Below are 1,024,848 nucleotides of genomic sequence, written 5' to 3'. Positions count from 1 at the left end.
TAAAGTGTGATGAATGATAATTCGTTACCATCGGGATTTGACTACTTTCTGTTCTTTCCAGTCGCCCTTTAAATGGGGAGAGTGTAAAGAATTTACCGCTTGCCTTTGTGCTGTAATTGGAAACGTGCCCGGCTGGTAATCTGGAGGTCTAGAGTTCAAATCCCAGTGAGGGCATTGCTGATATTTTATGTTTCCTGCTCCAAAATAAGCCGAATAATTCTACAAACTTAGTATCTATTCTCTTCCTCATTAATTCCAAAATAGTATGTCTCCTTAACAAAATTATCCTTTTAAATTAAAATTCATCGTTCAACTCACGAAAACCTTTCTTCAAATTTGAATATTTGGGAAATGAAGAGTTTTCCTGTCCAGGAATTAATTCAACATTAAGCAAACTAAGAAAATCTAAAAATTTACATTAAAGAACATAAAGTCGTGTACCTGAAAAAGCGAAATTAACAAATCTTTCATCTCATATTTTTAGAAATTCATTTAATTTTTGCTTATAACATATTACTCTCTCTCCCAGATGAAAAATAATTTATTTAGAAGTTGAATTTCTAAGTACGGTTTTATCAATTATATGGCTCTTTTAAGTGACTCTAATTCCAATTCCATTTATCCGCCTGATCTTTGAGTTCGTTATTGTTGCGATAACTAATTTTACTGCGGAAATAAAGGTGAAGAACGTCAAAATAATGCAGTAGAAATAGGAATTCAAGAAGTAAATGAAACAAACCATAGAGCTTTTTATGACAGGCTTCACTCGGAATCCAGATTAGTATCGCTAAACAATTATCGAGCATATTTTAGCTAATATGCCTTACACTATTGGTAAAACTCGAAAAAAAAAAAAAAAAAAAAAAAAACCGTACGGAGAATATAAGAGAATGAATGTCAGGAATATAAATGAATCACACTTTTGCTGCAGGAAGATAAAGGAAAAACGAAATCTGTTAATTGTTTTAGGTAGCTTTGTTTGTAATTTTTTTCCTAACGCAAATTATAACTTATTTAATGGTTTTAATAATGGATAAAATATTCTAAGAAACTTGTGCGATCATGAGCATATGCTAGGCATATATGAGGATGCTCACGTATCGCAAAAGAAAATCGAGGTCTGTAACTAACAGCTGAAATTGATTCTCTGTGTGTGTGTGTGATTATGGCAAAGCCTCGGGGGCTATCTGCCTAAGAGAAGGGATGCCTTCGTGGAGGACTTTCTAAGGGAAACTGGCTCGTATACACGTTACAAATGGGAAAAACCACGAAAACGCCCATGCAGCCAGCCCGTTCGCGGGATTCGAACCTCGGACCGAACTACCAGTGTTCAGCGATTTTACCGCTCGGCCGCTGGTGGGCTGAAGTTGATTCTGAATCGATAAAGCAAGTACAGTCCGCAGAAACATATTACAGAAAGGATTTTAAAGAAATAATAGTTATTGAATAAACTAAAGTGTACAGAAAATATAACATCGTGTTATTGAATAAACTAAAGTTAGCATTCAGAAGCAATATAAATGATTTTTTTTTTTTTTTCTAATTCTTTGAGAAATATTTATCGTGTGTATATTATTTAAAGGAATCTGATAGTTTTCTAAAACATCCCATCAAAATATATTGTGGCTCTGGCAGATAAAATTATTTTTATTATCACGCTTGTGAGGATAGTGATGATAATTCATAAAACAAAAAAAAAAAAAAAAAAAAAAAAAAAATACTAATATCAGAAACTAAGGAAATTAACCATAATAACGCTCGATTAACGCCAGGCGTTGCATATAATGAACATCTTTAGATACTCATACTTTGATTTATTTACTATTTAGATACTCATACTTTGATACAAGAGAAAATTTTATCGGATTCATTAGTGTTGCAGGTGAAATTATTTAGATACTCATACTTTGATACAAGAGAAAATTTTATCGGATTCATTAGTGTTGCAGGTGAAATTATTTATAGTTAGAAAAGATAGTACTAAAGTAAAAAGCGAGGAGAATTATACTTACGTGAAAATATGTAGAAAGCAAAATTATGATAACTTAGCTTAGATGAAAGGTGTCTATAGAGATATACAAATTAGGCTGAAAAGCATAATGCCTTTCCCGCTAACTCATTTTCTAATCATTCTTTAAACTTAACCGGCAACTAAACCATGAGGTCCTGTTCTTAAGCAGTACAATGTTTTTGTTTTTTTTCATAATATGCTTCACTATTCTTCATCTTCAACAAGAAAGTAACATATACTTCATTACATAACATACATTAGGAAATATTCATTACATAACAAACATTCGAAAACATTTATTACATAACATACATTAGAAAACATTAATTACATAACATACATTAGAAAATACATCTGTAATAATTGCAACATTGACTGAAACGAAAATGTCCATAAGACTTCTCCTTATGAAAAACCTCTTTGTAAATTACAAAATTCACCTATACCTGAAAATTATAGTAATCTAAAAGCAGCTATTTTAGCAAGTGCGTTGGGCTAAATTGTAAAATGAATAAATGCTATTAGCAAATCTCTACAAGATACTGTTAAGAATTTGCTTAGTGAATAACTTGCGCAGTGTATTATTTTGTTTTAAATATAAGAGGTAGTTTCGCTGTTTTAAATAAAGAAGTGAACTTAGCAACAATGGGACAACATTTAAAGATTAAAAGGAAGCTGATCAAAAGAGGAAAACAAATGTGTAAACAGGTAAAAGTGCATGGGGCATTAGAGACTTCACTGCAGAACTGAATAGGTATTGGCCCAATACATTAACCAGCTAAAGTTTAAAAAATTGGAATTGACTGTATGCTTTATCACCTAAGGAACACTGGAGTTGTACATTGGAGTTGTTACATTTAAACATAAAAGTAGGAAAAATTACATCACACAAACTGTTTAATATACTCATTAAATTATTGGATTGCGTAAATTCAATAAAGATGATACGTCTAGTATCGCTATACTGGAATTGATACATTTTTATGCAAGTAAATAAACATGTGGGATTTGATTTTGCTAATATATTTGAATGTCTGGTTCTTGTTATACTAGGATATTTGTTACAGGTAAGACTGTACTGAGTTCAGATCTTTCATTCCGAAGCTCATATAAAGCTCATGAGCACAACTAAGTACGTTTGGTGTTTTGAAGCATTATGGAAACTATTGCAATAAATTATTGCGGTGTAGCCTTGTTACTGCTCTTGCCGCGTTTTCATTTTCGGTCTGAGGTGTAACTTGGCGTAGGTCCAGTCCTAGAGTTTTGAAATTTTGGTGTAATTTCAGGATTTTTGGATATAGGTATTGGTGGGTTTCCGGATGTGCAGGTCACTTGTAAGAGGGCAAAAGAATAATTAATGGTCTGCATCTCATTTGACATCACAGACACAATTGCCGCTGTTAGAGAGGTTCCTTTTATAAAAATAATCTGGATATGGATCATGACCGGTCAGGTAATATGTTAGCTGGACTTAAAGCTTCTAATCCCTGTGCTGATTTTTTGGAAGAACTGGTGGGTGCGCCTGATTTTGTGGCGTTATTTTCCTCTTCTTGCCACTCGTGGCTCAGATGTTTGTTTAGGATTTGTCGAAGTTGCGATTTCGGAAGCTTGATGTTGAGGAACTTGCCTTTTTGGGAAAGGAGCTGCTGCTTTTGCGAGATTCTCGGCAGTATCGCTGCCAACGTTACCACTGTGACCTTTGATCCAAGTTATGGTTATTTCAGCATTGAGATTTTTAGAGCTTATATTAATTTCATGGGCCAGGTGAGAATGGTTGTCTGGATTGCACATGAAGAGTATGGCTGCTTGGTTGTCTGAGTTAGTGAATACTTCGAAGAAGTTGTTTATTGACGCAATGTTGATGGCAGTGTTTACAGCTGAGGGTTTGGCTTGATGTATTATGCTATCTGAGTTGTTTAAATACACTTTCCATTTTATTTTATCATTCCAGTTGTTTCTGGATTGGAAAGAATGATGCACATCAGACTTTCCTTTGATTTTTGATCCGTCAGTGTAGGTTTAAACAAATATATAACGAAACTTCAGAATTTAACTACGAGATTATTATACTTGGTTAAATATTTTAATGTCATTTGCGATAATCTCATTTTGGAAATAAGCTTATCGCAAATGACGATCATTAATGAAAGAACAAAAAAGCAAAAGATATTTATTGACATTTTTTGAAGACGTATTCAGATCAACACTAGCATTAACAAATTTTACAGACTAATCATTATTAAAAAAATACTACGTCAATTCATATTTAATAATAAAAAAAGAAAATTCTTCTATTAAAAATATGTACAAATTTATAAATAGTTTGTGTTAAGATCTGCTTTTCCGAAAGCAAAAATAATTTCAAGAGGACTTTCGATAATGTCTTTTTCAAATTCAAGTGCCGAATGTCCATTTTCATTGTTGAAACGAATAAAAGATTATTTAAAACCAACTTAGGTCAAAATAAATGAAACTGAATTATTTATACTGGCCTCTATCAATTATTATGATATAAAGAGATAAATTTGCTGAAGCCAAAGTTAAGGAGAAATTTCTAGTTGATGGTTTTTAAATTTAAATTTGAGGTGATTTCTATTTGTGCGTTGTTTAATCGTAAATGTTTATATACCAATACTGAGTTATATGCTTTGGTAAATATACCTATTTCTAATATTGAGTTATACCCAATATATCTATAGCCATTTGTATACTTCTTTAAAACAGATTATTATGGAAATGTCGACTTTGTTTTTAATTAAACTTCAAAAAATTGTTTATGGATTTGATTATCTGAAACTCTTTTGTTCTTTTGAGGCCTTATATTGTACGTACTGCTTTCAAAATAATAAATGCAATCCTTTATTCTTCGGAATATTAAGCCCATTATGGTAACCGACCTCGCTCAAAAGGCCGATTTTGGCTAAAACTCTCGATTTTGTTATTCAGCATTTTTAAAGGCCACATTTTTAGCTATCAAAAGCTAAAAATTTATTTATTTATTTATTTATTTATTGATATGTTGGTTGGAAGGGGAAATATACCAGTTTTTCTGCCAGACAACAAACAGGAAATTACTGTTTTTAAAGTTTAAGGGGCAAATTCAAGAGATGCAATTTTCGCCCTTTTTATGTTATTTTTAATTAAATAAATTTAAGCATTTCAATATGTGTGGAGAATTCGGTAAAGTATTTTTACTATGCATTTTCTCATTTTCGTTTTACAGCGGGAATAGATGTGTATATATATCCTGTAAGGTTAATCTGAAAACGTTATACGCGATTTTTGATTAATTTTTTCATGAATGATATTCATAAAAACCATGATAACTGCAGTTACTTATAAAATCACTTGAAATTTTGCACACATGGGGTAACAGTTAATTAATCTTATACAATTTAAATTATACAATTTTTCCTTCAATAGTTTATTGTTTTTTTTTTTAATTGACTAACATATTTGGCCATATTTTGCTAATGAATCAATATTTACCAGTTATCCTGCTTCACTGTATGCTTATGGTTAGTATATATAACATAAAATCAAAAATATGTTTTTATCATCCTTATTTTGTTGTAAATGCTGGTTGATGTTTTTGTTAATTTCGATCTAAAATTATCTTTTTTTTGTACAAAATCTGTAAAATAATGAATTTTTTATCATTTTTAGTGATTACATTTAAGTGTTAGTGGCATCCAATACAAAACTGTAATCAGAAATATAACAAATATTTTGAAGAAAGCCCTTCGAAGGAGGTCCGTTACCTTAGAAATGAAATTAGCAATGAATAATTTCATGAAAACAAGTTTGAGTCCTGTGCCTGTGGTTCAAAACATTTCAAGCAGGCTTTAAAATACAATTCCTTTTTTTCTTTTATTCATTCCCCCCTTTCTTTTCTTTCATTTTTTTCTCCAAGCTCCTTTCTTTTTAATTGCAAAGATATGTTTCAATTTTCATTATCAGATTTGTCGAGGATCTATTTTTGAAAATCTTTGCACCTCTGTTTATTTACATCTATTATATATTTCGCATAACTCTATGTTTTATTTCACGTATTCTCTATTATTTATTCTCCATAATATATTATAATTTCGTATAAAATAACTATAACGTCAAACCATTTTAAAATAAAACTTTTTTTGAAATTTCAGGCAGCGTAATTATCATTTCTTGCGTTATATTGTAAAAATAATCCAGAATATGCCCGGAGAAATACTTCAAACGGTAGGTGGACTTTCAAGTTCTTTATCTCATACCCATTTACACCCACGTTACGCAAAATCATTATCTGCTCCTCTCGGTCATCACCTGTGACGACATTTGTTATGGTTTTCGTGGCATGCACTACACTGTCTTCCTGTGATTTCCGTGACTAGGTCTGCGTTGTAGTAGCGTGTAGACGACTCCTGTGATTTTCGTGACCTGATATTTGTTAAGTTAACGTGATGAAATCTCGACAAAGAGAGTCACGGTTTTAGAAAACTTCGTTCGTTAGTTTTCTGTAATACTTCATTACCCGTAATCGTGCAGGTTGCAGCCGTTCGAGGGCAAGTGAAAACAACTTTATTTCTAGAGTTATATACTTAATGAATTACAATCCATTTATTATCAAAATGATGTGAAAGAATCTGACATATATATATATATATATATATATTCAGAAGGTAAAAACTGAGCAAAATATTTTTGTTCCTGAACAAGAGTAGCCTATGTGAGTCACCCTGAAATTCAATTTATGTTTTTCTCTAACCTAATTTTAAATTTTACGTTGGTGTATTTCTCTTCCCCACAACAAAAATTTCTCTTCCTTCTCATGCTTTAAAAAAAAGGGAGAGGGGGGGAAAGAAGGTGAAGAACTATGTTTAGTGTGTACGATGAGAAATTCATTCGCTTCTTGTCACTGATAGAAACACATGCAAGCCAACATTAAAAATTTAAAAGCAGCGTTGATTCTCAACCGGCAGAGAATTCCCCCTCCCTCCTAGGGGAAATTTCACTCCTTGAGGGTTGTAATGTGCCCTGGTCGGTATGTTAGCGGTTAGTGATACTGGCTAATTGTTGGGCCCCGTATTCCGCCAGAAGATTCCAAACCATAACAGCTCCGATGAAACAATCCAAAGCTAAATAGCCCGTACCCAAATAGCCCTGACAAAATGGTTTTCAAGGATAAATAATTACCACTTCGTAATACATGAGAATATATGCAGCTTTTACGCAGCAATAGATTAATATCAGGTATTATAAAAAAGTAAATAATTACTATTACGAGCAGTAAGCCATAATGGTCTGCGTCAGAAATTATAAAATTGTTGCAGCCGGTCTTGTCAATGTAGAGGGCGGCCAAGTTTCGAGAGATTTCACTTAAAAGGGCTTGAAATAGGAATGCACTTTCACTGAGAAGGTTAGATTATTTCAATATGGCAAAACTATGAGGCTATCTGCCTAAGAGAAGAAATGCTTTCGTGGAGGACTTTCTGAAGAAACCTGATTTGTATTCATTTTACACATGGGGAAAACCACAAAAATCAACCATGCAGCCAGCTCCTTTGCTTGGGCTTGAATCCAAGCCAGGTTGAACTACCAGCATTAAGCGGTCTTAAACACGATGCCCGCCCGCGGTGGCTCACTGAGAAGACACATATATAAGACGTATAAGACGCAATCATCGAGCACAACCACGATTTGCAATATGTATATTGGGGATGTCCATGACAACATCGTCAATGGTCTTTTAAAAACCAAAAAATTCGGTGGAAGGATGACATAGCACATTCCAGCAAACTGTCGACTACCATCATCCATCAGCATGCAGACTTTTTGACCATTTCCTGAAAGAGAAAGATATGGTGGAATACTTATATGGAATGTCCCTGGACGATTTGTAATACATGTATGAAATGTCCTTGAGCACGTTATGTCTTTCAAGAACAGACAATTCAGTAGAAGAGTTACCTAGGGCATTCCAGCAACTGTCGATTACCATCATTCATCCGTCTGCAAACTCATGGACCATTTCCTGAAAGAGAAGAGTGTGGTAGAATACATATACAGAATGTCGATGAATGCATCATTAGTAGCCTTCGAAGAACAAACAATTTGGTTAAACGGTGACGTAAGCATTCCAGCAAACTTTTGACTACCATCATCCATCCGTCTGCAAGCTCATAGACCATTTTCTGAAGGAGAAAGATATAGTGGAATACATACATGGAAATGTCCATGAGCGGGTCGTCAGTAGTCTTTCGAGGGAAAAAAATACGGTACAAGGGTTATAAGGTATTTCTCCCACTTTCCTAGCGTGCCTTCGTGGTGTAGTGGTTCTGCACGCTGGGTCGGTATTCCAGAGGTCCGTGGTTCGATTCCCGGCGAAGGCGGTTGCTAATTTTTCATCTCTCCAGCTTCCAAAAAAATCCTAATGTCTCTACAGGGTGACATAGGACATTCCAGCAACCTGAAGTATCATCGATCCGTCTGGAAACTCATCAACCATTTCCTGAAAGAGAGGGTTTGGTTTGGTTTGTTTGATTACTCGTAATCTCCACTGAAAGCACTCAAGGGCTATCTGCCTAAGAGAAGAGATGGCTTCAAGAGGACGTTATGAGGGAAACTGAGGTGTTACACATGGAAAAAACACGAAAATGCCCATGCAGCCGGCCCGTTTGCAGGGGTTCAAACCCTGGACCGAACTATCTGTGTTCACCGAATTTACCGCCCGGTTGCTGATGGACCCCCTGAGAGAGAAGGATTATGGTTTAATACGAACATGGAATGTTCATGAACGGTTCCCAATGCATATATGGAGTGTCCATGAGCGCGTCGTCAACCATCTTCCGAGAATAAACAATTCAGCAGAAGGTCGACACAGGCCAGCCATCTGCAAACTCATCGACCATTTCCTGAAAGAGGATATGGTGGAAATTCGCCTACCACTTTTTTTTTTTTTTTTTTTCCAGGTATAAGCCAGATGCAAGCAAAACTAAATATGTGCAAATTAACCGACGCCAGGAAGCATTAGTGGAAAGTTATGCGAACGTGGAACATACGGACTTTCTTAATGGTATTTCACATAATCTTGAAATTTAAGTTTTGTATATTGATAGATTAATATATTGCGGAAAAATTTATTAAAATATGTTTTTAATAAATGAATATTCAGAATTTCAGTTTAAATTGTTTTATCGGCATGTTTTAGATAAAGCCTGTATAGACTTGGGCTATTTCTTCAGGACTATTTTTGTCGAACTGTTCAGTCTTTCAACGGTGCACCCATTGAATCCGAGTCCGAAACCCGGAGAAAGTATTGATGCTCAACAAATATATAGTTTTTGAGCACCATGGAAGATACTTAAAATACAGGCCGAGCTGTAATGGTTCACCAGTAGTCCTCGAATTCATCCCCCGGCGTAGTTTCCGTCAAAACTGGGAACTGCACGGCTTGGAGGAGGGACTGTACCTATACGATGAATAATCAAATTTTGGTGTCCGCCCCCCTTACTTCTAGCTGTGCCTGTCTCAGGAGGATTGTCCGATTTCCGAGACGAAGACTGAAACTGTAAAAAAACTCAGTCCAAAAATGAGCAAAATTCTGGTTAAAAATATGGCGATCAAAAAGGGCTGAAAAATTTTAATTTATACATTATAAGAAATCAATAAAAATATTTCCTTATTTATATTTATTAAGTATAATAATAATTCATGTATAAACCCTTAAATAATAAATGTTTATTACATATAATATGTATCATAAATATTAATTGTTCATATTTTTTATTTAAATTTATAAGTGCATATATAGCTTAAAATTGATAACATACTCTTTTTTGATTTCCAGTTTTACTTAACTGTTTGGAATAAAAAACTTTAATAATAACAACAAAAAAAGCGAGACTGTGTGAGATACCATTCTGGCACGTTGTAAAAAGAGAGAATTCGAAGTTCTAGCATACATCCGATTCTGAAAAAATCCCTTGAAATCATTGATTTTATTGCTATTTTCGTCTGACGTCATTTAAGTCATATAATATCGAAAGTTTTCTCTGAGTCAGTTCTTAATATGACGAAACACTTTTTTTAAATTTTTTTTTAAAGAAAAATAACTGTAGTAGGACAAGAAGCTACTTACTAATTAGTAATTAGTAGAGAACACATGCTACGTTTTTTTTATTAGAAGAAGTCATCTGCCCAAAACTGACATTGTACAAAAGCACACTTTATTTAATTAAATTCTTAAATTGAGACAGTGGGTTTAAGACCAGTCTTTCTAGAGATATTTAGCTGTGTAGTTATTTCAAAACACCCTGTATAGCCACTGGATCTGCACATTCACTGCTTAATTTAGTATCGTAAACAAAGTTATGCAAGGAATGCAGCCGCACAGGGGCCCAAAGCCTTAGAGGGCCTTTAGGTATCCTTCTGAATTACATTTACAATATTTAAATTTGAAATTTAGAAAGAAAATAGAAATAGACTAGTTATTTTTGCTTCCATGAAAACACATATATAATACCTTTACAGAAGCAAAAGTAAAGGTTTGTGTAGTTCCTGTAGTAGGGGAAATATGGAGCCCTTTAAGCTTCTTTCATTTCAGGCCTTTAATCTTAACCTTCATTGCAGCTTCTTTTGTGAGTAGTTCCAGGTGGGTTGCATCAAGAATTGCCTGAAAACGAAGCTGCGCAATTGTCAGTTGAAAGCCAATTCTAATACAAAATAAGTTGAATATTGCTATTATCTTTCCCTGCAAGCCGGATGTTTTCAATGATGAAAGCCACTAGTGATTCTGCTGTAGTGACAATATGGCTGTTAGAAGGTTTGTTGTGAAAATTTCTGGAGTCAAGACTATGACAAAGACTGCTAACACAAAGGTGTAAGACATTAGGACCCTCTGTAATTCATTAAATAACTAGATAAGGAGATCCAAAAAATATTTCTCCATTATTGTCTCATGTCAGATATTTTCCCATATATGTAAAGGAATTAGTTAATATAGGGTGACGATTAATATTGCTACTGGGGACATTGTTAGTTACAATATTCGCTGTTGCTTTTAAAATGTGGTTGGATAATTAAATTATTTACATTGCTCTCATGTAGTATAATACTGAATAATATTAAATAAAGCATTTTAAATCCTCTTTAACTATATTTAAAAATCTATATTTAAATTTCTCCTTTTCACAGTTTCTACTTGATTTATTCCGATTACTAGAATAACCGCTTAGTTAGTTTTGTGCAGCTTTTTTCCGATATCTGGAATAGTTGATGAAGGAAACTGCGTGACAGTAACTTCAGTACTTATTTACGTATATTTAATTAAAAAAAATACCTAAGTTCGTTGCCTTATAACAAACGCCATTGTTTAATGATAACGAAATCTTATTCGATTTGATAAAAAAATTAGCAATCGGCGAAGATATGTTTTGTAATTTTACGAGTAATAATAACTTATTAAAACAGCTCTTGCAGCCAACAAGAAAAGAACGTTATGATGTGCGGCTATTATAGCAAAAATTGCTTTAATAAGCCCCTGGGGGCTTTTTTATCGGAATAGTTGGCACAGGTATCGACTGTGGGGTTTATGGAATAGGGTTTATAACACATGTCGATTGCAATATTTTCAGCATATCTGTTTTAGAAGCAAGATACACAAATATCTCCTTCCAAAATCAGGCGAAAGTTAAAGGTTCAGAATTTCATTTTATAATTAAATAACTGCATGGTAAATGTTAATTTGAAATTAAAGTTTGGTATTTTTAAATTTATGAAAAATTATAATTGCAAATATTCTCATAGAGAAATGTAAAATGTAAGTTCTATAAATGAAATGTAAACTTTTTATTTCATTTATATAAATTATGATTATGAAACTTCTCTGTAAGGGTAAAGATTCCCGGAATTTTTTTGAGCAATATTCAATCAGTACCCACATCCCGAAATTAAAAACGTCTACAAACGGTTAAATAACTTCCCTGTTCTTAAATACGCTATTTTGAGAGCTTCTTGCATGTATTCTGAGAATTTTATGTTAAATCAAAATCAGGTAGCTTAACTATTTTCGAATTAAATTTTGTTTAATCAGTCTTAGCTTTCAGATTACATTTTGTGTAATCAGCCTTAGCTTTCAAATTACATTTTTTTAATCAGTCTCATCTTTCAAATTACATTTTGATTAATCAGTCTTAGCTTTCAAATTACATTTTGTTTAATCAGTCTTGGCTTTAAAATTACATTTTGTTTAATCAGACTTAGCATGTTCAGAATTTAAAATCTTTTTACACATAGCAACATATTACTGCTGTGCATCGAGGAAGACTGTATGTTTTACAAATTAATTCAAATCCTTATATTCATGCATATTTTATTTTTAACTTTTAACTTTTAAATGATAAATAGCATAAACTAAGATTCTGACTGAAAATATATATTTAATACAAATTATCAATATGGTAAATAATGTAATCAAAGTTCTTACTGTAACTACAGACATATTTAATTTGAAAGCGTAAAAAACGACTACATTCACAGCCCTTTGAGAAATTTTCAGTTTTTTATAGAAACTTGTACAGATATTGTATTTTTATTATGTCATGAGATAATTCCGACTTGGAAATTTTCCTGAGGCAAGCCAAATAGGGAGATGCGCAGTCTGTGTAATCTTTGAAAACCTAAATATATTTCAGAAAACAGGAACAGCAAGAGGCTATTAAAATTTTAACTAACGGAAGTAATCAAAGAAATTCTATTTTAAATGCGACAGCCCACTAGAGTAGAATTGCATTTGATTGCCTATTATGAAAAGGGGAAAACATTTTCCGCTAAAATTCTCAGAAAACATGTTATGTGTTTTCTCTCGAAGCAACAGCCCTCAGAATGGTGTTCCAGTTTTAGATAATAACTGATTTCATACGCGTTTTTTATTTTGCAAGCAAATAAAGACCTTTCTTAACCAAAATAAGCCGAAGAATCTGTTAGTCTCTGAGTTTTAAATCAGCACCGTAATTTAACTAAATGAGTAAATCGAAAGAAGTGTTCTATGTTTTTAAATTTTACAGCAATGTAACGGAACTTTTTATTTAATGAATTAAAATATATTGACTATTATACTAATTTAATATTTTACTCGATGGAGGTGATGTAAAATATTGTACGATTTTAGTACTGACTAAAAAGCTTTTTAGTCCAAGGGGCTTTGTCTCTGAAGGACTATTGATTTCGTTTTGCGATTTTGCGTTGGTTCACTATAAATGTCCATTTCACTTTTCAAACTGTTGCCACCAAATGTTATAGTTCTGCATTTTATTTGAAGAAATTAAATAATGAAAAATCTTCATAAATGTATGTATATTTCTCGCATTGTGATAAAACAACGGTACATAGAGCCATCGAATTTTGAATGACGTAATCCTACTGCGAATATTTGTGGAAGCCCAAATTTGAAATTTGGAATTTGTTTTATTATCGATTTCATATTTTGTAAAACTTTAACGAAATTTTGATTAACAAACTCAAGGATTTCAAAGCGAGCGATGGCAACGTTGTACAGAAAAAACATTTTTTATCTCCAGCGCGCAAGACTCTGTATCGGAAATTATTAAGATATGCTCAATTTAAAACTATTTCGCGATATTGCTCTTGAACTGAATTTTATGGTTTAAGTGCGAAGAACGTGATATTTAATAAATAAAGGTAACAGAAAAAAAGGCCCTTTTAGACGTAATTTAAAATTTGAAACCTTTCAGTTTTTTTTTTTTTTTTTTTTTTTTTACAAAATTGCCTTCATTTTTTAGCCACTTTATAACAGAATGCATCCGTTTAGAATCAATATTTTAAGAAATTACACTGCAGAAACCTTTTTTGAGCACTCTTTGTTACACTGTAAATAAATTAAACTAAATTGTTTTCTTTCCATATTTTGTGACAAAATTCGAAAATTGATATTCAGCCTGCTTTCAAGATTTAAACTCCCACAAGAGAAGTGCTGGGAATATTTTTACGAAAAATTGGTTTCATACGAGAACAAACATCGAAGTGTTCAAATTTTTCTGTTCTCGAGAATCGAACGCAAGATACAATTAAGAATTTTCAGCAGTTTCTTACTCAGCCTTCAGTTTCCAATGAACAGGCTGGCTTCTTGGAAGTTTTCGTGTTTTCTTCATGTGTAACGTGGATACGAGCCTGTTCCTTTAGAAAGTTCTTCACTAAAATATTTCTTCCATTAGGCAGATAACCTTCGTGTGTGTAACAAACAATCCAGTCTAGTCTTACTCAGCCATCAGTTGGTAGTCAACAAACGGTCTGTAAAATGAATTGAATTAGAAATGCATAAAAGTTATGTAGAGCCTCACGTGTTTTGGTAACATACACTAAATCAAGGCTCCTACTTAGATTTATGCGTCTTATCGCTGTGTCTAGATAAGCAAAAATAAACGTAAGACAAATATAAAACACGTTTTTATTTAAAACCAACGAAGTTAAACAGGAGACATTCCCGGTGCTTAAAAAACAGCTAGCATTTATTTCGTAAACTCGAAAGTAGAATTTTAAATTCAAGCTAAATCTAAATCTTCATTAGCAAAGGCTACGCAGAGATATTTTAAACGCCCAAGTTGGCTTTCAATCTACACCGACGTAACAGCCCTATCTGCAAGAATGAAGCTGTATACAGGAACGATTATCCTAGACTAATGACTAGTAATGTAGCCTTCAGCGGCAGAACATGCTCTGATCAAAATTGTTGTATATTTTTGCTGGTAATTATTTCACAAGACACTGTATTTAATTACATGCTACTTTATTGTGTACAAAACACATCATCACTCGTATACACATGTATCACTACAACTACTTGCATTCCAGTCTTAGTTCTGGTTTCCAATAGCTTCACGCGCTTGCGATACTTGGAGCTGCGCCAACTTTAAGTCCGATTATGATTAAGTTCTCGATACACTACATCCCTCCCCCTTTATCGCAACTTAAGTCTATCTGGGGGACGGCGACGACGAATTCTGCTGGACCAACGTAAAGGTTGTGGCACATCAGGTTTCTTTGGTAACCTGGTTGTATCAGCAGCAGGTTCGGTGGATGGAATATCCGGTAAAACCTTGGGCTCCGAAGACGACACCAGACTATCAGAATTTTTTTTTTTTTTTTTTTTTACAAAATTGCCGTCATTTTTAGACACTTTATAACTGAATGCATCCGTTTAGAATCAGGTGGTGGTGTACGCAGCCATCATCAGTTATGGTTCCTCCATCACGCATCTGATCGACATGTCGCCGCCATAGCTGACCATCTACACTTAAGTGTAATGAAGCTGCCCATCCTTGTATTAGACGGTTTCAAATCTCCATCGTCTGTCACCTTGGCGATAATTTCTCACTGCCACTTTATCGTCAATTCTAAATTTTCGGTCGGCAAATTCGTAGGTTCCTTTTCGAACTCTGTCTTTCACGCTCCTTTTGAGATTTGGTCTCAATAAATCTATTCTTGTTCGAATTTCCCTCTTCAGCATTAGCATTGCAGGGCACTGTAGAGTAGTTAAATTCGAAGATTTCTATATTGCATAAAAATGTACTCAGTTTTTGTCTCAAAAGTTCTCGAATAATTTTGCATTGTTCTTAAAGATTGTCTTACTGTAAACGCATAACGTTCAGCCTGCCCATTACTAGGTGGTTTAAATGGTGCTGTAGTTTTGTGTTCGATTCCGTTACTCTGTAGATAAACATTCTATTGTTTTGAAGTTGAGCTTGATTTCATTGGATAGGCTTCTAGCCATTTTGAGTGAGCAACGACGATTGTCAAAAACATATGCTCAAAAATAGGTCCTGCATAATAGATGTGAATACGTTCCATTGGAGCGCTAGGGTACTCTCAATGATGGACTTTTACCTTAGGAGGATCTATTTTATGTTTTACACACTCAGAACAGTTTTTAGCAATATTTTCGATATCTTTATCTATACCATTCCAAAACACATAAGATCTAGCAATTGCTTTCATCTTTACAGTCCCTAAGTGTCCGTGATGCAACTCTTTCAAAACATTCTCACGGTATCGTTTTGGAATACAAATGCGTTGACCTTACATTATACAGCCATCTTGGAGACTATACTCCATCTCCTTTCCTTTCAATTCACAGCCGCTTTGAAGTATTCGTAGCAGAGGACTGAGTTCCGCATCAATTTCAGTTTCTTTAGCCAAATCTCTGGCAGTGATTAGAAGTGTTTCAATCTGCTGTAATTAAAAAATAGTTATAGCATCCTGAATAGACAGTTGCTCTGGGTTCGTCGGTAATCGTGATAGAAAGTCAGCATTACCGTGTTCATTTGTTTTACGGTAAATAATGTCGAATTGGAATGACTGTAAAGCCAAAGCGTAATGCAGGAGTCTTGTTGCTGCCAAAACTGGCATGCCTTTCTTTGAGCCGAGAATTGCAATAAGAGGTTTATGATCTGTAATTAACGTAAATTTCCAGCATTTTAAGTGCAGAAACAATTTTTTAGTTCCCATATGATTGACAAAGCTTCTTTATCGGTTTGAGAACATTTTTTCTCCGTTTCAGTCAGTGTTCCAGAAGCATATGCAGTTGGCCTTTTTGTTCCATCAGGAAGTTTGTGAGAAAATACCTACCAATGTTACGCGCAATTTTGGATCATAATGCATCAAAATTTTTTGTGAACACAATTCTTTTTTAATGTTTAGAAAAGCCTCCTGACAATCCTTCATCCAAACCTATTTTGATTTTTCCTTAGTTAGTTGGCATAAAGGATTTGCGATTGACGCTAATTTAGGGCACAAATTTCCATAAAAATTAACCAGTCCCAAAAAACTTTGAACTTCCTGGACATTTCTGGGTCTTGGGGCTTTTGCAATCGTTGATATTGTTTCATCAGTTTTATGTAAACCACTAGCATCAATTTTATGACCTAAAAATTGTATATCCTTCTGAAAAAATTTGCTTTTCTCCAAATTTAGTTTTAGCCTATGAGTTTTACATTTTTCAAAGAAATATTTTGAAGTATTTAAATGTGCCTCATCATCAGACCCTGTTACTCGCGCATCATCCATGAACACTTTACACTCTTCCATTCCTTTCAATAGTCCATCTATGCAACGTTGCCAGATTACTGGCGCTGTTTTAAGCCCGAACATTAATCTCTTACACTTACATAATCCTTTTTGCGTGTTTATTGTTAGCAATTTTTGCGTCTCAGATTGTACTTTCATTTGCAAATAAGCATGTTTAAAATCAATTTATGAAAAATTCTTTCCCCCGCTCAAACATGAAAATATTTCCTCAATGGTTGGCAAACGGTGTTGATGCGTAAACAATATTTGGGTTTAATGTCACCGAGTGGTCGGCACACAGTCGTAAAGAGCCGTCCGGCTTAACTACTGGTTATACCGGACGGCTTTAAACGACTGTATGCCGACTACTCGGTTAAGTTATTATGATTAAGTTATCGATACACCACAAAAACAATCTTAAACCCTTATTCAAATATACATGAGCTAATTTACGTTCTCGTAAGAAAACGGAAGGAGAAAAGTGGCATTACAAACTGGACATAAAATAGCTGGTTATTTAGCATAAATATCTTATGAGTTAGTTTATTTGAATCAGGTAAAGCATACGAGGACTATCTTCCTAAAGGGGGAACGGAGACTGGTACAACTCCGTGTACTTCCAAGAACGAGCCCAGTTCGTCTGTGCGCATTGGAGCAAAAAGCTACTTTTTGTAGAGGGATTTTGTTCATTAGCATTTAGGGAGAAATTTGTTATGCGAACTGTGTTTGTTTTAGCCAACTACAGTGCGTAACTGGAATGCTAGCTGTGCACGTTGATGACCATTAAAAGATTAACGGAACACAAAATTTTAAAACTAACACCTTGTAGAGACATTAGGGATTTTTTGGAAGCAAACCCTTCGCCTAGAATCGAACCGCACACCTCTGCAATACCGGCCTAGTGTGCAGACCACCACACCATGAAGGCACGCTAAGAAGGCAGGAGAAATACCTTATAACCTAGTAGGATCAAAGGGATTGTATGAAACTGTATTTGGCTTCATTAACTAATTCAAAGACAGAATTAGGAAACAGCCTGATGATATTCCCTTCATTATAATGCAAATAGCAGAAGTACCAAAGGATTCATATTTTAGTTTCCTTTGCTCACCAAAATTTACGATACAAAGCGTCACAGTCTAAAGATTACACACAAAGTAATGGTTTTTAAATCACTCGTTGAGAAGACAGGGCATATTTCCTGTATGCGTCATTCTTTTACTGACCTTCACAAAGTAAGTCAATTTCTTCTTCTGTCGGCTGACTTTGATTTTACTAATTATCTTAAGTTCCAGTTAAAGCACACGTTTCCGATTATTTGCCCTTCTCTTAAAATGTCATTGTACCTCTTGCGGAAGAAGCAACTTTAAAGAAATTGCATCCTAAATTAATATTCTCTATAGTACGCTTATAGTCTACAAAATGACAATTCCAGGGGCAAGGACTTCTGTCTAGCTTTGCTACATATGCCGAATCATGCCATGTTCTTTTTGAAACAAAAGTCATAAATCTTTTTCATCATTAGCTTTCTTTTCTTTCATATCTGAATCAATAGAAGACAACGTATAAAATTAGCAGTACAAAAATAGAGTGTGGAACTACTATATAGCTTATAGCATATTTTGTGAATGTTCATAGTATATCATATTTATAATATAATATATATAGAGAGAAAGATAACCATATTATTTTGAGATAACTATAGTTTTATTTCTTTTATTTTAAGTGAGTGTTCGTGTATACGCAATCATATCGCTACGAATCCTTAAACCAATATTAGCGTTATTTCCGTATTATTTGCGATTTAAGATTAAATTACTGCTTTCCTATATTTTCTACGTTAATATCCCAAAATTATAAAATGCATTAAATTTATTAATTTTTTAGTACCGTTTCGTGTATATCCATATACATGCACATTATAAATAAAGGTGCAACTATTTTATAAAAGTTTTTCCAAAGCAAGTGTTCGGATATTGAAAAAAAAAAAAAATCCATAAATGTAATTGCATTTGTATGTGTTTAACAATGGTTAAATTCTAACATAATAGTATTTTATTTAGCTGTAGACTTTAAATTTAGACTTCCGTAAACATCAGGTGTCAGACAATGCTACTATTGGAATTTAACTATCAGAAAACGACAAGATTATATTTTGCTATTCATTTAATGCTTATCAATAGGAAAATCATTCTAATGTCTGTTAATCAGTCATTTCATGATAACAAAACAGCCATTTAAGTATTTATCAGATGTCTTATTTTAAGACAGTTAAACAGAAAACAGAATTACCTAACAATAACTCTGTTTATTGTTGGGTTCAGTCAGTTGTTGGTTCACAGCAATAATAATTCGACCTGTTGTTGGTTCCGTCAGTTATTTAGCTCAAAACAATAAACAATCTTTTTGCTTTTGTTTACCGTATTTCATCTTGCATTCCCCCTTTTTTAAACTAATATTATCGTTCGAAAATCGAGAGGCGAAATTTTGAGAGTAATTTAATTGCCGAAGAACGCGGTTATAATAAGAAGATAAAAAATGAAACGTAGGCATGGATAAACTACTGATAACTATCAAAATATTATAACTTTAAAGGAAACCTACATGCCAATAAGAATCTATAATAATATCACTATTACAGTATCTAACGGTTACTCAGCCGGACACTTCACGCTCTGCACAACGTTTCCTGTTTAATTAACTTGTAAAGCCCTAGCGGCATATAGCATGAATGAGTCTTGACCACAGTTTCCAAGAACATCGGAGGAAGGACGGAGAAAGAGGCGAACAAAAGACTCATTTCGAAAGATCGAACACGTCAGCAATAGACAAGGTAACAATGAGCTGGAACGTAAATAATAGAAATACGGTGAAATAACACATTTGGAAACATTCCTAACTGTGAGAATAACTGCCGCCTTCTGGTAGCTTAATGAAGAATCTGCACAAAATACTTTTCAAGTAATAAAGGATAGAGAAAATGAAATGGATGAAATGCTAATAAAAAATAATAAACAGAAATTCGACACACCGAAAAAAATTAAAATAATAAAGGGAATAAAATTTACCAATGAGCTAGCTCTCAGAGGACTAAGCTATATACAACAGAGGGAAGGGAAAATTATGCGAATATGAATATTTATAAACATTTTTCAGAACCTATCGCTAAAATGGTAGGGGGGAATACGCGGGGAAATACGGTATCTAATTACTACAAAGCACTTAAGGTTATCTGCTTAAGGGGATGGAGCCTTCTTGAAGGAATTTCTAATGGAAACTGGCTCGTATACACGTTACACATGGGGAAAGCCGCGAAGGTGAACGGGCTTGCGGAACGGGCATTCGAAGTAAATGGACATGTAGCCAGCCCGTTCGCGAAGAATTGAACCCAAGTCGAAATACGAATGTTCAGCGAATTTACGTCTAAGCCTCTGTTGGTCCCAAACAGCTTTGTAAATTTTTGCTGAAGCGCAAGGAGGGAAATTACATAAACTGGATAGTTTCATATTTCTGTCAAGATCATTTTATTCATAAGTACTTTTACACATTCAGTATGTTTACTAAATACTCTTAAAATTAAATTAGTATAAAGTAATTACGGACACTTTCTTTATTCTTCTATTTATTTCATGAAACCTGTTAATTTCTAAAAGTAAGCATTTTAACGTATTCTCCCATAGAACTCGCCCATTAACTTAAACAATCCCCTCCTCAGTGGTAAGGTACTTGACATATACAAGAACATATAAAATACACTGCTTGCCATTAAAATTGCAACACCATGAAGGAAAACAAATACAAAAAAAGATATTTATTGTACATTAACAGTATGGCATGAAGATAAAATGATTAAATTTGTAAACAGTTGGAGGTTGTAAACAGTTGCAGGGGTGCGAAATTAGTAGAAACAGCTGCCACCCTTGGCATCTAAAACGACCCTTACCTGGTTAGGTATGGAGTCGAACTGGGCTTGGATGACAGGCACGGGCAGCTCATTCCATGCTGCTTCAAGTCTGTGCCACACTTCATCAACCGCATTAGCTGGAGTAGGGTGGCGGGCCAGTCTACGGTCATCAGAATGCTGCACGAAGAACCACGACCCGTCTGAAAAGACGACGTTGTGCCACTCCTGTATCCAGCTTTATCGTTCGGCGTACCAGAGTCGCCGTCTCTCAGCAACCCATTGACTCCATATTTGCATGACAGTGGTTGGATGTTGACCAGTGCGATGAGCGATATCACGGAACGATAATCTACGATCTTGCCTCTATCGCATTCCAACACTTGCTGATGACAATTTTTTCTTATTATTCGAGACTTAACACGATATTCTGAGCAAACTCCGACCTTACAAAGCGCTTTCCGAATGAGAAATCCACTATATAACTTTTCTTTTATGTAGATCTTCAGATGTATTTTCTCCCCCTGCTTCGTTTAAATGGGCTGAAATACGAATCATTTAAATATCCCAACCTCTTCTTCCTTTCATGTGATTTTGACGTTCGTCAGATCCTTTCTTCCTGATGTTGCAATTTTAACGGCAGTATTTTAATGGCATAATATAAAATATGAGGAAAAAATGCAGTAGTGAAAGTCAATGACCCATGCGCAGTCTCGCAAACCAATATCGCTCAGTCTCAGATTTTCCACGAGTTGCAATGCATCGCATAAATTGGTCTCTGTCTATAATTTCATCACTGAACAGTGGGCACATTGGACTTGGCAGGATACCAATGCGAAATAGACGCGCCGCCAAGCAATCATGTCCAGTAATAAGTCGCAAGGTCGCTACAGCTGTAGAACGGGGCCAGTGAGGAATATTGTGTTGAATATTTCTCAACCATCTTTTTTGTAGAATTTCTACACATTAAGTCTTGACGACAGTTAAAGGCAGAAGTGTATTTAATAATGCCTTTAACAGCTGAAAACGAAATCTCACTCTGAATCGTCTGAGGGACCATGGATCACTTTTAGCTAATAATCATTAGCCTAAACATGCCAAAAAATATCTCCTGTACTTCTTCTGGGGGGATGCAAAGTAGACTAACTCCTAGAGGTGAACTTCGGGCAACGTTCTTTTGACGGAACAATTTTGGCTTTCATTAGCCTAAACATGCCAAAAATATATTTTATACTTCTTCTTTTCGTTAAATATGACTTATATTTTGTCGAAGGTTTGTTTAATCATTAGAGACAGCATTAATAAAAGCTAATCAGAAAGAAAATGTTAGTACACTTATTAGGTAAAGTTGGAAGGCCCTCGAAACGCGCGCCTCATAATCCACGCCAGTTCTTTGTCGCAACATGTTTCCGATACAAATTGATTAAGTTTACCTCCCTTACTCAACTAGGAATATCAAAGTAAAAAACAAATAAATCCGGGAAACTATAGATTTCTGCGTACTGCTTAACCGCGTCTTTTTTGCTCATAGACTACTAAAGTCTTCATATAACTGCACATCGCTGTAGTAGGAAATACGGACTGGAAATGTGCAGGAAAATCATCCTATTTTACTGTAGGCTGCCTAGTCGAGAGTCCATTGCATAGAAGTTCCCTGTAGATACGTTAAGCAAGTTGAATCTTTATTTTTTTAGAAATCCATTTATGAAAGCGTGCTGTTAATTAACCTAGAAGACTGCAGTTCATATGAAAATAAACAATAAATATCAATATTTATTGCTGATAGCTCTTCATGTTTGCTATGTTTTTTATTATGTTCGTTATGGGGGAAAAAGTATCATTTTCATGATGAAAACAGGTAGGTTTTTTAATGTATGTCGACTCAGTTACGTACTAAACTAATTTCATCAATCATACCGTTAAAACAAAGAAGAGAGACTGTATTGTGCTATTAAACTAGGAAAAGAGAAACCTTAAATTATTGAAAAAAGTACTAAATAAAAAAAGAAGAATGTTTCAACGTTCTATGAAGAACAGGAACTGTTTTGTCAGCAGGAAAATCAAATGAAACTTATCATATGAAATTTATCATGAGTTATTTAGTGCATTTAGAGCTAGAGAATTTATACTTATCTACGGCCTTTGTGGATATAGAAGGGAAAGGGCCAGAAAAGTTTACTTTAAAGTTTCATAATTTCAGTGACGTTACCCAAGGCCGAAAAGCGTTATTCACGTTACCCAAAAAGTCATACGCTACTACACGTGTTCGCAACAATCTCTGTTACTCAAAATGTCATACGCTGGTAAACTTGTTTGAAATGGTCTCTAGATCGCTGATAAATATTACTGTGTTTTACCCTTAATTAAGCGATTAAAATCTACGTGGCACGTGTACGCTTCTTACATACGGATGTTGATCGCAATAAAGATTTCTATACACAATGAATACATCACAAACATTGTTTTTTCCAGACAGAGAGTCTTCAGAAGATCTTTAATTTCAGCTTAAAGATAGGAATCATTTATTATAAAAATGATACAATAGTAAGAATACTTAGATAATTTCGCTTTAGTGATCCCCATATAGCAGATTTAAACTGCATACTAAGTATTTGATATCCTAAATATTTGTTTCAAGATTTAAACTTTTACTGGAAAAACAGTACAAGACTTTTCTCAGAGACAAAACTATTCCTATTACTATAAAAAATTATATTATTTTAGAGCATCTGAATAGACATTCTGAATTTATATGTGAGCTTAAAGATTTAACTCTGATGACATAACGAACAAATAACTATGTTTCGTTATGAGTAAAGATTTTATTCTGATGACATAAGGATCAAATATTTATGCTTCGTTATGAGTAAACTAGGTACACTTGTAGAGTAACCATTTATTTTGATTAATCAGTTATTTTTTGTTAATTAGCTTTTCTGTCTTTCTCGCTTTCCAATTTCCTGCCAAAATGCTAACTTCTAGTTCGAGCGCATTCAAATGAGGAAGAAACGGATAATATTCAAAGGAAGCTTTTAGATGGTAGAATCGAGCGTGTTCCGCCTGCTGAAGGCCACGTTTGCTACATTATTCTCTTGAGAGCGGTTTATTTGCAGCATTGCTTTATTGTCGCCATTACGCTTGTCACGCAGATGTTAGTTCTGAGCCAACTTGCGCGTTTGCTGTCTGTGTAGTCTTTCGGTTAACTTACATTTTACTTAGCTAAATGTGAATTCTGACTGAACTGAAGTGCTGACTGGTTCTGCAAGCACAAGAGATGCGTTCTATTAACTTTCGTTTCAGTTAAATAAAAGAGTCTTTTACACCCTTCCCAGTCTCTGTTGTAATATCTAAGACATAAGTCACTTACGTCTTAGATAGTTTATGTTACCTAAGAGAACGAAAATCTCTATACTCTATTAGGGAAAACTATATGAACATAATAAAGCTAAGTAAAGGCCTCATTAAATAACAAGATGTCAAGGGAAAGAATAAGACAGTGTTTGTCTTATTTCATTCTCTATAGTTTCAATACAATAGTTCTATGTGTCCTACATAATTGAAAGTCAAACTTGTGGTTATATCGTATTTGGGGTTGAGAATAACTAAATTTTTAAATTACTAACTATGCAGATTTTTTGGGATACTACGTTTAACCATTATAAATTAGTCTCTTAAATTTCGTACGCACAATAGTTTTTCGTTCATAAGAGGTCTAAGCCGAACTTCGTTGCTAGGCAAACAGACCTTACTATGCCAAGAAAACTGATGTAAGAATTTTCCTAAAAGTTCTAACTTATACCAAGTTCCTGATTCCTGGTTCCACTTTATGCGGAGATTATCATGCTGAATCTGCACGATGTGTTCTGGTTCTCTCAAGTAGTGTCTCAAAGACTCCTGAGTTACAGCATTTTCTGAAATGGAATCCTGAGCCGAGTGAGAATTTGATCGGCGGTAGCGTGGGCGGGATCATTGTTACGTGAGCATCGGCCAGTCATCTGACTGGTTGAGGGATTCAATTTTTCCTGAAAATTCTAAGCCATGAAGGGACTGAAAATCAAAAGTCATGTACAAAAAGGAATTATTAAATGCACAATAAATGATCAGTAAACTGTTTACAATATTTTCAGGTGAATCATGGTTACAACAAGTTTCCGGGCTAAAATAGTAAAAGTGATGCGCAGTGTGTATAACTCGCCACCATCGAATCTGCGCGAGAAGCCCACTCTCAGGTTATATGAGCCTTTCAGCTACTATTTCAGTTTTGAAATTTAGAGTTATAATCATTGAGCATTTTGGCTTGCAGTCGGAAAAATCACATCTGCTATACTTTATCATTGTGTAGTCCATGATTTAAATTTTCTCAGTTAATTTTACACCTCACTGTATGCAAAACACATTAATTATAAAGTCATTCATCAAAAGTGTAAGACATTAATCATAAAACTCATGCGAAAATACAAATTAGGAAAAATGTACAAACAGTCAGGGTTAAGTAGGGACGTTCTGGTTGCTCTGATTCAACATGTGGGCCACGAATGGTCTTAGGTAACGGTCTTTGTTGAGAAGTTTGTAATGGAAAGTTCCAAAGTAGTTGCGAGCGTAGCAATCATCAGACTTCTTGAAAAACCATTCATTAGTTTTTCTCAAGTAATTCGCTAAGAAATCTATTTTGAAAGAAATCTAATCTTCATGAAGCTTCTAGTTACGAACAAAATAGCGCGCGTTTGTCATGATTCTGAGAAATTTTGATTGCATAACTTGCAGCTTGTGAAGATCTTTCCCATTTGCATTCTCCCATGCAAGTCAGGATGAGTGTTACAGCTGAATGGTAGCTAAGTCTTTACTTTGGCTAGATCAAGTTTTGAGAGTTTTCCTATGGTCGATATAAACAATTCACAACGCATAGGGCCTTATTTCTTCCATAGTCGACATAATTTTTCCAGGTGAGTTGCTTGTTGAGAATTACTCCTAGATATTTCGCTTGCTTCACAATTGGGACTGGCACACAAAAGAGATTTGTTTTTCTTGATTTTTTTCATTTTCTTTTGCCTTTTTTCGTTTGATCAGAAGTAGTTGGGATTTCTGCGAAGTAACGCAGTCTTTCCAACATTTACACCATTCTTCAACAAGTGGGATGTTTTCTTGCAATTTCTTTATGGAGTAATTAATGTTAATAGACTAGCAAGCATTGAAACGGAGCTGGAAATAGACTTGGAGAAGTCAGCAACATAATACAAATATGACATTGGACCGATTATGGAACTCTGGGGAACTTTCGTCTTAACTGGAATCTCCTTTGATACTGAATTGCTAGCCACAACTTGGAATGTGCGGTTTGTCATGAAAGAATTCAATAGTAAAATCAGCTCTCTGTCAGAATCAGATCAATCAGTTTGTAGATGACCTCATCATACCAGACGCTGTCAAAGGCTTTTTCCTCGTCAAGCATGAGGAGATCAATGTTGAGCTTGAGTGCAGGGTGGCCCCGACAAATTCTGTAATTCTTGTAAGTTGCCTGGCAGTAGACAGTTGCTGGCGAAAACAGAACTATTCTGGCGGAAACACATGGAAATAGCGTTTCATTCATCGTTGAATAATTCTGTCAAATGTTTTCCTAGGCCTAGCAAAATACTAATGGATCTATAACCCACTGGTTTAGAATGATCTTTGCCAGGCTTTGGAATCAGCAACTTTGGCTTTTTTCAAGATGCTTGGAATAAACGAATTGACGAAGCACTCATTGATGATCGATATATACTTCATAATCGCGTTATGAGGATAATTATGAATACATTATTAGAAATTCCGTTAATTCCTGGATCTTTTAGTCTCTTTAGCTTTTTCACTAAGTCTTTAATTTCTGTGTGAGTGACTAAAGTGGTAACATTCCAGGTAGTCGGGACGTTTAGCCGATCACGAATATGGAAAAGGATATTCATTTCAGAGAGGTTATCCATTAGAAAAGAGTTTGGCTGGAACCTATCAAGTAGCTGTTTTTGTGCAAATGCTGGACTTGTCCTGAATTCGTGGATGATCATTTGAAAATTATTGTTTGAAATTTTTGATGGTGGTCCAAAATTATCCGTCACTCGCATCTAGGCTTTCTTTTTTTGATCCCAAATATCCTGTTTCTGCTGATTTATTAGGGTCTTGATCAACAAAGCAAAGTTCACCGTGTTAACCTGTTTTAGGCTGAGTAATAAAATAGCTATAACAAAATCGCAATATCAAGAACGAGGGATCTAAGTACCTTCCTGCTCGGAGTCTGGAAGCTGATCTATAGTTATACCAAGTTGACATAAAGTTCAGCTTGGTATAAAAACTGACCAATTACAGACAAGCAAACACGAGCTGACGGTTTCACTGAGTCAGCTGCAATTTACGCATGCGCATCTTTTCCTTCTAAACTTTTCCTGACTGGCTACAATTGAAACCTGTTAGACAGGTTTGAATAGACTTTATGGGCTTTATGCCTTAAACCACAAAGCCTTATGACAACAAAACATTCGTCCGAATGAAGCATTAGGCTGGAAAAAGTCATTTGCATAAAGCACTTTCCATGAACACTTTTTACAATGTCGAACAATTGAACTAAACCGTATTTACCTGAAAATAGTGCAAAGGCAGTTTACGTATTTTGAAAGCAGACGTACTACATATTTTGAATATAAAGAATTAATTATCAGCACCTGATTACTCTAAACGCACGTTAATAGCTGATGTAGTTAAATATCGTAAGGCAGTTAAGCATCATCTGTTTTAAAAGAGGCAAAATACACAGTTTCAGGATCGGAAGTAAAGCTTTTCGTTTATCAAGGAGAGAAATACTTAGTCTATAATTAAACGGCACTGCCACAGTCATGATGTTAACATCGCTAAGTACAAAATGAGTAGTAATATTAATCTTAATAAAGGGGAAAAACGAACAAGCATTGTTTTTGGTGGAAAAACAAAGCAACTAAGGAATATCCAAAGAAAGTCCTTACTTTTACTACTGTTTTAAATGATCTCTGATCTCAAAAGAAAATCCACAGACTTCGCAAAGTTTTCAAAATAATTAACAAAAATTTAAGTCTTGAAAGCGCTGAGAAAGTATAATGCTCAAGGGATTTTTCTTGGATTCTCGGCCGAGCACGTAACAGAAATACACATCAAAATCATTTAACTGAAGGCAAATTGAAATACCTTATGACTTTTTTTGAGGAAACATGGGTTTATCTGAATGATTGTAATCGAGGAAAGATTGATTTACTTTCCGAATGCAGGTGTAAATGTCATGATGAACTTTATTCCTGAAAATCATCGAAAACAAATTATGGCTGTTGTTTCTTCTGCGACAGTAAATTACACTTTAAAAAAGTCGAACATTCTATTAAAACATACCCATTTACCAAAATAACATTTCAACTCTGATATTCAAAGAAGTTACATGTCTTTATCCACTGAGTCAAAAGGAAAAGAACCCCTTCACTATGAAGTTATAAATCACACGTAAATTCAAATTTATCTTCGATGTTTCATTAATGAATTATTAAGCCTTTGGCCGTAGGTAATGGTTAGCCCAGTTAGTCCAACGATACTGTTGAGCGCTATGTTGAGGCCTGATAATGCTATGGTACGGGCTGAATTTTATTGGTATATCGTATCGAGCTTGAAATACTCACATGCTGTAGCATAACTGCAAAAACGCACCTGCATTAAGTCGTTAAAACCTGTGCGACACTTATAGGAACAAAAGTCATTTAGGATTTTCTCTTCATTATGATAGCTCTCATCCACAAAGAAAGAAGCTAGTGACGAATACCTAGAAAGCTGATGGCACTGAAAGGATGCAGTAATCAGTTTTTTTTTTTTTTTTTTCTAGATATCAATCCCATCAAAAATGCTCTCGAAAACGTTTGCCCCGCCAACAAAGCCCCTCCTATTCCCTTCCAGGAGTTGAAAACTACTTTTATACAAAAATGGCAGCCATTATCGTCTGCTTCTCTAGGACTAAAGGAAGGAAGAACATAACTGAAAGAATAAACCATCAATGGGAAGTGTGTATCAGAGTGCTCTTATTCCATATAAACTTTAAATTGGTCCTTTTTCTTAATATACTGGGATGCAAATATTTAAAGTTGTCCTAAAGGAGCTTTATATTCTGAATGCACATCGGGTATAGGAGCTAATTTTCCCTTAGAAAGTCTTCCAAAAAAGCATTCCTCCCCTTAGGCGGATAACCCTCGAGGTTTTGTTAAACATAAATCAAACCTGAATGCACATGCACTTTTATATTGCTTAATACTTATTAAATAATATCTTAACAAAACTGAATATTTTATGAAATTTGTAATTAATCTATGTATCATATCTGAGCTACTATTCCCTCATTAACTCTCGGAAGTTGGAGTACAATTTAACAAACTTATCACTAGAAATAACTACATTAAAATTTTTGAGCTTCTAATGACGCAATTTTTAAGCTTTTTGCCTTTCACAAGGTTAATAATTTAATTCCATGGATACTAAAAATGTGCAGAGAGCAAAACTATTTATAACTTTAAATTTATTTATAATGCTAAATAAAATAAAATTAGAACGCCTTTTTTCCCCTTACCTAAAAGATTCACAGTAGCGCTAAATGTAATCAATTCCTGGATGACACAGTTACTAAGCTCTTTAATTATATTTATTCATTTATTTATTTTTAATTCCATCGATGGGATTCAACAGGCTGAAAAGCACGTAATCCAGTGGGGCAACTGTTCTGTCGATGGCAAAAAGAAAAGAAAGTAACAATAAATTTTCTTTTCGAGAATTTTTTTCAGGAAATGTTAAGCTTGCTTTGCTTATACAACTGCAAAATTTTGGGAAAAAAATTCGATGTCCATATCGCTCATAGCTACAAAAACTTATGAAATTCTTTTTAAACAGCCTCGTTTTGAAGGATTTAAGCATTACTCCGCAGTAATGACATAATATTGCATTAAACCTTTTGTATCTTCTCAGATTGTAATGCTAAAATAAAGTGTGATGAAATTATGATAATAATAATATGCTGTCTCCTCCCCCCCCCCAAAAAAAAGCGAAATCTTTCTTGAGGAGCAATTTTTCAAGCCTCTGAAAGCCTCACATTTCTGTGAAGCTAAATTAATACAGCAGAATTGATGATATTTGTTCTCTAAAACAGCCATTCTATAATATGACCGGAGCCATCAAATATCAATAAAGACTAGAACTAAAATGCTTAATAATTTTAGTATCAACTAAAATATTTTATACACTAAACAAGTCAAAATATCGAATAGGTGCAAACAGTTTATACTAGGAAAACTACTTGTTTTTTAACAGAAAACAATAATTTATTATTTTAAAATCTTTAGTGTTATTGTTTTAGTATTACATTATTTGTTACATAGGCTACAATAAGACTTTATAATACAAAACTCCATTAAATGATTTTTCACATTCTTCTACAGTTTATATTATACACCTGACCAAAGAGCTTACAAGAGTCCAAGCACTCCTGCAAGTTATTTGTTCTAACCTTATCACTTCCTGTTTGAACAGCAGGTTACGTCCTAAGAATCAATGTTAAGTCGACTGCTAAGAAATTCAAGTCTCTTTTTGATGTTATTCTATTCGGTCGATTTCTGCTTCTAAATTTAAATTTCGGTGTACACATAAATTACTTTCCCTTTTTTAATATATAATTTCATTAAATTTATTATCTACAATATTTGCAAAACAAAAAGCATTATGTTTAGAGACATTATAAGAAAAACACTGAAAATGCTGCGAAAAGACTGTCTCAAAAGTAGTTGGAAGAAAAGAACGAGTGCATTGATATGCTCATCCAAAAACTTAGAAAAGAAAAGGAAGCAACAAAAATAAAACGGTTTAAGAACTATTAATAAGAATACAAAGAAGACAAATTTTTCAGCTATTCGAGTAAAATGAAAAAGTGATTTTGTTTCGTTTGAAGGGCCTCGTGCGTGAAAATTGTTAATCAATAATAAACTTTAGTCAGCTACAGTTTATGCACAGGAATTTCAAGCCGAAAAATTCGGACCAAGCTGCGGTTGATAAGAAAATAATATTGCTTTCAAATATCCGATTGATAAAAGTAAATCTTTCATTGAAAACATTATGGCAAAGTGATTGCAATAGCTAAAGATATATCAGGCCGATAATATATTTTACTATTGCGATCGGGGTTCGAGGCGAGCTGTCAAAATGGAAAAATTAATCGGTTTAAGGTTTAACGAAAAATAAACGGAATGGGTTATTTGACGCTCAGAGATGGAATGAATTTTATGTTTTGACTGGAATGGGCGGTTCCAAATCTTCTTTTGACTTGTGCACGATATGATTATTCTCATTTTGATACATTGTTTGTGTTTGTACGTATCTGTGTTGCTGTTATAAAGAGAGATAATTCTATGCTGCTGTCATTATATTAAAAAAATCATAAGTTATTGAAATTTAAATTACTTAAATGTGTTTTTATGCTTTTTCCGTTCGTCAGCCATCATTAGTGTTATGCAGTGGCGGCTGGCCATATGAACCAAATGAATCACTCATTCACTTGAAATTTTCCCATATGTGCGATTTCTTGTATATAGTATACACTTGAGCTAACGCGAATAAACCTGCGCATTTCTTTCTTAGAGGTAAATTAAAAAATTTGTTTCAATTGTCAAACCTGATCAAACCCGAAAATTTTCAACGAAACTCACACAGTTGTGTTATTTACTTATTTTAGAAGTCACGGGCTGTCACTAGTGTTAGAAATAATCTCGTCTTCTTTCAGTGTGGCCTAAGGAAGCTAAAAGGTTTGACACCTCTGCCTTAGAAAGCCTAACCTGCCTCTGCTTATTTTACTCATTTAAGATACTAAAATTATTTGAACCTCTCAAGTAGCAGTGGCTAATTTTCGTTAATTTTAAGCTATAACTGCAAGTTTTTCACATTCTTTTCACATGAGTCTGGTTCATGGACAGTGTTTCTAAACGGTATAATTTAAATCATATGCCGTAATATTTTATCGCGATTATATTGCATATAACAGATACGAGTAAATGAGAAAAAATCTTACACTACGAAACAAAAGTGAAAAAACTTCCCTTTTTTCTCCGAAAGGGAGAGAGAAAAAAAAAAAAAAAAGAGAGTCTAATGTCTCAATTTTAATTTATATGTAAATATCTTTATTTACAAATTTTCCTCGGGTTATGCCAATTCCTGAGCAAAATTTCGAACCAAGCTTTCTATACTACACACTTTAATTCTTGCGATTCGTATATCATAAGACTGTTTCATTCACAATGCGGAATTTTACATAACGCTAAAAACGCATTATATTAACAGTAGCGTGTATTCACTGACAGCAGTTTTTACGTAACTAGTGATGCAATCAGGACTGTGTACGAGGAAATCCCTGTTAGCAAAGAAGTCATCCGTCAACAATGAAAATAGTAAGTTTTAGAACAATGAATGTTAAAGCTGGCTTAGTACGTTATTATTCCTGCAGTTTCTCCTGTTCCTACTTGAATGGGGAATTTTAACTATTTCTTGCTAAATCTGCGTATGCACGTTTAGAAAGTTTTATCCTGACTCTCAGAAGGGCCCAAAATTTTATTTAAAGTGTAATCTGATGATACGAAGCTTCACTTGAGGTTAGTGGGAATCATTAAAACTGTTTGGATTACAAAACTTGAAAGGTTAAAATTAGATTAACGAAAGCACTGGAAACAGCACATCGCGTTGCATGATTAGAATGTCCATCTTTCTTAAATAAGTGCAATGAAATTAGAACAGGTTTAAAATCACTGGACAAATACTGGTATTTAGAAGTACAGGTATTCCCTTTATAGCACAACAGATAGGTTCCTAGAAAATACCGTGTTGTGTGAAGCAATACAAAATAGAGTGATGAATTCTCAAAACTTTAAAAAAAAAAACTTTTTTAGTTGTTCTCATTGCTGTTTTGCTTAAATTTAGACTTTTTACAGTGTCAGGTACCTTTTCTCCTTTTAACAAATGATTAAAAATTTGTATTTGCATCTTCAAAGAAATCATTTTTTTTAATGATTTCTTGCTTTTAGACATACTTTGGGACTGAAATATAATTTCGCAATAATTACCCATAAAACAACAAAGCTAATTAGCAATAAATACCAAAAAGTTTTTTTCAAAAGTTTATTAACTGAATATTTGAAGCACAATATGCATACTGTTGAAATGATGAACACGACTCAGTTTCAAAAGAATTTAGATGTGGGGAAAAAAAAGCGGGTATTCACGGAATTTACTTTATATATATATATATATATATATATATATATTTTTTTTTTTTTTTGAGTGTATAAATAATTGTGTTGTTATTGTGTACTACACAAGAGGGCATAATATGTATCTTAATTTTGTAAATGTTTAGAATAAAAATTGTGTTATTGAAATATGTACATACTTAAAGTGTTATAAGATGGTTTAAACATATTCATTTACGTGCTAGAATGAAACCAATTTGTCCTGCTATAAGAGGATTTCCGCAGTTTTCTTATCACGTAAAATCGAAACCGTGTTATAAGAGGGATGCGTGTATGGACTTAAGGTCGAAAGAAACTAACTAGTGCAGAGCAGTAAAGACAAGTAATTGGGCCTAGCAACTAAAATTTAGTCTGCTATTTCAACCCGGTAAACTTGATAAGCCGTGACGCACATTTATCCTCCTATTAGGCAATCTTGTATGATATAATGTTTGAATATATTGCTTAGTTCGATTGCCAATGATTGCTTTGATAATATAAAATTCTATAGCTTAATCTTTCCACTATTAGTTCCCGTTAAAAGAGCGTTACGGTACGCTATTGAGGTATGTATCGCCTCGATAGCCTGGCAGATATTGCCATCGTATGAGTCAAATGATCTTTCAATTGATCTTTTGCTTACCTTAACAAAATGCCAGTTCTCAGAAATGCTGTCATTTGACATGGCAAAAAGTCTTCAATTTATTTTCAAAATTAAAAGTTTATTATATCTTAATAATGTACGTCTTTTCAGTACTCTACTTGATTTGATTTAAAATGCTTCAGATTCATGAGATTCATAATATACTTAATTCATAATTTTAACTTTTGCACCAGCACTGTACTTAAACAAATTATTTTCTGCAGTCTATATGAAGTGCTTCCGTACAAAATAATCGTCTGTATGTCACCTAACATCGAGGCTATTAAAAACAAAAATAAATAAGTAAAAAATTTAAAAAAAAAAGTATCGATTAAACGTTTGGAACATAAACAGTTGCTTTTTATTAACTTCGATGGGTCCCCCCACCTCCCTAAATAAGGACAAGAGTGTACCAATTAAATTCAAATGCTTCTAGATCTTCGTATATGGCTTTTATACAATAATATTCTTTCTGCTTTTAAAACTTTTGATTGTACATCCAAGCGTATATTTAAAGTGATTTAATATTATACATTTAAAGTGATATTTATTATACATTTAAAGTGATAAAAGGAAGGATTAATGCATAAACTCACTTACAAAAAATTAAGAATGATCTATCCCTGTTTTTAAATTTGCCATCAAATTATTCAAATCATATTGAGAGAATATAATAGGCAGAAGTTATACGTTATAAAACTTAATCTATAAACATTGTGCAATCAAATATTTAAGGTTCTTTCAGCGTAAATAGAGAATGTGGTTAAGAAGATAATCATGTCATCAAATTACGAAGGTCATTAACATGTCGTGAAAATACTTTTGCCAAATCACCATTGGCGAGGTGCGGCTGCAATAACCCTCTCTCTGCTTAACGTTGTCATTCATTGAGAATTATGTCATAAATTCGCAACAATTTCCGGGAGAACATAATCGAAACATTTCATCAGAATTTTAAATTGATTTGCTTTGTTGAAAGGAGTTTCCGTGAAGTCCCATCATTGCACTTTATCTACATGAAATGCTTTTTCCTTTCCTTTTAATGCTAAGGCTTAGGAAATTTCTCAGCTCAGAAAAGTGAAGATGATGATCACAACACAATAACATTAAAGTTACAGAGAGGACTTGAATGAATTTAGTTCTAATATAATTTCTTTTAAATCAATAACTAAGTTGAAAAATGCACCCGTAAACTCAATAATCATTTTTAAATATCATAATGCTTTAATGTTATTTAGAAAGTGCTAGAAATTTGTCCGACCACTTTAGTTTAATTTGAAGATAAAAGTCTGAAACAGTCTTCTGAAGTTAATTTTGAACTTGAAAGAAAGTTCTGAAGTCTGGTTAAGTAACAGATTAGAAGTTATTTAAGTTCCAGAATTTTGATAACATTAGTTTATATTCTTCTCAGTTTCTGCTAAATAGAAGTCACTTAGTTATAAAAATGATTCATTTGGAAAATTACATTTATTAAATTCTAACATAAGATATTTCCTCATATATATCCCCCTTTTTACTTCCTTGTACGAAGTAAAAAGGAAGTATTGTAATCGCGAAAAGCTTCAGGCAGCATATTTCAACGAAAATATCCACTTTGACCGCTTTCGAATGCAATTTAACGATGTTTTTTGCGTGATATCTGTACGTAAGGACAAAATAAAAGACTCTTTTCCTCCAAAAAAAAACTAAAAAACTGCTTTAAAATGAATTCTGAAAAGAATTTTTTGTGGCGTCTGTACGAACGTATGTACGTACGTGTGTACGTACGTATCTCGCATAACTCAAAAACGAGTAGCCTCAGAACGTTGAAATTTTGTATATAAGACAACTATAACATGTAGATGTGCATTTCGTATTTTGGTTTCAATTGGCCGTGCCAAACGTATATAAATAAATATATTTATAAATATATCCACTCTGTTACCCGGCTCAGTGATCTCAGTTTCTTTACTCTTATATGTTTGTAAATTGTACATTTTTTGCTTTAAAAATGATTGAATTATGTTGTTTTTATCTTCCGGTTAAGGGTTTTATGCCTTTAGTAAATCTGTATGCAATATTTTTAGAATTATCAACAATTTTAAAATTGTTTAAGTGCCGCTAAGCCTAATTTGATGGCGGCCATTTTTGTTTACATTTGAAACAGGAGACTAGTGGATTTGTTGCCAATCTAGAGAAACTTAGCTCCGCAAAAACAAAGATAACGCATTCATTTATTATTGCCAATTAAATCATGCTTAATCCTTTCTTGAATTTTTTTTCGAGAAAATAAGCGTTTAAGATTTACTTCGTAATTTTTAATACAGATATTTTGAGTTTTTATGTATTTTTGCCTTGTCGCGAAGTAAGAACTGAATTAATTGAATGAGAAATACTCAATCGTCTGCGAAAAACTGTTTCTTTTTTGTTTTGTTTTCTTAATTTCTTTTATACATAGTTCTAGCTTTATTATAGTATTTGAATAGAGCATGTGGCAAAGATTAGATAATTCTTTAAATGATATAAATTTTGTGCATTCAGAGTTATAATATGAACGAAATATAATACTGTTAAGTAAACCTAGCGCCAGAGTGTCGCTATGGTAAACAAAGGGAATTTTAAAGAATGCATTTATTCTATTGCGGTTTATGCGCTGTCGGCTAAGTAGGTTTAATTCAATCTAATAAGTTTAAATAAAATGCAAGAAAAAATGCGTATAATTTAATATTCCGTACAAGGAAGTCATGTGGTGTACACATCATATTTTTTCCTTTAATATGACGGAAAATGTTTGACGACAAATATAAGATGTGTTTATAATAATTTGTTTGCTTTAGTAATTATTCGCTTTAATTTACGTAAAGACTCTGCCTCTAAAAAATCAATTTATGTTTCGGAGGAGAATATGGTAGTAAGTGTAATACTGGTTAATAATGATGTAAAATATCCAAACTGGTTTGTCAAAACCAGCATTTATTATAAAATATAACCTTTATAATTTAGCATCATTTTGGGATAATTTTTTCTTTTAGTACTAACGGGCTTTATTCTTTAACCGTTGACTACTTCTTTTCTACTTAAATTATTTTTGCAGCACTTGCTCAAAATAATTTCAGTACTTCATGTACTACGCCTTTAACTTTCCAACTACACAGTATGAGAATTTGAAGTTTTGCCATAAAAAATTTCTATTAATTTACTTGGTAAAATTCGGGTCTTATTACTGATAGTTGGATCTAACAATGCTTTTAAACTTTTAAAATTAATTTATAATTTAGCAACATTTTGGGCTAATTTATTCTTTTAGTACTAGCGTGCTTTACTCTTTAATCGTTGACTACTTCTTTTTTATTAAAATTATTCTTGCAGCATTTGAATTCGAGGAATGCTAGTGAAGGTGGATGCTCCATGCAAGGAAGCACTGAACAATAATAATACGACGAATTTGTGTCAGAATGAATTATTGACTGTTTCTGAATCCGTTGCATCGTTAGATTTCATCCTTCAACCCAAAATTTCAAAGTTTGTCATATTTTTTAGCCAAAGGAGCTTTGAGTCCTTGAACGACTTTGAGTTCTTGCGATTTTGCGTCGAATCACTATAAACGGCGTATCACTTTTCAAATTGTTGCCACCAAATGTTAGAGTTCTGCATTATATTTGAAGAAATTTAATAATGAAGAATCTGCATAAATGTATGTATGTTTCTCGCATTGTGATAAAACAACGGTACCTGAAACCATCCAATTTTGAATGACGTAATCCAATATGGGCATCTGAAAGCCCAAATTTGAAATTTGGAATTTGTTTTATGATCGATTTCATATTTTGTAAAACTTTAATGAATTTTTGATTAACTAACTCAAGGATTTAAAAGCGAGCCGTGGCAACATTCTAAAAACCTTTTTATCTCCGACGCGCGGAACTGTGTATCGGAAATTCTAAAGATAAAGATTATTAAATGTATAGATATTCTAAAAATTATTTTGCGACATTGCTCTTGAAGTAAATTTTATAGCTTAAGTGCAAAGAACATGATATTTAATAAACAAAGGTAACACACATGACGTTAAAAAAAACGCCCCTTTGGACGTAATTTAAAATCTGAAACCTTTCAGATTTTATTTCTTTATTATTTTCCTCGCTTCTGTTTCTTTGCTAGGACTGCATTCAGAAATTTTGTATCCCTCTTAATTAAAATTCTCCCAGAATACACTGTATTCTTTAAAACATAGCCAGCATGGGTAACATTGCTAGCCAATCGCGATTATTGGGTCAGTGATGAGTTTTCAGTTTTATTAGTGCAGATAACCACATTGCCGAGTGAGCTGCAGAGGAATCTGATGTACAAGCAGTTGTGTCTGAGGTGCAATAAATGTCATCAGAAGAAAGCGAGGAGGACAATACCATTCTGCCCATCTCCCAGGAAATATTTAAACGCCTTGGGCACTGTATAACGCTTTGCTGCAACATCCGAATTGACCGCTAGTTTTATGGTTTTGGGTTTTATGTGAGTACGGCAAAACCCCAAGAACTATCTGGCTAAGGAGAGGGATGCCTTCATGGAGGAACTGCCTCGTATACACGTTATACATGGGGAAAACTACGAAAATGCGCATACAGCAAGCCCTTTCACGGGTTTCGAACCTCAGACCGAACTACCAGTGTTCCGCGACTTTACCGCTCGGCCTTTGGTGGGCGCTACTTTTACGGAAACCTTGGTGGTAATCAGTGAGTACATTTTTTCAAGTTACAGTACAGTAATTAATGTACTACCGTAGTATTTTCTGTGACGACGTACATAATATGTTGTAGCATTACATAACTATATACTGTAAATGGTTTATCTGTAGAGAAATCTATTCCAAAGGCAAAATTTGAGTTCCCAGTTAACACGAACTTTTTCAATGCAAACTCTTACTTTTTTGGGCCTTTGGGGATTCTTATTTAAGAGGGTTATAGCCGTAACATTATTATTGTTAGAAATTTTATACATATGTAAATATAATTTTAATGGAATTATATGTGAATTTGTTGTATTTTTTTTTTTTTTGTATAAGGTAACATTAAATGTTTGAGAGAGAAGATTCTCTACCGGAAAAGTAAGAATAGAGAGGCATATCTATTTAACATTGGCTATCTCGCTAAATTAGGGAGATATCGCCAAACTGGCGATGAATTTGGCTTAGTCGCCAAATTCGGCGATAAATCGCCCCAAGTCGCCAAACTTGGTGACCGTTTGGTGACATTTTTGTTCGGTCCCTGTATAACTGTAATTGTTCTTGTAATCAAATAACTGTAAGTCATCCTATATATAACTGTAACCATATCCTGCCCTCATTTAAATTTCAATAATTTCGAGGAGGTGCTAGAGATTTCTAGGCGACGGAAAGAAAACGCAGAGAGCACCAGTTTCTCAGTAGTAGTTCTTAGTTCAGAGCTGCTACAGAGCATTGAGATATACGTGAGAGGTTTGCCTTTCAGATGCGCTGTGCATTACATTGAGTTTAACGTTATTAGTATTTTATTTTTATTATTTTAACGTTATTAGTATCTACTGATTATACGAGTGCTTATATGTAAGTGTTTCTCTTTTGGTAAGAATAAATTTTATCAAGCTATCATCGGTTCTACGTTCATTCAGTCTACTACAAACCTGCATAGCACTCAACATTGTTTTTTTCATTCTCTAGTTTTATATCACATGGAATGCTGTCAGTTTTTCTTTCCTTTGTATTAAATATGTTTCTCGATGCTACGCATCATTCAGCACAAAGTCATAAAAATTATAATTAACAGTTTGTGAAAAAGCGATTTCATGCACATAAAGATAATTTTGGACATGAGCGTACTTTTTCTATGCGTAATAAAAGATGTGACAAAAATTTCAATAGACGCTTTTTCTAACATGTAATCACAATTAAATTCATTAAACTATAAAAACAGCCTTGAATTTTTGGCATCCTTAATATTTCAAACAAAATATAGGCCTATTTCTTTTCGACGTGAATTTTGAGCTGCCTGTGGTAACAACAATGGTAACAACACTTTGGTTATCAGGCAACATTCAATTGTAACACAGTTACAACTTCAGCGTCTTTACTTAAGGGTATTTTGCAGTCGAAGCCATGCTATCTTAAGCTAAATAAAAAATCTGATGTGTACACCACATGACTTCCTTGTATGGAATATTAAATTATACGCATTTTTTCTTGCATTTCCTTTAAACTTCTTAGATTGACTAGAAGAGAAACACGCTAATGTGACAATCAAAATCGTAAAAACAACCTTGTATTTAGCGTAAGTATATACTATAGCGTAAGTATTTAGCGTAAGTATATACTATAGCGTAAGTATTTAGCGTAAGTTTTATACTTACGCTAAATGCAAGGTTGTTTTTACGATTTTGATTTTTAGATTGAATTAAATCTACTTCGTCGATAGCGCATAAACCACAACAGAATAAATGCACTCTTTAAAATTCACTATATTTGTTTACCATAGCGACACTCTGGCGCTAGGTTCACTTAACAGCGTTATATTTCGTTCATATTATAACTCAAAATGCGCAAAGTTTATATCATTTGAAGAATTATCTAATCGCTGCCACAAGTTCGATTCAAATACTATAATAAATCTAGAAGGATGTATAAAAGAAATTAAGCGAACAAAACAAAAAAGAAACAGTTTTTCACAGACAATTTAGTATTTCTCATTCAGTTAATTCAGTTCTCACTTCGCGACAAGGCAAAAATTCATAAAACCTCAAAATATCTATATTAAAAATTACGAAGTAAATCTTAAACACTTATTTCCTCGAGAAAATTCCAGAAAGGATTAAGCATGACATAATTCACAATAATAAATGAAGGCGTTGTCTTTGTTTTTGCGAAGCTTAGTCTCTCTAGATTGGAAACAAATCTACTATTCTGCTGTTTCAAATGTAAACAAACATGTCCGCCATTTTATTTTAAAATTAGGCTTAACCGTACTTAAACAGCTTTTAAATTGTTGATAACTGTACAGATATTGCTTGCAGTTTTACTAAAGGCATAAAAACCTTAACCGGAAGATAAGAACAACATAATTCAATCATTTTTAAAGCAAAAAATGCGCAATTTACAAACATATAAGATTAAAGAAATTGAGATCACTGAGCAGGGTAACAGAGTGGATATATATGTATAAATATATTTGTATACGTTTGATATGGTTGATTTCAACCAAAATACGAGGTGCACATATCCATGTTATATCAGTCCTATATACAAAATTTCAACTTTCTGAGGCTATTCGTTTTTGAGTTATGCGAAATAAATACTTACGTACAGACGCCACGAAAAATTCCCTTCAGATTTCATTTTAAAGCAGTTTTATAATTTTTTTGGAGAAAAAAATCTTTTATTTGTCCTTATGTACAGATGTCACGCAAAAACATCGTTAAATTGCATTCGATAGCGGTCAAAACGGATATTTTCATTGAAATATGCTGCTTGAAACTTTTCGCGATAACAGTACTTCCTTTTTACTTCGTACAAAGAAGTAATAAGAGGAACAAAAATCCTCGTATTATTTCAAATCTTGCCTGGAAATGCAATGAAAGTTACGGTTTTGTTTGCATTTCCTAGCGCATGCGCTGTTGTCTTCTATCACGTTTCCCAACTTGATTTTGCTCGTAAGGCATAACAAATACCTAAGTATAAATGGAGTTTTTCCGTCATTTAAAAAAAAAAGCATTTAAATACAATGCCTATCAACTCATAACTTTCGCGAACTAATTTCCGTAGTTAAATGTCTGCGAAATTTTTTTCCACAGCTTCTATATCGAAATTGGCTTTCTTCGGTGAAATGCTAAGTTTGATGGTATGTAAATAAGTTTTCAAGTACCTTTTTTTTCTTTTTAGTATACTATGTTTTTAAATTAAATGCATTCCATTCTTATTAAACGCTTACTAATATATATTAAAAATTTAACAGTGATCTGTTTCGTAAGTTTTGCGTTATGAAATGTTTCACATTTAAAAAACTCCTGAAACTCTGCAGTTCCCCAGGAAGGAATGTTTTTTTATCTTTGTTCGCATCATGCTTCAAAATATTTGAATTTGTTCTGGCAGTGAAAAATTTCTTATGGTTGTTATTTTTTAAATTAACTGTAATTTTGAAGTTTCTTATATAGAGGCTGGATGTAGCATTTGTAATATTACCGATGAAAATTGCATTTAAGATCTGTTAGTTTGATGGGTAAATATAGTAATATTATGTTTGGCTAGGAGCCGCCAGAGTTTTGCTTGCATTTTGGTTAACTAAAACTAAGAATTCATAAATCGTGTTTAGTAAAAATGGTACACTGTGCACACACACACAAACACAAACAAATAAAAGTACAATTTCCGTTTTACTGAGCCGATTGACGAAATTTAATCTGCTTTTTTCATGTTTCGAAAGCTCGACTTAGGCTATATACTAGATTTATGTATAGCATTTTTCTAATATAGGTATTTTCCCATAAAATCTTACTTTTTCTGAAATCACGTGTAGATTTGTTTTATCACATTTCGATTCTGTAACTCATGTCTAAAAATTAAATTTCCTAAAATTTGGTGAGAAATTTGTCTAGAAATTCCAAAATTTATCTTGGCTCACTTTTTCTAGTTTGCGCCAAGAATAATGCACTTGGAGAAAATCTTTTACTGTGCAGTAACCTGCTTTCCTTTCCCTTTCGTTGTGCTCGATCGGGGGGGGGGGGAATGCATCGTTCATTCTTCCAAATAATTTTAATAAAGTACGTAAAGAACATTTGACATTATTGTCGTTTATAACAAATATGCCGATTTTTAAAACGCACCAATGTATAAATTCACGTATATCTTAGGAAATTTTTAATAAAAATCTCTAATTTTTTGCGGGTATGCTTAGAAGGACATCAACTTTAAAACGATGGCAAAAATTGTATGGGTTTTAATTCCAAATGTTTTTTGAAAACTACCGTATTTACCGGCGTATAAAGACGCGCTTTTTTTCTTTGAAAATAGGTCTGAAAAACGTTTTATACGTCTATATTCAGTTTTGATTACTTTCATTTCTGGAAATTTCCCGTATTCGGAGTTATGCGATTTTTTTTCTTGTTTCCTTGCGGAGTGTGAGAATATTACAGTTACGTAGAATTCAATGAAGGCGCATACGCTGTCATCGCTGATCACAGCTGGGTTCATTTAAATTTCCCAGTTTTTGTCAACGTTTTATAAATGTGTGAAATTTCTTATTAAACGCAACGGCCTATTCAGTATTCTTAAATTTATTGACAAATTGTAGCTCAAAAACAGCATTACAATACACCCAGGCATTACATTGTGCATTAGCGTGGGCATACAAGCTACGTGTGATTGCGTATGCTAAAGAACATGGAAACAGGGCTGCAGAGAAGTATTTCGGGCCACCCCAACTGAGAAAATGTAAGAACTTGGAGGAATTATAATGATCAGTAATAAACTTTTATCTTTCAAAAATGTGTATAAAAACGGGGGTGCATCTTATAGGCCGGCGCGTCTTATACACCGGCAAATACGGTATATAAAAATTACTGAAAAATACAAATTTTAGAAATAAATCAGAAAATAGCTGCGAATTTTATTTGGCTTGAACCTAAATTTTGAATTGGAAAAGAAAGAATCAAATAAGTTTAATAAAATAAAAAGAGAGATTCATAAATATGTACCAAATTCAATTAACTCTGAGGAGCTAAAGTTTTAGGAGCTGGTTCTTTCAAAACTAACTAATGCGATTTTTGCAAAACTTGGCACTTTGGCATAATTTGAATCCTAGAATCGAAATATGAGAAAAAAAATAAGTATGTCATTTCAGAAAAGTCCAATTTTGTGTCAAAATACCTATGTTAAAATAATGCTATATAAAAATCTAATAGATATCCTATATGGCGCTTTCGACACATGAAAAACGCAAGTTAAATTTCGTCAATGGCCTACTAGAACGGGAGTATAAAACTGTACCTTTTTTAGTCCAAACGGGCTTTGTCCCTGAAGAACTATTGTTTTCGTTTTGCGATTTTGCGTTGAATCACTATAAATGTCCGTTTCACTTTTCAAACTGTTGCCACCAAATGTTAGAGTCCTGCATTATAATTGAAGAAATTAAATAATGAAAAATATGCACAAATGTATGCATATTTCTCGCACTGGCAACACTCCACTGGAAAAAAAAAAAAAAAAGTTTTATCTCCGCGCGGAACTGTGTGTCGGAAATTCTAAAGATATGCTCATTTCAGAAGTCAAACAACAAAAATCAGCGTTAATGTTGTTTGACTTCTGAATTAGTATTTATTCGGCGTGTTATTGTGTCTTAATATGCTCATTTTTAAATTATTTTGGGATATTGCTATTGAACTGAATTTTATTGTTTAAGAGCGAAGAAGATGATATTTGATAAATAAATGTAACACACAAAACGTTAAAACAACGCCCCTTTAGACGTAATTTAAAAATCTGAAACTTTTTTTTTTTTTTCGTGTGTGTGTGTGTGTGTGTGTGCAAGGAGTACATTAATCATTAAATACCCTCAAGATTAATTTCATAGAACTTTCTTCGTGAAACATTAAAAACAAAAAAAAATCTTTTCTTATCTGGAGGAAGTAGAACACGTGACAAACGTATAAGTATTACGTGGTCACTTAAGCACTAAAAAATCAGAGCACGCCATTTAATGTGAACGCTGTTAATGTATTCATTCGGATATTACTATCTAATTTCTGAATCCCCTTCCATTTTTATATTAAAACATGGAAGTTACATGTCTTATTTTATGGCTTAGACAAGTCGGTTAATGTTATCAGAATATTAGGGAATGAAATTTTATAAGTGAAGTAATGTAGCCAAATAAAAGATAAAATCTCCAGATAAGGTCGAAATAGAGCAAACAGTTCGCCAAGTGGCAGATCTGAGAAGCCAAATAAAAGATTAAGTCGCCAAGAATCTTGATTTGGATTTAAAGCAATATTAAAATTTTGGAACCGAGTCTCAGAAATGACAAAATTCTTTTTTAACCCTTTCAACACCAGTTTTTACATATTATATGTCCCGGTAGGGCCGAAAGGGTTAAGCTTGCCAGTCGTTTAAAAAATTATAAACAAACAAACAAAAAAAAAAGTGAACAGTTAAAAAAGCCTTTTGCTACGTGAATTGTGAGGAATTCATCTGGTATGGATGCTGATGAAAATCCAAAAGCTACAGATTTAGTGACAGAAGAAGATATCTAATTAAGAGTAATTTTCAAAAATTAGATAAATAAAAGCTATAAAAGTACTTTTCAAATTATATATTTTAATCAAATGCCCTAAAAACCCTTTTAAGCTATTACAATATTCTACTCTTAAGTGCCTAAAAAGTAAATGAATATGGTGTTAAAAGTGATGAATTAAAATCAAAATACAAGGAGGAATTTACGTAAACTGAATATATTCATTCTTATACATTATTTCTAAAATATTACTTGAAATTCTTTTCATGTTCTAATGAAATTCGTATATGCACGGCCACGACTTTCTTTTTAGTTATATGAGACCAATAATATCACGATAGTTAAAAAAAAATGTTGTCTTTTAATCTTCTTGCATTTGAAGAAAATCGCATAATTTAAAAGCGTTTTTTTTAATATATTTTATTTTTAACTTTTTACTTCGAAGTTCTGAAAAGAGATAAAGAAAGAAAATTATGACCTCTGAGCACCGGAAATTTATTTCTACTAATTAATGCGGCAAAGGTTTCTAGATGACATACCTCATTTTCAAAGTTCACATCGATCCAGTGGTATAAATGAATTTTAATTTATTTTATGTAGGTGTTCGATTTAAAAATACAGCGTCGTTATCATCTAAGGTCATGAGACTGTGAATAACAAAGAATTAATTCTTTTGATTTAAAACTCCATCCCTATTAATTAAAAAATGACACGTAAGAAAAGCTAACGATTTTTTAAAGGGAAAAAAAAAAAAAAAAAACGCTAAAAATTCTTTGAAGTTATTTTAAAATTACAAAAAAAAAAATTCACTCTAAGGATTATTTTGTTCTATACAATGCTGTTAACATCAGAATTCTGCCATAATTGATCTGAGAATTAAAAAAAAAAAATACGAGAAGGATTTAACAAATAAAAAAATGCCTTACATCGAATTTTAACAGTTAATAATAATTGAAATGAATCTGCGTTTTTTACTTTAAAATCGCTTGTAAGGTATTTTCTTCCTCCTTTCTGCATGCCTTCGTTGTATCGACGCAGCACAGTCGTCACGTATTCTCTAGAGGCCCAGCTACGCGTTCCGGCGAATGCAATGCACATTTTTCTCGTCTCCCGCATTTAAAAAAAAAATAATTAACAAAAATCTGAAAGTTTTCAGTTCTTAAATTAGATCCAAAGGGACTTTTTTCAACCTTTTGGGTGTTATATTTATTTATTAAATATCATGTTCTTCGCACTTAATCCATACAATTCAGTTCAACAGCAATATCACAAAATAGTTTTAAAATGAGCATATTTTTTAGAATTTCCGATACACAGAATCGCCCGCTGGAGATAAAAATAATTTTTCTGTACAACGTTGCCATGGCTCGCTTTGAAATCCTTGAGTTTGTTACTTCGTTAAAGTTTAACAAAATATGAAATCGATCATAAAATAAATTCCAAATTTGGGCTTCCACATGCCCATATTCGTAGGAGGATTACGTCATTCAAATTTCGATGGCTCTTTGTGCCGTTGTTTTATCACAATGCGAAAAATATACATACATTTATGCAGATTTTTCATTATTTAATTTCTTCAAATACAATGCAGGACTGTAACATTTGGTGGCAACAGTTTGAAAAGTGAAATGGGCATTTATAGTAAACCAACGCAAAATCGCAAAAGGAAAACAATAGTCCTTCAGGGATAAAGCCCTTTTGGACTAAAAAAAATCCTAATGACTCTACACGTTTAATTTGTTTAATTAATAACAGAATAAATTTAAGAGAAAAATTAAATATATAATACTACACCAAATAGTAAGAAACTGGCAGATGGAAACTAAAAATATTAATTTTTTTTAAATCGTTGAGTTGTTTTTTTTAATTTGAAAGACAAATAGCCATGTGACAACAAAAAGCTTTTATATATCTGAGTTTTTTTTTTAATTGTTAAATTCAACCAAAATAGGAAGTAAATAAAAAAAATAAAATTCGAAATTTAAAGTTTGGTCTCCGATGTGCACATATGTATTCTGATGGAGGTCTGTGGATGTTCGAAATTTGGTGCCTCTACGTCCTATAGTTTTTCTACAATGCCATTATATTCGAAAGACAAATAAATTTCTTTTTGCTTAGTGGCAGCACAGTTCTTTTACACGCTGTTTTCTAATCAAACTTGAACCATAAATATCCCGTGATATCCCATTTCAGATTTCTGAAGGTGGCTACAAATATCGTGCCATTTTAGGCCTTTTTTATACTCCTTCTGCGGCTGTTTTAGACGGGAACATCAAATAACGGATGCCATTTTAGGTTTTCTATTTTTAACATTTCTTTATAGTTTGGGAAAAGAGGAAGAATAAGATGCATAAAGCACACTTGTTTCAACCAGAAAGAAAGACAAATTCTTTGTTTGAATTTTATATAGTAACTCTGTTTGTGAGGTGAAGACAGGTGAGAGTGGATCCGGATACCCGGCCGGCTTAGTAGGACTATTCGGGTATCGCCCGGAATCCGCAAATGTACAACGCGAAAACTCTTTGGCGTCGCAGAAGCCCGGCGTCAGGAGCTTAATAGAAACTTTTGTTGATGCTGTATACTGGAATTTGAGCATTTTAAACTGGTATTTAAACATTTTACATAATACAATAATTGCATACTGAACTCCAGCTTTTATATAAACATTATGCACTAATAATTAAAATTGCCTGGGTGCATTTTATGTGCACCTAGGTTTAAACACTGGATATATATTGTTACAATAATATTTGCTTTGCACATGCGTACATTGTTGCACGTACGTAAACATACCACACTAATAATTAAGCATTTTACACTTATTTTATTCTTGAATGCAGATAAAATAACACTCCGAACAAGTGTTAATTTAGAAGTCGAACAACAGTTTAGTTTAGTTTAGTGAAACAACAGTTGTTTTAGTTCTCGTTTCATAAATAGATGGCGTCAGTAGCTTAACTCCTGTCCAGCCATTCTTATCCTATTTTATCTAATCACTATGTCCTATCTCGTTCATTTGCGCTTTTGCAGCTGAGGATGATGGTTGGGTAAAACCATCAATATTAGTCCTGTAAAAATTTGCAAATATAAGGCTGATTTTTGTTGTTTGAGTTCTAAATTAATCTTGAATGCAGGCCAGTTCTACAGTGATATACTCAGTTTATCAAATAGTTGTTAAATATCCATTCCTCTATATGTGGTTCAATACTCATTTTACTTTCTTGTTTGAAGTAAAAAGAAATTATGTGATCGTCAAAAATTTAGGGTATCGTATTTCAACAGAAATATCCATTTTGACCATCCCCGAACCCATTCCGATAATTTTTTGCGTGACGTGTATGCGTACAAAAATAATAAAGGACTGTTTTTTCCAAAACTATCGTAAAATGAATTCGAAGTGGATTTCCACCCTCTACGTACGTAAGTACGTACAAACGTACGTATACTTACTCGCATAACTCAAACGATTAGTCGTAGAACATTGAAATTATGTATATGGGAACAGATATAATAAAAAAAAAGGGATGTGCAGAACTGCTGTAACAACTAGTTCTGCACATTCCTAATGTAAGTGCATGTATATGTAGTGTTTTAAGAGCGAAGTTAGACAGATGAATACATAAACCAACGACTTTCAGACGTGGCAGCTTTAAAACATAATTTTATTCCATGATAATTCACATCAGATCACTTTTGTAGACAAGGATTTATCCAAATATATTTAAATACGATAATTTGTATGTACACTGGTTTTAAAAATATGACGTAAGCATCTTAGACAGGGAAGCATAAGCAGCGGGGAGATGTTGGCAGGGCAGAAGTTAAGAAAAGGAATGTCGTAGTTGCTCGCGAGCAGTATTTATACTAAGTAGGTGCATAAGTATAGTTAAGCTGCGAGTAGTTAATTTTAGGTTGTTATGTAACGTGGAAAGATCTCGAATTTGGAAGAACCGATGAATTTAGGGAAAAGAACACCAAATTTATAATACTCAGTTTTGAGGCTGCCAATTATTTCTTAGCGTAGCCGTCGTATTTTATTATATCTTACATATATCCATCTCTCTCTCTCTCTCTCTCTATATATATATATATATATTATATATATATATATATACATATATGTGTATATATACATATATGTGTATATATATTTGCACTGCGTCATTTCGAGAAAAATCTATGTCATATGACTCTTATGTAATTCTGGTGATGTAAATTGAACTAAAACTTAAGCAGCCAATAATAATTTTACGGCAATATTAACTATCCAATCAAAATGCTTTGAGAACCGGAACTAACTCAGTTTGACTTGAGATTTCATATTGAACATTACGCACTTACTTTCCACGCTTTGGCCTAGCTAGACTACTGTCTGTCTGCTGCAGCTTTCTTGCTACAAAGTTATCAAAAATGTAAGCCTTTTGGAAAAGGCACACTTTGATGATTTAAAACACTTTTTTTCCTTCTAAACATTTAGGAGATGGCTGTACACTTCGTTTTCACTGACGTTAGCACCTTTGGACTTGCAGGTACTCGATAGCCATTATGAATTTCCGTTACACATGGAAGTGTGAAGAGATGGTTGGTTATTATAGACACTGCGATGACATTTCCACTGGAATTCCAACAAAAATTTCAAACTTGATGGGCAGTATTTGATCATATTTTGCAAAATAATTTCCCCCCCCCCAAAAAAATTGAGCCACAACCAAAGAATATGTATTACGAAACGCAGCATGTAAAAGTGGTTTGGCAAGTTGGGTAAACGATTAAATTTCCAGCACCAATCAGCAAGCACTGTGCAGCGATACAACGCGCGTTTGATATGCTGAGCTAGTAGTACAGTGTAAAAGAGCAGGTGCGGCGAGTGTGTGACAGTGAAGCTCTTTTTCTCTTAGTGGTAGTGGTAGAGAATTCAACTCGTATGAAACAGTCCCAGGATCAAATCCCAAGGACATTATCATCTTCAAGGGCATGCAAAACTCGTACACTGCTGCACTTCATTGGTGATAGTTTGTGGCGACACGAGCGAGTAACCATATACCAAGCGAGCATACCTCTACGTGATCAATGCCATGTCTCGAAAGCGCGATTTATGATATATATTAGATTTATATATAGCTTTGTTCTAATATAGGTATTTTGACACAAAGTCGGACTTTTTCTGAAACAGCATACCATTTTTTCCCATATTTCGATTCTACGACTCAAATTATGAATAGATATTAAATTTTGTAATTTTTGGTGAGAAATTTATGAAGAAATTTAAAAATTTATCTTGGCGAATTTTTTTCAGTTTGCCCTAAGAATAGTTCACTTGGAGAACTTCGTAATTTATAGCAACCTATTTTCCTTTCGTTTTTCTTCTTTATCCACAAGCGGAAAAAAGTCATCGTTCATACTTTCAAATAATTTTAACAAAGTGCGTAAACCACATTTTCGTTATTATCGCTTATAATAAAAACGCCTCATTTCAAAACGCGCCAAAATGCAAATTCCTGTATATCTCAGGAAATTTTCAATAAAAAACTGTAATTTTTTGCAGGTTTGCTTAGAAATACAACTACTTTAAGGTGATGGCAAAACTTTTATGGGTTATAACTCAGAATTTTTTTCAAAAAATTTATAAAAATTATTTAAAAATAAATCATAAAAAAGGGGCGAGTTTCATTTAGAATGAACCTAAATTTCGAAATATGAAAGAAAAAATCAATAATAAAAAAAGAAGATTAATAAATATATATCAAATTCAATTAACACTGAGGAGCTGTGTATAAATCTAATACATATCCGAAGTCGAGTTTCCGAGACATGAAAAGCGCAAGTTGAATTTCGTAAAACGGTCGAGTAGAACGGAAGATATATAAAACTGTCTTTTTTTGGGGGGATACAGTGTTCATTGACGACATTTTGTGCCTATCTAGCAGGTCTGTCTAGGTTCTGTTTTCCAGCAGAAAAACGCTCGGCCACATACAGCTTGACTTTCCCAAGGATTTCTTCGATGTGTTAAAGTCCTATGTCCTTGACTGGCCTGCCATTTATCCAGATCTCGAACAGGTTGGGCAGACAAATTCAGTCGCGTAAATATACGCCCCAGCTCGCTGAGCAGTTGCTGAGTGTATGGCATAATCTAACACAGGATAACATTGGCAACTTAGTAGATTCCATGCCGAAACGAAATCGGCTTTTATTGTCTCCAGGGGTGGTTCTACTACCCACTTATTTTCACATTCATTTTATTGCTACTCATAAATAAAGAATTCGTTTTGTTTCCGCGATTCCTCTTTCCGCGTTTTTCAAAATTCTTCCTGTTCCCGCGAAATCGGAGAGTACAGTACCCCTCCCACAGCTTATGAGGAGATGGATGTCATGATGAGTCATTAAGAACTGGGCAGTGTCTTAGAGAATAAGTTACAGTCTGTCTATCATAAGAAAAACTCTCGCCAATTAGTCTGCAGCTGTCTGTTGCCGTGGAAACAAGCCTTTACCCATTTTTCGTAGGGTGTCTTGAAGATTTACTTTTCAGTTTGCCATCTTGGCGTATTTAAAGATGAATTGGCAACCCTTGGTTCGCCCCTATTTGAAATATACTAGCCCTGTAGCTATAGCTACCGCCACCCGCCAGACACTGTGGCGGGGTTGTTCTCCTCGTAGACAGACAGTTATGTCTGCTTGTACAGTACTGTCTGTCTAGGAGAACATCAGTTCCCGCCGCAGTATCTGGTGGGTGGCGGCCGCTATAGCAACAGGGCTAGTATATTTCAAATAGGGGCGGACCAAGGGTTGCCTTATTGTTATTTTGTTTTTGGCGACTGTTGGCTGAGGGTAAAAGAGTTGTCCTTTGTCTTCAAGACTCCCCCACGGAAATGGGTCAAGGCTCGATTCTACGGCAACAGACAGCTGCAGACTAACTGGCGAGAGCTTTTCTAATGATAGACAGACTGTAGTTTTCGTCAGGACTTAGAAGAGATATTCTATTTATCCCTGGTCTTGGTTAGATTGAAGACGTGTCTTAGTTTAGGCTCATCTTGAAATCTTAAGTTTCATTTCATTTGGAATTCTGCTACACTATTAGCTGTTATTTTTACATGTTATATTAATCAATATGAATTTTTTTTTACATAGTCACGTAATTTATTTCCATAACTTTTTTCGAAAAAACGAAATTTTTATTTAAATAATTTAAATTTCTTTCATTAACATGAAAAAAGGTATTAATGAAGTTTCTAATTAAAGCAAAGAGGCATAAAGTGAACTTCAGTAAAGCAGAAGATACTCATAAATGTGTTACTACGATCGTTGCTAATTAAATGCAAGAACTTTACAGATGCTGACTCGTTTTCCAAAATTATACCTTCTGGCGTAACATATTCTTGTTATTTTGAAATGTCTGCAATATTTTCTTCATGTATATCATTAACAGAATATTCAGAATCGTCCGTGTGACAGACGCATTCTTATTTCTTCGAGGAACTAATTGAATTCACTCATACATTCGTCTGATAAATTCTCTTTTAAATATTTCGCAAGTTCTTTATCTGTTAACAGCCTTTTGTACTCACATGTTATTAGTTTAGGACGTCAAAGCTTGAATAAATTGTCATTTACGTCTCTCATATTATGGGAAAATTTTGAAAAAAAAAGTTTGCAAGGAAAATGTAAAACCCAAAACAAAAATGTCGAATTTACAGCGTTTTTAAGCAGCAACAGACGCTTAAGAAACAATGCTCCCTAAAGTGAAAACTGGGTGTTAACATATACCTTACCATGCGCAGGCACGTGCATCACATCACGCACCAACGCGTGATTGGCAGCTAGTATTTTAAAACACTCAACATTTGCCTTTTTTTTTTTTTTTTCTTTAAAAATTAAAGCAAATAAACAACCAAAGAGATGAAGCAGAAGCCTCAGTGCTACCGATAAATACATTTTTTCCCTTATTTGAAGAATTCGTTATTTTCGGCTACCTGAGTAACTAATACCGTATTTTCTCGGGTATTTTTGTCCTCTAGCGCATTCCCCCCCCAAGCATTTTAGAGCACGGTTCTGAAAGTTTTGAAAATATTCGCGTAGATTTCCTCATCTTTAGTACGTTCAAAGAACGAGCTTCGTTAAATTTTAAAACGGATTCATTCATATAGTTATTGTTTTCGCCTTACTAAATGAGACAAACCCTTGCAAACTACCTGCGAAGTTCATGCCGAACCTTTTTCTTCTAACTGTTCACTTTTATACCAGCCTAATACAAGAACTAATACCATTCACAGCGAAGCAAACACCAACTGACATTCAGCCTATGATTTCTCTGAGTCAACTGCACATTCACTTTATCTAATTATTTACAGATGATCTGAGGCCCCAGGAGTAGCAGATACAACAGTAAGAATGAGCGAGATTAAAGTTACAGGGAAGTAGAAATGAAAATATCTTGTTAATGTAACATTATTGTGTATTCTTATTGGAATGTAGATTTCTTTTAAAGAAATAATACTGCGATTATGTGTAGTTTATTCATGACTGCTTTTCATTTATTAATAGCCTGTAGTTTTATCCACGACTACTTTTCATTTATTAATTACCTGTAGTTTATCCATGACTACTTTACATTTGTTATGTTCTTACTGCAACCGCGTCTAAGCAAAAGTAAAATAAAATTATAAAGCATTTCTTCCATTAAAATTACAGTCGTAATTTTATTATATCCATGCTCGTAGAAAGTATTTTCTGAGAACGCAATATGCTCATGAATAAACCGAAACCCATAAAACTTGTCTTCAGTGCATATTTGTTATAATTAAATATATAAAGTGCACTAAAGCGCTAGTTACAGAATCATCGATCCATGACTAACTAAAACGTGGAACATATCAATCAGATACTAGCATACCTGATTAAATTCAAAAGGTTAAAAATTTGCTCCTAATTCATATGAAAGCTTCAGATAACAGTCTAAAACCTCGAAGAGTTTTCCATTAAAGTTTAAAAAAAAGCTAAAAAAGATATTAGATGATTGAAAAATATAAAAATCGTATAAGTTTAAAAATAAACTGCAGTATGATTTTGGTAAGCTAATTTCAAACACCTGAAATAATTTTAAGCTAAACAGTTACGAAAACCCTTCTAATTTAAGAATTAATGAACCATAAATTAAAGGTGTATTATATAAAATCTTATATTCTTCCAAATGACATGAAGGGAGGGTTCGTATGTTACTCCTTCGTCTTAAATTCTTGCTATACGCAAATTTCTGCACTTACTTTAATAAACGAAAAACTTAATTATTCAAGTCGTACTTGTAGGTTTACTTCACTGTTTTGCTGTGGGTTTTCGCATAAGGCTTGCTACAAATATCTCCCTAAAGTTTGCAACACTCTATTTTGCCAGAACATGAAAGCAAAAACAAAGCGGGAAAAAATTATCACCGCAGAAACGAAGAGGTGTTTCAAAAAAAAAAAAAAAAAAATTTGATTAATAAATAAATAAAATAAAAATTTTCTCAAAAGCGAGCAAATTAATTACATTTTTTATAAAACAAAGAAAACTCGATCATTGTATGTAGTATATTTAGAATCTAAGAAATGAAAATTCTATTTCTCGAATTAAGACATGTATTCATTTTAAATTTTGTAACTGAGACATGTAACATTTTAACTGAGACATATATTCATTGCTTCATTTGGCAAACCGGATTTTCTTCCAAGTTCTACTCTAACATCTAATTTTTTCACCAGATAAAAATCTTTTACCGTATTGCTTCAAATTTAAGCCAAACCTTTTATTCATGATTTTTAACACGTAAACTGAGGTGCGGCTTAAATTCTAAGCGAATATTTTAATACTAATTCAGAAGTCAAGCAACAAAAATCAGCGCTATATTTTCAAAATTTTCACAGGACTAGTTTCAATGGTTTTACCGAACCACCATCCTCAGCTGCAAAACCGCAAATGGTTGGTTTTGTTGTTTGACTTCTGAATTAGTATTTGTTCGGCATGTTAGTGTGTCCTGAATATTATACGAGTAATATTTAATTTCTGCCAATTTCCCGCTCCCCAACGATCAAATCTTAAAAAATAATTAAAGTCTTAAAAACAAAGTGACTTCATAACAGGTATTTTTCAGTGCCTATTATGACATAATATTTTTGTATTATTACTTTTGTAATTTTCCAATTTAAAAATATTACTGCGCTTAAATTCGAGGACGGCTGTTTTTATATTATTTTTCCAGTTTTCCAAATTAGAAAGCTTTCTGCAGGTTAAACTCGAAATTTAATACTGAATTTTATTATGGGGTTATCAAATATACATATATATATATATGTGTGTGTGTAAAATATAAAAAATACGATGGTTTTGCTCTACGCGAACAGGCAACCTCTAATTACCTTTCCGCAATTTCACGATCTTCCCCCTCCAGTACTTTCGAGAACATTCTGGCATGTTACGTAATCCCTGCTATAAAGGAAGAGTTCGCGCCATTTTTCGTCAGACTGCTTTTCTCCGCCTGTCCCTGTAATACCTTTTTGCTGTCGCTCTTCCCGTCTATCTTTCTTTGTTTGAATAGTATGATGCAGTAAATTTAAAGTTAATCGCATTCTGTCTAAATTACTATCGCATATGTAATCTTGAAGAATCTAAAAGAATAATGATCTGCCATTTTAAGAGAATAAAGATATGACGTTTTAAAAAATGAAATCTCTCTTTGTCATCATTACTGCTGTAAGCCACTCAGCCATGTCCAGATTTTCATGCCAAGCTTCATGTGAGTGCCCTAATTGCCAAAATATTACATATATATATGTATATAGGGTTTTCTTAAAATTTTTACTCCTCCTATGTCCGAGCTAAAATCTGCTGAATAATGGTAGTTCATCCAACGTTCAAACCAATCGAATAGGTTAGCTGATTGTTTAACTGTCATGGTTTTTACCGATGTGTAGCATGAATAACAGCCAGTTTCCCTTAGAAAGTCCTCCCTGAAGGCATCCGTCCCCTTAGACAATAGCCCTCGTGTGCAGCTTTTTTTGCATGTTCAAATAACCACAACCTTTATGTTTGTATTTTTCCTTTTCTATTAATGCTATTTTGTCTTGCTATTCGTATTTATAGTTTATTTGCACAATTTGGTTCTTTTGCTATGGAGGAGAAATCGTTAATAAATTAAATATGTTAAAAATGTCATATATATATCGTGTTGTTCTAAGCAGCGTAAACTACAACTTAATCGAAAATCTGAATGGTGATTTTATATGTATTAGGAAAACGTTGCAAAATTTCCAGCTTCTTTAACAGATGTGCAATCAAAAAAATTTTAAGAAACACATGACATTAATTTAAGCAAAAAGATGTGACTATATCTTTTTCACTGTGGAAAATGCGCTAAGCATGTATGCAAGTGTGCGCATTATGTCCAAATTAAGTGTAGTATCTTCAATTTCCTCCCATATTTATTTTCTAGTTTTTCCTACTTTCCAGTTTGTATGATTGGGCTTTAGCGAAAAGAGTATCGCTCGAAATTTATTCACTATTGGTCCTTATAACTTAAATCATTTGTTTTTAGTCATACCAACTTTCTATCAGTGACTTCTAGCATATATATCTTTTTTATTATTAAAAATATAGCATTTGAGAAGCCCTTCGTCATGTACTAACTCAACTGTCATGTACTAACACGTACATGACTAACAACAGCTAAATACTGGCCCCCCCGTCAATGTCATTATTTAGCAATGAATCTCGCATCTGTGAAACTAATTATTTTAGTGAAAAATAAGATATATTTTCCTAACCTTTTTAGAGATATTGTCTTCCTTTAATTAAAAAAAAGGACCTTAAACTAAAGAGAAAAGGAATTGTGAGGTACAGAGGTAGATAAGTAAAAGATTTCTTAAACTTGCAGTGAAAAATTCATATATATGCCTAAATTCTAAATAAAGTCACCGAGCTGCATCAGCGTAAGCAAACAGCAGTAGGACAGCTAGAGCCCTCTAGTGTCCACGTTTTCCACGTGGAGGTCCACGATTTCCACAATTTTAAAGAATTGATGTTTTCTGTTGACATGTTTTTTTTTATGCAATAAAATTATACTCTTTTTAAGATACTGTTAGAGTTATAAAAGCGTTTTTCATGTATTTATTAAAGGTATAATGAGCAACTAAATTAAAAATTTACATTTCAAGAAGGAATACTGCAGTAATTTAGATAAAAATCGAAATTCGAAGTACATATCAACATATTTTAAATCTTTTGCTCAGATGTTAACATTCTTCTCTTTAGTTTTATACTTACGTATGAGGTGTGAAGCACATCTGAATGACCCTTTGGCTATTCCAGTGCCATATTAACATACGGGTATTATGGGCTATTTTCGGAGATCCCGTAAATATAAGGGCTCATAGTCAAATTTATTGTTACTTTTTGAGAGAGTTAGTTTAGGTCTTTAGACTATTTCAAAAACCCAAGGACCAGTGGCGTAGCTAGGGTGGAGCAAGGGGAGGACATCTGTCTCCGGGCACAACAATCAGGGGCGCCAAAATGATGTTACGAAATTTTAGAATGAAATGTTTTCCATTCTTGGCACACAGAAAGGGGCGCAAAATCCTCAGTTGTCCCCGGGCGCTGAAAACACTAGTTACGCCTCAGCCGAGAGCCCATTATTCTATTAAGATGACCCTGGTATCTTTTGCATGACTGTAAGTATTATTTGTGTGTGCAAAAGTTCTATCCATATTTTAGTCGAAAAAAAAAAAAGGCCGGAGAGCGTAAAAATAAAGCAACTATGATTTCATGTGACTGCCATCAATATGTATTACCTTTTCAGAAATCTAGTTGTATGTTTATCCTATAACGATAAAACCCATTTTTGCCAGATGCCAAAGATGGCTGATGATACTGTTTTCACATCCTCTACATCATCGAAGATTTGGGTTAGGTCAGGGGTTCTCAATCATTTTGTCCCTAAGAGCACATTCTAGAATATCTGTTAGACGGCGGGCACCATTTACGTTTTCAAGGTGAATTCATAGCATGATAGAGTTGATAAAAAATGTACGTTAAAAAAAAGAGATCGGTCACATTTGGATTTTTGCTTATATCTGTGTTGGACGCAATTTCTATTTCAGTAAAAATGAGGAAACTTTCAAGTAGAATTTTACTGAAAACTAAAACATTTTTATTGTGACCTCACAGCGGCGGGCACACGCTAAGCAATCGGCGGGCTCCATAGGGCCTGCGGGCATAGGTTTGAGAACCCCTGGTTTAGGTTATTTGAATGTGATGAAGCACATAAGGGCTTTCTACCTAAGGGCAGGCGAGCCTTCGTGGGGGATATTTTAGGGGGGGAACTGGTTCGTGTTCACGTTATGCATGGAGAAAACTACGAAAAACAAAACATGCAGCCAGTCTATTCGCCTAGGATCTAACTTGGGTGTTACGCCTAGTATTCAGCGGTAGTACTGTAAAGGGAACCAGAAATTGTATGTCTGTACGTATTCGCTACTAAAACAACCAGTACTCGTAACTATCGTATCGTTACTCGTTACTTTCGGTACAATAAAATACTAGTATGAAGCAGAGCATCGCATTGAGTTTCATTGCGCATGGCCTCATTCGTACTTTGTACATATGTAATGTATGTAATTGTCAAACATGATAATTACACTTTCAGTGGCAGCTAAGACTGTTGGAAATAGAAACCTTGTTTTGAGATGGCATTTCTTCTGTCGTTTCTTCACGTTAAAACCTATGTTAATGTTATTTTATATATCTGACTTCGAATCTTAATTTTCTGAAGAACACAAACCTTGTCCAAACTTAAAGGTTTATTGAACTAAAATTTCCAAAATGATGATAACTTAACATCATGAACAAACTTAACATCTTAGGTGGAAAAAATACCCGCACAATCAAATTCCTAGGAATGCTCTGAACTGTCAGCTATTCGGCGACTGAGGAAACTTATAAGGACAAAAAATCCGTCTGGTCCCTCTGGCATAAATCCCCATTTAAGTTGAACTGGACTCAAAAACGGCTGGAATGGAACTGGACGGGACTGGAACCCAGATTGGACTAGAAACCATCATCCCTTCTGGGCAGGTCTACTCTGCTTCGAACTGAAAATGAACTGCGCCGCTACCAAGAAAAGCACCACCTTTTATTGACGGCGGTTACCGTTACTACAGACGATTATGCAAATATTTAACATCCTTCCATCTAAGGAGGGAAAAAAAGTGAACTTTCACAACAAAGTAAAAACAAAGCTAGAGAGCCTTAATTAATACGCCACTCTGTCTGGCGGAGTTACAGTTCTACCAGATCGTGTTACAGGTCTCACAGATTTATCATCTACGCCGAGTTTAAATTCAGACAACGAATCTTGTTTTTCATTCTGCAGCTTCACGGGTACATCATCTTGTGTTACCTCTAAAGGATACAAAGTTCGAACTGCTCTAAGCAAAATTCCATTCCGAGTCTTTACTCTTGCAAGCCGATTTATTTCATCAGGTCCTGGAAGTAGTTCTATGACACGACCAAGTTGCCAAAAAAGTCTTTTGTCATTATTACCAATCAAAACAATATCATTCAATTTAATAGTAACTTTCCTTCCAGCTCTTTTATGCGAAACCTTGAGAATTCTCAAATATTCTTTACGAAACCTATTTATAAAAGCCTCTCGTACAGTTTAAATATACTGAAATCTTCTTTGTAAATTATTTGATTTAATACCGTATTTTATATCCCGCAAACTACTAGTTCTAATTTCTTTTTAAAAGTCGGCAGGCGTTAAAGCTTTAAATTCAGGATCAGAAGGAATTATGGTCAACGGTCGGTGATTCAAAATCGCTTCACAGTCACACAGTATCGTGTACATTTCTTCATAATTTAAACAAGCATGCTTAAGAACCTTTTTAAGGACTTGCTTCATCATTCCGATAAGACGTTCCCACCAGCCACTCCACCATGGAGCACCAGGGGGAATAAACTTCTATGTTATCCGCTCACTGGCTGCCTGCCGATTAATCTGCTCAAAATCCATTAATTTGAATCATTCGAAGCTCCTACAAAATTAGTTCCATTATCACTGTACACAATTGTGGGTTTACCTCGTCGAGACACGAACCGATGACAAGCCTGAAGAAACACTTCTGTAGATAGAGAAGTCAGCAATTCCAAATGGACCGCTCTATAAACGGCACATGTAAAAATACAAATCCATGCCTTTTCTTTATTTCTCAATAATAAAGGACCACAAAGGTATACCCGAAACTTGAAATACTGCTGAATCATTTACTCGCTCTATAGGCGGTGGGGCTGATATATGGTCAACAGGTATAGCAGAATATCTCTTGCAAGTAATGCATTTACTCAAAACAGAACGCACAGTTCTTCGGCCAGATAACAGCCAAAACCTTTCCCTTAAGGTATTCGGTATATATTGTACACCTGAATGTCCTTTCTTTTCATGTTCCTCCATAATTAAATTTCTAACTAACGGATGTTCTCCTGGTAATAATATAGGTGTTCTGAATTCTAACGTGTCATCTCTTCGAAATGCACCAGTCTTAATTCTTAGAATTCGAGCATCATAAAATGGACTAAGAGTTCGTAAGCGTGCGTCTTCTATATCCTGAAACGATTCCAATTGAATCAAGCGAATAAAAACCTTTTCCGCAAAATCAAGTTCATCAACAGCGAGTTCATCATTCCTTTTTTTTCCCCTGTTTCTGCAATTAAAGAAAAATCGTTGAATGCAACCAACAACTCTCACTTTTTTTAGCTAAAAAATGAAACCACTACCTTTTTCCTCTCGCTGGCTATTTCCACTTCATCAGTTACGGATTCGGCACTCGGCCAATTTTCTTGGGATTTTAAAATCCAGCTTGGACCCTCCCACCATTTTGACCGGGAGAGATGGCGAACTGAACACCCTCTACTTGGGAGATCTGCAGGGTTAAGGTGACCAGGTATATGCCTTCAATCCTCCACACGTGTCAAAAGCCTTATCTCCTGTACTCTATTTTGTACAAATGTCCCCCATCGTTCTTCCCTTTTTATCCACGCAAGGACAGTAGTTGAATCAGTCCAGAAAAATGTACTTTTTGGCTCAAAGTCTTTTAAAACGTCTGCAGCAAGACGAGAAGCAATCGTTGCTGCAAACAATTCTAATCTTACAATAGTCGTTTCCTTTTTACCACAAAGAGAAACTCTAGACCTAGCCTGAAGCAATTGGATTTCAACCGATTCGATTTCTTCTACACGAATGAAAACTGATGCCGCGTACGCTGCTTGACTGGCGTCACAGAAAACATGTATTGAACACTGTTTTGACTGATATCGTATCTATCTTGGAATTTTAATGTTTTTCAAAAAAAAAATTCTTTCACCCATTTCAAAAAATGTACTTTTAATTTCAATATTAACTTCTTCACCCCATTTTACTTTCGTTTCCCATGTACGCTGTAATAACATCTTGGGTAATATAAGGACTGGACATATTATACCAATGGGATCAAATACTTTATGGGCCATTGCTAAAATACATCTTTTCGTGACTTTCTCGAAGCAAAGATTTTGCAAATTACCAATATTTATTTGAAGAGCATCGCCGCGTCTTTCCCATAACAAACCTAATACATTCGCAACAAATTCTGTTTCTAAACTATAGTCGGTATATTCTCAACCCCGTAATTCAAATTTTCACTTTGCCATAACATTTGAAGAAGATACTTTCATGAAGCGCTGTAATTCATCTTTACTTCCGACACTAGTTACACAATTATCAACATAAAAACTATTCATCAGTTTAACAATAATGTCGGAAGGATATTTTGCATCTCCATCATTTTTCTCTAAAATTGATTTTAAATGATATTGAATAACAGCTCCAAGTAAAAATGGACTACTGGTTACACCAAATACGACCCGACAATGACGAAAATGCTTCAAGCCATCTTCACCCTTTATCCAAAGAAATCGGAGGAAGTTCCTGTCACTAGAAATCAGGCCAATTTTTAGAAAGGCCTTACGAATATCAGAAATCACCCCTATTTTTTCTTGGCGAAATCTATTTAAAATTGTAGGAATAAATGCAATAAGATTTAATCCCTTTTGAAGACAATCGTTGAGACTCGGATAACCATTTGCTTTAGACGAAGCGTCAAATACTGGCCGTAACTTCGTAGTACTATGTTCCTTAACAACATGTTTATGTGGTAAATAATGATGGGGTAAATCTAATGCATTTACGGGTACTTCCTCTGTTATACCTTCTTTGAGCCATTCTTGGAATATATTTTCATACTCTTGGCAAAGATTATCCAGTTGCCTAATCGTACCGTGCAACCTTTTAAGCGATAACACAAAATTATCTGACAGGGAAGGGTGTCCTTCTAACCAAGGCGAAGACACGAAAAAGCGGTTATCTTCTATTTTTACAGTACTAAGAACATGTTGCCTAGTAGCCTCATATAATTCCAATTTACTCTTTTGTTCGGATGGGTCAGTAATACCAAGCGAGTCAAGGGCCCATAAATCTGAAATATAAGCATCTTTATTCAACATTGAAGTAACTAAGAATGTTGAACCTTTACTATTCAACTCCCCTGTTTTTCCCATAACCGTCCATCCTAACTTCGTCTCAATAGCCACAAGACCGTTTGAAATTTGTTTACGGTTTCCAGTTAATAATCGTCCTGCAACATCGGCTCCTATGAGAATTTGTATAGGTCCTTCTAAAAGATCTGTTAAACTTATTCCACAGTCAGCAAGCTCTTTAAGCCATATTCCTTGTCCAATCGAAGGTATACTATTACAAATAACAGGCTGACTTCACGTATCAAAATTACAGCTGTACGAGCCAGACGTATAAGATAAATTAATTATGTAAACTTTATGTACACACAAGCTGGTCGTTGTACCGCCAAATAATGCATGACTAAGGTATTCTTTTACCGTATACCTATAACCCATATCTTGAGCTGTGCTTTGCAGAATATACGACCTTTGCGAACCACTATCAAATATAGCATGAGCCGAATGAGATTTTTTTCTCCTTTTATTATTACTCTTATCGTTTGCAGCAAAACCTTAGGAGACCCTGAAGAAATGTTAGAAAGTGTTTCATCCTGATTTGGAGGCTGTTCTGTTGCCCTTGTCTCACTCATTTGTGAACGGCCTTTACATAGAAAAATATGATAACTTTTACCACATGTAAAACAAACTGTTTTTAATTTACACCTCCTAACAGAATGTCCGAATTTCAGACACAGATAACAGCAGCTTGTCCTTTGGACTAAAGCTTCACTTTCCGACAACGATAAGTTACGCGCCTGAAAACATTCCGCAGAACTATGATTTATATTGGAACAAAATATGCAGCTTTTCCTAGCTTCATGAGAAAAAGTAAACAGTTCAGCTGCCGTAGGTTTTAAGTGAGATTCTCTTATCTTTAAATTTTTATTTCCTTTTTTACCACCGTGAGCCAATCGATCAAAAACATTGAAAGATTTAGCTGCTAAAGAAATTCTTTCCTCGTTTTCAACTTCACCACGCAAGAAACATAAAAGGCGCTCAAGGTCAGATTCCCTTTCTTTTAACTCAGCGTTTTCTCAGGTTAAACCCTCTCATCCTTTACGCGAAAACTCCCACGTTTTTAGTACTTCATTCGGCAATGTTGATTCTACCAATGGGTACAATATCGCGCAATATTTGCCTCTATTTATTCCCAATATCTCCAAGGCTCTTAACCTAGGTTCAAGTTCGTCATACAATTTCCGTAAAGAGTGTGCACCTTGTTTTTGAATAACAAGGGTTAACAAATCACGAATATAAATCTCAATTAATAATTCCTTGTTACCAAAACGCGTTTGCAATGCTTCAATCGCGCTCTTGTAACTGTTGCCAGTTGGCGGAAAGCTTTTAACTATTTCCTCTGCGGGAGAATTCCTCTCCATAGCCTGTGCCAAATAAGGTAATTTATCATTATTATCTAATGTAGGATCTTTATCAATCTTTTAGAATTGCCCCCAAAATCCTAACCATTTCTTCACGTTACCATCAAAGATAGGAAATTAAATCTTCGGATAATGCAACATTTTATTCTGAACAAGAGACGAATCAATTAAAGTTACATTCGAGGTACCAGAAGTGAGATCTTTTAGTTTATTTTCCATCTCCACCTATCAAAATATAATTCAGATTCATCTGTTTCCTTAATAAGTAAAGTCTCATTCATAATTTCTTTAAACATTAATTCTCGTATTTTCATTTCAGTATCAAACAAAACTTTAGCTTTTTCAGCAATAACTTTTATTTCAGTTATTTTTTCTTCTCGATTAAATTTAGTTTCTTCATTATCAAATTCATTACACGCTTTAGTAAATAATCTTCTATACGGGTGCGTGCTACCTTTAAGGCTTCCATGATTCAAAATAAAAAAGGCGCTTACCTTGCAGACAATGTCCTGTCGCGGACGCCAAATGTTGTTTCTTCACGTTAAATCCTATGTTAATGTCATTTTATACATCTGACTTCGAATCTTAATTTTCTGAAGAACGCAAACCTTGTCCAAACTTAAAGGTTTATTGAACTAAAATTTCCAAAATGATGATAACTTAACATCATGAACAACCTTAACATCTTAGGTGGAAAAAATACCCGCACATTCAAATTCCTGGGAATGCTCTGAACTGTCAGCTATTCGGCGACTGAGGAAAAGAACACATCTTATAAGGACAAAAATCCGTCTGGTCCCTCTGGCATAAATCCCCATTTAAGTTGAACTGGACTCAAAGACGGCTGGACTGGAACAGCACGGGACTGGAACCCAGACTGGACTGGACTGGAAACCATCATCCCCTCAAATCTCCTCTGGGCAGGTCTGCTCTGCTTCGAACTGAAAATGAACTGCGCCGCTACCAAGAAAAGCACCACCTTTTATTAACAGCGGGTGCCGTTACTACAGACGATTATGCAAATATTTAACACTTCGGTTAGCTGCTTAAATGGCTTTAAAATATTGATTATATGTAAAAGTATAAATAATTTAAAATATGATTATATGTACCAGTTACTGTCTGATTGATTTTCAACCGGATTTTGTCGGAGTCCAAGACCCGCTTCTACAGGCTTCTGAAGGATACACATTCTTTTGTCCACGATAGTGTTTTCCCCACTCTCTTCATGAGACAATCTAATTCCGAGCCCTGAAGTCCTGCGCGCACGATTTAATTAAGTGTATACGCGACACAAGGCAAGTGTTCAGAATTCGTCAATCGTATAGCCGCTTTCATATTTGCTGCATTGTCTGTTACGTTTATATATTTATTATACAAAAAAATTGCTGATTGTTCCAATGGGTACATAATTCTTTTTTTTTTATACATATATGCAGCTGTGTGTCGCTCATGACATTCAAAACAGCAAATTGCAGAATTTAGCTCTCAGTTTAATATATAATGGGCAGTAACGACCTGATGCGAAGTCGATGTTCGCGAAGGCTGCTGGCTGTTGTTTTTTGTTGGAGCTGGGCGCATCCCATTTACTTGATCATTGCACAATTAATATTTTGACAGGAGGATCGGGCTGGGCCTCTCAAATGACCCTAGATTAATACTTCCCAAACGAAGTTCCAGCAGATTGTGCCAACTAATTAAAGCAGCATTAACGTTGGCATTATCATGGTGGAAGATCGCCTTGATGACTGCTATTTGCCAATTGCTTAAAAAGCAATTCATTTTTTTGTCTGTCCGTTTGTGCGCAAAAGAAGAGAAAGAATTTATTATTCTGGGACCGAATAGTTTTTGTCCTTTAAAAAAGTGCAATCCTTATTAAAAAAATAGAGGCTAATGGCCCAATATTCTGCAATTCCACACATAGCCTTTAAGCGCTTAATATTACGATATCACACTCTTTTCTCATCTTCCTTTACAATTCGTTTCACGCAATTCACATATGTACTGCAAAAGCAAATAAGCACAAGTACTGAGTTTTTTTCTCTCTTTGCTTTATGAATTTCTGTGATTGATTTGAGGCTCATGAAGCAATTTAAAAAAATTTCTATTTGCTTTTAATAACTTTAAGTATTTGTGAATAATATACGTCTAAAATTAATGAATACTGTTAATGGAAAATAAGCAGAAACATTAATTATATCATTAGGTTTAAAATAGCTAATGCTGTTAAAATAGGTAGCAATTGTAACGAAAATCTTATTATAGTTCCAAAACATTTTCAAAAAATGTATTTAGTATATGCTATTGGGTATTTCCTCTTGTTTCCAGCATGTCTTCCTGGTGTAACGGTAGCGCACTCGGAGCATATTCGAGAAGTCCTGGTTTGAGTCCCGGTTAAGACATTGCACATTCTTCACCTCTCCTGCTTTAAAAAAAAAAAAAAAAAAAAAAAAGACACCTAATGACTCTACAGTGGCGCCCGAACTAAAAAGTGAAGGACAATAATTCGTTGCCACCAGGATTTGGCGGTTGGGTTCCCTAATCCCCACTCGCCCTTTAAAAGGGGGATTTATAAGGCATTTTCTCCATCCTTCTGACATGCCATCTTGGTGTAACGGTAGCACACTGGGCGCGTAATCGAGAGGTCTAGGTTCGAGTCTTTATAAGGGCACTGCACATTTTTCGCCTCTCGTGTTTCAAGAAACCTAATGCCTCTGCAGTGCTATTAACTGACATGCGAGATTTTGTATTTTAGAAATATGCACTAATTTTGATATAAAAGAGAGAATATATGATATAAATTTTAGCATTAATTTTTTTTTTTTTTTTTTTTTTTTTTTTGCAAATTAATGCTAAAATTTTATATACATTTTAGCATTTATATACATTATATACATTTTAGCATTTATATACATTATATACATTTTAGCATTTATATACATTATATACATTTTAGCATTTTAGTAAAAAATGCACCGTAATTTTGAGATAATTTGAGAATATGCAACATACAATTTAACGGCTATTCCTTTAAACTTATATCTGGATTTTTAATTTGAAGTTTCGTCTGCGTTTTAAAATGTACTAAGTATCATAACTACTAAGTATATAAGTATTATAATGTACTAAGCATGACATCTAAAATATTAATTTTAATAATACAAAATTTTAATCCACAAACCTTTTTACAGGAAAAACTATAAAAAGCTTATGAAAGCTTTATTTATATACATAATATTTTTATTTGGATATTTCTAATTTTTTAATACCTCATTACTATGCCAAGTAAACAAATACTACAAAACACAGCCAAAATAGTTAATTTAATAAAGTTAATTTTAAAAACATTCTAGAGAATAAAATATTCTCAGTAATTAAGCATAAATCCAAAAATAAAGGAATTGTACAAGACTGATTCAGCTACGCTTTTCTCAGGACAGACTGAATTAATCTTAGTGGTCATTTTTCTGATACTTGAATCAAATGAAAATCATGAACTTCGAAAAGAGAAGGAGAGGCCCAAAATGGGTTTCCCATACACTCATTTGAAGCAGTGACACACCCAGCTTGCTTAATTAAAAAAAATCTTTTTCTACACTGTAAATAAATTATCCTAAAATAATCACTCATGTAAGTTCATTCAACAAAATAAAACGAAAACATAGATATAGGTAATATGCTTTAAGTACCTGTTATGATATTATTCTGGAAAAGTTAATAAATTCTCATTGGAAAAATGAAAACAAGCAAATAAATAAAAATATAAGTAAATTATTAGGTGTTAGCGTACCTCTGATAGAGGTCAGAATACCTCTGGTTGAACTCAGAAAAAGCTGCAAATAGAAGTGAGAAAAAGGTACAATGTAGTAAACTTCTGAGACCTTGAAGCCCCTAATTCTATTGAGATGGTATTTGTAATATTTAGTATACTTGAAGAAATCTTCAATTGGATTCTTCAATTCTTCAATCTTCGGGGAGCTCTGTTTAACATGTTTTTTCTAAAATATTCTATGGTTACCTCACGTATGCTGAAGTTGTCAGTAGTTGGTTGTTTTTGTATCGTACCTGGTAAGTTAGTATGTGTTGTCTATTTATACCTAGATTTTGCGTTTCGCATTTTGAATCCATCCATGATTTTCTATTATTTTAAAATTTGTTATGATGCCCTTAAGACTCGCTCTGTCTTTACATGTTTAACTTTTTTGTTTACATGCTCATCAGTTCGACAGCTCGCCTTACATGTTTCGTTCGCAAGAGAAGTGCTATGTGATCTCAGTATTTCTATGCTTAGAACTTTTGTCATTCCTCAGCATTTAGAAGCACAGTTACTTTCGAATATACTGCTGCTTCAATAAATTCGAAAATAACTATTCACTCGATGGAGGGAGGTCGCCACAGACCAAGTATTCCGGTGTTTGCACCACTCGAAGAAGTAGACGAGTCCAAAACTCGAGATTACAAGTAGCATTAGGTTATTATTGTGTACTTTCCTGAATCACCAGTATATTAACTATTTTCTGCACCCTTTCATTTGTGCACTTACTTTATTGTTTAGTCACCAGTTAGCTTTCTGTTCAAATAATTTCGTTACGTAGCTGCAAACAGTTTTTTTCCCCCTATACCTTATATACCGCTTAAGTTAATTCAAATAAAATTTTCGAAAATTTTTGTTGGGTTTTTGATTTAGGGTAAGAGATAAAGCCCAAGCACCCATATGTCTATTACCGTTTCAATCAAAGTGAAGTATAAGGAGGATCAGCTCGCTTTAGCGTATGGTTCAGAACCAAAACTGCTAATCATAAATCGGACGGAATAGTGATAAACGAGTCAGAGATTATAAATACTCTACTGCCATCTAGTGTCGTTCTTTGTCACATGGTATTAGCAAAGTTTGTTTAAGTGCCTGTGCGATGAAGATTGTATTAGCATGGAGGGCGGTCGTGTTATTGATGCTTTAAGAGCTTCACATTGCAACGAATGAGTACGAAATTTCGTAATAATTCAGAACAGTGAGAAATAAATGCATACAACTACGTGTGAGATCAGTATTGTGTTGCTGAACACTCATAGAAATTCGATCTTTAATTTTTTTAAAGGTTTGTATAAATGTTAATTTCAAGGCAATAAATGCAGATTCATGTTTTTAAAGTTGTGTGTTGAATGTCAACTGCTGAATTTAATTTGGAACTGGAATTTATGTTTTTAAAGTATAGTAACATTTCTTATAAAGGTTTAAATTAAACAAAATATCTGTGTTCTTCGTTTCAAGGTAAGTAGTATTGCTTCGTTTCAGGATTTATGTCATTCAAATTAAGGTAGGTCTGAGCTATAAATCTGCAGTAACATTCTTTGTAACTTGAAATTATGTTGTCATATAAAATGTACACAGTAGTAATATATATGTAACTGACCATGAGAAATGAAGTCGTTTGACAGATGAGAATTTAAATAAAGGTAATTTTGTTTTACGTTGATCTGAACTCGTTTATTTCTTACACCTAAAATTTAACTTCACACTGTTGTAGTGAGAGATTTGAATATGTCCTACTATATCCTAAATATTAAAAGTACTGGTTTTTTGCAGATTCTTCAATGTGATATGCATGTAATCAAGTATGAGTAATACAGATTATGATTTATTCTCTGAAGATCACAGGACACTTCTTGTTTTAGTCAGCCAGATAGGTATGTTAATTCATATTTTTATATTCTTTGGAAAATCTGTGTAAATATTATGCCAAAAAAACTGGAGTAGATGAAATACAACCGAGTAACGTGTATTTTTGTAAAATAGATATTTACTTATTAAACAATTTTCACTTATCATTTACTTTTTGTTTTTAACCGAAATGTAATGCTTGCAGAATTTTAATGTTTTTGTGCCCTTTGATTGTAGTTTACCAATATTCATTTTTGGTTTATGTTTTTTTCCCTCATTTTTGGACCACTTTTTCATGTATCTTTTATTGTCATGGTATTTCATAACGTTTCATAATGCTGTTTATAGTAACCTTGAAAATCTGCTGCTTCCACTTTTCAAGTAATTAATATTATAAGAACGGTATCACTGCCAGTAAATTAATATTTTATGTTACTTTACTTTATATTTGTGTTACTTAGAGGGTGTCATCTTTAAGCATATCAGATTTTACTTGCATTACAGTGTTACTCAAGTTATTCATGTTAAAATATTTTCATAATTATCAACTTGCCTGAATTAGCTATAATGAATAAAGTCAAAATAGTTTTAATTTTGCCATTGGAAGTGTCAAATAGAAGAGAAACACTGCAGTGCAAAATTTAAAACTGAGCAAAAAAGTGATCTTAGTTTGGCTTAGATTTTGAATAAAACTTTTGCAAAGGAAACAGTCATTTTCAAAATGGTAGAATAAGAATAATTCCATATAAGACAAACAATCAGTAAAATTAAAAAAGCAAGAATATCACAATGAAATACAGTGCAAAGTCCGTAATCTGCACGTCCATTATCCAGAATGATCTGTAATCCGGACCTCAAAGACGCAAACTTTACGCATGCGCGTAAAGAATGCGCGTGAGTAATGTATGCTTTATGCATGCGCATATTGAAAGAAATGTTTATTAAAGTAAACAAATAAATCTTAAGCTTTTTTTTTTTTGTAAAATTTGATACCCTTTAGGGTTGATCCTCGGATTATGGTAACTTGGCGATTTTTCGGTGAAAATTTGTCGATCAACCCTGCTACGGCAACCTGCTAGTTTTTTTTTTTTGGACGCTATTTTGTTTTCATGAAGTAAAGGCTTTTTTTTTTTATTCAACATTTTTTTCCAACAATCTGCTAGCTGAATTACGCCTATGCTAGAAATTTATGGAACAAAAGTGCTTAATTATGATGAAGATTAGGTGCGAAATTGGGAGAAAGTGCAGAATCGCCCACTGCTTGCCACGTTTTTAAGAATTGCACCTACAACCATTTACCCTTTAAAGGATTAAAGGAAAAACATTTGCTGTGTATATGGAGAAAATAGCAGCACAAAAAAAAAAAAAAAAAAAAAAAAAAGATTTCTCGAAAAAGGTAGGTACAGTACAAAGACTGTAATCTGGACTTGTCAGGACTTCGGCGATTCCGGATTAAAGGTTTTCCCGGATTATAGATCATTGATTTAAATCTGGTATAATGGCATGCAGAAATTATACCATTAAAAATATGAAACCGTAATTTATGAAATAAATAGCAATCATCATCTAAAGGAGGCTAATCTTTGGAATATGGTAGCAGGTAGTTTGGCGACATTATGGTAAGGCGATAAAGGTTACTAGCTAGGACTTTAGCAGTGTACACGAATAAAGTCAAGAGTGTGCGCAATGCCGCTTTTGTGCAATTCTGGGATGGTTTTTTTTAAGTGAAAATAGGTCGACGTGTACATGGATACTCCGTGTATGTGCAATTCTTAAAAACGTGGCAAGCAGTGGGCGATTCTGCACTTTCTCCCAGTTTCGCACCTAATCTTCGTCATGACTAAACACCTTTGTTCCATAAAAGTTCTAGCATAAGCGTAATTCGGCTAGCAGATTGTTGGAAAAAAATGTTGAATAATAATAATAATAATAAAAAAAAATGCCTTTACTTCATGAAAACAAAATGGCATCAAAAAAAAAAAAAAAAAAAAACTAGCAGTTTGCTGTAGCAGGGTTGATCAACAGATCTTCGCCGAAAAATCGCCAAGTTACCATAATCCAAAGATTAACCAAGAAATTGTTCTCCTTGGTAAGGATACATGAAGGCAGTTTTCAAAGCAGGTCTTCATAGCTGGTGAAAGGTCAGACCAGTTTCAGGCGCTAAGTCCAGATACAGATGCAAAATATTTATCTTTGGAGGAAAAAAGAAGCAAATATTTGAGTCTTATAGGACAGTGAAGTGGTTATAAGAAAATGCCTAAAAGAGAACTTTTGCGTGAAGAGAAGTATTTACTCTGCTTAAAGAACTTTCTTGTGATGGATTCAAACTTGCTGTATCTGATATTTCTGATGAAGTATTTTCACCAAAAAAATAAAAAGTATATCTCATATGAGTTTTACCCAGATGGAGAAACAAAGTAATTTTGACCATGTCCAAGAGCCACATTATTCTCAGTGTGTTAGAAGGGGGTTATTCTTCCTGAACAAAATTATATATTAATATCTTATTTATCAAAAAAATAAGGGTTGAAAATCAAAAAATAAGGGTGCCTAAGGGTTGAGAATCAAAAAAAAAAAAAAAAAAAAAAAGCTTCAGGATATGTGAGATAAAGTTATTTAACAGCTTTTCTTTTTGAACAAAATGATATAATCTATATTTACATAAAATAAAAAAAGGGCTCATCGGGTGACTGGTAATTCAAAGTATGTGTGTGTTTGTGTGTGTGGGGAGTTTTGGGAATCATAGTGAGAAGCATGTTCTTTTCATTTTTTTTATCTAAAGCATAAAATATAATAACTTGAAAAATATAAATTTTCATTTTTCAGCTGAGTTACATTTCTTGTAACATTATGTTAGTTGTTACAGCATGATGCAGTTAATACATGCTATGTTATTTCGGTTGATCTTTAGATTATGGTAACTTGGTGATTTTTTGGCGAAAATTTGGCGACCAACTCTCCTACAGCAACCCTCTATTTTTTTTTTCCCGCCGCCATTTTGTCTTCACAAAGTAAAGACATGTTTCTTTTCTTTTTATCTACTGAACACTTCTTCCAACAATCTACTAGCCGAATTACGCTTATGCTAGAAATTTTATCTAACAAAACTGCTTAATCATGACAAATATTCACTGCAAAATTGGGAAAAAGTGCACAATACCATACTCCTTACGCGTTTTTCAAAATAACACATACACATAAACCATGTACACGTCGACTTATTTTTACTTAGAAAAACATCCCAGAATTACACAAAAATGGCGTTGCGCACACTCTTCACTATATCCATGTACACTGCTTTTTTCTCATAAATTAGAAAAATTTCACAAAAATACATGACAATTTTCTGAATCTTTAAACCCGGTAAAAAGAACATATATGAAATTACCTGATCGCAAAAAAGTATATACCCTTTCCAAATATGAACATTTCCACATATAAAATAAATAAAATATCCAAAAACTTTTACCTCTAAATCATCTATTATATTATAAACGTCACCAACGAATTCATACCGCGAGCATTACAAATACTTAGTGTCAAATATTTAAATTATTTCCATGCACGTTTGCTTCAACTAAAACGTATACCAAATTCCTACAAACATAAAATTCACAAAATAACTATCATTTAATTAAAATATCACTAAACCATGTACACGTCGACTTATTTTTACTTAAAAAAAAAAATCCCAGAATTGCACAAAAATGGCATTGCGCACACTCTTCACCATATCCATGTACACTGCTTTTTTCTCATAAATTAGAAAAATTTCACGAAAATGCATGACAATTTTCTGAATCTTTAAACCCGTTAAAAAGAACATATATGAAATTACCTAATAACGAAAAAGTATATACCCTTTCCAAATATGAACATTTCCACGTATAAAATAAATAAAATATCCAAAAACTTTTACCTCTAAATTATCTATTATATTATAAACGTCACCAACGAATTCATACTGCAAACATTACAAATACTTAGTGTCAAATATTTAAATTATTTCCATGCACGTTTACTTCAACTAAAACGTATACCAAATTCCTACAAACATAAAATTCACAAAATAACTATCATTTAATTAAAATATAATTAAATTCAAAAACACTACTTAAAATATAAATAAGCACATACATTAAATTAATAAAAATTAGCTTACAATCCTAATTACTTTAAACTAAATCATTGCTAATAACAATTTTCCCAGTAATACCAAATTACTTTACTTTCACCTTACATTTAGAACAATGCATAAAAATAATATCCTCAAATAATTAAAAATACTAACTTACCTAATCTTCTTCAGAATCTTGCTTACATGGTGGATACACTTTTATTATGGATTCAATAAAATTATTGAACGATTTTTTCTGCGAATTTCCCTTCCTTACACTCCCTTTCACAAAAGGTCCATTTTCACCAGATTTCTTGCACCGCCATTCAAACTTATCAGTAATATCTTTCCTTTCACACAATCTCATTTCATTCGCACATTTTGGACATTCATACTTATCCGCAATTAAACCTACACTCATGCACCATTCAACCAATTCTTTTGAATTATCACATAAACGCACTAAAAATCTAGAATTCACTTTAGACAGCGCCATACAATCCCAAAATTATTCAACCCTACTTCACACAACAAACAATGAAGCTTAATACAAAATAATATACAGCCACAGATATTTTTCCAAATTCCCCCCCCCCCCTTTTCCGATTAAAGAACCATAATTCGTCCATTAATATCACATGACATATCCCATGATCTCTCATTTCCCTCACATAAAATAATGCGTAATCGGAACTGAGTACTGCTCACATTATTACCAAAGTCCCAGGTATTTATCGTCTCCAAAATGTCGCCAAACTACCAGTTACCATATTCTAAAGATCAGCCGTTATTTTTGTTAAATTTTTTTATAACATAATATTGAATTTAAATCCCTTTCAGAACCTTTTTTCATGTATTTTACAAAATGTTATTTAACTGGGTGGCATCGTCAAAGCACCTAAAAAATAAATTTTATTTCTAAAATAAATTTTAGAACTTTTTGATGGCAAACTTAAATAACTACATTCAGTAACCCATTTCTATATAGGTGCATAAAAAAATTAAATTAAAAAAAAAAAAAAACCCAAAAATTAACAATTGGCAGCTATGTGGAAAAAAATTTCTTCCAAGGCCAATGGTATAAAATAAATACTTGCTGTAAAAAATTCAGAATTTCACTCTAGATTTTTTTTTTTAAGCCTCAGTTTTGCGTTCTTAGGGTCCATGCAAAAATTTATCACAGTTTAAATTCTTTTACCTACTATCCCTTTTTAAAAGATTTAAGAAACATTAGAGAATTATTTTGATTGACTGCTATGAATTCTTAATTTCTGCAGAAATTTCTTAAAAATTGGGAGCTATAGCAAATGATGGGGAAAAAAAAAAAAAAAAAAAACATGGATTTTACTGAAAGGGGGACAGACAAAATGATATAAAAATGGAACATAATTCAGTCAAGCATCCTGCTGTGAAGCGCTTGTTTGCCCTGCTGATCTTGTTTGGTTATATTATGGTGAAACAAAGAATGTGGCATAAACATATGCATAAAGAAATTAATGCTATATAATTGAAAGAAATATCAAAGTTTTTCATGAAAGACAACAAAACTGATGTTATAAAAGATGAATGCTATTTGTTTGCAACCTTCCAATTTCAGTTTCGAACCATTCGAAGCAGGTTTAATGTGCAACATAACCAGATTCTGCCATAGAAAAAAAAAAAAAAAAAAAAAAACTTTCATTTCAACCAAATTTAGATACGAAAAGCTGTTCTGTTAAAAAAAAGGTGAACATACAGGCAAATGAACCATGTTATAGAAAAGATTATCTAATTCAGAACTTAAACTCCTGATGCATGCTACCTATAAATCTTTACATTCAATAGACAGTTATAAATGGATTTTAAATATTTTTATATATTTGTTGTCTTCCGTTTTTATTTTATGGTAGAAATCAGGATCCCCAAACCTCACTTATATAAGTTTACGTAGTTTATGAATTCTAATTTCTTCTGTGTTTGGGATTTAACACATTGCACTTGAGAGGTGATTTGATGCTGCAACTTGAGAGGTTACTCTCGCTCCCCATTTGGTTTGATTCGTGGCAACAGTTGTTTACATTTAGTTTCTTCGAAGTGGGTTCCTGTGCTCTTTTCTGTCTAATCTTATGAAGCGTTAAATGATACACCTTTAAGTGGAGATAAGATTTTCTTATCTTTTCTTATCTATCAATCACAAAGTTTGTTCTCAGAGAAATGAACCCTGAAAAAGGCATCAAACGACATATTATTGTAATACTTGTCCCGATAAGCCGGGCATGCATCTTGGAAATTGTTACATGAAATATCATACACAAAAAAATTACAGAGACTAATATTTGAAAAATTGTTTATAAAGGTGTAAAGATATATAAAATGGTAAAATATAAAAATTTTATACATTAATTTGTGTATGTAATGATTTTAAGTTACTGGTAAGAAATGCGTCAAAAAGGTTGCAAAACATCTCGAGTTGCTGGTGCGTCACGTGAGTGCAAAGGGTTAAAGTATTAACTTCAATAATATATTAGTAGATTTAATGATAATTCTCCTTAAGTAATAAAATGAGAAATTCCATTTAAATATGCGTGTAATTGAGAAGAAGCATATTTAATTATTCCACTTTTTATATTTATGGATTTAAAGTTAAATGTAATTTAACCCTCTGAGTTGTGTGGGTTTTGGGGTCTGTTAAGAAGACCTGTATTTAAACAGACTTGATTAGCTAAATTTGTATAATTACTTATTGTAGTCTGTTTTCATAAACTTGCATTCATTAAGATTACATTCGCATTGCATGTGTTGTGTACATGACTAATTATTAGTTCTTACAAGATATGACTACACATTGCTAAAACAATCAGCTTTATTAACACAACTTATTTATAAAAGCATAGTAGCTACTACACAGTACTCGAACTTTACAGAACTGAAGTTAAAGGGCAGTGCGTGGTGTCAGCTGGTGCCACGGGCAATTATTACGAAACAAGTGACGTCAACTGGTGGTACTCGCAGCTGAGCATAAGACAACAATAGAGTATCCCCCAGTGACACAGTCATGAAACAAAAGGGATTGATTAGAAGATTCCAATGAAAGATAAGCACATTTCAATGAAAATTATACTTTTAAAATGTGCATATAAAATAAAATACTAGGTTATATAAATTGTAATAGTATAATTTAAAATTCTAATTGAAATATAGTTAAAAATATATTCCAGGGTATCTCTTGGCAATTTTTTGGTGCCATTCCTGTTTATGCCCAATGCCCTCTCCAGTAAAATGGCATCCAAAACATAATGCAATAAAACATTACTAGAAAAAAAAATATATAATTTCAGTAAACTGCATTTTAAATCAAACAAGGAAATAGCATAAGAATGGAAATACATGTTATCTAATCTACGCAGTACACACACACACACACACACACACACACACACAAAAAAAAAAAAAAAATAAAAAATAAAAAATAAAAAAATAACTACTTACCTTGTTTAAAAATTTCTGTTTTTCAGTATGTGTCACCACACAGAATTCCTTAACAGCATCCAAAAAGTTTACTGCTGTCACCACATAAATTCACAAAGGTAAAAATGAAAACTATTCGTACTGCCATACTGTCGATGGCATTTCTTTCGAAAATCCCTTTTTATTACACTTCACATACCTTCCATAGTGTTGATATGAGCTTCAGTTTCCAAATCCCTAAATCTGACTGTGTAATTTAACGAGAGGTGAACAAAGGCATTTAAATCTTCATTTACACATCAGTCAGTGTTTTCTTTCCCATTCATTCCAAAGTGTATAGAAACTTTCAAGTTAATTGTACCACCAGCTGGTATTTTATGGTGTAAAGCAGAAAACAAGCTATGTTCTTCCTAACCAAGATCCAATACGTAAATAAGCCCTTACAAATATTTTCCCAACAGTCAAAATCACTGTAATCGCGCATTACAACCAATCATGTCATAATAGGGTTTCCATAACATTCAACTACTCAGGTTACCATAAATAACAACTTGGCGATAATCCAAGGGGTACCCTAAAATACAGAGTAACCAAAATATATAACGATATGATGCATATTATGAAAAGTTAATAAAATAAAAATTTTAGATAATTTCCAAACATACGCAAAAGAAATTAATCTAAGTATTCATGCACTATAACTTACAACAGCAAATAAACAAGTAAAAAGTATTCAATTATATTCCAGTTATCAGTGTTTTGGGAAAATGCACACAAGATCCACTGCAAGTAATTATTTGTTTTGAAGCAGTGTTTGAATCATCACTGACTTTTTAATGTGGTATCTGATGATTAATAGGTGTATCTATACATTCCAACGACATATACGCTGTTTCTGAGCGATCAGTTGAAACTGTAACATTTTTGTTATTTACCTCAATAATAAAATTTTTGTCTGTTTGCTTAATAACAACGTGAGGTCTAGTGTAAGGTGGAGTTATAGATTTAACAGAATTGATCCTTTGAAATACATAAAAACAGGTTTGGATTGCCAAGTGTATATAAATTGATGGTTGAATATGCTTAGAGTTGTAATTGGTCTAAGTGAATGCATGATTGATAGAAGCTGTGAAATACAAGATTCAGAAGAAGGTATGGAATTAGTAACAATCAGAATAGTTATCTTACACATTTTATCTCTGGTTGCTGGAAGGAGACGCATTTGAGCCTGTGTTGCACAAAAAGATTTTATTTTATTTTCTGTCTCTAATAAAAAGTGAACAATACTTTATTTTCTGTCTCTAATGAAAAGGGAACAAAACTCAGCAGTGAAGTGCAAGTCACTATTACACTTTTCCTGGCACATTCTGTGGAACAAACATGGAGGAACACATTTTTTAGCTTTCTTATTAAATTTATGACAGTACCAGCAATAGCAAAAATTCGAAGCATCTTTAGTTGAAGGGTTTTGTGTTGTGTTAAAGCGGTTTTTAGAAACACTGCGTGATTGTTGTAGAAACAATACCTTGCCATGTAATTTGCAGACTCATCCGACAGGGAATCCTATTTTGAATTTTTGCGCTCATTGACTGATGTAGGTAAAGAAACTGGGCTTACCTGACTGGGTGTAACTTCCAATATCCGATCGGCAATGCTACCAGCTTTCGAAGAATTGAGGGGCTCAACAGATGTAAGAATTGATTGACTATTTGGTGGTGTTGCCGAATAAACAACCCCAATAACTACGAGTCGGGTATATCATGTTTTTCAACACTACTTTTCATGACACAAAGCTATTCAGATGGTTTCCTATCTCCAAGTTGCTCTCCAGAGAGTAATTTCTGAATTTTCTGGGTATTGTTTATCGCATAACACTCAATAATCGCAGGTTTTAAGTCCTGACGAGAAAATTAGTTTGCTCCCGAAGTATGATGTCTTGAATCAGAGAAGCAATCTCCAGTGACAAATGAGTGATGAAATAGTTAAATTTCGTCTTGGGATCCATAACAGGCCTTGGTATGGCTAAAGCAAAAGTTGTTTCATGTGTAGCAAACCACAATACAGCATCAATAGGATTGTAAATTGGTATCTTTACTGCTACCATTTCCTCCATGGCAGTGGTTGAAGAGAAGAAAATGAAGCCTTAAACAACCGAGCTATGAGTTAAAGTTTAAAATTCATGCATTTAGACGGTTCGGTATTGTAAATGTTGTAGATATGACTCCATGTTAGTTCTTACAAGACATGACTCAACATTGCTAAAATGATCTACTTTATTAACATAACTTATTCATAAAAACACATTAGCTACTACACAATACTCGAATTTTACAGAACTGATGTTAAACAGCAGTGCGTGGTGTCAGCTAGTGGCAGGGGCAGCTGTTATGAAATAATGACATCAGCTTGAGGCGTGCACAGCTGAGCATAAGACAAACACAACATTGTTAAAGGAAGTAAGAAAGCAAACTATCTTAAATTATAAACTAATCTATACCAAATGACCAAATATCTCATGACTGGATAAAGCTGGTCATACTGCTTAGAGGGTTAAATTAATTACATATAATGGTTAACTGAAAATTAACAAACAGTCATTTAAAAGATGTGCCTAACATGAACATTTTCAAGATTGTACAAAGTGTCATTTGCACGAAAGCTACTAATAAGTTTTGATATAGGTAGGAGCCTGTGGAATTACACCAACTTGGCATCAATGCATTTCAGGAATATGCACTGGCAAAAACAGAACATGTTATATGCTTACCTTGGTTGACACATTGATGCTTTTTTGCAGCATCAGGAGTAGCATGTAACTATTTCGAGGACATACTGCTTTGTATTGTGAATACTTTTTTGTGACTTTTCAGTGGAGGTGTGGATAATCAAATTTTACCTCGATTAATAATAAATAATACCTCGATTTCCTCGATTAATAATACCTCAATTAAATAATACCTCGATTTCGAGGCCAGTCAGGCACAGGTTACTCTTCTTTAGAAGAAAGAAATACACATGTATAAAATGACAAAAAAATATGCCATCTGAAATATGTTGAAACTCGAAAGCCTTGATTATTCTTTTGAAATCCATATAAACAACTCTTGAGTTTTTCTGCAAGTTGTGGAAAAAAGTTAAGATGAATTAGATAAAAATATTCAAACTAATGTTCAAATAATTTATTGTATAATTCATAACTTTATTATTCTCTGATACCAAAAGAATTTCTGTCAGTCAGTGTCTAAGTGGATAAGAACACTGAATCTTGGCATTGCAACCTAAGTTCATATCCTCAGAAATGAGCTGACTGTTGAGGTTTTTGTACTTTTATCTATAGTATTTTCTCCTAGAGAGTTCCACAGAAATTAAGCTTTCTGCTACATCCTTCCATTCTGTTGTGTTTTTAAACATGCAGTTATTAATTAAGATAAAATGACACGCCAAACAAAAATTAATTTAGAATTCAAACAACAAAAATCAGTGTTATATTTGCAAATTTTCACAGGACTAGTTTTGATGGTTTTACCGAGCCATCAACCTCAGCTGCGAAAGTGTAAATGAACGAGATAAGATATAGTGATTAGATAAGGTAAGAATGGCTTGACAAGAGTTAATCTATTGGCAACATCTATTGCTGAAATGAGAACTAAAACATAATTTCCTAATTGTTTACATTCTGAAGGCAAAGATGGATTGGAATTAGGGTCGTTAACTGGAACAGAAAGATTTTTTTTTTTTTGAATTTGAAACTACTCTAGGAAACCTAATTCACTAATGGAAGATGTTTTTTGAATAATTTTGGCTGCAGAAAAACTGAAAGTGTGATTTTTGGACCAACAATGGTGTGCAATAGAGGACGTCTGTGTTTCCATTTTTCTAACACATGCCTCATGTTCCTGAACGTGAAATTTTAAGGCTCTCTTAGTTTGGCCAATGTAAATTAAACCACACTGGCAAGGAATCCTGTAAATACCCCAGGAATTCATATCCGGAATGGGGTCCATGAGTATGGAACTCGGAATTTTATTGATAGTAGAATAAACAACCCGGAAATTGAATTTCTGTAAAATATGTGTAGTTTTATAGGTAATTGATAGAAGGAAAGGAATGACAATAGAATTCTTATAAGCTCCTAAAACAAGAGTGTGCCTTTTCGTGTGTTGAGATGATAATTTTTTAACTGCTTGATTAATAATGTTGGGTGAAAAGCCCTTGTCAATAGCTACTGCTTTTAAATAATTTAGTTCTTGATCAAGAGCGAATTTAGAGGAGCAAACTTGAAGTGCACGGAAAACATAGGAATACAATGAAGCTAACTTTTGTTTAGTCAGATGATATGATTTGAAGTGTGGTGGAAGGCAAATCGAAGAAGGTTTACGGTAAACCATAGTACTGAAGTTGGATGTGTTACGTTGCTCGACATTTTGGTCATTTGCACTTTGGCAGCTGAAGATGGTGGTTCGGTAAAACCATCGAAACTGTTCTTGTGAAAATTTGCAAATACAGTAGAAGTCCAGAAATCTGCAAAGCTTGGGGACCAGAGGTTGTGTGGATTTTAGGATTTTGCGGATTTCAGGACACAAAAGTAAAGCATGATATTCGGACTAAAAGTGCAAAATAAATAAGGCGTATTAGATACACATATTTAATTAAATTATTATATACATTATTGTAATAAATTATTATATGCATTAAATTATTACATATATAAATTGATTATATTATTCATTGTATTAAATGTACACAGCATCGATGTTTGCTGATTTCGCCTCGTGCAAAGATTTCCGGTTTCGGATTCCGGTGTTAGAATTACTGTTGCTGTAAAATTTCAACAGCTTTTCTTTATTTTTCCGTATATCATACACAATCGTGTTGCAATTCCATACCATTCTGCTATAAATCGAGGAGTAGCACCTGCCTCCATCTCTTGCAGAATTTGCACTTTTTGCGTTACCGTCAATTTAAGTGTTTCAACGTTGCAAGCAGTAAAATCACGAGTGCTTTCTTATCTGTCATTGTATTAAAAAGGGCTGAAATTTAAAATATTCTTAATTTATCCACAAAATATCAGGATAAAAAAAAGGCAGCACTAAACGATCTCGTGAAATAATAAAGCTAAGAAAATACAACAATGTGAATCGTGAACTTGAACGAAGAGTTGAGTGAATCGTCTGCTTTTTTACCTCGATGCAGAGATTGGAGGGAAAAAACTTTTATCTTATTTTTCAAACTTTTTTATGTCAATAATTTGGTATTTCCATTATGACTCATTATTATTCGGTAAATATGAAGTCATTATTTGGTAAGTATTTTTTCTTCGATATTTTGTACTCAATGTTGCCATTTCCGGAACCTATAAACTGAATGTTTATATTTTGAGAGGCAACGTGGATTTCATGTTGGCGGATTTTCGGTATTTGACTATATAACACTGATTTTTGTTGTTTGAATTCTAAATTAATAAAGTTATTCGGTAGATTACCAAATTGGATTTTCCATTCTTTCCTATTGTGAAATGCAGTTCTAATAGAAAGCTTCTTTTCATAAATTGTTCTTTTCAACTCCCTACATAAAGTCTTAAAAAAGGGGGGGAAGGGGCAAATCTAGATTACATGATTTTGTGTTATTTACAATTGATTCTCTTCTGAATGTACAGAAATATATTCATTCTCAATTTGGACCAGCATTAGCAAAACTCATGCCAGTTAATTACAAAATACCGAGCTATTTGTTGTAGCCAGGGCACATACACTAAGGAGAAATGCTGCTTTAAAATTTGAGACTCTCCTACATTATCTGGAATACATGGCAGTGGTGTGCAGTGGTTTTCACCAAGTGTATGAATCAGTGTTGTAAAAGTTTTATGCCATTCTTAAAGAAGTTGATCAGCATATTGGAAAAGAAGTCTTGATGGTCTCTTTCAAGTGCCTGATGAAAATTACATTCATTTTCCATCTATGAAATGTTGCAAGCTTCGAATAGCTAGTCACTTTTCATCACCTGTAGCCAGGTGATTTGAAACAATATTTTTCATGTGAATGAAGAGCAGTGCAGTTGTCATTCTTTTTGATTAACATCTGTGTTCATGTGGAACCTTATCTTTCAAGCTTAGATATATTTCCAGGTTTCTTTAAATAGAGAGAGACAGTTGATTTTGACTAATTAATCTTTCTTGCTAACTCTTTAGCAGTTGCATATGGATTTCATTCATCTGCAACATTATCAAAACAGATGGCATTCACGGCAGCTGGTATCTTGTTTAAGGTCACCTTGCAAAATTTGCAGAACCATCGTTGGTACTTGCAAATATTCAAAGCAATTTTTCATACACTTCCTCCACATTTTAAAGCGTTTACTGCATTATTGGATTTTTTATACATGTAAAATATCACATGATGTGCAATTCTGTTACTACTATTTTCACGAGGGCTTTTGAAGCAAAAATCTAGTACTTGTGGGTTTGCAAGTCAGAATTTACCTGAATGAAGGTTTTTTCTTAATGGTATTTTTACATCAGGGAAAAATCACTAGTTTAAACATGTTAAAACTGTTTTAATATGTCCTCTTTGAAAAACGATATTGCTTATGGACAGAGCTGGTGATAGGCATTTTGCTACCTGTGCAATCTCTATGAATCCTAAATTATGTTGCCTGGTATCTTTCCCAAATTCTAAAAATTTTGCCATTCCTGAATTTTATTGTTTGGTGTTCATCTAAATTCTAAAAATTTTGCTACCAAGTGCACCCATACAGGTTGCATTGCCTGTGGCACTAGCTATGCTTGTGGAATGACAAATAGCTAGATCTTCCTCATCTAAAGCTAAAGCAGCATGAGTGCATCCAATATGAACGAAAATCCAATTGTATTTAAGTAGTGCACACTCTCAAGGTAAAATAATGTTATTTTGAATGCTTTTGTGTCTTAAAATTTATTTCGAATTTACCGGAAGCTGTGTTTAGAATGTTGTTAATACAAACATACTGCAGGTGTTCCAATCTATTGCTGTTTTTTCAGTCATGTCCAGATGTTCTTTTTTCGGTTCAATAAATATTCTGTTGACTAGTTGTAATAAACCAGAGTGCAATCTGAAATTTGATTCTACAGCCTTCAAACTTCCCCCCTCCTTTATTTTCCCCAAAAGCAAAGGAAAAATACAGCAATAAGAGATAATTTAGTTATGAAAAAGTAAGAGATTAAAACTAAAAGTGGCTTCTCGAGAATCAGAGTTGAACAGATCGAGAATAGAACATCTTATGAAAGTACATGCTGTGACGTCATGCTTATACGTAATTGGTTCTAAATCTTGCTGCTTGGCAATCATTTCATAGTTGACAGCATAATACTTTTAAATACCTTTATTTGAAAGTGTTATTACCTAAAATTTTAGGAAGTTAGTCTAATCTCTCTAGCCCGTTGATAGCATGCCACTGACATATGATTAGCTTATTTGGATGTAAGAGTAATCTTGGTTCAGGTTAAAGGTATAATATGCGTACAAGTTATATCTGTTCCTGCTGAGACATTCTTAGCCTCTGAACAAGAAATCATTTGATTTCAATGATAAGTGATTTGTTTTATTGCTGACCTTTTACCTGCCTTATTTCATAATGAAGTAACTGGGCCTACTATAAACACAGTTTACCTTTGCAAATTAATTGCTGTTTTGCAGATAATGTAATTATATCATCCAGTGCAGATGTGTATGATAAAAATTAGTAAACAGTTCTATATATTTTTACTGGTGTTTAAGTGAAGGAAAAATTAATTATAACAGGTATCAAAATTGAATATTTTAATTTCTGTGCCATTGAATGAAATCTGATATAATAGCTTCATATGTTGATTCTGTGTCATACTGCATTAAAATGTATTAATTGGGTAAAGATAATTGTTATATAGGTAAAATATATTTAAAATTTAATCAAATTGAAATTTAAATACTTTTAATAATTGTTTGGCAAGTTATTTTTACCTAAATTATTTAAATATTACTTTATGCTACCAAATATTTTGCTTTCTGATTTATTAATTAATTATCAGTTGAATATACAGTATTTTAACGTTGTCTCTGTTAACCGAATCATATCCATATCTGTTGCTGATGTAGTTGAAAAGTCTGCAACAACTTTGGTCTTTACTGCCATATGGAATATTAATGCTGTTTGGTTAAAACTGCTTATGCTTAGGAAAATTAGATATGCTATTAAAATGTATGTGTGGATAATTGGAAGTATGTATAAAGAATGTCTGGAGAATTTTTCTTGAAGATGCCTTTAAAATTATAATGGTAAGCAGTGGTATTCTGTTTTTGACTTATGACTGTTGTATGTTTTGGTAAGAAACAAAACTTCTTTGAAAATTTCGTAAAAATTATATATATATATATTTCATAACCCATTTGTATACAAAATATTTTCATGATCGTTCAAAGAAAGCAATCATATGTATGCCTTTTATTTATAAATGAATTATTGTCACATATTTTCTTAAAAAATATCTGGAACTTATTAAGTATTTAAATTTATGAACATTAAAGTGTCATGTATGTGAGTATTTGTAGACATTGCATTCACTGATTGAAAGTTTAATTAACAAGTGTGCATTGTTCAAGGATGGAATGCTGTTTTGGGGACTGTTCTTAGAGTATATTTGTTCTATGTATGAGGTAAATGCAAGAACAGCCATTTATTTCTGCAGGAATTCGGCAATAACTGTGATTCTGTATTCCATGGCTGTAGCCACTCAACTGCACAGGTAATCTCATCATTTTAAAGAGCTGACATTAAAAATTGTGAAGTGATGAATTGTAGCTGACATTAAGTATTTTCAAGAAGTGACATTAAATATTTTGAAGTATTGAATGATATTGTACGGGGGAATAATGCAAAGTGTACATTGAAAACCAATTTTATATTTTGGTATTGCAGTTACTACCATGAAAGAGCTTTTCATTGAGAGGTATATAGTGTGATGAATTATTAGTCATACTACATAGCTAAGCATAAATGGCATATCTTAAACAACATTTGATAATATGTTCTTAATTTTTTTTTACATAGTATTTATATGTATAGTTTTTACATAAAAATATTTTCTCTTTCATGATTTATTGTACGAGTGAAGGTAATATTAAGTTAATACAGTGTTTTCTTCTTTAACTTTTCTGATAAGAAATCAAGCTTTCTCAGTTATCTATACAAAAAGGCTTTTTTCTTTATTATTATTTAGACATATATAAAATGTATAACTGTTATCTAATAACTGTGTAATTTTATTCTAGGTAATCAAATTAGCCAGAAATCTTTCAATAAAATTTATGAGAGGATTTGCCGCCTTCAGTATTTGAAAATAAATGAGTCTGGTGGCACACGTTGTATTTGGTTGCGATACAAAACCAGCTATTCTCCAGAAGATAATGACTGGGGAGACTTCCAAACATATCGAAAGGTTCTGGGGCTCATATCTATAGGTAATTGTTTCCTGCTTTTTTATTGAGTGTATTTAAGTATATCATTAAAGCATAAGCGTTGTGTAGGAGAGAAATACTGGCTATGGTGCAGTTATTAATGGTTAGCTCATCTCTTACCAAAGAGTAAATGAAATGAGATGGTCCTAATGTTATTTTCTCCCACATCATGAAAATAGAGCATACTTGAGAATTTTTTATAGGTCAGAATGAAGCAAAGGAGCATTTGTAATGTATATATATATATTTTCACATTACAAACAGTTTACATTTATAAATTCACAATAACCACTTAACTGTACTTTACTTCAATTAGTACTCTTTTTATGATATTTGCAAAGCAAACATGCATCTCTTGATTGGCTCAGCTACTTAACTCCCTACCACAAATAGTTGATCAGTTAAAATTAAAACTTGAATTACATACTTTTAGGATATTTAATTTTTTCTAGATTTATATTTAAATATTTTAATATTAAAGTTTTCAAAAAAATTTTAATATAACAAAGATAGCAGCTTGCTTGGCACTCAAGTTTACTTACATAAGTGCCATCTATATAATTTGAAGAACACACTTATATCACTTTGATGATACTTTTGCAGACCCCCAACACTAATATAGTAGGTTAGTTATAATTAAAACTTACTATTTACTTGCTTTAAGTATTTTTTAAATATATTTTTTATGTAGTATTTAAGTATTTTATAGATATGAATTTATATTTTTAAGTATATATTTGTTTTTTTAAAAATTATGAATTAGTTCTTTTTGTTTCTTATTGGTTTATATAAATTATGTCTAGTTCCTTTTTAGTTTCTTTTTATGGATATGCATATTCATGTCGGGGAGGTTTCTGTAGACAAGGGTTTCTAAATTAATTTTTCTGAAAAATTAATTTTTAAAAAAAGTTTAATTTAATACTTGACTTTTCATTGGCTTATTTCTCAGAAAACTTCATTGGTATTTTCCTTTTAGAACTTTAATTTTTAATTGCTAATTTCTAAAGGTACCACTTTATTGGTATTTCTTTTTGGACATTCTTCACTCTTTATCTTTGGTTTTGACTTTTGCCCTTGCCTGCATGAATGACGAAACACTAATTGAATGATTGGAGAGTTAGGTTTGGAGGCAACTTCCACTTGATAAGTCTGTCTCCTGCCTGCTCAACAGTCATTCACTTATGCATTTTTAAAATATTTTTTAGATTAATTTTAATTTGCTAAATTGGTAAATTTATTTTCATGGTTTGGTTTTGCACTTGATTTTGCTTATGCTATCTGAATTTAAATGATATTGTTGATTAGTTCGAAAATTAAATCTCTTATATGTTTGCACTTTTTAAAAATTTTTTAACTTTAAATTTGCTTTTTTAATTTTAACTTTAAATTTCCTTTTTTACATATATACATGTTTGTTAAAATTTAAATTTGTTTAAATATATATATATATATATATGTATACTATATATAATATTCCCAGGTTTCTAGGCAGACCCCCTATCTATTTAATCATATTAAAAAATGCACAAAACCTAAAATAATACTAGATGATGATGATGCGAATGCATGGCCGAGACAGAAAATAGCACGACATGTAGTATAGTTTCACCTTTGTAAGTTTTTTGACTTAGTGATTTCTGCAGCACAATAAGTTACTTGAATTTTACAACTGTCATATGTTATTCTACAGCACAGTAGTAATGATCTTGTTAATCAGATGTTGCTCCTGTAAGAACTTGTAAACTTTAACCCTTTGTTGCATACAAATAATCTAGAGAAGTTAAACGGAAATATTTGTATTTTTTCTACTTAACCCCTTTGTGCTGACTGTCACGTCTACATGTCAGCAACGAACACACTCACTTCCCAACCCACACGCAGGCGTGGCAGAGCGTTTTCCCATTCAGCCCTGACTGTCACGTATTTGTGCCAGTGTCCTGGAACGTTTTAAAAACTATAATTTCTGCCACAAGATGGCACTGTATGTCCATATGGTTTCAGATACATGTACATTAGACCTTCTACTCGAAATGAGAGAAGCATGACTCACATACACGTGTTTTTGATTATATAAACAAATGGGGAAATAAATGTTTCCGAATGGCGTGATTTATGACGTCTCTTTTAAATTCGCACGTGGTAGTTGTTTATTGTAAGTAGAGAAGTTTTATTTTCGCTAAATCATTGGTTATTTCGGTTTGCAGTTCAATTTTTAGAAAATAATTAGATCTTGTTAGACGTGAATTCTTTCTGTTTTTCTATAAAAATCTTCCTCTCCTGAATTATCGGCTTAATTTAGTTAATCAAATTATTTATCGGTATTCCTCTAAAAGCACCAATGTTAATATCACACTAAGATCAGCAGAATCATTAAATCCACTCAGATTAAGTGAAAGACATTTTCCAAAACTTTGTTCAGAAGAGACTTATAAGAATATGAGACGACGATGCTTCGTTTGTTCACATTCCCGGAAAAATCCTCCAAAACAGCAAATGAGTTATTACGAGTGCAAGGAATGGAACGTAGGACTTTGTGTAGATCTCTGTTTTCAAATTTTTCATACGAAAAGAGAATTTTAAGTAATATATTTAGTTTTCAGATGTATGATGTTAAAAGTCATAAAATGGTGAGTAATGAAAATAAAATGTGTAAAATATGCATTTAAACAAGAAATAAGGTAACATTTAAACAAGAAATAAGTATATATAAAAATATCTATAAAGCATAAGCTGTTTAAATACTCTATAGAGCATTATTAAACAATGCGTTGATACTTCGGAAATTTCATGGATTTAGGTGTAATAGCAAAAAAAACCCCGGCCCTCGACAGACGCTCACATAAGACACTGCTGGCCTCCGCGATAAGCGCGCGTTTGCGCTACCCGGCGCGAAGGGGTTAAAATAACCTTAGTAATAATCAAAAAATTATTTTTATTCAGATTTCATTTTAAATAATTGCTATAATTTGTTCACTACAGTGGACAGCATGCATATACATACATGCATACAAATCTCTTCCCAACAATTTACGGTCATTGCACTTGAAATCATTTCCTGCCTTGTTTGCAGTGATCATTGCCATCTTCTAAATGGTAAATCTACAACTGACATGTACATACAGATTTCCCAAAATACCTTCATTTCGTTGATTGTGATTGAATTCATTTTGCTACGATTTTGTAACCTCTACCTATTGGAATCAAATGTTAAATGTTCTAGAAATTCTTTATCAAACATAAACATTTCCAGTGGTGTTTTGGTTTGATAAGCAGTACATTTGGGTTTCAATTCACTCTTTTCGGTAGATCTTTATCTACCCACTCCACAATTTTCTAAACTGACATTTAAAATAAAATGTCTAAAATTATTAATTCTGAATAAAAAACGGCAGTATAAGAAAATGTAAGCAATATTATATAATGTTTACTATGAGAAATTGTACTGAATTAAAAACAGAAGTAGCAGCCATTTTCCAAATAGCAGTGCTTTACTTAGTGATGCTATACAGCCATCTATGATCGACAGCTGAAAGTTCTAATAATATAGAATGAATAAACACAGGAATGGAATCTGTTAAGGCATTTATAGAAGAACAAACAAATTTAAACTTTTGTCTACTAGAGTGGACGTGATGCAGCAAAGGTTTAAGAGTCTGAGGCTGTGGAATAGAGTATTATTGTTAAGTTTTAAGTTGGGGAAAGTAATTTCAAGTTTGTACATTTTGACCGTTCTTTGCAAAATTGATGGAAAACATGGCACATATGGGTATGTTGCATGTGCTGATAGTTCAGATTCAGGTTTCCCATTGTCATCATAATAATTCAAGAATGGTTATCATAGAATGAAATACCTTCCCTGAAAAGGGATAAAGTAGCTTCCCATTGGGAAAGATATATTGCAGTGCAAATGATTACTTCAAATAGAGTCATGCTTTTCAATTGCAAAACCATTCCACTTTTCAGTCATTTCATTGTTCCTGATCATATTTGAATGCCCTAGCATCATATTTTTGTGTTGTCATTGAGAATCATTTATTTTTGGTGGAATAAAAGTATATTGAAAATGCTTTAAAATTATTGCTGTACTGTTATGTGATTACTTTAATATTACTTATTCGTAAGAGCCCTATTAAAACAATTTTAAAGCTAAGGTTTATCCAAATTTTAATATTTTTTTCAAAATAAATTTATTTTTAAAAGTAAATAATGCTTAATATTTAGTATTCTTTCATGTGAACTAAGTGTAGCCAGTATGTGTATAGTTATATATTTATTGATTACTTTTATTATTTGCATTAATTTAAATGTTGAAAGCAGGTTTTAGTTCAAAATGTTCTTACATTGCCAAATTAACACATGTTCTTAATCAACATTTATTATTTTGAAGTGTCTTGCCTTACTTTCTGAGTAACTGTATTATATTAACTTTTTTAGGAAAATGCAGTCTTGACAGTGTTGAAGAACTATGCGAAGAACATAACGCGCTACAAGAAAAATATTCTAATTCAGTATTTGATTCTCGTTGCCTTGTTTTTGGTACAGATAGTGCTTCACCGTCCGAAATCAGTGAATCCTCTAATTTCACTCTAGAAGAAAAGCCTGTTCTGCCAGAATTTGTGCAGTCACCTGTGTTAGAAAATGGGCAACATGATGTGTTTAAAGGGAGTGTTGAACCTATACCGAAAAGCCACAAGAGGAATGAAAGTGACAGTGGAATATTTAATCATATTAACTCATGTGATCATGAAATTATTCAGCTTAATGGCACTAAAGATTCTTTGCCATTTTTAAACTGTATTCAAGATTTAAATTCTTTGCCAAATGGAAATATTTCAGAAAGCTTGGATTTTACTAGTATAAATATTAGTGAATCAAAAAGAGAATTTAGTGTAAATAGTATATGTAGTTCTAGCAGTTCTTCACTGAGTCCTACTATCGATAGCAACAATTCACCTTCCAGTTCAAAAAAGTTTCTAATTCCCTCCACTGTAAATTCTATGAGTACGCACTGTGTAATTTATCCAGGTACTGACAACTGTGATCAGTTGGAACAGGACATCAATGAGTTTATTCATTCCCTTTTTTGGGTCCTAGAATCTAAGCGTTTAGATCGGTCATTTGAGAAGCAAGATAAAATACCACTTCTAACTGCCCCTTTTGAGAAGAAAAACTTTGTTGGAATTGATACAGATACTAGGTATGCAAAAGTAATCCAGGAATGTTCTGAAATGTGTTTATAGTATGCATAAGAAAGTATTCTAAAAATTCATTTTCAGTTTTTAAAAATTACTTTTGTTTTAAAAATCCAGTTTTTTTAGAGATGCATTATATTCGCTAATATGATCATATTATATTAGTCTTAATTAAAAAGTTTTCTTCTTTTAAATCTTCCTTAAAATTTATATTTTTTGACAAATCCTTTATAAAATTAATAGTTGAATTTAAATTTGACAAATTATAAATTGAAATTAAATTTGAGTATGTATATCTGATATGTTAAACATTAAGCCAGCTATATGATCCATGGGTGCATTTAAAGAAGTAAAACTTTATACATATTTTTCATCTGCGTAAAAGATATACTATTCTACTACTGTAGTTTTATATATTTCTTAATTGTTTTTATACTTATATCTTCTGGAATCCTAATGTTTTAAAATTATAATCCTTTATAAAAAATCATAAAATGGTATTTTTTGGTGAAAGGTGAAATTACTGGGAAAAAAAAAAAAAAATTGGAACCATAGTCTTTTGCTGAAAGATACAAATTTGTGTCTTTGTGTTTGTAAACAAAGTTACCGTAATTATATTATTCATAAAGTTCTTGCAATAACTTATTTTCATTCAGTTGCCTGAAGATACTCTGTTATTTTAATGTAGAATTTTCCATTGTGTTGTCAGAAACATGGGGAAATATGGATTAATTTTTTACTACTCTGTGATTTTGCTAAAAATTCTTTGTGCATGTTGATATGTTCTGCAAATACAATATTCTGAGGCAATTTCTGAAGTAGATTAATGGAAAGGGACTGCAGTTTAAAATTTACAAATGTTTTTCATACCATTTTGTAGGGTGAATTTATTATTTTTTTAGTTCTTTTAGCGTGTTTTAAGTCAATGTAAAATTTACTGGTTGTTGTTTTTGTAGTTTTAGTTTGGTATGTATGTTATATTTCAAGAGCTAAATCATAAGCTAATTATTCATAAATAGTATCTTTTAATATATTAGGTTATCCAAACAGTTTATAGAACTCCATATAAAGCAAACAACTGTTAGGAATCTAAAAACATATATTCAGTGTTCTTTCATTGCTTACCAAGCATGCATTGTCAATATACTGGAAAAGCATCAATACCAGCAGTAAAATATGGCTGATCTTTGTTATCAATGAATGTTTGAATGCAAGCAATCACTTCTTCACCCAACCCAAAGTTTAACCTCAAATATGCTTATTCAAGCTCAGAAACATGTGATAGCTAATCCATGGGAGTCAGATCTGTTAAAGAGGATGAGTGATTGAGGAGTTTGAAGTGGATTGTCGTGCTGCAGACACACACCCCTGTCAGTTTGCCACTGCATATTTTCAAAGATTGGTACAGCTGGCCAGTCAGTTCAGCCAAGTAAGCACCATTCAAAGTCTGTCCTTTGGGCAGGTAGTCATTTTTGGTTACCCTCTCCTTACACAGAAGCAGGTCATCAGTACCGTGCTGGTAGACGTCTGATGTCAGGATCAAGTAGGTGGCCTTTCATCAGGTTTATTCCAAGCCTTGGATTACAGGCCGTAATGATAAATCCATGATTCATGAACCATCATTAACAAACAGACAATTGAGAGCAGTGCTTTGTAAGTGGCCAAAAATGCACAACATCATTCAATTAGGGCATTGAATCATTGCTATAGTTTTCAGTATTCAACAGATACAGACCTTTCTTGTGCAAAGGATTCTCTAAAGAGATGTTGGATATTGTACTTTCTGAAGTCTCCAACATGGCTACTATACCTCCTTCAAAACTTTATTAGTCAGTAACAGTATTGCACTCATCAGCAGCTATGATTTCATGGGTGGTGAGCTAATCGGTTGTTCTGAACAAAGTCTGCCCTGTCCAGGGTGCACCTTTGGTTAGTTTCCTTCTATTTGAAAATGCTGATCCACTTTCCAGTCATGAAGTTAAGACAGTCTTTGTCCCTCACACCATCAAGTTCACTTTTGATCTGTGAGACACTGTAGGCTTTCTGCACAAAGAATTTGATGACTTAACGTAAGTCATTTTGATCCATTTTCCTGGAAAGGAAAAGAGTAAAAGTAATCATCAGCAAACAGGAAAGCAGAAAAATAAAAAATGAAACTTCAATAGACCAAGAAAAATATGCTTTTTCCGATGCACTTCAACTTTCAAACTTCGGAACTTTCTCCATATGGATTTCTATGAACCTTTTCATTTACTTGGTATCAACATATATTTTTAGAAAACATTTTCAGTATCTTGCACTATATTAAATTATACAATAATGATTAATTTTAATATTTTATGTGCATATACCCATATAATGTTATATATGTATATTACACATTAAGCCAACTATAAGATATATGCGTGCATTTGTGGAAGTAAAACTCTATTCCTGTTTTCCCCATGTGGGAAAAAAAATGTTTCCCCCCCCAAGTTGTAATTACATGATTCATTTTATTCCTAATCTTAACCATACCACACCATGCTTGCAATTTTAATGCAGTAATGCATAGTTTTAACAGTAAATTTTAATTTCATACAGTACTTTCCTAAACTATTCATGAATGAATTTTTTTTTTTTAGCTAAAACTGCAAATCTTATATTTTTTGTGTAAAAGTTATAACTTGATTATTCTCAAAACAGGTGCACATTGAACCTTAAAAAATAAATCTTATTTATGGCCTGATTTAGCTAAAATAGATACAGCATGCCTGGTTAAGCTAAATTAGAAACAAACCACCGCCAAACACATTGCCATGTTTGAGCAGCACAAAGTTGTCCAGAATGTTAAGATATGAGTATGTTCAGCATGCCAGTCACATGAACCAAAAGGCCAAGGTCTAGGAGAAACAATCTCATATTACAATGCCTCCTCATCTGAACTTTTATTTGTGGCAAAATGTTCCGAGGTCAGTACTACTACTCATTAGGCAAGCATTCTCCACATCCACAGATGTCAGTTGAATTGCCAGATTGTGTAGTGTGACTTTTGCTTCAAAGGACAGGTCATTGTTGTTTTATGTTCCCTGTGTGATGCTCTTAATACCATTAGATGTAATGTTGGTATTTATTGTCCTAATATTGTATGTACATATGGCTGCTTAGTCATAGTCATAAAATCGTAACATTTAGTGCTCTTGGTGAATAGTCATTATATGTAGGTTAACTGAACTTTGAATTTTGTACATTTGTGTTGTTTTTACCAGTATTTTAGTTTTTGCAACTCTTTGTAAACACTTTTCCATCTTTTTCTGCAAATGGTATTTGTATTAATATATTTTCATTTCTTAATGGTATGTCCTGTGGAGTTGAATGGGACATGAATAAGAGTTCTTAAATTTTGTGAACGGATTTGTCTCAACTATGGCATCTTGTAATCCTTCTTGAAGTAGGAATGTTTTATCTGAACTTGCACATCTATATCACTATTCCAATCAATTCTGTGGTGAGGATCTCTGGATACTTTTAAGTCAGGTTTGTATGATCAGTCATGGTCTCTGTTACTTCGGTACTATCTAATAGGAAATTACATGATAGCAGAATTTGAGGTTTAGGATTAATTTCATACTTCAAAAGTTATCATTGATAGAAGAATTATAAATTATTACACTTTCAAGAAAGAGTTTCTTTCAGAGTTTAATATGCATATTTCATACATATTTATGGTTTGCATTTTTAAGAACCTGAAAATGTAGTTTTAACTATGCTGAAGGGAACAGTTAAAATAATAAGTATTAAATATATTACATGTTTTCACTCTTTGTACTATACATTCATATTGTTATTAGAAAATTATAGAATATGTGAATTTGTATAAACTAACAGTGAATAATTATAAAATTAAAATGCTTTGAGACATTATTATGCAGGTAACACAGTTTCTGGAAATTGAGTATTCTCTTCATATTTTAATATTTATCCATTTTCTCTCAGATTTTTACAGCAAGGTACTTTCAGATCTCATCCTGTATAGAAACCAGTAGCTTTATAAAAGTAGCTTAAGAGAGATGTAGTAAATTATGCTTATATAATGTAATGTTTTTGTATCAACCACATTAAATTTTTCTTATATGCATTTTCAAAAATTACTTTGCCTCACTCCTTAAATATCTGCTAAGCATTTTCATAAAAAATGTGCTTTTTAGGGTTTACAAAAAACGTTGCTTAGGTAGAATGAAGAAACACATTGGAGATTTAGCACTGCAGGCAGGGTTGCCATTGGAAGCATTATCACTTTATGCTACTTCAGTTGAAAACCTGAAATCTGGTCAGGATTGGTTATGGCTTGCGTCTGCATATGAAGGACAGTGTGCTGCTTCTCTTATTTTGATGTATCCATCTCAGAATAGAAATGCGTGTCTGCAACGAAATTCTTCTGTTCCTGGAATGCATGCTGGAAAAATGAGAAGTGGTATGTAAGAAAGGTTCTTATGAATTTTATCTTTCTTTTTTCTTAATGGAAAATTAATTTCTTCAGTGTGCTTTAAAATATAAATTGTTTTCAGCTTTAAAAAATCAAAATTCTTTCATAATGTAGACTGTATGATAACTTTGTATATATATATGTGATGTACCAGCTTTTGTCCGGAATAAATAGATTGGTGAAGAATCATAAATATAGTTGTAGCTTAAATTATCAGACGATAAGTTTAAAAAACAGGATCCATTTATTATTATTCAGGAGAAATAGCAATTACAAAAATCTGATCTCCGGAGTAAAGAAGAATTACTAATAACTTTTTGGTATGAAGTTTACTGTATCGTTACATTAAAGAAAAAGACCCCGGTATTCTTTTGCGAGTCCTTTTATAGCCTCTGGAAAGGCGGTGCTTCCAAGAAATGATGTCAGCCTCGTCAGCCATTCCAGTTCGCTTTAAATACTTCCAGAACATTCTATAACTGTACGTGTAGAAAAGGCAGGAAAAACAACTTGACTACGGGGCTGTGGATTTAATTCCACGTACTTTCGAAATAAGAGACCGTCGCCATTAAAAAATTAACATACAGTTAGAATTTTAAGTGTATTCTTGACTATGGAATTTTATTATTACATATATATATATTTAATGTATATTGTATATAATATATATTGTAATATATTTTGTATATACAGTGTGATTCAGTATTCATCCTCAATATTTGGTGGGGAGGTAGGGAATATTAAAAGAAGGAGATTTCGGAATGCATGGGTGCATATGCCATGTAGTAGGGCAAAATGCCCCAGTTCAATGATGGAAAGAATACATAAGAAGGAAGTGGTAAGGGAAAAAAACCATTTATTATCTTACATGTAACATTCCTTTGCATCGGTTTGACACTTACAAGAGGTGCTCGAACTGCCAACCATATGCTAGAATGCATGACTCACAACGGCGTTGCATGGACCTCCTGGAATATGCCTGGCATTTCTCGGATGTTTGCAGCAGCAACCGATATGCGTGCTACAAGGTCTATAGCACTATTGCCAGGGATCGATTTCCTGTAAGACAGCTTCCTCTACTGCTTTTGTCCGTGCCGATCGACGCCTCCTTCAATTAACATTAATAGCAGCAAACGATCCTGTTTCACACAGTTGTTCGACAGATACGTGACTACATGCATTTCTGCAAGCTCATTCCACGTATACTGGTTCATGTTACTTCTGTAAAGTCACCTAGTCAAATGACGACTGACTGCACATGTCAAACAGCTGTGCTTACATTATGGGAGTTGTGTACACACAGTGTCCTCTATGCCACCATGCGTTCATTTGCACCCATGCTTTTGTTTGCACCCATGCTTTCCTATGTGAAATCTCCTTCATTTCCTATTCCCTACCTCCCCACCAAATACTGATGATGAATTCTGAATCACCCTGTATATTAATATAGAATATATTGTACTAGTCTTTTAAAATTGAGGAATGCAATATTCTTTCCCCTCTCTTGGGAGTAATTTGGTATTTTGTTTTAGTTTTTCATGTATGCCTGAAGTTGATATTTTGATCGATCAAAATATCAACTTCATGTCAAAGGATTAACTGTCAAAGGATGTCAAAGGATTAACTGTCAAAGCTGCATCTGTGCTTTGACAGTGTCCTTCAAGAGATGGAATCTGTCCTCTTTTCCCTTCCATCAACTTCTTAGACTTCCAACTTGACAGATTTTAAGTTTTTCAGAGTTAACGTATAGTCACCAACATCCAAACCAACAATATAGTCAAGTCACCAACATGTCACCAACATCCATGTCTTACCTAGAATTTGAATCTAGACCCACAGCATATGAATTGATCTGTCAGACAGTATGTTGTCTGCTTATGCTGACCATCTTACTAACTGGGGCAACTAAATTTGTATGTATGACTAATGTTGCATACACACTTTGAGACTTTTAACCTTAAAAAATATTTTTAAAATCATCATAAATATTTAAAAAACGATCATAAAATTATTAAACTTTTCATGAACCAAAAGGCTAATCATTTCTTAAAAGAACAGACATATGTACTATAAATGCATGTAAAAGTATGCCATAATGTTTCTTTTCCCTCTTTTTTGGTATAAGGGCAAGGAAGAGGGGGAACTTTATCTTTTGTGTTAACGGAGAGCTATCAGTTATTTTAATTTATATCATTCAACTACTTTCTGTTAATTTTACCAAAAAGTCTTACAACGCTTTCTTTTTCGTCAGCCGACAAACGCCACAGTCCCATAATCATCCCTTATGAGAAAAAAAAAAATGCAGTCAGTGCGACAAAAACAAACCCTAATGTGACTTGAATTTGAAGGTCAAAATTGATGCTCATCTGCTGTGATGCATGCATACCTGTGTTGCCACATAAATGCATTTAGGCGGCATAGCAAGTTGCATTGTGAATACTTTTCAGGGGGTCAGTAATCCTAGTATGTTTTACTGTGTTCAAATAACCTAATCTAAATTAGTGATGCAGAGCTTTTGAATGGTCATATAATCAGAAATATATGGTAGCTCTTATGTATTTACACTTTACTAATCCAGACATGCACCAAAAGAATATGTACATCTAAATTTTAATCATAAGGATTGATCATGGGTGTAGTGGGTCATTTGCATTTGAAAAATATTTTCTCAATGATGTTTTGAAAGTTGAGGTGAAAAGTGCTGCAGAGGACTGAAGTCAGTAATGATAACGGAATTTAAAAGCAAAGAAAACTACAAGAATTGTGGTTTCCAGCAGAGACAAATCAGTAAATTGAGTTTGAACTCGTCCTTAAGTTGAAATTGAGTGAAGTGACGGAGCATTTAAACTGTCATTTTATTTGGAGGTCCAAATAAAAATATAAGGGCATGTTATGAATATTGAAAGCATTTGCACAATTTAATAATGAAGGAAGTGAACTCTGATGTAACCAGAAAGAAAGATTATCAGTTTCTTCAAAGCAGTCATTTCAGTAAGCAGTTGGTAAAAATCTGAAATTTTCTGCAAACTATATATTTTTATTATCAGTAAATTTGTTTCGATGAGCATATAGTAGATACATATTTTGCAAAACATTATTAGGATGGTCCGGATCGTGAAATTTTATGTCTTTTGAAATTTGTATGACTTTTACTATCTTTTGTTGTATTTAGTTTATTCAATGTTATTTGAATGATCTGGATGTGTATGGTTTCTATTAATTTGGATTAATGAGATGTTAACTGTGCACATACCCCATCAGTGTCTGAGTGGTTAATACTGCTGATTGGTATTAATTTTTCCAGGATTGAAACTCAGGTGAATGGGTGGGCTGCATATTTGATTTTCGTATTTGTCCGTAAGTGTAATATGAAAACACATTTCCCTTAGGATGCTTTGCTCCCCTTAGGCAATTAGTCCTTGTGTGCTTTGCCACATTTTAATAACCATAACCATTACTATGCACCTTATGATTCAGAGTGATGATGCAATAAAGAAAAGCTTTGCTTTACATTTATTGTTCTATTTATGTTGTGAAAACCTATGATTTCATGCTGTAGTTAGAATATTTTTTTTTTCTCTTATCATGTCTTATCCATAAGACCATATCTGTATGGACAACACTTTTTAATTCTTCTTTGCAAGATTTCAGAATTAAACCAGAAAGGCCAAACATGTTTTAGTAAATACATCAAAAGTGACTTCCAAAAGTTGGAAAGAACATACAAGATGGTAAAAAAAATATCTGTTTTAATATTTAAAAGCAGAGGATGAACAAAGTGAAAGATAATGGTTTGTGAACAGTACTAACCATAAATTAAGATATTGTCTTATATAACGATTTTTTTTTCATTAAGCCATCTTTAACCGATGGCTGAAAAGATTCAAAAAATTTTTAAGCAGTTATTGAATAAGATGAAAATTCAGTGGAATGCAAGAACTCCATAACAATATTTGTAGCAAGAAATTTTGTACAGAGTCATATTGATGTAAGCATTCAAACTTTTTATTTGAAGGAAAAGTATTAGAGAAAGGTATTTCAAAACCTCATTCCAACTAAAAATTTTAGGAAAACCTGCACTTACGTTTCATGGCAATATTAAATACTATAGATTATAAGCTGGATATAATTACAGGTATAACGATGCACAGTAGCTTCTAATTAAAAAAGAAAAATAGGAATTATGTAGCAATGTGTGATGAACTAATTGAAATAGTAAAGATGAACATTTTTTAAGCTAAGTTTAGAAATAATTATCTGTGAAATTGAAAATGAGGCATTAGCAATATTCAATGTCAAATTTTAAGGCTAATACTTGAGGAAGACATGTAAAATGGAATATATTATTTGATGAAGACTGAACTGATGAAGGTATCAGTTTAAATGGCTAAACATATATTGAAATAAATATATTCTATAGTATTTGTTTAAAATTTTTAGCAAAATTTATATGAAATACAACAAAATACCAAAAAATTTATTTAAATATATAAATTTCTTTTTACAAAATTTGAAGATTTAAAGAATGTATAGGTTTATAAACAAGTGAAACAAACAAACAAACAAACAAAAAAAAAACACTTCAATGACGTTGATTTTGAAAAATTTGCAAAACTCAAATGATATGAAAAAGTAAAATAACATCATTTTATCTCCTTTATTGAATATTTAAATCTAAAGAACATGCTTAACTGTGCCTGTAATTAATGCAGGAGGATAGATCTTTCCTGTGTTTTAAAGCAAGTTAAAAAGTAAGGTCTGTTTGTTTATCATTTTTGAAAAAGATATTCTCAAATGTTTAGATTGCAGAGATATTATTGTTTTAATTTCTTAAATGAAAATACCAAAATTTTAAAGGTTTCTTGATGTCTGTAATTATAGGTATTTTTTATCATTTTAATTATAACAGAAACTGATTAGTGTAGAATTATTATTCTATTAGTCTTCGTATTCTCTGTTATTAATGGTGTCCGCCGCCAAAAATGTTGCGGAAGAAAATGTCATGGAGAAAACGTTGTGATATAGAACATTGTGGAGAAAAAAAGCAAAGAGAAAACATCTCAGTTCTAAAACATCGTGAAACATTGTGGTACATAATATCATTGCTAAACATAAAGCGGCTTAAAAGCATTGCAGTTTAAAAACAATATTCTCGAAAATATTGTGGTTAAAAAAAAAGTTTGTACAAATCAATGCATGATAATAACATCACAGACAAGCATTTTTCAAACTTTAAAAGTATTAAATGCATATTCGCATATGGATTTAGGAGTGCAAGAAGGAAAGAGGAATATTTTTACTTTTATATTTCATAATTTTGCATTAACTAATAAATTTTTGTTGGACAAGTAAGATGGAAACTTATGCATTTAAAAATTAAAAATGAGTAGGAAATTAATGCAACATGCTCTTAATAAAATTTTAAACTGATCTAGCTAACTAATAAATGTCATTAATAAATTGAATTTCTTTTTTATAAATATTTACTGGTAATTTTAAATGAAAAATATAGTCTAAAGTGGATAAGAAAAACGGAGATAAATAAGGTAACCTATATAAAAATTGCTTAGCTAATTATCAAATTATTTTCTTTCACATTTGTCAGTCTGATATTGTTTTAGTATACGCTATATTTTGTTTTGTTTCCATTTAAAGTGCCGTTTACATTTTCATGCATGGCGTGCAATCAGTTATTTGGATTTTGATTTGTTAATTATGATATAAATCAGCTGGATTTATTGGATAATGCCAAAGCACACTATAGGGTTATCTGCTTGAGGGGAGGTATGCCTTCGTAAATTGCTCGGGAGCTGGCTCATATTCATGTTATACATATGGAAAATCCCATCCATCCATCTCTTTCGCTGGGTTGCAAACCCAGTGTTCAGTGACCTTTACTGTTTGGGCAGTAGTGGTCAGTTCAGAAGGGGAATATTAACTAAAAACTAGTTCATTTTTATATCAGTAATTGTAAGATTCTGAATTAAAATTATACCCAGAAAATTAAAACAGATTTTTTTGTTTTAAAAATGAAATATGGTTGTAGTGAACCCTTCTCAGAAACACTGGTATCGCCCTAAGATGATCAGTATTTCTGAGAACAGAAATAAACATAGAATTTAACTCCTTACTCATCGTGCCGTCTCTCATACAGACAACTAATATGAATAAATTTTGTCTCTATCTCATACAGGCTCTGCTTTTGCGATAAAAAGTCAAGGGAATACCAATTTTTATCATGCCCGTATCAATTCTATTTACACATATGGCAGCATAATACTTGAAATTTGATTAGATAACAGTAGTATGTAGATTCAGACTATTTTTTCCTTTTCAGACTATTTTTATTTTGAAAGGATGCAGTTTCAGTGTTTATCGTTTTTTCTTGTTTAATGTTTCTAAAATGAGTAGTTCAAGTGAACAACAGGATTTAAGTCTTGAAGAATTAGGAAGTGATGCAGAAGGTTGCTTTTTTTCAAATGCTTTTGATTCTGAAGACAGTGGTGATCCCGCTCAACTTTTATCAGGGCCACAATGAAACCAAGTTATGCTGGATGTCCCAGATATTTGTCCTCCACGTTTTCAGTTCAAATTGTTGCCTAAATTTAATATTTCATTTCAAATCAGTGCAGGCGTTTTACAATATTATGAGCATTTTATAAATGATGAAATAGTGGATGTAATTGGAACAGAGACTAATCATTATGCTGAGCAATCAGGTAATGCTGTTGGGAAAAAGAAACTGAAAGGTAGAGAGAATGATAACCCATATTGGCACATGAAATACATTTGTTCCTTGTGCTTTCAGTTTTACAAGGTATTATAAAAAAACCCCGAAGAAAGCATGTATTAAGAAAATATCAGTAGAAACTGCCTTTTTCTGTAAGATAAATATAATTCTAATAATTTTGTGCATCTTCAAATCAGATGATGGTGGTTCAGCGGGTTTACTAATTTTAACACTTTTACATTTTAAACAATATTTTAATTACTATATACAGAGCGTATTCTTAGGCCGCCGCCTTCAACATGAACAAACTTTATTCTCTTACTAAGCGAGCAACAGCGCCCTCTAGCCTTTTTCTTCAAATTACACAACACTCTCCACCTGAACTCGGTGGGGAGTTCATCTTTCAATAATATATTCTAGAATATACAATTAATATTTCGACAATAAATCCTGGAGAAATGGTTAAATATAACAAACATGCATACATAATTATAAGCACATAAAATTTTACAAAACATTAAATGATACCTATCAGCAAGGTCAGGAGAATCAAACCTAAAAATACAAAATACAAACATTAGTTAAGTTCTATATTATATAACAATTGTATAGGCCTTTTTAAGGTACCAGTAGGTGTTTTAATTATGCAAGATCTTATTTTACCATCTCTGCCTGGCATTAATTCCAAAATTTTACCTATTGTCCAAAGATTTCTGGGATGTTTGTCGTCATGAATCAAGACAATATCGTTGATTTTAAACTGAGATGCGTTAGAGTGTGGAGGACAAATATTGGTAGATCTCAGATTAAAAAGATACTCTGATCTCCAACGCTTCCAAAAATGATTTAAAATATCTTGATGGTATTTATATCGTTTAATAATTGAATTTCTTGACCCAGTCAAATTATTTGATGTTATTTTATTAGCAGGCAGAGATAGCAATCGTCTACCAACCAGAAAATGAGAGGGTGTTAGTGGAGAAGGTTCATTGGGATCGGTAAACACGTAGGTAATTGGTCTACAATTAATCATTGCCTCGATTTCAATGAGCACTGTTTCAAGCTCTTTCACAGTAAGGGATGATCGACCAATAATTTTTCGCAAGCTGGATTTTATGGTTCGTACCATACGCTCCCAAAACCCTCCCCACCATGGACCCCTCTCAATAATAAATTTCCAATTTATGCCTCTAGCAGAAAATAATTCTTTCACAGATGAATCACTCAAAGTTTTAAAAATATGTTTTAGTTCTTTATCAGCTCTTTTAAAAGTCTTGGCATTATCGGAGTACACGGTGGTACACAGTCCTCGGCGAGCTAAAATCTTCGGAAAGCTAGCAAAAAACTTTCAGTGCTGAGATCAGTTACTATCTCTATATATAAGGCACGAGTGACCGCACACGTTAACAACAGCATGTAAACTTTACCTTGCCTGTCTTTCGTAAAAAATGGACCGGCGAAGTCCAACCCGGTCACAGCAAATGGAGGCGACTCTTGGATTCTGTCTGGAGGAAGTGGAGCGATATCCTGTACCCCAGGACGAGCACTATATCGTTTGCATATCACACATTTGCTGATGATAGTCTTAACACGCTGTCTTCCCTTAATGATCCAATATTTGTCTCTGATCTGAGTTAGTGTCGAATTAACTCCAGCATGGAATACCCTTTCATGCGAGTCCGTGATGATCAACTCGGTAAACTTGCATTTTGAGGGTAATAGAATAGGATGTTTTAAATTCTCGTGACAATCTGCAAATTGAATGCGACCTTTCAACCGAAGAATTCCCTCCTCATCAAGCCTTGGATTAAGCGAGTAGATGGAAGAATCGAGAATTGATTTTTTATTTGATAACTTAATTATTTCCGCTTGATAGGATTCTCGTTGCGTAATTTTTACCCAATAATGTTCAGCTGCTTTAATCTCAAAAGCACTTAAAGGTCCATTCCCTGTAGACCTTTTCCGAAGCCTCCCAATAAATCTAAATACATAGGCAGTAATTCGAAGTAATTTTCCTAAAGAACTGAATTTTTCTATATGCAAAATTGGGGATTCATTGTTAATTACAGGTGCAGTCAAAATAATACTTTTTCTTAACTCCAACGATTCTGAATTTGGTTTTAATTTCTTTTGTTTTGGAAAGTTTTCAATAGGAAAACGTAACCAGTGTGGCCCATGCCACCACAAATCATTCTTAATTAGTGACCGAGCACTAATTCCTCGAGTTAGTAAATCGGAAGGATTTTGTTTCCCTTCGCAATCGTTCCACAATTTTTTGTTGCATATACTCTGTATTTCTGTAACACGATTGGCGATAAATGGTTTACAATTATTTGGCGAACCTTTAATCCAAGTAATGGCAATTTCGGAATCACTCCAAAAATAAACATCCTCAATTAAATCACCAAACAATTTTTTCAAATATCTATACATTCGAGCAGCCATGAGTGCTCCCATTAACTCTAAACGAGGAAGCGTGATTGCTCTTAAAGGTGCAACTCTGCATTTCGACATGATAAAGGAAGTTTTAATTTTAGAATCACTCGTACAATATCTGAAATATGAGATGGCCCCATATGCTTTAGGACTAGCGTCCGAAAATAGGTGAAGGCTTATATTCATTGGATCGTCATCAAAGAAATTTCTCTGTATCGATATTTCAGTTAAATCATTAAGTTCCTCCCGCCAAATGTTGAATTTGTCCTTAATCTCTGCAGGAAGGACCTCATCCATGTCAGAACCGGAACACCAGATTTCTTGCATAATAATTTTTGCCCGAATAACAAAGGGTGCAATAAATCCAAATGGATCGTATATTTGGGCGATGCTTTGAAAAAGTTTCCTTTTTGTAGCAAAATCGTTTCCAGTAGAAAAGTCAATTAAATTTTTTAAATTTAACTTTATATCGTCTTCAATGGAATTCCAAATCATGCCTAAGAAATTCGATTCACTAGTTAATTTGTTGTCTGATTCCTTAATCCCATCTGAGACCCATAAATCGTTTAATGCTTTAGAATTAGTTCTTAATTTTCTGAAATTCATCCCAGCATCCTTAAATATATTAACCGCATCTACAGATAACCGATATGCATCTTCAACCGTTCCTGCTCCAAAATATAGGTCATCGACATAGACAGAAGAATTTAACATTTGGAAACTGTCCGGCATTTTATCTTTATATTTTCGAATGTGATATTTTATAGTGATGGCCAAAATGAAAGGAGATATAGTCAAACCGAAAGCTACGCGACACATTTGCATAATCTTAAAGGAGTCATTATTTTCATTAAACCAAAGAAATTTTAGAAATTTTCTATCACCTTCAGCAATTCCTATCATCAAAAAGGCTTTTTCAACGTCTCCACAAAACGCTATCTTAAACTTACGAAAATTTAACATAATGTCTAGTATATTTGGATTTAGATTAGGTCCCGATTCAAGGCAGTCATTTAACGAATTCGTGTCCTCTGTCCTTGAGCTAGCATCGTACACAATTCTTACCTTAGTAGTTTCACTAGGTCGTATCACTGCTCGGTGCGGCATAAAATATCCCAAATTTGTATCATTATTTGGACATTCCTCCACAATTCCTTCTAATATCTGGTTCTCAATTATATTTTTATATTCCCGAAAAATCTCCGGAGTTTTACTTAGTTTATTGTGAAGGTTTGCGAATCGTTTCTTAGCTACCTCAAAATTATTTCCTAAATTATTTGGACTGTATTTCCAGATTAAATTTGCCTCATATCTTCCGTTTTTAAACTGCAAATTTCTTTCAAACTGGTCTACTATTTCGCAGTCAATATCGGAATAATCATCAGAATCATTAATTCCCATATGTTCTAATTCCCAAAAACCTTTTAAATCTTTCAACACAACAGTGTTTGTCATTACCGCTAAATTTTCAGAACAATTTTTGTTTGTTTTATTTTTCTCGATTCCTGCGGCAACCCAACCAAACACAGAACTGACTACGTACAACCCTTCAGATATTTTAATTCTTTCAGAATAAACTACATTCCAGAATTCATCCCCTCCAATTAATATCTCAACATCTATGTTATTTTTTCTTGCGCAATCGGCGATCTGCAACCCCATATGCTCCATGAAGTCTGCAATTTGTTTACTAAGCACACTGATGGACGCCGAGGAAATAACATCCGAGATCAAACATTCAATTTTTATTTTATTATTTTGTTTCCAATTCTGAATTTCGATTTCAACGACCGGATAGGAATGATTCATTGCCTTCGTCGCACCAAATGAATAAACAGAAAGTCTTTCATAACGGATTGGAGTAAGTTTTAAATGGTCGGCCAATTTTTTCGTTATAAAGGATCTGTGACTGCCTTGATCAAGAATTAATCTAGTTAATTTTGATTTATACTTAGAACAAGCATAAACTGTACAAGTTTGTAATAATATTTCCCTGGCATTACAGTCATTATTATTATCACCTTGAGGAACAGAAGCAATCAATTTTAAGTTTTGAACTTTATTTCTTTCCTCAGAATTCAAAGTCAGAGATTCAGTTTCATTTTTGGAATAACCTTGTTCCGACTTTTTGTTTACAAGGGATTCATTAGTACAAATCGATTCATTGTGATACATACCGCCACATTTATTACATTTAGTTTTATTTCTGCACCTTTTTGAAGTATGGAATTTTTTAAAACAAGAAAAGCAGCGGTTTTCGGATCTTAGTTTCTTTAATTTATCAGAAACATTCACTTCGCATTTAAATGACTCGTGCAAATTATCACAAAAGATGCATTTTCGGTTAACTGCAGTATGAAATGCAGCCGTGGGTGTATTTTTTACATATTTTCTAGTTTCATATTTTGATTGATCGACTCGCGGAGGCACAGGATTTTTCCTTCCGCTTAATACTAGATTTGAAATTTCCCTGCATTCTATTTCCGTTTTAATAAATTGTGTTAATTCCGAAACTTCAACTTTATCTTTCGATCCTCTTTGCCGATTAAATTCCAAAACTAAATCGTCCGGAATTAATTTTAATAATATTGGAATTAATAAATGTCCATATGAACCAGAAGTTACTTCTAAAGTTTCCAAATTACGAATCGAAACTTCTAATTCGTCATATAATTTACGTAAAGCCTTTACGTTAGCAGAATTTTTAACAGCTTCTAAATTGAGAATTTTATTCATGAATGAATTAATGATCAGGTCTTTTCGACCATATCTGTCCTTTAGTAATGCTACACATCTATCATAATTACTTTCTGTTAACTCAAAGCCTGACACAACATTCGAAGCTTGTCCCATTAAGAATGTTTTTAAGTATACAAATTTTTGTATTTTTGAAAGCGTTTCGTTTTTATGTATCGAATTTTCGAAACTATTCCAAAATTCATTCCATTGTTTGGGGTCTCCCCAAAATTTATCAATCATTAATTTTGGTAATTTCAGCGTACTACTCCCACTAGAACTGGAACTTACATGCAAAATTCCATTACCACTAGACTGGTTTAAATCAGAACTTTGGGGATTCCTCGCTGGCGGTACTGCGGTAATCGCACCTAGAAACTGCTTAATTTGACTACAAGCAATTATACATTTGTCACTGTATTCTTCGCTTATACTATAATCTTCTTCAATTAAGTTAACATCAATTAACTCTTGTATTTCATCATCAAGCGTTCTTAAATTATTTTTCTTTTCGGTTAATAATTCAAACAATTCTCGTAATTCTTTAATCGAATTTTCCTCCCCTTCAATTTTTAATTTATCTTCAATCACTTTAATTAACCTAGTAACAGACAATCTCAATGTGGAACGTTTACGTTTCAATCTATCTAACTTCTCTTCCATTTTATTTAATTTAAATACACCCACGACAGCAATAATAAATACTTACTAATGCACTACAAATAATCACTAAATAATTAATTTAAGATTACCCTACCTTTATTTGGAATTCCATTGTCACTTGAATATGAAATATCCATTGAAATCGAAACACTTGGATCGAACACCTAAAATCTTCACAAAGCCTTAATTCCCGGCCGATGCACCATCTAATAATTTTGTGCATCTTCAAATCAGATGATGGTGGTTCAGCGGGTTTACTAATTTTAACACTTTTACATTTTAAACAATATTTTAATTACTATATACAGAGCGTATTCTTAGGCCGCCGCCTTCAACATGAACAAACTTTATTCTCTTACTAAGCGAGCAACAGCGCCCTCTAGCCTTTTTCTTCAAATTACACAACAATAATCAATACTGTGAAATAATAAATATAATCAATACTGTGAAATAAAAAAATACTTGCATTTTGTGAACAATGATTCTTATGATCCAGGAAATCATCATAACCCCAAACTCTTTAAAATATGGCCTATCCGTGAGCATCTGAATAAAGTATATAGAAAAACAATTACTCCAGAAAGATATATTATCATAGATGAGACGCTGATGTTGTACAAAGGAAGTTTATCTTGACCCCAATACATACCATTGAAAAAAGCAAAATTTGGTATCAAAACATACATGCTAAAGCGAATCTAGTTCTGGTTATATATGGTCATTTATTATATATACAGTAAAGGTACTTTGTTTCATCCTAAATTGCGATCTCTCTCGGTACCTTCTCAAGTTATGACTCTGATGATGCCATTATTGAAACAAAGCTCCTGCATCACCATAGATAATTATTATAATACACCAGAATTATTTTATATCCTTTTGACTTATCAAACAGATGTGATTGGAACTGTTAGACAAAACAAAAAGGATTTACCTTTAGCATTGAAAAATTAAAAATTAAAAACTGACGAAGTTATATTATTTAGACATGGCAAAATCCTTGCTCTCAAATGGAAGGACAAAAGTAACAATAACAATGTCATCATCTTTTCATGATTCTGAAAATGTTGAAGTAATGACCCAAAGTAAAAAACTGAAAACAAAACCAAAGGTAGTAATTGACTACAATAAAACAATGGGAAGTGTGGATCTTTACCTTTCTAGTTATCAAGTAGCAAGAAATGGTGGGGAAAAAATATTCTTTCACCTCTTAGGCCAAGCCATTTTCAAAGCTTTTCAAGTTTATAAAAAAGTAGGGGGAAAAAAAGTGGCGTTTAAAGTTTAGACTGGATTTAATCGATGAAATAATTGACAAATATCATACTTTTATCAGTTTTTCAAGACGAGGTCGTCCATCGAGAAAAGTGTCATCAGATCGTTTATTTGAACAATTTTTGGAACCTATACCATCTAAAAAAAAAGAAAAAAGAAAAAAGGAAACCCTTCCAGAGAATGTAAAGTGTGCTCATCAAAGAAGAATGCAAGTGGAAAATGAATTAGGAGAAAAACAAGGTATTATTGTAGTGATTTCAATGTAGGGCTGTGCATATCATGTTTCAAACTTTACCATACCCAGAAAAATTATTCAATTTTTGAAAAAATATTACAGCCATTATTTGATGTTGAATAAAAGTATCACTATTTGCAGATAATAGTGTGCGTTATTTAAATGTACGTGATTTTTCTCTCTCCAAAATTTACATGTAATCTTAAAGGTCTGTATTGAAGCTTTTCTGCCTAGATTGGTTGTAACAGGAAAGCCAAATTTAAAGTAAAACAAGGTAAGTTAATAAAAAATTTTACATATTTAAAAAAAAAAAAAACTGTTAAATTTAACGAAAAATAGGTGTTTATTATATAAATTTATTTAAAATTTCATAAGCATTAAGAAACATTAATAAAAAATGATGATTTTTGAATAAATTTTGTCAAAATTTTGCGACGAGTAAGGGCTCAATCATTTTGGAAGATGAATGACCATATCCACACAAGGTTAAAGATTTGGAATCTTGAGTGGTTGCTTTGAAGAAGATTCTTTTTGTTTAACTTTTTAGACATTTCTTTTAAATGTATTATTTAATTGTGTGGGTATATTTTATTTATTATTATTGTGGGTATATTTTATTTATTTTATTTATTTATTATTATTACTATATATTGTGTGGGTTAGTTATTTACTGAACTATTATAATGTACAGTGAACCATCTTCCTAAGACAAACACTTGTATAAGTGACCAGTATAGTTATGAAACTGGTATTAAATCTCATCTTTCTAAGATGACCAGCTTTCATAAAAGGCTAAATAATTTCAAACCATAAATGGTCACCTTAAAGAAGGTTTACTGAACTTAGCCTTTTCCATTGACATGAATTTATTTTCTTTAGTAAACATTTATTTTTTTTTATTCATTGAAATAAGTTGAACTATTTCTTGTTCTTTCTTGATACATGGTGAATTATTTTGTAGCAGTGTTCTCTGGAAGTAACTAGTAGAAAGATTATTCTGTCTGTCGATAGGTAAGGTATGTTGTCATGGGTCCTGCACAACTGTTGTGGGATTGTCACTCAGGAAATATGGTTAGATAAGAATGTTTTAAAAGAAACTGGCTCATATTAGAAATTAGAACAAAAGTATTGGCCAATGTCTTTTATTTCTTAAAGTCATACTTTTGCTCGGTGTTTCTTAATTTTCAGAATATCTTAAGTTACGCATGCCAGAAATCTATAGCAAAATTAAATTAATATTAATATGAGAGGTGAGATTAAATATAAGAGGTGAGTACTTTATATAAGAAATAATTAATTGAATTTGTGTTTGCAATGGAGCATCTTGTTAAGAAGTAATCTCCATTACGAACATCATTTACTAAGACATATAAAAGTTTAACCCTTAACTTCCCAATTTTTAAAATTTCTATGAAAAAATTATATTAGCTACTTCTTAAGTAATAATAAAAGGGAAAATTTTTTAAAAAAAAATTGAGCAGTTTTAAATTGAATTTCAGTCATTTTTTTGTTTGTTGCAGAAGTGCAACATTGCGCAGTAGTGCTGTAAAATTACAAAACTTTTATATGAGGATTTTGTTATTCATTGTTATAAATTGCTTTAGCCTTACATACAATGAAAATTTTTAAAGCAGTTATTGACTTTGTTGTAAAAAGTCCCCTACTTTACACTTTTCGCACTCAGTTTGAGTGTAGCTCTTGTAGTTTGGAAACTTGCACCGTATTCTTTTATGATCATATTGGCCAATGATTTATACCATCTGTACGAATGTCCTTACATGGAACAGATTGGGGAGTCCCTTTGCATCTTTTAGTCTGAGACATTTGTTCTATTGAAGTATTACTAAGTCTTCCTCTTTTAGCATTTCGATTGTACCCCATTTTGCATAAGCATGATGCAACTTCAGATTTGAATTTTTGTAAATTCATTACATTTTTTTTTTATTTTCAGATTTCTTCATTGTTTCTTTAATTTGATCAAATCTCTTCTGACCAGTATGTTCTATAGTTTGGCAGGTGAACTAGAGATGCATAAATGCAAATATCCAAATATTGATTTATTTCATTCTCTGATATAGTCAAAAGCTTACTTGGATTTTTTTGAATAGCATATCGTTTGCTGTCTTCATAAATGTTACTTATGATCTCTTCCGTCTATAAATATTTAAAAAATTGGTACGTAGTGTCCAAATCCGTAATTTCTCTCTTGAGAGTATGTCATCTCTATGGAATTTTATTACTTCTTCAATCAAAGAATTGTTTTGATTTTTCCATAAAATATTCTTTGACAATGTTTTATTATTCTTAATAGTTAAATTTAAAAAAAGTTCTCTGACTGAAATATACTAGCGGCCGAGCGGTAAAGTCGCTGAACACTGGTAGTTCGGTCTGAGGTTCGAATCCCACGAACGGGGCTGGCTGCATGGTCGTTTTTTCCATGTGTAGCTTGTATACAAGCCAGTTCCCCTTAGAAAATCCTCCACAAAGGCATCCCTCCCCGTAGGCAGATAGCTCTCGAGTCTTTGCCATAATTACACACACACACACTGACTGAAATATTTCTATCAAATTTATTATCATCATCATCGGATTTTTTTATATACTGAATTGTATTTTGTGAAACAACACTACTTGCACAGTCGCTATCCAAATCATCATTAGATGACACACAATCAGGTAAAAAATGAACATCAGCAGCAGAATATTCAAGACCATCCTCACTTAAATCACTTAATTTGTCCAAATTATTCATATATCTAGCAATTTCATCTTGGGTATTCATCATTTATTTTCATCTTGGGTAGCAATTTCATACGCGTTTTGGCCGTGTCAAAATGGTAACCAAAGACCAATGTTGCAGACCTGCAACATATAATTAAAATCAAATTTCTTTCAAACCTTTTCCATTAGAAAATCAAAATTACTTTTAAATGAACATAAAATGTTTAAATTTCTTACCTGATAATTGTTTTTGTCAATAAACAAGAGGAAGCATAAAATATAATGGATTCTTTTTATAGCAAAAACACAGTTCTTGAGGCAACAGAGATTTTTATAATTGTTGTGATTTCTGGAAAAAAATGTGCTGCTATCTAGTGACAAAATTAGCATGTATTTTGTTGCAGTAATCTTTTTTTTCTTAGATAAGTGATTTGTAGGTAATTAAAAAAATATTGAGTCTGTTAAATTAAAATAAATCATATGTTGCAGAAATGCAACAGTAGGAAGTTAAGGGTTAATGTCTCTGTTTGATGATGGAAATATAGAAATAAGTGATGTTAAGATTAAATTTGAATCTGTAGAAGAATATAAAGTCAAATTTGATAAAGCTATAGTTTGCGTCAATTCTTTTATAGAAAGTAAATCACAACCAAACAGGAATATATCAAAGACACAATAACACGGCGAATAAATACTAATTCAGAAGTCAAACAACAAAAATCAGCATTATTGGTTTTTGAAATGGAAAATTGAATTTTGTAAATATAACGCTGATTTTTGTTGTTTGACTTCTGAATTAGGAATATATCAAGTAATGAGAAATCAAAGATAAAACGTCCCAAACTTGAACTAATGAAATTTAGCGGTGAAGTTAAGACTGGTTGTTTTTCTGTAGTCAGTTTAAACAAATTCACGATCATAAGGAAATGGAATTGGAAGACTTCTAATATTAAATGCAGTGTATGTTGCCAGCTACAAGAGCGAAAGGGATCGTTGATAGCTATCCACCTATGGCAGAAAATTATACAAAAGCGATTGAAAGCCTCAGAGCAAGATTTGGCCATGAGGAACTGTTAAAAATGCTACCAAATCAAGGCTGTTAAAAATGCTACCAAATCAAGGCTTAGTATCACTCAATTATATGATAAACTTGAATCCCATCTCAGATCATTAGAATCCATTGGGATGACCTCGAACAAATGTTCTGCAATGCTCTTCGCCCTTGTGGAGTCGTGTATTCCAGAAGACGTGTTGAGAGTTTCATTGAGAAACTCGGTAAATGAAGAGAAATCATATAGTGCAAGACTGAGCCAACTTTTAAATTTTCTAAGGGCTGAGGTCGAAGGGGAAGAAAGAATAACTCTAGCAAAGTGATCCCTATAGAAAAGTTCATAAGGATAGATAAGATATTACTATGCCTACTGCAAGCAACTTGTTCTTGGGAGCAAAAGAAATAAATAACAATAATGTTGTAAATTGTATTTTCTGTGAAAAATCTCATCAAAGCAAAGATTTCTACAAAGCACAAAATTTAAGTCATGATGAAAAATTGAAAATTATGAAAGAGAAAAAATGTTGCTCTACGTATTTGAAAACAAACCATCAAGCTAAAAATTGTAAAAGTAAAGTTCTATGCATGTTTTGTGGTGGCAAGCATTACATTGTTTGTTGTGCAGAATGTAACCTTTTCACAATGGCACACCTTTGTTTAAGACGCTCGTGTGGGACAGAAGGGAATCGAAGGCAGTTACTATACAGGACATAGGTGTTGCATCGCTAACCCTAATTTTATATAAAAAATCAGAAGAAGAAAAAAGTTTCGCTTCTAGCATCGTAATTTTTTGTATCATTTTAGATTATTACTTGAGCTCTTAGTATATATGTTAAAATTAGCACTTAATAAAATTTTTTTCTTTATTTTACATGAAAATATACTTAAAAAATTGCTTATCTTGTAAAATAATTTTCGGAAGCTCTATTCAAATTATTCCAAAGTTTTAATTGATAAAATCCATCAATTAAGTTTTAAATTAATAAAACAACACAATAAAGACTATTTACAGTAAGAAGTAACAAAATGTAAAATGAAGACTTTGGTAAATCTCAAAGCACGGAGAAGTATCACTTTCTAACTCTTAGAAAAAGTATCACTTTCTAACTCTTTAGAAAATGAATCATCACTCTCATCTGCGTTAATAAATGGGTCATTGACCATAAGAGGGTATTCTTCCTCTGATAAATAGCGCCTTTTCGCCATAATAGACTGGAGGTGAAGCTTTCCAAAATAAAAAGGAGAAGAACCGGAAATATATCTACAGGGCAATGCAAAATGTAACAGTAGTCCACATACTAACCCTAAAAGCCCGTACATAGTAAAGGAAAAAATAGAATAAAAAAAGGAATTGGATATAAATCAGACACGCAAATGTTTTCATTAGCACGCAGCAATTTAAAGAGCTCACCTCTGTTTACACTTTCCCTTCCCCCACCCTCGCAAGAGCTGATGAGTAAAATACCAAAGTCAAGCAGAATATATCAAACTCAAGGTCAGGAACTTAAAACTGTGTTCATTTCAAAAGTAATGGACATAGGATGCCATCTAGTGGCTTTCAGAAAAACGTTCCAGCTTAAAATGCGATTACTCATCACTCGTCCTCTGAATGCAATCTCTAGTAATGCATGGATGGGACGCCCGGCTGTAAGAGACGTTCTTAGGAAAAGCATATATGGGACGCCCGTCCTGAAAGGGTTAAGCAAAAATCGAAAGTTTCTGTCGAGTGCAGTCAAGAAGATTGTGAAATTAGCACTCTTTCTTCAACATTCACTTCAGGAAGAGTTTTGCTTCAAACTTTAGTGGTTGCTATTCAACATGAAGGAAAGAAACTTCATCTTCGAGCGTTGATCGATACTGGATCTGAATATTCCTATGTTTTAAAATCAACAGTAGAATCTTTAGGAATAAGATCAGAAGCTCATAAAAAATAAACACATGTTGTGTTTGGAGGAAGGACGTCTGATATGAATCATAAATGTTATAAAATAAATGTTGAGAATCTGCATACTGGTTATAGCTGCAAGATTCCTGTGTTAGATCAGCCTATAATTTGTGGATCTATACCTAGTCTACAGAAAGGACCTTGGATATCAGAATTAGTTGGAAAGGGAATTTATATCACAGGTGTTGATTGTCTCAACCCACAGATTCATCTTTTGATAGGCTCAGACTTTGCAGGAAATATTTATACAGGAAAAATACAGAAATTAAGTACAGGCATTTTTGGCTTGGAAACACTGCTCGGATGGGTTTTGACGGGTAAATCGCCAACAACTAGAGGTGAAAATTGTATTGCTGCTGTTGTTACCTAACTCTTAATTCACAATAAAGATATCAGAAACTTTTGGGAATTAGAAGTCATTGGCATTACAGATCCCTTTGAATTGAAATCTAGAACTGAAATTGATAAGGTCATAAACGATTATTTTATAGCAAATTTAAGAGAAGATGCAGAGGCTGACTATTTAAAATGTTTGAAAGGTCAAGAAAAAGAAGTTAAGAAAGAAATGTCCTTTTTGAAGAAGTTTAGGAATGATCCAAACCTGGAGGAGAATAAGAAATTTTTAAGAGATTTTATTTTAGATAAGAAGTGTAAAGGAAAATATAAAAATGATGAGATTCTGACTTATGAAGAAACAGATATTGCAGCGTCAAGTGATGATGAAAAAGATATAAAAAGGCAATAATTGTTTGAATGTAAGTATATTTTCCGATTTGAAGAGCCGGATTCAAAATTCATTAAATGATATCCAAGGATAATTGAAGATTCTCTCGGATGCGTTTATAATAAAAGAAAGAAGAAGCATGAAGAATGCATTGAAAGAATATAAAGGAAGAAAGAGCAGAAAATAGAAGATCTAAAACATTTGAAAGATGGGAGTATTTAAAGAGAAAAGAACGTAAAGAAAAATTTTTAAAGTTGAAAGAAGTGCCTGGTCAAAATGAATTGAACCTTAACAAAAATGATACTGAAAGTGATTTTGATCTTGAAAAACTTGACCAGAAAATAAAAGAGCTTTTTAATGATGATTATTATGCTATTCAAGAAGAATGTCCCAAATTTCCATATGATGAGGAACTAGATAATGAAGATAGGGACTATTGGATTGGATCAAGTAAATGTGATGAACAACTTGAAGAAAGTTCTTCTGAAACATCAGGTGTTGAGATTACAAATTCCAAGATTTATTCTAAGTCACAGGTAAAGAAAGAAATGATTGAGTCAACTCACACAGGGAAGGATAAAGTTTAGAAAGAAATCCTTATTTGATAATATAATTCCTAAACCAGTTATGGATCCAGATGGCAAAACGTTTGATGACTATTTGGATGCGTGTAATTATTTAGATTATGAAGTTGTCGAGCTATAAAGGTGCCTTCTAGATTCAAGAACTTTAAAATAGACTTTTAATTGAACTTCAAAATGGAATTTTTAGGTTATATTTTAGATTAATTAAATATTTGTTTTGATAAAAATCCTGTTATCAAAAGGTGGGAGTATGTAAAGTGGCAACAGCTATAAAACATTATTTATTTTGGTAGAATAAACTTGTTTGGTTGTGTATAAATTTTTGAGAGATTATTTAAGTAGAAATAAATTGATGAATGGACAAAATGGTGTACATTTACTGTCTTATATATCAGAAGTGGTACTGTAAAAAAAGTGGCCCAAACTAGAGGACACCCTTGCAAACTGGATTTAAAGGTGCAACGAGAAAAGGGAATGGCAATTTTGACTGTAAAAATTTGCTTACAAGCAAAATCTATGGCAAAACAAATGAAATAAATAATTTCAAAGAAGAGCCTTACTGGTGTAGCAGATTTCTGAAAAAAAAAAAAGAAAAAAGAAAATTCTGTGCGAATTATAACAACAGTTGGGCAACAATTACCGATGGACTGGCCGGATAAAAAAGCATCTTTTCTAAAATATATAGCAGATATTATTGACAAACAGAAACTTCTTCCATCACAGGTAATAAATATGGATGAAACACCATTAGCTTTTGACGCTCCTGCAAACAGAACTGTTGATAAAATTGGTGCAAAAACTGTATCCATGTTTACGACAGAGCAGGAAAGAACGTCATTTACATGTGTGTTAGCTTGTGTTGTAAACGATGACAAGCTAAAGCTGGTGATTATTTTTAAAAGTAAAACTATTCCGAAGGGAGATTTTCCTAGTGACATAATTAGTTGTGCAAGCGAGAATGGAGGGATGTGCGAAACAATCGGGCATGAGATGCTAAAAAGGTTTGGCAGTGTTATAAAGGATCTTTTTTCCAACCAAAAGGGTTGTTGGTAATGGATTCCATGCGTTCTTATTTACTTGAGTCAACGAAAACCAGATGTCAAAAACTGTCTATGACCTAACGTAGAATTAGCTATAATTCCTGGTAGTGTGACAAAAATCTTACAACCATTAGATTTGTCAGTTAATAAATCCTTCAAAGCTGAAGTCCGAAAGTGATGGGAGTGTTGAATGAGTGAAGGATTGCATACATATACCAAAAGTGGCAAAATACGTAGAACATGTTATGAAGAAGTTGCAAAGTGGGTAGGAAGTGCGTGGAAATCAGTGAAAACATCATCAATAACAGCAGTTCTCAAAGAAGCTAGAATTATATCCTCAGAATAAAAAGACTGTAAGCTAAAAGGATGAATGTGACAATCTGAAAGACTAGGACTATTTAGATCAGGATTTGATAAATCGTTTTAATTCAGATAGTGAAGAATCAGATTTTGATGGCTTCATATGATGTACAGATTGCTTTAATTCTTTTTGTAAGTAAAATTTAAAATTTCCTTCTGTCATCCAAATTTAATATCTCGTTGTGATATTTTTTATAATATAGTATGTGTATTACAAATGTGGACTTCTTTAGTGGTTAAATATAAGTATATTTTCAAAATTTCTTACCTGTAATTTATTTTTTTGTTATTTTCATTTCATGCATTTTTCATAATTGTTGTGTTATATATCAGGACATAGATAAAGAATTTCTGTCTATAAGGTCCTTGACGATGTCATGCAAAATTCAATTTATTGCAGCATTTATGTTGGTGCAGCATTTCTGCATAATTTTAGTCTTTTTCCCTGCCATTTTTCTCAAGTGCGATGTTTACGCTGATGTGGCCTTTCTTTCGGAAATTTCAGTAATCGATTGCATGATGTACATGAAGATGTTAATGGTACTTTAAGAATAAATGGAAACGGAAGAAGATATAATGTTTATTAAAACAATATATTAACAAATGTGAAAAAAATATTTAATAATTAACTAAGCAATTTTTATAGAGGTAACCTCATGCAGTTATTTATCTTCTTTTTCATTTCTTTTTTAGACAGTATTTTTCATGAAAAATTACCAGTAAAATTTTATAAAAGAAAAGATTGATTTATTGGTTAACTAGATCAGTTTAAAATTCTATTTAGCGTATGTTGCATTAATTTTCTACTCATTTTCAATTTTTAAATGCTTAAGTTTCCTTCTTGCACTCTCAAATCAATATGTGAGTATGCATTTATTACTTTTAAATGCTGAAAAATGCTTGTCTGTGATGTTATCATCATGTGGTGATTTGCACATGCTTTATTTTTTACCACGATATTTTTGACGACAATGTTTTTAAACTGCAAAGTTTTTTAACCGCTTTATGTATGATGATATTTTATACCACCTTTTTTTCTTTGCTTTATTCTCTCTCATGATATTTTGTACCCTGACATTTTCACCTTGTGTTGTTTTCTGCATGATGATTTTGTCTGCTACGTTTTCATCTGTAACCGTTATTAATAAAATTGTAAATGGCATTATTTAAGATTTCATTAAAAGCAACTTATATAATGGGTTCCCTAATTTATAGCTTGTCTAGGGGCCTCAAGAAGTTTAATACAATGTTTTCGAATACCACTTTATATATTACATGTTCATTATCATGCATTGTTTTGGACTTTGGGCCATGAGTGCAGGGGCTGGGCTTTATATCTGATCTAAAATGTATTTATTATTCTCCGTAGCTCCTTCTAATGCCAGTAGAAGTCTGCCTGTTGGTATTGATGGTAATGAATACAAACATCATGGAAAGAACATCCTTAGTTTTGAAGAAATTTCGGAAAAGTATGCAGAAGCTATTGCACATTATGGAAAGGTTAGTTTAAAAACACACATTCTTTTCCTGTTTGGTAGGTTTGTCAAATGTTTCATAGTATTTTATTGCTCATCATTTCCTTTTCATTGCAGGTTTTTAAAACATACAAATTCTTAAGCAGACTGTTTTTAAAGTTATTACATTTGCTGTTTTTATGTAACATGTTTATTAGAGGTGTTTTGCTTTTCCATTTTTTTTTTTTTTTTATTTCAGTTTGAGATAAAACGTAATTGCTATAAAAACGTTTTCTCCAGAAATATCCATTTGTATAATAATTTTGAAATGGTTAAAGTATGTTATTTTACCCTTTACTCCTATGCACAATAGGGTTAATCAAACTTCTCATCTGTAGGAGCTGCATGTTAAATTTCAAGAATATTCAAGAGCTGCAACTAGTTTTCAAAAGGCAAACATATATCAGTTTAAGTACAAAGAAACATTTGGAATAAATTAACACGGATTTCATGTTTTTTAATAAGTGTGCTTATTTATAAACATGAATGAATAATTCTTGTTGCCTGTAATCTTTATTCAACAAAATATGTTCCTATGATGCCGAAATTTTAAAATTTTGTGCATTGTTCTTGGTACTCTTTCTGCAGAGAGTAACTGGTTTAATTTTTTTTCGTTATTTTATTTGTCAATAGATTTTAACAGTTAACTTGAAGAGAAGTCACATCAATATAAGACTTTTCTTGGATTAAATTGTCTAGTTTACAGTGAAGAATAATGATGCAATTAAAAAAAATTAGGCCTAGGGAATTTTGTTCTTAACCAATACACATTTTACAGTTGTGAAGCAAGTGATTGAATTCAGAAGAGAACATGCCTAAAGTTTCAGACCTGAAAATTAATTTAAAGTTTTCTTCCATCTTATCGGGGGGGGGGTTTGGCCTTTAAAAAAATAGCTTCATTTTCCACACACAATCAGTGTGCATGAACCAACACATGGAGTTAAATCTAGCCTTAAATTATATAATTTATTAATGAGATTCGTACTGAATCAGTATATATGTCTTTTTTTTCCAATGCAAATTACAGCTATACATAGTATTTATAATATTAGGTAAGATTTGAAATATGTCATTGGTATATCATAGCAGTTGCTGTCTATTCTAAAAATAGTGTCTCTTCAAGTACCAAAAATGAAATTAAAATTATAGTTGTCTTTGTGCAATTTAAAAAAAATTAACACTTTTGAAATTGGAAACTTTTTATCTACGTTCATTATTAGGTAACGGGTCAGTATAAGATTGCAAATGTTATATCTGTAAAAGATGCGTGTTACATGTAAGCAAAAGAGGATTGAATGAAAGTTGAAAATGAGCTTATCAGCACTGTCTTTTTTGTGGGTTTATCTAGGTTACATTGAAGTGAAGCACATCAAAGAATAATTGGCATATATAAAGAACAGTGAGAGGTAGTCCAAAGACCGGAAAGGTCAGGAAGACCTCAGCAGTTGAAAGACAAAAACTTGTTGAGAAGGATAGTAGAATGATGACAAGCATTTTGCAGCAGAAGTACCATAGAAGTTTAAGGTTGATATGATGATACTGGAAAAATAGATTTATGCTTCAAAATTTTTAATTAAGTAAAATGGATACTAAGGGGAGAGGAGAGTAAGTTTTCTATATTTTTGCATCAGATGGTAAGTAATAATAAGAATTTTTTTCTGCAAAAATGTCAGATGAGGCAGGATTTTGTAGGCTAGATAAATTTCCAAAATTCACTGCAATCAAAGGACTAACCCAGAATAGATTCTACTAAGTGTGGTGAGTTTTCAGAGGGTTTGGTAGGATCTTTTGAGAACTATCATTGAATCAGTCATTAGATCATTAGATATAGAAGTGTTCTACCAACTGCTGAACTGCTTTTCCAGTGTTGTGAAAGAAAAGTGCTTGTGGCTGTTAAACTGTTTGGGAGTTGTGTTCATCATTATAATGCAAGATCTCGCATATCTGTTTGGACTTGGAGGAAGTTACTACAGTTTGGTTGGGAGCATGTACAGTACCTCATATACAGTCAAAATTCGTTAATTTGGACACCCATAATTCGGAATGATCTATAATCCGGACCTCAAAGCTAAAAACTTTCTGCGCATGCGCATAGGCGTTTACGCGTGTGCATAAGACCTTTACAACTGTGCGTGTGCGCAAGCGCAGGATACATTTTCGCGTGCGCGTTTTATGTATAACGGACGGTATAAGCTAAAATTATCTAATTATCTATTTCAGTTAATGTTGATGATTGAGTTGTTCCTTAATCTTCGAGTTGGATCCGGCTTATTATTTTTTGCAGACTGTAAGAGCAATTTTATAAAAGTAAACTTGAACTTTCAAATATGTCAAATAGAATTTCCGATGCTGAGCTCCCAAAGGATCTACAAAACAAAAGTATGTTTCGATGTCCATCAAACAAAAAGTGGAATTGCTGCAAAAAATAGATAAAGACATTAAGAAGGTGACAGAGAGGTTAGTGAAAACAAAAAAATTTCGATTGCCAAGTTAGTTGGTAATCTCGGCACAGCAATTACGGGACTTGAACAGCGGAACTTTGTAACTGAACAAGAAATTATGTCTGTTTATAGAATTAAAGAGAAAGTATTATCACACAAAACGAAGCAACTTAAACAACTTACATTGAAAGAAATGTTTAATAAAGTAAACAAATAAATATTAAGCTTTTTTTTTTTTTTTGTAAATTTTGATAATCATAATTGTTCATTTTGTTCATAATTGTTCTTTATTTCATAAATTATGGTTTCATATTTTTAATTTTATAATTTCTGCATGCCATCTTACGAGATTTAAACTGATGATCTATAATCCGGAAAAATCGATAATCCGGAATCGCTGAAGTACCGACGAGTCTGGATTAACGACTTTTGACTGTATTTACTGTATATTGCTTCAAGCAACTACCATTTATTTTGGCAACTGCACAATTTTCTTTGGCAGTTGCACAATTTTCATCAGACGACAATGTAGAAAGTTTTTGCAAAGGTCTATAAAAAATTCATATCAAGAGGGGGTGGAAATGTTATCCTATCAATGGCAATAGTTTGTTGACAATGGAGAACATGTTGCAGATTGAGAGTCAATAAATGTGTTCTAAAATTTAACAAAACTCTTTCATTAAAAAAACGGAATTTGTTCATATGTAATATTTGCCCTTTGTTTCTCAGTTTAAAAATAAGTGCATGAACTTGCATATATAAATACAGAATTTAATTAAAAAATAATTATTGATTGGTCAAAAGCTTTCTCATAGCAAAATTTGTTCTTCAAACCATAAATATGCATATAAAAACGTTAGAATGTAATTTACGTAAATTTTGCAGTTGTCACACACATAAAGGCATTAGCTTTGTTCACATATGTTGAGCAAGGCCTTAACTGTCAAGGAATATAAATTTGCAGATTCATGACTGCTTTTGTACAGATCTTCAGCTTCTTTGTTTTGCTGTGATTAGTAAGCTTATGTCATCTTAGCACAAAGTTGAAAGCTGAATACATTTTGACAAATCCTTATGCCTCCCTTTTTTTGTATGCAGCAAGGTCAACTGAACTTGCTTAGCAACAAAGTTTATGTTCTGGCACTTTTGGCCATAAGATAAAGTGTGAATGTTTCCTAAGGGACCAAAGAACCACGTGCACTTGCAAGCCATTGGCCATGCCTGGTATATAATATATGCTATATATATACACATGCATATATTGCAAAAGTCATTAAAAATATTTTAAAATTAAATGTTTCTAAGTTTATAACTGTAATTAAGTAAGGTTCCTAAATATAATTTACAAAAGAAAACATTTAAACTAACTGTAAAATACAGTGTTATTTGTGACAGTATTCTAAAGGAAATTTGTTCAATTTTCAATGTTGTGAAGTTTTTCTGTTGTTAATTGAATGCTTGTAGTGGAAATGTTTATTATGTGAATGCTGTCTGAGGTTGATTCTTCATTATTTAGAAGTCTTCTCACTCATAAATTTTTTTTGGGGGGGGATTAGAAATAGATCATTTTTGGGGAGTGGAGAATTATAGCTTAAGTTAATTACTGAAACAGCCACTTTTTCAATAACTCAGGTTGTTCAGTCACAGATCAGGCTCATTAATGGAAGTCTAAAATGTATGCTTAAAATAGAACAGCTTTTAGATTCTTTTGATTAGTTTTTTCATGCTGGCTGTGGAATGTTCTCCTTTGTATGATAGTGATGTCACATTTATATGAATTTTTGTTATGTGTTAAAGAAGTGATAGCTTCTTTCATTGTGCTTTGATAATTGCTTTCTTATTTTCTCCCGAATTTTCAATCATATTAATTATTTTCTGTTTTTTAACCAATTTTTTTGTTGATAAAAATCTGAAGTAAATTTTCTTATTATTGACTGAGGGGTAGCTATTTTTCATTGCAGCATTTACAGTTTAAGTATCTGCTCTGTAACTTGTTTGATACTTTTAAACCTTGTTGAACATAGCTTTTATATTTCCATTAAAATGTAAAGTAGTTAAATTTGTGTTTTTTTCCTGATGAAAAATATTTTGTTAATTTTTCATTTTCTTATCTATATGGATATATATCTATTTTTTAATTAATTATAAGGAATTTTATATTTCTTATAATTAAATGCTTATAATTAAGCACTTTATATGTTCATATAACAGTAAAATCCTTTGTAACTTGCACCCAATTAACTGGCAGTATCAACGCTTTTAAAATGCTCAATTTAAATACAGAATTTAGGCCTATGAGATATGAAAGTATATAGTGGGCTAACAATTTGAAGACTTAACCCTTTCTGGATGCCCCCCCCAATCTACTGCCCTGTCACTATGAGACAGCACTGAGCTACTAAGATGTCTCTAGAAGACAACAGGTGGTTGCTCCCTAAGCCTAATTATGCTAAAAAATTTGGCAAAAATAAATTTTTATTCCAAACAAATCATTTTTTCTCAGCTTTACCTTTATGCTTGGTGAATTATGAACTTAAATGTGCATGATGTTTGCAGTTGTAATCAAATATGTAGACAATGAGGAATTTTAAAACAAACTTGCAGCAGATTTATTAAACTACAATTACAGTATTTAATATGAAGTAGCAAACCTACACAGGAACGTTCACACACACATATGTACATTTATAATGAAATTTAAAAATTGGTCTTCTGTGTGATATATTCTGAAGCATGGGTCCGCACAGAGTCCTACATTATAATATTTACACTCAAAGTAAGATATTTTCCCTGAAGCTCATTTCCTCTGCATAGTGTGAGAGTAAACAGTTTATCTTCTCATATTTTATTTCTTCCCAATAAGAATTAGAGGTGGAAAATGCCTTTCTGAAAGGGGGGAAAAATCCATCGGTGCAGCTAATGCCTGAAATTCACATTCTCTTCTTGATATGGCCCTCTCCACAATTTGTCGGATTACTTTTAATTGAAACTTAAGTAATGGTCTGTCTGTACCATTTTTTACATCATATGAAACATAAGCATTATAGATTGTAATGTCGAGCATTCTAAAAAAGTAATTTCTTATACCATTTGAAAGATTTTCTATAACATGTATTGTAAAAAAGCGGATTGCCTCTCTAATATCCATTCCTCACATATTTTTGTTCTACTGCAAGTTTGGTTTCTCAATACTTTCTCCCGATTTGTAATTTTATTTACTCGTAAAGCCACTGCCATCGCTGCTACTGAGATCTTGTAATAAAGCTGTATAGTTTCATTAAATACAGTCAAAAGTCGTTAATCCGGACTCATCGAGACTTCAGTGATTCCGGATTATCAATTTTTCCGGATTATAGATCATCAGTTTAAATCTCGTAAGATGGCATGCAAAAATTATAAAATTAAAAATATGAAACCGTAATTTATGAAATAAAGAACAATTATGATCTAAAGGGTATAAAATTTACAAAAAAAAAAAAAAAAAAGGCTTAATATTTATTTGTTTACTTTATTAAACATTTCTTTCAATGTAAGTTGTTTAAGTTGCTTCAATTTTTATGTGATAATACTTTCTCTTTAATTCTATAAACAGACATAATTTCTTGTTCAGTTACAAAGTTCCGCTGTTCAAGTCCTATAATTGCTGTGTCGAGAATACCGACTAATTTGTCAATCGAAATTTTTTCGTTTTCGAAGAAAGTGGTGTCACTTTCTTCGCTATCGGAAGCGAATTATAATGACAAGGAATTTGATTTAAATCATATCAAAGACAGAGTACATCAAGATGAAATACTACATTTAGTAAGGAATTATAAGCCAAATAAAATAAAAACATCTGTCCTGAAGATAAGGATAGTGCTGACAGATCAACTTCCAGTTCATTGTGTGCCACGTTGTTTCCCCCCCTCACACACACGCAGAGCAGCGTGAAATTGATAAACAGATTTCGGAATGGTTAGATAAACAAAGGATATGCCTTTATCCATTTTTTGCAGCAATTCCACTTTTTGTTTAATGGACTTTGAAACATACTTTCGCTTTGTAGATCCTTTACATATTAGCAAATATATATCAGATATTCTATTTGACATAATCGAAAGTTCAAGCTTACTTTTATAAAATTGCTATAACAGTCTGCAAAAAATAATAAGCCGGATCCAATTCGAAGATTAAGGAACAACGCAGTCTGCAACATTAACTGAATTAGATAATTTTAGCTTAGCTTATATTGTCCGTTATACATTAAACGCGCATGCGTAAACATATTTTACGCATGCGCACATGCATATTTGCAGCCGTAAAGGTCTTACGCGTGACGCATGCGCAGAAAGTTTGTAGCTTTGAGGTCCGGATTATAGATTATTCCGGATTATGGGTGTCCGAATTAACGACTTTTGACTGTATTTGTTTCGATTTGGCATCTTAAGGCCAATAAATAAATAAATAAATAAAATAACATCCAGATAAAAGAAAAAGAACTCTAATCATACAAAAAGGAAGAAACTAACTAAAAACTGCACTAACACGAGATACTGCTCCCTCAGAAAGTCACTTGAAAGGATCATAAACAAAAACTCACATGCAAATAAAGAGCAACCACGTTTGTTTTTACATCACTGAATCTTGCTATCTATCAGAATCAATTGAAACAGTCCAAGGTCAAATTTCAGGCATCATCTTGGTGCTGTGGACATAGGGTACCATCTGTTAGAATTAAAAATATTTACATTATATTCAGTGTGATTGTCACGTATATGTTACAGCTGCCCGCCTAGGTACTAATCCTCTCAGACACAAACCTCGCACCAGCTATAAATGAACCAAATACTACCATGGTGACACACCTGGTGACATTGGAAATGTACTGGGAAAGGAGAAAAGATATGATGAAGATGGAAATGAGATGCAGAGCAAGAAAGTTATGTAGAAGGAAGTGAAGAAGAATTGCCGACTTTTCATATTTCCCGAGAAATGTTTGCTGGTTTGAGATTGGCATATATATATTATTGACTAAAGAATTATCTACTTCTAATAAAACACATTATAGTAATATATAAAAAGAAAACTTTATTAAATAAGTTTAGTCATAACAAGGCTTACCACATTCTACAAAACCATAACAAACTCTTTCTAGATTCCAGATACATTTCTTTAACTCATTCTTTTACAATTTAAGAAAATATCAGTGTTGCCAAAATATTAATACTTAAAATTATACTTTATAAACAAATACTATCAATTCCCTCCTTATTTGTGTTTAAAGATGTAATTTTAATCAGTCATGTCCATACTTTAATAGGTCATCTTTCAATTTCACCTTTCACCTACTTTGTTAAAATATCACCTTCTTGATTTTGTGAACACACAAACTGAGGAATGATTTGATTAATTTCATATTCATCTTTTACAAAGAAATATTTTTGATTAATATACCTTGAACTACTACTTTTTTTTTAATCCAATCTATTAATGCTTGACTGTCTGTTCTAATTTCTATTGGTTTGTCAATTAGATCATCTTGGCCCAATTCTTCAAGTAAAAAGATATACCATTTAACTTCACATGCACATTCACAGAATGCTAAAAGTTTGGCTTCCATTGTAGAGCAACTATTCTTTGTTTGTTGCACTTCCAGTTTACAAAATTTTTACCTAATTTAATGAAATAATCTCAAAATGATTTTCCTTCTGCAGTGGTACACCAACTTGCATCTGATGTAGCATTCAATTTCCAATTGTCTGAAATTTATACTAAACAAGCATTTTGTGTTCCTTTAATATATCTAAATATCCTCTTCACAGCTTTGCAGTGCTTCTCTCTGGGATCTTGATTATATCTTGACAAACTACGTATTGCAAAAGCTAAGTCTGGCTCTGTGCCTGTTGCTAAATACATCAATGAACCTAATGCTTCTTGATATTTTGTCTTCGACACAGGTGGCGAAGATGTCAAGATGTTCACCCAATATTCCTGGAGTCTTGATAGGTTTACATTCATCCATTTCAAGTTTTTTAAGATTTTAGTTATATAGTTTTCTTGACTGAGTATAAGGTTTCCAGATTCTTCCCGGATGTCTATTCCTAAAAATTTGTTTGTTTTAGTGACTTCTCGTAATGTGAACGATTTAGATAGTTGAGAGATGATGTCATTTATCTCAGAATTTGAATTTCCAATCACCATCAAGTCATTCACATATACTGCTATGATAAGATAGTTGATCTTATATTTATAAATATAAACACACATATCTGACTTTAGTCTAATTAAATTCTGTTCCTTAAGAACCTTACATAATTCATCATGCTAGCATTTTCCTGATTGTGGTAATCCATATATACTTTTGTTTACAAGATATGCTTTGCTCAGATCTGATATAAATCCAGTAGGTTGTTCCATGTAAATTGGTTTATCCAAGTATCCATTTAGATATGCAGTTTTTACATCAAAAAAATCTTATTTTGTAGTTTCTGTAAACTGCAATCGATAACAGTGTCCTAAAGGTTGCAAGTTTCATTACTAGACTAAATTCATCTTCATAATCAATTCCTTTTCTTTGATTAAATCTGATTGCTACTAGTCTTGCTTTGTAAATCGTTTCTAAATTATCCTTTTCATCCCCTTTTGAGGATATCCAACGGTTTTTAATAACTTTCTTATTGATGGGTCCTCCCAGACTTCATTAGCCTCTATTGAACTCAGTTCTTCTATCATTGCATGTAGCTAGAATTCACTTTCAGCAGATTCTACAACTTCATCATACGTCTTAGGTAATTCTTCATTTGTATTGTATACTACGTAATCTTTTAATTTTTCTGGGGGCTTCGTCATTCATGCTGGTCTTTTCTGTACAGAATTTCCATGACTATCATTTCTAGGTTGTTCATTTATTTGTGAATACTGTGTTGGCTTTCCCATCGAATTGTTATCATCGTGTTCATCATCAGTGTTTGAAGGTAAAATTTTCTCAGCTTCTTCATCTATTGTATTATCTTCTCTATGGTATCTGTTAGTTATTTTTGAATTGTTTACACTGGCATTAGTTTGTTCCTTGTAAAAAATAATAAGCTCTTCTAATATTTGATTTTTATCGAATTTTAAATAATTTTCTTTTAGTAAAGGTGATCTGAGTTTCTGCTCATTTAGTTTTACATCTCTCACTTCTTGAATTTTGTTTAGTTCAGGAATATAAATTTTGTATGCTTTTCTCTTCATGCTATAGCCTATCATAATTCCGTTTTAAGCTTTTAATCCATCTTTCTATGTTTTTCTCATCTTATATGAGCATATGCTTCCCATCCAAATATTTTAAGATAAGTAATGTTAGGCTTACATCCTTTATATAGTTTATATGGTGTAAACTTTTTATCATTTTTATGACTCCTGTTATTCACATGTTGCAGCTACTTTAACTCTTTCAGACCAAAATTTGATCGGTAATTCTGCATCAATTAACATAGTTCTGGCAGGTTCAGTTATGGTACAATTAAAACGTTCAGCTTTTCCGTTACTTTGCGGAGTATAAGGGGTTGTAAGTTCATGTTTAATTCCCATTTTTTCAAAAAATTCTTTTATACTTTTCCTAAAAATTCACTACCATTATCACTATGAATTTTTTTTAGTTTCGTTCCTGTTTGTCTTTCTTCTTGGACTATAAGCTTCATTAGAGCTTCTGAAGTTTCACTCTTCTTCTCATTTGTTATCACAAATATGAAATTACTGTAATCATCTACCACTGTTAAAAAATAACAACTTCCATCTATTGATTTCTCAATTGGTCCAACTAAATCTATGTGCCATAATTCTAAAATGTCTTCAGACTGCTTAAATTTCACACATTTATAAGATGTTTGTGTCATTTTTCCTAATGTACAAGGTTCACAATTGCTTTGAGAAATTTTTATATTTTCTAATCCAATAACCGATGAGTTTTTTTTTTTTTTCATTTCTATCAGCCTTTGATAATTTATATGACCTAGTCTCTGATGCCATAGTACATCATTAACATTACTAATTTTAGCTTCTTCAACTAAATTTCCTTCAAATTTATTTCCATTTCTGTTAGCTATATATAGAATGTTTCCATGTTAATTTATCACTTCGGCTTTAGTTTTTTAAAAGTTACTTTTAAATCATGATCTACAGTTTTTGATACTGACAGCAGATTTTCACTTAAATTCGATACTTACAGAACATTTTCTATTCCCAAGATGTTCTTACTTCTATCAGTTTGCATTTTAATGTCACTAATACCAACTGATTTGATCAATTCGCCTTGTTCAGCTATCATTATTTGTCGTTTTTCATCTTTAAAATTAGTAAATATTTCTTTACTAGTTGCCATGATAGATGTGGATCCTGAATCAATAATCCATTTAATTTTTCTGTTTTCCTGTTCATCTATTTCACTCATCCCGTCATTTCTATCTTGATTAAGACATGAGCTTTCTATTTTCTTAGATACTTCAGATAAGCATGTAGCTGATTCAGATTCTTTTTCCTTGCTTGACATTCTGTAAGTTTCATTTGTTAAATTTCTCTGCTTTCAAAGTTCTTGTTTGGTTTTCATTTTACATTCAGTTGATTTGTGGCCGAATTTTCCACAGCTAAAGCACTTTATATTATTATTCCAACATTGTTTCATTAAATGTCCTAATTTTCCACAATTAAAGCGTCTTCTTTCATATTTCAATTTTATCCAGTTTTTTTTGGCCTTAGAACTTACTTTTTTTCTTCTTTGTTTATTTTCTCTTCTGTTTCTTTTAAAAGCGTGTCTAATTGAAGCTATAACATTCTCTTTATTGCTTTTAATGATTTTAACATCAAATTCCTTTCTAAGCCCTTCTAGTATGAAGTAAATTAATTTTTTTTCTCTTATTTCATTCCCAACTTGAATACTTTTACCTTTTAGAATTACAACTCTATTCGTATTATCATCAACAGATTCATTTTGACTCATTTTCAGTAGAGCTAATTATATTCTACATTTTATTTGAATATCTTCTGTTCTTGCTACCGTTTCATTTTTTATTTTCTCCCATAACTTCTTTGCATTCTTTTCAGTCGCATATTTTAATGCTCGTGGAGCTGTCATAGTTAGATTCATTACATTTCTTGCTATTGTGTTGTTATCCCATATTTCCCAAGTTTTTATTTCACTTTCGAAATTAACATCATCCCTTTTATATGGTTGTGGTGGTTCATCAGCTTCTATCACACTTCTCTATATTTTCAAACTTCTTAATTCACTTTCGAATCTGTTTGCCCATATAAAGTAATTTTCATCAGTTAATTTTTCTATGTGACTCAAATTTATCACATTATATGCCATTTTTTCTAATTTACATTCACTAGTTATAAGTCTAATTTATCTCTTACAGAAATTAGCGATGTTGTGAAGCCTAAACAACATCAGTGTTCTATATGAACGTTCATCAACAGAGGGGACAACCACGCTCTGCTACCAAATGTTGGTTTGATATTGGCATATATATGATATTCTCTAAAGAATTATCTACTTCTAATAAAACACATTATAGTAATATATAAAAAGAAAACTTTATTAAATAAGTCGCCATTTATTAAATAGTCATAATAAGGCTACAAAACCATAGCAAACTCTTTCTAGATGCCAGGTACGTTTTTACTCACTCTTTTAGAATTTATGAAAATATCAATGTTGCCAAAATATTAAAACTTAAAATTATTCTTTATAAACAAGTACTATCAATGTTCTTTGTTTTTACCTGATGTTATGAAGCTTCATTTTATACACAGCAAATTTTTAAAACTATGGCAACAGTCTTGTAAGCAGGCAATCACTAAAAGTTATATGCCATCATACTAAGAAATTTGTAACTTCCCTGGGATAATAAATATGGTAATTTTAAAATGTTACTTAATTTTTTTTTCTAAGATATAAAATCATGTTACGAGTTTTAAGCAGTCTGAATAATTTTCAATATTATTTATTGAACTGGGTCTGATCGACAAAAAATGCTGCTGTTGGATTTCGTATGCTGTAATTTCTAGAGATGGCATTTCAAAGGACGAGCAACTAAGTTCTGGAAATATATATTCAGTTATCTGTGAAAATCTTATATACGGAATTGTCACAGTCTAGGTGCTTCTAGTTAAAAGGGATTCTAGTGTAATAATTTTTAAGGTTGGTTCTTACATTGAATAACTTATGCCCTTTTTTTATTATAAAAGATATATATTTTATGTGCAGAATTTGTATGCACATACCCTGACAGAGAAAATCCCACACAATGAAAAAGAAAATACACCGCCATGCAGATTTCTGTTGGAGGGCACATGCACAAATTAAACAAATAATTATATATACTTGCCAAACAGATAATTAGTATGCAGGTTATAAGCGTCCAGACAATGCATAAAATCATCAGCTTCAGCCTTGTCATGGTTATACAAGGTGTGTTCGAAAAGTTCGGTGAATTTTGCCATAAAAAAGGAAACAAGAGAAGCAAGCAAAATAGCTTTACTGGCCTTCAAAGTATTCGCCTAATGGCGATACACTTTTGACATCGGATGTACAGTTGTTGGAAACTGTCTGCAAACGCTTCTTTCGGTATGGCTCGAAGCACCGTTGTCACACGTTGTTGGATCTCAGTAATGGCGAAAAAGTGTTGGCCTTTCAGAACTCCTTTGAGGCGGGGAAACAGGAAGAAGTCTGCGAGAGCCAGATCTGGAGAATATGGAGGGTGATTCAAAACTGGAACCTTGTGCCTGTCGAGGAATTGGGTTACATGGATTGCAGTGTGCGGCCGGACGTTGTCATGGAGCAGATTCCACTGTCCATTCCGGTACTGTGGCCGAATCTGGCGTATGTGTAGCAGCAGCCGTTTCAAAATCCCCTCGTAGTATTTCGCATTGACAGTTGTAGCAGCTGGCACAAATTCACGATGGATCAAACCCTTACTGTCGAAAACGACGATCAACGTCTTGATCCTGGATTTTGTCAAACGACTTTTTTGGGGAAGGGGTGACGACGTTGAACACCATGCCATGGATTGCAGCTTGGTCTCCGGATCGTATTGACAGCACCACGACTCATCCCCTGTAATTATTGTTTCCAAGAATTGCGGATTCCGGTCACACATGTCGATAAAATCTCCAGAGGTTTCCATCTGGTATTGCTTTTGCTCGTCTGACAGCGAGTGTGGTAGAAACCGGGCGCATATCTTACGTTTATGCAAATGTTTGTGCACAATGGTGCTCACACTGTCTAGGCTTATCTGCAATTTGCCAGCTATCGTTCTTAAAGATAGTTGTCAATCTGCCACAAGCATTCGTCGAACTCGTTGCACATTGTCTGGAGTTGTGCTTGTTGTAGGGCACTCCGATAGCGGCTCATCTTTGACATCCTTCTTTCCGTCTGTAAAGCGTTTAAACCACTCATAAACACACTTTTTACTCACTGCTTCCTGACCGTAAACTTTCACTAACATGTCATGTGTCTCCGTCGCCGTTTCGCCTAACTTGAAGCAAAACTTTGTTTATGCGTTGCTCCATGCCACTGTGACTGTGTTAAACTGCTCATAGCGTGTGCTACCTCTTATCTGTCGTAAAATGGCCGTTAGATGGCTCTAGATGACCTTTCTCTTACTGCGTCTGTGGGAGTATAAGATCCTAACCAGCGCGGTTTTTTAATTATGAGACCAATCAGAGCTTTTCGAACACACTTTGTAATATGCAATTTTTCTTATGTTTGTAAATCTGATGAGCTCAAGGGTATGCATTGAAGATCCTTTTATTCAGCATCAACAAACGTAAGAGTTCTTAAAGGTGGCTTTATGTTAAGACTGCTGTGAGTGAACCTTGTGCCATATTGCAGAAAAAATAGAATCTGATGCCACAACTGTTGGTTATGGTATCAGCTTTTGGCAATCAAGAGAAATGTAGTATTAGTGGCTCCAGGGAAGAGGGGTGGATGTTAAGAGTTTGTAATTGCCACATATGATAGTGCACATTTTCTGACCCACACTCCACAACTGGAGACATTTCGTGAAATGTGCAGAATGTTTCTAATACTCATTTATCAGTTGTAACAGTTTTGCTATGATTAATTGATGCAAATTTGGTGTCCAGCTGTCCTTTATAAAAGTGTCCATTAACCGCTTCCCTTACAAATTTTTTTGAAAAAAATTGCAAAAAATCATCACATTTTTTTTTTAAATTTTATTATTAAATACAAGGAAACAAAACAAAGGTTTTAAGTTGAATTTAAAAAATTTTTTGAAGGTGTAAAAGCATTTAGTTTTAATATTAGTTTACTATCCCGAGTTATCTCGGGCAAACGAAAAAAGTTTAAGATTAGTCTTTGTATGATAGTTTTTGAAACAAGGGACAACACAAAATGATACCTGACATTCTACACTGGTATCTGGTCTCTTTTCTTACTGGCTTACTGCTGGAATCTCTTTGACGGGAGCTCAGAGTACACTGTCTCGTTGGATTTGATTACCAAAAAAAAAAAAAAAAAAAAAAAATTTCCCACCTCTTCATAATTACTATCTGAAAAATCATTGCTTTCGCTATCTTGCATCATCGCCATTATTTTATTTTTTTCAACGCATGTATCCTTCTTTATACATTACTAATCCACAAGCCGGCATTATACTATACAGTAGGAAGACACGTGACCCGTCCCTCCAAAAAAACCGTGCAACCTACAAAATTTGGCAAACTGCCAATCAAAGCTGAATATTTCCTTTCATTTCCTCCAGGCAGAGTAAAACCTTGATAAATCAAATTGTATTAACAAATTCTGCTTTTCACGGGATAATAATTAACTGCAATATATACGAACCCGAGGTAACTCAGGATAATCAGGCAAGCGGTTAACCGCTAGCCATCATTGTAAATATGTGCAGTAGTGTCACAGCAGACAAAGGACATGTCTTCAGAGACAAATATTGTTTCCATCTCATAAATGTTGATTACTGCAGCAATGTTTGGAAGGCCACCGGGTGGATCTTCTTCCATTTTCAAGTGACACTCAGCCCCTTAATGTGGAATAATAGTTTGGTTGCTGTTAATGTTAACAGGAATTTCTCTAATGTGCATTACAAGTAATACTAACAAGATGCCCTATTATGATAATGTACTACAGCTCCAACTTCTGTTTTTAGGGCATCTCGAATGATCATTTTTAGCAACACAATGCCTGACCACAAACTGCTTGGTTCTTTTCTAATCCGTTGCAAGATGTGCAATTGTTCCATTGACCATATGATCCTTTTGCAATTTAGCATTTGTGGGATTAGTCATTGGTTCCTCCTTTCCTCCATGAAATGAAATTGAACTGGGAGAAAGTACATTAACAGTGGAGGGATATGGTCTGTAGACAAGATTTGACTATCATTGGTTTAATTTAATGATGTGTTCCATAATGTATTGCTTAAAATGGGACCTCAACATCTTATTGGTGCACTGTAAATCTTAGATATCATATTGTTATACATCTTTGAAAGTCATTTATTCATTAAGTCATGCTTGATTAACTATGTATACAGAATTTGATGTTTTCAGGCGTTTTTTTTCATGGTGTGTCCTTTTTTGTATTGTGCAGTGTATGAGTAGAATTTAGGGAAAACTAAGAAACTAAGTTATTTAATATTTTCTCAGAATTTTTGCTATTAATTATCTTAAATGTATTTTTTTTGTTATATTTTTTTTAAGTTTCATTATTTCCATGTTTTTCAATTCTTTGTCCTCTCATTGGAGGGGGTAGGAGATCAGTTTGAGCATCATAAGCACTCTTGTATAACATAATTCTCATAAGCACATAAGTATTCATTACATTAAACACCAATTTTGTACTTTTCTTTTCAAGCAGCGGAGAGAGCGACGTTTAGCAAACTGCTGTGTAACATTTTATCTTTTCCAGGGTTTGTATGGTCCTTAAGAGTCCTTCAAAGTCCTTAGATTTTTTTGGAATTGACTTTTGGTCCTCAAAAGTCTTTAATTTTGGCCAAAATCAGCAGATGGTCCTTAATTTTAATCATCTGAAATTTCTGTCTGTTTTTATGACTGCCATTTTGAGTGTGAGTTAGCATTTTGGAGGAATATTTTTGGCGATTCACTGACGTAATATGGTTATCTCTTGAATGAGTTCATGAGTTATAATTTGTTTCTATTTCTAATATAACTGATGGGATACTCGAGTTTCTAAGCAAGAAGTGAAACATAAGCATTTTGAAATTCATTTTTTCTAGAGCTCTTGAAGAACTTTTCGCTTTTGAGAACATGAATTCTTTTATTAAGCAGTTGCAAATTTGGGGACTTTTCAACATTTTGGCGATTTTAAGATTTGGACATTTTTATTTTTCGCTGTCATATTATAAAGTTTCCTTTTGGCAACTTATTGTACAATATTGTGAATCTGAAAAATATACAAGGTATAATGCTATAAAGCACAATTTATGAAACAGCTCTTAGCAAAAGCAAAATTAGCTATGTAATTGATTAAAAATGTCTTCTTTTTAGTTTTTTCATAGTAAGAGCTTTTCCCATGTAATTGTCTCAGAATATTCAAAATTCTCAGAATATGCATCAGTTTTCTCTATAAAATTAATTTTATACTTTTTCTCTCCTTTTATTTTTCCAAAATATATCTGCTTTTTTGCTGTTACAGAATTGGTAGGGATAATTTTTCTATAGGATTTTAGACATTGCAGCTTGGAAAGTTTAGAAGGATTTGAAGGCAAGATTTATAGACCTATGATTCTAGATGATTCGAGAAATATGTGACAAAATGAAAAATGTCTGCATGGTATCAATACGGAGTGGATGTATTTTGCAGAAATTTTGCAATGAATTTATTTTTTGGAGAATGTCTGGAAGAACAATGAAAACATAATATTTGAATGTTTTACTTCTGATACTAGAAACTTAACATGTTTTATTTTCTCTAGACACAAGCATGGAAAACATTAAAAATACTTTTAATCTTATAACATGTGCAGGCATTATAGAAAGAGATTTTTTTTATTTATAAAAAAATTGAAAACTTACAATTTAAAAGATTCATCTAATATGTCTTTAATGCTTGATACACGTAACTGGCACTAGGCATTTTCCCACCTGATGCAATTTCTGTGGATCCTAAATTCTGCTGACTAGTTGCCTTTCTAAATTCTGCTTTCAATACCTGCTCTAAATTCTAAAAGTCTTGCTATTTCTAGATTTTGTTGTTCAGTGTCTCACTAAATTCTAAAAATTCTGCCACATCAGCTCTGTAACCCGCCTTTACCATATATATTTCATATTTCTTCTGAATGTTCATATTACTAAAATAAAATTAGCCGCTTTTTCTGAACAATATAAATGCATTTATTGTTTTTTAGAATAGCAGAAATTCTTAATTAAATACAAAAATTCTAAAATGAAAAGGAAATGTGTTGAAGAAAGAAACTGAATACATAAAGAAAATTATTCTTCAAAGATATGTGCAGTTATTATATAAATTACCAATTGTTTATGATTTCAGCCTTTACTATAATTTCCCATTTCTGTTTCCTCACATGATAGAGTTACTGCGCCAAATTAAATTAAAATCTTTGACCGCTAGTCCACATTTTTAGATTGAATTTGACTGTTCTTGTTTAATTACGTCACCGTGAGCTGTAATTGATTTTGTTAGCATCAGAACATGCCTTTATGTTCTAAGTTCTTTTTAAATAAGATGGTTATTTAAACCTTTGTCTGATATTGTAGTTACTTTCAGACATAGCAATGATATGCTTCATGTCTGTAAGGGGTTTGGGACTATATAACTTCTACTAGATCAAGTAAACCCTCATAGGTATATCGTGGAGGGGTTGACAAGTTAGAAGATAAAGCATGCTGAAACTAGTGAGAGCATTGGTTTGCATATTGAGACAAATCTCTAGTTGTTAGAAAAGATGCTTAAAGAGAAGGAAATCGATATAAATTAGCCAAAAAGTCTGGGAAGGGTTCCAATTAAAATGACGGATAAATATTGTGTTGCGTATTGTTGTTACAAAACATGAATGTTTGTAACAGTAGTAGTTTGTTTTGTTTGTAGTTTTTAGTGTGTAAATATTATTTAAAAATCAGTGTCATAAATTACATGTATTTTAAACTGTGAAATTTTATTAGATTTTGATTTTAATAGGGCTTTTTTAACAAATATTGTTAAAAAATAAAATTTAATTGTGGTCATGTAAAGTCATAATGACTAAGTTTATCCAACTAAAAACGTCAAATTACATGTTAAAAAACCTAATTTAATTATTTATAACTAACTGCATACCCTTAAAAATTATCTCTACATATTAAAGCAAATTATTGCTTTTCAATAATACTCACTGTGGTCACAAGATATAATACAAAAATTCAAGTAAAACTTATCCTTTGCATCTACTGAGACTTAAAATAATACAAAACAACTTATCACCTCTGGTGCTTTAATTCCTTATTGGAATCTTAAAGTATATTAACTGAGTTGCAACCCCTCGAACTGTACACGAAGCTACGACACTAACTGCATCAAACAGAGCCTGACTAACTTTACCCACTTGCCGAACCATGCCTACATCAGGCCTTTCAGATTTGTTCTAATCAGGAGGTCTCTCTCTAGACAAGTGGCGGCAGTGTCAACATTCAGTGTTTTGTTAGGAATCATGCTGATTATGATCTTACTTCTCATTTTAACCCATGCCGTTTGACATAAAATCTACTTGCTACTAAACCTCTAGACTGACCAAGTATGTGAAAAAATGAGACATAAAGCTAACTGTTAGTAAAACTTAAATGCCACTTATCTTCTTTCAAATATGACCAACTATTATAAGTGTAAAATATTTAATGCTACTTGATGAATTGCATAAAGTTTATTTTATTCTCAAACTTATTAATAATTATATTCATTAATTCATGTTTAGTAATAATGAATACGACTTAGGAATCTATTTTATTTTTAGAATGGTGTTACAAAAGTGAAATTCAGAAATAGCTAATATTTTTAATTGAATTTATTCAGTTCCCGTTTGCTCATAGGTCCTTAATTTTTTTCATTAACCTTTTGAAGACGGGATGGCCATTATAATGGCCATAGAGTCCTGTCTTTGAAAAGACGGGGTTGTCCACTTTAGTGGCCATGTCTTTCCCCCCCCCCCATTTTCCAGGCTGAAAAGCAGGGTGAAATGTCGAATTTGACGTCTCTAGGGTTTCAACCACTTATCTCTTTCAAAGGTCTTCCTTTTGCGACATAGATGCACCCCTCTGAGAATCCATTAAACTACACACAAGAATCTTTGTTGCAAATAGGAGGTGATTTCTTAAAGAGGGAAAAGCATTTGGTTCAAGATTTCCCGTCCTTTGGTAGCTTTTACTGCTATCAAAGCCCCAGCCTCAAAAGGTTACTGGTCCTTAAAAGTACTTAATTTCTGTGTGCAGAAATGTGTACGAACCCCGTTTTCTTTTTTAACTAGCTACTGATATAAAATATGCTGTGCTACTGATATTCTAATCAACTAAATTTCTTATTGGTATACCTTACGTTTTATTTCAGTATCAAGGAGCTTGTATTGTGGAAATAGAATGCAATCTTAAATTTGCAAGAGCTCTAGCAATGCAAGAGGTATGATTGTTAGTTTTATAGTTTATGCCTTTAAGCTTATCTTTCCTTTGTGAAATGATACACATTTCTATTAATACCACTTTTGATAATTCTGTTAGAAGAAAAGTGGTTTCTAGCCTAGTGTGAAAAGTAAATATAAGGTATTTGAGAAAGATTGGTACATTCTGTATATCTTTAATACATCGAAAGCCACATCACCCAAATATAGGTAAGTTACTTTGGGATATATTGTTGGAGATAGTTTTACCTTGTTAAGTCAGGATGTTTAAGAACAAATTTAACCTTCCAGCATGCGCACGCCGTATTTTTTACGACATCCGTTATTTTAACCATTTTTGGCATGAAAAATGACAGAAATGAGTGAATTTTTAAGTTAGTTTTTATGTTAGTGAGATGGAAATGCAATGATGTATTTCATTATAGAAAATTTTAAATTTATTATTTGATAATTATATTTTAAAATCGAAGCTAATTTTAATATTCACCAAAGACAAGTGTAGACAATAAAAAAGGAAAACACCTTGATAAGAAAAAAAGTAAGCTTAGCATTACTTACTTCTGCAAGGAAATTTACTTCTTACTGGTTACAAAAACGCACTTTAAACTAACTTTAATGTTTTTATTTATTTCTAAAAAAATAGAAATAAAAAAAAAATAAGAAATGGAAATCGTTATTGTTCTCCCATCCAAAGGTTTCCTTTTCTCCATCAGATAATTCTTGAAGAATCTGAGCAAAATCAGCTGGTTGCACATATTTTTTTTCCATGAAAACCGATATAAAATTTACAGAGCCAAATGTATTCAAATTAAAATAATACACAGCAATTAATAACACAAAATTACAAAATATTTGAGAAAAAATATTTTCCAAATTTTAAAGCACAACCACGCGTGTGTCGTAAATTTTATGAAAAAGCTGCCATGTAGCACAAAAGCCCAGATAAAAAAAGTCAAATGACTTCCTGTTGGCACATTCCATGACGTGGGGAAGGGTAGAAAGGAGGAATAGAAATGACCTTCAGACGTCTCAGCTTCGATGTGTGAAAAATGTGCATTAAAAACTGATTTTGTCGTAAATTTTGCGCATATGCATGTGCTGGAAGGTTAAGGAAAATTGTTTGTTTTGATTACATATAAATTTAATCTTGTGCAAAACAGCTTATGTCAGTAAACTCTTACCTGGCCCCTTTATTTTTTGGTGAAAGCTTTTAAGTATATCTACGAGGGCTATCCAGAAAGTAGATTACGTTTTGGAATAAAAAAATAAACAAAGTATAGGAAACAAATTTTATTATATACAGATGAAAGCCACACTCAAATACTACTTTTCTACATAGTCACCATACAAATTAAGGCATTTATCGTAGCGATGTACGAGCTTGGAAATTCCTTCGTCGAAAAATTCGGCCGCCTGCGCCTTCAACCACTTCGTTACCTCTTCTTGCAGCTGTGCGTCGTCATCAAAACGCTGCATAGCCAGCCACTTCTTCATTGCTGGGAATAGGTGGAAGTCGCTCGGTGCCAGGTCGGGACTGCACGGCGGATGAGGAAACAACTCCCACTTAAAAGATTCAAGAACTTTACGAGTGACATTTGCCGTGTGGGGCCGGGCGTTGTCGTGAATCAACAAGATCTGAGAGCTCAACATTCCTCTGCGCTTGTTTTGAATTGCTCTTCTGAGTTTTTGGAGAGTTTGGCAATACCTTTGAGAGTTTATTGTAGTGCCTCTTTCCAGGAAGTCCACCAAAATTACACCTTTTCTGTCCCAAAAAACAGTCGCCATCATCTTCCTTGCCGACATTGTTTGCATGCATTTCTTGGGTTTTTGGGGAGACCTTGTGTGCCCCCACTGCATTGATTGCAATTTCGTTTCACAGTTCACATGTTTCACCCATGTTTCGTCACCAGTAACGATGCGATCGAGTAAATAGTCACCATCCTTATGGTAAGCGTCCAAAAAGTTCAACGCTGCAGCCATTCGCTGATTTTTGTGGTCCTCTGTCAAGATTTTTGGAATCCATCTTGCACAAAACTTGTGGTAACCAAGCTTTTCGCTGATGATTTCGTGCAACAAACTTCGCGAAATTTGTGGAAAACTCAAAGAAAGTTCCGTTATTGTGAAATTTCGATTTTCACGGACTTTAGCATCGACTTTTTCGAGAAGTTCGGCGGTCACTATGCTGGGTCTCCCACTTCGATCTTCGTCGTGAACATTGGTTCGGCCATTTTGAAATCTTATGACCCACTGACGCACTCCACCTTCAGTGATAATGTTGTCCCCATACACTTCACGAAGCTGCCGATAGATTTCTATCGGTTTACAGTTTTTTGCAGTCAGAAACCTTATTACTGAGCGCACCTCGCAGCTCGCGGGATTTTCAATTAACGCAGACATTTCAAACCGTCACAGTATCTGAACGGAGCACAGCACAAACCTCTCACTAGCACGGCTAGATGCAGACTGAGCTGCGCAACGCTCTGACCCCAAGATGGCCGCGCTAGCCCCGCCCCTAGCAGACACAGACGGAAACGTAATCTACTTCCTGGATGGCCCTCGTATATAAAGGAAAGATATGTCTGAAAATTCATCTAAATTACCATCACAAGATTCCATTTCTTCTAAATGAGAATCAGAATTGCTGCTACCAGTCAGAGTTATTCATTCATCCATTAACTCTTCCAGGAGTCAATATCTGTCCCAATAACAATTTTCATAATTTTCTACATTTCCACAGTGCACTTACTATTCTTGAGAAGTGATTACATCTATTGCTTTGTTTAGTAAACTTTTAACTTTTTAAGTCACCAGTTACATTTCTTTCCCTAATCAGTCTTTTAACTGATGACCAAGCATATTCTTTTGTGTTTAGATTGTAGTGGTAAGGGGGGCTGCATAACATGATGTCCATCTTCTTTTACACTGGTCATCAAAGTTAATGAATAATGAGAAAAATTATTCACTTAGTTAATGTTGCAACCAATGCCTAATGATATAATTATTTATGTTAATTATATACAATTGAACTCAAAATTGCACTTCCGTGCATACGTTAGGGCTGGGAATATGCAAATTTGGTGATTTACAATGTAGTAGGCGTAAAAATATATTTCGGGGTACCCCTTGGCGAATTTTTGGTGTTATCGAATCTTTGATGTTATGTCCGTTTCCAGGAAATATCGACATACCTTCTTTAAAATGTTTTGTCTCTTCGAAACGAGACATACAGAATTGCTTAACAGCATCCAAAAACTATTTAAAATTATCTAAACTGGAATCTGTATACTGCTGTCGTCACATAAATTCACTAAAGTAAAAATGAAAAATATCCGTACTGCCGGTCAAATTCAATGGAATCATGCAACCAATCACATCACGGTTTCCATAACATTTGTCTACTCAGATTACCATAAATGAAACAACAACTGGGCAGTAATCCAAGGGTACCCTAAAGTATAGACTAACTGTGGGACGTGATGGACGCATGTTGGAATTAGTGGTGTTTAAAATGAATGTAGTTTCTGAGAGTGATTAGTATTTTGTAATTATGGCTCAAAGGCTTCATTTAAGTGAAGGTCAAAAGTGGCAAATAATTGGTAGGATTGAGGGAGGTCAGTGAGGTTGTGCAGGGTTTAAATATCAGTATTTTAACTGATGATTTAATTGATATCCATCAAAGTGCCATATTCAGAGTTTGGACCGCTTTTTAAGCACTGAATCAGTTGATACTGATCAAGGGCGAAGCCATTGTACTGCTGTACGAAGGGTAAATGAGGTTCGACTGTATGCAAGAAAGCCAGTTGTTTGTGTTCCATTCACTCCGGTTTCCAGAGGGGGCTGTCACTATGTTCAATGGAGCCAAGACAACTGGGCCCAAGTATTCTTATGATTCTAGATATAGTCCTGAACAGTAATTCTAGACATGTTTTGATTTGGAGAGAGGAAGGAACACATAACTTGTCCATGAAATATCCCATTTCTTCTACTGGGATATCCTTGTCCATGAAGTGTCCTGTTTCTTTAACAGGGGAGGAATCATGAAAAATGGCCACACCGAGCTGTATATCTTTCAAGAAGGTTCTGTAACCTCTTGGAGATATGTGAATGAGGTATTGGAATTGCAAGTTAGCCCGTTTAGGGGTGCTATTTGCGCAGATTTTTTGCTACTGGATACCGAGCATTGCTGTGTGAGAATACTTGCAAAGAGAAAGTATCGCACAAATGGATTGGCCATCTTACTCACCCGATTTGAACCTGGTTGAATAGGTATGGGGTGCCTAAGTGTGCCATATTTACACACACCAAAGTCCTTCCCAGACCCTCTAAGACCTGAAACGTGCACTTTTAAAAAGTGGCATGCAATTGCACGAGACTTGATCAACACTTTGATAATGTCTATGAAATCAAGATGTGAGGTTTGCATATCTGTCCAAGGTGACAATACACCATATTAAAGAAAATTTTTTTTCTCAAGAGGTGACTTAATTTTCCCATCATTTTCCAGTTTTCATAAATTTGTTTTCAATATTTAATATTTTGCGAATAATCAACTGCCAAACATTGTAATTTATGTTAATTAGTGCTTTTGTACAAATTTCTAGTAATAATTTTTCATTAAGTATCGGTTACGCTTTATTTCTGTTACTATCCTTTAATTTTGATGACCGATGTATAATGTCAATTTTATAGATACTTTTTTTAGGACAATTGTGCTATATTAAGTCAAATAATGCACTTTTTCCATTTTGGAGTTGCAGCATCTTCCCCTCCTTACCAGCTACTTTATCATAATTTCCTTTGTAGCATATTTCATAGATTTCAGATCTTCAACTGTATAGTTGTATGACAAAATTATAGGTAATTTATCGATTTCGCAGTTTCAATCAGCGGGCCTTTTATATTTACTTACGAAGTATGCTTAGAAGTTTCCCTTCACCCATTATTAATACGGTACAAAGTCCGTAATCCGGATTCGCTGGGACTTCGCCGATTCCGGATTAGGGTTTTTTCAGGATTATAGATCATCAATTTAAATCTCGTAAGATGGCATGCAGAAATTATACTATTAAAAATGTGAAACTGTAATTTATGAAATAAAAAGCAATTATGATCTAAAGGGTATCAAATTTTACCAAAAAAAAAAGAGCTTAATATTTGTTTACTTCATTAAACATTTCTTTCAACGCTTGCATGTATGAAGCAGATGCGCGTAGTGTATGTGCATTCTCTACGTGTATGCGTAAAGTTTGTGGCTTTGAGGTCCGGATTATAGATCATTCCGGATAATGGATTCCGGATAATTCCAGATTACGGACTTTGTACTGTACTTCATTCCTATTTTTTTTACTTGTGTACTGAGATGCTGTTATCGCCTTGAGATATTCACTTTATAGCTTGAGGTAGGGGAGCTACTAAAGAGTTTGCCAGAGCTTTAGAAGTGCAAAATTTTGCAACATCGTACATGATTTGACATGCCTTTGATTTTAAAGGTTGACTTTTTTTAAACTGGAAGGGCAAAAATAATTAAAAGTAATATAAAGCTGTATGGAAAAGACGCCTGTTTCTGAGATGAAATCGAGAAGACAAATGGTAAAATTCCTCACAGCTGACATTTGCCAAAACAATAAAAACTTCATTTGGCTCAATCCTGCTTGAAATATACTGCCCAGTTTCTATAATGGCTGTCGTCAACTACTGGTGAGAGCTCTTCTGGTAGACAGATAGTATCTAACTAACTGATAAGTTTTTGCCCCTGGTTGGATTTCCAAGAAAGAACACTGGGATCATCCAAATGTCTCCCACCCCTCTTTAGTGAAAACAGTTTGGAAAACTATTCAAAGTAGTTGGGAATATTTGATTTTATAAATTATCAGTAAATGTTACAACTGAATTAAGCGGTTGTTATCAATGGGTTATATTTATTGTGAATTTTCTGCAGTTCCTGATTATTTAAATGTATGCATTCCTGAATATTGTCTCATATACTCTGTTCGACATAATAATTATTTCTTTCTAAAAACATAGTCTTTTTTCAGAAGTACTTGGAAGCTGCAGAGTGTTTGAAAAATGTGGTTTTTACAGCTTTACCTCAAACAGATGAAGAAAAGGTAACTGTTAGTTTTAGAGTCAGATAAAGTCACTATTTTGATTTATACATTATTTTGATCATTTATTTTTTTGTCAATAACAAGTCCAGAGTGGAAAATTTTGTACCAGCTGCTTAAAATACTATATTGTTATGTATTATAAGTATGTAAGGAGAAGAAAAAATTTAAATTGTTAAACTTATCATTTATTTTATGTAGTTTTATGTGCATGTCGGAGTAAATAAACAAGGGCATGTCAGGTTTTAAATTTAAGTTAAAAAAAACAGGTTATTTTTTAAAGCCATCTTGACCAAAAAACACAGTTTTTCTCGTTGAAAATTCATTTCTTATTAAGATTTTTTTTAAAAAGATAATGCAAGGTAAGTATGTACATATTTGTTATTCATCTTCAGTAAAAGTATTCTGAAGATTGCCTTACATTTTTCTGTCTTCTGAAAGATGCAAAATAGTTTGAATTACTTTTCAAATGCCATTTAGTTTTTTTTTTTTTTTTTTAAATTTATATTGTTACTGCTTTTGTATGAACTTTTCTGGCTGAAATATATATTTTGGTAATGCATTTGTATAGTCATATGTAATTACTTCATCGTTATGGTAAACAAATTATGTGGAAATGGCATTACATTGGAACAAACTCAAGTTCCTTGTCAGTTTCTAATAACTTTAACAGTGCTAGTTTTTTTGTAAGCAGAAAGGTTGTATGCAGAAATAATTCCTTGGTTTTGGACTTCATAAACTGTGTAGAGGCTATTAAATTGATCTGTGTTTTTATTGTAATGGTTTGAAATAAACATTTTCTCATGTTGTTTGAAGAAATATTTGAAAATGCTGAGTGCTGAGTTAGTAGGTAAGAAATTGTAACCTAATTGAATATTGTGAAATTGTATTTTTAATGCTGCATAGAACAGTATGATTTAAACACAGTAATATGGTTTCAGTTCTGTACATGTAATCTTTTTGATTTGAGGTATATGATTTTATGTGGATTTCATGTAATATTTAAAAAAGCAAAATGTTAAGTTTTAGTTGAATTAAACATTAATTTAGTAGAATTATTATTTAAAACCGAAGCAATATGTAAATTTTATAAAGTAGATTTGTATAAAAATAAATAATACAAATAATACCTCATTTTTGTATATGACTTTTTGTCAAAATCAAAATCGTAAAAACAACCTTGTATTTAGCGTAAGTAAAATAACGCTAAATACAAGGTTGTTTTTACGATTTTGATTGTCACATTAGCGTGTTTCTCTTCTAGTCTACTTTTTGGCAAAAATTTAATGTGATTTAGTAGCTGGAGAAGGCTTGGGCCTTTGCAAGTCAGAGCTACTGTGTGAAAGAAACATTCAATAAGTAAATGAATTAATAGCTAACAAAATACTTAAAAATAAACTTACTTGAAAATAAAGAAATATTGCTTAATTATTTTTGGAGAAAAACTTACAACAGCACTATTTTGGATTTATAATCCATTGAATGCCTTCCCAGTGACCATCTGTGAAAGTGATCAGTATTTCTGAGAATGTAAATAGTATACAGTATTCATGTATCAGTGTATGCAAATAATATTTATAATTTTATTCTTTTCTGATGATCAGTCAAAAACCTGTCCCAAACCATCAGCTGCATTTATTATCAACCACTCTAAAACATTTACGAAGGTGTACAAATCAACAGGTGCATCTTTAGCAGAAAAACTGATTTTATGGAAAAAGTTTTTATATATCTAAATTTGGTTCTTATCTCAGACTGGTAATTTTTATGTCAACTTGGTTCTAAGACAGCATTCTTATAAAATCCCCAGATTGCGAGAGAAACGTGCCAATGTAAACTTCAGGCAAAACAGCAGCCTTATTTTAGTGTAGATTTTAATTTAAAACCCTACCAATTTCTTCCTCTCTGTGCATTGGTCAAAGTATAATGAATAAATGTTTAAACAGCTCCAAAGCAGTCGATTCTGACAATTTTATAAATCATTAAAACATGGTGCTTCTTAATTCATTTCATTTTAGATGGTGGAAGACAGTCTAGTTTTGTCCATTCACATCTAGTAGATGACATTAAAATTACAAGTTATCGGTTTAAATGTACTGCAGTTTCAAAGTTGCCAACTATACCCATTTCCGACCATACTCCCGCTAATGCGATTTACAACATTTTTCTCCCGACTTTATTTTATTCTTAAAATTTCCCATGATTTTTATGTAGCTTGGCTTAATATTTCATTATTTTCAACCAAGAAAATGATTTTGGGCATCTGAAAGCTCTTGGTTTTCTGTCTTTGCGGTACACAACCATTGAATAATAATATGGTGTTCACATGTTCAGCCACTCGCGCTTTGCATATGGAGCTTGTTTCACACCTGACAACTGATAAGCTCATGATGGCGTATGAGAGGTGTATTGGTTGACTAGGGGTTCCTCGTATCATCTATACTGACAATGCTGTCATTATATATCATTATGACGTCAATGCTATTACCTTCCATGCCACAAATAAAAAATTGACTTTGCTCTGGAGTATCATAATAGCTAATACAATTCAAAATTTTTATGCTACAAAGACATTGATTTATGCCATGGGTGACTTGGTAGGGAGGTTGTAGGCAACATTTAATAGGATTACCTAAATAATGTCTTAGAAAACTGCTTAGCCATTCGTTGCTTTGCTGTGGAGTATCATAATGGCTAATACAATTCAAAATTTTTATGCGACAAAGGCATTGATTGTAAAGTTATTGCGCCGTGGGTGACTTAGTAGGGAGGTTGTAGGTAACATTTAATAGGATTACCTAAATAATGTCTTAGAAAATTGCTTCGTCATTTGTTGCCTGATGAGGAAGCACTCTCTACTGCATTATTAGGAATAGAAGCCACCCTGAACTGCAGACCATTAGTGTATGGATGAGGAAATGATTCCAAAGCCTTGCCTTCAGGTTATTTTCTAACTGGCCAGAAACTGACAACTTTACCATCAAAACCTGAATGTGAAAATGCAAAATTTAACAAGATTACAGGATACAACAAGATTTGTTGGATACATTTTTGAAGAGATAGTTTAAAGAATATCTTCAGATCGTAAATATTATCTGTTGATCTCAAAGAAGTGACTGGACCAGTGTAGGTATTCATTCCTCTTGACTAGGGAGGGCAGAGGATGTCCAAGTATCAGAATAGACTGTGCTGTTCATGATGGATTTTCCTATGCTCTGGAGTTTCATCAAGCTTTGGAGTCGGGCAGCAGAATATTTATGTAAGAATGATGCATTTACATTTAGGATGTGGTATATAAATGCAAAATAAACAAATAAATTTTTATTTCTTCCTCTTTTTTTGTGTGTGTGTGTGTCTAAGCATTTTTATTTGAATTATTTTTGAATTTCTAAAGTAGCTACATTTTCTTGTTTAATCTCTGAGACATTGGTGAAATGGATGAAGTCACTGAACACTGATACTTATTCCCAGTACTGATTCTGAAAATTTTATCTTCACTGTGAACGTAGTACTCAGATATAGGTTTCCCTTTGAAAGTGCTTTCACAAAGGCATCTGTTCTATTGCAGACTGTTGTGTATGTTGTGTTATGAGGAACTAACTCTTCATCCTTAACGCAGAAAGATTTACGCAAAAGTAAAATGTTTTAATATTTAAATCAGTTGCAAATTTATTAGGAATCAATTACTTTTAAGTTAGATATTTATGTATTTTATATGTGTATCACACTATCTCAAATTAGCAAACTTTTTTTTTTTTTTTTTTTTTTTTTTTTTCAGATGCACAGGTTTAATGCTTTGGCTCAAATATATACTGACATTGGTTTTCACAGGAAGGCATCATTTTTTAAACGAATTGCTGCTATGCGTTGCGTTGCTCAGTCAAATCCTAATCCCAGTTGGACAGAATGCTATTATTTATTACTCCAGTCCTTTGAAGGATTTAAGCTTTCTCTAGATGCAAAAGAATTTCCCAAAGGTACATGTAATCCATTTGTAATTTTTTGTGATAGATAGCACATAAGATTTTAAGTTAGTTTTTTTTTCATTTATTTGTATGTGGTTTTCTTGAAATTTATAGTTTCTCGGAGTATAAACAGCTATCTTTCTGCTTACATATTGCAACTGATCTTAAGTATGCTATACTTGTTATAAATTATATAGAATATTATAAATTAATGTAGAACAAGTAGCTTCAAATAGGCCACACTTAAACAGTACAGAAATACATGTGTAGTCAGTTACGAATAGATCTTCTTGTTTAAAATTCCAGGACCTATCAAATTTTAAGCATCTTCTTCACAGTTTGTAAGATCCCGTTAGGCATTTCTTGCACCTGATGATAAATTTGTCTTTATTTTTGAAGTATAAGTGTCTAGTATCTAGCAAAGTGTGTTCAGGCCATGAAGCTCTAATTCAGTAGTTAATGCTATTTATTGCTTTTTCTATATGTGGAAGAAGCAATTTTGCCATAATTTGCTGTGATATTGTCACTTATTTTATAGGAAAATAGTTTCTGTCATCGTCAGGGAAGAAAAAGAGTTCTATACCTCTAACTAGGCTGGAAATATGTAATTTAAATAACCTAGATCAAGTATAAGATGATAGCAATCTCAATATCATTTACAGAGCAAAATAAAATAAAAAGGAAAGAAAGTCATGAGAAAAAGGTTTTATGGACAGAGGTAAAACTTAATAGAAATAGAGATGGTCAAATAGAGCTCTATTATCAAATAGATATAAATGTAAAAGGAATGAATGTGCATGAAATAATAATGTGACCATTTAATTTGTTTGATAGAAGCTGTAGAACACTTTGTAGAGTAATAAATTCACATGGAAACATTGAAATCCGTTTGCAAATGTGAGCACAGTGACAAATGTAGAGTGCTGCAATATTAAGGCAAAATTAAGGCTACAGATTAGCTATATATAGGCCCTTATTAATGTAGCTAAACATCACAAAGTACGGTGGAACATTTGGAGTCTGGAACAGTGATGTGTTAAGTGGAATGATGAATCATGGTACATTGAAGGTGAATGACATTTATGAGTGTGTGTTGTTTCTCAAGCCAAGTTTGGTGGAGGCAGCATTATGAGTATGGTTTTGTCTTTTGGCTTTGGTCACCTGGTTCCTATAAAGGGAAATATTAATACAGAAACATATCTTAATATTTTAGATAATTTAAGGCTATGTACATTATAGCAAAGCTTTGGTGTGTACTTTGGTTATTTTAGAAAGATTGGGCCTCTTAACATATACAGAAAAGGATATTAACACGCAATTTTTTGATACATACATTGTAGAAATGTTCTGGGCCAATTAAGAGATCTAATCTAAATCTTGTAGGACAGGAATGAATTAGTCATTGGGGTGATTTGGAATGTCATTTGCAAACCAGGTTCAAAATTGATGATGGAATTCACTGCTACTTTTCTGCAAGAATGAAGAAGATTCAATTAGCAATGTATGGAAATCTAGTAGGTAGAATGGTTACTCTTACAGCCAAAATGAGGCCCATTCTATACTAACTTCTACAAGAAGATGAGAAACATCAGCTGAATAATATTTGAGGAAGTACAACAATCTACAGTGATTTTATCAACTTCACTGTATCTTATTTTTATAACAGCTTCATAGGAAAAAAAAACTTATGCCTGGTATTACACTTTGTGCTTGATTGATGAATAAATATGCCTGAACATTGCAGTGTCTTTGAAAAGATTTTCATGAAAAAAAAAAAATTATTTTGAAATAGCAAAAATCTTTCTACAGATCCTTTCTCTGAAGAGAATTTAATGGCAGACTTTTCCTAATTTGACAGGTGTCACGTCATAAAATCTCACTTGATTTTGTCATCAAAATATAGCTAAAAAATGTCAAATCTAGATCAAGGCATGAATTGCAATGCTTGGAGTTGTTTGCAATGTTAGATACTGAGATTAACCACTTCCACACATTCTGACTATTGTCGTATTTGCAGATGAGTTTCAGAATTACAGCGAATGCACTAGTGGAAGAAAGTCATCATAGTTTGTTGTAGATTTTGGGAGCAATCAGACACAAGCCCATCTTTTTAAAGTGCAAATTTTTTCCCTTAGGTGAGAGGAATGACAGCCTTTTCATATAGAAATCAATGGATGTAGCAAAATGAAAATGAACATAGTACTATCTATTGAAGAAAATCGCAACAAAACATAAAAAACTAAAATATTAGAAGTTTTAAAGCTTTACTGGGTTCTGATTAATATTATTAACTTAAGAGCTATTGCAAATATGAAAGGTTTCAAAGGAATCCAGATCATCAACCGAAGAAGCTTTGTGAATACTTTTCTTAGAATCAAAATGAAATTTGTGGCTAAGTGTGCAACAATGCATAACTATCAAAGATTAATTTAGTTCTGTTTCTGATGTATTTATTTCCTCTCTTTATTTCATCTTCTGCATTTATTTCTAACACAAAATTTGTATTCGTTGAAGCAAAATTTTAAGCTGTTTTAGTTCGGCTAACATATGTCAAACAACACTGACAGTGTATGCTATAAATTCTCCAAGAATTAAGATCAAAGGTGGACTCTTTAAGATTTGAATAATGAATTTACTGATAACATAAACTAACTTAACTAAAACATAAACATAACATAAACATAAACATAACTTAAACATAAACTAAAACTTTCTTACTGTCATGTGAAAATATAATCCTAAGGTTGAATTTTTTAGAATCCAAGCAAGTTTGTAACTGAATGCATTATGAAATGGAGTGATGAGAAAGTTATGGATTTTCCTAATAATTGAATGTTTTTTATGATGCAAGAGAAAAAAATTTAAAGGCTTTATCAATGGCCATGGCAGCAAATCTTTTGGCAGTAGAAACCAATTTGAGTAATTGAGTTCTGCAAGCAAACAGATGTTAAAGAACAAGCTTTTAAAGCATGATAAACATAACAGTAAAAATAAGCTGTTTTTGATAAGCAATCTTGCTTGATTAATCTTCAATTATGAGTACAGGTTTAATAACTTTTTGCAAAATATTTAATTTAGGGACAGATATAAAAGCACTAATCAAGAGAATATAGTAGCTATCTTCAGTACTGAATTAGAAACCTATCGCCAAAAATCCAGGAAAACATCCATATGCGCTGTTGACATCTGAGAGGCTGTGTGGATTTTAGATTAATGGATTTTCAGTGTTCTATATTAGTATTTTTAATTCAGTTTATTATGAAATATGTTCATTGAACATTTTTCTCTCCTAGATATAACCTATGGGTGGCCTGGGATTCAGGTTCAGATGCTATTTGATCTTGTTGGTGTGTCTAAACAGATGAATAATCAAGCAATAGCTGTTCGGTATGCTATTTCAGATAACTTATTGTTATGCATAAATTTGGTATAAATTTTCATTGTTTAACAATGTAAAACCATTACTATATTTTTGTAAAATGTGTGTTTCCCCCTTTTTTGTTTGTTGTTGGCGTAGGCATAACTTAAGGACCAATTAATTATATGTAGCATTATGTTTTTTTGACATTTGTAAAATCTGTATGTGATAATTATAAAATATTCACCTAGCGTATCTATTGACTATTTAAAAAAGTATTATTGTATAAAAGCATACTTTTACCATTGGCAAATGTAACTAGAAATTTCTGATGCCACTGTATTTAACAAAATTAGTCTGTAGTATCCTGAAATTTGAATAGAACTTTTGATTTATATATTTATATAACAGGCAACTTCAGTGGATTTTTCGTAATTTTTACAAAAACTGTTCTAATTATATAATCTTATGTGAGAAATTCAATTTTTACAAATTTTTTATAAAGTTGTCAAATATGCAAATCTGGCTATTTTTTGCCAAATTTGTATTTTAAATATGTACTTATTTCTCGTGTCTTTAAATTTACCCTAGTAAAACTAAGAAAGATGTATATTAAAATCAATATATTTTATCTAATTTCCCATATCTTTTGATAAGTGTTCCAATTGTCTCAAAATATCCACATATATCTCAATTTTCTCTTTAAACTTCATTTTATGCTTTTGCTTAACTTTCTTTCAAAAATCTTTTGAATTTTGTTATGAAATTGGCAAATATTGTACAAGATTGAAATCACAAGTTCTGTCTCTTTTCATCCCAGTGTTATGTAATATCTTTTTATAATTCCAAGTATTCTGTAATTTATTTCATACTCCCCTCTCCACTGGGAAGCCTTCATATTGGTGCCTTGGTATATAATGGTGGCATATCTTTATGCAAATTGCGCTGTTTGAAAAGACAGAAATCTTAATAACAGTGTAAGGGAGCATTAACAAACTAAAGATCAGTTACTTGCTTGAAGCTGATCGTCGGCACCCTAACACTAATCAGTGATTTTTGTAAGGATGATGAACATCCTTATGCAAGAACAGTTTTTGTCATTTACTAATTAATTAAGTCCAGTGATGAAATAAATCTCTTTCAAATATGGTGAATTTTTATAATGCTGCTTGTGCCCCTAACTAACAGTGGATTAACATAAGGGTGCCAAAGTTTTCATCAATCAAAACAATTTTTCAAGTTGTGCTTCTTGAAAGAGGACGCTGGTATTTTAGTAAAATAAATTTTATTTTAACCAAAATGAGAGAGTAAAAAATGTAATTAAAATTAAATAAAAATAAATATGTAAATTTAATTGTAATTAAATAAAAATGCCTTATACTACATCTTTAATATTCCGTCAGATATTCAAATTTTCATACATTCCATCTAGTAGTTTAAATATCCTGTCTGATTTTCTTTTGGTTTTCAATGTGTATGTCAATTTCAAATGCAAAAAAGCGTTTTTACTGTTAGTAATGGAATGCTTCGAATCCCCCATTTAATATTTTCTCTTCTTTTTCTAGTGCTTCATAAATATTTTTAGAATCATGGCATATGTGCTCTCCATAAAAAAGAAAGCTGCATTCAAGAAATTCTCTAAACAAAATTGCTCTCTATGAAAGAAAAAGAAGGATGAATAGCTATCAACAATAAATTAAATCAATGATTATAATATAATTCATAATTAAAATAAATACACATAACTTCGAAACAAAAAATGTTATTTTCTCAGTCCTCAACAAAAATTATTTGAAGACACAACCCATATTTTTGGAACCACTGTTCTAGTGTGTTTTATGTTTGAAATATGTGTTTCCAGAAAGCATGGTCAGCTATTTCTACACAAGGAACACAGATGCACACCTTTATGAAAAATGCATAAGGATCAGTTCCAAGTGTGAAACTGATCTTCAGTTTGTGCATGCTCCCTTATGCCACAGCACCATTATGAAGATTTCTGTCTTTTTGAATAGCAGTGGACTTACAAAAAGTGTGGCATTATTTATTCCGGAGCTCTATTTATGAAACAAGTCTTCATTTACTTATTGACCCATCACATACTGTTTATGAATGTAATGGGTAATTAATTATACAAAGTAAGACCGAAAAGTAAGGTGACTCACCCCTCCTTTCGAAAATGAGAACAGCTCGATGACCTGACACATTCGCAGTATAATCTTCAGTATGTAACATTGAAGTTCAGGGTCATTTGTAACGTTTCTTGTTTCGTGTTTGTTCATGCAGTCACTCAAACGTGAAAGGTGTTGGTGCACTGCATAATGGAGCAGATAACGAATCTTTTTTAAAATGGTTAAAACTGCTATGGAAACCTTTTAAATGCTCCGAAATGTGTATGGCGAAGAAACTTTGTCTCACAAGACAATATTTCAGTGGTTCAAACTTTTCTGTGGAGGTCATGAAAGCGTGGAGGATTAGCATTGCAGTTGAAGATTGTTGATGAGCAGAACGATGGCAGATGTTGAAAGAGCTAGGAAGTTATTGCTGCAAGATCGCGATTTGTCTGTCCGAATAATGGCGAATCAATTGAATCTTCCTTGTGAAATCGTCCGAACAATATTGACACAGGATTTGGGTAAACGGAAACTTTGTATGACGTTTTGTTCCTCATTACTTAAGCGATGAACAAAAAGAGCAGTGATTGGACTCCTGTGGGAACTTCATCAATGCAGCAGATAAACATGACATGTTTTTATAGTCAATCGTCACAGGAGATGAAACGTGGTGTTTCACGTATGATTAACAAATGAAACAGCAAAGCATAGAATGGCGGGGTCCCTCATCGTCGAAATCGAGAAAGTTTCCCTTCGAAAAATCAAAGGTTAAGACAATGTTGATTATCTTTTTCGTCACACAGGGAATTATCCATAAAGAATATGTACCAGAAGGTCAAACAGTTAATGGTGAATTTTATTGCCATGTTATGAGATGCCTCCTGGCTTGCATTCGTCGTGTTCGGCCCCATCTCCCTGCATCAGGAAGTGGTTTCTGTTGCATGATAATGCAAGCCCTCATACTGCAGTGTGTGCTAGATAGTTCATCACACAGAAAAGGTTATGGAATTATTTCATCCTCCTTATTCCCCTGATCTTGCGCCAGCAGACTTTTTCCTCTTTCCATGACTGAAATTTGCATTAAAAGAGACACTGATTTTCAAGCATCTCAGACATGCAAGCTACAGTTACCAAGGAACTTAACACAGTCTCAAAGAAGAACTTTTTCAAAAGTTTCCAGAACTTGTATGAACGTTGTCAGAAGTGTATTGTAGATGGCAAGAACTGCTTTGAAGAACAGTGATGTATTTATATGTAAATATATAATACAGTTATTATTATGACATCAGTCACCTTACTTTATGGTCTCACCTTGTATTTCCAAGTTACTTATATCTTGTGCCATGATGAAAAATAATTTAATTGATAATTGATTAATAATTTAAAATTGAAGTCTTAATATAAGTGATTCGGTCAAGTTGGTTGAATATGGCAAAGCACACACAATGGCTAATGCCTAAGTGAGGAATGTCTTTATGGGAAACTGGCTTATGTTCATGTTACATGTAGAATAAAACACACAAGCCACTCATACAGGAAACTTGTGTGCCTGGGAAACCACTTGGTCACTAGTGGGCCCTAAAGGATTAGAGTGAATGAGTTCAGAATGCTAATTGAATTTTTCTTTAATTTTAATGTTATATATTTAATTTAGAGCATCTAATCATCTGTTTTATTAATGCTTTATTTTTGTATACTTTATTGTGTATTAAAATATTTATTATCTCATAAATGGGCTGACCAGTGTGGAGTGTTTTGGAAGTTTTGTCAGGTATAACTTTTGCTGTCAGGGTAATGGAACCTAGCTGATTTTTTTATTCTTTTTAAAAAAAATCTAAATTTATTTTTAAAAATATTAAATTTTGTATAATTATGTATTTTTATTCAAAAAAGACTTTTAAGTTTATTTTCTTGGACTTCATTTATGAAAAAGTTGAATTGTTCGAAAGATTAAATTATTAAGTTAGAATGTGTTGATAAAAGCCATGCTGAAGCATTTAATTTCCATCAAATAAAGTAAAAATTTCTCAATTTTTTTAAATTTCAATTTTTTCTCTCTCTCTCTCAATTTTTTTAAAGGGAGGCTCTTTCCTTTGTATTGCAGTGATGTACATATATTATTTAAAACCTTGAAATACATAATCCTGAAGGAGAAAAGTTATTAATACACTCTTCAAATGTAGTCTCCTGCATAAGTGAAATGTGTATCCATCAGTATCATTTATATGAAAAATCATACAGTAAGAATCGCATGAAAACCCTGCCAATAGCCTTGTTAAAATTGCTGAATGCAGGTAGTTTGACATAAATTTAAATTCTGGTCATTGGGTTGACTGCATGGGAGTTCTCTGTGTGTAACTTGAACATGATCTAGTTTTCCTAAATTCTGGTCTGTGGGTTGGCTGCATGGGAGCTTTCTGTGTGTAACATGAATATGATCCAGTTCTCCTTACAAGAACCTCCATCAAGGATCTCTTCTTCGTGTAGATAGTTCTTGCCCTTAATCTGAATCCATTCACCTGAAACAAATTGTATGAAACTTTCTCTAAGCATTGTGAGTAATGAGAAACACTCATGCCATATATGCGGATTTCTAAAAATGATAGCTCTGTTCTTTAGACTACAACTTGGATAACCAGAATACTGGTTCTTATTTCATTTTTGTGTAATTAGCATGTCTTTATAAAAGTGTATTTCCAATCCTTTATGTCAAAACGATATGATAAAAAGCTTTGTGAAGGCAGCAGGTAGAAAAGGAGAGGGTTTTTACTTTCTGAAACCCAAAATTAGTGAACCAAAAATTGAAAGAATCTTTTGTTGTTCCTCAAATTAAAGAGCTAACGAATGATTCTGAATTTGAAGTTGCATTAAATAAAGATGAATTTTTCTCAGAATTAATGATAGGCATCCAGAAGGCAGGGAATTATACAAAACTAATTAGTGAGTGCCTGAAAAACTAATGGGGGTGTAACATGCAGTTTGACAGAGTTTCTGGATTCTCATCTTGATATTTTCCTCAGAGCACTTAGGAACCATAACTGAGAAGCGCAGAGAATGTTTGGATAAATGTTTATGTACATTTGAAAACATGTAATATGTAGCAAAATGCTAGACAGCTGTATGAAATTTATACTACTGCTTTGGTAATTTTAAGAAGCTTGTTGAAGTAATATTGTAATATTGTAACAGGCTACTTGTAAAGAATCGTGTAAAAAGGGAGATTTAAATGAAAAAGTTTGGTTTTTTGCTGCTCTAGGGTGAACTGGGGAAATGGATATATTATTTTCATTAGCTAATTTAGGCTACCCAAAATCGTGTGACTGATGGAATGTCATAGTTCACGGTTTTCATTTGAGGTTCATTGTTGTGATTGAATCATATCAAGGTTGTGTTGGTTTGTGAAGGGTTAACTAAAATATAGAAAAAAGTTATGAATAAATGTCTTGTTTTATATAAATAAAACAAATTTTTTATAAGTTTCTGAGTGCTATGTGCAATGAAATGAATGATAAATAATAATAAACCAACAAGTATCAAATTCAATTAAATTATTTCTAAGATAAGTATAATTAATAATTGAATTGACCGTTTTTTAAAAACTAGAGCACCTGTTGCTCAGAAAAAAGCACAATAACAAAATTTGGTAACTAGATCTGAAATCCAGTAGGTGGAAATATTTTGAAGTTTAATATTTTTGATGTTTAATATTTAGTTTCTGCATGGATATTTATTATGTTGATATATTTAATTTTATTTTTATAATTTTATTTATTTAATGACTATATTAAATTTCATTTGTTCTGAATGATTTACGTTAAAGCAAGGTTTTACATCTGTGTTTGAAAACCTTAAAAACAGGCAATCTGTTTCTAAGGTTTTACATCATCTGTTACCATTTTGTTCATGTTAAGTCTGATCACTTTTTTAATCCACCAGTCATATGACATTCCTACTACATACACTGTTAAGCCATTTGAGTCCAGCTGAGCAGCAAGATGCATGTTTACAACTTGAATCTCTAACAGCAAAATGTGAAGGAGCTCCAGTTCCTTTGACTCTTGATAATGGATTAATAATACCTCCAGTAAATCTTCTGAATCTTCCACGTGTAAAGTAAGTATATTCCTTACTTAATGTTTTACTACTGTTGAATATTAAACAATAATCATTTAAATATTGACATAATTTTGATATTCTCATTGAATTTAATGACTGTTTGATTACTATAAAAACCTTACTTCTAAATAAATCAACATAGCTTTACAATTAATTAGGTTTTGCTCTGCAGTCATTAAAGATTTAGTTTTCAGTAGTGATAATTTTTTTTCTTCAATTTCAAGAAGGATGTGTCCTTTTGAAATTCATGTAAAGGATTCTTAAATCCATCAGTTTTATAAAAACAAATAAGGCTTATTTGAAGAGAGTAGAGTTGCCTTTAAAAATAACAAAATTTTTTAAAAATTAAAAAAAAAAAAAAAAAAAAAAAGACATCGGACTAATTAAACTTCTCCATGATGTGATGAGTTGAAGGCTGTCAAAAATATGAAATATCAAAAAGAGCAGAAAATTCATATGTGAATTTATATTTTAATCTGAATTTAACTTAGTAGTTGCTGTTTGCAGATTTCTCATTGTAATAAAGTTTGATAGGCTCTAAAAATTCGAGAGTGTTATATATTTAGTGTATTTCTTTCATAAAGAATGGCTCAATATTTTAAATTTAGAATTACGTTTCACCAACAGACAGTAAATTATAATATATTGAGATATTGTTATAAGCCTATGTAACTGAGACAATTTAAGTAAAAAAACAAAGTATTGTTGGCAGTGTTCCATATAACCTAAGTGTATTAAGTGCTGTTTTTGCATTCACATATTGCAAACAATGCAAATTGTGTGTTTAATGATTTTCAAGAAACTGATTTCATGCGTATGTAACATGTATGTGCAATTTAACTGTTATTACATTTTCCAATTTGGCATTGTATATAAAGAAGCTGCCCAGAAACTTACAAACCAGTGCACGAAATACATCTGATAGTCATACATTTTGTTGATGTTCTTTGGAAAATTATTATAAGAAGTTGTGCTTTCTTTAGCTTCTGTGTACACAATTCAAGCACTGAAATTACAGCTAGATCTAAAATATTGTAGAACATAATTATATTATTATAGATCAAATATATTATAACATCTAAAATGTTAGAGTGTTGGCTATTTGGGACAAATAAGTGTAATGAAATTGTTAACTTTTATTTTCCATAGTTCTCTTTGCATATCCACTTCTCTACCAGATTCTGGTATTGTATTTTGATGTTAAAAACATCCTGGTTGGATATTGGTAGTTATATATATGTGTACAATGTCTGAGGTCTGGATTCATCGGGAATTAGGTAATTCTGGATGCAAAAACATTTTCGGATTTTAGTTTATGAGTTTATCAAATGCATTGCTTAGCAGAAGTACGCGTAGTAGAAGTCACCAAATTTCCAGCATGTGCCAAACTCTGGCAACCATATGCATAACCATTCTGGCAACCATGCTCATAAAAGTTCTTCAGTCAAGAAATGCCACCGTTTTCTTAAGTGTTCTTTTTTGTTGTATTCCAAGTGCCAGTGGTTTTTATAAACAAATCATGATATTTTCTGCCATATACCTAGTTTTAAAATATGAACTTGTGGAATTGGTCAGCAGTGGAAGAAACTGCAGTAAAATTTTTGCAGGAATGCAGAATTTTGCAGAAAATTTTCCAAAAGGGAACAATTAGAAAGTGCCTATAATAGATAGCTGTTGTTGCTGAAGTTTGCACGAAAATGAGTCACCGTAATTCTCTTGATTTATTTTAAGTGAAAGAAGATCGCTATGTACTTCAAGAAGAATAGCGAAAAAAATTTACAGAAAGATTTGGATGTGTTTTATTTTCTTAATATATCATGCAATCTTTATTTAATAATTTAAATTCGTATTTTGAATTTCTAAAGTATGTTTTCTTTTCATATGTTGATAATCATAAGTTGATAATGTTTATCAACTTACTATAATAGTTTGAGAATCTTAAAAAAAAATTAAAAAAATTAAAAAAATCTTAAAGGTTTCAGATTTTAAATTAAGTCCAACGGGGCTTTTTTAACGTTTTGTGTGTTACCTTTATTTATTAAATATTATGTTCTTTGCACTTAAACAATAGAATTCATTTCAACAGCAATGTTGCAAAATAATGTTAAAATGAGTATATCTGTAGAATTTCTGATGCATACTTCTATGCGATGGAGATAAAAAGGTCTCCTCCCCCCTGTAGAATGTCGCCATTGCTCGTTTTTAAATCGTTGAGTTTGTTAATCAAAAATTCGTTAAAAGTTTTACAAAATATGAAATCGGTAATAAAACAAATTTGGGTTTTCAGATGCCCATATTCGTAGTAGGATTACGTCATTCAAAATTTGGATAGCTCTAGGTACTGTTGTTTTATTACAAAGCGAGAACCATACATACATTTATGCAGATTCTTCATTATTTAATTTCTTCAAATATAATACAGGGTGATAGTATTTGGTGGCAATAATTTTAAAAGTCAATTTAATTAAAGCTTTCAACGCAAAATCACAAAACGTAACCAATAGTCCTTTGGGGACAAAGCCCCTTTGGACTAAAAATACAAGGCAACCAACAGCTTGCACCCAGTAACTTCTACATTTTTCAACTGGTAAAAAATCCCCAAATTGCACCTAAGTGGTTGTGTTAATGTATGTACCAAGTTATAAAATTAAAAATATTTTTTGCCTGTTATTTTAAAACAAAGTTATTTTGCATTAAGATTTTTAAAAAGTTTTATCTAGCATAAGGAAATAATACCACTTGAAGAGATAATAATCGTATTTTCTGAATTAAAACCGTATTACAGATATTTGCCATTCCATTAACTGATTGGCGATCGAGGAGTTCTCATCACAATGCAAGGCTTCAATTATATTATCTTCATTTAGCATTTCTTCTCGTATTTCATTAATCGAAAAATTTCACTTTTTCTTGTGATATCTTAAAACCTAATTAATGACTTATCATAAAATTTGGTAGCTAATTGTAAATTTTGCCAAATGTTTAAAAAAATATCTCCAGATATGTCCTCATGACTTTGTAATGCCCCACGTGCTAGGTTTTGTATTAAAATATTGCTAGAATTCTTGGATGGTCTTATTACTGTGTAACTTTTTAAAAAGCTACTTTATACTTGCATTGCAGTGTGTGCAAAATTCCAGTATCCATTTGCAGATTGGCAGATGTATAGTTTTGGTGCAAGAGTAAAACAGTGATATTATCATCTACTAAAACTGTAATTTTGATGATATTATTAATAGCAATAGAGAGAGCAACATAATAATCTGCTTTAAATCAGAAAATTAAGAGAAGCATGCAGTGTAGTATATTAACTGAACTAAGTTCCTGAAATCCTGGTTCTTTCTCCCTTCCCTAATTGTATGCCAACAAAAGGAAACTTGTATGAGCAACATACCACTCAAAATATATATGCTTTAGAGCTTAACATTATTGTTTAGACAGATAATAAAAAATGCCATTCCCCCAAATATCAAATTGGAAGGGTGGTCATGGCTAATATCAAAACAGCTTCAATCAGTGTGTTACCTTTGGCCATGGTTGATTTCCTAGCCAGATGATGTTTGAAAGTGATAATTTGTGCCGGCTAGGAGGATCAGGGCTGTGCCCTTATAATATTATACTAGAATTATAGTTGGAAGAGAAATTGCTTTTGCAGCACACTTTCTTTTTCTGAGTATTCTGTATTCCTAAACTGTCTAAGGACAAATAAATTCTTAAAAAGTTGTTTGCCAATTGTCTGGATTGCTAGATCATTCCATATACTACACATCCAAAATTCACACTTTGTACTATATCTATATCAAGCCATCTCTTGCAATTCTTTGGTGGTACCACTCGTCAACTTCAGTTTTAAAAATTGTGATCATTGGAATCGGAAATTTCTTTCTTAGTGCAGTATTCCGCTTCTTAGGATAGAATCAGGGATCGTTTTATATAAAAGTTAACTATAGCAGATAGTTTTCTGTTATGAAATCTAATGAACGGAAAACTCTCTGTGCAGGTCAACAACAATAGCCATTTTCTAATAATGAGTTTCTCTTTTTACAGCTTTACTATTTTAGCTTTCGTGCATTGATATATTTACTTTTCTTGGAGAAATCCTTTGCAGTTAAAAGTTACATTGCCTACAAAAGGCAATAAATTTCTTAAAATTACAGAAGTAAATTCTGTTTAAAATCTGTTACTGAATTACTTCTCAGTGCTTAATAGTATTTCCTTGAAATTTTCCCCCACTGCATATGAAAATGAAATTTTTATCCATTGCAGTGTTAGATATTTGCACAGAATACTCCTGTGGGACTCACTTAACCCTTTCAGGATGGGCTTCCCATATATACTATAGTGTCTTGTATTCTTGTATTCTTTGGTAACATAAACTAACGAGATCTAAAAGACTGAGAAATTATTCTCAGGTCCTCGTTACGACAAAAGTCAGGAAAGTGTAAAGAACCCTTTACTAACTCAACATAACTTCACAGTTGGCCCCGCTTAGGCGACACAAGAGCCCATACTTCTAGCTTAACTCAAAAGATAAGGATGTATTTAAAATGTAGTAAGTTGAGCTTAATGGCTCACAGGATAATTTAATTCACAGAACGGTCTGACTCGTAACAGTTGGCATAAACAATCCTAGTGGATAGAAGCACTCAATGCCACAGGAATTTAATCACTGGTAATTCAAGATAGCAACATGGTATTCAAGCAGGCAACACACTCTAAAATCACCTTCCAGAACCTTCTCTTAACTACTTTTTCCTACCTTGAATACATGCATGCTACCTTATTAACATTCTGGGCAAGAAAGTGGGGGTTTGAAATGAGAATTAAAGGAATGCATCACTGGAGAACTAGCACAAGGGATGGGTGATGCATATATGCATTTAAGCTGAACCGTGTTTTAAAGACCACTAGATGCCGTTTTATATCTGTTACTTTTGAATTGAATATAGTTTTAGGATCTTAATTTTCACTTTGAATGCATTCTGCATAATGTTGTTGTTGGCTGTTGCTGGGAAGGAGGCAAAGTGTAATGTAAACAAACAGAGCTCGGCTCTTTAACTTGCCATGTGATATGAAGCATTTGCGTTTCTAGTACCCCTTCCAAGTCTTTTTATATATATATTTTTCCTACTATGTAGGGTCTTTTAGGGTTACTTTGTGGAGTTCTGTTACACTGTGCATTGCTGTTATTGTTTATATTTCGCATACTTCCCTTTTTATTTTGGAAAGTCTTGACTTCAAGTTTATTGTGGCGAGAAAACGTTACTTATCACAGGAAAGATATGCTCTCATGGTAAATGAGCAAATTAGTGACATGGATGAGTATGGTGATTCATTTTCTGAAAAGTTAGAGAGTGATATTTCTAGTGATTCTCATAAGGATATTTTATGAGAGACTGACCTTACTTAGTGTCAGCCTTCTACTTCCTCTGAAAGATTTTATTACTTCTTGTAAATAGTCTTTCTTAAACTTTTTTGTTAATTAAAAAGTTTATTAGTGTATTTTGTCAATTTAAAGTTCGGAATAATTTGGGAAGTGCGTCCAAAAATTATTTCTCAAAGTAAGCTATTTGTTTCACATATTTTCATGTAAAGGAAAAAGATAGTTAAGTGCTCATTTTAACATATATGATAGCTTAAATAATAATCTAAAATAGTTCAAAAAATATGATGGTAGGATTTAAACTTTTTTTTTGCGATTCCCCCCCCTAAAGTTAGGCATAGCTACGTAAAACCCCTGTCCTGTAGGACGATTCCTTTCGACTCCTATCTGTTCTGATGGAACATCTTAAACAAAGGCGTGTCATCTCAAAAGGCTTGAAAAAATACAATGAATGTAATGCTTTCTTTTTAGTTAAAGTTTTATTCCATGTAAGGTTCTTATATGATTGGAGTTTTATCAAATGTAATCATAATTTATAATAGCTATTTTTTAAGCAGTATCTTTTAAAGGAACTATGGTTTGCATTATTGTAAATAAAAAAAAAGCTCACTGGTAAACCTGTTATGTTATGCAGTCTAAATAGATTTGGAATGGCAAGCCCTTAAACCAGTTAGAATGAAACCATTGTTCAGCTATTTTATCATATGTAAAATCAAGTGCATAATAGTTAGCCTCGAAAATTAATTGTTTCATTGATAGTGCAAAGGAATAAAAAATAAGATTAGAAAAAACAAATTTCAGTTTTTTAATTACTTAGTTAATTTAGAATTACTAATAAAAGTAGTTCGGATATTAAACTGTTACTGTCTGGATAAGAAGTATGCATTATAATTAATGTACATATATATATATTGTTACATGTGTATGGCTTCCTAATGGGTTGGAATGCAAATAGAACCAATGATAGCTTGATAAAATTTATTTTCCAAAAAGAAAACTTAACAGTTCTGGAAGTTTCTTCAAAAGTACACCTTCAAGTCTTCTGAGTATGACAGAAAACAATCAGTAGTTATCACTTCAAACTACTAAAATACATTAAACACAAGGCATTGCATCTAAAGAGCGAAGATCCCACAGAGATCTCTCAGCCCTGTGAATTCAACTATGAACTAAAAACTGAGAATTGATGCCCTCTCTGGTCTTATATAGATTTCCCTTGGCCACCAAAAAATCTCTAGTAGCTGTCATTCTTGAAATTACTACAAGGCATGTGTGGTTACAGTTACATGTAGGGATCGATTAGTTATACAATTACAGTAACACTTATACAGGGAGTAGACAAAAATAGTCGTGAAAATCATCACCAGCTTGGTGATGTCCATTTACCTCAATGTTGAAAAAACTTGTCCCTATAACCTTATTTTTCCAGCAGAGCTTCACTTTCTCAAGCATTTCTTGTTACATTATAGAAAAGATACTACAACATCGCTTGTAATTTCCCTAAAATTATTTACATATATACAAAATTCATAATATTGTGCACATAGCTTAAGTAATGTAAATTCAAATCATATTCACAGTGGAGTAAGGAATGAGTAAAAATGAACTTTTAAAAAATAATACTGCTATAAAAAAGCTAGTAAACAAGACCTGTTCCAGGAACATGTGCAAATGTATGTATGTATGTGATATAAATGGTAGCAGTCATTGTTGCCAGTTAAAAAATTTGTTTCAGTGTTGCATAATGTTTTTAGCACAGAAGCAGCTAATAAGTGTAGTCTGTGCATCCATTCATGATCAGTTGCTTTTACCTTTCCTTTGCACCTGTATTATGATATATTTGATAAAAGTGCCTACATATTAACAGCAGCAAGTGAGAGAATGCAACATAATCAAGATGAGAGCCCATTTTAGAATGATTTAGTTGGGGTTCAGCTTTATTGCTACTGGTTTTCCCCCCTGCTAATTTGAGTATTATAATTGGCTGAAATATTATGTAAATGTCTGTGTCAGTAGTGTTATGTGAGAAGAATTAATTTTGAAGTGATGCAGTTTTAGAGCTATTTATTTTTTTAGGGAGAAAAGAAAATTAACTGAATTAAAAAGGAAAGTTATTGCAAATTAAACATAGTATTTAATCTTACACACAGACACATGCATATATCAGGATAGTACAAAAGACTAACTATTATCTTTCCTCAAACATATTTTATTTCACACAGTTTGCCCTTATTACTTCTATGTAGGATTTGTGCTTTTCAGTCGCCACATTCTTGTGTCTCAAAAAATTTGTCGTTCCTTGTAAGCTTCTGCATTTATTCAATGTTTTGATGACTTGGGTAACAGCTAAACAATACCCATTTGAACAGAGGTAAAAAGGTGCCCATACAGGGGGTTTTATTTTTTAAAGGCCTTTATCCATGACAAAGAAAATACCCAGGCTTGACACGTGTAGGCCAAAGTAACAGCAAAAGTAACAGCATTAAAATTTCACATGAAAGAAAATGATTCTTACATTTGAAAAAGGAGATGTAAACAGATCTTCAATATTTAATGATTGTTGCATACTTGATCACAGTTTTTAGTTTGGTTCTTTGAAAATTATCCCTGAAGTTTCCTCCAAGCTTTTAACATTCACAAAATTTTATCTTCCGAAGCAATACTAATCTAGTCTTCATAATTCTTAGAATTTTAATATTGCTGTGAGCTATGGTATCAATGATGTTTACTTAAATAATGTGTCCAGATCTGCAGAACAAAATACGCAATTATTAGGAAAATAATCTCTAAATACATACACAGCAAAATAACATATAATAAATAATAAACAAATAATAACTGAAAATAAATAAAAGGAGCCTGCAGATTCTTGGAAATTCTGTCTTAACGTTTAAAAGTAATTGTAAAGTTCCTCAAATCACTCTCAGTGAACCCTAACTCATAGTTCAACTAAGTCTTATAGCTGATTCACAACTGAACTCCCTAGCTCTGCCACCTGTATTTATATTCTGCAGTGTGGGCTCTGTAAATTTGTGGAAGAAATATCTCAAGTTCTAATTGAGGTGTTTTTACAATTCCAAAGCTGTTGCTCTCAAAAAAAAAAAAAAAAAAAAAAAAAAAAAAAAAGATCTACAGTTCTAGGCAACAAATAAACATTTAAATACAAGACATAAGGCCACAAATTACATTAAACACGAAATAAACCATAAAATTAACATTAAAAAATAAATAACCAATACAAAATGCTATAAAAATACCAAAAAAATTGCAGTCAAAAAAGAATTAAAATGTGTACAAATATTTTAGTTTCCCCTGTTTTATTACTATTCTCCTCAACATGTGGTGTTATGTTTCTTTTTTGCTGTGCCCATTGCTTTTGAAATAAAATGTTTGTTGCTTCTCCCATTTTTGCAGAAATTTTTCTTTTTTTTTTTTTTTATTCTCTGGAATAAGTAAGAAATCTATTGTTTTATTTGATTTCTACGTCAGAATAAGGTTGCTTTTTTACCTAATTTTAAATTTTACATTGACATTTTCTACCTAATTTTAAATTTTATGTTGACATTTTCTACCTCATTTTGAAATAGCAGTTAATTAAAACAACATAAACAATAAAAAACAAATTTGAAATGATATGTTTATTTGTAACTTAAAGAGTTATTAAGTATTGTTACTGTATTTAATTTTTGTTTTTCATTTTACACTTACAAAATTTTCTTTGCTCCCGATTTTAAGCTAGATAATGCAGTTTTGTCACATTCTTTATATCTATATTTTTCATAATACTAGGGATTTTTTGTTGGCCAGAGGAAAACTATGCAAGACCAGAGACAGCATCAGTTCTCAGCACTTTGCATTGCATTGTGTTTAATGCTCTTTGTAGTTTGGAGTGGTGGAGCATTTTTTGTGTAAACTGTAAAGTGTTCCTTTTGGGTAACTAAATTTTATGAAGTTATCAATGGTTCTCTGGGCATTCATTCCAATATGAACCTGTACATGTACAACAATATGTAAAAAATACTCTGAAATAAATTTAATCCCTTTTTTTTTTCATGATTGTTACTGTTCTCTTTTGACATGCTGTTAAATTTATTACATGATTCACATAATAGATATTACAAGAAATCTAATCAAATTGTGTAAGTAACTATTGTTAATGAATTCGTTAATGTGTGTGTTCTTTCTTTTCAAGAACTTTCAAGCTTCAGAATCTTGCACCACATTTAAGGCCTGTGAAAATGGTTTCAAATGATTTAAAAACAGATTCCGATCAAGATTCGATCTTCATATTTTCTCCTATTCCTAGAGATAGAGAAAAGTCAAAGGATAACAAGATTGGTATGGATATCTTCTGCTTGTTTAAGAAAATTAATTATTTCGCTAGGAATATGATCTGTAATTTCTAAATGATCTCGCTGAAGAAACTATGTACACTCATAATTAAGATAAAATAACACACCGAACAAGTATTAATTTAAAAGTCAAACAACAAAAATCAACATTATATTTGCAAATTTTCACAGGACTGGTTTTTAAGGTTTTATCAAACCATCATCCTCAGTTACCAAAGTGCAGAATGCTTTGGCAGCTAAGGATGATGGTTCTATAAAACCATCGCCAGTCCAGTGAAAATTTGCAAATATAGTGCTGATTTTTGTTGTTTGATTTCTAAATTAATATGTACACTCATGTTCATAAATTAAAGATAATGCCAGCTCCGGTAAATGAAGGTTCAGAAACAAAACAAACATGACTTATTCAAAAGGCCATTTATTAAACAAAAGATAAAGAAAAAAAATGGTGTATGTATGGTACCATTCCTAAAAACTACAATTGTTGCTCCCAGGAGCACTTACGAAAAATATCTTTCTTACAAAAACATTACGTGGTTGGTACAATGGTTAATACATTATATGTCTCCCAGATGATGAAATACACTCCGTACAATGCCTAGGCATGCTAAAAATCAAATTATTGAGCTGATGTAGGGAAGATTACTCCACTCATCAAGCAGTGCTCTCCAGAGTTCCGGTACACATGTAGGAAGGGCTTGATGGGCTGCAATTCATTGGCTAAGCATGTCCCACACATGCTGTATCGGATTCAGGTTAGGTGAGAATGATGGCCATTCCATATGTGTGATACCCTCAGATTGAAGGCATTCCTTTACTATGTTTACATGGTGAGAACAAGCATTGTCATCCATAAACGCAAATTCTGCACCCGTGGCACCCCTAAACAAACATATACGTTGTTCCAAAATGATGTTCCGATAAATTTGGTGTGCCATGGTTCTGATCTGAACGTGCAGATCTGTTCTGGAGCTCAGTATAAGTCCACCCCAAACTAGCTAGCCTGCACCACTGTAACGGTTTTGTTTAATGATGTTATCTTTGTGATAACAGGTACTTGGACTTCTCCATATGAAAGTCCAACGTGAATCAGACTGCAAGCTAAACTTGGATTTGTAAAACATCACACAAACCCACTCTCTTTATGTCTGCATTGCATGTTCTCTACCCCAGGCTAACCACTGGTGACAGTGAGTTGCCGTGTGCGGAACACAACTGACAGGCATGCGAACATGTAGACCAATCCGTCCCAAATGTCTGTACACGGTTTGCCTTGAAACTGTCGTACCTATGGCTGAAGATATCTGATAAGACAGGTCTCATGCTGTGCTGTCTTCTTCTTTTGGCAGTTACTGCCAAATACCATTGTCATTTGGCATTGTAACATGGGGGCAAACTGTACTGTAACTTCTATTGACATTTCCATCATTTTGGAATTGTTGCCAAAGCCTAGAGGTGACACATTGCTCTGTGCCCAGCTCCTTGCATACTTCCATCTGAGTACACCCATATTCCAGGTGAGCAATAATTCTTCTGCGTAAAAAATCATCCACATTCATCCTCTGTGCCACAACTATTTGGCTGTGGCGCTGAGGGGCTTGCAGAACACTTGTGAACAATTTTACTTTTTCGCTACTATTTCTTAGATGCACTTCTCTTACACTCTCATTATTGTGACGGATTATCAGCGCCATCTGATGGCTTCCTGTATTTTGTGTATTATTCTTGAACATGTGTGTGATAATGCTACAGGTGAAATTTTTACTTTAGAGTTCGATTTCCATGTGATTCTGAACTATCCTTAATTTATGGACATGAGTGTATTATCAAGAAAATGGAAAATGTCCTAAATTTTAATGCTGACTACCTCCAAAAGTGTTTTGCTATATGATTCTTGTTGTCTGGTAATTTATTAAACCAAGTTTTAATGTGACATGATAGATGTTTAGCTAGAGGATACCATAACATAGCATACGTATATGCAGATTTGTTACTCTGTATAAGCTGTCAAAGTATGCATTGCATCGATGGATTATATGTATTTATGAAATCAAACTTTGTGTGAGATAAATGTTTAGTAGATAAAATTCTCTGTCTTGCACTTCAGTAATAATGCTATTTAACTTTCAGACTGTTATTTTTAATCTAAATTATTATTATTTTACTTGTATGTTGCATCTTCTCCATAGTTGTGCCTTTATTCTTTTATACAGTCTTTTACAATTTGAATAATTTTCAATTAAATTTCTGATGAATAGTAAGTAACCTTTAGGAAAGCTTTTTGTGTAAAAATGTGATGTTGCTTTAGAGTCAATGTTAAGTCATATTTTCTCCATTGGCCCACTAGCGGCTGGGCGGTAAAGTTGCTGAACACTGGTAATTTGGTGCTAGGTTTGAATCCTGGTGAATGGGCTGGCTACATGGCATTTTCATAATTTTCTCAATGTGTAACTTGTATACAAGCCAGTTTCCCTTAAAATATCCTCTATAGAGACATCCTTCCCTTTAGGCACTTTGTCATAATCAAATGCACTTGCCATAATCAAATAAACCAGTTTTCTGTTTTGCTGGGGTATTGCTTATGTTTACATATAATCATTTTGCTCCACTGGACACGTTTTATCTCTAAAATCAAATTCATACTGTGAACACAAAGGAATATTACCTACTAGTGTAGCATGCACCCAGGATTTAGGGCTTTCTTCTTTGATTAGAAAATCAACTGTCTGTTATAACATGATCTTATGGCAATTGCAATAGATTTTAAGGCTGCTTTTGTGGTGTGATTTGTTGATAATTTGTGGTAGGGTTTGTTGAGTTAATTTACTTCATTCAGTTATCAAGTTAGCATGTTTTTAAGGATTACTTTATTGAGGATCTTTTATTTCCATTACTGTATTGTTTAATAGAAAGCTTTTAAATGGTTTTCATATGATGGGCAGCTCTTATTGAGAGTTTTCTACATGTTGAACCAATTTACTGAGTTCAAGTATTTGTTTCATCATTGCAGGCAGGGATCATGTATGCATGTGATGTTTCTTTTGCGTTAGCATCAAATTTATCTATTTTTAACATTTTCCAGATGGATAGGATTGAAATTATGAAAAGTTCATATTCCGATCTTGAAAATTGAATAGATATGTAGGGCATTGGATAGCAAAGGAATTTTTCAGTGAATTTACTTTTTATTTGGTTGTTATATCAATGGATACTTTTTCTGAATTGATCGCAAAGATTTATATATTGATTTTATTGGTGATTTGTTCAGCTATGTTATGTATGTATTATTTCTTGCAGTTTGTGGAATGTATTTATTTTCATTTTTGTAAAGTTTAGGTAAACCCTAATTTTCCTTGGTGCCTTTCAAGTGAAAATAAAAGTCCAACTGCTTTATGATAATGAAATTAATCAGATGGGTGTGCCAGGCTGCTTGTCAGTTTATATTAGATTGTTGTATGAAATGTTATTGCCTGTTCTTAAAATAAGTTGGTTAAGGAACTGAATGCTAATTCACTTTTAATTTGTTTGTTAACTGTTAATTAGGGAAGCTTTCTGAAATATATGAAAAAATTGCTAAGTTCATCTTCTAAATATTTCGTAAGATACCACCAAGAAAAAGAAAAAAAAGTGTCCTTGAGAAATTTTTAAAGGGAAATATTCTATGTATTGCATTGAAATTTCAACCAAAATGGAAGATACTGAAGCTTCATAACAAGTCCTTGCTATTTGTAAGTTTATTCATTGGCTGTGGGTACTAAAAACTGTGGATGAAGTGAAGGGCTTCCTAAATGTTAGTGGTAAATTTGGATGAAATTTTTAGTTGTGTAATTTAAGGTTTTGACCAGAATTATTAGGAACTGAAACCAATAGACATCATGGCACTGTCAGGACTGCCTGCCTTTGGAAATGAATACTTGATATGTTATTCTTAATGAAAGTTGAGAATAGTTAAACTAGCCTAGTTTCAATTTGTAGTAAAGGTTTCATTAAATAACCTTCTTTATATGTTTTGATCTGTGCACTGAATTGATGCATGGAGATCTGTATGCCAATTTAATGGATGTTGCCTTTAAGGTAACTCCTTGAAAAATATAATAGATGTTGAAGTCAGGGGATCTTAGAAGCTATGAGCAGTCACTGAATCAGAATATTATTAAGTGGTTAAAATTTTTTTATGTAGTAGCCATATGTTACTGTGTATTAAGAAGTTTCCAGTCAATCTGCTCTAATGGTACAACTAAAAAACTGAAAGAAACTGTCTTCTGTTAATCATGCAGATTCCTGTAGGTATGTCACATAGAGCTAGCAGATAGTCATCTATTGGATGTCATCTTCAAGGCATATAACCCTTTCTGTCTAGCACTTTCTCTCTATGTATATATAAAACTGCAAAATTAAACATAAAAAATACTTTTAAAATTCATCACATATTCAGTTCAGAATAAATCACATGCAAATGTCAAAATACCAAAAAACACAGTGGCAGACTACAAGTAATAGGGCAAAATATGCCAAAACCAAAAATGAAATATGACATTTACATCTTTTGATGCTGTATCATCATCAGGGGTTGGTGCAGCGAAAGAAGTAAATAAAACATCATTTTTCTGAAGTGAAAAGACACAAATTTTAAAATTTAAGAATTGTCTTAAAAAACAATAAAAATAATAAAGGTATTGTTTTTCTAAGACACCATTTATTGCTGCTGTCAACATGCAGTTTAAATTAAGTTTTGAACTTTTTTTAAACTTTGGATCTATTTAGTATATATATATATACACACACACACATATATCTATAATATATATTGTGGGGGTGCATATGTGTTTCACATACATAGTGGTAGGTTTCATTATTGGCATATTGGCAATAAAGCTACCTGCAAATATTAATAATGTATTTTTAGTATTTGGAAATGTAAATAACTTGTAAAATTTTTTTCATTATGTTACAAAGTTATGAATAAAAAAATTTTACATGCTAATAAATAACTGAATGGCATTAAAAGGAGAAGTCAAATTTGTATTATTCTAATATATTTTTTAAACAAGCCCTTCAAGGAAAATTGATGTCTTCAAAAATTCACAATTTTGACGTTAAATAGCTTGGTAAATTTTTATCATCAGTGTTTTGTGTTTTATGCTATAATGAGCATAACATTTTATTAACTGTTGGAACAAGGGTGCCATACAAAGATTTACATTTTATAATTTTTGTAACTTATGTTATAAATTTAACTTTTTTAATCTTAAAAATGAACAAAACATGAGTATCTGCCTCATTTAAGATGCTATATGAAATTTTAGTATTATTATTATTGCAGAATTTTCTTTACTACACTGCTTCTTTTTTCTATATGAAAATCTGTACAGAAAGACAGTTGAGCTATTACTGCATATTTTCTTAATGTATATATTAATTGGCACTTTACTAGATTTCAAATGGGTGGAAGGAGATGTTTCAGAAGTAGCACTACAAGTATTTAATCCATTGCCCTTTGAGCTAAAAGTGACCCATATGGTAAGTAAAGTTGTTAAATTTTTTCTTTTGTTTTCGATTGAATAGTTATTATCTTAGGAAGATGTGTTAGTGCTGCTTTTATTCATCCTTAGTTAAAAAAAAGTAACCACCAGGGAATAATAAGTAAGTTTTTTTCTACAGATTGGATGAAATTTACAGAATGAGTTAGTGCTTATGAAATATGTTAGATTTCAGCAGTATTGAAGAATTATGGCTTTTACATTTTGCGAGCCAAAAATATAAATAAATAATATTCATTGATAACATTTGTCTAACAGCATACCTGATGACCACAAGCACTTTTAGATTTCATAATGATGCATAACCCGTTCAGTACGGTCGTGTCATATATGCATCAGTAGCAAACGTTATCTCACGGCCGGGTGTGCCATATTTGAATCGCCGTTTACTCTATAGCCGGGCGTACCACATTTGACTTTTTAGATAGAACACTTAATTAGTATTTTTTATTGCCGCTAGATGTAGCTGTATGTCTGTTATGGTGAAATATATCGAAAGTTAAGTATGTTTACCTTCATTCCTACGCAATGTTTTTTTATTTTTGGAATTTTGTTTCGGAATGAGAGTGAGATTCGTGGGTGGGTGTTGAGCAATGTAATGTCTTTTTAACTGTGTCATTTGATATAAACAAATGCACGTGTTCTCGCTGCATTGAGGTACTTTTTATTTTTTTGATATAGTGAAATAGATGTTCTATCATTAGAGATTTTTTTATTACTCTTGGATTTTTCCTTTTTTTTATTACTCTTAGATTTTTCGGGCTTTGAGACTATTTTTTATCATCAGCGAAACACTTTTTTTTTTTTTTAATGGCAAACAAAAGCAGTATTTAAATGTGGAATATACACAAATGCTAATTCGTTAGTGTTGAGTAATGTAATGGCTCTTACTGAATCATTTTATATAAACAAATGAACATGTTCTCGATGCTTTGAACACCTTTTTTTAATTTAATTTATTAATTTTTATTTTTTTATCCATTATAATGGAGTAGATGTTCTATCATTAGAGACTTTTTTTATTACTCTTTGAGTTTTCCGGCATTGAGATGAATGAATATTTTGTATCGCTTAGCAAAAGATTTTTTTTTTTTTTTTAATGGCAAAACGAAAGCACTGTCTGACCATAGAACATATGCAAATGCTAAATGAGTCAAATTGGTAAAATAGCAGCAGATATTATATTCCAGTGACATATACAATGTTGGACTCACCATATTTCAAAGAATATCATACACTGTCTCATTTTGAAATAGTGCTTACTTTTCGTTGTTTGCTCATTGAATTTTTATGAAAGACAGTTTTAATATTTTTAATTTTAATTGTGTGTTGTGTTAAATAAAATCTGCGATTGTTTGGATATTTTTCCATATATATATTTATTTGTGTGATAAGGAAAAACTTATATTATTCTAGAATGAGTATTTTATAAAATTTTTTAAGAAAATATAATAATAAAGCTTTAAAATTAATTTTGACAACTACCTTAATATTCTTCTCATAATGTACCAAAAATTGGAACAATTGGATGAAAAATTTAATTTATATGAATTTTTTCCCAAAGTTAGGCTTAGCAGTGCGAGTTGCCCATTCCCATAAGACGACACATACGGTTAATGCGCTGTCCCAAGACAACGCTCCGGTAACCGACATGCCCATCGTGAACGGGTTAATCACTCTGTTGATAAAGTTTTTAAGGAACTAAGTATTTTACAGAATGAGGTGTAAAAAAGGAGTGAGGAAAAATCGCATATTTTCCAAGTGGAAGCAATCTTATTAAGGTTCATGTAACTTGCCAGTACTATCCTTGATTTAATAATTTGTGATTGAACTATATATTGTTATTTTATTCTTGAGAGGCAGAAAAAGAAGTGGATAAATACGCACACTGGCCAATGAATTAGAAACCTTAGAGATTTTCATTTGAAAGCTTGCTAGAGATGAAGTATGTGAAGTAATGCATAAGAGTGCTTTTCACAATGAATGAAGTAAAATGGGAGAAATGATAGATCTTTCACTATTTAAAAAAGGGCTTATTGTTGGTGCCCGTTTAGCTGGGGCCTCGATTTTGAAGACAGCAAATCTCACTGGGTTCTCAAAAGCAGCCATAACAAAAGTTTTCAAAAGTTGACACAGATCGCCAACTAAAGCTCTACCTAACAGATTTCTGCTCAAACTGTGCAGATAGAATTGTAGAGGATAGGAATGCATAGTCGGATTTCTGCTCGAAATGCAAGAATTTGCAGTGGTGTCGGGAAAGAAGACAGTGGACATATGACCATTGGAAATGGGTAGCATGATCGGCTGAATCACACTACATAATATTTTGCACTGATGGAAGACGTTGAATTTAGCGAGAACCCCATGAAGCCATGAATCCATCTTGCCTTACTCGCACTGTACAAGAGTCTTGTGGGGAGTATCATGATGTGGGGCACGTTCTGCTGGCATGGAAGTGGTGCCCTGGTGCTCGTTTGATAGTAAACAAAGAGCCATGAGATACCTAGATATACTGGCAGATCAAGTGCCACCTGCAGTTTTGCATTTTTACCCTGATAGCAACGGATACTTCATGGATGATAATGCAACTATATGTTGTGCCAGAAGTAGGTTTACCATGCGTCCTGTTTTATCCTGGGCAGTCCTGGTTTTTTACTGTTGTTTGGGGTAATGTCCGGGGTTTGAGAAGTTTATGTGTGGTGAGTTTTTTTTTAATTTTAAACCTATATGTTATTTTCGTGTGTGATTCTTGTTTTGTCTCATCATAACAATGGGCAAAAGAAAATGTGTTTTTAATGTTTACCTCCAACAGGAATATAAATTTTTCCAATTATGTAATGACAATTAATAATGAACGTGTTTATTGCACACTATGTACTGGAAAATTTTCTGTGGGACATATAAGAAAGGGCGATATTGAAGACCATGTGAAAACAGCTAAACATAGGAGGAATTCAGTTAATGCTACTACTTTAGCAAACATAAGAGATTTTTGAGTATGCTGCTAAAGAAGCTTCATTTCCGTACCACACTACTAGACACGAACTCGGTTTCAAAATCTCAGACTGGACATCTAAACTGAATAAAAAGTTATATGACCCAAAATTTTCATCTGCTAGAACAAAAACAGAGGCAATTATTGTCAAAGTTATTACGCCATTTATATTTGATAATGTATTGTGTTCTTTGGAAAATGTTAGTTATGTAACAGTAACAATGGATAGCTCAAACAGAAGTGAAGTAAAATTTGTTCCAATTGTTGTAAGATATTTCAACCTGCAGGAGGGTATTCAAGTTAAGCTTTTAAATTTTGATGAAGTGTCAGGTGAAACTGCTCAAATTTTGATTCAGTATCTTTTGCAGTGCTTGAAAAAATATAAACTTGAAGAAAAGGTGGTTTGTTATAATGCCGTTAACACTAACAGTAATTTTGGTGGTGTGAAGAGAAAGGGAAATGAAAATGTGTTTAGAAATGTTCAAAATGATTTAGATAAACTTATTTTAGGAATTGGTTGTTCAGCCCACATTGTAGATAATTCAGCACAAACAGCATGTAATTCTCTACCCCTGATGATGATCATGATAGAAGTTATTGTTATAAAAATTTATAAATATTTTCTCATATATACAGTTAAGAGTAACAATACTTAAGAGTTCTGTGAATTTGTAGAAACAGATTACAAAAAAAGTATTATCGCATAGCAGTACAAGGTTTCTTAGTTTGTTACCTGCAATAGCTAGAATTCTTTCAATTTTTGATGGCCTAAAATCATACTTCCTATCTTGTGACAAATGCCCAAAACTATTAGATTTAAAAAAAACTAGAAAATGAACTGTATTTGAAATTTTTATTTGGTACTCTACAGTTATTTAATAATATAGTTCTGAAACTGGAAGCTAAATCTATGACAGTATTTCAGACATATTTTGAATTAATTTATCAACTCCAGGAAAGAAAAATCCCACAAATTTATACCATCTTCTGCCAAAGAATTGCTACACATTTTAAAAGAAAAGAATGATGTTCAAGAACAAAAATTCTCAAGCATAGGCAATTTTTATAATTCTAGTATTCAATACTTAAGAGTTGTGGAGAACCAGTTTTGATAAAATTAATAAACTTCAATGGATAAATTTCCGAACTGAACTTGCCTGGTCTGATTTAGAAGAGAGTGCACAGGTTGTTGATGAAATTATAAAAGATTCCATAAATATTGAAGTCTTATTTGATGAATGTTGTTGAACCATATAATTCAAAACCAAAGGGTAGGTTGCAGATCAGATTCTGAAAAAGTATCAGATACTATTGAAGAGAAGTGGAAAGCAATTTTTAAAATGTTTCCAAAGATTTATATTTCAAGTTGCAATATTTTTTAAATGGCTGAGTTTGCAATGTCTTTGCCTGGGACATCTGCTTCAGTTGAGAGAGTTTTTTCAATTATGGGGAACATCTGGCCTGCAGAAAGGGGTAGGCTTTCAGTATGTACTGTTAAACATCTGCTAAATGTTAAAATTAATTCAGAATGTCCTTGTTGTGACTTTTATGATGTAATTAAAACAAACCAACCATTTCTGGAAAAAGTCCACGTCTAGTGAAAAATACGACTGAATAAATAAAATTTAATGTTTCAGTAAACTGTTAAGACTTTTAAATGATTTCAAATATATCTTCTGGGTTATATGTCCTCAGTTAGTGGTTCCAACCCTGAAAAATATGGTAAGCCTACCTCAAAGTTCAAAATTGTTCAAAATTGCTTCACTGAACATCAGTCTGACTTCCAACAGCTTCTCTGGCCACCGCATAGCTCGGATCTTAACGCCATAGAAATGTGTGGGATATGGTGGAAAGACACATCTGACAGCATTCTCCTTTTCCATTTAATTTACAAGATCTAAAAAGTTGCACAGCCAATGCATGATATTCTCTGAATGCACTCCAGAAGCATGTAGACTCGGTGCCCAAATGAATCTGAGTTGTTATCCATGCAATAGGTAGTCCAATAAAATATTGATCTTTGCTTTCTGAATCATTGGCCAGTGTGTGTATGTATGTTCCTTTGTTAATTAGATTTTAATGGCAGTTGATTTTTAAAAACATTTTTTTAATTGTGTTAGTGAGTTAATTTATGTTTTGTTTAATTATACATTCTCAAAAATGTATACCCATTTTTGAGAATGTATAATTAAATAAAACATTAAAAATTAACTTGCTAACACACTAATTAAAATTTTTAAAAAATTCATATTTTTGTGATAATTTCAGTTTTTAAAAGGCTGACAATGAGAAATGTTATGATATTAATAAATTTAGATGTAGATTCATCAGAGTTGTTTAATGAGCAATATGTTAAGCAATATTTATATTTGATATAATTTTCCAGCTGTAGGGAACTTCATTAATTTTGACATGGCCTAAGAAAACATAGCATGCAAATTGATTTGAGAAAGGAGTATTCCGTTTTATTGCTGTTACTCTTTTGATATCTTCAAGTAACTGCTAATCAAATGCATCATTTACATCACGTTCTTTAAGATTTTTTTTCACATTTATTGATTTGAATGTTTTAAAAATATAAGCAATTTATACTATTAAAAATTTTTTGAATATAAATGTAAACATAAGGTTTCATTTCTTTTTATATGTAAGGGAAAACATTTAATAGTTTTCTCATTAACAATATTAAATCTTTTTTTTATATATATATATATATCTAAGGAAAACATTTAAAAGCTTTCTCATGAACAAAAGAGGAATTCACTTGTTTATACAATCAAATACCGAAAATCTGCCGACCTAAACTCCTGTTGCCTCTCAAAATATAAACATTCAGTTCAAAGGTTCTGGAAACCGCAACATTGAGTATAAAATATCGAGGAAGAAATACTTACCAAATTATGCCGTCATAATTACTGAATAATAACGAGTCATAACCGAAATACCAAATTATTGACATCATGATCAAAGTTTCCCCCCCTCTAATCTGCATCGAGGGAAAAAAGGCAGACGATTCACTCAACTCTTCTTTCAAGTTCATGATTTTGTTGTATTTTCTGAGCTTTGTTAATTCACGAGATTATTTAGGGCTGCCTTTTTTTATCCGGATATTTTGTGGATAAATTAAGAATATTTTAAATTTCAGCCCCTTTTAATGCAATTAGATAAGAAACACACTCATGATTTTACTGCTTGCAACGTTGAAAAACGTTGTAAACACGTTGCATTGACGGTAATGCAAGAAGTGCAAAAGATGGAGACAGGTGCTAGTCCTCGGTTTATAGCAGAATCGTATGGAATTACGATACGATTGTGTATGATATACAGAAAAATAAAGAAAAGCTGTTGAAATTTTACAGCAACAGTGATTCTAACACAGGAATCCGAAACTGGAAATCTTTGCATGAGGCAAAATCGGCAAACCTCGATTCTGTGTATATGTTACGGTGAAACACCGAAATCTGGAGAATGTCGACTTTCACCGGTGAATGTCAACATTCACATAGTTTCTTGGTGTATGTCTGAAATATTTTCCAAATACTCTTATTTCTGACTTACACCGGTCAATGTCAACATTCACCATGTACTAATGGTGAATGTTGAACATATAACAATATTATATTTTCTTCTCCGTAATTCAGTCATGAATAAACAAACTTGAGACTTGAAATAAGAACTTAAGAACATGAGATCCTAAGACACACAATACATTCAAAATGAGAAAGGAAAATAATAGAAGTTAAAAACTTACTTAACTATACAGTACGTTCTAAATGAGAAAATAAAATAACAGTAATAAAAAACTTACTAAATTATGTGATTCAAATCTTATTTATTGCAACAACTTAAACTATTATGGCACTTTATGACCTCTCTTTTCGACTTTCACCAGAGCATATCTGTGATTGTCGACAGACACCGGTGAGTTTCCAAATATACAAGAATGTAGTGAAATATTCGGTCTTTCACCGGCGTATTTGGTGAATGTTGATATTCTCCGGTGAAAGTCGACATTCTACAATTTCGGTCTTTCACAGTAACATATATATAATACAATGAATAACATAATCAATTCATATAAGTAATAATAATTTAATGCATATGATAAGTTATTGCAATAATGTATATAATAATTTAATTTAATGTATCTAATGTACCTTATTTGTTTTGCTCTGTAAGTCTGAATATTATGATTTATCTTTTCTGCCATGAAATCCGCAAAATCCTATAATCCACACAACCTCTGGTCTTAAGCTTTGCAGATTTCTGGATTTCTATTGTATTATTATCTAAAATTCTTGGAGGTTTTTAATTAGTTTTTAACATGTATTTTTTTCTCATATTAATTTTCATGTTGAATTTTTTATGAACCATGGAAAAATTTTTCCCTTTATCATTAATAGGAGTTTTTTTAATTAATATAGGGTCTTCAGGCAGATAATATTCCTTTTGAAAGCTTTCCAGCTTGTCTATCTTTGCCTGCAGAATCTGGCCCTTATCCTGTTAATTTGTTAGGTACACCTTTAAGTGCTGGTGAACTCCAAATTTTAGGTAAAAATTTTTGTTACTTTTATTATCAAATTATTAGTTTTCAGTAGCCTTTTTCTGAAAAATACTTCTCCATGATAAAATATTCGTTACTTACGTACTATGACGATTACCTTAGTAACATTTGCCGATAAAAATCTTCATTGCCGTTATTTGGTTTATATTTATAAATTCTTTTAAAAATAAAAGCCCTAATTAAAAGAGAACAGAAACTTACAAACTTAAAAATTCCCAAATATATATATATATATACACTGGTGTGCAAAAATTAAAGACGAGACGGTTTTTTCAATATAACTTTGTACAAAAGCTTTCCAAATCAACACATTTAATACCGTAAGATCACCAATACGTAAGGACATGAGTAATGTAAGCAACACTTACTAAAAGAGAAATCAGAGGGTTAAAAAGAAGCTTTATTGAAAAAGTAGCATGGAGCGCAATTCGACTGAAGGCCGAAACATCCCTGTGATGGGTGTCCAGCGAGAAACATCCGGTCTTTAATAGGGGATATGATCTCCCCTGACTGCTAGGCAGGTTTCACAGCGTCTGCCCATGCTGAGAATGAGGGTGTCAATGAGTTGTTGAGGTACTGCTGCCCATTCGTCTTGCAGAGCCAATCGAAGCTCCGGAATCGTTACTGGTGATAAGGTACGAGCTGCCAAGCGTCTGCCTATAAAATCCCATACATGCTCGATGGGATTGAGATCCGGAGATCGTGCCGGCCAATCCATACGTTCAATATCCTCACTCTCTAAGAGCTGTTCGGCAGCTACTGTGCGATGACATGGTGCATTGTCGTCCATGAAAAGGAACTGCGGACCCATAGTGGCTCTAAAAAGACGCACATATGGAAGAAGAATCTCATTACAATAACGGGTCCCGTTGACTGAACCTGCATCGAAGATGTGAAGGTCTGTACGACTACCAAGCATTATGCCTCCCCAAACGAAAACACCGCCACCTCCATACCTGTCCCTTTCAATGATGTTCGAGGGATGATTGCGGCTTCTCTCCAGATGAGTATGCGATGAGAATCGCTACTCAGACTGAATCTGCTCTCATCTGTATAGAGTACTCATCCTCATTCATTGTCTCTCCAATTCCGGTGTTCCCGGCACCACAGAGAACGCCTTCTCCGATGGGCAGACATTAGAGGTACACACCGTACAGGGCATCGTGCAAAGAGACCACCACCATGCAGTCTTCTGGCCACTGTAAAACGTGATATCGGTCGTCCAGTCGCCTGTGTCGTGTGTCTAGAGATTTCTCCCGCTGTCTGCCTCCTGTTTCTTCTGGCCTGTAAGGCAATATACCGGTCATCTGCGGGTGTGGTTCCTCGTGGACGACCACTACTAACCCCCCGGATAGCTGTTCTTGTAGTTTGAAATTGTCTCCAAAGTCGTGAAACGATGCTGTGAGCAATACCGAACTCTGCACCTGTACTTGTCACACTGCGACCTTCTTCCAACTTCCCAATGATTCGACCTCGGGTAAAAGCATCCAGATGTCGTCTAACAGATTGATTATTCGCCATTTCTCGCTTAGGCAACAACTCGATGTGATTTTAACTGCTATACGGCGTGCAATCTCTTTGCCAGAAATACTGATCTTACACCGACAACATGCTTTATACTACTCAGACACTCCCCCATTACGTCTACCTGCATATCTGCGCATGTGCTACCGTACATCACCTTACTTAATCTCCTGATTGGTCTTTCTGTCTGCTCTGCCTCTTCGTTCAGCTAATGTGCTAATTTTTCGACTTCGTCCTTAATTTTTGCACACCAGTGTATATATATACATATTATAAATAAACACATATATAAACTATATACTAAATACGGATTAAAAAAATTAACTTACTTAAAACTAGTTAAAGAAAACGTTGAAGTTAATGGTGAGGAAAGTAGCTGGAAATAGCTTTCAAAAAAGCATTGAAAGGTGTTTCCTGTTTTTTCGTCAAATAAATTCAGCTAAATAGGTATCCAAATGATGGTGGCTTGTTCTACATTGTGGCTTGTTCCTCCATTTTGTGGAACTCCACATCCTTTCAACGTGTTGAGTATGAGTGTGCGTAGATGGGTCAACAAAATTGTATCAATGATTCATTTTAAAATGTTAATCAAACAGATATGACTCTTTGATATCCAGGCCACAAATCTGAAATTATTGTTTAGCCTTCAGCAATATTATTTTGGATTTCATGCATTAATGTTGTTGCCTTCCTGTCTGGAACTCTGACTAGAAATGTTTCTTCTGTGTCCCAGCAAATTCCACCAAAGACCCACTGTTGTGCCAAGATATGACCTTGATTATTCTTTCGACATGTAAAATGGCTTTCATGAATTTCGACAATCATTCCAGGCTCTCCAATTTAAATATTTTGATTATCCTCCAACTAGTTCACACACACTTCACGCATATAATTATTCTAATCAATAACAGTCTTATCGGATAAATCCAACTGATGTTTGCACCATTTAATGGACGACTTTTCATATGCCCCAAAGTAAATAAATATTAAGGCTTTTAAAAATTGAATATGACTGTTTTCAAGCCTCGTACTAGTTCAGACACCAAACTTTTGTTGACAATGCACCTCCAATAAAATCCTGAATCTTGGCGTATTCATATCTTGGCCATTTTTACAAACACATTCTTTGGGTAAAATTCCAGCCTCTCTGAAAAATTCTTTTGCCGCTTCTTCATTTGAAGGAAGTTGGAAAATGTTGATATCCATTGGGAAAACTATAATCACAAGAAGTTTCACGGGCTTGACCTAAACGTAATAATCTGTATAAGTGTGTGGTAGTAGCTAATGCGGGATAATACTCTTTATTTTAGTGCTCTCTATAACCTATGTTAGGGTTAACCTGCATAGCCTATGGGGGTTGCCAGTTTTGGGGAGATATCTAAGTAGTCGTCATAGTACATAAGTACCAAATATTATAATTTTTTGCAATTCTAAGTTGTTGGTATATTTCATGATTTAAAATTTGCTATGAGGCAAAAACTGCACAACATCCTGAAAGTTAAACATGTGCTGTACATGTAGCATGAGTATTGTGCTTGTGTTATCTTCAAAATAATAGATATCTTGCTGTTTGTTCATGTGTGACTCTTTCAAACTTAAGGAGAAAAATTAGTTAAAAAAAAAGATTGCGATATAGAATTGAAGGAATAAAACTTAATAACTAATTGGCAAACTTTTTAAAATGGTCTTTGCTAGATAGACCTATATGAGTTTTGCCATGCCTCATGTAAAAGTATATGAACCCATTTTGAAAACTAGTGCCAATTCCTGAGACAAGAAAGACTAATAATTTGATGATGATTTTGTAAGGAATGAAAACCTTTTACTGGTGCATATGGATAAGAACATTGAAAAAGAACTACATAGATTACATTATTGTAGCTTAGTTTTTTTTTTTTTTTTTTTAAATTGTTTTAACTCAACAGCATGTGCATGTAAATGGGGTTAACTCTTAAAGCTTTTGTGTACTATCATCCAAAGTTAAACACATTTGAAGACTTATAGATAATTAATGTAGGTTATCAAAATTTTAATGTTTTATTACATCCAGGAAAATTACTCACAAACTTAAGCTTGCTAATTGAGTATTACATTTTCCATCATAAAATTACAGTTTTGATTAAATATATTTTGTTTGTTGGATTTTTGATCTGACTATTTGTTTCAGCATCAAACAGTTCCACATTTCTTATATTTTGCTGAAAACTTTGAATTCAATTTTTGTCATCACCCATGCCTTTATGTTCTCTCAAATGGAAAAATACATTTTGTAACTGACCTTTTAATTGACTTGTGTAGTACTAACATTCTAAGTAAACTGTGGCAGGTCTACCCAACACCATTATGCAAATAGAACTTTGTTTATATCTTTATTTACACGTAGATGTTTATGTGTAACATACAGAATTTATGAACATAATTATTAACCATGCATGTTTTGTTTGCTGAGCTGTACTGTAATTAATGAAATGCATTGCAGATGAAATTTGCATCTATTTGTGTATTTAGTTAATGATAGAAAGTACTATATTATATCAAAATGTCACATATCATCATATATTTATTAGGTTATGCAACTCATGTCTTGGGAGTGAAAAGCAATTGCCGTTTGAGAGACATTCCATCTCTAAGAAAACAGTACTTTTCTATTGATGTTATACCTCGGTTACCGCAGATACAAGTTACAACTTCTCTTCCTAAAGCTTCCATGTTTTCCTCTCTTGGTGATACAAGTTACGTAGTTGTGAGCTCTGCAGTCACAATGTATGCTGGAGAAAGGTATTGATATTTTTAATTGGATAATTATTTAGCAATGGAGAATGAATTGCTTCCAAGAAAATGTGTAAGAGAACAGAAACAATTAGATTTATACTGATAAACAGTTTTTAAAAAGTGAATCCGTTATGCAATAGTTTTTAATTGCTAAAATTTGCCAAATTTATTTCTGAATATTGAAAGCAATGCAGGTATTGAGTTGTGTTTTGCCAAATCAGAACTTTTGTGCTTGTATGCATTATTAACATTGCTAACTTTAACATCCTTCTCCCTTTTCCCCTTGTTGCCCACCAGGAGCCTATGGCAAAATTGCTGAACATTGGTAGTACGGTCTGGGGTTGGAATCTTGGGGAACGGGCTGGCTACATACACTTACGAAAGTCTGCATATAGATGATCAACTTCCATGTTCATACAACAATCACTAAAGAAATGGAGTCTTTCTTAATCAATACAACTTTTATTGATTCCTCTAATGTCTTGAATTCAAATAGTACGAATAAAAGTTACTTGATCATTATGTAAAATAATACAAGTATTCATCACTTAAAAACGACACAAATCATGTGTCTCAAAAGTCCACTTACACTGGAAAAAAGGCCTTTGCCATAATGCATTGTATCTAAAGGTCTATGCCTTGTAGGGTATCTCCTTGTTTTTACAATCTCTTTTGACCTATATGGCCTGGATTCATCTAGCTTAAATGTCTCTTCTATGGTTATTTTGTTCCATTTTTCTACCATGACATAATTTGGAATTTCTTTGGATGTTATTACATGCTGCCTGATTCTCTGCTCAAGTGAATCCCACAGATGCTATAATGGGTTTAGGTCTTGGAACTGGGATGGTGTTCCGAGTTAGTTAGGCACATTGTAGAACAGCCATAACCCCGCAATGTATGCCGTTTGCTTGGTTGTTGTCCTACTGAAAGTAAAAAACATCACTCACTCCTAGCTTCTCCACTTACACTCAAGTTTTCTCTTCATTATGTCTAGTTAATCAATTTTGTTCATTTTTGAATTAATAAACTCCAGATTATCAACCTCACTGCGTCCCATACACCCCTGCCTCCTTATCCATGCTTGACTGTCGGAAAATATCCTCTTTCTTTAGCTCTGTAGATGGATTCCCCTAGACATATTTTTATCCCTTGATGCTGAAAATACAAAATTTGCTTTCATCTGAATATATTATCGTTTTCCAAAATTTATGTCTTATTAAGGTGTTCTTTGGTAAAGACCATTTTCTTAGCTCTGTTCACTCAAGAGATGGTTTCTTCTGTGCAACTCAACATTCATGCGTTTTCAGTTCTCTTCGAATTGTGGTTAAATTCGCATTTTTTTGGAATCTCTCAGCAATACTTTTAGCTATTTGTGAAGCTGATAGTCTTGGATTTATTTTTATAAAGTGTATTGCAAAGCAGGATTCTTGAGGCAAAAGTGCAAATAGGCAGCTAGATCTTGGCTTGGACGTTGAAAGTTTTGTATGATCACTTTTTGAATCGATGAATGTCTCCTATTAACAATTTCAGCAATTGCTCTAAGACCCCCCTTTTCCAAAGATCTATGATGATTTTTCAGTAGTATCGATTTCTTTTCCGTTACATGCCATGGAATCACACAAGCTTTCAAAATCTCATATCCTATATAAAACATGTAGAAGCTTACAGTTACTTAAAATAAAATTAAATTTAAAAAGAATGCGACTCGATGCAATTACTATCTCACACTGACTTATGGCAGGGGTGATTGGTGATTGCTTGGTGGTCATTCTCGTTTTTCATGTTAAGTTTTTTTTTTTTTTTTTTTTTTTTTTTTTTTAAGCTTGAAGAATCATTGTCAAGTATGTTGCTTTTTTCAAATGAGATTGCAATATTAATTTTAACATGAACACGTAAGATTACTGCCTGCATGCAGTTAAGTAATGGTAAGTGGTCCCATAGTTTTCCCGCCCACCAGCGGCCAAGCGGAAAAGTTGCTGAACACTGGTAGTTTGGTCCAAGGTTCAAATCCCGCGAACGGGCTGGATGCATGGGTGTTTTCGTGGTTTTCCCCATGTGTAACGTGTATACAAGCCAGTTTCCCTTAGAAAGTCCTCACCTTAGCAATAGTCCTAGTGTGCATTGTCGTAATCTCAATAAACCAAACCAAACCAACCATAGTTTTCCTTGTTTTACAAATACAAACCAGTTTTCCCTAGAAAGTCCTTTACAAAGACATACTTCTCTTAGCCAGATATCCCTCGAGTGCATTGCTGTAATTAAATAAACTGAACCAAATGGACCCTTTTCTCCTGTAAAGAGATTTCTTTTTTTTAGCTACAAAAGTAATTTTTCGATATTTCGCTCTCCTCCCATTCAATGTTCTATGAAAGCCCAATTCTGAGCAAGGACATCCTAGGTAACATATTTGTAGAGTTATTGCTACAGTTAAAGAAAATGCTAAGAAGCACTGCAAAATTAGTCTGTGAATTAATGGATACGTTATATAAACTAAGCATGACTTTTGTAGGATGTAAATGTGTTTTTTTTCAAATTGTAATATTAAATGTATTTAAGCATAATGCGTTAATTGGCTTGAAATGTTGTAGTTATATCAGTGTTTTAACATGCATGCTCTATTGTTAAAATTTGATAACTTGTTTCTCATTTTATAAGCAATTAACTATTAGTTGCATTTAAGGTCATTTATAAGCATGACACAATAGCATACGTTCATATGAATAAAGTTACTTATTTTCTGTAAATATTAAATATGGTTGTGTACATTAGTACTGTCTTTCAAATTCTTTGAAAATGCAAAAATTTGTGTTGTGTATAATGTTTCTTTAAAAAAAATGTATTTTATTATAAGTTACCATTATCACTTAGGTAGTAATGTCAGAGATTGAATATACTGTTAAAAATTTGCTGATTTCTCTGTTGTACCTGATTGAAATGTATTATAGTTGCTGAATTGTGTGTCATTTTGTGTGTGTGTGTGTTCCACGGTGAAATGTTTTTTATGTTACTGTTATATGATACTTTAATATATTCCTGCGCTAACATTATTACAATTTTGTATGATATAAAACAGTAAGATGAATTAATCCTTCAATTAGCATGTTTGTTTTCTTCTATTAAGTATAGAAAAGTATCTCAGAGATACACTTTGCTGGCTGAAGATAAATTAAACAGCTGTAAATTAATGATGAGCATGATGCATGAGCAGAAAAAAGGTTCACCGTTCATTCTTTCATAAACTGCGTAAACAACATTTTTGTTATTATTGCTTATAATAAATGTGCCAAATTTCAGTATGCGTGAAAATGTAATTTCATGTATATCTTTAGGAAATTCTGAATAAAAAGCTAACTTTTTGCAGGTATGCCTACAAATATATCTACTTACCCTTTCTGGATGGGCGTCCCATATACACATTCTTTAAGAACATCTCTTAAGCCAGGTGTCCCATCCACACATCACTAGAGATTGCGTTCAGAGGACGGGCGATGCATATATGCATTTTAAGCTGGAACGTTTTTCTGAAGACCACTAGATGGCATCCTATACACATTACTTTTGAAACGAACACAGTTTAAGGTTCCTGACCTTGAGTTTGATATATTCTACCTGACTTTGGTATTTTACTCATAAATTGCCATGAGGGTGGGGGAGGGAGAAAACGTAAGCAGAGTTGGCTCTTTAAATCGCCACATGCTGATGTGAACGTTCGTGTGTGTGGTTTATATTCCATTCTTTATTTTATTCTACTTTTTCCCTATACTATGTACGGTCTTTTAGAGTTACTATGGTGGAACTGTGTTATGTTTTGCATTGCCTTCAGATATATTTGGTGTCCTTCTCTTTTTATTTCAGAAAGCCTCACCTCCACTATATTATGGCGTCAAGGCACTAATTATCAGAGGAAGAATACATTCGTATGGTTAATGAACCATTTACTAACATAGATGAGAGTGATGATCCATTTTCTAAAGAGTTAGAAAATGATACTTTTTCTAAGCGTTAGAAAGTGATATTTCTCTGTGCTTCAAGATTTACCACAGTCTTCATTTTAAATTTTATTACTTCTTACTGTAAATAGTCTTTATTGTGTTGTTTTATTGATTTTAAACTTTATTGGTGGATTTTATCAATTAAAACTTTGGAATAATTTGAATAGCGCTACCGTTAATTATTTTACAAGATAAGCAATTTTTAAATATATTTTCATGTAAAATAAAGCAAAAAAGGTTATTAAATGCTAATTTTAACATATATAAGAGGTAAGGTAATAATCTAAAATGATACCAAAAATTACGATACTAGAAGTGAAATTTTTTTATATATATAAAATTAGCCTTAGTGATGCAAAACCCCCGTCCTGTACGGTGACTGCCTTCGATTCACTTCCGTCACACACGAGCATCTTAAACAAAAGTGCGGCGTCACAAAAGGGTTAAGATGGTGTTAAGAATTTCATAGGTTGTAATAACAAAAATTTCGAAAAATTAAAAAAAATATTTTAAAAATAGATCGTAAAAAATGTGTAAATTATATTCAGATTAAGCCTAAATTTTGAATTCTGGAAGAAGGAATCAAGTAAGTTTAATGACAAACAAGATGTTAATAAATATATATGAAATGTAATTAACATTAAGGAACTAAAATTTTGGGAGCTAATTTTTTAAACTACAGGTGCGATTTTTACAAAACTTGGCAGTTTGTCATAATATGAGTCATAGAATCGAAATATAGGAAAAAGGGCATGTCAGAAAATGTCCGATTTTGTGTCAAAATACCTATATCAGAACAATGCTGTATATAAATCTAATTCATATTCTGAGTCGTGCTTTCGATATATGAAAAACACAAGTTGAATTTCTTCAATTGGCTCAGTAGAACGAGAGATATTGAACTGTGCCCCCTTATTTTTTGTGCAGTGTATGTCCATCTTAAAATTTTTGCAGACCATTCAATACAGAACTCTTACAAAGTGGTGTGGGCATTCTGGAATTGTAATCAAGAAAACGCCTTGTTTTTATAAGATTTTGTGGTCAATCTTGTCGACTGTTGGAGGCTTAGTGAGGCCGTCTGTAATGATAAGTCTAAATTGACATAAAGAATTAATGATGCATGCAAAAAGGCAGTAAAGGCTCACAAGCATGTATGCAAAGGAAATTACAATGTTAAACTTTTTGTCTGCCCTTAGATAGAATCTTGTAAAACATTACTAAAGATAATAAATGGGAACAAAGTGGCTGCAACAAAATTACAGAGGGTAAAGATCTATTATTTAAAAACTACAAAATGTAGTTATGCCAGTTTTTGTCTGAATAATGAAGCTTTATTTGCAAGGTTTTCAAACACTTTGCCATTTTCAGTTTTAGTGTAATGATTTAATGGTTCTCATAACTGACTATATAGTTTTAACAACCTAGTAGTTATTTATTTTAATTTCTTAAATTAAATTAAATTAAATTAATTAAGTTAAATTTAGGCAACCTTCTTAGCTATATTTTAGGAAGGAAACAGGAAGTGAATGCAATGAGTAGAACTGGGACTATATTGGGGCTTTCCAGTACTCTTTTCTACTTGTGCCAAGAGAATGGGCCAAAAAATTTGTGTATTTCTATATAGTGAAGGTAATTGGAGTATGTGATAAAGTTGATCTTGAGCTACCAGCCATCTTTCATTGGATTTCACTCAGTAGAACTAATATGAAGCATCTTTTTATAGTTGTTCCTAATTTTTCCACCCAGTGTGCATTAGCTAGTTTGCATCTGAGTGGGAGTTGATGAAAATAGAAATGATAGTAAAGGTTAAATAATAAGCTAGGTTGATGAATTGACAGAAAACCCTACAAAACTACTGTTGTTGAGTTGTTCTGCATTCTATTATACATCTGAAACAGAAATTTAGAACACAATCTTTATGCAGACTTTGGGGGTTGTGTAAGCACAAAATTAATCCAATAAACATCAGGTTTTTGTATTAAATTTATTCCTTTGGTTCAGTTAGATTTGTATAGTGAATACATTTTCTTTTGAAGCTGTGTCCGTGAACAATATGATTTTAAAGTATTAGAAAAAGTGGTTGCTTGATTCATATCTGGTCAAGTATATGTAGTTTTCTCTGCAAAGCCTATTTAGAAGGGGGATGAACTGCTATATGCTGACTGGTTATTCATGAATGATAAACTTAGAATTGGCATTAGTGACAGGGCTTTTTTTTTTTTTTTTTATCATCCTTAATAAACACTTCAGTTTCGGAAAGATGTATGGTTGTTAGATTTCACATACCCTGATAGCTAAGGAGAATGCTGGCTGTGTTTAGCACACACTCATCATCTGAGAAAGATTCTGATAATGTCAACTTTTTTTTTTTTTTTTAATTGTGGGTATTTTGTTGTTAGAGATAAAGGCTTCTGCCACTCTGTAGCCCTAAATCTCATCAAGACAACATGTTATGGATGTATCTTGAATAACCTTCATTAAAAAGGATTCAAGAAAGTGCTGACATTCTTTACTGTGGGTATTTTCTAATTTACTTCCAGATGTATTGCATGATAATAAATATAGCTTAGTAGTCATGTTTTCTGATTAGCAAATATTTAAGCCCATCAAAAAGTATGCAGATCTGTACCCAGAAGTGTCACCAGTCTTCATCCCCTCTTTTGAAGAAAAACTGGCGGATCATTTTGACAGTAGTGAAGAAATTATGATTATCCATTTTATTTAAAGAAGAGAGAAGAGGTGCTAGTGATCCAAAAATCAGTATATGCTGTAAAAGTTTGTGTTTCAATGAATTAGCTATGCTTAGTTGCCTATGAAGTTAATACAGAAATGCCTAAATCACTGGAATGTACCTTTTTTAAAGTCCTTACACATTAACTGCTAACAAAACTTTAGTTGGCACGAAGGTACTATGGTAATTTCCAGTAATGTCTGCCCTCCTGTTGCTACTTTGACTGCTTGAACCTGTCATTAAAGTAGTCAACCAGTCATTAAAAAAGACTATCACAACACAGCCGATGTTCTGCAGTGTACTGCATATAACTGAAATTTTCTTGTTGGACAAATTAAATGGAGACAATTAAGGTAACACGCATGTGCAAAATTTTATCATGTATTACTTGTTTTTTTATTTCTTAGTAGATCTTAAATATTGAAAAATACAGGCACTGTAAAATTGAGAACAGAAAATTAGTTTTAAGAAAGTCAAGTCATATTATAATAGTTGTGCAGTTTACTTAAAATGATACAAGGCATCAACATCAGTCAAAAATTTTGCCAAGAAATGGATATGGAGTATAAAACTCATAAATTAGAACAATTTTCTTCAAAAAATTGGTGTTACTGAAATGGGAGAGAGTAGAATCTTATTTAAATATTTCCAATTTCCTTAATAAATTACCTTAGTAGCAAGGAAAGCTCTTGGCAGTGGTTAATACATAAGTACTTTTTTATTGCAGTTACATCTGGTGGTGACGCTTCATTCATTACAAAAATAGCGCATAATGTGACAGCTTTAATTATTGCATACAGCTAAAAGAGTAGCTTACACATATGGACAGCAGAAATAGCATATTGTTAGTATATCTGATACATGCAAATTGATAACTATTTTAAAACTGTATGTAGCATTTAGTGATCTGCGCGTGCCCAAGACTTCAGCTTATCTTATAACTGTAAATTTCAGGATTTAAGGTTTAAGTGTATGGATGGTTGTTTCTGTTAAAACTGGCAGTTTCTCACTCTGTGCTCTCAGATGTTGAGAGTTGTTTATAAAAGTAACATAAAAAGATGTTACGTCTTGCATAAATGTCTATAAATTCGTGAAAAATATTGTTACCAAACAGCTTTGCATAAAAGAACTAATGACAGCCATAGTTCAGTAGCCAAGTGATGTATTCAATATTCCAAAAAAAGACACCCTTTTGTGGGTAAAAGTGCAACGAAAAATTTCATAAAAATTTTAATAACCTCATTGTTTTGTGCATTTGTGTGCAAATTGTATTACCATATATTATAAATTCACTTAAATTTTCTTTTAAAAATCGCTAATATTTGCATCACACCTGTACAATATGAACTGGTTCAGATTTTTTATGTTAGTAGAAAACAACTAAAAGGCTTAAGATTCACATTAATTTGATTTTCATTTTAATAGAGCAGTTTTTCTTTTAGTCAAGCAGGTCCTTCACAAATAACTGTCAGTCTGTCCATATGCAAGAAGTGGTTATGATGATTGTATAATTCATTAAAAGTACTAATGTAATTTTTTTAAATGCATTTTTTACTATTTCTGCTCTTTTACACATTTTAATTTATTTAATTAACTTGCACATTGATGTATACTTCTGCAACCATTTTTGTTTCATGTATTTTTAGCCAAGAATGCACTGTCACTCTGACAAATATTGGGAAAGATCTTGTTGAAAGAGTTGACATAAGTTTACATTCTAAATTAAACAAAGGCAAGTATGGTTGTTTCTTGTAACTTATTTCCTTTGTAATTTTTATAACTGCAAGTAGTTTTTTTCATGGATAATTTATGTGAAGTGTTTTCTTCCAGAAAAAGAATCATCATTTTTTACTTGGAGCAAAGAAAATCTCGACACACAGTTGCCTATTGGGGTTGGAAATGCTGCAAGTTTCACTCTCTACATAAATGCTATTGGTGATTTTGTTAACCCTATCAAACTAAAACCAGGTCTCTGTCTTTTATACCTTAATTTTGACAATATTATTCAGAGTGTACATACTGAGATTATTATTATCATTTGCAAAATAAACTATTTCTATATAAATTTAGATTCCAGTGATGTGAACCATAATAGTGCCAAAGGATCCAGATCTTCCTCTACTTCATCCTTTAATGGAACACCTAATAGACGGAAACCTCGCACTGTCAGCAGCCCTGAGCCTTTTCCACCAAAGGTAATAAATTAATATTTAATCCAAATACTAGGCTGTCCCTTTTAAAGTGCAAAGTTTTTAATTTTAAACTTGTTTGTTATAATAACTACAGTATTTAAATCATCAGTCTAAGTCTAGTAAGGTGACATACAAAAACTATAAAATAAAAAATATGAAATAGTTGTTTTTGTAATAATGAAGCGTATATGACTTTAAGGGAATCAAAATTTATGAAAAGAGTTAAATTTTTATTAGTTTTATTAAACATTTCTTTCAGTGTAAGTTTGTAAGCTGTTTCATTTTTTGCATTATTTTCTTTTTAATTTTATAGATAGACACAATTTCTCGTTCAGTTACAAAGTTCCATTGTACAAGTAGTTCCTATAATTGTTAGGTCAAGAACTGTCTCTAAACTACCAGTCAAAATCTTTAGATTTACAAAAACTAGTTTGCCACTTTCTTCACTATAGGCAGCTATACATTTTCTGGCTTTAAAACCATACTACTGATTTTACTATTGTCAGTTGTTTGGGATATAGTCATTGCAGTGGAAATCTTATGTTATATCATCATCATTTATTATTTCTTCCATTTCTTCACAAATTCCATTAATTGGGAAATTTTGCTTATTATAGTGTTTATAATCTACAAAATAAGGTTGTTCTTTTGCCTATTGTTTAAATTCCACTTTCATAAGCCAAAACTGCACCAATATATATATATATATTGGCCAAGGTGACTATAAAAAGCCAGTACCAAATATGCTTTTGCTCTGCAGATCCTACTACAGCTCCAGTATGGAAACTCTTTTTTATTATCCAAAATTCAGAAATTTAATTTTAATTAGAGAGCTTTAATAATAGCCTGCAACAAATAAGTTAGATCAAATTAGAAATTTAAAAAAGAGTGCAATTTGTTGTGTTAACTGAACTCGGCCAAATTTTGAAGAAATTCGGCCAAGAACATCGCTACGTGTAGACAGGCCTTTAGATTTTGGTTGAGATGGATAAATCAGAAGCAGTATTTAACCTAAAGCTCTGAATAGACTTTCATGAAAAAATATATTTATGAGATAATCTTAAACTTCTGAAAATGGGTATTTAAAATAGGTATATGATTGAGAACAACATATTCTATTGAGAATAAGCTCTATTATGAAGATGAACTCTTGTTACATTATGTATTAACCTCAATCTTCAATTTTGTGTTAATTTCACTTTTGTCTTGAATAACTTTTCAAATAATAGAATATTGCCACTAATTGTTATTACTGTGTATTATAAGAAGTAATATAGCAAATATAAATAATATAACAAATGTAAAAAATAAGTACCAACAATTAATGCTGTATTGGAAATTCTAAATGTATGCTGATTTTAAAGATTTTTTTATTTTACTGTTGAATTTTGTGTGGTATAAGTGTGAAGAAAGGTGTTCAACAACCTAAAGCTAAAATGAAAATGAAAAGTTGGTTATTTACATCATATTTAGAAAACTAAACACTGTTGTCATAAACTGGGAAAAGAATGAAAAAGAAATGTGCAAGGGCACTTAACACTTTGATATATTACTTTTAAAATACTTTACTAAAGATATACTACTTTAAAAAATTTTTGTGGTCGTTAAGTTCTTGATTCGTGAATCCGAAACATTATGTGAGCAGAGGATATACTAGGATCAATGTGGTATTTTCGAATCAAAACACGAGAACAGATGTATATATGAGCATGTATAATTATCATTTCCCATTGTATGTGTGAACAGAATGATAAAAATTGACTATTTTATAATTAACATTGAACTATAAAGTTCATAAAGAAATTAAATTTTATTTACAAACGATAACAGAAGTGATAGTTTATGTAAACTTCATTGCTATTCTGCCGAGTTCCATGTCTAAACATGAAATTGGAAAGAGGTCAGGTGCTAACCCTCATCAGATTTTTTACTATATTTTGCAATTCTAGACTTTGTAATAAAAAAAAAAAAAAAGAAAAAAAAAATTGCTGGTGTTGAGAGTTGTGTGTTGGACATCTGGATTTTAGGTTTTGTGCTGTATCATATTTTGTAACAATGCTGTATATTATCATTTCATCATTGCATGTAGTAAAATGTTGATTATGCAGTGGAAAGAAATCGCTGAATGTTAAATGAGAATGGATTGTTAGAAGAAGGTACTTTAATTCCTGAACCACAAAATTGCATTGTTTCTTCTTGAGCTGGAAGATAATTTAAATTATGTGAAAGCAATTTTTATGTAAATATAAAAATGCTTGGGAATATTGAATGATGCTTTTCTTTTCAGTACTGTTAGATGTACATAGAAAATGAATGGTAATGCCTATTACTGTAAACTAAAGTTTTGTTCTGTCTTTGATGATAATAATGAATTTTTAATGATTACTTAGATGCACACTGAATTGTTTTTACTTATATCGAAATATGAATCATTATCTGAAGTGTAGTAAAGTATGCGTTTTCATTAGATTGTCCAAGAAGAAATGTCTGATATTTCTTACAATCAAGAAATTGTGTGGAGCTTAAACATTAAGTACAGAATGCTGTTTCTATTATCTATTCCTCTATTCTCATTTAATTTTGAATCGTTTTTACTTTACTTAATGTCTTACTTATAAATCTCTGTTTATATTTAGCTCAAACTGATGAGAAAAGGAAGTTATTTGTAAACTATGTTTTGGAATATTCAGATATGTTCTAAAAAATATAAAAGTCAAGGATATAAACTGTACCTTGTAGCACCATCAAAAGTAATCAATATTCCCCTTCAGAGGCCCTCCAATATTCCCATGAAAGACATACTGCTATTGGGAAAAATCTAGATATTATGCAGCTGATAAAAAATACAAAAAGTCTTAAATAATGCTTTGGGCAATTCAGTATTATCAAAACAATATTCACCTGGCACATACATGTAACTTTTTATATTTTGTGACAGAAAAATCCACCACCTCCTCCTCTGCCATGACCCGATTTGACTCATAATCATAGGAGCAACAGCTAAAGGAAAAAGGTCAAGTAGCTTAATACTTTTCACCACTTCATTTCCATTTAATTTGTTTCAGTTCATGACAAGCATGCAAATGAACAACCTGAACTGTAGTCACAAATGATGGGAAGGAAATAAACAGTGTAAGGTTTGATGACATGAGTTGTTATCACAAATGAAGGGCTGGCAGTGGCCTTGAAGTGTTTATTATAAAGCAACAGAGTATTGTACAGGAATCTTCCTTTTTTTAGACTGCTATTTTAGTAAATGTGTACTGAGTGTAATTTGTAGTGTGTACTAATTAGTAATGGGCATTAACATTTTGAAGGAATATTTTTTAGCATTACATGATCAAATATCTTTTGAATTCCTTACTGCTACTAAATATAAATAAATGGTGGGGATACTTGAGTTAAGCAAGAGGTGCTGCCTTGATTGAAAAACAAACATTTAAATTTTTTCTTTCTTTCTTTTTTTTTTTTCAAATGAAGAGTTCATAATCTATTGCATCAAAAACACTTTTCCCTTTTTTGAAATATGATTTGCATTATGAGGTGCTAAATTTGGCGACTTATCAACATTCTGGTAATTTCAAGATCAGTTGGTATGTTTATGGCATGTTTAAAACTTAAAATGTTTAACCAAAAATAATGTATTAACAAACTCTTCTGTTTAATTTTTTGCAGATAGTTGAAGCTGTGCTTCAGATACAGTATTCTGGAGGCCCAGGCATGGCTGCAGGTTATTGTCGACAGTGTGCAGTTGCACTTACTGTAGAAGTTTTACCTTCAATTGTCATTACCAAATGGGATGTTCTTCCTTCAGAAGTGTAAGTTTTGTAGGACTCAATGTAATGTTTGTGTAAATTTTAAATGTATACTGTTGTAAGGATATTTTCTTGCAACCGAATCATAACTATGTAAATGCAAATCTAACCTAACTATAAAACTGTAAACATAACTATGTAAAAATACTAATGCTTAGTCAGTCACGTCCATTACTTTGATCTCCCAGTTTAGCTCAGAAGTTACTATTGTGCTTTTTTCACTGTAATTGTGAAAATAAGATTTAAAAAATGCAAAGTACATTATAAATAGTAATAAAACATTAATAATAGGTAAGCCCTTTTCTGAGAAGAATGATTAGAAATCTTAATTTCTTGCTTAACATTAAAATTTTCGTATTGCTCTAATTCCTCTGGAATGATAGAGCTGAATTGAAAAATTGCAACTTTTCTTCAACTTGATATTTTCAATTTCTGTAGTTACATTTTATACGTAATATAGTTTTTTTTTTAATTAAAACATTTCAGAATTTTTACATTCTTAACATTGTCTTAGTAAAGTTTTTAAAAATTATTTAATCTGTGCATTCAGGTATATAACAAATATTTCTTTTTATCCATAGACCTACTCATTGTTATCTAGTCCTTGACATACTTAATTCCACAACCCATGAGATGGAAGTTCTGTATGCTTCTAATAAAAGGATACTTATAGAAGCTCATGACATATGCCGTATTCCTGTTTCTGTGGAGAGATGTCCATTATCAGCTGTTAGAGAAAGTTATGATGTATTTTTGGACATCTGTGGCAACCAAAGAAAATCCAGCATATTGTCTGCATGTCGTGATCATTTAGTGAACTTAGTTGATCTTCAATGGACATTAATATCCTTTTAACTTTTAGTTTTTCTAAAATTATGTTCTCAGTCTCTTGCAATATTAAGTAATATAGTTACCGACCAATTTGCTAGGATGTTATTTAAGCAATTGCATAACATTTAGACTTGAAGCTATTCCATAAATTGAAAACTCAGTATACTAAATGTATCATATAGGACTTAAAAACTTGTCTGAGTTAAAATGCAGAAAACTAGAAGTAATAGTGTGATTTTAAAACTTTGTTGTGTTGTCATTTTCTGTTATTAATCTTCATTAAATCTAAAAATATTTTATTTAAAATCTAAATTTAAATATTTTGTTTTCTTCATTTAAAAAAAAATTGTAATTACATTGTAAATATTGTTTTCAAATAATTGGTTAGCTAACCTCAATGAGTTGGACTCCAAAAATACATTGAATTCCTTGTGATTTCTTTTGAGTATTATCCCATGTGAAGATTCATTTATTTTGCTTCATATGTGAGTAATGTTCTACATGTAGAACTTCAAAGCATTTGATCTTTTCTCTAAACCCTACAATTTTAGACATCTGTACTTACTTGCTCACATATTTATTGATCTGCATATTTGCCGACTTACTTTCTCAAGGGTGCCTTTCTTTTTCTTTTTTTTGGGGGCATATAAAATTTTTCTACATTTTACTAGCAGTGCACATAGTATGACACTTATATGTATATTTGCACCCTTAACATTTTTTACTCATCATTAGAAATTTGTGGCCGAGCTTCAATTTCAGATATAACATGGACAGATGTTATGTTGAGTTTCATTTTAATGTCACCTATTCAGTGGGGTAAGTACTTTGTTAAAAAATTTCATATTTCAATACATGTTCGCAATTTGTATATATAATTATAAAAGAACTATTTAAAAACATTTACATAAAGTCTAGTTTTTCAGATTTGTCTGTTTTCTGCATATATATATATATATATATATATATAAAGAGAACAAAAAAAAGATTCAGAAAAATTGCTTACAATGTACATCATCCTATTTTTCTTAGTAAAATTTTTCTTAGAAAAAAAAAAGAGAAATACATGTATTGATACAGTTTATTTAAGGAAAAATTTTGCATTTAATATAACTTTAGCTGCGTTTTCAATTTTATAATACAGTAAGTGTTTGCTGATGTATCATAGAAAAAAATACTAAAAATTTATTGCTATTATCATTAATAAGAGGAATAACACTGGTAAACAAACTGTATAAGCTTTCTTGCAAAGCAGTTTCTTGAATTTTAAGTGCGTATTACCACTTACTTTAATATCCATCACAATACAGTAAAATCTCCACTATCACAGAAAGCTTAGGAAATGTAGAAGTTCAGGTAGTTGAGAGAATGAAAACATGACAGTTCACAACACAGGAGCCAAATAAAATAAAACAAAAATTCTGTTCTAAAATCATAAAAACATCCACTTTGTTATCAAAGGCGTAGATTTAAAGTTTGGAATGTGAGAGTTTGGAAAAATATATTTTAGATGCAGTTATTGATATACTTTCATAGGCCTAACTTAAATCACTGCTCGTATTTTTACACATTGCATTGCCGTTGTTTATCTATTTTCAAATACAGTTGCATGTGCCTGCTGACAAAAACTTTCTTGATTGCCAGGATCCATTACTTTTGAAAATAATCCACTGCATGCTTTTCTGTAGAAGGCTTGTTTCAAAATGAGAATTGAAAGACAGATAAATAACAGTTAACTTTTATCCTCCTTTCTAAGCTTACTGAGAATTAATTGGGTTTACATAGAAGCAGGATGAAGAAGTTACAAATGTGGCATTATGTTTATCCATTCTTGATGCTAAATCACACTACCTGATGATGCTTTTTGTTTGTCAAAGATCTTGATAGAAAAGTATGTGTAAGGCATGTCCAGTTCCAAGGTCTTTGAAATTATACAGTGGTGATTGGGGAGAAGCAACATCTCCTGAGAGAGAGCTGTGTAATTGTATGCGTGTATTAGATATTAAGCATTTTCCTGAACAGATTGCAAGCAATATATAAAAAAATTTAGGTTTCACTAAAATAATAGATGAATTTGCACTGAAGAAAGCAAGAAAAAATATTTTGTAGTTCTTTTTAGTATTGAAACTCTTGCCTAGGTAGAGATGAATAAGACTGCTTCTAGCAGACTTGTTGGCTAATTGCTAAATCAATCAATTTAACTTGTATGGCTCTCATAATAGTGATAATTTCTAATATAAGAGCTTATAGCAATACAGTTTAAATGCAAATGGTCATCCTTAAGTCAAGTTTAAAATAAACTGAGCTTAAGTATGATTGGGTTACAGTTGTTTACTTAACATGGTAGAAAGCTCCTTTAATGCTTAGCAACCTTGAGCCTTTAGACACAGAGTGTACTAAATTATCCAACTATCTTAAAATAACATTACAAATTTTATATGCTTACTGTTTACTTCTAAATCAAATTTATGTTAATAAGTTTGTTATTTTTGACTTGTTGATTGTATGTTCTTAAAAAATAAGAAACTATGAAAAATAAACACAAATTATTCATAACTTGTAGTATTTTTCAAAACTTACTATTTTGTTTGTTTCAATGTCATATGCAAGTATTTTTCGTATAATTTGTACAATTTGCCATATTAAGTACTTGGTGAGTATAAAATAAAATTTTATGTATCTTTTTTTTGGGGGGCAGCAATCTCAGGAAAGTACGTGGGCAGCCAATGGCCAAGGAATGACCCTGAGAAACCTAATAACTACAATACAACGTTTATTAAAATGGGCAGATCCTCACAAAATGAATCTGTGTAGCCACTTGCTGATGGCTGTGGATTGTGGGAAATACAGGGTGTTCGAATTAAATGTACCTTGCTCTACTTAACAAAGAGTTTAAAAGCATAAGAAAATGTAAAATTACCAATACTCACAAAGTTTTATTAAATGATCAAGTACAATTCCACATGTGCTTCCTTAGCAGCCCTGAGAATGTCCAGCCGGTAGTTCAGTTCCAGACATGTCCAGTGTAGCATTTCTGGAGTCACAGTAGCAATCGCCACGGTAATGGAGGCAAGAATGTCTTCAATATCATTAATGTTCCTGAGTAGACTTTGTCTTTCATGTAGTCCCAAAACAAGAAATCGAGAAGGTGGCCATGCGATTGGGCCACCATGTCCTATCCATCGGTTAGAGAAAGTTGTATCTAAAAATGCATGAACATGCTTGCCCCAGTGAGGAGGGGCCTCATCTTGTTAGAAGATAACAGTGGGTTGTAAATGCTGCATTTGGGGTATTGCATAAAAATTTAGTATGTCCAGGTAAATGTTTGCCATCGAAGACGCCTCAGCAAAGAAAAATGGTCATATGACTGTATCATGTGATAGAGCATATGAGACATTAATTTTTGGGCTGCTCCGTTCCAATTCGTGTAGTGAATGGAGGTTTTCTGAGCCCCAAATTCTGCAGTTGTGCTTATTGCCATTGTTGCTAACATGAAATGCAGCTTAATATGAAAATAAAAAAAAAAAAAAAAAAAAAAGAGCTACTTTAGAAAATCATGTGCATTTTCAATAAGAGAGCGATAACATCTCCACAGCAAATGCTGCATGCCGCGGCCCATCATTTGGTTGTAGTATTTTGCATGCATGCATCCTCAGTTTTCAATGCAGCACATCATGAATAGTTGATCGTGGCATAGATAATTCAGAAGCTGCCTGCCGCCCGATCAACTGATGAGGGCTCCGAACAAAAGCTTGTCGAACATCGACCACACGTGAATCAAAATGTGAATGCCGATCACCTCTGTGAATCCGATCTTTTCCGTGCACTTTCCATTTCAAGAAGTGTTTTGTGCCCATTTTATAGGGCTATTACCATAGCCTGGGGTGGATTTCTTTATAAACTGTTTGAAACTTTCTTTGCACTTTTACTACGGATCAGTGTTCTGCATACGAGAGAACAATTTTTGCCTTTTCTTACGGTGACACTATTTTTCTGTTTGTCAGCTCAGCAAAACACAAGTGCATCAGACGCAAGAAAAAAATATTGTTACCAAACTCTACGAATTCAGCTCCCACATGTGGTTAATAGAACTTTGTTTTTAATCAACTGTTCAAAATAGGTACATTTGATTCGGATACCCTGTATAACAACATGTAAAATCATCAAATTGTTATGCTAGGTAAATTGGCTTTTAGCATTGTAAAGATTTCGAAATTTCTATTTATGATTTATGGCCATGTAATTCTTCATATTATGTAATTAAAATAGAAAAATATATATAAAAAAATTCAAATTTAGACTATTAACTTGTATATGCAAGTTAGATCTTAGAAATTTAGAAAATAGAATTTTGCATTATCTTACAATAATAATACAATAAATTTATAGATGAAAGAAGTGAGATTGAGAGAAAATCAGTTAGGAGAATAATTTGCCACATGATTAACTGAGCAAATTGCTGTGAATCGCATTTGCTAGTGATGTGGATTTTTAGTTTTTATTACTGTAGTAAACAATTGACATTATTTCTGAAGAATTACTTATGAGTAATACTGCAGTTTATTAACACTGATGCTATAAATTTGAGCAGAACATAACAACAGATCGTAAGTTTTTCTGATGCTTTTGCATCTTGTCCAAAAGATTAAAGTAAATCTCAAATAAGAAAGTTTCATTGTCTCTGAAGTGACTAGCATATTATTGCAGTATGACATTTCTCTGTATTAAACATGTATTAGCAGAGTCTTTGAAGAGAAGCATTGGCACAGAAATATTTAATTCACTGTTATGCTTGCTAGCAATTTAGCATGTTATTGAAGGACAAACTCGGTACGTTTCTGAGGGTTAAAATCCAGCTTCTAAATCAGATTTAAGCTAGACATTTGCAAAAAGAATTGCATTTTTGCATTACATTTTGGAGATCTCAAGATTCACATCAACTTTTTGAATAAGCCAGTTTTGATACTTAGGTCATGCTTTAAGTGTCACACATGCTGGGAAAAAAATTTCATTGATATGTGTACCAGTCCCGAGCTGAGTTACATTTTCAAGGATTACAATGTCAATTTTAAGGTCAGATGTATCCTTACATGAAGTATAATTGGCAGAACTGCCGAACCTTTGATTCTTTAAAAAGGTCAAATGACTGGTCTAAGTAATCCATTTATTCAAGTTTGCATTGTCAGGAAACAGTAAATTATAAATAACTTTTTTGCAGAAGAGTTCATTAACTATATTATTTCAGTTGCTTAAGTGCATGAGGATGCTGTGATTTAAAATAAAGCTTTATTATAATTTAATGCTGAATGCAAAGCATCAATTATCCTAAAAAGCTACTGGAATACTGTATCAACAATTTTGCTTAAATCTATTCTTTTTTAAAATTGTTATTACAGATGTGTTGGGGATTTTTAGTAGAATTTCTTACTATCAGACCAATAAGCAGTCTCATTTTGTTTAATTTTTTATATTACTTTTGCTTTATTATGAAAGTTTTTTTTTCTTTCTTTTAGATATTTTGTTGAATGGAAGAACCTTTAAAGCAGAATATGAATTCAACTTTATTGCAGGAGATTTAATCACTCTGAATATTAAACTACATAATGTTTCTGGTAAATATAGACATCTACTATTGCACTAGGTCAGCTTTTTTCAGGCCTATTACTCTTTTGCCGTATAACATATTTTTTGCTGCTCTATAGTATATAAATTAATTAAGCTTCTTAGTTATGAAAATCAAGGTGGAATTATTGTTCCTGCAAAATGGTACTAATGGGCAATGGGTGACTACTTCCTAAGAGTGTAAGATACTCCTTTATGTTTCAAAGCTCATAGGTCTTCATAGTGTTTATCTTTTGTTGAAGTGTACTGAATGCTTGTGCACCAATAAGTTAAATGTATAAACATTTTATGTTTTTACACAAAGGTTCATATACTCATATACATACGAGGGCTATCCAGAAAGTAGATTACGTTTTGGAATAAAAAAATAAACAAAGTATAGGAAACAAATTTTATTATATACAGATGAAAGCCACACTCAAATACTACTTTTCTACATAGTCACCATACAAATTAAGGCACTTATCGTAGCGATGTACGAGCTTGGAAATTCCTTCGTCGAAAAATTCGGCCGCCTGCGCCTTCAACCACTTCGTTACCTCTTCTTGCCTTCCATCTTGCACAAAACTTGTGGTAACCAAGCTTTTCGCTGATGATTTCATGCAACAAACTTCGCGAAATTTGTGGAAAACTCAAAGAAAGTTCCGTTATTGTGAAATTTCGATTTTCACGGACTTTAGCATCGACTTTTTCGAGAAGTTCGGCGGTCACTATGCTGGGTCTCCCACTTCGATCTTCGTCGTGAACATTGGTTCGGCCATTTTGAAATCTTATGACCCACTGACGCACTCCACCTTCAGTGATAATGTTGTCCCCATACACTTCACGAAGCTGCCGATAGATTTCTATCGGTTTACAGTTTTTTGCAGTCAGAAACCTTATTACTGAGCGCACCTCGCAGCTCGCGGGATTTTCAATTAACGCAGACATTTCAAACCGTCACAGTATCTGAACGGAGCACAGCACGAACCTCTCACTAGCACGGCTAGATGCAGACTGAGCTGCGCAACGCTCTGACCCCAAGATGGCCGCGCTAGCCCCGCACCTAGCGGACACAGACGGAAACGTAATCTACTTCCTGGATGGCCCTCGTACTTATAGAGGTGTATCAATGATGAGAAATAAATAATTGATTAAAGAAAGCTTTAAAATAAGTTAACATTATAGGACCTTAACTGAAATTTTTTTAAACTGAATTTTCTTTCTCATGTATCCAAAAATCTGAGGTTTTTTAACTTTCTTTATTTTTGTGCTTCGCTTCTTCTTGAACTAAACCAGCAGAACCTGCTAATTTTAAATTTAAATTTCATTTGGTGCCATGGAAGCAGTGGGGGGCATACTAAATTTTATAAGAACCTTCTGTTTTGAATATAGATTAAAATGGCTTCATTTACTATACAAATTTTGTGATCTTAATATAGGTTAAAAAGTGCATTCAGTTATTATTTTAAGAAAAGTGGGGTTTGCTTTCATAAACAGCTTTTATGCTTGGATCTGCTGGTTTGATTCCTGCTGTTAAAGGTATATTAACTGAAAAGAGAAAATGGAAAATGATGTTTTGAAGTATAAGAAAATATTTCAATAAAGTGAAAAGAGGAAAATGTGCAGATATTATTTTGCCATGTAAAGGCTAGGTTATCATTGTTATATATTATATTATTCCAATGCTTCTTTGATCACAGGTTTTTCTTTTCTTTTCTTTTTCCTTTTTTTTTTTTTTTTTTTTTTTTTTTTTTGTAAGGCTGTAATGTAAAAGCTTAATTTTGTGAAAGTGTTACTATGAAAGTTGCCTTAAACTGGCATTTTGTTTTTGTAAAATCAGTGCTAATCAATGGCAGAAGCTACATAATACTATTACTTCAACCCTGGATTTCCTTTCTGTCAACTTAATGTGCCTGCTATATGTATAGAATGCTTTAAAAATGGCCAACAACCTAAGGCTTAATTTTGCCTGATTTTAAAAATCTATTAATGAAGGAAAAGTTCCTCTATCACTACTGTTTTACTTGTGAGTTCCAGATATAAGTTTATGGTTGCCTGACAGAAAAATATTAGTAGATTCCCCAAAAATATGTTTGACATGCAAGATATGTATGTAACATGTGGGAAATAAAGTTATTGAGATTACATTTAATTAATAATGCATACATTGTTTTTCCTATTTCCATAACATGTTCTGTAGTTTTAGTGAAATTGCTTCCAAAACGAATTTTCTCCTATTTCTTCTTTTGTTCAAGTTAAATAAATCACCACTCAGTGTAAATTTGAATTTCAAGTTTGTGCAAATTCTTTCTAAGAGCCAACTTGGAATAGCCAAGTGAGGAAAATAGAAAGGCTGTGAGGTGAGACATCTCATATTATCCCCAAAATTTAAAATTATTAAATGGTGGTAGGGGGAATGCATGGTTGGAAAACGAGGAATGTAGATACGTTTATGGCAGATCTTGTTTTATACTTTCAATCTCTTCAGTTATGCAACCTCTTTCTATTTATGAAGTACTTCATAATGTCAGAGTTCAATTGCTCATTGATTACAGGCAGGCAAGGGGTTTATTGAAAATGAGAAATTCCTGTGCAGTCAAAAAGCATGATCGGTATGACATTTCCATTCATTTGATTTACTCTTGTATTTAATGTTCTCTTTGGTGATTACAATTTCCCCATTCTTTGCAAAACTTGTGTTTTTGTTTCAATATTGTACCTCTAAACCCACATTTCGTTTTATTCTATGCCATGCTTCAAAAATTTTTTATCAACTTTTACTTATGAAAACTGCCTCAGTGGCATGGTTGTTTCTATTTCTTGTGTCAAACTTCTACCATATATTTTGCTGCAACATGATATAGGTTTAGTTTTTCTACCAAAACTGTTATATAAATTTATAACTTCATGAACCTGCCTTTTTTTAACTACTTTACGGATTTTTTGGTAAGGATTTTCAAGAATCAAGTATAGCTTTTCTTTGTATTATAAATGAAAAAGGTGGAGAGACAATCGTTAGTTATATTTTGCTTGATTTAGAATGTAGATGCCATTTGTAACATTTTATCTAGTTTCAAGCTTTAAATTCCTAAACTTTTTATGTACTTATTTCATCAAAATCCTCGACCTTTTATCAGCCACTTAATATTTTAGTAATTAAACTTTGTGTAAGTCATTTTGCATTTTTGTGTAAGTCATTTTAAAAATTGTTTAACTTTGAAAAATGGATAACATGTAGCAATTTAATATGAAAACAATATTGAAAAATCCTCATTGTTTACTTGGGATTAATGGAAGGTTATATTTAATGTGACAAGATTTTTATTTAGCTGTTCATTATTAAGCTTTAGTAGTCATGCTCACCATATTTCTCTGCAAAGAGCCATATAAATCTGTTTCTACAAATAATATAAAATTATGTGGATGGAGAATTCCTGCAGCCTGTATTTCCCCCCCCCTTTATATTCACTTCTGCGCTGTTAATTCCTGTTGCTCTTCTTGAAGGCCAGAATCTTAGATTAGCCACTTGGTATGGTTGAGCCAAGATATTGTTTAACAGTTTTTATACCAACAGATTGCCCTGTTGGCATGGTTAGTGGTAGGGGATCCGGGTGTCACAGCCTTGGACCCAGTTTCAAATCCCAAGAAGAATATAGTGCCTTTGTAGCATTAGGAGGAATTAAAATACCATAAAGCAGAAAATCTTTAGAGGTTGGTGATGGGGAAAGAGAGTAAGAGGCTGGATTTGTATTACGGTGTGTTCTACCTCCAAATTGGATGAGACCTTTGGTGTAATTTGGGTGCACCCTTGGCTCAAAACGGGGGCAATTTCTCAGTGATGAGGTGGCTAAATGACCAATGGGGTTTAGCTTATCTAATGAATTTTTAATTAGCAATGTGTCCTGCTATAAGGGGAAATGTTTTCACTGAAACATTAAGTGATGAAATAGTTTCTGCATTAAAAAATATTTGTCTCATAGACTGCTAATAAGCAATTTTTGTCCATCACACTGTGTGTCTTGCCTGTATTGACTATATTGGATATACTTTTGGCTTTAAGTCTTCTATTTTGTGTGTCTTTTCTTTTGTGCAGTCTTGGTTTTGCTAGTTTGATTCAGAATTTCTTTTGGAAATGCTGCTATCTCAAATATCTTTATTTCAGTTTGACTAGAGAACTTTAAACTGTATATAGGAGACTAGTGTCTGGGAGTGACCTAGAGTTATATAGGAGGCACATGAGTGACTAACAGGGCATGACGGAGCAACTACTCTTTGTGGCTATAGGTCTGAATCTGTTGGGTTGTGTTGGTTTATTGGAGTTTAACATATGTAGACTTATATTTGTGAAAGAGAGCAGCACATCTGTTTGAGAATGTAATGATGAACAAAAGTCTTTGGCAAAGCTTGTTAAGAATGCTCGAAAATAAATAGTTAATTACTATCGTGTAATATAAGATATATCTTTCCCAGACAGCATTTCCTTGCATTATTAATTTTGTTGTTCTGAAGGCCGTGTTTTTCACATGGTTAGGTGTATATATATTACTGTCAGTGTAAATTCTAGTCTTATTTTACAGCTTGAATGTGCTGGCGGCATATTTTGGGCACGATAGGTGAATTTAGCTGTACAGTCTATGAGGTATCAGCAAAACATTTCAAATTCTTCAAAATGGTGAAAATTATATGTTGACAATTTTTAGTTTTATTTCACTGTAATGTTGTTAACTTTTGTGACTAAAATATTTTCATCAAATAATAGTTGTTTCTGCTGTCATGACACTGTTACTTTTTTTTTTTTTTTTTTTTTTTTTTCAAATAGAAGCAGCAAAAAGGAATTTTTTTTTTACTGTCTTAAATGGAGAATAAGTCTCCTTGTTTTTTATCATCTAGAAATCTTTGTATTTTTATAATAATTGTGGTGATTTTGTAATCTCGATATTTATGTAATATTTTATGTAATTTTTTCTTAAATTTGAAATAAAGTCTTTAAATTATTATAGATATGGCTCTTAATTCTTTACATCTCTTTGTACGAGGCTACCAGGATCATCAGAATGGCCATCAGAGTTATCGTTTGGAAACAAAAAGAGCTGTTATTGGGAGTGAGAAAATTTTTATCAAGGAGGTAAGAAAATGTAATACTTTTGATTCTAAAAGGAATAAATGTATAGTTGTAGTTACTTTATATCTGTAGTCAAATTTCAGTGTCAGAATAATTTTTGAGTACTGTAAAGAGAAAAATAATGTACATATAAATAAAATAAAAAATGCAGTTGAATACTGCATTAAAGAAAATGGGTGTTACTGTTGTTTAATGATAATTTTTTGTTCCAAAATAAAATTTGGAATTTATGTCATCACATTTTTTTATTCTTCTAGATTCTACCCCATGAAATTTATTGTCATGAATGTGGCTTTGTTTTTTTTCATGCTGGTGTCTATAAATTAGACATACTTTGTAGCCATAAAGATCAAGGTATATGGCCTCAGAGTAGTGGTGATTCTGACTCTACTAGTTCTGATAAAAGTAATGTATCATTCCCACCATCATGGAATGGTGACAGCAGCTGCCAAATGCAAAAATTTGCACCTTCAATTGATATCACTATTCTTGAAGATTAAAAGACATTAATATATAAAATAATTTTATGACCTGTTAATTTAGAATTACTATTTATAAATTGTAATTATATCAAAAGTAAGAGAAAATGTTTCTCTTAAAATTTCATTCTACTGTATATTATGAGAGAGCCTAAATTTGAAGCATTTTTTAGTTTTTATGTTACTTAATGATTTACTTTTTGAAGTTTCAATGATGCGTTTATTGTATTGCAAAGTTGAAGCTTTTAACAAGCAAAATACTATAGAGATGTTACATTAGACTTTTTATGAAGATCAATGATATTTTAATTTGCATAACTAAAAATGTTGAAGCTTTAAAGAGAAAGATTATGCTTCTGCAGAGTTATGAAAAATATAAGATTTTCATGCTCCTGTAATAAATCATTTGAAGTTTTATTAAGGTAATCATTATATATATTCAATAATTTTTAATTAATCAGTTATTCACTATTAATACATGTTTTATTTTATTCTTTTATGAATTGCATGAAGGCGTGTAAAAAACTACTTTAGGATTTGAGAAACAGTTTCTTAAATATCATAAAATAACTTACTAGGAATCAATCATGCTTCTGCTAATGCAGCCTCTGACAAGGAATTTTCATAGAGCAATAAGATACATAATTTTAGTTTTCAAAAAAATAATTTTCAAGTTGTTATCTGGAAATTGATCTCTTAGTAATGCTAGTTCAATTTTATTTAGCTCTCCGTTGTGTGATTTCATTAATGAAAATAAGGAAGTATCTTGAATAGTTGTATTAATTTTGTTAGTTTTTATGAAGATTTTATTGTATTTTGTCACAATACACCATAAAATATTAATGCTTTATTGTGAATCATTTTTCCCGTAAATAATTTATTTTTTTGTGTGATAAACGAATATTAGAATTTTAAAAAAGATGAAAAACTGTATATTATATTATTTCAATTCAAGTGTAAATCATTTTGGAAACCTAAATCATTTTGTAAACCTAAATTTTGTTCTAAATTATTGAAAGTTTGCTCAATATTGGAAAAACGATGTTTGACATTTTATTAGTTTTTCTGCTATTATTTCTAAACCTTTCTGCTATGTGCATATTAGCCAAAAAAAGGAGGCATTTCTTTACTTAATAGTGTGATAATTAACTACTCACATTTGCCCGAGAATCTTGCAAACTCTGTGAATACTTCAGTGATACTTGTTTTACAACAGTTAAGAATTTTTGTAAGAAAACGAAAAAATATTTATATTCATCATAACCCATATTGGTTAATTGCATAAAAATACATTGTTACTATAGAGTAAATCCCAAGATTTGTATATAATAACACTAAAAATTAAGTTATCACTAGCATATGTACTGAAAAAATGTTTTATGTGCTTCATTTTATTCATGGAGTTTAGATTCATAAATTATCTTTACAATGTAGGCTGATTAGTTCAGTAATTTGTACAAAATATAGGTTCCTTAATAGTCATTAATACATTGTCCAGCTATTTTGAAATTTCTGAAACATTAATAATTATTTAATAAAGTAAGTTAATATGAAGCATGGTGTAGTTAGTGTTGTGTTATTTGGAAATTATTATTAGTTTGTAGATAGTGATTCAAATGAACGTCTTGTCTTGCAGCTTAGCCATGCATTATGTAAAGTTGCATTTTTATCATTTCTGATAATATTATAGAAGACTTAGCAAAGGAGCTTAAAAATTTCTATGTATTTATTTCAGTCGTTAAAATCCCATTTATTAGTAGTGTCTACAAAAGGTATTTGAATGCATGTTTTATTAAATTAATTGGTACATTTATCTAGATAATCTACAAATTTCAAGAGATGATGTAGTAAATAATTATAATTAAAATTATTTTGAAAGGATTTCATAATCTTGAGAAGTCATACTAAATGTTGCATTGCATTTTAAAATCATTTTGTGGTGTGTTCTAATTGTTTTTTATAGTACGTTTTGTATATTCTGATTGTTTGTGATATGTGTAGTGTATAAAATATCCGATTGGATCAACATTTTTGCTAGATCATTTTTTTTTAAACGGGAGTAATTTTTCTAATTAAATTATTCACTTAAAAGTTCAATAATTGAACTCTTTGAATAACATGCAAGTTTGTCTGTGATGATAGTAATTATGTGATTTGTGTGTAATTATTTTATTCTTTAATTATTCTGTTTTGTGTGGAATCTGTTAAAAATCATTTTATGCGAGCACTTTTGTTGTGTACTTTCAGAAATATTAAGTTCAGCTTCTAATACTGCATATACTAAAAAGTATGAAACACTGTTTATAACAAAAAGTTTAGTATGCAACTTAAATGTAAGCACTTATGTACTAAAAAGCATAAGTATATAATCTTATTATACTTAGTAATGTTGTTTAAATGTAATTTTTTTAAAAAAACTTTGAAAATGACATTTTTTCCTTCCCCTTTTCTTAGTATTAACGTATGTATTGTTTGTAATATTTTTTAATAATAGAACTCATTAGTAAAAATTTCTAATGATTTCAAAAAATTTTTTTTTTTACATTCTGTAGTTATTCATAGAATTCATAATTAAGAATCTGATTTATTGTAAAAGTACATCTGTCCTTCTAAAAGATTATTCGATTTTGTGGAAGCGCGGAAAATTTTAAAAGGATTACTGTATGAAATATTTAATATTTTCTGAGCATAATGCTTCTTTCGAACATTTCATAGGAATGCTACTGTGATAGTTACTGTAACAAATGCAATTTAAATAACAATCAACAGAGTTATCTTTAAAGTGATTTAAATAATACAATCGTATATTTTTAATTCATTGTGATTTTTCTGTATTTAATATCAGTGCTGTATTTCTTTGTTGTGATATCACTTGTTTGTATTTGATAATGAACTGTATTTTTTTAACCATTATTTGTATTGCTCAGCTTGAAAGTGATTTTGCATTTCTGAATTAGATTTTAATATAATTAAAGTAATTTAAATCATTTCATTTTGTTAAACGTATCTTTGAGTAAATGTTCATTTTTTATATGGTGACTTAAAAAATGTTAGATCAGAGGAAACTTTCAGTCACTCAATGATAAAGGCCTCAGGTATTATTCTAAAACTAAATATTTTTTATGTTTCTTCTGTACCTAAATACCAAGCTAAATCTGTTACGATGAATAATTGAGTAAAACTCAAAAGTGAATGGGATGTTTTAAATACCTTGAGTTTAAATACGAAATTGAGATACAAAATGTTTGGGTACTGAGGTAACAAACAAGGTAAAGCTATAATTTTGGCATATTTTGCTTGTAAAAGTCCTGGATGAAGAATTTTATACCTTAAGAAGATAAAAATATAAAATTGAGAAGAGTACTGTATTAATATAGGTTAAAAATATCTGTAATTTCTTTTGACATGGAAAATTATAATTTTTCATTGAAATTTTTTGAAAATCTGCGAGAAATATGGGCGAGATTGAATGTAAGCAGATCTACTGTTCATAGCTCAATTTCAAAATACCATAGTAACAAATTTAATTAGTGAAAGACACCATGCAGGGGTCAAAGATGTTTCACTGAATGCAAAGAAAAGCAAATCATTAGAAATGTTACTTGTAATCCTAATCCCATTGCAGTCAAACTGACTTTAGAAGACCAAAATATATTTAGCTAATGAATAATTATCCTCTAATGAAGATACTTTTATGTATATTTTAAGAAAACATAACTTTCACTGGCTGAATAATTGTGGGGGGGGGAGGAATCTGTGTAAAGTGAATTGAAGGCAAGATTACATTTTGCTAAGACATATATCAAAATGCCAGAAGATTTTTAAAAATTGAGTATACTTTTAGATGAGTGTAACTTTAGTATTTATGGGAATGATGGAAAGCAATGGTATGGCTAAAAGCCTAGTGATGATCTTCAAATGAAGAATCCTCTTCAGTCAAATATGATGAAAGTAGCTAAATGATCTGATGTTATATGAGTATTTTCCAGCATTGAAAATTTTATTATATTTTGTTGACGACAAAACAGATAAATTTATGCATTTTTATATTTTAAAATAAAACTTGATCAGGACAATGATCCCAAAACTAACGCTTATTTTTCCAAATTGTGGACTTCATATAATTATCCAAATATAATTAATGTGCTTGCATAGAGTTCAGACCTCTATACTGTTTGTTGAGAATAATTAGGATATTTTGCAAGATAGAATTAATAAATTTAAAATTTCCTCTTAAAAAAACTTACCACGGAAGTAGAAAAAGCAATCAAATTTCTGTTTGAATCTTCTAAAATCTATTCTAAAAAGACTCAGTGTAGTCACACAAAATAAAAAAAAAAGCACAGTGCTTAGTTAAAATATGTTTGAGTTTTTAAAATATCTTTGTGTACCCCAATGTATTTTATGTATTTTTGACTATCACATTCTCTTTTCTGCAAAAGAAGTCTGTAGTTTGTAAATTACTTAACAATATTTAAAAATAATTTTTCAGCTATGGCATATAAGAAAAGCATTTAATTTAAGTTAGCTATTTAATTATTCTTTCAAAAATATCTGAAAGCTTGTTGTGCCCTAATAAATTTTTGAATCACTCTAAGTGTATGTAATATCGCACAATCGTATAGAAATAACCAACAGAAAATTGTGTTATATTACAGTGCCAAGCTCACTTTTGCTTGTTTGTTGATCTAATGAGGATTTCCTTCTTTTCTTCTCTTTTGTTGAAGGGTAAAAATAAAAAATAAAAAATTTATAATTTTGTTTGGTTTTTGTCACAGTACTCTTTGTCTGACTTTTTTATCGGCTAATGGAATTCTGAGCAGCTTGTATAGGTGAATCATTTAAATTTCAAAAGTTTTGAGCTTTGTGATAAAGTTATAATTTTTGTATAAATTTGCATTGAATGATAAAATTTCTAGTATTTTGTAATTGCTAAAATTTCTAGTATTTTGTAATTTGTAATTGCTGCTTTAATAAATCAACACTGGGTTTATTATAATTTTTCGTTTAACTTAACACATTTTCTTGGTGTACTGTTGCTTTATTAACATTAGGTGATATTGTGTAAATTTATTCACTTTTATCATAAGAGTAGCTTTTCATGTGTTTGCTTTTCATGATATTGAAAGGAAAAGCAAACACATTATAACATCAAAATTGAATTATCATATCAAAGTGATAAGCTGCATGTTTAGAAGGGAGAAAGAATGAGATTATATTGAATTTAATTTAGAACAGTTGCAGTCTTAATTCTTGAAACTGCCTCTGTGCTTTGTAATAAAAATAAGCATCAATTAAAAAATTTGGATGCCTTCAAATAAAGTGAATAAAGTGCTGTAATTATTAAATGTCCTGAGCTAAAGATCCACCAATCAAATAGAATGAAATTGTTTCTGAGTCTGAATTTTTATAATGAAATGACCTCATATGTTTAACTGTGTGGAATAATGTATCTTTGCCATAAATCGGGTTAGAAAAATATATCTTTCTGGTGTAAAGTGTAACTAATTTCTTAAATGGCTGGTGATTAACATTATTGTTGTGAATCATGTATAGGCATATGATCTGGTGCTGTCACTTAACAATCATGCATTAATGTGTGGGAAGGTTACATGTTAACTCCGTTTGTACACTTGTCAGTTTTTGGATGAATTTTGTAACCTACTCTGACAGCAAATGTGTCGATAAACTCCTTCATGGCAAGGAATAAAATTAACATATAGCATGGTTGTATAATACTGTTTTCATTGGTAAATAAAAAAAAAAAAAAAAAAAACAATATTATGTGAGTTACCAAGATCTATAAAATATTTTAGGCAGGTGTTCTGGGTTTCGCATTTAACTTACTGGATCCTAAATTTCTTTCATATTACATTGTTTGTGTGCTGAGTGCAGCGATCCAAAATTTTTCTTTACCTCATGTACTGTTAAGATACAAAGAATTAATACATATAAGGCACATATAGTTATGTTATACACTGGTTTTTAAGTTCATAAAACTTTTTGAAATTGTTTTTATAGTCATCCAAACATTTAAAAATTTTCTCATTTTGTAACTGCAGTCTCTGTAAGACAACTGCTGAAGGGACTTGAATGGGACGATCCCATTTCAAAGCTCTTAGAGTCTCTTAAAGAGAAATAATAAAGTGCAGTGTATTTCTCAATCCCACTCAATTAATCTCTGATGTCAATAAAGTTGTGAATTAATTACTAGCAGCGAATGAGGTAAATAGAAAAAATTGTAGTACAAGTAATTTTCAAAGTATTATACTTGAATATTGTATTAAATATAAAAGATATTATATGTAAAACAAAAACATATTAAAAAAAAGTGATATTCAAACTTTTATTTAGTAATTAAAAAAAATATCATTGCATATCAAAATAATTAATACGTAATGTCTACCTGTCTGATTTAGTTAATCATTTTCTTTTCCAAAGTAGTTTGAACTTTTAAATAATTCTGTGATTTTTTACTAACTATAATTTAGTGTAAGTTTCTACATTTCTCCTTTGTAAGAGGTCTTCTAATTCTAAATATGATTATTTTACTTTTACTTAAATGAAAAATCTGGGAGCCATTTGGACATTGGTTTGTTAATATGGTTATGAACTGCACAGACAAGAATTTTTTTAAAAAAATGTTATAACCAGCCTAGGAAGTGGTGAATCATTTTTAAAGAATGCTGTGTCATAACCAATGAATCAAACTTGTATGATAAATAACACCATCATAAAAAAGGATAGATTAATGATTAAATGTCGTTTTTTGTAGAAATAGTTTTGTCATTGTAAGAATTAGAAATTTAGGATCTTGATTAGTCAACTAATAGGTGTTCTTGGATTTCATAATTAATGTCTTTCTTTCTCAGAAATAGCTGTTGTGCACATTTTAATTGCTTCCAGACTATATGTCAGTGGTGATTATACTAAAATTCTCCTTCGCAAAAAAATTTCTGATGAACAAAACTACTTTTCAATTTATTGTCTCGTAAGGAAAGATTTTAACAAGTTGTTTAAAAAACCGACGGCCCAGTGCTGCAGTAGCTAGCACATTGTGCAGCAGCACCACAGGTCCGGGATTCGATTCCCAGGCTGGGCAAGACTCGGCCTTTCATGCCTTGAATTTATCGGTAAAACGAGTACCAAGTTCACTTGGGGACTAAATACTGGGGTCCTGCAACAAGCTGACTTCTTGTCCAGGTCATATGCTTATGCATCCTGAGAAAAGCAGATATCAGGGCACTGCAGGCCATGGTCTGCTGGGGCTGTTGCACCACTGCATTTAGTATTATTGAAGAAACTGATGTCCTTTTCTAGAACTTTTTTGTGAAACTTAATTTATTATTAAGTTGGGAGTTAAGGAATTTGCTTAAGGCAACTAAGATTCTGCTCAGAAATTTTTTTAAATTAATATTGGATTTTTATCTTTTGGGTTAAAATTTTTGAATTCAGTAGTTCGTATGAATTCTGCTGCCATATATGTATCTGTGTAGTTCCTTTCACAGTGTATCTTATTGCTGGTAATAATGTCAGGTTAAAATCCCACCAACTTCTTATTTGCATTGTCCAAAGAAAATATTGTCTGCCACTGAGAAGGGGAGAGCAGAAGATTTTGTTTCGTATCCATTTATGTAATTATTTGATATGTTTGGCCAACTTCAAGTAATATGCATTTCTGTCTTGATTGTGCTTTATTCCATAATAAATAACATTTTTTATTTTAAATATTTCGTCCTCATGAGCTACTTTTAAATTCCATAATTCATAAAGACAATAAAGAAGCTTATATGAACTTAAACTTTCAGTTACGTTGTGCATTTCAGAAACTACATGATAGTTAACATAAGTATTAATTTTACAATCAGTACTGTAAATTAGTTTAAATGTGGTTAATATTTTAACTGAGAGGCAGAATCACTTTAGTCACTTACAAGGCATGTTGATTTTTTGTATATATTATCCTATTTAAAACATTTTTTTATTGAATTAATACCACCCTGATGCACTGAAGCTCATGAAATTGAAAATTAAAGTAAATAACAGAGATTTAACTAATTCAGTTTAATATTAGTTGTGCCAGTTTCATGAATGGATCATAAAAGATTAGTGGTTCGAAGGGTTAAATCACACTGCTAGCGAAAGTGAACTGAAAAACTGTACTGCCCATTCATTTTTTTTAACTGCTACTGTACTAGGCAACCCTATGATCTAACCAAAATATGAAATTACTTGAGTATTTATAATGGAGGAAAAAGTCATGAACTTCATGAATTGTCATAAAATTTGAAACTCGGAATCTCACTGTTACAGGTCTTATATTCAGAATTTTGAAACTATGGTAATTTTAATATACAATTCCCTCCTCATGTGTTTGAGGCATATCTGAAACACATTTTATTATAGAATATATTTTGCAATTATGTTTTAAAGTCCATATTTCAAATTTATAACTATTTCATCATATGAAATCAATCTCTTTCATTTTCTTAGAACATGACCGATACACTTATTTTATTCACCGTTAGTACTTAATAAGTAAATTTATTGCAGATATCGTTGACAATAATGCACTAAAATTTAATTATTGGTTTTTATGTATCTTTTGTACATGTGTTGTAGTAAAATGTAATTGCTATGGTTTAATTTGTGTAACGCAACTCTGTGGTACCTGTTACCTCCAAAAAAGTTCATTATATCACATGTTGAATGCAGTCACTGTCATAATCAGAGTGTCATTCATTGGATTTTTGAAACTGTATTCTTCAGCATTCTGCATTTGAAAGGAATTTCTCCATTGTATGTTTGTATTGTACCTCTCAATATATTTCTGCTGCAATTGTATTACTTTTTAGGTATAATTTTTATCAAAATATTAGCCTGGGGTTTTGTTTTAAACTATTTTCTGATGTATATGGTATTAAAAAGTACCTCATGAAAACTATATTTGTAATTAAATATTGCAATCAATATTTGTAAATATGAGAAATGTTTATATAGAAGAATGTAATGACCATTTTGTAACTGGTTATACATTCATCATAAGCTCATTCCAAGTCAACTTAAGATTTGTTGTATAGTTGATTGTTAACATAGTTGTTAAAAATATACAGTTACCATTCATTTTTAAGGAATGGCTATTGTAAATAATGAAATAAAAGAAAATATAGAAATTATGTTTTGAAATTTTGGTTTGTTTTTATTTGCAATATGTTTTATTTTCTCATTTTCTATTCCATTCTAATTTGAACTACTGCTAAGTTTTATTCATTGTTCTTGAAAGAAACTTTTTCTATGTATGTGAATATTTAAGTAAAATTCAGAAGGTTCATTGAGAGCTCCAAAAGAGTTTACAAATCCCAAATTCTCATAGTTGTATTTTTAAAATAATCTACCTTCATAGTAAAACCCATTTTCAAGAATACTTTCCTGTTCATCTATGCCTCTTCAAAGCACTTTCAGAATGCACTCCTTCATTTAACTGGCATAACCTGCATAGTAGCGGACAGCAGTTCCATGCTAAAAAATCGACAATCCTAAAATCAGTATTCAAGCTTGGGAAACAGGCAGAAAACATGGTTAATATGATGAAAATGGAAGAGGTAAAATTCCTATTTTCGCTGGAATTTTCATAACTAAGAGTAATTTCTGGACATATCTTTGATGTTAAAAAAAAAAGACACATGTAGAATAACATTGTCATTACTGAGATTTTTCACATAAATGTTTTTAGCTTGCATTGATTATAGTGTAGCTGATACTCTGGTCTCTGTGTATCTCATTTTATCTTAAACTAATGGAAATGCTGATACCACTGGAAGATTCTGGATTATATTTACTGGCATAAACTTGCTTCAGTATGTCAGAGGTTTCCATTTGATATTTTCTGAGACATACACAGAATGCAAACAATACTTTACGACACATCACTGAGCATAGAACAGCCAGATGTATGATGTGACCACAAGACATAACTGTAGGCAATTGTATTAATTTAGAATTTAAACAACGGTAATCAGTGTTATATTTGCACATTTTCACAGGACTAGTTTCGATGGTTTTACCGAACCATCTGCCTCAGCTGCTAAAGTGCAAAATTAATACTTGTTCGGCTTATTTTATCTTAATTGTATGAAACTTCTTCTCAGAGAAGTTAGCCTGCAAAGTGAAATGATCACTCTATGACTGTTATGCATGTGAAAAAAGGGAAGGCAATCTTAAACATCCTGTTATAACTGGCTGATCAACAAAATCTCATTTTTCAGGTCTCAAAGGGATGGTTTAAGATATGCACCAAGGTCTAAGATTACCTTCACATGCATAAAAAGGGCTGATTTCTCAAAATTTATTGTATGAATTTATTGATTCATTGATCTGCTCAATTTATTTTTTTTAGTACAAAGTATAACATACACTGTACTGCCATTATTGATTTTACTCCTTGAATGGAAAATAAAATCACTAATAAGGGTGTTAAATTTGTACAAAAACCATGAGTGTGCATCTAAATAAGCTTAAGCTGAAAACTGATGGGGCTGAAAAGAGCATCACTATCGGTACCCCCTTGGTTCAGTCATTTATGTTATCCGTAAGATTTATAGGAGCAAGTTTGTGCTAAAATAACTATAACTTGCCCACGTCGTTTAGTGAAATGAAAGATGTCCTTAAATATCTTAACCCCAAAAATGCACAGGATAATGAATTTATCAATAATCATGCTCTCGTGGTACTTCCCTGGAAGTATATAATTCTCCTAACCTATAAAATTAATGTAAGCCTGCACTTTGGTTATTTCCCTTCGCAATGGCAGCATGCCATCACAGTTACCTTCCTGAAGCCTGGAAGGAACCCAAATGAGCCCTTCAGTTACACATCAGTTAGCCTACTTCCAAGTATGGATAAATTATACCAGATGATCCTCCATATTCGCCTGATTTGGCACCTTGAGGGCATACACACACTCAGTAAGATGCAGTATGGATTCAGAACACTCTTCATCAAGTTGTTAACATTACTGAACATGTAGCAGATGCCTTCATTAAAAAGACTGCTGTTGCGAGATGGTTTTTTGACTTGGAGAAAGCATTTGACCCTGTAGGGCATGCCGATCTCATTGCAAAACTAAGAGACCAACAAATTTCATAAAAATCATTTTTTCATACCTTAAAGACGGAACATTTCAAGTTCATATTGAAAAAGTCTCTCGAATAAAAAAGGAATAAAAGCAGGAGTGCTACAGATGTTTATTCTTGGACCCACACTCTATAAATGACCTTCCAGAGCCGCTTAATGCAAAAACTGCAAAATATTAAAATGGCTTTGGACTCCCTTTAAATGGCAGTAAACAATGTGATGCTCTGATGTAGCCTGTGGAGAGTTACAAAAGTAACGTACTTAACATTACATTAGATGACTTTTTTGATGTTACAAGAAAAATTTTTGTGTACATAAAGATATTAAAATGGAGTTTCAAGTAATTCCTCTGTAAAGTATTTAAGAATAATTTTTGACAAATAGCTTCTGTTGAAAGAAAATGATTAAACTTAGCTGTATGATAAAACGAAATCTTTTTCTTGGACAAGGCCTGTCCTAACGTATGTGAGTCTGGTCTGGGCAACTGTAGATAAGACCAGACTGTAAAACATGGATATTTTCAAAACAAGACCCTTAGAATGATACTTACTGCACCCTGGTTTTGTGCGCTGTATACAAATTCGCAAAGAATTAAAAATTGTGACAATTCACTGCTCACAAGCTTTTATAATTTCTTTAACAAAATGATGAATTTTTAGTTTAAACATTTATGAAGAAATGCTGACTATTACCCAACCTTTGAGAATGTGGTGAAAAGACCGTTGATTAGATACCACATCTTAGTGACTCATATTTGGTGAATAAACTTTCATAGGAAGGAAACTGGTCTCCTAGAGCTAAAATAAGAGTAAGTAGCAATACTCATCCTCAACAAAACTTCTTACGACCGGTAAATGTGTTTTTATAAATATTATATTCAGTGGCGGCTCGTGGCTAAAATTAGTGGGGATGCTGTTCCAAAAAAAAAAAAAAAAAAATTAACCTTTGTTTTAAAATTGTCTAAAAGGAAACAAACATGTATAAAAAGAAAATTTATTTTGAAACTTCATAAAATCTTATGAGAAAAAAATTAAACATTCCTTAATTACTTTAACCAAAATTGTTACAGTTGAACTGTAAGTGAGTTCAGTCTTTGTCTATTCATTTAAACCATTCTTCTTGTTTTAATTTATGCGAAAAGATCAATAATTTTCTCCTTGATCCCTAGATGACAACTGAGGAAATTTTTCTTTATTGAAAGCAATGCAAGCGCATTTAGTCTTTCCGAATTCCTAGTGCTTCTTAGAAAAGTTTTCATTCTTTTCAATGTTGAAAAGCAGCGTTCTGCCTCTGATGTAGTCATGGGAACTCTCAAGAGAATTTTTATCAGTTTCCTAATCTCACTAAGAACACCATCTAGATTATTTTCGAAGATAAATTTCAGTAGCTCAATTAATTTGCAGTATTCATGGATATCAGACCTACAACAGAATACTTTTAGTTCAGTTTGAAGCTTTTCTTTCTCAATCATTGGATATGCTTCAGTGGTCAGTACTATTTCTTCTGTAAAATGTTCATTCCTAAAACTAGCGAAGCATTTCTTGTTTAACAATTTAGCAGCTGCTAAGTGTTTAGTGGAAGAATATCTGTGGATTACATCAATACATAGTTATAAAATCACATATTTCCTTAGTTTCTGCCATCAGTGTCTTTGAAAAATTCTCACAGTACTTGGAGTTTCTCAATTCTAAAATAGCAGTTTTGAAATTTGTTATATATTCTTTAACTTTAAACACACTAATTTCTCTGGATTGCATTTAGTTGTATATTATTTCAACATGAGGCATCTGATAAAAAAGCTCTAACCAAAACTTGAAATTATCATCATTTAGATATTTTAAAATTCCTGTTTCTTTTGCAATAGCTACAGTTGTTTCATTTGTCATTGTTCTTCATTTTATGTTGATTGAATTTCAGAAAGGCAATTTTTGAAAGGTTGCAAATTTTCATGAACTGTGTTTTTGGTCCGTATGATGAAGTTCCACCTTGTAGAATAATACCACACGTGCGGAGTAAAACAAATCAAGTTTCCAAAAACATGCCAGAATTTCAGCACTGCAAGAGCGACACTGCTCTTCTCTCTGCTCGGCTCGCGTGCTGCTTCTGTGTGCGCATGCGCAGAACAGCCAAACACTACGTTGTTGGAACTGTGAAGCGCATAGTTCCAAACAAAGTCTTTAGTACCTTTTTCACAAAGTGGTTGATGGCTACTGACATTAAGCTTAAGGATTGAGTATTGTAAAAGTATAAAGAAAGAATTAAAGACTAAAGGACACACTATATTAAATATTAAAAATAATAATAAGTGGAAATAGGGGGTGCTGCAGTTCCACAGTGCTTATTACTAGCCGCCACTGATTATATTACTTCAAGATATTAGTTTCATTTGAATTTTGAATCCAGCTAAAGCTCAAGGACTAGAATCATAAATATTTAAGTATGTTTATTATCAATGGAATTAGCAAGTGTGTTTATTGTTAGTTCTGATATGTTTATCTCAAAAAGGTGGTGTAATTTTTTTAATCTTATTTTGCGACATCATCGCTACAAGACTGGTACTCCGTGCAATTGATTTCCAATTGGATCTTCATTATTTTTCAAGAAGCGTGTTCAAGTTACTAAACAAACGCTCCACAGATGGCGCCGCAAGTTCTACAGGCCAACCGGGCAGCTTTATTCTCGTCATATCGATGACGCTAATTAGACTGACTCCCAAAAATGTCAACGCGTTAAGTTAAATTTTTAATAGAGTGGGAAAAAACTTAATCAGTAAAAACCACCATACCTTCAGTGGGCAATGATCTTTTCTGCGTGGCTGCCTGGTATAACGGGCTATGGCGTCCGGCTAGTATCGGGATGTTCGGTGTTCGAATCCCGATGAGAGCAGTGCACATTTTTTATGTTCGTTCTATTAAATACCTCGGATTCAGGCTTGATATGTGGTGGTCACGTGGTTATCACATCTTACGGAAGTCCGAGATAAGACGCATCGAATCATCAATGAACTAAACAGGATAATCACAGACAAGTGGAGCCAAAAAGGGCGTCTGTTAAAACAGCTATACCTAAATGCAATTGAACGCATGATCCTGTACGGCTGCCCAGTCTGGATGCCTGGCACAGCAAGAATATGTCAAAAACTTCAGCAAATACAGCGAGTAATCCTGCTAAATCCGTCAGTCTAACCATTTGCTTTGTAGTGGACAAATAGCGTCTAAAACCAATTTGGAATTCTGGGAGTAGACTCAGATAAGGCTGCAAGCTAGTAAGAATAACTTTTTCAAAAATTTTTCCCAGACCTGCAAGTAAGCTAATGGGCTTGTAGCCCTCAGGAACGGTAAGGTCTTTTCCCGGTTTTGGTAGCAGGATATCTTTAGCATTTTTCCAGGCAAGCGGAGGCAATGCCAGGCAATATGAGTTTTCCAGGATATGCTTGTAAACTTCACATTGAGCGGCAGATGCTTAATAGTGAAGTTCAAAATTGCATCATGCCATGGGGCTTTTCTATTTTTTGTCTATTCCAGTGCCTATAGCACCACCTCAACCGCAGTACTTCAGGTTCTAGCTGGCACGCTCCCACTCGAACGAAAAGCAGAATTAGAAAGATCAATCTACCAACTTCTACAGAAAGAGGACCTTCACACTAAAAAAGATTTACTTCTATCCTATGCCATCATAGAAAGCTTCCAAGATCCTCCTGTCTTACACCCAGGAGATCTACCCATCCTTCCCTGGTGCAAATCGCCACCCTCAGATTTTGTCTGACGGATAAAAAAAATTTCAGGACGAGTAAGGGCAGCGTTTACGGTCTTTTCGAATAATGAAGAATTTTATCAAGCACAATTCCGTCTAAGCAACCACGCTTCAATCTTCGAAGGATCCCTCGCTCTCAAAGAAGCAGCACTATTGTTAGGTACGCAACCAGCAGCTCACACTTCAGTCTTCACATATAGCATGAGCGTTCTGAATGCGCTGGATTCCTTTCCTCCAAAACATCCACACACGGCAACACTTAGAGAGAGCCACTTGACGTTAGACTCCTTCATCCCTTTAAATATCAACTGGATAAAGGCAACGAATTTAAAGATCAGCTGGATAAAGGCAACGAACGAGCTGATGAACTAGCTAAGACCGCAGCTCTCAAACCAGAAATTGATAAGGAAGTTCCGCTTTCCGCAGAAGTTGCAAAAAGGTTCCTCAAGACAACATTCCAAGAGACATGGTCATCATGATGGCAGGAAGATTTACTTACAACGTCTTCCCAATACCTACTCTCAAGAAGCTCAAATGCAACCGACTCTTTCTCCAGGCCTGTACCAACCACGGGAAATTCCCAGGGTATTACAAACGATTCCTCAGACGAGACGTCAACTGTTTTTGCGGTTTTCGCGGGGAAGACGCGGACGCTCTTCATTACCTGCTCTCCTGCCCTCTGACAGAGCACCTTCAACAGCAGCTCTTTCCTTCCGACTACCTCAGGTATCATGTGAATAGATTGTTCACGGAGTATTACTGCACCAAGGGCATCTTAGAGATAATGAAGCAAGTGAATGAAAAGAATTATATCCAAGAAACTAAAGATTAATGTAAAATATAGAAAGGCGGCCTAACCGTCAGATTGCTAGCAACGACTGGGATGACTTCCTAACCCTGTAGTGCCATTAACTTAGTTTGGCGGGAATAGGTTAAGTAAAGTGACCATATCACCATGTTCGTGCATCGTTAGTATAACCTAATGACTCTACAAAGTTAAGAAACGTAACACATCTGTGTATATATATATGCCTTGTATATGGTTTTCATTCAGGATGAGGATTGCCGCGATATCACGTAGAAGTGCGACGTTTCCGGCTCTTTAATTTGTTGCTATACAGAACATAACGTAGATGAGTCTGGCGCGTGAGTGGGAGGTCAAAAAGTGGCAGGAGGCGGGTGACCGTACGTCACAACGCCAGCAAGAGTAAGCAGAATCGTAAACAAAATGGAGAGGCCAGACAGCGCGTGAAATCATAAAACTAGTTACATAAAATTATTACAAATTCAATACATACAGAGAATTCAAAGAAAACAAAATGTAAGCTACTAAAATGCAGTACAATAAATACAGAAACATATACAAAATACAAATAGAAATACAAGTAAAAGTAGATAAACAAAAGCATATGTAAGTACACAATATTAACGTAACTAAGATGGGAAAATACACACAAAATACAAGTATATGGTAGATAAACCAAATCATATGTAAGTATACAATAATAACGTAACTTAGGTAGGAAATTAGAAACGCGGGTGAGGTGAGCAGCGTACGGTCGTTAAGTATAATCCTGTTCTAAGATTTCATAGTTAAGTACTTGAAAATTATTTAAGTGATCACAACTGAGCACTCTGTTAAGGAAGTTAGAGTTCATCTTATGAAAGAACTCTTCCACACTTTCTGTCTTTAAATCTCTATGTAAAGTATCGTTTCTTACGTAGAAATAGGCGTCCGTAATTATTCGTGGGAATTTGCAGCTGAGCAGGCTGGTGAGGTCATAAGAAAAGATAGGCCTTATCATAGCTGTCTAGATATGTCTTTTCTTATTTAGAACCAACTTTGAGAATTTTTCCACTAAAGAGTTTAAACTGCTGCTGACAGTTATAGCCTTTCTTTTTAACATATTTAATGTGGTCAGTCCAAGTCAGAGATTTATTGAAAACTACCCCTAAGTAGGTGGATTTCTTTACAATAAGGATTTCTTCATTGAACAATTAGAGCCTATTCGAAAATAAAGTATTGGGATGGACGAATTACCAGAAGCCGAGACGTGTGCGCGTTTATAGCGATTCTCCAATTTTAACACTAAAGCTCCAAATTTGGCATAATATCTTGAAGCTTATAGGTCGAATGTTTCGGATTTCTTGACTTTACGGTGAAAGCCGTATCGTCGGCATAACACTCTAAAAATTGGTTATGATCCAAATATGCCCTGGGCAGATCTGCAACTTAGAATAGGTAAATTATGGGCCCTAGGATGGACCCCTGGGGGACACCAGCTTTAATGCACTTCTTATCAGAGTCATCTTTGCCAATATTATCATAAAAGGTCCTGTCGTGGATGAAAGACTTGAGAAGAGTAATTTCCGGACTAAAGTTGAGATGTATTAACTTCGAAATTAGCCGCTCATGCCAGACGCGGTTGAAGGCTTTTGCCACGCCCAGCATGAGCAAGGCAACATATAACTTATTATGGAGAGCACTCCCGACGAACTCCGTCAGTCTAACCATTTGCTTTGTAGTGGACAAATAGCGTCTAAAACCAATTTGCATTTCTGGGAGTAGACTCAGATAAGGCTGCAAGCTAGTAAGAATAACTTTTTCAAAAATTTTTCCAAGACCTGCAAGTAAGCTAATGGGCTTGTAGCCCTCAGGAACGGTAAGGTCTTTTCCCGGTTTTGGCAGCAGGATATCTTTAGCATTTTTCCAGGCAAGCGGAGGCAATTCCAGGCAATATAAGTTTTCCAGGATATGCTTGTAAACTTCACATTGAGCGGCAGATGCTTAATAGTGAAGTTCAAAATTGCATCATGCCATGGGCTACTCTATTTTTTAGAGGTTTAATAACATTTTTGACTTCGTTCAGAGTAGTGAAATCAGTCATATTCCTTACAGTCGACGCAGGAAGCCATTCATTGATAAAATTGTGAACATGCTGAACAAACTCTGAATTACAAGACTGCTTGTTTGTTGAGAGCTGCTTTTTAAGTGGTCAGCAAGAATATCTGCTTTATCCTTGTTGTTGAGTGCAATATTACCGTTAGAATAAATGGACGTACTAAAAAAAGTAGCGGGCTTGTGTTTAAAGTTGCGAGCAAACGCCCAGAAGCTTGTATGGTGTATAGGCTCCTGACTAAACCTGATAAGAACAAATTCGGTTTACATAAGTCTGAGTATTGTTTTAGAAGAGTATTAAATTTTGTTGAATGGTTTATTGTAACGATATCGCTATTTTCATTGATGGAAGCAACTTCACCAGTTACCTTTACTTAAATTACACCATCAATCAATTTCTTGCTATGGAAATCAATTATTAATTTAAATTTGTTAAGGAAATCAGCTCCTAAAATACTATTAATTTTGGCCACTATAAAATGGAAATTGGAATTCACGCCTAAGTCTCAAATCAAGTGTTAACATTTTTATACCACATGTTTCGATTTCGGCACCATTCGCTGCATACAACTTGAAGTCCGCGGATTGTTCGTCTTGTGTTGTAGCGGGTAAAATGTTAATGTCTGCACCATTATCCACTAAGAAACGCACTTTCGCTTTTTTATCTCTGATAAATAGGCGAAATTGGCGACACTGTGGAACATTTTCGACAGTAGAGCTTGCTCCCTCCTCTACTGCGCATTGTTGTTTCCCTGATTGAATGACCTATCAGTTGACCAACTGCACGGCTGAGTACATTTATCCTGATGACATTTGTCACCCAAAAGGAAATAATTAAAAAAATTACTTTCCTTTAGGATTAAATATTTTCCTAGAAGTACTTCGATATTGTCTGCGGTACTGAGGGTCGTTACTAAATCGTGGTCTCGATATATGATAAACAGTAATTTCGGCAATTCGCTGTTCAAGGGATAAAATTATCATTAACAGTTCTGTATTTAAGTAATTACCAGCTGTTGATACACCACAAATCTGATTACAAGGTGTCATATCTGAAATTTTATCAGCCATAATCGATAATCGACAACTTCGGTAGTTTTTCGTCACTAATAAGTATTATATTACGCGTAGAATCCGGCAATTTCTCCAACCATAACGTTTTGATTAATTTTTAGGACACATCCGATGTTGCAACAGACAGATTTAAATTTTTGTAATAACTGACTTGGTTTCAAGTTGCCTAATTCGATTCCTGTAAGAAGTGAAGTTTTTTAATTCGAGTACTTTCACTTTCCTTAACCCTTTTACAGGCGGTGGTAAATATCTTATCACTAGGGCAATTTGTTTTCTAGCAGCATTTCGAAAATTATTTACCAGCTCCCGATATCAGGAATTATCCTCTGGAACCTGAGCTTCACATTTTCTCTAAAAGATGGCAGTAGGGGGCCAAGTAAACAGCAACTAGTCATTTCTACACTACAATCTCAGACTCCAACCAGATCTTTTTGATGTTTGCCTCCTGGTGAAGTCCAATGAAAAGAGCGGGTGGGGAAGGAAGATGCTGAATACTGAGACGAAATATTTGTCGCCATTTTTGCCCACAAACTTTAGCGAATTTGATGGCCAGAGGGTAAAATGCTAGTATCCAACTATCCGATCATTCACTTTTTTATCAAACATTTCTTTTCATCTAGTACATTAACGGGTATGAAATTTTGTTTTCCTAAGCTTTGTATTTTCGAGAAATTAGTTTACAAATGACATAAAAAATTAAGATCAAATATACTGACATCTTGTAATAAAGATTTGACTTGAGATTACGGATACGTACAAAGTAAAGGTGTCAATTTTCCTGGCAGTTAAAGATTTTGGAATAAATAATGTATATGCTATGTGAACACATCACAAAAAGTAGTTTAATTGTTTGCGCATGAAATACCTACAATTGCTTACATTTGTTCTGGGATTCTTGTAATTGTTATTTGCATAGATATTGAAAGATTGTCTTCAACTGTCTTTTCCTCTGTTTGAACCCCTGATTGTTGCAAAATCAATATCATCAAAATATTCCTTGGAATAAAATAATTTATTCAAAATATGTCAATAATTAACTCACATAACAGTTTGGAAACGCGAAAATTTTGTTAAGCTGTGGCAGACATGTTGCTGGCTTTATTTTGTGTTAAATGTAAATGCATCACAATTAATGTGTGTATTTGGAACTCAGTACTTGTTTGGCAAAATATATTAACATTTTCAACTCTGAAATGAACATGGAAATATACTACAAATTAAAGACAAATTCCATTAAAATTTTAATTATTCATATATTGATGTTATATTATTTATTATTTGAAATTTCTTTCAGGCCTCTTTTTGAGAAAGCAAATACCTGTGGGTTATGATAAATTCTAAGTTTTTCTGAAAGCACAATATAAAAAACAAAACTTTCAAAATATCATTTTTAAAAAAGCCAAATTTGATTGTTAAGGCTGGTGCTTTTAATGTTATCATATGATTGTTGAAATTTTTTTAAGTGTCAACTCTGCATATTCTAAAATCCGTCTTCCCCCTCCCAAAATAATAATAATAATAACAATAAAAACAGATTTTTAGTAGCATAAAGTAAACGCTTGGTAATTTCTCTGCTAAGGAACCACATGCAAATTTAAACTTTCATATTTGTATGTTTCTTAAAATGTGCCATGATCAAAATCACCATGGTCTAAAAATCCTTTATTGCTTCATTTCTTAAATTAGAACTATAAGGATGTGTAACTGTGAATTTATAAAGCAAAATCAAGTTTTTGTTACTGCTTTTATAATATTTTTATAATTTGTCTAACTATAAGTAATGTAATCTTCATCTAATCTAAGATTATGGAATATACGGCACATAATTTACAGTCCTCAAGTCTTGTAAATCTCACAATCTAATAATTGTGTATGAATAACCATCATTTTTATTAATAGCATATTAACATAACTGCATTATTTTTATTAATAGCATATTAACATAACTGCCGACTTTTTATTTCAAATTTTATGAAAATTTTTTACATTACTTAGAAATTTAGTCTAACAGAAATCTGAATGTTTTGTAATAAAAGTAAGAGTGTAATTTATATATAAAAATTTGAATATATAGCAAGTACTTAAATACCAATTTCAACATTTTTGAATGTAATTATAATTCAGATATAGTCTTTGCAATCATACATTGTAACTTAACTTTAGGTAGAAATTAAATTATAATTCAGATATAGTCTTTGCAATCATACATTGTAACTTAACTTTAGGTAGAAATTAAATGATTTATCGCTAACTAACAAACGGAACTGAGATGGGTGTAAAAGATCCTTTGCTAAAACTAAGAACCGAAGGCACACTTTATGTTTACAACTCAGCCAACCACTTGTGGCAAGATAAATTTATAATGCATTTTTTCCGCCTTCTTATCGTGCCTTCGTGGTGTAGTGGTCTGCACGCTCGGAGCGTATTCGAGAGGTCCGTGGTTCGATTCCCGGTGAGGGCATGGCTTATTTTTCAAGTATCCTGCTTAAAAAAAAATGCTAATGTTTCTACAGTTGCACCGTAGTTGGGGCGCTACTGTAGAAATGCCCGACCGCGTCTGGCAGCATGAGGGACTTATTTACAAGGTGATTTCCTTTGATTTCGGTAGAGAAATCATTGAAATTATTTACTCCTTCATCAAAAACGGGAAATTCTTTGTCTCCGTTGGTAAAGATTTTTCAAGTCACAGAAATATCAATGCAGGCGTGCCCCAGGGCTCAATTTTGGGACCTATAATTCATCTTTTTTTATGTGTGATCTTCCCAGAGATCACATAAATTACAACTATTTCCTTGGCTGCTACGCAGATGACACCACCGCGTTAGCAGCAAAGTCCATGAATGCTGAAAAGGCCATTTAGAACTTACAAATCTTGATGCCGCAACTTGAAAGCTGGTGCGTAAATAAACTCCCAGAAGTCCCAACTTCTTTTGATCAAAAGAACTCACACTAGGACACTAGTAAAAGCCAAATGCAGCTTTTTAATGTAAGCATCCAAATGGTTAAAAGTGTTACGTATCTAGGCATTGTCTTTAACAGAAAGCTCACTTGGTCCGACTACATCAAGAAAATTAGCAGGACTACGGGCATTATCAACAGTCTCACGCCTTTACTTGGAAACATCTCAAAATTGGACCTTTATAAGAAAAGGCATATTTACACTGGAATTATTCGCCCGGTGTTTACCTAAGCTTCACCGACTTGGGCAGCCTATTCAGAAAATGATATTCATAAACTGCAAGTAATGCAGAACAAGTTCCTAAGAAAAATCACAAATGCGCATTTTTATGTTTCCAACAGTACTCTGCACAAAGATCTTAAAATTGAATATGTTGACAAGTACTTACAGCGCATGAATGACAACTTCTTTAGCAAAGCTCTCTCTTGCTCCCACCTTCAAAACTTCAATTGTTTTGATTATACGATCCTCGCTGAAGATAAAAATACTCGTCCATATGCAACTCACCTCACCAGGCACACTAACTTTCGACTTAACTTTTAAATTGTGCCTCGCGCTAACTCTATCTCAATACTGTGTGCTTCAATTGTAATTCTTAATGGATTTTTTATTTAATGTTTTATATCAATGCAATTTTAAATGCTTATTTCTCTTTCCTCGCTTTTATAAATACCATGTATCTTGTTTTCACTTTATTGTATTACGTGCAGTGCTTAAATTGTGCCGGAGCCCGGTTCCGGTACTTCTCAATTTTTAAGGTAAATTACGATTTTAGCCGGAGCCCTAAATAAGATGAGCTTCGGTACTTCCTTTTATAAAATGAACCACAATTTAACACACCGGAGCCCTGAATAAGAAGGCTGCGGCACTTCTTTTATGTAACTGAATAACAATTTTAGTAGCAGGGCAATTCAGTATTCTCTTGGAGGTTTTGAAAGTTTATTGCAAAATAGCTGTAGCAGAAAAAGGTGCGTAGCAGCAGGGTTAAAGAGAAGGGCTAGGTTATTCCTTAGTGAAACCTCGCCGACGCGATCCTCGTAGGGGGGTTAACAGGAATTAGTCTAAAGTCACTCACTATGCTGCATCAGCTCTGACTTTGCCTTTTTAAAACTATTTTCATTCTGCCGGGAAGCGATAGTCTAGCAATGTAGACATCCCAAATTAATTTTAATGGCATATATCTATTTTCTTGTAAAGCAGTGTCAAACTGACGGCCCTCGAAGTAATTTTATGCAGGCCGTAAATTAATTCACATTATTATGACAAGAATTTTAAGAAAACGTTTAAAATTTTGATGGTGTGAAGTCCCGTTTTACGTCATTTTCATTACCAAAAATCAGTGCGAGTAACTCTTCAGAAAATCTAGAATCGGAGTTAATTGATTTACATTTTGATATAAATCTTATTCAGAGAACTGAAGATACAAATTTGATTAACATTTATTTTCATTTGTCAGAAGATAAATATCCTCAGTTACGAATCTTTGCAAATAAGAATACTGGCTTTGTTTTTGAACACATTTACATGAGAACAGTTTTTTCGTAGTTGAAAATTAGTAAGTCTACAAAAAGAACCAGACTGCTGATGAGTATTTACAATTTGTGATTATACTTCCCCTCCAAAATTACAAACTTCATCAAAATCTAAACGTTATGTAGCTGAATGGTGTAGTAAGAAATAAAATTGTTTACGATAATTTACATAAAATTTCTTCTGTAGGCATCATAGAAAACTCTAATAAATAAAAGAAAGAGAATAAGTTGTCATTATGTATTCTCAAGTTTTGTTCCTCTTAGGAAGCTTTCGCACATTTCTTTTCATCTAAATTAAAAGTAAGTTATTTAGCAGTTACTTCATTGAATAAACGGCAAGCTGAAAATTTTAATATTTAGCTGTTTGTTTGAATTAAAAACTGTGATCAACAGAAATTTCTTGCAGATACTAACTTTTAGATTTCAGGCAAAATCTAAGTATCAGTTTTATATTTTTCTTTGCGTTATTTTTATTTGCATGTTTTGACAATTATCTAGTAACAAGTGTTTAATTTAATTAGCAAATTTTGTTTTGTCCCCCTTTTCTTTTATTTTCATTTATTTATTTATTTTTTGTAATTGCTGCCCGTGGGCTTCTTTCATACTATGCATTAGCCCGTGTGCAATGTAAGTTTAAGACCACTGCTGTAAAGTATCGTTTATGCCGTATATCTTCTTGCGTTGTAGCAAAGTGCCATAAAATTCATGGAAATGAGAAAGATAGGAATATTGTATTTCATATTTTTCCAAAGGTGTTTCCTTTTAAACTCCTACCTCTGCGTATATTAACTCGTGGAATTTGTTAGCGTACATGAAAAGAAACACAAATATGAAAACAACTAAATTTATTTAACTTGACTTAAGTTACAGCCGAAATAAATATCTAGGGCTTGGTATTCAACCGTCTAATGTATTTACAAAAGATTCCATTAATTAGTCAATGTGAAGGACAGAAAATCTCACTACACAAAAAATCGTACAAACTCTTGAAGTTCACTTCCTGAAAAAATTCATTTATTCACCTCTTCAAATGAAAAGTAGTTTCAGGAAATCAACGTCTATAATGGGCATACTTCAAATCAACGACTAGAGATATAATTCTTAGAGATGACCGTATAAGGCGTAGAGAAGGAAACGTAATATACTGCTAAGCATGACCATTCGCAAGAATTTCTTTTCATTTTTGGCATTTTTATCATTGGTGCTATGCTATTTTATTTATAAACTTACTTCTGCGACATTATGTCTCCTATTCTTTTTTTATTAGTGCTGAGAACACTGAAAAATATTAAGATAAAAAAGTGAATCACTCTTTATGGAAACATTAGTTTTTAGTATTTCAGTGAATTTTGATTCTATTTAATAATACTCTTCAATGAAACACGTATCGGTGAGAATGCTATTTCAGTTTATCTACCATTGACAAATGAATATTCAGAAACGCATTTACTTAGGGTACAACTCAAGACGTAGTTACTGAAAGAAATTTTTAATCATAACTTTAATTATTTGTAGCCTTGACTACGAAACACAGATTACCCTCGAAAATCAGAATACCCGCTCTACCCTTATAGTGAAATTTAGGTGTGAGAAACGGAGTCCTTCGGAATCTTTTGATTGCGATCTAGGATTTAAAAAGAGTTGGACTTAACCCTGCTGCGATCTGTGTATACGAGCCAGTTTCCCTCAGAAAGTCCTCCACGAAGGCATCCCTCCCCTTAGGCAGATAGGCCTAGTGTGCTTTGCCACAATTAAATACACCACACCACCCTGCTGCGATCTCCCCGTTACCCTGTTATTTAGTTCTTGAATATTTTGAACTTTACAAAAAGTTCAAAATATTCAAGAACAAGATGATTACATCTTCATTCATATATTTTATTTTGTCTATCTCTGGCTTTCCATACTTCTTATTTTATTTAGTCTGTTAGTTGTAAAATTTCATAAACACAATCAAATATGTCTTGTCCTGTAGTAGTACCACGCATCGATACTACTTCAAGTAATTCTTCAAAAACGTTGAAATTTTGTCCCAAGCACGAAGAAACATAGCTAACTGAACTACATCACCAGTGTCCGTACTCTCGTTGCATGCAATTTAAAATCCTTCAAAACTATGCGATTATGCTTTGATCTAATTGCTTAAATTGGCTGCCAAATCATGAATACTTTCTGCAACTGTATTTCGAGACAAAAAAAATTGCTTGAAAAGGCTTCACATTTCCCTTGACATTTCTGTAGCTTTAATTAGACATTCTTTGTGAAATCACCTTCGGTAAAAGGTTTCGAGCGTTTAGCTATCATCTGCGAAAAGACGTAAACTTGCATACACTACCACTTTCGTTTCCATTTGATACTTTGCTAAACACCAATTGCTGTTTATTCAGTTCCAATTTCAGCTGTTTTAAATTTTGTCTCATTAATCCTTCGTAATAATCATATTTTGCTTTAGGTTGTTCATAATGGCGGTTAATGTTATATAACTTTTGAATTTCAATGACATTATTTCATATCAGACAAATTATTCTACCTTTTCCTTCACAGCAAAAATATTCCAATTCCCACTTTATTGAAAATTTCGATGTTCTTCAGCAATTTTTCATTTAGTTTTGTAACAACTTTGATAAAAGCATAGGTACTAAATATATAAAACAAAATATCAGTTGCTTGCACTTTCTCCTCAGGATAGGATTGCAAAAGCGAGCATCAATCGACAAAACAATAGTAAGGTGCTTTCACTATCTGAGGAACCAGTAAAACAGCTATACAGACATGAATCATCCCTTCAGAGCATTTAAGCTAAACAAAGGAGAAGGAAGGTTCATTCAAATAAAAGAGCTACTTGAGTCGCATCAAAAGAACGATTGGCATGTCGTTTACTAAGTTCTAAAACCAGTGAGCCATGTGCTAACGTGAGAGGGGAAAGCAGTAGGTAGAAAATGGACTCAGGCGTTCTAAATACACGGGGGCGTTACAGGTGACTTTGCTGTGAAAGGGAGTTGGCCGAGCCACACATATATTCATTGTGGATCTCATGTCCGCGGGCCGCGAGTGTTGCATCCTTGCTTCTAGAGTTTTAAACCATACACACACGTGCGCACATACTAACTGATACATAGTCTTCCGCTCAGGCAAATTGCCCTCGCATGCTTGCTTTGCCGTAATCAGCTCATCCAAAAAGCTGATACATGGCAACCATTAAAAATGAGAGGTCGGAAAGGTGTAGAAAACTACTCCCGCCACCAGAAAAGATAGAAGGAGTAGGTGCGACTATAAATAGCTAACTGAAGATTAGTGCTTGAAATTAAGCTTACAGTATATTAAAAAAGCTTTGAAGCAATGGATTACACAGAAGAATCTGACTCTGGTCTCTATTTACTCATAATCGATGAGGCATAAAATCAGGAGTGAATATAAATTAAAGGTGACGAAACAAGTGGTAACGTGAAAATACTAAAACTTTTACAATTGCGGAAATTTTTCATCTCCCATTAAGCTATCATTTTTCTTTGGACAGAGCGGTGCGCACCGAACGGCAGAATTTAAGGCGATAAATTGCTGCTGTTGTTGCTCATGCTCACTTCTCTGACTTATAGTCAGCCCAAGCCCACGAAATTCCTCGTGGCAAGGAGCACAAGTTTGCGCCTATTGTTGGCAACAACCTTGAGCACCTTACTGGTTAGAATCCGATTTAGCTCAGTTCGGACCCCAATTTTGATGGAGAGCACTCCGGTGGGACGGGTCTCCCACCCCACTTCCCCTACCCCCAACCTCTCGAGAGGACTTTCGGCTTGTCGCATATTTAGAGTGCCTCCATGCCGAAGGGGCACTATACATTTGCAAACATCCGTGCCTTCTTCGGGACTCGAACCCTGGCTCTTTGGCACGGCAGTCAGCGACATTAACCACTATATCGATGGGCGGCGGTGGAAAACTTTTACAATTTAGCGAAGCACCGAGCAGCAAAATTTAGAAATGGCAAATTATTTACACTTTAACTGGAAGCAATTTTTTTTTTTTTTTAGTTTAGAGAGATATCGGATAGCAAAGTTTAGCACCCGCAGGTATTGCACCAGGCTGCAAAATACCTAGTGTAAGCTCTGCCGGTAGATGGAGACACAAGAAAGTGGGATGCATGTAGGTAATGGGATTCAAGTGATTTCAAAAGAAATGTAGCGAAGAAACGTCTTTATTCAATCGTTGATGGGTTTATAAAGGGAGGGGGAACTATTCTCTTGAACTTTTGGAAGCCCTTCATTTTAAGACACAGAGTATGTGTAATTTTTAAAAATTAATAAATTAAAATTAATTTTGGGGGCTTGTGACGACTGCCACTTTCGCGACACCATAAATTCGCCTCTGCATTCAGTGAAACGGATATTGGGCAGAGATCGCAATCTTTTGCGACGGTCTGTCGCTAGAGGGCACTACCTGTCGCAACCTCACTATTGCCGTTTATGACCATTACTGTGTAGTCTGTCTACTACCGGATTTATGTACGTATGCGTGTGCGTTATATAATAAATGGACACGTAAACAAATACTGTTGCTTTTTCAAACGTAATTTCGCATCAACCAGGAGTTCTTAACCTCTTTTACTCCATACACCCCTTTGACTATTGCTAGAAGGCAGGGTCGTTCCTAGCAGGGGTGCAGCGCATAAATGTACGCGGGCGGCCAAAATCAGGGACGGCCGGACTCTCGCGATATCACGCTTAAATATTTTAAATTCACTAAATTCTGTGTAAGTACTTGTCACATGTAAGCACTTAGTGAGTACGAAATAAATATTTTATTAATCACTGAGCGTTTTTTTTTAAAGGTTAGGGGCAGCAATCTTAGGAAACTACGCGGGCAGTGATTGCCTAGGAACGGCCCTGCTAGAAGATCATCCCCCATTCCAAAAGTCGAAAAATGCATAAACGTTTATTTAAATTTAGAATAGTTTTAATCTCCCAGTCACATATGCTTCCGCTACGAGGGACTGGACGTCGAAAGGGACCATTCTCAGAACCTGCACATTTCCAGGAAACATACGTAGCTAGGTTACCATTTTTACTTACTTAACAGACTTGAACGCCAAACAGTAATCGATTACCACGATCCTTCAGATTGGGATCACGTGATCCTTCAGAAGCAGAACTTTCGTCTGATTAGTTGATCTCTTCCCGGGACAGAAGGTGCAGCCGAAACATTTTCGGCGAGGTATAAAAAAATCTCGCGTAGCCGGTACATCGTTTCCCCAGCTAGGCGGGGCTTCGCTTCCAGCGGTGCTGTTTTATCTCGGAATCCTCCCGTTTAAACCAGTGCTACCAGAATCTCGTTTCTCAGAAAAGTTCCGTCTAGCAGGGACCGTCGCTAGATGTGAAAAAAAACCCCTTAAAGCAAACAAGAAAAAATATAGAAAATGTTAATAAATGTGAAAACTTCAATAAAAGTACTCTTTTATATTCATAAAATAAAACTAAATACTTAACAGGTAAGTTAACAGGCTGACCAGAAACCCCTCTTGAGGAGTTTCTCACCCCAGTTGAGAACCTTTAGTACAGACAGTGAACCGATACTCATGGATACTTAATTGGAAATTCTCTATTAGCCTTACTACACTTTAAAGCAGTGAAAAACATGAGGGAAAATTTTTCTCTTCTCAATGTCGAAAAACGTAGTTTGAAATAAAAACTTAATGCTTGAAAATATATTCCTATTTGGTGAACGTAAACCATATAATGATCGGTTTGCTTGAAATATTAAATTTTAATTTTTTACCAAGTTCTGAAATTCATTGTATACCTGTATAAATTCATTGTCTGAGTTCGTCTGGAACCACGTTTTACGGACAAAGGAGACGGTAGTGTTTGCTAATAGATAATTGCATAGCTTGAGGAAAAGAAAAATAGCATCATCCAATTTACTAGGTAATCCCTATGACTGCAAGCCTCTCCCTGTTAAGCCACTGTAATTTTAGATTTTATGTCTGATTTTTCAGAATAATTCAAAGTGAAATGAAGACAGAAAGATTTATCGTAAAGTGCAACCAATGGAAGAAGAAAATACATTGCTTCATTACATATGAGCTATAAATTAATCTTGGACCAGATTAGTTAAGATATAATTACTACATTTATCTGAAATACAATTAATGTCACGTGATTGCATTTAGTTTTAAAAAAAGGTAAACAGGAGGGGGAGAAGGGAACTTGTTTTTTTTATGAAGGAAGCAATATTTAAGTTCTAAGCATACCATCATAGGGCACTAAAATACTATGTACTGCGCTAGTAGTTTGAAACTCAAATTGCACGTGGGCTGAATGCGCCATAGGAAACCAAACGAAGTACCAGAATTTTTTTTTAAAATCGAAATAAAAGAACTTTATTAACAAAGTAAAAAAGTAATTAAATTTTAAATTTCACTTACGTATTACATTTCACTCACAAATATTTATCCAAACATACCTAAATAATAACAATACAAACACAAGTAAAAAAAATTCAAATTTGTTTTTATTTTCTATCTGAAACGCAAAGTTTTGAACCTGCAAGACCTTTTTATTGGTTACACTTTATAACCCCAACATACTGACAGCTAGATATATTAATATTTCAGACTGGCATTTATTTCAAATAATTCTAATATGTTTAATTGATTATTAAACAACTTACTTTAATTAAAAAAATAAACAAATTATGAAAATTTCCTATGCTTTCAGAGAAAACTTTCCAAGTGGAATAAAACCTGAGAATATATAATGACTGCCTAATCTTTTTCTTTTATTTATTAACTTTTCTTCTACGTATAAATTTATATACACATGTAAATAATTATAAATTGCGTAAGTAAATACAAAATTCGTTTTTGTAATGTCCATGCATTGGAGAAATATTGCTTAAAATTATCTTCATTACAAACTGTGGATGCTCAGATCATCAGTCAATCTAATTCTTTTCTTACCAGTTTTCAGGTGTGACAAATCTGTTCACGTATTCCCAAACAAAGCGATTATTCTCACTGCAAAAGTTTGTAATTGAGTGTGCTTATTTTTGACAAATATAAATAAGATTTATATCACACTGTAAATTAATTAGCTCAATTTACAGATCTTTTTATGTGTTAATCACGTTTTTTTAATATTAATGAAAATAATGTAAACTTGGATTTCAGATAATTAAAATGTTGCAATCTTTGTTACACCGTATTTGCAACAAATACATAATTAAAATGTATTCGGCTATAAATTTACTTCGGGACCGCCAGTCTGATACCACTGCACTATGCACTAACAAAGGTTTTGCGTAAATACTCGAAGACCATTAAGTTGTAGAACTCACAAATATATCCTAATTATTAAGAATATATGGTGGTAAAAGTCTGTAATATCAAAGAAGAATTTAAAGTTCGAAATTTTGCTGTTGTTGTTGCTAATCTTGCTTGTCGAACCTAATCTGTACAAGTCCAAAAATTTTATCGTGCGAAGGAGATCATGATTGCGAAATTTTACCTACAGTTTATATTAGTAATGTTGAGATTTATCGATGCGTATTGGTGAAAGCTAGTTCAAACCAGTATAGTCTAGTCTCATTACAAGAGTCTTTCCTGCTTTTTTCTTTTCTTTTCCTTTTTCTTTTTGATTATATATCGTTTTTGATTACATCAACACAAATATGCTGTTGTGTGTGGAAAGAAAAATGAATAACAAAAAGGACAACAATTTTTATTTGATGCAGAAACCACAGCCAGTAAACAGTCTTTTTACAGAAAAGTTCGACTGGAGCATTTGACGAGAGCGTGTTGCCCCCTTAGCACTAATGTTGCCCCCCTACGACAACAGGCGTTTGAAATGGTCTGATGTTTTTATCTATTTTAAACACAGCCTTTATTTATAACCTTTATTTTAGAACGTTTATAAGAATTTTTAAATTAACTATATTTATTTAAGTAAATTAAATATATTTAATTATGCTACGTTTTTATTATTTTAGTTAATATTGCTAAAACTGATTTTCTAAATTGAAGTGTTAACCGCTATATCACAAAGACATAAAGGAGGAATGCCTTTATTTCCTTTCATTCCCTCATATTAGCTCCTGCGGCAAAGGACCGAGTTCAGCAAATTAGAATGGTAACGAGTAATAGTCTATCTCATTTTAGTTCGAGTGCCTACTGCGGAATCATTGTTTTTGTTTCATCAGGGAGTGGGTAGCAAGTTATCTTAAACTATCTTTAAACTTTAGGTTATCAACTCTGTCCTCATCAGTCACGGAATCCAATATCTTTCAGTTTGCCAATCGAATGTGCTGTAAGGATCTGTGTGTTTGTTCAGATTATGTGGAAACAGATTACTTGGTAGAAATGTTACTAAAAAACCACGACTACATAAGTATAGTTTAATAAGCTGAGCAGTCGATCAGTAGATAAAAGTACTCTGGATAGATAAACTCAAATTTGAACATTTTGGTGAAGAAAAGAGGCAATATATTAGTCCAGGCATGATGATATTGCGACATGCGAGCCGAACGAGGCTTTTTGTCTCATTAATAGGCTCTTTGCCTACGAGGCTCTTCGTCTTTTTGTCTCCTGCAAGAAACAGTAGTTCTATTTTTGTAGTACGATTTTAAAACAGAAATCGTGCAATGACAGATTTTTTTTCGGGTTAATTAGTATTTAATTCTATAAATTACGTTATATATATTATAATTAAATCGATTTCAAACTGTCCATCGTGCACTAATTGTCAAAGTTGCAAACAAAACGGCAAATAATTCTATTCTTATGAATTATTGTAATACCACGTAATTTTTAAAGTAGGTACTTTTGAAACAATACAAAAGACGCCTGCGAAGGTAATTATAAAAATAACATACTTTTATTTTTTCTTTGAAGTTTTATTTATTTTGAGCAGTTTCTCCAGTTCTATTATGTAGTTCTGCTTTCCAATAGCGGCGATGCATTGTCTCAAAAAATTTGCTGTCCTTGTAAGGCACTGTATTCCTTTTTTAGTTCTTAAATGGCTTGGGTCGCTGAAGAAGTTTCTTTCAAGAGAGAAAACGCAGTTCCCACTGGAACTATTTTAAATTGGGGAACTCATGCATAGACCTTATATCGAATGAGGTCATTTTTCACTCGTGCTTAATTAATAAATACCTCGCAGTCTTCCGATTTTGGCCTTAAGGGTCCATAAGAAAATTATGTGGATTTTATGCACTTTTCTGCACAATTTTTCTCCCCCATTTCCAATAATATGCTGAATTTACTCTTTTTCCAGCTAGAACTCAATGATTTTTTTGTAATGCTTCCTTGCTAATCTTAAGCAAGTATTTACTTCATTTGTCAATCTGTCAAAAAACTGAAAATATAGAAAAAAAAATTATATATGTTCTGTGGGAATAGCAGAATTTTCCCTTGTTCAACTAATATGTAACATTCGTTATATTTGATTACACTAGATATTCCTTTTAGCCCAAAATGGCAATTTGCCCAGGAGGGCTATTAATTTCGTTTTGGCATTTTGCGTTGATTCACTATAAACAACGAATCGTTTTTTAAATTATTGCCATCAAATATTAGAGCCCTGTATTATATTTAAAGAAATTAAATAATGAGGAATCTGCATAAATGTATGCATGTTTCTATCATTGTGATAAAAAAAAAGTACCTAGAGCCATCAAATTTTGAATAACGTACGTCTCCACCCGAATATGAGCATTTGGAAGGTCGAATTTGAGAGTTGAAATTTGTTTTATTAACTATTTCATATTTTGTAAAGCATTTATGAGTTTTTAATTAAGAAATTCAACGATTTCAAAGCAAGCAGTGTCAACACTGTACGAGGAGGGAAAAATTATCTCCAGCGCGTGAGACTGTGTATCGGAAATTCTAAAGATATGCTCTTTTAAATATTTTGCGATATTGCTGTTGAATTGAATTTTGCGGTTTAAGTGCGAAGAACATGATATTTAATAACTAAAGGTAACACACGAAACGTTAAAAAAATCGCCCTTTGGGCGTAATATAAAATCTGAAAGCTTTCAGATTTTTTTTTTTTTTTTCTCCCGAAAACTTGTTTAGTTCACAGTAACGTTTCTTCGAATTATAGTTGACAGTAGTATTCTTGAATGCACTGTGCATTCAAGGATAATATTATTAATATCTCATCCCAACTACAATACAGAAGGCATACCTTGCATCAGAAAGAATGGGATAGTTCTATATCTTCCATTTTACTTGGTCTATTGACGAAATTTAATTTGCATTTTTCATGTCCCGAAAACGCGACGCCAAGATAAATTATTAAATTTCTCGGTAAGTTTTTCATCAACGCAAAGCCTGAGAAACTATATTGTAAAAGTTTTAATTTTTAGCATATTTTGAAGGCAGTTCTTTCAGGATATCAGCAGGATTTCATTTTGACGTCTATATTCATAAAATTTGTATATTTCAATTCCTTTGGTAATGCAATTGATTAAATATTTAGGCAAATCATACCACGTCGGGTATAAAAAGACTTTCGGGATAAATTTTCTATATCATATCTGGGTACATATAAACTAAATACATTTTAATTATTCGGTCATTCCATAAAAGTAAAAATACATCAGAAATATTTCAAACGAAACAATCTGTCAGACCCCTAATGACAGAAAACTTAAGTTTAATACTTAATACATTAATTTAAGTTGAAATAACACGCCGAATAACGATTATTTGAGAAGATAAACAACAAGAATCAGCATAATGTTTGAAAATTTTGCAGGAGTAGTTTCGATGGTTTAAATAGAGAACCATCTCCTTCACCTGCCTAAGTGCAAATGAACGAGATAGAATATGGTGATAAGAATGACTGGAAAGAAGTCAAGCTACTGCCACCATCTATTGATGAAACAAGAAAACTAAAACTTAATTTTCTTAAAGGCTGAGGGTAAAGATGGATTGGAATTAATGTCATTAACTAGAAAGAAACGATTTTTTTGAATGTGCAACGTCTCTAGAAAATATAATTCACCAATGGAAGATGTTTTTTGAATAATTTCGGCTGCAGAAAAATGGATAGTGTGATTTTCTGATCACCAGTGTTGGGCGGAGGATTTCTGTGTTTCCCCTTTTCCTTGCATATACCTCATGCTCACTTAACGCGAAATTTTAAGGCTGTCGTAGTCTGACTAATCTAAATTAAACCACATTGACAAGGAATCCCGTAAATACCCTAGTTCATGACTAGAAGAGAAACACGCTAATGTGACAATCAAAATCGTAAAAACAACCTTGTATTTAGCGTAAGTATATTGAAACACTCAATCGATTTCGAGGGCAGATAAAGGTCCCTTCTCATCAGGAGAAAGAAATACCTATAAAGAAGAAAAATAAAGGGGAAGGAGTCTCAGAAACACGTGGTCCTTATCAGCACTGCACGTGGTTATAGCCGGATATTTAATCAGAGTTACACTGGCCGCCTACTTTTACTGAGCCAGGCTATCTGATCAAACATGTAACACAAAGGACAAGAAAATTAGCAAAGTTAAAAATAGGGAGCGAGGGGCAACTGCACCTTCACGCTCAAAATCTGAACTTCGAATAAACATGCTAAATCTTTGTGAATATGAAAAGCCTCAAGAAAATCCAATTCACCTATGGAAGAAGCCTTTTGGATAATTTTTGCCGGTTATAACCATGTGCAGTGCTGATAAGGACCACGTGTTTCTGAGACTCCTTCCCCTTCATTTTTCTTCTTTCTAGGTATTTCTTTCTCCTGATGAGGAGGGACCTTTAGCTGCCCTCGAAATCGACTGAGTGTTTCAATATACTTACGCTAAATACAAGGTTGTTTTTACGATTTTGATTACCCTAGTTCCGAAATGGGGTTCTTAAGTATAGAATAGGGAATTTTATTGATAGAAGAAAAAGCGACCTGAAAGTTAAATTTCTGTAAAACACGCGCAATTTTTTTTATAGTTAAAATTCGAGTAGAGGATTTTTGTGGGCTCTCAAATTTTGAGTCTTCTAATAACATAGCAAATTCCTCTTGGGCCTTATGTGGCAGGCGATTAATATCATTAACGTCAGTCAAAACTTCTTTCTGAATCCAAGATAAGTTTTTTGAACAAAAATTTGATACGAAGTGTTTGCAAAACTGTGTTTGTAGTGTTTTTAAGTGATCTAAAATAATTTTTGAAGTTAAGGTTTGAATTTTTTTTGTCCAGTTATAACGTTGTCGAAAACCAAAAATATTTTGGATGAATAATTTCCACCATATTTTTTCAAATATTGGTCTCTTTAACAAAACATTAATTTTATACCCCATTTAGGGTTGCGGCCCACAGTTTAAGAAACGCTGACGTAAAGTAGTGTTCTTTACATTTTTCCAGGTGAGAGTCTTAACTAAATATGGCGTCTTTCAGTGGGAATAATAATAATAAAAAGCGGCTAAAATTTATCAGTGCTGTTATGACAGGATCACGGATAGTGAAGGAGGACAAACTCGTATTTTCACATTTCCCAAAAATGCACCACTATTCAACACTTCATTTTTAAAAGACGCTATAGTGTATCTCGATCAAACTTAACGTTGCGTTTCCCTAGTTATCAATATCAGTGATACTGTTTGTTACGTAATGTTAATATATTCAGTGAAAAGGAACATGCAGTGAAACCTGTTTTGACCTTGAATGCTATATTGGCTATAGAACTCTAAAGCACAAGAACAAAAACTTGGGAATGAAGTATCCAAACATATTTTAAAGCTCCAAAGGTAAGCAACTTTTATTTTATGCCTGATTACAATTAGAGAATTATATAACTTATGGGAACGTCTATTTTTTTTTTTTGGAATAAAAAAGGAATACCTATCGTACGCTTGTAAAAGAATAATAAATTGGAAGTTAAGTAAATGTCATACATGACGCCTGCTAAATTATCAGTTAGACGCATTCTTATTAATGAACTTTTCTTTTCATAAAAAGTAATTAAAATACTCCCTTCTCCAAATTGTTATAAAAAGTAAATCTTTTCATATGCTTGTTTAGTTCAGTTAATAAGTTTGGAATCATAAATATAACACGATAAGATAGCATCGATATAACACCATAAGTATTTAATAAAAAGTTAAGGCATGAATTCACGGAATGTTTTACTTTGGAGTTCAAAGGCGTGTCTAGGGTTTTCAGCGCCCAGAGATAACTGAAGATTTTACTCCAAGAATGGAAAACATTTCATTCTAAAATTTCGTAACATCAATTTGCCGATCCCTGGATGCTAGACAGATATCTCCCCTTGCCCCACCCTAGCTACGCCATGGTTGGAGTTATACATTTAACTTAGTCACAAAATTTAGCAACATTTTATTTACTAATATATATATATATATAATATAATATAAGTGTATTATGTTACTCTATATGTGTTATGTAATGTGTTATGTTATACAAGTGATGAATCATTTGCTAATAGGCCAGTTTTTAAAATTTCTTTGTGTAAATGTTAATGAGAAGAGAATGACTTTGTTATAAGGAAATAATATTAAAATAAACCCGAGGGAAAAAAAGACAGCACTTTTTCCCTCTCTCTGTATATATATATATATATTTTTTACTCCAAATTGAATTGACTAAAATGCTTCATAAGAATAAGTTCTTTGAGTATCAGCATTGGTTCATAATTCCTTCTATTCGCGGAAATATTTGGCCTGACTAGAATTGCCGGTTTGGCTTTAACTTATAACTCGAGTAAAGACGAAACACTTTCGTATTTACGTATTTTTATCAATTATTGTTCATTGAACGGGAGTTGGTTTGTTCCCCTTGAAAAGTCAACTAATTTCCGATCAATGACAATGATTACATGTTTTAATTTTTCCTTTTACAATTGAAATTTTATTCTTCATGATGATTTAACTCCAGTCCCCGTTAAAACATTTAACATTTTGCTTTCAAATTACTTCAAAACATCTTTCAAAATATAACTTACCAGTATGGATTCACACTTTTAAAATAGTAATTCTACTTTAATTAAACTTAGGAGATAATATAATCAATTAATCAATACTGTTTAGGAAATAAATTCTAATATATATATATATATATATATAATATATATATATTAGGTGTAACCATAAATATTTTGATTAGAAAACTATATCTGTAGCATTGGGAAAATGTACCACGGAAGTTTTAGAACAAACTAGTGTTATTAAATGAACTATTATTAATTCAGCTTAAGTTTTACATAATATAGAATTCTTACCAATTTCTTTTCTAGAATATGTAGCTATATAATGAAAAATTGTACTTTAAGAGAACGTAATGGTCCATCTAGTTAACTGTTTAAAGCGAAAGCATATGAAGGCTTTCTGCCAAAGGTGATGGATACGTTAGTGGAATATTTTCTAAGGGAAACACGCTTGCATTTATATTATGCTTAAGGAAAATCATTAAGAATCAAATATTAGCTACAATATCAGCTAATTGCTCATAAGGGTTGATAAAAGGATACATTGATTCGTTCAAATTTGAATACGTTTTACAGCTATCATGTTTCACTAAAAAATCATCATACTCTTTCTTTTGATAATAATTTTTTTAATACTTCTTAAATAATTTAGTAATTCTTCAGTTAGTTGTACACTTAAGTGAATGGATTGCTCACCTGACTTTTCATCTGTTCTCACATTTCATCTGTTCTGCATTACTGATTATATTTCTATTTCGTAAATGAAAGCAGTCAGTCTTTAGATTGATTTTAGGTAAAATTTTTGAAACTGTAGAAGAATAACAAAATCTTTGCACTTTTATTCAAATAAAAAAAGAGAAAGTCGAGTTAATTTTTTTCTTCTGTTTGGAGACAGCTTTTATAATGAATGGAAATGAGCACGCCACTGTTTGTGATTAAGATGTAGGAAGCCTACATGATAAAGTGAAGCTGAACTAAATATAAGAACAGTAGATGATGTAATGAAAACTGCAATGTATATAAAAAATTCAGCATATTAAATACAGTTACAAATATTATGAAATCTAGTAAAGTGGTCATATAAGAATATGGTAATTAAAAATTTAAGTTATAATTTTTTTGGCACATTGCAGTGTGAGGACTATTATGAATTCTTTTAACTATAAGAATTTTAAAATTGTCTTTTTAGAAATTTTTCAGTGTTACAAATTATAGACAAATTTTAATTTGGGGATAAAATTTTCAAATGAAATGTAAGCCATTAAATGTTAGATTAGCATTAAAGTAACATAAAAAATTAGAGAAAATTAATGAACATAGTCACTATTTTCTTGCTTCTTATATATTTCATTTATGGTACTCGTAATATATTTCTGAAAATCATCTTCTATTAGAAAGATGGAGGCAAGCAGTCCCTTGAGCAGATGGAATAATGTTGAAAAATGATGTCAGATGTTAACAACATTTTTCAGAAATTGATACAAGATTTTTTCTAACTGCCAGATGATTCAGTATACCAGTAGGAAATGGATAGGCCTAAACTTCGAAAAAGTGTTCTTCCAAATTTGCCGTCATATTTCACTAAAATTGCAAGTAAAATGAAAATACCAGCTGCTAGAAGTATGATCGGAGATAGAACGAAATTTTCTGCTGTTACTAACAGTACTGCAATGTTGAAACAGCAAAGGATCTTACTTTTCTGTGTTGACTGAGTCTCCAGAAAATTTTCAAACCAAACTCTTGGAGGATCATAAGTTTTACAGTTAAATTAAATGTATGCACTGTTACAGGCTGCAGGTTATTCCATGTAAGTAAAAATCTAATGGAAAAATATGGGAACATAAGAATAAGTTTTGTTTTAGCATTTTTATAATTTTGCTACAGTACGCCAAACTGCATTTTGCTATTTTAGTATTCCGTGCGCTTAGGCAATACAATCCTCAGTTATGATTTACGTGTTTTTAGCAGTCTTTAAGTGACAATAATATATACCTCGCTTAATACTTAATTGCAATTGAAACAAAACAGCTTTAATTACACTAAATTATTATAAACTGTGAGTAAACATTGCTTCATAGCACAACTTTTTCTAATGTAAAATCTTTGTTAATAAAAGTTTAAATTGAATAAGGCTCCTTTTGAATGAATTAACTGCTAAACAAACGAAGTTCGTATATAATTATATTTTTATGCAAATTGCAGCTACGTTTCCATACATTACCACATTCTTCTTCCTTAACTATCATAAAGCTTTGTTGTACGTCGGGCTTTATATGGAATATTATTCAAGGACATATGTTGCTTGCCTTGAATAATATTCCATGTTTTTAACAGAAGCGAAACATTGGTCGAATTGCGAAACTTTGCTTCGTATCTGGTGAAAACACATTGCAGAAAATTAAAACATGTAAGTATAATTTTATTGCTAAAAAATTATTCCAATTAGTTTTGCATACCTTTTAGTACATTTTGAGTTAGCTTCTTTACTATTTATTTTGTTTAGAACTGTATTTAAATTACGTGAAATTGCGTTTTAAGCATGAATGCTGTAACCTGTTTTATTTGTGTTTGCGTATATGTATTTGATATTCATCATTATGAACTTTCGCTGCATAAGTGTGCGAGGAAATTACTTTATCTCTTAAAATTTATATTCGTCTTTAAAGACGTCTTTATTTTTCGTCTTTAAAAAGCAAATATGCACATTGTTGTACAACAGATCAAATAATATGCATTGGAAGAATATTTTTCTCACTAATATTAACATCTATTCAAATTTACGTAATGCATAAATAATAATAATAGCTTACATTAAATAACATTAGTTGCATGTGATGGTTTTAATAATACTTTGCTCATTGTTTTGATAGCGAATCATCAGCTTTACTGGTAATTTAATACTCGTGTTTTCCTCCCATCTCTAATCTCAGCGTAATAGATGTCTCGTAACTAGTCTAGTCTTAATTTTGAACAAATAATGCTATTTCCAAATTTAGGTTTGAGAAATTACTTTATCTTTTTAAATTCTTTTCTTATCAACATAAAAACGCGATTACTGTATGAAAAGTATTTTAAGCTTATAATATTTAATAAATGTTCGTAATTTAGGTATTTATTTTTTATCTATTTTTCTATTTATATATTACATGGAATATGATATAAAAAGAAAACTTGGAAAACTACACTTGACACAATTTGTGGTTAAAAGTTTTAATAGAATAAATACTTTTTAATTTGTGGGAGAGAGGAAGTGTATACATGCATTTCTATTAATGCACTCAAAATAGGCAAATGTGTAGGAGTTTGAGCAAACTAGATATGACTATGTATTATCTTTCACGTAAGTATATTCTGGTTTTAGGTACATTTTTTTAAATATCATCAGCAGTGATGTTCACTGATGATAAGTACCTCGGGAATGAAGGTGTTGCTTTGATTAGATTCTCTAACATGCTTGTCAAATCTCATTTATGTTGAGCAGATCCATAATGTCATGCATAGTAATTTGCAGGATGTCAACTACCCCTATTCTAAGCCCTGCTCATTACACGCTTTCCTCGAAAAACAGACACTACCATATTAAATTTGTATTTAAAAAAATAAAAAAAAAAATTCTAACTTTTGAGTATGTAAATAGCATGATTTGTTTTTAGATGACATTACAGAAAGTGCTTTTTCATAAATTTTGAAGTACTGTTTTGAAGTTTTCTCTTAATTTTGTTCAAAAGTATTTATTAGGCTAGCTTTGTTTCACTGTATTAATGTTTCACATATAAACATACATCCGCTTAATACGATCACGTTTGTCTACGGCTATTTTGATAACTTTGACCAATCTTGTACCCCTATCTTAATACTCAGAGATTGGAGGACAAAAACTGGAAAAGAACCTGCAATGTAAAATTTAAAATTGGCAAAAAATCAACCTTAATTTGGTGTAAATGTTATCAGGGATTTTTTTCCCCAGAAAACAAAAAAACACTGCAGAATTTGTTTTTTCTGCTATCACTCAGATTTAATGGAGCTTTCATACATCGAACCTTTTTTTTTTTTTTTTTTTTTTTTGCCTAATTTTAAAATTTTGAATAAAATCGAAATGAAACTGTTGGCTTTATTTTGATTTCAATCACAATGATTTGGCCACATTGCTATGTCACTAGGCAAATTAACGTTTTATTTTGATCTTATTTGGTGACTTTATCTTTTATTTGGTGATATAACTTCAGTTTAAAAATTTTATTCTATAATATTTTCATCATATTAACCGAATTGTTAATCAATGTATTTTTCATGTTTTCATGTATAAACCGATGAGACTTCGGACATTTAATAACAGTATCCGAATGATAACATTAACCGCGATCACATTAAGCGGCGTGTACCGTATTTAGCACTTTATATGTTCATTTTCACTTATATTGTTTTACTTAACAATTAACTTTTAGAAACGTATTCCTCAGCTAGTCTCCCAAGACATTTGAGGCATTTTTCTAATTTTTTTGTTTCCTTAGTTCTGAATTCTGATTTTTTTCGTTCTTTTCTCTCTTACATGCAATCTAGTTAATACTCGCAGACATTTTCAAACATAAAATTTAGTGTTACTCAGTGTTCTTTTCAAAAAGAATTTTTTTTTAACACTTTTGTTGTTGTTGAATAATGACTGCTGTATAATTTACTGTTTTGATTCAAATGCTACTAATTTTATCATTTCAGAAATTGACTTCGTATTGCAGTTGGAAAAATTTAAAAAGAATTAGAGTAGTTTTTGTTCATTTGTCTGGATTGAAAATCAAGTAATATGGAAAGGTAATGATTCAATTAGCTTTATTATGTTTTAAAAAGTAAAAATATTTGAAAAAATATTTTAATAAAAAGGCAAAAAAGAGGACATTTAAAGAAAAAGCAGAGATAATTGCAGCTTATAAAAAGAATACTATTATTATATTTTTCTTAAAATAATAATAATAATAATATTACTATTTATAATACTATTATTACGAAGAAGACCCAAAAATATTTGAGGATTTAGAAACTGCTGAATACTGGTAGTTCTACCTGGGTTAGAATCCTGGCTAAAGGGCTGATTTCATGTACATTTTCATAGATTTTTTTTCCATAGATAGTATAATCTCGAGTCAGTTTCTCTCAGAAAGTTCTCCACAAAGGCATCCCTTCTCTGAGGCAGAATTTTGCTTTGCCATGTTCAAATGAACAGTTCTTGAAAAAGACTACATCTTCTAAAGCATTATAACCTCTTTAATAACTATGGTGGTTATTTGTTATCTGACCAGGGCTTAATTTCTATAATTAGAAGTGCCGGAGCCCTATGGAAGGATGTCAGGAAAGAAGAACAAAGATAAATAAATAAATAAAATGGCTAGTAAAATAACTAATCTTTAAAATTAAATAATTAATGATTAGAATAATTAAGCAATTAATATTAAAAGAGAAATCTGAAAGCTTTCAGATTTTATAGTGCGCCCAAAGAGGCGTTTTTTTACGTTTTGTGTGTTAACCTTGATAAGTCTGTCTCCTGCCTACTCTACGATCATTCACATATGCATTTTTAAAAAAAAATGTTTAATTTAATATTAATTTATTAAATTAGTAGATTTATTTTCATGGATAGATTTTACACTTGATTTGCTTATGCTTCTGAATTTAAATGATATTATAGATTAGTTCGAGAATTAAATCTTTTACATGTTTGCATATTTTTAAATTATTTTAAATTATTTTGGCTTTTTTCCTTTTTTTAGAATTTAAATTTGCTTTTCTACTTTTTTACTTTTATACGTATTTGTTTAGAATTTAAATTTGTTTAAATTTATTTATTAAATATTATGTTCTTCGCACTTAAACCATAAAATTCAATTTAACAACAATATCGCAAAATAATTGTAAAAGAGCATGTCTTTAGAATTTCTGATACTCAGTCTCGCGCGCTGGAGATAATTTTTTTTTTCCCCGTACAGTGTTGCCATTGCTTGCTTTGAAATCGCTGAATTTCTTAATCAAGAACTCATAAATGCTTTACAAAATATGAAATAGATAATAAAACAAATTTCAAATTTGGGCTTCCAGATGCCCATATTCAGGTGGAGACGTATATTATGAAAAATTTGATGGCTCTAGGTACCGTTGTTTTATCACATTGCGTGAAAAATACATACATTTATGCAGATTCTTCCTTATTTAATTTTTTTAAATATAGTACAGGGCTCTAATATTTGGTGGCAACAATTTAAAAAGTGATTCGTCGTTTATATCGTGAATCAAAACGAAATTAATAACCCTGCTGGGCTAACGGTAAATAATTAAATATTAAAATAAAGTATTGGACCTTGACTTATTTGGGGTTTCGGCTGGAATTACAATTTCGCACAAAACGTAAGAAATAGCTCAACCTGTCTCCGGTTTAATTTAAGCTTTGAATATAATATAGCACTTCAAATGATAGAAATGAAGTCCATTCTTTTTCCAGGTAAAAAAGGTTAAATGGTTAAAGCGTCAAGTAAAAGAGAAGTATGGAGAAAATTTTAACGGATGGCCTTTTGGTATGGGGGGAGGGAAAGAAGATTCCAGCATTTTCTGACACGATCTCCTCTCAGTATAATTCTAGCTGTCGAGCACAATATGACAGGGGTACAAATTTTCTCCAAATCCGAGGGTTAACTGAAAAAAAAAAAAGTTACAACTGACAATTTTCATTTCCCCCCCCTCTTTCGTTACATGGTTCTAAAAAAGTCTGCAGGTGTTCTTTTCCGAGGAAAGACAATAACGTTGAAACGAAAAATTTACCAGCTGTCATAAATTCATTGTACTTTTTGGAGAATAAGCCTTTGACATGTGGGTGGGGGCTTCTCTTTTCCTTAAAAATCGCGATTTGTATCCAAGGATTTGTTTCCCAAGAAAAAAGAAGCATGCATTCAGAAATTAGAATCGCTCTTTAACATAGTTTTATTATTAAAAATAAAATTTTCGAGATCAAATTTCTGCTGAAATTGTTGTTCATTTACATTAAAGAAGAGCCGGAGTCTTGTCATTTAGGGCTCCGGTGGACTCCGGCGCAATTTAAGCTCTGTATCTGACATATAGTGATACGGTAGTAAATTGTATAATTTTGGTGCCAATTTGAGTAAAACTGGTTTCATTCTTTGGAGGTAATATTGGCAAAGGTCCAACAGTACCCTTTTTCATCTGCAACTATAAGAATATGGTGAGTAAGATGTACTTCACTGTGAACACATAAGACCTGCCAATATAATTCATAAAATGTCTTTAACTAATGAATTGGATTGTAGAGACATTAGGTTATTTCGAAGCAGGAGACAGGAAAAATGTGCAGTGCCCTCGCCGGGACTCGAACCTCGGACCTCTCGAATATGCGCTGAGTGTGCTGGCCATTACACCACAAAGGCATGCTAAGAAGGCGGAAGAAATATCTTATATACTCCCCCTTTTAAAGGGCGACTGGGAATTAGGAGACCCAATCGCCAAATCTTGGTGATCAAGAATCATCATTCACCACCTTTTTTAGTTCGGGCGCCACTTTAGAGTCATTAGGTTATTTCTAAACAGGAGAGAAGTGAAAAATAAGCATTGCCCTCGCCGGGACTCGAGTTTGCTGGCCATTACACCCCGAAGGTATGCTAAGAAGGTGGGAAAAATACTTTATGGGACTTCATATGACTTGGTTTGGTTTATTTAATTATGGCAAAGCACTCGAACGCTTTCTTCCGAGACTTCATGGGAACATATTACATTCATAGGAATATTTATTTTATTTAATGAGCCAAGTTCTCACTTTTATTTATCCTTAGCTCTTAAAAGAAGTGAATTTTTAGATGCACTTTTTAGTTTCACCTTTCCATCAACGGATAGCATTAGGCTTGTAATTTTTATAAAGAGATGGTGTAGTTCCCTGTAAGTGGCTAATAGAAACTTATTGGCTTCTGTGTTTACATCTAAGCACATGTTGTTCATCACATTTATGCGCTACATCTGGAAATTTCTAGGCATCTCGAATACGCGCTGAGTGCGCTACCTTTTCACCAGGAAGACATGCTGGAAGGAAGGAAAAAATATCTTATAAAGTGTTAATTAAACATTTCAAAGACATCTTCTTTAAGATGTTTATTGTTTTCAGTTTGCTGATTTTAAGTTTTATAAAATAGAAAATATTACCACTCGAGCAAAATATTTGTTGCAGATCTCGCGTACAAGAGATCAAGTTAAATAAATGCACAGCTACATCTTGAATAATTATTTGCTTTATTAGGTTTTACAGACATTAGGTACTTTTGGAAGCAGGCAAGATGAAAAATTAGCAACGCCTTCGCCGGGAATCGAATCGTGGACCTCTCAATTACGCGCTGAGTGTGCTGACCACTACACCAAGAAGGCTCGCTAAGAAGGCGGCAGGAATACCTTATATTTCCCTCTTTTAAAGGGCGACTGGGGATTTTAGGGGATCCAATCGCCAAATCCTGGGTGAGAAGAATCACCATCCAACATCCTTTTAGTTCGGGCGCCACTGTAGAGACATTAGGTATTTTTGGAAGCAGGTGAGATGAAAAATTAGCAACGATTTCGCCGGGAATCGAACCGCGAACCTCTCAATTACGCGCTGAGTGTGGTAACCAGTACACTACGAAGGCTCGCTAAGAAGGCGGGAGGGATACCTTATAAGGTAAGTGAACAACTCTCAAGTGGATTTTATTTTCGGTACAATAATATAAAAGCATTTTTTCTCTTACTTGACTTTGCTTATTTTGAACAACACAATTTAAATATAAGATTTTGTATTTTATATAGATCAGATAACAGTTTTTTTTTCTAATCTTTGCTAATCTTATAATTTTTTTAACTCTCTGAATTTTTAATGGTATATGTTCAAGGTATTAAACTGCAATTTCAAGTTTCCATTTTTAATCCTATTTCGGGTTAATATTCGAGTTTGACTAATCTAGCCGGACTCTGCTTAGTAGTATCAGTAGTACATAGTTTTCCAAAAATTTTATCGTATGCATGTAGTTACAAAGTATCTCATTTTGCATGCATATATTTTCCTTGGGGAAAAATATAAAGAGGGAAAGAAAGGAAAGTCTTAGAAGAGGAAAAATAATAATATTCAAATATACATAATTTTAAGCAATCAGGTAATGCAGCTGATCTTAATATACACAGTTTGAATTGTGCAGTTTCTCTTATAACAAATTTCAAAGCTTAAAATTATACTACGGAAATAAATGATAGAAAGGGTTTACAAAGTAAGCATAACCGGTTAGAACCATTACAAAATGGACAACAAATTGTAAAAGGAAGAAAACAGGGAACGTACAATCAAGAATAGATTTAAAAAAATAGATAACTGAAAGATACATGGAACTACCAAGAAAAATACGGATGTACTAAGGAATTATACACTGCTCGACATTGAAAATGCAACACCAAGAAGGAGTGGCCAGAAAGTGATGAAATTCGGTAAAAAGACAGAGACAGCAAGCAGCAATAACTGATCTTTATTTCAAAATGATAGTCAGAATACAGAGCGAAAACGGCGTCGGCTCAGTAGGATGTAGGACCACCGCGGACAGCGATGCACGAAGAAACACGTCTAGGCATAGAATCAATAAGAGTGCGGACAGTGTCCTGAGGGATGGCTATCCATTCCTTTTTCAACCATTTGCCACAGGTTCGTCTTCTGAACGAGGCAGGGGCAAAGTCTACAAACGGCGTCCAATCATATCCCACACATGTTCGATTGGTGACAGGTCAGGAGAATACGGTGGCCAGGGAAGTATCTGTATACCTTACAGAGCATGTTGACAGATGCGAGCACTGTGTGGTCGGGCGTTATCCTGCTAAAAATTGCATTAGGCAGCCCTTGAAGATAGGGGATTGCCACCGGCCTCAGTACATTATCCAAGTATCGTTCGGCCGTCATAGTGCCCTGAATACGAACTAGAGGTGACCTGGAATCGTAGGCACTAGCGCCCCAAACCATTATGCTACGTTGTCGCGCGGTGGGGCGTTTCACAGTTACTGTCGGATTAGATTTGTCTTCACGTCGACGCCACGCACGTATGCGGCGACTGTCACTGGATAAACAGAAGCGTGACTCATTTGAGAACACGACGTTTCGCCATTTTGTCATCCACATCGCTCCAGTCCGGCACCATTCTAAACGTTGGCGTCTATGCTGTGGGGCCAATGGCAGTCTTCTTAACCGACGCCGTGAGTGCAGGTCACGTTCAACCAATCGACGGGAAATGGTTCTGGTCGACACTAAAACTTCCAGGATATCTTGCACATGTTGCACAATCGCCGTACAAGTGACTTGAGGGACCGCCACAGCTTGTCGGCGGATACGTCGATCCACGCGTGCTGACGTCACTCTGGCTGCACCTGCACCCCTCCTTCTTCCCACATTTCCTTGTTCCAATCATGTTCCATAGCCGATGCACCGTGCTCGCATCCATATGGGCATCAGCTGCGATTTGACGTAAGGACAAACTCGCCCTTCTCAGTCCGATCACCATAGCCCCCGTAAAATCGTCTATCTGCTGGAAGTACCTTCATTGACGACAGCCTGGCATTCTCTCCTATTACACATAGCCTCCGGGACAAAAACCAACTTTCTTCGGTAATTCGTCTGGCAGAAATAACGACACGAATATTGCCCATTCTGCACGTTCCTTCCCTTATATCTTACTTCACGTGCGTCGGAGAGCTGCGCATTTCACATTACTCGCATAACTCAGTGACGTGCGTCTACTCTAAAATTTGCATAAATTTCTGACCACTCCTTCTTGGTGTTGCATTTTCAATGTCGAGCAGTGTATTTCATATGTTATGAATGAAGAAAGAAACAGTTTAATATTATATTTTAATAGCAGCCAACTTCTGTACTCTTAGAGATGAACTTTATTCCTTTCTGGGACACGAACTACACAATATATATCATGTAGCAAATATTTAAGAATATCTCAGGATTAATGAAAAATACTGTTCAAGTTTCTTGTAGTAGTAATTTCAAATAATCTTTGTAAACAGTTTTGGCAGATGGAACGCCATCAAGATTAGAATTTAGATTATGCAAAGAAATTGAAAGCGATATCCTGGATATAGTATTCTGGAAAAATATATATGCCCATAAGTTTTGGAACTAAAAACTTAATGCAAGTTAATGAAAACATTGTGAATGTTCATGCAAAGAATAAGTTCACAAAAATTAGTTTTAAGATAGTAAAATGGAAATATATGTACTCTTAAATCTGCAATCAATAATAATCAATTCTGGTAGCCGAGTGGCTGGCTGTATCTGGCCTACAGGCTACCAGTCCCTCATATATTGATTATCTGAGTTGGATTCTTCAGAATCAAAATTTGAATCAATATCTGCTATAAAGCAAAACAAAAATAATACCTAAATAAATTAAATATTTCTCTCTCAAGTTTTTTAATCTCCTTTTGATCTTTTCTAATCTTTTTTTTTAATCTCAAATTTTTAAATCTCCCTTTTTGAAATTCTGATCTGAAACTCATCTCACTATCTCATTTATAACTTTCTAATTAATTATGAGAATCAATATTAGAAAAGTTTGACTGTGTTAAAATTTTCATATTTAAAATTAATATATCGTAATTTTACTCCTACCTTTTTTAGCAGTAGATTCTGAAAATTTAAAAAAATGTTCGCATGATTTTCCTCTTCTTTTGTTGTACATAGTTTTTCTCTCTAGTTACTAGTAAATTATATTTCTTTAATTATTTTATTCTGTGTAATCAATTTATGTTTGCATTTTTGTATAAACATTTCATTGATTTTATTTTCCCTTGTATTTATTATTTGAAGCGAATTTTCTGCAAATTCTTTGTTAAGCTATCGGAATGTAAGGTATTCTCACATTTAAAAAACTTTTCAAATATGTTTTTTTATCTTAACTCTATTATTTACATTTCAGCTCATTATAACCTTATTTATTCCTGATGTGTTTGATCTTTCGAAATCCCGGTTTTTTTATCTGCTCATTTCTCCTTCGATCCTTCGATGTCTCTCTTGGGGACTGCGGGGAAGACTTATTCATGTAAGCTGCCCTTGGGAAGGAAACTGAGTCCGACACGTAGCCCTCTGCGCCACGTATTTTGCTTAAGTACGATCATATATCGGCCCAATATCCGTCAGATATTGTAATATTAATATTGCTATGTATTTTGATGGGAATGTAATTTCTCTTAAAGAAATAATATTGTGATAGTTACCAGTAGTTTATCCATGACTACTTTTCATTTGTTAAAACTTGCTGAAACTGAGTTCTTCAAAAAATCAATTACTCGGGTAATTTTTCCCTCTCGATTTTCGGACGATAAAATTAGTTTAAAAAGGGGGAGTAAGTGAGAAAATACGGTATATAAAAATGCAAATCAGTTATGTTACGATTGTTTCATAATTATTTATGTAATTATTTTTGTATTAAATTTTTGCACAAAAATAAAATGCTTATTTATTTAGTTATATTTCTTTCTTTCATTGAAAATCGTTAATGATTAGGAAAGGCTTGTAGAGACATTAGGTATTTTTTGGAGGCAGGCAAGAAGAAAAATTAGCAAACGCCTTTGCCATGAATCGAACCACGGATTTCTGGATACCGGCCCAGCGTGCAGAACCACTACACAACGAAGGCATGCTAAGAAGGGGGGATAAATAACTATATACTCCCCCTTTTAAAGGGCGACTGGGGTTTTTAGGGGACCCAATCGCCAAATCCTGAGTGTGGAGTGTCATCATCCACAATCCTTTTAGTTCGGGCACTACTGTAGAGACATTAGGTATTTTTTGGAGGCAGACAAGATGAAAAATTAGCAGACGTCTTCCCCGGGAATCGAACCACGGACCTCTGGATACTGGCCCAGCATGCTACCATTACACCACGAAGGCATGCTAAAAAGGTGGGAGAAATACCTTATAGGCTTATTGAATAGGGAGGAAAAAAACAAACTTTTCAGTTGAAACTGTCATAGTGAGAGAAAATGATTTAGTTTTACATAGGTACTGATATTTTTTTAAATACATCACTAAGGATATATTAGATACTTTGATATTAAACTAGCACGTTTACAATAAATGTTTTAGAATTCTATCAGTAAATAACAAGACCAATAAATAAAGACAAATGTTACTGGATCTTTCTATTATGAGATAACGTACACGAAACAATTTTTTCTAAAGAGATGTGCGCCCTAGTTCGACACTTCCAGCTAGAAAACATACTTTTATAGTCAACTCATTTTAATAGTAGTGATAGTTTTCTGTAAAACATGTTTTTTAACCCCTTAGTACACTAATAAAAATTCAGAAATTAGTGTTTTCATGACAATTATTTTTTTATTCTTTATTTCTACAACTTTTATTTTCTTTCTTTATCTTGAATAAAAGTATATCGGATGTATTTTGTTGTATGCATATCTGAAAAACTGAAAAAAAGTTTTTCAAAGTGCTTACTCAGGTGCGCGGAGATAATTTAGTTGGGTTATAAGGTATTTCTCTCGCCTTCCTAGCGTGCCTTCGTGGTGTAGTGGTTCTGCACACTAGGCCGGTATTCCAGAGGTCCGTGGTTCGATTCTCGGCGAAGGCGCTTGCTAACTTTTCATCTTGCCTGCTTCCAAAAACTACCTAATGTCTCTATGGTGTACTGGAGAACTCCGTTGAGTGGATTAAGATGTAAGTTACTGAATGAAATAGAATAAATCTCTTTAAAAACTTAATATTGCTACGCCACTTTTCTTCTCGTTACGGGGCTCGTGCGGATTTGGATTGAATAACGACGACACTTGATGAAGTATCGAAACACGCTTTATTTAGCCAATGTTTAATCAGGATAGCTCCAAAGTCACGTTTTACAGTCATCGAATGATCTACTAAAAACACGCTCGTACAATCAGCAGCAAAGCCTTCCGGTTATCAGACTACAACGGTGGAGACAGCTTCACTGCAAAACACCAGAGTACAGCTCCCGACTCTCCTCGGTCGTTCTCTGAACTCCACGTACTCTTGAGACTCTCCACGCTACAACTCGCGATGCAATCGACGATACACTATAATACAGCTCCCGACTCCTCGGTTCAGTCGTTCCCGGAGCTCAACAAACTCTCTCGACGATGCACTAAGCACGATACACTAGCAGACTCTTTCGGTGCACTCGACGACCAACTCGGCACTCACTGACTGTCTAACAACTCGATGGACTCTCACTAACTAACTGATTGGTTCGATACGAACTAACTCACTGCTTACCAGCAGGTTTTATATAGAGCTTTTAATTTGTGTTCGAGAACATTCTGGGCTAAACCGGTAAGAACTCGTTCCAGAAGGTGCTCCATCCGTCCATGGCATATCGCCAATTTTGTCGCCAAATGTGGCAACCCTGCTTTGCGAGGAAGCTATTTTACTGCGCCTGGACATTTCGTAACAATATTGATAATGAATTTGATTAAAAGGGGAAAAAAAAGAAAAAGAAAGTTTTTATAAGTAATGAGAGTAACAGATATAATTTAACAGTAACCAATGTTAATGTTTGCACACATTATTTCTGTAGAAATTGTTGACACATGACCTATAATAGGAAAGACACATGATACCTTTTCACAATAGCTAGGATGTTGCATGTTTTGGATAGAAGTTACAGTTCAAAAAAAGTTTAAAACACTGCTCAAAATACTAGCAGGGCATTAATTATAGATGTATTAAAGCAACTCAGTTATACTCCTTTACTGGTTTTGGTCATGAATATTTAATTATGAACAGCATAAAATGTGAGTTCATTCAGAATAACTGCTTCAATTTAAGTATGAATGTAATTCAAAATTTTTCTAATATCTGAATCATAACTTAATCCTTTTAAAATAAAAAAGATATGGAAATATTCCCCCCAAAATTTTGTATGATAAAATTAACAGCATTTAAAGATATATATATTTCCTCTGTCTTTTTTATTAAAGTACGATATTCTATGTAAAGTTTACTAAACTGTCCTCATAGTTTATATCAAAGTAAGTAAGATAAAGTATGCGGTAAGATATAAGTATTTTACAACAGACAGAGAAAAATAAACTGTAATCAAATTTTATGATTTAAGACGAAATTTCAATGTTTTCATATTTTTTAGTACACTAAATATTTTTAGTTGTAATATGATTAACCGAAAAAAGAACTTTTACTTTATAAGGTATTTATCTCGCCTTTTTACCATGTCTTCGTGGTCAACACACTTGGCGCGTATTCGAGAGATCCGTGGCTCGAGTCTAGCGAGGGCATTGCTCATTTTGCATGTCTTCTACTTCAAAGAAAATATCCTAATGTCTCTAAAGTGGCGCCCGAACTAAAAAAGGATGATGAATGATGATTCTTCTCAACCCGGATTTGGCGACTGGGTTCCTTAATCCCCAGTCATCCTTTACAAGGGAGAGTATGTAAGGTATTTCTCCCGCCTTCTTAGCATGTCTTCGTGGTTCGTCAACATGCTCGTCGCGTATTTGAGAGGTCCGTGGTTCGAGTTCCGGAGAGAGCATTGACATTTTTCATCTCTCCTGCTTCGAAATAACCTAATGTCAATGTCTCTACAACTTAAACCAAGTAATTTATGAATATCATTACAATCATTTAACCAAATAAGACGTAGAAATTCTATTTTACAGTTTGAATCGTAAAATATAATCAGAATCCACTGTGCAATTAATAGAATATTATCCTGCAAAAATAAAAAAATTGTATAATACTCGCGATGCAGTTTCTCCTCCATCATTATACTCCGTGGACTGTATCTAATTTGCAAGTGCGGTATGGACATACACAAAGTATAATGGAATTGTCGATAAGAAATTTGTTTCTCTGTTGTAATGAAAATAAAATTTAGGAATAAAAACAAAAGAGGTAATAAAGAAATCCACAATACAAACAAACACTTTCATAATTCATGAGGGAATTCTCTGCTAAGCTTATAATGACAGGTGAAATTGTTAATAACACTGCTTTAAATTAAAATACATTATCTTTTTGCATAATTTAAGCATCAGATGTGTTTACATCAGTAATCATTTTTTAATGCGAAAAATATTTTTACACTTATTTTTTTTCCCAAACAGCAGTTCGAAAGTAAAAAGAAAAATCACTTTTTATATAAAAAATTGCTTTTTTAAGGTATCATGCAAAAGGCTGTGAAAGAAAGTGTTCAAAAGTAATAAAAATGTGAAAGATCTAAAATTTCTTTCATTATTTATATAAAATTCTAATAACAATGTTTAAATGCTACAATTAACCATACTTCTTGGAATAAAGACTATAATACTGAGATGAACATTAGTTAATTTTCCTGTAGGTATAGCGAAATACTAAATAAATAATAGAGAAAATTAAATATACGTTTTAGAAACAGTCTTAAAAGGAAAAGGACATTTTGTGATCTGACAAAGCAATTGTTTTACCGAGTTAGAATTAAATATTCCTTTTACTGTTAATGTGTTTACAGTACATCTGCCTGGAAATGAAAGTATATTTGCAGGAAAACCACCAAAATGTTTATCACTGCAGATAACAATAATCGCAGAAAATAAGAGTTCGCATTCTTCTACTCCTATCTGCAAAGAGAGTAACGAAATGTGGCTATTTATAAGATAAAATTACGTTAAACAAAGACATCTTAATGAAGAAATCGTGGAATTTCTAAAAGTATTGTTTTAGTAATTTCATCGCCCATCAGAAATTACATTATCTCCAAAATTAAGGACGATAACCTAGTTTGAAATACAGTAAATTCCCCTTAACAACACGATCTCGCTTAATTCGAACACTCGGTTAATATGAACAAAATTTCGGTTCTGGCAGCGATGCTAATGATCTTAGAGGCAGTTTTATCGATTCATTCGAATTTCGATTAGCACGAATTGTGAACTGTTTTTTAGTCTGATTTTATGATTTATTTTTAGATTTTATGATTTAAGACGAAATTTTAATGTTTTCATTTTTTTCCCTGTGCCGTTCAGACGGTATAGTGATTAGGGGAGCCCACTGCAGTACCAAAGGTTCTGGGTTCGAATCCAGAAGAAGGCATGTTTGTATGTCCCTTCATAGGAGGCAACGGTGGTCGTTTATTAAGTGCCTCCACAAGAAAATAGCCCCACTTCTTGCCTTAGGAGTGGCTAGTGCTCGCCACTGGATTAAAAAAAAAGATGTTCCTGTTGTATCTCTGCTAGAGCTACGTTCAGAAATATTCTGTTTCTTTTAATTGAAAACATGTTATGACTCTGGGCAGGTGTACAGCCTATAATGTGCATGATCTAAACTTAACCAATGTAAAGTTTGATTCCCTCCCCCCAAAAAAAAGCAACAAGTCGTCTTCAGCCTTTGGGTCAAGGCATTATTGTAGTTATGAAGTGGTTTCTTCGCAAGCGACTTGTGAGAGTTGCAATTCGCGCTGCTGAAAAGGAGACGGAAACGCCAAATTGGAGTGTGCTTGATGCAATAAAAGTTATCGTCAAGCTCTGGAAATCCAGACATCACAGAGCATACAGAAATACTTTAGCAGAGCTTGGAGACATAAAGACGCTAGTCTTGTGGGTGAGTTACATAGTGATATACATGACGAATGGAATAGTCTACAAAACGATGCAAATCCTGGTTTTAAGTTTTGAGGAATTTGCTAGTGGGGATGTGTGTGTACTGCAGTGGAGTTTAATGTACAAATCGTTGTGTCTGAGGTGCAAGAGATGTCATCAGAAGAAAGTGAGGAGGACGATATCATTCCGTCCAGCCGTCAGGAAATATTACACGCCTTTGACACTGTAGAACATTTTGCTTCAACATCAGAACTGACCACTAGTTAGTTCTATGGAAGCCATGAATACAGTTGACTGTGAAGTTAACAAACATTTTCGTTTCTGACTGCGACAGAACAATATGCAGGAATATTTCACCCAAAAAATTATCTGTTAGTGCATTTTTTCAAGTTGCAGTACAGTAATTAATGTAGCAATGTAGTGTTTTCTATGACGACTTGCGTAACACATTACAGTACGCATATGGTTAATATGCAGAAAAAACTATTCCAGAAATAAAACATCTCCTGCCGTAACATCCGTATTTCTCCCGCCTTCTTAGTGAGCCTTCGTGGTGTAGTGGTCTGCACTCTCAGCGCGTATTGAGAGGTCCGCGGTTCGATTCCCAGCGAAGGCGTTGCTAATTTTTCATCTTGCCTGCTTAAAAAATACCTAATGTCTCTACAAGTGGCGCCCGAACTAAAAGGGTGTTGGATGAGGATTCTCCTCAGCCAGGATTTGACGATTGGGTCCCCTAAAAACCCCAGTCGCCCCTTAAAAGGGGGAGTATATAAGGTATTTCTTCCGCCTTCTTAGCGAGCCTTCGTGATGTAGTGGTCTGGAAGCTCAGCGCGTATTGAGAGTTCTGCGGTTCGATTCCCAGCGAAGGCGTTGCTAATTTTTCATGTTTCCTGCTTCCAAAATACCTAATGTTTCTACAACCCAGTTCTTGATTTTTCGGTTTTCTGAGGTTCAGGTTAACGAGCGTTTGCTGTATAAAATAGCGCATGTCAAATTGCTGCTTATTAAATAATGCAGTTTAAAACTGGATTAAGTTCATTGCCTCTCCAGGAAGTATCATGCATACTTCCTGTATAAGCTTCTCTTTCTTACCAAACAGCAGTTACTACTTTAAACTACAGTTAGGAAATGATAACAAAAATGTTAGGAAAGATAAGAAGACGTGTTGAAGGAAAAGATAAAAAATTAATCAAGACAGCGGTAGAGTACACATAAATTTTAGAATTAAAAATTTTCGGCTCGTTCTTATTGCTTGTCCACCAAGTGCCAAGCCATCAAGACAAATGTTCAGTCTTTTCATTAAGAATTAGAGAAAAAACTGAAAATTATGTTGTTTATTTTTTAATGCTTTAGCTTCTCGTTTTAATTAATTATCAGACTGTTATTTCTCTTTTATTATTTTCATATCTGTTGCTAGGTGCATTGCTAGATTTGTATTGTTTATGCTGGTTCCTTTTTTTTCTAGTTGGCAGTTTATTCTTCGTCTTTACTGTTTCTTGTCCTAATTAGTTTAGATATAATTATTTTAAGGTAGTACTTTTCAATTAGTTTTCCATTTTGAATGTTGAACTGTTGTTTTACCACATTCTGATCACAAACAATTATTATATTTGGGCGTGCTCATAGTTCCACAGAAACAACGTTTAAACAAATTGTAAAGTAGAATGGATTTTCTTTCATTTATTTTGAAGTGGATGGAGTGCTATTTAGAATTGATTATAAAAATAAAAGCCACGTTCAACTCTATTATGTTCCCTTGGGCTGTTATTAGGACATCTAATGTTGCTCGCATTTTAAATTTGTTTAGAATGCCGATTTCTTGTCTTATCAACAAATATAATCAAAAAGGTAGACAAGAATAAATTTCGTTTCATTTAATTTATCAGTATTTAGTATGTATCCTACAGGCCTTCAGTCCTTCAGTCCACCTATTAATAATCTGAAATCTAAAATAATTCCACTGACTGAAAACAAAACATTTAGAACAACAAAACATTAATAAATATTATAATTTATGGCATATAATTTGCTTTAAATCTGGTGATTAGGTCTTTTCGTAATTTTTTTTTATTAATAATTTTTTTAAGCTAAACAACCAGCAATTCTTTAGCCTCCGAGTTCATATCTTTCACACAAAAAGATTGAAAAGCCCTTGTTGAAACTCCAGCTCTGATGATGTATTATTCATTTTTCAAGCACTTTGAATATATCAAAGAATATAGACCTTGATAAATACAAGTAGGAACTTACATATTAATGCCTTAACCTTAGTAGATGTCCCCAGATTTTTCAGAATGTGCCAAACTTTGGCAGCATGCTTATAACAACCCTTCAGGCAACCATACTAATAAGAATTCTTTAATTTAGCAATATCGCCATTTTCGAAAGCGCTCCTTTTGTTGTATTCCAAGTTCCAATAATTTTTTATAGAAAAATCATGATATTTTTTGACTTAAACTCAATTTTAAAATCTGCACTTGTAGAAATTGCCAGCAACGGAAAAAATTGCGGTAAGAATCGAGCAATTTACTGCAAAACTGGTAAAGGGAACAAGTAATCTGAATCTGTTATTAAAGCGATTGCCATGAAATTCGACTAGAATAAAAGACATAAAATCCAGCTTGTAAGTAAATTTATTGTTCAATTTTGGGATAAATACCTGAGTAGAATATAAAGTATATATGTAATAAGTTAATTCTTGCAATCAAATTGAATGGCGACTTATTTGATCATCCTTTTTCGTCTGTAAAAGATTGCCGAATTGTGACAAGGTGCTGTGTTAAAACGCAAGTACCAAACAATAGTGTAAACTTTCCAAAACCTTTTTTGAAATCATACTTCCAGATCACTGAAGTATTAAATAAAGGACGGAGACATATGCTAATACCACTTACAAGCATGCGCCGGAAGCTGGAAGACTGCTCCTATTTGAGCTTACGCTTGACTCATAGTCACAGAATTGACATTCGCTAAGTTTAAGTTTAAATAAGATATTATTTTTATTACTATGAATTAGTTTTAATAGGTAATGTTTTAATATGCACTTATTTCAAAACATAATTTAAAAATTATCATAATAAAACATGCGTAGCACTGTAAATTGATGAAGTAGCAAAACGTTCGCAAAATCGCATAACCATAAATATTGGTAGTACAAGTAACGAAATTTGCGAAACATTTCAAAATATGATAATTTTAAATTTTATAATTAAAATGATAATAAATATTTGCTTTTTTAAGAACTCATCATTATGAAACAGAAGACGCAAATCTATGTAATTAATCAGACATAATGTATGAAGTGAAGAGTGACTAGATGAATGAATTTAAGATTTAAACAAATGAAACCTTCTGTCATATCAAAATTGAATAAAGTCTCTAGTAGAAAAAATTATGGTCAAACCATTGCCTGAAAATATTATCAACCCTAGTGTATGCTTACCCACATCAGATAACGAGCAACCCCACTCGTTCATCACGTTGAGACACCTAACGTGATGTATATGAGCCACTGAAGACAAAAAAAAGGGGGAAGAGCCCAGTTTAATCTAGACAAAGGGCATTACACTTCATTTATAAAAGCTGCCAGCTTTTCTGCTTGCATAGCTATAAGGTATTTCTCCCGCCTTCTTAGCATGCATCTTAGAGGTCGGCGGTTCGAGTCCCGGCTAGGGCATTGATCATTTTCCATATCTCCTGCTTCGAAATTACCTAATTATCTCTACAGAGCATCCAACCCAACCCAATAACGCCATCTCGACACTCCAGAATTTGATTTAGACATTGAGCCTGCAGCATCTGTAGCCTGGACGTCAGCCTCAAAAGCAGACTTCCGCAAATTTCTGGTAGTACAGAATAAGATTCTGAGAAGAACTGTAAATGCCCATTACCTGATTAGAGACAAATTGACCTATGATGACTTGAAAAGCTATCCTATAGTGGAAAACATTACTAAACTTAATAAGCATTTCTTCAAAACTGGACTTAGTTGTGATGCTAAAAATTTTTCAGAACTTCTTAGTTACCGTATCATTCCAGAAGATAATTTGATCAGACCATTTGATACTCACATGCTTAAAGGCCATAATTTTGTAATCTAGTTTTGACCGCCGGCGTTTACTCATTTTGTTGCTCAGCGTGACTTTTATCTCTCGTCGCTTCCCGCTGCATCCGATTCCTACGCATGCAGTACAGGAGACAAGGGTCTCTCCAGTTACTTGACCGTTCTTGGAGTTTCTCCTGCTAGCTAGTTAAAGTCATGTGTTCTGAGAGCTTTAATTTTCTTATGTAGCTTATTAAGACCCATTATGGGACCACATAAGCCACTTCATAATCGTATCCTTAGCTTTAGCAGCTCCTGCATATGGATTTAATTATTTTAGCAAAATGGTACTCCTTCAGGCACGTGCTGACCCCTAGATACGGATTTTACGGATTGACACGTGTTTGGAGAATTTCACAGAAGACCTTGTGGGGCAATATAGGGAAAATATAATCAAATCTAATCTCTTTAGTAAATATCACAATGCAATTATCTACGCAAATCTCAATACTGTAGTTAATGATATTATCAGTGAAGAAAATCCTTTTGTGATCAAAATGATCATAAATATTTTGAGATATTGAAATTATTTATTACGATCATTATCATGAGCTAATGAAAAGTCATTAAAGTTTACCTGCATCATATGATAAAAATCTCCAAATGTTGATAGAAACTTGATACTCTTTACAGGTATTTTTCACTGCAATAATTGTGCAATGTTTACTTACTTGTAGAACACACTTTTTATTAAGAAAATAAAATTTCTTATTTGGAGTATGAAACATTTAATACTCATTTTTAGGAAAGCTAGCGAAATTCAAACCCAGATATATAAGTTTAATATTAATAGAAATAAAAGGATTACTAAGATTTTTAAATTACATCTTTTTAGAAGGACTCTCTATAATCATTTTATAAGCTTCACTGAAAGAAACTACAACCGTATAATTTGAAAAAAAAAATCAATGTCTTTCTGAACTAATACATAACTATTTCCTTGCATTTTAATATGACTTATTGTTTATACTATATGTATAGACATATTTGTTTCCTCACGCTGTATGGTTATATTAAGTTAGAATGTCTGAACATGGCAAAGCACATGAGGGCTATCTGCCTGTGGGAAAGAATGCCTTTATGACGGGCTTTCTGAGGAAAATTGGCTCGTATTCACGTTACACATACCTTCGAAAACTAGCCATGCAGTCAACCTGTTGATCTGAGCTTGAATCCTCGTCGAACTACCAACATTCGGTCAATGGTGGAAGTTTTTACGCTTATGTTACACTGAGCTTTAGGAGCAAAATGTTTTTGCAAAGTTTCATTTTTTTATAGTTTGCAGCCATAAAAACATCGACGATACTTTACATTTTATTTTACTTTTAATAGTATTTTGTAAAACCATGAAAAAGATATATTTCTTTGCTGTAATGGAATTAGTGTTGACGCTGTTACCTTTTGGTTCGTATGTCACTTTAAGAAACATGAAATTTTGAAAATATTGCTGTTTTTAGATTTAAATAAACTCCAATAGAAACTTAAAACTTACTTCCGAAATTTTTAGGCCCACCAGCGGCCGAGCGAAAAGTCGCTGAACACTAGTAGTTCGGTCCGAGGTTCGAATCCCGCGAACGGGCTGGCTGCATGGGCGTTTTCGTGGTTTTTCCCTTGTGTAACGTGTATACGAGTCAGTTTCCCTTAGAAAGTCCTCCACGAAGGCATTCCTCCCCTTAGGCAGATAGCCCTAGTGTGCTTTGCCATAATTAAACAAACCAAACCAATTCGAAATTTTTAAGTACTCACATAAATATTTACTGACTATTTTATTACTTTTTACTAACGTTTGAGAAAGGAAAAGCATTTCAAAACTAATACAAAGTTTTTCTGATTATAGAAATAACTTAAAGCTTTTGAATTTCTAAAACTGAAACTCAGCTAGAACTTAGGTACAGACAGAGAGATTTAATTGCTGCGCCAGAGGACATTGAAGCCCTGCCCCGGTACTTCCCAATTTTTGATATAAATCCTGATTCTAGCCGGAGAGCACCGGAGTCCTCGGCACTTCATTTATGTACCTTAACCACGATTTTACCAAAAAAATTTCTTGATATCGAAAATTTAATTTAATAACATGCCGTAAAAATCGATTCTTAATCTACGTTTCACTGTCTCTGGGAAATAACCCTTTCGGCAGAGATTGAGACTTGTAAGGAGAGAAAAGACTCCACTCTCATGTCAAAGTCTTAATCTCCAGGAAGTGCAGCGTTATGAGTGGGTAAATTTATTGCTTCCGAAAGTACTATAAGTGACAACCCTAGTTGTGCATGTTCAGTGCTGGTGTTACATTCAACCTGATAGATAGAATTATACCCTTTGGGGATGTTGGACTCTTCTCTCTTTGTTTTCTTGCTTACACATCTCTGTTAAAACTCCCTTGCTTGCTCTTTTACTGTTTTCAACATTCTTTCTATTCTCAATAGTAAAGCTTAACCGTTTTACTCTATTTCATTGTGTGCTGGAAAAAGAATAGTCTTTGTTTCTATCATCTCTTGAAATATATTCAAGGCTTCAACCAGAATGAGCTGAGCTATTTCTTAGATTTTGAATGAAATTTCAATTCCAGCTGGAGTCACAAATATGACGAGTTGTGATATTTTATTTTACTATTGAATTACGTATTATTGATCTACGTATTGAATTACGTATTATTGAATTCGTATTAAGCTTTTATTTACTTCTTTACATTTTACTGCCTTTAAATTATTAATTATTTTTTATTTATTTATTGTTTTTCATTCCTGGCTCCTTTCCATAGGACTTCGGTATTTCTAGTTTTGGAAATCAAGTCTTGGGTAAAAAAAAAAAAATTGGGTTGAAAAATCTTACTTTGTTTTATCATCGACAAACGAATCCTAGAAAGTTTCATCATTGTTCAAGATCAAACAATATTTTTATTTGATCTTGAAATTTGTTATGACCTTTAGAACTCTCCAATCTCTAACTTCGAACTGGTTCAAACAATTGCTTCAACACTTCATGCGATGGGATATGTTTCTGATATAAAACGCCATAATCTTTTACAATGCGTATCCGAATAAATCTGTTGCTTTTTTTAAAAAAAATTCAGAGAAAGTAACATATTTGTGCACTTATTCAATCGCCACTTTTATTATTTACTGTACGAACAAGGAAAATAGGGAATGAAAATAGTTGAAATTCTGGTTACAAAAGTTCGGTCTGAGTACAATTATTCAGCTGAAATATTCGTTTACACCGCGTTTCATGCTAGTAATCTATCTAAAACATTAATAAGAAAGCTTTGATCTACGCGTGTTAAATTCTATCTGAACTAAACCATATTACTCATTCCACGTTCCTTCTTAGTGTGTTTACGAGGGCTAAGTGCACCTCTCATTTAGATAATGAAAAACTATTCCGGCAGAAAAAGTGATTGTTTCTTTACTATCAACACAATGATAAGAGCTATTTACAGCAATAAAATTAGGTTTTCTTTCCTCTCCAGTGTATTTATTCTGAGCTTCGATCGAGTGTTCTCCAGTTAGCGATAATTATTGTTTACATCAAGAGTTCCGGATCTTATTGGCTCATGGCTGCATCCGCTCGGCTTCGGAGCTTTTCAAGCCTGCTTATTTTTCAGTTTGAGCCACGCATTTGAGACGATTATTTATAATTAGGCTGAGGAGAATAGGATTCGGAGCTCAAAAATTATGGGTAGGAATAATAATTTCACCAAACGCAGTTAAGAAGAGGAATATTTTTCAGGTAATTATGTGTTTCAGTTTATTTTGATTTTAATCTAAGCATTTTTGTTGGAGGAAGATAGATACATATGCATATTAAATTGAAAAAAATAAAGCATCATTAATTCATGCCTGCATCAAAATTACAAAATGAGAACTTTTAATTTATTATTATTATTATTTACTTTTCTGTATTGGCAATTAACTAGCATGATAAAAAATTTCCTCATAGTTATTACTGTCAGATTTCGTAAACCCATAATAAAATTATACTTTTCGAGAAGCATTTCAGGTATATAAACAGTTATTCCTAAAAATGATTAATAATTTTCTCACACTAAAAGTGACTAAAGCAAAGTACACAAATATTCGTAATATTTTCCATCCAAATATAATCATCGTACTTGTCTGTCATTGGATACAAGATGCTATTACTTCCCCAAACTATCAAATGAAATATGACATGTGGATACCTGAATTCATACTATATAAGTTAAAAGTTAAAATATATTACGTATTTATTAGTAAAAGGGCCAACAAAGATTTAAAATTCTTGTAATCATTTGCTCATTTTTTCCAAGGTAAAATTGAAATATTTCATCCTCAGTATTCAGTGAAAAATCTTTCTTATTTCCTCATAAGAACAGGAAATCGGTCTTTTTTTGTCCTTCTTTACACAGAGATGAAGTTGGATATTATTTTCGTGAATCAAATGGGGGATTCAATTTCTGTTAATTTAAACAAGCACATAACGTTCCTATATACGAGTAATATTACAGGAAAGTACTGTTTTAACGATACGTTAATGGTTTTATCAAAACTAGTTTATACAGATATGAGGATGACTTTTTTTTATCGAACAGGGAAAGAACGGTAATTGTTTGCATTTGTCAAAAATAAAAGAATTTCAGACATTTGAGATTGATTACATATTGGTGAAATTTTATTATAGTCATAGATAAATTCTTACGTAAAATCTGTTTGTTCGTAAAATTTGGTCATATTTTTTGTAATAAAACAGATGTTTGATTCGCAACAGTAAATACAGCTGCACGAATATTTTTATGAAGCAATGAAGCAAGTTAATGCAAAACGAAACAGTAGCGTATTTGTAAGCTTTCTTTTATCACATAATAAAAACTGTTAGAAATGGGTAACGTTTCATGCTAGTAATCTAGATAATTTTTTTTATTATTTTTTAAAGTGAGAAAATGCAATTTGTCGTCATTAATTCACACGCCACTATGTGTTGAAATTTCGCTTTCCTTTCCATCTTGTTTATTATATCTTGCTCTTTTAACAGGCTATCGGAGATATTGCTACTATTTTAATAAATTTTGAAATAGAGAAAACAAAAATTTAGCGTTCACAAATTATGAATGAATCCGGTAAGAGATCAGGTGAAAAATATTCCAAAAAAAATTATCTTCCGGGAAACTATTTATATAACTATAAATAAATCCACCGCGTGTTAGAATTTATTACTATGAGGAAGTAGAAAAAATATTAAAAAAGGAACAGCTAAAATGTGGATTGGAGAGATGATATTAAATAAAAATGAAACATTGAGTTTGAATTTACTAATAAATTATAAGAATAAATCTTTATAATAAGCAAATATTTAATAAATAACTAAAAAAAATAAGTTATTGAACATATGATTATGCATTTTCAATTTATCAATAAAGAAAACGTAATTTTTATTTGTAATTAAAAGAATTAGGGTAAATAAAATCCCAAGAATTTCGGGAAGATGACCATTCTTGCTAAATTCCTTTTACCTGAGCTCATATAAATACTGATATGAAATGCAAAATAATAGGCTGATATGAAGGACAAAATAATAGGCAAATTTATAATAGGAGCTTTTTGCATCATACATTGAATTAAAAGACACTCACTTCCAAATCAGCACCGAGAGGAAAATGCTAATTTCCGGAAGCCAATCAGCATTGAAGAGGATGCAATTCGCTGTAGAGGTAGATGGAAGTATGTAAATATGTTGGGTAACAGCCAATCGCGTTTTCCTGTCAAGAAATATGCAAAAAAGGCAGTCTTATAAGAGCCAGCTTTATGAAGGGTCACAGAAGTTGACTGCAAGTGCTGACAGAAAGTGTTTAAAACTTTCGTACAATTTGTTTTCAAGACATACGTGTTTCTATGACTTCCAGAAGACGAATGGAAGATTCTGAGCGCTGGCGTGCTGTGGGGCGCATTGAAGAAGAACAGTCGATCACAGATGTTGCTCTTTTCTTCGGCGTTCATCATTCTGTAATTTCACGTTTATGGAAACAATTCCAAACCCCACAGACAGTTGTCTGAAGGCCCGTAGCCGGTCGCCCAACCCCCGCGGAAGATCGATATATTGCTGTCGTAGCCAAGCGGAATCGCAGAGCGACCTCCACACGTGTGACATCTATGGCTACAGCGTCCATTGGTAAGGCGATATCTGCAGCTACTGTACGCCGAAGATTACATCTGAGTGGACTGTACGCCCGGGTACCTCGAGTTTGTGTTCCTCTATCCGTCCAATCAAGAGGAGCACGATTACAGTGGTGCCGGGAACATGTCAATTGGAATGCGTCTGACTGGGGCAATGTCATGTTTACGGATGAGTCAAGATTTGCTCTGGAGCCAGATGACAAGCGTATAAGGATATGGTGTGAACAACGAACACGCAATCAGTCCCAAAACATCACCGAACATCACGCATTCCGAGGCGGAAGTATTGTGGTGTGGGCAGGGATTTCATTAGGATACCGCACCGACCTGCACATCTTTAAACGGGGTTCTTTGACGGCTGTCCGGTATCGAGATGAAGTCCTAGAACCCATTGTGAGATTCTACGCTGCAGCAGTTGGCCCTACTTTTGTTTTAATGGACGATAACGCACGTCTCCATAGAGCTGACATCGTCGATGACTAACTGGAGATTGAAGGGATTGCGCGTATGGCGGGGCCAGCATATTCGCCCGACCTTAATCCCATTGAAATCTTTGGGATGCTCTCGGCCGTGCTGTATCTTCACGTTTCCCACATCCAGCCACACTTATTGAGCTGCAAACGGCTCTACAAGAAGAATGGCGATTGCTTAATTCTGCAGTGGTTGACCACCTAATTGAGAGCATGGTCACAAGGTGTAAACTTTGTTTACAGATGAGGGGGGATCACATACCCTATTAATGTCCTTTTTTCATTTTATGCTGTTTATTTTCACTTTATACACGATTCTGTTTAAGTCTCCAGCATGTCATTACCTGATAACTTACAAAATTTTAATATTGTTTTCATTTCTGTATATAATTATTGCTTTTGTTTTATGCATAAATATATATGCTACTTTCCTGCCGAAGTTTGTGTCAATCAAAGCAGTATTTGTTGATTTTTTTGCATTTTACATCTTCGTGCTTAAATTTTGGAAGTGAGTGTATATTCCTTTAAAACCACAGATAATTGTTAATGTGGGAACATCGCCTATCAAAGTTTCATTACTCTAGGATTCTCTTAATTTAATTAATGATAAGTGTCACATGGATATGTTGTAATTAAATACGCTAGAACGTCAAGAGAGATTCAGTCTCCTTCGAAATCGGTAGAGTTTCAATTAAATCTACGTCAAACACAAGGTTGTTTTTTTGCCTAATTTTTAAGGAATTTATAAAGTAATATATTTGAATATAAATCCGCTGACAAGTAGTTGCAGATTAAGGTAAAATAAAAATATATATGTTTTCTTAGCAGACGTCTGAATAAATGATGCAAAAAATATAAAATAATTGAGAAATTTTCGTTTTGAGTTTAAAATTTCTGTTAAACGTTTCACATTATGAGCCAAGTCATTCATATTCTAAAAATTTATTTTGCTTTCTTCTTTTTCTTCTTCTGTTTTTTAAACTACACATACGAAACAAAGAATTACAAATACTATATAAAAAGCGCATGCTATATAAACAAGAAAATCTATTTTAATAGATTTTGTTTGCAATTTATAAAAGATTACGAACGTGGATTTCATTTAGCAAAAATTGATTGCATTATTATTAGCAAAAAATGCATATGTTAATATACATAAGGAGGTATGAGCAGTAATGCACATTTACAAATATGACATGTTTCGTTCTTGTTCCAGTTTTTGCATATTCTAAAACATATACAGCATTTAAAAATAATATTTATATTTCTAAAAAACCACTTTCAACATTGCATGCAAGCAGATCGTTAGCTACTCAGATTACTGTAGTTTATTTAAACTTTTGATAGTTTTTTAGAAAACCACATTTCTGTAGTGAATTCTTAACGGCAAAATTTTAGAATAAAAGATCTCGGGATAAATTATTAATTTTTTATTCTGTTTACGCATTCTAATCACAATTCTGCTCAAGGTCGTATAAGAATTTTGCCTAAGACCTAATTACCTTTGCATAAGCATTAAACCACAAAAATTTAAACCTGCAAAATTTCAAATCGAATTGATTGAAAATAACATGACATATATATCTTGATTGCATTTTAACAGGGATCCATCCCATTTTGTTATGAAAAACTTACCAACAAAACTTAAGATCGACTTCTTTCTGGACGAGAAAATTATAATATTAGATCAATACAAACCTAATTGCATTCTGCACAGACAGAGAGTAACTTTAAATTTCCATTTTGTTTCTCGTCCAGACTGGCAACTGCAAAAGTTGTTAGTTTTTGGCATGTTTAGTTTAACTTCAGTGAAGTAAATGTTAGCTTAATTTCGGTGAAATGTTAATAAAATGTTAGTTTAATTTCGATGACATAACTACTTTAACAACCAAGCAAATTCAAAAGAAAAGTAACGCTGCTTCCGAAGCCGTTATTTAAGCTTGATGAAAATTAGGTCGTGAAATGTACGTTAACAGAAAAAGAACTTGTTGCTATTTCAGAACAATGGAGCCATTTATTCGGATAAGACAGCTACAAAAGTAGAAAAAAAATCATATGTTGCCTATCTCTACCCTCAGAATGGAAAAGCAGTTACCTGACTGAACATAGGTGCTTACAGTTCATGAATGGTTTTCATTATTACAGAGTAACATATGTATCAAATCGTCTAGCCAGTTCTGCGAAAGTGAGGGATGAACATACTCAGCATTCTTTCAAATAATGCTTGATCAGGTTTAGTTTGAACTATCGAACTGAAAGGTTAGAAGGGTATCGGCATCAGATGAACAATCTGGGTTTAACCAGTGCCTTGTTGAAAACGGGCGGGGGTCTTGTGATAAGAATGGTAAACGTAACATAAATAAATCACAGAATATTATTACTGTATTGTGCATCCTTGATGATTTTTGGTAAAGCCAAGTTACTAAGGATACTCGAGTGTCGTGGGAGACGTCTAAGACAATCATCTCGGGAGCCTGAATCATACCATGTTTTGCAATCAAAGGACTATCAGTGCTTTGACAGACCTATTCCCAGACATGTACCTGTCACCGACAACCAATGCAAACTGTGACTTATCAGTTAAGATCGCTTTGCTTCAGTGGGCATTGTCCCACGTTCCTCAGCTCAAACAACACTACTTAACCGATGTAGCTTTTTAGTCAGTAGCAGGCAATGAAATTACATTTTAGAAATCAGTTCTAAGATATGGTCATTTTTATTTGTATGGTAGGTTAAGCCAGTGGTCTCAAACTTTCGGCCTCCGAAGCAAATTTTGCAGCCCACAAATGCATTTCTCGTAAAAGAATTAGCATTATTATGACATTAGTTATTATGATAAGAACTTAAAGTCCAATTATGATAAGAATTTGAAATCCAGTTATAAGGTACTCCCGTCTTCTTAGCATGCCTTCGTAGTGTAGTGGTCTGCACGTTGGGCGCGTATTCCAGAGGTCCGTGGTTCGATTCCTGACTAGGGCGTTGCTCATTTTTCACTTCTCCTGCTTCCAAAAATTACCTAATGACTCTACACGGTTAATGATTTGAAGCCCGGTTTTATATTATTTTCATTGTCATTAAAAATAAATATGAGTAACGCCCTAGAAAATCTACAAATGAAGCTAATTAATTTGCACTCTGATATAAATCTTAATCAAAGATCTGAAGATACAGGTTTTATTAAGATTTTTCCATACTTATCATAAGGCATATACCCTCAGTTACGAATTTTTGCAATAAGAATATTTGTTTTGTTTAGGTGTACATTTATTTGTGAATAGTGTTTTTCGCAGAGGAAATTATTAAGTTTGAAAGAGAAACCAGAATCCAGAATGATCGATGAGCATTTACTGAAGACAGTTTCTAGAAAGTTTTTTGCAATATTAAAAACCTTATCAAAATCGAAACTCAAAGAAAAGTTGTAGCTGAAATTGTAGTAAGAAATAAAGATGTTCATAATTATCTACATGCAAATATAAGGGATTTTTTGTATGCGTCAACGATAAATTTAATAAACAAAAGAAAGAGAATATTTTATAATTATTTGTTCCACTTGAAAAATTTCTGTAATTTGTTCATTTTTACCTTAAGTGAAAAGTAAATTACTTAGTGGTTTATTCAAGACATTTGAATTATTTGAAATAAACATCAGCCTGAAAAGTTGATCTTTAGCTGTCAATACGTTTGAACTACATAGTGTAACCATCAGAAATTTCTTGCAGATACTAACCTTTAGATTTCAGATGGAAAATAAATTCAAATTGGAATTTTTCTCTTTTTTTGTAAATTTTGCAGCCCACGAATGCATTTCCCGTAAAAGAATTAGTATTATTATGATAAGAATTTGAAATCCAGTTATGAGGTACTCCCGTCTTCTTAGCATGCCTTTGTGTTATTATAATGTTAGTTTCTAGGTATAATCTAATAAATGCGTAGTTAACAAAATTTGCAATTTAGTTTCATGAAAAATCCCTTTTCACTTCCGTTGAAAAACTGTTCGTCAGCTGCTTTTACATCGTGCATTTGGCCCGCATGCAATTTAAGTTTGCTACCTTATAAGGTATTTCTCCCACTTTCCTAGCGAGCCTTCGTAGTGTAACGGTAGCACGCTGGGCCGGTATTCCAGAGGTCCGTGGTTCGATTCCCGGCGAAGGCGTTTGCTATTTTTCATCTTTTCTGCCTTTAAAAAAAATCCTAATGACTTCTACAAGTGGCGCCCGAACTAAAAGGGTTGTGGATGATGATTCTCCGGCATCTTGATTGGCATTCTTGATTGGCGACTAGGTCCCCTAAAACCCTAGTCGCCCTTTAAAAAGGGGAGTATATAAGGTATTTCTCCCACTTTCCTAGCGTGCCTTTATGGTGTAATGGTAGCATGCTGGGCCGGTATTCCAGAGGTCCGTCGTTCGATTTCCGGCGAAGGCGGTTCTTAATTTTTCATTTCTCCGGCTTCCAAAAAATACCTAATGTCTCTACAACCTCTAAGTTAGATTATCTGAGCAAGACAAAACACAGAAGGGCTGTCAGCCTAACAGGAGGAACGGCTTCATGGAGGATTTGCTCCACGGAAATTGGCTCGTATTCACGTTATACATGTTGAAAACCTAACATGCAGACGAACCGTTCGCCTGAGATCGAACCCGGATGGAACTCTTAATTTTCAACAGTCTTAACCACTCGGCCACTGGTGGAGCGCCATTTTTATGGGTATATCCTCTCATATGAAAGAACATAACTTGAAGCTTCAGTCAAAAACTTGAGTGACGTACATTCTGTTCAGATACTTCAAAGCTTTCCGAAAGAAACTGAAACTTTTTAAGTGTCTTTTGTAAGATCTGACGCATTTTAAAACCACGCTGTAAACAGAGGCTTGTAGCGGAACCTAGTTTAATGTTTTTATATAATTATTACGATTTTCTAATTGGCAACATGATGTAATGTTTTTGCATAGTTATTAAGATTCTCTGTGTGGCAACAACGAGTTCAGTTCAAAAAATTGTTCCTTGGAGTGTTCCATGATAAGTGTTGCCTTATTTCTTAAAAAGCTTGCTATGTTATTTTGCTGTCAAAACAATAAGTAATATGTTGCAAATAAGTATGGAAATTATAAAAATAAATATGCTGTTTCTTTTAAGACCAAAATAAGCATTTATTTAAATTATGGAATGCTCTAGTTGTTCAGTTTTGATTCCGTTTTTTCATCAATACTCACATATTCTCCTCGGTATGTTGCTGCAATTCATCAACTGAAGTCTGAATTCAAAGACAGATTCCTGTATTTCTATGTCCAAGATAAGAACATGCAGGTAGTGATCAACCCACTCTCTGTGTATTTGGCCGATGCCCTGGAAAAATTTCAGATAGAACTTATAGAACTCCAGAGTAACTTAGAACTTAAATTTAAAAAATTTCAGTTTCGGAATTTAATCAAAAGTATATGATGAAGAATAATTTCCTGAAGTTAACGTATAACGTTGCGCGCCTCCAACTTGCACGCAACCAAGAGGTGACTGAAAACTTGTATAAAAGATAGAGCCTTGTGAAGGGTTTAAGTCCCTTTTTATTCAACGTAATAAATTACAATTGCGTGCTCTTGACGCTCACAGACTGTGCCAACTTGGCAGTCAAATAAAAAATAATAACCTGAAAAGAAAGTAAAGACAAGATTCTAACTACGAGGCTCTCTAAAATAACTAACTCACCGCGTTTTACAATACCGCTGCTAATTCAGCAGACTTGAAGCTCACTGGAACGATTACCACTACTTCCCGCCAAGCACATAGGCCGCAACGCGGGGTTCTTCAATTCTCGCTAACTACCTCCGCGCTCGCTAAGTAAGAATATCACACACCGAACTCGTTTCCTTCTATTTAAATCATAATACTTCCGCTGATAATTTGAATGCTTGCGCGTTCTACTAAAATTTACATATTCTGGCATTGGCAGTTCCAGGGGAAAGTAAGGCTTGACAGGAAAGATAGTTTAAACTTAAAATAAATGTTAGTTAAAATAAATATAAACCCTACAAACGACAGAAAACCGCTACAGTGTTCTGCCCTTTTTGGAAGCGCTTAACTTGTAAGGATCCTAAGTTTTACTAAAGTTTATTTTATTTCAAATCTTTACTATCACTTCTTATTTTCTACTTCCGGCCAGAATTAAAATCTTTAACTTATTTAGGCAAATTTGTCTTGCTAACGCCAAGTACTTAAGTTGTGGCTTTTTGCCAAGCAAGAGAGAGAGGAAGGAGTTATTAGAAGCAGGCCGCTGGCCATAGTAGTTTTACTCGTTTGCTGGTTGCCTTCAAGGCCAGAGGTTTAATCCTCTTGATAATTTTAAACGTATCGTAGTTTTAGCAGCTCTCTGTACTACATACGGATTTTTGTTAAATAACGGCCAATCTTGAAGTTAGGCACTTGTATATTAATCCAAAGTTAGTTTTAGTTAGAGCTTTTAGTTAGTATATTTTATATTCTTACGTTCAGACCACAAGTGGTTGGTCTCTGTATTCCGAAGGTCCTGAAATCTCTGTAAAGATAGAAAAATAAAGGGTTTCGTATACCCTTCCTATGTGTATTGTCTACTTCACAATTTATTGAACATAGCTTTAGTAAGCTCCCTGTTCCGAGTCAGGATAGTTCATGTTTCCAAGGCATGTAAAGAGGAACACAAGTCCTGATAAACTATGCGAACAGGTGTTTTAACGGCGGAAATATCCAAGTTCTAGAGTAAGAACAAAAGTAAGGAACAACCGTCTGGAGTAGCATCTTCGTTTGGCAACAAGAGAAATACAACTTGATAACAACTGATGTATAATCATTAGTAATAAATAAATAAATCAAATGTTTGACATTGTTCGATATCACTTTTTTCTAGACATCTACATTCATGTCAAAATTAGTATCTGTATACCATCTTCATTCACGTCAAAATATGTATTTGTGTATCATCTTCATTCACACCAAAGCATGTATCTGCGGCTGAGAAGAAAATAATCATCTCCATGTATTCTGTAAGCGTATATCTTTATTCTTAGCATTATTTTGAAATAAAGACACATCATGTATTGATCTGATTTACCATCATCCAGAAGATAATACCAGAGAAGTAATCTACTTAAAACGATGCAGTAAAACCTCAAAGGTTCTTTCAAAGTTGGTTTTCATCAGACCATGTAGATGCAAAATGATAAAACGTGAAAGTTTAATAAAAACAAACTTCTCATTAAGTTCGTCTTAAAGAGTTTTAATGCAATCCAATTACACTGCAAAAACCCAGTTTTTGCTATCAAAATGCTTGAAAAAAAAAAAAAAAAAAAAAAAAAAAAAGAAAAAGAAACTGGGATTTTGCTTATTTAATTAAATTATTTTTATTAATTAAAAAAATACAATTCTAAATAACAGTATTTCACGATAAAATTTTATTTCTGTGGCCTGCAGCCAAATGTTAATAATTTAAGTGCCCCGTTGAGTCTAAATTGTTGAGCATTATCACTCTACATATGCAGAGAAAGCCTACGCACCTGCTGCATGCGATCCTCGGAGTTGGGAAGAAAATAAACATCTTACCTCCATAAATACGACTTGCGAAGTCTGTTAATCCTCTTTACGATTTACCCCAAGAGTAAAATCATAAATTATTTTGTTTCAGTTTTTAGCGAAAGCTTTAGTAGCTGTAAATAAGAGAGTGTATAGGGCGTAGAATATTTGATCACGCAATGAGTTCTGGGGTGGATAAAGCTTCTTGAAGTTTCATCTTCAGAAAATCTACAGATGAAACTTTAAGATGTTTAATTTCCGGTGTTTCTTCGCGTAATTCCCCTTCCCCCCCCCCAGCTTTTCAGCGCTTGGTTGGGAAACTTTTAAAAATATTGGTGCATTTTTCCTCTTCAGAAAACGAACTCTCCTTGTACAGACATTAGGTATTTTGGGAAGCAGACGAGATGAAAAATGAGCAATCGCCTTCGCCAGGAATCGAACCACGGTCCTCTGGAATACCAGCCCAGCGTGCAGAACTACTACACCACGAAGGCACGCTAGAAAAGTGGGAGAAATACCTTATATACTCCCCTTTTTAAAGGGCGACTGGGGTTTTTAGGAGACCCAATCGCCAAATCCTGGGTGTGAAGAACCCCATCCAACACCCTTTTAGTTCGGGCGCCTCTGTAGAGACATTAGGTATTTTCGGACGCAGATGAGATGAAAAATTAGCAATTGCCTTCGCCGGGAATCGAACCACGGACCTTTGGATATCGGCCCAGCGTGCAGAACCACTACACTACGAAGGCACGCTAGGAAAGTGGGAAAAATACTTTATATCCTAAATTTTAAAATGAATTCGTCCGCGTAGTTTCTGCTTTCGTCTTACTAATAAACCATCGCAAACTTCTTGCGAAGGTCATGCTGAACTTTTCCCTTCTAAATGTTGAATATTATAACAGCCTAATTCAAGAACAAACCAATCACAGTGAAGCAAAAGAGAACTGACATTGGTTGCTGATTCAGCTGCACGTTCACCTTCTCTCATTATTTATGGATGATTTGAAGCCTAAGAAATAGCACAGACAGCAAAAAGGAAGGGTGAGATTTAAGTTACAGGGAAGTAGGAATCAAGATATCTTATTAGTCATTGCTAATATTACTATGTTATATCGTTAATATTAATATTAATTATTATTGTTAATATTACTATGTATTCTTATTGGAATGCTTCTTTTAAGGAAATAATGCTGTGATAGTTACCAGTAGTTTATGCATGACTACTCGTCATTTGTTATGTCCTTACTGTAACCGCGTCTTTCGAAAATTAAACTATTGGCTTAATTGTCCTCTCTCGATTTTCGGATGATAAAATTAGGGAAAAAAATGGGGGCAAAATGCAAGGAAATACAGTATTTATAACGTTACAGATAATAGTGAATGTAATCAATTACGTTTTTATTAATTTCGCCTTTATTCTCATTTTTAAATTCTCTATGAAAATTCGTCATAAGTTGGAAATATTCCCCGGCTTTGAAAAATAATGGTTAAATTATGAAAAGAACATTGTCATAATTAAATATGTAAAATGTTTTATTGTGCGTATATTTTACAGTAATTTTTAATTAGGATTCAGTGCTTCTCTTCTAGATGGAATCAAAATTCTTTTCTCGTAATCAAACAGTTTTGTCTGATGTCTAGTAGAGCTTGATGCTACTAAAGCATTTTAAATTTACAGACCAGCGTGCTTTTATGAAAACGTGACAGACTCTTTTAAATCTTCACCTGCTAATTTCGTAAGTACATAATATTTATTCAGCTTCCTTCAAAATCAAGTTCGACATCATTCGTATTTAGCTTGGACAGATTCGCATTTATGGTCTCTCACGTTTTTTGATTTTATGGAAATGGAAGTGGTATGCACTAGTTGCAATCTGCGCTTGCTTAGTAGCTAACTATACTTGTGATATTTAAATATGAGTTTTGATTCCGTGCCACAGTTAAATCTGCTGAAAAATGTCTGAATCCGAAAAAATGGTGAGTGATAATTTCTTTAAAAGTTCACTTTAAAACGAGAAGCTTGAGTTATAAGATATTTTCTCCCTCCTTTCTGCATGTTTTCGTGGTGTAACGGTAGCATATTCGGCGCGCATTCGAGAGGTCCAGATTCGAGACCCGGCAAGGGCATTGCTAAATTTTCGTGATTCCTACTTCAAAAATCCTAATGACGGTACAGTGGCGCCCGAACTAAAAGGTCGTGGATGATGATTCACCACCACCACGATTTGGCGATTGGGTCCCCTAATCCCCAGTCGCCCTTTAATAAGGGAATTATGTAAGGTATTTTTCCCTCCTTTCTGCATGCCTTCGTGGTGTAACGGTAGCACACTCAGCGCGTATTCGAGAGGTCCAGGTTTGAGTCCCAGAAGGACACTGCACATACTTCACGTCTTCCTGCTTCAAAATAACCTAATGACTCTACAGAGTAATTGGCTTGGTAGCAGGTAAAAATTTAGATCCGACTGATTAGGACGCAGACAAAAATATTTGTCCATTTGTCAGAATCCTATTGTATAACAGATATTGCTACTTCTAGCCATAGATTAGTTCTGTGAAATTTTGTAAATATAAATAAAAAATTTTAATAAATTCCCTTTCTGTATTTAGGGCGGTTTCAATTTAGTATACATTAAAGCAAAAGTTTGTTGCCAGTCTTTTAAAAGTAAAGTATTACAAATTAAAATGTTTAATAAATAAAAAGTCGAATAAATCGAAACTTAAATAAAATTCTAAGTTGCAATGTGTTGAGAGCACTGTTAAAACTAAAACTAACTAAAAGTGATGTCTCATTTATTTCAGTGACTGGCTAATCTTATGTATATGCATAATAGAAGACTTAAGCAAATTATTCAGATGATCGAACACATGAAACTAATGAGAAAGAAATGTGCGTGACACTTAGTTTAGAATTAGAAGGTGCATGGAAATCTTTTATACGTAAAAAAGAAATGATACTCTGTTGCATATCATTGTTGGCTTCTTGACTGTGAATTTAAATTTTCTTCCTTCAAAATTGTTCAAAAGAAAATTATTGGCGAATTTTCAGCTCGATATTTTTTACATATGTAAAAGTCTTATTACTTTAGTCAATGATTTGAATTCCAGTGTTAACTGTTAACCATTTTTAAATCATTTAATCTTTTACTTAAATTTCTTCTTTTCTTCTTTACAGATGAATATATCTGCCTTTCGTATCTTGATTTATATCTTTTCTCCTGTGCTGGTGAAAAAGGGAGTCTAGACATTTCTGGAAACTCTGTTAAGCTTCTCCTTTTCTTTTTTCCTTTCTTTCATTCTTTTTTTTTTTTTTTTTTTTTTTTTTTTTTTTTTTTTTTTTTTTTTGATTTGCACTCTGCTTCTTATAGCTGATAGTAATTTATCGCGGATACATATACACACACACGTGTTATTTATTACTACATTTATATTTATTAAATACCAAAGCTTACCAATTACTGCAAACAGCTTTTTCTAGAAAAGGATAACTACTTGCACATTGTTAAGTTTGTAACATCCAGGACAATTTATCACGTTTTTTATTGAATTTTTAAATCATATCGACGCTGACTAAATGAACTCAATGAATATATAACCGTTAAAAGTAGGCAAAATTCAGTCTTATGTTAACGCTGGTTTCCAATAAAAAGATTTTTCAAGAGACAGTATGACATATATTTTTCTTCATTTGAAGTAACTGTGTAACACCGCCATTCTTAGGTTGAGTTCTGTTTTCATACCGCACTGAAATGATAATTTCGGATATGCTCACGGCCGTATCTTTTTCTGCGAGAATAACTTTTTACCTGGGGTTTTGGATGATTTTTAAAATTAGTCAAGTATCAAAGTCCAAAAGAAAAGAAAACTGTTAACCATGGTCTGTATTTGTCCTATACTATGGATATCTATGCTTAGCTTAACACGCAACTTTTACGGATAATGTGCAAACCATGGCTTACATTTCAAAATCTCAAAAACAGAATCTCGGCTTTGCATACATCTTCTGCAGATTAGTGGAAATACTTTAACATAATTTTTTTATTGCTTCTAAAGCTTAAAAAGATGTAATCATACGTAAAGCTCTGTAATACACGAGTGTTCCCAAATAAAAATATACAGCGGGGCAGGTCGAAAACGGCAAGTAATTCCCATGTAAGGTTCTGCTTATATAGAAATTCAAATTGTGTAAGGTACTGCTTATATACTAGAAGTTCAAGTCAGTCAGATTCTAGTAGACTTAAAAGCTAGTTATCTCTTTAGTCTAAAGCAATGATAAAGTCGTTAGAAGGTTAAAATAACCTGTAAAGTCTATATCTCTTTGGGAACATAAACTTTTAAAAGGACTCTTGTTATCTTTTTGCCCTGTGGAACTAGACAGAGATCAGAAGAAGGGACTATAAGAACCTTTTATTCAAGCATAAAATCAACAAATGACCCAACTTGGGTTACAGGAAGCCGTCACCTCTGGCTTAATAGAAATACGTAACGAATAATAATTTTAAGGTGTGGTAGATTAGCCTAACGGCTCACAAAATATTTTAACGCGCAGAAAGAGCTCTGGTTTGTAGTAAACCGTCAAGACAAGCCTTATGGCGAGAACACATCAACACCGCTAACGCAAGTCGCTGATAATCACAGCACAACGTGGCCTGAAATAGCCAAACACGCTCTAAAAATAACTTCCGAAACTCTTGCTTAAATAGCACTTCTCTCTACCTTAATCTGAATAAACTCTCGCTATCTCATTTACATTCTGGCATGAAGAGCGTGGTTAAAAAGAAAGTAATAGGAAAGTCAAACTAAAACAAACTGCTAGCTAAAAATAAATAGATAAACTTCACAAACCTTAACACTTAAAAATAGAAGGCACTGCTTGTGCTACATGTGAACTTCCGCTACTTTCGGGTATTTAAAATAACATAAGATGAAGTAAAATCATTCAAGTAATCTAGTCTGAGACTACATACAAAATAGACTACTTAAGCTGGCTCAAGTAATTAAGGGCGCGTATTTAAATATCAGCTAACAAGAAGGCTAAAGCCGAAGAGCTTTGGTAGAGCTGATAACTGCAAGCGAGGCTGTCAGAAGCTCTGACTCTAAAATATTCAAACCGTCGGTTTAAATACACAACAACTAATTTGCATTCTGGTGATGAATACGAAAAGAGGTTTAAGTTAATTTCAATTCATAATAAACGGTCAATTAACATAAAATCCTACACCCTGTAACGTGCATACGGGATGGAAAAACTTAGATAGGTTGTCTACTTTAAATTTATTTTAAAACTTAGCATAGGCTTTCTTTAATAAGTAACATTACAGCATAATTACGGAAGGGGAAAGACGGCAGATTTTTCAATACTCGATACATCTTATTCTCTGGGCATTTCTTGGATAAAAGCCCTTTTTTTTTTTTTTTTTTTTTTTTTTTTTGCACTTACAAAAAACGAGTCATCGGAAAACCGCCAAAGGAGTGTGATCTTAACGAGTTTTTCCTTGATCACTTTCATCGGCTTCCGCGGCAGACACTGCTGCTCGTTCCCAAGAGAACAGAAAGTTTTCTAATATACATTTGTTGTCTGTCACAACCCACTTACCAATGAGGATTTTTAAGTAACTTAGATCTCTGATAAGGATAAGGTAATCATAATAATGATGATGAAGATAATGATAAGTACTATAAATTTTAATACTAGCTTGAAATAGTAATGCCGTTTAACAGCAATAATGATAATAATATCTTCACTTTATAGCATTAAGTTACAGCAATACAGCTTTTTATATAATTGCAAGTGACGAATAGTACATAGAGTCTAGATAGGAGGGAGGATAAGCAGGAAAAATGTATACAGACTTGAACAATTAAATACCTCTTGAAAAACCGATTGGTGACAGACGTATGGTTCCAGTATAAGAATTGAATAAAATAACTTAAGTTTATGGCTATGAAGATTTTAATCACGTGACATCTTTTATTGGCTAAAAGTATAGGAAACGTAATTTTTTGTTTGGGCTCCGCAGAGATAATAGTGCCAGTGAGGAAAATGTTTTTTCACATTCGAAAGCTACCTTTTATTTTAAAATTACCTTAGTGTAGAAGCGCTGGTTTCAGTTTGCGTTCACAAAAATGCTGCTGTTCGAAATTTGATATTTAATCAAAATTAATTTTATATGATCTCTATATCGTCTTCCTTTTAATTTTATATGATCCCTATATCGTTTTCCTTTTAATTTTATATGATCCCTATATCGTCTTCCTTTTAATTTTATATGATCCCTATATCATATTCATTTTAATTTTATACGATTCCTATATCGCCTTCCTTTTAATTTTATATATGATCCCTATATCGTCTTCCTTTTCTTAGGTTGAATGTGGCTAAAGTCATATGATTTTTGACCAATTTTTAGGGGCAGTTTTCCACATTACACTCCGAGCGTTTTTTAAAGACTTTTAGTAAAATAAGACAAAATTTACTGAATGGAACTTTTCTCGTAGAAGGTGCGTATTAAAATTTGTATTTTGCATTTTTTTCGCGAGACGAAAAGTATCGTAGGTCTGAAGCTCATCTTATTCAATTCATTTCTTAAACTTAAGACCAGCTGCGCTCCAACCGGGATTCGAATCATGGATCTTTCGCAGCTGCTAGCCAGATGTACTAACCGCTTACATATGACAGTGCGCTCTACGGTTATGATAACTTTTTACATTTTCCCCCACTTAAAAAGACGAGTGTGAAGGGACACAAGATCCAGTCAGCCAAATTCAGGTGCTGACGAATTTATTGCTGGATTTTAAATAATATTGTTTTAGCTCAATGACCCCTGCTGAGACCATTAGGATTTTCTGAGTCAAACGTGAAAACTAAATGTAGTGAAACGTAACCCTTGCTGGGTTTTTAGCGATGGAGCTTTCAACTGTTGGGCGTGCTTATCACTTACACTTTGAGAACACGCATGGGAGATGAGATAATTCTTTTCAGATGTCTGATCAGTCACTCAAAAAATAATAATTTTGCCATCTTTTTTTAGCAACTTCAATATAGATTACAGATTAGCACTAATCTAACGTTGCATCAACATTTTACTTCCAGGATGAGACAATTTTGAAGTAAGAAAATGGGCTAATATTAATCGTAAGGTGATTGAGAAGGTGCTGGAAATTCAAGATTTAATTTTAGATTGGTGGAGGAGAAATTTAACTCAATTCTGTCACAATGGATTCTGGATTTGATTCTTTTGTTTACTCCATGCTCCAGAAATTATTTCTCAATTCGTAACTGTTTAGTTATAAATTATTCCTTCAGATCGCGTTCATAAGTTCGGAAAGCCGTAAGTCGAGTTGCCTCTACCAGGAGACATCGTGCAATAGTATATAAAAAAATCCCTTTATGTAATAGTTTTCTTTTTCTATAACTGGTTTACAACAGTATAAAATAATAAAAACAGTCTCATTTTAAACACTACTGAATTACGTAAGCGGTTAAGAAAATTACAAATTTATAGCTTCAAAGATACACGAGAGATTGTTTTTTTAACGTGTTCATTATTCTTTTCTTATCATTTCGAAAGCTTAGACAAGAAGTACTCACACCTAAGCATTGTAAGATATAAATGTTATCAGACAAAAACGCAGTACTGGAAAGTCTTAAGATGCAATAACCTCAAGACTTCATGAAAAACAATAGCAAAATTTCAAAATTACACTTTTTTAGATAAGATCTTACTAAACAAAAGAAAATGTTTACTTCTTCTAATCCTAGAGGATTTCTTAGACTATCTAGCTCATTCCCTTTTGTCTTAATGATAAAAAACTCGAGTTATCAAGACACTTGTTTAACAAAACTAACATTAAGCGATTAAATTGTTAAAAAAATAAGTTAGTACAGTAGGTGAGCGTTTCGCAGTTCGGGAAAGGTATTTATGAATGAAAGTGCTCACAGGTATGCTCTGTTTTATATATCTATGAAATAATATGATTCCTGAATATTAGGCATAAATATTAACATTATATTATAAATATTTAAAAGAAGTAAAGCAAAATTACTAAAGCAGTAATTTTGCTTAATAAATAAAGCAGTTTACATTTTATTGCATTTGCTTTTTACTTTTATGTCAGAATTTTAATCTTTAAAATTTTAGAAGTTTCTCTAATTTCTTTGCCTCCTTTTCACTCAAATGTTTCTCTAAAGTATAATAATTTTTCCATCAAATTCTCACTTGACGAATATTTATTGATGACTGTTTCTTTCCCTATATTTATGTAATTTAGTATAGAATAAAGCTAATTAACTATTAGGGAATGGTTAAAGTTAATATAATGCCAATCATCTACTTCGAACTTATACCATGCATAGCATAGCCTTTTATTCTGTGAATTGAAAAGGCAGAAGAATTTTGTATAAGAAGACATTTCGGATAACTTTTTTAAGTTTATAAGGTTTATATTACTTTACTAATAGTTATTTTAATTTGTTAGCTTTTCTATCCCTTCTTGTTTCTTTCTCGTTTTCTCGCAAATATATAAAGGAGTTAGGGTGGACGAGAATGTATTTAAACTGAAATAGTGAAAAGGTTAGTCAGAACGTGTTTTCGCTGTTGAGCGCGCACATTGTTATTTCTACCGGCTGTTCGAATTTTGTATCTCGGCTTCGTATTCTTGCCTCCGAAGTTATCATCATGTCGGTGTAGATTTCTGTGTCAACATGCTAGGTTAAACTAATTTGTGTAGTATTGAACTGCTACCTTAATTCTTAAATTTAGTTTATTACCAATATCTTTCAGTTCCTCACCATACGTGAATGGTTAAATTGTAAGCACGCAAAAACGTGTCGTTTGTAAATAACTGATTTTACGAAAAGAGTGTTTTAATCCCTTCCTCTGTTATATTCATATTCTAAGTGAGAAGTCGCTAAACAGACTTTCAAGTAGATCTAGTATCAGTGTTTGTTAGCCAAGAAAACTAGATCTTACATATTAACCGGTAGGAATTATTTTAAGACGCTAAATTTTTAGAAATACATATAGCTAAGTAAAAATATGCATTATAACAAATTGCTTCTATCTAAGTTATGAATCATCATTGTTTGAGTTTTAATTTCTTAGAAATATAAATATAGGTAAGCGAAAATATGCATTATAATAAAATGCCTCTATCTAAATGAATGATTATCCTTTGAGTTTCAAAGTTTTTAGAAGTACGTATAGCTAAGCAAAAATATACATTACAAATAAATTGATTTTATCTAAGTTACTTAATGAAAAACCGTCCATTTGAGTTTTATCTCTGTAGCACTTAAAAGCGATTATAGCACGCCGTTTTTCAATGAGCAGTATCAGTGTTGCCAAATCGAGCGATTTTTCGCAAATTTCCGACTTTCGATTAATTTACGTTTATGCGAATTTTGTACTGCTCCATCGTATCCTGGTGACACTTTGTGATACTTAAATTTTTTGTAATATGTCATAAAATTCGTTTGTGTTAATATGATGTGTGTATTCAAATGGATTTATGATAAAAAGTAATACTTTAATATTTATGCTTAAATGAAAGTTGGTAACACGCGATCGTAATGCATGTGCAGTTTTCGACAATAGTTACTAGTATTTTCACACTTTTCACTGATTGCTTTGTTTAATGTTTTGATGATCTATGAATAGGAGTCCAAAGTTTTAAGTCAAATTCTAGCTGCTCTGTTTGAGTAACACGTATATTCACTGTGCTTGTTCTATAATATATTTTTATTTCAAATGCTAAATTTATCTCTTTCTTTTTCCCATACTAATAATTTCAGCATACACCATTAAAATAAGAGGAAGAAGATCATATCTGTTAAAAATAATTATATAAATGATTTCAAAAGCTAAAACCAAAAAGATTCTAAAATGTGTCGTTGCCTGTCTTTTGTGTAAAGGGTGATATAGAAGTATTTTTCGAACTCCTGAGACCACAGATTGTGTTGCATGATTGACAGATGTACCAATTCCACAGAAATAAGGTAATAACGGGGAAGATTATTACAAAACAAATGTAAAACGATGTTATGCCCTTTGATATTAGAGATTTTATCTCTCTCTATCAGTGTTGTTTATCAGTCAGTCCCCCCCTCCAAATTTCCAAAATGATTACTTGACAGTTTGATCTTGTACATCATATATTTGAAATCGTTCTCCTGATCATAATATTGCTAAGAACTAAATATTTGAAGTAACTTAAAAACAAATCATAGGAACACCGTATTCCTGAATAACAAAACCAGCTTCTAAATAACGAAAAAAAATCGAATTACAGTGCTTAAGGTATGCGAACACATTGAAAAGGCCAAATTTCACCCAAAATGTTAATTTTCTTTTATTCATTCATAATATTTATTAAATTTTGGTATTCTATAATTAGTCTTCGTAGAAAATAAATGGAAAAAAGTGTTTATGATACACCCTATACTCAGGTTTTAAAAAAAGAAAAAAACGTGTTCGGATACCCTCAGAGATTGAATTTGCGATGACGTCAGGGATCATGTGGTCTCGCGAACCTATGAAGTCACAAAATCACATGGTATCTAACGTCATGTACCACTTTTGGAGACTTTTCGGTTCTACTCTTGTTATAGCTAAAGCATTTGTGGCGACACTGAGCAGCACCCTGAACAGCTAATATAGATTCATTTTATTCAGAGAAATGTAAAGCAGCCCTTACAGTTCCAACAATTTTCCTTTTGATATGTTTTTCCTTTTTGGCAAAAGGGAATGAATGAATAGAATTATAGAAAAAAAAGAAACCAGACAGACAACCATTAGCGAATTTTCTGATCAAAGTAACTATACTCTGTTGCAATGAATAACCCAAATGTGTAGCGATCACTAGTCTGTTACTTTTAATTAAAAACATCGTTGCATATACTCGTATTTGTGTCTTTGTTCATATAAACTAATTTAAAAGAAGAGTATGTGTTAATTTTATAAAATATATGTACGATTAGTATATATGTATATCTGCACAAATATATTGTTCATAAAAGATTCTATATTCTTAAACCCATTTCACGGTAAATAAAATTGTCAAAAATATTAAGAACAAAATTTGTCCCCAGCTTAAGTTGGAATCAACGGGACCTCTGGAACGGCACTCCTCAAGTAACTTTTCACATCTTTCTCACCGAAATAAAGTGACAAATAGACCCCACAAGGGGTGCCTGAACTAAAAGGTGTTGGACAATAATTCGTCATCACCAGAATTTGGAGATTGGGTCCCCTCTTCTCCAGTCACCCTAACAGAGGGATTATGCGAGGCATTTTCTTCCTTCTTAACTCTGTTTCTTCAACTTTCATTGTATAATTGGTAACCTTCGTGGTATAATTGGAAGCACGTCCGTCTGCTATTTGCCAGAAGTTCGTGTCTCGGCGAGGACACTGCACATTTCTCACATCTTGAGCTCCGACATGAAATGCGTAATAGCATCTACAAAGTGAACGTGAATCCGACGGAACTGTTCACTTTACTAAAGATAGTTGCTGTATTTATCATAGCAACCAAGATTCAAAATCTGATTCAGAAATTTATTATTTCGCGGTATGTGATTTTTATTGTTCAGTTTCCCTTTTTTCTTGAGTATTTGTTTTCAGTTTTAAAAAATTCAGGAAATATTTTTAATTGAATTTTTATTACCTACCAAAATTTCATTTATTTTCTTTTTCGAGGTGTTTATTTAGTTTCGAGGCTTAATAAAAATTAAAGCAATTTTTACGAGTCATAATTTTCAACAAATTCTAAGTATTCTTTTTCTTCCATTTTCTGTTCTAATTTTATTTCGGTTTTAATACCTTCAGCTAGAAAAATGGGGACATTTTTATTTCTTTTTTTGGATCAAAGTTTTTTAAAATATCAAAGATTTACTTCTGGTGTAAAATTTTAGTCAAATATACACTTTCTATATCTGTTCGAAAATCTGGTAACAGAGCACATGTTAGTTCTGCAAGTACGACAGGAAAACTTATCCATCTCACAAATGAGAAGCATTGTTTTGTTATTGTTAATCATAAATAATGCGATTATGAGCATCAAACAACATGTGCGATTTAAATCGATTTATTTGAGAAGTAGGATGGATAGATATGATTCGTGCGAGAGTGATTTTATATTTCAATTTCTTTCGCAACACTCAAAATATCGGGTAAAAGTAAATAACTTTGTGCATAGGTATTACTTAAAAAACTGAGGCGAAATTAGGACTTAATTTCTAATACTAGATGTGTCTGAACTCAGCCGAAGATTCCCAGAGAAAACGATTAGGAATAGATAGATAATTAAAATATTAACAAACAAAGCAGTAAATAAGGAGTAAATAAAATTAAATAAAATGTAAATAAATTAGTAAAAAATATTCAAAATTAAAGTTAAATTAGAGGTAAAGAATAAGTTAAACTAAAATAAATGTATCATATAGTTTAGTTGAAATAATAAAACATACGAAAGCTATACAAATTAACAGCAATGAGATAGGGTATTCAGGATTAAAAAAAAGTAAATCTTTTGATGGTTTGGTTTATTTGATTATGGCAAAGTACTCGAGGATTTTCTGCCTAAAGGGAGGGATGCCTTCGTGGAGAACTTTCTATGGCAAACTGACTTGTATATACGGATTAAACATCGGAAAACCACGAAAATACCCATGCAGCGACTCGCCCGGCGAACGGGCTGGCTGCATGGGTACCGGACCGAATTATCTGTATTCAGAAACTAAATCTTTTGAACTATATTCTTTTTCATGGTCAAATAAATTTGCTCTTTTCTTTTGACTTCTAACCCGTTTAAAGCCTATTTGACCAAATGAATACAGCCCTCGAATATTCCATTTTTTGAAGAGATCACTTGTTGTCATGAGATGTTTCTTCGGTTACCTGGTCAAAGTTTCCCGCGTAGTATTTTACTCTTTTCGGGAAAAATGAGGCATGTATTCAGTAGCGAGTATTCATGTTCATGAGTAGGCATGTATTCAGTTCTACAGTAATACTGTAGAGACATTAGATTATTTTGAAGCAGGAGATGTGAGAAATGATCAATGCCCTTGCCGGAATTCGAACCTCGGACCTCTCGAATACGTTCCAGTGTGCTGACCATTACACCACGAAGACATGCTAAGAAAGCGGAGAAATACATTTATAATACTTTTACTAACTTATAGAGTCTCACTCTATTTGAAAGCATAAAATTTAGACTCTACGTAGAACACGAAGTAGAGAATACTCGCTATGTCTTTGAAGAATAAATGCTGCAGAAGAACGTTTAAATAACCTTTTTATTTGAATTCAAATAAACAGATGCATGCACTAGGTGCTGACAATTTACCACCACTTGTGGCTTATTAAATTTAATGGAAAATAAAAATGTAACGAATCACTAATAAATTTGAATGGCTAACGACTGGCTCCTTAGCTTAACTAACGCTAAATCGGCTGCATACAGCAAAGCCGATCCGTGAAACGTCGGTATAAACTGAAAGGTAGCCAACACCGACGAGACAGCTAAATTCAAACACACAGCATAAACTCGGAATTAACTCCGCTACTACTTCGTCACAGCAGCTTAAATACAGCAGCTTAAAACAGCACAGCAGCTTAAAACGCAGCTTAAATACTGCTTCTGAAACATGTTTAAATTTGAATACTACGTCATTATAAAATTTACATTCCGGCAGGAAACTGAAATCAGAAGCGAAAGAAAAATAAAACCAAAAATAATTGGTTAGAATAAAATAAGGTCTTTATAAACTTCGAAAAGTAATGTTTCGTGGAATACTTGATTTTTTGATAATGTGGTAATTTTATCATTAAACGTGTTGTGTCTTCTTCGGTTACCTCTCAAACGAGCGATTTTTCTAGCTGACAGAATTTTTTTCAGGATCAGTTTTTCATATGATAAATCAATTATTGTTTTTTATAAAGGATGTTTCATAGGATACGGAACAACATTTTATAGGAAGTTTATTCGTTGAGGATTTGTATAAAAATTAAAATTTAGCATGATTTTGTCAAAATGTGTCACTTGATGAAAATTGTCATAACCTGAAAAACCTTATCTGATTCATTTTTAAAATTTAGTTTGTTCTTAAACTTGGTTCTCGGTTGGTCAGCCGTGAGCGTGATCAACCGTTAAAGAGATATTCACACCTGCAACGTGAAATATCTACTCCTACCGGAACACCTCTTTTTCATGTACTGAAAAGAAACCCACCAATATGAAATTCAAAATTAGGTAAAATTCAACCTTATATTGACGGCAGTTTTATCTTTAAAAAGTGAAATTTCCTTTGATTTATTAGTTGCCACAAAATATCAAGGTGCTATCTACGTAAGATAAAAGATGCCTTCATGTAAGACTTATTATTCAGGGAAACTAGACTTTGGGTAACCATGCATCCATACAGTCATCTGAAATACAATTTGTTGCAGTAGTAACATATGGAAGCCCACTGAAATAGCATAAGCAGACTAAATAAGAATAATTGAAAATGAAATGCGTGGTATTGTCAAGCTTTTGTTTCATTTTTGCATAAAATTTGCCATTAAAATTAGACGCGTCTGTCTAATTTCTGCAGGAAATGTATAGTTGGTTTTGTTTGCAGTTAATTATGGAGCAAACTCATATTGCTGATTAACCGATTTGGCATATTAGTTTATTTTATTCTTTGCCGGGATTAGAATATAAACATATAAAATAGGATATGAATTGTCTTCTTTTCCGCATTGCTTACAATGAAAAATTAAAATAAATTTTTTAGTACCAATGTAGGGTTTTCCTTAGTTTACTAACTAATTTTTTTAAATTTTGGTATATTTTCTGGATTCTCTATTTCCCCTCGCATTTCCCCGCCAGGATGCAAATTAAGCGGGTGAAAGGGAGTATTTAAACGGTTGAAATGAATAGTTTAGACCAGGGGTTTGACTAACGGATACCATCTAAACAAATATTGAAAAACTTTAATACCACCACCATATTTTACAATGACTATCTTTTAACTTCTCAATAGAAATATACTTTCTCAATAGAACTATAAAAAAATTGTACTTTGCCTTTTGCACAACCTATTTGTATTAAATATGCACATATTAAAATATTAGATTAAAAATTAGTTAACATTTTAATTATCAAAATTTAAGTTATTCTAAAATTTCGTGTCAATTTTATTGTGAGAATTAGTTAATTATGTGTAGAATTTCAGTGTGCATAGTTCTAAAACTTGGTGTGACATTTGGGGCTGTTTAAGAGAGATAAATTTCTTTATGACTGGTCTTATTTTACTTAGCTTTAACCATAAATTAGGATCCACTTTTAAATTTGTTCTGTATTTATTTTTCAAATATAACATGCAAGAAAATCCTCGTTCACACAAATAGGTGTTGCAAAAAGGCAATAAAAAATTGATAGCTTTATTTGAGACGCGGTCAAATTCTTTTTTTCGGTTCAGCCAAAAGTTAACAAATGTGTTATTTTTGAAATCTCTAGTTAGAGTTCAATCACGGAAAATTTCTATCAGTTGTTCTTTTTCTTCAGGAGATTTTTTAATTTAATTGTTAAAACACTTTGTTTCTTTGCGAACCACCTATTTTTATCTTGCGTACCACCGGTTGAGAATCGCTGGTTTAGACAGAGCGTGATTTCGCTAGTGTAGCGCACATTTGCTATTTGTTCTCCAGCTGTTAGGTAACAGCTACGCATTCTGGCCGTTTAGACTATCGCCGGTGTAGGTTGCTGAGTCAGCTTGTTAGGTTAAATTTGTGAAGTCTAGCGCTAGACTTCACAAATTTATTTTTCGAATCTATTGTTAAAATTACCTTAAGTTATCATCACAAGTAGTCGGTGTTTTTGTGAGCACGAAGTCCGTGCCCCTTTCTGTTAAAGAGTTGTTATAAATAAAAAGGGCTTTTTACATCCTTTATCTGTTGCGTTACTTTTCACGCCTGTGCGAGAAGTCGCCTGGCTAGACTTTGAGATCTAAGAAGGTTAGATGCTATACTAATTAAATAAAAAGGAGGTTTCAAATTTTGAATGTTTTGTGGAAGATATGATAAACCTTTCTAATATAACTAATACTGAAATAAAATTTTATTTTTTAAAAATTTATGCCATGAGCATATTAAAAACTGATTCGTTAATTAATCGAATACCATTTAATTTGGCTCAATTGTGGACATTCATGTGCAAGATTAGAAACAGAATGTTTTATTTTCAAATTTACATTGCCGTATAACAATAATAACATACTGCGCGGCGTTGGCCGAAGACAGTTCTTGACGACTCGGAGACGCCAGTGTCTACAATGGCACATGAAATGAATGACATGGAAATTGTTTACTTCTCTTGCATAGGACAAAAAGCAAACCCTCAGAAACAATTAACTTCTCAAACACACTTATTCGAGAAACCTCTAGCCCTGTTCCTGATGTTTAAATATGTAATATAAATACAAGCGAATTTTCCTTAAAAACATCTTCCAGGATGGATTTCTTAACTGAGTAGATACTTTTTGAATGCCAAATAATTCAGCATTAGTCAACCAATTTTAAGAAGATTAAATTTCCAGTATGTTCATTAATTAACAATGTTAATCGAAAAATCTCTTTCCACCTTTCTTTTCAGATATTTCAAAATGAGAGACGAAAACCAGAATTCGAAAGAGCCACTGATTAAAAATGAGGCTCCATTTTATGGCAGTTTGTCCGGTACATTTCCTCTCAGTTTAGGAAAATCTCAAGAAGGCATGAAAGCCAAAATAAAATACACTTCAACACAATGGCTGACTCTGGTAACCTTGGCCTTTGGAAACTTCTGTGCAGGAGCATGTGTATCACTGCAAGCTCCATTTTTTCCAGCAGAGGTATGATTTAAATTGGAAAGCTTATAATAATTTCAATACTTTCCTTTATGATTTCTTTTTATATTTTCTGACTTTTACTTAAAACATGTCTAAATTTTTCATATATGATATTAACCTTCAATTTTAAGTACAAATTAGGAAACAGAATTAAAATGCACATTTTCACTAAAAATAATAAAAAATTTTTTTTTGATTTTAAATATTAGTTATCTAAAATATCATACATTCATTTCTTTTTTTCCATTAAATTATATTTGCTAAAATGTCAGTACTTTGTTTTACGGCTGTAAATGAAATCAGTTTTTGTGACTGAAAAATCTACTATATCTCTTTAAGGCATCAAATTTAAAAGACAACGTAAAAGTCTTACCTTTTTCCCAAGTACTAGAAATCATTTTTACTTCTAAAGATAAATTAATTACCAGATAAATTTTTAATTAATGGCAGAAATGGCAATTAATAGCATGAATTAACAGTTCCTTAACGATGCTGCTAACAGGCATTGCCGGTTTCTTCATGGTGTTGACAACCTACTGCCATATAATATACATTAGATTCTTCTGTGCAACAGAAATCTATATTCAAACATCGTACACATTTATTTTTCTTCTACAGCAGAAGTAGCCCACCAGCGGCCGAGCGGTAAAGTCGCTGAACACTGGTAGTTCGGTCCGAGGTTCGAATCCCGCGAACGGGCTGGCTGCATGGGTGTTTTTGTGGTTTTCCCCATGTGTAACGTGTATACGAGCCAGTTTCCCTTAGAAAGTCCTCCACGAAAGGCATCCCTCCTCTTAGGCAGATAGCCCTAGTGTGCTTTGCCGTAATTAAATACACCAACACCATCTACAGCAGAAGTTCAAAATTATTTCCATTGATAATTTTTGCTAGTCGTCTTCTATTTATTTCATTAAAATAAGAGTTTAAAAATTTAATAACTTTAAATTTAGATGCAGTTTTTTTTTTTTTTTTTTTTTTTTTTGTTTAACTTTACTACGAGTAAAACATAGGTTACTATATAGTTGTTGCACACTTAATGAACAAAAGTGCAAAAGTGAAAACAATAAAAAATATTACATAAGATATTTAAGTAACCGATAAATTAGACTTTCTCTTATCATTCAATAGACGTGAGAGATAACTTTCGAAATCTGAAATACACTCTGAGATTCTTGCTAATCTTTATGGAACTTACTTTTCGATCAGCTAAAAGAGGACCAGATTGATTAGTTTTAAAGCCAATTGATTAGTTTTCAAACAAAAGGATATGTAATCATTGTTCTACTTCAGTGAAACAAAGCAACATCAACTGCATGTCTGTGTTTTGGCGTAAAAATTAAAAGTAAATACTTTATATTAGAACCATAAATACTTTATATTAGAACCATAAATACTTTATATTAGAACCATAAATACTTTATTTATTTAGTTTGATTAATTTCTCGCATATGCTTTATAATTCAGTTAATTTTAAAACAAACAAATTTCCGCCGAAATTTTGGCAAAATTATCATTTCATATATATATTAAAGAATATACAGATATATTTACGAATTGTGAGTCACCTAACCAGGATAGTGGTTAGTGACTCTGACTCACGTACCGAAGGGCTTCGGTTTCGAATCCCGGAGAAGGCATGGATGTTTGTAAATGTACAGTGTCTGTGTGCCATGGGAGCATTCTAAATATTCGGCGAACCGTAAGTCCTCTCGAGAGGTTAATGGAAGGGAAAGAGGGGTTAGGAGCAAAGCCGTATTGTCTCCTGCACGATGCCCTACGCGCTTGCCTACGACAGGTGCAATCTCACCTCCTTGCCACAATGAATTTCGTGGGCTTGCTCTGATATCAGACAAGCGAGATTAGTGACAGCAACAACAACATATTATGAGTTTCTATAAAAGATATCAGACTTGATAAAGTAATATATACACCTGATAAAGTAATATCGAGCATATTTTCAAAATCCCCTTTGTATCATCAACACAAAAGATTCATACTATTGTGCTTAAGACAATGATCTCAGTATCAACTTCATACTGTAGGAAGCAAGAACAAATGTCGCTGTTAATATCAAACACCTTTCGCATTAAATACAATAAAATCCGTATGCTATAGTGTAGTTGTCTCAAACAAGAGGCCTCCGAAGAAATTTTATACGGCCAGTGAATATACTTCCTGTAAATTAATTAGCATTATTATGGCATATTAATTATTATGACAAGAATTTGAGGAAAACGTTTAAGCTTTTAATAAATTAGAGCCTAATTTTACATTATATCCATTGCTTTTAAAACGAACGCGAGTAACGCGCTAGTAAATCTACAGCTGGATCTAATTAATTTAAACTGTGGTACGCTATTCAAAGATTTGAAAATACAGATTTGATTAACTTTTATTCATACTTGTCAAAATATAAGTATCCTCAACTAAAAAATTTTGCAATAAGAGTGATTGTCTTTTTTGGGGAGTACATTTGTGTATGAATAGTTTTTCCTGTGGTACTTACGTATTAACGCAACCAGGCCAAAATTCGCATAAATCGCCAAATTTGGCGACCCTAATTACGGCAACCTACGTGTTAATGGGGCGTGTTCTACCACAGCAATGGGTTTTCGGCGGAATTTGCCGAGAAAAGAAAGAGACTTTTTTGGTTACTGTACCTAACAGAAGCGCCGTTACCCTCATGGAAAAAAATTTGCGAAAATATCAAGGAAGGAAGCATCATTTATTCGGATTGCTGGAAAGGATACAATACAAGTGAGTTCGAAAATGCTGGAATGTTCAAAATGGAACTGTTAATCACAAATATAACTTTGTGGATCCCAACACGGGCGTTCACACACAGCATGTGGAGCGCATGTGGGGCTCAGCCAAATGGCGCATCAAAAAACAGAGAGGAACAGCCCGTCATCATCTTGACTCATACCTTATCGAATTTATATGGCGCCAAGCTCAAGCTGTTAATGGCGAAGACGGTTTTCAATCAGTGCTAAAATAACCAAAAGATTTCCGCCGAAAAAATAATTCTGCAACTTATTCAAATTCGAAACCGGAAGGGTTTAATTGCTATTTTATATTTTAAAACAAAATAATATAAAAAACTGTATTCAAAATTATCTGTAATTAATAAATGTACATTTTCTTTTTATTCATACTTTTTTACTCAAACTTACAAATCGCGCCAACCTGGTTGCGATAATACGTAAGTACCTTTCCTGTAGTAAACAGAAGATAATAGAGTAAATAACAGAAGAATCAGACAGATCGATGAGCATTCAGAATCCGTGATGAAATCCGTTTTTCTCCAATGTTACAGACTTTATCAAAATCGAAACACCATCAGGTCTTGTAGGTGAAAGTTATAGTAAGAAGTGTATAATTATTTGCATATAAATGTATGTACCTTTTCTGTGTACGTAGTGAAAAAATTAATACATAAAAGGAACAGAATAAGTTGTCATTATTTATTCTTAAGTTTTCTGAAATTCAATCTTATTATGCAAACAATTTCGACATTTGATTCTGAGTTAACTAACTTTAGAAAAACAAATATTAATTTCTTCATCTCAAAGATAAAACAGCTTTATTTCGTTATCTTTTAGCTATTACATCACAAAAATTGAAGGATTCATTGAAAGGGTTTCAGGACTGAATGAAATGATAAATGCTTTTACTGAATACTGTACGTTATAAACTCACAGCTAGGAACCGTTTCGTGTATTTTTCTACATGTTGAAAAAGTACAATTTAATTTGAAACAATGAAAATAATTTTTTTATAAACCGCAACTTAATTTTTGAAAGTCTTTTTTGCGTTGATCGCTTAGAAAATTGCATCATATCTTCGAGTTTAATTCTTGAAATGTTTCCTTAAACTAATTATACACCCTTAAATCGAAATTACTTTAAAGAAATAAAATGATTTAATAATTTCTCTATCAATAATATTCTTTTATAAGCGAAACTCATTATATGCTGTAAGTATTAATCTCTAATCTGTAACTATCGATATTAATCTGTAACTGCAATATTAATTTGTAATTTTGTAGACACAATAGGATTTTTGGAAGCCGGAGAGATGAAAAATTAGCAACCGCCTTCGTCGGGAATCGAACCACGGACCTCTAGAATACCGGTCCAGCGTGTAGAACCACTGCACCACGAAGGCACGCTAGGAAGGTAGAAGAAATACCTTATAACTGTAATATTAATCTGTAACTATAATATAATTCTGTAACTGTAGTATTAATCTGTAACCAAAGTTGTAAATATTAATCTGGAATTCTTCCTAATTGTATACTTGATTAACTTTGAGTACTCCATTACGCTTTCGATTAGCAAGTATTAACTCTGATGCAAGTCTCACTTTCTTTGATAGCATAAAGTCACGAGCTCTAGAAAGACTATAGAGGAATAATCCTCTTGTTTCGAATTGTAGACAGACAAGTCAGAAGAAGGGCGTGAATAGCCCTTTTATTTGAACACACAGAAGGAACAATGCCCCAACTTGGATTTGCACATGCCAACACTTCTGATTTAACTTAAACAAGTAATTTTGAACTAAAATCAAATGTAGTTAGATTAGCCTACAGGCTCATAGGATAATTTAACTCGCAGGAAGGCTCTAATTTGTAGAAAGCCATGTAAACAAGCCTAATGGCTAGAAGCACTCAACGCCAAAGGATCGAATCGCTATTTAGTCACGAATCCAGAATCCGTGATAAAGTAATGGCTGCAAGTTAGGCAGAACACTCTTTAAAATCAACTTCCAGGTTCCGCTATATGCCGAGAATAACATGCAGTTTGCATGTTTTTATCCGGTTGTCGTAAGGTAGGTGCCACTGAAGGCCCTTGAGGTAGAATGGATGCTAGAGCTGGGTCCGGGAGGACAGTATAGTTGGGGTGAATGTAAAATCAACTTGCGAAATCTTCGGTTAAATACCATTTCTTTCTCCTTCAATCTGAATAAACGCTCGCTATCGCATTTACATTATGGCATGAAAAGCATCGGTGAAATGGAGAGCGATAGGGAAGTTATTTCAACTCAAAATTAACTATTAATCAAAAATAAATAGATAAATCCTAACAGTTTACCGTTGCGGGAAACTCATAATCACTTCCTGAAACGTAGATACATATTATTATTATTTCTTCTTTTTAATCAACGTATAACGTATTTCTCCCGCTTTCCTAGCGTGCCTTCGTGGTGTAGTGGTTCTGCACGCTGGGCCGGTATTCCAGTGGTCCATGGTTCGATTCCCGGCGATGGCGATTGCTCATTTTTCATCTTGCCTGCTTCCAAAAATCCTAATGTCTCTACAAACGTTTAATTCAATCATTTCTGGAGTTAATATACTTTAAATAACGTCTGTTTCCGGAAGTTATTATTACTTATATTATTCAAAAGATGAAGGAATAGTTAAGCTTATGGCTGGTTTTTAAACTGATTATATACTCTTTTGCAAAAAAAATCGAAGCACCGAGAAGGACTTTTGCGATCGTGACGAAATTTGGTATGCAAAAACATCTTGATCGAAGATGCAAATGATCAAAGTTTCAAGGCAAATGAACAGGAATTGCGATCATAGCGCACATTTCTGTTGCGCAATTCGCAAAGTATAAAACCAGTAACAGAGGCGGAAAATTTATCTTTATTTTTATTGCTGCCATTGTAATTCCGTAAAGAAGCAACTAAAGATGCCGTTACGACGATATCGAAGAACTTACAGACAACTAAACGACTTCGAACGTGGTCGCATTGTAGGGTTGCGTGAAGCTGGGTGGTCATACAGAGAAATAGGCCGCCACCTGCAGCGTACAGACACCGCTGTGCAAAGATGTTGGCAGCAATAGTTGCTACAAGAAAATTACCAACGAAATGAAGGCTCTGGAAAGGAAAAGGAGCACAAATGCGAGGCAAGATAGGATGATTGTTCGCCAGGCCCGAACCTCCCCAACGGTATCATTGTCGACTATTCAACGCACTACAGCCACGTCTATACCTCCCGTGGTACCGTCCACCATCTCACGGCGCTTGTCTGAGGAGGGGTTACGCTTACAGATGCCTTTAAGATGCCATTACCCCACAAAATCGGCGGAGTCGTCTGAAGTGGTGTCGCAGCCGATTATTATAGCTGCTATCAGACTGACATCGTATAGCGTTCAGCGATGAATCCCGCTTCACTCTTGGAGAAGATGACCCCCGTGTTCGTGTCTGGAGAGGACGGGGCCAGCGATCCCAGTCAGCCTTTGCTTTACAAAAGCATACAGCTATAATCTCTGGTGTGATGGTGTGGGGCTCTACTTCTTATGACAGCAAGTCATCTTTAATCATCCTTCGTACATCTTTAACAGCTCAATGATATGTTGATACCATCCTGCGGCCGGTTGCGTTATTCTTCATAGCACGTCATCCTGGGGCCATTTTCCAACCAGATAATGCCAGGCCACATACCGCTCGCATATCTCTGGACTGATACTCTTCCTTAGCCAGCAAGGTCAACAGACCTTTCACCAATCGAACATGTCTGGGACATGGTAGGCCGCCAGATTCGGGTACCACAAAATATCGGAGATCTGGAGCGACAACTGATAAATGCCTGACAGATTGTGTCGCAGGATGACATTAGGAACCTCTACTACTCCTTGCCTCGATGAATTCAAGCATACATTGCCGCCAGGGGCGGTTCGATCAACTAATAACTTTAACACTCAGTTGGGTGATTGTGAGCTGTGAACAGGTACTATGACCTTGATTTTTAATCATTTTATTATCTGTGTATGAGCTATACACAGCTTCAATTTCATCAAAAACAACCACTTCCTTCATGGTGCTTCCATTTTTTTGCAAAAGAGTGTAAATATTCTTTGAGGTCAGTAAAGTCACGCAGTTGCATGCGTGATGAAAATGATTTAACATTGGTTTCATAACGTAAACTTTCAATTTTTCTAAATATATATGTATGTGTGTATGTGTATAATATAAAAAATACGACATACATCGACTCAGTACCCACAACATCAACAAAAGCTACACCATATGAAATCTCCAGAAAAAGCTATCCGTCTTCTCATCGAATACTTCTAATTCCCACCGTATGTGTCAATAAATTCGCTTTATGCGTTAAACACGTACAAAGCCTGCATTAAAGCTTTGCTTTGAAAAATGTCACAGCTTGGAAGAGCTCTAATATTTTGTCATACTGTAACCCAAACGAGATTTACATGTACGTAGGTAGATCCAAAAGTTTTCGGCCTCACATATAAAAAATTCTTCCTTGCAGACATGCAGTAAATGAATAAATTTTAAAGTTTCATTAGTAAAATCGTCTTCTTTCATTTTTGAGTGTTTATTGAATGATATGATGTGCTAGTTTTTTCTGAAATATTTAGAATCCAGTATGATTAAATTTTTGATTTAAATAGGTTTTAATCTCTAAGAAATAACACAACGCTTGGATCGCGTGAATGCTAATACGCCTCCTTATTATTTATAGCGAAAGAATGTATAAAACAATTCTAATATAAGAAATAATAATATAATTCTGTATAGGCTGAGAATCGCTAAAAGATAATTCTCGTGAAGTTCGATCATTACATAAGCAATATTTCCTGGCATTCGGACAGTGGAGTAGCGAGCATAACTGGTGCCCAGGGCAAAAATACCTTATTGGCGCTCCCCCCCCAAAAAAAACTCAGTGATCTGATGAAAATTTTGTTTGGAGATCATTTGGCGACCCTCTGCGAGCGGCGCCCGGGGCATCATACAACCCCTGGCCCCCCTTCGCTACGCCACTGCATTCGAAAATACTGCTCGTGTCTTCGAGGAATTGCTGCGTGGCAGGAGACTAAATGTCAAAGAGATAGCAGAAAACTGGATAAACAACAATTCTACATGAATATCTTCACACTAAACAAAATCTCTGCAAGATAGATACACTCCGACTTCTTTAGCAACTGAAAAACAACTTGCCAATGCAATTCAAAAACAGCAGTGCGGATTTAATTAATTGGCTTTACAGACCATGTTTAGCTGCAAGCGATTATTATCTGTCTTCTGAAAATGAAATCTGACCTTCATAGAAAGAGATTTAGTGATATTGATGGCGTGAAGAGAGTAGGTTAAGGAACGTTTGGAGGACAAACCTGCAGATTACTTTCAAGTGGCACAGATTTTTATCATTAAAAGATGTTAAAAGTGTATAGAGGTGCACAGAGATCATATTGAAAAACGAAACATTTTTTTTGTTTCCTTTAGAAGTCTATCATTTAAATCGACATTTAAAAACATTTAAAATTTAAATAGACCTACGTACACGCAACACCGTTCATTTGATTATTTGATTGTTAATAGTTAAGTAAGTAAGCTTTCGATGCATTCGGTTTATCATTAGCGTAGGGGCTTGCGAATAGGCGCGTCATGGCATGAATGAATATATTAAAACTTAACAGCATTTTTGGAAATTAAATAACAGTTTTAGAGATGATCTAAGCCCCTTTTCCTGTTAAATGCTATTCTCCCGATCAGTCTATATAAGCCGTCCGGTGTCCAGACCTGCTCTCACCTGTGAAATTTTTCCTGCAAGACGAAAGAGAGTTAAAAACAGCATTCTTTAACTATGAATGATAAATTTGTACATTTCAGTGCCTAATCTGCGTATCCTGCTGATGAAGATACTCATAATCAGATCTATGGTCCTGTGTTATAAGTAGGATTGCCAACTCTGTTGAGTCGCAATAAAGGACACTGCAAAATATATTTATATTAATATAATAATTCCTTTTTTATTGTTGCTGTAAATTTTGGATTACAATTTTAGGATTAAGGTGCATGTGAACAAAGTGGGCCCACCAGCGGCCGAGCGGTAAAGTCGCTGAACACTGGTAGTTCGGTCCGAGGTTCGAATCCCGCGAACGGGCTGGCTGCATGGGTGTTTTCGTGGTTTTCCCCATGTGTAACGTGTAAACGAGCCAGTTTCCCTTAGAAAGTCCTCCACGAAGGCCTCCCTCCCCTTAGGCAGATAGCCCTTGTGTGCTTTGCCATAATTAAATACACCACACCACACCACACTACCATGTGAACAAAGAATTTTCAAAGCTTCGAAAATAAATGAAAGAAGTTTTAATACGGTAATTTAGGTAATAATATATTGAACTATTAAACACGAAGGATGCATTATTAGAACAGTCAATAGAATTCAATTTAAAAAATGTAGAAAAACTTAGAAAATACTTAAAACATTCAAAATTAAGCTTTTAATTTTTTAAAATTATGTTTGTTCGAGTTTTTGGCAGACTCGATGAAAAATGCATTGCTTTTATTTTTTCAGAAAATTCTCAGCAACTTTCTTTCAAATTAAAATATATGAACATTTTATTTTTTATAATTTCAACCGAGCATCTATTTCGTTCATTTCTCCATTTAATAGACATAACACTAAAAATTCTTCCACTATATGCTGATGTTGCAGGAAATGAAAACACATACGAAATTATTTTTTAAATATTCATAAATTAATAATTAATCAGCATATTTTAAAATCGTGTGCCATTTTCTTTTTTACATTTTGGATCCTTTTTTTTTTCTTTTTTTTGCGGGGGGGGGCGTTTGGAATTAATGTTACTTCTCCAAAAATGTCATTCACATTCAAATCCGGCTTTTATTTTAGCTTCGAATCTTCAGTAATTTAGCAATTATTAAACAAATTATTAAACAGACTTAGAAATGGCAATTTGCTAAATATAGAATTTTCATCGAAGCGTTCTAAATGCTAATTGATGGAAAAATAATTTAGTCTTTATAAATCTTTGACATCCTGCACTAATTTTTTTTAATGTTGATGAGCCAAAAAAATTAAAAAATTCCTCATCATGTCGAAATTTAAGCTTATTTCTTACGCTGGTCAAAACTTGAAAATATCTACAGGCTGAATATTGACATTAAATGTCACGAGAAGAATAAATATATTTAAATTTACGAGTAACAAACTGCAGACGAAAATTATTATTATTATTTTTTATTTTTTATTTATTTATTTATTTATTTTTTTTTTTTTTCAAATTTAGGCTGAATCAAAAGGCGCTACACCGACCGAGTATGGGTTCATATTTGGAATATTCCAGCTTACAATATTCGTCGTAGCACCTATGATGGGTAAAATAGTAAGTATCATTTATTTCTGTACACAATTAATACCCTTCACTGAATTTAAATGGCTGGAAATTATTCTGAGCTTTCGATCGAACATAAATGAAACTGGCTTCCATTCCTTCCAGTGCATATTTGGAGCACAGTTCAAGGCGCATCTCACTTAAAAGTGGAAAACTAGTTTATACCTAAAAATATAGTTTATACCTATATAATTTAAAAATATAGCTGTATATACCTCTGTGCCGAATTAAGAATCACTTGTATTACACAGAATTAAATTTTCAGATTAACCCAAAGTGGTTAAAAACGGTTATTGCTCAGGTTAATATTTCTATCAAACGGAATCTTTCTATGTTATTGCTTTTGTGGCGCAACTCATTTGACAAAAGTAATCAAAAATCGAATTCTACTGTCTTATAATATGCTATTTGAGATTGTAAAAGAAAATCTTAATCTCAGTTTAAATTAATAAAATTGCAGCTGAAATATGAAAAGAATAAATATGTATTGATACGTTTAAATATTAAATACAAGCCAAAAGGTATTCGAATTACATTAAAAAATTGTCCAATTAAGATTAAAAGGTAGCAATTTAAAGTGACTAAAATTAAATATATTGTATGCATGGAAATTAACCTAAACGTTAATTTCGGAGCTACAGCTTCATGTCATTGTGTCATTACAACATTCATATTAATCTCTCAAATCCGATTGTGAAAGTTCAGAACAAATAAGCAGGATAGTTTGAATTATCTATATTTGTTCTGAGTATGTATATTTATTCTGATTATATTCTATTATCTATATATTTATTCTATTCTATTATATATTTATTCTGAGTGATAAAAGTAATGAATGATTCCTCGGAAGAAATTATGAACATTTTGGGAGAGCTATCCTATCATAGTGGCATCGGAGCCTCTATAAAAACAGTCGATTGTTCAAAGCGTAAAATTTCCAAACGTTTTCTCAACATAAAATCTCCGGCATCTTCTTGAAGGTCAGTTTTCAACTTGAGAAAGTAAACTTTATAAATATGCAGCCTTCATTATTCAAGTAAGAGATTAGTTTGCTGTATTAATTAATTAATACCTATTCGATTCTGTAGTGAAGTGTCTGGTGCCCCATGCACTTTTAGCTGTTTAACTTTTACCTTTTACCTGTCTAATTAATTTATTAAAACAGGGGAGCTGAAAGAAAATCGCGGAACCTTTGTGTAAAATCAATTTACTCGCATAAGTGTTAGACTTGCACAACGGTCTCGGCACCGTTATGAAAAGCATTGAACTTAAATAAAGAACACTAATATTAACTTTCTAAAGTAACAAGTTTTGATAACTTAAGTCTTCAGAACAAAATGTTTGATTCGAAACTAATCAAATCCAGTATTTCTCAAGTTTCGCCCTTCCATTTTTTCCTTGCTAACGCTGAGAAATCATTTATTCCTCTCTCAACCTCTCATAAAATAAACTAGAAGGTAATTTAGGAATACTATTAGCTATAAACTGCAGTATTTATATAAGGAGTAGTACAAATGAACAGAATTTAAGCTTAAATAGTTTTTTTTTTTTTTTTTTTTTTTCAATTTCGTTTAAAATTAGCTACGCATTAATGTTATTTTTTTTATCGACTATTTAAACTGATTAAATATTTTTCCAACTGAAAACATTGCTTCTGCTCCTGTTAAAATAAACATAATTTAACTTAAAGAAATACATTCATTTAAATTGGAATTAACTATGAAGACTGTATTAATTTTTTTTTTACGAAGTTCGTTTTGATCTAGGCTCCTACTTCTATTTTACTGCCAAATAAATATCAACGTCATTTATAGAAATAGGAATATCTCTTACATCACACTGATCTATTGGCACCTCTGATGATACATTTGAAGATCATCAGTGACCCGTGAACGCAGAAAACAGAGATTTAGAAATGCTGCGTCGTCGATTTACAAGGAAATCCCGTTGCTTCAGCAAAAAGCAATGACTATGACGTCACAGTTTTCACGTGCTCCTCGCAAAACTAGAATTTTAGGTTAGTTGTGAGAGGTTGCGTAAAAAGAGATGAAAAATAATATTATTGATCTCTAATTTTATTCCAAGAAGGTCATGAGCCCTAATCTTTAGCAAGTACTTTGATGCTTATCTTTATGAGCATCAGAAAAATGTCGATTTGATTTACTTTTATTTATTATGTTCCTTGCACATACATGCTCTTCGTATTTTAGTTTATTTGCTTATTTATTTAAACCTGATAACAGCAGAAAGCAGTAATTTCACGTAAGACGCAACTGCTTCTGTCCTTCATAATGAAACCAGTTTTTCCTTTTTTTCTTCTTTCTCTTTCATGTTTAAATTTTACTTTTTCTTTGATAAAGTTAAAAAAAAAAAGAATGCATATGTTGATCAATCAATGTATTGACTGCGTAAGACTGAAGATTAAATTTGATATGTTATTTTGAAAACTGGTGCAAGGACAATTACGAAGCAATACTTACTCAGATTACATACACAAACACTGAGTTCTCAATAAATAATTGCCTGTTTTTTTTTCACGTATCGCAGGTGAATGGGGATAATTGTTTTAAGATGTGGTTTAAATTTTACTGTTTTGTTCAGTCGAGATTGTCTCTGATTTAGTATTTCACAGTATCTGTTAAATAAACTTGCAAGTTATTTGGAAATTTATGTCTAGAAATGTACAACAGTTTCTAAAGTCTTCAGTATTAAAGATATGACAGTTCTTCTGTATTAAAGAAATGACCTTAAATAAATTAAATTACTATTACTTCCTGGTACTGAAGGTATAACAGCGAAAGTCGTGATGAATAGAAAAGTCGAGTAAACCGGGTCAAAACTAAAAGTCAACAGATCAGGATGTCCCAAATAGCTTCCTGTAGGGAACATCTCTAAAGGTCTGACATTTTGAATTTTGTAGAATAAAATACTTTTGAGGTATGTTATTTCGAAATATAAATGTTTTATATTTTTATAAAGTTCTACAAATTTTCAGATTACTGTCTAAGTGAATGCAAGTTAACTCTGTTATTGCCTCTGAACAGCGAGTTTGGACTTAAGCAAAAATTAATATTTTTTAGCCATGCTTCAATAACAACTTAAATAACTGTGACTTAAATTCTAAAATGTTTGTACATTCTTAAATTAAAAGCGAAAAATTCAGCTTAAATAGGCCTGCAGTTTATAGCGACGGAACATTCGATGGTTATTGCATCAGAGCAGCTTGTTGTATAATATTAGATACATTAACAAAATTCATTACCCATGCAAACCTGAAATACCTACTTTACTAAACTGTAATGTTAATTTATCTCAAATTTATCACTGAAGCAACAGATTCGATCTTAGACATATGGAAGTACGCCCACTCCAGATTATCTGGTGGCGTATTTAATCAGATGACGGATTAACAAGTCCTATATTAAAAAACAAACAAAACGAAACAAAAAGAACGCTTCATCTGAACTCCAAGTATGTATGTTTCATATCAAGGCAAATATTTTTCGTATTACTTCATCCTCTTCGTGTCTGTATCATTTCAGATAGACTGTAGCAGGTTCGTAATATTCCCAGGTTTTGATATCTGTCAATGATTAAGACACAATAACACGCCGAATAAATACTAATTCAGAAGTCAAACAACAAAAATCAGCGTTATATTTACAAAATTTTCACAGGACTAGTTTCGATGGTTTTACCGAACCACCATCCTCAGCTGCAAAACCGCAAATGAACATAATAGGAAATAATGATTAGATAAGATAAGAAAGACTGGATAAGAACGCCTGGACGGAGAATGCAGTTAACCGTCATAAAAACACCCTTGCAGTTAAATTCGAAAAACTTCTTTTACAATCTTCCAGTTCAAGTAGTTCAAAAAATCTTCCCATTGTAAACATCAAGCCAATAGTTAATATTTCTAATGTTAGTCTTTCAGAAGAACAAGAGAGAATTCTAAAATATAATTTTAACTTCTCATAAACCTGTAAACCCTCGATTCCAAAGATTTTGGCTCCTATCGAAAAAGCTTTCAAGTTCAGTAAAGTTTCAGATTCACAGAAAGAAATGATTAGGCATCTTATCGCTCATAATATGAAATTCAATAATAAACCTTTGAAACCAAATCTAACTGCGAGAGAAAGAGCTACATTGCGTGAAATTCATTCTAACCCGGATATTATTATTTCAAAGGCCGACAAAGGTGGCCAGATAGTCGTCATGGATAGGAACACTTACATTGATGGTGTCACTAAACTCTTAAACAAAGGACCATATAATCCGATCCCTAAAGATCCTTCACCTTCGGACTTGTCAAAAATAAAAACTGCGATCAAATCTTCGCAAATCATTTCAGGCAACTTAAAACATTCACTTATCCCATCTGTTGCGAATTGTGCCAGATTATATGCTCTTCCCAAAATTCATATAAGTGGTATTCCTTTCCGCCCTATTGTATCAAATTTAGGTACTACCTCGTATCCATTAGCTAAATATTTAGTTTCTAGATTTTCAACTCTATTAGACAATAACATTTACACCATAAGAAATTCAATAGAGTTTGTAAAAAAAGTTAAAAACATTTCTCCTAGTAATTTACTCATGGTTTCTTTTGATGTAAAATCATTATTCACCAATGTCCCAGTGGAGGGTGCATTAAGATGTCTAGAAACCAGACTTCGCGAATTTCATTTCTCTTGCATCGAAATTGATGAGCTAATTTCTCTCACTCAACTCTGTTTGAAACAAACACATTTTGTTTTCCAAAATAAATATTACAAGCAAACTGAGGGATTAGCCATGGGAAGCCCCCTCAGTCCCATCCTGGCTGATATCTACATGCATTATTATAAATCAAAATTGTTTGAAACTTCAAACTTCCCGGCATGGTTCCGCTACGTAGACGACACTTTTACTCTGTTTGAAGGTAATAAAGATGATTTAAATAAAGTTCTTTCAACAATGAACTCTATTGATCCTGCTATTCAGTTCACTTTTGAACTTGAGACTTGCAATTCTCTTCCGTTTCTCGACATTCTGGTCACACGTAACACATCCAACTTCAGTACTACGGTTTACCGTAAACCTTCATCGGTTTGCCTTCCACCACACTTTAAATCATGTCATCCGACTAAACAAAAGTTAGCTTCATTTTATTCCTATGTTTTCCGTGCTCTTCAAGTTTGCTCCTCCAAACTAGCCCTTTATGAAGAACTAAATTATTTAAAAGCAATAGCTATTGACAGAGGCTTTCCACCCAACATTATTAATCAAGCAGTTAAAAAATTCTCATCTCAACACACTAAAAGGCATACTCTTGTTTTAGGAGATTATAAAAATTCTGTTGTCATTCCCTTCTTTCCATCAATTAGCTATAAAGTTGCACATACAGTGGATGGACAAAAATATGGAAACACCTTGTGAAATGCATGTTTGAAAAGAAAGATTGATTTTAATGAAATATGTAGGTGGCGCTGGCGTTTTTGACTACTGACGCCACCTATACAACTTCGTAAATGTGCTAAACAGTTCAGTTGTTGTCGGAGTACTGTTATGTGAGGTTGTCATTGCATTATGTCAGAGTTAACAGACTTCGAACGTGGGCAAAATTTTGGAGCACGTATGGTAGGTGCTTCCGTAAGCAAGGTAGCCGAGGTGTTTAGTGTTTCAAGAGTTACTGTATCGAAGATTTATTCCACATATTTGAAAAGCTGAAAAACATCATCTGCTAAATCACAGCGCGGACGAAAGTGTGTCCTGAGTGATCGTGACAGACGATCATTAAGGGCAATTGTGACGAAAAATAAGAAGACCACAGCTGCAAAAGTTACTGCTGAAATGAATGTTGTGTTACCGGACCCTGTGAGTACCAAAACAATTAGAAGGGAGCTTCATAAGCAGGGAATTGCTGGCCGTGCTGGCAATTGAGAAGCCACTCATCAGTGATGCTAATGCCCGTAACAGGAAAAGTTTGTTTTTAAGTCATAAAGCCTGGACTATAGAGCAGTGGAAGCGAGTAATATGGTCTGACGAGCCTTCTTTCACATTATTTCCCACTTCTGGCCGAGTTTACGTCTGGAGAACGCCATCTCAAGCTTATAATACAGACTGCTTGTTGCCAAGAGTGAAACATGGCGGGGGTTCTGTTATGGTTTGGGCAGTTCATCCCATGGTACAAACTTTGTTCCCCGATGGTGATGGTGTCTTCCAAGACGACAAAGCCCCTGTTCACACAGCTCACATTGTCCAGGATTGGTTTTCTGAGCACGAGGATGAGTTGTCCCATCTCCCCTGGCCACCACAGTCACCAGACCTGAATATTATCGAACCTTTGTGGTCTACATTGGAACGGAAAGTGCGTTCTCGTTATCCACCGCCAACATCGTTATCTGAACTTGCCACCGTTTTGCAGGAAGAATGGTATAATATTCCCTTGGCAAACATACAGGAACTCATACATACAGTATTTATCCATTCCGAGAAGACTGCAAGCTGTTTTGGATGCCAACGGGTTTCCTACACCATATTAAGAAAAGAAACATGTTTTTTTAAAGGTGTTTCCATATTTTTGTCCAACCCCTGTATTTTGCAGAAATTTAACTTTCGGGTTTTTTATTCTCCCATCAATAAAATTCCGAGTTCCATACTCAAGGACCCCATTCCGGATATGAATTCCTGGGTTATTTATAGGATTCCTTGCCAGTGTGGTTTAATTTACATTGGCCAAACTAAGAGAGCCTTAAAATTTCGCGTCAAGGAACATGAGGCATATGTTAGAAAAAAGGAAACACAGAAGTCTTCTGTTGCTCAACATTTTGGTCCGAAAACCACACTTTCAGTTTTTCTGCTGCCAAAATTATTCAAAAAACATCTTCCATTGGAGAACTGGATTTTCTAGAGGCATTTCACATTCATAAAAATCTTTCTGTTCTAATTAACGATCCTAATTCTAATCCAAATTTGCCTTCGGCCTTTAAAGAAATTATGTTTTAGTTCTGGTTTCACCAACAGATGGCGCCACTTGCTTATTCTTGTCCAGGCTTTCTTATCTTATCTAATCATTATTTCCTATCTTGTTCATTTGCGATTTTGCAGCTGAGGATGGTGGTTCGGTAAACCCATCGAAACTAGTCCTGTGAAAATTTTGTAAATATAACGCTGATTTTTGTTGTTTGACTTCTGAATTAGTATCTGTCAATGAGTAAGAAGATCAGCCTGCCGTAATTCTGAGTACCTTCAGAATATAAAGGATTGTCGCATGGCTGAGACCGGTTTTACATGTGAATTGAGGAGCTGTCCAGGGTAATCTGATACATATCAGACATGTAATCAGTTACGACTGATCGCCCAGGCTCAGGAGCCCGCTGGAGCGCACATGAATTCGCTTGGACTACTCATGGACTGTGGAAGCGCTCATCGCTTGGATTGTGGATGTGTTACTGTATTGTACCGCAATGCAATCAGATTCACGGAATTCTTTGAGGTACAATCCAAGGCCTCTTCAATTTCAAGGCAGAAACACAGTTCTAACTTCGAAAAAATTTGTCTCTCTGACTTTTAGGTGTGCTTAAACTTCTGCAACATTAAGCCATTAAGGTGCAACGCAAGACAGGTGATGACGATGGGTAGAAGGAAGATTCGAGTTGTATAGAAGGGGTGTGCCAGTATTTTCAAGATCCCATAAATTCCCGTTTTTTCTCTGAAATTGCTGTGATCATAATTAAATCTTCAGCCCTTGCATTTATCTAGCTCTTTATTATCTTTTAAGTAGTACTGATCCTACGTAATTCTAAATTTCGTTAGGTTATGCCATTTCTTTATGTGTCCTGGAATAATATTAAAATCCGGAGTAGCATAAAAAAACTCCAAATATGAATATTATCAAAGGTAAGAAACACTAATATGAATGTATGGGCCCAAATCATACGAATGAAATTCTGAGAAATTTTGGATTTGATAATCTTTCGGATGCTGATTTTTATGGGCTCTCCAATAGCAAATGAAATGATTTTGTTTATGAGAAAAAAATCAGAGAAAATAAGCATCAGTCATAAAACTAAAAGCCTTTTGAAAAACACTATAACTTAACTTCCTCACTCAGTCACCATCAGAGATATAACCATGGCCTTTCCTTTCGTAAGTTTAAATATCCCATGACTACAGATGTCCGGCCATCTAAAGTTCAGTTTCTCGTCATTATCAAAGTCCATTTTAATCAAGAAGCTCGACAAAGACACAAAAACATGAAAGAGAAGTAGGGTACGATTGGAGAAATAAGTACAGGAGTGGAAAAGTGCTTGTAATTTTACAAACTACGGGATACATCCAATTTATCACTAACACGTTCTTCAAACCCTCAACCAACGTCACTAGATCTTCAGAGAAAATCAGAGAGATTAACATCCGCTTCACATTTTTTGAAGTTATCAGAGTATGTACTCGGCCCTGTAATATCGTTGCCATGTTACTGCCCAAGCTCATCCTTCACTCTCACATAAGTTAAATATTCATGCAGTTAATATCGAACACGGATTTCCATAGCTATGGCGTTGTATTTTCACAATGTGTTGCTTTTAATCATCACAACACTATAATTAGTATATACCGAATCCTATCTCTCATGCGTAGGCGTTCTACATTTACATCACCGATTCGTGTTCTAAGCTTAAAGTATATCGTAATTTAATTTTTCAGAAATTTGTATCCTCTAAAGGTGTTTAACTAGCTAAATTGCTTGCTATTAACTCTAACGGCTGACCTTAAGAAGCCAACTCTAATGGTTGGTTATCACCTGTAGCATGAAACACAAGATAAAAAATATAATACATTATTTTATTATCCCCTACTAGCCGCCCAGACGGTATAGTGGTTAGAGGAGCCTACTGCGGTACCGAAGGGCCCGGGTTTCCCGGAGAAGGCATGGATGTTTTTAAATGTATAGTATCCGTGCGTCATGGTGGCACTCTAATTATGCGGCAAGCCGAAAATCCTCTAGAGAAGTTGGTGGTAGGGTAAAAGGGGGGAGAGACCCTCGGTCCCGTTCCCCCGGGAATTAAATCTCCATTAAAATTGGCGGAACTGAGAGAAGTCGTGCTGTCACCTGTATGGTGCTCAAGACTCTTGCCAATGACAGTCGCGATCTTGCACTCCTTGCCATGATGAATTTCGTGAGCTTGTTCTCATGTTACTGTCAGACAAGTGACATAAGTCACAACAACACACCATACACATTATCCCCTACTTGTGTTATTACAGCTAAAAGTAGTAATAAAATAAATATTACGACTTCTTATCCACTAGAAAGTACAGCAACTGGCAGCTAAGCTACAGTTATATATGTCATAATAGAGCAAGGAAAGTAAAAAGACGGAACACTGTTGATGCGTAGTTATCCTATATTGAAGAGGAAGTATTCTGATTGCGTTGTAAACTAATATGTTGACTTCGTAAAGAAAACTTGGCAGTCGAGGCGATTTTAATTCCATTTTTATTTTCAAATGACATTATGCGGCCACAAATCACTTGGCACCCTAGTCGTGCCTGTTCAAGAACATTTACATTTTTGATATTATTGCAATAGGAAGCAGCATAGCGAAATTGCGTTTAAGCACAGCACAGGCAGAAGCTAGAGTGCTTAGTTATGAAAGATGGAAGCACGCGAAGAGAAAAGTTTTGGTTTACAATGGTAGTTTCAGTTCCCAATTATTACGTCATCAGAGCTGAACAGGCCATAGAATGATCTAGAAATGAAACAATCCAGAGAAGTTATTGCGATTTTTAGAATAGAGAGGGAGAATTAATATTTTACCGTTAGTTTAAATTATAATTTTGATTCACATATTTTTATTTTACATATATAAATATATATATTTAACTATATTGAAAATATAATTAAAAATTAATTAAAAAATATTTCTTGTTTGTTTGGGGCGGAAAAGCGAACTCTAAGAGTTACAGAATGCGGTTAACGTTGCCTTTGGCTCTGAGAGTGACAACTAACAGTAAGTGGCAGATGCAACGGAAAGAGTCCTACTGAGACGCTGGTTAGGATTACCTTTGCCATGCAATTTGGAAAAATCTCTAGTTTGAGCAAGCAATGCGACGAGAAAGGGCACAATGGAAAGTAATTAACCTAAATCAAATTGGTTAATAAAATTTAAATCAGAAATTTCACAAAATTTCATTGCAATCTAATACCTAATGGTGATGAGATATGAAAATGTAATAGTACGGGAATAAACTCTTTTGAGAAGCTGCTGTGAATTCACGGAGTTAATTATTTTAGCTAAATGCGTAATGCAAATATAAGCCAGTTTTCCTTAAAAATTCCTCCACGAAGGCACCTCTGTCCTTAGGTAGATATCTCTCGTTTGCTTTGCCCACCAGCGGGCGAGGGGTTAAATTGCTGAACAGCAGTAGTTCCGACGTAGGTTCTATTCCAGGCGAACGGATCGGCTGCAAGGGCATTTTCACCATGTATAACGTGTATTCGAGGCAATTTCTCTTAGAAAGTCCTCCACGAACGCATCTCTACCCTTAGGTAATTAGCCCTAGTATGCTTTGCCATATTCTATCAAACTTAACCAAACCTCTCGTATGCTTTGCCATAATTTAAATAGTTCCGACAAATTCAGTTATGATGGCTAAAGGTGTCTGGGGATAATACGCATGTTGTCATGGTCGATTTACTGAAAAATCAGTAACTTTAATGTTTGTTTGCATTTTCCTCAGCAATAATTTAATCTGTTTGTGCCGTTCTTTCCGAATCTATATGCTAAACGTCTAAGCAACTAAAAGACAAGTTATTGAATAAACTGAGGAAAAGTTTTTTACATAACATTTTACTAGCTAAATAAATTCTATTGAATATTTGTAGGCTAAATGAAGTACTGACTACTAATAAACAGACTGGAATTTCTTATATGTTTTAATTAATCAAAGTACCATTTGTGAATTTGGAAATGATTTTTGAAATGTAAGTAGGTGTTTTGCCATTAAAAGTGTTTCTGCTATTCCCGTTTCAGGTATCTTACATATCACCGAAATTTCTTTTAAACTCGGGAATATTAACAGTAGGAGTAACATGCATACTTTTCGGGTAAGTTATTTTCACTCATGATTTATTTATTTATAGCATTTTCTGTTGGTAGGAATATTAACAAAGCTCCCACAACGAAAACTATAATTTTAATAGAATAAATGAATTTAAGATTAAATAATTTTATCAATAATTAAAATTTTAATCTTTACAAACAGATTTATATTAAAACCTCTAATACCAAAGCCTCTTATTTCTGTGAAAAAAATAATTGTAAAAAATGAAAAACGTCGTGACTGATCATTTGAAGACTGGACGAATTTCATATTGTTAGACAAGTGTGCACTCGTTCGGCAGTGAAGAATATAAATAAAAATTAAACCAATTAAGTGTGTAAAAAATATGAAATATTGGAAAATTTACGCTTTATTTCTTATTCAGACTATAAACAGAGGAACTGAAGACAGATCCACAAAGCTATGCATGGAGTTTGTTTCGATAAGACAATTCAAAGTTTATAAAGTCATAATATTCTCTAGGGATATTATGCTAGCCTAAAGCAGAATAAATGCTGCTGCTGGAAAATAAAGTGTTCGCCATTGATTATTCAAACAATGTTACAGATCAGGTCTATCTATCAATGTTGATCATCTATGTGGAAGAAAATGAATATTTGCTGTTCAACTAGCCATAACTGCATCGGAATAGTTCACAGAACATCAACAAGCTTCTCGCCAGTTTCTTCACCCACCATTGCCATCCTAGAAGAAGCCAATGCTAATTTTCTGTAGATTTTTCTCTTTCAAGTCCTTCCTTTTTCCAGAAATATACACATTATTAACTTAACAAAAAAAAAAAAAAAAAAAAAAAAAAAAAAAAAGGTAAAATTACGCTGCTGTTCAGTTGCTGTTGTTGTAGGTTGTAAACTGCAACGATTAAATTTTGGAGCTTAACTTTTCGACCTCAACTTAATTTAGATCAATTGTTCCGGAGGACTTGTATTTGAAGAGTTATAGCTCTTCAAATATTCTCCCTCCTTGCGAAATGCCTTCATGGTGTAACGGTAGCATATTCGGCGAGTATTCATGCTCGAATCCCGGTGAGGTCATTGCACATTTTTCACATCTCCTGCTTCAAAAACACTAATGACTCTACACAGCTAATTTTGTAGTAAATGAAAATGCTTAGTTTACCTATTGAGGAAATTTTTCGATAAAAGCATAGAGGAAAATTACTCTAAAAAATTTGAAATACAAAGTGTTTGTATTGAAAATAGTTAATTTATCTATTCTTTAATAGTCTATATATTACCAGTACTCTAATTTGCATTACTTTGTGTAAGCTAACCTGTGGTCAAATAAACTAAAGTTGTTATTTTGCATTTCCCTGTGCTCATTTTATTGATTTGATCTAAGTGTTTGTCTAAGTAGTAACTCACCAAAGACAAGAACAGTGCCGGTTAGTAGCTTGAAATGATAAGTAGTTAAGGCCAGACGTTTTTTTTCCGTAATATGCTCCAACTAGTAACCCGTTGCATGTCCCAATCAAACCCTTTTCTAGGGGAATAAGAGCAATAAAATTTTGTAATTACGTTCCCAGCTCGATGCATGATAAAGAAATGGGATTGTAATGCACGTTATTTTATTTATGTGTGCATTTTTTTAAATGATTGCTCCTAAGCAAAAGTATATTCCCTCTTTTAATTGAAAACTAAACCCAGAGACTCTCCGGCAGACAGTAAACGGGGGTAACTAATTTACTGTCGAAGCTATTTCTCATAATAATCATCTGCAAAAGGATGCAAGAGAATTAACTAGGATTGGCAATAATATTGGAATAAAACAATAGCTTTTGGATTAAAGATGCTTTAAAATGCCCTTTTGGTCACTAAACAGTTCAATTAAGATAATAATCTTTTATTTTAAATCTCATATTCTTGCTTTCAACAACATCATTTATGTATGTGTTGTGAAGCTATGTAAGGATCTTAAGTTTTACTAACGTTTATTTTATTTTAAATGTTTACTATCACTTCTTATTTTCTACTTCCGGCCAGAATTATAAGCGTTAAGGTTTTTATGCAAAGTTTGTCTGGCGAACGCCAAGTATTTAAGTTGTGGCTTTTTGCCAAGCGAGAGAGAGGAAGCAGTGAGTCGAAGCAGGCCGCTTACCTTAGAAGTTACGCAGTTGCTGTTTGCCTTCCAGGCCAGAGGTTTTAATCCTCTTGATAAATTTAAACGTATTGTAGTGTTCACAGTTCTCTGTACTACATACGCTTCCTGTTATTATAAGGCCAATCTTCCACGTTTATTATTCTAAAGTTAAATTAGAGTTTAGTTTTATTTTTATACTTTTACGTTTTGACCCCAAGTAGCGGGTCGGTGTATTCCGAAGTACGGAAGTCATTGTAAATAGAGAAAAATAAAGGGTTTTGTATACCCTTCTTGTGTATCCTGTTTACTTCCCACAGTTCTGAACATAGCTTTAGTAAGCTCTCTGTTCCGAGTCAGGTCCTTGCATGTTCCCGAAGAAGATTAGAAGGAACAATTGACCCTGATAGTGGCGCCCAACGAAGAAGAATAACCATGGCCGAGTTTCAAGAAGAACCTGTGCTGCCTGCAGAAACGGCTCAGAATCCAGAAATGCCAGCTGCCGCCCTGGAAGGATTTGGTTACATCGTCCAGACCATGCGCGCTTCGATGAAACCAGAAGCAACATTCAATGGAAACTCACCGGTAACCAGTTTTTTGGAAAAATTGGATGACCACTTCATGCTCTACCCCGTGCACGAGTTTCAAAAAGTTACCTTAGCTACCAGCGCTTTGAGGGGCCAAGCGCTTAACTGGTTCAAATGTATAGGCAGAAGTCTCTTGGGTCAAGCAGGAAGTCCCACCTATACTTACGAAAATTTCAAGACTGCCCTACTAAAAGCCTTCCCTGTTGTAAGGGATCGTGCGAAATTAGAAACGGAACTTTTCAGTATATATCAACAAAGAATCGAAAACCTCTCAAGCTTTATTTTAAGAAAAATTCACGTCTTCAAACTCTTGTATGGAAACCGTCCGGATCCTGAAATAATTCAAGTGATTTTGCCGAGGTTACTGCCCCAAGTGCAAGACTTTATTGAATTAAGAAATCCGACTACACTGGAAAAGTTATTTGAGCTAGCAATCCAGTTTGAAAGTAGAAGAACGGCGGACGTCGAAAGAAGACGCCAATATCAACAGCGAAACCAATTTGGTGCGCCAAGACTACAGCAAACTCAAACACACGGCTACGGAAGCAAAGCGAATCAGTGGGCAAGGAAACCCGAGAATTCAAAAACAGCCGACGAACGTCGACAGTTCAATAGCAACCCAGGAAAAAAGTCTCAAGGCCAGTGGAAAAAGAAGGAAAGCATGGAAACAAAAAAGGATTTAAACTAAAACGGATTTCTGCTGACGGGAGGGTGCGGAAATCTGAAGGCCACGAAAACCCCTCTTCCTACAAGTTAAATACAGTAATGGTGAAAAATTTGAATCTTCCGAAGATTGAAGTGTTGGTGAATAATATCCCAGCCACCGCACTCCTGGATACAGCCGCGCAGTGTTCCTGTGTGGCAGAAGATTTTTTTAGGACGTATTTTCGCAAATACCGCATATATAATTCGGATAATACGACAGTGTTAGCGGCGCAAGGAGAAAAATGTAAGTGCATAGGTAAATTACCACTATACATCCGTATCAAGGACGAACAAGTAAAGGTGATGTTTTTTATAGTAAAGAATCTGCAAGCACATATAATCTTAGGGATAGATTTTCTTTCAGACGCACAAGCAACACTGGATTTTAATGAAGCGTCCCTTAAGCTGACAATGAAACCAGTTCGGTCAGAAAAGGCTGAACCGCCGATGTTAAAACTTGACCACCTCCCTAATGACGAGCAAGGAAGAATCCGACAAGTGGTAAGTGAATTTGCTTCGTTATTTAGTGATATTCCAGGATTTACTCAGGTTACTAACCATAGTATTGACACCGGAGATGCAATGGCAGTTCGCCAAAAACCATACCGGTATGATAAAAATAAGGAAAAAATTATAGAATGGCATATTACCGATATGCTACGTAAAAAGATCATAACGCCCATCTCAAGTAGTTATGTTAGCCCGGTGATTTTATGTAAGAAAAATAATGACTATCCTTTGACGCATCCAAAAAGGTGGAGATTCGCGCTATTGATTACCGTAAATTAAATTCCATAACTAAATATCCGGTATATCCGTTACCGATCATAGAAGAAATTCTAAGGAACATAAAATCAACCAAATTTATGACGACTTTAGACTTAACGACTGGTTATTTTCAAATAGGGGTTAGGCCTGAGGACGTGCCTAAGACTGCTTTTATAACCAAGTCTGGCACTTATGCATTTTTGCGTATGCCGTTTGGCCTTTCAGGGGCCCCAGCAACATTTCAGCGATGCATGGACATTGTGTTAAGACCTGTTCTTGGAAAGTCCACATTTATCTCTTTAGACGATATCATTATTACCAGTGATAATCTCGACCAACATGTACAGGATTTAAGACAGGTGTTTTCTTTATTAAATGAGGCCGGTCTAAAAGTTAATGTCGAAAAGTGCAAATTTGCAGCCCCTGAATTAAAATATTTAGGTTACAAAATATCTCAAAAAGGAATCGAGACAGACGAATCAAAAATAATCGCTGTACAAAAGTATCCGACTCCAAACACGGCAAAGAAGCTCTCTTCTTTTCTAGGACTTTGTTCATATTATAGGTCCTTTATAAAAGATTTTGCGGCTATCGCTGAGCCATTGTTAAAATTAAAAAGGAAAAAGGCAAGATTCTCGTGGACGGCCGAAGCCAATAGTGCTTTCGAAAAATTAAAACAAGCATTAACGCAAGCCCCTGTGTTGAAATTTCTTGAAAGGGATGAGAATTTAGAAATTTCAGCGGATGCTTCGGATTATGCGGTAGGAGCGGTACTTTCGCAAAATCAGCAGCCCGTGGCATTTTTTAGCCGAACTTTAAATCAAACACAAAGAAACTATTCCGCGACCGAGAGAGAGGCACTTGCAGTTCTGTTAGCAGTGCAAAAGTTCCGAGTCTATTTTGGAAGGGCGACAATAACAGTGTATTCTGATCATGCGGCGGTAACTAGATTGTACTCAGGGAAAAATTTATCCCCAAGGTTAATAAGATGGGCACTCAAGCTGCAAGAATATAATCTGGTAATCAAGCATACCCCCGGAAAGGAAAATATCGTAGCAGATGCCCTATCAAGAATTAAAATAGATGAACAAGGTAATACCGTAAAGGTGGCAATGCTCACAGCATGTACAATAAATTCCCGAGAAACTGTAATAACCGAACTGGGTAAGGATCCTGAGTTTGGAAGCATTTATGAGTATTTAAAGGATCCTGAAAATTTTAGCCACCAAGATATTGTGGCGATAAGAAATAGGGCGGTCCATTACGAACTAATAGATGGTCTATTATTCTATACAAAAACTACAAATTCCAACAACGAATTTCGACCTGTTATCCCAGCTAGTCTTAGATTAAATATCCTGCAGGAGCTCCATGACAGCCCTTTAGCTTCTCATGCTGGTATTCGAAAAACTATCCAACGCGTACGCGAGGCAGTCTATTTTCCTGAACTGCAAAAGTTAACAAGGGCATATGTCCAGTCCTGCCGAACATGTCAAGCAGTTAATTATATTAATTTCCGCCCGGCCGGGTTTCTAAATAGTATTAAATCCGAATTTCCAAATGAAATAATTGGCATCGATTTATTGGGCCCTTTCCCAAAAAGTCAGTTAAATAAAAGTCGCTATCTCCTTGTTATGGTTGATCATTTTAGTAAATGGACCGAAATTGTTCCCTTAAAACGAGCCTCCGCGAAATTAGTTACTGATTCTATTTTAAATAAATATATTTTAAAATACGGGGCGCCCCTAAAAGTTATATCGGATAATGGTCCTCAATTTGTAAGTAATATATTTGAAGACATGTGCCAAAAACTGGGCATACGTCATTTAAAAATGGTCCCGTATCGGCCGCAATCAAATATAGCGGAACGGGTCAATAGAAATATAGTGAAAATTATCCGTAGTTATGTTAAAAATTTTCATAAAAGCTGGGATAACTATGTCAATGAATTTGCCTTCGCCCTTAGGACTGCAAAACATGATACAACGGGCAAAACTCCTGCTGAGTTATTTTTAGGCAGAAAGATTATAACGCCGTTAGATAAATTATTTTATGTGCAACAAAGAGACCCAGAATTTAAAATGGGTGATATAGAAAAACTAATTAAGGAAGCAAAGAAGAATACGGAAGTAGCACAAAGAAAACAGAAGCTCTATTATGATTTGAAACGACGGGGAGTAACTTATAAAGTAGGGAATGAAGTTTTAAAAATTAAGCATTCACTTTCTTCAGCACCAGAAGATAAAACTGCCAAATTTTTTCCACGATTTGAAGGACCATATGTTATAGAAAAAATAACTCACGCTGTAGTAGTGTTAAAAGCCAGAAATGGTGAAACCTGCTCCGCAAACATTGATCAAATCAAACCCTACTTCGATCGTAATAAAATGCAAATATTTTCAGATCTTTTGCAGGATCCGGCACGGCAGACACAGCAGGCACAAGCTCCAGAGGTGGAAAAACGACAATTACAAGGGCAAGCCATTAAGAGGCAGGAGCAAGTGAAAAGAAAATTTCCCCGCGGGAAAATTGAAGGTAGCAAGAAAAAGAAGCCGCTCCACCGTCCAGAAAAGAGAGTTCACGAACACCCCCAGAATGAAGAAGGGAGAAGGACGACGTATGTGAAGAGAACCAGGAGAAATGACGGCAACTATAACCCGGCTCTAAAACGGAAGATCTACTCATCCGACAGGACTCTCCGCAGCAAATGTCGCCGAACTGCGGAAGGGCCATCAGCGGCGGAGGAAAAGTTACAAGGAAAATTTGAACGGCCAGCAACGAGGTCCAAGCAGGAACACGATAGAAGTTTCCCGGTTCCGCCAAGACCAGCTGCCATCAAACGGCCAAGACCACAAGCAGAGGAGAAAAAGAAGGTATTCAAGGGTGACCGAACTGGTGAGAAAAGGAAGCTTCCAGAGGAAGGCACTGAAGGGCGAGCCCGTACAAGAAGGAGGATAAATCAAACAACTGTCTGCAATACCTTTAAAGACTGGGCCCAGAAAAGGATGTCCGAATATCACAAAGATAAGTAAAATTTTATGTTACTTTGCAAACTTAAGTTAATCTTTCATTCTTACTGCAAGTGGCAGATTTTAAGAAGTTTTACCTCATGCGAGGTCTACCTTTATCGCCAAAAGGGCGAGAAATGAGTTGTTACCGATTTTGGTATTATGTTTTTCAATTACTCGCGCGTAAAACTAAAGTTGATGTATAATAGCGTTGTGTAAAGACTTAAATATTGTAAAAAGTTATTGTATAAATTTTATTTAAAACATTCTAGCAAGAAAGAAGTTTTAGTCTGAAAGACTTTTTGAAATGTAGTATTTCAATGTAGAAAGAATTGGCACTTGCTTGGAAAAGAATAGAAGTTAACAATGTACTACTAATGTATGTTTTCAAATGTGTAAAATTAACGGCATGTTAATATGTTCTTATATACAATGTGAATTGTTATTTTAAATGTTAAGAAATACCGTGATATGGTAAAAGTGAAAGTAATGTTAAAATTTTTTTTTTATTCGTGTGACTGTAAACAGATTAAATCATGGTGAATATGTGTTAAAGGTTGAATGATGTAGTTAGGCTCTCTGACGCTACACTTCAGAGTTAGACACTTTCAGAATAGTACCTCAGGGTTAAGAGTTGAAATTAGGGTGTGTTAAGAGGTCTTGTTATGTTGAATTTTAACACGTTAGTGTTTTGATTGTAGGAGGAGGTGTGGAACACGTAGACAGAAACACATTCGTGTTTGGTGTTCTTTTACAACACATGTCAGAGAGCACGGGGAGAGATAATTAAAATAGTCATGAATGAAATAAGAATGTTCAGTAAAATATAATTATACATGTTACTTGCCATTTCATTGTGTAACATTTCATTAAACTAGTTTTCCTTCCAGATCTCTGGAAGGAACCAGATTTGAATAAAAGCTCCTGTCTAGATGCAGTACTGATGAAAAAAAAAAATTGTGTATCCTGGGAGCTGCTATTGTAAAAACAAATTTCTTTCTTTTAAATTTCTAGTTTCTAGCGAAAAATATTTGTAAAAGATTGGCCTCGCGTTAGATTCTAGAGCTAAAAGTTTTCAACAAGGTCGTTTTAGACCTCAGTTTCAAACTAATTAACTCTGGCGGGAAGTATGTAAGGATCTTAAGTTTTACTAACGTTTATTTTATTTTAAATCTTTACTATCACTTCTTATTTTCTACTTCCGGCCAGAATTATAAGCGTTAAGGTTTTTATGCAAAGTTTGTCTGGCGAACGCCAAGTATTTAAGTTGTGGCTTTTTGCAAACGAGAGAGAGGAAGCAGTGAGTCGAAGCAGGCCGCTTACCTTAGAAGTTACGCAGTTGCTGTTTGCCTTCTAGGCCAGAGGTTTTAATCCTCTTGATAAATTTAAACGTATTGTAGTGTTCACAGTTCTCTGTACTACATACGCTTCCTGTTATTATAAGGCCAATCTTCCACGTTTATTATTCTAAAGTTAAATTAGAGTTTAGTTTTATTTTTATACTTTTACGTTTTGACCCCAAGTAGCGGGTCGTGTATTCCGAAGTACGGAAGTCATTGTAAATAGAGAAAAATAAAGGGTTTTGTATACCCTTCTTGTGTATCCTGTTTACTTCCCACAGTTCTGAACATAGCTTTAGTAAGCTCTCTGTTCCGAGTCAGGTCCTTGCATGTTCCCGAAGAAGGTTAGAAGGAACATTGACCCTGATAGCTAGACTGGATAGACTTTCTCGAATGAGCTGGAAAATTCTGGAAGTTAATTTTTAATGTACAGACACTGAATAATGAAGCTTCTTTTTAGAAAGCATCGAATTTTCCAAGGTGCTTTCTTACATTGCCTCCGATTGTAATTAAATAATGTCTAGAACAAATTACATTTTTACATGAAATTCTCTATAACAATTCATCCAATATATGCATTTTCAAATACTATTTACATTAAAGTGGAACCGCATGTGTATACTAATTTTTTTGTAAACCAATAGTATTTATTCGATAATCTATTGCCATATATTCCTTCAAACGTTTGCATCTATTAAATTATCACTTTGTTTCACTAAAGCAAGGTCTGTCGATACAAACATTTTCCCATACACCATGTAGATCACATAGTTTTTAGACGCCCGGCTTATTTTGTGGAATTTATGCCATACCATATGAATGCTATATTTCAAGAGAAAACAAAATGCAGTCTGGAAAAATCGTTGCTTAAAGCAGAATTAAATTCAGCGTCTTAATGTATATTTACTATTTTAGGAAGCAGAAAAATAAGCCCCTTTAAACTAGACATAGATATTGACATACTAGTATAGGCTTTGTTATGCAAGTTGGTTTATTGATTGTGCTGTCACCATTGCGTAATACACTAGATGCCGCTTAGTGTGATCACTTTTGTCTACGGCTATCTTGATAACATTAAGCGAATAATAATTTGATATCATTAAGCATTACGATGCAAAAAAACATTCTTCAAAACAGCAATGGAAAATTTTAATTAATTTAATGTAAGTATACTAGAAACATATACATAGGCATTTACATAGCATTTTAATTACCCAAATGCAAAAGTTTGTTTATGAACTGCTCATAATGTCTTTACTCCGAAAGTTAATTTATAAGCTATTCATGATGTATTGCATGCATGTATATTTCGAGGAAATATTTGATTGATGTTGTACCCCTTATCTTAACATCTAGAGGGCATCCCGCATTCAATGAGAACTTCCCAATGTAAAATTTAAAATGAGCAAAAAATCAATCTTAGTTTAGCGTAGATGTTTTCAGGAAAAAAATTAATTCTGCAGACACTTTTTTTTCCTCCTGAAGAGCAGAGACTTGTGTCTGATCCTCTCAAAATTTATAGAGTTACTGAAAATATGTGCCACATCAAAATTGTTTTTTGCCTAATTGTATAATGGTTGATTAAAATCCAAACCAAAATATTTGTCGGCTTAATCCCTTACTTGGAGACATTTCTCTGTAACTTAACAATTTTTATAATGCGTTTTAAACTTATTTGTTGACTTCACTTCAGTTAAAAAATATTCTATAATAATTGGATTATATTAAGCGAATTGCTGATCAGGATGGAGCGATGTATTTTCCATCCACAAAAGAGCAGGATGTTGATAATTCGGTAACAATGTCCGAATGATAACATTAGCCGCCATCACATTAAAGCGGCGTCTACTGTTTCATGGGCTTTCATAAGGATGACGTCACAGTTATGCAAGTGAATTACCGTATAAATAAAAAGATTCTCAAAAATTAAAGTTTTCATTAATTTTCAAAATAGTTGGAAAAACAACAAATTGAAACTCTGCTCAGCTGCATTAAGGTGTCGACACCAGTATGAGCCCTTCACTAACTGCTGAATCTTTTGCATCGGAATACTGTTGTGAGACTTAACGTAAATTATTTTAAATTAATAATAGCCTTGATTTGATGTATTTACCTGCTGCCTAAAATAATCCTATTTTCCTTTTCAATAGTACTTTGGATTTGGTTCAAAGTCGCACGTCCTTTGTAGCTTTAGCTTTTGTTGTGCGAACGGTTGAAGGAGTAGGAGCTGCTGCATTAAGAACATCATGTTATACAATTATAGCGTCTCAGTTCTCAGAAGGAATAGGAACTACTTTTGTAAGTGCATGTATATTTTATGTCAGAATAATATTCTACCAAAATTAATAAAGTAATTGTATCATTTATCACATTTATTTGCTTCCTTTAGGCTATTCTGGAAACATTTCTTGGGATCGGACTTATCACGGGCCCTACACTTGGTGGAGCACTATATGATGTGAGAAATTAATTTTTCAGATTATTGATCCTGTCTTACCGACGACAGTGAAACGCGACATAAAGTTATCTAATAATTACAATAAATTTGATAATCATATTTTTAGAATTAAACGAGTTATCATATTTCAAATTCTTTTATTTTAAGCCTTATTATTTCATTTTTATTATTAGGTATTAATGCAGCTTATTTTCTTTTTCAGCTTGGAGGCTACGGCTTGCCTTTCTACGTAGTTGGCAGTATCGTTGTTATAGACGCTATAGTGATATTTTTCGCTCTACCTGATGTTGGTAAGTACCTATAAAATAATTATTTTATGCATCATGCTATCTGCAGCTGCTACATTTTTTTAAACTTACATTAAACCAAATATGCTAGAATATATAAATACTTCAGAGCATCATAAAATGTAATGTAAGCCAGCATATTATTCTAAGATAAAAAAAAAATATTATTGGAAACGACGATAAAATCAATACTGTTCTGTTATCAGGACCGGATCCAGAAATTGCATGTATGTATGTATGTGTTCATACTATATGCATGTATATATGCGAGCACGAATGTCTGTGTTTGTATACATATACACATACATCAGACATATGCACATACATAACTTGCATGCATGCATGCATGCATTCATACATTTCAGAATCCGGCTCAACAGAATAGTACCGTATAATCTGTGCACACAAACATTATTACCCAATTTTCTTCTACAGGAATTACATTTCTTAAAAGTTCAGAAAGCAAATTTATTTTTCTTTTAATACAGGTTTTTCTCCTAGAACACGGCAGATAGGGTCCTATAAAACAATGTGCTTTACTTGAACTGTACTATACGAGACTAACAACCAATATTAAATAGAGGAATGCATTCAGAAAAGTTAAAAAAAGAAAAAAATGGATGGTTCTCATTGTTGCCTCATTTACATTTAGACTTTTAGTAACTTCAGATGCCTTTTCTCTTTTTAACAAAGGAGTCAAAATTTGTATTTTCATCTCTGGAGAAATAAATTTTCTTTTAAAAGTTGTTTACTTACTTTCAGACATAATTTGGGACTGAAATATAATTTCGTGATAGTTACTCCTAAAAAGGGAAAAGATTAAAAGTTCAAAATTAAAATAACTGTTATGAAATTAAAATATACCTTGTAAGAATTATGTTAATTTTATTAACAGTTAAATTTTGAGTTAAACTTCCTTTCCTATCGCTTCTTAATTTCAACTAATCACTTCCGGCCAGAACGTAGTTTTAGAATCACGTCTGAATGCTAATGAGAAAGAGCGGTATTTAATCGCGAAGTTCTACTGTCTTAGTGAGAGAGATACCAGATATTTTGTCTAGCACGCGTCCGCCTTTTTAGGGTACTCTCTGGTAAGCTACTATTACGCTCGGCCGTACTTTAGGCCCTAGATAGCCTCGCAGTCAATTTGCTTTAAGGGGCCAACTCTGTTAGAGTTTTGATAGTTTCGGCTATATCCTTTTTAGTTAAGATTAGTTTAGTTTATTTCTTAGTCTCTTAAGTTGAAGCCCGAGTGTCAGCTTTATTGTACATTTCCAAGACGGAGTTCTGTTAAATCGTATTTGAATTACTTTTTAACCCTTTCCAAGTATATTTACTGTCACACGTACTCAAGCGATTATTGGCTTACTAGTTCTTAAGATTCTTCACATCCAACTGTAACTTAGAATTAATTACACAGTGGGGAATCCTGCACGGTTAGGGTTATTAAATTTTTACTGCACTTTTTCAGTAGAAACCTTAAAAGTGAAACAATTTCACCGCGATCATTTGCTACATTTTAGCAATGAAATTCTATTATCCAAATTAACAATAGAGCTTTATTTGATAACTTTTCTACGTTTCCGGCATTCTAAATTAATATAAATACGAAATTTACTCTACCTAGTGAATAATAATTTAAATTTATCTCTTTTATGTAAGGCAAATATAATATTTAAAAAAAGACAGAATTGGAAGTAGATACCTTTAAATCAACTAAATGAGTTAAATACATTGGACATAACTTTAGAATTGTAATTATATTAATGAACCTTTTCTTTGTTACAGATAAAACAACAATTCCAAAAAAAGGAAACCTTCTAAAATTTTGGTTTCATCCTGGCGTGTTAATTTACTCTCTAAGCGTCTTCACGTCTTTCAACTACATTGGTTTCAATCAAGCTACTCTAGAGCCTCACATCAGAGAGGTAAATTTGCAAAGTCCATAAAAAGTAATGCGGAAGATATTACAGTTACGAAAATTCAACGATTCATATAGAAAAAATAAGTTTTAATATGCTAAAAAAAACCTCGTTTTCGCAAAAAATGCTTGGTTTTGACCTAATGTTTTGCTTTTTTCTTGATGCTAAATTCTTTTCATTTCTTGTTTGCTATTATTCAGTATTTCCTTGTAAATTTTATGTATTGTAAATGTATAAAATAACGTTAAAATGTATTAAGTATTAAGAGAAGTAGTCTGACAATTTTATATACTTTTCTTTTTGTTTCCTTAAAAAAAGTATCTTAACTTTTCTTTCTGTAACACGCCGAATAACAATTATTAGAAGCTCAAAAGGCCAGCAATTAGCATTAATGCTTATAAATTTGTAGTATTAGTTTCAAATTGCCGCCAGGCGGGAAAATGACTCTGACTGCCTTACTGAAGCTTCCGTGTTCGAAAATCGATGATGACATGGATGTAATTTGTCCGTCCCCTCGCAGCAGGCAATGGTGGCCCACCTGTTAGGTGCCTCCATAATAAAATGACCACCGCTTACGGCCTTAGTAGTGGCCAATATCTATAGACTCGCCATTGGAAAAAAACAAAAAAATGTTTCGAAGATTTTTACTACAGAACCCTCTTCTTCAGCTGCAGGGATGAAGCTTGTGCTCAAGCGGTACTAGGGAAAAAAATAGACTAGAAAATTCGAGAAAGTTCCATAAAAAAAAAAAAAAAAAGAACAAAAGCACAGCTGCTGGCGCCATCTGTTGATGAAAAAGGAAACCAACTATGAAATGATAATGAAAAAATAAAATAATATTTTAATCAGCAAGCCAGTTGTAATTTTCGAAACAGTCTTTTCGGCCATGACTCAAACGTGATTTTGGTTTCATCTTTCCTCAAAAAAGCACGACATCACACATATATCAGCAAGAAGACTAAGAGGGCTTTCCATGGCTAATCCCTCACTTTGGTAGTGATACGTATTTTGAATAACAAAATTTGTTTGTTTGAAACAAAGTTGAGTAAGGAATATCAACTTCTCAGTTTCGATACATGAAAAATGAACTACTCAAAGTCCAGTTTTTGGACATTTTAGCGTATCTTCTACTAAAACATTAGTAAATAATGATTTTACCAATATTATCGCGTGAACATAAGCTTTTCTGTCGTCATTTTTAATCCTGCAGCTGAAGTAGAAGGTTCTGTAGTAAAGCCTTCGAATCTAGTACTGCAAATTCATAAAAATTAAAGCTAATTACTGTTGACTGAACTTCCAATAATTTTCTTTTTGAGTTTATTCATGTGCCATATACTGAATTACTGAAATCAGTACTTCAGTGTACTCATATTTAAGCATTTTCTAAAAAAATATTTTAATTGAATATTTTTTGCAGGGCCATTTACTATATTCTTTCCCAGTATTCTTTCCTAATAATTTATAAAAGGAAAAAAAAAAAAAAAACTGAACGATTATATATATATATTCTGCATTGAATAAAAAAATGTGTAGAACTTTGGAAAAATTTACTTCGTAATTGCTTCTTTTCTTTTCCTCTCTTTTTTTCTGTTTTACATTTCTCTTTATTTTAATCCTATGCTTCTGCCTAAGGAATGTATGTATTAGTGTTTGATAGCTATGCTTCTCGAATCAGTTGTTTACCTCATAATAAAGTTGTTTTTCAATTGTCCTCTCGAAGGTGACTGTCTCTATCCAAAACAAACCATACCAGTCCAGATGCGCCCAGACAGATCAATATACTCTGTCTACGCGCATCTAAACTAGACAGATAGAAGCCACACAAACTTTTTAGGAAGAAAAGTTATGTCTAATATTACCTCGAATCAAACAGCGTAAACAAACAGAATTATGATAACATTTCATCATCGACTGGGCAGATGAGCCCGAATATTAATGATGCTGGCTGTTGTTGATGTATTTTTTTTTTTTTTTCTTTAGCTGAATTTTGTGAAGCATATTTTCAGGCTGAGTGCAATTTTTGTTAAAAATTCATTTTAATGCGTATAATATAATACAAATTTAATTTACCATTTTTGTACTTCTAAGACATTGCGGGAAAAAGAAATTGCCTAAAAAGATTGCAGATGAATTTCTGTTGATTCCTGATCTACTTATTTAAATTTATGGAAAGCTAATACTATCAAAATCAACTTTGAAAATTAATTTTCAAAATTAGAAGCGGCTATGTCTTCTGAAATGTCGTCGGTAGCAATAAAAAGAGATAATAATAAATATAGCAATGACAAATTTAAATTATGTTTAAAGTAGTAAAGCAACTGAAATATTAATTATTAAATTAATAATAAATAGTTAAATAATAAATTTAAATATAAAACTCAAATTAACCAATAAAAATAATAAGTGAGTAAATTAATGGTAATAAGACACAGTATTGAATGTTTTGAATAATCTTCTCTGTCAGCTCCGAATCTTTAAACTCTGAATAACAATATTAGCGTACATTTGTATTACAGTCACTTAATTTTTGGCTCAACTAGAACTGTTTTTCCTTTTTCAATCCTTTCTTAAAATAAATAGAAAGGAATTGAAACTATTTAAATTTTAGCCCTGAGAGGATCAACAATGAAAAAAAAAAATGTGATGTTGTTTAGGGATTGTCAACAACCACTTAAATATAGTTTTGATTTTAATCTGAGTTTGATCTTTAGGATTGTTAGGGAGTATTAACTATTGATTATAAATATTTTCAGTTTGCTTTTCAATTTGATCTTTCAAGGCTTGTTAGGAAGTATTATTACTATTAGTTAAACATCGTTTCCTTTTTCTTTGAAGTTTGATCTTTCAGGCTTGTTGGTAAATGGTAACTAAACGTAGTTTTAACTTTCTTTTCAGTTTGATCTTTCAGGGTTCCTGCTAGGAATGATGTTCGCCTTGAGTGGAACTGTGTATGCACTCAGTGCTCCTGGCTGGGGTTGGCTGTGTGATAAAAAGGTAAGCTGGAAAAACAAAGCTGTATTGTATATGTACATCTGTTAATCAACAGGAAACATATATAAGTGAAACATAATTTTCAACCAACTAAAAATAAAACTGATGTGTATGCCAGAAAAAAATATAAAAAGTATAGCTATGAAATAATAAACTTTAAGAATAGACACTTAAAAAGTCCACTGGCATTACATAAAAGGAATTCTTAGAGTACTAGCTTTGCAAGTAGCTTGTTAGTACCCAACCGGTTGACACTAGTTTGTCAGAACCCTTTCCTAAAATACTTTTTATTTCAAACTTTAGTCAGGAAATCGGTCTCTGAATTATTGAAGTCCACACTACGTGTAAGTCACGTAAAAGTACAGTTATAATATTAAAAGTATAATAAATAAATGTATAAATAGTAATATAAATAATAATATAATGTTAAAATATATAAATAATATAAATAATAATATAGTATTAAAATTAAACTATAAGAATAAATATATAAAGAAAATTACTGGCGGCATAAAAAATATTAGTTCTGTATACACTAATGCAGATATTTGACTTCAAATGAATCTCTAAGTTAAAAAAGGAAATTTGCCAGAATTAATAACTGATACTCTTTTGAATTACTTTTTATATTTTCTCATTTTGTTTCGACAAAACTAGGGTTAGTAAAAAGAATTGCCTTACTTAGAGGAAACTTTGATTTGAAATTTATATCAAGAGATCTTAAAAGAAATAAGTTATATTGAGGTTGAATGGTAATTTTTATTAAACTTCAAACGCAATCAACAGTGCTATTTGTAATGACTTAACCGATGAGGTGTTAGCTATCGATCTTTTGATCTTTTTGTGTTCTGATGGATACGTTGCAGGAGAAAATTACTAAACCTTAATAATGGAAAACATGTAAAATTAAATGCCGAATGATATATGTGTTAAATAAAGTTCACTTAATAGTTAAGCATTTTCGCGGTACAACTTAAGTAATCAATACAGGAAATACAGAAAATTAAATAAAAGGTTTCATTACGAAATTAATTGCTGATTTTCGCTTTCGATGAATGACCTAAAATCATTAATTAAGAGGCGATACATTTTTAAAAATAGAAAAATATGCTGCAATGAATTTTCATTTATTTGTTTAGGGCGCTAGTAAACCGGTTACTATGAAGTATAATAGTTCATAAATTATGCCTAATGACAATTTTATATAACTTTGTAATCCCAGCAGGAGCAAAATAGGCTTACTTAAATGTTGGTTGGTGGATAATTTGGCGCATAAGCTGCTAGGCCATAATGTGCCAGACGCATGGTTGCTTACTTAAAGGATTTGTGAAAATAAGCATGTTCTGGCTATTAATAACTGGCACTTGCAATAAATGGCCGCCTTTTTAAATCTGTACATGAAAAGAGCTAGCATTTCTCTGAAATCAATCCTAGAATTACTTTAGCATTTCTCCTTAAAGAGTATTTCTTTAAATCCTAGGCTTACGTGAAAATGTCCAGTCTTTCCGCAAGATCTAATTGATCTAAGTTGAATCTTTGATAATGACAGGGAAATTCTTGCAGTTAACAGTGAATACAAAATATTAAAACAAGTTAAATCTGACAATAATTTTACTTTTAATAATTTTAAACTCGTACAAAAGATATATGAATATATTTTAATCACATAATATATCAATATTTTAGTCCATTTCATTTGGCCAAATATTATCATAATTTAGTGTTTGATAATTTGTTACTTCAGTTCACGTTGATTCTGTTTTCAATGGCTGATCAAAGCTGTGAAATCCGAAAATGTCTGAGAATCTCTTTTTTCGAAAATAAGATCAGAAACGACGATATTTTGTATAAGTGAATTCTTTTCAGGTGCTTGTAGTCGTTATATCCTAATGTTTCAAATATAACAGATGTAATGAAAGTAAAAAAAAAAAAAATGTGAATTTAAAATGTCTGAAAACTGATTGTTTTCACTCTACAGTGCACTATACTTATTGCTGTCAACGTGTGTTTAATAAAAGAATACTGTCTATTGTCATAATTTCTCTTTACAGTGTAACAGTCAGTTCCTTAGCTTAATAGGATGTTTTATCAATATCACATCGCTGCTTCTCCTTGGTCCTGCTCCGTTCTTTCATATGAAAGCGTAAGTATCGCATACTTTGCATAAGAAAATTCTTATTGGAATATATTCCTTAGCTGACGATTATTACAGTATGATTCTGGATATCAACTGTTGCTTGAAATTAAAATTTGAAACGAATCGTACATTAATTATAAAGAAAAGTAGATCAAATTCCCAGAAATAATTCGACAGCGATTAATGTTTTTGTCATAAGGTAAATTCCAGTTAGGAAATGGCGCTGCCATTCTCTATACAGCTTACATTAAAATAGTTTTACCAAAGGTACCTCTAACAGGTGAAGATGGGCTTCTCTCTTTCGACAAAATAATAACACAAGGTTGCTGGAGATTTACAGAAAATCCAAAATAGGCCATTACTTAATTGAGATAACTGGCCAGTTGAAGATAATATGTAAAATTCTGTGGACTTTTCCTCCTGTCGAAATTGAAAAATAACAAGACAATTTACGAAATATCCAAAATGGCCTCGATTATCACCGGCAAGATACTCGGAGAAAGTAGATAACTGCTTTGACACCAAGTCACAGCTCTCAACCACAGATAGATCTCTAATTGAACCTAAATATTTACAGTATTGTATAACCACGCTAAAGTTATAGATTTATGAAATGCTGATTGGTTATAGATTTATGAAATGTTTTATGAAATGCTTAACGTAAAAGATTTTTCAACATCTAGGTGTTTAAAGATATTTAAAGATGATGATATTTTAATTTTACCTAAAGATTTTTAAATGATATGTCAATTTAGAGATATCTAAGAGTTTTTAATGTTTTAAATAATTCAATTTCGAGTTCAGTTTTCGGCGGCGGAATAGTCTGAATTCATTAAATGATTTCGAATTTTCCGTCTTATGTATGCAAAGAACGAGCCAGTTTTTTATACAAAGTCTTCCACGAAGGCATTCTTTCATAAGATTTATTTCTCTGGTTATTTCCATTAGTTAATAAGTAACATGTTTTAGAAATTTAAAATTTAGAAGAAATAATTTCCGATTTAACCTGCTGTTTATGACATGTGTTAAGGACAAATGAGTTAAAAAAGAACTTGTATAAAGCAATGATAAACTTTTAAAGGCGTATTAAGGTAGGATTGGAACTAGATTCAAGTAATTTTGTAAAAGTAGATTTATTAATAAAATTTCTGCCGCTTTCATAACTAGCTGTAGTTGGATTTCTATCAAGCAACTTTTGCTCTCAAACTACCTTTCACAAAAACAGGGTGCTACTTAACGAGTGCTTCTTTGAGTTTTGAATGATAAATGCATTTTTTAATTACAAATAATATCGAGACATATTGTAATTTGCATAGAATAAACTGTTAACTTTATACAGCTGACGATGAAGCTAGAAGCGAAGTAGCTAGGAAAATAGGATGCACTCCTGTCCTGACTCAAATGAGAGACCTAAAGATTGTTGGCTCAATTTACTATTGCACATGAGAGGTCATTCCAAAGTCTATGTATCTTCTCTATTACTTTAACAGCTTCTTTGCATTATGCATTTTTATGACAAATTACCTTTGACGTTACCTTTTGTTTTTAAATTACTGCAAGGATTTAATTTTGAAGAGAGTCATTTGAAGTTTGACAAATATTTAGTTTAGCTTACTGGAACTCTTTTTTTTTTTTTTTCCAAGTCTTTATTGTTTGTCTGTCTTACAGAAATCTTGCACTCGTCATTACATCTCTAACTCTTCTGGGCTTTGGACTAGGGGCTAAGCTCGTATGTGCTTTCACGGGAACGTTACAAGATACCATGTAAGTATTCAACAGTCAGTCTTTCGTTTCACAAATCCATTCTATGAAATACGAAACTGAAATCAAACAATATGATAACGCTCTATAAAGCTCGTTGTTTAACTGCTTTAAATTATTATAAAATAGCGATAATGGTAATATTACTTATACTACACTAATTGAATATTAATTTAATATAATGAATATTATTGATACAAATTTCAGCAAACAATAATACTTATAAAATATTCAATAAATTGTAAATTTAATATTGAAAAAGTTTTCCATCTAATAAGAGTTAATTAAGAACACTTTCATTATAACTGCCACTTATTATAACGTCCTATTCCTTAGGTCGCAAGAGGCTGTTATAGCGAGCTTCACCTGCATTATTTCACAAATTGTTTTAGAAAGATAGCACGCCTATATCTCTCGACTAGGTTGGCCGTATACACATGTTTATTAATACTTAAAAGATGAATCAAGTAAGGTAATCTTTTAAAATGATAATTTTCCTCGTGTGACATCTTTTAGTAAAAATATAGCAAATTAAAGTTTTAAACAGGTCATTTGAGAAGAATGTTCCGCTAATAGGTAACATTTACATTACCTACTTTACATTAACTTTTTTCTTTTGATTCCTTTGGGGAAAAGAGTAAGCAAGTGGTCTGTAATATGCAAAACTGAGCCTAAAAGGATCAAAATTCTCTGACATAAAGAAATTTATTAGTTGTGAAAAAATACAAATTTTAGAGGCGTATAAAATTTTAATTTCATGAGATAAAAGATTTCAAATTTCAACGTTTCAGTAAATTCAACTTCAAACCTATGTTTCTTTCTAAGTTTGTGACTGATAAAAAGGTATTTTTTAGAAATTCGCATCTAAACGTATAACATACATAATTCTCTTTAGTAACATGTGTATGCGGCCCCATTTTATTATTATTATTATAGATATCTTGGGTAAATTTAAATGGAAGGAAAGAATGGAAGCATTTTAGTTTCACTATCTGGTTGCTTTTAATGGGAAATATAATCGAGTAATAGTTGAGCTAATTTTTTGAAAATGGAGCTTAAAATGAGGTATTTAAGAAAATTTGACCTCGTCTTATCAGGTTCAGTGTTTCTCCTTACTTGCTTTGGGAACATGCAAAGACCTGACTCGGAACAGGGAGCTTACTAAAGCTATGTTCAATAAATGTGGGAAGTAGACAAGATACACAGGAAGGGTATATGAAACCCTTTATTTTTCACTCTTTACAATAATTTCCGGACTTCGGAATACAGAGACCAACCACTTGTGGTCTGAACGTAAGAATATAAAAATATTAACTAAACTCTAACTTAACTTTGGAATAATAAACAAGGGCCTACGTGGAAGATTGGCCGTATATTAACAGGAAGCCGTATGTAGTACAGAGAACTGTTAACACTACAATACGTTTAAAATTATCAAGAGGATTAAACCTCTGGCTTGGAAGGCAACCAGCAACCGAGTAAAACTGCTAAGGCAAGCGGCCTGCTTCGACTAACTCCTTCCTCTCTCTTGCTTGGCAAAAAGCCACAACTTAAGTACTTGGCGTTCGCCAGACAAATTTGCATAAATAAGTTAAAGCTTTTAATTCTGGCCGGAAGTAGAAAATAAGAAGTGATAGTAAAGATTTAAAATAAAATAAACGTTAGTAAAACTTAAGATCCTTACAGTCTTAGTCCAGATTCGAAAAGAAGACCTTTGGGTTGTCAGCTAGATTTGCTCTTATTAAATCACAAATGCACGTGGACAGATTACCTACTTTTACGTGGCTCACATAAAACTTTCATGTTTCATATATATATTTACTGAAAGGTGTTACTCAACCTGCTGTAGTCTGAAAACTTACCATATTTAATTAATTTCCTGGACAAGAATAGGGAATTTTAGATTAACCGTAATAATTCAGTCTTTTGAAGTACTGTGCATAGTAATACCAGTATTTATGCAGGGTAATGTAAATTTAGTTATTAGTTCATACTGTCTTCAGTAACGTTTGGGAAACATACAAAATAGAAAAATTCAAAGCTACCCTGTCATCATGATAAAATGTACAATTAACTAATGTCCTATTTTTGTCTTTTTATCAAGCTAATTTTTATCAAATCACTTATAAAATTTTTAAGTGAAATTCTTAGTTGGGTTTAGTAAAATATCAATGGAATCAATTACTGTCAGTTTTACTAGATTAAGATATGAAGTATTTTTGTAAGAAAAGGGAAGCAAAAACTTTTTGTTATTTGACACTTTGCGATTTATTCATTATAGAACTGTTTTTGCTCATATAAAAATGAAAAACAAAGACATTTTCAGGCCAAAAAAAATTCAGTTTTATAAGTATTTCTTTACTGAAACACACCCATGAAGCAGCCATCCAGCAGCAATTCACGTTGAGCATCAAGTTCACAATCCAAAATTTTTCTTTTTCGAAACGTTTCCACTACAAGGCGTTTTTTTAAACTCTTTAGATATTTTTTAATGTAAACATTTCATTAACAAAACTTCCAGATTTTTATTTAGAATTCCGATTATTGAGTTTTTTGGGGTCCGATAATTGTGCTTGAACTGAGTTTCACCTGAAAAGTGCGTGTTCCTTAAGAATCTTAATTAAAACAACGAGCATAACGCAAACAAAAATTTATTCGATCTGTAAAGAATTGTTCCTTACCTGTAAGATGAATGAAAGTAATATATGTAGATTTTTTGTTGTTTTTTAAATATTTAATAAGACGTGTGTATTGCACAGCCTAATGCGATCCTTAAATTAATATTGCTCTTAAAACAAATAATACCTACATTTGTCTCTTTCAATAAGCTAACGGACATATTTTTTCCTTACTTGCATAGTCAGATATTATTGGAGTTGCCTATTTCAACAACTCTGAAGTCTTTTTAAGTAGAAAGAAATAACAAAAGTATACTTTATTTATTTTTTGCCTCAGTTCACGTTAGTTAAAAGTAAACCTAAAACGCTAAAGTAGAAAACTATAACATATCATTGCGTTACTTATCAAGCTAATCTTTATTTCATTGGCATTGTTCCACATAAAATTAATATTACATATCAGGTTAATAATAAATAACTAATATCAAATATCCGGAGCGAAAAATTAGTAAATTGTCTGTTTGTCATTATCAAAATTTTATGAAAATCATATGATTTTTAAATATTTTATTAATTTATTTTAGCAAAAGAGGGTTACCACCTGACTTAAGCACATATGGCCTAATATCTTCGATGATTGCATCTTCCCAGTCCTTAGGGTGAGTCAAATGAATTCTTTATGTTACTGTTTTGAATGTAATTAGTATTGGTATCAAAAGGAATGTTTTAGTTTCTATCACAGTAAAAAATCCATCCAAACTGATTTCTTATATTTGTATTGATATATTGTATATTTGTGATGCAATAAAATTGCTAAGAATCCCATCTACACAAAATTAGGATTTAATATTTGTTTCCGATAATTATAATATTTTATAACAGCTCAATAAAACATTCTCTGCAGTTCCTTATAAAATGCTAATCTACGACTGACTATAAATACTAATGAATTTTCTATATACACTCACTTCCAAAAGTTAAGCACGGAGAGGAAAATGCTAATTTCCGGAAGCCAATCAGAATTAAAGAGGATGCAGTTCGCTGCAGAGGTAGATGGAAGTATGCAAATATGTTCTGACGACGAGAAAGAATTGACTGTATTTCAGGACATTCGCGTATGTGCTAATCTATATTCCAGATTCCGTTTAGAGTTCAAAATGTATGAGGATAATTTAACTGAGAAAATTTAATCCATCAAAAGGTTCATCTTCCAGAATTTAAATTTACATCGTAAAGTTTAAAAGAGTTGAACACTTTTAAAAATGCCGATTTGGGTCAAAATATGGATTTTTCATTGTTCGTTTAGTATTCAAAAAACAGGAAAAGCGTCTTATGAGGATTTACTTGAACTGGTAAAAATTAATTAGTCCGAAACCGTAACAGACTTGAAGCTAATTATCGCTATGTTTGAAAGTAACTGCAAAGTCAGGGAAATATTTAAATAAGCTTTTTTATTTAACAGAACTTAGAACATAAATGCCCATTCTTGCGCTAACAATATCAGCTACGGCTCACGGTGATTCAACTAAAGGAATAGTCAAATTTAATTTAAACGTAAAATAGTAGTCCAAAACAACACAATATACTTTGACTCAGTAATTCTAACTGAAACATCAAAATCAATTTGTCAGCAGCGAAATAACGCAAAGCCGAAGAATTACAACTATTGAAGTTGGCTAGGACTAAACGTAGCATGCACGTGCTGGATAAAATAATGTTCTTAAGAAGTAACTGGTTCATTTAAACAATAACCTTACAGTCTTATTATTTTTTTTTTCTGTTTAGATTTGTTTCTGTTTAGAAAATTCGTTTTTATCTTATTTAGAACTCCAGTTAAAACTTTTTTAATATTACTTGGCAGTCTATTAGTCAAACTAGAAATAGTGTTTTGCATGCCGTAAGTTTATGCTAATTCCCATGCTTGTTTTTTTACATTTAGGTCTCATACTAGGTTCTATAGATAAATAAATATTTATAAATAAAAATTTTCTCCATTGGATAAATTTGAATTGCATCTTGTAACTTGATTTTTTTTATTGTTAATCCACTTAATGTATTAGTGCTAAATATTTCTCCCGAAACTTGTAGCTTTCTCCTTTGGTTAAATTTTCTACCTCTGTAAAGCAAAATTGTGTTACGAATTATACCTCGTAATTATCTTTTCAGAGTCAAAAAGGTTAAAATCAGATGTTCAAAATGGAAAGCATCAATATTCGCAAAATCGTTTTCTAAAAATTGCGTACGTAAGAGATTTAATGTTGGTAAAACACATATCGCCAGCTCTTCAAAACTTAAAGTGATAGATAACAACATATAGTACATATGTAGTCAAATTCTTAGATTAGAAATTTTTAATAATTACTTTACCAGCCTCTATTGTCCATGTTGCTACGTGATTAAATTGTATTTGAAAATGAGTTGGTAGTTTACCCTAAAATTAGAAATGAGGAATATATGATTTTGTTAGGGTACGTTCAGGCGAAGGTCTTATGGTCACAACTTGCATAAATCGAACATCCGTTACTAGGCAACCAGCCATCGCTACGAGACGGAAACTGGTCTAAGAGTTCTTTTAGATGTTCTAACTGCTCAACTTTATGCCAACATGGTATACAAACAGACCAATTCTCAGCGAAGCAAAAACGAACTGACATCCTGTCGACGGATTTTCTTTCTTCTTCGATCCACGATCGCTGATTTCCGGGATGACGAGATTGGACATCCGCTTCTGCACATAGGCTTATAACATCTTTGAAAAAACTACTTTTCACCTGATTTCTTCTATATATTGAAGAAAAATCCTTTTGTTCATTGTAAAAAAATTATTTTCTTTTAATATGGTTTCCTCTGTTTTATAGCGTTATTCAATATTATTTTCGAATACATGCTTTGAATATCTGTAATTAAAAACCGTTCAACCCTTTAGTTTTTTTTTAATTGAGGCTGAATATCTGACATTCTTTTCAGATATATTCATATATCGTTAATACTTTTTATGAAAGGGTAGCTTTTCTGCTACAAGAACTGTGAAAGTTTCCAAAGAATATTTCAGGGAAATTCCACCGAATTTTTATTTAAAAGCAATCAACAACTTGCGACAATTCATTCTGCACACTGTTGTCTTTTTTAATCTCTTTTCTTGCTTGTTTATCTTTTCATTTCTCTCATTAAAATTGGATTTTTTGCCTTTCAGATCAGAGATCTGTGGTGGCTGCTAACTACGATCCCATAGATCTCGCATCCGTATCATATAAGGAAGTGTCATTAATGAGAATTAATTTTATGAAGGAAATTGGAAAGGGAACGAGAAAAAACGCATTACTAATTTTAAAACTGAATTTTTCCAGAATAGTTTAAATTAAGTGTTTCGTTTGATTAGTAACTTCAGACGAAGTAAAATGCAGTTTTACGAATTCGCTGAACCGAAATCTGGCTCTACATGGACGATACAGAAAAATGTCATTGCATCGCTATGTCCAAAAACGGGCCATGTCCAAGCTTCTTTTAAATTAATTATTTTTATTATTCCATCATTTAGAAAGAAATTTATATTTTATCATGAAAAAAAAGTAGCCTTATTCGCATGAATAATAAACTGTGAAATAAAAAACCTCGTACAGTAGATGTCTTTGAGTGTCTGCTTCATTGGTCGATTTTTTTTTATTAGAATTAGCTTTATATGAAAAGAGCTGCCTCGATGTTACTAAGTTACTCACTCAGAACATAAATAACCATATGTTACTGTTTTTGGCAAAAAATGGAAATTTACTCTTATTTATGGCGCATAATGAGTTTGTTTATTTCAGGTTGCTATAAGTTTCAGTTCTGTAAATAATATTATACTGCAGTGCTTCATCATAGATTTTCTGATTATGCTAATAACACTGATCCTATAACTTACCATAAATATGTAATAGGGGGACCGGAAAGCAATGTCGCTTTCTTACATTAAATTCAAACGAATACATTTTTAACAAGTTTTTATTTTTAATCAATAATATAATCACCCTCGTTATCAACAACATTTTGCCATCTAATGTGCAGATTTTCAATCCCGGACCGATAAAAATCAATTGGTTTTGAGTAAAATATCTCGAGAGGACATTTTAGACATCATCGAAATTTTCAAATTTTTTGCCGCTAAGAAAATGTTGTAGGGATCCGAATAAATGGAAATCCAATGCTGCGATATCGGCCGAGTATGGTGGGTGAGTATGGCAGTACTTCCCACCCCAATTCATTAATTTTTTACAGTGTTCCTCTTGCACAGTGCGGTCTTGCATTGTCGTGTTGCAGAATGACGCCTTTTCTGTTGACAATTGATATTTTTCGATTAAAGATTGGTTCACTCCATCCAAATGTTCACAATAAAGGTCTGCATTAACAGTTTGTCCAGGTTTCAGCAATTCAAAATGAACAATTCCGCGAATACTCCATCAAACACGCAGAAGCGCATTTTCGGGATGTAAACCCTTTGTAACCCCTATTAAAACTGCCTTTTGAGTTTTGGATTATCATATAGGACCTATTTTTTTGTCTCCACTAATCAAACGATCAAAAAATGGTTCTGTATGGTGCCATTGAAGCAATACGTTGCATGTGATGGATAGGTTGGCTTTGTTCTTTTCGGAAAGATTATGGGGCACTCAAACACCTACTTTGCTTATTTTTCCATTCTGCTTTAAGTGATCTTGGATGGTCGACCAAGGTTGGTTAAAAGTGTTTGACATGGATTTGCTTCCACTTCTGCCCTTAGCATATTGTTGTCGATATGCGCAGAAACGACATTACTTTCCGGTCTTCCTATTAGTATATTTTTCATACCTTCTTTCTTATTGAGTTATTGATTCATATTATCTCCTTTATACTACAATTTTTTTTTAAATGAGAAGTTTTAAATAGAAATTTTGAAGTTTGTCGAAAGAGATTCTAAAGTACATTCTAAATGATGTATACATTTTTCAAATATCATTTTTATAAAAGTTACCCTAAACTAAAAGATTAAAACATAAAAGCATGTTATTCAAAAGCCGAAAGAAAGGCATAAAACTCACAAGAGAATGACTCATTTCAGAAGGAATCAAGAATAGTCATCTAATTTTCTATTACTATAATTTTGAAATTGTCGAATATAAAGCGGTTAGTGATATAACAAACGAAAGAAAAACTCGCATTGTCTCTGCAAGAATTATTTCAAATACTGTGGGCTGTTGTATCTCCCGTTGTAAATATTTTATGTGATTTCACACAGTTACAAGAAAAACGTTGTGACCGCGCGATGATATGCTACTATAAAATTCATTGGCGGATATAAAAATTTAAGAAAAGCTGAAAATTAATTTAGGAGTTTTATTATCAAAAACAAACAGATATTTAGTTAGTAATCAAAGTTGGATCAGGATGAGGATTAGAATAGCACATGTGAGTGGAAAAAAATACATGAGAAAGCACAGAAACGTTTTAAAATGACTCAAAAAGAAACGCAATAATTTTTCACACAGAAAAGAAAATAAACTTTTAAAAGAGGATTATTTTAATGTTTCCATATAGTACAGAAAAGTAAAATATGTTTTTAAAGCGACTTTTTGCTTTTCTCAAAATGAAAATGTTTGTAATTTCTCTTTACCTGAAATACCAAAAATTTTAATTTTAAAGTTGAAATGACCTGAAAATTCGCAGATGTATTTTAAATATAAGTATGAAGAGAGTAAATTAAACTTATCATGACACAGTAATAAGTTTTTAGTAGTATACATTTAATGTGGGCATCCCGCCAATTGTTTATGAAACTTTTATATAATTATATCCTAGCTGTTGTAGCTTCTAAGAAACTTCTAAGAGTTATATTAATAAGGATTGTCTTGAAAAATCAGTATAATTTCTATCAAATTTACAAAATATTAATATATTATTCGCTTTCTGAGTTGCTGTTTTTTCTGTGTTTGTAAAATATACAGTACTTTTCCCTACTTTTTGGCTGAAAAATTCAAATAAATAAATAAAAAAATGCTTTCTTTTTTTAACGTTTTCTAAAATTTTACGTTTTTTTAATCAAAATATGTAAATTGGAAGACCAAATTCTAATAATTAAAATCGGGGACTGTCCGATGGTTATGGATACTTTAATTACATAAGTTTGCATCAGTTGTCGTAATCAAACAGAACTGTCGATTTATCATAGATAAAGTTTTTAAGAATGTGTGAAAAGTACTGAAATATTTCAATGTAACTTTGTTTGGGAAACTCCGTTCAAAAGGAGAGATTCTACGATTAGTTTCGGCCGATTAACAAGTATTTACGATTCATATTCCCTTCCAGCAGAATTAGAGAAATTGTGCAGAATCGGCATCGCCTCTCGTGCGAGATAGCCTTGAAATACAGAATCATTCCTTGACAAACAGCAATATGGGCTTCTACTCACGAATCGAAATCAAAACAGGAAGTTTGCGACAACTCTTCCATTTTCAAAAGTCATTTGTTTGTATTATAAAGTAGTTCAAGTAAATGCAAATGTATTGGTTTTACCGGAAGTGATGTTAGAGATAATAAGCATTAATAGGTTTTTAGTTCTTGGAAAACAATTTCTTTTCAAATAACAGCACAGAAACGAAAGCAATATTGCCCGTCCATCGGCTTAAAATTGATTTATATTTCTCGTAAATGAGATTCACGATTTTCTTATGTCAGAGGTGAGGAAAGAAGGACAAAAGAGGTCAAAGGACAAAATTTCATTTGATTGACCTCTACTGCTCCATTTCTCAAGCAGTAATTGTAAATTCGACACGTACAACATGACAAAATCCTGTCATGTCAGTCTCTGAAAACGTCACAGATACCTGCTTAAAAAAAACTGTAAATTCCTTTAAAAAATTTCGCTCAGTTATCAGTGCACTTAGTTCTACATGAAGTATAATCCTTTCATCTTTTTCTTGGAGTGATTCAGTTTTATATTGTCTGGTAGGTACTCTGATAGAATATAACAGTTATCGCAATATCACATTCAAAACTCACATTCCACAAGAAGAAATCTTTGCATCTAGAATCGCCCAAATACATAAAACTTCAGAACACGTGCTTAGATAGGTCTAGTCTTTCGTCAGTGTCTAAGACATCTCTCCTTAATTACCGAACATGTTGTCAAACAGTAGATATGCTAAGAACTCGCATAAATATTCATAATCTGGCTGAAAGCTAATCAAAATATCTCTGAATAATTCATATATTTCACTACACTATTCTTTAGAACCACCATTGTTAAAAGATTCAACTAAAAGCCTAAAAACTGATTACTAAGCAAAAATGTCTGAGAATTACATGATTATTGGAGTTAAAAAAATTAAAGAATTAAACTGTACAAATCTAAATTACATATTCTTGGTATCTGGTACTATGTTTTCTTTAAAAAGTACCCATGTATCTGTATATATTATTATTGAAAATTATACAGGTGAGCTACGTCATTTTAATTCTGCATATTTTTTTTTCTATTTTTTAGAGCTTTCGTTGGTCCTTCTATCGGCGGTTATCTTTTAGATACCTTTGGATTTTCGAATGCATCAATGGCTCTCCTAATTCTAGAAAGCATTTTGGTAAGTACTAGTACTTTTTGCATACATTTCATGAAAGAAAATAATTTGGTGAATTCATTTAATGCAACTAAGGAAATAATCAACAGAAAATAAACTTCTTTTTTATGATGAGTTATTTTGATAAAAATTCTTCTGTAAAGCCATACCAGATTATTTGCACTAATTTCCTGTAAAAATTATTGACACGAAATATAGTTTTAATAATTACAACAAGAGTGTTTGTTCTGAAAAGAATGAATATTTTTAGTTTTTTATAGCATGGAAATAACCATTTTTAATACCCTTTCTACTGAACTGTTTTTTAGGCCAACCTAAGTAACCAAAATATATTTTGTGTCAGTACTTTAAAAATGAGGCATCATCTAAACAAAGATTGGCTTGCTTAGAAAATTCATCCTTTCATTTTTTAAACACACAAATGGGCTTTCAGGAGCATATGGAATTTAAAAGATCAGCATTAGCTCACAAATAACATACTTCTTTATTTTCACAAAAAGTAGCCAGATAAGCTCATTACTGCATTTATTTTTTAAGAAGTAATTTCTACTTGGAAAAAAACCTTTGATAAAAAGAATGAAAAACTGCATACGAGACTAATACGTCTATGATCTAGTCTCATGAGTCCTCTGAAAGCCCAAGAAGTCCTGTGACTTACATAAATTATGCAGTTCTTTAGTTAGAAAGAAATCGAATTATTAATACAGACAAAACTTAATACAGTATGGACTTAAAATGAGTATTTTACGTAGAAACCTTTGTACGGTTTTTTGTGAATTCTGTTTTAGGATTACCAAATATAGTAGGATGTACGCAGGCGCACTCGTACACAGATATCATTCTATTAAATAAATAAAAGTTAAGATGTTCTCAATTAAATATAATTGAAATAAATAGTATATTCTTTAAAATTTCAGGAAGCATTTATCATTATTCGTCGCTGAGGCTGTTAAGCAATTATGTAAATAAAAATAATGCTTTTCATTTTGCTAAGTAAATCTAAGCAAGCTCCAAAGGAAACGTTTCACTTACATAGTTACTAACAACAGTTCCTTACAAATAACATTCGATCAACTTAATCTCTTCGATTGTTTCTTCAGCGTTATATCAGAAAACAGATGCACAGATATTAGTTTTCAAGGAACGATGATTCATTTGACATATGTTTTAAGTTCAGGCATCTAGCTGTATCAGAGTTATATGCAGATGAATTGATTCAAAGTTTGTAGAATATTATAAATTATGGACTCTCAAACTTATTGCATCCAACAATGCAATAAATCTAAGTATTCCGATTAAATGTACTCTAAGTAGAACCTCAATGCATATTGCAGACGTATAAATAAGCAAATATTCTGAGTCGAAGGAAACGAAACTACATTACTGCTTTTCTTCCAAAGCTAATTTATAATGTATCTATGAAAGCTTGGGATTGATTCTCTTTAAACTAACTGCAGGGAAGTTGAAATTGAAAACCTTTGACAATAATTAGTAAGTCATCTCAATTTACTACATTTAAAATACCGTCAACTCATGAAAGAAGTTTGAATGAAATAATTTTTGTTCGATTTTATGCAGTAAATATTTGTTTTTACGGATGCAAAGATTTATTCCGGCAGGCTACTGCCGGAATTCTTCTTAGAAGAAGATCAAACTAGTGTTTAGCTTAAACCAAACTGAGTTTATTTTTATGGAGGAAGTTCTCATGAAAAATTTCTAAATTGAAAACCGTAATTTATCCTACAAAATACTCAGTCTATCAGCCGACTGTTTATGATTAAAAAAATAAAAGGTATTTTTAAGGCACCGAAATAAAATAGACATGGCATATATTAAATTTTAGAGCATTCTGAAAGGCATAGTTTTCATTTAATTAAAACATACGTTTATACTATTTCTGATTAATTTGGCCTGCTTGTATTCCTTTTTATGTAGTTCTTAATATAATTTACATTTATCCGGTGTAGATGAAAATTTTATGTTAATTTTATATATGTTTTAATGCTCAAAGTGTGAATCGCGAGATAATTTTTGGGGGATCCTGAAAAGTTTTGGATTACTCTTTTTCTTATTGTATAATTACATATATTTACCTGCATATATAAATGAATTCATAATTATGCATTGATCTTTAATCTTCGTAGGCTTCTATGTATACGTGTTGATTTATTATTAATTCATTAGTACATTATTTTCTTCTCTGAAACTCCTTTTTTTCCCATTTTCTATTTTTTTTTCGGGGGGGGATGCGGCTCCTTTTTTTAGAGTAATTATAAATATGCGGATTGCAATAAGTTTCAACTGTGAGCTACAATAACTATCCCCTTGACTTACATTACAGAACATAACTAGATACATGTGGGTCGCGAGGATAAAACATTTTCGAAGCACTCTCATATACATGAATGGCATTTCACACTTAAACTTTCTTCTAGTTTCTTTCTTATATTAATTGCAAAATTACTTTTACAGGTTGTTCTTTTGATTGTATCCATTATTACCAAGAGTTGCAGACGACGTGAAATGAAGATCGAAAATCCGACATCATCCCCTGTATCTATTTGCAATGGCCACAAACCTGCAAAAGATATTCCGAATGGTAATTACATAAAGCAAGACAATGCGTGAAAACAGCAAAAATTTTCTAGTGACTTTAGAAACAGGGAACATTATTTAAATTTCAGACTTTTCATGTATTTTAGTTGAGAAAAACAAAGCATTTTTACCATGACATATAAAGCTCGAAGGAATTGGGAATAAGACAACCAGTAGGTTGTATAACATCTCTTACTTCGATGTTTCTATAGCACAGTCATTGATATTTTATGGCCCAGTTTTATATCAGTTGTCATCATCATGTGAAAGAACAGTGAAATCTGTAATATTCTGACTTTATATAAAGTGTGATTTTTAATTTAACGCTTTTTATAATTGTATTCATTTGCTTCTTTTTTTTAGATACCTATAGTCATTTTTATTTTAAATGAAAATTTTACTTATGTTTTGTATAGTCTAAAATCACCAACGTGAATGAATAAATTCGTCTATACGTAGTGAAGTTTACATTGCACCCTTGCACCAGAATGAGATCCACTCAGACCTGTGCCATCTACTAGCCCATACATGATTATTATGGTTTCTCGCACCAGAGGCTATCCAGAGAGGCTGAAGCACCCTAAGGACCATCCTTATAATTATTTAATATATAGCGAACACACAGTCCGAGGTAGACTTGAGTACCCTTACGGTTCATGGAGGTAGAAAGTAAGACGATGTTACAGACATTTCTTATTTTCATGCTACAGTCTCTGTCGAGCCTGAACGAAGCCCCGCAGAAACGGGGGCTCTAGTCCTGTGAATGCAGCTAATCTCCTTCATACTGTCCACTCCTAGCATATGGAAGTTACGAATGACCAGCTCAGGGGGAGTGAAATTTACAGATGAAATTTTAAAAACGAAAAATATTCTAATGATAGTGATCTTACTTGCAGATGTCTTCGCTTATATGTATTCGTTTTGTTGGTTTACATGCACTTTAGCTGCCGCAGGTAATTTCTAAAGTTAAGATGGTATATATTTCCTCTTATTCATTGTGATGGTAATGAGAAGAATAATGCATTTATGATCATGGAAAAAAAACACTAAAATTATTTTTATCGTAAAACAAATTAAGAGTAATAATTTTTAATTGTAAATGAATTCATAATTTAAAAAAATATTTCTTTCAAAGTCTTAATATAATATTTGTACTTGATAGGCGATATTGGCAGTAATTGCAGGCATTTACTATAGGAAGTACAGATTTAAAATACTGTATAGTTATCTTATAAAACGAGCTTCTTATTAACACGAAATAAAAGTTTCTTAACTTTTTAATACTGTTACGTTATTTTCTTCCTTCACGGGGTTCGTAGATTTCGTAGATTCACGGGGTTCGTAGAGTGAATAACGACGACACTTGATGAAGTATCGAAACACACTTTATTTACCAATATTAATCAGATAGCTCCAAAATCACTTTTACAGTCGTCGAACTGTTATAAACACGCTGACACGTTCAGCGACACAGCCTTCACACTGTCAGGCAATAACGATGGAGACAGCTTCACTGCAAATCACCAGAGTACAGCTCCCGACTCTGCTTGGTTGTTCTCGGAACTCCACGTACTCTCGAGACTCTCCACGCTACAACTCGCGATGCACTCGACGAAACACAAGAGTATAGCTCTCAACTCAGCACAGGCTAAGACAAAACTCGACGATGCACTAAAACACTCTCTCGATGCACTCGACAACCAACTCGGCGCTAGACTTCGAGACACTCGCTCAATGAATGACAATCAGCTCGCTAGACGAGGCACACACACTAACTGACTGCGGGCCAGTAGGGTTTATATAGCTTTCGGCTTGTGTTCGAGAACATTCTGGGCTAAACCGGTAAGAATACGTTCCAGAAGGTTCTCCAACCATTCATGGTATATCGCCAATTTTGTCGCCAAATGGGCGATTTCTCGCCAAATGTGGCAACCCTCCCTTCCTTTCCTATTTTATGGCAACCCTAAACCTGCTTTGCGGGAAAGCTATCCCACCGCGCCTGTACATTTCGTAACAATACTTTTAGATCTCGTTAAAGTAGAGAAGTTCAACGAGATTCTTAAATTTATTGCAGACTGAATAATATTCTCAGAACTAAAATAATGTATAAGCAAACAAACAAAAAACTGTCAAACTACTAAAACAACAAAGCGTAAATTTTTTGAAAGATGTTAAACATCAAGAACTGCTTTGTGCTGATAGTTTGTAAGGATCTTAAGTTTTACTAACGTTTATTTTATTTTAAATCTTTACTATCACTTCTTATTTTCTACTTCCGGCCAGAATTATAAGCGTGAAGGAGTTTATGCAAAGTTGTCTGGCGAACGCCAAGTATTTAAGTGTGGCCTTTTTGCCAAGCAGAAGAGAGGAAGCCGTGAGTTCGAAGCAGGCCGCTTACCTTAGAAGTTACGCAGTTGCTACTTTGCCTTCCAGGCCAGAGGTTTTAATCCTCTTGATAAATTAAACGTATTGTAGTGTTCACAGTCTCTGTGCTACATACGCTTTCTGTTATTATAAGGCCAATCTTATTCTAAAGTTAAATTAGAGTTTAGTTTTATTTTGATATCTTTTAAGTTAGACCCCGAGTGGAGGGTCATTGTATTCCGAAGTACGGAAGTCATTGTATATAAAGAAAAAAATAAAGGGTTTTGTATACCCTTCGTCTGTATCCTGTCCACTTACTACAATTAGTGAACATAGCTTTAGTAAGCTCTCTGTTCTAGTCAGGTCATTGTATGTTTCCGAAGAAAGTTAGAAGAAACATTGAACCTGATAGTGGCGCCCGACGAAGAATAACCATGGCCGAGTTTCAAGAAGAACCTGTGCTGCCTGCAGAAACAGCTCAGAATCCAGAAATGCCAGCTGCCGCCCTGGAAGGATTTGGGTATATTGTCCAGACCATGCGCGCTTCGATAAAACCAGAAGCAACGTTTAATGGAAACTCACAGGTAACCAGTTTTTTGGAAAAATTGGATGACCACTTCATGCTCTACCCCGTGCACGAGTTTCAAAAAGTTACCTTAGCTACCAGCGCTTTGAGGGGCCAAGCGCTTAACTGGTTCAAATGTATCGGCAGAAGTCTCTTGGGTCAAGCAGGAAGTCCCACCTATACCTACGAAAATTTCAAGACTGCCCTACTAAAAGCCTTCCCTGTTGTAAGGGATCGTGCGAAATTAGAAACAGAACTTTTCAGTATATATCAACAAAGAATGGAAAACCTCTCCAGGTTTATTTTAAGAAAAATTCACGTTTTCAAGCTCTTGTATGGAAACCGTCCGGATCCTGAAATAATTCAAGTGATTTTGCCGAGGTTACTACCCCAAGTGCAAGACTTTATTGAATTGAGAAATCCGACTACACTGGAAAAATTATTTGAGCTAGCAATCCAGTTTGAAAGTAGAAGAACGGCGGACGTCGAAAGAAGACGCCAATATCAACAGCGAAACCAATTTGGTACGCCAAGACTACAGCAAACTCAAGCACATGGCTACGGAGAAAAAGCGAATCAGTGGGCAAGGAAACCCGAGCATTCAAAAACAGCCGGCGAACGTCGACAGTTCAATAGCAACCCAGGAAAAAAGTCTCAAGGCCAGTGGAGAAAGAAGGAAAGCACCGAAAGAAAAAATAATTTAAACTAAAACGGATTTCTGCTGACGAGAGGGTGCGGAAATCCGAAGGTCACGAAAACCCCTCTTCCTACAAGTTAAATACAGTAATGGTGAAAAATTTAACTCTTCCGAAGATTGAAGTCTTGGTAAATAATTTCCCGGCCACCGCACTCCTGGATACCGGCGCGCAGTGTTCCTGTGTGGCAGAAGTCTTTTTTAGAAAGTATTTTCGCAAATACCGCATATATAATGCGGATAATACAACAGTATTAGCGGCGCAAGGAGAACAATGTAAGTGCGTAGGTAAAGTACCTTTGTACATCCGTATCAAGGACGAACAAGTAAAGGTGATGTTTTTTATAGTAAAGAATTTGCAAGCACACTTAATACTAGGAATAGACTTTCTTTCAGACGCACAAGCTACACTGGATTTTAATGAAGCGTCTCTTAAGCTGACGATGAAGCCAGTGCGTGTAGAAAAGGTTGAACCGCCAAGGGTAAATCTCGACCACCTGCCTAATGACGAGCAAGATAGAATCCGACAAGTGGTAAGTGAATTTGCTTCCTTATTTAGTGATATTCCAGGATTTACCCAGGTTACTAACCATAGTATTGACACCGGAGATGCATTGCCGGTTCGTCAAAAACCATACCGGTATGATAAGAATAAGGAAAAAATTATAGAATGGCATATTACCGATATGCTACGTAAAAAGATCGTAACGCCTATCTCAAGTAGTTATGCTAGTCCGGTGGTTTTATGTAAGAAAAATAATGATTATCCTTTGGAGCATCCAAAAAGGTGGAGATTCGCTATTGATTACCGTAAATTAAATTCCATAACGAAATATCCGGTATATCCGTTACCGATTATAGAAGAAATTTTAAGGAACATAAAATCAACCAAATTTATGACAACTTTAGACTTAACGAATGGTTATTTTCAAATAGGGATCAGGCCTGAGGACGTGCCTAAGACTGCTTTTATAACCAAGTCTGGCACTTAGGCATTTTTGCGAATGCCGTTTGGCCTTTCAGGCGCCCCAGCAACATTTCAGCGATGCATGGACATTGTGTTAAGACCTGTTCTCGGAAAGTCCACATTTATCTATTTAGACGATATCATTATTACTAGTGATAATCTAGACCAACATGTACAGGATTTAAGACAGGTGTTTTCTTTATTAAATGAGGCCGGTCTAAAAGTTAATGTCGAAAAATGCAAATTTGCAGCCCCTGAATTAAAATATTTAGGTTACAAAATATCGCAAAAAGGGATCGAGACAGATGAATCAAAAATAATCGCGGTACAAAAGTATCCCACTCCAAACACGGCAAAGAAGCTCTCTTCTTTTCTAGGACTTTGTTCATATTATAGGTCCTTTATAAAAGATTTTGCGGCTATCGCTGAGCCATTGTTAAAATTAAAAAGGAAAAAGGCAAGATTCTCGTGGACGGCCGAAGCCAATAGTGCTTTCGAAAAATTAAAACAAGCATTAACGCAAGCCCCTGTGTTGAAATTTCCTGAAAAGGATGAAAATTTAGAAATTTCAGCGGATGCTTCGGATTATGCGGTAGGAGCGGTACTTTCGCAAAATCAGCAGCCAGTAGCATTTTTTAGCCGAACTTTAAATCAAACACAAAGAAACTATTCCGCGACCGAGAGAGAGGCACTTGCAGTTCTGTTAGCAGTGCAAAAGTTCCGAGTCTATTTTGGAAAGGCGCCGATAACAGTATATTCTGATCATGCGGCGGTAACTAGATTGTACTCTGGAAAAAATTTATCCCCAAGGTTAATAAGATGGGCACTCAAGCTGCAAGAATATAATCTGGTAATCAAGCATACCCCCGGAAAGGAAAATATCGTAGCAGATGCCCTGTCACGAATTAAATTAGACGAACAGGGTAATACCGTAAAAGTTGCAATGCTGACAGCGTGTACAATAAATTCCCGAGAAACTGTAATAACCGAACTGGGTAAGGATCCTGAGTTTGGAAGTATTTATGAGTATTTGAAGGATCCTGAAAATTTTAGCCACCAAGATATTGTGGCGATAAGAAATAGGGCGGCCCATTACGAACTAATAGATGGTCTATTATTTTATACAAAAACTACGAATTCCAACAACGAATTTCGACCTGTTATCCCAGCTAGTCTTAGATTAAATATCCTGCAAGAGCTCCATGACAGCCCTTTAGCTTCTCATGCTGGTATTCGAAAAACTACTCAACGCGTACGCGAGGCAGTCTACTTTCCTGAACTGCAAAAGTTAACAAGGGCGTATGTCCAGTCCTGCCCAACATGTCAAGCCGTTAATTATATTAATTTCCGCCCGGCCGGGTTTCTAAATAGTATTAAATCCGAATTTCCAAATGAAATAATCGGTATCGATTTATTGGGCCCTTTCCCAAAAAGTCAGTTAAACAAAAGTCGCTATCTCCTTGTTATAGTTGATCATTTTAGTAAATGGACCGAAATTGTTCCCTTAAAACGAGCCTCCGCGAAATTAGTTACCGATTCTATTTTAAATAAATATATTTTAAAATACGGGGCGCCCCTAAAAGTTATATCGGATAATGGTCCTCAATTTGTAAGTAATATATTTGAAGACATGTGCCAAAAACTGGGCATACGTCATTTAAAAATGGTCCCGTATCGGCCGCAATCAAATATAGCGGAACGGGTCAACAGAAATATAGTGAAAATTATCCGTAGTTATGTTAAAAATTTTCATAAAAGCTGGGATAACTATGTCAATGAATTTGCTTTCGCCCTTAGGACCGCAAAACATGATACAACGGGCAAAACTCCTGCTGAGTTATTTCTAGGCAGAAAGATTATAACACCGTTAGATAAATTATTTTATGTGCAACAAAGAGCCCCAGAATTTAAAATGGGTGATATAGAAAAACTAATTAAGGAAGCAAAGAAGAATACGGAAGTAGCACAAAGAAAACAGAAGCTCTATTATGATTTGAAACGACGGGGAGTAACTTATAAAGTAGGGGATGAAGTACTAAAAATTAAGCATTCACTTTCTTCAGCACCAGAAGATAAAAGTGCCAAATTTTTCCCACGCTTTGAAGGACCATATGTTATAGAAAAAATAACTCACGCTGTTGTAGTATTAAAGGCAAGAAATGGCGAAACCTGTTCCGCAAACATTGACCAGATAAAACCATTCTATGACCGTAATAAAATGCAAATCTTTTCAGATCTTTTGCAGGATCCGGTACGGCAGACACCGCAGGTACAAGTTCCAGAGGTGGGAAAACGACAAGTACAAGGGCAAGCCAATGAGAGACAGAAGCAAGTGAAAAGAAAATTGCCCCGCGGAAAAATTGAAGGTACAAAGAAAAAGAAGTCGTTCCACCGTCCAAAAAACAGAGTTCACGAACACCCCCAGAATGAAGAAGGGAGAAGGACGACGTATGTGGAAAAGACCGGGAGAAAGGACGGCAACTATAACCCGGCTGTGAAACGGAAGATTGACTCATCCGACAGAACTCTCCGCAGCAAAAGTCGCCGAACTGCGGAAGGGCCATCAGCGGCGGAGGAAAAAGTACAAGAAAAATTTGAACGGCCAACAACGAGGTCCAAGCAGGATCACGACAGAAGTTTCCCGGTTCCACCAAGACCAGCTGCCTTCAAGCGGCCAAGACCACAAGCAGAGGACAGAAGGAAGATGTTCAAGGGTGGCCGTAGTGGTGAAAAACGGAAGCTTCCAGAGGAAAGCACTGAAGGGCGAGCCCGTACAAGAAGGAGGATCAACCAAGCAACGGTCTGCAGCACCTTTAAAGACTGGGCCCAGAAAAGGATGTCTGAATATTACAAAGATAAGTAAAATTTTGTGTTACTTTACAAACTTAAGTTAATCTTTCATTCTTACTGCAAGTGGCAGATTTGAAGAAGTTTTACCTCATGCGAGGTCTACCTTTATCGCCAAAAGGGCGAGAAATGAGTTGTGACCGATTTTCTTATTATGTTTTTCAATTACTCGCGCGTAAAACTAAAGTTGATGTATAATAGCGTTGTATAAAGACTTAAATTGTATAAATTTTATTTAAAACATTCTAACAAGAAAGAAGTTTTAGTCTGAAAGACTTTTTGAAATGTAGTATTATTTCAATGTAGAAAGAATTGGCACTTGCTTTGAAAAGAATAGAAGTTAACAATGTACTACTAATGTATGTTTTCAAATGTGTAAAATTAACGGCATCTTCATATGTTCTTGTATACATGTGAACTGTTATTTTGAATGTTTAGAAATACCGTGATATGGTAAAAGTGAAAGTAATGTTAAAAAATTTTGTTATTCGTGTGACTGTAAAGATTAAATCATGCTGAATATGTGTTAAAGGTTGAATGATGTAGTTAGGCTCTCTGACGCTACACTTTAGAGTTAGCCACTTTCAGAATAGTACCTCAGGGTCTAGAGTTGAAATTAGGGTGTGTTAAGAGGTCTCGTATGTTGAATTTTAACACGTTAGTGTTTTGATTGTAGGAGGAAGTGTTGAACACATAGACAGAAACACATTCGTGTTTGGTGTTTTTACAACACATGTCAGAGAGCACGGGGAGAGATAATTAAAATAGTCATGAATGAAATAAGAATGTTAAGAAAAGTATATTCTATATGTTATTTACAATGTCATTCTGTAACATTTCATTAAACTAGTTTTCCTTCCAGATCTCTGGAAGGAACCAGAATTGAATAAAGCTCCTGTTTTGATGCAGTACAGATGAAAAAGAAAAAAGATTGTTGTATATTCCGGGAGCTGCTATTGTAACAAATTTCTTTCTTTTAAAATTTTCTAGTTTCTAGCTAAGTTATGTTTGTAAAAGTTTGGCCTCGCGTTAGTTTCTAGAGCTAAAAGTTTTCAACAAGGTCGTTTTAGACCTCAGTTTCAAACTAATTAACTCTGGCGGGAAGTATGTAAGGATCTTAAGTTTTACTAACGTTTATTTTATTTTAAATCTTTACTATCACTTCTTATTTTCTACTTCCGGCCAGAATTATAAGCGTGAAGGAGTTTATGCAAAGTTGTCTGGCGAACGCCAAGTATTTAAGTGTGGCCTTTTTGCCAAGCAGAAGAGAGGAAGCCGTGAGTTCGAAGCAGGCCGCTTACCTTAGAAGTTACGCAGTTGCTACTTTGCCTTCCAGGCCAGAGGTTTTAATCCTCTTGATAAATTAAACGTATTGTAGTGTTCACAGTCTCTGTGCTACATACGCTTTCTGTTATTATAAGGCCAATCTTATTCTAAAGTTAAATTAGAGTTTAGTTTTATTTTGATATCTTTTAAGTTAGACCCCGAGTGGAGGGTCATTGTATTCCGAAGTACGGAAGTCATTGTATATAAAGAAAAAAATAAAGGGTTTTGTATACCCTTCGTCTGTATCCTGTCCACTTACTACAATTAGTGAACATAGCTTTAGTAAGCTCTCTGTTCTAGTCAGGTCATTGTATGTTTCCGAAGAAAGTTAGAAGAAACATTGAACCTGATAAGTTTATGAATTTATATGCAGCATAAATATGAAATATTTTTCACACCTGTTCCTGAAACTTTGAACATTTGCTATTTAAGTAAATAACACTTTGATAAAGAATTAATACTATGATATTTTCCTTTGTGAAGGTATTTTAATAATTACATCATATCCTTTATTTCAGAATTTTTTAAATTGTGTAAGACTAATGGGAACATATTGAGTGGTGTACCCAATGTTTGACTGCTGTATAAAAAGATTGCTCGAGTTTATACCACTTGAATCGCTGGTTTCAGGTTCATGCTGCGGCTGTAATAAACAAATCAAATAACGTAAGTTCTCAGGATGCGCTCATTCATCACGTGAAGCATTTCAGTAAAAATTCGCACAGTTTGAATTTTTACGTTTGACCCGCCGTAGAAAGTAAGTTTCAATAGTACAGTTAAATTGCTTTTCATCTCACTAAATTCCTTTTTAAAGGGGAAAATCTGTTCTACAAAATTTACAAAACTAAATGACTTAAAATTATTTTCATTCGCAGAAAAATATGACAAAAATAAAGAATTTGGGTGTCATCTAAATATTAAGCTTCGTTATATACAAAATGTGGAATCTTAGCAAAGGAGACAAAAAATAACATTATAATCTGACATCTATTATTAGCCCAAAGGGCGTTAGCCCAGTAGGGCTATTAATTTAGTTTTGGCATTTTCCTTTGATTCAGTATAAACGGCGAATCACTTTTTAATTTGTTGCCTCCAAATTTTAGAGCCTTGTATTATATTTAAGGAAATTAAATAATGAAAAAATCTGCATAAATGTATGTATATTTCTCGCATTGTCATAAAACAACGTTACCTAGAGCCATAAAATTTTGAATAACGTACGAATATGGGTATCTGGAAGCCCAAATTTGGAATTTGCTTTATTCCCTATTTCATATTTTCTGAAGCATTTATGAGTTTTTGATTAAAAACCTCAATGATTTCAAAGCGAGTATTGAAAACACTGTATGGGAAAAAAAATCATATTTATCTTCAGCGTTCCAAAACTGTGTATCGCAAATTCTAAAGATATGCTCTTTTAAAATCATTTTGCAATATTGTTGCTGAATTGAATTTTTTGGTTTAAGTGCGAAGAACATATTTAATAAATAAAGGTAACACACAAAACGTTAAAAAAATGCCTCTTTGGGGAGTAATATAAAATCTGAAAGCTTTCAGTCCCCCCCCCCTTGAGCATAGCTTACGCATAGTATATAAAGAGAATTTCGGAAAATACTTAATTTCTATAATGATTATCTTTATAGCAACGTAAAATTTGTTATAAATTCAATTCCGATTTTCCTTTCTAAGAACTCTATAGGATGGATAACGCTTCGAAAAATGCGAATTATTCGATAATACACAGTTTTTTTACCATCTCCTAAGGAATTACCATTAATTAAGATAACAAACAGATATTTTTCTATTCTAATTAACGTGCTAAAATTAGCTGTAAGCAGCCTTTTTAAATATGTGAAAGAGTAAGGATTTATATGTTCTGTTTTTAATCTGGAAAATATATGCATATATACATTTTTTTACGCAACAATGATTAGAAAATTCATATTTTACTAAACACCTTAACATATTGGCTGCTTCATCGTCACTCAAAATCTTTTAAACGTCTGGATAATTCTTTATTATCCCGTCCTCCCACCCCTCAAAAATCACTGAATTTTCAGTATGAAGTATTTATATCTTTATAAGAAAATTATTTTTATTAGGATTCTTGGGAAGCTAAGCAGTTTCTGAATCGACGCAACTTCACCCGAAATTATTTTCGTCCCAGCTGAAAGCGTTGTCTAGCAACCTGGTTACCTTAGCAACGACGCCTACATGATTAAAGAAGCTCTGGTTATTGATTACTTTGGGACGTCGAAGCATATTTTGGGATCTTTGCACGAGAATCGGGAATAAACTGCGTAGAAGAGAACGGAATGATTTCAAATGAGAATTTTTCTCCATTTTAGTCCGATGCTCGATTGTGATAGATTGCCAACGGCTATTTCCCTTAAAAGTCGTTGAAAGCTTTTAAAAAAGTATACTTCCTTTTATTACATTTGTAGTTTTTTCAGAAAAACACAGGAATGCATTATTTCCATGTTGTTTAACATTTAGAAAAAACAAAACAAAACAAAAAAAAGTACTACATTTGCTTAAAGATTTTCCTCTTTACATCCCTGACGGAGTTCACAAGAAGCTTCAAAAGACAAATTAAATGTTTGCTTGCTTGCTTCATCAGTTACGGAGAAAAACTCGACGCCTAGCTACTTGTGGAAAAATATACCTCTCTTGAAGACTTTTTATTCGAACTCAGATTGAACTACCAGCGTTTAGCGGTTCTTACTAATCATTCACAAGTAAGATCCATAAGATCTAGATGCTTCAGCTTTTGACGGCTCACTTCATATATTCACTAGTATTTATTAAACAAATGGGTGAAGTGTCCAGTTCACGTCCCCACAAACAAAGCCAATTTCTCTTAGGAGTTCTTCACTAAGGCAACCTTTCTTTCAAATACATAGCTGTAGAGTGGTTTGCCATGATCCAAATAATTCAATCCATTTTAATCCAATTTGCTTAGATTGTTAATGAAAGGGCTGAATCCAAGTGGGACTTGCGACGCATTGTTAAAGGTTGTGGAGTAAGCTCAAGCTATTCCTAGCAATAATGCCTTGCTACACAATCTAGAAATTTGGGCACCAGTGAGGTGAGATAACAGATACTAGGTGGTTGGTTAGTTAGTTATCGCAAAGCACTTTGGGAATATCTGCTTAAGAGATGAATTTCCTGAGGCAAACTCGCTTTTTCTGTGAAACTAGCTCCCATGTGTAGCATTAATACTGCATATAAAAGAAAACAAGAATATCCATGCAGCCAGCCTGTTTAGTTACCTGTAATAAAACTCGGCCAGTGCTCTAAAGCTTTTGCTACTCTACCATTGGGCTGCCCATAATCTTTTGACTGATGTCTGATGAGCTGCAATTCATTATGCTGCAGCCAGATACTAAGATTTTAAAACATAAAATTATGATTCTCAGGGCTATTAGTTCAGGAAAGTATCTGCTAATATCCAAAGCTTTTATCTGACGTATCTTAAGCAAACGCAGATTCTTCTTGTCTAAGATATTTCCATGGGCTGTCACCTTTTGTTCGATAGTAGATCTTCTGCCGTAGATATGCATATGTAATGGGATATGTTCGGAAGCTCTGATAAAAGAGTTTAGCTTCTTTACGAAAATTACGAACTTATTAAAATTAACGACCATTGTGTAAAATATTTTAGGTTGTTTGAGGCATTTTGCACCAATAGCCTGCTTGGTGTTCCGCTAATTATTCGTAAGGATTGTAGAGTCATTAGAATTTTTTGAAGCAGGAAACACGGAAAACGACAAATGCCCTCAGCGGTACTCGAAACCGGACCTCTCGAATACGGGCTGAGTGTGCTACAGTTACACCACGAAGGCATGGAAAAAGGAGGGGAAAATACCTTCTATACTCCCCCTTTTAGGGCGACTGGGGATTAGTGGACCCAAACGCCAAATCCTTTTAGTTCGAGTGCCACTGTAGAGTCATTATGTTATTTTAATGCTGGAGATGCAAAAACATGAGCAGGATTATGTTATTTTAATGCTGGAGATGCAAAATATGAGTTTCGACGGGACTTCGAAACTGGACCTCTTGAATATGCGCCGAGTGTGCTACTGTTACACAACGAAGGCATGCAGAAAGGAGGGAGAAAATACTTTATAGGTAAATCAGAAATCTTAGCATTGGCTCTTTTGCAAAGTGCAGGGAAACCAGACTAGGTTTAAACAAGGCAACTAGCAGTAACTTAGTTTAGAAGAATTCTCATAGGATTTAGCTCTTGTGTTTAAGTTGCAAGGTGTTTTAATTGTCAGCGGCTGGGACACTTGAGCCACTCTTGTAAAGCGGCGTTGACCTGCGTAAACTGTGGACAAGCTCATAGCCAGGACAACTGCAAAGCAAAGACTCCACACTGCGCAATTGCGCAACTCACAATAAATCCAAAGGCACTAGCTTTAACAGCACACACCCGTCAAGTGCAAAACAATGTCAAGCCTACAAGGCAGAACTGCTCAGAATGAAAACGACGGCGCAGGTGGTAGATGAACAGCAGTCCAAGAAAAGTATATCCAAGAAAAGTTCATGGTTTTGCAGTTCTTCAAGGCAACTTGCAACGCTGCCAACCGCAACTGTTCATGCAGTATTGGTTATTCTAGAAAACAATGTAGATCTAGCCGCACTGCAAGAATATCATTCCACTAACAACAGGATCACAGGATTCAGCAACTTCAAAACTTACCATTCCGTAGGCAATCAAGCAGCCATCGCCTACAATGGTCCACTCACGCCCCAGCTAATGCATAAAGGAGAGTACACAGTTATTGTACAGCTGGAAGGGCCTTATGGTCAGATTGCCATCACCAGCGTGTATTTTTCTCTTTCACATGACATTATCACTGCACTCCAAGACCTAGAACAAGTCATGCTGATTCCGACTAGGAATAAGATAATCGCTGGGGACTTTAACGCTGCTAGCCCTTTATGAGGGTGCGCCAGAGGAAAACAGGCGTGCTTGCCCTGGCCTTGACTTCATCACTTCTCATAACCTTGCAGTCGTCAACCCCACCGACAGCTCTCCTACATACTGGACTACAAGGGATCAGGGGTGGCCTGATATCACTTTAGCCACCACTGGTATACTTAATAATATTCACAATTGGAAGGTTAGCGAAACCCCCTCGTTTAGTGACCATCACTACATTGAATTCAGAATTGATTCGGAACACCAATTTATATCAAAGAACAGATAAAAACGAAGTACATAAATCTCAACAAATTCAAAGATGCGCTCTCAACACATATTGAAAGCTTCGTCGCCCAGTGTAACATTTGCAACAGTGGAAAAGGCACCGATGCTATGCATGAAGATCTTATGCAAACACTGCTCACAGTGTGCGTGCGAGAAAGTCTTGAAAAGGAAAAATTACGCTGCCCCGAAATGCACCCCTTGGTGGAGCTTCGCGCTGACTGCAGAACGCAGCAAAGTCCGTTCCCTAAGGCGCAAAATGCAAGCATGCACGGATCCCATAGAAAGAGTAACATACTCGCTAATTTTTCGAAAGCGAAAAGCTGCTTACAAAAGACAGATTGCAAAAGCGAAGTTTTCTTTCTGGAAAGAGTACTGTACAAATACTGCGAATAAGTTCGGAACTGTCTTCCATATTGCACATAATAAGATGTTTACACCTACTAATCTTACGGCCACAATAAGCTACGGAGTAGAAACTTGCACAGAAATAGTCGTGCTTATTCTGGACAATATCTTGAGACCTGATAACACAGACACAAATAATCCCGCACAAAGAAATATCAGAGTCAGCGTTGAGCAATATTACAAAACCAAGAAAACAGATTTAGAACCGCTGCCAACCGCCAAAGAAATGAGCGACATTAAGTTAAAGTATTAAACTCCAACAAAGCCCCAGGTTTGATGGGATAGATAAAGGCATTCTGCAAGTCATTAACAGTACGCATCCGGTGTTGCTGTAGGCCTACATAACTGCGTGTTGGCGCAACAGATATTTCCCAACCGGCACGAAACTTGGTGAGGTGGTGCTCTTCCTTAAAGCGAACAAAGATCCTAATGTACCAACATCTTATTGGCCTATTTGCCTCCTTCCTGCCTTGGGTAAAGTACTAGAGAGAGTCGTCCTCCAATGACTTAAGTACTATACCTTGTCTGGACAAAGTATAAGTGAAAAACAATACGGCTTCGTTCCTGGCAGATCGGTGGATAACGCGCTGCAGCACCTACGAAAAATAACAGAAGAAATAATTAGCATAGTATCATTGTCTCTGTGGACATACAGGACGCCTTCGACTCGTTGTGGTGGCCCGACGTACTCAAGAGATTACAGGACATGGGTTGCCCTAAGATCCTCTTTGAACTTATTTACAGCTACCTAAGTGATTGCCGTTTGCTAGCCACTACTGCCGCAGGAGAGCACTCACGATCCATCAATAGAGGCTGTCCTCAAGGATCCTGTCTAGGTCCACTGCTTTGGAATCTTGTAGCCGACATAGCGCTGAATCTCTTTGACACAGATCCTCGCACGGAAATACTGGCTTATGCCGATGACTTTTTGCTGGTAACCAAAGGGCACAGCAGCAACGCATATGAGACTAGGGCGCAACAAGCAATGGACAAAATGGCCAAATGGACCAGAGACCATAAGTAAATTACTGCCAACTCAAAAACCCAAGGTATGTTACTTGCCCAGGTAAGCGCCATCGATGAACCCCGTGCATCAACCTTCATGGCAAAAATATCAAAATAGTCAGAAACTTGAGGTACCGTGGAGTTGTAATTGACGACACATTCACATGTAAAGGAGGTCAAGGCACGACTTCACAGGATATTTCATTCCATGCTCAGGACAGCAGCACCAATATGAAGAGTTTCTTGGAAGATGCTTAAGACGTGGTACTCTGTAGTTGCTGAGCGTATTGCACTGTATGGGCCTCCATGTGGGGCATAACGATCACTACTAAAATGGAGACTCTGCTATTCTCAGCACAAAGTCCTCAAAAGCATTTCCCGAGGATATAAAACCTCGCCTACTAATTATCTAAACGTGATTTAAGAACTGCCGCCTCTGCATCTCTTAGCTCAGCGCCAGAGTGCAATAGTGCGAGTGCTCCGACTAAAAGAGACAATAAGTTTATGGGATAGGACTTATGTTTTTACTGACTATGAGCAAAGCATTCCCGAGCCACCTTGTCACCCGGCTGAATTCAACATCTCGATTAACTGCAGGTCACCAACGTGGTTCAAAGCCACTGTAATCTACACCGATGGTTCCAAAGGAGAGTGTGGGCACCGGTAGCGGATATTGTGTTCTACATGGGAACTAGATCTTAAAGACCTGGGAAAGAAAGCTTAAGTCCCACAACTCAGTTTTTCAGGCTGAACTAATTGCATTAAAAGCTGCATTTATCTATGTACTGGAAAATACCTATTCCAGTATTTATTCAGACTCAGCCTCTGGCCTTCAGGCAATCCAAGGCACATGCAGTAAAAATCCACTCGCCAGGGCCATACGAAAACTCTTACTAAGAACACCTAAATACCATAGGCCTGAACTCCAGTGGATACCTGCCCACACCGGAATACTGGGTAATGAAATTCCAGATGCAATAGCCAAAAGAGCAGCAACTGACCCCCACGTTCACACTCTTTGACGTGCCTCTCCCGGGATCGTTCTTAAGAGCTGAGCTCGAGAGAGAATTACTGAAAAGTTGGCAACATCTGTGGTAAACAGAGACCACCGGCAGAAGAGTTCACGGATTTTTTCCAAAAGTCTGCCGGCTTCTAAAACGTGGCTCGCCTCACTTCACTCAGTTTCTAACAGGGCATGGTCCCTTCATGAATTACCTGCATCGCTTCGGACGACGCGAAAACGACTATTGCTCATGCGGGATGGCAGGAGATCCGGACCATTATCTGTTCGCTTGCAGAGAGACTGCCGAACATCATCTTAGGCAGCCAGTAGCGGATTACATCCATACATGGGCCGAAGCTATTTCGAAAAATCGCTATGCATTGAAACGCATATGCGATTGCGTAAATATTGCACGCAAAATCTCAGACAGGCTGGAGTAATTCTCAGCTGCCATCTTCGTCACCAGCACAGGCCCCTGTATGCTCTGTACTTGTAGTGCATTTATTTTAAGTTAGCTTTTTCTGTTTTTTTTTTTTTTTTCTGTTTATACTTATTTCCTTGAACTGTAAACCCTGAATTGTGAACCTTGAATTATGTATTTTGCCTTATTTTACGTATTATTTTCACTGTTTTGCCTTATTTTATTTATGTATTTATTTTGCTCTTTAGTATTTTACTTTTTAGTATTTTTAGTATTGCTATTTAGTATTTTGCCTTATTTTAAATATTATTTTTACTGTTTTATCAGTCACTCTGTTAATTGCTCATATATTGCACGGTACTCATGTATTGTTCACGTTGTGGATGCCTTTTGTAACCACCTATCCATAACTCTAAATATGTAACTGCAATTGTTCTCCTCACCCGCAATTGCACCCTTCTTCCATCGCTGCACTATCGTCTCGCCCAGCATTTGTTTACGTTTGCACTGCCCCCAGCACTCGTCTTGAGCACAATATGTACCAAAGTGTGTTATGTGGACCAAGTTTAATTCTGTCAGCAGGGCTATCTGGCCGATATGCTAACTGCCCCAGTGGATCGGCTGCCTCGCTGTCGATGGAAAGAAAAGAAAGTAACTTAGTTTGTTAGTGTACCTTCATTCCTGGTAATGTGCAGACAATCATTGAAAACAACTCTATATCAAATCAAAAATCACCTTTGGGCGTGAGTATGTACAAGCCGGTTTGGAATAGCTTCTAAGCATTATGAATTGAAAGCTCTTTTGATTGATATCGACTAATATGACTGAAAAGAGGACTAAATTCCACCAGTTGTTCTGAAGAATATATTGCAGGCTAATTCTGAATTAATTCTGAACGCGTGATCTCATTCTGAAACAAAATTGAATTCTATGTTCAAACAGAGTTCAACACTCTTTACCAGAACATCAGGCCAAAAGTCAAAGGTTTTAGCAAGGAGCAACGAAATAATTCTGATAACAAGTCATTATGAGGAATTTTAAGAGAGTTAAAGTATAAAAGTTTGACGTAAGCGAAGCCTTCTTTACATATACAAACAGGGTAAAATCAGAAGTTCACGGTTTAATTTGTTACTAAGTAATCCAGCATCAGAAGCATTCTTATCTTACACGAAAACGAAAAATCATCAGATTTGTTCCCTCACTTACTGTAATCATCAAACTGTAGCTAATTTAATCAATATAATCATCTCTTATCAAATTTCTCAAGTTACACGAGAATTCAAGAAAACTCCAAGCCTGACTAACTTTACCAATAAAATCGGGATCCAAAATCTTACCAAGCAATGAAATCTCAAAGTTTTGCAGTTTCTTTGATATCTGCTTTTATTAAAATTATTTCCAGCTCGATTCGAAATATACCATAGTTGATTTTTTATTTCCTACAGTAAGAATGTATTTTTTTCCTTCCTCAAAGTTCACGCTTCAAATTTTTACTAATCAATCAGCATCAGAAACTTCCTTATCTTACATGAATATGAAAAATCTTTAAACTTTATTCCCACATTTTCTGCAATCAGCAAACTGTAGCGAATTTAATCAATATCATAATCTTTTATAATATTTCTCAAGTTACTTGAAAATTCAAGAAAACTCCAAGCCCAGGCAACGTCACCAATATTGTGATCCAAAATCTACTAAGAAATATAATGACAGTATTTTGCAGTTTCTTTAATAATGTCAGGTTTTATTAAAATTATTTACAGCTCGCTTCGAAATCGACCATGGTTATTGTTTTTAATTCCAAACCTATAAACCTGAATCCCTCGCTTTGCCTAATATAAATGAATTTCTTTGAGGTTGCTGCATTAGAGTTCATAAACAGTATAAGTTTAAAAACTAAGAGTTTTCTGCAACTAACTGATGCATTCTGCAATCACCTTTAGATATGAAATCTTTAACAAGGTCTATTACTTTAATAGGAATGTTTCTCAGCACATCACAAGGAATGTTTCCCTACCAGTAATAGTAAATCGATTTAAATAATAAGCATAATTATGCCCATTAAAAAAGATATAAATTTAAATTATCTGAAGACTTATACGAATAATACCGAAAATAGTAATAAATATAAAATTTTTAATCACCAAAGGAAAATTTCAGATATTTGTAGCGTTTTTAAACGTTGCTTTACTACTGCTTTATCAAAACGCTTCGTACAAATTTTATCAGATTTGCAATCTAAACTTTGAGACCAAGTTATCGATCAAATTGTTTATGCCATACCTTTGTTAATGGTTGTTTATTTCTTACTTATCTATGTGTACATAAAAGCAAACTCCTTCGCAGTTTAATCTGAGCATGACACACAAACTGCAGTTATATACAACTATCAATACTTTCATTTAATTCAGTACAGTATAACTAGCGTTAAGTACGTAACTCTTTTAGTATTTTTTTCCCAACGCCACATTTCTGCTATGTATACAATCCTTTATCAGCTTGTTGATTGCCATACGAACTACGCATTGTATAAACAGAGTGTACATGACTGCAGTATGAGAGTTTCTACAATAAGATGATTTTCAGAATTCCCTTCCTTTGGCAGCACTATTAAAAGATTAAGTTTGTTTAGTTACTGTTTATTCTTTCATATTGCCTTAGTTAGCTTGCATTAGCAACACGAATAAGCATCTTTTGGTATAAACTTCTGTAAAACTATAAACAAACTCTAACCGAAAATAAACATGATCATTTCCGTAAGTAAACAGATGTAATAAATGAAAACCTCATAAATGAATAAGAATCAAGATTTCATATATAAAAATAAATTCCTTCATTATTTTATATTTTTTCTCGGAGGAATGGTCATTTGAGGAACTGTAATCAGCAATAATGAAATTTGAAAAGCCACAAAATAGCAGTGAAAAATAGCGTTTGCATTTAAAATATTTTCTAACTTCTTATCTACTACAAGCTCATAAGCGGTCGAGTTCTAAGACTCTGATTACTTATATCTCCACCCAGGCTCCAAATCTTCTGCGAACAATTTGGTTGCGTGGGAGTTTTCATTGCTTTCCCCATGTGTAACATGAATATGGGCCGGTTGCTTTAGGAGTTCTCCACGAAAGAATTCATCCTCTTAGGCAGAGTAACCGTTATGGACTTAGCCATTTTTCATCTAGATAATGCAGTTCTATCCACAATGTCAGCAGCTGCTTTTTCCACGATTATGTTGGAAAGCATTTAGTTTAGTTAACACATTATATTATGCTTTGAATTTCACTATCAATTCAATTTTTCGTGAGTTCTCACTGGAATGTAAATGAGATACGTTTATTAAGAGCTGTCTTCTTGAAAGTCAGAGCTTTGGCAGGTTCAGGTTTACCAGTATAGGGTATGGGTAGGTAGTATGGGGGACACAGCGATATACCATAAGTCAACTGGTAATGCCTTTCCATACTAATTAAGGGTAAAAGAAAATGCAAGTTTTATAACAGTTTGCAAAGGAAAGGTTGAGTTTCGCTGAGGATATGAACATCTTCAGTTTTCCAAAGGATTTAGAGTTTACCTGATAGGGTACAATGGGAAATTCCACCGTACACTCTGCATCCAGTATTTATTAAAAATAATGATTTAGGACATAATCAGATTACAAACAATATCATTACAATTTGAAATTCAGAAATTAAATCAAGAACATTTCTTTTCATGAAATAAAACTTACAGATAAACATAATGATATATATATAAGTACTCGGAACGCAACGTTGCAATGAACTGTGCTACTATTAAGAAATAAATGTCTACGGGTTCAAAACCGTTTCATAAAAACGTCAAGAACACCGTGAGTAAGAATCTGAGAGCTCAGGAGAATGATGTTGGAAGTACAAAAGATAATTTTATCAAGAAACCAACACAATTTTAAAAAATGTATTTAAAATGATATGTTGGACCAGGTTATTATAGTTTATAAAGCTCATAAGTGTAATCCTTTTGAATATATTCACAGAATGTAAAAGTTGATTAAATTTATTCAGCATGAGAAACTTTTACTTGAAAAAGATCTAGGCATAGGAAGAGAGTCATTGCATAATTTTTTGAAACTTAAAATACTGAAAACCAAACCTTTAATCAGAAATCTTTGGAATGCCAAGAACTCAGTTTGTGGTGATTTTATGTGATGATCCTCAGTTAAGGACCATGAAAAAGTATAATGATCAAGAGTTCCTCGTTCCCCACAAATACAAATGGCTGAGGCTGAGGCCCAGGCTGGAGATGTATAGCATAGAATTGGTCTTAGATTTGCATAGGTAAATCCTTTCTCCTTTTGTTGAGAGACAATCCAATGTAGTTTCCGAGGAGTGCAGAAAGTTGGTTGGCAATACCACAGGCTTTTCCTGTGAGTGCTTAATATGATAAATTAACGTGAGCCTTTGGTTAACGAAAATCTCCAGGTAACTCCAGTAATTTGCACTAGTGCCTTAGTTTTATTTACATTGAGCTCCCTTGTATATTTACAAACTTCTGTTGGTTTTCAAAATGTAGGAACGCCGTCAAAACACAATAGAAAAGGTAATGTTCAAGATTACCCCTTTCGGCAAGACGCAGTTATTATTCTGTTGAACAAATCACTGCAAATATATCAAGAATTAATCTTATTGCCATGTAAACTGACTGAGACAAGACAAATGACTAGGCTGTGCAAAATCTGTAGAATAAAAGAAAAAAATCAGTTTTTCATATACACGTTTTTTTCCAGTGTAAAGTTTAGATATCTTTAACGCAATCATACACTATAACTAAACTTTAGATAGACTGGAAGTGAATTATCGCTAAATCTTTTAGTTTTATGTTTTAGCTTTGGTTTTCTAATCATTGCTCATGTTACAAGTATTCATGATTCGCATGCTTTAGCAGATCACGAATTACTTAAAACAATGTATACAAGTTATCGTTGTCTACAATGTCGAAATTGGTAAAAACTAATGTCCCCATAGGAAATATTTTATTCATAAAAAGTTTTAACTACAAAATTTTCATTTTTAAAGACAAAACTGATTTCTTCCATTAGGCAATATAAAATTAATGTTTAGAGGTACGGTATATCGTATATTATACGTCTATCAGCTCATAAAATTTAAGAACTACTAAGATAAGGCATAAAATAAGTAAATAACAGTGAAAGTATAGTTCCTGTTTGCCTTCAATCAGTTACTTTAAAAGGGAAAATTCCCAAGTTTTTTTGACTTGCAGAGACCATTTTTTTTGGAGAATTTTTGGTGAAAAACGAGCAATGTCCTCGCCGGGACTCAACCTGGACCTCTCGAATGCGCGCCGAGTGTGCTAACTGTTACACCACGAAGGCATGCAGAAAGGAGAGAGAAAATACCTTCATAATCATACAAATGAATTCAAATTAAATTATATATATATATATATGTACAAGCCAAGAATGGTATCAGCCAATTTATATTTAGAAACATTATTAGATAAACAATATAGAAGTTGTAGAACAGGTGTATTTTCATCATGCAATTTAAAACAGTAACCTATTACAATCTCTTGTATTCTTAATTTTGTAATAAAAATGAATTATGTTATAGAATCTTCGTGTTCGTTTTGGTAGTATACAACGTGGACTCTACGTAGAAGACGAAATAGCGAATGCTTGTTGGGTGTTTGAAGAATAAATACTGCAATAGAAGGTTTAAATAACATTTTTATTCGAACTAAAATAAACAGATGCACGCACTTGGTGCTCACAATTCACCACCACTTGTGACTAACTAAACTAACAGAAAATAATAATGTAAAATGCACATTAAATTAAGAGGGCTAACGACTGGCTCTTTAGCTTAACTAAATGCTAAATCGGCTGTACACAACAAAGCCGAGCCTAGAAATATCAGTATAAACTGAAAAGTGTCTAACAGCAACTAGAGAGCTAATTTCAAACACGCAACATAAACATTGGAGCTAACTCCGCTACCTTTCGAACTCTTGAAACACAACTTAAATACTGCTTCTGAAACACGTTTAGATTAGCATCTGCGCCATTACCAAAACTAAAAATAATTCGTTAGAATAAAATAAAGTCCTTACAATATCACCTTTCAAGTAACAGATTTCTTTTTAAGTGTTAATCTTTTCTCTATCTTTGGTGCTATAAATTCAATCCATTAAATCGAGCAAACCAATTTCAGTTTTAAATGGAAGGCGAACATAAATCAATAAATCTGACATAAATTCTTCCGTTACTAATGTTGAATGCGAGCGGCTATTTAAAGCGGACTTTTTTTAATATTTTTTAATAAGCATACAGTCTTTGGTAGCGTCAAATGTACGAGATCTCTTAAGATTGAAAGCAAATTATCGCTATGTCTTATAAGTACCACAGAAAAAGGCAAAGGGTGTAAAGGTCCCTTTTATTTGACTCAATTATAATGACTAAAGGTTAACAGACGGCACCACTCGTGCTTACAAAAGCCAGTCATTATGGCTTAAATTAAAGATAATGGATTAACTAAAACTAAGAAATGTAAATTAGCTTAACGGCTGCACAAACAGAATAACGAGCAAGCTCGCTGTGACCTAAGGTTGGCGTAAAAAGCCTAATGGCGAGAAAAACGCAACGCTCAGAATGCCAGTAAGAGAATCAAATTAGCAACGAGGCCTTCAGCAGGCACATCACGCTCTAATTCTATCCTCTCTAACCTTCCTTTAAATACTCTTTTCTTTCTACCTCATCTGAATGTCATGCGAGTTAGAAATTTATATTCTGGCAGGAAAATGGAAATGAGAAAGATTGAAAAAATGATTAACATAAAATAACTGGTTAGAAACTAAGCGAAAATTCTACAAGCATACTGGGAAATTTTAAAGAGATTTGTAAAAATATGAAAAACAGGAAAACGAACCATATCATTGAAAAGATATGTAAGATATGTAAGAAAATCTTTGATATGTCATGTATGCGTAAAATATGTGTAGATACTCTCCATATTATTTTATCAGTTATAACCATAAAATATACATAAATCTAGTATTACATTAATTTTTCATTTTGATGCCTAGTGGTAGTAAACGTTTACAGAGTTTTATATCATGTAATGTAATTCAGATATAGGTACTGGCAGATTGAAGAGCACCTCGCAAACAGAGAATATAAACCTGTTGATAAATGTACAACACTATCTTAAATGTATTTTTACTTCCTTATTATTTCCTGCGATCTCCTATTATACCTGCATATTTCCTGGGAACATTTTCTTTTCTCTAGCTTATTTTATTGCAAGATAGTTGTATATAATGATTAATATTAACATTTGTGCTCTATATTAATCGATGGTTTATGCTGTCGGGAAGATTTCTAGTCAGCGGTAAGACTCTATTAGCAAATATATTGATAAGGAGCCAAGTTTTCTGGAAATGCATGAGTTAGGTACTCCTAATCCTCACTGTTCAAAAATCAGCTATACTTTCAAAAACAAGGCCAGAGGTCAGCATTTATTCTCAATAGAAGTAAATCTGTAATGCTTCCAGTCTGCAGGCCATTCATGGTGGATGATGTATAAACTCCATATTCAGCGACATTCAGATGTTCCTTATTGCTGTTCCAAGAGATCTGAGGTCTAAACTCCATTAGGTTCCTATCCACACTAGAATAACAGATAATGATGCTACTGCAAAAAAGAAAAATTATCAAGCCTAATATACACACACTAGATGTGCCACTTTTGGACTCACATTTAAAAGCTAAGTTGAAAAACAACCTCTTAAAAAGGGGGGTAAACTACTTTTGACTCAGATATGATTGGATAGGGTGCGTAAGTTCTGCTCAAAAGTTGAACAGTTTTTAATTAAAGGCTTAGTGCAATTTACACAGTACCTTCACAGGGCATAATCATTATATTAGTTACCTGCATAACTTAGATTTCACTTGCGTCCAAATGACCTGTGCATATGTGAGATGTTCGGGGACCACGACCATTACTTTCTTGACTGCCCAGAATCACTGAACTTCTACTTACTTCCCTTATATAATACACATGCATGGATTAATAACACCTGTAGAAAACATAACGAGCTCAAAGGCACATAAGAGTTCAAAAGCACAGAGGTAAGAATTTCAAACAATCTGGAATAATTTCCCCTACTCTGCATTTTATTGCCATACCATCAGCATTATATTTAAAATGTTCCACAGATACAATTATGCTTTGCTTTATCTTCAAGCATGCGTTAATATTTCCTATCATTGCAACTGGTAATGCCCGTAACTTGTAATATTCTGGTATTATAGTGTCTCTCTCGTTTCGATTTCAATAGTGCTATTTATATAGATTCTAAAATATTAATTTTATTAATTAATATTACTAGTAGTTGCATTTATGTAGTGTATGTAATGCTGGCTTTTAGATTATTATTGTTTAGTATCTGTGTAGTACTCTGTAATGGCATTTTATTTCGCGCTGTTTTGTATTCCTTTATAGTGTTTTAAATCATACAATAACTGCATACCGCACCGTTTTCGTGAATTGTATTCAGTATCTTGTGGTATTCACACATAGCGTACGTGCACTGATAAATAATTTCATTGGTACCGTAATTGATTATAAGATTTTTTATCTTCTCGCTGTGTATGGAAATCGCATGTTATATATGTACTACAAATTCTTGTATTATCACCTATTTAATTTCTGCATTACATATTTTATTTAAGTATTTCATATTTTCATATGCTACAATATTTCTCATATCATTACTGAAACCTGTGGAGTTTTTGTTGCGTTGACATCAAGATTTTTACTGCACATATTCTTTGCTTAGCAACGTGAAACTTTGTATTCAATATTTATTGTGCTTCACAGAATTATTCATTATGCCTTTTTCTACAGTGTGGAGACATTCATTTATAACAGAAACAGTTTTAAATGCAGTTATATTTGGTACGTATCCCACTTGATTTTTCAACTTCCTTTCGTCACATGTAATGATCTTCTACATTTTGAGATTCCTCCATTCTATCAAAGACAATTCCGAACGCCGAAATGATAGAATGGGCTTATGAAATAGATGAAAGCGCGAACACGACTTAACTGATTGTTAATTTGCTACCTCTGTGAGTGAGCTACATACTGAAGATACAAATATCCGCGAAAACATATAGTAACGATATTTGATGATTTCTTCAATATTCTTAATAGATACGACGCTCTGTAATTTTGCAGAGAATGATTTAGAATTTCCTGCTCTGATTTTATTAATTTGTGATGCAGATTAATAAATAAATCAAATTTGCATAAATGTGTTTTAAATAATATAATAATCCTTCATCTGAGTAAAATATCTGCATTTTTATATGTAATATTATAAAGTTTGAGGGCATTTGGAATTTGCGACAATCCTAAGCTAAAGCTCCGTAGCCTGTTAGCTGGCAATTTAATTTTCCGCCATAATTCATGGGAAATACGTCAACTGGGAACTAAATAGATAAAAAAGAAGCTTCCTTGTAGAGCTTCTTTTTAAGTAGGAAGATGTATTCTAGAAAACTCTTTTACTGAATTTCAAGAAGAGGAGATATCAAAACACTCCAAAAACCGATATTACTCTTAGCTCTTAGAAGAAAGAACTGAATGCAACTCGTAAATGTTTATACAAGTAATCAGTTTGAAACAAGTAACGTCAGGGACATTTATATGTTAAAAATCGGAAATCAGAAAGTGTGACACAGCAGTACTCGGGCGCATGTGACCGCTTACAAACAAAGGAAATGATAAGCATCGATAATGAAAAAGATTATCTGTGCAACCCGTTATGCAAGGAACAGAATGTGAATTAGATAGATATTCAATATGGAAATAAAATTTTTGATTAGAGAGGGAAAGCGCATTTTACTGGACTCATCAATCGTAATTATTTAATCCTATCCGAAAGAACTAATTTCAGCTGAGAAGGGAACTACCTTAAATTGAATTGTTTTAGTCCAGGTCAAAACTCGGATGTTTAGGTAAGTACTTAATTGAAATAATTTATTACTTATTTATCTTCAGATCAAATAAAAAATAAATAAATATAAAAAATAAATCATCAAAAAGAACTAACTTTTCTATATAGAAGTATTTTCTCTTATCATTTCTGTTCTTCTGAATTTAATAGCCTTGTTCAATTTAAAATTAGGCAAAAAAGTAATTTTAGGTTAGTGCACATTTTGAGTAAAACTATTTCGGTTTCGAATGCGATTAGACATAGGTTTCTTTTTTTTCCCATGAGCAAAAAACAAATTCTGAAATTTCTGCGAAAATATTCTGAGCAAGAGCGGTTCTCCTCCTGAAGATATAGTCTTATTTTCTTATTTTTTAATTAAGAAATTGGGAACACCTTAGACTTTACTTAAAATTTTCGTTCACAGAAAAGGTTATATAAAAAAAGGAATTAAAGTCTTATCTTTCAACTGAAAATATCTTTCATTTATATGCATTTATATAAAAATCGCTCATATTTACAAAATCTACCGGGGGAACATTATTAAACTACTTTATAAACTAGAAAAAGGGGTTTCCCCCGCGTTGAAAGCACAATATAGTTGTTATATTTTGACCACAGTTCTTAAACTAAGAATCTTGCAAAAACTGTCAAATGCTCATTACTTTCTTAAAAAAGTATATGTCACTAATTCAGAATAGAATCCCGAGTTCAGTTCCTTTTGCAATAAGTTTTTCCATGGTTTTTCTCCTATATAAGATGCGCTTACCCTTGTTATGGATTTCAACAATTTTGGTTTGAGCAGCGCAACTCTACTCACATGCGGATTTTTTGCAACAAATGCAATGGGAATTTGTTTGGAGATTTGCAAAAATTTGGAAGTTCACTAGCAAATCGTATAGAATATGAATATACCAAAAAGTAAGAAAAAATTGAGTACGCCATGAATATGTAAAAACATACGTAAATGTTACTTGTTTTCCTATTTACTGGCATGAATTATAACTTATATCAATTGCAAAAAGCTTTAGTTTCTGATTTCTAGTACTAGTAACATGTGAAGCACCAACATTGTTTTGTAGGTATAGTCTTAATAATATTTAATAATATGTAATGCATGTACACTGCGCACAAAAAAGGGGGGCGACAGCTGTATATCTCCCGTTCTACTGGACCGATTGACGAAATTTAAATTGCGCTTTTCATGTCTCGAAAGCGCGACTTAGGATATGTATTAAATTTATATATAGCATTGTTCTAATACAGGTATTTTGACACAAAATTAGACTTTTTTCTGAAATGACATGCCAATTTTGTTTTCCATATTTCGATTTTCCGACTCAAATTATGCCAAATTACCAAGTTTTGTAAAAATCGCACGAGCAGTTTTTAAAAAATTAGCTCTCAAAATTTTAGCTCCTCAGCGTTAATTGAATTTGATATATATTTATTAATATCTCTTTTTTATTAAACTTATTTGATTCTTCCTTTGATATTTCGAAATTTAGATTCATTCCAAATAAAAGTCGCCTATTTTTATGGTTTATTTTTAAAATTTGTATTTTTAAATAATATTTTATAAATTTTTAGGAAAAATTTTGAATTATAATCTATAAAATTTTTACCATAATCTTAAAGTAGATATATTTCTAAGCATACCTGCAAAAAATTGGAGTTTTTTTATTCAAAATTTCCGAAGATATACGTGAATTTGTATATTGGCACGTTTTGAAATTTGGCATATTTGTTGAAAGCGATAATAACATCAAATGGGGTTTAGGCACTTTGTTAAAATTATTTGAAAGTAGAAACGATGTGACTTTTTCCCGCTCATGCACAATGTAAAAAGCTAGGAACTCTGTAAACTCTTTTTCCGCTCCTGCACAATTGAAGGGAAAGGAAAATAGGTTGTCATATATAGAGAAGTTCGCCAAGTGAATTATTCTTGGCGCAAAATGAAAAAAATGCGCCAAGTTAAATTTTAAAATTTCTCCGTAAATTTCGCCCCAAATTTTACAAAATTTAATATTTAAGCATAATGTGAGTCGTAGAATAGAAATATGTAAAAAAAAATTGGTATGTTATTTCAGAAAAGTCCGCTTTTGTGTCAAAATACCTATGTTAGAACAATGCTATATATAAATCTAATATATATATTAAGTTGTGCTTTCGAGACATATAAAACGCAATTTGAATTTCGTCAATCGGCCTAGTAGAACGGGAGCTATAGAACTGCCGCGCTTTTTTTTTTTCCTCGCAGTGTACACTGTATGGTAGGGCCCACCAGCGGCCGAGCGGTTAAGTCGTTGAACACTGGTAGTTCGGTTCGAATCCCGCAAACGGGCTGGCTGCATGGGCGTTTTCGTGGTTTTCCCCATGTGTAACTTGTATACGAGCCAGTTTCCCTTAGAAAGTCATGCACGAAGGCATCCCTCCCCTTAGGCAGATAGCCCTCGAGGCTTTGCCATAATCACACACACACATTGTATGGTAGCTTGTAAAACACATATAGCAACCCTAAGCCCGCGTAGCAAAAATACGTGTGAGAAAAATTTGCTGGCACCTCAGCATATTAGATGTGACAGTATTTAAAGAGCTATAAATTAAACAAATTAAATTTTTAAATAGTTATCATATTCAAAATTATAGTTCTACTTTGCATAAAAGGAACTGATCAACAAGTTTGATTTTTTTTCACATTCAGCTGATAATTTGTAAAAGACTCATGTTTACGATTCCTTGACTTTTTCCCATCTCTCATCGCCTGTAAATATTTACTTAATTTCATTTATATAATATGCTAACTTTTGAAAACAATTTTCTTAAAGAAATATGCATATGAATTTTAGCTAAAAAATTTTTTCACCTTTATTTAACGCATTCGATGAAAATAAAAATAAAAATTATTAGGAACATTAGAAAATAATTGTATAAAATAATAAAATAAAGAAGAGTTGTTTTACTAAAGTGTTAATAAAAATTACGTTTATAAACGCAGTAATAATAAAAGAATGGTTAATAATAAAATAACAATAATAATTAAAACAATGGGTTAATAAAATCATGGTTAGTAAAAGCTGTGAAACGACACGTGTAAAAATGGAGATAAGAATTATTAGGATCATCAGAGAATAATTTCAGAGTTGTTGTACAAAAGGGTTAATAAAAATTATGATAATAAAAGCAATAATAATAAAAGCATGGTTAATAATAAAAAAATAATAAAAATTAAAGATTTTGTTAATAAAAGCAATGAAACGACACCTGTTACATGTTCTGGATAGACATTATAAAATAAATAGTAGGTTGGATCATTGAAGACAGCAAGAACAGATTACTAAGTTAATTACTCGGCCAACTAAGAATGGAAGTATTTAATCAATACTCTTAATTAATTACGTCAGCAGAGATCCATATATAATCGACTATTTTGCTACCTCGTCTCTCATTGCCAAAAAGAGCAAGCCTCTCAGAAAATACACATGTAAAAAATGAAATGAATTCATCTTTCATGAAACTTGAAAGATGAATGGTTAAAAGCGCTTCATTTTTCTTTGAAGCTCCAAAAGAAAAAAAAAAAAAAAAAAAAAAAAAAAAAAAAAGAGAGAGAGAATTTAAGAAATGAACTAAAAGCGTATCTCATCAGCAAAAGTAGATGTAAAAGACTTCTAGTTTAATTTATCCTCTGTGTTGATGAGACAGAATGTTTGAAACAGAGTGCTTCACGTACAATTTCACAACAGGTTCTTTACCTTTGTGCTGCGAGGTCTGGGCGAGTATTGTGACGAACCAAGGAAAATAGGATATAAATTAACTTAAAGCTAACTATTACAGGGGCTGTTCGAACATTTTTTAGACGATTTTGGTAAGCGGTAATAAAAAATCGTTTGCTGCAAAAGAAGTAATTGCAATTGTACTATGTTTTTAAAAGTCAAAATTATCGTCTGTGGCTTGAAAGTTTTGTTTTTATTCAAAATGGCAAAGTTAACAAAGCAGTGGTTCGAAGGCTGCATTTACGCTCTTTCCGAAGAGAAATATGCATACTTCGTTATCCAAAAACTATGTGAGAGTCATGGTTTTGTGATATCTAAAGCGTCGATAGGTAATATCATCAACAGGAAAGGAAAAAAACGTCAAATTGGAGCCTCAAGTGGGACAAAAATTCCAAACAAGTATCCAAGGAAAAAACGGACATCTTCGACTATTGCAAAGGTACGTTGTTTAATGTTAAAAGAAAATCCCCCTAGTCAAAGGACAGTTGCAAAATCATTAAAATGCTCGGTGTCCACTGTAAACAAAATGATAAACGTTGATTTAAATCTTAAGAAAGCGAAAAAACGCAATGTGCATCGTCTTCTTCCAAAGCATATCGCTCAACGCAGGACACGCTGCAGAATTCTATGTGAGAAACACTTATCCAAAGAAAAATTGAAAACAATTGTCACAATATATGAAGTATGGGTGTATTTAAATGATTGTAACAAAAAAAAAAAAAAAAAAAAAAAAAAAAAAAAAAGAGCTATTTATTATCATAAAAGGGGAGAAAAATTTTAAGTACATGGTTCAAAAAATCGAAAGAATGTTTTTCTAAGGGATTCATGATTGTTGCTGGTTTTTCTTATAATGGCAAATTAAAAATAAAGAGATTGCCAAAAAAATGTCAATATTAACTCCAAATACTATCAGAAACATATTTTATCGCCAATTTTTCTGAATGAAATACCATCGCTTTACCCACAGTGCCATCAATCTGTGAGACTCAATCAAGACAAAGCTAGCAATCACACATCAAAATACACTGTAAATTTCCTAAAAGAAATGAAAAAAAAAAAAAAAACTGGTATCAAGGCCATACCCTTCACTAATATCCCTACTATATCTCTTGATGTGTCACCTACGGATTTTTGTGCTTTCGGACTTAAAAACTGCATTATCCAAACGTTGTCCCAAAACCTAACAGGACTCTGGAAAGCTGTTCGGGAGGAATGGGATAGAATATCTCTTCTGCCACTTCAAAAGGCATTATTATCCTGGAAATTACGGTGTCGAAAGATAGTTCAGAATAAGGGATGTCAAATAGAACATTTAAAACAAAGGAATTTTATGTAATTTAGTTTTGTGAATACAATATACATCGTCTAAAAATGTGTGAACAGCCTCTGTATTAAAACGTGAAGCATAATTATCACAATATAACTGAATCAGTTTATTGAACAAATTTTTTATTCGTTACTGAAATGTGGGTAATGCCAAAGAAAAAGAGTTTTTCATTGTTAATAACAACAATCGATAATTATGTTATAAATGTTCTGTTTGAAAGGAAAATAGTTCTGTTCAAAATTATAATTAGTGAACTAATTATGCTGATTGCAATTTATATTGCCATCAAACACTAAGCATGCGCTTGTGCTGGCAATATTACACGAGGCGTTTTGTTTGATTCACCGGAAATATCACAAGACTGCAGTTGATTGAATTATATTATCATTACTATAATAATAAAATTCAAGAAAATATGTTCAAGTCATATTTTAGCTCTTACTTCGTGATTAGTACATTTGTGGAAAAGTATGCATATTCCCGCTTAGTACACACACACACACGTAACAACAAAACAAAACAAAATGCAAATATGTCCAAATGTGGGACGTGACCACTCAGGACTTTGATAAAATTTTCTTATAGATGTTTTATAGCTTCAGTGAGGTAATCCAGCACAGTAGGAAGTAATAACTACCAACACTATAGAAAAAATATTTTCAGCCATCGAAGGTGTTAACGGTCGAGATAGTTCTCCCAAAGCCATGTCAAAGATTTTTTGAAGTGAATGAGATCTACAAAATACACTGGCCACCGCACACAAGAATCATTAGACTTTTTTAGAGAATGGAAACATGAAACATCAGCTGTTCTGCCCTTTTAATTCGACTTACGGAAGTTGGCAAGAAGTGCTAATCACGTACACCAGGACAGCACGCACGGAGAATACAATAATTCCTTACAAGCATAAAAGAAATACCATTCATTTCAAGGTACACCATGAACGAGGGTTTTCTTTCATCAAACGAAAAAATAAACACATGCCTGCTGCAGCCTAGATTCTTATCACGTCCAGATTCTTAATTATCACAGCAACGCGTTTAAAAAAAATACAAATCACTGCAATATACCTAAAAAACTTCAAATTTAAGGGTTTTGCGTTTCAATCAATGTATATATTTTAGTTTATGACAACTGTTTGACAACATTTATCGCTTTTGAAGATAATAATGCTTAGATTAGAAAGAATTTCATTTAAAACTGCTTTGTCATTTTGATTAACATTAGAATTCAATAATTTATCATTGAAAAAAAAAAAAAAAAAAAAAAACATGTGAGTAATTAGGCAATTGAAAGTTTCTCTTTGTGTATCTGAAATTATGCTCTTTTTCGAAAACAGGCAATAATATTGACAGCTGAGGACTTAAGATGTTCATAAAACAAATTAATGATACATTTAAATTCATTCTTTTGAAGTTTTGACAGAACAACATTAGCAACATTAATAACAGGAGTATTTACTGTTGGGAGATTGTTAAAATGACTGACATAGATTGCTGGAAAACGAGGTTTCATAGTTTAGAAGAAAATGATTCTTCTAAACTACGGAGAGGATATTTTATCCTTGGAATCGGTTCCCGACGGTTGGAATGAGATTATAGTTTTCTGTATATGATTTTATAGTGTTTCTTTGTTTCATCGTTAAGACATATTGTAAAGACATTAGGTTATTTTGAAGCAGGAGACATGAAAAATGACGATTGCCCTCGCCGGGACTCGAACTACGGACCTCTCGAATACGCGTCGAACGTGCTCACCACTACACCACGAAGGCATACTAAGAAGGCGGGAGTAGAGCTAGTTTCTCTCTGAAAGTCTTCTACAAAGGCATCCTTTTCCGGGATCTTCTCTGAATACGCGTGATACAGAATGTGGTTTTATGTACATATATCTTTTAGTTTTTATTTAATACTTATAGTTGTTTCACTTTTTATTTAACATTGAAACTCCGATTTATTTATAATCACATGAATAACCATTTACCTGTTGTTTACACAGGGCCTCTTGCTGCAGAAAGAGCTGAAAACCCGTTGTTTGAATATAATTTTCTCAAGTGAATAGAACTGTCACAAGTATCATGAGATTCATTTTATGACATTTAACTATACTGAGGTAAGCAATGTTAATTTCATGAAAAATTATGCAGCAGAGAAATGAAGTAAACTTTATAATTTTATTGAGAATTTTATAATTACATTTAGGAACAAATTAAGACAAACTTTATATCCTTGATAGTTATGAAGCAGTATATAGGAAGGTTGTATGTGGGTCATTAATTGTATGTAGGGTAGAAAATTTATGTATGCCATTATTTAATAGGATTAATGGAATTACATGTATATGAAATTCTTCTTCTGGTATCGAATGGAGTAAGGCTGCGCAAGTTTTACCACCGCTTAAGTCGTACCTTTTAAATATTAGGGGTACTGTCCCCCTAGCTGCGTCTTCTAGCAAAAACGAGTTACTCCCATGTCAACCATATTGTTTCATATCATCTTCCTGTAATACTTATGAGGAAGACCACGAAGAAAATATGATTCATTGCCTAAAAGGGAAAGGATGGCTGCATGACTTATGTGCTGGAGTTGATAAGAAAATGGAAAGTATCTTTGTAATCGTTGTAATTAATTTTATAAATAAACTATTTAAGGGAATGAAAGTTTTATTATAATTGTCCAATTTTAAACTTAGTACGACTTAAGCTATAGGTGGTAGGACTTAGAATTCTGGTTGCCTATGTCGTACTGAATTCGTGTTCATAAATTTTATTAATTCTATCTAAGCCAGTTGAATGTGTGGAATTTTATTGTAATAAATATCAGAGACGATAACACAAGATATTATTATCACACATATTTTTTTTCATAGAACCTACGATATATATCTGTTTTTTTTTTCTTGGGAGTACGACTTACGCAACCTTATTCTAAATATTCGAATTTCAGATATCTTCTTTATTGTTTAGTTTCTATTGTAGCTGATAGATTATTTTTACTGGTTTATTAAATTCAATACTACTTTCTTTAAAATTTAAGCAAAATATATGCTATAAAGGAATTTTATTTCAAACTACAAATCACAACCCACCGGTTATGCTAGACTTTTGAAACAGGAAAAAAAGGTTATTCCCTCTAAGTCATATAATGTCATTCACCCTTGTTTATTAATCCGGACAAGATTTTTTCATGCAGAATGATCCTTTCCCTAAATTTAAAGTGCCCGCGCTAGGCCTGGTGGTAAAACCGCTGAACATTTTAGATCCGGTTTTCAAATCCCGGCGAACCGGCTGGCTGCAGGGATTTCTTGTAGTTTTCCCTCTGTATAGCGTGAATACGGACCCTCGAAAGAGAAATTTCAGGTTCCCTTTGAATGGCATCCATGCAGTCCTCCCTTACCACAGATAGATAATCCTTGTGTGTTATACTGTAGTCTAAATCCAATCCTAAATTTAAAAACGTACTGCTTAGTAAAGAAAATCCGTGTATATTCAATATAAAGTATCAGAATGCCGTCAATTTTAATGGTCTTCATCTCACGCAAATGATTTGATTACATTGTAAGAATTGTTGTAAATATAAGACGGCCAATCAGCGACCGTTAAATATTGGTTCGACCCTCACGCAAACGCAGATGAATGGGTTTACTGCATGGGCATTTTTGAAGTTTTTCTCATGTGTAACGTTAATATGAAACAGTTTCCCGCAGAAATTCCTCCAGAATGGCAACCCTTTCCTTAGGCAGTTCAGCCCGGTGTGCGTTGCTTTAATCAAATAACTAACTTTATAAAGACCATTAGGCATTTTATTTTGGACCAGAAGTTTATGACAGTTCGCTGGAAATCGAATTCATGACCTCAAGCGGTAAGGAGGGAGCAAATACCTTATAGTCTCCCTTCCCCTTAAAGAGCGACTGCGGAGGAGAGAAGCCTTTCGCTAAATTCTGGTGGTAACGAAAAATCGTTAACCACCTCTTACTTTCGGGTACCACTATGGTAAACATTGGGCATTTTTCAAAGTCAGCAAGCCGAAGAAATTCTCAATGCCTTCTACGAAATTCGAACTTCGAACCTCCCACCCGATAGCTGGGCACGTTTCAAATTACACAACGAAGGCCCGCTACAAAGAAGGGAGAAAATACTCACAACTTCATAAATGTAAGATTATTTTAGAAAAAATTAAATGCATGATTGTATGATGCTTATTTAGCTCCGCATTAGCACTGGTGATCTGTGTGAAACAGGCCTCTTTTATTTTTATTTTTTTTTTATTTTTTTTAACGGAATTATATACATTTTTGGTTCTAAAACTTCGCTACTTACCAAGCGGAAATTATTGGAAAATAGTGAAAACTGCTGGAAAATCAAAAACTTCTGAATTCGCAATGATGAAATTATACTGTAAATCTTTAAATATATGGTGTACTATCATTTTTAAATCTTACAAACAGAATCAGTTCAACTAAATGTTTTTATAAACTTGCTATGAGGTTCCGAATTTTAATTTTTCTTAAAGGATATTTTCCCCCATCTTTTCTTAGTTTTCCATGTTAACATATCATTCAAAGGAGAACTGTATAAATATAGGGCTTTTACACACTTTTTTAGATTCATTTTAAAGTACTAAAGATTAAAGTTGCGCTAATTCAGTCTGCAGTTTTTTATAGTAAGAATTACATTAAAACAATAATTTTTTCATAAAGTATTTAATAGTTAATAAAGAATGCCGTGTAATTTACATCTGTTATTTTTCTCTAATTTTTAAATAACAAAATGATTATTAATTTTAACGCGTTCATTTTTGATTAAAAATTGCTATTGATCAATTATCTATTGAGTAGACTTAATAGTAAAATAAAGAATTACAAATTGTTATTATTAATTACGTATCAATTATTCAACACTAATTTCGGAACGCAGAAAAAGATTATTTAGTGAAATGTGCAGTTTATTCCTCATTCATAACTGTCCCTTTTGAGATCTTTTCTTTACTCTGCCTTTGATGTAATATTATTTTTAGACTGATAAGAAAATAATTACGTTTCATAGCATGTAAATTGAAATGCATTTACCTCAGTTCTATTAGTTTTAACCAAATGAGAAAACTCAACCAAACCATAGAAATTTGGAGTTCTGATACTGAGGAGATCTCGAAAGAAGTTTTTGGCAGCAGGTACAGCTATGAGTGGACGGAACACCAGAATTTCACCAGTGGTCATACAGATATAGTCCCACCGCGCAAACTGTGTAGCCCCGCTCGAGGTTTGGTAGAAAACACAACGGGGGCTGCGGTCCGAGGGTCTCCACTCTTCTTCCCTTATCACCAACCACTCGAGAGGATTTTCGGCTCGTCATGTATTTTCAGCGCACCCTTGTCGCACAGACAAACTTGCCGCTTACAAATATCCATGCCTTCTTCGGAATTTGAATTCTTTTTGGAAGCAGATCGACCACTGAATATTTTACCTTTCAACAAGCTAAAGAAACAGAAGCTTATTTCGCGGGGAGTATGCTATATGAGGCAAATTTTGAAATTTAAGTCGTTTAGTTTTGGAGCGTTGGCAGTGAGATGTGGGATGACTCCTGCACTGCTGAGATCATCATAGCTGAGATGTGTGATCACTGCTATTTGGAGTCCTGTCGTACAATAAGGATGCTTTTTGTTGTTTGATTGATCAATGAAGGCTTAAGATGTCGAAATTTGTAATGCATTTACTTTATTTCCTGACAATTCTCCTCGTTTGTAACGGTTTCATTTTAATTAAAAAAATTCTGGCGGAATATGCTGACATCAAAAAACCAAACTTTTCTGAAAGCATATTCGTTTTCATATTGCATTGGACTGGATTCGATCGTATTTACTGGATTATAGCAAAGCACAATCGAGTTAACTGCCTAAGGGAAGGATGCCTTGAAGAACTTTCTATGGCTTGTATTCATGTTAGACATGGGGAAAAAGAACGATTTGATTACAGATAAAGTTTTAGAACTTCATTTGTGTCAGGTCATTTGGGCAAAACACTTTTTCTTATCGCAGAGTTACTCTGTTATTCAATATGCTCGTGAATCTTCATTTCTCTTATCTGTCATCTGATATGAACGAGCAAAGGAGCATTTGTATTTCTCAAAAGAAGTGCATAGTACATTTCATAAACACTACTCTTGTGACCGTTGTTCAATTCATATAATATACATTAGAAGAGTTTATTTGACTTTTTAAACTGTTTCAAATGATCCTACGTGTGTGTGTGTGCTTTACGAATTACTGCTCTTGGATCTATTCAATTAGCATCATAGTTGGCAGGTATCAGGTGTAGATCGAATCCGATAATTTTTAGCTTCGTCAAGAGTTCTGTCGTTTGCGCGAAATTCTTGAAACAACCTTTGTGCTGAGCTTTTCTTAACTATGGCAGCACACTTGGACGATACACAGCGCTTAGAGGATTTTCTCACATAGTTAAGTTCAGGTTCAAACAGGGGCGTTCCTAAGCCATTGGCTGCCCGCGTACTTTCCTAAGATTGCCGCCCCAAAATTTAAAAAAAAATGCTCAATGATTAATAAAATTCTTATTTCATGCTCACTAAGTACTTACGTATGACAAAGTGAATAAAATGTACTTACAAATGACAAGTACTTACAACGAATTTAAAAAATTTAAAATATTTAGGTATGGTATCGGTAGAGTCCGGTCGCCCGCGTACTTTTACTCGCTACACCCCCGCTAGAAACGGCCCTGAGTTCAAAACAACAATAAGAAAGGTTTGATTTTTCTGATTTTTTTTTTTGTTGTTGTTGTTGTTGTTGTTGTTGTGATATGCTGGTACTTAAAATTTGTCAAGCTTAAAGTGTTTTTGAGAGTTTGGCGGCATGGTAAAGAGTTACAAGATCTTCAGATTCTCTCCCACAAGGTGTTGTCTGTCGAAACTGGGAAAGAGCTTAAGCAGATAACCCTCGTGAACTTTGCCTGAATCGTATAATCCAAACCAATTTATAATTCGTATAATCCAAACCAGTTCAACGGCTACTTGGACCCAAAGCATCTTTGAGTCTGCAAGTCACTTCGGCTGTTACATTACTTAATTAAGAGAGCTGATTCATGCAAACACATGGTTTTAATTGGCTTCTTTTCATCATTAATTCAAGAGTCTCAAATTAATCAGGATTTAGAAATTAAACATTGCCACTAATAGACAAAGCGAAATCAGCACTTAAAAAAATAATCTAAACTATAAACATTAAGGAATCAAATATTATTGAACAAAAGAAAGGTAAATTTCCGACCATGGAGCAGCAAAGAAATTACAAAGAGAGAAAAGCGCGAAAAAAATGTACGTGTAGTGTAGCTATAGTATGTATAGTTAGATGTATTATAAACTTTAAAAATTTAAATTTTGAAAAATTAACATTATATTTTAGCATTTGTTTTTAGATGTAAGTTATCATTTTAATTCTTCAAAATAAAATACTTTAAAATGCATACATTTAAAAAAATGTTATGCATTCTCAAAATTCATTTCCTTTGTTATTATTTTTCAGAAAACAGTAAACTGTAAACATGTCTAAGATTTCGAGCCGGACAAATGTCATACCAGATGATTATCCAGTGCGTCCTTCATCGACACAACAGAATGAAATTCAAGAAAACAGCTCTAGGAAAGAAAATCTTTCGACAACTGTCATACTCTGTCTAACGTACTTTCTTTACGGATGTGGGATCAGTATTTATGGTCCTTTATATTCGAAGGAGGTAATATGAGAAACCCATTAATATTTCACTATTTCCAATTTTTTATTAATTGTAAAACGGATAACATTCATAATATCCTTCTGATGGTTTTGAAAGGATAAATTTTAATCATTTTAAAAATACAAGAGAAACACTTCTTCTATATAAGAGAAATGCTTTTTTCGTATTAAAAATTAAACACGAAAATAACGATGTCAAATAAAAATTACATCATTTAAATACTGCAGGAAACCAAATTTCGTGACACGTTTGAATGCTGGATAAATTATCCCCAAATTTTGTGGAAAATATATAGATTCCCTAAAATTTTGGTTCTTGAAAAAATAAATCGTACAGTTTCTTTCATAACCTAGAATTAGTCTATACTTATAAATTCTGACATGCTGATTATCAAAGTACATGTAATTCAGTTTTTCTCAAAGAGCATCAGTAAATCAAATCATGAATGCATTATGAAAGCTATTCCTCAAAACTATTTCCACTATATGCATATATGCATTTTTTTATGTTCCTGTAGGTATTATCTGCTTCAACACCACGCAAAGTAATTAGGGGTATTTCGGGATATCATGCAAGCTCCTCCAGTTCCAAAATGCACAAAAGAAGAAAGAAAAAGTCTTAATGGTGAAGATGACAGCGGAAGCATGCAGTGTGAAATAGATGACAGATCATTCATATGTTAATTAAAACCAGTGGTAATATAATGCGTAAATCACAGACTAGAACAAAACTAAAATATTCTAGGAAATCTTTATTCAGTCGTCTTTACCTTGACATTTCCTTACCCATTAAGTTCAAATAATTGCTCAGCAATATGACTTATCTGAATCCGGGGAATGGAGAATTATTGGCAGGTTGAAAATGGTTGGAATATGGAGAACAATGAATGGAAGATGACAGATTGTCACAAAGGTGAGCAAATTATTTAAAGAAAGGAACGGTTAAGGCCATTCAAAAGCAAACCCAATAATGGATGACTATTATCTGAACAGCCTTCCTTAAGGATAGGAACCAAGTGCTACACATAGTTTCAGAGCGATTTCTTCTATAAAAAAGTAGGATAGGTTTAAATACAGGCAAAAATACAATAAATTATTAATTAATATAATTAAAATATAAATATAGTTAAAAATATAATTAGCAATATAAATATAATTAAAAATAGGATATTTTTTCACAGAAGCAACATGAGAGCTGCTCTTATTCGATTGCCCTCAACTACCTTTACTGAGATCCTCTTCATGCACGTAAATAAGCATTGTGCTACTATCGAAACCCATGACTATATGAACTGAAGATCATCTTGGTGAGAAACACGACGTTTAGAGACAAAACTATCTTCTCTGAGTAATCATGATATAATTTGGAGTCTACAAGTCCAGGTAAGACAAGTTCTTACCTGGAAAGAACACCAAATAACCCTACTTTTAAAGTATATGTAAAAAAAAGCATGTCAATACTACTTAAAATTAGGGGGAAAAATCAGCCTGTATAGGACTTTGATTTTACAGAAAACTCTACGAATTTTGAGGAAGACATGCACCAGTTCTTCTTCAAGAAGCAAATTTATTCCTCATTTATGGGCCACAAGTTTATTATAAAAAATAAGCGAAGAGAAAAAAATCAACAATCGTATCGCCATCTATCGAAAAAACTTAAACAAAGTTATGAGATAAGATTTTAAAATCTTCGGGAAAAATTGGATTTGAGTTAATATCATTAACTAATGTTGATATATTTCGGGAAATGCAGCTAAAAATCAACTAAAAACTCTTCTGTGTAATTTTGGTAAAACTCATTTAAAAAGGATTAAGAGACCAACAATGAGTTTTGATGGGAGACTTATTTATCTGTCACTTTTAGACACCGGATTCATGCTTTTTAAGGGAAAATTTGGTCCACTTGATAGATGATTCATAGACCAAATTTGTCCCACTGAAGAGGAAGGTTTTTAAAGCCCCCAAAAGCAAAATATGAAATAGATATTATAAGGACCGAAAAATGAATTTGTTTAATGGGCGAGAAAATAATTTGGAACTTGAAGTTAGGAAGAAGTTGAGCGAGATTTTAACTGACAGAATGAAAAACTGGGAAGTTATTGTCGTTATTTTAACAGCATCTGTTCTATCTAATGATAAGAAGAAAAAGTTTTAAAACCCTCTTAAAAAGAAACAATAAGAGACAAATATAACAGTAAGAGAAAAGCTTCTGTCAGTTGCAACAATTTTCAAACAAATGAGTTTCTGAGTAACAGAAGACTATAAAGAACAAATATTAAGAACATGAAAGACGTAAAAGGAAGCCACTTTTATTTGGCAAGATGAAAATTTGGATGCGGTGGGGAGATAAAGAAAATAAAAAAGCTTTCAGTAAACCGTAGTACAGAAATTAAACTTATTACGTTTAATTTAGCACTGTCTAGAATATTAAGCAAATGTAGGGAGCTGAACGACTCAATTTCAGACAGAAACTGAATTACTGGATCAATAGAATTCATAAGGATCTCTCTTGGCTAAAAGTGTCTAACGAACACAGGATACGAAAGTTAGTTTTTTTAGTTAGTGGATTTGGGCTGAAAACTAGAAGACTAGAAGAATTGGGCTGAAACCAGAAGTAAGTACGACGGAATAGACTAGCCTACTAATATACCGTATATTGCCTCTCTGGGTGCGATGTTATTTCCTTTCATTGAATCCTTGATTATTTCTTCTTGGTAGTTGATAATAATCTTCGAATAGAGAAAATCAGGAGAATACGATTGCCCTGAGTTAGTTCATAACTCAGGCCATATTTAAATTCAGGAGTTAGGCCATATTTAGAAGATAATTTGCGCAAGGCTGGCCCCTTCTGAATCTAAATAATCATTTCATTGAGCGTTGAATAAGATGCGTTCAAACTTTGATAGCCTCATAAATTCCATGTCATTTAGGTTAATAACTTTCTTTAATGGCTCAAGAGGATCACGAACACTGTTCTTAAATTACCAGGTTTAATAGTCATTAATGCCAGCGGTACATAATTTCATGTAAATTAATAGCATATACCTTATAAAGCTGAATGAGAGTATTGCATAAAACACATTTTAGCGTTGTTTTTAATGATAGATTTTTGAATATTTTACCAATTTTAGCATGTAAATAATACCCATCTGAATATGACTCTCCCTTCCATATATATCTTGCTCCCCTAATTATTTTGAGAAAGCTAAATTTCATATGAGTATGCTACATAGAATCAGCATCAATCAATCTTATTTTGCCTGTTCTGCTTACACTTGATCATCTGCATAATTAATTTTGTTTTACATAATTATAAATATCTTAATGTAAATATATATACAACAGAATTACGTAACATAAAAAATATATCAGGAGTATTATATATACGGTTTAATTTCTAAAATAAGTAGGCCTAGAGCATCTATGAAAGGCCGTCAGGTAATATAAACAAAATTAAGTACAATACTAATTATTTAGTTAATAATCAAATTAAATAAAATGTAAGGAAATTAATAAAGAATTTATAAACTCAGTTAAATTAATAAAAAATAATTTAGTAATAGATTAAAATATTTGACCTTATCTTATTTGGGGCTCCTGCTGAAATTGCAATTTTACTCAGAAAGAGAAGTAACGGAGAACTTCAGTCGACTTCGGCTGAATTTAAGGCTTTATTTACATACAGTATACAAAATAAAACAGACATACAGTACACGTAATACAACATAACTACTTGATATAATTGCCAGTATTTATATTCTCCGAAAATTAGTTTCGTAAAGTAACAATTATTATTTTAATAGCGGAAGTATCCGATGCCAGTTAAGTTACATTGAGAGTAAAGTATCTAACAACAAAGAGAACAATACCGCTGTAATCCTTCTCTAATAACGATGCAAAATATAACGATTCATAGTCATACGTTTTTCAGTCTGATGCGATATGGAACCCACAAGAAAAAAAAAAAAAAAAAAATCGATAGAAAAATAAACTAATTCTCTCTCATTCTATCGGCAATGATGGCCCGCATTTTTTAATGATTTTCGTCTTTCCAGTCAAATGATTGTAAAAGCTCAAGTTCCATCCAATATGTCACCTATATTCAATTTTAGTCGAATAAATGTGGCAAAAAATTGATCATAATTGATAAGAAATCAATAACGCGGACAAACAAACACACACACACAAACAGATATTCTTCTTTATATATATAGATTTTGTAAAACTTACAAATTTTTTATTAACAAACTCTACGATTTGAAAGCGAGCAGTAGCAACACTTTTCGAAATAAAGCATATTTATCTCCAACGCGCGAGACTGTTGCCACTCGGAAAAATGAGGGCGAAAATTAGTGTTTTCAGAGTTTTTATTTACTATCTCGGCTGATTAAAGTAGTACAAAGATGGGAATAGTCTAAATGGCTTCCCACGAATTTTTGGAATCGGAAATAATGCATTTAATGCTTGACAATGCTATTTTTATTTCATTGTGAAACTTACAAATTTTTTATTAACAAACTCTACGATTTGAAAGGGAGCAGTGGGAACACTTCTCGAAATAAAGCAGATTTTTATCTCCAGCATGTGAGACTATTGCCACTCGGAAAAATGAGGGCGAAAATTAGCGTTTACAGAGTTTATAATTAATGTCTCTGATTTTTTTTTAAACAATGGACGTCTACCTTCCCAGGACCCAGAAAAGAATTGTAGAAAATTTGGTGATGATAGCTATAATAGTGACTGAGTTAATCGCGAACAAACACACACATTCTTCTTTATATATATATAGATATAGATATAGATATGCACTATCTACAATAAATCTCGTGAGTTCTCAGAGTCCTTTAATACATGAGTCAGTTTGAAAAATCATATTTAGACTTAAATTCATGTCAGTATCTCATTAAAGAATATTCTTCTCTTTTTTACCAAAATAAGACAACCATATAAATGTGTGTGTGTATAAAGGACAGCATTTGCTTCAATATTTTGTACCATCTCTAATCATTAACCTTCATTGATTTTTTATTACGCTTTTCAAAATAAAATTAAATAACAAATCGAATTTTAGTTTGAAAAATATCTCGTGGATCCCTGATAACTCACAAGTTCTAGGTGCCCATGGATCACAAAACCGCTGTTGAGTGATAAAGTGTTAATTGTCCAGTATAAAATGCTTTCAAAAGTTATCGGAAAACAAACTTAGCTTTTCCAGTGTTTATCGCATATTATCTTCAACTAGTAAAGTAGTTTGCTTTTTCCTACTTTATACAATTTTAAACGTTTTTTTCAGACGGAGAAGAATGGGTTCACATCTACTTTATACGGACCAGTTATGGGAGTTAGTTTCCTGGTATCTGCAGTGCTGTATCCTGTCGCTTGTCGCATGGTAATTTGAGCTTTTGTACAGTACAGTTTTGTACAGTATATTTGTTCACTGAATTTTGGTTGTGACGCATTCAGCATCTCAACCTCTTTTCAATGCGTTGAATAAAAATTAGAGAAGTAATACAAGAAATATTATTCAATAAATTTTTGAAAACCTAAGTTTGATACTATAAGTTTTATCTTCAAGTCATTATTTTACGTTAAAAAGAGAATTCTTCGTGATGAAATTGATAATTTTTCTTTTGGTGAAATATATCAATAGTGCTTTAAAGATATAAACACATTATAATCAATGCGAAGTAACGGTGATCACTCATCTTACAAGGTTTTAATAGTTTGTAGATACATTAGGTATTTTTGGAAGCAGGCAAGATGAAAAATGAGCAATCGCCTTTGCCGGGAATCGAACCACGGTCCTCTGGAATACCAGCCCAGCTTGCAGAACTACTATACCACGAAGGCACGCTAGGAAGGCGGAAGAAATACCTTATATACTCCCCCTTTTAAAGGGCGACTGGGGTTTTTAGGGGACCCAATCGCCAAATCCTGGATGAGGAGAATCATCATCCAACACCCTTTTAGTTCGGGCGCACAGTAGAGACATTATGTATTTTTAGAAGCAGGCAAGATGAAAAATGAGCAATCGCCTTCTCCGGAAATTGAACCACGAACCTCTGGAATATCGGCCCAGCGTGCAGAACCAGTACACCACAAAGGCACTCTAGGATGGCGGGAGAAATACCTTATGGTTAATTTTTGATTATATATTGTTCGAAAAGATCAATCACGCCAACAGACGTCTGGTTTTATCCGGTACTTATTTGGAATATTTAATTTTAATTTGGTAAAGCTTTTCTAAATTATTAACTAACTAATCAAATTTATCGATACTTATGTTTGGTTGAAATTTATGAAAACAGATGGCTCAGGAACTGCCACATAGCATCGCAATTCTGGTATGTCATTTTGCACAGGCTTTTGTTTACATATGCTCTAGTACAGGTATTTCCAACGGGCTGAACTGCAATATACTTGATCTTGAGAATATGATGCAAGAAGATCTGATTGCATTGAAAGAGGATGTGCTGGCGCAAATCCTTATTCGGCAAATGTGTACACTGTTAAGTTTTGGATTTTAAAAATCGTCCGAGAGAAATGTTCCAAAACAAATGCTGCTACCGAGTCAACATTATTACTTTTCCCTCTTCTCACCTACTGGAGGCAACGCTTTACCAAAAACAAGAAACATGTTAAATATTTTTGAATAACGTGGTTTAAGAATTAAGGTCAGCAGTTTTATGCGAAATATCACAAATATTGTATCTTTATATCAAGCGCAATTATTACATTAATTAAAACCGAAATTTTGTGGAATTAAAATCTGTGACCTTTTCCTGAAGACTTGTTTATATTTGTAAAATTAAAAATGTTAATATAATTAATAAATATTATAGTAAAACATAAATATAATAAACCTTTTTTTTTTGAAAACTTTTGCTAATATTCTTAGTCTAATTGTTATTTTTAGGTTATTTATGTGCAGTTTTTCATATTATGGTTACGTTTGTGTTATATTTTATAGAGGAAAATGCAAGAGGTCGTGGAAGAATACCGTTTTTTTTAAAAAGATTGGGAGTCCCTGCTGTAGTATATCGTTCAAAAATAAAAGCGTTAATTCTAAACATATGCATTTGAATATGTATTGAATAGAAAAGTTACGTTTATGGCAAACCACGTTGAAAATTTTAAAATATCAAACAGAGGCTTAGCAAGCATGCTTATGTTTAGTTTCACTTATCTTGGAACCTCGTTGTCTTATCTCATCAGTGCTAAATCATTCCATAATGGGAGAATGGGAGAAAACTTTTGACTTTTGATGTACTATTATCTACTAATCTTTTTACGACAGCTGCATCTGTCGGGAACGCGTACATATTGTAAAACAATCTTTCGCCGTTATATCTGAAACAAAGAACGTAAATACTATTGTACTGTTTTGCACACAGAACAGTGGTTCTCACCTTTTCTGCTCCATGCACCTCTTTCAACAGTGCTAGACGATCATCGCCCTCCTTTCCAAACTCGGAAAATACATATACATTTATTTAAATTTAGATTATACATTGTGTTTTATAAATTAAACGAAGGAGCGATAGAAATGTTGATAAATACCAAAACTTGAATAAAAATAGTTTTTTACATTCATAAACGAAAACTAAATACTTAACTGGTAAATAAAAGGCTGACCGCCTACCCTCCCTTAAACTATAAAATTCACCCTAGGGGGGAGATTCTTGCCTGATTGAGAACCCCTGACATAGAATTTGCATTATATCAAACGCTGTATGAATACATTATCCTAGACATTTTTAAAGTATAGAGGAAGAAGGGGATAATTTACATAAAAATACATAAACTAATGTATACAAAAAATCTGAAACATTCACAGTTTTCAAATAACGTGAACAGATGGACCATTTGAAATTTATTTTTATTAAAATGTTATTTGTATTAAACCTATCCTACACTTCTGTTGTTACATCTACTGCACCGGAATACGTAAATAACGGGAATTTTAAATAAGGAGCGAAAGTCTAAGTTTAGGGTGAGAGAGCTATCAGCCTCAGCCTGTCGTGAAACACCTCTATTAAGTCTGCCTTTAGTTTTTGTTATTATGAGTTTATTTCATAAATTTCAAGCAGAAATTCAAATAAATATCTTATTATGTTTTTTTACACTTATGTAATTACTTAGTGTTTTAGTACTAAACGTTAAGAACTGGGTGGTAATTTCCCTGACAGTCTAAGAAAATTAGAGTAGTTATGAAGCCAGCATGAGTTTAATCTTATAGGGAAAATAACTGAAAGCGTAATATGCACTGAATGTGTAAGATAACAAACTGTACTATAACTGAAAATGTAAGTGAAGGTTTCACAGCATAAATTCTTTACTTTTTGTTCCCAAATATGCATTTTACCATAGAAACACGAAAGGACGAAATTTTTCGAAATAAGGGCTGATAGAAAGATGAGTAATATACTTTAACGAAAACTCTTACGTTTAAGTAGTCAGTTAATATGAAGAGTTGCTGAGAAGTTAATTAAAGCTACTGCTAAGCGTCAACTAGTGGTTTGTCTTTTTTTCCACAAGAAAATGGCACAGAGGCAGAAATCTAGAAATTTCATTACGTCACTTCCCCATGGAAATATCGGTTACATATGGAAGATGTGTTATTATAATATGTTCTACGAAAATCATAAATTTCACGATCCTTCGCCAATTGTTTTCAGATCTCTAGGATTTCAAGACATAAGAGCTTCCTTACATATACATTTATTTAAATTTAAAATACATATACATTTATTTAAATACATATACATTTATTTAAATTTAGATATATGTATAAAATACATATACATTTATTTAAATTTAGGCACGAAACATGCAGTACCTTATTTAACAAATCCGCCAGAACCTGCAATAAAATTCATTAAACCAGAAGATACTAAAATATACATATAAACATGCAGTAAAATACAAAATTTGTCTGCTGAATATGAGTATGAAGGTAGTGTATAAATAACATTTTATATGTAAAGGATAAGGATGGAGTTTTTAAAAGTTCATTTTGCACAACAGATTATTGTTTAGTGAAGAAATATGATCGTGAAAAAGTTCGCGTTCGTTTTGAAGATTTCTTTCTCCAAATTTTCCGTCAGTGTTTTAGAATAGATTAAATACTCCATCTTCAGTTTAATTGTTCATTACACCTACCCCTCTCGAGAATGAACATCCCCGAATATACTTTTCTCTATTTTTCTCCCTTATGATCAATACAGCATCTATTTCTTGGTCCATTTTCATTGCCAGTCGATAAATATTATTTCCTCGCGTTTCTTTTCCCCTCACGTATTCTTCACCCTAGCCTTCTAGCTCCAGATTCTGAAAATTTCAAAAATATTCTGGTAAATTTTCTCTTCTTCAGTGCGTTCAGAGAGCGAGCTCTCCTAAATTTAAAAAAGGCCACGTAGTGATTGTTTTCGTCTTGCTAACAAAGACAAATCCTCTCAAACTACCCGCGAAGGTCACACCGAACCTTTCCATTTAAATGTTGAACTTTACGACAACCTAATACAAGAAACGATAGATCACAGAGAAGTAAACACGAGCTGACATTCAGTCTATGATTTAGCTGAGGCAGTTGCACATTCACCCTCTCTAATTATTTATGGTTGATTTAAGACCTAAGGAGTAGTTGAGACAACGATAAGAATGGGCGAGGTTTAGGTTACAGGGAAGTAGAAATGAAGACATTATAATTATTAGATGTTGTTATGTTAATATTACCATGTATTATTATTGGAATGGAGGTTTATTTTAAAGGAAGACTTGAGATAGCTACATGTTGTTTATCTATGACTATTTTTCTTTTGCTTTGTTCTTATTCTAACCGCGTCCTTCGTAAATTAAATTATTCACATAAGTTTCTCCTCTCGATTTCCGGAAAATAAAATTAATAAAAAAAAAGGTGAATGCGCGAGGAAATATACAGTATAAAATCAAAAAAGGTCAGGTCTGCTGAAAATTTACCTCCATACTTTGACAGTATTCTCTTCTTGGTTTTTGCAATAGCTTGTAGGCTGCATTTAATTGTATCTTGTTACTAAACTCCAACTTTAAAATATAAATTACTGTGAGTATTCGATTTCGCACTAAAACTCGCAGCATTAACAGGGAGTTTAAATATCTTAATTTGAGATTTTGACTAGAGATCTTTCAATATTTGTCATACTAATACTTTTTTTTATATTTCATATTTTAAAGGATCAAATTATTACTGTATACAAAGTCTGTAGTTCAGTTGTATAAAGGGTCTACAAAGAACGAGGTACGAAATGAGGATAATACTTAAGTACATTGAAAAGGCTGATACGCAATTTAAAGATGACTATTGAATTCAAAGGCACTTTCAGAAAAATTTCTTTGCATAGTAAAAAACTGGAAAAATTTAGTATGCAAGTTTGTTAAATGGCGATATTTTGCTTAAATGTTTTTGGAAAAGCAGAAAATTATTAAAATTGGGCTCGTTGAACTGGATTCGATTCCGTATAATTTCTAGAAAGATGCTAACTGCATGAACTTCCATTTCGTATGAAAACTGGATGTCCGATGCGAAAATTTTATGGTGTGTGAGGTATTTTATGTTAATTAACGAAATTTTATGATTTGGATTTGTGATATTACATCTTCTTTTCGTTAGCTCTCACCAAGATGCAAATGACATTAAAGATTATTTAAGACGGAGTTTAAAATGTTTTAGAGACAGAGCTTTTGGTAGGGAGGCTTTAAGCTCCACTTTCTATTGCTAGCTCTGCTAAGTAGTATTCCGGCATTAGCCATTTGCTAGCCGAAGTGAAAGCGTGCTATTAAAGTCTGAGTTGGCTTAGCTAGACCAAATTTGTTTATTCTCCATTACAATCTCTTTTAAATTGTAATTCAACTTTATGTTATTTTAGTGGAGGATATTTGATTGTACCCTCAAACTGCGCCTCTTGTTAAATTCTAGCTTAAATATAAAAGTTTATTTGAAATCTCCTTAAGACTTAGTCGTACATTTTCAGATTGAGCGATAAATCGCTTGGTAGGCTAATAGAGTACGAAACCTTGAAGCTAACAGGGTTTGAAATTGAGTTAATATTACACACTAAGCCTTATAAATATTGCTTGAGACTTCTTGTATGAAACATTGCAAATTAAAATGAAAACTGACTGAATTTCGAAGTATTTTAGCTATAATTAGCATGGGTGGAATATTTTCAGCATCAATGTGCAATCAATATATTACGGTTAGTTGGGCAAAAAATACTGAAAACTGATCCCAGGTTGTTTACTTATAATGAGATTAATCATGAGAAAGTAAATATATTAGTTTTGTAACATTAGGTATATGTAGCTTATTATATAAAGTAAATATTTTAGAAAAGATTTGAGATTTAATACACGAGGGAAGAGGTGGCGTTATTTTCTTATTATGATAGCATCTTTCTGCGCTTTCTACAGCTGTGACAAAAACTGAAACTTTTATCATCCAATTAATCCATAAATAAATAAATAAATAGAAGAATAGAGTCCGAATCAAGTTAATTTCCAAAAAGCATATTGGATTATCTTACCGGGTGACCCAAAAGTCCGTTAACATTTGAAAATTAAATAATTCACTGAATAATGTAGATAGAGAGGTAAAAACTGGCGCGCATGTTTGAATGTCGCGGAGTTTTATTGAAAGAAAAAAATGCTTAAAACGGCCAACAGATGGCGCTTCATATGATAACAAAAAAATAATAATTAGCATAAATATTCATTTTTAGGAAAGACTATGTTCTTTATAAAAAATGTTCAACATGTCGGCCATCATTCATCAACCATACCTACAGTCGAGGGACAATGTTGTGTACTGTATAGCTGTAGGTATGGTAAGAAGCTGCCGTCGGATGCTGTCTTTTAGCATCCCTAATGAGGTCAGACGATCGCGGTAGACTTGCAATTTGAAGTAACTCCACAACTAATAATCACACGGATTGAGATCTGGCCCAAGCATGACGGAAGTGGCAGTTCAGCGAGAGATCTTTCACACGTACAGCAGTATGGTGTGGAGCGCCATCTTGCACAAAAGTCATACCTGCCAACAGATGTTTATCCGCAGACTAGGGATGATGCGATTCTGTAACATATCAGCGTATCTCGCACTCGTCACATTGACAGTTTGAATAGCAGAACCACACATTTCCTCGAAGAAAAAGGGTCCGATGACGATTAATGTGATAAATCCACATCACACATGTCCAACACCCGGAGGCGAGGATAGAAAAGTGACATAGTCATGAAGGGGCCGACTCCCTCTGTCACTACAGTCGATTTCATACACGATTCTCATGCGACGTCACTGACATTTTGCTGTCGTGAATTATTGAATTTTCAAATGTTAACGGACTTCTGGGTCACCCGGTATTAAGGTAAAGGCATGCTATTTTATTACAGCTTATCTGCCTAGGTTAAAGAACGTCTTCTCGGATGATTCTTCAGTGGTCCTTATTCACAGGACCAGTTCCGCTGAAGGACCAGTTCCATTGAACCGTTAAAACGACCTTGTCATCAGCCCATTTGCTGGATTTTGAACCCAAATCGAATATTCAACGTTATTAGTCACTCGACCACTGGTAGGCATTGGAAAAAAATTGACTATAAAGTAAATAAGTAGTTAGAAAAAGCATCTGACGAAAGAAGATAAACCGCAACTAATCATTCTCAAACTATAATTCTCATCTGTTGTCAGATCTTTAGATAAGAAATAAAAACTTTGTCTTCATTTAAGATAATGAGCACTTCTGATGATAAAATAGAAAGAGATAAGGAAATAAATAAATTATAAAGAAAGAGATAAGGAAATAAATAAATTGTAATGGTCCTTTATGAAAGAGAGAAGAAAAATAAGTTAAAAAATGCATAAAAGGAGGAATGAAAGGTTGCGATTCTGTGTTATATATATATATATAAGCATTTGGTCCAAGAAACAGAAAGTTTTATCATTGGCAGAAGAAAAATTATCTGAAAGAGATAAATTTATGAAATCAAAACCATATCGAGGTTACAATTTAACCTACGACTTTAGTAGAAGTTTATGTTTTAAACTTCTGAAACCGCTGAATGCACAGATTCGAATTTGGTATTACAATACATGAAGTCAAACGAATTTATATTCTGAAATAAAAATACTTAATTCGTTAAATCGAAAGGAGAATGGACAAAAATAAACTTTCATTCTCAATATTGATTTTATCAGCAATTCTATGCTAATAAATATTTAAAGAACTTAATGTTTTTAGGCCATCGTTTTCTGCAAAATGCTGAAAAGCAGAATACTGTGTCTAAATTAACCTTTTAGAGCCCATCAAATGAAATGTTTTGAATGTGATATATTATGTGGTTCTTAAGCTTTGATAAATTTTTGACGCTGTAATGTAAAATGATGTTTTCACAATACATAAAAACATCCGTATTGTCCGTTACATGTTCCATAGTAAGCGCCTAATACTTACATAAATACGTGGTATATATATATTGTATGTATCACCAATGATGTCTTGGAAATCAGGTATCAACGAGGTTCTTAATAGCAGCTCATATAGTTATGAGAGAGTTATGGAGTTCATGATGGGGCTTTCAGTGATTGCTCTTCAACAAAGGATTCAAGCATATCAACAGTAATAAATACCTACCAAATGATAAATTTTTTTAGGGGCACCAGCGGCGGCATATCCGCTGAACACTGGTAATTCGATCCGGGGTTCGTATCCTGACGGACAGGCTGGCTGCATGGGGTTTTCGTGGTTTTTCCCACGTTTAACGTGGATCCGAGCCAGTTTACTTCAAAGTCCCCTACGGAGCATCCCTCCCTTTGGCGAATACCATTATGCGCGATCCCGTATTAATAATAGTAGTTATAAAAAAGGAAAAATTTGTATGTAAGTAGATACATTCTATTAAAATCTTTGATTTTTTTATGTGATTAAAATCTTGCAGTTCTGTCCCTGCGCTGGGTCATTTCAAATAAACGAAAGGCTGCTTGTCCACAAAACTTACCAAGGTAAAAAAGTAACACCCACTGTAATTCTCGTTAGGAATTACAAAGCGTATGATGTTAACTGCGGATTAACTGCATTATTGTATACTTAAAGTCCGTAAGTTCAATAATGCAGCACTTTTCTGACAAATTTGTTGATAGTCGGTGACAAATTCAGTCGGTAGGAAATGAAACGCAAGTTTCAGTTTTCATTTGAGTTCTCATACTGCCTTTCTCCTCAGGAAATGTAACAGTTTCTGTGGTTTCTAAAGGAACATATTTAACTTGTTCTTGTTTATTAAGCAACACACTTGTGTTCTTAATTACTTTTTCAACATTTACCGCAAAACACTAGAAGTTACTCATTCATTAGTTATCTTTTTATTGAAGTCACTGTATTATTATCGGACTGATAAAAGCATTAAACAACTAAAGCACAATTTTTAAAGCTGCCTTGCTCATTAATTCAAGACGTTTTGATGGTAAGGACCGATGTTGTGCAGCTATACATGTATGAATGGAAAACATGCCAGCTGCACTGGAAACCATTTCGTTCCCTGAAATTTGGCAGGGGTATTGATGGAAAAATTTACCAACTGCCTACCTTTAGAAGAAACTTTTTTCAAATGCTTCGGGCACTTTTTAAGCTTTCACGCATTGCTCCTCATAAGAGCTGTATCATTATTACCTAAGTCATTTTGTAGCAAAGTATTATTTTCCTCAAATTGTGGTGAAATGTCAACCAGCTGTTTTAATTTCAGAAGCTAATTTTTCATTGCCTTTTCTATATTGTTACTACAATTCTAAATTCTATTTCCAAATTTTCAAAAAGGTTTAAAATATTAAAGTTAATTAAGATTACGCTGTCAAAAGAAGACTGGAATGATATCAACAAGGGATGTCGCGCTAACTCTTTCATTCCAAACCTCTGATCTTCATCCCACAACTCGCACGTTTTTGAGGAAGAACGGTATTTAACCGCGAAGTTTTACTTGCTGAGTTAGAGAGAATCAGAGTTTCTGATTAGCGCGCGTCCGCCTTTTGGCTACTCTCTCTCAAAGCTGTTATTGCGCTCGGCCGTACTCAGGGCTTTGATAGCTTCGCAGTCAATTAGCGTTAAGGGGCCAACTCGGTTAGAATCTTGATAGCTTCGGCTATATTTCTTTAGGTTTAAATTAGTTTTAGTTTACTTCTTAGCCTCTTAAGTTCAAGCCCAAGTGTCGGCTTTTATTGTACACTCAAAGACGGAGTTCTGTTAAATCTTATTTGAATAATAAAGGTTACCCTTTCATCTTGTTGTTTCTTGTCACATGAACTCAAGCGATTATTCGCTTATCAGTTCTTAAGATTCTTCACGTTCAACAATAACTTAGCATTTACAAAGTGAGCCTTGCAGCATCAGCTCAGCCAAAGTTTGTTCCAGCATCAACCATTTTGCTAGGCCATCTTAAAAGCGCACCTTAATTACTTGAGCCAGCTTAAGTAGACTGTTTTGTGTGTAGTCTCAAATTTAAACTTTATTATTTTCCTTATTAATTATTTTCCTCAACTTGTGATGAAATGTCAACTAGTTTACGCCAACTTTCAGTTTTACGTTACTTTAAATACCCGGAAGTGGAGGAGTTTCGTCTTTAGCACAAACAGTCCCTTCTAGTAATTACAAGAATTGAATTAAAAGGTTATTTTTACTTTCTTAAAACTCTGTAATCTTAATTCAGGTTAGAGCGATAACTCGCTTATCAATCTAGCAATCAGTCTGTAGGACATTGAGTTAAACTTCTAGACATAGCAGACATCTAGACAGAAAAGTAGCATGGAGACTACAAAGATAGTCTTTGAAAAGTCTTTTAGATGAATAGCGTAATTTGGGGCAATACACTGGTGTGCAAAAATTAAGGACGAGACGGTTTTTTCAATATAACGTTGTACAAAAGCTTTCCAAATCAACACATTTAATACCGTAAGATCCCCAATACGTAAGGACATGAGTAATGTAAGCAACACTTACTAAAAGAGAAATCAGAGGGATAAAAAGAAGCTTTATTGAAAAAGTAGCATGGAGCGCGATGCGACTGAAGGCCGAAACATCCCTGTGATGGGTGTCCAGCAAGAAACATCCGGTCTTTAATAGGGGATATGATCTCCCCTGACTGCTAGGCAGGTTTCACAGCGTCTGCCCATGCTGAGAATGAGGGTGTCAATGAGTTGTTGAGGCATTGCTGCCCATTCGTCTTGCAGCGCCAATCGAAGCTCCGGAATCGTTACTGGTGGTAAGGTACGAGCTGCCAAGCGTCTGCCTAGAAAATCCCATACATGCTCGATGGGATTGAGATCCGGAGATCGTGCCGGCCAATCCATACGTTCAATATCCTCACTCTCTAAGAGCTGTTCGGCAGCTACTGTGCGATGACATTGTGCATTGTCGTCCATGAAAAGGAACTGCAGACCCATAGCGCCTCTGAAAAGACGCACATATGGAAGAAGAATCTCGTTACAATAACGGGTCCCGTTGACTGAACCTGCGTCGAAGATGTGAAGATCTGTACGACTACCAAGCATGATGCCTGCCCAAACGAGAACACCGCCACCTCCATACCTGTCCCTTTCAATGATGTTCGAGGGATGATTGCGGCTTCCCCGCTCTCTCCAGATGAGTATGCGATGAGAATCACTACTCAGAGTGAATCTGCTCTCATCTGTAAAGAGTACTCGTCCCCATTCATTTTCTGTTCAATTCCGGTGTTCCCGGCACCACAGAGAACGCTTTCTCCGATGGGCAGGCGTTAGAGGTACACACCGTACAGGGCGTCGTGCAAACAGACCACCACCGTGCAGTCTTCTGGCCACGGTAAAACGCAATATCGGTCGTCCAGTCGCCTGTATCGTGTGTCTAGCGATTTCTCCCGCTGTCTGCCGCCTGTTTCTTCTGGCTGTTAAGGCAATATACTGGTCATCTGCGGGTGTGGTTCTTCGTGGACGACCACTACTCAACCCCCCGGATAGCTGTTGCTGTAGTTTGAAATTGTCTCCAAAGTCGTGAAACGATGCTGTGAGCAATTCCGAACTCTGCAGCCACACTTGTCACACTACGGCCTTCCTCCAACTTCCCAATGATTCGACTGTCGTCTAACAGATTGATTATTCGCCATTTCTCGCTGAGGCAGCAACTCGGTGTGATTTTAACTGCTATACGGCGTGCAATCTCTTTGCCAGAAATACTGATCTTACATCGACAACATGCTTTATACTACTCAGATACTCCCCCATTACGTCTACCTGCATATCTGCGCATGTGCTACCGTACATCACCTTGCTTAATCTCCTGATTGGTCTTTCTGTCCGCTCTGCCTCTTCGTTCAGCTGATATGCTAATTTTTCGACTTCGTCCTTAATTTTTGCACACCAGTGTATGTTATTCAACATGCTTTTTTATAATTGTTAAAATTTCAGCGAAGAGCTTGTACCTAAAGGAAAGATAGGTAGGTATCATTGATACTGGCGACATGGATTTTCTAAGCAAATTTCATGTATGCAATTACTTACTAATTAGACTCTTTGCTTTAGTTCCAACAATAAATTGTCATGTTGTGTGAAGATAAATCTAATCACTTCTAAGAATAAAAAGATATCATAAATTTGGTTGTTTTTAATTCATCTGGATTCTTTAGTAACGCAAACTATTTTTTAATATTCTTCTTAGAAATAATGGAAACAAGTATGACATAAAAAACTGTTTTGCAGCTCTTAAGATATTTATAAAGAAGAGGAAATAAAGCAAACTAATTTATTTAGTTTTATATAATATTACCTTGATAGTACTCTGAGTCAACAATAAACCAAAATGTAGCTGGTTGTCTCTATTTTCATTCACAGCTGTGAATGACGTTGTGAATGAAAATAGAGAATTGGCATTATGTTATAGAATACTTAGACTGAAATGCTGCATCAAGAATGTAACGCTTATAAATTTTCTTTAAATGTAGTGTTTTAAAATGGCGCTTTTTCTATGTGCTTTAAAGCTGAAGGTTAACAAGTGTAATTTCTTTTTTAAATGACCTTCTAATTTTTTTTTTAAATTTGATTGCGTGCTGCGCCATTAGTCACTACACCGAAAGGGAGGGATGCCTCATGGAGGACTTTTTAATTTAAACGGGTTCGTATCCATGTTACACACGGAGAAAAACACGAAAACGCCAACGCAATGAACCCATTCGGCCGGGATCCGAGCCCCGGATAGAAATACCAAAGTTCAGAGGCTTTTGTCGCTCGGTCACAGGTGGACAACCTTCTAATTTATTGCAAGTAGTTTGATCTCCTTCTTGTTGTTCACCTGAGGTAAGCACTTCATTTGTCTTCTTTAAAACCCGGCCTAGGACTTAGCCACGCTTGTACATTTAATACGCATTCTTCTCAGGGATTGACGTTATTATATTAGATTCCCAAGCAGGAAAACTGAGACCCGAGTCTTGATGTTGGTAACTTACAGAACATTATATTAAATATAAAACTGTATGTGTATCATATTTTCTCATTATCTTTTTTAAAAAGTAGAATTTCCTTGCATATAATGAAAGATAGATTTTATTCTTAAAATTGTGATATACAAATAAATACCTTAACAAAAAGTCTAACAATCATACTCATCAGTGCCATTTACTATTTTATTTATTTATTTATTTTAATCAGGCGGCTTCAGTTGTTATTCGAATGTCTTCGACCATGGGTCTGTTCTTAGTTGGAGGAAGCAGAATACTATTTGGGTAAGTGTAAAATTGAAGACTTTTATAACTGTAAAAATATACCATAGCTTGATATTTAATATTTAAATCATAAAGCCCATTGTATGCTTGATTGATCGTTTTAAAGCCAAAGAGGGGATAAATTAAACTTCCTGAAGTAGATTTTTAAACCAAGCAACTACATTATAACCAGGATTCAAGGAAATTTCGTTTCTCCTTGGGTAAATTCTGCTTCGTTATTTAACCGTTATAACAAACTTCGTACTCTTACAATCCTATAGTTGTTAGTTTGTAGGAAGGAATTTTAGATGAAGCTCTGTCAATCAGGTAACTGTTCGATTGGATAACTGTCAAGGAAAACTGTAACTTTGCAATTAAAATATTTAAATTGTACTAATTTATTAAGTTAAAATATTTAAATTGTTTAAATTGTAAAAATATATTTTTTAACCGTTAAGCTTTTTTTTTGCGTTATCTTAATTATTACCTGGTGGATAACGTTACCTGGGCAATCAAAAGCAATTTATGTGTGAAAGTAAAACCGAAGGTCAAAAACGATTTTTCAATTCATCTCTGCTGTTACGCAGCTTTGGAAGATAAGTTACGAATTATTTGTTTTCCGCCCTTACTATGTCATTAAGATGCAATGAAAAAAAGATCAATTCTCTATTTAATTTTAACTGTTAATGAGAGCATGAGAAAAATCCTATATCATTAATTATAGAAAAACCCGAAAGAGCGTTACTACATAGCCTTTTTTTGGCCTGGCGATTCCTTCTCCCTCTCATCATCATCGTCATCGTCGTCGTCATCAGCATTATTATTATTATTATTATTATTTGTCATAAGATATATTTCCCTTGGAGAATTTTCAACTACTGGACTTTAATATTTCTGCATTCTACTAATGGGGAAAGAACTACAGAAAATCCCAAGCAACCAATCCATTTCTCCAGGAATAAAACTCAATCCGCCATTTCTTTAGTAGCATCCTTGTCTCGCTCACTCGTGAGATAATTAATTACCAACGGCATGTGAAAGAAACTGAGAAAATGAGGAATAAAACTAGGAGGAGCAATGGCATATTTTTGGCTTCTGGGCATAAAAATTAGATATTCCTACGGAATTAAATCAAAACTCTTTAACAAAGATAAAGATATTAGAGCTCTAATTAATTTTACGCTGATAAAATTAATTAGCAGAAGGGTATTCGCTCCCTTTCTGTTATAATAATTTGACGTCGAAGTATCTCAAGAATAATTTTAGACTTAATGCAGCTAAATATTTAACACCCATACATCGCCATTGCTGCTGAAAGTTGTTTAATACCCCAAACTGTCATGGCTGAACAAAAGTCTAAGTGTATTTTGTACACAATTCTAAGATTTACATATACAGCGACATTTTTCAATTTTTCCCCCATTCTCCCATAATACTTACCTAAATACATGTCACAATGTACAAAACTTTAAATTTCTTTGAGAACTGTTAAACTTATTATCACATAGAGATATATGTTATTATAGTCCACGTACCTAAATAAGAAACTTGCTGCCCTATATGAAGCTTAGGATTTTCTTCTTTAATCCTTTAAGATCATGTGGTGTCAACCTAGTCATAGACGGACTTGAACTTTTAACCAATACAACGCCCAGACAGAATAGTATTTAGTGACGTAAACCGAGTTGGCTTCCGGTACAGGTATATAAAATAACCATGCGTAATTGGAACGCGATCTCATCAGGAGTTTTTACTATCAGCCAGCTACAGTCCAGGGGCCTGATTGGCAGCTCAGACGGCATTTATTGAACCATAAGTAAAATTACTGAATCATAATGCTATGAACATCAAAATTGAAAAGCTAATTCCTCAATGGTTGGTAATGCTGACTGCCGTACCGATGGGTCTGAGTTCAAATCCTGGAGAAAGAATGGATGTTTGTAAGTGTACAATGTATGGGCGCAAGGAGGCACTCAAAATACACGAGAGCCAAAAGCTCTGTCAAGTGGTTGGTTACAGGGGAAGAGGGAGACACTTGGGCCTCCTCCCGGAATGTTCTCTCTCAAAATTGGGTTGGAGCTGCACAGTTAGTGCAGTAAGACTTTACATGGATAACCTATGATGAAATCCTGATGTCTCACTCACTTACTTATATCTGTACCTGTTATAGTTTGATTCTAACTACTTAAAAGTTCTATCAGCGGCGGAGCAGTAAAACTGCTGATCACTGGTAATTCGATCAGGACTCAAATACCTGCTAATGGATTGGCTACGTGGGACTTTTCGAGGTTTGCCCCATGCATCATACATAAATACACGTCGGTTTCCCATAAAAAAACCTTCGAGAAGGTCTTCCTTCCTTCAGGTCTAGCTTGCTCAGTCATAATACACTCATGCTTAAAAAATAAGCAACAAATGATAAAAGAAAAGGTATAAATGTAAAAAGGGGAATTAAAACATACAATTTACATATGAGATAGAGGTTGCATAGCCGGATGCTAATAGGCAACCGAAATTAGCATCAAACGCAATCCGCAGTTACACCACAACGCCTTAAAAAAAGGCATGTCGAACTTATGCTTCAGTTCGCAAGCAGCGATAGTTCAGGGTAATCCGAGCTAACCAAAGCGAAAATCATGAGCCGAAGACACTATTTGCACGATGAAATGCGTTGGACTGCTGTCGGGACGTTGCATAGCGGTGCAAGACAATCCGCTGTTGCCAGAGAGCTGAATGTGCATCGTAGTGTTATCAATAAGCTGTGGAACCTTTACCAAAAGAATCAAAACTCGTATATAAGACATGGGTTGGACGCCTAAGGATTACCACAATGGCAGACGATCGCTTCTTGTTGCTGTGTGGAAAACGCGTAAATCACTACAGCTTGCGTTGCATCTCTCTGCTGCTGCAGGACGGCCTATATCCCATCAAATCGAGTTGCTGCATGAAGGTGGACTGTATGCCCGACGACCTGTGGTTTATTGTTTTTTTGTCCCCATCGCATGAAAGAGAGTAGTTGATTTGGGCCAGTGAACGTAACATTTGGACACCAGAACAATGGGGCCATGTACTCTTTACCAATGAGTCTCGATTTAAAATCCAGAACGGCTCCAGAAGGTCAGTGATATGGCGAAAGCCAGAGACACGCTATTGAATTCCAAGCATCGTCGAAAGAGACCATTACAGAGAAGGAAGCTTACTTAAGGACTGGGATAGACACGAACGGCCACACTGACCTCTACGTGATTTCTGGTGGTTCTGTCACAGCCGTCCGATATCGCGACGAAATTCTGCACCCTCTTGTGCGTCTTTTTATTGTTGCAATAATTTTTGCGACGCGATAATTATGGACGATAACGCCCGCCCGCATAGAGTTCGAGTGGTACGGAGTTATCTGGAGAGTGAAACTATTCTACATCTGTGGTGGCCTGTTAGATCACTGGATTTGAATTCCAATAGAGCATGTGTAGGGCATGTTGGGACGACGGATCGAAGGTCGCAATGTGCCGCCATGCACCCTCTAAGAGCTCCGACAGAAATGGCCGCTACTGCCACAATAAGCGATCAACAACACTATTGCCACCTTGCTTCGCTGCTGTTGAACACGCATTTCAGCTAGTGGATATCATACTCATTATTAGCGTGATGTTTCCATTGCATATTCTAACTATTTGAGGGGAAATAAATTCTTATAAAAGCTTGAAATCGCTGGTAAACAGCCCTTGATAGTTTAGAAACTTTACGTCATGCAATAACTTACATTTTACGTAATACAGTTCTATACTGGAGGAACTAAATTTTTATTCCTTCCAGAATCAAAACTCTCGGCTTTAACTAGTAAACGTTTTCTTTTTATTGTGAAGTAAGTTTATGGCTCAGTCATATAGGAAGAAGAAAAGTTTGCAATAAGAAAGCCTTACATATTTTTCGCTATTAAAAAAAGAAGAAAAATGTAGAGCATTTCTTACTATATGACTAACGGAAATGACTGAGCTATGAATCTGCTTTAGAATATAAACTTCGGGAAGTGCAATTTGTATGAGTTGTTAAACAAGAAGTATATCGAAAAAGTTTGTAAATTATTATCTCATTATTATTTAGGACCTTGAGCAGAATTTCCTCTGGGACCTTTTACTCTGCGTTATCTTTTTCCATCCAAATAGTAGAAGGTTTTGGAACAGCAGTTATTCTAGCTTCTACTTTCGTTATAATGTTTTCCAAGAAAAAGGACAGCACAAAAAGAAAAAGAGTGAGTAAACTATTTATTATGGTGATAAAACATTTCAATAAATAAGCCCTGTAGTGCCATTTTGCATGCTATTCCTTTTAACTAAAGTTCGTATGCTATTTATCCTTATTATTTGCTTCTCAATAAATTTAAAACCTTCTGATGTGGACACCACATAACTTCCTTGTATGGCCTATTAAATTAGTATGTACATTTTTGCTGCAGTTCATTTAAACTTATTTGCTCAAATTAGTCAAATTTAATCAATTAATCCTCAAGGCAAATTGAAAATGAAATCAAAACTTGCAGATTTTGAAATTAAATATCCCTATCAATTTTTGTTGTAAGGAAATCAAACTTCTTATAATGTTATTTTTTCATAACGGATGTAAAACTCTCTCAAATATAAGTATAGTAAGTAATATAAGTATAGTTTTAATGCTGTATATGACAGCATTAAAAGTTATATTTCGTAATTTCTCGAAAATTACTTTTTTTTTTAATTTGACATTGCCAAAATATGAAGATTTTCGTCATTTAAAACACTTCTATAACTGGAAGTACATGACTACGACCAACGACTGCCAAAACAAAGGCCGTGTAAGGAGTGGGTATATATAATGGAAAAAAAAAAAGTAGCAATATTGATGGCGTAGAGTGTAAAATGATGAATCCGTAATGAACTGTGTAGTCGAGGCATATTAAATATTCATCCTTATTTTAACTGACATTTGCGGCCAGAATTCACTTGGCATTCTAATCGTGCCTATTCAAGAATATTTACATTTTTCATCCTGTTGCGGTAGAAAGAGAGCAGCGAGGCAGAGTCTTGGCGATAACAGAGGTAAGAAGGAAAGTACGCAATTACCCAGCAAGTAAGCTCACACAGAGAAAGTTTCGGTTTAAGTTCCGAATTAGTTATGTCATGAGCCTTATTAAGTCACATGTATGTATGAACTGATCCAGAAATGACGCAGTCGAGAGAAATTTTGATGTTTTCCAGATGCTAGGAGAGGGACATATAAAAATATAAAAAAGAAATTTAAAGAGCTATTGCTAATTATGTTATTATTAGGGATTTATTTTCTTATTTTATATTTTTCACACACACATGCATATATATATATATATATAGAGAGAGAGAGAGAGAGAGATACTTCAAATATCAAAATGTGTGTGTGCGTAAACGTATATATACGTTTATACTATGCATGTACGCTTGCATACAATTTTATATTATAATATATATATACATATAGAGTTGCTGATTGCAATGAAAAAGGGAGGTGCATAACCAGATGTTATAGCAGTCCCAAATACAAAATTTCAACGTTCTACGGCGAATCATTTTTGAATTATGCAAGATACATGCATACGTATGTACAGACGTAACAAAAAGAATCCCTTTTGAATCAATTTTAGAACCCGTTTTGGAAAAAGACACCTTTATTCTGTCCCTACGTACGGAAGTCACGCAAAAAAAAAGTCAAAATGGGTTTGGAAACGGTCAAAAGGGATATTTCCACTGAAATATGATATCCGAAATTTTTCTGGATCACAATACTTCCTTTTTTTCGTACAAGATAGTAAAAGTACATGACGTTCTTAGCTGAACAGAGAGATGTAAAATTTGTAAAAATGATATCATTTGTACTCCTCAATAGGCTTTTAAATAGAAGATAAATGAGCATTTATTTCGTAATTAATAATTTTCATAATTAATAAGTCTCATAAGTATTTTCATAGCCAAAGTGTTATTTGCCTAAATCAAATAATACATTCCACTCCAATCAATACACAAATGATTTTTACTTAAACTGCAGCTTAATGTAAAAGTTCTGCAGCATCTGTTAAAGATATGTATTCTGAGCATATAATCATATTTTCAAAATTTACTTCAATTCCAGATTTAATAAATTATACCTCCCTTTAGAGAATTTGTATAAAATTATGTAAAATTTCTATATAAATTTATTATTTTTTTATATAATATTCAAAAGTTTTAACCGTTTTAAAATAAGAGTAGTACTTGAAAAATTATGAAAGAAAAAAATGGCTCATAAAAAGCAGAGTTATTCAATAAAATGTTTAATTACTTTTCCACCATTGTGGTTCTTTATGACATCAGAATTATGCCTGTTAGAGACGGATTATTAGTTGCTTTAAAATTTTTTGCGTTGAAAATTCTCTGCTGCATTTTTGAATTTCTTCAGTGTTAGTTTAAAGATTTGCATTTTCAAACGAAATTTGCTAACATTATTGCACTGCATGATGAAGGATTATCTTGCCATTACTTTGCTATGAAATCTTGTTGCTATTATTCGATAGTTATTATATTCATTAATAAATTCAATTCAAATTAAATTTGGAAGATCAGCACAGAAAAAGAAGATCAAGGGAAAGTACAATACGAAATGGCCGAAGTTTTATTAGTTTTTCCTTGAAGGATCTTCTCGGTTGCAAAATTTGTAGATGAGCTGTTTAATTAATGTTTCCAGGTGTAGTGTAAAAAGGAAATTAAACAAAACTCTGCAAAGAAACCTTTTACTAGCTGTTAAGTTAGAATACAGCGCCACCTATTGGATAAGCAGAGAAACTCGCACTTGGCCATCTGGATGCGGCTAAGCAACATGCCAGAGCATGCCAAGAATTGGCGAAATTCTTAATTTATAGTAACCTATTTTCCTTTCTCTTCGTTGTGCACGAGCGAAAAGCAAGGTCCCTCTTTTCTTCTTTCAAACAGTTTTGGCAAAGTGAGTAAGCCACGTTTGGCGTTACTCTCGCTTATATCAAATATGCCAAAATTCAGAACGTGCCTATATATAAATTCACGTGTATCTTGGGAAATTGTTTGTAGATATGCCTAGAAATCAATCTACTTCAAAATGATGATAAAAAGTGTATAGGTTATAATTCAAAAATGTTTTTGAAAATTTATAAAAATTATAAATTAATTTATAACAATTATAAATTTTGCAAATTCTGCGAATTTTAGTTGGATTGAAACTAAATTTCAAATTGAGAAAAAATTAATCAAGTAAGTTAAATAAAAAAAAAAAAGAGATATCAATAAATATATACCAAATTCAATGAACATTGAAAGCAACAATTCAATGAACATTGAGCTAAAGTTTTGAAAGCTAATTTTTTAAAAACTGGTCATGCGATTTTTAACAAAACTTGGCACTTTGGCATAATAAATTCGAAATATGGGAAAAAATGGTATTTCGTTTAAAAAAGTGTCCAATTTTGTGTCAAAATATTTATGTTAGAATAATGCTATATATAAATCTAATATACATCCTTAAGTCTCGCTTTCGAGACATGAAGAAACGCAAATTAAATGCCATCAATCGGCCCTGTAGAACGGAATGTATAGATGTGTCCTCCTTTTTTTTTTTTTAGCCCATAGGGCGTTAGCCCAGAAGGGCTATTAATTTCGTTTTGGCATTTTGCGTTAGTTCTCTATAAATGTTTGTAACACTTTAACGAATTTTTTATTAACAAACTGAACGATTTCAAAGCGAGCAATGGCAATACTGTACGAAAAGAAAAGTTTTTATTTCCAGCGCGCCAGATTGTGTATCGGAAATTCTAAACATATGCTCAAGCGACATTGTTGCTGAATTGGATTTTATGGTTTAAGTGCGAAGAACTTGATATTTAATAAATAAAGGTAGCACACAGAACGTTAAAAAAAAGCCTCTTTGGGCGTAATGTAAAATCTGAAAGCTTTCAGATTTTATTTTTTATTTGATTGGTTTTGTTTAAATTTTTTTTAATTTTATTTATTTGTTTATTTATTGTGTTGTAAGTTGTATCACAGCGGTTACTGTAGAAAAGAATCTAATAAATCATGGGGAAAAACAGCTATGAACGTGGCAAAGACCTTTATCTTATACGTGTGCATATTATACAGACACAAGACGTTAACAATGAAAATGGTCATAAAGAAGAAAAAAATTCACAATTAATCTTACTGTTGGGTGGGCGGTTCAATATGGTACACTTGTTGTATGAAAAATTCAGCAGAAGAGATAATGGTATGTTTGTGCATCAAATGAAATGAAAAGCAGTTATTATACATTAGAATGTAACGTTAGTTTCGAAGCATTTAAAGAAAACTCTTCATAGTTTCAAATTCCCACTCCTTAGATTAATCAGTATAGTACAAAAACAGAAAGGAAAAATATTTACACTTTTTATGCAATAATTTAATAAAATTTGTTTTATGAGCAGATTTTAGATTTCCTGGTTACTTTATAAGAAATTATCGTATTTCATATAAGGAGTTATCGCGTGTGTGTTTTCGAGGTGTAAGTGTTTAGCGGGTCCGGGTGCCATCTGAAATAGTGACTGCCATAGCGGTTTGAGCTCCGGCGAGCGCACAGCTGACTGTTCACGTTTCCCATTTCGAAATGTTTAATGGTCTCTTCAATTTTAAACATATTTTAAGGATTTGGAGGAGGGGAAGCAAAGTAATTTTTACTGATTTTTTAACATTCAACTAACTCGTTTGAATTTTAAATAAAAAAAAAAGATTTAGCGTTAATATTAATATTTTAACATTCTTCGAATCTTCTTAGGGTTTAATTTCTTTTAATGTGCATATTTTAAACTGAATTTAAAAAAAAGGGCAAATGATTATTTAACTTCAAATATTAATGTTCTTGAATGCGTTATTCTTAGCAATAGTTTGTAAATCAAATATATATTAATGAATATTCATTATTATTGTCAAACTGTAATTGCAACATTGTATTATTATTTAGCATTACTTAAAATAAGTAAATGTCAACATAATTTTTGTTTATTTCGTTTATTCAGACAGGAATGCAAGAATTTCTAATTTTAGGTATTATTATTGGACCTATATGTGGGAAACCTCTAGCGGATGTGAGTATTATACTCATTTAAAGTACTTTTCACTGCATTAACTTTGCATTTTCTTTACATCACTTGTGTAACTTTGCAGTGTTTTCTCTACCCACTCCCTCTCTTCTTCTTCTTCTTTATTTTATTTTTTTATTTTATTTTTAATATAAGTTTCATCACTTTGCTTTTGATTTATAAGCTGCATATCTCTTAAACTAAACACTGTAGATTAAAAAAATTTTCATGTATAGGTGTTTCTAAGTAACAGTAAGATATTATGAACTGATTTCAGTTTTGCATGGGAAATAGCTAAATTCCTATACAAATTACTGTTCCAATTTTTTTTTAACAAATCAGTTACAAAAATTTCAGAAAATGCATGACAAACTACAGTAAATTGTTACAATAAACGCAAAAATAAGGAATTTTTAAACATGTAGCATTGTTTAGCCTATAGCTCTAAAACAATTATTGTCTTTTAAATAATTATATCAAATATCCAAGCTGAATAGAAGAGATCTTCAGAGATATCACTGTGTTTATTAAAGCTGTTTAATTGAAAGGGCAATCAAGTGCAAAGGAAGTAAATATTGGAAATGATGACCCAAGGGTAATAAAATTAATACTTATAAATCAAATTTAACTTCATTTTTTAAGGACCTTGAAGAAGACCACGATCTTTTTTTTCCTGTAATTTTCTTTTCAGGCACAAAATTCCAAACTGAGTTGTTGTTGTGTAAAAAGGAATGAAAAAGAAGAGCTAAATTTAAAGATTTTTCTCTCTTTTTGTATATTTATTCCTAATTCCGCTGAAAGCTAGAATCTAACTTAAGGGTAGATGGGAAGTTTAAAAGATCAGGTATGTGATGATATTATGAACTGAAGATTTTATGTCATGTGTGATGATGCTGTGGATCAAAGGAGAAGTAAACTTAAGATGAAAATGGCGGAAACGGAACACATAAAATGCGTAGGAATGAAACCTTCAGGTAGGAGGGGGAGGTACATGTCGGATCGATCGAGTACCTACAAGTGAAAGATGGAGTTTCCTCCTCTGTTTCTAAGCCCATTTTCGTGTTTTATATTTTTATTCGAAGTTCATTTCTTCACTAATCCATAATATCATTGCATTTTAATGTTTAACCTTCATTTTTTAATCTGTATATACTATATATACAGTTAGATTAGAAGAAAAATGATAAGCTTGAATTTGGAAAAAGACAGATGAATGAATCACACTTTGTAAAATTTTAATTGCTAAATAACATATAAATAATTACCGCTAACAGATTACTCATAAAAAGTAAGTATTTTTCCTCACTGAAATAATTTTTCTTATAAATGAAATTCTTGTTGTTTGGAAATCTAAGAGATTTTCAGTAATTCACACAAGCCAATAACCTAAGCTTGAAGAAATTACTGTACTTTGTGATAACAATTAGCTCAAAGATAATCTGTATTCTGTTTATTACAAGGATTTGCATTTACCGTGTTTGCTCGAGTAATAGTCGCACTTCTTTTGCCAATTTTTCATTGTGAAAGTCTAGATGCGAGTATTATGCGGGGAAATCTACGACACAATTTAATGTACACTTTTGACGATTTTTTCTGCTTCAAAACCACAGTGCGACTATTACGTGGCGGCGAATATTACGCGAGTAAATACGATATATATACTATTAAAAGAATCTAATTTTTTTGTCTTTAAGCATTAATAATATTTTCTATTTTCTTTTAGGTTCTCAATTTTAGCGTACCTTTTTACGGCATAGGAGTATTGACGATTCTAAATGCTATATGTGCAGCTATAGTTCTACCAGAACCAGGTGAAAACTTTAAGATATTGAGGCCATATTTTCAGGAATATCAGCCTGTATTTAGTCTATGTCACTTGAAATTTTAATTTCTGTTTTCAAATATAGCACGAATACCTTCGTAAGCCACGAAATACATTACTTGGAAAAACACAAAACATACTTTTAATCACAGAGGATAATTTATAGGGTATATGTGACACAGCCCATTAGCAATATCAAAGTTATCTTGAGCTAGTTAAAGATTTCGTTAAGGTCTTCTAAACTCAGAGTAAACTATCCAGCGATTCGTTATTCAATGAATTAAGTAAAAGTTTTGTATTTATCATTATAAAAGCAAATTTCATGTTTATAACCCAACAAAATTTAATCTAACATTGGTGTTAATTTCAAAGCTAAAGTCTCACTCCTCAAATGTAACAGCAATTTTAATATTCCTGTTAATGTACTGACTTTCTTGTCTAACAAATGCTTTAAATGCTGCAAATACTCAGAGCTATAAGTTGAGCAAAATCGGGACAAAATAAAAATATGAGCAAATGAAAAATGTATATACAATGTGTATATACATAGTACATTTTTACATTGCTATATATTTTCATGCAAATATTTGTGTTTATTGGTTTTTTGTTTGCTGTGGTACGTTTTCATTTTGTATTATCTTGCGTTTATTTCTATTTACTTGAATATTTTTATGGTAATTTGATGTTTATTTGTTGTGAATTTTGCTTAACTTTTAATTTGTGCGCACTGACTTTATTTTTGTGGATTTAAATGCTTTATTATTTTGTAGTACTTGTTTATCTTGATTAATAGGCGTCGAAACTATGAAAATAACTTAAGAAGAATAGGAAATATAGATCGTTGACGACTAGACGAGTCTTGGCGGTATGATGACGATTTTTCACCAATTAAGTGACAGTTTGGAAATATCTAAAAATATATTTTTAAGGTCTAGGGCCTATTTTTCTAGAAGGTTACGGTAGTGCCATCGCTCCCTACTTTGGCCGTGATTTAAATAAACGGCTGCGAAGAGCCGTGAGTGACCCCAGAATTAGTCTGCTGAGACAGATCAGAATTCTGCTTAGACAGTTCAAAAATTAGGCTGGTATTGCGTTTAAATACTCACAAAATTTAGCTTATGCTTTGTGAGGGGCTTTGTTATTATTCTTCCTATATAATTAGCCGATTATATATTCTTCCTTTGTTAAGAAGAATTTCCGTACTATCCCTCCAAAAGCATCTATTGTCAGCTGCAGTTAAGTATTAATCAAAAGATCCTTACGAGACCGTAACAATTGCTGTTACGTCATCAGTGTGGATCTCTTTGAGTGTCTTTCACTAGAATGGTGGAGGCGCAATTGTGATTGAAATGAACACGACTGCTACTTGAAGGGAAGAGACTTCTGAGATCAGGAAAGGGGACTCAGGAATGCTGAATCAACTGCCTTTTCTCTTTCCGAAAAGAGGGACTCTGTTGAAGCACATACCAGAATGACTGCTAGCGCAGTTTCCCGTAGGAAGCGAAAGAGAATAAGAGTGCATTAAATAAAAATGTTATAAACTCTCTGAATAAGAAAATGGTCGTTGTACAACAGAAATCTGGAAAACAGCTAAAAAGTGTAAATGTCTGAGCTAGTGAAGAAATTAGGAATATAAAAAACTTTCGTTAATCAAGAAATCACTTCTTTCAGTCAAGAAGTTCTCACAGATTATAAATATTAGGGGAAAAAGCAGGAAAAGCTTAGCAAATTCTGAAACCTGCTATAAATAATGCTCTATCTCAATCTTATCGTCCCATTACTAAACCGTAGTCATTTGATGGGAAATTATGACGTGTACATGAAACAGTCTGAAATAATATCGCAGTTGATTCAGTCAGACTTCGTCGCCAAACTGTTACATGTGACCACATCGTGTTAGAAGAAGCCGCAAACATATACAAATACTTCTAGACGAAAAACAAACAGATGCAGACTCTTTAATGAAGGTTCTGGAGCTGTTATTCAGCAATAACTTTCTAAAACATTATTAGAGGATCTAAGTGAAGGTACGTTAATCACTTCGCCATTTCCCCGGAGACAGACTCAACGATCTCAAAAATGTCATCAAGCATCACAAACGAGACACACTTTGTAGAGTTATTAGGTTATTTTGAAGCATGAGATGTGAAAAATGTGCAGTGCCCTCGCTGGGACTCGAACCACGGATCTCTCGAACACGCGCCGAGCGTGCTGACCACTACCCTACGAAGGCGTGCTAAGAAGGTGGGAGAAATACCTTATATACTCCCCCTTTTAAAGGGCGACTGGGAATTAAGGGACCTTATCGCCAAATCCTGGTGATGGAGAATCATCTTCCACCACCGTTTTTAGTTCTGGCGCCACTGTAGAGATATTAGGTTATTTCGAAGCAGGAGAGATGAAAATTATGCATTGCCCTCGCTGGGAATCGAACCTCGGACCTCTCGAATACGCACCGAGCGTGCTAATCATTACACCACGAAGGCATGATAAGAAGTCGGTAGAAATATGTTATAACTCGTCCAGGTTAAATGTGGCCTAGATAGTGGCCTCTGAGTGAGACTCGTCGCTTCTTGTTTTCCAAACTTCCATAATGCGGTGAAAATGCAAAGAGAAGATTTATGGCCTAATTGGTCACACTCTCTCCAGCTCAGAGGTTGTATCAGGAAAAGCAAAGTTCACTTGAAAAGGAATGCACTTCCAGTCCTTTCAGCTGGAACAGCAATGGGAGCTACTACTCTTTTCAAATCGTGTCTTTACGATACCGACTTTTTATTTTCAGATAACAAACTAGTTATTTAATTTTCAGATAACAAACTAGTGAAACACAAAAGAACTTTCTCCTCGGTAGAGTGAAGCCATTCAACCTCCCTGAGTATAGTATGAGAAATAGGCGGTTCAAGATAATTTGGCAGGAATTTCTAAATAGGCTTCGACACCTGGTGAAAAAGGAAGAAACATTTCTATCGTAAACTAAACCATTTTCAGAAGCAGAAAGTTTATCTTTAGAAGGAAAAAGAAAAGTATTAAATATTTAAATTTTGTAAGTAGTTAACAAAAGGACGGAGAATCATTTTAAGAGCCCGTACGAATCTAGAAAGACTAACTTTGCTTACATTCCGGAAAGCCTTGATAGCTCCAAAGATGTATGGCCAAGAATTCACATTTCGGATGGCTCGTATAACTTCTTACTTTCCAATACTATGCATGCAACTTGTAACCTTATATGCAGTAATAATTCTTCAGGGTGGACTGAAAGATCATTAACAAGAAAAATAAATAATGTTACGAATCTGGTATTTAAAAAGCTAATGTTAGTTCAATTATAAATTAAATGGTTTTATTTCTCGCGCAGTGCAGCGAGTGACGAATATTAAAAGAAAGCTAAGCCGGAAAATTGAAAATACAAGAGCGCGTGCATTAAATAAATAAATATCTCTTTTTGATTTCGAGAAAGTACTGGAAAATTCTAGCGCGTGATTTTAAAATCTTATAAAAGGAGGAAAACATCTCAGTTTGTAGTAGTTGCTTAGTTTGTTGTTGTTTAGAAAACTGCTCTTGTTGATTGTAGCGAATTCGCGGATTAGCGTTCTTTAGCTGTTTTGAATTACGTCCTATTGGACATTTGAGTAGTTAAAAGATAACTACTGTGAGATATTGTAATACTGCATGATAATTTGAGAAAATTTAAGAATTTTTTTGTTGTGATAATAATAAATTTTTGTTCATTTTTCATCGGACTTGTGCATTCATTTCATAACGAACCCGTACGCCCGCAACAATTTTTGGTGTCAGGAGTGGGGTATTGAATGCCAATCACAAGAGCGATGGAAGAACAGTTAAAACAATTCATGGTAGCCTTTGCTACATTTAAAGAAGAAATGAAAGACTCTGTTAAAGAAGAAATTAGGTCCGTTAAGAAATGAAGTTGGGCCAGGAATCCGTTAAAGAAGAAATGAAGTTGGGCCAGGAATCCGTTAAAGAAGAAATGAAATTGGGCTAGGAATCCATTAAGGAGGAAATGAAAGTAGGTCAAGAGGAATTGAAGAGAGAAATTACTTGCATAATAGAAAACAAGTTCCAAGCTATGGAAGGAAGAATGGACACAGTTGAAGACAAAATTGGAGAAATTCAAGAAAGAGTTTCTGCGGTAGAGCAACAAATTGAAAAAAGAGTTTCTGCCGTCCAACAACAAACTGAGGAAAGGGTTTCTGCTGCTCTTGCAAAAGAAGTTGACACTTTAAAGAAGAGCATAGCGACAGAAGGAAGCAATTCTGAGGGTTTTAAATTCTTATCGATGCCTGCTCGTCCATCTCTGAAGTTATCCACATATGATGGGAAGACATCCTGGCAAGTGTATAAAACACAATTTTCTATCGTTTCGGATGCGAATGGATGGGATTCCCAAACTAAGGCCTGTCATCTCGCCGCTTCTCTGAGAGCAGACGCAGCGGATATCCTGCAGACACTTCCAGAAAACCAAAGACTTGACTTGGAAGCTCTATCCGGCGCATTGGAGCTGCGCTTTGGCGAGAAGTGTTTAAAAGACTACAGCAGGCTTCAATTAAAATCCCGTCAACAGAAGTCCACCGAATCACTCCAGGAACTCGCCACGGATGTTGAAAGGCTGTCCCACCTCGCCTTTACGGAGTGCCCGAGTGAAACGAGGGAAATCCTGTCCCTGCAGTACTTTATCGATGGCACCCGTGATCCCGAAATACAGAAGGCTCTACGAATAGCGGATGTTAAAGATTTAAAAAGCTCTCTAGTGTACGCCATGAAATTTGAGGCAGCCCAGCAAGCCACTCGTCGAGACCGCCACCCAGTAAGAGCTGCTCAAGTGCAGGAGCCAGGGGATCAAGTCACCGCTCGTCTAGACGATTTAACTAGACAACTGAACTCCTTGAGACGGAATATTGGTGAGAAGAAACCGACCGTTAAGTGCTGGAACTGCGGTGCTGAAGGACACATACGACGAAACTGCAGAATACCCCAGGGTACGGATGTTAAGACCGCTCCTAACAAACAGCAGGGAAGCTAATTAGTGGCCATCTCGCGGGGCGGAGGTTGCCAGATAATGAAAAGCCCCAGTTTAAAGCGTTTCAGATTTCTGCAGTGAGAGGCGGCAGTAATGGACTTTTCATAATAGGACATATTAATGGAGTTCCATGCAATATGACGATAGATACAGGAGCCAACGTTACCATCATCCGAAAAGATTTGGCTCAACAACTGGGAAACAAACTTATCTGGACGCCACCCTGCGTTAGCCTCCAAACTGTGTCCGGTGAGAAGATCGACATCGAAGGAAAAGCAAATGTTAACATCACGTTTGGAAGTGCCGCTTACCACCACACGGCATATGTAGCAGAGATCACTGATTCTTGCATACTCGGATTGGACTTTCTAAGGAAATACAATTTTTCCTTGGACTTTAAAAATAACGAATTGCATTCTACATCTGAGGACATAGCGTTATTTGGAGTTAATGATGAAGAAGTTAAATCTGTCCATAAAACCATAGCACAAGACAATATCACAATACCGGCAAGAACAGAAATTTTACTTCCTGGATCCATAGCCGAAAACAGGAATTTCCGCTACGGCATCATAGAATATCCAAATAACTGTAATAGCCCAAAAGGAGTACTAGTAGCCTCAACACTCGTCGACCTATCCAGAACGGTTATCCCGGTGAGAGTCGCCAATGTAACTGAGAAGGTGAGAATTATTAAGAAAGGTGAAGTGGTTGCAGCATGTACTCCAGTAACCACCGTTGAAAGAAAGAGTAACATCCAAGAATCCGTGTCTTCAGAAAGCATTACATCAGAGTTACTTCAGAATGCGCAATTAAACGATGAAGAGAAGAATGCTGCCGATCGCGTCATTAAAGATCTTCAAGTTGTTTTCTCCCGCTCGTCTTTTGACGTGGGTCGAACCAGTTTGACACAACATAGAATTGATACCGGCGATCATCCTACGATCAAGCAACATCCAAGACGTCTACCGATTGCTAAACAGGAAGAGGTACGAACACTTTTAAAGGATATGGAAGAAGGCAATGTCATCGAGCCTTCAGCAAGTCCATGGGCATCTCCCATCGTTCTTGTCAGAAAGAAAGACGGCTCAACAAGTTTTTGCGTTGACTATCGCCGGTTGAATGAGGTTACGAAGAAAGACAGTTACCCTCTTCCTAGAATTGACGACATTCTAGACACTCTTTCTGGAAGCAAGTGGTTCTCAACACTTGATTTAAAGAGTGGTTATTGGCAGGTAGAAATACACCCTGAAGACCGAGAAAAGACGGCATTTACTACGGGTCAAGGGCTTTGGCAATTCAATGTGATGCCGTTTGGACTGTGTAATGCGCCGGCCACATTCGAACGTCTTATGGAGACTGTTTTGAAAGGCCTTTCCTACGAAGCCTGTCTGATATACCTGGACGATATCATCATCGTCGGAAAGAGTTTGGAAGAGCATCTAGAAAATCTTAGAAAGGTGCTTCAGAAACTGAAAGAGGCCAATCTGAAGCTGACTCCCGCTAAATGCAAATTGTTTCGAAAGGAAGTGACTTACCTGGGACATGTCATCTCTGCAGAAGGTGTGCGCACGGATCCTGAAAAGGTATCAGCGGTTAAATCCTGGAAACGTCCCGAAAATGTCCATCAGCTGAGAAGCTTCCTAGGGCTTTGCACCTACTATAGGAGATTCGTGAAGAACTTTTCTTCCATCGCAAGACCACATCACAAGCTGACAGAGAGCAAGCAAAGATTCTTGTGGACAAAGGAATGCGAGGATGCATTTAACAACTTAAAGGAAGCTTTAACATCTGCTCCAATCCTGACGTATCCTCAGCTCGACAGACCATTTATTCTCGACACCGACGCGAGCAATGAAAGTGTCGGTGCTGTTTTGTCCCAAGAAATAGACGGCCAAGAACGTGTAGTAGCTTACTGGAGCAAGTGCCTGTCTAAACCGGAGAGGAATTACTGTGTCACAAGGAAAGAGTTGCTCGCCATAGTCAAAGCTGTAGAACATTTCCATCACTATCTATACGGGAGAAAATTCCTCCTCCGCACGGACCATGCCTCATTGGCCTGGCTTTTAAATTTCAAAAATCCTGAGGGTCAAATAGCCAGGTGGATACAGAGACTCCAAGAATATGACATCACTATCCGTCATCGTAAGGGATCATCACACGGAAACGCCGACGCCCTGTCTAGAAGACCTTACCAAGAAAGCTGCCGATATTGTTCCAGGGTGGAAGCGAAATACGAGCTGCTGACTCCGGTCGCAAGACAAATTACAACATCAACATCGGCTGATCGAGACCCGTGGAGTGATGATGAAGTCAGGAAAGACCAACTGGAAGACCGCGACATTAAACCCATACTTGATTTAATAGAGTCATCAAACAGAAAACCTACATGGCAGGACATTTCTATCTGTAGTCCTACAACAAAACAATACTGGGCACTCTGGGATTTACTTCACATTCGAAACAGCGTCTTATACCGGAAATTCGAGTCGGATGATGGGAAGACGTTCCGATGGCAACTGATACTTCCAAGATCCCGGATTCCTGATGTCCTCAAAGAACTACATAACAGCCCTACAGGAGGTCACTTTGGAATTATGAAGACCTTACAGAGAGTTCGTGAGCGCTTTTACTGGAATAATGCAAAGAATGACGTGCAAAAGTGGTGCCGATCTTGCGATGCCTGTGCAGGTCGGAAAGGACCGAGGAAACGCAGCCGAGGCAGACTGCAACGTTACAACGTAAGTGCGCCTTTTGAACGTATCGCCTTTGACATCCTGGGACCTCTGCCACGAACTGCTGATGGCAACAAATACATACTCGTTGTCATTGATTACTTCACCAAGTGGCCTGAAGCTTATCCTATTCCTGATCAAGAGGCAGTCACAGTAGCTGAGGTAATGATACAGCACTGGATTTCCAGGTTCGGAGTGCCTCTTCAGTTACATTCCGATCAGGGAAGGAATTTTGCCTCGGCAGTAATCAAAGAACTATGCAAACTACTTGGCATTGACAAAACTCAAACGACGCCATTGCATCCCCAGTCGGACGGCATGGTAGAGAGGTTCAATCGAACCATCCTTAATAACCTCTCATTAGTGGTTTCCAGAAAGCAACAGGAATGGGACAAGAAATTACCACTCTTTTTACTGGCTTACCGCAGTGCTGTCCACGAGACTACCGGCTATTCTCCATCACAGATGCTCTTCGGTCGTGACCTTCGTCTGCCTTGTGATCTATTGTTTGGCCGCCCTCCGGATGCTCCTTCATCGTCTGAGGAATATATTCAAGATCTTCAGGCCCGATTTGAAGTGATGCACAATTTTGCACGAGAGCGAGTCAACTTGGCGACGGAGAAGATGAAGACCCGATACGACACAAGAGCTACTGAACATCAATTCCACGAAGGAGACAAGGTGTGGTTGTGGAATCCGACTCGACGGAAAGGACTTTGTCCGAAATTACAGTCACCTTGGGATGGGCCGTACACAGTCCTAAACAGGCTGAATGACGTCGTGGTTCGGATTCGTAAGTCTTCGAACTCTAAACCTAAAGTCGTTCATTACGACAGGTTAGCTCATTACTATGGCCATAGTGCGTAATGTAAATAATTGTAAATAGTATCAGACCATGGTCCATTTTGTTTTTAAATGTGTCTTTGATTTGATTTGTATTTAGTATTTGATTTGCATTTAGTATTTGATTTGTATTTGATAGCATTTGATTTGTTTTATGTATTGCATTTATTGTTCATGTTGTTTATTATTGTAATGTAATGCTTATTAATGCATTTATGCCACAGTTGTAAGTTTAGCTTCCTGTCCAGGGATTGTACTGCCCGGGACGTGCAGTCCTTGGGAAGGGGGCAGTATTACGAATTTGGTATTTAAAAAGCTAATGTTAGTTCAATTATAAATTAAATGGTTTTGTTTCTCGCGCAGTGCAGCGAGTGACGAATATTAAAAGAAAGCTAAGCCGGAAAATTGAAAATACAAGAGCGCGTGCATTAAATAAATAAATATCTCTTTTTGATTTCGAGAAAGTACTGGAAAATTCTAGCGCGTGATTTTAAAATCTTATAAAAGGAGGAAAACATCTCAGTTTGTAGTAGTTGCTTAGTTTGTTGTTGTTTAGAAAATTGCTCTTGTTGATTGTAGCGAATTCGCGGATTAGCGTTCTTTAGCTGTTTTGAATTACGTTCTATTGGACATTTGAGTAGTTAAAAGATAACTACTGTGAGATATTGTAATACTGCATGATAATTTGAGAAAATTTAAGCATTTTTTTGTTGTGATAATAATAAATTTTTGTTCATTTTTCATCGGACTTGTGCATTCATTTCATAACGAACCCGTACGCACGCAACAATAATAAATAACAAGAAGAATTAAAGAATTAAATTGAACAAGAAAACTTTCAAGCTGTCTTTTTAAGTTGCTACTAAATGTCAAAACCGGAAATCATTGCTATCGAATCATTGCTATCGAAGGATTACACTTCACTAGAAAGAAACACAACACTAGAAAGAAATTTAGATTCCATTAGAAAAAGATAGATTCCACAACACTAGAAAGAAAGCAATGATCTATTTTTTTTTTTTTTTAATTATGGCAAACTACTCTAGGCTATTTGCCTAACAGAAGAGATGTCGTTTCGGAGGACGTGTTAAAGGAAACTAATTCGTTTTCCTGTTACAAGTGAAGAAAACTCGCATGCAGCCAGCCCGTTCTCTGGAATTTAAAGCCTGGTTAACAACAATGTTTAGTGGGGTTATCCACTTAGAAGATGATAGACCAAAATATAAAGGAAAGTGATATTTCTAGAAGTTTTCATGCAGTAATGCTTTCTGTAGTAAAAACGATATGAAAAACATAACGCTTTCTATGAATGAAAAATGAAGTACTCTCCTCCACCCCATAATAATGATAAAGCGGTTATTATAAAGATAATGATAAGCGATTATTATAAAGATATAATAATAATAAAGCGGTCAGCTTTCAAGCAGAAAGGAAATAGGAGCTGTATATAAAATTAAATCTTCGACAGGAATATATTCGGAATACCCTTCGATAGCAATGATTTCTATTCATAAAAAAGGCTTGAAGAAAATCCAGTTTTTTAAGGAAGACTGAATTTGTTGCAGAGGAAAACATGATCCTCAGTCCAGTAACTTTGTGCAATAGTTGATTTCTTCCCCCACCACCACACCGAATATAAAATTAGTATTCCTTTATATGAAATTTGAAAGCATACTTAGTTGGATAACTGCATAGGAAACCTATGGAAAGGAGTACAAGGCATTTTCTTCCTTCTTTCCCCGTGCCTTCGTGATGTAATTGAAAATGTATAAAAGCCCATGGCTTTATTCCGGCAGGGCAGTGCACATTTTTCACGTTTCCTGCTACGAAATAAAATGTTTAATAATCTATACAAGGTAATGGTATAAACTCCTCAAGAATTCATATCTGAACAGGTCTTCAAAGAAAAGTCTAGGAATTCCATTCATGGAGGGGAAAAAATTGCTCGAAAATTGCTCTTAATTTTTTTTTTTTTTTTTTTTTTTATAAGAAAAGCATTTCCATCCCAGACAGTCATAAGAATTCGATTACTATTTCTTTCTTTTTCATCAATAGTTATAAAACTGATCGTTTTCAGAAAAACGTTTTTCCTCCTATTAATTAAATTCGAACATTAATGCTTCAAGTCCCTCTTCCAGACATAAATTTGGGGAGACTTTTGCGTTCCCTACCGGCGTTTCCTATGTTACAGTCAAACTAAATGTGGCTTAAAATTTTGCTTAAAGAAAAATGAATTTTCTGCTCCGAAAAAAACATAAAAACCAAATTATCTATTAAACAGCAGCATTGGATAATTTATTTCAACGTATCTGGACGTTTTATTTCTGTCAAAATCATTTATAAAACCGTAAGTGAACTACGCTCCTTAAACGTATTTGCATCCATAAAAATAATTCTACTGTGTTCAACAATTAAAATTCTGCATACAGCGTATTTCTGTCAGTTCCATTTCATATAGGCTAGAAAATTTATTCGAGTTATCAAACACAATCTGTAAACTCAACTCTAAAAGAAATTTGCTGGGGAAGCATCTATAGGATTTGCAAGTTAATTTGCTTTAGTTGACTTATTGGCAGACTTGTAAATCGTTCCCCTTTGTCCACAGCAATAAATCTTCTTGCAAAGCTTCCTGCGTTGTTCTTCATCCTTGTTCGCCTACAATTCGAGCTTTTAGAAATTTTTTCTTTACCTGATGATTCTAAGGTGGTGTCAGTGACGTAGCTATTAAAAGAAATGATGAAGAGATTTGAATAGTTGCATGCTCTTGTTATGCTTTTTTTTACTCATTCGGAACTTTTAAGTGAAAATTACGAATATGAACTAAATTATGATCACGGTGACATTAGTAAGGAAGAATTCTTCTTTATCCTTCTGTCCTCGTCTTAAGGAAATATTCTTTATTATCCTTCTCTCCTTCTCTTAAAGAAGAATTCTTCCTTATCCTTCTCTTCTTTTTCTTAAGGAAGAATTATTCCTTACCCTTCTCTCCTTTTCTTCCTTCTCCTAAGGAAAAATTCTTTCTTAAGAGAGAAGTACATTTCTTCCGTTATTGCTAAAGAAAACGAGCCAGGATCGAAAAAAAGGCGATCCTTGAAAAATCTGCATAACGAAGTTAAACAATTTCCAGAATAAAGCTTCAAATATTGTAATATGCTTGGGAACTTTCCTCAGAATTGTTGCAAGTGGTTGCTGTTGTCAGAAGAGTTTCTAAATACAAATCATTAAAGAGGTATTTAGGAAATGCAAATTTTTATTTTGCATTTAAGAAATTTTTCTACACTGTCTACGTAACAGCAACTGGGTAGACCTGTGCAATGTCATTGATGGTTTTGTGGAAACAAAATCTGATGTGGACACCACATGACTCCCTTGCTGTCCTATTAAACTATACGCTCATTTTGCTGCACTTCATTTAAACTTATTTCCTCGATTTATTCTTAGTTAACCGATTCCTCAAAGCAAGTTGAAAATGACACCAAAAACTGCAAACTTTAAATCTCTCGGTGAGTTTGGGTTAGCACTGGAGTCAAAATTGCTGAATTTAAATTTTTTTCATAACGAGTATAAAACTTTATCTAGTATAGGAACCGGCAGATCACGTTAAAGCTCATTTTATTATTTGTCGAAAATTATTTTTGTTTTTAATTTGACATTGCCAAAAATGAATATTTTCGTCATTTAAAACATGTAGATTGCCTCACTTTGTAAATGCTAAGTTACAGTTGAACGTGAAGAATCTTAAGAACTGATAAGAGAATATTCGCTTGAGTTCGTGCAACAAGAAACAACAAGATGGAAGGGTAAATAACCCTTTATTATTCAGATAAGATTTAACAGAACTCCATCTTGGAGTGTGCAATAAAAGCCGACACTTCGGCTTGAACTTAAGAGGCTAAGAAGTAAACTAAAACTAATCTCAACTAAAAAGAGATATAGCCAAAGCTATCAAGATTCTAAGCGAGTTGGCCCCTTAATGCTAACTGACTGCGAAGCTACCAAGGGCCTAAGTACGGCCGAGCGTAATAATAGCTTACGAGAGAGAAGCCTAAAAAGGCGGACACATGCAAACAGAATACCTGGTAACTCTCTCGCTAAGACCGAAGAACTTCGCGGTTTAAATACCACTCCTCCTCATTATGTATTCAGGCGTGATTCTAAAACTACGCTCTCACCGGAAGTAGTAAGTTGAAGTTAAGAATCGACAGAAAAGGAACCTTAACTTAAAACTTTAACTGTTAATAAATTTAACATAATCCTTACAAACACTTATGTAATTAGAAGTATATAACTACGACTAACGATTGCGAAAATAAGGACCGGGTAAGGACTTTTAAGCCGCGAAATGGTTTCTATATACCAAATAAAGGGTTATTCCTTTGGGAATATATGCTATAGCTGTCTAATATATAAAATTTCAATGTTCTGTGGATAACCATTTTTGAGTTAAGCAAGATTTGTACGTACAAACGCCAAGGGGGGAAATCCCTTTGAATCCAATTTAAATCCATTTTGAAAAAAAAAGAGACCTTTATTCTGTCCGTACGTACAGACATGAAGCAAAAAAAAAAAAAAAAAGTCTATATGGATTCGGTAAAGGTCAAAATCGATATTTCTTTTGAAAATATGACATCCGAAGTTTTCACTATTTCAGTACCTCCTTTACTTTTCCTTAATTTCGTGCATGTAACTTCGTCCTTTATTTTTCCTTAACTTCATTCGTAAATAACATACAAAATAAAAACTAATTTATCTCTCCATTGTTTGTATATCAGTAGGGGCGGCAAATTCACAGACTGGCCCAAGCGACAAACTTACGGACCGCCCCGGGTAGTAAAAGATGTAGCTGCGCCATTGGGTGGAGTCTTGTTTTTTATTTATTTATTTATTTATTATTTATTACGTGCTTCGTCCTTACGCACTACACTGAAAGGGAGGCATGCCCCGTGGAGGTTTGACCGGTTAGCGGACAAGTTTTTCTTTTTATTACGTATTCAGTTGTAACTTTTTCGCGTAAATGGGCTACAAGAAACTTTTTATCAACTACTTCTACTTTTAAAAACATCATGTTTTCGAACAGAATGATCAATATCTTTCGCCGCTTGGAGCCACATTTTACAATGTTTGAATTCCACAAACGAAAAAGTTTCCTTTGAGAAATTGATTAACTATTATAAAAATATTTAAGACCACTGCTTGTTTGCAGGAAGGTCTGAAAATCATGCTACGTAATAGAGGGATATGGATAACAAAGTGGACCTAGACTAGACAAAATCTCGAAAAGTAAGCGGTATACTCGAACAGTTTGTGAGGAAAATAAATGGATTTAAAAAAAAGTAGTAAATAGATTACATTAAAATTAAAATCTCTCAATCCCAGTCACCCAACGTAAAAAAAGTTAATCACTTTTCTTTTCCCTATGGTCCCCTACTTTAGCTTTTCTTATACGTGATTTAAAACTTTTGTCTTATTCATTGGCGTAGCTAAAGTGGGGCAAGAGGGAACATCTGTCCCCGGGCGCAGCATCCAAGGGGCGCCAAACTGATACTAGTAAATTTTTTAATGAAATGTTTTCCATTTTTGGTACACAGAAAGGCGCGCAAATTCTTCAGTTGTCCGCTGGAAACTCTAGCTACGCCCCTGGTCTTATTTCAGTTAGAAATTTTTGTTTTATTGTAGCGACTTGTAAGATATGGATGACTAGCAAAATATAATATGTAGTAAAATGAGTAGCATTGAAAGCACTAATTGTAATTAATTTCCTTAAAATATAAAAGCCTATTCATACGCGCGTTTCAATCTGTTAGTTTCTTCCATTTAATACTGTTCTCAAAAACGATGCTTACAACGTTTATTTTGCCGTGTAAAAAATACGCGATTAAATATGGCAATTCAAATTAGTAAAAAATTAATATTTCTTCTTAAATTATTTTTTCTTTCCGGCTTTAAATTTTTGTTTGAACTATCCGAAGTTTTAGTCTAATCCTTTGCCTGAAAAGGTACTAATTCTCGATATGTTTGGGTCCCTTGTTCCATTTTTGACACATAGATGGCGCTGCATGTTCCTTTTATTTTCATGACAGCTTAAAAGAAGCCTGATAAATTTCTTATCTACTGAAAACACACAAAATGGTACGAAGGGATAATAGCAATTATCGCTTATTCTTCTATGCAGTTGAAAGTGAAATTCATATTCTACATTTAAAAAAATGTTTCCATTTATAGACATATTTTTCATATATCCTATTTCTTTACTTTCGCTGATTTTATTATGGCGTTTCATTAGCCACACTGAAGCTTTTTAGCATAGTGTTTAAATTATAAGTAAAATTAAAATTATGTTATTTACTTTCTTTTTTTCAGTACGAAGACTGTCTTACAAAGAAATGCACCTTTTTTCGTGGATCAAAAATTTAAGACTGCTTTTATATTTCTTTATCATCTTCGCGACTTTTTACTATATTGGTTTTTTGTCTGTGACTCTGGCATCCCTCCTAAAGCAGGTATGTCTACTGTTCTTGCAAAAATGTCATTTACTATTAGATAAATGTATAACAGCAAGATAAATGTCTAACCAAATAAGTGCTCGAACTGGTACCCCGTTTCGTGAGGTGGGCAGATTGAATACTTAAATACTGAAATTGAAGTGATGGAAATACTCTATAATGTTCTGTCACCAACTCTTCTTCGCTTTTATAATTTTCTCCAAATTATATTATTGTTTTTGACCTTTCTCTGTTTGACGCGTCTTCTGCCGTAAAAATGATTATACTTAGTCGCATGATTTATGATTATACTTAAGACGATAAAATGATTATAGTAGTAAAATGATTATACTTAGGACGGTCATAAACAAGGGAACATTTCTTAATTATCAGATAATGAGTAGTGCAGTAACCTGTGTTGAATTATTTTCCAAAGAAGATAACGGTTCCAAAGAAGGTAAAGGGAAAATAATTAAAAGAATCGTTATCTTCAATGGTTTAAGTAGGTTAAAAATTTACTGAATGAGCCAAGGTCTGATTGCTACTTATGCCAACAAAGCCCAGATCTAGGACTCCACTCAACAACCTCGTAGGTGTTCTAAGGAGTGTTCGACTTCTCTATCATAAGGGTTACAGATATTAATATGCAGTAGCAAGAATCAGCGTAATGTGTGTAAATCTGAAGTAATTTTGACCTGAAGAAGTGAATCTGAAGAATTCACTTCTTCAGGTCATTCTGAAAAAGATTCGTTATCTTAAATGGTTTAAGTAGATTAAAAATTTACTGAATGAGCCAAGGTCTGATTGCCGCTTATGCCAACAAGGCCCAGATCTAGGACTCCACTCAACAACCTCGTAGGTGTTCTAAGGAGTGTTCGACTTCTCTATCATAAGGGTTACAGATATTAATATGCAGTAGCAAGAATCAGCGTAATGTGTGTAAATTTGAAGTAATTTTGACCTGAAGAAGTGAATCTGAAGTAATTCTGATTTGAAGAAGTAAATACCTGTGTAATCTGAATCTGAAGTACTTATGTAAATCTGAAGTTTTGAAGGTTCAATAGTTCCTTTTTCAGCTGCAGAAAGTGCCATTTTATTCTTGTAGCTAAAGAGGAAGGTTCTATTTAACCTTCGATACTACAGTATTACAAACTTACGCAAGTTACCCTGATTCTTGTTGTTGTTTTATTTTAGTACCTTTAATATTTACTATTCGCAGCGTTCGTTTTGTTATTATGCACAAAGAGTGTTCAAAAAAGATAGCTATGGCTGTATTTCCTTAAAGGTATACTTCTACAGACAAAAATTTTTAGAGATACGAAATTTTGTTAAAAGTTTTAATACTCTGCGTGGGGCAAATCTTTTGAAATAAATAAATAAATAAATAAATATAATCCTTCAGAACAAATATTTCAGCGTTCCATCGGTTAAAAACAAGAAATTTCATACCTTCACAAGCAAACTTCATGAAGATTTCGATAACGAATATACTTGCTTCGTTTTTTTTTATGCTTGCTACCGACTTAATTTCAAGACTTAAGAACAAATTTATGGAGCAGCTGAAATAAAACAGTTGGCTCTGGCAATTAATAACTCCGAATTAGGCCAAACAACATTTATCATTGTATTCGCAAATGAACCCTTTATTTTCTTTATTTTTATTTCATTCATTTTTATTCATTTTCATGTTATTACTATTATTTTTACAGTTGTCTGTGTGTGTTTCCATGCGTGTGAAAATGTTCATTAACCTTATCTTAATAAATTTTTAAGTAAAAATAACCAATATTGTGCTTTTAACTATATACAGATGAATAATGAACATTTATTCACTGATATATAAAATATTAGATTCTCTTTTACACGTTACTCACCACCCATATTGTAGAGACTGTTTTCCTAAAATAACACATTTTACTTTAAGAAATTTTGTAATTAGAAATACATGCTAATGACCTTGCACAATGAAATGGGTGTCATCTGAAAATAAAAACGTTTTCCCAATGTTTTTCACTCCATTTTTCATATTTTCTTGCCCGTGGTAGTCTTTTTTTTTTTTTTTTTTTTTTAAGTCATTGGCTTAGTTAGTCGTTTTTTATAAGGATGGACATCCTTAAGACCAGCTTCTAGTAGTCTACGACGAACAGTGAAGTCGTGAACATGAATACTTGAGTCTGCTAAATGTATTGGAGGCCAAAACTTGTCAACCTAGGATTTTGTATAGATTTCCTTAGTAAAACAGAGTCATCCCTGGCATTACTTTTTCGCTTTCTCTCACACTTTCTACTCCGCTAGGGTAATAAACTACTTATCTCATTAAACCGTCTAATAATTTTGTTAACAACATTCAAGTTACATTACACACTTTAGCAATATCCGTCTGTGTCAAAGAAGAGTGTTCACTATCTTACTTCTTTTTTTTTTTTTAGAGGGAGGTTCATAATTTAAAACTTGCAATACAGATTTTTCAACATATAATTCAACCTTAAAGCCAAAACAAACAAAAGCAGGTACTTTAAAAGAGCAACACTGAATCACCTAAAAGTAATACAATGCAAAACAGTAAACATCTGAGGGTAATCGCAGTGAAATATCAGCTGCAAATTAGGTCTGCCAAATTCAGGAAATCAACTTACGTCAAAATTATCTTTTGTTCACTTTAATTTGCACATAACTGTACTCGAAATTCTAATAAATCTAAGCATAAGACAATGGCAAATATAGAAGACGTACTTTAGTCTTTCCCTCACTGATCAGTATTATTTCTTAAACAGGAAGTAAGGTTAATAGGTATGATAAAATTTTATTTGTTGAAAATATTTTGGAACATTTATAATATCTTCGAGCCTCAGCTATCATTCATTAATTGGACAAAAATTAAGCGGTTCAAGTTCTTTTACGCTTTTGTCCAGTATCCTGTTGGTGACACTGATAAAACCTAGGCTTTAGACTTTCAGTACTCTTAGTGGCCTATTGCAACTTCTACTGTTGAAGAATTTCCCTTAGTTTGCATAACAAATTATTTTAAGCTTGGTATCTTTCCTGAACCTGTCAGTTTCCCTTCGCATTTCCTCGCCAGGATGCAAATTTAAAGTCAAGTGAAGAAAATATAAAAACAGACGAATCTAGAAGTTTAGAGCGTGATTTCGCTAGCCTGCGCATGTTACTATTCTGTCCTTACTCTTGTTACCCTGAGTTACTGATACGCGTTTTTGAACATTTAATTAGTATATCGCCGAGTAGGCTGTTGAGTCAGCCTAGTTAGCCTTAAACTAAATTGTTAGTTCAGCTCCTATACTTATCTTTGAATTTATTGTTAAATTATTCTTAAGTTCCACCGCAAATCGTCGGTGTTATTGTAAGCACAAAGTATGTGCATTTGTGTGAAGAGTTTGTCGAATAATATAAGATTTGTTTTACTTTTCTTCTGTGCTGGTATTATTCATACCTGTGCAAGAAGTCGTCAGGTTTCCTAGTAAGATCATTTTACTTTATGATAACGAAGAGAACTAGATCTTAACTGTTACCTTCAGAATTTCAGTAACAAGTATCGGAATTAAGTAAATTTCATTATTAATGTAACACTGTAAAAATAAGGGAGGTTGCTTCTGGCAACAATGGTAGCCAACATCGATCAAGAAATCTGGCACAGAAAAATTTTTAAGAAAATAAAATTTCCTTGAGACAGAAGGAAAGTGCTCCATGGAACTTTGTTGTTTTCCTCAATACTAGCATAAATACAAATTACCTTCTCTTTGAAAAAGTGCTCCAAGGATTTCTTCTCTTAGACAGATAGTCCTTACAATTTCTCCCTTGAATTAGCCAACTATTTTTAATAGATTAAGAGAAATATTTTTCTCCATATTATAAAAGATATTTTTGTCTCCATTATATTAATTATCATCATATGGCATTTATTATCTGGAGATATTTTAATGGATATATTTCTTCGTACATCTTATAAAATGTTCTCATATTATAAACAAATCTGCTCTCTATATTACGTGCTCATCAAAAAACGTTTGGAAAGCTACAAACTGTTTCAGATTTTTGCTTATATTTAAAAGAATCTGAACAAACTTATGCTAACTGTAAGCTATTCACTTTCTTCTTTTTCTTATAGTTATTATTCTTATTATTAACTATTATTTTTGGCTTTAGCATCTTACATGAATACCAATAAAGCAATAAATATTTATTACATAAATTGTTTAAGTGATAAATCACTTCTAAGCAACAGTTTTATTACAGAAATTGCTTAGTAAAACATTATTATTAATTAAATATTGGAGTAAAACACTTTCTATATCTCTTTGTTCTTAGTTCCATTTGGATAGTATATTTATTGGCTTGATGTTTTCCATCTCTCCATTTGCGTATGGCCTCACTGCTCCAGGTTGGTTGTGGTTGTCTAAAAAGGGGGTAAGTAGTAAGAGTAATCTATACAATAAAAAGTTAACTGAATAAGCCTAATATTTGTAATCAAGGAAAAATCAAATATAAATGAAAAGATATATGAAGTTTTTAAAGCATTTCTAGTCTTTGACATATGTTTAACTCCTTATATTGAAAACTACGATATGCTATAAGTAAGTCTAGAAGTATTTTTAATGTAAGTTTGAAATGCTCAAAGTATTGTAAAACAGGACATTTGGTTTTTATAACCTAAGAAATATTTAGTAGTTCGAAAATAACAGGTTATCGCTGAACGAAGTAAAAATATTCGTAATCAGCATTTTTCAGGGTGATCTATGTTATGCTTTCGTACCGCTACTTCATTAATCACCTTCTGAATACCACTCTGATAGTTTCACTTAAAGGGGATTTGTTTGCTAATTACTTAATGCGGGATGTTTTTATGTTCAACAAAAGAGTTCACACGTTTTTTAAAATTACATATGTATTTTCATTATTCCAAATACGTTTAAAATTATTCTGATTCCTTGCATAAAACTATCTGAGGGATAACTTTTACTGTGAAATATAAACAGTAAAAATTGTTCCTCAAATATATTAATATTATTATTTCGTTAATTATTAATATAATAAATGAATATTAAATACAGTAATAAACTATTATTTAAAATAATTGCATCAATAGTATTACTGGTTATCAATACAACTATTTATTAATTGCAACAATGATTTTTTTAAAAGCATAAAGATTCCTTTTTAGTTAAATGGATAGTTTCTTTTTTGGTTCAGTATCTCCCAGCTCATTTACTAACTCTTATAAAACTTTCAAATGGAATGAAAGATATGAAACTGTAAATTTCAAGTGAATTTCAACTATACCCTTCAGTCGGTTTACTGGAGTCAGTCAGTTTTATGCTATCAACCAATAACCAATACCCGAAATGTTTGATTGCAACTTAATGAGAACAATGTATAGGTCGATAATTTAACACGGAAAAGTACAGGAAGGCCAGGGAGCAAGGATTATTTACTTTAGATATGTGACGGGAGATATTTGTTAGCAGGATAAGAAAATAAAGAAGTGATCTAATTGCTCTATGGTTTAAATACTATTTGGCAAGAAATTTGCTTCTGTTAGTTCTTATCGATAATTATTATTATTATTTTCATCGCTAAGATTGTAAGAAATTATCCTCCTAGAAGATAAATTTGATATTAGACTTAAAGAAGGAATTCGTGCAAAAATTAACAAACGAGAACTCAATTTACATCTGTTTCTTAAGTATACAAATAAAAAAACAATGGTCATTCAGAAGACAGTTTTCCGCAAGAGCTTCAAGGAGAGGGGAAGAGAGTAATAATTAGAAATCAATGAATTGATAATGACAAAGAAAGATGTTCGTTCGTTTCTCTAAACAGCGATTTGAAATTATTCTTCAACATGAAATCTGGTCGATCCCAGGACCAGCATCTGAAATAAACATATGAAAAAATGTCATCACAGAAAAAGAGAAAGTTCTGCTGGAAAAAATAGTCTTCCCTCACATTTACAAATAAATAAACGTATAAAATAAAAATGTCACTTTAACCTTCCGCTGAAAAATATTGTCAAATAAGGAGAGGAAAATGTCAAATGATCCGTACAACAACGAAGAGTTCAGGCTGACGTATGGCAGGTAATGTTAATGACAAAGTACAAAAACTATTTGTTGTTTATATAGATGTTTATATAGATGTGTTTATATAGAGTATATTTTAGTGTAATATATAGATGTTAAAGAACTGATATTTAAATTCTCCATAACTTTTGACTCCTGGAAAATGCAATATAATATGATATGAAAGAAAACATAGCAAAACAAACATTTGCCTCCCCCTGTGGCGTGCAGTTTCAATTTAAAGACATTTGACCTTAATATTATTTTTAACCCGCTACGTTAAACCAGAGGAACTCTGTTACATTGAACGAAATAATGCAAAAGATTTCCATGATTAAATCCATTGGGAAACGTTAAGTGGAAATAAAAATATTGGACGTTTTTATTTATTTATATTTTAAGCGAATTTTCTCACAGCTGTGAAAGTGATCTTACGTTACCAGTATTTATATCTAATAGACACATTTACGCTAATACAATATTTGTTTTTTTTTAATTTGTCTCTTAATACCTATGTCAATTCAGAGAATCTTAAAAATTCTTGATGCAAACGGCAGTAAGCAGCAAAGGTGATTCAATATACACTGTATGAAACCGGTAATTATAAGAATAAAAATTATATTATGGGGCGAAATAGTAACGATACTCACGGGCGAAATGGTAACGATTCGGCAAACTTGTACTAATATTCGGAATAGCATTTCGACCCTACTAACTTATAAGAGGAATTTTTGTTGACGCCTGTAATTATGTGTTCCACCAATGACTAAATTTTTCCAGGATATTTGTCAAATGACGCTCTTGTGTCACTAGAGTTTTATTTTCGAGTTCTTTGATCAATGCTTTCTTTCATTCTTTAATATCTTAAATTTTGCATGTTGAACCGGATAGATTTGTAAATATACTCGGATACTCTTTTGTGTACAAGCATTCAGTCACTACAACATACGAGTTCTTTCCTATTGTCTCACAAAGTAATCCCTAAAGAGATCTGACCTTAAGTGCTTATGACATTGAACTGCTACGGAGAATCAGAAAATGAAAGAAAGAAAAGGCACTCTAACTTCTCGAGACCGAAAAAACATGATTTTGAAAGGAAAAAACGATGTATCTGGCCTGATCCAAGGCCATCTTCATGGGAGAATGACGAAGCTAACGTTTGATGACGGTCACAGTCAGGGGCGTTCAGCCAAGATGATCTTGTGTCGGCGTGCTTTTTTTTTTCCCAGTAGCACAGGAGAAACAAATATATTTTTCTTTATTAACAAAAAATACTGAAGAACTGAGTACTAATCTTTTACAGTTAGACGATGGGGTTGCATCTGAGGGGAGTTTCTTAAATAATATTAATTTTTGCTTCCTAATCAGTAACATTTTTTACAATACTATATTTTTGTTACATAACATTATGTGCAATTTAATAGCATTAAACACTGCAAAATCAAATAGTTCTACAGCGGTTAAAATGAATATTATACCAAATTTTTAACCGCAGTGTGACTGGCATTCAAAATTAAATCATAACTAAATATTTTCACTTATTTCCAAGCAATACAAAAAACTATGTTTTTGCTCTCTCATATAAAAAACATTACCCGGAAATTCGAAAGCTTCAAAAATTTATATTTCAGGTTTAGTCAAAAGATTGATATTCAACAGAAAGTTATGCTTCTCAGAGAAGTTTTCTTATTATTTACATATAATTGTTTATATCAGATAATTTTAAGATAAAAATATGTTATCTGGGAACAACACAATATAAACGCATTCCATTTCTTTATTATTTGATTTATACATAAATTTTTCACTCATATAAAATGAATACAAAATCTGAGTTCATTATTTTAGATGTAACTTCATAATATACAATACAGATTATTCCTTTTATTTTAACATTCAGAAATACATGCTGAAACACACACATATATGTATATGTAATGTTTTCCAAAAAAGAAAATGGCCCACCAGCGGCCGAGCGGTAAAGTCGCTGAACACTGGTAGTTCGGTCCGAGGTTCGAATCCCGCGAACGGGCTGGCTGCATGGGCGTTTTCGTGGTTTTCCCCATGTGTTACGTGTATACGAGAAAGTTTCCCTTAGAAAGTCCTCTACGAAGGCATCCCTCCCCTTAGGCAGATAGCCCTAGTGTGCTTTGCCATAATTAAATACACCACACCATACACACCAAAATAGTAAATACACCTATATTATTAAACAAATTAAAATCTAATATACTTATTACTTCATACTGCATATCAAAATAAAAACACTCTCCAGTTATTTATCATTGAATAATTTTCACTATATAAAAATTTAAAGCTTATTTGGATAGTAATTTGACTTGCATCCCGGAACGCAATTTTCGCGGAATCTATAAAAATTCAATTAACACTGTATTATGCACCTTAATTGAATTACTAAAGGAATTACAGTGAATTATTTAATTTTATATAATTAATATGCTGTAGACTATAATTATTAATGCACTCCTATTTAAGCTTAGTGAATGTACGAAATATATATAGAAGCTCGAACTCAATATTTTTAAACTTTCAAGAATTTTTTTTAATTCTTGAAATCTTATTCTTGTCTAATTTAGAAGAAGGAATTATTCTGATAAAGCATTATGAGATTTATGTTTGATACATAGTTTGAAAATGAAAGATACAAAAGAAATTTACTAGATTGTTATAATATTTAACATGAGTGTTATGGCATACTTGTTATGGCATATGTAATAAATATGTATTAGAACATGAATAAAAATTGGGGGGAGTCTCTTTAGCTTGGATTTATCATAAAAATATTTGTTTTGTATCACGAACTAACTTTAAGAAGTACAGGTCAAACAGAATGAATTAAAGGAAAACATTAAAGTGAGCTAGTAAATAAACTTAACTTTCGATACATCTTGCTAAAAATTAAACTTACTCTAGTTAAGGAATAGTTAATGCTACATAACTTCTAGGTTAATTTTACGCTCTGTTTACACTCATACTTAGAAGATGGCCTTAGTATGATTGCCCTCGCTCGTGAAGTCACATCAGGGAAGAACCCTTTGAATTCGACCTTCTCCCATCAAGAAGGCCTTGCCTGATCATGGTTTATAGATATGGATAACATATGATTACCTTAACTTTCAGGTGGTAATTTCATTTGATATAATGAATGCGCTTAGGAAGATGATAGGAATTTAACATCAAATAACACTGCGTTTCAACTTCCTTCACTAAAGCACTGATTTTAAAATATTTTCATACATCTAAAGCGTAAGTGACAAAAATTTAGGTGGACTGTGTACATTTATGTAGAGATAATAATATCGCAAATAACTTAGATAACCATAACATATACGCAATAAAATAGGTTAGGTTATTTAATTACGGCAAAGCCTCAAGCACTATCTGCCTAAGAGGAGGGATGCGTTCGGGAGGACTTTCTAAGGGAAACTGGCTCGTATACACGTTACACATGGGGAAATCCACGAAAACACCCATGCAGCCAGCTCGTTCACGGGGTTCGAACCTCGGACCGAACTACCCGTGGTCAGCGTCTTTACCGCTCGGCTGCTGGTGGGCCCGCAATAAAAATAGGATTTTTTACTAATTTTGACTGTGCTCCATAACCATCGATGATGCCCATCGCATAATTTTTTTAATTAAAAAGAAATTTTGTTAACTTTATTGAATGCATGCTCCAATAATGTAAAAAATTAATGTCAATCAAGTTTAATAGTAACACATACTTTTATTCAGAATTTATGAAACCGTAATAAGCAATAATTTCGTAGAGGGCAAGGGAATAAGTAAATAATTTGAACTACAGTAAATTAGACAGCTAACTAGGTGTTTATAACTTTCCTGAATAATCATATTTGTCATTAGAATTTTATGTTGAATAATTTGCCGTGACGCTTGCTTGGAGTGTTTATTTCAGCAAGACCTAATGTATTAAAACTCGTTAGAATCGCATTAGGAGATTAAAAACCTTTTCATGAAAATGAAGTATATCTCATTAAGAGCTTATTGATCCCTTTCTTGTTAACAAGTTTGCCTTTGAGCCAGACTTATTCTTCGAGTTTTCATCCTATTGCATTCATATTTCTTTTCTCTCGGAGCTATACAGTCGGTTTCATTTACTGTTATTTCTGAAATAGCTATTTTGCTAGAGGGGTTAAGCGAATCGGTATCTCATTTTATTTTCTGTGATGACTGGAGAGTGAAGAGATCAGGTAAGTGTGGTACTATTTTTCTAAGTTTTCTACACTCTTTTGCTAAAAAAATCCAAGCACCATGAAAGAAGTGGTTGTTTTTGACGAAATTGAATATGTATATAGCTCCATACACAGATAATAAAATGATTAAAAAAATCAAGGTACCTATTAACAGCTCACAATCACCTATTGCGTGTTCAAATTAGTAGTTGGTCGAACCGCCCCTGGCGGCAATGCGTGCTTGAATTCGTCGAGGCAAGGAGTGATAGAGGTTAATAATGTCATCCTGCAACATATGCAGGAGTCTGTAGAGTCATTAGGACTTTTTTTAGAGGCAGACAAGATGAAAAATAGCAAACGCCTTCGCCGGGAATCGAACCACGGACCACTGGAATACCCGCCCAGCGTGCTACTGTTACACCACGAAGGCACGCTAGGGAAGTGGGAGAAATACCTTATATACTCCCCTTTTTAAAGGGCGACTAGGGTGTTAGGGTACCTAGTCGCCAAATCCTGGGTGCGGAGAATCATCATCCACAACCCTTTTAGTTCGGGCGCCACTTGTAGAGTCATTAGGTTAATTGGAAGCAGAAAAGATGAAAAACAGCAAACGCCTTCGCCGGGAATCGAACCACGGGCCTCTGGAATACCGGCCCGGCGTGCTACCGTTACACTACGAAGGCACGCTAGGGAAGTGGGAGAAATACCTTATAATTCTGCCAAGCATTCATCAGTTGTCGCTCCAGATCTGTGATGTTTTGAGGTGCTCGAAGCTGGCGGCCTGCCATATCCCAGACATGTTCGATTGGTGAAAGGTCTGGTGACCTTACTGGCCAAGGAAGAGTATCAACCGCACGGAGACAGTCCAGAGATATGCGAGTGGCATGTGGCCTGGCATTACCTTGTTGGAAAATGGCCCCAGGATGACGTGCCATGAAGGGTAATGCAACCGGCCGCAGGATGGTATTAACATACCGTTGAGCTGTTAAAGATGTACGGAGGATGACTAAAGATGACCTGCTATCATAAGAAATAGTAGCCCACACCGTCACACTAGGGGTTATGGCTGTATGCCTCTGTAAAACAAAGGCTGGTTGGGTCCGCTGGCCCCGTCCTCTTCATACACGAACACGGTGGTCATCTGCTTCAAGAGTGACGCGGGATTCATCGCTGAACACGAAACGATGCCAGTCTGATGGTAGCCATGATGATCGACTGCGACACACTCCAGACGACTACACCGACGTTGTGGGGTCAAAGGCAAACGTCGTAAAGGCCTCTGTGAGCATAACCTCGTCTCAGTCAAGCGCTGTGAGATGGTGGACGGTACCACGGGAGGTATAGACGCGGCTGCAGCGCGTTGAATAGTTGACAATGATACAGTTGGAGCGGTTTGGGCCTGGCGAACAATCATCCTCTTTTGCCTCGCATTTGTGCTCCTTGGCCTTCCAGAGCCTTCATTTCGTCGGCAATTTCCTTGTAGCCATTGCTGCTAACATCTTTGCACAGCAATGTCTGTACGCTGCAGGTGGCTGTCTATTGCTCGGTATGACCACCCAGCTTCACGCAACCCTACAATGCTACCACGTTCGAAGTCGTTTAGTTGTTTGTAAGATCTTTGATATCGTCGTAATGGCATCATTAGTTGTTTCTTTACGGAATTACAATGGCAGCGACAAAAAAAGATAAATTTTCCGCCTCTGTTAGTGGTTTTATTCTTTGCGAATTACGCACTAGAAATGTGCGCTATGATCGCAATTCCTGTTCATTGCCTTGAAATTTTGATCATTTGCATGTTCGATCAAGATGTTTTCGCATACCAAATTTCGTCACGATCGCAAAAGTCCTTCTTTTGCTTCGGTGCTTCGGTTTTTTGCAAAAGAGTGTATTATTTACAAAGCCACAATAAATGAATTGTTCAATAACAAAGAAATAAAAACTGCTTATAATTATTTTCTTATGAAAATAAAACTTAAACAATTTTTATTAAAATAAAACTTGTGTTAAAAAGAAGTCGGTAGTACTCGATAATAACTCAATTTCTTAGGAAATAAAAGTATAACTTAATTGCCAACTATAATTTATTAGGTAATTGTTTTTTTTTTTTTTTTTTTTATCTGCGAGCAGCCGAGTGAAAAAGATCCCTGAATACTAGTAGTTCGACTTGGGCTCAAATCCTGAGAGCGGGTTGGCTACATAGGAGTTTTCGCGATATTCTTCATGTTATATGAATACGGAACCTCGGAGATTCCTTCATGAAATTATCCCTTTCTTCAGGCAGATAGCCCAGAGTGCTTTGAAATAATCTGACAAATAAAATTTATTCACAGATGAAGTAAATCTGAACTAATTCCTCTCAGAAAGTCATCCACTAAGACTTCCTATCTTAGGGGGAATTGCTCTTACGTTCTTTGGTTTTAATCAATTAACCACATTAGATCAAGAATTAATTGCGATAGAAAAATCAGCACCACATATTTTGTATAATTTCCATTTCGTTATTATTGCTTAACATTTAATAAATATGCATTATATGTTAACATTCAATGTATATTGCATCCAAGTTATATTAAGTATCAAAGGATAATTCACTGTAGTGGGCTGAAAATTATAGCATCATGAAGCAAATCGATTATGTTCTGTATGGAATTTAATACCTCAAGAAACGAAAATGGAAAATAAAGTTTTTCAATCAAAACTTCTAATTGTGTACTTAATTTAGGAATTAATCTGGTTAGAATCTCGCCCAGTGCAGCGTCTCCATGAATGTCTTCCTGGTTTTCTCCATGTGTAAAGTAAATACGTTCTTCTTTCCTTTACAAATTTCTTTACGAAAGCCTTTTGCTTCCTTTAGGCAAATAGCTCTCGTATTCTTTGTTGTACTTAACAAGTAAACAAATACACTAAAATAAAAAAGGAATTAAGTCAACAACTGGGAATGTCGCCATGGGAAACCTGTTTTTTGTTTCAAAAGACACGTTTAGTTAAAGAAATACCTGGCATACGATACCGAAGTTAGTTTCGGAAGTCAGACATTTTCAAGATGGATTTCGTTTTACGCTTACGAATGGTTATTTGGTTCTTTCGCCGCATCGGAACTGAAACATACCTATCCGAGGTCCAATGCTGTTGAGAAGACGAATTGAAGAAGGGAATAAGAATCGGGCCAGGAGTATAGGAACGCCTAGACGGACATGGTGGCGGCCCCATAGATCATGCCCACAACTTACTACGCCTACAACTATCAGCATGGTACACGACGTACAGGGAGCTCTGAATGCTCCACTGTCAACAATAACAGTTTTCAGATGACTGATCGAAAGCAACTTGTAGTCATACTGTAGAGTAATTATGATTTTTGAAAGAGGAAACGTGAAAAATGTGCAATGCCTTGGCCGGGACTCCAACCTGGACCTCTCGAATACAAGCCGAGTGTGTTACTGTTACACCACGAAGGCTTGCAGAAAGGAGGAAGAAAATACCTTACATACTCTCCCTTTTAAAGGGTACCTGGGGATTAGGGGACCAAATCGCCAAATCCGGTGGTGAATGATAAATCATTGTCCACCAGCTTTCAGTTCGGGCGCCACTGATGGGTCATGAAGTTATTTTTGAAGCAGGAGATGGGGAAAATGTGCAACGCCCTCGCCGGGACTCGAACATAGACCTCTCGAATGCGCGCCGAGTGTGCAACCGTTACATCACGAAGCATGCAGATAAAAGGGAGGAAACACCTTATAATATAACTTTTTAAAAAGACTCCCATTGAGGCAAAGCCACCAAAGCTAACAACTGCAGATTGCAATGATGTCAGGACAGAACCACTTGGACGTCTGAATGGTATAGGGCAAGGTATAGTGAATGGCATAGGACAAGGTCGCCTCTGTTTGCACTATGAAGATCGCCAAATAAGAGTCTGGAGACGACATGGAAACAGGCCCGGTCTTTCTATGACTTTAAACATCATACTGCTCGACAACGCGGCATCGATGCCTGGGATACTCTCGTTATGGATTGCCGACTAGTATCAGAGGCACAGCAACAACACGAAGATGAGTGATATACTGTAAACGGTTTATGCTGCCCTGATCGGTATAGTGTTAGTACTCACGCCTGCTATATCCCTGGGCTCGGGTTCGAGTTCAGGAGAAGGCATCCATGTTTCCAAATGTATAGTGTCTATGCAGCATGGGAGAACGCTTCAAAATACCACAAATCAAAAGTTCTTTCGTGTGGTTTGATGTTATGGGAAGAGGAGTCAGAGACATTCGGACCGCCCCGTGAGAGATTCTCCATCAAAACCGGAGCAGAGCTTAATAGCTAATGAGAAGGGACTACATCTGTACGACCAATAGTGAATTTATGATGCTCTGCTCCACACATCGGTACGTGTAGCCATTTTCTTCCCTATCTTCAGCAGTTTCAAAATACTGATTTTCTGCACGACAACGTTCAACTGCACACTGCAATCATCAGCAGGCAACGCAAGGTACCCAGATGCTTTCTTGGCCACACAGGTCTTCAGATCTCACTCAGATCCAGAATATGTAGGACCTGAACGGTCGTTGTTCTTCGCTTGATCTACTCTCAGCCTTAATTGGAGTGCGAACTATGGAGGATGTTTGCATAAAATCATCCATCGGTCATAATGGTTGAAAGACTAAAGTCATCCATCCGTCAGAGTGCTCATTTCATTTATTCCTCGAGAGGTTGTATCGCCGCAAGAGATCTCCTACTTGCTACCGATAACACAATAGAATCGATTGCAGTAATGCGTTACCTTTTTTATATTAAAATCACTTATGTATACATTTCCTGTCTGTCTGCGAATTTGCATCATGTTCTACTGACTCTTTCAATGTGCTGCATTTTTCTGTATCAAACAATGCATAAGAAAGAAGCGATAAATATTTTGATCTTGCATGTGATCAAAATGATGATATGAAAATCAATATATATATGAGATGAAAATGTATATGATATGAAAAATCAATATATATATGAGATGAAAATGTATATGATAGGAAAAATTAATGAGATATGAATGAAAATAAACAAAATATTTTATTAATTTAAAAAAAATTAATGACTTTGGATTTAGGTAAATTAAAAGAAGCAGCTATAATTTAGCACTCTAACATCCAAATAATTTAAATGCTGTAGAAATTGTATCAGAAATATCCAATTTATAAACTAGGCTATTCTAATAATTTTGGACTCCAAAACAAGTACAAATTTACGCCTTTCAAAGGAAATTTATGCATTTACTTTACTTGAACCGTATCTGAATACAGAAGCTATATTAAGGACTATTAGCTAGACATTTTTAAAGTTGCCAAAAATTAGTAGATAAAAAAGCGACAGCAAACTTAAACTAATTGAACGATTGCAGTTATCTCTAGAAATAGTTACTTTTGCTAAAGTAACTATTTCTAGAGGTAACACACATAGGTATTAAACAAGGTAGGTAACACATAGGTATTAAACATTTCTAGAGGTAACACATAGGTATTAAATAAACACACATAGGTATTAAACAGTACTTTTCTAGGTTCTGTTTAATACCTATGTGTGTTCATTTTATTTTTGAAAGCTGCTGTTCAGTACCTATGTTTGTTTACTTACGTTCCCAGCAGTAATGGTCACTTTCACAGGGTTAGTTTGAGGAAGGTGGTCACCACAAAGGGTTCATTATAGATAATTTCACTGTATCTAGACACGACTTCAGGCACTTCAGGCACTTTTAGAACGCCGGTGGAGCATAGCGTAATTTAAAATTACTTAAAGAGAAATTACATGTCCGAGTCGCATCAGGGCGTTATGAATTCCAAACTTGGATTTAAGAAATGTATTGGAAATACAGAAATAAAGGTTGGTTTATTTGATTACGGCAAAGCAAGCAAGAACTATGTGCATATTAAGAGAAAGGTAGCTTTCTTGGAGAACTTTCTAGGGAAAACTGGCTATTATTCCTGTTCCGCATGGGGGACACCACGAAAATGTCCATGCAGCCAGCCGAATCGAATCCAGGTCGAACTACCAGTGTTCAGCGATAACAGCTGGGAGCAATAAAGATAAGGAAGAGCAAACTAAAAATGTAGTACCTACAGTGATAGGGAAAATTGGTATCATCAAACACAGTCAAATGAATTAAATTCTTACGTATAAATTCAACAATTCATAAGCTGTCAATTATGACTCAAACCCTGAAGAAATAAATTGTGCCTGAACATTCTTAAATGTCATCACCTTGAACGATAAATCTGCGAAAGGGAGGGGCAGGGTTCATAGCTTAACTCTAAGATTATAAAATCGCGTAAACGGAAGACAGAAAATAAGGCTCTGATTTATCTTTCAAATGCAAACCAAAAATCAAGAGCTCACTGTATCAATCGCAACCAAAACAGGCAAGACTTAGTTCCATCAACTCCTGTAGCTCGTCTAGACCATTTTTCATTTAGTCTTTCATTTCAAGATGGCCTAAATGAAAACCAAAGCTCGTTTTTTTCAACCAGGGGATAAAATTAGTTCGAAGTACTGAATATAAAAATTTTGAAAGTAGGATTTTCCCACACTGTACATGAACAGGAAGTAAGTTTTCGAGTAAGATTCTGCACCTTAACATACTAAATCTAAAAAACATTGAAATTCATCAGTATGCAAAGATCCAGTTCATGCTACCTCAAAAATGATGCTAAGAACTTCTAATGCTGAACTATGAGACGTTTTTTGCAGGCACCCTAAAAAAGGGAACTAAGCAAAACAAAAATTTTTTGTATGAGGTTATCAGAATAAAGGGTTATTTTAATAGTGATGAAAAAAATTATTCTTTTCTCTAAAAACTACATTTCTTGTGCAATTCCGCCGTATAGCTCGCATCAAGTATTTATCAAAAATAATGATCTAGGACATAAGAGATTACAATATAATTTCAATACAATTTGAAATTCACAAATTAAATTGAGGACATTTGTATTCGTGTAACAAAAATAGCAGGTAAACATAATGAGATAAATATAATAAGCACTGGGAATACAATATATAATAAAGTGCAGTAATAATTCTAAATAAGTTATAACGTCTCGTGTGTTTTGCTATCATAAACTAAGCTCGACGTTAGAAGACTGTTTAGAAAATTATCCTTAAGGCACGACAAAATCAGGAGCAGGGTGTAAAGAACCCTTCATTAACTCAAATAAAGTTCACAGATGGCACCAACTCGTGCGTACAAAAGCCAATACCTATGGCTTAACTCAAAAAGGTAATAACTAACTTAAAATTAAATGAAAGTTGAATAAGCCTTACGGCTTCACAGGTGAGTTACCGCGCAGGCTGGCTCTGACTCGAAAGTTGGCGTAAACAAGCCTGATGATAAGAAGCGCTCAAATCCACAAAAATCTAATCACTGGAAAATCAAAGATAGCAAAGTGGCCTTCAGGCGAGCAGAACACGCTCTGATTTCACCTTCCAAAACTTTCCCTTAAATACTCATTTCTTTCTACGTCATCTGAATGCGCTAAATCATTTACATTCTGGGAAAAAAGTGTGAGGTGAAAGCAAGAGCGATTGGAAAGCTACTTGAACATAAAATAACAGTTAAGTTAATTAAATAAATGACCACAAAGTTTCCACGGGGTTAAATCGTTTGAGAGCTACATCAAAATTATCTGAGAGCTCAGGCATTTAGGAATTCAAAAATCAGGACTTAAAAAAAAAAAAAAAAAAATTAACAAGAAACCAACGCAACGTTAAAAATACTCGTAGATACTTAAAACGGTACGTTGGGGCAGGCTGTTACGGTTTACAAAGTGAATGAGTGCAGTCCTTTTGAACATAATCACAGAATGTAAAAAGTTCATTAAATTTATGCAGTATGAGGAATTTAAACTCGATAAAGATCAAGGCCATAGGAAGACAGTCGTTGCACAATTTATTGAAACTTAGGATACTGATGTTTACATTTAGTTAGAAAACTTTGGAATGCCAGGAGATCACTTTGTGGGGATTTTATTGATTATCGTTAGTCAAGGGGCATGAGAAAGGGTAGTGGTCAGGAATTCCCTGTACCTACGTATACAGATGTCGAAGTTTGCCATATTTCTTGCGCAGAAATGTGTGGGGAAGAGTCCGTGTCCAGTTATATTGCAATTTAATGAAGGATCCGAGTACAGAGATGCAAAGCTTACATTGGGAATAAAATTATATACGCGTCCTCCTTGTTACGGATTATTCCACAAATCTTGCTGATATTTTGAAGTGAGTTGTTTTAACTGGTACTTGAAATTTGAAAGAGGTCATGGAAGGATAATTTCAATATCATCTTGATTAAGAGCTGCTTCTTTGGTTAAATCATCTGCTTGATCATTACCAAAATGGCCACTATGTCCTTTGATCTATGAAATTTGAAATTTTATAATTTGGCATTAAAGCAAGAAGAGAATTTATGTCAAAAACTAACGCAGAGGAAGATAAGGGATTCTTAAGCAGCTTGGGAGTCTGATTTTATAATAAATTAGTTGAAATTTTTTAGGATGACTATTTCAATCGCTGCTTTTATGGCTGATGATTCAGCCTCGAAAGTACTATTATTATTATTTAGCTGACCTTCCTATTTTATGATATTTGAAGAGGCAATTTGAAAATATACTGCTGAGCCAACATTTAAAAAAAAATTTTATTTTTATTTTTATATTTGATCCACAAGATATGCAACTGGAGATGAACCACCTGAGTTTTCTTCAGACATGGGGAATATTAGTTTGTTGAATAAAATTCGGATTATTTTTCTTTTAATAGTTCGATGGCAGAAATATTTGGTTTTTAAATTCTGCAGCTTTGTTAAGCTGAAGGCCTCTAAAGCTTGCATTTTTTAAGGGCTAATTAGTATGGGAAAGAATTATTAGCTGACGTATGGTACATCACTGGTGTCCCCACACTTTCATCTGTACCTGTATTTCTTGCGTAATATTATAACCAAAATAGTGTAGACCAATCTAATATGCCAAAGGTTTTATTGTTTCCTTCCAAATGAGGAGCAGTTCTAAAAATATATGTTTCACTTTTTGATACACGGTGAAAAAATTGTGATAAGCCTAGTTATCCTATATAAACCTTGCTAGTATATATATATTTTTTTTTCAAAATATCGATATAAATAGCTACTAACATTTTTCTGATATTTGTAGAATAGCAAAAACCGATTTTCCCAAATGTATCAAATACAAGCTAATTTTCTTTAAGAAATTTCCTACAAAGGCCTCCTTTCCTTAGGCAGATTTCCCTTATGTCATGATTAATTAATGAAACAAGCTTTAAAAAATAATTTTACATCACTATTTTCTGTTGCACAGATTAAAAAAAACATTAGAAAGCTTGTGAGTTTCGTAGAATTTGTGTTAAATTTTTTATTTTTTTCGTCTGACAACCAGCACTGTGGAATTTTTTCCCTCTTTAAAAAAAAAAAAAAAAAAAAAGTTATAGTAAACAAAATGTTGCTTTCTTTCTGTAAATATGAAAGTCCTTGAAGAATCATTCGAAATCAGTTTACGAAATGGAGAAGATACAAAATCATGACAATGATGACGAGTCTTATCTACTGCCAGTTGAACAAACAGTGGTGTCTATTGTTGTTGTCAAAAAAAAAGTAGCAAATGCATTTTATCCTTTTCTACAGTCACAGTTTCTCTCAGGATCTGAAAATTGCTGATAACGATTTGCACGAACAACTCATCGGTAAACTATAGTCCGCAAACTACTTAATCTACAGATGTTCAAATATGATACAACTGCTAGCTTTTGACGAATATACTGATTCTGCTCTGCTATGAATGCTCCCACGCCATGCATGCTCCCGGCAGGAGCTCATAAGCCGTAAAACAGAGCGGCACAATCTCAGTATGGCTTCTAATGTGCTTTGCCGTATTCTCAAAAAACCAAACCATCATGGCTTTGCAAATGGCAATAAACTAAGAGAAGGGCTTTGAATTTTTCCCAGGTGATGCGCGAGTTACTCGTGAGAAATAATGGTTTAGGAAACCACAAAAGAAAAGTTTTCTTGCCAAAATTTAACCACTGCAATTTCCGTAGGTAGGACTAATTGTCAATAGGTATCCAACTAAAAAATGGAGTATAATAGCAATCTAAAGCAGGAATTGAGTGACGACATGCGTAGAAAGCGTAATAAACATTTTTTCAACTTGAAGGTCAGAGATATTTTCGAACGAATTTGCCTTGGAGTTTATACCAATTGAAGGAAAAAAAAAATCAAGTTCTATCTTTTTTCTTTCTGACATTAAGTGTAAGTCCTATGTTATACTTCGAAATGTGACATGATTATCTAATCTAGCTTTCTATATTGATATCTTCCCACAGTTGTACGAGTTGAATAGCCGTCTTCAGTGTCAATACACAAAATAGTTTCATAGTTTAAGACAAAATGAAAACAAAATATAAAAAAAGAAATTTGAATTTATAGCAAAAGAACCTTTATTAGTACACACGTTCTTTTCAGTAATTTTCTAGCTGTGTGCTTTCAAATGGAAATCTCTAAGACTACCAGATTTATTTTCAACGGAAAAAGGAGAAATTACTGAATTGTTTTACATTGAACCTTTATATAAAATTTCAAGAGTATACTTTTGAGGAGCTATCGACTGAAGAAACTAACTAAAGGAATCTTTCATTTTGCTGTTTGAAAAATCTGTAAGTTGTCTTTTTCGGTAGCATATCTATGTCAGAATGCATTGTTTCACTTGATATATTTAATAAATAAGGTCTGCAATAAGCTAGAATTGTAGCAGGATCAGAACGTTAAGGTTTTAAGTAGGAATCTAGTTATCCGGAAACTATGTTTAGCAATGAAGGCAAACTCCTGCCAATAAAAAATACTGAAGATTCAATAATTTTTAGTTTCCACATCAAATTCCAGATTAATATTAAAAATTTTGGTTAGAAATATTTATATTCCGGTTCATTTTCTTCTTTATTTTTGAGCAAATATTTGAAAAATATATAAATAAATCTTCGCTACGGATATTTTACGATAAAATTATTTTTATGTAATATTTTACATCAAAAAGAAAAACTCATCTTCTCAATAGTAAGTAATCTTCAGAAGAAGCTTCAAAATAGCTCTGTAGAATTTAAGATGTTTTTATTAAAAATATATTTTTTTTCCAGAAGATTAAAAATATCCTCAAAAATTTACTACTAGTAACAATTTCCTGTTAAAAATCCGTCATTTGATGGAATTTTAGCTTGAAGATACGTTAGGCTTAGTCACAGCAAAGAGGTACAATGCAATGGATATTTGATAACCATTGGTGTAGAGTTTTATTATAATAATCAAAAAATATTCAATCTCTTTGATTTTCACTATCGAAATTAATTCTCACCAAACTGAAAGAATACTTGTTCCAAAATAAATGGGTAGAAATGAGTCCAGACGAACTGAGTGCTTATGAAATGCTTTACTGAAGGATTTTCTGAGAGAAACATTTACGTTTAATATTGTACAAACCGAAATCGATGCAACCAAATTAACCTGCGCCAGGGATCGAACCCAGAATGAAAACTTTGCTCCAAAAAGGGCGGAAACTGGTGAAGAATATTAGCGTAATGGAAGAAAAACTTGCAAGCCGCATTTCGAACATTTGGCTATATCTTCTTCGGCTACAAATGACAGATCCAAAATGATATGCCATGACAAAAACATGCACAAGAGCATTCCAAAAGGTACTGCAAAAATAATAAGTAACAAAAAGGCATTACTCCCAAAGAGGCCCATAGTCGTTTTCCTACTGCTACTCAAATTGAATGCTTTCATAAATTTTTGAAAACATACATAATACTCTATATTATAGCTATAACGACCTCAGTTATAGTGACATCACAAACATAGCCGTAAGTTTTAACCTCGACAAAGCGCATGTGCTTTTAGAATAACTAGTCATCAGTACCTTAAAACATAAAAAGGTAAATAAAAAATTTAAAAAATAAGTTACATTTATGATATAAAATTTAAATAATGAGTTAAAACACCAAACCTCATATTTTTGGGTACTCCAATCGAAATTACGATTTCATTTCAAAACTGAGAAGTTCCGGAACCGCCGTTTAACTCTTAGCAGTTTTAGTAATAAACTCCTGAGGCATTTAGGAGCTGTGCGTATGTACCAGCAAAACCCTTTACAAAAAGCACTTACAGACAAACTAGACGTAAAACTCAATACAAATCGAAGATCGAAATGGTGAAAATTGAAAATTCCACTGAAAGTGAGGTGTACTGTATCGCATTCTCTTCCATAAAGGAGTCACAGCTAAATGGACAATTCATTTGCAATTAAACAGCGAAACTAGCAACTGAAAGCGTGAAGGTAAGAAGTAAAAGGAGAGACCCTAACAGGTTTTCCATACTCACTGCTTTGAAGCAATGGCGATTCCTTTGTGGAGACCAAAACATTCAGTGACTTACCATTAAAACCAATAGGTTTTGACATGATCAGATGTAAACATTTTGTAATTACGTCTTAAATATACGTATAAATATATATATATTCTTTTACTACAATGTTTCAGAGTCCTAATTATGTGAAAAGAACGCATTTTTAAACAACATTTCATTCTGAACGGAATTAAATGCTACAATGAATTCCAGAACAGTTTAATTTGAATGAAATATTTTCATAAGTTTTCGTTAATTACAGTAGAAAAAAAAAATTTAAGGTAATTCGATTTTATTCGGTTGAGGCTTACAAAAATTAAGATCAAAGTTTATTGCATTATTAATATTAAAATTACGCATTATTTCTTTTCTATTTACAGAGCTTCTTCCTAAAATACTTTCTCAAATATGAGATGACTTTTTAGCTTCTGAAAGGCATTTTTAAATTGAAAATCTGAGTCAATTTATAATTAACACATCGGTTCATTTCAAATTAGAGAACCTTTTATTTTAATAGTGAAATCTGTTAAATATTGATGCTGATTTCTATGTAACTTAACTTTTTTACGAATATTTCTGAAGGGGAATAAAAAAAGGGGCATTCCTTTTTATTCCCCCCCCCATTTTTAAAAGGGATTAATATTATTTAAAACTTGCAACTGAGTTATTGTAAAATGTAAGAAAATAATTCTTTTAATACTTATCAGTTTTTTTAACGCTTAATTTCAACAATATATATTATAAAAACTCTCCTTTACTCCTTTAATGACTAAATTTCTTCACAGTAACTTTCACAGGAGTTTGTGAATGAATAAATCCTTCATTTCCAAATATATTTATAAATAATTTAATAAATATTGTTACGAATTTGGTATTTAAAAAGCTAATGTTAGTTCAATTATAAATTAATTGGTTTTATTTCCCGCGCAGTGCAGCGCGTGACGAATATTAAAAGAAGAAAGCTAAGCCGGAAAAATTAAAAATACAAGAGCGCGTGCGTTAAATAAATAAATATCTCTTTTTGATTTCGAGAAAGTGCTGGAAAATTCTAGCGCGTGATTTTAAAATCTTATAAAAGGAGGAAAACATCTCAGTTTGTAGTTGGTAGTTGCTTAGTTTGTTGTTATTTAGAAAACTGCCGTTGTTGATTATAGCGAATTCGCGGATTAGCGTTCTTTAGCTGTTTTGAATTACGTTCTATTGTACATTTAAGTAGTTAAAAGATAACTACTGTGAGATATTGTGATACTGCATGATAATTTGAGAAAATTTAAGCATTTCTGTTGTGATAATAATAAATTTTTGTTCATTTTTCATCGGACTTGTGCATTCATTTCATAACGAACCCGTACGCACGCAACAATTTTTGGTGTCAGGAGTGGGGTTTGAATGCCAATAACAAGAGCGATGGAAGAGCAGTTAAGGCAATTGATAACAGCCTTTGCCTCGTTTAAAGAAGAAATGAAAGAAGAGATGAAATCTAGCCAAGGAAAGATGGAAGGGGCCGTCAACTCCGTTAAGGAAGAAATGAAATTGGGCCAGGAATCTGTTAAGGACGAAATGAAAGCCGTTCAAGCTGGTCAAGAAAAGATTGAAGCAGGTCAAGAAGAAATGAAAAGAGAGATTACCTGCATAATAGAAAATAAATTTGAAGCTATGGAAGGCAGAATTGACACAGTTGAAAATAAAGTTGGACAAATTGAAGAAAAAGTTTCTTTTGTAAAAGATCAAATTGAAGAAAGAGTTTCTTCGGTGAAAGAAGAAATAGAAGAAAGAGTTTCTTCTGTAAAAAAACATATAGAAGGGAGAGTTTCTGCTGTGGAGGAACGAATTGAAGGAAGAGTTTGTGCCGTCCAACACCAAATCGAACAACAAATTGATGAGAAAGTTTCTGCAGTTGCCAAAGAAATGGATACTTTAAAGAAATTCGTAGCGTCGGCAGGGAGCAGGAGTGATGATTTTAAATTCTTACCAATGCCTGCTCGTCCACCTCTGAAGCTATCCACATATGATGGGAAGACCTCCTGGCAGGTGTATAAGACACAATTTTCTATCGTGGCGGATGCGAATGGATGGGATTCCCAAGCTAAGGCCTGTCATCTCGCCGCTTCTCTAAGAGCCGACGCAGCGGATATCCTTCAGACTCTTCCCGAAAACAAAAGGTTAGGTTTCGAAGCTCTGTCCGGCGCCTTGGAATTGCGCTTTGGTGAAAAGTGTTTGAAAGACTACAGCAGGCTTCAACTAAAATCCCGTCAGCAGAGGCCCACCGAAACACTTCAGGAGCTCGCCACGGATGTTGAAAAGCTGTCACATCACGCCTTTTCGGAGTGCCCGACAGAAACAAGAGAAATCCTGTCGCTGCAATATTTCATCGACGGCATCCGGGATCCTGAAATACAAAAAGCTCTTCGAATGGCAAATGTAAAGGACATAAAAAGCGCTCTGTTGTACGCCATGAAATTGGAGGCAGCCCAGCAAGCAACTCTTAGAGATCGCTACCCAGTCAGAGCTGTGCGAGTCCACGACCCAGGGGACCAATTGATGGCTCGTTTAGATGATTTATCCAGACAAGTCGAAGCTTTGATACGAAGTAGGAGCGAGAAGAAAGTGGCTCCAAGGTGTTGGAGATGTGGTAGTGAAGGTCACCTAAGACGGAATTGCAGAACGCCCCAGGGTACGGAATATAAAGCAGATGATTTTACCAGACAAGTCAGTGGCTTGAGACGGAACAGAAGTGAAAAGAAACTGGTTCTAAAGTGCTGGAACTGCGGAGTTGAAGGCCACATACGAAGAAACTGCAAAACACCCCGAGATACGGAAAATAAGACCATTTCTCAGCAACGACGCAGTAAACAAATTAGTGACCATATCGAGGAACGGAGGTTGCCAGATAATGAAAAACCTTGTTTTAAAGCGCTTAAAATTTATACAGTGAGTGGCAACAGTAACGGACTGTCCATTAATGGGAATATCGATGGAGTTCCTTGCAATATGATCATTGACACAGGAGCTAATGTTACCATCATTAGGAAAGATTTAGCTGAACAGTTTAAAGATAAACTTATTTGGACGCCATCCTGTGTTACCCTTCAGACTGCGTCTGGTGACAAGATCGACATAACTGGGAAGTTAAACGTAAACATCACGTTTGGAAGTGCCGCCTACCATCACACGGCATATGTGGCGGATATTACAGATCCATGCATACTCGGATTGGACTTTTTAAGGAAATACAATTTTTCCTTAGATTTCAAAAACAATAAGCTGCTTTCAGCATCTGATGGCATGACTATCCATCCTCAAAAGGGATCCTCGCCTGGAAATGTCGACGCCTTGTCCGAAAGATCGAGCTCGGGAAGCTGCCGAAATCATACCAGGGTCGAAAAGAAACTCAAGACTACCAGCTATTCTCCATCCCAGAAGCTCTTCGGTCGAGACCTTCGTCTGCCTTGTGACCGCCTGTTTAGTCGCCCTACGGATGCACCTTCATCGCCTGAGGAACACATCCAAGATGCCCAGGCCCGGTTTGAGGGGATGCACCGTTCTGCACGAAAGCGAGTCAACTTGGCGACGGAGAAAATGAAGACCAGATGCGACACAAGAGCTACTAGACAGAGATCCAACAAAGGAGACAAGGTGTGGTTGTGGAACCCAATTCAACGAAAAGGACGGAGTCCTAAATTACAGTCACCTTCGGATGGTCCATATACAGTGCTGAACACGAATGACGTCGTGGTTCGGATCCGTGAGTCTTCGAACTCTTACGACAGGTTTATCTCATTACTATGGCCATAGTACGTAATGTAAATAATTGTAAATAGTATCAGACCATGGTCCTTTATGTTTTTAAATGTGTATTTGATTTGATTTGTATTTAGTATTTCATTTGCATTTAGTATTTGATTTGTATTTAGTATTTGTTTTGTATTTAGTATTTGATAGCATTTGATTTGTTTAAGTTAGTTATTGCAATTATTGTTTATATTGTTTGATATTGTAATGTAATGTTTATGCCTCAGTTGCATTTATGCCACAGTTGTAAGTTTAGCTTCCTGTCCAGGGATTGTACTGCCCGGGACGTGCAGTCCTTGGGAAGGGGGCAGTGTTACGAATTTGGTATTTAAAAAGCTAATGTTAGTTCAATTATAAATTAATTGGTTTTATTTCCCGCGCAGTGCAGCGCGTGACGAATATTAAAAGAAGAAAGCTAAGCCGGAAAAATTAAAAATACAAGAGCGCGTGCGTTAAATAAATAAATATCTCTTTTTGATTTCGAGAAAGTGCTGGAAAATTCTAGCGCGTGATTTTAAAATCTTATAAAAGGAGGAAAACATCTCAGTTTGTAGTTGGTAGTTGCTTAGTTTGTTGTTATTTAGAAAACTGCCGTTGTTGATTATAGCGAATTCGCGGATTAGCGTTCTTTAGCTGTTTTGAATTACGTTCTATTGTACATTTAAGTAGTTAAAAGATAACTACTGTGAGATATTGTGATACTGCATGATAATTTGAGAAAATTTAAGCATTTCTGTTGTGATAATAATAAATTTTTGTTCATTTTTCATCGGACTTGTGCATTCATTTCATAACGAACCCGTACGCACGCAACAATTTTTGGTGTCAGGAGTGGGGTTTGAATGCCAATAACAAGAGCGATGGAAGAGCAGTTAAGGCAATTGATAACAGCCTTTGCCTCGTTTAAAGAAGAAATGAAAGAAGAGATGAAATCTAGCCAAGGAAAGATGGAAGGGGCCGTCAACTCCGTTAAGGAAGAAATGAAATTGGGCCAGGAATCTGTTAAGGACGAAATGAAAGCCGTTCAAGCTGGTCAAGAAAAGATTGAAGCAGGTCAAGAAGAAATGAAAAGAGAGATTACCTGCATAATAGAAAATAAATTTGAAGCTATGGAAGGCAGAATTGACACAGTTGAAAATAAAGTTGGACAAATTGAAGAAAAAGTTTCTTTTGTAAAAGATCAAATTGAAGAAAGAGTTTCTTCGGTGAAAGAAGAAATAGAAGAAAGAGTTTCTTCTGTAAAAAAACATATAGAAGGGAGAGTTTCTGCTGTGGAGGAACGAATTGAAGGAAGAGTTTGTGCTGTCCAACACCAAATCGAACAACAAATTGATGAGAAAGTTTCTGCAGTTGCCAAAGAAATGGATACTTTAAAGAAATTCGTAGCGTCGGCAGGGAGCAGGAGTGATGATTTTAAATTCTTACCAATGCCTGCTCGTCCACCTCTGAAGCTATCCACATATGATGGGAAGACCTCCTGGCAGGTGTATAAGACACAATTTTCTATCGTGGCGGATGCGAATGGATGGGATTCCCAAGCTAAGGCCTGTCATCTCGCCGCTTCTCTAAGAGCCGACGCAGCGGATATCCTTCAGACTCTTCCCGAAAACAAAAGGTTAGGTTTCGAAGCTCTGTCCGGCGCCTTGGAATTGCGCTTTGGTGAAAAGTGTTTGAAAGACTACAGCAGGCTTCAACTAAAATCCCGTCAGCAGAGGCCCACCGAAACACTTCAGGAGCTCGCCACGGATGTTGAAAAGCTGTCACATCACGCCTTTTCGGAGTGCCCGACAGAAACAAGAGAAATCCTGTCGCTGCAATATTTCATCGACGGCATCCGGGATCCTGAAATACAAAAAGCTCTTCGAATGGCAAATGTAAAGGACATAAAAAGCGCTCTGTTGTACGCCATGAAATTGGAGGCAGCCCAGCAAGCAACTCTTAGAGATCGCTACCCAGTCAGAGCTGTGCGAGTCCACGACCCAGGGGACCAATTGATGGCTCGTTTAGATGATTTATCCAGACAAGTCGAAGCTTTGATACGAAGTAGGAGCGAGAAGAAAGTGGCTCCAAGGTGTTGGAGATGTGGTAGTGAAGGTCACCTAAGACGGAATTGCAGAACGCCCCAGGGTACGGAATATAAAGCAGATGATTTTACCAGACAAGTCAGTGGCTTGAGACGGAACAGAAGTGAAAAGAAACTGGTTCTAAAGTGCTGGAACTGCGGAGTTGAAGGCCACATACGAAGAAACTGCAAAACACCCCGAGATACGGAAAATAAGACCATTTCTCAGCAACGACGCAGTAAACAAATTAGTGACCATATCGAGGAACGGAGGTTGCCAGATAATGAAAAACCTTGTTTTAAAGCGCTTAAAATTTATACAGTGAGTGGCAACAGTAACGGACTGTCCATTAATGGGAATATCGATGGAGTTCCTTGCAATATGATCATTGACACAGGAGCTAATGTTACCATCATTAGGAAAGATTTAGCTGAACAGTTTAAAGATAAACTTATTTGGACGCCATCCTGTGTTACCCTTCAGACTGCGTCTGGTGACAAGATCGACATAACTGGGAAGTTAAACGTAAACATCACGTTTGGAAGTGCCGCCTACCATCACACGGCATATGTGGCGGATATTACAGATCCATGCATACTCGGATTGGACTTTTTAAGGAAATACAATTTTTCCTTAGATTTCAAAAACAATAAGCTGCTTTCAGCATCTGATGGCATGACTATCCATCCTCAAAAGGGATCCTCGCCTGGAAATGTCGACGCCTTGTCCGAAAGATCGAGCTCGGGAAGCTGCCGAAATCATACCAGGGTCGAAAAGAAACTCAAGACTACCAGCTATTCTCCATCCCAGAAGCTCTTCGGTCGAGACCTTCGTCTGCCTTGTGACCGCCTGTTTAGTCGCCCTACGGATGCACCTTCATCGCCTGAGGAACACATCCAAGATGCCCAGGCCCGGTTTGAGGGGATGCACCGTTCTGCACGAAAGCGAGTCAACTTGGCGACGGAGAAAATGAAGACCAGATGCGACACAAGAGCTACTAGACAGAGATCCAACAAAGGAGACAAGGTGTGGTTGTGGAACCCAATTCAACGAAAAGGACGGAGTCCTAAATTACAGTCACCTTCGGATGGTCCATATACAGTGCTGAACACGAATGACGTCGTGGTTCGGATCCGTGAGTCTTCGAACTCTTACGACAGGTTTATCTCATTACTATGGCCATAGTACGTAATGTAAATAATTGTAAATAGTATCAGACCATGGTCCTTTATGTTTTTAAATGTGTATTTGATTTGATTTGTATTTAGTATTTCATTTGCATTTAGTATTTGATTTGTATTTAGTATTTGTTTTGTATTTAGTATTTGATAGCATTTGATTTGTTTAAGTTAGTTATTGCAATTATTGTTTATATTGTTTGATATTGTAATGTAATGTTTATGCCTCAGTTGCATTTATGCCACAGTTGTAAGTTTAGCTTCCTGTCCAGGGATTGTACTGCCCGGGACGTGCAGTCCTTGGGAAGGGGGCAGTGTTACGAATTTGGTATTTAAAAAGCTAATGTTAGTTCAATTATAAATTAATTGGTTTTATTTCCCGCGCAGTGCAGCGCGTGACGAATATTAAAAGAAGAAAGCTAAGCCGGAAAAATTAAAAATACAAGAGCGCGTGCGTTAAATAAATAAATATCTCTTTTTGATTTCGAGAAAGTGCTGGAAAATTCTAGCGCGTGATTTTAAAATCTTATAAAAGGAGGAAAACATCTCAGTTTGTAGTTGGTAGTTGCTTAGTTTGTTGTTATTTAGAAAACTGCCGTTGTTGATTATAGCGAATTCGCGGATTAGCGTTCTTTAGCTGTTTTGAATTACGTTCTATTGTACATTTAAGTAGTTAAAAGATAACTACTGTGAGATATTGTGATACTGCATGATAATTTGAGAAAATTTAAGCATTTCTGTTGTGATAATAATAAATTTTTGTTCATTTTTCATCGGACTTGTGCATTCATTTCATAACGAACCCGTACGCACGCAACAATATGTACGTATTTCGTTAAAGGCAGATACATGCTTTTTGCAAGCATATGCATAAATACCCGTATATATTTAATATTTTTCATTTTCGCCGTCTGCAAATCTTTAATTTCTGTGCATTCACTATTTTCTTCGAGTAAAGTAATTTACAATAATTTATCATATAACAGAATTTTTTACATAAGAAATATGTATAAAGATAATTTGAAGGAAAATTACATGCATTATTTTTAATACCCACTCAAAGTTAGTTATCCTTCGAAATTCCTCCATGATGGCATCTCTTCCCTTGACCTATATGCCTATTTACAAATATTTTAACATACATAATTTTGTATTTATACGAGCCATTCGTATCTAGCCATCAGGTTTCAGACTTTTGACTTAAAACGCATTTTAGGACGCGTTCGTTATCAAATTCAAATTTTCTGGTAAATATATTTTGGCAGAGCATTCAATACCTCTTTTAGCTCTTTTACCCAGTTCAATAGTTCTCTGATAATATAATAAATAACTATCCGTTTTACATTTAAACATTAGCCTCACTGGCATCAGATCGCAATCTTGATTGCCTTACTTTACATAATACTGCTTCATTTTTTAAAACAGTTAACACCACTAATTAATCTAAGTTCACAAATACCTGAAATTTTCATACTGCGAGGTAATCCAGAAGGTAACAATATGCAGAGTATAATTATATACCGATTAATAATATTGATGATGCTTTTTTCATGTCTTGAATCTCTTTCAAAAATAAAAGACCACTACTCTAGTATATGTATCGAATAATAAAGATTTTTCATTCATAATTTTGTATTACATTTAGTCATCAATTATCAATTAAACATGTTCCTAGATAAAATCTTAAAAAAAAAAAAAAAAAAAAAAAAAAAAAAAAAAAAAAAAAAAAAAAGATAGAACTTTATTTTATTTTATTTATTTATTTTTTTTTTTATTTATTTTTTTAAAATTTTTTTAGTTAACCAAAAGTGTAAACCCAACGGGATTATTTTTCAGTTATATAAAAATAAAATGGTAATATGTGTGTTTTGGACTGTAGCTACGAAATAACGAAACTAATTTTCTTTTAAATCCATCTTTTATTCTATTCGAAAATTAACCGCTCAATTAGCAGTCATTCAAAAATCCAAGCAACAAATTTCCCATCGAACAAAGAGTACCTATTTTTATATTGTCCTTTTGAAAGAATCATTTACTTCTCTGTTGAAGATTGTGTATATAATCTCTGGACCATTTCTTCCATATTATTTGGTTAATTTTAACAATTTTCTGCCAGCGGGAAAGTCTATTGTCGGAAATTTCTGTTATACAAGGTTCAGGTAGAGCATTAAGAGGCCTTCCGATTAAAAAATGACCAGGGGGTCAAAGTTTCGAAGACATTTGGATCTGAAGATAAAGGTAATAGAGATCTACTATTTAATATAACTTCAATTTGACTTATAACAGTCAAAAATTCTTCGAGAGTCAATTTTGCATTTCCGGTAGTTCGTTTTATATGATGTTTAAAGGATTTCACCCCGGCCTCATATATACCGCCGAAATTGAGAGAAAGCGGTGGATTGAATTTCCAAACGATTTTGATTCAGAAGCTAAATATGACGACAGACTAGGGGAACTTTTGACGAGGTTTAACAGCCTTTTCAAATCGGCGTTGGCTCCGACAAAGTTGGTAGCGTTATCTGAATATATAGGCCGCGTCGCGCGAAAAATCTTTTTAATGTTGCAATTACGGCCTGCGATGTTAGATCTGTAACAAAATCGACATGTATCGCTCGAGTAACTAAACATAGAAAAATAACAACATATACTTTATTTAAGATATCTCTTCTTTGATTTTTATATTTTATGTAACAGTGTCCACATAAATCAATTCCAGCTACGGAAAAAGGGGGACTCACAGAAACTCTTTCCTTCGGCAATGGTGCCATAAGTTGTTGGGCTATTTTAGGTTTATTTTTAAAACAGATAATGCAGTTATGTACTATTTTACGAACAGTGTTTCTGCCGTTCAGTGGCCGAAATTCCTGTCGAACACAATGCAGCAAAGTCTGAGCACCAACATGTAAATTTTTTAAATGGAAGTATTGCATAATTACAGTAGTTAAGTTATGATCCCTAGGCAGCAGAATAGGATGCTTTTGGTCATAGGATAAATATGATTTATTTAATATGCCACCTACCCTAAGTATTTCATTTTCGACGAAAGGATTTAAATTACTTAAGTGACTATCCTTTATAATTTTACCATATCTAAGGGCTTGAATTTCTTCTTTGAATACTATTCGCTGTACTAGCCTTACCATCGCTAGCTTGGCATAAGTAAATTCATCTCTAGTTATAGGACCTGATGTCTATCTCGAAAACCTAATTTATTTATTACCAGTCCTAAGGTAAGTTGGAAATAACGTCAAATATCCCAAATTTTCAAGAATTAAAAATTTTAAATATTTCTAATTAATATCTCTGTCAGTTTAAATTAAATATCTCTGTCAGCTTAAATTAAATATCTCTGCAACTTTTTACCATCCATTTTGATTTATATTTTTTATAACAATATAAAAAATTTCCTAAAACTGATTTTTTTTTAAATGTGAAAATACCAGAAAATGAATTTCTGCGTCATTTAAAACACTTTTGTAACTGGAAGTACATATATCTACGGTCAGTGTAAACGAAAATAAAAGCCGGATAAGGATTCTCATGGACATTGTGCATATACATCGGGAAAGCTTATCTCAGCTACACAAAATGTTTAAGAGGGCAATAGAAAAATTATTTTATATTGATTTTTTTATTATTATTAACTTATATTGTATATTCAGTTTGGCGCACCTTTCTATTTGTGCGCCTAAGGCTAGTGCTTCATTCTTCGCGCCTTTGATCCGGTTCTGCTTGCAGAAGCTAAAGAATCTGAATTCCAAGTGAGGTCAGAGAGATCATGCGAATTCACAAACGCTCATGTGACCTCTGAAGGTGACTAGAAATTCTGTGCAATATTTTGCTACTTCTCGATTCCTCTCTCGCTACTTTAGATAAATAATGTTCATGTTCTGTGTTTATGCCTGGGCACAGAATTTTGTGCCTGCGTTTGTTACTCGCAAGTGAAAAAGGTACGATCAATCTTGGAAAATCGTCTTGCAAATTTTACTTACATTAAGCGAAATCTCTTTGTTTAATGTCTCAAATATCATAAACACTTCACGTACTAAGAACACCACATGAATATTTAATACAGACAGCGAAAAAACTAAAATAGTGACAGTGCATTATGTTACAGGTTTCACAATTCTTATTCACAGTTAGAAGTTAAATGATTTGAATTTATTAGATTACGGCAAAGCACACAAAGGCTAGCTGCCTGAGGGGTAGGATACCTTCGTGGAGGACTTTCTAGGGCTAACTTGTTTGTAGTCACATTTAATAGCTAAATAAAATGCATTGAAATAAAAGAGCTTATTAGTATATCGAAGAGTTTATCGTTGATTCTATACATGCATCATTTATTCATCTGTTTTTGCATCTTTTCTTTCGTCTCGTAACATTTTATTTATTTTCGTTTTCATGTTTTATTTATATCTTTATTTGAAATTAACCGTTTAATAATAACATAATTTCAAAAAAAGTTAAATAAAATAAATAACTTTTTTAAGTTAAAATGTTTTTGAAATTGAAGATAACAAGATTATTAGTAAGATGTTTGCATTTCATGCGTCATGGTTTTCGCGTAGTAAATTTATAACTATTTACACATATAATGTAGACACTTTGTCGAGATTAATTATCTTTTTAAGATTTATACTCTTGCTACAGCTAGTAAAATACATTTTCAAAGTCATAGACTATGTACTTTAGGTAGAAAATTACTGTCTAACACAGTGGTTCTTAACCTTTTTTGTCCCGCGTACGCCTCCCACCAATGCTAGATGGTCATCCCCCATCCTTTCCCTAACGTGAAAAGTGCATATACATTTATTTAAATTCAGATTATTTTTAATATGTTTTATATATTATACAGGAAAAAGTATAGAACATATTGATGAATAACAAAGCTTGAATAAAAGTAGTTTTTTTATACTCATAAATTAAAATTAAATACTTAACAGGTTAGTAAAAGGATGAATGCATTCCCCTTCCCCTGAAACTATGAAATACCTCTCAGGAGAAATCCACCCTGGTCTAACAGTCCTATTTTTAAGTTGTCATCTACAGCAAACACGCTATTTACAAATAATAAAATTCTCTAGCAGTAAACATATTACAATATTTTTATTTTATTTATTAATTAATTTATTTTTAATTCAAAGGATAAAAGGTTTGGCTTTGTTAGATGACAAAAAAGGGCGCTATTTTCAATTAAAATTTTGAATTTAACAATTATGCGGTTTCTATTTAGTATACATGTCGCAGGCATATACAATTAAATATCTCGCATTATTAAAGACGGAGAATTTTCCCGCTCCTTATTTATATGTGTGCAGACTCGCACTACACAGATTAATATTGAGGCTTTAGGTTGAGCTGTGAAAGATCCTATAGTAAGTTTATCTTTCAGTGATTTGTCATGCCTATTCAAAAGGTAACTCTTCAAACAGCCTTTCAAATGTTCCTGGCAGATGGCTGTCATTCTTTCATGTCTCACTCCGAAGAAATGTAAGGGAATTGTGCATTGATTGCTATACAGTATGCCAGGAAGAAAGGAGCAAACGTACCAAAGAATGTGAACACATTCAGATTGACTGCATTTACTGCTCTTTCTTCATTGTCACATTTTGTCTGTTAATTGCATTATCCAAAAATCTCCTATGGAGCTTTCCTCCGGGAAAACAGGCTGTTTCATGTCACAACATTTCTCCTTGTTTCCGTGTTTAGACTAAGTATATATATCTTAAGTGTATTCGAAGTGAAAAAAAAAAAAAAAAAATTATCTCAAGAAGAAACTGCCGCCATTTTATTCACGGCTACAAATGTATCTGATTTTTCAAAAGTTTCTTGGAAATTCGGACTTTGAAAATCAACCGAATACAGATAAAGTCTATTTTTATTTTATTCGTTAGTGAGAATGATACGAAAGATAAAGCTGTTGAGAATTAAGATTATTCTTGAATAAACATTGGATGTTAATAACCAGGCCAAATTATTATTATTATTGTTGTTACTTTAATAATTCCACTGAACCAATGCAGGATATATTATTAAATTCTCTCATACTATAGGGATATCTCTTTTAAATGATGTATATGATGCTTTACAAATAAATACGCAGGATTACAGTGGATTAAAAAAGTATTGGCAATTGCTTATATTTGAACATATTAATTAACCGACGAAGGGACTGATAATTTAAGCAAAGAGGAATTTAAGTAAGATGGCAATAAAAACTTAAATGTAGTGCAACTATGATTTTAATGTGCCTTTAATAAAATTGAAGCAAAACATAAATATGCATGTTAAGAGATTATTGCAAAAACATACAGCAACATGTAGGGGAAAAAAAGGAGATATTTAATAATTTGTAAGCATACCTTTTGCATTTATGAGGGCTCGTGGTCCATTCTTCTTTGATGAAGCCATGTCCTACTCGTATCATTGGATATCTTTTGCCATTTTTGCAGGAGTATACACTTAAGCTCCTCTTTAGGCGAAATTCTGTATTTTCTGACAACCTGATCCAGCTGGTGATTTTCAATTCGGTTAAGGTCAGAGGGCTGAGATGGTGTTTTCAACAGGCGACTTTGTATAGAGTAATGATTCTCGTGTTTCGTGCGCTGTATGTTTGGGGTCAATGTCTTGCTCAACACAAGCGACGTCCGTTTGAGCACTTGCCTTTAAATTACAGCGCAATACGTCGATGCACTTAAGAGCTGTCATTTTACTTTCAATGGTTACGAACTCTATTAGCTTCCATAGAGCCGCAAACTAAGACTCTTTTTTCGGTGTTTCACAACAGGTGTTCTGTTTCATGTTTCATGCTCAGTATTTTGCTTTATCCATACATATCGCCTTCCATCTCTCCTAAAAATCTGTGGGTAAGAAGACAATAACTGGTAATTACCGACATAGTATAGAAAGTGTGTGGTTTCATTGTGATATTATTCATTAAGAGTATCCTGAATAAAATCAGATATTTCTGAATCTTCATTCCAAATTCCAATTTTAGGGAATGAAATACTATTGAAATCATACAGAGATTGACAAGTGGATAAATAAGATATTTTCCTACACTGTTGATAGAGCAAACAAAAAAAGAAAAATAATGATGATTCCACATCAGAATTCTTAGTTTCGAATTTTAAAAGAATCATCAAAACTGATAACTAGAATAGCTAAATTAAAAAAAAAAAAAAAAAAAAAAAAAAGTGTCATTTCGCTGGGAAGCTGCGATTCAGTTTACACGAGGAAGTATCCCTTTAACGCATTTGTGAAACCTGTGAAACGAAGACAAAATATGAATGCTTTGCATGACGTTTTTGGATTGTGCAACGACATTTAAAATTTGGTTTCGGACAACCTTCAAAAAACCTTCATCCACTTGGACAAAAACTTTGCGAATCTTATCACGCAATTTATTTCGACATTGTTTAGCAGCATTATCAAAATCGGGCCTTTATACTCACGCGACTGTATTATTTAATAGAAATATATGATGACTTAAGTGAAAATAAAAAGCACAGCTTGAATTTTCAAAATTTATTGTGCGTAACATAGATTAATTAGAGACACATATTAACGCTACTAACTCATTTAACAAAAATTTTCAAGTAAAAAGTAGAAAAAAAGGATCTGAAAAGCACAATACTGAACGCCGATCGTCACTTATAAAATATGACTGGTATAGATCTTGTAGGCCAACGTCGTAAATATTGCAAAGTATTTCAAATTTTTTCAAATGGTGCGTGGATAGATTTTCCTTTTTGTTTAACAGATTAATGTGTAATACATACTATCTGCAAAGAGAAAGCCAGACGTGGATGATTATTTTGGAAAAGGTCACCACACATTCTTTGACAATTTTTCCAACACAAATGAACGCCACCAGTAGCCAACTGGTTAAGACAACTTACTGGCAGTTCGACCTGATTTGGTTTGGTTTATTTGATTACGGCAAAGCCCACAAGGGCTCTCTGCTTAAGGAGAGGATGCCTTCGTGAAGGACTTTCTAAGAGAACTGGTTCATATACATGTTACACATCGAGAAAACCACAAAAACGTCCATGTAACTTGTTCGCCGGAGTTCGAACCCCTGACTGAACTACGAGTATTCAACGACTTTACTACTCGGCCGCTGGTGGCCGGATTCTGTTCCACGCAAACGGCCTTAACTTGTATGGATGGTTTTCGTGGTTTTTCCCATGTGCAACATGAATGCAAGCCAATTTCTCTCAGTGGAATCCACTCCTATTAGTGGAATCACGAATAGCTTAGTATAACAATGAGCAGCGCTGATATTTGATGTTCGGTTAAACAATCCCTCCCCAAAATAGTAGTTTTAGAAAGTAGAAGTCCAACCAACTTGAGGCTCTGGCGACCATTCTTCCATGAAGTACATGGACAAGACAACAACAACAGAAAACTTAAAAAGATTGAAATCTGATAGTCATGGGCATCCGCAGGAAATTTTGCAGTATAGGGGTAAAAATTTAAAGATAAATAATTAAATCAATACATTTTTATTTAATTTTTAATTCGGGAGATGATAAGTAGATTTCAGAATATGAGTAAGCCCTCGCCCGATTCTGTAACGAGTCGAATAAGCGAAAGCGGGACATTCGCTGTGGTATGAAGTGCAGGGCACTGAGAAGGAAGAATAAAAAGTAGACAATAAATTCAACTTTAAAATTTTATATACAATTTGAAACTTAGCAATAAGATTAAACGAAATTAAATAGTAAATAAATTGTATTAAATAAAGATTTGTCGATTTGTTTTAAATTTGATTTTACAACATAGCTCAAACATTGCGCAACAAAGATCAATAGTGTTAACGAATCAATAGTGTTATGAAATAAATGAACTCATGAAATTAATCAAAAACTTCACTGCACACAATGTTTCCAGCAAAAAATGGGGTTAAATATTAATGTATATATAATAAACATGTACAGTACTTTAAACTAAATCTAAACTTCGGAGTAAAAACCTCCCTTTTGCTTTGACTAAAACGTAATTAATAAATTAGAACGCAATCAGTACAATGAACACACACTTTTTGTGGCCTCATGAGATAAAAAACCGCTGACAGATAAGGAAGATTCATCCATGCGTAACGGAGGAAAGGAGGGGAAAGGAGAATTCCTATAAGATATCAGCTAAGTGCATCCACTCCAGACACACTTTTTTGTCTTCGCCTTTTCTAATATAAGATAGTATTGCATCAATTCAAAAACGCATTTTTTACTCTATTCCTGGGAAGGCAGCATGTGCCCTATCCCCTTTGCGACAGCTTATGTTGATGGTTATAAACATTGTGACGTGTTGAGGAAAATGCCTCCTATGTACAGCATTTATTTACATATTTTAGAAATAAAAATTTAAAATTTTTACAGTCTTTCTCTTTAGCTTTGGCTCCCTTCAATCTTCCCTTTCACGTGATTCTTAATAGCGCAGGTCAAAATCTTTTCTATTTGCTTGAATTCAGGCTTCATCGTATCTCCTTCCCTTATTTTCTTCACACAATGATAATATTGCTGTAATGCAATAAAAGATAGAGCAATATATCTTTCCTGCCAGTTTTAGAATACTAAAAAATACTCTGACGTGTCTGAAAGTTTCGTGATGTTGAGGTCATTTCCTTGAGCTACTTCTCCGAATTTTTATCTATCTTCACTCAGATTTTTGCATTTCGGAAAAGTTAAACTCTCATTATAACATCGAATTATGTTATCTCATCAGTACCATTTTTATTTTTGCTTTCTAACTTTAAATAACTGATCGATGAGAAAATTATTTAACTTCGCTTCTCAGGAATTTCTTGAAATCTGTGGTGCAAATCTTCTGCAATATCGTTTATTTTGTGTATTATTCAATTATGATTCCACATATGTATAGTCACGATGTCCTTTCAAGCCATTAATAAAAAAGGAATTCGAAATTGTCTTGCATCAGATGGTAAATTTGTTTTGTAAAGCCAACCATCATGGATATACTTCATGGAAATATATGCAAGGAACGTGTACGTACATTCTGAAAATGCGTTCTAATCGCTTCAATGTGCTTCACCGAAGAGCCATTACATTATGACCACACTATTAACAACATGTATCCGGTTGGGGGGGGTCTTCCACGCCTCTTCCCTTCCACCAGTCGACACAAGAGGACTTTCGAGAAAGCCTCCATGCCGTACCGACACTATACATTTACTAACACCCATGTCTTCTCCGGGATTCGAACCCAAGCCCTTCGGTACCGTGGTAAGCTCCCCTAACCATTTTCATCAGCTCCTAAGAATATGGCAAGAACTTTGGGATCAAGCCTCCACAGGGAGACGTGTTTACAATCTCATTCCCAAGGTCAAGATAACAATCCAAACTAATAGCAATTACATGACATATTTCCTCATTGGTTATGCGCCCTTCCCTTCATACCACTGCCGCTTTGGCTTGAGAGAGAATGGTAACTTTGAATGTGGGGAGGAGGGTCATCCAGACCATTTTGTGTTCTCCTGCCCACACACAGCACTTAACAGCCTCAAGCAACCAATAGCCATATTCTGGCCAAATTGGTTCCAGAATCTACAAAGTATCAGAGTTGCCCAGCGGAAACTGAAAACAATAATTGACTACTGTACTAGCAATTACTCTTCTAACGTTCTAACGCTGGAAGATAATAGTCATAAAAGTCTATATAAGGTAGTTCAATGTGTCAACAACAGATTATGTGATATGTATGTTCAATATGTAATTTTGTATTTATGCTGTGCCAGGTTCTCATACATAAAGTTCGTACTGTATCTGAATGCTGTAATGCATCTGAATGCTGTAATGTATCTGTACATGTTTATATCTTTTATATTTATGGTACCTAATTTATACTAAGGAACACGCGTACCTCAATGGCATGCTTCTTATAAACTTTAACTATCATGATAAAGTATATGTATGGATGTATATATCAATATGAGTGACAGTATATATACTTTTATTTGTTTCGGAATATTTATGTATGTAAGTGTGTATATATCTGTATATGAGTTGGTATTTATATGTATATACATATATTTTGATTGTACTCTTCTTCAAGTACCTTGTATGCACATGTATGCTCTCTTTTGCATTTTATAAATGTCGTCTGCTCAGCCGGGGCTGCCCACGGCTGCGGCCTGGTAGCTAGTGGTTGATTCACACCCAGTTGGTAACCAACTCTGCATGGATATACACTGACTACCAATAAGTATTTGGACACCTGTGATAGAAAAGAAAAACTAACTTTATTCAAAATCAATAGTTGGTAGAGCCTCCACGAGAGGTAATTACAGCGTGGACCCTCCGGGGATACTTTCCGCAAGTCTTTGTATGACAGCTAGTGGTATTTTCTTTCCACTCGGCTTGGAGAAGACATAGAAGTTCTTTCACCGATTTTGCACGGGTGGTGCACCTCTGAATTTCGCGATGCAGCTCGTCCCAGAGGTTCTCGATAGGGTTCAGGTCTGGACTCTGAGCAGGCCAGTCCATTCGATGAACTCCATTGGCACCATACCAAGCCTTGGTTAACGTCGAAACATGACAACTGGCATTGTCGAAACATGACAACTGGCATTGTCGAAACATGACAACTGGCATTGTTTTACGGGGGTCCATCCCGTAAAACTGCCACGTAGGAAGCACATTGTCATCCAAAATAGTGCAGTAGGCATCGGTGTTGAGCTTCCCATGAATGGGGACCAAGGGTCCCAGCCCATAGCAGGAGAAACACCCCCAGACCATAATTCCACCTCCGCTGAACTTGACTGTTGGCACAATGCATTCTGGCAGGAAACGTTCTCCAGGTAGACGCCAGACCCAGACTCTGCCATCCGAACGGTAAAGGGTGAACCTTGATTCGTCACTCCAAAGAACCCGTTTCCACTAATCTATGGCCCAATTTCGATGTGCTTTGCACCATATTAACCGAGCAGCGCGGTTGGACTTTGTGATCAAAGGCTTATGGGCAGCAGCACGACCATGAAAACTAAGCAGATGTGCTTCCTTACGGATGGTATTCATTAAAACAATACTCCCGGATGCCTGTTGAAACTCCTCGCGGGTGAGGGCCATCGTTTGGGTGCTGTTCTTCCGAATTTCTCTGGACAGCACTCGTCGGTCTCTATCTCCCAGTTTCGTTGGTCTGCCCACTCGGGGCACATTCCGACAATCACCGCTCACCTTCCACTTCTTAATCACATAGACCACCGTCGATTTTGGGTACTTCAGATCGCTAGATATGTCCCTTAAGGGTCGGCCATATTTGTGATACCCGATAATTATACCTTTCTCGAAATCAGAGAGCTCCGAACTGCGAGGCATCTTGCATGCGACTAAGCCGATGCAGTTTCCTACACGATATATACCGGCGGAGTCCGTGACGTACCTTAGGACCGCTGATATCGTCATTTGCATAGGTGTCCAATTACTTATTGGTAGTCAGTGTATCTATACCTGGGTCGGAAGCCAACTCAGCGGTTTACCTCCCCTAACCATTATACCGTGTGGGCGACAGCATGCTTTTTTAACGGTTTAACTGAATACGGCAAATAACATTAAGACAATCTACCTGTAGGGAAGGAGAAGAACCTACTGAGAAGGGTACTTCTGGGAAGGGCTTAATAAAGGAAACTGAGTAGTATTTATGCTGTACATAAAATTTAAAAAAAAAAAAAAAAGCATCCAAGTAGGAAACTGTTCGCCAGGATATGAACGCGAGTCTGTCTACAACTGTTAACCAGTCTTATTCATTCGGCCACCTTGCCGTTTTCTGGCTCAGGAATAGAGTGGCCTTCTGAATCTAATAATTATGTCCCTTTGAATTAATATAAGTGTTGTTGGTACTTTTCCTTTTTGCCGGCGCAGGCGATAAATTCGCCAATAATGGTACAACTGATGCCAAACGAATATCCTCGCTGGTAACCTTTAACGCTTCATTTTCAAAACAAGGAGCATTTCTTATCAGATTGATTGTTTCTTTCAATACTGGTATACAATTACATAGACGTTTTACCACATAGTTCAATTTTATGCCCTAAGGCCATTCGCGGTAAATAATCAATTAGGATGCAATCACACCACTCACCCGAAGGCAAAAATATAGAAAAGGCAAAGTCAAGGGTCATCAATTCTAATGAGAATGCACTAGCGAAGTAAAGCACAGCGGTTTTACATAATTTCTGAATAAACTATTCGTACGATTTTAAATAATTCTTGCATTTAAATTGCATTGAAATAATTCTTGCATTATATTCCAAATTAAGATTTAACTTGAAATTAATGTAGATAATTACTGAGAAAATTAGATTTTTGTAGCGTAGTTTACGTGAGATGAGATCACTTGGGATAACGTGATATGAACCGGCGAATCAGGATGTTGAACCGTGAAAGCATAGTAAATTCTTAAATTAATGTCTTTTTACAAATTTATTGTTTTTATTTATTGGCTTTTCACAAAATTTTAAACGATATTAAAATGTTTATGCCTTCAAAATAAAAAGTTCTTAGAACTAACATTTGTTAACGTTTTTTATGTGTATACTGTACGTTGTCGGCATTAAATTGTGCTTGGCGAGATTTGCGCCGGCGAACCGGGAAAGTAACGTATTGTTGAACAATGTTTTTCATCCTTTCTCCTTCTGCATTTGAATCTTGAAATGAACGTGTTTAAAAAACAGGACTTAAACCCGATATCTCATTTGATTTTTTTTTTCACCTAGCACATAGTAGTTAAATTTTTTGAAACATAAAATACACATTTGGAAAACATACTCGTATCTATATTAAGTTTATTTTTTGTTACTTACGTATCATGCTGTCAATCATAAAACTGTGGCCAAGCAGTGCAATTTAGCGCCAGTAATGGGTACGCATGATGTAACAACGCCACACTTAACATCTGCGCTTTCGTTTGATGCAACCCCATTCATTCTGTATAAGCCACCATGGGGACTTACTGCTCCCAGATTTTCAGTGCTTTTGCTGTTTATAGCAGTGTCTTTGCTTGGCGACATCTATGGGTCGAATAGGAAGCGTGGGGCGAGAGGCTGCTTGCCTTTTGGGAACAGAACCTGGATCTGTTTCATGTGAGCTGCAGGCCGTAATTTCTAAACTTAGAATTGCCTGAGCTATATAGAACACTGTCAGGAGAGATGAACAAAAGCAAATAAATAAATAAAATGACTAGCAAAATAATTAATTATTACAATTAAATAATTAATTATTGGAATAATTAAACAATTAATATTAAAATTTAATAAAATATAAAGAGATAAATAAAAATATAATAAGTTATTAAATAAATCATAAATAATTAAATAATAAAATAAAGTACTCGATATTGATTTATTTCGGGTTTCGACTGAAATTATAATTTCGCACAAAAGATAAGAAATAGCTCAACTGGTCTCCAGCTTAATTAAACTCTGAATACAATGTACTACCTTAAGGGATGATAGAAATAAAGACCATTCTTTCTACAACACATCAATGAAAAACGTTACAATGGTTAAAGCATCACTAATGAAAATACTTACAATGGTGCGAACAGTAAGAGAATATAGAGAAAATTTTAACTGGTGACGTGTAGATATGAAAACGCCGCTCAACCAGTATGTGGTTAGCTTGGCTGACTGCCGTGCCGAAGGGCCTGGGCTCGAATCTCGGAGAAGGCATGGATGTTTGTAAATGTATAGTGCCAGTGCGGCATGGCGGCATTCAAGATATGCGGCGAGCTGAAAGTCCTCTCGTGTAGTTTGGTGGAAGGGAAGAGGGATGGGAGACCCTCGGAGCCTTCCTCCCCCCCAGGGTATTGTCCATCAAAATTGGGGGCGGAACTGAGCCAAAATCGCATTATCACCGGAATGGTGCTCAAGGCTGTTGCCGACGACAGGCGTAATCTAGCGCTCCTTGCCACGACGAATTTAGTGGGGCTTGGGCTGACTACGTCAGACAAGTGAGCAGACAATGATATGAAAACTAAGAAAGAAGTGTCCAACCTTTTCTGACTCTCTCAGTATAATTCTATCTATGAAGCAGAATATGACAGATGAACAAATTTTCACTAAATACGAAGGAATAGTTGAAAAAATTAACAAGTGTCAATTTTCATTCGCCGTCTTTGGTTAAATCGTTCCAAAAAATCTGCTGGTGCTCTTTTCCACGGAAAGACACTAGTGTTGAAACGAAAATTTAACCGCTGTCATAAACCCGTTTTCTGGAGAATTAGCTTTTGACATGTAGGTGGAAACTGGCTTTTCTTTCCATTAAGTCTCTACCTCCGTCCAAGGTTTTCCCAAGGAAAGCGGAGCATGCATTCAAAATTTAGAATCTATTTTTAATGTAATTTTATTTTAAAAATAAAATTTTCGAGATCAGATTTTTGCTGAAATTGTTGTTCAGTTAAAGAAGGCCTTCTTATTTAGAGCTCCGGTGCACTACGACTAGAATTATGATTTATCACCAAAATAAGAAGCACCGAAGCCGGTCTGTGGTGAGCTCCGGTGAAATTTAAGCTCTGTGTGAGCAGAATCCTCTACTACTAGTGCAAAAGAGCTCTTTTGCGCTAGATTCAAGAATTCAGACTCTCAAATTTTGAGAGCATTGATTGGTTCCGCCATATGTACTTTGTTTTTAGATTAACTTTGTTTTAAGATATAAATTAACTGTTATTACTGTATTTTTTCTTGTATTTTGGGGGAGGAGAAAAAAAATAAATAATAATAAAAGATCAAAATTTGAGACAGGCATATTACAGAGCAGCTAACAGTTTATTATTTCCAAAGTTATGGAAGCCTACCATTAAAAAAAAGCGTACATTAATGAACACTAGTCAGCTGAATATGACAGACAAAACAATAATAGATCGGAACAGTTGTGTGTAGGAAGTTTGTACTCATAGCTTTCTAAAACAGAGCTGCCGGTAAAATCGGACTGCCTAACAAAACAGTAGAAATCGACGAAAGCCTCTTCGCGAACCGCAAAGACTAAGCGGGCTCGAATACTGATTGTTTAATAAATAAAGAAGAATCCTTTCCTTCGGAATTCCGCAGGCACGATTGGCGAAATTTTCGCGCAATTACCGCCAACTGATGGTTTATTGTTAACTTAACTTTCACGTTAGACGGGAAAATACGTTAAGTAACTCCCCCCCCCCCCCCGTTTTTTGCATGTAGGTAAGAAGTTAGACCTTTCTTACCTCCATGGTTTTTTGTAGTTTTTTATAAGCTAAGGTGAAATTAATACTCATTTGATAAGGTGAAATTAATACGGACTTCTAATATGGTCGTTTTATCAAAGGAAGAGATTTTAACTTTAGAAAAGGTAACTGCGATTATTTAAACAAACAAAAAATTAAACAAATTTATTTTGTAGCTTCAAAACCATGACCAAGAAATTTTTACGGTTGACTTTAATTAGAGCTGGTGACAAACGTTATAGCTTAGAATTGCGTAAAATGAGTTTGAAAGCTTCTTATGTTACCACAAAAGAAAAGTTATACTGCTTTCATACATAATAATATCTTAAAAATAAAATTGCTTAATCCGTCATACTTACGTTGAGGTGTGAATAAAACTGAAGGCTGAGTTGTCATTAAACAGGACCGTGCACACCCTTTCGGCATAAATAACATAAATCTAAGGAAAAGTCTCTGAACAACTATTGCAAGCTTCCCTCGCAGCCCAATCGGAAGAGTGGTTAGTGACTCTGACTGCCGCACCGAAGGGCTTCGGGTTCGAATCCTGGAGAAGGCTTGGATGTTTGTAAAGTTTCTGAGCGGCATGGCGGCACTCTAAATATACGTCAAACCGACAGTCCTCTCAAGAAGTCGGTGGTAGGAAAAGAGGGATGGGAGACTCTCAGATCGGTTCCTCCGGGGTGATTTTCCTCAAAATCGGGAGGCGGAATTGATGTAAAATCGGGCTGTCATCTGTACTGCGTTCAAAGCTCTTGCCAACGACAGGCGAATAACTCCTTGCCACGATGAATGTCGTGGGCTTGTGCTGACCTTTGTCAGACAAATGCGATTGGTAACAACAACACAGTTCTGTTCGCAAGGAAAGTTTGGCAACTTTTAATTACGTCTCTTCCCTTTTATTTCGAAAAGCCAAAATTTGATTCTCTTTTAAATCACCGAATAGCAAGAAGTTGAAATTCAATGAATGATTTCTAATAACTAGCTTGGATTGATAAATCTTCTACACAGTGACTTCTCCACATATCCTCTGGCTCTTTGCGTAGAAATGTATGACGCAGTTTTGAACTTTGAAATTTTTGGAATCTGAACCAATAGGTTAGAGCTTATATTGCAAAATGTTTGCTATTTCTTCACTGAAAATAGGAAAACTAGAATATACTTTCTTCTTTTGATTTTGTTTTTTCTACAAACATTTACTTTTTGTCTTTTGCACCATCAGATTGGGAAGGAAGTTTTTCTTTTAAAATTGCTTTATTTTCAGGTCTTAATTTTGCCTACATAATTTTTAGGTTTTTCGTTAATTGCGTGTCCAATAAACTTGATTCTTCTCGTTACCATGTCACATCCGATACTAGTAATTTTTATAAGGAGCTAGTGACTTTTTTACTTTAAGTCTAAATAATTTTTATGAAACTTTTATATCATTGAGAAAATAAAATATTAACAGATAAGTTTTGAAACAAAGCTACAAATATATCACGAAACTAAGACAATGGATTAGCTAGGACATATCAAAAAGGGCATACAGGGAAATAAATTAAAACTCAACTTTTAATTTTGAAGAAAAACTTTTTAATTCCGACATCTTACATTATTATTTTGCTTTTTATGTTGATTGCTCCAGTTTTTGTTTTGTAGACAGTAGACTTCTTATAAGGAAAATGTACATTTGTAGTTCTTACATACTTCTTAAATGAGACTCACATATTTAGAAAACACTTCTCACATTTATTGCAATTGAGGGGAAGTTAGCATTAAAATATTTGAAACTTTGTTAAGTACTTCTTTCTTAAGGAGGATTCTTCCGTATGAATGTCTCCATAATCATATTCGTAATTTGCATTCTAAATTTTCGACGGATTAGCAAAAGTATATAGCTGTTGAAATCACGTGATGATTTCTTTGAGTTATCTAGCGTAAAAACGCCTTTCGTCTAAATTTAATTTAGTACGACAGTTTAGAATCTAATAAATGCCACCCCTAAAAATGTGCCACCCCGAGGTAATACGCTCCGCCCCCCTCTAGCTACGCCACTGAGTTATTTATTACTACGTTATTTATTACTAAGAGCAGAAGGGTTCAATAGGCATTTTAGCTGTTAAGCTATCAACCTGTGCAATGAAGTTATGGCCCTAAGCCACTGGCTTTAAATGTAAAGCGCTTATGCCATTCAAGGAAGTCTGCATTCATACTCACTGGGCCTACCAGCGGCCGAATGGTAAAATTGCTGAACACTGGGAGTTCGGTCCAAGGTTCGAATCCCGCGAACGGGCTGGCTGCATGGGCGTTTTCGTGTTTTTCCCCATGCGTAACGTGAATACGATCCAGATTCCCTTAGAAATTCCTCTACGAAGGCATCCCTTCCTTTAGGCAGATAGCCCTAGTGTGCTTTGCCATATTCTCAATACACACCATACACAAACCATATTCACCGAGAGCTCGGTGCAGGATTCTGATACCGGCGAACGGGCTAGTTGCATGAACGTTTTCGTGGTTTTTCCTCACGTATATCGTCTATAGGTATTTTCTTTTAGAAAGTCCTCCCCGATGGCCCCCCTCCCCTTAGGCAGATAGCCCTCGAGTGCTTTAAAATAATCAAATAATCTAAATCAAGCCAAACCTAATTCACACCACTCTTCAACCTAATAAAGCGTGGCGAAGATTTGAAACTGAATACATATTCACCGAGGCACAGCGTGTGCCTTTGCAAACCTCACTAGACTTTCGACTCCTGCTCGCATGCCTCACTACAAGGGATAATTGCCCCTTTTGTGCAGATTCACCTCAGGATGTCATTTCTCTTGTCCACAAGGGACCTCTTATCTAATTCTCTGTTTAACTCGTCTCGGTCTTCTCCTTATTCTTTAGCCAATGCTTCGCTTATGAATTTCAATTTTTGGTTTCTATGATGTGAAATTAATTTTCATTTGATTAGGAAGATGCTTCGTAAATAAAACGTTTTGGTACTTCGTTCCGAGGAACAGCCCAACTTGCTTACAGCTAACTGTGAGTGCTGATGACATATATGACATGACAAGAATATTGTGACTGAAAGCTTCTGGGTTCGCGCAGAGAGGGAGAATTCTGGAAACTGAGTAAACAGGTCTGTCCTTCGACCCCTCTTCTGTTCTCCCCGGATTTCAGCCATGGAGGTAGGAAGTCTTTTCTTACCTACATGATTTCAGCATAGTGGGGATAGGAAGGAAGAGGTGCTTGCCCCTCGAACATTGACCTCAGTATAAGCCGGGTTCTTGGAGAAGACGTTATAACATCACTTATGAATTTAACGTATTCGAAACGACTAGTGAAAACCTAATAAACGTTAGTAGCTGAGGGTTTTATTGCTTACGCTTAAAACTACGTGAATCAAAATTAACGCAGTTTTTAGATTGCTAAATGCATTTATTTCCGAAAAACGAACAGGAATAACCAACTCAAATCTAAATTAATTTTTTTAAGAAAACTATTTTTAATTTAATAAGTCACCTGAGAGATTATATTTATGTGAGTTCTAATTGAGTAGTATTACAAATACTTATTTTTTTTTTTTTTTTTTTTTTTTTTTATTATACAAATTTTAAAGCCAAATAGTTGTAAGTATTTTTTTTAAATCTTCCTTATTTAATTCATTCATACGTAGTATGTGCGTATTAGCAAGCGTCTGTTTAAAAGTTTAACATTTCAATATGATAAATAACATGAAGTTGTCTTGAAGTTAGATTTTTTTGAAGTTAGATTCTGGCGTGCTCTCCTTTTGCAGTTTTATTACTTGTTATTTTAATTTTCTGCCAAATGTGAAATTAGATCAAAGGGCCTGTGTTTTTTTTAATTCCTTATACTATATTCAGTATAGATAAATATATAATAAAAGCCTGCAGAAAGGCGCGTGTGCTTACAGGAAACAAGGAGAAAGCTTGCTTTTATTCTCAGTTAAGAACTTTCACACAGTATACAGCAAAAGACTTGCGACGTATCAGTAATAAAATAAGATTACTGATCTCGCGAACAGACATTATTTCAGCTACATGTTAAAAAAAGGAAAAAGAAAAAGGTGTTCCTTATTTTACAAAAACGAGGCGCTTCCTTATCTTTATCATAACTTCGATTGCCTTCTTTTTTTCTTAGAACAGTTAGATAAGAGTAAGAGACAGTAAGTAGTTTTGTGTTTTTTAAAGCAGAAATGCTGGAAAATTGAACTAAGGCTCACAGACAGGGAATATATTTTGGTACGAAGGTCATATTGGGTAAGCCCGGAGATAAAGAAAGGAAAAAATATACATTGATAAGGCTATTACAACGACTGGAATACTAGCATCAAAAATATATATCCTTAGTGATGTCTCTTGACGCTGGCTTGGTAGCCACAAATAACTGGAAAATGTTGTAGGAGGTATTCCATATCTTTTTAATATCGGCTTCGCATTTTGTGCTCTCAAGTAAAGTTCATTTCTGCTCTGAAAGTTTTTCTGTGTTTCAAGTGTAATATTAGTTTTTTATTATTCATTTTTAAGAACGTTTACGTAAAAGGAATTTCGCCCTTATTGAAACATCTAAAGGTTTGGTTTATTTAATTATGTCAAAGCACACTAGGTTTATCTGCCTGAGGGAAGGGATGCCTTCGTGGAGGACTTTCTAAGGGCTCGTATACACGTTACACATGGGTAAAACCACGAAAACGTGCATGCAGCCAGCCCGTTCACGGGATTCGAACCTCGGACCGAACTACCAGTGTTCAGCGACTTTACCGCTCGGCCGCTAGTGGGATGAAACATCTAAAGGCTAATCATGTGCAGCCTATGACAAATACCGGTGTCGGCAGTTTCACAGTAATGCGAACTGTAAAGAGAAAAAGTGGAGACGTATTAAAAGCAAAACTGAAATTTTTATTTTAAATATTTTAATTTTTGGAATATAAAATAAAAGTAGACAACACATTATGAAGAACATCGAAATAAGTATAAACAAAATTCACGATCATGGTACCAGTTAATAAAGATGCTTTAAAATGTGCTGTAGCTTGGGAATATTTTGACACTTTAAAGATACAACTCACTCTTTAAGATATTTATCATTCTATAACATATACACAATATAATCATTTCATTAAAGTCTATATTTGTGCAGTCCAATAGCTTAAAATTTTGTAAAGCGAATCAATAAATTCCATGTTATCGGAAGTTAAGAAGATGTGGTTTGTGAGGAACTGCCACTATACTATACAAACTTACTCATTGGACAATGATTATTTCGTATGCGCAAGTGTCCCTCCGTTTTAATTTGTGTACAACTGAAATTAAACCCATTTATCACTGAAAATTTTGTAGTGGGAAGATTAGTCCTCACAACTATTTAGCAACACTTAATTACTATTGTAATGTAAAATTCCTCTATATGTCCGTATATATAAAGGCTCACCAGTGGCCGAATGGTAAAGTTCCTAAACACGGGCAGTTCGACATGGACTCGATTCGAGGCGGATGGGCTGGCAAGATGGGCATTTTCCGTGTGTACGAGCCTTTTCCCTTAGTAAGTCCTCCACGAAGGCATCTCTGTTTATAGACGATAGCCCTAGTGTGCCTTACCATGTTCAAATAAGTTAACCTTTTAGCATGTACTTTCCTGCTTTTAAACACTGCAATGCGCAAGAAATGTGATTTATTTTTCACTGAGAAAATTTCGAAGGCTAAGTGTTGACTGAGGAAACAGAAAAACTTTCTTACATATACGGGTTGGTATTCTTATACGTAAGGGTTGGGTAAAGCACGCGATGACTATCTGCTTTAGAGAAAAGATAGTCTTAATGAAGGAATTTATAAGGGAAATTAGTTTGTATCCACGTTACACGTCAGTTTTAATTAAGCAAGAAAATAAAAACCTCAAAAGCAGATTTTCCATTTTCCATAGCAAAGAAGTAATGCTATTTTTGTCCCGACAAATTTTCTGCTATATAGAGGGGAACAGATTACGTAATGAAGAAGTCAAATTAAACTTTTAAAAATCATTATAATTTACTCGGCCGCTTATAATCTGTATACATAGTTTATAAAATGAACTAATCTTCAGAAAATTTACGAATTACATAGATTTACTATATTTCATATATTATATATTCGTAAAGTTCATTATAATTTTTTAACACAGAAAATCTTTTCTGTAATTCTGTGCATCTTAAAATAATTAGTTCCACTTGAAGGTAACTCATAAAACACGAAATAAAAATCGGCCGTTTTTTTTTTTAATTAATAAGTATAAAAATATTACCTTTTTTCTTTCAGGTTAATAGCGTTTTACTCACTTGCATTGCAAGCTTTTTAATTTTTGGATCCCTCATTTTGATAGCACCAGCATCATTCATCACATCCGAACAGTAAGTGTCGCTATTATTAAGGTAAATATGCAAACAAGTGCATGAAATTTCAATCTGTTTCCCAGTTACAATACTTCCAAATAATTTATAGAGTTCCTCACTTCGGAATTCTAAGTTAATGTTGGAAGTGAAGAATCTAAGAACTGATAAGCGACTAATCGCTTGAGTTCGGTGACAAGAAACAACAAGATAGAAGGGTAACTAACCCTTTATTATTCCAATAAGATTTAACAAAACTCCGCCTGGGAGTGTACAAGCAAAGCCCGCACTTGAACTTAAAAGATTAAACTAAACTATGATTAACTAAAGAAGTATAGCTGAAGCTATCAAGGTTCAAATCGAGTTGGCCCCTTAACTTATTTGACTACGAAGCTTAGCAAGGGCCTGAGTACGGCCGAGCGTAATAACCGCTTTGAGAGAGAAAGTGGCTAAAAAGGCAGACGCGCTTAAATCAGAAACTCTGATTCTCTCTGACTCAGTAAGTAACTTCGTGGTTTAAATACCGCTTCTTCTCATTAAATATTCAGCAAGATTCCAAAACTACGTTCTGGCCGGAAGTAGTAAGTTGAAGTTAAAAATTTGACAGGAAAGGAACTTTAACTTAAAATTTAACTTTTAATAAAATTAACATAATCCTTACAAATTCTTGAATAATGCCAAGTTAGGACTTCCAAAATATATTTGAATTTTTTTTAGACTTATTTTCTGACAAAACTTATTACTGCGAAAACAGGAAAATTTATTTTCAATACACTTTACTGAGGCAAAATAATCTTACCTAAGTCGATAAAAGTGTTGCAATATCTTTGGGAAAATATTGCTTTTAAAGAACTGATTTCAATTTCTTAAAGATAAGACATAATACTCGCTTGAAAAAATTTTAATTTTGAGTTGGCAAGCATAAAAATAGCAACTGATTTTTAAGCATATGTTAAGGATTCACATTCTTTAAAATGTTATCTGCGTTTAAAAAAGGAAAAGCTACTTTCAAAACCTATTTTTCCTGTCCTCTAATAAATAAAATAAAATAAAAATAATAATAATAAAAAAGAAGTTTAACTGTTTCAGTCAACCCGAACGCTGACCGCACACGACCCGATTGCGGACCGTATAAAAACGTTAAAAATGTTATCATAGTGAGAGCTGTAGAAATGTTATAGTATTACAGGTTTTGCATTTAAGACTCTTTGCCTCTTATTAATAATGAATCGGTGCCCCATATTTAAGATATGGATTTTAAAATCCGAATTTTAAATATGGGAATCAGGATAAAAGGTACGAAGCAGATAAACTTAGCTAAATCTCCAAAAGTATTTTAATGTAACTACGTGCGAGGAGTAAAATTAGTAAGCCTATTTTTCATCCTAGAAATGCGCCAAATGGCATAAAAATTTTAAAAGATTCAAATGCCTATTTCAGCTTTTTTACACAGCTTAAAAAAGGTTTTGGCGTGTTTATTATTGTATTATTTTAAAGCTTCAAAACATGTTTTTGTTTTGTTTTAACAAAAACTCCGCTATTAAGCACTACACGGAAAGAGAGGGATGCTCTGTGGAGGACTTTTTAATGGAACTTGACTCTTATCTACGTTACACATGGAGAAAGCTAGGAAAACGCATATGCAGTCACCCCTTTCGTTGGGACACGAACGCCGGATCCAGTGTTCAGCGACTTTACAGCTCAGCCCCTGGCGGGTCTCAAAGCCTGTTTAGATTCAATTTGCTCAAACACATCGCGATAAGAAAGGCGTCTTTTTGCATATGCGAAGCGAAAGAAAAATCGTTCAAATTTCACTTATTGTATGGGATTTGCTTTAAGTACAGAAATACTTAAATGATAATCAAATTCCACTCATTCTTCTTCCATAATATCCTTGATTATTGTTTTCACAGCGGTAACAATGGTTTTAGTGATCACTTCTGGAAGGTACAAGCGCGCACAGCCTTTTAATCTGCTTCCCAGGGAGCAGCCACTTCCTGTAAAAACCAGTGGCCTAAGAAAGCAAGTTGAGAAACACAAAGTCATCGGGTTCAATACGTCCTAGCATCACTTAGTTAAGAAAGCATAAATAGCTCTGTAAACAATTAGTGATTTAAAATCCTGTGATTACCCTTTTTAATTTGATATATGCTGTTCTGTAAAAGTTAAGGGCGCAGCAGAAAATTCTACATAACTGGAAAAGATATGCTTTGCCTGACTGAAAAATATCATTTCACATTACATTTGGTGTACAAAAAAATAAATAAAAGACTATAAACTATGAAAACAAACAGAACTAAAAGATACGGCTATCTCTGACTTCAGTGTCATGAGATCTCAGGGGGCAATCATATTCCTACGACAATTTTCAAGTCTTTCAGAGCAATTGAAACAAGTACATGGGCAGAGCAAGTCCAAAGGAATAGCAAAGATCTTCGCTGGGGGAGGGGAGGAAATACGGTGGCCACTTCATTCTCGAGGTTCCAGTAGACTTGCTATATGTAAACGAATATTATCGTCCATAAGAATAAATATCGGACTGAGAGCTTCAGCGTACAGTTTTACAGTGAGATTAAGGACTTCATCCCAACCCCGTATAGGCTGATGAGATGACCTAGAGAAAATCCAACCCTCATCATTACATTGCCAGTATCGTAGACGTAGTGCTCAGTTATATACTATTATTGGACTTGTATATTGGACTTGTTTCGTTATATATATCGAGCTTTCTCCAGATCCCTACACGTTTATTACCAGATTCCAGAACAAATATTGATTCACTCGTGAAGAGTATGTTGACTTTTTCAGCTGCTTTCCAAATGTACCTGTCGACTCTACTTCAGCCATAAACCCCGGCTTTGACGCTTAAAGAGATACAAACTCGTGAAACGCTGGTATGCATTTCTGTCATATGCTCTCTTCGCCGTTGAACAGTGACCGATAAAAGAGACGGGATCGACTTCCCTTAAAATAAAAAGCCAAACGCTCATCTTCAGAGGGTGATGTAACGCTTAGGCGACTAGAAAAGATCTCTAGTAGGCAACTGATCCATTCGTCTGAAATTGTTTCCAAAGGTAAAAAGTTACACAGTGAGCAAGAGCAAAAGGGGGGGGGGAGACTGTTCTGCTTCACGTCGGCCAATACCATGCCAGCTTTGAAAATCCTCCAGCATAGTCTTGAGCCGTAATTAATTTTATCTAGTCAAAAAATACTCAGACTCTCTTTCAAAACTTTTCTATCAGGCATTTAAAAGCATCTATTCAGGAAGGCATCGTCTTCAATCGTTGCCTAATTTCCATGTTAGTGGAGAATAAATCCTTATTGGTTACATCACATGATATTTGCATACCTCCTTCTATAAACGCAGTGAGTTTCCTTCATCGAACTGAAATACGTGTTTCAAAACTCAGAATTTGCACTGTGCGTTTAACTTCTAGAAAGCACATTAAAAATGTATCAATAAAATTAAATTACATTGCGTCACTTTGGTTGAAAAGTTATTAAAATTATAATTATCATAAAATTAATTTATTAAACATTGGATTATCAAGTTAAAAATTATGTTATTATACTTAACATTCTTTTACAAACTCTTTTATTGCAACAGCTGGGACTCGATCACATTAGTAATTATATTTTCTTTTATTTTCGAAATTTGCAGCTACCAATATTGCAACGACGCATACTCTAATCTTAATCTTCAGAAAATTAATGACATTCCTGCACATTCTCTTGAAGAAATTTCTACAAATAAAAGTGCCCAGATACAATTTTAAATGCAGAAATTATTACTGCAGGAACTGAAAAGTCATTGCTAACATTATGCGTGATGCGCTATCAAAGTGATAACCTTATTCCTGTGAAATGTACTTATGGTGTAGTGTTGTAGTGTCACAAGTCTTCATGTTGTACGTCGATCTGGCATCAGAAAGTCCCGGGTTGCTCGAAAATAAGTTAATGACCCTGTATTTCCTACCAAACTAAATCACAGCCAACTGGATGGTCAATTCACGAACGTCAAGGCTAAATGGGGTTGCAGATAATTCGTCATCTTTGATCTGGCCAGCTGTCGCGTCTCTCTTTCCCTCGTAAGCCTGCAGAATTTGGTCTTCTTTGGTAACATAAAATTAGACCAAAACTCTAAAAAAGACAATCTGTGAATTATCGCTATCATTTGTAAGCATCACAGAGACAGGGAAAGAGTGTAAAGGGCCATTTTATTAACTCAGATAAAGTTTAACAGTCGGCACCAACTCGTGCTCACAGAAGCCAACAATCATGTCTTAAATTAAAGATAATGGAAGAATTAAAATTAATGGAAATAAGCATAGCCAAACGGCTTCACAATTCCAATAATGTGCAAGCTGACTCTTAACGAAGTCGACCTAAATAAGCCTAATAGCAAGAATAACTCAACGCTACAAAATACTAACAGCGAGAGAATCAAATTTAGAAACGTAGCCTTCAAGCAGGCAGAACACGCTCTGATTTCATTCTCTAAATTCTTTAAATACTCTTAACTTTCTGAATTATTTGAATATCGCGCGAGCTAGAAATTTACATTATGGCTGAGAAATAGAGAAGAGATCGATAGGAAAGTATATTAACAGAAAATAACTGGTTAGAAACTTAAATGATGTTTTATAACCCTTTAAATTGTATAGGGCAATCTAAGGAATAAAAGACATTCCTTTCATATATGTCCTCGTGCTGTAATGGTCAAAACATCCAAAGAGCAACTGAAAGATCTCGGACTCGATTCCTGTAGTAGACACAATTGGTGTTTCAAGATTCCTGCTCACAAATAATCTAATGATGCTACAAACTAATAAATATTTATCACTTTGCCAGTTCGCGGTTGTGCAGAAAACGGTAAGTGCGTATTAATCACTTTGTTCCCAATATCTATAAGTATGTACACCTCGTTTATAATTATAAGAAAAACAAAAGTGAAAACGGTTTAATGCACTCGTCAAACAAAACAATTATATGAATGCAACAAAAAATGGAAGTAAACATATTATGGTAATTTTAAATAGAAGCTTGAAAAACGGAAAATTGGCCTTCTTATCATGAAGGTATAGTGAATAATATTAAACCACTTTAAACTGTAAATAATGAAGAAATGTGTTTTAAATATTTCAGATGATTAATAAAAGCCAAATGAAAGGGAAAATGATTAAACATAAAGATTCAGGATTATAAAACATAATTTTAAAAGCTTCATCATCTCTAACACTACTCCTTCCATGGTGATTATTATATGTTTAAAATTCTATCTTTTGGTTTTGTTTCAACGTTAACACTTATAAAGGGCCATTTAAGTAATAATCATGTACTGAACAACATGATTATTAATTATTTAAAGACTGTAATAAACATTCTGTTTCAGATCTCTTTCAAACGTATCAGCAGCTCTTTTACTCCATGGGCTAGGAACAGCAGGAAAATTGGCTTGTGTTGCCTATACTATACAACGAGATTTAAGGTATGTGGAAATTTATCATTTCAGATATTGATATTAAAATATGAAATTAATATTCTTATATATGTAAGATAAAAATATGTAAGCAAACTTCTAATTTTAATTGGCTACAACCTCTTTTATTTTTATTTAATATGGGGACTTTCTCTCTCTGTCTAAAAATAACGCCATAAGTCTAAACTGCGTCATTCAAATTAATCATGCGATCTTGCGTAACGCTTAATGCAGTTATCTCTTGTCCAATCAAAATAATTGTTTAAACTAAAACTTTTTTGACGCCTTTCTTCCTCTGAACTGATGCGTCACTTATGCTTGGGCTTTCTTTCTGACACTCGCTTTGCTGCAATCATCTATGTGCTGCTAGGATCTTTTCTATCGTCATGGTATCAAAATTGTAAGTGTTCTGGAAATAAGCACGATTAGAGTGCCCAGTGAATTGTGACCAAATATGTGAATTTAAATAAATATGGAATTTAATCTGGCTCGACTGTTTCTTCTTCAAAATGGATGCACGCTCTAAGCATCAAATACATACGTTAAAAAACATGGCTACGCATTTACATCTCAGTGTTCTTAAATCAGAACTTCCGAAATTGTGCTATAATTATATATGTATATATATATATATATATATATTCGTAAACAAATTACGCTTGACTTCTAACGCAGAGTTTTGATTGCTCAACCCAGACCTCTGATATAAGAATTAAATGCATGCTTGTCTACCTACCATTTCACTCACAGAATGTTTCAGTTTCAGTTAGTTTGTCTTTTCATATTACAAATGAAAGAGATTTTAAACACTTTACAATATCATTTCATACTGTGAGGTATATACTAGTTTTATTATAGTTATTTTCATTTGTTAGCTTTTCTATCATTTCTTCTTTTTCTCGCGTTTCCTCGCCAGAATGATTCGGCCCACCAGCGACGCAACGGTCGAGTCGTTAAACACTGGTAGTTCAGTTCGAGGTTCGAATCCCGTGACCTGATTGGCTCCATGAGCGTTTTCGTAGCTCTCCCCATATGTAACTTGTATACGAGCCAGTTTCTCTTAGATAGTTCTCCACAAAGGCATCCCTTCTCTTAGAAAGATAGCCCTCGAGTTCTTTGCCATAATCAAATAAACCAAACCTCTCCAGTATGTAAATCAGTTAAGGATGAACGAGAGTGTATTTAAACTGAAGTAACGAAAAGGTTAGGAACAGCATGTTTCCTTACAGAATGAGCATGTTGCTTTTTTGCCAACTGCTTGAATCTCTGCTTCACAGTTTTGGTGCCGAGGTTTGATATTACGCAGGTGTAGGTTTCTGAGTCAACCTGCTAGGTTAAATCAATTTGTGTAGTCTTGAACTACTAGCTTATCTTTAGATTTAGTTTAGTTTACCATTATCTTTAGTTTTATCTCCACAGGCGGATGGTGGATTTGTAAGCACAAAGACTGTGCCTTCTATAAACAACTGAGTTCAGTAAAAGAGTCTTTTACACTCTTCCTCTGTTGTATTCATCTTCTAGGCTTAGCGATAAGTCGCTAACAGACTTTCAAAGTATGTCTAGGAGCAGTGTATGCTAGCCAAGAATTACAATATTGTTCAAAATATTATAGTTTATTTGTTGCTTAAAGCTCTTCACAGCTCTTTGGAAGTTTAGGAAATTGTACATATTTTAGGTAATATCCTCTGTGAAGGCACTCACCGTGGCAAGGCATTCGAGAGTTATATGTCTTCAGAGAAATATCTTCGCGAAGGACTTCCTGAGAAAAATCTAGATTGTATTCATATTAAACAAACAAACAAAAAAAAAAAAAAACTTACAAACATTATAAGTCAGCACATTCATTCGCAAAAAACGAGTCAAAAGATAAGCTACTAGCATTTAGCAAGACACACTAGTGGCCGAGCGGTAAAGGCGCTGGACACTGGTAGTTCAATCCCGGGCTCGAATCATAACGAACGGACTGGCTACATTGGAGTTTCCGTAGTTTTTCTTATGTGGAACGTATATATGAGCCAGTTTCCCTTAAAAATTCTCCAGGAAGGCTATCCCACCCCTTAAGGGCCATTCACACTGGGGCTTATCTGAGCTAACGGAGTCAGTTCCCTGTGTCGACTAGCTCCGCTATGCCTGCAGTTCAGATTTTTCAACTTGCTGCCCTATGGGAAAGAACTGGTTTTAGAGATAGGTCGGCTACGTTAGTTGTTCCCGTTAGCTCAGTTAAACCCCAGAGGAAACGACCCTTTAGGGAGATAGCCCTCTAATGCTTTGCCATAATTAAATAAACCAAACCAAACTTTGCATTTAGCAATTTTATGCATTCCGCAGCTGGCAGATATATAAGGTTTCCTGACAGAATATTAAGAAACAAATATTTTTATGCTCATGAATATTAAACTTCTTAGATATAATTTTCAAGTTTTGCTGGTGAGCTTTGCATATCTATCAGAGGTAATTTATTCAAAGTTTATGTTGAAGTTCAATTAAAATTACCGTTTATGAGTTTTATTGTTATTTATTTATTAATTAGTTTATTGCATAATTCTTTCATTTATGTACGAGGTGTTTCGGTAAATGGTTTTAATCTCTCACATGTACGAATATTATAAGCTTTCTTAGTTATTTCGCGCTTGATCTGGTATTCAGGTCATCAACACTTACTCGACGGCGAATTTGATCACTTTCTAATTTCTTTTGGGTAATTTTGGGATACTAATACTTTAAAAAAGAATTAAAACCATCCATCCCCCTCCATTCTCTAATATAGTTTTAAATAAAGCTAAAAACTTCATAGGATTTTCACTTTTAAAAATGCATTCACGTTCCACGTTCAAATTCTCTACGTCGATTCTCTTAAAATAAGGAGGCGAAGGTAAATTTACGATATGTAAAGCATAGTAAAGGCTTACAAACAAAAGGTATCTACAAGTAACTGCCGTTTGCGTAGTCATGCCATTTTTCTTTATTTTATATAATAAATATATTATATTTATTTTATATATTTATATTTGTATTACATTTATTTCATATAGCATTTTAAGCTTTTATACTAATAATGAAAACAATTTTCGTTTTTGAAGAACAGAATACTTTCTTTGTTTCTTTTCTTTTTTAAATAGCGTAAAAGTGAAATGAATGAATAAATCCGGGAAACTGCTCATTTTTACATTAATTATTATGCTGGTTTAACTTAAAGCTGGTATCAAGCTAGTTTCACTTAAAAGAGTCGAATAACAAAACAACATTGATGACCGAAGAAGTACGCTTCAAATTGAAATTTTGAAATCGTTATCATATAATTATAAACAGGAACATTCATTAAAATATTTTTTTGCTAAATCATATTTCTTAGTGAGCTGAAAAATATAATTTTGTATGCCTTCGCCGGTTACTGCACTTGCTGACGTATGTGATGCATACCATTTTCAAAAAGCCTCTTTATATATATATATACTATACATATATGTGTAAGATAAGAAACTTTTTCTGGACTGTCTCATTTCTAGATTAATCCATCATATGACTTTTAAATAACGATGATGATGAACATTTCTCTTACTAAGCTTAAATATTGAAATAACTACGCACTTTGCTTCTGCTTCACAGCGAAAGTAGACTGCTGCTTGCTACTGCTCTTCTTACCACACAGTTGTCAAAGATGCAAATATTCTAGAAATAGGCACGATTAGAGTGAAAAGTGAATTGTGGCCGCAAGTTCAATTGAAATAAAAAATTAATATTTAATCTGCTTCGGCTGCCAAATTGCTCTTTATTGTGGATCTCAACAAAGCAGTCAGTATTTCTACGTAATTACTTCAAAGTCGACAACAACATTATGTATATATGTATATATATATATGTAATGAAACTGTGGTTTGAAGGTGGCAGAGTGGAAAGCATGATGACGCAATTTAGCACAACATATCTTGAAAAATCACAATCTTTATTTTTTCCATGCGTATCAAATCATCCTTTTTCAGATAAGATACTTCCTAATAATATTTGAATAGAATAACTCCCATTTTGAAGTACGACGTCATCTTAAGCAAGTAAGCGGCAGCAGAATGGATGAAATGCATCTTACCAGCAGGAGAGCTAACGCGGAAAAGGGAAAGGTTATAGTACTTTCATAGCAAGAAGGCTGAAGTTTCAGTTCCACAGTTTTGGTTTAGAATTAGTTTGATTGGACGAGAGGCATCTGCATTAAAACGTTACATAAGATAGGAAAGTCTGGAACCTGTGAGAAGAGATGAATTTAGGGGCAGATTACCAAATTTAGAATGTTAATTTTGAGGTCATCAATTATATTTTGAAACAGCTATCATATTTTGTTATGTCTTACATATCCCCCTGCAAAAGAAAAGTTGGGTGAGCAGGGTGGAAGAACAAGCATTAGAGCAGCAAAATGTGAAAGATATAATTTTGAAAATACAAACATATTAACTTTTAAACAAAAAAATTATTGTCATAAAATTTTGACCGATATTTTGACATTTCATTGAAAGTCATAAAATTTTGAATTGAATAATGAATTTTAGCACTTTATTACATAAAAGTAGCAAGACAACATAAATTAGAAAGACCTTATATATACGTTAATCATATATATATATATAATTTATTTAAATCCCATCACTTCACGGAACTACAATTTTGGCCTAACTTAATTTGCCAGTTTGGCATCACCATTCTTACTTGAGTAAAAGACGAAACACCTTCGCATTTATTAATTATTTTTCATTGAACGGGAGTTGGTTTGGTTCCCTTGAAAAGTCAACTATTTTCCGATCAATAGTGATAATTACTTGCTTTTAATTTGATTTCTATTTCAAAGTTAGAAATTTTGTTATTCATGATTTAAATTCAAGTCCCCGTAAAACAGTTTTAAAATATAGCCAATAGCAAAATATATATATATATATATTTTTTTACTATTTCTATTGCCACATTGAAAAATATTCATTGTAAAATATAGTGGTGGTACTAAAGTTTTTCAGTTTTTGTTTAGATAGTACGCGTTAGTCCAAAGGTTGAGAACCGCTGGTATAGATTACTTGCATCAAACCTTTGCAAAAATAATCAGAGAGATGTTAACACTCAAAATCTTCATGAGGAAACATTTAGTTTGCGAACAGAAAATTGAAATCAGTCTTTGTTACTACGCTAATATTAAAAAAAAAAATCTGAATTTTACAAATCATTTGCTGCATGTCATCCGAACTTATTTATTTGAATTTCTAACTTATAACCACTCCCTGAAGGCAAGTTGAAAATGACTTCAAAAACTGAAAATGTCGAAATAAAATATCCCGGTCAAAGGGAGTCAAACTTCTAATTTTATTTTTTCTTAATGAACATAAAGCTTTCCCAAATGTAAGTATAGGAATCGGGAGGCCGCATTAAAAGTTAGATTTCGTTATTTGTAGAAAATTAAACTTTTTTTTAAAATTTGACATTGCCGAAACATGAATATTTTCGTCATTTAAAACACTCCTGTAAATCGAAGTATATGACTGCGACCAACGGTTGCTAAAATAAAGACCTGGTAAAAACTCTAAGACCGGATAAGGGGGTGTCATGTAAAAAAAAAATCTTCCAAATGGATTCGAGGACCGTCATTTATCTTAAATAATAAACTTGAATTTTTTTGCGATTGCGGTACTTCCCTTACTTCGTACAAGGAAGTTAAAATGGAGGAAATATATGAGGAAATAATGGAGGAATGTATGAGTAAATTCGTGTCACAGTCACCAGTTCCTCGACTTTTCTGCTCGCAATAATTTAGACAGCAACTCCATCGTTATTAATACGTTAGCAAGTATTCCTATCTGACCTTAAAAATTATTAAAAAAAAAGACCTATTCGATTTACCTTTCGGTTATTCTATACTACCTTTCGAAATGATCATACTGTTCTACAAGGGGTAGAGCCTCACACATCGTTCTACAGAGAGAGAGAGAGTAAATTCGCTTTCCTAACGCTCGCTAAGAGAAGCAGGTCCAAAAGTTATTTAGAAACTGCAAATGTTTTACTACTACAGATCAAAGAAAAGGCTTCAGGATTGACTGGCGAAGCTAATAATTTTCTGAAATTTATTTCCGATCTGTTCATAGGACCTACTATATAAGCAAATTCTATGATTATATATGACAATCACGGGACATATAATTTTAATTTAATTCATATTTGATTGCTAACGGTAAAAATTAACATATATACTATCTATTCAGAAAATCAATGTATTTGTAAATTTTTGGAATTATGCAGATTTAAGGTAGAGCAAATTTTATAAAAATTTATCCCAATTAAAATTATTTTTGTTTTAAAGACTTACTTATTTCCTTTATTGTTTTTTATTGGCTTTAAATAAACATAACTTTGCATTACTTTCAGTCTTTATAATTTGTTTTCAAGCTTTTACGTAAGAAGATTTTTTTTAAAAAAAATCTTACTTTAGAATTAAACTAAATTTAATTTTTTTGTTTAATGATGACTTTGATGATTATTCATTATATTTTGTTAATAATTTCCTGTAGGTACAGTGTTTGCTGCTGTAACATAATTTTAAACTGATTTTGAATACTTAAATAAGCCAAGAGAAAATGCTTTCGAAAAAACTTGAAATTCCACCCTGAAACATTGAAATTATATTAACATGGATAGCATAACAACGAAAGGTTTTTGGATGCTTTGTTAAGTAATTATTATAAAACAAGCGAGAAATGTCTGCTAGAAAAGAGAAATACTTTGGGAAACTTGGAAAAAAAATCGCTTTATTTAAGGGAAAATGAAAGAACCACTTAAACTGGCGATATTTTTTTTTTCACTCTGCATGTATATACCGTATAAAATGAGCTTGCTTACCCTGCTATAAAAAGATCTTGCATGAGAAAATGGATCGGGGTTTACATTTTAGTAAGTCTTTAGATTTATTTCGCAGCAAGAAACAGGAAGAATCAGCAATGCCCTCGCAAGGATTCGAATCCGGATCTCCCATTAGCCAGCCGGATGGGCTTCCAATTACACAACGGAGGAGAAAATTCCTTACATCTCCCCCTTAAAGAGTGATTGGAGAGGAGAGAACCCAGTCGCTAAATCGAAATGGTAATAAGTTATCGTCCTCCACATTTTAATTCGTATGACATTTGTACTGTCATCGGGATTATTTCAGAGCGGGAAACTTGAACAATCAGCGATGCCTTCGCCTAGATTCGAACTCCGGACGTGCCTTTAATAGAATCAAGAAATCCGCTGTATGGTAGGCGAAAATTCCTTACAACTTTTTTAAATGCTTTCGAAGACGTATGGAAAGTTTAAACGAGAAGAGAAACATAATGTAGTTAACTATTCAAAAGGCTATTTTATTATCATATTCGTTGTTTGCAGTAATGACCAAAAATTATGTTCAGTTTATCTTGGCCATTTCTCGGTTTCTTTTTTTTCTTTTTTTCTTTTTTTTTTTTTTACATGATAATGCGGCGAAACATGTGTCGGATAAGAAAAAATTTCATTACGCCATTATGATGATTGAAAATTAAGTTCTATGAATTGTCGCAGCTGTTCTTCAGAACCTTAATTTTCGTTATATAAACCCCTTTTCTGCATTTTATGGAAACATCTTCATTAACACCCATTTGAACTAAATTAGATTCTCATGCGGTCATCTACATACATCTGATCATTTAAACAGTAATATGCATTTTAATTAGAGCAAAGTCATCATCTTAAATAATTCATATAAAATGAGGAAACATTTTTAATTAGTTAATTAAAAAAACTATTACTTCCTTCTCATCAAATAGAAAATGAAAAGTCACAGGCATATAAAACTAAAAACTGCATCCAATAAATATGGCTACAAAAATATGTGTTATCTAAATGCTTCTTCTGTTCACCTTTAGACATTTAGCACTAGACATATAAATTAAGCAAGCTCCAGAATGCAACTGTAGCGGGATCAGCTAAAATTGTTAAATTGTTCTAACTTGATCGTCAACACCTTCATTTAAAACGCATTATTCCATTAGTGCAATTTCTAAATTGGATGTTCGAAAAAGCATACGTTCGTTTATTTATACTTTTAGAGAGCAGTTTAATACAGTGAAATAAAGAGTAAAAAAAAAAAAAAAAAAAACTGCGATGTAAACTTCAAAGTATTTCCTTACTGTACGGTTTCAGGTAACAGCGAAATGTTAGAAGAAATTTATTATGTAAATCGTGTAAACACCTTGAGTTTAGCACCATTTTCATGAACAGGAAATTTAACACGCGCTGTAACTTTGCAAAGTTTAGAATTTCAAGACAACTGCAAAAGTCCTTGTTTTTCTTTCAAAGAACTTCCTTTAAGACAAAACGAATCTTCAACAGAACTATGCCCCTGATATTATTTGTCGTTTCATGAATGCTGAGCTGCGTTCGAAATAGTTGTAAAACAGTTTATTAGAGAAGTCTTAGACCAGTTTCTCTGGAATGAACAAAAGAAAATTAAGTCAAGAATATGACTGCCTTACTAAAGACCGCATAATATTCCAATCTCCATGCTTCTTGCACGTTTCTCAAATACGTTTTATTTATTTCACTTTTGTCCAGTTAATAAAAGAAAATTTAAAAAATTACCGAAGGTATTTCTTCAACAGGTGAATTGAATTTTCTAATTTAACAAAACTTTTAACTTCTTCAAGTTACAGTCGTATTTTTTTTTTAACATTAATGATTTCATAGCAATTTTTCCCTTTTTTTTTAATCTTCCTAAAGGAACAGAATTAAATGTCAGCATTTCACCTTTCAGTATTAGTAAAAATTCTGCTTTGCTGCTAATGAAGGATGATTTCTCGGATCTCGCGAAATGTGTATAACCTTATCCCCTCTCAATCAATCAATTCATTTATGGAGAAATTCCTCTTCTGACTCATTTTGAGATTTTTTGCAATCTTCGATGTAATTTATATGAACTCAGATTATTTTCAATTCGAAATAAAAAATACAAAAAAAAAAAAAAAAAAAAAAATCTCATTTCGACGAAAATTACAACAGAAAGCTTTCCGGTTAAGATACACGTTTCGAAGTCACCATCTCAATACAGAAGTTACTGTTACGTTATATTGTCTCCCTCCTTCTAGCATGCCTCCGTGATGTAACGATAGCACACTTGGAGCATATTCGAGAGTTCCAGGCTCGAGTTCCGGCGAGGGCACTGCACATATTTCACGTGTCCTGCTTCAAAATAACCTAATCACACTACAGTGGGGCCCGAATTTAAAGGTGGACAATAATTCGTTGCCACCAGGGTTTGACTATTGGGTTCCCTAATCCCCAGTACACTCGAAGCGTATTCGAGAGGTCCAGGTTAAGTACCAGTGAGGGCATTGCACATTTTTCACGTCTCCAGCTTCAAAATAACCTAATGACTCTGCAACGTATCTACTTATACTAGATAACTTGCAAAATTCTCAGCTTTCCTTAACTCTGGTTAGGGTAACATGCAACAGATGTCATAATTTTACACCTACCTCATACTTTCACGTTAAAGACTTCCAGTCCTATCAGAGGCATTAGTAATAATATAAATTTAAAAAACAACAGCATTAGTAAGAAAAGTTCTCTGAGTATTAATTACTGATCGAAATTTTATTTATAATTTTCTGAGTTGTCTCACAACTTTAGAAAATTCATAACAATTATTTTTAAAAAACGTTTACTAAAGAACAGTTTCTAAAAGTTGCAAGTTTTTTTAATAGAAAATAATTGACAATTAATTTGTTTCATTGTATTTTCTTTACTCTTAGTTTTTTTTTTCATATAATATCACTTTCCTTCCAAATCATCAGTACTTTTTTTTTTTAATTTGAAGTTAGATAAGGTAAATTTCTGTAATATTTGAGTAAGGTAGCTATAAGCAAGGTCTGTAGACAGACATCTCTTCCTCACCCTGAGGTCTCCTACTTGAAGGAGTGAGAAAAATGAAGAGTGAAAGGGTTCGGTTTGATTTATTTTATTACGACAAAGCCTCGAGGACTATCTGCCTAAGGGAAGAATGCTTTCGTGGAGGACTTTCTAAGGGGAACTGGCTCGTATACACGTTACACGTGGGGAAAGTCACGAAAACGCCCATGCAGCCAGCCCGTTCGGGGAAGTTCGAACCTCTGACCGAGCTACCAGTATTCAGCGACTCTACTGCTGACCCGCTGGTGGGCGAAGACTCGAACGGAGTAGGGAAGACGTTGCTTTGTAGCAGGCTAAGAATCACGCATCTTTTCTTATAAGATCCATGACTGGGAGCCAGTGACTTCATACAAGAGTAAAGCTTATAATATGTTAACCTTGCCTATGAGAATATTGCTCTTGGTGTAGTTAAAATGGAAATTAAAGATTTCAGAATGATATCTTGAAGTAAAATTAGTATTGCTATAAAAATGTTCCTTTTAAGAATATTAAAAGACTGGAAATCACTTCACTAAATTACTTAATGATTACACCAAATTACAGTTTACTGTAAAATGAAATCATTCGTGTGCACATTCCTGTGAGTAGAAAATAACTGTAAAATACAGAAAAGATGGACTGATTAAAAGTAATGTTGGAAGAAAAAAGAAAGATATCATGTGCACACTTAAAAAATAAAGAAATTAAGCTAGAAAAAGTCAAACGAGTAAGGAAAATAAATCAAGTTAGATCAAAAAAGTGAGAGAGCTAATGCCTGCTGCAGATCCCAGTATTAACAGACAAGAGTACTTATATTTAAGCATAAATCTTGTCATCAAAACGCTGGTTAATAAACCACTATTTAGCTTACAGAAAAAAGGCAAAGGTTTAGAATACTACGAGCCACTTATTAAATACCCAAAACTTCTGAAGCAGAGAAATGCTTATCCATGAGACCAAATTTGATATTTTTGGTAATAAGGAACATCACTTTGGTTTGGGAATAACTGAACGTGGTTTGGGAAGAACTCTTGTGATCCAAACCATTTCTATCATGATAAACCATAATGATATGGGAATGCTTTGAACCAGGGGGGAATGGAAAAAGTTTTATTAATTATGGGATCATGAACCATAGGTTTGTTTAGACATACCAAGGAAAGCCTAAAAGAAAGTGCTATTAAGTTGGGCTCGGATGAGAAATATCGCTTCCAATAACATAACGACCCAAAGCATACTTGCACATACTGTGTTGCTTGTTTGTTTGGGCTAGTCGAAAAATAAAATAATAATAATAATAATAAAAATAATAAAAAAAGAAGGAGGAGGAGGGTTATGTGCTTAAGGACAATGAAGAAAGGATCATGGAAGATTTTCGATGCGAAACTGGCTTATATTTACGTTACACAGGGAGAAACTAGCATATATTACAGTCTGGAAACTGGGCAGAATTGCTTAGTATCTGCTTACTACTTTATCATTGTAAGCAGATACTACGCAATTCTGCCCAGTTTCCAGACATCGATATAATTGAAAATTTGTTTCTACATTGGTAAAGCTTTCAGACTGTTGTAAAAAACTATAAATGACGATTAAAACGCATTCTCCGCGGAAAACACAACAAAATATTTATAGACACAACTCACTTTTCAGATTATTAATAAATAAAAAAAAACGGATTCACTGGGAGAGTTTGACGATATTGGCGACGACATAATTTCGAAAATATTGAGCTTTTGAATTAAACAATATCAGGCAAATTGTGATTCTTACTAAATATACCAAACCGTCATCAATACCTGTTTGGATTTTAAAATGCATGCTGAATCTTATTTATGATGTACTCTGGTTCAAATCTTACAATATACTCTTATCCGTACACTACCCTGTTAATACACGAGTAAACACAAATGAAGAAATCATAAAATATTTCGAGAAGTTTCTCTGGTATTTGTGGATCTTGTACTCAGTTATTAAAAAAAGGTCTCCCTGAAAAACATAACTATACTTTACCCTATATTTATTTGATTGCATTATAGAGATCTTGATGCTGATGCAGAATATATAACAAAGATTATAGTTCAGTGGCTGAAGTCTTCATATCATATTAATAATTTCGAAAATTTTGGAAACTGCCATATAAAATCGATGTACCTAGGCAGCGTCTGACAGTTCTATATTCACATATTCTTACTTACTCTAAGCGAAGAACTTAACTAAGATAGGAAAATTAAAAAATATTAAGTGTTGAATGAAACTTGTTAACATTAAACAGAGAATCTAGGACGCATTTTTATAACTACAGTCAACGCTCGCTACAACTACCCCTCCGTAATTGACTATTCCATTACAATATCTGGTATAAAAAAATCTCGAACTGATGAAAGTATCTTAATCCATTTTCGTAGAACATCAACAATACTACTAAAAACAGGAAACAGTACCTTCTTAAAAGGAGGAAACGGTAAGAGACTTCTGAAGCTTATAATGCGCGATCTTGACCCAAAATAATTCTTTGAAAACTTTCAAACCGTTGTAGCAGATCATGCATCCAAAAATAAGCGATATAAGAATTATACGGTTGAGTGAATCGGCAATGAATTTTTTTATTGTAGCATTCAGTATCTCTTGCTTTATTCTGCGCAGGTAATGATAAAAATATTCTTCGTAATTGTCTGCACTAGATTAAAGTAAGCAAGGTCTGAAAGAATTTAAAGTCATTGGATGAATATTTTTTATTCAGTTTGGCGAAGTTCATTGTTTGCAGTTCTTTTACCACCACTATTCAGACTAGCAAATTTTACTTAATTTCCAAGAAGCATCTTGTTTAAAAAAAGAAAAAGCTTTCGATCGAGTGTGGCATGCAGGACTTGTGTACAAGCTTTCAAACTGCATACTTCCTAATGGCTTTCTAAAACTGATTATTTCATTTCTCAAAAGAAGAACTTTTCAAGTTAGATGCGGTGATTCTCTCTCCAGCAAGAAAGTAATGTACAAAGGCGTCCCACAGGGAAGCGTACTTTCGCCAAAATTATTTTGCATTTTTGTCAATGACATGCCTCAGCCATTCTCTTCAACTGTTTTAAAGTATGCTGATGACACCGTGGTTTTAACTAACTGAAGTACCAAATTAATGAAATAGATGCATGGTGCAAGCTATGGAAGATTAAAGTGAACCCTTCTAAATGTAACATAGTGATTTACAGATGGTATAAAAAATTGTTCCCGCTTAATATTGACGTAAAAATTGACAATATCCCAATTCCTGTTGTAAATTCTTACAAATATCTTGGAGTGCATATTGATAGAACTCTCTCTTTTCATGATCACGTGACTTACGCGACCAATAAAGCTAATGCAGCATTCATGGCCATCTACCCGTTATTAGGACGAAATTCTAAATTGGATTTAAAGATTAAAAGAACACTTTATATCCCCTTAATTTGTCCAGTTTTATTGTATACCTGGCCTGGGCTACAGCAACGAAAACAGACAGACAGAAGATGAATGTGTTACAAAACAAGATACTTCGATCTATTACAAACGCTCCCTGGTTCATAAGAAACTCGCAGCTCAATGAAGAGTTAAAAATTCTACCAATTCAGGAACATATTCTGACCACAGCACACAATTCTTTCACAAGTATGCAAAATTCTCCATACTCTGCCATAAGAAATCTTACTACCTACGATCCCACTCAGAGTTTTGTAAAACGCCCACGTTCAATGCACCACAACCCACGGTGGTAGTGATAATACATAATGTAAATATTTCGTATTTTTTTTTTCGTATCTTATTTAATCACTTTTTTGCCTAGTTTGTGTTTAGTGTTTTGCACCAAGGACTTTGTGATTTTTATAAATCATCTTGACAAAGTGAACTGTGCACCGTTTTTGTGTATAGCCAAGTTTGATGTTATTTTAAAGTGTGCTTTTCGTGTTTCTTCAACGGACTTTGATTTTGCAAAGCCATTGAACTGTGTAATTTAAATATTTACAAACGTGGAAATTACTTACTCTCTGAAGTTCAGTTAGAATAATCCCAGCTACATTTTTTTAAAATTACATGTATTTTAGATATCAGCTTTTTACGTCTCATCATCATAACCGCTCTGCTTAAAGCAAGGATCAATCTGAATTTGACTTTATGTCATGTGACTTTACGATGTACTCGTTTCTCCTGCTCTATGCACGCTCACGTAGCTGCTAACTGTGTGTAAGACTTCAGCCGCACCTACTCATGTATTTACGAAGGCATTATTGCTTAAATGGATTAATTTCAGCATCTTTGTTTAAATGCTTGAACTTTCACGAAGGAATGATTTTCCTGACTTGCCACCAGTGTTTCTTAGTTTTTTTCGTCCCCAGGACGCGGCACACAAGACAGTGTGCCTTTGACTGAAAAAAAAATAAATAAATAAAGTAAGAGCTCAAGGACCAAGATATCTACTGGTGATTACTCTTTGTAGTAGAGGCAAGACTTTAAATTTACGATCCAGATCCAGTTTAAAAAAAAATGCTAAGTAAAATACTTTTCAAGTTTAGTAGTTTTCCTACTGTTAACTCAAACTGAATGCTTACATAAATTTTTGGAAACATACATAACGGTGTAGATTGTGGCTATAATGACCTCAGTTACAGTGACATCACAAATACAGCCGTAAGTTTTAACCTCGACAAAGCTAATGGGCTTTTAGAATATATAGGCATCAGTACCTTAAAATACAAAAATGTAAAGTGGTGTGGTGTATTTAATTATGACAAAGCACACTAGGGCTATCTGCATAAGAGGAGGGATGCCTTTCGTGGAGGACTTTCTAAGGGAAACTGGCTCGTATACACGTTACACATGGGGAAAACCACGAAAACGCCCATGCAGCCAGCCCGTTCGCGGGATTCGAACCTCGGACCGAACTACCAGTGTTCAGCGACTTTACCGCTCGGCCGCTGGTGGGCCAAAAATGTAAAGAATTAAATAAAAATATTAAAGATTTCAGATTTTAAATTACGTTCAAAGGGGCGTTTTTAACATTTTGTCTCTTACCTTTATTTATTAAATATCACGTTATTCGCACTTAAACCATAAATTTCAGTTCAAGAGCAATATCGCAAAATAGTTTTAAATTGAGCATATTTTTAGAATTTCCGATATAAAGTCTCACACGCTGGAGATATTTTTTTTTTTTTTTTTTTTTTTTGTACAACGTTGCCATTGCTCGCTTTGAAATCTTTGAGTATTTTTAATCAAAAATTCGTTAAAGTTTTACAAAATATGAAATCGATAATAAAACAAATTCCAAATTTCAAATTTGGGCTTCCACATGCCCGTATTCGCAGTAGGATTACGTCATTCAAAATTCGATGGCTCTATGTACCGTTGTTTTATCACAATGCGAGAAATATACATACATTATGCCGATTTTTCATTATTTAATTTCTTCAAATATAATACAGAGCTCTAACATTTGGTGGCAACAGTTTGAAAAATGAAACGGACATTTATAGTGAACCAACGCAAAATCGCAAAACGAAAACAATAGTCCTTCAGGAACAAAGCCTCTTTGGACTAATAAAAATAAATACATAAGTTACATTTATGATACAAAATTTAAATAATGAATTAAAACATCATACCTCATTGGGGGGGGGAGACTCCAACTGAAATTACGATTTCACTTCAAAACTGAGAAGCTTCGAAACCGGACTCCGCTAACCCCCGTTTAATTTAAGCAGTTTAGTAATGTACGCAATACATGTAATCTCAATCACGACTGAGTCCTTTTAAAAAACGCAGACTGATTCATCTGGAGACCCTGTCAACAAAATTAGCGGCTGTGCTGCAGAAGTACCTGGCACGTGATGGAACTCTTCCAAATGTACCCCAGGTCACTTTGTCTTCATCTTGATGTATGTAGTATTACAGTAGGTGGATGTTTATTTTGAACAATTCTTGTAAATATCAAACATTACCGTTTGTAAACATCCTCGATTAAAACGATTTTTAGCTCTCTGTGTTCTTTCTATGCCCATGACACGGTGATCCTCACTCGTTCTGTCAAAAAAGTTATACTTTTAGTGAACATTCAAGATAAAATTTCACAGGAACTTGGTGAAACTTTTGGAGGACTTCGATAAATGCTGACAAGTTTAAGCTCCTCATCACCACACGGGACCGTAAACGCAATTTGCACAAGGTACTTAAACACAAAATACACCAAGATTATAACTGTTGATTACCTTGGAGTCAAACTGAATTTCGGACTATTCTATTCTGAAATAATCACATCTCCTAAGTATGCAGCAAAGCTATGAATATTACCATTAAATTTCTTTCTTTGCTGGGAACGCCATTCTACTCCCGAAGTTATGCCGAGGCAGAGATATTCGTTCCATATTTCTCTACAGCGGATTATAAAGGACCTCAGTATTAAAACTGTGGATGAATATTTACACAACATTAACTCTAATTCCTTCAACAATGCAATCAATTCAAGCACTGCAACGTTTCTAAACATATAGACTATGAAATTTTAAGAGACTGATTGTGCAATGAGACCACACTCGATTCATTGGCAACTTTTTGATGTCTCCTCCACTTGATTGGATTTTTTCTCCTCCGAGGCAATGCACTCTTTTTTTTTATATATATATTTGCCTCAGCCTTTTCTTAAGGGTCTTTCAAGATATCACAGGAAGCTTCCAACACCATCATTGAAGGTACGTGAAAAAAAAAAAAAAAAAAAAAAAAAAAAAAACCACCAATGGCTGATGTTAACTCCTATATATAATTGCGTATTTGCATACGTTCTTCCTACTTACTAAGTTTCCACGTTCACACATTTCATATTCCACCACACATTGCATTGCGAAATTTATTTCTTATGTAATTTTACGTCACCCCTTAAAGTTGAGGCAATTAATTCTTAAACTACGTAAATAATACACATACGCATATATAAATGCACATGTATATATATATATATATATATATATATATATATATACAACCTAGCTTATTAATTATATAGATATATATATACAACCTAGCTTATTAATTATATAGATATATATATACAACCTAGCTTATTAATTATATATATATATATATAATGATATTTTTAAATCAATTGATTAAATTAAATTCTAATCATATTCCTTAATAATGTGTTGGCGATTCTCTCCGAAATTGCATCCCTGTTCCTAAATTTTGGCGAAATCCTTTCTTTATTATAAATTATATTAACCTGTTGGCGCCCACCAAATCGCCAAACTCATAAATCTGTCATATTACATAAAATCCTTAAGAACACTCCTGATGAGAAGATAGCGTCACCTCGTGATTTTAATTAATATCGCTGATTGGATGAGCACCAGGACACACACATATCTATAAATAGGGTTTCTCCTTAAGGTACAGGAGGAACGCTTGTGAGATGGATGCTAAAATAAACGTATCACTTTATATTCCAAAATTTTTGTGTTATTCCTGTTGCCCAGGCTGCACAACACAAATAATGTATGAGAAAATACATTTCATATATATATTTCAATTTTTATTTTATTTTATTTTTTGTATTTCCTTTTGGGGACTAGGCCCTTTTTCATAATTTGATTTAATTTTTACCTCCTGATTACATACATATATTCTTAATTAATTTTATAATTTTATTATATATAAATATATATATAATTATAATTTTCCTAGTTATATATCTACATAAAATTAAATTTTACAGAAAATGTCTTTTTAACATCAAACATTTTGTTGGTTTTTACAGAAAGACACGAAGTTATGCAGAAGTAGCTGGTCAAATTAGCTTTCTGGTCTTTTTATTTGGATCTACACTGGGGTAAGTATAATGAAATAGAACTTTAACAGTGTTTTGAGCTTCCAACAAATAAACTTCTATTCTGTTTGCAGATATGCTTCAGGTACTGTAACTACAGGATTCACTGACTTTTACTTAGGTGTCAGAAAAGCAACTTATATACTGTTTGGACTTGAGGCTGTTTCGGTATATATTCTTACTATTTTTCTTATGATAAAATCTTTATTTCTAGATGCTGCTCATAACATAAAATCTCACCACATACATACCTATAAACCATATACAAAAGATGTTCAGTTAAAGAGTAAATAGATACTAAAAAATTATATAAGTAATAAAATGCCATAAAAACAAACAAAACATAATTTTATAAAAATGAAATCACTATCAATATAGCCAGGTACTGTCTTAATTAATCTCTTAAAACCACTGCTATTTTTTTTTCGACGAGTCGCCACTAACTATTTCTTATTTATAATCCTCAGTTCAAAGTTATGTAATGAGTAAATGTGTAATCTGAAATTTAATTGAAAATACTCTTGTAACATTTTTTCCGAGCCTTTGATAAAACTAACTCCGTGTTGTTTTAAATATTTTGTTTTTTAACTGTTTGAATACACCTTCAATAAAATATTTCACTTCATAAAATTCAGAATTCTCTTATTATTCTTTGTTTAGATTACTATGAATGGTTAACTTATAAGGTATTTTCTCCCTCCTTTCCTCATGCCTTCGTGGTGTAATTCGAAACGTACTCAACGCGTATTCGAGCAGACCAAGGTTCGAGTCTCGGAGAGGGCACGACACGTTTTTTACGTCTCCTGATTTTAAAAAAATAAAAACTCTACAAGCTGAGATTTAAAAAAAAAAAAAAAAAAAAAAAAAAAAAAAAAAAATTGTGTGAAGAGTAAAGTATCTCACAGAAGCTTTACCCATACTTAATTTTTCCTATGTTACGTATTGTGGAGTATTATTTCTTAAAACTATTAGAGTCATTTTAAGTAACAAAACATTATTACATGATAAGCACACTAATATCTTACATTAATAAAGAATTATTTAAATCTTTGGAATCTTTGAAATGTGCAATTGCTTTTATTGTAAACAATAAAATAAACACATATAAGTTGTTACTCAATAAGCAACTATCAAACATTTCCATTCATAGCTAAAAGGAAGTAACATTTGAATCGCGACGAACGGTTAGCTGTATAGGGGTTTCCGTGGTTTTTCTCAAGCGTAACGTGAATACGACCCAGTTTCCCTTAGAAAGCCTCCAAGAAAATATCCCTTCCCTTAGCCAGATAGCACTTGTGTACTTTGCCCTAATTTATTAAAGATCAGCAACGTGCTGTCTGTTATTTATACTGTCGGCAAGGCTTTTGGCCAACTAGTGTACTCGTCGTGGCATAGGTTTTGAGCAGTCAAAAAAATGTGTGTGAATTTCAAACTGCGAGAGGTATTAGCGTTCCTAACTTAAAGCTTAGCTGCAAAATCACATTTTATTGGCCCTGTAAATTTTACCAGTGGCTTCTAGCCAGCTTATTTATCTGCACCTGTTGCAAAACGGGGAAGATTACAGCAATGCTTTTTAGCATTAATGCTTCATACCTGTTGTTACGTCACGCGCAATTTATCTTGTTTATTTCACTTTCGGTTTCATATTTCTTCAGAGTACCTCTCGCTAATAATTTTTTTATTCTCTCTCACGTTTTACATAGCATTTTACAATTGCAAAAACACTATATGTTATTAACTTTTTATATTGCATATTGTATATTGACTTTGTAAATTGCATATTGTATATTGACTTTGTATATTGCATACTGTATATTAACTTGATAATAAAACTCTGGGAACACAAATAAACGAACTGTAAAGAACAAAGTTTTGGTTAATTTAAGCTTAAAATATATATTTTTGGTTTGAGTAATGTATTATTTAATTATATTTCTGTTACTTAACATCATTATTCAGGTAGCAGCAGCTTTCATCTTTGCTTTCAAACGGAACTACAGATCTCCAACGCATCCAGGTGCAGCGGAAGAAAGACAACCGATACTTGAACACTGAGATTTTATGAAACATCTATTTTAAGGCATCACAGAAAATGCAATCTCATCATGATACGCGGTTTAATTTATATAACTCCATATTTTCCTGTAGCATTCAATTACCTTTGTTTTTAAAATGTGTGTTACTGTTTTTAAAATTTTATTAAAACATTTAATGTAATTTTTGTATTTTTCTTCAGTTTACAATTCAAAAAATATCTTTTTCCACAAAAATAGAAAATTTATTCAAAGTAAAAGGCTATCAATAGCTTTTAATATCCAAGCTTGAAAGTATATAAAGGACTAAAAGAAAAAGTATCCCTTTAAGCTTCTTCAAAGGTGCAGAGTTCAGCTATGAAAAGTATCAAAATACGAAGCGAAATACTTGTACAATGAAGTCGTTTAATTTGAAGTGACAGTATTCATAGCTACCTTATCAAAGAGAGAGCAGTACTGTTGCGAGCTTTGTATAGAAATAAAAATGTGCCGCATACTTTATTTTATAGCCATTTTCTGAGTAAAAGAACTACTGCACGATGCATTTTTTAAAAACTTTTTCTTATACATTTTTCGACATTAAAATTTTGGATAAAATCCTAGTACACGGTACGGCCTTTGCGGGATTTTGAAAATTGTCGCCAACACCAAAATGACTAGTTAACTGCTCATCATAATGTCGCCCAAAGTCGCCAAATCCCATTTGTACCGTACACTAGGATTAAACGAAATTTTGATATTAACTATAAAAAAGGAGAGCTAAAATCTGGAATTACAACGGCAACATGCACTGACGTAAGATGACGAAAGGCGAAAAACATCAGCCGACTACACTTGATGAATAAGCTAAATGAATGCCTGCCAACAAACAAAAACGAATAGATCTTTACTACCTAATCAGAGTGCCAGACGACGATACTTTCGAGGTCGTTGTTCGCAAATTGATGCATTAGGTGGAAATGTAGAAACTCGTGTGCCATCTCTCTTCCGTGGAACGGTGTTTGGTACACGAGGGTACCTGAGCGACAACGCTCTACCCCTTGTAGAACAGTTTGCGAATTGCGAATGGTATGATGAAATAACCTAAAAGGTATCTAAAATAATTTGTTTTTTATAAAAGTTTTTAAAGTGAATAATTAATAATTTAGAATTCATATTTAAGCCAGAAGTTAAATGCTAATTAAAGTTTTAAGCAATGTCAAATGAATGCAGGCCAGAAGTCGTCGAGCTGATGAGCGTGTGGATAAAAGCAAGGTTAGGCGAACACTGGTAATTTGAACCCGGTAAGTAAGACATAAATACTATGAACGTAAGACTAAAAAGAATGCATATTAGATACAATAAGAGAAGGTTAACATAAACCGTAAAGGCATTATAATAAATATTGCATAATATATACATTCAGTTGGGCCATGGGCCTGTCCATATTTGCTAGGTCATTGTAGTCATAATTACAAATCTTAATGGCTGGATTAATAGTTGTTCTTTGTTTTTCATGAAAACTTTTAGCAAGTTTATAATAATGTGAGCGTAGTTGCTCCATACTCAGTTCTTCACTTCGCTTTAACTATATTTTTCTAAGAACAGAATTTTGTCAAGTCTGTAATTTTTTCCTATTACATTTTTTGGTATAGGCCCAAACTGGACTAGCATAACATAGTAATGGACGGAGAACGGACTTATAAATGAGTAACTTCTTGTCAATTGATAAAATACTGTTTCGAGCAATTAAAGGGTATAGTTTAGCTTTACGAACTCGAAACTTTTAGATAATAGATGTAATATGTGGGGCTCATGAAAGAGTTTTGTTGAGGATCACCCCAGGATAAGGGACCTGCTTGGCCCAAGGAATAGGGGTGCCACTAAAGATGAGATTTTTCTTGAATTTGGTTTTTTTTTTTTTTTTTTTTTTTTTTTTTTTTTTTTTTTCCTTTGTGAACGTAATAGCCAGTGTTTTATCCACGTTGACTTGAATTTTCCATTTTGCAAGCCAAGTCTCTAATGTATGGATGTAGTTTTGTAATCGTTGAATGACTGGACCTACGAATGCCCTCTGTGCTAGGATCGCAGTGTCGCCTGCATACATAGCTAATGTTGTGTCCTGTGTGGATGGTATGTCATTCACGTAAATATTAAAAAGTGTGGTTCCAAGTAAGGACCCTTGTGGAACGCCAGCCTGGATGGCATGGCTTGTGGAAATTGTGCCAGAAATGTGAACTACGAAGTGTCTACCGGTTAGGTAGGAATTAATAATGATGTAGCCTTGGAATCCCAGGGCGTGTAATTTGTAGGTGGGAGCATCCAGCCAGACTCGTTCAAAAGCCTTAGAAATGTCTAGAAACAGTCCTCTAGTGACCTAACGTGTTGCCATTCCCTCGGAGATGGTTTCTACTCTGTAGAGCTGGTTAGTTGTTGACAGTTGCTTCATAAAACCAAACTGGTGTGGTCTGATGATATTATTGCTTTCTTTGTAGTCGTTGATTCTCTTGAGTAGGAGAGCTTCACAGATTTTACTGATGGAAGAGAGTAAACTGATATGGCGATAAGACTCTGGTTTAGATGGAGGTTTTCCGGGCTTGAGGATCGGAATGATCTTCGCAGTCTTCCAAGGTTGAAGAAAGTGTTGCCATTTTAGAATAAGGTTGCAAATTCTAGTAATAGTGAAAATGGTCTTGACTAGGAACTTTTTTATCATACAACTGGTGATGGAATCTATGCCAGGACTTTTCTTTTTCTTGATTCTTTTGATATATGCATAGACTTCTGACAGGAAGGCTGGAATGATTTTGTCAGCGCTTGGATTTGTTGGGAAGTTGGAAAAAAAGCTGTGAACTAGATTTTTCTGTTGTAGTGTCATGAATGTTGTTTGTGCGAAATTGAGATTCCAGATGCATAGCTAACAGTTCTGCTTTCTCAATTTCAGTGTAATGGATCCTTTGTGGGCCTTTAAGAGGCGGAATGTTATTGTGGCATTTCGTATACCTTTTAATGGCTTCCCACGATAAGTTGCCATCAGCGGAAAGTGAATTGAGGTAGTTGGTCCAGTCTTATTGTGTTTGGGTATTTAAAAGAGACTTGACAGTATTGACTAACCCGTTGAATATGTTATTGTCCTCCCGGCTATGGGTTCGCTGGAAATGTCTTCTGGCTGCATTACGTTGTTTTATTAACTGCTGTAATTCCTTGCTTCTATAGTTACGTTTTCTTGGTAGCTCTCTCCTTGAATTGTTGTGAGCAGCAGTAATGGCAGTTGTGAAGTTCTGAATTAAACTATCAATATCATCCCTTGAGTGTATCGTTGGGAGTGTGTATTGAATGTTGTTTAGAGCTTTGGCGAACTTTTGCCAGACAACAGTGAAGGCTCTTGTGTCTGATGAGGTATAACTGCTAATATCCAGAATCATTCTGACCGGATTATGGTCAAAGGAGAGTTCATCCAGCACAGAAACATCTAGCCGTGTGCCATCTGTGAGTCATTTCAAACACTTCTTCTTTTAGTGCAGTTAACACATTTTTTCCTCTCTTTTCAGGAAAATAATGTAACGAAGATGTTTAAATTCTATTCTAATACAATATTTAACCTACGAACGTCATGTGTATAATTTAATTTCCCAGTTGTCTTCAGCCGTCGAAGCCTAGGACTCTATCTAACGCAGGGGCTCCCAACGGGGTCGATATACACTGCGGGGGGCAATGATGATCAAGGGTTTGATAAACTAATATGCACCGACAATTGTTTGGCATAATCGATATACCTATTGATTTCAGAAACATATATTAATAACATTGATTGTTTGTTGGTATAAAGCTACATGATACAAAAACGTATTCAAAACACATAGGTACGCTAAGTTTTGAAGTTTAAAAGTTATTCTAGAAAAATGGCGCAAAATAAAAATTGTTATGGAAGCAAATTTATTGGCAGTTGTTCTTGTCTAGTGGAAGCAGGCTTTAGTCAAATTAATACACGGGGGGGGGGGAAGGTTAATAAATTAAAAAAAATAAATAAGAGAGGTGCTTTAAGAATTAAGTTAAACACTTGTATTCCAAATATTAAAAATTATGTAGTAATGATAGGGAAAATTAAAATCTAACTTTTGCGTAATTTAATTTGTGGTTGTCTTTCTAAAACTAGTTTGTATTTGTAAAATTTTAAAAAATACCCAAAAATACAAAAAATAATAACACATAAATCTAATTAAAAAATTTGTTTTCAAAACGTCTGTTCATATTCTTGGCTTTAAGTTTTTCAGGTGCCATGTATTATAATTGTAATGTATTCCGTATATAATAGAGAAAAATGAAGTGGGTCGATGAAGAAAACCTTTCCTTTAAAAGGTTTCAATATAAGAAAAAGGTTGGGAAACCCTGCTCTAATGCTCTCGATAATTTTTTTTGCGTTTGAGCCATGCAGAAACTCACCTAAATAAAATAAAATTTTAAACGAGATTAAATATATACAATATTTCTATTAATAGTATTAATTATATGATCAGGCGGAGATGTAGGTCTGTGAGCGGGAGATAAAAGTTTCAGTGGTAGGTCATAGAAATATGTGCGCGGCAGCGAGCTTCAGCAGCTTAAAGGAAGCATGGCGGACACCCAAATATATGACTCTCAACGATTCTTGATTTTTGTTTATCTGTACTTTCATCAACTTTAGCGAATGCTTCTCTCTTAATTACTTCATTTCTCTGAACGAAGATGTGGAGGTAATTGCAATTAATTGCAAAGGTACTCCGTAATTCAAACGCCTTGGTCCTTGGTCCAAAATATATTTTATTAATTCAAATATATTTAACAATTCTAATTTATTTCGAACTCTTAAAATGATTATGTAACGAAGGAAAAGGTAATTAACAAAATAACAATACTTTATACATTTTACCGCACAATTTCAAAGGTGTAATGCAGTCATTTTACAAATATTACAGTTGAGTTTGCTGTATGGTTTACGCCTTCCTACCTTTTTTTCGTAGATAAAATGAACAAAATTACAACTAACAGTATTATACAAAGCTTTAGATTTCTCAGACCTTCGGTGAAAAACTTTTATTTTAGTTTTTTTTTTTTTTTTTTACATTTTGTTTGCATTTTATTGGACTTAATGAGATTTAAAACAACATTTTCAATAAATGTTTCCTTCGGTTAAGTTCCGAGAGGGACATTTTTATTCAACACAAGTATATGTCGAGTTTCAAAATCTGGGGAAAAAAAAAAAAAGAAAGAGTCAGCATTTGACACTTCTTGGACATTGCTATGGTGTGATTTGTTCCAGCCACTATTTCATGAACAACATTCACGGTCTCTTTTATTAAATTGTAAAAGGTGGTATTTTAGGTATTTTAAGACTACACAATTTGCATCGTCATCATGCATAGTGAATAATGAAGCTACATCATTTTAAACGTATGACGAAAATAGAGTTTGCATATGAAAATCTAATAAAAAAGAGCTCAACCTGATTCTTTTCACTTTTTAAAAGCCAACTTTTTTGCCTACATATCGACTGTTATGTGTGTGCATATATATATATATACACATACGCATAGCAGTGCATACTAAAGCATAGCATTCTAAAGTTCGACATCTATCATATCATCTTATGTAACACGTAACATTGCGAATATTTTTTATCCAATCACAGACCAAAATTTCAACAAAGAACGGACGCTATATCCCTCGCTGCTGATGAATGCGCACTAAATTGGTTTGCTAACACTTATCAGTTATCTCTCTGCTTCATCAATTATCTAAAGATGCGATAATCTGTATAAAATTGTAGGGGAAATATTGCACGCACGATAATGTGTGAAGAAGGATAATTAGTTGTCTAGCAATAAATTATGTCGTGTCTTTGGCCATGTCTGTCTGTGAATGCTAGCTTTATATCCACTCAGCTATCAAGAATTACATATCAATAGTTGTCAAGAATTTACAGATTATATTACGCACACATCTCTCTCTCTCTCTCTCTCTCTATATATATATATATATACAGCCAGGGTTTCCAGCGCCCGGGGACAATTGAGGAATTTGCGCCCCTTTCTGTGTGCCAAGAATGGAAAACATTTCATTAGAAAATTTCGTAGCATCAATTTGGCGCCCCTTGGATGCTGCGCCCGGGGACAGATGTCCCCCCTTGCCCCACCCTAGCTACGCCACTGAATACAGCGTGTTTCAAAAAGAATATACGTATTTTCAAAAAGAATATACGTATTTCGAATGCACATATTTATTAAACTGTATGTTATACGAATATGAAACTTTACACACATATGTACCAACCTCTCAAGTTCAGATTACAGATGTTACAGATGTTCAGTATGTCCTCCATCAGCGATATGAACAATATCACATCGATACTCAAATTCCTTTCATACCTCGGGCAATCATGTCCGTCGTCGCTGATGTTATGACAGTAGTTATCGGTTCTTCACTTCTTCTAGGTTCTGTGGGAGTGGTGGTACATAAACGATGTCTTTAATAAAACCCCACAGGAAAAAACCACAGGGTGTCAAATCCGGTGACCACGGAGGCCAGCTGAGACATGCTAAGTCGCCAGCTTCTTGACGACCAATCCAACGGCTGAGTAGAGTTTGATTCAGATAATCACGCATTTGGCGACACCAGTGAGGGGATGCCCCGTATTGTTAAAAAATGAAGTTGTCTTCGTGCAGCCTCGGAAACAACCAGTTTTGTAACATAGAGAGATAATGCAGACCGTTAACCGTGTTTCCATCAAAGAAGAATGGGCTTTAAACAGATAATCGGGATATCGCACAAAACACATTGATTTTGGGCGAATCTCGTAGATGTTCAATGGCTGCATGTGGGTTCTGTAGGCCCCAAATTCGAACATTGTGTTTGTTTACATGTCCACTAACATGAAAAGTTGCTTCATCACCAAACACGATGCGTTGTGCGAAAGTGTTATCATTGTCAATAGCATCAATAATCTCGTTACAAAATGCCACACGTTTGCGTTTGTCATCAGGACACAGAGCCTGTACCAAATGTAACTTGTACGGCTTCATAACCAACCGACGTCTCAAAACACGCCAAATGTTGTTGTAGGCAGTTATAACTCCCGACTAACACGACGAGTTGATTTTGAAGAACTACCGTTGGAAAGCAGTTTGAATTCGTGCAATATTTTCGTCGGGAACACGAGGGCGGCCAGGACTCTTTCCTTTACATACACATCCTGCATTTACAAACTGTCGATACTATCTGCGAATGTTCCACCCATTCGCAGGATCACTTTGGAACCTCAATTTGAAACATCTTTGCCCTATAATCACGGAATTGCACTTCCCAAACTCGAGAACACAAAATGATTTCAGCTGCGAAGTAGCCATTTTAAACATGTGACGGTTACTGCGCAAAACAGAAGACAACTGACATCTAGCGGCTATTAATATAAACTAGACTATGTATTCGTTTCGCCAATATCCGAGCAGAGGCGCAGTGATCGATAGTTTGGACAAAATAACACTTTGCAATACGTATATTCTTTTTGAAACACGGTGTATATACAGGGTGTCACGTAAATGTTGCGACAAACTTCTGGGGCAGGTAGGGAACATTATAAGGATTAAAAATTACATAGGAAGCCATGCCCAGAAACGTCATTATACGCCGCCAGGGGGTGCTGTACAGGAGAGTCCTAGTGGAAAGAGACAAGCGTCTAGCCCCTCAGACGCTAGTTTCCTCCTGGTTCCTCCCTGAACATCTGCGCAGGTTACTGCGCATGTCGTCATTTTCCTGAAGGCGCCTCGTATTTACTGTTATTTACTCTGCTCTTTGACTGCTGTGGTAGCGTGTGATCGCTGATACAGTTCTCTTTTTTTATTTTGCTTCGATTATTATATCTTCTGCACAAAATCAAGAAAAACTGCCCATTTCAGGGCCAAATACTTCTGTTTCCTCAGAAGGTGTTTTTGATTCTAAATCGAATCAAAATCAGGAAGGAATAACCGTGTGCGATAATTCCAATTGTGGTATGTCTGATAATTCTGATTGTGTTGCGAGTGATATGGTTCATTGCGCAAATGATTTTAGTATAGCTGAGAGTAATTTTGTTTGCTGTGATTGCTTAAAACTTTCAACTATAGATACAATTTGAAACGCCATGCATATAAATTTCATTACAATAATACTACATTGAGTCTCTGAAAACTAAGTTCTAATAGTATGGTTGATTGTGCAAATAATTTTAGTGTGGCTGAGAATAATTTTGTATGCTCTGATTGCTTAAAAACGTACCAAAATAAATGCAGTTTGAAACGCCATACCAACACATTACACTCTAATAATACTACATTATTTATTCTATAAAAAGTGGTCGATCACCAAGCTACAAATGTGAGGACTGCTATCTGAAATTTAATGACCTAAAAAATTGGAAATATCATCAAAATAAAATTCATACTTCTAACAGGTAATTATGTGTGTCCTGTATGTTATGCTAATTTTGAAAAGCGAGAAATAATATTTCATTTCAATAATGTTCATGATGTTGATTTGAATCATACTGAGCTGGAATTTAATTCATTTGATGATTTTTTGGCATAGAAGGCAGAAATTGAAAATAATACGAAGTCAAAATTTCTTATGGAGTAAGCATATTTAATATACATGGTGTAATGCCACTGTTCAGGAAATTTTATATCAGAAAGTAAAGGTTTGCGTCACTTAAAAATCCTTGATAGCAATAAAATAAATGCATATTGCCCAGCTGAATTAAAAGTAACAGAACATACAGATGGCAAATGTGTAGTGTCATATCAGAAAAATATGGCCCACCAGCGGCCGAGCGGTAAAGTCGCTGAACACTGGTAGTTCGGTCCGAGGTTCGAATCCCGCGAATGGACTGGCTGCTTGGGCGTTTTCATGGTTTTCCCCATGCGTAACGTGTATACGAACCAGTTTCCCTTAGAAAGTGCGGTAAAATCCTAGTATACGGTGCAGCCTTGGCGCAACTTTGAAAATTATCGCCAACACCAAAAATGATCCAAAGAACGTCTATATATATACTATACACACATACTATATATACTATATACATAGTATATACTATGTTTAACTGTATATTTTCTTTGAATGACCCGTTAACTACTCATCGTATATGTCCCGTTTTTACTGCTCATCATAAAGTCACCAAAAGTAGCCAAATTCCGTGTGCACCGGATACTAGGATTAAACCGAAAGTGCTCCACGAAGGCATCCCTCCCCTTAGGCAGATAGCCCTCAAGGCTTTGCCATAATCTCACGCACACACACATATCAGAAAATACATATTGGGCATCGGAATGATTTAGGTCACTTATTTTTAACAACAGATGAAATAAAAAATATTGCATCAAAGATAGCAGCAAAAATTTCTCTGGATAATATTTTAGATGAAATTAGAAATTCTCTATGAGATGCTGGGCTTGAGAAGGTTCATTTACTTACAAAACAAGATTTACATAACATCAAAAAATCTTTCAATTTGTCTTCTAATTCTGTTAAACATGAAAATGATTAGGTTTGTGTAGATACGTGGGTACCTGAAATGCAAAATTCTGAACATCCATGCATTTCATTTTATAAAACCCAGGGATCAACATAGCATGAGTGAATATTGTACACAATATTCATTTCTAAAAGGAAATAATTTTGTTTTGATAATGATGACAGAAGCACAAAGAGAGATACTGAAAAAATTTAGTTCTGACTTGTATATGTATTGATGGTACACATGGGGTGAATGCATACAGATTTGAACTCGTAACTTTACTTACAATAGATGATTTGTGCCAAGGATTCCCGTGTGCATTTTTAATTTCTAATCCATGTGATCAGCCAGTGCTATCATTTTTTTTTTTTTTTTTTCCATGTATTAAAGAAAATGTTGGGCAAATACAACCACAAATATTTATGTCTGAAATGGGTTCACTACAGAAACGTCTTTTTTGTGCATGGCATATTGATAGAGCCTGGACAAACAATTTAAAAAAAAAAGAAAATCAATGGTGTTGAAAAACAGGCAAAAGCATATAAAATTATTAGATCTCTCTTAGAAGAACAAGACATTCATACTTTTCATACACTGACAGAAGCAGCAATAAAATTACTTAAAGAAGATCCTGACACTATTGAATTTGTAAATTACTTTGAAGCGTATTATTTATAAAATACATCTAGCTGGGCATACTGTTATAGACTTCACAGTGGTGTTAACACAAACATGTACATCGAATGAATTCACCGAACATTAAAATATATTTATCTTCATGGAAAAAATGTTAAGAGATTGGATAACACTATACATGGTATTATGAGATTTGTAAGAGATAAAATGATTAACTGCTTAATTACAGCAAATAAAGTTAAATTAACAAGTAAGATTTGGGTTTTAAGAATCAGACATAAAACAATTGAAACACTATGTTTATAAGTAATAGAGAATGAGAATGGATGGTCTGTTTCATCAACACATACAGAAATATACACTATACATAAAAGTAACAAAACTTGTACATGTCACATACAGTGCACTGTGTGTAATCTATGCATTCAATGACATATATGCAGCTGTATCGATTCATCAGTTTGTAGAGACATTAGGTATTTTTCTGAAAGCAGGCAAGATGAAAAATATGCAACGCCTTCACCGGGAATCAAACCGCGGACCTCTGGATACATATCACACCATGAAGGCATGCCAAGAAGGTGGGAGAAATACTTTACCTAATCGCCAAATCCTGGGTGTGGAGAACAATCATCTAACACCCTTTTAGTTCGGGCACCACTGTACAGACATTAGAATTTTACATTGGAAGCAAGAGGGATTGAAAAATTAGCAATGCCTTCGCCGGGAATCGAACCACGGACCTCCGGAATATGCGCCCAGTGTGCAGACCACCACACCAAGAAGGCGGGAGAAATACCTTATAAGTTAGGTGGAGTATGTGCAAACACACTAGAAATACTGCTACTTATTAAATACATTGCTTACATCAGCACACTAGAAATACTGCTACTTATTAGATACATTAATTACATCAGCACACTAAAAATACTGTTACTTATTAAATACATTACTTACATCAGCACACTAGAAATACTGCTACTTATACTACAACTACAATACATAATGAATTATCCACTTATTATAAATGATGAAAATGAATTTTGAATTAAGTAGCCGAAAAAAAAATCGCAGACCCTCTCACTGGAACACACAGAGTCGTAGCTAGGGTTTTCAGCACCCAGAGACAACTGAAGATTTCGTGCCCCCTACTGCTCGCCAAGAATGGAAAAGATTTAATTCTAAAATGTCGTAGCATCAGTTTGGCACCCCTTGGATTCTGCGCCCGGGAACAGATGCCCCCCTTGCCCCCCTCTAGCTATGCCCCTGAGAACACAGAAAGAATGAACTAAAACAAACATGTTTAGAATTAGTAGATTCATTAAAATCTGACAAACAATGTGATGTGTTAAACAAGATTCTTAAGTTAGCACCACTACAACTAGAAGCGGTTGATATGTTAAATGCACAAGAAATACATTTCCCAAGTGCTAATAAAGATATTCCACCTAATAAAAATATAATACCCAAAAGATTCTCAAATACAAAATGAAAAGTGAACTGACAAAATAGTAACTTATAGTAACACAGAAATATAATGAAAATTATTTTGTCCATTTAAATTTTTTATTTATTATTAATAAATGACAAAATAGTAACACAGAATGAAGATAATAATACAATTCTAAAAATTATTTTGGATCACAAAAATTTTACACATAATAGCACAGAAAAAACTTAACATATCTAGTGAAAAATATATATTTTAACAATAGTCATTAGTACCTATTCACAATTCCTTTTGTCCATTTTTATCATCTAACATCTTCTTTCAACTGCCTGTAAGTGTTTTATATGTGTCAGATGATATATTTTTTTTTTCTTATTTATATAATATTTCTCTCATTCTTCAGAACTTCTCTTTAATAATAAGATAAATTCCCACTCTGATCCTTAAAATGATCAGGAACAGATGTAGAAGTTCAGAACAGGGTTTTAAACCTTTATCTCAGGTCCTCGTGGTAGGCTGATGTATTCTGTGATTAATGAGTAAGTCTATTTTTCTTCATCTTCCTTGCATTACTGTCTTCCTTCCTCCCCCCCCAAGTCCAACAGTACCAAATATTGTCCATACAATCAATCATTCATTGACTTTTATACTGTTCAGTCAATAGATTATTACCAAACATTTTAATGTTGATAAATATATTTTGGTGAAACTGAGTCAATTCCAAATTTGAACAGTAAGCAATATTTTCTACTATTTAATATTTGTCAAGTTTTTTATTTTCTAATTATTCAACCCCATGTACATTCACATGTTGTGCACTGGCCATTTTATTATGTGTAGAATTGTTTAAAACTAACTGAACATTGTAACAATCTCATCACAGTTTTGTGAATTGCCACATGCTGCTACATTTTTATTTTGGGGTTTTAATTATTAATAACATTAAATGGTAGAAACCTTAATTTTTTTAATGCTAACTAGCTTAACATACCTGGTAAAGGTACCTGGTATTCCTGTACCTTGAATAAGGCTTACTTGTACATTATGTAAACTTGTATTTTATCCCCACACATGTTGATGTCAGCATTTATTCACATTCCTTACATTTTACAGCAATAATTCATAAGTTTGTCTTATATGTCTTATCTGAGATATGAAGGAATATGTAAAGAACACGTTTCCCCCCTTTGGGGCCGAATTTTGAAAACGTTTGAAATTGGTTTTTAGGTATTCATATTCCATACATTTTAAAGCAAGAATTTTATGTACATCTGTTTCTTCCTTATATGAAAAACATAAAAACACGTTTTGCCCGTCGAATCTTAAAAATCGCTTCTTAAATAACATCTTCGGTAAAGAAGGAATAAGCTCCTAAGTTTTGATATCTCTAATAGCTTTGGGCGATGATCTGTAGGTGAATAAATCAGGAATTCTTCCTTTATGTACAGATTTATAATAAAACATAACATCTGAACAAATAAATATGTATACCAATTAAAAAGAAAACTATTTCAGATAAACTAATAAAAGAGATTAATTTCACTCAGTAATGCGCACCAAGTTTGCAACGTTTTAAACGAGTGTCGTTTTAAAAAAACGGCTTTGACCACTCCAAGCTTTTTCGAGTAAACACGCTGCGCGTGAATCTGCACAAATGATCAGGAGGAAACTAGCATCTGAGGGGCTAGACGCTTGTGCCTCGTGCCAGTAGCGTGGTTGCAGTGGTCCGAGATGGAAGCTCTTATTCCTTCTCCTGCCGCCTGCGAGGTTGGGTCAGTGATAAAGTTCTTGAATGCAAGTACTGCGCCAATTGAAATTAATTGTCAGGTCTATGGGACAAACATCATGAGTAAAGCAGATGATGCATCGTTGGTGTAGGCAGTTTTCAGAAGGTCATCAAAGTGCTCATAATGAAGAGTGCAGTGGCAGACAGTCCCTCATCAATGATGATCTTGTTCAGCTTGTGCGGCAGCTCGTGATGGAGAACCGTCGCTTCACGATTACGAAGCTGAGCAGCCATTTTCTGCAGATATCACAATCCTTGTTGCAAGAGATTGTCACTAAGCACCTGCTGTTCAAAAAATTGTGTGCCAGGTGGGTGCCGAAAAACCCGACATTTGAACACAAAATTGAAATTTGAACACAAAATCAGGAGCAGCACTGACATTTCTGTAACGGTATCACGATGACGGCAACAAGTTCCTCAATGGGATCGTCACAGGCAATCAGACTTGGATTCTGCACTTCGCCGCGGAAACCAAGCAGCAGTCAACGCATTGGCAGCATAGTGGATCTCCAGTCGGGACGAAATTCAAACAGACGCTATCGGTACACAAAGTGATGTGCACAGTGTTCTGGAACAAGAAGGGCATTCTGCTCATTGAGTTCCTTCAACGTGGTGAAACAGTAAACGCTGACCATTACTGTGAAACACTGTGGAAATTGTGACGCGCCATTTGAAAAAGATAAATGGCTTCGAAACGTTTTGGGGATCGAGAAGTGATATGTCTTCATACAACTTCCTATGCCCTTTAAACCTACTATTCATCGATTAAATGGCGTTATCCAATATAAAAGTAAAGACAATAACTTGTTTGATAGAGCAATTTAAATTATAGTCGGCCGATTCTTCATCGTCTAATTGTTTCACTTTTGGTATCTTCTAACAGGTAGCTCTTCTTTTATATCACAACCCAACCTTTCTAGTTTATTATTGTAATCCGTTGCAAACAATTTTGATGCATTAAATGTTAAATTGAAGTTTCTAGAGATGGCTTTTAAACAGCTTGCAGCCTCCCTAACTATACTATATGCTAGCATGTAATCTAATCCTTTAGTCTGCAAATATTTCATTACTGGCTCAGTATATTGAAATATTTTCAAATATACACGAGCAGACAAAATTATTCTAAAAGTTGATATTTTATCCAGAATAGATTTTGCCATTTGTCGTATCTGTGCATTTTGTATACCATTGGAAGATAAACTTTTCAGAGAAAGTATTAATTCTACACACATACCCTCCCTTGCAGGGCCGTCTCGCCGAGTCATCTGTGTCAATTCGATTGTTCGAATTTCTTGATCAGCCCATAACCGCACCAGCCTTATCCACCACTGAATCTTACGGATATCTAAAGTGTGAAGAAATATGTGAAAACATGTTTTGTCCCTGTGGCGACTTGCCTATTACAATGCTGCCAGTCTGGTAACCTATAACAATGAAAGACAAAATAATATTTATTCTATTCTATTGTTATGATTATTACGATCTGTCTCAATTACTGTACTACTTTATTAAAAATTTTATTACCACAGCCCACTACCCCCTCGGGGGCCGAATTCTCAAGGGTAGGGGTCCAACTTCTGAAACTGGTTTTTAAGTATTCATGTTCCATACATTTTAAAGCAAGACTCTTGTGTACATCTGTTTCTTCCTTATATGAAAAAACGTAAAAACATTTTTTGCCCTCCCCTCCCCCCATTGGGTGCCGAATTTTTAAAAATCTCTTCTTAAATGACGCCTTCAGTAGACAAGAAATGAGCTCCTAGTTTTTGATATCTGCATCTGTAATAGCTTTGGACGATGATGTATAGATGAATGAATGAATAAATATCAGGAATTCTTTTATACACAAATCAAAATAATATATTATTTGATAGAAAATGAGAAACAATCAAAAATCAATATCAACATGTAAATATGTATTCGACTTAAAAAGAAAAATACTGTAGAAAAACTAATAAAAGAAATTAATTTGCACTGAGTAATCCGCAGCACTTTCGTAACGTTGACGGCACGGCGTCGGTGGCAGCTGATTCCTTTCTGCATGCCGAGCTCCCTGACATAAACACGCTGCGCGTGAATCTGCGCAAATGATTAGGGAGGAATCAGGAGGAAACTAGCATCTGAGGGGCTAGACGCTTGTGTGGAAAGAGAGAATTCCCTCATTCGAGCGGTAGGTACGATACGAAGAGCATGGAACACTATACGAATCGGGAGCTTGCAGACATGCACTTTTTGTATGGAATAGCTGAGAGTAATGGACGAACCGCTGCACGCATTTATCGTGAACGCTTCTCGGACGGACATCAAAACCTTGCCACAGTTTGTTTGCACGTCTGCATCAAAATTTGTGCGACTACGGATCATTAAGAAGTGAATTCATTTTGGACAGGATGTTCGTAGCCATTTGAACAGATCATTCCTACATCGATGGAATTGGGCGTGGGGGACCAGTTCCCTGGTCCCCACGCTCATCGGATTTATGGAGCCCTGATTTCTTTTTGTGGGAAGCCATCAAAAGTGTAGTGTATCACGATCCTGTTGTGTCTGAAATGGATCTCGTGGCAAGACTCGCCTGAGCAGCTGCTACAGTCAAAGAAACTCTCGGTGTGTTTGAACATGTCCAGCAATAAATGGTCAATCGGTGTCAGGCATGTTAGGCGTCTGATGGTGCAAACTACCAGCATCTGTTGTAACATTCAAGCTGCCGTACACTATTTGTATTCATGTCCAATAAATGTATCAAATTAATCCCTCTTGTTTCTTTTCCCATCTTCTACCTCTGCTACCACTTACTCCTGACAATTCCGGGCATGGGTTCCTATGCAATTCTTAATCCTTATGATGTGCCTTATCTTCCCCGGAAGTTTGTCGCAACATTTACGGGACACCTATATATATATATATATATATATAATATTGCTTTTATCTGTACATTTTTCTATTCTAAGTTAATTGTCTAAGTTTTTTCGCGTAAATTTTATGATTTAACTTTGATTTTAATATTATGACCTTGTTTTACATCAAATATCAGGAATTAGATAGGATTTTCAAATGTTCTTTACGGCCCTAGCTAGGTTTTTAACCTCTCATTTTTTAAATGTATATATATATATATATATGTACATAAATTTTAAATATCTCCACATTTTCGCTATTAAAACTTTGAAACAAAAGCAAAAGTTCACTCATGTGTCATTATATTATGAGTCGGAATTACTGTAAGCAGAGCTGAATTACTGTAAAGCGACTTTGCAAGGCCCGTGGGGTCGAGCGCCGATGTAAATTTGTGTAAAACATTCTTGAAACTACAGACGCAAATATTTTTGTTTTTTTCTTATTTTGTATATACTACAAGAAAAGCTACCTGCCCCTGAATGGTTCCATTTTTTTAGCAATCGGGATATATTCCCGATATTCTTTAAACATGTTGAAGTAAGACATTTAGAGACCCTAAGCCCACTTTTTCTTCGTTTCTTCTCTCTCGGTCTTGATTTAGCTGTGGCCCACTTATGGCCGAGCGGTAAAGTCGTTGAACACTGGTAGCTCGGTCCGGTTTCGAATCCCGGCGAACAAGCTGGCTGCATGGGCGTTTTCGTGTTTTTCCTCATGTGTAACGTGTTATACGAGCCAATTTCCTTCAGAACAATCCTCCTCGAGGGCATCCCTTTCCTTATGCAGATAGCCCTCGAGTGCTTTGCCATAATTATACAAATCAAACTAAACCCTGATTTATCTGTACCTTACACTCCATGGTGAAACTGGCAATGGTAAATTTTTGTGGTATCCTTCCCTGAGTACCTAACCACCTTTTTATGTTGCCCCTCTTTTTGATGCTCTAAGGATGTGCTTATTTTCTTAATGGTTAATTCAGCTCTAACTAGAAGGCACTATAATTACAGTTCGAAAGATATTACAGTTAGAGTTAATAGACTATGCTCGTTCATTGTCATACTTTACAATAAATTTCATTAGAGATATCACTTTGCAAAAATTCAGGGACAGAACTGTAAAAGTTCAAGACAGAAACCGTCTCTGTATTGTACAGACATGGCTTAATTAGCAGCACATTGGTCCAGCAATAAGAAGTCCCGAGTATGAATCTGGATAAGAAACATCATGATTTCCGATGCTAAATCCCTAACCTCCTTCTCCGCAATTATGGCCGAAGATTTCTAAGGCAGTGGCACGATTCACATAAGTTGACTAAACCAACGGGTGCTTTCACATTAGATTTTGCTCCAATATTTCCATTACTTTATTTTGAAAAAAAAAAAAAAAAAAAAAAAAAAGACCTTGTGGCCTGTGGCGAAGGATTGGTCAGACAGACCAGAGAAACCAGTTTATTGGCATCAAAGTTTTAAAATTTGAAGGTATTGATAGTCAAATATCTGCATTTCCAACAATAGTTAACTAAATTTACATTTAATTTATCAATGAAGTAAAGAAACACAAAACATCCTAGTTATTGAATAAGGGAATGAAGAGGAACAGAAAAAAAAGTGTTATACAAACACGTTAAATAAAAACCATACAAACTATTATATTTAAGTGATGGCATTAGATGTTAAAACGATAAATCTAATTTTCTAATGACATAAAATATAACAAATGTTTCAATTGATAGTTAAAAAAAATCATTCCAATAATATTAAAAGATTGATTATACAACAGAACAGCCACTATAATACATATTAAAAAAAACAAAAGTACTGAAAATACATTTTAAAATACAAATATAAAATAGTACACAGAGGGTATAAAAAGAATAAACATAAACTGCTTCAATATAGTAATTTTTTAGGGAAAATTTCACTTACTCGGCCTAAGCCCTTAATTATTGATCTCGTTATTTTTCAGTAGGTTTAATAAGTCTCTTTCACATCTCATCAATATCAATGGCTCTAACACGTTGGTAATTGGGTATGGAAAAACGCATAAGTGCCATCTCACTTTCTTTTCCTGCTCTTACCAGTTCCCTAATGAGTCCCAAACGGGCTTGGCGGAGGTGAAAAACATCAGCGACGTTTTCTCCAGGAGAAGCAGAAATAGATGGAGCAAAGAGTGTGAAGCAACCTTGCTTCTTTTAGAGGAGATGCCTGACTGTCTCTGTGTTGAAGTATTGAATGACTTCCTAGAATGAGTAGAAAATGAAATCTACCATGAAGGAAAACTTCCCCGTAATTGCGTTACATATGGAAAATAAAGCCATGTTACCAGTCCGCTCGCCTAGATTCGAGTCCGTGTCAAACTATTAAGTATTTATCTGTTTTAACCATTCAACTGCTAGCGAAGTTAAATAGCTAACAACGAAATTATAGTTATTTCTTGCCGCTTTTGCACGAAAACTCTAAAATTGAAACTATCATTTTTTAACTAACGTTAAAAGAGCAAGGTACAAATTGTAACATAATTTAAGGGAAAAGCAATAGAATATTCTCCAAATAAAACTGTTCTCAAGACTAAAATTTTTAAAATCAATTTCCAGTTTAAATCCGAGAATATCGATTGAAGTAGTGTTTCTTAGATCATATGAACTCATTTTCACCACCCAAGACTTCCAAAAAGGGACGCATTTCATGTACCATTGATTGTAAGGCTCCATAAAGAACTCTGTAATTGCTCTTGGAAGTACTACTTATGCAGTAAAGCCCTAAATAACACTGCAGTATCGTATTGTATATGAACTTACCTAAATACAAGTCAGAGATATACTAGATTCGATATTTTAACTTCAGTCGTGCTTCTGTGGATAAATTCTAAAAAAAAAACTGATGTGTACACCACATGACTTCTTTGTACGGAATATTACACAATACGCATTTTTTCCTCCATTTCAACTTATTTCCTTGAATTTCATTAGAAATATATTTCTCATTGAATTAATTCCGTTATCACTTCGCGGGAAGGCAAAAATATATAAAAATTCAAAACATTTTCATTAAAAATTGAAAGGCATAGAAAAACATAAAAACACGAAATACAGTTAAACAATTAAAAACAATTTTTACAATTAAAGGTAGTTTCTACGCAAAAACAAGTAGTTCGACAGCAAGCAAGAAGGTAGATTTTTCGGTGCACAAAGCTAAAAGTTTCCTTTTGGCCCACTCGGCAAAAAGCACTTTGAAGGTGCAGAAAGAATTAATTCACTATTCTGCTGAGTTTCAAATGTAAACAAATATGGCTGCTATGGTAAAAAAATTATGCTTATGGTAAAAAATTATGCTAAACAATTCTTAAATTGTTGATAATTCTACAAATATTGCATGCGGATTAAATAATGGCATAAAAACCTTAACCGGAAGATAAGAACAACATAATTTAATCATTTTTAAAGCAAAAAAATCACAATTTACCAACATATAAGAATAAAAAAAACTGAACTAACGAAGCCGAGTAATAGAGTGGGCATATATATGCGGCCGATTGCAACCAAAATGCGACGGGCACAACTACATGTTATAGCAGTCCTATATACAAAATTTCAACGTTCTGAAGCTACTCGTTTTTGAGTTGTGCGAGATACATACGTAAGACTTACGAAAAAATCTCTTCTAAATCCACTTTAAATCAGTTTTATAATTCATTTTGGGAAAAAGAGTCCTTTATTCTCTCCTTAAGTACAGATGTCACGCAAAAACATCGTTAAATTGCATTCGATAGAGGGGTCAAATTGGATATTTTCGTTGAAATATGATACCCGGAATTTTTCGTGATTACAATACTTCCTTTACTTCGTACAAGGAAATAAAAACAAACAAAACCTGTAGAGAATGCATACCCTTATTTTGCCTCTAAAAGTTAATCGCGATGATTTATTATCGTTTTTCATGTAGTGCATATCAACTATTTTGCTCAACTGCAAATCTTTCAACTATTGCTTTGATAAAGAAAATAAGCACGCCGTTGGTAAAATCAAATTAAATCTGCACGAACTTGCGGTTCATGAACGGTTACCAGATATTTTATAATACACTGGTGTGCAAAAATTAAGGACGAGACGGTTTTTTCAATATAACTTTGTACAAAAGCTTTCCAAATCAATACATTTAATACCATAAGATCCCCAATACGTAAGGACATGAGTAATGTAAGCAACACTTACTAAAAGAGAAATCAGAGGGATAAAAAGAAGCTTTATTGAAAAAGTAGCATGGAGCGCAATGCGACTGAAGGCCGAAACATCCCTGTGATGGGTGTCCAGCAAGAAACATCCGGTCTTTAATAGGGGATATGATCTCCCCTGACTGCTAGGCAGGTTTCACAGCGTCTGCCCATGCTGAGAATGAGGGTGTCAATGAGTTGTTGAGGCATTGCTGCCCATTCGTCTTGCAGCGCCAATCGAAGCTCCGGAATCGTTACTGGTGGTAAGGTACGAGCTGCCAAGCGTCTGCCTAGAAAATCCCATACATGCTCGATGGGATTGAGATCCGGAGATCGTGCCGGCCAATCCATATGTTCAATATCCTCACTCTCTAAGAGCTGTTCGGCAGCTACTGTGCGATGACATGGTGCATTGTCGTCCATGAAAAGGAACTGCGGACCCATAGCGCCTCTAAAAAGATGCACATATGGAAGAAGAATCTCGTTACAATAACGGGTCCCGTTGACTGAACCTGCCTCGAAGATGTGAAGGTCTGTACGACAACCAAGCATGATTCCTCCCCAAACGAGAACACCGCCACCTCCATACCTGTCCCTTTCAATGATGTTCGACGGATGATTGCGGCTTCCCCGCTCTCTCCAGATGAGTATGCGATGAGAATCGCTACTCAGACTGAATCTGCTCTCATCTGTAAAGAGAACTCGTCCCCATTCATTGTCTCTCCAATTCCGGTGTTCCCGGCACCACAGAATACGCCTTCTCCGATGGGCAGGCGTTAGAGGTACACACCGTACAGGGCGTCGTGCAAACAGACCACCACCGTGCAGTCTTCTGGCCACGGTAAAACGCGATATCGGTCGTCCAGTCGCCTGTGTCGTGTGTCTAGCGATTTCTCCCGCTGTCTGCCGCCTGTTTCTTCTGGCCTGTAAGGCAATATACCGGTCATCTGCGGGTGTGGTTCCTCGTGGACGACTACTACTCAACCCCCCGGATAGCTGTTCCTGTAGTTTGAAATTGTCTCCAAAGTCGTGAAACGATGCTGTGAGCAATTTCGAACTCTGAAGCCATACTTGTCACACTGCGGCCTTCCTCCAACTTCCCAATGATTCGACCTCGGGTAAAAGCATCCAGATGTCGTCTAACAGATTGATTATTCGCCATTTCTCGCTGAGGCAGCAACTCGGTGTGATTTTAATTGCTATACGGCGTGCAATCTCTTTGCCAGAAATACTGATTTTATACCGACAGCATGCTTTATACTACTCAGACACTCCCCCATTACGTCTACCTGCATATTTGCGCATGTGCTACCGTACATCACCTTACTTAATCTCCTGATTGGTCTTTCTGTCCGCTCTGCCTCTTCGTTCAGCTGATATGCTAATTTTTCGACTTCTTCCTTAATTTCTGCACACCAGTGTAGATGACTTGGAAATGGGGATCATTTTAGAAGAAAGAGAATGTACAATTTATTTGCAGTACCTTTTACGTATTTAAGTGGTTAAAATAGAAAATAAAAGTAAAATGTAACGAAATTTAAAATATAAAAAATTTTACAAATATTTTTTATATATACTACTTTCTTTAATAATTTTGACGTATTTAGTATTATACATTTTATGATACAGCATGGTAAGGTTGAGTGTCCTCCGCAGGACTCACCTTTTCATCCTACAGTTTACAAAACAACAAACCTATGTTTGAATATCAAGCAAAATTTGGATTCCGTCTCCACTTTCACTTATTGCTAATAGGAAATATGTCTCTACGATCTAAAGCAGCATTTCACTGTTGTTCGGAATGGAACATTTACGTACTTTTTCTTCCACAGGAGAATGTCAAGAATTTAACTTCAGTATTCCGGATACTTGGACGAAAACGAGTGAAGAGAAATATTAATAGATGAATAAAAGGTTCCAGAGTATTTTGGATTTTATTGTTACTTACTGAATTTGTATTGCCACCTACAGGTTGAGGAAGATTCAACTAACACCCTATAGATTTTAACAAAACTAATTATTGCTTGGATAAAAGCAAAATATTTCCTCACATTTTAGAACACATGGAGACCGGAGAACAATGTTAAAATGTAGGGCATGTTCTCCAAAATTCGAAAATTTGGTAACTCTGATTGCCATCCCATTTCCAGGTGACACATAATGCATGCGCCCACCAGCGACCGAGTGGTAAAGTCGCTGAACACTGGTAGTTCGGTCCGAGGTTCGAATCCCGCGAACGGGCTGGCTACATGGGCGTTTTGGTCATGTGTAACGTGTATACGAGCCAGTTTCCCTTAGAAAGTCCTCCACGAAGGCATTCTTCCCCTTAGGCAGATAGCCCTAGTGTGCTTTGCCATAATCTCAATAAACAAAACCAAACCACATAATGCATGCAGTTATTCGCCAAAACAGAATCCTTTGCAAGAGCACCTCGGCATAAAAGCACACGAAATTCAGTTTCAATTTAAAAAGCAACCTTTATAAAAGTATCGGCATATTTATGTACCGTTGTGAAGGCTTTTGTCTTGCATAAAGGCACCGTTTTTAAACTGCCCCGGTGGCAAGACCTAGAAATTCCCATCTTTTGAGCTGCGGAGTATTTAATCAGTTTGCGGTACTGAAACATTTATTCCTCTAATTCCCCCCCCCCTTCAGTCATTTAGCTTTTTGGCCCTTTGCTCATCAGTTTCCTTATCAATGAACCAGTAAACATCTTTAATTTCAAATATGTTCATGACATAATTCTTCAGCAATCTGCTTAATTGAAATTTTATTTGAGGAGACTTCTATAAGCAAATTTTAAAGAGCTTTCTTTTTAGCTTTTAGTTCAAATATTTAGATCTCATTTTTTTCTTAATCTACTGAAATAAAACACTAGCGAAAGAATGCACAGAAAGTAAATTTTAAGTTCAGCAGGAGCCTATTTCCGGTACTTCTCAGTCTCTGAGTGTAATCATAATTACAGTCAGACCCCCAAATAAAATTAAATTAAAGTATTTTAATTTATTATTTTACTATTATTTTCAATTTTCATTAATTTAACGTAATTTATATTTTCTTTATTTGGTTCTTCATATTGTATTTAAATTTATTGCTTATTATTTATTACTTTATTTACATGTCCTAAGAGCCTTCCATAGGGTACACTTCTAATTTTAGAAATTAATGTGAGGGGTTTTGCAAACCCTGAGCCACAGAGGCCGAATTCCTCTGAACAATGAGAAGAATTTTCATGGTGACCTTTCTTCTTTCAAGAGTTATGACCTGCGCCTTCCCTCTTGCGGTTGAAAAGGTGCAGGACGCTCTGACCAGCTTCACATGACGCCTGCGGTTTCTCCCAGCACCATTTGAGTTGCCTGCCTTTAAACCTGCCACGCTTTCTTCTCCACCACTTCAAGCTTCCGCTTTTACGGATATACTTTCATGGACTTCACAAAGTTATGCGCCGAAGGCCTAAATCTCATTGAGCTGGTAAAATTAAGCTTCGTGCAATAGACCAACCAAAATGTACTATATTAGTATTCATATTCTGACTAGCTCTCAGGATAACTGTTTCACCAGTGGAAGGCGAAGAATTTCCTAAACTCGCTAATGCGGTCTCGCAGCCACAGCTAGTGGATTCCTCTTCATATCCTGTATTGTGTGCTATCTCATGATTTGGAAAATTCGGACATATATGAGGATGAAGTTATTAACGCAGTTCGCAATAATGTTAGTAAATACATGAAACAAAATTCAAGTGATGATGCTAATGTGCATCTCAGTACTGCTTATAACGTGTTCACTCATGATGCATATGATCTGACTCTGAATGAATGATTTGGGTTGATTAACGGAATTACTAAATAAAAGCGAATATAGTGGTTTTGAACATCATGAAGCAATGGAAGGGATCAAATTAGTTTAGACTAAATGCGTACGATGCAATCTTAACTAGGGAGATGGCTGATAACTCTAGTTTCAGTGTTATATGTTATGAAGCTGAGATTAACTAGTTTCACGGTATTAGTAAAACCCTTCAAGGTACCTTGAGCCATTTGAGGTAAAATCCCATTGTTGATAACTTAAATGCCTATGTATTAGTTTCTGAATACTATTCTAATTTTGGTATTAGAAATAATTATGTTAACGGTCATGTTTCTGATGAAAATTATATGGTTAGGAATGAAATTATTGTTAATGTCAACGGAAATGTTGCCGAATCTGTTTCCAATGAAATTGTTACTTCAGGTATTGTATCCAGTAAATCTAGTGAAAATGTTGCATCTTCCGAACTAAATGCTCTAATGTTCCTCAACAATCCAGCAATAATGGATAGGTACCTAAATGTTTGAGATCGCGCACGGAACTGCTACAATTCAAATCCCACATTACGCATCGTATTCAGCATATTAGAAACAACTAGAATCGAATAGCTATTCCATTCACCTCTACAAGGTAGATAACGCTAGATATAGTATACAACTAGCATATAACTCCCTTGAATTAGTGTTATATAACGCTAGTTCAAGTGACATTATTGACTTCTTCCTGCTAAAAAATATCAGTTATACACAGGATATTTCTATGCTGGAGGAGTTGTTCTCAGGCAGCAACCCAATCCGGATCTACTTGGATGTCAGCTGTTATACTACACCAAAGAACAGAACCCTTAGAACAAACTGGAAAGATTTTTCCAAAGACCATTAATTATACACTTCCATCGATGTGCTAAGGATATGATATTGACTGCTTGATCAAGAACTTTTCAGACGATACTGTTTCGGCATATGAAAACTTCTCTACCAAGACGAATAATCCAGACGTTCGAAGATAAGCTGAACTGCAAAATCTTACGAAACTTAGAAATGCTGCCCTCAGAAAATGTAGTAACCCAAGTAGAAGTAACCCAAGTAGCAAGAGTACTTTCATGAAGTTGCAAAATGTTCTTAGTTCCACTGTATGCCGGAATACCATGCTAATGCGCATATAACGTGATCCGGCTTTCTGAGGTGGTGCCGAAGTGGCTCCAGGCTAGAGCAGTTCTGGACTGATTGGTCCCGTACCGGGTGGAGAGCTGAAGGGAGGCAGGGGGCGGGATCAATGTCACGCGAGAGGTGAGTAGGCATCTGGTTGGTCCATTTCAATCTTAAACTTCTTTCCTGCATCACGTGAGGTGAAGTTGCCATCTGATTGGCTTTGGGGATACATTCCGCAATTTTTACATTTATATTTCTTACATTTCATGATAATCAAATTAAATTAAAACTATATACAGCATATACAAATTGAAAGTCTCACTAGCGACTGGGCATTTTACTTTCCGCAAATTATGTGGGAAAGTTATTGTCCAACATGTGGGCAGCAAAGGCACAAAATGTAGTCTTGCTAATAAAGAAGCACAATCCTTCTGGACGAACTATATTAACTCTCTTTCAGTAGGAGACAATTTTATTTGCCGAACAGCCTCCAGACGTACGAAAAGTTTTGTTTGTAAGCAAGCACAAGGGGCATCTCCTTTTAATTTCAAGAATTCAATAAAAAAGTTATCCAATCCTCTTTAAGATGTTTCCTCTTTAAGATGTTTTCCTTTATTGTTGTGTATTGTGTGCTATCTCATGATTTGGAAAATTCGGACATATATGAGGATGAAGTTATTAACGCAGTTCGCAATAATATTAGTAAATACATGAAACAAAATTCAAGTGATGATGCTAATGTGCATCTCAGTACTGCTTATAACATGTTCACTCATGATTATATTTCAGACGGAAAGATAATTCGCTTCTCAGTGTAATAAGGTCCGAAGAACTTTGAGTTAATATTACACAATTTGAATTAATTTACTCTATGAATATTAGTACAATTAGAACTACGTAGATTTTAAAGCGACTATGATGTCCATATTCGTCTTAGCTGTAGTCCGTAGTAGAACTAGAAGTAGTACAATGAATGCGAAGCCATCTGACTATCTGAAAAAAGCTAAGACCAAAAGCCTGCTGACCCTATTGCATTTACTAAACAAAGGAGGTCGAAACCTTGACAAGCTTCATACTGCGTATGAAAATAATTTGTAGATTCCTTTTTAAAAAAAAAAAAACCTGCTGTTGAGAATATCGCAAAGAATACGGAAAATGTGGTGACCCTTTTTAATGCATTCGCATTCACCATAACATAAGGTAGAAACTTTTATTTCATTCATATATATTATTGAGTTTCGAAGAAAATATTATGTATTTAAAAAAAATATCTTTTATCCGGTACTTACGGAATTGAGAAGAAAAAGAAATGTTGCTACCTATTCAGAAAGAAAAGTCGAAATTGCCCCCGAATGTGATTGAGGGTGGATTTTGCTATGAATATTAAAAGTACGCTCAGTCAAAAAAAAGGGGGCGGTAGTTCTATATCCCCCGTGAAATTGAACCGATTGACGAAATTAAACTTACGTTTTTGTCTTGAAAACGCGACTTGGGATATATATTAGATTTATACATAGCACAATTCTAACACAAGTATTTTGACACAAAATCGGACATTTTAAGAAATGACAAACAGATTTTTTTCCCGTATTTCGATTCTAAGCTTAAAACATTTTGCCAAAGGGAAGTTTCGTAAAAACCTTCATAAAAATTGTTTTTTAATAAAAAAAAGAGGTATTAATAAATAATGCTGAATTCAACTAACGTTGAGGAGCTAAAATTTTTAGGTACTTGATTCTTTCTTTCAGAATTCGAAAATTAGATTCAGTCAAAATAAAATTCACACGTATTTAAAGATTTATTTTTTTAATTTATATTTTTAAATAATTTTTAAAAAATTTTCAAAAACTTTTGAATTATAACTTATACAGTTTTTTGCATCATCTTAAAGTAATTCTAGACATATTTGCAAAACATTATTTTTTTATTCCGAATTTCCCAAGATATACATTAATTTATATGTTAGCGTGTTTTGAAACTTGGCATATTTGTTTTAAGCGCTAATAACGCCAAATGTGGTTTACGGATTTCGTTATAATCATCAATGAATTGCAAAAAATATTTTGAACCTTAAATTTCCAAACAAATCTTCAATGAGAATCATTCATAGGGAACTTCTTTATTTTCATTTCTACTAATAATGTCTAATAAATATTTATTAATAACACATGAAAAGATATTTCATAAATTTATTAAGAATATCAGTCAAAAGTTTCAAGATTTTTTTATTATTATTATATAAGAATAAAGTTTTACCTTCTAAATTTTATCACCATTATTTTACTTGTTAATGAATAATAAAATTTACTTGCTAATAATACATTTTATATGCAACGAAATGTATTTTACTGATCTCAAAATTGTGCATCATATATGCATTCAATACTTCTGAGTACGTCAAATAATAGACGCCACAAGAGGAACGCAATTATTAGTAAAATCTCATAGTGACGAATATAACAAAAAAGTAAATATATACTTTAGATCTGTTTTCATGTACTTACACTTACCGTAACAAAAGATCGATTTCTTTATTCGTTTATTTCATTTGAAGCAAAACTTGCGGTCAATGATTTATTTCTGTAAAAAATAAAATAAAAAAAAAATCCGAAAGTTTTCAGATTTTATATTACGTCCCAAAGGGGCTTTTTTTTTTTTTTTTTTTTTTTTTTTACGTTTTGTGTGTTACCTTTATTTATTAAATATCATGTTCTTCGCACGTAAACGATAAAATTCAACTGAACAGCAACATCACAAAATAATTTAAAAAGAGCATATCTTTAGAATATCCGATATACAGTCTCGCGCGCTGGAGAGAATTTTTTTTGGAGGGGGGGGGTATGGTGTTGCCATTGCTCGCTTTGAAATCGTTGAGTTTCTTAATGAAAAACTTATAAATGCTTTAAAAAATATGAAACAAATTCCAAATTTGGGCTTCTAGATGCCCAGATTCGGGTGAAAGTTTAGGGCTCTAGGTATCGCTGCTTTATCACAACGCAAGAAACATACAAACATTTATGCAGATTCTTCATTATTCAATTTCTTTAAATATAATAAAGGGCGATAATATTTGGTTGCAACAATTTAAAAAATGATTCAGGCTTTTAAAGTTTCCGACGCAAAATGCCAAAACGAAATTAATAGCCCATCTGGGCTAACGCCCTTTGGACTAAAAAATAAATAAAAGAGAAGTTTTTATTATTATTATTATTATTATTATTCAGTATTTACCGAACTGAAAATAAAAAGAATTGCTATACAAAGATTCATATGAAAAAGTCGAAAATAATTCCGAGTGTGGACATCGTCACTGATATAGAAAGTATATGATAATCACCTCATTCATTTATTCATGGATGTACAACGGACTGGTACAAAAACCACAAGAGAATTTCTTTCTCGAAGTCTGGAATTCATAATTCTAAGTTTTTCCATGCCTAAAGATAAAATTTATTTCTGTATTAATTAAAATTTAACAGTTGAATTACTTATCCATACCCCAACACCAAGTAGTTTTCCAACAGGCAGTGCCCGAGGGCATATTTCACAAGTGCACATCTGTGTAGCCACCGAGGGAGTGGCTTCTAGGATGAACCAATGGGTCTACAGTAATATTTCTGTCATGTCAACATTACCTATCACGCGCTTTAAGATTTAAGCAAGATGGTTGAAAATATTTTGCCACGGAATTTTCTGTACAAAATAATTAAAGCATCGTAGCTTTCTTATAAAAATTTTTCATTGCGAAGTTAGATCAAATATAAGCAATTGTGACGATTGTGCAATAAATATAAGCAATTGTGACGATTTCACTACTTAGTTGAAAGAATTTGAAATAAATACAAACACATACTGGATACTCCGCAAAAATATCCACGTGAAATATTACTTAATAAATAAAAAATAAGATGAAGAAAGAAATATGTTTTAAAGATCTGAGACCAGATGCTGTCTTTACATAAAACTATGCATATGAGAAAAATATTTGCGACTATTATATTGTAGAGACATTAGGATTTTTTGGAAGCCGGAGAGATGAAAAATAAGCAAATGGCTTCGCCGGGAATCGAACCACGGACCTCTGGAATACCGACCCGGCATGCAGAACCACTAGACCACTAGAAAGGAAAGTGTTAGAAGTACCTTATAATATATTTAAATAGAAGTCAGCACTTTTTTTTGCAGTCTATATGAAAAAGCTCTTCTACAATAATAGCCAATGCAGAATTTTATTCAAAGTGAACTTTACTAATTTATATTCGTACACATTTAGTGTGTTAAATTTTGCATTTAATAACTGCTCACTCTTACATGTACTGTCTACACAAGAAATACTCATCAAACAGAATGAATTTATCTTATTCATAACGAATATATTGAATTTATTCACATACAACGTTTAATGTTAACAATAGATATAATCAGGTCATACGCAATATGTATTCTGAATTTCAAAATAAAAATTTGTATTAAAATCAAAAGAAATCAAATCAAAAGAATGCCCTTTCAAAATCAAAAGAATGCAAGCACTGAAATAAGAAAATACTAGAGTCATTGTAACACTCCCAGTCCTTCTCAGCTGAATAAAAAAAAACTCTATACACTTGAATCCTCTTAATTTACAGGTGTTAGTAAATGCATAATATTCGAGGCTAATGGTAGCTTGAATCATTTTCTGGATGTAAAGAGCGATAATATGCCGTGAATATCAATCCAAACATCCATGCGTGATAAAAATCGCGAACGTGAAATGCCAGCGATTAATTAAACTCATAAAACGAAATCACTGCGAGATTTTCTTCTATTGCGCCATACATTTATAACTGTGAAACAAATACAAATTAAAACGTAAACAACATACGCTCACATGCACGACGGTTTAGCAAGAGCAAAGAAGCTCATTGGTCGATTTTCGAAACTCCTCCCTCAGTGGCTCCGCTGATGTGCACTTGTGAAATATGCTGCCCGAGGGGATGAGACCGATGGGCGCAGGCAACGAAGACCATTTTGATTGGTGGTGGTGATGAACCATTTTTAGTTCACCATTTTGGCAGCATCAAAAATTTTATTTTTCAAGCTAAACTAAGAAGATCCTAAAAAAGAAACAAAAAATTCCAGCACGAGGATCTTTAATGCGTCTTCAAGTGAGGGTCTTTTAAGCGCGAGGACTTTTACATTTCTACCTGGGCATTTGGCAGCTTGGCAACGCAAAAGCGTTATCAAGCTCTCATACAAGTGCCACATACATTCTAGATGCGCAACTGTTATGGAATACAGCCATCCATCCGACCATTCGCTGCTGAAAGTGTTCTAGTTGGATACGGGCGCGACACGTGAGAGAAAAGGCCAGAAGACGTCAGATCATGATAATCTACGAGGCCAAGATAACCTACGACCAGAATGTGCTGCTATTTCGAGAACTTTATAACGATTAAACATTAAGAAATAGCTGTGTTTAAATATAAATAACATACTGAGCGTAAATGAACATAAGCTTTCATCTTTTCTGTATGAAGATATATAGTATAACATATTTTTCTGTTGCAATAAATAAAAATTTCGCAACAACAATGTCTTCTTTTTAAACACAACATATCTGTCACACAAACTCTAAGTTACATTTTGCAGCTTAAATAACATAAAACTGAACAGCTGAAATACGTCACCCTTTCCTGGCTCTTTCGTAAGACCATATTATCTGTACAATATGATATATACTGTACAGACCGAGTAATTTTAACATATTTTGCAAGCCTTCACCATATGTCAAACAATTTATCGCAAGCGCAATAAACTAATCACGTGAGTGGGAAAACTATTACCCAATACCTGACAAAGATTAAGACTATAATATTTTATATACCGTTTATTATTTTCAAAAATATTTCAGAATATCATAAATTACTGTAAAACGAAAAAACACCTCGGCTGCGTTCATACGAAGTGCGCGGCGGCCGAGCGGTAAAGACGCTGAACACTGGTAGTTCAGTCCGAGGTTCGAATCTCGCGAACGGGCTGGCTGCATGGGCGTTTTCGTGGTTTTCCCCATGTGTAACGAGCCAATTTCCCTTAAAAGTCCTCCACGAAGGCATTCCTTCCTTTAGGCGGATAGCCCTCGTGTGATTTGCCATAATTGAATAATCAAATGTAATCCATCGAGGTGCGCGGCTCATATACATTTTGTGAATTACTGAATGTAGCATAACTTTAGTGATTATATCCTTTCAAATAGTTTTCGCTGAAGAAAACCTTTTATTGAATGAAAAAGAAAACCTTTTATTAAATGTTATTAAATGAAAAATAAAATCGCAGAAAGTTTTTAATTTTACAATAAAGTTTAATCTTAACGTTGGCCACTAATATAATATCGACAAGACATAAATTCATACCAAAATCTCCGTGTCACGATATCTCATTTCTGAGATGTTTTAATTCCAATTAATATATTTTAGTTCACTTCTCAGACGGTATAGTGGTTAGGCCCCGGGTTCGAATCTTGGAGAAGGCATGGATGTTTGCAAATGTATAGTTTCTTTGCGGCATGAGGGCACTCCAAAATGCATGGCGAGCCGAAACCCACCTCGTGTGGTTTAGTTGTAGGGGAGAGGGGTGGGAGATCCTCGGACTCCTCTTCCCCAGGGCTGCTCTCTCTAAAAATTGAAAAATTGGAGTGGATATAGAAGTCCAACCTCCTTGAGGCTCTGGCAACCATTCTTCTTTGAAACACATTTTAGTTCAACATTTTAGTTCTAGTACAATAAAAGTCTTTTTTATTTCGTCACCAAAAATATAAAAAGCAATAGTTACGTTGTGCGATCTACATTTTTTGCTTGACAAAATATTTTGCTTGATTTTGGACATTAAAATCTATAAGGTCTTCTTTTACATTTCTTTTAAGTTTCAAATTTTCGTACTCGTATTCATGTGTAGGAGTATGAATATGTTTGTCCTGTGGTGGAAGAATTTCACAATCATTAAGATAAATTTTAAAACTTTTTAAAAAATAGTTAGCAATTATTTCTCTAATTACGACAGATAACTATAAAACAAACTGCTTTAGCATGGTCTTAAAAAAAAAAAATTAAACAAAAGTTGAAGTTAATATCTAAATTCTATCTTATGAATGCACATAGCTCTAATTAAAAATCACATGGAATTTCGATTTGACCTCATGCTGTTGAAATAAGAAAACTCTTTTTGATAGTGAAAAGAAAGTATTCATGTTCAAGCGCATCATATTTGCGAATATGAAAACCTATAATTAGAAAATAAGAATGCAAAGTAAAAAACAAATTGATAATTCGATCTGGAGTGCCGTCTCTAAATATAAAAGATGCTACAGTAATATTCCGCCCTTAAAGTCTCTAACGGGTCACCTACACTGGATTGGAGAAAGCTGAGTTACTCTTTGATAACCCGTCTCAAATTCTGCATAACCAACATCTCTCACTCTCACACAGATCGTCACTTCTGCAACACAATTATTTTCAAAATCAGTCGCAAACAGCATCCCTCGTATTATGCCGTCGAAGGTTACGGATTATATTGAGAATAACCAGAAAGAGTGCTGGAATGGATCACGTTAACATGAAGATGATCAAGGAAATGCGAATTGTTATGTTCCGCAAATTTACAAAACTATTTAATTACATTCTACAACTTCAGCATTTTCCTTCAGGACGATCCGAACATTTTATGCCGAGATATTGCGCGGCAGCCAACGTGTCCTGCTCAATAACAGGAATTTTGCCTATATGGCACATAATGTCAATGCTACATGGCCGTGGTATCCTAATGGAGGACTAAGGGGGTGGAAAGGGGTGTGACCGACGGTAACAAGGCCTGTGAAGCAAATGGAGTCCTAAAATGGAGAAAAATAGTACGAGGTGCGAACCTAATACTGCATGAAATTAGAATACGCAAAATACAATGCCGAGTAAATGATACAAAATAAGTAAATGAAACAAAATAAAATAAAATACTAGTAATGATGCTGAAGCTATATACAGTATGTATACTATACAGCGCAGTATTTAGGTGAGGAAATTAGAGTTTCGTGTGAGGTGAGGGGGCGAATATCGTGGTCTTCTTGTAGAATTTCATAATTAAAAACATTTAAAAGAGCTTAGATGCGGGTATTCACATGCTTTAGCGAAGAATTTTTCGTTCGTAAGCTGCAGGCAGTCATCCATAAACTCAATTTTTAAATCTTTATGCAAGGTTCCTTCAGGATTTAGAAGAGATCCTTATTTATCCCTGATTTTCCGTATGGCTGGAAAACGGCAATCATTTCGCCAATCCTGAAGACCGGCGAAGACCCACGTGATCCTACATCATATCGACCAATCAGTTTTCTCTCTGCTCTCAGTAAAATATCTGAGGCAGCCATTTTGAAAAGAATTAACCAATACCTCGAAGATAAAAATATCCTAATACAACTGATACTAATGGCTGGCGAAAACACCAGCCATCAGCTTCACAGAGTCACGGAATTCATCTCGGAAAGCCTACACAATTGACCTAAATACAAGAATACTTTTTCACGATATTTCTGAAGCCTTCAATCGCGTATGGCCGTACGAACTACTTTACAAATTAATCGTTCTGGGTTTCCTGGACTACACAAGACAAGCAATTAATTCCTTCCTTAAGACTCTAAGTTTCTGTCTGAAAAAAAAAAAAAAAAAAAAAAAGAATGCTCACTTGCACTGTAGTTTCAAATTTGTGTAGCGTAGAAACGATTTTGTCTGAATGTCCAGCATGAGAAATAAAAGGTCTTATTTATATTCATATCCAATCACATTATAAAAATGAGAAATTTTCATTAATTTACTTCAAACATTTCGTAATAACCTGTTTCATTACTTATAAAACGATGCAAATAAGAAATTGTGATTCTGAAAACAATTAGCTACGGCCCTCAAAGTTTTCTGAATTCTAAAATGTGACTCCTATAATACAATCTTAAAGTTTGGCCCCACCTGACGTATTGAAAAAATTTACATTATTTTACTTTATGAATGAATGAAAAAACTCGTTTGAAAGATTGGCAAATTATTTTATTCGAAGCAAAGCACTCTAAGGCTATCTGCCTATTCATGGAACCCTAACCTTGTTCAACCATAGGAAATAGGATGTTAGCGTTTCGCGACTTCTGCCACATCGCCATTAGTTAGTTTTAGCTGAAAGAGAATAAAGACATTTGCTTGTCTATATTTCATTGTTATTTAAATGTATGTATACATATTGAGGATGCAGCAAGAGGATAGTTTTAATCGTCTTTCTGAATTTTTTGAAATTCATATTACCGTTCTTCTGCATTCATTTGTGTTCTGCATATAAAACAAAAAAACTTTGCTCTAATCGGAAATTTTAAAACGAAACATTATTTGGAAATCATCATTATATAAACCATCAAAATATATTATGTAAGTCATAAAAAGTCTTTAAACCTTTAAAACAGAATATCTGAATGCCTCTAAAAATGGTAATTTTATACTGAAAGGAAAAACAAATATCTTAACATTCATTAGAAATAAGTCTTTATATTTGCAGAAAAATTTAAAGAATAATTTATGCACAGATAAATTCTGAGAATATATATAACAATCCTTCAGGATTTCAGAATTTGAGATAAGATTAAAATTTTTTTATTAGAAAAAGTCATTAAGAGTGTACAATAGAAGGAAAATGATTTAACTTGGCATTTTCGCAAAAGCTTCCGACATATATTTATATGCAAATCTGCGTTACTGCTGGAACGCATTTATCCAACTACACATCACTGTACTATTTAAATACGCGTATTGCCATGTGCAACGTTAGTATGATGTATGTTATTTTCAGTTAAACCGGAACCATTCGTAAGGCTTCAGAAGACCTTCCCCCCCCCCCATCTCTTCGTTGTTTATAATGGAGCGGCAACTAAATGATAGACAGCTTACTTTTAAAGGTAGGTTTGAACTTATGAGGAAATATTGAGTTTTATGGTACTGAGTATGATAATGTTTAATTCTAAGTAGCTACTAAAAGCGTTAAATTCGGAATGTATCGAAGTATAAAAAAGGAATATACGCCAAATTAACTCTTTCCTTCAAACGGTGGTTTCAAAGATTGACTTAGTTTTCGTAGCTTCTGCGATAGAAGCCAATCATTAGTGGGGTGAAAGTCTTGGCTTTTATGTGCCATTTTAGGAAAAAGATACGTAATCTTAAATGCGGTAAGTAATGAAACGTTTGTTGTGATAAAACGAATTTTGCGCGAAACTAAAGCAATGCGTATAACTTACTGGTATTGTGTACCTTATTATACCTAAAAGCTCTGGTATCTCTTAATGCAGTAATGCATTAAAGAAATTTTGGTGGTTGTTGGTGTGTTTGTTTTATTTTTCTCTCTAATCATGTAAAAGGAACCTCGAACATGCTAGGTAAAGTTAAATAAGTGTTTCGTACTAACTTTACAGCTGAACGGTTCTGATAAGTTGCCGAAACTATGGATGTTTTAATATTAACCTTGAATTTGACTAAGCCTTTTTATCCATATCTTTCCATCAGGCTCAACAGCGGCCGACAAGTAAAGTCTCTGATCTCTGGTAGTTCGAGCTAGGTTCGTTTGCAGGCGAACGGGCTGACTGCTTGGGTGTTTATGTGGTTCTCCCCCCCCCCCGAGGTGGATATGAGCCAATCCCTTTCGTTAGGCAGATGGACTTCACGTGCTTTGCCGTAATCGAATAAACAAACCTTCCATCCTCCAAAGCCCAGTGAAGGTGGAGGTTTTAAGACTACTGAATACGGGAAGTTTATCACCAGGTTTTCTCCTAGGATGAAATAAATTTAAGATATTCTCGTGGTCTTTACCATATGTAATGTATACTGTCTATTTGGCCTTGGATTTTCATGAAGATATTCCTTTAAATCCTTTCGTGATCATGGAAATAGAAGTCTTTACGGCCCTAATTTGACCGAGTGGTACTTTCCATTATCCGTTTATTTTCAGAATGGTGTCCGATAGTTCATTTAATCGCTTAGTCTTCGCTGTGCTGCTTTTGATTCATTTTCATTACAGCTTTCCGAAAGAGTCTCTCCTCAGTTACCTTTTTTATTTTTAACTTTTATATTCCAACTTAAGGAACACTAAACCTAAGCAATTTGAAATAGATCTAAAATTAAAGACCTACTAGACGTAACTAACCAATGTGGCTCACTTAATCTTCGTACATCACACTCTTGCTCATTACTTCACTTTTAACTACCATATTCCACAGAAAGAATAGATTTTACTCGTATAAAGAACTTCTTATGCACTAGTTAACTACACAGTGTAATTTCGTGTAGTTAGTGAAACCGTCGCTATCTAGTATATTTTTAATGGATGCTGTACATAACCAACGGTATTTGCAAAAAAATTAAAAATGATCTTTGTGTGCTTTGCAGTAATTAACAAGCCGTGCAAATTTTTCAAGGTTTTTTTTAACTCTTTCAGGAACTTCGCCGACTGGCTAAAGCGGGGAGTAAGTAGTTCATATTGAATTCTGAGCAAACTGTTGACTTCATGAGGTTTTTGTGATTAATGTAAACTTCAGCGTAAGTACCGACCAGTTTCCGTAAGCAGACAGCCCTCCTATGGTTACCATAGCTAAATGGTCAGATCTTTTAATTATACTTTAACCAAATGCTGGACATTATTCAGCTTTCACTTCGCCATCCCACATGGCATATCTCCTAGACTTCTTACTTGTTGCTCCTCTTAATACATGTATTGTATAAAACAACCAAGCGTAACATACTTGGGCAGTTTGATTACTGAAAACCTGTAGGTAGTACTCCATTTTAAGGCCAGACTAATCTACACCATTCTAGTAAATTAAAATCTCATTTCGTCTACAGTAGAATTAGGTAAAATTTTGTCCTGCTTTTTACTAGATTAGATGGTTATAATGAACCCTATCATTTGGGGAAGGGAGAAGGACCGTCGCCACTGTCGGTTTAAAGAACACGTACTGTAGGCTATGCTTAGAGGTCACCAAATTTTGAATTTAGAATCTTGCCAAATAACTTTAGTACAGATTTTTATAGCTTTCCTCCCCTTTTTAGCTCTGAACTAAATAAGAATGCTTCCTGGTGCTATCACTGTTATCGTTTCAATCGCTGCAACACCGGAGTACCCGGCCATCGGAAAAATTGGTCTTCCGAGGACGGTAGGTCGTCCCTCTTCACGAACTTAATCCAGTGTAAGAAAACCTTGTAAGTTCTTCAAATCAGCTAAGTGATATAGTAATGCAAAAAATGCACCCGAAGCCGTGAAAAAGCTGTCGAGTTGGTTGGTAAGGTGGGGGGAGACAAATTGCAAGCAATACAACACTGCAAAGAAAATACAAATTCAGTTGGGCAAAATGAAAACTAAGAAATCTGAAAGTTTTCAAATTTTATATTACGCCCAAAGGGGCTTTATTTTTAACGTTTTGTGTTACCTTTATTAAATAAATACTATGTTCTTCGCACTTAAACCATTAAATTCAATATCACGCAAAAAAAATTCTTCACAAAATAATTTTAAAAGAGCATATCTTTAGAATTTCCGATACAGTTTCGCGCGCTGGAGATAAAATTTTTTTCTGCAGTGTTTCCATTGTTCGCTGTGATATCGTTGAGTTTTTTAAACTTGTAAATGCTTTACAAAATATGAAATAATAAAACTAATTCCAAATTTGGGCTTCCAGATTCCCATATTCGGGTGGAGACTTACGTTATTCAAAACTTAATGGCTCTATGTACCATTGGTTTATCGCAATGCGAGAAACGTGCATACATTTATGCATGTTCTCCATGTAATTTCCTTAAATACATTGACAGGTTTTGTGCCAAATTACAATAATCCAATCCAAATCCTTAAATACTATACAGGACGATAATATTTAGTAGTTGAACAATATTTGAAAAGTAAAACGCCAGGAAATGCCAAAACGAAATTAATAGCCCTCTGGGCTAATTTCATTTCACAAATCTCCATAAAATAGTTTCTCAGATGTGTTGAAAATGACTAAGAGTTTTTCGATTAATGTCGCGGCGCTTCTAACATGTCTATGCGACCTGCAATTGTTTTGGTCTCCTTAGGGAATATTCAGTAAAAACTCAGATCTTTTTTGTTATTAAAATGCTCAGAAGGTGCTGCCAGTTACTTTAGGATGTTTGCTTCTTTCGTCTGAATAGAATTAGCTGATTTTTTTTTCTAGATTTGCACGTTTAGTAGCTTTAATATTTTCAGTAAAGCTTCCGAAGAATGTAACAGTATTTTATAAATTTCAACGAGGGTGAATGCGTTTGCCTAAGTCTGTGATACTTTTTCTTGCCAATTACAACTTCACCACGTGGCTGTGGTACAACTGCATTAAAATCGCCATTACCTTCTGCCTGGCTTATGAAAGTATCCTGGAACATAGTCATAGGGTTGCAATTTTCTATGAATATACAGAGCGCAAAGAACATTAGAAGTTCCTCGTTTTCTTGTTGGTCTCGAAGTTCCCGGCCCATGCAATTTAATTGCACATTCTTGTTACAACAGAATCTATGAAGAAACTTCTCGCTCACTTGCCGTCCTCTGTTCCCCTACTAGTGGGCTTTCCGTGCATAACGTATTGTAATTTGTCTTATCGTGGTAGTTAACATGTTCATTCCTGTAACCCAAAAAACGACGGCGAAGCCGATAACTTGGGCGATTCAGTAAAATATGTTGGTAGTTCACCTATAATATGCTAACACTCGAATATTTTGTTTCGCTAAAGAAGAAACGAAGCAGGAGGCGAGAAACAAACTTCTTTATCGTCCAGAACTTTGGCGAACATTACAGCTTTGCTGTCCTTTTGCAAATTAAACTAGTTTAGTTAAAATGAATGCATTATCTTGTTAATAAAGAAATCTCATTCCGAGAGATTCTTAGTTTTAACATTTAAAAAATTATTAAACTTGGAAATCAAAGATGCAATATTTTCTTATGCTGTTTATTTCAAGTAATCTGTTTTCTAAAGTTACTGGAATATCATAGCAATTTGGGTATTTAACAATATTTAAAGAATCTATAACTAGACACATTCGAAACGACAGAACCTCTAATATTAAATTATTTAGCTCTTGTATATTTTACCAGAGATAATGCTTTTTCTCTCCCTTTCACAGGCTTCTTAAAGCATGAAAATCTTGTCTCAAAGGAAGTGCGACTTCAACCACGGAAGAAATGAGTGCTTGAACATTTAGCTTTTCTAATACTTTAATACTTTTCCTGGCATTCAGTAGGATAATTGGTTCCTGCTCTTACCAGTATCCTCAGAGAATCCCGACTAGGTCTGACATATGATAAAGTCCGAAGATTGAGTTCTCCATAAGAGGTAGAATTGAAGAGAACTGTTAAAAGATCGCACAGTGACTATATACCAAGCCGCCTACACAGGAAAGTTGTTAGCGACTCCGACTGCTGTACTGAAGAGCCCGGTTTCAAATGCTGGAGAAGGCATGGATGTAAATTCTCTCCCTTCATAGGACGTAACTGTGGCCCACCTATTAGGTGCCTCCATAATAAAGCGACCACCGCTTCCGACCTTGCTAGTGGTCAAGCCCTATAACAGCTAATACCCGCCATTGGAAATAAGTGTATCAAGCTTCTACGTTTTAAAATAGATCCAGATCTCTGATCGCTTCTATTTTTAAATTCCACTGGATGTGGATTTTCAAAAAGACTTAATTCATTGCCCAAAGCACAGGAAGTCTGCCTAATCGGGAGGATGTCCGAGCGAGACTTTCACCAAAATTTCTATGTATGTAGCCCCTTCGTCGGAATTCGTACTTTGGTCAACTTAGCAGTGTTTAGGTATTTGAATGCTGATGTACCATTTATTCGTCTTCCGGGTTGATAGACTTAACCCATTATGCCACAGCAAGTGAAATGTTGGTCTACTTAAGCCCATATCGCACATGCGTTTGTTTCATACGAACAACTGTTTCGGACAATTTTTCTCCATGGTTGACTATTGAAAGAAAGACGCGCGATATTTCTCCTTCCTTTCGCAGAAAAATTCAAGAAACGAAGAAAGTTGTTAGTTTTCAACAAATCGGCTATCAGCTTGTTAGTAATGGAGAACCAGTTTCCCCTTTACATGTTGACCCCCAAAGTGATCTGTGGTGATTGGCTGTTGTGACAAAACAGAAATTGTTCCAAACAGTTGTTCTTCCGAAACAAACTGATAACGGCCTTGTAGAGTGATCCTTCAGGAAGGATTTTCTACGAGAAAATGGATATTTTGAAGTATTCAAGAATTCCCTTTTAAGTAGACTGTATAGATGACTGTTCTACCAAGCTTTGTTTTATCGCGTCTCTCGGAAGACTTAAATTCTTATGATGTTATGTGCACGTAACTGATGTTTCATACGAAGATTTACTTGAATAAGCTTTTATTGCGGAAAAGTCTTAAATGAAATTCAAAGTAAAATTTTTATAGGAATTAAATTCTGTTACATAAATGGTATTGAAAACCTCGATAATGAGTCTTATTTCTCATGACGCACGCATTCACTTTCGGACATTTGAGGGAAAATTTCAAGTATTTGGTTTTAAAATGACTACCAAAGCATAATTTAGAAACGCCTTTACTGAAAGTTCGAAATTTCAAGACGTTTCTTCAAAGAATTATGCAACAGTCGACACTTCAATGTGACTTTTAATATTTATATGGAAAATGGACTGAATCGAAGACCTGCAGCTGTAACTTTTATTACTTTCAGCTATCTTAGAAAATCCGTAAGTACTTTTGAGCAAAAATTTCAAGTTTGTTTACAAGTAAAACTTTAAATTCGGAAAATAAAATCCTTATTCCAATTTAAATTTTAATCTCGGTAATTATCAAGTCGTAAGTATTGAATAACATCAGTCTCCCATTTAGCATAAATTTGTAACAAGTCGGAAATACAACAGCTTCGAAATTTTAACCACAAATAATTACTCCTCCTCATCAAAAATGAATTACTCATGGAGACAAATATATGTAAACACAATTTGATATGGAACGAAGACTATTTTACTCCTCGGGCGAAAAGGGACCTTGGTGTTTTTAATACAATATTAGAGCCATGCAATTGATTATTTAAATTGGTCATCGACATATTAGACACCTATTTTAAGTCTGCCATACAAGAACGCCCTTAATGAAACACTGTAATATTCTTATGCTAGTTGAAATTTACTTTATAAAATCGTATGTCGCACAACACTTTTGGTTCGGAAGTTGCTTCTATATGTCCGTACTCATTACATGGCTAAAATGTCGATTATTTTAAAGATTTAAAAAAATACTGCTTAAATTATCAAACTTGTTTGACAAATGGGCAGAATCTGAGCAGCATGAGGCATGCCAATAAAAACCGTAATCTTTATTCTGCTTGTATTGATTTGATGACTGGTTAACTGCGCTAAATACTGTTAGTTCGACTTGTATTGTGTTCGAGTACAGGTGAATAGTCTGACTGCATTGTTGGTTTTCGGAGCTTTTCCTCCTATGTATGTAACGTGACTACGAGCCAATTTCTCTTTAAAAGTATTCTACGAATTCATACCCCTCTCAGGCAGTTAGTCCTAGCGCTATAAGCAACCTAGTTTACTTCTGCCATATAGGAGGACTTCAATAGAATGCGTTAAATTACTGATATCGATATCAGCATTCGTAAAATCAGCAACATAATAAAGCTGCGTTTCCGCAGAACGTGGTATAGTTTCAGTTAAAAGAAAGACTTAGCATACTAAACTTCCATACTTCTCAGTGTTATAGTTAATATATGCAGGAACTTTATGATTTTGCAAACACTTCAGATAGGACTGCTCGCCGATCATCTCCTGATTTCTCAACATTGGTAATTTGGTTCATGTTAAATTTTCGATGAATGTCTTGTGGTGGAAATGCAAGTAAGGGTTTTCAGAAGAATACCAACATGTAACACTCATCCAACAGACATCTTTCTTAACGGAATACGGCACAATACACTGGGTCTGTTTACCTAAAGGAAGGGCAGGCTTTTGAAGACAAATTAACTCGTATTCATGTTGCAGACTGAAAGAAAATATTCACGAAGTCTGTTAGTTCGCCAAGATTGAAAGGTGGACAGAACTTCGTGTTAAGCTGTCTTATTCACTTGGTGACTGGTGGACCATTTGGACAACTAACTTCGTAATAATCGTTTTGGTAATCAGCAGAGATGCCATAAAGTCAGAAATGACAGAATTTAAAGGGGAGAGCTTCTATATTTCGAGAAGCAAGAAAACAACACTCTGAAACCTAAAATAAAGCAAAAATGAGCCTTCTACTAGCATTAATTTTGTAGAATGTTCGAGTAATCGAACCCGCTTATCACTGAAAATGACTTCTCATGATAGTCCAGGAGCGGACATGATGCTAAACGGGTAAGGTAATCGGTAAATTAAAATTTTTTTCACTTGTAACAAATTTCAAGTTAATTTTGGTATGAAAACGCAATTATTGTGGATATAATAAGACTCCTTTTAGATTTTATCACAAGTACTTAAACGAAGTTTGCTTAACACATAGTTATCTTTCCCAACGCCCGACGTTTAATTTCTTAATTTTTAGAAAGGCATTAAGAGTTATTTGAAGAAGCAATGCTTTTTCTCAGGAGATTCGCAGTTACATAACGTACCACTTCTGTTGCCCGTGCTGTTTGTTACGATAATGTCAGATGTCCGGCATACTGTTTCCCCAAATGAAAGTACTAATACATCGAACTAAAACTACCGTTTTATTCGCTGGAACTCTGAAAAATCACTCGTTGGACGTTAGCAGTCAAACAAGGTGTTGGGCATTAAATTTGCTTCGAAATTAAGTTCCCATAAAATTTAGCTGAGATGTTCCAAGCTAAATAAATTTTCTTTCTGAATTTAGTCTCCAGAAAAAGAGTATATTCAGAAAATTCTTAAAACTGTAATCAATTATTCTGCCAAATTAGTTGCAATAGAGACCAGAATAAAATATACCAAGAAAATTACAGACTTCTCTGGTATAAAATAGGGAAGTTACTTATTTTTTTAATAAATAGCCGAATTTTTAATAAATTTTAGCTATTTAAATTTCACTTTGATTCACTGGCCTAATGAATGCGATCCCTAAATATGGATAAAACCCGAGATGAAAACACAAAGAAAAGGCTGGCTGCAGGCGCATTTTCCTGCTTATGTATGTGAACACTAGCTAGTTTTTATTAGAAGGCCCTCCACGAAAGCACATATTCTTAATATGCTTTGATGTAACTAAATAATCAAGTGAAGTCCAAGTCTCTAAATCATTGTATTAGACAATGCTCGATTGGAATTGAAAGAATAACAATTGACTATGCTAAAATCTTGAAATTATTACGCATACTTTAAAACAATTTTTATATAGTTCCTAATTCATATAAATTTGAAGAAACTTGAAAATCTGATCAATTGAACTTGAGTTCAACAGATAAATTTCTCAGGAAGGGTCTCTTGACCTTTTAGTTCAAACAATTCCTAAAGATTTAGATTTCGAGAAATGGATACAATCCCTGCAGTATCGTGGGTATAAACTTCTATAGCACAGTTCGCTACTTGGTTTTAAAATAAATCTCTCAGGTTGAAGTAATTGCCATAACGGAATTTGGAGTGGGGGGGAAAAAAGTCTCATAAGTACGTCGAGCGCTAAAGCTGCTGAACGCTGATAGTTCGGACCGAGTTTCGAAGCCCGCGAAAGGGCTGGCTGCATGGGTGTTTTCTTGGATTTCCCCATGTGTAACGTGTATATGAGCCAGTTTCCCTTTAAAAGTCCTCCACGAAGGCATACCTTCCCTTAAGCAGATAACCCTCAAGGCTTTGTCGTAATCATATAAATCAAACCAAACGCATAAATATGTGCTTTGTGTCCCTCTCAAGCTGCATTTACATGCTTACACGGCTTTTTTTCTCTTCCAAGTGCAGCATAGAGCTAAAAGCAGGGTAAACGCGTGTGCTAATGGGGTTGTCAAATCTAGCGCAGTCCGACGCTAGAAGAAACTTCCCCGAGAAAACGGCATCCTCCTTGTCTTACCACGGAGGGTTTCCAGCATAAAGGGCCAGCCAGCGGCTGAGCGGTAAAAACGCTGAACACTAGTAGTTCGGTTCGAGGTTCGAATTCCGCGAACGGGCTTGCCGCATGGTCGTTTTCGTGGTTTTCCTCATATGTAACGTGTATACGAGCCAGTTTCCCTTAGAAAGTCCTCCACGAAGGCATCCCTCCCTTTAGGCAGATAGCCCTCGTGTGCTTTGCCATAATTAAAAATAATCCAATCCCAGAATAAAGTCTCGCCGGAACCAAAGTCTTGGCTATATACGTGCGGGATATTTTGCAAGTAATACGAGAAGGTTTTGCTTGAAGATGTTCCCCTCTTAGCTCCCCCCCCGCCGACATAGGTTTTTGGGTTTTTGTCTTTCGTAGATTTTCGCATGAAGTCAACCAATCTGGTATCCCGACTACGAAAATTGCCGGAAATGTTTCTTTCGACGTGCTGTTGAGGATGGGTAGTAGATGTGATATTGGTTTTACTGTTTGTTTGCCACAAGAAAACTTTCCGAAAGAAAGTATACAGCTGTTTGTAGCCGTAGAAATGATAAGCCATTTTTCGTAAGAGTATCTGTAAGAAATGCACTTAAATTTGCCTTAATTCATTTAATGATGATTTGGAGATATGCGTTTTTAAAAAATTTTTGCTAGATGTAAAACGCTAGTTATAATACTGTTTTGTCCTTCCCGCGTCAACATTCGCCAAAAAGAAAGAAACATTAAAACTGCCATCGACTAATCTCTATTTGAAATGCCTAACATTTAGCGGTGTTTATTGCCAGCCTACGGTTAGACGTATCGGCAAGAGGAGATACGAATTTTCATGAGAGATAGACATTGAGTAGGTTTTTTTTTCACAGCTGCACCTGAGCTGTATTAAGTTCAGATGCAGCTTGGAAGAAGGAAAAGTTGTAGTACTAGGGAAAAAACGCATGACAGACATGCCTCCATTTACTCCATGCGTAATAAAAGTAGTAATCAATGTTGTCTCGCCCCCTAATTTTTCTCTTCTATGAAACAACTGGATGAAAATTTCATTTAAACCAATGGTTCTCAACCTTTTTTGCCCCATGCACCCCTTTCACAATTGCGAGACGATATTGCTTTCCTCCACGCATTCCCAAAGTCGAAAATATACATATACATTTATTTTGTTTATGAAAATTTTTAATGTGCTTTACAAATTAAAGAAGAAAAAATATAGACAATGTTGATAAATATCAAAATTGAATAAATGAAATTTTTTATTTTCAGAAACTAAAACTGAATCAACACTTAACAAGTAAATGAAAGGCTGAACGCATTACCGCCCTGAAACTATGAAATTCCCCATGTTTATAACCCCCGATTTAAACACAAAGAAACTACCACAGTAATAACGTACATGTATACACGCAAGGCAATGACACATACTTAAATGTGGTGAAAATTATTTTACAGCACTTCAGCTGGCTTTTAAGCTCTTATACAAAAAATGCCAAAGCTGTTTACCGGGCTTATTTGTCTTCAGGCTCCGCTACCCTGCACTCCAGATGGAGCCACTTTATGAAGCGCTATTCCTGCTACGTTTCAATTGTTAATTCGGTGGTCAAGGCTCTTTAGCGCAGTTGGAAATATGGCGTCGACGGTGAGGGATAGTGTAATGCACTGGAAAAAGAAATTGGAACGTTATAGTACCGATGAGAATATTGTAAGTCTTTTTTTTTAATCTTATTTATGTGTTTTATGTGTAGATAATTCATATGAGTAAATCCTGTCGCATATATAGGTAATTTAATAGTCTAAAAAGTATCTGGAGCACAACATTCTGGAGAGTAGCAGTAGTATTTCACGCTATGGCATTTTCATTAAACATCCGCAATAAATACTAGATAGTATCGCTGATACGTAATCATGTTTTTCGGTTTGAAAATTCGTTGCTGTTTTGCAAAATTAAATTTTGCAATCTATCACGTAATTTCTTTGATAGATCGAGGAACAAACATAAGGTTCTATACATGGAAGTTAATTTGTGTAGAGTTCGTTTTAGCTTTATAGATGTAGTTGGTTATATTTTTGTGAGTTATTTCTAACACATCGTAATAATGATGACTTGTAAATGATTGCGATTTTGTTATAAATTAAAAAACTGCAGATGTGTAATCGCTTAATTAATTTTATTAATGATAAAACGTATTTCTTTGAAGTATTAGATTTTTTTATTATCGTTGAATAACAATTTGATATATGCTAATTTTTAACTAATAGTTATTGATGGTTTAAAAATTTTGATTTTGAAACTAGTGCGTTTGATCGCATACATTTAGTCTGAATATTGTATTTGTGATGTACATATGGATATTTTGTTAATTGCCGGTACCTAAGCGATTTAATGGTTAAGCGAGTAAATTGCCTATGAAAATATGACGGAAAAAAGGAGGGGAGAAATTATTAAAATATATTTTATAGGCTGATATAATTTTTTTCAAGACAGATTGGAAACAATTAAAGAATAATTATATTGTTACTCCTGTAATTAGTAGTATTTGCTATGTGGACTCATAATGAGCATAATCTTTATTTGCCGAATAAATATACAAGTAATATTTATCCTTGTTTTAATGAAGCATAATTTAAAGGAGAAGTAAGAAATTATCTTTAAAACAACCATATGATAATGATTTAAGTGCTAATAAAGAAATGTTAATTTAATAACTTCAGTATTGCTCAAAAGTACAATAGTGTTAAAACTGTAGAATTCCTAACGTTAAACAACATAATTTGAAAATGCATATTAATTAGCATATCAGAGTTTGAAATGGCTTATTTTATTCAGTTCAATAAAATGTTTCAGTGGGGAGGATTAAGGAAAGCATTTGGTTTTGCTAATAAAGGGTAAAATACAACAAATAATTTAATATTCTTTTTAAATATTAGTTATAATAGTGTATCTTATTGTCTCTGTTAAAAACAATACTAGATAGGAATTAGTATGAAAAAATAATTATATTGTATAGCAAATGTGCTAAAAATGCAGAAATAGAAATATACCTTAGCAAATGTCATATAGGATTGCAAATGGACTGTGTTAATCACAAGAGCAAAATCCTGATTCTGAAATTATATATAACTGTTATTACCACTCTGAGTTAATCAAACAGAAAACTAAAATTAGTAATATGGCAAATTTGGATCAAGTCTTATATATATATATATATATATATACAGCTTTTGTCCAGAATAAATTAGATTGGTGAAGAATCATAGATGTAGTCGTAGCTTAAATTATCAGACGATAAGTTTAAAAAACAGGATCCATTTATTGTTATTCAGGAGAAATAGCAGTTACAAAAATTAAGATATCCGGAGTAAATAAAAAGAATTACTAATAACTTTTTGTATGAAGTTTACTACATTGTTACATTAAAGAAAAGCCCCCGATATTCTTTTTATAGCCTCTGGAAAGGCGGAGCTTCAAAGAAATGAAGTCAGCCTCGTCAGCCAATCCAGTTCGCTTTAAATATTTCCAGAACATTCTATAACTGTACGTGTAGAAAAAGGCAGGAATAAAAACTTGACTACGGGCTGTGGATTTAATACCACATACTTTCAAATAAGAGAACATCGCCATTAAAAATGAGAAGAACATACAGTTAGAATTTTAAGTGTATTCTTGACTATGGAATTTTATTATTACAAAGATTATTAGTTAAAGAAAGATTAAGATAAAGAAAGATGATTAGTTCCTCTAATGAGTTGTAACTGAAATATTCCAAAAATCTAAAATTACCAATTTAAAAATTCTCTTAGTTAAATTTTTCTAAAATTTGATTTACACGAGGCCTACCTCAAATAATTTAGCTTTATTATATTCTCTATAGAAATTGTGCTTTAGAGATTTATTTTAATTGACTTTGATTACTCTAGAAATTTTATATTGCGAATTTTTCACACATTTCATGTACATGTTAATTAAAAATAACATATACTTGTTTTTATAATACTTACATTGAGGTAAGCATAATATACTACATAAATAATTCTGTTAAGCATAATCGTATTTCTTTAAAAACTGCTGTGCAATCTATGTGTGGTAACATGGCACAGTTTCATCTGGTATGCATGCATGTGAGTATAATTAAATGGAAGAGGTACCAAATATTTAATCAGTGTAACCATTTCTTGACTACTTTAGGAACATCAACTATCAGAATCTGTATTGAGGCACGTGAGAGAATTTAAATATATTTTGGGACTTTGATTTTTGAAATATAACTGAAAATGCTGTTTATTCTGAAGTTAATAATGCTGTTAATTCTAAAGTAATGTTAAGCTGTTTATTCCATGTATAAGCATACATGGAATTATAGTATGTCTCAGGTTGGTGAATTATGCTAAACATATATCATCATATAATTTTTAAAGAAGACCAGAATTTTTGTTTTTGCTCTAATGATCAAGAATTTAAAAGTAAAGTTTTGGAACAGTTAATATTTATTGGTCATTATCCTCCTCTAAATTATTACCCAAGAAATAAAAAAATCTCAAATTTATTTTGCAAGCTGGGAATGATGTGATTCGTAAAGTGAGATATGTGTCGGATGTTCATCTCGCATGATAGTAATGAACTTCCTTTGCATCAGATGTTTTATGTGGTCTAATGTCACATGCAACTTTTTTTTTTTTAAGTTAATGTAATTGTCAGCCATGAGAGGTGTGTAATAAATTACAAAATATTGTAGAACTAGTAGAAATATTTAGAATAGCTGGAAGCAAAGCACATCTGAGTATTAAAAGAAATCCAGATAACTAAACTAGTTTTTTCTGCCTCCAACTTTGTATTTAACATAATGCAAATCGAGCAGTTTTACTTTTTTCCTTTTATCAAATTTTATTTCGAGGTTACAGTTAGGAATATTTTTATTTCCTTAAAAAGAAATTCAGTTTTACACTACCTGACATTGAAAATGCAACACAAGAAGGAGTGGCCAGAAAGTGATGAAACTCGGTGAACAGAGAAGACAATAATGAAGGAACTACTCTGATATGTGCCCTCAAGTCACCAAATTTCTCTCCAAACATTTTTGGTGAGAAACTTCACGCTGCCATATTACTATCTAAATTTTTTGTCTATATTTCGAACTTTAAGCCTAAAATGTCTCCAAAAATGCGGTTTTAACACATGCAAAAACTACGTTTTGAACACACGATTTAAGCTAAAAATCCAAAACAAAAAATTTAGATAGCAAAAACGTAAAGTTTCTAACCAAAAATATTTGACAAGAATCCATGCACACAGCGACATGTTTTAACTTAAAAAAAGTCTACGAATGGCACAATGTAGGCAACAAACGAATTTACAAACTACGCACACCTCGCTTTAATAAATTAACATAACAACAATAAATTTCAAAGAATACTGTGTACACAGCATCCTGTTTAAACTTAAAAAAACATCTACGAATTGCACAATTTAGGCAAGGAACGAATCTACGATCTATGCACACCTCGCTTTAGTAAAATAACATAATAACAATAAATTTCAAATAATACCATATACACAGCATTTTGTTTCAAAAATAACAAGGACAGAAATTCATACTAAATAACCAATGAACATAACATTCTACAAAATAAGAACAAGAATAAAATAAAATGAACTTACCATGAATTAATGCTTTTTCGAGCAGCAGAAATGCCAATTTCGTACCGCCACGTAATCACTATCATATTTATATGACAGCCACACTCCAGAAAATTCATACTATGGTTCACAAATAAATAAAATCACAAATCCCTACTTCTATTATGCACAGTCATTAAAAATGATCTCCCAGACCCTCTTTCCACACCTCCAAATACCCCTCAACAGGATGGCCACAATGATATTTCCTTTTCCGAACTTCAATTCAACAACTTCTTTATCTTTCCCTCCCATCTTCTCAGACACAGACGCGAATCAACGAGCTCCAGCTAAAGATTGTTCAATGTCAACAGGGTTGCCATAGAACACGCAATCGCGCCAAAAACCAGCGCAGAACACATATCGCCACATTTGGTGAAATTAGGACGTATATCAGAGTTGTACCATAATGAACAATAAGTGATCTTAATTTCGAAATGATATGCATAATACAGAGCAAGAACAGCATTGGCTCAGTAAGTTGTAGGACCACCTTGCACGACGATGCACAAAGCAACATGTCTAGGTACAAAGTCGGTGAGAATTTGAATGGTGTGCTGAGGAATGGCTCTCCATTCCCTGTGAACCATTTGCCACAGTTAGTCTTTTGAACTCGGTAGTGGCAGGATCTGCAAATGGCGTTCAATTACATGCCAAAAGTGTTAGATTTGTGAGAGATCAGGAGAGGACGGTGGCCAGGGAAGCATATGTACACCTTGCAGAGCATGTTGGCTGATGTGAGCAGTGCGTGGTCAAGCATTGTACTGCTAATAAAGGGCTCTGGGCTCTCCCTGAAGGTAGGGGAGTGTCACCAGCTGCAGCGTATCATCCATGTATTGTTGGGCCATCGTAGTGCCCTGAATATGAACTAGTGGTGACGTGGAATCTTACGCAATTGCGTCTTAAACCATGATTCCGTGTTGTCACATGGTGGGACATATCACAGTTGCTGCCAGATTGGACCTGTCTCCACATCGATGCGGCACTTGAGTGCAGTGACTGTTATTGGAGAAACGGAAGTGTGACTCGTCACGGAACACGTCCCTGTACCATTTCATCGTCCGATCCTGGCACCATTGCAGACGTTGACGTCTATGATGTGAGGTTAATGGCAGTCTTCTTAACCCTTCATGTACTGCTCGATTTTAATATATTCAAGTCCTGAAATATGCGGTGGTTTTTCCCTCTATCTTCATTTATTGCTATTCACATCTTTAAAAACAAAATTAGGGTGCTTTGGGATTATCCCATCAACCAGTAAACGCTTACAAAAGTGTGCAAATCTTTTGGCATCATCATAATGAAAAGCAATGTCCCAAGTAAACATTCTAAATGCATTAAATTTATCAAGTAATAATAACAAAACATATAAATGTAATAATACGTAATAAAAAAGTATAATAAAAAGAAATAAAAGTAAAAACATGTATTTTTTATAATTACACGTTGAATTATTCTTGAATATAACCATATATGTTAGAAATCATTTCAGTGGCCAAAAATCCTTGACAGCTTTTAAAACGCAAATAAACAAGTTATTATCCTTGTGCACTCCACCACATAAATTCGTTTCGTGTCCACCTCATAAATTCGTTTGAATATATCGGTGATTCACTTTAAAGTGGAATTCTGCTGCTTCCAATTCATAAGTTTTGTAACTTCCCCCCCCCCCTGCCTGAGTCTGAGAAAATTCTAGGTCCTTCTGCAATGTTGTTCCTAATTTCAGCCATTCGAGTTACTGCATTTCAATTGGGAACCTTTACGATGAAACACTCGTTCGTGTCTCTATGGAGTCTCCCAAATATCTATTGTTCTGTAAGTATATGACTAACTTGGTTTTTGTGCTTTGTGAAAAGGCTCTGTGCTATCTCTACAACTTTGTTCGGACCTCCTATTTGTTTCGAATCATGCTGTAGAATGTAAAGCTACGAATGCACACTTCTGTCATATAATTGTTCCAATCAACAATGATTTGGCAGGGTACGATAAATGAGTCTACAAAATTATTTATTTATTGTACTCTGCCACTAAAATGATTTATAATAACTTACATATGTGGTTATATTCAAGAATAATTCAATGTGTAATTATAAAAAATACAGGTTTTTACTTTGTTTTGATTCTTTTTATTATACTTTCCTGTTAAGTCCAGCTGTTTTTTTCCCCATTCAATTGATGTTAATTCTTGTGACCAGCAGTAAATAAACTGGAGGGCAGTCAAAAACGGGAGTTTTGAGTCCTCCAACCACGTGCCTTTTCGAATAGCTACTCGCTTATTGTACCCCTTTACATTGCACCGCCATTGCTTATCAGTTTGGATATACAACACTGTATCATGGCCATTAATGCACATTTTCTTAGAAGAAATGATTCCATACGCTTGAAAATATGCCACTGCCACTCTTTTCAGTGCTAGGCAAATCCCAAATTCGAATAATTTTGCAGCTTGGCTAAAAAAAAAGCAGTATATTTCAACACACTAAAGAAAACTAACTTGCATAGTCAAGGATTACGCAGTTATTTGTGGTTATTGGTGCAGAAGCTACCATTTGGCGAGAATATCAGGCTTTGTGAAAATGATCGACGGGATAATCCCAAAGTATGAAAATGGGCGACGGGATAATCCCAAAGTATGAAAATGGGCGACGGGATAATCCCAAAGTATGAAAATGGGCGACGGGATAATCCCAAAGTATGAAAATGGGCGATGGGATAATCCCAAAGTATGAAAATGGGCGACGGGATAATCCCAAAGCATGAAAATGGGCGACGGGATAATCCCAAAGCATGAAAATGGGCGACGGGATAATCCCAAAGCATGAAAATGGGCGACGGGATAATCCCAAAGCATGAAAATGGGCGACGGGATAATCCCAAAGCATGAAAATGGGCGACGGGATAATCCCAAAGCATGAAAATGGCCGACGGGATAATCCCAAAGCATGAAAATGGCCGACGGGATAATCCCAAAGTGCCCAAAATTACTGTAATGCAGAAATTTTTAAGTTTTTTAAAATTTAAATTTAGTTTTAAGTTACAATATGCCTCGCACAGTTTTAGCATGCATTGAATAAAAATACACAGGATCTTTTTGATTTTGATAAATATGCATGCTAACTAATTTGTGCAACTAATATTGCTTATTATTATAACTTTTTTTTGTGTGTGGGTGGTAACCTTTGAAACATGGTTCTAAACATAATTCATGTTTACATTCTTCACACCAAATGTGAGTCTCTTTATATATTTTTCCCCGTCGTTGTCTTTTTTGAGCAATACACAGCACATTGCCTTCTAGGTTCCTTTTGTATAGAATTTGATGTTATGTGGCTTGCGAAATGTCTCCCTATGAAGCGAATAAAGTTCGTGTTATTGTCACTAGACCATATTGATGAGCATATAGCAGAAGGGATTTTTTTGTGTTTGTTATTTTTCCATATATTATATATGAATTCCATGTTGCTTGATCCAGTCTATGGAAAAATATTTTCTTGTAATATTTACTAAGTTGTTTTCGGTTACTAGGGTAGTACGACATTTGATCGCATCTGTTGACACTATCCTTTGTAATGTTGTAATCGTAAATCACTTTCGGCTTTAGTTTGTCATTTGCTGTCCCTGAATAAACTAATACAGATGACACATCATGAAAAGAACTAAGCATATTTACTATTTTCTTATTATTCCACTGTGAAACAAGCAACAACGTCAATTGTGTTCAGCTGTGAAAAAACAATAGTACTCCCTTACAGTGATATCTAAGTGTATCAGTCCCTTACAGTGATATCTAAGTGTCCTTACAGTCCCTTACAGTGATATCTAAGTGTAGTGCCATCTAAGTGTAAAACAAAAGGTAATATATGAATATTACAATTTTCTCAGTTTACATGAAGAAAAAGTGGGATCTGTACTGAAAATAAGATAAATGAACTTATGCACGCTATTTTCACGAGACCTGTATTAAGAGATGGGTTTCATATCCTGTGGAAATTGTGGGAGGCCGTACACGGAGGATTAATGGATGCCACGAGTGCAATCTACTACTCATCAATCAGCCGCAAATGGTCTGGTCGATATGGGAATATATAAGGTATCTTGAACATAGTGGCTTGTGGGTACGCCACTGCTTGTCAGCAGATGCGTTGATCCACGCATGCTGGTGCCACTCTAGTTGAACTGCCACCCCTCGAACTTGCCACATTTCCTTGTTCGGACCATCATCACCACAGCCAGTGCTCTGTGGACTCATTCCTGTGGGTGTCAGCTGAGATTTGCGGTATGGACCAACTTGATCTTCTTAGTCCGATCACCATGCCCCTCGTAAAATCCTCTTGTCTGCTGGAACTGCCTCCGTTGACAACAGCCTGGAATTTTGTGCTATTACACGCGTCTTCTGAGACAAGAACAAACTTTCTACGATTATTTCCCTAGGAGAAATAACGTCATGAAAATTGAACATTCTGCAGGTTCCTTCCCTTATATTCACTGGGGAGTTGTGCATTTTCATTGTAGACAAACAACACTTAGTATAACTGCGTGATGTGCGTCTGCCCCGAAATTTGCATCATTTTCGCACCACTCCTCCTTAGTATTGCATTTTCAGTGTCTGGTATCGTATTTAGTATTTACAGAAAAGAAAATGCTTGTATACGCTCAAACCTGTTTTTATGCGGCCTATTTTAGTGCGATTTATGAAAATGTCAATCAGATTGGAACATAATTATACGATTATATGACAGCGGATAAGATCTATTTAGGACTCCAACTTTGCCTTAAATTAGAATGTCATTTTCTTGCAATCGATGCCAATTCAGAAAGAACTTCAAAATTCCAAAAGGAGCTTCAATGGCTACTGATACATATACAAGCGTCTAGTGGAACAACAGTTGTCGCAAAAACTGATTACCGTCTACATGATAACTGAAAAAAAAAGTCAACTCTAATCAAGTGCGAGGTAGTATCTTCAAATGATGAAGGCGATTTTTAAACCAGTTTACCACAAGAAAGTTCACATATTATTAGACTACAAAGGATAATGGTTATACATTTTGAAAAGTTTTGTATGTGTAAAATAAGTACAAGTGTAAATAAAGTATTTAAAAATGTTCGTATGTGTATTTTTTAAATTGTATTCTAAAAGGTTTGGCGGGATTCCAAGTAGCTGCCAAGCCTCGTATCTTTCTTTCATTTAAAAAAGCACGTCCTAGTAATTTCGTATGGTTTTGAGTTATTTTCTACGCAAGACCTTTTTTTAATGCAGTCTCTATTCACCGCACTAAAAAGCACTTTTTAATTGTGTTGTGAAAACTATTGTTTATAGCTACTTGTGAAGTTTTGTGCAGTTTTTTTTTTAATACGTTTTCTTTTACGTAGTCCCTATACACCTCATAAAAACAGGGTTGAGTGTTTATAGTACCTGCTGCTTATTAAAACCACTTCTGTTCCAAATATATTGGAGTTTAATATTAGACAGTTATTTGAGTATTGTTAATTGTGAGTTTTAAACATATCTAGTAAGACTGTAACTAATAATTAATCTAATAATTAGAAATTAAGGTTAAACAGTTTGTAATTTTGAAATTAAAAAAAAAAAAAAAAAAATTTACACCAAAGTTTTGGCTCCGAAAATTAGAACGTAATAAACAGCTAATGAGCCAGTGAATTTAACCGTCTGAGCTGCTTGGTTTTTTGGATCTGTCATGAAGGCTTGTATTTAAAGAACCTTTATTAACTAAATTTGTATATTTACTTACTTTAGGCTCTATTTTCATAAACTTACATTTATTAAGATGACATTTATATTATTAAAGAAATCAAAATATCTTAAATTATAAGTTAATATATACAAAGTGACCAAAAAATCTCATGACCGGATAAAGCCGGCCGTTGCGCTTAGAGGGTTAATAAGTGCCGAATATGTACTGTATTACATAAAAAGTCAAATATAACCTCTAATGTGGTAAGACACCAAGCTATAATCCTGCTCACCTACACAACACAAGGCTAATAAGGTAACTGTGTACGAAGTGGAATTCCTTGCAGCTATGCAGAAAATCTTACTTTTTTTTAACTTAGGTAAACATAAAAGCGGTCTCTTTTTTTATGCAAAATAAAGTAATAAAATTATATTTTCTTTTACACCAATCCTAGAACTAAATGCTTTTATAACAGTGATCAAGTAAGGAAACCGCTGAACACTCGAGTTCATATTGTGGCAAACAAGTTGCCTGCATGGACATTTCTATTGATTTCCTTGTCCATGGTAGCATGAATGCAAGCTAATTTCCCTTAGAAAGTTGTCCATGAAGGTAGCACTTAGCGTAAGGAAAAGAGCTGTCATGTTTCTGTATCACACTAAAGAAACATACTAACGGTACATCTGAATATTTAGAAAGCCCAAGTAAAATGCCTTTTTTTTTTCCTCAATTACAACTTCATATTTACTGCAGTGCAAGACAGGGATCGTATTTCATAATAATTAATTTGAAATAAAGAAAAGACATTGAATATTTCTCCACCAAAATAAAATTTCATTTAATTATGGCATCGATAAGCAACAGCATCATTATCCATGCATTTAGGAGGGAAATTGAAATTACCCCCGAAATCTAAATGAGGAGAGCTTGTGATATAAATATTAAAAATTTTTGCCGTGTATCTCACTTACCCACATCTCAAAGTCCAAGATCAGGTGCCAAATCCAAAGTAGAATTTCTGTGGGGTTAAGTTCTGTGGGGTCTCTCACCTCAAATCAAATTTTTTATAATGCTTAAAAATACAACATTTCTGCTTCAATTAAAATAGAACAATGAAATTGCTTTTCACTTACAAAGATGGGATGGGTCTTGTAGATCGGGAACGGTCTAACTGCAGTAGTCCATTGCATTCCTGTCCAGTAGGATGGCAGAAGAACCCAATTCATGAATGCTTTTATCACATCACCTAGGTCTCCTAATTTTGCACATCACCACGAGCAGAATAAACTTCCCAGAAGGACAACAAAACATAAAGCTCAGTTCTATTAAAAAATAATAATGAAAGTATTTATTACTTCTGCATGCTCCAAAACTGAAAAGTGATTCATGACTTCCTGAATGGATAAGACCGCTGAATACTGGCATTTCTATTGCAGTTGGAATTCTTGAGGATTGACTTGGCTGAACAGGCATTCTTGTCGGAATTTTTATTCATTTATCTAAGTCGATTTCAAATAAAGTTATGTTGATAGAATTGTTTTTATTTCTGTTAAAAATCTGTTTTCAGTACTTACGAATTTAAAATGAAAAGGAATTGCAAGTGATCCGTTGACAAGGAAAAGTCTAAAATAGCTGAAGATAAGTATGTTACAATTCATGGATACAGAAATTGCATGGCCCTGATCCCACTTATCTACATATTACACGGCCAGAAACAGGTAACCAAACTACAGAAGAATTTCTTTGTAGTTGTCAGAACATCAGAAATCTAATTTTTTTCATAAAATCTGTTTTATTGTAATTAAAATTTCAAAATAGAATTACTTACCCACATCCTAAGACTAGACTTTCATCTGATAGGGGTTAATTTATAAATTTAAAAGTGTCACAGCCTGATGGAAGATGCTGAAAAATGGTGAAGAATAATAAATGGATTAACAAGTAGTGCAAGAAATAATGAATAATTCAAAATTAATAAAAGTGTCGAGAAGAAAAGTATTTAATAAATTAAGTTGAATTACTAATAAATAGCAAAAATAATAAATAAAAACATCATAAATATAATTAAATAAAATAAAACAAATGAAATATGAGTAAATTATTAGTAACAGTACTTCATTAACAGTGTCCTTTCCTAGATGTTTTGTGGCATGCGCATGTAGAGATTTGGATTCCTGACTGCTGATTTACATCTAATTTATATGTAACATTACACACAAGACATTTCCACGTGGAAGCCATTATGAACTGCTGTAATAGGGCTGTGTGTTCAGCTTCCATGTCCATGCAAAGTTTTTTGGATAGTTTGGTTTTCAACAGCCTAGTTTTTATGTAGTTTACTATGTCTGTGATACGTTCCAGTACCATATTCAATTCACAGCTTATTGACTTTGATGCAAGGGGTCCACATAGCATATGTTGTTTTACTGCGTATAAAGGTTTGCAGTCCTCCATACCTGCCAGACATTGATCGAGTGCAGCTAGTACATGTACCAATACATTTTAATATTAATACACATAATACTAAATTATTTTATGTTGTAAACTTGTCAAGAATATCGAATCAGTTTTCAGCCTTTGGGCCTTCATTGATGCTTTGACAGAAAAGGTGGTCTTCAACAATTTTATTATTATCTAGAAAATGTATGTAAGAGATAAAGTATGCATCTTTATTACTGCCAGTAACCTCATCAAGTTGTATACCAAATGCCTTGCCTTTCATTTTCTTTATTAATTTGTTGTTGAGATCCCCAGCTATATGATGGATTTTTCTTCTAATGTTGTTGTTAGATAAACATACTTTTGTAATCAGTTTTCCTGCCGATTCTCCTACCATAATATTAACCATAACGAGAGCAACTGGTAAAATAAGTTTAATGGGTGAGGGTTCTTGCACTTCGCTACCCTGTATGCCACCTTGAAAGATGCTAGCAGTGCATTGCTTGCTACCGAAGCTTGTTGAGTGACCATGTTTTTTGCTTTAGTAAATCTTGCAACTTCATATTAAAAAAATTTCTGTGATTTTTTTTCTCTCTCCCCCCAACTGTGGAATGGTGATTGTTTCCAGATGTCATTTTAGCTTACCTGGGAGCCTACTCTCAGACAATAGAATTTTCAAACAGCATACATTGCAGTCTTTCTTCATTATTTGCTGAAATAAAGCCAAAGTCCAAATAGCTACCATTGTATTTGCGATATTTTCACCTTTTGGCTTCCCAGCCGCTTGTCTAGTCTTGATCACTCCGACTTGAACTATCGACTTGCTTATTTAATAAAAATCTTTCCATTTTGTGACTAACTTTTTACGAAAATACAAAACAGCACAATTAAAACAAAGCAACCAAGCTGCTCACATATGTTTAAATAGATATTACAATACAAAGTCCCAGATCTCGACTCGTCGGGACTTCCCCGATTCCGAATTTGGGATTTTTCTGGATATTAGATCATCAGTTTAAATCTAGTAAGATGGCATGTAGAAATAATAAAATTAAAAATGTGAAATCGTGATTTATGAAATAATGAAGCATTTATGATCTAAAAGGTAACAAAATTTACAAAAAAAAAAAAAAAAAAAAAAAGCTTAATGTTTACACTCTTTTGCAAAAAAATCGAAGCACCAAGGACTTTTGCGATCATGACGAAATTTGGTATGGAAAAACACCTTGATCAAACATGCAAATGGTCAAAGTTTTAAGGCAAATGAACAGGAATTGTGATCATAGCACAATTCACAAAGTATAAAACCAGTAACAGAGTCGGAAAATTTATCTTTTTTTTTTGTTGCTGCTATTGTAATTCTGTAAAGAAGCAACTAAGGATGCCATTGCGACGATATTGAAGACCTTACAGACAACTAACCGACTTTGAACGTGATTGCACTGTAGGTTTGTGTGAAGCTGGGTGGTCATACTGAGCAATAGGCAGCCACCCGCACCACGACATGAAGGGCTCTGGAAGGCAAAGGATCACAGATATGAGCCAAGATAGGATAATTGTTCGCCAGGCCCGAATCGCCCCAACGGTATCATTGTCGACTATTCAACACACTGCAGCCATGTCTATACCTTTCGCAGTACTACCCACCATCTCACGCCGCTTGTCTGAGGCAAGGTTACGCTCACAGAGACCCTTAAGATGTTTGTCTTTGACTCCACAGCATCTCCATATGTATTATGAGATTGGCAACTAAAGACAAGTTATTCCACCAAATTTTATCATACTTCTAGCGTGCCCTGAGACAATTAAGCCTGAATTGTTGTGGTTTAGTTATTATACTTACGTCTTTTTCTTGCAAGTGCTTAACGATTATCCGAGTCCTGAATAAATAAATTCCCACATATACTTAAGGCTTATTGAGGAAGAAGTCGTCTGGAGTGGTTTCGCAGCCAATCATCATGGCTGCCATCAGACTGGCATCGTTTTGTGTTCAGCAATGAATCCCGCTTCTCTCTTGAAGCAGATAACCACCGTGTTCGTGTTTGGAGAGGATGGGGCCAGTGGTTCCAATCAGCCTTTGTTTTACAAAGGTATGCAGCCATAACCCATGGTGTGAAGCACTATTACTTATGATAGCAGGTCATCCTCCGTACATTTTTAACAGCTCAACGATATATTGATAACATCTTGCGGGCGGTTGCATTACCCTTCATGGCACGTCATCCTGAGGCCATTTTCCAACAAGATAATGCCAGGCCACATACTGCTTGCATATCTCTGGACCGTCTCTGTGCAGTTGATACTCTTCCTTGGTCAGCAAGGTCACACCAGACGTTTCACCAATTGAGCATGTCTGGGACATGGTAGGCCGCTTGACTCGGGCAACACAAAATATTGCAGATCTGGAGTGACAACTGATGAATGCCTGGCGGAACGTGTCGCAGGATGACATTAGGAACCTCTACCATTCCTTGCCTCGATGAATTCAAGCATGCATTGCCGCCACAGGCGGTTTAACTAATTACTAATTTGACCACTCAATGGGTGATTGTAAGCAGGTACTATAACCTTGATTTTTTAATCATTTTATTATCTGTGTATGAGCTATACACATACTCAGTTTCATGGAAAACAACCACTTCCTTCATGATGCTTCGATTTTTTTTTTTTTTTTTTTTTTTTTTTTTTTTTTTTTTGCAAAAGAGTGTTTTTTTTTTTTTTTAGTTTATTAAACATTTCCTTCAAGTTGTTTAAGTTGCTTTGTTTTTTGTGCTAATACTTTCTCTTTAATTCTATAGACTGACATAATTTCTTATTCAGTTACAAAGTTGCATTGCTGAAGCCCTGTGATTGCTGTGTCTATAATTCTGACTAACTAGTCAATCGAAATTTTTTCGTCTCTCTCGCTGTAGCGGTGCTTTTTGGATCTAGAATCATACTACAGATTTTGCCACCCGGTACCTGGTTGATGATTGAGGAGCATTGCCATCAAATTGAAAAACTTCTTTCTTTTATATCCTTTTTATTTATTACCGCTTCTCCACATTTTTTTACAAAATCCGCTAATTGGAAAATTTCACCTTTCGTTTGCAATATCCGAAAACCTTCAGATTCTTGGCCATCATAATAAAATTTAGCTATCATTCACTATACATATTTGGTTATGTATTATGAGATTGGCAACTAAAGACAAGTTATTCCACCAAATTTTATCATACTTCTAGCGTGCCCTGAGACAATTAAGCCTGAATTGTTGTGGTTCAGTTATTATACTTACGTCTTTTTCTTGCAAGTGCTTAATGATTATCCGAGTCCTAATTAAATAAATTCCCACATATACTTAAGGCTTATTGAGGGCTGGCATCTGATGCAGTCTCTGTGGCTCCTAAATTCTGCTACCAGGCGCCTTCCTTAAATTCTGCCGCCCGGTGCGGCCATATGAACTCTGGCACTGGTTCTGGGTTTATGTGAATAAGAAATCGGTTATTCTTAATTAAAATCGCACTAAATGTAATCCTATGAGAATCATTAACAAAATCTACTTTTAGCATATGGAAAGAAATTTTTGTTAAATTGCTCTTGTTGACATTTCTTAGCACATTGAACTTAATTCTGTAATCATCGCCAAGTGTAATGTCAACATAAAAGGTTACCATGTTGTTTCTCAATTGAGGCCCGCCAGTGGCCGAGCAGTAAAGTCACTGAACACTGGTAGTTTGGTCAGAGGTTTGAATCCCGCGAACGGGCTGGCTGCATGGGTGTTTTCGTGGTTTTCTCCATGTGTAACGTGTATATGAGCCAGTTTCCCTTAGAAAGTCCTCCACGAAGGCATCCCTTTTCTTAGGCAGATAACCCTCGAGGCTTTGCTGTAATTAAATAACCTAACCTAACTTGTTTCTCAATTACTAATATAAAAAAAAGTGTTGATAAAAGCAAAATATAATAAATACTGCCCGGTATAAAATATTAGTAGGTGTAATGTACTTGTAGAATGTTTCGGTTTGAGATGTATGACTGGCAGCTGCAGAGCCAAATTATTGATCAAACAAATTTATGCTTAAATGCTTGTCCCTTCTATAACAAGGTATTTTATTTACACAAATATATATATATATATATATATATATATAATAAAATAAAAAAAAAGTTGGTAGTGGCCTTTTGAAGTCCAGATGTTAGACGTCTGGATCTTGGACTTTGTATAATGTTTACCTGTTCTGGATTCGTAAATCACAACCCTCTGTATCACTACCAAGAACACTTTATTACTACTTCTTTTTAACTTAACAATTTAACTGCTGACGCTTACAATAAACTAGCTTGGCAATGTGGCCTAAGGTGGCTTATATACTGTTACCATTGAGCACTCACGATGGTCAAATGCGGGCTTCTGGAAATTTTTGCATCAGCTTGCAAAGAATTTGGTGTTGCCAAACCCAACCCAAATTCCATATATCCATGCATACAAAATGAAATTAACCCTGAAATGTGAATGAACAAAATATAATTTGCGAATGTAGGAAATGGAAGTTGATCCTGCTCTCGCACATCTGTAGGCCTTCAAATCAAACTAGTATATATCTGTAATTCTTAGAATATCTAAAGCATAATTTCTACCTCGTTTACAGAATAGGTCTTAGGTGAAATATAGTTTTACGCTTAGTTGGGAAAAAATTGTTTTAATTAAAACAAACCAATGAATATACATATTTCTTTTTCTCAATTTGGACTCAAAGTGTTGTCTAGGCACCTAAAACAGTAAAGACTGCAGTTGTCCATGCATGTAAGTTGAAAGCAACCCTGAAATATGAATGAACGAATGTGGGTATGTAAATATACAAAACACATGTAACTGATCCCGCTCACCCATATCTCAAGGGAACGAATTTGAACTAGAATTGCCCTCTTGTTGACAGAATAGGTTTTGTTTGAAATTTAGTTCTCTTCTTCCTGGAAAAGGAAAAAAAAAAAAAAAATAATAATTAAAAGAAAGCAAAGAATGTAGTAAATGTTTCCTATCCTCAAACTGGAACTAAAGTGTTGACTTCTGGTCTTGGCACCTAAAACACTAAAGACTGCAGTTATCTATGCATCCAAGTTGAAAGCAACCTCGAAATATGAATGAACAAAACCTGCTTTGTAAATATACCAAACACGCATAACTGGTTCTGCTCACCCATATCTCAAGGGAACGAATTTGAACTAGAACTGCCCTCTTGTTGACAGAATAGGTTTTGTTTGAAATTTAGTTTTCTTCTTTGCTGGAAAAGAAAAATTTGTTTTAATTAAAAGAAAGCAAAGAAAGTAGTACTTGTTTCCTATTTTCAAACTGGAACTAAAGTGTTGTCTACTGGTGTTGTCTTCTTGTTGACAGAAAGTTTTGTCTAAAATTTAGTTTTCTTCTTGCTGGAAAAGAAAAAACAATTTTAATTAAAAGAAAGCAAAGAATGTAGTCCATGTTTCTCATCCTGAAACTGGACCTAACCTGTTGTGTATTTGTCTGTTACCTAAAACAGTAAGGGGTACTCATCCTCATCCAAGAACTCACTTGTTGTCCAGCCATGTTGTACTTAGTACTTATCTCCAGGCATACAAGATGAAATTAATCCAAAAATTTGAGGAAGAGAAATGTAATTTGCAAATATAGGAAATGAATGCTGGTCCTGCTCTCCCACATCTGTTGGCATTCAAGTCAAGCTAGTATTTCTGTGTAATTTGTAGAATATCTGATGCCTGAAAAATGATTTCATTATGGTCTCAAAAAAGAAAAATCAAAACCTATTTCCACTGAAATGAGACAAACAAATTAGTTGTTACTTATCCACATAGCTTTATCCCCATCTTTAGTAGTTGTATATCAGCTGAGGACATCAGTTATCTCTGGATGCACGATGAAAATAAGCCCAAAATATGATTGAGCGAAAGCAATGTATGTGAACATATAAAACACATATCATTGGTTGCACCCATCCACATCTCTAGGCACCAAATCTGAAGCATAATTTCTATCTTGTTTACAGAATAGGTCTTAGGTGAAATATAGTTTTACTCTTTGCTGGAAAAAAAAAATTGTTTTAATTAAAACAAACCAATGAATATACATATTTCTTTTTCTCAAATTGGACTCAAAGTGTTGTCTAGTGGTCTTGGCACCTAAAACAGTAAAGACTGCAGTTGTCTATGCATGTAAGTTGAAAGCAACCCCGAAATATGAATAAACGAATGTGGGTAAGTAAATATACAAAACACACGTAACCGATCCCGCTCACCCATATCTCAAGGGAACGAATTTGAACTAGAAATGCCCTCTTGTTGACAGGATAAGTTTTGTTCGAAATTTAGTTTTCTTCTTCCTGGTAAAGGAAAAAAAAAAAAATTAATTAAAAGAAAGCAAAGAATGTAGTACATGTTTCCTATCCTCAAACTGGAACTAAAGTGTTGTCTTCTGGTCTTGGCACCTAAAACACTAGAGACTGCTGTTATCTATGCATGCAACTTGAAAGCAACCCCGAAATCTGAATGAACAAAACCTGCTTTGTGAATATTCCAAATACACATAACTGGTTCCGCTCACGCATATCTCAAGGTAACGAATTTGAACTAGAATTCTTCTCTTGTTGACAAAATATGTCTTGTCTGAAATTTAGTTTTCGTCTTCCTGAAAAAGAAAAAAAAAAAAAAAATATGTTTTAATTAAAAGAAAGCAAAGAATGTAGTACATGTTTCTTATCCTTGAACTGGAACTAAAGTGTTTCCTACTAGTCCTGGCACCCAAAATACGAAAGACTGCAGAGATCTATGCATACAAGTTGAATGCAACCCCGATATATGAATGACCAAAACCAGCTATGTGAATATACAAAACACACATAACTGGTCCGTTCATTCATATCTCAAGGGTAGGAATTTGAACTAGAATTCTCCTCATGTTGGCAGAATATGCCTTGTCTGAAATTTAGATTTCTTCTTTGCTGGAAAAGAAAAATTTGTTTTAATTGAACGAAGCAAAGACTGTAGTACATGTTTCCTATTTTCAAAGTGGAACTAAAGTGTTGTCTACTGGTCTTGTCCTCTTGTTGACAGAATGTCTTGTCTAAAATTTAGTTTTCGTCTTGCTGGAAAAGAAAAAATTGTTTTAATTAAAAGAAAGCAAAGATCGTAGTCCATGTTTCTCATCCTGAAACGGGAACTAACCTGTTGTGTACTTGTCTGCTACCTAAAACAGTAAGGGGTACTCATCATCATCCGAGCACTCACTTGTTGTACAGCCATGTAGTACTTAGTACTTATCTCCAGGCATACAAGATGAAATTATACCAAAAATGTGAGGAAGAGAAATGTAATTTGCGAATGTAGGAAATGAATGCTGGTCCTAGTCTCCCACATCTGTTGGCATTCAAGTCAAGCTAGTATTTCTGTGTAATTTGTAGAATATCTGATGCCTGACAAATGATTTCATTATTTTCTCAAAAAAGAAAAATCAAAACCTATTTCCACTAAAATGAGACAAACAAATTACTTGTTACTTATCCACATAGCTTTATCCCCATCTTAGGTACTTGCATATCAGCTGAGGACATCAGTTATCTCTCGATACGCAATGAAAATAAGCCCAAAATGTGATTGAGCAAAAGCGACGTATGTGAACATATAAAACACATATCATTGCTTCATCTCATCCACATCTTAAGGCACCAAATCTGAAGCATAATCTCTATCTCGTTTACAGAATAGGTCTTGGGTGAAATATAGTTTTACTCGTACCTGGAAAAAAAATTGTTTTAATTAAAACAAACCAATGAATATACATATTTCTTTTTCTCAAATTGGACTCAAAGTGTTGTCTAGTGGTTTTGGCACCTAAAACAGTAAAGACTGCAGTTTTCCATGCATGCAAGTTGAAAGCAACCCTGAAATATGAATGAACAAAACCTGCTTTGTAAATGTACCAAACACACATAACTGGTTCCACTCACTCATATCTCAAGGTAACGAATTTGAACTAGAATTCTCTTGTTGTCAAAATATATCTTGTCTGAAATTTAGTTTTCTTCTTCCTGGAAAAAAAAAAAAAAAAATGTTTTAATTAAAAGAAAGCAAAGAATGTAGTACATGTTTCCTATCCTCGAACTGGAACTAACGTGTTTTCTACTGGTCCTGGCACCCAAAATACGAAAGACTGCAGTGATATATGCATACAAGTTGAATGCAAGCCCGAAATATGAATGAGCAAAACCACCTATGTGAATATACAAAACAATCATAACTGGTCCGTTCATTCATATCTCAAGGGTACGAATTTGAACTAGAATTCTCCTCATGTTGGCAGAATATGCCTTGTCTGAAATTTAGATTTCTTCTTTGCTGGAAAAGAAAAATTTGTTTTAATTGAACGAAAGCAAAGAATGTAGACCATGTTTCCTATTTTCAAACTGGAACTAAAGTGTTGTCTACTGGTCTTGTCCTCTTGTTGACAGAATGTCTTGTCTAAAATTTAGTTTTCTTCTTGCTGGAAAAGAAAAAAAATTTTTAATTAAAAGAAAGCAAAGAATGTAGTCCATGTTTCTCATCCTGAAACTGGAACTAACCTGTTGTGTATTTGTCTGTTACCTAAAACAGTAAGGGGTACTCATCCTCATCCGAGCACTCACTTGTTGTACAGCCATGTAGTACTTAGTACTTATCTCCAGGCATACAAGATGAAATTAATCCAAAAATGTGAGAAAGAGAAATGTAATTTGCGAATGTAGGAAATGATTGCTGCTCCTAGGCTCCCACATCTGTAGCCATTCAAGTCAAACTAGTATTGCTCTGTAATTCGTAGAGTATCTCATGCCTGAAAAATAATTTCACTATTTCCTGAAAATGGAAAAAAATTCTATTTTAACTAAAATGAGACACAATTACCTGTTACTTATCCACATAGCATTGTCCCCATCTTTAGTAGTTGTATATCAGCTGAGGACATCAGTTATCTCTGGATGCACGATGAAAATAAGCCCAAAATATGATTGAGCGAAAGGAATGTATGTGAACATATAAAACACATATCATTGCTTCATCTCATCCACATCTCTAGGCACCAAATCTGAAGTAGAATTTTTATCTCGTTTACACAATACATCTTAGGTGAAATATAGTTTTATGCTTAGCTGGAAAAAAATTGTTTTAATTAAAACAAACCAATGAATATACATATTTCTTTTTCTCAAATTGGACTCAAAGTGTTGTCTAGTGGTCTTGGCACCTAAAACAGTAAAGACTGCAGTTGTCCATGCATGGAAGTTGAAAGCAACCCCGAAATGTGAATGAACAAAACCTGCTTAGTGAATATTCCAAACACACATAACTGGTTCCCCTCACGCATATCTCAAGGTAACAAATTTGAACTAGAATTCTTCTCTTGTTGGCAAAATATGTCATGTCTGAAATTTACTTTTCTTCTTCCTGAAAAAGAAAAAAAAAAAAAAAAAAATGTTTTAATTAAAAGAAAGCAAAGAATGTAGTTTTATGTTTCCTATCCTCGAACTGGAACTAAAGTGTTTTCTACTGGTCCTGGCACCCAAAATACGTAAGACTGCAGAGATCTATGCATACAAGTTGAATGCAACCCCGATATATGAATGACCAAAACCAGCTATGTGAATATACAAAACACACATAACTGGTCCGTTCATTCATATCTCAAGGGTACGAATTTGAACTAGAATTCTCCTCATGTTGGCAGAATATGCCTTGTCTGAAATTTAGATTTCTTCTTTGCTGGAAAAGAAAAATTTGTTTTAATTGAACGAAAGCAAAGAATGTAGACCATGTTTCCTATTTTCAAACTGGAACTAAAGTGTTGTCTACTGGTCTTGTCCTCTTGTTGACAGAATGTCTTGTCTAAAATTTAGTTTTCTTCTTGCTGGAAAAGAAAAAAAAAATTTAATTAAAAGAAAGCAAAGAATGTAGTCCATGTTTCTCATCCTGAAACTGGAACTAACCTGTTGTGTATTTGTCTGTTACCTAAAACAGTAAGGGGTACTCATCCTCATCCGAGCACTCACTTGTTGTACAGCCATGTAGTACTTAGTACTTATCTCCAGGCATACAAGATGAAATTAATCCAAAAATGTGAGAAAGAGAAATGTAATTTGCGAATGTAGGAAATGATTGCTGCTCCCACATCTGTTATCTCCCACATCTGTTGGCATTCAAGTCAAGCTAGTATTTCTGTGTAATTTGTAGAATATCTGATGCCTGAAAAATGATTTCATTATTTTCTCAAAAAAGAAAAATCAAAACCTATTTCCACTAAAATGAGACAAACAAATTACTTGTTACTTATCCACATCTTCGGTACTTGCATATCAGCTGAGGACATCAGTTATCTCTCGATACGCAATGAAAATAAGCCCAAAATGTGATTGAGCAAAAGCGACGTATGTGAACATATAAAACACATATCATTGCTTCATCTCATCCACATCTTAAAGCACCAAATCTGAAGCATAATTTCTATCTCGTTTACAGAATAGGTCTTGGGTGAAATATAGTTTTACTCGTACCTGGAAAAAAAATTGTTTTAATTAAAACAAACCAATGAATATACATATTTCTTTTTCTCAAATTGGACTCAAAGTGTTGTCTAGTGGTTTTGGCACCTAAAACAGTAAAGACTGCAGTTTTCCATGCATGCAAGTTGAAAGCAACCCCGAAATATGAATGAACAAAACCTGCTTTGTAAATGTACCAAACACACATAACTGGTTCCGCTCACTCATATCTCAAGGTAACGAATTTGAACTAGAATTCTCTTGTTGTCAAAATATATCTTGTCTGAAATTTAGTTTTCTTCTTCCTGAAAAAGAAAAAAAAAAAAAAATGTTTTAATTAAAAGAAAGCAAAGAATGTAGTACATGTTTCCTATCCTCGAACTGGAACTAACGTGTTTTCTACTGGTCCTGGCACCCAAAATACGAAAGACTGCAGAGATCTATGCATACAAGTTGAATGCAACCCCGAAATATGAATGAGCAAAACCAGCTATGTGAATATACAAAACACACATAACTGGTCCGTTCATTCATATCTCAAGGGTACGAATTTGAACTAGAATTCTCCTCGTGTTGGCAGAATATGCCTTGTCTGAAATTTAGATTTCTTCTTTGCTGGAAAAGAAAAATTTGTTTTAATTGAACGAAAGCAAAGAATGTATGAGGGCTATCCAGAAAGTAGATTACGTTTTGGAATAAAAAAATAAACAAAGTATAGGAAACAAATTTTATTATATACAGATAAAAGCCACACTCAAATACTACTTTTCTACATAGTCACCATACAAATTAAGGCATTTATCGTAGCGATGTAAGAGCTTGGAAATTCCTTCGTCGAAAAATTCGGCCGCCTGCGCCTTCAACCACTTCGTTACCTCTTCTTGCCTTCCATCTTGCACAAAACTTGTGGTAACCAAGCTTTTCGCTGATGATTTCGTGCAACAAACTTCGCGAAATTTGTGGAAAACTCAAAGAAAGTTCCGTTATTGTGAAATTTAGATTTTCACGGACTTTAGCATCGACGTTTTCGAGAAGTTCGGCGGTCACTATGCTGGGTCTCCCACTTCGATCTTCGTCGTGAACATTGGTTCGGCCATTTTGAAATCTTATGACCCACTGACGCACTCCACCTTCAGTGATAATGTTGTCCCCATACAATTCAGGAAGCTGCCGATAGATTTCTATCGGTTTACAGTTTTTTGCAGTCAGAAACCTTATTACTGAGCGCACCTCGCAGCTCGCGGGATTTTCAATTAACGCAGACATTTCAAACCGTCACAGTATCTGAACGGAGCACAGCACGAACCTCTCACTAGCACGGCTAGATGCAGACTGAGCTGCGCAACGCTCTGACCCCAAGATGGCCGCGCTAGCCCCGCCCCTAGCGGACACAGACGGAAACGTAATCTACTTCCTGGATGGCCCTCGTAGTACATGTTTCTTATTTTCAAACTGGAACTAAAGTGTTTTCTACTGGTCCTGGCACCCAAAATACGAAAGACTGCAGAGATCTATGCATACAAGTTGAATGCAAGCCCGAAATATGAATGAGCAAAACCAGCTATGTGAATATACAAAACACACATAACTGGTCCGTTCATTCATATCTCAAGGGTACGAATTTGAACTAGAATTCTCGTGTTGGCAGAATATGCCTTGTCTGAAATTTAGATTTCTTCTTTGCTGGAAAAGAAAAATTTGTTTTAATTGAACGAAAGCAAAGAATGTAGTACATGTTTCCTATTTTCAAAGTGGAACTAAAGTGTTGTCTACTGGTCTTGTCCTCTTGTTGACAGAATGTCTTGTCTAAAATTTAGTTTTCGTCTTGCTGGAAAAGAAAAAATTGTTTTAATTAAAAGAAAACAAAGAATGTAGTCCATGTTTCTCATCCTGAAACGGGAACTAACCTGTTGTGTATTTGTCTGTTACCTAAAACAGTAAGGGGTACTCATCGTTATCCGAGCACTCACTTGTTGTACAGCCATGTAGTACTTATCAATTATCTCCAGGCATACAAGATGAAATTATACCAAAAATGTGAGGAAGAGAAATGTAATTTGCGAATGTAGGAAATGATTGCTGGTCCTAGGCTCCCACATCTGTAGCCATTCAAGTCAAACTAGTATTTCTCTGTAATTTGTAGAGTATCTCATGCCTGAAAAATAATTTCACTATTTCCTGAAAATGGAAAAAAATTCTATTTTAACTAAAATGAGACACAAGAATTACCTGTTACTTATCCACATAGCATTGTCCCCATCTTTAGTAGTTGTATATCAGCTGAGGACATCAGTTATCTCTGGATGCACGATGAAAATAAGCCCAAAATAGGATTGAGCGAAAGGAATGTATGTGAACATATAAAACACATATCATTGCTTCATCTCATCCACATCTCTAGGCACCAAATCTGAAGTAGAATTTTTATCTGGTTTACACAATACATCTTAGGTGAAATATAGTTTTATGCTTAGCTGGAAAAAAATTGTCTTAATTAAAACAAACCAATGAATATACATATTTCTTTTTCTCAATTTGGACTCAAAGTGTTGTCTAGTGGTCTTGGCACCTAAAACAGTAAAGACTGCAGTTGTCCATGCATGCAAGTTGAAAGCAACCCCGAAATGTGAATGAACAAAACCTGCTTAGTGAATATTCCAAACACACATAACTGGTTCCCCTGACGCATATCTCAAGGTGACAAATTTGAACTAGAATTCTTCTCTTGTTGGCAAAATATGTCATGTCTGAAATTTACTTTTCTTCTTCCTGAAAAAGAAAAAAGAAAAAAAAAAAATGTTTTAATTAAAAGAAAGCAAAGAATGTAGTTTATGTTTCCTATCCTCGAACTGGAACTAAAGTGTTTTCTACTGGTCCTGGCACCCAAAATACGAAAGACTGCAGAGATCTATGCATACAAGTTGAATGCAACCCCGAAATATGAATGAGCAAAACCAGCTATGTGAATATACAAAACACACATAACTGGTCCGTTCATTCATATCTCAAGGGTACGAATTTGAACTAGAATTCTCCTCGTGTTGGCAGAATATGCCTTGTCTGAAATTTAGATTTCTTCTTTGCTGGAAAAGGAAAATTTGTTTTATTTGAACGAAAGCAAAGAATGTAGTATATGTTTCCTATTTTCAAACTGGAACTAAACTGTTGTCTACTGGTCTTGTCCTCTTGTTGACAGAATGTCTGGTCTAAAATTTAGTTTTCTTCTTGCTGGAAAAGAAAAAAATGTTTTAATTAAAAGAAAGCAAAGAATGTAGTCCATGTTTCTCATCCTGAAACTGGAACTAACCTGTTGTGTACTTGTCTGTTACCTAAAACAGTAAGGGGTACTCATCCTCATCCGAGCACTCACTTGTTGTACAGCCATGTAGTACTTATCAATTATCTCCAGGCATACAAGATCAAATTAATCCAAAAATGTAAGGAAGAGAAATGTAATTTGCGAATGTAGGAAATGATTGCTGCTCCCACATCTGTTGGCATTCAAGTCAAGCTAGTATTTCTGTTTAATTGTAGAATATCTGATCCCTGAAAAATGATTTCATTATTTTCTCAAAAAAGAAAAATCAAAACCTATTTCCACTAAAATGAGACAAACAAATTACTTGTTACTTATCCACATATCTTTATCCACATCTTCGGTACTTGCATATCAGCTGAGGACATCAGTTATCTCTCGATACGCAATGAAAATAAGCCCAAAATGTGATTGAGCAAAAGCGACGTATGTGAACATATAAAACACATATCATTGCTTCATCTCATCCACATCTTAAGGCACCAAATCTGAAGCATAATTTCTATCTCGTTTACAGAATAGGTCTTGGGTGAAATATAGTTTTAGTCATACCTGGGAAAAAAATTGTTTTAATTAAAACAAACCAATGAATATACATATTTCATTTTCTCAAATTGGACTCAAAGTGTTGTCTAGTGGATTTGGCACCTAAAACAGTAAAGACTGCAGTTGTCCATGCATGCAAGTTGAAAGCAACCCCGAAATATGAATGAACAAAACCTGCTTAGTGAATATTCCAAACACACATAACTGGTTCCCCTCACGCATATCTCAAGGTAACAAATTTGAACTAGAATTCTTCTCTTGTTGGCAAAATATGTCATGTCTGAAATTTACTTTTCATCTTCCTGAAAAAGAAAAAAAAAAAAAAATGTTTTAATTAAAAGAAAGCAAAGAATGTAGTACATGTTTCCTATCCTCGAACTGGAACTAACGTGTTTTCTACTGGTCCTGGCACCCAAAATACGAAAGACTGCAGTGATCTATGCATACAAGTTGAATGCAACCCCGAAATATGAATGAACAAAACCACCTATGTGAATATACAAAACACACGTAACTGGTGGGTTCATTCATATCTCAAGGGTACGAATTTGAACTAGAATTCTCCTCGTGTTGGCAGAATATGCCTTGTCTGAAATTTAGATTTCTTCTTTGCTGGAAAAGAAAAATTTGTTTTAATTGAACGAAAGCCAAGAATGTAGTACATGTTACCTATTTTCAAACTGGAACTAAAGTGTTGTCTACTGGTCTTGTCCTCTTGTTGACAGAATGTCTTGTCTAAAATTTAGTTTTCTTCTTGCTGGAAAAGAAAAAAAATTTTTAATTAAAAGAAAGCAAAGAATGTAGTCCATGACTCTCATCCTGAAACTGGAAGTAACCTGTTGTGTATTTGTCTGTTACCTAAAACAGTAAGGGGTACTCATCGTTATCCGAGCACTCACTTGTTGTACAGCCATGTAGTACTTAGTACTTATCTCCAGGCATACAAGATGAAATTAATCCAAAAATGTGAGAAAGAGAAATGTAATGTGCGAATGTAGGAAATGATTGCTGGTCCTAGTCTCCCGCATCTGTAGCCATTCAAGTGAAACTAGTATTTCTCTGTAATTCGTAGAGTATCTCATGACTGAAAAATAATTTCACTATTTCTTGAAAATGGAAAAAAATTCTATTTTAACTAAAATGAGACACAAGAATTACCTGTTACTTATCCACATGGTATTGTGCCCATCTTTAGTAATTGTATATCAGCTGAGGACATCAGTTATCTCTGGATGCACGATGAAAATAAGCCCAAAATATGATTGAGCGAAAGCAATGTATGTGAACATATAAAACACATATCATTGCTTCATCTCATCCACATCTCTAGGCACCAAATCTGAAGTAGAATTTTTATCTGGTTTACACAATACATCTTAGGTGAAATATAGTTTTAAGCTTAGCTGGAAAAAAATTGTTTTAATTAAAACAAACCAATGAATATACATATTTCTTTTTCTCAATTTGGACTCAAAGTGTTGTCTAGTGGTCTTGGCACCTAAAACAGTAAAGACTGCAGTTGTCCATGCATGCAAGTTGAAAGCAACCCCAAAATATGAATGAACAAAACCTGCTTAGTGAATATTCCAAACACACATAACTGGTTCCCCTCACGCATATCTCAAGATAACGAATTTGAACTAGAATTCTTCTCTTGTTGAAAATATGTCATGTCTGAAATTTACTTTTCTTCTTCCTGAAAAAGAAAAAAAAAAAAATGTTTTAATTAAAAGAAAGCAAACAATGTAGTACCTGTTTCCTATCCTCGAACTGGAACTAACGTGTTTTCTACTGGTCCTGGCACCCAAAATACGAAAGACTGCAGTGATCTATGCATACAAGTTGAATGCAACCCCGAAATATGAAAGAACAAAACCACCTATGTGAATATACAAAACACACGTAACTGGTCCGTTCATTCATATCTCAAGGGTACAAATTTGAACTAGAATTCTCCTCGTGTTGGCAGAATATGCCTTGTCTGAAATTTAGATTTCTTCTTTGCTGGAAAAGAAAAATTTGTTTTAATTGAACGAAAGCAAAGAATGTAGTACATGTTTCTCATCCTGAAACTGGAACTAACCTGTTGTGTATTTGTCTGTTACCTAAAACAGTAAGGGGTACTCATCCTTATCCGAGCACTCACTTGTTGTACAGCCATGTAGTACTTAGTACTTATCTCCAGACATACAAGATGAAATTAATCCAAAAATGTGAGAAAGAGAAATGTAATTTGCGAATGTAGGAAATGATTGCTGGTCCTAGTCTCCCGCATCTGTAGCCATTCAAGTCAAACAAGTATTTCTCTGTAATTCGTAGAGTATCTCATGCCTGAAAAATAATTTCACTATTTCCTGAAAATGGAAAAAAATTCTATTTTAACTAAAATGAGACACAAGAATTACCTGTTACTTATCCACATGGCATTGTGCCCATCTTTAGTAGTTGTATATCAGCTGAGGACATCAGTTATCTCTGGATGCACGATGAAAATAAGCCCAAAATATGATTGAGCGAAAGCAATGTATGTGAACATATAAAACACATATCATTGCTTCATCTCATCCACATCTCTAGGCACCAAATCTGAAGTAGAATTTTTATCTGGTTTACACAATACATCTTAGGTGAAATATAGTTTTAAGCTTAGCTGGAAAAAAATTGTTTTAATTAAAACAAACCAATGAATATACATATTTCTTTTTCTCAATTTGGACTCAAAGTGTTGTCTAGTGGTCTTGGCACCTAAAACAGTAAAGACTGCAGTTGTCCATGCATGCAAGTTGAAAGCAACCCCAAAATATGAATGAACAAAACCTGCTTAGTGAATATTCCAAACACACATAACTGGTTCCCCTCACGCATATCTCAAGATAAAGAATTTGAACTAGAATTCTTCTCTTGTTGAAAATATGTCATGTCTGAAATTTACTTTTCTTCTTCCTGAAAAAGAAAAAAAAAAAAATGTTTTAATTAAAAGAAAGCAAAGAATGTAGTACCTGTTTCCTATCCTCGAACTGGAACTAACGTGTTTTCTACTGGTCCTGGCACCCAAAATACGAAAGACTGCAGTGATCTATGCATACAAGTTGAATGCAACCCCGAATTATGAATGAACAAAACCACCTATGTGAATATACAAAACACACGTAAATGGTCCGTTCATTCATATCTCAAGGGTACGAATTTGAACTAGAATTCTCCTCGTGTTGGCAGAATATGCCTTGTCTGAAATTTAGATTTCTTCTTTGCTGGAAAAGAAAAATTTGTTTTAATTGAACGAAAGCAAAGAATGTAGTACATGTTACCTATTTTCAAACTGGAACTAAAGTGTTGTCTACTGGTCTTGTCCTCTTGTTGACAGACTGTCTTGTCTAAAATTTAGTTTTCTTCTTGCTGGAAAAGAAAAAATTTTTTTAATTAAAAGAAAGCAAAGAATGTAGTCCATGTTTCTCATTCTGAAACTGGACCTAACCTGTTGTGTATTTGTCTGTTACCTAAAACAGTAAGGGGTACTCATCCTTATCCGAGCACTCAGTTGTTGTACAGCCATGTAGTACTTAGTACTTATCTCCAGGCATACAAGATGAAATTAATCCAAAAATGTGAGAAAGAGAAATGTAATTTGCGAATGTAGGAAATGATTGCTGGTCCTAGTCTCCCGCATCTGTAGCCATTCAAGTCAAACTAGTATTTCTCTGTAATTCGTAGAGTATCTCATGCCTGAAAAATAATTTCACTATTTCCTGAAAATGGAAAAAAATTCTATTTTAACTAAAATGAGACACAAGAATTACCTGTTACTTATCCACATGGCATTGTGCCCATCTTTAGTAGTTGTATATCAGCTGAGGACATCAGTTATCTCTGTATGCACGATGAAAATAAGCCCAAAATATGATTGAGCGAAAGCAATGTATGTGAACATATAAAACACATATCATTGCTTCATCTCATCCACATCTCTAGGCACCAAATCTGAAGTAGAATTTTTATCTGGTTTACACAATACATCTTAGGTGAAATATAGTTTTAAGCTTAGCTGGAAAAAAATTGTTTTAATTAAAACAAACCAATGAATATACATATTTCTTTTTTTCAATTTGGACTCAAAGTGTTGTCTAGTGGTCTTGGCACCTAAAACAGTAAAGACTGCAGTTGTCCATGCATGCAAGTTCAAAGCAACCCCAAAATATGAATGAACAAAACCTGCTTAGTGAATATTCCAAACACACATAACTGGTTCCCCTCACGCATATCTCAAGATAACGAATTTGAACTAGAATTCTTCTCTTGTTGAAAATATGTCATGTCTGAAATTTACTTTTCTTCTTCCTGAAAAAGAAAAAAAAAAAAAAAAAAATGTTTTAATTAAAAGAAAGCAAAGAATGTAGTACCTGTTTCCTATCCTCGAACTGGAACTAACGTGTTTTCTACTGGTCCTGGCACCCAAAATACGAAAGACTGCAGTGATCTATGCATACAAGTTGAATGCAACCCCGAAATATGAATGAACAAAACCACCTATGTGAATATACAAAACACACGTAACTGGTCCGTTCATTCATATCTCAAGGGTACGAATTTGAACTAGAATTCTCCTCGTGTTGGCAGAATATGCCTTGTCTGAAATTTAGATTTCTTCTTTGCTGGAAAAGAAAAATTTGTTTTAATTGAACGAAAGCAAAGAATGTAGTACATGTTACCTATTTTCAAACTGGAACTAAAGTGTTGTCTACTGGTCTTGTCCTCTTGTTGACAGAATGTCTTGTCTAAAATTTAGTTTTCTTCTTGCTGGAAAAGAAAAAAATTTTTTAATTAAAAGAAAGCAAAGAATGTAGTCCATGTCTCTCATCCTGAAACTGGAAGTAACCTGTTGTGTATTTGTCTGTTACCTAAAACAGTAAGGGGTACTCATCGTTATCCGAGCACTCACTTGTTGTACAGCCATGTAGTACTTAGTACTTATCTCCAGGCATACAAGATGAAATTAATCCAAAAATGTGAGAAAGAGAAATGTAATTTGCGAATGTAGGAAATGATTGCTGGTCCTAGTCTCCCGCATCTGTAGCCATTCAAGTCAAACTACTATTTCTCTGTAATTCGTAGAGTATCTCATGACTGAAAAATAATTTCACTATTTCCTGAAAATGGAAAAAAATTCTATTTTAACTAAAATGAGACACAAGAATTACCTGTTACTTATCCACATGGCATTGTGCCCATCTTTAGTAGTTGTATATCAGCTGAGGACATCAGTTATCTCTGGATGCACGATGAAAATAAGCCCAAAATATGATTGAGCGAAAGCAATGTATGTGAACATATAAAACACATATCATTGCTTCATCTCATCCACATCTCTAGGCACCAAATCTGAAGTAGAATTTTTATCTGGTTTACACAATACATCTTAGGTGAAATATAGTTTTAAGCTTAGCTGGAAAAAAATTGTTTTAATTAAAACAAACCAATGAATATACATATTTCTTTTTCTCAATTTGGACTCAAAGTGTTGTCTAGTGGTCTTGGCACCTAAAACAGTAAAGACTGCAGTTGTCCATGCATGCAAGTTGAAAGCAACCCCAAAATATGAATGAACAAAACCTGCTTAGTGAATATTCCAAACACACATAACTGGTTCCCCTCACGCATATCTCAAGATAACGAATTTGAACTAGAATTCTTCTCTTGTTGAAAATATGTCATGTCTGAAATTTACTTTTCTTCTTCCTGAAAAAGAAAAAAAAAAAAATGTTTTAATTAAAAGAAAGCAAAGAATGTAGTACCTGTTTCCTATCCTCGAACTGGAACTAACGTGTTTTCTACTGGTCCTGGCACCCAAAATACGAAAGACTGCAGTGATCTATGCATACAAGTTGAATGCAACCCCGAAATATGAATGAACAAAACCACCTATGTGAATATACAAAACACACGTAACTGGTCCGTTCATTCATATCTCAAGGGTACAAATTTGAACTAGAATTCTCCTCGTGTTGGCAGAATATGCCTTGTCTGAAATTTAGATTTCTTCTTTGCTGGAAAAGAAAAATTTGTTTTAATTGAACGAAAGCAAAGAATGTAGTACATGTTTCTCATCCTGAAACTGGAACTAACCTGTTGTGTATTTGTCTGTTACCTAAAACAGTAAGGGGTACTCATCCTTATCCGAGCACTCACTTGTTGTACAGCCATGTAGTACTTAGTACTTATCTCCAGGCATACAAGATGAAATTAATCCAAAAATGTGAGAAAGAGAAATGTAATTTGCGAATGTAGGAAATGATTGCTGGTCCTAGTCTCCCGCATCTGTAGCCATTCAAGTCAAACTAGTATTTCTCTGTAATTCGTAGAGTATCTCATGCCTGAAAAATAATTTCACTATTTCCTGAAAATGGAAAAAAATTCTATTTTAACTAAAATGAGACACAAGAATTACCTGTTACTTATCCACATGGCATTGTGCCCATCTTTAGTAGTTGTATATCAGCTGAGGACATCAGTTATCTCTGGATGCACGATGAAAATAAGCCCAAAATATGATTGAGCGAAAGCAATGTATGTGAACATATAAAACACATATCATTGCTTCATCTCATCCACATCTCTAGGCACCAAATCTGAAGTAGAATTTTTATCTGGTTTACACAATACATCTTAGGTGAAATATAGTTTTAAGCTTAGCTGGAAAAAAATTGTTTTAATTAAAACAAACCAATGAATATACATATTTCTTTTTCTCAATTTGGACTCAAAGTGTTGTCTAGTGGTCTTGGCACCTAAAACAGTAAAGACTGCAGTTGTCCATGCATGCAAGTTGAAAGCAACCCCAAAATATGAATGAACAAAACCTGCTTAGTGAATATTCCAAACACACATAACTGGTTCCCCTCACGCATATCTCAAGATAACGAATTTGAACTAGAATTCTTCTCTTGTTGAAAATATGTCATGTCTGAAATTTACTTTTCTTCTTCCTGAAAAAGAAAAAAAAAAAAATGTTTTAATTAAAAGAAAGCAAAGAATGTAGTACCTGTTTCCTATCCTCGAACTGGAACTAACGTGTTTTCTACTGGTCCTGGCACCCAAAATACGAAAGACTGCAGTGATCTATGCATACAAGTTGAATGCAACCCCGAAATATGAATGAACAAAACCACCTATGTGAATATACAAAACACACGTAACTGGTCCGTTCATTCATATCTCAAGGGTACAAATTTGAACTAGAATTCTCCTCGTGTTGGCAGAATATGCCTTGTCTGAAATTTAGATTTCTTCTTTGCTGGAAAAGAAAAATTTGTTTTAATTGAACGAAAGCAAAGAATGTAGTACATGTTACCTATTTTCAAACTGGAACTAAAGTGTTGTCTACTGGTCTTGTCCTCTTGTTGACAGAATGTCTTGCCTAAAATTTAGTTTTCTTCTTGCTGGAAAAGAAAAAAATTTTTTAATTAAAAGAAAGCAAAGAATGTAGTCCATGTTTCTCATCCTGAAACTGGAACTAACCTGTTGTGTATTTGTCTGTTACCTAAAACAGTAAGGGGTACTCATCCTCATCCGAGCACTCACTTGTTGTACAGCCATGTAGTACTTAGTACTTATCTCCAGACATACAAGATGAAATTAATCCAAAAATGTGAGAAAGAGAAATGTAATTTGCGAATGTAGGAAATGATTGCTGGTCCTAGTCTCCCGCATCTGTAGCCATTCAAGTCAAACAAGTATTTCTCTGTAATTCGTAGAGTATCTCATGCCTGAAAAATAATTTCACTATTTCCTGAAAATGGAAAAAAATTCTATTTTAACTAAGATGAGACACAAGAATTACCTGTTACTTATCCACATGGCATTGTGCCCATCTTTAGTAGTTGTATATCAGCTGAGGACATCAGTTATCTCTGGATGCACGATGAAAATAAGCCCAAAATATGATTGAGCGAAAGCAATGTATGTGAACATATAAAACACATATCATTGCTTCATCTCATCCACATCTCTAGGCACCAAATCTGAAGTAGAATTTTTATCTGGTTTACACAATACATCTTAGGTGAAATATAGTTTTAAGCTTAGCTGGAAAAAAATTGTTTTAATTAAAACAAACCAATGAATATACATATTTCTTTTTCTCAATTTGGACTCAAAGTGTTGTCTAGTGGTCTTGGCACCTAAAACAGTAAAGACTGCAGTTGTCCATGCATGCAAGTTGAAAGCAACCCCAAAATATGAATGAACAAGACCTGCTTAGTGAATATTCCAAACACACATAACTGGTTCCCCTCACGCATATCTCAAGATAAAGAATTTGAACTAGAATTCTTCTCTTGTTGAAAATATGTCATGTCTGAAATTTACTTTTCTTCTTCCTGAAAAAGAAAAAAAAAAAAAAATGTTTTAATTAAAAGAAAGCAAAGAATGTAGTACCTGTTTCCTATCCTCGAACTGGAACTAACGTGTTTTCTACTGGTCCTGGCACCCAAAATACGAAAGACTGCAGTGATCTATGCATACAAGTTGAATGCAACCCCGAATTATGAATGAACAAAACCACCTATGTGAATATACAAAACACACGTAAATGGTCCGTTCATTCATATCTCAAGGGTACGAATTTGAACTAGAATTCTCCTCGTGTTGGCAGAATATGCCTTGTCTGAAATTTAGATTTCTTCTTTGCTGGAAAAGAAAAATTTGTTTTAATTGAACGAAAGCAAAGAATGTAGTACATGTTACCTATTTTCAAACTGGAACTAAAGTGTTGTCTACTGGTCTTGTCCTCTTGTTGACAGAATGTCTTGCCTAAAATTTAGTTTTCTTCTTGCTGGAAAAGAAAAAAATTTTTTAATTAAAAGAAAGCAAAGAATGTAGTCCATGTTTCTCATCCTGAAACTGGAACTAACCTGTTGTGTATTTGTCTGTTACCTAAAACAGTAAGGGGTACTCATCCTCATCCGAGCACTCACTTGTTGTACAGCCATGTAGTACTTAGTACTTATCTCCAGACATACAAGATGAAATTAATCCAAAAATGTGAGAAAGAGAAATGTAATTTGCGAATGTAGGAAATGATTGCTGGTCCTAGTCTCCCGCATCTGTAGCCATTCAAGTCAAACAAGTATTTCTCTGTAATTCGTAGAGTATCTCATGCCTGAAAAATAATTTCACTATTTCCTGAAAATGGAAAAAAATTCTATTTTAACTAAGATGAGACACAAGAATTACCTGTTACTTATCCACATGGCATTGTGCCCATCTTTAGTAGTTGTATATCAGCTGAGGACATCAGTTATCTCTGGATGCACGATGAAAATAAGCCCAAAATATGATTGAGCGAAAGCAATGTATGTGAACATATAAAACACATATCATTGCTTCATCTCATCCACATCTCTAGGCACCAAATCTGAAGTAGAATTTTTATCTGGTTTACACAATACATCTTAGGTGAAATATAGTTTTAAGCTTAGCTGGAAAAAAATTGTTTTAATTAAAACAAACCAATGAATATACATATTTCTTTTTCTCAATTTGGACTCAAAGTGTTGTCTAGTGGTCTTGGCACCTAAAACAGTAAAGACTGCAGTTGTCCATGCATGCAAGTTGAAAGCAACCCCAAAATATGAATGAACAAGACCTGCTTAGTGAATATTCCAAACACACATAACTGGTTCCCCTCACGCATATCTCAAGATAAAGAATTTGAACTAGAATTCTTCTCTTGTTGAAAATATGTCATGTCTGAAATTTACTTTTCTTCTTCCTGAAAAAGAAAAAAAAAAAAATGTTTTAATTAAAAGAAAGCAAAGAATGTAGTACCTGTTTCCTATCCTCGAACTGGAACTAACGTGTTTTCTACTGGTCCTGGCACCCAAAATACGAAAGACTGCAGTGATCTATGCATACAAGTTGAATGCAACCCCGAATTATGAATGAACAAAACCACCTATGTGAATATACAAAACACACGTAAATGGTCCGTTCATTCATATCTCAAGGGTACGAATTTGAACTAGAATTCTCCTCGTGTTGGCAGAATATGCCTTGTCTGAAATTTAGATTTCTTCTTTGCTGGAAAAGAAAAATTTGTTTTAATTGAACGAAAGCAAAGAATGTAGTACATGTTACCTATTTTCAAACTGGAACTAAAGTGTTGTCTACTGGTCTTGTCCTCTTGTTGACAGACTGTCTTGTCTAAAATTTAGTTTTCTTCTTGCTGGAAAAGAAAAAAATTTTTTAATTAAAAGAAAGCAAAGAATGTAGTCCATGTTTCTCATCCTGAAACTGGACCTAACCTGTTGTGTATTTGTCTGTTACCTAAAACAGTAAGGGGTACTCATCCTTATCCGAGCACTCACTTGTTGTACAGCCATGTAGTACTTAGTACTTATCTCCAGGCATACAAGATGAAATTAATCCAAAAATGTGAGAAAGAGAAATGTAATTTGCGAATGTAGGAAATGATTGCTGGTCCTAGTCTCCCGCATCTGTAGCCATTCAAGTCAAACTAGTATTTCTCTGTAATTCGTAGAGTATCTCATGCCTGAAAAATAATTTCACTATTTCCTGAAAATGGAAAAAAATTCTATTTTAACTAAAATGAGACACAAGAATTACCTGTTACTTATCCACATGGCATTGTGCCCATCTTTAGTAGTTGTATATCAGCTGAGGACATCAGTTATCTCTGGATGCACGATGAAAATAAGCCCAAAATATGATTGAGCGAAAGCAATGTATGTGAACATATAAAACACATATCATTGCTTCATCTCATCCACATCTCTAGGCACCAAATCTGAAGTAGAATTTTTATCTGGTTTACACAATACATCTTAGGTGAAATATAGTTTTAAGCTTAGCTGGAAAAAAATTGTTTTAATTAAAACAAACCAATGAATATACATATTTCTTTTTTTCAATTTGGACTCAAAGTGTTGTCTAGTGGTCTTGGCACCTAAAACAGTAAAGACTGCAGTTGTCCATGCATGCAAGTTCAAAGCAACCCCAAAATATGAATGAACAAAACCTGCTTAGTGAATATTCCAAACACACATAACTGGTTCCCCTCACGCATATCCCAAGATAACGAATTTGAACTAGAATTCTTCTCTTGTTGAAAATATGTCATGTCTGAAATTTACTTTTCTTCTTCCTGAAAAAGAAAAAAAAAAAAAAAAAAAAATGTTTTAATTAAAAGAAAGCAAAGAATGTAGTACCTGTTTCCTATCCTCGAACTGGAACTAACGTGTTTTCTACTGGTCCTGGCACCCAAAATACGAAAGACTGCAGTGATCTATGCATACAAGTTGAATGCAACCCCGAAATATGAATGAACAAAACCACCTATGTGAATATACAAAACACACGTAACTGGTCCGTTCATTCATATCTCAAGGGTACAAATTTGAACTAGAATTCTCCTCGTGTTGGCAGAATATGCCTTGTCTGAAATTTAGATTTCTTCTTTGCTGGAAAAGAAAAATTTGTTTTAATTGAACGAAAGCAAAGAATGTAGTACATGTTACCTATTTTCAAACTGGAACTAAAGTGTTGTCTACTGGTCTTGTCCTCTTGTTGACAGAATGTCTTGCCTAAAATTTAGTTTTCTTCTTGCTGGAAAAGAAAAAATTTTTTTAATTAAAAGAAAGCAAAGAATGTAGTCCATGTTTCTCATCCTGAAACTGGAACTAACCTGTTGTGTATTTGTCTGTTACCTAAAACAGTAAGGGGTACTCATCCTCATCCGAGCACTCACTTGTTGTACAGCCATGTAGTACTTAGTACTTATCTCCAGACATACAAGATGAAATTAATCCAAAAATGTGAGAAAGAGAAATGTAATTTGCGAATGTAGGAAATGATTGCTGGTCCTAGTCTCCCGCATCTGTAGCCATTCAAGTCAAACAAGTATTTCTCTGTAATTCGTAGAGTATCTCATGCCTGAAAAATAATTTCACTATTTCCTGAAAATGGAAAAAAATTCTATTTTAACTAAGATGAGACACAAGAATTACCTGTTACTTATCCACATGGCATTGTGCCCATCTTTAGTAGTTGTATATCAGCTGAGGACATCAGTTATCTCTGGATGCACGATGAAAATAAGCCCAAAATATGATTGAGCGAAAGCAATGTATGTGAACATATAAAACACATATCATTGCTTCATCTCATCCACATCTCTAGGCACCAAATCTGAAGTAGAATTTTTATCTGGTTTACACAATACATCTTAGGTGAAATATAGTTTTAAGCTTAGCTGGAAAAAAATTGTTTTAATTAAAACAAACCAATGAATATACATATTTCTTTTTCTCAATTTGGACTCAAAGTGTTGTCTAGTGGTCTTGGCACCTAAAACAGTAAAGACTGCAGTTGTCCATGCATGCAAGTTGAAAGCAACCCCAAAATATGAATGAACAAGACCTGCTTAGTGAATATTCCAAACACACATAACTGGTTCCCCTCACGCATATCTCAAGATAAAGAATTTGAACTAGAATTCTTCTCTTGTTGAAAATATGTCATGTCTGAAATTTACTTTTCTTCTTCCTGAAAAAGAAAAAAAAAAAAAAATGTTTTAATTAAAAGAAAGCAAAGAATGTAGTACCTGTTTCCTATCCTCGAACTGGAACTAACGTGTTTTCTACTGGTCCTGGCACCCAAAATACGAAAGACTGCAGTGATCTATGCATACAAGTTGAATGCAACCCCGAATTATGAATGAACAAAACCACCTATGTGAATATACAAAACACACGTAAATGGTCCGTTCATTCATATCTCAAGGGTACGAATTTGAACTAGAATTCTCCTCGTGTTGGCAGAATATGCCTTGTCTGAAATTTAGATTTCTTCTTTGCTGGAAAAGAAAAATTTGTTTTAATTGAACGAAAGCAAAGAATGTAGTACATGTTACCTATTTTCAAACTGGAACTAAAGTGTTGTCTACTGGTCTTGTCCTCTTGTTGACAGACTGTCTTGTCTAAAATTTAGTTTTCTTCTTGCTGGAAAAGAAAAAAATTTTTTAATTAAAAGAAAGCAAAGAATGTAGTCCATGTTTCTCATCCTGAAACTGGACCTAACCTGTTGTGTATTTGTCTGTTACCTAAAACAGTAAGGGGTACTCATCCTTATCCGAGCACTCACTTGTTGTACAGCCATGTAGTACTTAGTACTTATCTCCAGGCATACAAGATGAAATTAATCCAAAAATGTGAGAAAGAGAAATGTAATTTGCGAATGTAGGAAATGATTGCTGGTCCTAGTCTCCCGCATCTGTAGCCATTCAAGTCAAACTAGTATTTCTCTGTAATTCGTAGAGTATCTCATGCCTGAAAAATAATTTCACTATTTCCTGAAAATGGAAAAAAATTCTATTTTAACTAAAATGAGACACAAGAATTACCTGTTACTTATCCACATGGCATTGTGCCCATCTTTAGTAGTTGTATATCAGCTGAGGACATCAGTTATCTCTGGATGCACGATGAAAATAAGCCCAAAATATGATTGAGCGAAAGCAATGTATGTGAACATATAAAACACATATCATTGCTTCATCTCATCCACATCTCTAGGCACCAAATCTGAAGTAGAATTTTTATCTGGTTTACACAATACATCTTAGGTGAAATATAGTTTTAAGCTTAGCTGGAAAAAAATTGTTTTAATTAAAACAAACCAATGAATATACATATTTCTTTTTTTCAATTTGGACTCAAAGTGTTGTCTAGTGGTCTTGGCACCTAAAACAGTAAAGACTGCAGTTGTCCATGCATGCAAGTTCAAAGCAACCCCAAAATATGAATGAACAAAACCTGCTTAGTGAATATTCCAAACACACATAACTGGTTCCCCTCACGCATATCTCAAGATAACGAATTTGAACTAGAATTCTTCTCTTGTTGAAAATATGTCATGTCTGAAATTTACTTTTCTTCTTCCTGAAAAAGAAAAAAAAAAAAAAAAAAAAAATGTTTTAATTAAAAGAAAGCAAAGAATGTAGTACCTGTTTCCTATCCTCGAACTGGAACTAACGTGTTTTCTACTGGTCCTGGCACCCAAAATACGAAAGACTGCAGTGATCTATGCATACAAGTTGAATGCAACCCCGAAATATGAATGAACAAAACCACCTATGTGAATATACAAAACACACGTAACTGGTCCGTTCATTCATATCTCAAGGGTACAAATTTGAACTAGAATTCTCCTCGTGTTGGCAGAATATGCCTTGTCTGAAATTTAGATTTCTTCTTTGCTGGAAAAGAAAAATTTGTTTTAATTGAACGAAAGCAAAGAATGTAGTACATGTTACCTATTTTCAAACTGGAACTAAAGTGTTGTCTACTGGTCTTGTCCTCTTGTTGACAGAATGTCTTGCCTAAAATTTAGTTTTCTTCTTGCTGGAAAAGAAAAAATTTTTTTAATTAAAAGAAAGCAAAGAATGTAGTCCATGTTTCTCATCCTGAAACTGGAACTAACCTGTTGTGTATTTGTCTGTTACCTAAAACAGTAAGGGGTACTCATCCTCATCCGAGCACTCACTTGTTGTACAGCCATGTAGTACTTAGTACTTATCTCCAGACATACAAGATGAAATTAATCCAAAAATGTGAGAAAGAGAAATGTAATTTGCGAATGTAGGAAATGATTGCTGGTCCTAGTCTCCCGCATCTGTAGCCATTCAAGTCAAACAAGTATTTCTCTGTAATTCGTAGAGTATCTCATGCCTGAAAAATAATTTCACTATTTCCTGAAAATGGAAAAAAATTCTATTTTAACTAAAATGAGACACAAGAATTACCTGTTACTTATCCACATGGCATTGTGCCCATCTTTAGTAGTTGTATATCAGCTGAGGACATCAGTTATCTCTGGATGCACGATGAAAATAAGCCCAAAATATGATTGAGCGAAAGCAATGTATGTGAACATATAAAACACATATCATTGCTTCATCTCATCCACATCTCTAGGCACCAAATCTGAAGTAGAATTTTTATCTGGTTTACACAATACATCTTAGGTGAAATATAGTTTTAAGCTTAGCTGGAAAAAAATTGTTTTAATTAAAACAAACCAATGAATATACATATTTCTTTTTCTCAATTTGGACTCAAAGTGTTGTCTAGTGGTCTTGGCACCTAAAACAGTAAAGACTGCAGTTGTCCATGCATGCAAGTTCAAAGCAACCCCAACATATGAATGAACAAAACCTGCTTAGTGAATATTCCAAACACACATAACTGGTTCCCCTCACGCATATCTCAAGATAACGAATTTGAACTAGAATTCTTCTCTTGTTGAAAATATGTCATGTCTGAAATTTACTTTTCTTCTTCCTGAAAAAGAAAAAGAAAAAAAAAATGTTTTAATTAAAAGAAAGCAAAGAATGTAGTACCTGTTTCCTATCCTCGAACTGGAACTAACGTGTTTTCTACTGGTCCTGGCACCCAAAATACGAAAGACTGCAGTGATCTATGCATACAAGTTGAATGCAACCCCGAAATATGAATGAACAAAACCACCTATGTGAATATACAAAACACACGTAACTGGTCCGTTCATTCATATCTCAAGGGTACAAATTTGAACTAGAATTCTCCTCGTGTTGGCAGAATATGCCTTGTCTGAAATTTAGATTTCTTCTTTGCTGGAAAAGAAAAATTTGTTTTAATTGAACGAAAGCAAAGAATGTAGTACATGTTACCTATTTTCAAACTGGAACTAAAGTGTTGTCTACTGGTCTTGTCCTCTTGTTGACAGACTGTCTTGTCTAAAATTTAGTTTTCTTCTTGCTGGAAAAGAAAAAATTTTTTTAATTAAAAGAAAGCAAAGAATGTAGTCCATGTTTCTCATCCTGAAACTGGAACTAACCTGTTGTGTATTTGTCTGTTACCTAAAACAGTAAGGGGTACTCATCCTCATCCGAGCACTCACTTGTTGTACAGCCATGTAGTACTTAGTACTTATCTCCAGACATACAAGATGAAATTAATCCAAAAATGTGAGAAAGAGAAATGTAATTTGCGAATGTAGGAAATGATTGCTGGTCCTAGTCTCCCGCATCTGTAGCCATTCAAGTCAAACAAGTATTTCTCTGTAATTCGTAGAGTATCTCATGCCTGAAAAATAATTTCACTATTTCCTGAAAATGGAAAAAAATTCTATTTTAACTAAGATGAGACACAAGAATTACCTGTTACTTATCCACATGGCATTGTGCCCATCTTTAGTAGTTGTATATCAGCTGAGGACATCAGTTATCTCTGGATGCACGATGAAAATAAGCCCAAAATATGATTGAGCGAAAGCAATGTATGTGAACATATAAAACACATATCATTGCTTCATCTCATCCACATCTCTAGGCACCAAATCTGAAGTAGAATTTTTATCTGGTTTACACAATACATCTTAGGTGAAATATAGTTTTAAGCTTAGCTGGAAAAAAATTGTTTTAATTAAAACAAACCAATGAATATACATATTTCTTTTTCTCAATTTGGACTCAAAGTGTTGTCTAGTGGTCTTGGCACCTAAAACAGTAAAGACTGCAGTTGTCCATGCATGCAAGTTGAAAGCAACCCCAAAATATGAATGAACAAGACCTGCTTAGTGAATATTCCAAACACACATAACTGGTTCCCCTCACGCATATCTCAAGATAAAGAATTTGAACTAGAATTCTTCTCTTGTTGAAAATATGTCATGTCTGAAATTTACTTTTCTTCTTCCTGAAAAAGAAAAAAAAAAAAAATGTTTTAATTAAAAGAAAGCAAAGAATGTAGTACCTGTTTCCTATCCTCGAACTGGAACTAACGTGTTTTCTACTGGTCCTGGCACCCAAAATACGAAAGACTGCAGTGATCTATGCATACAAGTTGAATGCAACCCCGAATTATGAATGAACAAAACCACCTATGTGAATATACAAAACACACGTAAATGGTCCGTTCATTCATATCTCAAGGGTACGAATTTGAACTAGAATTCTCCTCGTGTTGGCAGAATATGCCTTGTCTGAAATTTAGATTTCTTCTTTGCTGGAAAAGAAAAATTTGTTTTAATTGAACGAAAGCAAAGAATGTAGTACATGTTACCTATTTTCAAACTGGAACTAAAGTGTTGTCTACTGGTCTTGTCCTCTTGTTGACAGACTGTCTTGTCTAAAATTTAGTTTTCTTCTTGCTGGAAAAGAAAAAAATTTTTTAATTAAAAGAAAGCAAAGAATGTAGTCCATGTTTCTCATCCTGAAACTGGACCTAACCTGTTGTGTATTTGTCTGTTACCTAAAACAGTAAGGGGTACTCATCCTTATCCGAGCACTCACTTGTTGTACAGCCATGTAGTACTTAGTACTTATCTCCAGGCATACAAGATGAAATTAATCCAAAAATGTGAGAAAGAGAAATGTAATTTGCGAATGTAGGAAATGATTGCTGGTCCTAGTCTCCCGCATCTGTAGCCATTCAAGTCAAACTAGTATTTCTCTGTAATTCGTAGAGTATCTCATGCCTGAAAAATAATTTCACTATTTCCTGAAAATGGAAAAAAATTCTATTTTAACTAAAATGAGACACAAGAATTACCTGTTACTTATCCACATGGCATTGTGCCCATCTTTAGTAGTTGTATATCAGCTGAGGACATCAGTTATCTCTGGATGCACGATGAAAATAAGCCCAAAATATGATTGAGCGAAAGCAATGTATGTGAACATATAAAACACATATCATTGCTTCATCTCATCCACATCTCTAGGCACCAAATCTGAAGTAGAATTTTTATCTGGTTTACACAATACATCTTAGGTGAAATATAGTTTTAAGCTTAGCTGGAAAAAAATTGTTTTAATTAAAACAAACCAATGAATATACATATTTCTTTTTTTCAATTTGGACTCAAAGTGTTGTCTAGTGGTCTTGGCACCTAAAACAGTAAAGACTGCAGTTGTCCATGCATGCAAGTTCAAAGCAACCCCAAAATATGAATGAACAAAACCTGCTTAGTGAATATTCCAAACACACATAACTGGTTCCCCTCACGCATATCTCAAGATAACGAATTTGAACTAGAATTCTTCTCTTGTTGAAAATATGTCATGTCTGAAATTTACTTTTCTTCTTCCTGAAAAAGAAAAAAAAAAAAAAAAAAAAATGTTTTAATTAAAAGAAAGCAAAGAATGTAGTACCTGTTTCCTATCCTCGAACTGGAACTAACGTGTTTTCTACTGGTCCTGGCACCCAAAATACGAAAGACTGCAGTGATCTATGCATACAAGTTGAATGCAACCCCGAAATATGAATGAACAAAACCACCTATGTGAATATACAAAACACACGTAACTGGTCCGTTCATTCATATCTCAAGGGTACAAATTTGAACTAGAATTCTCCTCGTGTTGGCAGAATATGCCTTGTCTGAAATTTAGATTTCTTCTTTGCTGGAAAAGAAAAATTTGTTTTAATTGAACGAAAGCAAAGAATGTAGTACATGTTACCTATTTTCAAACTGGAACTAAAGTGTTGTCTACTGGTCTTGTCCTCTTGTTGACAGAATGTCTTGCCTAAAATTTAGTTTTCTTCTTGCTGGAAAAGAAAAAATTTTTTTAATTAAAAGAAAGCAAAGAATGTAGTCCATGTTTCTCATCCTGAAACTGGAACTAACCTGTTGTGTATTTGTCTGTTACCTAAAACAGTAAGGGGTACTCATCCTCATCCGAGCACTCACTTGTTGTACAGCCATGTAGTACTTAGTACTTATCTCCAGACATACAAGATGAAATTAATCCAAAAATGTGAGAAAGAGAAATGTAATTTGCGAATGTAGGAAATGATTGCTGGTCCTAGTCTCCCGCATCTGTAGCCATTCAAGTCAAACAAGTATTTCTCTGTAATTCGTAGAGTATCTCATGCCTGAAAAATAATTTCACTATTTCCTGAAAATGGAAAAAAATTCTATTTTAACTAAAATGAGACACAAGAATTACCTGTTACTTATCCACATGGCATTGTGCCCATCTTTAGTAGTTGTATATCAGCTGAGGACATCAGTTATCTCTGGATGCACGATGAAAATAAGCCCAAAATATGATTGAGCGAAAGCAATGTATGTGAACATATAAAACACATATCATTGCTTCATCTCATCCACATCTCTAGGCACCAAATCTGAAGTAGAATTTTTATCTGGTTTACACAATACATCTTAGGTGAAATATAGTTTTAAGCTTAGCTGGAAAAAAATTGTTTTAATTAAAACAAACCAATGAATATACATATTTCTTTTTCTCAATTTGGACTCAAAGTGTTGTCTAGTGGTCTTGGCACCTAAAACAGTAAAGACTGCAGTTGTCCATGCATGCAAGTTCAAAGCAACCCCAACATATGAATGAACAAAACCTGCTTAGTGAATATTCCAAACACACATAACTGGTTCCCCTCACGCATATCTCAAGATAACGAATTTGAACTAGAATTCTTCTCTTGTTGAAAATATGTCATGTCTGAAATTTACTTTTCTTCTTCCTGAAAAAGAAAAAGAAAAAAAAAATGTTTTAATTAAAAGAAAGCAAAGAATGTAGTACCTGTTTCCTATCCTCGAACTGGAACTAACGTGTTTTCTACTGGTCCTGGCACCCAAAATACGAAAGACTGCAGTGATCTATGCATACAAGTTGAATGCAACCCCGAAATATGAATGAACAAAACCACCTATGTGAATATACAAAACACACGTAACTGGTCCGTTCATTCATATCTCAAGGGTACAAATTTGAACTAGAATTCTCCTCGTGTTGGCAGAATATGCCTTGTCTGAAATTTAGATTTCTTCTTTGCTGGAAAAGAAAAATTTGTTTTAATTGAACGAAAGCAAAGAATGTAGTACATGTTACCTATTTTCAAACTGGAACTAAAGTGTTGTCTACTGGTCTTGTCCTCTTGTTGACAGACTGTCTTGTCTAAAATTTAGTTTTCTTCTTGCTGGAAAAGAAAAAATTTTTTTAATTAAAAGAAAGCAAAGAATGTAGTCCATGTTTCTCATCCTGAAACTGGACCTAACCTGTTGTGTATTTGTCTGTTACCTAAAACAGTAAGGGGTACTCATCCTTATCCGAGCACTCACTTGTTGTACAGCCATGTAGTACTTAGTACTTATCTCCAGGCATACAAGATGAAATTAATCCAAAAATGTGAGAAAGAGAAATGTAATTTGCGAATGTAGGAAATGATTGCTGGTCCTAGTCTCCCGCATCTGTAGCCATTCAAGTCAAACTAGTATTTCTCTGTAATTCGTAGAGTATCTCATGCCTGAAAAATAATTTCACTATTTCCTGAAAATGGAAAAAAATTCTATTTTAACTAAAATGAGACACAAGAATTACCTGTTACTTATCCACATGGCATTGTGCCCATCTTTAGTAGTTGTATATCAGCTGAGGACATCAGTTATCTCTGGATGCACGATGAAAATAAGCCCAAAATATGATTGAGCGAAAGCAATGTATGTGAACATATAAAACACATATCATTGCTTCATCTCATCCACATCTCTAGGCACCAAATCTGAAGTAGAATTTTTATCTGGTTTACACAATACATCTTAGGTGAAATATAGTTTTAAGCTTAGCTGGAAAAAAATTGTTTTAATTAAAACAAACCAATGAATATACATATTTCTTTTTTTCAATTTGGACTCAAAGTGTTGTCTAGTGGTCTTGGCACCTAAAACAGTAAAGACTGCAGTTGTCCATGCATGCAAGTTCAAAGCAACCCAAAAATATGAATGAACAAAACCTGCTTAGTGAATATTCCAAACACACATAACTGGTTCCCCTCACGCATATCTCAAGATAACGAATTTGAACTAGAATTCTTCTCTTGTTGAAAATATGTCATGTCTGAAATTTACTTTTCTTCTTCCTGAAAAAGAAAAAAAAAAAAAAAATGTTTTAATTAAAAGAAAGCAAAGAATGTAGTACCTGTTTCCTATCCTCGAACTGGAACTAACGTGTTTTCTACTGGTCCTGGCACCCAAAATACGAAAGACTGCAGTGATCTATGCATACAAGTTGAATGCAACCCCGAAATATGAATGAACAAAACCACCTATGTGAATATACACAACACACGTAACTGGTCCGTTCATTCATGTCTCAAGGGTACAAATTTGAACTAGAATTCTCCTCGTGTTGGCAGAATATGCCTTGTCTGAAATTTAGATTTCTTCTTTGCTGGAAAAGAAAATTTGTTTTAATTGAACGAAAGCAAAGAATGTAGTACATGTTACCTATTTTCAAACTGGAACTAAAGTGTTGTCTACTGGTCTTGTCCTCTTGTTGACAGAATGTCTTGCCTAAAATTTAGTTTTCTTCTTGCTGGAAAAGAAAAAATTTTTTTAATTAAAAGAAAGCAAAGAATGTAGTCCATGTTTCTCATCCTGAAACTGGAACTAACCTGTTGTGTATTTGTCTGTTACCTAAAACAGTAAGGGGTACTCATCCTCATCCAAGCACTCACTTGTTGTACAGCCATGTAGTACTTAGTACTTATCTCCAGACATACAAGATGAAATTAATCCAAAAATGTGAGAAAGAGAAATGTAATTTGCGAATGTAGGAAATGATTGCTGGTCCTAGTCTCCCGCATCTGTAGCCATTCAAGTCAAACAAGTATTTCTCTGTAATTCGTAGAGTATCTCATGCCTGAAAAATAATTTCACTATTTCCTGAAAATGGAAAAAAATTCTATTTTAACTAAAATGAGACACAAGAATTACCTGTTACTTATCCACATGGCATTGTGCCCATCTTTAGTAGTTGTATATCAGCTGAGGACATCAGTTATCTCTGGATGCACGATGAAAATAAGCCCAAAATATGATTGAGCGAAAGCAATGTATGTGAACATATAAAACACATATCATTGCTTCATCTCATCCACATCTCTAGGCACCAAATCTGAAGTAGAATTTTTATCTGGTTTACACAATACATCTTAGGTGAAATATAGTTTTAAGCTTAGCTGGAAAAAAATTGTTTTAATTAAAACAAACCAATGAATATACATATTTCTTTTTCTCAATTTGGACTCAAAGTGTTGTCTAGTGGTCTTGGCACCTAAAACAGTAAAGACTGCAGTTGTCCATGCATGCAAGTTGAAAGCAACCCCAAAATATGAATGAACAAAACCTGCTTAGTGAATATTCCAAACACACATAACTGGTTCCCCTCACGCATATCTCAAGATAACGAATTTGAACTAGAATTCTTCTCTTGTTGAAAATATGTCATGTCTGAAATTTACTTTTCTTCTTCCTGAAAAAGAAAAAAAAAAAAAAATGTTTTAATTAAAAGAAAGCAAAGAATGTAGTACCTGTTTCCTATCCTCGAACTGGAACTAACGTGTTTTCTACTGGTCCTGGCACCCAAAATACGAAAGACTGCAGTGATCTATGCATACAAGTTGAATGCAACCCCGAAATATGAATGAGCAAAACCAGCTATGTGAATATACAAAAGACACGTAACTGGTCCGTTCATTCATATCTCAAGGGTACAAATTTGAACTAGAATTCTCCTCGTGTTGGCAGAATATGCCTTGTCTGAAATTTAGATTTCTTCTTTGCTGGAAAAGAAAAATTTGTTTTAATTGAACGAAAGCAAAGAATGTAGTACATGTTTCTCATCCTGAAACTGGAACTAACCTGTTGTGTATTTGTCTGTTACCTAAAACAGTAAGGGGTACTCATCCTTATCCGAGCACTCACTTGTTGTACAGCCATGTAGTACTTAGTACTTATCTCCAGGCATACAAGATGAAATTAATCCAAAAATGTGAGAAAGAGAAATGTAATTTGCGAATGTAGGAAATGATTGCTGGTCCTAGTCTCCCGCATCTGTAGCCATTCAAGTCAAACTAGTATTTCTCTGTAATTTGTAGAGTATCTCATGCCTGAAAAATAATTTCACTATTTCCTGAAAATGGAAAAAAATTCTATTTTAACTAAAATGAGACACAAGAATTACCTGTTACTTATCCACATGGCATTGTGCCCATCTTTAGTAGTTGTATATCAGCTGAGGACATCAGTTATCTCTGGATGCACGATGAAAATAAGCCCAAAATATGATTGAGCGAAAGCAATGTATGTGAACATATAAAACACATATCATTGCTTCATCTCATCCACATCTCTAGGCACCAAATCTGAAGTAGAATTTTTATCTGGTTTACACAATACATCTTAGGTGAAATATAGTTTTAAGCTTAGCTGGAAAAAAATTGTTTTAATTAAAACAAACCAATGAATATACATATTTCTTTTTCTCAATTTGGACTCAAAGTGTTGTCTAGTGGTCTTGGCACCTAAAACAGTAAAGACTGCAGTTGTCCATGCATGCAAGTTGAAAGCAACCCCAAAATATGAATGAACAAAACCTGCTTAGTGAATATTCCAAACACACATAACTGGTTCCCCTCACGCATATCTCAAGATAACGAATTTGAACTAGAATTCTTCTCTTGTTGAAAATATGTCATGTCTGAAATTTACTTTTCTTCTTCCTGAAAAAGAAAAAAAAAAAAAAAAAAAAAAAAATGTTTTAATTAAAAGAAAGCAAAGAATGTAGTACCTGTTTCCTATCCTCGAACTGGAACTAACGTGTTTTCTACTGGTCCTGGCACCCAAAATACGAAAGACTGCAGTGATCTATGCATACAAGTTGAATGCAACCCCGAAATATGAATGAACAAAACCACCTATGTGAATATACAAAACACACGTAACTGGTCCGTTCATTCATATCTCAAGGGTACAAATTTGAACTAGAATTCTCATCGTGTTGGCAGAATATGCCTTGTCGGAAATTTAGATTTCTTCTTTGCTGGAAAAGAAAAATTTGTTTTAATTGAACGAAAGCAAAGAATGTAGTACATGTTACCTATTTTCAAACTGGAACTAAAGTGTTGTCTACTGGTCTTGTCCTCTTGTTGACAGAATGTCTTGCCTAAAATTTAGTTTTCTTCTTGCTGGAAAAGAAAAAAATTTTTTAATTAAAAGAAAGCAAAGAATGTAGTCCATGTTTCTCATCCTGAAACTGGAACTAACCTGTTGTGTATTTGTCTGTTACCTAAAACAGTAAGGGGTACTCATCCTCATCCGAGCACTCACTTGTTGTACAGCCATGTAGTACTTAGTACTTATCTCCAGACATACAAGATGAAATTAATCCAAAAATGTGAGAAAGAGAAATGTAATTTGCGAATGTAGGAAATGATTGCTGGTCCTAGTCTCCCGCATCTGTAGCCATTCAAGTCAAACAAGTATTTCTCTGTAATTCGTAGAGTATCTCATGCCTGAAAAATAATTTCACTATTTCCTGAAAATGGAAAAAAATTCTATTTTAACTAAAATGAGACACAAGAATTACCTGTTACTTATCCACATGGCATTGTGCCCATCTTTAGTAGTTGTATATCAGCTGAGGACATCAGTTATCTCTGGATGCACGATGAAAATAAGCCCAAAATATGATTGAGCGAAAGCAATGTATGTGAACATATAAAACACATATCATTGCTTCATCTCATCCACATCTCTAGGCACCAAATCTGAAGTAGAATTTTTATCTGGTTTACACAATACATCTTAGGTGAAATATAGTTTTAAGCTTAGCTGGAAAAAAATTGTTTTAATTAAAACAAACCAATGAATATACATATTTCTTTTTCTCAATTTGGACTCAAAGTGTTGTCTAGTGGTCTTGGCACCTAAAACAGTAAAGACTGCAGTTGTCCATGCATGCAAGTTGAAAGCAACCCCAAAATATGAATGAACAAGACCTGCTTAGTGAATATTCCAAACACACATAACTGGTTCCCCTCACGCATATCTCAAGATAAAGAATTTGAACTAGAATTCTTCTCTTGTTGAAAATATGTCATGTCTGAAATTTACTTTTCTTCTTCCTGAAAAAGAAAAAAAAAAAAATGTTTTAATTAAAAGAAAGCAAAGAATGTAGTACCTGTTTCCTATCCTCGAACTGGAACTAACGTGTTTTCTACTGGTCCTGGCACCCAAAATACGAAAGACTGCAGTGATCTATGCATACAAGTTGAATGCAACCCCGAATTATGAATGAACAAAACCACCTATGTGAATATACAAAACACACGTAAATGGTCCGTTCATTCATATCTCAAGGGTACGAATTTGAACTAGAATTCTCCTCGTGTTGGCAGAATATGCCTTGTCTGAAATTTAGATTTCTTCTTTGCTGGAAAAGAAAAATTTGTTTTAATTGAACGAAAGCAAAGAATGTAGTACATGTTACCTATTTTCAAACTGGAACTAAAGTGTTGTCTACTGGTCTTGTCCTCTTGTTGACAGACTGTCTTGTCTAAAATTTAGTTTTCTTCTTGCTGGAAAAGAAAAAATTTTTTTAATTAAAAGAAAGCAAAGAATGTAGTCCATGTTTCTCATCCTGAAACTGGACCTAACCTGTTGTGTATTTGTCTGTTACCTAAAACAGTAAGGGGTACTCATCCTTATCCGAGCACTCACTTGTTGTACAGCCATGTAGTACTTAGTACTTATCTCCAGGCATACAAGATGAAATTAATCCAAAAATGTGAGAAAGAGAAATGTAATTTGCGAATGTAGGAAATGAATGCTGGTCCTAGTCTCCCGCATCTGTAGCCATTCAAGTCAAACTAGTATTTCTCTGTAATTCGTAGAGTATCTCATGCCTGAAAAATAATTTCACTATTTTCTGAAAATGGAAAAAAATTCTATTTTAACTAAAATGAGACACAAGAATTACCTGTTACTTATCCACATGGCATTGTGCCCATCTTTAGTAGTTGTATATCAGCTGAGGACATCAGTTATCTCTGGATGCACGATGAAAATAAGCCCAAAATATGATTGAGCGAAAGCAATGTATGTGAACATATAAAACACATATCATTGCTTCATCTCATCCACATCTCTAGGCACCAAATCTGAAGTAGAATTTTTATCTGGTTTACACAATACATCTTAGGTGAAATATAGTTTTAAGCTTAGCTGGAAAAAAATTGTTTTAATTAAAACAAACCAATGAATATACATATTTCTTTTTTTCAATTTGGACTCAAAGTGTTGTCTAGTGGTCTTGGCACCTAAAACAGTAAAGACTGCAGTTGTCCATGCATGCAAGTTCAAAGCAACCCCAAAATATGAATGAACAAAACCTGCTTAGTGAATATTCCAAACACACATAACTGGTTCCCCTCACGCATATCTCAAGATAACGAATTTGAACTAGAATTCTTCTCTTGTTGAAAATATGTCATGTCTGAAATTTACTTTTCTTCTTCCTGAAAAAGAAAAAAAAAAAAAAAAAATGTTTTAATTAAAAGAAAGCAAAGAATGTAGTACCTGTTTCCTATCCTCGAACTGGAACTAACGTGTTTTCTACTGGTCCTGGCACCCAAAATACGAAAGACTGCAGTGATCTATGCATACAAGTTGAATGCAACCCCGAAATATGAATGAACAAAACCACCTATGTGAATATACAAAACACACGTAACTGGTCCGTTCATTCATATCTCAAGGGTACAAATTTGAACTAGAATTCTCCTCGTGTTGGCAGAATATGCCTTGTCTGAAATTTAGATTTCTTCTTTGCTGGAAAAGAAAAATTTGTTTTAATTGAACGAAAGCAAAGAATGTAGTACATGTTACCTATTTTCAAACTGGAACTAAAGTGTTGTCTACTGGTCTTGTCCTCTTGTTGACAGAATGTCTTGCCTAAAATTTAGTTTTCTTCTTGCTGGAAAAGAAAAAATTTTTTTAATTAAAAGAAAGCAAAGAATGTAGTCCATGTTTCTCATCCTGAAACTGGAACTAACCTGTTGTGTATTTGTCTGTTACCTAAAACAGTAAGGGGTACTCATCCTTATCCGAGCACTCACTTGTTGTACAGCCATGTAGTACTTAGTACTTATCTCCAGGCATACAAGATGAAATTAATCCAAAAATGTGAGAAAGAGAAATGTAATTTGCGAATGTAGGAAATGATTGCTGGTCCTAGTCTCCCGCATCTGTAGCCATTCAAGTCAAACTAGTATTTCTCTGTAATTCGTAGAGTATCTCATGCCTGAAAAATAATTTCACTATTTCCTGAAAATGGAAAAAAATTCTATTTTAACTAAAATGAGACACAAGAATTACCTGTTACTTATCCACATGGCATTGTGCCCATCTTTAGTAGTTGTGTATCAGCTGAGGACATCAGTTATCTCTGGATGCACGATGAAAATAAGCCCAAAATATGATTGAGCGAAAGCAATGTATGTGAACATATAAAACACATATCATTGCTTCATCTCATCCACATCTCTAGGCACCAAATCTGAAGTAGAATTTTTATCTGGTTTACACAATACATCTTAGGTGAAATATAGTTTTAAGCTTAGCTGGAAAAAAATTGTTTTAATTAAAACAAACCAATGAATATACATATTTCTTTTTCTCAATTTGGACTCAAAGTGTTGTCTAGTGGTCTTGGCACCTAAAACAGTAAAGACTGCAGTTGTCCATGCATGCAAGTTCAAAGCAACCCCAAAATATGAATGAACAAAACCTGCTTAGTGAATATTCCAAACACACATAACTGGTTCCCCTCACGCATATCTCAAGATAACGAATTTGAACTAGAATTCTTCTCTTGTTGAAAATATGTCATGTCTGAAATTTACTTTTCTTCTTCCTGAAAAAGAAAAAGAAAAAAAAAATGTTTTAATTAAAAGAAAGCAAAGAATGTAGTACCTGTTTCCTATCCTCGAACTGGAACTAACGTGTTTTCTACTGGTCCTGGCACCCAAAATACGAAAGACTGCAGTGATCTATGCATACAAGTTGAATGCAACCCCGAAATATGAATGAACAAAACCACCTATGTGAATATACAAAACACACGTAACTGGTCCGTTCATTCATATCTCAAGGGTACAAATTTGAACTAGAATTCTCCTCGTGTTGGCAGAATATGCCTTGTCTGAAATTTAGATTTCTTCTTTGCTGGAAAAGAAAAATTTGTTTTAATTGAACGAAAGCAAAGAATGTAGTACATGTTACCTATTTTCAAACTGGAACTAAAGTGTTGTCTACTGGTCTTGTCCTCTTGTTGACAGACTGTCTTGTCTAAAATTTAGTTTTCTTCTTGCTGGAAAAGAAAAAATTTTTTTAATTAAAAGAAAGCAAAGAATGTAGTCCATGTTTCTCATCCTGAAACTGGACCTAACCTGTTGTGTATTTGTCTGTTACCTAAAACAGTAAGGGGTACTCATCCTTATCCGAGCACTCACTTGTTGTACAGCCATGTAGTACTTAGTACTTATCTCCAGGCATACAAGATGAAATTAATCCAAAAATGTGAGAAAGAGAAATGTAATTTGCGAATGTAGGAAATGATTGCTGGTCCTAGTCTCCCGCATCTGTAGCCATTCAAGTCAAACTAGTATTTCTCTGTAATTCGTAGAGTATCTCATGCCTGAAAAATAATTTCACTATTTCCTGAAAATGGAAAAAAATTCTATTTTAACTAAAATGAGACACAAGAATTACCTGTTACTTATCCACATGGCATTGTGCCCATCTTTAGTAGTTGTATATCAGCTGAGGACATCAGTTATCTCTGGATGCACGATGAAAATAAGCCCAAAATATGATTGAGCGAAAGCAATGTATGTGAACATATAAAACACATATCATTGCTTCATCTCATCCACATCTCTAGGCACCAAATCTGAAGTAGAATTTTTATCTGGTTTACACAATACATCTTAGGTGAAATATAGTTTTAAGCTTAGCTGGAAAAAAATTGTTTTAATTAAAACAAACCAATGAATATACATATTTCTTTTTTTCAATTTGGACTCAAAGTGTTGTCTAGTGGTCTTGGCACCTAAAACAGTAAAGACTGCAGTTGTCCATGCATGCAAGTTCAAAGCAACCCCAAAATATGAATGAACAAAACCTGCTTAGTGAATATTCCAAACACACATAACTGGTTCCCCTCACGCATATCTCAAGATAACGAATTTGAACTAGAATTCTTCTCTTGTTGAAAATATGTCATGTCTGAAATTTACTTTTCTTCTTCCTGAAAAAGAAAAAAAAAAAAAAAAATGTTTTAATTAAAAGAAAGCAAAGAATGTAGTACCTGTTTCCTATCCTCGAACTGGAACTAACGTGTTTTCTACTGGTCCTGGCACCCAAAATACGAAAGACTGCAGTGATCTATGCATACAAGTTGAATGCAACCCCGAAATATGAATGAACAAAACCACCTATGTGAATATACACAACACACGTAACTGGTCCGTTCATTCATATCTCAAGGGTACAAATTTGAACTAGAATTCTCCTCGTGTTGGCAGAATATGCCTTGTCTGAAATTTAGATTTCTTCTTTGCTGGAAAAGAAAAATTTGTTTTAATTGAACGAAAGCAAAGAATGTAGTACATGTTACCTATTTTCAAACTGGAACTAAAGTGTTGTCTACTGGTCTTGTCCTCTTGTTGACAGAATGTCTTGCCTAAAATTTAGTTTTCTTCTTGCTGGAAAAGAAAAAATTTTTTTAATTAAAAGAAAGCAAAGAATGTAGTCCATGTTTCTCATCCTGAAACTGGAACTAACCTGTTGTGTATTTGTCTGTTACCTAAAACAGTAAGGGGTACTCATCCTCATCCGAGCACTCACTTGTTGTACAGCCATGTAGTACTTAGTACTTATCTCCAGACATACAAGATGAAATTAATCCAAAAATGTGAGAAAGAGAAATGTAATTTGCGAATGTAGGAAATGATTGCTGGTCCTAGTCTCCCGCATCTGTAGCCATTCAAGTCAAACAAGTATTTCTCTGTAATTCGTAGAGTATCTCATGCCTGAAAAATAATTTCACTATTTCCTGAAAATGGAAAAAAATTCTATTTTAACTAAAATGAGACACAAGAATTACCTGTTACTTATCCACATGGCATTGTGCCCATCTTTAGTAGTTGTATATCAGCTGAGGACATCAGTTATCTCTGGATGCACGATGAAAATAAGCCCAAAATATGATTGAGCGAAAGCAATGTATGTGAACATATAAAACACATATCATTGCTTCATCTCATCCACATCTCTAGGCACCAAATCTGAAGTAGAATTTTTATCTGGTTTACACAATACATCTTAGGTGAAATATAGTTTTAAGCTTAGCTGGAAAAAAATTGTTTTAATTAAAACAAACCAATGAATATACATATTTCTTTTTCTCAATTTGGACTCAAAGTGTTGTCTAGTGGTCTTGGCACCTAAAACAGTAAAGACTGCAGTTGTCCATGCATGCAAGTTGAAAGCAACCCCAAAATATGAATGAACAAAACCTGCTTAGTGAATATTCCAAACACACATAACTGGTTCCCCTCACGCATATCTCAAGATAACGAATTTGAACTAGAATTCTTCTCTTGTTGAAAATATGTCATGTCTGAAATTTACTTTTCTTCTTCCTGAAAAAGAAAAAAAAAAAAATGTTTTAATTAAAAGAAAGCAAAGAATGTAGTACCTGTTTCCTATCCTCGAACTGGAACTAACGTGTTTTCTACTGGTCCTGGCACCCAAAATACGAAAGACTGCAGTGATCTATGCATACAAGTTGAATGCAACCCCGAAATATGAATGAACAAAACCACCTATGTGAATATACAAAACACACGTAACTGGTCCGTTCATTCATATCTCAAGGGTACAAATTTGAACTAGAATTCTCCTCGTGTTGGCAGAATATGCCTTGTCTGAAATTTAGATTTCTTCTTTGCTGGAAAAGAAAAATTTGTTTTAATTGAACGAAAGCAAAGAATGTAGTGCATGTTTCTCATCCTGAAACTGGAACTAACCTGTTGTGTATTTGTCTGTTACCTAAAACAGTAAGGGGTACTCATCCTTATCCGAGCACTCACTTGTTGTACAGCCATGTAGTACTTAGTACTTATCTCCAGGCATACAAGATGAAATTAATCCAAAAATGTGAGAAAGAGAAATGTAATTTGCGAATGTAGGAAATGATTGCTGGTCCTAGTCTCCCGCATCTGTAGCCATTCAAGTCAAACTAGTATTTCTCTGTAATTCGTAGAGTATCTCATGCCTGAAAAATAATTTCACTATTTCCTGAAAATGGAAAAAAATTCTATTTTAACTAAAATGAGACACAAGAATTACCTGTTACTTATCCACATGGCATTGTGCCCATCTTTAGTAGTTGTATATCAGCTGAGGACATCAGTTATCTCTGGATGCACGATGAAAATAAGCCCAAAATATGATTGAGCGAAAGCAATGTATGTGAACATATAAAACACATATCATTGCTTCATCTCATCCACATCTCTAGGCACCAAATCTGAAGTAGAATTTTTATCTGGTTTACACAATACATCTTAGGTGAAATATAGTTTTAAGCTTAGCTGGAAAAAAATTGTTTTAATTAAAACAAACCAATGAATATACATATTTCTTTTTCTCAATTTGGACTCAAAGTGTTGTCTAGTGGTCTTGGCACCTAAAACAGTAAAGACTGCAGTTGTCCATGCATGCAAGTTGAAAGCAACCCCAAAATATGAATGAACAAAACCTGCTTAGTGAATATTCCAAACACACATAACTGGTTCCCCTCACGCATATCTCAAGATAACGAATTTGAACTAGAATTCTTCTCTTGTTGAAAATATGTCATGTCTGAAATTTACTTTTCTTCTTCCTGAAAAAGAAAAAAAAAAAAAATGTTTTAATTAAAAGAAAGCAAAGAATGTAGTACCTGTTTCCTATCCTCGAACTGGAACTAACGTGTTTTCTACTGGTCCTGGCACCCAAAATACGAAAGACTGCAGTGATCTATGCATACAAGTTGAATGCAACCCCGAAATATGAATGAACAAAACCACCTATGTGAATATACAAAACACACGTAACTGGTCCGTTCATTCATATCTCAAGGGTACAAATTTGAACTAGAATTCTCCTCGTGTTGGCAGAATATGCCTTGTCTGAAATTTAGATTTCTTCTTTGCTGGAAAAGAAAAATTTGTTTTAATTGAACGAAAGCAAAGAATGTAGTACATGTTACCTATTTTCAAACTGGAACTAAAGTGTTGTCTACTGGTCTTGTCCTCTTGTTGACAGAATGTCTTGCCTAAAATTTAGTTTTCTTCTTGCTGGAAAAGAAAAAAATTTTTTAATTAAAAGAAAGCAAAGAATGTAGTCCATGTTTCTCATCCTGAAACTGGAACTAACCTGTTGTGTATTTGTCTGTTACCTAAAACAGTAAGGGGTACTCATCCTCATCCGAGCACTCACTTGTTGTACAGCCATGTAGTACTTAGTACTTATCTCCAGACATACAAGATGAAATTAATCCAAAAATGTGAGAAAGAGAAATGTAATTTGCGAATGTAGGAAATGATTGCTGGTCCTAGTCTCCCGCATCTGTAGCCATTCAAGTCAAACAAGTATTTCTCTGTAATTCGTAGAGTATCTCATGCCTGAAAAATAATTTCACTATTTCCTGAAAATGGAAAAAAATTCTATTTTAACTAAGATGAGACACAAGAATTACCTGTTACTTATCCACATGGCATTGTGCCCATCTTTAGTAGTTGTATATCAGCTGAGGACATCAGTTATCTCTGGATGCACGATGAAAATAAGCCCAAAATATGATTGAGCGAAAGCAATGTATGTGAACATATAAAACACATATCATTGCTTCATCTCATCCACATCTCTAGGCACCAAATCTGAAGTAGAATTTTTATCTGGTTTACACAATACATCTTAGGTGAAATATAGTTTTAAGCTTAGCTGGAAAAAAATTGTTTTAATTAAAACAAACCAATGAATATACATATTTCTTTTTCTCAATTTGGACTCAAAGTGTTGTCTAGTGGTCTTGGCACCTAAAACAGTAAAGACTGCAGTTGTCCATGCATGCAAGTTGAAAGCAACCCCAAAATATGAATGAACAAGACCTGCTTAGTGAATATTCCAAACACACATAACTGGTTCCCCTCACGCATATCTCAAGATAAAGAATTTGAACTAGAATTCTTCTCTTGTTGAAAATATGTCATGTCTGAAATTTACTTTTCTTCTTCCTGAAAAAGAAAAAAAAAAAAAATGTTTTAATTAAAAGAAAGCAAAGAATGTAGTACCTGTTTCCTATCCTCGAACTGGAACTAACGTGTTTTCTACTGGTCCTGGCACCCAAAATACGAAAGACTGCAGTGATCTATGCATACAAGTTGAATGCAACCCCGAATTATGAATGAACAAAACCACCTATGTGAATATACAAAACACACGTAAATGGTCCGTTCATTCATATCTCAAGGGTACGAATTTGAACTAGAATTCTCCTCGTGTTGGCAGAATATGCCTTGTCTGAAATTTAGATTTCTTCTTTGCTGGAAAAGAAAAATTTGTTTTAATTGAACGAAAGCAAAGAATGTAGTACATGTTACCTATTTTCAAACTGGAACTAAAGTGTTGTCTACTGGTCTTGTCCTCTTGTTGACAGACTGTCTTGTCTAAAATTTAGTTTTCTTCTTGCTGGAAAAGAAAAAATTTTTTTAATTAAAAGAAAGCAAAGAATGTAGTCCATGTTTCTCATCCTGAAACTGGACCTAACCTGTTGTGTATTTGTCTGTTACCTAAAACAGTAAGGGGTACTCATCCTTATCCGAGCACTCACTTGTTGTACAGCCATGTAGTACTTAGTACTTATCTCCAGGCATACAAGATGAAATTAATCCAAAAATGTGAGAAAGAGAAATGTAATTTGCGAATGTAGGAAATGATTGCTGGTCCTAGTCTCCCGCATCTGTAGCCATTCAAGTCAAACTAGTATTTCTCTGTAATTCGTAGAGTATCTCATGCCTGAAAAATAATTTCACTATTTTCTGAAAATGGAAAAAAATTCTATTTTAACTAAAATGAGACACAAGAATTACCTGTTACTTATCCACATGGCATTGTGCCCATCTTTAGTAGTTGTATATCAGCTGAGGACATCAGTTATCTCTGGATGCACGATGAAAATAAGCCCAAAATATGATTGAGCGAAAGCAATGTATGTGAACATATAAAACACATATCATTGCTTCATCTCATCCACATCTCTAGGCACCAAATCTGAAGTAGAATTTTTATCTGGTTTACACAATACATCTTAGGTGAAATATAGTTTTAAGCTTAGCTGGAAAAAAATTGTTTTAATTAAAACAAACCAATGAATATACATATTTCTTTTTTTCAATTTGGACTCAAAGTGTTGTCTAGTGGTCTTGGCACCTAAAACAGTAAAGACTGCAGTTGTCCATGCATGCAAGTTGAAAGCAACCCCAAAATATGAATGAACAAAACCTGCTTAGTGAATATTCCAAACACACATAACTGGTTCCCCTCACGCATATCTCAAGATAACGAATTTGAACTAGAATTCTTCTCTTGTTGAAAATATGTCATGTCTGAAATTTACTTTTCTTCTTCCTGAAAAAGAAAAAAAAAAAAAAAAAAAAAGTTTTAATTAAAAGAAAGCAAAGAATGTAGTACCTGTTTCCTATCCTCGAACTGGAACTAACGTGTTTTCTACTGGTCCTGGCACCCAAAATACGAAAGACTGCAGTGATCTATGCATACAAGTTGAATGCAACCCCGAAATATGAATGAACAAAACCACCTATGTGAATATACAAAACACACGTAACTGGTCCGTTCATTCATATCTCAAGGGTACAAATTTGAACTAGAATTCTCCTCGTGTTGGCAGAATATGCCTTGTCTGAAATTTAGATTTCTTCTTTGCTGGAAAAGAAAAATTTGTTTTAATTGAACGAAAGCAAAGAATGTAGTACATGTTACCTATTTTCAAACTGGAACTAAAGTGTTGTCTACTGGTCTTGTCCTCTTGTTGACAGAATGTCTTGCCTAAAATTTAGTTTTCTTCTTGCTGGAAAAGAAAAAATTTTTTTAATTAAAAGAAAGCAAAGAATGTAGTCCATGTTTCTCATCCTGAAACTGGAACTAACCTGTTGTGTATTTGTCTGTTACCTAAAACAGTAAGGGGTACTCATCCTCATCCGAGCACTCACTTGTTGTACAGCCATGTAGTACTTAGTACTTATCTCCAGACATACAAGATGAAATTAATCCAAAAATGTGAGAAAGAGAAATGTAATTTGCGAATGTAGGAAATGATTGCTGGTCCTAGTCTCCCGCATCTGTAGCCATTCAAGTCAAACTAGTATTTCTCTGTAATTCGTAGAGTATCTCATGCCTGAAAAATAATTTCACTATTTTCTGAAAATGGAAAAAAATTCTATTTTAACTAAAATGAGACACAAGAATTACCTGTTACTTATCCACATGGCATTGTGCCCATCTTTAGTAGTTGTATATCAGCTGAGGACATCAGTTATCTCTGGATGCACGATGAAAATAAGCCCAAAATATGATTGAGCGAAAGCAATGTATGTGAACATATAAAACACATATCATTGCTTCATCTCATCCACATCTCTAGGCACCAAATCTGAAGTAGAATTTTTATCTGGTTTACACAATACATCTTAGGTGAAATATAGTTTTAAGCTTAGCTGGAAAAAAATTGTTTTAATTAAAACAAACCAATGAATATACATATTTCTTTTTTTCAATTTGGACTCAAAGTGTTGTCTAGTGGTCTTGGCACCTAAAACAGTAAAGACTGCAGTTGTCCATGCATGCAAGTTCAAAGCAACCCCAAAATATGAATGAACAAAACCTGCTTAGTGAATATTCCAAACACACATAACTGGTTCCCCTCACGCATATCTCAAGATAACGAATTTGAACTAGAATTCTTCTCTTGTTGAAAATATGTCATGTCTGAAATTTACTTTTCTTCTTCCTGAAAAAGAAAAAAAAAAAAAAAAAAAAAAAAAATGTTTTAATTAAAAGAAAGCAAAGAATGTAGTACCTGTTTCCTATCCTCGAACTGGAACTAACGTGTTTTCTACTGGTCCTGGCACCCAAAATACGAAAGACTGCAGTGATCTATGCATACAAGTTGAATGCAACCCCGAAATATGAATGAACAAAACCACCTATGTGAATATACAAAACACACGTAACTGGTCCGTTCATTCATATCTCAAGGGTACAAATTTGAACTAGAATTCTCCTCGTGTTGGCAGAATATGCCTTGTCTGAAATTTAGATTTCTTCTTTGCTGGAAAAGAAAAATTTGTTTTAATTGAACGAAAGCAAAGAATGTAGTACATGTTACCTATTTTCAAACTGGAACTAAAGTGTTGTCTACTGGTCTTGTCCTCTTGTTGACAGAATGTCTTGCCTAAAATTTAGTTTTCTTCTTGCTGGAAAAGAAAAAAATTTTTTAATTAAAAGAAAGCAAAGAATGTAGTCCATGTTTCTCATCCTGAAACTGGAACTAACCTGTTGTGTATTTGTCTGTTACCTAAAACAGTAAGGGGTACTCATCCTCATCCGAGCACTCACTTGTTGTACAGCCATGTAGTACTTAGTACTTATCTCCAGACATACAAGATGAAATTAATCCAAAAATGTGAGAAAGAGAAATGTAATTTGCGAATGTAGGAAATGATTGCTGGTCCTAGTCTCCCGCATCTGTAGCCATTCAAGTCAAACAAGTATTTCTCTGTAATTCGTAGAGTATCTCATGCCTGAAAAATAATTTCACTATTTCCTGAAAATGGAAAAAAATTCTATTTTAACTAAAATGAGACACAAGAATTACCTGTTACTTATCCACATGGCATTGTGCCCATCTTTAGTAGTTGTATATCAGCTGAGGACATCAGTTATCTCTGGATGCACGATGAAAATAAGCCCAAAATATGATTGAGCGAAAGCAATGTATGTGAACATATAAAACACATATCATTGCTTCATCTCATCCATATCTCTAGGCACCAAATCTGAAGTAGAATTTTTATCTGGTTTACACAATACATCTTAGGTGAAATATAGTTTTAAGCTTAGCTGGAAAAAAATTGTTTTAATTAAAACAAACCAATGAATATACATATTTCTTTTTTTCAATTTGGACTCAAAGTGTTGTCTAGTGGTCTTGGCACCTAAAACAGTAAAGACTGCAGTTGTCCATGCATGCAAGTTGAAAGCAACCCCAAAATATGAATGAACAAAACCTGCTTAGTGAATATTCCAAACACACATAACTGGTTCCCCTCACGCATATCTCAAGATAACGAATTTGAACTAGAATTCTTCTCTTGTTGAAAATATGTCATGTCTGAAATTTACTTTTCTTCTTCCTGAAAAAGAAAAAAAAAAAAAAAAAATGTTTTAATTAAAAGAAAGCAAAGAATGTAGTACCTGTTTCCTATCCTCGAACTGGAACTAACGTGTTTTCTACTGGTCCTGGCACCCAAAATACGAAAGACTGCAGTGATCTATGCATACAAGTTGAATGCAACCCCGAAATATGAATGAACAAAACCACCTATGTGAATATACAAAACACACGTAACTGGTCCGTTCATTCATATCTCAAGGGTACAAATTTGAACTAGAATTCTCCTCGTGTTGGCAGAATATGCCTTGTCTGAAATTTAGATTTCTTCTTTGCTGGAAAAGAAAAATTTGTTTTAATTGAACGAAAGCAAAGAATGTAGTACATGTTACCTATTTTCAAACTGGAACTAAAGTGTTGTCTACTGGTCTTGTCCTCTTGTTGACAGAATGTCTTGCCTAAAATTTAGTTTTCTTCTTGCTGGAAAAGAAAAAATTTTTTTAATTAAAAGAAAGCAAAGAATGTAGTCCATGTTTCTCATCCTGAAACTGGAACTAACCTGTTGTGTATTTGTCTGTTACCTAAAACAGTAAGGGGTACTCATCCTCATCCGAGCACTCACTTGTTGTACAGCCATGTAGTACTTAGTACTTATCTCCAGACATACAAGATGAAATTAATCCAAAAATGTGAGAAAGAGAAATGTAATTTGCGAATGTAGGAAATGATTGCTGGTCCTAGTCTCCCGCATCTGTAGCCATTCAAGTCAAACTAGTATTTCTCTGTAATTCGTAGAGTATCTCATGCCTGAAAAATAATTTCACTATTTTCTGAAAATGGAAAAAAATTCTATTTTAACTAAAATGAGACACAAGAATTACCTGTTACTTATCCACATGGCATTGTGCCCATCTTTAGTAGTTGTATATCAGCTGAGGACATCAGTTATCTCTGGATGCACGATGAAAATAAGCCCAAAATATGATTGAGCGAAAGCAATGTATGTGAACATATAAAACACATATCATTGCTTCATCTCATCCACATCTCTAGGCACCAAATCTGAAGTAGAATTTTTATCTGGTTTACACAATACATCTTAGGTGAAATATAGTTTTAAGCTTAGCTGGAAAAAAATTGTTTTAATTAAAACAAACCAATGAATATACATATTTCTTTTTTTCAATTTGGACTCAAAGTGTTGTCTAGTGGTCTTGGCACCTAAAACAGTAAAGACTGCAGTTGTCCATGCATGCAAGTTCAAAGCAACCCCAAAATATGAATGAACAAAACCTGCTTAGTGAATATTCCAAACACACATAACTGGTTCCCCTCACGCATATCTCAAGATAACGAATTTGAACTAGAATTCTTCTCTTGTTGAAAATATGTCATGTCTGAAATTTACTTTTCTTCTTCCTGAAAAAGAAAAAAAAAAAAAAAAAAAAAAAAAATGTTTTAATTAAAAGAAAGCAAAGAATGTAGTACCTGTTTCCTATCCTCGAACTGGAACTAACGTGTTTTCTACTGGTCCTGGCACCCAAAATACGAAAGACTGCAGTGATCTATGCATACAAGTTGAATGCAACCCCGAAATATGAATGAACAAAACCACCTATGTGAATATACAAAACACACGTAACTGGTCCGTTCATTCATATCTCAAGGGTACAAATTTGAACTAGAATTCTCCTCGTGTTGGCAGAATATGCCTTGTCTGAAATTTAGATTTCTTCTTTGCTGGAAAAGAAAAATTTGTTTTAATTGAACGAAAGCAAAGAATGTAGTACATGTTACCTATTTTCAAACTGGAACTAAAGTGTTGTCTACTGGTCTTGTCCTCTTGTTGACAGAATGTCTTGCCTAAAATTTAGTTTTCTTCTTGCTGGAAAAGAAAAAAATTTTTTAATTAAAAGAAAGCAAAGAATGTAGTCCATGTTTCTCATCCTGAAACTGGAACTAACCTGTTGTGTATTTGTCTGTTACCTAAAACAGTAAGGGGTACTCATCCTCATCCGAGCACTCACTTGTTGTACAGCCATGTAGTACTTAGTACTTATCTCCAGACATACAAGATGAAATTAATCCAAAAATGTGAGAAAGAGAAATGTAATTTGCGAATGTAGGAAATGATTGCTGGTCCTAGTCTCCCGCATCTGTAGCCATTCAAGTCAAACAAGTATTTCTCTGTAATTCGTAGAGTATCTCATGCCTGAAAAATAATTTCACTATTTCCTGAAAATGGAAAAAAATTCTATTTTAACTAAAATGAGACACAAGAATTACCTGTTACTTATCCACATGGCATTGTGCCCATCTTTAGTAGTTGTATATCAGCTGAGGACATCAGTTATCTCTGGATGCACGATGAAAATAAGCCCAAAATATGATTGAGCGAAAGCAATGTATGTGAACATATAAAACACATATCATTGCTTCATCTCATCCATATCTCTAGGCACCAAATCTGAAGTAGAATTTTTATCTGGTTTACACAATACATCTTAGGTGAAATATAGTTTTAAGCTTAGCTGGAAAAAAATTGTTTTAATTAAAACAAACCAATGAATATACATATTTCTTTTTTTCAATTTGGACTCAAAGTGTTGTCTAGTGGTCTTGGCACCTAAAACAGTAAAGACTGCAGTTGTCCATGCATGCAAGTTCAAAGCAACCCCAAAATATGAATGAACAAAACCTGCTTAGTGAATATTCCAAACACACATAACTGGTTCCCCTCACGCATATCTCAAGATAACGAATTTGAACTAGAATTCTTCTCTTGTTGAAAATATGTCATGTCTGAAATTTACTTTTCTTCTTCCTGAAAAAGAAAAAAAAAAAAAAAAAATGTTTTAATTAAAAGAAAGCAAAGAATGTAGTACCTGTTTCCTATCCTCGAACTGGAACTAACGTGTTTTCTACTGGTCCTGGCACCCAAAATACGAAAGACTGCAGTGATCTATGCATACAAGTTGAATGCAACCCCGAAATATGAATGAACAAAACCACCTATGTGAATATACAAAACACACGTAACTGGTCCGTTCATTCATATCTCAAGGGTACAAATTTGAACTAGAATTCTCCTCGTGTTGGCAGAATATGCCTTGTCTGAAATTTAGATTTCTTCTTTGCTGGAAAAGAAAAATTTGTTTTAATTGAACGAAAGCAAAGAATGTAGTACATGTTACCTATTTTCAAACTGGAACTAAAGTGTTGTCTACTGGTCTTGTCCTCTTGTTGACAGAATGTCTTGCCTAAAATTTAGTTTTCTTCTTGCTGGAAAAGAAAAAAATTTTTTAATTAAAAGAAAGCAAAGAATGTAGTCCATGTTTCTCATCCTGAAACTGGAACTAACCTGTTGTGTATTTGTCTGTTACCTAAAACAGTAAGGGGTACTCATCCTCATCCGAGCACTCACTTGTTGTACAGCCATGTAGTACTTAGTACTTATCTCCAGACATACAAGATGAAATTAATCCAAAAATGTGAGAAAGAGAAATGTAATTTGCGAATGTAGGAAATGATTGCTGGTCCTAGTCTCCCGCATCTGTAGCCATTCAAGTCAAACAAGTATTTCTCTGTAATTCGTAGAGTATCTCATGCCTGAAAAATAATTTCACTATTTCCTGAAAATGGAAAAAAATTCTATTTTAACTAAGATGAGACACAAGAATTACCTGTTACTTATCCACATGGCATTGTGCCCATCTTTAGTAGTTGTATATCAGCTGAGGACATCAGTTATCTCTGGATGCACGATGAAAATAAGCCCAAAATATGATTGAGCGAAAGCAATGTATGTGAACATATAAAACACATATCATTGCTTCATCTCATCCACATCTCTAGGCACCAAATCTGAAGTAGAATTTTTATCTGGTTTACACAATACATCTTAGGTGAAATATAGTTTTAAGCTTAGCTGGAAAAAAATTGTTTTAATTAAAACAAACCAATGAATATACATATTTCTTTTTCTCAATTTGGACTCAAAGTGTTGTCTAGTGGTCTTGGCACCTAAAACAGTAAAGACTGCAGTTGTCCATGCATGCAAGTTGAAAGCAACCCCAAAATATGAATGAACAAGACCTGCTTAGTGAATATTCCAAACACACATAACTGGTTCCCCTCACGCATATCTCAAGATAAAGAATTTGAACTAGAATTCTTCTCTTGTTGAAAATATGTCATGTCTGAAATTTACTTTTCTTCTTCCTGAAAAAGAAAAAAAAAAAAAATGTTTTAATTAAAAGAAAGCAAAGAATGTAGTACCTGTTTCCTATCCTCGAACTGGAACTAACGTGTTTTCTACTGGTCCTGGCACCCAAAATACGAAAGACTGCAGTGATCTATGCATACAAGTTGAATGCAACCCCGAATTATGAATGAACAAAACCACCTATGTGAATATACAAAACACACGTAAATGGTCCGTTCATTCATATCTCAAGGGTACGAATTTGAACTAGAATTCTCCTCGTGTTGGCAGAATATGCCTTGTCTGAAATTTAGATTTCTTCTTTGCTGGAAAAGAAAAATTTGTTTTAATTGAACGAAAGCAAAGAATGTAGTACATGTTACCTATTTTCAAACTGGAACTAAAGTGTTGTCTACTGGTCTTGTCCTCTTGTTGACAGACTGTCTTGTCTAAAATTTAGTTTTCTTCTTGCTGGAAAAGAAAAAATTTTTTTAATTAAAAGAAAGCAAAGAATGTAGTCCATGTTTCTCATCCTGAAACTGGACCTAACCTGTTGTGTATTTGTCTGTTACCTAAAACAGTAAGGGGTACTCATCCTTATCCGAGCACTCACTTGTTGTACAGCCATGTAGTACTTAGTACTTATCTCCAGGCATACAAGATGAAATTAATCCAAAAATGTGAGAAAGAGAAATGTAATTTGCGAATGTAGGAAATGATTGCTGGTCCTAGTCTCCCGCATCTGTAGCCATTCAAGTCAAACTAGTATTTCTCTGTAATTCGTAGAGTATCTCATGCCTGAAAAATAATTTCACTATTTTCTGAAAATGGAAAAAAATTCTATTTTAACTAAAATGAGACACAAGAATTACCTGTTACTTATCCACATGGCATTGTGCCCATCTTTAGTAGTTGTATATCAGCTGAGGACATCAGTTATCTCTGGATGCACGATGAAAATAAGCCCAAAATATGATTGAGCGAAAGCAATGTATGTGAACATATAAAACACATATCATTGCTTCATCTCATCCACATCTCTAGGCACCAAATCTGAAGTAGAATTTTTATCTGGTTTACACAATACATCTTAGGTGAAATATAGTTTTAAGCTTAGCTGGAAAAAAATTGTTTTAATTAAAACAAACCAATGAATATACATATTTCTTTTTTTCAATTTGGACTCAAAGTGTTGTCTAGTGGTCTTGGCACCTAAAACAGTAAAGACTGCAGTTGTCCATGCATGCAAGTTCAAAGCAACCCCAAAATATGAATGAACAAAACCTGCTTAGTGAATATTCCAAACACACATAACTGGTTCCCCTCACGCATATCTCAATATAACGAATTTGAACTAGAATTCTTCTCTTGTTGAAAATATGTCATGTCTGAAATTTACTTTTCTTCTTCCTGAAAAAGAAAAAAAAAAAAAAAAAAAAAGTTTTAATTAAAAGAAAGCAAAGAATGTAGTACCTGTTTCCTATCCTCGAACTGGAACTAACGTGTTTTCTACTGGTCCTGGCACCCAAAATACGAAAGACTGCAGTGATCTATGCATACAAGTTGAATGCAACCCCGAAATATGAATGAACAAAACCACCTATGTGAATATACAAAACACACGTAACTGGTCCGTTCATTCATATCTCAAGGGTACAAATTTGAACTAGAATTCTCCTCGTGTTGGCAGAATATGCCTTGTCTGAAATTTAGATTTCTTCTTTGCTGGAAAAGAAAAATTTGTTTTAATTGAACGAAAGCAAAGAATGTAGTACATGTTACCTATTTTCAAACTGGAACTAAAGTGTTATCTACTGGTCTTGTCCTCTTGTTGACAGAATGTCTTGCCTAAAATTTAGTTTTCTTCTTGCTGGAAAAGAAAAAATTTTTTTAATTAAAAGAAAGCAAAGAATGTAGTCCATGTTTCTCATCCTGAAACTGGAACTAACCTGTTGTGTATTTGTCTGTTACCTAAAACAGTAAGGGGTACTCATCCTCATCCGAGCACTCACTTGTTGTACAGCCATGTAGTACTTAGTACTTATCTCCAGACATACAAGATGAAATTAATCCAAAAATGTGAGAAAGAGAAATGTAATTTGCGAATGTAGGAAATGATTGCTGGTCCTAGTCTCCCGCATCTGTAGCCATTCAAGTCAAACTAGTATTTCTCTGTAATTCGTAGAGTATCTCATGCCTGAAAAATAATTTCACTATTTTCTGAAAATGGAAAAAAATTCTATTTTAACTAAAATGAGACACAAGAATTACCTGTTACTTATCCACATGGCATTGTGCCCATCTTTAGTAGTTGTATATCAGCTGAGGACATCAGTTATCTCTGGATGCACGATGAAAATAAGCCCAAAATATGATTGAGCGAAAGCAATGTATGTGAACATATAAAACACATATCATTGCTTCATCTCATCCACATCTCTAGGCACCAAATCTGAAGTAGAATTTTTATCTGGTTTACACAATACATCTTAGGTGAAATATAGTTTTAAGCTTAGCTGGAAAAAAATTGTTTTAATTAAAACAAACCAATGAATATACATATTTCTTTTTTTCAATTTGGACTCAAAGTGTTGTCTAGTGGTCTTGGCACCTAAAACAGTAAAGACTGCAGTTGTCCATGCATGCAAGTTCAAAGCAACCCCAAAATATGAATGAACAAAACCTGCTTAGTGAATATTCCAAACACACATAACTGGTTCCCCTCACGCATATCTCAAGATAACGAATTTGAACTAGAATTCTTCTCTTGTTGAAAATATGTCATGTCTGAAATTTACTTTTCTTCTTCCTGAAAAAGAAAAAAAAAAAAAAAAAAAAAAAAATGTTTTAATTAAAAGAAAGCAAAGAATGTAGTACCTGTTTCCTATCCTCGAACTGGAACTAACGTGTTTTCTACTGGTCCTGGCACCCAAAATACGAAAGACTGCAGTGATCTATGCATACAAGTTGAATGCAACCCCGAAATATGAATGAACAAAACCACCTATGTGAATATACAAAACACACGTAACTGGTCCGTTCATTCATATCTCAAGGGTACAAATTTGAACTAGAATTCTCCTCGTGTTGGCAGAATATGCCTTGTCTGAAATTTAGATTTCTTCTTTGCTGGAAAAGAAAAATTTGTTTTAATTGAACGAAAGCAAAGAATGTAGTACATGTTACCTATTTTCAAACTGGAACTAAAGTGTTGTCTACTGGTCTTGTCCTCTTGTTGACAGAATGTCTTGCCTAAAATTTAGTTTTCTTCTTGCTGGAAAAGAAAAAATTTTTTTAATTAAAAGAAAGCAAAGAATGTAGTCCATGTTTCTCATCCTGAAACTGGAACTAACCTGTTGTGTATTTGTCTGTTACCTAAAACAGTAAGGGGTACTCATCCTCATCCGAGCACTCACTTGTTGTACAGCCATGTAGTACTTAGTACTTATCTCCAGACATACAAGATGAAATTAATCCAAAAATGTGAGAAAGAGAAATGTAATTTGCGAATGTAGGAAATGATTGCTGGTCCTAGTCTCCCGCATCTGTAGCCATTCAAGTCAAACAAGTATTTCTCTGTAATTCGTAGAGTATCTCATGCCTGAAAAATAATTTCACTATTTCCTGAAAATGGAAAAAAATTCTATTTTAACTAAAATGAGACACAAGAATTACCTGTTACTTATCCACATGGCATTGTGCCCATCTTTAGTAGTTGTATATCAGCTGAGGACATCAGTTATCTCTGGATGCACGATGAAAATAAGCCCAAAATATGATTGAGCGAAAGCAATGTATGTGAACATATAAAACACATATCATTGCTTCATCTCATCCATATCTCTAGGCACCAAATCTGAAGTAGAATTTTTATCTGGTTTACACAATACATCTTAGGTGAAATATAGTTTTAAGCTTAGCTGGAAAAAAATTGTTTTAATTAAAACAAACCAATGAATATACATATTTCTTTTTTTCAATTTGGACTCAAAGTGTTGTCTAGTGGTCTTGGCACCTAAAACAGTAAAGACTGCAGTTGTCCATGCATGCAAGTTCAAAGCAACCCCAAAATATGAATGAACAAAACCTGCTTAGTGAATATTCCAAACACACATAACTGGTTCCCCTCACGCATATCTCAAGATAACGAATTTGAACTAGAATTCTTCTCTTGTTGAAAATATGTCATGTCTGAAATTTACTTTTCTTCTTCCTGAAAAAGAAAAAAAAAAAAAAAAAAAAAAAAAAAATGTTTTAATTAAAAGAAAGCAAAGAATGTAGTACCTGTTTCCTATCCTCGAACTGGAACTAACGTGTTTTCTACTGGTCCTGGCACCCAAAATACGAAAGACTGCAGTGATCTATGCATACAAGTTGAATGCAACCCCGAAATATGAATGAACAAAACCACCTATGTGAATATACAAAACACACGTAACTGGTCCGTTCATTCATATCTCAAGGGTACAAATTTGAACTAGAATTCTCCTCGTGTTGGCAGAATATGCCTTGTCTGAAATTTAGATTTCTTCTTTGCTGGAAAAGAAAAATTTGTTTTAATTGAACGAAAGCAAAGAATGTAGTACATGTTACCTATTTTCAAACTGGAACTAAAGTGTTGTCTACTGGTCTTGTCCTCTTGTTGACAGAATGTCTTGCCTAAAATTTAGTTTTCTTCTTGCTGGAAAAGAAAAAATTTTTTTAATTAAAAGAAAGCAAAGAATGTAGTCCATGTTTCTCATCCTGAAACTGGAACTAACCTGTTGTGTATTTGTCTGTTACCTAAAACAGTAAGGGGTACTCATCCTTATCCGAGCACTCACTTGTTGTACAGCCATGTAGTACTTAGTACTTATCTCCAGGCATACAAGATGAAATTAATCCAAAAATGTGAGAAAGAGAAATGTAATTTGCGAATGTAGGAAATGATTGCTGGTCCTAGTCTCCCGCATCTGTAGCCATTCAAGTCAAACTAGTATTTCTCTGTAATTCGTAGAGTATCTCATGCCTGAAAAATAATTTCACTATTTCCTGAAAATGGAAAAAAATTCTATTTTAACTAAAATGAGACACAAGAATTACCTGTTACTTATCCACATGGCATTGTGCCCATCTTTAGTAGTTGTATATCAGCTGAGGACATCAGTTATCTCTGGATGCACGATGAAAATAAGCCCAAAATATGATTGAGCGAAAGCAATGTATGTGAACATATAAAACACATATCATTGCTTCATCTCATCCACATCTCTAGGCACCAAATCTGAAGTAGAATTTTTATCTGGTTTACACAATACATCTTAGGTGAAATATAGTTTTAAGCTTAGCTGGAAAAAAATTGTTTTAATTAAAACAAACCAATGAATATACATATTTCTTTTTCTCAATTTGGACTCAAAGTGTTGTCTAGTGGTCTTGGCACCTAAAACAGTAAAGACTGCAGTTGTCCATGCATGCAAGTTCAAAGCAACCCCAAAATATGAATGAACAAAACCTGCTTAGTGAATATTCCAAACACACATAACTGGTTCCCCTCACGCATATCTCAAGATAACGAATTTGAACTAGAATTCTTCTCTTGTTGAAAATATGTCATGTCTGAAATTTACTTTTCTTCTTCCTGAAAAAGAAAAAAAAAAAAAAAAAAAATGTTTTAATTAAAAGAAAGCAAAGAATGTAGTACCTGTTTCCTATCCTCGAACTGGAACTAACGTGTTTTCTACTGGTCCTGGCACCCAAAATACGAAAGACTGCAGTGATCTATGCATACAAGTTGAATGCAACCCCGAAATATGAATGAACAAAACCACCTATGTGAATATACACAACACACGTAACTGGTCCGTTCATTCATATCTCAAGGGTACAAATTTGAACTAGAATTCTCCTCGTGTTGGCAGAATATGCCTTGTCTGAAATTTAGATTTCTTCTTTGCTGGAAAAGAAAAATTTGTTTTAATTGAACGAAAGCAAAGAATGTAGTACATGTTACCTATTTTCAAACTGGAACTAAAGTGTTGTCTACTGGTCTTGTCCTCTTGTTGACAGAATGTCTTGCCTAAAATTTAGTTTTCTTCTTGCTGGAAAAGAAAAAAATTTTTTAATTAAAAGAAAGCAAAGAATGTAGTCCATGTTTCTCATCCTGAAACTGGAACTAACCTGTTGTGTATTTGTCTGTTACCTAAAACAGTAAGGGGTACTCATCCTCATCCGAGCACTCACTTGTTGTACAGCCATGTAGTACTTAGTACTTATCTCCAGACATACAAGATGAAATTAATCCAAAAATGTGAGAAAGAGAAATGTAATTTGCGAATGTAGGAAATGATTGCTGGTCCTAGTCTCCCGCATCTGTAGCCATTCAAGTCAAACAAGTATTTCTCTGTAATTCGTAGAGTATCTCATGCCTGAAAAATAATTTCACTATTTCCTGAAAATGGAAAAAAATTCTATTTTAACTAAAATGAGACACAAGAATTACCTGTTACTTATCCACATGGCATTGTGCCCATCTTTAGTAGTTGTATATCAGCTGAGGACATCAGTTATCTCTGGATGCATGATGAAAATAAGCCCAAAATATGATTGAGCGAAAGCAATGTATGTGAACATATAAAACACATATCATTGCTTCATCTCATCCACATCTCTAGGCACCAAATCTGAAGTAGAATTTTTATCTGGTTTACACAATACATCTTAGGTGAAATATAGTTTTAAGCTTAGCTGGAAAAAAATTGTTTTAATTAAAACAAACCAATGAATATACATATTTCTTTTTTTCAATTTGGACTCAAAGTGTTGTCTAGTGGTCTTGGCACCTAAAACAGTAAAGACTGCAGTTGTCCATGCATGCAAGTTCAAAGCAACCCCAAAATATGAATGAACAAAACCTGCTTAGTGAATATTCCAAACACACATAACTGGTTCCCCTCACGCATATCTCAAGATAACGAATTTGAACTAGAATTCTTCTCTTGTTGAAAATATGTCATGTCTGAAATTTACTTTTCTTCTTCCTGAAAAAGAAAAAAAAAAAAAAAAAAAATGTTTTAATTAAAAGAAAGCAAAGAATGTAGTACCTGTTTCCTATCCTCGAAGTGGAACTAACGTGTTTTCTACTGGTCCTGGCACCCAAAATACGAAAGACTGCAGTGATCTATGCATACAAGTTGAATGCAACCCCGAAATATGAATGAACAAAACCACCTATGTGAATATACAAAACACACGTAACTGGTCCGTTCATTCATATCTCAAGGGTACAAATTTGAACTAGAATTCTCCTCGTGTTGGCAGAATATGCCTTGTCTGAAATTTAGATTTCTTCTTTGCTGGAAAAGAAAAATTTGTTTTAATTGAACGAAAGCAAAGAATGTAGTACATGTTACCTATTTTCAAACTGGAACTAAAGTGTTGTCTACTGGTCTTGTCCTCTTGTTGACAGAATGTCTTGCCTAAAATTTAGTTTTCTTCTTGCTGGAAAAGAAAAAATTTTTTTAATTAAAAGAAAGCAAAGAATGTAGTCCATGTTTCTCATCCTGAAACTGGAACTAACCTGTTGTGTATTTGTCTGTTACCTAAAACAGTAAGGGGTACTCATCCTTATCCGAGCACTCACTTGTTGTACAGCCATGTAGTACTTAGTACTTATCTCCAGGCATACAAGATGAAATTAATCCAAAAATGTGAGAAAGAGAAATGTAATTTGCGAATGTAGGAAATGATTGCTGGTCCTAGTCTCCCGCATCTGTAGCCATTCAAGTCAAACTAGTATTTCTCTGTAATTCGTAGAGTATCTCATGCCTGAAAAATAATTTCACTATTTCCTGAAAATGGAAAAAAATTCTATTTTAACTAAAATGAGACACAAGAATTACCTGTTACTTATCCACATGGCATTGTGCCCATCTTTAGTAGTTGTATATCAGCTGAGGACATCAGTTATCTCTGGATGCACGATGAAAATAAGCCCAAAATATGATTGAGCGAAAGCAATGTATGTGAACATATAAAACACATATCATTGCTTCATCTCATCCACATCTCTAGGCACCAAATCTGAAGTAGAATTTTTATCTGGTTTACACAATACATCTTAGGTGAAATATAGTTTTAAGCTTAGCTGGAAAAAAATTGTTTTAATTAAAACAAACCAATGAATATACATATTTCTTTTTCTCAATTTGGACTCAAAGTGTTGTCTAGTGGTCTTGGCACCTAAAACAGTAAAGACTGCAGTTGTCCATGCATGCAAGTTCAAAGCAACCCCAAAATATGAATGAACAAAACCTGCTTAGTGAATATTCCAAACACACATAACTGGTTCCCCTCACGCATATCTCAAGATAACGAATTTGAACTAGAATTCTTCTCTTGTTGAAAATATGTCATGTCTGAAATTTACTTTTCTTCTTCCTGAAAAAGAAAAAGAAAAAAAAAATGTTTTAATTAAAAGAAAGCAAAGAATGTAGTACCTGTTTCCTATCCTCGAACTGGAACTAACGTGTTTTCTACTGGTCCTGGCACCCAAAATACGAAAGACTGCAGTGATCTATGCATACAAGTTGAATGCAACCCCGAAATATGAATGAACAAAACCACCTATGTGAATATACAAAACACACGTAACTGGTCCGTTCATTCATATCTCAAGGGTACAAATTTGAACTAGAATTCTCCTCGTGTTGGCAGAATATGCCTTGTCTGAAATTTAGATTTCTTCTTTGCTGGAAAAGAAAAATTTGTTTTAATTGAACGAAAGCAAAGAATGTAGTACATGTTACCTATTTTCAAACTGGAACTAAAGTGTTGTCTACTGGTCTTGTCCTCTTGTTGACAGAATGTCTTGCCTAAAATTTAGTTTTCTTCTTGCTGGAAAAGAAAAAATTTTTTTAATTAAAAGAAAGCAAAGAATGTAGTCCATGTTTCTCATCCTGAAACTGGAACTAACCTGTTGTGTATTTGTCTGTTACCTAAAACAGTAAGGGGTACTCATCCTTATCCGAGCACTCACTTGTTGTACAGCCATGTAGTACTTAGTACTTATCTCCAGGCATACAAGATGAAATTAATCCAAAAATGTGAGAAAGAGAAATGTAATTTGCGAATGTAGGAAATGATTGCTGGTCCTAGTCTCCCGCATCTGTAGCCATTCAAGTCAAACTAGTATTTCTCTGTAATTCGTAGAGTATCTCATGCCTGAAAAATAATTTCACTATTTCCTGAAAATGGAAAAAAATTCTATTTTAACTAAAATGAGACACAAGAATTACCTGTTACTTATCCACATGGCATTGTGCCCATCTTTAGTAGTTGTATATCAGCTGAGGACATCAGTTATCTCTGGATGCACGATGAAAATAAGCCCAAAATATGATTGAGCGAAAGCAATGTATGTGAACATATAAAACACATATCATTGCTTCATCTCATCCACATCTCTAGGCACCAAATCTGAAGTAGAATTTTTATCTGGTTTACACAATACATCTTAGGTGAAATATAGTTTTAAGCTTAGCTGGAAAAAAATTGTTTTAATTAAAACAAACCAATGAATATACATATTTCTTTTTCTCAATTTGGACTCAAAGTGTTGTCTAGTGGTCTTGGCACCTAAAACAGTAAAGACTGCAGTTGTCCATGCATGCAAGTTCAAAGCAACCCCAAAATATGAATGAACAAAACCTGCTTAGTGAATATTCCAAACACACATAACTGGTTCCCCTCACGCATATCTCAAGATAACGAATTTGAACTAGAATTCTTCTCTTGTTGAAAATATGTCATGTCTGAAATTTACTTTTCTTCTTCCTGAAAAAGAAAAAAAAAAAAAAAAAAAATGTTTTAATTAAAAGAAAGCAAAGAATGTAGTACCTGTTTCCTATCCTCGAACTGGAACTAACGTGTTTTCTACTGGTCCTGGCACCCAAAATACGAAAGACTGCAGTGATCTATGCATACAAGTTGAATGCAACCCCGAAATATGAATGAACAAAACCACCTATGTGAATATACACAACACACGTAACTGGTCCGTTCATTCATATCTCAAGGGTACAAATTTGAACTAGAATTCTCCTCGTGTTGGCAGAATATGCCTTGTCTGAAATTTAGATTTCTTCTTTGCTGGAAAAGAAAAATTTGTTTTAATTGAACGAAAGCAAAGAATGTAGTACATGTTACCTATTTTCAAACTGGAACTAAAGTGTTGTCTACTGGTCTTGTCCTCTTGTTGACAGAATGTCTTGCCTAAAATTTAGTTTTCTTCTTGCTGGAAAAGAAAAAAATTTTTTAATTAAAAGAAAGCAAAGAATGTAGTCCATGTTTCTCATCCTGAAACTGGAACTAACCTGTTGTGTATTTGTCTGTTACCTAAAACAGTAAGGGGTACTCATCCTCATCCGAGCACTCACTTGTTGTACAGCCATGTAGTACTTAGTACTTATCTCCAGACATACAAGATGAAATTAATCCAAAAATGTGAGAAAGAGAAATGTAATTTGCGAATGTAGGAAATGATTGCTGGTCCTAGTCTCCCGCATCTGTAGCCATTCAAGTCAAACAAGTATTTCTCTGTAATTCGTAGAGTATCTCATGCCTGAAAAATAATTTCACTATTTCCTGAAAATGGAAAAAAATTCTATTTTAACTAAAATGAGACACAAGAATTACCTGTTACTTATCCACATGGCATTGTGCCCATCTTTAGTAGTTGTATATCAGCTGAGGACATCAGTTATCTCTGGATGCATGATGAAAATAAGCCCAAAATATGATTGAGCGAAAGCAATGTATGTGAACATATAAAACACATATCATTGCTTCATCTCATCCACATCTCTAGGCACCAAATCTGAAGTAGAATTTTTATCTGGTTTACACAATACATCTTAGGTGAAATATAGTTTTAAGCTTAGCTGGAAAAAAATTGTTTTAATTAAAACAAACCAATGAATATACATATTTCTTTTTTTCAATTTGGACTCAAAGTGTTGTCTAGTGGTCTTGGCACCTAAAACAGTAAAGACTGCAGTTGTCCATGCATGCAAGTTCAAAGCAACCCCAAAATATGAATGAACAAAACCTGCTTAGTGAATATTCCAAACACACATAACTGGTTCCCCTCACGCATATCTCAAGATAACGAATTTGAACTAGAATTCTTCTCTTGTTGAAAATATGTCATGTCTGAAATTTACTTTTCTTCTTCCTGAAAAAGAAAAAAAAAAAAAAAAAAAATGTTTTAATTAAAAGAAAGCAAAGAATGTAGTACCTGTTTCCTATCCTCGAAGTGGAACTAACGTGTTTTCTACTGGTCCTGGCACCCAAAATACGAAAGACTGCAGTGATCTATGCATACAAGTTGAATGCAACCCCGAAATATGAATGAACAAAACCACCTATGTGAATATACAAAACACACGTAACTGGTCCGTTCATTCATATCTCAAGGGTACAAATTTGAACTAGAATTCTCCTCGTGTTGGCAGAATATGCCTTGTCTGAAATTTAGATTTCTTCTTTGCTGGAAAAGAAAAATTTGTTTTAATTGAACGAAAGCAAAGAATGTAGTACATGTTACCTATTTTCAAACTGGAACTAAAGTGTTGTCTACTGGTCTTGTCCTCTTGTTGACAGAATGTCTTGCCTAAAATTTAGTTTTCTTCTTGCTGGAAAAGAAAAAATTTTTTTAATTAAAAGAAAGCAAAGAATGTAGTCCATGTTTCTCATCCTGAAACTGGAACTAACCTGTTGTGTATTTGTCTGTTACCTAAAACAGTAAGGGGTACTCATCCTTATCCGAGCACTCACTTGTTGTACAGCCATGTAGTACTTAGTACTTATCTCCAGGCATACAAGATGAAATTAATCCAAAAATGTGAGAAAGAGAAATGTAATTTGCGAATGTAGGAAATGATTGCTGGTCCTAGTCTCCCGCATCTGTAGCCATTCAAGTCAAACTAGTATTTCTCTGTAATTCGTAGAGTATCTCATGCCTGAAAAATAATTTCACTATTTCCTGAAAATGGAAAAAAATTCTATTTTAACTAAAATGAGACACAAGAATTACCTGTTACTTATCCACATGGCATTGTGCCCATCTTTAGTAGTTGTATATCAGCTGAGGACATCAGTTATCTCTGGATGCACGATGAAAATAAGCCCAAAATATGATTGAGCGAAAGCAATGTATGTGAACATATAAAACACATATCATTGCTTCATCTCATCCACATCTCTAGGCACCAAATCTGAAGTAGAATTTTTATCTGGTTTACACAATACATCTTAGGTGAAATATAGTTTTAAGCTTAGCTGGAAAAAAATTGTTTTAATTAAAACAAACCAATGAATATACATATTTCTTTTTCTCAATTTGGACTCAAAGTGTTGTCTAGTGGTCTTGGCACCTAAAACAGTAAAGACTGCAGTTGTCCATGCATGCAAGTTCAAAGCAACCCCAAAATATGAATGAACAAAACCTGCTTAGTGAATATTCCAAACACACATAACTGGTTCCCCTCACGCATATCTCAAGATAACGAATTTGAACTAGAATTCTTCTCTTGTTGAAAATATGTCATGTCTGAAATTTACTTTTCTTCTTCCTGAAAAAGAAAAAGAAAAAAAAAATGTTTTAATTAAAAGAAAGCAAAGAATGTAGTACCTGTTTCCTATCCTCGAACTGGAACTAACGTGTTTTCTACTGGTCCTGGCACCCAAAATACGAAAGACTGCAGTGATCTATGCATACAAGTTGAATGCAACCCCGAAATATGAATGAACAAAACCACCTATGTGAATATACAAAACACACGTAACTGGTCCGTTCATTCATATCTCAAGGGTACAAATTTGAACTAGAATTCTCCTCGTGTTGGCAGAATATGCCTTGTCTGAAATTTAGATTTCTTCTTTGCTGGAAAAGAAAAATTTGTTTTAATTGAACGAAAGCAAAGAATGTAGTACATGTTACCTATTTTCAAACTGGAACTAAAGTGTTGTCTACTGGTCTTGTCCTCTTGTTGACAGAATGTCTTGCCTAAAATTTAGTTTTCTTCTTGCTGGAAAAGAAAAAATTTTTTTAATTAAAAGAAAGCAAAGAATGTAGTCCATGTTTCTCATCCTGAAACTGGAACTAACCTGTTGTGTATTTGTCTGTTACCTAAAACAGTAAGGGGTACTCATCCTCATCCGAGCACTCACTTGTTGTACAGCCATGTAGTACTTAGTACTTATCTCCAGACATACAAGATGAAATTAATCCAAAAATGTGAGAAAGAGAAATGTAATTTGCGAATGTAGGAAATGATTGCTGGTCCTAGTCTCCCGCATCTGTAGCCATTCAAGTCAAACAAGTATTTCTCTGTAATTCGTAGAGTATCTCATGCCTGAAAAATAATTTCACTATTTCCTGAAAATGGAAAAAAATTCTATTTTAACTAAGATGAGACACAAGAATTACCTGTTACTTATCCACATGGCATTGTGCCCATCTTTAGTAGTTGTATATCAGCTGAGGACATCAGTTATCTCTGGATGCACGATGAAAATAAGCCCAAAATATGATTGAGCGAAAGCAATGTATGTGAACATATAAAACACATATCATTGCTTCATGTCATCCACATCTCTAGGCACCAAATCTGAAGTAGAATTTTTATCTGGTTTACACAATACATCTTAGGTGAAATATAGTTTTAAGCTTAGCTGGAAAAAAATTGTTTTAATTAAAACAAACCAATGAATATACATATTTCTTTTTCTCAATTTGGACTCAAAGTGTTGTCTAGTGGTCTTGGCACCTAAAACAGTAAAGACTGCAGTTGTCCATGCATGCAAGTTGAAAGCAACCCCAAAATATGAATGAACAAAACCTGCTTAGTGAATATTCCAAACACACATAACTGGTTCCCCTCACGCATATCTCAAGATAAAGAATTTGAACTAGAATTCTTCTCTTGTTGAAAATATGTCATGTCTGAAATTTACTTTTCTTCTTCCTGAAAAAGAAAAAAAAAAAATGTTTTAATTAAAAGAAAGCAAAGAATGTAGTACCTGTTTCCTATCCTCGAACTGGAACTAACGTGTTTTCTACTGGTCCTGGCACCCAAAATACGAAAGACTGCAGTGATCTATGCATACAAGTTGAATGCAACCCCGAATTATGAATGAACAAAACCACCTATGTGAATATACAAAACACACGTAAATGGTCCGTTCATTCATATCTCAAGGGTACGAATTTGAACTAGAATTCTCCTCGTGTTGGCAGAATATGCCTTGTCTGAAATTTAGATTTCTTCTTTGCTGGAAAAGAAAAATTTGTTTTAATTGAACGAAAGCAAAGAATGTAGTACATGTTACCTATTTTCAAACTGGAACTAAAGTGTTGTCTACTGGTCTTGTCCTCTTGTTGACAGACTGTCTTGTCTAAAATTTAGTTTTCTTCTTGCTGGAAAAGAAAAAAATTTTTTAATTAAAAGAAAGCAAAGGATGTAGTCCATGTTTCTCATCCTGAAACTGGACCTAACCTGTTGTGTATTTGTCTGTTACCTAAAACAGTAAGGGGTACTCATCCTTATCCGAGCACTCACTTGTTGTACAGCCATGTAGTACTTAGTACTTATCTCCAGGCATACAAGATGAAATTAATCCAAAAATGTGAGAAAGAGAAATGTAATTTGCGAATGTAGGAAATGATTGCTGGTCCTAGTCTCCCGCATCTGTAGCCATTCAAGTCAAACTAGTATTTCTCTGTAATTCGTAGAGTATCTCATGCCTGAAAAATAATTTCACTATTTCCTGAAAATGGAAAAAAATTCTATTTTAACTAAAATGAGACACAAGAATTACCTGTTACTTATCCACATGGCATTGTGCCCATCTTTAGTAGTTGTATATCAGCTGAGGACATCAGTTATCTCTGGATGCACGATGAAAATAAGCCCAAAATATGATTGAGCGAAAGCAATGTATGTGAACATATAAAACACATATCATTGCTTCATCTCATCCACATCTCTAGGCACCAAATCTGAAGTAGAATTTTTATCTGGTTTACACAATACATCTTAGGTGAAATATAGTTTTAAGCTTAGCTGGAAAAAAATTGTTTTAATTAAAACAAACCAATGAATATACATATTTCTTTTTTTCAATTTGGACTCAAAGTGTTGTCTAGTGGTCTTGGCACCTAAAACAGTAAAGACTGCAGTTGTCCATGCATTCAAGTTCAAAGCAACCCCAAAATATGAATGAACAAAACCTGCTTAGTGAATATTCCAAACACACATAACTGGTTCCCCTCACGCATATCTCAAGATAACGAATTTGAACTAGAATTCTTCTCTTGTTGAAAATATGTCATGTCTGAAATTTACTTTTCTTCTTCCTGAAAAAGAAAAAAAAAAAAAAATGTTTTAATTAAAAGAAAGCAAAGAATGTAGTACCTGTTTCCTATCCTCGAACTGGAACTAACGTGTTTTCTACTGGTCCTGGCACCCAAAATACGAAAGACTGCAGTGATCTATGCATACAAGTTGAATGCAACCCCGAAATATGAATGAACAAAACCACCTATGTGAATATACAAAACACACGTAACTGGTCCGTTCATTCATATCTCAAGGGTACAAATTTGAACTAGAATTCTCCTCGTGTTGGCAGAATATGCCTTGTCTGAAATTTAGATTTCTTCTTTGCTGGAAAAGAAAAATTTGTTTTAATTGAACGAAAGCAAAGAATGTAGTACATGTTACCTATTTTCAAACTGGAACTAAAGTGTTGTCTACTGGTCTTGTCCTCTTGTTGACAGAATGTCTTGCCTAAAATTTAGTTTTCTTCTTGCTGGAAAAGAAAAAATTTTTTAATTAAAAGAAAGCAAAGAATGTAGTCCATGTTTCTCATCCTGAAACTGGAACTAACCTGTTGTGTATTTGTCTGTTACCTAAAACAGTAAGGGGTACTCATCCTCATCCGAGCACTCACTTGTTGTACAGCCATGTAGTACTTAGTACTTATCTCCAGACATACAAGATGAAATTAATCCAAAAATGTGAGAAAGAGAAATGTAATTTGCGAATGTAGGAAATGATTGCTGGTCCTAGTCTCCCGCATCTGTAGCCATTCAAGTCAAACAAGTATTTCTCTGTAATTCGTAGAGTATCTCATGCCTGAAAAATAATTTCACTATTTCCTGAAAATGGAAAAAAATTCTATTTTAACTAAAATGAGACACAAGAATTACCTGTTACTTATCCACATGGCATTGTGCCCATCTTTAGTAGTTGTATATCAGCTGAGGACATCAGTTATCTCTGGATGCACGATGAAAATAAGCCCAAAATATGATTGAGCGAAAGCAATGTATGTGAACATATAAAACACATATCATTGCTTCATCTCATCCACATCTCTAGGCACCAAATCTGAAGTAGAATTTTTATCTGGTTTACACAATACATCTTAGGTGAAATATAGTTTTAAGCTTAGCTGGAAAAAAATTGTTTTAATTAAAACAAACCAATGAATATACATATTTCTTTTTTTCAATTTGGACTCAAAGTGTTGTCTAGTGGTCTTGGCACCTAAAACAGTAAAGACTGCAGTTGTCCATGCATGCAAGTTCAAAGCAACCCCAAAATATGAATGAACAAAACCTGCTTAGTGAATATTCCAAACACACATAACTGGTTCCCCTCACGCATATCTCAAGATAACGAATTTGAACTAGAATTCTTCTCTTGTTGAAAATATGTCATGTCTGAAATTTACTTTTCTTCTTCCTGAAAAAGAAAAAAAAAAAAAATATTTTAATTAAAAGAAAGCAAAGAATGTAGTACCTGTTTCCTATCCTCGAACTGGAACTAACGTGTTTTCTACTGGTCCTGGCACCCAAAATACGAAAGACTGCAGTGATCTATGCATACAAGTTGAATGCAACCCCGAAATATGAATGAACAAAACCACCTATGTGAATATACAAAACACACGTAACTGGTCCGTTCATTCATATCTCAAGGGTACAAATTTGAACTAGAATTCTCCTCGTGTTGGCAGAATATGCCTTGTCTGAAATTTAGATTTCTTCTTTGCTGGAAAAGAAAAATTTGTTTTAATTGAACGAAAGCAAAGAATGTAGTACATGTTACCTATTTTCAAACTGGAACTAAAGTGTTGTCTACTGGTCTTGTCCTCTTGTTGACAGAATGTCTTGCCTAAAATTTAGTTTTCTTCTTGCTGGAAAAGAAAAAATTTTTTTAATTAAAAGAAAGCAAAGAATGTAGTCCATGTTTCTCATCCTGAAACTGGAACTAACCTGTTGTGTATTTGTCTGTTACCTAAAACAGTAAGGGGTACTCATCCTCATCCGAGCACTCACTTGTTGTACAGCAATGTAGTACTTAGTACTTATCTCCAGACATACAAGATGAAATTAATCCAAAAATGTGAGAAAGAGAAATGTAATTTGCGAATGTAGGAAATGATTGCTGGTCCTAGTCTCCCGCATCTGTAGCCATTCAAGTCAAACTAGTATTTCTCTGTAATTCGTAGAGTATCTCATGCCTGAAAAATAATTTCACTATTTCCTGAAAATGGAAAAAAATTCTATTTTAACTAAAAGGAGACACAAGAATTACCTGTTACTTATCCACATGGCATTGTGCCCATCTTTAGTAGTTGTATATCAGCTGAGGACATCAGTTATCTCTGGATGCACGATGAAAATAAGCCCAAAATATGATTGAGCGAAAGCAATGTATGTGAACATATAAAACACATATCATTGCTTCATCTCATCCACATCTCTAGGCACCAAATCTGAAGTAGAATTTTTATCTGGTTTACACAATACATCTTAGGTGAAATATAGTTTTAAGCTTAGCTGGAAAAAAATTGTTTTAATTAAAACAAACCAATGAATATACATATTTCTTTTTCTCAATTTGGACTCAAAGTGTTGTCTAGTGGTCTTGGCACCTAAAACAGTAAAGACTGCAGTTGTCCATGCATGCAAGTTGAAAGCAACCCCAAAATATGAATGAACAAAACCTGCTTAGTGAATATTCCAAACATACATAACTGGTTCCCCTCACGCATATCTCAAGATAACGAATTTGAACTAGAATTCTTCTCTTGTTGAAAATATGTCATGTCTGAAATTTACTTTTCTTCTTCCTGAAAAAGAAAAAAAAAAAAAATGTTTTAATTAAAAGAAAGCAAAGAATGTAGTACATGTTTCCTATCCTCGAACTGGAACTAACGTGTTTTCTACTGGTCCTGGCACCCAAAATACGAAAGACTGCAGTGATCTATGCATACAAGTTGAATGCAACCCCGAAATATGAATGAACAAAACCACCTATGTGAATATAGAAAACACACGTAACTGGTCCGTTCATTCATATCTCAAGGGTACGAATTTGAACTAGAATTCTCCTCGTGTTGGCAGAATATGCCTTGTCTGAAATTTAGATTTCTTCTTTGCTGGAAAAGAAAAATTTGTTTTAATTGAACGAAAGCAAAGAATGTAGTACATGTTACCTATTTTCAAACTGGAACTAAAGTGTTGTCTACTGGTCTTGTCCTCTTGTTGACAGAATGTCTTGCCTAAAATTTAGTTTTCTTCTTGCTGGAAAAGAAAAAAAAATTTTAATTAAAAGAAAGCAAAGAATGTAGTCCATGTTTCTCATCCTGAAACTGGAACTAACCTGTTGTGTATTTGTCTGTTACCTAAAACAGTAAGGGGTACTCATCCTCATCCGAGCACTCACTTGTTGTACAGCAATGTAGTACTTAGTACTTATCTCCAGACATACAAGATGAAATTAATCCAAAAATGTGAGAAAGAGAAATGTAATTTGCGAATGTAGGAAATGATTGCTGGTCCTAGTCTCCCGCATCTGTAGCCATTCAAGTCAAACTAGTATTTCTCTGTAATTCGTAGAGTATCTCATGCCTGAAAAATAATTTCACTATTTCCTGAAAATGGAAAAAAATTCTATTTTAACTAAAAGGAGACACAAGAATTACCTGTTACTTATCCACATGGCATTGTGCCCATCTTTAGTAGTTGTATATCAGCTGAGGACATCAGTTATCTCTGGATGCACGATGAAAATAAGCCCAAAATATGATTGAGCGAAAGCAATGTATGTGAACATATAAAACACATATCATTGCTTCATCTCATCCACATCTCTAGGCACCAAATCTGAAGTAGAATTTTTATCTGGTTTACACAATACATCTTAGGTGAAATATAGTTTTAAGCTTAGCTGGAAAAAAATTGTTTTAATTAAAACAAACCAATGAATATACATATTTCTTTTTCTCAATTTGGACTCAAAGTGTTGTCTAGTGGTCTTGGCACCTAAAACAGTAAAGACTGCAGTTGTCCATGCATGCAAGTTGAAAGCAACCCCAAAATATGAATGAACAAAACCTGCTTAGTGAATATTCCAAACATACATAACTGGTTCCCCTCACGCATATCTCAAGATAACGAATTTGAACTAGAATTCTTCTCTTGTTGAAAATATGTCATGTCTGAAATTTACTTTTCTTCTTCCTGAAAAAGAAAAAAAAAAAAAATGTTTTAATTAAAAGAAAGCAAAGAATGTAGTACATGTTTCCTATCCTCGAACTGGAACTAACGTGTTTTCTACTGGTCCTGGCACCCAAAATACGAAAGACTGCAGTGATCTATGCATACAAGTTGAATGCAACCCCGAAATATGAATGAACAAAACCACCTATGTGAATATAGAAAACACACGTAACTGGTCCGTTCATTCATATCTCAAGGGTACGAATTTGAACTAGAATTCTCCTCGTGTTGGCAGAATATGCCTTGTCTGAAATTTAGATTTCTTCTTTGCTGGAAAAGAAAAATTTGTTTTAATTGAACGAAAGCAAAGAATGTAGTACATGTTACCTATTTTCAAACTGGAACTAAAGTGTTGTCTACTGGTCTTGTCCTCTTGTTGACAGAATGTCTTGCCTAAAATTTAGTTTTCTTCTTGCTGGAAAAGAAAAAAAAATTTTAATTAAAAGAAAGCAAAGAATGTAGTCCATGTTTCTCATCCTGAAACTGGAACTAACCTGTTGTGTATTTGTCTGTTACCTAAAACAGTAAGGGGTACTCATCCTCATCCGAGCACTCGCTTGTTGTACAGCTATGTAGTACTTAGTACTTATCTCCAGACATACAAGATGAAATTAATCCAAAAATGTGAGAAAGAGAAATGTAATTTGCGAATGTAGGAAATGATTGCTGGTCCTAGTCTCCCGCATCTGTAGCCATTCAAGTCAAACAAGTATTTCTCTGTAATTCGTAGAGTATCTCATGCCTGAAAAATAATTTCACTATTTCCTGAAAATGGAAAAAAATTCTATTTTAACTAAAATGAGACACAAGAATTACCTGTTACTTATCCACATGGCATTGTGCCCATCTTTAGTAGTTGTATATCAGCTGAGGACATCAGTTATCTCTGGATGCACGATGAAAATAAGCCCAAAATATGATTGAGCGAAAGCAATGTATGTGAACATATAAAACACATATCATTGCTTCATCTCATCCACATCTCTAGGCACCAAATCTGAAGTAGAATTTTTATCTGGTTTACACAATACATCTTAGGTGAAATATAGTTTTAAGCTTAGCTGGAAAAAAATTGTTTTAATTAAAACAAACCAATGAATATACATATTTCTTTTTCTCAATTTGGACTCAAAGTGTTGTCTAGTGGTCTTGGCACCTAAAACAGTAAAGACTGCAGTTGTCCCATGCATGCAAGTTCAAAGCAACCCCAAAATATGAATGAACAAAACCTGCTTAGTGAATATTCCAAACACACATAACTGGTTCCCCTCACGCATATCTCAAGATAACGAATTTGAACTAGAATTCTTCTCCTGTTGAAAATATGTCATGTCTGAAATTTACTTTTCTTCTTCCTGAAAAAGAAAAAAAAAAAAAATATTTTTTAATTAAAAGAAAGCAAAGAATGTAGTACATGTTTCCTATCCTCGAACTGGAACTAACGTGTTTTCTACTGGTCCTGGCACCCAAAATACGAAAGACTGCAGTGATCTATGCATACAAGTTGAATGCAACCCCGAAATATGAATGAACAAAACCACCTATGTGAATATACAAAACACACATAACTGGTCCGTTCATTCATATCTCAAGGGTACGAATTTGAACTAGAATTCTCCTCGTGTTGGCAGAATATGCCTTGTCTGAAATTTAGATTTCTTCTTTGCTGGAAAAGAAAAATTTGTTTTAATTGAACGAAAGCAAAGAATGTAGTACATGTTACCTATTTTCAAACTGGAACTAAAGTGTTGTCTACTGGTCTTGTCCTCTTGTTGACAGAATGTCTTGTCTAAAATTCAGTTTTCTTCTTGCTGGAAAAGAAAAAATTTTTTTAATTAAAAGAAAGCAAAGAATGTAGTCCATGTTTCTCATCCCGAAACTAGAACTAACCTGTTGTGTATTTGTCTGTTACCTAAAACAGTAAAGGGTACTCATCCTCATCCGAGCACTCACTTGTTGTACAGCCATGTAGTACTTAGTACTTATTTCCAGGCATACAAGATGAAATTAATCCAAAAATGTGAGAAAGAGAAATGTAATTTGCGAATGTAGGAAATGATTGCTGGTCCTAGTCTCCCGCATCTGTAGCCATTCAAGTCAAACTAGTATTTCTCTGTAATTCGTAGAGTATCTCATGCCTGAAAAATAATTTCACTATTTCCTGAAAATGGAAAAAAATTCTATTTTAACTAAAATGAGACACAACAATTACCTGTTACTTATCCACATGGCATTGTGCCCATCTTTAGTAGTTGTATATCAGCTGAGGACGTCAGTTATCTCTGGTTGCACGATGAAAATAAGCCCAAAATATGATTGAGCGAAAGCAATGTATGTGAACATATAAAACACATATCATTGCTTCATCTCATCCACATCTCTAGGCACCAAATCTGAAGTAGAATTTTTATCTGGTTTACACAATACATCTTAGGTGAAATATAGTTTTAAGCTTAGCTGGAAAAAAATTGTTTTAATTAAAACAAACCAATGAATATACATATTTCTTTTTTCTCAATTTGGACTCAAAGTGTTGTCTAGTGGTCTTGGCACCTAAAACAGTAAAGACTGCAGTTGTCCATGCATGCAAGTTGAAAGCAACCCCAAAATATGAATGAACAAAACCTGCTTAGTGAATATTCCAAACACACATTACTGGTTCCCCTCACACATATCTCAAGATAACGAATTTGAACTAGAATTCTTCTCTTGTTGAAAATATGTCATGTCTGAAATTTACTTTTCTTCTTCCTGAAAAAGAAAAAAAAAAAAAAAAATGTTTTAATTAAAAGAAAGCAAAGAATGTAGTACCTGTTTCCTATCCTCGAACTGGAACTAACGTGTTTTCTACTGGTCCTGGCACCCAAAATACGAAAGACTGCACTGATCTATGCATACAAGTTGAATGCAACCCCGAAATATGAATGAACAAAACCACCTATGTGAATATACAAAACACACGTAACTGGTCCGTTCATTCATATCTCAAGGGTACAAATTTGAACTAGAATTCTCCTCGTGTTGGCAGAATATGCCTTGTCTGAAATTTAGATTTCTTCTTTGCTGGAAAAGAAAAATTTGTTTTAATTGAACGAAAGCAAAGAATGTAGTACATGTTACCTATTTTCAAACTGGAACTAAAGTGTTGTCTACTGGTCTTGTCCTCTTGTTGACAGAATGTCTTGTCTAAAATTTAGTTTTCATCTTGCTGGAAAAGAAAAAAATTTTTTAATTAAAAGAAAGCAAAGAATGTAGTCCATGTTTCTCATCCTGAAACTGGAACTAACCTGTTGTGTATTTGTCTGTTACCTAAAACAGTAAGGGGTACTCATCCTCATCCGAGCACTCACTTGTTGTACAGCCATGTAAAACTTAGTACTTATCTCCAGGCATACAAGATGAAATTAATCCAAAAATGTGAGAAAGAGAAATGTAATTTGCAAATGTAGGAAATGCATGTTGGTCCTGACTCCCACGTCTGTAGCCATTCAAGTCAAACTAGTATTTCTCTGTAATTCGTAGAGTATCTCATGCCTGAAAAATAATTTCACTATTTCCTGAAAATGGAAAAAAATTCTATTTTAACTAAAATGTGACACAATTACCTGTTACTTATCCACATAGCATTGTCCCCATCTTTAGTAGTTGTATATCAGCTGAGGACATCAGTTATCTCTGGATGCACGATGAAAATAAACCCAAAATATGATTGAGCGAAAGCAATGTATGTGAACATATAAAACACATATCATTGCTTCATCTCATCCACATCTCTAGGCACCAAATCTGAAGTAGAATTTTTATCTGTTTTACACAATACATCTTAGGTGAAATATAGTTTTATGCTTAGCTGGAAAAAAATTGTTTTAATTAAAACAAACCAATGAATATACATATTTCTTTTTCTCAAATTGGACTCAAAGTGTTGTCTAGTGGTCTTGGCACCTAAAACAGTAAAGACTGCAGTTGTCCATGCATGTAAGTTGAAAGCAACCCCGAAATATGAATGAACGAATGTGGGTATGTAAATATACAAAACACACGTAACCGATCCCGCTCACCGATATCTCAAGGGAACGAATTTGAACTAGAATTGCCCTCTTGTTGACAGAATAGGTTTTGTTTGAAATTTAGCTTTTTCTTCCTGGAAAAGAAAAAAAAAATAATTAAAAGAAATCAAAGAATGTAGTACATGTTTCCTATTCTCAAACTGGAACTAGAATGTTGTCTTCTTGTCTTGGCACCTAAAACACTAAAGACTGCAGTTATCTGTGCATGCAAGTTGAAAGCAACCCCGAAATATGAATGAACAAAACCTGCTTTGTAAATATACCAAACACACATAACTGGTTCCGCTCAGGCATATCTCAAGGTAACGAATTTGAACTAGAATTCTTCTCTTGTTGTCAAAATATGTCTTGTCTGAAATTTAGTTTTCTTCTTCCTGAAAAAGGAAAAAAAAAAAAAAAATGTTTTAATTAAATTAAAGCAAAGAATGTAGTACATGTTTCCTATCCTCAAACTGGAACTAAAGTGTTTTCTACTGGTCTTGGCACCTAAAATACAAAAGACTGCAGTGATCTATGCATACAAGTTGAATGCAACCCCGAAATATGAATGAGCAAAACCAGCTATGTGAATACACAGAACGCACATAACTGGTCCTGCTCAGACATATCTCAAGGGAACGAAGTTGAACTAGAATTCTTCTCATGTTGGCAGAATATGCCTTGTCTGAAATTTAGATTTCTTCATTGCTGGAAAAGAAAAATTTGTTTTAATTGAACGAAAGCAAAGAATGTAGTACATGTTTCTCATCCTGAAACTGGAACTAACCTTTTCTGTACTTGTCTGTTACCTGCAACAGTAAGGAGTACTGATCCTCATCTGAGAACTCGCTTGTTGTCCAGCCATGTAGTACTTAGTACTTATCTCCAGGCATACAAGATGAAATTAATCCAAAAATGTGAGGAAGAGAAATGTAATTTGCGAATGTAAAAAATGAATGCTGGTCCTAGTCTCCCATATCTGTTGGCATTCAAGTCAAGCTAGTATTTCTGTGTAATTTGTAGAATATCTGATGCCTGAAAAATGATTTCATTATTTTCTCAAAAAAGAAAAATCAAAACCTATTTCCACTAAAATGAGACAAACAAATTACTTGTTACTTATCCACATAGCTTTATCCCCATCTTCGGTACTTGCATATCGGCTGAGGACATCAGTTATCTCTCAATACGCAATGAAAATAAGCCCAAAATGTGATTGAGCAAAAGCAACGTATGTGAACATATAAAACGCATATCATTGCTTCATCTCATCCACATCTCAAGGCACCAAATCTGAAGCATAATTTCTATCTCGTTTACAGAACTGCTTTATAGTTATTAAAAAAAAGGAAAAAATATATATTATTTTAAATAAATCTAGCTAGTGTAATTTCATGCGTCTTAACTAAAGAGATAAGAACTTTAAGTCACTTAATCACTGACAGGCAGATTAAATTTAAAAAAAAAAGAAACGCACACTTTGCCAAGTAGCAAAAAAATAAGCACATGCAATTTAAAAATACTATTTTATACTGGAATTAGAATTCTCAATAAAGTGTTAAATGTTGTCTTTCATTTGCTTATAATCACTATTATTTTTTTAAAATAATATGTGGTGATAAAGTTTCTCCACGATATCCTTTTATTTTATATTGCCGTATATTTTTTATTTGCTATATTGTTTTATACATGGCAAATAATTTTCATGACAACATTTGAAAAGTGATACAAGCAAAAAGTGAGATTTGAGACAAGTAGCACCTGTGTACTAAAAATGCCTTTGGTTTAAAAAAAAAAATGCAGCCTGTTAGTTGCTTTCAGGTTGTGCATTCGGCTGGCATGCAATTTGAATCTGAGACCACTTCCTTATGGGGGTAGAAGTATAACTTTAGAGTAGGATATGGCCAGACTTGCACATAAAAATAGTATGCTGAACCTATGAACATGAGGCCTAGTAATGAGAAAAGAGCACACCATATCAAGATAGTCTCTGTACTCATAAGCAGTCATAAAAAATATGTATTGAGCGCATACGAGGTAATTAGATTTTATCATTGCTATGATGCAGTGGTGAAATAACAGTCGCTTAATAAATGAGCTGAAAAAATAAATGATTTTTGTTAAATTTTCCATTTTATTGGGGAATATTTGAAGCATCTAGAGGTAAGAGACAGGCAATATTTTAGCTGTTGTATGCAAGCAATCAGTGTGATATAATCAATTATCATAAGTAAAATTTGTAATGTACTTCTGTTTTGCAAAAGTTGTTACTTTGTCATTATTTAAAAATTAAAAGGTTTAATGTTATATGATGGTAGAAAACAATCATTTTTTCAAAGAAAAAAAATTAGAACAAAGAGGGGGGGAGAGATGATGGTAAAACTGAATATACATTGGCTGGATGAATTAAAGGAGCAACTGTAAAAACTGATTTAACTTGAATGACTTTGCTTCTAAGAACATAACTTGCACAATTCCCCCTCCCATGCCTAACACATTTCAAAATGCAGACTTGCATTATTTTCACAAAAAATAAATTTCCATTATGTGATATTAAATAGGTAGGGAAAATTTGCTTTCACAAATATTTAGGGTTACGTAGTAAAAAATTAACAAGGTTTATGGTCACCCCAGACCTAAATACAAGCCTTGCAGCAATTTTTGCTATGTTGAACAATTGATTTGCCTATCATAGTGCCATACTGAATGATTTAAAAACATGAATTTTTGTTTTTATTAAAATGTCAAAGCTTTTCTTAATGTTCACCAGAACTGTGATGGAAAGGAATAATGAATCTTTCTCCAGTGGTCCTGAGTGTGAAAGTTACATAAAAAAATGTTGCATTTTTCCCCATTTCATGCTAAAAATATATGAGTTGCTGCTAGCAGTATATTAAAATTCACTTCATAATGTGAAAGTAGACAAAAATTATATGTAATGAACAGTTTAATGATTTATTTTAAAGGAAACTTAATTCTCACTGGAACTTTTTATTTTAAAATTGGGGGGGGGGGTTCAAATTGTTAAAAAAACCAAAAATGTTTTGGAATATCTCTGTATCAAAGTTTCTTGAACAAAGCAGATTTTCTGCAATTCTTTAGGAGCCATTGGCTGTCAAAAATATCCAAAAAACCAAACTTCATTAGAATCAATAACCAAAATAAATATTCAACAGGATAACAATTTATATTTTAAGCTAGCCATAAAGTAAATCATCTTTGAAATCTTCCTCTTGATAAGGCAAAATAATAATACCTTGTAACCAAAAAAAAAAAAAAAAAAAATTCTTTCTCATTCTTTAAAACTTAAATCCCATTCTGAAGCACTTAACAACACCCAATGACAATTCAGCAAGGGATCTCGAAAACATCTTTGGAAGCTGCAAGTTATCCCATTTAATATCCCATATTAATAACAACTTACAACCTCTAAAGTATGTGCTGAAACTCCAATGGAGAAAATGTGTATTTTCTTCTTAATCTCGAAGAGATGAGCACATTCCAAAATAGCCTTTGCTTTTCATCCTGATGCTCAGTTACCGAGATAACTGAGCAACCTTTGAGGTAACTGTGATTCTTCATTGTTTCCAAGCCAAGTCAAAGGTGTGGTAAGTAGATGGGAGGGTGACTAAAACTTACTTCATGCAACACTTCCAGTTACTCTTGTCTCTAATATACTTTTTCAGTAAGAATAGTAAATATATGAATTTATTTGTGGAAATATATAATACAGGATATTTAAAATAATAATTGCAGTAGGAATATCGAAATAATAGTAACCATATGTAAAATATTTAAGTATAGAAATGAATAATTATGACATGAAAGCAAGTATCTGTAAAATCAAAAAATCATATGTAAACCATACTGCAGAGCTGAAATTAGAAAAAGCAGCCAAATTTAATTCTCAAGTAGATTTATGCACTGTACTTCATAGAAATGATTCTGAAGTAATTTATCGAAATTTGGCAGTTTAAAAAAATTTTGAGTCATCATGCAGTTGCTAATAACAATGCATTTTCAGATTTAAAGATTTCATTTTTCATTGATAACATCCTCAATATCTAAGTTATGATACCAGGTTTCTAAATCGAACAAAATTTAAATGTTGAATGTCATGGGATCAGTGGGCCTGTGGGAGGAGGAGATACCTGCTATGTTGAGTAAAAGGAATAATTTTCCTTCGTTCAGAGGCGTTATTTCCTTCTTTTATAATTTTTTCCACATTCTGCACAGTAAAAGCATAAAATAAAATGTATAAAAGAAATTTTCTAAATTTCGAGTATTTACCTAAATGCATTTAAAAACCAAAAAGTATTTTTTTAAATGTGGATAATATTCTTGATCATATGTAAGAAGAATTCTTTATTTTAAAACTAAGTTTTTTACATATTTTATTATTAGTTACTGGTTGATACATGTGCGAAAATTAAATATAAAAATAATAATGAAACCATTTTCACTTGTTGTGGCTTAATTCACAGCTTTCTTTATAATTTTATTAGTCCATAAATCAGGAATGTCTGTTTTCTTCTGACATTATTACTCAATGGAAAGAAATCAACAAAACCACCACGTGTAAATGTCACTCTATCCTGTACAGCAACTAGAAGTCATATGCATTAAGACCAACCAGAAGAATGGATATCCCCACAGATGCATTCACTGCACAGTACAGTTTGCTTAAATGTAGTGGGGTATTTTTTGCAGCCCAAGCTAGTGGGACACAAATAACGGGTTTCTTTGCATACAAGTCTCTTTTATGTAGCCTATGACTCTTGCTGGCTAGTTAAATTCCTATAGCTGCAGCGAACAAACAACCTGTAATCTTGGTTGACATCAGTTATCTATTTGTTTTAGCAAATGATACCAAATAATGGTTCTGAGAATCTACTGTGGTCCATTTACAAGAATCTGCTGTGGTCCATTTACAACATTAATGTGGTTGTCTGCATAGATCACCAGTGTCTTTAAACAATTTGCAGTTTTTTGGCATCATGTTCTTTTTTTGCTACTTTTTGGTCTTCACAGACCTGTGTCAGCTTCTTGCTTCATTCTCGTATTTGCGTGCCATTTCTCACAACCAATCAAAGGCTTTCTGGACTACATGTTTCATCTTCTAGTGCAAACATTTTATCCAGCTACTTGTACAACTTTGAAATTAGAATTTGAAGCACCCCATTGCACTGCTTTTCGTACAAGCAGGAAAAATGGGCACAAAAATTTGCCTATTGTAAGGAAGGTGATTTCCATTGGACTTTTGTGATAATGTTGATTTAAGCTACCAGCTAGCTACCTTTCATTGAATTTCACTTGTCCTATAGAAAAATATACATCAGAGGAAAATTTAAAACTTTTGCAACAATTATTGAATAATGATTTTTTCTGGTCGAGAAATTGGTTCATTCATTCAATGAGGATTAGGTACTAAAAGTGGGTATGAATCATCAAAGTGAAATTAGCATTGAAGGAATTTATCAAAGACATGAAAAAAAGTTTAGAATGAGGGCTTAGTCATACAAGTAGTTGTGCTGCAAACAGGTAATGGGGAAATGTGCCACTATAACTCAAAGAATACCATTAAAGTGACAAAAAAACCAAAGGGATGAGAAGAAAACAGCAAATGATAGTTCTGTGTGGAAGAGAAACAAACTTCACTTGTCTGTCAGGAAGACTATGAAAATATCTTACAGGAAACAGCTGGCCCAACTTATGCAGTGAAATATGGAAGCTTATATAGAGCATGGAGGCTTATTATCAATGGAAAAATATTGCTTTACAGGTAAGAATGCTTGGAAAACAAAGCACTTGCTTAAAAGACAAGAATTCCTAACTAGTGATTATCATTTGATGAATTAGACACTTATTTCCCTTACATATGCATATGGATTTATTAGCTCAGAAAGGCCTCTGTATTTTCTGTTATAGTCTAAATCATGGAACTCAAAATGTTTCATTGAAAATATGACTAGAGACAAATTGAAAAAATGAAATATTTGCTGTTTGACATGAAGTCATTTAGATCTCGATAAATACAAACTGATTAATTTGCTCACTTTAGAGATGTGGAGTACTTCCACAGAAATCTGTAGAGAAAATATTTTAGTTGTTGAATAAATAGTTTTCTGTAAAAGTGTGATTTGATTTATTCAGACAGCTTGTGCTTCCTAGTTTCTGGGATAAACATAATTCTAGCCAGAGTGCACCGGAGCCCTAAATAAGAAGACTTCTGCACTTCTTTAATGCCTCTGAACAGCAATTTGAGCTGAAATCTGATCTCAAAAATTTTAATTTTAACAATAAAATTATATTAAAAATTGATTCTAACTTCTGAATGCATGTTTCTCTTTCCTTGAGAAACACATCTTGGATGGAGTTAGAGACTTTATTGGGAAGAAAAGCCCCCACTCACACATCAGAAGCTTATTCTCCAGAAAGTGTAATAAATTTATGATAGCGGGTAAATTTTCGTTTCATCGCTACTGTCTTCCTGCAGAAAAGAGCATCTGTAGACTTTTTGGAACAATGTAACAAAAAACAGGAATGAAGGTTGTTACTTTTTTCAACTAAACCCTCGTATTCGTTGAAAATTTGTTCTGTCATATTCTGCTTGATAGCTATAATGAGAGTGTAGCTTAGTCAGAAAATATTGGACTCTTCTCTTTTTGTTTTCATATCTACAGATCATTTGTTAAAATTTTCTCTATATTTTCTGACTGTTTACAGCATTTTATGTATTTTCATAAGTGATGATTTAAAGCATTTTAACGTTTTTCATTGGTGTGTCAGAAAAAGAATGGTCTTTATTTTTATCATCCCTTGAAATAATACATTATATTCAGAGCTTAAATTAAACCGGAGACCAGTTGAGCTATTTCTTTTTTTTTTTTTTTTGTGTGTGTGTGTGTGTGTGTGTGTGTGTGTGTGAAATTGTAATTTTAGCTGAAACCCCAAATAAGTCACGGTTCAGTACTTTATTTAATAACTTATATTTTTATTTAGCTCTTTACATTTTATTAAATGTTTAGTTATAATTATTACTTATTTAATTTTAATAATTATTTATTTTCCTACTAATTTTATTTATTTATTTATTTTTATCCTTTTCTGACGGTCTCCCATAGGGCTCCAGCACTTGTAATTTTAGAAATTAAGCCTTGTCAATATATGCCTAAGAACTGATAACTTTGGCTTAAAATTTTAAATTGCATGTGATGTCTAATCAAAATTCATTCAGTGGCTGTTCATAGTTCGGCAAAGATGAAACCAGATGTACTGAAGAAACAATGAGTGAATATGCTGTTTACCATTTGATTAAGCCCTGTTATAACAAGGGAAGAAAGGTATTGAATGTCGAATTCTTTACTCCGTTGCATTCATTTGAAAATTTGAGATTTAAGGGAATGAGGAGGAAGCCTCTGCATCATTCAGAAACACACAAGACACATATTCCAGTAAGTTTGTCAAATAAATACTACAATATTACCTTTTCATCACAACTGGAGGTATAAAAATATTGTACACTTCGAGTTCATGACCTTGGCAGTTATGAGCAAATGAAAGGAAGGCACTAAAAGTATAAATTTCAAGAACTCAGCAAAATAGTTTTTTTTGACATGAAGACATTTGATGAAACACTGAAAGTATGAAATATTGCAATGTTATTTCAGATATCCAGTGAATTAAAAGTCTGTTTCTACAAAAAGCATTCTTGCCATGAAGCAAAATGGGAGTGATTCAGTACAATCACCTATATATTTTTACAATTGTCAGAAATACGTGAATAATATGTGCACAGAACATTATTAATGTATTTACTTGCAAAAACTACAATGAAGTGTCATAAATAAATATTATATGTTTCTGAAAAAATAAATGTTTGAAAATCAAAAATTAAATTAGCAATAAAATACAAGTAAATTATATTGTTTAAAAATTTAAAAGGGGATTTTTTTTCAATTCAAAATGACTGCTTATCATAAAGAGTGGTAAATTGAAGACACCATAAAGCTAGTGTTAACCAATCCACCTTGCTAATTAAATATTTGATCGCATGATCTGGTGTATATATGTGCTATGTTTTATTAAAGATAATGCTGTTGTTAACAACCTTCATGCATCCACTTTATTTCCTTTAACAAAGGTGAAGAACAATATCACTGTGATAGTAACCCAGATGTAACTGATATCTGTAACTATCATCAGCTAGCTAGCTGTCTCAAGATATTTAAGAGTGTTAAGAAATACTGAATAGATATCTCTTAAAATATTTAGAAGTGTTAAAAATACTGCCGGTTTTTTAATTATGAGTCATTTTCTGGTAAAACAGGTTGACTGTGTTAGAGGTTTTGAGATGTGTAGTGCTAAATACAGGTGTTTACATGGAAAATGGGCTAACCTTGAATTTCCAATTAAAAAATATATATATTGGATTGGTAGATAACAAACCTAAAAAAATAATAAACTTTAATGATACAGCACTATTTGATTACTTTTAAAGTTGCCAAGCTGACAAAATGCAGTTTAAAAAATTTAAGAAAGTCATTGAGCTGAGCAATTCATGCAGCAAAAGTATAGTAAATGAAGATATAAAAAGGCAAAAGATACATATATTATTGAATGTGGTGGATTGTGAATTTTAATGTGTACTGCAAAATGATATGGAATTTGACATCATCTGGTTTAGATATTAATCTCTGATCATAAACTTGAATTTTAGCTGTAGGTGCATTTTTGCTCAATAAGTAAACCATATCACTGCTTTCATTTTGTCCCAATATCGTGTATTCAAGCATACTATCATTTCAAAATATCACTGCACATCTTTTACTGGCCATGAGATTTTCTAGACCTGCCTTGAGCTCTAGGACCATCTCACAAATGTACATGCAATCAATGCCACAGAAGTGAGACTGTATATTTATTTTATGGATGTGTAATTATTTTATTTTTTGGTTCAAATTATGTGTATGCCAAGTGGAGGAAATTTTTTTATCGTACTTCTGCTGTGCTCTTTATTGTTTAAAATGGAAGAAAATTACTATAGATCTGAAATGGAGGTGAAATGTCTTTATTCTTCTCTACATGCAACAGCATGATAAACAATGAAATAGATTTAATAACAGAATTAAAGAAGAAGTGGTGAAATATACACTCTTTCACAAAAACATCTGAACACCATGAAGGAAGTGGTTGTTTTTGATTAAATTGAATATGTGTATAGCTCATACACAGATAAAAAAATGATTAAAAAAATCAAGGTTATAGTAACTGTTCATGGCTCACAATCATCCATTGAGTTTTCAAATTAGTAGTTCGTCAGACTGCCCCTGGCAGCAATGCATGCTTGAATTCGTCGAGGCAAGGAGTGGTAGAACCTCCTAATGTCATCCTGCGACACATTCTGCCAGGCAATTCACCAGTTGTCACTCCAGATATGTGAAATTTTGTGGTGCCCGAATCTGGTGGCCTACCATGTCCCAGACATTTCGATTGGTGAAAGGTCTGATGACCTTGCTAAACCAATGAAGAGTATCAATTGCACGGAGACAGTTCAGAGATCTGCAAGCATTATGTGGCCTGGCATCCCCAGGATGACTTGCCATGAAGGGTAATGCTACCGGCTGCAGGATGGTATCAAAATATCGTTGAGCTGTTAAAGGACGTATGGAGGATGACTAAAGATGACCTGCTATCATAAGAAACAGCACACCACACCATCACACCAGGGTTTATGGCTGCATGCCTTTGTAAAACAAAGGCTGATTGGGACTGCTGACCCTGTCCTCCCCATACACGAAAACAGTGGTCATCTGCTTCAAGAGTGAAGCAGGATTCGTTGTTGAATACTACGATGCCAGTCTGAAGTCAGCCATGATGATCAGCTGCGACACCACTCCAGATGACTCCGCCGATGTTGTGGGGTCAAAGGCAAGGTCTTAAAGGCCTCTGTGATCGTAACCCTGCCTCAGACACGCGACATGAGATGGTGGACGGTACCACAGGAATTATAGACGTGGCTGCAGTGTGTTGAATAGTTGACAATGATATCGTTGGGGCGGTTCAGGCCTAGTGAACAATCATCCTATCTTGCTTTGCATTTGTGATCCTTGGCCTTTCAGAACCTTCATTTCATTGGCAATTTCCTCGTAGCAACCATTGCTGCCAACATCTTTGCACAGCAGTGTCTTTACGCTGCAGGTGATGGCCTATTGCTCGGTACGACCACCCAGCTTCATGCAACTCTACAATGCGACCACGTTTGAAGTCGTTTAGTTGTCTGTAAGGTCTTCGATATCGTCGAAATGGCATCATTAGTTGCTTCTTTACGGAATTACAATGGCAGTGACAAAAAAAGATAAATTTTCTGCCTCTGTTAGCGGTTTTATACTTTGCAAATTGCACAGTAGAAATGCATGCTATGATCGCAATTCCTGTTCGTTTGCATGTTCGATCAAGATGTTTTTGGATACCAAATTTCGTCACGATCGCAAAAGTCCTTGGTGCTTTGATTTTTTTTGCAAAAGAATGTATATATTATCTGCAAGGTAATTTATTCTTTATATTTATAACTTTAAGATGTGGATATTATACAGGTCATTCAGTTCCTAAGTGTGATAACTTGCTTTTATTCTCTTACAGGACAAAACACAGAAAATTCAAAATTGTTATGTGCATACAGACTTTTAGCTTTGATAATTTTTAATGGATAAAAACTTAGTATACACAATTACACCATTGAATTTTTTACACGTTATTTGAAACAGATGTTACTGTTTGCATCATTCATTTCAAGAGCGAACACACACAAAATTGCAGTTTGCGTATGGTTAAACACAAAAACTCAAAAATAAAATGTATGTACAAAGAGTACTATGTTATACTATACTATGTGTTTTTTCTCTTTTTATGTATGTGTATATATATTTCATAATAATTTATAATAAGAAAGCATTCCATATACCATCTCCAAGAAACACAAAATCATTTTAAAACCATGAATGAAAAAAATTTTTTAGTCAGAATTTAAACTAGTATTTTAAACATTAATTTCAATCTCCTTATTTAAAAAAAAAAAAAAAATATGCTAAGAAAAATCTTTGATTGCAAAAATAACAAAACCAAAAGGAAATTTTAAGTATTGAAAACGTAGCTGTTGTCATTGTTCACAGATTAATTGACTTATCAAGGGGATAAAACCAATCTACCATCAATTAACAACAACTAAATTAAGGGAGTGTTTTATCTTATGGCCAAGTAATCATCAAATTATTTGCTATATTCAAACCATAAGTCACATTTAATACTCAGTCCACTAAAGACATTAGTCATGTAAGCCAAAAGAAGCTTTTTAAACAAAAATGGCAAATAATCTTAAAATTAAAAACCCAATTAATCTGAATGAGATGCTTACTTTAGAAGACATATCCCATACACTCTCATTTTCAAACTCAAAAACAAAAGCAAACATATTAGAACATTAAAAGTTAATTAAAAAATGATACAATCTTAAAATCGAAGTTTAAAACAAGTAGTTAATTAGAAATTTAAAGATCAAACTAATAAGTTAAATTAATAAACTTGCCTTCAAAATGTTAATACCAAATGGCTGGAAATTCAAGTATTAAGTGATGGCAGTAAAATGATTGTCATAAAGTGCAGTTTTCTATTTAAGAAAGTTTAGCCTAAATTGGCAAGAAAATTGGAATTTTTCTTGGCGATAATACTACCTCCAAACAAGCCTACTATCTGTATTTTTTTTTTTTTTTTCATTCATGGTTTTTAATTGAATTTGTCTTCCTTGGAGATGGTATATGGAAAGTTTTCTTATTATAAATTATTATGAATTATTAGCTTATTACTTTGCAGTTTTAGCGCAAGTAATAGGCTTTTTAATTTACTTTTAATTACTTTATTTTTATTCTAACTAATAGCAGCTTTTAGCGCTATTTTAGTAACAGCATACTATCTATTATCTCCAAGAAAAATTCTAATTTTCTCACCAATATAGGCTAAACTTTCTTAAATAAAAAGCTGCACTCTTTTAACTTTTTTAATTAACTACTTGTTTTAAACTGCAATTTTAAGATTGTATCTTTTTTTTTTGTATCTTTTTTTAATTACCTTTTAACGTTCTAATATGTTTACTTCTGTTTTTGAGTTTGAAAATGAGAATGAAGGGGATATGTCTTCTAAAGTAAGCATCTCGTTCAGATTAATTGTGGTCTTAATGAGAAACTTTAAAGATTATTTGCCATTTTGTTTAACCTTTTAAGTGTCAAGTTATTTTGATGATTTGGGTGCATAAATTGTCAATTTTTTTTTTATTTCAAAAATTAAATGTTTGCCTCATAGTCAAAAAAAAAAAAAAAATTAAAAAAATGCTGCGCACTTTGAACTTCAAACTCTATCCTTTGAAACCGTCAGTAAAATGCTGCCATCTGTTGAACTGAAGCCGAAATAAACTTCTCACGATATATATTCGGGTATAACAACACGATGCACTCAAAAAAAAAAAAAAAAATCAGCCCGAGTAATACTCAGGGTGTGACATTTTGGAATACCAATGCTGTGCCGGGCATGACAGTTATAAGGTTAACAAGATTCTTTGGCTTAAATGGACTAATGTCTTTATGTGGATTGAGTATTAATTGTGACTTATGGTTTGAATCTAGCAAATAATTTGATGCCTACATGGATGTAAGATGAGACACTCGTTTAATTTAGTTGTTAATTGATGGTAGATTGGCTTATCCCCCTTGATAAGTCGATTAATCTGCAATCAGTGACAATAGCTACTTTTTCAATATTTAAAATTTACTTTTGGTTTTGGTATTTTTGTAATTAAAATTTTTTCTTAGCAGTTTTTTTAAAAAAAAAATATATATAAGTAGATTGAAATTAATATTTAAAATGCTAGTTTAAATTCTGACTAATTTTTTTTTTTTTTTTTCATTCATGGTTTTAAATAGAATTTGTGTTCCTTGGAGATGGTATATGGAAAGTTTTCCTATTATAAGTTATTATGAATTAATTGTTTATTACTTTGCAGTTTTAGCGCAAGTCATAGACCTTTTTAATTTACTTTTAATTACTTTATATATATGGACATTACACGATAGTATACTGTGTTTAAAGGATATCAAATGATGTCAAGTTGGAGAGGTGCATAGTTATTAAAAAATAATGGAGGAACAAGTCACAGATGCATAAAAGTTGTAATAGTTTGTTGTCATAGACAGCATTCAGGAAGGAGGAACTAAATGTTTTAACACATACACTCACGTTTGTGAAAATTGCAACACCATGAAGGACTTACGCGAGTGAGCTGAAATTTTCAGGAAATGCAAAGTAGCGCATGATATGCAAATGATTAGAATTGCAAATCCGTAGCGCATGCGTATGCTGAGCAGCGCCCTCTGAACGGCTGATGGATCCGAATAAATAGACGGCTGTAGCGAGGCGTGTATGGTTATCGGTGGTTATCTGCTAGTGGTAAACGTTAACTCAATCTGTACTTATGCCTCGTCGACGAAAGAGAGCGAGATTTGAACAACTTACAGAGTTTGAACGAGGGAGAATCATCGGCCTTCGTGAAGCTGGATTGTCGTATCGTGCAGTAGCCTCTCGTGTGCAGCGTAACAGCAGCACAGTGATGCGCGTTTGGAAGCAGTGGACGGACGAGTGTCGGACAACTCGGAAATCCGGGAGTGGACCCCGAAATGTGACGTCAGCTCGCGATGATAGACACCTGGTCCGCATGGCGCGGACAGACCGTACAGCTTCCTCTAGACAATTGGCAGCACTGTGGTCAATAGCTACAGGTGTTTCATTGTGTGCTTCATCAATTCGTAGACGTCTGCTGCAGTGTGGACTGTGCGCACGGACTCCTTTATACAGGATCCCCCTAACGCACGACCATCGCCGCCTGCGGCTACAATGGGCCAATCAGCATAGAGACTGGCATGCTGATTGGCAGCATGTCGTGTTTTCTGACGAATCCCGCTTTAATTTGTGGTACCATGATGGCCGCATTTGTGTCAGACGCTATGCCGGTGAACGCCACCTTCCGGAGTGCATTATCGAACGCCACAGTGGACGAACACCCGGAGTTATGGTCTGGGGCACCATAGCATATCATAGACGATCTCAATTGCTACGAATTGTGGGCAATCTGAACAGCAACCGGTATATCCGTGAAGTTCTACAGCCCGAAGCTGTTCCCTTCCTTCAAAGCTTGCCAGGCGCTGTATTTCAACAGGACAATGCCCGCCCTCATACTGCTCGGATTGTTAAATCCTTCTTTGCAGCGCAGCAGGTACAGCTTCTTCCTTGGCCTGCGTGTTCCCCGGATATGTCGCCAATTGAACATGTGTGGGATGTCATTGGTCGGCGTCTTGCTCGTGATCCTCGTCCTGTTGCGTCTGCAGACGAACTTTGGGTACGCGTACAAACGATATGGAATGCTCTTCCTCAGTCAGACATTCAAACTTTGTTTGACTCCATGCCACGTCGTGTAGCAGCACTTATTGCGGCGCGTGGTGGCCACACAAAATACTGATTCTGATCTCTTGTTCTTGTTTGTTTGCTTTGAACATTTAATCATTTATTTGTACCACTACCACTCAACTGTGTATTAAATTGCATTCAATTATGACGATTCCTTCTTGGTGTTGCAATTTTCACAAACGTGAGTGTAATTAATCTGCACTGATTAAATACTGTGGTATCTCATTTAAGTAAATTCTGTGATAATTTTCTTTATTTAGATTAGTTTAATGTTTGATCCGTAATAACTGGCTGAATGTAATGATGAATATCTGAATAGTGGGATTGTCCTTATGTACTAACTTTTATCAATAACTGTAAATTTTTGTCTTTTTTCATTTTCTGATATTAAGTTATGATTTTGATTTGTCTTAGAATATACCTAATCCGTGTTTTACTTTTTACAGACTCTAAATGTTATTCACAAGTTATCCAAGGTGCACATCACAGTAGAACTGCTGCAGGTAAAGTTTGCAATGTTTTATTAATTGAAAATTAAAGGTAGATTGGAGCTAACTGCTTAACCATTTGATACTACCTTTCTTTTTACCTCCAGAATAATATTAATACATATGGGAAACAGTGCAGATACTATATTGTGCATAGTAGTGTAATTATTTTTAAATTGATAAATAGTGTTCATGTAAAAATACTGAAATTATAAAAATTCAATAATGAATAATAGTAAAATTAAGATAAATCAAGAACTTAAATTGGACATATATTGCTATTATTGCTGTACCATTTGCTTAGCCCCTGAACATGCTGTAACCAACTGCATTTAAAGGTGCGAGACTGCCTGTTCCAACATTAAGCCAAATAGAAGTTTGCGTCCTTATAACAGCTGCAAAAATGCAATTTTTTTGGGGGGGGAAGAGTAGAAGAGACAATTTAAGCCAATGTGTTATAAAAATCCTCCACATAATCCTTTCTCTTATGTAGATTATCTTAGTGAACTGCAGTGTAATTAATTATTTTTTAAGATTTGTGATTATGAAAAAAAATAGGAATTGAATCATTGTTCTTAAATTTGGTCTCTCAAAAGTCTCATGCTATTTTACTATGCAGAAAGTAATTGGAAGACATAACAAATTCTTTTGGGACTGCTTGATTTTGAATAATTTGTACTTAATGCTAAGTAATGATCAAATCAAAATTTTAAAAAATTACACATTTGCTGTGTTATAGACTTTCCTCTTGTCTCAGAATTACATGTAGGTATTTGAAAATGGAAAATACCTATTGAAAATGAAAACTCGCATTTTATGATTCAGTGGTTTAAACACTAGTGGAGCAGTGTGCAAAGATGAAGATTTGAGTTTGTTTACAAAGCATAAGGGTTTTGGCACTCCAGCCATTAATGTGAACAAGATTATAATAAATGTTGTCCATGAATATTGATGTATATTCACTGCCTGAACTAATAGATTTCTAATGCTAATATATACGGAATTGTTAATCGAAGCGAAAATGTGAAGACTGCACATGCATTTCCTTTAATTGAAACAAGGGTTTGACCATACAAATCTCTGTCTTACGGGACTTGCCACACTCTGCAGATAGACAGTAAATAGTGCTTGTGTTGCTGTCCCTTATTTTTTATTTCTTAGAGCTATGAAATAAATATACTTTTACATTTTAATTTTTTTCCTTTCTTGTTTCACATTTGGATTGCCTTTAAAAAAGTAAGGAGTTTTGATATTATTACAATATCTGAGTTAAAATAACATTCTGAATAACAATTATTGGAGATGTTAAGGTAATGAAAGTTTTAAATTAGGCTAAAAAAATAACCTTAATGTGGCATATTTTTGAAGTAAACTCTATACACTTCAAAAACAACAAAACGTCCCTCTTTCTTAGGGAATTTAATTAACTAATTTTAAGTACAGAGCTATGCATGAATTTTTTTTCTTGCATGTTATAACTGAAACAAAATGACACTGATACAGTCAAAATTCCTAAATGCAAGTACATAAAATTTACTTAATAGATGAGACACACTGAACACATGAATAAATTTTTATCAAAGAATAACTTATTAAATTCATAGTAAATTTTAACCATTAGATTACGTTATTACACCATGTTATCAGTTTGAAAAGTAGGTCATATGCCAGATCTTGGTTGTAAAAGAAATACACAAAATAATAAATAGATTATTGAAAAATGATGTATACCAGATACGATTAAATGTAACAGAAAATTTGCTGTGACAACCACATTTTTAAGTGAAATGTATTATCTTAACATTTTACAAAATTTAAGATATGGCATTGAAAAGCAAAATTATGTGCATGGACATAAGTTAGTAAATTAAAAAAAAAAAATAATAATCAAAGAATGAACATCATGAATAATTTAAAAAACAAGCAAAATTTAATTTAGAAGACTTTTAGACACTTATGATAAATAAATTTGAGACTTCTTCACCCAAAATTAAATTATAATTAACTAACCAGTTTGACTGACCTTCCATGAAATCCTTCAGCTGCACTGTTTTTCAAGCTCGAATACTAAATTCTTTTCTGCATGACATCCTAACCTACAGAAAGTTTGATAACACATTAATAGAATTAATAGAATAGAAAAATTAATACAAAAGTAAAGAACATCATTTAAGCTTAATATTATTAAAAACTTTGGTGCTTTCTCACTATCTGCAAAGCTGTGAAAATTGACAAAATGTTTGTTTGGTTAGTTAATGGTTCATATCTACTGCTCTGCTTCAAATAAGCTTTTTATAAGAAACAAGAAATTTTAGGACACAATATATATATACGGGTCGATATTCACATAATTTTCATCCAATGGAATACTATGCAGAAACAAAGATTAACTTAACTGCAGTGGGCATATATATACGCCTTGCTCAGCTGATGTGTTAACTACCACGAGCGTATATATATGCCCTTCCAAACTACTATCATTTGCTTTGCACTTCTACCTGTAAAATTATTCGCAAAGCTTTGGAATGCAACACCACAATGACCTTGACAAAATATGCGAAGGAGGATACTATTTCAGAGAAGTGTGGGGAGAAATTGGAGAGAGGGGTGTGTCTAAAGCGATGAAAGTAATGACTGCACGGTATTGGCTGGTGTTGTTTGTGTAAAACTTTTTTTTTTTATTCCAGAAATAAAGAAAGGTATAATGGATGTTTCAATTTCATTTATCGTTTTTGAATTATCTTTAATGAACTGCTCGTGCTTCATATTGTTACTGAAACTAACCATTTTGTAGACGAGTATGTGAACCAACACCTTGCAATAAAAATCAAGAACAAAATTGTGGCATTCAATCAGTTCAGAAGAAGTATATGTTTTTTTAGGCATACTGATTTCACAAGGTATCTATGAAACCTGATATTACACTTTACTAGTCTAAAAATGAATTGATCGAAACTCCATTTTAGGGATCTTTTTTATTATAAAAAAATCACTTTATTATGCTTACATCTTTTTATTATAATTTTACTCAAAACAATAAATTTTGTGCATTCATTTCTTTCTTTTTTTGTGAATTATTTATTTTGTGAAATTCTTCTTTATTTTATGAAAGAAAACCGTTTTTAGAAAGTAAAACTTGCACTTAATACATCGCATAACTACGCGTGCCTGTATGAAAAACCATGGCACTATGAAATGAATCTTGTATGTTTTCCGCGGCAGTTAAGGGGTTAAATATAAAGCATTTCATAGTTTGCTATTATCATGTGCAATTTTAGCATAAGTTGAAGCTGTGAATACAGATGATCAGAAAGTATCAAAATTTTTCATGTATAAGAAAAGATTTCCCTGACAATAGTATCTCGGTTTTTTAGCATTGACTTTTATATAATGCATTATAAATGTATAGTAATATATATATATATATATATATATATATAATAAAAAGATAATTGCATATTATTTATTTAATTTTTTAAGTATTAAACCTATTGAACAGAATTCTTTCACGTGAACATCTAAAACTCAATTTTTAATTCTTAACTAAAAACTAAATGAAATAAATAATAAAACCATGTATATTTCTTATGAAGCCCATCATTTCTTAAGATGCCCACTTCTGAAAGTTCCCAGCATTTCTCAGTATATTATTAAATTACTAAACTAAGCATGAATGATAGTCATGTTCGCTAAAGTGACAATATTTTTCACACTTTTTTGTTACCACAGGTAACAAGTAGGCTTTGATAAATCTTTAACTGATACATGCAACATTTGTCTTAAATTTGTATAAATAATAAATTTAAATGAGCTCTTTATAATATACTCGAAGAAATAGACAAGAAAAGAAAAAAAAAAGGATGCACCAAGAAGGAGTTATCCAAATGGGACGAAAATCGGTAGAAGTGATGTACATGTACAGAAAAACAAATGATTAAAGTTTGAGAAAAATTGGATGATTTATTGAAGTGATAGAGCTTCACAAAGTAAAAAAGTCAGTAACGCGTTTGTCCACCTCTGGCCCTTATGCAAGCAGTTAGTCGGCTTGGCATCGATTGACAGAGGTTGTGGATGTCCATCCAACTGGTGCGTTAGATCGTCAACATCCCGAGCTGGTTGGAGGGCCCTGCCCATAATGTTCCAAATGTGCTCGATAGGAGAGAGATCTGGCAACCTTGCTGGCCAAGGTAATGTTCGGCATGCACTAAGACAAAGAGTAGAAACATGTTCAGTGTGGGGGGTGGGCATTATCTTGCTGAAATGCAAGTCCAGGGTGGCGTGACATGAAGGGCAAAACGACGGGCCTTAGAACTTCGTCGACGTACTGCTGTGTTGTAAGGTTGCAACGAATGACAACGAAAGGGGTCCTACTCTGAAATGAAATAGCACCCCAGTTCATCACTCTTGGTTGTCAGCCTGTCTGCCGGAAGACAGTCAGGTTGGTATCGTACCGCTATCCGGGCGTCTCCAGACTCGCCTTCGCTGGTCATCGAGGCTCAGTTCAAAGCGGGACTCATCACTGAAGACTATTCTACTCCAGTCAGTGACGACATTCCAGTGCGAATGAGCCTGACACCACTGCAAACGGGCTTGACGTTGCACAGAGGTGAATGGTAGTCTGTGCAAGGGGCGCCTTGACCTCAGCCCCCTTTCTGTGAGCTGTCTATGAATGGTCCTTGCGGTCACTGAAGCACTAGTTGCAGGTAAAATTGATGATAATGATGCATCTGGGGCTGTGAGTGCCACTCTGATGATTGCTCGTTCTTCACGTTTTGTCGTTTCACTAGGCCTACCGCTTCCTTCTTGACGCTGTGTGCGACCATGGTTCACCCACTCCTGTCAACACCGTCTAATAGAAGCATGGCTCCAGTTCAAATGTAGACCTATTCGCCGATAAGACCAACCGACTTCTTTCAGCCCAACTACACGACCTCTCTCAAATTCTGACATCTGCGCATATCATTGGCGCACCTGTATGCGATAGCATAGTTACTGTATACCAGAGTACACGGAATGAATTTTGTGAAGAATTTATAACCTGGAATCATAATTTCTCCTCTTAAATATCCTGCCAGTTGCGCTGTAGTGACAACCGTTCATTCATTGGCAGCCAAAATGTAAAATTTTGCATTTTCTGTCGAAACCTGTATGCATATCAATTTGTGTCCAATTTGCTTTATATCTTCTCGGTGCATCATTTTTTTTTTTTTTTTTTTTTTTCCTTCCCTCCTAAGAATGTAATTTTATACAAAAATTTGTATGTTATATAGCAGAATATTGGCCAGACTAATGATTCAGCAAATAATTCAAATTTCAGCTTATGTTAAAATAAAAACTATAACAGAAAGATAAGCAAATTTCCTTATGAACAATGTATTTTAACATTATTCAGTCACTGGCAATCACACAGTACTGATTACTTCAATTTACTGTAATTGTGTTAATTAAAAGACTGTAATGTTTTAATTAAATGTAATGTTAATTAAAGCATAATGGCCTTTTCCTCTCCCTCTTCCTAACACCCAATGAAAACCCAGATAAGAAATATAAAAATATCAGTAAAAATAAATTATATTATTGAATGACACTTTACATTAATTACATTTATGCATATATTATTTTATTTTAAATTACTTCAAAATCAAAGAAGGAAAGGAGAGAAACTTTAATATTGACATTTCTAAAATAATACAAACATTAATAATTTAGTACAGTTTGCTATTTCAGGCAAAAAGAATTCACTTTTCTGGATAACATTTATATTTCCATCTCACCTTCAATGAAATATTAAGAAAAATGCATATACTTTAAACACCAGTTTGTTTTATTTATCAGACAGATTATATCAACTCAAACAAACATATCAGTAAAATTTGGTAGTAATAATTCTGAATGTTAGACAACTTGTAAGATTCAACAAAAATGATCAATACTTTTATAATAATAACAGTACTACAGTAACATGAACTTAAAATAAAATAAGCCAGTATATAATAATGGTGCATTGGTTTCTAAAACAATGGGCAGGATGAAAAAATACATGTATTATGCTATTCAAATTCTTCACCTTTCCTAATATTCTCATGTTCACTTTACATAACTAAAGTATCTAAAATACAATAAAAATGCTAACAATATTTATGAGAAAATGTTAAAAGTATCTAAAACACAATAAAAATGCTAACAATATTTATGAGAAAATGTTAAAAGTAATCATAAGCATTTGATTGAAGGACCATATTTTGTCTTTCTGCAAGTCGAACCTTAAAATGATATGCAGTTTGAAAAAGTGCTTAATCTTTAATAAAGTATTCAAAAGTTAAAAAGAGGTACTGTTCTGTTATCGGGACCAAGTTCAGAAATGTATATATGTATGCATGTATATTTGTAAATGTATCTGTGTGTATACATATACACATACATACAAACACACATTCATACATTTCCGAATCCCGTCCCCCGATAACAGAACAGTACCCCCCAAAACACTTAAAACCTCTAATTCTCCATGTTTTAAAATTGAATTACAAACTAGATTAAGGTGCCGTTTCAACCATGCATATTTTGGACAAAACTATGCAAACTTTTTTTTTTTGGACAAAATTCTTTTGAACAAAAATAATTAATTAATAGGGAAATAGTTAAATAATGCTGAATTCATTTTCATTGAAATGTAAAACTTTGCTTGTGTGATGACCACCTTCTTGTGGTAAAATAGCTTAAAACTCTTGATAATACTCAAATCAAATGGTAGAAGCTCACTTGTGCATGTTAGATCCTACCAGTACTTGAATGGTTAAAACCATTCAAAGTTTTTCAGGATTTTGGAGATATAACTAGAGTATTGTAAACCCTTGCTGAACACAGATTTGCAGAGCACTATCAAGTTATATACAAGTTATCTTAATGATTTCCATTGATTTGTCCAGAGATAGAATTTCATTCATAGGTGATTCAATGCTTATGCATCAACACTGAATGCCTACTGATATCAGCTGTGGCTAAAAGTTGTCAACAATTTTAAAGAATTTCTATGGATTGAAAATGAAGCCAAAGAAATCTAAAAAATTTAAAAAACAATTGGGAGAAAGGTTTTTCAGATGTGGAAGAAGGACTGAGAAATGGCAAATGAAGAGTTGAATTACCTCGTATCATCAGCTGACAGTGAAAGCAGTGATACTGAAGAAGATAAAGCACCCCTTAACTTACATGAATTATTAGAAAAGGCACTGTTTGATTTTAGAAAATGTGTGCATCTTACCACATTTTTTTTTTTTTTTTTTTTTTTTTTTTTTAAATTTTGTTAAATTAGTCATTGCCCCAAATATAAATTACCAGCTTTTTAAAAAGTGATTTTATCCATGTGCTTATTGTAAGCAGTAATAAAAATCCTCTCAATTAACGTTTGTTTTTTTCCCCTCTTAATTGCAGCAATATTTGTGTTTATTTAAATTACACATTCTTTCAGTCTAAGTTATACCTAACACTTTTCTCCCATAGAAAATTAATGTTGCGGAACGTGATTATATTGTATATACAATGTATTAGTGAAAAAACTTATGCATTAAGAGAGTACTGTAAGTGTTACTCACTGTGCTGATTTGCTTTAACTATTACTTAACTGAAGAACATGTTTGATTTATAAATTAATGGAAGAAATAATGCTCCAGTGCTTCTCTTTGATTTTCATTACAAAGTTAATAATCAAATTTTTTTTTGTGTGTTGAATTCTAATGATTTTGAACACAGATACATATAATATGTCTGTCAAATCTCAATCGTAACTTTTTTAAGTTCCCTATAATGAGTCAAAAATTTTTCACATCTTTTAACCCCTTCACGCCGGGTAGTGGAAACGCGCGCTTATCGCGGAGGCCGGCAGTGTCTTACGCGAGCGTCTGTCCAGGGCCGTAGGCTTTTTTGCTATTGAGCCTAAATCCATGAAATTTCCGAAGTATCAACGCATTGTTTAATAATGCTCTATAGAGTATTTAAACAGCTTATGCTTTAAAGATATTTTTATACTATATACTTTAATTACCTTATTTCTTGTTTAAATGCATATTTTACACATTTTATTTTCATTACTCACCATTTTATGACTTTTAACATTATACATCTAAAAACTAAATATATTACTTAAAATTCTCTTTCCGTATGAAAAATTTGAAAACAGGGATCTACACACAGTCCTACGTTACATTACTTGCACTCGTAATAACTCATTTGCCGTTTTGGAGGATTTTTCCGGGAATGTGAACAAACGAAGCATCGTCGTCTCATTTTCTTATCAGTCTCTTCTGAACAAAGTTTTAGAAAATTTCTTTCAGTTAATCTTTCATAATCAACATCTGAAATATTTTGCATCATTTCTGCTATTTCATGCTCTGTTAAACATTTTCGACGCTTCTACATTGCAACGGTAAAAACAGAAAGAATTCACATCTAACAAGATCTAATTATTTTCTAAAAACTGAAGTGCAAACTGAAATATCCAACGCTTTAGTGCAAATAAAACTTCTCTATTTACAATAAACAACTACCACATGCGAATAAAGTGCGATTTAAAGAGACGTCATAAATCACGCCATTCGGAAACATTTATTTCCCCTTTTGTTTATATAATCAAAAACATGTGTATGTGAGTCATGCTTCTCTCATTTCGAGTAGAAGGTCTAATGTACATGTATCTGAAACCATATGGACATACAGTGCGATCTTGTGGCAGAAATTATAGTTTTTAAAACGTTCCAGGACACTGGCACAAATACGTGACAGTCGGCGCTGAGCGGGAAAACGCTCTGGCACGCCTGCGTGTCAGCCGGGAAGTGAGTGTGTTCGTTGCTGGCACGTAGACGTGACAGTCGGCGCGAAGGGGTTAAAATTGGGGTGACAGATAGAGGCTAATACTGTTTTTTGAATTTTTCTTGCATGACCACAAAAGAGGTCGTGAAGATTCGTATGGCATTGTAGTTTGTGCTCTGAAAGTGAGGGAAGAAAGGTACAAAAATATAAAGAGGATCAGATTAAATTGTAAAAGTATGAAAACTGAAAATTAGTTTCAAACATAGGAGACATTAGAATTTTTTCATCAAACACTTAAATAGGTCATAAAAATAATATTCATCAAGTATGAAAATATCCGGAATAAATTTATGAATTTCGTCAAGCGCTCAAACCTTTTTTTTTTAATATAAATCCTATTTTTAAAATTCAAAAATAAAAATATTGCTGAAACAAGCATTTCTATGACTAATAATCCTTTCATAAATCAAAATTTAAAAATTATCCTGCTGGAGCAAATGTATTATTTCACATGCCAACTATGAGTATACTCATATGTATATAGTTACTACTAAAAGTAGTAATCTGTTATATCTATTTTAAAGTAATAAAACAAACAAAAATAATTAAATGCATAAAATGCAGATAGGATCTTGGTGTGTGTGAACAGATGCACTTAATCACCTTTGGCAGCAAACTTGTTAAACTAAAGAGAAGTATTTAATAATATAAGCTTCCCTTATCAAGAGCTAGTTTAGCAATTATAAAAAGTGTAAACACAGTAAAGTCAAGCAGTGCAAATATTGGGTCATATGGAAAACTGCAACTTTTCAAATTGTAGCTCATTTTCTTCTAATTATTTTTTTACTGCTGATAAGGAGTGACCGTGTAAATTGTAGCTCATTTTCTTCTAATAATTTTTTTACTGCTGATAAGGAGTGACCTTGTTCAAAGCAAATGTTTAAATATGGTCTTTTCTGGTTGTATAATTCTAGTTTCTGTTCTGGCATAATTTTTCTTTCAGTGTTAGTGTGCATAATAAAGAATTCTAAAAAGTTAATTTTTGTCATATTTTTTTATTTTTATTTAAAAAAATAACTAGTTGGACTGGTTGTAAAATTTGTATGTTATATGAAGGTACTGATCTTTCTGATGACATAGTTCAAAGGTAGTTTGGGAAATTAAAATGTGAAAATTTCAGCTTCAAAGATTCCGGACAGCCATTCATTGTAAACATTGGAGCTATAAAAAGGAGCTGTTGCTGAAAATCCATGTTGGCAGTTCAGGAACTATCAGACAGACTAAATATTCCACAAAATACACTACATGATCTCTTAAAGAAGGTTGGGTGTGTAAGCTGCTATGATACCTGGATATCCCATACATTAACAGAGCAAAGTAAACTGGCATGACTTTCCACTATGTTGTTCTTTAAGGGACTATCACTTTTAGGGACACACTTGGCTAGGCAAGACATTTCCGAGAAATAAGATTCTATTAGCACTGGTGTAAACAGAAGGTTTCCGAGAAATGCTTCGAAACATGTTCTTGCTATGCTAAATATTTTGAAACATTCCCGAAAATGTTTCGTCTGGAGCTGGTTTCTATGCAGAGACCAACCAATCAGATGAAGGTCCTGCTTCTGAAGGATCACGGGTAATTTTCAATATGGCGATGGCTCTCATTGTGAAATCATGGACGGTGGAAATAGAAGCTGATTTAATTGAAGAAATATGGAAAAAGCCGTATATATATATATATATTGCTCTTTTATTATTGTTTAACTGTCTAAAAGTTATTTTGAAACATTGTTATATTCATTAAATTTATAATCATGGAAATTTCAGAGTGGACAATATTTTATGATGTGCTCGGTGTTGTGCAGATTCTAATGATTTGTTTATAAATTATTCATCACCAAAAGTTTGCCAAATTTGTCGTATTTCGTACTGCTCGTATGAAAAGAATGTTATTGTTATACAATAGAATTTTTTTTAATTAAATTTAAGGGGAGTAATTTTAAAAATATATTTATATATGTGCGACTTTACTTTTCTGCTAATTACTTTTATTACTTTTAAACTTAAATTGCATAATCAGTGATCATGTACATTTATTAAAATGTAGATTATGTAATAATGAGGATACCCATTAAATTTGTATGCTATTATCTTCATGTTATTAATGAAATTCTTTTTAGATTATATACATTATTAACATTAAAAACTATATTTTATTATAAATGCTACACATTGAAACATTGGAAATTTATGGATTTATTATTATGAATGATGAATAACATTTGTATATAGATTCATTAATATAAATCTTATTCATTACATAAATACTAATAAACGTATGTCAACAACTTCTAAACAATCGCATCTCTTTCTCTAGGTGTATGTAAATATATGACTTATTAGATATATGTATATATATTTGAATAAATGAACACTACCAAAAAGTTTATTTGAAGTTACTTCTAATTCATATAATGATTACATAATTGGCAGCAACTATTGTCATCAGTTCTTTGCACATTAGCATGGATATGGAATACACAGTTTAAAAAATAATTGAAGTGCATTTTGCGCATTTGGCTAGTCATTAAAATATACACTTTAAAAGTAACAATTAATGTAATATTGCCAAGGAATTGAGCCAACAGTATTAAAGTAATTACAAAATATATTTTGTATAAACACGGAATTTGAAAGCAAATGTTCCTATTGCCAATCTGAGCAATTACTGATTCCTGTTTCGCTTTCAAGTCTGTTTACCAAGTAAAGTTAGTAACCTGTTTTGTGGAACAGAAGTTCCGAGAATTGTTTCTGTCAGCGTCGTGTTCCACCAACTAATAGCGTATGTGATAACAGTTTTACCGAATTGAAATAAAAAAAGCTCCCCCCCCTTTTTTTTTGTAATTGCTAATTACTGAAGATGAGAAGTGGATAGTATACAATAATGTTAATGAAAGACATGGGTAAGCCAAAAGAACCTTGTTTAGTAACATCCAGAGGAGCACAGCATCTCCAGAAAATAATGTTTTATGTTTGGTGGCATTACACAAGAATTATATCTGATAAATTGTTGCCACCAAATCAGATGCTAAATGTGGAGAAATACTGTTTCCATTTAGCAATTTTAAAAGTAGAAATCAGAGCAATGCACCCAGAACTGACCAATTATTAAGGTGTCGTCTACCCTCATGACAATGCTTGCCCCCATGTTTCAATGAATGATAGATAAAGACTTACTGAATATGTCTGGGATGTTTTGTGTCTCCCCAAGTGTTCACTAGACCTTGACCTAGAGTTAGGTCACTTTTCTGGAAATTGTCAAACAGTATATCTATAACTTCTTTACAAATAAACCTGATGACTTTTTCTAAAAAGCTGATGTGTGCACCACATGATACCACACATCAGTTTTATAATTCGTTCGGAAATAAAGAGTCCTTTATTCCATCCTTAAGTACAGATGTGATGCAAAAACAGCATTAAATTGCATTCGATAATGGTAAAAATGAATATTTTTGTTGAAATATGGTACCCGCATTTTTTCATGATTACAGTACTTCCTTTACTTAGTACAAGGAAGTAAAAAGGAATTTCCAGCTGCGAGGTAGATGGCAAAAGATCACAGAATAAAATGATGTTCGTAAGATTCAGTCAAGTTTTCTTTTGTTGTTATACTGCTTCATTTGTATTTATTATCAAAACACCGCAGAACTTCCAAGTAACCAAGAACCATGCAAGGTATATAGGTAAAATACTGGATTAAAAAAACTTAATGTTTGAAAATGGTTCAACCTATTACCAAATAATGATTCAGCAAAAGCACCAAATAATGGTTCAGTGTTTCACCATCTTTTGGTTGCAACTTTTTCAGTATTATAATTTGGTGAAACCTTGAACCAAATTTTTAAGTGTATAATTTGTAATATAATAAAACTAGTGAGTATCAGCTGAAATATGTATTTCTGAAACAAAGTACAAAATAAAAATATGGGTATTCTTTCTGCTAAGTGAAATATTTCAGCAATATTATTATGTATTTTTCTTAATATTATTTATATTTTATTGGATTATTTTAATAAAAGTTTAACCATTTTACTTGATTTTTTTGGAGGGTCTGTTATGTTCATTTAAAAATTATTATAAATCTCCTTTTCAGAGTGTTATATTCTCAAATGTTTTCATATTAACAATTTAAATACTTATTTGAGATATTAACAATATAAATGTTAACAGTAGAATAATAATATACGTACTTTTTGAAAAACACAAACATTAGAAGAATTTGCGAAAAAAAGATCCAGTGGTAGACGGCATCTTTTTATTCGCAGTTTATTATTAAATTTGGGGGGGAGGAGAGTGGCTAAAAGCATAAAACAGTAGTAATTTATCCCGAGTATACAATGTTTAATAATTTAATACATCTGTCGGGGGGGGGAATTTTAAAATCCCGTCTTACAAAAGAAATGGCGCTGATATTAAAACAAGGTGACAAATTATAACATCGTAATTAAAATCTTAATGAAAATTATGTTTTTCTTAAATTAGTTTACGTTGTGAATTTAAAAAAAGTATTTTTGTATTTCCTCAGTGTACTTTTTAGGAAGAAAAAAGTTAAAATTTTCGCTAAGATTTAAAAGAATAATTCACGTGGTTGTAGAAGTAGGCTTAAGCCACGCAACCGAAAATACATCATTAAAAGATATTCACCTTATTAAAATAAAAATACTATACCTCAAATTTATTAATAATTAATGTACAAATTATTAAGTAGACAGCATATTAATGTAGAAGGTACTGTGTAAAAATAGAATAAATACAAAATAAAAAACCTGCTTACCGTTCTTACAGCAGAATCTAATTAAGAATGACGAATATAAAAAATGACTATTAATTTTGCTGTTAGAAACTATTGTAATATTACGTAAAGCGAACTTTTGAGGCCTACAGATAGCACGTAGCTGTCAATTAGCGTCACCTATTGACGAGATGAGACAATTACGTCGAAAGAATTAAGAACATTTCCTGAAGTAATTGATCAATCCTTTTGTATGCCAAAAAACGTGAAGATCGCCAAACCATGATGGTTCTTAGAGCTGCAAAAATCATAATGATTCTTAGATTTAAAAAAAAAAAGTACTATAAAAATGCTATCATGTGCATTTTTCATTTCATTTGATGATTAATAAAGAAATCGTCTAAAAAAGGTCTTAAAAATCTGCTAACTAAAGTGCTTCAATAAAATTCCGTACATGCAAAAAAATAGGTGATTTTCTTGGGAGCATATATGCACAAATCAGTTCTGTCAAAGAAGGAAGTAAATAAAAAAATATTTCGCTGAATCAGGTTTGATGTATGGAACTTAAGAAAAATTTAAAGAAATTTGCATTTCAGATATGTGTAAATTCTCTTGAATTCTGAAGGACTAATAGGATACATTTATTTTTAACGCACATTAGGTCAAATTAAAAGTCTGCTGTGCAAATTATATTTATTCTTAATGTGGAAGGCTATTCTGGACATTAAGCATTGTAATGAAACAGTTTCCCGCGAACGGGCTGGCTGTATGGGCGTTTTCGTGGTTTTCCCCATGTGTAACGTGTATACGAGCCAGTTTCCCTTAGAAAGTCCTTCACGAAGTCTCGTTCGAAGCATCCCTCCCTTTAGGCAGATAGCCCTCGTGTTCTTTGCCATAAATGAATTGAATGAATAATGTAAATAAAGCATTCCTCTTTAAAGAGATATCCCTTCAGATGAATTTTTACGAAGCTATCTGGCTCCAACAATATCCGTTTCTGGAGGTTACTAGCAAAAGTCTCCGATGTTGTCTGGATACATGGTTCGCTGAAAAACTTCTGGAAGTCTGAGACTCTGGCCATGACTACTTGCATAATAGAATGATATGTATCTTTTTGGATAGCAATAAGCAAACCCAGCAGTAGTATTAGTAATGTCACAGTCCAAGACGTGAGAATTTAATGCTATTTTTTTATGTTCTATGAAGGCGCTCAACTTTGCCATTACAGGAGGGGTGGTAGGCAGTAATATGTTGCAAATTGATGCCACAGATTTTGGACGAAGCTCGTAATGTGTCACATTTAAATTGGAATCCAGATCACTAATGAGTTTGCTTAGCGTTCTGAAACGCGCTATCCAGTTGCTATAAAAATCTCTTGCTACAATATCAGCTAAAATATTATCTAAAGGAATTGCTTCCATCTGGAGTGGCAAATGGTGGGTTACTGCTGTGTTGAGTGGCGGCAGGTAGCGTATCTGACTCCTTACAATGGTTGGGTACGTTTGAGAGGTTGCTTGATACTTACTGCATTATTGAACACAAACATATTTATTACAATTACAAGAAGCTCTTTAAATATATATATATATATAATTCATGGATGGCCTAGACAGTTATTGAAATGAATTATAGTCCTCGTAGTGTGAGGAGCCTGCTGACGAGAGTCTCTAGTCGAGAGCTCAAGAGCATTCTAAGTCTCTATAGTGGAAAGTTCAGGAGCCTTCTGACGTGTTACTCCGATTGATTTTGCCACGCCTCCGTAATTCTTCTGTTGCATTTTACATCATCTGATTCGTTATATCTGGAACGATAGCGGAGGGAAAACAAAATCTTTGGTTCGTCAGCCCTCCTGAAATTGAGAGGCTTTGACGACAGAACCCGGTTTAGGTCTGAAACCCGCTTGCAAAAACAAGCGAAGTGGAAACACTACATTGAGTCCCTATCGACTGACGGCGGGTCTTTTTGGCGCGCTGCCGCCCGACTACGCAAACAATATAAACACATTCCGCCCCTCCCTTGAAACGGCCAATGCTAACCAGATGGCTTTTACAGACACTGAAAAGGCTGAAGTTATTGCTGACAGCCTTGCTACACAATTCAGTCCAAATAACGACGCCCCTGTATAACCATCCGGTTACACAGGGGCGCATACACTCATGTGTTGAATATTTCTTAACACAACCCATCACGCTTGATCTCAGGCCGACTGATCCAACTGAGATGCTCGAGTTCATCGATAAAATGAAGCTGATGAAGGCCCCTGGCATAGATCAAATTTCGAATCGCATGATTAAAAACTCCCCCATTATGAATATTGTATGGATAACGGTCTTGATTAACCTTATGCTTAAAAGGTGTTACTTCTCTGACTGTTGGAAAATTGCCGCAGTCATTCCTATTCCAAAACCGAGTCAAATTTAAATCACCGTCAACTACAGGCCTATTAGCCTCTTATCATCTCTCTCAAAAATATATGAATTTGTTTTACTTAAACTCCTGAATGAATTCTGCCGTGATCGAAATTTAATAATCACGGAACAATTTGGCTTCCGGCCTGAACACTCCACGGTACACCGGTTACTCCTTGTAGTGGAATTCATTCACGAGGGCTTTCGTAAACAAGAGAAAACTGGAATTGTCTGTCTTGACATTGCCAAGGCCTTTGACAGGACTTGGCATGACGGGCTTATTTACAAGTTCATGCGGCTTGTATTTCGGCACATTAAAACTATCAACTGGTACCTGACGGGTAGATCCTTTCGCCATGAATACTCAACTCCCTGCTCGATCTGTGCTGGGGTCCCACAAGGAAGTTTGCTCGGACCTCAGATGTTCAACATCTACGTAAATGACATACCTAAGTCATCTAATCTAGCTTTATATGCGGACGACACATCCATCATGAACCAACATTCCAACACCTCCACGGTAATTTCTGCACTGCAGAATTATCCTTCAAGCTTAGAGCTCTGGCTGGGACTGTGGAAGATCAAAATTAATGTCGCTAAATGTGCTGCCACTTTATTTATCCGAAGTACTTTCCCAAATTTACCTAACTTGCAGTTCTTCGGAGAACCAATTCCCTGGGTTCCTACCTATAAGTGATACTTGATTCAAAATTAACTTGGCAACCTCATATTCAAAAAACAATTCCCAATGCGAAGGTTGTCAAAACCTAATTACTGCCTTTTTTCGCTAGAAATAGCGACCTGTCCACGAAAAACAGGATTTTGCTCTATAAGTCAATGATAAGGCCAGTTCTGACATATGCTAGCCCGGTTTGGGGCGCAGCAGCAATTACTAACAGGAAACATATCCAAATTTTTCAGAACATTATGCTACGGCAAATTTATAAAGCTCCTTGGTTTGTTACGAACGAAGACATTCATAATGCAGCCAAAATTCTCTCCATAAATCGCTTTATACAGCATTTCGGCTAAGTTTTTCCAAAAGATTGCTTCGATCAGAAACCCCGTACTCCACAGCCTCCCTGTTTATCATCCAAGAATTGCATCGTCAAAAAAGAGACCCAGAGCTATTCTGGGGAACGCATATCCCAAGAGGCGTTGCTATGGAGATCAGGCGCCTCGAAGGTTTCAATACACTCGTTCGCTTGCCTCCCCCTGAGTGAATTCGCTGATCTTTCAGCTTCCCTCGGGGTTACTCTCTCTTTGTCCCGTAATCGGGCAATCTTACTTTTTTCAACCGTAAGCAGTTGTTATCAGGCTCTAAGCACATCTTTGTTCCCTTCTTAAAAGGGTTCTAGTGCAAGGATTACTAAATTTAAATTTAATGTTTTTAAGAGAACTTAATGCTTTTTCATTAGTTATCATAACACTTAATGCAATACAAGTTAATGCAATCTTATTATATTTATAAAAGTTTCTCCTCAGAGACATTGCTGGCCGTGTCTCTTTAACTCAAACTCGCCTAACGAGTTCCAGCTTTTCTCCTCCCCTAGACCCGAAGCACTTGCGACATGAAGTTTTTCGCCAGTGTTTCCGCTTTCGTGTTGTTAACACTACATGACCATTGATCAAGGAAACATTGATGCTTTTCAAAATTCATGATGTAACCCCTCCAAATTGATTCTGGCCCTTATTCGACACCAAAATTAGTAAATTATGTCTTTCACTGTTTTTTCCTTTTTTCACTGTGGAAGGCAGTTACTCTTTTTGTTAAATTAACATTTTGGCACTAAATTTACCTCTTTGCGGAACCCTCTTTTTGGCGATAAAGATAATTCTTTGACGATGTGGGGATAAAGGTTACATGTCTAAGAGTCCCGTAATAAAACCCTTCCTTGGTCCTTGGTAAAAATCATTGGTTCGTCAGCCCTCCTGAAATTGAGAGGCTTTGACGACAGACACGGCGCAGAATGCTAAAATCTCCTGACTTTAGGGTTGAAGTTATGTCTCTTGCACTATCAACAGAAACGAATTATTGCGTTTGCGATGTCAGAAACATGTCGTGTGACACATCGTAAAAGCTTGGAAGCAGTAACTTGCGGGACCGCACACACGATTTTCTCATCTCTGTGTAATCCGCCGCTTACTCTCCTTCTAGTATCATCGTGATGCTACGTAAAAATCAGGGAAAAGCACATGTCTACCTGAACGAGTTTGACGAATATTTGGTTTGGCGTGATTGGGCAGTTCTAGGTTTCAAAGTATCAGGAGAGCGAGTATCCATTTCGGTATTAAACAGAAATGCTGCTTTCACCCTGTCAATTGAGACCGAAACAATTTTTCCATGAATGGATAATTTGAACACTTTTTCACTTCGTTTGAGAACTTTAAAAGTTTCGTCGTATGGTGGTTGTAGTGGCCATCGTACTGCATCACGTCGCACAAAGACATGTGGATACGTTTTTAAATCTTCGTGAATAAACACTGCTTTTGCTGTATGTGATCCAGTTCGTTTTGATTTAACCTGCAGTTAATCGAGTTCTTATTTTAACTCTTAAGTGTTAAAATTAAGTGTTAAGTTGCTGCATGCAACTTCGAAGTTGTTCGATGTATTCAACAGGATCAGTTGCAACATTGGATGTGTCGAGAAAAATCGCATCGGAGTTTAATGGTAGTTCCGTATACAAGTTCAGCTGGAGTGCAAACGGTGGTTTCTTTGAGAGCTGTTTTCAAACCAAGTAACACAGTTGCTAAGACTTCTGTTCATTTTAGTCGTGACACATTAATGCACCTTTTAAAGGATGGTGAAATTCCTCAATTAAGCTATTGCTTTGAGTATGATAAGCAGTTGTGCGTATTTGTTGTACGCCTAGTAGTTTAATTAGAGCCTTAAATAAACAAGACTCAAATTGACGTCCTTGATCAGTTGCAGTAGTAGCTGGCACACCAAATCGGGCGATCCAGTTGGCGTAGAAGGCCTGCGCTACCTACCACCCCGCATGAGCAATGCTCGTTTTCATGTCGTCTGAAGCGATGCAGGTAAGTCATGAAAGGACCATGTCCTGTTAGATACTGAGTGAAGTGAGACGAGCCGTTTTTAGAAGCCGGCAGACTTTTGGAAAAAATCTGTGAACTCTTCTGCCGGTGGTCTCTGTCTCCCACAGATGTTGCCAACGTTTGAGTAATTCTGTCTCGAGCGCAGCTTTTAAGAACGAACCCGGGAGAGGCACGTCAAAGTATGCGAACGTGGGGGTCAGTTGCTGCTCTTTTGGCTATTGCATCTGCAATTTCATTACCCAGTATTCCTGTGGGGGCAGGTATCCACTGGAGTTCAGGCTTATGGTATTTAGGTGTTCTTAGTAAAAGTTTTTGTATGGCCCTGACAAGTGGATTTTTAGCTTTTAGCTTGAATATCGATGATGTGGATAGCTTCTGTCTTTCTAATAAACCGATCGATAGTTGTCAGGCAATATGTGAATCCATCGGAAGGTGGAAGTGGGCCGATATGAATATCTTGAAATCGCGTAGAAGTTTCACTAAATGATTGTGAAGGGGCTGAAGTGTGTTTGCATATTTTAGATTTCTGGCACGAAATACACTGTCTTTCCCAGCGCGACATCTTTGTTCATATTTGGCCACACATACCGACTACGAACTAATTTTGACGTCGTTTGAATGGCTGGATGAGCTAAATCATGTACAAAAACACAATTTTCGAAATGCCTTGGGAGTATAAGGTCTTGCTATGCCAGTAAATATATCACAGTATAATTCTGTTTCTGAATTTTGGAGCTTAACTTTTTTCATTTGCAAAGAATTGTTAGTGTTATATATTTCTTTTTAACTCATCATCTCTTGATTGTGTTTGAGCAATTTCTTCATAATCAATAGGATGAATAATTTTAATTTCGCTCACGCGAGATAATGTGTCGGTCCTTTAATGTACTTAATATTAGTTGTGAATTGAGAAATAAAATCTAGTTGACGAGTTTTACATGCGGAGCATTCCTCCAATTTTTGTTTGAAAGCAAATACTAATGTTATGTGGTTAGTAAATACTGTAAATTTGTGTCCCTCTAGCATGTATCTAAATTTGAGAATGGATGAGTATATTTCTAATAATTCTCTATCATAGGCACTTTCTTTCTTTCCACCGACAGCGCGGCAGCCGGTCCACTGGGTAGTTAGCATATTGGCCAAGTAGACCCGCTGACGGAAATAACTTGATCAGCACAACACACTAATATATACATATTGTGCTCAAGACGAGTGCTGGGGGCAGTGCAAACAAATGCTGGACGAGACGATAGTGCAGGGAAGAAGGGTGCATTGCGGGTGAGAAGAACAATTTCAGTTACATATTTACAGAGTTATGGATAGATGGTTACAAAAGACATCCACAACGTGAACAATAAATGAGTACAGTGCAATATATGAGCAATTAACAAAGTGACTGATAAAGCAGTAAAAGTAATATCTAAAATAAGGCTAAATACTAAATAGCAATACTAAAAATAATAAGAAGTAAAATACTAAAAAGCGAAATAATACATAAAAAAAAGCAAAACAGTGAAAACAATGCATAAAATAAGGCAAAATGCATAATTCAAGGTTCATAATTCAGGGTTTACAGTTCAAGTATATATAGGGAATAAGAAAAGCCGAATAAGCTAACTTAAGATAAAATTAGTTTATTACAGGGACAGAGCATACAGGGGCTGTGCTGGTGACGAGGATGGCAGCTGAGAATTACTCCAGCCGGTCTGAGATTTTGCGTGCAATATTTATGCAATCGCATATGCGTTTCAATGCATTGCGATTTTTCAAAGTAGCTTCTGCCCATGCATGGATATGGTTTGCTACTGGTTGCCTAAGATGATATTTGGCGGTCTCTCTGCAAGCGAACAGATAGTGGTCCGGATCTCCTACCACCCCGCATGAGCAATGCTCGTTTTCACGTCGTCTGAAGCGATGCAGGTAAGTCATGAAAGGACCATGTCCTGTTAGATACTGAGTGAAGTGAGACGAGCCGTTTTTAGAAGCCGGCAGACTTTTGGAAAAAATCTGTGAACTCTTCTGCCGGTGGTCTCTGTCTCCCACAGATGTTGCCAACGTTTGAGTAATTCTGTCTCGAGCGCAGCTTTTAAGAACGAACCCGGGAAAGGCACGTCAAAGTATGCGAACGTGGGGGTCAGTTGCTGCTCTTTTGGCTATTGCATCTGCAATTTCATTACCCAGTATTCCTGTGGGGGCAGGTATCCACTGGAGTTCAGGCCTATAGTATTTAGGTGTTCTTAGTAAAAGTTTTTGTACGGCCCTGACAAGTGGATTTTTACTACATGTGCCTTGGATTTCCTGGAGGCTAGAGACTGAGTCTGAATATATACTGCAATAGTTATTTTCCTGTGCGTAGACAAGTGTAGCTTTTAATGCAATCAGTTCAGCCTGAAAAACTGAGTTGTGGTGCTTAAGCTTTCTTTCCCAGGTCTTTAAGATCTGGTTCCCATGTAGAACACAGTATCCGCTACCGGTGCCACATTCTACTTTGGAAATCGGTGAAGATTGCAGTGGCTTTGAACCACGTTGGTGACCTGCAGTTAATCGAGATGTTGAATTCAGCCGGGTGACAAGGTGGCTCGGGAATGCTTTGCTCATAGTCAGTAAAAACATAAGTCCTATCCCATAAACTTATTGTCTCTTTTAGTCGGAGCACTCGCACTATTGCACTCTGGCGCTGAGCTAAGAGATGCAGAGGCGGCAGTTCTTAAATCACGTTTAGATAATTAGTAGGCGAGGTTTTATATCCTCGGGAAATGCTTTTGAGGACTTTGTGCTGAGAATAGCAGAGTCTCCATTTTAGTAGTGATCGTTATGCCCCACATGGAGGCCCATACAGTGCAATACGCTCAGCAACTACCGAGTACCACGTCTTAAGCATCTTCCAAGAAACTCTTCATATTGGTGCTGCTGTCCTGAGCATGGAATGAAATATCCTGTGAAGTCGTGCCTTGACCTCCTTTACATGTGAATGTGTCGTCAATTACAACTCCACGGTACCTCAAGTTTCTGACTATTTTGATATTTTTGCCATGAAGGTTGATGCACGGGGTTCATCGATGGCGCTTACCTGGGCAAGTAACATACCTTGGGTTTTTGAGTTGGCAGTAATTTACTTATGGTCTCTGGTCCATTTGGCCATTTTGTCCATTGCTTGTTGCGCCCTAGTCTCATATGCGTTGCTGCTGTGCCCTTTGGTTACCAGCAAAAAGTCATCGGCATAAGCCAGTATTTCCGTGCGAGGATCTGTGTCAAAGACATTCAGCGCTATGTCGGCTACAAGATTCCAAAGCAGTGGACCTAGACAGGATCCTTGAGGACAGCCTCTATTGATGGATCGTGAGTGCTCTCCTGCGGCAGTAGTGGCTAGCAAACGGCAATCACTTAGGTAGCTGTAAATAAGTTCAAAGAGGATCTTAGGGCAACCCATGTCCTGTAATCTCTTGAGTACGTCGGGCCACCACAACGAGTCGAAGGCGTCCTGTATGTCCACAGAGACAATGATACTATGCTAATTATTTCTTCTGTTATTTTTCGTAGGTGCTGCAGCGCGTTATCCACCGATCTGCCAGGAACGAAGCCGTATTGTTTTTCACTTATACTTTGTCCAGACAAGGTATAGTACTTAAGTCATTGGAGGACGACTCTCTCTAGTACTTTACCCAAGGCAGGAAGGAGGCAAATAGGCCAATAAGATGTTGGTACATTAGGATCTTTGTTCGCTTTAAGGAAGAGCACCACCTCACCAAGTTTCGTGCCGGTTGGGAAATATCTGTTGCGCCAACACGCAGTTATGTAGGCCTACAGCAACACCGGATGCGTACTGTTAATGACTTGCAGAATGCCTTTATCTATCCCATCAAACCTGGGGCTTTGTTGGAGTTTAATACTTTAACTTAATGTCGCTCATTTCTTTGGCGGTTGGCAGCGGTTCTAAATCTGTTTTCTTGGTTTTGTAATATTGCTCAACGCTGACTCTGATATTTCTTTGTGCGGGATTATTTGTGTCTGTGTTATCAGGTCTCAAGATATTGTCCAGAATAAGCACGACTATTTCTGTGCAAGTTTCTACTCCGTAGCTTATTGTGGCCGTAAGATTAGTAGGTGTAAACATCTTATTATGTGCAATATGGAAGACAGTTCCGAACTTATTCGCAGTATTTGTACAGTACTCTTTCCAGAAAGAAAACTTCGCTTTTGCAATCTGTCTTTTGTAAGCAGCTTTTCGCTTTCGAAAAATTAGCGAGTGTGTTACTCTTTCTATGGGATCCGTGCATGCTTGCATTTTGCGCCTTAGGGAACGGACTTTAGAAACTGAGTCAAGTGAGGCGAGCCACGTTTTAGAAGCCGGCAGACTTTTGGAAAAAATCCGTGAACTCTTCTGCCGGTGGTCTCTGTTTACCACAGATGTTGCCAACTTTTCAGTAATTCTCTCTCGAGCTCAGCTCTTAAGAACGATCCCGGGAGAGGCACGTCAAATAGTGTGAACGTGGGGGTCAGTTGCTGCTCTTTTGGCTATTGCATCTGGAATTTCATTACCCAGTATTCCGGTGTGGGCAGGTATCCACTGGAGTTCAGGCCTATAGTATTTAGGTGTTCTTAGTAAGAGTTTTCGTATGGCCCTGGCGAGTGGATTTTTACTGCATGTGCCTTGGATTGCCTGAAGGCCAGAGGCTGAGTCTGAATAAATACTGGAATAGGTATTTTCCAGTACATAGATAAATGCAGCTTTTAATGCAATTAGTTCAGCCTGAAAAACTGAGTTGTGGGGCTTAAGCTTTCTTTCCCAGGTCTTTAAGATCTAGTTCCCATGTAGAACACAATATCCGCTACCGGTGCCCACACTCTCCTTTGGAACCATCGGTGTAGATTACAGTGGCTTTGAACCACGTTGGTGACCTGCAGTTAATCGAGATGTTGAATTCAGCCGGGTGACAAGGTGGCTCGGGAATGCTTTGCTCATAGTAAGTAAAAACATAAGTCCTATCCCATAAACTTATTGTCTCTTTTAGTCGGAGCACTCGCACTATTGCACTCTCGCGCTGAGCTAAGAGATGCAGAGGCGGCAGTCCTGAAATCACGTTTAGAACACTAGTGGGCGATGTTTTATAGCCTCGGGTAATGCTTAGGAGGAGTGGTCTTTGTGCTGAGCGTAGCAGATTCTCCATTTTAGTACTGATCGTTATGCCCCACATGGAGGCCCCATACAGTGCAATACGTTCAGCAACTGCAGAGTACCACGTCTTAAGCATTCTCGAAGAACCCCCCCCCATGTTGGTGTTGCTGTTCTGAGCATGGAATGAAATATCCTGTTAAGTCGTGCCTTGACCTCCTTTAAATGTGGCATCCAAGTGAATGTGTCGTCAATTATAACTCCAAGGTACCTCAAGTTTCTGACTTTTTTAATATTTTTCCCTTGAAGGTTGATGCACGGGGTTCTTCGATGGCGCTTACCTGGGGAAGTATGCATACCTTGGGTTTTTGAGTTGGCAATAATTAACTTATGGTCATTGGCCCATGTGGGCATCTTGTCCATTGCTTGTTGCGCTCTACTCTCATATGCATTGCGGCTGTGCCCTTTGGTTACCAGCAAAAAGTCATCGGCATAAGCCATAATTTCAGTGTGAGGATCTGTGTCAAAGAGAGTCAGCGTTGTGTCGGCTACAAGATTCCAAAGCAGTGGGCCCAGACAGGATCCATGAGGACAGCCTATATTGATGGAACGTGAGTGCACTCCTGCGTCCGTAGTGGCTTGTAAGCGGCGATCACTTAGGTAGCTGTAAATAAGGTCAAAGAGGATCTTAGGGCAACCCATGTCCTGTAATCTCTTCAGTACGTCGGGCCACCACAATGAGTCGAAGGCGCCCTGTATGTACACAGAGATAGTAAGACTATGCTGGTTATTTCTTCTGTTATTTGCTATTATTTTCCGTACGTGCTGCAGCGCGTGATGCACCGATCTGCCAGGAACGAAGCCGTATTGTTTTTCACATATACTTTGTTCAGACAGGGTATAGTATTTAAGTCTTTGAAGGACGACTCTCTCTAGTACTTTACCCAAGGCAGGAAGAAGGCAAATAGGCCGGTAAGACGTTAGTACATTGGGGTCTTTTTCGCTTTGAGGAAGAGCACCGCCTCACCAAGTTTCGTGCCGGCTGGAAAATATCTGTTGCGCCAACACGCAGTAATGTAACACCGGATGCGTACTGTTAATGGCTTGCAGAATGCCATTATCTATCCCATCAGGACCTGGGGCTTTATTGGTGTTTAATGCTTTAACAATGTCGTTCATTTCTTTGGCGTTTGGCAGCGGTTCAAAATCTGTTTTCTTGGTATTTTAATATTGTTCAATACTGGCTGTGATATTTCTTTGTGCGTGATTATCTGTGTCTGCGTTATCAGGTCTAAAGATATTGTCCAGAATGTGCGCAACTAGTTCTGCGCTAGTTGCTGCTCCGTGGCTTATTGTGGCCGTAAGATTAGTAGGTGTAAACATCTTATCATGTGCGATACGGAAGACGGTTCCGAACTTATTCGCAGTTGTTTGTACAGTACTCTTTCCAGGATGAAAACTTTGCAATCTGTCTTTTGTAAGCAGCTCTGTGCTTTCGAAAAATTAGCGAGTGTGTCTCTTTCTATGGGATCCTTGCATGCTTGCATTCTCATAGGGCACGGACTTTGCTGCGTTCAGCAGTCAGCGTGGTGCTCCACCAAGGGGTGCATTTCGGGGCTCCGTAATTTTTCCTTTTCAAGACTTTTTCGCACTCTGAGAGCAGTGTTTGCATAAGATCTTCATGCATAGCGTCGATGTCTTTACCACTGTTGCAACTGTTACATTGTGCGACGAGACTTTCAATATGGGTTGAGAGTGCATCTTTAAATTTGCTGAGCTTTATGTACTTCGTTTTCCATCTGTCCTTTGTTATAAATAGGTGTTCCGAATCAATTCTGAACTCAATGTAGCGATGGTCGCTGAACGAGGGGGTTTCGCTAACCTTCCAATTGTGAATATTACAGTCAAAAGTCGTTAATCCGGACTCGTCGGGACTTCGGCGATTCCGGATTATCGATTTTTCTGGATTATAGATCATCAGTTTAAATCGCGTAAGATAGCATGCAGAAATTCTAAAATTAAAAATATGAAACCGTAATTTATGAAATAAAGAACAATTATGATCTAAAGGGATCAAAATTTACAAAAAAAAAGCTTAATAGTTATTTGTTTATTTTATTAAACATTTCTTTCAATGTAAGTTGTTTAAGTTGCTTCGTTTTATGTGATAATACTTTCTCTTTAATTCTATAAACAGACATAATTTTTTGTTCACTTACAAAGTTCCGCTGTTCAAGTCCCGTTAATTGCTGTGCCGAGAATACCGACTAACTTGTCAATCGAAATTTTTTCGTTTTCACTAACCTCTCTGTCACATTCTTCATGTCTTTATCCATTTTTTGCAGCAATTCCACTTTTTGTTTGATGGACATCGAAACATACTTTCGTTTTGTACGATCCTTTGGGAGCTCCAGATTCGGAAATTCTATTTGACATAATCGAAAGTTCAAGTTTACTTTTATAGTATTGCTCTTACAGTCTGCAAAAAATAATAAGCCGGATCCAATTCGAAAATTAAGGAACAACGCAATCATCAACATTAACTGAAATAGATAATTAGATAATTTTAGCTTATACCGTTCGTTATACATAAAATGCGCACGCGAAAACGTATTCTGCGCTTACGCACACGCAAATGCGCAGTCGTAAGAGGTCTTACGCGCACGCGTAAACGCCTATGCGCATGTGTCAACGCTGGCGCATGCGCAGAAAGTTTTTAGCTTTGAGGTCCGGATTATAGATCATTCCAGATTATGGGTGTCCGAATTAACGACTTTTGACTGTATTAAGTATACCAGTGGTGGCCAAAGTGATATCAGGCCACCCCTGAGCCTTGGTAGTCCAGTATGTAAAAGGGCTGTCGGTGGGGTTGACGACTGCAAGGTTATGAGAAGTGATGAAGTCAAGGACAGAGCAAGCACGCCTGTTTTCCTCTGGCGCACCCCATAGAGGGCTAGCAGGGTTAAAGTCCCTAGCGATTATCTTATTCCTAGTCGGAATCAACTTGACTTGTTCCAGCTCTTGGAGTGCAGTGACAATGTCATGTGAGGGAGGAATATACACGCTGGTGATGGCAATCTGACCACAAGGCCTTTCCAGCTGTACAGTAACTGTGTACTCTCCTTTATGCATTAGCAGGGGCGTGAGTGGACCATTGTAGGCGATGGTCCACTCACGCCAGCGCGGCTAGATCTACACTGTTTTTTAGAATAATCTGTGCTGCATGGATAGTTGCAGCTTGGCTGCGTTGCAAGTTGTCTTGAAGAACTTCAAAACCATGAACTGTTCTTGGATATGCAATAGCCTGCTGTTCATCTACCATGGCGCCATTGTTTTCATTCTCAACAGTTCTGCCTTGTAGGCTTGACATTGTCTTGCACTAGACGGGTGTGTAGTGTCGAAGCTAGTGCCTTTGGATTTATTGCGATTTGCGCAATTGACGCAGTGTGGAATCTTTGCTTGGCAGTTATCCTGGCTATGAGCTTGTCCACAGTTTATGCACCTCAACGCTGCTTTACAAGAATGACTCAAGTGTCCCAGCCGCTGACAATTAAAACACCTTGCGACTTGAAAGTATTTTCTGAAAGCACAAGAGCTAAATCCTATGAGAATTCGTCTAAGGTCGTTAATATCCTCGTTCAGATTCTGCTGTAGGTCAACGATCCAAGTGAGGCCGATAGTTCTGCGAATAGGATTCTTGGATGTATTTGGTCTTCACTTGCTGAGGCCACTAGGCTCGCAAAAGCCTCACATATGTCGTCTGCTTTTGCGGATGTGGGGGTATTACGATTATTGTGGACTTCCTGAAAGAGGGCTCTCTGAGCATGACTGCTGCTGAGAATGAGGGCTTTTCCTCAACCGCTTTCCTGAGTGTTTCTATATTTTGTCTGTGGCTGCACCTAATTAAAAGTTCGTTAGAGCGTGTGGGCCACACTTCTTCAACAGTAATGCCCAGTTCCCTGGCGCTAAGTTCAGTTGTCAGTTGTGATCTGACTTGTTCTGGAGTTATGTATGTTTCTTCTGATTTTACTAGGAGGACGTGCTCTGATAACTGTTTCTTAATCGCAATACGTGCTTTCTCTTTCTCTTTTTGACTTCGGTAAAGGGAGTTTCTTCTGTTTCCGTCTGTTCGGGAAAGTCTTCTGGTGAGTTCGGAGCTGTTAAAGAACGATTATCATTCACGATAAGTTGCTGTTGCAGCAGCTGAATTTTTCCTTGCAGACTTGCACAGTACACTTCTTGTTTTGCAAAAGTATTGCAGATAGAGGTAATTAATGAACGAAGCAGTTTTTTTCTCGCTCACGCTGGATTTGCGGCTGTCTCTTGTTTGCATTAAAAATGAATGTAGCTGGTCGCTAAGATGATTGATGGTCTCGATTCTGGAAGCTGGTGAATTGATAGTTAGTAGTATGCGTCTCAGCTGGAGGGGAAGCGTTCACATTAATCTGTTCACCATCTGAGTTTGTTTGGAATTTTGGAGTTTGCGAGCTCATTCTAGTGACTAGCAATTATCTTGCATAAACAATACAAGTAGGTTTAACTCAGCAAGTAGTATAATACAAGTAGGTATAACTCAGCACTAGGATGGTTAATTGCACAGAATTATATGCACCGTCGCCTTGAGAGACTCCTCTCAGTAGGGTACAGAGCTTCGACCGCGAGCAGTAATAAAGTAGCATTTGCTAACTGTTGTTTAGCATTTTCAAAAGCTTCACTTGTTTGCACAAACCAAATTAGAATTTTGCGCTTGTCGTTCTTTTTTGAACCTTATAAATATTCGCTGAGTGTTGCTTGATTATATGCTGCGTGTAGCAGATACCTACGGTAAAAATTTAGTAACCCTGAAAACTTCTTTAAGTCTTTAAAATTGTTTTTTTAAATTTCAAGATTGAGTTCACGCATGCAGGTGCCGTCCTTGGTTATTGAATGACCTAAGAAGTAATTTTAAGGACTTAAATATTTCAGGAAACCCGAAAACACATTTTCAAATATTTAAGTCCATATTCGTTTAGTTTGTGTAAAATTTTGGAAATGTGTAGTTTATGAAGTGTTTCGTTTTCTGAGAATACTAGAATATCATCTAAATATGTGCAACAAAAATCTAGTCCTCGTAACATTTCGTACATGAAGCGCTGGAATGTTTGAGCACCATTTTTTAGTCCATAATTTAAATGAAGAAACCCAAAAAGATCGAAAGGGGTAATTACCGCTGTTTTAGGTACAGTAAGACCTCGCTTAACGCGGGGGATACGCTCCATCAAAGTAGAGCGTAATGCGAAACAGCGCTAAACGAGGCTATCTTAACATGTAAATAATGAGGTTAGGGGAAGATGGATAGAAAATTGGTTAGATATTAAATTTAATAATGTTTTTTTAATAAAAATAAAACCAAACATTTAATTCTTACAAAAATAAAAACAATGTAATCGGATATGCTTATAAAAACAGATAAAATTCTCAGTCAGTCAGATCATTCAGTCTGTTCTGTGTTTTCAATTTTCTGCCTTTTTGTCAAGAAGACATCTAATGTAGTTTGCGTTTTCCTTTTACATTCTGTTAGAAGTTGTTGATAAGTGAATAAAGCATCTACAAAAACCTGTCTTGCTTTTGAACTCCTGTCAAAATTTGGATCATTTTCAACAAATTGGTCCATAATTTCAGTTATAGTGGTCAAACTCCTTTTTACAAACGCCTAGAAAGTTCTTTTGCTCTTCTTCGAAATCACTACTGTCAATATTTTTGTTTTCTTCTTGCTCAGTTAATTCCTTGAGCTCATCATTAGAAAGACTAGCTGCTGTTTCTTGAACTATTTCTTCGATCTCTTCTTCCACATTTACCTCATCTAAACCCGATTTGTTTCACTAATTCCACTATTTCATCCATATCGACAGAGTGTCCAATGTTTTCGGTCTTACTTAAATCTGGCCAAATGTTCTTCCACACTACTTTCAAAGATCTTTCTCTTATCTCATTCCAAGAAAGATTTATGTTTTCTACAGCATTCATGATATTGTAGTTTTTCCAAAATTCTCTTATTCATTGCTTCCCGTCTCCATCTGTTTTTTCAAACATTTGCTTAAATGTTCGCCGCAAGTAATAAGCCTTAAAATTGGATATAACGCCTTGGTCCATTAGTTGGATTTAAGGCAGTTATGTTAGGCGTCAAGAAAACCACTTCGACTGGAATGCATGTTGTTAAGTCTGATAAACTTGTTGGGTGGCTTGGAGCATTATCAATTAATAGTAGTGCTCTTTGTTCAAGTTTTTACTTCCTTGTACGAAGTAAAAAGGAAGTATTATTGTAATTGCGAAAAGTTTCAGGCAGCACCGCTATCGAATGCAATTTAACGATGTTTTTGCGTGATATCTGTACGTAAGGACAGACAGGGTTGCCACGCTACCTGGAAAACCGGGAAAAGTCAGGGAATTCGAAAATTGACCAAAATATTCAGGGAAAAGTCAGGGAATTTAAGTATTTTTGTCAAAATCTGGAAAAGTCAGGGAAGTTCATACAACGATCCCGCCAAAAAAAGCGATTTTTGCGCCGACGTCGGAAGAGGTAACTTTTTTGGCGAATTATGTATCACGTGAGTGTCATTCGGGTAGCTGGCATAGAGCCAATTTTCGCAGCTCCAATTTGATTGTCTTTTAGAAAGGCAATCCCACAACTTTTGGTTTCCAGTATTCTCGAGAATCGCATGTGCAGTGCATGAACTAAAGAAAGTACCTGTTCTCGTATAAAACAAAATGGGTTTAATCCTAGTATACGGTACTATGGAGGTTAGAATCAAAGAATATGTATTGTAAAGAAGGAAAACCTCTCTGCAACAGACGTGGCTGTGGCTCGTTCCATCATAGAGGGAAACAGCTGTGCATGTCTGATATATCTGTCATCAAAGCTCGAAACCGGTGTCGAAGTTCGAAGGTCACGTTATCAAGAGTTCATAAAATGAATATCGTTTAAAATTTCTTTAACCACTTGCGCTAAAAAGACGTGCCACGCACGTCAAGATGCTTTTGTCTCAAACCGCGAGCGACGTGAACACCACGTCGATAAGCATTTATCGCAAAAATGAAAATAACGTGGTGCACATGTCACCTAACAACGAGATTGTTTATTTCTCGAGTTACAGCTCTGGATTGCACTCGCAGATGCGGAGCGGCGTAAATGAGACACTTTAGCGCTTGTTATATTGTAGCGCATGGCACCGCAACCGTGAAGTTTAGTCTTAGCGCAAGTGGTTAAACTCTAAAGGAAAAGAAAATATTTTTTGGCCCAAGTAAATTAATTCATGGATTAGTTATTTTCAGAGAGGAAAGAAAAAAAAAAAAAAAAAAAACTACGAAAATCCGTTTTTAAAATTATTGCGAAAAATCGTTCCAAGAAAAAACGTTCTTTGATAAAACGTTTCTTCTTGGATTTTTCGCAATAATTTAAAAACGGATTTTCGTAGTTTTCTTTTTGTCAAAGAGCGTTTCTTCTTAACACGTGTTTCTCAATTTCCTGTACACATCGCGGAGAGGGAAATTCTGACCGCCAGGTTCCGTCGCCAAATCCCTTGGCAAATTTTCCCTCCGCATTCGAGCGGCGTAATAGCATTTTACTTGTATGGAACCTTTTCTTCTTTACATAGACGTTCTTTGGTTAGAATAATAATGGAATTTGGAGACATCTTGATGCGCAGTAAATGGGTCATTTTGGTCTTGGTGACAATTTTCAAAATCGTGCCAAAGCCTTACCGTATACTAGAATTTTACCGCAAAATTTTTTTTTAACCCCTTTTTTTTTTCTTTTTAATAAATACCTTGCCATTTTGCAGTAAAATAAAAAAATAGTAATCAGTCATCTAGGCTAGCCATGTAATATAACTATATTCGCTAAAATATAGATGATTATTCTAATTCAATTTTTAAGTAATTATTTTTATGTTATTCATATAATTTAATGTTGCTTCTTCCCTCTAAATTTATTTATTATTAGTAAATAATATTTCCAAATTTCAGGAAATTTTCTCTGGCATAATCCTGAAATTAATTATAGCAGTATGATGACATACCATCACGAAATTTAATGCACATATTTTTTTCCTTATGTATGCTGCAAAATAAATATAAAATACTTCAATTTATTAAAATAGATTTCTTTCTTTCGTTTAGCTGCAGAATGTCTGCAAAAAAAGCCTTATTTTATTCCAGATTGGGAAGATTCTAATCTCAATCTTCAGTGGAGAAAACAACAACTATTATAATTATATTCGTGTTTTCAAGTGTTAAGGTTTTAAGAACATACCTCACGCAAATTAAATTTACCTAAAATCTAACCTAACTATTTAGCATTGCGTTGTGATTTATAAGGACCGGATTAGCCTCGTGTTGAACTGGTAATGATCATGAGTAATAATTAAATAAAACATACATTTGTTATCCAATATATATATCTTAAATTTTATTAAGTTTCTTAAGTGGAAAAGTAAACAAAATTATCAAACAAAGTATACCAAGAATAATTAAGAATAAATGTCCTCTGGGATTTATTGAATAATTAAGTGAATTTGCTACACAATACAAGTAATACCATAATTAATTTACCTCTTAGCACAGCCAACGTACATTACGCAGATAGACTGGAATTTTCTTGAAACACACCTGGAAAACCTGGAAAAGTCAGGGAATTTCATTCTCCTGTTTGAGTGGCAACCCTGGACAGAATAAAATACTCTTTTCCTTCAAAAAAATTATAAAACTGCTTTAAAATTAATTCTGAAGAGAATTTTTCGTGGCGTCTGTACGAACGTACATACGTATCTCGCATAACTCAAAAACGAGTAGCTTCAGAACGTTGAAATTTTGTATATAGGACTGCTATAACATGTAGATGTGCGCCTCGTATTTTGGTTGCAATCGGCCGCACCAAACGTATATAAATATATTTATATATATATCCACTCTATTACCCGGCTCAGTGATCTCAGTTTCTTTACTCTTATATGTTTGTAAATTGTACATTTTTTTCTTTAAAAATGATTGAATTATATTGTTTTTATCTTCTGGTTAAGGATTTTATGCCTTTAGTAAATCTGTGTGCAATATTTTTAGAATTATCAGCAAATTTAAAGTTGTTTAATTGCCGCTAAGCCTGTTTTAATGGCGGCTATTGATGTTTACATTTGAAACAGGAGACTAGTGGACTTGTTGCCAATCTAGAGAAACTTAGCTTCACAACAACAAAGATAACGCATTCATTTATTATTGTCAAATAAATCATGCTTAATTCTTTCTGGAATTTTTTCGAGGAAATAAGCGTTTGAAATTTACTTCGTAATTTTTAATATAGATATTTTGAGTTTTTATGTATTTTTGCCTTCTCGAAGTGAGAACTGAATTAATTAAATGAGAAATACTAAATCGTCTGTGAAAAACTGTTTCTTTTTTGTTTTATTTACTTAATTTCTTTTATACATAGTTCTAGCTTTATTATAGTTTTTGAATAGAACATGTGGCAACGATTAGATAATTCTTTAAATGATATACATTTTGTGCATTCTGAGTTATAATATGAATGAAATATAATACTGTTAAACCTAGCGCCAGAGTGTCGCTATGGTAAACAAAGTGAATTTTAAAGAATGCATTTATTCTATTGGGGTTTATGAGCTGTCGGCGAAGTAGGTTTAATTCAATCTAATAAGTTTAAATAAAGTGCAAGAAAAAATGTGTATAATTTAATATTCCGCAAAAGGAAGTCATGTGGTGTACACATCAGATTTTTTAATTTCGCAATAACGTTTAACAGACGGGCAGAAATGTTCAGCGAACCAATCCTGGAAAATTTTCATAGTTATCCATAATTTTTATTAGACTCCCAAATTACAGGTAAAGTTGATTTAGATATGCCCTTCATCGCTCTTGGGTTTTTGGAGTGGTAAACTAGTAGTGGTTTTAATTTGAAATCTTCGCTTACGTTACCACCCAGTAGAAGTGTTAAGCGATCTTTTGCAGCTTTAAATCCTGATGCTTGTTTCTCTTCACGGGATAGAAACGTTCGTTTTCGCATTCGTTTCCAAAACAGGCCTGTTTTATCAACATAAAAACCAATTTTGGAGGATAGTTTCCTTGTTCAATTATTGTTTTTAATGTCGCTGGGAATTCAGCCGCCGCTTTTGTATCACCACTTGCTGCTTCTCCTGTAATCTTTATGTTGTGAAGATTACTTCACAACATAAAGATTACAGGTTTGAAAGATGTTTCGATGTTTAAATTTATTAAACCATCCTCGACTAGCAAGGAAAGTTTCACTTATATCACTTGACTCAGCCTGAATGCAATTAAAAATTCTTCTAGCTTTTTCCATTATAATAGATTGGCTTAGTGGCATATTGTGTTCAATTTCGTCGTCAATCCATATAGACAGTCGTTTTTCCATTTCCTCTATAATGTTATTTCTAGAACGGGTAATTCTAGTTGCAGAGCTTGACGTAGTTGCAGTTGCCGATGACAGTATTTTTTTCTTTATTCTTTAAGAATAAATCTTTAAAAGCTTTAAGAATTGTCTTTATTGTTGAAGTTGCCAAATTCAATGCAGCACTAATTTGAGATTGACGTTCACCAGAATCTAATCTCCTAATCACTTGCATTTTAGTTTCCAGTGAAATGCTTTTTCTGATTGCTTTCTTTTCTTGTTTTTTTTATTATCACCCATGATAAAAACTAAAGATCATAATATTTGTCACTGTATTAATCGTTATGGTATTATATAAATTTATACTTACAATAATGTCAACAAATGTTTTAAATGATAAAAATGCGTCCGTACAGCACCGCACCAAACAAGAAACACAACCACACTGTTTCGGATATGTAATTTGGAAACCTAGCGCTGCGCACAATTTCGGGGAATCTGCGTAGTACTGCGAGCAATTTTGGGGAATCCCCGGGTTGAAATAAAAGAGCGCTAAATCGAAACAGCGCTAAACGAAACAGCGTTAAGCGGGGTCTTACTGTATGTGCTTTTCATAAATGGGTATATGATGATAAGCCCTTGCATGTACTACGTGTAGAGGTGATGACCAGCTACTTTTTAGGGCTGTTCCCACTGGGGTTTATCAGAGCTAATAGAGACAACTAATGTAACAGACCCATCTCCAAAACCAGTTTTTTCCCATAGGGCAGCAAGTTGAAATATCTGAACTGCAAACACAACGGAGGTAGTCGACACATCGAACTGACTCCGTTAGCTCAGATAAACCCCAGTAGGAACGGCCCTTTAGAGAGTAGACGAATTCCCTGTTCTATCATAAATTTAAACTCTTTTTTTTTTTTTTTTGTTGTTGTTGTTGTTTCTGATAAACTTTAGGTCGGAGCCGTCTTTCTTTGTAGCGGACTGGTTCTCCTTTAGTTTCCATATAATAAACTGTGTCATGTTTGATTGCTTTGCTATGAATAGAAGGATGAGTTAGTTCTGGATATTATCTAAGAATTTGGTGATATTGAGAGCATTCCGAAACAGTTTTAACATTCAGTTGAGTGTTGTGCTCTAAGTTGCTGTAGCAATAGTTGTTAATGCATCGACCTTTTTTTTAGTCCAAAGGGACTTTGTCCCTGATGGACTACTGTTTTTGTTTTACGATTTTGCTTTGGTTCACTATAAAGCTGCGTTCACTCTGGTCCATTGGGGCGAAAAGCGTCAACGCAGAAAAAAACGCTTTCCGTGTACGTCAGTTCACACCAGCGCGGCAACTTTTGCTTTAAAAGTTGTCATATGCTCCCACCCCATGGACCTTATAAGAGATAGACTAACCCAGTGGGCGGGGCGCGCGTCACCGACATGTCGGCAAGAAAGAGTAGGGACGATCTGGTTTACTTTAACACTGAAACCTATCGCGTATGTATCACATAACGCTTTTTAATTATTAAATGTGATACGTTGTATAGTGATGAGATTATAAAAGCCACAGTTTTTTCCAAATAGGATTTAATATATCTCATTAAAGCACTTTTTGCTGCATTTCGCGCATTTTTTTCACGCATAATTCTTTTACAAATATCTTTACTTTAGTAAAACGGTAAAAACTCTAAGTGCAAAATTTATGAACTTAATTTTGCGTACAAATAACGTAAAATTAAATAAGATTGATAGTGCGTGATGCTTTGAAATAAATAAGGCAAAATTAAACAAGATTTGATACATTTTTTTAATTTAATGACCATTTTCAGGCAGTGATTTTCAAATCTATAATAACGTTACAAAACAATCATTTATTTGATTATATCATCATTAACTTATTAAAGTGGAATATTTATGTTAGTAATTTATAAAATTCGGAGCATAAAATTTTCTGAGTGTAATGAAGGGGGAAAAAAAAAAGGTAAAATAAAATCTAGAAGCACTCAGATTTTATATTACGCCCAAAAGGAACCTTTTTTTAACGTTTTGTGTGTTACCTATATTTATTGAATATCGTGTTCTTCACCCGTAAACCCCATACATTTGAAAACATATGTTTAGAATTTCCGCACTGGAGATAAAACTTATTTTCCGTACAGTGCTCGCTCTGAACTCGTTGAGTTTGTTAATCAAAAATTCGTTAAAGTTTTACAGAATATGAAATAGATTAAAACAAATTCGAAATTCCGCCGTCCAGATGCCCATGTTCAGGTGGAGGATTACATTATTCAAAATTTGATGGCTATAGATACTGTCGTTTTTGTCACAGTGCGAGAAACATACATGTATTCATGCAGATTCTTCATCATTTAATTTCTTTAAATATAATACAGGGCGATAATATTTGGTAACAACAATTTGCAAGGAGACACGGACATTTATAGTAAAACAGCGAAAAATGCCGCTTCAAAACTAACAGCCTTTCTAGGCTACCGCCCCTTTGGACTATAACAATAAATAAATAAATAAATAAATAAATAAAAAAACTTATGCAGAACTAAAAATAAATTAAAAAAATAATCACTATAAAATACAAGCAAAGTTAATTATTACATTTAAATACAATTTTAATATTAAAATTAAATGTATAAAAATTTTTAAGGAGTCAAAAGTGTTTATCACTATGATGTATTATGAAATATAATTCAAATAAAATTCCTTAATAGAAATTGTGCTATAATACTCATCTATAATTTAAAAAAACAGCACAGAATTTTAAACAAAACTCTCAAAAATTCGTTTTTAAATATTTTAGTATTTTTTACTTATTTACACCAATAAAAAGCATAAAAATTGCTTTTTTGAAATTTTCTATTAGTTCAGATTTAAAATATTATTTTCTAAAAGAAGTAGTTTCAAATTTCCTTACAGCATAGGAAAAGCTAAAAAAATATCCAGCCCTGAAAGCACGCAATAGCTTTATAATTATTTGGAACGTTAATTATGCTTGATAAATATGCTAAATTTTTAAAAATCAATCTCAATTTCAAAAATAAAAATATGTGGAAATTCTAATTTTTGAAATGAGGCGCTACAACCAGCATTTTCTTGATGCATGCTGCAATAGGCAACCACTGTTAAATTTCTGCAAGTCGTCCCTACTCCTCCTGATGTGATCAAGGTGAAAGCCGGGAACGCCTCAGACGAGGGAGAAAACCCATTTGGGTTAGTCTATTTCTTATAAGGTCCATGCCTCGCACTAGCTGATGTTTTATATCGGAAACTTGGGGGGGAAAACGTGAAATTTTTGTGTGGTATTTGATTTTTTACGATTAAATTTTTTTATTTAAAAAGGATATTATTTCTGCTCGATTAAAACTTATTTTACTTCTTGCTTTTTGTAAGAGAAGCAGAATTTGTGGTTTATATTAATATGTGAGAGATAACTGCAGCAAGGAGATGCAGAGAATTTAATTCAAGAAATGCGCTTTAACGAAACGAACTTTCTTTTAATTACTTTTGCATGACACCTCATTAATTTGACCAATTTCTAGCCCTCATTGAACTATTTCTTCAAAAGCAGAACACTTATTTTTGTCAGAATATTGCAGGAAAGAATCGTTTGGAAGATAGGAATAGGATATCCCAGAAAAGGATCGTTGAAATATATCAAACGCTGTATGTACAATGCTGTATATAAATTAATTTATTTATGAATTTTTTAAATGATAATTAAAAAATCCTAATTGCATGATTCTATTTTGGACAGTAAATTTTTCATGGGCTAGGATACCATAAATGTTTTTGCATGATGTGCAGACTTCCCTTAAATGCTTTCTTAGATAAACTTCACTTAATTGGTTTAAATAATGCAATAAAAAGTATATTTTGTTTAAATATATGCAGAATTTACAACATTACTAAATTAAATATCACACTTAAAAAAAGCAGTTATTTTTAAGTTAATAAACAACAGAAATTTTTTTTAAATATTTTAGTTTCTGCCTTATGGTACATATTTTCTACCTTAAATGTAACAGTAATTACTTCAATTAGTCATTCATATATTAACGAACAGCCACTATCTAAAGATTTATAAGGTCACTTTATAAGGTATTTCTCCCCCTTCTCTAGCGTGCCTTCGTGGTGTAACGGTAGTACGCTGGGCCGGTATTCCAGAGGTCCGTTGTTCAATTCCCGGCGAAGGTGGTTGCTATGTGTTCTATTCTCGTGTTTCCAAAATATACCTAATGTCTCTACAGTGGCGCCCGAACTAAAAGGGTTGTGGATGATGATTCTGCGCACCCAGGATTTGGCAACTAGGTCCCCTAAAACCCTAGTCGCCCTTTAAAAAGGGGAGTATATAAGGTATTTCTCCCACTTCCCTAGTGTGTCTTTGTGGTGTAACGGTAGCACGCTGGGCCGGTATTCCAGAGGTCCATGGTTCGATTCCCGGCGAAGGCGGTTGCTAAGTGTTCTATTCTCCTGCTTCCAAAATATACCTAATGTCTGTACAACTTTTATGTAAAACTCATTGAAGTAACTGCATTTTATATAATACTTCTTTTTCTACGTTAAAAATTGAATTCCACAATTAGCAAGTTTGCTAATTCTCATGCAAAAGTTCTTCAAATTAATGAAAAATTATCATTGAGATTAAACCTGTCCAAAAGTGGTCATGCATGTCAAGAAAAACAAACATGAAGCCTATAAAATGCATAGAAGTATTCCATAAAATCAGCTACACACTAGCGAGCTTTTTTTCTGTATGATACTGTTTTCTTAATTTTCTTAAACAAACGGTTTACTCGTCACCACTGGTTTAAAATTCAGAACACACTAATTTTTTTTTAATTTAGATGAAACTGCAACTTTATACTAATACCAGTATTGCTTCAGCTAGTCTTGTGTCCCCGAAATGCTAGTCCTCGTGTCAGCCGAAATAGAATCAAATCATAATAGTCACATCTTCTTATGAATTATACCAAAGGCTCATTGTCAAAAGAAGGATAATGCACACAATGCCAAGAGAAAATTAGGTTTATATAAATAATATGAATCTAATGAAATGAAAAATAAATGCAAGCATCTTGTGTCCCCCCCAAAAAAATATTGCGGTAAATTTAAAAAAAAAAAAAAAAAAAAAGGTGTATTCGTACCATCAATCAAAGGTAGGAAAAAGCAAGGGCCGAACCCATAATACAAGTCCCTAGTAAAAGCTGAATTTACTACTAGAGCGTGTTACATCTGCACTAAGGTATCTTGCGGGTAAACCTCGTTTTCACACTTCACCTTCAGAAAACAGAAGAAGCATCTGGGGTACTCTGAAACTAGCGATAATATTTTCTGTAAATATTTTTCTAAAAATACCAACACTATTACACCACCACTCCTGGTGACGCTTGAATCCAAAATCTTGAACTCAAAAAGCCGACATTTTATCCACTAGACAACAAAAGCAACCTTAAATTGATGTAGATATATTAAGAAAAATTCAAAATGTGGGATTTCGAAATCCATCACTATTTTCTCACTACAATCTGTTGCTTTAGATTATTCTATTCTGTAAAAATTATCATAAATATATCATTTATGGTTGATTATTAAGGTTTATTACTGCTAATAAACTTGAGAATTTTCCTTTAAATGATTTATAAAGCTATTTATTCTATTAGCATATGCATTTTTTTATTATTATCTGAAATTTTTATTAAGATTAGTCCATTTGACTTTTTTTTTCATCAAGAATTTTTGAAAGTGTAATCATTTAAAAACCGCGGTATAAACTGGACTTTAAACAAGATGCCTGAAACTGACGCGTCAAAAAGTTGAAGTTAAATCAACTCACGCGGGCCCCGGCCATCCGGCAAATGCCGTCTCTGAACTCGCTTTTGATTGGTTAACGCTTTACACCCGAACGAGTGAACGCAGCTTTACTTTCTCCAAGTGGATACTCCCTTAACACATCTCTTGAGATCCGAAACTGCCTACCTTCCATTAGCGAAGGAAGAGGTTTAAGGTTTTAAATGATATCGTTTCAGTTCCTAACGAGTCCCTGAGGATATATGTTGTATACACTTGTGAAATAAATTAAGAGAATTTTCATGTTTGATGTATGATCTCCAGAACTACTGAACAAATTTTAATAAAATTCCGTTTTAGGCTTAACACCGATTCATGAAGAATGAAGAATGTCTGTGAAGAGTTGTGCGTCCATCCAGTATGATGCCCGCCCAGACCATTACACCACCACCACCATAATTGTTGATTTCGGGGTGATTGGAAGATAGTTAGCGGGTTCCTGGCTTTCTCCGTATGAAAGTACGGCGTGAATCGGTGTTAATCCTAAAATGGAACTCGTTGGTAAACAGGACTGTCACCCATGGTTCCGTACTCCAATCACTATGCTGCCTGCACCATGGTAATCGGACTTTCCCGTCCGTAGACGTGAGTGGGATGTAAACAACCAGTCTTCTGGCAAACAACCCTCATTCAGTCTTTGATATAAACATAGGTTGATATAATACAAAAATAAATAAATAAACATTCAACAGTTATAATAGATACACATGTTCGTGTGTAATACTCGGGAGTCTGAAGGTCTGAAACAGCGGTTGCAGAAGATACAAAAGAAATGGGTTAATAGGGAGTGTGGTCCCCTCTTACAGCCGTACAGGCCTCGCAGCGTGATGTCATACTGGAAATAAGGCAGTTTATCAGTGCCTGTGTTCACTCATTTAGCAACGCTGTTTTCAGTTCCTGGATGGTTCTCGGAGGGGGTTCCGAGTTGCAATATCCCTCACGTGAGCATCCCAAACATGCTCTATAGGGTTGAGGTCTAGAGACCTGGCTGGCCAATCCATCCGGCGAATGTCCTCACTCTCGAGAAATTCGTCGATCAGAAGAGCTCTATGTGGCTTCACGTTATCGTCCTGTAAGATGAACTCGGGGCCCACTGCACCCCAGAAAAGGTGAATATAGGGCTCCAAGACCTCATCCCTATACCTCACATCAGTCACAGTGCCTCTGTCAAATGAAGAATGTCTGTGAAGAGGTGTGCGTCCATCCAGTATGATGCCAGGCCAGACCATTACACCGCCACCGCCATAATTGTTGATTTTGCGGACATTGGAAGGTAGTTAGCGGGTTCCTGGCTTTCTCCGTATGAAAGCACGGCGTGAATTGGTGTTAATCCTAAAACGGAACTCGTCGGTAAGCAGAACTGTCACCCATGGTTCCGTACTTCAATCACTATGCTGCTTGCACCATGCTAATCGGACTCTCCTGTCCGTAGACATGAGCGGGACGCAAACAGCCGGTCTTTTGGCAAACAACCCTCATTCAGTCTTTTGAAAACAGTCACCCTTGTTACATGGGTTTTTGTGGCTGCATACAGGTCCCGAGAGAGCTGAGAAGCTGTAGCCCCTCTGTTATGCCTCAATAAAATGGACAAATAGCAATCTTCTCTGGCCGTCGTGGCTCTTGGACGACCTTGCCTAGGCTTTCTCTCAATGGATCCAGTATCCTGGAATTGTTTCCACAGGTTACACACGACGCTGGGCATTAAATTAAACTCTTTGCATATTTGGACTTGCGACTGACCTGCCTCTGTCCTCCCCACAATTCGCCACCTCATTCTCATTTTTACTGTTCCGATGTGAATTTAACCAATTGCTGCAAGAAATTTGCCATGGTGTGCTAGCGAACGCAGTTCGTCTTATCCTCCACACACTTATAAAGCCTGTTTTTCTGCTGGCTCTGCCTACACACACGTGTACGCTTATGTATTTGCCATACAAGATTTGCATTTTTATCTAGAAGCAGTGGTTTTTCCTTCAGTTCAGTTCTTTTCATGCAATTCGATAAAATATGCAAATTCTCTTAATTTATTGCACCAGTGTATTAGTCTCTGATTATCACTATGTTGCGCCAATTATAAATGACATTGTTTAACTGGTATTTACAAAGTTACATTTCATTTTTCAGAATTTGAATTATTAATTAATATTTTGCTTTTTAATCGACACTTTTTTTAAAAATTTATTATTTGAGAAAGTTGCAACATTCAAAGTCTAAGAATTTTAAAAGAAGCAGGAGTAAGGTATAAAATGTGGATTGTTGTATTGTTTATTTTCTTCCTACATAGGAACCTACCAGTGGCCGAGTGGTAAAATCACTGAACGCTGGTAATTTGGTCGGAGGTTCGAATCCCGCGAACGGGCTGGCTGCATGGGCATTTTTGTGGTTTTCCACATGTGAGACATGCATAGCCATTTAATATTAGTAATCAGTTTAGCCAAGTTTCGGTTTGATCTGCAAAGACTCAGTAGTACCCAAGACATTACAGCAGCTAACTAAATGTAGACCTCTGAGAGGAGCACGGCCTTACCACCATCACTTCATTGGATGGGGTTGGTCCAATCCAGATAAAAGGGGAAAATCTGATGTGCGGCTTAAGTAGCTAATATTAAGTAGCTCATGATTAATATTAATAGTTCACTGTTGGATTAAGTGAATAATATGGAATTACCCGTGGTGCATGTTTAAGTAGACGTTATTTGAAGCTGATCAACAGCTCAGCTCAGTTGACAGATTTAGTGTATAGAAAGTAGAAGTTCTGGGCTTCATTACCAGTAGAGCTTTTTGCGCCCACCAGCGGCCAAGTGGTAAAGTCGCTGAACACTGGTAGTTCGGTCCGAGGTTCGAATCCCACGAACGGGCTGGCTGCATGGGCGTTTTCGTGGTTTACCCATGTGTAACGTGTATACGATCCAGTTTCCCTTAGAAAGTCCTCCACGAAGGCATCCCTCAGGCAGTAACCCTATTGTGCTTTGCCGTATTCTCAATACAACGAACACCTTCCTAAATAGATAATTATATTTTGGGCTGAACATTTTCAACAATATGTACTTTTTTTATTTCTATATATTTTAAAAGCGTACTACATAAAAATGAGCCTGTTTCAAAGACATTGCCTCATGTCCTTCCAGTTCTTTCAATACTTCGAACTAGAGAAGAAGAAAACCAAAATAATTGACTGATAGAGTAGCCAGGTTTATTATGATTACAACTGTAATTTTATTTTCTTCCCGTTATTTTTATGTGAAGGTTTCAGTGGCTTAAAAATACTTACAAACCTTATGCATTTAAACAGCAGTGAAATAAACGGTAAATATTTTACCAGAAATCCTGAAAAGTCCAAAATATTCCCGAGTTTCGATTAAATATTATAAAAAATGCATCCCACTAAATGAAAAATATATATTATTATTGCCACATGTAATGTAACCGACAGTTTCCGTTAGAAAATATGCTAAGAAATCGCCCCCCCCCCTCTGGGGCAAACTCTCGTATGCCTTATCATATTCAGTAGCCTAACCTACACCTTCATGATAAATGTAATATAAAAAAAGAATTGTCTAAATTAATTTTGATTTCTTCAGGAATTTCTTAGTTTTACTGTTTGAATGAAGAGTTACAATTTCGCTTTGAGTACTCACTTTTACTTCCTTGTGCGAAAAAAAGTATTCTAATTGTGAAAAATATCAGCTATAAATTACATAGCATCTGTATGTGTAGGCAGAAAAAAAGGACTCTTTTTTTTTTTTCCAAAAAGGATCGTAAAATGGATTCAGCAGGGATTTTATTTTCTTCAGATATTATACGTATGTACAAATAAATCTCAAATAACTCAAAAACAATTAGCTGTAGAACTTTGAAATTATATATATGGGGCTGCTATAGCATCTAGTTGAGCACCTTCCTTTTTTAATGCGATAGACATTACCAAACGTTTTGCAACCGTTTGTCATAGTCATAGTCTTCCAGATACAGAAGTATGTTAAATAACAAAAAAAATCATGTTTTGGCAACATACAATTAAAAATTTTCGTTTTTTTACAAATTACAAAATCCAACTTTCAATGCGATCTCCCAATTTCTATTCATACATTTACATAAATAAAACTTTCTTTGCTGTGTAAAAAATACAAGCTAAAAAGCAATTATAGATGAAATAACTACAGTTATAAATATGAACCTTAAATTCCTAAGCTGAAGAAGGATTTTTTTTCCCCATATACTGAAAATAAGTATATACCCCGTATTTACTGGCGTATAAGATGCACCAGCCTATAACATGTATCTCCTTTTTAATATACATTTTTGAAGGATAAAACTTTATTACTGACCATAATAATTCTGCCAAGTTCTTATCATTTTCAAAGTTGGGGGTGTCCCGTGCCTCGCTGCAGCCCTGTTTCCATGTTCTTTAGCATACGCAGTCACACGTAGTTTGTATGCTATGTTACGCCAATGCTGACGTTGTTTTTGATCCATAACTTGCCAACAAAATTAAGAAAATTGAAGAGTAGAAATTTCACACACTTAAAAGACGTTCACAAAAACTGGAAAATTTAAATGAACCCAGCTGTGATCGTCGATTACAGCGCATGCGCATTCATTGAGCTCTATGTAACTGTAAACCACAAGGAAACAAGAAAAAAAAAGAAAATCGCATAACTCCTAATAGTGAAAATTTCCAGAAATGAATGTAATCCAAAACTGAGTATTGACATATAAGATGCACCCTGTTTTTCAGACGTATTTTTAAAGAAAAAAGTGTGTCTTATATGGCGGCTATTACGGTCATTAAACGTCTATGAGAAATAATTCAAACGCTATTATTATTACAGTGCCTCAAGAAAAGGGAGGAGGGAAAGGAAAGAAAACAATATTAAAGGCTATTTCAAATAGGCAATACTACCATTTTAGCTAAAACACTTATTATTACTTTAATGAACAAAGCTTTTACTTGACAGTTAAAACTACATTTACATTGCAGTAAATTGCGTTTAAAACGCTTTCTAAATGTTTACTTGTTTGAGTTTTTATTTTTGTTTGTTCGGATACCTTCTAGAGGATAACACTAGTCAGGCATTCTATTTCTAATTGAATTTGGCTCGTGTTTTATGAATATTCGATCCATTTTACATAAGATACAAGACAGTGAGGGATGGCTTCAATGTCTACTCAGCAGAAAAAGAGAAAAAATGAGGTTGTGAATTGGAGACAAGAAGGATATACGTTTGATGAGTCCATAATAACTCGATGATTGATGTTAGAACGCCAAAAAGAACTGTAGAAAAAACAATAATTGTAAAAGATTATAACAACAAAATGGGAGAAGTGGACCACCTGGATCAGATGTTATCAAATTATCCTGTTAGAAATAAGCAGAGATATTATTATTTTTCCATTATGCTTTATTTCCTTATAATTTTACTAGATATTCATTGACATTAATCCACTATGAAAGTCACGTATGGAAAGTTATGATGTACTGAGAAAACAACATTACATGCTACGAAAAGAGACGGCCGCTGGGGGGAAACTTTCACGGACAGGAGAGGACGGCGAAAGGGTTAAATCATTATTTCAAATCTGAAATTATGGTACCTCAAAAGCTGCATTATAACCAGGATGTACCAAATTGGACATAATATTTAAATGACCAGCCAATAAACTTTGCTTGCAAATTTATAAAATTAGTGAGTGTATGCAGGCCACGTATTATTATGATCATCTTGTATGTTCCGTCGTTCAATAATAGTGGACTGTAAATTGACTTGATATTCCATCAGTGTAGAACTCAGGAAATGGAAGAGATTTCATGTCGACCGAACTACTTTATTGGTCTTCAAACATAAAGTTGACTGATGAATGGCAAAGAACACATTGAAATCTCTGACGTGTGTCACGGATCTCAAAGTGACTCAGAAAAAGCTCTGCCTAGTTGAAACTACAGTAAATCACAGCAACCTAAAAGCTCTAAACGTGTCTAACAAATTTGCGTCTGCTCTGCTCCTCATTACAAAGAAAGAAATACAATTTGCTGCTAGAAACATACCCCCAGCCTTGAAGTCCCAAGGGGGTTCAAACAATAAATTTACCTTGTTGAACTGAATAAACCTGAAAAGTACAAAAGTTTCTAAATCAGGAATTAAATGGCAAAGTACATACCTTTCCTATAGGTCTTTTTATTTCACCACTGGAAGTGCGTAAACTCACCACTCAAACTTTATCATCAAGACTAGGATACACTTTAATAATTCTACCTAATTTCCAACATAGCGAAGGTAGGCTTTTTTTCTTAATGAGAACCATATCACCAACCTTCAGATCTTGCTGCAACTTACATCACTTGGTTCTCTGCTGCAACCTAGATAAATACTCACTACTCCATATCTTCCAGAAATGTTGAAATAACCTCTGCACGTTCCTCCAACAATCACTGCAGCTTATGGTTTCTTGAATTTGGTTAGGTTCTGGAATAGCGCTTAAAGCCGCTCCAGTTAAAAGTGTCCTGGTGTTATCGCCTCCAGGTTGTTGCAGTCACTTGAAGCTGGTACCAAAGGCCTAGAATTAAGACAGGATTCAATTTGGGTTATTAATGTCAAAAATTCCTCGTATGTTAAAATAAGTGTTCCTAAACATCTTTTTAAGTGATGTTTCATGGACTTGATACCCTCATCTCAAAGCCCTCTAAAATGAGGTGCAGAGAGTGGATTAAATAACCAACTAATATTTTGTGATGAAATATAACCCTGTAGCTGTTCATCACTTTGAACAGTAGAAAATGCCTTCCTTAATTCTTTATTAGCTCCTATAATGTTCGTTGCACAATCACTGTTAATTTCACGCGGTTTGCCTCTATGACTTATAAACCGCTTAAGTGTCCGAAGGAACGATTTTGTTGAAAGATCTCTAATTAATTCTAAATGTATTGCTCTTGTAGCAAAACAAATAAATAGACATGAGGTAACACTTAAAGATTTTACCCCCTCCACCAGGACGATATTTAGCATTAAATGGTCCTGCTAAATCAATCCCTACATGAGAAAAAGCTCTACTTTCAGTAACTCTTGAAGCAGGTAAATCTGCCGTTAGCTGAGTTGCAGTTTGCGCTCTAAATCTACGGCAGATAATGCATTGGTTTATACATTTTCTTATAATGTCTCTAGCATTCGCAATCCAAAATCTATGTCGTATGATAGAAATAAGTAGTTTGGTACCTGCGTGAAGATACGTGTCATGATAATGCTTAATAATTAAACACGTAATATTATGATTCTTAGGTAAAATCATAGGATATTTCTGATTATTTGAAACTGTAGAGTTTCTGAGCCTTCCGCCTACATGCGTTATTCCTGCGGAATCCAAGAAAGGACTTAAAGACAGTAATTTACTTAATGTCTTCAAGAGTTTACCAGATTCTAAACAGAATAATTCTGGAAATTCAGCTCTTTGTACAATCCTAAAAATCATAAAAGTAACTTCACAAAATTCTTCAGTAGATAAATAACCCTTTATACGCTGTGTAGGTAACTTACTACAATTATTTCTGAATCTTAAACACCACGCTAACATTCGACACAACTTTAACCATGATGCAAACTTTGAAAACACACCAGGCTCTTCAAATTTGGAAACATTTGAATTGAAACTCTTTTTCAATTCCTTCAACATAACCTCATTTTCTAATACTACACTTGAATCTTGCTGTACAGGAATTAGGGATTCGATTAATCTTTGTGTTCCCTTCATCCATAACTCACATTATAAGAATTCTGATGGAATAAAACCTCTGGTCCCACAGTCTGCAGGATTCTCTTTCCATGCAACATAATTCCATTGAATACCTGGAACAGCTTTCTGGATCTTTGCAACTCGATTTGCCATGAAAGGTAGCCAAAACTGAAGTTCGGACGAAACCCATGCCAATGTAACACACGAGTCGGTCCATGTGCAAATATTGTTAATGGGCAGTTCTATGCATGTAAGAGGTTGGTTAAAAGTAACGCGGCACACAACTCTAATCTTGGAAGAGACTGGGTTTTTAAGGGCGCTACTCTGGTTTTTGATGTCAGAAGGCTGACCTTAACTGACAAATCAAGGCTGATTGTTCTGAGATAGATGACTGCACAATAAGCCTTTTCTGAAGTGTCGCAGAAAGCATTTAATTTCTATAACTACTGCCTTCGGACTCAAGACATACCTTGGAAATTGTAAGCTTGAAAGTAAGGGCAGTTCTAGGTAAAAATGCTTCCATTTTCTACTTATTCTCTTGTTAGCGATTTCATCCCAACCAAGCTGTAAACGCCACAACTCTTGTAATAATATTTTTGCATATATCATTGTTGGCACTAACTCAAAGATTTTGGCTACCTCTGATAAAATAGTCCTTTTGGTAAACTCTTTATCACTTATGCATTCTGAAAAATTAACTGTATGACTAGAGGTGTTCCAATTAATTCCCAATACCTTCACTTTCTTGTCACTGGATATTTCCAAAGAAATACTGGATTCTCGTAAGCACTTGGGAATATTCTCTAAAATAGCTGAACTATTCGAAATCCACTTCCTTAACCCTTTGTTGCTCAGTGTTCCACTAATGGAACACCCAACTTTAATCGCTTCTGAAACCATTAAATTCAACTGTAAAGGGATAAAAATGCCTTTATAATAAACTTTGAACTTCTCTTTTTAAATTTCAGCATATCACAAGGAGACCCAGAATTTTCATTTATGATGTGTTATTAAAATCCACTTATTTTCTAGTAATTTTCTATATTTTTTTGTGATACAAAAAATTTTTATGAAAAAAATTTCCATATAATTTTGATGGCTGTGCTCGATATTATTTGTTATATATTTTTTTTACATTTTTCATACGAAAAGCATGCACAGAATCATTGAATAAAATGGCGTGTTCCAATAGCGGGAACACTGCCCCTTTAGCAATCTCATGCTATTTACGCATCAGAACATCTGTCTTAGGAGAAAACATCTGTTGTATATGTTTTCTATTTCCGTTGTTTGGGGAGAATGAGTTCAGACAAAGCAGGCTTGAGGAATGAGGTGTGGGTTTGTGCTATGAAAACCCTTTAAATGGGCATCTTGAAATCTTTGTGAGCAGTTTTCAGGCGGGAATTTTATCAGTAGTTTGAGTCATCTTTACTTAGGGGAGCTGCGCAAATTTTTTGCTGTTGCTTTTTAGACTCGTTCCTGTTTATTTACAATAATTGTGTAGATATTTGTTGTGTATGTATATCTTATAGCTTATTTTTGTTTATTGTTGATATTAATTGCAGTTAATTTTTTATTATTAATTTTCCATGAATGGCATGCAGAAGTCTAACTCTTTCCGAAGTGTTAAAAGTGCTTCACAAATTACACTCTGATTTTGAATCAGAGCATGAAGATAACAGCGATACTGAGATACACATTCCTGAACCACTTGTGTAAGCTGATGATGATATGTTGGATGAAACTCATTTATTTGATGAGAAGGTTGATGATCCATCTCACCCAGGCCTCTTTACCCAGCCTCAAGATTTTACTTGGAATTCTAAATATATTGTTGCACGGAACAGAAGCCACACAAAACAAGTTTTGGCTTCAACACCTGCAAAGTTGGTTTGTGCTTCTATCAAAAACGTGTGACATGCTTTGAAAATTTCACGAAGCTATGAAATCGAAAAACTTGTAAATATTTTTGTATATAGGACTTGTGTATATACATATATTTATCTCATTTATCCATATACCGTATTTGATGGCATATAAGATGCACCCTTGTTTAGAAGGCCACACACAAGGGGGAAAAGTTGGAATAGTCCGCACGAAAGCGCGGTACCACAGTAACTTAGAATGTCGTTTCTTTTAGTTCTCACGTTTTGTAATGAAATGCTAGTATTTTTTTTTTTTTTTCATAATCTACTGGCATTTTCTGTACAATAGTTGTTTTTGTGCTCATTCATAAGCCTTGCCTTTTCATGAACCTGTAGCACCAGCCCTCAGACTTTGAAAAGTTCTGATTCCCATGTTTTTCTGCAAATTTTTGGCCTTATTGATTATCATTTTGGTTGAAACACTTATCCCAGATTTCCTCTTATCTACCACCCACGTTTTTACGGCATTTTCCAGTTCAGGCCAAGATGGAGCTGGGCATCGACGGTTATGTTTTTATTTTTTAGCAGTCCTCAGTTGATGTTTCTGCAGTCGCCAAGTACGTATCATTTTTTTGGTAGGTGGTTTACCAAAATGCCTTGCTGCTGCTCTGTTTCCATGCACTTTGATGTAGTTTAACACTCCTACTTTATACTGAATTGTATAGCTTAATCTCTTGTTTCCTGTAGTCATATTTTCCAGGGTATTTTTTTAAAACAAATAGTTTTAAGCACCCATACCGATACGTGTGTCGGCTGAGTCAAAGAAAGTCTATGTAGAGAAGGAAAGGCTCCATAGATGTAATGTGACCGTCAAACATGTTCGAACTTCGACATCAGCTTCGAGCTTTGGCGATTTTTGGCAACAGATATTTCACGCATGCGCAAAATAATTATTTCAGTTGTAGAAAAGTTATGTGTGTCTAGATCTTTATCCAGGCTAAAAATAGCATTCAGTATTGAAAGCTAACCTGTGTCCTTCACGTATAAGACGCAGGTAACTTTTTGAGACCAAATTTAGGAAAAAAGTGCGTCTTATATGCCGTCAAATACGGTATATTCAAGAAAGTGTATATCCAGAAAACCATGTATACAGCTATAATGCAGTGTTTTTTCATTACTATAAAGAAACCTCTACTTATTTCCATGTTTCACTGCAATGTTTGCTTAGTCACACTTTTAAGAGCTCAATCGATCTGTTCTGTCATTCAATAATAGTGGACTGTAAATTGACTTGATATTCTGTCAGTGTAGAACTCAAGAAACTGGAGAGACATCATGTCGATCGAACTTCCTTATTGGCCTTCAAACATTAAGTTGGCTGATGAACGGCGAAGAACACATTGAAATCTCTGACGTGTGTCGCGGATCTCATAGCAACTCAGAAAAATCTCTGTTTAGTTGAAACTCCAGTAAATCACAGCAACCTAAAAGCTCTCAATGTGAGCTTTAAAATCCTAACAAATTTGTGTCTGTGCCACTCCTCAGTACATAGACAGAAATACAATTTGTGTAACATCGAACACATCTTATGAAATTCCATAGAAATATACTATACTAACAGTCTAACACTAGGACCCATAACCAAAGATAATTTATTGCAATTCTAATAACGTTTGATGCACTAAGGGAGGGTCGGTAAAGTGGTTGTACCTCATCTGCCAGACCCCCAAATCAATTCATATATTTAAATCTGAACACAGTCTTATCCTTGAGATGAGGTTTATCAGAAATGCATTTCGAAAAAAGAAGTTTAAAATCAAAGTTGTGGATTTCAGATCTCAGAATCATTTATTTTCATTTAGAGGTACTTAAAAAGTTTCTTTTTTAAATATTTATTAAAAGGAGCTATTATATTAAAATCAAACTACCAGTATTTTATATGAATTTATACTATTACATGAATCTGAGATAAAAAAATATGCATGCTGGGGATTCTAACTGCATTAACAATCAATATCAGTTTTATCTAGATCTGATTTAAATACAAGCTTAATATCATTTCAATACAATCTCAAGGTTAAAATTTCGCCATCTAGTAATGCAAAGAATATCCTCAACTCAAAGGATAAGTAAATAACTCCACACTTCATATGGTCTTCATTTCAACAATTAATTTTAATTGAAATTGTAGTTGATGATTTTATGATAACGAACTAAAATTATTGTTAAGACCATCAGAGCTCAGGCAACGAGAAACGCTAAATAAACTAAGTTGTCCTTCAAGCTGCAAATGTACTAGCCTGTATGTAACAATATGGCCAAACAGTAGTAAGAATTAGACTAGTAGTGACAACATGGCCGGAAGGCAAAACACACTCTTATAAGCTCATCTAGTGAAGTGACCCAAACTTCATCTTAATACTGGTTTATACCTCATTTACATAAAATGAAATCCTGAAAGCTCATTCTAGCAGGGAGACATAGGTAGAAAATGAGAAAGTAAAGGTAAGGGTTGCTCCAAAATAAAAATAACTATTATCAAATTAAAATAATCCCTACAGTTCCCCCTCCCCACCAGAATTTAAATAATGGAAATGCAAACGCCTTTTTTGACAGTTTAAATTTCAACCTTAAAATCCTTTCCCTACATTCAAATTCAATTCCTTTCTTCTTCGAGTATATCTTTAAGAACAATATTAGTACAGGTATTCAAAGAGATTCTTTGGCCACATTTTCAGGAACAATTTACTTTTCACAACATTTATTTGGCTCTCAACCAATTTTCATTCATAAGTTTAATTCCATTTCCCCAACACTCTCCAGAAGCTTATTTTGTCAATTTTAAGAGTGTGCTTCTGTAGTGAGGGTATTACACAACAAACTACCACCTGAACAACTTCTAGGATCAAACTTGACTTCCAAGACCTCAAATAACATCTTATGTTCAGCAAACTGTGCCTAATGTGCTAACCGCAAAAGTGTGTTAAATGTTCAAGTAAATTGCAGAGCCTAACTTAACTCATTTATATTTTTCACTCTTTTGCAAGTAAATAATTTAAATTCATTCACAGTAGTTTAAACTTTCAAGCATTTTTACTTTTAAAATGAAACACATTTACTTTTAAAACAGAATGACTTTACAACATTTAATGCATATTTACACACAAAATAGTAAAAACTTTTCAAAGTTCAGATTCACTTAACATTGGTAGTATATAGTTGCTTTACATTATTTACAAAAAATTTTCCAACAATTCTAATTTTAATTCTCCAAGTCTTTTCGACTAAGGCCCATGAATCCATTACATTATTGTTCACTTGCTAAACAAATTCAAGCTCTTGCTTTTAATAAAAATGATCTCGTTTGAGGTAAAAATTGAACTTTGCATTGCATTTCTCTACATATGATATAAAATAAATTTATTTTCAAATAAAGAGAACAAAATTTTACTTATTATTTGCCTTCTGAAGTCCACCCATCCTCTTTGCTAAAAATTCCTCCCTCATATTGAAGGAATACAGGCTTTGAACTTAGTTTCCTTTAATTTGCAGTTTGCTTGACTCTTTTTCCTTTTAGTCTGTGGGAATAGAAACTCTGGCCTCCTTTTCTAAGGCTGTGAACTCCTCCTATCTGGTGGCTGTCCCTCTGGAACTTCATGGAAACATGGTCTCTGAAGCTTTGAACTTCCTTATTTGTGGTGACGAGGTAAGCTCATTTGGGGGTTTGGACCTCATACTTCTTTGGGAATGGCCTTCGTTGACCAGTCTTGGAATGCAGTTTGCTTTCTTTACACTGCCCATATGTGACTGCTTTCTTTTCTGTGGTGGCACTGGCCCATTCTCCTTGTTAGCCTCCTTGCACTGGGGTGGAAGTTGCTGCTCTCTTTTTCTCTGGACTGACTCATTCTGAAGTTTCTGTAATGCTATTTCTCGACTCCCTCTTAGGTACCTGAAAAAGGTTTTTTAACACTTCAAAATCACTTCATTTGTAGTACGGCTTCATTTGATCAATGTTTGCAATGCCCTGTGTCGATTTTTGTCTTTCAGATAGAATGTGTATGTTTTATCCTTTCGATGATAAATTTGCCTTCAAATTTTCCACCTTTTTCTCAGGAGTGGGAAGAAAATGAATACTTCACTTTCAGTACTTTTTGACTTACACTGTGTACCATCTGCCCTCTCTTTTGATCATAATATACTTTTTTGTTTTCCCCTGGTGATGTCTGAACTTTTAATTGCCTCATCAATTATTTTTCTATATCTTTCATTTTGAACTCTGCCTCTCTTTGTTGAACAAAAAATAATTTGTCTAAGGGAGTTAAAATTTTCTTCCTTAAAAAAAATTCCATGGCGGGCCTTCCCATAGTGTCATAATTTGCTGTTCTCAGTGCAAAAGCTAATTTATTGACACAACCATCCCAGCAATTATAATATTTTCGACTGTGGACAATACAGAACCATCTTTAAATGTTATATGCCAAGCCCTGCGCCTAAGTTGTAAAAGATCTGACTGACAAACTGTTTGCCATTATCAGAAATTACTTTTAGTGCAGCCCACACTTTATATATACAGTAGCGGCCAAAATTGTGGACACTTTTGGAAATTTTTATGTTTTTAAACTTTGTATGCTTATAGAAAATGTTACGTTTCGCCAAAATTCAAACTTGTATATATCATTTTAAAGAGAATTTATTACTGAATTCAATACAAAACACAAATTTCAATTATTTGCAATACAAAAAAGTTATATGTACTTTAATATAAATAAAAAACACAGTTATGAAGTGGTTTGTAATGTCTAGCTTTCGTGGCCAATCACTGTTCTTCTTCTGAGAACCAATCAAATGTTAACTGCCAGTAGAAGCTGACATTATGTTTACACTTAAAACAATTCAGTATTTTGCTTTGTTCTGTAGAAAGAAAACCTGTTTCTTATACACTGCAATTACAAGTAGGAATTTCTGTAAAAATTTTTAATATTTAGTCAAGAAGCAATGACATCAAATAAAAGAGTAGATTGGACACCTAGAAAGATATGTAATATTATTGTGTTACAAGAAAGTGGTCTTTCCTATGCTGAAATTGCAAGACAGGTGGGTGGTTCAATGACTACATCTGGAGTCCGAACGTTTTGTTTACGATATCAGGAGCCAAATTTAATAAAAAACAAAGAAGGAAAAGGCTGAAAAAGGTGCACCATATCTATTGATAACAGAAGAATAAAAAGACTATGTCTCCAAGATAGAAAAATATCATCAGCGGCCATCAGAAGTGATCTGAATGATGCTGGTGTATCTGTCAGTTCAAGAACAATCAGAAGAAGATTAACAGATATTGGACTGAGAGGTAGAATTCCACGAAAAAAGCCTTATCTTAATTTTCAGCAACAAAAAAAAAAAAAAAAAAAAGACTACAGTGGAAAAAGGAACACATTAATTGGACAGATGATCAGTGGTCACAAGTTATATGGAGTGATGAAACTAAGATATCGTTATTTGGTAGTGATGGGTGAAAATATGTAAGACGTAGAATAGGAGAAGAGCTACATCCTGACTGCATTCAAGGAACTTTGAAGAACCCAGTTAGTGTTATGATTTGGTCATGCATGTCGGCAGATGGTATTGGTTGCCTTCATGTCATCGATGGGGCACTGAATGCCAGAAAATACATTGACACTATTCTAGAACCAAAACTTCTACCTTCCATCAGAGATCTCTTTCCCAACAATGCTTCGTTTATTTTTCAGCAGGATTCTGCTCCTTGCCACACGACCAAAATATCGAAAGAGTGTTTTTGTACAAAGAGCATTAAAGTGTTGTCATGGCCAGGAAACAGTCCTGACCTCAATCCTATCGAAAATTTGTGGCACCGATTGAAAACTCTTGTCCGAATAAGGCGCCCATCAAATAAAAGGGAACTAATTGAGGCTATAATTGTTTCCTGGCATCATGTAATAACGAAGAGCTTAAAACTCTTGTCAGCTCAATGAGACGTCGATGAGAAGCTGTAATCAGAAATGCTATGTAGAAAGAATTTCTCATTCTGTTGCGGTATAATTCCATTGAGTTGCATTCAGCATTTTATTTAAATAGCTGAACATTTTCAGAGATAACGGCACCACTTCATAGTCCGAAACATCAGCAGTGATTTCTAAGTTCTTGCTTTTTTTTTTTTTCTTTTCTTTTCAGAACCAGTAAATGTTCAACTATTTTAGCAGTCTTTTATGAATGAATGATAATAGGAGAACATCCCCAGAAATGATGCCTTTTTTGGGGCCGTGTTGGGAGGGGTTAATTTTTAATTGCTAAAATTTTAGAATTTTCTGTTTTGATGCCTTTTTTGAGACTTTTTATCCATGATATCACAGTTTAGCTGCAAATTTATATTTTTAGACATTTACTTTGCAGCAAGCTTTATTCAATAAGGAAAGTACTTCTTCTAAATGTTGTACATGTTTGTCAATATTTTCACTCATTATAATGATATCATTGAGATATATAAATGTACTTTTCCCTAGTCCATCATGCACTCAAATGTTCCATTTAAGCCAAACAACATTCTTAGAAAAGCATATATATGATTTCGTTATAAAAGCAGTCTTTTGAACATCTTCGGGCTCTACGCCAGTTTGAAAATAACCTGACGTCAGGTTGAGTATAGTCATGTATTTCATAGACTTAATTTTTCGAATAATTTCATATATAATTGACAGAGGATATACTGGATATTTCTTAATACTGTTTAATATACGGTAGTCACTGACAAATCACCATGCTTTTGGGTCTGAAGGTAGAAGATAATTTTTTTTTCACCGTAAGACTACCAGATTCGCGTAAGAACTGTTTGTAGGAATAATGATTTTGTTCTTCAACATATCTTTAATGTGTTGCCCTATAATCTTTTCTTCATCATAGCGGTACAGCTGTGTTATTATAGGGGCAGTTTACTGTTATGTAGCCTATGACTGACCACCTGGCTGAATCCAGATTTAGAATCAATTTATTAAATTTTCTTACCCCTTGTAATTCCCTCTTCTCATCTTCCAAGAAGTGGTTCAAATTCGGCTTCAAGCACTGAGCTCGGTTCTCTTGTAGTCTCCATCTGCACCTGCAAAGCAGAATTCTTAAAATTTAAGTTTGCGCCTTTTGTGCGTAAAAAGTCACCACACAATTACTGATGCTACTATATCTGTGATCACAAAAAAGGTAACACACTGCTGCTCATTCTTAATTTGAATGCGCAGACCGACTTTCCCAAAGCATACACACTGCTTATCTTAAGCAGCAACTACTTCTAAAATACAATGCGGGCTAAAATGTTTTCTAAAAAAATCTAGCAACAAGAAACTGCACTGTGCTCGAGTATCCAATAAAGCAGTCATAATTCATTCATTGGTATATCATGTAATAAAATTTGAATTTCTGGCATAGCCAAATTTTGCACTATTGTGATATTCAATTTAAGTACAGAGGGATTTTTCTTCAATGGGGTGACCCTCTTCTTGGGCATCCTGATTAGTTTAAATTACTAATCAGGCTTTTCTGCCCCTTGTTTTTCCTGTTGCTTATTTTGGCAATCGCCAAATGATTTCTCTTCTAAAGCAGTCATATAATTCATTCATTGGTATATCATGTAATAAAATTTGAGTTTCTGGCATAGCCAAATTTTGCACTATTGTGATATTCAATTTAAGTACAGAAGGATTTTTCTTCAATGGGGTGACCCTCTTCTCGGGGATCCTGATTAGTTTAAATTACTAATCAGGCTTTTCTGCCCCTTGTTTTTCCTGTTGCTTATTTTGGCAATCGCCAAATGATTTCTCCTCTGACTGGCATTTTTGCCACTGCCTGTTGCGGGTGGCTGTGACTGCCGATAGGGATACTGCCTATTTTGTCGTCTTTGCTGGGGCAAAAATCTCAAGTATGGGCTAGAGGATCTTTGGCCAAAATTTGCTCTACACTTATTTTCTGAAGCCTGCTGGCTTTTGAATTTCACGGCGAGTATAAATAAGCTTTTGAGCATGTTTAGGTTTCTAACTTCAATAAAGTTGTGTATCAGGGGAAGCAGAGGTGGTAAAATTACTTCTACAATTTTGTTGCTGTCCTCTTTCCATTGACTAAATTAATGGAATGAAATTCGTCAGTTCTTCCACCTTTGTCTGGTATTCACTGAAGATTTCAGCTTCTAGCTTGGCACATCCTTTTACTACTGGCAACACTTTGAGCAGAGCATTTTAAAAAGTTTCTCAGTTGTATGCTTCAGAACCTGGTTCCTGTAGCAGGAACTTTCCAATCCCCTTTTACCAACTGAGTGCTTGCCTTTTAGATTCGCAGTGGCATGGTGAATTTCTATAGTTCCGGAACATGATGCAACATGAAGTGGAGTTCCAACTGCTCAAAGAAATCTTTGGAACCTTTTTAAACCTTTTCCATTGAACCTGTGGCTACTTGTGATCAATCGCAGCCCCCATGGTCTCAATTATGAATCCAAACCCTTCCATCGGGTTGTTTGATGCAGTGGAAATTGCAATCTAGAATTGGCTAAGGTTAACTTTCAGACTCCAGAGACATGGTTCGATAATTATTCGGGCACCAATGTAATATACTAACTAAATTAGCGTTCCTTGAAAGCTAGAATGTGTAAGAACTGTGTATCAACTATTCACAGACTTCTGATACTTAACAGGTCCAAAGATTGGTTAATTACCCTTTATACTAACTCAAAATGTATGAACAGATGGCCCCTTCTCAAGCTTACAATAAGCCTCCACTTGGGCTTTAACTCAAGATAGAAAATATGAAATTAATCTATTATAAACTAAAATAAAGCAGCTGCAGCTGCACATACTTAATTAACAGAGTTGGCATGTATTTAAGATGACTGGCAAATTCTAGGAGGCACGTAACAAATGCAGCCGAATATTGTTAAGATTAGACTAGCAGCAACAATGCGGCCAGAAGGCAAAACATGCTTTTCTAATGAAATGACCCAGACTTCAGCTTAAATATTGGTTTCTACCTCATTTACACAAAACAAAATCTTGAAAACTCATTCTGGCAGTGAGACATAGATGAAAGATGGGAAAGTAAATGAAAGGCTTGTTCCAAAATAAAAATAACTGCTATAAAATTAAATTCTATGAAGTGATAGGCTGCATTTTCTTAAGTTCTTATCGGATCAAATTAAAAATATGATAGGGTAAATTATTACACTGAAGGGAATAAAGCTGCTCCAGGACATTAAGCGTATAATGCAAGCGAAGTTTTAAGTGTAAATGAATATGCTGTTCATCTGAAATAAAATCCAAAGGAATGAACTAGTCTCATTATGGTGAAGAAGCATAGTATATCTTTTGTGCTAGAAAGGTAATGCACTAGCTTCATATGTGAATTAATTGCAGTAATATTAACGTATTGATCCATTGCTGGAGAATTTTTCCAGTAGAAAAGCTGTCTTGGACAAACAGTTCTTTATTTTAAGGATTGTCATCGATAACATAATCTAATATTTTTATATAATAATCACATGAAAAAAATGCTCCGTTATGGCAGTTTTTACATTTTGCAGTCTAAATTATGTTTGCTACATAATAACAGGCTCTAAAAGACAAAATTAAAAAATGACTAGGTTTTTTAAAAATATTTCTGAATTCTATCTCCTCCCCACCCCCCACTATTTATATTTTTCATTAGTAGTGATGTCAACATACGTGAGAAGAAACTCGACCCTATTTCTCACTGTCAAGTTAGGTTATTTGATTATGAGAAAGAATGCAATAGCTATCTAAGGAAAGGATGACTTCTTAGAACACTTTAATGGAAACTTCAACTATGCTGATTGTTTTTACATCTTTTGAGACCATTTAAAATCACGCTTGCTGTTAATTGCTTTAAATTTTTTATTGATTTGTAAAATAGGAAGATAAAACACTAGTGCATATTTTGTAAGAAGTTGAGTTTTTTGGCTTACGTTTAAAAAGAAGTTTTCTGGTTTAAAGAGTATTTCAGTTCCAAAATGCATCATCAAATGCATAGCATGTGATCATATGATTTACATAAAAATATTTTTAGCGACTCTGCTATTTAAGCAAAATTTTGATTGCATTTATATACCTTAGAACTGCAAAGAATAAAAATCTTTTGGCAAAAAAAAGTCTTCACTTTTAAAACTGCAATATACATAAGAAAAATGTTTTGTTTTTGTCATAATTACCTTTTAATTGTTAAAATACACTTAATGTTCTCTGTGGTACATAAAAATTATTAAAAGTTTGTATGATATTTTAAGTTCTTCTTACATCAACATAGTGTAATAGCTTGTTTCTTTCTAGGAAACTGGTATTGGTAAAGTTATTAGAACTTTAGCCAAGAAACCGGGACTAGTTGGTGAAAAAGCTTCTGCTGTTCTAACCAAGTGGCGACAAATAGTTGCAGGCAACACCAAAATTCAAGAAAATCATCCAAAGTCACTGAACTCCAAACATGGGTCTCATAAGAAGGAAAGCGCTGAGGAAAGTAAATCCACTGAAGTTTCCGGAAAACACAGTAAATCATTAAACGAAAAACATATGAATGGCAAAAAGAGTTCCTCTGAATCTGAGCACAAGCAAAAGTCTACTATAAGTAAGAATTCAAAAGAAATTTCGCCTGAAAAAAAGATTAAAAAACATTCCGGTGGAATCAATGGGAATTATACTGATTCTAGTCCTGTACCTTATAAGTATGAAAAGGATGAGGCACCATCAAAATGCATTGATTACGATCCTAATTCTGAAGTAAACTTGTACTACACTCCAGAACACCCTGAACTGTATCCTAATAGTAAGAAAATCAAGAAAAAAATGAAAAATGATACTGAGAAATCATTTGATTCTGGGCATAGTAATTCAGAAATTAAAGCTGAGAAACGCAAAATTCCTGATGTTGAGTCATCTAAATGTGGAGAAAGTGAACCAAAGGCTAAAAAAATTAAACACGAGGCTTCACTTGCATCTAGTACATCACATTCTAGTCAAAGTAAACATGAAACAGAGAAAAAAGAAAAGGTTGATTCACAGAAGAAAAAGGAAGGAAAGGAGAAAGCCCATAATCATCATAATCATTTCAGCTCGCGAAAAGATAGTTTTCAGAAGAATTCACGACCAGCAGATTTGCAGTTAAAAGCATCATCCAGCAAGAAACAAGTAGAGACAGGTCAATCAGAGGACAAAAAGTCTCACCAGAGCAAAATTAATTCAAAGGATAAAAAATTGAAAGGAAAACTGAAAATACAGTCTACTGAAGCATTTACATCATCTGAAGTGAGCTTTGAAGATTGTCTGGGTTTCAATGATATTGTTTCTGTGAAAAGGAAAAAAAGTTCCATAAAAGCTTCATCCTCCTCATCAAAGAAACCAAAAACTACTACTACTTCATCAAAAGCATCATCATCATCATCATCCAGCAGCTTAAGAAATACTTACAAACCAGATGCTGAGAAAAAATCATGCCTAAAGTTGGTACCAGGGCCTCCTTTGAACGTAAGTACAGCATTTAGTTATATTATGTTGAAATAAAAGGAATGTATGAAAGCTTTTAAATTAGCAAACGATTTATTTTCCATGTCTTTTGTAAGTTGTATTATTTGCTATATTTTCAGGTTATTTTGGCTGTCACTTATTTTGACTAAGGTTTGAGTTTAATTAGTACTCGAGAGTACTAGAAGATATTTTAATTTCTAGATGACTGCACATTCAACATTATACGTAGACATCAACTACAGTCAGTGCCATAGTATTCAGTTAAGTTTTCAGTGCGTGAACAACTATTCTACAACTTTTGAAAATTTACTTGTAGGACATAATTTTTTAATTAACTGTTGAATGAAATTTATGTTCAGCTTAAAATCCATAAATACAAAAAACCGGGAAAATACTTCTTGTAAATAATTTGCATACTTAATGAGAAATTTTGATTTTATTGCTCAAGCAGAAGTATCACAGAATCTACTAATATACAGTCAAAAGTCGTTAATCCGGACTCGTCAGGACTTCGGCGATTCCGGATTATCGATTTTTCCGGATTAGAGATCATCAGTTTAAATCTCGTAAGATGGCATGCAGAAATTCTAAAATTAAAAATATGAAACCGTAATTTATGAAATAAAGAACAATCATGATCTAAAGGGTATCAAAATTTTCAAAAAGAAAAAGCTTAATATTTATTTGTTTACTTTATTAAACATTTCTTTCAATGTAAGTTGTTTAAGTTTTGCTTCCGTTCATGTGATAATACTTTCTCTTTAATTCTATTAAACAGACATAATTTCTTGTTCAGTTACAAAGTTCCGCTGTTCAAGTCCTATAATTGCTGTGTCGAGAACACCGACTAATTTGTCAATCGAAATTTTTTCATTTTCAATAACCTCTGTTACTTTTCTTCGCTATCGGTAGCGAATTATAATGATGAGGAACTTGTTTTAAATCATATCAAAGACGGAGCATATCGAGATGAAATACTACATTTGGTAAGGAATTATAAGCCAAATAAAATAAAAACATCTGCGCTGAAGATAAGGATAGTGCTGACAGATGAACTTTCAATTCATTACGCACACGCCGCCGCGTTCCCCCCGCCGAGCAGCGTGAAATTGATAAACAGATTTCGGATTTCAAAACATACTTTCACTTTAGATCCTTTACATATTAACAAATATATATCGGAAATTCTATTTGATATAATCGAAAGTTTAAGCTTACTTTTATAAAATTGCTCTTACAGTCTGCAAAAAATAATAAGCTGGATCCAATTCGAAAATTAAGGAACAACGCAATCATCAACATTAACTGAAATAGATAATTAGATAATTTTAGCTTATACGTCCATTATACATAAAACGCGCACGAAAATGTATTCTGCACCTGCGCACACTCATATGCGCAGTCGTAAAGGGTCTTACGCGCATGTGTCAACGCGGCGTATGCGCAGAAAGTTTTTAGTTTTGAGGTCCGAATTATAGATCATTCCGAGTTAACGACTTTTGACTGTATTATTAAAGCAAATATTTTAAATCGCAAATTATTGTAAGAAAATTTTAGAATCTATAAAACCTATGTATTTTTTAGATTTTTGGATTCTGACAGGGCCAGTGCTAGGCTTTTCACCACCCTTTGCAAACTCTGGGCTTCTAAATTCTGCCCTCAGTTTTTATGTGCCATTGTAAATTGTAAAAAAAACCTCTTGTAAAAAATTGTTTTATTGATAAAATTTGTTTCCTCAAAAGAAACACTTTACAATTCAGGAGTTTTCCACAAAAATACTCATCTATTTCTTGTCAGTATCATAGAGCTTGATCAGTAGTTTACACTTCAAATTACTAAGAACATTAAACATAATGCAATGCAAAGTGCATCTAAAAAGTAAAGCTCTAATGGATATCTCAATACTACTGATTCAGCTGTGAATTATGAACAGAGAGCTCTCTACGTTGTTATATAGTTTTTCCCTGGCCACCAGGAAATCTCTAATACCTTCCATTTCTCAAAACTGCTGGAAGGCGTATACAGTTAATATTACAACTTAAGAGCCATATACAGTCACCGCTACATAGAGGGATGAATTACAGTTATTAAATTACAGGATTAGTTATACAGGGACAGGAATAAAATGTCGCTAAGTGGTTGCCAGGTTTGGTGACTTGGCGATTCCTCACCAAATTTTGCAATGAAAAATAGTCGTCAAACACCATCGCCAACATGGCGATATCTGGCCAATTGACCAAGATAGCCATTTACTTAATGTTAAATAGACTTGCCCCCTTTAATGTTATTTTTATATCATCAGAATATATCATGTGGTCTCTTTCAAGCATTTCATGTTGCATTACACAAACAAAATGCTTCAATTTCTGTATAATTTCAGGAAAATTATTTATATATATTTAAAATCCATAACATTTCCCCCTTTCCAAGGACTGTGCAGTATAATCCCTGGATAGGAAGTTATACTTACAACTAATTAAAATCACTGCAATAGAAGGCAATAATTTCAGCAGTATTGCATTTATTATTTTAAAAATTGCATTTATTATTATAAAACAAATCAAATAATAAATGCATAAATTTGCAAATTTGTACACAAATAGGATTGTGGTCTTAATATGCTATTTAGGTTATATATGTTACACTCAGTGTGATTATTTGGTTATTATTAATAATAACTGGCAATTATTAACAATAACCAAATAAGCCAGTTAAAGTGAATAATTTAATAGAATTTATCACATTTAATGGTTAATATTAATAATTACCATTGAAGTTTGGCCAATGTAATAATTTTCAACGCATTTGGCTAGAGATTTCCAGTGCACAGGCGTAATGGTAATTTCCTGCACAAACAGCTGGGCAGTGTTAGTTGCTTGTTTAATTTGTATGTAGACACTTGCATTTTGTGTGCATTGTTCATTTGTTGTTTAACAGGTTTGATTCTTTTTACATAGTTGCCAGTTTGATGTTAGTTTCTCTGTCAGTTTTTGGCATATGCATTGTTCTTTTTTAAGAGTTTCACAAATTTTGCTGTAATTTAAGCACTATGGAAGAGGATTTAAAACTCACAAAGTCATATTTTAACAATTTTTTGGACATGCTTAAATCAAAACAAGGGGGGAAAAACCATCAGTTATTTATTAGAGAATAGTAGAATTCCTTTATTGCGAAAGTTAAGGAGAGCAAAGTAAAGACTTCAGGCAAAACACCAGAAGACTATCAATGAGTATCAAGATATGATATTGTTAAAATTGGCAGTGTTGAGAAACTCATTGTTTAAGTGCAAAATGAAAAAGATCCGATTATTTATATTTGTATTACACTTGTATGGAAGATAATTTTCAAATAATTCATGAGATTCATATTGCAATCGGCCATGGAGTGCAAAACAGAATGATGAGAGAAGTTAAGGCCAAAAATAAGAATATTAGAATTGAAAAGGTAATGATTTATTTGAATTTTTGTGGACCTTGTCAAAAGAATCAAATTCTTCCAAGAAAAGGCCTTGTTAAAACAGCTAAAAGCAATGAATTAAATTCAAAATGTCAAGTTGACCTCATTGATATGCAGTCAGCAGGGAAATGAAATTTATTCAATTAAGATCATTAATTGAATAGCATATAGACATATAAAAACTTTATTGGAGTTGAAGTTTCAATGAATTATGCTTAATTAATTAGGCATGAACTGATGGAAAATCCATTGGAAATTATTAATAATAACTGGTTAATGTGCATTATTTATCTTATTTACCAAAAAAAGTGGTTATTATTAATAATAACCAGTTTATTACTTTAAACCATAGCATATACACTATAGGAACTATGCACTATGGCCATAGTAAAAGGGTAGTCTAGTGTAATGAACAACATTAGGCTTATCATTTGATGACTTACGGATCCAAACTACTATGCTGTATAGCCTATTTATAACTGTGTAAGAAACATTCCAGTGTGACTGTAGTTTAGGAGAGAGTCCTTTTCATTGAATTGAATTCCATAACCACACCTTGTCACCTTCATTGAATCAATGTCTGTAGCTCTCATGTTTTGAATCAATGTCTGTAGCTCTCATGTTATATTGGGTCTTCATCTTCTCTGTTGCCATGTTGACTCGCTCTGGTGTATAATTGTGCTTCAAACCATGCCTGGAGATCTTAAAATTACTTCTCAGGAAATGAAGGCAGGTCTGGATGGCAACCAAACAAGAGATCGTAAAGCAAACAAAGGTCACAACCGAAGAGCCTCTGGGATGGGGAATAGCCAGTAGTCCAGTGGACAGCACTGCGATAAGTGTATAAGAACAGGGTTAACTTCTGGTCCAAGTGCTGTTTGTTTCTGGTTACACCGTAATTTCTTTATGATTTAGATAGACACTTGCTGCAGTGTGCTACAGGAGTTCTTGACCATTAATTTCTTGGCACAAAACAACAATGCATCCATGTCAAGAATAAATGGTTTGTGGAACTGAGGATATGTTAGGCTTGTAACAAATGTTAAAGACTCCTTCAGTTTGTTAAATGCATCCTCACATTATTTTGTGCATAAGAACTTTTTCTTGCTGTTTGAGTTTCTGAAGGAGTCTTACCAGGGAAGAAAAGTCCTTCACAAAACTCCTACAGTAAGGTGCAAAGACCCTAGAAATTTCTCAGCTGATCGACATTTCAGGGCATCTTCAATCTTTAAGTGCTGACATTTTTTCTGGATCCATACATACACCTTCAGCAAGTATAGCATGTCTGAGGTAAGTCACTTCTAAATGTCACCTATCTAAATGGCATCACTATGAACTACCAAAGCATTTGACCAGTAGTAAATGCCATCTTTCCTCAGAGTGTATCTCTACTTCTCAATACAGACTTTTCAAATCAAGCATCGAAAACCACTGCTTCCAGCGTATATACAGTGTTGTCACTTCTAGGAAGAGGGTAGCTGCTGTCTTTCTTCGTGATGTCATTCAAAACGGATTTAGCGGATTAAAGTGTTAAAAACCACTGCTTCCAGAGTGTGTGCAGTATCGTCAGTTCTAGGAAGAGAGTAGCTGTCTTTCTTCATTATGTTGTTCAGGACGGATTTAACTCCTTCATCTTTTAATTCTTCAGAGTTATGTCCTCAGAAGCAGAATGCTGAAGTTAACGAGTGCCAAGGCTGCTAGTACTGCTCACGATTCCATTATGCCATACAGCCGTATTTTCACTTATTGATCCAGGTAGTAAATATTCGATTCTCGTTGCCAATGTGATATCACCTTGAGCTGTGATTTGTGGGTGATATGAATTAACTCCTTTGTCATTAATTCCGAACAGGGTTATGTCCTCAGAGGCAGAATGCTGTTCGTTTTACCTTCCAACTGTTGAGCTATATCTTTCAAGATGATGGTAAATTTGGCTTCAGTATCAATGGCCATACTGCAAGAAACTCTGTTGGTATGCCCCATGAGGAAAAGTCCATTAGTGCTGCCACTCACTGCAGAAATCTGCAGTGTTTTAATAATGGGGCTTCTCAATACAGTACAAAGTCTTTAATCCAGAATGATCTATAATGCGGACCTCAAAGCTACAAAGTTTCTGCTCATGCGTAGCGTTTAATGTATAACGGACGTTATAAGCTAGGCTAAAATTATCTAATTATCTATTTCAGTTAATGTTGCAGATTGCGTTGTTCCTTAATCTTCTAATTGGATCTGGCTTATTATTTTTTGCAGACTGTTACAGCAATTTTATAAAAGTAAGCTTGAACTTTCGATTATGTCAAAAAGAATTTCCGTTTCTGGAGCTATAAAAGGATCTACAAAGCGAAAGCATGTTTCAAACAAAAAGTGGAATTGCTGCAAAAAATGGATAAAGGCATATCCTTTGATTCACTAATCATTCCAAAATATGTTTATCAATTTCACGCTGCTCTGCGGGGGGGGGGGGGGGGACGCAACACGCAATGAACTGGAAGTTGATGTGTCAGCACTATCTTTATCTTCAGGGCAGATTTTTTTTTTATTTGGCTTATAATTCCTTACTAAATGTAGTATTTCATCTCAATGTACTCTGTCTTTGATATGATTTAAATCAAACTCCTCGTCATTATAAATATCACGAATACACATCAAATAGTTTTCTGGTTCCAATTTTCTAATTTCGACTATGCGTAATGTATGCTTTACGCATGCACGTGTTGAAAGAAATGTTTAATAAAGTAAACAAAAAAATATAAAGCTTTTTTTTTGTAAATTTTGATACCCTTTAGATCATAATTGCTCTTTATTTCATAAATTACAGTATCATATTTTTAATTTTATAATTTCTGCATGCCATTTTACCAGATTTAAACTGATGATCTATAATGCGGAAAAACCGATAATCCGGAATCGCAAAAGTCTCGATGAGTCCGGATTAAAGACTGTATATTGTTAAAAATTTGATTTCCTCTCTCTTTCTAGCCTATCCATTTGAATGAAGTTGATATCCTTTCTACTCTTCCCCAACCACAACCTAACTATAGACCACTGCCACCAAGAAACGCAGATGGTAGTAATGCTAAGAAGAAAGGTAAAATTTCTTGTTCATTCTGTTTTATAAAATTAACATTATTTTTAAAAAGGTATTAATTATGAATATTTTACAGTGACATAACAGTTACAAATTCGATTTAAATCTAATATATTTCTTTCTCTTACTCATTACAGTTATATTTAAGAATCACTGCCCTGTAATTGTATTGTTTTTATGTTGTGTTATACAGCTACTGCTGCTTATTAAAATCATTTCTATTCCAAGGACATTTGAGTTAATTTGTCAGCTGATTTCATTAGCTGGTGATCTGACTATTGCAAATTTTGATACCAGCTTTAAACTTATTTAGTAAGGTTGCAAGTCACTATTAATAAAATAATTAATGCCTAAATTAATAATAAAAAAATCAATGCTAATATAGAATTATACAGTATCCTTTTTTAGTATTATTGTAATGATGTACTTTACGAAATTAAATTATTACAAGGAACCAATCTAACCATGTTGTGTATTGTTCATCAACAGTTTTTTACCTGGATTCTGAAGTTTGTACATCTTTCAGTTCAAGAATTCAAATTTCTTAGAATCTGGAGTGCTTTTATAGATTTGATCGACTTTGGTGTTTGATTGCTTCCTTCCGTATCACTTTCACTGCCAGTTTCTGAAGCTGTTTTAATACATTCTATATCGCATTCATGACTTCTAATGTTGTCTCAATATTATAGTCAGTTGCAGTGTAGTCTAAAAATGAATCTTCATATCTTCCTTCATTGGCACCCAAAACATTGTCTTGCAATACCTCTGATACTTCTTTTAAATTAAAACCATGTTTCCGAAAGCAGTTTGTATATATGATTTGAACTAATTATATTGCCCATGCACTAATTATATTTCCTTCAAAGTGCTGCATTTTAACAGGATTCATTTTTTTAGTGCTTAGGGGATGGCAACATTTCTGTAATGATATTTGAAAGCTTTTAGAACAGTTATGTGGTCAAAGGCTAATAGAATCTGTATTTGCAGTAAGAAAGACTAATTTTTATACTTCTTAGAGTCAGATCAGAGTATCGTGCAACACAGTTGTCTAACAGCAAAGCTGTCTTTTATTTCTTCAGTTTGCAGTGCCATTTCAAAAGAAAATCATTAAAAATACTACTTCTCCATGAATTCTTTTTGTCGTAGTAAGTTAGAGATAAATGTTTGACTCCTTTCAAACATCGATGTTTTTTTTTTTCCCCAGTAATTTGGTGTAATTTTAATGGGTCCATCCATATTGCAGGCTAATATCACAGTAACTCTTTTCTTTTTTTAGTTTCTTAAAACTACCTGCTATTATACCCCTTTAAACACTAATGTGTATTCTGATAATCTTCTGTAAAACAGATCAGTTTTGTCTGTATTTCAGGTAAATTTCATACAGCTTGTGTTCATTTAGCAACCCAGGCAAGATGTCTTTTACCTTGTTATCAGCTGCATGATTATCTGGCTCTTACATCTTCCAGTGAACAATGTTAATTCTCTCCTTCCATCTTAGCCATCAGTTGGTACAAAATTCTCCCCAAGTATTAGTGAATTCCACAGCCTTTATGGTCAAAAGGGCTCTAGAAATAGGAACATTATTTTGTTTCATTGCTTGAAATCATTTTTAGAAGAGCAGTTTCAATGTCTCCCAATTTTCCTCTTTTAATTTTTTTAAGCTTCCGTAAAACATTTGCATTTTTTATTAGTTCTTAATCAGTCAAAGTTCTATAATTACATAGCACAATGCTGCTTAGAAAATTCCTATTGGCTGCACTAACAAAAGTATCATAATCTTTTACCAATTTATCCTTTATTCTCAGCCTTAAATTAAATGCCTTCAACATTTGCAACATGTGCCCTTCAACATTTGCTTCAATGTGCACATTGCAGATCAAAAACTGCTTCTTCCAATAATTTGTTCAAATTCAAAACTCATGTTTCTTGCCAGAATAAAGACATAATGACTGGAAGCATTTTGTGATATTTTCTGTGAAACTCCCTGTAAATTTGATGTGTGTATCTCATCTGGAAGAATTTGAGTGTGGTGTGATGCAGAAGTTGCCCTTCCACCCCCTCTCAGCTTTGAAAAGGAAAATAAGCTCTCAGTTAAGCATTACCTTGTCTATAATCATACGGAACGCTCACTCATTTATAATGCCTCCAGAGCAGCATTTCTCAGTCTATTGTTCTTGAAGCTTGCCCTTCTGGTCCTCAAAAGGAGGGGGGAATTCAAATTAACTGTGCATGTTACTCTACAGCAGAAAATCCGAGTTTGGAAATTAAAAACTGCAATTGTCTATCATTTTTTTTCTTTTAAAACTGAAATTTTATGAAATTTATTACCAGTTACTGTTCTTACAGAATTCTCTCTTTAATCTTTCTAAGAAATGAAGGTTTTAAAGCACCATGACTGTGGTGCTTCTCAACAGATTGTATCAAACCATAGAACAGCTATGCAAGAATTGGCAGGCATTAATATGAATATTATTTAATTTTTAATTAATAACTTGAAAATTATCCAAGCTCTTAATAGCCTTGAATTATTAAAAATGTATATGAATTTTCTTCTGTACTTAATATAAAATTAATATTAATTAATGTTATTTTTAAAATATAAGTAGACTGGTAGTAGCATATGATTAAAAAATTTCCTTCAAAGGGGATAAATGGAAGGGTTTCAAAAGGCATAAATGTCAGAATAATGTGGTTGGCAGAATGTTCTAATTTGTAAAGGTGCTCCCCAGTTGAAAAATATTTGAGAAATGCTTCTCTAGAGGACTGCTGTTGTTAACTTTAAGATGATGAAATTTTAGTATTTTCAGCTCTAAACTAGATTTTATTATTTTTATATGTTAGATATGTGCTCAGTGATGATTGCAGGATGTACACAAATATCGTTTATTCTAGTTTGCTACTGTACTATTCTGTATTACAGTTATGATTAATAATAATAATAGATACAGTTACATATATAACATCTTCCTTTTTTAACAGAAATAATAATAAAAATAAAATTATACATATTCTTTTAAATAATGAGGTTTTTTAACAGTCCTACGAGATCGAGTAACATAGTTACGTCCATTTGAAAAATTTGGTGATGCAATATCTCTTTCAGTATTTGATGGCACAACACTTCTGTTAGGTTTTGAAGAACTTACAGGTACATCTAAATTTGAAGTCATCCTGCTATTCTCAAATATCTCGGGTTCATTTATAACTTCATTCGTATGACTTTCATTTTCATAGTTGTTTTGTATAGCAAACTCTTTCTGATTAGTTCCTTTAAGAATGTATCTCTGTTCCTTTCTGCAATTCTTCCATCTGTTCTTATAATCCTGTATGAACATGGTCTTTCTGCTTCTTCTATAATTTTCCTTTTTCATTTAGTTTTTTCCTTTTTCTTTTATGTACACATGATCTTCTACCTTCAGTGGATTTAATGGTCTTGTATTTGTATCATAATAGCTTTTCTGTAAAGTTTGTCTCTTCAGTAAATGTTGTTTATGGTCTTCATATCGTTAGTTTGGATGAAATTCTCTTTTATAGGCATCAGTCCATTTACTTTACTTCCCAACATCAATTCTGAAGGTGACTTAATTTCATCTGAAATAAGAGAGTTATGATATTGTAGTAATACTAAATATGGATCCTTGTTGTCAATTACAGCTTTTTCTAGCATTCACTTGACAGTTTGGCTATGTCTTTCAACTTGAATTTCTGGTTTCAAAGTTCCATCTTCTTGCAAATTCTTTAAATTTCTTGCAACTAACTATATTGTGGACCATTATCCGAATATACTATTTTCGGAATACCATGTCTTGCAAAAATTACTTTCAATTGCTTTATCACTGCTACACTTTACAAATCTTCCAAATGTCTAATTTCAACAAATTTGCTAAAATAATCTATAACTATTAGATAATCCCTTCCTTGAAAGTAAAAGAGGTCTGTTCCCAATACTTCTCATGGACCATTATGTATTTCTTTATATCATTGGTTATTTAGTACTTAAAGACTTTTGTAAACTTAAACAAACTTTTTGTAAACTTAAACATGTTTGGCAATTGAGTACCAAATCTTCAATTTCTTTTGACATTCCTGGCCAATATAATATTTCTCTTCCTTTGATCTTGCATTTTACTACTCCTAAATCACCATAATGAATTCTACTTAACATATCTGTTCGTAAACTTCTTGGTATAACAGCACAGGTATTTTTAAATATTAATCCGTTTGCTTCTGATAGTTCTTCTCTGAAGTTAAAATATGGTTTTGCCAGTTCTGGAACCATACATTTTTCATCTGGCCATCCAGTTTCTTCAAAGAAATCAGATCCTTTATCAATAAATGATCTTGGTAATGCATCCACTATAAAAAGTTCTTTTCCTGGTTTATACTTTATCTGAAACTGATACGGCTGTTATCTTATACACATTTTTTGTAATATTCCTGGGCATTTATTTAATGGCTTTTTGAAAATTGATTCCACAGGTTTTGGTCACTTTCTACTGTAATACAGTACAAAGTCTGTAATCAGGACTCATCGGGACTTTGGCGATTCCGGATTAAGGATTTTTCCAGATTATAGATCATCAATTTAAATCTGGTAAGATGGCATGCAGAAATTTTACAATTAAAAATATGAAGCCATAATTTATGAAATAAAGAGCAATTATGATCTAAAGGGTATCAAATTTTACAAAAAAAAGAAGCTTAATATTTATTTGTTTACTTTATTAAACATTTCTTTCAATGAGCGCATGCGTAATGTACTCGCATTTTTTACGCGCATGCATAAAGTTTGTGGCTTTGAGGTGCGGATAATGGACGTCCGGATTACGGACTTTGTACTTTCCAAATATATACTGGTGAAATTTTGCACATGCAAATGCAATGGCTAAAGTTTCCTTTTCAATTTAAGCATAATTCTTCTGTGTATCTGTTAATGAATTAGATGCATATGCTACTGATAAATTATTCTGCAGTAAGACTGCTCCTAGTCTTTCTTGAGATGCATCTACAGATAAAATTACTGGCATAGTTATATCATAATATAACTATGCCAGTATATATAATGCTGTAAAACTGGTTTATCTACTAAGGCATCTTTTAGTCTTTTAAATGCTTTTTTGTGTGTTGCATTCCAGTTCCAGATAACTTGTTTTTTAACAAATCTCTTAAATATTATGTCAATTCTGATACATAGACATAAATTTAGAAACATATGTAATCATTCCTAGGAACATTTATAACTCTTTGGCATTTTTTGGTGGTTTTATATCTAGAATAGCCTTAATTTTGTCTTCATCTGGTTTTTAACCATCTATAGAAAGTATATGTCCCATATATATAACTTCATTCAGCCCAGATTTATATTTATTTAAATTAAATTTGACATTCTTTTCTCTAGCTCTGTCCAAGAACTTTTTAAATCTTAAATCATGTTCTTTTTTATCTTTTCCCCAAACTAGTAAATCATCTATATATTTGAACACTTTCTAAATCACTAAAAATGTCAGAAAAACTTCTGGTGATGAACTCAGTCCATATGGCAATCTTGAAAAACAATATCTGCCAAACGGATTATTAAATGTGGTAAATTCACAACTTGAATCTGACAATTAATTTGCCAAAATGTTTTGTTTGCATCTAAAATACTAAACACCTTCGCATTTGTCATTTGAGATGAAATTTCTTCAAAGGTCGGTATGTGGTAAAGTTCTCTCAGTATATTTTGGTTAAGGTGCTGAGGCTCTAAAAACACCCTTAAATTACCATACTTTTTTCGCACTACAACTAATTAATTCACAAATTCTCTAGATTAACTTTCTTTATAATACCATCTTTTTCCATTCTTGTCAATTCCTTTTTTTAATGGATTTAATAAGCTAAGTGGAATTTTCTTACAGGGCTCTATTTTACCAACAGCTCCTGGTTTTAATTTAATGTGATAGGTATATCCTGTTAAATTCCCTGTTCCGTTAAAAATCTTGATATCCTTTTAAAGGTTCTGGTAACTTTTCATTAGAATCAGGATTTACTGTACAAATTCTTTGTACTAGGTTTAATTTTTGCAATGTAGGTAAACCTAAAATAGCTGGAACAGTTTTATCACAAGCTACAACTTGAAATTCTACTTCATCCTTGTCCCCTTTCGATGCCTCACATAATAATTTGCATTTTCCGAATACATCAATTGTAGTACCATTGTAATTATTTAAAGGGACTTTTGATTTAGTCAAACATTTATCTCTTAAATTTAAGTGTTTATATTTAGGCAATGGTAACACTGAGCTCCAGTATCCAACTTAAATAAATATTTAGATACGTTTACTTTTCAAACCATTCTGTTCTATTTTTAGAAAATGGATTTGTATCTTCTACTGACCCTAAAATATATTCATTACCATTATTATGCAACTTGTGCTCTAAATTATTCTGTACAACATTAACATTTTTACGAGTGCAAATTTTTAGATTTTTTTTTTTTTCGCAGTGCAAGCAAATCTTATAATAAGCAGGACAGTTGTATAACCTTAATAACAGTTCCACATTTTCTACACGGTTTTGACTACTATACACATTTCTTTGATAGTCTGAAGATGATTTACCACTTTGTTGCTTTTGTTTTACATGATATTTTTTCTTACAAAACTGGCCTTTTTTCCCTCTGAAGGTGGAAGTTTATTCAGTTGGATCACTTCTATTTTGTTTTCTGAAGTTCTGCTAATTCAGAAGCTTTACACATTTTAATACATTTCTCCAATGTTAACTGATCTTCCCTTAATAGTCTGTCTTTGAGATTTTTATTTAGAATTCCACTTACTATTCTATCTCTTGTTAAACTGTCTTTTAATTCTGTAAATCCACAGTTGCTACTTAATTTCTTTAAATCTGTTAAAAAATCGTCAAACGATTCACCTACATGTTGTGTTCAACAGAAAATATATGTCTATCAACACTTTCGTTTGCTTTCGGTATGCAATAATTTTTAAACGCTTCAATTACTTTGTCAACATCCTTCTTATCTTCTTCACTTAAATTAAAAGTATTAAACTTTTCAAGTGCTTCTTAACCAATAATATGCAATAAAATAGCCACTTTAGTTTCAGGTGATTTAGTAATACTACCAAATGCTAACATAACAAATTTCAAATTTTTGTTTCCAATTTTTGCTTAAATTACCTTCGAAATTTAGATTACTTGGTGGCTTTAATCCATCCATATTTAATTTAGGACTTTAAATAGTATATAAACCTATTTTTGGCCACTTCAAATAAAAATAACACACTTACCAGCAATGGAAGTTTCGATTTCCCTCTAAACAACTTCCCATAGTGTTTTAGTTTAGACTGTCTTTATCATTATTCGTAAGTGACACTGCATGGTTCTTTAAAAGAGATTTTCTTTTTAATCTATTGCCGACTACGCCATGTATTATTTTTATACGTTAGATATGTGCTCAGTGATGATTACAAGATGTACTCAAACATTGCTTATTCTACATTGATACTCTACTATTCTATCTTACAGTTATGATTAATAATAATAATAGTTACAGTTACTTATACAGTACAAAGTCCGAAATCCATACATCCATTATCCAGAATGATCTAAAATCAGGACCTCAAAATCACCAACAACATTTTCCTCATAGGCTTTATGCATGCGCATTTGATTTCCCCCGCTCTGTGCATAATAAAATATCTGGAGAGTCCCGATTCTTAATTTCAACACTAAATAAAATACCTTATTATTGAAGAAACAATCATTTTAGCATAAATTTGTATGATGAGTAATTTGACTGCGTTGCTGCGTATCTGCTTGGCACATCTCAAACCGAAACATTCCACATAGATAATCATTGATCTGACGCCAACTTGGTGAATCATTATTTATTATACTTTCCTTTTATCACCGCATGTTTATCAACACATGACAACTTGAGTAATGACTCATGTAGAGATACCTAAACAATTTTTTATGTTAGTGTAATTGAATAATAAAGGAGTAAGGTAACCTTCTATGTTGGCATTATGCTTGGCGATGATTACAGATTTAAGTTAAATGCACTAAAAAATGTTGACGAGGAATAATTTACCAAAAACTTCTTTCCAGATGTTAAAAACAGATTTTGTTGATGATGCTCATAGACCCAAAGATTACATTTAAGGCTATTTGAATTAACAATAACTTGTTTGTTATTCACATGAACCCAAAACCAGTGCCAGGGCTCATATGGCCACGACGAGTCGCAGAATTTAAGACCCACAGAGACTGCATCAGGCGATAAGATATCTAGCACAAGCCATCAATAAGGCTTAAGTATATGTAGGAATTTATTTATTCAGAACTCTGATAAACATTTAGCATGTGCAAGAAATAGACATTAGTATAAAAAATAACTAAACTAATACAAGTCAGGCTTAATTGTCTCAGTGCACGATAGAAGCAAGATAAAATTTAACGGAACAACTTGTCATTAGTTGCCAAGCTTATGATGCATAGCCAAATGTGTATAGTGAAGGTTAGTTACATTTGATGATAGATAGCCACTAATTTTAACGGTTTTCGGATATCTCAAAACAAAGGTGAAATTTTCCAATTAATGGATTTTGTAAGGAAATGTGGAGAAGCGATAATAAATGAAGATGACATAAAAGAAGTTTTTCATTGTGATGACAATGCTTCTCAATCATCAATCAATTAATGAATAGCAAAATCTGTAGTATGGCTCTAGATCCAGAAAATACCACTACCGATAGTGAAGAATATGACAGAGAAGTTACTGAAAACAGGGAAATTTCAATTGACAAGTTAGTCGGAATTCTTGAAACAGCAGTTACAGGAATTCAACAAGAGATTATGTTTGTCTACAGAATTAAAGATAAAGTATTAGCACAAAAAACGAAGCAACTTAAACAACTTACATTGAAAAAAAAGTTAAGCTTTTTTTTTTTTTTTTTTTTTTTTTCCTAAATTTTGATACTTTTAGATCATCATTATTTCATAAATTGTGATTTCATATTTTTAATTTTATAATTTCTGCATGTCATCTTACTTATTTGTTACTTAGATTTAGACATAACTTAGATGTAAACTCATGATCTAATATCCGGAAAATCCCAAATACGGAATTGCCGAAGTCCCGACGAGTCCGGATTTCGGACTGTGTACTGTATAACATACATTAAGAAGTTTGTAATGCCAGACTTAAAGGGAGAACTGACATCCTCTGATAAAAGGGAGTGTTGGTAGAACTACACTGGTTGAAATTTCAGCTAAACCCTTATATTTAAGCACAGCATAACTGAACATGAAATAAGCCATTGTCCTCAATAAGTTAAATGGATGAACTACAGTCGGTGTTTATAGATACTAGTAACATATTCTAGCCCTGAAGAATAAGTCTTTTGCTAATCTGAGTTTTATAAGCAGTGAAGATGAGTTTAATAAGCAGCAGTTTTTCTACTGATTAGTATATATTTGCTTTGGTTCCTAGATATTTGAACGTAATAAGAAGCTGATTTTATTAAGCAATAAGTTTACTAACCAGCATATTAGGGTATTATGTATTTAAGTCCTGTGCACATTACAGAAACATTTATTTATAGATACTGGAATTCCTGAACATTTTTATTTTTTTATTTTTATTTATTTATATTTTGGTGTTTGTGTGTATGTGTGTGTAAAATAAATCACTTAAATTTCTTAACTTTAATTCACTAATCATGAAATTTCTTCTACACTTACTCACTTGCAGGTAGAATTTGATTTAAATTAAATTTTGAGAGTGTGAAATTTCAAGTAATAAGTTTTAAAGGTAAAGCAAGAAATGTTAACTGTGAAAAGTTATGTATGTATAAATAATATGAAAGCCTACGTAATATGTAAAGATTCTTTATAAGCATAATTAGAAATACATTATTTTACGTGCATTTTTAATATACAATTTAGAAATTTTTGATACAGTAACATTGTTCTTGTGAATGACCTGTTTTTGAAGTCTCTCAAATCTATTCCACATGTATTTCAATTTCATTTATTAAAACCTCAGATTTTTAGACAAGTCAATTATCTTATTCCTCCCATAGCTACAAAAAGAGTAACATTTCAAGTAACAATTATTTCAAGTATCAATTATTGAGTTTCAAGTAACAATAATTGGGAATTGCACATCTAGATAAAAATTAGGTCTATCTCAGTGTAGTGGGAGGCTAGGTTTGTAAAAGTGTTGCTTTCTATTCAAATAAGTTCAATGTAGTTTTGTACTTTTTCGGAGTAATAGTACAAAAGGATACTCCAGTTGTACTGAAGACTTATTAAAATACATCAGAATGAAAACTCAATCAATATGATCAGAAATTGAAGGAAGCAGAAATTTTTTTCACTGATGACAATTTTAAAGAAAGTTTTTTGCAGACCTAAAATTAATAATTTAAAAATATTTATTAAATGTTAAATTATCTAACAGAGCAAAAGATGGAATGATAACTATAAAAATAGTATTGCAGACAGTAACTACTAATAAATCTATTTATAGAAATTTTAATGCTGTCCTTTTCCTCCCTTCAAAAATTACAAGCACCATATAATTGTTCCTCTTGATTTTCAGGCTGTGAAATTAATAAAAAGAGGGGGGAATACCCAGGTAAATAAAATAAATGAAATTCCAGTATTTTCCCTGACGCCTGTAAATTTGAATGTGCTGTAAACCAAGCTTTCAAAAATCAGTGATCATTGTGAATTTCTTTATTTAATTTAACAGTAATTTTATCTGTTCTTACATAGACTGGGTGTATATGTTGCCGTTTGCAAAAATTTTGTGTTTATTCAGTCTTCGCTTACTTTTTTAATTCAATCTTTTTATTTTAATAATCAGAGGTTATTCATTCTTTTTTCTACACTTCTTATATATTGTATCATTTTAGTTCTTTCTAATGAAGATGCTATAAGATTCACATCTTCAAGAAGAGAAAAAACAGCTGTTTATTCTGGGCGCAGAAATGCTTACTTCCTAGGTAAGCAAGGCAAGTAACATTTTTGTTCTTCTAATTTTTTAGCTAGTTTATAATTTTGTATTTTGAATTTAAAATGTGGATTATTCTGATAACATTTTATGCTGTATATTGTCTTAACACCTTATGAGTCAATGTAACAAAATGAAATTTGGTATGATTTTAAATTAGAAATGATACTTAGATTAATTGGACATTAACTGTAGAAGCAGCTTAAGAAGTGGTGCATATTTTCTTCACAAAATATTAAATCTGATTTGTATGTCGATTCACCTGAATTACTTTTTGCCCAGTTCTCCATTCCCCTTGACACCTGCAAATGAATATATTTCTCCCACTCTCCTTCTGTCTCAGCCCCACATACCAGATGGAAAGAAAAGATAAAAGTTTCCCATATCCTCCCTTTGGTTTCATCCCTCAGGGCCTCACTTCTGTGAATACGGGTGTGGCAATCCTGAGGTACCCTAGCCCTTCAGGGGATCATCTTCTTGGTGAGATGGGTGTCATGATCCTGGAGCCCCAGTCTTCTATCCTCATTTCTGTTTCCTCTTGGCTGGAACTTTTTCCTTTCCCTTCTCCCTTGTGGTTTTCCTCTTTGGAGGTTGGGGCTCATCATCAAATGCTATTACAGCTCTTGTATTCGAGTGGCAAGAAAACTGCCCATGTGTTTGCTGTGATGGAGACCCGTGTCGCTGGAAAGGAGGGTTCTGGTAGTTGAAGTGCGAGGTACTTGCCCCAACACACTGCTTTGGCTTCTGCTTCAGCTAAACAGGAGGCATCTTTCATCCCTACGGTTGTCAATCGGCTGGTCACTACTCCTTGTGTCAGTGGCTTGGGGATAAGCTTTCAGGAGTATCTGCTTTCAGAAAAGCTGACTGTGGGGCTTCAGTTTGCTTATAGGTCTGGTTATCCCTAACACAGCATTCTGTGTTCCCTTGTTGGGCTCCATGGTGGACAGGGCAGTTGGACCTGAATCTTTTCTCTTTCAAACATAGCCAAATCATATTTAAACACTTCAACTGAACATAATTATGCCTCCAAAAAAAGCGAAAACAAGTGAAAATACTAGTGTTAGTTTTACCTAATAGTCAACTTCGTTTTATAGTCATAAACAACTCTATACCAGGCAAATTAAAAATATATCACTCTTTCTGATTCAAAAATATGTACAGTCTTGGGCAGGAGAACCAAAAAACGTAAAATGACTGCATGAAATTTGTTTCTACCAGTCAATCTACAGCTCTTCTTTCCTTAACCAAACTTGGGAGTGGGGAAGTCTCTGCCTCAGTGCATAAGACACTAAATTATTGCTGAAGAGTGATTTTCTTTCTATCTTGAATGAGGAATTAGTCTCAAGATGAAAAAAAAAAAAAAATAGTCTCAAGATGCATAAAAAAATTATTCTCAAGATGCATAAAGAAAGTCAGCTGATTGATACAAAGCACGTTATCCTGTCCTTCAATACGCCTGATTTGCCAAAGAATATTAAGGCCGGTTACTTATGGTGCACTGTAAGACCTTATATTCCAAACCCAATGCAGTGTTACCAGTGCCAGCGTTTTGGCCATTCGAAGTTAACCTGTTATGTTAGCTCTACATGTACTCAATGCTCTATGGTGGGCCATGACTGTGAAAACTGCATTGCTGAGCCACTGTGTGTAAACTGCAAGGGAAACCACACCATATTTTCTAGATCCTGCCCAAAGTGGAAAGCTAAGAAGCAAGTTCAGGTCATCAAGGTAACGCAAAGGATTTCGTATCCAGAAGCTAGAAAAATAGTGTCAAGCATACAGCCAGAACAAAGCACATGATATGCTAAAGCTGTTAAAAGCATTAAATCAATAGCGACCCAAACAGATATCACTATGCAGAAAAAAGCTTCCCTGGTAGGAACCAAAAATTATCATTCCCAAGGACATAAAAGGATACTAAAGAAACAACAAATACAAAAACGGCACGAAAATTGGAAAATAAACCAAATAAAATACTAACAAACCAGAGCATCAGCTGTACTGAATACTGGAGCCCTGAAGGCATACATTCCGAGATGGATGTGGAGGGCGAAATGGAAATTCCAAGACATCTCCTCCCACGTCTGATAAAATAGCAGCACAGATGAAATAAGCAGTCATAATGGAACTTGGAACTGTTATGGTTTCAACAAAAATCTTGTTGTTATAGAAGAACTAATTAGTGCACATAATCCTGCCTGCTTTGCAGCTCAAGAAACCTTAGTGAAACCTGAGCAACAGCTGAAGCTTCGGAGATATTGTTTTGTCAGAAAAAATCAGCCAGTTAATGAACATGTTAGCAGAGGTGTAGGTTTACTCGCCTCGCTTGATTATTCTTTAAGCATTCTCCCTCTTTCAACTTTCGTCCAAGCTTTCAACTTCCTCCAAGCTGTGCAGGTTAGTACATGAAGGTTAATTTCAGCATGTTCGATATACTTGCCTTTCAGCAAACGCATTGAGCAGCAGGACTTAATATAATTGAAGAGCTGCCTGTTTCCTTCATTTTTCTTTGCGATTTCAACGGTCGTAATCCTCTTTGGGGAAAGTAAAGACAAAAACTTGCATAGTAGTCAATTTGAAGAAATGATCAATGACCATTCTCTTTGCCTCCTTAGTAACGGAGAACGTACTTCCACCAGCCTACGAGGACCTTTCACAGCATTGACCTCGCTACCTGTTCACCATCTCTGCTTCCATTTTGCAAGTGTAATGTTGGAAATAATCTACATGACAGCGATCATTTTCCTATTTTTATAACTTTTGCAGATAAAGAGGTAACTATTTCTAGACCTGTACGCTTCATTCTGGGGAAAGCAGATTGGGATCTTTTTTCCTTTTATGCAGAGCTTACGAAAGAAATATTGAGTGATGTACCAATAGATAATGCAATGGAAACTGTTACCGAGGTCAATTATTCACACAATAAACTGCTGTATTCCTCTCTCTTCAATGAGATTACAAAAATACCCTAAACCATGGTGGAGCAGACAGTGCAAAAAGAAAAGCTTGGGGAAAGTTTTGCCGGTATCCTACATTGTCTAATCTTATAGCCTTCAAAAACTGTTCAATTTTACAAGTGTAATGTTGAAACTGCTTTCATTTTGCAAACTGCAAACTCTTAAGACTGCAATGAAAAGCTTGGAGAAAGTTTCGCTGGTATCCTACTTGTCTAATCTTGTAGCTTTAAAAAAGCCAAAGCAAATGCACAGAGAGTTAGAAGACAGAGCCAAAGGGGACTCTTGGGTATCCTGTGTATCAACAATCACATCCTTTACATCAAGTAAGTGAGTGCTTCCATTTACATTTCAAGTTTCAGTCATTCTGTTGACTAGTCATTTCATCATCATCATCATCATAAACATATTTTTAATATTGGTTTTACCTGTATGTATTGAAAACTCTCACCATTCATCTGGTGCATTATAGCCTTTTATGCGCCATGAAACTCGCAAACTCACTCACCCTTTGGTTTCTTAGCTCATTAATCGGGATGCATAATTTTCATATTTAAGAAATGAAAAGGAAATTTAGTATTAACAGTTAAAGGCAAAATATTTATGTATTTAAAGATAATATATTTAATTCACCTGACTCTCGCTGCCCCGCAACTTCCCAGAAATAGGTATTTAAAGATAATATACCGTAATTTCCGGAAGAAAGGCCACATCAGCGTAAATGCCGCACTCGAGAAAAATGGTGGGAAAAAATTAAAATTACACAGAAACGCCGCAATAGATTAAATTGCGCGTGACATCGTCGTAGGCCGTATAGATGCAAAAACTCAACCTAAGTCCTGATATATGACATACCAGTTAAGAAAAATGCATGAAATGAAACCATAACTCAAAAATAAATTAAAGGTAAGAAATGTGTAGCTTCTGTGCGGTTTAGAGTTAGAGACATTTTCAAAAATTTTCCGCTCCCTTCTTACTTAAAAACTATCCAACAAGTACTTGTACCCAAAATGATGGGGATCTGTATTTGGCAGAATGCCAAGAAAAATCTATTCATGCTGAAAGGGTAATACGTCAGAGTTCGTCATTGCGAGGCAGGTGGAGTCGTGTCCGCCTTTGAAAAAAATTGCAGAAAAGGCAGGGGTGAGGAGAGGATGGGTCCTGGAAGATTCATCGAATCACAGAGGAAAGAGACTATTCAAACTGATGAGAATGTTGATTTGAAAGGGGGAAGAATGTTATTGTTCTGAGATCTCATTTAGGGTGAATAAGGCATGTAGGTCCGTTCAAGGGTTGGAATGTAAACAAAATAATGTTCGCAAAAAGCAACTTAGTGGTCTTTTGTGTGGGAACAGCACCAGTCTATGCACAATGACAAGGCCATCCAAACTATGTACAATGACCATCATAGGAAATATTTTATTTTCAGTGCACCTAAACGCCGCACCCGCTGAAAATTTAAGTTTTAAACACGTAAACGCCGCGGCGTTTCTTCCGGAAATTACGGTACTTAATTCACCTAACTCTCACTGCCCAGCAAATTGCCAGATATGGACTCAAGTCTCTACCTCATGCTCATTCACCTCCTGTGATGTATCTACATATTTGCCCCATCGTCATCTCACTTAGCCAGCTTAACCATGTCACAGACTGTAATGAGTGCACATTTCTTTTTGTTTCATTTTCTCAGTACAGTAAACAAATTATCGGAAATTTTCATCAATATGGATCATCAGAAAAATTAAATAACTGACAGATTAAAATAGTTTGTACAAGAGAGTTTAAATTTACAAAACACATATCGTTATGTATAAGTATTGCACTTTCAGAATCTAACCAGATTGTAAAGGCAGCTATTCAAAGCCTTCGTAGTCCCATAAATGGCATAGATACTGAGAGGTATTTTAGTGTCTATAACATCGTAGTTATGGATAGGAGACAAATTTAATGGAGCAAAGCTTTCAATTTTTTAACACATTATTTTAATAGTTGATTCCAGTAGTTTCAAAAAACAGCGATTGACATCTCTCCCTCTTCTCTCTCTTTTTTTTTTTTTTTTTTTTTTAAATAGAGAATATGAAAATTTTATTTTTGACTTTTGTGATACTGATTTATGTTTAACATTGAATGCTGGCTAGGTAATCCCAGACAAATGGGCTGGCTGCATGGTTGTTTTTTGTGATTTATCCCATATAGTGATAATTCAGTATATCTGATTCCAATAAAACAACACTTTGTTAAGGTGAAAATCATTATCTTAGAGGTTGAGTAGCTCCATTTTTCCATAACATTGCATACTTGATGCAAATGCTTAAAGGTAATCACAAGCCAGTGTAATGCATTATGTACAGGAATTAAGAGGTAGCAACAGCAACTCAATAGCTGCAAGTGTGAGAGCATAATCATTTTTAAAATCTGTAAGTTGCACCCAGCAGCTTACAGATTTGCTCCTACTGTACCAAGTTGGTCAAGCTGTTTATCAGTCCATGTTCATCCAAGTAGGTCAAGCTCAGTAATCAATCCAAATAGAAAAGTAGCTGCACTAGTTTCCTTAATATTCCTGTTGGAGTCTCAAGTACAACTTTGTACTGTATTCCTGCATGAATTTCTATAATTTTTCCTGGGTTTCCACATATGGCAAGGTAATGTGTCATCTTATATTAGCACAATGTCATCTGTCATCAGTTTTATGTTCATTTGCCTCGTTGATAGGTGCTACACAGTAATGACTTTTTTTAACTACTTTAAGGTATTCCTTCCACCATATATACCAGAATTTATTCTGCAACCTTTGGCAGTATAGATACCTCTTCATGATGATATTTCTGCTAGAGTTAACTTCCTCCATATAGCTAGGTCTGGTACAAAAGATAGAATGTTCCCTGCTATAAAATGAGGAGAAGTTAGAGGAAATTGTTCTAAAGAATTACAGACATAATATATTCACCAGGCATTAACAATAGCTTCAATTTCTGTTATTACAATTTGTAGTTCTTTATAGAGTCATATAAAAATTAAGGATGAGGGTAAGAAATTGGCATAAAAGTAGAACTTGACAACAGTACAGTTGAAAAAACCCAATCAGGAGATAGATTTAGAACTGGTACAGTAGGGCATGCACATGTATGGCACATGTTTTAAGCAGAGCAGTGTTGGAAGAGGTGTCACACATAGTGTACTCTTATCAATTCAGTGAAAGCAAATGCACAGTTATTTCAATGGCATTCATTTGACACCATCTTTTGATACTCTCAAGATGCAATCTAGGACAGGTCATTTGAGTGACTACACAAGGTAGCATCACTGGAAAGTTGAAAGAAGGGTGAAATATAACAAGTGTAGGCAAGGAGATCGAGATCACTCAGAGCATTGTTTTGCAAGCCTCGAGAATATTCCAAATGGCATGAACAGCTGTTTGAGCGTTCAGAAGTGGTTATCTAAAGGCAACAATGTCAGCAGATAACTAGTATAGTGTCTTACTGACAAAAGAAAGATGGCAGATAGCAGGAGCTAAAGCCAGGAGGATGCAAACATGGTCTGCATGCATAAAGACCAGTAAATTGTGTGCCATTAATGCCTGTTCATAGGAGATGCTGGTTTCTGTGGTACTGGGAACACAAGAACTGGACGCAACAGAAGTAGAGTCAAGTGCTCTTTACAAATAAGAGCCAGTTTATTCTGATGAGCAATTCTTGGACACATATACATCTGAAGAGATAAGGGAACATGCAATCACCCCGACAACATCATCAAAAGGGGCTGTTTTGGAGGTACTAATGTTCTGGCCTGGTGTGGTATCCTGCTTGGTAGCCATACTGACCTCTGTATTTCCCAAGGAGGTTCAGTCACTGGTATCTGCTATTGTATCAAGTTCCTCTTGCTTTGCATACATCTGTTTAGAGGTGCTGTGGATCCAGACTTCCTTCTTCATGACAAAAATGCTATACCTCAGTTTACAACAGCTGTCGCAGAATTATTGGAGAATGAGAGTATTGAATACAGGGATTGACCTGCAAGGTTCCCAGACCTAAATCCCATAGAACACGTCTGGTCCCTTCTAGGGTGATGCTTGGCATCATGTGATTTGCAAGAAGTAGATTATTTACAACATCAAACACAAGAAATCATGGGATAACTCAAAGTGCTTCAAAAATGAACATTCGTAAAAAAATATTATGCTAGGATTTCAAGAGTTTTTTTTTTTTTTTTTTTCTTTGAGTTTCTACCAGACAATTCTACAATTCAACTAAGAATGCACTTTCATCAACTTGACTCAATTGAGTGATACTAGCAAACAGAAAAGGCCAGAGTTGTCCAACAAAAGAGTGTAATATTTCACAATAATAGTGCCAGATGTCGAAGAAGTTTAGTAATTTGTCAGAAGCTGTTACTGCTTAGATAGGATATGCTATCTCAGTTACCACGATCACAATATCTGGCAGCCTTGCATTATTCTTCTTGTAGTCTTCACAAAATTATTTAAACAGTAAAACACTTATTTCAAATGAAAATGTCAGGAGTAACTTGGATAAGTTTTTTTTTTTTTTTTTTTTTTGTAAGCAAAAATCAGAACTTTCATGAGTATGGAACAAGCTACTGCCAGGAAGATCACAAAAGCCGTTGGTCCAAAATGGTCAATATATACTTCAATAAAATATGCATATCTTGTAAGCATACCTGCCAAGCTTTACGAATTTTTCGTAATTTTTACGAAAATGCGTTTGTCTTTACGATTTTATGATCGTAATCCATTTTTTATGTTTTTTTCCTTTTTCAAGTGTTTTTAGTGATTTTTGTCGAAATTTTAAAAAATCGCCAATTCAGCAATTTTTGCCAATTGCATCTTGTTTTACCGCCAACTACCGACTACTTCGAATCCAGTAACCTGCGGTTTCTCCCAACTCGTCACTTAACCAGCCAATCCAATGCGCTGAACTTGTTTCTCCCACTCTTTTCTTTCTGGGCGCCAGATTATTTTTTTCGCGTTTGCTTCAGCAGCAAGGGAATTACTCAGCTCGGACTCAGCGAGCGTGGATTGTCACATTCTGTTTTTTTTTTTTTTGTTTGTTTGTTTGTTTGCACATGCTACGAATTTTCTTAATACGTCGTCGTTACGAAATGAGTTCAAAAAAAAAAGTATTCTCAATATTTTCGGCCTGCCTACAAAGCCGAATTTCCAATAATTAAAGAATCCTTCAAAGGAAATAACTACAGTCAAAAGTCATTAATTCGGACACCCATAATCTGGAATGATCTATAATCTGGACCTCAAAGCTACAAATTTTCTGCGCATGCGTCGCGCTGACGTATGCTCATAAGACCTTTACGGCTGCGAATAGGCGTGTGCGCGTGCGCAAAATACATTAACGAATGTGCGTTTGATGTATATCGGACGGTATAAGCTAAGCTAAAATTATCTAATTCAGTTAATGTTGCAGATTGCGCTGTTCCTTAATCTTCTAATTAGATCTGGCTTATTATTTTTTGCAGACTGTTAGAGCAATTTTATAAAAGTAAGCTTGAACTTTCGATTATGTCAAAAAGAATTTCCGATTCTGGAGCTATCAAAGGATCTACAAAGCGAAAGCATGTTCCGATGTCCATCAAACAAAAAGTGGAATTGCTGCAAAAAATGGATAAAGGCATATCCTTTGTTTATCTAAACTTTAACGTTTCTTTATCTAAACTTTGTTTATCTTTAACGCCGCGGTGTGCAATGAATTGGAAGTTGATCTGTCAGCACTATCTTTATCTTCAGGGCAGATGTTTTTATTTTATTTGGCTTATAATTCCTTACTAAATGTATTATTTCATCTCGATGTACTTCGTCTTTGATATGATTTAAATCAAATTCCTCGTCATTATATAATTCGCTTCCCATAGCGAAGAAAGTAACAGAGGTTATTGAAAACTAAAAAATTTCGATTGACAAATGAGTCGGTATTCTCGACACAGCAATTATAGGACTTGAACAGCGGAACTTTGTAACTGAACAAGAAATTATGTCTGTTTATAGAATTAAAGGGAATGTATTATCACATAAAAAATGAAACAACTTACATTGAAAGAAATGTTTAATAAAGTAAACAAATAAATATTAAGCTCTTTTTTTTTTTTTTTGTAAATTTCTATACCCTTTAGATCATAATTGTTCTTTATTTCATAAATTACGGTTTCATATTTTTAATTTTATAATTTCTGCATGCCATCTTACCAGATTTAAATTGATGATCTATAATCCGGAAAAATCGATAATCCGGAATCACCGAAGTCCCGACGAGTCCGGATTAACGACTTTTGACTGTATGCATTTTGCAACGTGTGTAAAAGTGTGAAGTTCTTTTAAATGCTGAAGTGGCAAATTTTAAACAAATTTAAAATTCATCTTTTGAAAAGATTCTTTTTTTATTGATAAATTTCCATTTTTGTTTAAGAATTAAAGTAAATGAATGCCATAATGATGCTTTAGATGAACTACAGAACCAATTTTCTGCTGCACAGTTTGAAGATTTTGCCAGTTCTGGAGAAGATAGACTTGATGTCCTCGTTGGTACTTTAAAAAGAATAAAAAGAGCTGACAGAACACCAAAATATGATAGACTAGCAAGAGTTTTATGTGCTATTCTCGTAATTCCACTCAGTAATGCTGAGTGCGAGAGAGTCTTCAGTGTTGTGAAGAAAAACAAAACTATGTTTCGTTCCTCAATTTCACCAAAAACTCTAGAAAACATTTTAATTGCTAAATGTTATAAAGAAACTAATTGTTATGACAGGAAATTTTCCAAACAATTTTTGGCTAAAACCAGAAAATGCACTTTAAATTCATTGCAATAATTTTTTTGTGTAACATTAAGTTCTTGTTTTATGTTTCCTAATAAATTTTTTTAGTTACTACTTAATTGAGATTTACTAATGTAAGTACAATTTTCTTTTTTCTATTTGTATTAATTGTTATTTTTTTAATATCAAAGCATGATATTAATTCTTCGTGTTCTTCTGAATTTTGGAGAAATCTTCTGAATTTTTATCTTTAGAGGTTGGCAGGTATGTGTAAGGGGAAAATATTTTTTTGCATGAAAAAAAATTTTAAAAAAAATTGGTTTTCTAACAGCACCGTATTTGTCAGCTTATATCACTCCTCAATTCATTTTTTTTATTGTGATACATTTTGTGGAAAATATTTGGACTTATAATTGCATGTTATGCTAAGGAAATTTCATTTTTTTAAAGTGAGAACTCTGCTTTATTTTATAACAGGGTTTCTCAGATATTTTTGACCCACATTTTTAATCAAATGAAGTAATTTGTGATCTCTTCAAAATTAAACCCTTAATCCAGTATGGAGGAGAAAGGAAGTTTTACTTAAATGACTGTATGATGGTCCATTATGTATATGTAGTAGCTGTTTGCAGTGGGTTAAGAACTTAATTTATCAAAAATTGAAATGCAGTAATAACAAAAGCTGTGTGAGGCTTTCTTAGAAAATAAAGAAATTGACTTTGAAATGATATTACATGCGCATAATCATAGTGTGGAAACTAAATAAATGAAATGTCTTAAAATGCTTTTTAATTGCAAGCACTAAAAGAGTGCATAGAATTACCTAATAACTCATGGAAAGTAGTTATAAATGTTAAACTTACATATTATTTACAAAAAATAAATTTTAAAGTTTTATTATCAACTTTTAGAATCTCTATTTTATAATGAAAGTAATTTTTTCACTCTCATTACTGATTACTTTCATTACCCTTTAACTGCTATATAGCTGTTTAGGGGTAAATCATGATTGTAAGGGACAAAGGCTTGCAATTGCAAAGTATGTTTTGGGGGGAATTTGGATTAAGGATTTAAAACAAGACATACTAAATGGCAGAAATAAGATAGCTAAATTTTCATGTTCCAGTTTTAAAATAATTCGGAAACTCCACTATCATAGCTTTAAACTTTTATACAGGATGTACATACACTGCTTACACAAAATAAAAAAAGGGCTCATGTTGTACCCATCAAGATGAAAAATATTTGCAATGGAACCTAAGGCCCCATTCCTATCATGGTATCAGAAAAGAGTAACATGAAAACACATCCAACAAACAAGTCATCATTTCTCTCCTGCCAAAAAGTAGCATGTCACCAGACCATACCTGACAAGCTGTGTGCAAAGCAACATTGATGGGTGCAGCAAGATTCAGTGGGTTCAGATTTATTCTGAATGCATCAGATTATTTATTACCATATAATATTATTTAAAATGACTTTATGAAGACTGTCACAAGGTATACGTACGAGGAATTTGTAGATAGGTGTCCGCCGAAAACATCGTGGCACAAAACATCATGGGAGTAAATAAAGTAAAGAGGAAACATCGTGGTCGAAAATAAAGCAGTTCCAAAACTTCGCAGTTTAAAAACATTGTCATCGAAAATATCATGGTAAAAAATATAGTACCAATAAATCATCGCGTGGCCATAACATTGTACACATGAGGTTTTCAGGTTTCGAAAACTGTAAATGCATATTCGCATAATGATTTGGGAGTGCAAGGAGGAAAGAGAGATTTTTACTTTTGTAATTTATATTTTTGAATGAACTAATAAATGAATGAACGTTTTGTTGAAAAACTTAAGTATTTAAAAATTGACAATGAGTAGAAAATTAATGCAACTTACAGCACTTAGTAGAATTTAAAATTATGTAGTTAATCAACAAAGGTAATTAATAAATTGATCTTTCTTTATAAAAATTTACTGATAATTTTTCATGAAAAATACAGTCTAAATTTTTTTAGAAAAAGGAAGATAAATTACTGCAGGAGGTTACCTCTATAATAATTTCTTAGTTAATTATCAAATTATTTTCTTTCCCATATGTTAATCTGATATTGTTTTAGTGAAAATTATAGCTTGTTTTGTTTTCATTTATTCTTAAAGTGTTGTTAACATTTTGATGTATAGTGTTAAATTAATTATTTGGATATCGATTTGCTAGTAATGATGAAAGTAAATTACATAATATGTCAGTATGGAATTTGGATTTATTGGATTATGTCAAAGTGAACTAGATCTGCTTTAATTAAAAATTTGCATTGACAAATAATAGCTGCAAAATTACTTGTTAACAAATTCCGAGGACAGAGAGCCACCACAAAATAAAATCTCGCTCAGAAATATTAATGTAATTTTGCTATAGATTTCTGGCGTGCAGAAATTAAGATATTCTGAAAATTAAGAAACACCAAGCAAAAACGCGACTTTAAGTAATAGAAGTTTGCTGAACACTGGTTGTTTGGTCTGGGGTCGAATCCTGCTGAACGAGTTGGCTACATGGGTGTTTTCGTCATTTTCCCTTAAAAGTCGTCTACAAAGGCATCCTTCTCCTTAGGCAGATAAACCTTGAGTGCTTTCTCATAATTAAATAAACCAAACCAGCCAAGAAATAAAAGACATCGGCCAATACTTTTTGTTTAACTACTAATATAAGACAGTTTCCTTTAAAAACTTATCTAAACCACGTTTCCTAAGTGATAATCCTACAACAGATTAGCAGCAGCCATGACAAAATACCTACCTAACAACATCTAGAATAATATTTCATCCTAAACTGGTTACTGGTCACTTCCAGAGAATGTTGGTACAAAATGATACTGTTAAGAAAGAACAAATTTTTCTTATAAAGGAATTTTAAAAAAAATGTTTGTTAAAGAAAATAAATATGCTTAAATGGGAAAGTTAAGTTCAAGGCAACCATTTGTGGTTCGAAATGATTTACCCTTTAATGAAGGTGGTCGGTCTTCTTAGAAGGATGAGATTTGATACCAAATTTTCATACTTATACTGCTCATTTAAAGAGGTGTTTGTCTGAGGAAGCTGCTTCACTATAGGTTATAAAAATTCAATCAATAACTAAGAAATTTTTGAATAAAATTTATCCACAAAATTAAATAATACTTATAATGCTTATAAGAAGTGTCTAAATGTAAAGAATTATCTTCAAATCGACCGCTCAGGATTCCACTATATCCTTTTAAACTTGCGTGGATGAACTCATTTTCTATAATAATTAAAACCTATGTTTATTTCCGTTCTCAAAAACACTAGTCATCTTAGGAAGATATTAGTATTTCTGAGAAGGGGTTCACTGCAATTATATATTATTTCTAAAAAATAGTCTGCCTTCAAATTTTCTAAATATAATTTTTAATTTGAGTCTTCCAATGACTGATTTAAAAATGAACTAGTTTCTATTAATATTCCCCCGCTGAACTGGTCACTAGTGCCCAAGCGGTAAAGCCCCGGAACACTGATATTTCAATCAGGTGAATGAGCTGGTTGCATGAGATTTTTGTGATTTTCCTTATGTATAACATGAATATGTGCCAGTTCCTGAGAAAGTATTCTACGAAAGCATCCCTCTTCTTAAGCAGATAGCCTTAGTGTGTTTTGAAATAATCCAATAAATCCAAATTCCATACTGACATATTATGTAACTGACATTTGTCATAACTAACAAATCAGCATCCACATAATTGATTACACATTATACGTTAAAATGTTAACGACACTTTTGTTTACTGTCTCCCGTAGTATCTACGATTGTAACACCCTTCACAAAATATGCTGCAAATAACTAATACCCATATATAATCAAAAATGAAACATGATATTGCATATTGTCACAAGTCCTCTGCAGTATGTTCATATCAACTCTCAAAGTTGGTTTTCTAATTGTGCTTTCTATGGCTTCTAATGAAATAATTTTATTTTTCTAAAAATCATATATAAGGATATTAAATTTATCCTAAATTCAAGGATTTTTTCATTTTTTGTACAGGATTTAAAGGTAAAGATTTGTACTGGGAATTTAATTATCAGCATCGTACGTATGTATTGTATGATGCTGAATGTTACATTGGATATTTTTGTTCTTTGATTATAATTATTTTCATGTTACTGTACTTGATTTTTTTTTATAAATTTTATTTTGGGAAGTGTATGTTGCTACAACCAATTACATCAGAATATTTCATTGTTCATAACTGTATTCTTTTTTAAACATTCCCCCTTTCCATTACTTAATATATTTTATTCCATTTTAAAAAAAGTGCATGGCCAGAAACTCTGCTCATTTTCTGTAGATTACTCTAATACATTTTTAAGCACCTGACATGCACTTTTCATTAATAAGCAAGACAGTCAAGGTTAATGTTTAAGATGTTTGGATGGGTGTGCCATATATGCTACATATATATAATGTAAATAATAATGTCGTATATATAACGTAAATATTTTTGATTCTAACGGACAGTGCCCTGTCCATAGTACCAAGCTAAATTGGAATTATGATGCCTTGACCTTGGACTGTTTCATTTGATTCTGAAGGTAGATAACAGGATTCAGTAATGCAAATAAGCATGCTTGGTCTTTATGCATGTGTGCTTTTGTTTATTTTTCTTTCAAGTGGCTTTCTGAGGGAAGTGTAACTCACATTAATGCAGTCTTTATTCAGTTTCTTCTTTTTGTATGTTGAGTAGGGTGTTTTTTCTTTTATGTGAATGCAAGTTTGGGGGGGGGGTTATTTGCATTAAGATTTCCAAACCAATGTGATATTTTTTGGAAGCTAAGTGTACAGCTTTATTACAATAATATTTCTGTAACAGCAGTGTCAGTTGCTTTAGCGGTGAATTATCCAATTCTTATGCAAATATTTTATGAGATTCAGAACTGAATCCTTTTACCTCATCTGTAAGTGACAATTGCTGTCTGTAAGGTAAACATTTGCTGCATCAGTAAGTGAGAATTGGTCTCAAACACTAAAAGATTTACAGCTGTATACTTACATTGATATGCTTGGTATTAATCACAATGCAGTAGATAGTGACTGTGATAAAAAAGTTTTTTTGTGTATTTTTCGATGATGACATAATAAATTTAATTATGGAACAAACAAATAATTTTTCTAAATTTTGACCAACATTGAGATCCAAACATTAATGGATCATCTTGAGATTCTCCTGGTCCTTCTCATTTCAGTCACTTATCCAATGAAAAAATGAACCTTTTTTAGCATTAAATATGCTAATGTGGGTAATAAATAAAAGGATCTAATAATGTACTTTATTACAATTCACATAATTCCTACTCCATTTTTAATAAAATAATGTCGAAAGATAGATTTTTAAATATGCTAATGGGTGTAATAAGTAAAAGGATCTAAAGATGTACTTTACTACAAATCAAATAATTGCTACTCCATTTTTTTAATAAAATAATGTCAAAAGACAGATTTTTGCTGATATTGCACCATTTTCACATTACACTAGACAATAGTGCTAAAACATTTAACAAACTGAAACCAATTATTGGTCCAAGAGCAAAAAAATTCTAAAATGTGTATTAACTGAAAAAAAAAATTTGACTGTTGATGAATCTTTGAGTGGATGCGTCGCGTTGATGCATGCGCGTAAGACCTTTATGGCTGCGAATACGCGCGTGCGCAAAATACGTTAACGAATGCGCATTTAATGTATATCAGACGGTATAAGCTAAGGTAAAATTATCTAATGCATTTAATGTTGTAGATTGCGGTGTTCCTTAATCTTCAAATTGGATTCGGCTTATTATTTTTTGCAGACTGTTAGAGCAATTTTATAAAAGTAAGCTTGAACTTTCGATTATGTCAAATAGAATTTCTGATATATATTTACTAATATGTAAAGGATCTACAAAGTGAAAGTATGTTTCGAAGTCCATTAAACAGAAAGTGGAATTGCTGCAAAAAATGGATAAAGGCATATCCTTTGTTTATCTAAACTTTGTTTATCTTTAATGCCGCGGCCCGCAATGAATTGGAAGTTGATCTGTCAGCACTATCCTTATCTTCAGGGCAGATGTTTTTATTTTATTTGGCTTATAATTCCTTACTAAATGTAGTATTTCATCTCGATGTACTCCGTCTTTGATATGATTTAAATCAAATTCCTCATCATTATAATTTGCTTCTGATAGCGAAGTAAGTAACAGAGGTTATTGAAAACGAAAAAATTTTGATTGACAAATTAGTCCGTATTCTCGACACAGCAATTATAGGACTTGAACAGCAGAACTTTGTAACTGAACAAGAAATTATGTCTGTTTATAGAATTAAAGAGAATGTATTATCACATAAAAAATGAAACAACTTACATTGAAAGAAATGTTTAATAAAGTAAACAAATAAATAATAAGCTTTTTTTTTTTTTTTTTTTTTTTTTTTTTGTAAATTTTGATACCGTTTAGATCATAATTGTTCTTTATTTCATAAATTACGGTTTCATATTTTTAATTTTATAATTTCTGCATGCCATCTTACCAGATTTAAACTGATGATCTATAATCCGGAAGTCCCGACGAGTCCGGATTAGCGACTTTTGACTGTATATAAATAAAGTGCATCCAATGCAAGTTTGCTTGAAACTTTTTAATATATATAGGCAAAAATACCAGTCTTACAGTGAGCGGTGGACCTATATGGCGAAAACCATCATAATTGATCTATGGGAGAAAGGATACAGCTTATATCTGGATTGTTTTTTCATTTCGTAACTTGCATTAGATTTGGATGATGCAAAAATTAATGTTTGTGGCACAATCGTGAAAACAAGGAAAGGTCTGCCAAAATATTTCCTATCAAAATCAATGAGACAAAACAATGTAAAAATGATGAATAGTAAAAATATCTGGTTGCATTTAAAGATAAAAAGAAAGAAGGTAAACAATAGTATAATATGGAAGAAAGTATTATAAAATCAAACTGTATTTTGCAGTATGGTAAAAATATGGGTGGAGTAGATATTAGTGATGCAGTCACTACTTATATTAACCATCTTCCAGAAAGTATTTCAAATGGTATAAAATATTATTTTTTGGGCTCCTCGACATTATAATCTATAATGCTCATGCTTTAATGATGTAAAATATGGTACAAAAACGCCATTACTTCAGTTTCAATTAAAAGTAATCAATCAAATTATGGAGAAGGTTATGTCAAGAAGTGAATGTGAATTTCAGGCATTAGTTTCAGTTCAGTGTTTTAAACATTTGCCCTTAAAAGGTGACTCTCACTCACTACTTGGTTTCATGGGGAAACTCGATGTACAGCAGTAAATGTTTACGTGTAGTTTTTTTAAGCAGTTTCCTATGCTTGTTCTGTATAATCTTGTGAAATGTAAAATGATACCGCTTTGTAAATGGAGATAAGATTTTCGTATCTGAAATCTTAACTTTTCTTATTTTTCACAAAATCTAAGCTCAGAGAAATGAACCCAGAAAAGGGCATCAAACAACATATATTGTAATTATTGACCCAACAAGTCAGGCATGCATCCTGGGAATTGTTGCATGAAATATCATACACAGAAAAATTACAGACTAATATTAAGAAATTATGTTTATAAAGTTGGAAAGATATATAAAAATTTTAAAATAAAAAAATTTTATACATTAATTTGTGTGTTATGGTTTTAAGTTACTGGTAAGAAATGTGTCAAAAAAGCTGCAAAATGTATCAAGTTGGTTGTGTGCCAAGCAAAAAAGGCCCCGAGTGCAAAGGGTTAATTTGAAATTTTGCGGTAAGAATAAAAAGAATTTTGTTTAATCTTGAAGGATTCGAAAGAATTAGGAAAATTTAATATAGTCTTACAAATAAGTGCTGTGTAAATGCTGTGGAATAACACATTGCTGTTCAAAATGTGCAGTAGTTAAATTATTTATATTGTAATAAACTGTAAATTTGCAATAATACAGTAGTGGCCAGTTCAAAAAGTGTATTTTTATATTTATTTTTTTGTTAGTTACACATATAGGTAAAAGATCACTTTCATTTTTCAGAAGTGCCATCGCTTTTTGACATCTGTACCCGGATACTGATTGATAATATTGATGGTAAGTTTCATTGATTTCTCCATTTTTAAATATTTTGATTGAACAGTGTATGCCAATCATTATTTATCATAGATCTTTAAACGTAGTAAGCAGGGAATTGGGAGCTGCATTGTTTTTGATAAAATGTCAGATAAAATGTTTACTTTTAAATATTGAATTTGTTAAGATTTATTTAGTAATAGGGAAACAAGTTTCCTGATCTCTATCTACTACTCCTTGTTATTTCATACAATCAAATTAAAAGTAAGTCATGATGCGAGTTGTGTTGTGATAGACATGCTGTATTGTATTGACAGTGGTGGCATAAACCCATGTATTTTGATTCACGAATGGACAGAATTTTATCGTCAATTTATTTTACATTTAGCACTTACACTTCACTAGGTTATATATTGTATTTGCATGTAAATATAAACAGAAAGTTTTAATGTGCCTTTGATAGTTTAATCGAATTCCAACAATAACAAAATCAGATGATTTCACTTATAGAAAGTTAAAAAAGTAAAGATAGAACCAAGTATTTTGGAGGAATGTGATATACACTAAGTCAATATTCAAGTCAAGAATTTTAGTTTTAGTATGTCATCCATTGCCAGGTTTGTGTTTCATTTTTACAAATTCTGAATTGTTTACAAAAGAACATTTTTCTTACTGATGACATCATTTGTGGGTGTTCATTGTAACTGTCTTAAGAAAACCCATTTGCCTAGCTCATATAAGTGGGGCTTCAGATATAATGCAGTATGAGCATTATAATGCCTACTAAGCTGAAATTTGCTTTAATTATTCACATTTAATTTGCGAAAGTTTTAGAATAGAAGTATTCAAAACTGCTTTTCCTATTATTTAAATAAAATTTTTTGTAGTAGTAGAAGGAAAATGCATGAGTTTATTTAGATCTAGATGCTGTTTTGTTTAATGCATATTTTAACTTTCTAGTTCATTTATATCCTAAGCTTTAGTAATAATTTTATTTAGTATAACCGGAAAAAGTTTTTTTATTTGTCTCATAAAGTTGGGGTATATTTTATAGTTTGCAGTATCTTATTGTATTTGACCTCTCTTTTATTATTCATGATACAGAATTCTATATGAATTTTTAAGAGTATAGTTTAATTTCATGCTCCCATGAAACTGTATGATAAATTAATTTTCTTCTTTTAGTTCATTATTATACCAGTATTGAGTAAAAGCTTTTTCTGTACCTTGTTTTTATAAATCGTGTTTCTAACTGCTACAGGAATTTATTACATCATAAGTAGCTTGTCATTTTGTTTACCATGCTTATTATAATTATTTAATGTATGCAATGTCATGATCTACTGGTGCATGAGGAAAATATAAATCAGTAATCTTTGATGTAACTGATGAATAGCTTCTAAAGAATTGGTCAACCCTGATTCAAATCTTTTAATCTATATCAAAACAGATTTTTCTATGTTTTTAAAACTTCTTTATAATTTTTCATTCTTAAAAGGAAAAAGATGTTAAGTTTATGTATTATCTTACAGCTATTGAATATATGGGCGAGGTGCCTTATTTTCTTGTAAAACCAATTCTGGAGCGCTGTAACCCAATGCAACTGTATACTATTGAACATTACAACCCAGTAAGTACAAGTTTCATTTTTAATAAAATGGGCATTATAATAGTAATGCAGTACATCATGCATATGTAATATACATATTTATTCATTCATGTTTCATTTATTGTTTGCTTTTGCCTTTCAACACATGAAATTCATTTTAATGAAAAAAATTATTTTGTCTTTCTTATAGTGAGTGGAATGAAAGGACATCAAAATAAATAAGGCTGTTGTACAAATTTAGGAGAGTAATTGTATCAGCATGTATCAAAACTAGTGATGCCATCAAATTTTGCATGACCCCTCATCAGTGTTTAAGACCTGAATACTTATTATAAGTTTGGTCCGAGTTTTATTCCAAAAGCCCAATGGATTGGTTTCCCCCTCATGTTGCCCTGTAAATTCATCACTTCCCTTAAGCAAAGTGTTCCATGAAAGCATCCTTCCTCTTAGGTAGAGACCTCATGTACTTTGCCATATTCAAATACCTACTATCAACTTTTTCAATATGAACAGGAATGCAAAAGTAGTCTGTACATATATAACTTTAATTGAAATGAACTTGGGATCTTAAGCTTCCGTCATATAAAAACACTGCTTTTAAAAAACAGGAATTCAAGCACACAGAAAAATGTACTCTGTTCCTTCTGAATTTAAATGAGCATTTTAGTTGGAAAAGTTTCATCATCTGATCATATAGATTTTTAGAAAAATGTCTCCCCCTCCCTGCATTGTGATTTAGAGGTAATCTTTTCCTTCAAAGAATGGGAACAGCTTATCTTTGTTTCCATTATTTTCAGGTGTAACACTACTTTTTAATGCATTTTGCATACATAAAATTTTACATTTTAATTGCTCTTAAAAATGTGAAGGTTGCATCTATACTTAACTATTTTCTTTGGAAAGAAATTCTACAAATATTCTTTAATTTTTTAAAGGATAAGGTTTTATAAATTAAATGTCTTTAGCAAAGAAATAAATTGGCTTAATTTTTGGTGAATGTTAAAAACGTTTCTCCCAATTGGTTTCACTATAATCTGGTTAATTTGAGAAATCCAGTCATGTTTTTAATACTTTGGTTTAGGTACCTGTGGTCTTTGATGATTATTCTGTACTCTCCTAAGTTGGTTTAACTTGCAGAACTTTAATTTTAAAAGCCAGTCATCTTGTATTGTTCTATATATATATTTTTTCATGATTTGCTGGTTAAAGAAAGCAATTTAATATTTTTTTTTCAATTAACATTGTTGAATTCTTATAAAGTAAACAAAAAAGTGATTATTTTAAGTCATGCAACTGTTTTGTTAGAAAGTGGACTAAACTAAAAATGATTATCTCCTTTCAGTACTGAAGGAAAATGAATGTTGTATTTTCAGTATTAAAAATATATAAAACGCTCAGTTTTAAAAATATATAAGATGTGTTGGAGTTAAAAAGGGCAAATGTTAGAAATTTATAAAAATATGTAAATGAAAGGCCGCAATTGTGTGTTCAAGACAGAAGCATAAAATTTGCAGAAAGTCACCATGTTTGCATTACTCACAAAATTCATAAATCTATCTATCTCTGTTTGCTGTTTAAGACCTTAAATTATCTTCCAGTTTGGTTATGCTCATGAACAGACTTGTACTGAAAAAATGAGTGTATAAACTGTTTTTGTAATCTGGACTTCTGTTTTGTGATTTTGCTGTTAATGACTGGACACCTCATATGGAATTACTTAATTGAAGCTAGTATGGTGTCAGTATGAATAGGTTTACTATTTGCGACAATCACAGCCACTACCATTTATTTCACTTGCTATTAAGTTTCAGTAGTTGTCTGCAGGTTCCATTCTTCCTGTAAAATAGTTAACATTTTCGTAGTTTGATTTGACTTTCAACCATCACTTTAACTCAAGAACTTAGATAGTTGATCAGGTTGAAATTGGAACTTTGGGTGATCTAGTTTAATTCACTCCCTTTCTTCAAACCAATTGGATATGTCTTTAACTGTATGAACAAGTTAATTGTGATGCTGAAGATGCTGAGAGCAAGTTCCAAATTATTTGCCACTAGGTAGGTAGTGCAGACTTATCCAATATTGCCTCATAAGCATCAGCATTCAAATTTTGAGACCTTAAAATGAGTGCACTAAGGCCAGAAGAAAGAAAGGCCTGCATCATAATTCCTTGCTAATTTCACATTGTAAACAGTGCATTCTTGTAAATAATGGTCAGCTGCCATTTGCCAAGTTCATACTCATTAGTCAGAATGCCACTACGTATGCGATTCCTTATTGCATATGTAGCTCTTCCATTTTTAGTTTACAGGCACAATGTTTTCCATCTCTGTAATTGGAAGCCAAGGTTCAGGCTATTGATCATTGGCTTATTATGCTGCAACTCGCCCATGGAATCTATACTAGTGTACAAAACTTAAATACAGATTGGATTTTTCCTTGTAACTCCAAGAAATCATACAAAGGACCTAAAAATCAGAATACAAAGTATTTTGTATTAATTTAGAATTTAAACAACAAAAATCAGCAAGTCAAAATCAACAAAAAATAAAATTGATTTCTTGATCAGAAATCAACATAAAAATTAATTTGCAGAATATAACACTTTTTTTTTTTTGTTGTTGTTTGAATTCTAAATTAATATTTGTTAAGCATGTTATTTTATTTTAATTAAAGTATTTTGTATTTAAAGAATGAAGAAAAATAAATTAGTTCAAAAATAAGATGCATATAGTATGGAATCAAGCAGAAAAATGTTTTGTGGAAACAGTGGTATTGGTACAGATAATTATTTGTCCAAAAGGTGACCAATAAACATTTGACCCTTGGAATGGGAAGGCAATTTCCTGTCATGGTTGCATTACACCATCTTATCATCCTAACAGAAGATGATTGAAGAGTTTTTTGGTATAAGAGTGACCATTCCTCAGTGAGCAGTTGTTTCAGTTGTTGAGTATTCACCAGATGTGCTAATGTGGAAAAGTGTTGCCAAAAATGGCACATTATTGTATACCAGAACACAGTAGGCAATTCATTTCAGTGATATCCTCACTTTCTAGCAGCTCCTTCATAGTATGAGTCTGGTGTGTTTTGACATTATCACCCATAAAAACAAAGTCTATGCCAATGGCACCCTAGGAGAGATGCTTATGGTTAAGGATAACTTATTGATAATAGCAGTCTGCCTTAAAAGGATGTCTATCAAAAATGTGGGGAGCGAGTGTGTCATTCAGCATAATGCATCCCAGATGAACATGCCAGGAGCATCATGATGATCTCTTTTTCTTACAGTACTTACTACCTGCATTTTCGTATTAGCTGGTTATTCCAGCCGATATGGAAATCATTTGTGACGTTAAAATTCATTCATTAAGAATCATTTGTGATGTTAAATATTCATTTTTAACTGGGACATGACCTCCATTGGTGATGAGTCCAGTGTTTGTATACTGTACACAGCCTCAGTGGTGCCACTGATCAGTAGCCATCAACATGCAGGATGAAAGGTGAAAAGGCCATTTTCATGCATGTGTTTGTCCATAATAAACTGTGATATTTTATGTAATTTGCCTTAGCCACTCAGACAGAATAGTGGTTAGTTACACAGTGATGGTTAGTGTGCAGCAAGGGGGCACTCGGGTAAACTGCTAACCATCCAAAATGCAACACCATGAAGGAAGCATCCAGACAGCCTGAAACCTACAGTATGTATATACTGTAATGGAATATACAAATGATTACAAGTTCAGCACTCTCGCACATCATGGATACTTCTCATAATCCCTATATAAAAGAAGAAAAGATTGCTATTTTGAATAACATAAATTGTTCTCGTGAGATTAAGATTTTTTTTTTTTTTTTTTTAATGCAGCTTTAGTATGCCTCATAGAAAAACGGGAACATTATTCAAGTATTTTTCTAAGTTCTATCTATGTGGGTCATTGCTTACAGAGATTGCGAACTATCTTTCTAGTAAATCAGTCATCTTGTCAAACATAGCCAAGCAACAGTCATGCAAATATAGAGTCAGTGGATGCAGGAAGGAACAACTGATGGACATGGGACTTGTCACGACCACTCACTGCAAGGCAGGCATATCGTGTGCATAATACTGATGGAGTGTACTGCCACATTCATAACCCTATCACAATTAATGCATTTTGTAGTACAACAGTCGGCATCTGCACAGTTTGATGTCATTTATTGACCATGGACTGTTCTCTCTAGGTGTCCACTGCTTCATTTACCTTTAAACCACAGGCATAGGCATTTGCAGTGGTGCTTTGAATGGCAGAGATAGACATCCAAATGGTATGACATGTTTTTGGATGAATCACATTTCTGTCTGCAGTACCATGATCGTCAGATTAGAGTTTGGAGACATAATGGATCGAAGCTGCTCGGCTGTTGTGTTATGCATCATCATAGTGGTCCTGCACCTGCTGTTATGGTGTGGGGTGGTATTGGATTCCAATCCCACACTCTCCCTAGTACCCATTATCAATGCCAGTCTCTGATATTTTACAACACGTTCTCCTTCCTTATCTTCAGGGCTTGCTTATGCTACATTTCAACCGAGCAATACACGACTGCACATTCTGTGCAATATTCAAGCTTTCTTCTTAGCCTACAATATTGCATTGCTACTCTGGCATGTCCACTCTCAGGTTTACTGCCAGTCAAACACGTCTGATCACTGTTTGGAGAATGCCTGGCTGTGCATGCTGCATCTATGGACTTTGGCTACATGTGGAGACAGCATGGCCTGCCATTATCCAACAACACATCCAAAGCTTCTTTCACTCAATGCTGTGTGTAGTAATGGTCATTGGCAAATTTTGAGACAACATTCATTGCTGATTTTCTTGTCTTACTCAATTCAAAGACATGCATTTCAAATCAATTAACATTGCTATTATGTGGAATCTAAAATAAATTTGGCTTTGATATGTCTTGTCCTTTGTGTTACATTTTGGATGGCTGAATGCAACCTGAAATCCTCTTGAGAGGTTGGTTGTAAGAGAAGAGGGGTGGGAGGCAATCAGACCTTCCTTCTCCCAATGTTTTCTCCCTTGGAATTCCACCTGAAACAAAAGTTTAGCAGTTAGCAAGACCAAGTAATATGTCTTGATCAATGCACAGGTGCCAGCCTTACTTTAACGTGTGTCCAACTAGTGGCCATATGCGGCTGCTGAGCAGTATTTTCTGCTGACTGGAATGATACCAGTTATCCTTTGACATTGCTTTTCTTTGCCAACTGCCACCAGTCTTTCTAACAGCGGTACCAATGTTTTGGAAAACTCCCAAGTATGTAAAAAGACACTTGGTCAAAATCAAACCCATGTTTAACATTCATCTTGCTATGCTTTCCCTAAGCATGCTTATCATTCTTCTATATGCAGTAATTCAGATTGTTTCTGTTAGTAATAGTACATGTATATTTCACTTGCAGCAAAAATCTTTAATAACAGCCCTTTGTTCTTCCTTTGCTTATCGTCATATCCTGCGTGTGTCTACTGGAGACTTTTCATGTACTCTTGTATGACCTGTGATGTCTTGTTTTCATTATTTTTATACAGATGATCTTTTTACTAAACTGAATGATTATTTTGTTAATCATTAGAAACCTCTTTCTCAATTTTATGGCTGTCTACTTCAAAATGTTGTCTGTGCTTTAGTTGTGCAGGCTAATGTATGCTCAAACATCTCTCTACAAATAGTATGACTACTGGCATTGTTTCCAGATGTCATTCAAGAGACTGTGGTCCTAGTTTCAGTGAGTCAGTGTGACTTCATTTCAAGGCCATGAATAACCTCTGTTTATCAGTTTGTTTGTTTTTTTAAGCTCTCTTTTTGCGTTTTTGATGTTTTATTGTTATCTTGAATTTTTATTTCAACATATAGCACTTAAGTCTTGTACACTGTGCAAAAAAAAAAAAAAAAAAGAAGGAAAAGGGACAGCTCTATATCTCCCGTGTCTACTAGGGCCGATTGACAAAATTCAACTTGCGTTTTTCATATCTCGAAAGTGCGACTTAGGATTATTTATTAGATTTATTTATAGCATAGTTCTAATATAGGTATTTTGACACAAAATCAGGCTTTTTCTGAAATAAAATACCAATTTTTTTTCATATTTGCATTCTATGACTCATTATACGAAACCAGCAAGTTTTGTAAAAATTGCATGAGTAGCTTTTAAAAAATTTGTTCTCAAAATTTTAGCTCCTCAAAGTTAATTGAGTTTGGTATGTATTTATGAATCTCTTTTTTTTTATTAAACTTATTTGATTTTCCCTTTCACATTTCAAAATTCAGGTTCATTCCAAATAAAATTCACCCATTTTTTTATGATTTATTTTTAAAATTTGTATTTTTAAGTAATTTTATAAATTTTTCAAAAAAAATTTTGAATTATAATCTATAAAATGTTTACCATCATCTTAAACTTGATGTATTTCTAAGCATACCTGCAAAAAATTATTTTCATTCTTTTTTATTCAAGATATATGTGAATTTATATATTGGGACGTTTTGAAATTCGGCATATTTGTTGAAAGCGATAAAACATCAAATGTGGTTTAGACCAGCAGTTGACAACCCTTAGAACTTCACAGACTGCTACATATATAATTTTATATTTGGCAGACCACTAATATGAATTTTGAAAAATAAAAAAACCTTAAACCTGAGGAATTTACAATATTCATTAAATGCATTAAATTATAATTATGCAATGTTTAAAAACATACTAATACACAAAAACAATATTCAACTTTCGAATACATGTAGTTCTAATTTTCATTTGTTAATATAATTTTCAAAATATTTGGTGTTCAGCAGCATGCCTTTATGGAAATTCAGGCTGTGCCCCTGATTATGAGTAGCAATTAAGACACTATTAACATCTCACTTCGCATTGAAAAATTATATGGAAAGTACAAAAGACTTGCCTTCTTGTACAGAAAGCTTGACATTTCTATATCACTGAAAAGTAACTTCTTGTAAAGCAAGAATAAACCAGCAAACTGAAAGCAATATCAATAAACTGAAAATGTTATACCGGCAATTTTTAATTATTGTAAACATAATAATCATAGCTTACTCAGCAATGGCACCATCGATCAAGAGTTAGAGAAAACAAAAATGGAAACTTAAACTGTATTATTAACAACTACAATAGCATTTGTTTGTAATTCAAAAGGAAAGAGAATTCTAGTTCATGCTATTATTGATAACATCATCTCTCACTTTCAAATATTGCTAGATACACCTAAAAGTAGCTGAATAGGAATTTTGCTAAAAGAAGTAGCTAAAATTTAAAAAAATATATAATCCATATTCCATAATAGGTTTTCTTGCTCTTCATTTGTTAAACTGAATCTTCATAAAAATATAAATAATGTCCCAATTTTTCTGTGGACCATCAAAAAGTTTTCACGGACCACCGGTTCGCAAACACTGATTTGATACTTGGCTAATATTATTTGAAAGTAGGAACGATGTGACTTTTTTCTGCTCATGCACAATGTAAAAAGATAGGAACGAGGTGCATTTTTTCCACTCCAGCATATTGGAAGGAAAATGAAAATTGGTTGCCATATATCAAGAAGTTCGCCAAGTGAATTATTCTTGGCACAAACTGAAAATAATTGCGCCAAGATAAATTTTTGAATTTCTCCATAAGTTTCGCACCAAATTTTACAAAATTTAATATCTAGGTATGATTTGACTTTAGAATCGAAATATTGAAAAAAAATTGGTATGTTATTTCAGAAAATGTCAAAATACCTATGTTAGAACAATGCTATATATAAATCTAATATATATCCTAAGTTGTGCTTTCGAGACATGCAAAAACTTTTACGGAATCAAAAAGAAAAACATTATTTTGAACCTAGAAAATCAGTCGGCTTTTTTGCCCTTTTTTTTTTCAATCATCTTACGATAACTAAAATTTGCATTTTCTAATTTTTGCTTTGTCTCAAGGCTCCTTTTTTTAAAATTTCGATCATTTTCTTAAGTCAATTCACATGTTCTTCCAATGGCATTGAAATAACTCTTTGAGTTTATTCAATGTGAAGTATTTCCCCATTTGCATATTTTCTTCAATTTCTTTATAAGCCTGTTCTATGTTGATGGAAGATTCGTCATCAAGAGGCTGAGATTCCGACTGAATACAGTCCATGACATTGGCAGCATCCTATGAGTCAAAGCCTAAATCATGTCTCTATGTCACGACTTTTGCTCCAGTTGTATCCATTTAAAAATCAAAGCCACAAAAATCATTAGCACAATGAGGAAAAACATATATTTTCTCACATTTCTCATGTTATTTTCACTCACTTTATTCCATGTATATCCGATATTTTTAATACAATTTCAAATATTGTAATTTTTCCAAAATGTGCTCAGAGAGGAGATGTTTTCATCAGAAGCTGCTTCAAATGCTTGTGAAAGTGTCCTCCTCAAATAAAAATCCTTAAATTTTGAAATAACCCCTTGATCCATGCGTTGCAGCTCAAAGCTCTTAAAGCATCAGGGTTTTCAGCATGATACACAAGCATGAGCTTCAGTGTGACATCATCAGATGCATTTCTTTGTAAAAATAAAATTCTGCCCTTTAATGCCTTATAGCATGGGTGATATTGCTCTTTTTATGACAAATAAGTTCTAGAAGGCAGCTTATCTTCTGGTAATAACCTAGTTTTGTCGATGTTAAAAATTTGTTCATTAAGGTAGCCTTTTTCTTCAATAATATTATTTCTTCTGGGAATTTTGACATTGATTATTTTTCTGCCACTTGCACATTCACCCATAATGTGAATATTAAGAATCTCTGAGCATTTTTTAAAGCAAAAAAACCACCCATGGTTTAATTGGAAATCTGCATCAGTTTTCAAATTGTTTTTCTTCAGGGGTAAGAAAAGACTTGATGAACTGTGAATTTCTAGTTGGCTTAAGGGAATTCTTGGTTACAGTCTTTCATCCAAAGTGAAAGTCTTTCTATATTTAGCATCAAAGAACTTCTTTGTCTTACAAATTTCTTAGAAGCAGAACTGTTTGTAGCTATTCCATACTCCTTATATTTCTCATTATCTTTCATAATCTTTCTAACTGAAGACTCATTTTTTTAATCTCATAAAATCTTGGTATATGATGCATTGTCATCATAAATTTTAACAATTTCTAGCTTTTCTTGTAAGTTCAATAATTTATGCTTGTTTTGTTTATTGCAACTAGTATCAGAATTTTGTTTCTCATTCATTATAAATAGGTTTAGGAATGAACTATAAATAAAAATTAAACAAAAAGTGAATCGTGGTGAGAATGATGAATAATCGTGCAATATGATTATCGTAGAGATTGAAGGTAAGTTCATTTTGTGAGTGTGCCACTTCTCTTGCCAAATGCATGTGAGCAGTTAGTTAGCCCTGTTCATTTTGGTGATACATATTTTAGCGGGAACATTTAGGTTGTATTATACTGGCACAAAATCCTTGCAGACTGCACAATAGTAAATCAATCAGTAGTGATCAAAATTTATTACTCAATTTACTAACCATACTATACTGTAGTGAAGCTGCACTATGTCAGGTATTAACTGTACTATATTTTCCGTGAAATTACTTGTGTTATGCTGTTCAATATGCAAAATTTTCTTACAGTACCTTCTTGAAGATACTCATGATTTATGGGAAGTGCACTGCAGGAGAGATTATCGCACCGAAGAACCACAAGAGAATGAGACTTGGCGAGATTTATATTGGGTAATATTTTGTTTCATGTTGTATAATTTTTAAGAATATTATTATCTAGTAAATTTAGTTATTCAAAAGTGGTTGAGCATGGCAGTCATGTGGTGTAACAAATATTTTAGAAATTGTAGCTATATAGTAAAAAAAAAAAAAAAAAAAAAAAAAAAAAAAAAAAAAAAATTATTGCGTTTGTTTTCAGCTATATTAACAGGAATAACTGTTCAAAAATGTGTTATCAAAGTATACCAAATATAAACTGCTGGTGTTTCTTCTTTTGTTATTACAGCTGATATCCTTTAGTGTGAGCTTTCTACAAAATTTTCTTAGACTGCAGTAAGATTTTATATCTGTTTCTACTTTAGCTTGGTAAACAGCAGATAAATGATTGTGTGAAATGTATAATTGAAATGCTTCATCTCTTTCTAAAAATGTTTGTTGAGATTGAGAATTGCACATATAAGGTTTTTCTCTGTGTGTATCTTCAAACTATGAAGTTACTAAACTAAGAAAAAATTGTATTACTACCACAATGTAATCTCTTTATGTATCAGTATCCAGTTAAAAGATAACTGTTTTGATTTGTTTCTTTTAAATTATTTGATCCTTCACTTAATAATATGTACTCATTATGCAAAACATAATTTACTGATTATGCAAAATATAAGGTACACCTCCATAATAATACATCTTCTACATATGCAGTCTGAACCAATGTTCAGCCCATTGTTCATGCATTTTTTTTTTTTTTTTTTTTTTTTTAAGCTACAGCTTTTTTTAGCAATGCAGCAGCATTAAACTGTTGATAGTAAAGTGTAAAAAGGTAAATTTTATTGTTTTTGACTTTAGACATCTGTTGAATTCTTTTAACTGCAATCTTAGGGGTTTTAAGAACAGCTAAATGTAGAGTCTGCTGCCGATTTACCAGCAATGCATGTTCATGCTACAGCCCCCCCCCCAAAAAAAAGATAGTCATTCGTAAGCCAATTAACAAACATTTAATGTCATGTCACATCTCGCATTTTTGTGATACTTATTTACTTAACTCTTACTATTGCATTAATTTTAACAATCATAAGTGCATATTGAATGATTTGGAAATATTAATCAGCTCTTCAAGTACCATTTTTATTCTTTAAACACCTATTAGTCTGCTTACAAAATGAGGTGCGTCTTTTTTTGTTTTGTATTCTAATGCAGAAATCTGACAAATAGTCATCCATCTATATTAGCTTCTGAATGTAATATTTTATTTATAACTGATTGCATGTCAGGAAATGTAATCTTCAGGCTTCAAGACAAGGACTAGCATTGTATTGTCTTCTTAGATTGGTTATTATAATGATCGTAAATTTCACAAAACAGAGTCTTTTAGAAACCATGAAATGTTAAGTAAATCAAAAAGCAGTTAATTTGTTTAATAAAAATTTGTTGTTAAAACTAGTTTAATAGCTTTCAGTGAGATTTTCAAATAATTACTTCGTATCCCATACAAATACATTTTTATAGCACTCCTTGTATCTTCTACGTGACTCTTTATTGTAATCATATTTTGTAGAGTCATTAGGTTAATTGGAAGCAGAAAAGATGAAAAATATGCAACCGCCTTCGCCGGGAATCGAACCATGGACCTCTGGAATACCGTCCCAGCGTGCTGCCATTACACCACGAAGGCACACTAGGGAAGTGGGAGAAATACCTTATACAGTCAAAAGTCGTTAATCCGGACTCGCCGGGACTTTGGTGATTCCGGATTATAGATCATCACTTTAAATCACATAAGATGGCATGCAGAAATTCTAAAATTAAAAATATGAAACTGTAATTCATGAAATAAAGAACAATTATGATCTAAAGGGTATCAAAATTTACAAAAAAAAAGCTTAATATTTATTTGTTTACTTTATTAAACATTTCTTTCAGTGTAAGTTGTTTAAGTTGCTTCGTTTTATGTGATAATACTTTCTCTTTAATTCTATAAACAGACATAATTTTTTGTTGTTACAAAGTTCCACTGTTCAAGTCCCGTTAATTATCGAAATTTTTTCGTTTTCACTAACCTCTCTGTCACCTTCTTCATGTCTTTATCCATTTTTTGCAGCAATTCCACTTTTTGTTTGATGGACATCGAAACATACTTTCGTTTTGTAGATCCTTTGGAAGTTCCAGCATCGGAAATTCTATTTGACATAATCGAAAGTTCAAGTTTACTTTTATAGTATTGCTCTTACAGTCTGCAAAAAATAATAAGCCGGATCCAATTTGAAAATTAAGGAACAACGCAATTATCAACAATAACTGAAATAGATAATTAGATAATTTTAGCTTATACCGTCCGTTATACATAAAACGTGCACATGAAAACATATTCTGTGCTTGCGCACACGCAAATGCGCAGTCATAAGAGGTCTTGCGCGCACGCATATGCGCATGTGTCAACACGGCGCATGTGCAGAAAGTTTTTAGCTTTGAGGTCCGAATTAAGGACTTTTGACTGTATCCCTTTTTTAAGTTGTTACTTTATACGTTATTGCTAAGTGGAAATTGTGATCAGCCAAACATAGTTTATCCCACTATTTGCTATTGTTCTATATTACAGTTATAGTTACATATTATGCTACTTATATATGTGACTTCTCCCTTTTTAACAGAAATAGAGATTATACAGTATCTTTTAATTAATAATTTTTAAATCCTGTCAGATCGAGTAACGTATGTTCTTTTGCTGAATTTGGTGACACAATGCTTTTATTACACCTAGAAGAATTTACAGGCATATCTAAATTTGGAATGCTTCTGCTAATGTAAAATTTATTCGCATGTTCACCATTCTCATAACTATTTTGCAATATGAAATATTTCTGATTAGTTCCTTTAAGAATGTCTCTTCTATTCCTTTATATAATTTTTGCCACATGCTTTTAGCTTTTACCTTATTTCATTTATGTACACATTATCTTCAACTTTCAGTGGCTTTAATAGTCTTCCATTACTATCATAATAACTTTTTTGTAATGCTTCTCTCTTCAGTAAATGTTGCTTTTCTTCTTCATGTTACTTAACTCAGATGTAATTCTCTTTTAATAGGCATAATCCATTCACCTTTCTTCCAAACATCCATTCTGAAGGTGACTTAATTTCAGCTGAAATAGGAGAGCTACGATATTTATGTTAATGCTAAATATGGATCCTTATTGTCAACTACAGCTTTTTTTAACATTAGCTTCACAGTTTGAATGTCTGTCAACCATTCCATTTGATTGTGAGTTATTTGGACTTGAAGTTCTAGTTCCAAGATTCTGTTTTCTTTCAAATTCCTTAAATGTCATGCAATGTTGGACCATTAGGTGTTTCTTTAGATATCATTAGTTCTTTACTGTTAGCTTTTTGAAAACTCAAACATGTTGGACAGTTCAGTACCAAAATTTCTTTTGACATTCCTGGCTAATGTAACATTTTTCTGTTGCTAAATGACCATAATGAATTCCAACTGAAATAAATTTCTGTAAATTTCTAGATACAACAAAGCTGGATTTCTTAAATATTAACCCACTTGCTTCTGGTACTTCTTTGAAGTTAAAATAACTGTTTTGCCAGTTCAGGAACCATACCTTGTTATATCTAGCCATCTACTTTTAATTAATTTTCTTAAAACTTGCAACTTTTCTTCTGTTTCTAGTTAAATAATTTCCATTGTACCTTTAGACACTGGTGTATTCTCTGTAACCATACTAGCATAGGCTTCTGTGTCTCCTTCAAAAAAATCAGATCCTTTATCAGTGAATGGCCTTGATATTGCATGAACTATAAAAAATTCTTTTCCTGGTTTATATTTTATCTCAAACTGATATGGCTGTAATCTTTTATGCATCTTTGTAGTCTTACTGGACATTTATTTAATGGTTTCTTGAAAAATGATTCTAACAATTTATGGCCACTTCCAACTGTAAAAAATTTACCAAATACATACTGGAGAAATTTCTGACATGCAAATACAATAGCTGAAGTTTCTTTTTCAATTTGAGCATTATTCTTCTATGCATCTTATAATGCTTTAGATGCATATGCAGAGGTAAATTATTCTTCTGTGATATTGCTCCTTGTCTTTATTGTGATGCAGCTAAAGATAAAACTGCAGACATAATGTTTATATCGTAATACGTAAAAGCTGGTTTGCTTACTGGTTTATTATAAGACAGTTTTTAGTCTTTTGAAAGCTTTTCCAAGTACAGCTTTCTGATTCCAGACAACCTGTTTTTTAACAAATCTATGATATGAATTCTGATATGTTTTGTATGAAAAAAGAAACATATGTAATCATTTCTAGGAAACTTTCTCATTCCTTGATATTTTTTGCTGGTTTTATATTTAAATTAGCCTTAACTTTGTCTTCATATTTTTTTCAAAGCGTCTTTAGAAAATATATGTTCCATATATTTGACTTCATTCAGCCTAGTTTTATGTTCTTTTTCTCTGGCTCTTAGCCAACACCATTTTTAATCTTAACTCATGTTCATTTTAGATTTTCCCCAAACTAAGAAGTCATCTATGTATATTTGAAGTCCTTCTATATTCAATAAAATTTCAGAAAAACTTCTGACGATGAACATAATCCATATGGCAAAACAGTATCTACCAATTGAATATTAAATGCAGTAAACTGACAGCTTGAATATGACAGTTTAAGTTGACAAAATGCTTTGTTTGTTTCTAAAATACTGAACACTTTTGCATTTGATATTAAATTTCTTTGAAGTATGGTATGTGATAATGTTCTTTTAGTATATTTTAGTTAGGGTATTGAGGATCTAATTATACTCTTAAACTACTGTTCTTTTTTCTTATTACAACTAAATGCATTTAATAAACGAAGTGGAATTTTCCTAAAAGGCTCTATTTTATCAACTGCTGCTAGTTTTAATTTCATGTAATAGGTAAAACAGGTCAAATGCCCAATTCTTTTCAGTATGTCTAGGTATCCATTCTAAGATTCTGGTAGATTTTCATTAGATTCAAGATTTACTGTATATATCCTTTGCACTAGATTTAATTTTTTGTAATGTAGGTAAACCTAAATTAGCTGAAATATTTTTATCATATGCTACTACTTGAAGTTCTACTTCATCTATATCACCTTTGGTTATCTCACATAAGAACTCATATTTTCCAACTGCATCAGTTTTTAGAACCTTAATAATTTTTTCAATAATTCAAGTGACATTCAACGTCTTTCTTATCTTCTTCACGTAAATTAAAAGTATTAAACTTTTTAAGTGCTTCTTCACCAATAATTTGCAATAACATAGCTACTTTAATTTCAGGTTATTTATTAATACCACCATACGCTAACATATAAATCTGGTATTTTTGTTTCCGCTTCTTCCAATTTTCGCTTAAATTACCTATGAAATTTAGATTATTTGGTGGCTTTTGTATATACATATTTTTAGCCACTTCAAGCAACAATAAACAACACACTTACCAACAATTAAAATTTTGATTTCATTGTAAATAATTTCCCATCGTGTTTCAAAGTTTAGAATATCTTTAAGTGGCGCTTATTCACAAGTGGCACTGCATGGTTCATTAAAAAAGATTTTCACTTTTTTTAATCTACTGCTGGCTGTGCCATGTCTAATTTTTATATGTTGGATACTTATCCAACATATAAAAATAATACATGGCAATGTAAATGGCTAGATGATGATTACAAGATCTACAAAACATTGTTTATTCTACATTGCTTCTCCAATATTCTGTATTACAATTATGATTAATAACATTGACACTAATTATGAGTGCTCTAACATTTCTGTTTTGTTAAGTAAATGAAGTACAAAATGTATACAGTAAGAATTTAAAGTCAATTTGTAATTTGTTTTTAGACCAGTGATGGTAGTTTAGGAGATATTTCCACAGACACGTAGTTAAAATAAGGAGACTCATATTAGACTATTTTCACGAAGGAATAATGACTGTATTATGGCAGGCTGACTGTATTGAAGTTATCATCATTTTTCCCATGTGTAATGTGAATACAAAAGTTTCTTTTAAAATGTTTTCTATGAAAACATCCATCTTCTTAAACAGATAGCCCTCAAGTGGTTATCCATTATCTAAAAATTCTGATCTGACATCTTGCAAAACCGAAGTACTTTTGATAGCAACATTCATCTTTACTTTCACATTCATTTGCATTAATAAGCATTTTAATATACTGGAATTAAAAATTCACAATTTTATGTGATACAAATGCTATTATTAATACTTATTGTTATGGTGCATCCACAACACGAATGAAACTGATAAATAATCTTATGATGTAATGGACTGTACAATAAAAATAATTTATTAATTGGAGAGTGATCTTTCTTCGCCTCCCACATACTGCCATCAAGGCTTGCACATGAGGACGCAATACAGTTGAATTTTGTTTCACCTTCCCTTTTCTGATTAGAGTTAAGTATATAGCACATTGGTAGTATTAAGTGGTAATATACCAGGCCCCCATTAACATGTTTGAAAAACAATCTAAATACAATTAATGTATATTTAATAATAACATAAGGAAATTTTATATTTTTGAACTTCGTATGCTTATAGAAAACATTACGTTTCACAAAATGCAAACTTGTATATATCATTTTAAAGGTAATTTATTACTGAAATCAATACAAAACACAAAGTTCAATTATTTGCAATACAAAAAAAGCTAAACGATAATAGTTATCGATATACATTAGATAGTGATGATTGCAGTGAGTTATCAGTACTTAGTAGGGTACCCTTTATTTTTTATTACAGCTTCACATTGACGTTTCATTGAGCTGACAAGAGTTTTAAGCTCTTCTTTTGTTATTACATGATGCCAGGAAACAATTATAGCCTCAATTAGTTCCCTTTTATTTGATGGGTGCCTCATTCGGACAAGAGTTTTCAAACGGTGCCACAAATTTTCGATAGGATTGAGGTCAGGACTGTTTCCTGGCCATGACAACAATTTAATGCTCTTTGTACAAAAACACTCTTTCGATATTTTGGTCGTGTGGCAAGGAGCAGAATCCTGCTGAAAAATAAACGAAGCATTGTTGGGAAAGAGATCTCTGATGGAAGGTAGAAGTTTTGGTTCTAGAATAGTGTCAATGTATTTTCTGGCATTCAGTGCCCCATCGATGACATGAAGGCAACCAATACCATCTGCCGACATGCATGACCAAATCATAACACTAACTGGGTTCTTCAAAGTTCCTTGAATGCAGTCAGGATGTAGCTCTTCTCCTATTCTACGTCTTACATATTTTCGCCCATCACTACCAAATAACGATATCTTAGTTTCATCACTCCATATAACTTGTGACCACTGATCATCTGTCCAATTAATGTGTTCCTTTTTCCACTGTAGTCTTTTTTTTTTTTTTTTTTTTTTTTTTTTTTTTGTTGCTGAAAATTAAGATAAGGCTTTTTTCGTGGAATTCTACCTCTCAGTCCAATATCTGTTAATCTTCTTCTGGTTGTTCTTGAACTGACAGATACACCAGCATCATTCAGATCACTTCTGATGGCCGCTGATGATATTTTTCTATCTTGGAGACATAGTCTTTTTATTCTTCTGTTATCAATAGATATGGTGCACCTTTTTCAGCCTTTTCCTTCTTTGTTTTTTATTAAATTTGTCTCCTGATATTGTAAACAAAACGTTCGGACTCCAGATGTAGTCACTGAACCACCCACCTGTCTTGCAATTTTAACATAGGAAAGACCACTTTCTCGTAACACAATAATATTACATCTCTTTCTAGGTGTCCAATCTACTCTTTTATTTGATGTCATTGCTTCTTGACTAAATATTAAATTTTTTTTACAAAAATTCCTACTTGTAATTGCAGTGTATAAGAAACAGGTCCTCCTTCTACAGAACAAAGCAAAGTAGTGAATTGTTTCAAGTGTAAACATGATGTCAACTTCTACTGGCAGTTACTAACATTTGATTGGTTCTCAGAAGAAGAACAGTGATTGGCCAGGGTAGCTAGACATTACAAACCACTTCATAACTGTGTTTTTTATTTATATTAAAGTACATATAACTTTTTTGTATTGCAAATAATTGAATTTTGTGTTTTGTATTGAATTTGTGTTTTGTATTCATTTGCGAAACGTATCATTTTCTATAAGCGCACAAAGTTTAAAAACATAAAAATTTCAAGTGTCCACAATTTTGGCCACCACTTTACATTTATGAAACACACATATATATAAAGTTATACAAAAATTACACAATGACATTAGTTTTACGCAAATTCTTTCTCACAAGATGTTGAACATTTTTTATCCTCTCCATTTGTGAGAGACATACAGTACACATCCATGAGCGAGGTAAAAGAATATATTACCAAGCTCAAACCCAAAAAACCACCAGGTATAGACTCTATTTCTAATCGTATGATTAAAAATTTACCCACCAGTTATCTGTTTTTCCTAGTAATGCTTGTAAATTATATGATACAGCATTGCTATTTTCCTCAAAGCTGGAAACAAGCACTCATTGTGCCTATTCCAAAACCAGGCCAGAGCCTTTTAAATCCTCAAAATTATAGACCTATCAGCCTCCTATCATCGTTATCTAAGATTTACGAATTTGTGTTACTTAAACGCCTGAATGATTTTCTCCGAAATCACAACATTCTTATTGATGAACAATTTGGATTTCGAGTAAAACACTGCACTACACACCAGCTGCTGAGGACAGTGGAGTTCATTCATGAAAGGTTTCATAACAAAATGCTTACTGGTGCTTTATTTCTTGATATAGCCAAAGCATTTGATAGGACTTGGCATATAGGAATTATTATCAAGCTCATACGACTTGATCTTTCGGCCCATTTAATTCACATTATTAACTCGTACCTCAGTAATAGATCTTTTTCTGTACGAGTTAATTCTTTCATTTCGGCGCCCCGTCCTATACTTAGCGGCGTCCCGCAAGGGTCACTTTTGGGACCAACTTTGTTCATTATTTTCATAAATGACATACCAAAATCACCTAGTATCACTCTTGCACTGTATGTAGATGATACGGCCATCCTAGCTCAAAACAGACACCTTGAAAACTTGGTTCACATCATTCAGAGATATCTCTCCAGCCTTGAGCACTGGCTCATCACTTGGAAAATTTAATGTTGCAAAATGTGCTGCTATGATTTTCAAACGTAGCCCCCTCCCGTGCCCTTCCATTAATTTAAAGTTTTTCAACGACTATGTTCCCTGGTCAAATTCTTACAAGTACCTTGGAGTTGTACTTGATTCCAAATTACGCTGGCACCTTCATATTAAAAATACTCTCAATAAAGCAAAAGGTGCTAGAGCCCAACTTTACCCTTTATTAGCTCATAAGAACCATCTGTCAATTAAAATCAAAATTCTTCTCTATACATCAATAATAAGACCAATCTTCTTGTATGCATGTACAATCTGGGGTACTGCTGCAAAGACTCGTGTGAAAAAACTTCAATCTTTTCAAAGTAAAACCCTACGTATGGCCCTAAATGCAGCCTGGTATGTCCGTACAGATGTGATTCATTTGGACTTGAACATTAAACCTGTGGATTATATTATCAAAAAACTTAGTTAAAATTTATTCCTCAAAATCGAACAGATTGATAACTGAGCACTTCAACAGATGCCTGCCTACCATCCTTCTATTCGCAGCTCAAAGAAGAGACCAAGAGCCATGATTGGCCGAGAGTTCGGCATCTATCCGCCATCTAAAAGGGCAAGACACGCCCTCTCAACTTCATTTCCAGCCCCCGCGCCATGAAGGAAGGACATCTCCTCGCCAAGCTGCACAGTTACAGCCATATAATTGCTTTATCATTGCTTTTCGTCATCTAACAAGATCTTCACGCAAAGTTATCAATCTGTTCGCTTAGAATCGCATCTCCCGCAGATTTTAATCTGCCTATGAATATTTTCACCTCGATTTCTTATTTTTATTTGCACTTCCAACACGTGCCATATGCCAATGAGCCTATTAATCTTAAACTCTTTCCTATCTGCTTTTTGCTTTAGTGTTTGTATTGTGTATAAAAAATTTTAAAAGACCAAAAAAAAGTATAAAATATAAAAGTACAAAAAATTACGAAATCCTAAAAACTTATAAAAATACTAACGATGTTTAAGTTTTGTTTTTCTTGCTATGCTTAATCTTTCTTGAGCCTGTGGCTCCCTCTATTGAGCATCAAATTACTCACTTATGCATTTTTCCTATTTCTGCTCACTTTATTTTAATTCTGATGTGGAGGTACATGGTTTTGAACTATAGGCACTCCGTAAATTTTAAATCATTGGCATTGGACATTAGTTTTCAATGGGCAAAACACAAATTTTCGTTATTTGTCTTTTAGGTATTCCTTTTTCAGTCTTGACATCAACAACTCATCCCATCTTTACGTGGGAATAATTTCACAGTTCTACCCACAGGCCTATTACAAATAGCAGTGTTATCTCCTTTTACAATAACTAAATCATTTAGTTTTAGATTGACTTTTTCGAATACCCATTTTGATCTCTGTTGTAGATAACTTAAATAATCATTGGACCATTTCTGCCAAGTTAATTGGATTCATTTGGTGTGCCTTTGAGTGATTTTGATTTAGTCTTGTGAATATTTGTTACATCAGGTTCAATAAGATAATTAATTTATCATCCAATTAAAAAGTGGTCAGGAGTCAAAGTGTTCATATCATCTGCATAAGATGAGAAAGGCACAAGGGGGCATGAATTTAGAACACCTTCAATTTGTGTAATTACTGTGAAAAATCCCTCTTTTCGGGGAAAAGACACTGGTAATGAGATTATTGTCAACCTACAGTTACGACCCTATTCTTTTAATATCTGCTGCTGCAGCTTCAGTGCTTTTTTTTTATTATTATTTGAAAAGAAAATGCATGGAAATGTTATGATTTTTTCCAAAAATTAGTGCTGTAATCTGAACATCTGCCATATCTAATGTAACCTTCTATATAGCCAGACAGTTCATGCTTATTCACAGTTTTGTGAAGGGAGATATGCATTTCTGTTTTGGTTCATATATTTTGGATTACAGGTTCCTTCAGTTGATGTTTTTATATTTAAATCAGAAAAAAAAAAAAAAAAAAAAGCTAGGAACACTTTAAAATTCTGTGCCTTGTATCTTTGCATTCCACGCAGTCAACCAAGACAGTACTATAAGAGGATAAATTTAAAGCTTGCACTGCAACCTGTTATCACTTTCTTGCAAATTACATTCGCAAAACTTGCAGAACTTTAAGTATTTTATGATAATCAAAGTTTAGTATGGTGAAAGCATAACAAAAAGAAATATTTAATAATGGATTATGATTAATAATCATTAATAATTGCATTGTATTACTTTTCTTTATCAGTTTATTTTATACAAATTTTTATAGCGTTGCTGTGAAGAGAGAGAAATTAGACTGAAGAGTGTAACTGCAAATATATCTGCATCTATGTCAAAATCCAATCCAGGTAAATATAATTTTATTAAAGATTGAGTTACATTTCTAATTAAGATTAATTATTAAAGAATGCATTATTTCAAGAGTCTTGTATCGAACTTAATACTATACAGTCAAAAGTCTTTAATCTGAACTCGTTGGGACTTCGGTGATTCCGGATTATTGATTTTTACGGATTATAGATCATCAATTTAAATCTGGTAAGATGGCATGCAGAAATTATAAAATTAAAAATATGAAACCGTAATTTATAAAATAATGAGCAATTATGATCTAAAGGGTATCAAAATTTACAAAAAAAAAGCTTAATATTTATTTGTTTACTTTATTAAACATTTCTTTCAACGCGCATGCGTAAAGCATACATTATGCATAGCCAAAATTAGAAAATTGCAACCAGAAAACTATTTGATTTGTATTCGTGATATTTATAATGATGAGGAATTTGATTTAAATCATATCAAAGACGGAGTACATCGAGATGAAATACTACATTTAATAAGGAATTATAAGCCGAATAAAATAAAAACATCTGCCCTGAAGATAACGATAGTGCTGACAGATCAACTTCCAGTTCATTGCACGCCGCGACGTTCCCCCTCCCCCCCCACGCAGAGCAGCATAAAATTGATAAACAGATTTCGGAATGGTTAGATAAACAAAGGATATGCCTTTATCCATTTTTTGGAGCAATTCCACTTTTTGTTTCATGGACATTGAAACATACTTTCGTTTTGTAGATCCTTTGGGAGCTCCAGCATCAGAAATTCTATTTGACATAATCGAAAGTTCAAGCTTACTTTTATAAAATTGCTCTTACAGTCTGCAAAAAATAATAAGCAGGATCCAATTCGAAGATTAAGGAACAACGCAATCGTCAACGTTAACTGAAATGGATAATTAGATAATTTTAGCTTATACCGTCCGTTATACATTAAAAGCGCACGCGAAAACGTATTCTGCGCTTGCGCACACACAAGTGCGCAGTCGTAAGAGGTCTTGCGTGCGCGCGTAAACGCCTATGCGCATGTGTCAACGCGGCGCATGCGCAGAAAGTTTTTAGCTTTGAGGTCTGGATTATGGGTGTCCGAATTAACGACTTTTGACTGTATACACATATAACGTGTAGAACACTTAATACATAAATAGAACTAACAAACTAAAGTTCCTTTAGTACTACTGTATCTAAAAAATTGCACTCAGATTTTCATATAAATGATATTTATTAAAAAAAATTATGAACCTAGCATTTTTTAATGTAAATTTTGAGCCTATGTCTTGAATGCCATTGCATCTGTATGCTGCCTGATAGATGTCACAACAATTAAGAAGTGTCTTCTGAATATTCATCTGGAATTTTTGCTCCTTTTTTATGTTTTCTACAGGAATGCATTACTTGAAAACTTATGTACTTCCCAAAAGAAATGTATGTACTAGTAGAATGTTGAACATTTTTTATTTCTAACTTATAATTTTTTTATACTGCCTATCCCCAACTGCAACTCTTTTTATTTCAGTTTCAATTTAGCCAGTAAGATAGAATGGAGAAGCATGTACTCTGTTATAAGATGGTATTGTCTGATAAAATGATAATCCGTATATGATGACAGGAAACTTCAGAGAGAATAAATTATTCCTCTTACTGTAAAATTTTGAATTCTGTCATTTTTTAAACATCATTCATTAATTGCTTTTGCACAAAAGATGCTGAGTTCATTTAAATAAGTAGTAAATTTAATCTCTACTAAAATCATGTAACCAGTTACTATTTTCGCACTCAGTGCACAGCCTTCTAAGATAGATTTGAAAGTTGCAGGTTGGACGCATTGCTTTAGACTGTCTCCTGACCCGCTTCTCAGAGCCATGTTGTCAGGTGATGCATGTTCTAGGCTGGATTACCTATTTATTAAGGTTCCATGCTTTTTTTCCTACAATAAATTATTTGTCACATTGTGATAAATTTTATTATGAACTATATTTCAATGTATCCCCTTTTATTAGATTATTTTTACTGCATTACATATTTTGTTTTATATAATGGTATTTGTCAATTTTTGTACATTCTTCTTTATCACTATTTTCTGCAAATGCTCCCTTACATTAGAATTTCAGATAAAAAAGTGGGCATATATGCAGAAATATGCCCTAAGTGAAGCTTATTTGCTTACTATGAAAAGTTAGCTCAACTGTAATTTACTTCCTTTTTATACCCATATTTTGACATGATAGAAATACATCAAGTTGACAAATACTTGTTTACAGCAGTGAAAGTCTATGGTGAGCTTTCAAAGAATGCTGTATTTTTCTTTTTAATGTACGCTGTAGCTCAAAAATCATAAGTAGGAAAATTGATTGAAAAGTGAAGCATGTATGTGGTACTTATTTCAAAAGAGTCTGAAAAAATTTGCATGTATAAATAGTCCCATAGTTAGAAAAGTACGTGTAAAAGATGGCTAATTCAGATTTGCACTAGAAATTTTGGAATATTAAGTAGTGCAGGTACTGTGAGATAGCCATATACTGTAAATAATAAACAGACATGTCATCCAAATTTTGAAATGCATTAAAAGGCTGTAAGGATATTGATGATTCGTCAAGGACAGCCCTATGGAGGCATTATAATAGATTTTTTAATAATTAGCGCTGCCCAAATAGTATAGTGGTTTGGGGGAGCCTATTACAATACTGAAGGGCATGAGTTCAAATCCGAGAGAAGGCATGAATGCAAATGTATAGTGCCTGTGCGGCAGGGGGCACTCCAGCCAAAGTATGCATCCAGCCAAAAGTCCTCTCGAGAGGGGAAGAGGGGTGGGAGATCCTCGGACACATGCCCTAGGGTGCTCACTTTCAAAATTGGAAGGTGGAACTAAGTGAAGCCATACTGTCATCTGCATGGTGTTCAAGGGCTTTACACCAATGACAGGTGCAATCTTGCTTTGTCTGCCACAGTAAGTTTTGTGGGCTTGTTCTGATGTCCTGAGTCCCACCAGCAGCCGAGCAGTAGAGTCACCGAACACTGGTAATTTGGTCCAACATTCGAATCCCATGAATGTGGTGGTTGTATACACATTTTTGTGGTTTTCCAAATGTGTAGCGCGTTAATGAGCCGGTTTCTCTTAGGAATCGCTTCCATGAAGGCATCCATTTCCTAGGTGAAAGCAAGCTAGTTTTCCTTAAAAGATATTCTTCACATACTTTGCCCATAGTCCTTGTGCTACTTATTTTCATTCCAGTTATTCTATTTATTTATTATTTCCTCCCCCCTTTTGAGATTAAAGGATGCTCTGCTTTCTATGCTTGCAACTGAAAAACACTTTTCTTCATAAAGATAGCTTCACTTAACAGTGTTCCTAGGCTGCACCAAATTTTTATCTGATTAGACTGATTTATGCTTACAAAGCTGTTGCCTTGCTCATTTTAGTGGAAGCTAGTTTGTCTTTTCAGAAATACCTGAAATATTTTTTTAATCACAAAATTTTATTTAATTTTGCTTATTTTTAACAGATGTATAATTTCTTATAGTTATGGAAAATTTCTTTTTCTTATAGTACGTCAAGTTAAGCTAGCATATGTAGACTCAGTTGTTAAACCTCCCCGTGATGTAGCTCGAAGACAAGCAAAAAATGGAACAGGTCTTCCTGTGAATCATAAAGTGAAACCTGGACCACCTTCAAAAGCTACTCCTAGGCCATCTGCACCTTCCATCAATGTTGCAGTTGCATCAACTAGTAAAGCCCCGATCAATTTCGTTCCTAAGAGTAAGTACTAAAGAAAATTTAAAAAGTAATGTGTTAATCCCTTAGACTTAAATATACAAAAATTATTATTCAAAATCTTATATATGTGTATATATATATGTATATATATACCATTCTTATAAATAGTGTAGTTTAACTGATGCTTATTTTTTTATCGTAAGTAAACAGTTTTATACTGTTGAAAATTGAGCATTTAATTGATGTTATGTGCAGTTTTAGTGACGTCATTGTTTTGTTGCATTATTATGTTTTATGCATCAAGCATCACTGTTGTTTCAGTCATTCTAAAAAGTTGACATGTTAGCAATAAGACGTACATAAGTTTTCTTTACCTTTTTGTTAATAAAGTCCAAAAATTTAATTAGCCATTACTCCGTTTATTAATTTTATAACAGGTTATGGGGTTTTAGTGACGTTTAACTGCGTAAATAAAGTAACGATGGCTATGTTGACGTATTTGAATCTTTTGCTGCATATTTCCTGGTTAATGACGATGTAATATGGAAGCTGAAAGTTTTGTTCAGTGTGCCAAACTGGAAGGTTTATGCAACTGGAGTGATTGGAAATTTGAAACAAACTCTTTGTTTGTGCTCATCGATTATGTGGGCATCTTGGATAATTGTCTTGGATAATTGCCCTTGTCGAGCCAAAAGCACTGGCAGAAGGTGCGAATGAAAAGACGATACACGAGTACAACGAAGCTGCAAAGGCAAATGTGAAAGCTGTGGTGATCATTTGCACAAATGTATCACTGAATGTGTTAAATTTGATTCGTATGCATTGTAATTCTGCACAAGTGATATGGAATGAGTTGTTAAGTAATTTTGAGAAAGTGTCAAGTGTGAAATTTGACTCTCTTCTGCAACAGTTTTTCACTTTTCGGATTGAGAAAGGGGAAAGTGTAATGCAATCACTCACACATTTACGTACACTGTGAGTGGATCTTCAGTGTGAGCAAGAGTTGAGCAGTAAAGGAAAGTTGCCTCAGAACTTGTTAGCACCATGAATCTTACCTATTTTCCTGATGACAAATATATCGAGTTCAAATCAAAGTGGGACTCAATGCCATAGACGGAAGAGTCACCTGAAAAACTGATCAAACAGATTAATATGTGGCTACAAAATCAAGAGCTTAGAAATGAAAGTAAACATTTGTGGCAAATGCTAATTATAGCGCAAAACATAGTGGAAAGAAATGGAAGAAGGGTGGTAAAAACCTCAGATGGTCAGCCAATCCCAACCCTTGACAACAAATAATGCCAAAATGATGAAGAGACTTAGTAAGACCAGTGATGGTGTGAAAGGTTTCAATGGAATCTGTTTTCGTTATAATAAGCCTGGGCACATTGGTAAATTTTGCCCAGTTTTCCCTGACATGCCAACCACACCGAATTGCAAAACAGAGACCTTCTTTGCAAATACTCAATGCAGTGCATTTGCTTGTCAAGAAGAGGATTGGGGCCAAAATGTGTGGCTTTAAAGACGATGGAGCAACAGCACACATTACAAATTCAGCCGAGTATTTCAAGATGTACCGTCACTTTAACAAACAAGCAGAAATCACAGTTGGTAACAAACAGACAATACCAGCCTATGGCTGTGGAGACATTGACTTGAGCGCGATGGTTGGAAACGTACAAGAAACTATTGTGCTCACTGATGTACTGTACGCACCAGAAATTGGCAAAATTTTGTTATCAGCTTCGAAGACAATGAAATGAGATATCTCTGACTTTATTGATTCATACAATATGATTTGTCGTTTCTTTTGCAAGGAGACCTTAGATAATATAATTTTAGAGGCCCAATGTTCATCAAATGGACTCTTTGAACTACGTACAAAACCAGTCAAGCCACAAGGGGGTTCTGCTTCTGCAGCCTTCTTGGTTGACAACTACTTTTCCTGAGATGCCAATGAAGATGACGACAAAATTATCATTATCACTGTTGTTTCGACGACTTGGGCATCAAGGAATACAGTACGTGAAACAGTACCTGCACCAAAATTTAAGATTTTATCAACAATGGACTATTTTGTAAACCATGTGCATATGGTAAACAAAGTCAATGACCATTTAAAATAGAAATGATTCAAAACACAAAAGTCTGGTGAGATAATACATGCAGATTTACTCGAATCGCCAGTCTTATCAAGAGATGAAAAGAAGTACATGTTAGTGATTAAGGAGGATTACTCTAAGTTTCAACATGTAGAATTTCTGAGACATAAAGACGAGGCTGTGGATAAAATCAGGCAGTTTCTTGTTCAGGCCAACAAAGATGATATAAATGTAAAAGAACTGGTCACAGACAGTGGTCACAGTTTGAAAATGACAAATTGGTAAACTGATTGATGCATTCATCAAGCTGCGAATCACTATACCATATACAGCTAAAATGAAATGAATTGGTTGAAAGAGAGAATCGTACAATAATGAATGCAATTCGCTCTGTGATCAAGGATTTAGGCCTACCACAGTTCCTGTGGACAGAAGCAGCATCTACAGCTATGTTCTCAATCAAACTGGACCAAGTAAAACTACGGAAAAATCTCCATTTGAGGAAGGGTTTGAACGCAAGCCGGCAACAGAATTTGAGTTTTTGGATCAGCTGCATTTGTACATGTACCAAATGTCAACAGAGGTAAATTAGATGACAAGGCTATAAAGGGCTATTTGTTTGGTTATTGTGATGATGAATGGTTATCGCATTTTTATACCATCAAGGAATGATACGATAAAAAATCCCAATGTAGTGTTCAATGAACAGCAAATTGGCCCTACTTCCCAACCTTCAAAATTAGCATTTAACACCGGTCTATCAAGTGGAATGAAGTTTATTTTGGAAGATGGCCACGATGATGCAGGCACACGGGGGCTGGTGATCTGTGCAGTGATGAAGTTGAACCAACACAGATGACCGCACGTACGTTGCGAGACCGTTCAACTATCCAACAGCCTGTCAGATTTAATGACTATGACATGTATAACAGCATTCTGAAGTTGGAAGAGCCTAAAACATATGATGAAGCAATGAAGTCTCCTGAATACGCCGACTAGAAAAGAGCCATGGGCGAAGAATGGCTTTGCATACCAAACATGGAACATGGCAACTTGTTGAGCCACCTAACAGACATAAAATCCTCAACAATCACTGGGTTTACAGAGTGAAGACAAATCCCGATAGCTCAATCGAGAAATTCAAGGCCCGTTTAGTAGCAAAAGGGTACACGCAGATGATGAATATTGACTACAAAGACACATTTAGCCCGGTGTGTTGCTATGACAGTATTCTAGCTCTAATTGCAACGGCAGCCAAGGAGAATCTCAAGTTATATCAAATTGATGTGGAGACGGCATTCCTTTACAGTGACCTAACTGAGGAGATCTATATGCATTAACCTGAAGGCTATAACGATGGAAGTAAGCATGCATGCAAGATGCTCCAACCTTTACACGGCTTGAAACAAGCTCAACAATGTTGGAATGCCAAGTTTACTGATGTGCTAACTAAACATGGCATGATCCAAAGTAAATCCGACAACTGCCTGTTCATACAAAATGATTATGGACATAAGGTGCTGATGATGATTTATGTTGATGATGGCATTGTCGCTGTTCAGGACAATGCAGCATTCTTCACATTTGTGGACAAGCTCAAGCAACATTTTAACATTCGTGTGACGACGTTAAATTGTTTGCTTGGTCTACAAGTTGAAGTTTGAAAGATGGCTCACTCTTCCTGCACCAAGAAGCATTTACAAGAAAGATATTAAAGCGATATGGAGATGCTAAGACATCACACATCCTAGTAAAGAAGTCGAGTCTCAAGGTCGACTATTGGTCAACCAAATGGCAATGGCATAATCAAGATTAAAAAGGAGGCGAGGCCTCTCAGCATTGAAATTCCATACCGATCAGTAGTTGGCTGTTTGCTGTGCTTGGCGATGGAGACCCAACCAGATATTGCTTATGCAGTGAGTGAGTCTCGAAAGCTGAACAGTCCTACAGAGATTGATTAAGAAATTGTACGGACAACATTAAGATACCTTCGCAATACCAATAAAGATGATAGAAGTTTGATGCTGTTTAGTGACGCAGATAACAACAGCTGTGCAGAAACACACAGGTCTCGAACCTGTGTTATTTCTTTCTATGGTGGAGGTGCAATTACATAGTGAAGCAAGCTACAGGAGGCCATATCCAATTCAACGACAGAGGTAGAATTCATGGCAGCAGCTGATGCCACGAAAGACCTGATATGGTTGAAGAGCTTGTTCAATGAGATTGCTAATAATTTTTAGAAATAAACTTTATTTTATTTTATGATGTTTTATCTGCCAAAGCAATGCTATAATTATAGACTCTATGTTCCTTAATATTCATGTGTAGCTCTTTTTGTTTTTTCCTGGATGGCAACAGTTAGCTAGTCAAGTAAATAAACATGTAACGTACATTAGTGGTTTGCTTATTTCTGTATAATATATTTCAAAAATATATCTGCCATTTAAGTGATTTCTATCATGTTATCAGCACGATATGCTCTAAAGAAGTTTATTTGGCAGAAATGAAGAAGAAATTTTGATTTTTCCGAAAGAAAAAGAAGCAACATCCACAGCGCCATTGAAGCTAAGCCTAACATGTTGAAAGCAATTCGATGGAAGAAATTAAGATTCAGAAGCTCAACAAAGATAATTACTGTGCTTGGAAAATCTGAGCACGAGCTGTTTTAGTTCAAAAAAATTGTTGGGAAGCAATTGATCCAGGTTTATGGTGCTGAATCGAAGAATGATGAAAAGAAAATTAGTGAGAAAGCCTTAACCATCCTATTCTTAGTGGTTGAAGACCAGTTCTTAGATGAAATTGCTGACAGTGAAAGAGCAAAAGAAGTGTGGTATACTTAAAAAGATATCCATACAATATTCGGATTCTTGCATCTCTATAACTTTTAAAGGAATTTTTTAATGTAACTTTAAAACAAGGAGAAAGCGTCAGTTCTTATTTAAGTCGATTGATGGACCTTCACCGAAAGGTATCGTCTTGCGGACAAAGAAGTTGCCGTTGTTATGTTAATGGTTTTGTCCAAGGAATATGAAGGCCTTATCCTCAATTTAGAACGTGAAGACGATATGTTGTCAACTCAAATCGTAAAATCGTGTCTCATCGTTGAAGAGAAAAAGATGCTGCGCTACACAGAAGTAAAAACAGAAGTTGCTACCAGTGAGGTCATAGGAGAGAAAGCCCTCAAAACTCGAAACTGAAACTATGCAGCCATTACAGAAACAGCATAAAAATACTGACAGAAAAACCCGTTGCTTTTCTTGTGGGGTGTGGGGTCATATTGCCAAAAATTGCTCTGCTGCTAAAACCCTACATGCAAAAGCACTGTTTGCTGATTCTTGTGGTGGGAAACCTGTCTGTGATTGGTTCCTTGATAGCGGAGCCACTGAACATATGTGTTCTCAAGAGCAGAAATTCATTAATTTAGCTTCAGTGAAATCACAAGTTGAGATAGCCAATTCTGAAAAAAATCAAAGTTTCTGGCATGGGAGACATTGTTTTGAATCCTGTTAGAGAATATGGGAAAGATGCTATTCGTCTAGCAAATGTTCTCTGTGACCCTAATCTTGATGGTAACTTTCTTTCAGTGGGAAGAATAGAAGAAATGGGAATGTCTGTTTCCTTTGAGAGGGACAAAACAATCATAAAAGATCCCAAGACAACAAGATAGAATCATTCTCACTGTACATAGGTATGGAACATTATACAAAATTGAAGAGAAGCAAACACAGAAAATATACCTTTCCAGACATGAAGAAATTATGCATCGAAGATTAGGACATTTCCACCATGGTGCAGTTAAGAAACTTATGAAAAGGTATGATTCGAATATGACATGTGGAGAAATCCAAGAAAAGGAGACTGTTTGCTCAATATGTGTTTTTGGGGAAAATGAAGAAGACTTCATTTCCCAAAGAAAAAGTCGAATGTTCAACTAGATTACTTAAGTTGATACATACTGATGTAATTGGACCTATCACACCTACATCAAAAGGTGGATCAAAGTATGTCATTACCTTTGTTAATGATTACTCAAGGTATGTTATGGTTAAAACTATGAAATCTAAAGATCAAGTCCTGGAATATAAAACAAATGTTGAAAATTTTCATGGACTCAAAATTACTACTCTATGAAGCGACAACAGAGAGGAATATGTCAACAATGAATTTGATGATCTCCTAACTTAAAGTGGAATAACAAGACAACTCACAGTTCCCCGGACACCACAACAAAATGGAGTTGCAGAAAAAATGAACCATACTCTATTTGATATGACTAGATGTCTTCTCCTAGTTTCCAACATCCCACAAGAATTGTGGGTAGATGCTGTGACTACTGCCTGTTATTTGCACAACAAATGTCCATCAAAAGCTACCGAAGGAAACATACCTGAAGAACTCTGGACCAAGAAGCTTGTGCAAATTAGTCACCTGAAAATATTTGGCTGTTGAGCTTTTGCTCAAATTGATAAAATGTTACAGAAAGGAAAGCTAGGAAAGCACGCTCAAGAATGTGTCTTAAAGGTATGAAAGGATACAAACTATGGAATACAGAGAAAGATAAGCTTTTAGTGAGCAGAAATGTTAAATTTGATGAGACTGTTTTTCCATTGAGAAGGAGCCAGACAGCTACTCAAGCAAAGAAGGAAAATGAAGTGACCTTTAACTTAAATCATGAGTACAATTCCGACAGTGAAGTAAATGTTGTTCCATTAGAAGTACCCATCAATTGCACCACCACAGGAGTCGAAGATGTTGAAACCCCATTAAATGACAAAGCAGAAGAAATTGAAGACACAGAATCAGCATTCCTGGAAGATTCTGATAGTAGTCAGGAAGACCCTATTGGAATCAGGAAAAGCACTAGAGAAAGGAGGCCTAAGACTTACTATGGGGATCCAGTGTTATATAAAGCTGTTTATGAAGAACAACCTGCCATCAAAATCTTTAAGAACCAAATAAGTGTAAAAGAAGCAATGAATTCACCAAATGCAGAGATGTAGAAACAAGCCATGAAGGAAGAATTGTCTAATTTGTACGAAAACCAGACATGGGAATTGTTTCCAAAGCCAGCTGGCATCAAACCCATAGGATGCAAGTGGGTATTCAAAGAAAAAGAAAATTCAGAAGGAGAAATAATCAAATATAAAGCTCGATTAGTAGCTAAAGGTTACTCATAAGTCCCTGGTATAGATTTTTCAGACTTTCTCCCCTGTTGTAAAGATAAAATCTATAAGAATCCTTCTAGCCCTTGCTGTCGAGTTACAAATGGAAATTCATCAAATGGACATCGCTGCTGCCTATCTAAATGGCTTACTCAAGGAAGACATATACAGTACAAAGTCCATAATCCAGACTCGTCAGGACTTCGGCGATTCCGGATTCCGAGGTTTTTCCAGATTATAGATCATCAATTTAAATCTGGTAAGATGGCATGCATAAATTATACAATTAAAAATATGAGACCGTAATTTATGAAATAAAGAACAATTATGATCTAATGGGAATCAAAATTTCCAAAAAAAAAAGCAGCTTAATATTTATTTGTTTACTTTATTAAACATTTCTTTCAATGTAAGTTGGTTAAGTTGCTTCATTTTTTGTGCTAATACTTTCTCTTTAATTCTTAAACAGACATAATTTCTTGTTCAGTTACAAAGTTCCACTGTTCAAGTCCTGTAATTACTGTGTCGAGAATGCCGACTAACTTGTCAATCGAAACTTTTTCGTTTTCAATAACCTCTGTCACTTTCTTCACTATCGGAAGTGGTATTTTCTGGATCTAGAACCATACTACAGATTTCGCCGTTCGTTAATTGATTGATGATTCTGCATTGTCATCGCAATGAAAAACTTCTGTTATATCATCTTCATTTATTACCGCTTCTCTGTATTACTTTAGAAAGCCCAATAACTGGAAAATTTCACCTTTAGCTTGCTGTCCAAAAACCTTAAAATTCGCAGCTATAATCTTCATCATCCTCACCGTGAAATATGGTAGCTGGCCATAAATTATGCCAAGCATTTTTTAACGTATCTGGAGACACATCCTCCCATGATCTTGTGATGCTCCACACAGAAGATTTTATCCTAAAAAATTTCAAAAAGTCTTGAATAGTCTTGCCGTTGTTCAAGAAATTTAACATAGACGCTTACGCATTACGCGCATGCATAAAGCATACAAAAAAAAGTTTGTGGCTTTGAGGTCCGGATTATAGATCATTCCGGATTACGGACTTTGTACTGTACGGCACAACCTGAAAGATCTCAAGAGCAAGGTAAAGAGCATGTAGTGTGCCATTTAAAGAAAAGCTTGTATGGCTTAAAGCAATCAGGAAGACAACGGAATGAGTGCTTTGATACTTTTTTGAAGAATTGTGGACTGTCATACTCAAAATGTGATCCATGCATTTATTACCATCCAAACAAAGCATTATATCTTGGTATCTAAGTAGATGACATGTTAATTGTTGGGACCCTAGAGGAAATAACCACATTTAAGCATAAAGTTGTGCAAAGATTCAAAGCGAGAGACCTTGGTGAAGCAAATGAAATGCTATCTCTGAGGATCCAGAAGCATACTGATGGCACCTTAACATTAGATCAAACAGCTTACATAGTAATTCTGGTAATCTTTGTAATAGAATTACAAAATAATTCTTGAAGACAAAATAATTCTTTCAGATTGGAATCAGTCAGGGGAGTATCAACACCCGTGGCTCCCACTGTAAAACACCAAAACGTAGATGATGAAGAGTGGAGAAATATAAAAGCAAAGAGTGTCCAAATTCCATATAAGCAAGCCATAGGTAGCCAATTATACCTATCTTGCAGAAGATGTCCTGATATTGCATTTAGTGCAACTGATATGAACCAGTTGAATGAGAGGCCATCTGAATTTCACTGGTGGAGTGTTAAACATCTTTTCCGCTATCTTTAAGAGACCAAACATCTATCCCTTAAATTCAGAAAGACAGGAAGAGCCCTTGAAACATTCTCTGATGCTGACAAGGTTGACAGAAAGTCCTTCAGTGGATATGTTCTGATCTTAGGTGGTGCTTCAACATCTTGGTGCAGTAAGAAGCAGTCTACTGTTGCCCTATCGTCGGCTGAAGCCGAATATGTGGCTGCGGGCCTTGCTACAAAGGAAGTTTTATGGATAATGGGACTGTCAACGGAACTGCAGATGTCCCATTGCCCTCAGTTATAAAAGTAGACAACCAAGCAGCTATGTTCATCGCTCAAAACCAAACTACATCTGAACGCAGTAAGTACATGGACATCAAGTATCACTTCATATGTGACTATACTGAACAAGGTGTGATTAAATTGGAATACATAAATTCCAAGGCAAACCTAGCTGATCTTCTAACTAAAAACATTTCAAAGACAGTGTTAATCAACTTGAGAAAATATTTATGAAGAGTTACTGTAAGTTCCTTTTTTTTTTAAATCTCTCATTTTTGAAGGTTGTATTTAATCAATTTAAGTGAATGTTTTTTTAGGCATACTTTGGCAAAGGAGGAGTGTTGGAAATAAACTTAATTTTATTTTTATGCTGTTGTATCTGCCAAAGCAATGCTATAATTATAGACTCTGTTCTTTTATAATCACGTGTAGCTTGTTTTGTTTTCTGCTGAATGGTAACAGTTAGTCAAGTAAATAATTATGTAATGCACATTAGTGGTTTGCTTATTTCTTTCTACTATATTTCAAAAATATATCTGCTATTTAAGTGATTTCTGTCAATAATGTTTCATTGCCTACAAACGGATAATCAGAGTACTATCAAGTACATCAAAAATCCAATGTTCCACATACGCACAAAGCACATTGACCAAAGGTACAAGTGTGTGCAAGATGAGTTCTCGAAGGGACATTTTCAATTAGGCTACGTCAGAACTAATGAACAATGAGCAGACATTCTGACGAAGGTGCTTCCAGCACCTCAGTTTTATTTTCAGTTGATTGGTGTAAAAACTGTCAATAAGTAAAGGTTAATCTATATGAACAATGACTATTTTCATGCTTGAAGGAGGCTGTTGAGAATCGAGCATTTAATTGATGTTATGTGCAGTTTTAGTGGCATCATTGTTTTGTTGTATTATTGTGTTTTGTGCATCTGGCATCACTGTTGTTTCTGTCATTCTAAAATGTTGTGTCATGTAAACAATAAGATGTGCATAAGTTCTCTTTACCTTTTTGTTAATAAAGTTCAAAAATTCAATTAGCCATTACTCTGTTTGTTAATTTTATAACATATGCAATAGTGTTGTTTATAATTTTTAAGATGTATTATTACTATGCATTCTAATTCGTCAATATAAATCAATTTTCAAAACTCTCTAATAAGAAAAGTCTACCTGAGGTACAGTTTTAAGTCAGAAGTGTAAAGTAATCAAATTCATAGCATATATGAAATTATTTGTAAGTGTTTGAAAATTAAACTATGTAATTGTTATTTATTCTAGGTGAAATATTTTGAGAATAATTATATGCTAAAGCATTTTCTTTACTTGTATAGAACCCAAGATTGCACCTTTAATGGCCAAGACATTAAAAAGTATGAAACAGTGTTTTCGACGTAAGTAAGCTGTCAATTTTTGAATATAAAGGAGCTGACTTCATTAGAGATCAGAAGAATGTAAGGTATGTCTTATGCTCTGCCACAAAATTATGTGAAACTTCTGATGGAATATATGTAAAAATATATTGATGTATAGTGCGTACCTTTAAATTAATTCTGCATGTTTTTAAAGATCCATAAATAATTCATTCAGCTGCTTATGGTTCTGTGATATTGTTTAGCATTAACTAAATATATGATCTGATTTCAAAACATAATTTCTTTTCATAAAGTTAAGTTTAGTATCTGTTATGCAAAATGATGATGTATTGCTTTAAGAAAGATTTGTAATTTAATGCAAATATTCATTGTATGACTTGTTTGTTTTTTGTTAAATTTTTCATTTAAAAAAAAGCAAGGACAATTTATATTTGTGTGTACATAAAAAATAAATAAAATTAAAAAATACATGCTTACCATATACCCTTGATATTTATAAATGTCTTTTATTCTCAGTGTAACTTGAAATCTGTGGTTGTGTTATTTATTACATGTTTTTACCTTTTAGTGCTGTAAATTGTTGACCGTTTGTTGATGTAAATTGAGATTAAAAGAATTTCCAATTATTTAAAACTAAAAATTGAATAAATGAAATTAATTTTCAATATGTGTGAATATTAATCTGTTACCATGCATCCTTTTGCACCTCTTGTTACATTGTCTATAAAATTATGTATCAGTTTAAAATTTAAGTTTAATATTCATACTTATGCGTATGAATATTAGTCTAATATTAATGAATTTATTATTATGATTACCATACTTTTTCAAATATTCATTGTAAGGTGAATATTTGGGCATCTTCATTTCTGTATTAATCTCAAATCATATATGTGGTGTGATGTATATAACAAACTGACAAACTCTGAATAAAGCATTTTTATGTCAAAGAAGGATTTTAAATTATATTTCATAAAAAGTACAGATGCAAAGCAAACATGGTGGATAAATAAATTTTGTGTTAAATATCAAAATCACATTAAGGTGTCCACTTTTGAATCATAGTGTTGAGAGCCCTGGATATGGGATGATATGGGTAATTTATAAAGGACAGTACCTGTACTGGCCTCTTAAGATGCTTAAATGCTCAAGTCTGGACATATGAATTTTTAAATTAATATTTTTAACATTTTTAAATTAATTTTTTCTTATATTTCTAGATTTAGTTTAGAAAGAAACCTTGAAAAATTTCCCATGTTTTATAAATATTTTCTTAATCGCAAAATTAGATTTATAAGAGTAACTGGAATAACTTTTTTAATTAACTCTATGTATCACATTATAAAATTAAAGGAGAAATATGTGTTATTTCTTATAATAGAAAAGCCAGACTTTATTGAAGAAGGATTATTAGAATATCTGGTTAATTTTTTTTAAATGCCTTTTTCAATATTACTTGTAGTTTGTTCCCACTGAATTATTATTACTGGCAAGTTGCTTAGTGGTAAGTTCTGCCACTTGAGATTTATTTGATTGTAAAGCTATAAAATGCATAAACACGATGAACATTGTAGTCCCATAATATAAGAAATAAATAACTTTTGCACCTCTTTAACGAGTGGGTGGCAACTTTAAGAACAACTTTAGAGCAAATGGGTTCATCCAAAGTTAAGTTATTACAGTTGTTACTGCTTTCTTATAAATCCAGTGTCATTACCAGTTTCACATGAACATGGTTTCACAAATAGTTTTGCATGGTATTAGGAGAACCAAATTTTTAGTCAGTTTTCTAAGTACTAAAAAATGCAGGTCATTGTTTAGATTTTGAGAATAGAGGGCTTTACTACAGGCATTAAATAATGCTAGTTTTGTACTAAGTAATCAGTTGGTTAATTTGCAAAAGCATGGTACACTGCATATTCCAATACACTTCTTTATTGAAATAAGTTTGTTTTCCTAATTCTTATGAAAAGGTAAATATTTACAATATACTTACTCTACCAAATATTACAAAGTCAATAACATTTCTTGCTCATAAGTCTTTATTTTACATTGATATGGGATGATTTTCAGATGTCTACATAAAGAATAAGCCTGTTTTTATGGTCTTTTTACCTTCTCGAACTTTCCTTGACTTTATAGTACTGCAAGAATGTACTTTGAAATTAATCTTTGATTATTTCAGAAATCATTGTCGATAAATTTGTTAAGTTTGATATAAAACAGTCATATTTGGATGCTCTGGCCTCAGTAAACATCATATATTTTTAAATGATACCCACGGTCTCTGAAATATCCTTTTTGGTTGATGCTTTCTAAGAAATTTACTTGCACTCACATCCTGAAGAACTATCTAACATCTGTTGCACTTTCAGCAGATGTTATTTTGCCCAAAGTATATATAATTAAATTGCTTGAATATGGCAAAGTACATGAGGGGAGAACTTTCTAAAGTATACATAACACTGTTGCTCTTTAGGTAGGAATAATCAAGCAGAGCATTAACCCCTACATCAGTTTCATCATTATGTTCTGATGCATAGTCAACAAAGAAAATCCAGTGCATTTGAAGTATTTTTTTAGTTTTTCTTGGATATTTCTCCAACTCTTGGAGATAAATTTAATTGTATCCAGAAACCAAAGGGCAGAAATTATATTTATCATCAAAGACTTTAGCCAAATTCTAAACAAAGAACTTTTGATTTGATTTGATTATGGCAAAGCATTTGAGAGCTATCTGCCTAAGAGGAGGGATACCTTCGTGGAGCACTTTATAAGGGAAACTGGCCTGCATACACGTTGCACTTGGCGAAGACTGAAAACACCCATACAGCTCATTAACCAGGAATTGAACCCCGGACTGAACTACCGACTTTACCACTTAGTTGGTGGTGGGCTGACCAGGAGCTTTGGAAATTAGGAAAAATTCCTAAATCCAGAACCTATAGAAGTGATGCAGGATTCAGGAGTGTAAAATATCGACTCAATTATATTCATTGCTTTAATTTCTGTATAAGCAGTAACAGTCATTTTTCTCTTCTCATTTAGAAATTTTTATCCAATTCTTTGATTGCTTGTAGTCAAGGTAAAGATGACCATATTTTAGAATTAAATCTGTATGTAACAAGAAGACATTTCACACTAACATTTTTAAAGCACCTGGGTCTCAAATATAGTATATCTTGCTGTAATGAACTTCCGTGACTGGTTTATTATATTTGATCTGATAATGAAATTGGATTATCCCAAACAAACAAAAATCCCCCGCAAAAAAAAAAAAAAAAATGGCTACCATTGTCATGCCCACCAAAAGAAGTGAAGAATAACTCTGAATTTAAAAAAAATCTAGGGTTAGTTACAGTTTTAATTATATGAAATTACTAAATTCCCTTTTCACCAGGCATTAATAATTTTAATCATAAATAACTTAGCATATAAGACATGATTCAGATGCTACCCTTGAAATATATCCTTTACAACAAAATTCCCATTTGTAGCTTTATCCATATTTTTGTCTGAAAATTGAGAAAACATCCGTGTTGCAGGGTTGCCATGCTACCTGGAAAACCGGAAAAAGTCAGCAAATTCGAAATTTGAGCAAAAAATTCAGGGAAAAGTCAAGTAATTTAAATATTTTAGTCAAAATTTGGAAAAGTCGGGGAATTCCATACAGTGATCCCCCCAAAAAAGCGAGTTTTGCGCCGACGTTGGAAGCAATCACTTTCTTGGTAAATTGTGTATCGCGTGAGTGACATTCGGGCAGCTGGCATGGAGCCAATTTTCTCAGCTCCAATTAGATTGTCTTTTAGAAAGGCAAAGCAAGTTTGCAGCAACTTTTTGGTTTTCCGTAACCTCGAGAATCACATGTGCATGTGTAGTGCATGCTGAACTAAACAAAACACTTATTCTTGTATAAATCTTCACCTCCTAGTTTATCCTCTGGGCCCACCCTGAGCATTCAACTCACTGCGTCGCTCTTAGTAGCACCTTACGTGATGACAGCCAGAACAAAGCAAATTTGCAAGCTGCTCGTAGCGTAGCATCAGAACCGAAGAATATGTATTGTAGACATTCTTTGTCTGGACTGGAATTGGTTTAATCCTAGTATATGGTACTATAGAGTGGCTTCGTTCCAACGTAGAGGAAAACAGCTGCGCATGGGCAAAATATCTGTCACCAAAGCTCAAAGCCAGTGTCCAAGTTCGAAGATCACGTTATCAAGAGTTCATAAAATGAATATCGTTTAAAATTTCTTTAAAGGAAAAGAAAATATTTTTTCATGCAAGTAAATTAATTAATGGATTAGCTATTTTGACCAAAAAAAAGAAAGAAAGAAAATCTGTGCTTAAATTATTGCGAAAAGTCAAAGAAGAAACATTTTGTCAAAGAACGGTTCTTGTTCCTCAGTCTCCTGATCGTGGAGAGAAAAATTCTTGCCGCCAAGTCCCTTGCCAAATTTTCTAGCAGCGTAATAGCATTTACGTCTATGGAACCTTTCTTTCTTCACATAGACCTTCTTTGGTTAGAATAGCCTCCATGTACAGTACACACGGGATTTGGCGACATGATGATGAGCAGTAAACATGTCATTTTGGAGTTAGCGACAATTTTCAAAATCCTGCCAAGGCCTTAGCATACAGTACTAGGATTTTACCATAAAATATTTTAAACCTTTTTTTTTTTTTTTTTTTTTTTTTTGTCTTTTTAATAAATGCGTTATTTGTCATGTTCCAGTAAAATAAAAAAAAAAAAAATAGTAACCAGTCATCTAGGCTAACCTTTTAATATTCGCTAAAATATTCTTGATTATTCTAATTCAATTTTTAAGTAATTATCTTTATTTTTATGTTATTTGTATCATTTAATGTTGCTTCTTCCCTCTAAATTTATTTATTATTAGTAAATAATACTTTCAAATTTCAGGAAATTTTCTCTGGCATAATCCTGAAACTAATTCTAGCAGTATGATCACATACCATCTCGAAATTTAATGCACATATTTTTTTGCTTATGTATGCTGCTAAATAAATATAAAATACCTGAGTTTATTTAAAAATATCATTAAATAGCTTTATTTCGTTTAGCTGCAAAATGTCTGCAGAAATTTTTTAATCCAGATTGGGCAGATTCTAATCTGAATATTCGGTGGAGAAAACAACTCCTGTTATAGTTATAATAGTAATACTTTGGGGAATATTTATATATATATATATATATATACGGCAAATTTTGGTGTTTTCAATTAATACCATAATGAATTTACCTCTTAGCACAGCCGACGTGCATTACGCGGATAGACTGGAATTTTCTTAAAAACACACCTGGAAAAGTCAGGGAATTTCATTCTCCTGTTTGACAACCCTGGTGTTAGTTCTGTAGTTCATATAAATAAAAGCTGAGTAATGATCAATTGAAGCTTTGATATCTGCTGTTGTAGGTTACTTATGTTGTGTTTCTTTAACATCATCCGTAACTTCAATCAGTGAAATCTTATCCTACTGAAGTCGGGGGGGGGGGGTTCAAGTCCCGAAAACGGGCTGGCTGCATGGGCATTTTCGTGATTTTCCCCATGAGTAATGTGCATACGAGCCAGTCTCCTATAGAAAGTCCTGTATGAAGGCATCCCTTCCCTTAGGCAGATAGCCCTTGAGGTTTTGCTATAATCACATAAACCAAACCAAACCTAAGTTATACAGGTTTGAAGGTCTGATACCAATGTAGAACATCATTCAGTATACAGCTTCTCCATTTTTCTGTAGAAGCAATACAGACTTTCAAAGATAACTTGTGTCTTTTTTTAAAATCATTCAATTAAAACCTTTAGTTGCCAAATTCTTTTGCTATTTCAAATGCCTCTTTATTAAAGATACCTTTTGATGATATTGACATATTTTTGGCTCTGGAATTTTGAGCTCATTTAATTAGCACAGTGTCAATTTCTAAACAATCTGACTTCAGAATAGAAGTCCTTTTCTCTTACCTTTTATAACTAATGTAGCCTCTCTTTCAACACGAGAATATTATTCAAAGATGTTTGAGGGATATTGTGCTTTTCGGCAAACATCATTTAGGGCATTCGGTATTTTTTTTTTTAATTATTCTTTGTTCAATTTACCTCTATAATGATCAAAAATGTAATTTTACTGCTATTTTTGTGAAGATGCAGAGTAATTTAATTTCGTATTTCAAGAATAAGCACCGGAAGGCTTCCGTGAGCCTAGTGCTTACTCCTATAATAATGTATAACTGCAGCTGAACTACAATGAGTATTTCTTTCCTAAACCAATAAACTTCTTTCAGGAAAATTTTGAAACAATGTATTACTATTTCTGGGAGCTAATTAATGGGGTTACAATATAAGTTGCTATGGGAACTTCGACAGTATATGTATTTATCCCATAGAGACATGAATAGCCCAAATTTATTTTTAGTCTTTTTTGACAGATGCTAAATGATTTGATGGCTTTCTGAAGAGTAAGAACATATATTTTGTAAAAAGTCATAGAGAAACAAAGGATCTGCTTTTCTTTCTCTTCTGGTTCGTACCAGAAGTTTGAATATGACCTCACAGACAGAATCAGTACTTCAAAAATGAATAAATAACTGTGTATAATATATGAAAATGATACGGGAATAAAAATCAGAATAGAGTGATCTACTACCATTTTCTAGCCTAACCCAGTAAGCATCTTCTGCATCAGTTAAAGTGCTGACCTGAACAAAATGAGATAACATTCACTTGTTTCATGGTCTTTAGTGATGAGTCACAGTTAGCACCAAGAGCATAATTACTTGAGCAGAGATGAGATTAGCAGCATGTAGATCCTGCCTTATTTATGATATGCCATAGGGCTTCCACATTCAAACTGATCAACTGCTACTTTGCAAGGAACTGCATATTATGGCTATGCCAGTTCTGCCACTGTAATGATAATTTTTTCCCCAGATGGCAGCCCATTAACTTGACTTTTCCCTCATGAGGTGTGTTTGGATCCTGAATATATGGATCTGATCTGCTACCGCTCTACATTTGACATGCTGTATGTACCCATGAACTATACAGAAAAGGATTTATGAAGCAGAACAAATAGTAAATAAGGAGTCCACAAATCATCATATTTAAAAAAAAAAAACAATAAAAATTCTGCATTTGGAGAAGGGGGTTCTCCCCCAATTTGTAAATTATACCCTAGAACTACTAAATGGATATATGCTATATTAGATAACTATGTATATCTGAGTTATTTTTTAATTACAACGATTCCCTATAACAATTTTTAATCATACTTTGAAGATTTCTTCCAACAATTGTTGCCCTCTACCACACATGGACTATTTTCATACATTTCCATCCCAACTGTTTTTACATGTGAAAACTTCTGCTACCCTTTTCACTATGCAAAGAAATTCTTGTTTCACAGAAATAGAAATAGTTACCAGTCTGTGATTGTAGTTTCTAGCAGCCAAGTATCACATCTATAGAAGCTACTTTAAGTAACAGGTTTTCTACCTCTGCATAACAACCTATGTGCCTTTTCTCATGTCATGTCTGTGTAAGTAAATATTTCTCATCATTAAACAAAAATTATTATTACACCTGATTACACATTTGACATAGCAAAAACACATGTTTAATATCAGTTTTCAAGCATTAATCATCTAGAATCTGGATGATGAAGAAAACCATATTTTTTTCCTTCCTTTCCTTTCTGGTGAGGCAATATGGATAACTTTACACAACTTTTAACATCAAGTCAGTGTATCTTTTATATAAAGTCACAAGTGCATTACTAAATGCTGTAGAAAATAATTTGTAAATAAATTTTCATTGCATAAATGGATAAGTTCACTTGACATTTTCTGATTTACACATTCATGTACAAAGAGATACTATATTTAAGACACTGATACTTTTGATCATTATGCAAGATATTAAGAAAATTAGATCTTCTTAATCTAAATGGATAAGTAGTACTTCAGCTCAGCAGAAGTTAGGTATATGATTATCAAAAAGGTGAACAACCACTCCCCTAAATTTTAAACTGTGCTTTCCTGTAATTCCTGAAAGTGCTATTGCGGGCTTTCTTCCTAAGCCATTTTAACACATGTGATAAAACTTGTACATCATAAATGAAATTCAAGCAGACAAAAAAAGTATGAAATTAGCAGCATAGTCAGTTCTGAATTTGTGGGTGGCGGGAAGGTGCCCATTCGTTGAAAGGTTTTACACATTAGAATAACCGAGTCAAATTCAAATCTTTGCAAAAAAGAAATCAATATTTATTTTTAATTTTTAAACTAAAAATAATTTTATGTTTTGATATCTTATATAGGAATAATCTGGTTTTATATAAATGTCTCTATTATATATACACTGCTGGCCATTAAAATTGCAACACCAGAAAGGGATAGCCTGACGAACATCAAAATCGCAAGAAAGGAAGAAGAGGTTGGGATATGCAAATGATTAGTGTTTCAGTGCATTTAGATGATGCAGGAGGGAGAAACAACATATGAAGCACTGCATAAAAGAAAAGTTGTATAGCGGATTTTTTCTTCAGAAAACGCTTTGTAAGGTCTGAGTTTGCTCAGAATGTCGTGTCATGCCTCGAATAAGAAGAAATGCGTACCAGCAAGTGTCGGAATTTAATAGAGGCAGGATCGTTGCCTGTCGAGAGTGTGGATTATTGTTCAGTGATATCGCCTGTCACATTGGTCGATATCTAAACACGGTCATGCAAATATGGAATCAATGGGTTGCTGAGGGTCATACTGAATGGCATGCAGTATCTAAATGCCTTCTCATGACCAATGCCTGAGAGGACAGACATATTGTGAAATCAGCCCTGAAAAACCATATAACCATATCATGGACCATTAGTCAGAAAATGGACATGTTTAAAGTATGCCGAGTATCCCCTCGTACAGAGTGTCGACGTTCGCAGCAGCGTGGACAATCAGCACAGCGATCGTTACTTCGATTTCACTTGACAATGCAAGCATAGAAAGAGACGGCGACTGTGGTGCATCTATAAAAGCTGGATATAGGAGTAGCACAATGTTGTCTTTTCAGACGAGTTCTGGTTCTGCGTGCAATATTCTGATGGTTGTATATGTGTCTGGAGGCTCCAAGGAGACCACACATCGCCTGCTTGCATTTGATATCGACATAGGGCCCTTCACCTGGTGTGATGGTTTTGGCTGCCACTGGGTACACAACACGTACATCTCTAGTTTGGATTGACGGTAATTTAAACACAGATCGGTACATTTCTGACAACTTACGTCTAGTGGTTGTGCCCTATCTTTGAGGCCTACCAAACGCCATCTTCCAACAAGATAATGCAAGACCACATTTTGCAAGTTGTGTTCTGACCTTCCTTGATACACAGGGTATTCGACTGCTGCCCTGGCCTGTACGGTCTCCAGATCTGTCACCCAATGAAATTATCTGGTCATGGGTTGCTGAGAGCCTGGCTCCCCACCCCTCCCCAGTTAATGCGGTTGATGAAGTGTGGCAGAGACTTGAAGTAGCATAGAATCAGTTGCCCGTTTCTGTCATTCGAACCCAGTTCAACTCCATGCCTAACTGGATAAGGGCCATTTTAGTTGCCAGGAATGGCAGCTGTTTCTTTTAATTTCACACTTCTGTAAACACCCAAACTGCTTACAAATTTAATCATTTTCCGTCATGCCATACTGTTTACATACAATAAATATCTTTTTTATATTTGCTTTCATTCATGGTGTTGCAATTTTAATGGCCAGCAGTATACATACTTCGAACTCATACCTTGATGTTTGTATTCTGGATATAAGCATTGCACATGTAAACACATTTTATCATTGTATTACCATGTAATTTTTTATTTGCACTATCTAATTTAAAAGCATGTAGAAATTAAACGTTTAATTGAAAACATTAAAGGAAATTCAAGTTAATTTGAAAAGCTGTAATTCTCATAAATTTAACACTTATTATTTTAGCTTGCAGCATACTTACATTTTACTTTCAATTTATATTATTTCAGTGCACAGAGAACCTCATATTTATTTCTCTTTAAAAAACCTGCTGCAGAACTACACTTATGGACCACAAAGTTGAGCTTCGATTGTTATTTTTGAAATGAAGGAATGAGGAATTAAATTTACATTATTAATTAGGTGTTTTATTTTATCTTTTAATTTTATTCCTAATAATTAATTTTTATTACCATACCGGTTTGCCGAGATATTTTTTTGTGTTAAAATACGAATTAAGTTTATATATTTTGCAGTTTTACGAGGGCTATCCAGAAAGTAGATTACGTTTTGGAATAAAAAAATAAACAAAGTATAGGAAACAAATTTTATTATATACAGATGAAAGCCACACTCAAATACTACTTTTCTACATAGTCACCATACAAATTAAGGCATTTATCGTAGCGATGTACGAGCTTGGAAATTCCTTCGTCGAAAAATTCGGCCGTCTGCGCCTTCAACCACTTCGTTACCTCTTCTTGCAGCTGTGCGTCGTCATCAAAACGCTGCATAGCCAGCCACTTCTTCATTGCTGGGAATAGGTGGAAGTCGCTCGGTGCCAGGTCGGGACTGTACGGCGGATGAGGAAACAACTCCCACTTAAAAGATTCAAGAACTTTACGAGTGACATTTGCCGTGTAGGCCGGGCGTTGTCGTGAATCAACAAGATCTTAGAGCTCAACATTCCTCTGCGCTTGTTTTGAATTGCTCTTCTGAGTTTTTGGAGAGTTTGGCAATACCTTTGAGAGTTTATTGTAGTGCCTCTTTCCAGGAAGTCCACCAAAATTACACCTTTTCTGTCCCAAAAAACAGTCGCCATCATCTTCCTTGCCGACATTGTTTGCATGCATTTCTTGGGTTTTTGGGGAGAACTTGTGTGCCCCCACTGCATTGATTGCAATTTCGTTTCACAGTTCACATGTTTCACCCATGTTTCGTCACCAGTAACGATGCGATCGAGTAAAGAGTCACCATCCTTATGGTAAGCGTCCAAAAAGTTCAACGCTGCAGCCATTCGCTGATTTTTGTGGTCCTCTGTCAAGATTTTTGGAATCCATCTTGCACAAAACTTGTGGTAACCAAGCTTTTCGCTGATGATTTCGTGCAACAAACTTCGCGAAATTTGTGGAAAACTCAAAGAAAGTTCCGTTATTGTGAAATTTCGATTTTCACGGACTTTAGCATCGACTTTTTCGAGAAGTTCGGCGGTCACTATGCTGGGTCTCCCACTTCGATCTTCGTCGTGAACATTGGTTCGGCCATTTTGAAATCTTATGACCCACTGACGCACTCCACCTTCAGTGATAATGTTGTCCCCATACACTTCACGAAGCTGCCGATAGATTTCTATCGGTTTACAGTTTTTTGCAGTCAGAAACCTTATTACTGAGCGCACCTCGCGGGATTTTCAATTAACGCAGACATTTCAAACCGTCACAGTATCTGAACGGAGCACAGCACGAACCTCTCACTAGCACGGCTAGATGCAGACTGAGCTGCGCAACGCTCTGACCCCAAGATGGCCGCGCTAGCCCCGCCTGTTGTGAAATGAACTGAAGTAATAACCGGCGCGAGGCGCTGCTGTTTTGTGACGTCAGCCTGCGTGCTGGGTGTTTTCGAATGGTTTTGCGTGTAGACGAACGAAAGCTGAGCTCGGAAGAGTGATACTGTTTTGATGGAAATAAAGAATGATTTATTAAGAATTTTTTTGTCTTTATTCATAATGCACCCAGCCTCGGGTAGAGGCAGGCCCGCAACTGAACGAACTGTTTTAAATATATTTGATTTATATATTTTCTGTGTTCTTCGTAACATAGTGGTACCCTCGGCGGGACCGGGTGCTTTGAATTAGAATTTTCCGATTGAACTTTTGATATTGAATTTCGATTTTGAATATACTTTGAAGATGGATTTGATCGCTTTAAAGGCCCAAAGAAAAGGACTTAGAATTGCGTTTACGCAAACCTCAAGAAAAACCGAAAGTGAATTAACTAAAGAAGTAAGAGATTTGAAAATACTTTCGATTTTGAAGTGTCAACTTTGTGATAAATTCCAGAGACTTGACGTATGCCAGAGTGCTATATCGCAGCAAATTCTGCAGACTGAAGATGGAGAAAAATTATTTAGTGATGATTTTCAAGAAGCGGAGAATTATCGAGATAAGTTTCTAGAACAGTGTGCTCAAATAGATGCGGAAATACAAGCCTCTTCTCCTTCAAATAATTCCGAATCTAGGAAATTTAAATTGCCTAAAATTGAGCTTAAAAAATTCAGTGGTGAAGCTAAAGATTACCTGACTTTTTGGAGTCAGTTCCAGAAAATCCACGATGACAAAAGTATCGCCGATGAAGATAAAATGCAGTATTTATTGCAGGCCATGGAACCCAAATCGAAAGCAGAACGCCTAGTCCTTAGCTTCCCGGCAACGGCAGCTAATTATCCTAAAGCCATCGAACAACTAAAAGAGCGCTTTGGACGCGAAGATTTACTTGTGCAAATCTATGTGAGAGACTTGTTAAGCCTAGTGATGAAGAACGCTGTAACCGGAAGAGCAAAAACGGATCTACCCTCCCTGTATGATGAACTAGAAGGAAAATTGCGAGCGTTGGAAAGTTTGGGAAGAACCCAAGAAAAATATGGGGATTTTTTGACCCCCTTAGTGGAAAGTTGCTTACCAGAAGAAGTACTGATGGCATGGGAAAGAAGCAGAAATCACGACTCCATTGAAACTAAAGGGAATCGATCTTTGAAATATTTAATGAATTTCTTAAAACAGGAAGTTAAGGGGGAAGAGATGGTTCTCCTCGCAAGAACTGGTTTCGCTTCCCAACAGAACCATCGAAAGAAAGATTATAACCACGAACAGGTAAAGCAAAATGATCCCGTAACAGCATCAGCTCTAGTAAGTCTTGAGAATTCAGGTAAGAGTGTTCCGAACTGTAATTTTTGTGAAAAGAAACATTTTAGTGAAAAATGTTACTCTGCAAAAAAAATGACTTTAGCTGAAAAACAACAATTGTTGTTGAAAAAAGGTGCTTGTTTTTCTTGTCTGAAAAGAGCGAGTCATATTAGTAAATTTTGTCCTTTCAAAGGTAAGTTAAGTTGTTCTATTTGCAAAAGTTGTAATCATTTTGATGTAATGTGTAATCAAAAGCTAAAAAATAATGATCAGATAAATGTTTCAAAAGAGAGTTCTCTTTCTAACTGTAGCAGAAGCGAAACTGTATTTTTGCAAACGCTTTGCGTTCGAATTCGGTGTCAAGGTCGCGAGAAAATTATTCGCTGCATAATTGATAGTGGAAGCCAAAGTAGCTACGTTAGTGAAAATATGATGAGTCAGCTTAAAGCATCTCCACTTCGGGAGGAGACAGTTATACATGCACTGTTTGGGGGGGACGAAACGAAACCTAAACAACATGAAGTGTTTTCGGTCGAGGTCAGCAATTTAAAAGGAACATTCGCATGTAGTTTTGAGGCATTATCGGAAAAAAAGATTTGCGGTTTTATTCCTAAGGTTAAGGATAAAGAGATTTTGAATGAATTAAAAGAAAAAGAAATCGAATTTTCGGATCCATTGCGAAAGGAAATTGAAATTAACCTTTTAATCGGAGCAGATGTTATAGGAAAGTTATTGACGGGAAATTCTATTGAATTGCAGTCCGGGGTAACGGCTGTCGAAACGAAACTTGGGTGGACGGTATTTGGCAAACGAAATTCGGGTGAAAAGGATAATATTTTGAAAACATTTTCAATGCATGTCAGGAGAATTCCTCTGAATGAGTTATGGGAACTTGAAAAAATAGGAATATGCGCTCCAAACGAAACTGTTAAAATGAATGAAAGTTTTAATTTATCTGAATTTGAGAACAAAATGAAAATTCTTCCAAATGGAAGATATGAAGTAGAACTTCCGTGGAAATGTGATACGACACATTTAACCGATAATAAAGAATTATCCTGGAAAAGGTATCAAAAGATGATCTATAAACTCAGATGTAGTAAATTTTTCGATGATTATCAAAATGTGTTCAAAGAATGGGAAAGGTTGAATATTATTGAACGCGTACCAGAAAACGAATTGAATAATGAATGTCATTATTTGCCGCATAGGCCTGTAATCAAATTAGGAAGTGAAACCACGAAAATTCGTCCTGTTTTTGACGCTTCTGCATCTGAGAAAGGGAGACTCTCTTTGAACGAATGTTTGTGTAAAGGAATAAATCTTATTGAATTAATACCTGATATTATAGATCGTTTTAGAATGTATCCGATTGGTATTAGTGCCGATATTGAAAAGGCTTTTTTAATGTTATCCGTCGCATCTAAAGATAGAGATTTTCTCAGATTTTTTTTCCCATGCAATGAAGAGAAATTAATTTATAGGCATTGCAGAGTTGTGTTTGGAGTTTCTTCGAGCCCCTACTTGTTGAACGCATCTATAATGCATCTATTAGAAAACTGTCCACGTCAATATAGTGAAGTTGCTCAAAAATTGAAATCGTCATTTTATGTGGATAATTGTTTATCTAGTGTTTTTAGTATTGATGAACAGTTTATGTTTATTGAACATTCCAAATTAATCATGTCAAATGGATGTTTTAACTTGCGCGGTTTTGAAAGCAATGTGGCTGGTACAAATGTTGACAAACATTCAGGGGATACTTCCGTTTTGGGGGTAATTTGGAATTTGGATAATGATACGCTGAGGTGCTGCACAGACACAGATACATTGACCTGTGATACAAAAATCACAAAGAGGACAATTTTGGCAATTGTGCAGACAATTTTTGATCCTATTGGTTTAATAACGCCAACTACATTGCTTCCAAAACTGTTGTTGCAAAAATTGTGGAAAGTGAAAATTGCATGGGATGATGAATTGTCTCCGAATGATGTAAATATATTTTTGAACTGGTTTAAAGAACTTAATGTTTTGAAAGATGTTACTTTGCCTCGATACTTGTTTATCAATGACACGTCTGAACTACATGTATTTGTGGATGCTTGCAAGGGGGCGTATGCAGCGTGCGTCTTTGTTCGATCAATATTTAATTCTGAAGTAAAAATAAATCTCGTACGGGCGAAGTCTAGAGTATCGCCTTTGAAATCTTTAAGCATTCCTCGCTTAGAATTAATGGCCTGTTGTATAGGTTCTAGACTTGCAAATTCTATTATCAAAGCTCTCAGTTTGCCCGATTTAAAAGTTACCTTCTGGTCTGATTCAACCACTGCCCTTTGGTGGATAACAGAGCAAGGAAATTGGTCCGTTTTCGTCGAAAATAGGGTTAAAGAGATTCGAGAGTTGACGCGAGGTCATTCATGGAGACATATCCCAGGGAAACTAAATATTGCCGACTTGTTGTCGCGCGGATGTTTTGCGAAGCAAATGCTTCGGTCTAGATGGTGGGAAGGCCCCTTGTGGTTACGAGAAAGCCCTGAAAACTGGCCCACTGGTGAGATTATTTATTTGCATGAAGAAGTAGAATTGGAGAGGAAAAAGATAAAAAGAGTGAATATTGATCTATCAAAAGACGCACCCCCTTGGCATCGAATCAGTGTATCCAATTATGATAAAATGATTAGAGTATTTGCATGGATATTTAGATTTGTAAATAATTGTAAAGGTGGTTCTGAAAAGAATGGAAAGATTGAACTTTCACAGTATGAAATTGAAAATTCTGAGAAAAATTTAATTCGTTTGGTTCAAAATTATTATCTGACTGATAAGAAATCTTATAATTTTATTGAAACGCTCATTGATGATGATGGTATTCTAAGAGTTAAAACGAGAATACTAAATAGAGATGACTATGAATCTTTTCTGTATCCAATACTGTTACCAGAAAAATGTGATTTTACTAAGTTATTAATCAGAAATGTGCATAATAAGAACTGTCATGCTGGTCTTCAGATGATGCAATGCATATTACGAGAAAGATTTTGGATAGTCAGAGCTAGAAAGGCCATTAAAAATGTCCTCTTTAACTGTATCGTTTGTAAAAGATTTAAAACTAAGGCCATGTCAAGCGAACCGACACCTCTGCCGCCAGACCGAGTTACGGATTGTGCGCCATTTGAAATCATAGGGATTGATTTGGCCGGACCGCTGTTTTTAAAAAATGGAGGAAAGGTGTGGATCGCGCTGTTCACCTGCGCTGTGTACCGTGCCATTCACCTTGAACTCGTAAATTCTCTTTCTACTGATGCGTTTCTCCTGGCGCTTCGACGATTTGTTGCTAGGCGCGGACGCCCTAGAATAATCTATAGTGATAACGGGACAAATTTTCGGGGTGCGTCTAATGATTTATCAAAACTAAATTGGACTAAAGTAGTAAAGGAAACGGGAACTGAAAGTATAATCTGGAAATTTATTCCACCTACTGCAGCTTGGTGGGGTGGCTGGTGGGAGAGGTTGGTTCGTACAGTAAAAGAATTGTTAAAACGTACTTTAGGTAAAACAGTGTTATCATCTGAAGAACTTTGTACTATTATTTGTGATTGTGAAACTATAATAAATTCTAGACCCTTAACTTATGTTTCTGAAGATCCGCAAGAATTAGTACCTCTGACACCCGCCATGTTTCTTATCGAGAACAGAAATTCCAATGTTGAAGATCTTGATGAATTAAATTCGTCAAGTCTTAATAAGAGATTAAAGTATAGAACTAAATTGTTAAATGATCTGAGACAACGATTTAGAAAAGAATACCTTAGTCAACTGGTTCAAAAGCATAATGAAAAGCGATCTCGGGAACCTGTTGTAGGAGAAATAGTACTGATGGGGGATGATAACAGAAAACGTTTATTTTGGCCTTTAGCCCGAATTACAGAATTGATCCCTGGACGTGATGGAAAGATTCGTACGGTTAAACTTAAGACCCGGCATGGAATAGTTTTACGACTAATACAACGCATCTTTCCTCTGGAGATACAGTCCAATGATAGAAACATAATTCCTGATAAGAAACTGGGTGCAGAGGAATCTAATTCTAGTGCTGGGTGTACGTTAAAAAAGGGTATTGCACCTGATAAAATGGTGATGCAACAATATTCCTCCTCTGGACGACTTGTAAAAGTTCCAAAAAGACTTGATCTTTTAAATAATGTTTGTTATGAGTTTGAGACTCAACCTGAGTCTCAAGGGGGGGGAGGATGTTGTGAAATGAACTGAAGTAATAACCGGCGCGAGGCGCTGCTGTTTTGTGACGTCAGCCTGCGTGCTGGGTGTTTTCGAATGGTTTTGCGTGTAGACGAACGAAAGCTGAGCTCGGAAGAGTGATACTGTTTTGATGGAAATAAAGAATGATTTATTAAGAATTTTTTTGTCTTTATTCATAATGCACCCAGCCTCGGGTAGAGGCAGGCCCGCAACTGAACGAACTGTTTTAAATATATTTGATTTATATATTTTCTGTGTTCTTCGTAACACCGCCCCTAGCGGACACAGACGGAAACGTAATCTACTTCCTGGATGGCCCTCGTAATTTTTCAAATATTTATGATAATGTGCCACACAAAAGTGAGAGACAATAATTGGTAATGTGAGAAATAGTATTTGATGGTAATTGGCTTCTACTATATTTTGATAATTTAATATTAGCATTCTTTTTTTCCTAATTAGAAGTTATAATATTCAACATGTACTAGAAACTTTTTTAATTTTCTGGTAGGAAGCTTTAAAAATTAAAGTAGTCAAATCAAATTTCAAATACTCTGGTAAAATTTAGTAGGATAAGTCAATGTTTTATTTTCAGAAGTTTAAAAAACATAATTATTCGACAATCACTGCAACATAACATGCGACTTGATGCAAATGGTATTAGAAAATTGATTCACTGTCATTATGGTACTGTCACATATAAATTAATATAATGTCATATTTAATCATGTTCATTGAAAGAAGGCTGTCAAGTAAATTTTGGTTTCTTGAACTTAGTCAGAAAAGTGTGTTGCATAATGAATCAGCACAGTATTATGGTGATTCCCTATATGTTTTACCACCAATCCTCGAATTCCATATCACAGATTATGTTCTTACTGCATTAATATAAATATTAACAAGACATAGTGCACAATAAAAATTAAGCTTTATTTCGGAACTTCGCGCACACTCCCGACAGCCGGCTTGTTTTTTTCTGCTCGCTACTCGTAAGAAACTTCTCCTCTAGGATTGCCACACTTATCGGAGGGCGCAAGGCGCGCTCCTTATCGCCATCACCACAGAGTTTCCCCCCAGTTCCTTTGAGGGCCATTCAAAGGAACGACATCAGGTTATGAAAATATCTCAGAGGATCCGTGCTGTTGGGTATTTTTTTCATAATTACAAAATTAGAATATAAAACTAGAAAAGATCAAAATGCAGTTCAATACATAGCAAGGTAATGACACATATAATAAACATGAAATAACAAAAAATATGTTACGATATGAATTTTTTTAAAAAAAGTTTTAAATTGTTATGTAAGAAGCAAGTTTCTTAGGGAAGTGAACATGTCTTCCCGATATGGTGACAGTTTGTGTCTTAGAGAGTTCGTTTGCAGATTTATTCTGCTGAACTGTCTTTAAGTCTTTATTTGTTTTCAGTTCAGGCAAATTAGAGTCCGAAAGCAAATAGGCTGGTTTCACACGGTCTATAGACACAGTAGATTTCAGACCATTAATATCAATTGTGAAAGTTTTGTTCGTTCTAGAAAGAACTTGCGGGCCTGTATATTGCGGATCCTGTATATTGTTGGCACAGAGGTGGCTTTACTCGATCGATACGTAAGTATACATGCGTACATGACTTTAAGGTAGCACTTACGTAACACTTTTCTTGGCAATGTGCAGATGTTGCTATTGGATTTGATTGTTGCATTCTATGCCGAAGATTCGTTATAAATTGAGTTTCTTAGGGGTATCTTAGATGACGTTATCATATCACTAGGCAGCTTGAGAGTTGTGCCGTACACCAGTTCAGCACAAGATGACTGTAGATCCTCCTTTACGGCAGTCCGAATACCAAGCATAACAACTGGTAATGTTTCAGTCCAGTTATTGGTCTCGTGAGCCTTGAGAGAAGATTTTAAATGTCGATGAAATCGTTCAACAATGCTGTTGGACACTGGATGATAGGCTGTTGTTGTGATTCTGTTCGTACCCAAAATGCACGTAAATTCTGCAAAAAGTGCAGATCTCATTTGAGAACGTTGGTCTGTTGTTATGATCGATGGGCAGCCAAAACGAGATATCCAACAGTTGAAGATGGCTCTGCAAATGGTTTCCGTTTTCATATCCGGAATGGGAATGGCTTCAGGCCATCTGGAGAATCTATCTATTAGAGTCAAAGGGTACACGTTGCCTTCTGATGGAGGTAACGGTCCGACGATATCCATATGGATTTCTGAAAAACGTGCATCAGGAAGAGAGAATGTGCCCAGTGGTGCTTTAGTATGCCTAGTAATTTTCGAGTTTTGGCAAGATTCACAGCATTTCACCCAATTTTTGATATGACGTTTCATATCGGGCCATACATAACGAGAACAAATAAGCTTCGTAGTAGCTGCAATTCCTGGATGTGACAGATTGTGCAGATGATTAAAGATGAGTCTGCGAAAGGAATTCGGAACAAATGGACGAGGAATGTCCATTGATATGTCACAAAGAATATTACCATCAGAATACTGGCATGGTTTAAATTCCAGTTTCAAAGATGATGTGTTGTTTTTGAGAAAGTCTTGTACCTCCGGATCATGCCGTTGAGCTTCCGAAAATTTTTTAAAATCCAAAAATGGAGATTTTGTTATGGAATCAATTTCAATTCTTGAAATTTTGAACCTTGCACATGCCTAATATCAGTAGAGTACTGAGAAATAAAATCTAAATGGCGCAATTCTCGAGGTGAACATTTACGAGGGTTCTGTTTAAAAGCGTATATTAACGGTTTTTGATCCGTATAAATTATAAAATTTCTGGCCTCTAACATGTGTTGGAATTTCTTAATTGCAGAATAAATTGAAAATAATTCCCTATCGTACGCAGACCATTTCTGTTGACTTTTATTGAGTTTCATAGAGAAAAATGCTATAGGTTGCCATGTTTGTTGAGACAACTGCATAAGTGTGCCGCCTATTGCGACGTCTGAGGCATCTACCCAGATGCTTAGCTGGGCTCCGAGAAGAGGGTGCCTCAAAAGGGTAGCCTGAGCAATGGCATTTCTGGCAGCAATAAAGGCTTGTTCAGCATCCTCGTTCCAATTTAATTGTGGGGATGAATCCTGAACACGAGAACAAGATTTCTTTTTATTCATATAGCCTTCTAACAATTTTATTAAAGGAGAAAGAATATGTGCTGCTTTAGGTATGAAACATCTGTAAAAGTTAAACATGCCTAAAAATCGGCGAAGCTCAGTGAGAATGGTAGGTTGAGGAAAATCTAAAATACATTTGACTTTGTCAGGAAGAGGTTCAATTGCGTTTTCACTAAAGTGAAAACCTAAGAAATCAATAGACGTTTGACCAAATGTGCATTTTGAAACATTTATGCAAAGTCCATATTCCTGAAGTTTGTAAAATAAAGCTTTCAAATGCCTGCAATGTTCCTCAGAATCTTTAGAGGCTATGAGCAAGTCATCGAAGAAAGCGTAAACACCTTCTAAATCCCGCGTGACTTCATCTATAAAACGTTGAAAAGTCGCGGATGCATTGCATAAGCCGAATTGCATACGGGTACTTTCGAATAAACCGAATGGTGTGCATATGGCGGTTTTGTGGATGTCGGCTGGGTTAATTGGTATTTGATGGTATGCCTTAATCAGGTCGACATGACTAAAAATTTTTAGTACCGTGCAATGCAGCAGTAAAATCGGCTAAGCATTGAATAGGGTATTTGTCTTTTACTGTTTGAGCGTTCAATGCTCGATAATCTCCTACAGGTCTCCATTCGAGACTTCCCTTTTTTGGAACCATAATTGCTGCTCGAAGGTCTCAAATGCCCCAATTGCATCATAGTTTGAAATTCTTGTTTTGCTATTTTTAAGCGATCTGGAGCTAACCGACGAGGTTTTGCAACCACAGGTGGACGTGGACCTTTAGTTATGATATAATGAACGGTGTTGTGTTTAACAGGTTGGTTAGGATCTGGTAATCTAGTAACTGAAGGAAATTCTTTTAAAATTTTGTGATATGGTGTATCACTAAATACAGTTTTTACTGAATAAATGCTTGCATTTTTCACGCAGCCGGCGGTTTTAAACTGCGTTTTTAAATCTTTGAGACATTTGTTTCTGAGATCAGGCACCAATTCAAAGAAATGGAGATAATCTGCTCCCAGAATGGGTGTACTAACATTTGCTATAAGAAAAGTCCATGTAAACTGTCATCTTAATTTGAAATCCAAAGAAAGTGTTTTTTGACCATAAACATGAATAGTGGAAGAATTAGCAGCGAAAAGTGTTTGTTGGGGAGAATTCCGTTTTTGAGAATTATTTGCTGGAAGTAAGGACACGTCAGAGCCGGTATGGACCAAGAATGAAAGGTTTGTTCTACGGTCACGAACGAACAGGCGACGTGAAACTTGAGGCAAAGAATAAGTCACCTCTATTCTTTGCTGGTTTCGTTTCCCTGCCATGAACAAGGTTTTGTACATTTGTCTTCTCTACACTTTTTCCCAAAACGTCTATGATACCAGCAAACAAAATAATCTCTCCTTTTGGAATTGCTTCTTTCGTTATTGCGATCTCCGCGATTTGGCGAGCGACCATGAGAAAGAGAAATGCGATCAATACGTTTGTTTAATTTTTCTATTTGTTTAAATAATTTATCCTCAAGAGACTGATCGACTGTGCGAGAAACGGCACAAGTCTCTAGAATCTTTAAGATTCTGCTCGACGTTTCATATTTCTAAGCAAATCGGAAGGTTTTCGAGAACCTAATTCTTCTCCAGATAATAATTGGCGAATTTCTTGCTGAGAAGATTCTCCTGAACGATTTATTAACTCAGTTTTGAGCTTTGTATATGGATCAATAGGGTCTGGTTTCATAAGTAAATCCCTCACTAGTGATGCAATATCTGGAGGAAGATGAGAAACTACATAATTGTATTTAGTAATGGATTCTGTGATAGGTTTGGGGGTGGCAAGAGCAAAGGTACTTTCACACATAATAAACCATAAAGATGGGTCTGAACCGGAATTTGGACGGCATGAACATCAGACATTGTGCAAGGTTTTTAAGCCAAAATAAAAGCAAAAATGTAACTAAAGAAAATGAAATTAAATGATAAGTAGAAAACAGAATTATAAAATGATCTATAATTATTACTCATCTGTGATTCGGAGGATGAAAACCGATGTAATCCATTACTTCTGGTTTGGAGATCTTGAGTGATGGCTTGTAGTCAAAACCGAAAGTGCTTGAGAACTGTTCATACGGCCTGAATTAACACAGCCCGGGTTACCATTATTGTGATTTCCTATATGTTTTACCACCAATCCTCGAATTCCATATCACAGATTATGTTCTTACTGCATTAATATAAATATTAACAAGACATAGTGCACAATAAAAATTAAGCTTTATTTCGGAACTTCGCGCACACTCCCGACAGCCGGCCTGTTTTTCTCTGCTTGCTACTCGTAAGAAACTTCTCCTCTAGGGTTGCCACACTTATCGGAGGGCGCAAGGCGTGCTCCTTATCGCCATCACCACAGTATAATGATTTGTCGAATAGGCACTAAGAGACAAAATTTGATGCTTTACAGTGGAAATGATTCAAATAATTATTAAAGATTTGTAACTCTATAAGAACAATTACTTAGTAAAGAAAATGTTAGAATAATTAATAAAAATAATGGTAATAAAACTGTATACCTATACAAATTCATATAGGTCTTTAATATTGAAAGGAAACAAAACCAATGACACTCTCTTCTCAACTGCTTGAATTTAAGATAAAACATTGCTAAAAGAAATACTAATCTGAAAAAAAAATTAGGATGATTCATTTCAAATAGGAAAAATTTTTGCACAGAAGCTATGGTTTGTATATTATTAAAGCCAGCCATCATATTTCGACCACAGTTACCATTATCGAATATCTTCAGATACCTTAAAGTTTGAGATACAGAATCATCGGGACTTCGGAGATTCCGGATTATAGATCATCAGTTTAAAACTAGTAAGATGTAGATATGGCAGCATCGGGGCTTCACTTATTGTTTAGGTTAGAGAGAAAAAGCTAAACCCACAAAACCACTCAAGGGCTGAAAATGTGATCATGGCCAACATCAATCAATGTATTGTCATTGGCCATGGTGTCATTTCCCTATTTCACGTGTTTGAGTGTGACATGCAGGAACGTCACTGAGGCGGGAGAAAAATCGCATTTGCAATACACCTGCTTCCTTTTGGTGAGTATTATATTCTCAATTCTTAGAATCACTAAGCTGAAAGGAAGAAATTTTTTTATAATTTTTTTCGTTATTTATTTTTCGGCTGTTGGCCTGGAGGTCCAGATTTTGGGCTTTCGACTATATTTTGTAATTGCTGTATTGTTAAACAATGTTTAACTCAGAAATTAGAGTAAACTGTTAGTTAGTAGTTCTTTCTTTCCCTTCTAAAAACAAAATTTAATAATCCAATATCATAAAATGAACAATTATAAGAGTCACTCTTGTCATGTGAAATAAACAAGTCAGACCATTTTAAATTTATAGAAGGAAAGCTGATGTTCTGCATAAGGGCTAGTTCTTAGAAATTTTACACATAGTGGACCAGGCCTCAGAAGTTCATACACAATTTTCTACAAACGAAATTCTGCTAGATTATTGTAAATCCAAACTTATTCATTATTGTTCAGGGAAGGCCCAATTCTTAATTAGCAAGCAAAAAATGCAGAGATTTTGTTTCCATCGTAACAAAAATCGGAATAAATTAACAGAAGAGTATTTTGAACTACCACTACTGATCACTACACATCTTATTAATTAGTAATGTAACTTTTTATTTTACATGTAATTTCATGCATGATGCAAGTACAGTTCCACACCTTTAAAATTACACAAAAGAGTAACTATACACATGCATTTTGCTAATGATGAATATATTGAGACATTCAGTTGGACATTTCATTCAATGAGAATGAAATGGGAGTTGAACTACTGTTATTTTGTTGATTTAGCAGTTCAGTTACTGGAAAAGACTGAACAGTCTGTCTGAAGATACTTCGTCTAGATTATTGCTAATTTATGGTTGTAAATTACTAAATTTTATGGATGAGCTTAAGTTTAATACAGTCAAAAGTTGTTAATCCGGACTCATCGGGACTTCGGCGATTCAGGATTATCGATTTTTCCGGATTATAGATCATCAGTTTAAATCTGGTAAGATGGCATGCAGAAATTATAAAAATGAAACCGTAATTTATGAAATAAAGAACAATTATGATCTAAAGGGTATCAAAATTTACAAAAAAAAAAAGCTTAATATTTATTTGTTTACTTTATTAAACATTTCTTTCAATGTAAGTTGTTTAAGTTGCTTCGTTTTGTGATAATATTTTCTCTTTAATTCTATAAACAGACATAATTTCTTGTTCAGTTACAAAGTTCCGCTGTTCAAGTCCTATAATTGCTGTGTCGAGAATACCGACTAATTTGTCAATCGAATTCAATAACCTCTGTGTCACTTTCTTCACTATCAGAAGCGAATTATAATGACGAGGAATTTGACTTAATCATATCAAAGAGGGAGTACATCGAGATGAAATACTACATTTAGTAAGGAATTATAAGCCAAATAAAATAAAATAAAAACATCTGCCCTGAAGATAAGGAAAGTGCTGACAGATCAACTTCCAATTCATTGCAAGCCGTGGCGTTTCCCCTCCCCCCCGCCGCAGAGCAACGTGAAATTGATAAACAGATTTCGGAATGGTTAGAGAAACAAAGGATATGCCTTTATCCATTTTTTGCCGCAATTCCACTTTTTGTTTGATGGACATCGAAACATACTTTCGCTTTGTAGATCCTTTGGGAGCTCCAGCATCGGAAATTCTATTTGACACAATCAAAAATTCAAGCTTACTTTTATAAAATTGCTCCAACAGTCTGCAAAAAATAATAAGCCGGATCCATTTTGAAGATTAAAGAACAACGCAACCTGCAACATTAACTGAAATAGACAATCTTAGCTTATACCATCCGTTATACATTAAACGTGCATGTGCACACGCATATGCGCAGCCATAAAGGTCTTACGAGCATGCGTGAACGCGACGCATGCGCAGAAAGTTTGTAGCTTTGAGGTCCGGATTATGGGTGTCCGAATTAACTGTATATATTAATTTATAAAAACAGTTTATGACGACAAAATAGGGAGGGGACCTTTGGCAGATTCTTTCAGAACAAGTAAAAAATGTCTTTAAATGACTGTCATTCTAAGATAGAATTTTGTATAATTTTAAAGCTGATTGTTCTGATTCACTACATTTGTTATTTCCTAATGCAATTTAGAAAATGTCCATAATTTAAGAAAGATTAATTTGGCAGAATGTTATAAAGATGATATGTAGTACGAATTCAGATACACATTTTACGTGAATTTTTTCTCAAGTTTTTAATTACATTAAAAAATTTTCTCTAGTAACATATTTAATTTATATGGATGAATTATAGTGACATGTACAAGAATTAAGGCACTCTGAGCTTTCCGTTGGCTCATTTTTGAATAGAAATCTTTTAAGACAAGGAAACCATGCACAACAAAATAAATAATAAATGATTCATCATTTAACTATGCACTTGTATGTTACGCATTAGAAATTACAAATATTTTCTTGCTGTTACGGTATTGAAACTATGAAGTGAAATGTGTCTTTATTGCAAATTAATGTCAGTGTAATATGCTAAAACAAAACACACGTAAACCAAGTGAAGCTTTAACTTTATAAACCTCTTCTCTGGGATATCTTAACCAATGAGGAGGAGGGAAAAAAAAAAAAAAAAAAAAAAAAGCCAAGTTTAAAAATCTGTGATGTGCAAAAGAGATGCTTGAATGCATTTTTTAAAATTTCAAGAAATTGTACTTAAAAAATTCTATTAGCATTTTTAAAATTTCAAGAAATTGTACTTACTCAAAAAATTCTATCAGCAGGAAAAAAAAAAAGGATGGATAAATATTTTTTAAATTTTATTATAAAATGAAATTCAGGGTGTTATCATGATTTAAACTTACACTATTTCCTTAATAAAAAAGCAACTTTTTATACAGTTGCTATGTTTACTAGTATAACTGAAATCGAAAGGAGATTTAATGCAACAATTAGTAATTAACCAGTTTATGCCAAATACAATGCTCCTCTCCTTCTAAAATACTCTTTTAATGGGAAAGTGATCCAACTAAATTTCTAAATGCTAAATTTTCAAGATAACCAGCATCAGTTTTCAGATTCCTAAATAATTATTATTATTTTCTATGATTAGTATGATGGCCTAAAAAAAGATTTTTCTACTTTTTACTTTTTTCCTCAAGCTTGCATTTTCTCGCTACATCTGCTCTCAAATCTCTTTTCAGATTTCATAATCAAGAAAAAATGTGTTGAGCTTTACCTAAAATCCTTGTTAATCAGTCACAACAGTGTATTTATGCCAAAGTTTGAAAACTGTTTCTGATTAAAAAAGAATTAAATAATTTTTATACATCAGAATTATGAATGCTTAAATGAATGAATAATTATTTTTTTTAAATTTAAGTCAAAATTACATTAGAATTGATATCAAATAAAATAGGAAAAATCAAAAACTTAAGTTTCTATTCCAATGTTTCAAAAATATTGTTGCTCAATAGCTGCATTATGCAAGCAAAATATGATAAGCAAATTTGTAATAACAATTTTATGTAATAATACATACCTTATGCTCAAACAATTTTAAAACATTGAATACATCAAAATAGCAACAAACCCAAAATCAAGAATTCATAAACTCAAATTATGTCCACAGCCTACCCATCAACTCATAATAATGACTGTTACATTGTTAGTGTTACACAAAAACTTTCAAATCTACATGTGAAACAGTACGTATCCAATTGGTTACACTATGCAGTAAGCTAAAATTTGTGTTTTGATTTGATTTACGTGACTAAATATGAGTATGTCGCCAAATGGCAACTACATCCATTTAAGGGTTAAGAAAGGTAGACAGGTTCCAGTTATTATCAGACTATTTTGCACCAGGATAAGAAAACAAAGCTCCTGATAAATGGAATCAGAAAATATTTAATGTACGTCATTAGAAGAATTGTCCAAACTGTTCCTGCTAACTTGACAGTAGCAGATCTAAGACGACTTATTTTGCAAAATTCAGAATGTTAGAATGATCCGGATAAAATTTTGAGAAGCATAATTTCAGAAAGGTTCTTGAACTAGAAAAAATTAAAGATTACAATATGAGAATCGACTAAACTAGCTCATGTCCAAAGTACAGTCAAAAGTCGTTAATTCGGACACCCACAATCCGGAATGATCTATAATCCGGATCTCAAAGCTAACAACTTTCTGCGCATGCGCCGCATTGGCACATGCGCACAGGTGTTTTACGCCTGCGCGTAAGACCTTGACTACTGCGCATATGCGTGTGTGCAAGTGCAGAATACGTTTTCGCCTGCGCGTTTAATGCATAACGGACGGTGTATGCTAAAATTATCTAATCTATTTCAGTTAATGTTAATGATTGCGTTGTTCCATAATCTTCGAATTGGATCCCGCTTATTATTTTTTGCAGACTGTTAGAGCAATTTTATAAAAGTAAACTTGAACTTTCGATTATGTCAAATAGAATTTCCGATGCTGGAACTTCCAAAGGATCTACAAAACGAAAGTATGTTTCGATGTCCAACAAACAAAAAGTGGAATTGCTGCAAAATATGGATAAAGACATGAAGAATGTGACAGAGAGGTTAGTGAAAACGAAAAAATTTCGATTGACAAGTTAGTTGGTATTCTCGGCACAGCAATTAACGGGACTTGAACAGCGGAACTTTGTAACTGAACAAGAAATTATGTCTTTTTATAGAATTAAAGAGAAAGTATTATCACATAAAATGAAGCAACTTAAACAACTTACATTGAGAGAAATGTTTAATAAAGTAAACAAATAAATATTAAGTTTTTTTTTTTTTTTTTTTTGTAAATTTTGATACTCTTTAGATCATAATTGTTCTTTATTTCATAAATTACAGTTTCATATTTTTAATTTTAGAATTTCTGCATGCCATCTTATGAGATTTAAACTGATGATCTATAATCCGGAATCGCCGAAGTCCCGACGAGTCCGGATTAACGACTTTTGACTGTACAAACAATTCAAGCAGGAATTCCAATTCGAAAACAACAATTATCATTAGAAGATATAAAAATATTCACACCCTAAAGATTCTCATAACGCAGTAACTGAAGGCCTGGAATTTATTCTTTACCTCACTAAAGAAAGCTTTCAAAATTATGAACACCCCCAACCAAATGAAAAAAATATTACTGAATATATTAGAACAAAAAAGCAACAAAGATGTAAACATACGTTAAAACGGAATAAATGCATGAAATATATTATACTTAGAAGAATCTGAACTGATGGCAGATATATGCTTAAGATAGCTAAATGATTCAGAAACAAAACACATATTCGGTTTTCCTCAAGGTTAAGAGCAACATGAGATTACATCTGTAACTTAAGAAAAGTTGAAGATTTTGAAACTTTAAATAAATTAAATTGTAGCAGACAAATTAATGGAAATATTAAATAAAAAGACATAAGTCTACATAAAAATGCATCGAGAAAGCCAGTTTAGTCCAAAGGGGTGCCATACAGTAAGGAGTCGAGCTACACACAAAACAGAAGGACATAGACTGCATAGCTGGAAGACTTGCACATACAGTCGGACAAAAGAGTGTTCCATCTGTGGGAAATCAAGTCATTTAGCTCAAAACTGCGAGGAAAGAATTAACAAAACAAAAAAAGATTTTGTCAACTCCACAAAAAGATAACAAAAGCTGTCACAGCAAAAGAGAATTCTTGCAACTCTGGAGATTATTGTAAACAGTACAAACATTGAAGATCATCCAGCTCTTAAAATGTATTACTGTTAATGTGAATGGAAGGCTAATCGAATGAACTGATAGATAGCAGAACTCAGATAACTATTTTAAAAGAAAAAGTATCTAATGTAAAAGATGATTATGGAATCATCACTTTGAGTTCAGCTGTTGAGGATAAAGTGAAGTAGGCTTTTATGCCACAAAATAAGGGGAGCAGTAATACATTAAGAACACCAAGAGAAGTTGTCAGTCTTAATAGATAAACTAAAAGGTTCAGGGTTAATACTGCCAAATACGTATACTAAATAATGGAGAAAGAACACACACACACACACACACACACAAAAAAAAAAAAAAAAAAAAAAAAAAAAAAAAAAAAAAAAACTTCACTAATATTTAAGGATTCAGTGAAAACAACCTGTAGTTGCTGGGTCAAGAATTCCGACTACCTTATGAATCGAAATTTTTTTCTTTTACAATAACCTCTATGTTACTTTCTTCACTATCAGTAGCGGTAGTTTCTGGATCTAGAACCATACTACAGATTTCGTCATCCGTTGATTGATGAGTGGGATACTGTCATCGCAATGAAAAACTTCTATTACTTCCCTTATCCAGGAAAATGAGGAATCCTGAAAAAATAAATGAGAACACCCATAGCTCCAGTATGTGAGCCATAATTGCTACCAGAAGAGTAGAATAAGATACTCACTTCTTTCAGTATTGTCTCAATGTTATGGCACGTGGCTAAGAATGTTGCTGCGATTTTTGAGCATACTGTGAACAGAACTTTAGCAAAGTATAAGAAATTCACTCATGCTTACATTGATATACATACATGCCACAGCTGCACCCTACAAGAGAACTTCACCTTGGTCCTTTAAAAATAGGTATATCAATTGTAAACAATTCTATATATAATGTAACAAATTTAATATTTGTGGAAAAGTATTAAAGCACCCCTTTCTTTTGTGGACTACAAGGAATAATTGACGCAAAGAGTTTTTAAAATGCTTTAATGATAAGGATTGTTTAATACATAATTATATGAGGATTATATACTATAAATTATTTACTCGCTCAACATTGTTCATTATCGAATATTTGTGATCAAATATGAAACAAATATGCAAACTTTAAAATAAAACTTTATAATGCACATTTTTATAAAGTTTATTTGGCAAACAATACAAAAGTTAAAAAAAAAAACTCAAAATATAAAAATGAGTTTTAAAATCTCACAATACAAAAATGACTGTTTTAAAAGCTCAAAATACAAATTTGAAAGACAATCTTAAACTGTCTTAAAACAGTTTTAAATACAATTTATTTGAGATTTACTTGATTAAATAGTCGGTCTTTAATTATTTGTGTCATGATACCTCTGATCACTTCAGTGATCAATTTGCAGCCATCTCTTGCTGCTTTTTCCAAATTAGTGTCTCGCTCCATTCTTTCGTAATCATACCTAACATCAGTATCATTATCAATGATTTGCTGTTCTGAAGTTTTTAGCTTTCTGACTATGTCTAACACTTGGTCTGTTGTATAACCAGGATACTGTAAAAAAATAATTAATATTAAGATATATAGTTAAATATTGCATCTTTATACATTTTTTAACTTAACCAAGTACAGTACAAAGTCTGTAATCCAGACTCATCAGGTCTTCGGCGATTCCGGATTAGGTGTTTTTCCGGATTATAGATCATCAATTTACATCTGGTAAGATGGCATGCAGAAATTATAAAATTAAAAATATGAGACCGTAATTTATGAAATAAAGAACAATTATGATCTAATGGGAATCAAAATTTCCAAAAAAAAAAAAAGCAGCTTAATATTTATTTGTTTACTTTATTAAACATTTCTTTCAATGTAAGTTGGTTAAGTTGCTTCATTTTTTGTGCTAATACTTTCTCTTTAATTCTAGAAACAGACATAATTTCTTGTTCAGTTACAAAGTTCCACTGTTCAAGTCCTGTAATTGCTGTGTTGAGAATACCGACTAACTTGTCAATCGAAATATTTTCGTTTTCAATAACCTCTCCGTCACTTTCTTCACCATCGGAAGCAGTATTTTCTGGATCTAGAACGATACTACATATATCGCCGTCCGTTAATTGATTGATGATTGGGGCATTGTCGTCGCAATGAAAAACTTCTGTTATATCATCTTCATTTATTACCGCTGCTCCAGATTTCTTTATCAAATCCAAAAGCTGGAAAATTTCACCTTTAGTTTGCGATGTCCGAAAACCTTCAAATTCGCGGCTATCATCTTCATCGTCCTCACCATGAAATATAGTAGCTGGTCATAAATTATGACAAACATTTTTTAACATATCTGGAGACACATCCTCCCAACACGCATGAACATGCATAAAGCATAGAAAAAAAAGTTTGTAGCTTTGAGGTCTGGATTATAGATCCGTCCGGATTACGGAATTTGTACTGTATTAACATTTTTATGCAAAATTCAACATTAGACAAAAAAACTGCAAGAATAATATATAGTTTTGTGTTGTTATCAACAAACATCCATTTTTGTTCGAGGGGAAGACCAAAAAAAGTACAGCCTACTCAGTTATATAGTGAACTACTGGCTACACTGGACTGGACCTAGCATAAAGAATATACTTTAATATATTTATAATACAATGAACGCTGGCTACAGTAACCCCCCTGCCCCGAAAAAGGGTTGTAAACGGAGGGAAGCAGAAAAGCAGTAATTTCAAAGCAAATCTTGTAAAAGCTTAAAAAAATGTACTGAAAACAATACTTTAATTCAATGTATTCATTATACATGCATTAAAGGATGAAAGTTGTTTGATTACAAAAGTGTGTCTTTAACCCTTTGCGGCACGGTGTGCCCACTGGGCACACCTTAAAGTTTCCTTCTGTATGCACAGAAAAATTGAATGAAAAAGGATTTATAAGTTACTATAGGTTACTCTGAAACTTCTTTATTTATACTAGATGGCAGCTCAACACAAACCAGTCCATATATTTTAGCCATGTTTAGTTTTTTAGGACCTTCATTTTTCAAAATCTTCCAAATTTTTTTTAGGGTACAAAAGAATTGTTTGAAAAGAAATTTTTATGTTATTTTTTGGCTGTGTGTTAATCTTATTTTACATTAGTTTTAAGTTTTTACCTTGAAATCTTGCCTAAAATCAACCCCAGGTGTGCCCAGAGCGGGCTCACCGATAATATATAGGACAATGGAGAGTCTGTATTCTTCTCTGCATCTTATTGGTCAGTTCATTGACAACAGAAAGGTGGGCCCACATCTGTGTTTCATTTCTTGTTTTTCTTTTCTCTTTCTCTCTCTCTCTCTTTTTTTTTTTTTTTTTTTTGAAGGGATGTTTGGTTATCAACAACTAACAAATTGTTGCGGTGATTTTTGTGAAGGTCAATGGCAATTTTATCAGTTACCTGTTTCGTTTTTCACTTGAGCAGTTCTTTTTCGCTTTCGTTCAAAGTTTTGCTAGCACTACGTTTCATAGTTTTGAGTTGTAGATGTTTATTTAATTTTATTTTATAGTTTATAATTTCTAATTGTAGATATAATATTAGTTTATTTTTTCATATTTTTAATTATTTTCCAAAGAGATTGGAGAGGGCTGACCATTTCTGAAGCACTGAAAGTGCTACACGAATTGCTTCCAGATAGTGAATCTGATACAGATCCCGGTACATGTGCAAAACATGCAATATTGGGTTGTGCTCAAAGGTTGTGTCACTTTCTTTGAAAAGTACCACCATGAAAAAATAGACTATATATCATATACCCAAGTTACTTTTTTTCCCCATTCATAGGCATGTAATCATCATATAACCAAAAAAAGAGCTATTTAGGGTCTGTGTAGAGTAGCAGGTCTCCTCGTGGCACACCCTGGGTAATGCTCAATATGCTATGGTATTCAGAATCTAGTGTTTTTTAATCGTAGGCAAAATCTTTTACGTGCTTCCCAGCAATGCTCGTTTCAGGACTCTTTTCAAAGCTCTATTCAATCAGTGTGCCCACTTCAGGCACATCCACAGAATTAAAACAATAAGTGCTATCTTCACAAAATTTTACTTGTGTACTCCTCTAGGCCTAATTAGACTGCCTACATTTTTTTTACCGAAATTCCAACTTTAATAGGTAGCGTGCCAGAAAGGGTTAAAGAGTGGTTGTGCAGATGGAAGGAAAGGACTGCAGTTAGAAATATTATCAGGAGGAAAATGCATGTGAAACAAATAATGTCACAGACGTTGAGTGTCAAATGACCAAAGGATTTGTACCAGCCATTTACCTGGTCACATCTTCAATGATGATGAGACCACACTAGTTTATGAATTAATGTTGGACAAAACACAGAAATTTAAAGTAGAGAAACTGCATGGCTACAAAAGGAAAATAACCTGAATAATACTGTGGATATATGCTAAAATATATAGGCTAACATACACATAGAGATGTAGAAACTGCTAATAAATGTCAAATTTTAAAATATCTGTTTATTATGTTTATCAAATAATAAACAGATATTTTAAAAGCTTTGCTGAATTATCAGTTCAGCAAAACCTAAATAACACAATCCACTTTTTAACAAAAATCTGGTAGCAGGTTTAATAACTGTGAATAATAGAAAGAAAAATGCTACTTTAGATGCACAAATGCCTTGTTAATCCTTGTATTGAAAACGTCTACAATGTTAAGTTGGTGTTCCAGCCTATAAAAACAACATGCCAATCTCTTACCTCATGTATGAAGGTGTAATCTGCAGCTTAAATAGAGTAATTCTTTCATTTAATCCATACTTTGGAATCAAAACATACCATATCAATAAAATTTTCCAAATACTATTAGTCTGCTAATAAAATATACAGGAGTGTGTGAATGGACACCATATAGAACTCTCTCAAGAAGGCTGGTTTGGATACTCAATATGTGGAATTTGAAAAGAATGATGTGCCTCTTCTGAACCTGCTTTGATACACTGGTGCAAGTTCCCTGAAGCTCAACTTTTCAAATAGCAAAAACATGTATTACATGATATCAATACTGCACCAAAATTGCATGGAAAATATCAAATCAAGTGTAAAAAATAAACTAGAAAATGACATCTAGAATGCATTGATTAAAAGCACTGGGAGAAAACAGCAGCACTTAATATTATTTTCATGCTAATTGAGGGTAATTTAAAATTGATTTTGTTTACTTAATGTAATGAACATACATAAATACATATTATTTCTCAAGTATATTACTTTCTCACTCAATGTTCGATTCAATTTTTAAAATGAAGGTTAAGAGAATACTCTGATTTTAGTGAACAAACTATATGAATCTGCACTATAAGCGAAGCTGACTGTAACTTTTTAGAAATTCTATTTCTGTACCAAGACAGAAATTCTATTTCTGTACCAAGACATATGCCTGCACTTCAATGGCTACTGACAAAAAGTAGATATTTTAAAAACAATCGAGTAGATATTTTAAAAACAATCAGCGATAGGGAGTGGCAGTTACTGTAAAGGTGTCTGAGGATTAAATATATTTGGAATGGTGTTATTCTGCACTAATTAACCAGTAAGAGCTGTTTTACATGAACAGGTTAATGCAAGTTTTTCAAAATATGATTGTTTTACAATGCAAAAAGAGTAATATAGCATACACTCTATGAGAACTGGGTAGATTAGTTCCTTAACTAGTTGCTGCAGTACTATGCTTCATTACTTCATCAATCACACAGGAAAATCACTCTTTTTTCATCTCTCGTGGTATCCAAAACTTTACGTGTAGTTGTTATTCTTCGGTCTCTGTGCTCATCAGTCAACATTTATACTAGCTTTAAATTTTCAATTACACTTCTCTCCTTCATGAAATTTCTTGGGACTGCACGGTAATATCACTAATCGAAAATAGCATGATTTTCAAATTTTTGCATTCATCTGTTTCACTATGGCTTCTCATTTATTTCATTCCAATCACATGACTGACATTCCCTAAACTTCACATTGCCATTGTATTAATATTAGCCAATTTATTAATACAGTCCCATAAATTTGACACAATTCACAGTAAATTTCAGCAGCATTAAGACCTACTCAATTACTGAACAACAAAGCAGCTGTTTTTATGCTTGTGCCCATTATTAATTCATTACAATAAGCAGTAAAACAAAACCACAGAAGTACAATAATTGAAATAGCCACTCAGCAGTTGCATAAGAATGACCTAACAGGTTAATGGTGAGCCTGGTTTTTATTTCTCGTTGGCCCTTTCTTTAGGACTACAATAGTTAAACTATGGTAAAGCATACTAGGGCTAATTGTCTAAGTCTTAGACTCTAAGAGAAAGGGTGCCTTCATGGAGGCTTTCCAAGTAAAACTAGCTCATATTTAAAATGACTCACGAGGAAAACCATGAAAACTCTCAAGCAGCCTGCTTATTTGCAGGGTTGCAACTTGGGTGGAACTATTAGTGTACAGTAACGTTACCACTTAGCTGGTGGTGAGCATTCTTATTATGAAACATGCCTCATATTACAAATGATTATGTCTGAAGTATGATAAAGGTATATAAAGCAGGCTAGTATATGTTAAGGAAATTAGTAGCACACTAGGTGAAGAGGATAACTTTATTGAAATTTCAGTTCAGTGTAAACACTGGCATTAGCTACAGAAAACCCTCTTAACAAATTGACTGACAGACATCATGCATTCTTGGGAAGAAAGAAATGCTTCATCTTGCAACTGTCAAAGGCTAGCTATGCTCTAACTGAATAATTCAGTCTAATAAAATAGCTTTTAATGAAGTGCATATATAAAAACTTTTGGCACTTTCTGATTATCCACAACCTTACTGCAAAGTTGGCAATTCAGTGATGACTAAGGATAGCATTTGCAAACTCACTACTGGCTAATGTTTCACTAAGTTAATGGTATGACAGGCAACATCCACTTTCATAATGGTGCTGCATTAAGAATTCCATACTAGAGCAATCAATTAATAAATTTGAAAATGCAAGAAACATCAGTAATACATTTACCCTTTTCAAGGAATCTTTTTTTACACTGCTGTTCTTCCCACATACACAGTGATCTGTTTTCAGTAAAAAAATCAAGGAACTGCAAAACTTTGGCATTGGGTGCCTTCCAAAACACACATGTGCTTTTTTTTGTATCTTCTTTTTTTGTGTCTTCCCCATATACACAGTGACCTGTTTTGCCTTAAAAGAATCAGAGAATTACAGGTATTCAGCACCATACAACTTTGGCATTACACACTGGCCAAACAGACATGCTAAGATCATGTCTAGGTAACCACATAAATGCTCTCTACAAGATCGTATGTTATCATGTGACTGTTACGGTGAAGTACTGCACTGCCTCATAAATACTTTTCTGTGACATCAATTACAGATTAGTTATTGAAAAGCATTTTATGTCATCATATGTTAACATATTCAATGAAAATATTTTATCAAAATAATGGGGGGAAAATTGTGTTTTCTCAAAATTCTTAGAAAATGATAATTGAAAATCTTTTCTTAATTTGATACTCTTATTTTATATGTATGTACATAGAAATGTAGTGTACATAGAAAAATTAATGGCAGGAAATTCTGTAACACGTACATGTACTTCCAAGATTAAAATGTTGAAAAATAGTCTCCAATGCTTAACATCTTAATACTTCCAAGAAACAGGAAAAAATTATTTAGGAAGGGAAGATAGTTCCAGTGTTAAAGGTCTTTTTATATACATCCCTACATAATTACTTGATTGATTTACAATATTAAAAGAATTAGCTATACATACATAGCTATTTAGCATATAATACCTGAAAATAGTTCATTAGGTACTCATGCATTAATGCAATCACTTTGACGCAATTTGGCGATATTCTACAGATGAAAAGGTAAAAGTTATCTATTGGATGCAAGTTGGTGGTTTTCGGACCTTTTCTTAAAGAGAATAGCAAAACCGATATTTATCGTAGGTCAGTAAACATTATCAACATATGAAAAGAAAACATACTTTAGCAGTTTAAAATACAATTGAGAAATTAATTTCAAATTATTAAATAAGGATTATGTAATACATTAAAAAATAAAACATTCAAATTCTTTTTCAAATCTTTTCGTAATTTTTTTACGTTATTCTTCTTCTAAAGTACACAGTGATCTGTTTTCAGTTAAAAAAAAAATCAGAAAATCATGGCAATTCAGCTTTGTGCAATTCATCATCAACAGCGGGTATTGAGGAAACTTGTTTTCTCATTGTTCTCTTCAGAGGATTTTCAGCAATTTGCATTCTTTCAGACATTTTACCTGTTTCTTCCATTGCTGGCAAATTTCAAAAGCTCATATTTTAAAGCTACATTTAAGACAAAAAAATACCATGATTTGTTTATTAAAAAACATTTCAATTTCAAGTGCAGCAAAAAAGAACGACTACAAAAATGGCCCCATTGCTTGACTGAAGGACTGTTATGAATATGGTTGCCAGAGTTTGGCACATTCTGAAAATTTGGCGATTTGCATTAAAATGGGGACAAGATTATTGTACTAATGTAAGTACTGTTCATTATAATTAAAAACTAACCGTAAAAATACTTGGCGATTTAAGAGTGTTAGAAGCTGACTCGGTTGACATAGCTCCAATTAACTTGGAATCCAATTCTGACTGAAAATATGATACTTTTAATGAATAGTATGCATTAGCATAAGCTCCAAAATCTTCAATTTTCTCTAAAGGAATTGACTGGTATTCAGGAGAAATTTCTTCTTTCAGAGAAGCTATAATTTCCTAGAAGTAAAGGAAAATATCTAATGCACTGAATAGTTTTTAAAGAAATAAAATAAATCTACAAAATATAAATATCATAGACAGCTCTGTTTATTCAAATAAATGACATATATGGAAATTTTAAGTATTCTTGACTTGCACATTTTAAAATAAGCACCAACTTAATTATACAAAAATTAACAGCTACCGAATTTGACGGCATATAAGACGCACTTTTTTTCCTAAATTTGGTCTCAAAAAAGTTACCTGCGTCTTGTACGTGAAGGACACAGTCTTATACATGAAGGTAATTGCATTCAATAATTGTTTATTTGGCTTTTACGAAACGTGAGAACTAAAAGAAACCATGCTATTGAAACTTTGTGTGTGTGTGTGTGTGTGTGTGTGTGTGGCCATCTAAATAAGGGTGTCTTATATGCCATCAAATACGGTATTTAATAATGTGTATTAATTCTGATTTAATTCAATAAACAAAATGCTCAAGTATATTTTGATACCATTTCAGAATGAAAATTTATAATAAATAATAATGAATAATTTGTAATAAATGAAAAACTTATTTTGGTTGTGAAAGGAATTAATAAACGAGGAAAAATAGTTAATTTATCATAGATTATGATTAGAACATAGAAACACAACTCGGATTTTAAAGTTCATTAAAAAAGAGTTAATATTATACATAAAATATGGTGTACGTTTCCTCCCTGCTGAGAGAGATCAAGGAATTTAGCTTTCCAAATATCTTGCATAAATATGAGTTTTCTTAAAAAATTGGCATCAGCAAAATCTTCTGCACTTTTGTATCCTTCATCCTTAAGGAAATAAAAGTTTCTTGCTGCAATTCAAAGGTACATGATAAAACATTATCACAAGAGCACCAATGTGCCCTCAGCTCCCATATCCTCACACAGTTTTTTAAGAACCATGCTTTCAATGGAAGAGGTTTATAAAATTTACCACATTCGATACACATTCTAACACCTGACTCAGATGCTTTGACGCAAGCACTTCTCTATGAATAATGCAATGGGTCCACAGTGCATTCGGTGATCTGCTTTGAATATGTGTCAGTAATCCTCCATAGCAGTCACACATCGAGCAAGCTCTATCAGTACAGATACCAACGAAATTAGACTAATTCGAATTATTTTCAGATATGAATGTATCAGTCTCTCAAACAGGTCCTAAGCTTCTGCTCCTGAAGTAATATTTTTACAAAATAGGTCTTCTTTAATAATATTACAATTTATAAACCGTGCATAGCATATCAAATGAGCATCCTTATTATTGTCCATAGCCTCATCTAGCTGCAACCCAAATTCCACTCCTTTGATTGTTTTCAAATAATAGATCATTGATGTCCTCCTCCATATGTTGTGATCTTCAAATGTGCTACTGGAAAAGGGTACTTTAAAATGCAGCTTCCCAGCAGGCTCACGAGATCTACAGCAACCGGTAGAATAAGTTCTTCTTTGATGGCATGAAGCATAATACATTTCGCAATTCTATAAACCACCTCGTAAAATACTAGCGAAGCACTGTTTGGTATTGAAGCAGTCTTAAAATTTTTTTTTTCTTGTTGTGGTTTCAGTTTTTTTAACTTTTAGCCAAAAATATCACGAGGTTTGAAACCATGCAATGATGATAAGCTTCTAAATTGCACTTTGCTTGAAAGCATATACTCTGCTCTCAAAACTTTCATGGTTCATTCTCAAACTTTCATGTCTTTACCATAACTTTCACCATTCATTTCTGTTGACATAAAACCAAACTCTAAATAACCATCATCATATTCACAATATTCGCATTTCTTAACAGTCACGCTTCCTTTACGAGTCATGCTTCCTTATTATGTTTATAGCTGTTCAAAAATCAGTTCATCACCAAAGATACAAGAGCAAAAATAATAAAACTATCAAAGACATTAAACAAGTAGTAATATAACAATACCAATACTACATGAACTAACTTATATCATTTGTTTATATGAAGCGCTGAACCGAATTTTACTAGGTTTAGATTAGGAGCCGATAGACTGAATCGAGCCACCAGTGCTTGCTTATATGCTTGCCGCAGCATATTCCAAAACAGTCCAAAACTGACGTGAAAGCTCTATGCACCCAGATGCGTCTACAATACCGGCCAGCCTAAACTGTGGACACTGGATACAGTGGAAAGTGTATGCATCTGCTGCAGATTACAGTTCCATCATTTCAAGACATCATATCGTAAAAATTAACGCTATGAAATATAATTTTTCTCCAACAAAGAGAACTGAATGAAACAAATGTGTGAAATGACAGATTACGTTGCACCCAGCTTTTATTTAAAAATTTACTAATGTCATATCAATCATTCGATGACCAAATCATCCCCTTCTTGATGTTATTAGAGACAATGCAATTTTCAGCAAGCCTGACTTCACCCCACTGTTGATGAGAAAAGCAATTCAAGCATTCATTCATTTCCTGACCTGAAAAAATGTGGTGTCTACTTCATCTTTGATATATGTGTAGAATTTCAAAACCTCATAAGGCCTGAAAAACTACTATGCAGTTCTGCTAAGATTATTGTTGCGAATATTTTTGTCAAATTATATATATATAATAATAATATAAGACGCACCCTTACTTAGACGGCCACACACCTGTAGATGTAGAAAAAGTTATGTGTGCCTAGACCTTTATCCGGGCTAAAAATAGCATTCAGTATTGAAAGTTAACCTATGTCCTTCCTGTATAAGATGCAGGTAATTTTTTTGAGATAAAAAATTTAGGAAAAAAAGTGCGTCTTACATGCCGTCAAATACGGTACATGTTTTGAGTATTACTGTATAATCACCATTGTATTGTCTCCGAGTGTTTGCAATTGATATAATTTAACGTTATAGCATTGTATTTGATATAGCTTGTGTTTGTAAATTTATTACTGAATGTTTGTAACATTCAAGGTCTAGACGTATGTTGAAGCCAGAAGTGCCATCTGCGAAAAAGGGTAATATTTTTGTGTTTTAAATGCACTACACGATCACGCCGATGCTTGTTTTGTAGCACAGCCCCATGGCTACTTTATTTTTTAGTGTGTTCTGAGATGTTGCTGAGAGATGTGAATTATTCGGCTCCCTGTATGAAAAATAAATTAGTGATACAGCCCATGATGATGTTCTTGCATGAAGTGTTTCATTTTTCGTTTAAATAGGGGAGAAATTTGACATGCTCATATGATTTCAGAGAATGATACAGGGGTTGGACAAAAATATGGAAACACCTTTAAAAAAACATGTTTCTTTGCTTAATATGGTGTAGGAAACCCGTTGGCATCCAAAACAGCTTGCAGTCTTCTCAGAATGGATAAATACAGTTCCTGTATGTTTGCCAAGGGAATATTATACCATTCTTCCTGCAAAACGGTGGCAAGTTCAGATAACGATGTTGGCGGTGGATAACGAGAACGTACTTTCCGTTCCAATGTAGACCACAAAGGTTCGATAATATTCAGGTCTGGTGACTGTGGTGGCCAGGGGAGATGGGACAACTCATCTTCGTGCTCAGAAAACCAGTCCTGGACAATGTGAGCTGTGTGAACAGAGGCTTTGTCGTCTTGGAAGACACCATCACCATCGGGGAACAAAGTTTGTACCATGGGATGAACTTGATCGGCCAAAATGTTCACATAAGTCTTGGCAGTCATGTGCCCTGACACAGTTATCATGGGGCTAGCAAAGAACCACGATATGGCTGCCCAAACCATAACAGAACCCCCGCCATCTTTCACTCTTGGCAACAAGCAGTCTGTATTATAGGCTTGAGATGGCGTTCTCCAGACGTAAACTCGGCCAGAAGTGGAAAACAATGTGAAAGAAGACTCGTCAGACCATATTACTCGCTTCCACTGCTCTATAGTCCAGGCTTTATGACTTAAACACCACCTTTTCCTGTTACGGGCATTAGCATCACTGATGAGTGGCTTCTCAATTGCAGCACGGCCAGCAATTCCCTGTTTATGAAGCTCCCTTCTAAGTGTTTTGGTACTCACACGGTTCGGTAACACAACATTCATTTCAGCAGTAACTTTTGCAGCTGTGGTCTTCTTATTTTTCGTCTTAATTGCCCTTAATGATCGTCTGTCACGATCACTCAGGACACACTTTCGCCCGCGCTGTGATTTAGCAGATGATGTTTCTCCGCTTTTCAAATATGCGGAATAAATCTTCAATACAGAACCTCTTGAAACACTAAACACCTCCGCTACCTTGCTTACAGAAGCACCTACCATACGTGCTCCAACAATTTGCCCACGTTCGAAGTCTGTTAATTCTGACATAATGCAATGACAACCTCACATAACAGTACTCCGACAACAACTGAACTGTTTAGCACATTTACGAAGTTGTATAGGTGGCGTCAGTAGTCAAAAATGCCAGCGCCACCTACATATTTCATTAAATCAATCTTTCTTTTCAAACATGCATTTCACAAGGTATTTCCATATTTTTGTCCATCCACTGTACATTTGAAAAATCTTACCACAGGAAGAGTTCGGAAGGCTCCCAAATGTACTCTATTTGTTGCTATGGTTCTGACAGGATCCACCTGTTAAAAAAAAAAGAATATATAGAGCATTTGTACAATCACAACTTATGGTTAAATTCAAAGTCTTAAATCTATTAATACTAGTCCTACTATACTATACGAGGTTAAATAAATAAAAAATCAATACATGCTTATCACGAAATAATAGCAACATATGCACATAATAGAGTGTTTGCAGACTTTGCTTACTCCCCGAGTCTCAGTGATGTAAAAGATATGTATGCCAAATTTCAAGAATAGATAATATTTAGAGGTTGCACTTTGATGTTTTATAAAAGTAGGCAAAAATTATGATTTTTTTATGTTTTTTTATGTTAATTACTTTTATTAGGAGAATTAGAAAAAATAATGTTAAAACTTTACACTAAGTTTAATAGGTAAAACTTGTTAAATTAATCAACTTTGCAATCCCTTCATTTGTTTGCTTGGTTAAAAACTTTTCTGTGATGTTTGACTACATTCAATAAGAATTGTTTTTGTTGTTCATCGCTGACTGATTCGTTAAACTTTTTTAATAGAGTGATTCCTCTTTCTGCAGTATCACTGACCACCTTTAGAGCATTCAATGGCTTCCTAGAGAATCATCAAAGTATTCTGTCACTTTATGGATTCCAAGCAATTTAAAGAACATAAAAGCTAATCCAACATTTGTTTCTAACAGATACCAAAGCTGTCTCTTAGCAACTGTGAGAGTGCTTTTTTTATGTTTGCATAACCAAGTGATAACACTAATGAGGATTATTCAGATTTGGAGTTCCAAACTTGTGAATCTTCTATAAATGATTCCTACAGATGTGAAATTTCTCTAGATGATAGTTCTAGCAGCAAAATTATTTTAGATTAGTCAAGGAAGAAACATTTTGTGTAATTTAATGGGAAGATTCTTCATTTATTCCACATTGGTTACTGAGCCACTTAAATAACTGAGAGTAAATAACTGGCCAAGTGGTTTAGGCATCTGAATACTGGTTGTTTTGACACAAATTTGAACACATAGAAACAAGCTGAATGAGTGTTTTTTATGCATTCCCTCGATGTATAATGTAAATAGCAGCCAGTTTTCCTTAGAAAGTCCTCTACAAAAGCATCCCACCTTTTAGGCAGATAGCTTTCATGTGTTTTGCGATATTCATAAAACCTATTTACCTAATTTAACCATCTAAACATTGACTTGAGTGCTAGAGAATTGTTGTCTATTATGGGTATATTAAATATTAGTTTCCTGGTGTCATTTCAGAAACAAATAAGGATGTTAAATAATGTGTTTAAAAGAAATTTTTGCAAAAGTAGTCCAGAAGTAAAAAATAGAAACCAATGAAACATGAAAGGGAGGATGATCCAAAGAAAAAGATGTGCAGACATTATTTACTTAAATTCTGATTATGCATTTTAATTTGGTTCAATTAAATCATGCGAAAATGACTCCAAAAATAAAGATTCACACAGGTAAAAAATTTAATGACTAATTTTTCTACAGCTAATGTGCTAAAGTACGCTTTTTTGGGCACCGTACTTCCCCCTCCACCTGAAAAAACACAACTCAGGTAAAAGCGCCATTATTGCTAAATTTAAAAAAAAATTGCTCTGAATATTAATATTTTAGTAATATAAAAATTTGAATAAAATTTTAGCTTTATAAAAGGAGAACTGAGGTCCGGTGGCGCAGTGGGTAGCGCGTCGCGCTGCAGCACCACAGGTCCGGGGTTCAAACCCAGGGCTGGGCAAGGTCGACTGAGCCTTTCATCCCTCAATTTCCATCTCTAAATATAATAAATAATGATTCGCCAGGTTGGTGTCAGATATATAAAATATTAGCAGTTGTAAAATCAATGATGTTTCTGTTTGAGATGTATGCCAAGCAGATTTGCAGCTAAGGAGCCAAATTATTGATCACACAAATTTATGCTAAAAATGACTGTTTCTTTAATAACGAGGTATTTTATTTAGTGGCGAAGTGAAATTAAGAATCGGAATTCTTCATGTTTTCTTACAGGGAAAAACAACCAAATGCGCATGCATAAAGCACAAATAAAAATTCCCCAAAAAAATTTTGTTGGTGGCTTTAAGGTCCAGATTTTAGATTATTCCGGATGTTGGACGTCCGGATCTCGGGTTTTGTACTGTATTGAATTTAAATCAAGTTCAAAAGCCTTTTACCAAAAAGCTTCTGACCTTTCAAAAGCATATTTTACATCAATATGTTCAGCTGGGTTGCATCATCAAAGTTCATAAAAACATAAATTGTATTTTTAAAATTAAATTTCTAGCAAAATTTTAAAAAGTTTTTGTCTACAGACTTACATAACTATATTCAAGCACCCATCGCCATAGACATGCATCAAAAGTAAGCAAAATTAATTTTAAAAATAAAAATTAACAATTGGCAGCTACCTAGGAAAAAATGTCTTAGAGGGGCACTGGAATAAAAATATATACTGGCTCCCAAAATTCAGGATTTAGCTCCAGATTTTTTTAAGTCTCAATTTTATGTTCTAAGGTACCATAAGTTAAAATTCATGCAAAATTTTTCAATTTAAATTTCATCCTTTAAGCACTATATTGTGTCTCCGTATTATGAATTTCGTGTCTCCCAGTTGATTTTTTGTGGAACTACAGCCAAAATCAGAAAAGTTAAGTTCTCCCCACTAATGCAAAAACTACAAGGAAAAATATGACAGCTTTTTTACCTACTTAGAGAAGAGATTCTTTACCTTGTTTTAATGAAGGTTATCGAATTACATAGCACAAGATCTTATCAGTACATTTTAAAAAACTGGATCTGGGTGCACAAGATCTCTACAGAAATTTGATAGCAAACTACGCAAGCAAGTTAAAAAAGCAAATACCTCAGTACTGTCTGAAGTATTTTGATATACTTCAGGTAAACATGTTCACACCAAAACCACAAGATCTTTGAATTCTCTAATTTATCATGATACGGCACCAGTTGATGTTTCCTTTAGATCAATTTAAAGGACTGTAAGCTTAATGAATGTGCTAGAAAAGATTTAAAAAAAAATTAAAATCTAATATGACATGGCTTAGATGGAATACTTTCCACTAAAGAAAGGTAAATTTAATATATGCAAAAAAACCTATCATAACAACCATCTTCCTAAAGTAGCTACATCTGAAAGTGTTTCTCAAAATATAATTACTAATTAGTATAGAGCCTTCCAAATACTCGTGTTAATTAAGGTGATTTGGAATAAAAAAATGATTCAGAACAATGAGTGATCATCATAAAAAGGAGTCACTGGAAAAAAAAATATGAAGAGAGAAAATTTTCTATGCATAGTAAAGCATAGAGAAAGGCATATTAAATTTTGATGACAGATGACAGCATCCAGGCTAGGATGAATGTTTTTCATTGATAGTAGTATGACTTTTTGAATCTCAGTATAATTCACAGCTATCTCTAAACATCTTAAAATATGCAGATTAGTGGGACTTCTTCACATGAGAGCAATCCTTAGCCTGTTGCTAAAGATTATTGTTTGGATTTTGAAGATGAGTTTTTAAACCATATTCCATACATCTTATAAGTCACCTGACCTATATACTTTTGAATATATGAAATGCATCAAGAAATTACATAAAACATAATGAAATCTTTTTTAAAATGCTTAAGACAAAACTATACAAGTAATTACTGAAAATCCTGTTTTTTTCTTGTGATTTAAAGACTGCAATATTATAAAATCAATAGTGTGATCTGCAACAGAGGTCTCAAACAGGTGGCCCCAGGAGAAATTTTAGACAGCCCGAAAATAACTTCAATTATGTATTTGGTGCTAATACAAAAAGCATGCATTACAGCCAAGTACAACACAAGTAACGGCACTTTGGCATATGCACATAAGCTAAAACGGGGGGGGGGAGGATATTAATCACTGCATCTCAGGAAATGACAATTTAAAATATAAAGAACATTAGTGACAGTAGAGACTGAATGTATATATGTGGGAGTGCTAATGAATGAAAAAGAAATAGAATGAATAGATTAGAGTTTATATGATCTATGCCAGGCCATGTGACTGGGTTAAGGTGGGACATCAGTACAATCAATAAATTTAGCTTGTGAGCTGACAGTTGAGGAACTCCAGTATTTTGGCATTTCCATTTTTTCCCTCTTAATGAGTTTGTACTTTTGATATCTGCATGAGTCAGTCTCTAGTTTGTTAGCTGGATTTGCAGCTACATGGTTCCCGTTGCTATACAGATGAATACTAACTAATGTGCTAATCATTAAAAAAAATGGCAAATTGAGGGGAAAATGTTACACTTATGTATGTGAATGTTACACACATTAAACTTTGGGTTACAAGTAACAGGATATTTTTACGGAAGAAAATAAACCCAATGAAGCACAGTTCATTCAAGTTTTACTCTCATGCACAACACTGCAAAAAGATCAAAACCTGTTACTGATGGCAAATTTCTTAAAAATTATTTAAGTGTTTCTAGCCAGGATGACCATTATATAGGCCATAGCATTCCAGGGTGGAGTGAACGCTTAAGCTTAATGCCGCTGAAGACATCTCTTTCAAAGGTATATATTAAGGATCTGGTTTTCCTTATCTTTTCTTTTCATTACTGCACCTTCAGAATTCACAAAAACCACATTTAGAAACCGTAAATAGGACCTTGTGTCGCTTTGGAATATTCCGCATTTCTATTAAATTTCTTGGAGTTACTTTGCTTTGTTTTACAGCGACATTTTGATATGGAAAAGAAGGCCAACTGAAGAAACACAAAAGATTCTTCAACAGCTTTAGAAGTGTTAAATTACATGACATCATAAAACACAGAATAATAGCACGAGGTATTGAAGACAATGACTATTTTGTAACTTCTTTCCAATTCTTTCGGAAATACATATTTGGAAGAAATGGGCAGAGTAGAGCAAAACAAGGCAAAATCCTGGATGTGGGGCATGCAATAGCTAAAAGGCAAGGGACGAAAGACACCTCATCCCACATGGTTGTGACGGATTGTATAGCATCCTCTTGAGAGTTAGCACAATGATGGAGCACGGTTACAGGTGTATTGTCTAGTTCCACAGTTTGTTGTTGTCTGATGCAGCATGAACTGCACGCAAGAGTTCCTTTACGCAGGATTCCCAGCACTGAATCATATAGATGCCTCCGACTTCAACGGACACAGCAACACAGAATGCAGAATGCATCCCTGTGGCAACAAGTTGTTTTTTCTGATGAATCTCACTAGAATATATAGTAAAGTGATAGAAAAGTATGCGTCAGACATTACAGAGGGGAAACATCTGTTCCTACAGTGTGTTATCCAGTGTCATATCATACAAACGCATGGCACCAGGGTGTGGGAGCTACTGGGCATAATTGTTGATCCCATCTAGTGCACATTGCAGACTGTGATCACTATATAAAGGAAGTTGTGGAGCTAGCGGTTCTCCCTATCCTTTGATGCTTTCCGGGTGCTGTATTTAAACAGGATAATTCTCATTTGACAAAATGCACAAGCCTTCTTTAGGGGACAACAGGTTTCACTTCTTCATGGCCTGCTTATTCCTGATATGGCACCCATTGAGCATGTTTCAGATTTCATCAGTCATCGACTTGCTTGTACAGCTGGTGGGGCACACACTAAGATTGAACTCTGGCATCAAATCGAAGCCACATGGAATGCCACGATTACATTCAGAATCTGTATGATTCAATACCACAATGTTTACAAGCTCTCATAGCTCAGCATGGCAGACGCACAAAATTACTGATTTCCGACATTTGTTTTGTATTTTCATCTTGTAAATTTGACAGTTTATATGCACTACTATCTAGTGCACATTGCAGAATAAATTTCATTCATTTACAACAATTCCTTCATGGTACCCGCATGCATGTAGGAACTGCATTCCATCCCAATAACACTAGACCACATACATAAGTGATCACTTGACAAAAATTTTTGGAGTCTAGATGAAAAGCACTGCCACGTGCCATATACTTATCTGACCTTGTGCACTCAGAGTTTTCACTCGTTTTGCTCTTCAAAATTTCTTTCCTGGTATAACATTCAATTCAGATGAGGTCGTAAATCGGCAACCTGTTCAGCATTTCCCTGATAAAGGTAGGTTCTTTTGCGAATGAGGAATTACAAAGCTCATTAAAATAAAGCAAACAGATATCAAACAAAACGAGCAATATACTATTGACCTGTCACTGTTCGTTATAGAAATAAAGGACACTTCAAGAACATACAAAAAGTCCGTCATGACTTTTAAGACAACCAGAGAGCAGTAAAATGAAATATAAATGCAAAATTCTAAATGTTAATGTATCCATTCCATCAAAGTTATGTATGAAAATTACATAAATTCATTTAAAAAATAATCAATTACATTAATTTGTTTTGACTGTCAGGGACGACATTGCATGTCATAAGTTTCACATCCTGGTAATGCACAGGAAACATTTTCTTCAAACTGAAAAATTCATAGCAAAGTATCAAATGAATTTAACAGTATCTTCTGGCAAAGATTTTATAGATTCATTTTCAATAATGTTTTCATCAGCATTAATCGCTTTCTTGCTGCTGCATTTTATGCCCTTCAATAGGAATTTCTGAAGTCTCAACATTACTATCTATAAATAATTTTGCAATTTTTCATTATTCTTCAATTGCCCTTGACTTTCAACTGCAACCACACATATTCAGTTCTTCATCTTCCCATCATCATCATTGGCAATACTATTATCAGTACTAGTATTAATCTTTTTGGAAGCATTTGCAAAGTTTTTTTCAGTGACATCATAATTCTATACTTTTGAAAATTCAGATACACATAAAGGCTGATTACTTTCAATTCTCATAAGGGCCTTCTTCAAAATTCTTTTGTGATAAAACATTTTAAAACTTATCACTCCTTGAATTATATGCTGCAGTTTTGCAGTAGTATTTGGAGGAAAGAAAACACTTTAACATGTTTACTCTTCTCTTTGATATCTTGAGAGTGAGCCCTCAATCATTGAGCAATTTTTTGTTTCTGCACAGCCATGTGTTTATTATCTAAATCTTTTAGCCACTTTCCAAAAATATCTGAGGTCACCCATGAGTTCTTTTTGAAATTATTCTACTTCTAGTGATTTAACACCTCAAAAACATTTTGGATTTTCACCCTTTCCTATAAATAAAGGTTTCAATTTTTCAACACTGGTAGTTCAGTCTGGGATTGGAGTCCTGGCAAATGGGTATGCTGCATGGACATTTTTTTCCATATGTAATGTGTGTACCAGCTAGTTTCCTTTACAAAGTCCTCCACAAAGGCATATCTCTTCCCTTACATGGATACCTCAAGCAATTTGCCATTATCCAAATAATCCGTAAATCTTTCCATATTTGCATATAGTAGTACAGTAACTCTAACTACACTGCACTTGCCCCAATGTTAATACAGTCAAAAGTCGTTAATCCGGACTCATCGGGACTTCGGCAATTCCGGATTATAGATCATCAGTTTAAATCTGGTAAGATGGCATGCAGAAATTATAAAATTAAAAATATGAAACAGTAATTTATGAAATAAAGAACAATTATGATCTAAAGAGTATCAAAATTTACAAAAAAAAAAAAAAGCTTAATATTTATTTGTTTACTTTATTAAACATTTCTTTCAATGTAAGTTGTTTAAGTTGCTTTGTTTTATGTGATAATACTTTCTCTTTAATTCTATAAACAGACATAATTTCTTCTTCAGTTACAAAGTTCTGCTGTTTAAGTCCTATAATTGCTGTGTCGAGAATACCGACTAATCTGTCAATCGAAACTATTTCGTTTTCAATAACCTCTGTGTCACTTTCTTCACTATCGGAAGAGAATTATAATGATGAGGAATTTGATTTACATCATATCAAAGACGGAGTACATTGAGATGAAATACTACATTTAGTAAGGAATTATAAGCCAAATAAAAACATTTGCCCTGAAGATAAGGATAGTGCTGACAGATAAACTTTTAATTCATTGTGCCCCCCCCCCCGCAGAGCAGCGTAAAATTGATAAACAGATTTCGGAATGGTTAGAGAAACGAAGGATATGCCTTTATCCATTTTTTGCAGCAATTCCACTTTTTGTTTAATGGACTTCGAAACATACTTTCGCCTTGTAGTACATATTAGTTAATATATATTGGAAATTCTATTTGACATAATCGAAAGTTCAAGCTTACTTTTATAAAATTGCTCTAGCAGTCTGCAAAAAATAATAAGCCGGATCCAATTCGAAGATTAAGGGACAACGCAATCTGCAACATTAACTGAGTTAGATAATTTTAGCTTAGCTTATACCGTCCGTTATACATTAAACGCGCGTGCGTAAACATATTATGCGCATGCGCAGAAAGTTTGTAGCTTTGAGGTCCAGATTATAGATCATTCCGGGTTATGGGTGTCCGAATTAACGACTTTTGACTGTATTCTCTGCCGTTAATATTGATAAAATAAACTGGTTTTGTGGAGTTGAAGATATGTTTCGGCTTGTATATTTTTACGACTTCTTTTAGTTTTCGATCTTCCCAAATGACACAGTCATCTCCACAAACATCTTTGCTTTCGTCACATTATGATTTTTGAAACTACTCTATTTTATTAATTTTTTAAAATTTTTTAAATTTCTCCAGCCACCCATTACTTGCATAAAATTCACTCTGTCCTATAGCTCAAGCAAACTCTGTATGTTTTTTCAGTAGCCCTGATACCAGCATATTTCTTTTTCTTCACCTGTGTGCAGCTATTTTAATGTTGCTTCTTCAATGTTTTCATAAAATTTTCTTATGTTTGGCGTTTGGATTGGTGGAATCAAAGCTTGACAAATTTTGTTCCAATTTTTCAGGATTGTCAATAAACTAATTTGCAAAATACCGAATGTTATGGCAAAGTCTTTCTTGTTTACATCTTTGTCCACTTTGTCAAGAATCAGCATTTTTCAGTGTTAATCGCTTATGTTTCGACATTTTTATTATTTAACACAAAACGAACTTTAAAAAGGATTTGCAACATTAAACCATGAAAAGCAGAAATAAAAATAATATGCAGCTTTTGCTTAACTTTAAATTGGTTAGCAAAACAGGATTGGCTGGGGAATTTTTAAATAGGGTGGATAAATTCTTTCTGAGACTTTCCCTCCCCCACATCATCCCTTACATAGAATAGAATGTGACAACAGATAACAAACCACCACCTTTTTTTATGGGGTAATTACAGCTGCATGCACCTATGTGGCATATCAAATGAATAAATAAAGTAAAAAGTCTTGAAAAATCATCCAATGAAAAACTGTATAGAGAGTGTTGGAGTATTTTTTATAAAGGGAAATTCACACCTCGGGCAGGATTCCACAAAAAACTTTGCTAAATAGAGGAATTTTTAAAATACAGTTTGACTGTAAAATTAATCCTTGTAAAATCTTTAAAAAGACATTTAACTTTGTACGGTAGTTTTAAAATAATTATTCAAAAATTCAGTTTTTTAAAAGAAAGCTAGTTGTAAACCACAATATAATGAGTAAATATACAAAATGATATTTACTGTAATGAAAATATACATTCCCTGCATATCAACAAATACTCGAAATTCCCCCCACACACACACACGGAGAAGCATCTAGCAGTTTTGTCACTAACCCTTCATTTTCTATAGTTACTAACATAGTTAGACCCTCCAGTCATAATAGATTTACAATAGTTACAGTTATTAATTTTTATTTCTTAAAAAATATTCAATAATAAAGCACTATACAGCAGTTATTATTTATGATACTGGCTCTACAATGATTAGTATAATTATACATTAGAAGCTACGTTTTGTAGTAACAAAGCAAAATATTTATGTTTTTAATTTCAAAATATTCCAGATATTTCAGCTAATTCACATTAATTTCCTTCTCCTTAGCATCTTTTCTAAGTTTATTTGTTTCAATAAGCAAATAAATATTCACACTAGTCTCTGCTTCCTCTCCTAATCTGTAAATGTTTGGACAATGTACCTTTGAAGAATAAGTTTCTCTCTCTCTCTCTCTTTATAAAATCGGTTTCCGAGTTTCCTCTTCATTTAAGGACTTTCAGATTTAATTAAAGATTTCTATTATTCTAAATAACTACTTGTACTTGAAAAGTATAGAAGAAACTGCTAATTTTATTTCCTTAATAACATGAGAACTGAGAATAAAAATGAAATGATTTAAGATCACAGCCAGTGTGGTAGAATTTTGTGAAGCACTAAGCAACGAAGTTTAGGGATGGCAAAATTTTTAGAATTTAGGGCAGGCACTGAGGTATGTATATATATATATGGTGGGCCAGACATACAAGATGAATATTTAAACAAATTGTTGGCTTTCAGTTTCTTTGCCTCGATGCTTATGCCTTCTGGAAAGGTAAGAAAACAAACATTAAAAAAAAAAGCAATCAAAAGGAAAAACTCAAACAATTTTGTGTTTTGTAAAACCAATTTTCAAGAGTATACTGATACATATTTAAATATTCTGAAATAATTACATCAGAAAAAATTTTTATCTTGAAAAAATATGAAAGAAACAAATAAAATTGATTTAAAATAATTACAGAAGCTTTTTCTGTTCTTTTCTAAGAAGTGTTTTGGAAACTGTGTTTTATAGCATTTATTAACTTTATTTTATCAGAATCAAAATATTCAAGGTCCCAAAAATAGAAAGCAGTGTCACCTTAAAATATGGCAGGAGAAAATAAAAATGTTTTATTTCACTGCTATTTCTTAAGTATAATCTTAATATATTACTACTATTTTTAACATTCATGAATGTTATATCGTTTACAAAAAAATAATGAAAATCTCTGAATAAAAAATTTTGTATACAAATTAATCCTGAAATTGCCAGGTAAGTCGCCAAATTTAGTACTGTAATAAAAGAACTCAGATCGCCAAAAGGAAAACGTCGTTTTTGATTTAATATTTTCTGAACTCTTCATTTGCAAAAAAAGAATTATTTCAAAATGTTTCATATTTCAATTAAGGCACGGTGTCGTGCGTAGAACTCGAATATCCACCATTTATACTAAGTAGAAAAGAATTCATTAGAAATTGGCAGTTGTAAAGAACAGACAGAAAGTACAAATAAAGATCTTTTGGCTGAAATTAAGCACTTTTAAGAACCAAAAGTCATTTCTAAAAAACGTATAGACTTTTAAGGACTACACGAACCCCGATTTTATGCACATGATGAAAAAAAATAATAATAATAATGTATAAAAGAAAGAGAACTGGTTGTCGTTATTTATTCTCAAGTTTTACCCCACTGCAAAAGTTTTCAAGCTTATGTTAAAAATAAATTATCTAATCGTTTATTTGAAATACACATCAATCTAAAAATTTTATATTTCAGTCAGTACCTTTGAACTACAAAATGTAGCCAACAGATATTTTATGCAGTAATTTTCTTTATGATAGAAAATTATTACAAATTTGATTTTTTTTTACTGCATTATTATTATAGTTATTTATCCATGTTTTGGAAAATATTTAGTTATTCAGTGAAATTAAGTTGAAATTTAGTTTTATTTTGTTAAAAAAAATTGCAGCCCATTAGCTGCTTTCAAGTTTTGTATTCAATCTGCATGGAGTCGTTAAGAGTTTGAGATTACTACCTTACATAACACTAATGAAAATATAACACAATTTTTCTTTCCCTTTCTAAACAATGTACATAGACTTTTGTGACATGCTTAAACAGTACTTTGTTTCTGAATTATTTCATTTTTGAATAATGGTTGATAAAAATTTTGTATGAGGTGTATTTCTTTTTACTTACAAATTATATTCTATATGTTATCGTGTCTTTAATACTGGATTTTTGCATAATGAATATGGACTTCCATCACTCGCTGTAAGTTATTGAATATATGATTAAAGGGGAGTGAAAATATGCCATAAAATGCACTGAAATATCAAAAGCCATACTATGCTCTTTGAATGAGTACAATAACCTAATTTCATCTGATAATAACAAAGATTCGTACTTTTTCAAAACGAAAGTTAAAGATGTCCACTAAAGGCTAAAATTAAATGCGAAATAGGAAAGCTAGGCACAAATTTTTTCACAAGGCTTCTCCCTACATAAGAAATTAAAGAAACATAAAAAAATAAGCAATGTGACAGCAAAATAACAAATATGTAATATTACTATAAAATAGTAAAATGGAACAGGGCAGAATATTGTAAGTTACTTATATTTTGTTTTCCTTTTAATGTTTGTTTTCTTGATCTACATACATCTCATGTATCATCATGAGATGTATCATCATATCCTTTCTTCCTCAATAGTTTAAACTGAGGTGTTTTTTTTAATAAGAGGAAGTAGGAAATTACCTGTAATGACATTTTAATTTTCTCATTAAAAAAGAACATATAAATATTACTGCATAGTCTCAATATTTCTTTATAATAGAGATAAAATCTATATTGCATTACCACAATCGCAAGAAATGGATCTTGAAATGCCTGGTTTATCATTTCAGTATTAACATCAATTCCTGACAGCCAACAACCATAACCAGGATGGCTGTGGTACCATCCAATAACGTTTTCTAAGCGATTAACCTGAATAATTAAATAAAATAAATAAACATTAAATGCATAATAAGCATTGTGAAAATGTATGCAACAGTAAAAAAAGCATTACATTAATATTTTAGATTCCAACATTTAATTTTTAAATTATAGGAATTTACTAATTAGAAGAAAAATGAAGATCAGCTCTAAATGAAAATAAAACCTTTTTCATCATTTATTAGAGAACTGAATAGCTAAAGCCATATAACACTGGTAAGCTGTCATCATTCAGATTTTCGTAATTGAGCCTTTTTCTCCATTTTCAATTGAAATGCAGAGCAATCTTTCCAAGAACGCTTTCTATGCTGGTATCTGTTTTTAAGCAAATAGCCTTTACACAAACAAACCTTTTTTAGCCTTTACATAAACTTGTTACATAACTTGTAAGCTATTTTATATAAATTAATCACATTTTATTATATGTATCTTTACCGTACTTGCTCCTTTTCATTAGCCCTCACCAGAATGAAAATAATTATGGCAAGAGTTTTGAATGTTTTAGATACAGAACATCTGGCAGCAATGCTTGCAGTCTTATTTTCTATTACCCAGCTTTGCCAGTTAATATTCTGACATTAGCTGTTTGCTAGCCAAAGTTTATTAGTGCCATTTAAGTTTCAGCAAATTTAGTAAGGGCAACTTTGTGTAATCTTTGGTTACAAACCCTTTTTTAAATTGTAAATTCAATTTAATGTGCACAAGTGGTGGAGCTTTAATTACACACACAAATTGCACCTTCTGTTAAATTCAAGCTTAAATAAAAAGGTTTATTTAACAATCTTTATAAGACTTTGTTATACATATTCGGATAAAGTGATAATCTGGTTTGCAAGCTAATATACTCCAAAGGACTTAGAATTAATATTTCACAGCTAAACACTATAACTAGCACCCTGCAGTCTAGAATCATTTCCACAGACAGCACGACTTCAGCTTGATGCCCCATCACAAAACTTCAAACTGCTGCAGAATCAGCAAGCTGTATGGAAAGGTTTAGGTACCTCCAGGCTAACATGAGAGCATCTTTGAAGCTAGACAGCAGCTTCAGTAGTAAGTTAGAATATAAAATTCTGGCTCCTCATTTAAGTGGTTTCACCAGGGGCCAAGCAGTTAAAGACTGCTGAATACTCGTAGTTTGTCCTGGAGTCCAACCCAGGCAAACAAGCTCGATGCAACTTTCATATTTTCCACATGTGTAGTGTGAATATGAAGCCACTTTCCCTAAGTAAAGTCCTTCTTGAAGTCATTCCTTCCCTTATGCAGATAGCCTCCATGTACTTTACAATATCTAAATAACCAGGTAATCTAATTTATGCACAATTTATAAACTAAAAACTCACTGGAAACCAATGTGTAGCCTATAAATGTTATAGGGTATAAATAGGGAGGAATATGTCAGATACAGCATCAGTAGTTGAACTGCCAGTTTTCTCTTTCTGAACTCGGATTGTCATTTGTTAAACTTGCACAATTTGCACTTTCTAGCAGAGTTTATGGAAAAGGTACAAGTGCAGATGTTAAAATTTTGATAGGTATAAAATGAGCAATATATCCACAGAGAAGGAAAATGTTTACAATTTTTGAAATTTTAAAAAAATTTTAATAAATTCTAATATAGCAGAAATAATAATAATCTTAAAATAATGTAACAATAATAATCATTTATTATATTACAAATGATTAAAATTCAGGTCTTGACAAATCACTATTTGACTTTTAAAAGTGTGTTTATTCTAAACCCTATGTTTTTTGGCTGCATTAATTGACAGTGTCAGAAGTATTGAAAATGTAATGATGCACAACTTTAATATCTGTAATTTCATTTCACAGAAAATGAATTTAAGTAAAATAACATATGATGAAATGGTGAAGATAAAAATCTGCTGTTGGGGGGGGGAATCTTAAAATTTTTGATTAATATACTTTATAAATTTTAAAAATAGCTTTTCTTATAAGGTAATAAATATTTAAGGAGTTATTTATAAAAATGAGAATACCGAAATTCGAGATGAATAATCCTCAAAAGTTTATTTGGAAATTTAAGACTCAAAATAGTTTGCACATCACTGAAGTTTCTAACAAGGTGTGTAAACTACATTTGGTGTTATCACTTATATGCCAAATGTATCCTTAATGTTTTCAAGAAAAAGTTTTGAAAATGTAAGCTGTTTGATGTTACAGGAATAAAGGTGGTAACAGCAGAAGGAAAATATTGTGAATGCACTAGGCAAGGGATTTTAAATATGCAAATTAAAAAACAGCAGCATAAGATGGTATTTTTCATAGTTAGAAATTTGCAAGCAACCTTGATTTGGAGATCAGATTTTTTTAAACTGGCTGGTGCACAAACTAATTTTCAGGAGAGGACTGTGAAATTGGACATGAAAAGGATAAAAAGAATTCAAAATTCTTTTTGACATTATTGGAAACTCAAAACTTTAGTTTTCATAACAGTAATAATAAAAGACTGAACAAAATAACAAACTGGAATCAACGTTAACTTTTTTCGTGGCCAACAGAGACAAATTTTTTTACGTCTTAAAAGCCATGAAGTGAATTATTCAGTCATAATGGAACAGAAAAATAAATCAGTTGGGTCTGCCATTTTCTGCTCTGCATTAAGTAGCAAATTTTAAATCTCCATAATACAGTAAATTTCTCTGAGTCTTATTTACTGCAGTGAACATGTCTGAGGCCACAGGAAAAATTTAAGGAAGTTCAATTCATCAGTTTTAATTTTTCTCTTTTTTTTCTTTGCTATACCAATAAAAGAAAACCAATAATGAAAATGTCTTATTGTGTATAGGGGTAGATAAGTAAGAAAAATGAGCCCTTCGCCCATACAACCACATGGCCGGCAGATGTTCAAAGGTTGCATGTAGATTATTTCAATATGGTTATGAGTAATGGTATTTCTCAGCAAAAGAAATCTCAGCTAATTAGGAGAAAACTGAAATTTACAACACACTTATATTTTCTACTCGTAAACTGAGTAAGAGAAAATTTATCTCCCCAAATACGTGTTTTGATGAAGGTCCAGATAATAAATCACTCACATTACTGGACATCCAGGTTTTGTGCTTTGCACTATACCGGCATGATTTAAAAGACAGAAAACATACTTCGTTTTTCAGGCTGCATTGAACACCTACTTAATAACGTACACTTCTTCCAAATACACTGGTAACACAGATTTTGCTTTCATCAACAATCTCTTAAGCTCTGAAACTTATCAAAATATGCTTGTCAAGATATACTATCAAGATATGCTTCCAAATGTCAACAATTCTTGGAAGAAAAAATTGGATTTTCCTACAAAGCAATGCATCTATTCACTGTTCTCATTCAACAGATAGCTGATTAGAAGCTGTGGCAGAGTATTTGCATTTAGACATTTGCATGCAGTATTCATGTTCCACTGTGCTTTACCCGTGCACATTAAAGATGGACGATCCATTCCGGAGTTGACTCAAAGAACTGATCCCTTGACTGAACGAATGATCAGCGCTCTGCCGAAAATAGAACAGTTCTTTCAGTTCACCGAGAGCTGTTGGGAAGCGTGCCAAAAATTTTATTTTTTTTTAACATAGACACTAGCAGCAGTCTTTATTTTATTATTTACCGGAAATGTCTCTAGCCTATTTTTTATGTGTGTTACATATGTATATATGTGAGCTTTTGGCTTGCTTGTGTTCCATTTAGCATTAACAAACAAAACATTAAATAAACTGACACATCTCAGAAAAAGTAATCACCCCTGTTTGCAAATGTATGGAGTTTTCTTTTTCCCATCTCGCAGTGCAAGGATCCGTTTAAAGTTACATAAATTATAGGAACTAGTTCCTCAGACCTTCAGCTCTCAACTCTCCGACACTATCTACAGTTGTGATTGGATGTGATTCCGACTTCATTATTCGCTCTTGCAAATCTAGCTAGCTCCTTGGATTCCCAGCTCTCAGCACTCTAACACTATTTGGAGTTGTGATTGGCTCTGATTCCAATGATCTTTCAAATCTAGCTCGAGTCGCGATTATTTTCTCTTTTCATATTAGGTACAGTACAAAGTCCGAGATCCGGACTCGTCAAGACTTCCACGATTCCGGATATTAGATCATTAGTTTAAATCTAGTAAGATGGCATGTAGAAATTATAAACTTAAAAATATAACATCATTCTTTATGAAATGATATACAGTCAAAAGTCTAATCCGGATGTCCATAATCCAGACCTCAAAGCTACAAACTTTCTGTGCATGCGTTAACACATAATGCATTAACGCATGTGCATAATACCTTTACGCATGCGTGTTTAATGTATAACAGAAGGTATAAGCTAAGCTAAAATTATCTAATTATCTATTTCAGTTAATGTTGCAGATTGCATTGTTCCTTAATCTTCTAATTGAATCCAGCTTATTATTTTTTCCAGACAGTTAGAACAATTTTATAAAAGTAAGCTTGAATTTTCGATTATGTCAAATAGAATTTCCGATGCTGGAGCTCCCAAAGGATCTACAAAGCGAAAGCATGTTTCTATGTCCATCAAACAAAAAGTGGAATTGCTGCAAAAAAATGGATAAATGGTTAGAGAATCATATCCTTTGATTCTCTAACCATTCCAAAATATGTTTATCAATTTCACGCTGCTCTGCGAGGGGGGGAATGAACTGGAAGTTGATCTGTCAGCACTATCCTTATCTTCAGGGCAGATGTTTTTATTTTATTCGGCTTATAATTCCTTACTAAATGTAGTATTTCATCTCAATGTACCCCATCTTCGATATGATTTAAATCAAATTCGTCATTATAAATATCACGAATACACATCAAATAGTTTTCCGGTGTCAATTTTCTAATTTTGACTATACGTAATGTATGCTTTACGCATGTGTGCATTGAGAGAAATGTTTAATAAAGTAAACGAATAAATATTAAGCCTTTTTTTTCTGTTGTTGTAAATTTTGATACCCTTTTAGATCATAATTGTTCTTTATTTCATAAATTACGGTTTCATATTTTTAATTTTATTATTTCTGCATGCCATCTTACCAGATTTAAACTGATGATCTATAATCCGGAAAAACCGATAATCTGGAATAGCCAAAGTCCTGAAGAGTCTGGATTAAAGACTTTTGACTGTATTTATGATCTAAAGAGTATCAAAACTTAAAAAAAAAAAAAAAAAAAAAAAAAGGCTTAATATGTATTTGTTTACTTTATTAAACATTTTTTTACGTTCCTTCGATTTTTGGCTAATACTTTCTCTTTAATTCTGCAGACATACATAATTTCTTGTTCAGTTAACATTGTTGAAGTCCTTTAATTGCTGTGTACAGAATTCCGACTAACTTGTCAATCAAAATTTTTTGTTTTTAGTAAATACTCTGTCACTTTCTTCTAGGCAAATAGCCTTCGAGGCTTTGCCGTAATTAAATAACCTAACCTAACCTGTCACTTTCTTCACTACCTGTATTTTCTGGATCTAAAACCATACTACAGATTTCGCCTTCTTTTATATCAACTTCATTTATTACCACTTCTCCACATTTCCTTACAAAATATGTTAACTGGAAAATTTCACCTTTGGTTTGCGATATCTGAAAAGCATTAAAATTTGCAGCTTTCATCATAAAATTTTGCTATTGTTCACTATAGGTATTTGGCTATGTATAACGAGATTGGCGACTAACGACAAGTTGTTCTCCTAAATTTTATCTTGCTTCTATTGTGTACTGAGACAATTAAGCCTGAATTGCATTAATTTAGTTCTTTATTATATGCACCTCTATTCCTTGCAAATGCTTAAGACTTACCGCAGTCCTGAATAAATAAATTCCCACATATACTTAAGGCTTATTGAGGGCCGACCAAGTGTCTCCCTAAATTCTGCCGCCCGATGCGGCCGTACGAGCCCTGGTGCTGGTTATGGGTTAATATGAATAACAAATCAGTTATTCTTAATTCAAATAGCACTAAATGTAATCTTTTGGTCTATGCGTATCATTAACAAAATCTATTTTTAGGCTATGGAAAGAAATTTTTGTTCAATTTTTCCTCGTCAACATTTCTTAAGCCATGTTCACATGCAATGCTCCTTCGCACAGCTGCCGTTAGCAAGGGGAGGAAAAGGAGACATGAAAGAGTTTCGTCTTTAGGACCCGTTCAGAAGACCACCGTCTTCCTTCCCCTTAACACCTAAGCCTCTGTGAACAATCACATCTCCGAATTGGCAGATTTCTAATACTGTTTACACATTTTTAACGTTGTTTACTGTTGTTAATTTTGTAATCTGGACTTTCGCAACTGGTACCTGAACTTTCGTAATGGTTCCTGAAAAATATATGCTTTTTAATTATTATTATTATTATTTTATACGCTGTTATTTAGTTCACTCTTGGTGCTTGTCGCTATTTTTAAAAGATCATCATGGATTTTTAAACTGCTTTCCGATAAGATATAGAATTCAAACTTTGTACATACACTGCTTGTGGATGTGGTGTCACACTTTTGATTTTTAGAGGATTAGATTTTTTTCAAATTTAAAGTTGAAACGATTTTTTGCAAATATTCACAAATAAACTGAGAATCTCAGAATATTATAGTTTGCACCATAACACACTGTGGAGGAAAAAAAAATTAAATGAAATTTTTAGCGCAATTTTTTTTTAAATATTTTCCGAGAATTTTTGAAAATCGTTCATATTTTTAGACTGCTTGACGCCCATTAACTTTAAAATTTCATATCTAAAAATATATCGGTTACAAACTTCCGACATATTTACAGCTTATAAAACAAACGTTTCGCATTTAAAAAAATTATACAGGAAATTAATTGGATGAGTTTTTTTTTTTTTTTTTTTTTTTACTTTTTTGAAAGATGTGCAATGAAAGAGAATGGGAAATATTGGTTCATTTGGGGCATCAATTCGAAACAGTTTCAAAGTAATAATCTCATTATACCACACTATTTTTATGACATTATTTATGCTATATAAGTTGTTATTGTTGCCAATTGTTAGTTCAGCGTTAGATTGGAGATATTTCTGAATTAACTTTCTCTTAAGATGCGTTTTGCATTCTGCTGTGTTTAATGTTCTTATTAGATTGAAGCGTAACTACTGATTATACTTAGTGATATTCTAAACACTTGTACGAGTATTTCTGTGGAAAATTCCAGAACTTTGAAGTGTTTCTGTTGATAAAATAAATTTAATTAAGCTATCATCGGATTTGAATGCAATGACAATCATTTACGATCTATTATCAATCTATTACAAACCCATACGCACACAACAATACTATAATTAATTAATGTATTAAATTGTTTTGAACGTGTTTTACAAAACAAAAACAGGTAAAGAAAAATTCTGCTTGTGTTAGTTTTTGCAATTTTTCTGGCCACATAAGGTTTTAAAAAAAGGTTTGTAATTTATGTTTATATTTACCAATTGAATAAATAGCACTAGGTTAAGAAATTCAGTAATAAAATTTTAAAGATTTGAAATCATTAAATGTCTATTTAGACAGTTTGTATTCTTTAAACTGCAAATGCAAACTGAGAAACCTTCTGCATTTTTTTCAATAAATCCTTTTACTTAAAGTCCTAAAACATATACAGGTATGGACTAAATTTTTTATTATTTTTACTGCTTATTTAAAATTATATACTTTATAGAAACAAGGATGGGTTTAGCAAAATACTGAAAGGAAAAAATTATTTGAAATGAAAATGTGGCTGAGATCATATTTGTTTTAAAAATTTTACAGAAACTAATTCATTAATTGCAAACTCATTCCTTGAAGTTATTAAGAACAGTCTAATAAATATAATAAAAAAACTGGGGGGAGACATTGAAAATTTTAGGAGAAGAAAGACATTTTAATTGTAAAAGTTTTCTTCAAAAATTTAAATTTAAAAAAATACTAGCAAAAACTTTTTTCAGTTTAAAATTATTTTGTCTCACAAAACCATTTAATAATATTCATAAAAAGTAGACGAAAATTCTTAAATAAAAAAAAAAAAATCATTCAAAATGTACAGAGTCCCTTGTCGCGTTGAAGCCTTTAATCCGGCACTTGTCTTAACTTTAATTTTAATTTGAACGATATTTCTGGAATACCTAGCATCAGATAACCTTGTCTGTATTTGTCTATAATTTGCGTATCTTGTACAGTTCTATCTAATTTTTGGGGGGATGCTATCTATCAGCGCGGTTGTTTCGCTGACAGTCCAGCGAGCAGTAACTAAAATTAAGTGAACCGTGCAGTATAGTACGGGAAATCTCCCCATTTGCCCTGCTCCCGAGAGGTAAGGAACATTCAACCAAGTTCTACCTCCAATTCGGCGAGGCAGTTAATGCTTGTCCCATGTGAACGGCACACGTTGGAAGAACCAGTTTTCGCTACCAGTCGAATCTGCTCTTGTGAACGGGACTTTTGTGCATTTAACTTAAATCTGTAATCATCAAGCGTAATGTCAGCATAATAGGTTATTACAGAGAGCGCCAGAGCCCACCGGAGCCCGGCTCCGGTACTTAACTTTTGGGATAAATCATTAATTGTAGGCGGAGCACACCGTAGCCCTAAATGAGAAGGCTCCAGGCACTTCTTTTATGTAACTGAACAATAATTTCAGTAGAAATTTGATCTCGAAAATTTTATTTTTTGCAGTAAAATCATATTAAAAACCGCTTATTAAATCTTAGTTTATCGCTTTACACTTTATTTAATTACTTAAACCTTTAATTATTTAAATAAACAATAATTAATTAGCAGTTATTTAATTAAATAATAATTCATAAATATTACCGTATTTGACGGCATATAAGACGCACCCTTATTTAGAAGGCCACACACAAGGAAAAAAAGATTCAATAGTCCGCGCGACAGCGCGGTACCACAGTAACTTAAAATGTGGTTTCTTTCTCTTTCATCCATATTTCCTATTTGACCGAGCTCAAAAGAAGTTTTCTTGCATGCATTTATAACAAACCTATGAAATGCTAGTATTTTTTCTTCATAATCTGCTGGCATTTTCTGTGCAATAGTTGCTTTTCTGCGCATTGATAAGCCTTGCCTTTTCATGAACCTGTAGCACCAGCCCTCAGACCCTGAAAAGTTCCGATTCCCATGTTTTTCTGCAAATCCTTTGGCCTCATTGATTATCATTTTGGTTGAAACACTTGTCTTAGATTTCCTCTTATCTATCACCCACATTTTTACGGCATTTTCAAGTTCAGGCCAACATGGAGCTGGGCATCGAAGGTTATGTTTTTGTTTTTTAGCAGTCTTCAGTTGATCTTCCTGCAGTCGCCAAGTACGTATCATTTTTTTCGGTAGGTGGTGGACCGAAATGCCTTGCTGCTGCTCTGTTTCCATGCACTTTGGCGTAGTTTAACACTCCTAGTTTATACTGAATTGTATAGCTTAATCTCTTATTTCCTATAGTCATATTTTCCAGGGTATTTTTTTTAACAAATAGTTCTAAGCACCGATACCGACACGTTCATACAGAGTAGCACCCATACCGACACGTGTGTCAACTGAGTCAAAGAAAGTCTATGTAAAATGTGTCGACTGAGTCAAAGAAAGTCTATGTAAAAAAGGAAAGGCTCCATAGACGTAATGTGACCATCGAACCTGTTCGAACTTTGACATCAGCTTTGAGCTTTGGCGCTTTTTGGCGACAGATATTTCACACACGCGCAAAATAATTATGGCAGATGTAGAAAACGTTATGTGTGTCTAGACCTTTATCCGGGCTAAAAATAGCATTCAGTATTGAAAGTTAACCTGTGTCCATCACGTATGAGGCGCAGGTAACTTTTTTTAGACCAAATTTAGGAAAAAAGTGTGTCTTATATCCCGTCAAATATGGTAATTATTAATAATGATTAAATAATTAATAATTACTTTGATGATAATTAACTATTTAATATTTAAATTATTAATGATTTTAATAGTCATTTTATTTATTTATTTACTTTTGTTCCTCTTTGCTGACAGTCTTCCATAGGACTCTGGTACTTCTAATTTTAGTAATTAAGCCCTGGGTTATTATTCAATTACTAAAATAAAAAAATTGTTTCGGCATCGCTACAGGAGCCATTACTTAAGTAGTTATGTGTTGATAAATATACGGTAATGAAAGCAAAATATAATAAATAATGATTTGGCAGGCAGGCGTCAGGGATGTAAAATATTAGTAGGTGTAAAATCAACGATGTATCTACATAGAATGTTTCAGTTTGAGATGTATGCCAAGCAGAATGTTTCGGTTTGAGATGTATGCCAAGCAGCCCCGGAGCCAAATTATTTATCCTAAAACTTTATGCTAAAATGATTGTATCTTCAATAAGGAGGTATTTTATTTAGTGCTGAAGTGAAATTAAGAATCTGGTTTCTCTATATGTTTTATTATGTGAGGAGGGGGGATATCAAATGCGCGTGTGTAAAGCATACAAAAAATGAAATTAAAAAAAGTTGGTGGTGGCTTTGAGATGCGGATTTTAGATCATTCTGGATCTCGGACTTTGTACTGTATTATCCTTTTTATACAATATTTTACTGTAATATTTTATGTAAAATAATAAATTATATTTTTATTATTTACTTATTTTACTAATGTCTTGTAATCAAAAGCTGTGAATTTTTCTTTAATTGTCCTTAGAATTGGTATATATTTATAAATATTTCCATCTAATATATTTTTTCAAGATTGCACAACAAAATGTGGATCCTACCAAATAGAAGAACCTCGAACAATATTTGGTATCATTTTGTCAAATTAGATAAAAAAGAGAAAATGCCGGTATTGTCAGCAGACAATTTCCTGTTCTTTGGGATCCGCCTCTAGTCTAAAAATTAATTTTTACACTGTGCTTTGCAGTAACAAAAAATATTAACTATAGTAATAAAATAATGTAATTTTAACAAAAGAGAGTTTATTTTTCATTATTTTTTAACTTTTAGCACTTTTTTTTATTCTAGAATTTTATTGTTGTTCTATGTAGAAAGTTTTTTTTTTTTAGAGAATCTTGAACAGTTGAAAGAAAGCAGTCCAGGGAGTTCAGTTTGGTTGATTCCAGTGATCCCACTCATAGTTCAATTCTTTCTGCTTTTCTACCATTTGCGCAGACTGCTCTTGATCCACGCCAGTTCCAAACGTATTCATCAAGGACATTGTTAGTAAGCGGTGTATCTTTAAAAAGAACTAATTCACTTCAGTGAGCGAATGGTTTCGATCTGATCCCTTTAAAGGAGTGGTTTTACTCATCTCTAGTGCACACTCACTATGGTGCGAGTATAAAAATTGAACTTTTTGCCGAGAGAATATCTTGTACCTGTACTACACTGTTCCTATTTGCCGATGGTCGAGACATTTGGCATCGGCTGATTACCATGTATTCAGTTTCGTATTTTAGTTTTAAATTTTAAATAAAGTTAATTTAATGTTTTGCGAAAGTTCTCGACCTTCCTTCTGACAAGTTTGGAGTCTGGTGGCATAAATCATCGCCACATTTGGTGACCTAAAAAGACTGCTGTAGTTATGCTCGAGAAAGCTGAATATTGAGATTCCATGGCAGCAGTATCTGTGCAGATGTTTCTATTGTGGAGCTACAGAGCAGCAATATTCCAGTGAAACCTTGTGCATCAGTGCTGATATTGGATAATTCCCCCCCCCCCCAGGTTATCATGTGTTTCAGAGCACAGATAGAACTGATATACAGGAGTTGATTTTTTCTTTTGCATTAATGTGCATTCTTTTACATAGTGAATATTTTATACTTTAGTTGATTATTTTATATTTTTGTTATCCTTTTACGTTGTATTTTGGTATTAACATTTGTAATACTTAGTTGTAGAATGCTAGTAATATCATGTAATAAAAATTCTGCTGATGGCATTGCAGCTGAAGGTGCAGTGGCTGCACACGTGTCTCATATTTCGGTAAAATTACCACCTTTTTGGAAAATAAATCCTGCTTTGCGGGTTGTCATTTTCGAATCACAGTTTTCCTTTTTCAACATAACTTTTGATTTAGCAAAATTTAATCATGTCAATTGGTGCTGTAGACTCCGATATACTTAATTCTATTGGTGATATCATTTTAAAACCTCTCGCTACTGCAAATATGATGCCCTAAAACAAAGATTGATTTCAGTACATTCTGAGAGTGAAGCATAAAAAATTCTTACTCTCTTGCAAGGTTTATAGCTTGGTGATGAATGCCCTTCTCAATTCTTGACTCATATGTGCACTTTCGCGGGTAATACCATAGGTGAATCTTTGCTAATGTCTTTGTGGCTTGCAAAGCTTTTTTATAGTACACAAGCTATTTTGGCTGCTCTTGGTGAAGATGGTTTGAGTAAATTGGCTATGGTTGCTGATAAGATTACTGAGGTTGCATCTCATTCTTATGGTGAATAAGGCTACTGTGACCCTGAATTAAGTGAATCTGCTACTGCTCCAAGTAGCAGAGCTGACTAAACAAGATAGTGAGTTAACCTCTACCTTAGGCCATAATTCTTGCAGTGCTAAACATAATTTTTGGCATTTGTACCAGCATAGTAGTTCACACAAATGTAACCAATCATTACAAAGAGCAAACAAATGAGCTTTGCTTTTATTATGTAAATTTTGGGGAACAGGCAAGGAAATGTCAGTTTCCATGTTCCTTTGCCAAAAGGGAAACAAATAGGGTGATCACTTTCTAGCCAAAATAGCAATCGCCAGGTGTATCGCATACTTTTGGCCAACCTCTCTTCAAAAAATAAAGTATTTAATTGATACTGGTGCAGATGTGTCAGTATTACCCAAAAAATATGCTCTGTGTTCTGCCTTCCCAGAATCTGGTTTTATTTACCGCCAAAGGAACTAAAATGTCCACATTTGGCGGTGAAGGCCTTACTTGTTGATAAAAATTCAGCATTGCCGATAAAAATAATATTGTCGATAAAAATATTTACGACAATTTAAATTTACGTCGTACCTTTACTTGGTTATTTGTTATTGCAAATGTAAATTATAGGTGTAGATTTTCTTAAGAAGTATGGATTACTCGTTGATGTTGTTACATACTAACTGCCTTCAAAACTAATTTCTCTTCATGTGGTAAATTGTTTGGAAATTCTTTTGATTTAGGCATATCTGTACTTCTTGGTGCTTCTAAATTAGATAGATTACCCGTATCCCAAACTCAGTAATCCTTCTTACATAATCAATAATAATCAGAATTCAACAATTTTCCTTTGCATTGAGACTAAAAGTTCTTCTGTGTTTTCTAAACCTCGTCGTTTGTCGCCGGATTTCTTTTAAGTAGCAAAGGAAGGGTTTGAGTTCCTTACATCATAAGGAATCATTTGACCATCCAAAAGGCCTTGGGTCAGCCCTCTTCACATGGTCCATAAAGCTAATGTGCCCTTGCGGTGATTATTGCCGCCTGAATGCTGTGACTATTCCTGATTGGTATCCTGTACCACATATTCAAAATTGTCCACCGATATTTTTTGGAAAAAAATATTTTTCAACACTCGATTTAGCTAGTGCGTACCATCAAATTCCTGTTAATCCACAGGACATGCCTAAAGCAGCTGTGGCCACCTCATTTCGATTATATGAGTTTCTTAAAATTTCGTTTGGCTTATGAAATGCAGGTCAAATATTCCAAAGATTTATTCATTAAGTACTTTCTGATTTAGATTTTTTTATTTCCTACTTTGATGACTTATTTGTGGCTTCAGCAGATGAAAATAAAAATGAAGACCACCTTCGTTTGATTTTTGATTGGCTGAAGAAATGTGGGTTAAAACTAAATCCTCCTAAATGTGTTCTTGGAAAGTCACTGGTGTCATTTCTTGGTTGTTTAATTACCCCCTTCTGGTAATCGAGCCCTTCCTGAAAAATTTTTGATAATTTTCACTTTCCTAAACCTGTAACAATGTCTGAATTAAAAAGATTTTTGGCAATGCTGAATTTTTATCTACAATATTGCCTAAGGCAGCAGCTACTTACGCACCTCTTTATTCTTTTTTGGAAGATTCTAAGAACGATAAATGTCCTATTCTATAGACAGCAGAAAGAACTGCAGACTTTGAAAAATGTAAAACTGATCTAGCAAACGCAGTGAAACTTTGTTACCATGCCCCCAGTCAGCGGTTATTATTAATGGTTGAAGCCTCAAATGGGTTATTGCAGCTGTTTTGCACTCGTTACAGGAAACATCTTCAACTAATAGCTTTTTTCCCTCGAAAACTAACACCAGCTGAAAATACGCACAGCACACATGATAGAGAATTACTCGCTATCTGTACTCGCACTGTAAAGAATTTTCAACACAATCTTGAGGGACAACACTTTAAAATATATACAGATCATTGCCCTCTCATATTTATTTAGGAAGAATTTAGATTCTACATCCCCCAGGCATATATAAGACATATGAATTATTCTGTCGCTCAAGCATTTTTAACCCACTGGATTGCTAGGTTTGGAGTTCCCACTATCTTAAGTACTGATCAAGGCTGACAGTTTGAGTCGCGCATGTTCACTAATTTCAATAAAATTCTTGGTGTTTACTGAATTCGTACTTCTCCATACCAACTTGCAGCTAATGGATTAATTGAGAGATTCCATCATTCACTAAAACAAGCATTAATGTACCATAATAATGTCCAACGAACGGTGAGCCTTTCAATTGTACTCTTCGGTCTTCGAGCAACATACAAAGAAGATCTGGAAGGAACATGCTTGGAAATGGTTTATGAAATGACTATTCGTCTTCCTGCAGAATTTTTGCAACCCACCAAAGTTTCTAATTCTTCTGATCTAATTTCATTTTTACAAAAGTTGTGTGCGGCAATGAGAGAGATAGCAGGGTTACCTACATTAGCCCATGTTAACAATAAGTGTTTGGTGTATCCAGCTTTACAGTCATGCACTCACACATTTGTGAGATACAATGCAATAACACAGGGTTGCCACTCAAACAGCAGAATGAAATTCCCTGACTTTTCCAGGTTTTCCAGGTATGTTTCAAGAAAATTCCAGTCTATTCGCGTAATGTACGTTGGCTGTGCTAAGAGGTAAATTAATTATGGTATTACTTGTACTGTGTAGCAAATTCACTTAATTATTCAATAAATCCCAGAGGACATTTATTCTTAATTATTCTTGGTACACTTTGTTTGATAATTTTGTTTACTTTTCCACTTAAGAAACTTAATAAAATTTAAGATATATACATTGGATAACAATTGTACGCTTTATTTAATTATTACTCATGATCATCACCAGTTCAACATGAGGCTAATCCGGTTCTTATAAATCACAACGCAATGCTAAAAGTTAGGTTAGATTTTAGGTAAATTTAATTTGTGTGAGGTGTCTTCTTAAAAGGCACCTTAACACTTGAAAACACAAATATAATTACAATAGGAGTTGTTTTCTCCACTGAAGATTGAGATTAGAATCTCCCTAATTTGGAATAAAATAAGGCATTTTTTGCAGACATTCTGCAGCTAAATGAAAGAAAGAAATCTATTTAATGATATTTTTTTACTAAATTGAGGTATTTTATATTTATTTCGCAGCATACATAAGGAAAAAATATGTGCATTAAATTTCGTGATGTCACATACTGCTAGGATTAATTTCAGGATTATGCCAGAGAAAATTTCCTGAAATTTGGAAATATTATTTACTAATGATAAATAAATTTAGAGGGAAGAAACAACATTAAATGATATGAATAACATAAAAATAAAGATAATTACTTAAAAATTGAATTAGAATAATCAACGATATTTTAGCGAATATAGTTATATTACATGGTCAGCCTAGATGACTGATTACTATTTTTTTATTTTACTGCAAAATGACAAGGTATTTATTAAAAAGAAAAAAAAAAGGTTTTGCGGTAAAATCCTAACGGTACGGCCTTTGCACGATTTTGAAAATTGTCGCCAAGAACAAAATGACTCGTTTACTGCTCATCATCATGTCGCCAAATCCTGCTGTACCATACCTGGAGATTATTCTAACCAAAGAACATCTATGTAAAGAAGAAAAGGTTCCATACACGTAAATGCTATTACGCGGCTAGAAAGCGGAGGGAAAATTTGCCAAGGGATTTGGTGACGGAACCTGGCGGCCATAATTTCCCTCTCCGCGATGTGTACAGGAAATTGAGAAAAACGAGTTAAGAAGAAACGTTCTTTTACAAAAAAGAAAACTACGAAAATCCGTTTTTAAATTATTGCGAAAATTTCAAGAAGAAACGTTTTATCAAAGAACGTTTTTTCTTGGAACGATTTTTCGCAATAATTTTAAAAACGGATTTTCGTAGATTTTTTTTCCCTCCTCAAAATAACTAATCCATGAATTAATTTACTTGCACCAAAAAATATTTTCTTTCCTTTAAAGAAATTTTAAACGATATTCATTTTATGAATTCTTGATAACATGACCTTCAAACTTTGACACCGGTTTCGAGCTTTGGTGACAGATATATCGTGCACAGCTGTTTCCCTCTATGATGGAACGGAGCCACGTCTGTTGCAGAGAGGTTTTCTTTCTTTACAATACATATTTTTTTTATTCTAACCTTCATGGTACCGTATACTAGGATTAAACCCATTTTGTTTTATACGAGAACAGGTACTTTCTTTAGTTCATGCACTGTACATGCGATTCTCGAGGTTACTGGAAACCAAAAGTTGCGGAAAACTTGATTTGCCTTTCAAAGACAATCAAATTGGAGCTGCGAAAATTGGCTCTATGCCAGCTGCCCGAATGACACGTGATACACAATTCGGCAAAAAAGTGATCTCTTCCGGCGTCGGCGCAAAACTCGCCTTTCTTGGCGGGATCGTTGTATGAAATTCCCTGACTTTTCCAGATTTTGACTAAAACACTTAAATTCCCTGAATTTTTGGGTCAATTTCCGAGTTCCCGGACTTTTTCCGGTTTTCCAGGTAGCGTGGCAACCCTGGTAAGACCACCACTGACTCGCCCATATAATGGACCGTTTAAAGTACTGAAAACAATTGATAAAAATTTTACCCTTCTTATTAAAAAAAAGAATTTGTGATCAACATTAATTGCTTGAAACCAGCATTTCTAGTTTCAAATGCTGTAGTATTGGTTCCTGTTCCTGAGCAGACTCCTACAATAAAACAGAATGACACTATGCCTCCAGTGCAGACTACTCATTCTGACAGAACAAGTCAGGTCCCCTACATATTTCTGATCCCTTGTGCCTTTGGCATGTGTGTGGAGGGTACTGTAACAGCGTATTTGCATTTTGACATTTGCATGCAGTATTCATGCTCACTGCGCTATACTGTGAATACTCCCTATAGTGCTAGTATAAAAACTGAATTTTTTGACAAGAGATTCTTCTGTACTTGTACTTCACTGCTTCTGTTTGTCTGTGGTTGACAATTTGGCATCAGCTCATCACCATGTATTTAGTTTCATATTTTACTTTCAGATTTTAAATTTATGTTTTCCCAAAGTTCTCGACTTTCCTTCTGACAAGTGCGGAGTCTGGTGGCATAAACCAATGTCGAAAAGCTAACAAAATGGTTAAACAGGTTGTTTTACTAAAAAGCTTAGATTGTAATCCCGTGGAAAATAACCTATGGGGTATTTTGTTTTTAAAATTACACACAAATAGTAACATATGTAACAATGCAAAAACACAGATAGAACATTGCAGCATGCACTTGAAAATGTTCTTTACATGCTCACTCAATGCTGAACCTTTTGTTTGATATGGCATTCAGCTGCAATGATTCAACCAAAGATTAAGTTCGTTGAATTTTTATTTTTTTCTGACAAACTTTTAGTACCATATTTTTTTTATTATTTTTAACAGATTGGTTAAAGAAAACATTTTCAAGTCTTATGGATTCTTAATTTTACCGTAGTGAAATAATTTTGCACTGATTACAATATTTACACTTGAAATAACTTTTAAATCATTACAGGGTTAGAGCAGATTGAAAGGTGCCCTTTGTATTATTGTGAAGTTGTTGTTTCATTTATCGCCAAGTTGTTGTTTCATTTATGGTAACCTGAGTAGTTGAATGTCATGGAAACCCCATTATGACATAATCGATTGCGTGTTGCCCTAAATTTTGAATGACGGGAGAAAGATTTGTAAGGGCTTGTGGTGTGTGTTGGTTAAAAAGTACATTGCATATTTTGTGGTTTGGACGGTAGAATGGATGAATGTTGTAAGATTAATTTGAATTTCTTATGATTTGAAATGAAAGGAGAAAAGTGCATTAATTGACTGGTGTGTAAATGAAGGTTTACTTAGTAGCCATAATAAGTGTCCCGTTTGTAGCAAAAAAATGCATATGGTTGAACACCGGAGGATATTTTTTAACTCTTTTTTTTTTTTTTGTGAATTTATGTGGCGACGCCGATATATGGATTCTAGTTCAGATAATTTTAGGAAGTTTTTCGATGCTGTTCAGATAATTTTAGGAAGTTTTTCGATGCTGTTAAGGCATTTTTTGTACCACAGTTTGAAGGATTCAGAAATTTCTAAATAAGGTAAGTGGGTATTTGCTAAAATGTAGTTTATTAAGATTATGTATTTTTGGTTTGGCTCTACTGTAGAACTGTGTGCTCCTTTGACTTTTTAAGTGAAAATAGATCAATGTGTACATGGACAAAGTCACGGGAGTGCACAATGCCAAGTTTGTGCAATTCTCTGATGTTTTTTTAGGTGAAATAGGTCAATGTGTACATGGATACAGAGTTTGTGCAATTCTTTGACTTATATTGTATTCATGCAGCAGCGATTTTTGATGCAAAAATTTTTGATGCTATACAAAGCCAAAATAACAAGTCAAAGAACTGCACAAACTCGGTATCCATGTACTGCTAAAAATCACCAATTTTCGCAAAGGTGCACCTGAAAATATATTTTTACCCATTACAGTCATAAATTTATGGAACCAACAGTATTTAAAAGGTAAGTAGATTAGAAGAAGTTATCAGAAGTAGAAAGCAGACAAACTGCTTCCTTAACATGAAAAGTAAAACACATAATTCTTTGATCAAGTAGAAGTTTTATGGTGAAAATTTAAGAATCTTAAACTACCTTAACAGTCCCCCCCAACTAGTTTCCTGGGTTTCAACAGATACTGTCTACATATCTGTAACATGTGCCCTAATTATGTACCTAAGCTAGATAAAAAAACAAAGCATATTTTTTAAAAAGTTATACCTTTCTTGCAGAATTTAGGAAGGTAGACATGTATTCATATGCTTCAGTATGTGCATTTACTCTAGTTTCAGAACCTTCTACAGGCAAAGCAAAACAATCCATAACAATCATTGTTCCAATTGCGACTTTTCCAAAAAGCATACCCATAACTTCAATTTTTCCACCAGTTCTTGCATGCATCATCATTTTCAGCAATGCATTAACAGAAATCTTGACTGCTTTAAAAAATCGAGGGCTGAAAGTAAAATGTTTTGCAAAATATTTAAAAACATTCTATGAAAACATAACATAAATAAATGTATGTTTACAATTTACTGAACATGACTTAAATAAAATTAACACATGTGTCATAACAGGTTAGACTGTAATTAAAAAACAGATTTTAATGATATACAACCCTAATGTAGTATCACATACACATAGTAGTTGACCACATTTTTACCAGGAAAACTACAGAATACAAAATTTTTCTTTACATATTTAACTACAATTGCATTTAATAAATAAAAAAATTATGCTATCTTACTGCTATCATTATATATCTATCTTTCCTTATAAAAATAAATTTTAACTGATTACATATAAATATCTGTAATTCTAAGTACTGCATAAAAGAGGAAGTTTTTCTGCTTAAAAAGAAATGTTATGTATATTTGTTTACTTAAAAAAAAACTTAAAAAATTTCAGTTGCATGGCTAAAATATATCATTTTTATGCTTTATTAATATCTCCAAATTTTTGCTTTCTCATTAAAATTTTAACAAAGACAACTATAAATTGGTATAATACAAATTACTTCAAAGTTGCAATTAATCCTATCGGCAGACCACTTTGAAAGTTTAACACTTGCTATTATTGCATTCTGCCAAAGTTTACTTTAGTGCAACCAAAATTCACTTATATTTTTATGCTTATGGCACTGTTATGATTTTTATCACTGATGTGGAAACAAGCATTTCCCCCCCTTTCCCATTTTTCTATGATGTGGTCTAAAAACAGATTATGCTTTATATGTTAATTTTGTGTATGTGCATTAAATAATGCTTTACCCAAAACTTTTGTAACTTTAAAAAAAAAGAAAATCTGTTAATCATTATAACACGTAATTAAACTAGTGGTGAAATGATATAATGAATCCAAAGTGAAAAAGGAAAGTAAACTGACAATCATTTCAGCAGAAGTGAAGAAAATAAGTTACACTTCAATTAATCAATATCTGAAATTGATAGAGTTGCCGCACATGACACAAATAATTTCTAAGACCACTTCTATATTGAATAAACCATTTTTTCTTAGAAGCCAATAGAACTGATGAGAGCAAATGTGAAATGTGAGAGCTATGTTGAAATCTATTTGCAAAATTCAAGTTAAACATTCTTACAGCACTTCTGTCACTACAGAAACTGTCAGAAAACATTCTGTGGAAATAGCACCTTGACATCTTTCTCCAAAGACATTTGAAATTTATTGTAAATTGCAGAAAAGAATACAACATCATGACGAAAGCTTAAATGATTAGGTAACCAAATTGGAATGTTTAATGAAGAGTGTAATTTAGGAAATTCATTAAAAAGCATTTACGAGATAAGCTTATTTGTGAAATATTAAACGACTCAAAGACCTTTTCTTTCAGAATCAAAATGAACATAAGATACAGCTATAACAGAACACTACAGGTGGCATAACCATACCATTTCTTTCCTAATGAAACAAGCAATTTTGAGGCTTTATAAAATAACTGTTTATGACAAAATTAAGATCATATGATAAATTTTAATTATGGTTCTAAAATTTCTTTTTTGAGATGTTTACCCTAATCTGAATATTAGAAACAAATATGCAAAAAGTCTGATAACAGGAAATAGAAGCTGCATAAATCACCCTGCCAGATGATAAGAGTCTGAACATTATATTATTAATGTTGACTGAAAAAGGTAGAGTAAACAACAATATTTTCATTCTGCTTTAACTGAAACTGAATTTGCATTATAGAATTATATCATATCAAAACAAAAGTAACAGCATATACAACGCTGTTGGAACGAGACGGCTCCTGACCTAATGCAACCTAAGAGGTGCCAAACCGGATTAGTGCCGCTCCGCCCTTGTTCAATCGACGATGTTGCAACCCCATAGAGCAAGGGCAGACAAAGACAAAACAGTACCAGTACAATCCCTGCCAAGCCTTACTCTGTCCTGAGAGCCCTCAGGCTTTCTATGAAGTCTGTTATTATGCCTAGATACAGATCCTAACCAGTACTTCTCAGGCGTTTGCCTGAGTCAACCCCTCCGGGGGGGTAACAGCATATACAGTACAAAGTCAGAAATCCGGAACGATCTAAAATCCGGACCTCAAAACCATCAACGCTTTTTTCCCTAGGCTTTATGCATGCGCATTTGATTTCCCCCTCCGTGCATAATAAAACATCTGGAGAGTACCGATTCTTAATTTCACTTCGACACTAAATAAAATACCCTGTTTTTAAAGAAAATACATTTTAGCATAAATTTGTAAGATCAGTAATTTGGCTTTGTTGCTGGGTATCTGCTTTTTGGCACACATCTCAAACCAAAACAATCCACATAGATACATTGTTGATCTCAATATCAAGGACACATTAGGATCTGAATCATTATTTATTATACTTCCCTTTCATCACTACATGTTTATCAAAATATGACAACTTGAGTAATGACTCATGTAGCGATGCCTAAACAGTATTTTTATGTTAGCAATTAAATAATAAAGGAGTATGGTAACCTTTTATGTTGACATTACGCTTGGCGATGATTACAGTTTTAAGTTACAGATGATTAAAGATCGCAGAATTTAGGACCACAGAGACTGCATCAGGAGGTAAGATATCTAACGAAGGCCTGCAATAAGGCTTAAGTATATGTGAAAATTTTATTCAGAGAATAAGCCTTAAGCATGAGCAAGAAATAGACACAAGTATAGTAAATAGCTAATACAATTCAAGCTTAATTGTCTCAGTGCACGATAGAAACAGTATAAAATTTAACAGAACAACTTGTGGTTAGTCGCCAAGCTTATGATGCATAGCCAAATATGTATAGTGAAGGATAGCTAAATTTGATGATAATAGCCACTAACTTTAAAAGGTTTTTGAATATTGCTAAACAAAGGTGAAATTTTCCAATTAACGGATTTTGTAAAGAAATGTGGAGAAGCAGTAATAAATGAAGACAATATAAAAGACATTTTTCATTGTGATGACAATGCATCTCAACCATCAATCAATGAATCGCAAAATCTGTTGTATGGTTCTACATCCAGAAAATACCGCTATCGAGAGTGAAGAAAGTGACAGAGAAGTTATTGAAAATGAGAAAATTTCGATTGACAAGTTAGTCGAAATTCTCGAAACAGTAGTTACAGAACTTCAATGGTGTAACTCAACAAGAGATTATGCCTGTCTGCAGAATTAAAGAGAAAGTATTAGCACAAAAAATGAAGCAATTTAAACAACTTATATTAAAAGTAATTTTTAATAAGGTAAACAAATAAATATTAAGCTTTTTTTTGGAAATTTTGATACCCTTTAGATCATAAATACTTCATTATTTCATAAACCATGATTTCATATTTTTAATTTTATAATTTCTACATTCAATCTTACTAGATTTAAACTGATGATCTAATATATGGAAAAATCCCAAATCCGGAATCGGCGAAGACCTGACGAGTCCAGATTTCGGACTTTGTACTGTATTATGCAGAAGTTTAGAAGAGTTCTATTATCTTCACAATGATCAGACACAATATCATTGCTTAATAATCTTTCTAAAAACATAAACGTCGAAAATTTCTATGAAAAAGAAATTACATTATTTTATTTCATACCTGCAGTTAAATATTAGCCCAAGCATTTTCTACAAAATGTAAAATTTATTGACAACCAGCATTTTAAAAATCAAATGAAACAGCCTCAGTTTATGAAAAAAAGTTTGAAAATAATTTAAAATTTTAAACAAGAATTTAGGAACGAGTCATTTTGCTAAATTTTGCATATTTTTATGACCATAAATGAAAATAGAAAAACACACAATTAAAGAAAATTATTTTCAAAGCCATAGTGAAGTTACAGTACAACTAAGTGGTATTATTCTCAACTTCAGTGTTAATACATTAAGCACTATGTGTGATAGAGAAGGAAGTAAATAAATAGATAATTTGAATGCCAATTCATAAGCAGTTAATGCACAACATTAAATTAAAACACAATTTAAGCAATGTTAGTTTTCAAATAACATTTTTAAAGTTTTTTATTCTATATTTTTGAGTTAATTAAATTGTTTTCAGGTGTCGTCCAGATACAGGGTTGAGACACATTTCTTTAAATGGAAATTCAGGATATTTAAGAGCCATCAAATAAGAAATTTTAAGGACTTATCAAAAAACAGAAAGGAATAAATTAAAGCAATTATCTACAAAACAACCTTCTATTTTATAATATGATTTAAAAAATAAAACAGAAATATACTAATTGCTTTTATAAAACACATTCTAATATTTAACATCAATCTTGAGTATAAAACCAACTCCTTAAAATTTTCGAAGTAGTTTACATTACAAAATTAATTTCTTGAAACACTTATGTTCTGTACTTATATTACACAGGCGGGAAAAATTAAATGAACTATGAGAAATTGCTAATTTAGTTTCTTCTATTAAATGAAGCCTATTAAAGTGAATGAAAGGTGGTTTGGTTGCTCAAACTCGAGGTTCCCTTTCCACTACCCTGACATATGCAAAATTTTTCAACACATCAATGCTTCAAATTCTAATTTTGAAGATTGCGATTAGCTGATTAAAATTTTCGTACGTGGAAGATTGGAACATGTCATCGAGACATGCTATGAGCAGAATAGAAGCAGGAAAATTTAACTCTGAATAGAGTGGCTGTTTTGTCACAATCCATTAATATGAAAGGTCTTGGTACTGTTTAAATAATAGAAGTCACAAAATAAAACAGTACTATTATAGAAAATTCAGATGACTTAGTTGTCAGTGTGTTTTCAGAAAATTCTCCAATACATATGAGAAACAATATAATCTTATTGTAAAATAGTTTATTCCATATTAATACTAATAATACATTTTTCATTTTATCCCAGGCTTTTCAACAGTTTTAGCCTCTGAAATACAGTACAAAGTCCGAGATCCAGACTCGGTGGGACTTCCTCGATTCCAGATTTTTCCGTATATTAGATGACCAGTTTAAATCTAGTAAGATGGCATTTGGAAATTATAAAATTAAAAATATAAAATCATGATTTGTGAAATAATGAAGCATTTATAATCTAAAGGGTATCAAAATTTACAAAAAAAAAAAAAAAAAAAAAGAGGAAAGGCTTAATGTTTATTTGTTTACTTTATTAAACATTTCTTTCAATGCAAATTGTTTAAGTTGCTTCTTCTTTTTTTTTTTTTTTGTGCTAATACTTTCACTTTAATTCTGTAGACAGATATAATTTTTTGTTTAGTTACATTGTTGAAGTCCTGAAATTGCTGTGTCGAGAATTCTGACTAACCTGTCAATCGAAATTTTTTCGTTTTCAGTAACCTCTCTGTCACTTTCTTCACTACCAGTAATGGTATTTTCTGGATCTAGAACCATACTACAGATTTCGCCATCCATTAACCGATTGACGATTCAGAAGCACTGTCATCACAATGAAAAACTTCTTTTATATCATCTTCATTTATTACAACTTCTCCATATTTCTTTACAAAATCCGTTAATTGGAAAATTTCACCTTTGGTTTGCAATAACCGAAAACCTTTAAAATTCGCGGCTATCAACATAAAATTTAGCTAACGTTCACTATACATATTTGGCCATGTCTCATTGGTCCTAAATTCTGCTACCAAGCGCCTCCTTTTGTCTTCTCTAAATTCTACCGCCCGGTGTTGCCATACGAGCCCTGACGCTGATTCTGAGTTTATGTGAATAACAAATGATTCATTCCTAACTCAAATAGCAATAAATGTAATCTTTTGGCCTATGAGTATTAAGAAAATCTATTTTTAGCATATGGAAAAAAATTTTTCTTAAATTTTTCCTCGTCAACATTTCTTAGCGCATTTAACTTAAATCTGTAATCATCACCAAGCGTACTATTAACGTAAAAGGTTACCATACTCTTTATTATTATTCAATCACTAACATAAAACATTGTTTAGCATCGCTACCCAAGTCATTACTCAAGTTGTCATGTGTTGATAAACATGCGGTGATAAAAGCAAAATATAATAAATAATGATTCGCCATATTGGCATCCGGGATAAAAATATTAGTAGGTGTAAAATCAACGATGTATGTATGTATGTAGAATGCTTCGGTTTGAGATGTATGCCAAGCAGATACGCAGCAACAGAGCCAAGTTATTGATCACAGAAATTTATGCTAAAATGATTGTTTCTTCAGCAACGAGATATTTTATTTAGTGCCGAAGTGAAATTAAGAATCAGGACTCTCCACATGTTTTACTATGTGCGGCGGGGGGGAATCAAATGCACATGCGTAAAGCATACAAAAAAAATTTTTTTTGGTGGCGGCTTTGAGGTGCGGATTTTAGATCACTCCGGATATTGGACGTCCGGATCTCGAACTTTGTACTGTACCTGTCAGCTTATGGTAAAAATTAGAAAACAATTTTTAAAAACAGTGAAAAATGAATTTTACAAAGAAATCTAACACACACGTAAATATTATTTTACAAAAGACAGTTTAAAATGACAGGCAGAAAAATATTTCAATAATACTTTTTTTAAAAGTTTAATTTAAATACATTATTGTTATTTTAACAATATTGTATCACAAATTATTTCTTTCAATCGAGCACATAGTGGCTCAGTGGGTAAGACGAAGGATTGGAAAATTAAAGACCTCAAGTTCGAAATGCACCAAAAGGAAAGTTGCCTAAAAATTAGTTTTGTTTAAATTTATTTCCTGTTAATTTGTCTCTATAAGTTACATATATTGGAGAATTTTCTCCTTTTCTAGAACACTCCAAGTCTAGAATGTTCCAGCTCATTCATGAGGTGTATATAAGTGGTTACTCCTTCAGTTCGACTAATAAAGACTAGAGTTCAGACTTGAATACTTGCCTCTTCATTTGTTCGATCACATCAGCTACACGACAACTTTGGTGGAGGTGCTGGGTACATCGATTATTATGGCAGAGTTATGTCAAAGCCTATGTATTCGAGGAAATTCCCCATGAGTTTGGTCTCTTACAGGATTCGAGTAAAAGATCACGAAAGATGGTTATTATGAAGGAGGCTGAGCAGAATTCCCCAGCAGAAGACTCTGAGTAACACTGAATCAATACCTATCTTGACTTATGAACTTCCCAGAAGCCCATACGTGACAACTGACAAGATACTAACAGATGGTTCAAGGACTTTGATCGAATGAATCGCCATCTATAACCCCCGGGTTGATCAAATGTGCCTGGCAAACATAAATTTTTACCTCGCCAGAACCGCTCAACTGTGGTTTTATGATAATGAAAACACATTTACTTGTTACATTGTTTTTAGAAATGCCCTCAAAAGCACATTTTGCCACGCAGCTGATGTAAAGCACCAAGCTGAAAGATTATTACTCACACGTGTGCAGCAAATCGATGAGACATCTGAAGCTTACATTCAAGATCCTCTTGCTCTGTGCCAAAAAGCCAACTCATCCATGCCTGAAGATGAAAAAGTGGACCATCTAAATGAAAGGCATTGCAGAGGACTTGTACCAAATCCTGTCATCTCAGGATTACGACAGCATCGATCCCTTCGTGAAATACTGCCGTCATGCAGAGAGCCTTCAACGAAGACGTATTACCTAACCTCGATTCTAGAAGATACCTAATGTCTCTGAGGTTTCGGTAGATGCAGATGTCGGTTAGCATAAGTTCTATACTGCATGCCTTCGTTAAGGAAGTGCTTCCAAAGGTCCTTCCACAAGTTCAGAGATGCACGGAAGTAGAACTGGAGCTACCGAATGCCATAACATTTGTAGTCTGGGAGGAGATTATGAAGGCTTTATCATAACTCGCAGCAGCAGAAAGAAGCAAAAACACTATCCAACATTCTGTTCCAGTTAGGCCGCAGCCAAGACATGAAGCCAGCAATAGAGCTGCTCCACAACGTAGAACAGCTCTGTGGAGGACTGACGATAATGTGCCCCTCTGTTATTATCGTGGATGCCCAGGACATGTTCTGAGGTACTGTAGGCACAGACGTTAAACATTTGAAAATGCAATAGCTGCCAGGACATCCAACCCTTGACGGAACAGGGACACTGACTCTGCATACAACATTGATGACAAATATGCACAGCCTACTTCTTTCCAAATAAGGAAAAGTGCACCTTATTTGCAACGCTCTCTCAATCGCTGACAGTCGCAATCACCAGTGCGCTGCTCCACTTGGTCTCTACACCGAACCAATGAGAAAAACTAGCTCAAGTGACCTGTGCAGGAGGTAAGCCCGCTAGTGAAGAAAATCCTCCAACATTCACCACAAACAAGTTAAAAAAAAATACCACCTTTATCATTGTGAACAGACAGTTTGTAAAAGTCCTTGTTGATTTGGGTGCTGATTATTCAGTCATATCTGAAGAATTAGGCCGACAACTGAATGCTCCTACGTTTACTGAGAATGGACCTACACTGAAAACTGCTTGTGGTAAAGCTGTAGCCACTTCGAGACGAAGTATATTAAAAGTTGATTTGAATAGGATGAAGAGGCTGTTTGAATTCCTTGTGTTTCCATAATGTAGAAATCAAGATAATTGGACATTTCACTGACACTGATGCCATTATTGATTTTGGGAATCAAGAATTTCAGCTAGTAGAAATCCATCCAAACAATGAATGTTTAAATAAATCAAAGTGCTCCTTGTTTGCTGCAACAGATTATTTAATCAAAGCAAACTCCACAAGGCAAATATGTGCCCTGATTCCGTTACTACGGGAAGCAGATGGAGCTATAATTGTTGGAAATAAATTTCTGATCAATGAAAGAGAGCTATCGATACCAGCTTCAACTGTTACCATAGAGAAACAGTTGTAGTAAATGGCTGATCTTTGGAATATGGTAACAGGTAGCTTGGCGACATTTTGGAGGCGATAAAGGTTACTACCTAGGAGTTTGGGAATAATGTGAGAAGAATTCTGTTCCGATTACGCATTATTTTGTGTGAGGGAAATGAGAGATCATGAGATATGTCATGTGACATTAATGGACGAATCACTGTTCTTTAATCGGAAAAGGGGGTAAATTTGTAAAAATATCTGCTGTACAGCATTAGTTTCATTCTATGTTCTGTGAAACAGTGTTGTTTAATATTCGGATCCCATGGCCCTATATAAAGTAAATCCGAAATTTTTATTGTGTTTATGTGTAATTGAAAAGAATTGCTTAATTGCGGATAAGTATGAATGTCCAACATGTGGGTATGAAATGAGATTGTGTGAAAGGAAGGATATTACAGATAAGTTTGAATGGCAGTGCAAGAAATCTGGTGAAAATGGACATTTTGTGATCCGCCATGCACTCAAGATTCTGTAGAAGATAAGTTAGTATTTTTAATTATTTGAGGATATTATTTTTATGCATTGTTCTAAATGTAAGGAGTAAATAAATTAATATGGTATTATTGGAAAATTGTTATTAGCAATGATTTAGTTTAAAGTAATTAGGATTGTAAGCTAATTTTTATTAATTTAATGTATGTGCTTATTTATATTTTAAGTAGTGTTTTTTAATTTAATTATATTTTTATTTAATGATCATGATTTTGAGAGTTATATGTTTGTAGTATTTTGGAATACGTTTGAGTAGAAGTAAATGTGCATGGAAAGAATTTAAGTATTTGACACTAAGTATTTGGAACCATTTTTAATGTTTGCGTTAAAAATTGGTAGGTGAGGTTTATAATAGATAATTTAGAGGGAAAAGTTTTTGGATATTTTATTTATTTTATATGTGCAAATGTTCATCCTTGGAAAGGGTATATACTTTTTTGCGATCAGGTAATTTCATATATGTCCTTTTTACCGAATTTAAAGATTCACAAAATTTTTATGCATTTTCGTGAAATTTTTCTAATTTATGAGAAAAAAGCAGTGTACATGGATATAGTGAAGAGTGTGCGCAATGCCATTTTTGTGCAATTCTGGGATGTTTTTTTAAGTAAAAATAAGTCGACGTGTACATGGTTTAATTATATTTTAGTTAAATGATAGTTATTTTGTGAATTATATGTTTGTAGCAATTTGGTATACATTAGAGTGGAAGTAAACATGCATGGAAATAATTTAAATATTTGAGACTAAGTATTTGTAACCATTTTTAATGTTTTGTTATAGATTTGTCGGTGACGTTTATAATAGATAATTTAGAGGGAAAAGTTTTTGGATATTTTATTTATATTTTACGTGGAAATGTTCATCCTTGGATAGGGTATATAATTTTTCGCGATCAGGTAATTTCATATATGTGCTTTTTACCGAGTTTAAAGATTCACAAAATTTTCCTGCATTTTCGTGCAAATTTTTGTAATTTATGAGAAAATAACAGTTTAGATGGATAAAGTCAAGAGTGTGCGCAATGCCATTTTTGTGCAATTCTGGGTTGTTTTTTTAAGTAAAAATAAGTCGACGTGTACATGGTTACTGTGTATGTGCGATTTTGAAAAATGCGGCAAGGAGTTTGCGATTCTGCACTTTTTCCCAATTTTGCAGTTAATATTTGTCATGATTAAGTAGTTTTGTTCCATAAAATTTCTAGCATAAGTGTAATTTGGCTAGTAGATTGTTGGAAAAAGTGTTGAGTAAATAAAAAGAAAAGAAACATGTCTTTACTTCGTGAAGACAAAGTGGCGGCGAAAAAAAAACAGAGGGTTGCTGTAGCAGAGTTGGTCGCCAAAAAATCGCCAAGTTACCATAATCCAAAGATCAACCAAAATTGTTTCTAAGTGCTTATTAGCTAAAATCCCGATTGGAATTTTCCGGAAAATGTCACATTACATGTCGCATTATCTCATGGTTTATGTGTATGTGTTATTTTGAAAAACGCGTAAGGAGTATGGTATTGTGCACTTTTTCCCAATTTTGCAGTGAATATTTGTCATGATTAAGCAGTTTTGTTTGATAAAATTTCTAGCATAAGTGTAATTCGGCTAGTAGATTGTTGGAAGAAGTGTTCAGTAGATAAAAAGAAAAGAAACATGTCTTTACTTCGTGAAGACAAAATGGCGGCGGGGGAAAAAAATAGAGGGTTGCTGTAGGAGAGTTGGTTGCCAAATTTTCGCCAAAAAATCACCTAGTTACCATAATGTAAAGATCAACTATATATCAATATATTAAGCATATGGTAGTAAAAATTCACAGATAATAAGCATGTAGATGTAAAACTAACTGGTTAAACGTGATATACGAAAATAAATTTGTATTAAATTCAAGTTAGCACAGAAAAGAATATATTAAGGATAAGACAATATATAAGCATTTATAACGGAAATAAAAATTCATTTAAAAAATATAAATTAGTATTAATATACTGAAAATAACAGGTTAAACGTGATACAAAAAAAAAATTGTCTTGAATTCCAGTTAACACAGAAAACAATATATTCCTTACATCAGCTGTGACCATGGTGATGCATCAAACTATTCGGTCATCTTTAAATAATCAATAATATTTTTTATTTCAATTTAATCATCTATTTATGTCACACCTGCCATCCTCTGAAAGGTTATTGTTAAAAAAGCATTAACAATATATTATCTTGTTAAAATTTTACGCCATAAAATTGATTTATTCTCATAATTTTAGATGACAATAACCAATAATAAAAATAAAAGCATTACTTAATTATTTAAAATGCACATGCACATTTTTGTGGCCTACGAAAACAAATTATTTTAGAGGTAGGAAACCTCATGGTCTTAGAGCTGTTAATAATTAAAACACAACGTGAACAGCCGTGTTACAAATTGGCATTCACCCCTCCCGCCGTATTTTCTTCCTTTCATCCCGAGCCGAGAATCGGCATCTATCTATTCGTTGTTAAAAAATTTAGAGAAAATAATAATAAATAAGAGAAGAAGAATATAAATCTGCAAATGCGAACAACGGCAGTGATAATTCAACAAAATGAACACAAGAGGAATGGTTAAAAATTCGAACAAGCAAATAGGATAATCTGATGGGTTACCAGGTTTGAACTATTATCGCCAAAGTTGGCGATGTTTACATTTATCGGGTTCTCTGGGGAAGTGCTTCCCCACTCTACAAAATGTTTATCACAAAAAATTACATTTTTAAAGAAAATATCATCGCGTAGATAAATACTAATAATACAATTGCTAAAATGAATAAACATTATTTAACGCTTGTTTTTCTCAGCTTTTTCTTTTGAAATAAGAAACGCTTTATATAACATATGGCCTTATTACATCTTCAATAGACATTAAATATCTTTCTTTACGGAATTTTTTTCACAGTATGCCAGAAAAGATATGTTTAAATAATCTATTAAAAACAAAACTACGCAATGTGTATAAAATTCCACACAAACGTTATTTTAGAATTATATCTCACTGATCTTCACTATAAGCATATTGCACAAGTATTAAATAAATGCAAATGTTTACTCTGAAGCCCAAGGTTTTGCAGCTAGCAGATCTTGTTGTTGTTTTCCGTCAAAACGGTAAATATCATCATTAGCTTCCATTGCGTTACTGAGAATGGTAAATGTTAAAAATATTTAACTTCGCGTAGAGGTTTAACTTCAGCGCTTAACGTACGTCAAATACACTAACAATGGAACAACAGCTATTCGAATACAGTGCGAGGACTACAGATGACTGAGTGTTACATCAGGCATCAGTGACCATCCGCTAAAGGATATAGTCCTAAAGAAAATCCTTAGTAATTTATTATAATAAAACTAATTCATCTGAATAGTTGGATTATAATGATACAAGATATGTATATTGTGTCAACAAGGCCTCAAATTCAAATGATTTCCTTTGAAATTCACACTTTGGCGTTTAAAACGAAATCTGTCAAAACATAAGCAGATCGATCAATATAAATTATCTCTCTTTACCGTCTATCTATGCCGTCATTGGTTGACCGTGCACACCCCAGCCCACCTCCACAATATTTCTTCCACACCCGCTCTTTTTAGTGGACTTTACCAGCCGGCAAACGTCAAAAGGATCTGGTTGGGATTTGAGACTGACAGACGTAGTGTACAATATTGTTATGTGGTTAGACCAGGGGTCGGCAACCTTTTGAGTCGGAAGAGTCAAAAATTACAATTTACAAAATTTGAAAGTTTTTAAAGAGCCACCAAATGTTTTCTTGCCAACAATAAATAGTACTCGCATGAATAAAGTTTTTTGATAAACAAAAACTAATCTATTTATTCATAAGAAAAAAATATCTATTTATTCATAAGAAAAATATATAAATAGTGTTATTCATATATAAATAGTGTTTTTCACAACAAATTAGATAATATATATATGGCATTAGTAAACAATTATTATTTAAGTAAAAAATTAAAACAATTAAACATTTACTTACAACACTAACTTGTACTTCAATAAAAAAAAAAAAATTGAGTCAACAAATTCAATGGGAGCGATGGCTTTGCATACAATAACGTACATTTGAGCAAACAAATTCGATGGGAGCGTTGGCTTTGTATAGTTTTAGAAAGTTTGGATAAATTTGGCTCATAACTGGTTGTTTTAAGTTTCAAACAGGACTTTAAATTTTTATTTGTTAGTTGGCTTCTTACTGTACTTTTAATTATATTCATGCAAGAGAATGCTTGCTCGCAAAAATATGTCGATCCGAAGATAGTCAGCACTCCAAATGCCTACTTCTTCACCTCACTGTAGCAATCTGGAAGACTATTCCATGAGTCGAATATAAGTGCCTCAACTCGCGGCATTTCTTTTAAAGCTGACCACTTTTGTTGCATTACTAGCATTTATTTCTGGACATCCAACTATTCCAACTTGCTTTTCAACTCTGTAAATTTTCCACTCCACAAAGCTTTACTTTTTAAATCGATCAATTGCATTTCTAGAGATTCAGTATCAATTCCAAATGGCTCATTGTGGATTTTGTTACCGTTTCCGTTGAGAGGATTTACTATAAATGCTAGAGTGATTTTGTTGGTTTTGAATTGCTCAAATCTGTCAGCAAATTCATCTTTAATTTTTTGTAACTGTGCTGAAGTAATTTGTGTCAACAATTGCACTGGTTTTATCGCGATATTGCTTTAGAAATTGAAAATGAAGTAATTTACCGCTCTGAATATCTTCTGCAAAAAGAATTAATTTTTTTTTTCAAAACAAACCTATTCTTCTTCTAAAACATAGGCTGGGTTTCTCTTTCCTTGCAATTTTAGATTCAGCTCATTTAATTTCGCTGTGACATCCACCATAAAGTAAATTTTTTGCAACCATTTGTCGTTCTCTAATTCAGGGTGATTAATGCCTTTTTCATTTAGGAATGTATTTATTTCATTCAAGCACAAAGCAGAACGTTTCAACACCTTTCATTTGGATAGCCATCGCACTTTATTGTGAAGAAGGAGGTCGGAATACTAAGTCTCCATTTCGTTTAAGAGTTCTTTAAACTGACGATGGTACAGTGCTTTTGACAAGATGCTGTTAACAATCTTGATTACCAAATTCATGACCTCAACTATTTCGGGCGGAAATGTTTGTGCACAAAGCGCTTCTTAGTGTATTATGCAGTGAAACGTAACAATTCCGTGGTTTATTTTGCTCTGAAGAATCGTTGTTGCCCCTTTATTTTTTCCTGTCATACTTCTGGCTCCATCAATTGCTATTGAAACGATTTTATTTAAATCGATCTTATTGTCTTCCAGGCATTTTTGCACGGCATTCCCTATATCTTCCCTTCTATTTTGTCCCGAGAGCGGTAGCAATCCTATAAGTTCTTCTTTTGGATCTTGGGAAGACATATACCTGACAAAAAGGGCAACTTGTGCCGTGTCTTTTATGTCGCAAGACTCATCCATAGCAAGTAATAAGGCAGAAGAAAGCTGAATGTCTTCCACCTGCAAATATATTACATTTGAAGACATTTTAGCTATTCTATCTTGTACTGTTTTAGCGGATAGTGGCAAATCTTTGATTTTTTTCAAGACTTCTGGTTTGTTTTTGAAATCACAAAACAGTTCTTCAGATGCACGTGTGAAGCAATCTTTGACATACTCACCATCTGAGAATGGTTTTCCTTTTTATTTGCAATTTCTAATGATACCGCAAAGCATGCCAGATTAACATTACTTGTAGATTGCGTCCAGTTACTTACATGGAACTTGATTGCTGTTTTTGTTTTTGGAGCTCATCTACAGCTTTCTTTCGTTCTTCGCTGGCTGGATATTTACTAGCAAACTGAGTATGTTTTTTAGTGAAGTGTCTCTCTAAATTTGATTTCTTATTGTGTGCGAGTTTTTCGAAGCAAATGAGACAAGTCGTAAGGCCATATCAATTGCATATGAAAGCGAACAACTGAGTCCAATCTCGATTGAATTCTCTATGCTCTTCTTCAGTTCTTCTCTCTTTTTTTTTTTTTTTTTTTATAAAATAAGGAATATTTGCGTATGGAACTAAAGAGCCGCAGCTTCACATCCAAAGAGCCGCAAGTTGCCGACCCCTGGGTTAGACCGAAAGCAAAAAAACTGAAGATGCTTCTTCTTCTCAAATGGATTTTCTTCTTCTTTCACGCTTCCTCAATGGATTTCCCCTCTCTGTAAAATCTCTCGGTAAATGAGAGGAAGAAAAGAAGGATTTTAAATTCAAAGTGCATAGGCCACATGATTATTTTGGCATTGTGTACTGCAGTTCTCAGAGTGCATCAGAAAATAAAACTGAATTTTTTTTTTTTTTTTTTTTTTAAGTCCTTGTGACTCTATAAATCTTTCGTTCATACTAATTCAAATCACAAAAGATTTCGAAGTAAATTAAGCTAGAAGACGCAAATGAAACTTTTAAATAATTCATGTAATAATTAAATATCTTACGCACAAAGTTTTAGGGAAAAAAATTCAAATTTTAAATAGTAAAGGAGATGCTCAATAAAATACTTAGCGTGTAAGATGCTCTTGCTTTCACAACGAAAGTGGAAGGCTTAGTGAAAATTAACCGAGATTACCTCATTGGGAAAAACAAGCTAACTCGATTCTAACTTGCTTGCTGTTTCCCCCTTTAGTATAATAACTCTTACTTTCGTCAAATTTGAACCGAAAGTAAAGATTCACCTGTTAGTCGCCTAGTGTTGAAGGTGCGCGTTTTCTGAGCTTCTACCTGTGCAATGGATTCTGATTCACACAGATCGTATTTTATTCTCGAGTCTCAAGATGCAGAAACATCTTTTTACTCGGCTTCTGATAACAATCTAGAAACACGAGGCAGATGAGGATGATTTCCTTGCGTTAACCTTGTGTCGTTCTCGCTGCCTCTGCTCGGGCGAATTTGGATAGGAACTTTATTACCGGTTCTCTGACTGCAAATACCAGTGGATCTAGTTCAAATTATGCACGTGTAATTGCAGACTGGGGCTTTGCTTGTGATTTAGAGAACTTTGATGTTGCACAAGGTAAAATTACTAAACTAAAACATCAACGCGATATTGTGAAAAGTACTCTGCACGAAAGGTGGGCTAAAAGATCTGTATTGAACTGAATAATTTCACTATGAGATTTCTTGATGGAATAAAGCGGTTCAACAGACAAATCTCCGAATTAGAAGGTAAGTGCAATTTATACCTAGCATGTCGTTTCAAATTAAACTCTGATAACTGTAATGATGGTACCTAAGTGTACCTAATTCTGTTGCACGTGGTCTAGAACGCATATAAGCATTCTGTACCCCACCACGCACATAGAGAAAAATCCCTGCTCATGATTGGATATGGCTTTCGATCAGTGCTTAAATTGCGCCGGTGCTTCTAAATTTTTAAAATAAATTACAATTCTAGCGGGAGCGCACCGGAGCCCTAAATAAGATGAGCTCCGGTACTTCTTTTTATAAAACTGAACCACGATTTCAAGCGAAAAAAATTAGAACTCCTAACGTTTTATTTTAAAAATAAGCAGACTTTGCAATACTCTATTTTCCTAGAAATACGAACTCATGAGAACATCATGAGACATTCAAGTAAAGTCCCCTCACATGCGGAAACCTTTCCCTTCAAGAAGAGCAATAAATTTGGGGGAGTTTACTTAGGAACGCGTAAATTTCTTGCCATGCCATCGTATCTAGGGTATTGTTATTGATGGTTAGTTAGCATCGCAGGAAGGAAAATTTGTGTTCTTAAATGTTCGTTAAGTGACAGCGAGTACAATAACAGTGAAATACCGAGATAAACTGCTCAAGCACGTCCGATACATCGTCTTCCCACAGTATCCACTAATGTAACCAAATACGGGAGGGGCGCGAAAAGTGTAACCAGCAAATTTACATTCAGCCTTAGGAGTCAGATTCAGGACTCATTTTACCTCTAACACACATCCGCTTGACAGACAGAAAGACATTTATAGCCATCAACAGAAGTTGATGGCTATAAATATATCAGCAGAGAGCCGCGGTCAAAGAGAACGTTCTCTCTCACCAAGATTCCCCTCATTTTTTGTTTCCACTCATTCATACCCTCACGCCCTCATTCTGTTTCACCCTGTTTTTAGTCAAAAGTCGTTAATTCGGACACCCATAATCCGGAATGATCTATAACCCGGACATCAAAGCTAAAAACGTTCTGCGCATGCGCTGCGTTGACACATGCGCATAGGCGTTTACGCGTGCGCGTAAGACCTTTATGACTGCGCATATGCGTCTGAACAAGCGCAGAATACGTTTTCGCGTGCGCGTTTTATGTATAACGGACGGTATAAGCTAAAATTATCTAATTATCTATTTCAGTTAATGTTGATGATTGCGTTGTTCCTTAATCTTCGAATTGGATCCGGCTTATTATTTTTTGCAGACTGTAAAAGCAATTTTATGAAAGTAAACTTGAACTTTCGATTATGTCAAATAGAATTTCCGATGCTGGAGCTCCCAAAGGATCTACAAAACGAAAGTATGTTTCAATGTCCATCAAACAAAAAGTGCAATTGCTGCAAAAAATGGATAAAGATATGAAGAAGGTGACAGAGAGGTTAGTGAAAACGAAAAAATTTCGATTGACAAGTTAGTCGGTATTCTCGGCACAGCAATTACGGGACTTGAACAGCGGAACTTTGTAACTGAATAAGAAATTATGTCTGTTTATAGAATTAAAGAGAAAGTATTATCACATAAAACGAAGCAACTTAAACAACTTTCATTGAAAGAAATGTTCAAGAAAGTAAACAAATAAATATTAATCTTTTTTTTTTTTTTTTTTTTTTTTGTAAATTTTGTTACCCTTTAGATCATAATTGTTCTTTATTTCATAAATTACGGTTTCATATTTTTAATTTTAGAATTTCTGCATGCCAACTGATGATCTATAATCCGGAAAAATCGACAATCCGGAATCGCCGAAGTCCCGACGAGTCTGGATTAATGACTTTTGACTGTATTATCTTAATTTTCATCAGCTATACTTTAAGTATATTTAATTTTTGTGATGATCAGAGCTTAAATTGGGACGGATCTCACCGGATCCCGGCTCCGATGCTTCTTAGTTTTTGTAATAATTAATAATTCTAGGAGCACACCGGAGCCCTAAATTAGAAGGGTGCGGCAATTTATTTATGTAACTGAATAACAATTTCAGTAGAAATTTTATCTCGAAAATTTTATTTTTAGCAATAAAATTGTATTAAAAATCGCTCATTAAATTTTAATTTATCTGATTACATTTAAGTTACTTATTACTTTAATCTTTAATTATTTCAAAAAATACTAATCAATTATCTAATAATTATCAATTAAATTATAATTAATTATATAATAATTATCGATTAAATAACAATTTATAAACATTAATTAAATAGCTGTTAATTAATTTGATAATAATTAACTATTTAATTTTAGAATTATTAATGAGTTTAATAGTCATTTTACTGTTTTTTACTGTTGTTCCTCTTTGCTGACGGTCTTCCATAGTGCTCCGGCACTTCTAATCTTAGGAATTAAGCCCTGCTTTCGATGACATCATTTCCTCAACACTTTGGAATGGCTTGACTTTGCTTGGGCTCGAGGGTACACTTCCATACCTTTCGTTCACATTTTGATAATAGTACCCAAAAGATTATTACGCGCGTTTTTTTTTTTTTTTTTTTGTTATGAAATTACTCTTCTTACAATACTGTAGTTTGGTGAATTTAATATAAAAAATGTGGTGATTTTTTTTTCTAAGAGAAGAAAAGTATTATTTCTTCTTGTGCTAACTCCATAAATGTGGGCCCACCAGCGGCCGAGCGGTAAAGTCGCTGAACACTGGTAGTTCGGTTCGAGGTTCGAATCCCGCGAACGGGCTGGCTGCATAGGCGTTTTCGTGGTTTTCCCCATGTGTAACGTGTATACGAGCCAGTTTCCCTTAGAAAGCCCTCCCCGAAGGCATTCCTCCTCTTAGGCAGATAGCCCTCGAGACTTTGCCATAATTATACACACACCATAAATGTGTATTAATATCAAGTGCAGAGATTGTTAATAAACGTATTCTAAATTTAAAATCGTTTATATTAAAGGTGTTGTGATTATTAATTAATTATTTCATGTTCATTATATATCCATTCTCCTCTGATGCAATCTGCGAAAGCATGAGACAAGTCAGTTTTCGGAAATAGCAAAAACGACGTTGGGAGCTAATATTACACAAGTACATAATAAATTCACAATATTTATAATCAGTCTGAAAGAGTAAAACTTATTTTTGAAGTTAGACTAATATAGATTTGGAACACAGAAATGCAATTACCCATTTTAAATTGAATAAATTGAATAATATTACTTTATGAATATTGCCCCTTTTTAATGTGAAACACCTTTTATACTTTTGGATAAAAATAGTGTTTATCAAAGAAAGAAGTTTCTTTTCTTATACACGTGTATTAAATACAGCAACAGTATTGAATGCACTTTTTTCTTTCAACAACAAATATATTAAAATGATATGAACTTAACATGAAATAACATAATAATAGGGGGACCGGAAAGTAATGTTGCTTTCTTACATTAAGTTCAAACGAATACATTTTTAACAAGTTTTTATTTTTAATCAATAATATAATCACCCTCGTTATCAACAACCTTTTGCCATCTAATGTGCAGATTTTCAATCCCGGACCGATAAAAATCAATTGGTTTTTGAGTAAAATATCTCGAAAGGGCATTTTGGACATCATCCAAATTTTCAAATTTTTTGCCACTAAGAAAATGTTGTAGGGATCCGAATAAATGGAAATCCAATGCTGCGATATCGGCCGAGTATGGTGGGTGAGTATGGCAGTGCCTCCCACCCCAATTCATTCATTTTTTCCAGTGTTCGTCTTGCACAGTACGGTCTTGCACTGTCGTGTTGCAGAATGACGCCTTTTCTGTTGACAATTGATATTTTTAGATTAAAGATTGGTTCACTCCATCCAATTGTTCACAATAAAGGTCTGCATTAACAGTTTGTCCAGGTTTCAGCAATTCAAAATGAACAATTCCGCGAATACTCCATCAAACACCCAGAAGCGCCTTTTCGGGATGTAAACCCTTTGTAACCCCTATTAAAACTGCCTTTTGAGTTTTGGATTATCATATAGGACTTATTTTTTTGTCTCCACTAATCGAACGATCAAAAAACGGTTCTGTATGGTGCCGTTGAAGCAATACGTTGCATGTGATGGATAGGTTGGCTTTGTTCTTTTCGGACAGATTATGGGGGACTCAAACACCTACCTGCTTTGCTTATTTTTCCATTCTGCTTTAAATTTTCTTGGATGGTCGACCAAGGTTGGTTAAGAGTGTTTGACATGGATTTGCTTCCACTTCTGCCTTTAGCATGTTGTTGTCGACATGCGCAGAAACCACATTACTTTCCGGTCCCCCTATTATTTACAAAGGAAATATTTTCTGCAATATGAAAGAAACAGAATGTAACAAATGTGCAATAATAATAATATACTTACTAGCACACAATTCCTTTACAGTTGGATCGAGATCATCGTGTTTTGGTTTTGCACTAAATTCATTCAGCTATTTATATAATCTAAGCACGTAAGAGTGTTTCTGATATTAACATCATCTTTGAAAGATTTTATAATTTTATTATTCCATGATAAAATGGCTACAGAAAGCCATTTGTAGAACGCTGTGGTCCGGCGAATTCTAAATGGACTGTAACGATTAAACTAATTAACAAACTACTCTGTAACATAGCTTTATCTTTATTATACTAATTTTTGAGAGACGCTCAGGCTCACACAATCACTCTCTGCTTCGCCATTGAAGCCAACTCTGCCACGTTCATTATTTTTTTCTAACAGTAACGATGGCAGCGCCATCTGGCTTCAGAGGAACTTAACACTCCCCCGGATTGAAATTACAAAATTTCAAGAAATTATACAAACATTCTTAAAACAAAGTTAATATACTTATAAACAACATAATATACTATTACTCTAACTACAGCTATTGCAATACTAGAACAAAATACAATACATATGCAAAAATATCAGTTCAGTTTTCCATCGGAAGAACAGCGATCTTTGTTATCGCCTTTTTAATTCTCCCGATTTTGTTTTGATTTTAACCGTTCTTACTTTATTGTCAGATCCATGATAGACTTTAATACCCGACCTAAAATCCATTTGCAAACTGGCAGATAATCCTCCTTGACGAGTACCATAGTACCAACAGAAATATTGTCCTTCTCTATCATCCATTTGGTTCTCTGCTGCAGAGTTCCTAAATAGTCATTTGACCATTTCTTCCAAATAATCTGAAGTACTTTCGTTATTCTCTGCCACCGGCTTAACCGATTTTCATTTACGTCTATTATCATTGGCTCCGGAATCGTCTGTATTGATCTCCCTATTAAGAAATGACCTGGGGTCAAAACGTCATAACAATCAGAATCATTGGAAATAAGTGTTAGAGGTCTCGAGTTTAGTATTCCCTCTACCTGCACAATTATAGTTTCAAACTCCTCATATGTAAAACGCAAATTTCCTATCGTTCTCTTTAAGTGATACTTTACGGATTTTACACCGGCTTCCCATAGTTCTCCGAAATGAGGGGACTTGGGAGGTATAAAGTTCCAGTCTATTCTTTCGGACGTGAAATATGAGGCCAAAGTTTTATCAGGAAAATTAATTACATAGTAAAATTTCTTCAACAGAGAATTTGCTCCTACAAAATTAGGGACATTATCAGTGAATATTTTCGCACATTTGCCACGTCTGGCCATGAAACGCTTAAGAGTGGCAATTAAAGCACTAGAATTTAAACCTGACAAAGGCTCAAGATGAATAGCTCGTGTCACAAAACATATACATACACAAATGTAAATTCTATTTAGCACGCCCTTTCTCTGATGCTTGTAAGTCACATAAAAGGGACCGCATAGATCCAAACCTGAAACACTAAATGGGGGTGATCTATTAACTCTCTCGTATGGTAAATTGCCCATAATCTGTGAAGACAAAATCGGTTTGCATTTCAAGCATGTAACACAAAGATGTACTGTTTTTCGCGCCAAATCTCTACCACCTAATAGCCAAAATTTTAAACGTACTGCATTCAATAATCCTTGAGAGCCAACATGCAATAATCTTTTGTGCACACTAGAAAAATAAATCTTACTTAGAAATTTTTGGTAGAATTGCAGGATATTCCTGAGAAAATGGCAAAGAAGCTTTTTCAAGACGACCACCAACACGAATTATACCTTTATGATCAACAAAGGGATGTAAAGTTTTTAAGTTACCTGTTATGTCCTTTTTACAAAATAGAACCCTCTGCTCATGCTTAATAAGCATTTCCTCAGCTATTCTTACCTCCTCTAGTTAAAGAGGGCCTACCTTTCTTGATCCACCTTTCCTGCAATTACAAATAAACCTAAAAATATAAGAAAGAACATTAATCATTCTATAATAATTGTTACTAATATTCAAGAGTTCGTCTAAAACGTTAGAGTTTATGTCAATCAACATAGTTCTCTCAGAAATGTCATTAATGTCACTAGAACGTTTGCTTTCTTGCACAAAGGATTCCCTTTAATTTGGTTTTAGGTTCTCAATTTCTGGAACTATTGGTTGTAAGCACTTGCAGGGAAGATGCGGCTCTGTAAAAAATTCTGCACAAGTCCACCACTTAGAATTGTTCACTAGAGAAGAGGCACTAACTCCACGCGTTAGAAGATCGGCTGGATTGTCCTTGGTTGAACAATAAAACCATGAATCTGGATTAGTCAATTTCTGAATCTCGTCAACGCGATTTTGAACGAAAGACTTCCATCTTCTGCTTGATCCTTTGATCCAATACAGTGCAACTTTAGAATCACTAAAAAAAAAAAAAAAAAAAAAAAAAAAAAAAAAAAAAAAAAGATATTAGATGAACCTTTACGATCTAGAACTTTTTTAACTTCCGTTCCCAATCTTGCAGCAATCAGTGCACCCAGCAATTTAAGTCGAGGCAAGGAAACCTTTTTGACAGGTGAAACTGCTCTTGGAAGCCAGCAAATTCACAGAAATTTTTTCTTGATTCTGTACCTTTACGTAAACGGCTGCACCATACAACTTTTGACTTGCGTCAGAGAAAACATGGATCTCTATATTTTCATCACATGAATCCAAAACAAATCTTGGAACACTAATGTTATTAAGTTCTGAAAGCTCGCTACACCACTGAGACCACTCGTCGTTCAAATCAGAAGGAAGCTCTTCATCCCATGGTAATTTATGTAACCATAGCTTTTCTAGTAAAAGTTTTATTTTAACAGTGAATGGTGTGATGAGTTCAAGAGGATCATATATTTTTCCAGCTGTTTGGAGAATGAAGCGTTTATTACTTTTCTTTCTCCTCGAAATTTCCGTCAAACAAGAAGTCTCTATACTCAAACTATCTTCATGAATGTTCAATTGAATTCTTAATACCATCAGTATCCTTTCATTTGAGCTTAGGGGATGAATGTCGAAATTTTCTTCTTCCCATTTTTTAGCTAAACGATAATCATTCGTCACCCATTTGCGTAGATTCATCCCAGCTCCACGCATAATTTCCTTTGCTTCCCTTGAAGTTTTTAAGGCTTCTGATACATCATCTGCTCCTGTCACAAGATCATCAACATACATACATGTATCAAGAATTTGAAAGGTATCGAGATACACATTTCTGTACTTTTGGATATGCAGCTTTATAGTTGCCGCTAACAAAAAAGGACTGGAATTAACACCAAAGAGCACACGCTTAAATCTATACACCTCTAGCTGATCCTCGGTATTCTGAAAAGGTGTATCAATATTCTTAACAAATAAAAATCTAACTGCATCTCGATCTTTCTCAGCTAACACGATCTGTAAAAATGCCTTTTCGATATCTCCTAAGATTGCAACTCTATTAAGTCTAAAATATATCAGCAAGGGAAATATATTTTGATTCAGATTAATACCTGGCCACAAACAATCATTTAGGGACAAACTACCTATTTCATGTGAGCTCGCATCAAATACAATACGCATTTTTGTCGTAATGCTTTCTTCTCTATAAACTGCCTGATGCAGCATATAAAAAACCTGGCTTGTTTACTGATTTCGTAGAATCTAATACTCTTTCTATTATCCCTTGATTTAGGTACTCTTCTAAAGTTTCTCTATATTTTAAGTATAATGCATTATAATGCTGCATTTTCCTCATCAGGATCTTTATTCTTTTTTCTGCGACACCAAAATTGTCGCCTAGATGTTCCCAATTTTTCTTCCAAGGCAGGCTAACAATATACCGACCATCTTTGAAACTAACAGTTTTGTTGAATATCTCTAATGCTTTATCTTCATCGTAAGAATAGGGATCATCTCTAATATCAATTGATTCCAAATCAAAAAACTTCTTCAACTGTGCTTCGACATTGTCATAAATTAACCCACAATGCATTAATTGTTTCTCATGTGGTTAATCTTCAATGCTACCGTTTACCAAATACCCAAATGCTGAGTTTTGTAACACTAAATTTGTATTTGGTACATAAATTTGCCCGGATCTTATCAAATCGAAAAATATTTCAGACCCTAGAATTAACTGAATTTTACCCGGTTTGTAAAAGTCTGGATCAGCTAACGTAACTCCTAGTGGAATCTCAGTATTACAGACATCAATTTGTCTAGAAGGCATCAAATGAGTAATTTTCGGAATTATGAAAAAATCTAGTTTACGACTGTATGTGTTTCCTCTATTTAAAATAACCGCACTCATTTTTGATTTCACCGTTGTTAAAATCCCAGATAAACATCCTACTGATCAGACCTACTTCATTTGCAAATGAAGCTTTTCAGCTAATTCCGATGAACAAAGATGAATCATACTTCCACTGTCAAGCAAAGTTCTGGCTAGAAATATTTCTCCTTCATTTCCTTTAATATAAACAATCGCTTTCGATAGTAGGACTCTATTAACTGTATTACAATTTTTATTTACATTAGCTGTCATAAAACGCTCGCTATCCTTATTTATAAATGGCTTTGCGTGACAGTTCAGTTTGGCTACTTTCGTAGACGAACTAGCGTCTGACGCTTGATCCGACGGAGACGCGATTTCGCAACTGTCTCTATTTTGGGAAATCGAAACCTTTTCTCGCTCATAACACAGTAACGAATTGTGCTTTTTTCTGCATAGCCTACAAGAGTAATTTGAAGGGCAATTTCTCACTCCATGATTTCCAAAACAGCAGAAACCTAAGTTGTGCTTTTTAACATACTCGACTCTATCCTTTAAGCTGAATTTTTGAAATTTAGGGCATTTAAATAATTTATGTTCCACATTACACAGTTTACAAATTAAAGCACGTTTCTCAGTCACACATGAAACCATTGAAGAAACCTTTGGTTGACTTACTGAAACTTTTGATTTAGACATTACTGGAATTCTAGAAGCGTTTAATGTCCTCGCGTGATCCTTTAAAAATTCTAATAACTCTGTAATGTTCGGTATTTTTTCTTTCTTTAAATTCCTTTCCCACCATAACTTAGTATTCTGATCAAATTTCTGGCTAAGAATAAAGGAAAATATAGCGGATGAAACCCCATCTAACTTTTGTACTAAACATTCTAACGATCTTACAACTTCACTTGTAACATCAATTAAATTTAGAATCGCAGAAGCTGACTCGTTTTGAAGAAGGGGAATACTCATAAATCTTTTAAGATGAGCATACACTTGTTCTCTAGGATTCGAGTATCTTTCTTCAAGGAGAGACCACGCTAACTCATAATTATTATCCGTTATAGCTATCGTTTGGATAATTCTAAAGGTATCTCCTTTAAGTACTGATTTTAAATATTGCAATTTTACAGCATCTGATAAATTTGAGTTTTGATCAATACTCGCTTTAAAAATATCCTTAAAGGAAAGCCAAGAATGCATTTCTCCTGAAAATGTTGGTAACGAAATCTTAGGTAAACTCACAACAGTATTTTCAGAAATTACTGCATTTTCTACTTTATTTTCTTTAACAACGTTCGACAATCTATTATTTATTTCAAATTCTTTATCAATAATACAACTATTGATTTCATCTTGCTCACTGAAGATTTTTTCGATATTTTCTTCACCACTTAAATTAATAATAGAATCAAAAATATTATCAAATTCATTTTTCAGATTGTTAAATTTAGTTTTTAACAATTCTAAATCACTAACACTTAAATCTGGCTCACAAAGTTTCTTTTGCAACTTCGATAAGATAGTTTTTTGAGTTCTCTTTTTATTGAGAACATCTTTTAATTTCGTAGCCATTTTCGCTACACTTATCAATAACAAATTATCAGACAACTTAATTCAGAATTTACTAAATGCAACAGTTAATAACGAATAGAGTTTCAAGGGTTTTTACTTACCCCTTTCTTTCAGCAACTGGCTATAATCCACAAACACAAATTCCATAGAAACAAGATGGCAAACTCACTGTTTTACACTAGATTATTTACTTAGCTGATATCGCTGCGGCTCTACTGGACCACTCAAAATGGTTCGAATTCTAAATGGACTGTAACGATTAAACTAATTAACAAACCACTCTGTAACATATCTTTATCTTTATTATATTAATTTTTGAGAGACGCTCAGGCTCCCACAATCACTCTCTGCTTCGCCATTGAAGCCAACTCTCTCACGTTCATTATTTTTTTAACAGTAATGATGGCAGCGCCATCTGGCTTCAGAGGGACTTAACACGCTGCAGCTAAATGTTTTTGTTTCGAAGAAAACAAACAATAATTTTCAAGCTTCCGTGTCACTCATGCGCGTCATTCAACGAAAACAAAACCGTAAGAACTCCGCCTAAACGTCATTACGCCAAGAGAAAAATGGTGTCATCTGGAAGTATGTCGAATTACAAGTATGTATTTTTCCCTATGCGAGTAGCGCGGTACAGAATGCTTATATGTGTACAGGACCCGGCAACACATCTAAGAGAAAAAGTAATGTAAGTGACTCTGGTCCTTCTGAAAGTGACAATACGTTTAAGAAACCTAGTAAAACTGCTAAAGCTCCTAAACGTAAGACTAAATTCTGTGCAACTACGTCTAATAAATTTGAACTGTTAAGTCGTGCAAATATTGCTGATAACGTTACTTCAGACTCTGATAGCAATTGTCAGCCTGAAAATAATGAAGTAGCTAAATCAAACTCAAATGTATCTGCAAATGTCTCATCTAATAATATTAGTAATATAAATGTAAATGCTAGTAGTTCTCAACAGCAGGCCCCCTACTGTTTTTCAAGGCGTCCCCCCCCATAATGGTTAGGCCAGAGTCAAACGTTAAGTTTAATGATTTTGCTAAGGACATAGCCGCTAAACTACCTGATGTCAAGTTTTTATTCCGTCTGAGTGGTGAATTTCTAAAGGTTCTACCCCGCACTGATAATGATCATAGGACTCTGAGTACATACTTTCTTGAAAACGGAATCTATCATTTTGTAGTCAACTTTAGGCACGAAAAGCCTGTTAAGCTGCTACTGAGAGGTCTGTGCTCTGATATGTGGAGGTCTCCGAAATCAAAGATGAGTTAGTTAAGCAAGGATTCAAGATTCATAAAGTAGTGCAGCTGACAAAAAATAGGACTTGAGCACCCATGCCCTTATTTCAAGCACAGTTATTCAAAAATAAAGTATTCGATCAAATCCATAAACTGACTGACCTGTGTCTATTTCCCCCCCCCCATAATGGTGGAAAAATATGTTTCGAAATTCCAAGTTCCGCAGAGTTTTAACTGCCAGAAATGGCACCACTCCTCAGAGAATTGTCATGTTTTTACCCACGATGCGTGAAATGCGTGGACATCATATTACTCAGGACTGCGATAAAGGACGCTTAGACGACCCTAACTGCGGAAAAGAGGGTCATCCAGCCTCGTGTAGGGGTTGTGAAAATTTTTCTAGCCTTAAGAGATCTAAAACGCCTTCTTCTAATCGCCGCAATGGTGTGAGTTATGCTCAGGCTTTAAAATGAGGCAGTGAAGAATGAAATGCCAATTCCTCTTCGGAAGCTGCTGCTCTGAGTTTTCTACAAATCTCACCAACGGTAGAAATGACATGAACTCCAGTATTTTGCCAAACGGCAGTAATTTTATGGAATTATTGGAACTAATTAAAATTCTATTTGAATTTCAAAGAGCATTTGGAACTAACGTACATAGGGTCCCACAAATTTTTAAAAGTAGACTGCCTGTGATGCAGGCTGCAAATGACTTAAGTGCTAAATCTAACATGCTCCACTCTGTTATGGAGGAAATGAACGCTTTAAATTAACTTGCTGTGTTGCTTATTTTGTGCTAATGCTTAATGTTTAGTAGATCTCTCATATAATACATTTATATTAAAAAATATGTAATTTTCCGTATTTAAACGTTTATAGTATTTAACTGTTTAACTTTTGGTACCATCTCTTGCTTTGTTTCAGATTGCTGGGTATTTTTGCACTCATTAATTTTTGCTTCCTACTAGTTAAAGTCTACTCCTCATCTTACTTGCATTTTCTAGCCTAATTTGAGAGTCGCCACTGGTGTAGCCTTGAAACATTTCATCGATGACTTTTCCATTTCCTACACTGTTTCTGATAGACGTTATGCCTACTTCGTAAACTCTACAATTGCTTTTTCCTTACGACTTCTTCAAACTAATGTTCTCTTCTATGCTCGGACATATTACCAGATCGAAAACTGTCAATACTTTTAGCCCGGGATAGCTCTGCCGCGGGGTCTCTTGAGTTGACCAGAAAGCAAAACAAAAACGCGTATTCTTTGGAGAACAGCCTTGGTGGCGACAATTTGGCTCCTTCAAGGATGTGGGCAACATTTTATTGTGCCAGCAGAAGTAAATATCATATGAAAAATAGTAGTTCGGGACAAGAGGAAAATATATAGGGTAAAAGCGGGATTAAGGTATGTTTATTTCTGTTTGGTAATTGATGACTAATTTGGTTCTGTTACCAAGCTAGATTAGTATTAAATGTCAAGTTATGTGCATTTATGACAAAAACTTAACGCAATTACACTGTCTTACCATACTGCTTTAAAAAAACGATTAACTACTGGAGATTTAAACTTCTCTAAAGACTGGTGAGATCTACCCGCCACTCCGACAAATAGTACTTAATTACAAACTTTGTAATATAAGATAAAACTCATGTTACTTACATGTACGAAAGAATAATAAATTAACAATATAAATATGAACATTTTGGTTTTAAATAAAACAGACAGAATATCCTGAACTCATTCATTATACAATTCCATTTCATTTACAGACACATATTTTACGAAATTTGAAAATCTTAATTTAGACATAACACTTTTACATAAATCACTTAAGATAATAAATTTAACAATATTAGGGATAAATTTTTGTACAATATTTTTCATACCGGAACAACTAAATAACAGGTGCTTTAAATTAGCACTTCTTATACGACAAATACAAGCACAATTTTTAATCGAGAACCTTTCGTAGTAAGATGGAAAATGTCCATGATGAGTCAAGGCTTGATTAAGATACTTGTTGCTCATACATCTTCTTTCACTTACACTTTATTAAATTGTAAGTGAACTTTCTTTTGGAAGCAGGGTCATTCCACCTTGCCTGACAAGAAGATACACTACTCTTTTTCAGCAAGGATATCAGGCAACCAGAAGAAATTTTTAAATCAAAATGTATAACTTGACTTTCAGTAGCAGATTTTGCCAGTCTATCTGCTAGCGCAGTGGCTAATCGCACCACCTACGTTAGCGCATGCGCTCAATCAGCCCAGGTACAAGCATTTTACGCTGATTTGGCCGTAAGGCAGGTGGTAGCGGGAGCGTGTGTTGCTAACAGTTTCTGCTGCTTATCTTCCTTGTATGTGATTTCTTTGTTATTGTTTAATTTCTTTAATCTTGTTTAATTTTTAGTTATTGTTACTGAAATTTACGTGTTATTTGTTTGACATAACTTGAGGACGATGGATGTGACAAAAACGAATTTCTTGTCTTTTGAGTGTGGAAGCAAGTTTTCCATATATTTGAATTTGAAAGGGCAAAAGAACTGTATGAAAATCAATATTTCGCTGTTTTGATTAAAACGAGATCGAAAGAATTTCACGAGGGTCATTAACATCGTGAAACGTTACTGTACAAATATGTTACCTTTGATTGAAAAAAAGGACATATTCATAAACAGTCATCATAAACAGTTATATTCATATTCATAAAGAGTTAAACTGTTTCATTTAACACAGGAATTTTTATGCAAACTTAGACCCTAGTCTTATAGCATAGAACTATCAGAATTTATTATTCAATAAGGAAACTTATTGAAATTATAATGTTCTCATATTGTAGGGTTTTCTTTGTTTTACATAACAAATTTATTTTAAGGGGAGTCATCACCTTTACACATTCAAAAAATCGAATTTTTTTTTTTTTTCATTTTTAGAAGTTGTAGACATTTCTGAGTCTGTTAAAACAAACGGCGTTAAGACATTCGAATTAAAACCTTACAAATTATGAAATAAAGAAAAGGTAATGATGTAAATATCTGAGGTAAATATTGCCAGATCGGGCATTTAAATCATCACCTGACGTTTGTTTACATTTGTACACGCAGTTGCTTACGAATGTTCACTAGTAGATTTAGATTGCTTTAATTTTTACTGTAAACATCATGTATATTGGTAAAACTGAATGTGTCGGACAGATTCAGAAAAGAATGGGCACTGGATTACGAAAGCGAAAGCAAGAAATGAAGGAGAAGAAACTTAGTGACAGTAAAACTCTTAGTGGAAAAGGTCGCCTTACGGATGATAATATAAACCGAAATGGCAATTTATTATGGAAATGCTATTAGAAAACTTTGCAGTTCGGTAAAAGATATGCAAAAGGCATATTTTACCACAAACGTTCAACCGACGTAGAACCTACTCACACCTTTTGCCAAACAGGAGAGGATTCGTGGTGTACGGATCAAAGAGTGATTGCGAGTGAAAATCTGAAATCGTACAAACATAAAAATTCAATTCCACCACCTGTAATGGATGCTACCAAAGATGTATTTAAAGATCTTATCGTGCGATTATTACTAAAAAAGTGTTTAGGAGGACATACACAGAATCCAAATGAATCGTTGAATGGATTTGGAAATTGTGTCCTAAAAACTCCGGGTGTGGTTATAATATTGTTAAGACAGCAGTGAATGAGGCAATTATTATATGTAACGATGGTAAACCTGGGCGATTACATACTATGAATGAACTTGGATACCGAATTAGTGATCATGCAGTAAAGTTTGCAGCAGACACTGATCACTGTCGTATTCAGTCAGCCGAAATAAAGGCAGAGACGTCTACAATACATGCTCGCAGAGCAAGAAAAAGAACCAAACTTGTTGCAGTAACAGCTATTGAAGAACAGGAGGATATGGGGTTTGCAGCTGGGCAGTTTTAAACTGTTTTAGTATTATTTGAGAGAACATATATTAAAAAATTTGAAACTTTAAACTTTTTAAACCATTTTTCTCAAAATGGTGCTTTTCATACTTGCGCGCCCTCTTTATAAAAAAATCTATCATAGCTATTGATTTAAAAATTTCAGGGTAAGTACAAGATGATATTGCTCAATTTTATTTAAAATTTTTTTAATGCTTTTTTCTGTTTTCTAAGATCTCATTGTAATGGTGTTAATATTCTTTGATATTTTAAAACTTAAATAGGTGAAGTATCATACCTAATGATATTTCATTACAAAATTATTACTGTAACTAAATTTGTATTACTGTCAGTTTGCGCCTGTGCTTCAGTACAAATTTTAAATTTTCGGAAAATACAGTTAGTTTTTTCTTTATAAAACAAATTCTTATACACTATTAAGTAAAATAAATCAAGAAAGATAATCATCTATGTATAGAGATGACACACTGAAAATTTCATATATGTATGACCAAAACAATTTGACTTATTAAAACTCGAAAATCATCTAAAATTCTCCCTTTTTGTGTTGCGCAAAAGTGATGACTTCCCTTAAGTTTGATACATATATACTTCCCCTCACATTCTCTCGCCAGGATGTAAATTTAAAGTTAATTGAAGTGCTTATTTAAACGGGTGAATATCTGAGTTTTTCAGAGCGTGTTTCGCTAGCCAAGCGCACGTTTCGTTGTTATTTCGCGGTCACGCTAGTAAGCCTTTTGGCCCTTATCAGATTAGTATCACGCCGGTTAGATTCCTGTGAGCCCACCACTTAGGCGTAACCTTAAGTGCGATCTTGCACAATTTATTTCAGGCTTGACTTATATTATATTCTACGTTTTAGTTTCCACCGCAAGTTGACGGTGTCTTTGTAACGCACGAAGTCCGTGCTTTTCTGTTAACTAGTTTGAATTAGTAAACGGTTATTTTTACCTTTCGTCTGAGTCAGTAGTTTTATTCACGCCTGTGAGAGAATTCGCCAGGTCTTTATAGGATCTATTCTAGATTATGTGGAACAAGAGATACAGACTCTATAATAGAGGGTGCGGCAGGGAAACTACCTTATTTTAAAAATGAATAACACAAATAGTATAAGCGATATCAGTTTAATTTTTCCCAAGTTATAGAGAGACAAAGTTTTTTTTTTATTACGCTTTAAAAATAATATCATTAAGGCGGCCTCCGTTCTGGTCAATACATTGTTGTAGTCGAGTTTTGAAGTTTCTTTCCACTTTTACCAGCATATCAACGGGCATGTTGTCGGTAGCAGCTTGAATATTGTTCTTCAGTTGAGCCAGGGTCTTTGGACGTTCGAAATTTCAGATAGCCCCACAAAAAGAAATCACACGGAGTTAAATCAGGCGAGGGCGCTGGCCACTGACGATCGTTCCGTAAGGAGATAAGGAGTTCAGGGAAATGTTCTCCAAAAAACCATGCTCCAATGATGCCTATTCTGGACAATGCACACCAAACAGTCACACGTTCTGTATGGAGGGGCTGCTCATGAAATTTTCAGGGATTCGTGCCACTCCATTATCGCATGTCCATGCTGCAACCGGAAAGATGAAAATGAGCCTCATCGCTAAAGAACACAAGAGCATCATGAGGCATATTATCAATAACGGCTTTGCATGCATTTTTTCGTGAAAGAAAATCGCGTGGATTACGATTTTGCACCACTGCCAATTTATATGGATGAAAATAGAGTACTTCGAAAAGTACGACTCCACGGCAAACGCCCGCTCCTCTCTCTTCCACTGTATGGTCGGTACTAAACCTAAATGACATAAAACATTAGATACCGCTCTTTTCAATGAGCGCCACCCCACCCTTCTCGGAATAAATGTGACTAGATGGCGGGCGTTTCAAATAAGGAAGTTCCCCTGCCGAACCCTGTATATGCATGACTTTTTCAGTGTCCACACATATTTATAGGTTCAAATGCCATATTTCAAAATCAAAGTTATTTATGAAATAAAATCTGATAATTCATTTGCGAGTGCAAAATTTTCAATCTAAATCTCTTACATTAAGTTATTTCTGTCTTTTAAATTACATCCCATTATATATTTAAATTTAATTTATTAATATGTTTATACTAATATTTAAAAGTTCTTTGAAATATTTTTTGTTTCCTGAAAATGAAGAGTATTTCCATAGAAAAATTAAACATGCATACAAAATTGTTAATAACCAGTATTATATGATTAATTTAATAGTTTATTTTATCGCTTTTAACTTATATCATGTCTAAATTTTCTATGCAGAAATAATACTCTGTCTAATTTTTATTATCTTTTCTCAGACGAAAAATTTCAAAGAGGGATGAATAAAAATCTTGATTGTGGAAAACACATCTTTGAATCTAAATCTATTCTAAGAAGTACAAAATATGTATAAGAGATTTTAGTCCCCCCCCCCCTAAATCAGTCATTTAAACTATTCCAACCGTTCAGGAGAACGAACGGTTGGAATAGTTTATGCGAACATAAAAAGTCTACCCTTTTTTATGTATATGTTACGGTGAAAGACCGAAATCTGGAGAATGTCGACTTTCACCGGCGAATGTCAACATTCACATAGTCTCTTGGTGTATGTCCGAAATATTTTCCAAATACCCTTATTTCTGACTTACACCGGTCAATGTCGACATTCACCATGTACTAATGGTGAATGTTGAACATATAACAATATTATATTTTCTTCTCCGTAATTCAGTCGCGAATAAACGCACTTGAGACTTGAAATAAGAACTTAAGAACACGAGAACCTAAAAAACACAATACCACAATACATTCAAAATGAGAAAGGAAAATAATAGAAGTTAAAACTTACTTAATTATACAGTACGTTCTAAATGAGAAAATAAAATAACAGTAATAAAAAACTTACTAATTTAATGTGATTCAAATCTTATTTATTGCAACAACTTAAACTATTATGGCACTTTAGGACCTCTCTTTTCGACTTACACCAGAGCATATCTGTGATTATCGACATACACCGGTAAGGGTCCGAATATACAAGAATGTAGTGCAATATTCGATCTTTCACCAACATATTTGGTGAATGTTACCATTCTCCGGTGAAAGTCGACATTCTCCAATTTCGGTCTTTCACGGTAACATATACATAAATAAAGGAAATGTGTTCCTTCTTTTTACATATTTAAGAAAAGGAACACATTTTCCTTTCTAATCTTTCGAAAGTCACCAACGCTTACAAAATGATAAACTAGGCCAACGTAGTAACTCACTACAACAGACTTTACTTTTCGCTTACTTAGGATTCCTTGTTTTCGATTCAGTACACAGAAATTTCGAGTGCGTAAAGCTCAGCTCTTCCCCCTAATTGCTCGAAACAATGTTTTATCCTTAGATAACAAGTTACTCATTTATAAGTCCGTTTTAAGCCCATTACTTTGTTATGCATGTCCAGTCTGGGCTTATGCCTGTAAATCAAATAGAAAAGATTACACACGGCGCAGAATTGTCTTCTCCGCCAAATAAAAAATTCTCCTTGGTACTTACGCAATAGCCGAATCCACGAAGAACGTAATGTCGCATAACTTAGAACCCACTACTACAATCTTACCAAGAAATTTCATGACAGCCGTGCTGAGTCCTGTTAGAGACAGGAAATCACCGTAAAAAATTATTCTGATTGAAAACAGAGCAAGCTGAACACGGAAATGGTGGCGACGTAAGTATAGACATGCTAATAAATCGATCGTCTCTAAGAGAATTAATGAGATACTATTTCCTTTTTTATAGGAACTCATTTTTTTATCCTGTTAAGTACAACATCCATTTCTATTACTTCTTTTGCAAACATCAATTATGACAAATTTTTTTTTTATGTCTATGGTTAAAAGAATATTTGCAAAAATGAAAACTGTTTATTTTTTTTAAGTCTGTGAGTGGCTATTGAGCTTGAGCAAAGCTGAGATCTCCCAAATTTACGAGTATTAGAGAAAGAACTTAAACAGAATTTTGGGGTATATAATTTTTGAACTTAATAGTTATAATATTTTTTTTTCTTTACGAACCACCTATTTTTCTGTTTCATACCAACGGATGAGAATCGCTGCTTAGACAGTAATGAACATTTGACACCAGTTGATAAATTTTGTAATTTAAAATCGCTGCTTGGTGGAAGTGCAGCTAATGCTGTACCTGGGTTTTCATTAACTAATGAAAATTACAATTCTGCTAGCTCCCTTTTGAAAGAACGGTTTGGTAGAACCAATATCGTTATTAACGCCCATAAGAATAGGCTTTTGAATCTGATTCTGGTAACAAATTCTTCTAACTTAAGAGCTTTGAGAGAGCTCTACGACAACTGTGAAATTCAGATTCGTAATTTAAACACTTTAGCGGTTGCATCTGGAAGTTATGGTCATTTATTATGCCCAGTTTTACTTAAGTTGATTCCATCAGATTTTGCTTTAGAATTTAATAGAAAGTGTGCTAAAAGTTTGGACTGGGACATCGATGAACTAATCCCGTTTATTAAAGAAGAAATAGAATCGAGTGAAGTTACGATGCATTTGAATAGTTCCGTAAAGATATCTCATGATAACCCAGAAAAATATAGACATCAAAATTTTAAAACTAATATTCTTACAGCATTTGCTTTGTCAACTAGTGTTAAGAATAACTGTTTCTTTTCCAGCAGTTCAGAACATAATACTAATTTCTGTGAATCGCTTTCGATTTCCGAAAAGCGTAAAGAACGAAGGGAGGTGTTTTTTATGTTTAGGAAATTCCATATTGCCGCGAAGTGTAAATTTCTAAATGAGCATTGCAAAATATGTGGTAGCATGTTTCATAATGTTTCGACGCACATGAAACGAAAAGAAAGGCCCTCGGAATTTCCAAAATTGAAAGTAATTCCATACTAACTTCCGTTTTTCAATGTGAGATTAAAAACTCAGATTTATTTATTGTACACGTTCGTGTAATGTAAGACCCCAACTTTGCAGATAAAATTTATGTAAAAAAAAGCTACCCGCACAATGTCCGCACCCCAAAAACTAATGAATTTCTTACATTAAAAAATATTTTTTTAACATCGCCTTTTTCCCTTTAGTCAATAAACATCTTTAAAAAAAAGTATATGCATTTGTTTTGTCTTTGGTTGGCACCAGGATGGAAAGCAGAGTCTTTCCTTGCATTCTGGTGCAGCTGTTATTTAGTCATACCATCGGCGCCAGCAATCCACTCGACAGACGCGATAATAAATGATGGCAGTCCAAACAGGTTTTCACCACACTGGCTTCCATAAAATAATATTTTGTAATGAAATTACTTCCTCCTCTTTCCTCCTTAGAGCATTCGCATATTTCAAGCTTTCTCTTTTCATTCATAGTATCATTTGGAATTCGTGAGAGTTAGCAAGTGAAATGAGAAAATATAGCAGCTATACAGCGGCTTTTAAACTGAATGTCCTAGAATTTTCGCAGGAAAATGGGAAAAGAGCAGCAGCAAGAGTATATAAGGTGGACGAAACGTGTGTGCGCAACTGGAGCAAACAGCGTGATCAACTGGCGGCAACGAACAAAACAAGACGTGCGCTTCTTGATTCGAAATGTAAGTTTCCGAACTTAGAAAAAAAAAATAGTTGCGTATGTTCGTGATATGCGTGCTCAGTATGCAGTAACACGGGAAATGTGCCAAATAAGAGCACTTGCTGCGGCACGAGAAGAAGACATTCCTACATCGCAATTCAAGGCGAGTGAAGGCTGGTTGTAACGAATGATGAAACGAAATGGATTTTCATACAGTGCGTCAGAACATATTTTTTTTTTAAATAATATGTGCAAGACATTAAAAGAACCAAAATTTATTTAATCTGTGTAAAAGTAAATATTAAAATTGCAAGTGGTGGGTAATTTGTGCCTCTATATTGTTCTTCTATGCTAACTAATACGCGCCGAGTGTTGATAACGTAAAGGGAGTAATTTATATTGTATTTGTAGATGTGAGAAAGTGAGTTTGTAAATTTTAGACAGCTATCAGACAACTTTAAATTTGATTCTTTTATTACTTATGCCAACTATTTGAAATGAAATTTACACTCAAAATTGCTCACGAGAAAAAGCACGACATTTGAACGACCCGTGAAATATCTGCACCTGCATTTTAGTGATATAATTTTAGTAAAAAAAAGTGAGGACATTACGTGAGCGTACACGGTAATTAAGTTATATTGCAAACATGTTGCGTAAAAATAATCCTCCGATTTAATGTCAAAATCAACGGATATTTATTACGAAAGAATTAATATCATACTTAATAACTCCAATAGTAAGAAAGGAAAAATTACTAGTATACTCTTTCAGCGCTCTTAAAGCGAAGCAAAAAATTTATAACGTTGAAAGTTACATTAGAGAATGTGAAAATCCCCGAGCGAAATATATGCATTGAGGCGTTGGTGACAGATACAATTTCTACCGCGATGGAGCAGCCTAGTCTAAACACAGATGTCAAAAGCAAATGAAAAAAATACGAGTTGTCTGGCTGGAATACGCTGTGTGGCTTTCGAGTGTACTTATTGATAGGCACCGATCATCTTTGGCAAATAAACAATCCACGGACAGTAGAAAAATAACAAAATCGCTTTTTTTGTGTGAAAGCTTATTTGGATGGTCGCTCTGTGGTTCCATACATATTGATGAAAAGGGGATAAATAAAAATGCGTCCGTTTACAAATTAGCGGTTGAGAATGCAGAACAGGAAGATTAAGAGAAATTATGGGACTTTGAAGCAGTTGGTATTAATGACGATGAATTTTCTAAAATTGATAAAGAAATCGTTATTAAATTTGAAAACGGTTTCAAATTCATTAATAACAGATATGAAGCGAAATTATTGTGGAAGGACAGTAAGGAAGGGTTAGGAACTAATTTTGAAAATAGCGAAGAATCCTTTTTCGAATTAAATTGTAAGCTTGCGAAAAATGACGATTTTCTCCTACGATATAAAGAAATTGCTATTGAATAAAAGGGAAATACGGAAGTTGAAGAATGTTCAGAAAATGACATTGAGAATGGTTATTTCATGTCGCATAGACCCGTTATGAGGGATGACAAATCCACCACTGAGAATGGTCTTTGATGCTTCTTCAAAAGAAAATCAGTTTAAATTTTTAAATGATTGTTTATAGCCAGGGCCCAATTTAAACCCAAATATTTTAGATATTATTATCAATTTCCGAGTATATGAAGTCGCATTCTGCGGGGATCTAGAGAAGGCATTTCTCCAAATTGGCTTAACACCAGAAGACCGAAATTATTAAAAAATTTTGTGGGTTGATGATATGGCAGTTGAATTATTCAAAACTCTAAGATTTATGCGAGTACAATTTGGAATAACTTGTAGCCCCTTCATTTTAGCCGCTACTATCAAATATAATATTCAAAAACGTAAGAAAGAGCATTATAAGGTTTATAAAATGTTAGCCACATCCCTGTATGTTGATGATTTAATTTCCGGTTCAAATTCTGATGAAGATGCGTATTATTTATCATATACTGCCGCTAAAATTCTTAAAGGTGCTGGGACGCATTTATGGAAGTTTGATTTTTATTCTATGAAACTAAAATAAATGTGGAAAGAAAATATGTCATGCAGTGAACAAGAAAATTCTGGTCTCCATTTAAAAGTTTTAGGAATATTAATTATGGAATACAGATTCTGATACCTTTCAACTGGATGTTCATCCTCTTATAGATAACCCAGAGAATATCAAACCCACAAAGCGTTGTGTTTAAAGACTATGCTAAAGTTATATGATCTCGTAGGGTTTATCTCCTCATTCACCATACGAATTAAAAGCTAATTGCAAGAAATTGGGAAAAGAGGTTTGGCCTGGAGTGATGAATTACCCTTAGATTTAGAAACTGAATGAAAAGGTTTGTGCTGTGAAACGGAACATCTTAAGAGATACCTAGAAAATATTTACAACAAGGAATGAATTCAATAAAAAATCAGGTACCAATCCACATTTTCTGCGATGCTAGTCGTAAAGCATTTGGTAAAATAGCCTATTTTAGGTACTTCAGTAATGATAATGAAATTAAAACATGTTTCGTAGGCAAAAAGTAGAGTGTCTCCTGTGAAACGAGTTACGCTTCCCAAATTAGAATTAATGCGTACCGAATTGCTGCGAATATGTCTAAAACTTTAAAGATGGCACTAGACTTTCAAAATGCGAAGATAAAGTTGTGGACAGATTACACAATAATGCTTCATTGGCTAAAAGGACCTGCTATGAATTGGAAACCCTTTGTTTCCAAAGTCAGAGAAATTCAATCACTTACACATCCTGAAAATTTGAAATCTAGCAGCGGAAAAGAAAATCCAGCTGGTTTAGTGACGCGAGGTGAAAAGCTGATAACACTTATAAGAAATAATGTGGTGGCAAGCTCCAGAGTGGCTATCACTTAACAAACATTCATGGCCATCAAAATTAGTAACTGAATTAAGCGAAGTTGCGTTAACTGAAAGAAAGTTGAAACCACAGATTATTCAATTGTGTTGCACTGTAATACAGAAAGAGTTTTAGATGCTGAAAAATTTAGCAGTCTCAAAAGATTTTACCGTACTACGGCATGGATAATGAGCTTTATGCATAATTCGAATAAAAGAAACTCTAAGGTCTCCCGTCTATTGACAGCTTCAGAACTGGATAAGGCAGAAATGTATTGGATTAAGTGTACTCAATAACCGGCATTTAACATTGAAATAGACCAATTAAAATGTGCAGAATTCATTAGTAAGGAATCAAATTTATATAACCTTAATCTCGAATTAGAGGAAAATGGATTGCTTGTGCTGAAAGGTAGACTGCAATTCTCTGAATTACAAGAACGAGAAAAACTCACATGGGTGCTACCTGATAAATCTAAATTTTGTAAGCTGTTGATTATGGATACACATGCGAGGTTATATCTCATTTTGGAGTAGTTATCACACTATCACATCTTCGAGAGAAATATTTTATCATCAAAGGAAGAAGATGCGTGAAATCTGTTCTACAAACTTGCATAATTTGTAAAAGATTTAATGCTACTTTAGGTAAGGAAGTAATAGCATCACTACCTAGAAATATGATTACTGAAATTCCACCAATTGAAACAACTGAAATAGATTTTGCTGGACCGATTTATATCAAAACTTCATCTGGTTCAGAAAAGGCTTATATTTTATTATTTACTTGCGCGGTAATCAGAGCTGTACATCTGGTATTGGTAACAAATTTGAATACTGACACTTTTATTCTAACTCTTCGAAGGTTCATTGCACGAAGAAGATTTTGTAAAATAATTTACCGTGATAATGCAAAAACATTTATCAAAGATGATTCGGTACTGAAAGAAATTTGGAAGACCATTTCTGTTCCGTCTTTTTGGTAGATAGGTGGCGCTCTTGATGCGCGCCGATGAAAAATATTCTACTTGATGCTTGAACATGAAGAATAACGCATGTCATATTTATTTGATGCTTGATTATGTTTCATGGCCGCTATAGGCGGAAGTAACATAAGTAATATAAGTTTATCGTTAATAAATGTTATTTCTATGTTCTGTGAACTCTTGAAATTTTGATTTGAAATTCTAATGCTCTCCCAACCTTGACTCCTGAAACGAAACGATCTTTGAAATTATGACTCATGAAGAGAGACACATACACCATATACTTGTTGGGGTCTGAAACCCGCGAAAAGGGAAATTACCTTTTGAAAGGTAAGACTTTTGATTCATTTGTTCTTGGTATCGATCTTTGAAAACGAAACATAATGGATGATTTAGCAAAAGAGAAAAAGAAACGTGCTATTGTACGTAGTAAAGTTACTACACTTCTAAATAAACTTGAGAAATTATTATCGGAAGAATTAAGTAAAGAACATCTAGAAGATTTAAATTCATCATATGAATTGTTAATTGAATACCATGAGAAACTTAAAACTCTTGACTCAAAGATCGATGCTCTCATAATTGATGAAAAAGAATATGTTAACGAACTACTTGTATGTGAAGAATATGATGAAAAAATTATAACGTTCAAAGCTAAGATTGTTAGTAAAGTAAAGAAAATTAACAGTAATGAAGTTGTTGAAAGAAGTATAATTACAACTAGTAATGGTATTAGTAGTACTCTGAATGGTAATAATGTTGTTACAAGTAGTGCTTCAGTAAAGTTACCTAAATTAAATATTGAAAATTTTGCTGGTGATCCCAGTAAATGGCTCGAATTCTTTAATTCGTATGATAATGCTAATCATTCTAATCCAAGTTTATCTAAAATAGATAAGTTTACATATTTGAAAAGTTTATTATCTGGTTCAGCATATAATTGTGTTTCTGGTTATGCTTTATCTGAAGAAAATTATAATCTATGCATTAAAAGTTTAGAAGAGAGGTTTGGTCGTAAAGATGTTATTATATCAAAATTCATGCAGATGTTGTTACAGTTAGAACCAGTTAAAAGTTCTTCAAATGTTTTTGAGTTAAGAAAGCTCTATGATCAGTTACAAATCTGTGTTAGAAATTTAAGTAGTTTAGATGTTACTAGCGGTTCATACGGACAGTTATTGAACCCAATAATTCTTAAATTGTTACCTGAAGATTTAGCTCTTGAATTCCATAGAAAAAGAACATCTAACCAAAATATAGAAGTAAGTGAATTAATAGATTTCATTAAAATCGAAACTGAATGCCGAGAAGCAAGTATTTTGATTAATAGCTCAAAAGGTAATAAATACACAGGGGTTAATCCTAAACAAGGGTTCAAAAATTATAAAGTCAAATCACAAGCTTCTACTTTTAACACATCGGTAAAAATGTTTTGCTTATTCTGCAAATCAAACGAACATACATCTGCCGGATGTTTGAAATTTTCCGACGAACAAAAACGAAACAAATTGAAACATGAAGGTCGCTGTTACAGATGCTTTCTGAGATCACATTTGTCGTTTTTTTTGTCGGTCAAATATACAACCATGCGAAATTTGTAACGAGAAAAATGATAATAAACTTTTCTGCCGTTTGAAATCGAAAGAAATGGAAGATGTTAACTCCGCAGATACGCAAAATAAAACTTTAGTATCTACTTCCCACTGTAACACTCTAAAACCTGAAAATAGTGTGCTTTTACAGACATGTTCTGTTATTGCTCAAAGCAAAAATAAATCGAGAATCGTAAGATTATTAATTGATTCAGGTAGTGAACGAAACTTCATCGCCCACAAGTTAGCGCGCGATTTAGAATTGCAAGTCATTAGAAAAGAATTTCTAACAATTTATTCGTTTGGAAATCAGCGCGGTAACTCGCAAGAATTTGATGTATATAGTCTAGAAATAAAAAATAAAAACGATGATCGCTGCCTTGTTGTAGAAGCTATAGGGATAGAATTAATATCATCAATAGAATTCCAGGCGCCATCAACATGTCAAAACTTTAAAGAATTTATGACTAAAAAGGGCTTGGAACTTTCGGATACAAGTCCCGTTAATGAGAACATAAATATTCTGCTTGGCGCGGAGCATTTCTGGTATATACAAACAGGAAGTAATTCAATGATAAATGATGGTTTGTTTGTAGTACCGACCATATTTGGATACACAGTGATGGGTAAAGTAAAAAATAATAATACTCGAATTAATGCGTTGTTTTTATCTGCCGTTGAAGGAAACACATTTGATTTGCAGTCATTTTGGAAATTGGATTCGATAGGAATTGAAAATGAAAACAAAACATTTTCGGAAACTGATTTGGATACTATTAAGCATTTTAACGACAGTTTAAAATTTAATAACGGCAGGTACGAAACAAAACTCTTTTGGAAGGACAATAAATCACAACTCGCTGATAATTTTTTCGTTGCTAAACAACGATTTCTAGGACTAAAGCATAAATTAAAGGGAAATGATTTCCTATATAATGAATATGATAATATAATTAGAGAACAAGTTGAAAGGGGGATTGTTGAACAATGTAAGTTTGTTGAAAATGAACCTAACTGTTATTATATGCCTCATAGGTCCATTATACGTGAAGGAAAAGTAACAACAAGAATAAGAATAGTTTATGATGCCTCTTCTAAGTCTGAAGGAGCTAAATCGTTAAATGAATGTTTGATATCAGGCCCTAATTTAAATCCTAACTTGTTGGATATAATTTTAAAATTTCGCGTACATAAAGTTGCATTTTGTGCAGACATAGAGAAGGCTTTTCACCAAATTCAAATTGATAGTGAAGATAGAAATTTTTTAAGGTTCTTGTGGTTTGATCATTCTTACGACAATAGTGACAATAGTTTAGGCTTTAAGGTTTTCCGAATGTGCCGAGTGCCGTTTGGAATGACAACAAGTCCGTTTATTTTGTCCGCCACTAACAAACATCATATTAAGGGTTATGAAAAGAAATATAGAAAAGCTGTTGACATGTTAAATAAGTCCTTATATGTTGATGACCTTATCCATGGAGCAGACTCCGTTGAAGAAGTTTTCTCATTATCAACTGATGCAGTTAAAATTCTTCAAGACGCTGGTATGAACTTAAGAAAATTTGAATCAAATTCCGTATCTTTAAAACATCATTGGCAAGATATTGGTTTAATTAATAAGGAAGATAAGTTGGATAAGAAAACGTTAAAGGTGCTGGGAATAATTTGGGATTTGGATGAGGACACATTGAAATTAGATGTACAAGAACTTTTACAACCAGTTGACTGGAAACACGTTACAAAATGAAAGGTATTACAGATTGTGGCAAAAATTTATGACCCAGTTGGATTCATTGCACCCTTTGTTATCAGAATAAAATTCTTATTACAAGAGTTATGGGAATTGGGTATTGATTGGAACACAATTTTGCCCAGTTATTTGAGTGACAAATTTAAAACTTGGTACTTTGAAATTGATGTTATTCTCAACTTGTATATTCCTAGAAAATACATATTAAATGATGAATGTGAAAATTTCGATAAAATAGAGCTTTTTGTCTTTTGTGACGCCAGCCTCAAGGGATATGGAGCTGTTGCATATTTTCGTGATCCTGATTCTTGCTGTACGTCTTTTGTTCTTTCAAAGACCCGTGTATCCCCACTTAAAAAATTAACCTTGCCTCGTTTAGAACTTATGGGAGCCATTATTGCCGCAAGAATAGTTAAATATTTAAGGAAATTATTTAATATCCAAGAAGATAATGTATTTTGTTTTAGTGACTCTAAAATTGTTCTTCACTGGATCAGGGGTACCGCTGATAAATGGAAACCCTTTGTTGCTAATCGTGTACGTGAAATACAAGATGTTGTATCACCTTCGCAATGGAAATACTGTAAGGGAAATGACAATCCGGCTGACATAGTTTCACGTGGATTAAGAGCTTCTGATCTAGTGGAAAATAAACTTTGGTTCAATGGACCAGCGTGGTTAAAAGAGAAAATTTTACCTTCATCATCTTTTGATCCTTTGATTGAGCCTATGGTGGAAGAGGTACAGGTAGAACAGCGTCAAACTACTGTATATTCTGTTATTAGCCAAGAGGTTGAATTTGAATTGATATCCAGGTTTTCATCCTGGAAAAAATTGAAACGCGTAACTGCATGGTGTTTAAGATTCTGCTACAATATTAAACCTATGTCTTTAAAACTCAAGGATTTTTTAACAGTTCCAGAATTGGATAAGGCAAGCAATTTGATTTTTAAAATCATGCAAAATTCCGAATTTAGAGAAGAAATTAGACTTTTGAAAGCAGGGAAGAAATTGAATCTCAGCAGTAAAATCCTGAAATTAAATCCTTTTCTTGATAGAGAAGAAATCCTTAGAGTCGGTGGTAGACTCTGTAACTCGAATCTTTCAGAAAACACAAAGTATCCAATCATTCTTCCCAAAAGTCACCAAGTTACTGAATTGATAGTCAAACACTTTCACGAAGTGAACCTTCACGGAGGAGCCACATTAACATTATCTGCTCTGCGACAGAAATATTGGATCGTTAATGGCCAAGAAATTGTAAGAAAAATAATTTGGAAATGTATAAAATGTTTTAAAAATCGAACAAGCACATCCAGTCAGATAATGGGCGACCTACCTGCTTCTCGTGTATTGCCGAATAGAACATTCTCGAATACAGGACTAGATTTTGCAGGCCCCTTTTTAATTAAAGCTAGGAAAGGAAGAGGAGGAACGAGATATAAATGTTACGTTTGCCTTTACATATGCTTCACCACAAAGGCCATTCACCTAGAAGTGGTCAGTGATCTAACAACTGAAGCATTCCTAGCATCTCTGAAAAGATTTGTGTCACGCAGAGGAAAACCCAAGAAAATTTTTTCCGATAGAGGCACCAACTTTGTTGGGGCTGATCGATAATTAAGAAGATACATAGCTACACTTTCCTCTGACGAAGCATTTTAAAACTATCTGAGCGGTGAAAATATTCAATGGATCTTCAATCCTCCTGCTGCCCCTCACTTTGGAGGCCTTTGGGAGGCTGGAGTGAAACAAATGAAGATTCACTTAAAGCGGACTATTGGGACTCAGGTTTTGACATACGAAGAATTTCACACCTTAATTATACAAATCGAGGCGTGTTTGAATTCCAGGCCAATAGTTTCCATCTCATCTGACCCTGAAGATTTTAATCCTTTAACACCTGGACATTTCCTAATTGGAACTATATTTACAGCAATTCCTGAACCTGATCTTACAAATAATAAGCTAACCCCTGCTGAAAGATGGAAATTGACACAGCAAATTTTCCAGAGCTTTTGGAAACGTTGGTCTAGAGATTATCTTTCACAATTACAAGGGCGTACCAAATGGTTTGAGGGATAAACCAAATTTAGCCCTCAATGACTTAGTCTTGATAAAGGACGAAAATTTGCCTCCATTAAAGTGGCGACTTGGACGAGTAATTGAACTATATCCTGGTGCTGATGGAAAAGTTCGTGTTGTGAAACTAAAAACTTTATTGGGCGAAATGAAGCGTCCTATACATAAACTTTCCCGCTTACCATTGAGTGAATAAGACTCTAAAAAAAAAAAAACATTAACTGTATATTCATAATTTGTGTCTTTACTGTTATTAATTCAATTATTCAATTATTCAGATTCAGAGAATGGATTACAATTGTGGATTATGGTAATTTAGGAGTTTCATTATTTTGTTTTCCTTCTAGAGATTGTAAGTATGTTTTATTTGTAAAATTTTGTGCTAAATTTAATGTTGTTATTCAATTTAAATTTGTCATTATGCATTTTTATTTTATATGATATACTGTTGAACTTTTGGAAAACTTGTTTAAATCTAAAATTGAAGATTTTTATAATAATGTTGTAATGAACCAATGTTCATCGGGGCGGAGTATGTTCCGTCTTTTTGGTAGATAGGTGGCGCTCTTGATGCGCGCCGATGAAAAATATTCTACTTGACGCTTGAACATGAAGAATGACGCATGTCATATTTATTTGATGCTTGATTATGTTTCATGGCCGCTATAGGCGGAAGTAACATAAGTAATATAAGTTTATCGTTAATAAATGTTATTTCTATGTTCTGTGAACTCTTGAAATTTTGATTTGAAATTCTAATGCTCTCCCAACCTTGACTCCTGAAACGAAACGATCTTTGAAATTATGACTCATGAAGAGAGACACACACACACAATTTCAAAAGAAGAAGCTATAGATTATTTCTCAAAAAACAAAATAACATGGAAATTTATTGTACTTAGAGTCTCTTGGTGGGACGATTTTGGGGAAAGCAAGGTTCGCTCCGTGATGACACGACTGAAAATAGTCCTTGGTACGAATTATTTTATGTTTGAAGAAATGGAAATGACACTCACTGAAACTGAGGCTGTTATCAACTCTCGACCACTGTGATATACCTACGAACAGCCCTCCGAACCAGAGCCTTTAACTCCAGCCCATTTTTAGTAGGAAAACGACTAACATCATTGCCTCATAGATTGCTTGCAATTACTATATCTGAATCCAACAGAAGAATGCTTACGAAAAAATTAAACTATCGACAGCAAGCCATTAACCCCTTTTGAAAACGCTGGAGAAAAGAATAACTGTTAGAACTCGGTTCTGCGTATCGAGTCACTTCAGAATCCTCATCATTTAAAGTTGGTGACGTAGTGCTGATCCATGACGGAAAGTTACTGAAGCATCTCTGGATGTATGGATGTATTAAAGAACTGTGTTTAGGACGTGATTGAAAAGTTAGATCTTGTGTGCTTCAAACATTCACAGGAATTATAAAGAGACCCATTCGATTGCCACATAAATTTGGAACTGGACTTAATGAACTAATATTTGAATGGACAGTCCTAAAATTATTTGCATTTTTTTCATTTTATTTATTCATATAATTCATTTATTATTTTTATTATTCTAGGTTCCAGCCTTATATCGTGTTTTGAATTTGAATATTTGTCTGCCAGTTGTATGTAAGTATCATTTAGTTGCATTTTATTTTTATCCAAGAATTTAAAATATCTACTTTGAAAGTGTTGAATACTTAATCATTAATTTAATTGTTTGATTTTTAAATTAATTATTTTAATTTAATGATGAAATTCCGGAGCCCTATGGCAGACCGTCAGCAAAGAGGAACAAGAGTAAATAAATAAATAAAATGACTATTAAACTAATTAATATTTTAAATTAGTTAATTGTTATCAAATTAATTAATAGCTATTTAATTAATGTTTATTAATTGTTATTTAATCAATAATTATTATAGAATTAATTAATTATAATTTAATTGATTGTTATTAGATAATTAACTAATTATTAGTCCAAAGGGGCTCTGTCCCTGAAGGACTATTGTTTTCGTTTTGCGATGGTTCACTATAAATGTCCGTTTCACTTTTCAAACTATTTCCACCAAATTTTAGAGTCCTGAATTATATAATTGAAGAAATTAAATAGCTAATTTAATAAATTAAATGAAAAAGCTGCACAAATGTATATATATTTCTCGCATTGTTATAAAACAACGGTACATAGAGCCATCGAATTTTGAACGACGTAATCTTACTGCGAATATGGGCATGTGGAAGCCCAAATTTGAAATTTGGAGTTTGTTCTATTATCGATTTCATATCTTGTAAACCTTTAACGAATTTTTGATTAACAAACTCAAGGATTTTAAAGCGAGCAATGGCAATGTTGTACAGGAAAATCATTTTTATCTCCAGAGTGCAAGACACTGTATCGGAAATTCTAAAGATATGCTCAATTTAAAACTATTTTGCGATGCTGCTCCTGACCTGAATTTTATGGTTTAAGTGCGAAAAACGTGATATTTAATAAATAAAGGTAACAGACAAAATGTTAAAAAAAACGTAATTTAAAATTTGAAACATTTCAGATTTTCTTTTTTTAATTATTTATTGAAATAATGAAATAATCAAAGATTTAAGTGATTAAATAATTAAAATTAAATTAAATGTAAATAGATAAATTAAAATTTAGAAAGCGATTTTTTATATAATTTTATTGCTAAATATAAAATTTTCGAGATAAAATTTCTACTGAAATTGTTATTCAGTTACATAAAGTGCCGCAGCCTTCTAATTTAGGGCTCCGGTGTGCTCCTGCTAGAATTATGATTTATTACAAAAACTAAGAAGCATCGGAGCCGAGTTCCGGTGAGGTCCGGCCCAATTTAAGCTCTGATCATCACAAAAATTAAATATACTTAAAGTATAGCTGATGAAAATTAAGATAATACTAAAAACAGGGTGAAACAGAATGAGGGCGTGAGGGTATGAGTGGGTGCAAACAAAAAATGAGGGGAATCTTGGTGAGAGGAGAACGTTCTCTTTGACCACCGCTCTCTGCTGATATAATCATAGCCATCAAACGGATCTGTGCGTGGCCTTCGAAAGCAGTGTGCGTAACCTTCTCGAACCCCTGACACGATGTGTGTCAGGAGTAAAATGAGTCCTGAATCTGACTCCTAAGGCTGAATGTAATGTTGCTGGTTACACTTTTCGCGCCCATCCCGTATTTGGTTACATTAGTGGATACTGTGGGAAGACGCTGTATAGGGCGTACTTGAGCAGTTTATCTCAGTATTTCACTTTTATTGTACGCGCTGTCACTTAACGCACATTTAAGAACACAAACTTTCCTTCCTGCGAGGATAACTAACTGTAAACATCGATAACAATACACTAGACAGGATGGCATGGTGAGAAATTTACGCGTTCCTAAACAAAGTCCCCCAAATTTATTGCCTTCCTTAGAGGGAAAGGTTTCCGCATGTGAGTGAGGGGACTTTACTTGAACGTTTCATGTTCTCATGAGTTCGTATTTGTAGGGAAATAGAGTATTGCAAGGTCAGCTTATTTTTAGACTAAAACGTTAGGAATTCTAATTTTTTTCTCTTGAAATTGTGGCTCAGTTTGATAAAAAGATGTACCGGAGCTCATCTTATTTAGGGCTCCGGTGAGCTCCGGCTAGAATTTTAATCTATCTTAAAAATTGAGAAGTACCGGAGCCGGTCTCCGGCGCAATTTAAACACTGGTTGCAAATAAACTTTGTAAATAATTAGGTCGTGTGTTGATTTAGTCACATATTGAAGTGATTTTACTGAACCCTGTTTACGGTAAGAATCATGAGACAATCCTTCTTGGAAGTGCAAATGGTGCTTCATTTTAGAATGAAATCAAATACGACCAAGCCAGAAATTAAATTTTATGATTTCTTAAAAATACTACGTGCAGATACAAACCTCAATTTTGATGGCAGAGTCAGCGGAGAATTCCTAGAAATTTTTCCTAAGTTCGAAGAGGATCTTAGAACGATTACGAGATACCTAGATGAGAAAAAAGTTGAACACTACATTGTTACTAGAAAAACTGAGTTATTAGGGGCTTCCCCTCAGACTACCGGGTAGATTAAATACAGGAAGAATTAACAACTAAAGGCTACAAAGTAAGAAAAGTCGCAAAATTGCACAGATTAAAAAGTAAAGTCCTTGTGTCCCTGTTCCAGGTGCAACTTGAGAATGCCCAAGGCACTGAAAAGATTTATGATCTAAATTATTTCATGCATTTTTACGTAAATGTTTTGCTTATAAAGTGAAAGAAAGTGTGGTGCAGTAATCACAACTGCCAACACTTAAAATCACTCTTCTATCTGAGCCCAAATGCTCTCTTTACATAAAACTATGCATATGAGAAAAATATTTATACCAATTATATATGTAAATAGAAGTCTCTGATTTTTATTGCAGTCTATATGAAAAAGAGGTTATAATAAGAAATGCAGAATTTTATTCAAAGTGAACTTTACTAATTTGGATTCGTATATATTTAGTGTGTTAAATTTCACATTTAATAACTGCTCACTCTTACATGTACTGTCTACACAAGAAATACTCATCAAACTGAACGAATTTATCTTATTCACAACGAATATATTCAATTTACTCACATATTAACTTTTAATGTTAACAATGGATATAATCAGATCATACGCAATATTATTCTGAATCTTACACTTTGAAAATCAAAAGAATGCAAGTACTGAAATAAGAAACACTAGATTCATTGTAATACTTCCAGTCCTTCTCAGCAGAATTTAAAAAAAAATGTACTCTTGAATTCTCTTAATCCACAGGTGTTAGTAAATGCATAATATTCGGGGCTAATTGTAGCTTAAGTCATTTTCTCAATGTAATGAGCGATAATATGCCGTGAACATCAATCCAAATATTAATGCGTGATAAAAATCGTGAAAGTGAAATGTCAGCGATTAATTAAACTCATAAAACGAAAGCACTACAAGATTTTCTACTATTACGCCATACATTTATAACTGTGAAACAAATGCAAATTAAAACGTAAACAACATACGCTCACAGGCTAGAAGATTTAGCGTCACAAAAGCAATAGAAGCTCATTGGTCCATTTCCGAAACCCCTCCCTCAGTCGCTACGCTGATGTGCATTTGTGAAATATGCTGCCGGTAATAAACCCAATGATAATACAAGTATTAACATGAACAAAACAGCTAATACTAAAACATCAAATATCACGCCTGGAATCACTTATGCAAGTGTTGTGCAAAACAAGAGTTCAAACAAAAAATGTTTCTAGTAATAAGAAAACTAATGATCCAAGCCTAGGTGTCTTTACTGATTTAGTATTTAAGTTTATAAAGGAGTTAGCTAATATGTTCAGAGGTCTCTCTCTTTATAACATTCTCAATAAAATTGCTGCTAAAACTACCAGAACTTCAGGCCACTGAACACCCTTTAAATAAACTATTCATATTGTTTGCAATATTCGAAGAAAATTTTAATCCAGATACCAAGGCAAGTCATATGTAGTGTCCTGGACAATTAATAATAAGAATGTCGATTTACTATGCAGTTGTTATAATAATTTAGATTTACTTATCCAATTCCAGTTACTTCAGTTAAACATTCTGTTCTCTTTGTAATATAAAATTCTACTGCAATTTATTTTGACCATAATTTTTGTTGTATCCTGAATAATTTTCCCTAACAATACTAAGCCTGCTCTTAATATATGCTTCTTTTATTTTAATTAAAGATCCAAAGCTTTTGCATTTTCCCTTTGCATAACATGGTTTGTTTACATCAATTACATCAGTTCGACCGCTTTTCTGGTTAACAGCTTCATTACACCATTAATTCTCACAATTATGAGAGAGCGTTTTGTGAATCTTGCTAATTTTTAAAAAAAAAAGAAAAATTAAAAAATGTTTACATTTGTTTTTGCTTGTATTCCTGGTATGAATTAGGAAATTTAACTTTATTCGATAGGGATATGGTCTCGTGCCTTATTATCCTGGTGAGTACTCCATTACATTACACGGAGGAAGCTTGTATGTCAACATTTTGTGGTAGTGTAACATTTACTGCTCATTCGCTATGATATTCGATACAATTGAACCAGATATTGATCCTTCAAGACAAGCCCTTTGATAATTTCCATGATACCACTTGCTGCCGTCATAACAAAATCACATATCAATAAAAAGATATTTCATGTCTTTTAATTCTTTTAATAGAATCGGCCACCAAATCTTATTGAAAGCGCTCTTGACACCTAAAGATACAATTGCAGTCTGTTTACCTTTCCTTCTATTTCGAAAGGTTTCAAAAATTAAATTCTCTATAGCCTGGGTAGTACTTTTACCCGGCATAAAGCCATATTGATTCTTGTTTAAATAATATTGTAATCTTTGGGTCATACGCTTATCAAGCTCATTGCCCTGAGAAGGTAATAAACAAATGGGGCGGAAAGAGGATGGATGCTCTTTATATTTTCCTTCTTCACTAAATAAAATTAAACAGTTTCTTCCCCAAATTCGATAAAAATTCCCCTTTGAAGACATTCATTCAAAGTAGCTGCAAAAGACTTTTTTTTATTATATTAAAAAATTTCTTGAATAATCTCCATAGAAACGCCATTTTTGCCAGGAGCTTTGCCTTTGTTCAATGTTCAAAGAGTAAACTCCACGTCATCCAAAGTAAAGTCATAATCATTTATCGTACTTTGGAGGTATCCTACAGTCTAGTCTAATGAAAATAACGTCTCTCTGTGGCAATGATGATGAATTGATAAATCATCTTGATAAATAATCCTTAAGAAAAATGATATTGTAGGAGATAATTTACAGTCTCTTCTGTATTTTTAGTGTAGGATCCATTTTAATATTTCAATCAAAATCGACATGTAAGGCTGGTTTATATTTATTACTAGCGATATGATAAGAAATACCAAAAGGTTCATTAATATTCAATGCATCACATAGTTGTTCCCATGTGCGTTTCTTGCTCATGGTGATCTCTCATTTATATTCAGCCAATTTTTTTACATTGAATCTTTAACATATTCCTTTCTATTTGATCAAGAATACATCTCTGTAATTTTCTTCTGTAGAGTCGAGCTTGTTGACTCCGTAATACAGCTAATTTCCCAGACCGCCAATTTGCTTGTTTCCCGAAAACAATATTTTGTTTTACATGATTCTTCCTTTTATTTTTCTTATAAATATTAACTATTGAATTTGTAAGATCTTTAATATAAAGATTTAAATCAGATATATTTTCCATACTTTGTTCAGAAACTTGCCTAATAAAACTATGCAATTCTGAACGGAAATTTAACCAATTCAAATTCCAAATGTAAAATCGTTCACAAGTCGTTAATTGTTTATGCACTTAATTATATATAAATTGTTTTAAACGAAAAAAATAAATAATAGGACAGTATGAATCATATTAACTGCAATGCACAACTAATGTAACCGATTTTTAGAAATTAGAACTTAAAACAAAATTAAGAAAATATTTAAAGAAACATCTTTCTAAAAGGCTGGTTAAAATTATCGGAGAAAGAACGGAGAATGCAGTTAACCGTCATAAAAACACCCTTGCAGTTAAATTCGAAAAACTTCTTTTACAGTCTTCCATTTCAAGTAGTTTAAAAAAATTTCCCATTGTAAACATTAAGCCAATAGTTAATATTTCTAACGTTAGTTTATCAAAAGAACAAGAGAGAATTCTAAAATATAATTTTAACTTATAACAAACCTGTAAACCCTCGATTCCAAAGATTTTGGCTCCTATCGAAAAAGCTTTCAAGTTCAGATTCACAGAAAGAAATGATTAGGCATCTTATCGCTCATAATGTGAAATTCAATAATAAACATTTGAAACCAAATCTAACTGCGAGAGAAAGAGCTACAATGCGCGAAATTCATTCTAGCCCGGATATTATCATTTTAAAGGCCGACAAAGATGGCCAGATAGTCGTCACGGATAAGAACACTTACATCGATGGTGTCACTAAACTCTTAAACGAAGGACCATATAATCCGATCCCTGAAAATCCTTCACCTTCGGACCTGTCAAAAATAAAAACTGCCATCAAATCTTCACGAATCATTTCAAGCAACTTAAAACATTCGCTTATCCTATCTGTTGCGAATTGTGCCAGATTATATGCTCTTCCCAAAATTCATAAAAGTGGTATTCCTTTCCACGATTCCGCCCCATCGTATTAAATTTAGGTACTGCCTCGTATCCATTAGCTAAATATGTAGTTTCTAGATTTTCAACTCTATTAAACAATAACATTTACACCATAAAAAATTCAATAGATTTTGTAAAAAAGGTTAAAAACATTTCTCCTAGTAATTTATTCATGGTTTCTTTTGATGTAAAATCATTATTCACCAATGTCCCAGTGGAGGGTGTATTAAGATGTCTAGAAACCAGACTTTGCGAATTTCATTTCTCTTGCATCGAAATTGATGAGCTAATTTCTCTCACTCAACTCTGTTTGAAACAAACACATTTTGTTTTCCAAAATAAATATTACAAGCAAACTGATGGATTAGCCATGGGAAGCTCCCTCAGTCCCATCCTGGCTGATATCTACATGCATTATTAGGAATCAAAATTGTTTGAAACTTTAAACTTCCCGGTGTGGTTCCGCTACGCAGACGATACTTTTACCCTGTTTGAAGGTAATAAAGATGATTTAAATAAAGTTCTTTCAATAATGAATTCTATTGACCCTGCTATTCAGTTCACTTTTGAACTTGAGACTTACAATCTCCTCCGTTTCTCGACATTCTGGTTACACGTAACACATCCAACTTCAGTACTACGGTTTATCGTAAACCTTCATCGGTTAGCCTTCCACCACACTTTAAATCATATCATCCAACTAAACAAAAGTTAGCTTCATTTTATTCCTATGCTTTCCGTGCTCTTCAAGTTTGCTCCTCCAAACTATCCCTCGATGAAGACCTAAATTATTTAAAAGCAATAGCTATTGACAGGGGCTTTTCACCCAACATTATTAATCAAGCAGTTATAAAATTCTCATCTCAACACACTAAAAGGCACACGCTTGTTTTAGGAGATTATAAAAATTCTGTTGTCCTTCCCTTCTTTCCATCAATTAGCTATAAAGTTGCACATATTTTGCAGAAATTTAACTTTCGGTCGTTTACTCTCCCATCAATAAAATTCCGAGTCTAATACTCAAGGACCCCATTCCGGATATGAATTCCTGGGGTAGTTATAGGATTCCTTGCCAGTGTGGTTTAATTTACATTGGCCAAAGTAAGAGAGCCTTAAAATTTCGCGTCAAGGAACATGAGGTATATGTTAGAAAAAAGGAAACACAGAAGTCTTCTGTTGCCCAAAATTTTTGGTCCGAAAATCACACTTTCAATTTTTCTGGTGCCAAAATTATTCAAAAAACATCTTCCATTGGAGAACTGGATTTTCTGAAGGCATTTCACATTCAAAAAAAAAATCTTTCTATTCTAGTTAACGATCCTAATTCCAATCCATCTTTGCCTCCGGCCTTTAAAGAAATTACGTTTTAGTTCTGGTTCCATCTACAGATGGCGCCACTAAATTATCTCCTGTCCAGGCTTTCTTATCTTATTTAATAATTTTATCCTATCTCGTTCATTTGCACTTTTGCAGCTGAGGATGATGTTTCGGTAAAACCATCGAAACTAGTCCTGTGAAAATTTGAAAACGCTCACTTTTCTTGTTTGACTTCTAAATAGTATTTGCTCGGCGTGCTATTGTGTCTTAATTATATAAATATTAGCTTAACAATTTACATAAGTACTATCAATTGGATTTCATCTTGCCTCTGCACTTGAGATTTAAATGTTTATCGGAAGTTCGAAAAAATAGTGAAGTAACCCGAAGTAAAATAGTGAGAGTGTTTCAAGTTAACGGTCTCAAACTCAAATTGCATGCGGACCAAATGCACGATTTGAAAGAAGCTGATGGGCTGGAATTTGTTTTTACCAAAATTAAAAGCTTTGTTTTTAACAAAAAAAATTTGTAACTAAATTTCAAATTTTATTTACTAAATAGCTGTCAAAACATACATAAACAGGAATAATAATGAAGCTATAAGGTCTCTAACCAGTTATTTTAGGTTAAACTAATTTCCTATCTCCCTCATTTCCATTTTCCTGCCAGAATGTAAATTTCTAGCTCACGCGGCATTCAAACAAGGCAGAAAGAAGAGAATATTTAAATGTGTGTGTGTGATTATGGCAAAGCCTCGAGGGCTATCTGCCTAAGGGGAGGGATGCCTTCATGGAGGACTTTCTAAGGGAAACTGGCTCGTATACACTCGTTACAAATGGGGAAAACCACGAAAACGCCCATGCAGCCAGCCCGTTCGCGGGATTCGAACCTCGGACCGAACTACCAGTGTTCAGCGACTTTACCGCTCGGCCGCTGGTGGGCCCCAGAATATTTAAAGGAAAGTTTTAGAGGGTACAATTACAGCATGTTTTGCCTGCTGAAGACCACGTTGCTAAATTGATTTCCTTGCGAGTAGTATTCTGTGGTGTTGCGTTATTCACCCCATTACGCCTGTTACTCCCACCCTAGGTCACAGTTTGCGCGTTATTCTAATTGTGCAGCCGTTAGGCTAATTTATATTTTTTAGTTTTAGTTAATCCATTATTTTGGTCTAGGCAAAAATTATTGGCTTCTGTAAGCACGATTGGGCCGTTTGTTAACTTTTAATTGAGTCAAATGAAAAGGTCCTCTATACCTTTTTCCTGTCTTTGTGGTACTTACAAGACATAGCGATAATTCGCTTTTAGTCTTAAGAGTTCTCGTACATTTGATATTACCAAAGAACACGAGACTCTATAATGTAAAGGAAAAAATTCCAATTTGCAGTTGTTTTCTGTCTGAAATCGACATCGAAGTGTATACAAGTATCAACAAGAAATTTCTCTTAGTTACAGTTAATAATTCTTAAGGTTATATTGCACTTGACAATAGCAAAATATTAAATTTCAGACCGGCATTTATTTCAAATAATTCTGATATGTTGAATTTATCCGAAAATAACTTACTTATATTAAAAGTAAACAAATTACGAAAATTTTTCAAGCCGAACAAAACTTGAGAATAAATAATAACAACCTGTTATCTTTCTTTTACTACTCATTCAATTTTTCTTAGACGCATGCAGCAAAAATATATATTTGCATGTAAATAATTACAAAGTTTTTTTTTTTTTTTTTTTTTTTTTTTTTTTTTTTTTTTTTTTAACGAATTTCAGCTGCATGACTTTTTGATTTTGATAAAGTTTGTAACATGTTTATCAGTCGGTCTTTTCTTTTTTCTTTTTTTTTATACTTTTTAATTTTCAATTGCTGAAAAAAAATAACCCTCACATACAAATGCATTTTTATACAAAGCATATAATTTTTACTTCAAAATTTCGCAACTAAGGGCTCGTATCTTTTGATAAGTACGAAAAATTATTACTCAAATTTGTATCTTCAAATATTTAAATAAGATACATTGGTCATCAAAATCAAAGGATAATGACAGAATAAAACGTAACTGACACTTAATGAAAAATTATTGATAGAAATTTGTACAAAAGTATTAAATAGCATAAATTACAATGTTCGGCTAATACTTTATTATTCGCAAAATATTGAAATTAAAACCAAATTTATGGAAATTGGAAAATGATGGAAAAATTAAGTCACCTTTTGTGGAATTTTTTTTTCTTTAATATGGTGTATGATTACCTGGGACGGATATGTATACCTCACTTCTTGATTTCAAAGACTTCACCAAAGTGATGATCAAGTCTTGTGGAATTGCACTTCTAAAAGTGCACTTTTCAGCTCCTGAAGGTTTTGGGGAGGAATTCGGCGCCTGAGGACGAGAATTGTCATTCACTAGCAAACAATCTCGGCCAGCAGCACCCCTTAACAGTCTAACATGAGGTGCCCACATATATCACATATATCTCCGAGTGGTTACAGAACCTCCTTGAAAGATATGCAGCTTGGTGAGGCCATTTGTCATGATTTCTCCTCAAACCATTAAATTGCGGCTGCGGAAACGGGATATTTTATGGCAAGTTTCGTGTTCCTCTCAAGATGAAAACACGTCTAGAATAACTGTTCAGAGTACATCTAAACTCCTCAGTAAACAGTACTAGGGCCTAGTCGTCTTGGCTCCATTGAACATGACGAGGGCAACAGTTTAAACGGGCCTCTCTGGAAGCTGGAGTGAGTTGATTTTCTTGCATACAGGCAACTTTGTTAAGTCTTCGTGCAGCATTAGAACGGCTAATTCGTGTTCCTGTGACAGCCTGGAAGTTTAAAACTAAATATTTACAGCCGCTTCGCGGCTTCTTCGAGCCGACAACGACAGAAAACGTTTTTCTGATGCAGTTCTTGCTCTTGGTTGCCCAGGCTGTCTACCAACTGATCCATCGCTTAAAAAGCGGTTAAAAACTCTTGATATGACACTTCGAGGGATATCCAAATCTTGAGCGACCTCCATTTGTGTTTGACTTTTCTCTATTCTACCAATCATTTGCCACTTTCGATCTTCACTTAAATGATGCCTTTGAGTCATAACTACTGAACACTGATCACTCTCAGAAACCACATTCACTCTAAACAACGCTACAAACCAGAATTCCATCATGCGTCCGTTGCGCACTACATTGTCAATGACCGAATTTGCATATTTCTGGCACTAACGTATGAGCGGATGTGCAATTTTGTGTTCAATTGTATTTAATTAACATAAATAATTACAACATTGGGCACTGATTGCAATATTAAGCTTTAGTGAGCATATATTTTCTCATCATCCTTTAATTTTGATGACCAGTGTATACATCATAGTGCAAATTAATTGGCTTGTGTGTAGATTTTCTGTAGACTCAAATTCGTTTTTAATGATAATAAAAAAAATGCGAAATTGCACTTCAAATCATTAAAACTGTAAACCTCTCTTCAAATTCTTGTCATAATAATGCGAATTAATTTACAGGAAGGATATTCACAGGCCGAGAAAAACTGGGCCGCCAATTTAAGACAATAGCTTTAAGTCATTAAGAAAAACTACACACAATAAGTGTGAAACTGCTTAATCACACTTACTGTCTGTAGTTCTAAGAATGCTTAGAATCAAAGTAAAGACTTAAAAATGTCATTTCAATTACTTGAAGATAACGACAGATTATTTAAATACTCTTTATTTTTACACGGTTTCTTCTTCTACACTTTCTTGATATCATAGCAAACCGATTAATACAGTGATGAAAATAAATAACACATGAATTGTGCATTTAAAGCAGACAGAAACAAATTAATAAACAAATCATGCCACTAAAGTAGAACAATAAGGAAACTTACTATAATAGTATAAATATTAAATTTTTATTTGAAAATCACACATATTTCAAATTGCAAGAAAAGCCTGATAATAAACATCTAACATTAAATTTTTACATTTTGTATTTTAAAACATTTTGGTAAATGTCTTCAAAAATAAATCAAGTTTAATTCAACCAAATCGAATCCACTCAATTCCAATTTGAAGTGTATAATATTTTAGGTCATAAATTAAAATTCATTTCCTCATAAAAATGGCAAATTTATCCTTTTTGTAAATCGTTAGTAATTTTGCAACTCTAAAGAACCCAAAACTAAAATTACACACAATTTTACAAAATTTTTCTATTGTTACAATTGGATAAAGTAATTTTGTTCTGGGGAGTAGTCTGTTTTAGAGATCAATATTATAATTTATATGAAGCTTGACATGCAAAGACTGAAAAAGTAAACACCCAAAGCCTTTGGATACGTTTTATTCGAATTCGTACTGCAATGACTAATTTTGCATACTATTTTGATTATATAAAAACGAAAATAAGACGAAGCTGCTTTGCAATTAATAAAATTATCTCATATTTTAGTACCAAATTTTCTACTCAACCAATTCAAGCATAAGTTTCTTAATTTAAATAGTATATTCCAAGCTCCGCTCGTCTACAGTTACAATATTTAACATTTTTGTAGATAAGTCCATTACTATATTTTAATAAATCTAGAATTTGTTTCGCTTTTTTTGAAAAATGCTTATTACTGCTATCAAAAATGCTTTTAAAATCGTTAAAAAATACAATACCTTGCCTTTTTCCTCCTAAATGAATTAATTATTTTTAATTTAACTTCCATAAATGGAGTATATTACGCCTGAAGCGGTTGAATAGTTCTTATTTTGCATCATAACTTTGTAGAATTTTTTAAACTGCTTTGTTGTGTGATTGTACTTATTGTTGAAATAGCAGTTGTATCAGCCATGCTGGCCGATGTCTTTTGACAGTTTTTAGTGTCATTGTTTGCCTTTGAAGGCGTCGTGGCAGGAGAGTCAAGCTTCGTTGCCTTTTGTGTTGTGACTGGTTCTGTCTGTGTTGATGCTATAAAAGTTGTTTGTTTTGGTGTGGTAGGATCTTGTTTTTCTTTTGCAACTTGCTGAATGATAGTTGTGTGTTTTTCATTTTTAGATGGTTGTAAGGTGGTACTAGGAGTTATTGTTGTTGATACATTAGCTGTAGTTGAATCCTGTTTTTCTTTTTTGACTGTTGTAGGATTCAATACATTTTCATTTGGTTTAGTAGTTGTACCCAATGTAGTTTCAGCATGCTTGCTACTTGCAGTAGTATTTTCTGCAAGCTGGCTGCTTGCAGTAGTATTTTCTGTAGGACTACCAGGTGTAGTGGTATCAGATGCTGACGGTTGCGCAATGGTGGTTTTCTTATCTGAAGTTACAGTAGTCTCCTCATCGTCTAAGGATCCTCCCGATCGTCCTTGAATTTGATTTACAGCTATTGCAAGAATATAGAACAACAATTAGACATTCATTTTATTTAATCCGGTATAATTTATTCAAGAATTTTCCTAATATTATATTTATAATATATAACGACTAGACACCCTCTGTTATTTGCCATGACTATGAATATCGAATTTATATTTTCAGTAATTTTTATAAGAACATGTATAATGAAAAGAAAAATTATTAACGGAATCTAAATAATACCGCATGTTCAGCAGAAGCAATATTTTACCCCACATTAATTACATTTTTAACTTATAACGAACAACTTAAATGTCAAATAATAATATGAGCAAGAAGAAAATAGCATAATTTCAGTTATCATTACTCACGCTTGCGGATATTAAATCATACGCAGTCGATGCAAGTATTTAATATAACTGTAAGTATTAAATTTGCTCATATGAATTATACTGGATTATGAATGTTAACAAAACATGTAATTCATAGCAACTGGTAAGGGGATCTTTTCGATAGTTCCAGTATCTTTTTATTGCTACATGATTGCTGCAATAATGGAAGGGCAAAGTAAATAATGCACCTAAGTAAACTGAGTTGTTTCTGCTTAAAGAAAATAATATAAGAATAAGATCTCTAATCTCAGATCAGTAGTTGGTGTGACAGATATATTTCCTAGAAGTTAAGTTTTAAAATCTGTATACTGTTCTTTTTTTTCTCATTTCCCTTTATAATAACCCAATAATTTCAAAAATTTACTCGAATCCCAGTTAGGTGAAAATACTGTGCTTTTTCTGAGCTCGAACTCTTGTATCATAAGAGATCGCTGAGTGTTGACAAAATTTGGTCCTTATTGTTAATAGGTAGTTTTGTTACTGTTTTGTTGCCGGCCACGACTCTAAAATCTCACGCTGAGCAGATGTTACCATAATTCATACGAAATTCAGGTAGTATAAGCAGGTAAGCACAGTAGTAAAGGGTGTCCCAAAATTAATGCAAGATTTGGATTAAATAAAAAAACATGTTTTTTCCCTTTAAATTGTTATTTTTTTATTGAATCGCGAAGTACACAGGACAGGGTTATGTATGGAATAATACATAGGGCAAATGGCCTCCACGGCTTTGCTGTCACATACGCACTCTTTTGTCGAAATTCTCCATGCCCATTTTGCTTAAACGTGGCTGAATTTCGTTGATGCTGCCTTGAATTTCCTCCTTCACGCGTACCTGTGGGCTTGTTGCCATAGACGTTTGACTTCAGATAACCCCATAAAAAGAAATCCAATGGTGTTAAATCACACTATCTGGGGCACCGATTATTCTTATCACCGAAAGGAGAGAGTACACGGCCAGGAAATATCTTTATGCTGTAAAATTGAATTGTTTCACGGGCTGTATGGCATGTGGCACCGTCTTCTTGAAACCACAAGTCGTCCACATCATTATTATGCAATTTAGGCAAAAAACTATGTTATCATGTTGCGATATCGAGCACCAGCAACACTCACTGCTTGACCAGCTTAGTAGTCCAATGATGCCTCCTGCCCAAATTCCGCTCCAAACAGTGACACGTTGAGGATGCATTTGTTTTTCGACAATCACATGTGGGTTCTCTGAAACGCAAACGCAGCAATTTTAACGATTAACAAAGCCATAAAGGTGAAAACGGGCTTCATCGAAATTTTAGAACTGTGGCCGCCATACTTTAATTATTTTTGAAATATTTTTCAACAATAGAAACACGTTGTTCTATTGCGTAATGTTTCTTTTCTGCTAACCCTAAACTATCAGCTGTCAAATGTTTTTTAATAAGGTTGCCAACACTTTACTGCACGAATGATGATAAATTCAAATCTTGCGTTAATTTTGGGACACCCTTTATAAGCTGTATAAGCAGCTAAGCTAGGCTGTGAATACTTAGAAGCTGCAAGTAAATGGTGTATTTTCTCGACAGTGAGTCAACCCTTAAAGTTTTGTGACACGAACTTATTTTTAGTTTAATTAGAAACTTTTTTTGTTTTAATAATATTTTATTTCTTATTATTTAGTTGCTCTAGTTACGATAATTCGCAAAGAAACTAGGAGCGATATCTAAACGATAATTCGCAAAGAAACTAGGAGTGGCTATTAGATCTATTCCATTGTGGATGACAGAGAATGTGAGAGTTAGATTATCCCGATAAGACTAAATGGCAACAAGTTAATTAAATTTAAAATAACGCGATCTTTTATGTCTAATATAAATAGAAGAAATTCATAATTTTATCTATGCTTTGTATTCACAAATATTCATTAAGCCATAGTAACACTGATAAACTTTCCAGAAGGCAGAGCCAATCAAAAATTGAGTTGCCAATTATTATAAATAAATGTTTCTGTGATATTTAATGTGAAATGCTGTTGTAACCTTGCTTAGACTCATAAAATTAGACTATATTTACGTTATGAGCCCGTATGCTTTGAGGCCCTCAGCTAGCAGATACAAAGAAGGATGTATAAAACGATGAAGCTTAAGTTGAGTTAAGTTTAAAACAAAAAGGAACGAGTATGCAACCCAACTCAAGTTTCCAATGGTCGTAAGTATTCACTGCATAAGCTTGTTCAATAAACTTCACAAGCTAAGGGAGGGCAGTCTGTTGTTTTCTGTTACACAATTTGATCAAGGGAATGTCAAGTTGATTGCAGTCATGAATCAGAGGATTTTCCTACTTCTTAGTTTAGCATGAGAAATTTACTGAAGATGTGTATTACTATGAGAAATCAGGTACCCAGCTCTGCCAGTTATACTTTTGTTGGTAAGCTCATATTGTCTCACCACCTACTAAGATGCTCAATGGAGCTACAACTATCAGAGAAATTCCTGTGTGTTTAGAAATGTGTGATGATTCAGTATATCTTAAGGCTTTATCTATAGACACTAGTTCGATTCAGAACATTATTTTAATGCATTTAATTCTTAAGTTTAAAATACATTATGCGCGCAAAAATTTGCATTTTATTTCTTACTCCCATTAGTTTTTAACTCATCAGTGGGTAAATGTTTTATGATCTCCAAAGCTAACAAGGTATTCCAGGTCGATACTAATTCTTGCTGGTAAAAGTGAGATCTGTGGACCAAGAAAACGACATTAGGTTCTAAATTATAAGTAATAACTTTCCACTGCATTTGAGGCATTTACTTTTAAACTTTCTTCTTCGCGCGGATTCTCTTTTTTTGCCACCGTAATGTCTTCTCCACTGGTTGATAATTTTACAGGTTTTAAACTTATCTCCAAGGCATCTAATTCCTTTTGAATATTTCCAAGAGAAAATGAAACTATTCTTTCGTTGGCTTTTGCTATACAAGTTGATGTTCCAAATAGGGCAGCATGTTAGCTAAATAAAAACTATTTTAAATATCAGAGTGGTTATCATTTAAGGTATAATTTCCATCCTTTCCGTATGCCTTTTTGATGTAATTGGAAGCATAATCGACAGGTCCAGCGTTCGAGTACCGAAGAGGCACTGCACATTTTTCACGTCTCCTGCTTCAAGGAAACCTAATGACTTTACAAGTGGCTCCCGAACTAAAAAGTGGTGGATGATAATTCGTCACCACCAGAATTTGGCTATTAACCCCTCATCCCAGTCGCCCTTTAAAAGGGGAAGTATATAAGGTATTTCTCTCTTCTTTCTGCATGCCTTTGTAGTGAATTGGAAGAACACTCGACGTGTATTCCAGAGATCGAGGGTTCGAGTCCCAGCGAGGTTATTACACAATTTCACGTCTCCTGCTTCAAATAAACCTAATAACTCTACAATCTGATAGCTTAAAGTTGAGCAGAAGAAAAAAAAAACATGTCATGACAGTGATCATGACTTCCCTTGCCAAAATAAAATTTAAAAAACAAGAAGTTTTGTTCGCAGTTTAAAGAAAGATAAGAGAATGGGAAATGGAATATTAAAAAAAGGAAGGTGCTGTGAAATCATATTTGGTGATTTCAAGGATGAACACTGAATATATTATATTGAAAGTGTATGGAGTAATTTAGTATTTAAAAGGCTGTAATAACATAGAAACTCCAGCATCAATTTCCGTCATGGAATTTTAAAAAGATGAGGCTTCCGTCATGGAATTTTAAAAAGAGAGGAAACTGACTATGAGGTTATAGTCAGTTTCTGAACAAGAATTAATTTTTCGTATAGTTACTTAATGCTACATGAGACTATTTTTAAAATTACTCTTCCTAAAAGCGATGCATTATCTGTTGTTTTTTTCAGACTGAAAACGTTCTGAAGAGTGGTATCGTGGACATTTGATTAGAACAAAGTTGCCCAACAAAATATCATGCTAGCCATACGTACGTACAGTCAAATTTTTTAACAGCGACATAAATTCATGAGATATGAAACCAAGGAAATATTTTAACTACATATTTGATCTCAAATACGAATTTTTAACGGATATTTAACTAATTTACATATGGAATTGTTTATTTATAACTGGAATATAAAATTAACAGGAATTTCGGTAAATATCATTTCAACAACAATCGTAGTTAATGCAAATATGCTATTTCAAAAATAATCACAAACATACTTGGGAAAAGGAACTGATAAAGAAACGAAAATCAGTGGGATAATTTAAACTCCTATCGCAAAACTAAGGATTTCGTTTGTGGTGGTAATCTTAACATTATTGCACATTTTATTTAGGTATCTATTAAATTTTGGTCTATTTGCAGACCTAATTTTTCTAAGCACGGATAACAATTTTCTTAGTATTCAATATAGTTTCATATTGGAAATAGATTTTAAAACTATAAATGTCCAAATTAAGCAGTTGTTTTATAGTTCAATCCATGAAGAAGATAACAGAAAACTTATTCTTTGAGAAAATATAATTTTCAAACATCAAAATTTAAAAGGAGTGCAATGAATTATATATGCGAACTTTTTACATAAATCTAACTCAATTATAAAATAAAATAAGAATTTCCTTTTCCCCAACAATAATGTTTCAAATATTCATTTGCTACACGTGGCCTAGTTATCAGGGTTTCCGCCGAAAACATCGCGGAGAAAACAACGCAAGGCGAAAAGGTCCTATAGTACCTTGTAGGGTTTATATTTATTTTAACTAACATTTATTTTAAGTTTAAACTATCTTTCCTGTCAAGCCTTACTTTCCCCTGGAACTGCCAATGCCAGAGTATGTAAATTTTAGTAGAACGCGCAAGGATTCAAATTATCAGCGGAAGTATTCTGAGTTAAATAGAAAGGAAACGAGTTCGATGTGTGCTGTTCTTACTTCACGAGCGCGGAGGTAGTTAGCCAGAAATTGAAGAACCCCGCGTTTCGGCCTGTGTGCTTGCCTTGGAGAATTGTTAATCGTTCAACGTGATATTCAAAGTTTGCTGAATTAGCAGCGGTATTGTAAAATGCGGTGAGGGTAGTTACTTTTAGAGAGCCTCGTAGTTAGAGTCTTGTTAGTATTTTCTTTTCAGGTTCTTATTTTTATTTTACCGCCGAGTCGGCGTAGTTTGTGAGCGTCAAGAGCACGCAATTGTAACTTCAAAGTTGAATAAAAAGGGACTTAAACCCTTAGCAAGACTCTGTCATTTTTCCAGTCACCTCTTGGTTGCGTGCAAGTTCGAGGCGCGCAACTCTACATTGGCGCCAGAACACTTATCGAACTGAAATGGCCGAAAATTGGATGGAAGCCGCTGGACAACACCAAGAAATGGCAGGCCAATTGGAAGGATTTGGATACCTGGTCCAGACTTTGAGAGCGTCAATCAAGCCAAACGTCAATTTCGACGGAAAAAATTCGGTGGCGATATTTCTAGAAGGCCTAGAAAATCACTTTCAGCTCTACCCTGTGCCTGAAAGACAAAAAGTTGCCATCGCCACATCTGCACTAAAAGGACAGGCCGCGCTATGGTGGAAGAATATAGGCAAATTTTTATTAGGGGAATTTGGAAGCCAGACATATACATTTGAAAATTTCAAAAAATCGTTAGCAAAGGCCTTCCCCATAGTGAAAGATCGAGCAAGGCTGGAAGCCGAACTATATAGTTTCTATCAACGGGATATAGAAGAGTTGACGGACTTTATTCTACGAAAAATTAAGCTGATGGATATGCTGTATGGGAAGAAATCCGACGCGGAAATTATTGAAATAATCTTACCAAGATTGTTCCCCGCTGTTCAAGACTACTTCGAAATTAGAAACCCAAGCACATTGCAGGAGCTCTTCGAATTGGCGGTGAAGTTTCAAAATCGCAGAATAGCGGAAAAAGCTAGAGGGGCAACGTATTCTCAAAGTACCCGAAGGAAATCTTCAAATGAGGAAACCAGAAATGCAAATCGCTCTTATGGGGGAAAGAGCTATCAAGCTAACTCATCGAACCTCGAAGGTCAAGGCCCAAAAAAGAAAATTCGAAAATAAACATCCGCGTACCCAGAAGGCACAAATTGAAAGGAAAGCTTTAAACGAGTAGAGGGGCCTGTGAAAGCGAGGGTCCAGACCCCGGAAGTTTTTAAAAAACCCTCAAAAAGACATTGAAATACGGTCATCGTAAAAAACTCACATCTACCAATTATACAAGTCCTGGTTGGCGATGTACCAGTAGAAGCCCTCATCGATAAAGGAGCAGAAGGAAATTTTATGAGCGAAACATTCTTCAAAAAGAATTTTTATAGGGTACGATTATTTAAAACCAAAAATACGGAAATTATAGCGGCGCAAGGAAAAACATGTTACTGCATCGGGAAATTATCATTAAACATACAGGTAAAAGAGGAAAGCCTCAAAGTATTAATTTTTGTAGTGAAGAATCTGCAAAATCCTCTTATTTTAGGTATGGTGTTTTTAAGGGCCGCGAGGGCCAAGCTGAATTTTCAAGACAGTTCCGTGGTGCTGGAGATGGACCAGAGGGTGGTGGAACCTGTGGAGAAACCGCAAGTGGACCTTAGCCATCTGAATGACCATGAAAGTCAAGCCATCCAGCAAGTGGTGAGTAATTTTTCTAACTTGTTTTCAGAAAAGCCTGGTACTTGCCAAATAGTTACGCATCAGATACAATTAAATGCCGAAAAACCTTGTAGGACTAAACCTTACAGCTATGACAAACAAAAAGACGTAATCATCGAAGAACATATTCAGGAGATGTTAAAGAATAAAATAATAACACCCATAAATAGTGAGTACGCGAGTCCAGTCGTACTATGTAGGAAAAAGAACGAGTTTCCTCCTTCGGATAAAAGGGCTTGGAGGTTTGCTATCGATTACAGAAAACTAAATAGTATTACTAAATTCCCAGTTTACCCTTTGCCGGTTATAGAGGAAATTATTAGACAGATCAAATCGACAAGATACATGTCTACTTTGGACTTAACGTCTGGCTACTATCAAATACCTATGAGACCCGAAGACATACATAAAACCGCGTTTGTAACAAAATCGGGCACTTATGCATTTTTACGCATGCCCTTTGGGTTGTGTGGGGCCCCATCAACATTCCAGAGAGCTATGGACATTGTTCTAAAGCCTGTCCTAGGAAAATCAACTTTAATCTATCTAGATGATATAATTATAACGAGTAGTACGTTGGAACAACACATTAATGATTTAGAAGAAGTTTTTAAATTATTAAAAGAGGCCGGTCTTACAATTAACGCCTCAAAATGCAAGTTCGCAACTAAAGAACTTAAATATCTCGGTTATAAAATTTCGCAAAAGGGTATAGAAACGCAAGATTCAAAAATAAAAGCCATCAAGAATTTCCCACCGCCCAACACCGCCAAGAAACTTTCTTCTTTCCTTGGGTTATGTTCTTACTATCGGTCTTTCATAAAAGATTTCGCTAATATTGTTGAACCACTCTTAGTAATTAAAAGAAAGAGAGGTAAATTTACGTGGACAGCGGAAGTAAATACAGCATTTGAAAGATTAAAAGAAGCGCTCATCAATGCCCCTGTTTTAAAATTCCCGGAGGGGGACGAAAACCCGGAAATTGCAGCAGATGCGTCAGACTATGCGGTGGGTGCGGTTCTTATGCAAAATAGCCATCCTCTGGCATTTTTTAGTAAAACGTTGAATCAGACACAAAGGAATTATACAGCTACAGAGAGAGAAACATTAGCCGTATTAATGGCTGTACACAAATTTCGAGTTTATTTCGGCAAAGCGCCAGTAACAGTCTTTTCGGATCATGCGGCTGTTGGTAGACTTTACTCGGGGAAAAACCTAACGCCCAGGTTAATAAGATGGGCTTTAAAACTCCAAGAATATAATCTCACAATAAAATATAAACCGGGTAAGGAAAACAATGTAGCTGACGCACTTTCTCGTATAAAACTGGACGATGAAGGAAATGAACTTAAATGCGCTGTGTTGACTTCAAAAATTTTAGATTCTAGAGATACGATTATCACTGAACTGAAAGCTGATCCTGAATTTGGAAATATCTATGCATATTTCAAAGACCCCGAAAGCTTTGAGCACACAGATATCGATGCGATAAGAAATAGAGCAGAAAACTATGAAATAATAGATAACTTATTATTTTATACGAAAACAACAAACGAAAATCTTGAGTACAAACCAGTCATCCCAGCCTCGCTTCGATTAAGCATTTTCAGGGAATTACACGACGCGAAAACAGCGGGTCATTTAGGGGTCAGAAAGACTTTAAAAAGGGTACGCGAGGCGGTATATTTCCCGCAATTATACAAAATAGTAACTGCGTATGTCAGGTCCTGCAATCAATGTCAGTTAATAAATGATATTAATTACAGCCCGGCCGGGTACTTAAATAGCATTCGCGCTACATTTCCGAATGAAATTTTAGGCATAGATCTTCTTGGTCCCTTCCCTCAGAGCGAGTTAAATAAAAATCGTTTTCTTTTAGTAATAGTAGATCATTTTTCAAAATGGACAGAAATTGTTCCACTTAAACGCGCGTCAGCCAAAACAGTCGCAGATGCATTCTTACACAGATACATTTTAAAATACGGTGCACCGATAAAAGTCATTAGCGATAACGGAAAACAATTCATTAGTCAAATATTTGAAAACATATGCAATGGACTTGGCATACGCCATATCAAAATGGTTCCGTATAGACCACAGGCAAACATAGCAGAAAGAGTGAATAAAAATATAGTAAAAATAATTCGCAGTTACGTTAGCACACATCACAAGCGCTGGGATGGCTACATAAATGAATTAGCTTATGCTTTAAGAACGGCAAATCACGATACTACTGGAAAAACCCCAGCAGAATTATTTTTAGGCCGAAAGTTAATTACGCCTTTAGATAAATTATTCTTTGTGCAACAAAGAGAGCAAGAGTTTAAACAGAAAGATGTGCAAAAACTTATTGATCAGGCGCTTAAAAGCTCGGATACGGCAAGAAATAAGCAAAAAGTGTATTATGATAGAAAACGCCGTGAAGCAGATTTTAAAGTTGGGGATAAAGTATTGAAGCGGAAATTTTCTTTATCAAGTGCCCCAGACAATTTTACTGCAAAGCTAGCTCCAAAATTTGAAGGTCCCTATGTAATTCAGGAAATCAAAGGAGTCGTATTGTATCTTAAGAACGAGAGAGGGGAGATCTGTAAAGCAAGTCCCGACCAGGTGAAAAAATACTATAATCCAAATGATTTTGAAATCCTTAAAAGTTTCTTGCAGGACTCAAGCCTAAACGAAGTAGAAGGTCCAGAAATAACAACAACTGTTCCACCACCCAAGAAGCAGAGAACTGAAGAGAGACCTAGCCCTTCTACAACCCGGACGACGGTACCAAAAAGAAAAAATGAAAACTTTCAAACTCCAGCATTTAAGAAAAACAAGAATGCAGATGCACCGCGTAAAGAAACCGTGGTAAAGAGGAAAACACCACCTACAACGTATCGCAGGAGAAATTATACATCAAGGAGAACGCTCCCAGGGCCAGAGAGTCAGGTGCAAGCAAGGCCGCCGTTCCGGAAACTGAAACGGCAGCAGGAGGAACGAAAATACCAGGAACAACAGAGGAAACTCAAGAAGGACTCCAGACGGGAGGACGTCAAGACCAGCCGTCCAATGGAAAAACGGAAACGACAACAACCCGACGATTACTCCGCCAAGAGGCCAGCATGCAGAGGACGCAAAGGAAAAACTAATGTGGACGACACTCGGAGGTCAGTAAGGAGAAGATTGACGTCCATGAAACCTATAACATGGGAACAATTTTGCCACAAAAGAATGACGGAGTTTCATTCATCGAAAACTCAAAGATAAGTTAAAATCTTCTATAATTTTTTTTTCTTTTGTTCCAAAATGTTATGCATAAGTACGAAGTTCTATGTTTTGACGAAAGTCAATATGTCTCGGTTGAGACTTAGTTTTGTTTTACTTTATTTAGCTAAGGCAAAAGTATTATATTCTTTAAGTATAAAAGCTAAGAACAAGCATTTTCTGTTGGTCGAAAGACTAATTCTGTTATGTTAAAGCCAAAAATTGGCCGAAGATAAAAATAACTTCGTATTCTTGTATTAATAAGAATTTTAGTTTCAGTGCCGCCAGCTTGGTGAAGAATGAGTAAAGTAAAAATTTATTTTCTCTTATTCATTTTATGGTAAATTGTAAAAATCATATGCATTAAAATTTTGTAAATGTACGTAAATACTTGAATGTTATGTAAAAGTAGAATTTAGTCTAGAAGCATAAAATTTTAGATGCTAAAAGTAAAATGCTCAAAAGCAATGAATTCAAAATTTAAGTATTAAACTGTAGATAAAGTCACGCTTTAGAGCGAAAGCCTGCATGTTTAAAGATGAATGAGGGGGAAGTTAAAATGAATGTGTTTTGTAGGGTTCTCCACCTACACTTGAATTTTTAAGAATGTTAAAGTAGCTCATCGAGTTGTAGAATGTCGAGTAAGGTGTGTCTATTTGGTCGTTGAATTCTAACAAATCATGGTGGTTAGGGAAAGTGTTGTAAGACTAAAACACGAATATTCCCGTTTGACACCACACATGGTGGAGAGCCAGGGTAAAGTTAAATTAATGCTTGAAAAATTGAATGAATGTGAATTAAGCAATAACTAAGGAAAACGAATCGTTTAAAAACAAAAATTTATTCAGTGTCAAGAAAGTGTAAATTATAATGTATTTAGAAAGATACTGATACTTATTCCTTCCAGATGCTGGAAGGAAAAGAACAAGATTGATTGATGAAGTCCAGGAAAAGTTGCTGTAAGAAGAGAGATTTATAAGTATCGACAGAAATTTAGTATACAATTTGTTACATAAGATTTTTTTTTGTGTAAACGAGGCTCTCGAGAGTTAGTTCAGAATTATAGAAACTTACAACAGGTCGTTTGTAGGACCTGCTTCCAAGTTTTCCAAATTCTGGCAGCGGCAAATGTAGGGTTTATATTTATTTTAACTAACATTTATTTTAAGTTTAAACTATCTTTCCTGTCAAGCCTTACTTTTCCCTGGAACTGCCAATGCCAGAGTATGTAAATTTTAGTAGAACGCGCAAGGATTCAAATTATCAGCGGAAGTATTCTGAGTTAAATAGAAAGGAAACGAGTTCGAGGTGTGCTGTTCTTACTTCACGAGCGCGGAGGTAGTTAGCCAGAAATTGAAGAACCCCGCGTTTCGGCCTGTGTGCTTGCCTTGGAGAATTGTTAATCGTTCAACACGATATTCAAAGTTTGCTGAATTAGCAGCGGTATTGTAAAACGCGGTGAGGGTAGTTACTTTTAGAGAGCCTCGTAGTTAGAGTCTTGTTAGTATTTTCTTTTCAGGTTCTTATTTTTATTTTACCGCCGAGTTGGCGTAGTTTGTGAGCGTCAAGAGCACGCAATTGTAACTTCTTAAGTTGAATAAAAAGGGACTTAAACCCTTAGCAAGAGTCTGTCATTTTTCCAGTCACCTCTTGGTTGCGTGCAAGTTGGAGGCGCGCAACTCTACAACATATAGTCCGTATAGTACAAAACATCGTGGGAGAAAAGAAAGCAAAGAGAAAACATCGCAGTTCTAAAACATTGTGGCACAAAATACCGTCATCGAAACTAAAACGGTTCAAAAACTGCGCAGTTTAAAAACATCACCATCGAAATTATCGTGGTAAAAAATAAAAGTACCTACAAATCATCTCATGACGTAACATCGCTCATATGCGAAATTCAGGTTTTAAGAGCTGTAAATGCATTTTCGCATAATGATTTGGGAGAGCAAGAAAGAAAGAGGGATATTTTTATTTTACATTTCATATTTTTGAATGAACTAATAAATTTTTACTGAAAAAATAAGAAGAAAACTTACGCATTTAAAAATTGAAAATGAGTAGAAAATTAATGCAACTTTCAGCACTTAATAGAATTTTAAATTTACATATGTCAATTATAAATTAATCTTTTTTATAAAGTTTTATTCATAATTTTTCCTGAAAAATACCGCCTAAAAATGTTTAGGAAAAGATAAATAACTGCATCAGGTTACCTTTATAAAAACTGCTTAGTTAATTATGAAATTACTTTCTTTCACGCTTGTTAATCTGATATTATTTTGGTGAAAACTACATCTTCTTTTGTTTCCGTTTATTCTTAAAATGTCATTAACATTTCTTGCGCTTCCAAATCTTTATATGAATTTAAAACATGAAAAAAAAAAAAAAAAAAAAAAAAACGCATGTGTGCAATGCTATCATCATGCGATGGTTTGTAGGTGCTTTATTTTTTAGCACGGTATTTTCGACGACAATGTTTTTAAGCTGCGAAGTTTTTGAACCGCTTTGTTTTCGACGATGATATTTTGTACCACGGTGTTTTAGAATTGCGATGTTACCTCTTTGCTTTTTTTTCTCCTACGATGTTTCGTACTACGACGTTTTTGCCTTGCGCTGTTTTCTCCGCGACGTTTTCGTCCGCAATGTTTTCGGTAACGTCCAAGTCGCGATATCGAACTGAGTCTAATATGGGGTATGGTAGTCTTTCACAGTCAGACAGGTCAGGCAGCACGACAGCATGCTGGTCAGGAGGAGCTGAAGAGACCCTCTAGCAGCTGATTCCAATCCTGCAGCAGAGCAGTTTTCAATTCTGGGAGAGTTCTCCAAGGGGAATGGCTAGATGAAATTGCCCTCCCAAAAGCGTTCCAGACACGTTCTATAGAGTTATGGTCAGGAGATCTGTTTGGCCATTTCATACAACGAATATCCTGACTTTTCATGTAATCGTCAACTAGCTAACCCCTATGTAGATGAGCGTTGTCGTTCATTAGCGTCCCAAACACGCTCTATAGGGTTACGGTCAGGAAATCTAGCTGGACATTTTATGCAGCTTTTACTTTCTATGTAATCGTCGATCAGTGAGCCCTATGTGGATGAGCATTGTCGTTCAGCAACAGGAAACCAGGACTAACTGCGCCCCTGAAAAGTCGAACTTAGAGTTCTAAGATCTTTTCTCTATAGCTCATCGCAGTCAGGAAGCATTAATCAAACGCAAGCAAGGCCGTCCAATAATGCCTGCCAAAACCATTACATCTCCACCACTGTAACGATCCTTTTCCCAGATGAAGGAGGAATGGTATCCTGTTCAACACTCTCTCCAGATACAGGTACGCCGAAAGTCAGTATTCGGGCTGAATCTCTACTCACATGTAAAAATCATGGTGCTGCATTGAAGTTTGCTCCAAGGCGCATGCTGTATGCAACATACTAAACGCGCTCTCTTGTGTGCTGCAGCCAGCGGGATGCGAACAGTGAGTTTTCTGGTATACAGCCCCATCTGATGAAGCCTTCGGGCAACTGCAGACCATGATACTCGGGTTCAAGTGGCAGCATACAGCTCATGTGACAGCTGTGAAGATATAGCAGTCCTGTGTCGCCGAGCCAAATAACGATCTTCATTTGCCTCTGAGGATTTCGGTCGACGTTGTGCAGGTCTTCTCGATATGGATCCAGTGTCTGGAAAATCGAAAGTCTTCCTACAAATTGCAGACAACACCGGGCTTTACATAGAGCTCTGTGGTCACCTATACTTATGACCGAACTGCCTCCAGTCTACATACAATTTTCCATCTCCTTCTGTAATCCATACGCTCATGGCTGCTTACTTTACCTGATACATTATAAAATTTAACCAATTCTTCCGAGAAATACCGTGAATGTAGTGAAGGAGTCCGAACATACAAACCGAAACCCTTGTGCGCTTATATCCCCTCCATAATCACACCTCCGCAACCACGCACGTCTACACTTACATATTCGACTCGGCATATTTGCATAATTCTTTGGGGGCATAATCAGTTTCTTTGCCTGAATACGTTTCGTAAATTTTTTTTCGTAATTTGCAAATTCTCCTAATGTTGCACGCGACTGTATAAGGTATTTCTCCTGCTTTCCTAGCGTGCCTTCGTGGTGTAGTGGTTCTGCACGCTGGGCCGGTATTCCAGAGGTCCGTGGTTCGATTCCTGGCGAAAGCGGTTGCTACTTTTTCAATCTCTCTTGCTTCTTGCTTCCAAAAAATTCTAATGTCTCTACAAGTGTACACACACACACACATATATATATATATATATTATAAGCAAGGTTGTAAGAACAATACAAAAAAGACCAATTTTGGTCAAAATTTTTTGCCCAATGTTCTGCAAAATTAAGGAAATGAGAAGAGAAATTGTAGTAGCTCGCCAAAAAGTTACCAAAAGCTGTGGCTCCGAGAAAAATCCAACATATGCATATTCAGTAGTTTTTACAAGTTCGAATAAAAACTATATGTGAAATATTTCCGGTAATTTAAACAGAGTTTTAAAAACAAACTAAATTGAATGAAGTGACAAATTAGGCTACAGGTGAAATAAAATGTAAATTATAAAACACAGTAAAATACTAATCGATGGAACAAGTTAAAGGCAAAAAATAAAACTCAGTAAAAACCAATCGATGGAACAAGTAAAAAATATTAAAATTAAAAATTAAAAAGCGGAAAATGGTAAATTAGCTTAATTCGAGGTCCACTCTGGCTTTTCAAGGGAAATTTTCTGGGTGAACATCGAACCAAGCTAACTCCATTACGCGTTTCGCCGAAACAGACAATTGAAGCTCTGCGTTACAAAATTTTTTTAAATATATATATATATATATATAATGTTGTATATATATATTTATATATATATATATATACAGGGTGATTCTATGATTATGGGGCAAACTTGGAGGGGTAGTTGAGCGTACTAAAACATGCATTTTGTGTTTTTGTGTATAGGAATGTAGGGTCTAAAGTGACATGTTAAGGCACAAACGCAAAAAATGACACGAGAGGAAAAAGGAGTTTATTTACAAAATCAACGCAAAGCGCTTCTTTGCAACAATACAGAATTCAGAAGAAATGTTCGAAAGTACGACCACCAACAGTTATACGAACTAGAGCTGTGACTGGCCGCCAATGAGGGCGGTAGTGGGCGGGAGCAATGAGGGAGGTAGAGGGCGGTAGTGAGTCTGGCAAACTGCGATCCAATTGCATCAGCGGAAGAATTACTAGGTCCAGAATTACTTGGATGCAAATTTTGCGGGGCGATGGTGTACCAGTCCGATGGCCACCCCGTTCGCCAGATTTATCCAGCGTGGGGCCATATGAAGAGCAACGGCATCATTTAAGAGACTCACTGGATGACCTCGTTGCACGAATATCTATTGCGGTTGTATACGAAATGGCTAACATTTTTCAAAGTGTTTGACGAACTCTTCCACGACGCTATTAAGCATGTATTACTGCTGGTGGTCGCAATTTTGAGCATTTCTTTGTGAATACAATATTGCTGCAAAAAAGCACTTTGCGTTGCTTTTGAAAATAAACTCAATAATGCCCGTGTCATTATTTGCGTTCGTGCTTTAACATGTCACTTTAGACCCAACATTCCTATACAAAAAATACATGTTTTAGTATGCTCAATCACCCCTCCAAGTTTGTCCCATGGTCATAGAATCACCCTGTATGTATACATATATATATATATATATATATATACACAGTAAAAAATTTCCCTCCTTTTAATTTCCTTTTATTTTTTACAATTTTTGTTGCTAAGGCATATGAGGGTTTTTTTCTAATTTTCATTCTCTAAAGGCAGGTTTGGTACGGTGGCGCAGTGGCTAGCGCGTCGCGCAGCATCACCACAGGTCCGGGGTTCGATCCCCGGGCTGGGCAAGGTTGACTCAGCCTTCCATCCCTGCAGTGGGTCGAGGAAATGAGTACCAAGTTCGCTTGGGGGACTAAACACCAGGGGTCCCGCAACAAGCTGACCTCTTGTCCTCGCTAAGCAGCATAAGCACCCCGGAGCCCACGGTCGAGAAAGCAGATATCAGGGCACTGCCGGCCATGGCTTTCTAAGTGCTGTTTGTGCCGCCAAGTTTAGAGTTCTTAGTTTAAAGACAAATTTAGTTTTATTCCAAAAAAACTCACTGTAAAGTAGATTAGCGTCTTCTTTACTTTTAAATTAGAGTTTAGCAAAAAAGTATTAAAATAATAGAGTGATTCAATTCGCTTTGAAAAACATGTAAGCTTAATGCCCCTCCTTTACCCCTTAATAAAAAACAACAGCAAACACTTTAAAAAAACCTTTAACTGTATTTACAAAATCATCTGAAAAGAATGTAGTCTCGTTTATAAGTCAAACAAAAAACAACGTCAATCTCAGAATTATTAAACATAGGTTCACATATAAAAAAAATTAGGCATCTACCAATAACAAAGAGGACAGCAACACAGCCATTTTGGAACATTTTCAGTACCGTAATTTTGACATTATTGAAATTGCTATTTTGGATATCATTCCTAACACACAGATCTACTTTGGATATCATTCTGTTTTGCAGAATGCAAATCGACTCTCTAGAGAATCGATTTGCATTCTTCAAAACAGATTACTTTACCCGTATGGACTCAACTCGTATTTATACAATACCACCACTAATAACAAAGATAACTCGGTTTACAGTCAATTTAGAATATTTAGTAAAAAAAAAAAAAAAAAAAACCATACGAGGAAAAATAGAAAGTAATAAAGGTAGAAAACACTATAACTCTACGATGAAGGTCGATCATTGTCACAAAAAATTTCAACAAATTCCTTAATGAAAAGTCTTTCACCAAAAATATTATTAAATTAATGCACACTTTCAAAAATAAAACGTTATGGAACATTTTCAACTTTTTCAAGGAAAAATACACTGGCCACCAAATTATTAAGGCTTTAATAATTGACTTTTGCAATTACAAATTAGCTCATTTCAACACTTTGTCGATGAAGGATATCTAACATGGATTCCAGGCGTTGATGTATCTTTCGACGGTGCACTAAGAAGCGGTTGAACTTTAGCGTAATTAATATTCACATGCAGTGTTATTACTTTAGGATCCTAATTTAATTGCCATAAAAAATTAAAAAAAAAAAAAGATTCATTTGGCTTTGAATTCAGCGCAGAAGCCATTTCTGCTGCTGATTCAGAGATTATCCAAATAGCGCCTTAAATATTATAACAGGAATTCTATTACTATACCTGACTGTGCACTCATTTCAGTTTGAATGAAAACTCAACATTAAGGACAAAACGTGTATTCATCGGACAACGAGACGAGCTACATTGTCCATCCACCTTGATTTTGACGTAATTTTTAACTGCCATTCTTCCACCGTATGAAGCAACTACCGTTTATACGGACAGTTCAGGGGAACACCAGGAACAGGAAATGCTTGATGTACAATAGATGATGATCATTTAGCCTTAAAAGAAGCTTTGGATTTTACTCTTAATAATGGAAGCTACAAAGTGATTTACACAGATTCCCTCAAGTTTTCAGGCCACTCAAAGCGGCCGCACCAAACACCCACTAATCAGGGCAATAAAAATCAACTGTTATTAATTCGTGGAAGTCTGAAGCCAAAACTTAATCGGCACCAGTCTGCAATGGGATCTTGGATAATGAAACAGCTGACGAGACTGTGAAAAGCGCAGCTAAATTACACATAATGTTCAATTAATGTGCCCTTTTTGTCTAATAGCTTAAACCCAACTTGGCATTGAACTCTCTAAACAATGGCAAATTTCTTCGAACATGACCATTACAGGCAGAAAACTGCACAGTATGTATCCTAAAATCTATCAGAATTTAATTAACGGCTCTACGCAATTTACCAAATACCTAACAGAGCGTACGGTTTCCTACCTGCATCGTTTTGGCATAAAAAATAATTACCTTTGTATCTGTGGCAAAGTCGGTAGTCCTGATCTCTATTTACTCGACTGCCCATATATTAAGCAGCCATTTGAAAAGACCCTCCATGACCCACCCACATACAAGTATGGGTCAGGCACGCCAGCAAAAACAAATATGCGCTCAATCGCATAAGAGATTGCATTGCCATAGCTAAGTGTATAGCTGACAGCGTGGAATAATTCTCTGCTTCAAAAAATCATCCCTACCAACAAGAGAGAGCCGACAGCTACGTTCACTTGTACATTTCTATATTTTCCCCTTGTACTATGAATTGCCTTGTATTTTGTAGCCTTGTATTAAAGTTTTTGCAATTATATTAATAATGTATTGTTTTGTTGTATGCTTTAAATACATGGTTATACTACTTTTGTTAATTTACCAATGCATTATTCTCTTGCATGGATATATTAACTTGTAGATAACTTGTATCTTGCTTCTGGCTGTATTTGTCTAGAAAAATTTCTGTAAATATTGTCATGTCTAGATTACATTGATGTATATTCTATCACAGTTTAACGGCAATGTGTTCCAACAGACTGTATTGCTAATGTACACATAGTGTCTTATAGTGCTGTCGATTTGATACTGTTAATTAGTGGTATGCATTTTATAATTGTATTAATGTTGTGTTTATTCAAACGCTCTGTTGTAATCTCGATTGTATTTATGTATCTTGTATTGGCTATTTAATTTCCTTCCTTGCATGCAAATGGTGTAATGCACTGGCTCGAGTTGTCTACACATCTCGTCATTACTGATTGACATACTTTCCATCCTTAAATATGCATACTTGGTTTGCATCCTAAAGACAGATCGACGGACATGGTACCAGCGCAAAGTTATGAGAACGTTCTGACAATGGGGCCTTTAGCCAAAACACAACTATAACACGTTGGATGGCTTCCTTTAACGGTGGAAACGAAAGTCATGCAAAGCTTTATTGGATCAGAAATATTTTTTTTATTTTTAATTTATGTAAGTGAAGTTACAAGTTGATTATGTGTCAATACTGAAGTCAGACACCGTTCTATAGAACATGTATTCTCTAAGATACTTTTAAGATCGCCCTGTTTAAAAACTTTCCATTAATCAAAACTTTTCACTACAGTTTGCACTCTATTGATCATCCTTTAATCTATTAACACCTGCTACCTTTTTCTAAACTATTGTCTGATTTTTTGTTGCGTTCAAATTTGAATATTCCGCTCTTCAACTTATCAGCGATCCTAAATTTTCAGGAAATATGATCTCAGATTTAAAAACTAAAAATCTCTATTAATTTTCTCGAAACAGAGTAAAACCTCTTGGTTTTTATTTTTTAGAATTTATTTACTAAATGTAATGATCTGAGCTGGCGGTCCGTACGAAAATTTAGATTTTTTAATTTTTACAAAACTGATTTTTTTTATTTCAAAGTGGCACAACAGCAATATTTTCCTTATTTAAAACAGTTTTGTAATTAGAATGTTATATATCCTAGTTATATATAGTAGCTTCCAACCAACACATTTTATGCGAAAATGAATGCTGAATAAAAAAAATTATGGATATGTTGTATATAAATAGCAGGGAGTCACAGATCAGGAAAATGAAGAACATAAAATATATTTTGAAGCAATATTGTTGCAAAATGAACAAAATTTATGTTTATTGATTTTATGGTTAGAAAGGGGAAAGGAAAACACGATACAATTACAAAGAATATTTTATAAACATGCATAAAAATATAGAAGATGGGCTTGTCGGGCAATTAGACATATGTGTCGAAGAGAAAAGAATGCACTCCGAAGATTTTTAAACTATTTCCTTTTTTAAGGGGGTGGGCAATATAGGATAATGAAATAAACAGATGCATTTTGAAGTCATACAATTTTGCTAGTGTTCGGACCGGATTTTGCAAATAAGTCTTAAGACTAGATTGTATAAAAAAATGAATCCAAAGGAACTTGTACCTCACGCATTAATTGTAATTACTTTTGATTCCAAAGACATTATTCATAAAGTAAACATTTTCTTAGCTAAGATTTAAAATGCTCCTTACACTTTTTGCATAAAGACGGTCGAATACATAATCCATGACTTCCTCTAACAAATCCTTTATGGCAGTGACAACCTGGTCGACACACTCCAGAACATTCAAGGTTAGATGCTTTCAAACTGCTGCAAGTATTCCTGCACATGGGCATACAAACATAATATACTTCTCCTACAGGGCAGCTTTTCGGATCTAAAGGCTCTAAAACAAAATATACATAGTCTGTTCATGAGCTGGCTGTTTTTGTATTATTACATGAAGAGAAAAATTAATTTAAATAAATGAATGGAAAGAAAACAGATAATAGAAGAAATTTTATTCTTTTAAAAGTATCGCTACATGTCGCATTAGCAATACAGTGTACTTTCCATAAAAGAAATTTGAAGAGGATCGAAATTCGCTTCTTATAACCAAAATTGGTTCAAAATGAATATACTAGTGAATTAATGAGGGGGGGGGAACGTACTTTTCGTTAAAAAACTTACTATGCATTTATTTTTAATTCTGTTTGCCATTACAAGCTTTTCACATTTTTACAGCTTAAAGTTGGTCTTTTTATGCTTCATGTGCATTTGGTATTCTACCGACATAGTTCATCCTCTTCAAATTAGCTGTATGGAACTTCTACTGCCGTCAGTAGTTAAGAAGCTCATCGAATCATACGGATGGAAATAAAAGAATCAACCTCCAGATCGAGAAAAGATTTCATGCCAATGAACTTAAAATAAAATGCGACACTGGCTGTAAAGGACAAAACAGACTCAATAATAGGACAGGAAAAAGTGGTCGGAATGCCATAATTTCACAAAATAGTCTCACAGCTGTAGTTCCACTGAACTAACTCTATAAGTTAGTTTTATGCAGCCCTCCCTATGACATGGATCGATAATTTCTTATCCCTCTTCCTCTAACACCAAACCAATCGATAAGACTTCGACTTGCCAGTATTTTAAGGGGTATCAGCAACCCCTATACCGACGATGTTAAATTGGCCATTTTGGATGTACCTTTTCTCAAAATCTGCTGTAGATACACGCTTGAAATATTTTGTGTAATTAAAGTATACCTATCTGATTATACTAAAATGAGCTTTTGAAACATTTTGAATTTTAGAGTAATTTACAGAATATTTTGTTATGCATAGTAAAATTTAGCACACAAAATGAAAAAAAAAAAATTTTTTTTTTCTTAGTTTATCACAAAAAGCTCATTTTAGTAAATATTCGGAAACTTAATAAACAAGTCATAAAAATGTTAGGTACACTGCTTAAAAAAAAAAAAAAGGGGGGGGAACATTCCTATATCTCCCGATCTACTGGGCCGATTGACAAAATTCAAACTGCGTTCTTCATGTCTCGAAAGCGCGACTTAGGATATATATTAGATTTATATATAGCACTATTCTAACATAGGTATTTTGACACAAAATCGGACTTTTTCTGAAATAACATACCAATTTTTTTAAATATTTCGATTCTAAGACTCAAATTACGCCTAAATATGAAATTTTGTAAAATTTGGAGCAAAATTTACGGAGAAATTCACAAATTTATGTTGGCACTATTTTGTCCGTTTGCGCCAAGAATAGTTCGCTTGGCGAACTTCTTAATATATGGCAACCTAGTTTCCTTTCCCGTGAGAGGAAAAAAAGTCACCATCGTTCCTTTTTTCCAAATAATATTCTTTATATTGTATTTTTAATTATAACTTATTATTTTAAGTAATTTTTTCTTTTTCGAATTTCATTTTAATTGTTTAAGTTGCATGGTTTTTTTCGAATAACTGTTTTAAAAATTTCTATTTACCTATTCGAACTGCGTAAATAAAGGTGCAGCGTTTATTTTTTTTTTAAATAGTTTTCTTTATATATATTTTTTGTCATAGTTATTATGTTAGGTAATTTTTAAATTCTTATACTTTTATTTTAATTGTTTGTGTTGCATTGTCTCTTCAGATAATTGTTTTAAAATTTTCTATTTATTCCTTCGAAATGAGCATTTTAAATAAATTTTCCAGAATTTGATTTTATTTATTTGAATTGCGTTTCTTTCGGAGGAATACTTTGTAACCCAGATTACGATGCGTTTGAAAACTGCATATATTAAAAGAGCAAATACAGTAAAGCATAGTTAACACGCCTTTCAATGTTCCGTTCAGAAAAGATATATATAAATAAGAGAGATGTATAACCGACATTTTAACTTAGGATGACTTGCATACACTGCTTTAAACAGTTTTATCATTGTGCCCATTGCTTTACACAATTTTATCCTACATTTGGTTTCTTAAATGTTATTCATATTTTAGTCAAATATTTTACTTTTGAAATCGTAAGAATCAAATATCATAAGATTAAAAAGTTTTAAATTTAAAAAAAATACAAATACTAAATTTTACCAACAAATTTATTTTTTCTTCTCTTTTTGTTCAGGCATTCTACTTTATTCTTGCTCTTTTTCTTTAGGCATTCCGCAAGTATATTAAAAAGCATCCAACTTTTCGAAATATCTTGATATTTCTGACAATCATTTTAAATAAAGTTATCGCCTTCCATTTCATAAAAGCCCACAATACTTCCATTTCATAAAGGCCTAGCGTTAAAGTCGCTGAACACTGGTAGTTCACTCCGGGGTTCGAATCCCGGTAAACGGGCTGGTTGCATGGGTGTTTTCGTGGATTTTCTCATGTGTACCGTGTATGCCAGCTGGTTTTCCTTTGAAAGTTCTTCACAAAGGCATCCTTCCTTTTATGCAGATAACCCTGCTTTGATGCAACTTAATAATCCAATTCAATCCATTTCATCAATATTTGGTCAGAGCCTTTATCAGTCTTTAGAGGCTAAACATTTTGAAGGTATGAGATGAAAGAAAAGACTGGTTTCATCAAGAGGTTTGGGTTTATTTAGTTATGACAAAGCACACTAGGGCTATCTGCCTAAGAGGAGGGATGCCTTCGTGGAGGACTTTCTAAGGAAAACTGGCTCGCATACACATTACACATGGGGAAAACCACGAAAACGCCCATGCAGCCAGCTCGTTCGCGGGATTTGAACCTCGGACCGAACTACCAGAGTTCAGCGACTTTACCGCTCGGCCGCTGTTTCATCAGGAGGGAAAAAAACGCCTTTAGGTAACATTCACATACAATACTGGATAAACTCCTGAATCTTCAAATAATTCGACTGAGAAAATCATGGGATTCTCCATTTATGGTACGATATGATGTTCTATAACGTAATTTAAATTTATACAGCAATATAGTTTAAAACCAGTCGCTCTTCACTTTAATCTGCAATGATATCGTTTTTGTCTTTTCTGATAACACAAGCTCAATTGATGGTATTTGCTGGTGTACACGCCCAAGTGTTTTCTCTTTGAACGCCTAAATTATTTGAAGTAACCTGAAAGTATATTCAAAAGCGTCCAACTTTTTGAAACATCTTGGTATGTCTAAGAGCCAAATTTTCCCTGCAAATTTTTGCTTGCTTTTCTCCCTAATTTTCTTCTTTCCTTCTACAGTTATTTTAAGTGCTCACACAAGAAAATTAAGATTTTTCGATTGCTAGATTTTCATAAATTTTGCATTCTTGTCAATTTTTTAAAATATCAATTGCATCAATTGTGTTTCAGCTGAAGACAGCTTTTCATTTTCTAGACATTTTAACTATAAACAAAGTATAGAGCAAAGTCCAAAGGATAAATATTTTAATTAAAGGATTTTTTTGCTAAATGACAAAGAAATAAAACAGTCCAGCAGTGTTTATTCTTCACCACCGAGTAACCCGATTCTTATATCGGCTGAAACAATCTAAATCATATTAAAGATTATTGTTTTTTTATACAATTTATAACGCAAGGGAAAAATTAGCTTCTTAAAACATTTTTTCTAAGAAGATTAATATAAAAGATTATATTTATATATATATTTTTAAAGCTGGGACTTGAACCAAACTGTCAAACTTTTAAAGTTTAATTTACATGGTGGTTATAATTAAAGTTTCAATTTGAAATGGTCATAAAAGGAAAACTACCGGACCAAATGTTATCAAACTTGGGAATCGTGTAAAGGAGGTTATGGGAATTTATTTTCCGCGGAAAAAAAAAGACCACCAAAAACTCACCACCAGGGGGAAAATGGCGGTGTATACAATATTGTTAAATGAAATAAGACACGAAAACATCTGTTTAAAATGCGTTTAATATTTTCCGAAACGTGTTACAAAGCAGGTTCAATGTAGCGTCCAGCATTTTCCGAAAGTAAGTTAAATCCTGTTACTGCATTCTCGACAGCAGCTCTTAGCATATCAGGAGGAATGTTACGGACATGTCAGTGTATCACATTTTTCATTTCTGCCAAATTGTTTAGATAATCACCATAAACAGTGCTTTTGAGATAACCCCATAGCCATAGTCACAGAGTCACAGAGGTCACAGAGGTTGAGTCCACAGAGGTCATAGTCACAGTCACAGGTCACAGGTCATAGTCACAGGGCCATAGTCACAGAGGTTGAGGTCTGGTGGGAAGAGGGGAAGTGTTGGCCTATAAGACTTTCATTCGTGAAATATTGCCTAAGTAACTGTGCGACACACGTGAGGTGGGGCCCAGCCCTGCATAAAAATCGCAGTATCTAAAATGCCACGTTACTGCAGTTCATGTATCACGAAACATTTTAACATTGACTCTAAGTGAGCTGCAATCACAGTGGTCCAGCTGTCGACTGCTCTTCAGAGAAAAATGGTTCGGTTATGATACTAGCTGTCATTCAACACTAAACGGTGTGGAATGACTGCTATGCAATCGAATGCAGTAGGAGAATGCAATGGAACTAGATAGATAACATGAGAGATTTCTTTGGCCCAAATCGATTAAAAGCGTTTTGAATCAGTATCTTCATGTTTTAGTGCCGAATTCAGACTTCAAAAATTACTAATTAGAGATCTGTAAGAAAACGATTTCCAGATTGTACGCACTTGTGCGAGTGATTTGCGATCTCACATTTTCTAATCGCTAATTCGTGGTTTTCACGGACGAATTTCTCACTTACACGGATGGCGCCTTCGACTTTTATCGAATTTAACGCCTTTAAATGGTAATTTGCCTAATTCAAAGTTTCTTAAGGGTATACAACATATTAAACCCGTGTAACAAAAGGTTAAGTTAGATTCCGACCCATATTTCGTTTAACAATATTGCATATAGCGCCATTTTCCCCTGGTGCTGAGGTATCCAACTTTCTTTTTTTCGCTGAAAATAAATTCCCATGACATCCTTTACACGGTTACAAAGTTTGATAACATGTGATCCAGTAGTTTTTTTTTTTTATGACCGTTTCAAAGTGAAATTTTAATTATAACCACCCTGTATATTATTAAATTTTAATTTGAAGCTATGCGTTATATGTATACCATGCGTAAGATTTTCGCTTTTATGGAAAAAATAAAGAATCCAAGCAAATATACTTAGGATATTAGACCAAAACTGAAAAAATTTCCCCTCCCTCCGAAAATAAAATATTGAAACTTCGACCATGAATTTATTGAATTATCGAAATATTCAATTTGACTTATCTTCTAAGTCCTAGTTCCGACAACAATTCCGTCAAAAATTCCGAATTACTGAAGCTGGAGTAAAAGGTTTAGTATACATTCACTGTATGTCAATAAAGTAATAAGAGTGTAACAAAAAATAGATTATAGAATTTACGCTGATGCAACTATTTGTCTGAATGCACAACATGTAATGGAAGAGAAGGCTTGTAGAGATCTGTTTTTGACATGCCTCTAAAAGTAGATGTCATACTCCTTTTGTCTCTTCAATGTCAAAAAACTTTCCTTTGAGAGGCCTTTAGTTTTGTGGAGGAAAAAATCATAAGAAGACAAATTTGAAGAACTGCAGGACAAATGAGTACACATACTTATCTTCGGAGCACAAGCGGTTCTCCGATTGGTTATTGAATAATGAAAAGATGCATTGTCATGCAATACAAAACATTTGGAATACGTTTTCTGATTGAAAACGTAAGATTAAAAGTAATCTGCTTAATTCACAGTCATTTACAAGTCAACTACTCGGGCAATTGCAGAATCGTTTTGATCCTAAGCTTGTAAGACAAACGTAATATCACTGGATTTAAACACTTCTTCAATCTTCCGAGAACGTTCCTTCTTTAGCTCATATTCCAAGAATATTAAGTGAATACAATTATTGCAAAAGAAATTGAATATTCATTTGCACTACGGCTTGGTAGTTTACTAACAAGTTAACAAAACTTAAATTCTGCTTTTTGTGTCTAAGAATACAACAATATTTTAAATATTTACAAATAAAATATTAAATTGGAGATTTAATTGGAGCCTCACCAGTTGCCTAGCATTTGAAGATTGTTAAATACTAATTGTTTGTTGCGAAGTCTAACCGAGGCTGCATGGTTGGTTTTCGTAGTTTTCTAGGTTCTCTATGGAAGCATCTTAATCAAATAGCTCCCATGTTCTTTCTATGTTCAAATAACCAACTAACCTAGTTTAAGCGCGATTTCCAAGGGAAGTTATTAGCAAAACCCGAATACTCATTAAAAATCATGTAGCTTGCCAATCGGGAGTAACATGAAAGATACGGCGCCAATAACTGAATTGCTGTTACGGTACGCTGTTTCTAAACTTAGATGGTCATTCCTTTATTAAATAGCCCATCAGCGGCCGAGCGGTAAAGACGCTGATCATTGGTAGTTCGGTCCGAGGTTCGAATCTCGCGAACGGGCTGGCCGCATCGGCGTTTTCGTGGTTTTCCCCATGTATAACGTGTATACGAGTCAGTTTACCTTAGAAAGTCCTCCACGAAGGCATCCCTCCCTTTAGGCAGATAGCCCTCGTGTGCTTTGCCATAATTAAATAATCCAATCCAATCCTTAATTAAATATAATTGATTTGTAACTTCTACTGGAACTGACGGTAAGAATTGAAGTGCAAATAAATAATATCGTGTGCAATCTTGATTAATATAAAATTTAAAATATTTGCATTCAGCCAGAAAGTTTTTTGAAATATTTGCAATTACTTTATAAGAAGGATTTATTAATAACCGTAATAATTACTTATTATATTACTGATGATTAGCATTCAGTTCTTGACAATTACATTCTAAATTAGAATTTTAAGGATATAATGAAAATACGCTACGCACAAAAATACATTTTAGGATAAAAATGAGTTGGTTTTTTATGTTTTAAAATTTCTTAAATTCATTTAATAAACATCGTATCCTCGTTGTTAATTGAATCCTGAATGTTGGGTGTCGTTTATAGAATTATTCTTACTTGTCCACAGAATCTGCTGACTTATCCAGCCATTAAGTAGCTGCAGATCATTTCTACATAACCATTGAACTTCCATTAATTCAGTCTCTAGAGGGCCGTATGTTTATATCATAATTTGACTTTTATAAAAATGATTATTCTAAATATTATGTTTCTATAAAAATATACTGTGCTTTAAAAATGTGGATAATAGTATCAGCCGCTCTTTCAGCCACTTCAAAAACAACAGTTTGTTTAGAAATAAATTATGCAGTTAATGTCATAAAATTCAAATAAATATCAAACGAAAATTCTCAGTTTTAGACAATTCGATTTAAACGAAGTAAAGTAGCAGACGATAAAACGCCGAAGGTAAAAATTTACTCTTATTTTTTTAAAAAAAGGAAGATAGAGAGAAATTTTAAAAAAATAGTTAAAAATTTGAATAATATCATCTATAATTTAAAAAAATAGCTTTTCATATAGTATTAATAAATATTTATTACGCTTCATTGAGGGAAAAAATGTCATAATTAATTCTCCGTAAAATCTTACTTGAAATTGAAGGTTAAAAATAGCTGTGGCAATTCACTGTAACAAAAATCCATAGACCACATTTGGCGTTATTATCGCTCAAAAAAAAGATGCCAAATTTGAAAACTCGAAAATATGTAAATTCGTGTATATCTTAGAAAATTTTGAATAAAAAAGTCTAATTTTTTGCAGATATGCTTAAAAATACACCTACTTTAAGATGATGGTAAAAATTTTATAGGTTATAATTCAAAATTTTTTCCGAAAAATTTATAAAAATTATTTAAAAATAGAAATTTAAAAAATAAAACACAAAAATCGGATTAATTTTATTTGAAATGAACCTAAATTTCGAAATGTGAGAGAAAAAATCAAAAAAGTTTAATAAAAAAAGAGATATTAATAAATATTTGCCAAATTCAATTAACAATGAGGAGCTAAAATTTTGAGAGCTAATATTTTAAAAACTACTCGTACGATTTTTACAAAACTTGGTATTCTGGCATAATTTGAGACGTAGAATCGAAATATGGAAAAAAATTGGTATGTTATTTCAGAAAAAGTCCGATTTTGTATCAAAATACCTATGTTAGAATAGTGCTATATATAAATCTAATATATATCCTAAGTCGCGCTTTCGAGACATGAAAAACGCAATTTGAATTTGTCAATCGGCCCAGTAGAACAGGAGATATAGCACTGTACCATTTTTTTTTTTTTTTTTTTTTTTTTTTTTTTTTTTTTGAGCAGTGTACCTGTGAGCAGTAGCTCCTGAGAAAAGGTACATCGAGTATAAAAAAAATCACGTTTGGAGAAAAACCGTTTTTATGTAAAAATCCTCATTTTTCAAAGCATTCGATGACAAATTAAAACTAGATTTTTTACAGTTCTAATTTTCATAGAGATTAAAGAATGGTATGTTTAGAAAGATAAAAGTGTAGAGAATTTGAAAATGCAAAAATCCGAAATCGCAATTTTTTGAAGATTTTTGGGTTCCAACACCCCTTAAGTTCCCCCATGTCCTGTAGATACAATACATAGAGATATGAAACGGGGATACACATTATGAAAAATGTCCTAATAATGACGGTAATTATATAGAAAAGTAATTTAAAAAGAAGAAAACAACGGTAATACATCATTGGTAGTTCAATTAGGTTTTGATCCCAGATGAACAGACTGGCTACATGTTTAGTTTTCATGGTTTTTCCCATATGTGGCGTGAATACTAGCCAGTTTCCATTAAAAAGTCCTCCACGAAGGCATCTTTTCCGTTAGGCAGATAAGCTTCGCGTGCTTTGTCATATTCAAAGAACCTAAGAATAACAGTAATGAGAATTTTTAAAAGCTGCATTTGATTTTTTATTTAGTAGTTAAAGAGTCTAATTTGTGAATACATTACATATATTACATTTTCCATACCTGCTTTACTTAGAATATTGAATGTTGCTTGTTGAGCAATATGCATGAAAGCCATCTCCAAGACAAACATCACGAAGTTCACCCTTTCTAAATATAACATCTAAGACCACTTCTTTTACTTATAAGATGTTAATTTTCCTCTAAAAAATTTAAAAAATAAAAATATAATTTTCAGACTTACTTGCATTCAATGCAGTTTTCCCCCACCACCATCTCTTTCAACAAATTTTTAATGTGGATTAAATTGCTTTTAATTGCTTCAGTATTTAATTTTAAATAACAGCAATGGATTGATGAATTATTTTCACTCTCTAAAATCTTGACTGATAAATAAATTTATTACTATAATTCCTAATTTTAAAATATAAGTAGAAATTTTTAATGTAAAGGCAAAATTGACCAGAATGGTTTTCACAGGATGCAAGCTAAAGCTTTTGTTTTCATTTTATTGAAAAAGACAGGGCTGAAAATTATAGGAGCATTTCAAATACAAGAGCGGCTGAAAAACCGTAAATTATTTGTTAGATTTGATATTTGATGAATTCGATTGAAATAACGAAATTAAATTGTATTTAGAAATTAGATTGTAATTATAATAAGTTACCAACTGTCCAATACACAGAACCACTGTAACGTCTTTCCGGCGTAGGTTTTTCGCAAAACATATTGGTTAAGTTAAGTTAGCTTATTTGAATATGGCAAAACCAGGAAGGCTATCTGCCTGTGAGGAGGTATGCTGAGGGAAACTGGATCGTATTCACGCTACGCATGCGGAAAACTACAAAAACAAGCCACGCAACCAACCCATTTGCCTAGTTCCCGAATCAAAAGCAGGTTGAACTACCAGTATTCAAGGGTCTTACCACTTGGCACTGGTGCGGCCGAAACCGATTGGCACTGCGGAGAGTTACTTATACAATTAAACGAGATTTTTCGTGAAAAATCCTTCACGAAAGTTTTTCTCCGCCGCAAGACAGATAATTTTTGTATATTTTTCGTCAATCAGTAGCAGAAAGACTCCATCGTGTTAAAAAGATATTAAGATAGAGGGAAGATCTCAGTAAAAGAGAAGTTAACGAAAATTCCTCAGAAAGTTTTGCTTAATATAAAAGATAGTTTAACAATTTTTCATAAAAGGAAATGCTAGCCGAATAATTTTAGAATATTCAATATAAGTTTTGAAGCTTACGCAATCAAGAAAAGGATCGGAATTCTCACAGAGAAATGAAAAAATGAGATAAAAGCCTTGAGTGGCTCGGCAACAACTCCCTTTAGAAAACATCCAAACATTGGTAGCGGAGGCTGAAGTTAACTTTTACTTTGTGGGACGACCTTTGGTTTCTATGCCACAGACCTCGGCTCGAATCCCCCCCCAAGGTCACTTTTCACTTTCAAGGACACTCAGGCATCTGTGGTGCAGCAATTACCAACTTTAGTAAGAAATGACCCCACAGATAGCAGCAATAAAGCGAACGAACTTCGGGTCCTCACTAGTAAATAATTAATAAATATTTCACTGATGACGTGATTGCATTGAGCTAAAAATCGAATCTAAAATGTAATTAATTTTAGATTCAAAGTATGAGCCATCTAATGAACTAAATTTCTAATTCTGATGGCGTTAGTTAGTGTTAGACAAAAAAAAAAAAATAAATAAATAGTAAAACAGATTGTAAAAAATAAGGAATGAGAAATCATGTTAATGAGCTGTAGTTTTCTTTCTTTCTTTTTTTTTTTTTTAATCTGATTGCATACCGAGGACTATAGGATCATGTTCTTCCACAGCAGATGAATGAAATATAAATTTTCGGATGTGAAAAATGTAAGGAATTTTTGCATCCCTCTTAGTGGGTTCTTGCGATGTAAATAATGAGCACTTCCAGCTTGCAAATGGAAGATCCATGATTTGCCTCCTAGTGGGGGGCATAGTTGATTTTTTATGTTTCCTGGATTAGAAAAATCTTAAAGCTTCTATACTGGTACATGAACTAAACTGTGGAGAACAATTATTCGACATTACCTGGATTTGATCGACGAAATCGCGTACCTCTTCCTAGACACCCTTTATGCGGTTACAGAATATGAGAAATTTTAACATTTCCCCACGCGTGTATCGATTTTTCACGTTTCCTACCATCAAAAGACCTAAATGTATTTATGAAAACTTTGAAAAAGATTATTTTTAAGTTCATCATAACTGTAAAGCAAATTGTAGCCTCAGCAGATAAGTAAGTGCTGGCCGACAATTTCCCGATTATTACCTTAAACTACGGGAATTTTCTGTAAAATACTAGTATTCCAGTCAGAAATTGCACTTTGTACATTTCTGAAATACCAGAGAATACAGGAGTTTAGACTTTTAATGCAACAGGACGTTATATTATAAGATTAAAGAAAGCAGATATAGTCCTATATATCAATCGATCATTTTATCACATGAATTATCTGCACATAGGCATTAGGTAACCATGTGTCACCGGTTTTTGAATGTTTTTTCGTATTTATCTAGGTGTTGGCTACGTAGCTGACTTATCGGTAGATGGCATTAGCGTACAGCATGCAATAATTGCTTTTGCTCGAACAGAGAACATGGTGTTTGTGATTACAGAACGTGTGGTTTAGTGTGGTATAACTCTTGTGAATAATCATGCTATTTTCAGTAGCACAGTAGGTGTTAATTGTCGAGGTGTATTTCGGTAGCAAGTCATATGAACATGTTAAAGAACAATTTCGTGTTGTATTTCCAGATGCACCCGTGCCAAGCAACTCAACATTAACGAGAATCATCGATCGCTTTCGAGATACCAGTCTGTTGTTGACAAGAATAGGCGTGCTTCAGGTTTGACAAAAGGGAAAATGGAAGTGGTACTTGCATTACTCGATCAGTCGCCAAGAACAAGTTTGTGTAAATTATCATCGCAGACTGAAATACCGTACAGGAGGGCTCAAAAGACCACAAAGAAATTAGATCTACATGCATACCAAATGGATTGCGTATAGGAACTGGAACCCCCAGACACTGCTAAAAGAATAAGCTACTGCCAGTTCCTTAACAACCAGATGGAAAGCAGATGGCCACACAGGATAATTTACTTTTTAGCGATCTGGTATATTTTCTACATTAAAAGTCAAAACAACAAATATTGAGCAACGCAGAATCCGCCCATCTAACATGAATCACTGCTGCATTCAATGGGTATGGGTTTGGTATGCGATTTCTCGATGACGAATAATATATCTTACTTTTTTTTAGAAACCTTTGACAGTTCAATATATCAAAATACAGTTATGTAATTTGTGGCTCTTCTCCAACCTTATGAACGCTATTGTTACCTGTAAAAAAACTGGGCAAAGTGCCATATTTCCAAAAATACCATAGAAGTTTTGGAAAAATGTTTGGTGATTACTTGCTCTCAAAACCTCTGTGGTCCCCTCGTTCCCCTGGTCTATTGTCACTAGGTTTCCTTGTTTGGAGTGGTTTGAACGAACATGTATATTGAGCAAACCCACATACTCTAGAAGATCTGGAGTCATCCATTATTGCAGAGATGAATTCTATTAGCCCTAATGTCCTACGAATAATGTCAAAAAGTATAATGCGAAGGGTTAGGACCTGCCCTTTGGAAAATGGTGGCTATTTCCAACACTTGCTTAAGATATTACTATTTGTGCATAATGACATTCCATGAATCAAATCAGATGTGAGTATCTCTGTTAATTACAATCCATAGTAGAATTCTAAGGTATAGTGCACTATGATGGGCATGATGAAATGACATATTATATTCGCAGATATTTATAGACTCTAAGCAATATATTAACGTAAAGAATCTTGAGAAAGTCCAAAAATGCCAAACTGAGCGTGTAACTAGAATTTTTAAAACAGAAGCATAACATAAAAAATGTTTATTATTAGAAAAATTCTGTTACATGAGTTAATTATTGTAAAAGTACTCACTTTGAGGACAAGAGGTGGGAAGTATGCACATTCTGTCTGGCCCTTGCACATAACCGTACTTGCAGGTACATCCCCTCACGCAGGGCAGTTTACAGACGAGACTTCTGCGAAAATTGTCACATGTCGTAGGACACGCAGGAGCGCAGTCTTTGAATATTTCATTTTTCCTGCAAACTGCAATATTTTTTAAATGAATTTATTAATAATTTTGAAATGCAAGATACTATTTCATAGAACATTTATTTAGAAAAATGCCCTTAACACTAAAAATGCAAAATTTCTTAGCTCTGGTATTGAATAAGGCTAGATGTGAACTGGTTCTAAATTTTAAAGCAAATCAATTTTAAATGATAAAGTTAAGTTCTAAGTAGAATAAGGTTGTGTCATAAGCTCAACAGAGTAGCCTATTTAGTACAATTGCTTTAAAACTGTCCATCTTGTTTGGAACACTCTGATCTTGCCGTGCATAGTGCTCTGTAGGGAAATATACATAAGGATTTGCATTAATATCCATCAAGCTTTACTTATGGTCTACAATTATTCGATCAAATAACAATTCGAAGCCCATATTTTCCCCCTAATGTAGGGGTCGGCAACCTGCGGCTCGCGAGCCACAATGCAACTCTTTGGATGTGAAGCTGCAGCTCTTTAGTTCCATACACAAATATTATTTATTTAAAAAAAGAAAAAATATTTAAAAATCGTTCTGAATCAATTAACGAGGATTAGGCACTGATTCTGAAATTTTGTAAATTGTAATTTTTGACTCCGACTCAAAAGGTTGCCTACCCCTGCCCTAATGCAATCAAACCCCGCTATAACAAACCTCGAGGCACTGAAAGTTTATGTCTTTATATCCAGTTCGATTTTAAAAAAAGGATTATCTCACAGAAAAGTGTAAAATTTGACTGATGAATTTTAAAAAAAATGTTGTTATATCTACCAAAAAGGTCAATAACTCTTTTTAAGGAAAAAAAAGTTATATTAAGAGTAAATTGTAGTAACTACAACGTGCATTGACTAAATTTGTTTTTCGTTCTTTTTCAGTTTCACCCTACATGCCTTTACCTTATAAATTACAAATTACTACGCATTAAAGTCATGGCTCAGACCCTTCCCTAGAAATACATATATCCGTCTAAAATACACATTTACTATTACGGATAATTAATTTTAATTAATTTAAATTTACTATTACGTATTGTTTAAGTTCTCACCGCAAATGGTCGGTATTTGTAAGCACGTAAGTCCGTGCTGCCTGTAAATTACATTGTGTTCAATTTAAAAGGGTCTTTTACACCCTTTCCCTGGTTGTGTTATCTTAAGACTTGTGCAAGAATTTGCAAGCATTAACACTTAGGTAGCTCTAGTTACGTTTTATGATAGCTAGAAAAACTAAATCCTACAATTTAAACAATCGTAAGTTTTTAAAAAAGTTTTAGCATGTTAACAGTAAATTGACTAAAATCATAAAAAAAATTTTTCCAGTACTCACTAAAGAAAGTAAACTTAATATATTGTTAAAACTATGCATTCTTTATTCGTACTTTCAGACTGAAATATTTGCAGAGAATTATCGAATTTAACCTTGGCATTTGTCCAGTCAGGAAATGGAAGATCGTGGTTCTCCTCTAGACGAGGACACGATTAATTTTTAACGTATTTTGTTTCTAAAATCTAAAGCCAGTCTCTACAATGGCGCTCAGATGGTGGACGATAATTTATCTGGATCTGATCGACAGGATTTCGTTGTTTGTTTCCAGTCGCCTTTAATATTAGGAGAACTATAAATAATTATTGCTTGCCTTGTGCTTGCTCTCATAGTGTAAGTAGTTAGCACACTCAGATAACAGATAAAAGATCTGTGGTTCAAATCCCAAGTAGGCAACAGTTGATTTTGTAAGTTTCTCATTTTTAAAATTGTAATAGTCTTCACATATTGAAAGCATCATATGATTTCTTTACTTTTCTAAATTCTTTATCTCACCTGTTGGGCAGCTAGTGGGGAGTACGCATTTCCCGTGTGGATCTCTCACGAAGCCAGTCTTGCAGAAGCAGCCTTTAATACATCTTTCGGCGCAGGAAACAGGTCCAGGATTGCTGCAAGTAGGAGGACAAGCCGACCCACACTCACGGTATTCTTCATTTTCTTTGCAAACTGTTAAAAGAATTTCAATAGTCTTAAAAATTAATACTGTGGCATGTGTTTTTGAAGCATGTAAAATAAGCTACAGAAATGTGCTAAATACTACCATTTACAGGAAAAAAAATGGAGCGTACGTTATATACTTCAATGCAAATAACAGTTTTTAATTTGACACTACGTACAGAAATATGTATTTCTCTTTTTTACTTGTGATTTATCATAAACTTATATTGTGATTTATCATGACCTTTTTGTTTCGTAGAGGTATGTTAATGCACGGAATTCTAAATTTGCAATTTTTAAAGCCACAGTGTTTTAAATTTACTTTTGAATTCACTGATTGATTGAAACAGGCGAAAAGAGAAAGAGATTAAAATAAAACTGTGGTTATAGACTTTTCAATGACAGAATAATAGAAAAGAACAAATCACATACTTAGATGTGTAAAACCGCAGTTCCGTTATAAAATGATGGAATCTTGTAACCTGAATAATGCAGAATCCAAGAACTTTGAGAAGGTCTTGCTAAATGTTAAGAATATTGATAGCTTGTGGGGTTACACCCTTTTATTTAAAGAGTGGAGAAACCTCGTGAAAAGCTAAGCGAATCGTTTAAGTTCAGTAACAGAAAAGTAAAACTCACGAAGGGTTAATTACCCTTTATTGCTCCAAATAAGAATGAACAGTCGGCCCCTTTCTCAGGGCGTAAAGCAAAGCCTCCACTTGGGCTTAAAAGTAAGAAATAAGGACTTAATTAATGCTTAACTAAAGAGATGTAGCGGAAGCTAGCACAAATCTAAATTGTTGACCCCTAAGTATCGAAGTAGCTACTGAAGCTATCAAGGACCTGTAATACGGCCGAGCGTAGTAACAGCTTAGAAAGACGTGGCCAAAAGGCAAACGCGCGCTAGTCAGAAACTCTGAGGCTCTCTCTCGAAGTCAGTGGAACTTAAATACTACTCTTACTCATTTGCATTAAACGTAATTCTACAAACAGATTCTGGTAGGAAACTGTAAGCTGAAATTAGGATGGCTAAGAAAGGAGCTTTAACTTAAAAATAACTGTTAGAAACTTAGGATAAACCTTACAAGCTTATATCATCATATGCATGTGAACTAGATTATTATTCCAAGCACCGTGTAGATATACTAGTCCTTTCATACGCAACAAAGTATAGCACTAGTTTAGAAATATTCCGACATATTTTGTTATGTTTTGTTGAAGTTAGAAAGAATCTCCACTGAAAGAGGAGAAGTTGTTCTTGAAACTGGTAATGATTCGTGTTTTGGGAATGCTTTATTCTCGAAGTGAGCACTTGAGTACTTTGATGCAGTTTGAATGACAAAATGCCAATCGATCTGAGAGGAACTGATTATGTCAACAATGTTTAAAGGAATTAAGGTGCGTGTCGTTCTAGTACACAGTAGCTGTCTGTCTAATTAGTATAGTGGACAGCGTTGCTGGTTGCCGTATTGCTGAACCCGAGTTGGAATGCCGGAGTAGCTTGGATGTTTGTATGTGCATAGTGTGTTTGCGGCATGGATACACTTAAAAATACACTTTCCTCCAAAAGTTAAGGAACAGTATGTTTTCTGTGTCTAATTTGAGAATGAAGCAACATAAAAACAAGAATTTTAGATGGCATGTTCACTAAACAGTTTTTTAATGAGTGTGACATAAAATGTTTCTAAAGTTCAACACAAACATAAATTAGAACAAAATATTGCACTTTTGTCATAGAAACGAGTTTTGAACAAACATTACATCACAGTTTTTTGAGGAAAAATGTGGTGGTAACATTACAAAAATGGATTCTAATAAGGAACGTGCCCACCCCTAGCTACAGTATATTGGAGGCAGCAATGTTCCAAGCTGTCAATTAAATTGTCGGTCAGTGAAATGAGAAGCAATGACGTGACACGGAGTAATTCTCCATCAAGCTCATCTAACAACCTTGCAGGAGGACTTAAAGCAGCAAGCTGTCTTACCACGGTAGACCCAAGGATGCTCTATCGGATTTAGATCTGGGATTTGAGATGACGATTCCATCCCGCTCCATACCGTGACTCTCAAGATATTCTTCAGCAACTCGTGTTCCGTGCGGTTGCACATTGTCGTCCATCAAAAGAAACCCAGGACCAGTAGCAGTGGCTTATGGACGGACATACTGATGAAGCGTGCAGGTTATGGAAAACATGCAGGTCAGTGTGATCACTGAGGAGAGAGATCTCCATCACCTCTAAAACTGTGTCTTTCCACAGTGTGGGATTTGTAACTGGTGCGTTATTTCCTCCAGACCTGAATCATTCTCCAAGGTGATCCTGGACTCGTCTGTGAAGAGAACAGACGCCAGTTGTTAACTGGTCCAAGGGACGTGTTCTCCTGCCCAACATAAATGTGCACCTTTGTGTCCTCGGGTTAAGAGGACACAAACATCTTATCATCTAGCATACACACCTGTATTGTGCAGGCGTCCGCGTACTATAGCAACTGAGATTCTTGTTCCAGTTGCCACTAAATCATGTGCCATAAGCTGAGGCACAGTAATGTTGCTTCTGCTTCGAGCGAAATAGCTAAATAACGGTCTCCTGCAGGTGTTGTAATTCTTGGTTTGCCTAGAACATGTTTCCTAGACACAGAACCCTCGGACTGAATGTGATTCCATAGTAGGGGGAGGCCACACTACGAGAGACATTGAGACGTCTAGCAGCAGCATCTTGTGACATCGCCATTTCCATCCATGCGATCTCGTGAACAAAACTTGCAATTTTTGCATTTATTTACTCAAACTCCTATATAAGTATTCATTTCTATAAAATAAAAGTTGAAGCTATTGTTTTTGCATATATTTTCTTAAACTTCGTTTACCATCATGCATGTAAACTGTGAATTTAAATGTTAGTGACATTTTTGTAATAATGAGCTTTGAAAAACATGCTGTTCCTTAACTTTTGGAGGGCAGTGCACATGGCGAGCTGAAAGACCCCTCATACGAGTTTAATGGTAAGGGGAAAAAATGGGAGATATCTTCAAAACTGGAATTGAAGCATACCATCAGAATATACCCAAGGACCATGCTAACGACAGACGTAATCCTGCACTTCTCGCCTCGATAAAATTCGTGAACTTGATCTGATTGTATTATCAGACAAGTGAGATAAGTCATAACAACACCATCCAGCTGGCAAATGGAAGATCTGTGGTTCGGTCTGAGATGAGGGCATGGTTGATCTGTGATGTTTCTGTTCTGAAGACCTAAGAGTTAAGAATATCTGCTGCTAAACTCAGCTTAGCCGTTGATTACTTTTCAAATGATCCAGAAGAGATAAATTCAGCCACTTGGTGTTGCCGACGTGATATGGAAAATCTTTCTGAAAGCCAAATTGCTGCTGAATGCTTTAATACTAGGCGTAGCTTCGCAGACGATTAAGGGTCAGGAGACGATTAAGGTCACTTATACAGGGTGATCCACAAGCCGTGCATGTTAAAATTTCAAAAAATGTGGAAGTTCAAGACTGGATATTAATGGCAAAGTGTTTCAGTGTATGATAACTCTATACTGTTGTAAGCAATATGCCCCTTGAAATTTCAAAATTTCATTTGCAATTTATACTGTTAATTTAAAAAACGCCTTGTTTGGTGCAAAACGGAGATGAGTTTCCCCAAACAGAATTAATTGTTATGACTGAGAACGCATAATTTTGATTGCGATGCCATCCCTGTCACCCTCTTTGTTGGTGATTGCAAATACTGCAACGTTTTGTTCCTGACTTCATCTGTTTTTTTCAAACTCAGGAGAGACGGGTGGCTACTTCGTTTCTCATGATGAACGGTTAAACTTTCTCGAAATCAGGTTACCTAGTTGGAAATCATTTTGTTAGGTTCCCTAACGTTAGGAAAAGTGCCTTTAAAAGTTTCAACATCTCTTCGTTAAAAATGCGTTGGGAAGTAACGCTCAATCATAAAAATGCATTCTACTCCATAAAACTCCTTTCCTAATTCCAGCAGAGAAATGGTCATTAGCTAATAACATAAAATGGAATTTGAAATTTCAAGTGATGTATTACTGGTAACAGCATAGAGGTGTCATCCACTGAAACAGTTTGCCATTAATATCCATTGTGGAGTTTTCCCGTTTTTTGAAAATTTTACGTGCCCAATTTTTTATCACTCTGCAAATGAGGATCAAAATAATAATTTTTGGGATCTCGAATATTATTTTGAGAGGGAGATATTTTATCATCCTATTAACAATCGCTTCGAATCCCAGACTTCTCATATCATGAATATTTAGATTTAAGTAATAGGATCAGCTATTAGTACGATATACTTAGTTTCTGGATAGGTGATCTAATTCATCTTAATGGATGAAAATTTCGCACTGAAATCCCTCTCGCGAAAGATTTCATAGAGAGTTGTCATTACTTTCTTCTATAAGCCAAAATTAACTGGAGTCTTTACCCATCCCTTGGAACTTATGTAGTATTTTATTCCTAACATCTCCACTGAGGAAATTAGAATACTGGCTGTTCCATATATGCATTACCTACGAGAATGACATTACTAATATCTTAGATTATAAAGGGAATGTAATATCTGAAGATATAAGGTCGAATTATTTTCAGAAGGCAAAAGAGTATAACTAAAAGCTAGTGAAAACAGTGGAAGAAGTAACACACCAGTGGATTTTGGAGGGGGAAGGAATGCTTAGTAATCGCTTTTGAGAAAATGAAACGTACAAGAATATGAGTCATAATATTTTAGGACGCCTGAATGCTTACTCATTGGACAGGAGCTAGGCAATATACAGCTTCCTTGTGGTCCTCTGACATAACTAGGTTTGCAGAAACAGCCCTTCACGCAGCGCTCTTGACATTTAGTTAGCTCCAAAGTGTTGTTGCATGTTCGTGGGCAGGCACTACCACACTCATGGTATTCTTCATTTTCATTGCACACTGTTGTAAATAAGTGACAACAGTTATAAATGTATGTGTTAAGGATACTAAAAAATTTTTCACATGCATAAGAATTTTATTATATTTCATCTAGAAAGAAAACAAATTATATTTACATCAGGTAGGTTGCTAATGATAATGTTTAACCATAAGTGTAGGCCTCACTACCTATCATGCAGATTTCAGATTTGTTACGCTTTTATTCAAGATGGTGCAATTTTAACGGTAGCAGGGTATATTAAATAGTTTCAATTAAATATGGATTTTTTACTTTATTTACAGCTCAGTTCTTATTAGTTATCAGAAGCAAACTGATATATTGAGCTTGGTTTTGCTACCAAGTAATGGAAAACGGAGTAGTAAAGTTAGAATAATCAATTACATTGCTACTAGAATATTCATACTTTCCAAAGCCGTTTAAGGGAAGGGCGAATTCCATTGCACGTTAATTTTTCATCAAAACTATTAAGTCTCTGTATCAGTGGCTCTGAAACCTTTCTGCCCAATGCTCTCCTTTCAGTATATCACTAGAAGATCATCCGCCGCCCCCTCCTTTCTTAAACTTGAAAAATTTTACATACATTTATTTAGATATATATTTTTTAAATATATTTTATAAATTAAACAACAAAAAGTGCAGAAAATGTTGATAAATACCAAAGCCTGAATAAAAGTACAGGGTGGTCATAAAAAACACTTAACATACATGAGAACTCCTAGTGGAATATCCGTTCAGCCAACCAAAACCAAATAACAGATTGAATTTGAAGATATGCGTTCGATGTTATGATGATTTAAAACAACCGAGCTCTCACGGTTACGGTTACAGTTAAAACATTTCGCAATTTTCGAAATTCAACACCACTTTTTACATGAGCTAACGGATCAGAGCATCGAAAAACGATAAACGGCGTTGAAACGATACAAGTGAGACGAAAATTGCCGGTGTAAAACATTTGCAAAGAAAAGCATTATAAAGGACCAGTGACAACATAAGAAAAAAGAGGGGAAATCCTTTTTATTGGAATTACAAACTTTTAACGTGCCCACTTTCTCAGATGATAACTCATTGCATGCGGGAGACTGCTAACAACAATGACTAACGTAACATCGCAGGAGGAATCTGTATAACTTCACGTTTTATGGCACCTTATAATGACTAATCCCGTGGATCTGATGCGTACATTTTAGATTTCAGATAACCCCAGCATTAGAAATCCATCGGAGTGAGGTAGGGGGTTGTGGTGGCCCAAAACCTGCAAAGATACGGGAGATTACTGTACTTTGAAGTGCTGTACACGCTGAAAAATTTGTAATTCCAATAAAAGTTTTGTTCCCATTTTCTTCTCTACTGTTGTCATTGGTCCTTTACAATGCTCTTTTTTTGCAAATATTTTACACCGGCAATTTTTTGTCATACGCGTATCGTTCCATGGCATTTTATTGCATTTATAAGTTTGCTCAGAAAAAAGTGGGTGTTGCTTTTCGAAATCTTTTCACTGTAACGGTAATCGTGAAAGCTGTATTGTTTTAAATCATCACAATCTTCAGCGCATACTTTCAAATAACAATATCTGAATTTCATTTTGATGGACTGCTATGGATTCATGTATGGGAGAAGTTTTTTTTTATGACCACCCTGTAATTTTCTAATTTCATATTCTAAAAAATTAATAGCGAAGCAAAATGCTGACCGAGTTTCTCCTTGAAACTATCAAATTCCCCCCTCCCTGCTGAGAACCTCTGCTCTATATCAGTGGTGTATAAATTATCCTGATTCACAATATAATTCGGTGATCTTATCGGAATCCCACATTCTGATTTTCTTATATCTATATAATTCCTTTTTTTCTCAGAAATATACTAACAATATTATTATTATTCATTATTTGCGTTTATTTTGAAACTTCGCTTAAAATTTGTTTATCTCAAAATCATATGTTAATGCTTACCTATAGGGCAGTTGCTCGGCAATACACAATTTCCATGTGGATCTCTTACAAAGCCAGCTTTACAGAAACAGCCTTGAACACACTTCTCGATACAAGCAATAGGATTACGGTATGTATCACAGGTAGGGGGACATGTAGAACCACACTGTCTATAATCTTCATTGGCTTTGCATTCTGAGGAGATTTGTAAAATTTAAATTGACATTTAGTACCTTTTAGTTTGCTTATTTAATAACAAACCTCTAAAGATAACTAAGGTAAGTTAACTAAGGGGAAAAGAAAAGAATTTACCTCTTAGTTTACTTAATCAAAAATGTTTATATTACAACATAAGGAGAGGTTAAATAAACAGCTACTTTTAGGATGTACCACTTATTCATGACTGAAAAATCTAGTATATTCCCTAAATGACTTATTATGAAAAAAATATGAATATGATTTTTATCTGCCAAATTTAACTAGCATTAGAGGAAACAGGAAGTTTCTAATTTTGTAATTTATGTTGTAATTCAGAAAAACGTTTTGTGGGCCGCCCAGACGATATTGTGGCTAGCGGAGCCTACTTCGATACCGAAGGGCCCGGGTTCGAATCCAAGGAAAACATGGAAGGTATAGTGTCTGTTCGGCATGAGGGCACTCCAAATAGCAGGATTAATTTGTGGGATTATTTTGATGTTGCTGTCAGACAAGTGAGATAAGTCACAGGATTTGTGATCTCGCAATTAAAATAAAACTTTCTCTATTTTCAAGTACGTTGAAAACTTTTAATAAAAGAGGTGTTTTTTTTTTTTTTTTTTTTTTTTTTTTTTCCGTTACTTATAATAAGTTCTATGAATCCCGTCATCTTGCGAGCCGGTAGAAAACTGGCGCTTAGATATAATTAAAATTTATCTAAAATATGTTTAGTTATTGACTTCAGCCTGTTTCAATTGAGTTCTAAACGAAAATTGCCACATTTGACTTCTTAAACCACGAGTAAGTCAGTAGTACTTTAAGAAACATCTTCTGTGTCTGTGACCACTATTACGTTTTAGAATTCTGTAAAATATACTTTTTAAACTAAATTGAATCAGTAGAAATTTAAATGTAGAAACTGCAGCTTTATATTTCTATTCCTTCCTCTCACTTTTGTTTAAATATTATAAAAATCTTACCCACAGGACAAAATCTGGGCAATATGCACTGTCCATCAGGATTTCTGACGTAGCCAGGTTTACAAAAGCAACCTTTGATACATTGTTGAGAACAAGTAGTAGTTTGATTCGAGCAAGTGGGAGGACACGCAGAACCACATTCAGTATATTCTTCATTTTCTTTGCACTCTGCAAGAACAATTAATGTAATGCAAGCATGAACTGGAATGAGACATTTAAGAAAAGTGATTAGCGATATTTCCGCTTCGAAAGGGAAAATCAAAAGTGAGAACGAAAGAAAACAAGGAAGAATTGGCGTAAGATTAGACAGAGGTGTTGTTTCATACATCGAAAGATAAAGGGAATACGAAACATAAAACAGGTGCTAAGTTTTATTTAATTTACCACTTCTACAAGTCTCTAAAATCAAATGAAGTAAAATTTAATAGTCCCCCTCCCGTCCGAGTATTCTCATATACTTATCATTTAACCATGACAACGAATATCTCCTTACCTGCGTTCCTAAACGCCATTGCAAAGAACGTTTCAAAGCTAATAACCAGTTACGAAAAAAGAAAAAAACAACTATAATTGTTGTAGATTTATTTGACTAACAATACTATTATATCAAGGATGTCATTTTACGGCTAAAGATATCAGTCTGTCAATCTAAATTGCTGAGGTCTGATCAGGCCTGAATATAATGCTATAATGTATTTTCTCCCTCCTTTCTGCATGCCTTTGTGGTTCACACTCGGCGCGTATTCGAGAAGTTCGGGTTCAAGTCCCGTCGAGGGTATTGCTCATTTTTTATGTTTCCTACTTCAGAAGCCCACCAGCGGCCGAGCGGTAAAGTCGCTGAACACTGGTAGTTCGGTCCGAGGTTCGAATCCCGCGAACGGGCTGGCTGCATGGGCGTTTTCGTGGTTTTCCCCATGTGTAACGTGTATACGAGCCAGTTTCCCTTAGAAAGTCCTCCACGAAAGGCATCCCTCCCCTTAGGCAGATAGCCCTCGTGTGCTTTGCCATAATTAAATACACCATACACCAACACCTACTTCAGAAATCCTAAGAACTTTATAGTGACGCCCGAACTAAGAAAAAAGGTGATGGATGAAGATTCTTCACCACCAAAATTTGGCGAATGGGTTCCCTAATCCCCAGTGGCCCTTTAAAAGGGGGAGTATATAAAGTATTTTCTTTCTTCTTTCTGGATGCCTTCGTGGTGTAACGGTAGCACACTCCGCGCATATTCGAGAAATCCAGGTTCGAGAAACGGCGAGGGCATTGCTCATTTTTCGCGTTTCTTGCTTCAAAAATCCTAATGACTCTACAATGCAATATATTCAGTCTTAATTGTATTTGGAAAGACTGAAGTTTAAAACGTAAAAATAAAATACTCGTATTTGTAATCAATTATATTACAGTTGATAATCTGAAAGCATTTGTGTTTTGGGGGAAGGGGGTTATAAAAGACATTTTTCTAACTATAATTCGCAGGCAATATTGTTCTTTGTGAGATTACTGTCTCAGTAGCATTTATACTTATCGATTCTAAAACTAACTGTAATATTTTTCAAATTTAAAGAAACAGAAAAGATGTGCGATTATTTCGTTTGTTACTGAGATGCATATGACAAATATTTAAGGAGGTCGGATAATTAAAATAAAATCGAAATATACTTTTATTTATATTAAAGTTCTGTTTCTTACAAACATTTTAAAATATACCCATGCAAAAATTTGCTCCATAAACAAAGCTATGGTAAAAAATAATTATAAGCTTTTGCCATTTAAAGGGTTAGGCTTATTTGTGTTGCAGTAAATTTCTTCATATTAAATTTACTGACTTACACATTAAAACCTTGCGTATAGAAAAAGATAGATATGCGTGATAGAAAAGTTGAAAAGTTAGCTTATTAGAATATCTATCTATGCATATATATATGTATGTAAGATAAAACAAAAAACGATGGCTGCTTTAAGAATGATTGGAGACCTCAAAATTAACCATAATAGATTTTATGTTAACCTCCTTAAATTTATCTATTCTCCCAAATTTGAGATCTTTTCATGTTACATAACAACCTAAAATTTATCAATCACAATTTCGAGTACTTTCTGCATCTACTTAGTATAAATACTCTTTGCAAAACAACTACGCCATTCCTTTCCCTAGCTTCATATATAAGATATAACAAAATACGATGGCTGCCTTAAGAATGATTGGCGATTGAAATTAACTATTCTAGATTTTATGTTCTCCCCCCCCCTAAATTCATCTGTTCTCCCAAATTCGAGATCTTTCCACGTTACATAATAACATAAAATAAAAGAATCACAGTTTGAGTTAAAAAAAAGTTTTGCTTTACAATTATTTGATTGGGCAAGAGGTATCTGCATTAAGCGTTCCGTAGAATCTCATGATTAATTGGAATGATGCAGTTTAGACTTATAGCGCTATTTTTAAGATACAGAGAGGAAGTCCCCCAAATTAAATAAAAAAGGTTATAGACAATTAAAATTAGAAGTTTGTTTTCGTATTTCTTATCTTACACATAAGTCGGATGTTCATTCATTTTCACACATAAGTTTTTCATATTTTTATCTTACACACAAGTACAGCCTTCAATGATACATATATTGTTGTGTGCGTATGGGTTCGTTATGAATTGAATGCACAAGTCCGAAGAAAAATGAATAAAATTTATTATTATCACAACAAATAAAACAAAATGCTTAAATTTCCTTAATATTCGTACAACATCCCAATATCTCCCAGTAGTTATCTTTTAAACTACTAAATAACGTTCATGAGAACAAAGTCAAAATAGAGAAAGCTAGTCCGATTTCACCGCGAATTTGCTATAGTAAACATCAGCAGTTTTCTAAACAAAACTCCTAAAATAACTACTGAATTGAGAGGTTTTCCTCCTTTATATAAGCTTTTTAAATCTCGCACGAGATTGTTCTAGCAATTTCTCGAAATCAAAAAGAGATATTTATCTATTACATGTTAAATGCACGCGCACTTGTATTTAAAATTTTCCGGCTTAACTTTCTCTTAATATTCGTCACGTGCTGCACTGCACGGGGAATAAAACAATTTAATTTATAACTCTACTAACATTAGCTATTTAAATATAAAATCCGTAAAACTATATATCATTGACGTAATGTGCTTACAAAATTTCAAGGTATTTCTTCAAGGTTCATTTTTCAATTATAATTTCAACACAAAATATCTTAAAGGTTTCAGATTTTAAATTACGTCCAAAGAGGCGTTTTTTTAACGTTTTGTATGTTACCTTTATTTATTAAATATCATGTCCTTTGCACTTAAACCATAAAATTCAGTTCAACGGCAATGTCGCAAATAATTTTAAAATGAGCATATCTTTAGAATTTCCGATAAACAGTTCCGCCAGCTGGAGATAAAAATGTTCCCCCCCCTCGTGTAGTGTTGCCATTGCTCGCCTTTAAATCATTGAGCTTGTTAATAAAAAATTCACTAAATGTTTACAAAGTATGAAATCGATAATAAAACAAATTCCAAATTTCAAATTTGGGCTTTCAGATGCCCATATTCGCAGAAGGATTACGTCCTTCAAAATTGGGACGCTGTAGGTACTGTTGTTTTATCACAATGCGAGAAACATACATACATTTGTGCAGATTCTTCATTATTTAATTTCTTCAAATATAATACAGGGCGTTAGTATTTGGTGGCAACGATTTGAAAAGTGATACAGCCTTTCAAAGTTTTCAACGCAAAATCTCAAAACGAAAACAATAGTCCTTTAGGGACAAACCCCCTTTGGATTAAAAATATGATTTTCCTTCTTGCATGCATGATCTCCCTTAAATGCCTGATTATAATTTAAAGAAATTGGCCAATTATTGTGCTTCTGACATATGAAATTTTAGAACTGTAATTAAAGTTGAAAGCGCTTGAAAATTTCAGCAGGTGTTATTGTACTGTCTCAATTAAAATTATGATGATTATGTAGGCAATATTTTTAAATGAACGTTGTGTAGAAATATATTTTTTAATATATTTATTTATATATATATGTATGTGATATTTCGGCAAACCATGCCTGAACTTTGATGCCGAAATATCACAGTTATTTATTTAGTCGACAGGACGTTATTCTGTGTGGGAAAAAGCTCCTGTGGATTATTTAATGCGCTTCATCTAGTTTTCAACGTCTACTGCAAAAGTGGTTCAAGGTCAGTGCGTCGACATCTGCTCTCCTGTGCTTTGCTGTTTTACCTCGGCTCCGAAATTATGCGTTTTTCAAGTGTAATGTGAAAAATTTTTTAGTATTTATTTCATATTCAAAATTATATGAATACAAGATTTAAAAGTAAAATGGCAACAAATACAGAATCAACAGTTACAACTGATGCTGCAAAATTTCAATTTCCAATTTTTAACGGATCCAAAGCATTTTACTTAAGAGACTGCTTAGAAAAAGTTTGGGAAGTAGTGAAAGAGAATTTCCAGACGTACTTTTCCAGTGTAGAGACAGTGACTTTTAATGATTTTGTGTCTATTACTTACGATAAATTTAACAATATTGACCTGTAGTTTCGTAACAATTAAAATTAAAATTTGGATCTACGTTGAAACTAAACGATTCCACAATGGTTGAGGCACTTAACCAAGGATTACCGGAAGCTCAGATGATGCTGCTCACCGTCCAGAAAATAAATACATCAAAACCGTGGATAGACATCGCGAGAAAATTGTTCCCAGTGTCAGTGCCGCTGGATGGATTAGAAAATTCAAGAAGTGACTACCGATTTATTAATCCGACGTAAACTAATCAATTTCAACCGAATCAAAATCAAAATTTTAGAAGTGTGAGATCTCGACCTTCTCAATTTCCGTACAGGCCTTTTAGTTATCAACAAGCACATTCACGGCCTATTCGATATCCCTACAGGCCGCTTAGTTATCAACAAAGTCCGTCTTTAAATTATTGTAATACAATGCCTAAACGTGTAGAAAAGAAACGATCTTATTTTAAAGTTAATGTCCGAATAGGACAACAAACTGTTTCAGCCGTTATCGACACCGGTTCTCACGTAAACATTTTACCTTATAATATTTCTAAGAGTATTGATAAAAATTTTCAAGAAATCAAAGATAAATATAATAATAAGTTATTTTCTCTATCTAGTCAGATTCCTGTAGAAAAAATTATTAAAATATGTACAATAGATAAACTCACTAATGATATAATATTTTAATGTGGTAAATTAAAATATGAATTATTTATTACTATCTTCACCCTGCGTTTCATTGTTTAAATTACAATTGAATTTTTATTATTATCAAGTTTATCAGTTTGGAAAACAGGTACGTAAAAATCTTACATTAGATAAGTTGTTTCAAAATAATTTTGCATATAAAAATGTTAATTTTGAGGTCGCCAATTATTTTTTTGAAACAGCTATCATATTTTGTTAATATCTTACATATATATATATATATAATCGAAACAGAAATTGAAAAGCTAACAAGTAATGAAACGTAAGACCTATTTGGTCTTAAAAATTTTTTGCGCAAAATGCTGCAAACATATGAAATAATAGGTAGAAAAATTGTAGCGAGCTTGCTAAAAAGTTACCAGGAGCTGTAGCTCCACGAAATAGTTCAACGCAGGATTACTAAAATATTAACATAGAAGAAATTTTTAAAAAAAAATTATTAACATGGAAAAAAGAAAAAACTGCCTACAAGCGAAATAAAACTGTTTAAAATCAATGTTGGAAAACATGTGAATGCACGAAAAAACTAATCTGACCGTTGTGACACGTGAAAAGTTAATACATATAAAAAAATAGATCGACGGAACAAGTAAAAACAAAATAAAATTAATTGAAACATAAATTGCAAAATTACAAAAATTACAATAATTACAAAGCGGAAAATGGTAAATTAGCCCAATCGGAAACAATCAAGGGAAAAATGGTTGAATGTCGAATTAGGCCAAATACCATTACGCGTTTCGCCGAAACAGACCATTGAAGCTTTTGTTTGATGAAAAAAAATTTTTTTAATAAATATGAATTGTCCCGAAAAAATCTTTTTGGAGCTTCAATTCTCTGTTCCTTTTTCCCGACGCGTCCGCAGAGAAACACATTAGGTGTAAAAAAGGTAAATGCAACTCCGAGCAATACAAAATTAAAATCAAAATAAAATAAAATAAATAGCGGTCTGCTATTAGTCAAAATTACAATAACGTACGGGCTGGTCCTGCTAAAAGTCCTTACTCCACCTTTATTTTCACAACCATTTGTCATAGACGTATACTCCCGGTTACAAAAATGTTTCAAATGAAGCAAATATTCCAATTTTGGAATTTCTAAATTTAAAAAGACCAATTTTTTAAAAATTACAAAATCTAACTTTATACATTCGCAGGGTTCCTATACTTACTTATATAAGTAAATTTTATACTATTATATAAAATATAAAAAGTTTGACTCCCGTACGACAAAAATTGACAGAGATACTATATTTTGAAGTTGCTGATCATATTCAGGGGCCATACACAAATTGAAGAATGAAAGACTTGCACTTGTGCGCAACTAAAATTAGAGTATCAGTTTAGAAAACTGAGTCTGATGTGAATAGATTAAGTGACGAGCAATTCTGTGCAGACTGCAGCGAAAATGTTAAAAAATAAAAATCCTCCCCCCCCCCCACAAAAAAAAAACAGATCTCAGTCACAGAAACATAAAGTTGGTATTGCAGAAAAAACATCTATAGGCTTCTGTATTGGCACACAGCTAACTCTTAACATTATTCGCATGACAGCGAAAATGTTAAAAAATAAAACTCCTCCCCCCCCCAAACAACAGATCTCAGTCACAGAAACATAAAGTTGGTATTGTAGAAAAAACATCTATAGGCTTCTGTATTGGCACACAACTAACTGTTAACATTATTCGCATGAAATAAAAATTAAAAACATTTCTAGCTTATGAAATTTTAGTATGACTATTAGATAAAGCTCCTGAAGTAATTAAACCTCATGAGAACATTAATAAAATATATTCAACTTCGCATATATAACTTTCGCAATCACTTATGCGAAAATTTTTTCGGCATACCAGTTGTAACAAGATTAAAGAATGTTTCACACTAGTAAATTACAAAGATTATCACCAAATGGCTTTTAAGCGGAGAACCCAACTTCGAATTATTTTGATTAATTTGTTAATCGGTTCCCTAAGGTTAGTTGGAAATGAAGTCAGATATCCCAAATTTTGAACTTAAATATCTCAACAATTTTTGTCATACGGAAGTTGAACATTTTGTGTTTTATTTTTTATAATGATTATAAAGATTTTCCAAAGATAAGTACAGAGACCGGAGGACCGTATGAAAAGTTGAATTTCATAATTTTCTAAAATTGATATTTTAAACTTAAAAATGCCCAAACGTGAATCTTTGCATTATTTAAAACATTTTGGCATCTGGAAGTATATGTCTACTACCAACAGTTGAGAAAATAAAGACAGGTGAAAGTCTTTATTTTGGCAATTTATTTTATGTAAACTGTATAATTATGCATGCTTAAAAACTTCTAAATGTATTTTTATATTTCGTTATTCATATTAAGAAAATAATATCCCTTTACAGGACATGGAGGTAATAAATATGTTTAAGATAAAATTTCTCAGAACTATAATTTTCCCTATTGCGAGTATCATTTCTCTGAAACCATTACTCAGAACTTTAAGACAATTTGAACAATTTTATAAACTCTATGTGAGTATAAAATGACCAGATCTTATGCTTCTCGAATAAATAAAGCTACCTTTAATTTTCAAAGCTACCTTTAATTTTATGTTAAAAAGAGTTTATTTTATGGTCTCAAGAACGAAAAATATTATTTAAAAAAAATCTAATGCGATTGTTTTTAAAGTTGGTCATTTTAATTATACCTTATTTTTCTAATTTAGAAAAACAAACATCTAAAATCAGTGATATTTCTAGCCACAATGCTGCGAGCGATTTATATTACTATTTTATTCTGTGACCAAAGGGATTTTTTGTTTTATTTAAATTATTTTAATATCTGGAATGGAAAGTAAAACAGTAATTAATAAAAGTGAGTATACAAAAATATCAAGTATACAAAACTTCAATAAACTAGATAGTTAAAAAGAATTCGAAGGTTAAAGTACGTTAAATTTTTGGCATCTGGAAGTATATGTCTACTACCAACAGTTGCGAAAATAAAAGACAGGTGAAGGTCTTTATTTTGGCAATTTATTTTATGTAAACTGTATAATTATGCATGCTTAAAAACTTATAAATGTATTTTTATATTTCGTTATTCATATTAAGAAAATAATGTCCCTTAACAGGATATGGAGGTAATAAATATGTTTAAGATAAAATTTCTCAGAACTATTCAAAGGCATTTGATTTCTTTCTCAAGGTTTATTCAGGTTACTTAATTATGGCAAAGCACTTGAAAGCAACCTGACTGACTGAGAGGAACTGGATTGTATTCATGCAAGTTATGAAAAAAATTCTATGCAAGCCAGCTTAAACCCTGGACGAACTTTACTGGCTCAGCTCTCTCGGCGACTGTGGGCTCACAACTGTTTAGCCGCAACCAGAGGACTGGAGATCTTTCACTGGTTTATCTGAAGGCTGAGAGCATCCGGGCTTAACATGAAGACATCTGAGGAGTTGAATTTATGAAGACGTTTGATGAAAGATTAAATATAGGTTGAATTTAAATGAGGGTTTCTCAACTGGGGGGGGATTTTAGAATTTGAGGGGAGAGGAATGCTGTCAGTCTTTTATTTAACTGTTAAGTACTCAGTTTTTAATTTCTGAATATAAAAAGCTACTTTTATTCAAGATTTGGTATTTATCAACTTTTTCTGCACTTTTCGTAATTAAACTTATGAAACACTCTAAAAAATAATCTAAATCAAAGTAAATGTATATCGTTCCAATTTAGTATATGTACTGCCGAATTTCGAGTTTTGGAAAGAAGGGAGTGGGAAGGATCTGGCAATGGCGAAAGAGGTGCATGAGGCGAGAAAGGTTGATTACTACTGATTTAACCTGAATGTTAAGCAATAAAACAAATTAAACGTTACAATTAAACGAATTTTTTAATTATAATTTTAATAAATATTTTATTATTAAATTGGTGAATTGTAATTTGATGTAAAGTGGAAACCTTTAAAGATCATTTGTCATAAAAACAGCAGAAATAAAAATTTACTTCTTAAAATTTGGCGGGCTTAGAAATTTTTAATGTGCCAAAAGCAACTGAAAATTTGTGCTGTTTATCAGTTCAACTATTTTAAATGATTAATTTAATAAGCAATTGAAAGATTATGACTATAGAAATAAAATTATCAAAAATAATTTTACAGAGATAAATTTCAGTTCAGGAAGGTAACGAAAATTTAGGTTTTCGGGTATTCTTCACAGCACAAAGCACATGGTAAAACTTACGCTGTTTTCATCAAATAATAATAATTTAAACCACAAGTAGACAGCTAGTTGGTTTTATATATTTTCATGAAGCTTTTACCTTTAGGGCAGTAGGCAGGATCTATACATTTTCCACTAGGACCTCTGATAAAACCACTCTTGCAGAAACAACCTTTAATACATTGTTGAGTGCATACGAATGGTTTTTTGAAATTGGCACAAGTGAAAGGACATGCAGTACCGCATGCTTGGTATTCCTCATTTGCTTGACATACTGTAAAGAAAAAAGAAATTGAAATGAAATAATTTTAATGTAATGTTACTGAGATGAAATACTAGTTCATCGTATTACATTTACAGAAATAACTTAATTTTTTAGAGAGTGGGAAATTAATAGTGGCAACACTGTGGTTATAGAAACTTCACGCAACGCAGCCGGGCAATGCTGCCTTATACAAAGTAAAAGTCTGATAATTTTGGCATTGTATGGTTTGATATCCTCGATACTCTGGCAACCTTTTTCACCGACATTTTTGCGATCAGATGGGGCTATTAAATACATTTCATTCGGCAACATTCGTAAAAGCTTGGAAGTTGCTTTTTGTGCAGTTTTTAGCTACTTATTTATTCAAAACATGGCGTTTGTGTATTGTTCTTTTTTTTTTTTATCTTTATTATATCTTTTTTATTAGAGGCCCACCAGCGGCCGAGCGGTAAAGTCGCGGAACACTGGTAGTTCGGTCCGAGGTTCGTTTGGCTTGGTTGGTTAATTTAATTATGGCAAAGCACACTAGGGCTATCTGGCTAACGGTCCGAGGTTCGAATCCCGCAAACGGGCTGGCTGCATATGTGTTTTCGTGGTTTTCCCCATGTGTAACGTGTATACGAACCAGTTTCCCTTAGAAAGTCCTCCACGAAGGCATCCCTCCCCTTAAGCAGATAGCCCTCGAGGCTTTGCCGTAATTAAATAACCTAACTTATCATCTTTATTAGATTTATTTTATCTTAGAATGATTTTAAACTTAATGAGAACGTCGATAAAGGTACACAAAGGAAATACGTGACTTTAGAAATTCACAAGATGCTGGATATTAATCTAAGCTGTCAATCAAGAAGTTATTCCAAACTTTAAACTTAAGACTTCGTTTACGCAAAATTTACTAAACACTGATTAAGAGCTTCTTAGTTCAGTTTAATACCAAATATGCAATTTTCCTAGCGGTATTGTTTGGAAACATATAAACAACCCCCTCAAAAAAGGCTTTGTGAAATTTTGGCTAAATATCACGAAGCAAAGTTCTGTGGATAGTTGGTGGTCCAATGACCAAATACGCAAAGAATTATTATAAACTGTTGAAAGTCTCCCTTGCAAAATGTTTCTGATCATGCTTCTAGAAAGCGAAATTTGTTCATGCATTGAAAGCCATAAAAGTGATCCAGTTGTAATAGAATTAAGGGATGATTTCTTATGAATCTGCAGGTAGCAAAAGAAATGACGAAGATGAAGAATATTGTAACGAAATCACTTGAGGTAGGAATGTTGAAGCATTTTAAACACACTTCAGAAACTTCCCTTCCTTTAAAATATTTATATACTATATAATATTTTAAACATGGAGAAGCAATGAATATTCACGTTCTCCAGGACTATTTTTTTTCCTGAAAAGAGCAGATTCTATCAAGTAAATGAACATTTGAATTTTACTTGTAAATACTTCAATCGTTGGCAATAATGATGGCTTAGAAGCAAAAGTTCATTAAATAAACTACGAATAAAGTTTACCTTTCCCTAGTGCCTTTGCGCAGTGACGAATTACTCTTGTGTAAGGCCTCTTATCAATAGAGAGAGGCCTCGCACATTGTTCAGGATTCAAGGCATTCAAATCATAGTTTAGTTCTGTCTTTCCTCCATCGATTGGCATTAACTGACGGTCTAATAAAGATTAATTTCAATATTTTTCGAAAGAGTAGCAGCGGAAGTGCTTAAAGAAAGAATGTGCTAGAGGCGGCCACAAGTTCTGTAGAATCCCACACCATTTTGCAGGAGAATACTCGAGCGCATTCAGCTATGCTCGATTTCTTCGATCGATAACCCTCCCTATCGGCATAGTGATTAGTGACGCTGACTGAGGTACTGGGTACTGAGGTACTGAGTGAGCTGATGGGGCTGGATTCGAATTCTGGAGAAGGTATGGATGTTTATAAGTGTATAGTACTTATGCAGCATGGATATAGTGTTTATGCGGCAAACAATGGAGAAATTCTCGTGTCCCCCCGATTTGCACTTGTATTTGTTCAACCGAAAGGTTTGGGAAGCACAAGACCGTACCTGTGACTTTTTTTTATTGAAAATTTTATATCCTTGTGCACCACATAGTATTACACAAGGCTTACAGAGGTAAGTAAAAAAAAAAAAAAAACAAATACAACAACACAACACAAAATAAAATAAACTTACAAATTCACAGATGATACGTAAGAGATAAATTTACAGAAAAAAGAGAAAACCATTTTATGTTCAACAAAAACATGAAGAGGGGGAGGAAATGAAATATTCACAGAGTTTAACTTAGAAATGAGTTCCTTTCGTCCTTCCTTGAGCTTTGAACAATAGAACAACAAATGTTCGACATTTTGCACTCCCCCGAAACTGCATGAACACAAGTCTGTACTAGATAATCTAAATCTCTTCAGATATGAATTGAATTTACCATGTCCAGTTAGAAATTGAGTAACTTCAAAATTGCAGAAAAAGTGTTTATTATTCAGTCTGTGAGGAATGGAAGGAAAATATAGTTTAGTCAAAGAGGCAGTAGTAGAATTCCTGTATAGTTTATTCCACTCGAGTATTGTATCATCCCTACTTTTGTTCTTGTAAAATGACTTAGGAAGTATCATTGGAGTAATTACTTGAAGATGTGTAGCTTGTTTTGCCAACCAATCAGCCCGTTCATTTCCTAGATTGCCAGTGTGGCCACGTACATGAGAAAAGATAACATCAACACCTTTATTATTAAGGTCTTTAAGAAGAGCATGGGAAGTCACAATTAATTTATTATATGAGAAGATATTCCTAAGAGAAAATAAGGATGAAAGAGAATCAGTGCGAATAAGAAATTTAGCACTCAGCGAACAGTTGTTAGATATCCACTTAATTGACTCACTAATGCACAGTAATTCGGCTTGGAAAACACTGCATTCATTGGGAATTCTAAAGAGTTTGTATTCCAGTTCAGAACCATTATGGAAAACGACATAAGCTAATCCAACTCGATTATTAATTTTACTGCCATCTGTATAACACACAACAGGGAAATTATCATCAACAGAATTGTCATAAATGATAGTTTGAATTGGCAAACGATTGGCAGGATGAGGAAGATCTTCAAACAACACCTTGGCATCGAACATAAATTTGCCGATGGTATCTTTAAACTTTTTGTCATTCAAAACATGAAGGTCAATCGGAGGAAATCCTATAATTGCGAAACAGGCTTCATAGCTAATTGTTCTGTAGCCACGCACAACTCTTAGTAAAATTCTTCTTTGAATTCTGCGAAGTATACGGGAATTAATCTTCTTTTCTAAAGCTGTTCCCCACACTCTAGAAGCATAGCAAATAAAGGGGACAATACCCTGCTTATAAATCATATCAATAACATTAACTTTTAAACCAAAAGTATTGCAAGAGACACGATTAAGTCCTCTAAGTATATTTTCACACTTATTGAATAAATACATAATATGATTTTTCCAACAAAACTTATGATCAAGAATAACGCCTAAATATTCAAAGATGAAAAAGGCCCTTTCGTAGCATTCACTTTCGAAAGATCTCGGTGATTCTTCAGGTAGTTGACCATTCGATTCAAATTGTCAATAGAACAATAAATGCATCCTACAATTTTTCATCGCTGGCAGCGGATGGTGCACAACTGTGATTTATGGAAGGACAGTATATAAATTTGCCTTAATAGTTTAAACTGAGTAACTGGACTGAAAGTTGAAATAAGAGAAATAGCTTTGCTACATGTTTAATGATTAGTATATATATATAGTAAATTTCCCCATTGTAAGTTATTTTTATCAACAAACTGCACTAGCTGAGACACGATTATATGAGGTTTAAGGTATTTCTCCCGCCTTCTTAGCGTGCCTTCGCGATGTAGTGGTCTGCACGCTGGGCGCGTATTCCAGAGGTCCGTGGTTCGATTCCTGGCGAAGGCGTTGCTCATTTTTCATCTTGCCTGCTTCCAAAAATTACCTAATGTCTCTACAGTGGCGCCCGAACAAAAAAAAGGGCGGTGGATGATGAATCTCCATACCCAGGATTTGGCGACTGGGTCCCCTAAAAACCCCATTCCCCCTTTAAAAGGGAGAGTATATAAGGTATTTCTCCCTCCTTCTTAGCGTGCCTTCGTGGTGTAGTGGTCTGCACGCTGGGCGCGTATTCCAGAGGTCCGTGGTTTGATTCAGGGCGAAAACGTTGCTCATTTTTCATCTTGCCTGCTTCCAAAAAATACCTAATGTCTCTACAGAGGTACATGTAATAAAATGAATTTAATTCTGTCTATTTAACGTAAAACTTTTAATAATAGTAGTATATTTCATACTGTGGAAGTAAAATAAATTAGAAACGTAAGGTCTTCGAACGATTTGTGCAAGCTATTAGACATTTTTAATGACGAAACTCTCAAAACTCTGCTGCGTCTTCGCCGAGATTGGAATCCGAATCTTCTAATAGCTAAATGGATGTTATAATTCTTTACACTCTGTCCCACTTAAATGGCAATTTGGGACAGGCATGAAATCCAGTAGATCAAATCTGAGTGCCGACGAGTTGTCATCGGCTACATCAAGAGCCTCAGTAGGTACTATAAGACATCTTTAATGCAGGTCCAAATTTCAAGCCACACACCTTCCAGTAGTTAGCTGGATGTATTAAACACTTACCCCATATCAACACGCTCGGAGAAATGCCGTAATTCTTGACAAAGTGGCTAGTAACTAAAGTTGACGTAATACTATTACAAGACCTTCGAAGTACTGACCATTACACCTTAGGACAACATAGAAGGGTGTCTTAGTTCTTTTTCCTAAAACGAATTATTGCATTCGCTCGTTTTGCTTTTATAGGGTAAGTGCAGTTGTACATGTTCAGTTGACAACTGGAAGATCCGTAGTTGAAAGCCCAGCGAAACACAGCTGATATTTCTTATTTCCTCCCCTCTTTATCCGAAATGCCTAATTATGTCTAATAGAGTAGCTCCCGAACTAAAATAAAGTTGATCATAATTCGTCACCACCTCAGTTTGGCCGACTGGGTTTTGCGTCTCTCCTCGGTCACCCTTTAAGTGGGGATGATATAAAGAATTAGCTCATTCTCTTGTGCACATTTTCGCGGTGTAAGTGGTTAGCACTTCTTTCTGGCAATTAGAAGATCTGTGTTAATTTCAGCTAAGACACTGTTGATTTTTCTAGGTTCTTGGTTTGAAATGACCAGCGGTCTTTACAATTTCAGTTCTTAATACGAGTCACCTAAAAGCCATTCCTATCACCTAAATTCTGTTCACCTAAATGTGACTGGGTGTGCAAGGCCAACGTCGAGTCACCAATCCAAGTTGGTGATATATTATTTTTCACAATTTAATGTGTAAAGATCTTCAAGTTCTGACGTGGGGGCATCACGTGTAGATTGAAAGGGAGAATTAGAAAGGAAAATAAACAGTGCTCTTTCATGAAACTGAAAACAGGATTTTCAGCTCCCTGTACTGTCTATTAAATTAATATTAGAAAGATGTCCGTCAATCATACAGTCTCGGACATTTCAGGCAATAAGTCATTTGTTGCAATTACAATTTTGACAGACACGTTACTATGTTTTGTAATTTATTACAATCTTCTCTTACAGTTTCAGTATAGTTAGCATTAATTTACTAAATCTTCTCACAATTTTGGAAAATTAATTTTCTCTCGCAAACTAATCTTAAAATTTTAGAAACATGCACAGTACGAAGGAAATGCTTCTAAAAACGTTGTTTATGTACAGACAGAAACTCAGACGATCGAAACCAAATCGTAATTTGTATTTAGTAAAGGGCATTATTTCGTAACAATGCATGAATGAGTTGAAAATGTAGGTATTTACAGTGAAAAAAATGTAGCAAGAGATCAAGGGACAAAATAGGTTGATCCTGCGAACGAAATAAATCAAATTCTAAAAATGCAAATTAAAATCTTTTCAAAAAGGTAAACAGAATCTTAAAAGTACAACTTAAAATGTGTTTTACTTTTTTAACGCAATGCTTTTCAAAACTTACCAGTAGGACAGTTGCTGGGAATAATACAAGTGCCCTCTGGGCCTCGTATATAGCCAGGTTTGCAGAAACAACCCTTAATGCATTGTTGTGTACACAGAAACTTCTTGTCAAAGTTGGTACAGTTGAAAGGGCAAGCTGTTCCACACTCTTTGTATTCTTCATCTTCTTTGCATACTGTAGCGGTAAAAATAATTAAATTTTTTAATCGTTATTTCAAAAATATTTCTTTTAAAATAATTTGCAACTTTGCTTCACATTACCCAAAAGACAATTCTTTATACTGAAAAGGGGCAATAAACCTTATGCTACATCTGGTAATATGTTAAGTAGATGTGATAGTAGTAGCCTGATATAGCGTTAGTCTTCATATCAGAACTAACGTTTGACACGAGTAAAAAGATTAGGCTTCACCGGATAAAAGGCACACTGCAAAAGACGTGTGCACACGTGTCAGACACGTGATGGCAAAAGATAGAGTGTGTGGTCTTTATTTCGAAAACGGTGGTCGTAAAGATATACTACATCCAATTACTAAAATGCTTCAAATGACAGAAATATTTATCTTTTGGCATTTTAAAATTAAAAAAAAAATCATTTTTTTTTTAAATTACGAAATCTAACATTTTTATACGTTCCCCCCTGTCTTTATAGTTATGTTTAGGAATATATTATTGCTATAAAAAGCACAATGTAAAAAGTGTGATTCCTGTGCGACAGAAACTGACTGAGATATTTAGTTTTAAAGTTCTGCATCATATTCAGGGCCCTACATAAATTGAAGAGCAAAGTGTTTACATTTATTTGTACTTAACTAAAAATAAAATACCAGTTCAGGAAAACATCCAGCCAGAAATATTTTTTATATTAACACATTCACGCCGGCGCGGGCCACATCGGGCGGCGCGTACCACCGGTGGCCCGCACTAGTCTGTCTTATCGGTCGGCGCGTACCACCGGTGTTACGTATTCGATTTTGTTATTAGATTTCTTCTATTGATATCTTCTATTGATATTTCTTCTTCTATTGATATTTCTTCTTCTATTGATATCTTCTATTGATATTTCTTCTTCTATTGATAGCTTCATCAGACGAATCACTTATTTCCATATACCTGTTATCTATTATTTATAAGGGCAAAAATTAAAAAAAAAAAAAAAAAAAAAAAAAAAAAACATTCTAACTGCCTTTCTAGTTATACTTATTGGCAGAAATCTGAGGTTAAGATGAAAAAAAATCGCAGAGTTACACAGCTTGCAAAATAAGTACTAACTATACTATTAGCAAACGTACAACTCGCATACAGGTCTGAACAGGTAATAATCGCGCGCCGCCAGATGAAACGCGGCAAAAATTCGAGCGCAGCCTCACGGCGAAGAACATAAAAATTGGCCCGGGCGTGAACATGTTAACAGATTAAGTAATGAGCATTTCTATGCAGATTATCGTGAAAGGTATTGATTAATATTTTTTCCGAAAAGATTTTATTTACAGAATTTTATAAAAAAGCTTCAATATTTACACAAACCAGCTCTTAACATTAATTGCATAAATTAAGAGTAAAAAATATGCTTGTTTAATGGAAGTTTTGTACACTTATTATATTTTGAAATTAAAGCAATAAAACTTCATGACAATATTAGTTAAATATTTACTGAGCTTGTATAAAAATTCTATTGACATGGCAGCTGTAACAAAATTATTTATTGAAGAATGTTATACCCTAGTAAATCACAAAAGGATATCACTGAATGACATTTAAGGGGGGGATATAAGCCTCGAATCATTTCATTTATTCAATAACCGAACTCTCAAGGCATGTTAAAATAACGTAAAATTTCGAAAATTTTAAAATTTTATCGCACGGGAGTCAAACATTTTATGTTTTATATTTGGTAATGAGTATAACATTTTCAAAAATATAGTATGAAGATAGGGAGAAAATGCAAAAGATTAGATTTATTATTTTATATGAAATTAATTTTTAAAATTAAAAAATACAAAAATATGAAACTATGCGTCATTTAAAACAATTTTATAACTGGAAGTAAACTAGTGTGCAAAACTTAAACATCTTTTCTGATTTTGGTTGCAATTCCACAAAAACTCAACTGGGAGACATGAAATTCATACTATAGAGGGCGACTGTCATACTTCAAAGATGAGAAAAGTATAGTAACAAAAAATGAATAGGACGCATACAGTACGGAACGAATAGAAAAAGGCTTCATTGACAGAATGGCGTTGGTTAAAAAAAAAAAAAAATCTGAAAGTTTTCAGATTTTAAATTAGGTCCAAAGGGGCGATTTTTTTAACGTTTTGTGTGTTACTTTCATTTATTAAATATGATGTTCTTTGCACTTAAACCATAAAATTCAGTTCAATAGCAATGTCGCAAAATAGCTTTAAAATGAGCATATCCTTTAGAATTTCCGATACACAGTTCCGCGCGCTGGAGATAAAAAGGTTTTTTTTTTTTTTTTTTTTTTTTTTTTTTTTCCCGGTAGAGTGTTGCCATTGCTCGCTTTGAAAGCCTTCAGTTTGTTAATCAAAAATTCGTTAAAGTTTTACAAAATATGAAATCGATAATAAAACAAATTCCAAATTTCAAATTTGATCTTCCTCATTCCTATATTCGTAGGAGGATTACGTCATTCAAAATTCGATGGCTCTATGTACCGTTGTTTTATCACAATGCGAGAAATATACATACATTTATGCAGATTTTTCATTATTTAATTTCTTCAAATATAATGCAGGACTCTAACATTCGGCAACAACAGTTTAAAAAGTGAAACGGACATTTATAGTGATTCAACGCAAAATCGCAAAACGAAAACAATAGTCCTTCAGGGACAAAGTCCCTTTGGACTATGTAAGGGATATAATGTCCCCTAACTGCAAGGGTTGCGCTGCACCGTCTATCAATACTCGATACCAGATTATGTAAAAGCTCTTGGGGAAGAGTTCCCATTCTTCAAGCAGCATCTATTTCAGATATCTTGTGTTCTCCGGAAGGTAAAATTGTGCCGTCAGGCGTCTCTCTAAAGTATCCCATACCTGTTCATTGGGATTTAAAACAGGACCAATCCGTACTGTGAATATCTTCACTTTCCAGAAGCTTCTCAACATCATGAGTCTTGTGTGGCCGGGCACTGTCATCTATAAAAACTAAGTCGGGACCAATGGTATCTCGGAAAAGACGCACGTGGAGAAGGATAACTTCCACACAGTAACGATCTCCGGTAAGTGAAACCTTTGTCAAAAATGTGGACCTTTGTCCGTCCGTTGATCATGATGCCTCGCCATGCAAGCCCGCTAGAACTAACCAAACGGTCTCTTTCCAGATGTGATAGTGGGAATAAAACGTGTCCGACGTCTCATCATATCAACTGGCGCTGAGAATAATTTTTCAGACGGAAACGACTCTCATCGGTTTGTTTGGGTTTGGTTCGGTTTATTTAAGTATGACAAAGTACTTGAGGGCTATCTGTCCTGTGACTCCTGATGAACTACTGATAACTTATTTTTCCGTATTTATGGTGTTTATTATTTATTTTTCCGTATTTATGGTGTTTTTAAACCGTTTTAATTTATGTAACCAAATGAACTTATTCTTCAAATTAAACTCCTTGAAAATGTATTAGAGTCCGAAGGTTACACATGTTGATCTTGTCCTTGCGTGTTTGCGCTATCTAAGAGAAAAGCTGCAGATGGCCTATTATTCCTATCTTCTTCAAGTATTTCGTAAGCGAAAATATTTGTAAAGCCGACGGACGTGTTCTGCATAGCTTTATCATAAAATTGAGCATTTATTCTGTGCAGAAAATCAGAAATAAGTTCCACTTTCAGGTCAGCATGCAGATTTTTGAGCGTTAATCTAAAAGTGAGAAAAAATACATCTTCAAAGATTATTCATTATTTTGATTTGAGGGATTTCTGTCTTATGTCTTTTGATTAAGGTTTTTGGTCCATGTATGCATATCAAAGATAATTCAGAGATATAAAGCTATTTAAGATGCACAGAGATATTTTTATGCGGATATACTTATTAACTGTCGTTTTATGCGGTACTTCACTGTTGGTATCATGGTATCACGTTTTATTTTTCATTTTATCTTAAGATACGAAATTAATTACCTTTAGGACATTCTGCTGGTGAAACACACACCCCATCATTCCTTCTTACAAGCCCTGGCTTACAGGAACAACCAGACCGACAAGTCGCTGTGCATCGGACAACAGGCGCATGATAGGTATCACAGGTATTTCTACAAGTGGGCATACATCTGTAGTATTCTTCATTTACCGGGCAGCGTTGCTTACTTGGAACTGTTGTAAAAATATATATATATTTGCTCAATCTGATAGAACAATTTCACTTACCGTTTTTTTTTTTTTTTTTTTTTTTTTTTTTTTACTACAATATCCTTTTCTATACGTAATATAATAATGCCAGTCATAATTTTTCAAATGTAAATACTTATTGGTAATTTTATAAATATAAAAATAAATTAGATATTTAAGTCCTTTATTTAAATATATTAAACTATAAAGTACGAAAATATAAAAGCTTGAGGTAAGAGACTTTCAGTTTTGACGCTTTTAAAATTATTTAATTATAGTATAAAAAGACTTATTGTAGGCTGTTGAATTTATGGAAAAGTTTTCAAAAAGGTTATGAAAAATATTTACCTAACGGGCACTGGTATGCAGGTATGCAGATTCCTGTCGAATTTTTGTAGTAACCGATTTTGCAATCGCAACCGGGAACACACGAATATGGACAATTACCCCTTTTTATACAATCATTGCAAGGAATTACACAATCTGTATATTCTTCATTATCACCACAAATGACATCTGTAAAAAATATAGAATGAATACTTAAAATAGAAAATTATTTATATCCTTATAAATTTTTTCTATGACACAATTCTTTAGGAACATACTAGACTTTGTATGCGATGAGACTCTCTTTCACATGCGTCAAATTGTGTACAGTTTTATCTTTTAAGACAGAAAACTTTCTTTGCTGAAATTCATTAAATACTATTTTAAAGACAAATTATTCTCATAAGATTCCGAAAATGCATTGATGAAATAATTGAAAGTCAACAAACGAAATGTATATAGATTGTAGATTAACCTGTGAGAAAATTTTTACAGCGCCTAATTATTAACTTTTTTGTAATTTTATTAGTCTCTTAAAACTTACTAAGCTAAAACGTTATTTTCCTCAAGAATCATATTCTTGAAACTTTATTCTAACTAGTCTTCTACATGTTTATTCAAGCAACTTCTGCATTAACTTGTGGTCTACGTTATCTACAAATTATAGCCCTTTCCAGTTCACGTTCAAATTTTAAAATGTACTAGTTAATTAAGAAAGAATAAAATCGATATTCGCTAACCATCAGAAAAACATCTATTCTCAGGCACGCATTCATCATTTTCGTTTCGAAAATACCCAGGTTTGCAGTCGCAGCCAGGTTCGCAAAATATTTCTTCACAGTTACCACGGTAGTAGCAGTCGTTGCATAGACTCACGCAAGGCACAAAATGTTCATTTCTGGGACAGGGTAAGGGATCTAAAATGGAAAAGAAGACTTTAAATTCATTATGGTAATGCATGCAATACACCACGACTCAAAAATTACAAAACAAAATTCAGAAAAAAACATATTACTTATATTCTGCTTTGTTAATATATGGGTTGTGACGAGTATCACTGGTGTTTCTCAATAAAATTTATCATCGAGTGCTTGAAGATCGTGAGTATTCCTTAACGATTACACAGGTATTAGAGTCCTTTATACACATGGCTTATAAATAAAGCCCAGTGTAACATGTAATTAATTACATGTTACATTGTAAAGCTTGCAGGTGATATAAATCTAAATTTGGGGAGAGGCCATTAAATATGAGGTGAATATTATTAATTGGCGAATAACAGTGCACTCAACTAAATATTAATCTACGATGGATAAATCGAGACCTGTCTAAAAAGAATTAAGTTAATTTGTTGTAGAACGATGGAAAGATTACTGTTACAAACCATCAGCGTTAAAGAAAATTGTCTATGGAAAATATAAAAAGAAAACCAAAAATATGTGGAGTAACAACACTCATAGCAAATGTCGTAGTCATTATAAATTAGTTTCTTTTTCACTTCTAATGATGTCTATTTTCCCGTATTTATGGTGTTTTTTAAACCGTTTTAATTTATATAACCAAATGAACTTATTCTTCAAATTAAACTCCTTGAAAATGTGGACAAATTGTTAATATTCAGTGTTTGGGGAATGAATTATAAACAGAGTTATGCCTCTTTTTTGTGTTAACTGCCTTCAAATATAACCTTGATTTTGAATTAATGGTGGACGTCATTTTTAGTATTAACCCGGTAAATCGGGGGTTGACAGTGATGTCAATGATGTTTCTGAAATTTGATGAGATGAGTAAATATAAATTCTTTTAGTTATCGTTCTTTCATGTCTGATCGATTAGCAGTTTAACAAAATCAGAGCTACGCACATATAAATGCAACTTTTATAGACTAAGTATACTCAGACTAAAATATAACAAACCTTGAAGATCACACTGACTGCCTGGTATGCAGTGTCCTGTATAGTTTCTATAGAAGCCTAGTTTACAATCACATCCCTTATTGCAGTATCCGTTGTAGCATTTGCCTCGTTGAGCGCAGGTATTGCAAGGTATTACGCACTGCGTAGGCCTCTCATTTTCGCGACAGGGACCTAAATAGGAATGTAATTCAAAGCAGTTAGTAATCAAATCAAGTTCCAACTGAAAAAATAAATTTACATAAACAGTAAATACACATGCAAAAACATGAAAAAAAAAAAAATATTTTCTGAGCCTGAACACAAACTTCAACAAATTTTAAGATCGGCTGTATATTGCGTTTAGTAATTGGAGTCCAATGGCTAACCATCAAGGGTCACTGATTGCAAAGAGCTCGAGATATGCTTAGTCCATCGATGGCGAGTGGATAATACTGTTCTATGACCAGAGTTTGATTCCAAGCGAATGCCAATGGCTGCATGGATATTTTTTTTTTTTTTTTTTTTTTTTTTTTTTTGTATTTTTTCCCTTCGTTCCAACTATTCATGCTTAACCACTACAGTAAATTTGCTTTTTGTACTGTCCCAAAATGACTGATTCATTTTCGGAGACATAATATATCTAAACATAGGTATATCTATTCTGTAAGCAGAAGAGAAAATAGTAAAAAATTCTATTTAGTAGGCGAAAAAGTTCTTTAATATCAGTTCATGCTTTGAGAACGCAGTTTCACAAAATTCCGTTTCCATTACATTCATGCAGGGGTAATTTTGTACTTTAGTGTGTGTGTGTGTGATTACGGCAAAGCCTCGAGGTCTATCTGCCTAAGGGGAGGGATGCCTTCGTGGAGGACTTTCTAAGGGAAACTGGCTCGTATACACGTTACACATGGGGAAAACCACGAAAACGCCTATGCAGCCAGCCCGTTCGCGGACTTTCTAAGGGAAACTGGCTCGTATACACGTTACACATGGGGAAAACCACGAAAACGCCCATGCAGCCAGCCCGTTCGCGGGATTCGAACCTCGGACCGAACTACCAGTGTTCAGCGACCTTACCGCTCGGCCGCTGGTGGGCCCTTTTGTACTTTAGAGACGCAAAGATGTATTTTCTAGGGGAAAAAATGACATTTAACGTTTCCGCATGAATATGGTTGGTGTTAAATCGATTTCGCTATCTACCTAAAGGAGGTATATTTGATTCATATTTACATTATACATGAAGAAGTCCCGTGCAGCTAGCTCTTTCGCTGGCAGCTCAACTCTGGTCGACTACCAATGTTGAACGGTTACATTTGGCCTTGCCTTGAGTAACAATAAGCTGAATTACAAACCTACGAGTGGCCGAGCGAGGGTGAATACTGGTCTTTTCGACTTGGGTTCGAATTCAGGCGAATGGGCTGGCTACACGGGGCATTTCCGTGGTTTTCCTCATGTGTAACGTGTATACGAGCCAGTTTTCCTTAAAAAGTCTTTCACGAAAGCACCTCTTCCCTTAGGCAGATAGCTCTAGTGTTCTTTGTCGTAATAAACTAAACCAAACCAAGGTGGATTACACAGTAAAAGATGTGCTGCATCATAAAAGGATCTCACAACGAATACTTTTTAAATGAAAAGGTTTTTTAAACTTTTTTTTAAAGTTAAAAAGCAGATTTGGATATTTAAATCAATTATAAACATTTGAAAAATCTTACGTCTTACAGCCAAATTATTAATGCTGTAAATGAATTTATTTGGAGAAACCATCTGCCAGCTTTATTCAGAACAATTTAAGCTCTCTCTCTTTTTTTTTTTTAATCAAAATTGTTCAGTATTTACGAAATTAAATTGAGATAATCTAAGAGCTTAAAGCGCTTCTTAAGTTATCTAAACCAAAGGTGTCCAAACTTTTAGCTTCTCTGGGCCACACTGAAAAAAGACGAGATATTTTAGGCCATACAAATTATTTCTAACACCAGTGGTAGCTCGAGATTTCCAAAATAAATGAGTTATAGTAATGCGTATGTTTCATTGAAAATTTTTGGGTTTTCTCAGATTTGTTGCTGAAAGAAATTTTTGAATTTCTTCTCTAGGAAAGAAAAGTGAGTGTTTGGCCCACCGTTAGTTCAAATTTGCTATGTATGAGAAAGTGCATATATAGAAAAACTTTAAATGAGTTAGTGGTTCACTTAACTCATATGGCGAGCCGACACTGCCTAACACTAACGATGGCTGATGAGCAAAAGGAATATAAAAACATGTTTAAACAATTTTATTAATTTATGAATTTTTTTTATTAGGACAGCAACGTAGAATTATTTTGACATTGTATTTGGCATTTTACACATAACATTTCATTATATATTTTATTTATAATTATGAAGATAACAAGAAATCATAAGATTAATGAGATATTTGGCCTTGAATTTGAGAAATTAATGCATCAGTATCTTGTTCGATTTTAGTGGTTGCATTTCTCAAGAAGTTTTCATCGGGTTCATCCGATATTCTGGTTTTAATTTTACTCTTTGCGTACTTCTTGAAAACAATTGTTCAAAAATGTATGTATTGCCAAATAATGATGATGTGAATAACACATGACTGTGCAGCGAGGCATATTTGTATGTGGGTGAAAATAAAGATAATCACTTCGCGCACATGTCAACAGAAGTTTTAGAACCCCACTCCACAGAAAACACGTTTTATTTCGCTCCAGCTCAGAGCGTCAAGTAACCCGTTCGTCCCTCTCGAAAACCAGCCTCCAATCCTGATAGCATGAGTAAAATATATCATCGGGGTGGAATACTGACATTTTTTTTTTTTTTTTCGCTTCGTCCCCACCACTTGGGCCGCATGCGGGTTGGACCGCATGCTCTCTTGATGGGATATGCCCCCCCCCATCAAGAGGCCTCATGGAACCTCCCATTCACGATCGATAACGTTCGGAAACAGATCCATTTATTCGACTGGGATTAAGGGTTTCTTACCCAGGCGCCCATAGAAACCTGAACTTCGTTCACGCAACGGGAACCTCCATGAGAGGCCTTGATGGGGGCCTCTTGATCCCCCAAGAGGCCTTGATGGGGGATGATGATATATCCAATCAAGATGGCCTTGGTTGAACAGTGGCCTTCGTGAAGGGAGAACGTCAATACACTTGAAAAACATGGCGGCGCTTTCCGTGCAATGTTGTCATCGGAAATTCAACTGATAATGAATGCTTTTAAATTTTCGTCGGAAATATAACTTTACCACAGAGCTGATCTAATTAAATTAAGCTGATAGAAAGAAGGTTTTTTTTTTTTTTTTTTTTTTTAATTATTTTAACATTTTATGCTTTCTAAAGCCATTTTAATTAGCTTTTTGCATAAATATAAGAATCGGTGAGAGACAAACGAACGTTTTGCAGTATTTTAAACGCAGATTTGAAAATTGCTCCTGTCATAAAAAAAATTAGGAAACGGTTTTAAAGTTAACAATGATTATAATCAATATTTTTCCTAAGCTTAAGTACTTAACTTATTTGCGTTTCATAGCAAAAAATATTATAACCATCAACATTTATATCTCCAAGACTATAAATTAGTTAATAAATGTCATTGAAATATTTCATATAAGAAATATATCTAAATCTAATAAAAAAAACCTAAATTTCATATATTGGTATTTCATATATAAGAATCATGCAGTGTTTGAAAGTATAAATACTAAAAGAAAAGTAACAGTACTGCAAATTACAATTAATAAAAATTTATTTAATTTTTCAAATATTATACAATGAAAAAGAAAATAATAATTAGAAGTAATGCTTATGACACCACCTCTTTCGACCATATATAAATGTATGTACTTATTTTTAGTTTATATAGTTTAGGGTAATAGTAGATTATCATGATCATTTTATACACATTTTAAAACCAACAACTTTTCTTTGCATATTGTAAAGAAGAGCTTTGAATAATATACGCAATAGTTCGCTGTATGCATTAAAATCTACTCTTCATTAAACAACATTCATTAAAATCTTTTTTTTTAATTTATTGTTACCTTATTATGACAAACATACATCAAACTAAACAATGAAAATAAAACGATATTTAAATATAATAACGAAGATCATAAATTCAAACATTCATATTTATAGTAGTTTCTTAATATCTTTTTCTATCAAATGCCAACATAGTTACTTATCTGTACTCTCTGGAATAATGACAGATTATCATGATCACTACATTCAAACAATAGATTTTCTAAAATTAATAACTCGTGTTCGCACAATGCGCAGTTTTGCATTATATATTATATATACAGTAGGGCATTACGTGCATTAAAAACCTGCTCTCCGTTAAATATCATACAAGGGAACTCCTTTCGTTTTCTTTATCAATTTTCTAGTGAATCACAAATATATACACAATTTAAGCCATGAAAAAAGGATGTACTTTATTGGTAAAAAAACCTAAATTAAAACACTTATATTTATAATGTGACCATGACTTGACGTACAAACACATATAACAGTGATTTTTAAATGCACAAATTATGCAGCGTTTGGAGTTAAGAATACTATAAGAAAAATAATAAAACTGCAATTTACAATTAATATAATTAAATTACTTAATGCTTTTAATTTTTTAATAGTTTTCGTTTGAAGCAGAAAATTTACTATCTACTAAAATTTTTGCATTTTTTTGAAAATGTTAAGTAAATCACAATAACAAGATTGGCAGATTTCATTGACAAGTTGCGCAATATAATTATATATATTCTTTAAAATGAAAATAGTATTAAATGCTGATTTGGGCATTTTTGAGAATGAGATTCATATTTTTTTTATTATAAATGTTCTAAAAATGCAATCACTGTGGATAATTAATATTAAATACCAGTGAAGATGGTTTCTTAAGATTATCTCTATTTATCGTATCTAAATATTTGCACTTAACTTTGATTTCTGCTGTTTTAGAAAATGGACGATTATCATAATATTTCCTTTCAATCAATAAGTTATCTAGACTTCATAAATTTTCTCTGCAGATTATACAAAGATGTTTCAAACAATGTACAGAGTAACCAACTATGTATACTAAAATTTCTTGCCATTCATTAACACATCACTGAATATTGTTAAACACAAAAAGATCACATGTCAGTAATTTTTTTACACCTGCTATTTCATCAAAAAACATTTAATTGCAGCACTTCTTAACATGTCTGAATGTAATGTCAATATACTTTTCACTCGAAATTCTCGTTCACTCCCTAAAATGTCCTATGTAGTCACATGAAATACATTACCTGACATCTGATAATACAAACTAAATCGACATCAGTCTGAAATTTACCTATCAGTATATAGTGTTCTATTTAACGGAAGATGCTTACTTACAGATATCATATATCTTGTAGTATCAAAGCAAAAGAAGGGTCTCTTAGCTTAAACGTCCAAGTGGTTTTCATTTTATATTCTGCCGTCTCATTTCTGAGCTGTTTGACGTGTGTCATGGCCTTTTTCCTTCACTATAGTTATACACCCCTATTCTAGACATTCAGGAACATGCATTTTTTCCCCCCGTTACAATCACGCTTAAAATTCCTTGCTGATTTTCGCTGAGGCATTTTGTGCATTCCCATATAAGATGTTAAAAGAAAACTATCTCTTGCTTCTTTACAACTGATTCTTGCTAAGAAGTTCAAAATACACTTCTGTGGACCTAAATTACTAGAAGTAAATTTAGGCTTGAGACGAAGTTTCAAACGAAAATTTTTAATTACCGATATCCCTTTATAACACCAGCATTCTTATGGCTTCTTTCTCATGATACAGGCTCACTAATAGGAAGTCCAAATCGTCTTGTTAAGGAATAATCGGTTTATATGAGCTTAATTTGAGAATACAACATATTTCAGCAACACACGCTATCACAAAATGTTATCACTACTAGAGTTAACTTATTTTAATTCTGAAAACCATACATAAACGCAGCACTCTACACATAACTAAAATCAGTATAATCCACAATAAACTTCATCGCTTGCAATACGACAACAGTTTGGAATTTTGAAAATTCCTGTTGTGACAGACCAAGAATCTGCTGGTCTACTAAATCTCATTTATCTTCATCACTTAATGATTTAACAGAAAACCGTAGTTTCAATATGCTTAATAATTAATTATAGGAAGTTAAATACCAAAATGTTGCACCATTTAATTCATTCAAGGATATTCGAATGCATTCTTCGGAAAATCCGTATTGCCTAAACAGATTAAATGAGTTGAATTGTTTACGGCAAAATAAACGCCCGTATTGTCTAACTGAGTTTATTTTTTCATAGCAGTTCACCGAGAATAGATATCAAAAACGGAAACTGAGGTAGGTTTTGCAGCTTGCTTGAATATCCGTATCTAAGCTTATGCTTCTAAATTTTGCTACATATCGTTGTTTTGTACACTAGATATATTATTTTCAGAAAAACAAAAATAGAGTACAAAGCAGAAAGGCAGGGTAAAAAAAAAAAATATTATGTTGGTTTAGAATGCCAGAATTGTTTTGCTTGTTATATTTTACATGAACACACGTCCCTTCTTGTAGCATACGAAATAAACCACCGTGAAAATTTTGAGATACTAAATGCATTTTGTCTTACAATAAATGTGTCAAAATCCATTATCTGGAGAATCCGAAATGTTACTTCTATGAGATTTAATCTCTTAAGTTGGTACGAGACTTCTTTCATCCGAAGTCTGACGTCACCTAAATTATGATTGACTCTAAACATTTAAAGATCTCAGATGTTTCTTCGGATTTTGAGTTCCTTGGTACAAGTGGCACATACAAAAGCACTGTTTAATGAATTACTAGACAGAGAGAGAAAGAAAATGTAATAATGAGGTGATATGAATAGAAAGAACCGAGGAAGATCACAGAGCAATTTTTGCACAACCGAAATTTCACTTACGTTTAATAGTTGTAGGTTGGCTCTTAAAGACTACCCTAATGGCAAAGCCTAGTTTCTGACGACTTGAGGTTAACGCTAGTCCCCCCTTGCATTTTATTTGCGAAAGATTTTCCTTATTATCCTTCATATGCAACGCAAATACATTGTCTTTGACAGAGAATGACGTATGCATACACATGAGTAGAACAGTCTCGATACATGTTATCTAGAAGTTATGAATTTACTGATTGATCACAAACTTACACATTTGAGGAAGAACTAGATAAATTATCTCCTAGACAAATCAGAGAACAAAATATCATTTTCGGATTCATAACAGACATCCGTCATATAAAAAGATAGGAAAATATAACAGATGTACGTTTCCGCATTGAAGCAACACAGAAATGCTAAACTCCATACATTATAAAAATGTCGCCACAATTCAAGAATCAGAAACCGAAATATAATCAATGCATAAAAGCTTACAGTGTAAGAAAATGAATCTACCAAATTTGAATAACAAATCTCTCTGAACAGTATAGGGTTTTGCATCGATTGACTGCTAACCCAAAACCAAGGAAATACGTTCGATACCCGGCTTGGTTGATTAAGACTGATTAATGCTTGGCTGTATGTGTGTGCTCTTGTTCCTTATTCAAGGTGCAGTTTTGGCCCATTCCTTTTGGTGCTTCCTGGGCAAAAATTTTGGTGACAGAGATCTCTCATCACCAAATGTCTGGTAGCTAAACAGTTAAAAAAATTTCGTATAATACTTTGCATTGTGATACTTTTACTACGACCAAATATTCCACAGATCCCGCAGACAGATTTTTGGTACGACCAGTAAAATTTTGCACCTTAACGATGAAGGCCACCGTTAAGTTAATACGTTCCACTTTTCATTTAGTCTATTATTAAAACTCTGGAACCCGTTTGTCTAGATTGATTGGATTGGGGTACTTGGGATTATTGTTATTTTTTTAATAAACCGAATTAATGAGGCGCAGATATTTTGAATAGCATTTTATTCAATTAACCTACGATGAACAGGCTTGTTTTCAAAAAAAAAAAAAAAAAAAAAAAATGGCAATACCTCATTTTTGTGTTCATTATTTCAGACAACGAGGTTACTTTTGAGCCATTTTATGTGAAACAAATTTCAAAAGTTTATTTGTTTAAGGTTTTTCTTTTTCATTTCAATCACCCGACGGAAATAATATGCATCAACAATTTAAAGAAAAAAATATCAGATTTTTATTTCCATTGTAATTATCTTTTATTTATATTTATATCAGTTTTTAGTTATTTAACCAATCTCACTTAGATAAGGTTCATAAATCACATGACTAAAATGGTAAAAATTAATAGTATTGCTAAAATTTCAACGCATGCAACTTATAAAACAAACTTAATAAAACCTCAGAATTAAATAAAGTTTCTACTCTCGATAACCTTCTTATAGACTATAATGTTATTAGTCTACTGCCAAAGTTTCCCACCGAACGGCGAAAACTCATTTGGAATACACTGTGAGACATTATTTTCATATAATTAATTCAAAACTTTAATGTTTCCAGTTTTAGTTCATTTGCTTTCAGGGAACTCTAAAGTGATTTTAAATAACATAATTCATCAATGACGGTAAAAACTTCAAATTCGCCTTTTAGGGGGGTGAATCAGTTCCCTCTGCCCTTCCAGAAATCACTCAGAGTAATTTTTCTTCACCGTTTTAATTAAACGAACGTTTGTTTGGCTCGGGTTTCACTTTAACAGTCGCAAAAAAAGGTGTCAAAACTTAGGATTTTTGTCAAAAACCAAAAACCTTTAGACGAAATAAACACCGGAAGGAAGTTATCCTGACTAAAACTATAGGTGTGATTACTTCTATTTTAATATTATGGGTCAATTTACTCCATCATGTGAGAAGTCGTATTGTCTCATCATGATCAACGTTTCGCTAGATGGATTAAGGTCATTCTGACTGAAAAGAGGGTCATATACTATGTGATGTAGTATGCATATTAGCGACACTTTGCAACTTTTACTGACACTGTCCTTGCGTTAGCATACCTAGTTTACATCTATGCTTATATTTTCATATATATTCTAGGTTAAATTTATTAATGTTAATTTAAAAATATGTATATATTTATCAATAACATCTTATCAGATATTCTCTCATTAATACTTTTTACAGATTTATGAATTCTTACCTACTGGGCACTCCTCAGGCAATATGCACTTTCCACCAGGTCCCTTGATATATCCAGGTTTACAGAAACAACCTTTTATGCAGAGCTTTGTACAAAATATAGGTTCTAAGTAATTAGAGCAGGTTAATGGACATCCAGAGCCACACTCATTGTACTCTTCATTCTCTTTACATAACACTGTAATTCAAAAGCTCATTAATCCAAATGCATAAGAAAAATTTATGTTATGTGTTACATTTTAAGCTCCACATTAGCATTTTCAACCGTACCTTTCAAAGAGCTTCCAAAAATGCGTGAGTTTTAGGTGAGTTATATACATGCCAAACAATGAAAAACAATACTTAGCCAAACATGTTAAGCAGTCTAAAATGTAGCCATTCTGAGTTCTTTTATCAATATTGTAAAAGAATCACCTTTATTTCGTGCTTTAGATTATTTTTTGCACTTACAGGTATTTTCACATATCTCGCAAGTCCAGTCTTACAAAAATTTTTAATTGTGAGAAAAGATAATAATTAATTTTTTTTATTAATCTAACTATTCTTAAGGCTTATTCTTAGTTAGTTGAATACGTACAGATAACATAAGCATTTAAAAAATTTATAATTGAGAAAGATTATCAAAATCCAGAATAAGACAGTTTTCATTTGGAACTTGTAAGGTTCCTTTATATTAATTAACTAGTTATTTTGTGCTTTGGATCTTTACTGTTACTTCTTCCTTCCGTTTTCCCGCCAGAATGCAAATTAGTTCGCAGTGAGGTTTTTAGATTGTAAGACAGAGGGTATTCTGTCTCTCGAGGCGACATTAATAGGTTGCTAGGCAAGATAAGATTTATATTCCTGGGCCTTGCATTACAACTGCCGATAGTTGAATGTCCACGTCGGTTACGTTTTGAGCCAACTTCGCGTTAATTAATCTTTGTAACCTTTAACCACTAGCTTATTTTAATTAAAAATTTTACATATGACTTACTGATATTTTGAGTTATCTGACCGCAAGTGGTTGGCTGAGTTGTAAGCATAAACCGTGCCTTTTGCTCTTTTTTAGTTTTCAATAAAGGGTCTTTTACAAATTTCTGAAATTTCTGAAGTTTCATTTGTTACTTAGCCATAATTCGCTGCCGGTCTATCTAATGTTTAGTTACAGTTTATGATTGCAAAGAAAATTTTTAGACTTTCTAAACGTAAAACGATAATCGTCAGAACTTAAAATGAATGTCATAAAAAAACATAAGGAAAATTTCTATTCCTTGGAATGGAAACTCGGAAGGAATGTTTAGGACACATGGGCGTTTTGAAATCAGTTTTTAAGTGCACGGTAAATAAAAATGCATTTTAAAAAATATGCCCTTTTACAGATTTATTCATGTATAGACATTAAAATTTATACCGAGATCAAATTCTTCTTCAATAAAGAGGGAGAAAGATCATGCTTAAATAATAATATGCAAGTAAGATAATTAAGGTCATGTTTAAAATTTTCAATATTTGATAGCTAACAGATTTTCGGTTATACAGCATTTATTTCCTATAACTTTACGTAGCATGTTTTTCTCTTAATAAAAATTTAAAGGGCTTTAATTTTTGTAATTTTATTACTTTTTAAAAAATTAACAAACAGATTTTTCCTAACAATTATGGCCCCATCAGTAGCCAAGTGGATAAGACTGCTGGATAATTAGGAACTCGATTCCAGAATAAAAAGCTCGCTGGGTAATAGACTTTCCTGGTATTGCCCATGTGTGACATGAATACGAACCAGTTCTCTTCGATTATCCTCCATGAAAACATTTCTCCTCCTAGGTAGGAAGATAGCTTTTATATGCTTTGCTGTATTTGAATAACCTAACCTTATAATTATACATCCAAAGAAAAGGAAATATATTTTTACAGCAGACATTTACAAAAGTTGAAAAGTATTTATTACTCTCTAAAATTGTATTTATTTATTCTTATTTTTTATTTTATTTAATTATTTTTTGGCAATTAATATTAATTGTATTAAAAATAAAACTAGGAATGCATTCATTGATTGATCACAGAAATTGGTTAAATGACTGCGAGGAAAGCTCGCGAGGATTATCTGCTTTAGGAGGGACCGTTTTGTGGACAACGTTTTAAAGAAAATTAGGTCGTATTCGTGTTACACACGAAGAAAAAAAAAAAAAAAAAAAAGTACTCAACTAGCCCGTTTGCCGGGAATGGAAGCCGAGAGAGTGTTCAGTCGCCATATGTATTCGAGCGCTGGTGGGGTAAAATCATGAAGACGACAAAGAAGAGAAATCTTGTCCACCAGTATTTCAGCTGGTGCCTCTTAAAGCCACCTATATATCAATAAACTTATCTGGCTCATGGACCTATCTGGGCTAAATACCACCGTTAAATAATAGACGAATGGCGCAGTGTCCTAGATAAATGAATTACGTTTTCAGCTTCTTGGAGATGACGCACGTATTCGAGTACGGAGGAGACAATATAATCCTATAAATCTGTTCAGTCAGCAGTTGCCTGTCAGCTAAGAATGCTGCCTCTGCATTCAAACACTATTGAACATTTATAGGACAAACTGGTTGTGACTTTGTTATGATTTGGGGAGTGCTTCTGAAGTAATTACTAGAATCTTTTTTTGAAAAGGCGATACACAGAAGGCTCTTGTAGACGATTGCACTCTTATGAACTTGATATTTCATAACAGTGATGATTTATACCAAAGCATGATAATGCATAATGTAACTTCGTTTAGCACACGGACGACACAGATTTGACTCAGTAAATACGCTGTAGGGGCTTCACTTATCCCGCTGTTCGCTGGATTTAACCCTTATTGAACACTAACAGAACATGATACAATTTTTACTAAATGTCTTGCAGCAATTTCTAGCAATCAGTCCACTACCAGGGATTTCACAGAATGTGAACAGCTTGATGAAATTTCGAAAGGACTCTTGTTTCCTGGAGGCCACTTCAAGTAACCGCAGCTCAAGCACTCATTATCAGTCACGTTTTCCTATGTTTTGGCACTTCAATTTAAAAAGGAATTTTGACACCTTCAGGTTTTGCTAAAATATTTTTCGGTATTATAGGAAAGGAGTAAAAGTGTTTCTTGCCTTCTTTTTTAACATTTCTTTAACTAAGGGGGGCAAAGTTTATTATGTAAAAATTTCATATGCATATTTTTAATTGGTACAGAGTTAACAACTATAATACAATTAGTTGGAGATTATATAAATATTGTTTTGTTTAATCAGAGTAAGCTGTGAGTAATATAAAATTCTTCATTTATAAATTTAATGCCTAGAAATAATGTTATTTAAATTATTATTTTTCTGGGGAAAAAAAAACTTACAGAAATGCATTTTTAATTCCTAACCTATAAACTTTTAAAATTCCTATAACCCATATTATTTCTCTAAATATACACGACTTTTAAACAAAACTGTGATTTTACGAATTATAACGAAACAAAAATTTGCTTTTTCTCATAACTAAAGAGTTATTCATTCTTAAGGGTTTATTTCTTAACTGATGAGATGATACGATTTCATAGTTTTGTGCTGAACCACTAGAATTCTCCTCTTCTATCTCATTATGTGCCATTATAAAAATGAAATTATTTTTAATATGCGACCAGAAGTGATTGATCCCCTCCCCTGACTAAAACTTCTAGATCGTCTTAATAAATCTCTTTAAACCTGGTTTAACTGCAACCAGAGCTTGATTGACCGTTCAGCAAATTAAGCACGGGCTTAAGTCATTAGGGAGAAAGGGGGCATTGCAAAAAGATTTTCATTGCCAGTTTTACCACGGAATGGTGCAGCTAAATGAAGACCGATTACGAAGAAATGAGAGAAAAACAGGAGTAAATGTATGTGTGGGACATCAAAATCTTTTTAAGAACATAAGAGTATTCTGAGCGCTTAATCCGCCCTTGGCTGCAACTGTATTTTTGTTTAGAAATTCTGTTAAATTCTGCATTTCTAATTTGGTTATTCTGATGCTACAAAATGTGGCCACTGAAATGAAAAATATGCTTTATGTTTTGAGTTTAATGGTCTTTATAGTTCTTGTCAGTTGTTCGGCTGTACAAATAAGATCTACGGAGGATATTCGTACATGTTTTAGACGGTTTTCACTTGTACTTACAGAAATATTTTACCTAAAATTTTTATGTTTTAAATGTTCTGTTTGATAACCGTTATTCTTCACTAGCTTTATACACCGTAATTTCCAAGATAATAAAGCCTGTTGTAGTATCCAAAGAGGTACCTTATCCCACTGCTCTCGAACAGCTTTCCAAAGTCTAAGAATGTTGTAGGTCAACGTTTGGACAACCCGCTTTTTAAAAGACTAGAAGAGTAAACATACATTGATGATAGATCAGGAGATTTAGTAGGGATATGAGTAAAGGGTATAGCTTTCATACCCGTTCCTTGTTCTATTTTTTTCCCGGAAATTAACAGACTCTGACGTGTCGCTGCTTGCTTTGCCTTGATGCAGTTCTACTGATTGATCGCACTGTGTATAACGATAAGGTATTTCATATTTGGAAATTCGGTATAAAATATGTTTTTGATAATATGTGGAGTTGATCTTAACATTTTTCTCCACTCTCTTTATTTTTAATTTGTCGTTATATAAAAAACACCAGCAACAATCATAAATCCCTGGAAAAATCTTTATTTAGATTCCTTGAACTATGTTTTAAGGTTTTTTTCTCCTCTTTGATGATAATAAATGGATCTATTTTTATTGCAGTCATTTAGGTACACCCAAGATTCCTCTAGTGTGACAACTTTTTTGCATTTTTATTCGGATAAATGTTTCTCATAAAGATTTCTGAAGCGCGTTCTGCGTTCGGCGATATGACGTGGAGAAAGACGATGCACATTATGTTTTTTCGCCATATAAAGATTCAAATCAGCATTTATCACTTTATTTACAGTTGACACCACGCATTTTAATAATTTTGCAACTCGCCTTTGACTTGGTGGTTTTTCTTTTAGCATTACATTTCTTACTTTAGCAACATTCGAAACATCCCGTTTTTTCCTTGGTGACGTATTTGGAACAATTTTTCCACTAGAAGCTAAATTTTGACATTTTTTCCCCTTTGTCGTTGACAACATTACCTATTGTAGCTTTAGATATCGAAAAACCCATGGCTTTTCTAACTTTTTTAATAATTAGGTACGAAACATATTCTTCGGAAAGAATGCAAACTTAACATCCCATCCACTGCTTCTTTAAAAACAGCATTTTGCATGAAAACAAAACTGTCAAGCAGCAGACCATAATTTATACTTTAAAAAAAATAATAATTGCAGTTAAAAAAAAAGAGAATTCCAAGCAGAAGATTTTTTTTACAGCAAAACAAAATCGTCTATAAAAATGTGCGAACAGCCTCTTTAGTATGCTGTTAAGTTACTAATTGTTTTCAGAATAATAGAGTTTACCTGCATTAAAGGAACTATTTATATGTGAGGAATTTCTAAAGGAATTTCAGTGATACCAAGTTTATAAATATTATAGGATTAATGATAAGGTAATGTTCATTATGTTTTCTGGCTTTAGTTTAAAAAATAATTTTACAGATTTAATATTTTATTCAAAAATCTATGTCTAGGAATTCATTTAATAAGCATATATATATATACCCATACGGTAAATTTTTTTATGCTAAACAAATGTTTCAGATTCTTTGTCTGAAACATTTGTTTAGCATAAAAAATTTACCGTATGGGTATTTTTGAAGAAATTTTAATTAATTAACAACATGTTCTATTTCTTCGCAATGTTTAATTATTTATGTATTAAAATCATTTCTTCATGACTGTAAAAAACTAGTTTGAATTTAACAACATATGCGTATTTAAGTGATCTGAATGAATCTCATTGCTTTGAAATCCGCCATTGTCATTTAAAGAATTTATTAACAGTCATGCTTGCACTAAAGGTCATTAACGCTTCGAAAATTATTTGGTCAAAAAATTATCTTTTCTACTGAGAAATAGGAAAGCAGTTCAATAATCTAAAATTAAAATTTTGACCCAATTCGACAATTTCGAAGAAGCTTACAAATATTTTAAATCATAATATCCTTTACAATTATCATTAAATTAATAAACTCTTTCCTATAAAATCTATGAAAAGAAGAGGAACGGACTGATGCAGAATTTTCTGAATTACTTATTTTTGAAATCAAAATGAATAGATAGCACTAATCGAAAGAAATACTCCACAGTGTTGCAGAGAATTGCTTTCTATTATTTTAAGAATGTGCTAATTTGTTTCAAATCAGTTACACCCTTGATTCAGTACGGGCAGTCTTAAGACCATTTTGCAAAAATTGCTAAACTTTCAGTCTTCGACTACGACTTCCACTAGTATGACTACTACTAGAATGCTGTTTAAAAATGGCTGTATGCATACGCCTTTACGCCGGAGTTCGAATCTCACACAAGGCATATAAGTGTCTTTGCGGAGAGGGGGCACTTAACATCTTTCAATCCCGAAGTCCGGTAGGGAAACTGATAGTAAAATAAAGAGTACTTGAAACCGCTGGATTACGTCCTTCGAGATACTTTCGGTTATGTATGGGAGAGTGGTTAGGTAGACTCTACGTCTCCAAAATGTAGGAATCCAAGAGACCATCTGCAACTACTGCAATTTCTTTTAAGGTATTCAGATCACACATACATACATTTTTTAACTACAAACATTCTGTAACTAAGAGCTAATAATTTACCTTCTTCTCCTGAGCTGAACTGCAGTAGAAGACTAAAGTGCAGAAGAATCACCAGTAGTATATCCATGCCCAATTACCAGAAGAGAGCGTCTAGTCTAAGTCGTCGTCAGAAATCGTTTAACCTGCACTTTTCATTTGATCCAGTTTGTGTGTGTAGCATATTTCCTGGTACAGAGTCTAGACTAGAACTAACAAAGTTGGGATATTTTACACTCGGCTGTTATTCTCATAAACATGTGACCTCTCACTGCGAATTGTTTCTACATATTCTTCATTCCGTATGTCACTCTTTCAAATAGCCAGACATCCAGCATGAAATTTCAGTTTCACATTGCTTTCATAAGGAACACGGAGATAGTTTAGTTTTCAAGCAATTGTGATAAAACTCTAAATTTTATTTAGTTTTGATGTTTAATTGAAACTTGAGAGTGTAAAAGAAAAATATCTCGGATGCAAATAATTTGCATGCATTGATTTAAAATCCTATCCTTGAAAAAAAATGACATTTATTATAAAAGGTGTTCGAATAGATGTTTGTAGGTTTATTTTCTTAAACACCGATAATAGAAAATTCCAGTTAGAAAATTTCTCTAATTAAAATCGAGAAATATATGAAAATAATTTAACTACTGGTGATGGCATGGTTAAGTTATGTTTTACAATTAGAGTTCAGGTTTAATTTGATATAGATGTATAGACGGTGACCGATTAACCAGAGGCGAAACGATCAGTCTAAAAGGAGAAGAGAGTTTGTTTATTGCAGCATAGGATGGAACAATTATTTCACAAATCATCAGCATAAAACAGAACTGTCAATAGAGAATCCAAAAAGGAAACTGCGTGCGATAACGAGTGGAATCAAATGATGCCATAGTATTTGGGAGTTGTTTTAATTCGAACATTACGTTACTTAATTTTACGTCATCCGGAATATATTAACAATGTACACTGCTCAAAAAAAAAAAAAAAAAAAGGGGGGACAGTGCTATAGCTCTTGTTCTACTGGGGCGATTCACGAAATTCAAATTGCGTTCTTCATGTCTCGAAAGCGCGACTTAGGATATATATTAGATTTATATATAGCACTATTCTAACATAGGTATTTTGACACAAAATCGGACTTTTTCTGAAATAACATACCAATTGTTTTACATATTTCGATTCTACGACTCAAATTATGCCAGAATACCAAGTTTTGTAAAAATCGTAGGAGTACTTTTGAAATACGTAAATATTAGCTCTCAAAAT

General features: G+C 33.9%; 6 protein-coding genes and 2 long non-coding RNA genes across 17 annotated transcripts; 5 read left to right on the top strand and 3 right to left on the bottom strand.

The window, feature by feature from the left end:
• Positions 1 to 68,984: 68,984 nt before the first annotated feature.
• On the top strand, positions 68,985 to 221,235 carry brun (trafficking protein particle complex subunit brun). 2 transcript variants are annotated; one of them, XM_035351667.2, is made up of 24 exons: positions 68,986 to 69,179; positions 69,668 to 69,768; positions 86,588 to 86,776; positions 91,208 to 91,970; positions 96,153 to 96,418; positions 120,294 to 120,424; positions 140,437 to 140,505; positions 146,539 to 146,610; positions 150,386 to 150,584; positions 153,866 to 153,959; positions 159,981 to 160,157; positions 169,736 to 169,881; positions 175,330 to 175,415; positions 182,855 to 182,981; positions 187,086 to 187,296; positions 195,663 to 195,748; positions 195,847 to 195,984; positions 196,087 to 196,211; positions 199,884 to 200,026; positions 200,605 to 200,866; positions 201,580 to 201,673; positions 206,368 to 206,466; positions 211,459 to 211,583; positions 211,838 to 221,235. In XM_035351667.2, exons 2-24 carry the CDS (start codon positions 69,699 to 69,701, stop codon positions 212,078 to 212,080), a joined length of 3,915 nt encoding a protein of 1,304 aa, XP_035207558.1. In that variant the 5' UTR covers positions 68,986 to 69,179; positions 69,668 to 69,698; the 3' UTR covers positions 212,081 to 221,235. The 2 variants fall into 2 exon arrangements, with proteins under 2 accessions (XP_085666260.1, XP_035207558.1); XM_085810134.1 differs by lacking the exon at positions 140,437 to 140,505 and having other exon boundaries at positions 68,985 to 69,179.
• On the bottom strand, positions 221,233 to 536,655 carry LOC118182338 (uncharacterized). 2 transcript variants are annotated; one of them, XR_015039274.1, is made up of 3 exons: positions 536,410 to 536,655; positions 484,204 to 484,536; positions 221,233 to 221,578 (listed from the first exon to the last, which is right to left on the bottom strand). It is a non-coding gene; the product is annotated as an uncharacterized LOC118182338 (long non-coding RNA). The 2 variants fall into 2 exon arrangements; XR_015039273.1 differs by lacking the exon at positions 221,233 to 221,578 and adding an exon at positions 444,802 to 445,032 and having other exon boundaries at positions 536,410 to 536,654.
• On the top strand, positions 254,059 to 356,522 carry LOC118182336 (MFS-type transporter SLC18B1-like). 4 transcript variants are annotated; one of them, XM_035351669.1, is made up of 14 exons: positions 254,059 to 254,151; positions 301,847 to 302,084; positions 312,146 to 312,241; positions 323,272 to 323,345; positions 333,994 to 334,141; positions 334,233 to 334,301; positions 334,504 to 334,591; positions 336,377 to 336,516; positions 339,406 to 339,504; positions 341,553 to 341,644; positions 343,307 to 343,402; positions 346,602 to 346,676; positions 353,513 to 353,606; positions 356,076 to 356,522. In XM_035351669.1, exons 1-14 carry the CDS (start codon positions 254,144 to 254,146, stop codon positions 356,229 to 356,231), a joined length of 1,473 nt encoding a protein of 490 aa, XP_035207560.1. In that variant the 5' UTR covers positions 254,059 to 254,143; the 3' UTR covers positions 356,232 to 356,522. The 4 variants fall into 4 exon arrangements, with proteins under 4 accessions (XP_035207560.1, XP_035207561.1, XP_035207562.1 ...); XM_035351670.2 differs by lacking the exon at positions 254,059 to 254,151 and adding an exon at positions 274,559 to 274,789; XM_035351671.2 differs by lacking the exon at positions 254,059 to 254,151 and adding an exon at positions 287,042 to 287,191.
• On the top strand, positions 382,687 to 518,402 carry LOC118182337 (MFS-type transporter SLC18B1-like). Its single transcript, XM_035351672.2, has 15 exons — positions 382,687 to 383,019; positions 390,093 to 390,206; positions 395,627 to 395,837; positions 401,130 to 401,225; positions 414,531 to 414,604; positions 418,685 to 418,832; positions 423,639 to 423,707; positions 425,425 to 425,512; positions 440,500 to 440,639; positions 444,945 to 445,043; positions 492,869 to 492,960; positions 498,332 to 498,427; positions 516,117 to 516,188; positions 516,260 to 516,353; positions 518,145 to 518,402. Exons 3-15 carry the CDS (start codon positions 395,646 to 395,648, stop codon positions 518,238 to 518,240), a joined length of 1,356 nt encoding a protein of 451 aa, XP_035207563.1. The 5' UTR covers positions 382,687 to 383,019; positions 390,093 to 390,206; positions 395,627 to 395,645; the 3' UTR covers positions 518,241 to 518,402.
• Positions 536,656 to 553,428: 16,773 nt separating the features above from the next.
• On the top strand, positions 553,429 to 563,460 carry LOC118182339 (uncharacterized). Its single transcript, XR_004757050.2, has 2 exons — positions 553,429 to 553,603; positions 557,823 to 563,460. It is a non-coding gene; the product is annotated as an uncharacterized LOC118182339 (long non-coding RNA).
• Positions 563,461 to 564,322: 862 nt separating this feature from the next.
• LOC118193082 (transcription elongation factor B polypeptide 3-like) lies at positions 564,323 to 806,356 on the top strand. Of its 2 annotated transcripts, none has more exons than XM_085809426.1 (11): positions 564,323 to 564,449; positions 671,157 to 671,213; positions 731,543 to 732,730; positions 739,166 to 739,274; positions 750,194 to 750,283; positions 768,113 to 768,166; positions 769,678 to 769,775; positions 779,420 to 779,521; positions 790,951 to 791,029; positions 794,568 to 794,777; positions 805,362 to 806,356. In XM_085809426.1, exons 1-11 carry the CDS (start codon positions 564,375 to 564,377, stop codon positions 805,427 to 805,429), a joined length of 2,130 nt encoding a protein of 709 aa, XP_085665552.1. In that variant the 5' UTR covers positions 564,323 to 564,374; the 3' UTR covers positions 805,430 to 806,356. The 2 variants fall into 2 exon arrangements, with proteins under 2 accessions (XP_085665552.1, XP_085665551.1); XM_085809425.1 differs by having other exon boundaries at positions 564,325 to 564,449; positions 750,194 to 750,292.
• Positions 806,357 to 835,657: 29,301 nt separating this feature from the next.
• On the bottom strand, positions 835,658 to 893,037 carry LOC118193083 (COP9 signalosome complex subunit 5-like). 3 transcript variants are annotated; one of them, XM_035364121.2, is made up of 6 exons: positions 892,902 to 893,037; positions 879,760 to 879,994; positions 860,377 to 860,505; positions 847,832 to 847,897; positions 843,102 to 843,305; positions 835,658 to 836,060 (listed from the first exon to the last, which is right to left on the bottom strand). In XM_035364121.2, exons 2-6 carry the CDS (start codon positions 879,943 to 879,945, stop codon positions 835,827 to 835,829), a joined length of 819 nt encoding a protein of 272 aa, XP_035220012.1. In that variant the 5' UTR covers positions 879,946 to 879,994; positions 892,902 to 893,037; the 3' UTR covers positions 835,658 to 835,826. The 3 variants fall into 3 exon arrangements, with proteins under 3 accessions (XP_035220012.1, XP_035220011.1, XP_035220013.1); XM_035364120.2 differs by lacking the exon at positions 892,902 to 893,037 and adding an exon at positions 892,444 to 892,854; XM_035364122.2 differs by lacking the exons at positions 843,102 to 843,305; positions 892,902 to 893,037 and adding an exon at positions 892,444 to 892,860.
• A 47,010-nt stretch (positions 893,038 to 940,047) lies between these two features.
• LOC118193080 (zonadhesin-like) lies at positions 940,048 to 1,023,763 on the bottom strand. 2 transcript variants are annotated; one of them, XM_085809187.1, is made up of 15 exons: positions 1,023,601 to 1,023,763; positions 1,016,854 to 1,017,030; positions 1,007,723 to 1,007,893; positions 1,006,547 to 1,006,723; positions 1,005,828 to 1,005,995; positions 1,005,273 to 1,005,464; positions 1,001,135 to 1,001,308; positions 994,915 to 995,088; positions 985,352 to 985,519; positions 984,198 to 984,371; positions 982,072 to 982,245; positions 977,132 to 977,302; positions 975,145 to 975,318; positions 961,946 to 962,140; positions 940,048 to 941,684 (listed from the first exon to the last, which is right to left on the bottom strand). In XM_085809187.1, exons 1-15 carry the CDS (start codon positions 1,023,665 to 1,023,667, stop codon positions 941,083 to 941,085), a joined length of 2,958 nt encoding a protein of 985 aa, XP_085665313.1. In that variant the 5' UTR covers positions 1,023,668 to 1,023,763; the 3' UTR covers positions 940,048 to 941,082. The 2 variants fall into 2 exon arrangements, with proteins under 2 accessions (XP_085665313.1, XP_035220009.1); XM_035364118.2 differs by lacking the exon at positions 961,946 to 962,140.
• Between the last annotated feature and the right edge of the window lie 1,085 nt (positions 1,023,764 to 1,024,848).

The sequence above is a fragment of the Stegodyphus dumicola genome, chromosome X2, assembly GCF_044657685.1.
Source record: "Stegodyphus dumicola isolate Sdum_Otavi_A_Nest chromosome X2, ASM4465768v1".
NCBI lineage: Eukaryota > Metazoa > Arthropoda > Arachnida > Araneae > Eresidae > Stegodyphus > Stegodyphus dumicola.
The sequence above is the reverse complement of the archived record's forward strand: the minus strand, read 5'-3'. Positions and strand labels throughout refer to the sequence as shown.

Excerpts from the sequence above, each read along its gene's own strand:
- brun (XM_035351667.2), top strand. The coding sequence starts at position 69,699 with ATGAGTAATACAGATTATGATTTATTCTCTGAAGATCACAGGACACTT. Across the intron at positions 91,971-96,152 it reads GGAATTGATACAGATACTAG|GGTTTACAAAAAACGTTGCT; the intron begins GTATGCAAAAGT and ends TGTGCTTTTTAG. Across the intron at positions 140,506-146,538 it reads GAGCTCTAGCAATGCAAGAG|AAGTACTTGGAAGCTGCAGA; the intron begins GTATGATTGTTA and ends GTCTTTTTTCAG.
- LOC118182336 (XM_035351668.2), top strand. The coding sequence starts at position 293,134 with ATGAATGAAAGTGCTCACAG. Across the intron at positions 312,242-323,271 it reads CACCTATGATGGGTAAAATA|GTATCTTACATATCACCGAA; the intron begins GTAAGTATCATT and ends TTCCCGTTTCAG. Across the intron at positions 334,302-334,503 it reads TTGGTGGAGCACTATATGAT|CTTGGAGGCTACGGCTTGCC; the intron begins GTGAGAAATTAA and ends TTTCTTTTTCAG.
- LOC118182337 (XM_035351672.2), top strand. The coding sequence starts at position 395,646 with ATGTCTAAGATTTCGAGCCGGACAAATGTCATACCAGATGATTATCCA. Across the intron at positions 401,226-414,530 it reads ATCCTGTCGCTTGTCGCATG|GCGGCTTCAGTTGTTATTCG; the intron begins GTAATTTGAGCT and ends TATTTTAATCAG. Across the intron at positions 516,189-516,259 it reads TTATTTGGATCTACACTGGG|ATATGCTTCAGGTACTGTAA; the intron begins GTAAGTATAATG and ends TTCTGTTTGCAG.
- LOC118193082 (XM_085809425.1), top strand. The coding sequence starts at position 564,375 with ATGGCGTCGACGGTGAGGGATAGTGTAATGCACTGGAAAAAGAAATTG. Across the intron at positions 769,776-779,419 it reads CTATTGAACATTACAACCCA|TACCTTCTTGAAGATACTCA; the intron begins GTAAGTACAAGT and ends ATTTTCTTACAG. Across the intron at positions 791,030-794,567 it reads TATGTCAAAATCCAATCCAG|TACGTCAAGTTAAGCTAGCA; the intron begins GTAAATATAATT and ends TTTTTCTTATAG.
- LOC118193083 (XM_035364120.2), bottom strand. The coding sequence starts at position 892,523 with ATGGAAGCTAATGATGATATTTACCGTTTTGACGGAAAACAACAACAA. Across the intron at positions 843,306-847,831 it reads CCTTCCGAACTCTTCCTGTG|GAAATTATAGCTTCTCTGAA; the intron begins GTAAGATTTTTC and ends CTTTACTTCTAG. Across the intron at positions 836,061-843,101 it reads AATCGCCAAGTATTTTTACG|TATCCTGGTTATACAACAGA; the intron begins GTTAGTTTTTAA and ends ATTTTTTTACAG.
- LOC118193080 (XM_085809187.1), bottom strand. The coding sequence starts at position 1,023,667 with ATGGATATACTACTGGTGATTCTTCTGCACTTTAGTCTTCTACTGCAG. Across the intron at positions 1,006,724-1,007,722 it reads CAGTCAGTGTGATCTTCAAG|ATCCCTTACCCTGTCCCAGA; the intron begins GTTTGTTATATT and ends TTTCCATTTTAG. Across the intron at positions 1,005,996-1,006,546 it reads GAATAGATGTTTTTCTGATG|ATGTCATTTGTGGTGATAAT; the intron begins GTTAGCGAATAT and ends TATTTTTTACAG.